This window comes from Bacillus rossius, chromosome 11, assembly GCF_032445375.1.
Source record: "Bacillus rossius redtenbacheri isolate Brsri chromosome 11, Brsri_v3, whole genome shotgun sequence".
Lineage (NCBI taxonomy): Eukaryota > Metazoa > Arthropoda > Insecta > Phasmatodea > Bacillidae > Bacillus > Bacillus rossius.
The window spans coordinates 49,208,355-50,327,343 of record NC_086338.1 but is presented as its reverse complement, the minus strand read 5'-3'; the positions used below and the strand labels follow the sequence as shown (position 1 = coordinate 50,327,343).

Genomic DNA, 1,118,989 nt, shown 5'->3' with positions numbered 1-1,118,989 from the left:
CACCTGCAAAAATTTCAAAACTAAACACAAATCTCCATGAAACTGACATGAATTAAACATAGGTAACAAAAAAAACTTAGAAATATATAAAACAATTGAAACACAGCACCAGATTCAACCATTCTGTAAACAAAATATAAAATTGCAATTCTGCAATTTGAACCCAAACATGCTCTGCATGTGCATTTAATTTACTTTTATGCATTTAAGCATCAAAATATTTTAGCTACACGTAAATACCATTAAAAAATTATAAAAAAAAAAATTTTCGACTTTGGGATTAGAACTTAACATCGCAAAATTATGCACATACAAAATCAGGGTGTCAACAAATATCTGGCGAACCAATTTCATGACTTTATGAGACCCTTTAATAAATTTTTCTCACAATTTTTTTTACATCAAAAGGATATAATTTATATACAAGCAAAATTGAACATAATAAAAAATTAATAGACTATTTGTAGGCACTTACCAATTTCTATGTTAGGAAGCTAAACCTTTCCATAGATAATTTTCACATAATTAAGTCGACAGTCTCCAACTATTAACATTTAATATGAGACTACAAACTTTAGTGAGATGTAAAACAAACAACATACAAGAAGCTGCTGAAGATTGAAGTCTCATGACCTACAGCACCGTTAGTGTTTATTTTGTGACTTTCTCTTAACTTACGTGACCAGTCCTTTCAGTTTCTTTATATTTTTTATTAATTTATTTTCCTCTAGACACACTGAAAAGAGTTTATGTGCCAAAAACACTTCTCAAAAATGTAAAGTGACCTCTACTAATTATTATAAATGCAAACGTGTGTTTGTTGGTTTTTTCTCCTCCACCTGTGCATGTGTTGTAGGGGTGTCACATACTTCCAACCAGCACAATCATGACATAACCTACAGTATTTTCAATAAAAATACTTCAACGATATGATTGAACGTATAAACCATTTTACACATAAAATATATTCCAGGGTAGTTACACTCTCATAAAGTTTCATTTGGCACATCAATACATTTGGGGATGTCCTCTACATGATTACGAAAGTGACTGTATGAGGGTTTATGTTGTTATACACGTGGGTCCGCCATCTTTGTCCCACATTTCCGTTCATCGACTCCCATTCCATTTTCACGAAATTACTCCTAGCAAATGCAGTATACTGACAGCTAAGCTATTGACACATCAAATAAATATATGTTAGCACCAAAGCAGTACATAACTTCCTTCTTCTAAACACATGGCAATGCTTGTGTTTTTTTTTATGTACAAACTAGCCTTATAACCCCCAGCATGTTTCCAAACATACAGAAAAGTGCAGCAAGATTACCAACTACCTAAGTAAATATTTATCTAGGCATGGACATTAAATCATTACCGGAACATTGATAGATGCGTTCCTTACATTTTAAACACAGCAAAACTACACAAATCTGTCAATGACAAGCTTCGTAGCGTAGCTACAGGTGGCAACATAAAGAAAGTTGCTATCAGACCTTGAGGAAATTCACTTACTCCATCATTCAGCACCTGTGGAGTTCCAACGGGCGATCATCGGTTCCATTCCTGCACCATGCATGGTATTTCAAAAATTATTTTCAATATTTTGGTTCAACAAACTGAGTACAAATTCCAATCAACAAAAAATAATAACATAATGGTTCAAGAATTCCCCAATTCCATCGTCGTTCAATATCTACTTTGTGTACACTTAACAGAAACAATGATATTATTTTTTAGCGTATGTACACTTAACAGAAACAATGATATTATTGTTTAGACTTAATAACTACAACAGATTTGATCAACTTGTAAATAAAGCTAAATAGTAATTTAATTTTGTCTTCAGTAACCTATTTAGACATTACTAATAGTTATTTCATATTTTATCAAAATAATTTTTATCTCAACACTTCCAATAAGTAGTGTACTCTAAATAATTCAGTGCAAAAAAAAAATTAAGGTGCCTGCCTACCAAGAGGTATCAAATGCACTCTCAAATTGAACGACTGAATTGTGAATGTATTTTTCCTTGGAATTTGAAGTGGTTAGTAAAAAAATTTCCTCAGGCTTGAAATTTTTAGTCTTCTGCTACTAAAAGAGATGATGGAAAACCATGTTGAAACAAATGCTAATTATTTAATGTTTTCATTGTCCATTTAATCTACCTCTAGGCATCGTAAAACGCTACTCTGGCGGCGAACGTGGTAACTAATTGCAGAATGGCAGGAGTGAGATATTGTTCAAAAACTATTAGCAATGTGGATAGTTATAAAAAGCGAAAAGGTATTGCAAATTGATTTGTGGTTGGGTACAGTAATGCAGTAATGCTTACAGAAATACATAATCAAATATAGTGTTTTGTTCATCCCCATAGGAGAAAATTGTCCTCCACGATATTCAAGTAAATATCTATAGTAAAAATTACTCTGCCCGTTTAGCCCCCCCCCCCCCCCCCCCCCCCCCCCCCAATGCGGCACCCAGGGCAAGTCCTGTTTGGCCCCTCTAGTTGAGTCCCTGATTCTTCAATGTCGTGAAAAAATTGTTAACAAAAATCGCATAAACTATGCACAAAATGATTTTTTTTTCTCATTAGCTAAAACACATTTTTCAATAGTGAAATCATTTTTTTAAGTTCAAGATAGCAACATTATTTAAAGGTACTCAAATATCCAAGTATTAAGTTTCCTTTATTTTCAAAATGTTTCAAATTTTAATGACAGGATATCAAACAGTATTTACTAAGAATGTGCCAATGAAATCCTCGAATCCCTAACTACCATCTTTATTAGCTGAAAGATTTTATATCCAAATAAAAAAAAATCCAAAGAAAATATTTGAGATCAGAAACTAAAACACTGGCATCTGTAGCTGAAAATGACTACATTATTTATCTCTACAGAAGCTATCAAAGAAATTTTTGACTATACTATAAGCTACAATCCTATGAGAATGTTTCACACTTTAGCAAACATTTTTAATGCAAAAAGAAATAGTTTACATCCTAAACATGTAAGTTTAAATTTTTATTTAAAAATAAAAAATTTAATTTCTTGAAATTTGTTTTAACTTAAATATCTGTGTTTTTGCTCATATATTATTTCATTCCTAACTCTTGAGATCTACACTTGGAATTCAGACACTCTTTTAAAAATACAAAAAATAAATTTTGAGTTTTGGATTTGAGGAAAAAAATATTTACCCATCACTAATATTTTTATTTCGATACTAACAAAAAAAAATATTTGCAGGTGTTAGTAATACTAAACTTCTAGTACGACAATTTTTTTCAAACAAATATCAAGTTAATATCAACAAGGCATAATTCCAACTACCCTTTGATTTAAATTTGGAAGTTGAAATAACATTACAAAAGAATGACATGAGTTATCTACCTATCACAAAACATTGAACAATTTTTTAAGACAGCCATGCTACATATAGAGAAAAAATTGGGAAATTCAACTAACTATAAATTCAAAAATTAATACAAAATTTAATTTTTTTTGTATAATTTTGTGGACTAATAATTAGACTACTTTTGTACTAGGAAATAAATATAAATGAGAGCCATACTAAAACATTTTTCTGGACTTCCTAACAACCTTGAGACTGGAAGTTTTACTGACATGTGTAGTCACTCACGTCGGTCTATGAAGGTCAAGACCACTTTAAGTAAACCAATCCTGCGGCACTGGATGTGAACACAAACATCGGGGCGAAACTTGGGCTCACTCCAGCTGCTACAAAAACATCACGAGGCCACCTCGTCAGTCTTCGTGCCAGACAACTCACTTTGCCTGGCAAAAAAAACCAACGATAAATTTCGCAGACAACACAGCCCAGGGTTGAAATTCCACACGGAGAAGAGAGCCCAGGTTAGAAATGTTTGTCGAGTCTCGGAAGAAAGTTTTTCTACTGGCCTTTTACACAGATGGGCTTAGCTCTCCAACACACCTACACAGTGGCACAGCCAGAATTTGTGTTTGGAGGGGGTCCAAAATTTTGTTCTTACTCACACATTTTACACTACATGCACCTACACAAATAAATTTTTTTATGCAAAATAAACAAATAAACAGAGCTAATAGTGTGTTATTGTGGAACACAAAATATCCTAATTCAAGCTGTGGCATTTTCAACATTTATTGAGCTATTAGAAATTGTTTAAACAAATCACCCAACTGCTCCAAAATATACGCTGTTCCGAATAGTAGGGATGTGTCTTTTCTGATGCAGCGTTAACTCAAGTATCTTTAAACTCCAAAGTTGTATTCAGTGAGAAAAAAAACCCTTAATAGGATATCATAAGCCTTTCAATGCTAAGCACACCTGGTGTATCAAGAACAAAATAATTTTTTGGCAGTCATTTGTTTTCGTTTGAAAAGATACAACACAACCTTTTTGTTAATTGGAATTGGTATTAACATTAATTTGAAAATGTTATTTGAGAAGGGAGAGGTACTTTCTCCCCCTCTGCCCCTAAAATACACCCCTGAATTGAAGGACAGTTAAAGCAGACACTGTTTAAAAAGAACTTTTCAGGAGAAACAGTGGTTGCACTTCAAAAAATATGTGTTTCTGCAGTTCTTCAAGGATTAGTTTTATTTAAAGGATTTGGCAATGATGACATATTTCACAAAAAAAATGGCCAAGACCATATGGTTCTTGGAAAGTAATTCAGTTACGTAATTTTCATTTTTTTCCTGTTTATATACAGTCGGGTATTTTTTTCTTACAGAATTTTTATAAGTTAATAGGCCATTCCTAATAATAGGTAAATAATTTAACTTAGTTTAGTTTATTTAGTTTATTGCATTCAGTAAAATTTATTTTTATTTGTACAATTCAGACAAAAATAATGTACAATTTACAACTCATCAAATAAGAGACATTGTGGTAAAAATTTAATAAATAAATATTTCTTTATACCTTCTGTCTGAAAAAAATTTCCATAAGAGGACAAATAATGTAGTTTATTGATCACATTAGGTTTAAAATATTTTTTTAGAAACAAAGTTTAAGTATATTACGGAAAACAAAGGATTATTAAAATATTTTATTTGCAGTAACATGTTTTAGACATGATTGGGTTGGCAGGGTGGTTAAACTTTAAAAAATGAGAGTGAAATACCCCAAATGTAACAATCTAGCAGATCAATTAGCACCTTTTACTTTTTTTTTATTTTTTAAATCAAAAACAAACATGCCACCTATGCCCTTCCTCCCTAACTTTATATTTTGCATTGTGACAGATCTCCTGTAGAGAAATATTTAGGTCAAATAATATACATACCCACTTTATAATTCATACGTCAAATTCTCAGATGAGTTTTCAAAAATAAATGGGTTCCCACTCCTCCCCCCCCCCCCCCAAAAAAAAAAATTAGTTGCACAACCATCAGACAAGAAAACTCGTACAATAACATCACCCACCACACAAGTATATTGTACATGAAAGGTCCGTTTCATTTTGATATGTATCTCTTCAACATAGGGATCGTCCATTAATCACGTGAGGCTTGGAAAGGGAAGGGGGGGGGGGGGGGGGAGGTTTTTTTTTGAGAAAAATCACGAAATATCACAAGGGGGGAGGGGGGTGTAGAGGACATCAAGTGTATTTATTTTTTCGCCACCGATTTCTACTAAACCGAAAAGCGATGCGTGACCTAGACTCGCCGTAGCCAGGCAACAATATCCCCGCCCCGCCGCAACATGAACCACCCGGCTCGGCTTGCCAGTCGCTAGTAAGACTGTGATTTTGGCGCCGAATACATGCGTAAATCACATATAAGCCTTTCCTTTATTATTTTTATGCCAGTGAGAATAAACCTGCAATCTTAATGTGTGTCTGGACATTTTTATCACTGTGCTTAATTTTCCCAGAATTAAATTAGATTATACCTATATTTAAAGATAATATTCTGAAAATTTTAAAAATATTTTGTACCAAAAAAATACACGTGATTTAATTGAGGGGGGGGGGGGGGGGGGGGGGGGGGGGGGGGGGGGGGGGGGGTCTGAAACCTCACCACAAATCACTAGGGGGAGGGGGGGTTAAAAATTTGCTAAAAAAAACATCACGTGATTAATGGACGACCCCATACCAGTTACCAAATGTACAAGACAAATAAAAATTACTCTTTTCGACATCAACAGTTTTGTCAGTAATCTGACTGATGAAGTACTTTTAATAACACAGATGAATTAGAGGAATACTTATTAGGTATAACGTGAAGAGTAACACAGTGTACTGTTCAATTTATTGCATTTGATTTAGGTTTGACGATAATTTTAATTATCAACTCAACTATCTGCTATTATAAATATTTTAAAAGTGCAATAATAAAAACAGACCTCTACAAAAATCTCTGAACGTTTATGAGCCAAGCACAAAATCTAGACCAGGCCGTGATGAACTTCAGTCTAGCCAGTGGCAGGGAACTTGCACTCAAACACACAAAGCAACATCTGGTCTGCCCATTCTCTGCCGGTAACTGTACGTGTGCAAGCTCCTGCAGTTGGAATCATATTGGAATCATGGCTTCCAAGCGAGAGCGTAATGCATCATGTTCAAGTATTTGAGACAAAACTAGAAGTATTTACGGCATGCACAATGTTACGAAGGCCACACGTATGTTGGTGTACACTTTAGTTTTAAGCAAGTCAACTGTATGCACAATCGTACGAAATAAGGACTCTATCAAACTTTTATAAAAGTCTGATGCTGTTGGTTGTACTAGAGGGAATATATTTGACATTAGATACCGGAACAGGAATGAACAGATGATTCACATAGAAAAGGTCGTTAAATGTGGTGCAATGAAAAAAATATCACGGGCCTGACAGGATTGGTGTGAACCAAGTAGTGACACACGAATAAGCACTTTAATTCTTGAATAAATATAATGTAAATATCTGGACAGTAGTATCGGTTTAACTGCCAGTAAAGGATGGTTTGGAAAATTCGTGGAAAGGTACGCAACGTGAGTTGACGGTCACGCCCAGGCAGGCAAGCCAACCTGCAGACTGACGAGTACATAACCACCTATCTCTCATTATGCAGTGTTGTCTTTGTCACACAAAGTATTCGATGGTAGGGTTATAAAAATAAATGGTGCAACATATTTATTGAGTGTTATTCTACGCATTTATATTACATAAAGAATTTTTTCCTAAACATTTTGGAACACATTAAGTAACTTAGCCTTGCTATTTATGGAGACTAATGCGTCAAAATACGTGATTTTGAATAACATGAAACATTTTTAGGAATGTATTAGTCATGCTAAGTGAGGGATTGGTGTATACAGAAAGTTTTCAATAAAATATATTTTTGACATTATTATGTTTATCAACCCCCTTCTCATAGTCAAAATTCTGCAAACACAAGTTCTTAATTTCGGAGGGAGGGGGGGGGAAGGCGGGGGGGGGGGGAATGCGGGGGGGGGGGGGGGAGGATCTATACTCATGACAGCCACCATGGATACTAATAGGTAGCCTACCTATTAAACATTCTCAAAGCTATGACTGCCAAATTTCAGAAGTCACTTTGTAATTTTAATAACTGGAACAAAAAATTTTCAAACGTAATCTAAAGCTGTACTGTGGTCTCTATTGTGACTCCATAAGTAACACCTTTTTTTTTATAACATTTGGTGCAGTATTTTTTCACCCAAAAATGAGCACAGTAAGGGGTGCACTGACTAAAGAGTCCAACCGTTGGCTTTGACCTTAATGTGATATGCACACACCTTGTTATAAGGACCCTCCCAATCACTTTTTTTTTTTAATTTTAGGGAAAGGAAGGGGGTCACAAACCAATTTTTAAAACTCTGGATTAACACAGATAATTAACATAAATCGTCACACCCAAGTTTGATAAAACTCTGGATTAACACATATAACATCAATCAAATGCACATTTCATGGGAAATTTTGCCATTTTGCATGTTGTATGAAACAGGGATACCTATCTAGCAATTTTTTTTTTAAAATTGATACTATTCAAGGACTTGTAACATTACTAAAAAAGTTAAATCATTATAACTAGGACTCAAATAATTCCCAAGAACATAGTTAACATGTTCACACATTTTGTCTGCCTGCATTTATTTAAAAAAGCATGTTTTAAGATACAGAAGACCTAAAAAAACAGTTGTTTAGCTGTGTATTACAACTAATGTGGACTCTTAAATTATTCCCTAATGTTATCCTTCAGTCAAGAAGATATCAAAATATGTGAATCACTTGTCCTAATATTGTGGGGTTATTAAATAAATTTGGTAAATCCAGTTTCTGGAATCTGTTGTTTTGTTAATAACCAAGGTGAATAGAATGGTATATTTTTTGTCCACAAGAAGTCAGAAAGTCCAAAGCATATATACTTTAAAGATGTTTCTGACAATGAAAAATTTTGTCAAGTACTTAGGTAGGCCTACTATTTACTATTCACTGTTTACTGCAAAAAAACTTGTACATTTCTGCCTGTTAACAACTTTTTCCAGTAACCCCACAATATTAGAACAAGTGATTCACTTTTTTGTTTACATTTTCTTGACAGAAAGGAAACAGTTCACAAGAATTTATAAGTGTTAATATTTAAATTCAAACAACTATGAAAAGAAAAAAAAATCTTCATTCAGTGATGCCTGGTGTTGGCATATATACTGCAGAATTGAAGAACCAGATTAAATATTGACAATGTTTTCCAAGAACATACAGAATAAATGAGTATACTATTCAGCAATTAAATTATTTTATGTTTTAATATAATAGTATAAAATGTTTTAATAATAAACAAATATGCACACAACTTTCAGTTTACAAATTTATTGCATTATAAAGAAATGTATGATAGAGGAAATTATATTCATAAATATTGTGAACATTAACAATACAGGCTAAATGTGCATAGTTTGAGTATTTTTAACTAAGACACTCAACTTTAAAAACCTACTTAACCTACATATTACATGCCAAAATGTAAGATATAACTACAGATTAATTAATAAATTAAATTACAAAAGTTATATTTGTTAAAGTGTTGATAATAAACTACTATTAGTTCAAGTTCTATATTTATTAGAAACAAATATAAATCTTAACCTTATTTTATATCACTTTACTTACATATTTGAATACTAGTATATTTTTCAAACTAATTTACACACAAGAACATATATTTGATAAGTTCTGGCTGTTTATCTGCTAGACATATTATCATTTAATTTATCCTGCAAATGCAATTAATTTTCGCAGACGACAGTGGCTACCTGCCATGCTGAACATAATTTTTTTGCAGTTTATCCGTTAACTAAAGAACTAAGTAAAAAAAAATTCAAAATGCATTGCACGTTGTTTCATCACTCACCCTCTCTTGCTTTTAAATACACCGTATTTGCGACGATATTCTCTAATTCCATGAGTTCCAGTTTGAATTATTCCCCGAACCCCGGGCCGATATCGACCCTTTCCCATCAAAATGTTTACTTCAGTCGGGGTGTGGTGGAGCGGGTAAAATGGCGACCAGGACCTTCACCTGAAAAGTCAGTTTTAAATATTCCTAATTACAATCACAGGCTATGGTGTAGTACGATCTCACAACTTATCAACTACTATTCTACTATTCTTACTACACGTTCATTCACTGCTCAACACTGCGTATTTACCTCCTGAGGGGGGGAAAAAACTTTGAACAAAAGAGTACTGATCTTACATGCGAACAATACTGCCACCTTGATAGCAGCAATAGTGATGCAAGTGCCGAATGGCAAGGCCCTCAACCGAATTACCTAGTCAGCAAGTACCGGTGCATCTTCGGATAGGGAATTGTTCATCTTCCTATTCGACAAAATAAAAATGTCTGAACATGTTTGAATAATCAAAGGTAAATAGTCTCATTAAAAATAGTTTTTCCTCATTTTTACCATGATTTTATTAGCTTGGCTTGTATGGATGTATGAATGGACTATGTAATAAAATCTTTCCGTTCAATTTTTACTACCCACTTTTCGACGTCCGAATGTGTTTAATTTTGGATACATATAAAGAACCTCTGACAAGCCAATTTTTTTGATAAGTTAAGACCTTTGTGTTAAGAGGTTGTTTGGGGGGGCTGGGGGGGGGGGGGGGGTCGGAGGGTCAAAAAACCACGATTTTCGAGCTGTGGGTAATAGTCAGTTTTTTTTGTGTACCCATGAAGTCGGGGCATTGTGGGAATTGGCCCCGGGGTCGACTGTTACCCGAAATTTCGAAAATGATATAACTCAATGCCTTTTCGATTAGGAGTGTTTCCGATCCAAAAAGTCGAGTTATGGTGGAAAATGTGCTCGGGGTGTGACTATCTCCCCCTCGGAACGGAACGGAGGCGTAATGCCCCTAAATTACTAAATATTTCCAAAATGTAGTATTTTTGAGTTAGAGTGTTTCCGAGGTCAAGTTATGGTCAAAAATGTACCCGAGGTTTGTTAATGGCAATATGGGTACTATATCTGAAACTATATGGCCACTCCTCCGGCATGATCAAGTGTATGATACGAACATTCCATCAGTTCGTGTTGATTTCGGCACAGATGGTGTACATATAATTAAACCAATGGCCAATAGGTTTACAACTAAATACATCTATGGTACTGCTGAAAAGCAAATGTTGTTGCCATTAATAGTGAGTTGGGCATCTACCTTACATAAAATACAAGGCAGCACCGTAGATTATACAGTTGTTTATTTGGGATCGCGTCTCTTTGCTGTCGGGCAGGCAGGCTTATGTATTAATTCTTAGTCGCGTCAAGTCACTGGATGGTCTACAAGTAGAAGAACTTGAATGTTATAAGATAACACGAAAAGTTCCATGTAATGTTGACGCATTAGCTGAAATGACCAGATTACGTGAACATTAATGACTAATTTTAAGTTCATTGTAATAAATAAATACCTAATCACTCATACATATTTAGTATTTTTCATTTGTTTCAATTTCTCATATTCAATATTTTTATTTTATTTTGAGACTAAAAAGATTAAAATAAACTTATATTTTAAAAAACAAAACAAAAAAATTGGTTGTCTGTAAAGTCGGATTACGGACGATAGTTCAACGTGACAACGTCATAACAAAACATTGATGAAATGATTGCATACTTTTATGAATAAAATTGAACCATTTTTATTGAATTATCACTACTTTGTATGGATACAATGAAGGAGTGAAATGAAATCTACAATTTAATTGATAAATCTACTTTTATTTGCACTCATTAATTCAAATATGTTTATTACTTTAACGAAGAGATTATTTTAACTAAAACTTGTATACATGTTTGCTATTTAACTTCTTCCAATCTGTGTTATTCTGTTAAGGATAGGACGATGATAGGAAAAGTAGGAAACGAATGAGAGTGTTTCAAGTTTAATGTGCCTCGAAACAGTCAAATCGATGGTTGTTCCAATCTAGTGGAAGAGAGATAGATGCGGCGCAAGCGTACAATGAGTGTAACGGGACACAGCGTAACGGGATAATTTTTCGTGCGTGCAGCCGGCGTTCATCGATTTATTAGACGTTGCCATGTCAAAAAACGCTTTTATCGTTGAATGAACTAAAAATTAAAAAATAAAATTTAGGTTTGTTGTCCAACAGCCAAATAATGCACCACAACTCTGTGTAACTAAAAGCGTGGGGTGCTCTCTTCTTTCATTTTTCGTAATGTCTATATTCTAAAATTAGTGGTATAAAATTTAAGACCTATGATACCGAGCACCCCCTGGACGTATATCTCGGGAGGAGGGGGGGGGGTTGGTCAGGGGGCCCGGGCCTCCTGGAATTAAGAAGCCCCTCACTAACGGAGGCCCTGCCTGCACTTGCAAAAACGTGACTGTGAAACGTATTTGATGTCAAAACTATGTCTTATGGAAAACTTTCGGTATATTTTTAATTTTTCTTCTTGTTGCATGCAGGCCAAAATAAGGGGCAGTGGACAGCATACGTGCACCGCATTCAAATATGATATGTCGGTTAACCCCACGTGCAAAATTCTGGCCGCCCCCCCCCCCCCCCCCCATAAATTTCCGCAGGCCCCACTTGCGAATCCTGCAGACTTGCGCGCCTGAAGCACCCCATTACTAATTTTAAGTTCATTATTGTTAAGTTTATATATTCATTTTCGTCGTGACTATATCCTAAAAAATTGGAAATGGCTATATCCTAATATTTAGTAAGCTTAATGACTATTTCCTAAAAAAAGTGATAGAAAAATCTATTACAAATCTTGTTTTTACTGATATTGATATAAAATTTAAGACAAATTATATCAAGCATCCTACGTTCAGTGGCGGATCCAAGGGGGGCACCAGGGGCAGGTGCCCCCCCCCCACCCGAAAAACCAGTTGTCTGCTACATTAATATTGCCGACAAAAATGATTGTTTCTGAAACCAATAAAATATTTTGATATAATTAATGAATTTCTTGGAGAATCATAAAATCTGGTGGTTGGATGTTATGTGTAGTGTGAGTAGATTAAATACAAATTTAGTAATTTTAAGACATTTTTTCTCTGGCTACTCTGAAATCCTTGAGGCGAACCTCTGGATCCGCCACTGCATTTAAGGCAGGCATTAAAGAAACGGGGTGGGATATTATTGCCTTTTTGAGATCCTTGTACTATCTTTTCAAAGATACTCCTTCTCGGCGGGCAATATACACAATACTTTCATCATCCACAGTGTTTCCCATGAAGTTTTGTGAAGTTAGGTGGCTCGAAAGCAACAAGGTTGCACAGAGGGCGATTGACATTCTACCGCACATCTCTAAGTTTGTAAGTGGTGTCTCTCAGGACACAATAACGTGCTTCGAGGTCAGCGCTCTAGCAAGAGTACTTATGCTTTGCGTGAACGCGCAGAGCTACATGCTCGGCTCCCAGGCTTCGAGCATTTCCGCGCGTGAGTGGCCCTCGGCAGGCCTCAGGTTTCCCCGTGTGTGACATCTTAGCCCTCCCCCCGCATGGTAGACTCTTTTCTACTCTGTCCAACACTTCATCCAGACCATCCTCTTGTCTCCTGTCAATTCCTACACGTAATGCATGCCAATTTGCATCCCGCATGAATGTGCCCAGGGTTTTCCCTGTGTCTATGCAGGTTTTACCTGGGCCCAACCTATCTCTAGTTATAGTGAGGGGAGTTAGTCATGGCGCCAATCGCTGCCATGGCTGGCCAATCCCCCTCCTAGCACATGATGCATGCGACCCTCTCCCTGCATGGCTAATCCCAGCATGACTAGGCGTATAGGCTTCGGCCTGAGACGCACCTAGGTCCCTCCCTAACCCGGACCCCTCCAAAATACACTTAGTTTTAGTTAGGTTAGGAAAAAAAAATCTTAGCCCTCGGTGCACGACATTTGAGAAGGAGGGAGGGGTTTAGTCATTTCGTGAATGCGGCGGAACTGAAAGGAACGGAAAAGTTCAACAACCACGGTGCTGCCATCTGTGCCGGATGGCGCGAACCAAAGTTCACAAAGACATCGGCAGTATTTTACTAAAAATTCCTTGGCGGAAATCAGGTACGAAGCAGGGATTAATTTTATTTTCTTCAAGATTTTTTCCCCCCCTCCTTTTATCGGAGTAGTTTCGTTGTAAAGTTTTAAACTTTCGCTCTGCAAATCGAATGATTCTAGAGTCGACGTAGCTGCTCTGGCAGCGAATTATAGCGGTGGGTGCGGGAACTACGCGTGGTTCGCGTCAGCAAATGTAGTTAAATACACAATTTGCTTATAATATAATTATATATATAAAGCTCGGCATTATTTTTTTTAAAAATTCTACGTTAAAATTAGTGTCCGAATTTCGTATTATAAATGTTTTATTGCATCATCAGGACACATGAATTTGCTCGTTACCGAGGTTAGACGTCGCACATATCTGGAGAGTACTGAAATACTCGATCACTTATTTGATTGTTCCAAGCGTCCGGCGGCAAATATGATTTTCCGGGCGGAAGTGGGCCCAATTAACGACTTCCTGCGGCTGTTCAGCGAGGTACTGAGGCTGGGTTCATAAACTTTGCAAGAAACAAAACACAAGAGCGTAATAACGCCAGGCGTTAACTAGTGCCAGAAAACATAGGTAGTTTATAAAAGCAAAAAAAAATAAAAAAAAATCCCCAAGATTTGAAATTTTAAAACTGTAGAAAAAATTTTCTTTAACGTGTTTCTTTCCATAAATAATAATAAAAAAAATTCTCACGTAAAATTGTGACATTCTTAACAGTTTGATTTAAAAGAATGAAACGGTTATAAAGTGAAAATTTGATTTGTGCGATGAAAAAAAAAACATCTGAAACTTTAAAAGTGTTCGGAACACTTCATTTCAAATATATGGTGCGAAAACGCTAGCCGAAACGCGTGGATGCTGAAAGTTGAACGTTCCTTGTGTAGCGGTTTTTTTTTTTTTTTTTTTTTTTTTTTCGTCTTGCGCGGTTTATAAACGGAGATTTGAAAACTTCGGTATTTAATTTTTCTCGTCTTGAGTTCCTTGCGTTCTTGCGTTTCTGGCGATTTTGAAAGCCCGGACTTAGCCTATTTGTTTTTTTGTTGGAAATTGGGATGGCGAGTTATAATCGCTATGGGACCCGAAACTTGCAACGGATTCGTTGAGCAAAGATTTTATTTCACGAATTTTTCTTGCTACAGATTCATTTTGCAATAGGCTAGACTCCAAACTCGTTCGTTCACCTTCATGCTGCTTCAGTGATTGGACCACCGTTTTACCTGAAGGACTCTGAGCCAATGCAAAACCCTCAACAAAAGGAGTATCGAATCACAAGCATCCCAGTTAACGGGTCAGTAGCCAATGAGCAGGTGTAATTTCCCGAGTACATAGAGGGTCGTGGAGTCTATCCTGGGGGTCATTGAGTCTAGCAAGCAACAGCCAATGAGCGGTGAGATAGGGCCTACTCGCTCTGGTATGTAGAGACTATCCTAGAGGTCACTGCTAACCGCGAGATTTTCCAGACACTTGTTATTCGACAGCTGTTCTCGCGAGAAGTAATTTTAGTCTTTACAGGCTATAATGCGATCAGGTTCTTTAATCAAAAGATAGAAAGAGGAATATCACCTCTAATTTATAAGAAAATCTTGTGAAAGCATCTATCATTTGATATAAAAAATCTTCTTACACCTTTGCACCATTTTTTTTAACGAGCAGAAACACTAGCACTAATCTGTTCAATTTTATAAATACAATTCGTCATGCATTATGTTACAAACAGAAAACATTATATTTTGATTTCACAAATACATTTGATACATGTCAACACTCCTTGATTCTACAAAAGCTTTCTGCATTCGGTCTTGATCACGCGTATACTACATGGTTTTCAAATTATTTATCTGACAGATTGATCATGATAAGAATTGCCAACTGTTTAGCTGATAAATATCGTGATATTTCTGGTGTTACACAATATGGATAATTAATATTAGATTCTCAGGTCTTGATTTACAGTTTACGCTGACGATCTTAAACTAACATAAAAACAATTAAAAATAGTTTTGACCGTTTAAAAATTCAAATGGATATTAATTCAATTTTTAGAAAAAAGGTGTGACGTTAACGCTATGTCATTTAACATTGGTAAACATTCACAAGAAAAACAATTAAACAATTTCATACTTATTTAGTAAATGATGTAAAATTAAAAGTGTTACCGAAATGTATAAGCTTGATTTTGCTTCTCGATTGAAAAATAATTTTTATCAACATATTGACAATCTGTTTGTAAAACATCTCGTTTACTGGACCTGATAAAGTATACAAATAAATATACAACAACTTCTGATTTTAAATTATGCCTTTAATTTATGCCCTTGTAAAATCCAATTCAGAATATGAATTGGTACTCACTCAATCACGGAAACCAACTCTTAGCGTTTAGAAAAAAATACAAATTAAATTTTGCAAGATTATTTCTTAAAGATATTATGACGTATGTCCTTATATGTGTACTTTTTTCTTAAGTATTTTTTTTTCCTTTCAGTTTTAGATTGCTTTGAGGTAAGAGATAATACGTCCCTAAAATTTCCATCCTAATGCGATAAAAACGAGATATTTTCTTCTCCAAGATTATATCATACTGTTGTTAATGCGGTGCAGTAAATATTTTGTTCCTTTTATAAAACCTCATAAACGTTGTCTCAAAGTTTTATTATAGTATCGTATTTATTTACCTTTGTAACATTGGCCAAAATTTTACTAAACATTTGTCAAACCTGTTAGGCATTTATGTTTGCAATCATTATTTTGATAATTACTGTAAGTTGCTAGAAATGTCTAGTATCTAAAATATTTATTTATTTTCATTACTGTTCTTTTGTTGTAATCGTCTCCATATTATGCATTTGTACGGATTTCCTCTCTAATTTTTTTTTTTTGTATTTGTACAGTGCCAGCCTGTTTTGGACAATTTATGTTGCACAGCATTAAAAATACATAATTTAAATCCTATTCATAGTACTTCTCGCTGAACTAATCCTGAACGGATTTACCTGTGTATATTTGCATTGCGTCTGAGACAGTTTCAGCGTTATCTAGCCGTCGTGATATAAAGCTTATCTCATCCTGTGCGCGCAAACCTTCGTCACCAGATTTAGTGAAATATTTGAGTGTTTCGTAAGCTGTCAACCACGCAATCGTTTGTCTACCACTTAGGGCATTTCTAGGGGCTTGTATTGTTCGTGAAAAAAAACCCTGAACGTCTACTAGACTGCAACAAGGTATACCCGCATCAGCGGTTTCTTCCTTGTGATTGGCGGCCGTCTGCGCGACCGAGCCACTCAGGACGCGTTTGATTCCGCACTGACTTAATGAGATTGGTGTTGTAACAATCGACATGTACCTGAAAGAAACGTAACACATACGGTGCTACATTTTTTTGACTTTCAGCTAGTCTCGGAATCTTTTCGCGAAATATGCATGCCCCTAGGCATTATTTCTAAGAGGAACGCAAAACTTGCGTGTTTATCGGGCAAACAGGCTAAGCTGCAAACTCACTTGAAAGACAGATCGTATTGTACCTCTGACTATAGTTACAGCCGATGAGCAGCGAATTAATTTTTTTCCCACCTCAGAGTCCATACAAGAGATTACTAAACCCGTGAAATTGGTTCAGTCCCTAGCTACCTGTAGGAATAAGATTCTATGGTGTATCGTGATAAAACCATTTTTTTTTTATTTATTTGATTTGGTTTTATGTCCATCCTACAGCTGGAGGCCATTTACAGAATAACTAGGGGCAGGCATTTTTCGCGAAAAGATATGAACACTTATAGACTGCAACAAGGTATAACCGCACCTGTGGTTTCTTCCTTGTGATTGGTGGCCGTCTGCGAGAGAAGTCGTTGCCTTATTCGGCAGAGCCATTCAGGACGCGTTTACTTCCGCACTGAATCACTGTGATTGGTGTTGTTACAATCGATATGTACCTGGAAGAAACTCACCCGATCACGAAACACAGACGATGCTACAGTGTTTTAACTTTCATCTAGTCTCGAAATCTTTTCGCGAAATCTGCATGCCCCCAAGAATAACACACAAAAAAACATACATTAACAAGCAAAAACACACAAATTGCACAAAACACTTAAAAATAACATAACACCGAAAAACATGCCAATCCATACTATATAATATCGAGAAGCAAGTTAGTAAAAACTGTTAAAATTTTTCACCTTAGATCTACGCAGAACGAACGCTGGTAGCAAATTATCCAGGGATCTGCGTAAATTTACAGACACTGGGTTTATTAACTTTGAACATGAATCCAAAATAATTTTCTTGTTATATTAATAAAAAAAATTAAAAAATGTGTCAAGTCTACAGTAAGAACATTTTTTTATATTTCTCCAAGTGTGTGTTTACTTTTGTTTAGAACGATACCTACAACTGGGGGAGTCGAAACACGACGCATTTTCTACAAAAATTCAGTTTTTTTTTTTTTTTTTTTTAACTCACGAAGAACTCTTAGTTTATTTGAACCAAAAAAAAAAAAAAAAAAAATTCTTCGTTGGAAAGTCCGTAAATTCATTGTTATTTCTAACAGTGTTCACGGGCACCGAGAATATCCCCCCCCCCCCCACCTCTCCCCCCAAAACAAACCAGTTACTACTGTCTCGTCGTTGTTAGTCCACTTTGTCCGTCTGCGAATTAATACCACCAATTCTTTCTACGTAATTTTCTGTGCTGTCTATGTTTTATATGTGCTCTGATTTTCGCTTGTTTTCTTGTCTGTTATTGAGGTTTTTTTATGACATACATTGTAATCAGCAATTGTGTATGTCCTAAACTACATATGTACATATCAATCTCCCCTATTTCAAGAACCATTTAAAATAATTTAAAAAATCATGTTTTATTTGGTATTTTAAACCCGTACGTTTGCAAAAAAAAAAAAATATTTGAAATAAAATTACATATTTTTTCGTAATAATCTCAAAATATCAAGTGTGGTATGTATGGAGTATTTAATTTCATAGCGAAATTATTATATCCACTAAACTGAAGGAAATTATAAGAAAATTAAAATTGAAATCTCTTGTTGAAGGATATTTTACTTAGTACAAAATATTTTTTTTTGACGGAAATAAACATACACAATCATTAAATGAACTTTTAATACTGTAACAGTTAAAAAATAATACATGTTTTATACTATTACACGTAGAAATATTACGCATCCAAAATATTTAAAACACCGTATTACAAATTTTAATTGCAATTAAAATTACATATAATTAAATAGCGATGTCACTGCGATGTTCACAAAACCTTCTGTGGTTGTGTACTCAAAGAAGTTCATGTTTAATAATCCCGATGATTTAATTAAGTTTCTGAGGGTTTCATTGTATAAAACAAAACATTTATGCTCCTGCTAATTTCTCATTTATGCTCCTGCTTAACCCTGATGGAAGCTATTACCAAATATTCTGTATTCAGGAGTACTGGAAACTCCAATAAAATATAGTTGTATTCAAATACATAATGTGAATATTTCTAAATAAGTAAGCAAATCTCACAAAACTAGTGTCATCTAAATTCTTAGTCTTCACAAACTGATCGTTTTCAGGTCAGTACTATCATTATCTGAAATTCCGGCGATGTCAGTATGAAAATGTATCTTTTAATTTGACATATCCAAACACTGTCATAACTTTAGTACTTAATTTAAGATTTTGAAAACGCCTATTTGCAAACAGTTGTTTGAATAGCTTTACAGTATTAACTGCGCATATTAAACACGGTAAAACAAACGAAAGCCAAAAGTGATATAAAATAGTTAACTTTTCTGTGGCTTTAAAACCAAATAAATAAATGTTTATACAATAACTTTATTCTTGTAAGCACACACATATTTTAACTAAACACAGTCTTTTAATATCTAACATTTATGTCAAAATAACTTTACCACCGACAGTGCAAGGTTTTTACATATTTTTTACTAGTCTATATTTCTATATAATTATTGTACAGCGGGACTGTAAGTTTGTTTGCAGAAAATAAACTAAAAAATTGCCAGACTAGTTATACAAATTATATTTCACTGTTATGAAATTACATAATTCATGCTGAACGAACAACATAAGAACACATAAATTTGTTCGTTACCGAGGTTAACTGTTACTACAGTAAACTCGTGGAATAACATCATGTCAGTGTTAAGAAGACTGCAAGTATCCGCTCTACCACTCTGGTTCTGGGGTAGGGCGCCTGCCTTGTGACTTGTAGGACCCGGGTTCGCGCCCCCGCTCCTCCAAGGCGGATTGCCCAGACAAAATGGTGGCATTTTCTCTGGTAGGAATACAATCCCTTGTAACAAGTCAGGCTACCAAAGAAACGGTGGGTGGAACAGAAAAAAACCTTCCAGGTGGCTTCCAAATGGGGAGCCCGTTTCTTTTCTTGGGATCCCCATGCGGTGGCCATTCCGGAGGTTTCTCCGGGGGAACGGAGTTTTGCAAAAATATTTTTATTTTATTTTTGTAGCGTTTTAGTTTTTAGTAACTGTAGCATTATAATTCCACCATGTTATAAATAAAGCTCAAACAAACAATTATTTATTTATTTATTTTGTACATAAATTATTTGAATTAAGTTTGTATCAGTCAGTGAGTGGTTGTATACCGATGTTGTGTGTTCAACGATTTATCGGTATATATTTTCTTGAATTATAATTGACAGTTAAATTTTAGTCACTAACCCTTGACCAATATCTTTATTATGTAGTATTTTCTAAGTATTCGACGAAAAAATATTTATAGACACATGCATTTTATTCCTAAAAAATATTATTTCTGAAAAACCACATAGTTTTCAATCAGGAAGATCGTTTTAACACACTCACGTATATTTATTTCAACATTTGATACTTTCCAACACAATCTTATGATTAAAAAATTATCAATTTTAGGCCTCGTCAAGCAATGCGTGGTATATATAAATTTTAATTATCTTACAAATAGAAGCTTTTCAGTCAAATTTACAAATGAAATTTCGTGGTATTAGATGTTCCGTATAGTAGTAGTTTATCTCAACTACTCTTTAGTATTATAAAATGAATTCCAACTGTAATCAGAATTGATCAAGAAAAGATGGCGATGAAAAAAAAATTTAATTGGGAAATATGTTTGTGAAACTATTCAGCAATATATTTCAGCTGTCCAGATCTAATTTTCAAGTTGACAAACGTATCTGAATTATTGTATAACCTTTAGTAAAAAAAACTAATTCAATTAATCAGAATTATCACATAGTAAGTAATGACATTAAACGTGGTGTCCTCTTTTAAGACCTTCGAATTATATTGTATGTCAAGGTTTTTTTTCCACCAACATGTAGATAATACTATTAGCAACATATGAAGATCTTAAGGTCTTATTAAATTTATAACTTTCTCTGCATCAACCAAATTAGTAAAAGTAATTAAAATTAGTAAAGAATTTATAGTATGCAGAAAAAAGTTCTTAAATTAATATTTAAAAATTTCAGGCATTTAAACATGTCTTTCACACAAACTTCACATGCATGCTTCATGTATTTAATAACATAAGTATATGTGTATTTATGACTTGTTTGGAATAAATCGTCAAATAATTGACTTTAGAACCAAATATTAATAACTATCAAATATAAAACAAAAAATATGAAATGTTCAGTGTCTCTAAGCAAAATCATGACTTAAAATTTTAATTAATTGTAAAGGTCGGAGTTCTAACGCCAGATTTACAATAGCTATAGAGACCGGAAAAATTTCGTGATAGGCTAAAATACAAATCGTTATACCTCAGTGCTGCCTCGGCTATTGGTTCACAACTCACCTGGATGACTCTGGGCCAATGAGAAACACCCAACCAAAGCTTTATCGAATCACATGCTGCTACGCTGGAACGTCTCACAAGACAGCAGCCAATGAGTGGGTGGCATTTGACCGAGTGTACGTAGAACTATGGAGTTCATCCTACAGGTCATTGAACCCGCGAATTTTTCCGGTCCCTAACAATAGCCCATTGCTAGGGATAGGAAAAATTCGCGGGTTCATTTCGCGACAGGCTAAAATACAAATAGTTACACCTCAGTGCTGCCTCTGCTATTGGCTCACAACTCACCTGGATGACTCTGGGCCAATTAGAAACGCCCGACCAAAGCTTTATCGAATCACAGGCTGCTACGTTGGGACGTCTCACAAGACGGCAGCCAATGGGTGGGTGGCATTTGACCGAGTGTACGTAGAACTATGGAGTTCATCCTGCAGGTCATTGAACCCGCGAATTTTTCCTATCCCTACCCATTGCCTACGTCCGTCATCCGGCTGTCAATCACGTGACCTACAGCCAATAAGATAGCCAGAAAAAATTCATCCCTCCATCCGTCAAAAGCTTGGTAACTTCATACTTTTGACGGATGGACGGGTGAAATTATAACCTCCAAATGCCATCTAGGTGATTGCGTGTGAAATCTTATTATATTAGAAGGCATAAAAGTTCGTTTGGTTGTTTAGCTGCTTCTTTGTTTCTTAACTTTACTTTGAACACTTTCCAAAAGCGGTTTTTTTTTCCAAACAAAATTAGTCAGACGTGTATTAATTGCGTGGTAACTCTGGAAATGTGAAAATATATACCAAAAACGGGGGGGGGGGGGGGGGATGCGTTTACTGAGTTAAAGTAGGGACCGGAAAAATTTGCGGTTTCGATGGCCTTCAGGATAGACTGCACATTCCCCTGTACACTTGGGCAAATAATGCAAGTTCATTGGCTGCCGACTTGTGAGTCGTCTCGGCTGGTTTGTCTGTGATTCGATCCTTCTTTGGTTGAGGTTTTATAACTAGTTGAGATTCGTCCAGATGAACAGTAAGCCAATAGCTAAATCATTTGAGACGTATATGTATTTGAATTCTAGCCTATCGCCGAATGAATCCACGAATTTTTCCGGTCTCTAGTTATAAGTAGAGACCTGCAATATTCGCGGATTCATTTCATGATATGCTACAATTCAAATAATTATACCTTAGCGCTGCTTCTGCAATTGGTTCACTGTTGATCTGGATTAATGAGGGCCAATTAGAGACCCTCGCTCATAGAAGTGTCGAATCACAGACACTCGGTCGAGACGACTCACAAGTCAGCAGCCAATGAACAGGTGGCATTTGCCCGAGTGTGTAGATTGTAGTAGAGTCTATCCTGGAGGGACTGAACGTGCGAATTTTTCCGGTCTCTAGTTATAAGTTCTTAGTTTATATGATTGTTCAGCTAATATTATTGCATAGGATAATTTTTCCCCCCAAAAAATTTTAGGTGTCAGCATTGAAACTGAATAATAATATTATGACGGACGAGCGAAGTGTTGTAAATCGCTCGACGGCTGATGGATGCGACGGACGCGACGGGCTATTGAGATTCAGGCTTAAAAAGTTTGCTATTCCCTGAGATTTTTTATCTAAACGTTACAGACAATTTTATTTTAAAATTCTGTTATAGAGAAGAATTATATAAAAAAAAATTGTTGTCTGTAAAGTCGGTTTACGGACGATAGTTTAACGCAACAACGTCACAACAAAACATTGATGAAATGATTGAATACTTTTATGAATAAAATTGAATCATTTGTATTGACTTATCACTATTTTGTATGGATACAAAGCAGGAGTGAAATTAAATCTACAATTTGATCGATTAATTTACTTTTATTTGCACTCATTAATTCAAAAATGTTTCTTACTTTAACGAAGCGATTATTTTAACTCTAACTTCTATACACGTTTCCTATTCAACTTCTTCCAATCTGTGTTATTCTGTTAAAGGATAGGACGATGGTAGAAAAAAGTAGGAAACGAACGGGAGCGCTTCAAGTTTAATGTGCCTCGAAAAAGTCAAATCGATGGTTGTTCCGCAATCGAGTGCTGAAAGAGAGATGGATGCGGCGCAAGCGTGCAATGAGCGTAACGGGACAATGAGCGTGACGGGGACAATGTGCGTAAAGGGGACGCTTTTTCCGTGCGTGCAGCCGGCGTTCGTCGATTTATTGGACGTTGTCACGTCAAAAAAATAATTGTCGTGTTGGTTGTAGATACTGTACTGTGCTGCGGCCTTGCTGCCAGGCTCCTCGAACTCACCGTCACCAGGGGATGTTGGCGTCGACGTCCACGGATGAGAAACCTCGCCGCTGCGTCGGGAAAGAGGAGGCGCCGGCCCTCAACTGGCGGGTCGACACACGGCGGCCCCCGTGCGCCAGGCGTCGCCGCCGCTGATAAGATACGGCCGTCTCGTGGGAAAGGCCTCAGCGTAGGACGGATGGAGTGGGGGAGAAGTGGTGGTGGTAGCAGCAGCTGTGCTCCTCTTCGGTCGTCAAGAGGCGCGGGACCCGGCCACTTTGCGGTCAACCGCAACGAGCAGAGACCAGAAAATAAAACCAAAATAACAATTCGCGGATTCATTTCGGGCTATATGCTAGAATCCAAAACGAATGTACCATTATCAATTTTTTTATCGCTTCTGTGGTTGGCTCACAGTTTATCTGAAGGATCTTCGAGCCAATAAAAAAATTTTTTTTTTGTCTGTAAAGTCGGTTTACGGACGATAGTTTAACGTGACAACGTCATAACAAAACATTGATGAAATGATTGCATACTTTATGAATAAAATTGAATCATTTTTATTTTAATAATTAAGAATAAATACTTGAAATTATACTAGTAATCAGATTTTTAAAATGCAAGAATAATTAACCTTTATTGCCGAAATTGTTGTTGTAATAAGCAATGAAAACCACATTAACTTTTCACTTTACTTTATAAACAGTCGATTGGAAGAGAGATAGATGCGGCGCAAGCGTACAATGAGCGTAACGGGACACTTTTTCGTGGGTGCAGCCGGCGTTCATCGAGTTATTAGACGTTGTCACGTCAAGAAAATCTTCAACCAAAAAAAAATTGAATTACAAGCATCCCGTTAGTAATTGTTTCCACAAAATTGTGATAATACACACTCACACCTAAGCTTTTAAGTTTGACGATGGTTTTTGGGTCTATGGACCATTAAACACCCAAATCACAAGGAAGAAACCGCTGGTGTGGGTATACCTTGTTGCAGTCTAGTAGGCGTTCAGATTTTTTCGCGAAAATTTCCTGCCCCTATCAATAGCCAATGAGCAGGTGGCATTTGCCTGAGTATGTAGGGGATTGTGGAGTCTATCCTAGAGGTCATTGGAAGCTGCGAAATTTTTTCCAGTCTCTAATAATAAGGCACCGGAAAAAAAATGCTGGTTCAATTAGCTTCAGGATGAACCTCACGTCCATCCACATATACTAAAAATAAATATCATCTGCTCATTGGCTGAACACTTAACACACACACACACGGGGTGAGTCTGTTCGACCGACTAACTTCGTCTGCAGGTTCATCACGACAAAATAAGTTTAAAATCTCTTTACCACTTATGTTTTAGACGCTAGAGGACTTCCCAAATCTTGTATGCAATTTTGAAGTTGTAGCTGAACGAAACAGCTATTATTAGGGGCAGGCAATTTTCGCTTAAGGATCTAAACGCCCATTAGACTGCAATACATCAGTATGCCTGCGCCATTCAGTTTTTTCTCCTTGCATTTGGCGGCCGTCTGCAAACGAAGATATGCCCTTACTTGACCGGGTCAATCAGGATACTTTTGGCTTCCGCACCGAATTACTGTGATTGGTGTTCTAAAAGTAGACCTGCACCTGAAAGAAACTCGCCCAATCACGAAACACAGACGATGCTATAGTGTTTTAACTCTCATCTAGTCTCGAAATCTTTTCGCGAAATCTGCATGCTCCTACTAATAAGAAAATAAATGTTGCAAAGGCCTATCAAACAGTAAAACTTTTCTTGCTATTAATCACTAGAGACCGGAAAAATTCGCAAATTCATTTTGCGGTAGGCTAAAATACAAATAGTTATACCTCAGTGCTGCCTCTGCTATTGGCTCACAACTCACCTGGAGGACTCTGAGCCAATGAGAAACACTCAAACATAGCTGTATCGAATCACAGGCTGCTACGTTGGGACGTCTCACAAGACAGCAGCCAATGAGTGGGTGACATTTGACCGAGTGTACGTAGAACTATGGAGTTCATCCTACAGGTCAGTGAACCCGCGAATTTTTCCGGTCCCTATTAATCACGTTATCAACTGGTGCAGCACTTTCGAGACCGCAGAAACGCAGGCTGGCTTCGTGGTGCGGTTGAGAAACGCATGCGTCCCGCCGGTGACGTCAGAAGTTCCTTCCTCTCCACCTCCCCCCCTCGAACACTCACACACACACACACACTGCTCACGTATTCTTTGTCCTTCGCCCGCGTAGACGTTGACGACGTCTTTTAACCCGACCTCTTCTTGAGGCGGTTGACAGATTTACGATCCGCGGCGCGCGCAAATATTTTTGTGCTGGTTACATGCGCGCGCCGCGCAGCATCTCTCTCTCTCTCTCTCTCTCTCTCTCTCTTTCTCTCTCTCCCTCCCTCTCTCTCCCTCCTTCGCTCCCTGCTCCCCCTATGGCTGCCACGGTACCACGCTACATGATACAGCTGCTGGTTCGTAATCTCTCCCCCCCTGCCCCTTTTCATTCTATTGCCCTATTGCCTCCACATCATGAATTTGTATTATAACAATTATTTTGGACATACGACATTGCTAGGGTCATGTATATTTCGCGAAACGATTCCGAGACTAGCTGGAAGTTAAAACACTGCGGCACCGTCTGTGTTTCGTGATTGGGTGAGTTTCTTCCACTGTACGTGTCGTTTTGTTACAACACCCAATCACAGTAATTCAGTGCGGAAGCAAACGCGTCCTGAGTGGCTCGGTCAGATAAAGCAAAGCAATGACTTCTCTCGCAGACGGCCGCCAATCACTAGGAAGAAAACGCTGGTGCTGGTATACCTCGTTGCAATCTAATAGGCTTACAGATTTATTCGCGAAAAATGGCTGCCCCTAGACATTGCTATGGAGCGGGAAAAAAAATTCGCAGATTCGTGCCGCGATAGGCTAGACTCCAAACTCGTCCACCTGAATTATGTTTCAGTGATTGGACCACCTTTTACTTGAAGTACTCTGAGCCAATGAGGAAACCCTAAACAAATAAAGTATCGAATAGCAAGCATCCCAGTTATACAGATGTCACGAGTCAATAGCCAATGAGCAGGTGTAATTTGTCCGAGTACATATTGTCCCCCCCTCCGATGGAATAATAACGTCACTCTCTTAAGGAGCTCTCTTGCGCTTGAAAAATCGTAACTGTAAAATGGGAATGATTAACTTATAGTAGAGACCGGAAAAATTCGCGAATTCATTTCGCGATAGGCTAAAATACAAATAGTTATACCTCAGTGCTGCCTCTGCTATTGGCTCACAACTCACCTGGATGATGCTGGGCCAATGAGAAACACTCTTACCAAAGCTTTATCGAATCACAGGCTGCTACGTTGGGACGTCTCACAAGACGGCAGCCAATGAGTGGGTGACATTTGACCGAGTGTACGTAGAACTATAAAGTTAATCCTAGAGGTCATTGAACCTGCGTTTTTTTCCGGTCCCTAACTTATAGTTAGGGGCAGGCACTTTTCGCGAAAAGATGTGAACACTTATTAGACTGCAACAAGGTATACCCGCACCTGTGGCTTCTATCTTGTGATTGGCGGCCTCGCAGCCCCCGATGCACCAGTCGCCGCACACGTCATCCGGTCATCGCTCGCCGAGGGGATCACTAACCCTCTAATGTCGGTGGTCGTCTCTCGGGGCGTGCGCATCTCTCTCGCGGGCTGTTGGCTGGGAGTTCCCTGCGCCCTATTGGGTAACCGAAGGCTGGCAGTGCGTGTTGGTTTTGTGTGCGTGCTGGGGGCGGCCTAGCAGCGCCAACTGCTACCGACCGCGTCCCGCGGGTGGCGGATACGGGAGCCCAGCCCGAGAGTTGCAATCTCGCTGGGGTGGCTGCGAATAACCAATAGCAGTCCGCGGACCAATGGCCGGCCTGTGGAGTCGTTATCACGGCTGTCGGGGTGAAAGGTAGCCTGAATGCAGCTCGGCGCGTGGCAGGAAGCAGCTTCGTCGGCGAAGGCATGCAGGGGAGCTCGATGTGCTGAAAAAATGCGAAGTGTAGACGAACTGCGGGCTGGAACTTGCGGAGCTGTGAACTGCTGCGCGCGCAACGGAATTGAAATGCATCGGAACTCTGAAGGAAGACATCAGGAACCTCCAGCTGGGGCTGCTGTAGGTGTGGCAGCAGTAGCCTCGAGCGGCGCGACCTTCAACCGTCTAGGGGATTTTGGGTGGCGAGGTTGGGTCCCTCCCCCCACCCTGGCTTGAGAAGTACTGCTGTTGACCTGAAGAAGGAAGATGAAGATGGCGCAACGTCAGGCTGCCTTTCGCTCCGAGAGCCAGCAGTTCGAGCCGGTTTACTGGCTCGTCTGCCCACTCTGTTTTAACTGTGGCTGCCTGGGCAGCTGTGGCTGGGCTGACGTGAAGTCGCCCGCCCCTGGGGGCGCATGCGCCCCTGGCTAATAATAACCCAGGAGCTCCCAACTTAAATGCGGGCCGCAAGGCCCAAGCTCCCAACTCCACCAAGGTTGATTTTCAGCCCCTCCAACTCTTCTTACCTGGACCCTTCTTCCTCTTGTCCAGTAGTTACCTGCTTGCGTAATTCATGTTAATTGATCCCCGCATGAACCGGCCCAGGGTTTTCCCTGTGTCTATGCAGGTTTTACCTGGGTCACACTTAGCTAGCTTTTAAGCTAGGCGACCAATGGGGCGTCAGTCATGGCGCCAATCGCAGCCATGGCTGGCCAGTAAACCCCAATAAGCACATGATGCACGCGCCCTTGTCCTGCATGGTTAAAAACCCGCATGGTAGAGTGTATAGGCTTCGGCCTGAGACACACTTAGGTCCTCCCCTAACCTGGACCCTCCCCTACACACTTAGATTAACTTAGGCTAGGAAAAAAAATCACTCTCTAATTACACTGGCTTGGAGGATGGCGTCACCACTTTTATAACCCTTAGCATCCCTCCCCGCTTCTGGAATGGTCTCGCACCCGACTCCCGAATCTCCCAGAACAGTGGCGTCCTAATTCACGCCACTCCACGCGGCGGTCTCCAGGAGCCCGCAGAACGTTCCAAATGGGCGGCTCAGTGTCAAGGGGTGCGAAGGGGGAGGGGGGTAGCGAGGAAGAGCAGCTAATCCACCGATGTATGCGCTAGTGTCAATTTTTATTAGTGTCATGGAGTGCGAGAAGAGACAATGGAAACATCTGGTGTTGCAGCATGTATATGTAAATTGTTTATTGTATTGGACGGGCCGTCTGCCCTATTTGGCCCAGGCCCATTCAGGACGCGTTTGCGTCCGCACTGGATGGCTGGTGATTTGATTCGTGTGCCCGTAATCAGACATGCAACTGAAGGAAACCCAACCACTCACGAAACACGCAGCTGGTCTCAAAATATTTTTAAAAAAAATGCAAGGTTGACTAACACAGACAATGGGCAATATTCTTTAAATTAACAAAAATAAATAAAAATCTGAAATATTACCTTATTTTGACAACTCAAAAAAAGTTACGTTTGAAACATTTTTGCTTCATAAAAATCTATAGAAATTGTAAAGGATTGGAAAACATTTTGTGGTTTCTACAGTCAATGTTTTGCATTCTATGAGCAAATGCCACATGTTTATGTACGTGTAATTTTTTTGCGAAACGATTTAGAGACTAAAGCTGCAAGTTAAAACAACTTAGCATTGTCTCTGTTTGATGATTGGCAGAGTTTCTTTCAGTCACTTGCTAACTGTCCGTACACGAATCACAGCCGTTCAGTGCGGAAGCAAACGCTTCAAGAGTGGTCCGTTTCAAAATAGCGCAGTGACTGATCTATCAGACTGTCGCCAATTACATACAAGGAAGAAACCCCCTGGTGTGATGAGCGTTCAGATTGTTAACGCGGAAAATACACGGCCCCCCACGCATGTTCATTCTGCTGACTTGTGATACGTCACACGTGGTTAGCCTGTGAATCGATCATTTCCAAGTAGCGATTCCCTCAAATGATCCGGAGTCCTCCGGACAAACTGTGAGCCAGAAGCAGCAGCAACTCAAAAAGAACACGTACTTAATTCTAGCCTATCGCGAAGTTAATCTGCGAATTTATTCCGATCTCTGCACATTGTTAAAAACATTTTCACCTTCAATTAGCGAAGAACGCTGGTTCCAATCTACCAAGGGAGTTGCGAAAATTTACGGCTGTCTTCGTGAATTTTCGGACACCGAGTTCGCTTACTATGGACATGAATCCAAAAGAATATCCTTGGTATATTAACAAAACTTTCAAATAGTGGTTAAATCCAAGTAAGAATAATCTTCTTTAGTCACAAGTGTGTGTGTTTTTACCTTTGTTTAGAACGAAACATGCAACTCGGAAGTCAAAATACGGCTTAGTTTTTTACGAAGATTCAGTTATTTCAAAATTCGTTTATCTGAGTTAATTTCTTCGTTTGAAAGTACGCGAATTTACTTGTATTTTTCTAACGGTGTAAATGGGGGCGAAGCCTGAGATTTGGCAACACTGTGGTGACGTCATGGCGCTCGCGAACGCGCGCGGAAAAGGAGTCTGTTTTCTCGTGACTACTTGAGGCGTCGACGTCGTAGTTACGCACGAAGAGGAGAAGGGAGAGAGGGGAATTTTTTTTTTTTTTTTTTTTGCTAACTGACCGCTTGACTAAACTCTTTTAAGATGCTTTGCAGCAAAGGTCATTCGTTCATAATTTTTTTTATGCATTTGGTCATGACTATGTGCGCGCACGAGCTCCAAGGTCGAGAAGTGTTGGAGGGGGAGGAAGGGGTAGAAGGGCGACATTGGATAGCGCATCACACGCTCATAGAGTATTGTGGAGTCTATCCTAGAGGTGATTGAAACCGTGAAATTTTTCCATGCCCTAGAAATTGGCTTCTTCCTTGAACAGGAGCAGGAAAAGGTTGAAGGGGGGAAAAAAACGTGGTCACGATGAATTATTAATGACATCGCCGTCTAACTAGTTATGACATCATTCCTATTTTAGGCCGCCAAGCAGATGGAATGTTCTTCTGCACAACCTCACCCAAGTTAACTAGCTTTTTTTTTATGATTTGCAAGAACCAGCTTCGATAAGACCTGCTTGATTCTTTGCATCTGCGTTGTTCTCTGTATGAGGACGCGAGGCGGCAATCCTGTTAACCAGGAGTCTTTCTCAGAATTTGCATAACGAGTTTGTCTGCTGCCGCTTGACCACCTGTTTCAAAAAAACGCATATTTAGTGCTCCAGAACAGGCACGTACAGTAGGGTCGGACGAAGGGGAAAAAAAATTGGCAATCGTCCCGTATCACTACAGACCTTTAAAATTCGCGGATTCATTTCGCGATAGGATAGAGTCCAAATATTTTTGACATTATTTTGCTTCAGTGATTGGGCCACAGTTTATCTGAAGGACTTTGGCCCAATGAATAATCTTTAACAGAAGAATTCGCGAATCACGATCATTCCAGTCAACAGGTGTTACGAGTCGGTAACCAATCAGCAGATGTAATTTGCACGAATGCGTAGAGGATCATGGAGTCTATCTATCCTTTAGGGATTTGAAATCGCGAATTTTTCCGGTCTCTACGTATCACTAATGACCCGGTGTGTGTGTGTGTGTGTGGGGAGGGGGGCGGGGGAGGGAACCGCGGATTCATTTCGCGATAGGATATAATCCAAACTCGTTCACCTTCACGCTGCTTCAGTGATTGGACTAACAGTTCGCCTGAATGACTCTCCGCCAATGAGACACATTCAACGAAAAAAGCATCGGATCGCAAGAATCTCAGTTAACAGAGGTCACGATTCAGAATCCAATAAGCAGGTGTTATTTACCCTGTTACATAGAGGATCATGGATTCTAACCTAGAGGTCATTGAAACCGCGAAAGTCTGACGTTCGCCAATTACAAGGGAGCAATCGCTAGCCTTGGGACTGGAAAATTTTCGCGGATTCAACGACCTCCAGGATTGACGTCACGATATTCTACATAATTGTGATTCGACACTTCTTTGATTGAGAAGTTATCTAATCGGCCGAGAGTCCTCCAGACCAACGGTAAAAAAGAGATATAGCAGAAGCAGAACGAAGATTTAAATTATTTGAATCCCAGCACATCGCGAACATGAATCCGCGGGAAATTTTTTTCCTGTCTCTGCTAATGAGCGATCAGATTATTTAGACGTGTCCCTTAGTCAGCCATGGTTGCAACCTCCTTGGCACGTACCGCTCGCACATCTGCGGTGGAGGTGACGTCACGAGGAGGAGAGTGGATGATGGTGCCGGGAAGGGGGGGGGGGGGGGGAGGAGCGCGAACTCTGACATTCCGCGCTCCCAGAAGGGAACTGTTTTGTGAAGGAGGGGAAGATGGGAAGGGGGGGGGGGGGTGTTGACAGCGGCTCGAAGCCAGCAGTCCTTGACCGTGCCTGCGGGCGGACTCTCTGCCGGGAACACGCCGTCATCGGCACGTACGCGGGCACTTTCGACCCGAAGAACTCGGTCCGCCCTGAAGTGTGTCGAAGCGGTTCCGATCTCTCTCTCTCTCTCTCTCTCTCTCTCTCTCTCTCTCTCTCTCTACTTTGGAAAAAAAAAATCAAACATTCCAGTGGATTAAGGAGTGGGGAGTTCTATGATGATGTCATCGGAAATTGCAACCCACAGGAGTGGAGCATTGGATTGAAAAAAGGCGTATAAAGTTTTAGAAAACAAAATGGCGGACGTGATGTTATAATTCCAAAAATTGCGTGATATTCCAGAAAAAAAACAAAATTGCGTATTTAAAGACGGACGCTGGAAGTGACATCAAAGATGGCCTCTGAAAGTGACGTAATAAAATATGGCCGCCGGAAGTGACGTAAACAAGATGGCCGCTGGAAAGTGACGTAATCCAAGATGGCCAATGCGTATCCCTGGATCCCCCACCACCTGCCTTTGTCTCTAAACATACTAAACTTACCTACTCACAACGCTGAAAGACGCAACTTAGAAACGTCATAACTAGGGACCCGGAAAATTCACGGGTTCATTTCATGTTATGATAAAATTCAAATAATCATACCTTAGTGCTGCTTCTGTCATTGGTTCACTGTTAATCTGGAGGACTGAGGGCCAATTAGAGACCCTCACTCATAGAAGTGTCGAATCACAGACACTCAGTCGAGACGACTCACAAGTCAGCAGCCAATGAACAGTCGGCATTTGCCCGAGTGTGTAGAGGATATTGGAGTCTATCCTGGAGGTCATTGAACCCGCGAATTTACCGGGTCTCTAGTCATAACTTAGAACTATCAAAACTTAGAAACAAACATCTTAGAACTGTCAGAACTAAGAAACACGTAAATTTGAAAGGAAAAAAAAAGAACACACACCGCCGAAACACGCAACATAGGATCGTCACGACCTAGAAAGTCATAACTTAAATAATATTACAACTTAGAAAATCGTGTGTTTTTCTAAGTGATGTGTTTCTAAGTTGTGTGTTTCTAAATTATGACGGCAAACCGCTTTTTTTTTTTTTTTTTGTTTCTCGCTGCTCGCTCGCTTCGGAGGTTTGCATTTGAGGTGCCTCGGTCGCCAGAGAGGAGTAGTTGTGCCGGCGACGGTTTTGTTTCGCAACTCAATTACGTCCCCACCGGGAGAGCACTTGATGATTTAGAGGGGTGGGGGGGGGAGTGTAGTTGGTTGCCCGTCGCCTAACTCACTTCAACTTGCACTCCAACGTTACGCTAGGCACGCGCACACCACACACACACACACACTCTCTCTCTCTCTCTCTCTCTCTCTCTCTCTCTCTCTCTCTCTCTCTCTCCACCCAACTGTGTTCGTCTGTGTTGTTATATTATTTTTCATGAATACGTTCCTTCAACGGAATTCTTGTGCTGTCTGATATTTAGAGGTTGAACTTTTATTTTTGTCCGTGATGTCGTCATTGTGTAGTCCACAATACTTGCTTAGTTTCATCGTTGGTTCCGTTTGTCCGACATCAACTGATTCAGTCTTTTTTTTTTTTTTTTACTTTTTTCTTCGGTATTTTTTCCATGACAAGTAGTGCAAAACTGCAGTGGCTAGAGACCTGCAAAATTCGCGTATTCATTGACCTCTAGGATAGACTCCACAGTCCTTTAAATACTTGCGGAAATGACACCTGTTCATTGGCTACTGACGCGTGAGACGTCTCAACTAGGCTGTCCGTAATTCGGCACTTTCTTGGTTTAGTGTTTCCCATTGGCTCACAGTTCCCCGGATAAAATGTGGGCCAATCGCAGAAGCAGTACAAAGGTATAGTTGTTTTGATGCTAGCCCATCGCGAAATGAATCCGCGAATTTTGCATGTCTCTAGCAATGGCTTATGTCTAGGGGCATGCAGATTTCGCGAAAAGATTTTGAAACTAGATGAGAGTTAAAACACTATAGCATCATCTGTGTTTCGTGATTGGGTGAGTTTCTCCCAGGTACATATCGATTGTAACAAAACCAATCACAGTGATTCAGTGCGGAAGTAAATTCGTCCTGAGTGGCTCGGTCAAATAAGGTAACGACTTCTCTCGCAGACGGCCGCCAATCACAAAGAAGAAACCACATGTGCGGGTATACCTTGTTGCAGTCTAATATGTGTTCAGATCTTTTCGCAAAAAATGTCTGCCCCTACTTATGTCCATTAAAACTGCACTTAATCAAAATTTCACACTGCATATATCATTTCAAGAACGTGCAACACGGTATGCAAACACCAGCGGTTTCTTCCTTTTGATTGGCGGCCGTCTGAGAGAGAGAGACAATTAATTGCCTTTCCACGCAGTATGACTTGGATCTGTGTGCAGATCAGTAGACGCGTCCCTGAAAGAAATACCACCAGTCACGAAACACAGTCGGCGCTACAGTGTTTTAACACACACGCGCGCGCGCGCGTAAAATTACGTGCCTCTAACAAATAACAAAATCAAGCGTGTTAGGTAAGTAAATGAGCACTAATAACATATACGAGTTTCCTTCCATGTTTTTATACTTTCTCGAGTTCGACTGGAAAGGCAGTAAAAAAGGGGGGTAAGTTAGTTGTATAGTTGTGTGTGTATATATATATATACTTATATACAAAAATTAAGTGGGCGCTAAGAAACTGAGTAAGTTAAACCGTTCACAATGAGTTGCGTAGAGCGTTTTCTATGTTTTCGTTCATCGACTGCAAAAATGTAAAAAAAAAAAAAATTAAAAAAAAAACTGGTCAGTTAATTTACTATAAAAATTTATATTTTTTTTTTTGGGGGGGGGGGGGAGTGGATAGAATTACCCGGCCTGCTCTTTGTTTTCAAATTCTTTCCATTTGTTGGTGGTATTGATAGATTATTTTTTTTAAAGAATTGTGGGTTCGTTGACCCGGGGGGGGGGGGGGGTGTTCGCGAACGGTGGCACACACTATACCAGTCTCTTTAATGTCTCATACCAAGCTTTTATGCTCTTGTGATCAGGTGGTAGACGTCCATACTCCCTTCGGAAATTGCGCTGAACCGTAACAGTGGACCTGCTCTCGTGATACCACAGAACACATTGAGCCTTTCCTTGCATGGAGGTCATTGTGCCTTTCACTCTTCACACACCACCTACCTGAAACATACACACACAAAAACTTAGCACGCTGCACTACACGTTCGTCCATACCGCATTTTGCTAGCATTTGTAGTTTCCATGTTATTAATGTTTGCAATGAGTAGAGACCGGAAAAATCCGCGGGTTCAATGACCTCCAGGATAGACTCCACTATCCTCTACAAACTCGGGCAAATGCCAACTGTTCATTGGCTGCTGACTTGTGAGTCGTCTCGACCGAGTGTCTGTGATTCGACACTTCTATGAGCGAGGGTCTCTAATTGGCCCTCGTAACTCCAGATTAACAGTGAACCAGTGGTAGAAGCAGCACTAAGTTACAATTATTTTAATTGTAGCATATCACGAAATGAATCCGCGAATTTTTCAGGTCTCTACAAATACGAGTTTCCTTCCATGTTTTTTATACTTTCTCGAGTTCGACTGGAAAGGGAGTAAAAAAAAGGGGGTAAGTTAGTTGTATAGTTTTACACACACATATATGTATATATAAAAATTAAGTGGGAGTTAAGAAATTGAGTGTAAGTTAAACCGTTCACAATGAGTTGCGTAGAGCGTTTTCTGTTTTCGTTCATCGACTGCAAAAAGGTTTAAAAAAAAAAAAAAAACTGGTCAGTTAATTTACTATAAAAATTTATATTTTCCGAGGAGGAGGGGATAGAATTACCCGGCCTGCTGGTGTGTACCCCCCTTGGTAGCTACCCTTACCAGCGCCCACCACTCCGGATACACCATCGGTAGAGACAGGAAAAATTCGCGGGTTCAATGACCTTCAGGATAGACTCCAATATCCACTACACACTCGGGCAAATGCCATCTGTTCATTGGCTGCTGATTTGTGAGTCGTCTCGACTGGGTGGACTGTGATTCGACACGTCTATGAGTGGGGGGGTCTCTAATTGGCCCTCATAACTCCAGATTAACAAAGAACCAATGGCAGAAGCAGTGCTAAGGTACAATTATTTGAATTTTAGCATTTCACGAAATGAATCCGCGAATTTTTCAGGTCTCTCGCAATGAGGGAAAGACTTTATGGACATCCTGTATATCTCTTCAATTTCCCTCCCGGCATGTACCCCCCTTGGTAGCTGCCCTTACCAGAGCACACCACTCCGGATACGCCATCGGAGGGCGTCCTCAGGATCCAAACATTCCGCGGTGAGCGAAGTGGAGGTGGTCTTCTCGGGCCCCGGGTTGCGGTGGTCCCTGCGACTCACCTCGGCGCGCCGCGGCCGTGGCAGAAGGGCGTGTCCCGCCGGTCGTGCCCCGGCGCGGCGTCACGACCTGTCGCGAGGCAAGCATGCGAAACGCCAGGTAATGAGGAGCACGCCTCGACGTGGGTGGTCCCCTACCCCCCTCCACCCCCTGTTCCTTCCCCGTCCCTCTGAAGACATAAACAGTTTCAGACACGCCTTTACAGTGCGATGAAATATATATATATATTTTTAAATGTATTTGTAACATTGTATTTTTTTTAAAACCAAAATTAGAACGTCACATTTTGTAAATGCATCATCTTGTTGTATTTCATCAAGATCATCATCTTATGATAGTCAAATTTTAGTTCTACGGATACTTAATTGTTGGTTGACGCCATGTCGGTTTCAACCGTTTTTTTCTTAACAGATAATTTTAAATAAGTTTAAAATTTTTTTTAAAAAAATTGTCTCTGTTTGAACATAGCACATAATTTAATGGATCCCTTGTTGTTAAAAGTGTCCAACTGCTACAAATAGTTAATTCTGTGAAATAATAATAATTGTTGTTTAGTTTTTTTTTCCCCTTTCGGAATGTTTGCAACTGTAATAATACTGTCAATATACACTAAATCAACGAATAGCAAAATTTAAAAAAGAAATTAATAAAAGCATATTATAACTAGCGATGGTATAGAGAATGAGAATGGTTTAGTGTTAACAAAAGGCGGGCGGTGTATGTACACCTGGCTGTACTCCGAACTTTAACTGCCCGAGATTTAGGCACGTGGGTTTCAACCCGACACGATACATCTCTTGGACAGGGTGCTCTTATGTTTTGTACACTGCCCATACGTTGGCCTGGAGGACATAGTTTTGACGTTTGCGTTTGTCGATCCCGTTTCGCAGTCAACGACACTGCAAGCGAGCCTTTATTCCATTAATTTTTTTATTTGAAAATTTTAATATGTACCAAAATTAAATTTTTTTAATTCAAATTCATTTTTTTTTATTTATGATGATTTATAATATATTTATTCAATTTTTATTTTATTGACGTGACATCTTCTAATAAATCGATGAACGCCGGCTGCACGCACGAAAATGTGTCCCGTTACACACATTGTCCCGTTACGCTGTGTCCCGTTACGCTCATTGTACGCTTGCGCCGCATCTATCTCTCTTCCACTCGATTGGAACAACCATCGATTTGACTTTATCGAGGCACATTAAACTTGAAACACTCCCATTCGTTTCCTACTTTTCCTATCATCGTCCTATCCTTAACAAAATAACACAGATTGGAAGAAGTTAAATAGCAAACATGCATAAAAGTTATGGTTAAAATAATCTGTTCGTTAAAGTAATAAACATATTTGAATTAATGAGTGCAAATAAAAGTAAACTTATCAATTGAATTGTAGATTTAATTTCACTCCTTCTTTGTATCCATACAAAACAGTGATGATAATTCAATAAAAATGATTCAATTTTATTCATAAAAGTATGCAATCATTTCATCAATGTTTTGTTATGACGTTGTCACGTTAAACTATCGTCCGTAAACCGACTTTACAGACAACCAATTTTTTTTTTATTAATGATGTTTTATAATATATTTATTCAATTTTTTTTTAAATTTTAGTTCGTTTCGATTCCCGGTTCCGTGAATCCACCACGCAACATGCTCCAGGCGTAGCGTGAGACTGCGAGGAGAGGCGGGCGGTGTCGTACGACGGCCGCGGTGGTCCGCGGGTGTGTGGACCCCTCCTCCGCCGCTATCTGAGGTCACCGGCCTGTCGAGGAAGGGGGGAGGGGAGGAGGTCGGAGGTCGAGGTCGCCCAGAGTGTATGTAGTGTCTCGCGATTCAAAGGAACACCGACGCTGAAGTCCCCCCCCCCCCCCTTCACGGCCTCGGGCCGGCGACACCGACACTTTGCATTGAAACCAGTTGCCAAGGAACAGCTTGTACTACTGCTATATATATATATATATATATATATATATGATATATATATATATATATATATATCAGAGGTGCAACAACTAAATTGCCAAAAGGGGGGGGGGGGGAATATACCTTTTTTTTTAAAGAATCATCAATCCCCCCCTATTGAAGCGGGGGGTCGGGGGGGGGTCCTCCCCCGGGAAAATTTGGTATTTCAAGGTGGAAAATGGTGCTATTTAAGCAGTTTTATTATCTAAAAATTGATTACACAGCACTTTCTTTGCCCCCGTTTGCCCCCACTTCAAGGTTTCAGAGGGGGGGGGGGATGGCAAAATACCCTTGCCCCCCCTGTTGTTGCGCCACTGAAATATATATGTATATATATACATATACAAATATATATATATATATATATATATATTGATGGCTATGGTCATTTTCGCATAAATGAAATTCTTACAACTCATGCCTATGGTCATTTTTGCATATATGAAATTCCTTCAACTCATGCCTACGGTTATTTTTGCATATATGAAATTCGTGCAATCCATGCGTATGGTTATTTTTGCATAAATATTAGATTCGTACAACTCATGGCTACGGTTCTTTTTGCAAATATGAAATACGTTTTTTCGAGATAATACTGAGTATTTATTACGGAAATCGGCATACATTGTTATGTTTTTAATTGATGTTTCATTCAAGCAAAAATTTTTGAATCATGGAAAAGAAAATCAATAATTAAATATTTTGAATTTTATTTTATCATGCCTAATGCTTAAATGCCCGGGTAATAATCCGATCTCAGATATTACTGCAAACACAAATTTTCATGTAAATGTACGAATGTACAAATATTTGTAATTATACATGAATATTTCTGTTCAATTTACAAAAAAAAAAAAATTGGTTGTCTGTAAAGTCGGTTTACGGACGATAGTTTAACGTGACGTCATAACAAAACATTAAAGAAGTGATTGCATACTTTTATGAATAAAATTGAATCATTTTTATTTTAATAATAAAAGAATAAATACTTGAAATTATACTTACTAGTAATCAGATTTTTAAAAAGCAAGAATAATTAACCTTTATTGCCGAAATTGTTGTTGTAATAAGCAATGAAAACCACATTAACGTTTCACTTCACTTTATAAAAAGTCGACGAAACAGTTCACGTGTAGATGACTTGTAATTAATTTTAAAAACTGGCGTTTAGCTATAAAGTTTAAATATAATTATGATCAAGTTTTCATATAAATAAACTGTAATCAAATATCTATCATCAATTATATTAATCACCATAATTTTTTAGTTAATTGTAACATAACCTATTATTATTGCACTCGCCGACAGCTTAACGGAACACAGCTTAAAGTAACAATGAGCGTAACGGGACACAGCGTAACGGAACAATGAGCGTAACGGGACACAGCGTAACGGAACAATGTGCGTAACGGGACACTTTTTCGTACGTACAGCCGGCGTTCATCGATTTATTAGACGTTGTCACGTCAAAAAAAAAAAAAAATCCAGTGTAGCTTCTTCCTGCGGTGATTCTCCTGACCTTCGTTGTTTACCGTGACGCACATCGCAAGAGACGTGTGTGTTAGTAATCAGCTCGCATGGCCGGAGCGGGGCCTTTGAGCCTGTCTTGCCCGCAGGCGCCGGTGCCCGGGCTGGTGTTTACATCATCCGACAGCTGGTGCCACGAACACGTGTCTGGTGCGAGACAAGGGCAAGGCGTACCGTACTTACGGTACCGATGAATAGCACCGCGATGCGCTGCTGGAACTCTCTCTCTCTCTCTCTCTCTCTCTCGTGTCTGCTTTAGTGACAGTAGCACTAACGAATGCATTTATTGAATTTTTAATATTCTGATTTTTCATATGTTTCCGGGCCAGCTTGACGTCAAGCCAGCCCGGATCACTAAATCGGCCATAAAAGTTGCAATTTTGGAGCACTAACGACCAAATTTTGGCAGTAACCAGCACTAACGTAGCACTAACGAATTTTGAAAAAAAAAAAAAAAAATTCCGACGAAATATGACCGGGCCCATGTGACGGACATTTAGGCGAATCATGGCGAGACTCCAGGGATGTTAACTAGAGGGAGACAGGCGGGATTGTGCATCGGTCACCGCATTTTTGGAGGGGTGCTGGGGGGGGGGGGGCCTCAAAAAATGGCAGAGCGATTTTTTCTATAGATATTTTACTTGTACATCGTAGTGTTAGAACGTAAAAAAAAATGGAGGGAAGATTAACTGGATTATTTAGATCGTCAAATATTTAAAAACTGATATTTTCCGCGTAATATATATATATATTTACCATCTGAGTGGATTTAAAAAATATATATTAAAACCAGCAGAACTCGGCAGACGTTGTTCATGCATGTTTATAATTATTTTATTTTCAAATAATTGCTAGTATTCAATGTTTATTGACAGACAAGACGTCCAAAGATAGTTTAGCTGCGTGTGATAACTGTCATTTAACTACAAATGAAATAATAATAGTCATTCATACTTGCAGTACACGGCGTTGCCCGGGCTGAACACAGGTTGATAGTGCTATATGACAGCGTGGTGGCCACAGAGAAATGACACACAATTACTGTTTGTATGTCTATGACCTATGGTTTTCTGTTTATCCATGAATCGGTTGAACGGTTTATAAGATGATGCACTGCAGCGCCATCTAGTGGCGAGTTATAACAAAATGGATATCGCGAAATTATTCTCCGTGTTAAAATATTTATGTATAAAAATTTTCATGGACCATTGAATGGTTGAACGGTCTAGAAGTTATGTACACCAGCGCCATCTAGTAGCGAGTTACCAAAAAAAATTGAAGGCACAAAAACCTTCTCCATGAAAAAAACACTTCGATGTCACAATTTTCATGGCAATCAGTCAAACGGTGTCGGAGTTTATCGACGCCATAAATACCAACATCGAATTATATATATAATTATATATATATAAATATATATATAATTATATATATATATAAATATATATATAATTATATATATACTAGCTGCCCGACCCGGCTTCGCACGGTTGTATTAATGGGGGGAAAATGAGACCAAATCTCTTATTTACAGTTATAATAAATGAAATAAAATGAAAATTAATTAATTTTGACAAAAATTTAATACAATGCTTTGCAATGTACCGAAGAAAAAACGAATAGCACCGATGGTTTCCCGACTCTCGAGCACGCAACGTTGTCATGGAGACGAAGTGCCCACTGTTTCCCGGGCTTAAACACCAATCAACATTGATAATCAGTTTATTATTAATTATAAATTATTAAGACCATTAATCGAAATAAAAACTATCCTATCTCTCAAGTTGGAAAAAATTACACATAAATGCCAATTTTCATCGAAATCGGTTGACTTGGTGTAGAGTTCACTGGAAACAAACATCAGGACACTGGATTTATATTATATATATATATATATATATATATATATATAATTGTGGACTTAATATTTGGTGGCAATATGAGGTGGGAAAAGTTTTGGTTTGGCTGATTTGAAAAAAAGGGTGAAGGGGGGGGGGGGGTGTAAACTAGTCTAGTTACGTCATTCTGTGTCTCATCCTTAGTTAGCAATGTGCGTTTGGTTGGGAATTTACTTTCTCTTCCCAATTCTTTGATCAGTTTCAACAGTTTTATTTTCCAGCAAGAATTCCAATCATTTGCGGCAGTCTTAACAGTTTCACATACTTAACTTGCAGAGTACGGAGAGAAGGTCGAATTTCATTCCGACACCTAAAATCACACCAAATGAAATTCCGGGTGCGAAGCGGTGGCGATACACCCATGCCATTTATTTTTAAAGAGCTGGTCCCCTAGTCACGAACTACTCCGTTTTGAATGCGTTGCTTAATTTTTTTAAAGTGACATTTTTACTGATTTACGATACATTCATGTATGTCGAAAAGACACTCGATTTCATTCCGACACCGAACAAGAATCCGCGGTGAAATTCCGGGGTCTTCCTGCGATTGTGGCAGACGTACGCGTGCCGTAGTATTGTTATCTCCGTCCAGTAGTTACGGTACGTTTGTGCCGTGGTTACGGTACGTGCGTGCCGTGGTTACGGTACGTTGTGCCGTGGTTACGGTACGTTTGTGTACCAGAACTACGGTACGTTGCGTACCATAATATAGGTGGTTTTTACGGTACGTCGCGCACGGCAGCTCTCGGGTAAGAAGAAGGGGAAGGGCTCTCCGCGCTCCAGCAGCAGACAGCAGTAGTCGCCCCCTGGACCCCGAGAGACTTGTCGCGACAAGTCGCGGGCGGACATGCGGACCACGACGACGGCCTGGCTGCTGCTGGCGCTGCTGCTCTGCTGCTGCTGCTGGCGGCGGACTGCCTCCGGCTGCGAGGCAGCAGGAAGAAGGCGCTGCTGGTGCGCAAGTTACAGCGCCGGCATGGCAAGATGGAGGGCGCGCTCAGGCTGACGGGCTGTCGAGGCCCGCACGAAGGTGAATCTCCTTTCCCCTCTCCCCTCCACCGCGACAAACACATATCAATACAGACCGGAAAAAAAAAATTCGCGGATTCATTTAACGACAGCCATAAATTCAAATAGTTATACCTCAGTGCTGCCTCTGCTGTTGGCTCGCAACTCACCTGGACGACTCTGGGCCGGTGAGAAACACTCAACCGAAGCTGTATCGACTCACAGGCCGCTACGTTGGGACACCTTAACAAGACAGCAGCCAATTTAGAGGGTGACATTTTTGACAGAGTGTACGTAGAACTATAAAGTTCATCCTAGAGGTCATTGAAACCGGCGAATTTTTCCGGTCCATAACGATCAAACATGTTTGATCTTGTGTGCATGGTCCTCCCACAAGGGTGGGGCTGGGTGGACCCCCGGGCCCGGCCCGTTTATTTTATACCTCAGCGTGTGAAATAAATACACATACTCGCTGTGGTTATTTTAAAAGTGAAATAATTTTATAAATAAAGCTTTGCCTGGACTTGTAAAATAATAACCATGATTTTACCTTGTATTTTCAGGTTAAACAACATTCTAAAAATAGTGGTAGGTAAGAAATACTTTGCAATTATTAGACTGGAAAAATTGGCTATTTGGATGACCTCTAGGATAGACTCCACCATCCCCTACACACTCGGGCAAATGCCACCTGCTCATTGGCTACTGACTCGTGACACCTGTCGACTGGGATGCTTGTGAATCAATACTTTTTTGGTTGAAGGTTTTTCATTGGCTCAAATTCCTTCAGATAAACTGTGAGCCAATCAGAGAAGCAACACAAAGGAACAGTTTTTTTTTGGATTCTATCATATTGTGAAATGAATCCGCGAATTTTTCCGGTCTCTAGCAATTATAATGCAGCACGTGACTGTAAAATTGTGTGTTTATGGGGGGGGGGGGGGGGGGGGGGGGGTCGTCTCCGATCCTGGGTCCAGGGCCCTTAATCGAATGTGGGGGGCCATTTTTTGTGTGGGCTCATGTTTGAAAATGTCTTCACAAAACCTGAGGTTCGACAAGCAAGATTTGATCTCGTGGGGGAGCGTCAAACCCCGTCGAACCTCCAAACCGTCAAGCAAATGGGGGTAGTGTTGGGTAGTTTTTTTTTTCTTCTGTGATTCACAGTCTCCAGCGTGTTATCACACTACAACAGTTCGTTTATACTCCTAGAAGTGCTCTCATCAGAAAAAAAAATTATGCTAGCTCGGGTACCAAGACTCGTTTCTGTCCGAGGGCTCTCTCTTTCTCTTTCTCTCTCTCCCTCTCTCTCTTTCTCCCTCTCTCTCCCTCTCCCTCTCTCTCTCTCTCTTGGCTACTTCACTCCTCGTCAGGCAATAAACGTAACTAATCTGTCCTGAAACGTAACTATCCTCTCTGTTTTCGTAACAATGCTATATATTCACACCAAGGGCTATCCCTAGGGTCAGGCATTTATCGCGAATAAATCTGAACGCCTATTAGACTGCAACACGTTACACCCGCCAGCGGTTTCTTCCTTGTGATTGGCGGCCGTCTGCGAGAGAAGTAGTTGCCTTATTTGACCGAGCCACTAAGGACCAATTTGCTTCCGCAATGAATTACTGTGATTGGTGTTTTAACAATCGTCATGTACCTGAAAGAAGCTCACCCAATCACGGAACACAGACGATGCTACAGTGTTTTAACTTTCAGCTAGTCTCGGAATCTTTTCGCGAAATATGCATGGCCCTAGCTATCCCTTACGAACCCAGCTCTCCCCACACTATAAATCGTAATTATACTGTAGCATCGTCGGTGTTACGTGATTTGGGCGAGTTTCTTTCAGGTACACGTCGATTGTCATCAAAACCAATCACAGTGGTTCAGTGCGCGGGAGCAAACAGCGTCCTGATTGGCTCGCTCATGTAACGACTTCCCTCGCAGACGGCCGCCAATCACAAAAGGAAAAAAAAACGCTTTGTTGCAGTCAGTTTTTTTTAACGAAAAATACTTGCCCATTACTAGAGACATGCAAAATTCGCGTATTCATTTCGCGATAGGCTAGCATCAAAACAACTATACCTTCGTACCGCTTCTGCGGTTGGCCCACATTTTATCCGGGGAACTGTGAGCCAATGGGAAACACTAAACCAAGAAAGTGCCGATTTACGGACAGCCTAGTTGAGACGTCTCACGCGTCAGTAGCCAATGAACAGGTGTCATTTCCGCGAGTATTTAAAGGACTGTGGAGTCTATCCTAGAAGTCAATGAATCCGCGAATTTTGCATGTCTCTACCCATTACCTATCGGTAGGAACCGAAAAAATTCGAGGGTTCAATGACCTCTAGAATGAACTTTATAGTTCTACGAACACTCGGTCAAATGTCACCCTCTCATTGGCTGCTGTCTTGTGAAGGTGTCCCAACGTAGCGGCATGTGATTCGATACAGCTTCGGTTGAGGGTATCTAATTGGCTCAGAGTCGTCCAGGTGAGATGTGAGCCAATAGCAGAGGAATCAATGAGGTATAGCTATTTTAATTTTAGGCTATCGTGAAATGAAACCGCGAATTGTTCAGGTCTCTACCTATCGGTGTCGATGATTTTCCACGTGTGAAGCTGGGGAGAACAAGGAAACAAAATAAATAAATAAAGACATGGGTCGGCGCGGTGTGCCTAGCGGTGGCTAGGCCCTGAACCCCCCCCCCCCCCCCCTCCACACCACCGCCTGGTGAGTGCGATGCGCTATGAGTAGAGACCTGAAAAATTCGCGGATTCATTTCGTGAAATGCAACAATTTAAATAAATGTACCTTAGTGTTGCTTCTGCCATTGGTTCACTGTTAATCTGGAGTAATAAAGCTAATTACTAGAGACTGGAAAAATTCGCGCTTTGGATGACCTTTAGGATAGACTCCACCATCCCCTACACACTCGGGCAAATGCTACATGCTCATTGGCTACTGACTCGTGACACCTGTCGACTGGGACGCTTGCGATTCGATACTTTTTTGGTTGAAGGTTTTTCATTGGCTCAAAGTCCTTCAGATAAACTGTGAGCCAATCAGAGAATCAACATAAAGGAACAGTTGTTTGGATTCTATCATGTTGTGAAATGAATCCGCGAATTTTTCCGGTCTCTACCAATTACAGACCCTCACTGATAGAAGTGTCGAATCACAGGCTACCCAGTCAAGACGACTCACTAGTCAACAGCCAACGACCAGTTGGCATTTGCCCGAGTATGTAGAGAATAGTGGAGTCTATCCTAGAGGTCATTGATCCCGCTAATTTTTCCGGTCCCTAGCTATGAGGCACTCTTGTTGCCGAGTGCCCGATGAAGCGGCGCACTTCGGCACGGGCGCCTCGGTCAGCCGGGTCGGCAGAGACCGAGGTCAGCCTCGCCGCTGTCGCAACTCACCCCGGGTCGGCCGTCCATTCCTTCCCACTCCTCGTCCAGAACCACGCGCAACTTGCGAGAGTTACAACTTGCTAGGGTCATGCATATTTCGCGGATTCATTTCGCGATAGGATAGAGTCCAAATACTTTTGACATTATTTTGCTTCAGTGATTGGTAGGGACCGGAAAAATTCGCGGGTTCAATGCCCTGTAGGATGAACTCCATAGTTCTACGCACACTCGGTCAAATGTCACCCACTCATTGGCTGCTGTCTTGTGAGACGTCCCAACGTGGCAGCCTGTGATTCGATAAAGCTTTGGTTTGGTGTTTCTAATTGGCCCAGAGTCATCCAGGTGAGTTTCGAGCCAATAGCAGGGGCAGCACTGAGGTATAACTATTTGTATTTTAGCCTATCGCGAAATGAATTCACGAATTTTTCCGGTCTCTAGTGATTGGGCCACAGTTTATCTGGAGGACTTTCTCTGGGCCAATGAAAAATCTTTAACAGAAGAATTAGCGAATCACGATCATTCCAGTCAACAGGTGTTACGAGTCGGTAACCAATCAGCAAATGTAATTTGCACGAGTGCATAGAGGATCGTGGAGTCTATCCTTTAGGGATTTGAAATCGCGAATTTTACAGGTCTCTACAAATTGCTAACACCCGTGGCTCAGAAGTGTCGCACGTTTAGACACCGGGGAAAAAAAAATTTCGCGGATATCCAGGGCTATGTCCTTTTCACGAAAAAAAAATTTGAGACAAGCTGAGAGTCAAAAACACTGTAGCATCGTCTGTGTTTCGTGATTGGGCGAGTTTCTTTCCAGATTCAGGTATACTGCTAGAACACCAATCACAGTAATTCGGCGCGGAAGCCAAAAAGGTATCCTGATCGTCCCGGTCAAATAAGGGCGTATCTTCGTTTGCGGACGGCCGCCGTTTGCAAGGGGGGGAAAAACTTATGGCGCAGGCATACTGTATTGCGGTCTAATGGGCGTCCAGATCTTTTCGCGAAAAGTGCCTGCCCCTAAGGATATCTCTCACGGCAACCTAGACTCCAAGCACTTTCACCTTCATCCTGCTTCGGTGATTGTTTTGGACCACAGTTCGCCTGAAGGACTCCGAGCCCAATGAAAAGACACTCAAATAGATAAGTATCGAATCATAAAGCATCCCAGTTAACAGGTGTCACGAGTCAGTAGCCAATGAGCAGGTGTAATTTGCACGAGTACAGAGAGGATCGTGAGTCTATCCTATAAGTCGTTGTAAACAGGGGCGAAACAACAGAGGGGGGAAGGGTATTTGCCCCCCCCCCCCTTCTGAAACCTTGAAGTGGGGGCAAACGGGGGCTAATAAAGTGCTGTGTAATCAATTTTTAGATAATAAAACTGCTTAAATTGCACCATTTACCACCTTGAAATACAAATTTTCCCGGGGGAGGACCCCCTGACCCCCCGCTTCAATAGGAGGGAGCGAAAATTCTTTATAAAAAGGTATATTGACCCCCCCCCCTCCTTTGGAAATTTATTTGTTGCGCCCCTGGTTGTAAACGCCGGTATTTCCGTTCCTCAATAACGATTAATTTTGCAAGTCTCTGCTAATCGGTATGAAGGATTCGCGCCGGAAAAAAAAAATAATAATGTAGGGGTTGGCGTGTGGGTTCTGGAAATAGGACCAGCCATTACCAGAACACTAGCCATACGCCTGTGCCGTCAACGGGTTCCCCCTCCCCCCCCCCCCCCTCCCAAATCATCCCTTCCGGTGACGTCAACGCCACGTTGCGATGCCACGACGAACACGACACGACAAGCCCGACAAAACTATCGTACACTAGCGTTCCAACACGACAGATTTAATAGCTTGAAGGGTCGCGATACCACAAGTGCGCTGACAATATGTATACTCAACACTCCTGCGATACAACCCCTGGAGTCAACGAGATTTATTAAAATGTTTGGCGACAGCAAAAAAAAAAAAATTTCATCGCTGACTTTGGCGGGACCTTAGTGTATAAAAGCCTTAAAAAAAAAATTGGTCTTAAAGTCGGTTTACGGACGATAGTTTAACGTGACAACGTCATAACAAATAATTGATGAAATGATTGCATACTTTTATGAATAAAATTGAATCATTTTTATTGAATTATCACTATTTTGTATGGATATAAAGAAGGAGTGAAATGAAATCTACAATTTAATTGATAAATTTACTGTTATTTGCACTCATTAATTCAAATATGTTTATTACTTTAACGAAGAGATTATTTTAACTATAACTTTTATACATGTTTGCTATTTAACTTCTTCCAATCTGTGTTATTCTGTTAAGGATAGGAGGATGATAGGAAAATGAAACGAATGGGAGTGTTTCAAGTTTAATGTGCCTCGAAAAAGTCAAATCGATGGTTGTTCCAATCGAGTGGAAGAGAGATAGATGCGGCGCAAGCGTACAATGAGCGTAACGGGACACATCGTAACGGGACAATGTGCGTAACGGGACACTTTTTCGTGCGTGCAGCCGGCTTTCATCGATTTATTAGACGTTGTCACGCCAAAACATTTTTCACGATATAATTAAATTTTTTACTTTTCCCAATAACGTACTTTTTTTTTTAAACAATGAGACTAAAAAAAACTGGAATGGGTTCTGGATGGTTGCCCGGTTCGTCCAGCCCTGGAGACACCCACTCCCCCCCCCCTCCTGTGGTAACAGCCGATGTCGAGGTCGTAGCTCTCAACGGTGTTATTTTCGCCTGGATCGCTGGAGGGCAGCGGTCGTCGGAGCGCCCATCACGCGCCATCGACGGGCGAAAAAAGAAAAAAAGAAAGAACACCCTCCCCGCTATTAATAAACCGACATTCCTCGCGCGCGCGCGCTTGCGAGCGTGACCCGTTGAAGGCACGCGAAAACCAGAAGTCCTTGGTTCCATTTCCACTCGCTCCCCCCCTCCGGCAGAAAGTTCAGAGGCATGCTGCCCCGACGAAGAGGTCGGCAGGAAAGTTGTTTTGTTCGCCGGCTCAACCGCAGGCTTGCCAACATTAAGCTGCGCGCGGATTACTTGCGAAATGGCTCGTTCTTTTCTCCCACGCGTCCCAGGCCGCGGTAGTTCACACCAACTATACCACCACTTTGGCTACTTCAGGGTCGTAGCCAGGATCTTGTGAAGGAGAGGTTCCAGTACAACCACGGTATCATATTTTTTTTTACGAGTAAGTATATTTTTTAAAGTTTTAGTTTCAATTTGACTACCTATTTGTAAAATTATATTTTTAGCATTGACATTTTAATGTTTTATACATCGCGTACGTGGCCTAAACAATGCTTTTTCAAGTTTTGTAAATTACGACCCAATCGGGGTTCATAAGTGTTGGTTCATCGGGAACACACTCGGTATGTGTGTTTACAATCAACCAAATTATGAAGCTTATGGGGGCTTGCAGAGGACAGAAAACCCTTTCCCTCTGAAATCACAGCGAAGGGGCATCTTGACTTCTGAGCACCCTTCAATTGCCTTGTTGCCTCCAACGTACAATTTCAACTCGACCACACACAAGAAAGCAGAAAAATAATTCGGTTCAGGCTATCGAAGCCCACGCTGTGGAAACACTTCCTACGGTTCAACCTGCAGCTGAATTGATATAAGAAATTAAAGACACATTTAGCACATATGAGTATATCTATAGCAACATCAATGTGCTTCCGCAGGTATGTAAATACAGGATCCACGATAGCAGTTGAAGATCAATGAAGTTCTAAAACCAGCTGTTTCCAATTAAACTAATCACAATACAGTTGCAGGGTACCCATTTTAAATATATGCTTCCAAAAAGTAGTAAATTTCCACATTTTCAATTTTTTTAGTCATGATTTTATGTCAATATTTAAAAAAAAATGTTCCAGGGCGTTACTGCTACAGAATTTTTTTTAGGCAAATAGGCAATATACAAAAACCTTAAAAATGTTAATTCATGGAAAAAAATTTCAAAAAAATAGGTAGGAAAATTATGAGTAAAATTTAAACTGCCCTCTTTCCAAAGTAAAAAAATAAATAAAGAGTAAGCTCCTATATTAGTTATTTATCCTTTCAAACAATTGTTCAAATTTATTGTTGATAAACAATGTGTTTTTTATTGTATGGTATCATGGACTCTCCTTCTCCACGAAAGAGGTTGAATTCAGGAAAATTCCCCACCTTCTGTTCTATTCCGAAAAATGAAATTTTTTTTCCTGTTTCGTGCTGGAGGGGAGCCTGAATTCTGTGAAGTTATGCGTGTGTGTGTGTATGTGTGTGTCCTTGAGCCTCAGGGTGTGGCCATCTTTGCATGATTACGTAGTTAGTGTGTAAAGCCTTTTTTTTTCCTTCAGCTGCATCATGTTGGTTAGACGCCCAAAACCACTGGCTGGAGTGTAGTGTTTGCTTTATGGAAACAGTTGTAAGTAGGGACTGGAAAAATTCGCGGTTTCAGTGACCACTAGGATAGACTCCACGATTCTCTATGTACTCGGGCAACTATCACCTGGTCATTGGTTACCGACTCGGGACACCTGTTTACTGCGATTCTTATGATTCGATACTTCTTTTGTTGAGTGTTTGCCATTGGCTCAGAGTCCTTCAGGTAAATTGTGGTCCAATCGCTGACGCAGCATTAAGCTAAACGAGTTTGGATTCCAGCCTGTCTCGAAAGGAATACCGCGAATTTTTCCGGAGTCTATAGTTGTAAGTTACTTTTTGTTTTAACGACGGAGATGCTAGTCCACACCTTTGAATATATATACTGTATAGAAGTCGCCAGCCCAGGTTAAAATTTCTAATACGGTTTTGAGGTAGTTGGTTAATTCACCGCCGCAATCGCCACCATCTCTAGGGCATCGACTTGTGGTGGTCCCTAGCGGACAAGTGTCGAACTCTTCAAACACCCCTTCCCCCTCCAGTTGAACGAACTTGAGCTGCAGTGAATGATAGATGGGGGGGTGCGGGGGAATGACAGCGGGCGACAGAGCTGCGCTCTAACGTGTAAATAACAACTAAGACGATACAGGGCGTTACGGCAGCGCACTGCAGCGGTGAAGTTCCCAAGCTGCTAATCCTACGCTTCTGAAAAACGTAGGGTAAATCCTATCCACTCGCGACTTCTATACAGTATATATATTCAAAGTCCACACTAACTTAACCGCGATGAGACGTGCTGAAGCTACGAATGGGTACGGGTGTGGCTTCAGCCACGTCTCCCGACAGCTCTCCTTGTGTGTTCCCCCCCAGGCAACGTGGAGATCCTGCACATGGGCAAGTGGGGCAGCGTGTGCGACGACGAGTGGGACCTGCGGGAGGCGGCGGTGGTGTGTCGTCAGCTGGGCTTCCGCAAGCCCGAGCGCGTCGCGCACAGCTCCATGTTCGGCCCCGCCAGGCGTGAGTACACGCGCGTCCGTCCGCTAGAGTGCGCTGCAGCGATTATCTGCTTGAGTTTATTTTCCACCCGCTAGACAGCGGCCAAGAAAGATATTGCATATATGGACGGTGTTATGGAAAAAATGGTTCAACCCCACAAACATTTTCAACTGAGTAAATTGAGCTCAAAGTTGAACACACAATAACCGGTATTGTGGCAGTGCGTTGAATGTTTGGTCGCAAGATGGCATAGTAGCAAGGAATGTCGGTTAAAAAAATTTAGCTCAATTAAAAGTGTTATTTTACATACACAATCATTTCAATAACTTTTTTTTTCCTTTTGTTGGTTAACTCATTTGTGCATAACACCATCCATATATTAAATACTGTTGCGATTTATAATGAACTGGGTTCGTAAGGAGATAGCCCAATTAAGTTTTATTATTTATTAGTATTTACATTAATAATAAATAATTGCCCTTTTTTTATTTCTCGCGAATGTAGGTTTTCGCCTGTCTAGGTGATAGTAACGAAAAATTGAAAGTGGTTTTATTAGGACAGTTTCATAAAAAAAATTTAAAAGGTGAAAATGTGCATGATTTTCGTAAAATGGTAAATTTTTTTTATAAAAATTTAAGACCTTAAAGAACCTACCTAACTATAACTATTTTGTAGGAGGGCTCTGGCTTTGCACTTAAAAATGTTTATTCGCAAGTCACTCAATGTCTCTCAAGTTCCACAGTTCGTACTCCTGACTGGAGTTAGGCTCGACAGTGGTTCACCTCTTAACTCGCGCCTGTCCACACACACACACACACAGTCTCTGCATAATATACCATGCCTCGATAAGACCCGTAAGCTTGAGCGAATACTAGAGTTTTTTTTTTTTTTTTTTTTTTTTGCCAAGCGAATATCAAATCGAATGTTTTAAATAAGTCACGAAGTCGAAGAATCGAATTTCGAATATATTTCTCGGCGAAGCTGTATTACACCTAAGTATTTTGTAAAATACAGAATTGAAGTAAACAAAATCGCTAAACGTTTGTAATGTTTGAACTGATCAACCAATTGACCCTATGTATAACATAGTTGAATAAATGTATATAAATAACCATTCATATTATTGATATTGATCATTCTCAAAAGAAACTGAGCGCCTTCTTTTGATTTGATTTTTTAAGTAAAAAACGTTATTCAAGCTAAACATAGACAACACAAAACTAAAAATGGGTTCATGTACTTGTGTACGTGCATTATAGAGGTAATACTTACTTGGAATAATTAAAAATACTTTAAAAAAACTTTAATTTTGCTTGTAAAGGATTAGTATAAATAACATGATAAAATGTTGACTGGACTAATATTATAAATACGGTTGATAAAGTATAAAATATAATTAAATTAAAAATATATATTCAGTATTAAATATTAATATAAACATGTGTATAAAATTAATTATTTAATTTGCTGAAATAATTGCGATAAATCAATACATATGCAGAAAATCAATGAATGTAAATCGATGTAAATAAATAAATATTTTGATGAAATTTCATATGTTAATGAAAATAAAAATGATAATGAAAACCAATAAATATGCGAAATGTTTATTTATTTTAATATTTAATTATTTATTAAACAATAACGTAACAGTTTTTAAGTTATAATACAAATAAATTATTCATACGCGAACATAACCTCTCTCATATAAATACACTTGAAAAAAGTTCATAAACTCTATTTATATAACTCATTTTCAGAGTAAATATATATATATTTTTTAATATGTTGACCAGTATTCATATCCATCACTAAAGTACGTGATTTAAAAGCACAAATTTATTTGTATGTTTTTTTTTATCCTGTTAATTTTACTTGCATGCTGCGAGCACATCGTAAAAATTCCTTCTCATTAATTTTTTTTCATAACGCACCTAAAAAAATATTACAAAAAAAATTATGAACAAATCTTAGGCTTCCGGTTTTTTAAATATTAAAAAAAATCGCATAGCTTCACGTCGGACGCGAAGCTTTCCGCATCGCGACCGAAACTTCAAAACAAAACGAGTAGCAAAATCGAATGTTTTAAACGAGCGTTCGATCGATTCGCTTGGTCGAAGCTCCGCAGCTTCGAAACAAAGCTGAAAGCCTTTACAAAGCCCTATCCAAGCGGATCTTGGACATGGCTTTCAACTGCCAGGACAAGATATCAAGGGGGTAACGGGGGAGGGGCTGAATTTAAATGTTCAGCACGGATCGTGTATTTTAGGTGCATTTAAAGTTGAACACACAAGAAACCTTGAGATTAAAAAAAAAATTAAATGATGTCAGGATACATTTAATTAATGCACTTTCTCGATGACTAGAGACTGGAAAAATTCGCGCTTTCAGTGACCTCTAGGATAGACTGCACAATCCCCTACACACTCAGGCAAATGCCACCTGCTCATTGGCTATCGACTCGTGACATCTGTCAACTGGGACGCTTGCGATTCGATACTTTTTTTGGTTGAAAGTTTCAATTGGCTCAAAGTCCTTCGGACAAACTGTAAGCCAATCACATAAGCAACATGAAAGTAAAGTTGTTTGGATTCTAGCATAACGCGAAATGAATCCGCGAATTTTTCCGGTCCCTATCGATGACAAATACTTATAGACGTGCAAACAGCCCTGGAGAAAAAAAACAACTCTTTATTAAGCTTTAATAAGAATTACAAAACTTGCACGCGTGTGTATGCGCGTGGGACAACAGAATAGGGACGCAGAAATCCCTAATAACTAGCGACCTGAAAAATTCGCGGGTTCATTTCGTGTTATGCTAAAATTCAAATAATTATACCTTAGTGCTGCTTCTGCCATTGGTCCACTGTTTATCTGGAGGACTGAAAGACCAATTAAAGACCCTCACTCATAGAAGTGTCGAATCACAGGCCACCCAGTCGAGACGACTCACAAGTCAGCAGCCAATGAACAGTTGGCATTTGCCCGAGTGTGTAGAGGATATTGGAGTTTATCCTGGGAGGTCATTGAATCCACGAATTTTTCAGGTCTCTATATATACCTATATTTTTAATTATATGGACCAGTATTCATATCAATCACTAAAGTATGTGATTTAAAAGCACAAATATATACTTTTTATTTGAATGTGTTTTTTTTATCCTGTCTATTTTACTTACATGCTGCGCGCGCTTCGTAAAAATTAATTTTCATAATTTTTGTTTACATAATGCACCTAAAAAAAAGTATGACTTAAAAAAAAAATTTTATGAGCAAATCTTAGGCTTCCAGTGTTTTAAATATTAAAAAAAAAAAAAAAACGCGAAGCTTCAAGTCGGACACGAAGCTTTCCGCATCGCGACCGAAGCTTAGAAACAAAACGAATAGCTAGAGACCGGAAAAATTCGCGGGTACGATGACCTCCAGGATAGACTCCAATATCCTCTACACATTCGGGCAAATTCCAACTGTTTTCATGCTGCTGACTTGTGAGTCGTCTCGACTGGGTGGCCTGTGATTCGACACTTCTATGAGTGAGGGTCTCTAATTGGCCCTCAGTCCTCCAGATTAACAGTGAACCAATGACAGAAGCAGCACTAAGGTATGATTATTTGAATTTTAGCTTAACACGAAATGAACCCGCGAATTTTTCAGGTCTCTACGAATAGCAAAATCGAATATTTAAACGATCGTCGATCGATTCGCTTAGTCGAAGCGCTCCGCAACTTCGAATAAAAAAAAAGCGAATGATTCGATGCTCGAGTCGAAAATTCGATTCGCCGTTCGGTTTCGTTGCGGAGCGGCCGAGGCGACCCTGTGGTGGTGGGGGCGACGGCGCAGGTCGCTACTGGCTGGACAACGTGTACTGCACGGGCGAGGAGGCGAGGCTGTCCGACTGCCGCTCCGACGGCTGGGGGTCGCACGACTGCACTGACAGCGAGGCGGCGGGGGTGGTCTGCAGGACCTCCGAGCCCGCCGCCCCCGCCGCGACCTCCGACCCGCCGCCGGAGGCCCTCGTGGCCGCCCCGCGCACCAGGACACACATCAAGGTCGGTGACAAAACCAGCGTCTGCAGTAGCTTTGAATATATACACTGTATAGAAGTCGCGAGTGGATAGGATTATTTACTCTACGTTTTTCAGGAGCGTATGATGAGCAGCTTGGGAACTTCACCGCTGCAGTGCGCTGCCGTGACGCCCTGTATCGTCTTAGTTGTTATTTACACGTTAGAGCGCAGCACTGTCGCCCGCTGTCATTCCCCCGCACCCCCCATCCCATCATTCACTGCAACTCAAGGTCGTTCAGCTGGAGGGGGAAGGGGTGTTTGAAGAGTTCGACACTTGTCCGCTAGGGACCACCACAAGTCGATGCCCTAGAGATGGTGGCGATTGCGGCGGTGAATTAACCAACTTCCTCAAAACCGTATTAGAAATTTGAACCTGGGCTGGCGACTTCTATACAGTATATATATTCAAAGGCAGTAGGGACTGGAAAAATTCGTGGTTCCGATGACCTCTAGGATAGACTTCAAGATCCACTCACCATGTACGCGGGAAAAATTACACCTGCTCATTGGCTACTGGCTCGTGACACCATGCTAACTGGGATGCTTTGTGATTCGATACTTTTTACGTTGAGGGTCATTCATTTGGCTCACAGTCCTTCAGGCAAACTGTGTTCCAATCACTGAAGCGGCAATTAAGTTACACGCAGTTGTATTCTAGCCTATCGCGAAATGAACCCGCGAATTTTTCCGGTCTCTAGTCTGCAGTGCAACCGGCTTCAGATACCCAGTACTAGAGACCGGAAAAATTAGCGCTTTCATTCGGCAACAGCCTAGAATTCAAATACATACATACCTTTATAATTATTTTGCTATTGGCTTACTGTTCATCTGGACGAATCTCATCCAGTTATAAACCCTCAACCGAAGAAGGATCGAATCACAGACAAAACAAGTTGAGACGACTTACAAGTCGGCAGCCAATGAACTTGCGTTATTTGCCCGAGTGAACAGGGGAATGTGCAGTCTATCCTGAAGGCCATCGAAACCGCGAATTTTTCCGGCCCCTACCCAGTACCTCCAATGGTTAAATATACTTGCGAAACCGTTACCTGAACATCTTTCCAGTAATAACCGCGCACATTAATAAGCATGATTAAACAAACAAAAAAAAGCCCAATTATTTAATATTGCATCATCCTTCCCATGGTTTAAAAATTATATGCTTAAATGTAACATCAATTAAAATATATAATTATGCGTAGAGACCGGAAAAATTCGCAGATTCATTCGGCAAAAGCCTAGAATTCAAATACATTCACCTTTATAATTATTTTGCTATTGGCTTACTGTTCATCTGGACGAATCTCAACCAGTTATAAACCCTCAACCGAAGAAGGATCGAAATTACAGACAAAACAAGTTGAGACGACTTACAAGTCAGCAGCCAATGAACTTGCGTTATTTGCTCGAGTGAACAGGAGAATGTGCAGTCTATCCTGAAGGCCATCGAAACCGCGAATTTTTCCGGCCCCTACCCAGTACCTCCAAATGGTTAAATATACTTGCGAAACCGTCACCTGAACATCTTTCCAGTAATAACCGCGCACATTAATAAGCACGTTTAAACAAACAAAAATAAAGCCCAATTATTTAATATTGCATCATCCTTCCCATGGTTTAAATATTATATGCTTAAATGTAACATCAATTAAAATATATACCTAATTATGCGCCAATTTTCTTAATAAATACTCAGTGTTACATGTACGCAAAAATAATATATTTTTTGTAACTCTTTTCCAAAGGAATCTTTTTAAATAATTACAGAATTGTATTTCCTCTGATCAAAACATTACTAAAATATTAAATATATGTAATAAAGGCAATTTTAGCTACGGAATGGTTTCTGTCCAAAATTTTTTTCTGCGCCAAGATAACTACTGCAAACAAAGATTGGCTTCTTTTTTTTCAGAAAGCAAACAAGGGAAAATTGCACATCCGCCTTGCTGGTGGTCGCATACCGGAAGAAGGAAGAGTTGAAGTGAAATTTGGAAAGTCTGGTACGAGTCTGGCTGATAGTAATTTATCAGTACACTATACCTAATTTACTCTACCGTCACTACAGTTAATTTACGTCACTGATATGATGAAGTATAAAATACAACTATGAAAACGTATAACATAATGTTCTGCACAAAATGCAGGCTGAGCACAAATGATCAGTACACTTTTAGAAAATCATAAAAAAAAAAACTTTGCAGCGGATTTACTTGAAACACCTTTTTAAGTCAATAGAAACGTTTTAAACGTAATTATAACGTTTTTGTGCAGTATGGATAATGAGAATGTAACGGAATATAAAACTGTAACGTTTTAAAGTTTAAAATCAAATTTACTGGCTTCTATGTGATATGGTTTGATTTCTTTCAGAAAAAAATAATTTAATTTCACCTGGCCTTTTAAATCTATTAGAATTCTAAGGATTTTAAAAGGCTAGATACAATTAATTACATTTTTCTGAAAGAATTCAAATCATACTACGCAGTAGCCACAGCTTACCTTTAAATAAAAAAAAATCAGTTAATTGTTATATTTGGTTCTTCTTATCCATACTGCACAAAATGATTTTTTTTTTAAATTGATATTTATATTTTTCATTTCGATGAAGTACGGCCACTCAAAAAGTCTACAAGATTAACAGTGTTAAACGTAAAAATTAAAATATTCACCTGGAACAGGACATACACCCTTAAGAAATGGTTATGGAGTAAACACTGTTGAAAAATATAATGCATATCGGTTACTATCTCTTCCCTTTGAACGAATGCATCATACGAATGTTTAACCAACAAACTGTATTATGGACACGTGATTTCATGCTGACGAAAAATTTTGTCTTTAAGGTTATGAAAAAAAATTAAATAATGTCTTTTATAGAAGAAAAAAACTTTATAAACATTTAAATATGGTAATATTGTGTAATTCTCTACCTCGGAGGCATAAGACACTATAAACCACAATTTCATGAGAGCATTTTAAAAAATTTTAAAGGAGGATTGGGGGGGGGGGGGGGGGGGGGGGTAGGCGCGAGGCGTGACGTTTAGGCCTAATAAACGAAAAGGTTCTCTGGGCCTCTTCAGTACCTCAAATATTTACTCAATTATTTTCTTCCCAAGATATGTGAATATTTGACATGTCGTAGATTGTATGCCACTGGAAAGAACATCAGGTTTGTGGTAATAGTGTATTTCGCCCAAAAGTGGATAGTACGTAGTGTTTTATGCCTCCGGGGTACATAATTATTTAAAATCGTATGCCAAAACCAGAAATATTAGATGTAAAAAAGGGGGTTGTCTGTAAAGTCAGTTTACGGACGATAATTTTACGTGATAACGTCATAAGAAAACATTGATGAAAAATTGCATACTTTTTAATTTTCAAATATTATTTACAGTTTTTGCAAATTTAATCTAAGTAATTTGTTTAATTATAATCACATACAATTAGTTATGAGCCCGCCTTGACCTGTTTGACATTATAGAAGATTTTCTCGCACGGCGGTTGGCCGGTTCTTGCACGCTCGGCTCAGGCGGAACGTGACGAGTCATGCTTTTACGTGCGTACAGCCGGCGTCCGTCGATTTATAAGACGTTATCACGTCAATAGTGTATGGTGCCGTCGTATCCTCTGGTCGGGAGTCCGAGGCTGAGCCCGGCTCTGGCCCACTTGAGGGTAGTCTGCATGGGTTGGGAATCCAAGTCCACCGAGAGGTAAGTCTTCGCGGGTTGTACCAGGTGCCTGGGGAGTGATCTGCGGCGACGGCTGGAGCCTGCTGGAGGCGATGGTGGTGTGCCACCAGCTGGGGCTGGGCTACGCCAACAGCGCCGCCCAGACCGACTTCTTCGGCGGCAACGTGAGCGACGTGCTGCTGAGCGGCGTGCAGTGCCGCGGCACCGAGACCTCGCTGGACCACTGCCTGCACGACCCGGCCGGCAGGGTCGCCTGCCCCGGCCGCACCGACGACATCGCCGCCGTCGTCTGCGTCAGCCGTGAGCACTCCCCCCTCTCGACGTCACTGTAGTGATTCTGGCAATGGACACTATTTTGGACGTGCCCGGTGACCCACAGGATGGACCCCACAATCCTCTGCATACTTCAGACAAATACCATCTGCTCATTGGCTGCTGGCTTGTGAACTGTCATCACCGGGTAGCCTTTTCGGTTGTGGTTTGTCATCCGTCGTCGTCTGCGTCAGCCGTGAGCACTCCCCCCTCTCGACGTCACTGTAGTGATTCTGGCATTGGACACTATTTTTGGACGTGCCCGGTGACCCACAGGATGGAACCCCACAATCATCTGCACACTTCAGACGAATACCATCTGCTCATTGGCTGCTGACTTGTGAACTGTCATCACCAGGTAGCCTGCTTGGTTGTGGTTTGTCATCCGCCGTCGTCGGCGTCAGCCGTGAGCACTCCCCCTGTCGATGCATTCCTTCTCGGCGTCACTGTCGTCGTCTGGTCTTTCAGTGATTCCGGCAATGGACACTATTTTGGACATGCTCGGTGACCCATAGGATGGACCCCACAATCCTCTGCATACTTTAGACAAGTACCATCTGCTCATTGACCGCTGACTCGTGGACTGTCATCACTGGGTAGTCTGCGATTAGATACTTCTTTGGTTGTGGTTTGTCGTTCGCCCATAGTCGTCCAGATTGAACCAATTGCAGAAGCATCACAAAGGTATATTTATTGGAATTTTAGCATATCTCGAAGTGATTAACGAACACACAGAAAACAAGCCACAATCAGAAAATGTTGAACGTTAAATATATAGCCAGCACAAAGAACAATATCACAGCATAGACGAACACAGTGGGTTGACAACGACGAGACAGTTGCAACAAAAAAGACAGTAAATACAGACACACGACAATCTTGGAAACGCAGTGACAGACAGAGGAGCCCAACGATGATACTTAATAGATGATCCGGATGACATACAGACAACACAGCGTCGCACATGCGAAGCCATCGATGAAATCTGACAACACAGGGACAACAGCACAGATGGTATGATTCCCAAGATGTTTCGGGAATTGAGATCTGTTCCCGTCATCAGGCACAAACAGTCATCTGCACCAACCATGAGCATGGACTCTGGCACTAGCGAGATACTCTCCCTGTCATTACTTTCCCTCTTTAGATTAATTTTGAAGAACATTGCTGCTGTCTACTGCTTGGACCATTAGTAGAGATGGGAAAAATTAATGGATTGATTTCACGACAAACAAAACAGTAAAAACTTACAACTTTGTGTAGGTTCCAGTATTGGCTTACAGACAATCCAGAGGAATCAGATCCATGGAGAAACTCCAAGTAAAAATCACATGCTGTCCAAATGATACATCTAACAAGTCAGTAGCCAATGAGCAGGCGACAGTTGCCCAAACATTTAGATGATTGTGGAGACTATCCTAGATTTAATTGAACCTGAAAATTTTTAAAGTCTCTAACCATTAGCCTGAACTCTAGTTCTAGCAAGATTCTATCCCTAGAGTATGCTCTTATACTGCTTCTTTGTTGAGTTAAAAGAAAAAAAAACGTGAACAATATCAACACTGAGCATGGATAATGACATTAGAAATATTCCTCCCTTACAGTACTTCTGCCTTCTTATCTCTAATTGGTATTAAGAATAATATATTTAGTGTTGTAAACTTCATCTGAGAACTTGATCTCTAGCAAATTCAAGACAATTGCTGCAAAGTCTGAGATCATATCAATATCGCATATGCATTTATGTGTTTGGAGTTGTATGTATTTGGCTGCAGTTTACCTGATGAGATGTGGGGGTGGAAAAACTTTGCAGAAATAAAATAACCACCAGCTGCTCACAAATAAAACAACCTCTCAGGCAACAACTATGGTTTTACCATGAATGTGTTATTGGAGTCTGGCCTACGTATTTTTGACCCAAGACTCATTTAGGTCTTTATAGCAAATTCACGCAGTAGAGCAGCGCGAAAGGAAGTACTCTGCGTTGTTGGATCTCCCTTTGTAAATATGATTTATGAGTTATTCTTCTTTGTGGTGTGATGTAAATCCCTGCCTTAGGTTTTTTTTTTAATTCTGAGCAGCGGAGGAGTGACGCCAGGTGTGGCCATGTGCAGGGATGGCGGACCTGGTGATCGACCACTTGGAGATCGCGCGCACGGCGCACCTGGAGGACAAGCAGCTGTTCTTCCTGCAGTGCGCCATGGAGGAGAACTGCCTCGCATCGGCCGCCTACACGCTCAAGAGCGAGAATGTGGACAACTGGCACCTGGAGACGCGGCGGCTGCTGCGCTTCACTGCGAGGACCCTCAACGCGGGCACCGCCGACTTCCGCCCCATCATCCCCAAGCACCTGTGGGAGTTCCACCAGTGCCACATGTGAGTCGAGGTTGGCTGGCAAGCACCCGCGCGAATGGCTCTGGCCAGAAGTCCTCGAGAAAGTCATCACTTCCTTGAAGTGTAGGGTCACGCCGCGTGGTTGGTTGGCTAGGCAGGGGGTCTGTCGTTCCGTTGATGGAGATTGGTAATGTCTACAGTGGCAGGGTGTTGCGGTCGATGGCCAGTATGATTTTTACATCGAGGAAAGTTGGCCAGGGAGAGGGTAGCTCTTTCGGTTGATGGAGATTGGTAATGTCGATAGTGGTAGTGTGATGAGGACGGTGGTCAATATGATTTTTACGTCGAGGAAAGCTGGAGGACTCTAATGAACGCCTAAGTCACGTGCATGTTTTTATTTTTACATTGGTTGAGTATCGAAAGAAGTAGGGTAGATTATGTGAAGTTTTAAGTTAGTTTTTGACTGTCGTGGTTTTGTTTCTCTCTCTGCCGTGTTTAGTGTTTAATAATGTTTGTAAGATAGTAAGAAGAATTTGAGGTAGTCTGTTATGCTGGAGGTGAAGTTTAGATGTTATAGAGTTTTGGATTAATTTATTGCCCCAATAAATTCGGATAGGTTCTGTTGGCGATGGGATGGGGCAGTTACCCTCCTAGTTGTATTTAATTTTAAATTGTTTGGTGACGAGTCTACCTAAACTGTAATTTACGTGGATACTATATTGTTGAGAGATTATTTTTTGTGGAACAGGTTAAACAAGTACACAGAGGGATGAAAAGTGTTTCTGCTATTGGCTTGACAAGTACTTGAAGGTTTCATTAAACTTCCAAAAAGTTTTTTGTGAGTTAATATTCAAAGCAAGTAAACTCAGTAACTGTAAACATACTAATATATATGGAAATTTACGAAGATCCGCGGAAAATTTGTAACCAGTGTTCTGTGTAAATTTTAGGTGAAAATTTTAACAGTGTATGTGCAGAGAGTTGGTTGTGGTGCTGTTCAGTAACAAATCTATGGGAGGAGTGTTAGGAGCAACAATTCCTTCTATAACCCCATACAACCAGAAAAGTGGAAATCTATCATAAAAAAAAATTCAATAGTTTAGTCAATGACTTTCAAGACGTAATAAATACATAAATACAACCATTAGTAACTATTATTTTTTTCAAAATTAAAAAGTTCCATCAAGCGGGAAGGTATTCCAAAAGTCCTTGGTACTCGACCACATCCATCTTCAAACCCAAAAATAACAGGAATCCGCCATTGGTCTGCATTGCTGCACCTGGCAGTTCTCTCGGTGAGATGTGATAGTTTGCCAACACTATGTCCACAGGCCAGGGGCGCAACAACAGGGGGGGAAGGGTATTTTGCCCCCCCCCCCCTTCTAAAACCTTGAAGTGGGGGCAAACGGGGGCAAAGAAAGTGCTGTGTAATCAATTTTTAGATAGTAAAACTGCTTAAATAGCACCATTTTCCACCTTGAAATACAAATTTTCCCAGGGGGAGGACCCCCGGACCCCCCCGCTTCAATAGGGGGGATCGATGATTCTTTATAAAAAGGTATATTGGCCCCCCTTTGGAAATTTAGTTGTTGCGCCCCTGCCGCAGGCACTACCACAGTATGGAGGTGTTCGCCACCTTCGACGTGTTCGATGGTCGCGGCGTGCGGGTGGCCGAAGGCCACAAGGCGTCCTTCTGCCTCGAGGACAACCAGTGCATGCCCGGCGTGGAGCCGGCGTACGCGTGCGCCAACTTCGGCGACCAGGGCGTGTCCGTCAACTGCTCCGACATCTACAAGTTCAACATCGACTGCCAGTGGGTGGACATTTCGGAGCTCAAACCGGGCGCCTACACATTCAAGGTGAACCATAAAACACTTTATGGAGTCATTAGAAAAAAGTTTATAAGGCTAGTATTATTAAAATTTTGTGTTTTGTATACAGCTAACGTTAATAAAATGGTTTCTGTTCCTGACAGAATTCAGGAAGAGCAGAGCTTTGATGTGTCCCTGGATTTCGCCTAAGAAAGATGTATGCAGGGTCGACAGTAAAATTGACTATAGCTGTAGTGTACATAACTGTCACGGGGAGGGTAGTGGGAGATAGGCACGGTCCTAAGAATTTCTCCCGGAGAGAATGCATGGTCGCAGTCTCTAAGGTCTCTCCCATGAGAGGGTTTGACTGCGGACCGTGAGGTTTTTACCATGAGAGGATGGATATATGTGGGTTCTACAGGAGGGTCGCTTTAAAGGAAAGGATTAAGGTAATAAAATCGAAACACCACTTGTGCAGTCAACGGATTGTTGTGGGTATGATTCTTTGATGGTAGCCAACTCCGCCGACCCATCATATTTTCATCTGTGAATAAATAAATAAATATATCCATATTTTCCCCCTGTAGTGTGTTCCCTTTCAGGTTTCCATGCCAAAAAAATTCATTTAATAAATATGAATACATAGTTAAAATGAAATCATGGGCACTAAGGCTTTATTAGTCACAAATATATACACTTTGGTGCCACTCCTCCAACTGAAATTCATTCTTTAAGCAGGGTAACTTGTTCTTCAGTGTCAGAGTCGAAGGCTTCTGGGAATTGAATGGTGTTGCTGGATGACCATGTGTTGCACAATGGAAGATGATGGTGGTCTTGGTAACGGTGAACAATGAGCAGTGATGTCTTCTAAAGGTGGTGTTTGTCCAAGCTGCTGGTCCCAAGGTCGATTTAGTCGATGCCGATGTCATCTTCTGGGACCACTGGCACCGTCATTGGAATCGTCACTTGCATGTTCGTCTTGCAGGTGGTCGGACGAGAACAGTGGGGCCGGCAAGGGTGGGGAGTTATCGGCGGCGGCTCTGCAAGTTGTCTGATTGAGGGGGTTGTCGCTTCGTCTGCATCGTCGGATGAACTTTTTGGTTATATTGCAGAAAATTTTGATGAGGTGAGAAAGTCCTGTCTTGTTCAGAAGTGTCTGTCGTAATGTCGCTTCTGGAAGTCTGAGGAACAGAGGGATACCGAGGAAGTATGAACGGGTGATATGTCGCAGGTTGTAACAAAATGAATGGACCCAAACTGGGCGTGCATATATGAATGAAGTGTTCCTCAGGAGCTTTTCAGGCACTTGTTTGACAAGTGAAGTTTTGTTTTCGTCATTCACAGCGAAATATGGACTTGCACGATCCAACCATGATTCCGCTCAGCCAGGGCACACCGACCTCAAGTGCATGGTCGCTGACGGGGGACCTTGTCTGTCTGTGCGCGCGCAGGTGTCGGTGAACCCCGAGTTCAAGATCCCGGAGATGAGCTACGAGAACAACGCGGCCACGTGCTCGCTGCTGTACACGGAGACCTTCGTGCACGTGCACAACTGCTCGGTGGGGCGACCCTGAAGGACGCCCGTTTGAGGAGATCGCCCTGGGAGCCGGGGTCCCCACCTCCTCTCTCACTCTCTCACTCTCTCTCTCTCTCTCGCACCCCGCGAACACGACGAGAGAACGACCATGACCCAGTCTCTGGTTCTCCTGCCAGCAGAGACCCGAGACACACCCCAAGTCCAGGCCTGACGGCCGTGGCAGGCCTGGACTTTTCAGGGCCCTGGGCAATTTACTTTTCCAGGGCCCCAACATCACGGAGAAGGCCTTTCTTTACCGGGGGCCCGGAGTTCATTAAATGAAAAGCCCCGGACTTTTTTTAAATTTTAAATAAACTCTCGAAAACAAATGTTTCTAAGCCAGCCTGGAACTTGAAAAATTCGATCATTATTTTTCCAATTTATCTTGAGAAATTCTGATGTTCTATCTAGAAAAATTATACTCGGGTTAGTTTTATTAATGCTAACGATCAGAATTCCCGTGAAATCGCGTCGTTATTTGAGGCATTAATATCTTTGAAGGTTTTTTTTTAATTATATAAATCATGAAAACTCAATTGAAATCGGAAGGTATTAGTCAGCCCTTTGAACTGGATCCCAATAAGTCTAATTTTTTCGTATATCCATTAATTACCTTATTTTCACCAAAAAAAATAGACATACAAGAAACGTAAAAAAAAAATAAAAAAATAAAAAGGAAGCCCTGGAGACGCCCCTGCTTGATGGTATGTATGCGTTTTTCAAGCTTCAGTCATTTGTTCATTTACTGAGTTTAAAAAAGGGGCGTTTCGTCTTGGAATAGCCTGAATGTGATTTGACCATTCTGTTAATTTTTTTCTTAAACAGAGTGAGTTTTATCGGCCGTGGCTCAATTCAGGACATCGTGAAACTTAAAAACAACCAGAGTTTAACTTGTTAAATGTATTATCCGCAAAATTTCTAGTTTATACTCGTGTTTCTGATACTGGTCTTACGATTCACCACTACAACTCTCCAGATCGGCCCAACCAACCAAAGACACGTGGGTTTGTTCACCTTGAGAATAAAAGTTCAATCATAGGAATGAAATCTCGGTACCCGCCAACCATATCCATTGATGGAAAATAATGTTTTGTTGACAAAAATAATTGCATAACTACCTTAGTAGGCATAATATGAAATCGTTAAGACATTAAATGCTTAATTCATTAAGTTAAAAACATTCCAAAATATTTTCGCTGCATGGAATATGAAAAAATTTTAAATGATATTTTTTTTTTCAATATTGGCGAACACATAGATTGTTATGTACACCAAGTTATTTAAATGTTCAAGGAGTTTATAGAAGTTTCCAAGACATTTCCAGAAGAAAAAATAGTTACTTAGAAATCTACCTTCGCCTGTTGGCTGTGCCGAAAGAGATTTTTTTTTAAAATTTTAATTCAGAACCGTAATATACTGGCCTAACAATTTTTATCAGCTTGACGTTGAGTTTAAGTCAAAATGAGAACGACCACGGTTCCTATGGTTAGGAAACATTTGTGGTTATACTGGAGTGTAATGTTAATATCTGGCTGTTTTTTTCTCTAAAGTGTTGTTTTTACAATTGATAGTATAATTAAGATTATTTAAAACGTGTTCCTCGTAAGCTATTAAATAAACTTATCTTCGTTGAAATTGTTGAATGTAAACACATGTATTTGACGCAATACATATTTTTTAAAATGATTTAAACACTTGCTGCAATGAAATTGGAACGTATGAAGTAATGTGAGATATACCTAATCACAACAATGTGTCAAAATCGTTCACCACGGAAAGCGTTTGCGTCAGTTCTTTTGGCAAATGAGCGTCCAGTGCTTGGAGCTGCATAGCCTATTTTTTTCTACTATTCATCTCTTACACGTGAGGGTCTACGTCGTCATCAGTCCAGGGCGTGGGAGGTGAGCTCTAGGAGCGTGTGAACCCGGCTTTCGAGGCCCGTGTTACACGGAAGAACGCCTTTTGCAATAAAAACACGGCCTTGTGAAGCGTGTGTCAAAAATAAGTGTTGCGAACCAGCGTCTGTTTTCGGACCAGGGATGTACAAAGAATAATTTACTTCATCTCATTATTGAGTGATAATCGAGCCTAAATCAACGAGACAAACAATAAAAAAAATTAAAAAAACAAATGAAAACGAGAAAATAATGTCAAACGTAAACTGCCTACAGAAATTTAATTAAAAATTCATTAATCCCTTTTACAGATTTTTTTACATACATTTTTCCCCCTAATAATTAACTTAGAAAAAATCTATACCTGCCAGGATTTATCTTACATAGCTAAAACTAGATTTTTTTTTAATCAGGCAAGAAACCCCCCCAGCGTTTCATTTTTAATATGTGTATATAAAACCTTCTTCCTCTAAAATTCTAGTTGGATGAAACACATTTTTGTCAAACAATGGCATTTCGTTTCATCTAGCAACCGTTTCACCTTTAAAACAATTTTGTGAAACAATAAATTTCTGAATAGGCTATTCTTTAACATTACCAAGACAGATTTTTTTTGCTAGGTTAAAACTGATAAATTAGTTTAGTATCCGTATGTGCTTAGCTCTCTTAAGGTTAATATTACGATAAATAAATAAAAACCTTGAAACAATTTTAGGCAGTGACAACTTTCCCTTCAATTTGAATAAGGTTGAGTAAAACAGAAACAACACATTGTTGACAGCGGCACACTTTTGCACACAAAAAATAACTGAGTTAATTGCACGGTATATTCTTCCATGTAACACGGTCCAACGGAAAATTATTTTTTTTTTTTTCGCTCCGAAATTGGCGTGTACTCAAAGTATCATGCGCGACTGATGAAACATATCTTAACCAAATGAGTGCCTTTCATGTGTGCCTCTATGTTTGTGTGCCTTTGTGCTTGCAAGCACGTGTGCTTAGTGCTTATAAATGTAATTTATAAATATAGGATGTACACAGATAATTTTATAACTATTTGTTTAGATCCAACCAGAAACCGGATGTGTTGGAACATGAAAAAAAAATGTTTAGCATGTCTAAAAGTGTCAAGTACAACGAAGTTATGTGAAATTAATAGGAAGATAGGCAAGGGGAGTGAGATTATATTACAGAAATACCGTACTTACTTAGGGTATTTTTATATTTTAGAATAACGTTTAGCTATTATTTTTTGTCTGTAATACTGCTGGAAGCTGGAATACTTATTTATTGAAATATTAAAAAGCTAAAATTTATATATATATATATATATATATATTTATTTATTTATTTATTTATTTTGCAGCAATTATGTTTTTATTTTGAAGAAATTAAAAAAAATATTTGTTTTTGACTTTTTGAATCAATTTAACAGTTGATTCAGGCTTCAATAAAAACAAATTGTTAATTTGGTTGCGTATAACTCGTGCAAAACGCAGTTTCTGTAGTACTGAATGATAGCGAACATAAAAGAAAAGAAAAAAAGTGAATGACAAAAATATACTTTGCCCTTTCCCCTTCGGGCAAATATTTTGAAAACGAAATGTTGGAACGTACCTAAGAACAAGAAGTTGATGCGTGGCGCTGTACTTCATATATTCATCTCTGGCACCTTTATAATTTCAGTAAATTTGTGAATTTTCCAACGAATAATTCACATATTTCTGTGTTTTGTGGACGGAATAAGTGTACTTTGGCAGAAGATTTAATAAAAAAAATTTTATTGTCTGTAATATCTTTCTTCAAGGGCGAATCTCTTATAAATTAACAAAAATCCCTAGATAATTTGTCTTCATGAATTTATGGTAAAAAATTTAACAGTGAGCCAATATTTTTAGCGTATTTTACAACTTTTGTGGTTCAAACAAAAAATATGAGTTTTTTTTTCCATTTATTTATACTAGTTTCTAATTTGAAACTGTGTAGTTGCCAACAATTTTCACTTCATTAGGCCTCGCCATCTTGGATTTTCCTATTTTTTTTGCAGTGTTTTTAATTTTGAACTATTTATCCCAACTTTTGGCATGTCAAGGCATAAATCATATCCCCCGGACCTTCTATTTCTTGTTTCAAACACATATATACTGACAGGCTCTAGTCTGTAAGAACGCGAGGAAATAACTTATTATTTCACCCGGGCGACTACAAATATCATGATAACTCCTCCAGTTCACAAGTATCGATTTCATCAAGTAGCCAAAGCTAACTCCTATGCCATGTCAAACAAAAAAACAAAAAATTAGCACGGAAGCTTTATTGCAAGCAATATAAAAATATTAAGAATTGCAAGATGGCGAGGCATAATCCCACCTTAAAAAAAAAACATTTAGTCAACTGTTCTGTTTTGTATAGCTCAGAGGGATATGTTGTTAATTTGCAGGAATTTTCCTTGTAAAGTTACTAAGTTATATTTTACAAATATTTTTTTAATGTAATTTTTTTTACAAAACGAAAAAAAAAAATTATTTTGAAAATTTCAAAAAATTAATAAATGTTTGTGTTTGATCTTGATGCAATGTTTACTTAAGCCTGTGTCTGCCTCGTGCTTTACTGCGTGTGGTTCATTTCTTTGTGCTTACAAACTGATCAGTCTGAACGTGAACGTTCAGGAAATTCAAGTGTTCTTGTTTCATATCAAAACGACTGCAATTATCGCTCCGACACTTAACACCGTGCTTAATAAACACACGCACGTGCATCGAACGAAAGCAACTGTGAATGATGAATTTTTGAAATGTTGAAATGAATGTAAATTAATAATTTATTGTGTACTAAACAAGAATTTATGTGCTTGTAAGCTCAGTGTTTTTGAATTATTATTTTATCCTTCTTTTCCTTCATTTCCTTGGGTAAAAAAAAAGTTCCCTGACATTGAGAAAAAATAGAACCTATGTGTACTATTTCTTATGTTGTCTTTCGAGATCAATTTCATTGAAGTTGATAAATCACCAGGAATGTACGTTTATTCTTTTTTCCTTGTGGATAAATGTAGGGTTCCCAGGTGAGTGGAACACAACAAAGAAGACATTTATAAGAAACTTGCAAAAAAAAAATGAGAATAAAAATGTGTTTGATAGTGTATGTTTGGTTAAGTATTTTATGCTGTGAATTTTTTTGCATGTTAAAAAAAATATTAACAGTCATAGCTTATTATTTACTCAGCGTGCACAATGCAGGATATTGCGTTAAATAAATATATAGGTATTGAATATTAATGAAGAAAGAACTGTAAGTTAATACAGTCCAAAATTCATGCACAAAATTCTAGCCATTTTCTTTATAGCAAACAAAAATTTAGATTACGTCTGTTACAGAAAACCGCTCTAACAAAATCTGTTTATAACGCGTTTCACAAAAGTATTTTTTTAAATTACTTTTTGGTGTGTAAATATCTTAGATCTCGGTGTACTGCATTGGGTAGGAGTTTTTTTTTTTTTTTTACTCGTGAAAATGGAACGGAAGTCGACGGAAATGTGACACAAAAATGGTGGCGGAATCACGTGTAGCAACATAAACTCGTATAAGTAACTTTCGTAAACATTAGGGTATACACCGACAGATTGGTGTGCCAAATGAAACTCTATGATAGTGAAATTACCCCGTAATATATTTGGTAAAATAAAATAGTCATGGTAAAAAGTAATCTTAAGTTTTAAAATACCTAAGAAAACTAGCATTACCATTATTACAATACATATTCAATTTCTAAAATCCTAATTGTCTTAATATATTAACGATATAGCGCGTACTCAACCTCAAGGGTCGTTGTTCTAATTTCGCCACTGAGTATTTTATCTATAGGAACTATTTACAGAGTGATTTCAGTCATTTAAGCAAAAACAAATAGGATACAAACGTATACTTAGTGTTGTAATATGTGTTCTTAAATGTTTCAGGTTAATATTTTAGTAATTCTATAGAAGTATAACTTCTATCGTGTGCGGAAACTTTAAATTATTAACGGTTTCACGAATTTTTACAATATAAGCAATATTTTAATCATTTTCCTTGTCGAAAATCAAGCCTAAAGCTGTGATCTATTGGAGTGGAATCTTCAGTTTGAAAAATACCTAAAAGATTGCGCCACGTCGTAATGCTTTACGAGAACCAAAGAAATATTAAATCACTTTGACTATATGTACATTCAAACATAATTTTCCTTGTTAATTACGTATATGTATTTATAAGTTGCTATTATATTTTATTATGACTATTCAAGTTTGCAAGATTTATTCCAGGATAGTTTCACTACCGTAAATTTTACTTTGGCACACCGATACGCTCAGAAAATTCTCCGAATTTCGCGAAACATGCAGGGTGCACGTTGCCACGAGTTGGTCCGCCATCTTGATGACTTCGCCTTGTGGCTAAACCAGTTTCTTCATGCATGCGCACTGGACTTTCAACCTGTTAAATTTCCGTTGTGTAAAGCGCAGCTATTTCATTGCATTGTCGTGTTTTTGTCTCGTTTCAACTGTTGTGCTGAATTTTTTTGGGTTCAATATTTTTGTGCTGTCATCATTTGTGGTTTTTTTTTTTGTTCTTTTCTGTTTTTTGGAAAAATATTATGTTTGTTCCGTCTTTTCGTTTTGCTGTGTTTTTGTCTCGTTTCAACTGTTGTGCTGAATTTTTTTGGGTTCAATATTTTTGTGATGTCATCATTTGAGTTTTTTTTTTCGTTCTGTTAGTCCATTTTATTTGTTTTTCTTTGTTTGTGACCATATTCCTGTTATGGAATATTATGTGGTGTTTATATCCTGTTGACAACAGCAATTTTTTGCTTAATTTGTGTTTTTGTCTCTTGTGTTTTTTTGTAGTTTTCTTCTACAGACATACGTGTACTTTAGCAATGGCGTATGTGCAAAAGCTTACATCAAGTCATGCACTCCCATTGCACAAATCTTTGAAAGATAATATTTCATTGCATTGCAATTTCGCCCTCAACGTTCATAAAGAAGTATAACCTCAAAAAGGATAGCCCCCCATCTTCTTAAACATAATCATAGTTAGGTTTTTAAAAAAGATTAAAAATATTTAGTCCCCCCCCCCCCCCCCCTAAAACGAATGCTTTTCGTATATTCATCATAACGCTCGGCATTATTTTAAAAGAACTCTACATTAAATTTCGTGTCCGATTTTCGTATTAGCTATAAGTTTATGTGCAACTTTGAGAATACACGAATTTGCTCGTTATCGTGGTTCAGATGTTTATTTACACAACACAATGGCGAGCACTGAAAGACTCGTTCACTTTTTTTTTTTTTCCTTCTTCCCCCCCCCCCCCCCCCGGTCCTTCTTCTACCACTACCCCTCCCTCCACCGTCAACATGTTTTACTGTACTGCGACGCCCGATTCCTCGGGGTTGGAAGCAGCACTGAAGCCTTACGACGTCGAAACCCTGTAAGCTGCAAGGGACGAGGCGCAGGTCACAGTGGTCTTCTGCCCCGCGCACACAGAGCTTTGCAGCTTGTTCTGGACGTCAGGCACCAACTTCCGCAAAAAAAAAAAAAAAAACGAAATAACGGTATAAAGTTTCTGTAAATAGAAAAAAAAATGGGTGCGTGTACTTAGGTACGCGCGCGAGAAATTATAATTCTTTGGCATCATTAAAAAAATAGTTTTTAATTGCATGCAAATAATTCTCCATGGTAGCGTTATTCTCCATGGTAGCGTTAAACGCTTGACGCAACCTTGTTGGAAGTCGGATTAGAAGTATAACTTCAATTACAAGATGGCAATAAAGCCAGGTTCACGACCACGCATGAAACGCAAGAAGCAAAAAAAAAAAGTTCTAAAACGATGTTTTCAAATACACTTCATAAACTACGCAAGATGACAGAAAAAAAAATTAAACTTTCAACGACTTGCGCGTTTCGGCTTGCGTTTTCGCCATCCGTATTTAAAGTGTAACGAAAATTTGAAAAAAAAGAAAAAAAATCAGACGTAATGTGTATAAAAAGCCACGACGTTGTTTTGATTATATACATTGTATTTCGCTTATTGCACTTTGGTGCTGTGAACGAAAATAACACTCTTAAATCAACTTACTGACAATTTCGCATGTTTCCATGATAAACATTAACTATCAAAAGAAACCCGGGGAAGGAATTTATTTTTGCTTTTTTTTGCGTTTTCTAGCTGTAGGGTTGGTGACGTCTTACAACTTCGTTGAATGACAAATAAAAAAATCATAGCTCCCTTAGGAGGCACACTATCAAATCCGTTCAAATTGTTTGTAAACCTTAGAAATATTATCAAAACTTTTGTCTGAAATAATTTCTGATATAACCAACCATTGCTGCAAGGGGTGGATAAGAGAGGTTAAAATACAAAAAAAAAAAAAATATTAATTCCCTTAGTAGGCATACAATTAAATACGTTCAAATTGTTTGTAAATCTTATAATTTGTATCTAAAAAAAATTTCTGAAACCATTTTTGATAATACAAACCATTACTGCAAGGGGTAAAAAAAAAGCTCAATACTTTTTTAATAGATATACTATAAAATCCATTATAATTTATTGTAAAACTCCTAAACTTTACCTAAAACCTTTTGCTGAAACAAATTTTGATGAAAAGAACTTTTACCGTAAAAACTGGGGTTGAAGTTAAAAAAAAATAAAAACTTACTTATAACATTTTTTGGAATTATTCTTTAACCATCTTAATATTACCTTAAACATTTGTCCAAAAAAATTATTCGATAACGTATTAGTGCAAGGGATGAAAAATAGTGCTTGGTTCACAAAAATTATCGCATAACTACCTTAGTAGGCATATAAAATTCGTTAAGACATTAAATGCTGGTTGCATTGAATTAAAAACATCCAAAATATTATCGGTGCATGGAACATGAGAAAATGTCGAATCGATATATATATATATATATATATATATATATATATATATATATATATATATATATATATATATATAAAAAAAATTGGCGAACATAAAGGATGTTATTTACATTAAGTTCTTAAAATGTTCCAGCAGTTTATAGAATTTCCAAAACACTTCCAGAAGAAATAGATATTTCGAATTCTATCTACGCATTTAGGCTGTGCCGAAAGGAATTTTTTTTTTTCTGTTCGTTTGTGCAACATCTTTCTTTGTCCGTTATTCAGGTTTTCTATATGACAGAGTGTAAAACTTCAAATGGATTATGTACAAAATAATGTCTGAAATCAATCTTGTCCACTACAAGAATCATTCAAAGAACCTAATCCTCACAAACTATTGTTTCCTTTCATTATTGTATGAGACAATTGATTCTCCTCCCTCATGAAAGAGGTCGAACTCCCTAAAATACAGCCCCCCCCCTTCTCCTTTTCGTTTAGATTTAGTTACGCCCATGGTCCTGGCAGACCATGCATATGCGTCAGTGTGAAAGTGGCAAGGCCCATTGCCTGGAATTACAACAGTCCATCCAAGCGTGGCTCCAGAAGTGGGGCGGTGTGGGACGATAGCCCCTCCCGAGACCAATTTTATTGATTAGTGTATATTTATGTTTACTTAAATATTTTATTTCATATGCTAAACTTTTATCTCATCAAAAGTTGCATGGCAGCTACTAAGGTTCTGTATTTGAAACCTGTTATTTGTAAATAATATTCCGAGGCCAATATCTGACCACTTTCATTTTTTTGCAACTACGACCTTTCTTTGTGCGATAGCCCCTCCCGAAAAGTCATCCTGAAGCCGCCATTGAGTCCATCGCGTCCGTCCGTTATCCGTTTGTCCGTCAGTCGCTGAGCGATTCGGAACACTCCGTCCATCCACATATTGTTTCCATCCAAACGCGACCAACTGTTGAGAATACTTATACTTTGGAAAAATTGTATCTTGTGTAATTATATTAGTTGGACAATTATATAAGCATTACACCTATAACTCAAGAAATTCAGTTGTTTTTTTCTTTTTTCACTCTGGTATTTATTTATAAACATTTTCCGAGCGAACACGCGCAATTAATTACACTTCTGTGACTCGGATGATTTTTGTTTCAAAAAACATTTCATATGTGGTCGAATATAAGTTAAAAATAATTATGTAAGCAGCTTAAAAATTAAAAAAAATTCTATTATGATAAAATTTTGACACGCAAAACCCTTGCAGTTATTTGGAGGTTATAAACTGATCCGCCCGTCCGTCAAAAGTACGAAGTAAAACAGGCGTGGAATTTTTTGGGCCACCTGATTGGCGGCAGGCCACGTGATTGGCGGAGGGGAGGAGGGTAACAGGGGTGCCCATCCCTCTCTAAATTATGATGGCGCATTCACCCTCCTAAACCAACATATCTCTCCCCCTCAAAAAAAAAAAAAAAAAAAAAAAAAAGGACTTCGAATCTGATAGCTAGAGACCGGAAAAATTCGCGGATTCCTTTCGAGACAGGCTGGAATCCAAACTCGTTTAGCTTAATGCTGCGTCAGTGATTGGACCGCAATTTACCTGAAGGACTCTGAGCCAATGGCAAACACTCAACAAAAGAAGTATCGAATCATAAGAATCGCAGTGAACAGGTGTCCCGAGTCGGTAGCCAATGACCAGGTGATAGTTGCCCGAGTACATAGAGAATCGTGGAGTCTATCCTAGTGGTCATTGAAACCGCGAATTTTTCCGGTCCCTACTGATAGCGTTCAACCAGGTAGTCCGGAGCTGCTTACTCAGAAAAGAAATTTTGGAAACTAGTTCATAAATCGTGTTTAAATGCAAATATAACTCTAAAAATATTTAGCGAATATTGCACTTTAGAAGAAATTTAATGTTAAACTGATAAAATGTGTTGAAGTGTGTGTTTTTTTTTATTTTTCCCCCTAAGTATTTGGAATTTCCCATAATTTTTTTCCCTTGATGGCGCAACTCAAGCCGAAACATCCCCCTCATGTGGACTGCCCTGGAGGCGACGGACTGTAGTTAGTTCCGAGCTTTGCTCGTACCAGCGTCTAAGCGTGCACGAGTGTACACACAGCGAGCTTACGAGCGGAACCAGCTTTCTCCCCACTACCCCCCGCACCACACGGATAGATCGATGTGCTAGCGTGTGACTGGCGCTCGCGTGATTCACGACGAGGGGAGTGAAGGTTTTTTGTACCGGGAGGGGGGAGGGGCATTAGTATTGCAAGGGGTGGAAACACAACCCTCCCCCTCCCCGGTTGTACTCTTGCAACCACCCCTCTTGACAGTCGCGTGGCTAGAGCGGTCGGCGTCGCAACCGCCAAAGGCACCAGGTGAGCGTACCATAGCAACTTTTTTTTTTTTTAATATTTCCTTCTCGTCTTTGGTAGAGAAGGCAAGAGGGTGGTCCTTCATTCTTCATTCGCCGGCCGTTTTGATTGCCGACCAGTCGTGCTGACGTAACTTGAGTAACAAAATCTTAAGTAAAAAAAAAAACGAAGTAGAAAATTACCGCCATATAGCCTGGGGTTAATTGTGTTGGTGAGGCGGAACGATTAATGAGACGCTCGCTGGTGCTTCTAGTGCCCACGTCTCAATTTATATAGCTCTCTCTCTCTCTCTCTCTCTCTCTCTCTCTCTCTCTCTCTCTCTAGAGATTAATAGCAAAAGAAAATAAGTAATTACTTTTTCGCATCATTTCCCGAGATAACTGTTTCATGCTCTCTCTCTCTCTTTGGCATCCAAGTGCCTAACCCCTGCATGGTGGACTCTTTTCTACCCCTATCCTTAAACCTGACCCTTCCTACAAAATACACCTAGTTTTAGTTATGTTTTGGAGGGGGAAATTGTTCTTCCGCGCTCTCTCAGACAGATTGAGAAGCCAAGAGTGTGTTCTTCATGTAGAGACATGCAAAATTCGCGGATTCATTTCGCGATAGGCTATCATCAAAACAACTATACCTTCGCACCGCTTCTGCGATTGGCCCACATTTTATCCGGGGAACTGTGAGCCAATGGGAAACACTAAACCAAGAAAGTGCCGAATTACGGACAGCCTAGTTGGGACGTCTCACGCGTCAGTAGCCAATGAACAGGTGTCATTTCCGCGAGTATTTAAAGGACTGTGGAGTCTATCCTAGAGGTCAATGAATCCGCGAATTTTGCAGGTCTCTATTCATGACGTAGTGTTGACGTCGATACGGAAACGAGAGCACTCCCCTCCCCCCATACACGATTAGTCCAGGTGCTCAGTTCGGACCGAACAGTCCGAACTGACAAGTTTGGACAGAACTGAAGCCTTCCCCACACACGATCAGTCACGTGGTTGCTTTTGCTGTTGGAAGTATCGTTCCGTCGTAGAATACGTGAGAAACTTTGGATGTTGCAGTTGCACTTTTAGTTGCAGAAAGGAAAAAAATATAGCAAAGAGTACGACAAAGATGTCTGCCACGTCACTCAGCTGATGGACTGGCAGTTTGGACTGGCGAGACGCTGTTCAATGTCACCGATTTGAGCACGAAACGTACGAACTACCGCCTCGGCTGTTTTCTGTAAGCCATAAATAAATAACAAAACATTAAAAATCTGTAACAATACCCGTTCTTGACTTGATTGATTTTGTTTTATAAAACTGTGGTCTAATAAGCTATGTTTTATTTCAAAGTAGTTATTTTCCAGGTGTCTCAAAACCTTGAGAAAATTTAGCTTTTTTCGTCATTAAATATATTCTATTGGAATAAAAAAAACGATCCGACAAGATAAAAAAAAATAATTTTTTACTCACGCGAAATAAATCATCGTCAGTGTTTATACAATAGTATTCCAGTGATTATATGAGTAGTGTTTTTATCATCAAAACTGGGTTATTAATCCGGAAACAGGATTTAAAAAGTGTCGCAGTGTCTGTCTGCCATCTTGGATCATGGCATCTTGGGTGACCTTGATCTTTTACATTCAAAATTCCGAAATCAAAAATGGCGGTCTCTAGCATTTTCTACTATTCAAGATATCAGTGCCAATGAAGAGGTCACGAAATCACCCAAAATGACGTCCGGGGTCAAATTAGGGTAATCAGGGCATAGATCAAAGTTCGCAATCCAATAATGGCGGCCATGAGGTCATCCAAGATGGATGGGTGGACCGACACCTCGACACCCCATCCTGGATCCGGTTTCCGGACTGACGTAATTATTCTACCTGCATTATCCATTCATCAAGGGCGTCGCCAGAGGGGTGGTAGGGGGGGGGCAGTTGCCCCCCCCTTCCCTAGAGCCTTAGAGATTAAAAAAAAAATGTAGCCAAATGCAAAAAAAAAATACATTGTTTTCCCACAACTTGCCACACCCCCCCCCCCCCCCACCCTTTTTTTTTCCAGGCCAACGGCTGGCCATCGACTGGCGACGCCCTTGCCATTCATTACGTACGTAAAACGCATCGCTCCTGCAGGCAACGTCATGATTGGTGGCTGGCGGTCGCTGGCGCTCGCGTGCCTGGCGGTGTGTTGTTGCGCGGGCGGTGACGTCACAAGCTGCGAGAAACCAAAGTACGCGCTGCACGTCCCCGGAGACGCGACTGTCACAGGTAAAGTCTGTGTCTCCCAACTTGTCTGGAATTTGAGCCGGTTCCCGAGTTATCACTCGCAAAATAATCAAATTGGGCCGGCGGCGGCGTTCCGGTTTGAGATGTTTGGATATGCCACACATGTACCCTTAAACACATGCCTAGTTTACGATAGGACACGGCCAGTCCCTTGTTTTTAGTTAGGAAACTGATTGTGCCCTATCCGTTGCCGATTTGTTGCCCAAATTCCGCGCATGCGCATAGCCCACTTTTTCGTTGATTTAGCCCAGATTGCAGACCCGCGTCTGGCGCCATCATCTCGTATATAGTCTCTTTTATAATCATCGGGGGACTTACGGTTTGAAAGGGGGTAACTTGCCAGCTCGAACAAAAAAGGTGGAAAAGTGGGAAGGGGGGCTTTCAAGAATTCAACCTTTCTTCAAGGGGGAGAGAGTCCATGGGGCGTTACAATAATGGAACATGACAAAACGAAAAATATAATTTACTAAAAAAAAAAAGTGATCGATAGTTTGTGAGGATAGTTTACAAATTTTGTCTCTGACTACAGGGCCTTCCTCCTTCCTACTTGTCTTATTTACTTCTTTTTTTCCAATCCCCTTGGAATTTTTTTAAAGTCTATTTTGGCTTGGAGGGGAGTATATAATTTCCCCCCCCCCTTTTTCCAAGATATCATAAGAAAAACTAAACAAAAAATCTATTTTTCCCAGCAAAAAAAAAAGAAGAAGGAACGAATTTGAAAGCAAACAGCAGGCAAAACGGTTATATCTCCTCCCCACTTTTCCCTCACCACACCCGGGTTCAAAATATGTTCTCTGGAATATGAATATAATGTCTTACGACTCGGTCCATAAACTTCGATAGTGTATCTATTCTCAACTTCAGATTGCCTTGTAGTGATTCCTTATGCTACAGGCGTGAGTGTACGATATAAATACATAGTTTCAGACTATAGTACTCCATGTAGGCTATCATCACATGTCTTGAAAAATTATTGACATTTAATATTATAAGTACAACTAACAAAAATTACGGTCTCCCAAATTTTAATTCACGTCTTTTGAGTATATCGTGTACTAGAGCGTGTAACAACATGTGATTTTGTTTACACATTTACCATGAGTGTAGACAGTATTTGTGGAAGGGGAAGGCAGAAGCCAGTTCCTCCTCCGGAAACTCTTTTTACAAAGACAATGCTTGAAAATACAATTTTAGGTTAGTTGACGATCCGTTAAGTACTTTTTGAAATTTTACATATTCCTATCCCTTTGGATCTTTTGCATTTACAATATTATTTACAAGTCTACAAAACATACTTACAATACACACTTAATAATCTTCATAAATATTTACAATAATAACATATATAACATAACTATAATACATTGTCTCTTTATATTTACAACTGCCATCTGGTGACGAGTGGTGGGACCACCAGGGCCATGGCTGGAATATTGTGCCGCAAACCGGGCTGTGACCCGGGTTTTTGTTTAAATAAAGAGGAGGTACGACGTCAACCTGAAAAACCGCTAGAGGGTTGTCAACGCTACCTACCGAGTATTATATACACTACTTCGAGGGCAATGCTGCTGTACTCATTCCATGGAGGGTATAAGAAAATATGTCATTTATCCGTTATGGTAACTTTTCCGTCTTTTTCGAAGAGACCAGGCGGAATACTGTCATTATGGCAGTCTTCCGTCACCCTCCTCCTGGTGGCTTGTGAATTGTTTTCCTTCCGAGTTGTAACCTTGAAGGGTTGGGAGGAGGGAGATCGCCGAAAACCCTCTAAAATGCGATCGAACAGTCCAAACAAATGGCTCTAAGCTGGATTAGAGATGGCCTGTAAAGGTGTGTCGAATTTATGTCGATACTCAAGTCTTCCCTTTAACACAACTATGTGCACATTTATTAATATGCCAAATAAATTACAGGTACAGACAGTATAGCAGTCTTTAAATCAGGTACTATATATATATATGATAGGTGAAAATTACTTTAAAGTAGTATAGAATATGTGTATGTAATAAGAAAGTTACATAGAAACGCATATGCGTTAACAACCAAAGTTAAATTAAGCGCCAAGCATGAGTACAATGATAAATTAAATAAGAGTGGTAACTTCGCCTCTCCTCCCACACCCCCTGGATGTGTTACGTGTTCTCCCGCAGCGATGCTGGATCTGCGCGGCGGCGCAGACTGCTCGGTGACGTCAGCGAGGGGCCGACTGCAGGCGGCGGCCCTCGCCTGGACGGTGCGCGCCCTCGCCTCGCTGCGGGACCCGCCCTCCGTCCGCCTGGGTCAGTCACCGCGGGCCCGACTCCAGCCTTTGAATATATATATATATATATATATATATATATATATATATATATACTGTATAGAAGTCGCGAGTGGATAGGATTTACTCTACGTTTTTTTCAGGAGCGTATGATGAGCAGCTTGGGAACTTCCACCGCTGCAGTGCGCTGCCGTAAACGCCCTGTATCGTCTTAGGTTGTTATTTACACGTTAGAGCGCAGCACTGTCGCCCGCTGTCATTCCCCGCACCCCCCATCCAATCATTCACTGCAGCTCAAGGTCGTTCAGCGGGAGGGGGAAGGGACTGTTTGAAGAGTTCGACACTTGTCCGCTAGGGACCACCACGAGTCGATGCCCTAGAGATGGTGGCGATTGCGGCGGTGAATTAACCAACTTACCTCAAACCGTATTAGAAATTTTAACCTGGGCTGGCGACATCTATACAGTATATAATATATTCAAAGCTCCAGCTCAACCGTTGAAAACGTTGAGTGTGCAATAAAAAGATTACCGCATCCTTTTTGTTACGCATTGATTGTTCAAATATGCCGGTACTTTCATACGTTTCACAGGAATATATTCTAAAAAAATTTCAAGACAGTATTTTCCTAGCTATACCTACTGTTTTTTTTTTGTTTGTTTGTAAATTAAACAGAAATGTCCATGTAAAATCACAGGTATTTGTACATCTACACGAAAACAATCTGGATCAATATATAATAGAGTGTTCACGGTAATACTGGGTTAGACTCTTACCCGATTATAACCCTTTCTATTGTACCAGTACCTCCAATATTATTTGTAAACTGTTCCCTAAATAACTTTCCAGTATTAACTGGGTACATTATTAAGTATAATACAACTAAATTAAATCCAATTTTCGAGCTTTCTATTTTTTTCCACGGTTAAAATTTTTTTATACTTGAATGAAACATCAATTAAAAGATAAAATTACGCGCCAATTTTCGTAAGCAATACTCGGCATTATCTCTAAAAACGTATATTAAATATGCAAAAATAACCATAGCCATGTGTTGTGCAAAGTCGCAATATTTTTCTTGTCGTATTACAAACTATTTTTGGCAAACTGGTTTTCAAAAGGAATCATTTGTAAAAGTACAGAAAAAAAATGTGTAGTTTCAAAAGGAAAAAAAAAATATTTGTAAAACTACAATAAATTTTAGTGTGCACTCCGTATGTTTGCGCTCAGACAATGAACTGTCAGGTCTTTCAGGCGCCGTGGTGTACGACACTTGCTCCACCGCCGGCACCGCCCAGAAAGCCCTTGTGTCCGCCATCTTGGAGAGAGAATGCCTACTTAGCTACAACCTGGGTAAGCACCGACCGCCAAGTTATAATTAGACAGTTTTTTTTTAAGTTGTTCACATATTTAGAAAAAATAACAATTTTATTTAATGTTACAAATTTATTATATAAGCTCTCACATGCATCTATTATTTTAGCTGTTAACAATACTGCACTATTTATTTCATTTATTTGCATTTGTGACATATATAACAACGGCTAGACGTCTTAAATTATAGGCACATTGGCACATTACATAAACACTAATACATAAATATAAACATAAATATACACAAGTACAATTACAAAAGGAAGGACATGACTATTAAAAACATTATTAGTACCTATAGGAATGTGCCATCAGCCGGGGTTTCAGGTGCGATTCCCGCGGCGAGTCTAAGGAGCAGTACATGAAAATTGGGGTGTTTTCCGGGAGGGCGCCAGGCTAGCTCTGTCGTCTAACCGTGAGTGGGTCGATCGGCCCCAGCGTGTCCCCTAGACTCGGTGGCTTGACTTGGAAAGTAGCGACGGCTGGGTTAATCCCTGCACCGTAGAAAAAACCGACCCGGAGTCGCGTGGGGATTTGCGTTGAAAAAGGTATTCGGTGATGACTATAGTTACCAGTCGTGAAGAATCAGAGAGACAAAACTTGAAGGCTTCCCACGGTACGCGCACTTCCGCTCCGGGCCGCGAGCTGATCAGAACTGCCTCAGGGTGCTTGCACACGCACTGGTATTTTCCCGGTGCTAGCTCCGGCAACGGATCCGGCGCCCGGAGCTGTCCTTGCACACACTCCGGTTTATTCCGGAGCCCTCTCCGGCAGCGGCTCCGGCGCCGGCAGTGATGTCCTTGCACACGCACCAGCAAGCCGGTAGTTTGGTTTCAGCATCCGCGGTAGAAACATGTGCCCCGTTTGCCACAGGAGGTTGTACATATTGTACTTGCTACCTATTTTTATTTGCTGTTTTCTGTCCATCTCATGAAATTTAGGTTCCAAAAATTTGCACACTTCCAGCCATGCATTCTGCTTCTCTGTGCGATCTTTAAAACTAAAGCTGGTTTTGTCCCACAAACATGGTCTGGTTTCTACCCATTCAATCAGTGTCACAGCGTTGTACCTGAACCCTGCCATCTCAAAGTCTTTGCTGCACTGTGCCAGTGTTTTGTATTATGCGAGCGACTGAGGTACCTGCTGTGACGGTAGCCCACTCCCCTGCCCAGCACCGCGCCGAGCAGGTAGTCCGGATTATCGAGGTCATCTCCGGCTGCACTCCGGATGCCGGCCCGGATTGCGTGTGCGGCACTCCATAAGGAACTGTTGTCTTGTGAGTCCTCCGGTGCCGGTGCCAACTCTGGCTCCGGTTGTGCCGGAGCATGTGCAAGCGCCCTCAGGGGTTGGCGTGCGGACGGGAGGACACTCCCTCCATGCGCCAAGGTTACGCCGCTCGTCTCATCTGGGTGGAGACTTGGCGAGGGGTGCGTTCCACCAGCAGGAGCCAGTACTGCGGGCTGAGGCCGGGCTAATGGCCTTCGGTCGGTACGACATCAAATGGTGCTCCTGGGACTGACTTCTGGCTGACATGCCTTACCTGAGACTCGAACCCAGAACTCCTCTCCCCGTAAGCTGGTGTACATTTCTTAAAAAAAAAAATGATTGGCTGGCTGGTGATTTTCATCACCAACTAGCCAACCATTCCCCCTTTATTTACTTATTTCTTATAATTTGAGAGTTTAGAGTGACAGGTGTATTGTCTTTAACAAATCGGTGACAAATTTAAACTTTTACAAATTTACACCAATGTCTTACCCGGGACTCGGACCCAGAACCCCTCGAACCGTACGACTACGCCATGGAGGACGGTGGATGCATGTCGATGCGAGAGGCACGTCTCCTTCCAGGGCTGGTGGCGGGGTCCCGGGCGCTGGGCTGGCTGCGTCTCCTGGCGGACAGCCTCGGGGTGGAGCCCCGGGCCCTTGCGGACACGCCTCCCGGGGCCGGCCAGGTCGCCCGCTGGTTGGCGGCCCTGGGTCGCCCCGGCAAGCTGCGCGTCGTCGCCTCCTCGCGCGCCCTGCTGCGCCTGTTCGGCGCCGCCGCCGCCGCCGCCTCCGAGCAGGCGTGCGTGGTCGGCGAGCACCTGCTGTCCAGGTGCGCGGTGCTGCCATCTGTGCTATGTGGCGGGAACCAAGGTGCTGCCATCTGTGTCGGGTGGTCCGATTCAAGGTGCTGCCATCTGTGATGGTTGGTACGAACCAAGGTGCTGTCATCTGTGACGGGTGGTACGAACCAAGGTGCTGCCATCTGTAGTAAAGGATGGCGCGAACCAAACATCACAAGCACAAAGGGAAGCGCAACAGTATAAACTGTTAAATTAATTTTAATTTTAAAAAAGTCAGACATTATTTTAATTTTTTTTTTTTATGTTATCGTCACTTCTATTATTGTAAGGGCTCTTTCTGTAAATTTAACACTATAGCTCTTTTCCGTTTATTGTTTTTCCAAATATTATTTTGAATAAATTTTCACTTTACAGTGCGTGTAATAATTCGTGCAAGTGTTCGTAATTATTATCACATGCGCGACTATTTACCACCGTTATATTACTCTTAATCAATATTTGTTCAAAATATTGAGTGGAAAAAACGATTGCAAGATAGGTATGGACTTAAAATTTACGAAAATAGCCTTTAGAGCGAAGAAATGCCATAAAAATGAAATTATCAACTTTCCCTTTGGTACCAAGACATAATGTGTGTAATCTTTGACATATTAATGAGAGAAATTAAATTGAAAATGACTGATGTGTTTAGGCAATACACACTACATGATGGCATTTTTACACTTCTACTTCCAAGCAAGTTCCTATCAAGTTTTTATAAACAAACTTCTCACATTAGCCTTCATACAGCTACGACGTGTTTTGCAAAAAAGTGTGGCTCCTACTTTAGAATTAAAATAGACGCCCAACTCCATGAGATATTACCTCCACGATCAGCACTGTGTTTGCACCATGTAACTTTTTTTTGTAATGGGAATAGAAATATTTATGCAAAATTACATATATCTTTACATTAGCATTCGCATTCTTACCCAAGCAACAATGTTTTATGTTGTCCCAGTACCGCCAATAGTTAAAAGTTATTTTTTAAACCGTTCCCCGAACAGCTTTCCAGTATTAACTGCTCACATTATTAAGCATAATAAAACGGAATTAAATTTTTTTTTTTTTTTTTAAATATTTGATTATCTTTTCTATCGTTTAAAAAATAATTTACGCTTGCACGAAACATCTATTACAATATACAATTTTGCATCCAAAGATGTATTTCATAGATGCAAAAATAACCCTGGTGTTGTGTTGTACAAATTTACATTATATTTCGTGCGGCATCAAAAACTGTTTTTTTTTTTATTTGACAAATGGTTTCTAAAGATAGAAAATACAGAATTTTTATTTTTTATTTATTTTTTCCCCTGTGCAGAGGCTGGCCAGAGCTGAAGCAACTCCTCTCGAGCCCTGGTCTCGTGGCGGTGATCGGCTCCTCGGAGGAGTTGGATGCTGCACTGGACCACTCCTCTGATCTTGCTGGGTCCTCCGAGGCACGGTGGATGTTCTTCCCCACAGACGGCGTCCTGGAGCCCAGCACGGTCGGTAAGTTGCCACCAGGAGTTCACACGCCCAACGCCGAATACTCACATGCCTCCCCCCATCAACCTTCTCCCCCCCCCCCCCCCGCACCATGGAGACTGTGCGTGTCTCCGCCGAGCCATCATTTTCCAAGACGTTCGGGTAAGGTAGCGAATAAGCACTACCTTGTTGGGATACAAACGTAACTTAACACGGAGGCCGTGTTCCAGAACGTGTCCAAACCAAAAAACCTGTTAGGTAACGAAAATAAAATGGGGTGCGGCTGTGTCATGGACACGGCCGTGTTTTGTACGCGAGTACATGTACGTAACAGATAATATTTTCTATATACACAATATAACATTTGCTATTTTGGTATGTTATAATCATGTTTGAATACACTAAGAAGTCATCATCCACTTGCATAATTTCAACAGCCCCAGCTACAGATGCACTGGCACCCGTCTTTGATCCGCTCTGCCGCATTCATTCTTTTACGTTCCCGGCACTTCTTCACTCGGCCATATGGTGTTTTATGGGTATCATTCGATTGCTTTTGGGAAGCCCTTTCCACCCGTAAACTACATCTGCATTTGGATTTGGCTTTTTGACGCTTATAGGCCGACATTATATATTTTTGATTATTTTGTTTCATTGTAACACCATATATACATACATATATATATACACTGTAACTATTTTAAACTAATGTTTTATATGTGCAATCGATAGATTTTGACGAAGCTGACATTTGAAACTGAAATGAATGTCGTAGCTTCTCCGAGTCAAAAGTTATACCTACTAAATGGAAATCTCAAAACACAGCAAAATGACTTAAAAATGGCGGCACTTTCCCCTCCACCAAGTGCGATGCGTCACCGTCCTCACTTAGCATAACGAAGTTTTTGATCCTTTAGCTATCCAGTGGTGTGATTAAAGTTCGGATGGTGATGATAGATATGTAGCTGCAACACCAAACTGTATCCCCCGATTTTGTTATCATTCGTTTTCTGAATTACCTCCCACTATGGAAGCCATTTTAAAGATGTACCTATTTATTCATGTCAACATTGATATAGTTACCATGGTGGGTTCAATGTCGCCTTCCCAGTATGTGACATTGGGTGAGCTAGGCGATCGTGCACACTAGGGCTTCGCTCTGAAGTGTACGAGGAGACTCAATCAATAATGGCTCGTGCTATTCTTTTCGAATGTACCAAAATTGGTTTCGGTTGCAAATGTCCTTTTTGTAAATCCCTTTCTAATAAGTTTTACTGTATATAACAATGGTAATAAAAAAACTCTAAATTTACCATTTTTCTAATGGGTATTTTTAATGATTTCTATAAATCACTTAATGCAAATGCTAAATGGTTCTTTACTGAAATCTAGGCCAGTGAACAATTCTTGAATATTAGCTGACTTTCGCTTACTGTTTTGCAAAATGTTATGCTTTCCTGCAATATTTTGTTCTGATACTCTTCCTACATTTTTTCACGTCATTTTGTGCAAGAGTAGGATTCATTGGAAGAGATGAGAATACATGTGTACTGCTTAAACACTACTGAACATTATATAATAATATCCTTCACTGTATTCAGAAATATTTGAAAGAGGTATATGAAATTACAAACCATGTAATGTGTGATATAAACTTATTTAAGTAATTTCATTACTTATCAAACGAGTACGTTGTCATCATTATTCCGTAAAAAGCAATTACTTATGCCAAAAATAATGTAAAACATTCTTAGATTTTATTATATAGTAAGTGGTATAAAGGGCATAAGTCTCACGGAAAAACAGTTGACTCATGCCCTAAATATTGCACATTAAATTATTAGCTTGACATCGCTTTAATCCAATGTCTACGTGTCTCCTACTGTTTCAGGTAAGATGCCTCCCAATTCACTCGTCATTTTACTTCGCACAGATTTCACTGGGCAAGTAGATGCAGAATTGAAGAACCTAAGCTCGCCTGACTTTGTGCCTCATCTGGGAAGGTGGGCATTGACGGAAAGCAGTATCTTCGTATCAATGGCTACATCAGTCATGGAAAATATCGAGCGATTGAAAGTATCATTGGTGCACTTTTGTGGACAGGAAAAAGGAATTTGCCAGGCCCTGCCAGTTTTCGAGAAATTGAAGTCCATCCCGGAGAAGGATGTAATTAAAGATGAGTTAAGCAAACTTCTGAATAGGCTTAAATTAGATACAGTTAATGAAATATTCGGAATTTACCGAGCAGTAACCATGAATAAAACAGGCAAATCTCAACTGGAGGAAGTTGGGGTTTTCGAAAAAGAGAACAAAAATATTGATGGGGTCACACCATCTGTAAAATGGTTGTCAGATGATTTCAAAAGCAACTTCTTTCATGATACAGTTTTTCCTGAGATCAAGTATTGTGAAGGAAAACGTAACATGGTAAATGGTTCTGCATGTGAAGAGTGCTTAAATTTTGCACGAAAGCAAACCGATGAACAAACTCGCGCGCACGTCACGATGTTCCAGACTTTGTCATGGAACAATGAAGCGTGGGTGGCAGCTGTAGTGTCCATTGCAGCTCTAGGGGTGATCGGTTGCGCCGCTATAACAGTTTTCATAGCCGTGCGCGTTGTGAAAGGAGATATTCTCGAAGGGCATCCAGGAGTATCTTTCCTCCTGCTGGTGACTATCGTGATGATGTATTTCTCAGTGCTTCTCTATGGCATTGGCGTATCGGGAGACGAGCACCACTGCGAGCTGCTGTGCGGAGCGAGAGTTACCGCAACGTGCCTCAGCTACGCACTGCTCTTCTCGACCATGATCGCCCGCGGAGTGATGCTGGCGTCATGCGACCAGGAGGGCGGCTTCATGAGCCACGTGAACGGATACCTGCAGGCCGTGCTCTGCTTCTTCGTGGCCGCTGTGCAGGTGGGACTAAGCCTCCAGCTCTGGCTGCTGAACCCGGGGATCTTCCGCTCGGACAACTGCTCCTCGGTGCGGGAGGGCTACTTCTTGCCGCTGGTGCTGAGCTACGACGCCTTTCTGCTCCTGGTGCTAGTGTGGGTGTCGCCGTTCATCGCGCGCTCTAAGAGGAACTACCGCGAGGGAGCGTTCTTCATGGCAGCGACGGTGGTGACGGTGCTGGTGTGGATCGGATGGGTGTCCGCCTACCTGCTGGCACCCTTGGGGTGGAGAGACGCGGCGGCGGCGGGTGGTCTAGCAGCGACGGCCACCGGGGTGCTGGTGACGGTGTTCATCCCCAGGACCTACCTCATGGTGACCACCATCGTGAGGGATCAGCTGGCCAGCGCGCTTCCTGCGTTGGCGCGCGCCAGCGACGGCAGCGTGCAGAACCTGCACTACCGGAGCATGACGTCCAGCCAACCACTGTACGACTGCGTGCAGCCAGTAGCCCCAGATATTGGCCTCTCCAACCCCAACTTCTACAGCGAGCATTCCACGGTGGAAGCCTCGGGGCAGGCAGATGCCCGGAAAGCACAACTCACCGCAGATAACTCTTATGAGCGGTACGATACACCACCTGCCCCAGACAACATAACTCGTTTCTGATAAGACTTTGCCAATATATTATCCACCAACAGAGAGAGACTCGCTTCAACCTGGACTGGGGGCTGGAAATACTTAGCTCCCACGAATAAAAAATGATTCCTGTAGGTACCTTGACAGTCAAGTATTAAAATTTTGTATCCGAATATATTTCAAAGATCATATATCTGCTAGCCAGTAATGTACCAGGCTGCTGGTGTCCTACATATATAAAGGTTGCAATGTAACAGCTGTGTTATGCTTTTCGACACCTTTATGCAGGTGTCGATAGGCCTTTATTTCTGGCTGCTGATCATAGGATCTTTCATCACTTGGACGACTGCTTCGTAGTGAAGGAAGACTAATACTGCCACTGTCGATGTGCCATGAAGCCTTCTTTGCTTTTGGTGCTGTTGTGGGGAATGCCTTTCACAGCATACCGTGATGGCGTATTCTTCGCAGTGACAATTATTGTGGTAGTGGTGTGTAGGCAGATGATTTTAATCTCCAAAAACTACCTCAATGTTGCCACTAATGGTAAGGACCATATGACAAGTGTTCTCACTAGTGATGGCAACCTGCAGAACCCATGTCTCCACTGTACGTCACATGCAGCTGATGACTCTAGATACTTTCCTCTCCAATAATCCCCAATCCCATACCGAACAGAGTCGATGTCAGGGCAGAGGAAGTCCCAAAATTCACATCTCATCGCAGTCAATACTTTTGAATTGTACAAACACCACCTGCTTTGTATATACCTAGTATTACTTGCTTCTGATAAGTCTCGGTAATCATTTGTGAAATTATATAAATATAGCCTAAATAAATAAAAGTCACCATGCATAGAGAAATATTCTGCTGAGAAACATGGTGCTAAAAGGTTACATTTTGATTTCAGTCTGAATTTCAAAGAACATACTGCTCATACTACTTTGACATACAGTTAATCAATAATTAGCTGAAGCTTTCACATAATTATTTGTGGTAAAAATGTGGCAATATGACCATATTTAAAAAATTAATTTTAGTCCAAAGTATTGTAATCAACATATAATTGTGTTAATATTATTTTTAGGGTCTATTTATGTTTGTGGAATAGCCGATTTAATTAGGTATTATACACATTTTAAAATGTTATAATTTGTAATAAAATTTAAAATGGAAATAAAATGTATTTTATAACATTGAATTAGTTGTGTTTCGAATAAAGCTTTATCTCTTTTTTACTTGATTTTACCAAATTGTTAATGTTTTTTTCTTTATAAAACTGGAATTATGGTTATGTGCCCGAAGGTCAGTTTGATCCTACCAAGCACTGAAATATCAGTCACATTGATTCAAGCCCAAGTGGCACCGTGACAGGGCAATGAAAAAAACTAGGAATCATCACAGCACTGAGAATACATACTCAGCCAGGAGTTGAATGGTAGTTTGATTAGTACATTTCCTCCTTCGTAGACCACACTGCCCCTCAATTATGTATACATTTTTATGTTTATTTCCAGCTGAGTGAAAATAAATGAACTTCAGAATTTTGCTAGATTCATTTTGAATACCTATTTTTGAGAAAGCATTTCCTATCAATCCACAGATATCTTGTTCAGTAATTTTTAACCCTTGTCTCTCACATGGCCATCCAGGTCACATGCTGCATTAAATGCATTTTTAAAAGGTTTCATGACTGCTCTATCTAATGCCTGGAGTTTGTGTGTGGTATGAGGGGGTAAACTAAATAAGTGAATATTATGTTTCTTGGCATAGATAATGACATGCAGATTTTTTAGTGCTATGTTCATCCAATACTAACACACTGTACTATGTTCTGATGGATTAACTTTTTCAACAAACGACTTCAACCATTTCAAAAATCCTGATATTCAGATCCAACTGCTTACTTGAGCTTCAAAGTTGCTTCCATCTGGTGCATTTTATGTCAAAAGTGTGTTTATTCGAATCCTGGGAAACACAAAAAGAGGTGGGATAAACAGATCCCCTGTAGCATTGATGCAAAGCAAAACAGTTATGTTCCTCCCACGTTCTCTCGATGTGAGTTTGCTAATATGCCCCCCTCCCCCCCCCCCCCCCCTCACAAAACAGATAAAGGGATGCGTTAGAATGTACAACGCTGACACCAGTTTCGTCGCAGTTAAAAATTCTGCTTGAAGGAAATTAATACTTTCTTGTCAGCTCCTCTAATTTGGAAAAAAAAAATTGTTCGCCTAATACTTGCTAAAACCATTAACTGTCTGTAGGCTTACGGATTGAGCACTGTGTAGCGAAAATTCTGGATGGCGTTTTATGAATCCACAATAAAATTTGTTACCTAGTCTCTTTTTTTTTTAATTGTTGAACTGATGTGTCAATTTCAGGTGCTCAGCTAGATTATATGCCAAGATTAACAGTTATTTTTTATTTACTTGTAAGAAACATTTGTCCAAATTCTTTAGGTGCTCGACAAGATAACTTTCTATACTATCATTAAACTTATTTGGAAATCACCCATAGAAGGTGAGAAGGTAACAGAATTACCTTGTTTAATTGCACAAAAACACTCCCATAAAGTGCTTTTGGGTACCGAAATATGTCCGGCTGCTTCTCTAATACTAAAATTGTCGTAGCCCCGGATATCACCCCGTGATGCGGGTTGCGTAGAATTCTCAGGGAGGGTTCAGGCCTCGTGGCGGGGGAATGTAACACTATCCGAGCTACAATGATGTTTCGACAGTTTGACCATAAGTATTTATTGAGCCCTTCGCGTAATCTAGATACATGGGCAATCCGCGGCACAACACCCGTCCCTCCGCGGAGTGAGGCTCGGCTGCACGTGTTTGGGGTTGGGCAGGCGCCAAGTGCGGACTGAACCCCTGGTTCCGTATGCGATTGATGGACTGCAGTAGCGGATCCTCAGGGGGGGGGGGGGGTAAGGGGCTCAAGCCCCCTCCAAAAGCATCTGGGTCCACTATTGTTTTAGTGTTTGCCTAGATAAAGCCTAGCCTCAGCTGGGTCAAGCCCCTCCCAAACCAAAATCCTGGATCCGCCACTGATGGACTGTCTCTGCCTCTTCCCTATGATAGCGAGAAACCAATTAAGTTAAAACGCTGTCGCCAGCGACGTAATGTCCGTCCCGTTGCGGCACGCACGTGTCCGCCGATGTGCGCAATGTCCCGCCTTAAAAAAAACCAAGAGAATACTTATTTACAATTAAATTAGTTACAATGGCGACCGATAGCGTAACAGGAATGAACGTGAAAGTCCCGACCGCCCGGATCCAATCTCACCAGTCGTGGCTCACGTCTCACTGCTGCACTCGTCTCGCCGTGCGACCACCTTGCTCGGCCGCCAGATGACTACTGCCCCCTCCTGCCGCGTCTCTGCCTCTCCGCCCGTCACCCCCCCCCCCCCCCTTCGAGACACGTGCAGCGCTCGGAGTGATTCCGTGTGTTGGCCTCGGCTTCGTCGCCTGGTTACAGCAATTAACATTATACTTTAGAACAACATATAATTATAATGACAAAAGTTCACGAAAAAAATATAATATATTCAAATAATAAAAATGACACGTTATTAAATATAAAGTATGTTCCACATAACACACATTCACTGCACGGGGCAGGGGATGATTAGGGGTTGGCACAGTATAATGGACTTTATGAGCAGGGGAAACACTTCGGTCAACATCAAAATTTCCCGCCAAAACACCATCTAAAACTTTTTTCATTTTATCTTCATCACATTTTCCTTTTTTGGTTGCTGCCATCGATTCAAAATATCCCTGGGAAAAAAAATAACACTTACAAAATAATTTTCACATTTTATTTCTCTTTGGTACTGGGAACATAGCCACTATCCGTTACTAGGGTCACGTGATGGCTTACAAAATATTGCAAAACGACGAAAACATAAGCAAAATCTCAATGTAAACACAGCATTTTAATCTCTGAACATATGGAATCTTAATTAAAATCTAATAAATACACTTAACTCACTTGAAGAAGGAAAATAAACCGGTTCGAAAGTTAAATGTGTAGATAAAAAAACATGAACTCCGTACTTTCCAACGAATAATTCAACTACGGCAAGGACTACAACCAAGTGGCGCGATCTACACTATTGCTTTGTGTAACTCTACCTGCCTGTGAGCGTCAAGTGCTGCTATCTAGCGGATAAACGTGTAACTCTATACTGTCCGGTACTGGGGATTGTCTGTTACTTGGGCAATTTCCCCCTACTCCCTTTTGAATTTTTATACTATATCCTTTATTCTAAAATTATTGGTTAATAGCACAAATTAAAATGTTTGTTATATTCATTTTTATTTGCGCCATGAATTGTGAAAGCAGCAGATTCGATAGTGAAATATTCCGGGAGATCTTTTCGTAATCCATCTCTGTTTCCGTTTTATCGAACACGTTTTTAACTTTCACAATTAAAATCATTTTCGTTTTTTATTTATAATCCTCCTTTCCCCTTTAAAATTTAACCATATGACAAAAAAATCAAATAATGCCCCACTTTAGTTACAGCCAAACATTAACAACTCAACACAATTCATTAAATTATATTGTATATCTAGCAATATCAAAATTTTGAAAAATACTCTGTACTTAATAGTAATTCCAAAAAAAATACTTTTAGGGTCTTTCGGAATCATTGGAGGATTTGTTCTGTTAATTAAACATATATTGTTTTATATCCATGTAGAAAGAATACCTTGGAATATAACCGGAAATTGTGTTAATGTTTACTAACTGTCAGCTGTTTTTTTTTTTTTTTTTTTTGCTGTATTATTTTGAAAAGCTTCTGTTGCGTGGGGAATTATCGGCCAGGTACGGATTTAATCAGTTAACTCAGGCACGGTTAAGATTACATACTTTTTTTATTTACCCAGTTCTGGACAGTTTAATAAAATATTTTGTAGGAACTTCTTTGGATGTAAATTTTTTAAACGAATTTAAGTTCCAAAGCTGTCAAACATCATATATTTCTAGCGGATATGAGGTTATTATGCTTTATTGTACCCTTGTTTGAAATAGGGTAGAGTTAATTTTGGGAGTAGGTGCTCTTCTGAAAGTACCGTTTTAATCTGTTGGTTAAGTTAGAATAGCTACATTAAAAATACTGTAAGATTGTTTGAACAGTTTGTTAGGTTAGGTTAGGTTAGCTACATTAAAAATACTGTTGGACTATTACTTTTATGCTGAGCCTTGCAATAACACAAATTTGTTTTTACCTGTAAATATTTTTGATTTTTCAGTCTATTTGCATTAGCTATTGTATTGTTTCGACTATTTTATCAACTTTACTTTATTTTAATGTAGCTAAACCGACTTAACAAAACCTTACATTTTATTAATGATAACATATACACAGCCATCTAGGGAAAACATTTAAATACACAAAAACATGACTATTTTGAAGAAGGCTACACATTCTTTACAGAAAGCAGAAAATTATGCTGATTCTCCTGCTCTTTGAAAACCTCTGCTGTAATGTAAATTTGATGAGGTATCCAATGAATTTTGGAGTTCGCCACCTGTTTCATCCAGAGAATAACACTAACATCCACCTAGCCTAGGCTCTCTCGTTTGCACATACCTTTCTTTTAACAAAATATTCAATGATTAAGTTAAAGAAAACAACAAAACCCCACAGCAATGCCTGCTCACCACTCGTTACTAGGACCTTATCGATTCAAAAGGATATTTTTTCCAAGGTTTAACTTTAAAAATTTTTGATTCTATAACCTGTATTAGTAATCTTATTTAACAGGAAAACAATATAAAATATATAATAAGGAAAATATAAAGAAAACACAAAAAATATTATGTTTGAAGTAACCCAAAATATAATAAAAATTGCCACAAACAGGTTGGTAGCAGTTGCACCTTGTCCTCTTGATCATCACAGAAGATTAATAACACGTAGAGTCCAGTACATAATGTAGAAATGGAGAATACATAACTTGTAAACATAAAATAACATTCAAAATATAAAAATTCCAAGGCAAAATATTGGTTTGTAATATTACGATGCCCCATTAGGAAATAACACACCGTTTTTTATAAATGGTTCAAAATAGTATTTTTATTTAAATTGACATACTTCAAAAAAATTGTGACTTCAAATATTTATCCAGTCACCATTAATGAAATCATTTTTTCCCACTAGATCAATGCTAACTAGCTGCATTTCAGCAATGATGTTGCATGCATGATTCATCCTTTACCTATTTTAAGATAGCTGACCTGATGGAACCAGTGTAACCCAAGGTGGGTGAATTAAAAGGGTCTGCTGCTAACCTGTCGATATTTTAAAGTAATCTTTTTTCTACCATACATGTTTAGATTAATTTTTTATTTAATATCATCTTTATTTTCACTTTGATTGGGAGTTTTGCATAAAATTATGGAAACTAAAATAAATGAACTTCAGAATGTTTAATGAACTTATTAAAAACATTTATTGATCTACTGTGGCTGTAAATGAATGTAGAAACAATTATCAAACTTTTTTTTTCAAATGTACATAAATATATTTTGTAGTGGTTTACATTAGATTTGCACAATAAATACTGCAACAACACACAGCTCCTATCACTATTTTTAAGTAAATGTAGTATTTATTTCATCATCACATGCCACATATTGTATTGATTGGATGTGTTTGAACAGAATAATATGCCCAAAAAAAATGCTGTAAGGAATTTAATGTATTCATTTGTGTCTGGCCCGTGATCTTGATTTCAAAAGTTATATCTGATTTAGTGTAGCTGGCCATCAATGCTCTAGAGGATTTGTTCGCACAGCGTCAAGAATCAGGTCCCAGGACGGATGTCCTGTGGTCCTTTCACCACCATATTGCGGAAGGCAACGGCTAATCACTGCAGAATCATCTTGCCTATTATATCTCAGTCAAGCTGTGGTGCTTCACCTGTGACAATGACTGGGGGGCCCAAACTACATCTCTGGGCCGATCGACCCGTCGTCGTCGTATGTTTTATGGCCTTTTTAGTTATTTAGGCTACAGATCTCTGATAGCAGTAGAATAATAACACTTCTGCTGTATAAAAAATTTTATTAAATCATTTTTGTACAATGCATGGTAACATGCAGTTCACTAGGCTACTAACAAACACTTAATGTAGATAATTTACCACATTCAATATGACCCTTTTATTTTTCTAGATATAAACAGATCTTGCAGCCTCTGGTTCTCCTAGTACTTTCCAACATTTTTTTATCAGATTGCTAATATTACGTATGTACATACTTTAATGTACTTACGTAGACAGTGATGGTGGTTAGGGGTCATGTTCAAGGGGGGGGGGGGGGGGGGGGAACATTTTTGTGTAACTTACTGATGCTACAATTTAAAATTAATGCTAGCAAATATCAGACTTTTTTTGCTTCCAACCATATTGTAAATAAAGGATCCCTGAAATTTACATATACGTATAAACACTTATTTTTGTTATAACTAAAGATTGGTCAAATCCCAATTTTCTGGAATCCAAATCTTAAATTCAAATCCCAAAGTTTACCTCAAATATACCCCCTTGAATTCGATTCTAGGTGTCAAGAGGCAAAAATAAAATAATTTACAAAAAATGAAGGAAAAATATTAGGTGTTACAAATTAAACTTCTTAGTTACACATTTGTTTCACTTAAATCAATAAATATTCTAATTTTATATCTATAATTACATATCAGATGTAAAATATCTTGGCAAACACTAATAGAATAGACCTAGTGTACTTCAGACTTAAAAGTTGAATTTTTTTAATTTACTTCATTTCCTCCAATAATTTTCTGTGATTATTATTTCTCGAATATAGAATCTTTCGAATAGTGAAGATGTGATGGTATTTAAGGAATTAACCTGGCCCATCCTTAGTTTTAACTTCTTTGCTAATGTTTTTTACAAACAAATATTAGTTCATATAAAGTCTGTTAATCATGCTGTGGGCTGTATGTTTATTATTCCTTCTGAGAATCAGACCCTTATAGCAAGAAAGCACGTATTGTAATCCCCACTGACCCACCTGTTCCACCATCTGTCCATAGAAAGTGTTGGTCATGCATTTCCTTACTTGGAGTTGTAAACCACTTTCAGGTACACTGAGATCATCAAATTGATTAAGAAGTTTTGGCATAGCCCCTGTTTTATAAGCTTGTCATTTATAAAGCTGCAAATACCCTTTAGACCTCTTTGACCGTGTTAATTTCATCATTTTCTTGCTCGAGAGCATATTAGCATATTACCTGTAGCCTATAGCTTTGACTATACTGTAATTTTTCCGGATCACTTATGGCCAGTGGCATCATTCTGCTCTTCTATCAGCGATCCAATGATCTTAGCCCAAGAATGATCTAAGGATCTTCGTCTAAACGCTGCACCAACACATACTGGGATTACGTGATCTTCGTTCGCGTGAACTATAAGTCATACATTTTCAATTTATGACAACCTGTAGCAGCAGTGTCAAAGAAATTTTAATTTTGTTTGAATTGTTGGGCTGGAACGATATGAAGTCGCTACAATCGATTGTGACACAGTGAGCAAATAACTTTTGTGATCGCCACAAGATAGCAGAATATATAATCTGCTTCATCTTTTCAATTTTATTAATGACAGAAAACACAAACTGGTATTTAAAAGTTAATACAAAATGAAGCAGTCATAAATATTTATTATACTATTTATTATAAAAAGTAATTATAAAAAATAAATAATCATAAATCAAACTAAAATAACAAGCTTTTCAAACATTTTTTTTTTAATGTGGGTATTTTGCATGAAAAGAGGTTGCAACATTAGAATATGTAAAATTTTGATCTGAAATTTTGAAAATAATATTCTAATATTTACGTCTGATTAAATTAACGTGCATAAAGTCTGAAAATGTCGGCCATGTCTTTTCGTGCAATGTCAACCCGAGCATCAGTTCACTTCAAAGTTCCAAATTATCTTCCCTCAGCGCTCTCAACACAATGGTGAAACATAAAATGTGGTTGAACGATGATCTATGACTTGAGATTATGCCTGTACTCTAATGACGCAACTGGCCGTTAGCCAAGTTTATCCCTTGATCCTGATGGCAAGATCGTATAATATTGATCCTGTGGCACATTATGTTTGCTGTTTTAATTTATGTCCTAAGATCAAACTGTTCTGAAAGGATGTTTATTTAAACTCATTTTGAGCACAGGAATTTCCTCAAGGATAAACATTCAACTGCAATAATCAATGATGAATTGATCTGTAAATGGTATTTTCTTTTACATAAGTATTCACCCTTCCTCCTCTCCCCTCTCTGCCCCACAGTAAATCGGAGACAAATCCTAACAGAGGAATTGTCATGATTGTCTAGGGCCTAATGCTGGAGCATGTAAGTTGCCCGAGAAAAATTCTAGTTAATATTAATGTACTTTTAATGTTTTTTCTAAATGTACTGTGTAATTGTTAGTATATGATGGTAAAGTATTCATATTTTCATCAGTAATGGTCAGTCCTCCATTTTTTGTAAATTCTGCAAGCATCATAATTTTAGGTGTTAATCCTGTGAGCACTTGTAAGTGCATAACTGCTAGTCATTAGGCCCATGTCAACATTAATCTTCACTTTTGGCAGAACTGTTTGTAGTGAATCTATTGGAAATTTTAATTTTATGCTTTTACAAACACATTGCTTCATAGACCTACTGTCTCTTTTTTTTTTTTTGCTACCTTTCAGTTACCTTAAACCAACAGTATTTCTTAACGTAACACATTATCACTTTTAGTAAAACATGTCATCCTGTGTAAAAAAAAAAATTGGCAATTATGATTACATATATGTAACCTACCTTGGTGTCTCGTGTTGGCGACACTCACGAACCATTATAAATACATTCTCCCTCCATATTTCTCTCCTTTAGTATAAAAAATAGACTAACATCCCTAACTACTCAATAAGACACTACTTCTTACATGATGATGAAGCTCACCAAATAGCATTCTATCTACTGTAGATCATTACCTGGCACTGTTTCGAGTGAATGATGGATGAAAGCGCAAGGACTTGACCACTGGCATGGCATTTTGTCCCAGAGCATGGTGTGAAATCTAAATCTTAGGCTGGACTTGCGACAAAATGCCGTTGGCAGATAAACTTGAGTTTGCTCCGTGAAAACCCACTGGCCATGTACAACATGCTGTTGATGTGTTCCAGAATATACTGTAGCTATAACAATATGGTTATAAAACACAAAACATCTATTAACAACAGCATCACCTAACGTTTGGTTATTAACATGGAAGTAGAAACCCTTACCTATATCGCTGGATATATCTTTGATTATTTTTTTTTTGCGTATCAAGTCGAATTACTAAGATGAAAGTATGTTTTGTGTATTGTGACTTGTGTCTATCGGGTTAAGAGAGTCAATCCTGCTTTTAAAAGTAACATCTTTAAAAATAGTCTTTATGGTTTTGTAACATTTTTAGTTGTGTGAAATCTATAATATAGACTTAAGTTAGTTGCATTATTTTGGCCAGCTACACTCTAGGTGCTGTCAATTTCAATATTTTGAAGGGTAATTTTTGCACTCAACTTTTGTTTAGCTATAATTGTTATCTAATGCCTAAATTTTCACATTGTATTACAAATTTGAACGGGTTGTTTTGTTTTTTTTCATTGCATTTCTGATTTGCTTGGCTATCATTATCTTGTGCAAGTGACGGAGGTTCTGACATTGAGTTTTTGGTTTCAATTATATTAATGGTACAGCTAACTTTGAAGTGGATCTCAAAGTTGTGTGTTCCTAAAGTTACTGTGGAATTTTTATTGTCGGTAGGTGTTGTTGCGAGTTGATGGTCCTTGATTGCATTAGTATTTCGCACTTGCTCTTTTACATTATTTGTGTCTGACACCCAAGAAGTAGTTGTCCATGTTTGCATGCCATCTTTTACTGATGGAATTAATTTACTGTTGAGTTGCGTTTCGGTCTGTTCTTCTAACTGCTGACCCATCTCTTCATAATTAGGTGGTTCTTGAAAGTATGGTGTTGTTGATATGTAATCAGTGACTTCACGTTGTTCTTCATTTAGTTCTGTAGATAAATCTAATTTTTGAGATTCTGTTGTTATTGTGGTATATTTAGAAGTGTATTCTGTTACTTCAGTGCTGTATTCTATCGATGCAGTACTGTATTCTGTCGATGCAGTACTGTATTCTGTCGATGCAGTACTGTATTCTGTCGATGCAGTACTGTATTCTGTCAATGCAGTACTGTATTCTGTCGAAGTGCTGTATTCTGTTTCTGCAGTGCTGTTTTCTGTCACTGAGGTGCTGTATTCTGTCGAAGTGCTGTATTTGGTTTCTGCAGTGCTGAATTCTGTCGTTGAGGTGTTGTATTCTGTCAATGTAGTGCTATATTCTGTCGATGCAGTGCTATATTCTGTGGCTGCAGTGCTTGTCTCTGCTGTGTTTTGGTCTGTTTCTGTGTAATCTGTGTTTGCCGTACTGTAGTCTGTTGCTGCAGTGCTGTATACTGTTTCTTCTGCCATTTTGTATGCTGTTTCTGTAGTGCTATATTGTGTTGAATTTTCACTTAAAAAATCACTTTCAGTCATAATAAATACTTCATCATCTGAGTTTAAAGCAAGTTGTATTCTAATTGGTACATTTGTCATTGTGTTAGATTTATTGGATTCTTGCGGTAGTACTGGAAAATTGTCATTTTGTGCATGTTGTTTTTTAGATTTGTGTTTTTCTTTTGGAGCATGTTTTGTATGTGTTGTGTCTGAGCTTTGTACATTCCCCAAGTGATCGTCATTTACTTCTTTATGTTCTAGTATTTTTTCATTGCTTGACAGTTGCGGTGAACATTTCAGTTTCACCAATTCTGAAATCTGATCAGTAATTTCATGTTGTCGTTTAAGGATGTTTAACAGGAGATTTTTGGTCTCACTGTCACAGTTTTCCATTAAGTTATTATTGAAACAGTTTTTGCAATAGGTTCTGATTTCAGTTTCGTTATTTTTGTAATCTTTTACTTGCTCATTCTGTTGTGGAATAAAATTCTGTGTTTTTGGCATTGCCTTATAACGTTCCTTGAAGATTTTTGTTTGAAGATTGGGTATTGGTTTGGTGAAGTTTGGGATGCCTGACGTCACACAATTAGTTGTGTTAGCTGTTTCTTTATTGTTACCTCTACTGCGGAAGGTAAGAACTCCGTAAAGTGGTGATTGTGTGGGCCTAAGATTACATTCATCGGGTTTTATTCGAATGAATTTTTTAGCTAAAGGTTTGCTGTGAAGGAAGCTGCTTTGAGGTCTCGGAGGTGTCCAAGTTTTCCTTTCTGTCTTGGTGCTGTTTCCCAAGTGCAGGAGGGACCTTATTTTACTTAGCAAAGTAAGTGGGGCTTTTGAACGTGGGATTTCACTAGTAGAATCATTTTCATTTGTTTTTGTCAGCTTTTTCAGTCTTGGTGAATGGAACAGGGGAAGTGGTCCGTTCACTCGGCTGTGATTGAGAGCGCTACCTATTGACCCTGCATCTACAGTGTGTGTTCTGTTGTTCAATATCAAGTCTGGCACAAATCTCCTGGATTTGTCGGCACCGTGTTGAACATAACTATGCAGCCCAGCGTGGTGGTCAGCTTTTTCATTCCTCTCTTGATTCCCGTGAGTTGCTGTAAGCACAGGTTCGGCACCGCCAAGTTTTCGTCGCAGGAGAGATTGTATGAGTGACTCATGGTTGCGTTTAAGAGTATGTAAAGGAGGGTAACTTCTTGATGTGATACATCTCTTTTCTTTAATGCTCCTTGGATTTCTTTTGCCCGAGTATGGTGAGAAGATACTACCAAGGTACGTCTTCAAGTCTTTGAATATTTCTGTGTTTATTACTGTTTTCGTGTTCTTGCACAACCGATTATTTGTGTGTATTGTACCGGTTTTGTTGATAGTTTTAGTGAAATTGTGCCCCGTGTCAGAGGTGCTTGCAGTGGGATTTTTCGATCTGCATTCTTCATTTACTTCTGGAAATTCGACCTGTAGGAACCTCGCAGGAGTTTCTCCGCGTTGGTTGGGATCAGAGTCCGCGTCCTTCAAAGTGCTAGAAAAAAAAAGAAAAAAACACCCATGAAGTGACTAACACAATATACTTAACTTAATTATTCTTTTGTGATTTGTGTGATAAAAAAACTCTTGATGTGCAGGAGCATGTGCAGAATTTTATGTAAAAAAAAGCTTACTGTTTACTTTCAAATTATTTTTGTTGTTGGAAATGATAGATTTTTTTTTAAATTGTGTTGGGGGGGGGGTATATGTTTCCCCATACCCACACACCTCATTATGTGGGTATTTTTATTTAATGTTTACCTATTTGCCCCGCTGCATCTCAGCCGGTGGCACAAACCAGAAGCCTGGCGAGTGTGTAGTACAAATAGCTAAATATTCTTAAAACGTGATATTATTGAATACATTTATAATAATTCCCGTTATTGTTCATTATATTTTTTTTGTTTGATAATATGAGTTTTTAAACGTTGTGGTGCGGAAGGGCGGACCCTTGAAGCGTGGCCGTGGTGTGTTGCTGAAGGAGGGTAGGAGTGTTTATGTTGTTTGGTGCAGGTGACGAGAGAGCAGCGCGCGACACCCAAGGGCGATGTCGGCCGGCCAGGCGGCAGGGGGCGGGGAGCCCAAGGAGGAGCGCAAGCGCAAGGAGAGCATCCTCGACCTGTCCAAGTACCTGGACAAGAACATCAGGGTGAAGTTCGCGGGCGGGCGGGAGGCGGCCGGCGTCCTCAAGGGCTACGACCCCTTGCTGAACCTGGTGCTGGACGACACCACCGAGTTCCTCCGCGACCCCGACGACCCCTACAAGCTGACGGACGACACCCGGCTGCTGGGGCTGGTGGTGTGCCGCGGCACGTCGGTGGTCCTCATCTGCCCCGTGGACGGCATGGAGAGCATCCCGAACCCGTTCATATAGCGGGGGTCCCCGTTCCCGCGGCCTCGTGTCGCTTCCCCAAACGCACCTCCGGAGAAACAGTTTTACGGCTGCAGCACAGCTCGAGAATTTCATCGGCACGGCCGAGAAGTGTCGGTTCAAAGTGACGGGAAAGAACTTTGGTTCGTGAATAATTTCCATCATAGCCATATATTTATGAACAAATTCTTTTTTTTTTCTAGTAAGACATTAATTTTTTAGGTTATTATTTTGGGTTTCTGTCTGGAGTGCATTGGAGTAACACTCCACAATGAATAAAAAGCTATCATTAAGAAAATTAAAAGTGTCATATAAAAAAATGTGCTGTTATTTTTTCTATTAAAGATTACTATTCTCACTGAAGTAAATTTGTTGTTGTTGACCTTATTTATGTGGAGAATTTTTTTTTTCTTTTTTTTCAAAAAGCTTATGTTCAAACGTCAAATTTAGTGTTAATGTAAGCTGTTTTCAACATAATTTTTAAGTGTAATTTGTGACCCTCAAGTTATCTTCATTAACTACAAAGAGTAAGCTCATTATCATGTGCTTGAAAGATGTAGGTGGGTGCAAGTTTGGAATGAGTGTCACACTAATAATATTATTTTCACGAAAGTATATATAAATATTGTTCGCCTCTCTCAGTGTTTCAAAATGATTACTATTAAATTTAAAAAAAAAAAGTAATTGTAGATTTTAGAAGGTTTTCATCAGTAGAGTTTGTGTATTGGTGTAAGGGCTCCACTCTATGTGATTTTACAGGCAGATCTTAACATAACATGATGCCAAAAGCAGCACTTCTCTCATCGATGGGAATGCTATGATTTTAGTTACATGTAATACTTTCTGACCCAGTGGGCTATAAAAGGCTGTTCAGGAACGTTCTTGGCCCAAGTTTGTGGTTACTATTCATAACTTACGTGCGGGAATATTATGTACTTATGCTGTTTGAACAAAGTTGGTTAATTAAAAAAGAATCAAAAGAAGGCACTCCATTTGCTTTTATGAGTTCTCAATATTAATATTATGAATGGTTATTTTATAATTTTTATTGAATGATGTTTTACCTGTGTGTGTGTGTGTTTGTGTGTGTGTGTGTGTGTGTGTCTAGATATATATATTCCAATCGGTTTATCACTTAATTAGTTCAAACATTAAAAATGTTAAAATACTATTTTTTTATTTAAAACCTCTATTATATAAAATAAGTGCTATATAGCTTAGCCCAGAACAATATTCACAATTCGATTTGACTTCGCAAATATTTAAAACATTGATTCACTTTGATAACAAAAAAACTAGTATTTATTCAGGCCTAGCGCAAGGGTTCGTAATTATTATTGTGTGCCTTTCTACATTCATGGTATTAAACTAATTGAATATCTGTTGAAAATATTTGTGACACAACTACAAATGCAAGGGAGGAATCGAGTTAAAATTTATAAAAAATGGCCCTTAAAAAAAAAGGAAGTAGTGACGAATAAATGAAAAATTCATCATGGTCATTTGAGGCTGAGCCGCCAGTCACAGTAAGATATAAATGTGGGTTTCACCCCCCTTCCCCCCTTGATTTGTTTGCATTACCTGTGTTCCGCATGTGGATGGGCTGAGCATGACAAACGGCTTGTCACCTTGGTCAGCATGCTTATGAACACCCACACCAAGAACGCTGCCAGTTTTTTCCTGCAATCAGACACAGATTGTCATTCACAATGACGTTTGCGTGGGCACGTCATGTTGGGAATTTGCAGCACAACGATAAAAGCATAATTATTTTTTTCTTTCTTTCTTTCCTGTACCCAGGGCCGGATTTAGAGGTCTGGAGGCCTCGGGGCAACAGAGGAGCGGAGGCCCCCTGGCCCCAAATTATTTTACAAATAAAATGAACAATTTTTTTCCAGTCGAGTTTTCCAATAAATAATTTATTGTGAAATCAAGTAGATTCTCTTAGTATTAAAAAAAAAAAAACATACATAAATATAATCGGAGACAAGAATTATAAGAAATAAAATTTTAGTGTTAGTGAATATTTCTGTTAATATTTAACAATAATATAATCATGTATGTACAAAGTACTGTAGGTAAAGGTAAAACAGCGAAAAAAGAATATCAAAGGAAAAGATGTTTACTAGTGTTTACTTGTCGGAATTTGAAAGATTTTTTTTTTCCGAAGTCTCTGTTGTGGGGGCCCTCCGTTCGTGGAGGCCCCGGGGCTTTCGCCCCGGTTGCCCTCCCCTAAATCCGGCCCTGCCTGTACCATTAATGGGTGAGCTGTTGGCAGAACACTGAAGGGTACGAGAATAAAGGTGAAGGAATAGGCATACTCCTCGTCGATCGGGCAATGATGGAGTACGCTGTGATGGGGGGGGGGGGGGGGGGGTGCAGCGCTTGGCAGCAAGATGGGTCAGGGACAAGAAAGGATGGGGGGGGGGGGGGGGGCATGGGGGAGGAAAGCCTGCCCCGGGCACCGAAAAATGTTTGTAGATTACAAAAAGTGTGAAATAAAAGGCAATTATAGAAAAGAAATTATATGTAGTTTTCTAGTTTTATTTTCTCCCACTATCATTGACCAAGTTTTCAATGGATATATTTACAGTAATACAAGTTGGCAAATTAATACTGTGAATTAGCTAGACAAACTTGTCTGATTAATGTAATATTATAAAAATTGCATAAATAAATTACATTAAAGCAAACCCAATTTAACTTGTATCCTTTAAATTTTATATTAGAAGATTTTGAAACCAACCTACCAATTAAAAAATGCAATCTCATTAATTTCAAAATTTCTCTGTATTTGTTTCTAAATACCAAACCACCTTTGTTATATTTTTTGTAAGTAAAGTATAGAAGTTTAAATATTTTTTTTAAATTCACTAGGTTACTTAACTTTAAAATAAACAGCTACAATTTTCATATTTTTGTTTAAATATTTAGTTAAATAAACAGCAACATGTTTATAATATTGCGATATGCTTTCTTTGGTCACAACTGCGTTGGCTGGTTTTCTGTTAAAATTCGAAGTATCGTGTGCATGGAGTTGAGAATTCTTTCTTGTCTTCTGCTATATAAATTTTTATGCCCACTTGTATACCCATGGGTATAACAGAAGGTATAGCAGAAAATGGGTATCGTGTGGTGTGAGCTTTACCAACTCCTACACTATTTTGCTTCCCACCATTCTCTACCTCCCCTTTCTCCCCCCTTACCGCCACCCCTCTTTCCACTGTTCCTTGTACAGTTTGTTTTAATTGACATCTGGAAGGTTTTCCTCCTGTGTCTAACAACTAAAGTGTTAACTAAGAAATGTATGCTACAGTACATCAAAATGTTTCAATAATGTAAATGGTTAATTTATTCTCCTAAAAAATTTATTTGAAAATATTGAGATAAAAGCTGAAATCATGTAAGCACCCAGTCATGAAGAGAAGTTTCAAAAATATTTAGGGACTCTTACACTCTTCTTATTAACTTATAAATTATAATTTACTTAGTAAATTTTATTACTAAATAGTATTTACATAAACTGGCATAAATAAACCAAATTTTAAATTCTTCCTTGTTTTACCATACTGTTAATAGTTTATATTTTAATAGTGTAAAATATGTTTTTATTTTAGAGCAATATTTTAACAAGCAAGGAATGATATTATGCACATCATGCACATATAGGTAACTTTGTAGAAGGCAATATTGTAAACGTATCAGAAAAGGTTTTTAATTGTAGGTAAAAAAAAAAAATTTTGCAATCATTTTTCTCTCAGGTGTGATGTATGTGAGCATAATTTTTTATGAGTATGGGAAATAGATATAAAATACATTAAAACAATTGAAAATTGGTTGCAGAATTGTTTTGCATATTTACTATCAAGTTTTCACATTTATTAAAAAAACTTTCAAAAGCCTGCATATTTTTCTAATAGTTCTTCTTACTCTAATGTTCATTTAGTAAAACTGATTTCAGTATCCAGCAGTTATTAAACCAAACATGACATTTGTATGAGACTATGAAACCGGCTAGCTTACAAGCTTATTTTATACTGTGTTCAGATTATGTACAGAATATGATATTTTATTAATCTTCTCCAAGTTTTTTGAAAATATTTTATTTGTATAATCTAATAAATTCTAAAGATATTTAATATTTTTATTGCACATATTAAATGCTATATTATATAGCTGTGCAAACTAATAAAATTATTGTATTCTGTGAAATAAAGTTTCGGAAAAAATTTTAAAAATCATGTACAAATTATACTGTGAAATATAATTAATGATAAACCTTGTTTAAGGCTGTTAACAATATGTATGTTTATTCAGTATATTTCAACTGTCCCACACAATTAATCATCCAATTTCTTGCTGAGTTAATAATTAATATGTTTATAGATAATGATGGTAACAAATAGTAAATGTGTTCAAATAAATTGTTCCAAATTTGAATAAGAACTTATATCTTAGTAATTTTTAGTATTAATGAGTAAACACTGCATTTACCTGACATAAAGTTTCAAATTTTGTTTGAATATCATATTTCTTAATAATTTTATTGATTTTTAATGGAATTTTTTTTTTTCATAATACCTAATGAAGAAGTGGTTTTGAAGTGATTTATTTAGTTTTATAATATTACTTGCATTTCTTTATCCTTTTATCAAAGATTTTGCCCTACACCATGTAATTATTATTATTACTATTTTAAATTTTACCACTAATTAATTTAAATTTGTGTTTTCATAAATTATTGTTAGAAATTATGTAGTGATTAATGGGAACTACCTGTAAAATGGAATTCATACTTTTCTTAAAGTTGTCGAAAATTGTGCTAACTGCAGTTTGCCTAATTTAACTGAAGAAATAATACACAATATACAAAAAAAAAAAAAGAATGAGAGCTTTAAATATTAAGTGTAATGAACTTTTTTTTTATTTTAAAATAATAATAATAGTGTTTCAAGTTTACAGCATACATTTTCACTAAATTTAAACGTAACATTTCTTACCTTATAATCATGCCGATATTCAAATGCTGCATTAGATGTCAATGTTTTTCTCTTGCGCACAGTCTAATAATGTTTTGCATCACGAGGAGGAAAAAAAAAAATTAATAGCTAGTATTCTATGATTGATGCAAGCATCGCACGCACACGTAGATAGTTTGGTTGCTGCGCTCACACAGGAGATCTGCTGTCCCGCATTTGTGTGGGTCGCCGGTGAGACATCGGCCGAGCACTAACCGTGGCGGCAGGTGGTCCCGAACAGTTGTGGTTGGAAGACTCGCCGGGGGGGAGGGGGGGGGCAGCGTGGGTGTGTGACGCAACCTGCCCCGGGCAGAAGCCTAACTTGGCGCATTCCACAGGTGTCGGGGCCCGGCGTGAGGCAATACAAGGTGCCGGCCCGTCTGTGATTCACCAGGGTCGTATTTGGCCCCGCGAGGCAACAGCTGGATCAGCAGGCCGCTTGAGGTGTCGTGTGGGCGGAGTTGGCAAACTTGTTCAACTGCGGTTCCTCGCAGTGTCTCGGGATGTGTGAAGGCTGCAAAAATTATTGTAAAATTGAAAAACCACTTTTGATTAAAAAATTTTTACTGCTGCGTAATTAGTATGAAAGAGAAAGCATCCAAAGACATAATGGATTTATTGAGAGTCAGTAATGTCACTGAAGGACTTTCGTGACTTTCGTCAAAGTGTTCAGTCAGGAAAGTTGTAATTGTAAAGAGAAGTTAGGGAATTTACTTTAAATCCTGGAAAAATCATGAAAATTCCCCAGTATAGTCATTCTTATTTTTTTTGTTATTAATATTTATTTTACTAACTAAAATTTCCGAAATACATTTCTTAAGGCACCATACTAAAGCGGAGAAGAATTATTTTCTGGGTCTAAAACCAGCTGTTTTAAATTTTTTTTTTTTTTTATATAGCTTAGTGGCATACACCACACTTTTGAAACTTTGGGGGTCTGTGTGTTCCAAGTTTGAAAAGTTGTAACTCTCTGGTTGATGTGGTTTGAAAATAGTAAGTTCAACTTCAATTTTTTTTTTAAAGGCAGCTTTGCTGTTTTGTTTTTTTATTATTTATTTTTTTGTGTATCCTCTTCAATAGTGTAAAACAATTTGATGGTTTTCGGTTCATTGTGGTGACGCAGTGCTGAGTGTCGTTACCCCAGGCAATACTGTGGTGACGGAAACAACGATGCACTTGAGGTTTTCTTGGAACAGGGATTCAGCTGTGGCATATCGCAGAATGAAGGCGAAGGAACATGAGCTTGGGGAAGCAAATTTTTGTCTGAAATATCTTGGTGCTGGCCAGGAGTCAAACAAACCTCTATACCAGTGGTTACCAACCTCAAGAACACCGCGGCCCACCCAACTGTCAATACATTTAGCTAACGTCTACTAACGTAAAGATATTTCAAAACTTGGACGGTAAAATAGTGTGATAAATAAAATCATAATTTAATCAGATGTTTTACCATGCAATTTTTAGTGTAATTACTTTGATTATAGTTTGCGAGCCCAGAATAAATCCGTTTTACAGTACACATTTCTAAAGTACATTTTTTAAAAATTAGTTTTTACTGCAAATTTATCACACTGATTATAAGGCCTGGGCTGAATTGTTCCAAGGTCCTGCGTTTGGAAAAAACACTGCCCTAGACACCAGGCATCCTGGCTGCAAACAGAATGTCTTCAGGTTACGAAAGTTATGAAAAAGGAACGAAATTGAAGGAATGATTACAAAAGTCAAAAAAAGTCCCAAAAACAAACATTAACAATGCTGGAAGTTACAACTTGAATATATATATTTTTGGCACCTCAGTTCAGTTTATAGTCGCCCATTAAATATAAATATTTGAAGAGACTCCACGCAAATCATAAAAGCATCCTGTGGTATAAAAAAAAAACTTGTAAGAAAAATGTATTCACAGGTGGGCACTCACAGTGTGTAGAGCTACATAAAAATCCACACAATTTGAAAACTGCGGAATATATCTGAATGGGGTCTGTTTACGATAAGTACTTCTGTTTCCATATTTTGTTTTTAAACTGTGAAAGGGCTTAAAAACATTTATTTTAAGAATAATTTTTAGACATGAAATGCCTGGTACAGATTCTTGGAAGCTCCCAAAAACACATCATCTTCTATTACCGTCTAATATTACGGTTACCACTCAAATGTCACAGTTTAAGAATGCACGACGAGAAGACTGCACACCATTTCAGAGGCGACACCGTGCTAGAAGCACCAGCGAGCGTTGCTCTTATCATCCCGCCTCACTAACACGAATACAACCCTGACTGAGGGGCCCCTTAGCTTCAGAGCTTAATTGCTTGTGGTAATCAACTTCATTAAAATATTATTTCATACTATGACAAGGATCAATTTTAATTTATTCTAGTCAAAATATCGCTTTTGCATTCATCTGCCAAATTTTGGGATAATTTAGAAAGCTAAGATGGTGGGTGTAAGGTATGTTTTACCCGAGGAAATGGTTGAAGATTTATGTTTTGCACATTTACAAAAATATATATTTATGCTGTTAGTGAATTGTAGTTCAAATGAGTAAATTATGATCAATGTAATACCTTAGATGATCTATTAAGCTCTGATAATTTAAAAAAAAAGTTTTTTAATTTATATTTTCCCCTCAATTTTAATATTTTAAAATTTTGGAATATAACTCGAAATTGGTTGATACTACCACTCGATGTAACTAATTTTGTGCAAGATAGTGGTGTGTAGGAAAATAGGGAAAAAAAAGTTTGAGAATTTGATGGAGATTATCCTTAGAAATACTTTATTTTTCCCTTGTTTTTGTTAATGGAAACTCACCCAAGAATTTGTTTACTCAGTTCATCATGTAGCTGAATATTGAACTCAATATCACTAGCTAGTGTGCACTGCTAGGTTACATTAATGTTTAGTTCTTGTGTATAGTAACATCAGTGTTCTTAAAATGGGCAAACTTGATGGAAAAATTTAGTCTGTAAACCGGGTTTTCTGCAAGATATAACAGTGGTGTGCATCTGTGGGCGTGGAGACCAAAATGGGGCTGCAAATATTTTTAAGTGGTCACATTAAATTTTTTACTACCAATTAAAAATATTTAGAAATATTGAAAATTTTTAAAACATTCCATTTCCTATTATGTATTTTCTATGTGGTTGTGTGTATGAAATTCAGTTTTTTTTTTAATTTAAAAAAAAAATCATTTTTAAATGTATGTCTATGGGTCTTCAAATCAAACAATTTCATCACTTAAGAAGAAAAATCTTGCTCACCGCTGACACTCGTGATGACATTCACCAAAAAATTTTAATTCAAAATTTTTTTATTATCCATTTAGTGTACAAGTTTGATAAACTGATTCGGTGCGTCAACTGGGCAAAGAAAAAAAAATTCAACCCCATGTTGTGATGTGCTTAATTTAAATGGCGTCATCTGTAAATATGGCTTTCACCCATGTATTTGAATTTAGCTGACAAATAAAATAGTGACTTTTTTTTTTTCCTCGGTACATCCCTGGTGATTGAGGTGTATGTATTACCTTTTCCCTTGTCATTTCTTGCTACACTATGTTCAGGACAAGATTTCGCTGATACATCCGCGTCCTCTCAATGTGCCGTGTCTTTGCCCGGCATGTTCATCACTGTGCTTGTGATAGGACGGCTGCTCAAGCAGTTCTCTGTTAACTGCAGAGGGTTGGCTGTGGTTCAAGTGTTATTTAGTGTCTTTTGTTCACATACTTACTTGAGGGTTTTTATGTTATAATAGTTGTGTTTTAATTAATGACTGTGCAGTTAATAAGCTTTGGACGGCAGCATAGAATTTTACATTGATATATATTTATTTTTTTTCATTTTTTATTTAATTGCTTAGTTGTGTAATTTTAACAGTAAAAACCCTAATATTTATTATCAATTAAAAAAAATCCTGCATAACAGATTTTAAAAAAAAATTTGGTAACTGTTTGATCTATTAATGCATGCAATTTTACTTTTTTAGTATGTACCTTTTCCCTGTTTATGTGAGTAAATTTCTAAGCACCATGAATAACGTTTTAATAGGGCTTTACTGTAATTTTAAGGTTCTTTTTTTTGTTACAATATTACCAGTGCTTATGTTATTTAAAGTTAAGTGTCTTTGTGAATGCTTAGTATTCAGGCAGTTCGTAACCGTCGCGATTCTCGCCCGTCGCTTCCGCAGAGCACAGAGCAGACGTGTCACTGCTGCCCCCTCTGTATCGCTTCGGGTCGGCCAACCACGTTGCGTGGTCCAGTCTCAACTATAACGGTTCTACATTTTAAAAAGTTGTGTATTAGTCTACAGTTGAGTCCCTCTAATCCAGACCAGATGGGTACGGATCACTGAACATCTGGATTAAATGGAAATTGCTTTTAAATGCACATAATACCACAAATTGATGTAAGCTTTTGGACATACGCCATTGCTATGCACATGTATGTCATGTGTATAGCAATGGCGTATGTCCAAAAGCTTACATCAAGTCATGCACTCCCATTGCACAAATCTTTCAAAGATAATATCACATAATACAACTTTAAGATGGGTATAGTAACTACAAAATCAATTTTTTTTTTCATAAATACGGATTTTAGTTTTAATACTATTGTATGTGTAGACCTAAGTTTTTACTCTACGAACTGATGTAAGACTAACAAAAATCATCATTTGTAAATCCTGCTTAAGCACCCATAAGAACAATATGTAAAGTTAATTAATATTGTTTTATATAGGTACCTTGCATAAATTGGTCTCATTATGTAAATATGCTGTAAGTTGAACATGAAGAAGAAGAAAAAAAAAGGATTTGTGTAGAAACAGAAAGAATTACCAGTCAAGAATAAAGGTTGCCTTTTTCCATGTTTACTCTTGAAAAAAATAAAATTTTGTGAAATGTGATTTTTGAAAATGAGTGCATATATGTGAACTTATTCATGTAATTTAGTTCTGTACTGATAAATTCACAGGTGGCAATTTATTTAAACATCTTGCCTCATATTTTCTGAATATTTTACATGTAATTTATTTAAGTATGTTCTTAAAAAAATATTTAAATGCAGCTATATAAACATAAAGTATAGAAAGTACTACAGTAATAGGTATTTGAAGTATCAAAATTAGGCTGCATTTGTCTTAATGTTGTGGCCGGCAGGGCCACATTTTTACTTGTAATTTATTTTTGTTGCTGGTCTCTAGTTTTATATGGTTTTTATTTCACGTATTTTTACGCCTTTTTTAATTAATGTTAATTTATCTGTAAATTCTTTTAATTATATTTGTTTCTGTTAATTAGTTATACGCCGTTTGGTAGCTATCGATTATGAGTTTAAGAACATCGATTGTGTTTCACGTAAATACCACTTGGCGAGCGCCCGGCGGTTGGCTGATGACGTCAGACATTCGGCTTGCCGGGGAGAAAAAATCAGCTGGGGCCGGGGGAGAGTGTGCCGAGCGACCGTCGAGGACAGAGCCATGTGACGGCGCGGACTGGTGTGCCGGACGGCAACGGGCCACGAAGAGTATTGGGCTGGAGGCTCCACGCTGGGTGACAGGGCAATGGATTGCCCTGTGATACTGAACTTATCAAGGTAAAGAGAGGCCGCAATTTTGATTTTTACCCTCGTGGTACTGCAGTGGTTTTTGGCAAACCTAGTGAACTGTGTATTTTCCCATACTAAATTTTATTTGGACGGAACTTTTATTAGCCAGTTTGGTGAAGAGGCCCATTTGTTTTCACACGTTGTTCCAGTGTGGGATTTTCTTAAAAAAGGTCGCCCGTTTGCCTGTAGTTGCAATAAAAGTATAAGTTTGGAAGAAACGAACATTTTGCAATTTGTTTTTGAGACTTAGTCATCGGAATTTGCATACTTAAAGTTGGCTTTAGCTAATATATCAGCTTGTGCAGTATTATTAAAAGTATGCGATCGGTATTGGACTACATGCGCAGCCTGATGTTGGTTGGTGCGGCCATTCTACGTTTTTATAAAATCATTGGCAAGTTAATAAAGAAGTAAGACTTTGTTTGAAGCTGATGATAAATACTTCTGTGGTAACATGGTTATGTTACGTGAAGAGTTTTTGCTACATTTCCCTTAAAAATAAGATATTTTTTTTTCGATCATCGTTCACGCCTTTGTGAATTCGTACCTATGGCCCGGCGTGGCATTAGACTCTGGAGTTGGTGAGGAAGGTCAGGAAGCCAGCGCACGCCTAGGATATTAACTTTGTTTTTTTGGCAAGTCTTTAGCAACGAACATCTGAAGAAAGACTAAACCGTTGATTGAGAGTTTAAGAACTTTATTTAAATAAATTTTTTGTACTTCAGTTTTATTATTGTAATATTTTTTTATATATTTATATATTATATTGATTGTCTTGTTTGATTTTTGGTATTAGGGCAGTCAGTATATTTTGATATTTTATAGTGGCCACGCCTCACGCCCTTATATATTTTTATACTTGTTGTTATCAGTATTTATATTTTTACGATTTTTTAAAGGTTATTGTTAGTATCGCAAATGGGGATAAGATGCTGCCATTATTAACGTCAGCTTTTGTAACTAAGCTTGTATGGTTATGTATAGTAAAAATTATTTTTGCAAATTTCTATTTTTTAATAACATACGTCCAAAGTCTTGCCTCTTGTTTGTTTAATGGTTACTCTACTATTATATCCTTTGAATTTTTTTGGCCTGACCCCTGGGCAGTGGTGTCGGGAATTTATATTGTTTAGCTTTTTATGCCTGGTTTTAATATTTATTTTTTCCCTTCGCGCCCAGAGTGAGTCGGGGACGCAACCCCTCTTCCAATTGAGGAGGAAGAAGGGTTACAACCTGCGCCACTCTGTAACCCTTCTTCCTCCTTAATTGGAAGAGGGGTTGCGTCCCCGACTCACTCTGGGCGCGAAGGGAAAAAATAAATATTAAAACCAGGCATAAAAAGCTAAACAATATAAATTCCCCACACCACTGCCCAGGGGTCAGGCCAAAAAAATTCAAAGGATATAATAGTAGAGTAACCATTAAACAAACAAGAGGCAAGACTTTGGACGTATGTTATTAAAAAATAGAAATTTGCAAAAATAATTTTTACTATACATAACCATACAAGCTTAGTTACAAAAGCTGACGTTAATAATGGCAGCATCTTATCCCCATTTGCGATACTAACAATAACCTTTAAAAAATCGTAAAAATATAAATACTGATAACAACAAGTATAAAAATATATAAGGGCGTGAGGCGTGGCCACTATAAAATATCAAAATATACTGACTGCCCTAATACCAAAAATCAAACAAGACAATCAATATAATATATAAATATATAAAAAAATATTACAATAATAAAACTGAAGTACAAAAAATTTATTTAAATAAAGTTCTTAAACTCTCAATCAACGGTTTAGTCTTTCTTCAGATGTTCGTTGCTAAAGACTTGCCAAAAAAACAAAGTTAATATCCTAGGCGTGCGCTGGCTTCCTGACCTTCCTCACCAACTCCAGAGTCTAATGCCACGCCGGGCCATAGGTACGAATTCACAAAGGCGTGAACGATGATCGAAAAAAAAATATCTTATTTTTAAGGGAAATGTAGCAAAAACTCTTCACGTAACATAACCATGTTACCACAGAAGTATTTATCATCAGCTTCAAACAAAGTCTTACTTCTTTATTAACTTGCCAATGATTTTATAAAAACGTAGAATGGCCGCACCAACCAACATCAGGCTGCGCATGTAGTCCAATACCGATCGCATACTTTTAATAATACTGCACAAGCTGATATATTAGCTAAAGCCAACTTTAAGTATGCAAATTCCGATGACAAAGTCTCAAAAACAAATTGCAAAATGTTCGTTTCTTCCAAACTTATACTTTTATTGCAACTACAGGCAAACGGGCGACCTTTTTTAAGAAAATCCCACACTGGAACAACGTGTGAAAACAAATGGGCCTCTTCACCAAACTGGCTAATAAAAGTTCCGTCCAAATAAAATTTAGTATGGGAAAATACACAGTTCACTAGGTTTGCCAAAAACCACTGCAGTACCACGAGGGTAAAAATCAAAATTGCGGCCTCTCTTTACCTTGATAAGTTCAGTATCACAGGGCAATCCATTGCCCTGTCACCCAGCGTGGAGCCTCCAGCCCAATACTCTTCGTGGCCCGTTGCCGTCCGGCACACCAGTCCGCGCCGTCACATGGCTCTGTCCTCGACGGTCGCTCGGCACACTCTCCCCCGGCCCCAGCTGATTTTTTCTCCCCGGCAAGCCGAATGTCTGACGTCATCAGCCAACCGCCGGGCGCTCGCCAAGTGGTATTTACGTGAAACACAATCGATGTTCTTAAACTCATAATCGATAGCTACCAAACGGCGTATAACTAATTAACAGAAACAAATATAATTAAAAGAATTTACAGATAAATTAACATTAATTAAAAAAGGCGTAAAAATACGTGAAATAAAAACCATATAAAACTAGAGACCAGCAACAAAAATAAATTACAAGTAAAAATGTGGCCCTGCCGGCCACAATGTAATTTCTCTAAATAAACAAAATTTTATAAATTTATTTACACAGTTTTATGAAGCTGCTCAGATTTTAAAAAAAATGTTATGTGAATATAGTACATATAGAATCAATGACCTTCATACAACTTGAGTATTTTACACCAATTATAATAATTAGGTATGCTCTCCCAATTTGGGTAGTTAAGTAATTGATACACTAGAAATAATTATTTTGTTATATTTTTTTATTACATACACAAGGGACACAAAATGGAATTATGAGATCAATATTGTCGCGGGTTGAAATTTTGCAGGGTTGTTGAAATCAAATTTAGGGACTTTACTGACGGGACTCTAGGCTGGCTGCTCTGTTCACTCGTCAGCGCAAGTGGCGTGACCATGTAATTGGGGCACGGGGCCGGCGCGGCGCGCTGCGGGCTTGCAGAATTTTGTTTGTTTGTTTGGCCGCGCGCTGGCGCAGCCACGGGCCGCAGTTACTGGGGCGCGCTGTCGTAACAAGCCGCGCGGTGTGGCCTGCACATTGGGGTAGAGGGGGGGTAGTCTTCCCAGATGTTCTAGTTAGTTGTTTAGTAAATTTGACTTCAATAACGAGCTTTTGTTATGGTAGGCGCGGCAGGGCGCGCGAATTTAAGCGCAAGTGAGTGATGACTCGGGGCTCACTCAGGCGGAGGCTATGCGTCTCACCTGTGGTCACGAGTTGTTAGTTCGTTCGTGATGTAGGAATTCAAGCTTTCGGGCGGAAGCTATGGTCGACGCCAGAGGCCACGAGTCGTTTAATTTAAGTTAGGTCATAATGTAGTCGTCAAGCTTTCGGGCGGAGGCTATGGCCCTCGTCAGGGGTCACGCGTCATAGTTTTTAAAATGTAATGTTCGTTCGGGATTTCAAGGGCAGGAGAGGCCCCTACGTTATTTTTTTAAAGTAATCGATCAAGAAAGGCTTTTCGGAAAATGTGAGTATGGACTTATCTTTGTTTTAATTTTAAGTATTAATTATGATTTGAGGTATTCGGAAGGACTAGGGAAGTGTTTAGTGAAGTTCTCTCATTCTCTCTCTTGTAAGGTCGTTCAATCGTTAAGGAAGTAAAGAGATTATTGTTTTAAATTGTAATCCCGCTATTTAAATGTTCTTTAAAATGATGTTGAGTATTTGACTTTAAGAATAAAATAATTTTAATTAAGTATTATGTTATTTTGCAAAATCTCCTTAGTTCAGCTCTCACCAGACATCCTGTACGGGATGACGAACCTATGATCCTAGGTACAGTAAAGTATTTTATGAAGTTAAGACTAGTTGATGCCAAGCGAGTTGTTTCTATGTAAAGAGCTACGATTCTCGCCCCCCCCCCCTCTGAAGGTGAATCGTGACAGAAATGGTGGTGGCACCGGCTAGGTGCCACGTGACAATATGTTTAACTTATTTTGTACAGTTATACATAAACTTGTCTGATTCATACATAATCTCACAATAATCTCTTGCATGAAATCTTCTGTCATAAGTATTTTTCAGGTGAATGCATATATAATATCATCGTATGTGTTGTATCAGAGTTCTCTTTTGCTGGACTTAGCATGTATGTAATTTTACAACAGCACCTTTGTTACTTTCTTCGTAATTAAAATATGTATTTACTAATGCAAAGACGATGGAACCACACCATTTATAAAATAAATAACCTATAAGTGTGGAGTGATTGCATCATCAGTAGTACATAGCTATAACAGTGGTATAAAACTAATGCAAATATTTACAAATTGAATAAGTAATGTTAGCATAAACATAAAATAACTTCAGCTTACTTTTAAAAAAATTTATAAAGAAGTTGCAATAAATATCACATGTATAAATTCACCTTATTTACTATGTGCTAACTAAAATATAACCATTAAGGTTGTACCTTAAAATATCATCAGGTTTTTAGGTAATAAGTTTTTTTTTACTTTTTAATCAAGTTAAGTATGTATTTAAATGCCAGTTGATACTTAGCTTGCAGGGATATAAATAAACACTTTTATCTGTTCTCTAAAATCTAACATAATTTTTTTTTTTAGCTTTTTAAGTTTCTGTTTGCTGTACAAGAAATAAATTTTATAAAATCTTGTGTTTCGAGGATAAAACTATGCGTTATATGCTTCATGAATATTACTTTTTATATTCACACCACACTACACTAGTAAAGTTTAAAGTCTTTAAACAACTTAATAACTGTTCCTAAAGCTTGAAAAAGAACGCTGACTAAGCTAATGTCATCGGATTCAGACTGTCTTCTTGTATGTTTGTGTTTGGCGATGTTACAGTCATCTTCGTCGTCTTCGTCAGAGAAACGGAACGTGTCGTCGTCATCTTCGATAAGGTGGGATCTGTGAGATTCGTCGTGGCGGCGAACATCTGGAGCCTCGAGCGGCGCGAAGTCAGGTACAGTCTCAGTGAGCTCGTCTTTCTTGTCTTCCTCGTGTGCTTCTTCTTTGTCATTGCTCTCGCCCGCAGGATAGGCGTAGAAAACCAGACGCATCACCTCCTCCGTCTTCGCCGTTTCCGACATCTCTTTGGAATCATTACTTTCTGTGTTGCTGCTACCAACAGTATTGCTTTTGATGTTAATATTTCTGTTGTTTGAAACTTCTGGCTTAGTGTGATGTATAATCTTCTTAATGTTGTTCCTGTAATCTCTGCTTTTTCCTGTAGCATATGTAGACCACTGATCACTTAAGGATTTAGGTTTCAATTTGTGGATTGCGTTCGTGTCGGCGTCCTCTGTGTTTTTTGATTTTCCTAAAATTGTTAGTAATCCAGGAATATCATTAAACTTAATTTTAAATGGATTCGGACTTGGCATTTTAACTATATGCTGTTGACTGTGTGTATTTTCTGTAGTTGAAGTTTCTGTGGGTGTAGTTATGTATTCGTGTGTTTCACCCGAACTGACAGATCGTCTGAAACGCGTTGGAACGTAGATTTTTTCAGGAACAACATTTTCTTTTAGTTCTTCCTTGTGTTTGTCCGTATCACCCGCTGGAACATTGCTGGTGTTCTTTGGTTTTGTAATTTCCGTTTCGTTTTCTGCTTCGAGTTCAGTTTCCTCAAGTATGTGTAAAAATTTGTCCCAGTTTCCATCTGGCACGTTTTCGTTGGGTATCACAACATGATCGCCTTCGTAATAAGGATAAGACGCATCAAATATAACTTCTTCGTCGCTATGCTCGGGATCAAAACCATCATCCTCTTCGTAAATGTCAGGATCGTGTACTTCAAACATAAATGGCAGCAGCTCGTTTCCACTCAGTTTCTCATCATAGTCGCTACTGCCTGGCCACTGGTGATCGTCCACCACGTAGGCATTTCGACCAGGCCTGTAGACCGAATAATCCTCCAGGTCATCAATCATGAAGTCATCAGGATGTTCGTTATAGTCCATAAACATTCCTGGCATGTCTGCTCTCTCGTCAATACTAGGATAAGGGTATCCACCTATGTTTGAAAAAATCAATGGTTCATTTGTCTGATGCACGTAGTAATGCAAGTTTGAGCGTAACGGTAGCGATTCTCTTGCCGTACGGTGCTTTCTTCCCATGTCCAATGGTGTCAAGTGCTGAGAAGTTGTGTGCTCATCAATGTCATTTTCTCTCCCAGCTTGGTAGTCTGGGGGAGGAATGACCTTGTCCATTTCCAGGCCTGAGCCTCTTGCTGGAACCCCTTGAATGGTGTTCATTATGTATGATGTGTACGCATTTATTGGTGCCGGGTGATAATATCTAGGGTGCAGTTGTAGTGTGTCGCGGTGAATGCTTTTAACTTGCTTGATGTTATCGTTGTTGTATCCCCGGCCCGCTACGTGCACGTTGTCTTCTGTTTCGCTCGGTAATGCTCTGTCTGTTATCATTCCGTCTGCCGTCGACGGCATTTGGTTTTTTTGCTGCAGTAGGTACCGTTCGATGAAAGTTTCGGTGCTGAGCGATGGGTTGAAATTTTCTTCTGCCCTCGCATACCCCGTGCTGACTAAATGCAGAGGAAAGTGGTTTTCATTCAGGTCTGTGGATTCGCCCTCATCGGCAAACTGGCCGAGCGCTTCCCTTAATCTTCTGCGATTACTTGCACTCCCACGTTCGTGAGAGCCTGCGCCCGCTCTCGCCAGGAGTCTTGCTCTGATCCGTGCGCGTCGCTCGTTTAGAGCTCTAAGCCTCTCTTCTCGTCTCTTTGCGATGTCTGGAAGCGCACGCGACTGTGATAGTGTTGGCAGCGACAATCTCATGCCCGGAGTTTCACCCTGCATTCTAATAACCCTGCCAGACTTAAAGTTGCCTTTCTTTTCCTCTCCTTTATCATTGTTGCCATCTCCGGGGTTACTTTCCTGTGTTTCGGAAGCTTCTTTGAGCCCTGCGACTTCCGTGTGCAAACTCTTGTGCGTGTCAGTTTGTGGATTTGTGGGGTCCTGATCGGTGCCAACTGTTGCAGTGTTTTGGTTTTCTCCCGAGGTATCGCGTGGCTCACCAGAACTGACTTCTCTTTCCGCACTCTTGTCGTAGCTGGCAGTATCTTTTGTGGTTTCTGGAAGTGACCTCGACTCTATCGCTGTAGTTTTACCATCATGTGAGGCATGTGTGATTACATCCGCATTTCCTGAAGTCTGCGTGCTCAGGTGTTTGCTATCATCTGTGTTTTTCAGCTGTTTTTCATTCATTGGAGCAGTTTTAAGTTGCATGTCTCGAGTTTCTTTCGAGCTACCGGGAGCGTTTTTGTCTCCCGATGAGCTCGGTGGTTGTGTGGGTGATGTTTCTGACTCCTTTGCTGTATCATCAACTTTGCTTGTCTGGTTTTCATTTTCGATCACTGCACTTTGTGACCATTTCTCATGTAATTTCTTTGTAGTTTCGTCTGAAGACTGAGTTGGATCATCATCGACTGGTTTTGCTGAATCACTTGTGATGTTTCTTACTGTGCTTGGTGGGAATTCTTTTTTATTCTCATCACTGCCATCTTCACCATCAAACGTCATGGAGTCTTCCTTGACGCTTGTGATGACTAAAAAGGTTTGTTCTTTGTGTCCATTGGTGAAAGTTTTATCAGGTTGCATGGCACTGAAATTGTTTGTGTCTGGCACTTTCTCTTTATTTGTATCTTTGCTTTCAGTATTTTCTTTGGGAATTGGAAGTTTTATACGGTTAAATGTGTTTTCATTCATGTTTTCCCTCTTCCTACTCAGTTTAAAGTTTTCAGATGTTTGGGAATAAGTTGGGTCTAAATTGCTGGGAAATTTCTCTGCTTCTATGTTCAAGTTATTTGTATTTAGTGGTTCGTACTTAGTTACATTGTTTAATGTTTTATTGGTAACTGGGACTGTTGTGACTCTGTCTTCATCATAACCATAAAGTAAAACTGTTGAACTATTTGTATTGCTTTCAGTGACATTTTGGTTTATTATTTCACCAATCTCTGTTGTCATGTCAAGGAAACGTTTTTGTATTTCCCCCTCTGTTTTCAGAAGTGATTTATAGTTTCCATCATCCAGTGTGTGTGTATTTATTGTAGTTGTTTCCTCTTGTACTGTGATTTTCTCTGTAACACTAGTGGTTATTTCAATATTTGGTATTTCTTGAATTTGAGTCGCATGTGCCAGTGAATTTCTTTCTATTTTTTCTGTTTGGTTTTTGATAGTATTTGTTTCTTCGCTTGGTTTTCCTTCAGAAGTACCCATGAAAAGTAGGTTTTCGTTTAAACTTGTCACTTCTGCGCTCTCAGATTGCTTTAACTCATGTGCCGTGACACTTTGCATTGGTTCATTTTGGCCGACATCATTTGTCACTTCTATTAGTGAGTGTGTTAAGCCTCCAGATATTTTTGCTACTGTTGGATCATCATTTTGTGCTTTTGAATGGTAAGTGTCTCTCAACTGCAGTATTTTATCATTGTAGTCTAATACGTCAAGATTTAAAAATCGTCTGTCAGAATGAACGTTGGGTCTCTCCGAATTATCTTCTTGTAACTGCTTTGCTTCATCTCTTTTGAACTTTAATCTTGAATTGGCACCGTCAGCTCTATAGTATTCATAATACGGACGCAACCTTTCAAAAGCTGGCCTCAGTTCAAGTCCTGTAGGTCTCCTGAACGCCTGAACTGTCCTACCCCTGCGTAAGATTTCAGGCAGTAAGTCCTGTTTTGGATGTATTCTAGCGAAAATAAGTTCTTCTAAGTATGCCTCTCTGTCAGCGTCGTAATCATCGTAATCAGACAAGTATTTTCTTAGTGCTTCAAACCGAGGTACCAAAGGTTCAGTACGTCCATAATAGTTTCTTTGTTTGCCTGTGGGGTGTAAAACATGTGTGATGGGTGTTTGTTTGTATTCCAGTGGCACAGATCTTGGAGATCTCTTTTTTTCCTCCAACATCTCAATGGAGAATTCTTGAATGTCAATATTTCCATCTTGTTTATCTGTAGTTTTGTTGGTATCTCCCCTGACCACTTTCATTAAGTTGTGCGTTGTAGAAGTGGCACTAGGACTGTCTAAATCTTGCTGAGTGTTGTGCGTTTGGCTTCCATGCATGGAGACATTCAACAGTCTTTGACAAGCTGTCATTTTGTTTATTTCACTTTGCTTTTTCAACGTGTAAGAGCCATCCTCTTCAATGCTGCTTGCCAGGGTCCTGTTGAAGTTTACTTTCATCATATTTCTTGGTGCCTTGTCATTTTTTTCATTGATAGACGTAATACCTTCAAGAATAAGTTTCGATCTGTTTTCCTTGATAGAAGAAATACCTTCAAGAGTCTCGTCATTTTTTTCGTTGATAGAAGTAATACCGTCAAGAATAAGTTTTGGTCTGTTTTCCTTGATAGAAGTAATACCTTCAAGAGTAAGTTTCGGTCTGTTTTCCTTGCTGTGCGAAAAATTACGTGCATTTGGGAATGCAGGGTTATCGCCCAGTAGTGTTTGTATGATGAATGCTGCAATTGGTTTCCCAAAGTCATATCTGGGCTGGCTGATTTTGTCATCGATGCCAGTGTTCTCATTTCTGTTTATTTCGTGACCCATTATATCTGTTGAATTTGACTCTATTTTTTCCTGTTCGCTGTCATTGTTCTCATAGAGGTTTCTGATTCTTTCACGCTCCCCATCATGCCTCCAATTCCCATTCATTGTATTTTCCCTCGTGTTGTGTAACAAGAACTCATGATCGTTATTTTGCGCTGGGTGTGTAAGAAATTTTTGATTATATCTTTGATCGTTTTCATTCTTTCCGTCATCATTATTGTAATGTTGCCACATATTGAAGCTGTTCTTGGCGTATCTCGGAGGAGGGTGTTGCCACATCCTTTCGTGTGAATTATACGGAATGTACGAACGCAGATAAGGTGGTGACGTCCTCACATAAAATGCTTTCTTTGGATCCTGGCCTTGTGGTGTCTGTTCATCTCTATTTGCAAAACCTTTTGTTTCCCACAACTCACCAAAGTTTTCATACTTGTTGGTTTTCATGGTTGGCGTCAGTTTCACATCCTCGAAAGTTTGACCCGGTTCCTGGAAATACTGCACTGCGTCTTGTCCCTCTGAGCCAATGTGAGCAGCAAAGTTGTCTTCTACCACGTAATCAAAAGGGTTCTCATCGTCGTCGTAGATGTAGTCTTTGCTGTAGTCGACAGTCTTGGAACTCTTGCCTCTCACGGGAAGCGGATCACGCTGCCCAAATTCTGTGCTGTAGGCTCGCCTGTGATGTCTGGAGAGTTGTCTGTCCTCCGTGCTGTAGTAATCTTCCGGGTTTGCGAGAGACGCCTGGATGTTGGTCCTCATGTTGATTTCGTCATCATCTGCTTCTGAGTTTTTAAGGCTTCTCTCACTCGAGGGCAGCTTGATGTTACTCATGTTCAAAACACCTTTTTTTATCTTGTTTGCGATAATCCGACTCTTCACGGAGTGCTGCGCTGGGTTGAACAGTTCGACGCTTAGGCCTGGAATTACGTACGGCCCATTTTCCGCCGGTGTGTACCGCTTGGATCTTCCCGAGATCCTCTTCCTCGTCTTGTCGTTTTGAGGTTCTTCAGAACTACCCGGTTTTTCCTTGTTTTCCCTTCTTCTGCTGTTTAGTGCACCTAGCCGTGGCCTCACGTTGTGTTTCCTTCGCTGTCTCCTGAGTCCGCCGATCTCGCTGTTGGCCAAGTCCGAGTTCTCCCAGTCGTGCACCGCTGCGAGGTCCTCGAAGTCTAGCATTTTCCCGGTTACCGGGGCCATGCAGGGTCTCACCTTTGCGTTCGGAATCACCCAGAACCCGATGGAGTTGGGTGGGATCGTGACCGTGATCGACTGGTCGGTGTGATGTATCGTGGGAACGACGATCGGCAAACTGCCGTCGGGATTCAACTGCAAAGGCTGGCCGTTAAGAAGAACGTCCCTGCACAGAAAATAAAAATACTTTAGTAACACTTTTTTATGTGTTTAACATTGTATTTTTCATACATCAATGAGTGTGTACTGAAGAGTGTATCTAAATACTGTAATTTTAAATGCAGTGTGGTCTATTGGAGACAAATTGGAAAACCTAGAATAGAACTGGGCTCGGACAAGTCCCCATTAATAATTCTGTTTCTTGTGTGAACCTTTTATACATACTGCTGTTTAAAGATAATTAGTTTGAGTATTCAGAATTCAATAATAGTTTTGTTGCACTCAACTATTGTGTGCAAATATATCCTCTTTATTCATCAAGTGAGCAATGTACTTCAAAATAAAATATGTAGTGCTTTCTGATATGCAAATATTTGTTTTTAATTATATTTAAATTATTTTCGATCCAGAAATAAATGTCCCTACATTGGTGTAGCAGTGTTCTTTCAGTTCTGTTCACATACTTATAAATCATTCTAAATAAATGTCATAATAACAAAACTTTGCATGCCATTCAACGTAATAGTCACTTTAAGCTGGTGAATTGCATGTTCACGTGAAGCACATCAATGAAAACATATTTTTTTTTTGCTTCATAATGTTAAATTTTTGATTTTCAAAATTTTTAAGTCTGTTCAAAACCATACAAAATATTACTTTGTACTTAGTTACTGGAGTAACATAATTTTTTGATCATCTGCCATCCCAGCTGGTGTTACCCTTCCAGCCACTGTTTGGGATAGGACCATCGCTCATCTGACAATGTGTTAGAAGACCTGGAGCCAATGTTATCATTTAACCCATGTGGATATGTGGAAGTTGTAAATGGCGACCAATACAGGCATCAGCCGTAATGAAAAGTTTACCTTCTCTGAAAGTATGTAGGCCTATGTACTACAGGTAGATAACCCTACTAAAACCGGGCTCGGACTGGCCCAACAGTTAATCCATGGAAAAAAAATTACTTTTGAATGAGGGAGATGCAATTCGCGCTAAATGAAGTCAGACATAGTCCTGTAACAAGGAATGATCTGTTACCCTTGCAGTTAATAACAAATATAAACTAATTAATGATAATACTATATAACAAGTTTTACTGAAACTTAAATAAACAGTTTTTTTTTTTTTTTTAGGAAAGTGCTAAAGTGTCATGCATGTGTTTCGCAGTAATTAAATATAACCGTTAGCTATTTTCATTCTTTTTTCTCATAATATTCCATGCCTTCTGATAATCCAACCCTTAAAGAGATCCCTAATAACCAGTTGATTCAGAAAGGTTGTCTGCCGATCACAAAAGTCACAAAAAAGTACCGAAAATAAACAGTGATGGTAGCTGGAGACTGTTGTTTATAGTTTTCAGCACATGCCTGTGAATAGTAGATATATTATTACACATTGAAAAAAAATGACCCTGTGAAGTAATTTTTTGACTGAGCAAAGCGATGTCTCAATAACAACTAGAGTGATCGGCGTTTGTATGTAGTATGTATTTGTATGTGACTTTGTCTGATGATAACTTTTGAATCATCGATAGAATTTTAATAAAAATTTGTAGGTTGGCAGGTATGGGCATCAGAATTTTTAAGTTTGTGTACGAGCAAAAATGGCTGAGGGGGTTGTGATACATTTAATAAATACACTCTTAGCGTTCAAAATCAATCTCATTACTTTAATTTTTGGCTTGGAATCCTTAGTCAGGGTCGCAACAACGACAAGGGTATTTTGCCCCCCCCCCCCCCCCCCCCCTCTGAAACCTTGAAGTGGGGGCAAACAGGGGCAAAGAAAGTGCTGTGTAATCAATTTTTAGATAATAAAACTGCTTAAATAGCACCATTTTCCACCTTGAAATACAAATTTTCCCGGGGGAGGACCCTCCGGACCCCCTGCTTCAATAGGAGGATCGATTATTCTTTATAAAAAGGTATAATGCCCCCCCACCCCCTTTTGGAAATTTAGTTGTTGCGCCCCTGTCCTAAGTGGATAAGTGTTCTTAAAGATAATGATACTGCTTGACTCAAGAGCGAAATAAAGTAGGTACATAAAAAGCAATTAAATGTGACTGAATTTAATTCCTGGGTCGGAGCCCAAAGAAAGAGGTTAGTGCTGTACTTGGGGGCGAGCCACCGGTGAGACTGGATTCACCTGGAGTCGAGGTCGGGCGCGGTGAGGACGTACTGGTGCACCTCCTCCTCCCCCCCGGGGCCGCGCCCCCACGACGTGGCCTTGAGCGCGAGGCTGGCGCTGCCGTCCAGGTAGCTGACCCCGAACACGGTCACCGCGCCCCGCTCGTAGCTCGGCGTGGCGCCGCCCCTGCTCCGCTCCGCCGCGCAGTGGGCGTACAAGCGCAGGTGCGTGCCGTTGCCCTGGGACAGCCTCGCGTCGAGCACGGCACGGCCCACCAGCGACTTGTGCAGCACGGACGCCCAGTACTCCTGCGCAGGCCACCCGCTCGTTCCATCGGTGCTCGTCACGCCTTTGAATATATATACTGTATAGAAGTCGCGAGCGGATAGGATTTACTCTACGTTTTTCAGGAGCGTATGATGAGCAGCTTGGGATCTTCACCGCTGCAGTGCGCTGCCGTAACGCCCTGTATCGTCTTAGGTCGTTATTTACACGTTAGAGCGCAGCACTGTCGCCCGCTGTCATTCCCCCGCAACCCCCCCCCCCATCCATCATTCACTGCAGCTCAAGGTCGTTCAACGGGAGGGGGGAAGGGGTGTTTGAAGAGTTCGACACTTGTCCGCTAGGGACCACCACAAGTCGATGCCCTAGAGATGGTGGCGATTGCGGCGGTGAATTAACCAACTACCTCATAACCGTATTAGAAATTTTAACCTGGGCTGGCGACTTCTATACAGTATGTATGTATGTATGTATGTATGTATGTATGTATGTATGTATGTATGTATGTATATATATATATATATATATATATATATATATATATATATATATATATATTCAAAGGTCATGCCAAGCGCGGCTCCAGAAGGAGGGGGGGGGGGGCTGTGGGGGCGACAGCCCCTCCCGAGACCAATTTCATTGATCAGTGTATATTCATGTTTACTTAAATATCTAATTTCACATGTTGAACTTTTATCTCATCAAAAGTTGCACAGAGCTGCCAAGGTTCTGCATTTGAAACCTGTAATTTTGTAAATAACATTCCAAGGCCAATATCTGACCACTTTCGTTTTTTTTGCAACTGCGACCATTTCTTTGTGCGATAGCCCCTCCCGAAAAGTCATCCTGAAGCCGCCATTGCGTCACGTGCCCGCGTACCGACGAGGACACGGCGGTCACTCTCCCGTGCTTCTAAGAACCAAGAGCAGGCAAGCACTACCTGAGCTGAAACGGCAACAGGCAGGCACATCCGCGATTGGCCAACACACGCGAGGCAAGAGCGCCTCATGCCTGCAGAGACCAGAACGAAACAGAACAAGTACGAACATGTATAACTGAACACAAAGAGTAAATATACGCAGAGAGAAAATAATCACAATGACAGTGGAAAATACAACAACAACAAAAAAAAAAGAACAGGGAACAAGAATCAGTGCAATGAATCTACCTTAGCGGCAGATAAGACCGGCAACTTCAAACCCTAGTTAGGCCGGGTTGGATGGCTTAGCGGCCGCCCTGTACTCCCTTAGTCGAGAAGCCGTCCACTCCTTCCCCCGGCTTCCCCGTCCCAAGTGCACGGACCCATCCGCCGCAAGAACATTGAGAATCAGCAAACCACAAAGCAGTTTGCAGGCTTTCACTGCTCTTGTTGCGAAACAGGGTATCCATGTTCTGGAAAAGTTTGGGAAGTTCAAGGAAATTTATTTTAAATACTGGTTAAAGTCATGGAAATTCCTCAGTGATAGTAATTTGAGGGTAAAATGCCATTCTCCAGTATACCATCACCATGACTGTTAAAAAAAATTTTTTGTTGGTATTTTTGGTATATAATCCAAAAAAATAATATAAAATGGTAAATGCAAGTTTCTGTTGGAAAAATAAATAAAAAAGTTTAGCAAGAATTAAGGTAGCTATGGGGATGTGGAGGCTGGGTTTTCTTTCATTCAGAAAATTGCAAAAATATTAGGGATGGACCAATCAAATCCTCAATCACCATCAAATCCTTAATATTCGAAGGATTGGAACATTCAAGGAAAAAGAGTTGAAGAAAAATGTTAGAGTAAATCAAGTATATTAAAAATTTCAACACTGATAACCTCTGGAGTTTACAAGGTAAATTTTTTTCTTCATACATATCCTGTTACCATTCCCCAAGATATTGTACTTTTAACATGTAAATATATAAATAAAACTACAATTTTTATTGATTCTGGAAACTTAAGTTTGTGAAACAACCATTTAAAGGGTTGAATGTTTCAACACCATAGTTAATATTTTATTTTATTTTATTGTACATTATTTTATTTGTGACCTCTGACACCTAGATTCAAGGGGTATATTTGAGGTACTCTTCTAGGATTCAAATTAGAGATATGGATTAGAGAAAACTGGGATTCGGCCCATCGCTAAACAAAATACGTAAACCTTTTTTAAAAAAATATTGAGGCAAATTTGAAATTTTTGGTTTGGGAAATTCATAGATAATTTATTAAAGATTTGTGTGCATATCGTGTACAAATTCTGTTGACTGTCAAGTTAGGCACGTCGCAGTGTTAGTGTGTAGGCAGGTAAATTTAGGTGCACTCTACCACTGTGATAAGGCTCAACCTTGACAACCAAGATAATTTATTCAAAAACATAATTCATTGTCACAGGGGCAGATCCATATAAGTTTTCTAAGAGGTGAAAAAAAACAAAACACAAGCTAATGTTTAAGATCCATGCTGTACTACTTGAATTAGGTTTATTTTGAGCCATGACCTGTTTCATTACGTTTACACATGCGGTCTATAAGTAATACCTAATCAAGGCCAAGATTTTTTGTAAAAAGAGTTCGAGACTTGCTGCCACTTAAAACACTGCAGCATCGTCTGTCTGTGTTTCATGTTCGGCTGAGTTTCTCCGAGATGCTTGTCTACTGTCGACACACCAATCACAGGCTAAAAAAAAAGGCAATGGCTTCTGTCGCAGAAGGCTGCCAATCACAAGGTAAAAACCGCTGTTCGGGGCATACCTTGTGCAGTCTTGTTTTTTATTGGGGAGGGGGAGAGAGAGATTTGTTTCTCTTCCTCCCCCCCTCCTCCCACTTATAGCTGCTACTGCACTGGCACAAAGTAATGCTACATTTATCATGACTTATTATGTCATTATGGTGGGTTTTTCTTTCAGCTGACATGCCGGACTTTTGTCTTAGAATCATGTGGAGTATTTAATGGTGGAGTAAACTCAAAAATTTTCCTACTGGTTTAGGCATAAAGAGAGAGAAATAAACTATTGCAACACATACATTCATAGACATACTACAATTTTAACATGGAAAATTTTAAAGACAGGACAACTACTATGCAGTCAAACAGTAATAACATTAGACAGCAAATAAAATTAGACATTGCCCCATACATGAATTTTTAATTATAAACTGGTCATAGTATATTTTTTAACTAGTATCTGTTAAAAATTTTCTTAATATTAAGTAAAATCACGTTGGAGAAGAAATTATCAAATTTTTTCATGTGAACAATAAGTCTATATAACACATCATTTATTGCTAATAGTGAGAGACCGGATAATTTCGCGGATTCATTTCGCGGTAGGCTGGACTCCAAACTCGTACACCTTTATGCTGAGTCAGTGATTGGACCACCGTTTATCTGAAGGACTCTAAGCCAATGAAAAACCTTCAACAAAAGAAGTATCAAATCACAAGCATCCCAACTAACGCGTGTCACGAGTCAGTATCCAATGAGCAGGTGCAATTTATCCCAGTACATAGAGGATCGTGGAGTTTATCCTAGAGGTCATTAAAACCGCAAATTTTTCCAGTCTCTACTAATAGTTCAGAGTAAAGGGTGGTAACAACTCTTAAACGTAGGAACTTAAAATTACCTGTATTATTTTCAGTTAAATAGATAAATATTCAATTTATGTTTGAAACAGTTACTTACATAATCAGCATCTAAGCTGTTCCTTGTTAATAAATAACTTAGGAGGGAGTGTGAGGAAATGAAGGAACCAGGGGGTTGCCTGGTCGGGCGCACGAGCTCTGAAAGAGGAGGGGGGGGTCGATCTTGTCTGCCGGCCACCTTAAGGGGCCCGCCTCGTCAGGGGTGTATGTGTGTTAGTGAGGCGGGATGATAAGCGCGACGCTCGATGGGATTTCCAGCGCGGTATCGCCTCTAAGCGCAAGGCCCTGAACTGACGCGCAGTCTTCTCGTCGTCACATGATAGCTGTGAAATTTGAGCGGTGACCGTAACAATATATGGCCGAGAATTGAAGATAAAGGTGTAATGCAAGTCCCTTAAGTGCTTTCAAAAATCTGTACCGGTAGTTTTACGCCTAAAAATTACTTTTAAAACATGCATTTTAGCCATTTTAACTCTTCTAAAAATACAGTTTAAAAATTTTATCCGAAATCAAAAGTACTTTTCGGGTCTCAGCGAACTCTTAAATGCTTTTCGTAAGCAGACCCCGCTCGGATATCTCGAGTGGTTTTGAAATCGCGTTGTTCTTCCCTGAAGCTCTGCGCACCGTGTGTTGTGTGTCCCGGGTGGGCGGGGCCCTCGAGGGAGAAGAAGGGAATGGTAATGTGTGTGTGGTGTGTGTTCCCCCCTCCTCCCACCCCCCAACACCCCGTCCAGGTCGGCGGTAGTGGTAGTGTACCGTACCGGCGACGGCTGCGACATGATGGGGACGCCGAGCTTCTTCAGGAGGACGTCTGCCCCCAGCTGGGCCGCCGCCCCCAGGTGCTGGCCCCACGCCAGCGCGTCCTTGAACCGGCCCTGCGAGCCACCGTCACGCTCCGACTCCGCTGCAAGCAGGCGCGGTCAGTTCTGGCGTTAGACACGCTCAGGGGGTCGGAGAAGCTTTGACAACACAAAGTAGGTAAGTTCCAATAATTCTGCTTCAAAATACGTAAATTTTTCCTTCGAATTTTGCTTTTTAAGGAGGTAAGTTTAAGTTTCAGGATTTTATTATGATACAACCTTGTCTATTTAATAGCTTAACTCTCAATGCAGATTTTATGTGTCTTGGATATTAAAAAATATTTTCCATAAAAATCACATGTTGTGGCTGCTGAGATACTTAATTTTTAAATTATAGTGGCACACTTCTTACTATGGTTATATCATTTTAGGTTATTAACTTAAACATATTTAACTACTCTTACATTACAGCCACAGAATGTGGCGTCATTATATTCCATACTGATATGTTTTCAAATTATGTAATCCACAAGTTTTTTCTTTTTCTAACCAAGCTCTCTAATTTAGAAAACAACAGTTTGTTCTTGATTGTAAAACCGTCCATTTGAGGGAACAGAGGTTGGTGGAAAAATTATATACGTCCTTTTAATGTCAAAGAAAAAAATGTTAGGAAAATGTAGTGTTTATTCATCTGACCTACCTCACTTTCTTTCCCCCTTATTTTAATAAGCTGCATGATGTGTTGGCCATGGCCTAACTCACCTATCCAGAGGGGCTTCTTGTTGAACGCCCGGCCAATGGACTTGCGGAGCGCGCTTCCATCCCAGTCGAGCGCGTCCATTAGCAGTTCAGCCTCTCCGGAGTTCTCGAACCCGCTCCTGAAATGTCTGGTCCGGAAAATCACCAGCAGTGAACGCAGATAATTTGTTACTTATAGGTAGGGGGTATGCATATTTCCCGAAAAGATTCCGAGACCAGATGAAAGCCAAAACAATGTAGCACCGTCTGTGTTCCGTGATGGGTTGGGTTTCTTTCAGGTACATGTCGATTGTTACAACACCAATCACATCAGGTCAGTGCGGAATCAAACGCGTCCTGAGTGGCTCGGTAAAACAAGGCGACGACTTCTCTCGCAGACGGCCGCCAATCACAAGGAAGAAACCGCTGGTGCGGGTGCACCTTGTTGCAGTCTAATAGGCGTTCAGATCTATTCGCGAAAAATGCCTGCCCCTACTAATAGGTACTTGTTGAGGCCTTACTACACTCTCTAAAGGCTTGTTTTGCTCCAAACCTGAAAAAAATTAACTGGAACTTAAAACGGAATTAACATTTTTAAGATGAGTTGAGTTTTTAGTTCGACTAGTTCTACGTTCTGTGGATACACTTAGAATTGAAATGAATGTAAACTTGACGTAGAATTAACTTTTAAGTATTATTATTTTTTTATTTTGGTGTCTGAGCTAACAGATAAAACAAAATTTAACAAAAATACAACCAGGAAACACAAATCACACTGTATACTTTTCACTTATTGTTCCTGGATCATCATCAAAATTTCATAACATCAGTACATTTAAGTTTTTTGTGCTCTGCAGTGTATATAAACTAATTTAACGATGCAAAATCAACTCTGTTGCAGTGTACGTTAGTTTTGTTTGGTTTTAGTTTTACCTCAATTAATTAATTTAGGTTGTGCCTGAGAAAAATAATAATATGGCTGCAAAAAAATCAACTTAGTAAAGAACTAACCAAATGAGTGTTGTATCACTGAGAATCCTAGTAGAAAACTTAAACTTTAGTGACAAACTATAAAGCTAATAGTTCGGTTCTGAGTGGAGTTAATTGAGTACTTTTTAGTTAGGTTTTTCAGTTTAAGAACACCACTACACCTTAAGAAACACTTCATTAATAGGGAAAGATTATACATATGGTGAATTGTGATAAAACTGAAATAACATCAAAAAGCATGACACCAAAATTCAAATCAACACACCACAAAGCACCAAAATGGAATTAAAAATTAAAATCATGAAACTAATCAGCATTTTCAATCAAAACTTAACTCTAATGACAATTACCTAATCGTTTAAATATTAATATCAACTAAGTAATGTAATTATTTAGCAGGATGTTTGTACTACAATTTAATAAAAAATATTGGAAAAAGTTTACTATTTTTAATCTTGCAACTGTTATTGGTCACTCTTTGAACACACTTTTATTAGCTTCATACATATGTATGTTAATATGTAACGGAAACTTTGAACATGATTTTGACCCCCTTCAAAATGTCAGCTTAACTCGATATTTAGCATACTTATCAAGGACCGATGACAATTCAATATTTTAAACAGTTAGACCCGTTATCCTTACTACGATAATCAGGATTAGCGATTTTTTGTTTTCCTAAACTAGATAGCGCGGCTTGTCTGTGTCCGGACTAACTCACGTAGGATTCCCCATAATAGTTCATTTGTTCTCTGTGAGTTGTTTTGTTATTTAAATTACGACCTTATAACATTTCTCAAAACATGTTGGATTAAAGACCTTTTTTTAATTTTATAAACATTTTCAATATAATTTTTATGACTGACGTTAAAGATTAAAATGTGTGCCGTGAAGGGTACCCCACATTTTAAACAGCTGTCCTCTTCAGGACCGTTGAGAAGAAACTAAGGACCCAGGGGCACGTTATTTTGTCGGACCCTCTCCTTGGTACAATTTTAACCCACAATTAAAAAAAATTTTAAAAAAATGTGAAAACAGTAAATGTGTTGCTGTGGCCACAACTACTGTTGTACATCTGACTTCCCATAAGTGTTTAAATATAAAAATGCCCCAAAGAGTTTATTTCAAAAATATTTTTTTGAAGTTGTACTTCTAATGCGACTTCCAACAAGGTTGCATTAAAACGTTATAACGCTACCATGGAGAATGACGCTACCACGGAGATTTTTTTTTTTTCCATTTCATCGTTTACTCTCTTCTGTGACACGTGCCCCTCTGGATCAACCCCTCTGACCCCACACATCTTGAGAAGAGTGCTGATGCAGCGGGAAACACCCCCCCCCCCCCCCCTGCGACAAATGTTATTTCAATTTTTTTTTTTTCCATTTCATCGTTTACTCTCTTCTGTGACACGTGCCCCTCTAAATAAACCTCTGACCCCACACATCTTGAGAAGAGTGCTGATGCAGCGGGAACCCTCCCCCCCCCCCCCCCCCCCGCACCAAATGTTTATTTCAATTTTTTTTTTTTTCTTTTTCATCGTTTACTCTTGTGTGACACGTGCCCCTCTGGACCGCACACAAGGTGAGAATAGTGCTGATGCAGTGGGGGGGAAATACATAAAATGCATAAAAAAAAATAACTAACACAGACTACAATATTACATTATACTTACAATGAAATCATAACATTATTAGGTAAAACTATAAGAAATAATAATAAAAATAAACACAATACAACAATATAAATAATAAAGCTTAAATTTATACTCGGTTTAAGGCTAAAATCCATAGTTTCGCAGCCACCAGGAAAATTATTTCTCCCATGAATATCATTGTAGGTAAACAAACGTAATAGACATGGTTTCGTTCTTACGGGTGCCAGGTGACGGCGCTCAGCGCGCCGGAGGCCTCGCCGAAGAACCCCTTGAGGAAGAGCGCGTCCCGGCGGGCGGAGAAGCGGGTGACGTCGGGGGCGAGCAGCAGCGACCTGCGGTACCTCGGGAACACGTCCAGCATCCTGCGCAGCTGGACCGCGTCCCGCCCCAGCCGCGAGCCGGAGAGGACCCCCTCCTCCTCCCCCTCCTCCTCCCCCTCCTCCCCCGCCTGCCGCAGCTCCTGCAGCTCTGCGGACAGAGAGGGAGAGGGTGACGCGTTACCAGGGCTACGCATTCGCAAATACGGTAAACTCCCTATTACCCGCGCATGCTGCGAAAAAAATACCGGCACACAAACAAATCTGTATTTCCACCACAAGTGAGCAAATTGTGAACTCTGCTGACGAGTGCAATGCGTGCAGTATACAGTGAAACGCTCACAGACCTTCTCGGAACTCACGCAGTAGGCTGGCGTGCATCACTATTTTTTGTCTCTGTCACGCTTCCTCTCTAGTCGTACGGTTGAGCACTTTCATGTTCACGATACTGAAATGTAGGTACTCATTGTATGTTAATTAATCAGAAAATACTAAAATTTTAGCATCATTTAAAAAAATTTTACTGTCGATTGTAACTTTTACTGTGCATAAATTTTTAGATTTTTAAGTTGAAATTGATGTTTCCTTTTTTGTTTCCCATTACCTGCTCTTTTGCGGATTATCCGCGATTTTCACTATCCGCGTTGGCCCAGCCACTTAATTTCCCGGATAATCGGGAGTGTACTGTATACACATATGAGGAGCTTTCGTGCAAAACTCAACATGTCCACCACCAGTAAAAATGTAATGTTTCACGTGTTTCGAGACCCTTTTTTTTTCTGAGGCGAAGAGCACTACCGTCTCACAACGATACGAAACCCCAACATGTCCCAAGTTATTTACAAGTATGAAGTATGGGTTGTTTGTGCAAAAAAAAGGTCTCAAAAACATGTGAAACATTACATTTTTACTGGTGACGGACATGTCGAGTTTTGCACGAAAGCTCCTCATACATATATATATATATATATATATATATATATATATATATATATATATATATATATATATATATATATATATACATTTACAAATATGCATATATTTATATACATTTATATGCACATACATATATATAAAGCCGAAACAACATTGAAAAGCAGCTCTGTGCAACACTGAACACCGAAATGCAAGTTAACATGACGTCGTACCGACGCTACCCTTAAGCCGGTTTCACCCGATCAGTGGCAGGTTGCCCTTTCGGAGCGCATCCTCTCCAAACCCCGGACGAGTCAAGTGAGAGCTCCGCCACGGGACCTAATTCGATGCATAACTTATAAACATAATATAAGTACAATGATCAGTCCCGTTAATTTCAATCACCACCAACACTTTAATTACTTAGTTAATCAATGCGCATCAGTGTAATTACGTGTAAACAACAGTCGTCCACTGACTTATATTTTCAAACAGTTACTTGCTAGTTTGTCATATATCAAGCCCTCAGCAATTAGTTTCCAGATACTAATTTGTAATTAAGTACCTGGAACGATTTTTTTACTTAAACTTATAGTTGTAAGGTGATATAAGTGTCTTGGCGCGCGGCGCGGGGTGGTGGGGGTAGCCCGGAAGCTACCCCGCGCGGCGGCCATCTTCCGGCAGTCTTCTCCAAGCTCAGGCCCGGGGCGCAACTAACGTTCCGTGAGCGGCCATCATCTTTGAATTCAACGATCACTCATTCTGCCATGTGAGTAATTACCCCAAAACTTCCTTTTATTAGCTGCCCACGTGTCCCCGAGCCCTTTTTCCGCGGATCCGGGACTATCCCGACCGGCTTAAAGAGCATCGAGTGCAACTGCGCCACTGACTCCACTTGCGGTACTGGCCGTCTCCAGTGAACTTTTTAATTAACATGTCGTGCAAATGCCTGCCGGTATCACGAGCGAATAATTTGTAACGCCAAGCTTCGTAACGCCATCACGCGACCCCCCATGGTAACATACGGCACTGGCCGCCTCCAGTGAACTTTTAACCCGCAAGACTGCCGCGGAGTTAGATCGTAGCGTAATAATTAATTAGTGTTTTCATTGGGTAACCCGGAACTTGTACCGTGTACCAACGTAACTTGTCATTCGTGAGTAACGACTAATAAAGTTACTCAGAAACGTCCCCGTGTGTAATTTCAGGGTTCTTGTAATCCCATCAGCCAGGCATGCAACCCCCTATATTGCTTAGGGCGTATCCAGCACCAACACAGTAAGTTCGTCGTCATCGTAAGCCGACTTATCTAGCGGACCACGCTGGGGCAGAAAGAACCCACGATTCATCTCATGGTCTAGTTCAGGCTAGCCTGGCGCCCACCGGACATTCAATCCACATACACGTCACTGCAACCCGCTAGATATTCCCCCTCAGCTCCCACAGAGAGACGGGCGGCGGCAAATGGCGCCCCTGCGTGGTGCGTGACAAGAAAAACGAAATCAGAAAAATTCGAAAAATTCGCAGGAAAAGTAGGAAATTACGACGGAGAACGACCATTTTTAGAAAGCGAAGGGCGAATAGTCGCGGGCGTGACGTGGAAGGCAGACAAAGGTTTTTCCACCCCCCACCCCCTCAAGATTCAACATTCCAGCAGGACGTGCGACGCGGGCGGGCGACGTCACACTACCCCCACTCCGCGGCGACCGTTTCGCTCTCTGCTTTGTGCGGTGTTCCGGGCATTCCTCCTGCCCACCGTTCGTTCTCGCTCTTCGCTTCACACAGCCGGCGCGGCAGCCCCTTCCACCGACGATTTGGATCGGCGCGCGCAGCCCCAGCTGCCACCATTATCGGCCTCTGTTATATGCGACAGTCCGGGCACCTAGCTCGCGACCCGGCGTAGCGCGCACGCGGACACGCAACAAAACAGGCACGTACAGTGCGTGTCATCACACGGCCACGCATACGAGACGAAAGTTACGTGTTAACACTAGACATCATGTCATACCAGGGCGGCGGATTACCGGCTAATATGGATTTATTAACCGGACCGGAACCCGCCTGGGTACAATTCCTAAGTGGAAAGGGGAAAACGGAACCCACGACACAAGTTAACAACGGACTCACCGCGCCCGGAGCGACGGCTGTTTGCCCAGCGGCAAATCACGCCGAACACGTGCCCCAGTTACAAGACACCACGCGGTACATACCTGACTGGGCCACGGTGACCACACTCGCACGACCGAGCACTGGCCAGGCGATGTCGCTACCCGAATTCGGAGGGGCCCCACACGAGGACCCAAGCATGTTTCTCGAACAATGCACATCGCGGCTAACGCATAATGGCACACACCCTGCCGAATGGGCGGAGAGGGCCAGCGGGCAGCTACGCGGCGCGGCGCGGACTTGGTGGACCAGGTGGGGGCGCTTCGGAATGCCGTGGTCCGAATTCGCCGACAGCTTTACGCACCGGTTCGATACCGGATGCCCACTCATAGACTGCTCGGCGCAGTTTTATGGGGTTAGACAGCGAGAGGGTGAAGATGCGGAGGCATTCGTAGCCAATAAGATCAGGCTGTTTCGGCGAATTTCGCCTAACCAGGATCCCGCCCAAGCACTGCCAGTCGTGACCAAACTGCTTAGGGACGACCTACAGCCATTCATGCGGCTATACCAAACCACGTCCGTCGTGGACTATGCTCGACAAGCACAGGCCACGGAAAACAACCTCGGCGCCGGGAACCAGCGTCATCAGGCGTCCACGACCCCGCGACGACCTTCGATACTACCCCCACCGCCTCAGGCGACGCAAGATGTTCGCGGGCACGAGGAGCAGTCACGCGGGACAGCCGGACGAGCGCCAGACGTTAGGGTAACCGAAGCCCGGGCCCCCCAGTGCAGGTTAGGTTGCCCGCGCGGCACGTTCCATTGGCACAACGACTGCCCCCGGAGGAACGACTCACCCGGCCCACCGCCACCCACAGCACGACCGGACCCGCCCCCGCAGCGACAGACACCCCCGTTCGCCCCCACCATGTCGGGAAACGGGCCCCGGGGGGACCATTACTGAGTCCCCCGGCCGTGGCACCAGCTGTCCCGCCGAGCGCCCATCAACCCCTACCGACCCTGGGGCAACTGCACAGCCTGCCCGCCGGTCTTATGCGTGTGCTCGTGGAGGTCAACGGACACCCAGCCACCGCACTGATCGACACCGGAGCAAGTGCGGTCTTCGTGCGCCCCAACCTGGTGCCGCCTGGCACAATGCACCCGGAGCAGGGCGAACTACGCCTGGCCACCACCGCCCACACCGGACGGATGATCGGCCGCGCGGATATCAAGGTAAGCCTACGGGAGCTCGACACCAGGGTAAAGGCCATTGTAGTGCAGGATCTGAACGAGGAGGTCGTGCTGGGCATGCCGTGGTTAATTGACCAGGACGCCGTGCTTGAGCTACGTCATGCCCGACTCAACCTGGGCCGGACGGAACGCTACGTGGCTTACGCTATGGGACAGACGCCCGTGCCGGAAGGCACCACCACGACGTTAGCCGACATCCGTCATAATGTCCCTCCACAACACCAGGCCGACATAAACCGAGTGCTGTCGGGACGACCGGGCGTCTTCATGACAACAGGCCCGTTGAGACGCACCACGGTGGCAGAACACCGTATCCCGACCACCTCTGATCAACCAGTGTACGACCCACCACGAGGTTATGGTTTCCACGAACAGCGAGCCATCCGAGAACAAGTCACTGAGATGCTACTGAGCGGCGTTATCGAGCCATCACACAGTGCCTACAACTCCTGTGTCGTTCTGGCCTCCAAGAAGGACGGTACGAACCGGTTCTGCGTCGACTTCCGCCCCCTGAACGCCGTCACTGTTAGTGCCCCGCCCCCTCAAATCAGCGTCGAGGCCGCCGTGGCCGGACTGGGGAAAGCGTGTGTATTCAGCACGCTAGACTTAAAGTCCGGTTACTGGCAGGTGCCGATACGGCGCGAGGACCGGGAAAAAACGGCGTTCACGGTACCCGACGGACGCCGATTCCAGTTCCGAGCCATGCCCTTCGGACTGAAGTGCGCCCCAGCCACCTTCCAGACCATGATGACCAGGGTCCTGGAGGGCTACATCGGGGAGTTCGCCCTGGCATACTTAGATGACGTCATCGTGTTCTCGGAGTCGTGGGAGGACCACTGTCGACATCTGGCGCTGGTGATGGAGAGACTGGCCACCAATCACTTGACCGCTAATCCCGCAAAGTGCCACATTGGGGCGACCGAAGTCGATTTTCTGGGACACATAGTTAGCGAGGACGGCAACAGGCCACAACCGGGTCATCTCCGGCAGATAGCTGAAGCGGAAGTGCCACGCACGCGCAAACGGCTACAGCAATTCGTCGGTCTTATCAACTGGCTGCGAAACTATATACCTAATTTTTCGCAACGGATCGCGCCGCTTACAGACTTGTTGTCGCCCCAGACTCGTTATCGATGGACCCCGCCCGCCCAACTGGCCTTCGACGAGATAAAACAGGAGTTCACCCGATGCCACACACTAGCGCGCATAGACCCTGACCGGCCCTTGGTCCTACAGACCGACGCCAGCGCCCTCGGAACCGGCGCTGTACTGTTCCAGGTCGACGACCAAGGGGAGCGGCAAATAGTGGACTATGCTAGCGCTAAGTTTGGGGCAGCCGAAACACGCTACCACAGCAACGAACAGGAATGTCTCGCCGTCGTGTGGGCGATTAAGAAGTACCGCCCACACCTGGAGGGCCGTCCGTTTACGCTCCGCACGGACAACCGCTGCCTCACCTGGCTGCATACCATGCAGGGGCGGAAGGGGAAACTGATCCGCTGGGCACTGCTCCTACAGTCCTTCGACTTCGTCGTTGAGCACGTGCCCGGCGTCGAGAACCAGCTCCCCGACCTGCTCTCCCGTGAACCCGACACCAGCGAAGGGGTGGTGGATGACCACGACTGGGAAGACGTCCTGCCCCCAGACTACGCCACGGCACGAGGCGCCCAACAACCCGCCTACGCTCAGAACATCGTAGGCGAGGCCACGGACGACGCGCCTCCGAACACGGCCGCCGACGTAGACCGCCGCGTCTTAGAGGCCCAACAGCGATCTCCTGATGCCCACCGCCGTCGGCAATCGGCCGAGAGAGTGGGGCAGACGACCTGGCTCCTCCAAGGGGACAGGATAATGAATAGGTCTCCCGACCCGACGGGAACATGGAGGACCTACGTGCCACCGGAGGCCCGCGAGGCCGTGTTGCTGTTTCACCATGACCACGACCTCGCGGGACATCCGGGGGCAGATCAGACCCACCGGGCCATCGGGCAGTACTACCACTGGCCCGGGGTAGCTCGGGACGTCCGTGAATACATCAAGGGGTGCGAGGTCTGCCAGCAGCGCAAGGCTCGGCGTGGGGACGGGGTGCAACAACAACAACCCCGCCTACCGTCGACGCCATTCCAGACCATCGCCCTCGACGTGATGGGGCCCTACCCGCGCTCACCACGTGGCAAACGGTTCCTGATCGTCATCACGGACATGTTCACCAGGTGGACCGAGGCCTACCCCTGCGGCAACTCCCGGGCGGCAACCATCATCGGCCTACTAACCCGCGAGTTCCTTCCTCGTTGGGGCTACCCCCAATCCGCACTGACGGACAACGGCAGCCAGTTCCTGGGTGCACGTTGGAGGGACTGGTGTCGTGAGGCCCACATCGACCACCACACGACGCCCTCCTACCATCCAAGGGCGAACCCCACTGAGCGCCGGAACCAAGAGCTCAAGATCCAGCTACGACTCCGCCTCGGGGACGATCATGCTCAGTGGGACAGCCACGTCGCCGACGCGCTCTTCTGCGTCCGGAGGCGCGTGAACGCCGCCACCGGCATGACACCTGCGGAGATGGTACAGGGCCACAACCTCCCTCTGCCCGGCGAGTGGGCCACCCACGGCGTCCCCCACCCCGAGGAGCGAGGGGGAGAACGCGACCAACGGCGCACAGCTGAACATGATGCCGCCCGGCAACAGCAGGAACAGTATACCCAACATATCACCCCCCAGACCACCAGGGCACCACCCCCTCTACGGACGGGAGACCTGGTGTTCGTGCGGGTCCACCCGCTGTCCACCGCCCCGCGGAATTACTGCGCCGGACTCGCACCCCGTTGGCGGGGGCCCTACGTTGTCCAACGCCGCGTGGGAGCGACCTCGTACCGGATCAACCTGGGTGGTCGCCATGTCCGGAAAATTCATCGAGACGACCTCCGGCTAGCGGCCGTACCGGGTGCCCCGCCGCCCGATGGAGCGGATGACGACGGCCCAGTGGAACCCCGAGACGACGATGAAACAACTCCGGCCACCATGAGCCCGACGCCGCATGGGATGGGCCCCGCGGACGAGCCCCACCCCAACCCAAATGGAACCCCGGACCAGGCCGTTACCCCTCAAGGGGCTCAACGGGGCACCACGCGCCCCAAGAGGCTCTGCTTCGCCCCCACGACGGCAGGCGAAGAAGGCCACGGAGCTGGGCCCGCGTCTCAGAGGGGCGAGGGGTCGCCTGGCGAGAGAGTAGACCGCCCCCGCCGAAGACGACGCCGCCCTGCTCGGCGTCGGGGCTGTGTCCCCGACCGCGCCCCCGACGGGAATATGACGAGTCCCACAGGCGAAGTCCGCGTGACACGCCCAAGCGACGGCCCGGGAACCAGCACGGACAATCGGCTCGGCACGTCCGGCCCCGGGACGCCAACGCCCGGGACCCCCCCCATCCGACCCGGCCACGGTCTTCATGGGCCCCGACGGGGATTCCAGCCGGAGCACGAATAGGCCACGACGGGAGCGCCACCCTCCGACGTGGCTCCAGGACTATGTGCTCGACGACGGCGAGCCAGGCGCCGCAACGCCGCCGCCCGACCCGGCAGCCACTGTCGCGTCGCCCCGCAGCGAACCCGCCGGACGTGAACACTCCCCAAACCGGGAGAGCTCCATCGCCCACGACGTGGCCCTACAAGGGGGAACGGACCGGGATTGGTCAGGCCAGTGTCGAATTACGGAGGCGACGCCGTCGGAGCTCAGGGACCTTGACGGGAACATGTCCGACGCGAACCCCGTCATCACGGAACCAGACGAGCCACTAAGCATTGCTACGGGAAGGCCACGACGGGAGCGCCACCCGCCGACGTGGCTCCAGGACTATGTGCTAGACGACAGCGAGCCGTGCGTCGCGACGCCGCCTCCCGGCCCAGCTGACATCGCAGGGATTGGGGCGGCGTCCCCATGCGCCGCGATGCTGCCTCCCGGCCCCGCTGCCTTCGCAGGGACTGAGGCAGCGTCCCCGTGCGCCACCGCTTCGTTCATCGCGACGCCGCCTCCCGGCCCAGCTGACATCGCAGGGATTGGGGCGGCGTCCCCATGCGCCGCGATGCTGCCTCCCGGCCCCGCTGCCTTCGCAGGGACTGAGGCAGCGTCCCCGTGCGCCACCGCTTCGTTCATCGCGACGCCGCCTCCCGGCCCAGCTGACATCGCAGGGATTGGGGCGGCGTCCCCATGCGCCGCGATGCTGCCTCCCGGCCCCGCTGCCTTCGCAGGGACTGAGGCAGCGTCCCCGTGCGCCAACGCTTCGTTCATCGCGACGCCGCCTCCCGGCCCAGCTGACATCGCAGGGATTGGGGCGGCGTCCCCATGCGCCGCGATGCTGCCTCCCGGCCCCGCTGCCTTCGCAGGGACTGAGGCAGCGTCCCCGTGCGCCACCGCTTCGTTCATCGCGACGCCGCCTCCCGGCCCAGCTGACATCGCAGGGATTGGGGCGGCGTCCCCATGCGCCGCGATGCTGCCTCCCGGCCCCGCTGCCTTCGCAGGGACTGAGGCAGCGTCCCCGTGCGCCAACGCTTCGTTCATCGCGACGCCGCCTCCCGGCCCAGCTGACATCGCAGGGATTGGGGCGGCGTCCCCATGCGCCGCGATGCTGCCTCCCGGCCCCGCTGCCTTCGCAGGGACTGAGGCAGCGTCCCCGTGCGCCACCGCTTCGTTCATCGCGACGCCGCCTCCCGGCCCAGCTGACATCGCAGGGATTGGGGCGGCGTCCCCATGCGCCGCGATGTTGCCTCCCGGCCCCGCTGCCTTCGCAGGGACTGAGGCAGCGTCCCCGTGCGCCAACGCTTCGTTCATCGCGACGCCGCCTCCCGGCCCAGCTGACATCGCAGGGATTGGGGCGGCGTCCCCATGCGCCGCCATATCTATGCAGCACACGTTCAAGTGCTGTATTTGGCTGAAGATACCAAGTGACGTCGGAGACTAATCGGCAAAACCGGGCTTCTCTAGGGGGGGGCGTTTGACGTCGTACCGACGCTACCCTTAAGCCGGTTTCACCCGATCAGTGGCAGGTTGCCCTTTCGGAGCGCATCCTCTCCAAACCCCGGACGAGTCAAGTGAGAGCTCCGCCACGGGACCTAATTCGATGCATAACTTATAAACATAATATAAGTACAATGATCAGTCCCGTTAATTTCAATCACCACCAACACTTTAATTACTTAGTTAATCAATGCGCATCAGTGTAATTACGTGTAAACAACAGTCGTCCACTGACTTATATTTTCAAACAGTTACTTGCTAGTTTGTCATATATCAAGCCCTCAGCAATTAGTTTCCAGATACTAATTTGTAATTAAGTACCTGGAACGATTTTTTTACTTAAACTTATAGTTGTAAGGTGATATAAGTGTCTTGGCGCGCGGCGCGGGGTGGTGGGGGTAGCCCGGAAGCTACCCCGCGCGGCGGCCATCTTCCGGCAGTCTTCTCCAAGCTCAGGCCCGGGGCGCAACTAACGTTCCGTGAGCGGCCATCATCTTTGAATTCAACGATCACTCATTCTGCCATGTGAGTAATTACCCCAAAACTTCCTTTTATTAGCTGCCCACGTGTCCCCGAGCCCTTTTTCCGCGGATCCGGGACTATCCCGACCGGCTTAAAGAGCATCGAGTGCAACTGCGCCACTGACTCCACTTGCGGTACTGGCCGTCTCCAGTGAACTTTTTAATTAACATGTCGTGCAAATGCCTGCCGGTATCACGAGCGAATAATTTGTAACGCCAAGCTTCGTAACGCCATCACGCGACCCCCCATGGTAACATACGGCACTGGCCGCCTCCAGTGAACTTTTAACCCGCAAGACTGCCGCGGAGTTAGATCGTAGCGTAATAATTAATTAGTGTTTTCATTGGGTAACCCGGAACTTGTACCGTGTACCAACGTAACTTGTCATTCGTGAGTAACGACTAATAAAGTTACTCAGAAACGTCCCCGTGTGTAATTTCAGGGTTCTTGTAATCCCATCAGCCAGGCATGCAACCCCCTATATTGCTTAGGGCGTATCCAGCACCAACACAGTAAGTTCGTCGTCATCGTAAGCCGACTTATCTAGCGGACCACGCTGGGGCAGAAAGAACCCACGATTCATCTCATGGTCTAGTTCAGGCTAGCCTGGCGCCCACCGGACATTCAATCCACATACACGTCACTGCAACCCGCTAGATATTCCCCCTCAGCTCCCACAGAGAGACGGGCGGCGGCAAACACACCATAAAGCTTAGAAATGCAACAGAAAAAAATCATGAAATTAATCAGCTTATTTAATCAAAACTCAACTCAGATTACAAATTAATAAATTATATTCAATGAATGTAAATTATTTAGCATGCAGTTATTACACACCAAAATGTATGTGCTAAATATATTGGAAAAAGGGGGTTGTCTGTAAAGTCGGTTTACGGACGATAATTTTACGTGATAACGTCATAAGAAAACACTGATGAAAAATTGCATACTTTTTAATTTTCAAATATTATTTACAGTTTTTTGCAAATTTAATTTGAATAATTTGTTTAAATATAATCATGAACATTTAGTTATAGAAACAAACTGAAATCAAATCAATGTCAACAAATTGTTAATTTGAAATGACGAAATTGGACAAATAAATCAAATTTTTTAAATTGCTGCTTTTAAAAAGGCCGCCTTAACCTGTTTGATATCATATAAGATTTTCTTGCACGATGGTTGGCCGGTTCCTGCACGTTCGGCTCAGGGAACGTGACAATGAGTCCTGCTTTTTCGTGTGTGCAGCCGGCGTTCATCGATTTATAAGATGTTATCACGTCAAAAGCATTTTATTTTTGCTATTGCAACTGTTACTAGTAACTAATTTCTTACATTACGACATTGGTACATTTCGAAAACGAACGTCATATTGTAAAAGTGCATCATGCCTGCTTGCTAGGGGGTCACATTTCACACTTTCACATATTTTGGTATTCCCTTTACAACTTTATGTTATTGATGTTCAGTAATCCGGCCTGCAGTGACATATCTAATATTTGTGCGGGGCCCTCGGCCATTTAGTTTTCTTGCGAGGCCCTTATATTTTTGGGCAGGGGCCTTATCGATAGGGGATGGGGGCAGAGGTTTATGAAACAGCCTCCAGAGAAAAAAAGTTTTTAAAAAATAAAATTTAAAACAATGTTTTTAAGGCAGCCTGGAACTTCAATTTTGAAAATGGTTTAGCTAATTTTTTTTTTTTCTGAAATTTTGAATGTTCTTATCAATATTCAAATAAATTATGTCCACATGATAAAATTAATAGGGGTCTACAAATGAATGCCAAACATTTGAGTCGATAATAAAATGGCTTGTGCGAGGTTCGGGGAGGTTGCCCGGGTCCCTACGATCCCGAACATGCTGGATTAAAGACTTTACACTGTAATAAGTGAACAAGATATTTAGTGTGTATATTTGAGGTACTTATTGATATAGGCACACTTATTTGATTTTCCGTCTAATTTTATGATGTTACTGCTCAAGGGCGTCACCAGGGGGTGGTAGGGGGGACAGTTGCCCCCCCCCCCCCCCCAGAGCCCTAGAGATTCAAAAAAATGTAGCCAATTGCAAAAAAAATACATACTTTTCCCACAACTGGGCCCCCTCCCCCCCTAGGCCATCGGCTGGCGACGCCCTTGTTACTGCTGCTTGAAGATGTGTTATTGACAAAGCCTGCATGTCGCTACTGTAGAATGCAAGGGGATTCGCGTGCAGAGCCATGCCAACAGGAGGGGAGGGGGAGGTGAAAGGGGTGATGGCCCCTCAATACGTAAACATGATGGTGCAAAGCACATTATCTCTCCCCCTCCTTCATTCCTTACATTCACATTTATATTCAAATATATATAAATAAAACACCACTTCAAAAATCAAACCACCTTATTATCTCTTCTTTTTTTTTAAAAAAACATTTCACTTGACTGTTTTTTTTATTATGATTATTCGTAGGGACCCAGAAATTTTTCAATTTCATTTTGAGTCAGGATAAAATTAAAGTCCTATGCATACGCTACCCTCTTATGCTTCCCTATTGGCTAATTTATTAAGTAGAACCACCCATTCGTCTGAGTAGGCCGATGTAATTAGGTCTCTGTGGCAGTAACTGACTGGTCCACAGTCACAGAGGGAGTGCCCAGACAATCATCTAAGTAATGTAATGTTTACCAAAAGAATCAGCAAAATTTTGGGTCCCTAATTATTTGGTACGTAATATATATTTAAAAAGCTCACCCCAGTATACACATCCTCCAAAGATATTTATTTTTCCTCCCCCTCTCTCCCTTCCTTGCCATTCTCAGAACAGCTGTCACGTCCCTGGGGTGGCTGGGTAGGGGCGGCCGGACTCACCGTATCCCAGCTGCCAGCTGACGTTGTAGCCGAGCCGGTCGGAGAGCGAGACGAGCTCCAGGCTGTTGCGGGAGGACCACGCCCCGTCCTCCTCGCGGTCTGAGGTTCCCAGGGCCGCCACTAGGTGCAGTCCCGCCTGCCGCGCGAACTCGTTCAGCACCACCCACTGCAACTCTGCACAGGGCAGAGGTCACACGCAGCGTCTCGGAGAGTGAGCCCGACGGCACGGTGTCCACAAGTCATGAGAAATACTGACCGATTGGTTACTGAAGTTAACCAAAAATCCCCAAAATAATCACTAACATTGCTGGATGTCACGAAAACTTTACATGCAGCACCCCTTTGCTGACCCTTCAGACTGCGTTCGGTGGGAGTAATTTCGTGAAAATGACTGGAAATGTGTCGCAAAGATGGCGGACACCCAAGCGTATCAACATAAACCCGTACATAGTCACTTTCGTTAACATTAGGGTACCTACCGAGCACATTGTTGTGCCAAATGTAAATTATACTTGGAATATATTTGATAAACTAAAATAGTCATAGTAAAACGTAATCACAAGTTTTAAAATACAGTACCTAAGAAAACTGACATTACATTGGTTATCATACATATTCTCTTTCTGAATTCCAAAAAAAGGTTTAGTAGCACTTGGTTACCTCAAGGGGTATGGTTCAAATCTCGTTCCTGGAATTTTATTTTTTAAAAAACATAATATAATAATATTTTATAATAATATGTTGAATCAGCTCAATAAGGTTTGTTTGTAGTAATTATTAACATACTGATTCCAGTCTTTTAGGCAAACACCAATATACTTTCAAACATATACTTAGTGTTATAATATGTGTTTCATGTTAATATTTTAGTAACATCATAGAAGTATAACTTCTTATGTGAGCGTAAACTTTATAGTGATTAGTGAATTTTAATAAGCTTATTTTTCTTTTGATTCTTCATTCCATTCGCACATTAATTATAAAAGTGTGTGAAAATTATCTCTGAAAAGGTTTCAGCCCTTGGACCAAATAAAATTGGCATGCTCTTACAATTAGTGGCTCCAATTAACTTAAAGTTAAATTTTGCTTGTAAATAAAAAAATTACCCTGAGTTTCCAAAGATTTCTTTGAAATGATCTGATAAAAGTCCTGTAATTTGTTCACCAAGTATTTGTAGAACCCCTAGAATGGGTCTCAGGGTAAGTCCCATACACTTGAATGGATACACTTGAATCGGATTGCGAATTTTGTTCTCAGCAAGGATTTAAGTAAAAATAACATTTTAACATTTGCAATGTTTAGACTGGCTAAATGATTAACCACTTGACCCCTATATGTAACACATTCAATAAAAATTATAAACTAACCGTGCACTGTCAGCTGACAACTTTAGTCTACATACCTTCACCCCAGAGGCATCTGACACTATGTCACATAAATAGTGTCTCACTTATTTACTCAACTATTTTCTACCCAAAATATGTGACGTAAGTTTTCTAAATACACTATTTACACACTTGTTTAAAATTCAATTAATATATTATAGGAAAAATTAAATCTGCTAAAAATTAATGCATTATAGGAAAAAGGAAAAAATTAAATTTGTTATTAGGATGTACTTTAAAGCACTGACCAATATCCTTTCAATTTCAATTGAGTTTTCATGATTATGTATTTTAAAAAAAAAACTTTCAAAAAATTTATTGCCTCACGTATACACTGTTGTTTTTACAAGGAAAATCCTTTGGAAGCTCAGTTGCAAATAATATCAATTGTAAAACTGCAAGGAAGTTTTCTAAAATTGCCAATGGTATTTTCCATCAATATGGTTTTTGTTTGGTTAACAAATAAGTATAGAAGTTAAAAAAGCATTTATGATATTAATTTTAATTAACGGTAGCATTGACTGAATTTAATCGGGCAACCTTTTTGCGATATGCTTGTTCATATATTATGATTACTAAAAAATATTTCTCATTTGGTAAACAGATGGGTGAAGGTCAATCTTAGAGATCTTGAACTATTAATAGAAATAAAATAATAAAAATACTTGAGTGATATTATAAATACGGTTGTAAAGTAAAATTTCTATCAAATTAAAAAAAAAACACTCAGTACCTATTTAATATTAATATAATCATGTGTATAAAACTAATTATTTTATTTAATAACATGATATAGCTAAATTTTAATTAATAATGAAAATAAAAAACAGAATATTTATTCTAATTTATTAATTTAAAAAAATTAATAAATAATAATTGAATAATTTACAATGTAAAAAAATTATACATACGAGAACTTAAACTCACTTATATAAATAATCTTGAAAAAGTTTATCGACACAATTTCTATCACTAATATACAGAATAAATTAATGTTTTTAATTATACGGACCAGCATTCAATAGCAATCACTAAATTATATGATTTAATAGCATATATCATTTTTATTTGTACGTAGCCTTTTTCATTTTGGCAATTTTATTTTGCACGCTGCGCGTGCTTCGTAAAAATTCGTTCTCATTTTTTTTTTTCATAACGCACCTAAAGAAGTATAAATTCAAAAATGTATTTTGAAGACATTATTATAAAATTTTTCTGGCGGAGGGAACCCGGAAACTCCTGGGCTTCCCGGAAGTCCGGAGCCGCCACTGGCGCGGTGGTTACCTGTGACCGTGTAGTCGGCGGACAGCGCGCTGCGGTCCGGGGCCACGTCCTTCTGGAAGCGATAGTGGTTGCTGTCGGGACCCGCCACGCGGAGGAACGCCGGCGCGAGCGTCCTCGCCATGGCGAGCATCTGCAGGCTCTCCGAGCTGCGGGGGGGGGGATCGACAAGAGCTCTTTTAACACCCGAGCACGAGGCAGCCTCTGGTCAGGGGAGGCGCGGGATAAACAGACAAACTTTTTTTACGTATGTTTAAACATCATTTAAGCCTGGTGTCAACCACAACCACTGGAATTCTTCTCCTGTGAGTTTGCACGACTACCTAGTCACATGTTGGTATAAGTGCTTAGAAAAGGATGGAGACTAAGTCGAAAAGTGAATAGTGCATTACATAAATGACGTGTGTACCTTTCTGATTAACAAAATTTATTAAAGGTTTTTAAAAAAAAAGTTATAGCAACGAAGGCATTACTTTTCAATGCAACCCTCCTACTTGAGCTGGACTCGCAACGATCCGTCTCATCTGTCTGTCAATAACGTGGCCTGCATCCAATCTGGTGGCCCAGATAATTCCATCCATCCGTCCATCAAAACCTTGCCAAAATTTAACTTTCTATGGATGGACGAAATGACATCTAAATAGTTAGCAAGATTACCAGCAACTGTTACTATAGTGAATGGTTTTTAAGGTGCTTTATTTGTTTAGCTGTTTTTAACTTGCTTTTGAACAATTTTTTTTAAATTTTGATGTTTGGTACAAAAATGCCCCGAGGTATAGAAGTAGGTATAAGATATTACGTATGTAAATCTGAATATATATATATATATATATATATATATATATATATATATATATATATATATATATATATATATATCAGAGCAAAAAAATAATTTAGTTGTTTATAAGGGCTAAAATTTAATGACCATCAACCTAAACAAAATAAATTTTCACCACTATTTCAGCAGAATTCGGAAAGGATCAAAGGATACAGATGGAGTTATTAGCCATCAGATGCGAAGCACCATTATTTCTTCGACTGATTTTCACATGCCAATATGGCGGACTTTTATTTATATTTGTATCAGCTGTTAGAACCTGATTTTATTAACGACTGTAGTTAAGCTGTTCAGAAGATAATTAGATCAAATTAACACTGGTTAGTACTTATATATACATTAAAAGACCAAAACTAATCTTCAAAATACAAATGTAATGATATGGGTTGATATTTTTCTCCGCTTTAACCTCCAACACAGGTATGGCTGATACATTTGTAAACAAACAGCCGCCATATTGGTATGTGTAGTACACTGAAATCCCGATTCCCTTTTGGCTTCACACCCCTTATGCTCCTTCTGTATATTCCCCTCAGGGTGTCCACAGTTAGTACTTTCGTACTAGATCTAGTACTTTTATAAGTTTTTAAGTGGTCTAATACATTTACGCTCAGATCTAGTACTTTTTTCTTTAATATAATAATATTACAGTAACTCCAATATGTTTTATTATTAAGCGTAATTATTTTTAAAAACTATGGACTTTATGTAAATGTGTTGTGATATTTAAGTTCAAGCATTGCAATGCCATAATAACTTCCTAAATTGTTAAAACCATAAAAATTTATAATTTAGTACTTTTTTTTTAAATCTAGTAGCTACTTTTTTCTCACCTAAGTTGGTACAAAATATTTTTTCCTTGTGGACACCCTGATTAACCTTATCTCTGGCGGATCATTGTGAATCGCTCGGTTTGTTGACGAACTGATGGATGGATGACGGACGGACGCGAAGGATCGTTATTACTAATTCGTGAAGTACAGGTTAGGTGCTCGCCTCGTGCGCGCGGCATCCAGCAAGATGGCCGGGTCGACGGTGAGGCTGAGGAAGCGGTCGCTGACGACGTGCTGCAGCCTCTTGGTGCCGACGGTGACGACGGCTTCTTCCTCTCCGGAGACCACGGCCGCCATCGTGGCGGCGATGCCCGCCAGCAGTTGGGCCAGACCGTACTGCATCTCTTGTTTCTGGGGGGACAAACATGCATCTCTGTTATACAGTACAATCAGGGGCGCAACAACTAAATTTCCAAAGGGGGGGCAATATACCTTTTTATAAGGAATCATGGATCCCCCGGGAAAATTTGTATTTGAAGGTGGAAAATGGTGCTATTTAAGCAGTTTTATTATCTAAAAATTGATTACACAGCACTTTCTTTGCCCCCGTTTGCCCCCACTTCAAGGTTTCAGAGGGGGGGGGGGGCAAAATACCCTTCCCCCCCCCCCTGTTGTTGCGCCCCTGAGTACAATGCAACCTTTTCGAACGTATCACATAAAAAAATGAGCTATCAAAACGGTGTACTGATAATTGTAATGATATTTTGAAAGATTTAGACCCTTTCAAAAGGGGCAAAAATCTCAACGAAAGACATTTTGAAGTCTTAATTTTCTTGCAGTTAAGATCATTTCTTATGTAAATAATGTATTATTGTTATTTCATTAATTAATTTAAAATTTACAAATTTAGTTATATTTTTTTAAGTGTCTTTTGTCATGTGTTTATGTTTGTGTTGTCCCATTTTATTTTGTGTTATTATTGTGTTTTGTGTATGTTATTGTTATTTTTTTTTGTAATATTTGTTAAGTGCCCACCTGTTAAAGGCTCTGACTGTTGGTAGGCACTCAAATAATTATAATAAATAAATAAAAGAATGTACCTACCAGTTATAAATTTTAATATAATCAACTGTAAGCATTGTAGTTCACAATTAAAGATTGACTCAAACAGTTTTAGTTCTGTAATTAAGTTCAATGTTATTTTCGTTTAAAGTTTAATTGTCATTCCCCATGTGGCAAATATATCCACCGATGTTTGCGATGACAGAGCTCTTTTTCGCTGGCCTCCTCATTCACCTGACATAACACAATGCAGTTTTTATTTTTTCCTTTGGGTCTTTATAAAAATCGTGTATCTGCATTCCGTCACTACCTAATGACTTGCCAGAGTTGAGACACAGAATATCCATTACTTCGGACTTGTTAACCAAAGTGTAGAAACAATTGGACTTTATGTTTGATGTATGCTGTATAACTCAATGTGCAAATATTGGACATTTGGAAGAAAAACTAGGTTAGTTTACCTTCAATTTTATGTATAATTTGGCGTGAACTGTCTAAATTAATTATAATGTACCTATCACTGAAACTTAGACATTATTTTATGGGCAGCCTGTATAATTACTAGAGACCGGAAAAATTCGCGATTTCAATGACCTGTAGGATATACTCCATGATCCTCTATGTACGCGGGAAAATTACATCTGCTCATTGGCCACTGACTCGTGACACCTGTTAACTGGGACGCTAGTGATTCGATACTTCTTTTGTTGAAGGTTTTTCATTGGCCGAGTGTCATTCAGATAAACTGTGGCCCAATCACTGATGCAGTAAAAAGGCAAACGTAGGGCGCGGTTACACGGGAGTCTAAACTACTTCAGGTGAACATGTTCAGCTGTTGAGTGCGGTTACACACAGTCTGAACATGTTTCGTTCGAGGCCATTTCCCATTTAACTTAAACAGGTTGGCAAAGTAGTTCAGATCGACATATCTTCTACATTAGCCTCTGATTGGCTGTTTAGAATATAAACAGTCCTTTGCAGAAATTCAAGATGGAAAGTGTTCCTGGCACAAGTTAGAGTAATATTTTACCGAATGCAACAAAAAAAAAATCTTTTTTTTTTTTTTTTTAAATAGATCCTGATCTTTATTTTCTTAAAACTGAGATAGGTACTCTCGCTCAAAAAATAATAAAAAATAAGTTTAAAACATTTTCTGTGCATGTTGTTTGAATTCCCGATTTGTAAAAAATATTGAGCAATATGAAAACACATTCTATTTCTGCTGATAATACTGTATAAACAAGTGAGAAAATACCGCGTTTTCTGGATACAAAATAGAGAAGATCAACAACAGTCATTCGTTGACAGTAGACAATCGGTTTTAGAGCTGAACACACCTTTCAGCAACTACCGTGTAACCGTACACTTTCGCGTTTGTAAATGTGTTTACTTAAACATGTTCACCTGAAGTAGTTCAGGGTCCCGTGTAACCGCGCCCGTAGTTTGATTCTAGCCTATCACGAAATGAATCCGCGCATTTTTCCGGTCTCTAATAATTACACATTGATTAAACTTGCATAATAAACCTAATTTTTTTTCAGAATTTTTTCAGCACGAATATGAATTCTGTAGTCACAAGGACATACAAGGTTTAAAAAAATGTGAGCGAGTCTTTTAGTACTCGCGAGTGATGTGTACCTAAACATCTAACATCAGTAATGAGCGAATTCATGTGTACTCATGTTGCAAATAAACTTATAATACAAAACTCGGTCATTAAATTTAATTTAGAATTATTTAACATGGTCATAACAAAGATATAATAGTAGCTTTCAAATTACCAGCTATAATTTACTAGTCAGAAAAATTGTGTTGGAACAAACATGGTGTCAAAGATGTTTAAGATTATGTTGGTTCTATAAAGCATTACGAACGCGAAGCTATCTTTTAAGTATTTTTCAAACAAAAATTGCAGTACAGTAGATATATTAAAACAAAATTAACCTGAAACATTTTAGAACACATATTACAACACTAAGTATAATTTTGTATATTGAGTTCTTTTGCTCAAACGACAGAAATCAATATGTAAATGCTTCTAACAAACAAATCTTAACTTTATTAAGCCGATTCATCACGAAATCCTTTTATTCAACATGGCGTCGAAAATATGTAGGCTAACAATTTATTGTGTCTCTACAGTTGTACGAACGCTGGGGCTATATCTACATACCAATGTTAACTAAGGGTTGTCAAAACTGTAATGCGTATTTTTTAAGTTGTCATTTCTGTTTATGACTATAAATTATAAACATAAAGTAGTCAACAATATATTTTTTATTATTATAAAGTTTAGTTTGGGACACCAATACGCTTAGTACATCCCCTGAATTTCGCGAAAGTTAACATGTACGGATGAATCTCGCCGGTCCGCGATCTTTTCGAGATTTTTGAGACTTCCGCAAGTGGCAGCACCGTGTTTACACATTTCCGTTCCCAATCTACTTCCGTTCCATTCACGAAATTCCTATCTTTGCCTTGGCGAGTATAGGAGGCTTAGTGAAGCTCGTGGCGGCCCGTGAACTAAAGGCGCTAGTAGTAGTTGAACCCATCATTAAGATTGTGTTAAATGGGAGTTTCGTATACAATGTGATATTATTCGTAATTCCATCACAATTTTTGACAGTTTTTCTCTGATTACTATTTTTTTTTTCATTCTTTTTGGTGCTTGGTAAATGCCTAATCTGTACCAATAACTTAAAATGTGTCCGTATTTGTCAGTTAAGTTTAAGTTGTGAGTGTATTGTGCCTGGTTGTAATGACATTTACGGCTTAAAACCTTCAAGTCTCCCCCCACCCCCCACCCCCCAAACCTTTTTTATACCTACCTAAAGACCTGGTTAAAAGAAAAATTTCGAGACAAAATACCAGGAAAATAGAGTGTAAATCCCATTTGAAAGAATGACGCTTTAAGATTTAAATGCATGATAAACTATTTAAATACGAAATTAACATTCAAACATGCTTTCTTATGGGAGATCCCAATTTTTTTTTTTTTTTTTTGTTCCGCATTCTCAACTTTCCAACTTTTAACTGACAATTGCGGCAAACTTAAAAGTTACTGCTATGCATTGAATCTCTACAAAGCTCCCAAGTAAATTGAAAAGTACTAAACTGTAACGGAAGTTTAAATCTAATGGGACATTTTTAAAAAAAATAATATTACCATTTTAACAATGGGCTGAACAACTACTAGCGCCGTTAGTTCGCAGGGTCGCCGCTAGCTTCAGCTTGAGTTGACAGACAGTGGTCGATACGAAAGGGAAGCCTTCATTTTACAGACGAGAGAGCCACACCCGAAGTTCCCCGAAGTTTACATGATTTCACAGTATCTTTAATGTAGCTATCCTAACCAAATCAACCGTCCACAATGTTTTAAAGTATTTTTAATGTAGCTAACCCAACATAATTGACCATTAGTATCCTTTTATCCACACCGCCATATTTATTTACAATGAACCAAAAAAAAAAAAAAAAAAAAAAAACGAAGATGCACGATCGGACGTTTGGTTCTCTCGTCTGTGAAAAGAATGATTCCCGCAGTATTGGCCTCCGGCGCTCGGAGGTCGGCCACTCCTGCGCAGGGTCTCCACAGTTAGTACTTTCGTACTAGATCTAGTACTTTTATAACTTTATTAGTGGTTTAGTACAGATCTAGTACATTTTTCTTTAATATAATAATATTATTGTAACTCAAATATGTTTTATTATTAAGCGTAATTATTTTTAAAAAAAAACTATGGAATGTATGTGTGTGTGGTGTGATATTTAAGTTTGAGCATTGCAATGTCATAATAACTTCCTAAATTGTTAAAAACCATAACAAATTATAATTTAGTACTTTTTTTTCTAATCTAGTACTTTTTTCTCGCCTAAGTTGGTACGAAATATTTTTTCCTTGTGGACACCCTGCTCCTGCGCAGGGTCAAAGCCCTCGCCCCCCCCCCCCCCCAGGCCACCGGGGCGAGAGGGTGACAGGTGTCTCGGACGCGCCCGTCATGTGCTGACCCAAGAGGCGACGACCGTCGGGTGTTCCTGCTGCGGGAGGCACTTAGCCGCGCACTCGTGTCGACGAACTCCCTTCTGGCGGCCTTCGGGCCCGGGTCGACGTCCCGCTGCTTGCGAAGGTCTGCGTTACCGAACAGCCGAGCACCGAGACCGTGTGTGCGAATTCAAGTGAACTGTAGGCTGTCCGCATGGCCCCCACACAAGGGTGAGGCTGGGTGGACCCCTGGGTCCAGGACCCGTGCCACGCCCTGTTTATTTTTATCTCAGTGTGTGCTGAAATAAACATACATACTCACTTTAATTATTTTAAAGTAAAATAATTTTATGAATAAAGCTTAGTTTGGACTTATATTATAGTAACCATAATTTTACCCTGTATTTTCAGGCTAAATAACATTCTAACAAGAGCGTAGGTAAGAAATAACCATGCAATTGTTATGTAGCACGTGACTGTAAAATTGTTAGGGGGTTGGGGGGTTGGGACTTGTCTCCTATCCTGGGACCAGGGCCCGTAATCGAATGTGGAGCCCTTGGCTGTCCTAGACGAAACCATATCAGAGAGAACAATAACCAGAGGCTTAAAGCGCGGGTTTTTAACTTCGGCAGCCCTGACAATCAAGTTATATGGCTCGTCGATGATGAGTGCGACGCTCACTGGTTGCTTCCGGCGCGGTGTCGCCTCTATGCGCAAGACGTAGGACTGGCGAGTAATCTTCTCGTCGACCATAAAAGCGACTGTAAGATTCCAGCTGTAACCATAACATTTTATGACGGGGAAATGAAAGTAAAGGTAATGCAAGTCCTTCGAGTGCTTTCAAGAATATCTGTGCCAGGTTTTCTGAAAACACGAGATTCAGCCATTTTCACACTTCTAAAAATAAAAAATAAAAATAAAAAAGTTTAAAAACGAAATACGGAAACAGAAAATAATCATGGTACATATTCTTAAATGCTTTTCGTAAATAGACGCCACTCGGATATCTTCAGCAGTTTTCAAACAGCATGCTGGTTTCTACTGAAGCTCCTCATAAAGTACGGCTAGGCGGAGGCCTCAAGATGGCCGCCTGGCTAGGCAGGAGTCGCAAGATGGCCGCCTGGCTAGGCGCGCAGAAAGCCGGATGTTGACGCGTCATTTGTAAACCGATCAACGTTTATTGATAGTTTTGTGATTACGAATAGCATTTAAGAGCCATTGCACTTGGTTATACAAGTTTCGTTACATGATTTTGTCTATAACGTGTACATACTTCTAGAATAGTTAAAATGGCTAAAACGGGTGGTTTCACGAATGTGTTTAGGTAACAAAATCCTACGCATAGTATTGTGAAAAGTATAGGGAGGTGCAGAAAGGCTTTATCTTAAATATTCCACCATAAAATTATAGGGTCACCGCTTCAAGTCTCATACAGACGCGTTACCGACGTGAGTACAAAGTTCTAGAATGCAAGATAGCCACCGTAACGAAAATTTCAACGTTCTGGAATCCAAGATGGCTGAAATTTCTAGATGAAGCTCCCTCCAGACTTTTCTTCGATCCACACTTCTGTAACCCTGCTTTATGCCCCGTCGTTGGATAGGAAACATTAAATACAAACATTTACATTTTAGTTTCGTTTCCTGAAATTAAAAAAAATTGAGCAAATGTTAATTGATCTCACTTCTACCTGAATGGCAACACTGCGCAGCAAATTTTCTAATTTTAAGTTTTAAAATCACACTTAGCTTCGTTTTTAGAATAAAACAAGTATTTTTGTCCATCCGGGATATTGGACGCAATTTCACGACAGTTCGGTGCTTGGCACGCAGAGGTTGCCTGTCAGTGTGGCCCTTAAGAGTCGCGCTTTAAGGCCTGTATGCCAAGAGACAAAATCCAGGTAAAGGTGTTGAATATGTTACACCAGTACCCTAACCGTATGTCGCTATGCTATCGTCCAAGGTTGTTGTTTTGTCTGTAGCTACTATTTTTTTTTTATTGAAACTATCTGGTAGTCTTCAGCTCAAGGGCGGATCCAGAATGAGGCTCAAGGAGGGGCCAAATTAATTTTTCTAATAAATTTTAGTATATTTATAATTAATTGTAATACCGAACGGAAATTTCAGTATTGTCTTAATTATCTTGCTGCTCTATTGAACAGTGGGTTGGATGTTGAATAATAATTTTGACGTTCTTATTTAGCCGTGTGCATTTAATTTCTGGTTCAAAAACGTCCTATTATTTATAGCACTGCAGTAGAATAATAATTTAGTAATTTTGGAAAACTATGATTAGGAAATCAGAAATTATTCAGGGTTGGGGGGGGGGGGGGGTACATGACGCTATGCCCCCCTACCCCCCCCCCCCCCCTTTTCTGAATCCGCCAATGCTTCAGCTCACTGCGTTCGTCTGTGCTGTGATTTTGTTCTGTTTATAATTCCTTTCCCACGGAATTCTCTGTGCTGTCTATACATATTTAAAATTCGGCTGATTTTGGGCTTGTGTTTTCTGTGTGTGTTTGTAACATCTTTCTTTGTCCGTTCTTCGTGTGTTCTCTCTGCGACATGCAGTGCGAACTGGCGATGTGGTTGTGTGTCCAAAATAATTGTTCATTTCGGCTTTGGTACAGTGCGTGTGCCACTGTGCTATTTGACGTGCTGTTCGCGTTCCATCCCGAATGTAGCCTGCGCTTCGGGCGTGGACGCCGAAATGCCAAATTGACCACAACGCTGACAGCTAGAAAACAGCTGTGTACCACAACGCCGAATTACCACAACGCCAAAATACATTAACGCCGAAAATGTCATTGCAGGACTGCCACAAAGGTTGGACTAGGTTAGACTAGGTTAGGTTAGACTAGGTTAGGTTAGACTAGGTTAGGTTAGACTAGGTGAGGTTAGACTAGGTTGGGTTAGGCTAGGTTAGGTTAGGCTAGGATAGGATAGGCTAGGTTAAGTTAGGTTAGGTTATATTACGCTAGGTTAGGGTAGGTTAGGTAAGATTAGGTTTGGTTGTGGTATTTCGGCATTAAGGTACATTTAAGAAACACACACAAATGCATTCAGTTGTTATTTCGGCGTTGTGGTACACAGCAGTTTTCTAGCTGTCGGCGTTGTGGTCAATTTTGACATTCGGCGTTATGGTATTTCGGCGTTGTGGTAACGACCCGCTTCGGACACTCGAAATGAGTCGATTAGGTGTCCCAAGGCGGAGCGACAGATGCTTCTGCAACGCGACGACTCTTGCTAGCGACGCATCAGCTGTTTCGCTCTCGGAATTAATCTTTCTTTTTTTTTTCCACACCTGGACAACTCGGCAAGAATAAACTCCTCCCCTTTCTTCACCCTTCTTCCCCTCCCCCTCTTCTGCTACGTAACTTCCTTTACCCCGCGCTCGTCTTACAAGGACGTTGGCAGATTATTGTCGCTGACCTACTTAACAATTATTTTATCTACGTCAGCGACATCTCACAGCTGTTCCGCCATCAGGACAATATAATGGCGTATGTGTTTAGTACTCGCCATCTTACCTCGGTAACAAGCAAATGCATGTGTTCTCATGTTGCAAAACACACTTATAAAAATAATAAGAAACTCGAACACGAAATTTAACGGAGAATTATTTGAAATAATGGCGAGCGTGGTAAATATACGCAAAACATATTTTCAGCTACATTTCTGGACGCGAATCACACGTAGTTTCGGCACCCGCCGCTAGAATTCGTTGCCGGAACAGCTACGTCGACTATTGAAGCATCTGATCAGTAGACAGGAATTTTAAACAATATAATCAAACGGCTCCGATAAAATCGAAAAAGACCTGAAAAAAATACTAAACCTCGGCTTTGGACCTTTTTTCGACAAGGAATTTTATTCAAAAAACTGCCCATCTTGTTAAATTTCATTAAACCGTTAGTATATAAAGTTTCCCTTTGACCTTGTGAACATGGGTTCGCTACAGATGGCAGCACCGTGGTTACATATTTCTGTTCCATGTGACTTCCGTTCCATTCAAAAAAATTACTCCTACCAAATGCCGTATACCGAGAGTTAAGATGTTACACATCGAAATTTAACAGTGGTAAACTTCCTGCATAGACTTGCAATTACTAGATTCTACAAAAAAACCTTCCCAAATTTAAAACCAATTTGACATTATTTTATAATAATTGAGTTGGGGCATGTATTTTACGCGAAAAGATTTCGAGACGAGACGAGAGTCAAAACACTGTAGCATCGCCTGTGTTTCGTGATTGGTCCAGTTCTTTTTTTTTCTCAGGTACATGTCTACTGCCAGAACACCAATCCCAATAATTAATTGCGAAAGCAAACGCGTCATGAATGGACACTGGTCAAATGAAGCAACGGCCGCCAATCACAAGGAAGAAACCGCTGTTGCAGGCATACAATATTGCAGTCCAATAATAGTACAGATTTTTTTTCCCCGCGAAATTTGCCTGACTCAATGTCCGTAAATTTACGAAAAATAGCCGTAAATTTACGGAGATTCCTGGATAATTTTTAACCAGCGTTCTTCGTAAATAAAAGACGAAAAATTTTAACAGTGTAGTTCCGAACTTTTTTATTTTATTTAAATAGTTGATTTTAAAAATTTTCCATTCTGTTTATTTTTCATTCGCGGCGCGCAGTGACGTATCCGCGAGGAGGGGCATGCATAATGAGCAGCGCGAGATTGTTCTGCCTGCAGACTGCCGTAGCGAAGCATAGTGATAGCCAGCTTAAAAAAATAATTTAACAATGGAATATTATTGGGTGTACTGTCGTTTATTAGCATTACGTTTGTTTGCATACGTATACTAAGATGTCAGCAGACATTGTTGTGAACAAATGATACTCTCACAGAACTATTGAAACAAATATTATATATTTTTTTTGATATTCTGGTTTGTTTTATGGTAATTTTACTAGGTTTTTTTTATAAATTAAGAGAATTATTTTACGTTTCATCACATGCCATATAATTAGGAACCGGAAAAACTCACGGTTTCATTTCGCGATAGGCTAGAATCCAAATGTGCTTAACTTTTTGCTGCTTCAGTGATTGGACCACAGGCTGTCTGGAGGGATCAGAGCCAATGAATAATCCTCAAAGTTAATAGTTGTTTCGAGTCAGTGGCCAATGAGCAGATGTAATTTGTCCGAATGCATAGAGGATCTTGGAGTCTATCCTGTAGGTCATTGAATTCGCGAATTTTTCCTGTCCCTACATATAATGCATCACTCAACATCATAATTCGTAGGCTCAAGATTATTTCCCGGTTTCATTCCACTCTAGGCTGGAATAAACTTGCCTCTTTATGATAAAGCACTTTTAGAGTGCTCATTGGTCAATAAAAAAAGTTACGTCCTTTAGTGGGCTACTCGTGATTGTGTAACCACTTCTCCTCCTCGTTTATAACTGGCTCGAGGTTGTCAAGAGCACTGTAGTCCAATCATCGGCGTGAAGCAGATATAATGTTACGAGTATTATGTGGGGGAACTGGGTTCGTAAGGGATAGCCCAATTAAGTTTTATTACAATTTTGTTAATTACTAATATTTACATTACTAATAAGTAGAGACATGCAAAATTTGCGGATTCATTTCGCGATTGGCTAGCATCAAAACAACTATACCTTCGTACCACATCTGCGATTGGCCCACATTTTATCCGGGGAACTGTGAGCCAATGGGAAACACTAAACCAAGAAAGTGCCGAATTACGGACAGCCTAGTTGAGACGTCTCACGCGTCAGTAGCCAATGAACAGGTGTCATTTCCGCGAGTATTTAAAGGACTGTGCGGAGTCTATCCTAGAGGTCAATGAACCCGCGAATTTTTCAGGTCTCTACTAATAAGTAACTGTACTTAAAAAATGTCTGATCACCAATCACTTGCATTTAAAAATGTTTCTTCGTAAGTTTCTCAATGTCTGTCAAGTTCCGCAGTTCGCACTCCTCACTGGAGCTAGGCTCGACAGTGGATCGCCCCTTACCTCGCGCCTGTCCACACACACAGTCTCACGCCACTCAGTCGCACTCTCTCGATCCCGTCGCTCCGCGTCGCGCCACTCTCGAGTGGGGTCTCTCATCCTCTTCTCCGATGTCGCACTTCCCTTCACTCGCGGAACTCTCGGAACTCTCGGAACTCCCGCGGAGGCCGGCGTCGTCGCTTATATACCCGTGGCGTCCTTCTCGAAAGGACGAGAGAGGCTACGACGCGTCGCGTCATCCCGGGGCCGACCCGACGCCCGAAACACCCAGAACAGCGACGCTTATTCACGCCACTCCTCGCGGCGACCTCTGTAAGCCAGAATTGCCAGGCCGCTAAACGTGACAATAGCCCGAGGCGGGATGATGCGCGGTTAGCGGAGGGGAGTGGGTAGCGAGGACCCTTGTAATCCGGCCAGGCACGCGTGGCATGCCTTGCGTCAATGGACGGCGCGTGACGTCAGTGGCCGTGCGGGGCCGCCAGCCCGCTCCGAACCTGGAGCGCGTCGCGGTCCTGTCTGTGTTCGTAACAATGTATATGTGCTTCCAGTCTACTTTGCTACCATATAAATCCGCGAAATAATCATGGCCCTAATAATACAACATTTAAAAAAAAAATACCTTTCGCTACAGCGTACAGGCGTAGGTAGATTCATGAACAACTATTTCTTCTGGAAATATTTATAAACATCTGGAACATTTTAAGAACTTGTTATAAATAATATCTTTATGTTCTAAAATATTGAAAAAAGTATCGATTAATCATTTTCTCAATTTCCATGCAGTGGAAATGTTATGAATATTTTTAACTCAATGCATCCAGCATTGAATATCTTAGATCTTAGAAATAATTTATTTTTATGCCAACTAAGGTAGCTAATCAATTTTTTTTACCTTCAAACTTTTTTTTTTTTTTTCATTCTTTGCACTAATAATTTGTTCAAATAAAAATTTGCTTTGGGCCAAGGTCTAAGATAGTATTAAGTTGCTTCAAAATAAATTCGAATAAATTTGATTCTAAGAATTTTTTATATATTTTTTTTATTTCAACCCCTGTTTATGGTAATTATTAATTTGAACTTTAAGTTTAAGATTCATACAATAAATTATAACGTATTTGTAGTATATGCATTTAAAAAATTAATTATGTTTTACTATTACCCTTATTTCCACCCCTTGTTGAAATGATTGGTTTCTAAAAAATGTATTTTAACAAATGTTTTAGCCAATATTCAGAAAGTTAAAAATAAATAAAAAATGGATTTGATAATGTACATTATAGGGAAGTTTTCTTTATTTTCTTATTCCAGCCTCAGGATTTTTCAAATCCTTGCTATATCTAGTGGTTTGTATTATCAAAAATTGTTTCAGACAAATGTTTTAGATAAAATGTTAAGATTTAAATACAATTCAAACTGATTTCATGGTGTGCCTACTAAGGGAGTTATGAATTTTTTTGTCATTCAACTCCCTGTTTATTCCACCCCTTGCAGTATTGGTAGGTCATATAAAAATAAATTTCAGACGAAAGTTATGGATGGTAATTTATTGTTTTACAAAAAGTTATAACGGATTTAATAGTGTACATGGTATGGAATTTTGTTTTTAAATTCTACCCCTGTGTTTTTCAACTCCTTGCAGCAGTACATCTTACCAAAAATTGTTTCAGCCAGAAAATTTAGATACATATTATAAAATGTACAGACATTTTAAACGGATTTGATGGCGTGCCTACGAAGGGAGTAATGAATTTTTTTTGTTCTCCAACCCTTGTTTTTTTTCACCCCTTTAAAGTTATGTTGATTTTCCAACCCTTGTAGTTATGTCTTAGCAGTTGATTTTATCAAAAATTGTTTCAGACAAAAGTTTAGATAAATATTATAAGATTTACATACAATTTCATTGGATTCGGTGGTGTGCCTACGAAGGGAGATATGAAATTTTTGTCCTCCAACCCTTGTATTATCCAGCTCTCGCAGTTATGATTGGTCGTATAAAAAAAATTATTTAGACACAAGTTTTCGGTATTTCTCCTATACGAGTTATCATACGTTAAAATTGATGTGTTATTCATATTATTTGAGCTATAGCAATATTTCTATTTTTCAAAAAAAAAAAAAACCTTCCCCATTTCTACCCCTTTGGTCGGATATTTTGAATTCGACCGAGATTTTCCATTACTACATTTTATGTATCCGTTTGTAAGTGGTGATTTGTGAAAAATTACGAAAGTTATAGTATCCATAAAAGTTATATATATATATATATATATATATATATATATATATATATATGTGGTTTTGGGTATATGGACCATGAAACGAAAAATTATATAATATACAGCCAGGTATAAATTTTCCGGAAGTCGCGCAATGGTAACGTCTACAATAGGTAGTACTTCTAAATCTACCTAAAAGACCGTGTGTAACTCAGTACAAGCGATAGAAGTGAAACTATTTGAAATTCAAACTTCGACTTGTAAGTATATCGCTGGGGGTAAAACGATAGAAAAAGAAAAAGAGAGAAAGAAGCTAATTTTATAAATAAATATGAATTTAAAAAATATATATATTATTTCTAAATAACTGTTCAGGATATCAATCATTACTGATCAATAAATAATGATTAATTAACAATAAATGTTACTACTGTTGAATAATCACATCATAAAATGTTATATTAAGATTTTCAGGACCCCATCTTTAGCATGAAAACAATTTTAACTATAATTTATACACGTTTTAAAAAGTAAATCAACTTCGATAGATTTTATACTCACTATATGAAAAATATTACTTAGTGTTACACCGCAAAACCATTTACATAATTTAATAACAAGATAAAACAGCGTGGGGATTTTCGGTTTTCATTTTTTTTTTAAATTTTTTTTTCCTTCAAATATTTAAGTATCCTAATTTTTGTGTATTTATTAGAAATTTTATTAAAATATAAATAATTAATAAACTTGAATCAGCCAAATTTTACTCACTTCAAATAACAGCCAATCCCCCTCCTAGCACATGATGCATGTTACCTCTCCTGCATGATTATAGCGTATGTGCTTCGCAGTAGCGGATCCAGAGGGGGGGCTAAGGGGCTCAAGCCCCCTTCAAAAGCATCTGGGTCCACTATTGTTTTAGTGTTTGCCTTGATAAAGCCTAGCCTCATCTGGGTCAAGCCCCTCCCAAACCAAAATCCTGGATCCGCCACTGGTGCTTCGGCCTGAGACGCACTTACGAGTCTCTCCCTAACCCGGAACCCTTCTAAACACACTTAGTTTTAGTTAGGTTAGGGAAGAAAAAAAAGTCTCGCAACAATGTTTCACGAAAACGTCGATAAATTTCAAGGTTTGAAATTTTACTCCCATCGCTCCCAAAGAAGTTTCACTTCAAAAATTGTTGCAAGACATTTTAATTTATATATGTTTGTGACCATCAGTTAGTTTCAAAATAGCGCCTGTCTCTCAAAAACGAGTGTGCGGTGAGGTAGTGCGTGATCAAACTATCGATATGGAACTTCGAGTTATCGAGAGTATCGACGGCGTTCGCCTCGGAGACCACGCGGCTGCCCGGCGACCGCCGGACGGGGGCTTCCAGACGCGTGGGCGGTTATTTTTTCCAGAAATCTGCGAATCTGGCTGCAGAGTTGCAGAGCACGCGAAGGCCACGTGTCCAACGCTCAAGCATTGTCTCTGCCCTCGCCATTGTGCGCGCACGGCAGGAATTCATTCGCTTCCCGAACACTATTCGGCGTCCAGATTTTTGAAATTTTATTTTCTTTCTCTCGCCCTCCAAACGTCATATTTTGTCCGTTAATAAATCCTATTCCAGCTGAGTCCTATATATTGTGAGTTAAACACCAACAGACGTGTATAAAAATGGTTAAAGATTTTTTTTTTCCCCGAGCATTAATGTAACGTCATATTTACCGCGAGTTACCAGGAAAACGAAAATTCGTAGACGATGGTCATAACTAGAGACCCGTAAAATTCGCGGGTTCATTTCGTGTTATGCTAAAATTCAAATAATTATACCTTAGTGCTGCTTCTGGCATTGGTCCTCTGTTAATCTGGAGGACTGAGGGCCAATTAGAGACCCTCACTCATAGAAGTGTCGAATCACAGGCCACCCAGTCGAGACGACTCACAAGTCAGCAGCCAATTAACAGTTGGCATTTGCCCGAGAGTGTGTACTGGATATTGGAGTCTATCCTGGAGGTCATTGAACCCGCGAATTTGTCGGGTCTCTAGTCATAACTCATAATTAGGGGCAGGAAATTTTCGCGAAAAAAATCTGAACGCATACTAGACTGCAACAAGGTATACCCACACCAGCGGTTTCTTCCTTGTGATTGGCGGCCGTCTGCGAGAGAAGTCGTTGCCTTGTTTGCACGAGCCACTAAGAACGAGTTTGCTTCCACACTGAATTAATGTGATTGGTTGTTGTAACAATCGACATGCACCTCAAAGGAACTCACCCAATCACGAAACACAGACGATGCTACAGTGTTTTAACTTCCAGCTACTCTCGGGATCTTTTCGCGAAATTTTCATGGCCCTGCTCATAATATTGAGACAGAGTGCTGTTTTCGCTGGAAAATCACGATCCTCTGTGTGCTCGAGCAAATACCGCCAGCTCATTGGCTACCGACTCGTGAAAACTGTTCGCTGGGATGCTCGTGATTCGATGCCCATTTTGTTGTTGCACTGGCAAAGAGTCCAGTCACTGAGGCGGCATGAAAGTGAATGAGTTCGCAGCCTAGCCTATCGCGACAAGAACTCGCGAAATTTTTCCGGTCTCTACATGTCTGTAACATTCCCGGATAGGCCTGCATGGGTCTGCAACCCTGAATTTTGAGCCTGGTTGGGGGGGGGGGGGGGGTTAAACCAACATAAGTCATCTCACCAAGCGGAATATTCGCAATGTTCCTTAAAACATAGTTTTGGCTTTACTATTACTACTACTATCATCCCCGTTTCGCAGTTACCCTCGACAGTAAGGGGTGATCCCCCATAACTAGAGAACTGCAAAATTCGCGGATTCATTCGGTGATAGGCTAGAATTCAAACACATATACCTCTAAGATAATTTTGCTATTGGCTTACTGTTAATCTGGACGAATCCCAACCAGTTATAAATCCTCAACCAAAGAAGGATCGAATCACAGACAAACCAGCTGAGACGACTTACAAGTCGGCAGCCAATGAACTTGCGTTATTTGCCCGAGTGTACAGGGGTATGTGCAGTCTATCCTGAAGGCCATCGAAACCGCGAATTTTGCATGTCTCTACCCATAACACCTCTTTTCCCTTTATTTCGGTCTCTGGCCCATTGCAGTGGGTCTCATTCTGTTTTGGCGCTGCCAAATTTCACGTGGCCGACTTGTAGAAGATGCAACCACAATGTAAGAAATCACAGTAAATGTACAGACATTTTAACGAAGAATTCAACTAATCGAAACGAATAGTTCTTGGTAATTCCAGGTAACTGGATCTTCGTAGAAACTACACGGAATTTTGACTACCGATTTTTTTAGGGTAAAAAAACACATGTAGAAGAAATAAGAGTGTTTTGCAGCAGTTTTGGCAAGTTATTTATAGGGACTTGAAGAATTCACGTGTTGAATGACCTCCAGGATAGACTCCACGATCCTCTGCATAATTGAACAAACTTCGCCTGTTCATTGGCCGCTGACTTATGAGGCGTCTCAACTGGGTGAATTGTGATTGGATACTTCTTTGATTGCTGGTTGTCTATTCGGCCAAGAGTCCTCCAGACCAACAGTAAACAAAAAGCAGAACCAGAATCAGAACAAAGAATATAATTAGCTGAATATTAGCACATCGCGAAATGAATCCACGAGTTTTCATAATATACCAATATTAATATTTTGGATTCATTCTCAAAATAAGTGAACTTAGCAAATTTATTAATATAACGGTAAATTACAAAGATCCCAGGATAATTTGTAATCAGCGTACTTCGTAAATTTAAGGTGAAAATTTCTAACAGTGAAACGAGTAGTTGAATTTATATTTATAAAATTCTTTAATGTATATTTTTTTTCTTTATCCTTTTAAAATGTGATGCCAGAATGCGTTAGCGTTGTAACTACGTAGTGATGTGGACATACTCAGGGCAAATGTTATTCGTAGAGACCTGCAAAATTCGCGGTTTCGATGGCCCTCAGGATAGACTGCACATACCCCTGTACACTCTGGCAAATAACGCAAGTTCATTGGCTGCCGACTTGTAAGTCCGTCTCAGCTGGTTTGTCTGTGATTCTATCCTTCTTTGGTTGAGGGTTTATAACTGGTTGAGATTCGTCCAGATGAACAGTAAGCCATTAGAAAAATTATCTAAGAGGTATATGTGTTTGAATTCTAGCCTATCACCGAATGAATCTGCGAATTTTGCAGGTCTCTAGTATTCGTTACTCCACACCTGCGTTATACAGTGTTTACTTGGGATTAAAAAAAAAGCCAGAAAATGTCCTCTCTAGAAGAAAAAGTATACACAATTATTGTTTGATTATTTTCAGGCGGCGAAGCACACGTTAGCGATAATCACAGTGACAATCATGGCATCGTAACACAAAGAAGGGGGGAAAAAACAATACACACACACATGTTCAGATGTCCTTTGTGCATGAAGAATCGACCGGATATCGGATAGGAATGTCGTCCACTCTCCGTACTTTTTTTTTTTAAGTATGCTGCTAAAATTTGTTTCTACTTTACAATAAATTTAAAACGGGGTGTTTCCTGGCGATACCGAAACGCCTTTATTTTAGCTGCCAATGTATCTAAATGGAAAAGGGGGGGGGGGGGAAATTATGTAACGGAAAATAATTTGCAATAATTACAGGTGATTTAAAACGCAGAAACCGTATACGTCCATGCAATTCTTACGGTAGATAGTTACTGACATAAAGACTGTAAGAACTAACGGTTTCGATGATCTTCCAGGTAGACTTGCATATTCCTCTCTATGCTCAGAAAAATAACGCCAGTTCATTGGCTGCTGACTCGTGAGTCGTCTCAACAGTGATTCGATACTTCTTTGGTTGAGGATTTCTCACTGGCCCAGAGTCGTCCAGATGAACAGTAAACCAATAACAAACGCAACTTAAAGATATGAGTGTGTATGTTTTTTTTTTTTTATGGTTGTTAATTTTAGCTAATCGCAAAATGAATCCGGGGAGTTTTTTTTTTTTTTTTCGATATCTATCTGGACACCAGAAATATTCACTTATTCTATTCATTACGTTTACATGGTATAATTCAAATACCTGTACATAGCTTTACCTTTTTGCTACTTCTTCCAATGGCTCACTGTTTATCAAGACTACGAGCCAACGAGGAATAATGAACCAAAGAAGCCTCGAATCACAGGCTAGCCAAGTGAGACTTCTCACAAGTCAGCAGCCAACGAGTAGGCGTAGGACTGTGGAGTCTATCCTGGATGTCATTGAACATAGCGAATTGTTCCAGTCTCTAAAGATGGCCGTACGTATGGTAAGCGCAGAATAACTGAAAGCTTGGTGAGAATTATTATTTTAACAAGAACAACAAATTATAGTAAAACTAAATTATAATATATATTTTAAATTAAAAGGTTTCATCTTGTCCTTATTCAAGAGTGGTTTGGTTTCGTAGTTCAGCAAGCTTTCAGATATACTGCCCCTACGATGACGGAAAATTTCGCGAATCATTTTCGGCGACAGCTTAAACAAAAAAAAAAAAAAAACACTTGTACCTACTGCTACAGCATTGGTCCTTACTTTATATATAGAGACCGGAATAATTCGCGGATTCATTTGGCGATAGGCTAGAAGTCAAATACATATACCTTTTAGATGATTTTGCTATTGGCTTACTGTTCATCTGTACGAATCTCGACCAATTATAAATCTCCAACCAAAGAAGGATCGAATCTCAGGCAAACCAGCTGAGACGACTCACAAGTCAGCAGCCATGAACTGGCGTTATTTGCTTAAGTGTACAGGGGAATGTGCAGTCTATCCTGAAGGCTATTGAAACAGCGAATTTTTCCGGTCCCTATTTATATAACCACGCCTCTCAAGTATCTGAGTCAGTTCCGGACACCCAAGTAATGAAATGCTGGAGTCGCCCAGCCGAGGAAAGGGTTGTGCCTGCCAGAGAATTGCTGGGTCCAACAAGCAGGTCACTGAAATCACGAAACTCTTCACTTCCTACAGCAGTTTTTCCCGAGCTGATTGACGTACGAGAGGACAGGGAACGTTATGGGACTGGGACAAATTCGCATATTCGCGGGACTTCAAAAGGTAGACCACACAGTCCTCTCTGTATGCTCGGGGGAAAAAAACACGTCAGTTGGTTGGTTAGCCGTCTCAACTGATGGGTTGCCTGTGAGTTCTATACTTCTGTTGTTGAGGGTTTCTCATCGGCCCATAGCTAGGGACACCTGTATTTCGCGAATACATTTCGTTTCAAGGTATGTCACAAAACAATGTAGCTTTTTCTTAGAGTAATGGCGAATCGTGTGCGTGCAGCAGTACGGTATATACATTCCCATTGGCCCCGTCAAGTGCGGGAAAACACCTCTCGCCGACCACAGCCAATAACTACAAGAAAAAAACTACGGTGTTTTGCGATGTACCTAGACACGAAATGTATTCGCGAAATACAGGTGTCCCTACCCATAGCCAACAGCTAAAGCAACTCAAAGGTGTGTGTGTGTAATTGAATTTCAGCCTATAGCGAAATGAATCCGCGTTTTTTTTTTTTTTTTACGGTCTTACGCGTCGTACATGAATGACGGGAATATATATAAATACAAATAAAAACATTATATGTAGAGACCTGTAAAATTCGCGATTTCAAATCCCTAAAGGATAGACTCCATGATCCTCTACGCACTCGTGCAAATTACATCTGCTGATTTTTTTACTGACTCGTAACACCTGTTGACTGGAATGATCGTGATTCGCTAATTCTTCTGTTAAAAGATTTTTCATTGGCCCAGAGTCCTTCAGATAAACTGTGGCCCAATCACTGAAGCGAAATAAATGTCAAAAGTATTTGGACTCTATCCCATCGCGAAATGAATCCGCGCGAATTTTTCAGGTCTCTAATTATTAGAATCTGAACGACTTGACGCAGAATTCGATGGGGTTTGTTTTGTCGGCTAGATATTTTAATTTGTGGAGACGTGGATGCAAACACCGCAACACCCCCCCTCGCACATGTGGGATCCACTCACCTCGCGTGGTCTGAAGTCTGTCTTGTTGTCGCTCGGAGCTCCCGCAGCTATCAGACCATCTTCGCGCCGCGGAACACAACACGGGAATGACGTCGGATCGACTCAATAGTCCCAGGTAGCCACCCTCTACTTTCGACGCGGCTTTTAGCTGACGCCCAAAAACATTTTTTTTTCCTTCCCTACCCTTCGCTTCCCCCCCACCCAACCGCGTTTTTGTTTGGAAACGAACTCTCGCGCCTGGTTGGCCCGGCTTGAGTTGTACGGCTGTGCTCATGCGGGAAGTCCTTTCACCCCCTCCCCCTTCCCCTTCCCCTCCTTCAGCCTTGAACGCCGTGCGGTGATCTACAAGTGGCAAAGAACATACGTGCAGAGCTTTCGATAGCTCGACGCTTATCTGCTATTATTTCCCAGATTCGTTGGGTTTCAAAGTATACCTGAGGTATATGTACATCCTCTTCACTTTAATGATTGGTAGAGACCCGTGAATATCGCGGATTCATTTCGTGTTATGCTAAAATCCAAATAATTATACCTTAGTGCTGCTTCTGCCATAGGTTCACTGTTAATCTGGAGGACTGAGGGCCAATTAGAGACCCTCACTCATAGAAATGTCGAATCACAGGCCACCCAGTCGAGACGGCCCACAAGTCAACAGCCAATGAACAGTTGGCATTTGCCCGAGTGTGTAGAGGATATTGGAGTCTATCCTGGAGGTCATTGAATCCGCGAAATTCACGGGTCTCTAATGATTGGTAGGGGCAATCATTTTTCGCGAGAGAAAAAAAATCCTGAACGTCTACTAGACAGCACAAGAGGTTTCTTCCTTGTGATTGGCGGCCGTCAGTGAAAGAAGTCGTCGCCTTGATTTACCGAGCCACTCAGGACGCGTATGATTCCGCACTGACTTCATGTGATTGGTGTTGTAACAATCGACATGTGCCTGAAAGAAACTCACCCAATCACAGAACACAGACGGTGCTAAATTGTTTTGACTTTCAGCTAGTCTCGGAATCTCTTCGCGAAATATGCATGCCCCTAACGATTGGTCATTGGTAGAGACCGGAAATATTCGCGGATTTATTCGCGCGATAGGCTAGACTCCAAACTTCATGCTGCTTCAGTTATTGGACCACAGTTCTCCTGAAGGACTCTGAGACAACGAGAAAACCCCTCAACAAGAGAAGTATCGAATCGCAAGAGTCCTAGTTTACAGGTGTCACGAGTCCGTAGCCAATGAGCAGGTGTGGTTTACCCGAGTACATAGAGGATAGTGGAGTCTATCCTAGAGATCTGTAATCACTTACGACTTGGGGTCAAAGATCTCGATGATAGACTCCGCAGTCGTTCGTCCACCCGGTGAAACGTCACCCATTAATAGCCCGCTGTCTTGAGAGACGTCCCAACGTAGCAGCCTGTGATTCGGTGCAGCTTTGGTTTGAGTCTTTCCCATTGGCCCAGAGTTCTACAGATGAGTTGCGAGCCAATAGCAGAAGCAACGTTAAGAATAACTACGTTATTTGAATTTCAGCCCATCTCGAAATTAATACGAGAAATTTCCCCGGTCTCTTAGCGATCACTATAGGCACACCTTTATCTATCGTAAACATTTTGCTTTAAGATATTTCTAAAAAAAACCTATCCAAGCATACCTTACTTTTATGGCCGGAGTCACAATTATTTATCTGGTTTCTTTTCACTGCAAGCTACATAGACTCAATTGTCATTCACACTGTATTCTTTTGTAAATGAAACAGAAATATTCATGTAAAATTACAGATATTTTTGCAGGAATACCGGGTTCGGATTCTCACCCGGGCATTTATGCCCTCTGTGGCCCCAGTACCTCCAATAGTTAAAGTTATTTGTAAACCGTTCCCTGAATAGCTTTCCAGTGTTAACTTCGCACATTAATAAGCATAACAAAACAAAATAAAGTCAGTTGATTGTAAATTCTATTATCTCTTACATTGTTAAAAAATTATGTTTGAATAAATATCAATTAAAATATAAATTTATTCTTCAATTTTCATAAGAAACACTTATTAGGTATTATCTCGATAAACGTATTTCATACATGCAAAAATAACCGTAGCCATGTGTTAAATTTTTGTAAAATTTCAGAAAAAAATTGGTTGTTTGTAAAGTCGGGTTACGGACGATAGTTTAACGTGACGTCATAACAAAACATTGATGAAATTATTGCATACTTAATGAATAAAATTGAATCATTTTTATTTTAATAATAAAAGAATACATACTTGAAATTATACTAGTAATCAGATTTTTGAAATGCAAGAATAATTAACCTTTATTGCCGAAATTGTCGTAATAAGCAATGAAAACCACATTAACTTTTCACTTCACTTTATAAACAGTCGAATGGAAGAGAGATAGATGCGGCGTAAGCGTACAATGAGCGTAACGGGATACAGCGTAACGGAACAATGTGCGTAACGGGACACTTTTTCGTGCGTGCAGCCGGCGTTCATCGATTTATTAGAAGTTGTCACGTCAAAAAAAAATGTTTTTCCATGTCCATACCAGGCGGACACACTGGTCAGCCTGTTGTCCGATATCAAGGTACAAGATTCCCCCAGTCCTTTGCGCTGGGTTGCGCTAGTTGCGAACGACATTTCTTCTCGTGCAGGTTTGTTGCTGTGGTTAAGGATCGTTCAGGGTGCGTACAAGCACCGACATACAGCAGTTGCGTGCAGTGGCGGGCGCAAGTGTGAGGGGTGCCAACACCGTTCAAGAGGCTATAATACGTCCCGTAAATACTGAAGTTTTAAAATTCCGTACCTTTCAAATGTTGGTCAATTCACACTTTCCTCAGAACTTATCCATAGAGACCTGTAAAATTCGCGATTTCAAATCCCTAAAGGATATAGACTCCATGATTCTCTACGCACTCGTGCAAATTACATCTGCTGATTGGTTACCGACTCGTAACACCTGTTGACTGGAATGATCGTGATTCGCTAGTTCTTCTGTTAAAGATTTTTCATTGGCCCAGAGTCCTTCAGATAAACTGCAGCCCAATTACTGAAGCAAAATAATGTCAAAAGTATGTGGACTCTATCCTATCGCGAAATGAATCCGCGAATTTTACAGGTCTCTACTTATCCAATTAATATTTTTTTTAATGTATATTTTTGAAGTGAAGAAACTTTGGGCGCGATGGGAGTCAAATTTAAAGGCCAAATTATTTGCAACGTTTTCATGAAACGTTGATTTTTATATTTATTTTATCCTAACCCCTCGTCGGGTGTAATATGCGGGAAAGCACCTATCACCAACCACAGCCAATGATGAAACTGTGCTAAACATCAACGCAAGTCCAACAAACAGACAAATTTCCCCCGGAAACAATAGGTGTCCTCAGGGATCACTAAACGTCCATATGCAAGGCGTTTTTTGAAGTGGGGTGTTTACTTTTTCTTTCGGGTACAAATATATTTCACGTAGAATTGTGTTACTTTTGTGTTGACACCGGAAAATTTTCGCGATATGCAGGAATTCAAATAAACATCGTGTTAAATGGCTCACAGTTTATCTGGAATATTCAAAGCCAATGGGTAGGGGCATGCAGATTTCGCGAAAAGATTTCGAGACTCGATGAAAGTTAAAACACTGTAGCACCGTCTGTGTTTCGTGATGGGGTGAGTTTCTCCCAGATACACGTCGATTGTAACAACACCAATCACAGTGATTCAGTGCGGAAGTAAACGCGTCCTGAGTGGCTCGGTCAAATAAGGCAACGACTTCTCTCACAGACGGCCGCCAATCACAAGGCAGAAACAGCTGGTGTGGGTATACCTTGTTGCAGTCTAATAAGTGTTCAGTTCTTTTCGGGAAAAGTGCCTGCCCCTACCAATGAGTAATAATCAACCTAAGAGGTATCGAATCATAGGCTACCAATCTGAGATGTCAGCACCCAAAGAACAGATGACATTTGCTCGAGTACGCATAGGACTGAGGAGTATGTCCTAAGTGTCACTGAACTTGCGAAATTTTTCAGTTCATATCCTTTATATAGTCACGCTCATCACTGTCTTAATGATCGCGTAACGCCGTAGGCTATACCATTTTTATTGCTCTTTGCTGACCTGTACCTCCTAGCATTGCGACTGATTCCGTGGCGCAATTCTGTTTTCATACGCTTACAGTGTAACATTTTCATTGATCTTTGCTAACCTGTTCCTCCTGGCATTGCTGCCGAGTCCGTGGCGCAAAGATAATATTCTGACTACATCTCGGTGTTGGGTGAGTTAAGTATCTTAAATGTATGATTCTGTGTGTTAGTTGATTTGTATAATTCTGTGTGTGAATGATTATGTGTTTGACCATTATCTTCCCACATACATGACCAGGGGCGCAACAATTTTCCCGGGGGAGGACCCCCTGACCCCCCGCTTCAATAGGGGGATCGATGATTCTTTATAAAAAGGTATATTGCCCCCCCCCCCCCCTTTTGGAAATTTAGTTGTTGCGCCACTGTACATGACCATTATCTTTCCATATGCCAGGCACGTTAGATTGTAAACAGCCGACAGAGGAGCAGGGGCCTCTTCTCCTCGCCAGCAGTTTCCGGCCCGCGCCGCCAGTACCAGGGGCGGCCGTCGGCGTTGTTTTCGACGAGGCCACGCAGAGTTTTATGGCTGAGGGGAAGGGGGTGTCTGGAGAGACCCTTTAAATTATGTTTTTATCCACATTGATTCGCAGCTAACTAGTGTTGAGATAATAGACTAATCACGAGACAGACCGTGATTATTAATGGAGTTATCTGTCAGCAAAAAGCTGGACTCACAATAATAGCCTACACCCGTCCGTCGTAATATTTTTCTACTTGGATGCTGCCAACAACTATTAAGTCTTATATTTTTGAGGAAATTTCTCTTGTAAATGTTGTACCAGTTGGATGCTCATGTTCACTAAACGCTTATAAAAGATTTAAAAAAATCTCTCAAATATTTATTTATATATTTTTTCGATTTTCCCTGCATTATTAACTACTTTTGTGTCTCAGACGATTTTTGTTTTAGATCTCAAACTCAAAACGTGTTCATGGGCTAGTTGAAAACATAATACGGAAGCAGCTTGGCCAATAAACCAACTGAGAAACTGTTTTTAAAATAAAGACAAAGCCTTTCAGACATTTTTTAGGTTATGATTTATCTGTCCATCCGTCGTAAAAATAAAGCTTGGCAAGGTATTGACGGATGGATGGATGGAATTTTTCGGGCCATCCGATTGGCTGAATGTCACGTGATGGACGAGTGACGGACGGATGGGACCGGTAAATGTAAGTTCAGCTTTACTGTCAAAAACATGGAGGGAACCATCAACAAAGATATTGGAAAAGTCCAAAGTGAAAAAAAGGCAAAAAAAATTTTTTGATCGTTTGTGAAAAAAAGCGGGATGATAAGTGCGACGCTCGCTGGTTCTTCTAGCGCGATATAGCCTCTAGGCGCAAGGCTGAGGACTGGCGCAGTCTTATCGTCGGACATGGGGCAACTGTAACATTTGAATGGTAGCCATAACATTACAAGGCGGAGAAATTAAAGTCCCTTGGGTGCTTCCAGGAATATGTACCGGGTTGTTTCATGTCTAACAACTTATTCTGTAAACACGCGTTTCAGCTCGTTTCACTCTCCTAAAAATACTGTTTGAAAACGATGTACGAAACACGCGCCCTCAGAGTATTCTTAAATGCCACTCGTATATCTCAAGCAGTTTTCAAATCTCTTGGGAAGGGGGGGGGGGGGGGGTGTTTCCCCACTGATGCTCTGCATACTGTATGTCTAGGGGCAAGCATTATTTCGCAAAAATTCACTATTTTGTATGGATACAAAGAAGGAGTGAAATGAAATCTCCAATTTAATTGTTAATTTTTACTTTTATTTACACTCATTAATTCAAATATATTCATTACTTTAACGAAGAGATTATTTTAACTATAACTTTTATACACGTTTGCTATTTAACTTCTTCCAATCTGTGTTATTCTGTTAAGAATAGGACGATGATAGGAAAAAGTAGGAAACTAATGGGAGTGTTTCAAGTTTTAACGTGCCTCGAAAAAAGTCAACTCGATGGTTGTTCCAATCGAGTGGAAGAGATAGATGCGGCGCAAGCGTACGATGAGCCAAACGGGACACGGTGTAACGGGACAATGTGCGTAACGGGACAATGAGTCATCCTTTTTCGTGCGTGCAGCCGGCGTTCATCGATTTATTAGACGTTGTCACGTCAAAAATGCATGGGCACCTACGTGTGTGTGTGTGTGTGCGCACGTAGGCTGGGCCCTCGAGTATTCCCGGGGATGGCGGTTCTCCGGCGGGCTTCGGGCGGGACTCTCCAAGGACGTCGCCGCCGACGGAGTGACGTGGCTGTCATCGCGTCCCGCTGAGGCGACAAGTATCCCGCGGCGTAATCACCGCGGGTCGTCGCCCCGGGCATACCTCGCGGACCGAAGGAGAAAAAAATGGTTTCGAAGGAGGTCGACGAGGGGAAGGGGGTGAGTAGTAACAACCCCTGGGGTTGAGGAGGGGGGGCTTTTTTTACTCTCTCTCTTCCGCGTGTCCCTACCGCCCGGACACGGAGCACAGACTACGCTCCGAGTACAGAAGCGGACCTGTGCTCTGAATTCAACAACGGCGCGAAGCTCCTACTCAAGGTCCTTCAGTTAAACTAATGGGCCAATCACAGAATCAAAACTAAAGGTTCATTCATTTATTTGAGTTCTAGCATATCGTGAAAAATGAATCCGCGAATTTTTTCCAGTCTTTATGGACAACACTAAGCAATGAAAGCGACGCATGATAGGAGAAAAAAATTGCAGACAGACACTTTAATAAACTATCTGTGCAGAAATATATTTGTTTGAATACACGCACACGTAGACACACACGCTCTTTACTTATTCGTAGAGACCGGAAAAATTCGCGGATTCATTTCGTGATAGGCTGAAATTCAAACATGTGTATAATTCTGCTGGTTCTGCTATTGGCTCGCAGTTTAACTGGAGCTCTCTGGGCCAAAGAGAGACTATCGAACAAAGAAGCGTCGAATCACAAGCTACCCAGTGGAGACGCCTCACAATTTAGTACCCAATGAACACGCGTGTTTACTTGAGAAATGCAGAGGATAATGGAGGCTATCCTAGAGGTCATTGAATCCGCGAATTTTTCCGGTCCCTATTCATAGGGACTGGAAAAATTCGCGGTTTCGATGACCTTCAGGACAGACTTTACAGTTCTGTGTATTTTCGGCTAAATACCGCCCGTTCATTGGCTGCTGGCTTGCGAGTCGTCTCAGATGGTTTGCCTGCAATTCGATAATCATTTTGGCATTGGCTCAGAGTCGTCCCGATGAACAATGGTGCCAATAGTGAAAGCAGCTTAAAGATATAAAAAAATGTGAATTTTAGCCTATCGCGAAATTAATCCGCGAATTTTTTTCCGGTCTCTATGAGTTCAACAACGGAGCGAAGTAGAGGGACGCGATGCAAATTCGGAGGCCAGATACGAAAGAAAGAAAATATATCTATTAGCTGGAACTTAAAAAAAATTCGGGGTTTTCAATGACCTCTGGGATGGAGTCCACGATTCTCCATGTGCTCGGGCAATCTACACCTGCTCATTGGCTACTGACTCGAGACAACTGTATAACTGGGATGCTTGCGATACGAATTTAATTTGGTTGAGGATTTTTCACTGGCTCAGATTTCAACAGGTGAACTGTGGTCCAGTCACTGAAGCAGCAAGAAGGTGAACGAGTTTAGAGCTCGGCCTATCGCGAAATAAATCCGAATTATATAAAAATGTAAAATAGTTACAAGAGATATAATTATACTAAAATGTTTCATATATATAAGATATAAATATATATAAATATATATAAGATATAAATATAGAGACCTGGAAAAAATCGCGAGTTCATTTCGTGATATGCTAAAATTTAAATAATTTTACTTTTCTGCTGCTTCTGCAGTTGTTTGGTTGACTGTTAATCTGGAGGACTCTTGCAAATTAGTGAACCTCAGTCAAATAAGTATCGAATCACAAGTTGACCAGTTGAGACGCCTCACAAGTCAGAGGCCAATGAACAGGCCATTTTTGCCCATTAGAGAACTCTGACTCTCCTGGAGGTCATTGAACCAGCAAAATTTTCCAGTCTCTAAAAGTTGCCTATTTGTAGGGGCATACATTTTAGCGAGAGAAAAAAATGTGAACGTCTATCAGACTGCGTCAAGGTGTGTCCGCTCCATTGGTTTCTTCCTTGTGATTGGCGGCCGTTTGCGAGATAAGTCTTTGACTCTGTTTGGCCGAGCCACTGAGGACGCGTTTGCTTCCGCACTGAATCTCTAGGGGCCGGAAAAATTCGCGGCTTTGATGGCCTTCAGGATAGACTGCACATTCCCCTGTTCACTTGGGCAAATAGCGCAAGTTCATTGGCTGCTGGCTTGTAAGTCGTCTCAATTTGTTTTGTCTGTGATTCGATCCTTCTTCGGTTGAGAGTTTATTACTAGTTGAGATTCGTCCAGATTAACAGTAAGCCAATAGCAAAATAATCATAAAGGTATATGTATTTGAATTCTAGGCTATTGCCGAATGAAAATGCTAATTTTTCCGGTCTCTATGAATTACTGTGGTTGGTCTTGTAAAAATACGTAGGGGAGACCGGGGTAAGTTGGCGAACGGGGTAAGATGACGAATCGTATGTAACTAATCCAGAAACACAGATAGACGGTTGGCGCACCTGTGACCTTGTGTGTCACCATCTGCACCTACTAGGCAGGTGCAGCGGAATTTTCCAGTCAGTTTGAATGTGGCAGTTTTGAGAGGCAGTCTGTTTCGTGAGCCATTGTTGTAATATTGAAGGTACGTATGTTAAGCTATTACGAGAAAAGAGTCCATTTGTTTTAAATGTTTATATATGTAAAATGAAATGCTGACTTTTGGGAGTATTTTAGTGTATAGATTGTTGAAGAAAATTTGTTAATGTTGTTCGTGATTTTGGTAAAGCAAAAATACGGCTGCTGGGGCAAGTTGACGGGGGCAAGATGACGAATTCGTCATCTTGCCCCTGCAATCGTCAACTTGCCATAGGTAATGATAGTGTGAGCATTATTTTGTATTATATGTGTTATTTAAACAAATGATGTACAGATATGACGAACATTTAAGTAAAATAAAAATAATAATGAAATTATAAAATATTATAGATAGTTCCTGTGTTAATAGTCGTAACAATTTTGTTTGATTTTTTTGTAGATGCCTAGGCATATTATAAGCGGAAAACGGAAAGGAGGCGTTGGAGTGACGAAGAGATAGATAGAAGAAGCAGAATGAAGAGAAGAAAAATGAAAGAAAAACTAAGAAAACTGAAAAACAAAGCTCTGATCATTCTGTAGCAAAACCATAAAGCCTAAATAGCGTTTCTTGCCCTGCATGTGAAGAAGTTTACGTGGAACCTCCAAATGAAGACTGGATTCAGTGTTCCACATGTTCTGAGTGGTGGCACGAAATATTTTCCAATTATGAAGTCAAGGAATTATATCAAAGTCGTTCAAATATGTTACAATATATCTTCTTTACATCCTGCACGTTGTTTAGTGTAGGATATCCATAAAACTATTGTTTACTTTGTCCATAAATATATATATTTTGGTTTCGTCATCTTACCCCAATAGGTTCGTCAACTTACCCCACTCCTGGGGCAAGATGACGAATGTGCTAACTAATTGGTTTCTTGTCAATAACTTCGGAACTACGCAAAGTAATACAACCTTTTTACATATTTAGGTAGAAATTAGTATGTACTTCGTATTGGTACCAAATTAGATATTATATATGCTTATTTATCTGTTAAAGGCCATTTCAAAGCTTAACATCGTCAACTTGCCCCGGTCTCCCCTACCTGAAAGAAACTCGCCCGATCACGAAACACAGACGATGCTACATTGTTTTAACTTTCAGCTAGCCCCGGAATCGTTTCGGCGAAATATGCATGCCCCTCCCTGCCCTTAACTATTTGTAACGATGGAGAAATTTAAAAAAAAAAACAATATGGCGTGTGAGATCCTACCTTAACTCTGTTTTTTTTTTTTATGTGTAACATCTTAGCTCTCGGTATTCGGCATTTGGTTAGGTGTAATTTCGTGAATTGAACGGAAGTCGCATGGAACGGAACTGTGTAACCACGGAGCTGCCATCTGTGGCGGATGGCGCGAACTAAATTTCACAAAGACAACAGGGAAACTTTATAGTATTAACTTATCAATAGAGACCTGCAAAATTTGCGGATTCATTTCGTGATATGCTACAATTCAAATATTATACCTAGGGGCATGAAGATTTCGCGAAAAGATTTCGAGACTAGATGAAAGTTAAAACACTTTTGCACCGTCTGTGTTTCGGGATTGGGTGAGTTTCTGCCAGGTACAAATCGATTGTTACAACACAAATCACAGTGATTCAGTGTGGAAGTAAACGCGTCCTGAGTGGCTCGGTCAAACAAGACAACGACTTCTCTCGCAGACGGCCTCCAATCACAAGGAAGAAACCACAGGCGGGTAAGCATTGTTGCAGTCTAATAAGTGTAAAGATCTTTTCGCGAAAAAAGCCTGCCCCTAATTATACCTCAGCGCTGCTTCTACCACTGGTTCACTGTTAATCTGGAGGACTGAGGGCCAATTAGAGACCCTCACTCATAGAAGTGTCGAATCACAGGCCACCCAGTCGAGACGACTCACAAGTCAGCAGCCAATGAACAGGTGGCATTTGCCCGAGTGTGTAGATTGTAGTAGAGTCTATCCTGGAGGTCATTGAACCCGCGAATTTTTCCGGTCTCTACTTATTAATGCATTTTAACAAGATGGGCAGCATTTTAATAAAATTCCTTGTAAAATATCAGGTCCAAGCCCTGGTTTTTATTATTTTTTTTCCAGTCTTTTTCCCTTTCATCGGAGCCGTTTCATCATATTGGTAGTTTAAAATTTCTGTCTGCAAATGTAATGATTCGATATAGTCAACGTAGCTGCTCCGGCAGCGAATTCTAGCGGCGGGTGTGATTCACGTCCATAAATGTAGTTGAAAACACAATTTGCATATATTTTACAAGTTCGGCATTATTTTTGACGTGACAACGTCTAATAAATCGATGAACGCCGGCTGCACGCACGAAAAAGTGTCCCGTTACGTGGTGTCCCGTTACGCTCATTGTAAACTTGCGCCGCATCTATCTCTCTTCCACTCGATTGGAACAACCATCGATTTGACTTTTTCGAGGCACATTAAACTTGAAACACTCCCATTCGTTTCCTACTTTTACTATCATCGTCCTATCCTTAACAGAATAACACAGATTGGAAGAAGTTAAATAGCAAACATGTGTAAAAGTTATAGTTAAAATAATCTCTTCGTTAAAGTAATAAACATATTTGAATTAATGAGTGCAAATAAAAGTAAATTTATCAATTATATTGTAGATTTCTTTTCACTCCTTCTTTGTATCCATACAAAATAGTGATGATTCAATTTTATTCATAAAGGTATGCAATAATTTCATCAATGTTTTTTTATGACGTTGTCACGTTAAACTATCGTCCGTAAACCGACTTTACAGACAACCAATTTTTTTTTTTTTTAAGGTGTTGTACGTTGAATTAAGTGTCCGAGTTTCGTATGATAAGTGTATTTGCAACATGAGAACACAAGAATTTGCGCGTTACCGAGTTCAGATGTCATACATCATTGGCGAGTACCTACTGGAAAACTCACTTTTTTCCTTCTTTTTTTTTTTCGATTGTTCGCACTCCAGTAACAACTCCGCTTTGCAGTTCTACTTTGTTGTGCGTTCCAACTACGTAACGATACGGAAGTGTCCGGTGCGTCAGTCAACAACTGCGGGGCTGTTGACGAAACAACCGTTGCGGCTCCGCTGGGGGTGTTATCGTTCCAAGGGGCTCGGGAAAAAAAACTGCCGGATCAGCGACGAAATGCAAGGCCTCGATTGTTTTCAGTCCCTCTGACCAGCGACCAGTGGCGGGGAGAGAAAGCAAAACAGATTCAGTTATAAAATGGTGTTCACGAAATCCATCAAAAACCAGACGTTGCCTGCAGAGTTTTTTACGTCAGGGAAAAAATTTTTTTTTTACTTGCCTTATTTTCTTGGCCATTGCACGCGAGAAATGATTTATATTTTGAGAAATAGTTTCGTCAGTAGAACCAAAATAAAACGCGTTCCAAAATAACTCTATCGAATAACACCATAAAAAAAGTCTAAGCTACAGACTGGAAAAATTCTCGCTTTTATTGTCCTCTAGGATAGACTCCACAATCACCTACTCAGGAAAATGCCACCTGCTCATTGGCTATTGACTCGTGAAACTTGTCAACAGGGATGCTTGCGATTCGGTACTTCTTTTGGTTGAAAATTTTCATTGACTCAAGGTCCTTCAGTTAAACTGTGAGCCAATCACAGAAGCAAAACTAAAGGTTCATTTATTTGAGTTCTAGCATATCGTGAAAAATGAATCCGCGAATTTCTCCAGTCTTTATGGACAACACTAGGCAATGAAAGCGACGCATGATAGGAAAAAAAATGCAGACAGACACTTTAATAAACTATCTGTGCAGAAATATATTTGTTTGAATACATCGCACACGCATACACACACGCTCGTTAATTATTCGCCATTCCTTCACGTGAACGTTTTAGATGTTTTTATTAAATACACGCATATACGGTATGTATTACATATTTGAGTTAGCGGGATTTTTATTTTCCTTTTAATATTTCGTGATAGCTGTAGTTGCGGTAAGGCATTGGTAGCGGCAGACACTTTTCGCGAAAAAAATCTGAACGCGTTTTAGAATGCAACAAGGCATACCCGCACCTGTGGTTTCTTCCTTGTGATTGGCGGCCGTCTGCGAGAGAGTTACTGCATTATTTGACCGAGCCACTCAGGACGCGTTTGCTTCCGCACCGAATTACTGTGATTGGTGCAGTAACAATCGACATGTAGCTGGAAGAAACTCGACCAATCATGAAACACAGACGATGCTACAGTGTTTTAACTTTCAGTAAGTCTCGAAATCTTTTCGCGAAATATGCATGGTCCTAGGCATTTGGTTAAAACATTTGACTCATTAGACACGTAAATAGTTAACACATTGTTATTTGAGCGGCTATCGAAGGTTGCGGTTTTGGATAGCCGCGCGTGTGAACGCGCCATTTAGGTCCCGACGATGCGGAAACGTAAAAACGGAAACTGATTAAGGAACCACAAGATATTTACGTTTCGCTATCCGTCTGCCGCTTCCACAGTTTGCGGAAACGTAACAAATGACAACTAATGAGTTTGAATTTCATGGTTACGGACAAAATTGTTTAACCGGAAAGAAATTTTGAGGTACTAAAACAAAACACAATTGGTATTTACGTATATAATTAATATAAACCACCGTGCAATGATAGGACACTAAATATTCTTGTACTTGAAACAATTTTTTTTTTTCACGTATTGAAAACGTAAACCACCATGGCTACCACTGTGGCCCTGACACCTGGTCGTGGGTGTATGTGTGTTAGTGAGGCGGGATGATAAGTGTGACGCTCGCTGGTATTTCCAGCGCGGTATAGCCTCTAAGCGTAAGGCTCTGAACTGGTGCTCAGTCTTCTCGTCGTCACAGGAAAACTGTGAAATTTAAGAGGTGACCGTTAAATTATATGGTGGAGAAATTAAGACAAAGGTGTGATGTATGTCTCTTAAGTGCTTTCAAGAATCTGTACCAGTTGTTTTACGCTTAAAAATTACTCCGAAAACACGCCTTTTTAACAATTTTCACTCTTCTAAAAATACAGTTTAAAAACTTAATCCGAAATCAAAAGTACTTTAGGCTCTCAGCGAATTCTTAAATGATTTTCGTAAACAGACCCCACTCGGATATCTTGAGTAGTTTTGAAATCGCGTTGTTTTTCCGGAAGCTCTGCGCACCGTATGCGTGTCCGGGTAGGAGGGGCCCTAAGGCACAATCATCTTTGTGTGGTGGATGGGTGGATAAGTACTAATTGCAGGAGGAGTTTGTCTTTAAATATTCTACCACGGAAAGATACTGTTATCGCTTAAAGCCTCACAGAAGCGCATTGCCGACACGAAGATTGCACGTCATTTGACTGAGCCGCCTGACGCGTAAAGGCGAAGAGGTGTACGCTGCGCGTAACAGCGTGACCTTTAGCGCCCTCAGGGCCATGTGGCCTCCTCAATACTAGCAACTGAGCATTGCATATCGGTAAAAAAAAAATCCTAGTTCTCATCTATTGATAATTAAAAATTATAATTTGCAAATTTAACTGTCGCTAGAATGTGTTTATCTTGTTTGATTGTAATTTCTGTGGCCTTGCGTTTCTTGTGATTTTGCGTTTATCACTTTGTTTATACAAACAAAGCCTACTAAATATTGTGAAATTATATAAATTGACAAAAATCTTATTTTGCAAATTGAATAATGGAATAATCTTATCAAATTAGTGTATTGTCATCGGTCGTCGATAAATCTACAAAGTTTGAATGGAATCTGGCCGTTTAAAGTGGGTCAAAATCGCACCCAAAGGAGTCGGTTACAAACATACAAACAAACATACAGGTGAAGTTAGTATAAAGCGTGTAAAAAACCCGCCTAACGCCTGCGATTCTTCACACCGCACGGCGTCCCAGCCAGTCGCAGGTTCAGTACAGGACAATGAGGATGGTTCAGGGGCTGATAGTTTCAACCATGCTGGGGTCGGTCGCTTCGAGCCCTCTGACCTGGAGGCCCTGGGCAGTTGCCCGGCTTGCCCTGTCCGGGAACTGAGGCCACGCGGGAAGCTACGCTCAGGGCCGGATTTAGGGGAGGGCAACCGGGGCGAAAGCCCCGGGGCCTCCACAAACGGAGGGCACCCACAAATCCTTTGATATTCTTTTTTCGCTGTTTTACCTTTACCTACAGTACTTTGTACATACATGATTATATTATTGTTAAATATTGAGAGAAATATTCATTAAAACTAAAATTTAATTTCATATAATTCTTGTCTCCGATTATATTTATGTATGTTTTTTTTAAATACTAAGAGAATCTACTTGATTTCACAATAAATTATTTATTGGAAAACTCGACTGAAAAAAAATTGTTCATTTTATTTGTAAAATAATTTGGGGCCAGGGGGCCTCCGCTCCTCGGTTGCCCCGAGGCCTCCAGATCTCTATATCCGGCCCTGGCTACGCTATGTTGGCTATGTTCGCTATGTCCGCGTTCTGCCAGTTGGCCAAACAGGGTAGTCTCAATTCGCGATGTCGGAGAGACGCGTGACATGCGATTCGAGTGATGATTCTGACGATGGGTAATACTGTGCTGCTGGCTCTCAACAGAACGTAAACGTAAAAATAAATGGGTCCGTGAAGTAAATCCGAAAATTAATTAATTTGGAGGTCGAAGCCAAATTTTTGTATTATTTCACAATAAATACAACCTAAATTCCATGCATTGTCCTCTATATCCAGCCTCCTATATTCTTCCAAAATGTATTCCATAAATATAGACGTATTCGTACTTCAAAAAAATTTCCCGTCTACATGATACTAACACAGAAGAACGGCACATTCCACGCGAAAACACACACACACACACACACACACATATATATATATAAAGTTAAGCTGCACGACGTTTTAGGGAGGAAAAAAATAGCCGGGAACCGAACACCTGGCGACGTCGACGACATAGCGAACATAGCGAACATAGCGAACATAGCGAACACCTGAGATGCAGCTCGCGTGGCGCCCCCTGTGGCCTCGGCTTCGAGAGCCAACCCCCCCCCCCCCCTGCGCAAACAAAAGAACGAATAAATAAAACAAACAAAAAACAACAGGCGCATCGCACGAGGTGACAAGGATGGCCTACAAGTCGCCGAAGTGCCCCCGCCAGTCCCCCCAAGGACGAGTCCGAGAAAATGCGCTGAGTCGAACAAAATGTTATTGTTTCCGTGTCCTACTTTCTTCCCTCGTCCGCCGAGCCGCCGCTCGCGCATTGCGTAACGCGCGACGCCCGTCGGGCGGAAGCGAAGCTCAGGTCGCGCGTCCGGATTCAAAGCACGCAGCTGCGCAGTGGCTGATACGCGAATGTTTTTTTTTTGACGTGAATAAGTCTTTAAAATTGCTTCCATATTGGGAAGCAATTAAAAAAAAAAAAACTAATGATAACAAAATCGGGGGATAAATTTTGGTGTTGCAGCTCATAGGCGTGCCTACAGGGGGGGCCAGGTGGGCCATGCCCCCCCCCCCCCTAATGTAATCACTCAGATCGGCATTTTCTCTAATGCTTTCGTTAATATTCATATATTCCTGGCACTGTGACACTCAAACTGTGTTTCAGTGTTGCAGCATGCTAATTAACAATATTGTTAAACATTTTATCGTCCTGGAAATACAGCCGCCTTAATTTATTTAAAACATGAGGTCCCTTAAAATGGCCAAGCAAAAGAAAAGAAAATATTTTAAGAGGTTCGTTAAAGTTCTGTTGTCTGAATTGCTGTGTTTGCATTCACTAAAAATAAGTTCATTTCAAGGTAGATCTGGACCTAGCTATTGGAAATTCGAGGGGGAAAAATGTGTAAGTACCCTTTAAACATTGTCTATGGGGGAAAAAAACATATTTTCAAGATTGTTAAAATTATACGGATGTAAATATTAACTAGTAATCATATCTCGTTGCTACTACACAAAAATATAAACAAGTCAATGAGTGAATGTATTTAGGCTATTTAACATTCGAAATTCAGCTTCTGATTTAAAAATTTAGCAACCCCCCCCCCCCCCCCCCCCCCTAATGGAAATGTCTGGGCACACCTATGTTGCAGCTACATATATCTATCATCTCCATCCAAAATTTAATTACACCACTGGATAGCTCAAGGATCAAAGAATTCGTTACGCTTAAGTAAGGACTGTGACGCATCGCGCTCGGTGGAGGGGGAAGCGCCGCCATTTTGAAGTCATTTTTCTGCGTTTAGAGATTTCCATTTACTATAACTTTTGACTCCGAGAAGCTAAGACGTTCGTTTGAGTTTCAATCGTCAGCTCACGTCAAAATTGATCCATTGCATTTATAAAATATTAGTGTGAAATGTTTACAGTGAATATATATGGTGTTGAAATAAAAAATAGCGTATTTTATATTTTGTATAGAAAATATTACCTATTACGTACTCTTACTCACGTACAACACATGGCCGTGTCCATGACACAGCCACACCCCCTTTTTTTTTTTTCAATACTCGCCAGAGATTTGTGACATCAAACCTTGGTGACGAGCAAACACCCGTAGATATCTTTAAAATATTTCCGAGCGTGTTTTCAACTAAATTTCTTGACGCGAATCACACGTAGTTTCGGCAACCGCCGCTAGAACTCGTCGGAGCAGTTACGTCGACTATCGAATCATTTGATTATCAGACCGAAATTTTAAAACGCATAATGAAACGGCTCCGATAAAAACGAAAGAAAAAAAAAACCTAAAAAAAAAAAAACTAAACCCCCGGCTTTGGACCTGATTTTCGACAATAATTTAATTGAAATACTGTCCGTATTCTTCGAATTTCATGAAACAGGTACTACTATAAAGTTTCCCTTTGGCTTTGTGAACTTTGGTTTTCACCATCCGCCACAGATGCTCGCACCATGGTTACACATTTCTGTTCCATTCGCGTTTTGATGAATACTATTTTAAAAACAAATTTGAAACGATGCCCCGTGGGACAGTGGTTGACCGCAGCATCGACATCACCGGATGTGCTCCGGCTCCTGCAACGAGTGTCGGGGCGGAACTGGGACCCAGGCCTTGACTACTGCCCAGGGCTGTATGATGTCAAGCGGCCCCTTCCCCTTCTGTGACTAGCCTGGGGGTTACACTTATAATCATAAGCTAGCTATATGCATTAATAACATATAATCAGGTGCAATTTAGTTAATTAATTCGTTAGTAGTATTATACTTTTACTGTATGAAAACAAAAGATAATTTTATAGTCATTTTTATTTGTTTTTTTTGTTAGAAGATAAATAACTACAAATTTAAGTTAATTTGCTTTTTGAACTCCTCTAAAGGTAGAGTCAAAATGCCACAACCAAAATTACACGACAAATATAATTAAGCATCATACGTTGTTCCAAGATGATAAAGTAAATAGTTTAGGGCCACAATGCCATAAAATCATTAACCTGAATAGATCTTATATGATTGTCGGCAAAGAATTATAAGTAAAATGCATTCATAATAAACTGTATTAATGTGCCAAAAACAATGTCTACCAGATAGGAATCTTTTATTTCCAGATGATAATGCGAAGCACATAAGAATGTAACATTTTATGTCATCTATTAAATAAAGTGAGGTTAAGTTTATTTTAGATTCAAGGAAGTGTGTTACAGATATGTAGATATGTAACAGAAAATAATTCCGCCGTTAGCTATGATAAAAATAAAAAATAAATTAAATAAACTTGTAGCCCTTCCGACTTCTGTTTTTGTTCATGAGGATGCAAGTAATTTCCCAATGTGCCAACTAACATATTACGCTGGTCCTGTATGCTAGTTCCCAGGTTAGTTGAAACTTTCCTTACTCGGAGTGTGATGTCACTGTATAACTGTCAAATGGCAGGTGAGGGTCAGGCAAAACTACTCCCAGTGTTTTAGCCAACATGGATGCTATATTGACCAAGAAAGGTAATTATTCTGGTAAAAATGTTTTTTTTTTTTTAATTACATATCCCTCATACATGGCGCTGCTGCATACAAGGCTTGATTCTGTCCACACCAGAGGCTTGATGTGACTCTTTATGAGTGGCCGTGAAGTGATGACCATGTGTACTTAGTTATGCGGATACTTAGGCTACATATGGGCCCTCTGGCCTTAGCGTAAACTAAAGATTGTCCAACATTACTGCACTGCTGCTTTGAATTGAAATACCTACCCTGGAGACACTGCCAATAACCATACGAAAAAGTAACACTGCTGCACACTTGGCATGACATCCCCATATGGCCGCACACAGGGAACAAATACAAATAGGTACCCTTACAAATACTCTTGATCGCAGCACGATGTGAATACAAAATCACCACTTAGCATGTGGGGACAACATTATGTAATTAGTATACACTACAGAGGTGGTACTTTGCCTTCAATTTAATTAACATGCCATGTGAACAAACAACACCTGGGTCCTAAAAGTCCATGGGCCTTAATTGAAAAGCATGTTTGTTACATGTGTCACCTAACCAGTGGCCCAGTACAGGCGAAGCTGCAAATGTCCAGCGGACTAAAGTTCATAACTTGAGGTATGGGCATTATCCCACACCCATACTATAATGCTAAATTACATATCAAAGTCCAATATATGGGGCATACATATTTAGGTTACACAGACAGTGAGTTCAATCTGGCCATGCAGACTACCCGCAGAGCTGAAGCATAAGGATTCGGAAAATTATGCTACCAGTGAACAAAGGTTGATGGGCCCCACAGGTCTGCTTGAAGGGTGGTAGCGAATTTATCGAGGCGCTGTAGCTCCCATGCTCTCACCCCAGCTCAGTTCTCGCGAAAACATTCAATGTGCAAAAGGATACTCAAGCCCTGATCATGCTAGTTCAGATAATAATTATTAATTAAACCCAAATTAATAACATGTAAAGATTGTCTAGTTCAAATTATGGGAGTATTAATGAAAAGTAAAATAACAGCTTTAAGAGCAACAACACTGTTCAATTGCAGCTGGGGTGACAATCGATATGCTGGCAGCGGATGGCATCCATTGCATTGTACTCGCTTGCTCTGCACTGCGATGGGAGACGCATTTGAGTCACACATGTAGATACACTCATTTTGGTGAGCCGGCGATGTGCCATAGTGGTTTGTGCGGATTGGAGAAGCACCGACAGTTGTCATCAAAACAGTTGGAGTCACACTACAAATGTGAAAGTGTACCCAAACTATACACGAAATTTGGTTTTCAAAATAAAGAATTACCTAATACCTAGGTGTTTTTTTTTTTAAGTTCTGCGAGATTTCCATTTAGCTTACTATCGTGCAGAATCAAATTATGAAATTATAAATAAAAATTTACCTCTTGCGGACTGTGCTTATTTTGTTGTATTAATGTCACAGTGACTTATTTGTATTTCAGTGGCTACTGAGCATGTCAGGCGTGTCATGTCGTGTTTGTTGTGGCTGTGTGACTCTAGCTTAAAGCTTCAGCCCTAGGGATTTTGAGTTTCCTAGTTCCATTTGTTTAAGTATGGTCTGATTTACATTAAGCATGGACTAACACTCTGAACAGTCATAGAAAGTATATAGATAAGGAGATGTAACTATATAAATTTATTACATTATAAATTTAAAATTATTTACTTGTAACATAAATATTTTTTTTAGTTTAGCTCTTGTAAAACATTCCATTCATAGCAATGGCAATATTTTTTAATACACTTTCAAAAAAAGGAATTGACATATGTTTTATTTGTTTGGAATGTTCCACGTTGTATTTACACTGTACACTGTAGTCAAATAATGGTGTATTTTTGTACACCAAGGCTTCTTCGTTAATGTAAATTTTAAAAAAGCTGAAATATTCTGGCCTACAAAAATCATAATCGTAATAATAATAATAATTTTTTACACCTGCAATTGGGCATCTGCCCGGTGGCAAGGAGTTCCCACCCCCCAAATACCCTAACTCCTCCCCCCTCTGGAGCCTCTTTCATAAGTCCTTCCCTCCTCCCAGATCCAGTGTTCTGCCCTCAAGCTCGTTCCACTCTCGCCCCATCCTCACAAGGAATACCTGTCTTCCTCTCTCTGTCTGTCTTCATTCCCTCTGAATCTTCCACTCATGATCCCTCCTTCCTCGATACAGCCCTCTGTTCAATCTAGCTCCCAGCTTTTGCCAGCCGCCCTCCCTCCCCACGAATTACCTTATTCATTCTCACCAGCCTTTCCACCTTCCTCCTTTCTTGCAGCGTGTCCCACCCCAGCTCCTTCATCATCACCGATGGTCTGTGTGTTTCCCCATCCTGCCTTCGCCTTCCCTTCTCCTCCACATATTCGTCACCCATCTCGCTGCCTTGCGCTGCACCCTCTCCAACTCCTCAATTTCCTTCTCCACATAGGGGTCCCACACCGCCGCGGCATACTCCAACACTGGCCGTACCAATGTCGCGTACGCCTTTTCCTTTACATCCCTACCTGTCCCTTTCAGTGTCCTGCTAAGCAGCCCTAACCCCATTCTGCACTTCTTCACTACCTTCTTGGCCTGCTTTCCCCACCCCAAGTCGCTCTGCAGGATCACTCCCAGGTAGCTACTTATACTCCTCAGCTTCCTGGATCACCTGTCCCTTCCAGCAGTACACTTTTCCCTCCACCCTTCTCTTCCTCGTGAACTTCACCACCTTTGTTTTCCCGACGTTCATACCCATTTCATTTTCCCTCGACCAGCACTCCAGTTTCTGCAAGTCCTCTGCCAGGTACGCCCCTTTCCCAACAGTTTCATAGAGCACACAATCGTCCGCAAACAACCGCAGACTACTTTTCAACCCCTCCGCTACATTATTCATCATGATTAGGAAGAGCAGGGGTCCCATGACACTGCCTTGTGGTACCCCTGATGTCACATTTCCCTCTTCTGACCATTCCTTACCCACTCTCACTCGCTGGATTTTGTCCCTCAAGAAGTCCCCTGTCCAATTTACCGCCCTCCTGTCCTCTATCAACCCCTCCACCTTTTCCATCACCCTCCTGTGCAGCACCTTGTCAAACGCTTGTATTTTTATTTACAATAATTTTTCACCAATGTCATACATTTGTTTTGATTTTGTAATAAAATAACGATGAATTCAATTTTTTTTTTACTTAGGTGATTTTCTCCTGAGCGATTATTTGATAATGTATTGAAAGTGTGACCGGTTCGAAAATTCTAACAATATTTTGATCAGTATTAAGTATAGCTGGCTGTGGATTAAGGAAGGGCACATGTTTTTTTTTTTCATTTTATTGGTGACACTGATTGTTTGTTTAACAGATAATATGAAGGATTTTTTTTGTTGCCAGCAATGATCAAACTGCAAAAAAAAATGTTTACATAAAAACAGTTCTGATAACTTACGTTGATTTTCTTTGAAAAACCATTACGTCAGTGATGAGTGAAGTGTGATTCTGATTAGTGGTGTGATGTGTCTTGCTTGAGTGTAGATACTGAATTTACAACTTTGATATAATGATTTATATTTTTAAATAAACATTTCAAATTTGAGGTTCTACGTTGGTGACAGGTTAAGAAGGATTTAATAGAAGTTAATTATGTTGATTGAATGCAATTTAAAGAAAGAAATAAATGACGGTGCTATGTTGTACAATATTGATTATTATATATTTAATTTTAAAGTAGATTACAATGTTTAGTTACAGTAATTGAGTAACCACTTTTTAAGTAACTGAAATCTGATGAACATATCCACATGGATGGTGCTGCAGAAACATCGTCTGGTGCTGCCAACGTTTTGCAGGCCAGACTGAGCGTGGATTTTAAGATTTGTTGTGTATGTGGAGACCGAGCCTTAGGTTACAATTTCAGCGCTATTACTTGTGAATCTTGCAAAGCGTTTTTCAGGCGCAATGCCTTGAAAAATAAGGTAAGATGCGGTCCTGCCATTTGTAATATATGTATGTGCATTTTATGTTGGTTTGTTGATTCTTGACCTATTCTTTTTTCCTGAAAAAAATATTAAAGTACTTTTATTTACTTCCTGATATTCATTGGAATCATTAAGAGGGTGTTGTTATACTTCATGTAGGTTACCAGTACTTTACCATTTAAAGTTTGGTTATGTTAGTTACATTAAAAATATTCTAAAATCACGAGACTGGTTGGTTAGGTTAGGTACATTTGGTCCATTTAAAATACTAAGAAATGGTGAAAATATTTGATTCAGATCAGTTAGCTACATTTTATGTTGGCATTTCCAAACCAATCGTTCAAACGATTTGACAATACATAATATTAATGTGGTAAAAGTTTGTATTGTGTATCCAAGTTTATCCCTTGATCCTGATGGCATGATCCTGTATACACTGATCCTGTGGTACATGATGCTTGCGGTTTTAATTTACTATGGCAATAGATCCTGGACATAAACTAGTTACCTATATGATAATGAATTATGATTTAATTTGAATAAATATTTTTTAATTAGGGTAGTGGTTCTTCAGAATTACTAACACTGAAGTGGATCCTTTTTCTGTAAAAAATTATAATAAATGATCCAAAGTGATTTATTTTACTTACTGACGTGGTTTTCAATCATTATGTATGAGGTCATTTTGATACTTCAAGTAGTTTACCATTTTAAAGAGTGGTTATGTTATGTTAGGTACAGTAAAAATAGCATAAAATCTTGACGATGGTTTGTTAGGTTAGGCTAACTACATTAAAAATACTTATAATAATGTGGGTAGCTAGTTTGTTTTGGTTAGCGACATTTTAAATATTTAATACAATTTTGTGTACATACGCCACATTTAAATGTAAATATCAGACAGTTCAAGAATTCTGTTGAAGAAATTTAGTCATGAAAAAATAATGGTAAAATTCTTGTCTCGTGGCTTTTCCGTAAATAAAATAATGAAATCATAAAAAAGGTTCTTTTTTTCCTAGCATTAAAGATGTTCCTCTATTTACCCGTAAAATAGCATTTTTAAATTCCTAATGGTTTCTGAGAAAACACTGTTTATATAATGTTAACATTAAAATACCTGTGCATTGATGCGGCCGACACAATTTTTTGCTTTCTTATTTGGGTCCGTGTGTTTATGTTTCGGAGAGTTCAAGTCAAATATCGAAAATGGTCAATTAGGTTAAGTAAGTATAGCTTCATTAAAAATACTTTCAAATATTCTTAATGGTTGCTTAGGAATTGCTAATTTATGATATGGCTATCCTATCCTAACCAACTGTTCTCATGATTTCACAGTATTTTTAATGTAGCTATACTAGCCTTATCAACCATCCACACTTTTTTTTAAAAGTATTTTTAATGTAGCTCGACCATTCTTTAATTTCTCTTTAACATAAGTCTATGCACGATGAAAGACGACATGAACACCTTTCATGCGCATATTTATCCCGTGACATATGCTATACTGAATTGCTATTGCGTGCAGCAAACTTCAGTAATCTTCAGTGAACTTCGTATCTATTGGGGCCTCTGCATTTACTTGTGTGAACTGGTTACTATGCTGATGAATTTCCTAAGCTACCATAAAAAATATTTTACAGTATTTTTAATGTAGCTATACTAACCTAACCAACCATCCACAAATTATTAAAATATATTTAATGGAGTTAACCTAATCTAAATGACAATACTCACGGTTTAACAAATTTGAAAATTTTGTAACGAAAATGCACAAACGTGGTTTCGGAACGGACTGATGTGAACATTACGTTTCTTAATCATTTGATTCGCTATATATAATAAAGTAAAAAAAAAATTGGGGTGTTGGCTAAATGCATAGAGGTATTATAATGTAAGCTATAAACTGTGATTTCTCAGAAACCAGTTGGAATATGAAGATGCTGTTTTCAAGGTAAATACTGTAACGTTCCTAGTTTTCAAAAAAAAAAAAATTTTTTAAATTAAATTATTAATTTTTGTAAAAGTACTACGTAAGAAAGTTACTAAAATAATAATAACAGCGCAGATTAACACAGTGGGCTAACGAGACAAGACAGTTGTAACAATAAAAGAAAATGCAGGCAGACAACAGAACATGGACAGCGCAGTAAATATACGAACACAACGATGAACATAAACATATATATAATGAACAACACGACAACACCACCGACAAACACAGTAGGTTTCCTACGCCTGTTTTTTATTTTATTTTTTATTTCATGAGTCATTTAAAGAACAGTACTTTAAGTATGTACTTTAAAATTGTATGAACGGTTGGTAAACTACCTTAAAAATGCCACAAAGAGTTACTATGGTTTGTTAGGTGAAGTTAGCAACATTTTATATTTGTAATTCCTAACTAATGACCGACACAATTTTTAAGTATATTTTAAATTTCACTAACTTAACATAACCAACCATCCACACCAATTTAAAGTATTTTCAGTTAGCTAGCCTTACCTAACCGACCATTCTGTCAATATCGCAGTAAATGCAATAGGTTAACCTCACCACTCATTAAAATGGTTAACTGCTGGTAAATGTTTTGAAGTATCACAACACCCTCTGAGTGAATAATCGTTAAACATGTGAGGAAGTTGAAAAAAAAATTACCATTTTATTTTTGTTCAGAACAGTGGCTTTCATTATGAATTATCTATCAATTCCCGTTGTAATTTAGTAGCTTAGCAGAGACTGTTTTCTGCATGAGAGATTCCTGATCGTATGATCCTTTGGAATATAGATAGCCTAGGATGTTTTCAAAAAGACAGGAATTATTAAATTACATTAGATGATGGACGGGGCCAAGACTAATTGGTTTTTCATTTCCAAGTGAATATTGAACAGTTTTGTACTCATATTTAAAAGTTTGGGTCTTGCAATTTTAAAACTGTGTGAAAAGCCAATTAATTTATTTTTGCTATTAATATACCATGTTAAGATTTTTTTTACAAAAAAAATTAGTGCCTACTTGTCTGTTATTCCTTTTGTAACTTAAAGTTATATGTTCTTTTTTTATCATATATATATAAGTTAAAGATAATGTAAATATGTGTTTATATATTTGGCTCTCATAGCAACTACAGAGTATAATTTTATCACTTAATTAGTATCACAAAACATAAATTCACTATTATATCTATAAAAAAAGAACCAATCAACAGCATTATGATTCAGTGTTTTTTTAAAATTGACATAGTGTTTTTTATGTGGGTAATTTTTTTTGTTGTTTTTTTATTTGTAGGAGTTTCGGTGTCCCTTCAGTGGAAATTGCCAAATAACTGCCATCACCAGAAGATTCTGTCAGAAATGTAGGCTGACCAAGTGTTTTGATGTGGGAATGCGCAAAGATTACATAATGTCGGAGGAGGACAAAGTGATCAAGCGTAAAAAAATTGAAAAGAACCGGGCTCTCAAGTGTTCCTCGCACGGAAGGAATGCCTCGAAGGTAAAGACAGAGTACGCAGAGGACTCTTGCGAGTATTTGGACAACAATGCATCCGTGTCGTCCGTGTCGAGTCAGTGCGAGTCGGAAAACACGTACGAAAGTCCGCCGAAGCAGGCAAAGTTTTCAGACGGCCCCGAGGAGCGCGGCGACGTGGACTCGGGGAGACAGTGTTCCAGCAGCCATGCGGAGGACGCGACAAGTCACCACGCGGCGAAGTCCTTCCCGTCGCCCGCGTCGGCCACGAGCGTCCCGAGCCCGTCGTCGCCTCCCGGGAGCACCATGTCGGGGTCGCAGACGGCCGAGCTGTTCTCTCCGACGGGCCGCGCCGCGCCGGTCAGCGTCATCACCGCCCCGGCCCACTGCCTGTCCCGCCCGCCGGCGAGGGGCGGCCACGACTCCTCGCGGACCCCGCTCCTGTCGTCGCTCATCAGCCCGCCCCAGGCCAGGCCCCCCCCTTCCCACCCGCACTCGCCGCGCCGAGACTCCCCGGCGGGCCGCGGGCAGTCTAGTCCGCCACCCGAAGGCAGCGGGGGCGATCAGAACTGCGTGAGGGACTTCTGGAGTGGCTACAGCTCGACGAGAGAGGCTGCCAAGGAAGTTCTGCAGGATGTCCAGCGGTGAGCTCCCTTTCACGAACATGCACTGTCTTCTCACTATTTTTATAACCAACTTTCGGATGAACGATCCTATGCACAACTTTGGTTGTCATTTCGTAGCTCGTACATATACTGTTAATATTACTTTGAGTTTCTTTTCTTAAGTTTCCCTTGTAGCAATGTTGGATAAATATTTTTTTTTTCTGTTATAGTACAGTTAAATATATATTTTTGATATTAATGCTCTATAATCAACAGAAGCATTTTGTGCAGATTTCTGTACCGTAGAAATCAGCCATGTGCAACAACACAGCTTACGTCCACTTAGTGGAGGTAACAGCACAGTTTAATGGTATTTAATTATAATATATTTAGCTAAAACAAATTTCATTTAATTGTAGGGAACCTAAATATAAACCAAAAACAAATTGTCTTTCTTTGAGTATGCTATTGTCTAGTAGTGATTTCAATTCCATAAAGTTACATTTCTGTGGAACTCCGAAGTGTGGAGCAAATTAAGTTATGAACATGAATCAAATCTGATCAGATCCTCACAATTATGTAATGTTTTTTTTTTTAGGCATACCTAACATTTATCCAATGTGTGTAGTGTGACTTAGCTAAATATACTTTTTTTTTCTGATTCTGACATACTTCCAACTGTTATTTTTTTTTTAATTTCATAAGTTTTCTTAATCTTTGCCTAACATCACAAAGGTGTTATGGTTATAGGGTTCCTGCAACTAAAAAAAAATCTGGAAAACTTGGAAGACTCAGGGAAATTTACAATATATATGTACAAAAACGTATCAGTAATTCGTCATACTATGTAATGTCTTAAAACAGAATATTTTTTATCATAAATTTGTTTGTTGTTATTAATCATTAAACAAACATAAGGGATATAAACAGCTGTATTAAATTGAAGCACAGTCTGATATATTTAATATCACACGCAATACTCTACCTATCAGTTAGATGTTTTATCAAACAAATTTATTTTTATTTAGCAGGCTGGCAGAGTTAGTTGGTTACATAATTTTGATGGAAAAGGTAACAGTGCAGAATATATATTCTGCAAAAAAAAACTTTATAGTCAAGTTTGTATGTCATGTATGTTTGTTGAGATGTGTTCTGATTATAAGTACATGTTATGTTGCCAAATGGTCCAATGAGAACAGGGAGAAAATGTCAGATTGCCAGATAAAGCTGGGTTATCTTAGGTAAATTGTCAGAAGCAAGACTGTTGAATGGTATATTTGATTTATTTTTACAAATTTTTTATGTGAAATTTTTGTGCTAAAGGGGGCTACAATTTTCGAGCGATATGAAAACTCCGATCGCATGAGGTGAATAGTTAGGTACGTGGTGGGGGAATCAGTAGAGAAGGAGAGTGCGTCAGCGGCGATGCCACTCCAACACATGCACTAGCGGTCAAATGGAAAGACGGCAGGAGGGAAATAGGTACTTAGTGCAGCATGCTAAATGCTAGTTGTAACGGCCCAGAAGGGGAGGCGGCAGGGGATAGGTAGAATTGAAGCCGCATTAATGTTATGGGATTTGTGTAATGCTGCCTGTGTTTGTCTGGTCCTCAGTTTTCATGATGGCTAACGATTGACGCAACCATATTTCTTTTGTTTTATTTAAAGTATCTACAATTTAATTTTTTTTTTTGGTCTGAAAGAGTTATCGATTTGCGCAGTGAACTTTATAAGTATCATTCATTTTTATGTCAATAGTGTAATTGAAAATGTAAATAAATATATATATATATATATATATATATATATATATATATATATATATATATATATATGTGTGTAGACTTAAGAGAGGCTAGGTTTATAAGAGTAATTTATTTTTTGGCATGTGAACACTGTTATTTGAACTGTCAAAAAGGATTGATTGACTTGTGAGATAGTGTAATTTATGCTCAATTGAAATTTTTTTTTTTTTTGAGATCTGACGCGCATTGTTACTATTCTCAGTTATTATATTTTTGTTCGATAAAAGGGTGCTAACGGTTTATCTCTTATCTGTGCCTAACGAGCAAGGAGTTCCACTCGAGCGAGAGGCTGCGATAGCGACGGGGAGCGTGATGTCTGTGCGGCAGGATCGCGGTCGCGCCCCACTCGATCGAGTCGATCCTGAGCGAGGCCATCAAGCTGGAGTTCGAGGCGTACAGCTCGCTGGCCAAGCCGCACCAGAGCTCGCGCCAGCTCAACGACGCGGAGCAGGCGAAGCTGAGCGAGCTGGTGGTCGCCAACAGGGCCCTTCACGAGCCGCTCGACGAGGATCTCTCCGCACTCGTCGGCGACGACTACAGGTTTGAGGTGCGGCACCCCTCCCGGTGCTGATAAGGGCGTCCCCCTGTCGCTGGACCCAGGGGCGCAACAACAGGGGGGGGGGGGCAAGGGTATTTTGCCCCCCCCCCCCCCCCTCCCCTCTGAAACCTTGAAGGGGGGGCAAACAGGGGCAAAGAATGTGCTGTGTAATCAATTTTGTAGATGATAAAACTGCTCAAATAGCACCATTTTCCACCTTGAAATACAAATCTTTCCCGGGGGAGGACCCCCGGGACCCCCCGCTTCAATAAGGGGTATGATGATTCTTTATAAAAAAAGGTATATTCCCCCCCCCCCCCCTCTTCCCCTTTGGAAATTTAGTTGTTGCGCCCCTGGCTGAACCAATATTTGTTTTTGCCTGTGAGGAGAAGATAAGTTACAGATTGTGCCGCATTTGCCATTTTTTTTTTTTTTATTAGAAGTGTAGTCTCTCGGCTTATCAATCTTATATTGACCGCGGCAACCTCAGGTGCGCAAATACTCTGATAGATAAACAGATAGAACGAGAAAATTATCTTGGTGTTCAGTTAGTCGAGAGGTATAATTTTCAAAGTGATATTATTCCAGACCAGTAAATGATATTTTTTTAAGTTTAATTTTCTTCAGGCTTTCAAAACAGATAGGTCCTGAAGCAAATATTTTGATAGTCATTGCCGGTAATGTCGCTTCTGGCCAGTTAATGTGAAAACGGAAACTTGGTTTTGTCATATTTCGGTAAATTGAGACAGCTGTATATTTTTTAAGGGTGTTAACTTGCTTGCAAATCCAGGTATCCACTAATATTTGGTTTTATTGTTAAATTCTTTCACTAGTGATTCAGCCTCCGTTAAACAATATCACTTTCAAACAAAAAATACATTACATAGAAATTTTTTATTTGTGTTTCTAAGCGTTATGAGTTTAAAAACTGAAGGAACACACAGAAAAAAAAGGTTCTGACTATTTGTGGTGCAATAATTTTTTTTAGTACAATCATATTCAAGAATATTTTTTTATCATGGTTTTTAATTTTTATATGTAGATTATAACTTCAAAAGGGTTCATTTATATATTTTCCCCAGTATAATGTTGCAGTGTTTTCGTGTAATTTTACTCTTGGATCGCTTTTACCAGGTCGGTCAGAAACTCTAACAAGCGATATTGTGAAATGTCACAGAATCACATCTTAACGTATTTAAATTGTGCTGGAAGTCCACATTCTGGAGAGTCTGGGAAAAGTGAAAATTGGTGAGGGCATATACTTGAAATTCTGTCAAGTTATGGAAATTCCCCACTAAGGGAACAAATATTTTTTGTATTGAGATCTTTGACTAAAATGAAGACATTGAACTAATGACTGTATAAAACCTGTTTTTTTTTAAATACAGAATTAATGTATAATACCATTCTTAATTTTTTTGGTATTAATAAGTTTTTCAATTAGTTTTGTTAAATAAAAAAAAAGGAAACAAAGAAAGTAGAAGGATATCGAGGCCCTCGGTGGTGATAGTAGAGTCTGAATTTTTTTTCCATTAAGAAAATTGAATAATATGTAAATTGTTTTCAAAAAAAATTCGGGAAATTTGAAACTTTTTTCAGGAAAAAGTTAGGGAAATTCGATTACAGATTTGTGTACATTTGGTGGAGGCTCCTAAGTAAGAAAACCCCTTAAGCTTAACTGTGCAAGGTTCCATCCTTTAAAGTCAATGATAACAGTAGAGAACCGAGGGTAAGATGAGGTAGAGATAACAGGTGTAGCCAAATGAAGACAATAAACCCATACACCATGGACGTTCATCACAGCAACCCTGCAGTAGCTTTGGCTCGCAACGAACTCTGAACCAAGTGTTCCTCTGTGGCCGTTATCGTTGAGGCATCACGCTCATGTTGCGAGTAATTTGTTAAGGGCCTAACTCCCTGTTAGCACCCAATCAATATCTTTGTGTTTCGGAACTTACTAGAATCTTGGAGGTCCCTTTGACTTGATCTTCATCATGCAGTGATGCATCTTAAAACCCTGTATTAACCAATGAACCAGGTATTTTTTTCTTCAAACAGAACCTGTTTACTTCTTGCATTAGGGTGCTTGTTTTTTTTTTTTTTGTTTTTTTTTTGACCATGATATTTATTATTATTAAAAAGCTGATTTTTTTTTTTTACACTTTTTTTTAATGTGTTAATTGTTTATATCTGATCCACAAAACAATCATGCACTCTTTTCAAGATAAGGTGAGACTATTTTACAGGTGCTGCAAGGAACATTTCGACTTTGACAGCTGAATATTGATACATGTTTATCTGATCTTGTGTCTAACGATTATTTGTTTGTTTAGTTTATTACGTTACGATATTCAGCTTCCAATTTCTCCTCCTTGTAGCACCTGTCAAAAAAAAAGTCTCACGTTATCTTTAAAAGAGTATTCTTTGAAAACTACATTAATATTTTAATGGTGGTATTAAGTAGTTTGTCAGACTTTTGACTTTTCTTGATAGTTTATTAACTGAGAAAATAATTCATTTGGGATATATATTAAATCAATTTCAGCAAAGGAAACTTTTATTTTATACAGGGACGAAAGCAAGAGGAGAGGGGGGGATATATCATTCCCCCAGAATCCTAAAAAAAAAAAAAAAAAAATCCTGAAAAAAATCTATTATTCCCACCAACAAAAGGAAAGCATTCAAAAGAAAACATGAGGCAAAGCAGTTCTATCCCCCGTCCTCCCACCAAAATGAAATTCTGTGTACGTTCCTGCATTTAGGTTTTCATCAATGGCAATTATTTATTTCATTCTAATTGTGCTTATATGTTGCCAGTTTGTAAAGGTGTAATACGGGTCGTGTTTAATCTTGATTCTATGCGGGTTTTTTTTGGCAAGGATGCCAGTCAGGAGCAGATATTCCAAGTTAATCATTAAAAACGCAGTACAGTTAATCCGGCTCCCGTGTGCACGCACGCTCTCAGACGACGCCGGACCACAGCCCCATGCTGGTGGACGTCATCAACCTGACGGCCATCGCGATCCGGCGCTTCATCAAGACCTCGAAGAAGATCAGCGCGTTCCGCAACATGTGCCAGGAGGACCAGGTGGCGCTGCTGAAGGGCGGCTGCACGGAGATCCTGATCCTGCGCAGCGCCATGACCTACGATCCCGACAAGGACCAGTGGAAGGTCTGTCCGGGGGACGCCAGTGCACGGTCCCTAGAAATTACGTACTGAGTTGTAGTGCCGAGTCGTTTGTTTCATACAGAAGTTTTGTTATTGAGTTACGCAAAGTTGTTTTTGTTTCGAGGTAACAATTACATGTAGTAATTATTTATTTATTTATTTATTTATTTTATTTATTTTCTTAGCACCCAATAGACTCAGTTGATGAGCAGTGGCTCTCTGAATATAGGGCTTGTCAACATGGTTACAAAATTTATGAAATACATGTGTAGGTTATGATTAAATATACACTATTTCTAATATACATATGTACAATATATACATTAGCTAGCATTATTTAAAGTTATATTACAGATTTATAATAATGTATATTATGTTCAAAACAATTAAAATAAGTATTAATGAGCAGAGTTTGTTGAACATTAGATCAATCTGTCTCTTTCCAGTCCTATTCACATTAATCACCGTAGTAAAGGATGGTTATAACAAATGTCTCAGATTAATGTAAAGAAGCAATGTGAAGTTTCAGTGAAATAATACTGATACCATTACTTCGGTTCATTGTAAGTTGCAGAAAAATCTTATCAATTTGATTCTTACAATATGTTGGTAGAATGTCTTCTTGTAGGTAATTTCTAAACCTTTGCCTAAACCTTGTGCATTTAATCCTTATAAGTGTGGAACAGTAGAAAATTTCTATTTTTTTATTTTTTTTTTCAGCCACAGGAGTAACCATCCTAAAATAGTATTTTTAAACCCTAAAAGCAGTACATTTGATGCAGTATAAGATTGTGTGCAAGTTTAAACTTGATTTGAATTTGATTTCAGAAATACAAAAAAAAAAATTGGGATTAAATTTTGTAATAGTTTGGTTATTACAAACCTCATTATTGAAAAGTGACAAAATTATGGTCCCTTCAGGTTTTTATTTTTGAATTTTGACCTTAGCTATAATGGCCATACCAAAAGTCAAATATGAAATTTATTATGCTAGAAAACAGGAAATAATGTTTAAGTTTTTTGAATGATATTTGCAACAAGTAAGATTTAATTAAAAAAATTTTTGGACGTTCACCATTGCTGGTTACTCGGTACGTTGTGTATAAACCTCGGTAATAAACAAAAAAAAATATGGACTGTGCAAACACATACAACAAGCTAAAAATAAGCAGATGTCAAAATTTGTGTTTGCGCGGCAGATCCCGCACTCGCAGGCGCGGCTGAACGTCAAGGTGGACGTGCTGAAGGAGGCCCGCGGCAACATCTACGAGGAGCACCGGCGCTTCCTGCGCACCTTCGACCCCAAGTGGCGCGCCGACGAGAACATCATGCTGATCCTGAGCGCCATCTCGCTGTTCACGCCCGAGCGGCAGCGGGTCGTCCACCACGACGTCATCAAGCTCGAGCAGGTGAGGTGGTCCCACTCTCGCTCCGCCGGGGGAAAAACCCTGGGAAACCCTGGGGAATTTAAAAAAAAAAAAAATAAGTTTTAAAAGCCTGGTAAACAGTGGGAAATTGAAACCATCTTAGCAACAAATAATTATTAGTAATTTCTTTGTATAATTTAGAACGTTAATTTCTTTGCTATGTAATTTAATCATTAATTAAATTTGTTTCTTGTAAATAATCCATTTTTGATTGTTGACTAATATTTATTTAACTTTTTAAACTGCTCTCGAATGCATGAGATATTGCTTTCTTGCTGCATGTGGCTTTTGTCAAATGGTGTGTTTTCCTGCACTGCACTGCAATGAAAAGATTTTACTGGTTCAAGATGCACTGCCAGATACATTTTTTTTTTTTAATTTCTTTCATTTTACTGTATTTCACATCAATTTTTTTCTTGGACTCCTTTGAAGTGTGAAATAAAAGTTACACTCTATGTTAAAATATTTAATATTCGTGACTAATTGTAAGTAAGTAAAAGAAAGCGGTAGGAGCGTTGCTGATGTGTCCGCTGCGCTCCCCCCCCAGAACTCGTACTACTACCTGCTGAGGCGCTACCTGGAGAGCGTGTGCGGGGGCTGCGAGGCGCGCTCCATCTTCCTGAAGCTCATCCAGAAGATAGCCGAGCTCCACCACCTCAACGACGACCTGGTTCGCGTGTACTTCGACGTGAACCCCCGCGACGTGGAGCCCCTGCTCATCGAGATATTCGACCTGAAGCCCCACTGAGGTCTGGGGAGAGGGGGGGCTCTTTCCTCCGTATGTGCCTGCTCGGTTGCCGTGCCTTGGTTTGGTGGCAGTCGGTCCTGACCGCTTCTTCGAGGTAAACCGCTACAGAACAGAAATGGTCTCGTTCTGCGCGTGGAATTTTCTGTTGTGGTAACAGATGATGAACTATTACAAATTGTATCCTAAGAGGGCCATGCTAGACATTTATTAAAGTTAATTCTGGTGTCTTGGTTACTAGAGATGGACGAGTTGAGGTTTTTTTGGTTTCTAGTGAAGTCGAGCTGAGTTTAGTAATTCATATTTCGAGTCAAATCGAGTTTGAGCCAAAAAAATTTTGAAGAGGTCAAGTCAGTTCAAGTTACATATTTTTTTTTTTTTTGCATCAAATATGATAAATAAAATATTACTACGCATCCATTGATATAAGAATTGTGTATCCAAGATGCATATCTGCATTATTTAAATATTTTAAATTATTAATTAGCAAATCATTATGTTATTTAAATATTTTAAATGATTTATTAGCATATAATTATGTTATTTAAATATTAAAAAACTAAGCTTATGTGGTCTACCATGTTCAATCCACTTAATATTTGTATCAGTATTTACTTTTGCCGAAATTCGTATGCCGTTTTTGGCTTCTCACTAGTCAGTGTTGCAAACGTCGAGTTACGTAACTTCTCAATGTAAATACACTTTCCGCGGCAAGATTATTCGCCCGGAACTGTTACAACTACAAGAATATCAATATGTTTAATAAATAAAATGCATGAGCGTTATTATAATATTTTATTCAAACAAAAAGAAAGTAAATTTATCTTAAACGTTATTGACACGCAGCGCTGCGTAGCGGAACACAGCTAAATTTAGTTCCAAAATGCAAGGCTGGCTGGCCTAACACGCAACCATTTTCACGCTTCACGGTTTGGATGTTATTTACTAAATATTATAATATAATTATTTAGTGTTTATTTTTAGGTTACGGAAATCTCTTGTTTATATGAGTTATTTTAAACTGGGCACAATAAACGTGATCTGCGTTTTGGCATAAATTTTTCTTCAGTGAAAATACTTTGACGTATCTTGTAAACAAATGCGGTACTGTATTTGAAGTAAACACAGGATGTAAAACAAAATGAAAACAGTGCACACTTTTTTCCAAGTTTTTTTTATATAAAATGGTCATGTGACATAATTTTGTCCTATAAACTGTAGCCACTATCGACAAAATCACGTTACGACGTCACGTTCATAAATGAAGGTAGGCCTAGGTTTGGTTGCACTTGTACCGTATAGCGCCGTAGCACGGTAGCGGGCAAGCGTAGGTTTGCACGGGATTTGTTTTGTTTGAAGGTCATTATCAATTCTTGCTGTATTGATGACTTGGCGAAAACGTTAAGACAACCCATAATAAAGTGCTATAATGTCATGATGCTGGTACTTAACTCGAAACATGTTTCGAGTCTCGAACTTGATAAAATATGTGACTCGGTTTTCGAGTCGAGTCAATCTGACCCAACTCGGCTCGGCTCGACTCGATAAACCAAGACTCGACCCATCTCTTTTGGTTACTTTAAAATGCAGGAAAAAATATGAATTTATAATGGCATGAAGGTGTATGTCAACAGTGCAAGCACATACATAGTTTTTTTTTTTAATTTAAATTAGCATTGTTTTTGTTAAGCTCTACGTATTAAATGTTAATGTGTTATGTATGTTAAATCATGCTTAGAATTTTATTTTTTTAAGGCTCCTAGTTTCAGAAAATTAGTCAATCCTCTTAAAATTGGCCATTATTTTAGAGGCTGTTCTTGGTTTTCTGGACAATTTTTTTTTGTGGAGGGGGGGGGGGGGGAGAGAATCACCTTGGAGCTGTAAACCTTGGTGATTATTGTGCCATAGTTAAAATGTTAGTTTCCCAGAAATGTTGAATTTATTTATAGTCATTTTATTGATGGATTATATTTTTACATCAGCTTGTTGATGGTACAAATATTTTTTATGAAGAACTGTTTGCAGTTTTAAAGGTAAATAATTAGGGGTAGTCAAATTTCGTTAATGACGAAATCGCGAAATTTTAAAAAAATCACTTGCACATGATGTGTAATACAAATAACCTTACTTGGTAGTGATAAGACGTTAATATACTGCATTTCGTTTTAACGAAATTTGCTGTGATGCGCGAAATCCATAGTTTTTCACGAAATATGACGAAATCACGATATTCGCGCGAAATTAACCTTTTTTATCGCGAAAAATCACGTTGAATCATTCTGGAACTTGCACAAAACGTTTATTATTCCAAGAGGTTATATGTGAGACGCCATCTTTGCTTTTGTTTTTCTCTAGCACCCATAGAGTAGAGCGTGGCAATAAACATTATCACTTTAGCTACTGGTGGACAAATCACAGATGGCGTTGGTAGTTATGAGTGTCGAAATGTTCTATGATTTTGTTTTCACGAGTGCGTGTCTGTCGAGTTTAAGTTCTTTATTTCCGAGTGGATGCAATATGTCTCTCTTCCGCATCTATGATCGTTTTCCGTTGAAAGTTTTTGTGTCATTTTGGTCATATTACCGTGGTCACTGGATAAGCGTATAAAATGCCGAAAGTTGTGTTTTCGAAAGAGCTGAAGGATTTTACGTAATCAGTAAAGAAAAAGGCATCATGATGTGCAAGTTCTGTAATGTGCAAGTCGACTGGAAAATAAAATACACGTGTGAAAACACTGTAAATTTAGAGCATCGCACAAGGTGAACAAAGCATCGGGTTCTGGAACTAAGCGTCAAGTTACTCTAGAACCATATATTTCACGAATGAAAATTATTACATCCAGACGTACGCCTACTCAGTCTCCGTCGTCGCACACGTTCCTACGAGACGTAGAAGGCCATAAAACGGCAAAAATGACATTATTTTGCTGACCGCAAATGCGTCTGGTGACGCAATCGTCGATAGGCCTTAACTCAATCTTTGTTCCTTTCTCTGAATCGGCCAAACGCAGTCCAGAAAAATAGCGTCACTTCCATATTAGCCAATCAAATCATAACTTTCAAAATGTTAATTGTTGTATTTGGGCGTCCTAGCCGAGGCGACTATTTATTTTCGTAGTTGTCACGGCAATGCACGAAAATAAATGCCGGCCAAGAGTGCCAACATATACATGAACAAATACCGCACACGCAGTTGAGGCGGTGAAAAAGTAAACAAAAAAAAAAACAATACTCTGTACTGTTGAATAAGTACAGTGTTTTGGTGGGGACTAGTTTGCAGGAAACATATAATAGCTGATTTTCAGAGATAGGTAGTCAAAATGGACTTGAGCCACTAACGTTTATGATCAGTTTCCGATTTTTTTGTATGTAATCTTGAGAATTTAAATTACAAATGCAGCGTGCTAAATTTTAGATGTGAATGTACTTCAAAACATTGTTTTTGATAAATTTCGACCAAATAAAACAATTATTCCATCAAACATATACATGTGTATAAAATTATAATGACGAAATAGTTATTTTTTCTAACTAAACAATTTTTTTTTCACCGAAATTTGGCACCGAAATAACTCTTTTTATTCACCGAAATGGGCCTTTTTTATTTACCATTTTTCATTGGCCCTATAAATAATCCTCTGCAGAGTTTTTAATATTTGATTTTAAACTGCAGAGGTGAAGTGAAGAGACTTTTCACTGATGTGTTTTCGTGTTAAGTCGTAGGTTACTGTGAATCTTCACCGCCAGTCCGTGCGTCAGGCACTGCGAGTTTAAAACTTGCACAAAGTTTGCCGCTTCCTGTATGTCCGCAATGCGACAAGCGGCAGATTGATCTCTCTGTTGTCTAGCGACCTGGGGTGCGTTGCTCCTTCTGTGTGTGGCTTCGTCCCTCTAACTAGGCGGGAGAGGGGTAGAAAGGATAAATGTCCGTTAGTTCAAATGTGCCAATATGGCTCTTGTTGGTTAACAATAGGTGTATGCAAAATATAGGCCACCGACAGCTACAACAATTTGATCATTGAGATGTTTGGGAGGGGAAACGTAAAATAATATACAATTTTGTGTTTCCAAGTAGTATCAATTTGTACAAGATTTGAAATACTGAAATTAAAAGTAGAGTTTCATAAAACAGTATTTTTGTATCGTTAAAATTCTCGGTGTTGCGATTTTGCGGAATAGAGTGGTTCTGATTTTCCGTTATTTTACTTTCTGTTGATTAGTCAGTTCACATAATTGGCTGCATTGATAAAACTAGACAATCGCTACCTGCATTTACTAGTCAGTAGTATTTTAGCTTTTTTTTTTTTTTTTTGCCTTTAAAAAAGTAGGGCTTTACATATCAGATAACAGGCGTTTAAAAATGCCCATTTTAAGCCTAGGTTGAAGGGCTTTGAATAAATACTTGCACACTTGAATGTCGTAGGCATCCCATTATGTTTGATAATATATATATTTTTTTCCCTTGCGAAAATAGATTGTGAATGCATTTTGAGTAGCTTACTAAAAAAAAAGGGAAGTGTTTTTCAAACGCATTACATCATTATGTTTCACCGGTCAGACCGGAGGAGAGAACAAAATGACCTTTGAATTCCCTGAGTGCTCATAACTTCATAAGTCATAAGATTGGTGCCAAGGACATCCGCAGCCTGCGATTTATGGTATTTGCGAGATGTCAAAACTTTATACTACATGCATTGAGCTGAGCCGATGCTGATTCAGGCACCGCAGTATCAGTCGGCCAGTATTGTTTTTGCCAGTGTGGTAATCATCTTAATAATTTCAGTTGCTGTCCACAGACTATAAAAATCTGTAATTTTCATATCTTCAGGAAAAAGGAAGCTTTGTTTTACAAAAACAAATTGAAATTTAGTCATATTTATTGAGAGAATTTATCTAAGAGCTAGAGAATTATTAAGTTATGCTTTCATATTATTAATACATATAAGAGCTTTAAAATTAATTATTAATATATTATAATTTGTAGTTACCTGTATGAGAAGTAGCAGTATCAACGACACAGTGTCAACATCGGTGAGCATTGGTGAAAACTGGCACCATCTTAGCCCTAATTTTTACTTCATGATGTGTATGAACATCATACAGAAACCATGTAAAGACTAGAATGAAGTTGAAGTAAAAAATTTTTGTAACAGGCTCCACTTTATGTAATTTCTATGAAATCACATTATCATTTTAAGTACCAAATAATGGTTCTGGTATTTGTTCTAAGTAAGTTCTGCAGTGTAAAATTAGTTTGTGTGTATTTAATGATGCTTCATAGGAGTGATTGTTGATTGATTACTTATGTAATGATATTTTTGCCAAAATAATTGTTGCAACTAGTACCTTCAACCGTGTTTCTTATTTTTTAGTGGGGTTAACACTCATTTTTTCGTGTTTTTATGAAACTTTAAATGTCTGATATTAAAATAGTACTGTTAATTTGCTTACCTGTTATAAGTATGTAGCGACTACATATTGCCTTTTAGCCTGTCTCATATCCTTAAACATGTTTTTGTATTGTATGATTTAAAATTTAATCATCAACAGTACATTAAACTAGCGTTGACATATAATACTGGGTACTTTTAAGTTATTTAGTGCACTGACATTGTTGTTTTCAGTTTTAATATTTATTGTATGTTAAAACTGAATTTTAGGTTTCCTTACCCAAAATTAGAGAAACTGTTTTGTTGTTGCTTCTCTTGTTTGTTTTTGTTTTAAAGTATTCTAACTCAAACAGGATAAGGCAGGAGGTTAATGTTTTTGCAGATTTTGTATTACGGTGACCACAAAAGATGAATTTTTATTGTCTGTATTTATTGTTTGTAGCTTGTGTGTAACACTAATAATTTTTGATATTTACGGATCAGTTTAGTACATATTTAAGTACTCTCTTAAAGGCAGAGTTTTTTTTTTGTAAGAGTGGACGGTTAACTCTACGAACCAAAAAGAGGGCATGTAGGAGTGTGATAGGCCGAACTTCTGACACCTTTTGTACAGTGCCTGGATGTTTTTTCGTTTAGTGTGGAGTAATGAAATTTCTGACCCCACCAGTGTGTGATTAGACTAAAAGAAGTTGAGGAAGAAGGATGCTGATGTTTGATAGAAGGAGATCTTAGTGAGCAATAATTGCCTGCCTATAAGGTTTCTCGGGAGTTAGTCATCAACAACAGTTCAAAAAAGTGTATTAAAATACTCTCTGAACTGATTTGAACTCTACTATGCCACCAAGCAACTTGTCAGAATCATCAAACAACGCACCGTGGTGCAAGTGAAATACACAGGCAGCGGTTTCGCATGCAAGCAACAAACTGAGTCTTGCTTTGCTGACTTGGAACTGCAGAAATCTAATGCCTACACGGATTTGAAATTAAATAAATCCTCTAAAATTATATTTCCTTACAGTCACCTCCCTTTGGAAGAGTGGAGCCTCACAGCGAAAATTTTAAACACAAATAGTTTACAAACTGAACGAGAAAAGAATTCAAATCTATATATCTATATTTCAGTTTTTGTCTCAGTTTTGCACGGCCAGACCACTGTCACTGTAGAGGCTTTAACACCTTTTTGTGTCCACAGTCTCGTTTTTCCGTTTCTTAGTGAAATATTTCTTTCTGAATACGACAGTAAAAAAAAAACAGTTAAGAAATTACAGTCCTGACAAAGAAAACAAGAATTTACAATACTAATAATTGCAGAGTTTCTGACTTTTCTACACGCGTGATTATAGGACATGCTTCTTTTCATTGGTTTCTAGGTACTTTGCAATGTTAGATAATACAGTTTTGTCTAAAGTTAAATTTATCAGTAACAAACCAATCTGGATTATTTATAAAATGGATGTGAAATTCAGGAATGTGAACAACAGAGTTTACAGTTTAAATACAGACTACAGTTACACTAGCAAGAACTTTAAATTGGTTTGATAACAAATCACATGAAACTGCATTTTCAATCATTCCATTTCCTGAAATAGGTTTAATTACAGAAGGCATAATTTACTTAGCATTTTGACAAAAATAAGTGACATCAATTTGCGAATTGACAGCATAAAACCAAGTAATATGAGCTCTCTTTGGAAAAGGTTTTGATAGGTTTATAATATTTGAGGAACACATGTTACTTATATATATATATTTTTTTTTTTTGCCAAAAATAAACAAGTTAAGTATCAAAAGAAGTTGTGCTTCTGTCATATAATATAAATTCTGTTTTAAAAACATGCACACCATGTATTCTACAAGTAGATAAATCTTTTTCTTGCAGTTAATTGTAACTCTGGTCAGAGTTCCACGACAAAAAATCATGTGCTGAATTTACAATTGTTCATCAAATTGGTAACAAAAATGATGTATATGTAGTTTCTACAAATCAGAATGCTTGATTTTAATTACTACTCTTACTATTTTGCATGTACAACAGCTTGAACGGTTGACAGTCCATAACACAAGGACAGTTTTTTAGATGATTCTGAAACGATCATGTGAGTAGGCAGTTAAATCATTGAATGTATGCCAAATAACCAAAAATGTGCTGGTTTTTATGAGCACCCTACTTAATATGTGATTTACACTGGTTTTTATGGCTTGACGTAAATTACTCTATTCAAATTTTGCATTCATAAGAGCTTCACTAACTTTTGAATAAAGTTAATTCCTTAAAACAATCTAAAGGTGGCACACCTTTTGATTTTATGAATGCTCAATTGGTTAATCAGATGAAAAAGTACAAATGTTAAATGATTTTTTTTTTAACTTTAATTCTGTATTTTGTCAATTAAGTGAAATACAGCTTCACCGAGGACAATATTCACAATTTTATTTGAATTTGTGAATATTTTAAATATTCAGTTTGACAGTGGCATCTCGTCAAAAATATAGTATTCACACGGGCCCACCATGAAGGCAGTTCGCTTGGTCCTAATATAAGCTTTAAATGTGACCAGTAATGAGTGCAGGAATTGTTTTATTTCTGACCTGTGTACTATACATATTTTGTATTGGCAGGTTGTATGTAGGAAATAATTTTCTAAACTTGCTTTTCTAGTTAAACTGCAAACCTTCGTTCATTATTTTCTTCTTTTTCTTTTTTTCTTTTTGCAATGGCCAGACATAAAATGTAGGAATTGACCACGTTTATGATTAGCATTATTATTAAAACAGTCTTCTTGCTTGGTTTCAAGTACCAGCATGGACTAATAATTTTCTCAAAATTGGCATAAGGTTGGATTGGACAGAACAAAATCTAAAACACTGCAGCACTCCTAATTATGGTAATGTGTATACTGTATAGTATTATACTGTAAGCAAACATATATATATTTTTTATACTATTTCTAATGTGTATAATGTAAAAACCAAAGAACCCCTAATTGAGTAATCAAAGAGTTGTTCAAATACATCACTTCATCACCTTCACAATATATAAAATGCTTTTTCTTTAAATTAATAATTTTCTTGGGTATCAGCAGTGCAGAATTTTATTTTTAACATTTTATTTGTTTGCCAGAATTATGTTTTGCATTCAAATAAATTTACTGACTTCTGAAATAGTTTTTTGAATTATTCCTGTTGATTGTACGTCTCTCTGCCTATTACGCTAGTAATAGACTCAGTGCAGTAATTTTCATTATTTTTTTATATTACTGGAAAATGTTAATGAATGTATTTGCCCACAACTGGTGACAAATGAGATTCTGGTGCTTGTAGTGGTACTGAGGCAATTATCTCGTATTGTGCTGTGGTATTGTGTTGTCTGCGTAACTAATGAACCGTGCCAACTACACTTTTAGTTGATTCATACCTGTTTACTTCAAGTTACTCGTAATTGTTTACTGTGTTCTCTCCGATTTGAGAAAAACATTTTCTTTGAAACACCAAGTGTGTCTGCAGGTCTGTAATAATAACTGAAGAAATTCACTAAAAGTTGCGAAACAAATGGTAACAGTGCTGGAAGTCTGGTAAACTTTAATTTCCAGCAGTGTTTCACTAACTTGCATTTTGGGGTTTTATGCCTCACTTCAGCTTATAGCCACACATTAAATGTGTGTAACTATCTGGAGACACACTACTTAATATTGTAAAAATTATTTCTGAAAATTTTTTACACTTTATAACATTAATATCTGCATGTTCTTGCAAATAATAGATATATTTTGTTTTGTGTTTCATTGTGTTTATTATACATAAGAAATTACCCTGTAATGTAAAAAAAAAATTTGTAGAAAATATTTTTAAAATGTCCTGAAATATGTTCATCAGGTTTCTGTAGACACTGAACAAAATTTCCATTTTAGCAAACCTCTTAACTTTGTCTAAAAAAAAAAAATTGAAGAAATCCTCATAACTCCTGAGTTAATTAATGTTTAGAATTTTCATTTGGATTCTTAACGTAAAGTGTTTACGTATGATTTTAAAGTAAAGCAAACTAAAGAGTCTGTTTTCTTCCCTTAGTATTATTTATATGATTAATGATAATTAAAACTAAGATTATGAGATATGCATATTTTATAAACCAGTAGTAAGGGTAAGGTTATGAGGTTTGCTGATTAAGTTGCTGTTATAATAAATTATTGTCTTAGAAACATATCATTAATCATAGAGCTTTTGTTATCGATTGTGTTTTTGAAGTTATACTTCTAATGCGACTTCCAACAAGGTTGCGTTAAACGTTTAACGCTACCATGGAGAATTATTTGCATGCAATTAAAAACTATTTTTTAATGATGCCAAATAAGTATAACTTCTCACGCACATACCTAAGTACAAGCACCCTTTTTTTTTTCTGTGTGAGTTCATGTTTAAATGTACACAAGGGTACTCAGGATTGAAGGGACTTCATTGGAGTATATTTCACAGGAACATTGTTGTACCTGTATAATTATTCTTAGCAACACATCATCACACGAAGTGTGTTGTTTTCTATGAAAAATGTACAAATGTAAACTACTCAATGTAACAGCAAGATATTGCTAACATTTTTAGATTACTTTTATGTAAAAATAACAGTGTAGTATAATTGTAATATTTGCTGTACAGTATTGGGTATATACATCACGTTATTAAGTAACTATTTAGATAAGCAATGTTACCTGTAATTCATTTGCTGTGTTGCCTGTAACTATTTTCCCATTTTCTTTACTTTGATAATAAATATATTGTTTCACCATAGTAAACGTTAAAATACATTTTAAAGATAGTTTTTTTTTTATATGAGTATTATGCATTTCAGCTAACCTTACAGTGTTAAATTCTTAACGGGGTAAATGTTTTCTTTCAATCAAGATGTTAAAATGTTAACCTTATTTTCACACCGGCTGTTCTAACGAACCTTAGTTCAATTCCCTTTGATTCCTTCACGACTAATGACCCTGTGTTTTCTTCGCTGTAAAATGTGCATCTACCTGAAGACGTGGCCACTGCTCTTCTGTCCCATCTCGGCTGGGTTACAGGATGCCCTACCAGCCTCTATGCAGTGTGGCCTGCAAGATCCAAAAATAAGTCAGGGGGGCGCAACTGAATACGCAGAATATGGCTACTAAAAAAACTGTGTGGTTGAGAAAAAATTCAGTTTTAAATATAAAGAAAACAGAAATTTCTTAAACATAATGACTTGAATTAAAAAAAACTATTTTACAGACTTTATTGTTCAGAATTTATGGAATGGTGTATTAACGAAGTGGCATATTGAGTATATGTAATTGCAAAATATTATATTTTGGAAAAATTTTTTGACAATGTTGAATTATGTTGGTAGGTAGCAATGAAATAAGCATGGCTGCCATAAGCACATGTGCATGTGTGTGCTCGTGTGTAATTTTTGCAATTAAAACTGAAGTTATGATTTTAAACACTCTAATTTTTTAGCTACGCAGTTTTTAATTTTTGAAACAAGAGATAAAGCATTTTAACCTGATGTTTTTGTTGTTCCCTATTGGAAAATAGATAATCTGAAACTATGGTGCATATTACCAGCAACCAATGACATAAAAAAATCAAGGTAGTCAAGATTTGTTTCAAAAAGTTAAATGCCTTTTAGGTTGTCAGGTTGCTCTCACAGTTAGCTGATTTCCAAAATAAAATAAAGTGTGTTAGTCATAGCATTGAGTTGCGACTTTAACTTCCTCGCTCTGTGGAAGGGCCCAGGTGTACGAACTAGCCACGGGTCGAGTGGTACCGTGCGTTCCGCAAGCCCTGCCCCCCACTTCTGGTTTAGGGCGGAAGCAATTGGTCCAAGGTTCCGTGATCTCATTACTGACCCCATAATAGAACAAGAATTAATTTTCTTTTTACAGCACGGTTACAACAATTCCAACTGCGCACACACACCAGCCAGCCATGGGCCGGGCAAAGGTCATGCACTCCGCAGGCCTTGCACCCCCCCCCCCCTCCCCACTCCTGGAAGAGGGCAGGGGGAAATGGGCCATAGTTCACGGATCTCTAGCAAACCTTTCGAAATTCCTAAAACAGTGTCCATTTCCAGCAACAATAATTACAATCCACTTATGTAACTGAATTATAATTTTTCAGTCAAAATTTCTGTATGGTCTGGAACCGCTCCGAACAGAACCACCTTGCTCCAACATTTGCTGTTAAAAGAAAAGGAGTTTATCGTTAGCCATTGCCGGGAAGGACATGTTCCAAGGAGCTCGGCAGTGTAGAAGTTTAAAGTATTGCCTGTGCCTTAGGCTATGTTTTAATTTTGTCAATTCCTAAGTTTTATTTGGTAGGCACACATTTCATTTTGATTTTAATTTTTAGGCAGTTTTTGTTACGTAGTCTTAAATGCATCGAACATAGCTATATTATAATATCGAAATAATTTCACAGCTCTTATTTTTGATTGAAATACCAATATAATGTTTACAATCTAGTATTGTAACTAACTGTAATTTAATATGCTGCTATGCTAAATAATAAGTTCAAAATTAATTGCTAATACAATGGTTTTATTTTAAAGGTTAAAACCCACATACCCACTGAATACTTGTTCGTTATAAGTTTAATTAAATGTGAAAGATGAATGCTGCAAGCAGGAGAATACACAGAATTTAATTTCGGCGGGTAGGGGGTGATCGACCCATTTTTCCCTCTGATTTGACGGTTGGGTATCAGTGTGCAGTAGCTGCGGAGCTCACTATATCCATACTGCTGCGGTGAATGGCCGCCTTGTGTTTGAAACTTTTTGAATGAATGAAAGAAAGATGATCATCGTAAAGTTTGAATTGTGTATTTCTTCTTTCAGCATTATTAAACATATTGGCCGCTAGAGTTTTTAAATTAGGTGTGTTTGTGACGTCTTTTTTTTTTTTTTTTTTTTGTACATTTCGTGTTAATTCTCGGAACTGGAGGCAAAGACCTGTGACAGTGTTTGAGTGTGAGTGTGTAGTGGAACTTCGCAGTGTCCTTGCCTGAGGCTCGCCTGATAGACACCAAATGTGAGTAATGCCTTACCACCCAGTCATTGTCCTATCCTAGTAATGACCTATGTACTAAAGTAACGAAGCTATTCGTCGAAGGGGCGTACTAGTAGTATGGTAAGTTTCCACTACAGAGTTCTCAAGACGCGGGTGCGTCTTCACTGGGCCGGGCGGTCTACTCTGCCCTCCGAGTATGAGGCTGCTCTTCCACAGAGCGCTGGCGCCGGGCAAACAGCAATCCCATCCTCGGCGAAGTAACCTAATGACGTCCGCCATGTCTCCACCACTCTGTCGAAGACGAGCCTACGTCATCTGGCGGCCCAAACATGTGGCAAGAATAGACGGTCTATGTCAGAACTTGACAATATAGGTGCCTCTCTAGGCCGCTATTGCTTGCCATGCAACAACACCAAGGCCAACTTCCCTTACACCCTTCTACTTAAGGATACTATCACACAAATAATGTACAGTGTACATGGTGTACCACAAAGTAGATGTTCACGATCACAGACAGTCACAGCTCCACCCTTCTGGGCGCCACCATCCATTATACTCAGCACTCCCGAGCAGTTCCTATCCATACCCCCTGCCACTCACATGGGCGTATCACCTACCGTCCGAATCAGCAATCGCCCTCCCTACCTCTGTTCTTCGATCGGACGCAACTGTCACCGACACCCACCCAGTAATATGCCCAACTGTTTAAGGCAGCGAAGTTAAGAGAACCCGATGTCAACATTACGTCATCGCAACTCGTCTCGGACGCCAGCCGCGCGGCCAACTGCAGATAAGGAGAATCGGGGCATCCTGCCACTGCCTGGGTTTTGCGATGCTGTGTCTATCTTCTGTCACCACGCCGCCTTAGGTAGCCCGTGGAAACAGCGCAGCCGCCCCCGAGAGCTGCGACCGACCGACACACCCACCCACCAAAGTCTGCCTCCATCATGGTTTTCTGCGCACGATCCTGAGGTGTCAAAGCAGATAGGAGCTGGGTGATAAGGTGATGCAGTACGAACAGTGGCGGCCCTAGACTTTGCTTCGAGGCCCTGGGCAACACCCACTAGATTACAGGCCTGCTTTCAAGTGCATGATGCCATCAAGGGTAGTCCTTCGCTCTGCACAACAGCGCACCTATTTCACAGCGCTTCAGTCACCATTTTGCTGGGTTTTACAATTAAGTAGCTTCTTATTTTGTGTCACTAAACAGGCAACACATTAATTACAATAATTATAATTTGGCTAGTTAGCTGGATGACAAATGTAGTAATTACTCAGGAGTTCAGACACACTTCCTAATGTTAAGTTCGGCGAAAGGAAATAATATATAGCAATTTACCCGAATTCATAATATAATTAATAATTTTAACCAATAACCTAACTTTCAAATGATTAGTTTCAGAGGTATATGTGATTACTGCAACATAATATTACCTTTATTTTATTTTTCGTTATTTAAGGGGTTGAATTGGGTATTGATTAATAAACTGCAACGCATATTTTAATTGTTAAAGAGAACGCCACCTCTCGGGATCTTATAATCTCTTACACTACTACAAACAGTAAAATTTTAGATGAAATAATTTCCGATATTCTCATGTTTTACTGGCCAGTAAAAATAACATTACCAAGCATTTCCTAATGACTGATAGGCGCAAACAATAATATTTTAACCAATTTGATCATAAAGTTCCGTAATTCTCATGCTTTACTGAACAGTTAACAGTGGCAAGCATTCCGGAATGACTAATAAAAGAAACACAATAAATATTTAATTTTTATTCTGTTGTTGATTAGTCTATCAACATTATTAGTGCTTATGAGTATCGGAAGTTACCCGTTGGAAATATTAACGCTTTTTGAGCGAGCCGTTTGATTTGGAAGTATTAGGGTATTAGGAGCAGGGAGGAGGTGTACTCAATATTGCCACCACCTTGCAGCTTATAATCTCCTAATACCGATACCTGAAATTTTCGAAATAACGCACCTTGAAGCGAGTTTTTCACGTGATAGTACTAGGGTATTATGAACAGAGAGGAGGTGTACATAACACTGCCACCACCTTGCAATTTATAATCTCCTAATACCGATACCTGAAATTTTCGAAATAACGCACCTTGAAGCGGTTTTTCACTTTATAGTACTAGGGTATTATGAACAGAGAGGAGGTCGAGGTGTACATAACACTGCCACCACCTTGCAACTTATAATCTCCTGATACCAGCTTATAGATAAATGGCATTTTTAGAGTTTTAAAACAGGTTTTTTGTTTGTTTTGTTTGTTTGGTGTTTGAAATTAGAACAAGAGAGGAGGTAATTTTATTTATTATTTTTTTTTAAATTTAATTAGCCGAGATGAATATTGGTTCTGTTTTTATGTTAAAAATAGTATACATCTGAAAAAATCAATCAAATGATATGGAAGTAATTTATTTATTGGCTGGACCACATCCAGGGCATGGAAAAATAGTAATAATATAATGTATGTTTATGAGAGCACTATTTAAAATAATAATTTTAAATAAAGGATAATGCAAATAAAATTGATAAAAAATTTTACATAGGAAGTAAGCTGTTCCTTATTGCTATCTACATTGCCAAGTGTTAATTAATTTTAAAAGGATTTAAATGAAGTAACTGTGTTTTAACAGGGTAAACGAACCGTGTGTTTATTCCATTACCTCTGTTCCAAAATTCATCCAAATTTGTTCTAAAGACATAATATATAGTAAGGTAGTAACAAAAATTTCACATTTATATATAAGTAGTGCTGCTCAAAATCTGTGGTTGACTCATGTACAGTTAGTTCTACGTACAGTTCTATAAGTTGACTTATATTTTCAATTACTTTAATAGTTGCATTACTTTTTAAACTGATTATAAGCGCTCTTTTATATGAATGTGGAAGTGAGTTTGGATATTCCTTCCTAAATCATGACAGTACTTTTGAATTGATTTGGATGAAAATTAAACTAAGCATGGCTCATACATGTGGTGGATTAACACACAGGCTATATATAATTACAAAATTCAACCTTATACCTGCATACACAGAATTTAATTTTGGGGGGAGGGAGAGAGTAGAACCAATTTTCCCGCTGTTCCCTTTTAAATTCTTTCCATTTGTTGGAATTGTATCCCCTCCCCCTCAACCACCTGCGTATGCATCTGGTAAGTTTGTTTCTATAAAGAGAATTTCGTTATCACCAAATCTACTTAAGTTAATAAACTCAAATAGAGTTACATACATCCAATGTCCTATTCATGTTCTCGAAATTTGACCACAAAGTAGGTGGAAAGTTTAGCTCAGGAAAAAATATAAATTCAATAATTCAAGAGTTGAAATTGTGGGCATTAAAAAAAGTACATGCAAAAACTACTAACTGTTTCTTACCACTGAAAAATATTTTTAATAAATATATGAACAATTGAACCAACAAAATCTTTAAATTATTTTCACCATTTTCTGAAATTACATCCTTTAGGGTTGTGAAAATGAGGTACGTTTAGTTGTTTTCATTTATTAAAGAACACATTTACTTAATAAATTGCCATTGAATTCAATTATAGAGATAGCTTACGAACATTGCTGCAGCAATGAACGTGACAACTAAGTTTTAAATGCTATTCATCGCAATCCATTAAAAGTTTAAGCATTAATAAGAAAATAGAAACTGGTACTCTTGCACCATGTATCAGAATGTCTATTTATATTCACAATAAGTTTAATAGAAAGACGTTTATCTTGTATATTTCTTCTTTCAATGCAAGTTTTAACAGACTGGCCACTGAAAGTTCCAAAACTGAGCAGTGTTCATAACGTCACTTCTGCTCTGTTGTCGCGGGAAGTGGCATTTCGGCATCCTTGTGTCTGGTCCAGTCCTGGCCACCAACGGCCAGAAGGACTACTTTTGCTTATTACAACACGCATTTGCTTCAGTAGTTTTTTTCCCCCCCACATTTTGTGTTAGTTCCTTGAACTGAGTGCAAGGATCTCGTGACAGTGCAGTGTTTGATTGTGTAGTCAGTCGTGTGTGTCTTCGTAGTGGCACTTCGCGGTGCTCTCGCCTGAAATAAAAGGCCCGCCAGTGTGTGAACTGCGTGTATTGCGTAACTTGTCTATTAGCACTAAACATGCAATTTTGCACTACTATCAGAGTAAAATTTTGCTTCCCCCCCCCCCCCCCCCCCCTCAAGGTGCTCTCTGTGTCAGCCCTGGCTCTTAATGACAATATGTATAAGTGATCATATTTCAAATTTCTACCTTGCTTGACTCCCTGAAGAAAAACATGTTTAACAATTATTTTTGCAGTGAATGACTCAAATCATGTACAACTCTATTGAAGACTGCATTTCTCTTGATGTATATTTTTCTACAAGAATTATGATTTGTGTACAGTTTTAGCCCAGAATGTTATCATATTTTACAAATGTTTATAGCATCTGGTTCCTAATTTGAAATCTTAATTGCTAAAGGAGGGGAAAAAAACTTTTTCCATGTTATACTTGACCATCATGTGTGTTTTTTTTATAGTTTGGTATTATTTTGAATTTTGGGAATACGATTAAATCTCATCACAGTGAACTTCAATAAAACAAACTCTCATCTTGGGGTGAAAGTACTTTATACCTAACAGATATTTCAGGCAACATATCTTAGATATTTAGAACTGTTCCAACTACTGAAGCAGTAGCCTCGAATGTGAATTGAATCCACGTTTAAGTAACCCATAACTACTTAGCAAATTAACTAGGAATGGAACACACGAAGAAGTAGCAAGACTTATTGTAAAATAAAAATGCAATTAAAAATAATTTGTGGTGTTTGTTTACTGCACAAAATAGAACAAGTCATTTCATATCTTACAATTAGTAGCTTTTGTCTACACCACAGCATCAAGTCAGCAACAGCACGTGAAAAATATCTTACAAATAATCCTGCTGATCTACTTGTAAGAACTCACAGTCAATATCTCCTGAACATATATTTTTTTTACAAATTAACAGTGTGATTCAAGTTTTATATATATATTACATGCCCAGGAGCATATTTTCAAAAGTATTCTGCTCGGTACATTTCACGAACGTCCAGTCTCGTGCACTCTCGAGTCAGCGTTTAACGACACAACTACAGTCGCCACACTGAATGCCGAGATCAAAAAGCACACTTTCCTTTTAGAAATGTAAAGTTATGGTGAAATATAAAAAAAAAAAGCACTACCTGAAGACATGGAAAAAATTACGCTTGTTCTTAGCACTAATGCACTTGAAACACTGTAGCACTTTTAAGATGTAGACAGAATAGAAAAGTAGAAGGCAAGACTTGCGATTTGGCGGGAATGTCACCCTCTGTAATGTAAACTAATGTAGGCGTGTAAGCTGTAAGTAATGTAAATGACAGGTGGTATGATAAAACCACACAGTCACTTTGTCTCAAACCCCTGATAAATTGAACCAATATTTATTTGGAAGTTGTAAGCGTGCCTAATAGATTAGAAGTTAAGGTAATTAAGTATCTCATTTCCTTATAATTTGTAATTGTAAGCATCTTTTTCACTGGCACAAAATTTGATTTACCTATTTTAATCAATTAATTTGGAAATATCAATATTCTACTTGGTCTTTCTGGCAGTAGAAAGTCAACCATAGAAAGTTTCACCAATATTTAATACATTTTTCAGAAATCAATGTTGGGTTTTATGTTGCACTGATTATCCAACCAGTATTCAATAATCTGACCTCGCCACCTAAGTGTGATGCCTTAGCACTAAATGACTAAGCAGTAGGCCTGTGCGAAGCTTCGACCAAGAAAGTCAATGAAAGCTCTTTTTAACATTTAATTTGACTTCACCAGAAAATTTGCTGTTCGTTTTATTTGAAGCTTTGCATCTGATAAGAAGCTTCACATTTGTTGCACAGCTTTAAACACTAGAAGCCTAAGATTCGCTTATGGAAATATTATTTTTTTTGTATATATTTTGCTTGAATAAATTTGGTTACTTAAAAAAAATCAAAAGTCAGCACTTGTTTGCTTTTATGAATGCTCAATATTAAAATTATCCATGGTTTTTTTATAATTTTTACTGAACGATGTTATACTAGGGACCAATTATTTTATCAATTAATTAATTCAAAAATTAAAAACATTAAACAATTTCTTTTTGCTTCAATCTTGTACTTTATAAGATAAGTTTAATACAGTAGAACCCTGTTATAATGTTCCTGCTTATAACATCATATTTATTTAAGTCCCAACATTTCCTCCATAAGAACAATGTATTTATATCCTGTTTATAACGTTTCATGAATGATGCATCACCTGCTTCTAATGTTTGGTTTTTTCAATTCAATAAATAAAAAAGGTTTTAAAAAAAACTTAACTATTCCAAGACTATCCCAACTGTGAATAACATGCGAAACCATTTACTCAACAATATACGTATGTTTTTGATTACAATCACTGCTATACCATACATGTAGATTGTTCAAATAGGATTGTAAGTAAAAACAAAATATATGTGTGCCAGAACACTAGCGCTACATGTTAGTGCTGCCTAATGCTGTGTATTCAATATATCAAAGGTAAGTAATGTTCGCAGTTACGTGTTGTTGGCATCCTTCTCTTGGAAAAAAAATCCTTCCTTTCCTTACCATTCGTATTTTTTCAGTTTGAAAACTATTCTGCAATGTTTAAAAATCGTTTTCTATTGCTGATAGTGTTGAATTAATTTAATATCCTAGGAATCCCAAAAAAAATAGATGTTCAAGTGGCAGAGGAATTGGAAATACACAGTTCCACACTAAACGTTTCTGTCACGAATCATGAGACAATTTTACAGAAATGTGACAGTGCCTCTTTAAAGACAAATAAAATAGAAGCTGGAAGTATGATGAATTTTAAGAAAAATTGTTGGCTTGGTTAAGCAAATTCGAGCATCAAGTGTACCCATCAGTAGTTTTAACATTATATTTGTTTACATAGCTTCATGAGTCTATTTGTAAAAGGTTCAAACACTGATAAATGCTACATTGATATATCCTGCTTACAATGTTGTTTTTTTTCCTTCCCTCCTTTCCTTAATATTCTTCCTTCCATTTGCCTCCTTGGAAAACATTATAACAGGGTTTTGCTGTATAGCTTCGCTGAGTACAATGTTCACAATTCATTCGACGTCGCAAATGTTAAAAAAAAACTTGATTTGATATTCGCTTTGCTTTAAAGAACTATTATTCAAACAGGCCTACTAAGTAGGTACTTTTTCCCTCTTCTTTAATTCTAATTTTATGTAATAAACTCTTTGTAGAAAACAGATTTACAAAACATGTAAAAAAAAATCTCAGTGCCAATGACAAAAAATTCAAATAATCATCTTACAATGTAATTTAAATTCTGCGAATCTTTATATGAAATCTATGAATAAGTATGAGCCAGTGTGTGTGTGTGTGTGTGTGTGTGTGTGTGTGTGTGTGTGTGTGTTTTTTTTTTTTTTTTTTTTTAAGTATTCTATGTTGAATCTTTTACGTTCCCAGAGGTATCATAGAAAGAAGCTACATGAATCCTACATCAATAGTAGGAAGTACAGTGGCATGTGACAATAATTGAAACGTGTAAGTATGGTACATGTTCGAGATTGCTTAATGACTCATCCATTTTCATTCACTGACGCCACATATCCATTTCACATCCCTATAAAAAAAAATAATTATTACCTACTTAGTAGAATAATTAAGTTGAAGCATTACCTAACTGTTTTTAATATTGTTGTAAGAAATCAACTTAATAAATCACAACTAAACTTTTCTTTTATTGCACATACCATAACTGGTCTGGATAACAAATACCATTATTAGTAGTCACAATGTAAACATTTAAAAGTTACTTCTTAGGAATTAGGCTATGTTAAATTGTGAACTGAAATTTTCAGTTTCTGTAATGTGTTCTTCAGATTTGAGAACCCTAAAAATCACCATGAACAATTAGTTTCCATTACGCAAGATAAAAAAAAAAGCATAGCTTTCTAATACTGCTCTCAAATGCTTAACCCAAGAAAACTCTTGAATTTTTATGCTGTTTCTTCCCTGTCCAATAATACTTGTACTTTTCTTGTGCGAGTTTTTTGTTGAATTGACTTAGAAGTAATATATAGCTCATTCTGAACTTGAGTGTAAAAAAAAAAATTATTGCTAAATTATTGTATCATTCACTGTGGAACTGAGGAGGCAACTACTTAATCTAGTAACTTTCATCCAGTACGGTCATAGAAATCTGCTTATGTTTTATGTGGCATGTTCTGAGGGCTCTCCTGATGAAAGTTACTGTACAAAGTAGACTGTACCTAATAATTAAGCAACAGCTGCTCAACCAATTGAGTTCTATTTTCTTATTTTCCTATGTGTATGTGGTCTTTTCATGGACTACATTAAATCACTGGTATTGGCTAACTCATAATTATATCCACTGCAATTAGGAGTTTTGTGTTTTCAAAACGATTGTGTCGATTCTTTACGGAGCCGAGTATCGCTGCAGTGATACATTACACACGTTGACATTGCCGCCAAACAAACGAGAATTAACAACAAAAGGTTAAAAATAAATAGAACATTTTGTTACAGCAAATAAAATCTTTACAATTACACTTAAAAATTAGATATCTACAATGTATAAAAAAACTGTTTACATTAATTTTGTACATATTGCACTTTTAGAAATAGACATATTTTCACTAATAAACAAAACAACACAGCTAGAGACATGCTGCTTAAAATATAATAAAAATTACAAATTGAACATTATTTACAACATAATGCACAAGTCATTTTCAGATATACAAGAGTTTAAAAACGTCCTAACAACAAAGAAAACTCAACTCACACATTTCTTCAACAGCAGTTCTATACACATTTACACATTATAAATAAAAATGTCTTTGAGAGAATTCTTACATAATCATTGACTGCTATTACTCATCTTTGTTTTATAAAAAAATACATAGCAGTTATTAAAATTTAAATTAAAAAGAGAGAGAGAGCAGGTCCCATTGTACAGGTTAGTAAACAAATAAAATCTTAAACACGAACGTCGCACATGCGACAAACAACTCAACATATTTCAGTACATGTAGCAACTTGTAAAGCCTTTTTTTCTTGTATGTACCTGTAATAAAATTCCTTTTAATCTTTAATAAAGGGTAGAAAAAAAATAAAATAAAAAAACCATAAGCACACCACCTTACATTTATTAAGAGTTACTTTATGGTAATCTAACTGTTTAAAAGGTGGTTTCCGGCTAGAATTAGGAAAACAATGTAAGTAAAAGTAGATGTTTCCGAAGTGTGTTACAGTTAAAGTTTCAAACAAGTTTAAAATTCATAAATGATAAGGAAAAGAATGGATGAATAACCCATGCTGACTGCAGAATATTGCCACAATGCTACGAACACAGAGTCAAGCTGCTTTTTACAAAACTTAGATTGAAAAAGGAATAATTTAACGACTGGCTGTAAAGATGTAAAATGTAACTGCGCCAAGGATCCAAGGATCACAACATCTCTAGGAAAGAAATTGTAGAAACAGTTTTTGTAGGAAAGCTAAAAAATATTTAGCTTTAATTTATTGCTATATATATTAAAACGTGAACACCATTTGTGCAGGGGTGGCTGCAGTATTAAATTTTGGGTAGGCCCGGACTGTACCACAGGGGCGTACACACAGTTTTCGGAGACCGGGCCCTACCAGAGGGTGGTCTGGGGAATTTTTAATATTCAGATGCCAAAAGGTAAGATTTGTGGCTTTCTGGGAATAATTAATTTCTCTCTGAAGTCCAATATGTATAATGTATTTATCATCTCAACTATTATACACATATAATTGTATGCAAAAAAAAAACACAATACCTATAAAGGTCACAAAATTAATTATTAGGATTAAACTTGTGTTAACATAAGGTGAATAATTCAATACAACTCGTCCATTAATGTAAAGAGTTACAAATCTGCATGCGAATGTATAGTTTAATTTAATTATGAAATGCCTTTCATTTTCGTAAAAAGTCTTATTTCCAATTTTCAGTCTTGAAAATGTTGGAGCCGCCACTGCATTTGTGCAGTTAGCAAAAAAATTTTACAAAGCTATATTTTAATTTTTTTTTTTTCACATTTAAAAAAAATCATGTTTAACATTGTTCAAGTAGGCATGACAAGAAGCAAGAAACCTGCAGCAAAATTGCAACATTCAGTTGGATAATCATGTCACATGTTTTGCCATTTGGAGAGGGAGGGGGGATAACCTAACTACATGTGTGACTAACGTGACAAATTTTGATGAATATCATTTTTCTTTTAGACCAAAAAGGAAACACTGAATTATCACTGTTGTCAAATTATTCTGCAGTCACCATATTACAAGGTACATAACAGCAAAATCAAGCCATTTCCATGACATACGTATAGAGAAATGTGTTATAAATTTAAAAAAAAAATTAGCATAAACATCAGTTACTTTTGTAAGCTTTCTCCTTGGTTTTTAAGAAATAAATTACAATACATTTGATAGGTTAGTGGGGTTTTTATTTTAAATCATTAAAGCATGTATTTTGTGGTAAAAAAAAAAATCACAAAAAAAAGGAAGAGATTATTGTGTCAAAGAACTAACCTGCACTAGCACTATTAACACAGTTCCAAAAGGCAGCACCTAGATCCAAAACAAACATCCCCAACTAAACGCTACTACAGTACTCTCTTCAGTCTGATTCGATAGGAAATCCCTTTTTATCATCTATCAGTCGCAACTTCATGAAAGAGGTAAATACAATACAATATTGCAGCTTATTTACAAGACAAAATAACGTTTTCATCACATGACATAAACAGCCTGTTCTAACTGACAAGGGGCTACCCTTCCGCTGCTGTTCACAAGCTGCACTGTTCACACAAGAACCCCACCCGCGCACACAAACATCTCATGCAGCTGATGTTTTAAGCGAAACCCCCAAACAAAATTAATCTGTTTCCGAGGCATTTTAATTTCGCATTCGGTTAACAAACGATGGCCTACTGCGGCACATCACTCGCGAAAACCTCGATACCGCACTTCAAGTTACGTGTTTCGCAAACAGTTGTGGAAACCCAATGCTCCAAATTTAAGGGAAGTCTGTTGAAAAAAGAGTGATTATTAAAAAATATTTCCAACACATGGGATTCGTCAGAATTGTAACCTACAGAATTATAAACAGAACATAAAAATTTGTGTTCAATCTTGGTTCCCAGTGTCTCATACGTTTTATCAACAGCAAACCAGTTTATTAAACTTTATATGAGATTCATTCGGCTGCATTCAATACACCAAAACAAAAACTATCCGCCATGCAAAGCTCCCATTAACTTTTACTTTATATGTGAGACGTGATAGCCAGTTGCAAATCTTTTTTTCATGACTACGTAAAAAAAAATTTAAGCCGTTTTCAAAATTCATTAACTTGTTTCAGTAAAAAATTGTGTGGGAAAAAAACACAAACCAATGAACGCCTAATGAAATATCTCAGCCAACAAAACTGAATTTTTTTCTCACTACAGAACTCACAGAAAATTACAAATTCCAAGAAGTTTTCATCGGCGTTGTAAACCCTTTGATAAACGAAGAAAGCTGTGTGTTCTAGTTTATGTATTTCTTCGCGGATCGGAAAAGATAAACAAGTTTTAAACACTCACATCTAGCACAAAACGATATTCATAACAGGAGCCATGACATTCATGTGCAGTACAACAAGCACAGCATCAAGTTTTGCGGCAACCAAGTAGGATGTTCATCGAAATAATTTCCTTGATATTTATTCCATTATGGCTCATACCTGGTGTTAAGCCAAGTGCGAAAAGTAATTTTTCTTTTAATCTACTAAATTTTACAAGAATATAATTTTTTTTTCCTTCAAAACTAATTGATTTTTGATGAATGTCATGATTCAATAATCTTATAATTAAATAATTTGATTTTAGCAACAGATTTTTATGTACTCACTTTTTATTAATTTAAAATCTTGACATTTCTAGGTTGTTTTCAACAGTTTTTGTTTCAACATTATATAACTACATGCTGAGTACCATTTCAATGCAGCAGACTAATCGTAATGAGACTTGCAATGTCTAGAGTAAAATTCTGAATACTGCATTTTTTAATTTCATTGTAAACATTTACTAAACTAATTTATTGCTACGATGTTTGTTAATGTTTGTTAAATTTTACATAACTAGCATTCAACATCCAGAGAAGATTAAAAATAGTCGAGCTCAACTGTATGTAGAAGATCTTTCACGAAAGCCTATTTACTTATAATGTCTGTACATAACAGTCAATCTGTATCCTCATACAACAAATATGTAATTTTTTTGTAGAACTTTCTAATGAGTCTTTTTCAGTTTAACGTGAGTTTTTATCTGTTCTAGTGCTCTGATACGTACACATAGCAGCCAATGAAAGTTAAATTATCAATTATTATTCATTATCGGTTCCCTCAGTTGCCACAAAACTCAACTATCAATATTATGTAATACACCACAAAGATAAGAAGATAGTAGGTAAAGAACAACAAAGAATTTGATACATTCAACTACAGATTTAATTACATTGTATCCAGTTAACATATGCTATAAAAACTGCGCCTATATGATGACAATTTACTCCTGAAATTACAAAATGTATGCCCATTTGATACAAAATTTCATTACTTTTAAGACAATAAAATTTATTGGCTGGCAGTGTAGGAAATCATGGTCACATTTTAAAAAACTTTCTTAGAAAAAACAAGCTATAAAAACATTTTAAATGCAACTTTTTTTTACCAATCTGGGCAGTGCTGTAACAGTACAGTAGCATTAAAATTCAGGGAAAATATATTTAACGTATGAATATCTACTATGCTTAAAGTTGAATGTTTTGCAGCAATCAAAATGTGTTAATGGCCATGGATAAAGTAATTTTTTTTTCTTGCACACAAAAACTTTACTTTCTTTAACATTTTAAGGCAAAGTCTGGCAGAAAAAAATTGCATTATAACAAAATCTACCTAATTATGTGAAACAGTATCTAAACAAAATGGCTCAAAGATTTAACAAGACATCTCATGTGTAGTACTTATTTACTTTTAAAACAATTAAGAAAAGTTGCACTCATTATGTGACAGATAAATAACATACAAAAATTATATTGACTGAGTTGCTGATGCAGGTTTTACAGATTCCGTTTCTGCTCGGAGAACATTTAGTAGCACGTCTGCGGATCTTGTGTTTCTGTGGTGGGGAACATTCTGAGATTTGAGCTCGGACGCGACATTGACGCAGAAGACCGCGGAGCGGTGTCAGGGTCTTGCTGTTGCTCAGAAGCAGATGAGAACAAACAGTCTTGCCACACTCGGCCTCTGAAAACTGAAGCCGAGCGAGCGTGGCCCTGCTCGCCGCCAATCCCACGTTTCGCCGAGCGGCGACTGCGACGAGCGTCGGAAAGCACGCAGAACTTGCGGGGGAGGGGGCCAACAGCCAATCACAGAAGCTGTTTCAGCCGGTGGGTCCACGGGGGGAACCGATTACGTTCACGGACGTGAAGGCAACACATTCGAAATCTCGCTGTGCCCTGCGAAACGACGTGCTGGCGGACACAACGAAATTCACCGATTCCATCTTCTCTGATGTCCATTCTGATCATTCCTTTCAGCTTGAATGTACAGTGTTCAGTTTATTACCGATACAGCTGACGCTGCATTAATTACATCTTTACAAGTCGCTAAAATTACAGACTTGCCGACTACATATGAAAAAACGTTGCCTAATTGGTTATCTACAATATATATCTATGTTTCATTTACAATTAAAAACGGACGGTTACATTTCTACTTATCACGTCTTAGTACAAGAACTTACTCTGGTGCAAGTCATCACATCTCTCGACATTCTTGCACGTTAAAAATGTAAATGAGGGAGAGCACCTGAACATAAAGTTGACAACTTCTGCTTTCTGAAATCTTATTCTTTGGAACTAGTTCGCACAGTTCATGCACAATATTTTCAGAATCAAGGCACCAGACTAATTCCCAAACCATAACCCATCAAGGTCAACTGCTTGGAAAACAATTTTGTTCAACCTACTTTTCCATGTGTATAAATAATTCTCTGCAGTAAAACAACAGTTATTACATATTTCATCTCAACAGTAACATGTATCAATTTATTTACTACTTACAATCACATAATACGAATGTTAACATTACATAACTTCACCGAGAAGAAGCTATATTTTAAAAATGCCTTGTACAATTTCTACTCTCTTCAATTTTTGTAACACTACTACTTTCCAAAGAATTTTCTTTAGAGGACAGATACAGAGTTTCAATTTTTTTTTTTCACAGCCTTCATTTTGGTGGTGTTCGTGAAAGAAAAGAGTGTTTAGCATGATTAATTTCTTCCACTAATGTTCACACCTTCCTTTTAAATTAAAAATAACTGGATTGTGATCACAACCTTTTAAGTATTCTCTCTCGCTGTCATAGGAACAGAGCTACATTGCTCTCGTAGATCCGTGCAGGTGACGCTTGGCCAGACGCGAAACTTTATTTGCTAGAGGACTCAAGAAGTAAGTAAATAAAAAAACTAAATAAGGATAGTACTGGATAATCATCTCACCTAACTCCAACCCAATCAAGCCATGGTCCAAACCAGCTTCCGGGCAGAGCACCCAATCATCATTTAGGATAGTAAATGCCATTCCACATTAGACATGTATCATAAACATTGAACTGCTTGGAAAAAAAAAACTTGGGGGGCCAAAAGTTCATAGGATATGAAATGCACAGCCATGCACAAGTGGTAAATTTTTAACAGAAAGAAAAAAAAAGGCAAATGGAAACAAAATCACATTTTAGCTGGCCGTTCGTACACTACGAGTCAATGGTGCATCCATATATGAATTTTTTTTTGTGTTGGGTAAGGAGGGGTGGTGTAGAATATCTCTAAATCATGTAAAAAAGGATCCTGAAATTTTGAAAAATAAGAGCCCCAAAAAAGACTATTTTAACACATTTCTGTTACCTTGAAAGTCGTTATAAAACATATGGTTTTATAAAAATTTCAAAAAAAAAATCTACTTAAACTAAAAAAAATTATTGTGTAGAGAAACAACAAAGATGTCTGCAAAGAAAAACACTTAAAAAAATAGTTTAACTCAAACTGTGACCAATGTAGAACGTACTCAATTCATTGATGGATTGAAAATGCTTCACGAACATTCTAAAAGACCACGGGGCACGGAGGTGGGGCCCCCCACGGGACGGCCTCGGCGGACCGGCACGGACCTACGAGCGGGCACGGGCGCACTCGACTAGGGCATCACGTCCCAGATCTCGGCGAGGAACGGCGGCAGCTTCTTGTTCTTCAGCTTGAGCGAGAAGCACATCTCCGAGTTCTGGTTGCCCAGCGTGCGCAGCTCCGTCAGCACGGACAGCAGCTTCGCGAAGATGGCGCCCGACTTGGGGCGCCGCCTGTTGTCCACGTACGCCTTCAGCGCCTCCAGGTAGATCTCCTGGATCTTCTCCACCTTCCAGGCTTCTATCAGCGACGGTCGTTCTGCAGACAGAGAACCGAAGGAGCCGTGTGATGCAAGTGACGTACGCAGATGAGTAACATACGCAGGAGTCATTCGACATTAGGAACATATGCAGCAGCCACACGAGAGTAGCATCATAGGCAAGAATGATTGCTCCGTAGAGACCCGAAAACCGGGGTAAAATTAATAGATTTATCACTAGAGACTGGAATAATTCGCGGATTCACTTCACGACAGCCTGAAATTCAAACCTCTGTGCTGCCTCTGCTATTGGCTCACAACTCACCTGGACGACTCTGGGCCAGTGAGAAACACTCAACCGAAGCTGTATCGAATCACAGGCCGCTACGTTGGGACACCTTCACAAGACAGCAGCCAATGAGAGGGTGAGATTTGACCGAGCGTACGTAGAACTATAAAGTTCATCCTAAAGGTCATTGAACCCGCGAATTTTTCCGCTCCCTATCTATTACTCTATGCACACATGCTCTCCTTATCGGCTGATTTCTTGCTGTAGAATTTCCCAGTTTTAGGAGTGGGCCAACGAAATTTGGTAACTCTACTGCTGGCTGGTAGTTTATTGGCCCACAGTCATAGAGGGAGGGTAGTGTCCAAACGATCGTGATCCATTAATCAAAAGCAATGCAAAACTTACGGGTCTTTAGAAATCATAGATAAGTGACGGATGAAAGTGTGATGATATAAGATATAACACCCCAGACCTCCGGCTAGCTCAACGTTGATCTAGAGCAGCGGTTCCCAAAAGGTGTTCCGCGGAACCCTGGGGTTCCGTGAGTCAGGACGAATTACATATAAAGCAGGCACAATTATTGTCAAATAATTTTCTTTGAAGGAGTTGGGGGTTCCGCCCAAAAAAAGTCGATCATAGGGTTCCCTGGCCAAAAAAAATTGGGAACCGCTGGTCTAGAGTGCACATACATGAACACTTGAAGAAATTTGTTGGGCGCTGAAAATGTTTTAAGTTTGAAAAGGATGTTTTTGTCGACGATTGATCGCTTGAATGAAGTCTCTCAGACACAAACTGATTTTTGCTGTTTTTTTATTTACAAATTATGAAAATTCACAAGTTACCATGGCAGCCATCTTCTAATCACGACAACAAATACGTACTGAAACTACAAACTGGCCATATATAAAAGATCTGCACTGATCAATCAAGCACCAATTTCTTGTTCGAGGTTAAGGAAGTTTAAAATTACTGTTTGCAAGTAAATCCTGTGGTTTCTCATGGTACAACCCTAAGGACTCCGTCCTCTGAACATGAAGAAGTTACTCACTCATTGTTTTGGGCTATTATCGACGACTGTGGCCAAACTAAATCTAATTTATATGTCCACAATGTTTTAAGTTTGGCGTAGCCCGGACCACAGCTGCAAAATTGTTTGCCTCAACATTGTTAATTCTGAGCCGTCGCCCGACACACGACCTACTGGTACCTCGTACAGAGCCTGACTGATCAGGCAATCATTGGACCTAATTCCCAACCAATCACAAAATTACATAGAAAAAATTATCAGCCAATACTGGCACACGGCAACAAGTCAAAAGTACTTTTTCTCACGTGCAACCAACCTCTGTCCTCTCCAATGCTTACATAATTGGCAAATTGCATTGCATCAGGCAGCTTTCAAAGAACCACAGCAAAAATTTAAAATAAAAAAAAATTAAAAAAATAATAAAAAACTACTTGCACACACAACCTAAACGACCAGTAAAAAAACAAATAAAATGAACTTCCAACGACCTTTTTCACAATAAAGAAAGCAAATAATCAGAAATACCTGCATACATGAAATAATGTAAATTATGATCATAAACCCTCTGAAATAGGAAAACCGTTGTTACATCATGCCAGAAATCCTAACCACAATACTGCATATGATTGGGCAACATATTAAATCGTTAATCGAACTGTTTAACAAGTGGGGAGGACTGAGTAACGTACACCATAGGCCGTATGAGACAAGCAATATAGGCAGGAGCAACATGAGATAACTAGAGACCTGGAAAATTTTGAGAATATTTCGGTTCCAAGGTAGACTGCAAACATGTAAACGTACCTTCTAACATTTTGATGATTGGCCCCAAATCTTTTAAACTCCCCTCTACGACTGTCGGCCAGTTAAATACGAAATCACGTCACCTTACTCAAAGCAGATAACAGCTAAGAGAAAAGCTTTTATTGGTAGAGAATACACAACAGGTCTGTGGCTTTAGTCTGAACACCATATGAATTCGCAAAACTTCCGGGCCTCTAGAGATAAGTAACACATTCAAGGAAGAGCCACATGAGATTAATGAAACAACAAACATTTTTTTATAAAAACTTTGGTACTTAACTGTGTTTCAAATTAATATAGCATTGTTTATTTCCCTCTACTGTAAGCGTTACAGATTGTTAAAAGCTTATGAATATATGATTAAAATAAGTATCAAGATTAAGACAATACATATACTACATACTATGTAAAGTTGCTGATAGCTACTGTTTTACAACCAAAATTTTGTCGATTTTCCTGTGTTATCCATTTAAAATACCTAAGCGACGATGATAGGAAAAGGAAGAAACGAATGGGAGTGTTTCAAGTTTAATGTGCCTCTCGAAAAAGTCAAATCGATGGTTGTTCCAATCGAGTGGAAGAGAGATAGATGCGGCGCAAGTGTACAATGAGCGTAACGGGACAATGTGTGTAACGGGACACTTTTTCGTGCGTGCAGCCGGCGTTCATCAATTTATTAGACGTTGTCACGTCAAAAACTGAGCAAACTTTACGAGATCCTTACAAAATTTTTTAAGGTATTACACAAAGTGTAGACAACATGAACAATGACAGTATGGAGCGTGATCCGAGTCGCAGTGCATGGTTGGGGGGCGGAAAGGGGCAGGCACCTGAGAAGATGACGATGGCGGTGAGCAGGGCGTACTCTGCGTTGTCCACCTTCATGGCGTACATCTGCCGGCAGAAGCGCAACATGTCGTCGATGGTCTCGCCCATGCCCGCCATGCTGTAGCTGTCCTTGGTGTAGGGCTGGTTGTTGGCGAACAGGATCGAGTCGGACTGGACGTCGTACCTCCTCGCCATGCGGAACATCATCACCTCGCTCGAGCACGCCTGCAACCAGCGTCCCACACTCGTCACCCGTCTGCTTCGACCAAGGGGCCCCTCCCACCGAAATCCTGAACAAGCTAACATCCCCCCCCCCCCACACACAGGTCACCCGTCTGCGGGCGGACTGCTTCGACCGAGGGCCCTCCCACCGATATCCTGAACAAGCTAACATTCCCACAAAAAAAAAAAATCAAAAAGTAAAAAGCGGGTCATGTGTACCACTGCAGGTTCTACTGGCATAGTTTATTATTTCTATTGAGCGATCAATATTTGAGTATAGTACTTAAGTCCTTTTTACGCAGCTTTAACATACATGCAAAAAATTACTTAGTGTGTAACATTAACATTTCCCCTGATATTAAAATTTAAAAAAAAAAAATGTTAGTGGGCAAGGCTATACATGTGAATCTCTTTGCTAAACATATTTCCTCAATATTTCAGTTCCCACGATTATGTGTATAAAATATTTTGCACCTTGAAATCCACATTTTCTCCAGGGAAGACATCTGGCTTTATTTGAAAGATATGTGTTCCTCACTAATGAAATTAACTATATTTGGCATATGTCTGAATCCTACGTTCTACACTCCCCTCCCCAATACAACCATCCACCAAGAAATGAAATCCTGCATAATGCCAATACAATATTTCCATCGAGGTCACCACAGACAGACAAGCACTACACAAAAGGCAATTTAGGGAAGCACTCTGCACGCCTGCCAACTTCCAAAGCTTTCGCTCAGTAAAATTTTTAAAATTCTTTTAGACAGCATGTCAACAGGTTGCAATATGTCATTTCAATTTTGCAAGCGTAAAAATCAAACAATGCTAGTAATACTGCTTAAAAACTCCTAGTTAACAACTGCATTGTATCCTAAAATAACAAATATTCAGGACCGCAGAGAGGCAAAATCTCCAGGGTCCGGGCACTTGGGAGGCACCGGTTAAGTTTTGTTATATATTTTTTTTTTCCAATATATGAGTTGACGTTGAGAGTAGACAAAAATTACAAGAATTGCCCGGAAATACAAAAAAAGAAAGAATGAAAATAGTTGCTCTTTGTAAGAACACGCCCAAACGAGGCGGTGACCTCACGCACCTTCAGCAGCGCAATCTGGTCTTCCCTGAGGAGTTTGTCGAAGCCGGGCAGTCTCTTGGCGAACTCGACGATGAGCTGCACGGTGAGGATGGTGATCTCCGTTATGTGTCGGAACTTGATGTCGCTCTGGTTCTCACCTTCGATCGGCGAGTTCTGCAAGCCAGAGTCCCGAGAACGGTCACATCCGCCACAGGAGCAACAGCTGGTGGGACCTCGGTTCGGGTAGCAACATCATCAATGTCTCTTTACTGTGTTGTATCATTAGGCACTCGATTGTGTGGTGAGTTGCGATTAAACCAAAATAACAATGAAAAGTATGCCAATGCACAATATAACACAGAAATTCAAGTTAATACACTACAAAGCACCAAAATGTAATTAAAATCATTAAACTAATCACCATTTTCAATCAAAACTTAACTCTAATGACAATTACGTATTATTTTAAATATTAAATTCAACAAAAGTAATTTATTTGGAATGAAGTTTGTACTACATTTGCAACAAAAAAAAATTGAAAAAGTTTACTTCTATTTAATCTTGCAATCGTTACTAGTTACTCATTTTTCCAACACAAAATTACTTAACAGATTTGTTTTATTTGTTTTGAATAGTTGGAAATGCTTATTACAAATCATTAAGTGGTAATATTTACACCCACTGCTTTTTTCCCCTTTTACTTTAGGGAGCAGAAGTTATAAAAGATATGACTATCATGAACAAAGTTAATAAACACATACTGGGGTGTCTATGTTACATTTGAAGTGCTTCTCTGCAGTCTTGTTTAGGCTGAGCGGAAACGGAGAATGTGCGATTTACTGCCGCAAAAGAATTAAAAAAAGGCTCTGCAAGCCCTCCACTAATTTCAACGGGACGCACGCTTACCGTTATTCGCTTGAGATCATCTTCCGAAGGTTGCTCGTATTCGTTCTGGTAGTACACGAGCCTGTGGATGAGTTCCTCCTGCTCCGGACTGACGGGCTTCACTCCGTTCGACAGGGGCGACTTCTCCGGTTCCAACTGCTGCTGCACACGTACACACACCTCCGTGAAGCGTAACCACTCAACACGATTTACAGCATTCTTCCAGTACTGCCAACTTCCAGGCACACCCGTCAGTAATCACACTCATGCACAAAATTCAACAAGCGGTTCACAAACGCTAAAAAAATTTACGCTGGAAACTAATCTCTAGAAAATAATTCACACTGCTTATATTTATATTCATTATTCAGATAATCCATGCATTAAGTCTTTTAAAAATCACACCATGTTTGGCAAAACACATAATAATTAAAAAAACTAAAAAAAAACTGTACAATTTAATTTCATGTTTGGAAAGTACTTAACAATTTTCACCTTATTAGAAGAGATACATTAGCTATATTATTCGTAAGAAACGTTATTTTGAGATATTCTGAATTTTATCTGTTTTCGTAATAAATGCATTACATTCTGAAATTCTGTAACTGGACATCTAAATCAGTAATAATTACTGATGATACATAACACTTGGCAGTACTGTTAATCTAACATATGTTTGTGATTGGCAGCATTTAGGGGCATAGCCTTGAATTTCATTTTGCAGCATGATATTTTTCTGGCATTGTTTGTTTACACGAGACAGACTAAAGCCACACTGACCACTACACAAAAGGTCAACACCGGAGAAATGTTCCTATTACAAGAGTTTGCAAGGTACAAAGGGCCAACACTGCATTGCCAGCTATCCAAAGCAGCACAACCTTTCAGCTCACCTTAAGGTCTGGATCTTTCATACCAACCATTTCAGGGGAACCGTTGGTGGTCGAGTTGGGCTTGTCCTTATCCTTCTGGGCTTTCTTCTCTTTTCGTTTCACCATGCACTGGTATTCAGGTACAACACCTGGAACATTTCCCATGCTTCGAGTCAGCCACAATTTACTACAAGAGGCACGTTATGCATTAAATATAGGTGAACAATCTGGGTATCAGACCGCAGAGACTATGTTTACATTCTTTTCGCCTTTACACGAACAAAATTTTAAATGCTTAAACTGAACTATGTGAAGTTGATTAAGTACCTATATAGGTAAAGATATGCAAAATTTGCTGTATTTTTTGTTGTAGGCTAGAATCTACACAATGGTTAGAGGGGCAATATTTTATTCATTCTTTGAATGAATCATCAAATGGTGAAGAGTGATTAAAATAATTATTTTGAACATACACCATTACTAGAGCCTGGAGAAATTGGCGCTTTCAGTTAACTCAAGGATAGATTGAGCAATCCCCTACTTAGTCGGGCAAATGCCACCTGCCCATTGGCTATTGACTCAGACATGTCAACTGGTTTGCTTGCGATTCGATACTTTTATGGTTGAAAGTTTTTCATTGGCTCTAAGTTCTTTCGACAAACTATCAGCCAATCACAGAAATAATATGATGGCACATTTGTTTGTTTCTAAAATATTGCGAAATGAATCCATGAATTTTTCCAGATTGCCAAGGAAAATACACAAACACACAGAATACTAGTCAAAATCAGCCAATGTCAAATTTGGTTAAAAGAATAAGTTTAAAGGAAAAAATTGACCTATTCAACATGAGAGGTTATCAGTGAAGAATATTTTTTAGGTTACTTTATTTTATTTATTTTTTTCCTTCAAATCTTTTCCCTTGAATATTGAATCCTTCGAATACCAAGAATTAGACAGTATTGCACTTTGAATGATGTGGGCTGATTTCAGCACTTGGTAGGACAATACTGGGTTTCAGTTTGAGATAGCAAATCATCCATACATGCAAAGAACTCAATTTTACAAATTCCATGAAAGCATGAAAAGTACATAACTTACATTCTGGCCTCATGCCAACACTCAAACACTTCTTCAGTCTACATTCCTGGCACTTCCGCCTCATGTACATGTCTATTTCACAATTATTCCCGTATTTGCACTGGTACACAGCATTCTTCGTGATACTTCTTCGGAAGAAACCTGCACAAACACACAAAAAAAAATTATTAAGTAGGTATTATTTTTTCACTCGCATACAACAATATATTTTTTTTCTTTAATTACGACATGGATTAAAGATACACAGCGCTCAAATAAACTTTGATACTTTTTTCAAGGGATATTTGTTTAGGCCTATTCATTCAGTCGGCATTCGGAGGTTGTTTAATCAATGGATGGATTTGATGAACCATTGTGATTCCAATTGGTTAAAAAGGCTTATCATACAATTTAAAATCTCCTTTTCCCAATTTACTAAATTTTATGTGACAAATTCTTTGCTGTTTGCCTTAAATAAATATTGCTTGTAAATATTTTACCACACCACTGGTTAAGAATTTTTAGCAGTCAGCAATCTAGCAGTTTGAAATAAAGTTGGACCATCTCCGACTGCCAGCTATACACTGCAAAAGGGCCTTAACTCAACCAGACTGGACGACTACCGACTGCTGGACAAGTTCAAGCAAACACTGTGCAAGACACAATACCACGTAAACAAGTGTCATGGGGCTGCTACCTGCCAATTACCTACCGACTATTTGCTGCACATTCCATCTTGTCTAAAAGGCATTTTTTTTTAAGAGTGTAACAAATTTCAGGCTCCTACATTATAAGGTTTATCTGCCAAATGAGCAATCAAAAACATGCTTAATGGTAGAAACAGAATTTAAGGTTATATTATCTCATGGCACTTTGCATGTCTGACTTTCGTGTAGCTTGTATGTTTGAAAGTTCACGAGGCCTAGAACATTAAATACTGTAACTACTGTAATAAAATCATGATTATACTATTAATAATTTTTAACAAAAAGCATGCATGTGTCTGATTTGTAAAACAAATTCATTAACCATTTTTTTTAAAAAAAACCTGTTTAATCAGTTATGCTAGAAATTTTGTGAGGCAATGACAGATCACAGACCCAGTTATGTCTATTTTTTAAAAACTACTTTTTGATATTCTTACCATTCAACAACCCTGAGTAGATGCCTGAATAATCTGCATTTGTACCTCTACTGATATATATATATTTTTTTTTTTAATAAATGTGAATACCTATAAGCAGGGGCGCAACAACCGGGGGGGGGGGGGGGGGGGGGGGGAGGGTTGTTTGCCCCCAATCTGAAACACCTTGAAGTGGGGGCAAACGGGGGCAAAGAAAGTGCGGTGTAATTAATTTTTAGATAATAAAACTATTTTCCCGGGGGAGGACCCGGACCGCTTCAATAGGGGGGATCGATGATTCTTTGATTCTTTATGAAAAGGTATATTGCAACACCCCCCCCCCCCCCCCGGAAATTTAGTTGTTGCGCCCCTGCCTATAAGCTCTGACACTATTCTATGATTTATGTTGACATGCATGACACACTACTTCTGGTATATTTCAGAACTGTAATGTTAATTTACTGAAACAATGTAAATATTCTGCATCATTTCAGAAATAAAATGCTAATTATGACATTAGAGAAATAACGTTAACCTGTAAGGTGTTATTCCTGGTCATGGGTGTATTTGTGTTATAGAGTGGTGGGTGCTTCTATTGCGGGCTTTGTATTAGTGTGGTGTCTTCTCGTCGTGCATAGGGCAACTAAAACATCTGAGTGGTAACCATAGTATTATAAGGCGGGGAAATTAAGATTAAAGGTGTGATGCTATTTCCCTTGAGTGCTGGGAATTGCACAACAAATTTACATTCTTTCCGGGTCGTCGATTTTGTGTCCATAACTTTAGATGCAATTTGTGCATAGGTACCGCATAACTTATGTCTCCAATTAATTATATTCGCAAGAGACGTAATTTTCATCCTACCAGGGTTAACCCAAGCATTGTAAAAATGTGTGAGTCCTTCGGTAGGTACTCGCCAGAGATTTGTAACATCTAACCTCGGTAACGAACAAATTCACGCGTTCTCATGTTGCAATTAAAGTTATAATACGAAATTTGGACAAGAAATTTAACGTATAATATTACAAAATAATGCAGAACGTGATAAGTATACGGAAAGCGTTCTCCAAATACCATAGAAAAGAATCTGTTGACACGAATCACGCATAGTATCGGAATCTGCCGCTAGAATCCTTCACCGGAGCAGCTACATCGATTATTGAATCATTCGATATACAGATCGAAATTTTAACTTTATAATGAAACAACGGTTACAATAAAAACGAAAAATACTTTAAAAATAATAAACTACATTTTGACAAGCGATTTTTATTAAAATACTGCTGATCTTGAAAAATGCATTGAAGAATTAATACTATAACGTTCCCGTCTTTACGCACACATGAATCACACGCAGTTCCTACACCCGCCGTTAGAATTCGCTGTCGAAGCATTTACGTCGACTATTGAATTGTTTGATTAGCAAACAGAACTATATTGTCGCGGGTTGAAATTTTGCAGGGTTGTTGAAATCAAATTTAGGGACTTTACTGACGGGACTCTGGGCTGGCTGCTCTGTTCACTCGTCAGCGCAAGTGGCGTGACCATGTAATTGGGGCACGGGGCCGGCGCGGCGCGCTGCGGGCTTGCAGAATTTTGTTTGTTCGTTTGGCCGCGCGCTGGCGCAGCCACGGGCCGCAGTTACTGGGGCGCGCTGTCGTAACAAGCCGCGCGGTGTGGCCTGCACATTGGGGTAGAGGGGGGGTAGTCTTCCCAGATGTTCTAGTTAGTTGTTTAGTAAATTTGACTTCAATAACGAGCTTTTGTTATGGTAGGCGCGGCAGGGCGCGCGAATTTAAGCGCAAGTGATTGGTGACTCGGGGCTCACTCAGGCGGAGGCTATGCGTCTCACCTGTGGTCACGAGTTGTTAGTTCGTTCGTGATGTAGGAATTCAGGCTCACTCAGGCGGAGGCTATGCGTCTCACCTGTGGTCACGAGTTGTTAGTTCGTTCGTGATGTAGGAATTCAAGCTTTCGGGCGGAAGCTATGGTCGACGCCAGAGGCCACGAGTCGTTTAATTTAAGTTAGGTCATAATGTAGTCGTCAAGCTTTCGGGCGGAGGCTATGGCCCTCGTCAGGGGTCACGCGTCATAGTTTTTAAAATGTAATGTTCGTTCGGGATTTCAAGGGCAGGAGAGGCCCCTACGTTATTTTTTTAAAGTAATCGATCAAGAAAGGCTTTTCGGAAAATGTGAGTATGGACTTATCTTTGTTTTAATTTTAAGTATTAATTATGATTTGAGGTATTCGGAAGGACTAGGGAAGTGTTTAGTGAAGTTCTCTCATTCTCTCTCTTGTAAGGTCGTTCAATCGTTAAGGAAGTAAAGAGATTATTGTTTTAAATTGTAATCCCGCTATTTAAATGTTCTTTAAAATGATGTTGAGTATTTGACTTTAAGAATAAAATAATTTTAATTAAGTATTATGTTATTTTGCAAAATCTCCTTAGTTCAGCTCTCACCAGACATCCTGTACGGGATGACGAACCTATGATCCTAGGTACAGTAAAGTATTTTATGAAGTTAAGACTAGTTGATGCCAAGCGAGTTGTTTCTATGTAAAGAGCTACGATTCTCGCCCCCCCCTCTGAAGGTGGATCGTGAAAGAAATGGTAGAGTTCGCCGGATAGGTTCTATTTCTGGAGAGAGAGAGAGGTAGATTTTTATGTTTATTATTAAGTTAGTTTCAGCTTCTGATAGCAGGTTATTAAGAGTTTACTTGAGGAGAGGATTACGGAATTTAATCTAAGTGGAGGAAGTCTTTGAGATTTTTTTTTTGACGTAACAGATGTTTATTTGAGTATACTTGTAAGGATAAAGTTTATAGTGATAAGTTGTTTTAAGTCGTTGAATTTATTGTAGATTTATATCGGGGATTATTACGTGAGGAGAATACGTTATAAGTTAAATGCTTATTAGAGATAATGCAAGTGGTTTAATTTAATTGAAATTAATTTTAAGATTGTAGGTTAAGAGAGTTAAAATTTAAAATAAAGTTTTTTTCGTAAATAGGAATTATTTTCAAGAGAAGTTTGTTTTGTTTTCGTGCGCGTAGGAGACGAGACGTACGAATTAAATCAGTCGAGGGAAGGATAAACGTTAGAAAGGAATTAAAGAGAAAACGAGAGTTTATGTAAAAGAGAGTTATAGAATTTATAGTGATGTTTTGTTTTAATTAGAAAAATGTTGAGAGTTGTTTCAGAACGACACGTCAGTGGACGTGGCAGAATGAACACGTGACGGGGAGGTGCTGAGACCTAGCGGAGAACGGAGGAACCGCAAGCGAGGGTTGGCGCTCCTGATGGAATTCGGTGACGTCACGAGCACGTACAGAGACGTGGACGGCCGTGACCTTGTTTTGATCAGCTGTACGGTAACTTAGCGATAAGAAAATAGACTATGGGTTAAATAAATTTAAATTTAAGTGTGTTTTAGGAGAAGAGGAACTTTCAGTATGTAAGTAATTTAATTTAAGAAGTGTATGATGTATAGGCTAGAAGTGTTTCGTTGTAAGTTGTTTATGTTTTGTTAGTTAAATCCTACCTCGGTTTTAAAAATATTTTTTTGGGATTTGTAAACAGTAATAAGGAGGTACACTATAAAATCAATAAGCATTGATAAAAGTGGAAGGATAGTTTTTGTGTGTAGAGGGAATTTACTCCAAGGGAACAGAGAAAATTAATGTTTTCTTTAAGGCGAGGGACCCTAAGGTGAGGTGTTGTGTCCCTGGGAAGAAAGGGAATTGTAGCGCAGACCATAGGAGATGGGCTGACTACGGAATTAAGGGTCAGGAGAATCCTGAGAGTTGTGAGTAGTTTGGGGCAGGAGTTCCCCATGGTAGTACCGAAGTGGCTATCCTGTATGGGATAGGGTACCATTTCAATGAAGTTTGTTGGTGGGGTTAGAGCCCCCTGTGTAGTGGGCCTATAGCAGATAGGCACTACAGTGAAATTTTTGGTTATTTTGTGAGGTAAATTCCCTGGAGGTTAAGTAAGATTGGATTCAGTTAGGAAGGAGGGAAATGAGAAACATTGCTGTAGAGAGTTAGTGTACTTGCCTAATGTGAAATTGAATTTTACTAAATTAATTTAGGAGAAAGTTTTGTTCGGTAAATAAATAATAATGGAAGATAGCTAGATAATTAATTAATTTTTTTTGAGTAAGGTGTTTTAAGTAATGAAATAAAATAAGGTGAAGTAATTTATTTGAATAATTGGGGAGGAGTTTCTTTAAGAGTTTAGATAATTGTTTTTGAATTTATTGAGATATTCAGCCAGTGAAGTTTGAGTGTGAGAGATACAGTGAGATTTTAAGGAAATCGGTTGTTTATTAATTAGGACAAATGAGATTTTATGATTAAGAGTCAGTAAGCATAGTTAAAATTTACGACATGATATTTGTTGACAGTTTACAGTTATTAAGGAGAAAACAGAGTAATCTATTTATTTTTATTTTAATGGTTTGAAGATAAGATTATGAATTTTTTTTGGAAGTTTCTTTGGCATGTTGGAATAATTTTTTTTGATTTTTAGAATTTACAGAGAAAATTTAATTGATTTACATTAGTTTGGAAGTATGGAGGTTTAGTGTTCGATTAGCCCTAACTTGATGGTCGGATCCCAAAAGAATGCCGTAAAACCGATAGCCAATTGAGAGGAATGCGGTAGGCACTTGTGTAGAGAGGGGTTGTGGGAAAACTCCTTGGGACTGATGGCAGATCAGGGGCCCTAAATAGTGTGTGATGCTGTAAAACCAGTGCAGGGAAAGCCTGGTATGCTTAAATTTTTGGGCACAGGTTATGTAAACCTGGGGTTCCATGGGATTTAGTCATGTTAGCTGCTGTGAGACATTAAGATTTCCAGGCTCCATAGTAAATTCAATGTAAATTTTTGTTTTCTTAAAATAATAAATTTGTTTTTAATTTATTTGAGATATTTGATTTGGAACAGTGAATACAGACCCCGAGGAATAAGAGTTGTCATGCTGTGAGAGGAGAAGGTGGTAGGCCTAAAAGGGTACAGGCACCACAGAGGTTATGTGCATTGCATAATTTAAATATAAGGAAACTTGAGAATTTGAAATTTTGTTGTTGGTTTGTACACCCATAAGAAGAGTATAGGCAGAATTTTTATTGTTATGAGATGTCTAATTTAATTGAAAAGAAGAAAGTTTAAAGATGCAAGGTAACATTATTATTGTAATAATTGAAAGAGATTAAGAGGTAGAGAGAAATAGGCAGTTTTTGTTTGTAAGTACTAAAGTTTACATATAGAAATTTAGTAACTAAGAATGAATAATAAGTTAAGTCTAGTGTAAAAGTTTTTTTTAAGTTTGTTAAGTTAAGAGTCACAAGTAAATTTTTTTTTAGAGAGAATGTCTTTGATAGGAAGTATTAGAAACTTATGGGAATTTTAGGGTAACATAAATAATGTAGGTAATGAATAATAAATAGATGGTAGGTCTTAAGTTAGGATTAACATTTGAAGCAGAATTTAATTAAGAAGAAGGAAAATAAATAGGCCTAATGAAAAGAACAAAAAAAGGATTTTATGGTAAAGCATTTTTTTTAAGTAATAAACAATGAATAATAATGTTGTTTCAGGGTAATGTGTACTAATAATACAATTTTTTTTTTAGGACCAAAGAACAGGAATTATGTAATTTAAATTAACATGTATTTTTGAAACTGTTACAGATTCCTTAAGATGAGCTGAGCAGCAGTCCAGTTTACAAGATGACAAGAGTTCGAGAGACAAGATACAAGATCACTGAAACAAGAGCCAAGACTGAAGATTCAAGAGAAGAGAAAGCTGGCAGCCATGGACTTACAAGTGGAGATTAATAAGGTCATGTAAAGTTTTATTTTTTTTATGGAAGACAGTAACTGGAGTTTTTTTTTTGTTATAAACATTATTTACAGAACTTTTTAGGTTATAGTAATGTAATGGAACTAGTGAGTTGTGGTAGCTGTCAAAAAGAACTAATACCTTAAGTTTAATTTTTAAAGTTAATTTTCTTAATTTACAGAGGGATTAGTAGTTTTTTTTTAAACCTTATTTAGGTTGGAATTTAAATACAATAGCTTATTATAAATGTGTACGAACAGTTCAAGTTCACAGTACTGATAGGTAGGTCAGATGATCTTATTGATTTTGATGATTTGTTGTTTTGAGTTGATTTTTAAGTGTTGTGAATTAGACAATGAAATAGTTCTGAAAACTTAAATTATTTCAAGCTAAGAAATAGTAAAGTTAATTGTAACTCAAAGGACACCAGAATTTAATTTTTTTTTGAATTAGTAATGTTTGAAAATTTTATACTTTACAAGAAAGGTTATAAACAAACAGATCGGATGGAACAAGGATGCAGTAAATCACAATTTCATTTAGAATTATTGATTAGCTTTTGAGGTTATGAAGTAAAAGTAATTATAGTTTAAAAGTTTGAATAAAAAAAAATGTTTTCTTTTTTATTTGTTTGAAATAGAAAGTTTAAAAGTTAATTAGTCATGATCTAGGTGGGTGATGGGGTGGGAATTGGCCACTCTTTTTCCCTATAACCTCCCTAACATGGCCTTCTATTACAACTAACAGAAATAAAGAAGAAGAAAAATGAAGAATTATTAGTTAGAATGTTTCTTTCATGAAGATACCTGATGAACTTTTTTTTTATTGTTGGGAAGAATAGTAGCAAGATTAATCAGATGTTTTACTCAGAAGAAGAAGAAGAAGAAGATAAAGCAGTTTTATGACTCGACAAGCCAGAGATTGGTGTTTCCCCTCTGCGCTTCTATTGACTACGTTGTTTACTCTCATGGGATAGCTGGTTCGGCACCATGGAGAGAGATTGGTGGGCATTGTGGTTGCCCCCAGAAGAAAAGAAGAGTAGAAGAGGTTATGGGTGGGTCATGTGAACTGACCTTCAACCCAGTTACTTCGTGGGGACTATTTGCTGTATAGAGAAGATCAAGACTCAAGAGTTAGGGAAAATTATTGGAGGTCATGTTTCCCTTCCTTAAGTTTTTCCTATCAAATTATTTGCCTGATTAGATTATGCTAAGGGTGGGATACTTTATGTTAGCAGTTGAATTAATTAATTTTATTTTTTTGTGTGTTTGCATCCTTGCCCATCGATTGCAGTTTAGTAGTTAGTTTTGTATTTGTCAGGCGTGATGGTAATGCCTGTTGATGATGTTTCAGAATTGTAATCTGTTCGTGATGAGGATGGCACAACTCCGAAGCAGATGTGGGGAGAAGTTGTGAGCTGCCCTGGAAGCCAGTCCAGTAGCTGTTGGAGTTGAGTGGTGTTTGCTGATGGCCAGCCCAGGGAGCTACTCTTCTCGACAACACTGACTTCGAGGAGTTGCACCAACCTTCACGAGATAAGAGTTTAATTAATTGAAACACTGTAAGGACACTTAATTTTTTTTGAAGAACGAAAGAAGTATGGTAATAAACGGAAACTGAAAAAAAAAAAAAATAATAATTATCAAGAATTTGCACATTGTTTAACGAATACTGAGAAACTAAGAACAGTAATTTAATTTGTAAAGAGAGCTTCACTAACAGAACAATTTTTTTAGAATTGAGAACTCGAGCCTCTGAAGGTTCCTGTGAGAACAAACCAGATAAAAGTTTTACATTTAATTTTATGAATACTTGTTGTTTTAAAATAAATCTTATGCAGAATCTAGATGTATGTTCAGACAGCAAGGAACTAAGAAAATTATTATTTTTGTGAAATGAGGAATTTATAGTTATGGTTTAATGGAAAAAGACAATTTGTAATTTTGAGGTAGCTCGATGGGGCTCGAGCTCTGTGAGGGGAGGGTTATGTCGCGGGTTGAAATTTTGCAGGGTTGTTGAAATCAAATTTAGGGACTTTACTGACGGGACTCTGGGCTGGCTGCTCTGTTCACTCGTCAGCGCAAGTGGCGTGACCATGTAATTGGGGCACGGGGCCGGCGCGGCGCGCTGCGGGCTTGCAGAATTTTGTTTGTTCGTTTGGCCGCGCGCTGGCGCAGCCACGGGCCGCAGTTACTGGGGCGCGCTGTCGTAACAAGCCGCGCGGTGTGGCCTGCACATTGGGGTAGAGGGGGGGTAGTCTTCCCAGATGTTCTAGTTAGTTGTTTAGTAAATTTGACTTCAATAACGAGCTTTTGTTATGGTAGGCGCGGCAGGGCGCGCGAATTTAAGCGCAAGTGATTGGTGACTCGGGGCTCACTCAGGCGGAGGCTATGCGTCTCACCTGTGGTCACGAGTTGTTAGTTCGTTCGTGATGTAGGAATTCAGGCTCACTCAGGCGGAGGCTATGCGTCTCACCTGTGGTCACGAGTTGTTAGTTCGTTCGTGATGTAGGAATTCAAGCTTTCGGGCGGAAGCTATGGTCGACGCCAGAGGCCACGAGTCGTTTAATTTAAGTTAGGTCATAATGTAGTCGTCAAGCTTTCGGGCGGAGGCTATGGCCCTCGTCAGGGGTCACGCGTCATAGTTTTTAAAATGTAATGTTCGTTCGGGATTTCAAGGGCAGGAGAGGCCCCTACGTTATTTTTTTAAAGTAATCGATCAAGAAAGGCTTTTCGGAAAATGTGAGTATGGACTTATCTTTGTTTTAATTTTAAGTATTAATTATGATTTGAGGTATTCGGAAGGACTAGGGAAGTGTTTAGTGAAGTTCTCTCATTCTCTCTCTTGTAAGGTCGTTCAATCGTTAAGGAAGTAAAGAGATTATTGTTTTAAATTGTAATCCCGCTATTTAAATGTTCTTTAAAATGATGTTGAGTATTTGACTTTAAGAATAAAATAATTTTAATTAAGTATTATGTTATTTTGCAAAATCTCCTTAGTTCAGCTCTCACCAGACATCCTGTACGGGATGACGAACCTATGATCCTAGGTACAGTAAAGTATTTTATGAAGTTAAGACTAGTTGATGCCAAGCGAGTTGTTTCTATGTAAAGAGCTACGATTCTCGCCCCCCCCTCTGAAGGTGGATCGTGACAATATAATGAAACGGCTTTTATAAAAGAGAAAAAGGCATGGAAAAAAAAACAACACAAGCTCTGGACCTAATTTTCGACGCGGATTTTTTTTTATCAAACTACCGCCTATCTTGTTGGAAATTCGTTAAAACAGTTAATACTACAAAGTTTCTTTTTTTGGCTTTGTGAAGTTTGGTTCCGCCATACGTCAGAGATGGCAGCACCATGGTTACATTCACGTTCACGAAATCACTCCTACCAACTGCTGCATACAGAGAGTTACGACGTTATACATAAACATTTCTTGCATTCGTTTCTTTAGGCGAAATAATGTTATGGTTACCACTCAAAGGGAAGCCTACAACGCACGTGGTTTCGGTTCCCTACCACGTTCGTGCAACTTCGGATTTCTCTCAAAAATTGAAATGAAAAAAAAAAATTGAAGGGTTATGTTAGGTTAGGTCAGTCACAACATGCTTGTTTTCATTTGAAACTTCTGATTTAGCGGCTGAAGTGGCGTTAATACCAGAACGCAAAACTTCGGAAATCTTCGGAAATTCTTGCAGGGAACCGAAACTACGTGAGTTGTAGGCTTCCCCCCCGCTGAAACACGTCGCAAGGTTCCCGCGACACCACAGAGACGTGTTCGCGCCGGGAGACCCCCCTCACCTTTGCAGCCCTCGCAGGTGAGGGCGTTGTAGTGGTAGCCCGACGCGCGGTCGCCGCACACCAGACACAGCTCCTCCTGCTGGCGGGGCACAGGGCCCTTCTTCTTCTTGGCGTCGCTGCCGTCCAGGCTGTAGCCGTTCAGGCTGTTGGGCGGCGACAGGTCCTCCCGCCCTGCGGCAACAACACACACGACTTCGTGAACTCGCGCGTAACAACTACATGGGGGGAAACAACTCATGAAACACACGGCCACCTTGGGAGGGAGGTTAATGGGGTCCGGAACCCCGTCTTTTTTTTTTGCTTCAGGAATTTAAATTAAAAAAAAAAATAGTGAAGGCAGAATGTGAAAAATAAGGAAACTATGTCGTATGGATCACGTGGAAAGAACTAATCTGTGCGGTAGTACACAGGGGCGCAACAACTAAATTTCCAAAAGGGGGGGGGGGGGGCAATATACCTTTTTATAAAGAATCATCGATCCCCCTATTGAAGGGGTCCTCCGACGTGGAAAATGGTGCTATTTAAGCAGTTTTATTATCTAAAAATTGATTACACAGCACTTTCTTTGCCCCCGTTTGACCCCACTTCAAGGTTTCAGAAGGAGGGGAAAATAGCCTTCCCCCCCCCCTCCCGTTGTTGCGCCCCTGGTAGTACATGCATGCCACACTCTACTTCTGGTACATTTCAGGAATGTACGTAAGGTTACAGAGAGCTTTATTTGGAATAATTATTGTAATCCTTATAGAGGGCTACAATAAATGCATTTCTTCACAACATCTAGTCCAACACGCCTCACACACAGAACAGTGTTTGCAAGAAGTCTATATTTAATGCCGTTTTGCACACGTTGTTAGTTGTAAGAGTGTCTTTTCTACAAAATTGACATGTGGGTTTCGTGTGGTAAATAACATTAATATAATTATTTATCATCGTTTCAACGAAAATATCAAACGATTGACTTAAAGAAAAAAGTATTAAAACAATTAAATAAAGACCAAAATATAAAATGTTCAGTTTTCTTTTCTCGAGCAAAATCATCACTTGAATTTCTGTGTGTAAACGTTGGACTTCTAAAAGACTACTGCTACCTCATATTTTAATTTAGCGTCACAGTATTCTTTTAAATTTCAATTGAAAATAAAACATTACCCCTCCTTCACAACATCCTGGCTACGGCTTCCAGCAATGCAATTTTTGCTACGACTACAAGTTTGTGAGCACGAAGATACAAAAACATGTGAGCTAGTCTTTCAGTACTCGTCAGAGATGTGTAACATCTGACCTCGGTAAAGAACGAATTCATGTGTTCTTCTCATGTTGCAAATACACTTATACATGTCATACGAAACTCAGACAAGAAATGTAACATACAATTCTTTAAAATAATACCGAGCGAGATAAATATGCGCAAATAGTGTTTTCAGATAAATTTCTGGACTGGATTCACATCCGCCGCTTGAATTCTCTGCTGGAGCAGCTACGTCGACTATGATATAATTTGATCAGCAGACCGCAGTTTTAAACCATTTATCGAGATGGCTCCCATAAAAGCGAAAATGACTTGACAAAAAAAAATACTAAACCCTGGCTTTGGATTTGATTTTCGAAAAAGGAATTAAATTAAAAATACTGCTCATTTTGTCAAAATTCATTAAACCGTTAATATTATAAAGTTATCCTTTGGCTTTGTGAACTTTGGCTCGCGCCATCATCCACAGATGGCAGCACCGTGTTTTCACATTTCCGTCCCATGATACTTCCGTTCCATTTACGAAATCGCTCCCACAAGCCTTATACCGAGAGCTATAAGATGTTACACGTCATCAATAAACATCCCCACGCCTCATCTTGCGGGTACCGTACAACCAATTGACAATAGCGTGCGATGCGCCGCGCATCAAAACGACATCCACTCACGGGGTACCAGCGCGCGTGCAAAATGAGTCGAGTCACCGACAGGAAAGGTCACTAGCTATTCCGGGTCCGGAATGCTAAAACAACTGCAGTCGGTCGCGAATTTCTGCAGGCTCGCAGCTATCTCGTGAGGTTGCAAAGTCCTTGAGTAAGGGTGCTTTGCCACGAAGTATAAACATTTTTTACACCGTACCACGGCGACATGCAATGCGGGACAGCGATTATGATATTGTACTGAGAGAAAAAAAGTATACATTGTTGTGAAACCAAAACTCTGTACCAGCAAAACCAATTAACGATGTTAATGGTGTAGTATCCTAAATATTTTCGTTTCTAATATTCAATGGGTTTTTTTACAAGTGATGTTAAATAAATTCGTCATATAAACATATTTAATTGTTTATAAACTTTTTTCCAACTAAACAAGTACTTATTTAATGGTTTTAAGGAAACAATTTATGTATCGAAAGTATGAAATCAATTGGTGTACAGTTATGGATTAACAATTTGTACGTATGTAACTTCATCTACGAACTCTTAATTTTTAGTTTCAATCATTAAATAATAAAAACTAGGTCTTCCCAAAAAAACCCTGAAAATATCAGGTTTTTATGGTTTCATGAAAACCTATTTTTTTATTTATTTAATAAACTATTAACTAAAAAAAATTAAGGAAAAAGCTACAGACAAACGGTTATTCCAAAGTTGTACAACACGTGATTTCGTGCTTTCCGTACATGCCAGGATCAACATAAAATTGTTCCTTCAAGTTCATAAACACCGTTAAATAAAGACTTGTTTAGTATGAGAAAACATTTTAAACATTTTATGAACAATTAAATATGGTTACATTATGAATGTATTGAAAAGTCGTTTGTTACATTGTGCTTATTAATCAGCGCAGTCAAGTTCCTGGAAAGCTGTTCAGGAAACTTTTTACAAATGACTATAACTATTGGTGGTATACTGGGACAACACAAAGCATTAACTGCCCGGGCGAGAATCTGAACTCAGTATTACCACGGAATGTTTGTTTGTTTTATTTTTCTGTGTCGATACGGTTGCTTTTTTATGTAAATGTAGAAAAAAAATTCTGTAATTCTACTTGATTGTTACAGTTCCTCCGTTAAATAAAATGTACTGCGTGAAGACAAGGCGCACGAACGGACACTGGAAGACACTGGAAGATAAAATGGCGCCTCGGAAGGAAGGATTCGGGTCGCTCGCTGACGGCGTGTTTCGACCGCAGGACCGGTTCCTAGACGCGAGGAGTTATTCCTGTCGAAGTCTCCCCCTCCAGTGATACAGTGCCCGCCATTCCCCGTTCGTAACCCCCCTCCCCCCTTCCATTAACAAACCAACCCTACAACTTGGAATAGTAAAATCGGTAAATAAAATATTATATAGGCCTATATTTTTCCCCCAGGCTTCTTTTGATAATTCATGTTTTTTTTTTTTTTAAAAAAGTATATGAAATAGTTAATAATTGTTTCAAAAATGTTATTTTCTTTCACCGTGCGACCGTTTAACACATTAGAAATGTGATGTGTATAATGAAAACAACACATTGTCGCCTTCTATGCACAGAACCTCCGCGCCTTTAATAAAAGTTTTTTTTTTTTTTTTTTCGTTCGCGTCTTGCGAAGTTAGATAGCCCCCGGTCTTACTGTTGTGTGAAAGTTATAAACAAGTGAAAACGTGAATATGTCGTGTATTTCTTACAGGCACATAACGTATACGTATTTAATTTTTTTTTTCCCTCGGAACGCCTTTTAACTTTATCGATTATGAAAAGGCGGAAATGCAAGCCGGAAAGCATTAAGTTTAAAGTTTGTCAATGCTTACGTTCAGGAGCGTACTCAAGGAAGTAGGGGGGAATATAAGCCCCCCCCCCCCATCCCCCCGCCCTTGCCCAAATTTCTAAAAACAAAAATCAATCTTACTAACAAATGGAAAAATATTTAAAGCGAACAGCGGGAAAAGTGGTCCAATTTCATCCTCCTCCCCCCTTTTTTCCCCTACAAATTGAAATTCTTCGTACGCTCCTACTTGTGTGTGTGTGTGTGTGTGTATGTTTTGCGTGGGGGACGCACCACAACGCCGAAATACACTAACGCCGAAAAATGTCATTGCAGGACTGCCACAAAGGTTAGGTTAGGTTAGACTAGGTTAGGCAAGGCTAGGATAGGCTAGGTTAAGTTAGGTTATATTACGCTAGGTTCGGTTAGGTTAGGTAAGGTTAGGTTTGATTGTGGTATTTCGGCGTTAAGGCACATTTAAGAAACACACACAAATTCATTCTGTTGTTATTTCGGCGTTGTGGTACACAGCAGTTTTCTAGCTGTCGGCGTTGTGGTCAATTTTGACATTCGGCGTTATGGTATTTCGGCGTTGTGGTAACGACCCTTTTGCGTGGAACGTGGAGGTTTCCAAGCGCTCGTCCCGTCGACTCCGCCAGGAGTGTTCGGGCTGTAACCGCGGAGCGAACAACACAGGAAATGCTACAAGATGGAGTGGTGAGGGAGGAAGGTGGCAGCACGTTCTCCAGAGAACCTGGCGGTCGCGCTTCGCGGCGCATGCGCGGGCCGGTCGACCTTGACATTACTGCACGTCGAACCGAGCCCCGCTCTGTCGGAGGAGGAGGTGGAGTGGGGGGGACAGCGAGCTGCTCCCAGCCGCGCGGAGCACACGGCGACTCGCCGATAGCGACCAACGAGCTCGGCTGTTCACCAGCTAGTGAGCGTGTCGTCACTGTCGTCACTAGCCTCGACATGAGCAGTAGCGGATACAGAGAGAGGGGGGGGGGGGGGGCTAAGGGGCTCAAGCCCCCTCCAAAAGCATCTGGGTCCACTATTGTTTTAGTGTTTGCCTTGATGAAGCCTAGCCTCAGCTGGGTCAAGCCCCTCCCAAACCAAAATCCTGGATCTGCCACTGGACATGAGCTCTGTGCTATCCAAGTCGGTGAGATGGTCTTCTCCTAAACATCATTCGGCGTGGGAACGAGCATAAAGGTGTAATTCTAGTCCCGTGAGTGCTTCCAAGAATCTCTACCGGGGTAGGAAAAAAAACGCACTCTAGTGTCATTTTCACTATTCTAAAATTAAGTAACCGGAACTATACTCATTCGCCCTCAGCGTATCCTAGCTTTAAATTTCCCCTCCCTCCTTTTTTTTTTTTTTTTTCCCCCACGGAAGCTCTCCACACCGTATTTGTGCCCCTGTCACGCGGGACCCTTGATGTAAACATTCCATTTTCAACCGCGCGGCAAACAGAAACTCAACTGATTGTGCCCCGCAATTTGCGAACATCCTGCAAATGAATTTTACTTTTATCTTGACTTGATGTTTATTCCAGAAAAAAAATATATTGTACTGCGTGAACGTGTTTGGTCGAATTCCCAGACAAATTTGGTAAATACCTAATAAATACACGAATATTTCCATTAATACTGGAAAGGTATTCAGGAAACGGTCTACAAAGAACTTTGAAACTATTGGAGGTACTGGGACAACATAAATCATAAATGCCTGGGCAAGAATCCAAACCAATTGTTACCAACATTTTATTCTGTAGCGTATACAGTTGCTTTTGTGTAACTGTACAAAATTACAAATATCTGTTATTTTACATGATTATTTCAGTTCCATTTCCAGAACGTTCACGCCATTTGAAAAAAAAAAGTTTTGGTGAATCGTGTTTAAGGGAAAAGCGGAAAAGGGACGAGGGGGGGGGGTTAATTCTGGGAAATTCCGCGGTGTTCTCGCCGTACAAAGACTCGCGCCTGGTTCCGGTCGCTGTCCCGGGACCGGAAACCCCATTGTAAAACAAACAAAAAAAAAATTGAAGATACGCTGAAGATCTCGCGGTCACAGACAAGCAACCATACAGAAGCGACGTTGCAGGTCGATGCCTCGGCGACACTGAAATAAAGTCACGTGAATGTCTCTCAGATAAATTATAATTATGTACCTCGAAGTTAAAGAACAATATATCAAAGTTTTATTAATGTAATATAGTTGGCACCATGCACATGATTTGCATTTTTGGCTCTATGTATTGGTATAGAGCACATATCATTATGCCTGAAGTGCAATTTTTTGTAGCATACAAAGACTTACACAACTTTCTCGGGGGAAAAATAGCAATGAAAACACCAAACTATCATCTTGAATATATTATTTTCGTCTAATAAAGAGGTTTAAGATAAATGAGTTTAACTGATTACGTGGCCATTATCTGAAGTCTCTGGTCTTCTAGGTTCTAGTCGCGTCGAAAGAGAAGTTTTCACCCCGCAATTGCCATCTTCAGGGTAGCAGTTTACCTATACTGATGCCATGTAGATGGCGACTGCAAGGTCAACCGAAACGTCAGTGAAATCTTCGTCTAAGACGCGGCTAGAAACCGCTTCCCCCCCCCCCCCCCAAAAAAAGCCATGAAACTTCAATGTGTTTAAGGTTCACAAAAAAAATTATATTACTTGCGAATAAACCTGATAATAGTAAATTATACTTTATTTTGTTTTGTTTTACTTATTTATGTGCAAAATTAATACTGTAAAGCTAATCAGGGAACGGTTTACTCTTAACTTTAACATTTGGAGGTACTGGGATAACACGGAGCATAAAATTCCCGGGTGAGAATTCGAAAACCGGTATTCCTGCGAACAATATTTTGTAGTGATACATTTGTTTTAAGTGTAAAAATGTACATATACCCGTAATTTTACAGGAATATACCTGTTCCATTTACGGAAGAAGAAAAAATGAACGGTGTAGGCTACACGATGTCTAGAGACCGAAAAAAATTCGCGGATTCATTTCACGACAGCCTGAAATTCAGTGCTGCCTCTGCTATTGGCTCACAACTCACCTGGACGACTCTGGGCCGGTGAGAAACAACTCAACCGAAGCTGTATCGACTCACAGGCCGCTACGTTGGGACACCTCCACAAGACAGCAGCCAATGAGAGGGGTGACATTTGACCGAGTGTACGTAGAACTATGAAGTTCATCCTGGAGGTCATTTAACCAGCGAATTCTTCCGGTCCCTAACGATGTCTAAACATAACTGTCTCTGGCCGACTTCGGGACGTCAGCGCGTTGCAACACAAGAGCATCGCGAAAGAATTCCAAGAAAACGGTCTCCCACGCCGGACCGCGCGCGACAATCCACGCCGCGTCGAGTGAAAAGTCCGTGGGCGTCCCTACGAGGCGCCCGCGCGAGAGACGTCGGGAAGATGGAAATTGAAGCGTTCGCCGAAACGCCCGCGGAGGACAAGCGGTTCTAAGGCCGCGGTCCGTTGCCCCCCCCCCCCCCCCCCTTTCTTGTCAAAAGCTGAAATAACTGTCCGGGGTTCCTTCACATCCCGAAACCTATTGATCTGCGGCTATTGAGGAACGATATTCCGCCGTCTGGGTTGGAGACTAAAACTTCGTGTTGAAGTCAAAGGCTTGCGAAAAAAAAAAAAGGAAAGAATTTGAAAGCAAACTGACGGCAAAAGGGGGGGGGGGGGGGAAATTCGTCCCACTCACTCCACACGAAATGAAATTCTGCATACGCTCCGAAAATCGCGCAATCTTACCTGCCTCGATCTGTTGACTGACAACTGAATTGCTCATGGTGCATTCCTGACGTTCACAAGGTGATTTTAACAGATTCCTTAACACCGTCATGCTGCGAACTTTACTTCCTTCGTAAAGTAATTATTGCGATACTCTTCTTTGCGGACGTTAAAATATCTATTCAACGAGTGTAAAAGCTTGTGCCATTCAAACGATCCGCGACCGAATTTAAATTACTCAATTAAGAACCATTCCTGATCGGGTAGTCGAATCCACATTAAGTTCACTACACATTGGACATTACGTGGCATTTTAGATACGGCTTTGCTTTTCCTGGCGCACTAGGACAGTAGGACAACCAATGAAAAAAATATATATTTACAAAAGAAAAAAGAAAAAATTGTAAAAATATTTCGGAAACGTGTAGATGCATTAGAAACAGCTAAGCATTAGCTTTGTACATAGATATATAATATGATACGCGCTGGGTCGCATATTCGTGCTTCTGACGCGTGGTGTGTGGCATACTTCCGGGCGGGAAAAAAAGGCGTAGGGGGGGAGGGAGGTGGAATGGAGGAAGGGGAAGAGAGAGAGAGAGAGAGAGAGAGAGAGAGAGAGAGAGAGAGAGAGAGGAGGGTTTGAAAGTCAATCAGTGGGCAGTCGACAGAAGCACTTGAAGAGGTTGTGCCAAGGCCAGACTGTCTGCATCGATCAAACCAGAGAATAGCCGAATAGCCACCTTTTGCGTGTATGTGTGTGTGTGCGCTCACACACACATTCATACATGCATACATATATGAAACGTTTTTTTGGAACTTAGTTGCCTATATATATATATAATATATATATATATATATATATATATATATATAGGTATATATAAATAATTTTGGGATAAAAATTTTATGCTGTAACTCAGTGTTAAATCATAATTCGGGAAACTAAAATACTTGCTTCTTCAGATAAACCCCAGGAGTGTTTCTTTTTCATTGGCATTCATTTAACAATTCACGCTGTCATACTTGCGAAAAATGCTGTGGGAAAAATGGTTTTAAAAGGTTTTTTTTTTTTTTTTTGTAAAATCACGGGTTTATTTTTACAATGTACACATACTTCTTGTCTGATCAAACACGTCACCAATACCAGTGGCGCGCGATAGTTCCACCTATAGACATTATGGAAAAAAGAGACATTCCTATGGAGTGTTTAATGAGATATTTGAACCGAAAGACGATAATACTGGTTTCAACAGTTTTTATGCCATTAACATATACGCAACAAAATATACTTGCTCTTTCAAAATTGTGACTGTGAAACGATATTGATAAACGTAAACATCAGAGCCAAGTTTTATAGAAAACTTTTTTATATTGTAAAGTTTTCTGCTTGTTGCGTGTGTTGCATGCACAAAGGCCAAAATATGCACAGTATACAAACATACAAGCACTCCATCCAGAGATGACACGTGTCGATTAAAACTTACGCGCAAAAACTCCCCCCCCCCCCCCCCCCCACACACACACACACACACATCCCAAACCCCACGAGAATCCTACCGATTTGCGCTCTTGCTCAGAGCTATGGTTATATATCTAAGAAAAAATCACTTGACGAGCATTGGTCTATTATAACCTGTGTTACATTTTAAATTTGAGTCGCCTGGGTATCGATTTAGGCACAGTCTGTGTCCAGTAACCATTCTCAAATTTGATATTTCTCAAAAGCAGTACCAAATGTACGTCATGTCACTTGCAAAGCATTATATGGTGCATTGTATTTTTTTTTTGTAAATGGAACAAATATTTATGTAAAATTACAGATATTTGTAGAGTTGAACATGCTAATGAAAACAACTTTTTTCGCTTCAAAATAGTGTTTTGCGGTAATACTGGGTTCGGATTCTTACCCGGACATTTATGCTTTGTGTTGTCCCAGTACCTCCAATAGTATAGTTATTTGTAAACCTTTCCCTGAATATCTTACCAGTATTAACTTCGCACATTTATAAATATAATAAAACAAAATATATTTCCCGTGGTTTAAAAAAATAGCTTGAATTAAACATCAATTAAAATATAAAATAATGCGCCAATGTTCGAAAGAAATACTCAGTACTATTTCGAAAAACGTATTTCGTGTAGTATTACGAACTGTTTCTTGGCAAAAAGTTTCCAAAGTAATCTTTAGTAAAAGTGCAGGATTATTTTTTTTCCTGTGTTTTCGTTTACTACCAGTGACAAGCAAGTGAAGTTGTCCCAACAAATAATGCAGACAGAATAACAGCGGCAAAAGGATTCGCAGACCATCGGCAACTGCGTACTTTCGGAACTTTGTCGAATCTGAAACGAGTTAACGGTGGACACGGGCTATATGGGCGCGGGGGCCTTGGCCAATACAAAACAGGGTCACAGACTTTGCCCCCTCTCGATTACCACATCTGGGACGGGTCTAGACCACTTGACGAGTTTAGTGTGTCAGACGAAGACTGACACAAACCTCGATGGTTCGTCCACCTCTTTTATTTCGCCCTGCTTGCGTCGACGTCACAGAGGTTCGCTCGCCCTGTAGCCAGAGGAAATACAACAAACAGGGTGTTATCTTTGAAAGATCTGTGCAATGGGAATGCATGACTTGATGTAATCTCTTGGACATACGCCATTTGGAAAAAAAATATTGTGTTTGTTTCGTCTTCTCGTTTTGTCGTGTTTTTGTCTCGTTTCAACTGTTGTGCAGAATTTTTTTGGGTTCAATATTTTTGTGCTGTCATCATTTGTGGGTTGTTTTTTTTTGGTTCTCTTCTGTTTTGGAAAACTATTGTGTTTGTTTTGTCTTTTCGTTTTGTCGTGTTTTTGTCTCGTTTCAACTTTTGTGCTGAATTTTTTTGGGTTCAATATTTTTGTGCTGTCCTCATTTGTGTGGGTTTTTTCGTTCTCTTAGTCCATTTTTCTTTGTCAGTGAACCATCTAAAATACTGTATTACTTACAATAAAAACTGTTCTAAGGCGTAAACCAGCCTTGGAAAGCACTTTAGAACATATCTCGTAAAGAGGTTTTTAACTTATTTTGTCGTGATAAACCTGCAACTGAAGAATGTCGGTCAAATTCAGACTCATTCTGTAAGATGTAGGAACCAAATTCCAAAACGTACGACCAACACAGAGTGTTCACATAGGGACAGCCAGTTATCTGATGGATAGTTTTTTTTCTTTCGGAAATATAAAACTTTTACTGCAACACACGTAACTTTGGTTTATGCCGGGTTTATAAACGACGCAAGGAAATTCAAGAGCACAATTACGGAATAAGCATCTTACGAAATAAAATCACGATCGTTTGTGTTGCACGAAAATCGCACGCCATGGCGAACCCTACAACTTGGGATTGTAAAACAAAAAAATTAATTATTTCATCGGGATTTTTTCGAATTGCAAACTTTTTTTCCATGAAAACATGTGATATTCTTAACTAAGTGATTAAAAAACACAATTTGCTTTCATGTGTGATAGTTTGAAAACGTAATACGTGTGATAAAGGGTAAGTTTTTAGCCTTCTATGCACACTACATCTACATCTCACTTCAAATATGGAAGGTGGAAACGCAACACGAAACGCAAGAAGTTGAAAGTTGACCAATGTTGCGTGGCGTTTTTGCGTCTTGCGTACTCAATGAACGGGTGCTTGAAAACGTAATTTCTTTTTACTTTTAAGTCTTACGGTTCTTACAAAATTTATAAACCCGACCTTAGGATGTTATTTATACCCTATAGATAATTAGATTGCAGCTTCTGAAGTCTGGTAAGTTGGTAACTGCTTCGTCTTGAACTGTTCTGCACTATTCTGTTGTTTCCTTTGTCTCATTTTTCTTGGAGAAATAAAGACGCTTTTTATCTTTATCAATTTTAAGAGGCACACCTGCGGTGATAATTTCTTTCGCTGAGCCAGTTACACTGCTACAGTACAGCATAGTTTTCATTTGGTTTGAGAAAAAAATCATTTTACATAGTTTTTCTAATAGCTACGTACATTTAAAAAAAATTGCTTGATATTACAGAAAAGATAATGAAGTATTTCGAGACTTTATATAAAAAAAATAGGAGTGCGCAAAGCGTTTGCAAAGGAGTAAACAAGTATCAGAGCCTTAAACTTATTTTTAAAAAAACTGCTCTTGCAAGTACCACGAAGATTGAAACAGCCGTGGGAAGCGACGGTGAAAGAAGAGAGGTAGAGAGGGGGAGAGAGGTAGAGAGAGTGAGAGAGATAGAGTGAGAGAGGGGGGGGGGGGGAGTAAAGACAACGAGGTAGTGGAGGGAGATTCTTTTTCCGCGAAGGTCTACGGGAAAAGGGGAGAAAGAAAGAGTGAAAAAAATAAAACACGTACAGAACAAGTAAACAAACACCCGTGCTGAAAACATCAAACACTCCTTCTGGGTTCGGATCGCCTACTGAACCCAATCCCAAATGTTGCTGACAAAATGACGCGGTGGTTATTTATACAGACAGCTTACGTAGACACAGCTTGGCATATTGTATACTACGCAAGTCGTGAATACATTATGTATACGACTGTGTGATATAATACGAGAGATGACATTGTGTGAACATTATTAAATATTTAATAGAATTTTCTAACTCAGGAAGAGTTTATTTTATCTCAGCGATCGCGCATTTTTCAGAAGGCGTACCAGTAAAAGCACTGATAGGAAGACGAAAATGAAGCATGGTTGTTAAGATTTGGAAGTGATTATTCAGGTGTCAAATTGAATAGGAAAAGTAAAGAAAAAAGGTTGTTAGAAAAAGAATGTATGGAATTTCAACCAACTTCCGAATCGTGTAAAAGACTTAAAGCTGAATTCACTAGATACAAATACAGAAAGCCTGCAACAAAAAAATCACTTTGGCGACTTTTAATACACTGATATTGAATAATTCACGATGAAACCAAAACTCGTATAAACGTTTACTGGCATTAGCTAACTTCCAATAATCGACCACTGAAAATTATAAGTGATTATTTCACGTGTATTATTTCAGATAATGTCGTTGTTTAACTAGGTCACGAATGCGTTCTTTGAATGATTCTTGAAATGTGGAAGATAGAACACCTTTATAGACTCGCGACATTGCTGGTTTTCATTGTGTGTCACAGAGAAAACAGGAAGAAAGTATAAAAAGTCAACAAAGTTATGACCAAGAGAAAATAAATTCGAAAACTTGAAAAGAATCTTTTTTTACTCGTTCTTAGGAATTTCTCTAGGACAAACAGCGTACAGTAACAATAGCGTATGTCCAAAATAATCTTTTAATTCAATCTTCCCTTATTGCAAGAATCATTCAAAGAACGGAAATAAAAAATGGGCGCATATACTTATTTAAGCGCGCTAGAAGTTACTTGGCGTAATATAAAACTAACTTTAATTTTGCACGCAAATAATTAATAAAAATAAAATAATAAAAACACTGAAGTGATGTTATTAATACGTTTGGTAAGTATGAATTTAATCAAATTAAAAGATTGAAATAAATACTAAATATTAAATATTAATTCAAACACGTTTATAAAATTAATTTATTTAAATAGTAAAATAATGAAGATAAATTTTAATTAAAAAAAGAGGATCTATAAATATGATGAATGTTTATTCTAAATTGTTAATTTTAATTATGTATACATAATAATGTAAAAGGTTACAATTTATAATGCAAATAAATGATACATACGGGAACATAACCTCACTTATATTAATAACCTACTTGAAAAAGTTTATAAACACAATTTATGTCACTAATATTTAAAATGATTAAATCTTGTTTTTTAATTATATGGAACCGTATCCAATATAAATTACCAAAGCATGTGCTTTAAAAGCACAAATATAATTTTCATTTGTATGTATGTAGTCTTTTTTCGACCTGTGTTGTAAAAATTCACTCTCCCCGTATTTTTTATAACATTCCTTAAAAAAAACGTTAACTTCAAAAATAAAATTTAAAAAAAAAATCGAACGCATGTGTGTTTGAATGCCGACATATATCAATATTCAATTACTCTTGGATCGTGTAATCGACGTAGAAGAAGTACACTTTCTCGTGTGCACATCGCACGGTTGACCGCAGAACGCAGCACTTCTCTTTCCTCATCCTCATCCTTCTTCATCACACATATTTCCTTCTCTCACGCCCCCCCCCCCCCCTCCCCCCATGCGTTGACAAGTCCGCGGGGCGCGACGCACCGGCAGCGCGGAGGGACACGAGACAGAATAAAGGGGTGGGGGTGGGGAGGGAAATGAGGAAATGTGGGTAATTCACGGCCGTTCTAGGACGCCGAACCCACGGCTTTGAGCTCCGGAAGTTCACATGACGGAAGAGCGTTTAAAAAAAGGGGGGGGGGGGGGGGCGGTAGGAAGTGGAGACACTGCTTAATTATTTGTAGGGAGACTTGGAAGAATTCGCGGTTTTCAACGACCTCTAGGTAGAGACAGGAGAAATTCGCGGGTTCATTTCGCGATAGGCTGGAATCCAAGTGCGTGTAACTTATTGCCGCTTCAGTGATTGGAGCACAGTTTGCCTGAAGGACTGTGAGCCAATGAATGAATGACCCGCAACGTAAGAAGTATCGAATCATAAGCATCCCAGTTAGCAGGTGTCACGAGTCAGTAGCCAATGAGCTGGAGTAATATTCCCCATCCTAGAGGTCATACAAACCGCGAATTTTTCCAGTCCCTACCTCTAGGAGAAACTTCACGATCATCTTAAGTACTCGGGCATAAAAAAAAATACTGACCCGTGACAACTGTTTAACTGTGACGCTTGTTGATCCGATACGTATTTTGTTTGAGGGTTTTCCCATCGGCTCTTAGAGTCCTTCAGGTGAACTGAGGTCCGATCAATGAAGCGGCATGAAGACGATCGAGTATTGATTAGAGCAAATCGCGAAATGATTCCGCGAATATATTTATACAAAGCACAAGAAGGCACCATTATGCATTGAAAACAAACACATTTTTTTTAGGTAAGTTACCCAATATGAAAAAATAAATCGCGGAATCTAAACAAGAGGACGTGGTTTCATCAATGATTCGTTCGTTAGCTAACGCATTAATAGAGAACGGAAAAGAATTCGCGGTTTGATCTCGAGATACGCTAAAATTCCAATAACTATACCTTTCTTCTGCTTCTGCCATTGGATCATATCCAATATGGAGAACTATGGCCCAAAGACTAACCACGACCAAAGAAGCACCTAATCACCTACCTCCCCCCCCCCCCCCCACCACAAGGTGATTACAGTTCATACTACATCAAACAATGAGCAGATGACATTTGCCCGCGTGGACAGAGGATTGTGGAGTCCATCCTAAGGGTCACTGAACAGGTGAATTTTTCCTGTCAATCTTTCGTGAATACAGCCGAACACAAAATATCTAGTTCCATAGCCAACTCTTTCACTGACTCTTGTGGCAAATCCTCAACCGAGTTGTTTTTACATCAGCTGCTCAAGAACCTGTTTTCAAATAAAAAAAACACGGCTGTTTCAGCACATAAATAATTCGGGATTGGGTGGTTTTGGATTTCGCAATGTTTTCTTTGGTGGTCTTGTCCTTCGGGGTGTGTCAAAACTACCCGTGGTCCAATAAAAACGTAATTCAAGAGCATAATGCTATGCATTCCCACCTACCTACGAAAAATATCGTTAATTTTGCAGTCTCTACCAACGAGCTATATATGAGATCGAATGCACTATTACTTTATTACTTCCATGGGCGCTTATTATGTTTATCGTTTTGATTAAATTCGTCGTTACTTATCGATCAGAGTTAATTCGCGATAGTTTCGTATTCTAAGTTTCCCTGTAACGTCATTCTCGATGTCTTAAAAATCGTTACAAATCATCGTGAGCCGAAGCCGTCAAACACACCGTATATATTCTCTTTCGTGAACATTGGGAGACTTTTGTCAAACGCAGTGGTGAATTACATTCTGTAAACGTATGGACGATATTAGTTGTTTTCTTACACGTTACGTTGTCGCTGTGAAGTCGTTCTCACTTTCGAGTCTCAGTAGGAGAAGGTATTGAGGCACGAAACCCGAAGTTATCCGAGCGTTTCCTTTTGCTCTTCTCGTTATTGTCTGTCAGAGTGATGTCATTATAATCAGGTTTTGAGGCTATAAGAATACATAGGCCTGTTTCTGAGGTCTGAGAAGGGAAATGGGGTATTTGTTTTTTAAATATGATCCGTGAAAATCAATTTTGTTAGCTACGTAAGATACCTTAATGATTTTAACAGATTAAAAATTTTTAAATGGATAAGTGCCAATTTTTATGAACGACAAGACCGCTGCTTATGATCTTGTTCTTATGTGTTTAAAGATAATGTTATCTCTACTTCAGTGGCCATAAATCGAAACATACATCAATCATTTTGGCTGCTTAATTAGTTGCATAATTATTGCGAGGGGATAAGTCCCTACCTGACTACGCCCTTGGTTGTAACTCGACGGAAGTGAGGACGATCTTTTGGAATAAGTCGCATGGTCCCGAAAAAAAGTCCCGCCGTTGTCGGAACCCGGCCAGTATGCCAACGCAGCGAGCGCAAGGGTCGATGTTCGCGGGTCGGGTAGTACCCGCGGCGAGCCGGTGGACTGGGGGCAGTGTGCGGCCTTGACTCCTACCTGCCGCGAGGAAAGGAGTCGAGCGAATGCGAAGAGGAAACTCTCCTAGGGTTAGGGACGGTGGAGGGAGGGGGAGTAACACTTCCCAACACCCCTCCCCCCCCCCCCCAGGCCCAACTTCCAACACCAGCCGTGGAACGAACTGCTAGCCACAGAGGAATGACTAGCGAGCCGTGTCTTGCGCGAAGAGGGGAAGCCTACAACTCACGTAGTTTCGGTTCCCTGCAAGAATTTCCGAAGATTTCCGAAGTTTTCCGTTTTGGTATTAACGCCACTTCAGCCGCTAAATCAGAAGTTTCCAATGAAAACAAGCATGTTGTGACTGACCTAACCTAACCTAACCCTTCGATTTTTTTTAAATTTCAATTTTTTGAGAGAAATCCGAAGTTGCACGAACGTGGTAGGGAACCGAAACTACGTGAGTTGTAGGCTTCCCTTGCGCGAGGAGCGGCAAGCGAACCGCGGCGCGCAAGTCCGACGAGGAACAGAAGACAATCGGCGCAGCAACTTCCCCCCTCCAGGACGACCTCCTACACCCACCCACTCCTCGGAGGAAGCAAGCGTGCGAGGGAGAGAGAGGGAGAGAGAGGAAGAACTCTTGTTGGTATGCGCGGAAGAACGTTAACGCACCGCCCACATCCAACGACTGCGCTGCGCACAACGGCATTACGCTTGGTCACTGCTGCCAGCACCGCCGTTTGAAGTCGACATCGAGCAGTTAAGTGAATGTCTGGTTTTTTATAATTACAACCCAAAAGTATGCAGCAAACTTTATCTTCAAAATAACAATTAAAAACGTTTGTGGAGAAATAAGAAGATTTTATTGTGGACTTCTAACACATATAAGTACTTATTTATCTTATGCTCGGTTATGCTACGGACTACGATTCTCTCGACACACCAGTAACGCACTGGGAAGGGAATTGTTAAACCAATTCCGCGTGAACAGACTAAGCTGTCTGCCAATAGGGGTTTTTCAAATATTTCGGCCGTGTGTTTAAAACTATTAAACACAAGTCAGCACTCGGGCAATTCACAACTGCTCATTGGCTACCTACTCGTGACACCTGTTAACTGGAATGCTTGTGATTCTGGACTTATTTTGTTGTACGTTTTTTTTTCCACTGGTTCGTAGAGTCCTTCAAGTAAACTGTGGTCCAATCCCTGAAGTAGCATGAAGGTGAACGAATCCGCGAATTTTACCAGTCTTTATAAAAAAAACTAGAGACCGAAAAAAAAATCGTGTATTGATTTCGCGATAAGCTGGAATCCAAACAAATGTGCCTTTATATTGCTCCTGTGATTGTCCCACAGTTTATCTGAAGGACTTTGGGCCAACGAAAAGACTTCAACCAAAAAAAGGATGGAATCACAAGCATCCCAGTTAACAGGTATCACGAGCCAGTAGCCAATGAGCAGGTGTTATTTGCCCAAGTACATAGAGGATCGTGGAGTCTGTCCTAGAGGTCATTCAAACGTAATCCAATCACGTGAAACCTGTTATAAATGATGTGATGTTGTTATCGACCAATGAGCATTCTCGTACAGACAAGTTGAGTCTGGCCTGGAGTGAAACGAATTCGCTGATAATCGTGGTTCTAGGAATATATTCATCCAAAACTCATCAATACTCCCCACCATCTCCATTCAACCAACAGATCAATCTATTTCAACCCTGTCCACTAGGGACCGGAAAAATTAGCGGGTTCATTTCGCGATAGGCTAGACTCCAAACTCGTACACCTTTATGCTGAGTCAGCGATTGGACCACCGTTTATCTGAAGGACTCTAAGCCAATTGAAAAACCTCCAACAAAAGACGTATCAAATCACAAGCACCCCAGTTGACGCGTGTCACGAGCCAGTATCCAATGAGCAGGTGCAATTTGTCCCAGTACATCGAGTATCATGGAGTCTATCCTAGAGGTCATTGAAACAGCGAATTTTTCCGGTCTCTACTGTCCACTCGCGATGACCATACTTTGTTGTCCGCTCAGGTTCCTTGGCCCTGGCCGCCAAGGCTAAATATAGAAGCCAGCGCTGCTATGCCCCCCCCCCCAACACCCCCCCCCCCCTCGTTCTTGGTCAACCGAAGGAGAAGACAGCTTTAACCGCCCACGGCCCACGTCCGTCAAACGACCAACTCACGCCACCACGCGATCAACGATCTTCCCGCAGCTATAGTGTGTGCCAGCTTAACCAATCACTTTTGATGTGTAAACAAACATCTTAGCGCGCTCGCGTGTGTGTGTATGAGGTGGGGGGGGGGGGGGGGGGGGGCTACCTTATCACGAGCGCAAGGCGCGTCGTCTAGAGCTCGGGACCAACAACAAGAGATCGACAGGAGATACGGAATGTGGCGGCAAACGTCCCACTAATGGCCGAGCTGACGTCACACCACACGCACGTCGCTTTTCTACTTCACTGAGGCGATGTTCGCGTCACGTCCCAGTGTTAAAATTTCGTCCCCAACTACATTTGACAATAGAGTTTGTAGGGGTGGTATTGGACACGAAATGGTTTGCAATTTTTTTCCATTAATTTAAGTTGGACAGATAACATTAATCACCTCACATTATCAAGTTTATTTATGGCCTGCGCTATTACTAGGGACCGGACAAATTCGCGGGTTCAATGACCTCTAGGATGAACTGTATAGTTTTACGTACACTCGGTCAAATCTCGCCCTCTCATTGGCTGCTGTCTTGTGAAGGTGTCCCAACGTAGCGGCCTGTGATTCGATACAGCTTCGGTTGAGTGTTTCTCTCCGGCCCAGAGTCGTCCAGGTGAGTTGTGAGCCAATAGCAGAGGCAGCACTGAGGTGTAACTATTTGAATTTCAGGCTGTCGTGAAATGAATCTGCGAATTTTTCCGGTCTCTAGCTATTACTAACTTTTCAATTGTAAACTAATTTTGATATTAAATAATGCTCGATGAAAATATTGAACTTTTTTTTTTTTAACTTTCAACGCAAACATAAATCATTTAATTCACATCAATACTTGTTACAAAGTTAAATTTATAAGTAGGTATACGTTTTTTTTTAAAAAGACACATAATTTATTTTTACGTGTAAATTAATTTTCCGTGCGACATCCATATTAACATTACTCAAGTTATTTCAACTTTAAAAACCTCTTGAATCGCAATTTTAAATATTCGCTGTGACGTTTTCTGATCAGCTGATTCCATCCTACATCCAGCATATTTTAGAACCTGTCCTATATGCGAAATATCTTAAATGGAAACTCCGGTCATGCAACTGCGCCAGTGAAGTTCCTCGGTGACGTCACAGCCACTGTTTATTATTTGACAAAATACACTGGACGGTGTTGGATGTGAGAGTTTGAAGGTGAGGCAGGGCCTTAAGTCAACGTCACGCGGAGTCGGGGACGGGTTACCGCTCATTCCTCGTGCGGAACTGTGCGCGTGGAAAACGTTCGCGAGATAACAAGCACAGGAACTGTGAGTGGGACAGGTCAAGGATATGTACAAACGAGATACGGTAACTAGGCCGAGCACGCCTTCGGGGAGGGGAGGATAACGCAATCTTGGTTTTCATCAGATAATTTTTTTGGGGGCCTTAACTCTTTTCTGTAGTTTAATTCCCAATGTTTTGTTTCATTAAAACATACTTTTTAATTACACGGAATTTCAGCAGCTAAGAGAGACTGTCTGCTATTAATTACGCTCTGTAATACCTACTTACTATTTTGCAGTGATACAGTTGTTACGTAAATGTACGAATTATTAAAAAAAAAAAATCTGTAATTTTTCATGAACATTTCTGTTCAATTCAAGAGGTAGCGTCCCGGGAGCCGCTGCCTAGCCGAGCGGTCCGACGAGGTAGCGTCCCGGGAGCCGCTGCCTAGCCGAGCGGTCCGACGAGGTAGCGCCCCGAGAGCCGCTGCCTAGCCGAGCGGTCCGACGAGGTAGCGTCCCGGGAGCCGCTGCCTAGCCGAGCGGTCCGACGAGGTAGCGTCCCGGGAGCCGCTGCCTAGCCGAGCGGTCCGACGAGGTAGCGCCCCGAGAGCCGCTGCCTAGCCGAGCGGTCCGACGAGGTAGCGTCCCGGGAGCCGCTGCCTAGCCGAGCGGTCCGACGAGGTAGCGTCCCGAGAGCCGCTGCCTAGCCGAGCGGTCCGACGAGGTAGCGTCCCGGGAGCCGCTGCCTAGCCGAGCGGTCCGACGAGGTAGCGTCCCGGGAGCCGCTGCCTAGCCGAGCGGTCCGACGAGGTAGCGCCCCGAGAGCCGCTGCCTAGCCGAGCGGTCCGACGAGGTAGCGTCCCGGGAGCCGCTGCCTAGCCGAGCGGTCCGACGAGGTAGCGTCCCGAGAGCCGCTGCCTAGCCGAGCGGTCCGACGAGGTAGCGTCCCGGGAGCCACTGCCTAGCCGAGCGGTACGACGAGGTAGCGCCCCGGGAGCCACTGCCAAGCCGAGCGGTCCGCGCGACTAGTACGCAAGCGCCGCCGCTCTGGATGTGTGTCTGCAGGTTAAGGAACGCGTCATGCTTATTGGCAAACAAGCGCCCCGGGGTTCAACCACCTGTTGGAAAGCGCGCCGCGCGGGGCCCTGCAGGAGCGACAGTTACGCGCTAATCGCCCGCGTGGTCCGCTAAACAAACACATCTCTCGCACTCGCGGGATTTTACCCTGACCCTCTGGGATGACGTCACTGCTCTTCGAGGCTCTGCCGAAACGCGGAAGACATCTTGTTAATGCGAATTTTAAACACGAACGCCGCACTTGGCAACAAATATGGAAGCCAATACCACAGCTCGAAACATTTCGGTAACAAAGTAGATTGGACGCACAAAGACATTTCAATCACCTTGATGATAAATAGGTAGGGGCAGGCCATTTTCGCGAAAAGATTTGAACGCCCATTAGACTGCAATACAGTATGCCTGCGCCATCAGTTTTTTTTCCTTGCAATTGGCGGCCGTCTGCAAACTAAGATGAACCTACTATATTGCTGCTTCCGCTATTGGCTCGCAGTTTGTGTGGCGTCCTCTGAGCCAATGAGAAACGCTCAACAGAAGTAGTGTCGGATCACAGGCTACCCGGTTCAGACGTTGCACAAGTCAGTAATCAATGAACAGGTGACATTTACCCGAATATTAAGAGGACTGTGAAGTCTATCCTAGGGGTCATCGAAACCGCGAATTTTTTTCAGTCACTGCCTATGATCAATTAATAGAGACCTGAAAAATTCGCGGTTTCGATGGCCTTCAGGATAGACTGCACATACCCCTGTACACTCGGGCAAATAACGCAAGTTCATTGGCTGCCGACTTGTAAGTCGTCTCAGCTGGTTTGTCTGTGATTCGATCCTTCTTTGGTTGAGGGTTTATAACTGGTTGAGATTCGTCCAGACGAACAGTAAGCCAATAGCAAAATTATCTAAGAGGTATATGTGTTTGAATTCTAGCCTATCACCGAATGAATCCGCGAATTTAGCAGGTCTCTATCAATTAAAAGCTATAGTATAGATGTTTGCAATCTGACTGGTGACCAACCAAAAAAAAAACACCCGCGAGTTTTCTGAGAGTCTAGTCCACAGTTTTCGTGTCACGCCCGGGTCAGTAACAAATAGGGCCATGAATTTTTAGCGAAAAAAAAAAAAAATCTACCGCTCATTAGACTGCAATAAGATATGCCTGCGCTAGCGATTGTTCCCTTGTAACTGGTGACCGACTGCAAGAGAAACCATTTCCTTATTTGGCCGGGCCATTCAGGACTCGTTGGCTTCCGCGCTGGATGGCTGTGTTTGTTGTGCCGACAGTAGACATGCGCCTGAAATAAACCCAGCCAACCACGTAGCACAGCTGGTTTGGAATTATTTTCACAAAGATTACATGACCCTAGTAATAAAAAAAAGTTTATGTATAGAACCGTTGATTCCAATTTGAAACGAAATTAATTCACGATATAATTGAGGCTCCAGCCAGTACACTATACTTCGCTTGCCTTTTAATTTCATTGTCTTTGACGTCTCGGAACGAAATCGAGGTCAATAGAGACGGACACGTGTCAAAAATTGCGCGCGAAGTTATTTCTTGTAGCCTATACCCTATACCGTCAACGTATCTCGTTAGACACACGCAACACTGTGCTAGTATTGGGACAGTACGGAGTTCAATGCACAAATTTGTAAGTCGCGCCGTCGATAATATTGCGAACACTTGCGAGACATTTTACTCACATTATATTACACTTAGTGAAAAATACAGGCATTGAAAATATTTTTTGTGGTAAAAAGAAAACCAATGCAATCGTGTTAAAATAGTCCTTAAAATAATTGTAAAGACGTGAAAATAAATATATCAACATGGGCGTGAGAGGCAGTGCCTTAAAAAAAAATATTTAGCTTCATTAACAAACACTGCGTGAAAACCATGTAAAACAAGCAATGTAAAAAAAACTATGTTAATCTATCGAAAAATCATTCTATTTAAATTCCACTCAATTTGAAACTTACTTCGGTATAGTTAAACCAGCTGAAGTACTTAGCGTTGCCCAGGATTTATACAGAGTGAAGAGGATTCATATAAGAAGATCAGGGTTTTTTTCTTCGAAATCTCAGGGAAAATAATTCCGTTTAAATGAACATAATACCTCTTCTATGCAAATTACGTCTGCGTCTTTAAAAAGTCTTAGTCCAAGGTAAATTGAGCAAAAAAATTTCCTAGCTCAAATAAAAACGTAATTTTTATTTGTATATAAATCAAACCAAACAGGAATTTTTTTTTATGTTTATAAAACCTGTACTGAACCCTTAAGATTGTTGTCACATAATTTCATAAGATGGTAAATTAAAACTATTTTTACGGTTGCGATTACTTCTTGACTATTTAAGAACTACAACTAATAAATTTTAGAGTTTTAAAATTTGTTTTATGTTTTTATAGTATTGTTTTATTTATTAAATAAGAAATATTTGTGACCACGGGGTAGGAACATGAAATGGGCCTTGGCACAGAGAGGTTAAATCTATTCTGTTTATGTTATGCTTATTTTTGTAAAACTTCAATGTATGATGCAATAGCAGAAAATGTGGTTATGTGTAAGAAATTGCGTGTGGTCTTGACTTCGCCAGTAATAACAAAATAATTATGAATTAATAAAAAAAAATTAAACACACCACGACGTCGTCATAAATAATTCTGAGTAAAACAAAAAAAAATAATTGGTTGACTGTAAAGTCGGTTTACGGACGATAGTTTAACGTGACGTCATAACAAAACATTGATGAAATGATTGCATACCTTTATGAATAAAATTAAATCATTTTTATTGAATTATCACTATTTTGTACGTATACAAAGAAGGAGTGAAATGAAATATACAATTTAATTGATAAATTTACTTTTATTCGCACTCATTAATTCAAATATGTTTATTACTTTAACGAAGATATTATTTTGAGTATAACTTTTATACATGTTTGCTATTTAACTTCTTCCAATCTGTGTTATTATGTTAAGGATAGGACGATGATAGGAAAAGTAGGAAACGAATTGGGAGTGTCTTCAAGTTTAATGTGCCTCGGAAAAAAAAAAGTCAAATCGATGGTTGTTCCAATCGAGTGGGGCGAGCGTAAAATGAGCGTAACGGGACAATGTGCGAAACGGGACACTTTTTTCGTGCGTGCAGCCCGGCGTTCCATCGATTTATTAGACGTTGTCACGTCAAAAAAAAAGCGTAGCTTCGGTTTTTTGCCACGATCTCCACGCAGCTACGTTGTTTCGTCGTGACCCACATGGCGAGGAGGAGTTGGTTGGTGCTCCTGATGGGCCGTGTGACGGGGGCGAAGCACGTGGGCACCTCGTGGCGCGTTGTGCGAGGACCGGGCCCCTCACCTCGAGGTACAGGAGGGAACAGTTAGTCACACGGCCGCCGTGGATAGAGGACACCCGGGGAAGGTGCTAACAGCGAGCACGAGGCCAGCCGTAGGCCGCATGTTCTTCCTGCCGCCTTCCCCCCACCGGGACGGGACATCTCGCCGCGCGAAGGGTAGACCACGGGTCGTTACCACCAACGCCGAATGTCAAAATTGACCACATCGCCGACAGCTATAGAAAACTGCTGTGTACCACAAACGCCGAAATAACAACTGAATGAATTCGTGTGTGTTTCTTAAATGTACCCTAGCGCCGAAATACCACAATCAAACCTAACCTTACCCAACCTGGCGTAATATAACCTAACCTAACTTAACCTAGCCTATCCTAACCTAATCTAGTCTAACCTAACCTAACCTTTGTGGCAGTCCTGCACTGACATTTTTCGGCGTTATTGTATTTCGGCGTTGTGGTATTTCGGCTTTGTGGTGCGTCCCCGTAGATAGACCACGAGGGGCTGGAATTTAATGACCCATGAGGGGGCGTCAATTACGTGAGGCGATTTTGCAGATTTTTCGAAACCCCACCCCCCTTCACCACATTGGTGAGATGTGAGATTTGGCGCTACAAACAACCCCCCCCCCCCCCCCCCCAACACAAATTCAAACGTGAGATTTAAAAAAAAATTAATATGTTTTTAGTGTAAATACGCTAATCTGTGCTTGATTGCGTTGGATTTATTAAAAAAAAAAACATAATTCGCTCGGCGGAGTTTCCGGGCGATGAAGCGGCGAAGTCCCTGGACGAAGGTTCCAGGGCGGAGAGTTCAGTTCCGGGTTATAGTGTCACGGGCGCGGCGGAGTTCCAAGCGAAGTTCCGAGCGAGGCGTCGAGTGGGATCTCGGCGAAGGGAAGTGCGACGGCGGCGGCGGAGTGCGGCGACGGAGACCCATGAGGGGTGCTGCGGCGAGAGTTGCGCCAGAGGTGCGGCCCAGCGAAGTGTGCGGTCTGTGAGAAACGGGTGACTGAGGAAGCAACATTTTTTTTTTTTTAAGTGCAATTGATTATTTGCCATTTTAGAAGATTAATTGTAAGTGACATAAGTAGTGGCCATCAATAAAACTGTGTGTGTAATAAAATCTTTAGTTGGGTTATCCTTTACGAACCCGGTAAATCGTAACAATTCATTCTAATTCAGTCCACGGGGACTCAGAATTCGAATCAATGGAAAAAAAAAAAAAAAAAAACTTTAATTCGGATCACAAGCATCCCAGGTAACATGCCCTACGAGTCAATAGCCAATAAGTATGTACGACGGAATTGTGGAGTCTTATCCTAGAGGTCATTGAAAGAGCGAAGTTTTCCTTTCCATATCCATAAGGCTGGGGCTTGTGAACTAAGCCAGGAACGCGACGACGCAACACGCAACCAACGCAAGAGAATCACAGTAGTTCGTTAAGGGCCCAAGTCGCAAGAAAATATAACATAATATTGGAAACAGTAGAAAAAAAATTCACACCCGGAGCTTCTTTGATAATTCATATTAATCACGAAAAAAAAATTGTCAATCATTGGTTTTTAAAATCATATTTTCTTTTAATTGTAAGAAAGTTTAAAATATTTAAAAAAGAACATTATGCTCTAATATATATGCACATAACATCAGCGTCTCTTTTTAAGTTTTCAGATAACTTCTCTTCGAATATGGCCGGCGAAAACGCAATAAAGTTGAAAGTTTTTAACAATACTGGCGTTCATGGGCGTAGATCCCGGGGAGGTAGGCAGCTTCCCCCCCCCCCCCCCCTCCAAACCCGGGAAACTAGAATACGCGAATGCCTATGAGTGTTTTCAACGTCTCGTCAACTCTAGGTCGTGAGAGACGGGGAGATGGTGCGGAGGTGAATTGGGGGGGGGGGGGGAGAGGAATAAACGGGAGCACCTTGAGGAAAGCTCTAACCGGCTCACGGCAACGTCCGCCACATTTTCCTCCGCTCACGCGTCACCGACACCAACGCCACGTGCCACGGCAGTAGCCTGTGTGTTTGCCGCATGGCGGCGGGGTTGTTGATTCTCATGACTGGGACGTCTTGCCGTGAGGCAATACTCAACGAGTCAGCAAAGTTTTTTTTTTTTTTTTTTTTTTTTTTTTTTTTTTTTTTTTTTTTTTTTTTTTTTCCCTGCTACCACGCGACCTCAATTTCGGCTGAGGCCGTGTGTATACAGGAGCGCCTGCAATTTCCCGAACACGTGACCACGCTTATCACCACATAGCTAGAGACGTGTAAAATTCGCGGATTCATTTTGCGATAGGATAGAGTCCAAATACTTTTGACATTATTTTGCTCCAGTGATTGGGCCACAGTTTATCTGAAGGACTCTGGGCCAATGAAAAATCTTTTAACAGAAGAATTAGCTAATCACGATCATTCCAGTTAACAGGTGTTACGAGTCGGTAACCAATCAGCAGATGTAATTTGCACGAGTGCATAGAGGATCATGGAGTCTATCCTTTAGGGATTTGAAATCGCGAATTTTACATGTCTCTACACATAGCACGTCTCATTCTTAGTTTGCAGTGTGATGACCAATTATCATCTCTTTCCAATGCGCGGTTTCTAAGTTTTCTAAATTACAGATATCTGAACATATTTTTTTTTCATTTACACGAAGACAAACTCTATTACAGAATAGAGTTCGCAGTATTGCTGGGTTCAGTTTCTTACCCGGGGCATTTATGCTTTGTGTTCAGTACTTAGTAAACCGTTCCTTAAATAGCTTCCTAGTATTAACCACATACATGTATAAACATTATTAAAGCTTCTATTATATTATCGGTAGTTTAAAAACTATGCTTGGACGAAAAATAAAATAAAATATGAAATTATGCACCAATTTCCGTAAGAAATAATCAGCATAATCTCGAAAAAACTTGTATCATTTGTGCAAAAATAACCATAACCATATGTTGTACAAAGTTACAATATATTTCCTGTAGCATTACAAACTATTTCTTGGCTACCGGTTTCCAAAAAAAAAAAAAAAAGCCATTTTGTCAAATTACAGAATATATTTTTTTCTTTGTAAGTTGCCGAAAGCGTATATCTGTGAACACTATTTTGTAGTGATACAGTTGTTTTCATGTAAATGTACAAATATCAATGTTTTTACATGAATATTTTGTTTCATGACATGAATATTTTGCTCCAGACACGAAGCGCATGGCCTGTTTGCGCATAACGTCGAAGATGGCGCGTAGAAAGATACTGATATTTATAATTTTCCCTACTTCTCACTGATTTGCTCCCCTGAATTCTGAGCGCATGCGCGTGACATACCCGTCCATTCACGTGCGACCTCTATTGTAATCAGAAATTACGAGACGCTAATGATGCACGCTATCAATGGTGCTTTACAGCGCTGGTTTCCGCGCATATCGCTTTAAAAAAGTCATTAGTCCGTGTTCTAGCAACTTCTGTACGATATGAAATACGCGACGAGCAAGTGGACGGAAAGATAGCACAAGTAGTGAAACTAGCCCAGGTGGTTTTGCCTATCGCTACTCTTGGTGCTATGCTCGGCCTGACTCGGCGTGATGGGTAGTTGCAAGTTTTATGTCATTAGTTCGGTTCTTATGGCAACTCCTACGGATTCTCTCACATACACAGTGTTGCCACACACACACTTCGTTTAATTTCCCCAGGTTTTTTTCCGTCTCCCACCAAAATGTTTTTTCTCCGTCTCAGTCTCTACATTATATTTCAATGCATATTATTAACATACGTAACATGCATAGTTGAATACAAACAAGTTTGCCTTACAATACACAGTATGCACTGCTATCATTTCCATCTACATTACGAAACCAATTCTGCCAATAGGCCTATACGTTTATATGATAAAACATTGACATTATACATTGTTGATTGTGATCAGGCTAAATATTATATATATATGATTTTGCTTGAAATGAATACACAATTGTTTAGTTAATTTTGACAATCATATAAGGTTTATTGACGGCACACGATTTTATGATAATCATATCGGTTATGAAATTCGCTCTAAGTTCTTAAACGCTGGATGCATTGAAGGAACAAAAAAAAATTCTAAAATATGAAAAAGTGTTTAAACGATCATTTTGGAATATTGGAGATCAGATACGATAAAGTTATAAGAATATTCCGGAAGTTTCTGGAAGTAAACAGAACGTTTCAGAAGAGACAGACACATCGAATCCTACCTGCGCCTATAGCAGGGGTTAATTTCAGTGGGAACGCAAGGGAACGGCGTTCCCTTACCTCCCAAGAGTGCCGGAACGCAAGGGAACGCACTTAAAACTAAAAGTTTAAAAAACAATTACGTTGGATCAATATTATGCTTTGTTTAAAATGGTCAGTGAAAGTAGTCTACAAGATGTTAATGGAGCAAAGGGTGAACTCAATTTAAATTCATGTTTTTATTTTCTTACATCATAATCAAGCACTTTAAAAAGTAATCACCATTAAAATATCAATTTTTTATAAAAATAATTGTAGTATTATGTCTGGATGGCCTAAAAACGCGGGTTTACAGTTATAATTTTCAAAACTTTTTCCCGGGGGAGGGCCCCCGGACCCTCCTCCTTCCTGGGGGGTATTCCAGACCCCCCGGTCTGAGCATCCCGCTTTAGAGTTCCCACACCTAAAACTTTAGAAATTAAGCACTGGCCTATAGGCTGTTCCGTTTTTACCCTTTGGGTACGGAACCCTAAAAAAAGTACTCGATGCGTACAAAATATTGATATTTTCACCCGATACATTGAAAGACATCGATGTACAGTTCTGATTTATCGAATCGAAAAAAAAAAAAAACATCGATGTTTTTTTTTTCAAAGTGGACACCCCTATTACAAACTTACATGCTTTCACAGATGACTAGGTGTATTGCCGCATGCTCCCGTTTACATGTTGTTAACAATAAATCAATGTTTCCTCTCTCTGCGCCAGCTAGAGGTGGGTCGAAAAGTATCAACCTGATACTTTGGCACTGATACGCGCCTGTATCAGGAACGGAAAACGAGGACACTTGAAAAGTATCAGAGACTTTAGTATCAGTTCAGAATTCAGCTGGAACAACACCACGGCCAATGAGCGCAGTACCCGATCGCAGATGACGGTCACTTGGGCGGAGCTTGTGAAAGGGGAGGGAGCAGGAACGACGAATAAGGGATAAAGAAGGGAAAGAATGTAGGGGAGGAAGCGCAGGGGAAGGCGTTGAAGCCTTGAAGGAGAGGCGCAAAGCGATATTGTTACAAGCAGGGCTGCCACTCATGGGTTTTTCCACCCAGATCTGGGTTTTTCCAATGGTGTTTGGGTTTCTGGGTTTTTAAATAATGAATTCCAACAATTCTAGGTTTTTTATAATTTTAATTATTTTTATACCTAAAACAATAATAAAGGTAGTAGCTACTGTATCTGTTGCAATATCTGTTTGATAAATGCAAACAAGTCTATGTGTTTCACACACAAAAATACATATAAACACAAAACTAGTTTTCAAGAAGCTAAGTCGAATATTAAATTAGACACGTTCTTCAAAGAGGCTTGCAGAACACAAAACCAATGCAACAATTAACCTTCAAACCAATCTTGTAGAATCAGACTCTGAATAAAGACTAACGTACATGATGCAGTTTTATAAAAACAATTACCGGTTTAAAGGATGCAGTGATGGTGTTTGTTTTGTCATGTATATATTTGTAGGTTTTTTTATGATATGTACTGGTCCAAGAATTACTTATACAGCCATTTTGCTGCAGTGTAATTTTCTTGTATTGGTTGTATTTAACCGTTTTCAGTCTTGTAAGGTAATTAATTGTTTTATATTAAAACCAGTTATGTTTATATTTTTGAATTAGTACGCAAACATTTTCAAAGATAGCATTTTAGACGCATCTGGGTTTTTTACCCATGTGTCTGGGTTTTTTTGTAGGTTATCTAGGTTTTTCATGAATATCAGAGTGGCAGCCCTGGTTACAAGTCGTTTTGTTTATTCTCCTACTTCAAAGTACGCTCAGTGCGCCTCGTTCAATAATAAAACTAATGAAAATTTAATATTAAAAAGTACATTAATACAAGATATAATATTTATATTTGTGCACCTAACAGCTATGAAAATGCAAATAAATTCTCAGTTGACACTAATAACAGATGTAATCAACATATGGACTTTCTTTTTTCGAAAACAATTAGTAACTAGTGTTTTTATACATTAAAAATGCACGATTTTATCAAAAATAAAAAATAAAAAACAGATAGGTACATTAGTGAGCATACTATATCAATGTTTACGTTTCAAATGTTTCTTCAGATTAGTCGATGATTTATAACTCAGTTTTTGTTTACACAAATTACAATTAGCGAACTCATTATTTTCCGTGAAAAAATTCCACACAAATGAAGTCTTTTTCGTGCACTTATCCATTCCTTATTTCACTATAAAGATACTAACTACAAAGCATGACAGCCCGCAACAATGTACATGGTGGTAATTAATACACGGCCAGGACGAACTGCAGTGAATGTTGAACTGATTGATACTGGCTGTATCAGGCGGGCATGAGAGTAACAGAGGTAGAGAATTACCGGGCGTGATAAATAATGTATCAGATTCTCCTTCCGGTCGCACGGTCTGCGTACGCGGAGCTTTGTTGCCTCCTGGGACCGTCTGATACAGAAGTATCAGAGACTTGTGCCTAGGTACATTACTGTATCAGTATCAGGTTGGGACTGATACCGAAAATTGCTGTCCCAACCCACCTCTAGCGCCAGCACATATATTTGTCAAATATTTTTCCTGAGCCGAACTGGCTCTAAAAATATTAAATGCGGGAGAAGCACTTAACAGATACGTTTCAAGATTATCATGGTGATATATACAACAGCACTTCACATTTGTTCGGTACACACATACAAAAAAAACCTGTAATTACATAATCCTGAGAATGTAACACTATTTGGCAACTACGCGTACTAAGTCCAAAGAGCTAACAAATAGTTACACGTTAGTTTAGGCTGGCAACAAGCGTAACAAATTACAATAAAATCGTCTAAATCGTATTTAACATTAAGTGCCATCTGTCGGCAGTGAGCGCAACTCCCTGAGTTCATTGACCTTTGTAAGAGCGTTTACAGAGGTACCGTATTAATATAAAAATATTAAGACCACTGTTACTGTTGTTGTAATTGTAAAACATACACAAGTTTGAAAAAATAAATATTATTTATAACTTTGCAAAAAAATAGTTCTGTGCAATATTACATATTTTTTTTTACTGGTCGTGTAAAAGAACCATGCTTAAATTCAAGTTCAAACTTTCAATGGAAAAATCACTTTGTACATTTCAGAGAGAATTCACAAATAAATGTCAGTAATCAATACCTTAAGAATTCACGAATTATAATAGTATTACCAACGCACCAGTGGTAACCATCTTCAGACAACAATGCTCTGACGCTACACTCCTTAACGTTGCGTACACGACGGAAATAGAAAAAAAATTCTAATCTGAAAGACAATCGCCATTAACGTAACGCTGAACTCACGGTAATTACAGATACCTAAATAGAAAGTAATGTACTCCAGTCCTAACATATCCTTTCAATTGGGTTAAATATGTTTTGTGTAATTTTTTCTAAAACTGCAATGCACTTAAAGTCTGATACAACATACTTTTTATATAGTGTTTAAAAGACGACAAGAATGCGCTAAAACAGTCTTTTAAGAGACTATTGTTTTTTTTTTTTTTTTTAATTTCGGACTTTCCATCTAACTAGGCTGTATTCCACGCCGCCCTAAAACCCTTCTGCCATTCGGGGCGACTGAAATGCTGCCCCTTGGAAGGGCAGCCCATCAGGATATCTTTAACAGTGGTGTTTTTGAAAGGTTGTCTGAATTGTTGCCCCTTGGATGGGCAGCCCATCAGGATTTTTCTGACAGTGGTGTTTTTGAAAGGTTGTCTGAACTGTTGCCCCTTGGAAGGGCAGCCCATCAGGATTTTTCTGACAGTGGTGTTTTTGAAAGGTTGTCTGAATTGTTGCCACTTGGATGGGCAGCCCTTCAGGATTTTTCTGACAGTGGTTAGTTTCTAAAGTGACCTAACCTAACCTAACCTAAACTAACCACTGTCAGAAATATCCTGAAGTGCTGCCCATCCAAGGGGCAACAATTCAGCTCCCCCTGCCATTCGCCCTCCCCAAAACTCGAGGCTTAAGACCAGTCCTAGGTCATGGGCGTAACGAACGTTATAAATGGGGAATACAATTATTAAGTTAATAACATACACGGCAATTTTTTTTTGAAACGGAACAGAAATGTTCATGCAAATTTACGGATGTATGTACATTTCTACAGTTACACGAAAACAACTTCAGAGTAATACTAGCAGACTTGCCAACTTTTAAAATTCTCAAATAGTACAATAAGCAAAAATGTTTAAAAAGTGCGTAAAATGCTCGCGGGAGTTTTGGAACAAGTATCTGTAAAAACTGATGTCCTTATAGAGATGTTATCAAAACTTTTCTGCAGTTTTTTTTTCTTTTTGAACTTTTTTCAAGATAGTAGTAGACATCTATCAAAATGTCATGGACATTACAAGGGAGGCCAGCAGCTGCCTTCTCCGCTGCCAAATTAATCAGATGACAGGGACACCCAACTACAATAAGCGCTTCTTGTTTTTCCCTTAACACAGAAGCTGCACCATTTTTGCTTCCCAGCATAACTGGAGCATTATCTGCAGAAAATGCAAGTGTGTTAAAGGGACATTCAAATGTTCCAATTCTGAAATTACTAGGTTGCCAATATTTCGGCCAGTGGCATCCCCCTTTAAAACTGGCAACGAAAGCAATTTGGACACTACAGACTTCAAATGTTCATCGTAAAATGTAATTACCAAAGGATATAATTTAGAATTTGAATCATTACTGCCGTCTGTTGCTATCGAAAATGGTACAGACAGCAACAAAGAAATAATATCCTCGGTGGCAGATGCAGCCATTTCTTGCATAATAGCTGTTGACTTAGTTCTACCACAACCGTATCTCTTGGCGGTCTCAGAATTTGGGAACATTTTCCTAAAGAGTGGGCCGGCATGGTCAGAAACACTTAACGAAATGTTATGTTCCACAAGAAATCTTGTGAAAAGACATTCAGCATTTATCACAGCACTGTCAGATTTTTCATTCCTAGCAAAGTAGTCAAGAAATTTTCAACTCGTCTCCTTACTCATAATATTCGAAACATGTTTTGCACATTTTAAGTGAGCATTTATATCACTTCTGCCACCATGTCCGATATTTATGTCACACCTACAAATCGAACAAAACGCGAAGTTTATTCCTTTTCCAGATTTAATCATACACGGAAAATCTTTCGCGTAAACGTCAAGGAAAACTTGCATATACTGTTTTTTCAACTTTGGAGGCATTTTCCACCTGAAGCGTCGTCAACTATCAACAATATTATTACATGAAGGAAATTAAATCTTCGCGGGCGGAGAGCGAAAGTGTGAGCACAAAAATGTAAACCAGATTTAGATCCACTGCACAAAATAACTTTCTACGTGAGTTGGCAAAGAATATATGCATATAAAACCTTAACGATCAACAAAGGCACGCGCTGCGAGACGCCATGTTGTTTACACTGACCTGTGCGCGCGCAACTGTCGCTGCAAGCTGAATACAGCTATCTAAACAAAAGACGGCCACACAAACGTATTCGTAGTACGTTAATTATCCAAAACTTACCAGTATATTTTCTATTTGTGAAAATATTTGTATTGGTTGGCGGCGAAAAGGGTACGGCGTGACTAACAGTAAATCACAATAAAAAAAAATTGCCAGTAAGCCTAAACATGACACATGAGCGCGAGCAACTAACGTTTCACTTTTCACCAACATACCTACACTACAAAATGCAAAAAATCCGGAAGATTTCCAGACGTCCCCGTACACCGTACAAGTAAGTCGTTTTCCGTACATTGTACGGGAAAATCGTACAAGTTGGCAAGTCTGTACTAGGTTCGGAAGCACTTTGCTTCGTGTTGTTCCAGTACCTCCAATCGTCAAAGTTGTTTATAAACCTTTCCCTGGATAGCTTCCCAGTATTATTTATCTCCACATAATAAGCGTAATGCAACAAAATAAAGCCCAATGATTGAATATTAGATTATCTTTTCCCAAGTTTTTAAAACAATTATGCTAGGATGAAAAAGTCAATTAGAATATGAGATTATGCGCCGATTTTCGCATGCTCTTTATTATCTCGGAAAACGTATTTTCACATGGCCATGTTGTTGAACGAAGTTACAACATATTTCTTGTGGTATTAGAAACTATTTCTTGGGAACTGGATCTCAAAATTTTTTTCCTGGGAAGAAGTTTGAATGTGAAAGTCTGGCGGCTGGACGGAGCCCACGAACACGCCCGGGCAAGGGGCGGATGACGTCATCGCGAACTCCGAGAAGCCGCTCCCAGCATCTCAACTGCCACCCCGAGCCAAGTAGCGGGTTCGACAGACTGCGCCTACGAAGCGCCTGTGCACTAAGGCCGGGTTTATAGAAAACGCAAGAACGCAGAAACGCAAGAAACGCAACAACGGTAAAAGTCCAACCTTAACTCTTCTACCAGCACGTTTATAAAAAAAACGCAAGACACGCAAGAACGCAAGAACGCAACGCAGAAGTTGTTCAACTTTCTACTCCTTGCGTTTTCTCCTTGCGTTTCGGCCTTCTATACTGGTTGCTTTAGTATGTGGAAACTGAAACTGTCGTGTGATTGTAATCGTTACGCTTGTGTTTCTTTATTTATGTTTTGGTCTGGCATTCTTCTAGTGAATACAGCGCAATGGAGGAAGCTGGTGAATTTCTTGTTCAGCTTATCCAAAATTTTCCCTGCCTGTACGATAAGTACAACAAATATTTTAAAAATAATCATGACTTATTCCTGAAATTTTATTTTTTGACGTTGGCGATGGCCGGCGACCTTGCATTTTTTTTACTATAAACGACTGTGAATTTCTTGCGGTTGTCGCGTCCTGCGTTCCTGCGTTTCTGCGTTTTCTATAAACCCGGCCTTAAGGGCGGTATTCCCTTGTTGGGACACAACCGTAACCTAACTCGCAGACCGTATTTCAGAACGTGTCCGAACCCAATCCCAGTTAGGCAACGAAAAAGCAACCGTTTTAATAAAATAAAAAAAAGCGCCCTGCACGAGGCTGGAAACAGACATCAACGCACTCTAGCGGACGTTTGGCAAAACATCGATACATTTGCCACGCCAAACATCCCACAGACAGCAGTACTATCGTACGAATTAAATGGAGTAATTTTTTTATTTTCTCGAGTACTACTTTTAAAGTTGCGATTGTTCGTTTTTTTTATTTACATTCAAGTGTACCAAATGTATTCGAGGATAGTTTCGCTTTCGAAAAAGTTTGTTTTTTACCCCCCTCGAGATAATTTAGTATTTCTCACGAAAATTGTGCATTTTAAAAGATGTTTCAATCAAGCATTTTTTTGTCTAAACTATGGAACAAATAATCGAATAATTGGAATTTATTTTGTTTTATCATGCTTATGCAGTTTCAACGATTTCCAAACAACCTTAACAATTGGAGGTACTGGGACAACACAAAGCATAAATGCTTTACTGCGAACAATATTTTTAGTGAAACAGATCATATAAATTTTACAATTTACAAAAATCTCTAACTAGACATGAATATTTCTGTTCCATTTACAAACAAAAAATTTCAGTTAATGCGGATTAGGTCTATATACATACTAGCAGTAAGCGGAAAAAACTGTATAATACTCAAAAGGTTATCCTTAAAAAGTTTTCAGTTTTTGGCAATATAATTATGTTTATTATCTCCGGGTTACAGTTTCGATCGTCCCATAGACCTCCCCTCCCATCTAAATAACGCCAATGTACACAGCTATGCACTAGACCCTTATTACACTTCACTTTCCATTTTGGTGTACAACAGCAATAATGACGTATATTATCTTTGACCTATTATAAAGCTAAAATTGTTGTTAATTATTTGTAAACCGTTCCCTGGATAATTTGCCAATATTAACTGAGCACACTGATAAGCATAAAAAAATCAATTAATTATAACTGTTGCATCATAGAATATAAGTATTTTTCATGGTATAAACAAAATTGCTTACATTAACCCCTCAATTAAAATATAAAATTATGATCAAATTTTCGTAAGAAATACTCAGTATTATCTCGAAAAAACGTATTCCACAAATGCAAAAAAATAATCATACCCATGTGTTGTACAAAATTACAATATCTTTCTTGTAGTATCACAAACTATTTTTCTTTTTCCAAAGAATTTATTTTGGGGCGGGGGATTTTTTTTTCTGTGTACTAACAGCTGTACGGAGCTTATTATATATATAAAAAAAGCATAGTCTTTCATGTGTAGCTTCACCATGTGTGCGCTTGCTTACCCAGGTGGTGTTTAAAAAAATAACAGCCACAATCTAGCTGCGAATGGAAGAGTGGGTAGTCTTTCTCTTTTTTTTTTCTTTCTCGAAACGGCTCTAAACTGATAGCAGCGCTTCCGTCCGAAAATTATCGTTCCGCAGTTGCTTCTGAGCAGAGGACACGTGAACGTGAGAGGAGGGGTTGGGGGGGGGGAGAGAGTTGTCATCTCAAGGTAAGAGGTAAGGGGTAAATAAACTCGCTCGCGGGTAAATGGCCCTGCCAGCCAGCCAAGCTAATTAAGATAATGACGCAACGCCTTCGCAGGTAGCAGCACCGTGATCAACGCAAAAGAGAAAAATAAAAGTAGTTGCAAAAAAAAAAAGAGCTGCTAGCTGCTGAAAATTCCTACGACACTGAAACTCGAAATTTCACTCCTGGAAAACATTCGTCACGCCGAAGAGGCACGTACGTCTCATCGACTCGGCGTGTGGCGATAGAGACGAAGAGGCGCGCGACGCGCGAGGCCAGAGTCGCCCTTAGCGCCAACTCGCGCTTTCAGGGCGACCGGGTGGCCGTCTCAAAAAAGTCCGGCAACTTTTCTCTCGGTTGCCGGACCATCATGGGCCCCCACATTCGATTACGGGCCCTGGACCCAGGATTTAAGACAAACACCCCCCCCCCCCTCCCCCCACACACACAAACAAACATTTTTACAGCCACGTGCTACATCATAATTGCATGGTTATTTCTCACCTACACTCTTTTCAGAATGTTATTTAACCTGAAAATACAGGGTAGGCCTATTATAATTATGGTTAATCTTTTATTAAGTCCAAAACTAAGCTTTTATTTATAAAATTATTTCACTTTTGAAATAACCACAGCGAGTATGTTATATTTATTTCACACGCTGAGTTATAAAATAAACAGGGCTGGTCCCGGACCCTGGACCCAGGCAGTGGCGTAGCCAGGATTTGTGTATGGGGGATGTTAAGAAGCATGGCTCCCCCGTATTAAAGCGGGGGGTCCGGGGGTCCTCCCCCGAGAAAATTTGTTTTTTAAGGTGTAAAATAGTGCTTTTTTTTAACAGTTTTCGGTACTTAAATTTAAATATTGTAATGGTAAAAATTTTATTAATTTTAATATGAAATTTTTTTGAGTGATGAATGAGAAATTAATTAAAGATTTGGTGCTAAGGGGGGGGGGGTTGAACCCCTAAAACCCCCCCTGGCTACGCCCCTCCCAGGGGTCCACCCAGCCCCACCCTTGTGGGAGGGTCATGATGCGTACTATGGGTAGTTCCCGGGCCTTCGTGTGCCGGACTATCGGAAGTCTGAGATAGATATGCTTGCAGCTCTCCAGCTGGTTTTCCTTGACGGCCGCGGGCGGCGCGTGACCCGAGGTCGGTCGCAGCGCGAGGCGCGCGCAGCCGGCCAGGGCCGTCGACTCTACGGCGGGGCGCGGGGCGGCGTCCTTGGAGGCCCGGGGCTCGTCCCGTCAGCCAACCGCCAGGCAGTGTCCTGCTCTTCCACCCCTCCCTCCCAGGAGCGTGTCATGGACACGGCCGTGCGTTGTACGTGAACACGTGTACGCAACAGGTCATATTTTCTATACAAAGTATAAAATACAGTAGAGTCCCGCTAATCCGAACTAATTGGGACCGAACCCTGTTCGGATTAGCGAAAATTCGGATTAGGCGGAATTTTCTTGTGTAATGCCATTTATGGTCTTTATGAGGCGTGGGCTATTTAACATCTGATGTATCAAATATTAAAGATCAGACACAAAACACACCTTTATTATTTAGCGTATTTAGCATAATATAAATACGTAAATATTTAAGTACTATGTACGTAATCATATTTTTTTTCTTTTTAGTTGAAGGAGAAATAGATAAATCATAATTTTCTTATGTACATATTAATAAACGTATGACATTACTTGAAAAAGAACTTGTTTTTCTTTGCTTTTCAAGGTTCATAATTGTTATAAAAATATTTCTTTTTTCGTCCTAGCCCTGTTCGGATTAGGCGGATTTTCGGATTAGCGGGGTTCGGATTAGCGGGACTCTACTGTACGCTATTTTATGTATGTTATAATCATGATTGAATACTAAGAAGTAGCGTACAGGCCGACACATCGATCATCAGGTTCCACGATGGACCGCGACCATGGTGTAAAGAAAAAAAATATTTTATGCCAGAATCTCGAGTTTTTTTTTTAATGTTTGTGGAATCCGAACACTGCACAGCTACATAGAAGCACTCAGGATTATGTAAGCACCAACAATAACAAAAAATTCGCACGAGACGCAGATGAAATGGATGGATGATAGCGCCTGGAAAAAGAGCGCTGGCTACAACCAAGGTGACGTAGCGAGGGGGAAAACCTGCGCACGGTTTCACCTCCTGTTCTTTACACCATGGACCGCTACTCATCGGCTGTACGGTGATCTCTTGCTGGTGGGGCCCTCACAGTTCCTGAGATGCTGTTTGCAACACACGTAGCAGTAGCGTTGCTTTCTGCTCCGCGCTCCGACGGGCTGACAGTAAACGCTGCTTGTAGCTCCAACCGCTGCTGAAAACACTTCTTGTCTGATCCCCTAATTATTTCGACCAGAGTATTTTCTCCTATAGTAGGCCTACATCACGTTTGATTTTAAATTGTTACCTACGTTAGGGTTATTCAGGTTCGCGTAATAAAAATTTGTAGTAGTAACCGTATCTAATAATTTGGTGCTGGGAATGGATTAACAAACTTGTCCGAAGAAAAAAAATCCTATAGCTAAAAAAACTATGACACTTTTTCTTAAGTTTAGTTTTTTTTCTTTAGAACCGTAACTACTTATTATTTTCGGCTTGACGTTGAATTAAGATATACACGCACAATTATTGTGTTGTTTATTTCATTTTGTTTTGTTTCCCGTGCAGATATCCGCATCGACCAGTCGAATGTAGGTATAGTGTTGGAGCGTCAAGACGATGATGTGGTTATTTTCCGACAGTGAGTACGCAGTTGTAATTAACCTGACGTGTCCACTTCGTCGGAACAGTGTCAACTTGTTGGTCGACATGCCAGAATCAGCAAACTGCAGCCCGTGAAAGTGATTCTTCCGAGTCTCTTGCCGAGAAAACAGCACCACGGAACCGAAAAGAACCAGGCGCGTGTGAATTCTGGTAGAAGTCGCCCCCAGGTCACTGTTTAAGTGACAGAAGATACATCACATTACAACGGAACAAAGATTTAAACTCCTGATTCTCATTTTGAACAGTTTTATATCTCGACGGATCAAACAAAATGTTTCATCCTAAACTTTTGTAGGGGTCTCTCCTTTCCAATTAAGTCCATATTTGCGTTCCGTGTGAAGAAAAAAATGTGAGAACACAGACGTGCAATGAATTAGTTGAATTGAAGTCGAGTGCGGAAGCCCAGTGACTTGAAAAGCACGTGTTCGTTGAGGAGATTGGACGTAAGATTTTCCGTTTCTGACGAACGACCGAGGGAACGTGTATTCCGAAATTGCCATGGCACGCCAGTCGCCCCCAGTCGCCCAAAAGCAGCCAGTTGACGACCGCGACAGGTAGGTTGTTCTTGTGTCGCGCGCGCCCAGAACGTGGAGTTCCTCCTGTTGGTGGCTTAGAAGCGGCGCAATGCCCTCTATCACGCGCCCAATGTCACGTGCGCGCGCAGAGAGCCACGTGTCAAGGCGAGGCTCTGTTTTTTTTTATCCCTTCCCCTTCTCCTCCCGCCAAACGTCAGCCTTGTTCCGGCGGGCAGGCACACTCCATCCCCGTAAAAAAAAAAAAAAAGGTGGGGAGGAAGACAGAGAAAGAAAGGGGGAGGGTGGGGAAGATAGCTGCCGATGTTCGAACCGGCCGAAAAACGCCAGCGGGCCGAATTCACGGAGACTGGCGTGCCATGGTAATTTCGGAATACGTTCCCTCGGTCGTCCGTCAGAAACGGAAAATCTTACGTCCGATCTCCTCAACGAACACGTGCTTTTCAAGTCACTGGGCTTCCGCACTCGACTTCAATTCAACTAATTCATTGCACGTCTGTGTTTTCACAATTTTTTCTTCACACGGAACGCAAACATGGACTTATTGGAAAGGGGAGAGACGCCTACAAAAAGTTTAGGATGAAACGTTTTGTTTGATCCGTCGAGACATAAAACTGTTCAAAAATGAGAATCAGGAGTTTAAATCTTTGTTCCGTCGTAATGTGATGTATCTTCTGTCACTTAATTAAAGAGATGCGCCGTTAAAAAAAAAAGCACACACACACACACACACACACACACATCGCCAATTCAGATCGTTTGAAGAGATAATGAAGACAATGCCTAAATCCTAACAACCCCGCGATAGAAAAAAAATGTTTCCCTGATTCTGCACGGACGTGGTAGGCTAGATGCTTTACTTCTCTAACGGTCGTCATCGGAAAACTTCTAACGCCTGAGCGTGTCGGGGCGCAGACGCAACGAAAACGACGCCGAATAAAATATTTTTCCAACCAATCACGTTTCGACACAAATGTGACATGTCAGTGCGAATAAATTCACGGATGTGACAGACTTACCGATTGAAAAGGATTTTTTTTTTTATGATCTCTATCGCATCGCGGACGCCACGTTACTTAAATTAACGTCATATTTTTTTTTCGAAAGTTGGTTTAACTGTTCCAGTAATTTACAATTATATTTCTTGTTTTTATATTTAATTGACTTCGCGTACGTTTTTGTTCTCGGATACACTAATTTTTGTATTAAACAAATTTTCCTCAAACAGATCTATTAAAACTAACTTTAAAACATTTTATATTTACTGAAAACAATATTTCTTGGACATACGCAAATTCTGGTTTACTGGCACTCAATCAACAACCTCAATAATGGACAAGAAATATGAATACATAAACACGCGGAGGAGAAAGCAAAAATAAGCTGTTTTCTAAACCGTCAAAAGCTTAGACAGCACAGAAATTTGAAGATACAGAAATCTTTTCAGACTAAAATGGGAAATGTTCTCTTGAAAAGGTATTATTTTCCCTCCAAAAATAAAGGGAAATTTTTAGACTTTTTTTAAATAAAATTTTAAATAAATTTCGAAAGTCAAAGTCATTCAGGATAACGGCCATGACGTGGCAGCTTGCACATACATACATACATACCTATCATACCCATCATAATTCTCTATTGCAAGAATCATTCAAATAATGCATTTCATACTACCCTGAGATAACATCGCTTCGCTCGGACAGAGCCCAACAGCTCATATCAAACTGGAACAAGAAGTCCTATGTCCAGAACCTTCCGGGACATTCTAGAACACTATTTAGAACATTCTCGAACATTATGGAAAAATTACATAATATTCTGGAACATTCTAGAACATTCTGGGAGATTCCAGAACATTCGCTCGGACAGAGCCCAACATCTCCTATCAAACCGGAACCAGAAGTCCTATGTCCAGAACCTTCCAGGACATTCTAGAACACTATTTAGAACATTCTCGAACATTATGGAAAATTACAAAATATTCTGGAACATTCTAGAACATTCTGGGAGATTCTAGAACGTTCAGGAACATTCGCTCGGACAGAGCCCAACATCTCCTATCAAACCGGGACCAGAAGTCCTATGTCCAGAACCTTCCGGGACATTCTAGAACACTATTTAGAACATTCTCGAACATTATGGAAAATTACAAAATATTCTGGAACATTCTAGAACATTCTGGGAGATTCTAGAACATTTAGGAACATTCGCTCGGACAGAGCCCAACATCTCCTATCAAACCGGAACCAGAAGTCCTATGTCCAGAACCTTCCGGGACATTCTAGAAAACTATTTAGAACATTATCGAACATTATGGAAAATTACAAAATATTCTGGAACATTCTAGAACATTCTGGGAGATTCTAGAACATTTAGGAACATTCGCTCGGACAGAGTCTAACATCTCCTATCAAACCGGAACCAGAAGTCCTATGTCCAGAACCTTCCGGGACATTCTAGAAAACTATTTAGAACATTCTCGAACATTATGGAAAATTACAAAATATTCTGGAACATTCTAGAACATTCTGGGAGATTCTAGAACATTTAGGAACATTCGCTCGGACAGAGTCTAACATCTCCTATCAAACCGGAACTTGAAGTCCTATGTTCAGAACTTTCCAGGACATTCTAGGACACTATTTAGAACATTCTCGAACATTCTGGAAAATTACAAAAATAAATTCTGGAACATTCTAGAACATTCTGGGAGATTCTAGAACATTCAGGAACATTCTGGCCTGACCTCAGCCACTTCGGCATTCGATTCCCAACTGCTTCAGAGACATCCCATTAGAAGTCCGTTGGAGCGATGCCCTCTTTCGACACCCATATCTTCGAACCCAACAGTTCCAAAAGCCTAAGCCTTCTTCATTGGATGGGGGATGGAAAGGCTACCATACCATGAAACCCCCATGTGGCTGCTGGGGTGGGTTGCGGAAATTATAGCGGGACGCTTACATTTATTGCACATGTTGAGTTTCGGTTTGTCGCGCAATTAAAAAAAAATGGTTGTCTGTAAAGTCGGTTTACGGACGATAGTTTAACGTGACAACGTCATAACAAAACATTGATGAAATTATTGCATACTTTTATGAATAAAATTGAATCATTTTTATTGAATCATCACTATTTTGTATGGATACAAAGAAGGAGTGAAATGAAATCTACAATTTAATTGAACAATTTACATTTATTTGCACTCATTAATTCAAATATGTTTATTACTTTAACGAACAGATTATTTTAACTATAACTTTTATACATGTTTGCTATTTAACTTCTTCCAATCTGTGTTATTCTGTTAAGGATAGGACGATGATAGGAAAAGTAGGAAACGAATGGGAGTGTTTCAAGTTTAATGTGCCTCGAAAAAAAGTCAAATCGATGGTTGTTCCAATCGAGTGGAAGAGAGATAGATGCGGCGCAAGCGTACAATGAGCGCAACGGGACAATGTGCGTAACGGGACAATGAGTCATCCTTTTTCGTGCGTGCAGCCGGCGTTCATCGATTTATTAGACGTTATCACGTCAAAAAATAGGTATATATATATGCATGTCCAGAACAACGCGCGGCATTTTTGCCGTCGCGTCGCGGTGGATTCCGGAACGAGACACGAAGACTTGGCGCCGTTCCGGGCGGGTGTCGCGTGTCGCAACTGGCGCAGTTGCGTGAGGCGATTTCGCTAGCGGGGGAGGGAGGGCTGCGCGTATTGGCGGCAATTAGCCGGGAGCATGATCCCCGACTGGGGTATCTGGCTCGTGACGGGGACGCACCACAACGCCGAAATACCACAACGCCGAAATGACAAATTGACCACAACGCCGACAGCTAGAAAACTGCCGTGTACCACAATGCCGAAATACACTAACGCAGAAAAATGTCATTGCAGGACTGCCACAAAGGTTAGGTTAGGTTAGACTAGGTTAGGTTAGGCTAGGATAGGCTAGGTTAAGTTAGGTTAGGTTATATTACGCTAGGTTAGGTAAGGTTAGGTTTGATTGTGGTATTTCGGCGTTAAGGTACATTTAAGAAACACACACAAATTCATTCAGTTGTTATTTCGGCGTTGTGGTACACAGCAGTTTTCTAGCTGTCGGCGTTGTGGTCAATTTTGACATTCGGCGTTATGGTATTTCGGCGTTGTGGTAACGACCCGCTCGTGACGACCACGAGGCATTCTGATTCGAGAACGAGTGTGTCCCTTCCACGCTGTCAACAGAAAGCTTTGTCCCTCACACCCCCCCCCCCCCCCCTCCCCCGCAAACAAGGTTTTTTTCCGTTTTTATTATGATTTTAAAATATTTCTAAATTTTTTAACTCGGTACCTCCCTTGCGTCTGTTGATCCTCCACAAATAATTTCAACAGATACTCACTTCGAGTATGAATGTTATAAAAATCCCTTTACAGAAAGTAATGACGACCCAAAATAAATAAATAAATAAATAAATATTAGGATAAATCAAACTGGCGAGTGAGACCGAACCCTAAGATAAATTCTTTTTTGGAAACTAGTTACTAAATTAATAGTGACTACGTCTCTGTTTTAATGGTGATTTACAACATATCATAATTTTATATTTGGATAGATGTTTCACTTAAGCATATTTTTTTTAAAACCATGGTAAGATAATCAAATATTCAACAATGACTTCATTTTGTTGTATCATGCTTATTCGTGTACGCAGTTAATACTGGAAAGCTATCCAGGGAACGGTTTACAAATAACTTTTAACTATTGGAGGTGCTGGGACAACACAAAGCATAAATGACCGGGTAAGAATCCGAACCCAGTATTACTGCGAACACTATTTTGTTTAGATGAGATTTGATTTCACGTAAATGAACAAAATTTACAAACATTTGTTAATTTTAACTGATATAATTTCTGTTCCATTTACAAAAAAATTAATTGTCTGTAAAGTCGGTTTACGGACGATAGTTTAACGTGACAACATTGATGAAATGAATGCAAACTTTTATGAATAAAATTGAATCATTTTTATTGAATTATCACTATTTTGTATGGATAAAAAGAAGGAGTGAAATGAAATCTACAATTTAATTGATAAATTTACTTTTATTTGCACTCATTAATTCAAATATGTTTATTACTTTAACGAACAGATTATTTTAACTATAACTTTTATACATGTTTGCTATTTAACTTCTTCCAATCTGTGCTATTCTGTTAAGGATAGGACGATGATAGGAAAAGTAGGAAACGAATGGGAGTGTTTCAAGTTTAATGTGCCTCGAAAAAGTCAAAATCGATGGTTGTTCCAATCGAGTAGAAGAGAGATAGATGCGGCGCAAGCGTACAATGAGCGTAACGGGAACCCCGTAACGGGACAATGTGCGTGACGGGACACAGTTTTGTGCGTGCAGCTGGCGTTCATCGATTTATTAGACGTTGTCACGTCAAAAAAAAATAATTTGCAGTGTATTGGAACTAGCTCTAAGCGAGAGTTCCGACAGTGTGAGCAGGGACTGTAGCATGAGGATGAAGGGGGAGGGGGGGATGACTCTTGGTCCACGAGTCCATGGTCGGCTCGTAATGCTTTATCTCGGCGTTCGTGTTCCAGGCCCGGCGAACCGGACAGGGCAGCCAACTGCTGCGCTTTTATTTCACAACATGGGATGACGGTGCGAAGTCGTCGGCAGAACGAGAGAGAGAGAGAGAGAGAAGGAGAAAGAGAGAGAAGGAGAAAGAGAGAGAGAGAGAGAAAAAAATTACATTTTCGTGCGGCCATTGTTGCAGCCGCCGATCCGTCGATACAGAAAAGCGAGACAAATATCTCCCGGGGCGAGAAAGTCCCGCGGGTGGAAAAGATGACGTAACCGCAGAAGCTAACTCTCTAGCTCCTCTAGCGAGAAGCAAGTGTGTCGCAAGTTCTAGAGGATCCCCTCACCCCCTTATCAAACTCTCTCTCTCTTTCTGTACAACCCCCACTCACCCCGTATTTCATTACTCAGTATTACAATCAAACATAATTCGTGGAGTTACTGGGAAAAAAATTGGTACTTTTTTTTTTTACAAATACCTATTGTTGAAGAAGCTTTCTACATTCTGTGAAACAGGATAAGTTTCACGCAAATAAGCGTTTAAAATTATTTTTTTATGTTAAATAAAAAAAACATTAAAAAATTTTGAAAACTATTTCAGCTCTTATATGATGAAAAATGTCTGAAATTAAGGGGCTTTTAATTAATATTTATTTTAGCAATAAATTGGGATGCATGTTACTCGATATTTCTTTGTCGGACGATATCTCTTTGCGCCAGAGTCCTCTATGGGCAAACTGTGGCTGAGTAGAAGAAGCTACATAATGGCAAAAAAAAAACTTGAAATTTTAGCTTATTGTGGCCAGCACAGCGTAAACAATGTCTTCTTCGGGTTACTAAGTGTATTCTGTAAATACACACAGGATTCCCACATTCTTGTTACAGAAAATGTCCCCAAGTTTGCCTTGTCCGACTCCCCCCCCCCCCCCCCCCCCATTTTATCAATCAACACTGTAAGATAACATAAATAAGTTGAAATACAAATCCTTAACGGAAAAAAAAAATATTTCAACCACAAAAATTGATCATAAAATCACTATCTCGCGCCACACACATTTTGCACTTATGCTATTTCCATCAAGCAAAGCAACCAAATATTAAATCACTATAGATAACCGACTTTTGATCGTGCTTCAAATAATTAAGTCAATGCACAGTTTGTGCGTTGAAATTTTCTTGCGTTTTTATAAATTATGAAAACAAATGGGGTTTTCAACTACACATATATTTGTGATTAAATTACAAAAATTAAAGGAATTCGATAGCATTAAAAATTACTAACCCAGTTCACAGATTTTCCCTGCTTGCGAGAAACCTTCATAAAATATGTAGAAGTATTTTTTTTTTGCTATCAACAATAAGACAAAAAAAATTGTCAAATTCGTAACTGACTGAAACAGCCGTTAGGAATGTGCTTAGAAATTCGTGACTTTTTCCTATACCAGAAATCGTTTCATTTACCCCAGTTATGATAAAGAAAGAACTAGATTTCAAGAACGTGAACTCACCAATTTCCTCTACTAACTTCCGCGATAAAAAAAAAAAATTATATAGCCTACATTCGTAACGGGATTGCGTGAAGATATTTATCAGAGATAAAGTCTCTGTGTTTAAAGGTTTTAAAAATATATAAATTTTGTGATTTATCCATTCTTTATATAGCCTACATTGATGTTACATGCAAAAAAAAATTGCCACGCAGCTCAAATCAGGACTATGCCGCTCCGCTACAGCTGTCCTCGCCAGGCGACGCGCCATAATGACACATCCTGTGCAATCAGTGACGTCATCGCCACCTGCGCGCTGTTCCAGTGCCGCCCCGACCGCGCCCGAGTCTACACTCGGTCCGCGGCGTCTCGAGAGAACATGGCCAGGCCGAGGCGTACACTCGCTTCCCAGCAAGGGCTCACATCTGCAGCCAGTAGCGGATCCAGAAGGGGGGCTAAGGGGCTCAAGCAACAGCTCACAAAGCCCCCTCCAAAAGCATCTTGGTCCACTATTGTTTTAGTGTTTGCCTTAATAAAGCCTAGTCTCAGCTGGGTCAAGCCCCTCCCAAACCAAAATCCTGGATCCGCCACTGTCTGTAGCATTCCGTGACGTCATCGCCAGTTGCGCGCTGTTCCAGTGCCGCCCCGACCGCGCCCGAGTCTACACTCGGTCCGCGGCGTCTCGAGAGAACAAGGCCAGGCAGAGGCGTACACTCGCTTCCCAGCAAGGGCTCACATCTGTGGCATTCGCAGGGAAACAGTGAATTAGGGGGGGTAGGGGTGTTTGCAGGGTTTTGCCTGTGGGGTTAAGGCTCGTTATAACTCGCAATTGTGTTTTTTCGTTTTTTTTTCCTTCTTCTTTACTTTAATTTAAGAGCTATTTAGATAATACTATTAGATAACACTATTTATAAAATTTCAACTCGATACCTACCTTGTATTTTTTTTGTTCTGCCCCAAATATTTCCGACTTATAATCACTTATTGTAATATCACGGGTGCAAAAAAATATGCGCTAGTTTCGTAATCATTATTTTTGATGGGTCATAGAGAAATTTACCAGAGATTTATTAAACGTAACTTTCGAGGAATAAAAGGTCACGCTAGTGACCATGATAATCAGCAATTACGTGACTTATCACCGGCCTTAAATATTTTTTGTTAAATAAACGTAGTTAATGTGAGACGAAACATAAAGTGCAAGAGAGCTCTCAGTAATGACTTTTTCAGGGAGGGGAAAAAAAGCCCTTTGATTGTAGTAATGATAAGAAAATGAAATGGCCAGCATGGCCCTTGAGACCGAAACTTGAAAATTAAGTTCAAAATCCCCAGGCGGACTAGGGCTATACACAAGCAGTATGCGAAAACTTTGTAACTTTAAAAAAAAAGCTTTTCCTTAGAACCTAGATTTGGCGTTGTTATTACGCTTATCATTCATTCCCGTTTTCATATTTATGATTTTGCAATAGCAAGCTGGCCAACAAAATGTGTGGTGGGGGGTAAAAATTTAGGATAATGTTTTCGACGTGAACGACTGTCGAAGTTTTGCGTAATAAGAAGAAAAAAAAAACATTCGTTAGAAGTGTTTACCCAACAATATTCTACAACTTTTATTAAATTTTTCAACCTCGTAATCAGTTTCATATTTACTTAAAGGCGTCGTAAATTTGTGTTTGTAACTTCCTGAGGTGTAATGTTTAGACATTTAACAACATTTACTTACAAAAAGGTCAAAAAAACATTAAATAAAAATTCAGATTCAGCTAAAGCACAATTTCCTCTCTGCAAATACAAAATAATTTCAATACACCTAGGTACTTACACGAAACAATACTTTAAAAACTTAACTGCGGTGTTATTAAATATGTAAAAAAATTAACTGATTAAGATTTTATGCGTAATGGAAATTAATTCCGATAAAATGCTTTAAAGGAGTATTTTTATCTATTTTTAATTTAGCAGATAACAAATTCTAAAAACATATACATTATGACGTAATAAATTTTCCAACTTATCTTTATTTTCCCCCATCCACCACAATCCCCCACCCTACAAAGGCAATACAAAGGTAACCAGTCTTAATTTTGCTATAGGAATAGGGAGGAGTAGTGCATGTTGTAGAATCACCTCTCTACATAACCCCCCCCCCCCCCCCCCAATTGAATATTATGATTCTGGTCACTGAAAACTGTCTCCTGTTTGCTTCAAAAACAAAATCATATGAAAGTAGAGCGCAGCACCTTATTTATTCTATTTTTTTATTTTCTTCCGTCCAAACGCTGTACCCAATTCAAACGGACACGGAACGACAATAGGCCTACCGAATAACTTCAGAAGTCACGTTATGGTTAGAGACCGGAAAAAATTCGTGGATTCATTTCACGACAGCCTGAAATTCAAATAGTTATACCTCAGTGCTGCCTCCGCTATTGGCTCACAACTCACCTGGACGACTCTGGGCCGGTGAGAAACAACTCAACCGAAGCTGTATCGAATCACAGGCCGCTACGTTGGGACACCTCCACAAGACAGCAGCCATTGAGAGGGTGACATTTGACCGAGTGTACGTAGAACTATAAAGTTCATCCTAGAGGTCATTGAACCCGCGAATTTTTCCTGTCGCTAGTTACGGTCGAGGCCGCGTGAAAGCCTGGCACATGGTGTGTCTCGACGGGCAATTCTTCCGCGGAGGAACGACCTACACAGGATCGGCGACGTGAAGGAAAAAAAAAAACGTGTTGTCGTTGTGCCGGCAGTTTTTTTTGTACCCTCTCCCCCCCCCCCCTCCCCACCACCGGGCGCGTTTATTTCCTCTCCACTGTCCGCGACGTGTTTTGCAAAACATTCGCGAAAACTGTGGCTTCGCTTACACTTAAAACTGGTTCGCCGGATTGCAAGTAGTGGTGGAAACTAAACGAAATAGCGTGTTCTGCTGCTGCGACAAAAAAAAATTACGTATAGGAAGGGGGGGAAAAAATGAATTGATAGAAAAACTGTGTTCTTTCCTTCAATATTAGAATCGCTTGGATGAAGAAAAAAAATTGAATAAATAAACTCTGCTCTAGTCTCTTATGATTTTTTTTTAAAGCAAACAGGAGACAGTTTCGTAGCCAGAATATTTGATATTAATTTGTGGTTTGGGGGAGGGGGAGAGATATGGAGAAAGGTAGTTATACAATGGGTGCTACTCCTAACTATTCCTATTGCAAAAATACGACTGGTAAACTTGTATTAAAAAAATAATAAACCCAGTACATTTGTAGTCTTAAAAAAATAAGTATATCAACTATTAAATGGTCTAATATTGGATAGTCTTTATTACGTAACTTTTTATTATTTTTGTAATTGTTCGGGCGGAGAGGGGTCACTTACCTACCCTCTCTTGACTTTGGACGACCATATCCATATGACGTAAAACGAACATGCCAAATCAAAAATAGATATAGAGAACAGAACAGCTTGAACCAAGTACGAAATGATCGATTTTTGACGCTAGATTTTTTTTGTTTGTGTCCAGGTAATGGAGAAGCGAGCTAGCTGCAAATCGGTGTGACGCAACGGGATAATTAGGTGAAATAGGCTAAGTATCACCGGGCGGATTGGTCCAGTTTTCTTTTCTTTTAGTGCTAGGCAGCCACGCGTATTTTTAGATTTCTTGGTGTTAAGACGATTGGTGCATGAAAAATATTACGATGAAACTAATCGAACAGCACATGTTTATTTTAGTTTCTTTTTTGTTTAAACTATACCGTTGTTATTTTTATCATTTTTTTTTACTAAGTTATATCCCTTAAACGTATTGATTTTCTTTCCGCGATAGCAGTAAAATGGAAAAAAAAAAGTGAAGAATTTTAATCAAGTAATGTGTATTCGAATGGATTAACGTTTCTATAAAAATAAGAAAAAAACTGTTATAAATTGTCTAAAATTACAGTTACGACGTTGACAATTTCCAGGGCTCATTGCTGGTCTGCTTTAGAAGAGATTTCACTAATGAATTTTAATGAAAATGGAAAACATATTCGGTAGTACATTACAGAGGTATGTGTGTATTCTCGTATCATTTTGTATTTGAAGCGATCGGACTCGAAACACGTGTGCAGGAGGGGTCGTTACCACAACGCCGAACGTACATTAACGCCGAATACCATAACGCCGAATGCCGAATTGACCGCAACGCCGAATGCCAAATTGACCACAACGCCGAATGCCAAATTGACCGCAACACCGACAGCTAGAAAACTGCTGTGTATCACAACGCCGAAATACAGTAACGCCGAAAAATGTTGCTGCGGGGAAGGAGGGGGGGGGGGGTCCAGGAGCTAAATGAAAAACAACTGAATGAATTTGTGTGCTAACCTTACCTAACCTAACCTTTGTGGCAGTCCTGCAATGACATTTTTCGGCGTTAATGTATTTCGGCGTTGTGGTAATTCGGCGTTGTGGTACACAGCAATTTTCTAGCTGTCGGCGTTGTAGTCAATTTGGCATTCGGCGTTATGGTTTTCGGCGTCATTGTACGTTCGGCGTTGTGGTGCGTCCCCGTGCAGGAGTGGTAGTACCAGTACAGTGTGTAAATACTTTCTCCGCCGGGAAGAATGTACCCGCGACTTGGCGCTGAAGTTCGGCGTCTTTTTGGAACCACGTGGTCAGGTAGTGCCCCAGGCGGGGGAAGGGGAAAGAATGGGGGAGTAGAAGATCAGAAAGTCAGAAGGAAGAGGCAGGCGGGTGAACAACAACACACACACGGCGTCACAATAACCGCGACCTACAGAAACATCTTAGACACTTACTAGTAGAGCCCGGAACAATTCGCGGATTCATTTCACAATATGATAGAAACCAAACAACTGTTCCTTTATGTTGCTTCTCTGACTGGCTCACAGTTTATCTGAAGGACTTTGAGCCTATGTAAAAAACCTTCAACCAAAAAAGTATCGAATCGCAAGCGTCCCAGTCGACAGGTGTCACGAGTCAGTAGCCAATGAGCAGGTGGCATTTGCCCGAGTGTGTAGGGGATGCTGGAGTCTATCCTAGAGGTCATCCAAAGCGCGAATTTTTCCAGTCTCTACTTACTAGTGATCAAATGATCCGAAATTCATTGTTTTCTGAACTGTGAACGCATTTTTACCGTGGACCATTCGCCTTAACACGCCATTTACAAACCGTTTCTTGAAAGTGTCTACGAATAGCATATAAAGGAGTTATTGCGATTGCTTGTGCAATTTTTTCGGTTCAAGGTTCCGTGTTTGTTTTTGGACACAGAAAATGGCTAAAAAGGATGTTTTCACAAAACTGTTTTTTTTAGGTATGAAAAAAAAAATCTAAACGAGGAAGTGCTGGAAGTTTTTTTTTTATCTTTCATATTCCAGCATGAAATGATAATAGTCACCGCTTGAAGTCCGACACTTGCGCGCTACCGACGAGAAGATAGCGCGCCAGTTCTGTGCCTGGCGCGTAAGGGCGAGGAGGCGTGTGATGAGCGTGACAGCGTCGCCCTTAGCGACACCGCGCTTTAGAGCTCGTGTGCCCGGTCAGGCACCCCCCCCCCCTCCCACCCTTTTCGACGGCCTCTGTTCACGTGGTTCCGGATACTGGCAGAGTTCAAATTCCGTTCCGGGCAATTTAGGAGTTCATTCGCGGGTTTACAAGAAAATCGCTCCCACAACCAAACGCTTGTGTGTGTGTGTGTGTGTGGGGGGGGGGGGGAAGGAATGATATTCCATGACCAAATCCGCCCCCCCCCCCCCCAACTCTTTTAAAATCAAAGGTTAAGAGTCATGAGCTTACGTCTCTTCAAAGTCCTCGTCTACGTAGAGGAAAAACTCACTGAAAATAAAACTTAAGAAATAAATGAATAAAAATATCACCGAAACACCTTGGATTCAAAGATTTGCGTCGCCGACGGCAGCAGCACACAAACCAAAATCTAGGTCGCCACCCGAGAGTAGTCGAGGGGGGAAAATTCCCCTACGTGGTGGCAAAAGGCTGACCCAGATATATAGATTTTTTTTTTCTTTTAAGAAATGTATCCGGCCTTCTATTTTGCTCACGAACACAAACCAGACTATATAGTTCTCCCCCCCCCCCTCCCCCAACCTTACCTTTATAACCCTGTGTGTAAAGGCCCCATTCTTGGCTGCCGCGCACACAATGCCGACACGTCAAAACTGAGCTTTTTTCAATTCCCTCCCTCCCACCTCCGTAATCACTTTCTCTCTCCCTATTTTGCAGAACGCGTTCCGAAAGAATAAAAGAGACAGAAACTTGGTTTCAATGCGGCAGCCCAGGTCGGAAGCAGGATTTTGAACTTCCTGGCGTGGGACACACAGGTTCGAGCAGGTTCAAGCAACTTTTCGGAACGTAATTATTCTGGCCACTGACGACCCGCGTGGGGGAAAACCTCTATGGAAGGAGTCACAATTCGACCGAGGCTGGTATACGCCTTGAGCTATAGTTCGAGTTGAACCAACTTTTTTTTATTTTTAAATAACAGTTTAATTTTCCAAATAATAGTTAAAGTTTTTCAGATGAACCACTAAGCGTCTGGAATAATATTTTAATTGAAAAAAATTCTACAACCAACGCAAAATGGTTGCTGTCGTATAATGATTTAAAGTGAAATAATTGGGGGTTAACATCTTTAGTAAAGTTCACAGGCTTTCGCGGCAACTGTATGTAGTTGCTTGGCTTCTGGGCTGCAGTCCCGTCCAAGGCGAAGATATCACCGACGTTTCGGTCGACGTTTCAGTCGCCATCATCAGGTAGAAGTTACTGCAGTAGTTAACTGCTCCCTGACGATGGCGACTGCAACGTCGACCGAAACGTCGGTGATATCTTTTCCTTCGACACGGCTGTAACCCAGAAGCCAAGTATATCCGGTAACACATTTAATTTTCCATGCAAATTTCTGACGTGTTTTTACCCACAATCATTTCACAGGGAAAAAAAATTTAAAGCAGTTTCAGGGCGTGTACCAGACTTCATAAGCACTGTCATAAGTCATACGTACATTACAAAACAGACTTCTTTACAAACAAAAGGCGCCACTGCTAAGATTATGTCGCTGCTAACAAACTTTTTTTTTTGTTTGACATGTATATTTACAGCTAAAGCAAACTGACATTGTCATTAATGCAGAGCAAAAACTTTATAAATGACGGAAATGAGCTACCATTTCTCTAAATAAATTTTTGTTATACGCAAAATTATTATAGCCTAACATAAATATTAATGGACAAATTAAAAAAAAAACATACCCAAATATATTTACTGGCAATAATCGTATTATTTTTGATTAAAATAAAAATTATTAAAAAAAAATTATATTTTTTTTATTCATTCTGATCGGAGAATTCTATGATTCATGGGTCGTTGTTGCGCGCAAGCAGAGACACGCCAAAGGAACTCAACTAGGCCATGACGCTTTTGTTTGTCTTATTCTGCTTGGTTTCCTTTTTGTTATATAACACAATGAGCAAGGATATTACTTCATTGTTACAGACCTGGCAACCGGGCACCGCCAAGCAGTGTTCAAAGACCGGGCACGATGTTCTTTGAATGGGTAGTTTACTTGCGCCCACGTGACAGCACGATCACGATAGGGGTGCCGTTGGGAACGGTTATCTTTTCGACGTTAAGTGCCACGGTGTTTTCACGTGATCAAATATTTACTAAGTTCAATTATTCGAATGAGGTTTATTACATTTTTTTCCCAGCTTTTAATAGAAAATAATTAAATTATGTTTCACATGAGTGGTTTTCTCGACATGTCACAACTTGCCTTGTGCTTCGGAGGACAAGTGTGCAAAATTTCAACTCAAAAGAATGATAGATGCGCGTTGTCATATAAGACGAACGAAATCAATAGTAGACGAACACACAAACAATTTTTTATACGTAAGATTTGATCAATTGTTTTACTTTCATTTTTTTATTATTTTACTGTTGGTATTTACTAGTAATGGGTCAAATCCTTATTTTCTCGAATTCAAAACTCAAATTCAAATCCAAAAGAGCACCTCAAATATACACTTCGAATCCGAATCTAGGTGTGAAGGGTCAAAAATAAAATAATGTAAAAGAAATGTAAAATGTAATGATGAGTTAAAACATTAAACTCCTTAATTTGTTTCGCTTATTAATATTCCGAAATAAGTAAATATTTCAATTTTTTTCATATAATTACATATAAAATGTACAATATCTTGGCGAACACAAATAGAATAGGCCTAGCATAATTCAGACATATCAGTGTTGAATATTTAATCTACTACATTTTTCTCCAAAAACTTTCTTAGAATATTTTTCCTCGAATATAGAATCTTTAGAATACCGATGATCTAATGGTATTTGAGGATCTGACCTGCTCCACCATTCCTATTATTTACCGATCTCCCTGAAATTGCAAAGAGCGTATTATGATTTTTTTACGCGTAACTTATTGAAACAAGAGCTACATTTAGCAGCAGAGTTAGAGCCAGCCAGACCTGCTATGGACTTTCGCCGTTGCATTGTTGATGCCATTTGCGTATCCAAGGCAACGGGCTTTCGCAACGGCAGTGGCGTATCCACGAGGAGGGTGTTTTCCGCCTGCAGATTGCCGTGGCTAGTAGCGGATACTCCAGCTAGTACTTGATAAAAAAGGGGACGCACCACAACACCGAAATACCACAACGCCGAAATGCCAAATTGACCACAACACCGACAGCTAGAAAACTGCTGTGTAACACAACGCCGAATTACCACAACGCCGAAATACATTAACCCCTAAAAATGACATTGCAGAGGACTGCCACAAAGGTTAGGTTATGTAAGGTTAGCACACAAATTCATTCAGTTGTTTTTCATTTTGCTCCTGTGCCCCCCCCCCCCCCCCCCACCCTCCCCGCAGCAACATTTTTCGGCGTTACTGTATTGCGGCGTTGTGGTACACAGCAGTTTTCTAGCTGTCGGCGTGCGGTGTAGGTATTTGGCATTCGGCGTTATGGTATTCGGCGTTATTGTACGTTCGGCATTGTGGTATTTCGGCGTTGTGGTAACGACCCGATAAAAAATTAAGGACTTTTAAGAACTATACCGGAAGACAGATATATTTTCTGGTATTGTTTCACATTTTACAGTTGAGACCATTCTCGTCCGGGGGAAAAAAGAAAGAAAAAAAGACACACGGTGAGAAGTGTCACTCGTGTTTCGAAAAATCATTTCCAGAGCACTGCTGATGGACTTTAATTGACCGGAGTTTTATCTTCGTCGTGGGCCGACAAGGGGGGTCACGTTCATCCGGGCCGCGGGACACACAGAACAAAACAAAAAAAAATTAAAAAAAATAAGAAATAAAATACCGTAAACCCCTTCGACGGGGGAAAGGGACAAAGCCATACCGTACACGTCGAAGTTGGTATCTCTTTCCACCAAAGTCCGCTCCTCAGGAGCAGGAATTGTACACGCGCCAGGGCAGAGGAGAATGTCCGTCAGGCACGATGACCGGCCCTGCCATTAACATATTCCCCTTATCTGCATCGTCACGCCGCATTAGCCCCGTGAGGAAGGGGGGGGGGGGGGGAAACCCCGGAGACCTGGGTGGTGAGGAGGAGGAGGGGGGGAAGATGGGGTTTAGATCCCCCAGGCACAACCGAAGGAGTGCTTCCAGCTTCGAGCTCCAGCACACATATGGAGCCCTGGCTGGAATCCCTGGAATGTTCCCTTCAGGTGTGGGGCTTGCCTCTCTCTCTCTCTCTCTCTCTCTCTCTCTCTCTCTCTCTCTCTCTCTCTGTCCGCACAACCCCCGTGTATAATACGGAACGCTATCAAACATGAAGGAAAAAAATATATATAAATCGGCTTTCTATTTCTGGAGATAATGTGGAAGAACCGGGAAAATCACCTCGGATTCATTTCTCGATACGCTAAAAATCCAAAAGAATGCTACCTTTATTTTGCTTCTGTGAACTGGCTCACAGTTTTACCAGAAGGACCTTTTTGAGCCAGTGAAAAAAACCTTCAACCAAAAAAAAAAAAAAAATCTAATCGCAAGCATACCAGTTGACAGGTCTCACGAGACAATAGCCAAATGAGCAGACGATATTCGCCTGAAGTAGGTAGGGGGAATTGTGGAGTCTATCCTAGAGGTCACTGAAAGAGGGAAAATTTCCAATTTCTGTCTGCAAACAATACCACTTGTGACCCAGGGAGACATAAGGGAGGAATTGTGCCACAAAGAAGGATGCAGTTGCAAAAAAGTCATTAAATAATTCAGAGATTGGCCTTGGAAAATTTACCGCATTTATGGATCCAAAATACTGAACATAACTTCTTCCATAAAGTTTTTGATTGGAGAAATGTTTAGAACATAATTTTATTATATATTAAGTTAAAATGTTTATAACCTTCAAAACATAAATAAATCAAATTCAGTCTCAGGAGGGACTATCAGCCCAACAATTTCTCCCCTACCCCTATTTTAATTTAGCCGCTTTTGAATGGTGAATATTTTGTTCAAGCTGAGTTAGTACTGCCAATTGTGCTAAAACACAAAAGTTGGAAGGACGCCCACGAAAACAGTTTTTACGACATATGTTAAATTCTGTGATTTATTTTTTTCTTTAAGTGCAAACGAGCTTCCACTATATATATATATATATAAAAAAATAGATATGCGTGGAGTACACGCGAAACAGAAGTGAAACTGATTGATTATTACACTAATAGGTATAGGAAACATAATTCTCTTTGGCTGAGGTGGCAGATAAAAGTGCGAGTATGCAAAGTTTTCAAGTGTGAAGTATACAAGTGTAAGGTATGCAAGAATGCGAGTGTGCAAGTATGCAGGTGTGCAATTATGACAGTATGCAAGTGTGTAAATATACTCTGTCATATCTACCTCTCCCCTGCCGTCTCATCCTCTACCGGTTCCCCCCAACACGTAACCTAACTACTCCCCTCGTGCGATCGGAATTTTTCGTAACGCTCGAAAATTGCAGCGCCTTAAGCAAAGAAGTTTCGCTTGAAAAAAAAAAGACTGCGTGTTCCAACTGCGAAGGACAGGTGTTACGATCCCCCAAACAAAAAAAAATAAAATCGCCACAACAACGGACGCCCAAACCACTTTTCCGTTATGGAAGTTGTGGAAGGTCGTCCTCATTCCTTGGAACCGATTAGCCCACGTCGGTGCGCGCCTGGGCGACCTCAACTTCCAGAGTCTCAATTATTTAGAAGGAACACGCGAGGAGTGGGGTGGAAGGAAAAGCACTGCGTAGGTATATCAGTGTCGGGCCAACAGCCCGCGTTCTGTGCTAGACCTACCTACTCTGAGAAAAGAGCCCTGCGCTTTACCCGTATGTCTACTTCGCGTAAAATACTGAGAATACCATCACCATTCGTTATCTTTTACGTAGGTTGATGTGGCAAAAAAAAAATTATTTAATAACTGGACAAATTTAACTCAAAAACTAAGGGAGTAAACCTCAAAAAAAATTTCCTAAGCGGCAAAAAATTATTGTTCACGTTCCCCACAGCACTGACTACTTAGCTCTCCTTTCACCAGTTTGATGCATGAATTTTTCAAAGGTGAGCAATTTTTTTTTAGTATTTTTTGTACAGAGAAAAATTCTGAACACAATAGTGCAAGTGGTTAGAACGTATAAGGAGCTTTTATATTCAAAATCCCATCATAAAATGACAGCGTCGCCTCTACAAGTCCCAACAGAGACGCGTCAGCGACGCGAAGACTGCACTGCATTTCGGTGCCTGGCGCGTAGAGGCGAAGTTGCAGTGCAATGCGTGAGCCGGTATCGCCCTTAGCGACCCCCGCGGACTTAAAAAAAGCTCGTGCGCCCAGACCAGGAGGATTAGACCCGTCCTTGCAAATTTCAAAATTTCTGATGCCGCTTGAGGTAAAGCTTCCGTGCTAAATATATTTTTTTTTGTTGACTTCGCATAAGGACTTAGCTTTGGCCACCTTTTTGAAGTCAACTTTCTGTGAACTGGTGTGACTATTATGATAGTTTCCTCGCGGCGCTTACAAACTATATAGAGCCTCAGTTGCGATAACACTGAGAGAAAGAATTGCTTGCCTCAACAAAATATGTGTTCGTATATGGCGAAATAAATATAATTTGTAAATTCAAACAAATATTTTGTAGTAGGAAAGATTCTGTTGACCCAACAAAATGTTTTTTTTTTCAACTCAACTGTATATTTGGTTAAGTGTAACAAATAATTTTTGTTACGTACCAAGTTTGGTTAAGCTAACAAAATATTTTGTTACATCAAGTAAATATTTGTTTCGCCATATATAAACAAATTAATGTTTGATTCAAACAAACCTTTTTCTCTGTGAAGGCGTAGAAGGTCTGGGAGATATGATTTATGTCTTGACATGCCCCAAATTGGGATGAATATTTTTTTAAAAAAAATTAGAATTATAGCAAAAATACGACAATATCCAATATGGGGGGGACTAATCCCCCTTGAATGCTCTGAAGGACAAGGACAGACTGCTGCGCCAGAGTTCTGGGAGGCGCCGTCTCTCTCTCTCTCTCTCTCTCTCTCTCTCTGTCTCGCCGAGGCAGCGGATTAGGAGTGTGTCGCTCGGTCGGTTTGGAAGTGGTAAATGATGGGGGGGGGGGGGGCAGAGACGCCATGCGGGTCGTTAGCATTGCGGCGCCACTCTCTCGCCCGACAAGGTCACGACACCTAAGGCGTACACCGAAGCCTTCAGGAGCCTTTACGGCGGGGCAACGGGGCAACCTGCCTCATTTACAAACCCCCGCTTTACACCGGCACGGAAACCAATGAGCTCGCATTTTAAGGTTACAAAAATTAATTTCATTATAAAATGCATTACGCTTCGAGTCCACGTACACAATAAAAAAATTAAACGAGAAAGTTATAAAATAGAACCCTGGACATTCTTGTACTTGAAACAATTTAGAACGTATTTAGAACATAAACAAACATGGCTACCACCGTAGCCGAGTACTCGGCTTCTGTTGGTCGCACGGAGCGACGTAAACGTAAGAACTCAGCATTGCCGAGCTGATCCGTACGGGTACGTCTCCGTCTGTCTGTGCCGTCTCGTCCGTCCGTCTGACAATCACGTGACCTGCAGCCAATCAGATGACCCAGAAAATTCCTTCCGTCCGCTTGTCAAAACCTTACCAAGCTTTAACGTTCGACGGAAGGATGGATGGAATTGCCTCCAAATATTTGCAGGATACCTATCGCCACCAACCTTTACTACATTAATTATTTTTTATATTTGTTTGACTGCTTCTGTCGGATTTTATTTTGTTAATTTCCCGAGGCGTATAGTTGTAAGATATTTGCTAATGTAAATCTGAAAATGTATTAATAAAAATAAAAGCGAATAAAAATTTAGATTAATGATTTATAAGTGATTATCATCAAACCTTTACAGTACACAATTTTGACCACTTTTCAAGTTTTCTAGTTATTTGGTAGCATCAAAATGGAAAAGTATTTGACGGATGCATGGATCATTGTGAATCGGTCAGCTTGTTGAAGGACGCGACGGAAAAATTGTGAATCCACCTTATTGGACACGCCTTGAAGGACCAGAAGCCTTTATATATATATATATATATATATATATATATATATATATATATAAACACGTGACCGAATCTTGTGCAACCCGGAGTGGCGACATATGCCAGACACGTGACATCGACTTGATTAGGCTTACGTTCAAGTATTATAGCATGTCAACAGGAAAAAAAAAATAATAACGCGAACTTTGCAGTACGCCAGTAACCACACAATTCATGGAGTTCAGGGAACATGCACTAATAGTTTGTGAGACTCATATTAATTAATCCATTGTTGGACACATCCTAGCTCTACTGTTGTCCTTTCATTTTTTTTATCTTGTATTGCAGGCGAAATATTAAAAAAAAAAATTACGTAATGTAGGTTCCGTGGCTTTATCTTTATCCAGCTTCAAACCTTTAAAAAAAAAAAAAAAAACCAAGCGTAGGGCTCACGCGTTAATTAACCTTAATTTAAATTCCAACCCATCCATTATTTTACGCTTAAAACGTAATACTTAAGGTTCCCTTTGCCTGGAGAGTGTTAGGGCTGGTAGGGCGAATGACAAAAGAAACTTGAAACAAAAAAAAAACACATTAAAGCGACCAAACAAGAACAAAATATGAATGCTGCGAGCGTTACTTAATTACACCAATGCCATGATTTATATTCCTCCAGCGAAAAAAAAAAAAGACACGCGTTTCTTTTTTTTAGTTACAAATTTTCCCCCCTTGGCTGTCCAATCAAGGGGCTTGCTTTTAAGGCGACCGCGATGAACAATCGTTGTCTCGTGAGACAAAGACAAAGTTTATTAACAGGACAAGTAAAGGTTCGGTGTTACGTACAGTGCATTTCAGCTGATGTGAGCATATTGCAATCGGTTGCCAAGAAGTCTTTCCTGAACACAACTACACAAATTAATCTCAAAACATGGCCTGTCCTTACCTCATGTTAAAACTGAAAAAACTGGGATAAGTAATTTCATATTTTTTAACAGCTCTTTGACTGCAAGAGAACATCTGTATGAATTTGAAAGTGTTTCTATTACCTGAAAAACACAGCAAAATATGATATTTTTCCTCAAACTTGCTCAAGAATATGTTTCATAACTTTATAAATTAATAAAAACCAAGAAAGTTTTTAAGGAGCCTTTAAAGAATTTTTATCACTTCAAATATACATGATTACTAACCAAATTTATTTTTACCTTGTAAATCCCAAGGTGTGTATGTGTATAAATATATGTGTGCATGTATGTACGTGTATGTATATATATAAACTGCTTAACCACTGACAAAAAATATGCGGTAACAATAGTAGTTAAAACGTTACGCATGCATCATCATAAAACACTCGCAAACCACATGTACGTAACATTGCTTGATGCCAGAGTTCGAAAAAAAATTATTATCCACGCAAAAGAGTGATTTTATGTGACTGGAATAAAACATTTAAAAGTGAAATTTAAGGGCATTTAAGAGCCGTTAATAAGCAAAGGGGAATTAAGGAATTCTTAAGGATGTTAAGGAAGCGTGCGAACACTGCAAGGGAAGTGAGACAAAGGTTAGGCATCACACATGCATTGAAGTCTCTGACGATGCATCGGGGTTTGTGTCATCACGTGAGGTAAAAAACTTAAAATAAGCACGTTTATATTTGGTAACACATTCCTGTTTGCCAAGGGGTGTTGATTTGTTTACAGAAAACCCAACGAAGCTATAAAATATGTATTTTGGATTCTTTTTTAGGTACACTTTCAATAGGGCCCTCATACTTAGCCTTTCACGAGCGATCCTAATCTATCACCCACCCACCTCTTTCCGATGAATACTTAAGTACGCCATTTTCAAATGTCAAATATTCTAACTTTAACGCTTTAGCGAGTAATAGTCCCCACTATCTCTTTTTTTTTAATTAAGTCACAGCTTGTTATTTCTTACCGAAGGTTGAAGGTTGCTGCCGATTGATAATTACTATCAGAAAGTAATGACTCTTGAGATAATTATTACTATGACATGTCATTACAAGAATTAAAAATTTAAAACTGTCACTCAGCGAGTTTAAACAAATCAATACGGATGGTCCTAATTCCGTTTAGTTTAGTTTATTGCTTACGTTGAATCGTTTTGAAATGAAACTAAACGTTTTTTAACAGTCGGCAGGGTAAGTAAAGACGATGACTCGTCGGAGCGTAACGTAAAAGAGGGGAGGGGAGGTAAGCGTAAAGAAGAGTCAGACAACTGTGACTCTACGAATGGTTTCCGTCTCCATGTTTGTTAAAAATATGACCCTCCGCTGGGTACTTTATTGTTCTGTTTCTTCGTTCAAGTGGATTACTTTCACTTCTAGCATGCGCGCAGCCACGCGCCGATTTTCGTATAGCACGTGTTTGCTCAAAGATATTTGACAAGTGATTGGTAGAGACCTGCAAAATTCGCGGATTCATTGACCTCTAGGATAGACTCCACAGTCCTTTAAATACTCGCGGAAATGACACCTGTCCATTGGCTACTGACGCGTGAGACGTTTCAACTAGGCTGTCCGTAATTCGGCACTTTCTTGGTTTAGTGTTTCCCATTGGCTCACAGTTCCCCGGATAAAATGTGGGCCAATCGCAGAAGCGCTACGAAGGTATAGTTGTTTTGATGCTAGCCTATCGCGAAATGAATCCGCGAATTGTTGCATGTCTCTAGTGATTGGAAAGAGAACCGGGGAGCGCATACAAAGAAAATAATTTAATGTCCTCTTAACAAAAGATTCCTTTTTGAAACAAGTTGCCAAGAAACAGTTTGTAATAATACTACAAGAAAAATATTGTAACTTTGTTCAACGCACATATATGAAATACGGTTTTAGAGATAATACTGAGTGTTACGTAGTAAAATCGGCGCATAATTATATATTTTAATCGATGTTTCATAAAAGCATATATTTTTTTAAAACCATGGAAGAGATAATCGAATATTCAAAAATATGACTTTATTTTGATGTATCGTGCTTATTATACTAACGTGAGCAGTCAACACTGGAAAGCTATTCCGGGAACGGTTTAAAAATAACTGGTTCTGGGACAGCACGAAGCATGAATGCCGTGGCAATAATCCGAAACCCAGTATTACCCCTAACACTATTTTGCAATGATTACAGTTGTTTTAATTTAAATGTACGAATTAAAAAAATATATGTAATTTTCCGTGAATATTTCTGTTCCGTTTACGAAAGTAACTGAACGGTGTGTGGAGTGAGAGTGAATTCGTACGCGGCCTTGGGTGGGAATGCCAGCTGTTCGCCGTGGCGCGCGGAAAGCGAACGCCTTTCATGGACCCCTGTCCCCTGGGGCGGCGGAGAACCCCGCCCGAGACATTAAAAAGGCGTTGCAAAAAAAAAAATTAATAACCTAACCCCGCGCCGTTGGAACTGCCGTGTACCTGCACAGAAGGAGCGCAGTGGTTGACCACATGGCTGCGTTGTGTTGTGTTATGTTGTGTTGCCGGTCCATGGAGGGGGGGGGAGGGGGAGGGGCAAAGTCAAGGGGTGCCCCACGTCTGCGTGATTCCGTGGTAAGATGTGTACAGACTTCCCCCCTTTTTTTCCCGCTAATTTTTGCGCCATTTTGGTTAGACGCCTAAAACATTGGCTGAAGAGCAGTGCTTGCATTGTGAAAACAGTTTTAAGGCCGGTATTGCACAAGACACAAATTTATAACTACACTTGTACCTCAACCATATTCCAAGTGCACGATAGGACGCGGCCAAGCCCTTATTTTTTTTAGGCAACGGGTTTCGGTGTCCTATCTGTTGCCGTTCTGTTGACAAAATTACGCGCATGCGCGGAGCTCACTTCTCATTAATTACGTCCAGATGGCTGAAACGCTTCTGGCGCTATTAACTCGTACATAAGTCAATTTTTATGCTCGTCGGGGGATATAAAAAAATCGTGTTGGTGTGCTAAATGAAACTTTATGATAGCGAAACTATCGTGGAATACATTTTGTACGCTCGAACGTAAATAAAAACCAAATATTCGCAACTTTGAAAGTACTTGAGAAAATTAAAAATTACTCCATTTAATTCGCACGATAGTGCTGCTACCTGTGGGATATTTGGCGTAGCAAATGTATCGATGGTTTGCCAAACACCCGCTAGAACGCATTGAAGTCTTGTTTCAAGCCTCGTATAGGGCACAGTTTATTAAAACGGTTGTTCTTTCGTTACTCAACATGGATTGGGTTTGGACACGTCCTGGAATACGGCCTGCGAGTTAGGTGACGGTTGTATCCCAACAAGGTACTGCTTATTCGCTACCTCACCGAATATCTTGGAATACCGCCCTACGTGACTTTTTTTATGATATTGACTTTTTAACGATGGGGATACAAATGCAAACTTACTGAAGTTATCAAGCAGCATTATTCCCGCTATTTTGAGCGAGAAATATGAAATTTATTTTTATTTAAACACAGCAAAATTTCAGCTCTAGGCTGGTTTACAATTTTTTTTTCGTGGTTTTTTACACATTACAAAAAGTACAATGTCAGGTTAATATTAAACCGCGCCATGTGCTGTACAAAATTGCAATATCTTTCTTGTGGCGCCACGAAACTATTTCTTGGCAGATGGTTTACCAAAGGAATAGTTGGTAAAAGTATAGTACATGGTTTTCTGTGTGTCGCATCGGTAGAGACCTGCGAAATTCGCGGTTTCGATGGCCTTCAGGATAGACTGCACATACCCCTGTACACTCGCACATACCCCTGTACACTCGGGCAAATAACGCAAGTTCATTGGCTGCCGACTTGTGAGTCGTCTCAGCTGGTTTGTCTGTGATTAGATCCTTCTTTGGTTGAGGGTTTATAACTGGTTGAGATTCGTCCAGATGAACAGTAAGCCAATAGCAAAATCATCTAAGAGGTATGTGCGTTTGAATTCTAGCCTATCACCGAATGAATCCGCGAATTTTGCAGGTCTCTACGCATCGGTCCTGTCGTGATCCTGGCGCGTGTGTAGAGGGAGGAGACGGGGGAAGGGGAGGCTGGGTCGCTCGCGCCTTTGAATATATATACTGTATAGAAGTCGCCAGCCCAGGTTAAAATTTCTAATACGGTTTTGAGGTAGTTGGTTAATTCACCGCCGCAATCGCCACCATCTCTAGGGCATCGACTTTTGGTGGTCCCTAGCGGACAAGTGTCGAACTCTTCAAACACCCCTTCCCCCTCCTGTTGAACGAACTTGAGCTGCAGTGAATGATAGGTGGGGGGGTGCGGGGAATGACAGCGGGGACAGTGCTGCGCTCTAACGTGTAAATAACAACAGGGCGTTACGGCAGAGCACTGCAGCGGTGAAGTTCCCAAGCTGCCCATCATGCGCTCCTGAAAAACGTAGAGTAAATCCTATCCACTCGCGACTTCTGTACAGTATATATATTCAAAGCTCGCGCTGAGTGTGGACACCCCTCGCCGCACCAGAGGGCGCGGTCTACCCGGCTATCGCCCGCCACCCGGGTGGCGAGATCACTGGCCTGGATTGGAGAGTGTGTGCGAGTGTGTGCGTGTGACGCAACACCTCCCTCAACACTGCGGTGAAGGGAAGAGAGAGAGAGAGAGAGAGAGAGAGAGAGAGAGGAGGAGGATGGGAAGAAGAAGCACGAGAAGACAAGAGGAGGAGGAGGTGAAGAAAGGACGGAGGAGATGGACGAGGTAAGAAAGATGAGGAGGAGGTGTAGGTATTGGTTATTGGTGCAGGTTATTTTTACTGATTCTTCACTTCTTGTCTGGAACAAGATCATTGGGATACTTACTGTATAAACACGACAGAGACATGGAACGTTGGGACAGAAAAAAAGACGGTGGGCTATTTATTGTAAGCAACCCCCATCCCAGAATTTGCCTGAAATGAATCCGGAAGACTATGGAATATCTAAATCGCAGTAAATGTTCGACCGTGAATTTAACCCTGATCCTCTCTGGAACATGCTCTCAGTGGGGTAGAAGAAGTTTGTGGGTGTATGCGTGTGTTATCGATACACATTCCCCCTTTCTCCCAAAATATTACAAACAAAACAATTTACTTTAGCATTAAAAAAAAAAGTCAACGTAACGCGTGTAAAGGACTCTTGCAAAATAATTTTGTTTTCAAAAATTTAAAACCAAAATTTACACAAAAATAATGAGGTGAGGTGAAAATTGTCTTCCGAGATGATCAAAAACATGTTTTCTAGCTAAATTAGCTCTTTCTCCCCTCCAAACTCTTTAAAGGGCGATTTCAAAAAGAGTCGAGCCTAGCGCGATTGCGCGCGCATGAGTATGTGTGTGTGTGTGTTTGTGTGACCTTGAGTCTCACCTCACTGCTCTCTCGTCATCAAGCGGTCAACGCCCTGGACAGCCGCGAATCCCCCCGACGCGGATCCAAAATAATCGCCCACCCCGAGAACACCGCGCCCCAACAGGTCGGACGGGATCTCGCGCAGTCTCTCCAACCTGGACCGCTCGTAGCTCCCACAGCCTGCCAGCGACGGAGGAGGGGAGACAGGACAAGACATGGGTGACCCCCCCCCCCCCCACACAGGGGGAAACTGATCCCAATTTTTTTCTTTATTTTTTTTTTTATCCCGAGGCTCGTTTGAATTGGGCTCCAATGGGTCTGAAACGTTTTCACAGGAAACGGCCGTGCAAATACGCAAACCTGTTTTCGCAATGGTACAAAGAAGACGAAAAATAATAATTTTCTTTACTCGCTACAGGAGATTCCTTGTTGGGAAACCAGTTGCCAAGAAATAGTTTTTTTTTTTTCACTTTGTAGAACACGTCACACAGATCTATAAAGCCGGAATACACTGTAGTTCCTACAAGCATCCACTGGAATTATTCGGAACTACGCAGAGCGGTTCGTTCGAGGTACATCAATCGTTGAAAAAGTCCTTAAATTTAAAGTAGTTTCTAACAGCGTGGAGTGCCAACACGTTTATTCAATCATTTGTCTGTACACGACCAAAATTCAACAGCAGTCCTGTTTGCATTCTTTTTACAGACCACAAATAATAAATTATTTTAATGCTAAAAAAGTTTATTCATAATACATAGAACATCAATGAAATAAAGAAAACTGGTGTATAAAAAGAAGTAATACAAACCTTTTCAATATATAACATTAGCTAGGTCATATACAAAAAATATATATATGCATACACTATACCACATCGTGTGAAATATCGTTGATAATAATGTGCTGGGCAAAAAGATTCCAAAACAATTTATCTTTTAATGTGATGTAATAATTAGGAATATAAATTCTGAGAAACTCAAGCAAGTAATAATTCGTTGGACACGCAGAAACAAAAAGGCTGTGATCGGCTTAAAAAAAAAAAAAAATTCTTATAGTTTCAGCAACGTGAAATAGAAAGCGACTTGATTCATCGGCGGAAGTGGCCCAAAATTCAACTTCACAATCACTTTAAAAAAAAAAAAAGATAAAAGGGCGTGTCCACACAATGTGACCTTTCTGGCGCCGGCTACTGTCACTCCCGTTCGCTTATCACAAAAGAAAGTCGCTCTGTCAGACCTGGGGTTCGTTAGAGCTGTTGCCCAACGCGTGGGTGAAATGCAGTCGAGAACGAACTGGTCCAACGACAATAAAAAAAAAAAAAACCACGGCCATCGTGACACTAACATATCATCCTCAGACGTATTTACATTTTTTTAAAAAAGGAAGAAGATTGTCGGCTATTTATAGGCTATTTACACTTCACTGTTATAATTTACAGTAAATGTTTACGGAACTTACGGATGACGAGTGCAAATGTCGACCGAAAACGTTGGCGAACTCATCACTTTCGACGCGACTTAAACCCACAAGCTACCAACAAAACTCACACAACAGTCGCGAAAAAAAAAATTGGAAAATGAGTTCCTCTGGTACTACTTTTCGGGAACTGTCGTTAACATTCAGAAAAGTTGAGTGACTTTCCAGATCATATATTTTGGACATATGCAATTGCTAGTTGTTAGCACTCTATATGCCATGGAGAAAATCTTCTGTGTCCTGTCTGTGCTGCCAAAACAGTGTTGTTCAGTTTCGTCGCTGGGTTCGCTGTGCGTCGCTATGTTGTCCACATTGTCGGTTTAGTGTCGTCGTTTGGGTTCCTCTGTCTACCGCTGTGTTGTCCAATGTAGTTGATCGTCTGCATTCGCCGTTTTTGACGTGACAACGTCTAATAAATCGAATAACGCCGGCTGCACGCACGGAAAAGTGTCCCGTTACGCTGTGTCCCGTTACACACATTGTTCCGTCACGCTCATTGTACGCTTGCGCCACATCTATCTCTCTTCCACTCGACTGTTTATAAAGTGAAGTGAAAAGTTAATGTGGTTTTCATTGCTTATTACAACAAAAATTTCTGCAATAAAGGTTAATTATTCTTGCATTTTAAAAATCTGATTACTAGTATAATTTCAAGTATTTATTCTTTTATTATTAAAATAAAAATGATTCAATTTTATTCATAAAAGTATGCAATCATTTCATCAATGTTTTGTTATGACTTTGTCACGTTAAACTATCGTCCGTGAACCGACTTTACAGACAACCAATTTTTTTTGTTGCAACTGTATCCGTCGTTGTCAGTCCCACTGTGTTCGTCCTTCCGCGGAATTCTCTGCGCCGTCTACACACTGAACATCGGCTAATTGTGGCTTTATTTTTCACTGTCCATTCTCCAGGTTTTCTCTATGGCATACAGAGTCAATCAGCAATGGCGTATGTCAAAAAATAATAATTCAAACAAATCTTCTCCCTTTGCAAGTATCATTCAAAGAACGAAATATGCGTGAGCACAGGCTTTACGGGAGAACTGCAGAATTTTCTTTTTTTTTGTAAATGGAACAGAAATATTCCTGTAAAATTACAGATATTTGTAACGTCCATTTACACGAAAACATCTGAATCACTACCGAAATAGTGCTCGCAGTAACACTGGGTTCGGATTCTCAACCCGAGCTTTTATGCTTTGTGTTGTCCCAGTACCTCCAATAGTTAGTTATTTGCAAACCGTTCCCTGAATAACTTTCCATTATTACAGCACACATTAATGAGCATAATAAAACGAAATAAAGTCCAGCTGTAGAATATTCGATTATCATTCCCGTGGTTTAATTTTTTTTCTGCTTGAATTAAACATCAATTAAAATATAAAATTATGTGCCCATTTTCTTAAGGAATACTCAGTATTACCTCGAAAAAACCGTGCATCATATATGCAAATTGTAGTATTACAGACTCTTTCTTGGCGACTGGTTTTCAAAGGAATATTAAGTAATCGTACAGAGAGTTTTTTTTTCCTTCTGTGTGCAGTGCCACGCCTCGCCACCCCCACCCCTCCAAACCCTCGCCCCTCGTTCCTGAACTGCGGTTGCAGTCGCCGTACTCCGGTGCGCATGCGCAGTCCTGCGCTCGGCGAGAACTTCACGCGCCAATGGAAGCCTCTTTGTTTCCCCTCTCTCTTCCTTCTTTTCCATTTCTCTTTTTTCCTTCTTTCCTCTTTGCTTCTTTATATTTATCCTTCTCTTCCTCTTTATATTTACTCTTTCTCTTCCCCTTTCTTTTCAATTTCTCTTTTTTCTTCCTTTTTCCTCTTTGCCACCATATCTTTTTCCTTTAATTCCTCTTTCTTTTTCCCCTCACTTCCTCTTTATTTTTCCTTCTCTCTTCCTCTTTTCAAATTATCTTTTTACCCTCTCTTCCTTTACCCCTCTCTCTTTGGTTTTGCCTTTCTTTTTATTCGCCCCCCCCCCCCCCCCCAACCCATTTTTCACTCTGTCGCTATGCTAGGTTCATAGAGTTGTTAATTATTCGTAACTAGCATTGCAGCTATCTATCCAGTCCCGTCTAACTTCTACGCTATAATTGCACTACTTAGCTGTAAGGCAGAAAATTATGAATATAACACTTTAATTTAATATACACGAAATATTTATTAAAATTTCAATTTATTTCCGATATATATTAATGTATATGAAATAACAAATCAAAAAATTGGCAAAAAAAATTTTTTTTAATGAATTAACCTCTTGAAAAACTACATTGTGCGTTTTAATTGTCTCCGGACATTCAATAACCTTCCTTGCTGTGGATTCGATTCAATACACACCCGGATGGCAACCATATTGGCAGCGCGATTCCCTTCATCCCGACTGCTCTATTAACATTTTTTTTTATACAAACATCAACAAAATACGATACCTACTTTTTTCTTCCCTTTACTTTACCACCGAATGACTCACTTAAAATTATTTGAGAGCTGAGTAGGTCTTACGCTACTACTCTCTACCAACTGATGGGAACAAAACAAATGACTAATGTTGCCGCCTGGATGGGTCGCAGACCTCCGGGTGTTAACGCGCCATTCACAAACCAATCAGGATTTACTACAAGCGTCTCACTAACCAATAGCATTCAAGAGCCATCGTATGTTTCTATACAAGTTTCGTCCCAAGGTTTCGTCTATAAGCTAGAGACACCTGGATTTCGCGATTTAATTTCATGTCAAGGTATTTCACAAAACACTGTAGCTTTTTCTAAGAGACATCATGGCAAATTGTGAGGGTGCAGCAGTACGGTGACCACATTCTCATTGGCCCCGTCAAGAGCGGGACGACACCTCTCACCGACCTTAGCCAATAACCACAGGAGAAAAGCTACAGTATTTTGTGAAATAGCTTGACACGAAATGTATTCGCGAAATACAGGTGTCCCTATCTATAACGTGTATCTAATGGACAGTGGGGAAAAAAAAAGCTAAAACGGGTTAATTCACGGACATTTTTAGGTATAAATAGGGGCATGCAGATTTCGAGACTAGATGAGAGTTAAAACACTGTACCATCGTCTGTGTTTCGTGATTGGGTGAGTTTCTCCCAGGTACATATCGATTTTAACAACACCAATCACAGTGATTCAGTACGGAAACAAACGCGTCCTGAGTGGCTCTGCCAAACAAGGCAACGACTTATCTCGCAGACGGCCGCCAATCACAAGACAGAAACAGCTGGTGCGTGTATAACTTGTCGCAGTCTAATAGGCATTCAGATTTTTTTTTCTCGCGAAAAACGCTTTCCCCTAGGTATAAAAAATTGAACACACGGTGTTAATTTTTTTATAGGGGCGTGCATTCCATCATAAAATGATAGGGTCACCACTGCAAGTTTCACAGAGGTGAGTAACCGACGCGAAGACTGCGCGTCAGTTCTACTCCTGGCGTGTAGAGGCGAAGAGGCGTGTTTTGCGCGAGCCAAAGTCGCCCTTAGCGGTCCCTGCGCTTTCAGAGCGTGTGAGTCCGACCAGGTGGCCACCTTAATAGGCAATAGCTAGAGACCTATAAAATTCGCGGATTCATTTCGCGATAGGATAGAGTCCAAATACTTTTGGCATTATTTTGCTTCAGTGATTGGGCCACAGTTTATCTGAAGGACTCTGGGCCAATGAAAAATCTTTAGCAGAAGAATTAGCGAATCACGATCATTCCAGTCAACAGGTGTTACGAGTCGGTAACCAATCAGCAGATGTAATTTGCACGAGTGCATAGAGGATCATGGAGTCTATCCTTTAGGGATTTGAAATCGCGAATTTTACAGGTCTCTAGCCAATAGCATCTAACAATCTGCAGAAAATAATTATAAAATAACGAATATAAAAATCTATCCTGAATCATGTAAATGTATGTTGGTAATTTAAATTTTCCTGTTTTTTTTTTTTGTTTTTTTCACTCGCATCTAAACTCACATCCCAGAGGACACGGGTTCGAATTCCGCTACACAGCCGTCCCTGATCTTAATCCAAATCTCCCTGTGGTCACCCCGAAACTGCCTACGAAACTCCCTGCGAATGCTGGACGCTTTTTAACGACAGGTCATTTCCAATACCTTGACCTGTGATGTCTGTTAACACTGTAAGTTTTTTGACGTGACAACGTCTAATAAATCGATGAACGCCTGCTGCACGCACGAAAAAGTGTCCCGTTGCGCTCATTGTCCCGTTACGATGTGTCCCGTTACGCTCATTGTACGCTTGCGCCGATTAGGTCAATGTTTTTTATGACGTCACGTTAAACTATCGTCCGTAAACCGACTTTAAAGACAACCAATTTTTTTTATTGAAAATAAATATCGATGTAAAATTGCCTATATCTATATATACATATATACACATATACATATACATACATCTGTACAGTTACATATTACTACAAAATAGTGTTCGCAGTAATACTGGGTTTGGATTCTTGCCCGCATATTAATGATTCTTGTTGTACCAGTACCGACGATAGTTTAAGTTATTTTTTTAACCGTTCACTGAGTAGCAATTAATTTCAGAAGGAGAGTAAATTACTTGTGCTTGCATTACTTGTTAAAATACAGCCTACTTATACTTTTTTTTATGATTCGCACATATAATCGTCTGTTAATAGGTATTTCATGATTATGAAGTCTAGACTTGCTTCAGAGAATTTTTTTTTTAAGTTGATAGTACAAGTTTGTTTTGTATTATATATTCTTATTTGCCTGTTTTTTTATTTCGATGTACTTTTTTTTAGATTGTTTAATTTTTTTCCCCCTAACAGATTACAAAAATACACGTGGTAGTGCGGATTTCAAAATGAAAGAGTTGGTTTACCTAGTAGAATTAATTCACTGATTGGAGTTGTTTTTTTTTTTTTGTGAAGCGAAGCGAAGGATTTTTTTTTTTAATTTATTCATTTATTCATCCAGGGCCCTCAGCCACCCTCCCTCCCCCCGAGTCCTGCTCCCATGATCCTCTCTGCGGCCAGCGGCACGCAAGGTCGACGCCAATAGCTCGCACCTGCAGGGCGCGTCCAGTCTCTCCTTCCAAGCAGTGGCGCAACAACAGGGGGGGGGGAGGGCAAGGGTATTTTGCCCCCCCCCCCCCCTTTTCTGAAACCATGAAGTGGGGGCAAACGGGGGCAAAGAAAGTGCTGTGTAATAAATTTTTAGATAATAAAACTGCTTAAATAGCACCATTTTCCACCTTGAAATACAAATTTTCCCGGGGACCCCCCCGCTTCAATAGGGGGGATCGATGATTCTTTATAAAAAGGTATATTGCCCCCCCCCCCCTTTTTTTGTAAATTTAGTTGTTGCGCCCCTGCGTTCCAAGTACAGTCTGCGCCGCGCGACTTGTCCCACCATTAGAATAGCGAGAGCAAAAAGACGAAATCACGGAAGCAACACAATTAGGATGTTACCACTTAAACACGTCTAGGACGCAGTTTCCGTGGTAGGCTGTTAGTCTCTTGAACCACTGAAAATATATCATACTTTTCCTACCTTAAAAAAAAAAAAAGTTTTACGTCCACACGACAAACCCGATATTTAAGGTCATGTCTCGCACAAAATTTTGGTTATCTCATCCTATCTTTGCTATAGGTATTATTTTGAAGACTTACGCCGATTTTGGTTCAGTCGAAAAAACACTCGTAAATAAAATTTAAAAAAATCACGTGGTTTAAGTGTTCGTACACAAAACAGCGCGTGATGCTAAAACATCTTTAAACATCTTTGTTATTTTGGTTAAAGTGGTAGCATTGGGTATGCAATTATATATAGGATTACTTTATCCCCCCCCCCCCCTCGTTATTATGAATCTTGTGTGCAATAATGTATATTTTTAAATACCATTTTTCAATTGATTAATGTTTAATTTATTTACGTGTTTAAACTTTTACTATTTGTATTCTTGCTATTAAGATGGCGGCCTCTGGTACTTAAATTCACTAGCAGACAACAAAGTCGTTGACGACCTTCAGTATGTAAACATAGCTTTTTTTTTTAAATATGGCGGGCTCTGAGTTTAATCTTGGCGTACCCTTGATGTTTGAATTTTGCACAAGTTAACTATAAAAACGACGGCGGCCTTTGGCATTTAAAATCCATAGCTGACTGCAGGTTCTGTCTATCAAAGGCAATCGAAAGTCGATACCAAACGACCCTGGATGTGGCTGAAGCATTCCAGTATGTTTCCGTTGGAGATTTTAAAAACTGGAGCGGAAAGTGCAAGATTTGCTTCTTTTTTTTCGAATCTTGTGCTTGGCGTGTTTTCGGGCGGAACGTGGCGGTTCGTGTCAACAGCACTGCAAGTCGAGCGATACGGCAGAGCTGCCGACCAAGTCGAAAGCCGTCCGTCGCCCACGGCAATGTAGTCTATGACTTGATGTAAGCTTTTGGACATACGCCATTGCTAAGCACAGTGCTTAGCAATGGCGCATGTCCAAAAGCTTACATCAAGTCATGCACTCCCATTGCACAAATCTTTCAAAGATGATGTATAGTCTATGTCGTGTACCCAAGTCTCGAATTTGATGGTTCCAGAAAGTAGAACCAGGGCAGTGCCACCAATTTCCAGGCTTTCGCAGCAAAAAAAAAAAAAAAAAAAAAATCAGATTGCTCACTAAGCCTTGTTTGTAAACTACGCAAGAGAGCAAGAACGCAGAATTTTCAGCAACCACACATTTGAGTACTGCCATGAGCAAAAACTAGGGCCTGGATAGACCTATAGGATAGACCCCACGACCCTCTATGTTCTCGGGAAAACTACGCCTGCTCATTGGCTGTGTTGACTCGTGATACCTGTCAACTGGAATACTTACGATTCGGTACTTCTTTTGTTTAGGGCTTTTAATTGTCTCAAGAGTTCTTCAGGTCAACTGTTGGTGCAATCACCGGAGCAGCATGGAGGAGAACGAGTCTGGGTTCTAGTCTACCGCGAAATGAATCTCTCAGTGATGAAGTATAGACGGGAAAAAAAAATTCGCGGATTCGTTTCGTAATATGCTAAAAAAAATTCCGATAATTGTAACTTTTTTGCTGCTTTCCTGCCATTGGTTCACTGTTGATCTGGAGGACTGCGGCCCAATCAGAGACCTTCAATCATAGAACTATCGAATCACAGACAACCCAGTCGAGACGACTCGCGAGTCAGCAGCCAATGAACAGGCGGCATTTGCCCGAGTGTGCAGAGGACTGTGGTGTCTAACCTGGAGGTCACTGAACCCGATTATTTTTCCCGTCTCTACTAATGAGATAATCGATCCATCAAAAAAGTACAGAATTTTTCAAACCACTTAATAATTAAAACACATAAAAAAATCCTCTACAAAAAAAATATTCGTATTACAATAGATATATGAGGGATATTTATTGTACGAAACGCTTATTTCGAGACGTCCTTAAGTTTAAATAGTTTTTTTTGTAATAAATACACAACACTCCGTGGTTTCGTGACAGTAATAGTCAGCGAAAATCCGTAATATTTGGCAGTACCTACTGCCAGGGGTGCCCACTATCACTTGCAGGAGCACCGCACATGTTGTTTGTTTATTGAAGCTTACAGCTACGCGAAGTAGTTGTTTAAAAACGCCGTCGGCCACAGCGGCAGAAGAACATGTAGACCTTTGGTACTACTTTAGAGATATGTCGAATTTCAGACAAGTTACGTGAGACAGACGAGAGAAATGATTCTTTGACGCCATGGGAGGTAGTTCTCGTTGTTTGCACGAAGCCGGAATTACAATAATAGTACGTCGTCTACGTTCGTCCGCAAATCACGAGACCTGCAGCCAATCATACAGCCCGAAAAATTCAAACCATCCGGCCGTAAAAAGCTTGGTAACTTCGTACTTGTGACGGTCGGATAAAATTATAACCTCCAAATGTCTTCCAGGGTTTGGCGTGTCAAATTTTTATTAATTTATAAGTTTTTGAAGTTGTCTAATTATTCATATGCTTACATAATTATTTTTTTGAAAATTATATTAGGACACATTAATAAATTTCTCTTTTTAACTTTCATATTTATAAAACTAATGTAAGGTTTCTTGGGTCATATTTTATATATTTATTTCTCAGTTATTAAACATTTACAAATACCGCATGTAATTTGAAGTGACTAGATGCACTCACATACAAGCTTGCTTTCGTGAGTGCTAAATTTCCTGGTTAATTAAGTAAATATTGTTAACAAAGTGTAAAAAAGGGGGAAATAAATTATTATTATTACATACCGAAATGAAAAAAAAAATTATTTTAAATACACAGCTCACATAATTATAAAACTAATATAACTATACAACATAATTTTTTTTTTTTTCAAAATTTCTTAAGTATTCTCAACAGTTGGCAGCATGTATATTATGACGGACAGACGGAGTGTTATAAATCGCTCGGCGGCTGACGGACTAACAGACGACGGATATCGTAATTCCGGCTTCACGGCGCCCAGGGCGAGTGTAAACTAGCTGAAAGGGTTTTCGCAACAGGAAAGCTTTTGGTCTTGCAAAGCTTGCAAAAATGACGACAAAAAAATAATAATAAACGTGTCGGCCTCCGCAACGACAAACAAACCTGCAGGGTTGCCCGCTCTAGCTTCGACGGGCGAAGATGACCCACTCGGCGAGCTCACGGTTTCAAAGAGTTTCCGGACCGGCCGAAGATATTCCACTCGCAGCCGCCCTGAAGTATCTAACTTTCGCCACTTAACAACGCTAGCAGTAACTTTCAGCTTTTCTTAACGAAACAATAGTTGAGGTCATAGGACATGGCAGATGAGCATTGTGGCCTCTATGACACTTATTTTTTTTTTTTTTAAATAAAACAGCCAAAGTATTTTTTTTATTAACATCAAATCAATGTATCAATCGCATTATTTTATTTGCTCTCGGATAGGGGAGTTTAGTCGTGACTTCAATCGCTGCCATGGCTGGTCAATAACCGGACAAGCGCACGATATCACGTGTGACCTTCTCCCTGCATGGCTAATCCCTGAATGACTGGGCTACAGGCTTCGGCAGAATACACTTAGTTTTAGTTATGTTAGTTGGGGGGGTGAGGGGGGAAATAAAAAAACTTTCCTTTTCGACAGGAAGGGGGGAGGGGGGTGAGAGCGGGAAACCTCTTCCCCCCTCCACCACCCACCACAAATACGTCATGTGATTGCAGTTGTCCTAGGTAGTACAGTGGATGGTAATGGAGCCTAAGAGAGGGGAGAGAAAACAGGGGGGGGGGGGGGGTGTAGCGGTGAAAGCTCGCCGCGACGTCACACGATTGCGTCACAGTTGCTCAACTCTCCTGGGGGGGGACACGAGGCGGTCGGCATCTCGCAAGTGGGCCAGGCGCCGAGGGGAAAACCTCTCCCCTCGCCCGCCCACTCCCGCACACGCCTTCTCTCTCACTCACTCACTCTGCAGGGCGAGTAACTCTCTCTCTCTCTCTCTCTCTCTCTCTCTCTGGCGCCTTGGAGTACCAAGTTCAAGATGAGGAGAGCCAGGCCCGACGCGGCGGTGGGGCAACGCTGTCGCAAGAGCTCGCGGACCCAGGAGTCTTGTCTCGTGTCCTCCTACAGATGGTCCGCGCCACAGGAGCGGCCTTCCCCGCCATCTTGGATATATTTTTATTTTCCTTCCACGTCTTGTGAATTCCAGATTTTTTCATGATTAAAAAAAAAAAAATTTACGTGTACCTCAAAAACCAAAACGAGCATGTCACATTTGGACAACTTTGGCCATCTTGGATTTTTTTTTTCACGTCTTGTGATTTCCTGATTTTTTCATGATAAAAAAAAATATGTGTACCTCAAAACCTAAACGAGCATGTCACATTTGGACAACTTTCGCTCTCTAAATTCATAGACACATAACCAAGGGAACAATGAATGAGTGCATGAGTGTGTGTGTGAATATCAGTATCATAATAAGAATATTGATTATATTTTATAAAAAAAAAATATTTAAACAATATTTAATAAGTTTTGGGCTATTAATAATCTCGGGTGCAGATGACTTCTCAGTAATTGCTGTAATTTGTTAGTGTGTAACATTTTATACATTGTTTATGTCTCATCATGGTTCAGTGTAATAGATGGCGTACACGCCTTAACTTCGCCAAACAAAAAGCCGAATAAATATAAATAAATACAACTGCTTTTTACAATTATGTGTTTTCCATAAACCTCCACATGTGCTTGTCCGGCGCAAAGAAGAAACGTATGGTTTATTTCCTTCCACATTGGGCATCGGAGACGGATCTCAAGGGACGGAGTTACTACAACGGCACGCAGACGGAGACGGAAACCACACGGATAAGCTCGCCAACGCTGAGCTCTTCTGTTTACGTTGCTCCGTGCGACCGAGTACTTTGGCTGCGGCAGTAGCCATGTTTGTTTATGTTCTAAATACGTTAAAAATTGGTTTTTGAAGTACAAAAATATCTAAGTATTCTACTATTACTTTATAGTTTTTTTTAAAAAATATTACTTATTGAAATTCTGCCCGTGCTATGAATTTGGAAGAATGCTATATATTTTCGTAACCTTGAAATGCAATCTCATTGGTTGCAATTTGTTATGTTTCCGTGCATTGTGGAAGCAGAAGAAATCGATAGTGAAAAAAGGTTCTGGGAGATCAGTCTCCGTTTTCGTGCCAATGTAGGAACGGGCCTTGGAAGAGGCGATACCAGCTTCACAGCGGCGCACTTATCATCCCGCCTCACTAGCACTGTACCGCACGCCTGGCAACACTGTCCCGGGGAGGGGAGGGGCGCGGGTACGGAGGGGAGAGGCGCAGGGAAACTGGGACACGGGCGAGGCCTGGACGCGGCGCGCGGTCTATGTGGGTTCGCCCTGACCTCTGGAGGCGCGCCAGGTCACTTTCACTGCCAAGGGGGGCGGGGGGCCCCCGCCGGCTGTTCGCCCCCGGGGCACACCGCGGGGGTAAAGGGGGGGGGGAGTGAAAACCTGACCACCTGCGTAGCCCACGGCACATCTCACGGCCCGCCGGGTTACTATGGGGACGCACCACAACGCCGAAATGCCAAATTGACCACAACGCCGTCAGCTAGAAAACTTCTGTGTACCACAATGCCGGAATACACTAACGCCGAAAAATGTCATTTCAGGTTTGCCACAAAGGTTAGGTTAGGTTAGACTAGGTTAGGTTAGACTAGGTTAGGCTAGGATAGGCTAGGTTAAGTTAGGTTAGGTTATATTACGCTAGGTTAGGTGAGGTTAGGTTTGATTGTGGTATTTCGGCGTTAAGGTACATTTAAGAAACACACACAAATCCATTCAGTTGTAATTTCGACGTTTGTGGTACACAGCAGTTTTCTAGCTGTCGGCGTTGTGGTCAATTTTGACATTCGGCGTCATGGTATTTCGGTGTTGTGGTAACGACCCGTAAAAATTACTACCACGGACCTGCAGAATTTCCCTGTATCCTGGTCAGTAGCGGACCCAGCCTTCGCGTTTTGGGAAGAGCGAACTATCGGCAGAGTTTTGGGTCGTATAAGGATCCCTGTCAAACTGTCAAAAATTTCGCTTCAAACAAAGTTGGAGGGTTATAGACGTCTCCACAAAAAGTCAGTAGCGCAGCCATTTTTTTTGTCTGACAAGTTAGATAACCTGAGTTTCCCGTAAATATTTTGTTGTAAAAAATATGTTGCATGAAATCCGCCAGTAAAAAATCGAGCTAGCAAAAATGGAAAAATAAATACAAGTTTTTTGTCATAACGATTTTTTTTTAAATGGCGATGAACGCAAGGACGATTAAATATGTTGTAAAAGTTAACTAAAATAATGTTAATGTGAATGTCGTATGAAATAAAAAACATTTTGTGTAAAAATGAAAATATGTTTCTATAACTTAAAAAAATCACTGAACATTAATTTCATTAAGTACCGAATGTTATTGTGAATTAAACATAAATGAACAAGTTCAAAAATTGCATCCAGTCCTGTGACGCATTATTAAATTTCAAAATTGAGATTAAACCTGAAAAGTTTGATATACGTAACTTTATCTTTTCCCCGGTTCAAAACATTTATGCTTGAATGAAACGTCAAATAAAATATATTTATTATGCGCTAATTTTTTTAAACAAAATTCTCAGTATTTATCTCGAAAAACGTATTTCATATGTGCAAAAAAAAAAAACCATAGCCATGTGTTGTGAACATTTACAGCATATTTCTTGTAGTATTAAAAATATATATTTCCTAGTGACTGTTTTCCAAAGGAATCAGAAACATATTTTTTTAGATTTCCTTTTGTATTGTAAGTTGACAATGAAAGATGTCGACTGCACAACAACGCAGAAAAGGTTACGGAAAGCGAGGTTCGAGGCTGGCTGTACGTCCCGTGGGACAGTTCGACCACTGGCCTCGTTACAAGCTACGCGGATGACGGAGGAAGAAGGGAGGGGGATGAGGAGGAGGAAACGAGGCGAACCAGGCGCTTGTTGCAAGACGACGGACGACGTGTCGCTTCTTCCTCCTCCTCCCCCCCCCCCCCTCCTTCCTCGTGACGCACCACCGGAGAACTTGTGTGACACCGGGGTCCAGATGCGAATACGAAACCTTTAACGCGGACCTCTTTTCGTGTCCGAGCGCCCACACAACGCATCGCTCTTTTGATCCCCGTACTCAAAAACCTGCCTAACTCGTAATGTTAGTCATTGCACCCAGGGGCGCAGCCAGGGAGGGGGAGGGGTTAGGGGTTCAACCCCCCCCCCACCCCCTTAGCGCCAAATCTTTAATTAATTTCTTATTCATCACTTAAACAAATTTCATATTAAAATTAATAAAAATTTTACCATTACAATATTTAAATTTAAGAACTGAAAACTCCTAAAATAGCACTATTTTACACCTTAAAATCCAAATTTTCCCGGGGGAGAACCCCCGAACCCCCCGCTTTAATACCGGGGAGGGGGGGAGCATGCTTCTTAACACCCCCCATACACAAATCCCGGCTACGCCACTGATTGCACCTAGCACGACTGAACCCAGGTTTTTTTTTCCCTCTGTGTCCATGCAGGTTCTACCTGGGCCCAGCTTAACTAGTTAATAGTCTACAGTTAAAGACAGGCTGGATCGCCGATAATGCAGCTCGATGCATGCTACCATTTCCTGCATGGCTGAAACCTCCGCATGATAAAAGGCGTATGGGCTTCGGCCTGTGACACGCTCAAGTCTTCCCTGACCCGAACCCCTCCCAACCCCAGTACACTTACAATAATTAAGTTTGGGAGAAAGAAAATATCGGCGGGGAAAGCGTTTCCGTTGGAGACCAAACACGCTTACGGCCATTTATTTTAATCAGTGGCTGTTTGCCGAGCACCGCCTTAATGTTCGGTCTCACACGCACCCAGACCTGCCAACATTCAAATTTAAATAATCATGAGGTCCTCGATAAAAATTTTCAGGCCCATAAATACACGTTAGATATAAAAAACAACAAATGAGAATCTTTAAATTTAAGTGACATACCTGTACATATGTTACATGGACTCTGCTTCAAAATTTATTTCAACAAATTATAGGTTGCAGATTTAATTTAGTTGAACATAATTTAGCGCAGTCGTGTAGTGATCATGCAGGGCCGCAACTAAAAACGATGTAAAATAACATTCTGCTCGTGTAACACTATTATCACTGTTCACAGCAAAATTATTTTTTTTATTGGAAGCAATACACTTCACGTGTTAGTTGTGTTTTTTTGTAGTGACATGTTTCACAATGTCTCCTCTTCCACTATGCGAGATAGAAAAATCAGCACGGCACACGCTACAAAACGCAAAATTGCTCCCTTTACGTGACTCGAGTATTGATGGAAACTCGTTACTGTAAGCTTTCGTAAAACTTGTTTTGTAACTTTTACAAACAAAATCTTGGGGCCCCAAAAAATCGTGAGGAAACACTATTTTGGCGTGAGGGCGTGAGATGGACCTTAAAATCGTGAGCCTCACACCAAAATCGTGAGAGTTGGCAGGTCTGCGCACCATATCGTTTTTTTTTTGTCCGTCGTTATTACTGGGGATCGGAGAAATTTGCGCTCTGATGGCGGTGTCTTGTCTGCGCAACCTCCTTGAATGGCAGTGTTACGAAAATTTACGTGGGATTAGGTACGCGGTTAAATATCTGGGCCCGCGATACCTACCTACTTTGACCAGAAAAAAAAAGCAATATGCTCTGATTACATGGCTTGAAAATCGAATCACTTAGTTCTCAGCGTATTTGCTTTTTGTCTGCCACTTGGTAGAATAAAATAGTATAAAAATATTAACGTATGTAGAAATTAATAAGTATGGACTTCAAATAATACTACTAACTTATAATACTAGCATGAGCGACATGCCAAAGATACTAAAATTACGTAAAAAAGAGGAAATCTTTTATTAATTTCTCGTATGTGTCTGCGTGGATGTTATGTACAGGTATTTCACTTTTAATTTAGATACTTTTTGGGTTTTATCTTTGCCTTCAATAAATACTACAGTAATTAGAAATTACAAATTATATGTGTTAATATATAGAATACATAGTAATAAATATATATTATTTAGTAATTACAAAAGTAATAACGCCTAAGATAGACTCCACAATTCATTGGCAAGCAGAAAAGCTAGAATTTGAAAGATCGTCGACGCATGAGCTGCGTTTTTGCGTAGTTTATAAACGAGTAATATTTGACAATATCGTTACTGAACCTCTCGAGTCTTGCGTAGTTTATAAACCCGACCTAAATCAATATATTTTTAAGAGATATACAGTAAGAGAGCACGGAAAACCACTCGGACTATAGACCGCATAGAATTATGTTTTTAATTGCAACACGACAAATAAACTTTTCTGGGAAGGGTTGGTAATTCTGGCAATGATCACAGACGTGAAAGTACGTCTGAACACACTTTATCTAGGCTTTCATTTAAGCAAGCTCACTTCTTTACGTCTTAAGCTGTAACTTGATTACGCCGCAACACTCCCACCTTCGTATCAAGAGATAATTTTTTTAACATTCCTCTACCAATGCGTTTTAACGGACAGTGGGAGAAAAAAATTCGCGGATGGACCATCCTCCAGGTTAGACTCCGCAGTAGTCTGCAGACTCAGGCAAAATGTCCCACGTTTACCAGGTGTGACTTGAGAGATGTATCAGCCGAGCTGCACTTTTAGGCCCGTCTACAACAGACCAAACATATGGGCTGTCCGCATGGGCGTAGATCCCGGGGGGGCCAGGGGGGCCCGGGCCCCCCTGGAATTAATGGGCCCCTCCTTGGGGGGGCCCACTTCGTGATTTTAAAGTTAATGGTGTACACAGCATATATATCAGATTATTATTTACAACGACGACAGACACTTTGACATGCTTTATATTCCTACCTTTGAGTTCCGTAGTTATTTTCCCCTACCCCTTCTGCGAAAGCCATGGTATGGAGTTTTACAGTGCGAACTTTAAAAACCCTTAATTCCTAGAAACCGTTCATTCCAAAGGACGAAGCTAGGGTAGGGTTCCGTTAGAATTTCCTCCCCATTGTTACCCACACTACCTTGTCCTCTGAAACGACAGTATTATAGGTTTCAGGTAGTCTGTTTTTAAAGTGGTTTTGCTCTCGTGTGCGCCAGTCTTCTGCTTTCTTGGCAAACATCAACGTGGATAAGTTCTTGACGCGGAAGAAACGGAAAACAGAATCTGATTCTCACCTGGTAAGCTTGATTGTTTTATAAGTAGTGACTATTATTTAGGTAATATATTTTATTTTAGTGATTATGTAACGTTATTTTTTCCAGTAAATAAAAAACTTAATACTTTAACAGTAATTATAGCAGAATTTAGTTTATTTACGAACTGATACTTATATACCATTTTCTGGAATTTTTTAGCTCATCTCCATTCTGTAAGGCTAGCTGCTCTGTACGTTACATGTGAATATACAGGGAATAATTTTTTTCCTCGTCAATATGGAATTTAAAATCACTCCCCTTTTATTATCAAACGATAATTTTCACAATTCATGGCCGATAATCACTTTATAACATTTGTTATTTGATAACTGCAACACTGCACGAGTAAACAGAAGTAAGAGTGAGAAAGAAGTATTTAAACGTTACACATCCGATTTAAGTTAATTAGGAAGCAAACGCGTCTCTTTGATAACTAATCAAGCGGCATATTTTAACTAAATAATTCACTGCCAAAATACTGTTTATACTAAATATAAGCCGAGAAATGTAAGTGGTTCAATTAGCTGTAGGATAAATTTCATAGTTCTATCTCCGAGATTTTTCATTTGTGTCATTAAGTTTTTTCTTTTTTACCTGGTTGATGTTTTTACTAAATAAAATAGTCTTTAAGGGTTTTAATATGATTCGATCGTTCATTTGATGTTGATCCGTTTATTAGCTTTGGCGCTTTGGGTTTTTAGGGCGCATCAAAAACTGTGAACAAACAATTTCACGAACAGCATTTGAATCTCAGTAATTATGTGATGTGGTATAAAAAAACCCGACAAAGTGCGAGTCGAACTCGCGCACGAAGGGTTCCGTACCATTATCTATAAAAACGGCAAAAAAAATCATGTCTGTTGTATGGGAGCCCCACTTAAATATTTATTTTATTCTGTTTTAGTATTTCTTGTTATAGCGGCAACAGAAATACATCATTTGTGAAATTTTATTCTGTTTTCACGTTTGTTGTATGGGAGCTCTGAGGCGTCTGAAGACATGGTTAAGAAGTACCATGACTCAAACCCGTCTCAACTCAGTGACTGTGTGTCATGTTCACAAAAGTCGTTTGGATGAACTTAGTTTACATGAATTAGCTAAAGATTTTGCTTCAAGATCTAAAATTAGAATAAACACTTTTGGAAAATGGTAATGTATTGGTGGGGTGTTATCTATTTGCATTATATTCACGTATATTATTTTTATATATTTTTTCATGGATATTTTTTATGTATTTAGGTTAGCAAATTATTCAAACATGTTTGAGAGATCACTTCTCATAGTCATTAATTAATAATTACTAAAAAAATATGTTGCTCTGCTTTATTGTTAATATCACTTACGTAAAAATAAAGTGTATAACATACGAGCTTATCATCCAGAGAAGACTTGTTTCGGTAGACCTCTTGCGCAAAATTCTTAAACCACAGAATTCACGGGCCCCCCCTGGAAATCCTACATATTTGCGCCCATGGCTGTCCGTGTCCTTATCCTAATGTGAAGGACGTCACATTGTCACCCGGGAAATTACCCTGTTTACAATCGCAATGTCCACATCTGCTGATTTTTTTTTTTTTTTAAGCAGTCACCATAGCGCAGTGAATATAGAGCGCCAAAACATTATTTTTAACGATTTTATTGTTTATTGTGTTCATGCTTTGTAAACGAGCAAGCAGCTAAGTTTTGAATATTCAGTTAACTTGTGAAATTTGTGGGAGTTCGAGAAAATGTATCTATTCTGAAAGGCAGAAGTAAATGTTACTAAAAATTAATTCCAAGCACACTGCAAAAAAAATTAATTCGTGTTTTCGGTTTAAAAAAATAATCCTGGTCGCAAACGGACTGCGCTGATCAGTATTTTGTCTCGATCTTCGGTCTTCTTAGCTGCCTACCACACAAACCATTATTTTGTGTTTGTACCTTTTTGGAACGGGAACACCGGTAATATCAAATATATCCCGAGTGTTCTTTCACGCTACCAAAGGACACAGACTGGGCAGAAAAGTTCAAGTCGACCAACGTATCGGACCGGAGAGATTCTGACCATCGCGCACACCACCCATGACGTCAGAGGGGCCACGTGAACCAATCAACGAACAGTTTCCGTCGGACACAATTTGGGACACTGCAATTGTAGCAGACGGTTGGGAGTTTCTCACTAAAGCTGGGTTTACGATTGATTTCCTTAAGAATTATAACTTAACATCGAGCACACGATTAAGTCAAAACTACATTTTCCAGTTTATGATTGACATAGAAGTCGTTAATTCTAACCAATCACAGCACAAAACACATGGTCGGCCATTGTTCGAAACGGAGAAGCAGGTTTGAAATAGGTTATTGACAAATGGGATATCTATTTTTCGAAATGGATGATGATTACAAATTACAAATATACGAATTCTAACCCAAAATACTGCCTCGCTCGGTCCAAAAATAAGACATAAACTTCCGGTTGAAAGGTTCCGGTTTGTTGTGATTGGTCGCTTCCCTTAAGTCTTAACGAAAAATATAAAATATAACCATTTCTGTTAAGTCTTAAGTCATCATATGGTTCGCACACGACCCGTCAAAATTCACACACGACAATCATAAACCATTCCACTAGTTTACATAGAGTCATATGGTAAGTATCCGACTAAGTCTTAAGTCTTAATTCTTAATTTTCAATCGTAAACCCACCTTAACTCACGCCAGTTGTAGAGGCAGGCACGTCCAAGGTGTGAATGATTGGATTCCAGTCTACTGCAAAACCAAGCAGCGATATTTTTTGTACCCTGTCCGTCTTGGATCAAAATTAAAGCGAACGAGGTGATAAACAACGCGTTGTTCTCTTTGCCATATAAAATTACTATTTTAAGCATCGATTTCAACAGTACGTAAATATCACGGTTACTTTAAAAAAAAAAAAAAAAAAGACGGTTCTAAATATTTCATTGTATACTATCCTAATGGATTCCGTAACTAAGGGATCCACTAAAAGTTCATTTTATTGGCCGCGGCCATTTTTGCGTTGCTTCCGAATTCCCACAAGGGACGCCGATGCATCCCTACTTGCGACCACTGAACTCGATGTTTCTACTGATGCGACACTCGCATCCACTGATGCGTTCCCACATCCAGTAGCTTCGGAATCGTGTTTTATTTATTTGTTTTTAGTATCACTTCAGGTTTACGGCATAAGATTTGTTTAATCGTTATAGACGTAAAAGATAACTCAATTAAAGAACAAAAAAATATGTTAATAATATTTATCGGAAGGCAGTCTCGAACTTACAGGGGCCATGCCCCTGTAATGCCCACTATAAGTAATTTTTTTTATATAATTTGAGATTCAAACCAATATTTTTATTTTGATCGTTAACATTCATAAAATCCACGGGACAGTGATTTTTTTTTTAATTGGTCATTGTTATTTACGTTTTGCTGAATATATGGATACGTGACGAACTGGTAACAAGTGATGCTAACAATAAATATATTTGGATACTACCCATCCCTTATAAATGCGTCCTTTATTTTGTGGCTACATTTGCTAAGGGCTGTACGGGGATATTTTTCAATATTTCAAAACTAATAAAACACAATTTGACCATATAAATATTAAATTCGTACGTTCATTGAAAAGTTATTTTCTTTTGAATGCCCGGTGGTGGAGTGCAACAAAAATATTTAAGTCGGTAAAAGAAAGCAAACTGACCTAAAGGTTGGCAATCCTTAAATTGAAAATAAGAGATCATTGATACTCTTAGCACTTGACTGATAAGAAAACATATTCCCAGTACTGCGATTTGCCAAAACAAGTGCTTCAATTATATAATTTAACAAGGTCGCAAGCAAATATTTCAAATATAAGCCCTATTAACATAATTTCCAAGTGAATTACTTTCAGTATTTATTGAAGCAATGATAAACCCCAAAACTTATCTCAATTAAAAGTAAAAGACACGCAGACACAGGCGAGAAACGAAAGTTTCCCCTTTTTACATAACTGAGTATTTTCAGCATGTAGCTCATGCTAATACATAATATAAAGTCATTAATTTTTAACGTACTATTTTCCAATACCATACTTTTTAATTTCTACATGATATACTTAATTTTGTCACGATAACTTTTATTTAATTTTTCTTCGACTAAGTGGCAGTTGAAGTAGACAAAAAGTAAAGACCCTCTGAGAACCAAGTAAATAAATTTTCCAGCAATATAATCAGCGCATAATTTAATTTTTTTTTAGTCAAAGTAGTCAACGCGGACCCAGATTTTGAACTGCCATCGAAGGCGGTCGCACCGACAAGATTTTGCCATCGAAGGCGGTCGTACCTCTACAAGCCCCTGCCATCGAAGGCGGTCGCACATACTAGCCCCTGCCATCGAAGGCGGTCGCACCTACAAGCCCCTGCCATCGAAGGCGGTCGCACCTCTACAAGCCCCTGCCATCGAAGGCGGTCGCACATACAAGCCCCTGCCATCGAAGGCGGTCGCACCTACAAGCCCCTGCCGTCGAAGGCGGTCGCGCGGCATGTTACCTGATCCCGAGTTGCTGGAGTCTGAGCACTGGCCGACGTGTCTCAGCATCGCCACGGCCGCCGCGTCCTGCCCGTTCAGGTCCAAGTCCCAGAAGCCCATGTCCATCTCGCGCATGTCGGACGAGCCCAGCGAGTGGGCGGGGCTGGCGCCGACGAGCGACGGGGGCTGCTGTTGCTGCGGCGCGGCGGCGAGGGGCGACGAAGAGGACGTCACCTCGGGCGAGGAGTCCGGCGCGGGCCGCTGCAGCATGACGGCGACCGGCGAGAACACGAGCCCCCGCGCCCACAGCGCCGTCATCGGGGCGGCGGGGCCTACCGCCGGGGCATCACAGCGCCTCGCCGTCCGGAACAACCCTCCTCCGCGCTCCGTCTCAAGGACGACCACGCACCAGCACTCACTCACTCGCACTCACACGCGCGCGCGCACTTCTCCTCCGCGACCACAGCGCTCCACACGGCGGTCTTCGGCGGACTGGCGCGCCAGGTAGAGCCGGCTGGAGGCCGCGCCGTCCCCCCCTCCGCGCTGATTGGCCGGGCCGGGCTCGTGACGTCACGCGGTGCTAACATGGCAGTGAAAGTCCCCCTCCACAGCCGGCGAGCCCCTCTCCCCCTCCTACTTCAACCGCGCAGCAACCGGTAGACCAGTTCATCTTACCGCGGGGCCAGCAAGACTCCCCGCGGGTGACGTAATTACCCCCTCCATTTAACCCCACCATCCTCCTGGCCGGAAGACACTTTGGCGACGCAGGGATCGCGGTGTCGCGGCGACGTCCGCCACATCACCGCAACATCTCGGCGAATCTGGGTTGGGTTGCCGCCGGCCGGGCTTCGTTGAGTCACGTGGTGTCTGTCGCAATGATAAAAAAAAAAACCGGGAGCACAACACGACCGCGCCTTGACCTACTTACTATCCGCGTTTCTGGCGATAAGGCGGGCGACGACACACTCGTAGATATGTATGTCATCACCGGACGGAATTGAACTGATTCGAAGGCACAGTTTTACAGTAGGTTACAAAAAAAATAATCTTGGGAGCAGTTCAGCAATCAATGAGTTTACCCGCACCCGGGGTCCGAAAGTCTTTCCGGCAGTCCGGCACTGACTTGAACTTCAGCTAGTTATAAAATGATGTAAAACAATGATACTTAAACAAGATAATAGCTAAAGACCGGGCAAATCCGCGGGTTCATTTCGCGATACACTAATCTCCAAGACTCTTTCACCTCCATGCCGCTTCAGTGACTGGACCACAATTCACCTGAAGAGCTCTGGGCCAATAGAAAACGTTCACCAAAATAAGTATCGAATCACCAGAATCCTAGTTAAAGGGTGTCACAAGTCAGTAGCCAATGAGCAGTACACAAGAGGATTGTGGAGTCACTGAAACAGCGGATTCTTCCAGTCCCTATACATATATAAGCGAAACAAAACAGTCTTGTTCAACTGGAAGATAGCTTAGTCGACAACCACATTAACTATTCCGAGTTTGTTTGCCATTCGAAGTCTATGACCTAGATCGAGAATCACAAGTCCAACGAACGGATTTAATTTCGAAACACTCTCCGCGTGTTAGTTCGTATTCATCTACAGAAGCACGTGTGTTCACCACGTGTCCCAGCACGAGTGCTCGTGAACAGGGTGTGATCCAAGATGGCGGTGCACAATCCAAGTTAGTAATATAGTGGCGTATAATACAAAATGGAGGGATATAATAAAAAAATGCTGGTATTTAATAGCCCAATACAGTGAGATACAGTCCACTATAGCGTTGGATAAATCAAGATGGCGGAGCATAGTAGAATATGATGCAGACTAATCCAATATGGTGGGATAGTATATCTCTGTAGACAGCATGCTTTCTCGGAAATTGCAATAGGTTATATTTCCCCTTTTTCGAAAAAAATAAATAAATAAATAAACTATTGAAAGCATCATTCCTATCAACAAAGGGAAATACTAATTTGTAGAGACCTGTAAAATTCGCGGATTCATTTCGCGATAGGATAGAGTCCAAATACTTTTGACATTATTTTGCTTCAGTGATATTGGGCCACAGTTTATCTGAAGGACTCTGGGCCAATGAAAAATCTTTAACAGAAGAATTAGCGAATCACGATCATTCCAGTCAACAGGTGTTAGGTACGAGTTGGTAACTAATCAGCACATGTAATTATTTGCACGAATGCATAGAGGATTATGGAGTCTATCCTTTAGGGATTTGAAATCGCGAATTTTACAGGTCTCTCTACTAATCTGAAAGGAAACAGCAGGCAAAGTGTCGCGGAATGATTCCTCCACAGTTGTTGCCGGCTCTGCCGTTTGCAGGCGCGCGAAGGAGAAAGGCGGAGGTTGAGGAGGATGTGTGTGAGGTGTGTGTGTGTCCATCCCTCTCGTATTTTCGGAGAGGTGTTGACTCGGAGAGAACACGAGTGCGAGGGAAACCCGACCCCCTCTGGGCGCACACAGCCGCGGCCCCTGCCCTCCCAAGGACGCCCGTCGAGAAGGAGCGCCCCCCCCCCCCCCCTTCCGCACACACACACCCGGGATGCCGGAGCGACCAGGTCACCGGACCGGACAGTCCGTGCGCCGTCAACGTCTTGTGTCCATTCCGCCAGTGCTCGCGGACAAAACACCACGTGCTGCTTTGACAAAGTGAGACGGCCCGGCACTTGTTGCACGACACGGATTATACTCCTGTCCACCGCAATGTCCCGAGACATGCCGTCTGCAGAGATATTAGATTATACCCCGCCATCTTGAATTATACCTAGAGACAGGAAAATTTCGTCCATTCATTTCGCAACAGGCTAGAATCAAAAACTCGTTCACCATCGTGCTGCTTTTGTGATTGGACCACAGTTTTAACTGGAGGACTCCTGAGCCAATGCAGAACCCTCAACCAAAAGAAGTACCGTATCACAAGCATCCCAGTTAGCAGTTGTCACGAGTCAGTAGCCAATGAGCAGGTGTAATTTGCACGAGTGCATAGAGGGTTGTGGAGTCTATCCTAGAGGTCATTGAAACCGCGAATTCTTCCAGTCGCTAATTATACCCCCAGTATATTGGGCTGTACCCCACTGTCTTGGATTAAACACCACCATGTTTTACTATTCCCCGCCATCTTGTATTACACCCCACTATCTTTGATTATACACCACCACATTTTATTATTCCTCGCCATTTTGTATAATACCCCACTATATTCGACTATACCCCACTATCTTGGATTTAACACAGCCTTCTTGGATTCAACCCTGAAACTTGTATTATAACCCGCCATATTGGACTAAAACGCACCATACTGGTTTAAACTCCACTATATCAAAATAAAACATTCAATTTTGGATTGTAATCAACTATCTGGGACTATATCCCGACATCTTAGATTATACTCCGTCGTACTGAATTATACCCCGCCACATTAGATTTGTTTTATCAACTGCTATTTGTTTCATGATGCGGCTCGACAAACTAGAGGACCCTTGTTGAAGTCAACATCCTTGGCATGCTGTCACTATTACCTCAGATCCTGTTCATTAAGGCTCGGCTATACATTTAAAAAAAATTGTATTTTTGTAATTCGGAAATAAATAAATATAAGAGCAGTAAACTAAACCCATGACAAATCATTATCCTTGATTATTAAAAAAAATCAACTATTGAAACGAACATTGGTAGAAGCTATTGTTAAGACAAAAAAATTGTCTGCCACTAAAATATAAAATCATTTTCCTCGAGTATTTCCACCTCTGAAAAAAGCGTCATTTTTGTTTCATCATAAGAATCCTACTACGGAAGGAAAACCCATGGAAATACAAGTTACGTATATTTTATCGCCTCCAAAGCTATCGGCGAGAACAGGGAGCATAGTTATGTGTGCTTAGCGCCGAGTGCACAGGTCAACGCCTTGTATCGAGGTCAAAGGTCGTGTTGCCATGCGCACGGCATCGTGGGGGTATGTCAAACAAGAAGATCAACAGCGCGCTGGAATGTGGATGCCATTGATATCGCATTACCGATTATCTGGGATCTGCCTGCACCTTCAAACGGTTCAAAAATCTATGTCCCTAATTTGATTTTAATTTTTTTAGTCTTCTGCGCAGCAAGTGTAGATGTTATTCTTCCTCCTGTAGTTTAAGGTGATGTTGGAACCCGGGTGGATGGTGCGTGTAGTAACCAAGGGTGCTTGCGTCCCTGGTTATCGAAATTCGGTTCAAGTGCCTACAACCCCCCGAATGGTACACTATTTTTTCTGCCCCGACCAACTCTTTATCCAGACCCATCATACTCTGTCCCCTGTATTATCCTACACTTCTCGCATTTCTATTGCAGCCCGCATGTCTGTGACCATCAGGATTTTCCCTGTGTCCATGCAGGTTTTATCTGAGCCCAACTTAACATAGTTTAAATCTAGTTTTTTTTTTTTTTTAAAGATAGGGGCGATATAGTCATGGCTTCAATCGCTGCCATAGCTGGCCAATCCCCGCACAAAGCATGATGACGCATGCTACCCTCTCCCTGAACGGCTAATCCCAGCATGGCTAGGCGTATAGACTTCGGCCTGAGAAGCACCTAGGTCCCTCCCTAACCCGAAACCTCCCAAATACACTTAGTTTTAGTTATGTCAGAAAAAAAATATTTCACGAGTTTTCTTTCTCGTATAATTGTGGTAATATTTAACCTTGAAATGAAAAAGAAAACTGCCATATAATTGCTTTAAAAAAAAAAATTAATTACGTGAGAGACGCCGGAAAAAAAGGTGGTGTTAAGTCAAAAATTTTGAAGATTTTTAATATTCCGTAGTAAATAATAATTCAAACGTTCCAGAGGTGAGATGTAGCTAACCTACATCGGCAAAATATTTGACTCACGCCATTAATCAGTTTTTTTTAATAAACTTCGCTCAGATTTAGTGTGGTATCTGCGATGTGTGTGGTTGAATATGCGCAAGGGCGCCCCCCGTCCAACCCCCTGGGATCAAAACCCATGGGTATGTGTAAGTTTTCTACAAAAATATTAGCACTTTAAGATTGTTGATGTATTTGATAATTTTTAAGAAAATCACACTACATCATACTATAAAACATGTTTTAATGTAGATAACATTATAATGTTTACTATATTTTTAAATGATTTTTTTATGAATATGTAATAAGTAGGGTCACGATTATTTCGCTGATTCGTTTCACTACAGGCTAGACTCAACTCGTATACATGTAATCAGGCCTTTTTAGAATGCCCACTGGTCTAATACAAGGTCCCGTCCTTTGGCGGGTTACACGTGATTGGCTGATTGCGTAACCACATCTCCTCCTTGTCTACAACTGGATCAGGGTAGTCAAGGGGGTGTCTGGAGCACTGTCATCTAATCATCGCCTAGAAGCAGATGTATATGTGCTTCAAGCCTACTCTGCAACCCCAAGGAAATCGCTAAATAATCCTGGCTCTAGTTAATGGGAAACTCTTGAAAATAACACGATATCTTTCTGTTGTTCTTCCCCCCTCCAACCTTTAAAACCAAGTAAAATACATAATCAATATTTTCAGTCATTCGTATGGATATCGGTAGAGACTGGAAGGATTCGCGATTTCGATGACCTCTACTAGGATAGACTGCACACTCCCCTACATACTCAGGCAAATACCATGTCCTCATTGGCTGTTGACTCGTGAGACCTGTCAATAGAGACCTGAAAAATTCGCGGGTTCATTTCGTGTTATGCTAAAATTCAAATAATTATACCTTAGTGCTGCTTCTGTCATTGGTCCACTGTTAATCTGGAGGACTGAAGACCAACTAAAGACCCTCACTCATAGAAGTGTCGAATCACAGGCCACCCAGTCGAGACGACTCACAAGTCAGCAAGCCAATGAACAGTTGGCATTTGCCCGAGTGTGTAGAGGATATTGGAGTCTATCCTGGAGGTCATTGAACCCGCGAATTTTTCCGGTCTCTACCTGTCAACTATGATGCTTGTGATTCGAATCTTTTTTGGTCGAATGTTTTTCCACTGACTCCAGATTAACTGTGAGCCAATCACACAAGCGATCAAAGGTACGTTTGTTTGGATTCTAGCATGACGCGAATTGAACCCGCGTATTTTTTTTCGGTCTCTAGATATCGGTGGAAGGAATGCGCCTGCTAAGTCGGACGCCTCGCGCCATTTTGCGTTCGAGCGAGCGAGTCATGCGCGCAGCAAGTGCCCTGCAAGGACATCACAGAGGCGGAGCTTCCTCTCTCTGGTTTCGCCTGGAGGCACAAAGGAAGAGTTAGTTCCACCACGGCAGGCAAAAATAACAAGAAAAAAGGTCCTTCTTCCTTTGCCTCGTAATGCGCCTTTTTTTTTCCTCCTTTCTCATTCCTCCATTCTTACTCCTGCGAATGACTGCCGCCACGAATGAGACACAAGTAGAAGTGTTGGGGGGAGGGGGGGGGGGGCAAAAGAGACTCCCATCAGCAGAAACTTAGGTTAGAAGAAGCGGAGGAACAAGATGGCGACCCGCTTCAAGGTTTCCAGTGTTGCCAGACTTACCAGCAATCTGGTACATCCATGTGGATTTGTTGTGTTTTATACATCTCTAATGACTAGGCCCCGTGATTTTTTTCGCGAAAATATTTCGAGGCAAGCTGTGACTGTATCATCGCCTGTGTTTCGTGATTGGTTAAGTTTCCTTCGCGTGCATGACCACTGTAGGCACACAAATTAAGACAGCACATTTTTCTTTTTTTGCGGAAGTAAACGCATTCTAAATGGTCTGGCCAAATAAGGCAAACGGCCGCCAATCACAAAGCAGAAATTACTGACACAGAAATACTGTGTTGCATTCTAGTAAGCGAACACATTGTTTCGCGAAAAATCACTGCCTGTACTAATGAGTAGGGACTAGAAGAGATTCGCGGTTTCAATTACTTTCTAGGATAGACTTCATGATACTCAATGTACTCGGGAAAAATACACCTGCTCATTGGCTACTGACTCGTGACAACTTTTAACTGGGATGCTTGCGATTAGATCCTTTTTTTTTGTTGACTTTTTCATTGGCTCAAAGTCCTTTAGGTAAACTGTGGGCCAGTGAACGAAGCAATATGAAGGTACGTGTGTTTGGATCCTAGCATACCTCGAAATGAGTCCGCGAATTTTTCCTGTCTCTATTAATACACTTTGTTCGGATTTTGAAAATTTTCACACGTCAACATCGAAGTCATTCTCTCCTCGCTTTAATACCAGTAAATATGCACACGACGGCGTTTTAGAGATCTTGGGCAGGCTTCGAAAGAACCTCAAAAATACAGCCACGATTATTAGGTGGTTTCCTTGGGTAGCAAAGTAGACTTGAAACACATACGCATCTGCTTCACGCTGATGACTGGGCAGGATTTTCCGTGTGTCTATGCAAGTTTAATCTGAGCCCAACTTAACATAGTTTAAATCTAGTTTTTTTTTTTAAAGATATGAGAGATAGTCATGACTAGAGACCGGAAAAATTCGCGGTTTCATTTCGCGATATGCTAGAATCCAAGCGCGTGTAACTTATTGCCGCTTCAGTAATTGGAACACAGTTTGCCTGAAGGACTGTGAGCCTATGAATGACCCTCAACGGAAGAAGTATCTAATCACAAACATCCCAGTTTAGAAGGTGTCACGAGTCAGTAGCCAATGAGCTGGTGTAATTTTCCCGCGTACATACAGGATCGTGGAATCTATCCTAGGGGTCATCGAAACCACGTATTTTTCCAGTCCCTAGTCATGACTTCAATAGCTGTCATGGCTGGCCAATCCCCGCACAAAGCACAACAACGCTGAACAGCTAATCCCAGCATGGCTAGGCGTATAAACAGGCTTCGGTCTGAGACGCACTGTGCTGTTACTATTTTCATAATGCACAGAAAGTTATGACTTATTTTAATGATACTATTATTTATAAAGTCTTATTATTTTGATTGTTATTATTATTATTATGAAATTTTATTATTTAATTTGTATATTGTTCGCCCGCAAAAGTTATTTAAATATATTTTTATTAATTATGTATATCTACGAGAGCTATGCTCTATGACCTGAAATGGACTTATATGGACAGTCAATTGAGTATACCCCTCTAAGGACTAATGAACTTAACGAATAAACGATGATTTTATTCGGGGTATTACTTTAAGAAATTTTCATTGTTGGAAATTTTCGTTTTAAATTTACCGCATTTTTGTGTTTTCAATTGTATTAATAAGTGTTATTTACGGTATTTATATTGTAAATTACGCTAACCGATTTTGGTTTCGGCCAATGAGAGGTCGTGTTTTAGATGTGAGGCGTCTAGAACGTATTAATTAGGAGGTTGGTTGTATGAAGGCGTCTGATGCCGACGCAAAGGCGCGAGGCCTATTTTAAATTTGAAATATAGCTAGCTAGATTATGCCATCCGACACTCAGGATGAGCTTAAACGACGTATAAATAAATAATGTGTAAGATTATAAGGGCATATTCTGACGGATATGTTATTAGGAGTGAAAATCTGTAAGTAAAGATCTTGCATTTTGTATCGCCCATAGACATACCCAGCTGTATGTAATTTCGTCGTAAATAACTCCGATTTGACTACAAACTGATTAGTTTTCACGTAAAAGGTGTCAATTATCCTGAACTACGTCATGAATTATTAGTTCCAAGATTTAAATTATTATTTTATTTTGTGATACCCAGAGGTGAAATGGGAGTACAAGTTTCGTGTCTCTACCATATAAACTGAGTTAAGCCAAGGCAAATACGAACCCAAATATAAACATAAACAGTAATCATACTAATTATTAATTGTGCTATGATTTCAAACATTCTCTGGTATGTAAGAATGCGTCCGTAAAAACATCATTTGATTTATTTTCTGAACATACACTAACGAACTTTTGTGAACGATTCATGTGTGCTACGTATTTTCCTGATGTTTTAATTTACATAAGCGCATATCCACGAGTCATGTTCAGTATCGTTAGGATTGTTTTTCTGTGATTTTTTTTATCTAATTATATTAATATTGATTTTTATCTCTACACATATGTTAGTTGTCCCTGATGAATAGCAATTTTTATTATTAATAAAAACCTGAATTCTATCCCTATGTGTTGATATATGTTACCTAGCTACCTGTGTCCAAGAGTGTGTGTTTTATGATAAATAACATTTTTTTTTGCATGTTTCTAAGGGTCAGAGTACAAGAGCATAACAGTACCATTGACACATATATATATGTCTATATATATATTTTGAAAAATAGTGACAGCCAGTGTATATCGTCCCGACAACACACACACAACAAAAGGGTCTATATATAAATAAACGAGTACTATTAATGGTACTGGCACCAGCAGTAAGAACACACCGAAGAAGTTTAGCAGCAGTATAGTATAGAAAGTGGCGCACATAAACGTGGGGCCCGAGTGTGTTGACACTGAGTTGTCACACCTTATTTCAAGTTGTCATTTGATCCTGCATAGTGTATCTAATCTAGTATAATAACATGGCACACAACCACCCCACATACTCGCTCAGGAGTAGGCATGACAGTATGTGTGAAGACTGCGATAACACAGGGAATTCAGGAAGTGACACGGCGACATCATCAGCAGGGGGTTCACCAGGGAACACTTGTGTGGAGGGACCTAGTGATCACTCTACCACCGTGGCTGAGAGGTTAGGGCGGCCCACGTCACCAGCAACAGGGGAGCAGGAGGAAAGGGAGGCCACTGTCCCTAACATCACACCATTGCCAGATAATACTTCTACATCACCTGTGACACTGGAAGCACTCATGCAATTATTACGGCAGAGTAATACTCAACTAAATGCGAAATTAGAACAGAACAATACTCAAATGGAGCAGCATAATGCATCCCTAAATGCAAAATTAGAACAGAACAATACTCAAATGGAGCAGCATAATGCATCCCTAAATGCAAAATTAGAACAGAACAATACTCAAATGGGGAGGCTTACGACTGAGTTGGGAGCGCTGAGGGATCAGACCAACTCAGGATTAAAGAGCCTGGAACACAGCATTGAGGTTAGGCTGGCCCAGCAACACGAACAGGTCCAGCAGATATCTGAGCAGGTATCACAGAACAGTAGTCGTGTGGACAGTCTGGAGACTCATGTAACATCCATACGAAACATGATCTCAAATGAACACCAGGGACAAGCTAGTGCTAGGGAGGAGGTGCGAGGACATCTCCAGCATCTCGAACATAGACTGGAGGACATGGAGGTGGCTACTGCCACACTACGAGATAGAATCGAGCACCTTAGTGTACACCCCAGTCCCAGGAGTGAGTCAGCTGACCGCCAAGCTCATGTACCGTCACACACAGCCCCTGTGTCAACTGTACCGACTGCCCCAGTAGACAGGCAACCGTACCCCAGTGAGATGTACACAATTCCACTGCTACCCATCCACAATCATCCTACCGTTCAAATGGATCTGCCCAGAGAAACCCCTGTATTGAGCCCATCCAACATTGATGCGGCCACGCTCATGCACCATCCAGCTAAGCATTGGGCAGAAGCTATGCCCACGTTTGCTGGCAGAGCTACAGAGAACCCCATCCGTTTTCTGAAAAGATTTGAGGAATACACCTCAACCTTTCATTTGAGAGATACAGAGATACTGAAGTGTCTCAACAGCGCCCTGAAAGGACCGGCATTTTACTGGTGGGAGATGCTGAGTGCATCAACGCATAGTTACGCCCAGTTCCAGTCCCTGTTCCACAACCAGTATTGGAACATCCGAATACAGAGTCACCTCCGTGCACAGCTTCACACGGAGAAGTATGACCCAAGGAAGTGCGCGTCCTTGGAAGCGCATCTATCAGCAATGTTTGAGAAGACACGCTACTTGGATCAGCCCATGACGGATGATGAATTCATCGCGGCCATCCTCACGCAGCTTCCACTCAAGTATCAGAAGCAGTTGTCAGGCCTGCCGTACCGTGATGTGACAGAGTTCCGCGAGCGCCTTCTCAATTATGATAAACTTGAGAAAATGGACAGAGCACCCAATACCAAGGAGGAGAGTGAGAGGGTATCACAGCCCCACCGACAACAGCCAGTCCACAACTACTGGCAGAATCGCGAGGGAAAACCCAAGGAGCTCAGACAGGCAGCGGTAAACACAATGAACTGGCAGCCAAGAGGAGGAGGACCTAGCCGGAACGATCAATACCAGACAGGCTACAGGAAGACCCCCTATTACAAGAGAAAGACGTGGTGGTCCAACTCCAGGAATTACCACAGCGATGACGAAGCAAACCACCGCCGGAGGCAGGGGGACTACCGACACAACAAGCGAAGATCATTCTCGCCAGAGTCACGGCCACCCAGGGAGTCAGCAGACCGCCGCCGGAGAGCATCGTCAGAAGACGAGCTGGAGTACTGCAAGAAGTACCGCCGTACCGACGAGCCCCGCTACAACGGCAAACCTGAGGACTACCGCCCGCCATATCACTATGCCCCCAGGACTCACGAGACGAGTGGCGGCCATGCCCAGAACAGCCACCTCTCATACAACCGGAACACACAGATGACAACATTCCCACCACCATTTGCTGCACCGTCTACATCTCAGCAGACGACGTACTACAACCAGGGACCAGCAAATCAGGTGGCAGCAGAATTCAAAGCTGCTGTGTCTGAAGCAGCAGGGAACCGACAGTGGAATCGTCAAGAAGGAGCCAGATCACCAGCTCCAGGTGGACGTGCCAACACTGGCACGTTAAACTATTAAGGATCTCTGTATGATCAACCCTGAATTTATACCCTATTGTGACAAGGAGCCCGAAAGGACAAGACTACCCACAGGAGAAGAAGTGGAAGCATTCGTAAGAATGAAGCTCACAGCAGAAGCTGATGTACGAAGAAGAAGGAAACCAGCATCCAAATTGTCTAAATTTAATATCGGCGACCTTGTGCTCAAGAAAACATCTCCTGTCAGCAAGGCATGGGAGAATGTCACCAGGAAATTATTTCTGCTTTTCGACGGACCATATGTCATAACTGACATAGTTCAAGAGAACTGTTATGCTCTGGAAGAACCATCTACAGGCCGACCAGTAGGCCGGTATAATATTTCGCAGTTGAGAGCCTACAAGAAACCTGTGTCCCAGTGAACAAGTTCGGCACAAGCTAGTGAAACACCTATATAGTACGAGTATAGGTACTATAACAGCTGAGCGCAATCGGAATGTCTAGGTCAGAGCCAGGACCTGACCAGTATAAATGTGAAAGGTATTAAATGGTTACTGTGTAATTTGATACGCCATGTGAGGCGTATTGCAACCACTGACAGGTACCTAATGTGTAGCGGAAGTGTGATACCCGCTTGGTACATTATCGTCGCGTCGATGCGGAAGTGCAATTCCCGCTTATTATTGCCTGTAGTGAGGTGAAGTGAAATGCCACCCACACAGATGTAATGAATCTTCGAATTTAATAGTGTATTATGTGTATAATATTGTTTGTCAGTTGGTCTGCATTATTCTTCGTGTGAGTATAAGTTCACTAACAGTAATATCTGAATCTGTGTAATGAGATGCGCCTATCTGTAAGTACTATCATACTAACTAGCAAAAAGAAATGTCAAGCTTATGTGTTGTCGACTAACTTGTGTGAGAGAAGTATGGCCTAGCTGTGTAAACATGGGTGAGCACTGTTCTACAAAGCATCTAAGAAGCACATGAACACTTTGCAACTACTAGCATAACAATAATAATAATAAGGTTACCTTGAATTACTGATGTGGTTACTCCATTTTTTCCGAAGCACAACACACCACTGAATTTATTAAGAATCGCCGAGATTTATCATTTTCTGTTATTAAACACTGCTGCAGAAGAAGATAAAAAAAAAAATATTCTTTTTTTTTGCAAATGTAATACTTTTGTTTTACACTAATTCTATGATTGAAGTAGGGCTTTGCAAACGATCTCATAGGGTTGCATTCTGCCCTGAATGCAGAGTAGAAAAGTATGCATTCCTTTCGCATACAAATCCACTCAGTATTAGAAAGCTATTTCTTTAAATTAATTTGATTGGTTATTTTAAATAATGATATTTATGAAATGATAACAAGATATATACGAGCGACTTTGTGTTATTTATTGTGAAAAAAAAAAAAAAACTATACAAAAGACTTGTAATTTCATTCAACGTGGCACTTGAGATTTTGTTTGTTTATGTTTGTAATCGTCGAGTAGGCGAATATGATGTCAAACGAAGACCTGAAAAACTCAATGTCTAACAACTATGTCGCGGACTTAGTACACTGTTGCAATAAATGTCAGCAGGCTGTATTATAAACAAGTACTAAGTTACTGCAAAATTGAGCCAGCCAGAAAAGAAAAAAAAAGAAAAAATAAAAAATTTGCAAGCTATCATGAAAGCATTTTTTTTTGTTTCACTTGGCTTTGTCAGGATAGAATTATCCTTTTCATCGAGATCATGAATCTCAAGTGATTTTAACAAGAAACAATTCCTATCAGAGAAATTTCTGAATGATATGAATACACAGTCAGGATCCTGCGAAGCCCGCATCGGATGCCTGAAAACGAAACTACTGGTTGAGATGAGAGGGAGACTGCTATACACTTTCCAAACAGCTGTTTGCGTTATATGAGAACCCAGCTGATTACAGAAAAAAAATACTACCTTGCGAGAAATGGTAGAAATAAAAGTTCACCAGACACTCGAGTAAAATAAAAGAAAAAGAAAGGCCGCCTTCGCCGAGCGAAAAGCTGCGATAAAAGAGAGATAAAAAAAAAAGGAAACACTGTGCGTTCCCTTTCCAAGCACAAGTTACACATGATGCGTGTACTTAAACGAAATCCAAACTATTGTTGATTTGTTTGCTAACATAAACAAATGCTTTTAATGATGTAATATATGAAATGTTCCTTGAAGTGATATTGTAAATATGATTTTATGTATATGATATGAGATGTTAGTGAGAATTATTAATTTTATCAATTGTTGATATTATGAAGTTATGAAAGATTGTGAGATGATGCTTATGGAAATGTACGAGATGCATAATGAAATTGTACATAGAATAAAACAGGTACAACCTGAAGGCATAAGGATGCTTAACAATGATGTAAACAAACCATTTCATTAACATGAAAATAAGTTTAGTTAAAGTTATGCTTGAATGTTATCTAGCTAATGATACCTATTGTTAAGATGTAACAATTTCACTTTGAAAGTTATTGAATGTTTTGCCTAAGTTAATATACTTATTATTTAATATCTGATGTTATTTGATCCCATTAGTTACTATTTGTTTTAATAGAGTTAGTTTATACTGAACTGGCTTGTGGATAGGCTACGTTAAGCACAGAAGATGTCTTAGCCTGCCGACATTCGTGCGTTACAAGTGCACGATTCACACATGAGTGAAGAGTTTTAAGACTGTTTAATGACCGGGATACTTGTTAGTTAAAATGTACACAATACAGTTCGCAACGGCTGTGTACCTATCAGTGATGGGACCCGACGAGTGCGTCCTTGTGAGAAGTGGCGGTTCCGCCGACACGAGCAGCACCGCAGACGTCCCGACGCCGTCTCTCACGTGTTCATGAGGTAGGGCGGCAGCTGCAGCCGCAGTTCGCCGCGGAGCCAGGAGCCGTGGTGTCCGGTACTGCGAGCCGCCACACGCCAATCCCGCCGACGTGAGGTGTGGAGCAGGTGTTGGTGTTGGCCGCTTTGAGGTCGGGCGCTGTCCCGATGCCTCCTCAGCCGCCGCCGTGGATGTCGTTTGCACCGCGGGTGGACATTGATCCACTGCCGTGACGTGTCCTGGAGAACGTCACATTGTTGACTCACATGTACATACACCCGTTACAGCCATATGAGATTGCTACTTACAGTAAGTATGTCCTCCCACGTCCCTCTCAACAGGAGCGGCTCAAGGGAGTAGACGCCGTCGGAGAGCTGCAGCAGGTCCAGCAGAGATTTTGCGCGGGAAAACCCGTGGACCATTCGAGCGCAGGTCTGCTAGCGGCGACGACCCGATGCAAAGTGATTAAAATTGCGCGAATTGTCTGGTGTAACGGTCGAAAGGACGATAGAAAAAAAAAAAAAGGAGACTCAGTCGCTCCAAGTTTTTTTTTTTTTATGTGTGGTGCGCGCGCCGCTAGGCGACAAGGCTATTCGTTGTACACAGTGCGAGAGAGACGGTAAACTGCCAATCACATTGTACTGTTTTGAACAGGTCAACGATTGCAGTTCAATATGATTGACAAGGGCGGCAATTCTGTGCTGTTACTATTTTCATAATGCACAGAAAGTTATGACTTATTTTAATGATACTATTATTTATAAAGTCTTATTATTTTGATTGTTATTATTATTATTATTATGAAATTTTATTATTTAATTTGTATATTGTTCGCCCGCAAAAGTTATTTAAATATATTTTTATTAATTATGTATATCTACGAGAGCTATGCTCTATGACCTGAAATGGACTTATATGGACAGTCAATTGAGTATACCCCTCTAAGGACTAATGAACTTAACGAATAAACGATGATTTTATTCGGGGTATTACTTAAAGAAATTTTCATTGTTGGAAATTTTCGTTTTAAATTTACCGCATTTTTGTGTTTTCAATTGTATTAATAAGTGTTATTTACGGTATTTATATTGTAAATTACGCTAACCGATTTTGGTTTCGGCCAATGAGAGGTCGTGTTTTAGATGTGAGGCGTCTAGAACGTATTAATTAGGAGGTTGGTTGTATGAAGGCGTCTGATGCCGACGCAAAGGCGCGAGGCCTATTTTAAATTTGAAATATAGCTAGCTAGATTATGCCATCCGACACTCAGGATGAGCTTAAACGACGTATAAATAAATAATGTGTAAGATTATAAGGGCATATTCTGACGGATATGTTATTAGGAGTGAAAATCTGTAAGTAAAGATCTTGCATTTTGTATCGCCCATAGACATACCCAGCTGTATGTAATTTCGTCGTAAATAACTCCGATTTGACTACAAACTGATTAGTTTTCACGTAAAAGGTGTCAATTATCCTGAACTACGTCATGAATTATTAGTTCCAAGATTTAAATTATTATTTTATTTTGTGATACCCAGAGGTGAAATGGGAGTACAAGTTTCGTGTCTCTACCATATAAACTGAGTTAAGCCAAGGCAAATACGAACCCAAATATAAACATAAACAGTAATCATACTAATTATTAATTGTGCTATGATTTCAAACATTCTCTGGTATGTAAGAATGCGTCCGTAAAAACATCATTTGATTTATTTTCTGAACATACACTAACGAACTTTTGTGAACGATTCATGTGTGCTACGTATTTTCCTGATGTTTTAATTTACATAAGCGCATATCCACGAGTCATGTTCAGTATCGTTAGGATTGTTTTTCTGTGATTTTTTTTATCTAATTATATTAATATTGATTTTTATCTCTACACATATGTTAGTTGTCCCTGATGAATAGCAATTTTTATTATTAATAAAAACCTGAATTCTATCCCTATGTGTTGATATATGTTACCTAGCTACCTGTGTCCAAGAGTGTGTGTTTTATGATAAATAACATTTTTTTTGCATGTTTCTAAGGGTCAGAGTACAAGAGCATAACAGTACCATTGACACATATATATATGTCTATATATATATTTTGAAAAATAGTGACAGCCAGTGTATATCGTCCCGACAACACACACACAACAAAAGGGTCTATATATAAATAAACGAGTACTATTAATGGTACTGGCACCAGCAGTAAGAACACACCGAAGAAGTTTAGCAGCAGTATAGTATAGCACCTAGGACCCTCCGTAACTGGGACCCTCCTAGAAAATACACTTAGTTTTAGTTATGTCTGCTGATTGGACTACAGTGCGCTTCACGACCCCGAGACAGTTATAAATAGGGACCGGAAAAATTCGCGGGTTCAATGACCTCTAGGATGAACTTTATAGTTCTACGTATACTCGGTCAAATGTCACCCTCTCATTGGCTGCTGTCTTGTGGAGGTGTCCCAACGTAGCGGCCTGTGAGTCGACACAGCTTCGGTTGAGTGTTTCTCGCCGGCCCAGAGTCGTCCAGGTGAGATGTGAGCCAATAGCAGAGGCAGCACTGAGGTATAACTATTTGAATTTCAGGCTGTCGTGAAAATGAATCAGCGAATTTTTCCGGTCTCTACTCTGAGCCAATGCCAAAATGATTATCGAATTACAGGCAAACCATCTGAGACGACTCGCAAGCCAGCAGCCAATGAACGGGGGCGGTATTTAGCCGAAAATACACAGAACTGTGTAGTCTATCCTGAAGGTCATCGAAACCGCGAATTTTTCCAGTCCCTATTTATAAGACGTTGTCACGTCAAAATGTATCGCAAGCATCCCAGTCTGGCAGGTCTCGCGAGTCAGTGGACCAATGAGCGGGTGGCACTCCCCCGAGCGTGCACACGCTGACGCGAGCGCCGAGGCTAAGCTGTTGCACGGCGGACCGACAGAGGAACACATGGGGTTCTGGGAATGCGGGCGAATGACCCCCGCGCCGGGGAACGAGTCTCCGGGACAGGTTTGTGCGCGTTTGCGTGCGTGGGCGTGTGTGTCGCACTATCGCCCTGTTGTCTGCTACAAACAAGCCTTTCAGGGTTCCGTAACCGACAACAAAGGCGTAAACAGGGCGCTAGCTGCCTCTCCCTTTTCAAAGTTTAGGGGGCGTGAGAGAGAAGGGGGGGGGGGGGGGGGGGGGAATAAAAGTGGAGAAAAATATGAATAACGAATTTCTGAAAAGAAAAAAAATCAACAGGTTAGTTATTGGTATTTTGCCACTTTGAAAATAAATTAATTACGAAACATAGACATTCGGTCATCTGTGGGAAGCCATGAGAACTATAACTAGGGACTGGAAAAATTCGCGGTTTCGATGACCTTCAGGATAGACTGCACAGTTCTGTGTATTTTCGGCTAAATACCGCCCGTTCATTGGCTGCTGGCTTGCGAGTCGTCTCAGATGGTTTGCCTGCAATTCGATAATCATTTTGGCATTGGCTCAGAGTCGATCCCGATGAAGAATGGGCCAATAGTGAAAGCAGCTTAAAGATATAACAATGTGAATTTTAGCCTATCGCGAAATTAATCCGCGAATTTTTCCGGTCTCTAACTATAACTCGTTCGATTTCTAGTAAGCAGAGGCCGGAAAAATTCGCGCTAAGCTAAAACAAATACATTTACACTTAAGCTGTTTTTTTTGATGTCGGCTCACTGTACATCTGTACGACTCTGGGCCACTGCCAAACAGTTGAGACGACTCACAAGTCAGCAGCCAATGAACTGGCGTTATTTTCCCGAGTAAACAGAGGACTGTGTGGGCTGCCTGGAGTGAAATGAATCCTCGAAATAATCGTGGATCTATTTATATGTGTCTGTGAATAGGCTAATAATTTCATCAAATTTTAAGCATCACTATTTTTTCTTTTTACATTGTAGCCTCCACCAAAATGGATCCGCGAAATAATTCTGGCCCTGTAAACTAAATGCAATAGTCCGGAGCCTTCTTGGTACATCTCTGACCATCAAATTGTTCCAGTCTCTATTTATGTAGAAACTCTCCTTCTTTGGACGGGCTCACAGTCAAAGTCGTAGCAGGGAGTGGCCGAACAAGATTGTGATCCAAATCATCGAAGCATTGCAAAGATGCACATGTTTGCAGTCTACCTTGCGACCACAAAAAAAGAAAGAAAAGAAATCAGCGAAATTCCTTGGTATCCATCTCTGACCATCAAATTGTTACAGTCTCTATTTATGTAGAAACTCTCCTTCTTTGGACTGGATCAAAGTCAAAGTCGTAGAAGGGAGTGGCCGAACAAGATTGTGATCCAAATCATCGAAGCATTGCAAAGATGCACATGTTTGCAGTCTACCTTGCGACCACAAAAAAAGAAAGAAAAAAAAATCAGCGAAATTCCTTGGTATCCATCTCTGACCATCAAATTGTTCCAGTCTCTATTTATGTAGAAACTCTCCTTCTTTGGACGGGCTGGATCAAACTCAAAAGTCGTAGAATGGAGTGGCCGAACAAGATTGTGATCCAAATCATCGAAGCATTGCAAATATGTACATGTTTGCAGTCTACCTTGCGACCGCATAAAAAAAAATCAGCAAAATTCCTTGGTATCCATCTCTGACCATAAAATTGTTCCAGTCTCTATTTATGTATTAACTCTCTGTCTTTGGACTGGATCAAAGTCAAAGTCGTAGAAGGGAGTGGCCGAACAAGATTGTGATCCAAATCATCAGGGCATTGCATATATGTACTACATGTTTGCAGTCTACCTTGCGACCACAAAAAAAAATCTGCGAATTTCCTTGGTATCCATCTCTGACCATCAAATTGTTTCAGTCTCTATTTATGCATTAACTCTCCTTTGGACTGGATCTAAGTCAAAGTCGTAGAAGGGAGTGGCCGAACAAGATTGTGATCCAAATCATCGAAGCATTGCAAATATGTACATGTTTGCAGTCTATCTTGCGACCACAAAAAAAAAAGAGAAATCAGCGAAAAATTCATTTGGTCTCCCATCTCTGACCCTCACGCGTGCCTTTCTGTCGCGTAGACGACGCGACTGTCGCGAACCACGCCCCTCCCGTGGCCCGACCCTCTGTCGCCGGGGACAATGGCCGAGGCGAGCCTTCCCACAACGTCGCCCCACAAAAAAAAAAACGAACGTAAGGCTTCATTTGAATTGCTGAGTCGTCCTGCGTAGTCGTCGTCGTCGCGAGACCCAATGACTCTGTTTCTGTCGGCGGGGGCGAGTGTACCTCTCCCCCCCCCCCCCACCTAACCCTCGCCACACGAAGGCCACGTGGCGAGCGCAGGGTTTTGACCTCCCCCAAGGTCAAGAAAACAAGCCTTATCGGCGGGGCGTGAAGGAACAAGGATAGTGAGTAGAGGAGGAGGAGGGGAGAGGCGTTAGGCCTGTTCGTTTGTCTGTAAACGACTCTCTCTCTCTCCCTGCCCCCTTCCCCTTCTCCCTTTACACAACTTTACACCACTTCGAAGCTGATAACCCACGTGCGGCCAACCTGCGACAGAGCAGAGGTGAACCACCTTCTCTCTCGGGCTGCGGTGGATCTGGCTTATTGCACACCGTTCCGCTTCTTCGATCCGCGATCCACGGAGACTGGAACAGTTCGTTCAGTGACCTATAGGTAGAGAACGGAAAAATTCGCGAGTTCATTCCGTGATAGGCTAAAATACAAATAGTTATACCTCAATGCAGCCTCTGTCATTGGCTCACAACTCACATAGATGATTCTGGGCCAATGAGAAACACCCAACCAAAACTGTATCAAATCACAGGCTTCTACGTTGGGACGTCTCACAAGACAGCAGCCAACGAGTGGGTCACATTTGACCGAGTGTAAGTAGAACTATGGAGTTCATCCTACAGGTCATTGAACCCGCGAATTTTTCCTGTCCCTACCTATAGGATGGATTTCACAATCCCCCTACGTACTCAGGCAAATGTCACCTGCTCATCGGCTATCCACTGGTGAGACCTGTCGACAATGTTTTGGTTGAAGTGTTTCTCATTGGCCAAAGTCCTTCAGATAGACGGCGAGCCGATCACAGATGCATAGGGACCGGAAAAATTCGCGGGTTCAATGACCTCTATAGGATGAACTTTATAGTTCTACGTACACTCGGTCAAATGTCACCCTCTCATTGGCTGCTGTCTTGTGGAGGTGTCCCAACGTAGCGGCCTGTGAGTCGATACAGCTTCGGTTGAGTGTTTCTCATCGGCCCAGAGTCGTCCAGGTGAGTTGTGAGCCAATAGCAGAGGCACCACTGAGGTATAACTATTTGAATTTCAGGCTGTCGTGAAATGAATCCGCGAATTTTTCCGGTCTCTACAAATGCAATATGAAGGTACATTTGTTTGAATCCTAGCAGATCGCGATGTGAAACCGTTAATTTTTCCTGTCTCTAGCGATACTACATACGTCACCTCTTTAACGTTGCCCCGACACGTACCGGAGCCGTACCATTTTCGCTCGCGCGAACCAAAGATCTGAGGCATCTTGCTGCAAACAACGTTGAAGAAATGTCGGGGTGCATTTCTGTTGGCGGGCTGGAACGACATTACGTCACTGCAACCGAATGTGCCACGGCAAGCAAATGGTTGATATTTTCGCCACAAGATAGCAGCTCGTGTGATCACTAATGGTCTCTTTTGGGTTTTAGTCACGACTGGAAAACACATACCGGCATTTAAAAGCTGTTTGCAAAACAAAACTGTCTGAAACATGAATAGTTTTTTCTATGAAAAAACCCTCTAATATAATATAAAAATAATTGCAACGAAATGAAAAGCCTTTTCAAAACATTAAACTATAAAATGACGAGCATTAAAAACTCTTAAGAAAAAATGTGTAGGCCTATTGCACGTGGAATGTGGTTGTAATGCTGGAAAAAGCAGGATTAATTTATATGTGTGTTGTGGTTAACCAATAAAATATTAATGATTCTCTAACTTCTAGGCCTGATCACAATAATAACCTCGATGCAATCCGTACAAATCCCAGGCATGCCTGCTCGCAATGTGACGATCAGAGATCGTTGTGATGAACCGCCAGGACTGTAGGTTACCAATGATCTTCGCTCGGTTCTCAAATAACGAACAAAGCAACGTAACATGTGGTCGAGCCATGATCAAACCAGTTAATGAAACGAACTCTAATGGTGCATGCAACTAGCCATATGTTATTTCTCCTGAGGAACAAAAAATATCCTGAATTTGACTATGCTTTGCATAATTAAGGAGTTAATGCTAAGGGCGTATGTCCAATTCCAGGTAATTATTTTTATATTTACGTTCCAAACGGTTAAACGTGTTGACTTTTTTTGAGTGGCTGAACTTTCACTATATATATCCAGACTCACACGGCATATTGCGCAAGAATGCAGAGCAAAATTAACAATAATATATTTGTAGATTTAAAAGAAAATAATTTGATGTTAGACTCTTTAATATCATACTGCTTAAGAAATTAACGAAAATATTTATTTCTACGATTTTTTTTGAAATGATAAATTTGTACATTTATATTTTATCTGAAGTGTAAAACTTCGAAATGTTTGTAGGATGTTTTGGTGGTTAGACCGAAAGTCTACAGTAAAATCTGCGTTAATAAGAAATATTAAAAGTATGGCTGTAAGACACTGTCATATAGGCCTTATATGCATGTTTTCGGCGTGACGCACAAGGACTGTGGCAGTAAACGTTTGGTATATATTAGTAAACATGCCCGACTCTTAACTCTGCACACAAAAAAATTTGTTTCCTTTGGAAACCAGTTGCCAAGAATTAGTTTGTAAAACGACAAGAAATATATTAACTTTGTACATCAAAAGGCTATGATTGTTAGGGACCGGAAAAATTCGCGGGTTCAATGACCTGCAGGATGAACTCCGTAGTTCTACGTACACTCGGTCAAATGTCACCCACTCATTGGCTGCTGTGTTTTGAGACGTCCCAACGTAGCAGCCTGTGATTCGATACAGCTTTGGCCGGGTGTTTCTAATTGGCCCAGAGTCATCCAGGTGAGTTGTGAGCCAATAGCAGAGGCAGCACTGAGGTATAACTATTTGTATTTTAGCCTATCGCGAAATGATTTCGCGAATTTTTCCGGTCTCTAATGATTGTATTTGCATATACGAAAATTGGCGCATAATTTAATATTTAGAATGATGTTTCATTCCAGCTGTATCTTTCAACCATGGAAAATATGATTTAATACTAAACAATTCGACTTTATATTGTTTTATTATGCACATTAATGTGCGCAGTTAACACTGAAAAGCTATTCAGGGAACGGTTCACATAATAACTTTAACTATTGTAGGTACTGGGGAAACAAGAAGTATAAATGGTCCGGGTAAGAATCCGAACCCAATATTACTGCGAACTCTATTATGTAGTGATACAGTTGTTTGATTCTAAGTGTACATATTTATAAATAGGGGCATGCAGATTTCGCGAAAAGATTTCGAGACTAGATGAGAGTTAAAACACTATAGCATCGTCTGTGTTTCGTGATTGGGTGAGTTTCTCGCAGGTACATATCGAAATGTAACAACACCAATCGCAGTGATTCAGTGCGGGAAGTAAACGCGTCCAGAGTGGCTCTGCCAAATAAGGCGACGACTTCTCTCGCAGACGGCCCTCCAATCACAAGGAAGAAACCACAGGTGCGGGTATACCTAGTTGCAGTCTAATAAGTGTTCATATCTTTTCGCGAAAAAAATGCCTGCCCCTATTTATGAATATCTGTAATTTTACACGCATACTTCTGTGCCATTTGCAAAAAAAAAAATTAAGGTCTGTACAAAAATTTTAGCTTTTGACAAATTTTTTTCACAGGTTTGTGCCTTTTGTTTTTGTGGTGTTGGTATCCTGGACTTCTACGTGGCACTCGACGATAGACCGGGAACTGTCCTCCAAACAAAACAACCGGCCACCTTAAACAACAAAGAGCCAGCGCTGTCGGACATTCCTCGCCTCAGATGCCAACAGCGCTCTGTGGCGGAGCGCGGACATGCTTTAGATAGCGCAGGGCCGGGTTCCCAAATGTCGACACTCACGTTCTAGAAGAATGTCGCGCGGGAACCCCCCCCACACACACATCGCACTTGGAGGTCGACGAATCCCGTCGCCCGTGGAAACATTTATCTTTTTTTTTTCCGAAGCGAAACTTCTTTACTGGTAAAAGGAGGGCGAAAGGGGGAAGGGGGGGCAGATCGAGACGATGACGTCATCGGAGCGTAACGAAACGTGCAACGGCCAGGAACAGGGATATGGACCATCGATGGCGTTAGAGCGCGCTAACACATTTGCGCACTTAACAAGGAAAAAGGTTTTTTTTTTTTTGCATTTTTACGAAATAATTTTTTTTTTGAAAAAAAGTTGCCACGAAATAATTTTTAATACTACAATAAAACCAAATTCAATTTAAAAAAAAAAACATTGCTATGGTTATTTTTTGCATATAGAAATACCTATTTTGGTTTCGTCATCTTACCCCAATAGGTTCGTCAACTTACCCCACTCCTGGGGCAAGATGACGAATGTGCTAACTAATTGGTTTCTTGTCAATAACTTCGGAACTACGCAAAGTAATACAACCTTTTTACATATTTAGGTAGAAATTAGTATGTACTTCGTATTGGTACCAAATTAGATATTATATATGCTTATTTATCTGTTAAAGGCCATTTCAAAGCTTAACATCGTCAACTTGCCCCGGTCTCCCCTACGTTTTTTTTTTAAATATTAATTGATGTTTAACACAATCATAATTTTTTGAACCCATGGAAATTATAATCGAATATTCATTATTATGCTTAATAATGTGCGCAGTTTAATACGGGAAAGCTATTCAGGGAACGTTTTACGAAAAAACTTTAACTATTGGTGGTACTGGGACAACACAAAGCATAAAAATTCCCGAGTAAGAATCCGAACCCAGGAGTACTGCGAACATTTTTTGTTGTAGCGATACAGCTGTTTTCATGTAAATGTACAAAGAAATGCACAGGCCTGCACGGTTATTCTTGCGCTGACTGGCTGGCTTTCACTTGGTTTCACTTTGATGCAAAGACACACTGCCTGTCTGACAGAGTGCAAAGATTATCTAGGAGCTAATAGGCCTAAACGGTTCACAAAATTTACAGCAAGCGAATTAATTCGCAAGAAATATGACATTAAGTATAACCTATTTATCAACTATGCATCAATTTACAGACAATTAATAAGTTCATTTAAATGTTCGTAAAAGTGAAACACGTGTCGTAATTTTTTACTATTTTTTTTCAATTTCCTTTCCCCTTCAAATAATCTAAATGCTATCATTCAAACCACCAATTTAAACTCTCTTTAAAACTAAACTTTAAAAAAAATCCACGCATGACTGAAATCTGATTATGCTCAACAGACACAAAATAACTCGTCAATTCATGTTTTTTTTTCCCTCTCTGTGAACGGACAAAAAATTCAATAGAGCAACGGACAAAACCGAACGTCTTTGCGTCACTGAAACAGCGCCACCGCCAGTAGGCCTATGTGTTTTCGTAAAACCCACGTACCACTGATTAACCAACCTCGATAAATCTATCTGCCTTGGCGCCTGAATACGAAAACAACTTGACGAAATGTCTGTCACTGGCAATGTGCATGAAACCTAATTCTAAATGAACCAAGTAGCATCATTCAATGGCAATAAACTTTTTTTTTACCAAACAACTTTCGTAAATTACCTACATCAGTAGGACGATTTTTCTACGATTTTAGAGTCCATGTAAAATACAAAAAAAAAGTGACATAGATTATTTAATCATACATAAAGCTTCCTTTTTGCAATATATAAATTCCATTTTTTATTACTTAATATATAATGGATATCACTTACTGATGGAGAAATTCGTTCACCTTCATGCTGATCCAGTAATTGGAATACAGTTTACCTAAAGGTATTCTGAGCCAATGGAAAACCCCTCAACAAAAGAAAAGTTATCGAATCAAAAGCATACTCCGTTAACAGGTGTCACGAGTCAGTAGCCAATGAGCACGTGTAATTTGCCCGAGTACATAGAGGGTCGTGGAGTCTATCCTAGAGGTCACTGAAACAGCGAATTCATCCAGTCCCTACTTACTGACCTTCAGACGATATGCATATGCATGCTTATGTACACTGTTATATATATTTTTTACTTTCTACAAGAAAAAGCCTTGTAAACTCAGTTGACTATGAATGTCGCTTAAATAACGGTAAGGTAGAGCTTTGTAAATTAGCTAATGGTACAAAGCTCTGCCTTGCAAATTTACAGGTGATATCGTTGGCAGCTGAGTTTCCAAGGACTATCCTTGAAAAAATACAAAACAAATTTTTTACAGTGTATGTCTCATTAAACTCACCAGGGCATCTCAGTGCATGCTCGTTAAGAGTCTGAGATAATTACCACTTCGCGATAGTATGAAGACCCCAATATTTTAACGTATTAAGGTTTGTGTGGAATGCGTTCGTTAAAATCTCTTCTTCGGTTTGCTTCCTAAGGCATTCAAAAACTGTTTCTGTAAACAAATCATAAAAAAAAAACGCTTGCTAAAAAATTCAAAAAAATTAATAGTGTTGCCGTAACATTTTTTCCTTGTACTCAAATGACTTGTATTTAGGAACACCCGTAGAAATGCCTCCGGTTTGCGGTCAATTCGTAGTCAAGTCGTAGTCGATTTATTTTTGCCACAATTTCCCATTATTTGTGTCGCTCGGTACTTCCATTCTCTAACTAGCCTGGCTGTCGATTAGAGGTTTTAACCACACGGCTACAAAAAAAAAAAAAAACTTTAACTTCTTTCACCAAAAGATTTTTCGCAGAATTCGTATTCTTGAGGACGTATATACAAAAATTAAATGTTTTTTTACCAAGTCCCCAACACGCGCTGGGGCAGATGACGTACGTCCTATAAGACGTTACGTTCGAAGCAAAAAAAAAAAATCACAGCCTTACACAAAAGATGTATCTGAAGTAGGGAAGGAGGGGGGGATAACTTTTAAATAAATCGGGCTTTATAGGATTGTGGGGCGGGCCACCCCCCTTTCCCTTCCACCACATCACCACATCCCCCCCCCCTTTTCCTGTAGCCGACATGTGGTCTGCTTCCTTCATTGTTTGTCGTCCTCCGAGGGCAAATGAGGGGGGAAAAAAAGAATAAAGACGCCACAGAAACCACCCCCGCCCGTCTCGCCGCACGCAACAACATATGGGGCGAGTTAAAAACGCCCGACGAACAAGGGCGGTGCGTGTGGAACATACGCAACCTCTCTTGCTCTTTTCCCTTCTTCTTTCCCTCCTCTAAGCCCATCCCACAAATCGCTCTCCAACCCCCTCGGGGGCCAACGCCTTTTTTACGCTGCTCCGAAAAGGGGTGGCTTATTACGTGACTCCACGATGACCACCTGCCGACGGTACAGTCCGCGACACGAAGTGTTGCCCCCTTCCCCTCCCCCTTCAACCGACCCAACAACAAATCAAAGCCATCGTGATCCGCGCGAAGCCCCTTCTAACTTAAAACCCATAACAACAAATACATTACAATTCATCCCCCCGTAGCCGTCTGCCCGTGCGGCTGTGGAGTACTGAAGTAGGCATAATAACTATGATCGATCTGCTTCTTAAGTGATTTATCATTCGGCGATGAGCTACTCAACCGGTCATTTTCTTCCGCAGATGATGCCCGTAAGATTACAGTATGTTACTTTAACGAGGAATAAAAGCTGCGCTTTACAACAGCCTGAAGTAATATACATATATAGTTGTGGGAAAATACGTAGAAAATAATACTAATAAAATAATTAAGAATTAATTTCTTCTTGAGATATTATGATCGTTAGCACACTCACGAAGGTCACACAAGATGATACCACCAACAGCGCAAAGGCTTCCGGGTTGATTCACAAGTTCATTTCACCAACTTTGTCTTCTTCGTGGTAAATTAATATTCAGCTGTCAAAGTGTGAAGTATATATATTTTTTTGGCAGCACCTGTCATTACCACACTGATGTGGTCCGCGACATAGTGCTCTGACATGAACAAGGCAATAAAAAAAACCTAAGTAATTTCGAATACTGGCTGAAAAAAGTTTTTTGTTTGGAACACCTGCTAAAAATATTCACTTCGTGGCTTGCTTACTGCTCGAATCTGTGTGAATTTGAGTGAGACTGGTTTTTAATGTAATACTACTTATTTTTATAACTTTTGGCAACCCCGGTTTTTTAAGTGTAATTACTTTCCAGAACGTGTATGCCTATGCTTAATTTTTAGTTACCAGTAAATTAACTTTTTGTTTAAACTTTTTAATGGTTACATCTTATCTTTGAACATTTAGTTGAAGCTTAATATTATACTTTCTATCTTATTACCTGCTTTATCATCTATATTATGTTTATGTTATGCTTATCATTGTAAAATTTCAATGCATGATGTAATAGCAGAAAATTTGGTTAAGTATAAGAAAAGGTGTATCGCTTAACTTCTCCAACATTATAAATGATAGATAATAAATAAATAATTAATAAATAATCCCACTCATATGGGCGAATGCAAACAACTAAAACAAGCATGAACAAAAGCCGCTAAATTTGAAATATAGTCTCGCCTTATCTTCAACAGAGTGTACCTCGTAAACCTATATTTCCGAACAAGACATCTCATTGCCAGTTTATCTGTCAGTTTACCTGAATCCTGATCGAACGCAATAACTGAACTACCAACTGAACTGGAGCGTTGGTAGACGTAACTCTTGATTTAATCCAGTTTCTCCAGTTTTTTTCTCTCCCTCCTAAAGTTGTGCCTGTTCTCCGGAAAGATGAGAGATCGATATTTTCAGCCTGATATTGTATTTGTGTCGATGTGATTCAAGCGATACATATCGACGTATCGATGAGTTAGAAAAGTTCTGCCCGTCCAGCTACTCCCCAGCCCACCCCTCGCCGTCAGCAGCACGACTCTCATTACCAGGAAGCGCCCCGAGATCGATATTGTATATGTGACGATGTCATTCAAGCGATACATATCGACGTATCGACGAGTTTGAAAAGTTCTGCCCGTCCAGCTACTCCCCAGCCCACCCCTCGCCGTCAGCAGCACGACTCTCATTACCAGGAAGCGCCCCGAGATCGATATTGTATTTGTGTCGATGTCATTCAAGCGATACATATCGACGTATGGACGAGTTTGAAAAGTTCTGCCCGTCCAGCTACTCCCCAGCCCACCCCTCGCCGTCAGCAGGACGACTCTCATTACCAGGAAGCGCCCCGAGATCGATATTGTATTTGTGTCGATGTCATTCAAGCGATACATATCGACGTATCGACGAGTTTGAAAAGTTCTGCCCGTCCAGCTACTCCCCAGCCCACCCCTCGCCGTCAGCAGCACGACTCTCATTACCAGGAAGCGCCCCGAAATCGATATTGTATTTGTGTCGATGTCATTCAAGCGATACATATCGACGTATCGACGAGTTTGAAACGTTCTGCCCGTCCAGCTACTCCCCAGCCCACCCCTCGCCGTCAGCAGGACGACTCTCATTACCAGGAAGCGCAACGAGATCGATATTTTATTTGTGTCGATGTCATTCAAGCGATATATATCGACGTATCGACGAGTTTGAAAAGTTCTGCCCGTCCAGCTACTCCCCAGCCCACCCCTCGCCGTCAGCAGGACGACTCTCATTACCAGGAAGCGCCCCGAGATCGATATTTTATTTGTGTCGATGTCATTCAAGCGATATATATCGACGTATCGACGAGTTTGAAAAGTTCTGCCCGTCCAGCTACTCCCCAGCCCACCCCTCGCCGTCAGCAGGACGACTCTCATTACCAGGAAGCGCAACGAGATCGATATTTTATTTGTGTCGATGTGATTCAAGCGATACATATCGACGTATCGACGAGTTTGAAAAGTTCTGCCCGTCCAGCTACTCCCCAGCCCACCCCTCGCCGTCAGCAGCACGACTCTCATTACCAGGAAGCGCCCCGAGATCGATATTTTATTTGTGTCGATGTGATTCAAGCGATACATATCGACGTATCGACGAGTTTGAAAAGTTCTGCCCGTCCAGCTACTCCCCAGCCCACCCCTCGCCGTCAGCAGGACGACTCTCATTACCAGGAAGCGCCCCGAGATCGATATTTTATTTGTGTCGATGTGATTCAAGCGATATATATCGACGTATCGACGAGTTTGAAAAGTTCTGCCCGTCCAGCTACTCCCCAGCCCACCCCTCGCCGTCAGCAGCACGACTCTCATTACCAGGAAGCGCCCCGAGATCGATATTTTATTTGTGTCGATGTCATTCAAGCGATATATATCGACGTATCGACGAGTTTGAAACGTTCTGCCCGTCCAGCTACTCCCCAGCCCACCCCTCGCCGTCAGCAGGACGACTCTCATTACCAGGAAGCGCAACGAGATCGATATTTTATTTGTGTCGATGTCATTCAAGCGATATATATCGACGTATCGACGAGTTTGAAAAGTTCTGCCCGTCCAGCTACTCCCCAGCCCACCCCTCGCCGTCAGCAGGACGACTCTCATTACCAAGAAGCGCCCCGAGATCGATATTTTATTTGTGTCGATGTCATTCAAGCGATATATATCGACGTATCGACGAGTTTGAAAAGTTCTGCCCGTCCAGCTACTCCCCAGCCCACCCCTCGCCGTCAGCAGGACGACTCTCATTACCAGGAAGCGCAACGAGATCGATATTTTATTTGTGTCGATGTGATTCAAGCGATACATATCGACGTATCGACGAGTTTGAAAAGTTCTGCCCGTCCAGCTACTCCCCAGCCCACCCCTCGCCGTCAGCAGCACGACTCTCATTACCAGGAAGCGCCCCGAGATCGATATTTTATTTGTGTCGATGTGATTCAAGCGATACATATGGACGTATCGACGAGTTTGAAAAGTTCTGCCCGTCCAGCTACTCCCCAGCCCACCCCTCGCCGTCAGCAGGACGACTCTCATTACCAGGAAGCGCCCCGAGATCGATATTTTATTTGTGTCGATGTGATTCAAGCGATATATATCGACGTATCGACGAGTTTGAAAAGTTCTGCCCGTCCAGCTACTCCCCAGCCCACCCCTCGCCGTCAGCAGCACGACTCTCATTACCAGGAAGCGCCCCGAGATCGATATTTTATTTGTGTCGATGTGATTCAAGCGATACATCGCGACGTATCGACGAGTTTGAAAAGTTCTGCCCGTCCAGCTAATCCCCAGCCCACCCCTCGCCGTCAGCAGGACGACTCTCATTACCAGGAAGCGCTCCAGCGAGGGAGGAAGACGAGAGGAGGGCAGAACCAGACACGCCCCTCGACAATGGCCCAGGCTAGTGTTACTGACGTCAGCGAGAGACGAGTACACCCGGTCCAGCGCGGGACTGCGGCTTCCTGCCCCACATGCATCACGTGACCAGAAACACTCCGCGTCAGCACGTGCACTGTCAAAAAAATTAATGAATTGGTTGTCTGTAAAGTCGGTTTAAGGACGATAGTTTAACGTGACAACGTCATTACAGAACATTGATGAAATCATTGCATACTTTTATGAATAAAATTGAATCATTTTTATTGAATTATCACCATCTTGTATGGATACAAAGAAGGAGTGAAATGAAATCTACAGTTTAATTGATAAATTTACTTTTATTTGCACTCATTAATTCAAATATGTTTATTACTTTAACGAACAGATTATTTTTAACTATAACTTTTGTACATGTTTGATATTTAACTTCTTCCAATCTGTGTTATTCTGTTAAGGATAGGACGATGATAGGAAAAGTAGGAAACGAATGGGAGTGTTTCAAGTTTAATGTGCCTCGAAAAAGTCAAATCGATGGTTGTTCCAATCGAGTGGAAGAGAAATAGATGCGGCGCAAGCGTACAATAAGCGTAACGGGACAATGAGTCATCCTTTTTCGTGCGTGCAGCCAGCGTTCATCGATTTATTAAACGCTGTCACGTCAAAAACCTTTTTTTGACGTGAATACGTCTTTAAAATTACTTCCACAGTAGGAGGCAATTTAAAAAAAAAAACGAATGATAACAAAATCGGGGGATACAATTTGATGTTGCAGCTACATATCCATCATCTCCATCCGAAATTTAATTACACCACAGGATAGCTAAAGAATCAAGTAATTCGTTACGATAAGTGAGGACTGTGACGCATCGCGCGCGGTGGAGGGGGAAGCGCCGCCATTTTTATGTCTTTTTGCTGCGTTTCGAGATTTCCACTTAGTATAACTTTTGACTCGGAGAAGCTAAGACGTTCGTTTGAGTTTCAATCGTCAGTTCTCGTCAAAATCTATCGATTGCATATATAAAATATTAAATTTTTAAATAACATGATTGTAACATAAATTAAATAGCGTATTTTATATTTTGTACAGAAAATATTATATCTTACGTACACGTATTCACGCACAAGACACGGCCGTGTCCATGACACAGCCACGCCCCATTTTTTTCTCGCTTGGATGTTCACTGAAATAAATCACGTAAAAATTACAAAACATTTGTGTAAATTCAAAAATTTTCCCCAAGCGATACTGGGTTCGAATTCTTTTCCCCACGCGTTTATGCTCTGTGTTTTCTTTTCAGCACAAAACCTACATTAGTCAAAAGTTGAATTGTTGAATGTTCGATTATCTTTTCCAACTATGCGCCAATTTTCGTAATAACGACAAGAAATATTCAGAGCTGTTCTCAAAAACACATATTTCGTACATTCAGAATAGCGACAGCAATTATTTTTTAAAAAAATTACAATACTTTTATTGCAGTATTACAAACTATTTCTTGTCAACTGGTTTCCAAAGGAATATTTTGTAAAAAAAATACAAAAAATCCTGCGAGTTATTCATTTTATTTTTTATTTTTTAGTTCTTGGTTTCACATGCCGAGTTGATCAATATTTAAATAACCTGTGTGTGTTATGCTGTTCACGCGAGTGAATTTCGTTGGCACATCTAGATGTAAATATTGTATTCAGTGTATTTGAATTATTTTTTTAAGGTACCAAATAACCTTCACATTGCCAGCATATCTATACACATATACAAACACATATATAGCATAGGTATGTACGCGAAGAGCCAATATCGGCAATGTGTGTGTGTGTGTGTGTGTGTAACGCTACAGACAATTACCATTATTTTAGCAAAGCCGTTCATCTGAAACTCCCCCCCCCCCCTACTTATTTTCCCCTTACGAAATAGCGTAATACACCCAGACCTTTAAAAAAAATTGCGGCTGTGACACTTCCTGCCACTGCTTTCGAAAGTTTCTTTCATTGCTCGCAAATTCTAGATAAACCACGTTGTGTGTACCACTAGGATTTCAATACAACTATACACTAAGACTGTGTGCATTTTTGTGAAGAGAAAATAAAATTGTGAAAAATAACTTTTTTTTTCCCCGGCGGTAATAAATAATACCAAATGTCCCCGGCGTGTGATTTGTGCATCAGGTTTGATTTAAACGTGTGAAATGGTAGTACGGCTGAAGAATGTTTCAGCAGAGGACAGTATAATACCAAGGACTAGAAAATGATTGAACGAAAAATTGTCCCGGATACGTATGCCGCTGACAGGGGAATGTCCTCCATTTGCCCCCCCCCCCCCCCCCCCCGGGGCAATATGGGAGCATTTGGTCACCGAGAAGAGAAAGAGTGGGGGTAGCATTCGCTTTCCAGAAGTGCCAGTCGTAAAAACCCACCCCACGTTTCAGGGGTGTGTGTGTGTGTGTGTGTGTGTGTGTGGGAGAAAGGATGGAGTCGAGATACGAGCAGCCAGAAGGGTTGACGGTTTCCCAAAGACGCGGACCGCTCCTCTCGTTGAAAGGGTTGAAAAGGGGGGGATGAATGGGTAAACAACCCCTTCGCCAGCTCCCGCTGCCAAGCGATGGGCAAGGAACCATCTCCTCTCCCCCCCCCCCCTACCCACCCCCCGCCACACACACACACACACAACAATGAGACAACAACAGGCCAGCCCCCGCGCTGGGAAAAAAGGGGTTTCAGAGGGGGTGGAGGTGTTTTTCGACCGGACTAGAAAAGAACCCCTTTCCGACCGCCAAAAACCCACGGGTTCCCGGAAAACTGAAAATATTTGTGCCCGAGGTGGTTCTCGAAAGTTGGATCGTCGGATACGTCTTCCCGTAGTATTTGTCATTTTGAGAACATTCGAGCGGCTCTGTAGTCCACCTGGCGCGCCCAACCACGAAAAGGTAAAAATTAAAATTGACATATTTATTTTACGTTTGTTAACGTACAGGTACAGAGATCATAAAAACACTTTCCGATATGTAGTTTTCCTGCGCAAAGTTCGTATTCATAAATGTTCTTGGGTACCTCTTTGAAATGGCTGTAGAATACACTGGTGCGTTTCTATCCATGATGCTCCTATACAGTATATAAGTATGTATGCATGTACTATGTACAAACTTTTGAACAATTCTTTTATAAATGTGTTTTTTTTTTTTAATTCAAGGCAAATTTTTAGATAACACCACATCTGTGACTCTTTCTCTACTGGAGTGCTCGGAAAAAGGAGTGGGGTTGGGGGCTGAAAAAATATAGGTGTATATATATATATATAATTTTATTTGAGATTTTTCAGATATGTTTTATCAATATAAAAATTCCCTATTATTCTTTACAGGATTCCTATAAATAATGATATAAATCGGGTGGAAATATATATCAAACCTTAAAATAAGACGATTCGCCGATCACGTAAACGTACATTTCTTCAAATCATTACACAATGATATTGTAACATCAATTTTGTTTTTTTAAAGAAAACCTAATTATCTGTGCAGTTCAGCGTGTAGCCTACTTCAAAATTATTTTGTTGCCTTCACGGAACAACGGGGAAATGTTTTATAGCGGCAAACAAATTATTTGTTTAAATATGAGCCACTGCAAAGATTATGTTTTTGCAAACATTTTTTTTTAAATGTACGTTAAAAGTAAAAGCAAGCTCGCATGTCATTAAAATAACGCAATAAGTTAATTTTTGGCGTAGTGTGCTATTACTGGTATGAATAAACGCCTGTGGTACAAGCCAAATTATTATAACACCAAAGAAAAAAAAATCACTAAAAATAACACGATTCTGTTGAAGTTTAATGTTTGAGTTATTTAATTTGAACAAAAATATTTGTTTGGAATATTTCTATACTTGTCATATATACAGTAATTTTACAGTGTATCATTTTACTGGGTCACATTTAGAGTTTGTTTCCAAACGCAGTTTAAATGGTAGCCGTGTTTTGAGTATCATGCAGCTACAGCAGGATTAGTTACCAGAACTCATCCGTGAGAAACAAGTTTAACGCTCCATCACAATATTCCCTTTTCAACGCTTCTAGTTTCAAAGGTTATGACGACATAGAAAATGCGCAGCCATGTTTGTTTCACACGTTGGATGTATTGAGTTGCCATCAAATATTTAGTATACGCCACATGTTTGACGGAATCAGCCAATCATAATTGTTCCAAAAAAAAAAACAGGAAATGACATGCGTTTCCGTCTCATCAAATCTTTGAAACTGCCAAGGAGGTTATGAAAGTAAAATAATGTCGTCTGGTAAGTAGTTTATCTGGGAAAATGGTAATGATGTGTCCATGATTTTTACAATGTAACAAGTATTTCTGTGAATTAAAACTGTAAACTGGTTAAGAAAAGGAAAAAAAAAAAAAACTATGCATTACTTTTATTTCCACATAAAGTAAAGAAAAAAAATTATACGTTTACGATCGCTCGGCCGATTAAAAAACTTTTGATAGATGACACGAAAAAAACAAAACAACCAAACCTTAACGGTCATCTGTCCAACTATGATTGATGGAAGGAATTGGAAGCTGTATTCAGTCCAATGTAAATCGTAAAAACCCCGTTGGAGAAGAAAAAACTGTCAGACATGGGTGTAGATCTTCGTGAGGAAAAAAAAAAGTGGGGGTGGTTGCCTCCTCCCTGGATTAAAGAAGCGCCTCACTTGGGGGGGGGGGGGGGGGGGCGGCCGCTTGCCTGCACTTGCAAAAGCGTGAATCTGAAACGGGTTTGATGCCAAAACTATGCCTTGTAGAAAACTTCCTGCATACTTTAAAGTTTTCTGCTTACTGCGTGCTCGTGGGCCAAAAACATTGGCAGTACGCAGCGCACAAGCACAGTGTCTACAGATGACGTGACGGTTAATCCCCGCGTGCAAAATTCTCAGGCCGCGGAACACAACCTTTGCGAACCTTACAGATTTGCGCCCCTGGTGACAGGATCTCGAGCAGTTGGGTGGTGTTGATTGGTGGATGGTGGTGAAGGAGGTGGACGTTAAGACGCCGACGGAGAGAAGAGAAAGCGGACTTAGGTAACAACCACTGGAATCTCCTAGAAACTGGATCCCTTCCCATGGGCGTCGCAACCGGGGGGGACAGGGGGGACACGCCCCCCCCCCCCCAATAATAAAAGTCTTCAATGTCGTCCCCTCCAATAATATATTTAGTTTCGCAGTTATATTAAAAATATGATTTATGTGATACAACCCATATGTTGCGCATGGTGCATTTAGTCCAATCGTGGTAATGTGAGCACTTTATTAATTCGATCTTCGTGTAAAATCAAAATCAGGTCCGATACCGAATACAGAGATGTTAACTGTGTTTGTACAAATTAGTTCTCTGAAATATATTATATAAATAAATATATAAATAATATATTGCAACCAACTATAATTAGAATATTTAGGAAAGAAAAATGCCTAAAAACCACCTTTTTGCACCTTCAAACGCCAAATTTCCCCCCCCCCTTTTTTTTTTTTTTTCAGGAGATGGATATTCCTCAACAACTAAATCAGTTGAAGTTCCCCCCAAAAAATATATCCTTGCAACGCCCATGCCTTCCGACACCCAGCTCCCCGCGAAGCTAAGGAGGGAATACCGCGCTCCCGCCGGCGACAATTGCCGCGCCCTCCCTCGCGGAACGCTGGCGTGCAGCCGAGAGCAGGAGACAAGGGGGGGGGGGTGTCGCGTTGTGCTGACGGCACGACGAGGCAAGGACGTCCTTCTCGCAGCCCCGCGAGCCGGCGAGGGAAATGAAGACAGTCGTTTCTGTGGCCTGGCAACAGCAGAATATGAGTTGTGATCAAAAAAAAAAAAAAAAAAAATACTGTGAATAAGTAAGTAATAAGTAGAGATCCAGGAAATTTCGCGGATTCTTCTGGCCTCAGGATAGAATTCAAAGTTATAGTTGTGCTCGACCCATGTTTACTTTCCCAATGGTTGATTTCTTAGCGAGAACATTTTTATCCTTGTTATTTGGCACTACCTGATTCGCTTACTTCTCTCCTAGCTGGACATCATTGGCTCACGGTCGCAGACGGGCGTGTCCAAACAACTGCGTGCCAATCATGAACACAATGCGAGAGTGTGAAGGTTTACATTCTAGCTTGCGACTAAATGAATCCGCGAAATTTCCAGGTCTCTAGTAATAAGCTAAAATCAAATCTGAACTCATCTCCTTCAAAAAAAAAACTCTTCTTGCCTAGCGATGCGTAGAGACAGGAACATTTCGTCGATTCGTTTCGCAATAGGCTAGAATCCAAACTCGTTCACCATCGTGCTGATTTTGTGATTGGACCACAGTTTAACTGGAGGACTCTGAGCCAATGCAGAACCCTCAACAAAAGAAGTAGAGAATCACAAGCATCCCAGTTAGCAGTTGTCACGAGTCAGTAGCCAATGAGCAGGTGTAATTTGCACGAGTGCATAGAGGGTTGTGGAGTCTATCCTAGAGGTCATTGAAACCGCGAATTCTTCCAGTCGCTAGCGATGCGCACGTATCCCAATGCTGATTCCGTAATTGGATGCATTTCTGGACTAGGACAGACAGGAACCTCTCGTTCGGCCAAAAACTCACGGATCGGAAGCGAGGTGTTGTGATAAATGAGGAAGCCACTGGCCCATTTTTTTTCTGGCCTCCGTTTCGCAAACCAAACTAATTATTAACATGTTTTTCGAAATCCGTGATTATAGATACGGAAATTTCGATCGTTCATTTAGTCGCAAGTCGGTATGCAAACAAACCTTCCCACTGCGTTCACGATTGGACCTCCAGGATAGACTCCACAATCCCGTACACACTCGGGCAAATGCCACCTGCTCATTGGCTACTGACTCGTGACACCTGTCGACTGGGACGCCTTGCGATTCGATACTTTATTGGTTGAAGGGTTTTCCATTGGCTCAAAGTCCTTCAGATAAACTTTTGAGACAATCAGAGAAGCAACATAAAGGAACAGTTGTTTTGATTCTAGTCTTTCGCGAAAAATAATCCGCGAATATTCCCGGTCTTTAACCATTGTGTGTTTTCAGTCGTTATCAGAAATCAACAGAGATGAGACAAAGGTGCTGTTAACTTGCCGAAAATGCATCAACCATTTGCTTACTATGGAAAAATCTATTATAGAATCGATTACTTCATAGAAATGCGCCTAACATTTATTCGATGCTGCCGCCGCATGTTACCACAATTCGAGAACGTACGAACTTCGGATTCACGCAAGTGAATATCGTGCGGTTTTCCAGAATGTGTTGGCCCAACGTTTAAGGAATAATATCTATGGATCTCGTACCGAAGAGCAGAATGGTGCGACCATGGTATGTTTATACTCTCTTCCTTGAACGTGCATGTTTATATCCCGTTCATAACGCATGTTTCCAGGAAGATCGAGTCTCCTTGAAAACTGACAGTACCTGCGTTTATTTCGAAGCACATTCTTCGTCGCCGGTAAATTCACTGTATTTTTTTTTTTAACAGCGTACGTAGCAGTTGCACTCACACCCTCGCAAGACGTTCGTATCATTCTTGTACACACCCTGAAGTTGAAGGGGTGTGAAAGCACAAGGCTGGCAGCGTATATAATGGGTGTTCGCATTATGAGATCTTGCTCGTGGGCGTGGCTTATAACACACACCCCCTATAATCCCAAGAGGTCTGGGCAAGGCAGCTGACACGGTCGATGTTTAAAGTAGATAACAATTGTACTTTTGGGAGGGTTGTTGCGGGGAGGAAGAGACTACAGCCTGTATACCAACCGTGTTCACATACTTAGAGATAGAGAAACGGATTTTTCACGGATTCTTTTGGTTAACACTTAGAATGCAAACATATTTATTTATCGTATTTATTGGTGGCGAAGTTAAGGCAACACACCTTTACTTGCACTTAAACACATTAATTTTTATTCCACATTAACACTGCATGTTACAAATTAAAGCAATAAAAACATAATAAAAAAATCTTGATGATTAAATAAAATCTATGATAGAAATCAGGACTGAACGCTAACTAAAATTTAAAAGATAAACATAAAGTTAATTAATATTAAACTCGAAATAATGCATATGCGTACCCATTGAATGTAATTGAAGGTTAAAAGTCATTAGTTGCCAATGTCAGCTAATATGAGATATTAGCATTGCTTTGATGATCGGATAGCAACTTTTAGACTCTCCCTTCTATGACTATGCTGCAGTCGGCTACCAGCTAGCAGTATAGTGGCCAATCACATCCACCCACCATAAGAAATCAGCCAATAATAGGGAAGTGTATGAAGGTACAGTATACATAAGACTTTGAATTTTAGCCTGACACCAAACCAACCCACGTAATTTTCGGGTCTGTCTTTAGTGATGGTACCTGTTATGAAAAAAAAAATATTTATATAGCATATTTTTCTCATAACTAGCTACCAAAGTTGCATTTTTAAAGTTTCTGTGCATTAAGGATAAGGAAATCTACAGGTAATAAAAAAATTAAACACTTCTACTTTTAAAGGATATAGCGCTGGTATTTTCATGATATTTAAAAAATTATTTCAGAAAAAAAAAATATTTTATTCATTTGATTTAATTCTCTAAAAATTTTTAATTTTTTAAAAATTGGGTAAAATTAGTTTTTTTTAAATATATCTAATCTACATAACGAAATAAACAATAGTAGCATTGCCTACAAACAAAAAAGTTTCAGATATTTATTCTATTTGGTTATTCTTATCCATAATGCACAAAAACGTTGAAAATAAAAATTTGGGCAGCTAATTATGCAAAAAAAAAAGTATGCGAAATATATTCTATTTTTATTTGCATTGTGTGAAAGTTCGTGCAGTCAAAAATTATATACAAGTTCGACAGTGTTCGACGTAAATATGAAAATAAATGAACCGGGGGGCGGGGAGCGTATTTTTTTTTTTTTCTTTTGTTTCTACGGGCAGAAGTGAGCGGTGAGTTTTCGCCGCTGAAACAGCTCGCGTCACGTGTCGCCCGCGACGAGGTATTTTTTCTTTTTTGTTCTTCTTCGTCGGACGTGACCATGTCCCGCCCGGCGATCACGTATGCTCGACGCCTTTTTTTTTTATTCCCTCCATCCCCTCCCCTCCCTCCCCCCTCCATCATGCACCAAAGGTTCGATGCGACCTTCCTCAAAAAAAAAAAAAAAAAAAAAAACCCAGCTCGAAGCTGCGTCGTAGTACATCCGAGGCGGAGATTTGCAGACGGGTGGTGGCAGAGCTCGACGGAGATGAGGAGTGGGGCATAAGAATGAATGAATGAATGAATGAATGAATGAATGAATGAATGAATGAATGGGCCTAAGATGAATGAATGGGCCTAAGGCCCCCGCCTACCCGGGCACACATACGGCGTGAAAAAGCTTCACAAGAAAACACACGCGGTTTGAAAACGGAGTGGTGTCTTCTCTTGTTTCCGAAAAGAATATACGCTAAATTCGGATTCGTAGTTCCGGATCCATTTGCCTTTTTTTAAACCGTACTTACTTTCTGGAGAGTGTAAATGGCTGAAACGCGTGTTTTCAGCTACACACCTTTTTACAAAATGTTTTTGGTTGCCTCGCAAAACATTGCACTTGCCTTGCGCTTAGAGGCGACACGGCGCTAGAAACACCAGCGAGCGTCATTGACACAAGTGCAACCCTGAATAGGCGGGCCCCTTAACGTCTGACCGGCGTCGAGATCATTAGAAATTATGAGTGGAGTAATGGGACGAGAGGGGAAAAAATTTGAGCATTGGAACGAAGTGGACCAGGCGACAAGGCAATCTAATAACCTATAAATAGGGACACCTGTATTTCTCGATTTCATTTCATGTCAAGGTATTTCACAAAACACTGTAGCTTTTTCTAAGAGTCGTGGCAAATTGTGAGGGTGCAGCAGTACGGTGACCACATTCCCATTGGCCCCGTCAAGAGCGGGACGACACCTCTCACCGACCTCAGCCAATAACCACAGGAGAAAAGCTACAGTATTTTGTGAAATACCTTGACACAAAATGTATTCGCGAAATACAGGTGTCTCTACCTATAAACCTTCGAACACAGGCTGAAGAAACATCCCTGTAACACCTACCAAGCATGATCACTACTTAGCGGCTTGCCTACTGTAAAAATGTGTGTGTGATTGTGTGGGAGAACGGTATTAATGATATACTACATCATATTGGCAACAAATGACTCTTAACCTTTAAACATTGCAGCATGCGTGTATGCCAATCTCGAGTTGAATACAAAATTAGTTTTCGGTTTGTATTGTATCTTTGTAGTTTTAATTTATATTCAAGATTGTTTTAAATCAAGTATTAAGTATTAAGTATTTTGCTATGCCAGATTATTCTGTTTTTTAATATGCAATGTTAATGTAGAGAAATGTAAATGTTTAATGTGGTTAAGTGTAAAAAAAAGCGTATCGCCGTAACTTCGCCACAAATAAAGACGATAAATAAATAAATAATTAAATAAATTACAAAATACCAAGCGCTGCCTTGCAGTTTTACAAGTGATAACGTTAGCAACTGAGTTTCCAAGGATTTTCCTTGCATAAATATGTTTTTTTTCTTTCTTTCAGTGTAAGCACCTCTGTGTGTTTGTAGAGAAACATCACGCGTTGCTTTGCAAGGACAGTTGGAAAATAAGTACCTCTGGCACTTCATTTTTTGAAAACACTTTAATTTCTTTGTAAATGGAACATAAATATTCATGTAAAATTAAAGATATTTGTAAATTGCACATTTACATAAAAACCACTGTACCACAAAAAAAATAGTGTTCGCTGTAATACTGGGTTTGGATTCTTACCAGGGCATTTATGCTTTGTATTGAGCCAGTACCTCCAATAGTTGAAGCTATCTGTAAACCGTTCCCTGAATAGCTTTCCAGTATTAACTCCGCACATTAATAAGCACAATAAAACTAAATAAAATTCCGATTATTGATTATTCGATTATCTTTTCCATTATTTAAAAAAGATATGTGCCTGAATGAAACAGAAATTAAAATATAAATTTATGCGCCAATTTTCGTAAGAAATATTCAGTACTATCTAGAAGAACGTATTTCATATGTGCAAAAAATAACCGAAGCCGTGTGTTGTTCAAAGTTATAATATATGTATATTTCTTGTATTATTACAAACTTTTTCTTTACATGGTGTACATATAATATATGTATTTTTTTATTTTTGTTGGGGGAAGGAAGACTGGTGTTGCGACGTCGAATGTTCTCAGTCCACCATCAACATCTAGTGATTGCGTTAGAGTAGGTTTAGTAACTCGTATAATAACTGTTTATATCTGCACACGCAACTCAATAGTCAGAATTACAATAAGCCCGTCCGTCAACGTCACGTAGCTAGCTAGCCAAGCGATTTACAACCCAACTTCATCCGCCCCTTCAAGATATTTTCCCCAAACAAGAGCTGCCAACAATCCATTTTTTTTTTCTAAACCCAGGGATTTATATCGATGACTTGATGTAATCTTTTGGACATACGCCATTGATAAGCACTTTTTCTGTTGAAGAAAACTAAAAAATACCGTAAAGACAATAAACACAAATTAAGCAAAAAATTGCTGTTGTCAACATGATATAAACATCACATAATATTCCAAAAGATTACATCAAGTCATGCACTCCCAGTGCACAAATCTTTCAAAGATAATATTTATATCGATGTTGTTTGCTATTTATGTCGTGTTCCTGTGCGTATCGTATTAGCATGTGCTCGGGAAAACTCAGAATCGTGTATGAATTGTTTGGACGTGAGTTTTATCAACCGCAATAACATCATGCAAAAACATCTGAACGAACAAAAGCGAAACTCCACAGGCCTTTATATTAGTGACAATTGACAGGCGCAACCAAATATATAATCAATCCGTCAGTCCATCAAAAGTATGAGCTTGCCAAACTTTTAACGGACGGACGGACGGACGGAAATTTTTCGGGCCCTATGATTGGCTGAATGTCACGTGATTGGCGGACAGATTAGACGAATCATCGCTTGTCTAGCTTTATTCGCGAGTTTAGCGTACAAACAAAATTAACTTTACGTTAGAACTAAATAACATCCTGCGATCAATATTTCGTGATATATCCCGCAGCCACGCCATATTTCAGTCGCGAGCAGCAGGCTCTGGAAAGAACTAGACCAGGCGACAAGGCAATCAAAAAACCTGGCTAGTTTCAAACACAGGCTGGAAAAAAAACTTTGAAACTACCTACTAAACCGCGGCTTACCAACGGCTTGAATCTGTGTGAGACGGTGCGAGTGACAGGTTTTTAATGTAATACTTCTTATTAAGTATTATCTTGTTTTGGCAACGTCGGATTTTTTTGAGCGTTAATTACTTTCCAGCAGGTTTACACGCCAAGGGCGGATCCAGGATTGATTTCTGGGGGGGGGGGGGGAGGGGGGGCGCATCCGGCAGTGTGGACCTAGTATAATACCTGTTTATTATTTCAGAAATCGATTATCCAGTGCATATTTTACACTTATATGGGGAGGGGGAGCACGCCCCCCCCCTTTTCTAAATGCGCCACTGTGTATGCATGTGCTTACATTTTAGTTACCCATGAATTAGTTTTTTGGTTAAATTTTGTTAATCGTTACCTCTTATCTTTGAACATTTTGTTAAATATTAATTCTGCTTTCTGACTTCTTATCTGTCGTGATTATGTTATGCTTTACTTCTGTAAAAATTTCAATGCATGATGCAATAGCAGAAAATGTTGTTAGGTGCAAGAAAAGGCGTGTCGCCTTGACTTCACCACCAATAAAGACGATATAACCCACATAACGCGCGCACATTCGAATCCAGGCCACGTGTTCACTGGCTGCCGCCGCTTTTCGCTTTCTCTCCTGGTCGCACGCGACTCGGTGAGATGATTTTTTTTGTACGTTTTCCATTGGCTTCTAGTTCTTCAGGTCGTACCAAGAACCACCCGCGGACCAATGACCAGGGATGTTCCAGCGTACAGACGATTGCATTCTAAACTGTCGCCGAAAAATCAATGCGAATATCGCAGGTTCCCAGTAATTCGGTTAATTTATTAATTATTTTTACGTTCTCTGAATGGTTCCTGCAAAGGTAAAATTTATTCATATATGTTACTCAGTTTGGACATACGCCATTGCTGGTTCCACTGTATAGGTATAATAAGAAACAATACGACAAAAAAAACTACCTTGGACAATACAACAACAAAGTCTTTTTTGTCTATATTTACTGTCTTTGTTGCTACTGCCTCGTCGTTGTTAGCACACCGTGTCCGTCTTTGTGTTATAATTTTTTTTAAACTAATCCCATCGTGTTTATTATAAAACAGAGTATAACAAGCAATGGCTAGAGACCTGCAAAATTCGCGGATTCATTTTGTGATATGCTACAATTCAAATAATTATACCTTAGCGCTGCTTCTACCACTGGTTCACTGTTAATCTGGAGTAATGAGGGCCAATTAGAGACCCTCACTCAAAGAAGTGCCGAATCACAGACACTCAGTCGAGACGACTCACAAGTCAGCAGCCAATGAACAGGTGGCATTTGCCCGAGTGTGTAGAGTGTAGTAGAGTCTATCCTGGAGGTCATTGAAACCGCGAATTTTGCAGGTCTCTAGCAATGGCTTACGTCCAAACTCTAATCTGGCTAAATTGTGAACTGTGATCATTTATTTAATTTTAAGTACAAAAAACGTGTGTAGCCTACTTGTTTGCCTTGGTCAGTATGTAAGCTGGCATTCGGACCTCGAGGCCCGCAATGGCTATGATGACAGTACAGTTGCAGCTTACCCTGCTGCGGTATTGCCTGATTAAGCAACAAGTCTGAGCTCGCCGGCAAAGAACGCTCTTTGCTGCCCAAGATGCCCCAAGGACCAAAATAAGACCGTAAACACACAAACAAGGGAACAGCTGGCACCTTGCGGTAGGAATGGGGGGGGGGGGGGAGAGACAGATTCTGTCGCTCGCCCTTTTCTGAGAAAAGAAAAATGGACCGAGGAGTACCGTTTGGATGCAGGATGGTCTTGAGGTTTTGGGTAAAAAGTACGAAGATGAAGGAAGGAGGAGGGGGGGGGGGGGAACGGAGGCTGCAGTAGTGTAACATGAGACCTGATTGGACGAGACTCGCCGCCGGAAGTGCGGGCAAGAGAGAAGAGAGTGCGAGAGAGCGCGCGCGCGCAGGCTTTGTCGGGTGTCGGGAGACTTTCTCCCTTTCGCTCTCTCTCTCTTCGCCCTTCCCCCACCCCCCTCCTTTAGGAAACCCACAAACAAAAGAGCGCAGGTCAGTCGCGCAGGGTAGGTTAGGGTCTGGGTATTGGGGTCAAGGCCTGGTTGCCCTGTCCCCTTCCCCCCCTCGCTTGCTCATTCTTCGGAAAACCCACCGCGTCCGCTCATCCACACACTTTTGGGTGGGGAGGGGCAGGCAGTCCATTTCACCGGGCGCCCTGCCATGACGCCCTCGTAAATAACCTGCGTGACATTTAAATGGCACGCCGGCCCAGTTTAGGCCAACTCTGCCCCCCTCCCCCCCCCCCCCGGTAACCCTTGGAACACCACGAGGTAGATACCTCGGCCCCCAATCACACAGTCGGAAAAGACAGATCCAAAATCCACTGCCCCTCCCTTCGTCTTTTTGTTCCCGAGGGACGTGTAGGGCTTCAACAGGTACTCAGGAGCCCGTCCTGATGTGTCCCTTTTGTCGTTTGCTTAGTCCTGCTTTAGGGTGGCGGGATTGGGACCTCAGACCCGTCAACGGCAGTCAGATAAATTGCCAATCCTCCCGAAAGCTAAAACATTCAATAGTCGGCCAACGGCTTCCTTGCGTACAGAATAATTAAGCCTAGAGACTTTTCAACGAATCATGCACGTTAATTCACTTCATAACTATTGTTGGACTGCCTAGAGTATTATGACTTAAAGAGTGTTTGTTGTTATGGTCAGTATTAATACCGACACGTTTATAAATTATAACATAACATGTGTCCTTGTTTCGGCACAAATAGTAAAGCCGACTTCAGAAACACTCATCTTTCTTCCAGGTGCACTTAAACTATTTAACGATTTTTTTTTTAAATTTAATTTTGCGTCAAAAGTACAAAAATTAATAAAAATAAATAAAGAAAAAAATAGAGACATTAAAATCCGAATAAATGATGTATGCAATGTTGTCTACAATTTAACGACGAACGTTATTCACGGAAAATTCACTCCCCTGACGCTAGCTGCGCGAAATTTTTCCCGTCGCTTACCCATTCCCAGTTCTCAATGAATGTCAGAAGACTGAAGATATATCTGAGTTGGGTAAAAAAAAATCAAATGTATTGTTGCTGAATATGAAGACCTTAGTTATATATAGTCACTAACAAACAGACACTTTATATCTGAAAGAGAAACTTGTAGAAGGAATTAAGGGAAGACATAATAATAAGATTTCAATAACGCGGTGCTCAACACAAGACTTGGAGCGAGAAGGCGTGGAGGATGCCAATGACGGCCTCTGAAGACTGAAATATTAAGAAATTATTTCCTGTGATACCCACCCACATCCAGGGATAACATCTGGGAGGGTTGAGAAGAACCGCCGATCAGTGAACGGACGGATCTGCCTCTGCCCTGCCAGCTGGACCAAAGAAGCTGCTTCGCGCGTGTGATCGCTCCTCCGGCTCGCTGAGGGCCGGATTCAGGGGAGGGATACCAGGGCGAAAGCCCCGGGGCCCCCACAAACGGAGGGCCCCCACAATAATTTCATATAATTCTTGTCTCCGATTATATTTATGTATGTTTTTTTTTTTAATACTAAGAGAATCTACTTGATTTCACAATAAATTATTTATTGGAAAACTCGTCTGAAAAAAATTGTTCATTTTATTTGGAAAATAATTTGGGGCCAGGGGGCCTCCGCTCCTCTGTTGCCCCGAGGCCTCCAGACCCCTATATCCGGCCCTGGCGCTCGCTGATGGAAGAGGCGGGGGTCTCTCGCCGCGGGAGGAGTAACAGGCGATTTGCCTAACGGCGGTTTGCCTAAACATGAATTCGTTACGGCGATTTGCCTAATGTAATTTCGCCTAAAGGCGTTTTGCCTAACGGCGATTTGCCTAACGGCGTTTTGCCTAAAATGTTACTATGATGACAAAATCTCGTTTTGCCTAACGGCGAATTGCCTAACGGCATTTTGCTAATGACGATTTTCCTAACAGCATTTTGCCTAACCTAACCTAGACTAACCAAACCTAACCTAAGCTAACCTAACCTATCAGCGGTTTGCAAACGGCGATTTGCCTAACGGCGATTTGCCTAACGGCGTTTTGCCTAACGGCGTTTTGCCTAACGGCGTTTTGCCTAAACGGCGTTTTGCCTAAAATTAGGCAAAACGCCTTTAGGCAAAACGACACATGCCCCGCGGGAGCACAGAGCCTCTGCAGCACGCAGGGCCTGACCGCCGTGCCGCGACCCGAAGCGACAGAGAGCAAGGACGGGCAGGTTCCAACTTGCTCGGGACTCCCAAAAGTGAGTCATGTACTTACGTACGCGCGTTAGAAATTATACTTACTTGGCGCAGTAGTAAAAAAAAAATTAACTTAAATTTTGTACGCAAATAATTAATAGAAATTAAAAAAAAAACAGGAGTGAATTATAATTAGTATTGTAAAGAATAAATTATATAAATTAAAATAATTTTAAATAATTACTCTCAGTAGGCCTATTCAATATTAATATAATCACGTGTATAATTTTATTTATTTAATTTAGTGAAATGAGCGGGATTAATTAAAATTAATAATAAAAATCAATAAATATGTATAATTTTTAATTTTAATATTAAAGTAATAATTTAAAATGCAAATAAATTATACACACGACAATATTTAAAAAGTTCATAACTCCAATTTCTATCTTTAATATTCACAATAAATATGTGTTTTTAATTATGATCTGTATTCAATATCAATCAATAAATTATATTATTTAAAAACACATATATAATTGTAATTTGTATGTAGCTTTTTTTTTACCCTGTGAAAATTCAGTTCCATAGTGCACGCGCATCGTAAAAATATTCTCACATCAATATTTTCATAACGCTCCTAAAGAAGGATCACTTAAAAAAAAAGTTGATCGAGTCTTTCACTACAATCGTATCACAAACTATGTATTAACACAACACGTACTTCAATACATACAACACTTATTAAATTATTAAATTTTACTGTACATTATTATTTCACAACTTATTAGAAAAGTTGCAGGGCAATGTGTCGCGTTGTTCAAGTTAATTGTTAGCGGAAAAAAAACAGTAAACAGCTGTGTCTTCTTTCTCTGCCTCCCTGTCTCTCTCACTATCTCTCTCTCTATCTATCTATCTCTCTCTCTCTCTCTCTCTCTCTCTCTCTCTCCAAACGCCATGGAAATGTTTCCGCTCGCCCACACTGTAGGCCACACCGAAAAAATTTAATTGCGCGCGCTTCCCCACTACTTCCTGTTACACATTTCCGTCACATTCACGAAATCACTCCCACACAAATGCCGTACACCGAGAGCTAAGATGTTACACTTCAAAAAATTCCTCCCCCCTTCCCAAATTTATGTTAGCATACTCTCCAAAATTATTATTTTTTTAAAGAATTGATCTACTTTGCACGGTTATACACAGATTTCACACGCCAAGTTGGTTTTTTTTATTTTCCCGTCATTACTTTTATGCAAGAACCAATTTCAAAATTTTAACTCAATACCTCTTTTTCATTTCTTATTCTGACACAAATATTTTTAACATATATCCACTAAATGAATATAATGAGTGTAACAAGTCGCGCAAATAATGATCATTACGAAGACCAGCAATAATGAGTAGGGTCTGGGGGAAACAAATTTCGCGGTTTCAGTGACGACTGGGATAGACTCCCAAAATCATCATCAATACATTCTCGAGCAAATTCCTACAGCTCATTGGCTACTGACTTGCAAACCTGCCAATTGCGACTGCGATGGTTGCGATTCGATATATTTTTTCTTGTTGTTGAGTATTTTACACGGGCTCCAGAGTCCTTCTGAAAACTGTCCCAACCACAAAAAAGGCAAAAAGGTCAAAAAAAAAAAAGTATTTTGATTCTAGCCAATCACAAGATATTCCCCCCCCCCCTTTTTTTTTGTCATCACTAATTACTTGACTAGGGACGTGTATATTTCACGAAACAATATGATCGCTCATTAGACTCCAATAAGTTATGCCCTTTGCTAGCTACTGTTCTCTTGTAATCGGCTTCCGTCAGCAAGAGAAGCCATTTCCCTAAATTTACCGGGTCACAGAGGACGCGTTTGCTTCCGCACCGGGTGGCTACGTCTGGTGTGCCGAAAAGTTGATGTGAACTTTGGCCAAAGTTTGGACAACACAGCTGGTCCGGGAAATCTTTTTTTCGCGAGAGATACGCGATCCCACTAATGACAATGAGATGCAGTTAACTGAAAAATGGTGGGGTGATGGCTCGGTTGATTTTGGGACTAAAGCTGGGACAAACCACCGGCGAAGACTGAAGGCACCCGGGGGACTGCTCAAGGACACAAAACAGTCTCGGCGCGGCAGAGTGACCCCGCAGTGGACTCAAGAAGTCGCCGCAGGGGGTCCCGAACCCAAAATACCTCTCCGGGCCAGAAGCCCAAAACTACAGGGGACGCTCCAAATTGGTCGGGAGAGAAACGACAGAGCAAGGACACAAGAAGGGAGAGCTTAAAGCGGGCGAACATTTGTCAGACAGGGAAGGGGGGAAGGGGGGGACAGCACAAAAGGCACAGCAGAAGATTTTCAGACGTTCTCTAAGTTTCTTGGAAGAATGAGCTCATTGGGGGCGGGGAATGAGGGAGGGGGTAGCATACCCCCATTGTCTACGCTCTCTCTCTCTCTCTCTCTCTCTCTCTCTCCCCCCCCCCGGCTAAGAAGAAAAAGAAGAAAAGAAAAAAAAGAAGCATTGCTTGCTGGTGGGGGGTTCTGCTGCAGACGATTGGGTGAGGTTAACAAAGTCTTTCCACCCACCCCCGCAAACATAGTTCGGTTGGAAAATGGAAATGTTCCAGAAGGGGTGATAGAAACAGAAACGCTACAACATAGTATTAGCTGTTTATCAGCTAGTTATTAACTTGGAAGTCGATATCTCAACGCTGCCGTAGGTGCTGCTGTGACAGCAATGACTCCCAATGACAGGTTCGATGGCTTCGCTAACAGCCGACGTCTGCCCTTTGCTGGCGCCCTATCCTTTCTGGAGTGTGGCCCAGTGCACTCACTACCTTTTGGCGATTTATTCACTCTCCGTCAAGCAAACTTCAGGAAACAAAAGTCAAGATCATTTAAATTTTGACACCCAACAATTTTTTTTCCTTGTGATTTATAAGTTTCAAGGATCTGACTGTAGACCTGTGGGTGACGAAATTACAGTAACCCACCACCAGGGGCGCCCATGGTCGAGCCAGATGCAGATGCGGATACAAACCCAAACCAGAACCTCTGTGCTGTTATAATTTTTCTTACTAATTCCTTCCTGTCTATACGTTTAACATTTTACATCAGCTGATTCTGACTTGTTCTCGATGTGTTTGTGCAATCATTTTTGTTTTCTTTGTCCACCAGTGAACCAGCAAAAGGGTATATCCCAAATAATGTTTTGAAGCAGAATTTATAACATATTTCAGTTTATCTTTTTAGTATTATTTTATGGAGAAACTGAATGCCATATATTTCTTTTTCATTCAATTTTAACATATAAAACTTTTGTTGTCAAATACAGTTAAAAACTGGGAAAAAATAAATAAATATATATATAACAGTGTGACAGGGCCTCGGGTGTATTTGTGTTGGCTATGCGGGATGATAAGTGCGACGCTCGCTGGTTCTTCTAGTGCGATATCGCCTCTAAGCGCAAGGCTGTGGACTGAAGCACAGTCTTTCTGGTCTTGCATAGGGCAACTAATGAGATCTGAGCGGTGACCGTAACATTATAAGACGGATAAATGAAGATACATAGAGGTGTAATGCAAGTGTCTTGAGTGCATTTCCAAAGAATACGCACGGGGAGTTTCACGTCTAAAAATATTATTCAGAAAACACGCGTTTCACCATCTAAGAATTACGTTTAAAACACGAAACGAAATACGTGAACAGAACTACCCATCCGCGCTCAGCGTGTAACCTTAAATGCTTTTTTCGTGAACAGACTGCGCTCGGGTATATTTGAGTAGTTTCCAAATATCGTGGTTTCTTGCGAAGCTCTGCGCAGGGTACGTGCTGTCAGGGACATCTCGTCTCATTCTTAGTCTTCAGCGTGCATTTAAATGGACATTTACTCTCTCTTTGCAACGCGCGATTTCTGTCATTGGCGCTGTCTTCTTCTGAAGTATCAAATAAATTTTTTTTTTTTAATGCTAACAAAGGCGGGTAGTGACCGTGTCTGGTAACACTGGTCGCCATTTTCTCTGTGCTTCAATCTAAGCGTGAAACAGACTGTAGTGAAATACGCTAGAGACTAATACCGGGCAGTTCCGCTTGGATGGCAGACGGTATGTATGCCCAGTATCAAGAATGTATGTGTTTGATACAAATGGTACCAACATTATAATAAAACTTGTTTTAATCATCATACAGAAAATAAACTTCCAGGGATTCAAATTTCTTGAAAAAAAAAAAGTTTATCATATTTGACACCAGATAATATATAATTTTAATACTAACATATAAAATATTTTCGCTTTCTCACCTCTTGCCGCTAGGGTTATTTTTCACACACTCGTCTGTGTCGTTAGTATAGACCTGTCTGGTATTAATCTCTAGTGTATTTGTTACAGTAGGCGGCAGCGGGTGGAAACTCAAATACCCACGTAGTGTTTAAAATTGACACGATAGATAGCGATACTGTAGCTAGCTAGTTCTTTTGTAAATTCATAGAGAGCATTACCTATTATATTAACTGAAATGTTTATGACGGAACAAAATGTATGAATTAGATAATAAATAGTAGTGAAAGAATAAATTAAATGTGTGTGTTTTTTTACGACCATGTGGTACCACCTGAACGCTTCGATAATGACTGAAGAACGTTAAATTATCAAGTAAAATATATAATCCATAATTTAGAGAATTTTTTTTAAATAAAGAAAAAAAAACCTTTCTGCGTTTTGAAATAGTATCGAGCAGACCGGCAATAATCAAGTCCGGAGGCGTTTATTATTATTAATGCTCTGCTATGCGAGTTATCTAGTGACTCCGTTCGAGCTGGGAAAAAAAAAAAAAGAATCCTATATATTTCTTTTCCAGGGCGTTCTATCGTCACGCACTTTCGATCGCGTTACTCCGTTTGCAGATTCGCGGACGGCACGTGAAGACGTAGATTGTGTGCGGGCGCAGAAAAACTGCGTAGACTCAGACTTGTTGCTTGATCAGGCAACACCGCCGCAGGGTGAGCTGCAACTGTGAATGTCATCACAGCCACATGCGGGCCTCGAGGTCCGAGTGCAAGATCCGGGCATCGAACCGCGGGCCCGCGTGGAGTTCCAGGCCGCGGATTGCCGCCCAACTACCTCTGGTTGTGATGATAGATGTTAGGTTTTAATGGCGATGTAGATAACGGATGTTTGGTGACCCTGAGAGTGTTGTGAGTCGGGTGGTTTGGCGGGGGTTGCAGTCAGAACTCGAACCAGGAGAGTTCCCCAGAGACATTCAGACGTGTGGTCGTCGGTAGGCGGGTCCATCGAGGAGGTCCGAAGGAGGGAGAAAGTCTAGTCGCCGTCTTCGACGAGAGGCCAGCCCCCCCCCCCCCCCCCCCCACTCCCTCTCTCTCGGGGTCCGCGAGGGAAAGTGTTTGTAGACCTTCCCCCCCCCCCAACCAACCACAGGGTCACCCAAACATCCGTTATCCACATCAGGACGGGAGGGGGGGGGGGGGGGGTGACAGTAGATAGGACAAACTGAATCCTTAAAAATGAGATCATACCATGTTTCACCAACATCGGAAAAAAAAAATTACAAGTTTTGATCTCTTTAGTTTATTACTTATCCAGTTATTATAATTACATACGGCCATCTTTGTATTGTCTCGTGGAAATAATGGGATTTGAAAGTAAAAGTATATATATTTTTAAATGTCACTGAAAACTAGATGCTGCGTGGCATATTGCCGAAAACGAAAATTGGAGCACGTTGGCCTGTCGTTTTAACGTCCCTTTATAAGGACTAACATGAAGCAATTTTACAATTTCAGTAGCCTTTATCGAAAAAATATAAAATATGACGACTACAAAGGTGCCAACAGTGCCAACTATCACACGCTAAACCTTTCTCAGGTTGTATCTGGCTGTAATTTTTTCGTTGTCAAGTTGCAAAGAAATGGTATGATCGCAAGGGTTTTGTTTACAAATTTAAGCAAACGATCATTACTATGGGAGTGGCGCCTCTCCCTTTACTTACTCTATGATCCACATCACCATTAAAACCTAACATCTATCATCACAACCAGAGGTAGTTGGGCGGCAATCCGCGGCCTGGAACTCCACGCGGGCCCGCGGTTCGATGCCCGGATCTGGCACTCGGACCTCGAGGCCCGCAATGGCTATGATGACAGCACAGTTGCAGCTCACCCTGCGGCGGTATTGCCTGATCAAGCAACAAGTCTGAGGCACCAATATTGCATTCCGCAGTCTCATTTACGTATAAAAGTGCGGAAGAGATAAGAATAAAAAAAGACGCCATATTGGTGTCAAAAGCTTTTCCTGCCATAACATTTTTATATCGTTTTATATTGAAAATTAACCTTCGTTATAGCATTGAGATTTACAAAAAAAAAATCACTGCGTCTATTAACAGTGTTTTTTTTTTTTTTTTTTTTTAACATTCAGTCATCCCTATATATAATAAACGCCAATGACTTCACAGGATACAATATTTGTATTAGCCAGTCAATATTAACGTTAGGCATGCCGTTAAATTAAATACTACCGATGCTTTAACGAAGCCAGATTTTGGAAATTTAACGATAGAAAATATTTACTGTCTCAAAACGGTTGAAACAAAGATGACGTTTTTAGGTTCCTTAAGGATCCATCTTCACACACTTCATTATTTCATTCTCCTGTCATTAATACCATTTTAGGGCTTTCCCCTTTCTTTTTTTCTTTTTTTTTTTAAACACGATGGCGCTTTTCATTGTTATGTTTTGTGTCAGAGTGTTTCAACAGTGATATTTACTTAATATTATGTATGTTATTAGCAGTAAAACGTCAAGCAAGTTTTCATAATTATGATCACTCCAGCGACCTTTCACAAAAAGAAAAATAAAAAAGGTTAGAACCTAAATACCTGGTGAGAAAAAAAACTTGTGACCCAGCAACTCATTCAACAAAGCCATCAGAATAAATCTCTAAAAAAAGTTAAGTATTTCAGATGGAACACTAAGTGTCTGGGTAATTTTCGCTGGGCTAAGGTCTGCAACCTTCAAAAAAAAAAGTAGCTGTCGTAAAAATGTATCTTTTTCAAACAATTGGGAGAAATACTGCGCCACAAGAACACATTATGAGCAAAAAAAAATATAGAAACACTTCAGGCGATAGGTCGCGCGCGCGCGTGTGTATATATATACATATAATGTATGTTTTTTACTTATTTTTTCGGCATGAACTGAAGGCAAAGTTTATAGATTCAATTCAGATTTAACCTGCCGGGTGGAATATCAGTATGAATTTTACTACATGAAAAATAATAATTCAGGGTTCTCAGTGTTTCCACACTCTTTGCTTCAGCTAATTTCCCCGAATTTCCCCAGCGCCGTAACAAATACACTACATACTAAAATACTAATTACTATCAAAACACATTTTGAAGAACATACACACATATCAAACAAAACTGACTACACAATATTTTCCAGCGCAGTATTTCGATCGATACAACATAACAAATACTACCAGTCTAAAAAATATAACGAATAAATTAGTTTGATTTAAATTTGAAATGATACTTCATCGAAAATGTGATCATGATAAAAACTGTAGATATTTGATTCCACTTCATATTAATACACAGTTGTATGTTAGCAAAAATCGGAAAAGCACATTAATTTCCGATTAAAATGCATTTGGTCTTAAAACATTAAGATGATGCATAGTACAAAAAAGAACCTATACAGTTTTGAACTTAGTATTGACAATTTTCTAAATTATTTTGCTCCCAATATTTCGTGGTTTTTGCACATGATTTTTAATAAATTCAGAATATACCATACATAATTTGTTTATACAAGGAAATTTTTCTATTACTGAACGAGTCCTTATTTAATGTTTCTTTTATGAACTTAAATACAAAGTTTTATGTCAGTACTGAAAGTACGGGAACGCTTGATATTATTGATAATACATTATCTACAAAAATTAAAGAGTTTTAAGACGAAGGCAACATACGAACGGTTGTATACCACAAGCATAAAAATTTGCGTCAAATACGGTCTTGTTTAGTAGAAAAAAGCGTTTTATAAACAATTAATAGGGGCATGCAGATTTCGCGAAAAGATTTCGAGACTAGATGAGAGTTAAAACACTATAGCATCGTCTGTGTTTCGTGATTGGGTGAGTTTCTCCCAGGTACATATCGATTGTAACAACACCAATCACAGTGATTCAGTGCGAAAGTAAACGCGTCCTGAGTGGCTTGGTCAAATAAGGCAACGACTTCTCTCGCAGACGGCCGCCAATCACAAGGAAGAAACCACAGGTGCGGGTATACCTTGTTGCAGTCTAATAAGTGTCCGTATATTTTCGCGAAAAATGCCTGCCCCCCCTAACAATTAAATAGGGATATGTTATACATAGAGACCGGAAAAAATTCGCTGGTTCAATGACCTCCAGGATAGACTCTACTACACTATACAGAAACGGGCAAATGCCACCTGTTCATTTGCTGCTGACTTGTGAGTCGTCTCGACTGAGTGTCTGTGATTCGACACTTCTATGAGTGAGGGTCTCTAATTGGCCCTCATTACTCCATATTAACAGTGAACCAGTGGTACAAGCAGCGCTAAGGTATAATTATTTGAATTGTAGCATATCACGAAATGAATCCGCAAATTTTCCAGGTCTCTAGTTATGCAAAATTATTTAGGACACTAGTCCCCTGAAAGACGCGGCCGTATGAAAGACGACGGCGAGCGCAGCAGAAAGTCACGTGACCCCGATGCACGCACCTACACGCTGAACAGGCGCGTGCGAAATGGCAGAGCGCCGCCCGCGGCCGCAGCCGAGGGCAGGCGCGCGCCGGCCAGACTCGCTAATACGTCCTCCTTGGCCTCCTTTCTCCTTGGCGCGCGCGGGGTGTCGCAAGCGGCGGCGAGGCGGCAGGGTCGCCATGCCGCGCCTCTTGCCCGCCCGGAGCACACGGTCTCGCGGCCCGGTTCACACGTGCGCACTCTGGCCGGGCATCATCACTAGAGTCCCGGAAATTTCGCGGATTCCTCTGGCCTCAGGATAGAATTCAGAGTTATAGGTGTGCTCGACCCATGTTTACTTTCCCATTGGTTGATTTCTTAGCGAGAACATTTTTATCCTTGTTATTTGGCACTACCTGATTCGCTTACTTCTCTCCTAGCTGGACATCGTTGGCTCAAGGTCGTAGAGGGGCGTGTCCAAACAACTGCGTGCCAATCATGAACACAGTGCGAGAGTGTGGAGGTTTACATTCTAGCTTGCGACTAAATGAATCCGCGAAATTTCCGTGACTCTAATCATTACCCATCAACAGGGTCGTGTTTTTTTTTTTTACGAATAAGTCTGAACGCTTATTAGACTGCAACAATGTATACCTGCACCAGCGTTTTCTTCCTCGTGATTGGCGGCCGTCTGCGAGAGAAGTCGTTGCCTTGTTATTTGACCGAGCCGTTCAGGACGCTTTTGCTTCCACACTGAATAACTGTGATTGTCATAGAGACCTGCCAAATTCGCGGATTCAATGACCTCCAGGATAGACTCTACTACACTCTGCAACACTCGGGCAAATGCCACCTGTTCATTGGCTGCTGACTTGTGAGTCGTCTCGACTGGGTGGCCTGTGATTCGACACTTCTTTGAGCGAGGGTCTCTAATTGGCCCTCAGTCCTCCAGATTAACAGTGAACCAATTGCAGAAGCAGCGCTAAGGTATAATAATTTTAATTGTAGCATATCACGAAATGAATCCGCGAATTTTGCAGGTCTTTAGACTGATTTGATGATGTAACAATCGACATGGACCTGAAAGAAAATCACCCAATCACGAAACCCAGACGATGCTAAAAGGGTTTTTTTAACTTTAAGCTAGTCTCGGAATCTTTTTGCGAGATATGCGTGCCCCTACTTATTACTCTGTTCATAATATCTTCTTTTTTTTTATTACACCTTGTAGGTTGGTGTCTATCGTGCCTTTCAAAAACAATATTTTTCCCACCTGCGTGACGCACAGGAGGGAACGGAAGTCCAAAAAGAGGTCACCTGACGACCAGTGACGACGTGGAGAATTTCCGCGGAACGCTCCGCTCGACGGGTGAATCACACCATACCGCATCATCCCGGCGGCCTTTTAAAGTAGCACACCCAAGGAGTCACGTGACGCGCTTTCCCGCGAAAAAAAATATTGGTTGTCTGTAAAGTCGGTTTACGGACGATAGTTTAACGTGACAACAACATAACAAAACTTTGATGAAATGATTGCATACTTTCATGAATAAAATTGAATAATTTTTTATTGAATTATCAGTATTTTGTATGGATACAAAGAAGGAGTGAAATGAAATCTACAACTTAATTGATAAATTTACTTTTATTTGCACTCATTAATTCAAATATGTTTATTACTTTAACAAATAGATTATTCAAACTATAACTTTTATACATGTTTGCTATTTAACTTCTTCCAAACTGTGTTATTCTGTTAAGGATAGGACGATGATAGGAAAAAGTAGGAAACGAATGGGAGTGTTTCAAGTTTAATGTGCCTCGAAAAAGTCAAATCGATGGTTGTTCCAATCGAGTGGAAGAGAGATAGATGCGGCGCAAGCGTACAATGAGCGTAACGGGACACAGCGTAACGGGACAATGTGCGTAACGGGATACTTTTTTGTGCTTGCAGCCGGCGTTCATCGATTTATTAGACGTTGTCACGTCAAAAAAAAATAAAGACCAGCTCACACAACGTCGGATGTTCATCACGGGGTTTCACCGACATTTCTTCAGCTGCGATAGGTACCAGAATAAAAAACAACCGGGTTCGGTCAACAGTGATCGAATGAAATACTTAATTGTTAAATGAATAGAGACCGGGAAAATTCGCGGATTCATTCGGCGATAGGCTAGAAGTCAAATACATATACCTTTTAGATGATTCTGCTATTGGCTTACTGTTCATCTGGACGAATCTCAACCAATTATAAACCCTCAACCAAAGAACGATTGAATCACAGACAAACCAGCTGAGACGTCTCACAAGTCAGCAGCCAATGAACTGTCGTTATTTTCCCAAGTGTACAGAGGAATATGTAGTCCATCCTGAAGGCTATTGAAACCGCGAATTTTTTTTGGTCCCTATAAATGTATTAAGTTAAGGTGTAATGTCAAGGCATAAGAAGGGCAATGCATTTTTCGCCGCGAAAAAGATATCCATGCCAGCTGTCAGTTGAAACTGTGGGGAACTGTCTGTGCCTCGTGCTTTGCTGCTCGGCACACCAATCACAGCCATCCAGTGCAAAAGCAAACTCGTCCTGAACGGCCCGGACGAATACGACGATGGCTTCTATTGCAGACGGCCGCCAACTACAAAGAGACCATCGTGTCAATTTTCGTAAGAAATACTCAGTGTTATCTAGGAAAACGTATTTTCATATACATGCAAAAATAACCGTGGTCATGCGTTGCACAAAGTTACAATATCTTTCTTGTAGTACTACAAACTATTCCTTGGCAAGTAGTGGTTTCCAAAGGAATCTTTTGAAAAAATACATAAAATATTTATTTTTTTCTGTGTGGGATGGAGCCTGAAACACGAACGCCGCACCCTTGCTGCAAGGAGAGGGAGAGCGAGAGAGACAGAAAGGCGCCATTAAAAGGCCCGCCGCGGAAATATCGCTGACCGTCGCGCGCGCTGGTGGTGTGGGCGTCCCATTACGCGGGCGTCAAGGTCACGGGTAGGGAACCTGAGTAGAAGAAGGGTCATGAAGAGGTGTAGGGAGGGAGGAACTGTTAAACTCTCTTGGACGAGGGGAAGGGGGGTTGCTCCCTTGGAGAGCTGGAGGGGGGAGTGAGGGCATGTCTAGAGACCGGAAAAATTCCACGGATTCATTTCACGACAGCCTGAAATTCAAATAGTTACACCTCAGTGCTGCCTCTGCTATTGGCTCACAACTCACCTGGACGACTCTGGGCCGGTGAGAAACAACTCAACCGAAGCTGTATCGAATCACAGGCCGCTACGTTGGGACACCTTCTACAAGACAGCAGCCAATGAGAAGGGTGACATTTGACCGAGTGTACGTAGAACTATAAAGTTCATCCTAGAGGTCATTGAACCCGCGAATTCTTCCGGTCCCTAGAGCATATCCGTCAGGTTCGTTGCGACACACGGCCACATCGCCGTCCGTCATTGACGTCGGAAAGGACAGACAGGTTCCCCGAGTAGCCTGCCGCGGGCAGGCATCCGCTGGGCACGTCCCGACAGTGCGGCATTTGTTCATTAGCGACTTTTGCGGCGAAGCTATGGCTCCTCTTACCCTTAACAGAATTTAGAGAACTTTACAGATGGAGCATAAACACAGTTTGTAGGTATATCTCTGCTGAAGCCAGGGGACGTAAGAGGGGACGCCGCCATATTGTGACATGAAGAAAATCGCATTTTCTCATAAGCAGAGACCGGAAAAATTTCGCAGATTCATTTCGTGATAGGCTGAAATTCAAACATGTGTACAATTCTGCTGATTCTGCTATTGGCTCGCAGTTCAACTGGAGCTCTCTGGGCCAATGAGAAACTATCGACCAAAGAAGCGTCGAATCGCAAGCTACCCAGTGGAGACGACTCACAATTTAGTAACCAATTAACACGCGTGTTTACTTGAGATGTGCAGAGGATAATGGAGGCTATCCTAGAGGTCATTGAATCCGCGAATTTTTCCGGTCCCTACTCATAAGTGATGTATGTATGGTGGTGGAAAAGTGCATGAATATTAAACAAATAAAGACTGTTGACTCGAGAAAAAATGATTGTGTACAAGAGTATGTAGTAAACTACATTTGTATATACTATATAAACAAATGGCCGCCATCTTCTTACGTGAACAAACTGGCCACAGTGCTCAGAGCTTATGCTCCATCTGTAACTTTTTCTAATCTCTGACCCTTAACCATTTGGTCAACTACACAATATCACATTACATATGGGCATGTATTTTTCGTTTCCTGAATAGCTTTCCAGAATTAACTGCGCACATTAAAAAAAAATAAAAAAATAAAAGTAACGTCAGATTATTGAATATTCGAATATCTTTTCCATTGTTCAAAAAAAATTAAAATATCAAATTATAGGTCAATTTTTTTGTGATAAATACTCCAGTATTATCTCGAAAAACGTATTGCATACTATATGTTAAAATAACCAGAGCCATGTGTTGTAGAAAGATACAATGTATGTCTTGTAGTATTACATATAATTTCTTGGCAACTGGTTTCCAAAGGAATCTTCTGTAAAAGTACATAATTTTTTTCTAAGTAGCACTATAAAATTAAATGTTATAAAATTTTAACGTTAAACTGTGTGTGTGGGAAAGGGGGGGGGGAGAGAGGATATCACGATGATACGAACAGAAAATTACAAGGGCTAATGGCTAGACGTGTCGGAAATCACATCGCCCCAAGAGTAGGCCCTAACGTGTGATGAATACAGAAAACTCGATTACGCGCGGCCGAGGATAAACGCGCAGTGACCAAAGGAAAGATGAAACAACCCCTGCAAGAACACGGCAGCAGATGTGGCAAGTGTCTGGTCTGTTGATACCCTGGGGAAAAGCTTCGAAACGGCTGTGAAAACATGATTTCGTGGCGGATATATCAAGGGAGTAGTCGTGTTTTTTGCTGATGATTTTAAATTAAACCCAAAACATAACTAACGTTAGTTGATATTCTAAAGGTTTTCAATCTGAGGAAGAAGCTGCATTCGTGTGGTATGCAGTTTAGACTCAATTGTTCGCCGTGAAACTCTTATGCTTGGACAGTATTCATAAATACATAACAATTTGATTTTTTCGTTATCATAGAAACATCAATTTCTCATAATTTTGTTAAAATCAAAATTGGTTTTTATTTATTAATGATTTATTAATGATTTAGGATTTAAAAATATATTGGTTTCTAACTTTCTCAAAAACTATTATGTAAATAATTATTAAATTAATTAAGCTATTTATAAGAATCAAACATAGTTATGTTACGAAATCGTTTAAAATCATAAGCAAAAACATGAATAAGTGTTAGGCTAGAATACAAAGTATAATCGATTGAGAAGGCAGCAACGTATATTATAGTCAGACGAATAACAATGGCGGAATAAAAAGACTATCACATCAAATAGAAAAAAAAACTCAGTCTTGAACTATAAAGTCGCCCAGTAAGCATTACAGGTAGCCATTCCATAACAATAACTTGCAAAGCATTACGATTATGTCTGTTTACAAACTCTGATGAAAATTTCCAAGATGTTGTTTGTGAACACTGTTTGCAAAAAAAAAAGTGGCAGAAGGCTACACTGTAATTTTTTTTGTAAATGGAACAGAAATATTCATGTAAACTTACAGATATTTTTAAATTTGTAAAATTATATGAAAACAACTGTATCACTACGAAATAGTGTTCACCATAATACTAGGTTCGGATTCTTACCCGGCTATGTATGCTTTGTGTTGTCCCAGTACCTCCAATAGTTAAAGTTATTTGTAAACCGTTCCCCGAATAGCGTTACATTATTAACTGAGCACATTAATAAGCATAATAAAAGAAATGATCAAACTTTTGTATATTGGTTTTACTTTTTCAGGGTTTAAAATATATATGCTTGAGAGAAACATCACTTAAATTGTAAAATTTTGCGCCAATTTTCGAAAGAAATCCTCAGTATTATCTAGAAAAAAAGTATTTCATGCATGCGAAAATAATTATCGTCATGTGTTGTACAAAGCTACAATTTATTTCTTGTAGTATCACAAACAATTTCTTGGAAAATTGGCTTCCAAAGGAATCTTTTGTAAAAGTACAGATTTTTTTTCTGTTCACGTAGACCAATGGTACTGCATTTGAAAAAATGCCAAGTTTGAGACAAGTTACGTGAACACAGACTATGCAGCGGTGCCCAACCGTAGCGGATCCAGAGGGGGGGGGGCTAAGGGGCTCAAGCCCCCTCCAAAAGCATCTGGGTCCACTATTGTTTTAGTGTTTGCCTTGATAAAGCCTAGCCTCAGCTGGGTAAAGCCCCTCCCAAACCAAAATCCTGGATCCGCCACTGGTGCCCAATAAATAACTTATGCTAGGTGCGGCGTCTAAAATAAAATATGTCTAGCAGCCATGTATGTGACCTTTAATTCTGCTTTTGGGCGGGGGTTTCACTCCCCTCCCCTTCCGTAGAACCAGCTCTTTACAGCGCCCGCGCATAGACTGGAAGGTTCAAATTAGCGATTCGCGCGACTGAGTACCTCCGCGCGGATTTCACGCTCGGGAGCGGCGCCCGCACGGGCGAAAATGAACCTTACGTGATGATTACAGACGCCTGGCCCGCCCCGACGCACGACGCCTCGTCACTGAGTTCGCCCGAGAAGGCGTGGCTTTGCACGGGAATTAATTAGCGCCATAGAATATTTTGGTTCTATTATACCCTGTTTTTGCAAATGATTAAAAAAATTAAAATATAACCCCTAATAACTGTTTGTAAAAGTTTTTTTTTACTATTGAATGAAATTTTTACGTCAGACTTAGCAGGTACTGAAAGCATGAAATCATGTGGTATACGTTATGTAGCCTGCAACAAAATATTTTCAACATATACTTACTAAGTGTGAGATAATCCGGTGTTCACTGAAAAAATTAAAACAGTGCTTTTTACGAGGATAGTCTTTGGAAACTCAATTGCCAAAGATTTATCACTTGCAAAAAATTACAAGGCATAGCTTTGTAACGTTTGCAATTTTACAAAGTTCTGCCTCGCAGTTTTAAAAGTGATATCGTTGGCAACTGGGTTACCAAGGATTATCCTTGTAAAAATTACAACACTTTTTTTTCCCCGAACACTTGAGCAAATTTTTACATCCACTTTTATTGCATTCACTTGGAAATAACTTTATACCATACGTCGTGTGTGTTTTCGACTTTTTTTTTTAGTTTTGAACCTGCAGTCTTAGTTGGTAGAATTCAGACTCACTCAGTATATAACGCTAATTCATTCGCCTAACGTTTAAACTAAGACGATCCCTATAATGGGCGAAAAACTGTAGGATTCCCAGGAGGTTAAAAGATGATCATTCCCATATCACGGTTACGATTTTGCGAACGCAAAAGCGGGCCCCCTCAGAGAGGGGCTTTTTGATTCCAGGGTAGACCCGGGACCCCTTCCCCCTACTATACATTTTTTTTACATCGAATATAAAATTAATTACGCACTCTAGCGCAAAATGCGTCCGGTAGCACGAAAACAAATTTGCTTGTTTTTTTTTTTTTTTTTTCGTTAGTGGGTGACCTTTGACTCAAACTGTAAATGGTTTTATGACCCCTCAGGTCGTATACACACGCGGAAGATAAACTTCCGCGTGTACGTACTCATTTATGCAAACAAAAAAAATAATAATAGCCACCATAATAAACAAATTGCCTTTTTTTTTTTGGCAAGAGGTGTCCGACCAGGAAGATACTATACGGCTTCTCGTAAGCATGCGTCACTCTATTCACGTTGCATGACCACATTCGACGCCTGGGTTCTTATGTAAATGAGGCGGCAGATAAAAAAAATTACCCCTGACCTAAGTGGATTGTTTAAACAGTTGTGGTAGCTTTTTTTTTTACAAGGTCATTAAGATGTGCAAAAAAATATTTTCGGGTGGTTCAAATTACAGTACTCACTCAACTCACAAATTATCCAAGCAACTCTTTAAACGTCACTGCAGAGCAGTTAGGTTTTCATTTGTTTCTTTGGAACTCTTCCTGTTTGATTAAAAAGTCTGTTTTGTTAAGTAACACTAGAATCCTGTACACAGGAAAAAGGTTTTCTGTACTTTAACAAAAGATTCCTTTGGAAACCAGTTGCCAAGATATAGATAATACTACAAGATGGATATTGTACCTATGTAAAACACATTGCTATAGCTATTTTTGCACCTACGGCATAAATGTTTCAAGATAATACTGAGAATTTGTTACGAAAATTGGCGCATAACTTTATATTTCGATTGATGTTTCAAACAAGCTTTTTTTTTTTTTTTTTTTAACCATGGAAAATATACTCGAATATTCAATAATTAGACTTTATTTTGTTTTATTATGCTTCTTAATGTGCGCAAGTTAATACTGGAAAGCTATTCAGGGAACAGTTTACAAATAAATTTAACTATTGGAGGTACGAAAAGGTGTAAATATGGGCACCATATTTATTTATTGTCTTAAAGTTAATTTATTTTAAAAGTTTTCTAGATTATTGACTTTCATTAACTACTATTACATATTTACTACACTATAGGTGGCAAAACTATTATTAATATATATTATTTCAATTCCAAAACAAAGATATACAGAAAGCTTTAAAAAAGGCCTCTGGAAAAATGGGGTGTAAATATGGGCCCTCTCCAAAAAAATTATTTTAAACCTTTTTAAAAATGGATAAATAATTCAAAATGTTACACAGAACATCACACCAAAAATTATTTACAGAAATCGCAAACATAAATGTCTCTTTCAGCCCCGGCACAATCTAAGTGTGCCCACATCTGGCACATAACACATTTAAGCCACACTTCTCCACGAGTGTCTTCAGAGAACTTCATATCGCAAAAGATGCAAGTTGCATCGCTCGAGTCTGGTGTATCCCCATCATTTATATTCAAGTCATCGCTGTCGACAAGGGGAGGGTCGCTAGAGTCTGATGAGTCCGATAATGAAATGTAGCTTTTCGTGGGTTGAATTTTCTTTTTCTGAAGGCCTTTTGTCTTTCTGCCCCTACCTCCTGGCTGGTCTCTTGCCCTGGGAAAACTCAACGAACTCTTCTTGTGAGCACTTTCGTCAAGCGATTTGGTCAACTGCATCTTGTATGGTGATCCAGTGATGAGGGTGGCCCTTGCTGCTTTGCGCCCCCGAGTGGTGGTTCTCCTCTTAATGTTGGGGACAGGAGATATGTCAAATGTTGAAACTGCATTTGAAGTTCCTGTCGGACATTTTGGTGTTTCAAGAGCCTCATCAACTGGCATAGAAGGAGCCTGATGTGCTTGTATATCAAGATAACTTGAAGGAGAGGTAGATGATGTTGATGGTGCACAGAAAGCAAGTTGAGGAGCACATGATTCAGAAACATTATTTGCCACTATGGAGCACGTTTTTCCTGCTACCAACTCAGCAGCTATAAAGTCAGCGTCATTGAAGATATAGCGATTCAAGGGGTATATTCCAGTTACTCTGAACCCATTTATTGCTATCTCAGCCGTTTGGGCACGAACATAGGCTTTGCCAAAAACCTCCATAACATCATAGGGTGTGAGAGGACGCCCATTCTGTTGCAACCATACTCTCACTGCCTCGCTGTAGTACAACTTCAGAGGCCCCATAAAAGGTTTATCTAGGGGCTGTAATTTGTGGGTGGAATGAGGAGGAAGCGAGATGATAGTCACATGGTTCTGCCTTGCCAAGTCAATTACATCTGGATTACGAACATGGCTATAATGACCATCCAAGATGAGTAAAACAGGCCTTTGTTCAGTAGGGCATGTTTTCTCAATGAAGCGAGTGAACCATTCTGTGAACAAATTGTTTTGAACCCATCCAGAAGGATGGGCTCTACCAACTGCACCATCGTGACAGCCTATCATCAGAGCATGAGTCATATTTGTTCTAGGGAAAATTATCATTGGTGGGACATAATGACCCGAAGCGCTCATGCTTGCGATAATTGTAATTGTAGCCCCTCTTTCTGCGGATGTTAGAGCTGCAATTTGTTTCTTCCCTTTCATCCCAATCACTTTAGGAATTCTGCTCTGGACAATGGACAGTCCCGTCTCATCCACGTTATACACTCGATCTGCTGGGAATGAGTGTTTGTTAAAAGTATCTGCCAAGAGATCAAAGAAAGCAGCTACATTCTCTTTATTGAAACCCAAAGCTCGAGCATAGGATGTTCCACAGGGTTTGCGAATTGATAGCTGATCCTTGTGTCTCTCAAGAAAAAGGTCAGCCCATGCTCGTCCTGCCTCTCCATTTTTGAAAGGGGTTGTCAAGCCATTTCTCTGGGCAAGTAAATATGCCATTCTTCTCAGGTCTGTCAAAGTGCACCCAAAAATTTTTTCCTCCATCACAAGGAGGTAAGAAACTAACTGTTTTTCGAGCTCTGCATTTAAAAATGGTTTCCTTCCAAGCCTTGATTCTTGAACCACTTGCTCGGGGCTTTTATAAAGTTTAAGAAATCTCTGCAGAGTACTACGTGGTACTCCGAATCTTCTTGCGGCACCTTTCACAGAAACCTCCTTAGATTTTACAGCTGTGATAGCATGTACCATCTGAGATTTATCCCACTGATTCCTCATGTTCTTGCATTCATAACGCTTCTTAGTCCTTGGCATTATGCAACAACCAGAAAATAATTACTAGCATATTTCAATGGGGAAAAACTGCTACAATGCCCTCACATTAATTTTTTTTAGCTCTTACTAAGTGAATAAGATAATGTAGGTATATAATGTTATATGCTGCACATTACTCAATATATTAAAATATATAACTTACATATGCTTTGAGGTAGGAGAACTTTAAATGTCCTTATAATTGTTTAAGATAAAATTTAAGAGAAAACATGGTGTAAATATGGGCCCCTTTTAAATGGAGGCCCGTATTTACACCAGTGAAGGGTGCCCATATTTACACCATCATCACCAGTGAAAGATGGCCTGTACCTCACATAACCTAAAAGCATGCTCGACTAGACGGGTGCTTCTAAAGGTAGCTTAGGATCTCTGGTTACCGAATACCACTGTGAAATTATTTTAAACTAACACAAAATACATGAAAATAAAACGATTTCACGTACCTGCCAAAGGTTTGCAGGCCAAAACAAACACCAATTCACACATTTACTGAAACTGTTTCCACACTTCTTGAAAGAAAGATTCCAACTGATTGCTGCTATCATATAGCAACAATGGCCACTGTTTACATTACTGGCCGTCAGTCTGCAGCACCACCCATATCCTCTTCTTGAGGGGTGTCCATATTTACACCTGTGCCCGTTTTTACACCTTTTCCTCTACTGGGACAACACATAAATTTCCGAACCCAGTATTACTGCGAACACTTTATTTTAGTGGTACAGTTGTTTTCATGTAAATGGACAAATTTAAAAATATCTGCAACTTTACATGATTATTTCTAATCCATTTAGAAAAAATATATATATAATCTATTCTCAAGATTAACTGATATAAGTCTATGCGATTTTTCTCCTCCACTAAATCATTTCGTGACCTGATTTCGTGCACAGAATTGCTATATTAAGTACAACTTTCGAATTATTCGCGTTAGATTAAGAATTACGAAGGGATGGGGGGGGGGGGGGAAGGGTAATTTCGTATTTCATGTCACTGGTTGTTTTTTTTTTCTCCTGGTCCACATATCCATAACAACATAAGGTGTACATGCAGGGCTATGTGTATCATATCCGTGAAAAATTATTTTTGTTTAGTTTAACTAAAATACTATTTTACTTGCCTATTATTTATTGTCATCATAAGTTTATTTTTTTTATTGTTCTGTAAACCATACCAGTATTGACCGCGCACATAAAAAAGCACGATACAATAAAATAAAGTCCAAATTTTTGAATATTCGATTGAATGAAACATCAATAAATTAAAATATAAAATTATGCGGCAATTTTTGTAAGAAATACTCAGTATTATCTCGAGAAACGTATTTCATATAATTGCAAGTTTCCCCCCCCCCCCCTTTCCCAAAATCCAAAGATATCTTTAAAAAAATATATAGGAACAAATTTGTAAGCAAACATAAGATTATATTCCCCCTTTCCCATATATATATATATAGACATATATATATATATATATATATATATATATATATAATGCGTGTGTGTGTGTGCGCGCGCTCATAGCCTCCTTGACCTTGAACCCTACAGAGCACGCTTACACATAAAGCCTACAGACACTTCATAAAAAAAGACGTTAAAAAACTACTGTTTGTGGGGCGGCGGAACTCAAAGTTCTCGGAAAGAGGAAGCCGCGGAAAGCTTCCAACAGGTGTCTGAACAACCGACGAGAGGAAACGCCCGATTTCGGCGCGCATGAGTTATGGCGGCGGCCGCCGCGCGAAAAGAGAGCGCGCGCGGCGGGAAGTAGCAGAACTACTAAAAAACCAGGCGCGCGGAAACAGCCGCGGGTCGGTGTGAGACGGAGGAGTAATAATGACGATGATATTAAAAAAAAAAGAAGGAATGCGGGAGCAGGCAGAAGAAGAAGAAGGGAAGAAACAAAAGAAAGAAGAACTCGCGGGGACGGGCGGAAAAAAGAACGTGCGCGCGCGCACACACAGCTTCCCGGCCGGAGCTTCGGTCCGCCGCCGCCAGGCAGCGCGCGCAACGCCGCACCGCGGCGGCAGCAGAGGTGAAAGTCAAGGTCAGAGCCGGTTTCCTTTTTCTTCTGTTTCTCCCCTCCCAGCCCCTACCCCCCCCCTCCTCCTATCGTTCCGACAAACGCCACTTCTCCGTGAAAGGAACTCGAGCTGGTTTCCTCCGCAGACAAGACAACCTTCTTTTTCCCTCTCTCTCTTCCGCGCCTCCGCAGCAAAACACCCCGAAGAGAAGCCCCCCCCCAACAATTATTACACACTGGGGCAAACGTATTCCGACAGCAGCGACGCCACCTGGCGCTTCGGGGGCTGTGCTACGCGGCGGTAAAAATAAAAAACAACTGAAAACACCCGCACGTAGTTCCCACCTGGAGCGCCAAGGTCAGCGTGCGTGGGGGTAGAGGAGTCCTTCGGTGAAGGTGATCGCTAGGGCATCACGCCCAATACCGCGTTAACCGGCCTGGTCATGGGGGCGTATCTCTGTTGGTGGCGCAACGCTCGCTGGTGCTTCTCGCGAGGTTATCTCGGGGACGCACCACAACGCCGAAATACCACAACGCCGAAATGCCACAACGCCGAAATGCCAAATTGACCACAACGCCGACAGCTAGAAAACTGCTGTGTACCACAACGCCGAAAAATGTCATTTCAGGACTGCCACAAAGGTTAGGTTAGGTTAGACTAGGTTAGGCTAGGTTAGGTTAAGTTAGGTTATATTACGCTAGGTTAGGTCAGGTTATGTAAGGTTAGGTTTGATTGTGGTATTTCGGCGTTAAGGTACATTTAAGAAACACACACAAATTCATCCATTTGTAATTTCGGCATTGTGGTACACAGCAGTTTTCTAGCTGTCGGCGTTGTGGTCAATTTTGACATTCGGCGTTATGGCATTTCTGCGTTGTGGTAACGACCCGGTTATCTCCTCCGGCTCTGGACTGGCGCGCAGTCTTCTCGTCGTGCGCAGGGCAGCTATGGAAGATCTGAATGGTGTCCATAACAATTATACGACGGAGAAATTAAGATAAACGTGCACTGTCAAAAATGTTCACCTTAAATTTACGAAGAACGCTAGTTACAAATTATGCCGGAATATTCGTGAATTTACGGACACACTGATTTTGAAAATGAATCATCAAAAAAAATTTTTCTTGGTATATTAACAAAACATTCGAAAACTGGTTAAGTCTACAGCAAGGACATTCTTATTTTGTCCACGTGAGTGTTACATTTGTTCAGGACGAATCATACAACTCGGATGACGAAATATGACGCATTTTCTACAAATATTCAGTTATTTGAAATCGCGAAGAACTCGTCATTCAGTTGAGTTAAATTCTCGGTAGAAAAAAGAAACCGTCAATTTACTGTAATTTTCTAATTTTCAAAAATCAGTAACGGATGTTTTTATGTCTAAAACGTATTCTGAAAGCTCGCGTTTTAACAAATTTCAATCTTCTTAAAAATAAAGTTTAAAACTGAAATACTCATCCACCCTTAGAGTATTCTTATGTGCTTTTCGCGAACAGACATCATTCTAGTTGCAAGGTAGCAACTTCTTTTTTGTGGCGAACATCTACGGTTCTTACGGTGACACTTCCGCTTGACCAACCAGCATCAAGATTACATGCAGTGAAAAAAAGGCAAAAAAAAAACTCTTTTCCTCATGTAAAACATAACCAAACTGACACAGCCGTAACCTACGCATTAAATCTGAAACTTCTTTCAAACTCAGTATTGCATCGTGTACTCGCATCTCATCACTAGAAAATATGTATACAAACATCAACAATTAAGTATGGTAGACATGAATATAATTTCTTAAATGATTATACTTGGGCCCGCCTTCGTGTAGTTTTGACGCGACGTACATGTGTAATGTGTGTATTTCCTTTTTCTGTTTCATTATTGCAGGCGACTTAAAATTAGTTTTATTTTCTTAAGTTTAATAGCTTATAATGCCTGGGGTCTAGTTTTTATGTTATTAGGTTGGAAGAGTTGAGCGATGGAATTTTGTATAGTTGGCTTAAATTCCTCGTTAAGTCGTGATAAATAGTTATAAAACAATAAATAGCCAATTTATAAAACGTAGAGTGAGGAAGGTCTGCCTAAACTGCGACGTAAGTACATATTGGCACGGCGCGCAGGGTCGCTCTACATCCACGTGTACTCTATGGCGCTTGCACATCTCCTGTTTTGCCCGCCTCTATGCTGAAGCTACGGGAGCGTGTAAGTTGAAGGACTTGAACGAGGGGAAAGGAAGGGTGAAGGGAAGAAGAGGGGTGGGGGAGTCGTGCGCGGCCAACCGGGTCCTCCGCCGCCGGCAACAATGGCAACAATGGCCGGTCGTGACCAGGCGCGAAGACGGCGCCGCATTTTGCGATGTTGCCGTCGCAGGTAGCTAACGCTATACCTCCTCTCCCCCTCAAACTTCCAAACACAGAGGAGCACTGAAGTAAACACACGATTTCACTTCCAGGTTAAACATAATTCCTTTTTTTTCTTCTTCTTATTTTATGAATCGGTCACAAACGATTCCGACACTGCCAAACTTCGTAGCATAAAAACGAAATAAATTTTGTATTGTCCCGAACGATATCAGGATCTAGGTTGTTTTGCAGAATACTTCTTCTGGTTCAGGACCTAGGTCTCATTTAATTCATTTATATGTTTCAATAAAAAAATCTGGTCTAATTTGTATTTTCGGTCTTGAATTTCGCGACAAAAAACTTGAAGTTTTTCAAAAGATTTTATTAGAGACTAAAAGTGGTGTTCATTGATGGTATAAAAAAAATGTTAGGTTAATCCATTTATTTCACCATCTCTGGCTCTTAAAATCGCGATATTAATTTACATAAATGCCCATCTAATGCAACACACACACAAATTGGCTTTATTTAAAGTGTAATCTGTAAATACCTCAAATACTCAAATAGGAATGTACCATTAATTAGTGCCTTCAAAGAATCAATTATTGCTACATTCAAACACACATGGGCCCACAAAAAGAATCATTGTTGATATTTGAATATATAGGACTGATTCCTAATCATCTGAGGTGGTGCACATTCCTTAATAGTTATATATATTTATTATTTTTAATACATCAGAAAAGCATATGCAAAACACAACTATTAAAAAAAAAAAAAAAAAACAAAGACTCCAACCTGACGGTGTAACATTTGTGTATTTTTTTTTTTAAAAGGGAAAATGTTTTCCTCAATACTAAAATGTTGTACGATTCAAAATAATCGCACTAAGAAAGTATAATTACAGTTCGTTCACAAGTAACATTATTAAAAAACAATTATAATTAAGCTCTGAATGTGAATGACATTCTGATGTTGGTATGGATGGAATAGTTAGTGTACAGTAAGCGCATCGTAGGTCCCATCTAGACAGCCCCCTGAAACACACCATATCGGGTCGTTACCACAACGCCGAAATACCATAACGCCGAATGTCAAAATTGACCACAACGCCGAAATACCATAACGCCTAATGTCAAAATTGACCACAACGCCGAAATAACTACTGAATGAATTTGTGTGTGTTTCTTAAATGTACCTTAACGCCACAATCAAACATAACCTTACCTAACCTAACCTAACCTAGTGTAATATAACCTAACCTAACTTAACCTAGCCTAACCTAACCTAGTCTAACCTAACCTAGTCTAACCTAACCTAACCTTTGTGGCAGACCTGCAATGACATTTTTCGGCGTTAGTGTATTTCGGCGTTGTGGTAATTTGGCGTTGTGGTACACAGCAGTTTTCTAGCTGTCGGCGTTGTGGTCAATTCGGCATTTCGGCATTGTGGTATTTCGGCGTTGTGGTGCGTCCCCCACCATATATACGAGTCATTCTCTCTCTCTCTCTCTTTCCTTGTTCGCAAACCAACCCAGGACGATGCGGGTATGTTCCCTCGCAAGACACCTGTGGCGCGCTCGCACCTGGAGGAGGGGGGAAAAAGAAACAACCGCGATTCCCACCACGAGGCCTGCGACCCGACCGGAAGACGTCAAGGACGCAGCGGAAGCAGAGGTTGGCGAGGCGGGATGACGGTTTGCGCATGTCTTCTCGTCGTGCGACTGTTAGAGCCCGTCTGCAATAGTCCGAACCCGTGCGTGGTCCGTGTCCTTATCCGAATGTGAGTGACGTCACATTGTCTCAACCGAAAACTGCCCTGTCCACAATTGCGATGTCCGATGTCCGAATGTACTGATTTCTAAAGTTGTCACCAGAGCGCAGTAAATGTGCCAGACCAAATGTTTTTTTTTTATTGTTTTGATTCTTTGTAGTTTGAGATTGAACTTATGAAAATTATGTAAGTCATAAGTGACTTACAACACCTTCAATTTCCTTCAATAAAAAAAAAAAAACAAACACCACGTTTTCAAACGGGAACCGGAAATTCAAATATCGTGAGTGTTCTGTTCTTTTTCTGTGTCCGAAGTACACAGGTTGGGACAAAAAGTTCAAATTGACGAATGTCTTCGGACCAGGTAAGTTCGGACCTTCGCCCACTTGACGCATGACGTCAGAGGGTCACGTGGACCAATCAGCGACGAGTGTCCTTCGGACACAGTTCAGGACATTGCTATTGTAGACGGGCCTTAAAGACTCGGGCGACGACCATAACATTACATCATGACGGCGGAGGAATGAAGATAAAGGGTGTAATACAAGAAGTCCCTTCAGCGCTTTCAAGAGCCTGTACCAGAAGTTCCACCGTCTGAAAATTATTCTGAAAACACGCGTTTTAAGCCATTTTTCACATACCTAAAAATACAGTTTATAAACGAATAACTGGAACAGAACTAATTATCCGCCCTCAGCGTTTTTTTTCTTCTTCTTTTTGTTTTCGGTAAACAGACATCACTCTGATATCTCGAACAGTTTTCAAATCGGGTGTCACCCCACCCCTCTTTTGTTCTGTAGCTCTGCACACCGCATGTGTGCTCAGATAGGAGGGGCTTCATCGTCGTGGGGTCAATAAGGACGGATGAAGGCCTGAAACTAGTATAAGTGTGTGTGTGTCACGTAACTTGTCTGAAATTTCACAGTTCCCAGAAGTAGTGCCTATGGTGTACGTATCCTTCTGTGACTGTTGTTCTCTGCCACCTGTGTTTGTAAACAATTGCCTGTAGTTGTCAGTGCTGGTAAACAAACATCGTGCGCTGCTTTGCTAGTTGACGTGTAGGGAAAGAGAATAAGGTTCGATATCACACCACATGTCAATTCCCCCCCTCCCCCCCCCCCCCGTCAACACTTTTTTAAGGGATATTTCTAAAATTACAACTGGATACCTCTTTTGCATTTGTTGTTCCGCCACAAATATTTTTAGCAGATATTCACTAGGCGTAATTTCATAGGTGTAATCATATCATCACTTGTGCGACACTTTACACCCATTATATTATTACTAAGTGAATATCTGTTGGAAACATTTGCGGCAAAACAGCGAATCCAAGGGTTGTATCGAGTTAAATTTGTAGAAATATCCTCTAAAAAAGTAATATTAAAAAATAAACGAAAAAAAATAATCAAAATGGCGTTTGAGATCGAGCCTTACCTTAACACCTGTACTACTTTCGAGAATTTGTCATATTTAGAAGGGAAAAAAAAGTTACAAGGCACATAACTATAAGTTGGAGAAGTGATGCTGGTAAGCTGAGCCTTAAAAGTCGAACGTGGTGCGGAGCTAACTGAACGCAAAAAAAAAAAAAAAAAAAAAAAAAAAAAAAAAAAAAAAAAAAACTCAAACGTGAATGCAACCACTAGCGCGCCTAGCGGCCCGTGGCCTCATTAGCGCCTGGCGGGTTCTTCTCCGCGCTACTGCTCTATGGCCATGGAGGTAAGACTTCAGGGAGTTTGTGTGTGCAATCTTTGCCGTGCTGTTGGCTGAAGTCAAAACCAGAACCACCCTCTCACCCGCCCCATTTCCCCAGATGAATAACAAAACAGTTTGTTTTTTCAATTAAGTTTAACGATGATTACTTTGCCGATGTGTTGTTAACGTCTTTGTTTAACATTTTTGTTTACTCACTTCATTTCATAATTTCCACTGCGGGGTGGCCACTTCTGCATGATTACATGGCACCCGAGTGACTAGCTGAAATGTAATGTTCGCATCGTAGAAACAGTTTTAAATGACTGTCGTTTACGGAAGTGACTGTACTTAACGACAGAGATTCTAATTCGTAATTACCAACTACCATGAGACGTTATCAAGCATCATTTCCGCAATATTTTGGGGGGCAACCATATGGCTAGGCGAGACTATAAAGTGTCTTCAAGTACTGTACATTACAGCATGCCGTTTACTGACAATTCCTGACTCCGTGCTCCTAGCATTAGCCTTTATGCTAACAAGAGTCACTCAACTTTACAACAGATACTTACAACATAGACGAATACTTAACATTGTCAGAAATAAAAGTAAATTTACAACTTCCCAACGAAGAATTCACATGAAATAAAACGAAAAGTTCTTAGTAATTTCAGAAACTCGGGTTTTGGTAGAAACAACGCAATATTTCGATTTCCGAGTGCTGTTTTTCCGATAAAACAGGGAAACAAACACGAAGAAAAAATAATTGTGTTTTTGTATTAGTCTTAATCAGTTTTTGATTGTTTTGCTTGTATACCAAGAATTTTCTAGTGGATTCATTTTCAAAGTACTTAGTACCCGTAAATCTACAAAGTTAACAATAAATTTACGAATATTCATGGATAATTCATAACTAGTGTTTTCGTAAAATTAAGGTTTAAATGTTTGACAGTGTACGTGGATTTATCGAAACAGTTATTTAATAAATGACTAGGCTAACAGTGAAAAATGATCTAGTAACTAAACTATAAAGCTTGAAAAATTGTTAATTAAAGTAGTTTGCTATCTGCTAACATGCATTTTACATTCCAAGTATATTTTTGCGAAATATAAGTAGGCTTTCGTTACTGATTTTTAAGAGTATATATTATGCAATATATACGATGATTGAAGTCACACATCAAAATAGAAAAATTACAATTTAAAATAATCTCAGTGCAAAACATGTGTTATGTATAAATAAAATAACAAACCTAAAATGTAAACTACTTACTATCAAAATCAATTTATAATAGTAGGTCATGATGTTAAGAAACAGTGGAAAATAATAAATTTTCTTGCTCATGAACCTCAGGTAAAGAATGTAATAGTTTAAGTATGTACAAATACTGAATGAAATATGCAATTTTTTCAATCTTTCTTTCATTAACATAGCAGAAAATTTTACGACATAACCTAACAACTCTCTAAAAAGTTTAAAAACCAGATATTTCTCGCACAGATTCTTTCTTTCTGGCACCAGTAAGCAGTCACGAATTCAAAAGCTAAAAGACATACTAAATATGAACAAAAAAAAAAAAGGCAAATAAATGGAATCACAAGTCTAATTTAAAAAAATAAGTGAAAACTTAAAGTGCACCTATTTCAGATGGCCTTATGATAGCAAATCTTGTCCCTATATTTTAAGGACTAAGTCAAACGAACCCTAAAAATTATCGACCTATTTCAATTCTTCCTTGTCCTTAATAATTCTCAAACACAGCAATGAAAGATTTCTTCACAACATACGAAAGAATAAGCTGTACTAGCAGATTTCCTTGATAATTTATGCAAAGATTTAGATTTAAAAAAGTATTTAAGGCTGGATCCACATTGATACAATAACAGTAACAAAAGGTCGTGTGCACAAGATATGACCGCCATGTTTTCCAACCTACTTATTCACAACGCATAGTACGGTAGTGCGTATGGGGAGGTCGTGCACATAGGAGGGAAATGTATTAGTATATTTTATTTCTGTTATGGACAAATGACACAGCAGCCAATGAAAGCAGAGTAGGGTGTCATTTTGGCGGGAGTTGGGAACTGTTTATACTGAATGAACTGTTATTTGTCATATGTTGGTAGGAAATTATAGAGAAATAAATTTGCTCTGGTAATTATTCCTTTGAAAATTATAATCATAATAATTATGTAAGTTATTTGTGATAAACGTATATAAAAATATATTTTTATAGGTTCCATACATATAGTTTACTTAAACTTATGGTTTATTTTATCATAACCTAAATACATTTATGAATTGAAAGATTGTGTTTTCATGTTGCTGGTTATCTGTACCGGAAAAATAATACTTAAAATATTTATATACTTACACTACCAACATTGGTTATTTTCATATCAGAATTTCATTGGCTAAAATTAATAAATAATAATTCAATTGTGAACGGATTTAACAAAGGTCGTGTGTATGGCATGCTAAGCACTCTTAAGTATTTTTAAATTATGAACTCTACCTAAGTATTTGCTGTTTTGATATGACATTTCACGTACAGTAAAGCGGCGCGCCTGCATTTTGTGCTGCTATCTATCGGTACGCCAGAATACTGTGCTGCTATCTATGAACTGACGCGCGACCGTATCACTGCTTCATGTAGTTCACGAGCTGCCCGCTAGATCGCAGAGGAAACAAGGATTCCGAAATAACGTTGGCGCCATACAAATAGAAGTGTTTCCACATTTACAGTATGATCATATTGGCGTCTGGTGACAACTCGAGCAACAAAGGGGAAAAGATGGCGTAGTATCACTCACCCGACATTAAAAGATTTCTCATTTCGTTTGTTTATATCACATCTCGCCTCCAAATTCTGATGGCTGGTGTATGAGTGGTGTAGAAACATGCTGAAAACATAATAATACCGACGGAGACACGGTTGTAATGTTGATCTGTAAGATAAGTCGACTGACAGACATGTTAACCAGCATACTCTCAACAAAATAACGGTAATGTAGCGGCGCGTGTCTAAATTTCAGATTTAGAAACTATACTCTTTGATACTAGACTGCAATAGTTAAAATCATTAGTTTTATACACTTTGTATATTATTATCATATACTAAATATTGTAATAGGGACGTATGAGACAACACGCGAGAAAAATTGCTGCGTGTAATGTATCTACGTTTTTAAATCGTGAAACTAGTTACGGTAGTGACATCTAGCGGCTTGGATCTAAAATAGTTTGAAAACAATGTAGCGAAGTCTCTCACGCTTCTCCGATGCTAATTGGCCAGTGTTTCCCATATTGACCTACTATGACATTTGGTTATACTAAATAACTATATACTAATAACTAAATCGTAGAAACTTGAAGAGTGTGAATAATAAAATGCACATACTCTCAACCTCGAACCTCGATACAATTAATTGCATTTCAACGAATCTGGACACTGCATCAATTAACTTCTGACCTACAATACCATAACATTTTATCTAAACGTACTACATATACCTGCATTACAATATTTTACATGTTAAAAATATATATTCTGACAGTAAGAAACATTCAGGAATTTTTTTAATTTAGTGATCAGATTGGCTGGAATTCACCCACTATTTATAATAATTATCGATTATTAAAAAAAAAACTAATTTAAGTTATTGTTTATTTTATATTGAGTCTGTAGTTACTATCGTTTATTCATTAGTTCATTTCGTTGACAACTTTATGGTGAAGTTGAGACTACGTTATACATTAACCTTTTCTTACACTTAAATCATTAGGCTTACTACACAAACATAATGTTGCCTGAACTTCCCAAAATAATTAACACAACAATGTTGAAAAACTCGAGAACATAAATAAACGTAAGTAATAAACACACGAGGAGTGAGAAACCATGATGCATAAGTGACTTTCCGCTTCTATGCAGGTTTTTCCTGGGGCCAAATCATCTAGTAGTTATAGTCTAGAGTGAGGGGAGTTAGTCATGGCGCCAATCGCTGCCACGGCAGGCCAATCCCCGAACAAAGCACACGTTGGATGCTACCCTTTCTGCATGGCTGATCCCAGCACGAATACGCGTGTAGGCTTCGACCTGAGACGCACCTAGGCCCCTCCCTAACCCTTAACACTTAGTTTTTTTTTTAGTTAGTGCCGCGACAATATCACCTTTGAATATATATACTGTATAGAAGTCGCGAGTGGATAGGATTTACTCTACGTTTTTCAGGAGCGTATGATGAGCAGCTTGGGAACTTCACCGCTGCAGTGCGCTGCCGTAACGCCCTGTATCGTCTTAGTTGTTATTTACACGTTAGAGCGCAGCACTGTCGCCCGCTGTCATTCCCCGCACCCCCCATCTATCATTCACTTCAGCTCAAGGTCGTTCAGCGGGAGGGGGAAGGGGTGTTTGAAGAGTTCGACACTTATCCGCTAGGGACCACCACAAGTCAATGCCCTAGAGATGGTGGCGATTGCTGCGGTGAATTAACCAACTACCTCAAACCGTATTAGAAATTTTAACCTCGGCTGGCGACTTCTATACAGTATATATATTCAAAGATATCACCTTGGTGGATGGTACTTGGTGCTCAACAATGGTACGACTTCCGGGGTGAGGGTACGTCCGTACGTCCGACAACCCTGGCTGTGAACGTCGGGGTTAGGTCCACGTTAGTGATGGGTCGTTCGTTAACGATTCGTTCAAAAAGAACGAATCTTTGAGAGAACGAAATCTTGCGATTCGTTCGCGATGTAAAGAACCGGCTCTTTGAGAGCCGGTACCTTGAAAGATTCGGTAGAACGAAAATGCGGAGAGAACGAGAGAACCAACCGGCTCTTTGAGAGCCGGTACCTTGAAAGATTCGGAAGAACGAAAACGCGGAGAGAACGAGAGAACGAGATGAGAGTACCGGCCACGCGCCCGGTCTGATTCGTTCGTGAAATGATTCATGACGTAAGGAGTCTGAAGAATTAGTAATCACAGCGTGAGCATGTTCATAAGAGCAAACGATAACTGATCAAATAAAATAGGGTAACATGAAAAGTATCTATACCTGAAAATGTCAACTGTTAAGTAGTGGTTTAAAATTGCGTTTTCACATTCACATACACAAATTTGGGGGGGAAAAAAACATGAATTAAAAATAACAGGGAAAGTAACTACAAATGTTCACACTTACCATTTAGGTGTTAATTAATGTACTTACTTCATTTTTCTCTCTTCATACTGAATCGCAGTAGTAGTATTCAATTTTTGTCTTTTTTCTCTAAATGTGTTGGTCTACATGTAAACACTTTACTCTCTCTAGAGTGTAAATAGCCTGTATATTAATATTTGTAACTTAAAAAGTAATACAATATAAATAATCTTGTTTCATATACGCAACTGTGATTCACTGGCTACGAAAAGCAATGTTCAAGTACTAGCTATAATAGTGCGATTACAAATTAAAGTTAAGAAAGATCACTTTCGTACCTAACATTCTTAGATTTAATGCTCCCGTATTATATAGAATCACTGCATGAAGCATTTGCAGCGATCAACAGTCAATAATTTTATAACAGTCAGTATACAACTAGACGTTTGAAATTTCATTTACCCATGCAGAGTAGATAAAGATAACCACCCACGCGATTCAGCCTCCTCTCGTTATCGGGTCACGCGATAACGAGGGGAGGCTGGAAGCAAACACGTAGCCAATACTCTAAAGGATGAACGAGTTACGACACCTGATAAAAGAGCCAGATCCTATTCACAGAAAAGAACGAAATGACCGAGATGAACGAATCGTTCTGAACGAATCTTTCACGGAACTGATCCGAAAGTACCGGTTCGGTCAAAAGAACCGTTCTGCCCATCACTAGTCCACGTGCCGCGCCCATGGGGAGGGGAGGGAGAGGGGTTGAAGGTCGTTCGATGAGGGTGCGAGAGAGGGGTTGGAAAAGATTGAAAGGGGGGGGGGGAGGAGGCAGCGGCCCGGACCTAGCGCCACGGAGGAGTAGGGGAACTCCACGTGGCAGGATCGATACACGCCCACGCACAACGCACCCGAGAAGTATCCACCCCCCCCCCCAACACCTTATCCACCCCTCCCTAACCGCAAACACGATTCCCTCTGCCCTACCCTTACTGCTACTGTGTTTCCTCATCCCCACGCAGGGCTGCCAATTTAACAATTCGCCCACCAGATCAAGCCAACTTTAGTTCGGTTTTCCTTACCAAAAAAAAAAAACCAACTGACGCTGGTTATCTCATTTTCTCGCCATCACACAGAAAATTTGCGGATTCTTCTAACCGAAAAAGATAAACTGCGAACAAGTATAACCCTCTCTATTGATTTGATTATTGGATCACAATTATTGTTTTGGACACTCCACTCTGCGAATGTAGAACCAGTCAACTACCAGCTAGCAACAGCGTAACCGAATCGCATAAAAAACAAGTGAGGAACCAGCCAATAGGAAATCATGTGTGGGCGGAGTATACGCCGAAGTGTGATTTTTTTAACCGACATGGTGGCTCTCTTGCATTTTATGTTTCATCCCAAATTTTCTCATCAGATATATACTAAATACTATAAATAGTTACGTTCATCACTGACTCACTACTCTGTAACACCAAAGAGATATGTATACCTTGAACACAAGCGTATCATGAAGCATAAATTAATATTAGCCTACTCCATAGAGATGTGTATAAAATAAAAAAGGGAGTGTAAAACAATAGAATAACATTTGAAATACTACTACATAAGTGAAACACGCATTGAACTTAAATTAAAGTGTTTGTTGTATTCATAATTTTTTCAATTGGTGCCTTAGGTGCCTTACGATTAACTATGCTTATAATTACTAAAGAGGCTTATATCGTAGAAAGTTTAGCTCTAAACGAAAAATGGTGAATATTCTGATATTTGGAATTTTGTACTTATACCCTTTCAAAAATAGTTGTTTTTTATTTTTTAAATATGCTTATATTTTTTAAGTTTATAATTTTATTAAATAAAACGTTGGTGTTTTTTGTCCTTTATGCACGCGCGCGCGCACACACACACACATATATATAGTATGCCCGAAAGTTTTGTTTGGAAGATTTGTTTTTTTTTTCTAGCTACACCCTTTTGAATGTTTTAATTATATTCTTTTGTGGTCACTTAATTTATAAAATTTAAACTAAAATTTATGTTATATTCATTATTTTTAAACGGACGCCTTAGGCGTCTTACAATCTCCTTGTATTAAATAATAGCGGTAAGTATTCACTATTCACTTGCGTGACCTTTTCCAGCTCGAAAATAACTCTTAGTAAACACGTGGTGAGAAAATTTGCTACCCAGCAACAAATGCAAGAGAGCAATCTGAATAAATTTACAAGAAATCTCCTTAATTAAATGAGTGGTAAGAAAATTATAATACCAAACTGGCATGTGAGGACAAGTATTATAATACTGAATGCATTAAAATAGTAATTAGTAAGGCCATGAATATTTCGCAAAAAAAAAAAAAAAAAAAAAAAAACATTTCCAGACCAAGTGTGTGTTTAAAGCTTTGTAGCACTGTCTGCGTTTCGTGGTTGGCTGGATTTATCCCAGGTGCATGTCTACTTGTCAGCGCACCAATCACAGCCATCCAGTGCGGAAGCGAACGAGTCCTGAATGGTTCGGCCAAATAAGGCAATGACTTCTCTTACAGACGGCGCCAATTACTAGGTATAGCAAGCGTAGGTTTGCCTTATTGCAGTGTAATGATCGATCAGAATTACTTCACTTTGTTGTATCATGCTTATTATCGCGTGAAGTGACGTGACGTGTTTTAAAACATAGTTGAAGGTATCTGTCCAACGTTAATTGATGGAGAAAATCGGAAGCCTTATCTCGTTCAAGATTACCCCCTCCGAACACAATTCATTGTCAATTGTGGTTGGAGACGAAAAATTGATAGCGAGGCAGGGTCTTCATGGAGTTTGCGGGGTCGACCTTGCAAAGGCTACGGGTAGACCAGTGGCGTAGCGTGCCATCTCGGCGCCTGGGGCGGGAAACCCATTTTGCCGCCCCCATTCTATAGGTGCTTAATTAAAATTAAATTTCACATGCAATGAGGTACCTTTAATTGAAGTTAAAATAGGATGAGCGGTTTTACAAGCGGATTCTACGGGCCTTATGAGCAGCGAAGTCAGAAATAACTTTGTCAAAATCAATATTAGCAGCCAATTATTGTTCAATCGACAATATAGTCAAGTTTGATATTCTAGCGGAGTTATGTTCTTATATATATTTTAATGCCTTTTTGGTAATTATATTTAATTTTCGGAGCTCCGAAGTATATGATCAAATTATAATTTTTCGGGGGAATTGTTAAAGTATTTTTTTAGTATTATTATATAGCTATTTTTATAAGTAGTAATAGGGTATGTATTTTATGATGGATGCACCGATTTGTGATGAAACGATTTTATGATATATATTAAATGTTGTGATATAAATTTTGTGTCTTTTTAACTTGCTGTCTCCTCTCACTGTTCGCAACCTTATTAGTATTTTTTAAGCCTGCTATTAGTTTGGGTTTTAATATTTTTTTTGGGTTTACCTGCGCTCGCGGTACGGGGCAATATAGGAGTTTTACTGTGTCCCGGTTTGCGGAAGTTGTTTGGTTTGCCCTGGGTTAAGGTCAAACTTTACAGTACAATGCGTAGTACTAAATTCAATGAGTGCGAAAGAGAGGCATCGACACGAGCCGACGCGTGAAACAAAAGATTTTGTATGAGTAATTAACATAATAAGGAGTGCCGCTCAACTCGGCTCGCGCGCGCCGGGCGGCGCGGCGTGATGCGATGTTGCCGTTCGTATGTAAACAAACAAACATTATAAAGAGCTCTGTCAGTGATTTCGCAGTTTTTCTTTTAAATAAATTTTAAAAAATAGTTGGTGCGCAAAATTTTAGATAAAAATGGAACATTATAGTGTGTCTGACACATGTAATGAATGAATCATAGATCAGATCTCAACCCGCTTCACTGGCGACCCGCCCCCGCGGGCTGCCGCCTGGGGCGGGCCGCCCCCTCCGCCCCACCCACGCTACGCCACTGGGGTAGACTGCTAGCATCGCGCCGCGCAGGATTGCGGCCGTGAGAAAGGTAAAGCCGGGGAAGAAACAAGCGCGAAAGGGGAAAGTGTGGCGGTGAAGGAGGGGTGGAAGAGAGGCGGGGTCAGGCCTCACGCCTTGACCCTGCAGGTGACCCAAATGGCTGCCGGTGAGTAACCGAGGAGTGAGTTGCACAACAGGTGACGGAGCCAAGGCGGCGTTGCCAGACGTACCAGGTATCCGGTACGCACGCCATAATCTCTTCCCTCGGTACCAGGTACCGTAATCGAAAAAAAAAAAAAAAAAACTTCACAGTTGGGTTTCACATATCACACTTGTTGAAATAATTTTTTTGACGTGATAACGTCTTATAAATCGACGAACGCCAGCTGCACGCACGAAAAAAATGTCACGTTCCGCCTGAGCCGAGCGTGCAAGAACCGGTCAACCACCGCGCGAGAAAATATTCTATAATATCAAACAGGTTAAGGCGGGCTTTTTAACTAATTGTTCGTGATCATATTTAAACAAATTATTTAAAATAAATTTCCAAAAACTGTAAACAATATTTGAACATTAAAAAGTATGCAATTTTTCAAAAATGTTTTCTTATGACGTTTTCACGTAAAATTATAGTCAGAAAACCGACTTTACAGAACCCCCCCCCCCCTCCCCCTTTTTTTTTAAATACTCAGCACTGAGGAAGTTGATATTAGTGTTTCATGAACTTATGAACTATGAACTCTTCTTGAGGAATTTAAGTTTTGTGGGAATCCCGACATTGAAATAAATTAAAGGAATTTATTGGAAATGTAGCATGTTTTATGGCAAATGTGATGAGTTCTATCGAACTTATGAACATTAAAAAAAATTGCCGACACCGCAGGCGATGCTGATAGTCCGTGCGTTCTGTTCGCTGCGCTACCGGAAGAGCTTGTCAGAGCGTCGAACGACAATCTTGCACGCGCCATTTGCCGAAAGGACGAGGCCGGAAGCTCCGCTACGCCATCAGGAACAAAAGAATGGCGACCCCGCAGATTACCCCCTTCCCCAGCCGTCCCTCAAAGAGGTCAGTCTGGCGAACTGGCTTATCTGTGTTAGCGATGCGGTATCATAGGTACGACGCTCGCCCAGGTTTCTAGTGCGGTTTCGCCTCTAAGCGCAAGGCTCTGAACTGGCGCGTGAATTGTAAAAACATCTCGTCAAATTATACACACCAATATTTAGAAATATTACATTTTTATGGTGTGATTGAAAACACTTTTACAGTAATATTTCTTGATAAACAAATTGTGCTCCAGGCTTCAGTAAAAAATACACGAATGTCAATAAGTTATTTGTTAAATAACACTTTTAAGTGTATGCCTATATGTGATATTACACATACACCAAGTCTTAAATTAAACAACGTCCTATGTTTTTTTCTCTCCAAAAACTCTATTGTTTTATATAAAAGTGCATAACAGTAAGTTTACAACGAACATTTTACTGCAAAAATACAATTTATTTTACGATTCATAGTGACATAAACCCATTTAATTTAAATTAATTTACTAAACTCATATGCCCATGACGTGTATTCAGCATTATTTTCTATTATTTGTTATTTCCTAGCTAGCATGAGCTGAGGCAGCTTCTAGCAGTAGTCAACTGTTCAAATAGCTTGTACCAAGCAATCACTATTGCAAGTAGTAAATAAATGATTTTGAAAATAATAATTAAAAGTAGGGGGATGTAGTCTTGCTGTGTCCAAGTCCAAATGCGTTTTCCTAACCCTTGTTGTAACCAAATTAAAACAATATGAATGAAAAGAGAATCATGTTTGTACTCTTCTTGATTTTAGGTTCTTTTTTTTTATGTGTAACATGTTAGCTCTCGGTATACGGCATTTGGTAGGAGAAATTTCGATAATGTGACGGAAGTAAAGGGACCGAAATGTGTAACAACCACATTGCTGCCATCTGTGGAGGATGGCACGACCCAAAGTTCACAAAGACAAAGGGAAACGTTTTAGTATTAACTGTTTAGTGAATTTTAACAAAGTGGGCAGTATTTTAATAAAAATTACTCGTTGAAAATCAGGTTCGAAAGACGCGGATTAGTATTTAATAAGTCTTTAATCGCTTTTATCGGAGCCGTTCCATTATATTGTTTTATTATTCGCTCTGCAAATCGAATGATTCTATAGTTGACGCAGCAGCTCCGGCAGCGAATTCTAGCGGCGGGTGCGGGAACTACGTGTTATTCGCACCAATAAATGTGGTTGAAAACACGATTTCAGGTATATTTACCTTGGCCGGCACATTATTTTAAAGAATTCTATGTTGAATTTCGTGTCCGGATTTCCGTATTACAAGTGCATTTGCAACGTGAGAACACGTGAATTTTGCGCGTTAACGAGGTTGGATGTTTACACATCTATCTGGCGAGTACTGAAAGACACGCTCACATTATTATTTTTTTTATTATTGCCAAGATTCTTGTTGGTGGATTCCTGAACAGTTGGCAGTCCTGGGCGACGCTTGGTCGGGACAAAAGACGGCGTTAGTCGTGACTCGCGAGGCGCGACACGCGGCGCTAGCATCCGGTCTCTCTCTCTCTCTCTCTCTCTCTCTCTCTCTCTCTCTCTCTCTCTCTCCCGCCCTGCGGAATGAACAAACAGCGAGGGAGACGGTCGTGATTTACCGCGGGGAGAAACCCCGACCTCCAGCAGGGAATATCATCCAATGAGTTCCAGTCCGCGACATTCTGGCCAATGAGGAATCAGTTGCTGCATCGGAGGAGGTTCGTGATTCGCCAGAAAATAACCACGCCCACGTTTAAAAAAAAAAAAAATTCTCTCTCTTGTCGTAACAGAAAGATAAAAGAGACCGGAAATAATTCGCGGTTTTCATCTTGCGATAGGCTAAGAATCCAAACTCGTTCACCTTCATGCTGCTTCAGCGATTGGACCAAAATCTACCTGAAGGACTCTGAGCCAATGCAGGACCCTCAACAAAAGAAGTATGGAATCACAGGCATCCCAGTTAAAAAAAAATGTCACAAGTCAGTATCCAATGAGCATGTGTAGTTTTCCCGAGTACATGGAGGATCGTGGAGTCTATCCTAGAGATAACTGAAACCGCGGAAATTTCCAGTCCCTGGCATAAACTGATCGCTCGTAATACTGCAACAAGGTACGCCAGCGCTGACGACTGTTCTCTCGTAATTGGCGGCCGTCTTGCAAGGACGCGTTTCTGCTCCCGCGCTGGATGGCTTGTGATTGGTGATTGCTGACAGCAGACGTGCGCTTGAAATTAACCCAGCTAACCACGAAACACAGACAATGTTACGAAATTTTAAAGCACACCTATTGTGGAAATATTTCCACCAAAAATATACATGGTCCTAATATTAGAGAAATTATGGCACTAGAGACTGGGAAAAAAAATTCCCGTATTAATTTACCTTTCAGGACGAACTCCACTGTCGTATTCGCAGGCCAGCAAATGTCATCTTGTCCGTTGGCTACTGACTTGTGAGGCGTCTCAACTTGTTAGCCCATGATTTGGTTGAATACATCTCATTGCATTATTCGCTTGGATTGCTCCTGATAAACTGTTGGCTTGAAGCATAGTGGCTTTGTCTTCTAACCCTTCGCGAAAAGAATCATAAACTTTTTTCACGTCTATACTCATTAATTGGCTTGGATGAAATAAAACTCCAGATAAAACTGCGAGACAATAGAAGAAACAGCTTGAAGGTATGTGTATTTGAATTCTAGCGCATTGCAAGACGAAAACCGCTAATTTTTTTACCGTTCTCTGTTATGGCCAATGGAGAACGAGGGGTCTAGAACTCGCGGAAAAGACTTCAGGACACACACACACACACACACACACACACACACACACATATATATATATATATATAAAATATATATATGAGGTGAAATAAAACCAAGCCAAATAATTTCAGGGAGGTCACTTTAGCTAGCGACTGTCCTGAGCTGCTTTAGTCTAAAAATTTACGGTCAGGGACAAAACACACTTTACAAAGGACAGAGAGAAGGAACCTGTTGAAGTGTTTTTCCGAACAGTTTCTTCAGCTGCGAACCAACTGCAGCTTCTAGCGTGCTTCTACCGGCGCCCGCATCTCACGTCGCGACATTGACTTTTTTTTCTTCTTCTACCTGACAGCTGTCAAACCTGTCTCTGTGGCAGGTGTTGCGTTCATCTGCCATGCCCGCTTCTGTTATTTCTTTTTTTAAATCTTATCTTGCAATAGCTGATGCATCCATGCTTTACCAACGACAATCTACATACAGAACACTATCACACTGATCATTACAGTAAATGCCCCTCGAACAGGAAAAAAATATTTCAGTTCGAATTTTTGAAATCAACTTGTGAACAAAAATATTTGTTAGAACTAAAATAAACGGGAAGAAATATAAACCAAATGTGTCATCTCGGATTCAACAGTTATTACTTATGAAAGAACTTCAAATTCGCATTTATCCAACCAACAGAATGTAAATATGATGGAAGACGATTACAGAAAAAACTGGATCATGATCCGAATGTGAATAAAGCATTAAAAAAAAAAATTGTAAAAGCCATTGTTAGGAGATGAATAGATCATCAACAGTGCAATAGCGGTTGCTAGGAGATGTATGAAGCATCATCAACAACGCAATATCCTTTGCCGTAGGATTATAGAGAGAGAAAAAAAAAATGTGGTCGAAAATAGATTGAATATATTAAATCAGAGAAATAAAACTAATTTCGAAAAACATATCTTCGAGGTGCAAACGGATGCCTCAACTTCTCCACGCTACGCGAGCTACAGACAGACAAACTCGGGGACGCACCACAACGCCGAAATGCCAAATTGACCACAACGCCGACAGCTAGAAAACTGCTGTGTACCACAACGCCGAAATACACTAACGCCTGAAAATGTCATTGCAGGACTGCCACAAAGATTAGGTTAGGTTAGACTAGGTTAGGTTAGGATGGACTAGGTTAGGTTAGGTTAGGCTAGGATAGGCTAGGTTAGGTAAGGTAAGGTTAGGTTTGATTGTGGTATTTCGGCGTTAAGGTACATTTAAGAAACACACACAAATTCATTCAGTTGTTATTTCGGCGTTGTGATACATAGTTTTCTAGCTGTCGGCGTTGTGGTCAATTTTGACATTCGGCGTTATGGTTTTTCGGCGTTGTGGTAACGACCCGACAAACTCTCTTTTATCAATACAGATTTGAAGGAATTCCCAAAAAAAAAAAAAAAATACGCTGTGACGTATCAGCACGACCTTCCAGCGGTGCGCCGGCTCGCTCGCAGGAGTGGCTTGATCTATATCTGAGGGACGAACATCGTCACTTCGTCGTCAACTCGACAACCGGGTCGGTCCCAGAGACGCGATCGGGGCTCGAACCGGCGCCGGCGGCGGCGCGTCAAGGCCGAAACACTCGCGCGGTTGCGACGCAACGAACGCTTCCCGATCCTGTTATACTCTTTTATCGCGACGACGCGGCAGAATATCCGCCCGCGGCAGAAGCGTAGTGTTCGTGTAGCGGCGGCTATCTGCAGAAACCACGCGCCGGTCCCAGAGTCTCCGGTGCTCCCTGCCGACACGACGGAGGAAGCGGCGATCCCGTTTACCAAATCGCGTTCGCAATTAGCGGGCGGGGCAGATTGCACCGACACACAGCGGTCGGAAAGCGGCAGATGGCACAAATGTCAGCGGCCCCGACGATGATAATAATGAAAAAAAAAAAAAAAAAAAAAAAAAACTAATGCGTAGGTGGGAATTGGGGGGGGGGGGGTGGTTCCTGACCGACAGCGCCACCTCTCCTCCTGCCGTCACCTCCGGGGGTAACCACCGGCAATCTGCAACCTCCTATCGTCACAGGACACGCCGAGCCGCGCAGATATTCTCTGCCCAGTTAAAAAAAAAAAAATATTGGTTGTCTGTAAAGTCGGTTTACGGACGATAGTTTAACGTGACAGCGTCATAGCAAAACATTGATGAAAAGGTTGCATACTTTTATGAATAAAATTGAATCTTTTTTATTGAATTATCACTATTTTGTATGGATGCAAAGAAGGAGTGAAATGAAATCCACAATTTAATTTGATAAATTTACTTTTTTATTTGCACTCATTAATTCAAATATGTTTATTACTTTAACGAAGAGATTATTTTAAACTATAACTTTTATACATATTTGCTATTTAACTTCTTCCAATCTGTGTTATTCTGTTAAGGATAGGACGATGATAGGAACAGTAGGAAACGAATGGGAGTGTTTCAAGTTTAATGTGCCTCGAAAAAGCCAAATCGATGGTTGTTCCAATCGAGTGGAAGAGAGATAGATGATGCGCCAGCGTACAATGAGCGTAACGGGAAAAATCGTAACGGGACAGTGTGCGCAACGGGACAATTAGTCATCCTTTTTCGTGCGTGCAGCAGGCGTTCATAGATTTATTAGACGTTGTCACGTAAAAAAAAAAAAAAAGGAAAAGAAAAGATTCACGAGAAGCGCTCACACTGTTGTTCACAATGTTCACTTTTATTTCTACCCAAACATATTGTTCACTTAAATTTAAAAACACGAATTCACAAGTAAATAAAAAAATTTTCTTTCTTCCGCGCAAATGTTTTACCCCTTGTTTACAAAATAACACATAACTCGTAATTTGGAATCGGACGCAGTTCCTACGAAGAACATTATGTACTGCTATCTGAATTTACGCAGAAATCTTCGTTCATCAGAGGTTGTTTCTTAGTTGGAAAGTCCGTAAAGTTATTGTACATTCTAACAGTGTGCTTAGGCTGACAAGGAAATTATAGTATGTTATAAAAAAATGGTGTAATACTTGAAACAGGAGCTGTAGTTAATCAGGAGAGATCTCTTTTTTTATTCTTTTTATAAACAATTTACAGGGGGGAGGGAATTGCTCATCATTGAATATATAATCATCTAACAGGTTTTCAGTCAGTGGTAAAATGGCATAGAGAAAAAGAGAGAAAGAAGACGATTTTTAAAACAGAAAAAAAAAAAACTTAAAGTATGAGTAGAATTTAAGGATAGTATTCAAAGAATCAAAATAAAAACATCATAGCCAAAATATCAGTTAAATTTTTGAATTTATTTCCTCGATATTTACACTAATGCTGACATTACAGCTTTATGGTACCTAACATATGAAACGTACGTCAGCAACCGTTCACACGTTGTTTACAATATTTTTTAACTAACTAACCTAATCCAACTAAAATCTATAGTATTTTTAATGTCACCCACCAAACCTAACGAAATCATTAAACTGTTAATCATCGGTAAACCACATAAAAAAAATTGAAAAGCCATTTTACACAATTATTAAACACAAAGTACCGATTCTCTGTCTTTTTCGCGTAAGAAACGTTTCGCAACAACGTTGCATTGAAATTTCGGCCTTGAAAATTTTACTCTCATTGCACCCAAAGAAGTTTCACGTCAAAAATGGCGTTGGAAAATAGAAAGAAAAATAACTCTGTGTGTTTTTTTTTTTGCGTGGTCAGAGAGAGAGAGAGAGAGAGAGAGAGAGAGAGAGAGAGAGAGTGAGAGAGTGAAGGGTACTATATGATATACCTATATATATATATATATATACATACACACACACAACCGTCTCGTCCTTTCCATTAGCAGCCAGTCACGTGCTGGGTCTCCCATAGGAACGTCTACTGAACGCGCTGGGATAGTCACACCGATATCCCACTGACCTGGAAACGTTGTCCCTCGTGTTCCCCGCGTGGCGGAGGTTCTAGCCAGCGGGTCACAAGGCCCAATGGTAATTTTTTTTTTAAGGGTGCGTGGCCTGAGTATGTCTTCTTAGCGCAATTCATCGCAGAGAGTTTGGAAGGTGGCTGGCGGGGTGGAGTGACCAAAATTTGAAAGCTCGTTCTCAAAAACAAAATTGAATTTTTTTTTTTCCAAATTTTAATGCGTAATATCTTAGCTCTCGGCACACGGCATTTGGCAGGAGTAATTTCGTGAATGGCGCGAACTAAAGTTCACAAAGCCAAAGGAAAAATTTTATAGTATTAAATGTTTCATGCATTTCAACAAGAAGGGTAGTATTTTGATAAAATTCCTTGTCGAAAATCAGGTCTCAAGTCACGATTTAATTATTTTTTTTTATTTCGGTTTTACCGGAACCATTTCATTACACAGTTTTAAATTTCGCTTTTCAAATAGAATGATTCGATAAGTCGACGTAGCTGCTCCAGCGGCGGATGCGGAAACTACGTGTGTTCACGTCCGAACACTTTGTTGAAGAAAAAAAAAATCGTATATTTATGACGTTCGGTGTTATATTAAACAATTCTACGTTAAATAATCGAGAGCGAGTTTCGTGTTATAAGTGTATTTGCAACATGAGAACACATGAATTGGCTCGTTACCGAGTTCAGATGTTACACATCTCTGGCGGGTACTGGAACACTGGCTCACTTTTTTTCTTGGTTTTTTCACCATTTTTTTTTTTACGTGACAACGTCTAATAAATCGATGAACGCCGGCTGCACTCACGAAAGTGTCCCGTTACGCACATTGTTCCGTTAAGCTGTGTCCCGTTACGCTCATTGTCCCGTTACGCGGTGTCCCGTTACGCTAATTGTACGCTTGCGCCGCATCTATCTCTCTTCCACTCGACTGTTTATAAAGTGAAGTGAAAAGTTAATGTGGTTTTCATTGCTTATTACAACAACAATTTCGGCAATAAAGGTTAATTATTCTTGCATTTTAAAAATCTGATTACTAGTATAATTTCAAGTATTTATTATTTTATTATTAAAATAAAAATGATTCAATTTTATTCATAAAGTATGCAATCATTTATTTCATCAATGTTTTGTTATGACGTTGTCACGTTAAACTATCGTCCGTAAACCCACTTTACAGACAACCAATTTTTTTAGAGTTATTTCTGAAATTTTAATATGATACCTCCGTGGTATCTGCTGTTCCGCCACAAATATTTTCAACACACACACACACATATATATAATATATAACTCAGTGTAATATCATGGGTGCAAAAGAACGATGAAGTCTTTGTAATTATCGTCACTTGCTCGAGTTTTTCTGCTCAGGATATTTCACTAAATTAAAATCTGCTGAAAATATTTGAGGTAGAACAAATAAATTGGAGGTATCGAATACGAAAGTCAGAAATAGTCCTTAAAAATGTAATAACGAAAAAAAGGGGGAAAAAATCAACATGACATGTAAGGCCCAGCCTTACTATCTTAGGCAACGCCAAATAAAACATAAAAAATGTTTCGATTGTGCTTAGAAGAAGAAAAAAACAATGCAGAAAATAAACTTAAAATAATGTTTTTGTGATTTCCTCCTACAAACAAAAACTACAATTATTATTTTTTGTAAATTACAACACAACCAAACTCTGTTACAATAATAAAATATGAAAAATTCTTACAATTTTCTTTTTAAATTTCTTAACGAGTGTCACAAATAAATTTGTCTCTTTTCGAATACGTGCTACATACTTCAATAACAATAATAAAAAACAATTCGTTGAAATGAATCCATTTATTTCCACGCTTATCGAAACTATATCTCTACAAGATTATGTTCGCAGCAATACCTACTGCTCGTGTCGTCTCGGTACCTCCAGTAGTTAAAGTTATTTGTAAACCGTTCCCTGAATAGCTTTCCAGCATTAACTGCGATCATTAATATGCATAATAAAACAAAATAAAGCCTAATTATTGACTGTTCGATTATTTATTCCGTGGTTTTAAAAAGTGTATGCATGAATCAAACATCAATTAAAATATAAAATTATGCACCAATTTTAGTCAGAAATACTGAGTATATTATCTCGAAAAACGTATTTCATATATACATAAATAACCATACCCATGTGTTGTACAAATTGACAATAATTTTATTGTAGTATTACAAAATATTTATTGGCAACTGGTTTCAAAAGGTCTCTTTTGTAAAAAGTAAAGAACATTTTTTTTTCCTGTGTAAGTCGTAGCAATCAATTCTGAAAAGTCTATTAAAAAAAATCACTTAAAATGGCTGGGGATGAGGTATAGAGGTCCGTAGTTTATACGATCGTTAAAATGTGTACTGAGAGGCAGGTATTTATAGTGAATAGGTCTGAAAACTTATTAGGCTGCAATAAGGTATGGTCCGACGCAAGCAGTTTCTTCCTTGGCCACTGCCTTATTTGGCTGCGCTTCCACGCGGAAAGGACCGTGATTGTTGTTGCCGACTGCAGACGTGAATCTAAAAGGAAATGAACCGACCAAGAAAACACACAGGCGATGCCGCACACTGTCGGTAAGATAAAAAAAAAAATACAGAAAAAAAAAATTAGCACGCGTATTAAAATTAAACCTAAGTTACTTTTGGCGTTGGTGACGCGGCTTCTTACACGGTTGAAATTGCAAGCGCTGTAACAGCTAACACTTTGCATCACTCAGAATAACATACTGCCTTTACTGTCTTTTACTTATTTCGTAAGTTTTTTTTTTAAAAAAGGGGGGGGGGGGTAAGGAGAAGATAATACACTCATCAAGCCCTCCCCTCCCACCGTCACCGCCGCTGATAATACAGTATTCTGACACGCAACTAACCTTCAAGTATTTTTGAGGAAAATACACGCCCTTAGGTATCTATCTACCCAAGGGCGCAACAACTAAATTTCCGAAGGGGGGGGGGGGGCAATATACCTTATTATAAAGAATCATCGATCCCCCCTATTGAAGCGGGATTCGGGGGTCCTCCTCCGGGAAAATTTGTATTTCAAGGTGGAAAATGGTGCTATTTAAGCAGTTTTACTATCTAAAAATTGATTACACAGCACTTTATTTGCCCCCGTTTGCCCCCACTTCAAGGTTTCAGAAGGGGGGGGGCAAAATAACCCCCCCCCCCCCGGTTGTTGCGCCCCTGTATCTACCTACACATATATTTTAAATTAATAAATGGAAGTGTTCACGTTGTAAACTAACATTTATTTACACACACACATATATATATACACACATACATTAATGCGACGTCCCGTCGCGCACCGGAAGGCACATTCCGCGTGTAGCGGTGCGCGACTTCCGGCCACGCCACGCACGTCCACTGCGCATGTGCGTAGCTTATCCCCCCCCCCCCCTTCAATATCCCCTCACAACTACGTACTTCCCCCCTCCTACGAACCCGCATTAAAGTCGAGACAAGTCGCGACAAGTCCCGTCTGGCGGGTCACCATCGCACGTGATGTCCGCCAGTAGCTTGGATTTCTTAAAATCGGACATTTTTGATGCGCATACGGCATTTGTTAAGAGTGCGACGGAAATTTTTTAACAACCAAGGTGCTGCCATCTGTGTCTGGATGGCGCGAACGAAAGTTCACAAAGACAAAGGGAAACTTTATAGTGTCCACTGTTTAATCGGAATGTATACAACTGTGATAAATACTGTCAGAAGACACACTGTTTTATGATGTCAGAAAATACAACTAAATAGTTATTTCTTTTTAAAAAAAATAATAATCTTAGTATAATCATGGCTCATAGAAAAATAATTTTACTGTTAACAGGCCAGGTACTATCAATCTGACATCAGTTGGCAGGGTTATTAAAAAATTAATTATACGTTAAATTTCGTTTACGAGGTTTCGTATTTTAAGCGTATTTTCAATATAAAAACAAATTAATTTGCTCGTTATCGAGGTTAGATCTTACAATTCACTGGCGAGTGTTAAAAGACCTGCACGCATTTATTTTTTTTATAAATTCGATTTTCACCATATTTTCAATTTTCGGTCAAATATAGCCCGAAACCCTTGTCATTTCGCGGCACGTGTCACTTCCAAGCTGCCATCCAAGCATTTGTACGTATCTCATTTTTAATAATTGTCGTTCGACGGGCGTTGGTTTGAAGACCGGTGTCACAATTATGCGTTTTCTCCCGTGCGTTTTTTACGCTGGATATTCTTTCCAGCACTTTTATTAGACTGTGCAGTGCCTGTCTCTCGAGAACGAAGTGAATTTACCAAAATCGAACATGTAAACAATTGATGAAGGAAAAATCACCGAGTAGACGCTGGAAACCGATCCGCCGGTATCGGTATCTCCACCTCGTAAAGCTTCCTCTTGTATGTACTCGGTGCTCGGAGATAATGAAATTGGCTAAATTCTTCTTCTTCAATTTCATCTCTCGAAGGGTTACAAAAGAAAACTTTTGATGGTGATATTTCCAGGGATATAAGAGGCAATACTCTCTCGAAGTAACAATAACACATCAGTTCGTAACGTTTCCAAAGATTTTTTTTTAAGAAGACAATACATCGAAAAAAAAAAATTTCATCTCACGACTAGCAAAACTTTATTTTCGAAACCGTCACAACACAAGCCACAAGTATAACAACATAATTAATGAAAGGGGATACTCATTTATAACTTTACGAGTTAAAGAAATATCCCGCAAAAAAAATAAACGCAGTAGCCAATAGAATTGAGACTCTCGTTCCCAACTTACGTACAGATTTTCTAACCTCACAGTTAAAAAAAATAAATAAATAAAATTCTAAAGACTATAAATGTTACCGTGGCCATAACCGCAAACCTTATCTGCGCGTATCCTATGACTTGTAATTTTCATACTATCATATCGCGGTAAAGCGAAGCATATAAAAAAATTAGTGCGTGGCCGCTATGTACTTTCGAAGTGAAACTTCACAGATAAGAGGAATATGAAATTTTTATGCTTCTCTAATATTTGAAATATGCATATTAATGCGTTGAAATTAAACTTATATTTACCAGTGTTTGCCCATGTCTTCAATTGAAATATAAGATGCTGACACCGGATACAACCTTCGAGCTGCGAAATTATGAGAAAGTACGCCGACATTTACAAAAGTAATTTTTGAAAAGTATGCGAAATCACGCGTTGATGCTGGCGCCATCTGTAATATTCGTCACGTACGATAAACACGTTAACTACGTTACCTATTCACTTCCCGTTACCCTGAAATTCGGACATCGCTCTACCAGCTGTAAAAAAAAAAATGGGGTGGCTGTGTCATGGACACGGCCGTGTGTTGTACGTGAATACGTGTACGTAACAGGTAATATTTTCTATACAAAAATATAAAATACGCTATTTTTTATTTTGACTATATATATATATATTTATTTATTTGAGGTCATTTTGCTGCGTTTCGAGATTTCCATTTAGTATAACTTTTGACTCGGAGAAGCTACGACGTTCGTTTGGGTTTTAATCTTCAGCTCTCGTCAAAATCTATCGATTGCATGTGCAGAACACTAGTGTAAAATAGTTACAGTGAATATATATATATATATATATATATATGTATGTATATATATATATATATATGGTTAATTAAATTTTGGATGGAGATGATAGATATGTAGCTGCTGCAACACCAAAACTTTATCCCCCCGATTTTGTTAGCATCCTTTTTTTTTTTAATTGCCTCCCACCATGAAAGCGATTTTAGCAGACGTGTTCACGTCAAAAAAGAAGGTTTCACTTGAGCAGGTCTCGGGTCCTGACCGCCCACTCTTCGTCGCGGCGGCTATGGGAAAGAAAGAGGGTCGTCGGAGGATCGAGGAAGTTAGGTGCGCGGTCGGCGAGGCTGTCACCCCCCCCCCCCCCTTACACGACCGGGCGGCGGACAAAAGGCTTCGCCGGGCTCCGGGTCTAATTAAAACGCGAAGCCACGGCGCGTAGGCTGCGTGTCATCCCAGCGTTCAAACCGACGCGGGACGGTCGACGTCTCCCAAACCCTTCCTCCGACATCCGCCCACGAGTGACGCGGGTGGTTTACCCTCAATTACGAAACTTTCTACGAGTTCGCGCTCTCTCGCTCGCGGCTTTTTTTTGACTAAAATTCATAACACCCAGCAACGGATGGAGACGTGAAGGAAGAAAAAAATACTGGTTCACCTTCAAAGCTGCTTCAAGTGGTCAGACCACAGTTCACCTGAAAGGACTCTTGAGCCATTTTTAGAGAACGGAAAAAAACCGCGGATTCATTTCACAATATGATAGAATCCAAACAACTGTTCCTTTATGTTGCTTCTCTGATTGGCTCACAGTTTATCTGAAGGACTTTTGAGCCAATGAAAAACCTTCAACCAAAAAAAAGTATCGAATCGCAAGCGTCCCAGTCGACAGGTTGTCACGAGTCAGTAGCCAATGAGCAGGTGCGGCATTTGCCCGAGTGTGCAGGGGATGGTGGAGTCTATCCTAGAGGTCATCCAAAGCGCGAATTTTTCCAGTCTCTAGGCCCATTTGTAAAACCCTCGGCAAAAGAAGTATCGAATCACAAGCATCCCGGTTATACAGTTGTCTCGAGTCAGTGGCCAATGAGCAGGTTGTGATTTTACCCGAGTACGTAAGAGGATCGTGGGAAAAAATCCTAGAAGTAATTGAAACCGCGAAATTTTTCCCCAATCACTCGGCAAAAAGGGTAGTTTACGATAAGTCTGCTCGTGCCTGATGACGAGGAAAAAAAGATGTCGCAGCAGTCTTTGTCTTATGAAGCCTGCTATGTTTGTATGTGTCGTCGTTGTTGTGTTGTCTCAAGTCCTTTGCTGTTTTAGTTACAACTGTTTCGTCGTTGTCAGCCCGTTCGTGTTAGTTTGGGTCGTGATGCACACACACACATAAACACACATATATATCCCCCCTCCCTTAGTCCTTTACACGGAATTCTCTGTGATGAATATGCATTTGCACATTTGTCATCGGCTGATTTTGGCTTGTGTTTTTATGTGTATTTGTGTATTCATCTTTCTTGTCCATTCTTCTATGACATGCAGTGAAAACTAGCAATTTCGTATGTCCATAATTAATGCTTTAAATTAATCTTCCCCATCACATGACTCGTGTAGAAAAAGAATGATTAATTATTAAGGGCGTGCGTGTTTTTTCTGCGATTAGCTTTCGAAGCTAGCTGTGTTTCGTAAAAAAATTGTTGCTTTGCATGTGTCTCGTGAACGACTGAGTTTCTCTCCAGGAACACGAATCACAGCCATCCTGCGTGGAAAGAAACATGTCCTGAATGGCCCGGTCAAATATGCCAATAGCTTCTCTTGCAGACGGCCACCAATCACAAGGAAGAGTATATACACGTATGAATAATTTTTTTGTAGTCTAACGAGCGTTCGGATCTTTTCGCGAAATAAATTGATAAAAGTTTCTCTAACAGTTTTAAGAAACTTTACATATTTTAAACAATAGTCATGAACTAATGGCATGTGGTATAAAGTATTAAAATGAACATTTGTATCTGGCATTTCTCGGGCAACTCTTTATTTTAAGGATGATATTCGCGAATCTGTAAAAAAAAAAAATTTCTTACTAGCCTAGATACCTAAGATTTTCAGGATTTTGGAAATATAAAATTTTTGTTTACTTTTCAACGTAATATGACAAAAACTACATAACGGAGATTCAAAACTTCATATCAAACGATTTCATGCTGTCAGTTCAAGCTTATGGTAGAAATATAAATTGATATTGAAAATTCTTAAAGCCATTAATAATTTATTTAACTTATAAAACAATATATAAATACATATTCTTCTTTGATTATAAATTAAAATTAAGTTACGACAAAATCTATTAAAATATAAATAATCAGAAAACAAAATGTTAGTAAATGTGTGTTGCATCAACGGATTTTTTTGCATAACTATATTTTTTGAACCGACTCTATATATTATCGCTATATTAAAACAAAAATTTTGTTGAGACAAACACAACTTTCTATCAGTGCACTTATTTTTTCGCAGTAAGACGGGAAAATTTAATAGTATCCTGTAAAAATTAAAACTTCAGAACGCTTACAGAACACTGAACCATATATTATAGTTAAATTTGATTACTTAAATGGTTGTCGAGTTTTACGACAAGATTTAAACAAAAATATGTAAAAATATGTCTATTTGTTTATTTTGTCAGACGTCTGGTATCTTTTGACGGGATTTTATTCACACAATGTTCACAAACACACGTTATTTTGTACGAAATATTACGCTCACCAAGGCAAACTTGTGTGTGAAAAGCAATTTTTTTTAAAGACGTTAATTTTAATTTTTTTTGTAAAGTTGTTTGCAGATGTATTGATTTATTTTCTTTCTTATCTCATCATATCAAAGGTAATTAAAAAAATTGAACGATGAGATACCGGCAAATTATTGTATAATTTTTTTTTCACGTGGTAAAATGTACTGAATTTTTACTTCATTAAAACCTGTAAAATTCCATAACATTAGCCTAGGTCTTAATAATTTAAATGTGTTGATGTACAACAAACAATTTCACCACATGTTTAAGGACAGGATTTTGGCAATTTAATCGGCACATGCTAAAAGGGCCTCAGTCCAAGCAACCCAGATTTGAGGAGAAAAAAACGAATAAGTCTGTCTCCAAGCAACCCTTTTAGCGTACGTTAAGAATTTCCCTGGCTGATATTAGCTAACACGCGCGTGTGACTCAATTCCCTTTTAGCATAGATGGTTTAAGCTATCCTGTAACATGCTATTTTCATGCTTAAATCACTTTGCCATTTTTTTGTTACTGAGGGCCTTTTAGCACGTGCCTACTCAATTGTCATTGATTGTCGGCGTGTACTGTATACATGACGGTATGTTCTATGCGTAGGGACTATGCGATGACCTTCAGGATAGACTACACAGTCCTCTGTATACTTGGACAAACAACGCCAGTTCATTGGCTGCTGACTTGTGAGTCGTCTCAGCTGGTCTGCCAGTGATTTGCCAGCGATGCGATACTTCTTTGGTTGAGGTTTTTTCATTGGTCCATAGCCGTCCAGATGAACAGCGAGCCAACAGCAAAAGCAGCTTAAATGTAAATGTATTTGAATTTTAGCCTACCGCGAGATGATGAATTCGCGAATTTTTTCCGGTCTCTATCTATCTATGCGACAAAGAGTTCGCGGTAGCCGCAGGCCAGGCGGCAGGTAGTAGGGACTGTTCTGTTACTAGGCGAACAGGCGGCAGGCAGCAGCAGCGACTGTTCTGCCAGGCGAACAGGCGGCAGACGCCGACAGCGGTTCGCACCTGACGAGCGACCGACGACGCTAGCGAGCGCGGAACGGATACGCCTTTGTTGCCGACGCCGTGGGCGTGCGAGAAGTCTATGTATAGAAACCAGGGAGGGAGAGGTTTCAAACTCTCTGGCGGGACCGAAGAGGTGAGGGGAGGGGAGGGGAGGGGAGGAGGGCAGCTGTCCCCGCAGCCAGCCAAGTGAGCGACATGCGGGTGCCGATACCGGACTAGCATACGCGACTAAATGTCCTGGGTGGAATAAACAGAAGGTGGGCTCAAGAACGCGCGCGGTGGAACAACTGCGAAGGTGTGAGCATGCGAGTCGGGATGCTGCTTCGGGACTGCGACAAAGTTAATTCTGTGTATTTTCGGGGTGAACTGTTTAAAAAAAAGAGCCTCTGAAGATGATTACAGAGTTCATAGTTCGATAGCTGCTGATGCCAAAACACGTACCAAGAGAACGGAATTTGAAAATTAACATTGAAGGATGACCAAGAACGACGATCAAAGCAAATACTTAAATTAGAACCACATATAAAAAATTTAATATTACCTAGGAAATGTTGAAAAAAAATTATATGTTAACTGAAATAAACGCAGACGGCTAAAAATAAACCCCGTAATGGTAATGCACTTTTGTTACAAAAAAAAAAGGACACTCACATCAATAGAAACAAATTGAAGTTAATGCTGTAAGATTCTTTCTATTTTTGTTGATTTAATCTAAATATGGGGATACTAAAGCCAAGAATTAAAAAACTATGTTATCGCTGATTGGACAAAATGTTTAGAATAAAAAAAACGTTTTTTGCTAAATTCACCCAATTCACATACGATACCATCTGCAAGTCTTTGTTTTCCTTCAACCTTTCATTTCTCAATGTGTCTCACGATTTAATTATCCCACAATTATCGCTCATCAAGACTATCGGATCACTTGATCCACACGGCACAGTTTTCACGCGCAGCAAGTTCATCACTCGGATAAAAAAAAAAGTGAGCGATATTTTCAGTACTCGCCAGAGATGTGTAGTAACACCTAACCTCGGTAACGAGCCAATTCATGAGTTCTCGTGTTGCAAATACACAAAAATTGTTTTCAAATACATTTCTTGACGCGAATCACAAGTAGTTTCCGCACCCGCCGCTAGAATTCGTTGCCGGAGCAGCTACGTTAGATTTGCATAGCGTAATTTTAAACTCTGTAATCAAACGGCTGCAAATAAAGCGAAAAAGACTTTTTAAAAAAAATACTAAACCCCTGGCTTTAGACTTGATTTTCTACAAGAAATTTTATTAAAATACTGCCCATCTTGTTAAAATTCATTAAACAGTAGATATTTTCTCTTTGTCTTTGTGAACTTCGGTTCGCGCCATCCGCCACAGATTGCAGCACTGCCACCAAATGCCGTACACCGAGCGCTAAGAATTCACACATCAAAAAACTGAAAGGATCTCTCTGTGCGCAAGGTATTGTCATAGGTTTTTACCGCCAAGTTTAAAAACATCACCCTAGAGCAGCGGTTCCCAAACGGTGGGTCGCGGGAAGGGTTACAGGTGGGTCGCGACTCGATCCCTAAACTATCACAAACCATCGAATAAATCACCAGAAAAGATAAGAAAAATCGAAACTAATCGAATTGTGTTCAAACACACACACACACACACACACACACACACACATATATATATATATATATATATATAGTTAAATAAATAACTGTTTTGCTACAAAGTGCTTATATTTTGTCAACCATTTTTCAAATCAGAACACAAATTGTTAATCAATAATCAATCGATATCTTGATGGTAAATTATACATACATAAGGAAGGGATACGATACAAATAAGGTTTTTTTACTCCACCATGGACCGATAGACCGTGGAGGTATTCCTATAAGGAAAGGTGGGGTCGCCAGCTGAAAAAGTTTGGGAACCACTGTCCTAGAGCGTTACGCGTAAGGAACTACGGGTAACTAAGTGGCATCCCGTGTCCCGCACAATTCACAGGCACAGCTGCGAGGAAACTAACTTCCTCCACCTGGTGCCAAGACGACTACTCGTGAGAGAACTTGTGTTCTCAAATGCACGAGACCTATACGTTGGTCCGGGAAGCTCCAGTGCGTAAGGACAGAGGTTCTCAAACCTTACCAGCTTCGGAGTGTCCTGTTTTGACGTGACAACGTTTAATCAATCGATGAACGCCTGCTGCACGCACGAAAAGTGTCCCGTTACGCTGTGTCCCGTTACGCTCATTGTACGCTTGCGCAGCACCTATCTATCTTCCACTCGATTGGAACAACCATCGATTTGACTTTTTCGAGGCACATTAAACTTCAAACACTCCCATTCGTTTCCTACTTTTCCTATCATCGTCCTACCCTTAACAGAATAACACATATTGGAAGAAGTTAAACAGCAAACATGTATAACAGTTATAGTTGAAATAATCTCTTCGTTAAAGTAATAAACATATTTGAATTAATGAGTGCAAATAAAAGTAAATTTATCAATAAAATTGTAGATTTCATTTCACTCCTTCTTTGTATCCATACAAAATAGTGATAATTCAATAAAAATTATTCAATTTTATTCATAAAAGTATGCAATCATTTCATCAATGTTATGTTATGACGTCACGTTAAACTATCGTCCGTAAACGGACTTTATAGACAACCAATTTTTTTTAAGAGGAAGTTTCTCGTGGAGTCCAATCAAATAATTAGTGACTGTGAACTGGGTATAGTACTAACTACAGTTCAAATTCAAATCACTTAAGAGTGCTCAGAATAATATAAGCCTTGTACTGTTCAATCCAGAAATGGATCTAAAATAAAAATATTTAGGAAGAATTTTTTTTTAAAAAAATATTATTTCCGTAACTGCCGTGGACAGAGCCCCTGAGAACCAATGGCCTGGCGCAAAGTTTACATAATCGCAATGAACTGAAAATTTTTTACAATAAAATAATTCATTACTTGTGCCTGGTAAAACAAAACATGTATATTTCAAGATTTTTTTCCAGGATGATAAGTTTTAAACGTTTTTTTAAGCATTAGGGTCTTCGGTGTCTGTCGTCCTAAAGATGTCACATCACGTGTAGCGAAAGTCGAAGTTTCGATTCCCAACTCCTAGAACGATTCGATTTATGAGCAAACGAGTCGGTAGCCAAAGCTATTTTAAAATTCTTACAGAGGAAACCCCCCCCCCCCCCCATCTTTTTCTGCATCACGGTATAAGTTCCAAAACATTTTCATAAATAAAATTCACGTAGTTTTATCGCACGTTTGGTCTGGACTCAACGAAGCACGTTCGCCTTTCGTCTGTCCTTCAAACAGTCCGTATCAGACGACGCGGTCATGTGCGGTAGGGGAAGGGGGGGGGGGGGAGGGAGTGTGGGACCGTGACACCAGCTAATACATAGTCAGAGCAGATAATGGTGGGGGAGGGGGGGGAGAGGTTGTTACCGAAGCGAACCCGCATGCGAACTTCAATTCGCGGCGATAAGTAACTCTAATTAGAACGCACGGTGGCGTACTGTTGGTGGGCTGGTTGTAAAGGAGGGATTGTTTAGGGAGGGGGAGGGGGTAGGGAGAAACTGGTAGAGTGCTATGTCACGTCGCACATGTCACGTTTCTGAACCAACCTCCCCCCCCTTTTTTTTAAAAAAAACCCGCCTCATTTACGCCACACACACACACCTGCTTCCTGGCTCTGCGCTACGCAACACGCCACATTTCACGAACGGCTCAAAAGTAACATCCAGGGACACACGAACGTATAGGTATTATATTCATTCGTCGCCAGGCGTTACCTGCTTGTCCCCGTCTTGCGACAACATGGTCGTGTAACATGGGCGTCTCCCCTCCTCCTTCCCATTCCCCCCCCCCCCCGGGAACCTTTTCTTTTCCTTCTTTCTTTGCACCTTGACAATATCGGCGGTGTCGTCAAGAAACGCGCTTGCCACATGTCAAAACTCTTCCCTACAAGGCGACCGCGACATATTGCGAGGACAGGGTCGACTCCCAACAAAATGAAGACGAATTGCTTCGAAACCTCTAAACCGAATCGTAGAAGAGGAAGAAAAAAAAAAGGGGGGGGGGGAAAGCGGAGGAAGGCCCAGATGGGGGTAATATGTAGCTATGTTAAGCGTATCAAATTATTCATATTTTTTTTTCTCCTTTTCAACTACGCAGTCTTGGATTTTGCCTTCCCCAAATGTTTGTACTATTGGGTTTAATTTTCTTTAAATTTTCGTTTCACGTATAATTCTAAGAAAGCCTACCTACTGCAGTTGTTACAACTTCCGAAAATTTTCTACCTAGTGTCATCGTTTCTAAAACCGTCGTCAAATCCAAAGTTGATACACCCACACATTTAACTTGCTACAGATACATACGATTATTGCCTTAATTTCGCACAAAATCACCTCCAAACTGATACTTAAAGTACAGAGATGGAAAATATCTGTCGAGTTCGTTAATTCACAAGATCGTAACTAGGGGTGTGAATGAAAAAAATTGCATCCATTAAAATTTATTTATTACATCTTTTAAGAGTAATCACAAAAACATGTCCGAAAGATATCAAGGCGTGAAAATAAAAGTAATCATTGAAGAACAAAAATCCCTTAAAAGACATAGTATCAAATCTCTTCAATATTATTGAAAACCCTCTAAATATTCTCTAAACCTTTAGTCTTCTAACAATTTTTTATACGGCCGTCGCTTACTGCAAGGGTTGACATTCTGATAAAATGGAATTTGGCCCTTTTAGTTCCAACATACAGAAAAAAATAAGTTCGAAATATACGTGCACCTGTAGGACCAGCCGAAAGCATTTAATTTTATTTACTGTTGCAAACAAGAAAACTTAGACGGAAAGGTCACTTTCAAGACAGTAATAGTAGAGACCTGAAAAATTCGCGGGTTCACTTCGTGTTATGCTAAAATTCAAATAATTATACCTTGGTGCTGCTTCTGTCATTGGTCCACTGTTAATCTGGAGGACTGAGGGCCAATTAGAGACCCTCACTCAAAGAAGTGACGAATCACAGGCCACCCAGTCGAGACGACTCACAAGTCAGCAGCCAATGTACAGTTGGCATTTGCCCGAGTGTGTAGAGGATATTGGAGTCTATCCTGGTCTCTACAATGGGTTCGGGACCATCGAATTGATAAGAATCGTGTTAGTGGTTGGCTTCGCCGTATGAGAGGTGACAACAGCGACACTTAGGAGAATTTTCGTTTATTGGGCTCAGTTACACTAGCTTCTGTACCGGTGGGCTAGGATAGTCGTGAAGGTGGCTAACGAAATATAAAAAAAGAAAGAATAACGAGTCATGCAGTACTCGCCAGTGATGTGTGACATCTAACCTCAGTAAAGATCAAATTCGTGTTGCAAATATACTTATAATACGAAACTCTGACAGGAAATTTTTAACGTAGAACTCTTTGGAATTATGCCGAGCGTGATAAATATGCGAAAATATTGTTTTCAGCTACATTTCTGGTGCTCGAACAACACGTAGTTTCTGCACCCGCGCTTAGAATTCGCTTCCGGGGCAGCTACGTCGACTATCGAATCATTCTATTTTCAGAAGAGAAATGTTATACGATACAATGAAACGCCTCCAATAAAAGTGAAAAAGACTTTTAAAAAAAATACTAAACCCAGGCTCTGGACCTGATTTTCGTCAAGGAATTTTTATTAAAATACTGTTAATCTTGTTAAAATTTACTAAATAGTTAATACCTACTCTAGAATTTCCCTTTTGTATTTGTGAACTTTGGTTCGCGTCATCCGCCCCAGATGGCAGCACCGTGGTTACACATTTCCGTTTCTAGACTTCCGTCGCATACACGAAATTACACCACCAAATGCCGTAGGTATACCGAGAGCTAAGATGTTGCGCATCGAACAAAAACTTCAGTTAAAAAAACTGCCACCAGTAAGATGTCTCGCACATTAAGCTCATGAAGACTCGGCCTCACACACACACACCGAGATGATTATATCGTTTTTCTTGTAATTACTGTTAGTTAGGGAATTTTTCTAGTAAATTAATTCCCACAACTCTCTTGAATTTGTTTTTAAGCCACAAATTTTCACAACAGTTATTTACAAAAAGTTATATTTTCGAGTTGTACTATGTCACGCAAACAATCATAATTATGATAACCACTATTTGATGGTAAATAGTAAATTCCTGTCGGCAAAATATCTGAGACAAAACATAAAACGTATGATAGCTGTAGTGATGAATTTACGTGAAAAGACTCTCCTAAAAAAAAAGTTACAAGGAAATGAGATACCAACATGGCACTGTGACACCGAGCCTTAAACCTTGAAAGAGATAAGGGTTGTTCCTTTTTTTCCCCTCCAATACAGCTTCCCTTAAGGGCTACTCTCTCAGATAAGGATTGGCGTCCATTTTCAGACGCTCTGATTCGGAAGCAGGGCCCTGCCGAGGTTTCGAGTCGTAAAGAGCAGAGGCTCTAAGGCGATACGGGTGGTGGTGGTGGTGTGGTAGGGGCTAACAAACCGACCCTTAAGCCTCTCACTCCCTGCCATTTCCCAGGGCGCAGGGCATCCTCACTGGCTTCGCCGACAACGACCAAGTGCTTCGAGTCACGGAAAAAAAAACCTCTTGCTTCTTCCACCGTCCGAGGGGATTTTTACAGACGGAGAGACGGCGGCGAGGTATTGCCTGAGACCCGGATATGTCTCATTCCACTCACCACGAGGGTGAAGAAAGAGGGGAAGGGGGGTGGAGGAATGTTTTCTCGGGCCGATCCACAACCTGATGAGCGTTCGACAATCCACGAAGACACTGCTGAAGAAGGAGATCCCATCTTATACTCCGTCCAACCCGAGGCGGTAGCTAGGCACTGTCCACCCAACGGCTGTTCAGCTTTATCGAGTTAATTTTGACAGCTTAACAAACTACAGCGCTCCGCCCCTTTCACTGTCCTGGGCGTTCAACCTGCCATCAAGGTGCTGCCGGGGTATACACTAGCGTATATATAGTACATTCAACCCCAGAGGGTGTCTTAAAGCATTTCAGCCCAACATTTCTAGAATACTTTGGCTTTTTTTATCCTCACACATACATTTTTTTTTTTTTTTTTAAGTTCTGGGTTTCCAAGAAACAACGAAGACACTTCCGAGGTGGGTTCCATACAGCTTAAGGCGGTAACTGTTGTTCGTCCAGGTCTTCTACACTTAACGGCGTTCAACAAGCTACGGAGACACTGCTGGCTTTCTAAACTTAAGTCCACTTCTAGGCGGTAGCGATATTGTCCGCTCGTAATTTATCTCATGTTAGTTACTGGTTACCAGGGAAATTTTTCGTATGTGACAGCATAGGCCACATTTTGGAAATTTAATAGCTTAGCCTTGTCACGACAAAAAGGTTTTTTTTTAAAGACACAACCCTATAATTGATGTATATTTATAGAAATATTAAGAATAATTAACGTTTAGTACATGACTTTTTTCATAAACTAATTTAGCTTAAAAAATATTTGTTCTATAGAAAGTATATTTTACAGCGTAACGTAGCGATAATCTCTGAGCAAACAGAATTACGAACCATAAACACAGTAGAGGTTAAAAATTCCATGCGCCAGAAAGAACCGATCGGCCCCATAAGTTCAAAGCAATCTCTGCCCACTCCATTATTTATCTACAAAAAAAAATAGGTCAAACTATCCATCAAGTTTCGCCTTTTCTTTCCTCAGCACATAAAGATCAGAGAAAAAAACTTACAAATAGCATAATATTTGTGTGTCGTATGAATAGCAGAAACTTTTATCATAAAAAGAATTTACACCATTTCAAAATTTTTACCATAATTTGCCAGTTACACATAGACGGACGCAGCTCACTTTGATACTTTAGGAGTCCAAACCATGGGCCATCGAGAATGGGAAAAAAATAAATTAAGGCGTAGAAAAGGGGGGGGGGGGGGCAAAATCCCCAATTCCCGGGCGTCAGAGGGGCTCCGGTTGAGAGTTTCTAGGTTTTTTTTAAAATTAAAAGTATATTATTGGAAACACGGTTAATTGGAAACCTTACAATGAATACGATACAAACAGATCACGTTTATAGTTACGGGCACAGTAAAGTTTAGATTAAGTATTATTATTATTTTTTAACTGTGGGGTCTGAAAATTTGTACTTTAATAAAATGGAAGGGGCTCGACAAAATAATTTGTCCCCGGATCCTTGGTTTCTCTGGACGGAAACTGCACCAAACCCAATTGATGTCATTGCATTTTTAGTGGGGAATTTTGACTCGCTTTAGACCCGCACTACTATAGCGTGCACGCTAGGAATAGAACAAAAAAAAAATCTAACTGGCTATCGAAGCTAACAGAAACGTTTTAGATGCAACATTTCCACCACAATATGAAAATATTTTAAAAGTTTCCTTCGTAATCAAGACGGAACGAAAATTATGGGGTTACGCATCACTCCGGAAAACCGAAAAACCCAATCTTGGTTTCAGACGTTTTTTGGCCAAAAAGTTTTTTTACTGTTTAATTTAAAAAAAAATATGGTTTCGTTAAACACGTATTACTATACCATTTAGTGGAAATCCTAAAAAAAAAATTGTGACCGTTTGCTATAAATAGTTTTAACTGTAAAGTAACTGACATTTATTACCTAGTTTTTTTTTGGTATCACTACAACTGTAATAATGCTGTTAACAGACACTATTTTATGATTTTCGAAAAAAGTCTTAATGTGTGATCTCTAACTCGAAGAGGGCAAGTTTGCATTGTTAAATAATAAAAAGTTGTTACGACTGGAAACTGTTGAAATCAATTTTGTGCGCGCTTCTCCTTCACCTATAATACAGTTATAACTAGGCCACGACAGAGCGGAAAAAGTTTTTAAAAAACCCGCGCTTTATTGAGGAAGTGTGACGGGAACATTCTGATCCAGAGCCTGGCCGAGAATAACTTTTTAAAGAAAAGTTAAGACTTTACTGTACGTAAATAGTGTTCACATTAAGGGATTTCTTGTTAAAAGTTCTTGCGCGAAAACGGCTGGAACGAACGTTCCAAAAGGAGGTATGGAAATTTGAGTGGATAAACTTATGAAAAATGGCTTAACAGATACGGATCATTCGTATAACATTTAGCATTATTACCGTCGTAAAATTACAAGACCGCCGCTCGAAGTTATTCCACAAGCTATTTCAGTCTCTCGCGTGCATAAAGGCGACGAGAAAACCGAAGTCCGCGCGAATGTCACCCCTTAGCGCTGCTTCAAACGAGCGAAGTGAAAATAACATAAAAACCCCTTGTTGATAAAAAACATTATGTCTTATTTATTTAAAACTACTTATACTTCGATTTAGTATTGAAATGTTTAAATTCCTAACATAATAGAGTTACCCCCCCCCCCCTCCCACCCTGCCGCTTGAAGAGTGTCAAACACTTGACCTAGGATACTTCGTCTACGTTAAAGTTCTGTCTCTAACGCCGTGGTGATGATTTTTTTGAATCTGTAACATCTTAGCTCTCGGTATATGGAATTTGGTAGGAGTAATTTCGTGAATGGAACGGGAGTTTAGGAACGGAAATGTATAACGATGATGCTGCTATCTATGACTGATTTGGTAGGAGTAATTTCGCGAATGGAACGGAAGTTTAGGAACGGAAATGTGTAACGATGGTGATGCTATCTATGGCTGATTTGGTAGGAGTAGTTTCGTGAATGGAACGGAAGTTTAGGAACGGAAATGGTGCTGCTATCTATGGCTGATGGCGCGGGCCAAAGATCACAAAAACCAAAGGGGAACTTGATAGTATTAACTGGTTAATGAATTTTAACAAGATGGGCAGTATTTTAAAATAATTCCCTGTCGGAAATGAGATCCATAGCTCGGGATTAATAATTTTTTAAAGTCTTTTTCGCTTTTATCGGAGCCATTTCATTTATATACCTAGTTTAACCTTTCGCTCTGCAAATCGAAAGATTCAGGAAACGAATTCTAAGCGGCGGTTGTGGAAAATATGTGTGACTCACGTCAAGATATTTTGTTGAAAACACGATTTTCATATATTTATCACGTTCGGCATTATTTTAAAGAATGGTACGTTAAATTTCGTGTCAGAAATTCATATTATACGTGTACTTGCAACAAGAGAAAACACGAATTTGTTCGTTACCGAGGTTATATGTAACACTTCTCTGGCGTGTACTAAAGACTCGATCACATATATTTTATTTTTTTTCGTAATTACTAGGGCTATTTCTGTAATTACAACCCGATACCTTCTCGCATTAGTTTGATGCCACTATTATAATTATTGTATATTCACCTAGTGTAATAAAATGAGTGAAATATTTCGCGCAAGAGATAACTACGAAACACTTGAGCGACTTTTTTCACCCGCTATTTATTACACTTGACGAATATGTGTTGAACATATTTGTAGCAGAATGAAAAACGCAAGAGAGTGTTAAAATTTAGCTAAATAGCACTTAAAAGCAAAGTAATTCCAAGCAATTGAAATGATACAACTTTTCCGTGCGAGACAGAGCCTAGTCGGGGGTGTACTTGTGTTGGTAGTCAGTCAGGGGTGTACTTGTGTTGATGAGGCGGGCGAGCGAAGGTCGCCTCTGGTAAGAATAGCAGCTGAAAACAATGGAGCATCACGCCCCACCGGCAAGGGGTACGCCCGTCGCCACTGAGATAAGGTTGGTTCCGTCTTTCCCCCGGGAAGCCTTCATTTCACAGACGAGAGAGCCACACCCGAAGTTCCCCGAAGGTTGCTTAGCAAATAACTTTTTTAACATGTGGCTATCCAGGGGCTAGGAAACCGTTTACATGATTTCACAGTATCTTTAATGTAGCTATCCTAACCAAATCAACCGTCCACAATACTTTAAAGTATTCATAATGTAGCTAACCTAACCTAATTGACCATTAGTTATCATGAGTTGTCCAAAATAAAATAAAACAACCGAAGATGCACGATTGGGCGTTTGGCTCTCTCGTCTGTGAAAATAAGGCTTCCCCTTTCCCCTTACGGGACGGGTCAGCCAAAACGACACACAGCTCTCCAGGTGCTGACGCGCCGTATAAAAAACCGCACGAGATCTATCACGAATATCATTTAAGAGCCACTGCACTTGATTATTCGTGTTCCGTTTAATGCTTACGTCCATAACGTGTATTTTTTTGAACTACGAATAAAGGGTTGAAACGGGTGTTTTCACGGACTTTTTTTTTTTTTTTTCAGGTATTAAAATTTCAACACACAAATCTGTAACTATTTGTGATTCTGATTTGTGTACTAATTTTAGGTTACAAGCTGAAATTTTTCCTTATGTCTGGTATTTTAATTAGAAACTTAACCAATTTGAACATGTATAAAAAAAGTTACGTTGAACAATTCATCAATCGGAAACAATTCCTACCCAAAATGTACTTCAAACTGCAGACGATACCTACGAATACAAAAGTTCAGCTTACACAACATGGCTTGATTTCTCTCCTGCTGTAAATTGACAACCTAAAAAAAAAAAAATCAAATCATAAACTGGATATTCGCGGAATTACTCTTAACCGCGTTGCTCATCGACGTACAGGTGGAGTTTATAATTCTATAATTTTCAATCGCGAACCCACCGTTTGTTCGAGCTCCTGACTCGGGTTCAATGAACGGTAGGGTTTTGTTACTGGACGTATGAAGAAGGTGTGAAGAGGAGACGGGCACATGCGCATCAACTTTTTTTTTCTTGTTCTTCTTCTTCTTCCCCCCTTCTCCTTCCGCTGCGTTTCCTCATTTCCTTTTTCTTCTCCTTTTTTTTATTATTTATTCGACTGGCTCGGTCCTACCTCAACACGAGTCCTCTTGCGCAGGCGCGGTCGTCTTGGAAACGTGTGCCTGTCATCGCGTCGTTGGTGAAGAAAGAGTTAAAGAGTCAGGCAGCAGAGAGCTACGGCATGTCTCGTTATCGTGAGCAAGACTGCCAACACTCAACAGAGATACACACCTAACCTCGGCGACGAAAAAATTCACGTGTCCTCATGTTGCAAAAAAAAATACATTTCATAAACGCGAAACTCAAGACACGGAATTAATAGTATGATTATTTTCTAAAAAAACGATGCCCAACGTGATAAATATTTAGACGCAGATTGTGCGCCTGACTACATTTCTGTACGCGAAATCACACGTAGTTTCCGCACCCGCCGCTGGTTTTCGCTGCCCGGGCAGCTGCGTCGACTAATCGAATCATTCGATCAGCAGAGCGGAATTATAAATTATATAATGAAACGGCTCCGATAAAAGTGAAAAAGGCTTGAAAAAAATATATATATATTTCTGTGGACCAGATTTTCGACAAGGCATTTTATTTAAATACCGCCCATCTTATTGTTAAGGTTCATTGAACATTAAAAAATAATACACAGTTTCTCTTTTTTTTTCTTTATTCTTTGCGAATACAGCATAGTTAAGCTGAGGACTTCCATGTAACAATAGGCGAAAAATAAATTAAAATTTTAAATGTAGACTTAGGGAGAGGAGAAAAAAAAACCTACAAGGAGTAGTGTTCAAAAATTCATTTTGCGAGGAGTGTAAATATTTGCTTTCATATCCAAATGTAATTTGTGTTTCAATGTAGAATGCAAAATTAGCGGTGTTTTTTTTTTTAATTTTTACGAGTTAGTGAAGAGAAAACATTTCGATTGACCCCGGGCATAAAGACTATGTTGACACAGGGGTGGCGTGCTCATAATTACTTCCAGTTGGGAATCCAATCAAGAGCTGCTAGAACAAAATGAGAGCAGAAATTCCCCTCCCCGCAATCCGCACCCTTCCACCGCACTGGGGGAGGGGGGAAACCTTTGCCTATTACAGAATTAGTTTTAAGTATTCAAGGTGCCCAAATATTTTTTTTCCCTAACGTCTAAAAAGCTGCTGGTTTATTGGTTAGTGATTTCAAGATTTTACGTTCCATGATAAAATAATTTCGTTCACATATTCAAAAATAATTTCGATGTCACTGCATTCATCTTTTCAATGGCGAATACTTAAAATTTTATTTTGTAGTGGCTAACTTTTTTTAATGCTGCACCCCCACCCCCCTTTTTTCCCAAACATATCCCGTGGAACTTGATAGGTCGGGTCAGCACTATTTTTTTCTTCCGTAAAAATGTATTCCACAACGAGATGGGTTCCAAAAGCTCTTTGAGTCATTTCATAAACGATATAAAAAAAACATACCTACCTCGTCTTTGATGTCGTTTACAAAAATAAAATTGAATCCCTCAAGCCACGATACAAATTAAAATAAAACGCTGACTGATTTTTTTTCGCGATGTTTTATAAAACTGTGCCATCCAGATAGACTGGAATTTGACACTGTTCTGAAAAGTGTCCAACCCATCACATGCAGAGCATCCGATGATATTTGTTGTTCATAAGCAGTGGCAGAAGCATACGTAAACACACGAAGTGCCGAGGTTTATCAAGCGCTCTGCAGCTACAGTTCTGCCTCTATTTCTGCCTTTCTGTCTCTTTGTCGCTCTGTCTCTAACTTCCCCCCCCCCCTCCCCAAACCAACATGGGCATACATGCATACGTAGTGAAGAACTTCAGAATAAAAACCACACGATTTGAAAACCGCACAATCTATCCGAGTGGTGTCTCTTTACGAAACTCTTTTAATAATACGCCGAGGGCGGACGAGAAGTTAGATACGTTCCCGTGTTTCGTTTTTAAAACGTAATTTTAGATTGGCTAAAACGTGTTTTTTCAGAATGATTTTTAAGCATGAAAAAAAAAAACATCCGGTACAGATCCTTGAAACCATTCAAGGGACTTGCATTTATTTATCTACATTCAGGGGCGTAGGAACACGGGGGGGGGGGGGGGCCTGTCTCCCTGAACTTTTTGGGTGGATGGGACTGTCCCCCCCCAACTTTCTAGACCGTGATATTTTCATTTTATAATATTATTCTGCCCAACTTTATTTGTAATTTCTTCACTCTCAAATTTTATCTTAAGGAAAAAATAATAATTTTAACATCGATGTATCCAATGGATAGATAAAAACTGCTTAAAAAGCGCTATTTTGCACTTTTAAAATCAAAATTTTCCGGTGGAGTAAGAGGGGAATGGGTTTTCATGACAGCAAAATCATTATTTGTCCCCCCCCCCCCCCCAACTTTATAAACACAGCTACGCCAATGTCTACATTCCTCCTCCATGCGATGGCATGGTGTGTGTATGGGTGTGTGTATATATATATATATACACACACACATATACATACATACATACAAAAAACATTTACACACACTTGCTGCAATACCTAACGGCCAATGTCTTTTCCTGCAGTCCACTACATGAATGCAATACAAACACAAACAAATGAGACCGTGTATGGTCACGAGACGTTAATTTAAGATTCTACACACAAACATTTAAGGACATGAAGAAGCTTACCTTTCATGTTAGCGGGTAGGAATAAATTTACATCTTGTGACATCACGACTCATAGATAGGCTACGGCTGTGTGCGGCAAAGACAGTGCACTTTCACACAAAAAACATAGACGAAGTGGAGTCTTCATTCCAACACATCGAATTCAGTGTTACCAACTCCGTATTTAGAAGAAGAAGAAGAAGAAGAATTCCCGGAAATCGGTTATATATATATCGATTATGTAAACTGGTGTGAAGATCCTTATAGAACATTATAGAATCATCTCTATTATTAAATTAAACCAGAGGATTGGTGGGGCAATAGGAGGGAAGGGGAGAGAGAAATGGGTATATAAGCTCGGGGTTTTGACCAGTCAGGCATGGAGCAGCAGGACCATCACCACCAACATCATGAGGCATGAGAGAGAGAGAGAGAGAGAGAGAGAGAGAGAGAGTTTGACAGCAGGAAAGGTGTTTTGGAGAGCTGTATTGGTAGGGTTGTAATTATCTGTTATGAAATGGCCAGTAGAGTTTGTTTAGGTGCTCATAATGTGGATTTGGCACTTGTTCCATTTTCTGCACCTCCTGTGCATTTTCTTGTTTGGCGGCCATATTGTTTTCAATAACTTGATTTAGCGCTCCAAAGACCTTGCCTTATGAGATGGTTAATTTTTTTTAAATATTGGTAAATATATTAAGCATTCAAATGTAGCTTATAAATGTTGGCTTTTCTAGCCTAGAGCTTGTACCAAAGAAAACTATAAAGTTAGATATAGTATTTATTGTGTGTAAATTATAATATTTTGTTTTGGACTAACTAGTCATCACAGATATAACTATTTTGTACTGGAAGTTATTTATGAGATTTGTTAAAGACTAACAATAAACGCTGGAACTAATTTTATGTGTTTGGTTAATGTTCTGCCACGTTACATTTTCAGCATAGGTTTTTGTCCCTTTGTATTTGGTTTTGAAATTAATATGCAGGTTAGGCCCCATCTGGGCAAGTGTTTACCTTGTGGAAGGTAACAACAGTTGATGCTTGCAGCGGGAGTTGGGACTGTGATGGGGCCCGGCCTCACATATATCATAGTTCCACTGTGCACGTCGAGAAACCCTCGCGCGCTAGTTCCGAGCCTCGCGCGCTTATAGAGGCGACACTGCGCTGTGAGCACCAGCGAACGTCGCACTTGTCCCCCCCCCCCGTCTCACCGACACACGGAATACATCCCTGCCTGACTGGACGAGACCCGTAAAACAGGTGCCTGACGCAAGACATCACACAGCTCGCACTGCTAGGTTCTCGCATTGTCAGCTGAAATGTGGAGCAAGAGTTCGCGCGCACAGAAGGGGGGGGGGGGGGGAGAGTCGCGCTTTGTCGCTTCGCGCCACCGGGTCGGAAGTGACGCGACAGCTTCGCTACATCGTCGCCATGGCAACGAGAGGAACGTCTGGCCTAACGTGATGCAGTCGTGAATGTTTGCGTTCCTCTCCTCCGTGAGGGTAGCTATTTTTAAAAATTACCTAGTTAGTTTCCGGCGCTTTTCTGGCACACCGTGAGAGCTGACTTCGAAAATAAATAAACAAATGGGTGGGTTTACTTATGTACGCGCGTTTTGAAGTTATACTTACTTGGCGTAATTTAAAAAAAAAAAAAAACTTTAATTTTGCATGCAAATAATTAATAGAAATTAAAATAATAAAGGGACTGGAGTGATATCATAAATACGGTGATAAATGATAACAATTCGATCATTTAAAAAAATATAAATTAAATACTAAGTATTTAATGGTAATACAAACACGTGTGTAACTTTAATTCTTTAAATCAGTAAACTAATTTAGTTAAATTTTAAATATAAATGAAAATCAATAAAAAATTCTGATGATTACCTATTCTATTCTTTAATTTTAATTGTTTATTAAATAATAATTTATTGCGAAAAAATTATACATACGGAACATGACCTCACAAACACTCCCGTGAAAACGTCCAGGAGACTACTAAACCTTCCACAGACTCTCTCTGCCAGCGACAATGGAAGTTTACAAGCAACCTGACATCGTTGTACATACGGGAACATAACTATCACTTTTATAAATACACTTGAAAAAGTTTGCAAACACAATTTCTATCACTAATATTCACAACAATTTTTTAAAATTATATTTCTCTATCTATGAAGTTTCACTACTAACGCGCGTAGCGGCCTCGCACTCAAGTCATCTCGCCTAAGTGACTGCTACCCCGAAACGTCTAAGGATAACTTTTTTTTTCATTTTCGCCTCTTCAATTTAGTTATAAAAATTCTTTTAACGCCAAAAATTAATAAAACTTAGTTAATAATCCCTTCAGTTTTTATATTTAAATTTTTAAGATCAAAATGATGACATAAGCACGTAAGTATTGCATTGTAAAATCGTGGGTTGGGGGGGGGGAAGAAAAATAAATATTGTGTTTAGAAGTTTCACTACGCTAAATACATTAACGGCGAAATTGCGCCCAATCTTGAAGATACCCTACATTAGAACGCTACCTAGAAATTATCCATAGATCTTCATAAACTCATCGTTATCTTCGTATATTTGCGGGTAAAAAGTTCACTTACTTTTAACACGAACCTAAAATAATGATTTTGGTATAAAACTAAAAAATAAACAAAAAGCTGGGTAAGAATCCATGAAAAAAAAAACACTTGTCTCTTCTAATTTTGCCTTTACCCTGTTTATACCGAAAATTAAAAAAAGTTGAAATACGGCGCATTTTCTACCAAGATCCATTCGTCTGAAATTACGAAGAAACTCTTAGATTTTTTAGGCGAATTCTTCGTTGGAAAGTCCGTTAAATTTACTGTAATTTTTAGCAGCGTGTGTTGCTGAATGTGATTACGGGTTCATAAATTGCGCAGAGAAAGTGCACTGCAATCCACAAGTGACTCTCACATTTCGCCAGGTCACACTCACTCTCTTACTCCTCAGCTGAGAGGAGACTCGATGCTTGTCTCGAGAGGAAGTAAAATTAGAAATGAAACATTTTTTTTTTTTTTTACTATTCGTCACGAAGGTCTCATTGAGGTGATGACCCTCCACGAAAGCTTGGCTACACAATAGGTACTTTATCAATCACGAAGGAGGGAAATACGCACGAAATCTAACCGCAACCGTAATGAAGTTTCTCCGGAACTTGAGCTACCCGCTGCGTCCTCCGAGCTTCTCTCGCGGGTTCAACTCTCTGACCCGTAATGTAAGACGATTGGCGGGTCCGTAAAAAAAAAAAAGGCCGGAGAAGAGAAAATTCACAGCTCACATGCGGTGCTTGAAAACATTGCGTTCGGACTCGCTAGGTTCCTTCACGCTGCTAAATTACTTACAGTTCGGCAACACGTTATCTTTCTCCCCCCTCCCCACCCAAGGTAAAACATGAAAACAACGTGTGGAAATTTATAGTAGGGGAAACACAGCGGTTCTGGAACACACATGAAACATTTCAGACGTTGCGTTTTCAGTGAGACCCCACCCCCACCTTCGAAACGCAATTAAATCCAATCCCTTACCCCAAAGCGTCGTAACGTCAAAATGACGCCATCGTCACCTTCGCATCATCCAACGGACTTCATCTTTATAATCGTGAAGTGCGGGCTGGAACATGCATTGGTGACATGAGGCCTAAAATTGGAAGTCTAAGACGAGAATTAAACATAACCAATGTCGGTTTTGAGCTGCTGTCAGCAGTCGCAAAGTTCCCTAAAGTCCATAGCGTTCCTCAACCTTATGTTGCACTGTCTGATATTAGCGATGTCCTTGCTTCATTTTGCTCTGTTGCCAGGTATACCCAAAGAGAACAAAAGTTTTACACGCAGCTTTATTATCTAATGAAAATTTTCTGAAATTTACAAAAAATTATTATTTTTAAAAGAAATGTATTTTTAAATACATTTTTTTTTTGGTATTTCATCAAGACCATCCTCTCATAGTATTCAATTCTTACTTTTAAATGAACGTAACTGAAATACACCATCTTGGTTTCAAAAGATTTTCCAATCAAATTTATTTCAAATAATTTAATATTAAAAATTCTGGCGGTGTTTGATAGTACGTAATTAATTAAATGTCTCATTAATAACAGTGGATACAACAAAATAAAGTAAAAAATGTTGAAATGTTAAATTATTTTTTACCATGATTTAAAAAATTATTTTAGAATGACATCAATCAAAATATAAAATTTTGCGCCAATTTTAGTAAGAAATACTCAGTATCATCTCGAAAAAACGTATTTCATATATGCAAAAATAACCATAGACAAGTGTTGTACTAAGTTACGTTATTTTTCCTGTAGTATAACAATCTATTTTTTTGGCAACTGGTTACTAATAGAATATTTCTCTGTGTATAGAGAAGCTTATTACAAACTTGTTGTGAATGTGATCGTAATCTTCTTAGTTAATTGATAATCGATCATCTGGTTTTCCAAGGTACCGGGGCTACTGGATTAAAGGCATTATACTGCAGTAGTCTTCGAGAAACCCAGAGCAAACTCAACTACAGCCGAAACTTCCGCGAACTTGATTACACCGGCTGTCTCGCAAACAGCCATTATTCTCAATTTGGAGTGACGCGAAACAAAGCTGTTGGTGTGTATGGGGGGGGGGGGGGAGGAAATAGAGAGTGAAGTGGGGGGGGGGGGGGAAAGAGAGAAACAGGTGTTGTCGGGAGTTTGTAATGCAATAAATCTCAACGTCGCGCCGATACACAACAACGAATTCCCACGACTACCATCCATCCACGCACGGCATCCCGCCACCTGGTGAAAGAGGGAGGCAAGTAATCCCGCCCGCCATTTATGGATTAACACAGGAGTGCGATCAACCATAGCGCTTCTTCTTGCAAAACTATGTTCGTACCCTCTGAAGACATTAAGTGGTCGGATAGCGTGACAAGCTTGTTGCCGTACAAGAGTTCGTTGTTTGTTTTCATGCATCCTACATCAAGGCTTTGACAGCACGAATAATCTCTTCCCCGGAGGAAAGATAAGATGGAGAAAAAAATATTGCATGTCTTCACATTCTGGCTTGTCACCGTGACGTGTCACCACAGCTGAGCACATTTTACTGGGCGTATTTAATCACATAATTTGGGACGTAACCGCAATAAACTTACCATATCAAGCGATCCATTTTTTTTGTAACCCAAATGGCAGTGATGTCTATAATTTCATCAGAAAGTTTCACAGGATCTCGTCAGCTAATTTCAGCTTCTCTTAAATAAAACTTTTTTATAAATATTTCTTCTGGTTTGGTTCGATGTTTCGCGACATCTTCCGAATCATCCAAGCTATATATCCCTATTATCATACAAAATAAATTAATTCCTTCAGAATATCACGTGTGAAAATCTACCAAAATGGCTCTACTCCTGGTACCAATTCACAACTGGATGGTCCTGAATCACACTCGTGATTACGCCCATAAGTTCGGTGGCTAGAGGACACCGTTGGTCTCCACAAATAGTCGGATGTCATCAACAGAACACCAATTAAACAGTGCCACAAAGCCAAGCATTGCATCAAGAGGTTAACCTTCTTGGCATGAAATAAAGCTATTCAAACATGTATACATATAAGTATAAAATTCGTGTGTGTGTTTTTTTAAAATTCGGATCCTCTGTTCACACCCGACTAGTCCGTTGGCTTTTGAGTTGAAGACCTTACCTGTTTTGTAGACATACATATTTTTTTTTTTTTTTACCAAGAAGTCCAAAATACCAACTTTTAACTTGTTTGTGCCATTACACTACTATAACACTGGAGGTACATTCTTTGCCTTGCACATTTTAGGGGCATGTGTCACACCTAGTGCTCCCAGTAGCATTGGCAGATACAAGAATTTGGTTTTATTCAGAAAATTGGGGGAGGGGGGGGGAAGGGGGGGAGGAGGATATAAAATAAAATGAATACGCGTGTGGAAAAAAACTTACATTATTATAAGCATTATATAACTGAATCATGGACCTCTGGGAGTAGTCGTAGGTGACGCAGGTTCTTGACGCAGTTGTAGTTGGTGTTGTACAAGCTCACCATGCAACATCCAAAATGGCACACCGCATTCACTAATATTGCTTGCAACTATTTTTCCCAAAACTTTGAGGGAAGGGAAGATGTTCTACCTCGTTTCAACCATTGCCCTAGGGGGTCTTAAGAGCTGATCCGCCACCGTCCGTCCGTCAGTCAAAAGAGCCCGAGCGATTCACAACGATCCGCACGGCCGTCAAATACTTTTATTTTCCATTTCGACGCCACCAACAGACTATAGGTCTGTAAATACCGGTAAATATTTACATCGGGTGGATATATATATATATATATATATATATATATATATATATATATATATATATATATAAAATAAAGACAAATAAAAAAGATAAACACTTAGTAAACCATTATATTCAAAAATTGTTTAAAATATCGGTTGTCTGTAAAGTCGGTTTACGGACGATAGTTTAACGTGACAACGTCATAACAAAACATTGGTGAAATTATTGCATACTTTATGAATAAAATTGAATCATTTTTATTTTAATAATAAAAGAATAAATACTTGAAATTATACTAGTAGTCAGATTTTTAAAATGCAAGGATAATTAACCTTTATTGCCGAAATTGTTGTAGTAATAAGCAATGAAAACCACATTAACTTTTCACTTCACTTTATAAACAGTCGAGTGGAAGGGAGACAGATGCGGCGCAAGCGTACAATGAGCGTACCGGGACACAGCGTAACGGGTCACTTTTTCGTGCGTGCAGCCGGCGTTAATCGATTTATTAGACGCTGTCACGTCAAAAATATGTTTAAAAGGTGGTCAATGACATTTAATGTAAGTAGCTGAACGTATCAATAAGATAGTTGAGGATGCTGACATTTTGGAGGTTATGTTACAGTCCGACCGTCGAAGGTTGAAGCTCGGGGAAGGTTTCGACGGACGGACGGACGGACGGAGGTCACGTGACGGGCGAGAGTGGCGGACACTCACCGTGCTTGCTGGCCGGGCTGTAGGGGTCGTAGCTGCCGGCCGACGACATGGGCGACGAGTAGCCGTTGCTGGACGAGATGACGGTGAAGGGCCCGTGCGGCGGCCCCGGGGACGGCGTGAGAGGCGGCGCGCCCGAGGAACCGCCCCCGCCGGGAGACGGCGACGACAGCCAGTCGTCGGGGCGCGGCCGCTTGTTGCTGGACGCGATCCCGCCGAACAGCGAGCCCATGCCGCCGCCGCCGCCGCCGCCGTTGCTGAGGCCTCCGGCGGAGGAGCTGTGCGCCGGCCCGCCGCACGGCGACTGCACCCGCGGCTCCGCCTTCACGCCGCCCCCGCCGCCGCCGCGGAACAGCACGTCGTGCTTCAGGTCCATGTCCGCTGCAAGGGGCGCTCTTCCCCGGTATTACCGCCCGCCCGCCTCCATGGCCCCGGCTGCGTCAGTCGCGCTGCAACACACGCAGTCACTCGCGCACGTCACTCTCAACGACGACATCCAGCACCACATCGACCGTGCACAGACAAACACAAGACCAGTGGCGTAGCTTTGAATATATATAAATATATACTGTACAGAAGTCGCGAGCGGATAGGATTTACTCTACGTTTTTCAGGAGCGTATGATGGGCAGCTTGGGAACTTCACCGCTGCAGGGCGCTGCCGTAACGCCCTGTATCGACTTGGGTTGTTATTTACACGTTAGAGCGCAGCACTGTCGCCCGCTGTTTTTCCCCGCACCCCCCACCCATCATTCACTGCAGCTCAAGGTCGTTCAACGGGAGTTCGTACGTCACAAAACTGCAGGGATGAGAGGTGGGGTGGAGGGGTGGGTGGAGGACAACGCGTGTTTGAGGGAGGGTGGGGAAAGGGGGTGTTTGAAGAGTTCGACACTTGTCCGCTAGGGACCACCACAAGTCGATGCCCTAGAGATGGTGGCGATTGCGGCGGTGAATTAACCAACTACCTCAAAACCGTATTAGAAGTTTTAACCTGGGCTGGCGACTTCTATACAGTATATATATTCAAAGGGCGTAGCAAGCGGGTGGCAGGGATCCCCCGCCAGGGGCGCCGGAGCAGGAGGGGGGCGCTGCCGCGACGGTTTCGCGTTACTGGAAACCCCCCGCCCCCAACTCTCTTTTAATCCAAGAGGGGGTTGCCATTTTCAGTTCTGGCCAGGGGCGCCAGTTACCTTAGCTACGCCACTGCACAACACCTGCCTTACTTGATGTCCCCATCAAACACAACACGCACACACACAAATACAACATCCAAGGAGATCAAACACGGCCTCTTTACCTTTCAGATTAAAATTATCAATTTTTTAAGATGCATTGAAGTTTTACATCTGTAATGCAAAAAAAATTTACCAACCTGTACTAGTATTTGTTTTACTTGTTCAAGAATAAATAAATGCAACTGTCACACCAGGCTTTCTGATATTATGGACCTTCAGAAGTGGTTGCCACGGTATGACTTAAGGAAAATTTGTACCGGGTTTTTCGCACCAACAACCCATGACACGAAAACCTATCGTCTACTCAAAACCTTTTATGACCATGATAACTGCCGCAATTTTGCGCAAATTACTTCCATATTTAATAACATAGAGATGGAAAATCTCGGACATTTAGTTAATGGGAAAAATCGGACGAATAAATGGGGAAGATTAAAAACAAAACTGAAAAATCACATAAACTTCCTAAATATTAATATCATTGCATTATTTTTGGTTAACATGCCTCCTAGCTGTAGTACAAAAACTTTTATTTGAAAGATTTATTGTTATCGCACAACAACTAGCTAAAATGGCCGGAAAAAATGCTTTAAAGGACGATCAAATTCTCAAAGAAAAGTATATAATCTTATCAAATATAATCTAAAAACTTTTGTTGAAAAGTTTTTTTTTAAGAAAATATTGTTACCTGAAGGGGTGAAATATAAAGGGCTTGAAGGACAAAAAAAAATTCTCAATTCCCTTAGTAGGCACAGTATCAAATACATTCATAATTATTGTAAAAATTCAAAATACTATCTTATCGTCGGAAAAAAATATTTTAATGCCTAGCTGCTGGTTGCAAAAAATCATTACTCCCTTAGTAAACATAATATAAATCCAGTATAAAATTTTTATAAATCTTTTTAGCAAAATTTTTGTCTGAAACTTTTTGAAATGAAACTTCTTTGGTCGCGATGACAGTAAAATATCACGGCCGAATTTTAATGCAACGCTTTTGACGCGAAAAGACAGAGAATAGGTACTTGGCCAAAGAGATATAACGAGAGCACTATAATATATATGTTTCTAGGCTCTTTTTTGTTCTTTTTGCGCGATGATTCTTCCCCTACCAAAAAAAAATACATAAAACTGAGAGAGATGGATGAACAAAAGAATATGACAGAGAGTGTGCGGAAAAAAAAATATATATGTCTCCTAGAAGTCAGCTGTGAGTATCTTGAATTTTATATTTGCTACCAGAGCGCTCCCGTTCCTCCTTGTTCAACCAGCAGCGTAGAGAGTGCTATTGAGACAGTCCCTGCATTTCCCGCGTAGATAGCGCTACCTGTTATGTATTTCATATTTCGTACAGAGATTTGGCGTGTTCCAAATGGCAGAATTGTTTGAAGAATAGTAACACACACACAGTTTTTTTTATAACATTCTATTCTTTCTCTCTTTCCCTCTCTCTCTAGTTTTACCCTTTACAATATACTTACGGGTCGAGGTTTTAATTGCAAAAGAGTCTCACTTCTATCACGTGAACTTAGTTACACGGGCTCTTTTTTTTATAAATGTTTCCTTTAGCGCATGGCTTAGCATGTGGGAGTAAATAGGTAAGTTATCTGCATGTGTGGCGGGCCATGTATCAAACTCTTAGCCATGCCACTGTTATCGCGAATATTCTAGAAATGCTACGAAAATACTGGATGGTTTGAACAGAAAACATTCTAAAACGCCTGACTGCATGGAATATATAAGAATAATTTTTAAATTACTTGAAATATTTTTTTTAACATATACGATACTTTGCATATATCGTTTCCAGAATGTTTCAGAAGTTTATAGAATGTTCCGCAATAGTCTATAATGTTACAAAATAAATATGAGCTTCAGAATCTCCCTGAGCCTGTAGGCTGAGCCAAATTTTTTGTTGTAATAATTATTGCAATTTTTGGCATGACATATTTACTACACGATTTTAATTCTGTGTGAAAATGTGACATTTTCGGTAATTGGTCCTTATCTCATATCTATGTACTTAGTTGTATTTTAACATAAAATATTAAAATAAAGAAAGGAATTGGATCTGTTTGTGATGCAAATATATATATTTGATTTTGAATATACTACGTATAAAACTTTGAGGAACATTGTTCCTGAGAGGAATTGTTCCGCTAATGTATCCAATAGAATTTTAACGTAAAATATTAAAATAAAGTAAGCAGTAGAATGAGTTTGTGATGCGAAACTGTATCGTAACCAAACTATTTTTTATCTAAATAACTCATTACTTCTTACAACTTTCATAGGAATAACCCAAGTCTTGGTGTAAAGGCAAAACAATAAAAATAGTAATGGCAATCTTCTATTGACAACCTTTGTTTGAACGCAAAATAAAACCCGTATGTTAAAATACGGGGTGGTTTCTATTAAGATTAATTTGAGTTAAATTCTTCGTTGACAATTTTACTGAAATTTCTAACAGTGCACAAAAAAAAAAGCGGATGTTCAAAAATGACTTAATCCGACCTTTGAAATTTCCATTTCCTAGACGATGAAACGAATTCCTTTCCTTCGCCCATGGGTTGGCCTTGGATGCCGGTCCAAAAAAAAAAAATCATTTCACCTCCTTGTGCGGAGAGAAAGAGAGAGACAGTAATTTACTTTCGTGACAAGGCAAGATTCGGTCATGCCGGGAACGAGGCATGAACTGTGCACACCAGCGGGTGGATGGTTTGCCTGCCTCGGCCTCTGACTCGGAGGCGAGATCACACATCCACCAAGAACTCAGTAGCTTCTGGTAATAACCATGTTAGTTTCTTGCAAATTTTTATAAACTACGCAAGGAACGAAACAACGCAACGCAAGAAAATCAAGGTTGTTTATAAATTACGCCAAATCGCATGACGTCACCAACCAACCCTAGAACTTCTGCACTGTAAAAGTTTTTCTTTTTACTTTTACAAGGAATATCCCTGGAAACTCAATTGCCAAACGACATCACTTGTAAAACAACGATACAGAGTTTTTTAAAATTGCAAATGGTACAAAGCTCTACCTTGCAATTTTACAATTGATACCGTTGGCAACTGATTTTCCAAGGACTATTCTAATAAAAGTAAAAAAAAAAAAACTTTTTTTTTTCTACAGCGTAATATTGTTAAACACTAGAAAACAATTTTTCTACCCCGTACAAGTTTTTAAATAATTTATAAATATCATGGGGGAAAAAAAAACAAGAGTAAATGTGATGTATACAGAACATCGTGGATATAATTATAAAACTTTTACGTTTTTCAGAAAGTCCAGTAGTATCATTTTTTCAGGATGATGGTTTTTTTCCCCCCAGCTTTCCTTGAAGTGCAGATTCTTTCAAGTCATTCCATGATTCGCCCAACTAGTAAATTGCATCTTTAAGATTAATTTTCTTTAGTATTTAGACAACGGCTGATCATTGTTTCAACAATCTTTGCTGGTAATAGCGTTTTAAGGGGGAAGCTGTGGTAATACAGAACATCTGTTAATCGATGCAGGATTATCGATACTCTGCTGTACTATGTTTTAACAAAGCAAAAATTTCAAATATTACATTTAAATAAATACTGTCTGAAAACCAATATGGGAATTTTACTATTCCTATATCAACATCGTGAGGGGTGGTATGTGTGTTAGTGAGGCGGGATGATAAGCGCGACACTCGCTGGTGCTTCTAGCGCGGTATAGCCTCTAAGCGCAAGGCTCTGAACTTGGCGCGCAATCTTCTCATCGTACATTGGAAAACAAACTATGAAATTTGAGCGGTGAACGTAACATTATATGGCTGAGAAATGTACCTAGACAAAGGTGTAATAATGCAAGTCCCTTTAAGTTATTTTCAAGAATCTGTACAGGTTTATTTATGTCTAAAAATAATAATGATGTGAAATCACGCCTTTCAGTCTAAAATTACAGTTTATAAACTTGATACGGGAACCAGGAGGATACTTGTCGGCCCTCAGCGAATTCTGAAATGATTTTTTGTAAACGGAACCCACTCGGATCTCTCGAGCAGTTTTCAAATAGTGTTGTTTCCTCTGAAGCCTTGGATACAGGGTGTGTGCCCGGGTAGGTGGAAAAGAGGGGGGGGGGGGGAGGGGGTTACCTTAAACGAAAAAACGAAAATCATAGACATGTTGGGTTGAAGATTAACATTAAACCAAGGGAAAGGGTCACTGAGAACTTTCAACCGAAAATCAGCGCGGACAGACTCCCCGCCAAAATCACACGACCAAAACGCGCAATAGCTTGGCATTTCCCCTGAAATAAATTACGGCGCTTCGGGGGCTCCACGACGCCCGTAAGTTTTTTTTTTTTTTTTATCTTATCCGCGAGGCTGGACGCGGGAGCCGGAGGGCAACTTTCAACTTCTTCGCAACCGCGCCACTTTCACCTCACAAGCGTCAGGTCCAGTCCGCCTCGCGAGCTCGCAGCCCGAGGCGACCCCCCTCCCCTCACCGGCGCTGATAGCGAGATGCACTTTCACTCGTGATAACAACCCCTGCTTCGATCCCACTGTCCACGTTCTTCTGTCCCCGTGACTCCCAAACAGGGTTGGCTGATTTATAAACCACTTTTTTTTTTTTACGTCAAAACGTCTAATAAATCGATGAACGTCGGCTGCACGCACGAAAAAGGTTGACACATTGTCCCGTTACGCTCATTGTACGCTTGCGCCGCATCTACCTCTCTTCCACTCGATCGGAACAACCATCGGTTTTGACTTTTTTCGAGGCACATTAAACTTGAAAACACTCCAATTCGTCTCCTACTTTTCCTATCATCGTCCTATCCTTAACAGAATAACACGGATTGGAAGAAGTTAAATAGCAAACATGTATAAAAGTTATAGTTAAAATAATCTCGTTGTTAAAGTAATAAACATATTTGAATCAATGAGAGAAAATAAAAGCAAATTTATCAATTAAATTGTAGATTTCATTTCACTCCTTCTTTGTATCCATACAAAATAGTGATAATTCAATAAAAATGATTCAATCTTACTCATAAAAGTATGCAATCATTTCATCAATGTTTTGTTATGACGTTGTCACGTTAAACTATCGTCCGTAAACCCACTTTACAGACAACCAATTTTTTTTTTTTAGTTTTTTTAAAACAAAACTTTAAAAAAATAATAGAATATCTTAATAAATTTTAATGAAAGGTGTAATTCCACTCTACCAACAAAAAAAATAGCTTACATTTGTTGTACATTTCTCAACCGGATATTTACTGAATTGTATTCGTAAGCCGTAAAAGGTAGCGCAGGTGATCATAATTATGAAACGCAATTGCGTAACAGTCATTAAGCATATTATGCTGAGAAAATGTGTTACACGAAACACAACACACAGCAGGAAAACCGGAGATGTGTTGCATCTAATCTCGGTAACAAGCAAATTAGTGTTTTCTCGTGTTGAAAATACACTTACAATACGCAACTAGCACACGAGATTTAACGTAGAAATCTTTTAAGATAATGCCGCGCGTGATGAATAAACACATATTGTTTTTTTTTAACTACATTTTTGGACGCGAATCACACGCAGGTAATTTTCGCACCCGTCGCTTGAATTCGTTGCCGGATCAGATACACGTCAACTATAGATTATTTCGATTTTCAGAGCGTAATTTTAAACTATTTAATGAACAGCTCCGATAAAATTAAAAGTACTTGAAAAAATTCAAAACCCCGGTTATGGAACTGATTTTCGACAAGCAATTTTTATTAAAATACTACGTAGTATCTTGTTAAAAAAAATTAACTAAACCGTTTATACGACAAAGTTTAACTTTGCCTCAGATGGCAGCACCATTGCGGTTAACGCGATTTTGAAGTGAAAACTTATTTAGCCGCGTTAAGCGAATTTTTTTTTGTAGGGGCAAAACTTACAGGGTTCGCGTCACCCACATGCTAGTGACAATAAAACACCAAAATCATTTTCTTACGTAAATTTGACGTAGAAATTATGTCATATTACACATTTGAAAAAAAACAAAGTTTTAAGTTTTTACTTCTGTCGACAGTCCCCATGACTGCCTTTTCGTACAAACCCCCCCTCCCCCCCCAAACCCGGTTCCTTGACTTTCTCCGCATTCACGAAATTGCTTACTCCTGCCGTATACTGAAAGAGCTAAAATGTTGCATATCAGTAGTATGTAATTGTATGTCCTAGCGCAGGCGCCAGGCGGTAGAGCGGGAGCCGTGGATCCAATATGGCGGATCCAATATGACCGCCGGGGTATAGGTGTCAAAGTCAAAGGTCACCCAAGATGGCCGCAGTGACGTCACAAATGGAATATGGCCGCCGTGACGTCAGAGCAATCGGCAGGCTCCACGGCTTCCGATCCACCGCCTGGCGCCTGCGCCAGGACATACTATTACATACTACTCACATCAAAAACACTACTAAACAAGAGTTCCTTCACACGGGCCATTGTCTCCTTCCCAACACGTCACATAAGGCAAATCTCCGCAGCGGGCAGAGAAAAACGTCGCCCGTCGCACCGTCTCAAGGTCAACCCCCCTCTCCCCCCTCCAACAGCGGTCGTGCGCGAGCGAGCGGCGGACGAGATCAAGGCTGGCCGATCGTCGGACAGTCGCCAGGATCAAGGCCAGCGGTGGATGACGAACGCCGCTGCGCGTCAACAATACTCGGACCGCTTTACACGATCCCCCTCTTCATCCTTCTCCTAACCCCTGCCCGACTTCCCTGAATCATTCACCTTGACTCTGAACAGCTCTTTTGTCCGCGAGTCGCTGTACTCTCTTGACTGGCACGCGGATAAACTGGCCTTTTTTTTTTAGAAAAATAAAACCAAAGCTACGTTAAAAAGAAAAAAAAAACAACCTAAGCTGCCTAGTGGACGAGAGGCTCTTAATGGGTTTACGATCTCGGATACCACGCAGGGAATTTTTTTTTTTTGGAGCGGAATCCTTATGACGCAAGAGGAGGACAACGAATCGTATCCCAACGACGGTATACCGAGTTCGTTTCCCCACATGACATCCTTAAATTTCCTGAATATCTTTGTCAGTAGAAGTGGAAGGACAGTTAAAACATCCACTTCAGACTATCTTCTTCCAAACTTTCTTAATAATCAGATTTTCTAATTAAATTTTACTATGGCCTGGGGCCATTCATAGTTCCTATCAATCTTAAAATGAGAAGCAACTTATAACGAACTATAAACTGAACAAAATTGTAACATTAAAACAGTTAACATGAACAAATGAAATTGCATAGAAAAACTATATGAATTAAAGTTAAAATAATAGTCTTTGCAGTCTGTTTGCACTACTGCAGCTATACAATTGTCCCATCGCTTTATAACTATATAAACGTTTTGAATTATTTCAGTCTTTAACAAAGGTTTAAATAATTATATACATATAAAAATTATTTGCTTATTATTTTTGTCTATTCTGAGTAGTCACTACCCGCTCGTTGGTCTCAATTTGAAATAATTGTCTAACATTGTTCTTACAGTTTTGGTAATTTTAATTAAAGTCTATAAATTTTTTTTTGTTTTCAGAATTAAGTGCTATATATAAAACTGTCATTTTTTTTCGGTAGGAACTTTATTTTTTTCCCCCGTAAAAAATAACCATACCTTATAAGTTAAAATCTAGAAACTAAAAGATTAAGTGGATCTAATGCCTAGTGGTACACCAACGGCTCGACAGAAGGTAACTGGTTCACTCTTGCTGCTGGTTCACACGGTGCGCGCGTGAAGTGGGGGAAGAATTAGAGCGGGAACTGGTTCGCGGCGGATGGACTCCAGAAACAGGGCCTTCAAGGACAACCTGAGGAATTCGCACCGACTACCAGCTTGAGAGAGAAGAAAAAGGGGGGGGGGGGGGGGAAGCGAACAAAGAGGCCTCGCAACCATCGGGGACTGGCCACAGTTGTTGTTTGTTTACGAGCTCGTCTAAGAGTTCGACACCATTACCAAAGTAATTATATAACTTATTATTAAAAAAAAAAAATGGTTGTCTGTAGAGTCGGTTTACGGACGATAGTTTAACGTGACAAATTCACAACAAAACATTGATGAAATGATTGCATACTTTTATGAATAAAATTGAATCATTTTTTTATTGAATTATCACTATTTTGTATGGATACAAAGAAGGAGTGAAATGAAATCTACAATTTAATTGATAAATTTACTTTTATTTGCACTCATTAATTCAAATATGTTTATTACTTTAACGAACGGATTATTATAACTATAACTTTTATACATGTTTGCTATTTAACTTCTTCCGATCTGTGTTATTCTGTTAAGGATAGGACGATGATAGGAAAAGTAGGAAACTGAGCGTAACGGGACAATGTGTGTAACGGGACAATGAGTCATCCTTTTTCGTGCGTGCAGCCGGCGTTCATCGATTTATTAGACGTTGTCACGTCAAAAAATATAAATTTTCGATGCTAATTGTCACACTTCAGGTCCTTCGGTGCTTGGCCATTCTGTAGCAGACACTACTGTGGCGATGCGGCCGGCATGACTGCACTCGCACACAACAACAAACATTATTTAGTTGGTTTTTGTGACATGCTAACCAACAGCTGAAAAAGCCTTTAACGGCAGACACAGTACAGAAAAAAAAACAGTAAACTGCCTAGATGATGACAATGTCTCGAACATGAATGAAGACAGACATACTGACTCGATTACATTCAGTCTGACAAAAAAAAAGTTGAAACTTACTAGCGGAATTTCCCCGGCAGCCAGACGTGAAATTATCCGCCCGTAGACTCTCATAAAATGTTTTTTTAAGAGCCGCTGGTTGTAGTTCCACGTCCTCTCACTAACGGCGCTACAGTCAGCGCTGGTGCTGTCATCTGTGTTTCGGCAAGTAACCTGATAGCTTAATTATGATACATACCATTTGTGACACGAAGGGCTTTAATGTTAATGCTAGTACAGTACAATCACGTGTGTGTATGTTACGACTAGGTTACCTGAAATTTTAATTTCTCCACCCTGTGAGTGTGTATGTTTTTTTAATTTTAATTTTAAAGTCATAACGTTTTGATAAAGGCTATTCCTAAAATTTTAAGCCAATAAATACCTCACTTGTATTGGTCGTCTTGGCACAAATATTTTTAACAGATATTCAAATAGTGTAATATCATGGGTGTATACTATAATCTTTTTTAAGCGGAAAAGAAATATTAATGTAAACTTAAATTTACACGAAAACAACTGTATTACTACAAAACAGTGTTCGTTTCTTACCCGGGCTTGTTATGTTGTCCCAGTACCTCCTAAAGTTAAAGTTATTTGTAAACCATTCCAGTGTTGACTGCGCACATAATAAGCATGATACAACATTAAGTACAAATTTTTGAGAATTCGATGGAATGAAACATCAATTAAGACATAAAATTATGCGCCAATTTCAGTACGAAATACTCAATGGTATCTCGAGAAAAAAAAACGTATTTCATACGTGTATATATATTCAAAAATAATCATAGCCAAGTGTCCTACAAAGTTACAATAACTATTTATTGGCAACTGGTTTCAAAAGGAATCTTTAAAATAAGCACAGAATATATACATATATTTTCCAGTGAAATAAGGCGTGCAAGTTTTGAAAGATATCAACGCATTAGTCCAGCTTTTTAACTTGAACTAATACGGTCCCATCCGGCAGAAAGCTTGAAACTTGGCATGCATGTAGCTTATATATATGTTCTTTAAAGTAGAAGTAGAAACACGTCGGGAACTGAATTCTTCCCCCCCCCTTTCCCACTCTATTGGGTCCCCAATATTGATTTTTTTTCAATTTTTAATGAAAATGGTTAAAGCTACAATACAATTTCCTGAAACAAATATGTTCTACATTAAATTATCTAAAGAAAAGTTCTTGGATGTATGTTGATAGAATTTATGGTTTTCAAAAGATGACTGCATTTGTTCCAATTTTTTTGCAACAATGCACACAATTTTCTTAATAAGACGAAAATATACATTCAGTTTTGGTTTCTTTGACTGTGCCAAGGAAGGCATAGCTGGTTCTGAAGGCGCGAACACGAGAGAAATTCGGACCATGGCGGAAGCGGGTGGACTTGTAAGAGACGCGGCATCTCCGACAAGACGCTGCGGGGGGCGCGGAGGGTTGATCGGGGGGGGGGGGGGGACCGATGCCCTCCAGGCAGAGGAGGGTGCAGCTAGGGGAAGACGGGGGTGCCGTCTGTCGGGATACACGAGGGAGGGGAGAGATGCGATAGCAACGCCCCCCCCCCACCCCCCTCACACAAGGCAGAGGGGCGGAGGTACAGTCGGCGCCACCTTCAACACCCTCTCGCACTGCAGCGGAAAGCCTCTGACCCGGCACTCTACGGTACGGCACAATTCTGTAATCCGGCTGTCAAACCTTGACGGCCCAGGTCGCATTACTGCGCTGACGGTATTCGTGGTTCTCTCAAAGTTTATCGTTACCGTGCAGCGTTTTCAGCTTTCTGGCGGGTTACATTTCCGAATTGATTATTTGAATATATTTATTATTAAAACTTGTTTTAAAGATACATTTCTGGCACTTGCATTTTTTTTCCTCACCTATATAATTACTTACAGAGGATTAAAATATTCATCCTAATATAATTACCTCGATTGTCGCCTATATTGTAATCGCTTTTGGCGGAGATCGACTCTGAAGCTATTTACGTAACCGCTGGGTTGGTTTTTTTTCCATAGCTCCTTTGCACTTGTTGTAAGGTCACAAATTAACATACACGCCAGACGTTTAATAAACATTATTTTCGAGCTGTATAAGCGATCATAGTTATAAAATTTGCGTGCCTTATTATTACCATTAGATTGTATTTAGTCAAATAACCTTTTGGGGAAATTAAGAGACGCAAAATAGAACGCAAGAAATTCATCGCGATAAATTCACATAAAGAGCCCTCAAATAACAGCAATGAAAGGATAACGAAATAACCAACATTGTGGTTGACACCAGCTCTACACTTACATCCAAGACAAATAGTTGTTCCTTAGCTTTAAGTGTCAAAATATTACAATTTTAAGTAATTTTCTACTAACCACCAACGTATAGCATACAGGTGCATTATTATTTAATGTTTGCATTTATTTGGATATTGGAGAGGTTACTCTGCATCTCGGTAAAAGCAGTAAAACAAAAGGAAGATTGCCGTACAAAGATACCTGCTTTGCCAGCTATTCGAATCGCATAAATTAGTATACCAAAATCCCGAATATATTTAGTGTACTCACTCACTGGCGGTGTCGAATTCGGCTCTGCAAATTTGTGAATTGGAACACGGCATAAATGACCGAATATTTGCACTACCACAACTTGCTACAGAATAATTTCGCTAATTTCTCATGTGCTTGCCATTTCCTCATTGAATATATATACACGTATGAAATACTTTTTTTTTTCTCGAGATACCACTGAGTATTTCGTACTGAAATTGGCGCATAATTTTATGTCTTAATTGATGTTTAATTCCATCGAATTCTCAAAAATTTGTACTTAATGTTGTTGTATCATGCTTATTATGTGCGCGAAATTTCAGGCGGTGCGACAGCAATGAATTACCGCACAACAAACGTGCAAATAAAAACAAAAGTTAGTGAAATAAAATTTTCCTCTTTTCTCCACTTTTTTTTTATGGGATGATAAACGGATCACATCAATTCGTGACGTACGTGCCTGGGACAAATCATTGGGACAAATCATGAATCTAATTTTCGCAAAACCACCCAGACACAAAAAATAATAATTAAAATAGAACAGTGCTGACATCGACACAGTTCTGGAGTGCGGATATGCACTTTCAACGCAGTTGTTAGCAGTGAATGTGAAAACCCCCATGCAATATAGCTAATGAGCGCGCATTACGGTTATTTTTTTTTTTTACGCTGCTGGATAGTTGTTTGTCGGCACAAAAGAACAGGAAACATTATTACGTATATTTTTATGTTCAATACTTGAAACCCTCAGGCACGAAACCAGAATTTTCATCACAGCATCACTGCAGCGTATTTCAGGCTTACCTGAAAACCTTTTTTTTAATCAACTTTTGCTGTATGTAATAAAAATTTTCACAGCCTGTTAAATCAGCAGAATGTCAAGATCTGTAACAGTAATGGACTCGGGTCGGATTTTTTTTTTTGAGAAAGGTATTGGCGGATGACTGGGGAGGTGTGTGCAGAACCGGGAAAAATTCGCGGTTTAATTTCGCGATAAGCTAAAATTAAAATACATGTACCTCTAAGCTGCGTTTGCTATTGGTTTACTATTCATCTAAGCGACTCTGGGCCAATGAGAAATCCTCAACCAAAGAAGTATTGAATGATAGGAAAAAAATCAGTTGAGAGGACTCACAAGTCAGCAGCTAATGAACTGGCGTTATTTGCCCGAGTAAGCAGAGGCCTATGTAGTCTCTCTTGAAGGTCATCGACACCGCTAATCTTCCCAGTACCTCCAACACTGAGAAAGGTTTGTTTGCCTCAAAAAATATTTGTTTGTATATGGTGAAATAGGCTGATTATATTTTGTTGATTCAAACGAATATTTTTAAGCGGGAAAGCTTTTGTTGACCTATAGAAATTATTTCGACAGTTCAACTGTATATTTTGTTAGATGTTACAAATCAATTTCGTTACTCACCAAACTTGGCTAGGCCGACAAAATACTTTTGTCACAGCATTTAATTATTTGTTTCGTCATATTTAAACAAATATGAGTTAATAAAAAATAAAACCTTTTCTCTGTGCCGATAAATTTGGAAAACTGAAATTTCGAAAAAATTATGGTAATTTGCCGTAACAATTGTACCGATGTTTGCGAAACGTCCAATAAGAATGCATCGGAACCAGATACTAGCCTCGAGCAGGACACAGTTTTATTAAAACGGTTGCCGATTTGTTCCCCCCTACTGGGATTCGGTTCGGACACGTTCTGGAATACGGCCCAGTGAGTCAGGTTACGATTGTGTCCCAACAAGGCAGTACTGGAATACCGAATACCGCCCCCTACAGATTTGCGCTCCTGGATGTTCCCTGCGCCTGGAACTACGAAGAAATAAAATCTCTACGTGTATTCGAGAAGCACTCTTCGAGGTCAAAGTCCGCGCATTTAACGAGTAATTACTAGAGACCGGAAAAATTCGCGGATTCATTTCACGACAGCCTGAAATTCAAATAGTTATACCTCAGTGCTGCCTCTGCTATTGGCTCACAACTCACCTGGACGACTCTGGGCCAGTGAGAAACACTCAACCGAAGCTGTATCGAATCACAGGCCGCTACGTTGGGACACCTTCACAAGACATCAGCCAATGAGAGGGTGAGATTTGACCGATTGTACGTAGAACTATAAAGTTCATCCTAAAGGTCATTGAACCCGCAAATTTTTCAGGTCCCTAGTAATTACCGGCAGCGATGTCGTCTGGAGTTGGAAGCTCGGAGTCCATTGTTTGCGGAACGGCACTGTACCAGGCCGATTGATCATGATGAGAGGGGGGGGGGGGAAGGAGGGAGCTCCCCGCCGAAGGGCAGACCAGACAAGCCACCCTCCTATACTTTCCCTATCCCACCCTCGCTTGAACTGATCTACCCCACGGCGCTACGCCTGCCGTCGTAGTCATCTTCCCCAGTCGCGCGCAGGAGCAGTGAAAAAAACAGGATGGGGGGGGGGGGGGGGCCGAATTCCCCCAAGGTTCAGGCAGCAGCCCCCTCTCCCCAATCCCCTTTACCCCCAACAGTTTGAGTTTTATTTTTTTAAATTCTTTGGTTCACGTTGACAGGACGAATATTACAGTTCTACTGTTAATAGAATTCACAATAGAATTACACGTAACGCAATCAATTACAGTATACCATATACTAGACGTGTGACCGCTGGGATAGTATTTTATCCTGATTTTATTTTTAATTAATTACCGAAAAAGCTGATTTATAAGCAGAAGCCTATACGCCAATTTTCAATATTTCTAACTTCAAAAATGACAAACTTTGATACAAACTTCATCCCCTTACGGGATGAATTTTCAAAAATTCCTTTCTTAGTGCTCACCTACGTTGCGTAAGGAACTCGTACGCAAAAAATTATTTAATGCTCACCGGTTAAAGCTGTGCGTTGTCCGTTAGTCAGTCAGTGTTAAAATTTTTTAATTAAGTAGGAATATTTAATCGTGGTGTTTGAATCGTTTTGTACATTAAAATAGCTTATAACCCGCGGCTTCGCTCGTGGCAAATTCAGGATATTTCTGATATTACACCACTGTCAGACATTTTTGTGAATAATTGCAATAATTCTAACTAAAAAAAATATTTTTGCAAAACTCCGTTCCCCCGGAGAAACCCCCTGAATGGCCACCGCATGGGGAGCCCAATAAAAGAAACGGGCTCCCCATTTGGAAGCCACCTGGAAGGTTTTTTTCTGTTCCACCCACCGTTTCTTTGGTAGCCTGACTTGTTACAAGGGATTGTATTCCTACCAGAGAAAATGCCGCCATTTCGTCTGGGCAATCCGCCTTGGAGGAGCCGGGGCGCGAACCCGGGTCCTACAAGTCACAAGGCAGGCGCTCTACCCCAGAACCAGAGTGGTAGAGCGGATACTTGCAGTCTTCTTAACACTGACATGATGTTATTCCACGAGTTTACTGTAGTTTCGTGTGTCATTAACACGTGCAGTACGTGCAGTAACATCTAACCTCGGTAACGAAGAAATTTATGTATTCTTATGTTCTTCATTCAGCATGAATTATGAAATTTCATAACAGTGAAATATATATTTTTTATAACTGTTCTGGCATCTTTTTAGTTGATTTTCTGCAAACAAACTTACAGTCCCGCTATACAATAATTATATAGAACTATAGACTAGTAAAACAATTGGTTGTCTGTAAAGTCGGTTTACGGACGATAGTTTAACGTGACAACGTCATAACAAAACATTGATGAAATTATTGCATACTTTTATTAATAAAATTGAATCACTTTTATTTTAATAATAAAAGAATAAATACTTGAAATTATACTAGTAATCAGATTTTTAAAATGCAAGAATAATTAACCTTTATTGCTGAAATTGTTGTTGTAATAAGCAATGAAAACCACATTAACTTTTCACTTCACTTTATAAACAGTCGACGAAACAGTTCACGTGTAGATGTAAGTTGTGTGCTGCCGCTGTCTTTCTTCTCCTCGGACGCATAGGCCAATCGAGTGGAAGAGAGATAGATGCGGCGCAAGCGTACAATGAGCGTAACGGGACACGGCGTAACGGGACAATGTGCGTAACGGGATAATTTTTCGTGCGTACAACCGGCGTTCATCGATTTATTAGACGTTGTCACGTCAAAAAACACATTGAATATAAGATATAATTAAGATTTCATTCATAACAAATCTATATAAGGTTGAAATTTGTAATGTTGTAGAAAGTACCTCGAGTGTCCCACCTGAGGCAGGGTCGGCATGGATGGAACGGGGCTGACACTCACAGGAGCCGGCTGCCCTATCCGAGGGAGAATGAATGAGGGATGATAGGATGGGGTACGAATTGGTGCAGGAAAATAATAAACAAAAAGGATTAATTTTAATGGGGAAAAAAAAGGCGCGAGGTGCTCGATATAAGTTTGTTTTAAATTTTCTACCGCTGATGGCTATTATTTGGAACAGAGTCATTATGAAAATTAAAGAAGATAGCACACATGCTTTTATTTCATTAAAATTAATTATTTTGTTTAATACTTGATTCTTATTTTAAGCTTATTAAAAAAATACTTCATACATAGTCGTAGTTCATTCTATCGGTGTTGAAAAAAAATACTTAAAATTAAAGATTTTTTTTTTTAACTATTTTGTTCATGAAACAATGAAAACGTGTTGTTTAGTTTCTTATATATATATATATATAATTTTTAGCTTATAAGTATTGAATTTTTTTTATAAATTCCTCGAATAGCATTACAAAATAAATTTCAATTTCCCGAAAATGTGGGGGTAATTGACCCCCTCCCCCTCCTCGCGAGAAAGATCCGATGGTGCCCGTAGACCTCTGGAGCAAGTCAAAATCTACGTACTTCAATTTTCAGGACTTAAAAAAAAAATTACTCTTCCCATGTGGATGGGTGTGTGATAGGTCCCTAAATGGATCGGAAGCACTTACAAATCGAAAGAGGGATGATTTTTGACATTTTCGAAATTTTGTGACAATTTCATCCCCTCCCCATATTAGCATAGATAATAAAGGAGGTGGCCTGACAAAATAATTTGCCGGCTAGGCTCATCAACAGTCTGGATACGAAGGACGTTCCAGCTGACTTCAACACTTCCTAACTCACGCTTGATTCACAGAGAAAAATGTTTAGGCTTTGGTATCAATCTTCGTTAGCCCAAAACCCATCCAGACTGTCTAAAATCATTAGTATTTTTGCCAAGTAATAAGAGTGTAGTATCCTAAATTATTTTGTTTTTAATAATTAGTGTTTTCCACATGATTTTAGATAAATTCATAATATACCATAGTTCATTGTTTATAAAAGGCTTTTTTCTTCTAAACAAGTCCTTACCTAATTTTTTTTTATTAAAAGCAAATCTTATCATTGAACGAAACTCCCTATTGTCTACTATACAGCAATTTAAAATTAAAAAAAAAAAAAAAACACGTGAGCGAATCTTTCAGTACTCGCCAGAAATGTGTAACATTTAACCTGGGCCACGATATAATTAGTGTGTTGCAAATACACTTATAATGCGAAACACGGGACACTCGATAAAGAGCTCAAAATTCTTTTAAATAACGCCGAGCGTGGTAAATAAAAACGCAAATTCTGTTTTCAAAAATCATTTGTTGACGCGAATCACACGTAGTTTCCGCACCCGCCGTTCGAACTCTTTGCCGCTGGAGCAGCTACGTCGACTATCGAATCATTTGATTTGCAGGGAATGTGTCGTTTTGTCTAAAGGCAAAACGTCGTTAGGCAAAACGCCGTTAAGCTAATCGCCGTTAGACAATTCGCCGTTAGGCAAAACGCTTTTTCCTCTTTTAGGCAAAACGCCATTAGGCAATTCGGCGTTAGGCAAAACGCAGATAGGCAAAACGCTGTTAGGTTAGGTTAGGCAAAACGCCGTTAGGCAAATCGCCGTCAGGCAGAACTCCGTTAGGGAAAACGCCGTTAGGCAAATCGCTTTTAGGCAAATCGCCGTTAGGCAATTCAACGTTAGGCAAAACGCTTTAAGGCGAAATGACTAGGCAAATCGCCGCAACGAATTCATGTTTAGGCAAACCGCCTTCAGGCAAATCGTCTGTTACTCGATTTGCAGAGCGAAATTTTAAACTATATATTAAAACGGCTCCGATAAACGCGAAATAGACTTGAAAAAAATACTAAAAAAATTTGTCCAACTTGCTTGAATTTATTTAACAGTTAATACTATAACGTTTCACTTTTTCTTTGTGAAATTTGGTGCGCGCTATCCGCCACAAATGGCAGCACCGTGGATGTTACACATTTCCGTTCTTTGACTTCCGTATAGCATTCTCGAAATTATTCCCACAAAATGCCGCATAGCGAGGGCCCTGACAGTATTTTAAAATGTAAAAAGAGCGCATGGAATACGTTAAAGTCGGACTATCACTATCGCCACACTCGCAAAGGAAGTTTGATTTATGGGTGAAACCTACACTAGATGACGCATTGTACTGACCTCAAAGTGTTAGCTGTTAGCAGTCAAGGTACGCGCGCCTTATCGGCGCACCTCCTGCTGTGCGACATTCGAATATCGAATCGACTGTTACGCGCGCTGCATTCAAACGAGGTACAATGCAAAAAAAAAAAAAATGGTTGTCTGTAGATTCGGTTTACGGACGATAGTTTAACGTAACAACGTCATAACAAAACATTGATGAAATGATTGCATACTTTTATGAATAAAATTGAATCATTTTTATTGAATTATCACTATTTTGTATGGATACAAAGAAGGAGTGAAATGAAATCTACAATTTAATTGATAAATTTACTTTTATTTGCACTCATTAATTCAAATATGTTTATTACTTTAACGAAGAGATTATTTTAACTATAACTTTTATACATGTTTGCTATTTAACTTCTTCCAATCTGTGTTATTCTGTTAAGGATAGGACGATGATAGGAAAAGTAGGAAACGAATGGGAGTGTTTCAAGTTTAATGTGCCTCGAAAAAGTCAAATCGATGGTTGTTCCAATCGAGTGGAAGAGAGATAGATGCGGCGCAAGCGTACAATGAGCGTAACGGGACACAGCGTAACGGGACAATGTGCGTAACGGGACACTTTTTCGTGCGTGCAGCCGGCGTTTATCGATTTATTAGACGTTGTCACGTCAAAAACGTTTTTGTTTTACGCTAGAAATAAAGGCTGTCCATAAAAAAAGGTCCCAGTTTCAATGGTATATTATAACAGTTTAATTTAGACTATTTACAACAAATCATAAATAAAATTAAATAAAAACATAACCTAGTTTTTCTTGCAAATGTCCAATTTATGTGCACGACACACATTCAACCTAAAGTTCAATTTCTCCCCACACTTTGGCTTACAAGTCCGGGGTAATGGAAGCAATAGCCTCTTCAATTCTGTGGTTCATCTCTGGCAAATCATTAGGTAGCGACGGAACGTAAACACGATCTTTTATAAAGCCTCAAAGGAAAAAAAAAATAGAATGGCGTTATTATATCAGGCAAACTTGGAGGCCAGCGAAAAATATCTCTGTCGTCTCGAACTACATACCTATACCATCGGCAGATGTTTTTCCATATGGGGGATCACAATTAATCTTTAAACGAAACGGACGTTGAACTGAAATTGCAGATTCACTCGTAGCAAACTGCAGAGCGCAAAACGCTTTACGCTCAGCAGTCGCCATTTTACATAGGTGTCGCTGCAAGCGAGAAAACTAACAAAGCAGTACTCGTGCATGAGCTTATCTAAAACCGTCTTGAGTTACTTTTTTTAATTTTTGTCTATGAACGGGAGTCAATGAAGTCGTATTTTTCCATACGCATTAGTGTGCCAAATTAATCTTTTAGATTGTGGGGAAAAAATGCAAATAATTCAATTCTGATAATAGCGGACGGTGTGTTGCTGTGAGACACGAGATGTAAAACACTGCTCTCACTTCTGAATGACGTAACGGATATTCGCATATTTCTTGACATTCGCACAATTCATGCGAATGTGAATATCATAAATAAATCATATTATTTGAATGTGAAAATAATACCGAATAAGACAAAAAAAAATACGAATTCCTTAGCATTTTTATCAGAATTTTTTTCATAATCTCCTTTTCCATCGTTTTTTTCTTCTCGGCACATTCCTGAAGCGACACGTGACAAAATGCGCGGCGGCTTCGCCGGTAGTACAGGCGGATGACGCTAGGTCGAGCGTCAGTCGCGCCAACCAAGAGATTTGAAAAAAAACTGAGTATTCAAAAATCCCATTTGCGAAAGCCTAAAAAATTGACATTTAGACACATAACCATCACCCTTTCCCCTCCCCAACTTAGAAAAGAAAACAACAACATAATCATCGACACACACACGTACGGACGCAAAAGCACATCAGCACACACGGCAAGTGCTGTCCGCTGCGCCCCCGGATGACCTTGGGATGTTTCCCGTCTGGCACACGGCTTGAGAACTTTCCCCAAAAAAGAAAACGCAAAGGAAATGTAAAAATGCAGGGGAAGGTTGAGTGGAGGGAAGGAAGAAGGATAAAAAAGGAGGGGAAGGACAAACAAAAAGACGAGGGAGAAAACGATCTCACCTCGCTGCAAGCGGGCAGTCGCGCGGACTGGTCAGTTGTTGAGGCGGGGCATCGCGGATGATACGTGGGGGGGGGGGGTTAGGGGAGGGTTGGGGGTGCAGCAGTCCTGGGGAAAAGGGGGGAGGGGAGCTGCAGGAGGGGCAGCCGTTGATCAGGGTGGGAGGGGGGAAATAAAAATAAAAGAAGTGTCGCAACTGAACTTGAAGTACGGGGTTGGCTTGGTGCTCTTGTTGCGTCCCCGGAATGCGCGGGACCAGCTCTGGTCAAGGTTGCGCGTCACGCGCACGCGCAAGACGGGCACAAGTCCACCCAGGGCCGGATTCAGGGGAGGGCAACCGGGGCGAAAGCCCCGGGGCCTCCACAAACGGAGGGCCTCCACAATAGAGATTTATTTTCATATTTAATTTCATATAATTCTTGTCTCCGATTATATTTATGTATGTTTTTTTTTAAATACCAAGAGAATCTACTCGATTTCACAATAAATTATTTATTGGAAAACTCGACTGAAAAAAAATTGTTCGTTTTATTTGGAAAATAATTTGGGGCCAGGGGGCCTCCGCTCCTCTGTTGCCCCGAGGCCTCCAGACCTCTAAATCCGGCCCTGATGTCCACCCGACTTCTACCCCCACTCCCTTTTATTTTCAACCCGGTTCATCTAAACCCTCCTTCCGTCAACCCGGCGTTGAGGTTGAAATACAGGCACGCCTACCCGGGCACACACAAGGTGCGCAGCGCTTGTGGAATATCTCCCCCCCCCCCCCACTGCCCCCGCGATTTGTAAACAGCTCAAGAAATCCGAGTGTCGTCGGTTTATGAAAAAAAAAAAAACCATTAAGAATACGGCTGAGGTTGGACGAATAGTTCTGTTTCCGTATTTCGTTTTTTTTTTAAATTTTATTTTCTTTAAGGAGAGTAAAATAAATAATGGCTAAAACGCGTGATTTCATGTAAAATCCGATACAGATTCACTAAAGCGCTGAATAGAATTACATTAACACCGTCATCTTCATTTCCACGTCATATAAAAGTTATGGTCGCCGCTCAAATAACATGCCGATAAGACTGCGAACCAGTCCACGCCCTTGCGCTTAGAGGCGATACCGCGCTTGAAACACCAGCGAGCGTCGCGCTTATCATCCCGCCTCACTGACACACATTCACCACTGACTGGACGAGTACTTTACCAGACACCACTCGTTTATCTTGAGAGATTTTCAAAATCGCCTGTTCGTTTCTGAAGCTCTGCATGCCGCTACAGGAAAAATTCGTCGATTCATTTCGCAATAGGCTAGAATCCAAACTCGTTCACCATCGTGCTGCTTTTATGATTGGACCACAGTTCAAATGGAGGACTCCTGAGCCAATGCAGAACCCTCAACAAAAGAAGTACCGTATCACAAGCATGCCAGTTAGCAGTTGTCACGAGTCAGTAGCCAATGAGCAGGTGTAATTTGCACGAGTACATAGAGGGTTGTGGAGTTTATCCTAGAGGTCTTTGAAACCACGAATTCTTCCAGTCGCTACGTACTACTGGCTCGCTGTACGAAAGGTTTTGATGGAGATTAAAAACTGACGAAAACTAGCTTCTACTGCGCAGAGAGGGGAGTGACGGAAATTCTCTGTCGGGAACCTAAGCTGCGCAGTAGAAGCTAGTTTTTGTCAGTTTTTAATCTCCATCAAAACCTTTCCTACAGCGAGCTAGTAGTATGCGCGTAGATAACCGCGTGAAGCAAGAAATACCCCCCCCCCCCTAACCATCCCTACCCAAACGAGCGAGTACGTGTCTGCGCGAGCAAGCGGCTGGAAGTTATGGAGAGGCGGACGGACGAAGGGCAAAGTCCGGACCGTGTCCAGGCTGAATCACGGACGTGTCCAGGCTGAATCACGGACGTGTCCAGGCTGAATCACGGATTCGGTTCGCCGACGATCATGGGCGTGGCGACGTTTGAGGGAGATGAATCAGCGAGCGAAGCCTTCCTTGGCCTTCCGCTCCGACCTTGCCTCTAGACCTTCGCGTTCAACGTTAAAAAATAAATAAAAAAGAAATCCTTTAAATAAATGTAATTGCAGGTGAAAAAAAAATATATATATTCTTTAGACACTTCCGCAAGTCTTCGGGTAAATAGTCAGTATAATTTTATTCTGTCGGCAATTCAAGGAAAAAAGTCATTTTCATAAGAATTAATAATTTTTAAAAACAAATCAATAATGGAAAAAAAAATGAAAGTGGTTTAAATATGAACGCGAATCATAGAATTTGCAAATTCGTCACTGTAATAATTTTTTATTTAATTTATAATGCTAGGAATGTTGGTGATTTTCATCACCAAGAGAGCCAACCACGTCCCGTTATTTATTGTTTTATTGTGATACTTTTCTGACTGAAATGTAATTTACCGTATTTAGACATTAAGAATTCTCACCCTGGACTCGAACCCCTGTATTCTTATGGCACGGAAGAATCGAACGTGCATTCAAATACGACACTGAGGTTGGAAACTTACGTTTCTCACAATAGTTAAAACATTAACTAGTTGCTACTTGAATCATTTATAAGTCCGACGTAATTAGCTAGGACTGTCAATGTCAAGCGTGTACGTCTATTGAGACTGTTTTTTTTATTTCACCCCCCTCCCCCCCTCCTCCCTCACGTTTTGATGAAAGTAGTGTGAACATCTCAATTGCAAAAGGTATGTGAATTATCAGAGTTCGTTGACTAAAAACGTTCCGTCTATCTTCGGGAATGTTCGACATTACCTTCCGAACAAGAAGAAAGAGTAGATTCGTGTTCTATACACTACAGGGATCATACACTTTTATTTTTTTCACGACATTAACGGCCATGTTTCTGTTAATTAAGAGGGTAGTATCCTAAACAATTTTGCTTCCATAATTACATGTTTATGCCCATTATTTTAATAAATAAATTCATGATATTATTATCCTCGATTGTTTTTAAAATGTTTATAAATAAAAAAAGTACTTATTTAACAGTTTCTAGAAACTTAAAGGCCAACTGTCATGTCGAACCTAGCTAGAGCAAAGACGAAAATCGTTTCATATATACTGTTTTAATTTAATTACATGTGTACATCATTTGACATGTATTACTTATAATTCATAATTCAATACAATTTTTTAATATCTAAAACCCTTTAAAAAACGTAGTTTTGTAAGATTGTGATGAAATCAAATTTTTTATTGTTTCATGGATGATTCATAAAAAAATTGTTATTAATATTAATGTTATAAACATTATTATACAACGTTTTATTGTCAAATAACAATATTAATAATATTAATTTATTTAAAATAATCAGCAAAAGCACCTAAATCATGGAAGCAAAATAATTTAGTGTAACGGCACATTACCGTGAAATTTTTTTCTGTAACTTTAAGAAACTTTTTTAACGCACAGTGATCTACCCGTAGAGCCACACAAGTAGACGGCTTGTTTCCATTAGCTAATATTAGCGCGAGGTGCCTTGCGCGGGGCTTTAAACTGGTTTCAACGCACTATAACGGACGTTTCTAAACCATCGATATAATCGTTACGGAAAAAAAAATACTAGATGTAACAGCATAATCACAAAAAAAAAATTAAAAGGCCTTTCTCATTTTTCAATTACATTTTTAAGTTGCGATTATTTCTTGTAAATGACCATTAAAGTGCACAGATAGTTCCAGGATAGTTCCTCTGTCATAAAAGTTTCATTCGGCACACCAACAAGCTTGGTACTTCCACCGATGATCACGAAAGTGACTACGTACGAGCTAATGGCGCCAGACGCAGGTCCGCCACCTGGACAGAAATCAACGGAATTCGGCAACAGATCGGCAAAAAATAAGGGACCCGGCGCGTGTTCCATATTGCACTAGAAATACAGTTAGGGAACAGGTGGTCGCATATTCGACACCTAAAAAAAAAAACACCTTAATTTTTTGGATCTTGTAATACCTGCCAAAAAAAAAAGTTAAAAAGAAAATCGTAACGGCACGAAGGAAAAAAAAATACCTTGAAAACAACACGGCGTGTTCTTTTTGGTTTCCACCTTTTCACTCCTGACACGTTCTGCAGAAGGCGCACACGAGGATATCGTTTGTCTGCGTCGCGTTTCTCTACGAAGCACGAGCTGGGAATGAAAATTGAATTTGTAAATCACGAGGGGCTCGCCAACGAGTAAAAAAAAAAAAAAACCGCAAAATCTGTCCGGCGGGGTCGTAAATCGGCGGGGTTCCCCATCAATCTCTCGTTCCGTCTGTCGGCGAGCGGAACGGATTGCTTTTCCTCCAGCCCGATCGCTCGCTTCGCTGAACCGCTTGTTTCCCAAGCGTCCGGCCAGCACTACCGTCGGCACAGTGGTCAAGCATATCTCACGAAACGTCGTTTCCGAGACCAGTTGAAAGTTAAAACACCGCAGCATCATCTGTGTTTTTCTTGATTGGGTGTGTGTGTTTTTTTTTTCGATTAATGTAGATCGATTTATAACCAATTCAGTGCGGAAGCAAACGCATTCTGAGTGGCTCGGTCAAATATGGCAACGACTTCTCTCGCAGACGGCAGCCAATCACAAGTAAGAGACCGCTGGTGCGGATACACCTTTTTGCAGTCTATTAAGCGTTCTGATTTTTTTTTTTTCGCGAAAATTGCCTGCCCCTAACCATCGGCTCAGTGGTCAAGCACAGTCACAGACAAGAGACCCGGAAGTTCCACGGATTATTTCGGTCGTCAGTTAGAATGCAAACGTGTAAACCTGTTAGGATCACCCTTGTCTACGACTGTAGACCAGTCAGTTACCAGCTGGCAGTAGCGAGACCAAATCACGTTTATCCATTCACAAGAAAGGGAGGTTATACACAAAAAAATAATCCAATATGGAAGTATATGATTAGAGACCGGGAAAATTCGCGGATTCATCCGCGATAGCCTAAGACCCCAAACTCGTTCACATTCATGCTGCTTCAGTGATTGGACCACAGTTTTACCTGAAGGACTCTGAGCCAATGAAAAAGACACCCAGCAAAAGAAGTCTCCAATCATAAGCATCCCAGTTAACAGGTGTAACGAGTTAGTAGCCAATGAGCAGCTGCATTTTGCCCTGAGTACATACAGCATCGTGGAGTCTATCCTACAGGTCATTGAAACCGCGAATTCTTCCAGTCCCTACAAACAAGGGTATAAGTAAACACAGGACAGGAATTCTCGCCTGTCACCAAATGAATCCCCGGAATTTCAGGATCTCTAGTCGTAGAACCGGCAAATTTCATGTATTTATTTCGGTTTCGGGGTGGAAATGCAAATATCTATGTGTTTTCTCGGCACACAGTTATTTTTTTCTCTCTCTCCTCGATTGACATATTTTTTAAGAACCGAAAATAATTGATAAATGATTTCGCAACAGACTGTGCTCCAACAAATGTTATGCCTGAGTGGTAAATCTGCAATCTACCGAAGTTTGTGCGGCGCATGAGCACTAGGAAAGACATTCACATGCACATAACTATCCGGAGAACCCGCGTTTCGCCACGGCAGTCAGCGGGCAGAACACACTCGCATTGCTAGAGACCTGCAAAATTCACGGTTTCGATGGCCTTCAGGATAGACTGCACATACCCCTGTACACTCGGGCAAATAACGCAAGTTAATTGGCTGCCGACTTGTAAGTCGTCTCAGCTGGTTTGTCTGTGATTCGATCCTTCTTTGGTTGAGGGTTTATAACTGGTTGAGATCCGTCCAGATGAACAGTAAGCCAATAGCAAAATTATCTAAGAGGTATGTGTGTTTGAATTCTAGCCTATCACTGAATGAATCTGCGAATTTTGCAGGTCTCTACGCATTGCTCGTTACACAAGCCCCTCCTCGTCGGTACGCCACTATCTTTTAGAGTCAGGTATTTTGCGCGAATAAATCTGAACGCTTATTAGACTGCAACAAGGTATACCCACACCAGCGTTTTTCTTCCTTGTGATTGGCGACCGTCTGCGAGAGAAGTCGTCGCCTTTTTTTGTTTGGGCACTCAGGACGCATTTGCTTTTGCACCATTGGTGTTGTAACAATCGACATGGACCTGAAAGAATCTCACCCAATCACGAAACACAGGCTATGCTACAGGAGTTTTAACTTTCAGCTAGTCTCGAATTCTTTTCGCGAAGTATGCATACCCCTACTCAGAAGGCATCAAAGATGCAAAAGCCCGCAGCCACGGAAACGAAGAAAGCGTCAATGAAATGGCCAAAATTTCATCGTGAATAATTAAAATTCTGTTGTAGGGGTGGTTTTCTCGAAACATCGCGTGGAAAGTGACCTTGCTCGTGTTTTCGAAGGTCAATAGTGCAAAATTTCGTCGAGATCAGATAAAAACCGCAGATTTGCGTAAAAAACAAACAAACGGAAACTAAAGGAACTTTTTTTAGGAATTATTTCGAATCTGTTACGGACTATTACAGCTCTGCCCACGTGGCATCCAGTGCAAGGACCACTCAAAACTGACTCCCCTTTAACACGAATGAACTTGAAATGTGAATCTACCTCATATTTGTTGCACTTGATTGTGAAAAATATCTGGTTTTATTGCTATATCTCCGTCATGGGCCAGTTTTTAAATAGTAGTATGGAGGCTAACCCTTCTACTGATAACTGGTGACAGTTCCTGACCAGATTTTACAATGGTTTCCCTAAATAACTTCAAGGAAATACTGGGATAGTCCCTTACTATACAGCGTCCCACAATTAGTTTGCAGTACAGAGTTAACGAGGCGCGCACTGTTGCCAGAATGGTACCACTCGACTACATAGATTAGTTGCGTTACGCTAATTAAACGCATGGCTTCATTAAACTAAAAAAAATACTTTGTACACGACCGAAAATTATACTAGGCTTTAAAATTTACTTAATATGTTTTCAAGACAACGAAATAGTGTTTACTGGCAGGATAATTGCAGTTGCAGTCATTCTGAAAACATTAGCTCAATAATAAAACGCCAGTTATTTCACACGAAAAACTATTTGTGGCAACCTGTCATTATTAATCTCAGGCGTTACATTAAATAATGTGCTATAATTAGAGACCTGCAAAATTCGCGGATTCATTTCGTGATATGCTACAATTCATTTAATTATACCTTAGCGCTGCTTCTACCACTGGTTCACTGTTAATCTGGAGTTACGAGGGCCAATTAGAGACCCTCGCTCAAAGAAGTGTCGAATCACAGACACTCGGTCGAGACGACTCACAAGTCAGCAGCCAATGAACAGGTGGCATTTGCCCGAGTGTGTAGAGTGTAGTAGAGTCTATCCTGGAGGTCACTGAACCCGTGCATTTTTCCGGTCTCTAGCTATAATCGAACCAAACAAAAAAAGTCAATATTAAATTGTAAAAAGAAAGAAAAATGGGCACGTGGACTTGTGTACGGCGTTAGAAGTTATACTTACTTGGCGTGATAAAATCTAACTTTTATTTTACATGCAATCAAGTAATAGAAATAAAATAATCAAATGACTGAAGTGATATTACAAATACGGTTGTTAGAACATAAATTCAATCAAATTAAAAACCTAAATTAAATAACTAACGTGTATAGAATTTATTATTTAATTTAGTGAATTTACAGAGATAAATTTCAATTAATAACGACAATCAATAAATATGCCGATGTTATGGACCAGTATTCAACATCAATCACTAAATTATATGATTTAAAAGCACCCTATATCATTTTCATTTGTATGTAGCCTTTTATTTATCCTGTTTAAAATTTCGTTGCATGGTGCGCGCGCATTATACAACTCTCTCTTTTTTTTTTTTTTCATAACGCTCCTAAAGAAGTATAACTGCAAAAATGTTTTTGAGACAAAAAAACAACTTTCGGTTCTGTCTCCTTAGAAGTAAAAGTCGTACGTTCTTTAAATGAATCATGCATTGGGGAATTTTTATTAAATCAAAAGTAAAAATCATATTAACTTGTTGTCATAACATACCAAGAAGATGAACAATTTTCCAGATTCTCAATTAAAATTTCCATTTTTAGCATACAATGAATCCGATTTTTTTCCTCAAAAATGTTTCATGAACTTACACAAACGTAATAATTCTGAAATATAACAAAGTTGTGTCAAAATATTGTGTGCTATATGGCCTTTATCTGGCAAAAGAGTGCGCGCCGAAACAAGGACAGTACTAATGGCAGAATCGTGTACTGGAAACAGAGAAAGTTAATTACACTGCACACTGCAAACTAAAGATGAGTCGCGCTATATCTACCACGGCCGATTCTATCCACAATTTTCGTTACTAATAGCCTCGTCAACGAGACGTAAAAAAGGTACTCTTCATTCTCTTCGAATGTCGACTATACGATGCACCCTAATTCATCATCCTTCAAAATGTCTGGATTTACTGGAATGCCATCAATATACACCCGTGTAGCCACATATGCTACCCTTTCTGCCTCACTGTACTGCGGGTCGGCCTAAGACAGTACCGCCAGGCGCTAAGCAGAAAATTCTCGTGTCAGTACAGCCACCAGCGAAACATTGCTCTCCTCACGAATCTCGCGTGGTGATGTTTTCCAAATGCGATCTAATTTGCCGGTACGGGATGAAATTTAGATACAAACATAAACTCTCCGCATTCATGCTAACCAATTTAAGGGCCCCGCGCACAGGCGGTGTGAAGAAATTACGGAAACAAAAATACAACAATAATCACGTGATTTGAAAACTACTCAAGATATCAGTGTCGCCTGTTTACGAAAGGCATTTTAAGAATACGCCGAGGGCGAATGAGTAGTATTTTGGTTTCCATATTTTGTTCAGAAAAATAAAATTGAGTAAAAAACGTAATATATTTTTTTTTTTCATTTAAAAATAACTTTTAAGGTACGCGCCTACTGGCACGAAGCGAAGAGAATAGAAGAGGCGCGATTTATTCCGCGGGGGATTAGTTCCACGTTGCTGGATGCGTGTACGCCCACTCCAGGCGAAGCGAAGCGAAGAGAAGAGAAGACAAGAGAGGAGCGCGTCTCGCGAACAGTCTGGAAGGCAAGCGAAGCGGGGAGTCGCGATGTCTTCGGCGACCTTCGGCAGCTTCCGAGGCTGTTCCGACCCTTGACCACGACACGACCAGCTTCGCCAGTTTTAGTAAATTATATTAACGTCTGTTTTCAAAGCGATGTGCTCCCACGCCCTAGGCTGTGAGCTGCGCATTTAGTAGAAACTAATTAATCAAGTACGTATGTATGTATGTATGTATGTCTGCTCTTGTTTTCTTCTCTAGTTCTAGGGGCTGACTGACAGCGGAGTGAGTGGCCAGTGCGAGCACCCCTGGTCATGAATACAGCAATGGACAAAATATATGAAAGCGGACGGCACGTTCTATTCTACTCTGTCCAACTCTTCACCCACACCCGCCCTTTGTACGCTCCTACGCAATTAATGCATGCCCTTGAATCCCGCAGGACTGTGCCCAGGGTTTTAATCCGGGTCCACGCAGATTTTACCTGGACCCAACGTAGCATGATTTTAACATAGTTGTAGATTTAAGATAGGAGGGTTAGCCATGGCTTCAACAGCTGCCATAGCTGGCCAATCCCCAACAAAGCACACGACGCATGCTACCCTCTCCCTGCACTATGTATTTATTGCAATGTTGTGTTCTGTAAGTAATTTGGCAACAGATATACACCATTTGTTACCAGATATTTGCAAAAAAATAAATAAGTAAAAGAAATCTTCATAGTTCAAATTTTTGTCAGAAAAATTTCGTCGTAGTCACTTACTCACTACGCACAGCTGGGTAACGCATATAAAATTGCTCCTTTAATAACACTTTCAAAATAATTAATCATACATATATGATATTAGTAAAAAAAAAGAGACGCAAAAAAACCCAACACGCAAAAAGTTCAAAAAAGACGTTTTAAAAACTAAGCAAGGTGGAAAAACGCAACGCCAAGGGTCGGCCAACTTACAACTTTTTGCATCTCCACCTTCCGTATTTGAAGTGAAGTGTTACGAAAACATTTTAGGACGCAGACTTTATGAGCACAGAAGGCCAACATGTTGTTTATGTTATTCGTATCACGTTTTCTCTAGCTCGTACAGCGAAAGAAAATAACACTTTAAAATCAAATCGTTGAAAATTTCACATGTTTTCCCAACAAATTTTAATTATCAAAATATGCCCGAGGAAGTAACATGTTTTATACTGTTTTAAAATATCAAGTTGTTCGGTTGGGCACGTCTTACGGTTTTGGCGCTCTATAAACAACAATAGTTTTCTTCCGTTAGTAGCGTACCTATTATAGTTTGCAAACCCGGCCTTAACATTGGGATAAGAACGCACGTGTTTCACTCTTAGTTTGCAGTGTACATTTAAATGGACACGTTCTCTCACTTTCCAAGAAGCGATTTCTGTCATTAGCGCTGATTTGTTTCGACGTGCCCCGTTACCAAGTATACAGCTTAGAGCAAAAATATTTTATTAACTTTGTGAGGTAATGATAATTTTTTTAAATGTATCACAACATTGTATTCTGTAAAATAAACATTGAAATGAGAATTTTGGAAATACATTTTCCTATGGTATTTCCTCAAAGGCATAATTTTTTATTTCTAAAGAGTCGTACTTCAAAGAGAGAATCTTCGTTTCAATCGTTTTTCAACCAATTTTATATAATTTAAATATTTTTTTTTGTTCTTTGGAAATAGCAAATAATTTTATGGAATGTCTTGTTATTAATAGTGACCGAGTGCTACAAATAGTTTATCCTGTGGAATAATAATTGATGTGTAGTATTGTATTTCTCTTTGTCAGAATGACCATAACCGTATTTCCATAGACACAATTGAATGGTCTTTTAAAAAACCAACAAATGGTAAAATTAAAAAAATTAAAACTTTTTACAAAGTTGGTATACAAAATAAGATTTTTAATGTTAACAAGGCGGGTGGTTTCAATCTGGCAACAGTGGTCGACATATAAGGGAAGCCTAAGATGTACATTAAGTTCTGTCCCTGCCCGAACACGCCCTTAGGCCAACTTCGGGTTTATTTATATATATTTATATTTCTCTGTTTATTTTAATGTAGCTATACTAACCTAACTAACCGTCCATAGCGTTTTAAAGTGTTTTAATGTAGCTAACCTAAACGACCACTTTTAATATTTGAATTCATTTTTCCTGCGCAAAAATAAAACAAATCCCGAGGTTGGCCGAAGGTGAATATTCGGCCGTGTTCGGGCAGGGACAGAACTTGATGTACATCTTAGGTCTCCCGACATTTAACTTGTACTGCAATCCGAGCGACGATGATGTTGATGATACGGCACTCTCTTCAACGGAGCGACGGCTCACGACAGAGAATTGTTTACAGACTCGCGAGGACGTGGAAATAAAACAGTTTGAAGCGCGCTGCATGGCTGTGGGTCAGTGCAGCCGCCACAAGCCGAGTCGCAAAAAAAAAAAAACAAAGGAACTGCGCTCGCGCGAGCGCGCGTGTCGGCGCGACTGTGTGTGTGCGCGCGTCGCGTCGCGTGACTTGACGGTCAACGGCCGCCATGACGTTCACGGGCACTTATCGCCGCCGCGCCGCGTCTACCTGCGGGTGGCTTCAAGGACACGCTATCGCCCGCGTACACTGCATCCGCCGTGGTTCGCGCCCGCGAATACCACGTCCGCCGTGCGTCGCGCCGACCGACCTACACTCGGTCCGCCGTGGATCGTACCCATGTAAACTACGTCCGCTGTCTGTACTGACAGTGCATCCGCCGTGGTTCGTGCCCGTGAATACCACGTCCGCCGTGCGTCGCGCCGACCGACTCACACTCGATCCACCGTGGATCGTACCCATGTAAACTACGTCCGCTGTCTGTACTGACAGTGCATCCGCCGTGGTTCGCGCCCGCGAATACCACGTCCGCCGTGCGTCGCGCCGACCGACTCACACTCGGCCCGCCGTGGATCGTACCCATGTAAACTACGTCCGCTGTCTGTACTGACACTGCATCCGCCGTGGTTCGCGCCCGCGAATACCACGTCCGCCGTGCGTCGCGCCGACCGACCTACACTCGGTCCGCCGTGGATCGTACCCATGTAAACTACGTCCGCTGTCTGTACTGATAGTGCATCCGCCGTGGTTCGTGCCCGTGAATACCACGTCCGCCGTGCGTCGCGCCGACCGACCTACACTCGGTCCGCCGTGGATCGTACCCATGTAAACTACGTCCGCTGTCTGTACTGACACTGCATCCGCCGTGGTTCGCGCCCGCGAATACCACGTACGCCGTGCGTCGCGCCGACCGACCTACACTCGGTCCGCCGTGGATCGTACCCATGTAAACTACGTCCGCTGTCTGTACTAACACTGCATCCGCCGTGGTTCGTGCCCGTGAATACCACGTCCGCCGTGCGTCGCGCCGACCGACCTACACTCGGTCCGCCGTGGATCGTACCCATGTAAACTACGTCCGCTGTCTGTACTGACAGTGCATCCGCCGTGGTTCGCGCCCGCGAATACCACGTCCGCCGTGCGTCGCGCCGACCGACCTACACTCGGTCCGCCGTGGATCGTACCCATGTAAACTACGTCCGCTGTCTGTACTGACAGTGCATCCGCCGTGGTTCGTGCCCGTGAATACCACGTCCGCCGTGCGTCGCGCCGACCGACCTACACTCGGTCCGCCGTGGATCGTACCCATGTAAACTACGTCCGCTGTCTGTACTGACACTGCATCCGCCGTGGTTCGCGCCCGCGAATACCACGTACGCCGTGCGTCGCGCCGACCGACCTACACTCGGTCCGCCGTGGATCGTACCCATGTAAACTACGTCCGCTGTCTGTACTAACACTGCATCCGCCGTGGTTCGCGCCCGCGAATACCACGTCCGCCGTGCGTCGCGCCGACCGACCTACACTCGGCCCGCCGTGGATCGTACCAATGTAAACTACGTCCGCTGTCTGTACTGACACTGCATCCGCCGTGGTTCGCGCCCGCGAATACCACGTACGCCGTGCGTCGCGCCGACCGACCTACACTCGGTCCGCCGTGGATCGTACCCATGTAAACTACGTCCGCTGTCTGTACTAACACTGCATCCGCCGTGGTTCGTGCCCGTGAATACCACGTCCGCCGTGCGTCGCGCCGACCGACCTACACTCGGTCCGCCGTGGATCGCACCGATGTAAAACTCCGTCAGCTGTCTGTACTAACACTATATCCGCTGTGGTTCGTGCTAACGTAAACTAAGTCCACCGTGAGTAGCAGCGAGGTTCGTGTCGATGTGCCTCCGTCCTCTGTAAGTAGCGCCCAAGGAACTTAGACTTGGTATGCATTGGTTCGTGCCGATATACATAACACTCCGTCCACTGTACGTCGAGCCAACGCACTTACACTCAGTCCGCCGTGGTTCGTGCCAGATGTGAACTCCGTCCGCTGTTATGTCGTGCCCAACGTACTTACACTCGAGTCTGCCGAGGTTCACGCCTAAGCACACTTTGTCCGCTGTATGTCACGCCGACGTAAAACTACATCCGTCGTGGTTCGTGATGATGTACTACTCATCTACCGCTGTATGTCGCGCCGGAGCACACTAAGTCCGCTGTATTTCGCGCCGTAGTTCGTATCGATGTACATTAAATCCGCAATATGTCACGCCGGTGTACATTCAGTCCGCTGTATGCAGTGGCGGATCCACTTGCCCCTGGTGCCCCCCCCCCCCTCCCCGAAAAACCAGTTGTCTGCTACATTAATATTGCCGATAAAAATGATTGTTTCTGAAACCAATAAAGTATTTTAATATAATTGTTGAATTTCTTGTAGAATCATAAAATCTGGTGGTTGGATGTCATGTGTAGTGTGAGTAGATTAAATACAAAAAATTTAGTAATTTTAAGACATTTTTTTCTCTGGCTATTCTGAAATCCTAGAGTGTCCCCCTCCGAGGTGAACCTCTGGATCCGCCACTGGCTGTGTGTTATACCAAGGTACACTTGACTTGCGGTATCTAAAATTTTTAAAACAATTTTTATTGTTCAGGACCGGGTTCTGTTTTTTTTTTCCCTTCGCCCTCGTGCTGCGGCAGGCCACGGCTAACCTTCGCAGGATCACACCGCCCAGTCTACCGTGGTCACGACAGGGTCGTTACCACAACTCTGAAATACCATAACACCGAATGTCAAAACTGACCACAACGCCGACAGCTAGAAAACTGCTGTGTACCACAACGCCGAAATAACAACTGAATGGATTTGTGTGTGTGTTTCTTAAATGTACCTTTAACGCCGAAATACCACAATCAAACCTAACCTTACCTAACCTAACCTAACCTAGCGTAATATAACCTAACCTTGCCTAACCTAGTCTAACCTAACATAACCTTTGTGGCAGTCCTGCAATGACATTTTTCGGCGTTGTGGTACACAGCAGTTTTCTAGCTGTGGGCGTTGTGGTCAATTTGGCATTTCGGCGTTGTGGTATTTCAGCGTTGTGGTGCGTCCCCGGCACACGACACGGCCGACGTGGAAGATCCGCGTCACGCATCACGACCGCGCCGCAAGACGGCGGGGCCTTGGGACCGGCGAGGGGACCGGAGGTGGCCAAGGTCACGCAAGATGACTTCCGGTTCCGTTCCCGCCCCGCCTCCGGCCAGTGCTCCCAACATTCGCCCGCCACATTCCCCCGACATGCTTCTCTTACAAGTTGGGGTCATTCATTTTTTTTATTTATTCATTCGTCTTATTTTCACACGTGGCAAAGTTAAGGCGTAGACAAAGCCTTGTCTTGCACTTAAACTAGAGACCGGAAAAATTCGTGGTTTCGATGGCCTTGAGGATAGACTGCACCATAGGCGTACCCAGGGGGGGGGGTGTTTTGGGGGTTCAAACCCCCCCCCCCCCGAAATAAGACAAGAAAATTATAAACACTCATGTCATTCGAGCTCAATTTCTAAACACAGAGCAACGAGAGAAATAACGTCACCAAGCAGCCCAATTGGTAAGTAAACATAAAAAAATTTGAATTGCAGTGGTTGGTTCATGATAGGTCAGTCTAAATTCTCAAATCGCGGTGATTCGTCTATGGAATAATCAGTTCAACTCTACTTTGATTATTTTTTAGATTTGCTTAGTAGAATTGGGCATTGATTAACAGTAGTGATTGCGACCTAATTTCATACAAAACTCTATAAAACTATTAAAACGTGGGGGGGGGGGGGGGATGGGACGTTTTTTGGTCGTTTTGTCAAGTCAGGTACTTTAATTTAAATACTGTACATCTGTACATTTAACACGAAGAAAAAAGTTTGATTATCACAAGGTGCGTAATTTTAAACGACTGTTACAAACATTGAAAAGCTGAATTGTAAATTTCTCGCCTCAAATGAAAGGGACCTCGTTGAGTGCAACGTGGTGTGAAGTTGTGTTTGAGTCAGTAGCTTAATGGCCTCAACTCAATATGTAGGTGTTTTTAGCGAATATTGTAATAGAACAATATAATTTAATATATATATATATAATATACTAGCTGCCCGACCCAGCTTCGCACGGCTATACTAATGGGGAAAAATTGAGACTAAATATCCCATTTACAGTAATAATAAATAAAATAAAATGTAATTAATTTCGACAAAATTTTATTACAATGCTTTGTAATGTACCGGAGAGAAAACGAGTAGCACCGATGGTTTCCCGATTCTCGAGCACGCAACGTACAACTGATGTACCCGCACTTCGCTACGGCAGTCTACAGGCAGAACACTTGCGCCGCTCATTATACATGCCCCTCCTTGTGGGTACGCCACTGCCGCACTTCGAATGGAAAAAAAAATCAAAGCAATGCTCGTTGCCATGGAGATGCAGAAGGCATAAACAATGCAAAATCCCGCTGTCCCACTGTTGCCCGGGCTTAACCACCCTTGGGAGTTGATTTTCGGAAAACGTCATCCAGCATAAAATGAGGAACATTAATGCTAAGTTCAAGTCTGTAGGATATAAAATTGAAAAAAAGGGGCAATTTTTGATATTTAAAGTCCCCGTAAAATTTCAACGGTGATGAGGACTGCACTAACAGTCAATTAGTTGTTACCATAGAGACGAATGAAGCATCAACAAAGTAACAGCCGTTGCCATGGTGATTTTCTACCAAAAACTGGAATTTTGATATTTTACACCCCCAAAACTCCCTTTGGGAGCTGATTTTCGGAAAATCATATCTTAGTGAGCGTCTACATACCTACATCACAAAATGAGTAACTATGCTAAGTTTCAATCGGTTGAAAGATTTCAAGTCAATCGTAATGAGTCAGTCAGTAGTATTTCGCACAAATATATTTTTAAATTTAAATAATTTTACATAAAATAATAATTAAATCTATACAGAAATATGCCTCGAATTGAAAAAAAAATCGATCCTAGCGATGCCCGTTGCCATGAAGACGCAGAAGGCATAAACAATGCAAAATCCCGTTGTCATGGAGATGGAGTACCCACTGTTGCCAGTGCTTAACCACCCTTGGGAGCTGATTTTCGGAAACGCTGTCATTAATCGAAATAAAAAGTGTCCTATATATAAAGTTGGACAAAGTTACAAATATTTGTGCGAAATTTCATTAAAATCAATGCAGTAGTTTCGGAAACTAGCGCGGACAAACATTGTGACACGAGATTTTTATATATAAAGATTTAATTCTGTTTTGCTACACTTGAATTGTAAATCCTGAATTACAACAGCCCGTCGCATCCGTCCGTCCGTCAGCCGCCAAGCGATATACAACTTCACTTCACGTCACTGCTTGGATTTTGGCCTTGAGCGGTATCCGTTTAGCCAGAAATATCAATTTCATTATTCTTTTTCATCATCTTTTATCGCAAGTGTATATTTTGAATAAGTCTCAATTTTACTACCATACCTTACCCGGGACTCGAACCCAGAACCTCTCCCACCATAAGCCGGTGTGCAACCGACTACGCTACGGAGGTCGGCTAGCGATTTACAACACTCCGCTCGTCCGTCATAATATTTCTCCATGTCAATGCTGACAACTGTTGAGAAAAATTAACAATTTGGTGGGAAAAAAATTATCATATGTAATTATATTACTTAAACAATTATGTAAAGTAAGTACTTGAAACTCATTAAACTCAGAGGTTTTTTTTTCGGTATGTATTTTCACATTTCCAGAGTTACCATACGTAATTATAATACTTCCGTGACTTAGACCATTTTTGTTTCAAAAAGAGCTTTCGATATGTGTCTAAACGTAAGCTAAGAAATATTTTTGGAATCAGCTAAACAATTAAACAAACTTTAATACATTTTAATATATTTTATCTGCAAACACCTAGAAGACACTAGGAGGTTATAGTTTCATCCGTTCACCCGTCAATTATAAAGTTATCAAGCTTTAGACGGATGAGTGGATGACATTTTTCGGTTCATCTTATTGGGTGCAGGTCACGTAATTGACAGACGGATGACGGATGGACGGGCTATTGTAATTCCGGCCTTAGTTGCCAACACCCTTACAATCAAATTATACAGCAATTTATTATTCTATTGTCATGCCGTCAACTGATTAAGAATAAGTTTGTAAAGTACGTACGTAAATTCGTTAAGTTAACTAATTATTTTTATATTTTATATATATATATATATATCTTTTCGGGGGTTTTGTAGGTATTTTAATATCGTAATGTCAACTTACTTAAGTTAATTGAAAGAAAAATTACGTACAAATTACATATCAACAATAGCCCAGGTTAAAATATGAAATTTGAGACTATTCTATTTATTTACTAAAGAAATAATTAATTTTTGGTGTTTATGCAGTTTTTCTTAAAAATCTGGAAGAACACCCCCCGAAAAAAATTCCTGGGTACGCCTATGGACTGCACATACCCCTGTACACGCGGGCAAATAACGCAAGTTTATTGGCTGCCGGCTTGTGAGTCGTCTCAGCTGATTGTCTGTGATTCGATCCTTCTTTGTTTGAGCGTTTATAATTGGTTGAGATTCGTCCAGATGAACAGTAATCCAATAGCAAAGTCATCTAAAAGATATATGTATTTGAATTCTAGCCTATCACCGAATGAATCCGCGAATTTTTCCGGTCTCTAACTTAAACACAGAATAAAAAATACATTTACAAAAAAAATTTAAATAGGAAAACAAAGAAGGGATAACTTAAAAAGAATTACTAGACTAAGAAAATAGCTCACATTTAAACTACGGAAAAAAAAAATAATTACATTTTTTTGATATGTGCTTTTAAATGGAGAAAAAGTACACAAAATAAATATAAAATTAAAACAAAAGATAGCTAAACAAGAACATAAACTTATGTAAAGTGTATGTAATATGTATACATCTCTTCGAGTGCGAGGTCATTTCATTTTACAAATAAACTTATAGTAAGAAACTCGGACACGAAATTTACAATAGGTTTCTTTAAAATTTATGCTAAGCGTGATAAATATAAGCTCAAAAATAATTCGCTTTTTCAAATACCTAACTTTCAGGATGTTAATCCACTCACGTTCTTTCTGCGCCCACCGTTAGAATTCGCTGCCTGAATCGTAAACGTTGCTTGTCACCATCACCCGCAGATGGCAACACGAAACAAACTGAAATTTTAATCTGTTAGAAACGGCGATAAAAGAGAAAAAGTCTTGAAAATGCATATTATAATACTATGTAAGTATATGTTTGTATATTTGTTTTTGTTCGAACGACTGAAATCAGTCTGTAAATAATTACTACAACCAAACCATAACCTTATAGAGCTGAATTAACATAATAACACAATATTATTATATTATGTTTATAAAAAAACGTAAACAAATTCCAGTGACGAGATTTGAACCACGCCCCTTGAGGTGGAGCGCGCGCTCTAGCGATGTGTTACATTTTTTTAGAATTAAAAGATGTGTGGCACACTGGCAAGTTTTGATAGTCAGCAGTGAGCCAATCACACTTAATGTTGTATTTTTAAGTCACCCCGAGTCATTGTAGTAGTCAAGTATTAGTTGCGATTGTTGGTGTATTAAGACAACACAAAACGGAGTTTTCTTCTGAGTCAGTTAAGTTAAAAATCAGGGGTGCCCACAAGGGGGGGGGGGGTAACGACGCAGACTGCGTCATTAAAATTTCAGGGGGGGGGGGGGGTGGTCAAAAGACGAGAAAATATATATATCATTTACATACTTATAGCTTCTAATGTGAAAATACGTTTCTGGTGCTTTGATAATTGAAAGGGATCTTGTATATCAAATTGGCAACCCCGCACTTTCCTCATCAAAAGCAGTTTGGCATCTGTCGGTTCAGGATGGTCCCTATCCCCGCTTCGACAATAAGTGCACACACGCATATGACCAAAATTATTATTATTAGAAAATTAGTTTTAATTAATGCAAAATGTGACAAAGATAATACTAAAAAAGTATAATATTATAAAATCATTGAGAAAATGGCACAATAAATTTCGGGGGGGGGGGGGGGCATCATTAGGTTAGGGGGGGGGGCGGTGAGTCATAGTGTTTGGGGGGTGGGCACCTCTGTAAAAATAAATATATTTTAACTGTTTTAGATAATATTGTTAATTGCATTACTTCTATTAGCTTGTAGGTAGTCTTATTTTGGTATTTATTTGTCTTGTGCACTTATTTAGGTAGTGGTAGGAGGTTTTACCAACACGACCAATCGGAGCAAATGCCGTAAATACCCGACGGGATCAAAAAGACTGATTACGCGGACATAAGCTTTCTAAACTAATTGAACGGCATCGCCAGCGACCCTTGCATCGCTGGAAGCCGGTCTGGGAATCACAGCGGGCAAACCGGCTCTAAATTATGGCCTGTAACTTTACAGGACTTGTTTCTCGCTGGAAATAAGGACACTAAACTGGTTGCGTGGCGCTGGATTAAAATCAAGTATTTTAATTTTTTTTTATTTTTAAACCTGCAACTTAAGCCTTCCGTTCTACATCACACACACACATATATATATAAATCTCAATAATATTACCATGTGTGTAAACAGTACAAAAAAAATTGTGAGCCGAGTCTTTGTCTAAACATCTAACCTCGGTAAAGAGCAAATTCACGTGTTCTCACGTTGTTCGTGTTGCAAACAAACTTGTAATACGAAACTCGGAGATTAAATTTGAAGTAGAATTCTTTTCAAATAATGCAGAACGTCATAAACACATTGATCAATAAAATATTCACTTAAAAAGTACATACCAAAATTGGTAGGATGCGAATCACACTTAATGCCTTCGCCGCTGGAATTCGCTGCCTGAATCATAATTTTTGCTTTCTACCATCATGCACAGATAGCAGCACGAAACAGAAAATTTACTGAAATTTTTAACTACTACAAAAAGCAAAAAATAAATTAATGATATCTAAACCCCGGCTTTGGGCTTGATTTCTACAAGGATTTTAATTAAAATATTGCCGATATTGTTAACTCATTAACCAGTTAATTCTATAAAGTTATCGCACGCGTCAGAAGTTATATTTCTACGGAATAACTAAAATATTAACCCGAAACATTTGAATCCACATATAATAACACCAAGTATATGTTTGTAAATTTTTTTCTGCTTACACGACTGAAATAAGTTTGTAAATATATACTTCAAAAAAACCTTAACCTTACTGGGCTGATTAAACATTATTATATAATGTTATTATGTTATTAAAAAAGTTTTTAAAAAATCGGAGACGATATTTGAACTACGTCTTTTCAGGTTAGCAAGCGCGCTTTCTGCCTTTATGCTACCGAACCAAATTGACATATTTCAAGGAATATACATATTACAATAATTGTAATGCCAGTTTTCTTACTTTTTTAATTTGAGATTACTTTTACTATGACAATTTTAGTTTACCAAATATATTCCGGGGTTGTTTCGCTATCATAAAGTTTAATTTGGCACACTAATACGTTTGGTATGTACCCTAATGTTTATGAAAATGACTATATATGGGTTTATGTTTGTACACGTGGGTCCGCCATATTTGTGTCAAATTTCCGTTCATCGATGTATGTTGCATTTTCACGAAGTTACTCCAAGCAAATGCCGTATCCCGAGAGCTAAGATGTTTTCACATCAAAAATTATCAAACAATAGATTCACACTATCTATAGGTATAGGAGAATAAACATAAACTATTCTTATCTGTTTAGCTACTGCTACCTTGTATATTACGCTTCAAGATAACTACAGAAGTAGGCCTAACCTATGAGAAAATAAAATAAATCTAAAAACAAATTATGTCGGCTTCAACAGCATAAATGTAAAGGTGTTTATATATATATATATATATATATATATATATATATATATATATATATATATATACTTTTTGGAAACCACGTTATTTAGATTCTGGATGTATGTTTTCGATTCCTAGACGTCGCACATCTCGTCATCCAACTGAGAAATATCAATGTGTTTCGCAGACAAAACAATTATATAAAAACTTCATTCCGAAAGTATCATTATTGCAATGTTTACAATTTTAAAGTTCAGTCGTTCAATAAATAAAACTTTAAAACAAATTAATCAATATTTGCTAGAGTGAATTTAGTACTGCGTGCTAATTTTAGGCCATCGGAAGTAACTTAAGGAGAACGTTTTCAAGAAACCAAATTTGCGCGGTTCATTGATGTTCTCTGTATTCTTCAGTTAGGGAAAGTGTGTGGTGGAGTAAGCACACTTTTGGAGGATGTTTTAACACGAGTGGAGAATAAAAAAAGAGAGAGAGAGTGTAAACCTGACGTGTCTGTCCAGGTTCACAGTATTAAAGGATGCGCATTATTTTCGTGTCCCGCGGCACAGCTGCCAGAGAACACGTAGCGGCACAACGGAGAAGTAGCGAGTCCTTGCAAGTCACGACATGCATGATCTGTCTCAAGGACTACCTAAACGCCCCCCTCCTCCTTCACAGTTTTTTTTTTTTTTTTTTTAATTTTGGCTTCCAATCGATTCATAATGTTTTATTTTTCCTTCTGTTCAAGATATTTTTGGGGAGTTGGTGCGCCGTGGCCTAAAAAAGAAGCCACGCTCGAGTGACACTGCACGCCCTCTGCCACGGAGCAGCGATGCGCGACCTAGGGTACGCGAGGGGAAATTTTTTTTTTGACGTGACTACGTCTAATAAATCAATGAACGCCGGCTGCACGCACGAAAAAGTGTCCCGTAACGCACATTGTCCCGTTACGCTGTGTCCCGTTACGCTCAATGTACGCTTGCGCCGCATCTAACTCTCTTCCACTCGATTGGAACAAACCATCGATTCAACCTTTTTCGAGGCACATTAAACTTGAAACACTCCCATTCGTTTCCTACTTTTTCCTATCATCGTCCTATCCTTAACAGAATAACACAGATTGGAAGAAGTTAAATAAGTATGCAATCATTTCATCAATGTATTGTTTTGACGTTGTCACGTTAAACTATCGTCCGTACACCGACTTTACAGACAACCATTTTTTTTATTTATAAAACACCAAAAATATTAACGGACATTTGTAAGAAAAGAAAAAATCCCCACTGAATTTGATTCGACCTTTGAGATCACAATTAATTTTTTATTAAAAATACTTTCATGTTTATTCTTTTTTTTAAAAAGTGAAATAGTTTAAAATTTCAATTGACGAGAGTTCTGTATACGCTACTCCTCCATTTTCAAGCTCATATTCTAGACGTAAATTTGTCCCCGCGTAGCAAGACTTAAATTTCTGTACCTCGGTGGTAAAGAACTCTGTGTCCCGTTTTTTTTATTTTAAAAAATTCGGCACCGTGCCCATTATTTACATTTCTCGCACTCGTACCATTATAACTGCAGTTAAATGTATGTATAAAAAGGCCAACAACATGATTTCCCATGAAAACATTAAACCGTATTCTTGTAAAAAAATATTGTTTTTTCTGATAATGAAGTTTAAGAATAATGTGTTAAAATTTCATAAATTAATTCCTAACACTAGTGAAGAAACCTGAAAATAAATAAAGTTGAAACAAATCGAAAACTTGCTCTCCTGATAGGTTACAATTTTGTACAAGGTGTCTTATACTTTCGGGGTATAAATTTATTTTGTAGGTTTTGAGTGATGTTGGGTAAATAATTGAGGGGAAAAAAATACGTGAAAGAATCTTTCAGTACTGACCAGAGATGTGTAACATGTGACCTCGGTAACGAGCAAATTTCTTGTTTTTAGATGTTGCAAATACACTTATAATACGAACATCGGACACTTAATTTAACGTAGGATTCTTTATAATAATTCTGAGCGTGATAAATATAAACGCAAATAGTGTTTTCAACGAAATTTCTGGACGCGAATCACACGTAGTCTCCGAACCCGCCGCTAGAACTCGCTGCCGGAGCAGGTACGTCGACTATAGAATCATTCGAAACGGCTCCGATAGAAGTCAAAAAAGACTTGACAAAATTCTAAACCGCCGGCTTTGGACCTGATATTCTACAAATATTTTTATTAAAAATACTGCCCGCCTTATTAAAATTCATTAAACAGTTAGTACTATAAAGTTTCCTTACTTTGGTTCGTGCCATCCGCCACAGATGGCAGCACCGTGGTTAAACATTTCCGTTCCACATGCGACTTACGTTCCATTCACGAAATTACTCCTACCAAATGCCGTATACCCAAGAGCTAAGATGTTAAAAATTAAAAAAAAAAAAAAAAAAAAAAGAGGCAAACAATAATCGACCGAAAAGTTCCCGTTCGGAAAATTACGAGATCCGAAACGCAAAATAATGCAAAAAAAAACAAAAAAAACATTACCAAGTATACCCAAACCAGTTGGAACAAATCCTACGGGGCAAGGAAGAATCTCCCGACGCACGCCATCTTTCTGACCGGAGGCGTTGCGTACCGAAACGTGACTCCTCGTGCAAAAAAAGAAAAAAAAAAAGGGAAAGAAAAAAATTGGCTGGGAACTTCGCGGACGGCCAACGGCGGGAACGTAGAGGCAGTTACCGCGCAAGTCTACCCCCCTTCCCCCCCCCCTCTTACTCCACCAGGCCGTTCACGCAGAGGCCGTGTACGGCGCTAATGCATGGTAAGTGTATTCCGACAGGCGGGGGGCCGGCGTCCCAGTGGCCGTGAGAACTGCTCTCGGCGCATGCGCACACACGCACTGGTGGTCCCTGACGCGGCGCGCGGCACAGAGGATGAGGAGACCAAGGGCGTATCCTGCTCACAACGGAAATGGAAATGGAAGGGGAAATGTTTCTCGGGATACAGCCTCTTTCATGGAGGAGGAGAGTTCACGGTGTCATAATAATAATAATATACAAAGCGATAACAAATATTTTTTGACGTGACAACGTCTAATAAATAGATGAACGCCGGCTGTACGCACGAAAAAGTGTCCCGTTACACAACATTGTCCCGTTACCCTGTTTCCCGTTACGCTCATTGTACGCTTGCGCCGCATCTATCTCTCTTCCACTCGATTGGAACCATCGATTTGACCTTTTCGAGGCACATTAAACTTGAAACACTCCCATTCGTTTCCTAATTTTCCTATCATCGTCCTATCCTTAACAGAATAACACAGATTGGAAGAAGTTAAATAGCAAACATGTATAAAAGTTATAGTTAAAATAATCTCTTCGTTAAAGTAATAAACATATTTGAATTAAAGAGTGCAAATAAAAGTAAATATATCAATTAAATTGTAGATTTCATTTCACTCTTTCTTTGTATCCATAAAAATAGTGATAAATCAATAAAAATGATTCAATTTTATTTATAAAAGTATGCAATCATTTCATCAATGTTTTGTCATGACGTAACGTTAAACTAACGTCCGTAAACCGACTTTACAGACAACCAATTTTTTTGTACTTTTACAAAAGATTCATTTGGAAATCAGCTTCCAAGCGATGGCTTTAATCGCTGCACACGACACGTGCGAACTTCTCCCGGCATGGCTAATCCCCAGCACGATTAGGCGTACAGGCTTTCGGCGTGAGACGCACCTAGGTACCTCCCTGACCCTGACTTCTCTTGCAAAAATACTCCATTTTGGTTACATTAAAAAAAAACTGCACTGTTGTTAGCGTATCGCGAGGCGACAAAGCGGCCGCATTATGAGAACATCTGTTTAGTTATCACGGTTGGGTTTCTCTTTTTTGTCGCTGCGTTATCCAAGGTTGTTGCTTGTCTGTATCCACTGTTCTTGTAGCGACTCTCACGTCGTTGTCAGCCCACTGTGATCGTCTTCTCAGTGATATTTTACTGACTTCGACGGAATTCTCTGCGCTGTCAATGCATTCAACATCTCACATCAGCTGATTATGGCTTGTTTTCTGTGTGTTAGTGTATTTGCAGCGGCGAACGCAATTAAATCTGTATTTTCAGCCAGAAACCTTCTCACCTTGTAAGGCCCTTGGTAGGGGGGGGGGGAGAGAAGTTTCACATTTATTTTCTCGATCAAGGAGGGCAAGACAAATGAACGACACAAAACTAAGTCGCCATTGCAAAAACCCATGAGCACTCCGTGATTTGATGTACGACTTGGCAACAGCCTCTCGCGCACGCTTTAAACTACAAGAAACAGTGTCCAAAACTTTCTTTAACCCCTCACCGTCGAGCGCAGAGTCCAGCGGCGGCAAACCCCATTGGTGGAGCAGAGGGTGAGAAAGCTCCCTGCCCAGGAAAGGAATAAAAGGAGGGAATCCTGTAGCATGGGGGTGAGGCAGAATTAAGCCCTACATTTTTCTGTTTTCTGTCCGCTCTTAATTAAGGGTTCCTCTATGACATACAGTGCGAACTAGCAATGGTGCATGTCCATAAAGAAAAATGTTATAAATAAATTTTCCCCATGCAACGAATCATTCAAAGAATGTACGCGATTTCTAAAGGCGCGATAACATATACAATGTTCCATGACATTACAAGCGCACCAAACGTACGGCAGCCAACAATGTTCACAGATTTTTTTTTAAATTGACATATTATAGAGAATTATTTTAAATCTAAATTTATCGTACATTGGAGAGGGGGAAAAATATCACTACACGCGAACACATTTCAAAGTTTTCACAGACAAATCTAGAAAACAAAACCTCTGAAGACACACGAATAATAACAGTATTACTAATTCACAAGTCTAACAATCTTTCGAGAAAAAATAAATATACCTATATACTGACGCACATTTCAGTAACGTCCCACTCACGACGCGATGGCAATAGAAACTTATTTTTATGACCGGAGAAGTCTGTCGCACCCGCGAATTTCGTCACGCTGACGTCACGGACGTGTCGATCGGGATTGAGTAATATGTAAATGTCGGTCCGGCGCCAGGTTCAAGGTTGTTAACAAGATGGTGGATCAAAAATGGCCGCCGTGACGTCGTAATGTCAGAAGTAATAAGTATATTCCTCGGTAAGTAATAGTGGTGGGGGGTCAGTCTGATTAAGGACATCAATGACGAAGGACCTGTCACCACTATTTTTTTTTTGCAAGTTTATCCATTGGGAATCGGACCGAGAACTTAAATAGATTAATTAAATTTTGGAAATAAATAATATTTTATTAATTTTTTTTGGAATGTTTTGGTTAAAGTTTAAAGATTCTCAAGTTAACTGTCAAGGTCAAGGACATGACCTATGACGGGGGTTCTGAGTAAAATGGCTCCTTTCTGAGAAAAGTTTCTCCCCTCTGACAAATTTGGCCTCTCTGAATTTTTTGAGGAAAAACATGGGAAAAGTTCGAGGCAGTTTTTCCCTCGAAATAGGGAACTATTTAGTCATTTTGGGGATTTTTAAGTCATTTTTAAGGAAATTTGACACCAATATGGCTGCCGTGGCGTCACAATTCAAGATGGCGGACCGACTCGTCTCCTTAACCTTGAACGTGGCGCCGGATCGACATTTGTATACTACTTGATTCGTAGAAAAAAATTAGTCGATCCGCGTCGCGCTGTAGTGCTATAGTGATTTCGGCATTAAATCCGAGGCCACACAGAAAGCTTCGCTATGTTTCGCTATGTTGGCGATGTTCGCTATGTTAGCGTGTTCGCTATGTTAGCTGCGTCATGTGGCCAGACAGTATAGCCTAGTTCGGTATGTCGGAGAGACGTGCCGTGGGATTCGAGTGATAATTCCGACGATGAAAATATACTGCTGGCTCTCACAGAATTTAAATGTAAAAAGAAATTTGGGTTCATGAATTTAATATAAAAACAAAAGAATTTGAGAAATTTCGTAATTTGACGAAGCAGTCGCCTGTGAGGACGAAACGAAATTTAGAGAATATTTCAGGATAAATTCAACTCAGTTTGACAGCATACCCTTGGAATAAAATCCCAGGCATTGTCCAGCATATCCTGCCTTCTATATTCTTCCATCGATTTATTCCATAAACATGGATATTTTCATAATCTTTCAGTTAACTTTTCCCTTCGACTTGACTATTTAAAGCACAAAACTGAGAGAAATCAAACTTCATAAAAAAAAAGCAAACGCAGAAGTACAGCACAATTCCGCCCGAAAATATATATATATATATTTTTATCTGCGCATGCGCGAACGAAGTCAGCGACGTTTTATAAAAAAAAATAGCCGAGAACCAAACACCTGGCGACGTCGCCAACATAGCGAGCGAACATAGCGAACATAGAGAACATAGCGAACATAGCGAGCATAGCACCCTGAATGACCGTAACTTAATTCTGCCGCGGGCATAGTGCTCTACTCACCAGCACATTCGGAACAGAGGCCAACTCCTTTCCCATCATCGGTCTCACCTGCAACAGAGAAAGAAAAGTAGTTTAATGATAACGAAGTTGTCACTGGAAGCGGAGCAAAAAGCACTGGCTGTCCAAAATAAAAGTAGCAATAAAAATAGCGAGTTGCCCCTAGCGCATGAAACCATACAATTGAGTCAGGGGATGGATACATCAGTAACAAAGACAATGCAAAAAAAAAAAAAAAAGCTGTCCTCTTTAAAGAGTGCACGGTAAAAGACAGTAGCAAAATATTAAAACAAACGTGCACAGTAATGGCCTACGTTTGAAATGTTATGTTTTGAACAGACACATGCCTTCTAGCTGTTTGCGTTTTCAAGCGTATTTTTAGAACTTCACTCAGTACTTTCGTATTTGTACTTGTATTTATTTTGTACACTGAGCTGAATACATTTAACTACTGAAAAACTGTGCTGTTTGAAATGAATGGTCACTTTCCAATCCTAATCATTAATATCATTGTAGTTCTGTTCTATTATTTATTGTCTTAGCTCGTTCATTATTTTTGTTGTGCCCTTTATGTTAGATATTGCTTTGTGTTACTGTTTATATCGTTTTCCCCTCCCCCTTTTTAATGATCTCTACAAGACGTTTTGCGTCTACTTTGGTAGCTATTTTACTAATTTGTTTACTGTAATTTTGTCATTTTTTGTGTAAGTTTTTCCTGCCATTTATATGTTGATATATTCATTGCCAGAATTTCTAGTTAATTACTAATTACTTTATGTGGGTATTGTGTTAACTGTTGTTAAGTATTTTTTTAACTTACTTTAATCAATGTATAAAGTAATTTAAAATTTGTAACATTAATTTACTTAAAAATTTAATACAGTGTATATTAACTTAACCTTTCGAAATTCAAATCACTTGTTAAATATCCGGCTGACATCGCATTAATGTTTGGGGTGCAAATACCACCTAATTTAACTTCAGGTGATTGGGCACCACAGACATATCTCAACAGCTTCGAGTCCGTCACGGAACCGACACGAGACTGCTCGGTTGAGTTATTACGAGCCACTTAACGAGTGAAGATTAAGTGAAACCAGAGACCCCGAGCTGGCACAAATGAGTTAGGAACAGGTTTGGCCGGCCTTCGTCGCGTCGCTGAGAAGACAGATCGCTGCAACTAACTCCCCGTCGGTCTATAATTTCAAGATTGTTGCAGAATTTCAAGGGGAGCAAGACTGCAAGAGAGATAGCTCCCGGAGATAAAAACAAATTGAGTGCCAGGTCCGGTGCTTGAGGCATCTAAAGTGGCGTGAAAGTTTTTAAGCGAACGCTGGGATGACCTCTGTTTAAAGGTTCTTCAAGTTTTTAACTCTTAGGCCAGGTTTATAAACTACTCGAGGGTCGCGACACACAACCAACGCAAGAAAACTGCTGGTCGTTCATAAAGCAAGAAAGACGCAAGAAGTCACTAACCCTACAACTTGAAATTGTAAAACACTAAAAAAATAAAAAAAATAAAAAATAAAAAAAAAAATTCTTCCCTTGGTTTTTTTTTAATTATTCATATTTATCGCGAAAACATATAAAATGTCGATAATTTGATTCAAAAGGGTTATTTTCATTTCATTATGCGAAAACGTGATGTATTTAATAAAATAACTACACCGGTGCAGAATATGCAAAAAATCGATTGTGTCTATAAAAAGGTTTTCGGCACACTTCACTTCAAATATGGAAGTTGAAAACGCAAGTCGAAACGCAAGAAGCTGAATTTGGTCGATGCTGGCGTTGCGTTCTTGCGCCGCGCGTAGTTTGTAAACGGGTATTTGAAAACGTTTATTGTTAAGCTTTTTACACATCGCATTTATTGCATTCTTGCGTTTCTTGCGGTGTCTGTAAACGCCATTTTGGTAATTCATTTTTCTTGTAATCACTATTAGGTGAGGGCTATTATTGTAAATATATCACTATAGTTCTCTTGGAGCTTATGTTTCGTCTTGAATTTTTCAAACAGATAAGTATTTAATACACATTGTTAAGAGTTTACTACAGGCGAAGCCACCAGGCAGGCCAACGGCCAGGCTTGCCAACCAGCTGGCGGGGCGCGGTCCATTATCTCTACAAGCCCGATCCGATTAGCAAAGGCGCCTCGCCACCCCCTCCCCCCGCTCGCCTCTTCCTCCAGCACTTTCTCATTCAGCCCGAAAAAACTCTCTGCGGCCGTTGAGGGTTCGGCACGTTATCAGAGTCCCCGCCGGCGTGAAGTGGCGTAACTAGAACGCCACTGTTCTGGGAGCTTCGGGTGCCACGTCGACCATGATGCCGCGACTCTTCGTAGGGGGGACTGAGGGGTACATGAAAACGGCGACGCCAGCCTCCGAGGCAGTTGAAGTGAGGAGGGCGAGTGTGACCACTTGGCGAGCGAACGCGAACGACGAGCGACGGGCTTCTTGCGCGGAGACTGGTGCATCTGGGACTGTGCTGTGTGCGACGGACGAGTGAGTAGTGCAAGGCAGTTTGCTGGGACAGAGGTAGGAGGTAAGGGACGAGCAGTGGAAAGAGCCACTGTCGAGCAGAGCTCCAGTGGGGAGAGTGAACTGTGGACTTAATGAAAGCGTGATTAAATTGTGGACAGACATTTGATGAATTGTAATTTAATTAAATATGTAAATATTAGTTAATAAATAAAACTGTATTTAATAAACTGGTATATTCTTTTCGAACTTGTTATCCCCTTCGTAACAATATTATTTAATAGCGTCAAAATCCATTCAAAAGTTCAGTATTATGATCACTAGAGCGAACTTTTTACAGCTATACAGTAAAAGTTTAGTCAATATCTGATGAGAAAATTTGTGTCCTAGCAACAAAAATGAAAGGCGGCAATCGGAATAGATTTACAGGAAAATCCCTTTATTAACAGCAATGACAATAAATTGAGATAATTAACTGGGTGTCTGAGACCAAGCTAGACCTTTACAAGCGATATATGCAATCTACATGAAATAAAATGTCCGTTGCATGCTTTTTACATGATTAGTCCTCGCAGTAAAATTATGAACTTCTTTGATGACAAAAAAAAGAACATAAACGTTTACATAACTAAACCTTCCAATTCGAAAGCCAATGCAACCCAGACTTTTTCATGACATTATTATTATTATTATTTATCTCCAATAAATTACCGCAGTATTAATTAGGAGTCGTCGAATATGGAGTTGGAATAACTCATAACAGCACTGCTCCATATATAGTCTCACGCCATGAATAAAAGGAGCTTTAATATTAGACTCTTACTCACCATTTCATATTTATACATTTCCTTATAAGGAGAAAAAAATTCCTTCGATAAAGAAAGATTAACAAATCACCTTACAATCTCAGAATCGCTTAGCTGTGAATTTTTTTTTTGCTGCTATTACAACGACTACAGTGCTTAAAAATTAACCATTGTAGGCAAGGTACCTTAAAATTTTGTGGAATTTGGTTAGGTGTCTACTTCACAGTGACGATTTTGTTTTACCGCTGCGAACTGCTAAGCTGGCCGTTAATACCTAATCTTTACAGTGCCTTATGATCAGCTACGCGGCAGAAGAGCCGTTAATACTTAATCTTTACAGTGCCTTATGATCAGCTACGCGGCAGAAGAGCCGTTAATACCTAATCTTTACAGTGCCTTCTGATCAGCTACGCGGCAGAAGAGCCGTTGATACCTAATCTTTACAGTGCCTTATGATCAGCTACGCGGCAGAAGAGCCGTTAATACCTAATCTTTACAGTGCCTTATGATCAGCTACGCGACAGAAGAGCCGTTAATACCTTATCTTTACAGTGTCTTACGATCAACTACGTGGAAGAAAAATCACGCTCGGCAACACGCCGACACCTCGTCCGGCCGAAACTTTGGGAGCAGGGCATGCGGTTACCAACGCCGCGTCTAATGATCACGTGGTATCCGACCATGAATAACAAGAGCAGGAGCCCACGGCGGTTATATTTCATAGCGCGCCGACGCTTGCCGCGATCAGATAGAGAGAGAGAGATAGAGAGAGATATATAGAGAGAGATAGTGAGAGAGCTCGGGCGCCAAAAGAAGGGAAAATAAAGTAAGAAAGCGGCAGCGGGATATCGCGCTATTTCAGGGTAGGGAAAGAAGGAAAAAATAAACGAAAACGTACCTGATATTATTGAGACCAAGAGTACGAAATTGCCAATACGTAATGCCGAAATGTATTATTTATTGGTGTTTATGTCACCATCTAAATGGGGCTTGTAATTTCCAGAACACGTACGGGCCAACAAATCTCCTCCAAACTGATAAAAAAAAAATATTGGTAAGTAGTCCACATAACAATTAGCCATACAATAACGGTATGAATATTTTAGCACTGGAGAAAGAGACGGAGTTTGAGAGAGCAAGAGAACGGGAGAGAGAGAGAGAGAGAGAGAGAGAGAGAAAAAAAAGAGAAAGAGAAAAACGAAGACAGAGCGAGTGAGAGAGGAAAAGAAAAAGGACGACGGAAGGAAATATAAACTGTAAACAAAGTAAAGTAGCAACAATATTAATATGTTGCATGATGTGGAAAAGAGGGTTGAAAGATGGGAGCAATTTTTGTTTTTGGTAATATTGTAGTCACTGTCCACCTTAACTGGAAGATCAATGACATAATCGAGCGAATTGGCTAAATACTTATAAAAAAATAACGAAAAGCATTCCAAAGGACATGGGTTCGAATCATGATTTTTGGTTTCTCCACGGTTTCCCAGAAATCGGTCAAGGTCAAGATCAAGGTTAAGGTGGGCTGTTTCCTTATATTAAACCACGACAGACTCCTTTACCGCTATCCTTAAAATGTGTGCTGTGTGCTTCCGTATATTTTTCATTTATTTAATACAAGCTGAAATGCCCGACGGTGTCTAGGGTAGGCATCCAAGTAAAATGCAGTGGCTTGTAAAGTTTTATTAGTATTCGTCCAAGGTTCGATCTAGGGCACAGCAACTAGAAGAAAACTAACTGGCTCAGCACATATCGTACCACCATGCTTTTGAAACCGCCCTCAGCACAGCGCGGGTTCGAATCCTGATTGCAACACCCTATTCACACACACCCCAGGGTCACCAAACATCACCATTAAAACCTAATATCTATTTTTTACAACCAGAGGCGGTGGGCGGGGAATACGCCTGGAACTCTTCCAGGGCCGGCAGTTCGATTCCCGGGTCTGGCAGTCGGACCTCGAGGCCCGCAATGGCTGTGGTGACGGTGTACAGTCGCAGCTCGCCCTGCGGCCTGTGTTGCCTGATCGAGCAAACAAGTCTGAGCCCCCCTCCCCCTCTTCCCCTAATTGCTGAGTGTACACCCCCCATGTTTCCAACAAACTTCTGACCGCTGGCCTTAACTCTGAGGTCCGGTCGTTCCGGCGAAAATGAAGCGGGTAACCTCGGCTTGTCCCGCCGAGCGAACGCCGCACTTGGTTGGTGAACGTTACTACAATTGAGCGGCGATCTCTAGTGTTCGTCCTTCGGGGAACTCGCCGGGACTGGAGGAGGAGGAAGAGGAGAAAGAGGAATAAAAGGAGGAGGTGGAGGAGGAGGAGGAGGAGGAGGAGGAGGAGGAGGAGGAGGAGAAGGAGGAGGAAGAGGCGGCGACGGCTTTTGATATCCGAGGGTCAACATCTCCGCACTCTCGCTTGCCGCTCGGCCTTCGCAGCCCAGGACACGCCAATGTTGCCCAGACGTGCCGGGATTCCGGCACTCATGCCGGTATTCCGGTACGCATGCCTGTATTCCGGTACGCGTGCCTGTATTCCGGTACGCGTGCCTGTGTTCCGGTACGCATGCCGGTATTCAGGTACGCATGCCGGTATTCCGGTACGCGCACCAATCCTCTCGGCTCTGTTGGTAGATCTCTCGCGATGCCACGCTAGGATAGTTAATAGTACTCTGTGTGTCGATTTTTTCCTTCAAAGATTTCCAGGGAGTAATTAATAGCGATAATTGTAAACTAGACTTTATCTTCCTCATTGAGTAGCATTTCGAACTGGTTTTAGCTAGGGATGTGAAATACGAAGGAAGAAATATTAGAAGAAAATTTTTAGGATGAATCTACTACATTCAAAAAATCAAACAGTGTATACTCTGAAGTTTATTGGTATATTTGTGTCCCCCCCTCCCCCCCCCCCTCTTCGTACCGATCCAGTAACTGATTCCCAAGATATTTTACTTTTAATACGTTATTGGATATGGATTGACTCCGGGAACTTAGTTCGTAGAACGAACATTTCAAAGGGTTAAACGTTATTCTATTTTTGACCCATGAGCACCTAGAATTAGATTCTACTGGTAGATACAAGTCACTGTTTGTAATTCTAATTTGATAATCATGCCCAAGGAAGTTTCACTTTAAAAAAAAGTACTAGGTCTGCTGTTAAACGAGCTATAACACTAAAATAATACTTAAAAAAATTGGTTGTCTGCAAAGTCGGTTTACGGACGATAGTTTGACGTGACGTCATAACAAAACATTGATGAAATGATTGCATACTTTTATGAAAAAAATTGAATCATTTTTATTGAATAATCACTATTCTGTATGGATACAAAGGAGTGAAATGAAATCTACAATTTAATTGATCAATTTACTTTTATTTGCACTCATTAATTCAAATATGTTTATTACTTTAACGAAGCAATTATTTTAACTATAACTTTTATACATGTTTGCTATTTAACTTCTTCCAATCTGTGTTATTCTGTTAAGGATAGGACGATGATAGGAAAAGTATGAAACGAATGGGAGTGTTTCAAGTCAAATCGATGGTTGTTCCAATCGAGTGGAAGAGATATAGATGCGGCGCAAGCGTAAAATGAGCGTAACGGGACACAGCGTAACGGGACACTTTTTCTTGCGTGCAGCCGGCGTTCATCGATTTATTAGACGTTGTCACGTCATAAAAGTACCAGACGTGGTGCGACGGTAACAGCGGTGCGAGACCCTGTGCCCGGCATCTCTACCCGCGGCGCTGCCATCTGTCGTCGGCGTCGCTAACTACGTGGCGCGGACGAGCGTGGAGAACGTCAATTCGCTGCGTCGCGTCCCCACGGGCACGCGCGGTGGTGGTGGTGGTACGCCTGGTCGCCTGCTAGCCCAGGAAACAAAGGTTTCAACCTGTGAAAAATTTGTCCAAAGCTGAATTTTTGCACAGTGATAGAGTCGACTATGCTTAATAACATACCGAAAGTTTACCGCTGTAGACCTTGTGCGTATCACTGAAAATTTGCAGTTAAGTCCTAGATGACAGCGACTTGCAGCAGTTCATTAAAATGCTTCCCATTTTCGCACTTTTTACCGTAGACTCTCGATAGCTATATGAAAATAATCTTAAAGCACTACTACTCACATTTGTATTGAATAAAGTTCTAAAAGTTAATATTAAAGGTAATAAACAAAATATTAAATTAATGAAATAAGTTTTTTTACATCAGTCAAGGCAATAAAAAGACAGTTCACTTAAAAATAAAGGGTCTTACACAAATATTTCTTTAACAAAAGTTGTTGTATAGTTCTTAAGCTTTACAGGGACATATCTCTCAAAAGTCTAGCTTAATTTATAGGATCACTAGAGACTCCCGAGCTTATCAATGTCGTCTACGCACTGCGACAGAGCCACAGCCGCAAGCGCTGTGGCCACTCTCACTCCCACGAAATCGAAGATTTTTAATCTTTGTAAAATTTGCACCTAACTGAAATTTAAAACAGTGGTAACATTCAAGTTTTCTAGCAACATTTGAAATGTTTACCTCCGCAAACCTTGCGCGGAACACCGAAAACGAGAAGTTAAGTCCTAAATAATACTTTATTGACCACTCAACAATATGGCACTATAACGTAATTACTATAGTATACTTTCAGAATAGCAAACCAAAACTTACTCAAAACATTATTCTCAATGATTAAATTTAAAAATCTTTCACTACGTTTTACTAAATATGATATTTATTCAACAATATTAGAAGAGAGGTGTTCTGAAAAAAAGGGTACAAAAAAAATACGTATTACAAAAACACGTAGAGCCCGATGTGAAAACATTAAATGAAAGCAGTTGCAAAGTTCTTAAACTTTAAATTAGTTTATTTGTTGAGAGCTTGGTACAATGTGTCTGACCGCTAAAGCGATCCGAGCCGCGTAGTGTATACTACTGCGAGGTTGTCGAAGTAGGCTCGGGTCGGGACGAATTTCGCCGTAAAGAAACAAAAGTTTTTAATACATGGAAAATTATCCCAAAGAAGAAACTTTGTACAGTTGTAGAATGAACGTTTCTTGGTAACATATCAAAAGTTTACCGATGCAAACCTTGTGCGTCACGCCAAAAACGAGCAGTTAAGCCCAAAATGTCAATTTTTTGCAACGATCCACAATAATGGATATTGCAAATGCAGTTTATGGAGTAGACTGACAGTATGGAACCCAAAATAATCTAGAAACATTGCCCTATCTAAGGATAGTGATAAAAAATACAAAATTTAAACATCTTTCTATAAAATAGACAATTTAAATCATTAAAGTTAACGAATTCACTTTCATTCAATTTTTAGAAAATATAAATACATTTTACATAATCTTAAAGAGCCCAAAATGGAAATCGCTTAGAGTAAAAGTTGTTGCATATTTATTCATCTTTAAATTGGTATATTTTTTAAGTGTCTCATACAATAAGTCTGACCGCTGAAGTGATCCGAGCCGCGTAGTATATACTACTGCGATGTTGTCGAAGTAGGCTCGGGTCGGGACGAATTTCGCTGTAAAGAAACAAAGGTTTTTAATACATGGAAAATTATCCCAAAGAAGAAACTTTGTACAGTTGTAGAATGAACGTTTCTTGGTAACATATCAAAAGTTTACCGATGCAAACCTTGTGCGTCACGCCAAAAACGAGCAGTTAAGTCCAAAATGTCAATTTTTTGCAACGATCCACAATAATGGATATTGCAAATGCAGTTTATGGAGTAGACTGACAGTATTGAACCCAAAATAATCTAGAACCATTGCCCTATCTGAGGATAGTGATAAAAAGTACAAAATTTAAACATCTTTCTATAAAATAGACAATTTAAATAATTAAAGTTAACGAATTCACTTTCATTCAATTTTTAGGAAATATAAATACATTTTACATAATCTTAAAGAGCCCAAAATGGAAATCGCTTAGAGTAAACGTTGTTGAATATTTATTCATCTTTAAATTGGTATATTTTTTAAGTGTCTCATACAATTAGTCTGACCGCTGAAGCGATCCGAGCCGCGTAGTGTATACTACTGCGATGTTGTCGAAGTAGGCTCGGGTCGGGACGAATTTCGCTGTTAAGAAACAAAGGTTTTTAATACATGGAAAATTATCCTAAAGAAGAAACTTTGAACAGTTGTAGAATGAACGTTTCTTAGTAACATATCAAAAGTTTACCGATGCAAACCTTGTGCGTCACGCCAAAAACGAGCAGTTAAGCCCAAAATGTCAATTTTTTGCAACGATCCACAATAATGGATATTGCAATTGCAGTTTATGGAGTAGACTGACAGTATGGAACCCAAAATAATCTAGAAACTTTTCCCTATCTGAGGATAGTAATAAAAAGTACACAGTTTTAACATCTTTGTATAAAATAGACAATTTAAATCATTAAAGTTGAGAAATTCATTTTCATTCAATTTTACGGAAAAGTTAATACATCTTACATAAATATAAAGAGCCCTACGTGAAAATCGCTTTCAATAAACGTTGTTGCTTATTTATTCTTCTTTAAATGGGTATATTTGTTAAGGGTCTCATACAATTTGTTTGACCCCTGAAGCTATCCGAGCCGTGTAGTGTGTACTACTGTGAGGTTGCCGAAGTCGGCTTGGGGGCGGGACGAATTTCGCTGTCAAGAAACATGGAAAATTATCCCAAAGCAGAAACTTTGTACAGTTGTAGAATAAACGTTTCTTAGTAACATTTCAAAAGTTTACCGATGATCCCTTGTGATCACACCAATAACGAGCAGTTAAGTCCTAAATGATAATTTCCCAAACGATCCACAAAATTGTGTTTTGTAAATAATTTAATAACTCTATAAATACTTTTTTTAAGTAGGCTCCCAGTATACAGCAAACTTCGTTTGTCCTCAAACGCCATACTACTACGGTAATAGGAATATGAAATCACTACAGACAAGATTTTGTTCCGTTTACTATGGTGAAACCAGAGCTAATCGAGGAATGACCGAACGTCCCGGAAAGTTGTGATATTTGACGATATTGCGCGAGTAGCACACCCGTACGTGACTACAGAGAATGGATAGTTTCCTTAACCGTTAGGATTTCTGGTACAAACACCCTCTCACAGGTAAGGTCATAAAATACGGTCAATCTCTTGCAAAAACATCCACCACCGCTCTTTGCCACTAGCAATCCAACGACGTCAGCTAGGCGCAGCACTCAAATACATTAACTTATTTAAAAAAAAAAAACTAAATATGTAATGCTACCTATACGTTTTACAACACAACTCGTGTTTTATTTATTTTCTGGAAAAAAAAAACTATTATTATAGGAATTATGTTGTAAAAGTGAAAAAAAAAAACTCAGAGTACATTTACGATGTATCGTTTTATTCAATTTCTATGTAGTAAACTGATTTTAAATAAGTAAATATATAATTTTTCATTTTGTCGAATACAGGCTACATTAAAATTTTGCATTCTTCTGATCGAAAATAAAACGATGTATCAGAAATAAAATAAAAAATTTGTTGCTAAAAAATAATTTTTAATAATAAAATTTTTGAAACATAATAAATCCATGCAGATATAAAACCAGAGGTCCTCTAGAGTTTTCATTTACAAGTTCCAAGCAGAAATCGTTTATTGTTAATTTTATTGTATTAAAAAACATTCATATAAGAAAAAAATGCATATCTCATTACATGTAACATACACCCTCTCTTATGAATTAGCTATGTTTTAAGTAATCCCTAAATAAGACCCAGTTGAATGAGTGTCGCAGTACGCAGTGTGTCGCAATGCCGCGCTGGAACGGCGCGGCGGTGGCCGTGAGAGATCAGTACGGCCGCATACACTGCAACGCTCGGGCCGCTTTAATAAGCTAACTAATTACGTTAGACTCTTTATAAATATACTGTCTTAAAGCTAAAGGTATAACCAAAAACATTTATTTGGACATTTTTCGCATTCGACTCTTCAAATTGGTGTAAATAGTATTTTTATCTGAGTGGCAAAGATAAAAAATAATATGTCATGAATTAATCGCTTAATATCACATCTTTAATATTAACAATTTATGCTTTTTACAGCATTAATGGCTGTATTAGAGTCTCAAGATTATTTTAGTAGTTTTATGGGCAGTCTAAATTAAAAACTGTACAAATGGGTAGCATTTTAATGGACTGATGTAAGTCGCTGTCATCTAGGACTTAAATGCAAATTTTCGGTGATACGCACAAGGTCTACAGCGGTAAACTTTCGGTATGTTATTAAGCATAGTCAAATCTATAACTGTGCAAAAATTCAGCTTTGGACAAATTTTTCACAGGTTTGTGCCTTTTTAAGTCTTGGTTTCCTGGGGGCTGGCAAACATCACCGCTCTCCGCGCCATTTACACTCCAGCCAAGTGCACCGGCGGCGACTGTGTGCGTCGCAACACCCACTTCACAACCGTGAACCGTGACAAAAGATCTGAAATACGTTCAAATTGTAACTATATTGTTAATTGTTTATAAATGGTACTTCACAACCGTGAACCGTGACAAAAGATCTGAAATACGTTCAAATTGTAACTATCGTTAATTGTTTATAAATGGTTATGCATAGAGACCCGAAAAATTCGCGGATTCAATTCGCGATATCCTAAAATTGAAATAGTTATACACCAATGCTGCTTCTGCCATTGGCTCACAACTCATCTTCAGGACTCTGGGCCAATAAGAAACACGTAACCAAATCTGTAACGAATCACAGATTACCACGTTGGGACGTCTCACACGAAAGCAGCCAATGAGAGGGTGACATTTTCCCGAGTATACATTGAGCTGTGGAGTTCATCCTAGCGGTCATTGAACCCGCGAATTTTTCCGGGCCCTAGTTATTAATCACTGAATTGAATGCTGAGGCTCTGGAGGCTTTAATATATGTAATGTTTTAAGGGGGCCGTCTGTTATTGAGGCGGGATGATAAGCGCGACGCTCGCTGGTGCTTCTAGCGCGGTGTCGCCTCTAAGCGCAAGGCTCTGAACTGGCGCGCAGCAGTCTTCTCGTCGTCACAGGAAAACTCTGAAATCTGAGCGGTGACCGTAACATTACACGGCGCAGAAACGAAGATAAAGGTGTAATGCAAGGCCCTTAAGTGCTTTCCAAAATCTGTACAGGTTGTTTTACGCCTAAAAATTACTCTGAAAACACGCGTTTTAGTCATTTTAACTCTACTAAAAATACAGTTAAAAAAACTTAATCCGAAATCAAAAGTACTTCTCGGCTCTCAGCGAATCCTTAAATGCTTTTCAAAAGCAGGCCCCACTCGGATATTTTGGGTAGTTTTGAAATCGCGTTGTTTTTCCTGAAGCTCTGCGCACCGTGTGTGTGCCTGGACAGACGGCGCCCCTTAAGGGGCCCGCCTCGTCAGGGGTGTATGTGTGTTAGTGAGGCGGGATGATAAGCGCGACGCTCGCTGGTGATTCTAGCGCGGTATCACCTCTAAGCGCAAGGCTCTAAATTGACGCGTAGTCTTCTCGTATTCACAGGATAACTGTGAAATTTGAGCGGTGACCACAACATTATATGGCCGATAAATGAAGATAAAGGTGTAATGTAAGCCCCTTAAGTGCTTTTAATAATCTGTACTGGTTATTTTACGCCTAAAAATTACTCTGAAAACATGCGTTTTAGCCATTTTAACTCTTCTAGAAATACAGTTAAAAAACATGATACAAAATTAAAAGTACTTTTCGGGCCTCAGCGAACTCTTAAATGCTTTTCGTAAACAGGCCCCACTCGGATATCTTGAGTAGTTTTGAAATCGCGTTGTTTTTCCTGAAGCTCTGCGCACCGTCTGTGTGACCAGGTAGGCGGAGCCCTTAAGGCTAATTTATATTTAAACCGTAGGATGAAATGATAGCATTTAATCGCGTTGTTTCAGTTGTATTATTTTTCGTAATACTGTTTTTTTTATTTGTTACATAAGTAGGGGCAGGCATTTTTCGCGAAAAGATCTGAACACTTACTAGACTGCAACAAGGTACACCCGCACCTGTGGTTTCTTCCTTGTGATTGGCGGCCGTCTAGCGAGAGAAGTCGTTGCCTTGTTTGACCGGGCCACTCAGGACGCCTTTACTTCCGCGATGGTTTTGTTACAATCGATACGGGCCTGGGAGAAACTCGCCCAATCACGAAACACTGACGACGCTACAGTGTTTTAACTTTAATCTAGTCTCAAAATCTTTTCGCGAAATCTGCATGCCCCTATAACATAAGTCATTAATTAATAATACGAGGCTTGTAAATAAGGTAGTGGCAACGTAACCCAGAAAGTCGCAGAACATCGGACATGCGCCAATAGAATATCGGAACAGTGAGGGGGCGCTGTTGTCGATGTCTAGAGTACATATATACAACCGTCGATCAAGTAGAAGGGGTATTTGCTGCGTGGCGTTGACGTGGACAGTTTCGTGTCTACCGCTCTAAGGCATGTTCACAAAAAAAGTGATCAACGGTCGTGGATTAAAATGGAAGTTGCCCGCGGAAAAAAAAAATGGATCGCAATGTCATCTAGGATTGCCTGAATCCTGTGGCGATAATTCAATAACATATAGCATGGTTGCATCACGACGGGTCAAATCGTTTCCGTGCTGGTCGGACTGTGAACCTGCAGATCTGCACCGCACAAGTATAGGCCATCCATTCCTCGACATCGCATTGACATCGTGAGTGGTCTCCTTCCCACAGAGCGTCGAATGGACTGTCCGGGAAAATATCCGCTGAAGTTGGGGCTCGCACATCAAACGGCGTGTGGCACACACTGAAGGAAAGACTTAACATGCGGAAAATTGCTCCCCGCTGGATTCCACGCCGACTCACAGACGTGCAGACATGGCGCCGGTGTGCTCTGGCCGGTGGCCACATAGACATATGCCGCAATGACGGAGGCGCATTTCTGCAGTGCGTCGTCACCATTGGCGAGATGTGGGCTCGAGCCTGAATTAAAGCGTCACCCAGTTTCGCCACGTCCACAGAGGTTTCGTCAGGAACCCAGTCGGGTGAAAGTAATTCTGATTTTTGGCATACGACCACTAGGGTGCCATTCTTACGCATGGAGAAACTGCCAAACGTAATCTACTATTGTCGAAATCTACAGCCCCATCTGCGCCCGGCTATACGTAGGGACCGGAAAAATTCGCGGGTTCAATGATCTCTAGGATGAACTTTATAGTTCTACGTATACTCCGTCAAATGTCACCCTCTCACTGGCTGCTGTCTTGTGAAGGTGTCCCAACGTAGCGGCCTGTGAGTCGATACAGCTTCGGTTGAGTGTATCTCACCGGCCCAGAGTCGTTCAAGGTGAGTTGTGAGCCAATAGCGGAGGCACCACTGAGATATAACTATTTGAAATTCAGGCTGTCGTGAAATGAATCCGCGAATTTTTCCGGTCTCTAGCTATACGGCAGAAACGTCCACGTTTTTTTGCGGGACAATCTCCCTATCGTGTTGAACGGACAACGCTCGTTGTCACGTTGCACAAGCTGTGAATTATCTTTTGCGACGGTGGTCTTGGGGGAGGTGTTGGAATATCCTTCGCACTCTCCTGACACGTGTCCTTGTGACTTCGACCTCTCTCCTAGGTTGAAAGAACCCCTTCGAGACATCCAATTTCCTGACGGAAGGAATGTAATGTTCGTTTGCTTTTTTTCCAGATATGTTGCCATTATATTATTTACAACCCTCGTATCTCTCTCCCCCCCCCCCCCTGAAACACCCTAAATTACTCAGGTTTCTATTATTTTGAGAAAACAGACTCATTGATTCATGACAGATATTTTAAAAATGAAGAGTTCAACGACAAAAGTAAACCCACTAGCATTTAGATAAAAACTGTAAACCACACTGTTTCATGCTCTTATTTTCCCTAAGACTCGAAATATGAATTGAATTATTAGTAGCGACCGGAAAAATTCGCGGGTTCAATGACCTTTAGGATGAACTTTATAGTTCTACGTACACTCGGTCAAATGTCACCCTCTCATTGGCTGCTGTCTTGTGGAGGTGTCCCAACGTGGCGGCCTGTGATTCGCTACAGCTTCGGTTGAGTGTTCCTCACTGGTCCAGAGTCGTCCAGATGAGTTGTGAGCCAATAGCAGAGACAGCACTGAGGTATAACTATTTGAATTTCAGGCTTGTCGTGAAATGAATCCGCGAATTTTTCCGGGCTCTAATTATTAGTTTACTGAAGAAACTAAATATACACTGATTAATTTGTTAAAAACATTTTTTTTTTAGATAAATGACGATACTTAAATTTATGACATTATTTAAAATCACGAGTAAAAAATACCAAATTATATTAGCAAAATTATTTACGATACTACCCCCCTCCTCCCCTTAGTTCGAATATTATAAAATAATAAGTAAAATCGTCATGAACTCTGGCTGCCCCGCCGGCAACTAGAGAGAAGGAGCTCTTCGCGTGCTGTAATCACGTGACATGCCGAGAGACCTGGCCTCGTTGAGGCCGGCTCGACTGATGCTCGCTTTCCGTGGATTCCAGAGGAATCATGGTACGCAGCAGGGGAAATTTATGGTACACAGCGGGGATAAAGGGAATGAGTTACGGTACGCAGCATGAAATTATGGTGAGACAAATTGGAGGGGGGGGGGGTAAACAATTATCGTACGGAGGGTAGAGGGTAGGAAGAGGGGGGGGGGATCCTGGAATCACAACAGCGCGACGGCGGCGACGAAAACATTTTACAACCAATCACGTTCGACACATCATCTGTGACGACAGAGCGTCAGAAATGGCGGACGCGACATACTTCCCGATTTTATTTATTTATTTATTTGACTTTTATCTGGCGCAGTTAAGGCGTGTACTCCTTACCTTACAATGAATCATGGGACATAAACAACGGAGAAGTTATGTCTAGGAATAAAACACAAAATTATATCCTACTAACAAATTACAGATTACATCACTTACTGGTGAATCATATAGCCATTTAACATCAAAGTTAATTACTACCATAAATCATATAAAATATTGTAGGTACTAAATACAAATATATTAAAATATAATTAAATATTAACCTACAAAAATTAAACTTGTTTTAAATAAAAAAATTATGTTAAATTCATGTTGTGATACTGTCATTCTCACACACACTCTCCCGCTCATTCATTCTGTATTCCCTTGGTTACGTGACTGTGAATTTAGAGAGCCATTTGTTTTCCATAAGATTAATAATATCTTCTATTTCCACCATGTCGCTGGCACGGAGTCAACGAAATGTCACAATTTGGTTTTCGAAAGATAATTAAAGAAGTGCATTGGTGATTTATTATTATAGTATTTGAAAGGTATTTTTTACAAAATGTATTTGTAAATTAAATTAAATGATTTACGCACAGTTATGTTTACAACTGAATGTTAAATTTAAACCAAACAAATTACTCTCAAACAAACCTGCAAGGATTGGTGGATGTCGTATGTTTGGTGCATATGTTACAGCAAGATCACTTAGATGGAAGTCGTGTGGGTAAAAAAAAAATGTATGTTCACAATAACGCGTAAAAATGTGCACAGCACTAACCATAAAAAAATAAAAAAGTACAGCAATGGCCATACATTACTCGATCCAAATGGTACATACAGCACAGGCCATAAAAATTGAATATTCGATTGTCTTTTTACATGATGTAAAAAATATATACTTGGATGAAACATTAATTAAAATATAAAATTATTTGCTAATTTTCGGGCGTAATACTCAGTATTATCTCGAAAAACGTTATTTATAGAGACCTGAAAAATTCGCGGGTTCATTACGGGCTATGCTAAAATTCAAATAATCATACCTTAGTGCTGCTTCTGCCATTGGTCCACTGTTAATCTGGAGGACTGAGGGCCAATTAGAGACCCTCACTCATAGAAGTGTCGAATCACAGGCCACCCAGTCGTGACGACTCACAAGTCAGCAGCCAATGAACAGTTGGTATTTGCCCGAGTGTGTAAAGGATATTGGAGTCCATCCTAAATGTCATTGAACCCGCGAATTTTTCCGGTCTCTAGTTATTTCATATGTTTACAAAAAATAACCAAAGAAAAGTGTTGCACAAAGTTACAATATCTTTCTTGTAGCATTACAATTTTTTTTTTGGCAACTGGTTTCCAAAGGAACCTTTTGTAAAAGTACTGAAAAAATTCGCGGTTTCGACGACCTTCAAGGTAGACTACACAGTCCTCTGTACACTCGGGCAAATAACTCCAGTTCATTGGCTGCTGACTTGCCAAGTAATCCCAACTGGTTTTCCTGTGATTCGGCACTTCTTTGGTTGAGGATTTCTCATTGGCACAGAGTCGCCCAGATGAACCAAACCGCTAGGGAGGAGCATGTGCCTATTTTTTTTTTTTTTCCGCAAAAAAAGATTTCGAGAGTGGTTAAAACACTGCAGAATCGTTTGTGTTTTGTGTTTAGTAAAGTTTCTGTTCAGCGTTACGTCAACCGCTGGTACACGAAAAGGAGTAATTCTTCGGTGTGGAAGCAAACGTGTTCCGAATGGCCCGGTCAAATAAGGTAATGGCTTTTCTTGCAGACGGTCGCCAGTCTCAAGAAAGTAACACCGCTGGCGTCGGCAGACCTTATCGCTGTCTGATGAACGGTTTCTTTTTTTTTAAAAAAAAAAGCTAAAAATACACGGCCCTACCAACCGCAGCTTAAAGATGTATGTATTTTAATTTTTAGCTTATCGCGAAATGAATCCGAGAATTCATTCGGTCTCCAGCTATAGCCATAAGTCATCCAGTTGAAGTAGGCGTTACCCCCCATCTCTCGAGCGAACTCCAGATGGCAAAATCGCGACTGCTCCGCGGGAGACTATAAAACATTGCGGTCGGCTTTCCTCGTTAGTCACGCCGTCTGCGTGAGAAAGGAATATTAATGCGCGCTTGCGGTTAAACGCTTGTAAGTCAGGCAAATTTCCACGCTCACGTCCAATTTCGCCCGCGAGGTAATGATGCATTTTCACGTCGGGAATTAAAAAAGTAATATAAGTAATAATTCTGGCATATGTTGTACTATCTCGTTATTTTTTTTAAATAGAACAAAAACTGGCGACGATGATTAGTACTTAGGCAGAAAACTGTATAGATTAAGGGTATTGCCTACTTGCTGTGAAAATTATGGTAGAAACTTTACAGTATACTTCGACCGGGTGATATGCACCAACCATGAACTGAATAAAAACTTCAACATGTAGTCCATGTCAAGAAACTTGAAAAAAAAAAATTTTGACGGATCTCAGAAGTGGTCTCGATGGTCTAGATTATCAGGGTCCGTAAAAGAAACATTATCACGGCCGGGAATTCCAAGACACAAAAATAAGGGTTTAGGTGTTGAATATGTTACACCTGTGCCCTAACCGTATTCCTGGTGCACCGATATGACACGGCCAGTCCCCCTTTATTTTAAGGGAACGGATTTCGGTGTCCTATCCGTTGCCGATCTGTTGCCCGAATTCCGCGCATGCGCAGAGCTCACTTTTTCCGTTGATTTCGTCCAGATGGCGGACCTGCGTCCGGCTCCGTTAACTCGTACATAGTCCCTTGTCGTTGCTCTTTAAGTTCCCCTCCTGAGCTTTTACATTTTCGCTATGATCAAAGGGGTCGTTACCAGCACGCCGAAATACCACAACGCCGAACGTACAATAACGCCGAATACCATAACGTCGAATGCCAAATTGACCGCAACGCCGACAGCTAGAAAACTGCTGTGTACCACAACGCCGAAATACAGTAATGCCGAAAAATGTTGCTGCGGGGAGGGGGGGGGGGGGCCACAAGAGCAAAATGAAAAAAAAAAAACAAATGAATTAATTTGTGTGCTAACCTTACCTACCCTAACCTTTGTGGCAGTCCTACAATGACATTTTTCGGGGTTAATGTATTTCGGCGTTGTGGTAATTCGGCGTTGTGGTACACAGCATTTTTCTAGCTGTCGGCGTTGTGAACAATTTGGCATTTCGGCGTTATGGTTTTCGGCGTTATTGCACGTTCGGCGTTGTGGTGCGTCCCCGCTCTGAATGACACAGCCGTCGCCTCAAGTTGCCCTGCCGGTCGTAGCGGAACAGTTTCGCACAGTGTCGAAAGCCGGTGTTTGGATCCCGCAAAGCAGGCAGCACTGCAAACCAGCACAGACCCGTCGCGCCGCCGACAAAGAGACAGGCGCCTTGGCCCATGCGAACAGGACGTCGGGCAGACGCAAAGCGCCGGCCGTGTAAGGTCCGGCGTCCACGGGTCTGCAAGAACGGAAACCGAGTCGTGAACACGATAGAAAAAAAAATATTAGTAAACGTTTGCGAACGTGGATTGGTTAGCTAAAACGCTGTGCTGAGAAAGGGGGGGGGGGAAGAGGGAATGGACAGTAAGAGGGGGGGGGGGGAGGGAGGATTGGAAGTCAACGCACAACCTTCAGTAGGAACCTGGAAACATTTCATGATTTCAATGACCTCCCAAACAGACTACACGATCCTCTGTATACCCGCGGAAAATTATACTTGCTCAGTAGTTACTTACTTGTAACAATTTTTAAATGGGATGCTTGCGATTCGATACTTCTTTTGAGTTGAAGTTTTTTTTTTTTTTTCCATTGGCTGGGAGTCCTTCAAGTCACCTGTGGTCCAATCACTTGAAGCAGCATGGACGGTGAACGAGTTTGGATTTTCTGGCCTGTTACAAAATTGAACCAAAGAAATTACACACACTTCGGTACATCATACAGCCTCTATGTACAAGAAACTTTCAAGACAATACATTTTATCACATCAACGAACTATATTATCAGTCCTGTATTGAAAATTCGTTACGTGTGGCATTATACAAAATCCGCCAAAATTAAGTGAAATGCATAACAACTGATAAAAATTAATGTGTTGCTGACTATAAATATGGAAAAAAAAATAATAAATATGGTTTTGTTAAAATCTTGAGCTGATACTTAAACAAGAAATTGAACGGAAGCATTCCTGGAAGGTTTTTCGGAAGGACATTTAGCTGCTCCGTCATGGCTCTCCTAATGTCGAGAATGATGTCAAAACCTTTTCCTTTCATCACAACCCATTTTTCTGGTCCCAGTTTCGGGAAAAAAAACTTAAATGTTGACGCGTTGTTCGAAATCCGTGATTAGAGATACGGAAATTTCGCGCATTCATTTAGTCGCAAGTCAGTATGCAAACATTCACACTGTGTTCATGTTTGGGCCGCAGTTATTTGGACACACCTCTCTACGACCGTGAGCCAACGATGCCCAGCTAGGAGAGAAGTAAGAGAATCAGGTAATGCTAATTAACAAGGATAAAAATGTTATCGCTAAGTAATCAACCGATGATTAAAAAAAAATGGGTTGAGCACACTTATGACTTTGAATTCTACCATGAGGCCAAACGAATCCGGGAAGATTTTTGGGTCTCTATCCATGATGCGCTACAGACACGGTAAACACGACCTCTCTCCCTCCCTCCCTCTCTCTCTCTCTCACTCTCCTGACTCAAGAAACAGATTGACAAGTCACAACTTGTTCAAACTTTACACTGGATATCTCAACGGATCGGGCTATCGGGATTATTACTTCAAATAGATGTAACGTAAGCAGTTGCTGCTAAAAAAAAAATAATTCACGTCATCATCGAATACCCCACTCATGTGCCTTACACGACGCCATCGCCATACTTCCGTTTACTGGAAGCAGCCAACTTGTTTATGTCTTCTGGAGAGCACCATCTAGATTTCATCAGACGGATGTCACCATCTTTGTTTCCGATGTGCATCAGTGTCGGTCTTTTTCATGCATGAATGGTTGAGTCTCTAATTCCTACCAGTGTTGTTATGAACCTTAGATACCAAAACTAACTACAAAATTTTAAAATTCTCAATTTTTTTTTCAAAATCTTCAGCTAATATTTTTATTTACGTTGACGGTTGTAACCACAACTTTTTCTTAAAGACAAACGATTTTTTTTCTTAAATACATAACGGCATATAATATTTATATACGTAGTCTCAGACATATGTTATTACATACCAAATTAGTCGTCTCATCGTTGCCGCTTGGATGATTACGTTTATTTTAAATTTAATAATACTTAAACAAAATTGATAACTTTTCATCCAAATATTTAACTTATTTATTTAACGCCGCCATCCTAGACCTTGCATCAATCAGGATCAGAAATTTCTCAGAGTTTTGATCAACACCTCGCAGCAGCGACCAGCAAACAGCCTTACACCCTCCAACCCCCGCAGCAGCGGTCAAGGTCAAGCAATGAACCCCGGCCTGCAGGGGTAGCCGCGAGGGACCGACCCCGAGGTAAATAACCCCTTCCCTACAAGAAGAAGAAGAAGGGGGGGGGGGCAGGGTTCGAAGGTTTGCGTGCCGACTGCCCTTATTTCCGCGCCGGACTGACCACCGTGTCTTGAGACCGTCTCGGAGAGAGGGGGTGGAAGGGGAGGGGGGGAGGAGGGTCGATATCTGCAGGGCATGGCGTGACCAGATGACCAGGGAACACGGTAGGTTGCTGATGGAGGGAGGGGTGAGGGGGCAAAGTGGCTGCCCCGGGAACACAGCTATTTCCAGACTCGACGCGACGCGAAGGGAAGGTCCCATCGCGTCGGCGACAGAGGAGGCACTCCTTGCGATCCCCGCATTAAGCGTCACGGGGTGTGTTCGCGTTCAGTGAGACGGAACAAGACGCGCACAAGTGCGACGCTCGCCGGTGCTTCTAGCGCGGTATCGCCTCTACAAGCGCAAAGCTTGTAATTAGCGCGCAGTCTTCCCATCATGAAACAGAGCAGCTGTGATATCTTGAGCGGTGAGAATAATAACAAGAGAAATGAAGACAAGGGTGTATTGCAAGTCCTTTTTAAGCACTTTCAAGGAATCTCTACCAGGAGTTTCGTGCATGAAATTTTATTTGGAAAACACGCGTTTTTAACCATTTTCACTCTTCTAAAAATAGAGTTTAAAAAAAGAAAGGAAACACGGAAGAAGGAACTGCTCAACCGCCCTCGGCGGAATTCCTAAATACTTTTGGAAAACAGGCCCCCGTTTCGAACATGTTGAGCAGTTTTCAAATAGCTTGGTATATACTGAAGCTCTGCAAACCCCGTGTGGTGTACGCCCGGGTCCAGCGCGAAGAAGTCACACCGCGACGTGTGCGCCTCACGCGGTGCCAGACAGACTCTCGGGGGGGTCTTCGACCACGTGGAAAAGGGTTGTCGTTTCGATCCACCATCACCGCGGCGTGACTCGAAATGACGACCAAACACAGGTCGGCGCGGGGCCAAGGAGTCCATTTACAATTCACGCGCGTCCCGTCACATAAAAGGTGGCCTCCTGGCCTGATAGCGCGGGGGCCGCTAAGGGCGACGCTGGCTCGCGCGCAACCCACCTCCTCGCCTCTACGCGCCAGGAGTAGAGCTGGCACGGCAGTCTTCCCGTCGGCAACGCGCCTCTACGAGACTTGTAGCTGTAACCGTAATCGTTTAACATTCCATGATGGAATATCAAAGAAAAAAAAAGGGCTCCCACCACGTCCCTATACCACTATACTGGGTTCATGTCCGTGAAAACACCCACCACAACGCCGAAATACCACAACGCCGAATACCATATCGCCGAATGCCAAATTGACCACAAAGCCGACAGCTAGAAAACTGCTGTGTACCACAACGCCGAAATACAGTAACGCCGGAAAATGTACCACAACCTAACCTAACCTAGGCTAACTTAACCTAGCCTAACCTAACCTAACCTAACTTTTATGGCAGTCCTGCAATGACATTTTTCGGGCGTTAAAGTATTTCGGCGTTGTGGTACACAACAGTTTTCTAGCTGCTCGGCGTTGTAGTCAATTTGGCATTCGGCGTTATGGTTTTCGGCGTTATTGTACGTTCGGCGTTGTGGTATTTCGGCGTTGTGGTGCATCCCCCACCCGATCTAGCCCATTTCGCTGGCATATATATATATATATGTGTGTGTGTGTGTGTGTATATATATATATATAATAGACGTAACTACGGAACGAATCTTGTGTAGAAACATGAAACGGCTCTTGAATGCAATTCGTTGTCGGACTCTTTACAATAAATCTTGAGCTGTCTGTAAATGGTGGCGTCTGCACTTGGAGCTTTGCACGCCGCCCGGAGACCCAGTCAAGGGGGCCATCTGTATAGCCTCTGGCGCGTAAACATGCGTCCGCATGCGAAACCACATGAGAATCAAAATCGCACTATACGTTCTGACGAAGTCATCGGCAGAGCTTTCTCGTGGTATCCGCGGACTCGAAAAATCCAACGAAGCAACAGCCCCCCCCCCCTCCCCCTCCCCCTTCAACACCTTTTTCTCGCGCGACACCAACGGGGTACCCTCAAGCATGGTTCTTGCCCCGAAGAGCTAAGGTACCTGTGAATAAGAGGCCCGCGGCGGTAGAGCGAAAGTGATTTGACACACAGGCGGTACACCAACAGGCATCGAGCCACACGGCGGGCGCGGGATATATTTTGACCTTTAAACTTTTTTTTTTACCCCTTGCTATTTTTGGTTGTATAAAAATTATTTTGGACAAAAGTTGTAGATAATATTTTAAGGTTTTACATTAAATAAGAACAGAATTAACAATGTATATGGTAAGGAAATAATGATTTTTTTTAAAAAATAACCCCTGTTTTTTTATCCCTTTTCTGCTCTTTTACAAATAATTTCAATTGATTGGATAGAGTGATTATTAAGGGAGCTATGAATTTTTTGGCCCTTCGACCCTTGTTTTTTTCCACCCGTTGTAGTTATGGTCGGTCGTATCAAAAATGTATTTGAACAAAAAAATTGATATTACGCTTAGGAGTTTTAATATGTTCAAATGGATGTGATATTTGTATGGTGCGTCTAGCAGCGGAGCGCGCTCCAAGGTCGCCGCCGGCCCGCCAGGGCGCGACCTCGAAGGACGGCGGTCAGTACGAGGAGCGACTTCTAAGGACGGCGGTCGGTACAAGGAGCGGCCTCGCTGAACCGACCTCATGGGGGAACCAATCACGGATCAGCTTGCGACCAGCGCACAGCGCCAGGACGCCGCTCGTCATTCGCCCCGCGAAAAACCGACGCACAGACACGTCCGGCATGCCATCAATTTACACAGACGCGGCCTCAGCCAAGAAACCTCGTAGCACCAAATGTCTAGGGATCGTGAAAAATTCGCGGGTTCAATGATGACCTTTAGGATGAACTTTATAGTTCTACGTGCACTCGGTCAAATGTCAACCCTCTCATTGGCTGCTGTCGGGTGAAGGTGTCCCAACGTAGCGACCTGTGAGTCGATACAGCTTCGGTTGAGTGTTTCTCGCCGGCCCAGAGTCGTCCAGGTGAGATGTGGGTCAATAGCAGAGGCACCACTGAGGTATAACTATTTGAATTTCAGACTGTCGTGAAAATGAATCCGCGAATTTTTCCGGTCTCTACAAATGTCGTAACAGGACAATGTGGGAAACTCTGGCCAATCAGCGTTGGCAAAGCGCGAGACAATCTGCTGCAACTACGTTCAAGCTATCTTAACACCACAAGCCGCTAGATGCCACCACGCACTTGAAGAACGTAGGTACACTCCACACCACCAGGTTCGCTGGCATCACTTGTCTCGCGTATTTCTTAAGTTTCCCATATTTTCCCTATCACAATAGTTTATAATACTACAAAAAAAAATGTTTTTGCTGTGATTTTTAAAAAGATTTTAAAAACAACAGGACTTACCCCGGAATTGCAAATATATTTTTATTTCAGCAATGAAACCTCCCACGAGGCATCGTCGATTTCAACTTTATCTTCTCGGACAGCGACGGTAAAATTTTACGTTATTGCTTGAGCCACGCGCTACGAGTGAATATTGGCTTTGCAGAGTTTTTTTTTTTTACTGCCCGGATATCAAAGTGAACCACACCTCTGCAGCCGGTTGTAACTTCCGTCTCCTTCCCCCCCCCCACCCCGCTCCCACTTCCGCGACTTCCGCCCCGAAAATAAACTCCAGCTGAGGAACACCCTCCCCAGTCAAACAGGGGGCTGGGGGAAAATAAAACAATCATGTGCGGGGTTGCAGATGAAATATTTATTTACTCGGTACAACTATAGTCTGAACAATGTAACTTGTGTCATATTTGACTGTTCTCCCAAGCGTTCTCAAAAGTAGTACCTAAATGTCTAAGTATCCTTCTGCCATTTTTGTTCCGTCAGACCCGTTAATGAGGAGTTTCCTTTTATTTAAGCTCAAAATTGGCGGATACAAGAAATTTTTTCAAATAGTTATGGTTGGGGGGGAGGGAGGGTGAGAAGGGGTGGTCAAAACAGTTGAAATTGCTTGTGTTTGTAACAGCTTACTTCGCATCACCCAAAATAACATACTTGCCTTCACTGATATTATGCAAATTGTTTTTCCCAACATGATGTTCTTGGGGGGGGGGGGATGGTAGTGGTTTGTCTATATTTCTGAAATATGTTTGATTAAGTAATTTCGTATTTTTATCGTGATTTTTACTAAATAAATTAAGTGTATTTAGTTGTTGGTCAAATACGTAAGCAATCTAACACGAGTTTATTTAATTGTTTTGTGAAAATTTAAACGCCAATTTATACTTAAATCCTAACACAAACGAATAAACTAATTTCGGTAAATACTTACAAAGATTCGTAAAAACCATTTGTATGTAGCTTTCGTCGTAAAAAAAATAATTTTAGGATTTCATGTATAAATGAAAAAAATTTGTTTCCCCAAAATAATAGAAACTCCAGATTTTCTGGATACCACAAGATTTTATGGTGTCAATTTATGCAAGGGACCTTTATAGGCTCGGTCTCACGCGCCATTTTGTTTTTTCTTTCGTTTTTTTATTATTTATTTTATTTAAGGGCACTTTATAATATATTTTAACTCGATAAATCCCTTTATCGCACACACATTTTGCAACAGATATGCACTTAGTCTAATATAATTGGTGTAAAAAGTCGTGCACACGATGATAATTAAGAATACTTGCGCGTCTTTTTTTGCACCCATGATATTACACTAAGTGAACACTTATCTGTTTAATATATTTTGTGGCGGAACAACAAAAGGGCGGAAACGATTTAATATTTTATTAATAGCCCTTCAATAAAAGTAATGACTAAACCAACAAAAAAAATTCAACAAGGCTTGTAATACCGAGCATTAAGGTGCCCGCCTGGTCAGGTGTGCATGTATATGGGTGAGGCGGGATGATAAGAGCGACGCTCGCAGGTATTTCTATCGCGGTATCGCCTCTAAGCGCAGGGCTCTGAACTTGCGCGCAGTCTTCTCGTCGTGCATTCGACAACTATGAAAAATGAGCGGTGATCGTAACATTATATGGCGGATAAATGCACATAAAGGTGTAATGCAAGTCCCTTAAAGTGCTTCCATGAATCTGAACCGGTAGTTTTATGCCTAAAAATTACTCTGAAACCCCTTCCCCCTTTTTTATAGCTATTTTTTCTCTTCTAAAAAAAACACAGTTTCAAAACTTAATCCGGAAACAAAACTACTTATCAGCCCTCAGCGAACTCTTAAACGACTTTTTCCGTAAACAGACGCCACTTGGATATCTTGAGTAGTTTTCAAATCGCGTTGTTTTTTTTTTTTTTTCACCTGAAGCTGTGCATACTGTGTGTATACTAGGGTACGCCGTGGTACGACGCGGGGGAGAGGGGGGGGGGGGGTCCGTAACACGTCAAATACAAGATGTTATTCCACTGCTTTCACGAACCCACTTTGCTTGTTTATGATACTAAAAAATAAAAAAGAACTAATTGTTTACAAGACAGCACTTTGGATTCTATTTTATTTTTGATAATTTGCTCTAACTTCTTAAAGGTTTGCCACCCTAGTTTTTTTCGCACGGAAGATTCCCGCGACATCCGAAGCAAGTTTACCAAGAACTGAAAAAAAAAAAAAAACTCGGCGGACGAGCGCCCGGGTGCTTTCCGGAAGACGTTAGAAGAAAAAGAAAAGATATGAAAAGAGGCGACGGAGAGGGAGAGAGAGAGAGAAAGAGGGGAGACATGTAATCCAATTACAGGATATAACGTGCCGCGCTGGAAAAACTGAAGGAAAGGCTGGCTTTCATCCTCCGAGCCGCTGGGGGAGTGAATTACCGGACAGAGCTGAGCCGCGCGCACTTGAGGCAATTGCGCCTCGGGCAGGGCACAACTTCTCTTCCCGCGGGAGAAGATTAACAGCCGTGGCTGTGGACAAAAAAATTAAAATAAAAAATTGGCACACACGGCGTGCCGAAACTATGAAGCCCAATCCCACGAGCCCTTAAGGGTTCCGCCTACCTGGTCACACAGACGGTGCGCAGAGCTTCAGGAAAAACAACGCGATTTCAAAACTACTCAAGATATCCGAGTGGGGTATGTTTACGGAAAGCATTTAAGAGTTCGCTGAGGCCCGAAAAGTACTTTTAATTTCGGATCATGTTTTTAAACTGTATTTCTAGAAGAGTTAAAATGGCTAAAACGCATGTTTTCAGAGTAATTTTTAGGCGTAAAACAACCAGTACAGATTATTAAAAGCACTTAAGGGACTTGCATTACACCTTTATCTTCATTTATCGGCCTTATAATGTTGCGGTAACCGCTAAAATTTCACAGTTATCCTGTGACGACGAGAAGACTGCGCGTCAGTTCAGAGCCTTGCGCTTAGAGGCTATACCGCGCTAGGAAACCTAACTTGTATAGTTTCATCGTTGGTTCCATTTGTCCGACATCAGCCGATTCAGTCTTGTTTTCCGTGAATTTTTTATCTTCATTTTTTATTTATTTTTTAATTTTCAGAATTTTTCCATGACAAACAGTGCAAAACTGCAATGGCGTCTGAGCAAAAAAAAACTGAATATATGCACCTGAATTACGTTTCACTGGCACTTCTCATGCCGTATTATATGTATATGTTTATCTATATAAAACAAATGTTTATTTATTAAGTGTTTTACTTGCACTGTACCTTTTTTTTTTTTTTATCCCTATACCATTTTAGACCATATTATTTTTCTCTCGTTTAGTTTTCAAAAATGTTGCTTCTTAAATCACAGTTTAAAATTTAATGGAAAGCCCGAAGCTGACAGTGACTGACTGACTGCTTCAAACAGTTTCCCCTCGTGAAGTCATTGGCGTTTAGTATTGAATTCATTCATTTGTTTTGGGGGATGCCTACAACTGCAATATTACTGTGAAACGACACTTCGTCAAGCTCGTCGAAAACGTCAACGTGTGATAACTGCGTTAAAGAAGTTACAGTTTTCAATGGTAAATTAGAAAGAAAAATAAATGTTATGGCTAGAGACCTGCAAAATTCGCGGTTTCGACGGCCTTCAGGATAGACTATGCACATTCTCCTGTACACTTTGGAAAATAACGCAAGTTCATTGGTTGTTGACTTGGTAGTCGTCTCAGCTGGTTTGTCTGTGATTCGACCCTTCTTCGCTTGAGGGTTTATAACTGGTTGAGATTCGCCAAGATGAACAGTAAGCCAATATCAAAATTATCTAAGAGGTATATGTGTTTGTATTCTAGCCTATCACCGAATGAATCCGCGAATTTTGCAGGTCTCTAGTTATGGCTTAAATACTGTTGAAACCAACTTAGCGTCTATCGGTTGAGAAAGTGTTGTATTTCCACGATACTATTACGTACGCTGCTCACACGCTCGAAGCCTCGTCGCCTCGCACGACCGCGCTATTTGCGGGGCACCCTGTCTCCGCTGGCGACGGGAGTCTGCCCTACATATCCCCCGGGGAGGAATGCGCTGGGCGAACAGGCCGCGAGGAGAAAGAACATCGTCGTCGTGCATTAGGGCTTTATGAAGCGTTCCGGTCATGGAGAGAGCAGCACCGAACTAATCGCTGCCCTGCGACAATCGGCAGTTGGCAGTGGCGGGCCAGCTTCATTCTTTCCTGAGGGCCAGACACGAGGGGTGGTTTTGAAGGTAGAACCGGTTTGAAATTCGGACGCTGCGGATCAAATAAAGCTAGACAAACAAGGAAAAGAAAGAAAAAAATAGTGGCGTGGGACCCCGGGCAAACGTTTATGTTTAAATGCCAACGTTTTATGTTACTTTTTTGTGTGACCATTTGTGTTTGGATGTACCAGTTGATTCTTGAAGGCACTAGTTATTGATACATTCCTATTTGCGGTGTTTGTAGCTATCATATCAAATAGAGCCAATTTGTATTAGATGGGCTTTTATGAAAATTAAAATCGCGATTTTACGAGCCAAAGATGGTTGTATATTGTGAAACAACTAGATTGACCTAAGATTGTTTTAGACCATAAACGATCACCACCATCCGTCTGATAAATCACTATCACTACATAGTATAAAACAAAGTCGCTTCCCGCTGTCTGTCTGTCCCTATGTATGCTTAGATCTTCAAAACTACGCAACGAATTTTGATGTTTTTTTTAAAATAGATAGAGTGATTCAAGAGGAAGGTTTATATGTATAATACATGCATAATATAGTAAGAAACATTTATAATTTTAGAGGTTTCTAATGTGATGTCCTAAATAAACACATTTTTTTTGCGCTTACATTGCAAAAGCTGGCTGAACCCTACGAGATAGATCATGTTGTTGATAATTGTTGATTATCTTTTGTTTTTAGTCGAACGAATAGTCAGTAAAATATTTTTTTTTTAATTATCGAAAATCGTAGTTTAAGGTAAGGTATTTAAGTTCAAAAAATAACTGAATAGAATAGGTATATTTTGTTGTTGATATTTGTTGATTATCTTTTGTTTTTAGTTCATATTTATAATTATAATTAGTATTATTTAGTATCACCATAGCACCCGTGCGAAGCCGGGGCGGGTCGCTAGTATATTATAATAATCCTTAATGTTGATGTCATTAATATCAAAAGACTAAAATAAAGATTAGACAATATTTTATTAAAATTTATAAATGTATTAAAGACGCCTATATACTGAACCCAAAGAATTCTAAAACAAACCCAGCTCGTCATATAATTCAGGGGGAAAAAATAAATTTATTTGGTTTTATGCTGTGTTGTTTGTAGTGTGAGAATCATTAGTGACCGATTTCAGAGAAAAAAATAAGAAATTATGTTTAACCTGGAAGTGAAATCTCTGTTTACTTCTATACTCCTTGACCATACGTATAGGCTTAGACCTGACACGCACCTATGACCCTCCCTAACCCGGACCACTCCTAAATACACTTAGCTTTAGTTAGGTTAAGGGAAAAAAAATCCGTCCTTACCTCGGTCTGTTATCATCATCTAATGGCCTAGGGGTGACGACACTTTAAGCTTTTAATTAATTCATTCATTCCTTAACAATGTCACAGAAAGGCGACGTGACAATCTCGAGTGACTGGTTCGAGGGCCAAATCGAAATTCGCAAGTGATAATAATATAGCCTCGCGATTCCGCACATACTATCCTTTTCCTCTTACCACATTTTTCCAACGCAAATTGCATTTCATCAACGCCAGCTAGACTTCTACAATGGGGATGCGTTTTTTACAGCAAGGCGTATGCGAAGTGAAATATACTCTACTAGCTTGTCACTTCCCCCCCCCCCCCTCCCCGCGCCTTTTTCACCCCAAAATGTCCCCCATCAACCCACGCAAGTCTCCGTTCCTTCTCATCGCAACCCGAGAAGACCACCAAATATGTAACTGGATTCTTTTCATTCGGCGACAACTTTCTCACTCACCGAAATGTTATTTTCCCTTCCCATTTCAAACTCTCACAGGTCGGGTGTGTGTGTGTGTGTGTGTGTGTGTGTGAGAGAGAGAGAGAGAGAATGTTTCGTCGCAAATTTATTTCTCTTCGCAGACACACAAGATAGCAATGAAACCCGAAGACCTGGACGCGAGAATAAAAAAATAAATAAAACGGAGATGCGAAAATAGGCGCCCTACACAACAGAAAGGTCGGCGACAAAAGCAGTAATTTTTTCGCAACAGGAATTCGCCAATTCATGCATACATATACGTTCCCACACGGCTTCGCAATCACATCTGGGAATCTTTCATTTCGGCCTCGAGAGTAAAAAAAAACGAGGTAAAAACCATCATAAAACACTCCTCGATTTTCCAATTCCCCCGAACAGAGTTGCTCCTAAAACATAAATTTACTGAGCTGAAGTAAGAAAACTGCGTTTTGCCAAAATTATATTTGTTTTGTAACGTTTATAAACTTGTAACGGAACCTATTACAAGCATGTACATTTGAACATTTGTACAGGATGTTCCAAAATTCGTGGTATGTACATGCTATATTGATTAGGGGTGGGGGTGCGGGTGGGGAATAGAAAAAAGGGGGGGATAGAACACAAATGCTAGCACAATTCAGCCTACAATTTACTATCGGAAATCAACATTATTTTCTTTCTTTCGAAAGGCATGCATAAAAAGTCGTGTTTGAGTTCCTCAGTCAGTAATTTGTAATTTAGAAGGTTTTAATTCCAAAGGAGATGCCATTTTTTTTTTGCGCACTGAAAACCACAATATGCAGTTAGTAGTTAATATTATCAAAAAAAATATTTAAAGATTTATAAAGTTAAAATGTCGTGCTATTTTATTAAATTATTGTTTCAGGACTCCTCGAAAACAAATTAACAAAAATATAATTTATTACACCACGGATTTTTTTTATTACCTAATAATCGTAATACACATTATCCGAGCCACGTAACTGCGGCTGGCCGCAGCTTACAGTATTTATTTTGACATCATAACCAAATCAAACTTTTAAAATAAGTCAGTAAAACACACAAGAACGATTTTTTTTATAAATGTAGAAATCAAAATACTTTATAAATTTTTCGTTACTGATTTGTGATTTTTTTATATAAAATATGAAAAATGTATGTACGAAATACATAACAATTTTTCTCTACGAATTCTAAGGACAAAATTGGCCTGTTCGAACACAACCTGAGCGAAAGAGTCCGTCTCCTTGACGCAATCCCTGCATCTCAGGTACGATGTTGCATCCGGATAGGAAAGAAAAAAAAAACACGGGTGAACGCTGTTATTTCCCAGCTGCCATTTATACGCCTTGTTCAGGCTCAGCCTGTTATTAAGCGGCTAAAGCCACGCGGTCTTAAACGCTACGCTGTTAAATAAATTTTAATCTTGACATTTGCGGAGAAAATTTGTTATGGTCTGTTTCACACTTGGTACGTAGTACAGAGTAAATGGCACTGACTGTTGAAAGTCTGATTCCACCGGGAGGTTTAAACTAAAATACTTATTCTGTTCACCATAAATAATTAAAAAATGTATTAATATCATTTTTTAAATTTTATTATTTGTTGATTTTTGATAAAAACCATTAAATACTACTTTCGGCAGTATCATTACAGTTGTTTACGTTCTGAAACAAAAATTATTAATTCCAAACACGAATTATTATTTCACAGGAGAAACAAACTTGTAGCAGTTCGTGAATATATATGTATAAAACAAGGCATCTCGTTAATTTGTAATATTAAATTATATATAAAAACACTTGATGACAAAACAGGTTGAACCCAAGATGGTATCCTTTAGTTAGTTTACTTAGAAGAAAGAATAGAATATTATCACATGATGCTCTCATTGAAAAACAACAATTAAATGTATTCCCAAAATATGTCATTAAATTTTTTCTTTACAAAATAATTTTTAAGGATTTTTTTAAAATTAATCTGTTTATAAAATTGGATGTTGGTATGTATGTGGACGTCGATAAACTCCGACACCGTTAGACCGATCGCCATGAAAATTGTCACATCGAATGGGTTTTTTCATGGAGGAGGTTTTTATGCTATCCAATTTTTTTTTGTAACTCGCCGCAAGATGGCGCTGCAGCGCATCATCCTCTATACCGTTCAACCGATCGCAATGGGTAAACAGAGAATTATTAGGTCATAGACATACAAACAGCAACTGTGTGTCTTTTCTCTATGTCTACCACACTGTCGTATGGCGCTATCATCCTGTGTTAAGCCCGGGAAACGCCGTGTACTACAGCTATGAATAAATATTATTATTTTATTTGTAGGCAAATGACATTTGCATCACACGCAACTAAACTTTAAATATTTTTGTATCACATGCAACTAAACTATCTTTGAAAGTCTTAAATGACTATTATTTATACAATATCTATTCTTCTATAACTTATGGAACACATATCAACAAATAATAACAAATACTGATTGTTACTTTGATTAGTTATCCATAAGTTATCTTTAATTTTTACAATTTTTTTTATAACGCATTATACATTCCAGGCACAATAAAAACCATTCATTTTTAGATATAAAAATATATATATATATCTATACATAGGCCGGGCAACATCTGCCGGGTTCTGCTAGTAACATTATAAAGCTGAGTCTAAAACGTTGTGCTCTGAGGGTATATCTGGCAACTAATAGCAGATATCGTGTGCACTGGAAAGAGAAAGTAAATGCTCATTAAAATGCACACTGCAATCTAAGGACGAGACACAATGTACAAATTGTACAGGGAGCTTCGTAAATTTTTAGATATAAAAATATATATATATATCTATACATAGGCCGGGAAACATCTGCCGGGTTCTGCTAGTAACATTATAAAGCAGAGTCTAAAACGTTGTGCTCTTAGGGTATATCTGGCAACTAATAGCAGATATCGTGTGCACTGGAAAGAGAAAGTAAATGCTCATTAAAATGCACACTGCAATCTAAGGACGAGACACAATGTACAAATTGTACAGGGAGCTTCGTAAATTTTACTGATATATTAGTAAATTTATACTTAGAATGTTTAATTACTTTTAAAATGACCACACGGTAATCATTTTGGAATGTTAAAAAAACTGTTTAAAAACTTCTTGGGTCTCGGAAGTCTGCATCAAGCGTAGTTTTTTTTATCCACAATGTAAAAGATTTTTACCGATGTGAGTGAATTTTTTTATGTGCAAGTGTATTTTTACTCTTGTAAAAATACCATCAGAAGTGTAAAAGTAAAACTGATTTGTTTTGGTAAGTGTGTAATAGCTTTCGGTGATACGTAAATTTACATTAACAACTAACATGTATAGCTGTAGTACTTAAAAATAATAGTATTAAAAACAAAAAAAAACCACGCTTTTATAGAAAATGCAACTAAAAAAATTGAAAATAAATTTTAATAAATTTGAATTAAGAATAGTGTACATAAGAAGAAAAAAAAGTATATTATAGTAAAAAAAAGCGTGAGGTGGTTTTTAAGATATTATCAATATAATAATCCTTCTACTCATATCTGTCAGTAAAATATTTATAACTATTGACACAATACACCCGCTCCTTGATTTCCGACGGTGTAGGAAGCCCACAGTCCTTCAGTGAACCGCGAAAGCACGAGAACAATCTTCAGGGACGTTACACACGGACAACACATTTCAGCGAAAAAAAGAAGAAAAGAAAGAATATCCTAAACCAGTCTCTAAGAAGCGGTTTGCACGCTGCATAAAAAAAAAAGTAAGGTTGTGTTTCACGTCCGACGATAACAACCACGTGATCCCAAGACCTCTAAGCACCTCCAAGGTTAAAAACACAAGTGGCCCGGAAATTCCGTGGATTCAATATTGTTTGGGCCAGACTAAAATTCTGAGTCATTTTATTATTCTCCACTTACTTTTTATTTTCTGTTGGTCTATTTTTTTTAAAGACCTGTCACATCAAGAAATTTTTTTCCCCAACTATATCCGACAACACAGTTGGAGGGGCAATATTGGACGAATTATGGCTTACATTTTCTCCATAAAATAAAATTGAACAGATAACCTCAGATATGTTTTGAATCGTGTCACATTATTAACTTTTTTGAAGTTATGCTTCTTAAGGCGCGTTATGAAAAAAACAGAGTGAATTTTTACGATTCGCGCGCACCATGCAACAAAATTTTACAGGATTAAAAAAAAGTGGTGCATACAAAATAATTGTATGTGCTTTTAATTCTTATACTTTAATAATTGATATTGAATACTGGTCCATATAATTAAAAACATTCATTTATTGTGAATATTAGGGATAGATATTGTGTTTATAAACTTTTTCAAGTGTATTTATGTAAATGAGGTCATGTTCCCTTGTGTATAACGATGTCAGGTTGCTTGTAAGCTTCCATTGTCGCTGGCAGGGAGTGTATGTGGAGTTTCTCATGGAATGTTCGTGGGGGATTTTTAATCGACCATGTGTTCCACGTTTCTTTTTAAAGATTCGTGGTGACGGAAACGGACGCCATTTCCAAATTTGATGAGCAAGATTTTGATTGTCTGATTCCGTCCAACACTAGACACGTTTTAGAACCCGTCCTATATATATATATATATATATATATATATATATATATATATATATATATATGGAAACCTAACTAATCGAACTTGTAAAAGAAAACATGACAGCGCTAGTGACGTTTTCGGTGACGTCATTACCCTCCAACTATATTTGACCAATTTTATTGGAAGGTAGGTGTTGGAAGCGAATGTTTGGCAGGGTGACAGGATATTTACGAACGAATCTCTCCTTTCGAGTGCGTCCAACATGATTTGGTCACTCTCTTCTGCTAACTAGTGTTAACCAGCACATCGTGTGGTTATTCTGTAAAAGGTAGGGAGAAATAAACAGAAACACGTACAAGAATTTTGCTGTCGATAATGAGACCACATTTTCTGTACATGCACTTTTTTTTTAATCTAAAACATTTCATAAGAAATATGCTTTGCTGTTGTCTTAGATTCATCGATTAGATGGGCGCCATCTTGTGCTATAGAACATTCCAAAAACATCGGCCGTAACATGTGCAGCCAGTAACTACTGCACAACCCGAAAACATTGACCCAAAATAGGTATGTTTACCTAAAAATCAGTGTATCTGAATCCAAGGCGACCCCTTTGTTTTGAATTATAAATTATTGTAAAAATTGTCGTCTTAGATTCGGGTATATACGGTATATTCGCCCACGCTCTAACTTTGCAACTCCATAGCAAAGACACACGTAGAAACCCTAGCATTACTCATTTAAAAAAAATTCTCTTAGCAATTATTTCCCTATAGCATGTGCGCAAGGTGTGTGTGTTTTTATTTTTTTTTCTGGCAGGTGCGGACACATTATATTTTGAAAAAGTGTTCAGTAAATTGTTATGACAGTTTCTAGGGAAACAAGTGGACATCAAAGAAATAAATCTATAGTGATAACCACGACAACACACAAGCTGCAGTTTTATTTACGCAGATTAGGCTAAAAAATTTTGTCATTCTGGTTAAAATTGTCCGCGGTGAAAAAAGAAAAGTATCCTGCTTTTGATTCAAGAAGAAGGTACTGCAATACTTAAGTATTTATTAGTAACAGATATCAAGTAAAACTTTGCTGTTTCAGAATACCTCCTCAAATGGACCTTATGCCTAAAGGATAATTGAAAAGTGTATGTTAATGGATGTCAGCCATTTTCTTGAACTTTCAAATAGTTATAACGATCCTTGCAGTATCGCTGATAGAACCATTCATGGACTAGTAGCATTCTCTTTTAGAACAACAAATGTATAACAAAATGCTTTCGTTTCTTTTTCTGTCCATGCGCATATTATTGTCAATTTATCAGCTTGGTCACCCACGTATTGAAAATATTATATAAATAAACAAATGATTGTCGAAAATAACACGTCTGGTTGTATTAGCGTCAAAGGAATTCGGACGTCCTAACTTAACTGTTAGTTTCTTATTGAAAAAAAAAGCCTTTACATTAAGGGGCCCGCCTAGTCAGGGGTGTATGTGAGTTGGTGAGGCGGGATGATAGGTGCGACGCTCGCTGGTGTTTCTAGCGCGTTATCGCCTCTAAGCGCAGGGCTCTGAACTTGCGCGCAGTCTTCTCGTCGTGCATAGGCCAACTATGCAAATTTGAGCGGTGACCGTAACATTACATGACGGAGAAATGAAGATAAATGTATAATGTGAGTCCCTTAAGTGCTTTCAAGAATCTGTACCTTTTTTTTATGCCTAAAGAGTGCTCCGGAAACACGCCTTTTTAGCCATTTTAAGTCTTTAAAAAAAACAGTTAAAAAATTTAATCAGGAAACAAAACTACTTATCTGCCCTCAGCTAATTCTTAAATGCTTTTCCTGACCCCACTTGGATATCTTGAGAAGTTTTCAAATCGCGTGGTTTTTCCTGAAGCTGTGAGCACCAGGTGTGTGCCCGGGTGGGCGGGGGCCTAAAGGTGTCCTTTGATTAAAGGCGTCATCTGTCAAAACTTCCTTTAACCGTCAAACGCTAATTACTTGGAAAAAATTGGTTTCTGTAAAGTCGGTTTACTTACGATAGTTTAACGTGACAACGTCATAACAAAACATTGATGAAATGATTACTTTTATAAATATAATTTAATCATTTTTATTGAATCATCACTATTTTGTATGGAAACAAAGAAGGAGTGAAATGAAATCTATAATTTAATTGATAAATTTACTTTTATTTGCACTCATTAATTCAAATATGTTTATTACTTTAACGAACAGATTATTTTAACTATAACTTTTATACATGTTTGCTATTTAATCGTTTCCAATCTGTGTTATTCTGTTAAGGTTAGGACGATGATAGGACAAGTAGGAAACGAATGGGAGTGTTTCAAGTTTAATGTGCCTCGAAAAAGTCAAATCGATGTTTGTTCCAATCGAGTGGAAGAGAGATAGATGCGGCGCAAGCGTACAATGAGCGTAACGGGACAGTGTGCGTTACGGGACACTTTTTCGTGCGTGCAGCCGGCGTTCATCGATTTATTAGACGTTGTCACGTCAAAAAAGTGAGAAATTTATGGTCTTGCTTGTTCTCCAAAACACCAAACCCAATCGCTCGGGGTCTCACCACTGAAGTGCCAGTGGAACCAAACATGTCGGCAAATATCAGTGCAGTTTACCCCCACTCTCTTCTTGATCGTCACACTTTTTTTCGTAACGCTCTGAGCGTTGCACAATTTCATTTTTTTTTCCGTCACGCTCTGATGACGTCGTCGTCGGCTCGACTTATTAAACACCGCCGGTTGCAAAGAAGTCCCGTTTCGATAATTTAACACGCCAATAAAGTGAGTTTAGTCTACCTGTCGGTCGCGCGATGCACTGAAACCAGGGGGAACTCACGCCTACACTTACCACGGTGCGACACGGAGCAGTGGTAAGACACTGCACTCGAATTCGAGAAATTTCGGGTTTCATACCCGGTACCACCATCCCGATTTCTTTATTTTTGAAGAGAAAACTTATATAGGAAGGTTTGGATAGGGAGTAAATGCATGTAAGTCGTCATCGACATGGTCACGTGACGAGTTAATTTTTTTTATATTTCAAGCATAACACTTAATTTATTCTATTTTTAAAGATACAAGTTTTTTATTTTATCTTTATTTTCCAAGGAAATTTTAACGTTATTGCGTGGTACATATTGCGAGTATTGGATATTTTTTAGTAGGTAGTTAAGTGAGATTATGTTTTTTTTATTAATTTATTTACGATGTGAAATTCTTCAAATGTCAGGTTATTGATTTATTAGAGTTAATGTTGATTATTTGTAGATTTAAGTTAATATTTTTTTTATTCTTTCAATGATAAAAATTCATTTCTTCTAGTTTTAAAGTTATTATTGGTAGGGGCAAAACATGTGGGTTCGCGTCACCGACATGCTAGTGATATAATGCCAAAATCATTTTCTTGCGTACATTTGACGTAGAAATGATTTCATATTACACATTTAAAAACAAAATTTAAAGTTTTCACTTCCGTCGACAGTCCCCATGACTGACTTCTTTTTCTTTCTTAACGGTTTCCTGAAATCACTCCGTTCTGTAAGTATGATCTAAAATTCACACTTTGTCCATTGCTGGGAAATTTTCAATAAATGAACTATTTCTCCTTACAAAATCAAACATTTTATACCTACATTAACTGACGTAAACGATTTAATTTTTTAAAGAAGTTATGTCTGACGTATCAACCTGTTAAATATATCCACAGAGAAGAGAGAAACCATGACAGCGAGCCGTCCTGCTGGATCAAAAACTATCAGTCGGAAAAATGGTGGCATAAAGATGAGAATTCGAAATTTTTTCAAGAAATTGAAAAGTGTGTCTCGCAAGAAGGAAGACCGAATCATACTCAAGACAATGACGTCGTCAACGTTAGATCTCCTACAGTCGACGTACGTCTTTGTGATGGAGAATCAGTTCATCTTCAAAGTTCCTTTCTTGGAGGTTGCGACAAACAAAGACATTCAGGAATGGGTAAAAATCAACGAGAATGGAATTTTTGAAGGAAAAACAGAAGCAACTGCGACAAGCAAGCAATTTAAGAAAACTGCGTCGGATACCAAACCACCACAGAAAGAAGGAATGAGAGAACGGTCACAAGACTTAGACCTGTTCTTTTCTGCACAACTCTTGAACCGAGGTGATTCATACGCAAGTGCTCCTTCAGATGATACAAACTGCGTTTCGGGAAGAATAGCCGAGGTTGAGTTCACTGAACCAATATCAGAAGAATCCGAGTACTTGAGAACATCAGACGGATTAGCGGCGAAGACACCCAGTGATCATTTTCAGCTCACCCAACTAAATCACATTTTTGAGGTCAACTCTGTCACGAAGTGTAGTGAGTCCGTCACTGAAAATACAAATGATGTTGACCAAAGTAATGCCCGTTCTGTCAGAAACCATACACGACAGAGAAAGTTCATCACACGCTCAAGCTGCTGAAATACACGAGGGAAGTCAAATGGTTTCTACTTCACCCCACACGGATGCAGAAACATCTCTCGCAAAACTTCGTGACCCAAAAAAAAAGAGCAATAGATGATGTAGCGAATGTTTCAGACTGCATAGAGCTCAAGAGAAAACTCGTAATGAATCCTGACACTATTACTGGCATATTGGAAGATCACAAAGGAACTGTAGGAGAGCTACATGGGATTTCATTTTAATCCATTCATACCCAAATAAATAATTTATTTTCTACGACTTTCAAGGTCATGGAAGACTTCTTTCAAACGAGAAGGAATGTATATGAAGTGGAGAAATTAAAAAAAAAAAAAATTGTCACATAACACAAAAAAAAAAAATCCATCAGCTTGCGATTTTTAAAACCAATGTGATATGCACACACAAATTACTTCAATAAATCTTAATCAGTCAACAAGAGACTACAAAACTATGACAATGTTTTAAAAAAAATCACCATAGTTTATGCTTTCATCCAATAGCAAATGTTACTGATGGATTAACAGAGAATATTCCTCAAATTACACTGATGGAGGCAAGATACCGGAAAATATTAAATTCCTGCCATTCCCTTTCAAAACACATTCTAGATTCCATTTATGTAATACGCAGCATTTTGAAGAAAAAAAATGATGAAAATGCACTTCCCTAGTTCTTCAAATGCATCTAGGGTTAAATGTTTACTGCATCAATTAATAAATGGAGGTTTATTCAGACTTATTATCATATTGCTTTCAAACAACAGCTAAAGAAAATACCACAGATGCACAAAATACAGAATCAGTGAGCTCTCAGCGAAATTAAATCCCTTTCAAACTGATCGCACCATCTAAACAGAAATTTATTTAAGTAATAATCGTATAAAATGATATATACGGAATATGTCTTAAAATGAAATAAACAATTTTTTTTAGCATTTATTGGGTTCTTTTACTGATTTGTCTTGAAGAAACTAAAAACCTATTTTAACTGAGGATCTGTGCATGCTATAGTTTCTTTAATATGTTTTTGCATAAAAAATGTAAATGAAAACATTTAACTATGTACATGATTTTCAGTTAACCAAAAAATAACTATTTAAAAATAATACTATAGCAGACTGGGCCACTGCACTGAAACGTATTTAGTTCACAGAAAACTATTGGTTAAGTTTCGCGCAAGACTTCCGCCAGCCGAGAGGTTATTTTTAATGTTCCGCCCTCAAACCAGTATAAGTCAAGTATTTAAATTTTCCTCGTACTTAATGCTTTTATAAATCCTTTCACTTGCTTAATATGATTCAGACTTAATCAACTAGATTTAAACGTCATCAAGTCGCAAATTGGGGAAATCTTTCACGAGAAAATCTTTTATTAGTGTTTGATGGCGTGATTCCGAAAAACAAACAACAACTTATAGCAAGTGTGTGTGTTTTGTGCGCCCGCATGCATATATATATATATATATATATACACAGCAACAAATTTTATGAAGAAAACTAAATGCAATGCTCACATCACCCGTCAAACCTTTAGGACCATTACGAGATTCGTACTAACGTTCCTGTCCTTGAAAAATTGGTGTAAATTTTGTAATACATTTTTCCAACTTTTTTTTATGAAAACTTGCTTTTATAAAATAAAATTTTTAAATCTGTTTATAGTTTACAAGTTATATGATTTTACAGGTTTTAGAAAAGTAAAATTTCGGTGCATTTTATGTTACACAATAATTCTTTTGTATCTTAGTTTTAATTATTTTTTAATAACCACTTGCATTATATATATACCTAATTCAAATAAAAATTAAAAAAGAAAAATACATATAGCTTTTAAAACTATTTTTTTGAAATAAATGTTTTAAGAATAATTTTCCAATATAAAAACCACATATATATTTTTTCCATACAAAATAAGCCAGTGAAATGGAGTTTTCGGTGTCCGTTAGCTTTTTTCCGGCTCCAGAGAGCGCATCCAACCCCGTTTCACTGCTTGGGTTTGTAATATTTTACACTGTAATTTTTCCTATTTATTAAAAAAATAATAATTTTGAAAGACAAGGCAGGATCATTATACGGTGATTTGGATTGCCTTGCCGCAATTCCCGAAGGATGGGAAATTTTTATTTTTATTAAAAAAAATTCAGGATTCGTCCAGGAATCAATACCGAAGTTCTTTGACTCACCAGTCGGGAAAAAGGTGCTTACATGGCGACGAAGAACCGATTAAGCTGACTTTCCTTCCGAGATGAAAATGATCAAGCGGGAAGGAGGGGAACTAAAAAAAAAAAAATTGCCTTCTAAATTCGTCACGCAAGGTAGCACCGAGCGCGCCACTGCCAACCAAGCTCGTCCTGCGAGGTAGACACGTCTAGCGCGCGCACCAAACCGACTGCTCCCCCACCAGCGCACAGACCGAAGAGAGCTCGCAGCCGCTGACCTGCCCCAACCGGAGGTCACGTTGACCCCGCGCCGTCACAACACACCCGACTGAGGTCTTTTCTTAGCCTCCTCCCAGGCTTCAGAATGAGGTGGTGGTGGTGGTGGTTATGTGGTGGAGGGGGTGAGAGGGGTGGTAAGTGGGGGGGGGGAGAAGTGGGGAGACCTCTCTTAGCGGGGGAAGGATGCTGCCGCGGGTCCCTGCAGACACATCAGAGCCGGCGAAACATGTCTGCACGCTGTAATGTTATTTCTGCACGCCTTGGGAACTCCGCCCTTTTTTTTTCCCCTCCCGTCCTTTTCCCAACGCCTTCCGACAACCCATCCCCCACCTTTTTTTACAGTCCTTCATTCACGCGCCAAAACATTTCTGCAATAAAAGAGCCCGGCACAAGAGGGGGGGGGGAGGGGCGAGAAACGAGCTGAGAAAGAGAAGATAAGAACGGTAAAGAAGAGAGGAAAAAAAAAAGAATTAGAAATAAAACGTTAAAAAAAAATAAAATAAAAAAATCCCGTGAATGAACAAGGAACAGGGGTGGGAAGGGGAGGGGAGAGGACATTTCGCACACGTGTCCCCAGGGCGACCAACAAAGGCTGCTGGAGACGCAGTGGAAGCTATGCAGACTAGCGTTGAGTGTGGTTAGGATTTCTGCTAGCTTGGAAGGAGGGGGGGGGGGGGGGAGGTATTTTCGCGCGGCCTCGGCGCAAGAAGGACACACGCCGCGCATGCGCACTTCGCACGCCATCGGCGCGAGGCGTGGGAAAATAAGGCTCAAGCCCAGAGAGAGAGAGCAAGAGAGAGAGAGCAGTTAAAATTAAATCTTTACTGCCTCAAGGAGCTAATTCGGATTTCATAGCAATTTCCGAGAAGCATCGTAAACTTCCACGTCAAAAAAAAAAAACACTCATCCCTTCGCAAAAAAAAAAAAAGGTCACGAAATACCGCAAACGAGCTGCAGCCTTTCTCATAATTAAAAAATTAAAAAAAAAAATTGCGAGAAAATAAAATGATAATAAATGCAAGGGACCGCGAGAAACCATATGCTTGTGTACTCACGAAAATAAATTATTAATATTCCTAGAGGGAACACAGACCGCATTCACTTCACTTCGCGTTTACTTCGCGGTATGTGTACTTTGGATTTATTAAAATTTTAGGAAAAATTTAATAATGCGACTCTCCATCACAAATAAGTTTATAGTTGCTAACTAGCAAGAGAGGTAGAGTATCAGTTTGCAATGTGTGTACAGTAACAGAAGAGTAGAGTAATTGTTTGCAATGTAGGTAGAGTAATGGTTTGCAGTGTAGAGTAGTGGTTTGCAGAGTAATCGTTTGCAATGTGTCTACAGTAAAGGGGAAAGTAAACCCTTCGTAATATCTACACAATTCACAAATACCACACACAATAAACACGAATGTTTGTTTATTTGAAACTATTATCCAGATTATTTGTGATTTTAAATCTCAAATATCATTTCTGTTTTTGTAATATAATAGGGCCTACCCCATAAAAAAAACACTTTCTTAATACAGCTGTTTATTTAAAACTTACCCTTTGACTCTTCAGACAATATGCATGCCGTTTTGTCGTTCCTATTGAATTTATTTAAAATGACAACAGGAAACTACGCAAACCTGGGAAAGTATCAAATAACAAAACAAACATATCTTAACATGCACATAAAACAACCCCGAGTTTAACATCCTTATAGTCCAGTTGCCGGTAAAAGGGTTGTTTGACGTTGCCGTTGAGTCATGCCGTAGAGAAGTGGTGCCGAACCAAAGGCTTGCTCCTTCAAGGTTATGGCAGTAACCAGCCACTCTTACGGGAAATACCTACAAGACATATCAATAATGTGATTTAAAAAAAAATAGCAACGCAATCTCACAACAATAATTTAATTCGCAAATTAAACTTTTCAACTGGTGTTGATGTGAGCCGTGATTTTATGGGGCCTAATGCCCGGTCGCTCGTTCTAAGGCAAAAAGAAATTGGCAATAAAAAAACCAAGTGGAAAGTAAAATAACAACATACAAATTAGCATGCTGGATATTTAAATCTGCAGAGGTTGGCAGCCCCGGTCAGAGAGGAATTTTTCCTTCGGCGCCGGCCACTCTGTTCCAGTATCAAGGGTGAGAGACAGAAATAGAACCACGCCATCTTTGTTTCAACATTTTTTAAGTCGATACCAATTGTTTATTATTTATATTGTTAATTTACCTTTCGTTCTGGCTGAGCTCACACATTGAGATATGTAATTTAAACAAATAAAAATTGTAAATTTTCGTTAGTTCAAAATCTTAATTTCTCAGAAAGTTCTTCGCCGATTGCTTTGAAATTATGAAACAACGTTGCATTCGAGTACTTCCGTGTTTTTGTATGCATACATCACACCTGTGACAGGTAAAAATACAGATAGAAATATAAATAGGTAAAAACTTATACTTTTAATATTTTAATTGCTATAGAGTAACATATATAGGTATAAATAGGTGAGACATATAGAGATAGAAATGCATTTAGATTGAGATGCAGAAGAATAGAGAGAATAAGATGTAGAGAAATAGAGAGAATAAGATAGAGACAGAGATGCTTTGTGTATGTGTACCAAATTACAAAAAAAAAGGCATTGCAACGCATGCTGGGCATTAGCTAGTATTATAATTAAAAATTAATGTTTGTGTGTTCGTCTTCTATTTTGTACCTCTTATATGCGTTCGCTCATCATTCATACAATTCAGTTGAAACTTTGCACACTTCTTGACCTTCGAAACACACGAGGAAGGTCACTGTCTAGGTAAAATGTTTGGAAAACCCCCACCCCTTATTTCGAGAAATCCAACTCTTGGTGCAAAAATTTAATTAAATTTTTTAATGAAATTTCGCTAATGCATTGTTGATACCTAGAGGCAGGCAATTTTTCGCGAAAAGATATGAACATTTATTAGACTGCAACAAGGTATACCTACCCTACCCGCACCTGTGGTTTCTTCCTTGTGATTGGCGGCCGTCTGCGAGAGAAGTCGTTGCCTTATTTGGCAGAGCCAATCAGGACGCGTTTAATTCCGCACTGAATCACTGTGATTGGTGTTGTTACAATCGATATGTACCTGGGAAAAACTCACCCAATCACGAAACACAGACGATGGTACAGTGTTTTAACTCTCATCTAGTCTCGAAATCTTTTCGTGAAATCTGCATGTCCCTATTGATACCTTCTGCGTATTCATGGCAAAGGCTTTTGCAACGACAGTGGCGCACCCACGAGGAGGGGCTTGTATAATGAGCAGTGCGAGAGTGTCGTGCCAGTAGACTGCCGTAGCGAAGCCCGGGTGCATCTACTAGTTGAGTCTATGAAATAGTGTCTGTTAGCAGTATTATCACAGGTGCAGTCATTCCCAAAAATTAACTAAATACAAAATCACCCTGACAGCACAGTGCCAAAATATTTGTAGCGGCTAGTCACTACTAACTTTAAGCATTCCAGAAAATTCTCATACTGTGCTTTAGCGAATACAAATTTAAAAAAATTGGTTGTCTGTAAAGTCGGTTTACGGACGATAGTTTAACGTGACAACGTCATAACAAAACATTGATGAAATGATTGCATACTTTTATGAATAAAATTCAATCATTTTTATTGAATTATCACTATTTTGTATGGATACAAAGAAGGAGTGAAATGAAATCTACAATTTAATTGATAAATGTACTTTTATTTGCACTCATTAATTCAAATATGTTTATTACTTTAACGAAGAGATTATTTTTAACTATAACTTTTATACATGTTTGCTATTTAACTTCTTCCAATCTGTGTTCTTCTGTTAAGGATAGGACGATGATAGGAAAAAGTAGGAAAAGAATGGGAGTGTTTAAAGTTTAATGTGCCTCGAAAAAGTCAAATAGATGGTTGTTCCAATCGAGTGGAAGAGAGATAGATGCGGCGCAAGCGTACAATGAGCGTAACGGGACACAGCGTAACGGGACAATGTGCGTAACGGGATACTTTTTTGTGCGTGCAGCCGGCGTTCATCGATTTATTATACGTCACGTCAAAAAATAAATAATTGATAGCAAATTGTTAAACTTAAAAAAAAGTTGACATTAAGCTGGCGTCTTTCAGTTCCCATATTGTAATTTGTGTTAAATCAGTGCAACCAAGCATTAAGGGTTTTCTCTAACTATCACTGATCTACAGAGACCGGAAAAACTCGCGAATCATTTCGTGATAGGCTAGAATCCAAACACGTTCACCTTAATGATGCTTTAGTGATAGGACTACGGTTTAGTTGAAGGCCTCCCAGCCAATGAAAAGCAGTCGACAAAAGAAGTATCGAATCGCAATCATCCCAGTCAACAGGTGTCACGATTCAGTAGCCAATGAGCAGGCGTAATTTGCCCGAGTGCATAGAGGATCGTGGAGTCTATCCTAGAGGTCATTGAAACGACGAATGTTTCCGTTCCCAATAATTTAGACTTCCAGTTACGGAACTACGATGTGTTACTTATTTATTACGGAAACAGAGAAACAACAGCACGTACACACGAAAAAATTCTTTAGCTCAAGTAAGTCATTTTATAAGAAGGTCAAATCTTTTGTAAGATACCTCAAATAAATACAAATCCTGAAACTTATATATTTGCTTCATAAATATTAAGTTTTTCCTGAAACCAGAATGGCTTTTAATACTAATGGGCTGTTAAGTTTGTAACTGTATAGTAGTGATTTTTTTTTTTTTTTAGTTTAGTATTTGGCATAAATTTTATCTTTAGAAGCCACGATTATTTCGAGATTTCCTTGGGTGGCAAAGTAGACTTGATGATTGGACCGCAGTGCTCTACACGATCATAAGCCGGCTATAAACAAGGATAAGATGGATGTTACGCGTTGTTTTACTTCATTCACACACGTGATTACCGATGGGTAGGGACGGGAAAAATTCGCGGGTTCAATGACCTCTAGGATGAACTTTATAGTTCTACGTACACTCGGTCAAATCTCACCCTCTCATTGGCTGCTGTCTTGTGGAGGTGTCCCAACGTAGCGGCCCGTGATTCTACACAGCTTCGGTTGAGTGTTTCTCACCGGCCCAGAGTCGTCCAGGTGAGTTGTGAGCCAACAGCAGAGGCAGCACTGAGGTATAACTATTTGAATTTCAGGCTGTCGTGAAAATGAATCCGCGAATTTTTTCCGGTGTCTACCGATGGGCGTGCCTGATGTGAACTGGTGGCGCTGTTACGCTTCCGGTTGTCCGGCGTCGGAACCGCGAAACGGAAATCGTGAACTGTGTCGCCAGACGCGACGGACGCGACCTTCCCCACTACGGAAAGGGTTGGCGCACAGAAGGGAAACAGCCGGCCTACACACTCACGCACGCACGCACGCAGTTGGATATTACGACTTCCGGCGGTTACCAAGGCTGTACGCCTCAGTGACTCCCCCCCCCCCCCCCCTAGGGTTATGAGCCGACGATGAAGGGGGTAAGCAGGCGGCTGTGTGTGTAAGAGAGAGAAAGAGAATAAAAGAAGTAAAGAGACCGCAGCGCAGGGAGACTTGACTGGGAGCTGCCTGCCCAGACCACCCAAGCACTTTCCAGACTCTGGAGAACGAGTCACACGGTACACCCGAGGCCCGGTACACACGAACCAATCAATATCCTCTACTTTTCTGGACCCAAACAAAACGTTTTCTTTTATTTTTTTTATTTTACAAATAACTGGAGACAAGGAAATTTCTCAAGTTCGGTGACCTGTATGTAGGCGAGACGAAATAATCCTGTGTTTTTTTTTCTCGCGCCTTATTATTCAATTCGTCTTTGTCCCCCCCCCCCCTTTTCGGTTAACTGTTAAATAATTAGATTACCTGGCTAAAACAATTTCACTTTTATTACCAAAATTTGTAGTACTGAATGTTTATTCATACGAAAATGTTTTATAAACGGCAAATAAAAAAATGTTTTGCCAAGAGAAAATAAATTTTTTTTTTGCTATCATAATGCTGTAGTGATAAATTTTAAACAAATACAATAATACACATTATCTTCTTCTGCCACTTATCGGACTGGTGTGACGACAACAACGGGTGATTGTCGCACAAAAACCCTGAAGCTGTCTTGCATTGGTTTATAGGGTTTCTAGTGTATTTGACTATCCCACTGCATCAATGTGACGTCACTCTATGATTTCTTCGTGTTGTTTATATTTATAGATTATAGGTGTGGTTGAGTCGGAGAAATACATTGACGCCCAACGCCCAAATAGGGATGTCACAATTTTTTTACATACAAATATCGATATATCGGTCTTTCGAAATACAGTTTGAATGATATCGACGCCACTAAAATATTGGCTTGATAATATCGAGATATATATATATATATAATGTTATCGAAACATTTACACTTGATTTTATTATTATGAAATTAATATCTAAGTAGATATATGTAACATTTAGTCCTTGATATGTTTAAGTTTTTAGAATGAAACTAGTTAACAGCCTCGGCTTCGCAAGAATGCGATTTACTATTGTGGCGTCATTCATATTTAATAAGTACTTGTAGGTATAAAGTTCTCGTAACAGACTAGTGCTTTCATAAATTATATACATACTAACACGTACTGGCCATAAATAAAGAATATTCTTTGCAAAGAATGTTGACAGTCTTTAATTCTCATGAGACAGCACAAAAATATTTTGTTTAGAAGTCACACGCGTCAAGGCTACATATAGCTGTCCACCTGAAAAGCACCCAACGCTCGAATCTATTCCTGCAACATTGAATGTTTTAAACTGCTCTTTATTTATTGTCATCGGAAAGGACAGTTTTACTGGTAAGTGGAGCCGTTTAAATTGAAACGGTATCGCCACTGGTATAAATGGAATCCACAGAATGGAAAAAAAACTTCTCCAGTTCCACATAAGTAGAGGCAGATATTTTTCGCGAATAAATCTGAATGCTTAGACTGCAACAAGGTATACGCGCACCAGCGGTGATTGGCGGCCGTCTGCGAGAGAAGTCGTTGCCTTATTTGTTTGGGCCACTCAGGACGCATTTGCTTTTGCACTGAATAACTGTGATTGGTGTTGTAACACTCGATATGGACCTGAAAGAAACTCACCCGATCACGAAACACAGACGGTGCTACAGGTTTTTAACTTTCAGCTAGTCTCGGAATCTTTTCGCGAAATATACATTCCCCTACACATAAGGTCAGAATTGTGCACTAAATAAAAAAAATTGTTAATGCTTTTATTTGCATACGTGTACCATTGCATAATTCAGACGGATTAAAATTCCGTATTAAAATAACAGGACACCCTACTTGTAAAACCAGTTCGTGCGGGGGAGACTAATGTAAAAAAAAATATTCAAATGGATGTCGGTCAAAATAGGTTGCAAATAACTCATTATTTTTTATACCAAATAGTAAAAGATAAAAATTGTTGCTATGGGTCATCCTTAGAAGATAGACATGTGCTATCGTGGACCTTTATGTAAGCCGTTTTAAGACCCACAATAATTGTGTAGTACGTTAATTTGATGTCTCAGTCGTGTGCTAGTCAGCGTAAGTCACGTAAGCGCCCTTAGAGCGCTATTTTACGTCTTGTTAAAAAAAAAAAACGAGATTTCTCTAGTATATATGAATTAAATATGAATGTATTATACAATAAACCTTCCAGAAGATGTTCTCTAAATGATGGTGAAAACCAAATCAAAATCCATTGTGTTGTTTAAAAGAAGTTACCAGAGAGACCAAAATAGCGACTTTGTTTTATACAACTCAGAGAATAACATAAACAGTTTAGTATTTTACTTGAAAAAAATCAAGCACATAAAAATAGTAAAATGAAAGTTAAATTAGGACTAATTTCCACAATTTTTTTCTCCCAAGATTAGTATCGTTGCCTATTTTAGAGTGTTTATACTGTAAGGGTGTAGAATTTTGTTTTCACAATTCACAATTTCGTTGGGGGGGGGGGGGGAGAAGTAGGATGCATTATTTTATTTAGTTCAATATTATCGGGACAAAATAATTGTGTTAAAAATATTGTAATTGAAATATCGGTGATTAGGCTACACAGGAGATATCCGTATCTCTGATATGTCGATATATCGTTGAAATCCTTTACGTCCAAGTAGCCGGAACGACTGACACCCGGAAACTGTTTCGGAACGCCGTAAAAAAAAATCCGCTTCGAATATCACTTTTCTCTCGCTTCCTTGGCCGGTTATGACTTCGTTATTGGCAGCCTCCCTTCGTCTTTTTTTTTCCCCTTTCGGGCGTTTGCTTTTTACGGGCGGTCCAGGAAACAAAAAAAAAACGCGTAAAAACAACCCACCTTTCCTTTTCCCTCTCGTCCTTCGCTGGCCGGTCCGCAGGACCTTTCGAAAATGGCCGGCTGTTTCATATGCCACGTTTCAACTTCGAGTATCAGGGGATGCCATATACAGCCTGGAGACGTTTCATGGCCGTCCTCAAGAATCACAATCTCGAAATACAACGAAAACTTACAAGGACATCGTATAAAGGAGGAGGAACGAGAGGCCGAAAGACGTCATACTGGTTTCCACAGTTTTTTTTTTTTTTTAAGGATACAACATATGTCTATATTTAAATATTGAAAACGTCGCCTTCTTTAAGATGGCAGTGTCCTAAATTATTTTGTTTTTGATATTTCATGTTTTTGCACATGATTTCAATAAATAAATCATAACATAACATATTTAATTGTATATAAAGGTTGTTTTTAGTAAACAAGTAATATGTTAATGGTTTTTAAGAACATTTTTTCTTTCTTTCAGTCCTAGTTCATATGTAGCCTACGAGTTAAGACTTGTTTTATTTTTAGTGTATCATTCATAAATTAATATAAATTAGGTTTTTCACAAACCATATGTAGGATAAAGAGTTTACGCTTCCACCAACATTGTTTGACCATTGTTTGTTCATCATGGGGGTAAAATGGGGGGAGGGGATGTATCACAACGAAGAAATGGGCTATCGGTAGAGACCGGAAAAAATCGCGAATTCATCTCGCGGTAGGCTAAAATTCAAATACATTTACATTTTAGCTGCTTTTGCTGTTGGCTCGCTGTTCATCTGGACGACTACGGACCAATGAAAAAACCTCAATCAAAGAAGTACCGCATCACTGGCAATCACTGGCAAACTAGCCGAGACGACTCACAGGTCAGCAGCCAATGAACTGGCGTTTTTTGTCCGAGTGTACAGAGGACTGTGTGGTCTATCCTAAAGATCGTTGAAACCGCGAATTTTTCCAGTCCCTAGCTATCGGTAGAGACCTGTAAAATTCGCGATTTAAAATCCCTAAAGGATAGACTCCATGATCCTCTATGCACTCGTGCAAATTACGTCATCTGCTGATTGGTTACCGACTCGTAACACCTGTTGACTGGAATGATCGTGATTTGCTAATTCTTCTGTTAAATATTTTTCATTGGCCCAGAGTCCTTCATATAAACTGTGGCCTAATCACTGAAGCAAACTAATGTCAAAAGTATTTGGACTCTATCCTATCGCGAAATGAATCCGTGAATTTTACAGGTCCCTAGCTATCGGGCTTGCCAAAATGGTCGCTGCACTGCGTATGTTCGCTCGAGTAAGGCCGTATCCAGCTTAAAACGTCAGGTGGTGGAGTAGGGGGTTGGGGTTTTTTTTACGCGATAACGTCTTATAAATCGATGAACGCCGGCTGCGCGCACGAAAAATCATGGCTCATTGTCACGTTCCGCCTGAGCCGAGCGTGCAAGAACCGGCCAACCACCGTGCGAGAAAATCTTCTATAATATCAAACAGGTTAAGGCGGGCTTTTTATCTAATTGTTAGAGACCTGCAAAATTCGCAGTTTCGATGGCCTTCAGGATAGACTGCACATTCTCCTGTACACTGGGCAAATAACGCAAGTTCATTGGTAGTTGAATTGTAAGTCGTCTCAGCTGGTTTGTCTGTGATTCGATCCTTCTTTGCTTGAGGGTTTATAATTGGTTGAGATTCGCCAAGATGAACAGTAAGCCATTAGCAAAATTATCTAAGAGGTATATGTGTTTGAATTCTAGCCTATCACCGAATGAATCCGCGAATTTTGCAGGTCTCTACTAATTGTTCGTGATTATATTTAAACAAATTATTTAAATTAAATTTTCAATAACTGTAAATAATATTTAAAAATTAAAAAGTATGCAATTTTTCATCAATGTTTTGTTATGACGTTATCACGTAAAATTATCGTCCGTAAACCGACTTTGCAGACAACCCCATTTTACATTTTCCGGAATACAATCTCTTTCATGTGGGAGGAGTGTCTGCAGCAGCGGTTCCTAAAAGGTGTCCCGTGCAACCCTGGGGTCACGTGGTCCCAAGAGTCCATTGTACAAATACAAGAGCCCACGGCACCCCAGAACACAAAAGACGATTCTGAGCGAACGGCTACATCCACCAACGATTAGTAAACATGAACTACTAGGGCACCACACTTTAATTTTTTTTTGTAAATGGAACAGAAATAAGAAATATTCAGATTTTTGTTGAATGTAAATTTACGTAAAATAAACCGTATTACTACAAAATCGTTCCCTGAATAGCTTTCCAGTATTAACTGCGCACAAAAATAAAATAAAAATTTAAAGTCAAATTATTGAGTATTCGATTATCCTTCCCATGGTTCAAAAAAATAATGCTTGCATGAAATATCAAAGGAATCATAAAATAATGTGCTAATTTTTGTGATAAATACTCAGTATTATCTCCAAAAAAAAGTATTTCATATATGCTATATGTAGAGACCGGAAAAATTCGCGAATTCATCTCGCGATAGGCTAAAATACAAATAGTTATACCTCAGTGCTGCCTCTGCTATCGGCTCAAACTCACCTGGGTGACTCTGGGCCAATGAGAAACACCCGACCAAAGCTGTATCGAATCACAGGCTGCTACGTTGGGACGTCTCACAAGACAGCAGCTAATGAGTGGGCGACATTTGACCGAGTGTACGTAGAACTATGCAGTTCATCCTGCAGGTCTTTGAACCCGCGAATTTTTCCGGTCCCTAGCTATATGCAAAAATAACCATAAACAAATATTACATTAAAAATATACATACATAATAGTACACAGAGACATTCACAAAAATAAGACAACAGAAACATAAAACATAATACAACAAACACATGACAAGACAACAAAGTCCTAAACAAAGGAAACAAAAATATTAACATTATAAATTTTAAATTAATTCTAATGAATAACAATAGTAAAATATTTGCATAAGATATTTATATTAAATTCATAATAAATTGAGTTAAAAATTTATTTCATTGAGATTATTGAATTTATAAATGCAATAATGATTGATTAAAATAATTATCATTTATAGGTAAAGTAAAATTATAATACGATTAATTATAAGTAAAACGTTGAAATTATCAATTTTTAATTAATTATAGGTAATAAAGAACAATAAAATATTCACACGAAACAGTTACTTAGCTGCACAAAAAATAAGAGCTCATTCACTGAGATTATTGACTTTAGAAACGGGTCCAAAAATCTTTTAAAACAAACGTTGCAATTTTTAGCGCAACGTTTGGACAGCTCAATTATTACGAGCCAGCAAGGGTCTGCAGGGAGAGAGCGAGCATTATCAAGAAGGAGGGGGGGGGGTGGAGGGAGGAGCCCTATTTTACGCGGACGGCCATCTCATGAATAATTCATCAGCACGGCGTCCTTTATGGAAGCTGGCAGCGCCTGGAGGTACTGAGCAGCGCGCGTCTGTCAAATAAGCGCAGGCGTGTGTGTGTGCGTGCGTGTGTGTGTGTGAGTTTTGGGAAGGGGGGGGGTTTGGGGGGGGGACTTTGAGGGTGGGTCGCGAGGCAAGTAAACTCCAGTTCCGTCAGTAAACGGACGTTATGATTAGTAGGGGCAGGCATTTTTCACGAATAAATCTGAGCGCCTATTAGACTGCAACAAAGTATACCCGTACCAGCGGTCTCTTACTTGTGATTGGCTACCGTCTGCGAGAGAAGTCGTTGCCATATTTGACCGAGCCACTCAGGATGCGTTTGCTTCCGCACTGAATTACTGTGATTGGTTATGAATCGATCGACATAAATCGAAGGAAAAAAAAACTCACCTAATCACGAAACACAGATGATGCTGCAGTGTTTTAACTTTCAACTGGTCTCGGAATCTTTTCGCGAAATATGCATGCCCTTATTTATAGCGAAAAAAACTTCTTTATCAAAGACAGTTTGCAACACACTAATTATCGGAAGAAAATTTTCATGGCGTAGTTATTTCATAATTATAGACACGAAAAATTTCACGGATCCATTTCGCAATGGGCTAGTTCAAACTCATTCACCTTCCTACTGCTTCAGTTATTGGACCACAGTTTACCTGAAGGACTCTGAGCTAATGAAAAAACCCGAAAAAAAAGAAGTATCGAGTCACAATCATCCCAGTTGACAAGTGTCTCGAGTCAGTAGCCAATGGGCAGGGTTTAATTTGCCAGAGTACATAGAGGGTCATGGAGTCCATCCTAATGATAATTGAAACCACGATTTTTTTTCCAGTCCCTAGTTGTTAGTCATTCTCTTTACCCTAAAAAAAATTTAATCAGAACTACGTTTTCTAGCATTCGATCATCAATTTATACCCCTACCAAAACGTTATTTCCATATCTAAATATAAAGCAATCGATGTAAAGTCTATTAGATAAGGAAGTTTTTTTTTAAATTTTAATGTGAAGATGGTAAATTTACAAGTGTTTTACAATTTCCATTTTTGACTCACAATTGAAATTTTTGAATTTTTCAAATGTTTAAACTGATGTAGGTCAATTTTGAGTGTGACTCTGAAACTTGAAAATAAGATAAATATATCCTTGGAAAAAAAAAAAGTTAAATTGGTTCGGGTCTAGACTAGCGAACACTGCAGTTATTCACCCGAGACAACCTTGCGTCCGAAATCGTCGATGGAGGCCAGACCAGTCGCGGACGAACAATATTTCATCCAAGCGAGAGTGAATCGTGCCTCCCCCCCCCTTTTCCCAGCATCAGAAGGTCAGTTGGATTCGAGGAGTGGGGTATATAGGTGGGGGGTGAGGTGATCCAGTCTCTGCCAGCCAAATACGGGCAAGGAACCAGCGCGGGGAACCTCAAACTGGCCATGTAGAGGAACGACAGAAGACCACGTGCTCGTGCCACTAACCTGCACACGGCGCCGTTGGTGGCGTACACCCGCGGGCGCAGAAACAGAACCCGAGGTGTACATCAGCGTGCACAGAAATAGAGCGACGTAGGTAGACAAAAGTGGACGGAGGGATTTCCGCGATTGAAATGTGTCGTTACGTGCTCGTAATAAAACCCATTTAACGAAGTGACACCTTTTCATGATAATTAAGTACTTACTACGCAATGCTTGTCTGTCCGCTAGACATAACCACATCACTACTACACCTTCTTTTAAAAATTATTAGGTATTAGATGACGTATTGCATGGTCTATGCTTATTTACCATTTTACAAAACCTAAGATAGGTGAACCATTTTACAAAAAAATATATAGAAATGGGAGCCTCTGATGATTTAAAAATTGTTTTATGTTAATTAGAGAATAAATATGACATATTAATCGGTTCTCAGAATTACAGAGGAGATTTTTTTATTTTAAATTTCACAAAGCGTAGCCTAAAGTGAAACAACGGCGGTTCTATTTCCTGTAATTACAGATTACTTTAACGTATCAAAATTGGTAGGTACCCAGCCTGAAGCTTCATAATCCCCGAAGTCCGTTACCAACAGAAGTGCGAGGTATGTTTTAATTAAACTTCCGTGGACTTGACGGTACACGAGAGTGACGGTTGGTTCTCTCTGTGCAACATGGCGCAAGCTTGAAACGTGATTCTACATCACCAACACTTCACTGCACATAAAAAAAAAAACTATGGAAGTACCAAATGCAAAATGCATGCTTCCTAAGCCTTTTGCTGATTCAGTTTTTTAAATGTTGTAAATATCAAAGGAAAACGTAATTATTATTCGTTTCTATAAAACAAAGCCTCCTCTCAGTAAGCAGCAGAGAAATCACCACAAACATAATACAAAAATTTAATTTATGATCGCCAGGAGGGAAGTTCTGAGTATTTCCTAACAGCGATTTGCCTAAACACTAGGCATGAAAGAAGTCCTTACGGGGATTGGAGTTATGCAGGTTGCCAGTTTTAAGGCGAAGCGATAGTAGACAAAAATATCTACACTTTTTCCTACACTACCTTAATACTATTTAAAGAACTTGAAGCAAGATGAAGAGAGATTTTTTTTTAAAACTATTTTCGTTGGTCAGTAAAAAACATTCAATGAACTTCGTGGTCTAGAGTTCTTTTGCAAAGTCAAAACACAAAGCTGAGGAACTGTATTCAGCCCATATAAATCTATGACTCCAGAGAGTATTATAGCAAACTAAAATAACGGAAAACCTAAATATATGTTTGTCGAAATATTTTTATTGTTTTTTTTTTCAGGTAATAAACTGAAATTCCGAAACCAAGTATGTATTTATTTAAAGCATTAGAAAGAATTTCAGTACATATAAATGAGAAAAAGATAGTCGTAAACAAAAATAATTGCTCAGTAGGTAACTGCTCCCTGATAATGGCGACTGCAACGTCGACCGAAACGTCGGTGAATTATTCGCCAAGGACGCGGCTACAACCCAGAAGCAAAGCTACTTCAGACAATGGGCGTGAACGCCTGCGATCATTAACAATAAAATTAATATATTAAAATATTATTGATATTAAAAGAAAAATTCATAATTATAGAAAAAAAATAACAATTTTCGTAAGGTAATTTATCCTTCTAAATCTTCAACAAACTCGACGCAAACTTGACGAAGTGCTTCTCTTGTGAGATTTCTGTCCTCGCGAATCCCCCAGTGTTTTATCCCACGAAAAAAAGGCCTTTCCTGAACGGAACAGATTAATTTGTCGGGATCTGTGTCAAGTTCGCTCCGTGGAAGAACACATCAGTCGAGCCGGAGGTCGCCCGAAAGAACTCGCCCGGATAGCGTGAACGCGCCAATGGGGGACGCACCAAAACGCCGAACGTACAATAACGCCGAAAACCATAACGCTGAATGCCAAATTGACTACAACGCCGACAGCTAGAAAACTGCTGTGTACCACAACGCCGAAATACATTAACGCCGAAAAATGTCATTGCAGGACTGCCACAAAGGTTACGTTATGTAAGGTTAGCACACAAATTCATTCAATTGTTTTTCATTTTGCTCCTGTGGCCCCCCCCTCCCCGCAGCAACATTTTTCGGCGTTACTGTATTTCGGCATTGTGGTACACAGCAGTTTTCTAGCTGTGGGCGTTGCGGTCAATTTGGCATTCGGCGTTATTGTGCGTTCGGCGTTGTGGTAACGACCCGCACCAATGCTGCGCAGTGTACACATGTACAGTGTACTCCTGCACTATCGGCCCGCTATTCCGCCGGCCGGCGACCGGACGTTGTTTTTTCCCCTAACCTAACTAAAAATAAGTGTATTTGGGAGGGGTTTTGGTTAGAGAGAGACTCTAAGTGCGACTCAGGCCGAAGTCTATAGGCTCTAATCATGCAGGGTTTGAGCCACGCAGGAGAGGGAGCATGCATCATGTGCTAGGAGGGGATTGGCCAGCCGTGGCAGCGATTGGCGTCATGACTAACTCCCCTCACTGACTATATACTAGACTAAAAATTGGACAAATTGGGCCCACGTAAAACCTGCATGGACAGAGGGAAAACCCTGGGCACCTACATGCGGGATGCAAAAATTCAATGCATTAGTAACAAGCAGGTCGTTTACGGGAAACAGAAGGATGGTTCCGGAAGAAGAAATGGACAGGGTAGAAATAAACTAAGCTAAGAGAGGGAACTTTGGACATTGCTGTCCGCATTTCGTTTGGTGGCACTGGTTGTTTCGGGTGGCTGACTTTCGTCGTTTCCCGCCGGGCTGCCTGCCAGCCTATACTTAAACCTAAAATCTATTATTTTAAATTTTGGAGCCAACCGGACGTGTGTAGCAGCGATCCGGCGAGTCGCAAGGCAGACGGACGAACCGGATGGTGTGAAAGGAGCTTTATGCTCCGGTGTGAGTCATCGCCTCGATGCACTCCACAGGGTGTGATTAAGGCAGGGTCTCACGTGCCATTTTTGATCTCTTTCATTTTCTCGTCATTACTAGAGACCTGCAAAATTCGCGGTTTCGATGACCTTCATGATAGACTGCACATACCCCTGTTCACTCGGACAAATAACGCAAGTTCATTGGCTGCCGACTTGTAAGTCGTCTCAGCTGGTTTGTCTGTGATTCGATCCTTCTTTGGTTGAGGGTTTATAACTGGTTGAGATTCGTCCAGATGAACAGTAAGCCAATAGCAAAATTATCTAAGAGGTATATGTGTTTGAATTCTAGCCTATCACCGAATGAATCCGCGAATTTTGCAGGTCTCTAGTCATTACTATTAATGGCGCCGTCTGCCCGGGCACACACACACGGTGCGCAGAGCTTCAGGTAAAAACAACGCAATTTGAAAAACTACTCAAGATATCCGAATGGGGTCTGTCTGCGAAAAAAGCATTTAAGAATTCGCTGAGGGCCGGAAAGTAATTTTGATTTCGGATTAAGTTTTTAAAACGTGTTTTTAGAAGAGTGAAAATGGCTAAAAGGGCGTGTTTCCAGAGTAATTTTTTTACACGCAAAACAACCCATTTAAAGTTACGTCACCACTCACAGTTTTCCTGTGAAGACGAGAAGACTCCGCGTCAGTTCATAGCCTTGCGCTTAGAGGCGGCACCGCGCTAGAAGCACCAGCGAGCGTCGTGCTAATCATTCCGCCTCAATAACACACATGATACCCCGACCAGACGGCGCTCTTATTTGCTGTTTCAGTAAATTTATCACCATACCTCTTTTGCATTTGTTTTATCTGACACAAATAGTTCCAACGGATAGGATGCAATGCGCGTGAAACGTTGGGCGGATTATTCTAGGCCTGGAAAAATTCGTGGTTGGTAGATAGACTCCACGATCCTCTATGCACTAGCGCATACATTACCTGCCCATTGGCTACTGACCAGTGACAACTGTTAACTGAGATGCTTGTGACGCGATACTTCTCTTGCTGAGAGTGTCTTTTCACTGGCTCAGAGTCGTTAAGATTAACTGCGGTCCCAATCACTGAAAGCAGCATGAAGGTGAACGAGTTTGGGGTCCGGCCTATCGCGAAAACGAATACTCGAAATTTTTTCCGGCCTGAACTCATGTAAATAGTTAATTTTTTTTTGACGTGACAACGTTTAATAAATCGATGAACACCGGCTGTACGCACAAAAAGTGTCCCGTAACGCACATTGTCCCGTAACGCACATTGTCCCGTTACGCTCATTGTACGCTTGCGCCGCATCTATCTCTCTTCCATTCGATTGGAACAACCATAAATTTGACTTTTTCGAGGCACATTAAACTTGAAACACTCCCATTCGTGTCCTACTTTTCCTATCATCGTCTTATCCTTAACAGAATAACACGGATTGGAAGAAGTTAAATTGCAAACACGCATAAAAGTTATAGTTAAAATAATCTCTTTCGTTAAAGTAATAAACATATTTGAATTAATGAGTGCAAATAAAAGTAAATTTATCAAATTAAATCGCAGATTTCCATTTCACTCCTTCTTTGTATCCATGCAAAATAGTGATGATTCAATAAAAAATGATTCAATTTTATTTCATAAAAGTATGGAATCATTTCATCAATGTTTTGTTATGACGTTGTCACGTTGAACTATCGTCCGTATACCGACTTTACAGACAACCAATTTTTTTTTTTTTTTTCGGTTGGGACAGAAGGGTCGGAAAGGAGGGGTGGAGAGGACAGCAGCGAGCGACGCAGTAGCTCCGGGAAGGCATTCCGCGCACGGATGGCGGCCACGTGGTCGTGTCCTGCCTGCACCGCGGGCCCCTGAAGGAGCGTGACCTGGCCGTGGTCCAGCCGTCTCCCCGGCGACCTTGAAAAGTGCGCGTGCCCCTCCCCCCTCATTACCCCCCTTTTCTTGTTTCCCAACAGCGCGCCTGAGCCGCAGAAAACCGGCGACCCCCGAGGAACACAAGGTGAGTCCACACAGACAGCTGGCTAGGCGATGTTCGCTATGGTTCGTACCCTCTTGTGAAAAAAAAAAATCAACGCCTTCTCCACTAATCACGAGGTGGAAAAATTTTTTTAATAGAATCACGAATACCTCAAGCCACTAACAAAATGTTAAATATGTAGTTGAAGAACAAAAAAATTAGTTTCGTTAGTTAAATTCTTACGGATAAGCCCCTAAGGCTTCAAGGCCGAGTTCCACTCCCCAACCCCCTATTTTTTTTTTTTTCATTTTCCAAATGGTGCTGGGACGCCAAATTTCTGTAGGTTATCTTCCATTGTTTTTTTTTAGAATTATGTACAAATCCGATCAATCTGTCGCTGCTACCTTGTGAATCTACACATATCAGAGTAGTTATTTTCCTCTTATTCTGCTTTCCCTCCCCCCCCCCCCCCCCACCGTCCAATAACAATTTACCAAATGCAGCAAGGTCTATTCAGCGCCACGTTTAGCGGCTTTTTGCTGAGGTCCCAAACACCCGCGTATTTCTGATTCGATAACGAATTCCGACGCACGAACATAAAATTGCCAATACTCGCTCACCCTTCCTCCCAGAAAAAAATAATACATAAACGAGATTAGTAGTGTATAATAGTCGAGTCTAGCAGTGTCCATGTTACGCAGAAAAACATTTTCTGCGTTTTTACAAAAAAAAAATTCTTTGGAAACCAGTTGCAAAGAATTAGTTTGTAATACTACAAGAAAGAAAGTGTAACTTTGTACAAAACTTGACTATAGTTATTCTTACATTTATATTAAACATTTTTTCGAGATAAAACTGAGTATTTCCAACGAAATTTGGCGCATAATTTCATATTTTAATTGATATTTCATTCCAGCATAATATTTGAAACCATGGAAAATATAACAGAATATTTCAACACTATGACTTTATTTTGTTGATTCATGGTTATTATGTGCGCAGTTAATACCGAAACTCTGTTCAGGGAACGGTTTAAAAAAAACTTTAACTATTGGAAGTACTTGGGCATCACAAAGCACAAATGTCCGGGTAAGAAATCAGAACCCAGTTTTGTAGTGATGCAGTTGTTTTCACGTAAATATACAAATTTACAAATATCTGTAATTTTGCATTAATATCACTGTTCCATTTACGAAAACCATCTACAGTGTGGCGAGATTCCTGCTCTTGAAGAGTCCTCTGCATGACTGAAATTGACTAGCTCTGAGTCGGTAGGCCATACCTTCGGAAGTCCCGTCGCCTTAATGGGGTAGTTCCGTAAACTATTTTTTATCTGTAGTTTGATATAATTTTCATTGATTTAACAGTATTGATAACAGAGTTGGCTGATTAAAGCCGCACTGGTTTAAACCACTTTTTAAATCCTCGTTTAAAACAAGTTTGTTTAAACCATTTTTTTTAAATTTATGTTTAAATAGAATATCTTTAAAAAAAATTAATGAACGGTCTAATTCCACTCTAATAACAAACAATCGTTTGCTCATTAATGTTTCTTGTGATACAGGTTAAAATGATTATATACTAATCCAGATCTTTATCATTGAAATTATCTGAACAAGTTGAAAATTATATTCAGATAAATACGCTCTGAAATTAAATTAATCAGTAATTTGTGGTCAAAAGTTTAAAAAAAAATGGAAATAAATAAATTTATTACTAAAAAAAAATAATATTTTGCGGGAAATCCCTGTCCAAAATACCCTTGCTGTGGTTAAGTCCCAGTCAGATGTGCAGATTTTCTGGACTTTAGTTTTCTGATGTTATAACTTTTCTGGTTCAAAGTAGCTTGGCTTCTGGGTTGTAGCCGTGTCCTTGGCGGATAATTAATTGAAGTTTCTGTCGACATTGCAGTCGCCATCATCAGGGAGCAGTTACCTAATGAGAATGAAATACCTCTTGACGTGTCTTTTGCATACAGAGACAACTCAATTTAAATATCGGAATTGAAAATTATTAGGGACTGGAATAATTCGTGGCTTCAATGACCTCACCTCTATGCACTCGGGAAAATTACACCTTTTCATTTACTATTGACTCGTAACACCTATTAACTGGAATGCTTCTTTTCTTGAGGGTTTTTCACTGTCCCAGAGTCCTTCAGGATAAACTGTGGTCCAATCACTGAAGTAGCATGAAGATGAACGAGTTTGGATTCTAGCAACATGGACCGGTAATTTTTTCCGGTCTCTAAATATTAATTGAACATTTTATTCGCTGCAAGAATAAAGTATTTAAAAATACGGCGAGGAAAAAAAAAGGCCGAATGAAAAAAAAAATGCAACAGAACAGACCACGAATGTGTCCCTTCAAAAACCTGGATAAACAAAAAACAACTTGTGTTTATGTAATAAAAAAATATAGGGGAGGGGGAAGCTGTTGCACGAGCGGAACAAACCAAAGAAACAGCCGTCACGAATCACTCACAATTACTGGAAATTACATTACGGTCGACAGCTAGTCATCGCTTAACGAGTGATAATTACCGACTGCCAAAGCACTCGTCTGCGTCGCGAACTTCCCCTCGTTAGCGCGACGATTTATTGTTTACGGCACGGGCGAGTCAAAAACAAACAAAAAAAAAAAACACACAAACACAGCGCTCCAACACTGCAGCCCGACGCGACAGCGAACAGCATGCACGGTGTGTTCATGTGTTCGTCTCTGAGAACTAGCAAAATAGTTAATTATCAACATCCGACGGGGAAAATAACGAGAAACACACGACACACCACAAAATAACACATATTTAAATTAAAATTATACGCATGATTTCGTATACTTCCAATATATAGGCTAGATATATTTTTTACCTTTACATATAATTCCCAATACTTTTGTAAACGTTTACATATACTCTCATATTTGCGCAAACTTTTAAAATACGTTGTGCATACGTTTCGTATACTTGCGCATACGTGTACGTATTCATGCATACTTTCGCAACTTAAATTTTCAACTTAGATGTTCAACCCAATTTTTAGCATTACTGTGACAATTTGTATACACATTTCCAGTTGGGTAATCTATCGTATTTCAGGTTTCGTAAACCCATTAATTCATCCTTGGATTCAGTTTCATCTTTGGTTCCGTTTGTCCGACATCAGCTGATACAGTGTTGTTTTCCGTGAATTTTTTTATCTTCATATTTTTATTTATTTTTGATTTTCGGAATTTTTCCGTGACAAGCCGTGCAAAACTGCAATGGCGTATGTCCAAAAAATTGCATTAAACCCTTAGATTCCACTGAAGACACGGACAGACAGTAGTAAATAATCACATATTTTCAACTCACGACTACGCGCGTTTCTAATGCTACACTGCATAAAAAATATTTTGTAGTTTTTACAAAGAAAAATTCTTGGAAACTATGTTGCAAACGCGATGAAATTGCGACTAGTTACAAAGATCTGCCTTGCAATTTTACAATATTGATATCGCTAGCAACTGAGTTTCCAAGGACCAGCCTTGTAAATGTTCAAAGTACGAATTATATTTACGGTATAGAGTACCTCAAAAATTTCCATTCCCTCTTGTCTGTAAATTTTCGCTTCTAACGAGCGTGGCGGCCACGCAGCCATGTGTATGTATGTATATGCATATGTGCATATAAATTAGGGTGACCAAATCATAAAGTTGAAAAAGGGACACATCCAGGAGGGTTTGGGGGCGATGCCCTCCAGCTAAAGGGGGGTCCAAGGGGCCTCCATCGAGACGTAATCATTGAAACATGCTCTTTTTTTTTGCTAATTTGAGACCTATAATTATTTTTCAATTTACCTATGAATATGTAATTTAATTTAAATTGTGAGGCGTATAATAAATAAAAACAACTATTTTGCAGTGAATACTTATTTATTATAAGTATGTCTGACATACTTAAAAACATAATTAAACAAGGTAACTAAAATGGGTGAGTTCAACTGTCGAGAAGAGGGGAAGACGGTCCGAGGAGAGGCGCGACAAAAGAGTATCATCAACCCAACGTAAATACGGGACATTTAGGCGTCCCGGGAGACTTTTTCGGGACCCCGTGTACGATCGTTAAAAAACGGGACAATCCCGTTTTTTACAGGAAGTTTGGTCACCCTAATGAGTATGTATATATATGTATGTATGTATGTATATATATATATATATATATATATATATATACAGTTCCCCGCTCATTGCATGAATACAGGCCCAGACCGCCCTAGAGACATGATCTGTGTCTGTGTCGTTGATCTCCCTTGGTCCGCAGATTCCGTCCCACTCAGGGGCGCAACAACTAAATTTCCAAAAGGGGGGGGGGGGCAATATACCTTTTTTTATAAAGCATCATCTATCCCCCACTATTGAAGCGGGAGGTCCGGGGATGTTCTCCCCCGGGAAGATTTGTATTTCAAGGTGAAAATGGTGCTATTTAAGCAGTTTTATTATCAAAAAATTGATTACACAGCATTTTCTTTGCCCCCGTTTGCCACCACTTCAAGGTTTCAGGGATGGGGGGGGGGGTGCCACAATACCCTTGCCCCCCCCGCCTGTTGTTGCGCCCCTGGTCCCACCCAACACCTGAGGGAAGGACGGAAGGCTTCTTTTCCATTTAGAATCCCACAAGAGTTGCGTCCTAACCGCCCGGAGGCCGGCATAAATGTACCAACGTTTGAACGTCGTCACGTTCTGCGACGGTGGTCCGCCGGCCACTCACGAACAGGCGCACAAAAACAAAAGTTTCTTTTTCTGTGCTTTCACAAAAGATTCCTTTGGAAACCAGCTGCCAAGAAACAAGATTGCAATACTACAAGAAAGATATCTTCAACTTTGTACAACACATGGCTATTGTTATTTTTTTTAATTATATACGAAATAAGTTTTTTTTAGAGATAATACTGAGTATATTTCTTACAAAAATTGGCGCATTATTTAATATTTCAATTGATGTTTTTTTCAAGCAAAAAAAAACTAAGCCATTAAAAATATAATATTAAACAATTTAAATTTAATTATCTAGTATCAAACTAACTATTGGAAGTACTGGGACAACACAAAGCGTATATGCCCGGGTATGAATCTGAGAACACTATTTCGTTGTGATACAGTTGTTGTTTTCACGTAAATAAACAAATTTCACAGAATATCTCTAATTATAAATGGACGTTTCTGTTCCTTCTGCCGAATAAATATTTGCAGTGCACGAACGTCTCTTCAAGATGACGTCGAGACGCTTGAACGGAGAAGGTGGGGTGATCAAGCGAACAATCCGGGCGACGGAACTGGCAGATATTCGCGCTGGGAAAATATATAGGATCGGGCCAACAACATGCAGACGAGGAACGTAGATCCGGAGGCTAGCTAGAGATCTTCTTACCGTTTTGCTTGCTCTTCGCAAAGCTAGTAGAAATTCCGGCACGCCATTGTTTTTATTTTTTTTTTATTTTTACGACAGGAAGTCTCCTAGACTCGCCGGAGGGATGTTGTTTGTGTCTCCGGTAGCTTTTCGACAAACTCTTGCGTACAAAAGTCCGTTCCGACCGCCCTCAGCGATAGAGAATCGATTCCTGACCGGCGTTCCTTTTTCTCGTGAACGGAACGGAAACATTCACGTAAAATTACAGATTTTTTACATTTGTAACATTTACACAAAAACAACAGCATCATTATAAAAAACAGTGTTCGCAGTAACACCCGGGTATTATTATTATGCTGTGTGTTGTCCCAGTACCTCCAAAGTTATTTGTAAACCGTTACAGTATTAACTGCGCACATAAATAGGCATAGAAAAAAAAGATAGTCCGATTATTGAATTTGCTATTATTTTTTTCATGTATTTAAAAATAAAATCTTGACTGAAAAGTTCATTAAAATATCAAATTTTGCGCCAATTTTCGTTAGAAATGCTCAGTATTATCTCGAAAAACGTTATTTTAATTTATGCTAGAATAACCAGAGCACATGTGTCGTACAAAGTTACAACATCTTTCTTGTAGTATTACAAAGGGATCTTTTGTAAAAGTACGGTAATTTTTTTTCCCCCACCTGTATAGCGTAGACGAGCCGGATCTCACGCCGTCAGGGAAGGAAAAAAAAAGGAAGAGGGGTACTGAAGAGATTAAGGTGGGGGGGGGGGGGTCAGGGGTGAACCAGTAAAGGTCACTTTCCCGTGGCGTGGAACCTGCGAAAACAAACGACCTGACAAATTGATTCGGCCTCATCCGGTCCTGGACGAGTGTTGTAGCCGCGCGTTTGGGAGAAGGGCGGAGTCTGGGAGAGAACAGGAGGAAGGGAGGGGGGGGGGGGGGGGAAAGGTTACGAGACGTGGACGGAATTATCCGGGTTTGCCCGAAGAGCGTGCTAGCGAATGGAATGCAGGGACCGCGCGCCGAGACCGAGAGACAGAGAGAGACAGAGAGATGAAGATAGAAGGCCTTGACAAAAAGAGGCAAAGCGGCGGGGAATAAATACAGACCTTGTAAGGAGAAGGGGGAAGGGGGAAGGGGGGAAGGCGCGCCGGAAGATTCCTTCACCTTGCGGCTGATCCTTCGTCGAGACACGATAATTCATCAGACGGGGGGTTTGGTTACGCGTACCAGTATCATGGTACGCGCACCATAATATAGCATAAATAATTATTAAACAGTTAAATAATGTGCGTTTATAACATTTTTGAAACAGTCCAATAGCGTTTTCAAGTTCTTGATTAAAACGTAATCCAGCTAGTTATGAATTTTTTTTTTTTTTTTAGTGTTATATTCCACTACAATGGAAACTAGTTTATTATTTTAAAATAAACTGCCAAAAGCAATTTTTTTTTTACTTTTCAATTACAACAGTGGAAATCGTACAGTACATGCCTGCTGATAATGAAAATAACAAATGGTTTATTTGAAGAAGCATGTATTGCAATCTCCCAAATTATGGTCAAGATAGAGTTAATGATTTTTTTTTTCTTAGGTCCCAATCACAATGTTAACACATGTAGAAGGTTCTGTTTGAATTGTTATTTTCGTTGCATAGCTCGAGTTTTAAATTAAGAATGATGATTATAATAGTGTGGAAGTTCGCATAATGGTGAAGTCTGGATTTTCCTTATTTATTTCAGAAAATTTGCTAGAAAAAAAAGGTATATTTTTTTTCTTCGAAAATAGTCAAGTAATGTTGAAATTTTGGTAGAGGAAAGTAAAAAAAAAAATTTAATTTTGATTAGGGAAAAGTCAAGTATATTTCATTACAGATTCGTGCGGACACCTTAAGTCGTTCTTCCGCCTCGAGTCTCGTCATCGACGAACTACAACAAAGAGTAGACTGCATGCTTTCGAGGCTGGCTACTGTCTTGCACCAGAGGCCTCCTGTGATTGGCTGCCCGAAGAAGACCCTCTAACGAGTCCAGATGGCGCTTTACCACCCCCCAGCTCTCACTTGAGTCTCAATCCTGACGATGCCTGCTGAAATGCAGGGCGAAACGTTGGCACACACTACAACTGCGAAGTGTTATCTTTGAAAGATTTGTGCAATGGGAGTGCATGACTTGATGTAGGCTTTTGGACATACGCCATTGCTAAGCACATATATGTCTGTAGAAGAAAACTAAAAAAACACAAATGACAAAAACACAAATTAAGCAAAAAATTGCTGTTGTCAGGATATAAACACCACACAATACTCCACAACAGGAATATGGTCAACAAACAAAGAAAAAACAAAGGAAAATGGACTAACAGAACGAAAAAAACCCACAAATGATGACAGCACAAAAATACCGAACCCAAAAAATTCAGCACAACAGTTGAAACGAGACAAAAACACAGCAAAACGAAAAGACGAAAACAGTTTTCCAAAAAACAGAAGAGTAGTATTCTTCTACAGACATACACGTGCTTAGCAATGGCGTATGTCCAAAAGCCTACATCAAGTCAACTGCGAAGTGGTTCAACCTTACAGCCAAGATAAGTTGTGATGGCTCGAATCCAAATTTTCTCTAATACGAATCCCAGAGAGTACCTCGAATATACCCCTTGAACCCGAATCTAGGTATCAAGTGTCATTAAATAAAATAATGTACCGTGAATGAAAACAATTGAATCATTGAACCCGTTAAATGGTTGTTTCACAAACTAAGTTTCCAGAATCAATATATACTGTAAGATGGGTATGAAGATATGAAGAAAACAACTGACCTAGTAAACTTCAGATGTTATCACTGATAATTTTTTTAATTTATTTTATTTCCTCTAAAATTTTTCTTAGAAGCTTTTTCCTTGAATATGGAATTCTTCGAACACAAAGCATTTTATGGTATTTGAAGATTTCATTGGCCCATCCCTATTCATGAAATATATTTTTAAAAAGGTTTTACGTTTATTGAACAAACTTCCGGCACTGTGGCATGTTTTCTTTCGTAGGGTTGATCCACTTTAAGAATATCTGTCAGCAAAAGGAAAAAAAAAAAAAAAAATCTGAAAAGTAACAAAAAATAATTGTTTGCACAATATTTAACTTAATCATCATTTATCATATGATTAAAGCAGTGACCGGTTGAAATAATACTACGTATCATGGACTGAGAATTTCTGTACTTTACAAAGATAGTCCTTAGAAACTCAGTTGCCAACGGTATCCTTTGTACAATTGCAAGGTAGAACTTTGTACCGTTCGAAATTTTACAAAGCTCTGCCTGGCTGTTTCACAAGTGATATCGTTTGCAACTAAGTTTCCAAGGATTCACCTTTTTGACGTGACAACGTCTAATAAATCGATGAAAGTCGGCTGCACGCACGAAAAAGTGTCCCGTTACGCACACTGTCCCGTTACGCTCATTGTAAGCTTGCGCCGCATCTATCTCTCTTCCACTCGATTGGAAAAACCATCGATTTGACTTTTTCGAGGCACATTAAAGTTGAAACACTCCCATTCGTTTCCTACTTTTCTTATCATCGTCCTATCCTTAACAGAATAACACAGATTGGAAGAAGTTAAATAGCAAACATGTATACAAGTTATAGTTAAAATAATCTCTTCGTTAAAGTAATAAACATATTTGAATTAATGAGTGCAAATAAAAGTAAATTTATCAATTAAATTGTAGATTTCATTTCACGCATTCTTTGTATCCATACAAAATAGTGATAATTCAATAAAAATTATTCAATATTATTCATAAAAGTATGCAATCATTTCATCAATATTTTGTTATGACGTCACGTTAAACTATCGTCCGTAAACCTACTTTACGGAAAACCAATTTATTTAAAAGTGCGAGCAATTTTTTACAGTGTTGGCGTAGATCCGAGGCGGGAGACGGGGGCCTCCCCAACCCCCACGACTCAAAAAGCCCCATTCTGAGAGGGCCCGCTTGCGATTACAAAACCGTAACTGTGAAATGTGAATGATAAACGTATTTCACCCCCCGCTCCCCCACCTTTATTTTTTTTTCTTCATCAGGAATCATACAGTTAAATTTCGTGCCCGTGGCCCGAGTTTCGTATTGTATTACCGAGGTTAGAGTCTACAAATTACTGGCGAGTACTGTAAAACTAGCTCACTTTTTTTCTGTCAAGTTTCCAGATTTTTTTTTTTTTTGGCCAGCACCAAATCACAGCTTCATTTCGGTACATTACGGTAAAACGGGAGGGGGCGTGTACCGTAATTCTGGTACGCAGAGCAACAATGGCACTAGGACGTCCGTCACGGGGTTTCGGAAAAGCGCGTGCGCTTGTTTTATTCATCCCCGTGCACGCACCCGTGGAATGAATGCCCCCCCCCCCCCCCCCATCGCTTTCTTCTCCTCTTCAACCCCTTCTCGTGACATTCCGCGCGTCCGCTCTTGTCATTCGACCTTGTTTCGACTTTGGTCCCCCCGGCGGAGGTTTTTGCGCTGCAGTCTCTCTCTCTGTCTCTCTCTCACTCTCTTCCCCCCCCCCCCCTTCCCCCGTCCTCCCGCACGATCCGCCGCATGCGGCCAAGGCATCGGGGATTGGGCAAGATGGCGGCGGGCGCGCCAAGGACGAGTCCGTCACGACTCGCCGCAAGTTCGGGGCCTTCGTCCGTCTGCGAACCCGCCTTTCTCCGCCGCCTTTAACCGCCGTCCGCCGTCCTTTCCCCAGACTCCGGCGACAGCCGGGAGCAGGAACGTAACAAGTGTTACACGACAGAAGGTAGGGGGGGACGGTGCGCGTCATTTGACCTAAAAGTCATATCTGCTAAACGTCACTTGACCTAAAATAAAAAATATTCCTTCAGTCATTTTACCTAAAAGTCATTTGACCTAAAAGTCATTTGCCCTAAAAGTCATATCTCTTAAACGTCACTTGACCTAAAAGTCACTTGGCCTAAAAAAGTCAGTTGCCCTAAAAATCATTCGACCTAACAGGCATTCAGCCGAAATTCATTTTAGGTCGAATGACTTTAGGGCATGTGGAGTGTACTCGGGGGGGGGGGGGGGAATAGGTGCTGAACTATGCTGGGCCCAGAACCATTTTCGTTTGCACGGCCCCATATAATTTGGAAAGGGACCTAATTGGGGGGGCCTAGGAGGCATGCATGGTCGTAGATCCCGTTTAGGCGGCGGGGGGGGGGGGGGGGGGGGGGGGCGCCTGCGCTTGCAAAAGAAGCGTGACTGTGGAATGAGAGTTTGTTAAATGTAAACGTAAAAAAAAAAAATGTCTCACGGAAAACTTTCTGTTCATTTTAAAGTTTTCCATTCATGGTGTCCACATGGGCCAAAAATATGAACAGTGTACAGCATACAAGCACCCTTCAAAGAAAATTTTATTTTTCTTTTCAAAATCATTCACCGACATAGCGTCAAAATAAAAAAGGACTTTAAATTATTTTTTTAGCAGTTAATGATAAATTTATAACCAGAACTCTGGAGAAAAAATGTTATCAAGTACTTGTATGCTCGATGAGAAAGTAGTTGATCCTTATTTTTGATGAATTATCAAACACCCCAATACAACTGGCTTTTGTTTATAAACAAAAAACACAAACTTTCAACCCCTATTTAACCTCATTAGAGGATAAATTTTCAAAAATCCTTTCTTGGTTCTCACCTACATTATATAAGGAATCTCAAGCAAAATTCCATGGTTCTAGACCCAACGGTTTAAGCTGTGAGTTGTCTGTCTGTCAGTGTTAAGAGTTTCATTAAGTATATATTAAACTTTTGAGAGATGTTAAACTTTTGGTGGGACCTGTACATAGTTTGTACAAGGCAGGACCATCCACACTGTCAAAAAAAATTTCAACTTCGATTTACGAAGAACGCTAGCTACACATTATCCGGGGATCTTCATAAATTTTCTGCTATATAAGTGCTTTGAACAGTAATACAAAATAATATTCTTGGTAGGTATATCAACAAACCATTCAGAAACTGTTTTAAGTCTACAGTAAGAACACTCTTATTTTGTCCACGTGTGTGTATTTCCCTTTGTTTGGAACGGAACATATTCGCAAATTCGGAATACGGCGTAGTTTTTTTTTTATTTTTTTACGAAGATTCAGACATTTTTAAATTTCGAAGAACTCGTACGTTGATCTGAGTTAAATTCTTGGTTGGAAAGTCCGCGAATTTGCTGTAATTTTGTAACGGTGCACTGCCGCGTCGGGCATAAACGACCAGCGGCGCGTCTTCCGGGTTTTGCGGATATCAATCCCGTTTCACGGTTGGGGTCGACCGCGTCCTTTTTTTTTTTTTTGTGGATTGTCTCCTCGGATCGTGTGCGGAAGGTTTCTATGGGCGGCCGTTTATTAGACAGTTTCGTTAGCAGCTTCGGGAGGCGTTAATTGGCCTTTCAACCGCCGCCCGCCGCGCTCGAAGGTTATCGTCCTCGCCAGCGGCGTAAATATGAAGGATTCACAAAGGAGTTCGGGGGGGGGGGGGGGGGAGAAGAGCAGAGATTTTGCGCTTGGGTTTTAATAACCGACACAAGTCATCTCTGGATAAGGTGCATGCACAATGTACACTGCCCATATTTTGGCTTAACATGCACGCAATAGGGTGGAAAACTTTATAATTAGGAACTGGAATAATTCGCGGTTTCAAAGATCTTCAGGACAGACTACACAGTCCTCTGTACACTCGGTCAAACAACGCCAGTTCTTTGGCTGCTGACTTGTGAGTCGTCTCTGCTGGTTTGCCAGTGATTGCCAGTGATGCGATACTTCTTTGGATGACGTTTTTTCATTGGTCCGTAGTCGTCTAGATTAACAGCGAGCCAACAGCAAAAGCAGCTTAAATGTAAATGTATTTGAATTTTAGCCTACCGCGAGATGAATTCGCGAATTTTTCCGGTCTCTATTTATAATATAAGGAAAAGTTTTCTACGAAACATAGATTTGACGTTTTAGGCTTATCAATCTGTGTATCCCCCCCCTTCCCGGGACAATGGGCATCGACCCCGGATGACGTACTCATGGAGACAGGAAAAATTAAAAATTCGCAGATGCATTTCGCGATAGGCTAAATTTAAAAAAAAAGTAACTTTTGCTATTTTTAAACTGTTCATCTGGACGACTCCGGGCCAATGAGGGAAAAACCTCAATTAAAGAAGAATCGATTCACCGGCAAGACCCAGTTGAGACGACTCACAACTTAACAGCACTGCAGCTAATGAACTGGCGTTATTTTCACCGAGTACACAGAGGACTGTGTAGTCTACATTGAAGGTCATCGAAACCGCGAATTTTTTCCACTCCCTGCGGATATTTATCAAGTTGCAGCAGGCCTACCTGCTCAATACAAATCCTGCACGATTGAATCAAGCTTGAATATAAGCTACTGTTCACCATGCACATAATAATACAGTGGCGAGATTCAAACCATGTCCCTTGAGGTTTATAAAGCGCAACTCTACCGCTGTACTACCGAGCCCGTTCACATATTGCAAGGAATATTATTAATGATACCTAATGATTAAAATGCTAGTTTTCTCAGACATTTTAAAACTTGAAATTAATTTTACTACGACTTTTTTAGTTCACCAAATATATTCCGGGGTAGTTTCACTATCATAAAGTTTCATCTAGCACACCAATACATTGGAATGTACCCTGATGTTTACGAAAGTGACTATACGCGGTTTTATGTTTGCTAGACGTTGGTACGCCATCTTTGTGTCTTCATTTCCGTTCATCGACCTCCGTTCCATTTTCACGAAATTACTCCCCACCAAATGCCGTATGCCGAGAGATAACATGTTTACACATAAAAAAAAATCCCACGTAATCAAACAAGCGAACTAATTCAGGAAAATCTCTCATTTTTTAGAATCAAGATGTATCAATCGGCGACACATATTTTTATTATACTATATTATCATTTTGTATTATTATATATTATTATATTCTACTATATTGTATTATATTATATTATAATGAACTGAATCTTGCCAGGTGCACGAATTTGATAATAGCTTTTGGACATACGCCATTGCTAAGCACATGTATGTCTGTAGAAGAAAACTACAAAAAAAAAACACAAATGACAAAAACACAAATTAAGACAAAAATTGCTGTTGTCTGGATATAAACACCACACAAAAACTCCACAGCAGGAATATGGTTGACAAACAAATAAAAAAAAATGGACTAACAGAACGAAAAAAAAAAAAAAACCACAAATGATGACAGCACAAAAATACCGAACCCAAAAAATTCAGTACAACAGTTGAAACGAGACAAAAACACAGAAAAACGAAAAGACGAAACAAACATAATAGTTTTCCAAAAACAGAAGAGAACGAAAAAAAAAACCCCCACAGATGATGACAGCACAAAAATATTGAACCAAAAAAAAAAAATAAAAATTCAGCACAACAGTCAAAACGAGACAAAAACACGACAAAACGAAAAGACGAAACAAACACAACAGTTTTCTAAAACAGAAACAAGCGACGTTGCGGGAACTACTCAAAGATAATATTGTGCACGAAGGCGCATTCGCGACCCTACTGACGCCCCAGCTGTCAGTTCCACGCGCGCTCCTCTCGCACGGCGGGAATGGGAACTTTGGTTACAGGCACTATTTCCGTCCGAACCAAACCAGGGCAAGTGCGGCGCAAAAAAAAGAAAAAAAACATTTGCGACCTGGCCGAGATTTCGCAAATGGGACACGCCTGCAGCACGGAGAAGCACACTGAAACCAAAGCATCCTCGCGGTCTTAAGGGGCCCGCCTCGTCAGGGGTGTATGTGTGTTAGTGAGGCGGGACGATAAGCGCGACGCTCGCCGGTGCTTCCAGCGCGGTATAGCCTCTAAGCGCAAGGCTCTGAACTGGCGCGCAGTCTTCTCGTCGTCACAGGACAACCGTGAAATTTGAGCGGTGACCGCAACATTATATGGCCGATAAATGAAGATAAAGGTGTAATGCAAGTCCCTTAAGTGCTTTTAATAATCTGTACTGGTTGTTTTACGCCTAAAAATTACTCTCAAAACATGCGTTTTAGCCATTTAAACTCTTCTAGAAATACAGTTTAAAAACATGATCCAAAATTAAAAGTACTTTTCGGGCCTCAGCGAACTCTTAAATGCTTTTCGTAGACATACCCCACTCGGATATCTTGAGTAGTTTTGAAATCGCGTTGTTTTTCCTGAAGCTCTGCACACCGTCTGTGTGACCAGGTAGGCGGGTCCCTTAAGGCCCGAGTCCTCTCTATTAAATAAGTGAATAAATAATTATATATAAATTCGACCAAGTGTCACGTCCCGAAGAGAGGCGTCGGCGATGTTCCGAAAAGATACGAAGGGCGCATAGGGAGTACGTCTTTGGACGGGCCATCAAGAGGAGGCGAAGAAGTCCTCCTCCAAAAAAAGCCTCTCTGCGGAGAGAGATACGGTCCGCAGACAAATGACCCGTCGCACCCCACCCCTTGTGGAACTAGGTGACGTCACGAGCGGGGAAAAAGGGGATGAATTTGTTGGGAAGGGGGGGGGGGGAAGCAGAGAGACACGCACAAGGACGTCTCTTGTCAGTAATGGCGCCCGGAAAGGAAAGCCCACTTCACTTCGGGACGTCGTTCCATCAGGATCTCCCGAGCGCCGAGGTTTCCAGGCTGCGTCACGAGGCTATTGCCTCTCTCTCCAAGGCCGGGTAAACCGCTCCCGACCAGTGGCGTGACCAGGATTTCATTTCGAGAGGGGATACTTAAATTTAAAAAAAAAAAAAAACAAAAAAAAAACATTGCCTGTTCAAAATTTATATAACTTTTTTCTTTATTAACTTTACAAACAATACTGTGCAATATGACCGAGTGAAAAGTTATATGAATAATCTAAAACACGAATTAAATAGTTTAAGTAGGCACCTATATGAAGTAGAATCACATTAGCAAAAAAAAAGAGTAGAATATCACTGAAAAAAAAAACGTTATTACAAGAGTTACAAACAGATTCAACATTAGGCAATTTTTTATTTCCAGTTGAATTTCACGATTTGCAGTAGATTTTTAGCAGTTTTATATTTAAAGTGTACTTTTTACACGGGATTTCACGGAACAGGGTTGGAGAATGACTAAGGAGGGTGCATTTTCACAGCGTCACTGTTCATTCGTCTTCCCTGGCTACAACCCTCCTTCCAACAACTCTATCTCTATCAATTTATTTATTTTATCTCTTTCTCTTCATCATTATTCTTTCTTCTCTCTATTTTTTTCTATCTTTTCTATCTCTTCTCTCTCAATATCTCTCTAGAAAGAACAATTGCATAAGCATGCGTAAACCTTTGGTAAGGGCACGCACATTTCGCGAAAAGTTTCCTCGAACTAGCTGAAAGTTAAATCACTGTAGCATCGTCTGTGTTTCGTGATTGCGGTGTCTTTCTTCCAGGTACATGAACACTGTTACAAGACCAATCACAGCAATTCGGTGCGGAAGCAAACGCGTCATGAGTGGCGTACTGGGTTCGGATTCTAGCCCGATAATTAGAGACCGGAAAAATTCGCGGATTCATTCGGCGATGAGCTAGAATTCAAATAAGTACATATACCTTTCAGATGATTTTGATATTGGCTTACTGTTCATCTGGACGAATCTCAACCAATTAAAAAAACCTCAACCAAAGAAGGATCGAATCACAGACGAACCAGCTGAGACGACTTGCAAGCCAGCAGCCAATGAACTTGCGTTACTAGCCCGAGTGTACAGGGGAATGTGCAGTCTATCCTGAAGGCCATCGAAACCGCGAATTTTTCCGGTCCCCACCGATAATTTATGCTTTGTATTGTCCCAGTACCTGCAATATTTAAAAGTTATTTGTAAACCGTTCCAATTATTATATATTTTAATGTTGTTTCCACGGTTAAAAAAAAAACAATTATGCTTGAATGAAACATAAATTAAAATATAAAATGATGTTTCCGCGATTGGCTCACAGTTTATCTGAAGGTCTCTGAGCCAATTAAATACCCTTCCAACGAAAAGTAAAACGAGTGATCAGCCAATGAAATGGCGTTATATTTGCCCGAGTACGGCAGAGGTCTGCGTAATGACCCTGAAGGTCATCGAAATCAGATAATTTTTATTCCCCCCCCCCCCCCACCAGGCGCCACCGGAATGAACGTGGGAACAGCAGAATGGGGTCAGCCGGTCTGTCCCCGCCGTCTGGTATTGATTCCTCTCTCTCTCTCTCTCTCTCTCTCTCTCCTACCGCCTTCCACCTTTCCTCCCTCCCCAATACGTCCACCTGCAGTCGCCCACGCGTCGGGCGTATCCAATGGCAGCGGGTCACCTAGCGAAAGGAGACACACACAGACAAACCGAGATACATCAAATGGATCATATTCTGCAGAAAGGAATAAAACATTAGATACATACATAGGTACAACTTTTCTGTACTTTGAAAAAAAAAAATCCTTTTGGAAACTACAAGAAAGACATCATTGTAACTTTATACAACACATGGCTATGGTTATTTCTGCATTTACATGAAATACTTTTTTTTTTCCAGATAACATTGAGTACCTATTTATATCGAAAATTAGCACATAATTTTATATATTAATTTATGTTTCATTCAAGCTTGTTTTTAAACCGTGGGAAAGATAATCAAATATATGATAATTGGAACAGTTTACTAATAACTGTAAATATTTCAGGTACTGGGACAACTCAAAGCATAAATGCCAGGGAAAGAATATGACCCTAGTATGACTGCGAACACTATTTCGTAGTGATACAGTTGTTCCCGTGTAAATTTAAGAATTTACAAATATATGATGTAATTTTACATGAGTATTTCCGTTCCATTTACAAAAAAAAAATAATTAAAGAGTAAACCCTGTACAATGAAAAGGTCTTTAATCCGTAATTATATGGATCGGCACATTCTGTAATCCGGCTCTAATCGAGCTGCTCATGCTTTTATATATATATATATATATATATATATATATATATATATATATATATATATATATATATATATATATAGTTTTCGGGTGGCTTCCGGATGTTGCCAGATTGCATTACTGCGTTGCCGGCCTTTTTAGTTCGCTCGGAGTTTATCGTTACTGTCGGTTTGTCATTTCAGGGCAGCGTTTCCTGTTTTCTAGCGGTTCGCATTTCACATAATTTCATAGTTATGTGTGATACTGCTTGAACGTTAACGTCCTCAAAATCGTTCCTTGGCTCAGGGGCATTGCAGGTTCTTGAATACTATACCTTTAGATGAAAATATTTTAAGAAAGAATGTGCACAACGCATCGGCTAGGTCTTTACAGAATCGAGCATTTATGAGATCGAGAAATTAGCCTATGTACTTCGGTTCCCATTTTTACGACTATTTGGTACTGAATAGGATAATTAGCAATTTTTTCGTCATCAAGAACAGTTAAGGCTCGCTTTTCCTTCTTCATTTAATTAAAAAGTACTTATTAAAAAAATTCCAACTATTTATTATACATATATTTATGTAACCGCAATAAATCGGAATCGGAATGATTCTGAATCAGAACTTATCGGAATCGGCTTCAAGTACCCAGCCAACATACAAACAAAATTGCCAAATTTGTTTTACAGCTGCAAAAAAAAAACTGTGTGTCAGTAATAACTAAATGTTATAGTCAGCTACCAGCTAGTTGTAAAGGTCACGTTAAAAATGTTTTTGTTTTATAGTCACAAAAAAGTGCCATTTACAGTCAATAATAACAAAACTTTGTAGCCCAAAGATATATGGTCCACTCACTACATTTTATAACAGGAGTGAATTTTCAAAAAATAATTTATGACAAGCACTTTTTTTTTTGTTTTGTTTTCGCAGAACATATCTGTTGCAGTCTGTGTACCCGTGCGAATGTAGGCTAATGCGCAAGCGGTGATTCAGTTTTCACTTCAAAAAGGATAGAAATTTCTGGTTCGTTGCCTGGTCCAGTTAGCGAACTAGATGCTGCTGTGTACTCTGCAGTGCACTCAAACTAACAAATAAAGCGGGAGTTGGTTTTGTTTTTCCGTTGATCCTGCACTGTAATTTGTTTTCCTTATTTAGAAGACCTACCTGGGCATCATTGTGTAACATCATCGTCTACATCTACAGTTATTAAAATTATGATGTCCTAAATAATTTTAGAATCCATTATTTTGTATTTTTGTCAGTGTTTAAATCGAATAAATAATAAAACTATGCATTAAATCTAGTACAAATTCAATTAGTGTAATTGAATGGTTTTCAGAACCTTAAATATCAATTTATATTCTAATCTCAGCATAAATCCAGATCATGTAAACGTATTTCACACGATTCTAAATCAACCGATAGCTAGAGAACGGAAAAATTTCGCGCATTCATTTCAAGATAAGCTAGAATCAGAACAGATGTTATCTCCACACTGTTTCTGTAATTAGATAACAGTTTACATGGATGACACGACTCTGAGCCAATGATAAACAATCAACAAAAGAAGTATCTAATACAAGCATTCCAATTAACAGGTCTCACAAGTCAGTAGCCACTGAGCAGGTGGCATTTTCCCCGAGCATGTAGAATATCGTTAAGTCTATCCTAGGGGGTCATCGAAATCGCGAAATTTTCCCGTCCCTACCGATAGCCTTTGTCGTAGAACCCTATTCTCAGGATACCATTCATAAAACAAATAAAAATGCAGTTTTCTTAAAATCCTGGAAATCTCAGCTTTCATGAAATTATTTTGGAAAGCCACTATTTAATCTATTTACGAATTATGTCATAATAATGACGAGTTTTACGACATGCTAACCTTTAAGTTTCTCAAAACCATTAAATGGATAAAAAATTATAAACAACACATGGTTAAAGAATTAATTTATTTAAAATCATGAAAAATTATAAATTTATAGAATCTTAATAATTAAGAACACAGCCTCTTTAGCGCTTTGATTAAATTGGTGCCTTAAGAGTGGCGAATAACTAACGGAGTTCTTTGACCTGGGCTTAGGGAAGTATACGCGACAAGTCGGAACTCATCTAGGTATATCAGTACCTAACGTTTTTACGCATAGCCGTACTACACAAAATAAAAATTACACGCAGAATTCACAGAAATGCCATTATTCTCCGCTGCTGCAAAAATATCTCTCTTAGTATTTTATTGTGGCGCGGGGGAAAAAAAGAGATAAATAGCATAAAGCAAGCACAATAAAGAATTTTAAAAAATTCCCTGTCGGCACATCTTACAGCGTAAGTAGATTTCTAAGTACCTGTTCTTCTGGAAATGTTTTGAAAACTTCTATAAACTCCTGGACCATTTTAAGAAATTAATGTACGTAACTTCCTTCTTCAATATTCAAAAAAGGTCGGTTAAACATGTAAGGGGGACGGATGTCGTTCAACCCATGTCCCTGCTGCAAAAATACATCGTTAGATTACATTTTTTTTAAATTTGAATACACGCGAAAGTTAAAAAAAATATTATAGAGAGATGAATATCACGTATCTAAGTGTCAAATTAATAATTCGTATTAGTACACTTTGACTATCTTGGCTATCAAAGTTGAGTCGCGACGACGTGGTAGATTGTACCGAAGTTTCGCTTTGCATTGTAGTAAGCATCTACAAAATGAGAATCAATTAACTCATAGCTACCCATCGTAACACGTTAAAACAGAAACGTCCACCAGTTCAATGGCGTACTATTCTTAATAAATTCTTAATAACTATCGTTATTTGTTCACAAAAAAGTATTATGAATTTAATAAGTATTTATTTAATAGTTTTTTAGAAACTTCAAAGCCAATTTTGTGTCAATCCTCCTAGCATGTATGTAATCGTGTTGTTTAAAGTTTTAAATTAATCGTCGACGTACGTTTCAAAGTAGTATCATGAATTTAAAACCCAGTATTGTCAAAGGTAGAGGCACAGTGGTCGAGGTTAACTAAAAAAAAAAAAAATTATATATCCCTAGTCGGTCTCCGTAGCGTAGTCGGCAAACGCACCGGGCTCTGGGTTCGAATCCCGGGTGGTCTTAATACACCAACAACCGCAAATACAATTTCACAATGACATAAAAATACAACATTAAGGGGGAGGGGGTGATTGGCACGCTGGTGACTGTCAAACTTGCCCAGTGTGCCAATGGTAGTCGGCCTCCGTAGCGCAGTCGATAACGCACCGGTCTACGGTGCGGGGGCACTGGGTTCGAATCCCGGGTAAGACATGGATGTAATTTGTGTTGACTTACTACACCAACAATCACAACTACAATTTCACAATGACTCGGGGTGACATAACCAAAACAACGTTATGGGGAGGGGGGGGAGATGATTGGCACACTGGTGACTGTCAAGACTTGCCTGTGTGCCAACCATCTTTTAAAAAAAAAGAGTTAGAACACTCGCTTTTCTACCAAGGCGACCAGGGGTTCGAATCCCGGCTGGGTCAAACCCGGATTTTCGCAAGTGGGAAACACGTGGCCTGTGGGTTTTTCTCACAGTGCTCCCGTTTCCCCGACCAATTCACACCCCATCCCACCTCACCTCACGCACTCTCCAGGCTGGCCAGAATGACAGGTCTGTCCCTCGGGCAAGACAGCCGGCTGCTGTGAGTGTCAGTCCCGTTCCATCCATGCAGACCCTGACCCAGGCGGGAAAACTACACGTGGATTTATATATATATATATATATATATGTATAATAAATCGTAAAATAATATGTCACCGTTTAAAGTCACATAGCAGCGAACACTGCACGAAATTTCCTTGCCTGGCGCTTAGGGGACGAAGAAGCTCTTAGAGCTCGTGCGCTCCCGATCAGGCGGCCATCTTGAGGTTGTATGTCCCGTTCCAGGTCATTATTTTATATTCACATTTCACGTAGTTAAACTTGCCGACATTTTTTATTGGCTGAACTTTAACGAAATGATATGTAGCTCATACTCTTCGTACAATTAGCTGGAAAAGTTGAATTTATAACGTTTCCGTGCAGTATGGTTAAGGACAATGAAATTGAATTTAAAGCTTAAACTTTTTAGTCTTAAAGCCACTTTTACTGGCTTCTATGTGGTGTGGTTTAATTTATTTTCGAAAAAAAAGTATTAGTTTTAACACGCCTTTTAAAATCCTCAGAATATTTAAGATTAAAAGATTAAATATTTTTTTCCCTTCAATAAATTTGAGATATACCTACCACGCAGTAGCCACCAGCATTGACTTTAAACCTACATAATTTTCAGTTATTTATTCCATTTGGTTCTGACTATCCATACTGCACAAAATTAAAAAAAAAATTCAACTTCGCTAGTTAATCATCCAAAAAAATTTTGCACTACATATGTATATAAATGTATATATATATATATAGTTGAAGTTCCACCAATAAAAAAACTCTACAAGTGTAATCATGTCAAAAGTAAAAATTAAAACTACTGACCTGGAATGCCCCCCCCCCCCCCAAACACACACATACTTAAGCGCGGACGCACTGTAGCGCGCGCGCGCGAGGCTAAGGCCGGCCGGGGTGTAGGCCAGTGTTTTAACTGCCGGCCGCGGCGCGAGGCCGCTGCTGATAGCGCGCGGGCAATGTCTCGGTCGCCACGCGCCGGCGAGCAGCGACAACAGTCGCCGCCGGTTGTTCTCCTCAAGGTCGCAGCACACGCGGCGGTTTGCTGGGGGCTCGCAGCGCGAGAGCGGGGGAGTGAAGTCGCGCCGGTCTAAGGCTGGATTCACAATAAATCAAAGGAAAGAACCGAAATGTGTGGTAATGTTTCCTAACTGTACATTTTAATGTGAAATTCCCGAAATAATCTTACAAGATACTAATGGAAATAAAATAAATCCACATATACCGAAATGAGTCGGAAACCTAATATAACAAACAAAATCACTTAATAAAATACAAATAAAATGATTATAACCCAAATGTAATCTATATATATAAAAATGAAACCCGTGTTCCTTGGTCACGGCATCACGCGTGAACGGCTGGACCGATTTCACTAATTTTTTTTTTTGTTGTGTTTGCTATGGTCAGGAGAAGGTTCTTATGAAAGAAAAAATTAAGAAAATTGTGCGGAAAATTAGAAAATTTAAGAATAATGAATTCCTATTTCCCTTGGTCACGCCATCACGCGTAAATGACTGAACCGATTTCACTAATTCTTTTTTTGTTGTGTTTGTTATTGTCACGAGAAGGTTCTTATGAAAGAAAAAATTTAACGGAAAATTAGAAAATTTAAGAATACTGAACCACCATATATAAAATTATTTCCAAACTAACCCAACACTTTGTACAATATAAATATTTTTAAAGTAACCTTATGACATTCAGCTTTAAGCGTTTACAGTTTCCAGTGCGGCTTGCATTTGCAATGTCAATAAATAAATCGCAAGGGCAGTCGCTAAGTGTATGTGGCATCAACCTAGAAAATCCATGTTTTTCACATGGCCAATTATATGTCGCCTATTCCCGTGTCGGAAAACCATCAACATTATTTATTTACGCGCCAGAACATAAAACTAAAAATATAGTTTATCAAAAAGCATTAGAGTAGAGAGAAGCAGTGAGGGGTACAGAGACTATTAGTTGATTTATAGAGCGCGCGTGGTATTGAGCTCATTGTTTACTTAAAACTGCCAAGTTGTTCAATAGCAATTTGTAAAAACATTAGTGGAATTATTGAATCCTATGGAATAAACACTATTTTGACAATATATATTTTGTTTTTTATTTAATTAAATTAGTAAGGTCCTTTTCAGTTATAGTGATACCAGGGAATTATGGATTCATTTTTATATGGAGGATATTATAGATTCCAGTTCAAATTGAATAGGTACTCATACCTAAGATAGGTCAGCTATACAAAATAAAGTAGTGCATCATTGCTACGCTAAGGCGGTACGAAGTTCGCCGGGTCAGCTAGTTAAATAAATAAAATGAAATAAAATTAGATATTATATATATATATATATATATACATTCACAGCTGACGTCACGTGACCATGTCGATGACGACTTACATGAATTTACTCCCTATCCAAACCTTCCTATAGAAGTTTTCACTTCAAAAAAAGTGCCGTGGTTTAGAATGGTTAACTAAAAAAATTGTATAACCCTTATTTATATGATGAAAAAAAACTGTGTTAAAAATATTGCTGGTCAGATGTTATGGGATAAACATTTGGTAGTTAATATCCTAGTTACTTTCACTGCCAAACAGATGTAGGATACATCGCGAAATTTCATTGGTTGAAATTAACAGTAAGATTTCAATTGTGAACCGATTTCGCAAAAGTCAACAAAACAAAATCTGCCGTTCAAATAAGTAAACTTGGTATTTACTTGTGCGTAAAAATATTTTCGTCATTACAAAAAAAAATACAAATTATTATACGAAAAAAAACAACTATTTTTTCTGACTCAAGATGGAAATATAGATCACTCACTATTAACAGATGCTTAAAGTCTTAAGGGTCCTGCCTACCCAGGCATACATACGGTGTGCAGAGCTTCAGAAAAAAAAAAAACACGTGATTCGACAACCGCTCAAGATACCAGAGTGGTTCTAAAAACCACATTAAGATGGCACAGACGGCGGATAAGTAGTTATGTTTACGTAGTTCGTTTTTAAAATGTAGTTTAAAAGAAAGAGTGAAAAATTACGTGTTATTGTAGAGACCTGCAAAATTCGCGGTTTCGATGGCCTTCAGGATAGACTGCTCATACCCCTGTACACTCGGGCAAATAACGCAAGTTCATTGGCTGCCGACTTGTAAGTCGTCTCAGCTGGTTTGTCTGTGATGCTATCCTTCTTTGGTTGAGGGTTTATAACTGGTTGAGATTCTTCCAGATGAACAGTAAGCCAATAGCAAAATTATCTAAGAGGTATATGTGTTTGAATCTAGCCTATCACCGAATGAATCCGCGAATTTTGCAGGTCTCTAGTTATTATAATACATTTTCGAACATGAAACTGTCGGTGGAAAATTTTGAAAGCACACAAGCGACTCGCATAACAACTTTATCTTCATTTCTCCGCCATATATTATCATGGTCACCGCTCAGATCTCGTAGCTGCCTTATGCACGACGAGAAGACTGTGCTCCAGAACGGAGCTTGCGCTTAGAGGTGATACCGTGCTAGAAGCACCAGCGAGTGTCGCACCTATCATCCCGCCTCACCAACACACATACACACCTGACAGGGCAGGCGCCTTAAATACCCTAAAGGGTTTTTTTTTTCTCACTGTTTCCATCTGCAAAGCGGGGAATTGTTCGTAAGATCCGTGAATAACAAATTATTGGTACATTTAACTTCGATGCGATTTCATTTTGTAAACGGAACAGAAATATTCATGTCAACATAGAGATATTTGTTAATTTGTACATTTACATGAAAACTACTGTGATCTATTACTGCGTTCGGCTTCTTACCCGGAATTTTATGCTTAGTGTTGTCCCAATACTTACCTACAACAGTTAAAGTTGTTTGTAGACCATTTCATGAATAGCTTACCAGTTTTAAATGCACACAATTAATATGCACAATAAAAAAATAAAGTCCAATTATTTAATATCCAATTATCTTTTCACGGTTAAAAAATATATGCCTGAATAAAACATGAATTAAAATATAAAATTAAACGCCAACTCTCGTAAGAAATACTCAATATTATCTCGAGAAACGTATTTCACATATGCAAAAATAACCATAGCCTAGTGTTGTAAAAAGTTACATTTTTTTTTGTAGTACTACGAACTATTTCTTGGGCAACTGGTTTCCAAAATGAATATATATATATATATATATATATATATATATATATATATATTCCTGTGTACTGGACGTGCAGTGAAGTGCTGGTGATCGTTTTCAGAGAAACCCTCATTTCCGTCGTGTTCAATCTGCGCCATGACAAATGTCTAAAATTTGGACAGTTCTCAAAAAAGACACAGGAAAAAAAAAATTCTGTACTTTTACAAAAGATTCCTTTGGAAACAAGCTGCCAAAAAAAATGGTTCGTAATACTACAAGAAAAATATTGTAACTTTGTACAACATATGACTATGGTTATTTTTGACTAAGTATATAAATAATACTGGGTATTTATTACGAAAATTGTAGCATAATTTTATGTCTTAATTAATGTTTTATTCAAGCACAAGTGTTTAAAGCATGGAAAAGATAATAGAATATTCAACCATTTGACTTTATTTTTGTTTTATCATGATTATTATCTGCGTATTTTATACTGGAAAGCTATTAAAGGAACGGTTAACTACTGGAGGTACTGGGACAACACAAAGCATAAATGCCCGGGTGAGAATCCGAACCCAGCATTACTGCGACAACTATTTTGTAGTAATGGAGTTTTTTTTCCCAAGCAAAAGTGCAAATTTACAAACATCTGTAATTTGACATGAATATTTCCGTACCATAAACAAAAAACAAAGTTGTACCAATGGTCTACGTATATCTACTCTCTGTTGTTCTGTCTACTGTGTTTGTAAACAACTTCGTGCTGTTCTCAGTGTTAGTAGACACATCATGCGATGCTTTTGCAAAATTAAGTTGTTAAAAATGGGTACCACTGGCAGTTATATACTTTTTGTAGAAGTGTCAAAATTTAAGACAAGTTGCGTGACACAAAGTATACCTGGTTTATCTCAAACGACTACACCCTGAAAACCAACGCTGGCTTGTTTTCTGTCGTACAGTCTTATTGGCTGTGGACGCGCCCCTCCCTTTCCTTCAGACGATACGCTTGTAGATACTGTGACGCATCTCTGGGAGGTTAAGAACTTATAATTAGAGACCTGAAAAATTCGCGGGTTCATTTCGTATTATGCTAAAATTCAAATAATTATACCTTAGTGCTGCTTCTGCCATTGGTCCACTGTTAATCTGGAGGACTGAGGGCCAATTAGAGACCCTCACTCATTGAAGTGTAGAATCACAGGCCACCCAGTCGAGACGACTCACAAGTTAGCAGCCAATGAACAGTTGGCATTTGCCCGAGTGTGTAGAGGATATTGGAGTCTATCCTGGAGGTTATTAAACCCGCGAATTTTTCCGGTCTCTACTTATAATAAATGTAGGTACAAGGACAATATTTAACAATTAAAAAACTCCAAACAAAAAAATAACACAAATAAAGTTGCTCCAAAATCACACACACACACACCCATATATGTATAATATCTTTATTCGACTTTCATCCTCGTACGATGAAAATATTAACTCTGGTAAAAAAAAATTACATATTGCTTCTCGTAAAATCTACATAAAATAAAGTCCACTTAGGCAACAAAATCAGTTGTTTTCCATTTTTATATTGACGTCCAAACAGGGCTGTAGGGGTGATTTCAATAAGGTGAAGAGGGTAGGGGACGGAAGGCATAACCCTTATGGTCCGTGAACCAGTTAGGGGCCGGAGAAGCTACGTCAACTTTCAAATCATTTGCTTGGCAGACCGAAATTTTATATTATAAAGGATGTCCACAAAAAACCTTTACAACTTCAAACCTAAATAAAAAAAATAATGTGGACAAGGTATCTGGATGGGGTTTGTGGCATTGTGATCAGAATCTCTCAAAGTTTTTATGTTAATTTTTTTTCTGTTTGTTGCAGTTGTGAATGGTTACTGACATCCAAACATCACAGAAGATGGGCTACACCCCAAGAGAAAGCGCAATGTGTATCCTGGTTCATCGAAACAAAATCAGATACGCAGGTGCAACGGAACCACCTTCACGACCCACAATTCGTGAGTGGCACAAACAATTTATGGAGACAGGGAGTGTTCTGCAGCAAAAAAAAAAAAAAAAAAAAAAAAAAAATGAAACGGCTCAAATGAAAGCGAAAAAGACCTGAAATTTTTTTTACCAAATCCCGGCTTGGAACCTGGGTTTCTACAAGAAAATTTATTAAAATACTGTCCATATTGACCAAATCAATTAAATAATTACATTTACAAACTTTTCCTTTGGATTTGTAACTTCCGCTGGTTCACGAAATTACCCCTAACAGATGCTGTACACCGAGAGCGAACACAAAAAAAAAAACTGGTCAGATCACTTGACCTTTATCCAGGTGAAGTTCAATTTACGCCGGAAAGTAACCAGGACCGTTTTTTTTTCACGAACGGGAAACTTGGCCTTTTTTTTTTTTGAGCCATGTGGTTTTTCATTTCTCCCTGACATATATTTCTTCAATGTCCGGGGAGGCGGCCTTTATCCGTTTCTAACGATTCGGATTCTACGAGAAGCTAAGCCATAATTGATTCTACAAACAACTTATTTTATGGGAACCATTCAGTTGTTCCCATAATTCGGGTCAAAATATTAATCTAAGAGTTTCTATTTCTTCTTAAAAGTGAATTCACGCCAATGGCTTACGTAACCGTGGAATGATTTAGTTACCTAGGCCCGTTTTTGTGTTTGAAATTAACCTAACGACAATCATGGGTATGAGTTCCAATTTTACTTCTCCAGAATTTTTATGGGAAACTTCACGGAGGACTGAAACACAAAATAAGTTTTTTTTAAAAAAACCTCGCTGATGGAAATAGAATAATTTCCCGTGGTGTTAAAAAAAAAGAAGATTGTTTTGCTTTGCCGTTCGAATTCGCGGAAGTGTCAAGTCACTGACATATTGTAGCAAGAAAATTAACAGCCTACCCCTTCCTTCCTTTTTTTTTTTCCATCTTGCCTCATTAGGCACAAAGCGGCGTTTAATAAATATGCAAATCACGTCAGGCCACGAAACAGCGGACGCGATCGAACATAAAGAGAGAGAGAAAGAGAGGGAGAGAGTTGTCGAGCGTCGGTTGTACAGGCCATGAGCACGCAAAAACCAGGCTGAGAAAATGAGACCCCGCGTTTTCGCTCCAAAATTTCTGCACTGCATTGAGGTCCAACTTTCCTCTGAAATCCTGCAAAGAAACATCCAGATCAACTCTGAATTTCTAAAAAAAAAAAAAATAAAGCCGGGAAAAGCGCGCCTTTAATCACCGGCGCACACGTGATATTGAACATTAATTAAGATGAATTAGTTTTAACATCATCCGTATGGCTGTGCGTGATGACGGGAACGGATGCCAGTTTCCGAAAAGTCGCAACTGTTTTGTCACAGGAAACCTAGTGTGTTTGTTGACGTTGTCATCGTTGTGTTATCCATAGAGATCTGCGAAATTCGCTGGTTCAATGACCTCCAGGATAGACTCTACTACACTCTACACGCTCGGGCAAATGGCCACCTGTTCATTGGCTGCTGACTTGTGAGTCGTCTCGACCGAGTGTCTGTGATTCGACACTTCTATGAGTGAGGGTCTCTAATTGGCCCTCATTACTCCAGATTAACAGTGAACCAGTGGTACAAGCAGCGCTAAGTTATAATTATTTGAACTGTAGCATATCACGAAATGAATCCGCGAATTTTGCAGGTCTCTAGTTATCCATAATATATTATCTGTTTATCTCCATATTTGTGTTCGTATATTTGCTGCAATGTCCAGGTTTTGTTGTCTGTCTGCATTTAATGTTATTGTTTAAACTGCCTCGTTGTTGTTAGCTCACTGTGTTCGTCTGTACAGTATATTTTTTTTTCATTACTAAATTACTTCAACGGAATTCTTGTGCTGTCTGATATTTGAGTTCGCATGTATTCGTCTGTACTGTCGCCGTTGTATTGTCCATAATACCTGTTTAGGCACATCGTTGGGTTTATATGTTTGACATAGCTGTTTTAGGCTTGTTCTCTGTAGGTTTATGATTTCATTTTATATTAATGAATTAGCGTTGTTGAATTTTTTTCCCACGACAACAGTGCAAAACTGCAATGGCGTATGTCCAATAAATATTATTAAATCAAAATTCCCCATATTTAAATAAAGTATTTATTAAGATAAATTCGCAAAAAAAACCATGGTCAAAATTTAAGTCCCATGTTGGCTTAAAGACGTTGTTTTTAAAGTGTTCATTTATCAAATTTTTCGGGTGAACGGTGAACGGCCCTTATCTGAGGGGATGTCTTTCCCCATTAATATTTGTTTCTCTCCCCCCCCCCCCCCCCCACCCAGGATACCTTCTTAAATACTAGGGCCCTGCAAAGTCGTAGACCCGCCACTGGACTTAAAAGTTATTCAAATAAGTGGAACCCCACTGAGAATTACGTTGAAAACGCTATCTACTTGATTTATTTATGCAGACTGAAGCTCAAATTATTACTCAAAAGAATAAAAAAAATTATAAGTTTTGAGGGGAATTTTTTTGTTGTGTTTCTTAAGCCTGAAAGCAAGAAATTAATATTTTACATGAAAGAATTTACATTTGTCATATTTGGTCAAAAAATAATAATAATTCACTCTGTAACCACCCCAAATGGACTTTTCTGTATAAATCTTATAGCAATTTTATTTCTATTTGTAAATAATTTGAGCTCTGGTTTAGGCCACAGCTGCAGCCAACCGGGAAACACTTCTCCTCTCAGGCGAGAGCATTGAATAGCAGGAGCTTCCAAGAACCTCAGTGGGCAACTGCCATCCTGACGATGGCGAGTGCAACGTAGACCGAAACGTCGATTGGCATCTTCACCTTCGGCGCGGCTACAACCCAGGAGCCAAGCATCCTCCACGCAATGGCCGCGAAAGCCTGCGATATTTATTAATTTTTTTAAAAGTAATCGGCAAGAATGACAGAACACCGTTTCAAGCACACAAGGTGAAAGATTTTATAATATCTGCAGCTAGAGGCGCAAACCAGAAGGATTAGCAAGGAAGAGGAAGAGGAATTTCGTTGGTGGAAAAGGGGGGGGGGGGGGCAGCGTGGCCTGAGAATTTTGCACTAGGGTTTTAACTGACACAAGTAATCTCTGGATAGGGTGCTTGTATGTTGTATAGTGACCATATTTTGGCCTACGTGCATAAATTAAGCAAAAAAAAAACTTTAAAATATACGGACCCTTTCCAAAACGCATAGTTTTGACGTTTAAGTTCATCAGCCCAGTTTCACGGTCACAATTTTGAAAGCGCAAGCGGGCCCTCCATTTTCCGAGGGGGGGGGGGGGCGGGTCCGGGCCCCCTGCCCCCCTCAATCGGATATACACCCATGCTCACAGAAATGCCATTAAGAGTACACTGTTACAATTAAAATAAAATTAAAAATAATAACATTGCGGGTTCACTGTTTTATTCCGCAGCAGTAAAAAAGAACTGGCACATTCTCGTGCCACGACTGCTCCGTCATTGCCCCTGGCGCTCAAGGCTGAAGGCGCGGTTACACGGAACGCTGAACAACTTCACGTAAACTAGTTTACGCAAGCAAGCTTACAAACACGAAAAGTGCGCGGTTGCACTGCAGTTGGTGTAAAGCATGTTCAACTCCAAAAAAAATACTGCCGAACGTTGCCGAACAAACGCGTTGTGTATCCTACTTAATTCGAACGAGTGTACCTATGATAGAGATTTACCCTCGGCATCATTAAAAAAAAAAAATGTTGATTTTCTGTGTTGCAGTCGGTAAAATACTACACGAACATTCATCATCTCGCATTTTCCGCAAATGACTGTTTACACTCTCAACACTCAACAGCCAATCAAAGGCTTTTGTGTAGAAGAGATGTCGTTCTGAACCACTTCGCCAACCTGTTTATTGGTTGAACGAGAAACGGCCTCGTACAAAAAAAAAAAAAAACCCCGTTGGACTCGTTCAACCTGAAAAGTAGTCCAGCGTCCAGTGTAACCGCGCCCTAAAGATTTACGGTGCAAGTGTGCGATAATTTACGGTGCACGTGCGACTGAATTACGGTGCGCGTCCCAAGAAAACCCCTGAGCGCAGTGACCAGCAGTGGAGACGCACCACAACGCCGAAATACCACAACGCCAAACGTATAATAACGCCGAAAACCATAACGCCGAATGTCAAATTGACTACAACGCCGACAGCTAGAAAACTGATGTGTACCACAACGCCGAATTACCACAACGCCGAAATACATTAACGCCGAAAAACGTCATTGCAGGACTGCCACAAAGGTTAGGTTAGGTAAGGTTAGCACACAAATTCATTCAGTTGTTATTCATTTTGCTCCTGTGCCCCTCCCCCCCCCCCTTTTCCCACAACAACATTTTTCAGCGTTACTGTATTTCGGCGTTGTGGTACACAGCAGTTTTCTAGCTGTCGGCGTTGCGGTCAATTTTGGCATTCGGCGTTATTGTACGTTCGGCGTTGTGGTATTTCGGCGTTGTGGTAACGACCCCCAGCAGTCCCGTGTCTCCTATCCCACGCGGACGTGAGGTGCGACTCGTTTAGGCGTGCATGTGTGTGCTTGTGTGCACTATAGCTTAGCGCCGGCTGTCCCGGCTGTTTGTGTTCGCCTCGCACGCAACTCCGCAGAGTAGAAGGTACCTTCACGACGACGTAGCCGCAGCCAACACATGAACTAAATTCCCTGAACTTTAACTAAAAAAAAAAAATTCCTTGGGGAAACAGTTGCCGAGAAAAAGGTTTGTAATCCTACAAGAAAAAAGCTATTGTAAATATGGTTATTTTTCTGCACACATGGAAATTATAATTTTTTTTCTCTCTCTCGATACAATACTGAGTACATATTTCTTACGAGAATTGGCGCGTGTTTTTATGTACCTATCAATTTGTGTTTCATTCAAGTATGATTTTATCAAACCATGGGAAAAGACAATCGAATATTCAACTATTTGACTTTATTTTGTTTGTATCATGCTTATTAACGTGCGCAGTTAATACTGGGAAGCTATTTTTAAAAATAACTTTAACTATTGGAGGTGATGGGCCGACACAAAGCATAAATTCCCGGGTAAGAATCCGAACCCGGTATTATTACAAATATACAAATATCTGTAATTTTAAATGAAAATCTGATATAGTATTTAAAATTGAACTTAAGAGAGGTTTAATTTTTTTTTTCTTAGCCAAAACCTATCATTTTTTCGTGCTTACGAACTGATATTACGAAATTACTTGCGTTTTCGGATACTCATCCTTACGTTTCTAAGTAAGTTTACGGGAAACCAATAAAAAAAAAGACAATAGAACGCGATTTCAACGGTTTGTTTCACACTCGTCGCACTTCCTACCGGGGAATATTGTTTGATAATGTCGGATGCAGATGGTGCGTCACGACCTCGGAAGTTCGAGATCTCCAGCTCTGCTCGGACGGATCCGCGCACCACCATCGGCAGGTGAAGTCGCAAAGGTACACGCGCGAGCCAATCCGACGCGGGTCCCGCCATCTGCGCTGCCGGCTCCGACGGATCGGACAGGCGCGACTGCAACCTACGACTAGGGACCGGAAAAATTCGCGGGTTCAATGACCTGTAGGATGAACTCCATAGTTCTACGTACACTCGGTCAAATGCCGCCCACTCATTGGCTGCTGTCTTGTGAGACGTTCCAGCGTAGCAGCCTGTGATTTGATAAAGCTTTGGTTGGGTGTTTCTCATTGGTCCAGAGTCATCCAGGTGAGTTGTGAACCAATCAACAGTGGCAGCACTGAGGTATAACGATTTGTATTTTAGCCTATCGCTAGGGGGCAGGCATTTTTCGCGAAAAGATATGAACACTTATTAGACTGCAACAAGGTATACCCGCACCTGTGGTTTCTTCCTTGTGATTGACGGTCGTCTGCGAGAGAAGTCGTTGCCTTATTTGGCAGAGCCACTCAGGATGCGTTTACTTCCGCACTGAATTACTGTGATTGGTGTTGTTACAATCGATATGTACCTGGGAGAAACTCACCCAATCACGAAACATAGACGATGCTATAGTGTTTTAACTCTCATCTAGTCTAGAAATCTTTTCGCGAAATCTGCATGCCCCTACCTATCGCGAAATGAATTCGCGAATTTTTCCGGTCCCTACTTACGACCAATAGCACCAACTAGTAAACATGCGTAATCTCGTTTCATGACCTAGTTTTGGTCATGGTTCGACAACAAATTTTACGTCGAGTCATCCGTGCCCCTAGTTGACCCGGCAGTCCTGGAGGTTAAAACAAGTATGATTTTTTTTTTTGCTGTGTAAAATCTTTGCTCTCGGCATACGGCATTTTTAGGGGCAGGCAATTTTCGCGAAAAAGATCTGAACGCCCACTAGACTGCAATACAGTATGCCTGCGCCATCAGTATTTTTCCTAGCGGCCGTCTGCAAACGAAGATATACCCTCATTTGACCGAGACAATCAGGGTGCGTGTGCTCCGCGCCGAATTACTGTGATTGGTGTTCTAACAGTAGACATGCATCTGAAAGAAACTCGCCCAATCACGAAACACAGACGATGCTACAGTGTTTTGACTCTCAACTTGTCTCGAAATCTTTTCGCGAAAAAGACATGGCCCTATGCATTCTGTTGGGAGTAATTTCGCGCATGCGACGGAAATGTGTAACAGGAAGTAGAGAGCAGCGCGCGCCATTCAATTTTGCGATGCGGCCTACAGCTGGCGCTTGTGTGGGCGAGCGCAAACATCTCGGCGTTTGAAGAGAGAGAGAGAGATAGAGAGAGAAAGGGAGAAAAAGAAAGAAGAGACAGCTGTTAACCGTTCGTTCCGCTGAACAGTGCGACGCACTGCCATTTGACTTTTCTAATACGTTATAAATACGTTGTGAAATAATGATCAATCATATCTATATACTACTATAAAGCTGTAGTTTTTTTTTTAGTCGCAACAACTACTGGACCGATTTAGATAGAACCTACTGTGTTAAAAAAAATCTTATGATAAGACGTAAAAAAAAACTGGTGTATATTATATCTCCTTAGGATGACGGGAGCCGGAGACACACACAGTGACGTATCTAAGGTGACTGGCGCCACTGGCCAGAATTGAAAATGTCGCCCCCTCTTGGATGAAAAGAGTTGGGGTAGGGGGGGTTTCCAGTAACCCGAAACCCTCCAGCGCCCCTGGCGGGGGACCATCCCTGCCACCCACTTGCTACGCCACTGGCATACACAACAAAAACCCACTTTTTTTTCCCCCCTTGACCAAGCGCGAGTGAGCTAGCTGCCAGTTCAAGTCGCGCCTATCATCCCGCCTCGCTAACACACACATGCACCCCTGACGCGTAACGCCGCGGTGAATGCTACCCCGTGGAGCCTGGAGTTGGCGCGGGAGGAACAGACGCCCCGGGAACTGGGATCCGTGTTCCCCGGTAACACGGGCGCAGATAAGCGCGCGGTCTCTCCTCAGGCAGGTTAGTTATCAGCTGAGAAGCGCGCGCGCGCGCCGCAACGCGCCCCGTGTTGGCGGCGCGAGGGAGCGATGAACCCGCGCGGATAAACAAGCGCCGCCTCGCGGCGAGGGCCCCTGTGACGTAACACACCTCGGCACATGGCCGCCAGCAGCGCTGCAGGAGAGGGGTGTGAGTGTGTGTGTGTTTCTGCCGAATGGACTCCCCCCCCTACCCCTCTTCCCTGAGCATACCATGTTGCGGGGGCGGCGAGCACAGGTTGTCCGCGTATATTTGGCTTGGCATAGCAGAGAGAGAGAGAGGGAGAGGGAGCCGGGGGGGGGGGGGGAAGAAGACATGGCGTGGCATGCAAGAGCGAGGAGAGACCTTCGCAGAGGCTGTTCACCCATAACACTGACGTCACCCCCCTCGGCGAGGTAGGAAACATCAAGACCTGCCGTGCGTCGCTCGGCCTTCAAACGACCGTGCGTGATAATAACCACAAGGGAGAGGGGAGGATAGGGAGAAAGAGAGACTCTGATTGGCCGATTGGCTCGTCGTCACGTGGTCAGGGAAGCCCCCTTCCCCCTCCCCCCCCCCCCCACAACACGATTTGCTTTCCGCAAGGGGGTCTGCCCGGCCACTTGTCGCAGGGGTCGATGACCCTTCGACCACAAGGTCTTGGCGCTGTCAAGTTCATGACGCGTTTTTTTTTTTTGCTACGAGGAATTGATACGAACCCGCTAACCTACTGGTCTCTTAAAGTCACCACGAGAAACAAACTTTAACGGGTTTGTCCACTGGCATCACCTACATGCATTCCTCGTCCTCGAAAAATACTTAACTTTGGCAACAAGTGAACAAGTCACGTTTTAAAATTTGGGAACGTCACAGTTGGCGCTCGATAGCAAAATAATAATAATAATAATAATACTCACCGCCACCGAAATATCTCAGTAACATCCACGGTGTCTTTGCTGGGTGCAAGAATATTCTGCCACCAGGAGGGAGAAAGATGAAGGGAAGGGAGATTGGAGGTAGGGTTTCAATGGAAGAATTCCTCCTGAGATACTATTTCGGCACATCTCAAGTGCATTTTCGGCCACTCACAGCCGTCTGACGTAATACTTGTATAAGTGATGAACGTTCTGAACCTCTTATCTTAAATATTTTGATCGAAAAACCAAGACTATAGAACATTAATTTAGCGTGAATGATAAAAAGGCAAAAATGATACAAAAAAACACGGTAGCAAAATATGTGTCATATAGCTCGATAATTTCGAAGTAGTACGGTCGTACATACTGCAATTCTATACAAGAACGCAACTGTAATGACAACGCTAGAAGTAGTTTCAATCACGTTAAAGGTCAAATATCTGTGTATTTAAGGCTCCTGTTCGGCCATCAAACTCGCAACACTGTGAGGTCAGCAAAAAAATTTTTTTTTGAAAACTACTTTATTCCGTTGTTCAGACAACGTTGATAGGATATAGCCAGTGACGTGATGGTCCACGTATCATTCTGTCACTCCTGTTCTGTCAACAGTGTTTGGCAACAACTTAATGTTGAAAACAAACAAACGAGTATCACGTAATCATTTGAAAGAGACAGGTGGGTAAAAAAAAAATACCACTGGTACTACTTTAGAGTACTGTCAAATTTGAGACAAATTACGTGACACTGTCTATGTAGTTACCATGTCCTCACAGCGTAAATTATTATTCTGATCCCACTTGACCTTAGGGAGCCCGCCTACTCAAGGGTTTATTTGTGTAGGTGAGGCGATATGATAAGTACGACGTTCGCTGGTATATCTAACGCGGTATCGCCTCTAAGCGTAAGTCTGTGGTATGGCGCGTAGTTTTTTCGTCATGCATAAGGACATCTATCAAATTTGAGCGATAACCATTACATTTTTACGTCGGAGATATTAAAGATTAAAGGTGCAATGCAAGTCCCTTTAATGTTTTCAAGTATCTATATCCCAAAATCATTCCACCAACACGAGTTATAACAATTTCCACTCTTCTACGAATACATTAAAAAAAAAAATAATAAATATATATGGAAACAGATCTACTCATCCGCACTAAGCCTTTCCTTAAAATACTTTCCGTGAACAGACACCACTCGGAGCAGTTTTAAATAACTTTTTTTTCTCTTCAGAAGCTCTGCACTAGTGATGTAACGAATACTCGAATTCGCAAAATTCATGCGAATTTGCAAAAATAAGAGTATCAGAAAAAAATATATTATTTTAAAATTTGAATATAATATTAAATATCTTAGCATTTTAACCGATTTTTTTCTTATTCCCTTTTTTTTAAAAAAAAACACTCCTCTTTCACTAAGGTAACCTTGCATTTATTCTATTTTACCTGTCTTTGCTTACACATTTTGAATTTTAGTGTTTTAAATAATCAAATTTTTTTGAGAAACTAAAAAAAATATATCAATTTAAACATGCAAAAACGTCGTTCTTCTCTTGAACTTTTAATGCCAATACTTTAACATAATTTCCCCCCCCCCCCCCAATTTTAGAGTAGTAGGTAAATGATGAACTTGTTGTAAAATGTTCCCAAACCGTAGGGACCGGTAAAATTCGAGGATTCATTCGGCGATGGGCTAGAAGTCAAAATACATACATATACCTTTTAGATTATTTTGCTATTTGCCTACTGTTCATATGTACGAATGTCAACCAATTTTTAAAACCCCTCAACCGAAGAAGGATCGAATCGCAGACAAAACCAAGCTGAGACGACTCACGGGTCAGCAGCCAATGGAACTGGCGTTATTTGCCCGGGTTCACAGGGGAATGTTGCAGTCTATCCTGAAGGCCACGCAATCCGCAGGGGCGAGCGTCATGCGTGGCCGGGACGGAGACCACGGATAGCCGTGTAGTCGCCGTGTAGTCGAGGTGACCGCCGACGTCATCGGGCGGTGAGTCACACCCGGGGGAGAGAGAGGCGCGGGCACTAAACAACCTTTTACGAGCCCCGCAGGTGGAGGGGAACGAACCGGGAAGCGCCGCCGAAATTAAGCCCCCCCCCCCCCTCCGCCATCTTGAACCAAATCGCGTTGCGCGGCGGAGATTCGGAAGAGAAACTCGCAAACCTGCAAACCAGTTCAATATGCCCGAGTGCTGTTGGGGACGCACCACAACGCCGAACGTACAATAACGCCGAAAACCATAACGCCGAATGCCAAATTGACTACAAGGCCGACAGCTAGAAAACTGCTGTGTACCACAACGCCGAAATACATTAACGCCGAAAAATGTCATTGCGGGACTGCCACAAAGGTTAGGTTAGGTTAGGTAAGGTAAGGTAAGGTTAGGTTAGGTAAGGTTAGGTTAGGTTAGGTTAGGTTAGGTTAGGTTAGGTTGTGGTACATTTTTCGGCGTTACTGTATTTCGGCGTTGTGGTACACAGCAGTTTTCTAGCTGTCGGCGTTGCGGTCTATTTGGCATTCGGCGTTATGGTATTCGGCGTTATTGTACTTTCGGCGCTGAGGTATTTCGGCGTTGTGGTAACGACCCAGTTCTGATCACAGAACTCCCTGAGGGTAAATGAGTGGTTTCTGTTTACGCATTTCCTTTTTTTTTAAATTCATTCTTAGAACTGTGAAAAAGGGTTTGCAAAGCGTGTGTATATATATATTTTTTTCAAAATAATGAAGTAGCTTGGCTTCTGGGTTGTAGCCGTGTCCTTGGCGAATATTTCCACCGACGTTTCGGCCGACATTGCAGTCGCCATCATCAGGGAGCAGTTACCTACATATTTTCAAAATAATGTTTCTAGACAAAAAAAAAAGGCCCGGTAAATTTTCTCGAACACCCAAGAGCCTTCCTTGCATTACACATATTTTTTTTCTTAGTTTCTTCACCGTATAACATTATGGCTACCGCTGAAATGTCACAGATCAGAAGACTGCGCGCCAGTTCAGAGCCTTGCCTAGCAAGCACCAGCAAGCGCCGCACTCACTAACCCCGCCTCACCGACACAGATACGCCCCTGACTAGACGGGAGATTTACTCGTTTGGTGAGACTAAGTAATTACGTCTTCCCCCCCCCCCCCCTCCTCTCAGTCCCTTTAAAAAATATTATTCCAGCAATGAGGAGAATTGATTAAAAACATTATTTTGGAAATGCGCCATTGCTGGTGACGTTTCGGGAACTAACATATATTTCCGTCATCAGGCACAAGCAGACTTTAAGTTGAATGGTAGATGATGAGAAAAAACAGGTGTCTGACCACTCTTCCCTGGAGCAGCCAAAGAGAGGCCAGCATTCACCTGATTGGTCGTGCAACTAAGAGCGTATGCTATTGGCTGGTGTCTTGCTGCGAAGTTTGTTTATTTGCAGTTGTTTAATGGATAAATTAGTTTTGTTATTAAAGGTATCTATGTATATACATATATAATTTTTTTAACCCAATACTTTTTTGACTGATTTCATTGTTAATATTGCTGGCAATAAATGCTGATTCCTTAAGTTTTCTTTTCCTTGGGCGTTCTTCCTGCATGAATGAATTAGCATTGATCCGGAGTAATTTATGACTGTTGTCCCAGGCATGCTCGGAAAAACCAGATTTCCGAGTATCGACCTTCTCTGTATTGCTTTTGTGCTCTTTTAATGCGTGTTGGAAGGGCCCCGCCAGTTTCTCCGATGCAAATGCACCCAGAAATATGGCGTATGTCCATAAAAATGTTTTAATTAAAATTCATTTTCTATTACGATGTAGCCAAAATCATTAACATTTGCTGTTATGTAACACGTTTAGTTTCCCTTATAAGTAAGCCAACAAAATTTTAAAAATAGTAACTTTACCAGATAATCATGCAGTTAAAATCGAGTAATATTTTATTTCATTTTAATATAAACGCTGAAATAATAATAATAAAACAACATCGTAAACACCACACAACAAATTAAAAAAGTTTTTAATTCTAAATTTTTCCGGAAAGTTTTGACGGAACAAATCGTCTCCTCCGAAACATGCGCGGAATAACACGCGGGTACAAACGCCGCTTTTGCTCCGGCGGGCGACGCTAACCGGAGGAATTTCCGGCACGAATTGTTGCGGGGGTAATGGCCGGCACAGACGCAGAAGTCGAGATCCGTCCTGCGCGCGGCGTCTCCGTCTGGAAGATTCTCTCCGGAGACGGCGGCCGCCGAAGAAAATGGGAAGCCTAAGATGTACATCAAGTTCTGTCCCTGCCCGAACACGCGCCAATATTCACCTTCGGCCAACCTCTTGTTTATTTATATATATATTTATTTTTCTCTGTTTATTTTAATGTAGCTATACTAACCTAACTAACCGTCCATAGTGTTTTAAAGTAGCTAACCTAACCGACCACTTTTAATATCTGAATTCATTTTTCCTGCGCAAAAATAAAACAAATCCCGAGGTTGGCCGAAGGTGAATATTCGGTCGTGTTCGGGCAGGGACAGAACTTGATGTACATCTTAGGCTTCTCGAAGAAAATACACAACGTCTTATAAAAAAAACAGCAGAACTGAGGTTACAAAACTCTATAGGTATATGTTCTGTTGCCGTCCAAGAAGTCGAGAAACTAAAAAAACTAAATCATACACTATAAAATCATAATTTTCCAACTACAGCCCAACTAGTTCAACACGAATATATTTTAAATGTTTCCAGGCATACACTTTTCCTTCTTCTTTACAAAGAGTATTCTGTATATCTGTATGTGAATTACAATATAATAAAATTAAAACATACTGTGAATTTCCTTGTAACAATTTGTTGGCAGTATTGCATAAGTTAGTTTACCCCAACTACAACGAAATTTTACAATATACAAAATACGATATGTATTAAATATATTGTTATCGTGGAGATGTATAAGTAAACTCCTCAAATACCCCCAAAACTTAAGCAATTGGAGAAAGAATTTGAGGAAGACAAATTAATAAATTCAAGCACCAGCACCTGTGTAGTTGACACGGACTACTTTCTTTATCAATAAAAAAGGCCACCACCAGCTGCTATGCTCTATGAATATATGTTTAGCACGTTAAAGAAAATTTTGCGCACGAAAATAAATCATTTCATCCTAAACATAGATGTATTATTTTTTATCCTAATTTTTTTAAATGCGAATGCTAGCGGTGGGTGCGGAAACTACGCGTGATGCGCGTCAAGATGTGTGTTTTGAAACACGATTATATGTATTTATCATGCTCGGAATTATTATAAAGTACTCAACATTGTCTTTGAAAGATTTGTGCAAGGGGAGTGCATGACTTGATGTAAGCTTTTGAACATACGCCATTGCTAAGCACTTTTTCTGTAGAAGAAAACTAAAAAATACCCAAAAGACAAAAACACAAATTAAGAAAAAAATTGCAGTTGTCAACAGGATATAAACACCACATAATAGTCCAGGAATATGGTCAACAAACAAAGAAAAACAAAGAAAAATGGACTAAGAGAACGAAAAAAAAAAAAACCACAAATGATGACAGCACAAAAATATTGAACCCAAAAAAATTCAGCACGACAGTTGAAACGAGACAAAAACATGACAAAACGGATGAAACAAACACAACAGTTTTCCAAAACAGAAGATAACGGAAAAAAAAAAAAAACACAAATGATGACAGCACAAAAATATTGAACCCAAAAATGTTGACAACAGCAATTTTTTGCTTAATTTTTGTTTTTGTCTTTTCGGTATTTTTTAGTTTTCTTCTACAGAAAAAGTGCTTAGCAATGGCGTATGTCCAAAAGCTTACATCAAGTCAAAGTACTCAACGTTACATTTGGTGCCGAATTTCGTGTTGTAAGTGTATTTGCAACATGAGAACACATTAATTTGCTCGTTACCGATGTTAAATGTTTACACATCAATGGCGAGTACTGAAAGACTCCCTCACTTTTTTTTTCCTTCTTCATGTTCTCGCCATTGCTATTATTTTAGGGCTATTTCTGAAATCTCAACACTAAACCTATCTTGCATTTCTTGTTCTGCCACGAATATTTTCAACTGTTATTCAATAACTGTAATATAATGGGTAGAGACCTGAAAAATTCGCGGATTCATTTCGTGACATGCTACAATTCAAATAATTATACCTTAGTGCTGCTTCTGCTATTGGTTCCCGGTTAATCTGGAGTAATGAGGGCCAATTAGAGGCCCTCACTCGTAGAAGTGTCGAATCACAGGCTGCCCAGTCGAGACGACTCGCAAGTCAACAGCCAATGAACAGTTGGCATTTGTCCGAGTGTGTAGAGGATAGTGGAGTCTATCCTGGAGGTCATTGAACCCGCGATTTTTTCCGGTCTCTAATAATGGGCGATAATTAATTACCACTTGCGCGACTTTTTACACACATTTCATTACACTACGTGAATATCTTTTTTGTGAATTTCCATTGTCATTATTAATTGGTGACAGCTGGAATAAGGACACTCGGGCGCCATTTTCAAAGGTCCATCATGTTGTTCTACATATACTCAAAGTTTTTCATATCATTCGAATGAAAACTCATTGAGATGCATTATTTGATTCAAATATTTATGGGTAACTAGAACTGTATTTTCCTTCATAATTTTTTTTTTGATATTGTGGTAATGTGTTCGTTTAAGTTTTAACAAAATGTATGTCAGTAATATTTTTACATAGTTTCATATTTATATAATCACGCCAAGAAAAGGTAAAATACGTAATAACTATGAAGCTGATTCACTCAAAACACAATTTTTATTGTGTTTTCTTTTTCCAGTTATGTCCTAAATAACTGTAGATTAGCAGTATAATTAATTTGAAAAGCTGTGTAGTAATTTTTCTTCTGCATATGAACAGTTACCATTTTGAAAATATTTGCGCGTGCGAGTCTTACTTGTATGTTTTTTGAGTGTAGTGAATTTTAAAGAAGTAAAAACTAACATTCGTCACACTCTTGTTTTTGCATGGTTAACAGGCGAAATCCCATTTTCACCAGTTTGGTGGCCAACCTAATACGAGAACCAACTGGATTACAGAATTCGATGCACTGAACTCGATATTAATTTTGTATCGACTACGGTGTACCAGCTATAGAGTCCTCCACAATCGAGCTATAAACCAGACGCGAAAACCCTTTGGATCACACGTAATAACAATTTTAATTGCCTGCGGCGTCCATGAAAGGTTTATTGCAGAAGTGAGGGTGAAAAAAATCCTCCGTCCAGGCAATTCATCCCGCACAGCTTCTAAAGCGGCGCATCGCTAAACTTTCGCTTCTTTTCAGATCAGCGCGAACTTCTGGAGCCAATTATCGCGTGGCATGAGTACCTACGTGGTAAAATCATTTTGTACGTTTTGCTAGAAACTTCTTTGTTAACAGGTTTCCAACCCCCCCTTTTTTTTTTCTATAAATTGAAACCTATTTACAGCGGTAGGGTAAGTCTAGATCCGAGCGTTACGAAAACGAAAACTGCAACGCTTAGGAGTGGGGCTTTCGATGGAGGGAAGAAAAAATAGATAAAACTAATAAAGTAAAGTGTCAGACAATTATAAGACACTTTTGCAGGGGTTTTTTTTATCGCCATGTTTGTTACGACTACGAATCTTCATTGCGTACTGTATTGGAAGCGAATCCGCGCATCATGATTTAGCTGTCAAATTACTTGTCGAAAACACAGATGGCACTAGCAGCAGCGCTCTAATGTATTTTTGTATTACCGCGCAATCGCATAATTGCTCACTTCCATTCTGCACACGAAGAAATTTTCCGTACTTTTACAAAAGAGTCCTTTGGAATCCAGTTGCCAAGTAATAGTTTGTAATACTACAAGACAAGAAAAATATTGTACATTTGTACAACACGTGACTATGATTATACTTAAATACACAAAATACATATTTCGAAATAATACTGAGATTTTATTACAAAAATTGGCACATAAAATTTTAAGTGATGTTTTATTCAAGCATTTCTTTTTTTTAAACCATGGGAAATATAATCGAATATTCAAAATTTTTACTTTATTTTGCTTTACCATCCCTATTACTGTGCGCAGTTAATAGGCCTACTGGAAAGTTAATCAGGGAACGTATTTACAAATAATTTTAACTATTGGAAGTACTGGGACAGCACAAAGCATAAATGCCCGGTTAAAGATCCGAACCCAGCAATACTGCGAACACTATTTTTAGTGATACAGATATTTTCATATAAAGTACCAGTTTACAAAAAACCTGTAACATTACGTAAATATTTTTGTTCCATTTACGAAACTCGGACAGGAAACTTTAACGTTGAATTCTTTGGAATAATGCCCAGCGTGATAAATATACGAAAATTGTGTTTTCAACTTCTTTTTCTGGACGCGAATCACACTAGTTTCACCACCCGCCGCTAGAATTCGCTGCCGGAGCAGCTACTACTATCGAATCATTCCATTTGTAGACAGAAATTTTAAATTATACAACTAAACGGTTCCGATAAAAAAACTTAAAAAAATAACTAAATTTCTGCTTTGCTTTTATTAAAATACTGCCCATCTTGTTAAAATTATTCAAACTTTGACTTTGTGATCTTTGGTTCGCGCCATCCGCCACAGATGGCAGCACAGTGGTTACACATATTTCCGTCCCACGCGACTTCCGCTCCATTTGCAAACGCCGTGAATCGAGAGCTAAGATGTTACACACACACATTAAAAAAAAAAAAGATCCACATGGCGTGTGCGACCCCACCTTTAACGTGACGGAGGATTGCAAACAAACTACCCCTGACTTTCTCACCAACCATGGTCACCACGCTGTTTTCTTCAATTTTCGGAACGCACCAATCCAGGGACTCCATGCATGCAAGAGAGGTCGCTCATTACGACCACACTTGGCGACACAAGACTCCACGTACCTGCAACAAAAGGGCGAAAAAAAGGCGTCATAAACGTGGCTCTACTAAGCGTCCAAGATATCTTAAAAAAAAAAAAAAAAAAACAACAACAACCCTTGCCTTCCAAGATTTTTTTTTATTTTTATTTTATTTTTACGGGCAAGAAGATTCCACACGTGCACTTTACTGGCCGGGAAGGGCAGTAAACACAAACTGGCGGACATTCTCTCCTTCCGAGACGAGGGAATCGCATTGTTCCCAGGGCGGCCATCAAAGGTCCACCCCCCACCCCCCCCGGTTCCCTTTCCCCCTCTCATCCCTGGGTCACCTTCACGAGTGGCTGGAATACCAAGTGCTACAGAATACCGCATCAGTTGCAATTTTTTTCCATACGTATAAAAGAAAAGGTTACTTTTTTTTTCGAACTAATATATTTTAATAAACAACGAGAGAGTTTGTTTTTTGCGTGGCGCGGAGACCACAAGTTCTAGAGACGTGAAATTTTGTCCTTGGATTCTCGGGGGAAGGGAGAGAACGAAGGAGAAAAAGAGAGAGAGATAAAGAGAGAGAGAGAAAGAGACCGTTTGCATTTGCGCCTTGAAAAAAAATTTTAATATAAAAATTTGCTAACTTTTTTTCATTATTTTGTTTATTTTTAGCATTTTCAACCACATACTACTCCTGACAGTTTCCATTGCAACGGCTGTTGCATTATTAATGCTTTCTCCGTCTCCTGGCAACACAGCTATTGCATCGTTTATGTCTCATTCGCGTTCGGGCCCTAAAACATCGTTTCTGTTAACATTTTTTGTTGTTGTTTGTATTACTTCCGGTTATCTTAGTTCTAAAGATTTATTTTTCAAAATCATATTATCATAATTCGATTTGGTTCCCCCCCCCCCTCCTAGGGACAGAAGTACGGCAGTGGCGTACCCACAGGGAGGGGCAGGTGTAATGAGCAGTGCGAGAGTACACTACGAAACAGTGTTCGCAGTAATAATGGGTTGGGATTCTCACCCGCGCTTTATGCTCTGTGTTGTCCCAGTACCTCCAATAGTTAAAGTTGTTTGCGAACCGTTCTCTTAACAGCTTTTCATTATTAACTGCGCATATTAATAAGCTCTGTAAAAAAAAGTCAAACTGTTGAATAGTCGATTTTTCTTTTCCAAGGTTTAAAAGAAATTATGATAGAATGAAACATCGAAAGAAAATATAAAATCATGCGCCAAATTTTGTATCTTGAAAAACGTATTTAAATATGCAAAAATAACCAAGGACATGTGTTGTACCAAATTACAATATCTTTCTTTTGGTATTAGATACTATTTATTGGTAACACGTTTCCAAAAGAATCTTTTGTAAAAACTTCCATAAACCACACCAGTCCCCCCCCCCCCTACCTCTTTTCCAAACAAGCTGTCACGAGAGGCGACGGTCAGCTACACCCCATACAGATAAGAGACAGACAGTCTTCATAGAACTGCCACCTTCCACATTCACAAACTGCAGCTGCTTTCAGCGCTCCAAGCGGAAGCGCGGACAATTAGCCCGATCAGCTCGGCGCAAATAACTGACGACAGACAAAATAAATAAAATGTATTCATCACCAGTAAAAAAAAAATCTAATATTATTTGTAATCTCAACTGCGCACAGTAAAAGTAACTCGTGCAACTCTATCATACATCTAAATAATAATAATAATTTTAGCATCAAAAATTGTAAAACAAAAAAAAAAAAGGTTACCAAAACGACCGCGATCGCCACGGGAGAGACCAAAATATATAAGTGCTTGAAACCGCATATTTACGTTGTTATGATTCGGTTTTCTTTTATTTATTACCCATTAATTACGTTCATTTAATAATATAACACTAGTTGATAGTTTTTAAAAAAGTCTTATTAATTCAGTAAGCACTTTTTAATGGTTTTAAGAAACTTAAAGCTCAATTATTTCGGAGTTGGGTCGTTGACAGTATTTAAACAATCGTTCGTATGTACGCTTTATCTTAAAATTATTTAAAGGACTTAATTTGATAAAAAATTATAGAAATTATGAATATTCGAAACATGATTTTTTTTTTTTTTTTTTTTTTTTTTTAGATTTTCGCGAAACCTAATTTTTTTGAGAAAGATTTATTTTACTTCGACTACTTAAAACGAATAATTTAAAACTTGTTGCCCCGACATTCTCGTACATTCTCTAACTTAACACTAGGGTTGATATATGAATTGGCCTTCAAAGTACTTAAAATCGTTTTAAAAATACATTTAATTTTATTATTAAAAATCTTAATTCTTAAACTACAAATTCTATGAATAATTTATTATCACAAACACAAACTTACAGATGGATCCCACCCTCTGACTATCCCAGTCCATATTGGCAAAAGCCACTCAAACCCTCTACGATAGATCGGTTCACGGAGTTAACAGCATGCATGTATAATACAACGATTATCACCGAAAGTTTAAAACCCACACGCTAGTCCTGTTTGCGTTAGTAAACCTCACTCGGAATAGAGGATAATACGCTTGTTTGGAAAACGTCAGCTGCGAAACATAGCACCCACACCAAAAAACAGTCTTTTCAACAAAAAAAAAACAGGATCAGTGATTGAGCTCAAAGAGCTGCGCTAAACACCATCGAGGGGCTTGCTTTATAAGCCACCGTTATAGCGTAAAAAAAAAAAGATTAATGTAGAAAAAAAACCTTGATTCTGCCGCACTGCACACAATTTTAACAAAAGACGCATAGTTAAGTGTGAAACAGCATGAAACCTAACGTCCAACCAGCTTATTGCATTAACCAACACTCTTAAATCGCAAAAACATACCGAAATGTAATTTAAAAAAAAAAGAAAGCGTGTAACTCAGCACACGTGATAAAAGTGAAACTTCTATGGGAATTAAAACCTCGATTCGTAAGTATATAGTAAAGTGTAAAACGGTAGAAAGAGAGAGAAAGAGAGAAAGAATAACATGTTCTAAAAACAACACAGTACAGCAGAACCTTGATTAACCGGTGTAATAAGCGAAAGTCACGGATAATCGAATTCAAATGTTTTTTAAATTATACAATACAACAAAATTTCGTAATTAATTTGTCCACGGGCAGTTCTAGTCCGTTTCTTTGTCAATTCGTTTGTACTTTTAATACGTTGTTTTTAGTTTTTTTACTCCTTTCTTGTCTCTTCCCTAATGAGTTACATTACGCGGGCTTGGTCCCCCCTACCCCCCCCTAAAAATATGTTTAATTTTTATTGAGAACCCGGTTAACCGAATGCCTGGTTAACGGATAATCGAGGTTCTGCAAAAATTTGTTTGAAATTTTGAATACTGTTTACAGTACTCTGTACTAGTTTACCAGTACAGATGAAAATAAATTATACATACAAGAACATTACCTCACGCACACCCCCGTGAAAACGTCCAGGAGACTACTAAACCTTCCACAGACTCTCTCTGCCAGCGACAATGGAAGCTTACAAGCAACCTGACATCGTTGTACATTCGGGAACATAACATTACTTATAGAAATACACTTGAAAAAGCTTATAAACACAATTTACATCCCTAATATTCAAAATAAATGAATGTTTTTAAATATCTGGACCAGTATTTAATATGAATTACTAAAGTAGGCTATATGATTTAAAAACACATATATAATTTTTAATCGTATGCAGCCGATTTTCAGCTGAACACAGGGTGATATATTGTCCGCGAGTTAAATCAAAATGGATAGCGCTATATGACAGTGTAGTGGACATAGAGAAAAATACACAAAATTGCTGTTTGTATGTCTATGACCTACGATTTTCTATTTACCCATGACGATCGGTTGAACGGTTTAGATGTTGATGCGCTTCAGCCCCATCTAGCGGCGAGTTACAAAATAAAAATATATCATAGAAACCTTCTGCATGAAAAAATACTTCGACGTGTATACTTTCATGGCGATCGGTCAAACGGTGTCCGAGTTCATCAACGTCATACATACCAACATCATATTATATATATATATATATATATATCGATTTGCCGTTCTTCCTTTTTGTTTTTGTTTAAATTTTATGGCACCAAGAAGTCTCCTCCCTCCCCTATAAAAAAAAGGAAGTTATTAGTGGCATCACCAATAAGATACTACAGAATTTTTTGTTTTGTTTCTTACACAAAATGTTTGACTGGTAAATCGTAAACCCAAGTTGGCATCGTTGACAGAAGCCAAGAAAGGGCCTACGTATGCAACATAATTTATCAAGTCCGTGGAAGTTACCAACCGACGTGTTGTTAGAGACCGGAAAAATTCGCGGATTCATTTCACAATATGATAGAATCCAAACAACTGTTCCTTTATGTTGCTTCTCTCATTGGCTCACAGTTTATCTGAAGAACTTTTGAGCCGATGGAAAAACGTATCAACCGAAAAAAGTATCGAATCGCAAGCTTCCCAGTCGACAGGGTGTCACGAGTCAGTAGCCAATGAGCAGGTGTGGCATTTGCCCGAGTGTGCAGGGGATGGTGGAGTCTATCCTAGAGGTCATCCAAAGCGCGAATTTTTCCAGTCTCTACGTGCTGGTTGTTTCTACCTTGACAAAAAACACGTAACAGAAAAAGACCAGCTCTGTTGTCCTCAGCGCCTTTTATTTATTTTTTTCCTTTCTTCTTCCTCTGTCAGTGTGGCACACACCATGGGAAGGTGCTAATGGAACCGGGAACACATGGAGAGGGAAGGGGAAAGGGTCCCCCTTGTGCAAACTACTGCGCGGTTGACCACTCGTCAAGCGACGACCACTGGGTCCTAGAGGAGGCTCGCTGGAGGACGTCCCAAGGTCGGGTGCGACCCTGCGAGAGAGAGAAGGGCGCACGCGCTATCAGCTGAATCACCCGGGGCAAACAACACAGCACTGCCCCTCTTCCTTCCGCCGCTCCCAACCCCCCCCCCCCTCCACAATCATAACACACACGATCAGTCCAGCCCCCAGCTGGGGCTGACAGTTCGGGACTAAACTGAATCCTTCCCCCCCCCCCCCCCGGACAAACACACGAGCAGTCTGATGATATGCGCTTTTGCTTCAGGATGTGTATGTATTCATCGGTAGAATACGGAAGGAACTTTATTATATGTTGCTGTTGCAGTTGAACCTTTTAGTTAGAGAAACAAAAAAAAAAAATAGCAAAGCAACAAAGAATGTTACACAAAGATGTCAGCCACGACTTTAAGCTGATTGGACCGGTTCAGTTTTGGACTGGGCGAGACGCCGTTCCCACGCGCGGCAGTTCGGACTGAGGATTCTCGACTCGTCATGTCCATAAAGTTTCGACTGACCAGGCCGAACTGACAGTTCGGACTGATCGTGCGTGGGGGGGCCTATGGCGTTATCGGTGACAACCAACCTCAGTGGCTTACTCTATATAACTATATCATAAAAACGAGACGTCTTTAAAGCATCCGCCCAACCGGGCCCATACGGCACGTTGAGCTTCAGAAAAAAAATATATATATTTAAAAAAAAAAAAAAAAAACCTTTCGCCTTACGTAGTTTGTAAACCGGTACTCTTAAAATGTGGCGGCTGAACATTTTGCGTTCTAGCGCAGTTTATAAAGTAGGCCTAAGGCTGGGTTTCCAACTAAAAAATAATAATAATAATAAAACAACCATAAGCGAGTGCACAGCAGTCTATACGCTCGACTATACACGCGACTTGTGCGAAATCTGTTCACAATTGAAATCTTACGGTTTGTTTCAGCCAAATGAAACTTCGCGATGTTGGCAGTGTTATAAGCTATATTAAATATACCAAAAGTTTATCCCGTGACATCTGACCAGCAAATTTTGAGCACAGTTTTCCAACATAGGTATAATACATAAATAAGGGTTTTATAAAAATTTTAGTTAAAAATTCTAACCACGACAATTTTTTTATTTACAAGTTTTGTTAGTTACCTATTAGTAATAGCACTGATAAAATTTTAAATCAGGAATCACACCTGGACAATTTCTTGCCGCAACAAGTTCTCTGGTCCCGCCCAAAATCGCTTCATACTCTACTCTCATTGGTTGTTGCGCCATGCGTTCCGTAACAGAAATGAAATACGTTAATTTCCCTTCCATGCGCACGACCTTACTCCCATTGCACACGGACTGTCCTGTGCGTTATAGTGAATCAGGAGGTTCGAAAAACATGGCGGTCAGATCTTGTGCGCACGATTTACTGTTAACCGGTAAGGATTTTTTTTTTGACGTGACAACGTCTAATAAATCGATGAACGCCGGCTGCACGCACGAAAAAGGATGACTCATTGTCCCGTTACTCACATTGTCCCGTTGCGCTGTGTCCCGTTACGCTCGTTGTACGCTTGCGCCGCATCTATCTCTCTTCCACTCGATTGGAACAACCATCGATTTGACTTTTTCGAGGCACATTAAACTTGAAACACTCCCATTCTATTCCTTCTTTTCCTATCATCGTCCTATCCTTAACAGAATAACACAGATTGGAAGAAGTTAAATAGCAAACACGTATAAAAGTTATAGTTAAAATAATCTCTTCGTTAAGGTAATAAACATATTTGAATTAATGAGTGCAAATAAAAGTAAAATTTATCAATTAAGCTGTAGATTTCATTTCACTCCTTCTTTGTATCCATACAAAATAGTGATAATTCAATAAAAATGATTCAATTTTATTCATAAAAGTATGCAATCATTTCATCAATGTTGTCACGTTAAACTATCGTCCGTAAACCGACTTTACAGACAACCATTTTTTTTTTTTTTTCCCCAATTGAGCACCCAGCTTTAGTCCACTGTTGCGCGGAGTTGTCACGCCCACTCCAGAGTTGAAAGATCTTTCCTGAAGAAGCGGTTGTCCTTTGGCCGGCCTCCACTTCCCCGCCGGCAAACAGGGAACGCTACCGAGTGTATGTTGGAGTTGGGGGTCTTGTAGGGAGGGGGGAAAGGGGGTGGGAGGTGTCCCCGACGCGCTTTTAATAATGCAAACAAGCCCCCAGCGAGAGAAGGGCCATTCTTCCTCCCGTCTCGACCCACGGACTGGAGATGCGGCACACTTATTTTCGTCCGCTGCGCACTTAAATAAACAAACGTATTCATAAAACAGAAAGCTAAATCATTTTTAATGAAACAGCCAAAAGGAAAGAACATAACTAACCGACCGCGATCAAATTGTAAATGTGTATGAAAAAAAATTTTAAACAATCCAAACAAAAGTGGAAGAAACCAAAATGAATCAACGAAGACTGGCTTATATGTCCCCCTTCTTCGGGAAAGATGCTTGAATACTACAAACAACACCAGAGTCACGGAGGAAAGAAGTTTAGGGAGTTGGTGTGAGCAATGTATATGTACCATGTTGATAATAATTAAAGGCAAAATTAAAAAAAAGGATCATCACTCCTGTTTCGCTTATGCATAGCTTAACTTTTTTTTGTTACAATGAAGTTTAGTCGCTAATATCTTGAATATGTGCGTGAATGTCTGAGTGACTGGTTTTAATGTAATACTCTTTATTATTATTATTATTATTATTATTATTATTATATTTTTTGGCAACGTCGTATGTTTTAAGTTTTAATTACTTTTCCAGCACGTAAATGCATATGCTTAATTATTAATTACCTGTAAATTATCATTTTGGTAAATTTTTGTAATTGTTACCGCTTATCTTTTGACATTTGGTTAAAGCTTAAATTTGCCTTCTATCTTAATACGTATTTTATCATACATCATTATCATGTTAGGTAAATTTTTTTGTAAAATTTCAATATATGTCATAGCGGAAAACGTGGTAAACTGTAGGAAAAGGCGTATCGCCTTAACTTCACCACCAATAAAGACGATAATAAATAAATAAATAAATAACTTGCTGATGTGTTTGTAAAAATTTTCACATAGGTAATGGTGCCATTTTTAAAGTTCTTTCCAAGCGAATTTCTTCGAGCTATCTAACAAACTTCAAGCAAGTAATTTTAAGGTGCTTTACTGATCAAACCAAGCCCTGTATTTTGTACCGGGGTGCACGATATGAGGTCACGGCTTCTTTCCCACGTTTATCATTGGCTGATTTTCGCCTAGGGCGCGTCGAGAGAACTAAAAGTAAACCAGATGTGCACGTGTTTCAGTTCCCTTTGTCATCGAATGCATTCGCTAAATCATGTTGCCTACGGGTGATGGAGGTTTATTTTTTTTTTGTAGTCGAAGGGAGAAATCTCTGGTACAAAATAATTTACTTTAATTTAAAAAAGTACGTAACTTACTTGTCCTAGAAAAAAAATCACAGCTTTTTTTCTGATCATAACATTTTCCTCTCAAACAAACTTCCGGGGGAACCTGCTTAGTTTTTTTTTTTTGGAGGAAGGGGGAGACATATTCGGAGGGTTTTCTTCAGTATGAAAAATTGAAAATTTAAATAATAATAATAATAATAATAATAACGCATACTGACGTCTATAATCGTCATTATCAAAGCTAGTAAATACATTATTCAGTTTCAGGTGGGATACTACAACTGGTGAAGCGAGACCGGGATACAAGCATAACGAATTCACGTGTTCTCATTTTTTCAAGTACACTTATAATACTGAAACTCAAGAAAAGAAAATTTTAACGTAGGTTTGTTTAAAATAATGCCGAGCGCAATAATCATACCAGAAACGTGTTATCAACCACATTTCTCGACGCGAATCACACGTAGTTTCCGCACCCGCCGCTAGAATTCGCTGCCGGAGCAGCTACGTCGACCATCGAATCATTCCATTTGCAGATCCGAAATTTTAAACTATAAAATAAAACGGCTCCGATAAAAGTGGGGGAAAAAAAATTCTAAACCCCGGCTTTGGACCTGATTTTCGACTGAGAATTTTATTAAAATGCTGTCCATCTTCTTGAATTCCACCGAAAAGTTCATACAATGAAGTGGGTCGTTACCACAACGCCGCAATACCATAACGCCGAATGTCAAAATTGACCACAACGCCGACAGCTAGAAAACTACTGTGTACCACAACGCCGAAATAACAACTGAATGAATTTGTGTGTGTTTCTTAAATGTACCTTAACGCCGAAATACCACAATCAAATCTAACCTTACCTTACCTAACCTAACTTAGCGTAATATAACCTAACCTAACTTAACCAATATTATCCTATCCTAGCCTAACCTAACCTAACCTAGTCTAACCTAACCTAACCTTTGTGGCAGTCCTGCAATGAAATTTTTCGGCGTTAGTGTATTTCGGCGTTGTGGTAATTCGGCGTTGTGGTACACAGCAGTTTTCTGGCTGTCGGCGTTGTGGGTCAGTTTGGCATTTCGGCGTTGTGGTGCGTCCCCCTATAAAGTTATTCAATTTGCCTTTGTGAACTTTGTGGTTTCGCGCCATCCGCCACAGATGGCAGCACGGTGGTGTGCAAGTTTTTCCGAACCCAGAATGCCGCGTGCCGAGAGCTAGGATGTCGCCGACGAGCAAAACCTAACCTCGGAGCGGGGCGCCGGCTCCAAGAGAGGTCGAGAACGTCTGACGGGTGGGGTCTCCAGGGGTGCGGTCACAACTTAGAAACACACAACTAAGAAACACATAACTTAGAAACACACAAGATAGAATCTTCTAAATTATCCCTGTTCTAAGTTGTTTGTTTCTAAGTTATGATAGTTCTAAGTTACATGGTTCGGCGTTGTGTGTTTCTAAGTTACGTGTTTCTACGTTATGACAGTTATAAGTTGTGTGTTTCTACGTTATGACTGTTCTAATTTGTGATAGTTCTAAGTTATAACTTTCTAAGTTATGAAGTTTCTACGTTGTGTATTTCTAAGTTAAGTGTTTCTAAGTTATGATCGTTCTAACTTATGACAGTTCTAAGTTACGTGGATTTTTTTCGAGGTTTCTAAGTTATGACTGTTCTAAGTTGTGTGTTTCTAAGTTATGTGTGGTTCCCGGGTCTCCACAGCCGAGGACTAGGGAGCGTGCCACTGGGGAGAAGCAGGGGTCGACCTCGGCGGCCAGGATTCCAGGAGGCATGCCCCGAGGACCCGTCAAGCGAGACTGACCACTTTCGCTGCCTTCCCCCGTTTTCCCCCCCTCATTCCCCAAGAGACCGGCCCACCGACTCTCGTTGGCCGGGTCGCGACGGTTGAGGCCGGCCTCCATATATGCCCTTCCGTCCGCTGCGGCTGTCCACGACGTACATAATGTTCGTTCCCCCGAGAACTCAAAACGTCTGGCCGAGAACAGTTGATATAGGCCAGTATATTACTGTTCTGAATCAAAGAACCAAAATTTAAACACACACACACATACACACACACAGGGGCGCAACAACTAAATTTTCAAAAAGGGGGGGGGGGGGGGGCAATATACCTTTTTATAAAGAATCATCGATTCCCCCTATTGAAGCGGGGGGGATCCGGAGGTCCTCCCCCGGGAAAATTTGTATTTCAAGGTGGAGGTGCTATTTAAGCAGTTTTATTATCTAAAAATTGATTACACAGCACTTTCTTTGTCGCCGTTTGCCTCCACTTCAAAGTTTCAGAGGGGGGGGCAAAATACCCTTGCCCCCCCCCCCCTGTTGTTGCGCCCCTGCACACACACACACACACACACACACACATATATATATATATATATATATATATATATATATATATATATATATATATATAGTAGTATAGTAGTTTTCGAGTTATGGGAATTTTTTTCTTCTCCCTCTACCCTTTGTTTTTTTCGCTACACAATCAAAATAACCCTACTACAGAAAACAATTCAAAAGAAAACCAAACATGCTATATTTTTTTTGGGAGAGAGAGAGAGAGAGAATTTAATTGAAGTGAATCGACAATAGTGTGGTTATTTAAGACAGCTACTAACAATTTGGTGCAGGATGTGGATTTTAAAAACTTATGTTGAAATACGTCTATAACCCGAGAACTACGAAATGTTTTGCATTTTTTTTTTTAATATTCAGAACTCTGATTAATTGGCCCATTAACTGGTCTCGGTTTGATAACATGCTTGGTGATTGCGAACATTAATTTTGCGACACAAGACACGGAGATCAGCGCGGGGAAAGAAGCTAGGCGTGTGCGAACAGAACAATTTTTCCGTTGAACTACGACTACAGAAGATGGCGTGGTGGTGGTAAGCCAATGCACCGTAAATTTTTTGGTGTGAAAATACATTTCGGATTGTATATAGCGCACTGATTGTAAGTTATAGATGACTTGGGGTATCAGTTGGTGTTATGAAGTGAATAAGAGGTTAGCTAATTTTTTTTTGACACACGCTATTGCTGGTTACAAATTAATGTTATAAGTAAACACAGAAAATTATGAATATGCAAACACACAGAACAAAGGCCAAACAAAATCGATGTCGAAAGTTAAAAAAAAAAAAAAAAAACTAGTCGTCAGCACACTATGATCTTCTGTGCTGTGATATTGTTATGATAATGCATGAAAATATGCATTTAAGATTTGAAATTTACTTGTTTTCTTTTATGTTATGTTTATGCATTCATACTTGTTTTTTGTTGGTAAATTATTCAGGTTGTTTTCTATGACATGAAATATAAAACATCAACAAATGAGGTTATGTCAGAAATTTTTATTTTAAATCTATCGTCCCATAGAAAGTAATTATTTTTAAAAAAATGTAAACTGTCGGACCAAACTCGCTAGGTTCACCCAACAGTCACCTAGGCTCCTAAACACACTGCGCTCCGAGTAGATTCACCAAGGAAACGTTTATCTCGGCGAGACACGAGCGGGCATGATGAATGGCAGCAGCGTAAGGGCCCCCGCCTACCCGGGCACACACACGGTGCGCAGAGCTTCAGGAAAAACAACGCGATTTCAAAACTACTCAAGATATCCGAGTGGAGTCTGCTTGCGAAAATCATTTAAGAATTCGCTGAGGACAGCAAAAGTACTTTTTATTTTGGATTAAGTTTTTTAACTATATTTTTAGAAGAGTTAAAATGGCTAAAACGCTTTTTTTTTCAGAGTAATTTTTAGGCGTAAAACATCCTGTACAGATTTCTTAAAAGAACTTAAGGGACTTGCATTACAACCTTTATCTTCATTTTTATACCACATAACGTTACGGTCACCGCTCAAATTTCACAGTTATCCTGTGACGACGAGAAGACTGCGCGCCAGTTCAGAGCCTTGCGCTTAGAGGCGACATCGCGCTGGAAGCACCAGCGAGCGTCGCGCTTATCATCCCGCCTCACTAACACACATACACCCCCCCAAAAAAAAAACCTCTTAACCCCCACACCCGACCCAGCGACCGCATTTCTGACAAGCTGAGCTGCCTACGCTCAGCGGGAGCTCTACATACACACACTCTATCTCTCTTGCGCAGAGATCATTCACGGCGCATTATACCACGCGCGTACATGCGAGCGTATCTCACTTGTTATAAGCAACCCCCTCCCCTCCTCTCCAGCCGCGACGACACCACTCCAGTGACCTCGTTACGCTCTCGCCCGACGAGGGTACACTCCCGTCAACAGCGCGTTAGGCTGGAAGGACTTGCGGGGGAATATTCCCGGAGGAGGATTCAATTTTCGCGATGCGCTGAAATCCAAATGGTTGAGGAGGTAAAGGTCCTTACGGATCAGGATACTCCATAACTAGGGACACCTGCATTTCGCGATTTCATTCCATGTCAAGGCATTTCACAAAACACTGTAGCTTTTTCTAAGAGTCATGGCTAGGGGCAGGAAATTTTCGCGGGAAAAAAATCTGAATGCCTACTAGACTGCAACAAGGTATACACACACCAGCAGTTTCTTGCTTGTGATTGGCGGCCGTCTGCGAGTCACCTCCCTGCTCCGTGATGATGGCGACTTCAATGTCGACCGAAACGTCGGTGAATTATTCGCCAAGGACGCGGCTACAACCCAGAAGCCAAGCTACTTCAGACAATGGCCGCGAAAGCTTGCGAACAATATTTTGTTAAATCGATTTGTGTGTATCTGTGAAAGTGTGTATGCGGCAAATTTTTTTCCGTTCCCGCAGAAAGAAACAGTTTTCCGGAAAACTAGCCAACCCCCAGGTAGGGACCGGAAAAATTCGCGGGCTCAGTGACCTCTAGGATGAACTTTATAGATCTACGTACACTCGGTCAAATGTCACCCTCTCATTGGCTGCTGTCTCGTGAAGGTGTCCCAACGTAGCGGCCTGTGATTCGACACAGCTTCGGTTGAGTGTTTCTCACCGGCCCAGAGTCGTCCAGATGAGTTGTGAGCCAAATAGCATAGGCACCACTGAGGTATAACTATTTGAATTTCAAGCTGTCGTGAAATGAATCCACGAATATTTTCGGTCTCCACCCCCCAGGCCACGGCGAGGTGACGTCACGGAGGAAAGCTTGACCGACGCCAACACCAGCGGCCCCGCGCGCGCCCGGCGATAAGAGACGCCACGCCGTATGACGTCACCGGCGCAAGTGGGTCACCCGGCGCAGTTGGCACGACTGTCGGGTTCTGCTCCTCTGCTGGCGCCGCCGAGGATGTTATCGCCAGTGTTGCCATTTCTGCACCCGGAAGGGAGGGGATGGGAACCTAATATTCACTGACCTCGAGTCAGATCTACTCAGGTAAGTTACACAGATAAAAATTTTCGTTCTTTGACTGATAGATTTAAAAAATTTAACTCTTTAAGTAACGCTTTGTCAATTCCTAACATATACCTTATCTTAATTTTTTATTGCAGCTAAATCGTTTTGGGAATTTTTTTTGTATGGTAATAGTCTTAAGCTTTAACTATAATATTATTGTATAATTATTTGATGATAATTAACAAAGGTAAAATAATATTTATTTATTTTATAGCCATAAAGTATATGATATCCACTAGAATGTAGGTATACCTTAACCCACACATTCAAGCTTTGATAAACTCCATGTATCATTAAGATATAAGGTGTATACTTAGGGCCACGCAGATTTCGCGAAAAGATTTGGAGACTAGATGAAAGTTAAAACACTGTACCATCGTCTGTGTTTCGTGATTGGGTGAGTTTCTCCCAGGTACATATCGATTGTAATAACACCAATCACATTGATTCAGTGCGGAAGCAAACGCGTCCTGAGTGGCTCGGTCAAACAAAGGCAACGACTTCTCTCGCAGACTGCCGCCAATCACAAGGCAGAAACAGCTGGTGCGTGTATAACTTGTTGCAGTCTAATAGGCATTCAGATTTTTTCGCGAAAAACGCCTGCCCCTATGTATACTTCATGGACCTAAAGGGATTAATGGAGATATGACATTGCTCATTTATTACACTGGGTGTCATAGGGAAACCGCAATAATGGATCACAGCATTGAATACACGAACAAAAAAACAAAACAAAAAATCAGCAAATGTGAAATCAGCTGGTTTTGGCTCGTTCTCTTTGAGTTTCTAAACCGATGTCTCAACGTTTTCAGCCCTCTGTGTTCGTCTGTGCTGTAATTTTTTTTTTTTTTAATATCCGACTAAATTCTTTCCGCTGTATTCTGTGCTGTCTAAGCATTTAACATTTGATATAGCCTGATTTTGGCTTGTTCTTCCTGTGTTTATGTATTCTTTTTTTTGTCCATTCTTGTGGTGTTCTTATGATATCCAGTGTAATGCAGAAATGATGTATATCTACGCAATTGTTTTGAACCATAAATAAAATTTCGAAAAAAAATAATTAAATTCTGTTCTTTAGTTTTTTCTCCCCTGGATGGTAAAATTTCGCGAATCTATGTGATGTTTACCAAGATTACAGGATGGTTGTGTTAGGCTAGCGACATTTAAAATACTATTTTAAGATTTTTTAAACGGGAATAACTGAGATTACATATTTTGTCATGCATATCGGAACGCGGCCCTCGAAATAAACATTTTTTTTTCTCTTGCTAGTTACTTATGTGTGATATGAATAAACATAAATAAAAAACCTAAAAAATTCGCGGTATTATCTAGGGACAGTCTCAATGACATGTTAGAAGAATTAATGTCCCTTGTCATTCTAACACGAGTTACTTGCCACGCGCTGAAGCACAAGTGGGCTAGTCTTGACGATACTGTATTTTCTCAAGTCTTAACAACATATACTCATTAGACGCTACTATCAAGAGGGAACATTTTGGTTTTAAATGATCAGAATGCGATTCGATCTTTAAGCTGGTGCTGATTCGTCATTGGTTCAGACTATTTTAGGGGCGTGTCGAAACAAATGTGAGCGTACTGCAGAGTAAAAAAAAATCAATTATTTTTTTGTAATTGGATCAGAAATATTCAGATATTTTTTAATGTGTACATTTACATAAAAACAACTGTATCACTACAAAATAGTGTTCGCAGTAATACTGGGTTACGGATTCTTAACCGGGAATTTATGTTTTTGTGTTGTCCCAATACCTCTAATAGTTAAAAGTTGTTTGTAAACTGTTCCCTGAATATCTTTCAGTATTAACTAAACACATTAATACGCACAATAAAACAAAATAAAGTACGATATTAAATAATTAAATTATCTAATCCATGGTTTAAAAAATTATGCTTAATTTACACATCAATTAAAATATAAAATTATATGCCAGTTTTCATAAGAAATACTCAATATTATCTCGAAAAACTAATTCATATACCTATTCAAAAATAACCATAGCCATTTCAACACATTGTGTTGTACAACGTAGCAATATCTTTCATGTAGTATTACAAACTATTTCTTGGCAACTGGTTTTCAAAGGAATCTACTGTGAAAGAACGGAAAAGCTTAAACCTGTAGTTCAATTATGCCCCAAATTTACGGGTCTCTATTTGTAAGCTGCAAAGTGAAGCTGGACAAACATTACACGATCCTGAGAACAAAGTTAATGGGATCATTCTTTTTATTCCTTGTATTTCCGACAGGAACAGAAAAGTCTTTTAATAGGTATTCCCAGCCACAAGTCCAAGTATTTCATTTTTTTCCCCCCCAACTCAGATGTCTTTTAATTAAGGAGAAATGCTGCCGTGCAACGGGAACAAATTAATCACGACTTTACAACCGGGCATCAAAGGTTTCACGCCTGCTATGAGCGTGATTTTTATCAGGTCCGCCTCATAGAACACGGCTTCGCTCTGCTGCAGACCACACATTTCCAACAAAACCTCTCTTTTTTTTAATGAACTCCCAAAACTATGCCGGCGAATCCTATAACCAACGAACGTTTGTCCGTTATACAAACACGAGCACTTTTTTTTTTTTTTTTTAACTTGCAGCGTAATTAATCGGTACCGGCAGCATAAAAGCAATTGCCTCTCAACACACCGGAAAAAAAAAACTTTCAACCAACTAACAAAATAATTGGACCGGCGGTCCGCCATTTTAATGACCGCGTAGATTAAGAGAGGGTTCATAAATTTTTCTCTGTGCTCTCGAGAAGTTGGATCAAGATAAAGAAGTAACGAGGTAAAGATGGCGTTTAACATCCCATGATTACAGGTGGTGGTGCCTTAAGCGATCTGGTAGACACACCATTATATCTCTGGCCAATACGACTACTAATCGAACGTCAACGTACACTGTTAAAAAAAAATTCACCATAAATTCACGAAGGAATGCCGGTTACAAATAATCCAGGGAACTTCGTAAATATTCGGTTACATTCGTAAATTTACGGTTACAGATTCAGTTAGTTTTAACCCGAATCCAAGAGCATAATCTTGGTGTACTAACAACACCATATAAAAAAAAACAGTTTAAAGTCGAAGGTGAAACGCTTGTGTTTACCTTGTTTACAACGGAACACATTCCTCGTGAGTCGGATTACGGCGTAGTTTCTACGGAAGATCCGCAGTAAATTGGGACCACGAAGAACTCATCGATCATTTGAGGTAAATTCGTCGGCGAAAAGCCAGAAAAATTACTGTCATTTCTAAGTGTGTGCCGTGCAAATGCTTTGCACAATCTATTTTTTTTAATTTTATTTCCTTTCCTAACTTGCGCTTAAGCGACCAGCGCTGTCAGGGGTGTATTAGTGGTAGCGAGACGGGATAAGCGCGACGCTCGCTGGTGCTTATAGGTATATAAAATGTACAGCAACGATTTGAGCTGTAACGATGGCGGAGAATCGAACATAGTTGTGTATCACAAGTGCAATTTCGGCCGAAACGTCGGTTAATTATTCGCCAAGGACACGGCTACAACCCAGAAGCCAAGCTACTACGTATTCTAGATTTTTTTTTTTTTTTTTTCACTCTTTCAAAAATACGGAAACAGATCTACCTACTCATCCGTTCTCAACGTGTTCTTGAATGAGTTTCGTAACCAGACAACACTCAGGATATCTGGATCAGTTTTCAAATAGCGTGTTTTCTTTTTCTCCCCATCTTCTGGAGCTCTGCACGTAGTACGTGTGCCACTGTAGCCGGGAGCCTGAACGCTAAGTGCAGTACGCTAGAATCGCAGGCTGCGTGTTTTTTTTACCAATTTACATAAACCGAAAACGTTCCGACTTCAGTAGCGTCAAGAGGCTTTTTAAAAAAACGTGGGATGACGTACGTAACGCGCAACTGACAAGACGTACCGCAGCCACAATCGTCGCCACATCTGACTGCTCCGCTGTCGTTACTGAAGTGCTCAAGTGGAACAAACATGGCGTTGAACAGAAATATACAGTCACATCACTCTCCTCCTAAACCGTTTTACTCGCCGTAAAGTTCTGAGCGTTACATTTTTTTTTTCTTTACGTTACTATACTTTTAGCTTTGTTGACATATCACCTGACTTAACACTACCGGTTATAAAAAAGTTTAATTTTAATAGTCCAGATCACCGGGGCACACACACACACACACACACACACACACACACATGTGTGTGTGTATGTGTGTGTGTATGCCCCGGTGAGCATATATATATATATATATGTGTGTGTGTGTGTGTGTGTGTGTGGGAAAAAAACACGACACGCGATTTGAAAACTGACCAAGATGTCAGATTGGTGTCTGTTTACGAAAATACGGTACAGTTGGCAAAATATTTATGTTTCTGGATTTTGTTTTTAAATTGTAGATATATGTTATTAAGACTATGAACATAGCTTTAAAAAAACGGCACGAGTTCTTGAAAACGTTCAAGGAACTTGCGTTGAAACCTTTTATCCTCATTTCTCCGCCATAATAATGTTACGATGAGCGCTCAGATCTCATGTTTGACCTTCGCACGGACGAGAAGAGAGGGGGCAGTCCACACAACCTCGCCGACGCAAATGGCGACCGCAGGTGGAAACAACAGGTCGTTCGAGGCGTGCAAACTTGTTACGCGCGGTGTACTCTCCTCCGCTGGCCCGCAGCCAAGTACGCGCCCCCTCCTCCCCCTCCACACATCACACCCAAACTGGTTCATGGCATCAACAGCCATTTCCCGGCGGCACTAGCGCGAAAGAGCCGCGAGGCACTGGCGGGCTTGTGCCGGCTCCACGGGCGGTACATGGCTTTAAAGGCCACCCCCTTCCCCTTCCCCAACTGCTCCAGCTCTCCCTCAACCCCCCACCATCATCCATCCCAAACAACTCTCGTGTCTTCGCGCTCCCGACCAATCAAACCCCGCGCGCGTGAAAGCGAAGCGACTGCCGCAGGGCGTGGCCTTGTTTACCGATGCTCTTCTGTCTGGAGAACAGAAAAAAAAAGAAAAAAAAACACCATTCTCTTGCTCCGAGTCAGACGCCCGAATAATCCTGGAATCCTTCCTTTTCACAGACGAGAGAGCCAAACGCCCGATCGTGCATGCTCGGGTATTTTTTTTTTTTGGTTCATTGTAAATAAATATGGCGGTGTTGATAAAAGGATATCTACTAATGGTCAATTAGGTTAGGTTAGCTACGTTATAAATACTTTAGAACATTGTGGACGGTTGATTTGATTAGGATAGCTACATAAAAGATACGAAAAAAAAAAAAAATGAACTTCGGGGATCTTCGGGTTTTGGCTCTCTCGTCTTTGAAAAGAATGCTTCCCTTAATCCACCTTCGTGAATCTGCAAGAAGCTTTTTTTTTTTCCCTCAGCCGGTGGATTAAAATCAAAAATCACAGGCAGATGTAAGATAGATGTCCCCCTACCCAATGCATATGCTAATCTTTTCTATTGCATTTTTTAGTAACATAATGAGGTAAAACGCATATATTTATGAAATACATAGTTAATTACTTTTTTTATATCGTAGTTCATTGGGTTTGCGTCCAAAGTTGAATAATAGGTATCAGGATGGGCGAAAATCTGTAGGATTACCTGGTTGGTATGGAGGGGTGAGTAGAGAGAGGCTACTGATAACGTTTATCATTCTAAATGCACAGTTATTGCAGGCGCAAGCTAGACCCCTCAGAGAGGAGCTTTTTGATTCCAGGGGGGCTCGGAACCCTATGCTTACCCCCCCCCCCCCAAATTGCTCGATGACACAGCGTATCCGATACTTTCATAAACGTTTACATAATTTCTCATACCTTTACATGCCTTTTGCTAAATTTTGCAAAATTTTGAATCTCGTAAATTGCAACTACAAAACTCTCTACTCTGATGTTGGATCCTGTGTTGGCATTGGAAATGTGACAATTTGTAGAGACATTTTCAATAGGGTTACGTATAGTATTTTAGCTATCATAAACCATTGAAGACATGGAAAGGCACAATAATTAAAGGTGTATTTTTATTAGCATTAAAACGCGTGTTTCGAATATTAGAGTAACCTAAAAATGTCCTATCCCTCTTCTTATCTGTGAAGTTTCGCTTCTTACGCGCGTGGTGGCCAAGTTACCCAAATTTCCCCCCCCCCCCCCCACAAACAAACTTTTTTCTGTACTGTTTTGAAATTAAAAGCTATGTCAGGTCATGCCTGTTACATAAATAAAGTTTTTGTAAAAGAAAAAGTTTTAAACAGGGCTTATATAGTGCAAAATATATTAATTACGAAACTAATATATACATATATTTAGAAAATAACATTACTTAGGTATTAATTATTATTCAATTTTAATAGTTTTTACAAAAGAAAATTAAAAAAAAAATTGTTTTAAACCTCACCTTTCCGAAAATTAAAATTCTATTTAACTTTATTAAAAGCAATAAAAATAATTTAAGTTTTTATGAGAGCGGCAAAAAAGTTACAATATAGGTACTTCACAGAAAATAACATGCATGCTTTAAGTATTATATATATACACATACATACATGCATGCATGCATACATACATACATACATACATACATACATACATACATACATACATACATACATACATACCGCGAATCTACTTAAATGTAAATATTTCAGCATTTTGCTAAGGGCGTTTCAATTTTTTTATGTATCCACTACAAATTTTTCCTTTTGAAAATAATCTTGATTCTTTTAAATTCCTTGGTTAAACCATGAAGAACAATAAAAAAAACAGCAGAACGACCAGTGGCACAATAATTAATCTTCACAATTCAAATAAACATGTAAAAAAATCTTTATTAAAATATCCTCCGCCAAAAACCAGATAAAAAGAGTGTAGGTATGCTTTGCCTGGATTCCTAAACTCCACAAACAAATACTGAGAAGAAATTTTACAGGACAAAAGAAATATGTAATAAATGAAAACATTAAATATTCGCTAACTCTGGTTAAAGAATTCATAAATCCGGCAAACGGTATATATAAATTAAAAACCTCGTCACCAAGATAAAGCGTATTTCACGTTGATTCACAGAATTTTGCCAGACATTGTATGTAGCCCACGAAACGAAATAAAACATAAACAAGAAATGCGGTGTTGCCAGTTCGTGGGAGTTGTCCAATTTCTTTTTCACGAAGCAAAAAAGCAAAATCAGAACGTGACAAAGAGATTTTTTTTTTCTGCTTCGAATGATTTGAAGGAAAAAAAAATTCACCTTATGATTACCTTACCAGGAAGACTTGCAACATTGCCCCGTCCTTCCTTAATCCCCGAAGAAAAACCTAAGATCCACTAGCCCCCGATCAGTCCCCGAACTTACCCGAAGTTCTCCGTTTGCTCGTGCAACTTTGCGGTAAGGAATAAAATAAAACCATTTTGCAAAAAAAAAAAAGAAAATATGTATCTTCCGATTTCGGAGTATTTTAAATGTCACTGACGCTAAACCAACCAACCTTACATTTTTGTTGCAATCACTTAAGAACGTGCGCAAAATAAACTCTTCAAAAAAAAAAATATTAATCTAGTTTTAGCGAACAAAATTTTTTTTTTATGAAACAGACCTTACCTCTGTCGGTGAAACTTCACAGATGCAGAGGTAGTATAATAATGGGTATAGCGAGTACACAAGTACGCAAGTACGAAAAGTATGCAAATATGTGCAAGTGCGCAGATATAGCAAGTCTTCTCCATCGAGCGTCTACCCCCCCCCCCCCCCAACCATCAGAACTCAAGATAATATATATATATTTTTTTAATTATTCTCTTTGAGCGTTGCCCTGTGATGACATCATCGTCTCGACTTGACCCAACCCGGCTGTTGACTGAAATTTGAACATGCGAGTGTTTGCCACTGATTGGGGAGAGTGGGGGGGGAGGTTTTGTTTTGTGGCCAATGCCCCAGCCGAGAGCTGGGCCAGACGCGCCATGCCGTCGGAACGTCTGCTGACTGTCCCAGTGGCTGGGTGACCTTGACGGGTCTTCTGCCCCTCCTGCCCCTCTTCCATCATAAAAACCCACTCTCTCTCTCTCTTTCGCGCGCGCCGCCGACCTCCTACATCACCCTTTCTCTCTCTTTCTCTCTCTTTCTCTCTCTGTCCGTCAAACACACACACACACGGGCGCGCGCACATATACCCGCCCGTCCTATTTTTACCATCAGCCGCGCAGTCCGAGCGCGCGTGCATGCCTTCCCGCCCCGCCAGAGAGCCAGTTCCTTGGCCCGCCGCCTGACAGCGCTGCCAAGCTCCTCGCCCCCTCGCGACGCGGCCTGGCGGCCATCTTGTGCAGCCGGGTGACACAACCACGGCGCGTTCTTTGAACGATCCTCGCCACGGGAAGAGAAGATTGTCACGAGATGCTTTATCCCCCCTTTCCCCTTTTTTTCCCTCCCGCGGTCTCACGGGGGAAATACGCCATTGATAGAGACCTTCAAAATTCGCGGTTTCGATGGCCTTCAGGATAGACTGCACATACCAGTGGCGTAGCTGGGATTTGTGTATTGGGGGTGTTAAGAAGCATGCCCCCCCCCCCCCGTATTAAAGCGGGGGGTCCGGTGGTCCTCCCCCGGGAAAATTGGGATTTTAAGGTGTAAAATAGTGCTATTTTAGCAGTTTTCGGTACTTAAATTTAATTATTGTAATGGTAAAATTTTTATTAATTTTAATATGAAATTTGTTTGAGTGATGAATAAGAAATTAATTAAAGATTTGGTGCTAGGGGGGGGTTGAACCCCTAACCCCCCCCCCTGGCTACACACGGCACATACCCCTGTACACTCGGGAAAATAACGCAAGTTCATTGGCTGCCGACTAAAAAGTCGTCTCAGCTGGTTTGTCTGTGATTCGATCCTTCTTTGGTTGAGGGTTTATAACTGGTTGAGATTCGTCCAGATGAACAGTAAGCCAATAGCACAATTATCTAAGATGTATATGTGTTTTAATTCTAGCCTATTACCGAATGCATCCGCGAATTTTGCAGGTCTCTAGCAATTGATAGAGACAGGAAAATTTTTTCGCATATTCATTCGGCAATAGCCTAGAATTCAAATACATACACATTTATGATGATTTTTGCTATTGGCTCACTGTTCATCTGGACGAATCCCAACTTAAAGAAGGATCGAATCACGGACAAACAAAACTGAGACGACCTACAAGTCGGCAGCCAATGAACATGCGTTATTTTGCTCAAGTGTACAGGGTGAATGTGCAGTCTATCCTGAAGGCCATCGAAACCGCTGGAATTTTTCGGCCCCCCTGGCCATTGGTGGTTACACTGTACGCCTAAGGGGGGGGGGGGGGGGGTGCACATTTAGCGAAAATATTCCAAGAATAGCTAAAAGTCCAAACACTGTAGCGTCGTCCGTGTTTGTTGATTGGGTGCGATTCTTTCAGGTAGCGTGTTTGCGGTTAGCACACCGATCGCAGTGATTCGGCGAGGATTCAAAATGCTGTTTCGGTCAAATGAAGCAACGACTTCACTCGCAGACGGCCGCCAAATCACAAGGAAGCGACCGCTGGTGCGGGTAATAATACCCCGTTGCAGTCTTAATGAGCGGTCAGAGTTACTCGCGAAAAATGCCTGCCTCTATAGTATGCCCAGCGACCGGAAACATTTGCAGATTCATTCCGCGATAGGGTAAAATTCAAATACGTATACATTTTTTGCTGATTTTGCTATTGGCTCACTGGTCATCTGGGCGACTCTGGGCCAATGAGAAAACCTCAACCAAAGAAGTATCGAATCACTGGTAAATCAGTTGAGACGACTCACAAGTCGGCAGCCAATGAACTGGCGTTATTTGCCCGGGTCAACAGAAGACTGTGTCGTCTATCTTGAAGTACATCGAAACCGCGAATTTTTTACAGTTCCTATGTATGCCTTAAGTAGAATCAGGAAAAATTAGCGCTTTCGATGACCTTTAGGATAGACTCCACAGTCCCGTACAAACTCATTGGTTATTGACTCATGATACCTGTCAACTGGAAGGCTTGCGATTTGATACTTTTTTTTGGTTGAATGGTTTTTCATTTGCTCAAACTCCTTAAGATAATCACAGAAGCAATATAAAGGTACATTTGTTTGTATTTTAGCATGCAGCGAAATGAATCCGCTAGTTTTACCAGTCTCTCAGTCATAAGAAACCTCAAAACCAGACCCAATTTAAGAATGTGCAAACACACAGAAAACAAGCCAAAATCAGCAGATGGAAAAAGTCTTGCTTATGCCTGAGGACAAGAACTGATCAAAGTTCCGGAAACGTCGCAACTTGTTGTCTCAGGAAGCATGCTGTTTTTGTCTGTGTAACAGTCGCAAAGTAATAGAGTCCGTCGCGGATAGGAATGGTAACATTTTTCCATGTATCGAAGTATAGGTCCTTCGATACATAACCTTCGAATGATATCGATGTCGATAAAAGATCAGCTTAAAAATATCGATATTTTATATATATCGAGGTTATCGATGTATCGAAACCCTTAACATTGTATATCTACTTTTTTAAAGTTATGTAGTATAAAGTTCTTAATATACCTACCTACATGTTTTATAATAAAAATGCTTAAAACCATTTTTTTCTCTTACTAGCAAAAGTAAATACAACTGAGTAATTTTTAGATATTTTATTTTTCAGTATCTTATTCTCTGCATGTTTCGGTAGGTTCTATTTTGCCAAACTTCTGTTTAATTTTTAAGTATTTTTTAAAATGATTTACTGATTGTTATAGTCATCTTAAGACTTGAATTATTTAAAAATATATATCATCTTAACGATGCCATTAAAACTGAGAGTCAGTGCTATCGCTGCCTATTATGGAGTATTTATACTGTAAGGGTGTAGAATCGACGAGGGATTATAATTAATTTTAAATTGGAGAAAAAACGTAAAAAAAAAATATTTTATTCAAAATCTATATCACCGGAAAAAATGATCGATACTAACAAAATATCTGCATTAATATTTCGTTATTTTATCATCTAAAATCTCGATATATCGTTACCACGCCTTCTCATGGGGGGGGGGGATACCGTTACGAATCCTTCGATGCAGGCGTTATTCATTCATTTTACTGGCCACGGAGGTGGCTTTGGAGTAGAGTAGAGACCCAGAAATTTCGCGGATTCTTTTGGTTAAGAGTTAAAATGAAAACATCTATACCTTAGCATTGCTTTGATGATTGGCTCACAAATGTTTGTACACGCCCTCTATGACTGTGGACCAGTCAGTTACGAGCTGGCGGTAGAGAGACCAAATCACTAGACACATGCAAAATTCGCGGATTCATTTTGCGGTAGGCTAGAATCCAAATACGTTTGCACCTTTTGCTGTTTCAGTGATTGGGCCACGGTTTACCTGAAGGACTCTGAGCCAATGAAAAACCTTCATCGATAGAAGTATCGAATCACGGAACATCCCAGTTAACAGGACTTATACGTCAGTAGCCAATGAGAAGGCGAAATTTGCCCGAGTGCATAAGATATTATGGAGTCTATCCTATAGGTCATTGAAATCGCGAATTTTGCAGGTAGGTATCTACAAATCACTTATACCCACTCAGAAGAAGTGTAGGTTATATAAAAAAAATAAGGGTATTGCTATGGAAATTTTGCACATTCATTTAATCGCAAGTTAGAATGCAAACCTGCACATTCTCGTACTGTGTTAGTGATTGGACAGCAGTTATTCGGACACGCCCCTCTACGACCGTGAGCCTAAGAAGCCCGTATAGGAGATAAGTAAGCGATTCAGGTAGTGACAATTAACAAGGATAAAAAAATGTTCTCGCATGGAAATCAACCGACGGGAAAGCAAACATGGGTCGAGCACACTTAAAACTTTAAATTATACCCTGTGGCCAGACGAATCCGCGACAGACACGGTAAACACTACCTCACTCTTCCGGCTCTGGAAGCCGACTGACAAGTCACAACTTGTTCAAACTTGACACTGGCTATATCATTGCTTCAGGCTATCGGGCTTATTACTCCAAACAGATTTAGCGTCAGCTGTTGTTGCTATAAAAATCCATTCCTCATATATATATATGTATATATATGTATATATATATATATAATAACAAACTCATATTTAACAGCAAGGGCTTTATTTTTTTTGCATGCAAGAGTTTATATTTTTGTTTCTTTGTTGAGCGCGGATGAAGACCGCATGTTCACAACAACGCGATATTTTGCTGGTCGCATCGTCTTCTTCGCATCGCACCGTCGCGTTACTGTGTATTCAGTGGAACGTGACACCGAAAACGACCTCCCCCCCCCCCCCCCCCAAATCAACCGACTGACTGCCCAACTAGGAGCCCGTGCTCGGGACACGACTATGACCCTTGATGGCTCTAGCGTTTGCACCAACCATTAAGGGCGTTGAAATAGTGGCTTTGGCTTCTGGGTTGTAGCTGCGTCCAAGGCGAATATATCACCGACTTTTTCCGTCGACACTTCAGTAGGGTTCCCTACCCTGATGATGGCGCGATTGCAATGTCGACCAAAACGTCCGGACGCGGCTACAACCCAGAAGCCAAGCAACCTCAGACAATGGCCGCGAAAGCATCCGATCTTTATTAGCGTTAAAATAGATTTTTAAAGGAATTTTTTTTTTTAATTTAATTGTGTCCTAATTCCACACCACCCGAAGAAGAAAAAAAAACTCTTGGGTTATTTCGTCCTACCCCTAAGATTCCAAGCTGGGCATTTCCGTTGATTCTATAAGGGGCTGGCTGCGTTTCGCTCCGTCTTCCTGGACGTACCTCGAACCGGCCGCGCGCGCGGCCTTGTTCTTCCCCGACGGCAGGTCGTGAATAAACAACACGGCCGTCCAAGCGGGGCAGCGGCCCCCGCGAAGGTCGTCTCTTGCGTCAACCCCCCCTCTCCAACCCCGCTCTGCTACCTGCTCGAGGCGACCGGGCGCCGCCTGCCAGCCGACCGACAGACGAACGTACGACCGTCTTCCTTTCCCCCCTCCCACCCACCCCACCAATTCTTTCAGCGTTTCAGTCGATACGAGCTCTGCCGACGTTTAACACGGGGCCGGCACCGCCCGTTAAAAATTATACAATTCATATATACATCCACGCGAACCATGTTATGGAAAAAAAAAATTGATGGAAGGTGAATTTTTCAACGATGCGCGCGCACCGTGCAACGTAATATATATATTTTTTTTACAGAATGAAAAAAAAAAGGCTACTTAGTACACGTACAATTTATGTATGTATTTTTTAAATAATCTCATAATTCAGTGTATGGTATTGAATAGATACTGGTCCATATAATTTAAACCATTTTTATTTATAAACTTTTTTACGTGTATTTATATAATTTTATTGAATTTCCAAAGTATTGAATTATTTTTTTAAATAAATAATTAAAATTAATAAATCAGAATAAACATTCAGCATATTTATTGATTTTCATTAATATTTAAACCTGAAATATCATACTTAATTAAAATTATCTTAAACAAATGTTTAAATTAATATTGAAATGTAGGTGTTTATTCTAAATAAAAATTTCATTTGATTGAATTTATACTTTACCAACAATTTTTTAATATCAGTAGTCCTTTTATTATTTTATTTCTATTTATTTTTTTCGTGCATAATCAAAGTTAGTTTTTTATTACGTCAAGTAAGTATAACTTCTTACGCGCGTACATAAGAACACGCTGCCTTTTTTTTTTGCGTTGAAATGAAATCCACTCGATGTTTCTAAGTATTAAATACCAATTTTGTAAGAAATGCTCAGTATTATCACAAAAACGTATTTCATATATTCAAAAAAATGGGTGCGTGTACTTACTATGTACACGCGTGAGAAGTTATACTTATTTGGCATCATTAAAAATAGTTTTTAATTGCATGCAAATAATTAATTACAATAAAATAATAAAAAGGCTGGAAAAAGCAAGTCAACACAGTCAATAAAGTTCAGTTTAAAAGTGAAAAATTAAATAAATAAAATTTAGAGAATAATAAATATATACATATTATCTTTGGAAGATTTGTGCAATGGGAGTGCATGGCATATATATGACACAATTTGTACTAAATATTATAAGATTCTTAATTTTAAATATTTATTATTGATTATTTAATATTTGAAAAGAAAATAAATAAATTCAATAATAAATTCAAAAATTTAATTTAAGTTTATTCATTTTTTAAATATTTATTATTTTCTTGCTTTAATATTCACTTTTCATTTATATCAAAAACTTTTCATTAAATTTGTTCATTTATTTTTATAAATATTTACTATTTAATCAATTTAATAATAAATATTAAAAATTAATAATTAATAATATTTAGTATTAATTATATTCAATAATAATATTTTAATTTAAATCAATAAATAATACATACGGATAGTTAACCTCAATTATATTGGAGCACTTGAAAAAGTATATAAGCACGCATTTTTACTAATATTTACGAATAGTAAATAATATTAATCAAAATATTCAATTTAAATCACTACTGAATATAATTAATTTATTAGCACATTTATAATTCGCACTTGTGTGAAACTAAAACACGTGTATTGAATGTAGAAACTAGAAACATGTGGATAAATATTATAAATATGAAAACAGTGATCAGAGGCGACGAGCGTGCCAACATGCGCGACTAATAGAGGTTCTATTTCTATTTTGTTGGTAGCTTTTTTTCGAGACTTAATGAGCGGCTTAGCGGGCAGCTTCAGCCTGTTAATTTTGTGTTACAGTGATGCGCGCGCATCTTAAAATTTCACTCCATCATTTTTTCATAACGCGCCTAAAGAAGTATAACTTCAAAAATAATAATAACTACAGCTATGTGTTGTAGAAAATTACAATATCTTTATTTTGGTATTATAAATTATTTCTTGGCAACTGTATTCCAAATGAATCTTTTGTAAAAGCACGGAATTTTTTTTTCTGTGTACTGAACACAGGATGTCGCCATCTTCGCCCATTTCGCGCACATGCGCAAACGGAGGATTCCCCCCTGCTCCCCCCCTCCACCACCGAGTACTCGATCGTATGAAGGTTGCACTTAGCGAGGAACTAGTCGTGAAATGATGTCCCATTTACTTCAAAGGAAACACAATCAGGTGTATTAGAAAAGTACGGCATATGTTTCCCACTCTATTTTCAGGTCATTTTCAATTTATATGCAATTAATTTATTTAATCATTCGACAGTGGTAAATAAACATAAGAGTGTAGACGGCAGTTAGTTGGCTAAACAGATTATCATTACTTTTTTACTTACACTAGTCTATTTGTAGGTTTCAAAAAAATATTTGGCAATTAGTAGCCAAAAAATCTCGTTAATTACTTTTTTTTCCCAATCAGGAATACGAAACTTGTTTTCTTTCAGTAATTTCATTTCATATGCAACTAAAACCACAAAAAAAAATTAAAAAAAGTTAAACTCCGTAAAGATGACGAAAATATTGCGGGAATCTACGTAATCAACGCAAATTTAAAAAAAAAAAAAAAAAAAAAAACTAGTTCCCCGCGATTTTCCTTAGAACTGCAGGTAATTTCTTGTCAGTACTTTATTTTTTCTTCATTGATGTAAGAGTGAAGGAAATTGTACCTACTGCTGGAAATAGTTTGCGTGCAATTTCCGTGAGTGAACTTCAGAGATGAAACCGCGAACCGAGATCTCAGCTTCCGTATTTTGACTTTTATTGTTCGGCCGCCCTCGAGAATCCCTCGCTGAGGCTTTCTACTGGCTCTTGTTTCCTTCTCGTCTGATTCACCAACCACACACGTGACGCGGAAACACTTGGTTCAACTATCACAATGCAAAGTCGGCCAGAGGTTTACTTCTCGCGGCAGCAAAAAGCCGCGAAGGAGGCAGGTACGCGTAACAAGAAGTAAGAAAAAAGAGTAGAGGATAGCGCTCAAAACGATAAAGAAAGTGCGGGCAACCCTTTCGAATCGAAAATGCGATGGCAGACGTGGGCCAACGTCGTTAAATAAAACGAAATTACTTCGAGAACACTTAGCGGAAGAACCACAAAGGAACACTGTAAGAAAATTCCCAGTTTAGTTTACAGATTTCCAGAGGATAATATGCCTTCGATAAAAAAAAATAGTGCTTCATACATCAGGACAACCGGACCTTCTTAAAAACTACGTCAAATTCAGACTCCCTAGTTCTATGTTATATTGTGAACACGCGGATTAGACAGGGTTCTCAAATTCAGGTGGTATCTAGAAAGAAGATTTTACCTTCTAAATTTCCCTCACTATATATATATATATACATATATATGGGTACGTACTCATTCCAAATGCAACTTGTCTTTGTTAATCCCAACGCTTCACTCCAGCGCTTGTTCTAAATCCTTCTCTGTAGCTGCAGAGCGCGCTTGGAATGCACTTGGTTGAAGAGCCAATAAGGCAACTAATGTCACAATCATCTTTCAGAACGTCTATTATAAACTATCTCATCAAACAATAAAATATTGCAAAGTGGAATAAGTAGCGGATGTGATCGTTATTTTTATGAGCTTTGTACAAGGGTTGATGTGTGTGCTTATTTAAATTGTTTGCTGCAGGTTAAAATTTTAATCGTTATTTTAACGATGAATAGTTTTTAGTTTCCAATGTATTTTTTGTCATGAGTTTTATTTCCAATTATTGTTAACTATAATTCTAACCTGTTTACTATTAAGAAAATATATTAATAGTGATACATATCAGTAACACGTAGTTTAATTTGCGTGAATTACTTGCTGGTAATTGGTTTGTTTATTTAATTTGTGTTGTAGTTTTAAGTTGTTTATCGTGTTATTGTTTATTGACTTTTATTAAGGTTAGCTAGTTATGTACGTTATTTTATTATAAATTTACATTTAATTTTATTACGTGTTTGTGGTTAAGTGGTAGCCTTTACTTCGCCAAGTAAAATAAGTCGATAAATAATTTAATAGTTTTGAGTTTGTGTCCTAAGTCTTTTAACCACAGTGTCCACACAAATCTGAAAAGAAAAAAAAAATCCCTGACTTTTTTCGACCAAAATTACAAATTTACTTGACTAACTATTTAAAAAAAAATTTTTATTTCAACACTTTATGAAATAAATATAAATAATCCAGCCTCCACCATTTCCATAGCTGGTCTGGTCTATTTGGAACAAAATGTCGCAATGTTATGGTTTCATGTTAGCTATGGCAGTTCATTGTGTTTAGCAAAATGGACGACACAAAATTTTGTACTGCAGCTTTAGTTTGAATTGATATGAAGCAAATCAACGAAAACTTTAAAAGCTTAAAGAAATACATAGAATAAATATAGTTATCAGTGAAACAAAATAGTAATGTTTTATTAAATTAACTATTCAGAGGTTGGTTGGTCTTTTGACGTCATTGATCCATACAGTGGCTAGCAAGTGTCACCATCATAACGAAACGCGCCCCGCATGTTCAGTATATAATCAACTACAATGTAAATGTTTTTGTGATTGGAATGAAAATATTCATATAAATGACACATACTTGTAAATTTGCACATTTACATGAAAACAACACTGTATCACTTCCACATAGTGTTCGCAGCAGTACCTCCAATATATTTAAAGTTTTTTGTAAACCGTTCCCTTAATAGCTTTCCAATATTAACTGCGCACATTATTAAGCATACAAAATTAAGTGCAGTTATCGAATATTCGACTATCTTTTCCACAGTTGAAAAAAACAACTTATAATTGACTGAAATATCAATTAAAATATAAAATTATGGGCCGATTTGCGTAAGAAATACTCACTATCATCTCGAGATGAAAAAAAAAAACGTGTTTTACAGATGCATGTGTCGTACAAAATTACAATATCTTTCTTGTAGTATTTATTACAAACAATTACTTGGAAAATTGTTTCCAAAGAAATCTTTTGCAAAAGTACAGAAACTAGAACGTGTTTCGACGGGCTAGGCTACATGACTTCAACCATCCCTGGGGAGAGCCCACGACGACAGACAAGACAGGAAGTTACTCGCTGGTGCATAAGGGGGGGGGGGGGGGGAGATACCCCGCTAATCAAAAAGGCCCTCTGGAGACGTCTGGCACGCGACCTCGGCGAGAATCAAAGGGCACCGCGCAGGCGAGATTTCCTCCAATCTCCTCTCGCCAATCAGCCAACTCCACAATCATTACTACCCTCCACCTTCACGATGGGAACGTAAATCCGCGCTCGCTCGGGCCAGGCCACGCCACAATTTTATTGATTTTAAAACTTGACCTTTGACCTTGACCTTTGACCTTCTCCCCTTGAACTTGACCATCTTGAATTCTGCCATCTTGTAATCGAGCGCTCCAATCCCTGATTGTTGAAATTTTCCTTATGGCCGCCATATTGAAAATCCGTAAATATCCGACGTAATTGAAATTTAAAAAAAAAAAATTAATACAATTTTAAAGACAGAAAATCATGGAAAAATTAAAAATAATAATAAACAATTACTTAATTAAATTTTGATGATAAAATTTATAAAAAGGTACTGGGTTATAACCCAGTGATGTCATTCTGTTAAAATTGGCGACATATCCTTACTACACGGAAGCCAGCGGAAAAACTGCACTCATACCGCTAATTCCAAGGCAGATATTACATCAGCCAGTATGATGTCATAGCAGCCATCTTGGTTCCGCCAACTTGTTTTCGTCTGCTGAAAGCCGCAATATTGTGTCCGACATATTGTTTCCCCCTGCTAGAGGGCGCTACCATCATATTAGTTACATATTTACACGCTAGAGTGCAGAATAGTTTAATTCTGTGGCGTCCACCATCTTGTTGCCATCTTGGAAATTCGTAATTATTTACCTGGAATTCCAAGGAAAATTAAAAATAAAAAAAATCATCAAATAAACACCTATTTATGTAAAGAATGATTCGATAGATTTTCACCCGCGGTTTGACACAAGGCAGTACAGAGTTAATTAATGTTATTAATAATACATTGAATAGTCTGGGGTATGGGATACAATAACTAAAATACAGTTATACAAAATTAAACAGTAGGACAGAGGAGTTAGCGCACATCAAGTGCCGTCACTCACGTGGTAAGGACCATTGTGATCAATACCCACACACAGTAACAGTAACACACAAACTAACAGTAGAAAAATAACTTCCAAAACAAGTGAAGTTAAAAAAGGATTCACGTTGATCCCAGGCACCGTTTTTTCACTGACTTTCAGCCCGCAAAGCCCGGCGTCGCGCCCTGTGATTTCGACGTCTTTCTCTGGTTGCCGACGCGGTTGCATGTCATTTGGCTTGCGGTCTTGAGAAGGCAGGGGATCTAGCAGGGCGGGGGGGGATGGGATTTCAATTATGCGAAAGGTTCGGTGCCTCTCGGGAAGTTTCGCTGGCAACCAACTAGACTGACGGACTCTGGAACAACGGCAACCCCCCCTACCCCTTCCTACTTTTGACAACCATTTCGACATCAACCTCTCCAACAGGAAGGAAACGGAGGTTTGGAATTCCAGGTCGCATTCCGTTGCCTCAGAGGGAAGCTCGATCACAACTTGGACAATCTCAAAGGAGACAACATCACTCCTCCGTAAGTAACTTCCAACGGTAACTGAAATGATTCGGCGATTCAACACCCTTATTCGTCAAATATATAGGATAAATCCAGGAGAGATGGACCACCTTTTTTGAAACTGTTATAATTTTGTTATTTGTCAAGATATTGGTGAAGTAAATTTCGCTATGATATTCTGGTGAAATATGTATATGAAAAAAAAAAGGTATATGTAGAAAATTTACGTTAACAAAGTGAAGAAAAATTTTGAAAAATTTTGCAGTACTGGTCCATCTATACCATGGTACGAGTAGAAATTTATTTCCACCAAGGAGATATTTCGCCTAATTTACTGAAGATATTATAACACTGTTAAATTTATTTTGTACCTTTGAAAGGGTAGTCCTTGGAAAACTCAGTTGCCAACGATATCACTTGTGAAATTGCAAGGCGGAGCTTCGTACCATTATCAAATTTCACAACGCTGACTTGTATTTTGACGCGTGATATCGTTGGCAACCGAGTTCCAAAAGAATTCCCTTTTGTAAAAAAAAAAATTGGTTGTCTGTAAAGTCGGTTTACGGACGATATTTTAACGTGACAACGTCATGACAAAACATTTATGAAATGATTGCATACTTTTATGAATAAAATTGAATCATTTTTATTGAATTATCACTATTTTGCATGGATACAAAGAAGGAGTGAAATGAAATCTACAATTTAATTGATATATTTACTTTTATTTGCACTCATTAAATCAAATATGTTTATTACTTTAACAAAGAGATTATTTTAACTATAACTTATATACATGTTTGCTATTTAACTTCTTCCAATCTGTGTTATTCTGTTAAGGATAGGACGATAATAGGAAAAATTAGGAAACGAATGGGAGTGTTTCAAGTTTAATGTGCCTCGAAAAAGTCAAATCGATGGTTGTTCCAATCGAGTGGAAGAGAGATAGATGCGGCGCAAGCGTACAATGAGCGTAACGGGACAATGTGCGTAACGGGACATAGTGCGTAACGGGACAATGTGCGTGTTTTTCGTGCGTGCAGCCGGCGTTCATCGATTTATTAGACGTTGTCAAGTCAAAAAAAAAAAAAAATCAAAATTTTTTTACTGAGTAGTGTGTGTTTCAACGAGCACGTTTGTTAACGCGTTAGCCCCAAGTTTGTTGCGTCACGCCGTGTCAGTGATGCACAAGTACGTACACGTATTCCCACCGCGCCGCCGGGCATTCATCCAGATGCACACGAGACCATGTTGCCGAAATATCTCCGTAGCTCTAGGAGCTTGTTAAATATTATTCCACTCTGAAAAACCATCCCCCTTCTTCTCCACGTTATATCTCTCCCCCCCCCCCACCTCCTCCACTTACTTCAAAACAAGTCGCAGAGGACCAGACGCTGCAGACACTCGACTAATTCACCAGCGTTCCTGCCCAGAGGCACAACCGCTCTTTATTCCTCCTTCCCTCCCTCCCCCCCTCCCTATCGCCGTGGCCCCATCAAACCCAGTATTTATAACGATCTGAAGGTCAGACGCCCGCCTCGCGTCGTGACCTTGGAGCGCCCTCCACGACGAACAACTCTACAAGCCATAGCAACCTCTCTGGGAACTCCCGAGGCTGGACTGGACCATCCCTACTTAACATTACAAATGCGAAAGTGTGTTGTTTTTTCTCTGTTTGTCCTTCTTTCACTTGGCAACGGATCAACTTGATCATTTTGCATTTTAGACAGTATATGGGTAGGGCCATGCATATTTCGCGAAAAGATTCCGAGATCAGTTATAAGTAGAGACCCGTGAATTTCGCGGATTCATTTCGTGTTATGCTAAAATTCAAATAATTATACATTAGTGCTGCTTCTGTCAATTGGTTCTCTGTTAATCTGGAGGACTGAGGGCCAATTAGAGACCCTCACTCACAGAGAAGTCGAATCACAGGTCACCCAGTCGAGACGACTCACAAGTCAACAGCCAATGAACAGTTGGCATTTGCCCGAGTGTGTAGAGGATGTTGGAGTCTATCCTGGAGGTCATTGAATCCGCGAAATTCACGGGTCTCTAGTTATAAGTTAAAACACTGTAGCATCGCCTGTGTTTCGTGATTGGGTGAATTTCTTTCAGGCACATGCTGATTGTTACAACACCAATCACAGTAATTCAGTGCGGAAGCAAACGCGTCCTGAGTGGCTCGGTCAAATAGGGCAACGACTTATCTCGCAGACGGCCGCCAATCACAAGGAAAAAAAAAACACTGTTGCGGGTGTACCTTGTTGCAGTCTAATAGGCGTTAAGATTTATTCGCGAAAAATGCCTGCCCCTAGACATGGGCTACATACAATTATGAAATTCCATCCTTAAGAGAGTGAAAAAGGGGTGAATTCAGTTTTACAATATAAAATAATAGGATGCAGGTCACAGACACACAAACAGTGAGTTTGTGTCATTTCTCTCGGTCCGCCACACGGTCATGTAGTAAGGTCTGGCAACTTCCTAATCTTCCTCCTAGGCGAAACCCATCCGCTTAGTGAAGCTCGCGGCTGCTGGCGAACTAGAGGCGCTAATAACAGTTTAGTTTAGAACTTGGTCAGTAGATGGCGTTGCCTTGAATTTGAAATGCACTATCGTTTGGTGCGTTCGTCACGTCTTGCCTGGGGGTTACCTGCCTTCTCACAAAAAATGAAGCAGAAGATTGACGTTCTGGTTTTACTGATGCATAGCCTTGATGCATCGAGATTGTCCAATACATGGGACTTTAAAATCAAAATTTCCCGTTTTTCAAGTGTATGTGCTGCAGACCTGGAACTCGGTAGTAATGTTCCTTATATTACAATGTGTTTAGACCGGGTAACGCCGGGTACCTACTTCAGATAGTAAACTATAAATTAACACGGAAAATTATTATCTTTTGCACAGGATGTCGCCATTGGCTTACGATTTCCCAATGGATAGAGACCCACAAATTTCGTGAACTCGCAAGATTTTACCTATCCAAAGAGAGTCCATCACGCACATGATACAGTCGAGTATATACAATCTATTAGTGTACATATGCGTATACACAGGCGCAACATGTCACTAGCTGTCGGTGATGCGAACCCGTAAGTTTTGCCCCCTACCAAAAATGGCTCAACGCGGCTAAAGACGTTTTCACTTCAAAAAAAAAAGACATAAATAGCAAACAGCATCAAAATAAGCATTTGAGAGAAAAAAAACACTGATTATTGGTAGCACTTACTTTGTAAAATATTTAAACGGATCGATTAAATCGTGTTGCAATTGATTGGCTAGCGGTGTGGCATTGACGGATGGACGGACGGGTGACCTACTATTGTTATTAAAACTGTATTTTTAGAATAGTTAAAAAGCTAAATATATTTTTTTAGAGTAATATTCAGGCATAGAACAACCGCTACAGATTCTTGAATTTTATCTTCATTTCTCCACCTTATAATGTTACGGTCACCGTTCAAATTTCATAGTTGTCCTACGCACGACGAGAAGACTGAGCGCAAGTTCAGAGCCCTTCGCTTAAGGACGATACCACGCAAGAAATAACCAGCGAGCGTCGCGCTTATATTCCCGATACCCATCACTATGCAGGCCCATTAAGAGGGAATTATTAAAATAAACAATCCGTGGAAGAATAAACACTTTCAGGGAAGTTCAATATGACGCAAGAACAGCGAAGTACAGCAGCTGTTGGAAGAGGTCGCAACCCTCTTGGCCCGCCCACGGGATTGGGAAACGATGACGTGGAAGGGTTTTTATTTGGGAGAGGGTAAAAGAGAAGAGTGAGGGGTCGCACGGAAGCACCCGACAAACTCCGAAGATACCCGCAAGCATAAACCTATTTTTTTTTCCTTTCTCCCTCCATCGGAACGAATTTAAGTCCTCCCCTCCCGCCTTTCAAAACCCACGAGACCGCCAGCCCAGACATACTGCGAAATTTGTTGAGGTGCCAAAAAGGGCACGCGCTCTCTCTCGCTCCGCGGCAGAGGACTATTCCTGGCCGGGCGCGAGCCGGCGTCCAGACGCGGGGCGTCGTTCCGTGATCGCATTAAATACCCCACTCCTCGCGCCGACACCTAGGGCCGTGTCCGAGCGAGGAGAAGTACCCCCACTCCTCGTGTCCGAGCGAGGAGGAGTACCCCCACTCCTCGCGCCGACACCTAGGGCCGTGTCCGAGCGAGGAGAAGTACCCCCACTCCTCGTGTCCGAGCGAGGAGAAGTACCCCCTCTCCTCGTGTCCGAGCGAGGAGGAGTACCCCACTCCCCGCGCCGACACCTAGGGCCGTGTCCGAGCGAGGAGAAGTACCCCACTCCTCGTGTCCGAGCGAGGAGAAGTACCCCCCACTCCTCGTGTCCGAGCGAGGAGAAGTACCCCAGTCCTCATGTCCGAGCGAGGAGAAGTACCCCACTCCTCGTGTCCGAGCGAGGAGAAGTACCCCACTCTTCGTGTCCGAGCGAGGAGGAATACCCCACTCCTCGTGTCCGAGCGAGGAGAAGTACCCCACTCCTCGTGTCCGAGCGAGGAGAAGTACCCCACTCCTCGTGTCCGAGCGAGGAGAAGTACCCCACTCCTCGTGTCCGAGCGAGGAGAAGTACCCCACTCTTCGTGTCCGAGCGAGGAGGAATACCCCACTCCTCGTGTCCGAGCGAGGAGGAGTACCCCACTCCTCGTGTCCGAGCGAGGAGAAGTACCCCACTCCTCGTGTCCGAGCGAGGAGAAGAACCCCACTCCTCGTGTCCGAGCGAGGAGAAGTACCCCACTCCTCGTGTCCGAGCGAGGAGAAGTACCCCCACTCCTCGTGTCCGAGCGAGGAGAAGTACCCCAGTCCTCATGTCCGAGCGAGGAGAAGTACCCCACTCCTCGTGTCCGAGCGAGGAGAAGAACCCCACTCCTCGTGTCCGAGCGAGGAGAAGTACCCCACTCCTCGTGTCCGAGCGAGGAGAAGAACCCCACTCCTCGTGTCCGAGCGAGGAGAAGTACCCCACTCCTCGTGTCCGAGCGAGGAGAAGTACCCCCACTCCTCGTGTCCGAGCGAGGAGAAGTACCCCAGTCCTCATGTCCGAGCGAGGAGAAGTACCCCACTCCTCGTGTCCGAGCGAGGAGAAGAACCCCACTCCTCGTGTCCGAGCGAGGAGAAGAACCCCACTCCTCGTGTCCGAGCGAGGAGAAGTACCCCACTCCTCGTGTCCGAGCGAGGAGGAGTACCCCACTCCTCGTGTCCGAGCGAGGAGAAGTACCCCACTCCTCGTGTCCGAGCGAGGAGGAGTACCCCACTCCTCGTGTCCGAGCGAGGAGAAGAACCCCACTCCTCGTGTCCGAGCGAGGAGAAGTACCCCACTCTTCGTGTCCGAGCGAGGAGGAGTACCCCACTCCTCGTGTCCGAGCGAGGAGAAGAACCCCACTCCTCGTGTCCGAGCGAGGAGAAGAACCCCACTCCTCGTGTCCGAGCGAGGAGAAGAACCCCACTCCTCGTGTCCGAGCGAGGAGAAGTACCCCACTCCTCGTGTCCGAGCGAGGAGAAGTACCCCACTCCTCGTGTCCGAGCGAGGAGAAGTACCCCACTCCTCGTGTCCGAGCGAGGAGAAGTACCCCACTCTTCGTGTCCGAGCGAGGAGGAATACCCCACTCCTCGTGTCCGAGCGAGGAGGAGTACCCCACTCCTCGTGTCCGAGCGAGGAGAAGTACCCCACTCCTCGTGTCCGAGCGAGGAGAAGTACCCCACTCCTCGTGTCCGAGCGAGGAGAAGTACCCCACTCTTCGTGTCCGAGCGAGGAGGAATACCCCACTCCTCGTGTCCGAGCGAGGAGGAGTACCCCACTCCTCGTGTCCGAGCGAGGAGAAGTACCCCACTCCTCGTGTCCGAGCGAGGAGAAGTACCCCACTCCTCGTGTCCGAGCGAGGAGAAGTACCCCACTCTTCGTGTCCGAGCGAGGAGGAGTACCCCACTCCTCGTGTCCGAGCGAGGAGAAGAACCCCACTCCTCGTGTCCGAGCGAGGAGAAGAACCCCACTCCTCGTGTCCGAGCGAGGAGAAGAACCCCACTCCTCGTGTCCGAGCGAGGAGAAGTACCCCACTCCTCGTGTCCGAGCGAGGAGAAGTACCCCACTCCTCGTGTCCGAGCGAGGAGAAGTACCCCACTCCTCGTGTCCGAGCGAGGAGAAGTACCCCACTCTTCGTGTCCGAGCGAGGAGGAATACCCCACTCCTCGTGTCCGAGCGAGGAGGAGTACCCCACTCCTCGTGTCCGAGCGAGGAGAAGTACCCCACTCCTCGTGTCCGAGCGAGGAGAAGTACCCCACTCCTCGTGTCCGAGCGAGGAGAAGTACCCCACTCTTCGTGTCCGAGCGAGGAGGAATACCCCACTCCTCGTGTCCGAGCGAGGAGGAGTACCCCACTCCTCGTGTCCGAGCGAGGAGAAGTACCCCACTCCTCGTGTCCGAGCGAGGAGAAGTACCCCACTCCTCGTGTCCGAGCGAGGAGAAGTACCCCACTCCTCGTGTCCGAGCGAGGAGAAGTACCCCACTCTTCGTGTCCGAGCGAGGAGGAATACCCCACTCCTCGTGTCCGAGCGAGGAGAAGAACCCCACTCCTCGTGTCCGAGCGAGGAGAAGAACCCCACTCCTCGTGTCCGAGCGAGGAGAAGTACCCCACTCCTCGTGTCCGAGCGAGGAGAAGTACCCCACTCCTCGTGTCCGAGCGAGGAGAAGTACCCCACTCCTCGTGTCCGAGCGAGGAGAAGTACCCCACTCTTCGTGTCCGAGCGAGGAGGAATACCCCACTCCTCGTGTCCGAGCGAGGAGGAGTACCCCACTCCTCGTGTCCGAGCGAGGAGAAGTACCCCACTCCTCGTGTCCGAGCGAGGAGAAGAACCCCACTCCTCGTGTCCGAGCGAGGAGTACCCCACTCCTCGTGTCCGAGCGAGGAGAAGTACCCCCACTCCTCGTGTCCGAGCGAGGAGAAGTACCCCACTCCTCGTGTCCGAGCGAGGAGGAGTACCCCACTCCTCGTGTCCGAGCGAGGAGAAGAACCCCACTCTTCGTGTCCGAGCGAGGAGGAGTACCCCACTCCTCGCGCCGACACCTAGGGCCGTGACCGAACTCAAGACCCCCGCCCACCCGATGTGCAGAGTTTCAGAAGAAAACCACTTGATTTTAAATATGTGTAACATATCCGAGTGCTGTCTGTTTACGAAAAGGATCTACGAATAAGCTGAGGGCGGTTGAGCAGTTCTGTTTCTATAGTTATATATTTATATTGTAATTTTAGGAAGAGTGAAAATGGCTTAAACGCGCGTTTACACGGTAATTTGTATTTTGACATGAAACGCTAGGTACGTATTCTCGAGAGCACTCAAGCGCCTTGGGTTACGCCTTCATTTAAATTTCTCCGCCTTCTAGTGTTAGGGTTGCCGCTCGCGACGAGATGACTTCTTCGCCAGTCAGCAGCTTCCCTTGCGCTGGGCGGCAACACCGCGCTAGAAGTACCAGCGAGCGCCGCATTTATCATCCCGCCTCAACGACACCGATACGCCCGTGAATAGCGTCACACTAGGCGTTTCTGCAGCCTTACAGCTAAACTACCGCTCAGAAAATAAATCTTTTCTGAAATTTTTACATAGGCATATAAAATACTTTTTATCGAGGTCTTTTCCTAAGTATTTCTTATGAATATTTGCGCATGGTTTTATGATTTAATTAATTTTTTCTTTCAAGCATATATATATTTTTTAAACCACGGAAAAGTTAAACGAACACTCAACAATTTGACTTAAATTTCTTGTATCGTGTTTATTATGTGCGCAGTTAATACTTGGAAAGCTATTCAGGGAACGGTTTAAAAATGACTTCACTGCTGGAGGTACTAGGACAACACAAAGAATAAATTCTCGGGAAAGAATCCGTACAAATGTAAAAATTTAAAATATTTGTGTTACATTTACAAAAAAAATACTTTGCGCGGGGTTATTTCTCTCTCTCTCTTTTTTTTGCTAACATTCTTCCGACATATTTGGTTAAAGTCCACAATGCAGGTCTCCCAAGAATGCGCTAAATAATTCTCGAACATGTGAACAGTGGATCTGCAAGAACCCAGCTAGTGGAAACTGGCAGTCGCTCCGGCCCAGTTGCATGTAGTGTGTCACCGGCCTAAAGATTCAAGTGACTCGACACATGCGCCGGGCGCACAGAGCTACTCGACACATGCGCAGGGCGCACAGAGCGACTCGACACAAGCGCAGGGAGCACAGAGTGACGGGACACAAGCGCAGAGAGCACAGAGTGACGGGACACAAGCGCAGAGAGCACATAGTGACGGGACACAAGCGCAGAGAGCACATAGTGACGGGACACAAGCGCAGGGAGCACAGAGTGACGGGACACAAGCGCAGAGAGCACAGAGTGACGGGACACAAGCGCAGAGAGCACAGAGTGACGGGACACAAGCGCAGAGAGCACAGGGTGACGGGACACAAGCGCAGAGAGCACAGAGTGACGGGACACAAGCGCAGAGAGCACAGAGTGACGGGACACAAGCGCAGAGAGCACAGAGTGACGGGACACAAGCGCAGAGAGCACAGAATGACGAGACACAAGCGCAGAGAGCACAGAGTGACGGGACACAAGCGCAAGGCGCACAGAGTGACGGTACACAAGCGCAAGGCGCACAGAGTGACGGGACACAAGCGTAAGGTGCACAGAGTGACGGAACACAAGCGCAAGGCGCACAGAGTGACGGTACACAAGCGCAAGGCGCACAGAGTGACGGGACACAAGCGTAAGGTGCACAGAGTGACGGAACACAAGCGCAAGGCGCACAGTGACGGGACACAAGCGCAAGGCGCACAGAGTGACGGGACACAAGCGCAGAGAGTACAGAGTGACGGGACACAAGCGCAGAGAGCACAGAGTGACGGGACACAAGCGCAGAGAGCACAGAGTGACGGGTCACAAGCGCAAGGCGCACAGAGTGACGGGACACAAGCGCAGAGAGCACAGAGTGACGGGACACAAGCGCAGAGAGCACAGAGTGACGGGTCACAAGCGCAAGGCGCACAGAGTGACGGGACACAAGCGCAGAGAGCACAGAGTGACGGGACACAAGCGCAGAGAGCACAGAATGACGAGACACAAGCGCAGAGAGCACAAAGTGACTCGACACAGGGTCGTACTTCACAAAAATGTTTTCTCGTGATTACAGACCACTCTCATGTTAAGACACATCCAATGTTAAAATAACGTGTGAACGAATCGTCTGTTTGTTCGAAAACAATGCACCGGATATAAGTTGTGTCGTGTAAAACTGTCTCAAATTCCACAATCTTAAAAAGTATTATCAGTGGTTACCCATTTCCTAAACGTCACTTGTAAATGTTTGTTTACGACGAACATTTAGACATCCACACGGAAGTTTGTATACTAACACCGTTGACAGGAAAAAAGGCAGAAGGATACGTACATAGACCACTGGTTCACTACTGTCAAATTTGAGACAAGTTTAAAGACACGGACTATAACGTTGTTCAGCCGACACTTTTAACAACTCTCGTATTTAACGGGGTGCTGTCACTATTTAGAAACACACACGATAGAATCTTCTAAGTTATGCCTGTTCTAAGTTGTGAGTTTTTAAGTTATGATAGTTCTAAGTTATGTGGTTCGGCGTTGTGTGTTTTTAAGTTACGTGTTTCTAAGTTATGACAGTTATAAGTTGTGAGTTTCTAAGTCGTGAAAGTTCTAAATTATGACATTCTACGTTACGACGTTTCTAACTTGTGTGATTCTGCATTGCGTGTTTCTATGTTATGACTGTTCTAAGATATGACTTTCTACGTTACGACGTTTCTAAGTTGTGTGGTTCTGCGTTGCGCGTTCCTAAGTTATGATCGTTCTAACTTATGACAGTTCTAAGTTACGTAGATTTTTTCGAAGTTTATAATTTATGACTGTTCTAAGTTGTTTGTTTCTAAGTTATGTGTGGTTCCCGACTTTAACTCCCCCCCCCCTTTTTCCCCCTTTATCATCATGCTAGCTAGCGTTAACGTCGAAGCGGAAATGAGCAGCGCGTGCGCAGTCATGCTAGTCCCGGCACAGGAAATGCCCCCCCCCCCCCATTTCCCACACTTCCCTCTCCGGCATGCAATTCATCCACACTCGCGTCCTTCACCTTCGCTTGCAAGGATGTGGACCGTGCCATAACTATGGTATGCGCTACCCATAAATATCGTGTTCCGTACCACAATTTACGTGTACCAGTGGAAATTATGGTATCCGTACCACAATTTACATTTACGGTTGCAAATTAATTACAGTTCACAAAAATACTGTTTCTAATGTTAACTATACTTTTATTAGCATGGGCAGATTCATACAATATGTCATTGTCAATATGTACATTGTTTTATTCCAAACAAGGGAGGCACCGGGAAAATATTCTCGGGAGGGGCTCTCGCACAAAGACGGTTGCAGTCACAAGACATGATGGAGATTGGCCTCGTAAATTTTTACAAAATGTACTGCCCCAAACGCTTAACTTTAGTAATTCCACAAAAAAATTTTGATGAAAGGAAAGTTTAACACGTGTTAACATAAATGTACCCTATAAAATTAAATAAAAAGTGGGTCAGAAGGGGCTATCGCAAACTGACCCCCCCCCCCCTTCCCACCGCCTGCTCAGGAACCGCTCTTGATTCCAAAGTTGATTGACTCTCAGTATATTTATTTAACGTTGAAATGTACTATCCCTTGTTTTCAAGCACACAGAATAATGAGTTTTTAAACTCTGCAAAAAAAAAAAGATTAAAGTTTTTTTGGTTTAAGTATTTTTATTTAGAAATATATTTGTAGTGGAAACATCATTTCAATAATAAAATATAAATATTAAATGAATACTGGCATTATACAGACTACTACCCACATTTTTTCAACCACTAGATATTATTTTTTACCGTTATTAAATTTTCGTGTTATAATTAAGATAATTTTACCCCAAATAACTATTAATTTTTTGTGCGTATATTAGTATAATTTAATAACCCCCAATAATTTTTATGTTTTCAGATTCATGCGTTATTTTATGTAATTTTAAAATAATAATTTAAAAACTATTATCTCGAGTTATGGAATTCTAAATTACGTTATATTTAACCCAGCAAATTTACTCACCAAACGTTTTCAAATAAAATAAATATATTTGTTTAAAAAAAACTGCAACGTAAATGATTTGAAGTAGTACAAAAAAAATTCATTTGGTATATATTCGAAAATTGTTGATCTCATAATTTTTTGTAGAAAATACTATAATTTTCAGCAACACGTACGATTTTTTTAGTTTCCAAGGTTTACACCCCTGCCCGCAACACCCGGTCTTTCTCTCTCTCTCTCTCTCTCTCTCTCTCTCTCTCTCTCTCTCTCTCCCCCCCCCTCCGAGTCACAGCTGCGATCGCGACGGAAACAAGAGCGTCGTTAACCGGGTTTTTATCACCCCCGGGACTTCCGAGCGAAGACAGAGGGAAATAAAACATAAATAAGTATTTAAAAAAAATGCTGGAGAGGATTTAGCGACGCTGAGTGACTTTAAACTGTAAAACTTTCCCCAAGCCGGCACTGACCTCGCTCAACGTATTCCGTCGTCACCCCTTTTCGTCCGATTACCACGTGGACTCGTCCGCGTACAGTCAGCCGGCTACACTCGTTTCCACAATGCGTAGGGAGCCGTGCATTTTTCGCGAAACTAATTCCAGACTAGCTAATAGTTAGAATAGTGTAGCATCGTCAGGATTTCGTCATTGGTTAGCAAACTAATCACAATAATATAGCCCGGAAGAAAAAAAAAACGCTTCCTGAATGACTCGGTCTAATAAGGCAATGAATTATTTCTCGTACAGAAGTCCGCCAATTGCAAGGAATAAACAGCTTACACGGACATACCCTACCGCAGTCTAATGGGCGTTACGATTATTTTTTGGCGAAAAAAATGCCTGCCCCTAATAATACTGCATTACCAGAGCCACAATTATTTCGAGGTTTAATTTCGCTACAAGCTAGACTCAACGTGCATATTACACAGTCAAGCTTTTTTGACGTGACAACGTCTAATAAATCAATGAACGCCGGCTGCACGCACGAAAAAGGATGACTCATTGTCCCGTTACGCTCATTGTCCCCTTACGCTCATTGTACGCTTGCACCCTATCTATCTCTCTTCCACTCGATTGGAACAACCATTGATTTGACTTTTTCGAGGCACATTAAACTTGAAACACTCCCATTCGTTTCCTACTTTTCCTATCATCGTCCTATCCTTAACAGAATAACACAGATTGGAAGAAGTTAAATAGCAAACATGTATAAAAGTTATAGTTAAAATAATCTGTTAGTTAAAGTAATAAACATATTTGAATTAATGAGTGCAAATAAAAGTAAATTTATCAATTAAATTGTAGATTTCATTTCACTCCTTCTTTGTATCCATGCAAAATAGTGATAATTCAATAAAAATGATTCAATTTTATTCATAAAAGTATGCAATCATTTCATCAATGTTTTGTTATGGCGTTGTCACGTTAAACTATCGTCCGTAAACCGACTTTACAGACAACCAATTTTTTTATATTTAGAGTGTCCAAGGGTCGATAACACGGTCAAGTTTTTCGGCGAGTTACACGTGATTGGGCGTCCACTTCTTCTCCTTGTTTGAAACTGGCCCAGGGTCAGTGTCAAGAACACTGTAATCCAATCATCAAAGTGAAGATGTAAATGTACTCTAAGTCTACTATGCTACCCCATTAAACCGCGAACCCCCAACTCCCACCCCCGGGGACCGAACCTCTATTTGGATCCCGACTTGTGGTAAGATACTTTGTTTCCGTCAGTGAATAAAGCGTTACAGTACACCGCTAAATTTTATGTTCTTGTTGTACACACACACGCGCGCGCGCGTATAAAAGTACCATTGTAGCAAAAACAAGTTTTATAATCATGAAAAAAAATTATCTGATATAAAACAATTTCATGGAGTTAACCCATTGCTGGTTTGCGCTATGTCATCTAAAAACATCAAGGAAGGACAGACAAGATGAATACATAAACAATATTTTCCGTCATATGAATTTGTATCCATATTTGCTGTCCTTTCTTGATGTTTATTCCGATGATATACAATGTAGACACGCCAAGGTGTATGTATGTCCATTACATTGTTTTTAAATCAATCTTCCCCATTGTACAAACCATTCAAAAACGTAAATTTGCGACAATTCCCGTTAATTTACATACAAAATTGACCCTTACTTTGATGAATGCCCCTGCTCAATTAACAAAGGGGTCTAGTTAATTCTTATCAGAATTACCCCCCCCCCCCACCCCCACCACCACAAACCCGAATTCCCCAAGCTTTCGGGTTGTGAAAGCGGAATTCTGACTCTGTAAATACGTTAGTGTGTATTGGAGCGACTGAAGGTGGCACGATGAAATACGACCGAGGAAAGAAAAATCGGTGGCGTAGGACTTCCGACTTAAATCTATTTCCGTTGGCAGCATTTTAACGACGCTTTGGCAGCGACCGATAAACAAATGAAAGCGGCATCGAGCGTACAAAGAACTGTGGAGTCACGCCCGTAGGGTCGACGAACTTGGCGATTTTTCTTTCTTAATTTATATTTTTAAGCCTCCAAGTTATTGGTGGATAAGCAGACTGTATGCTATCAACTACAGCTTCTTTGTGCATTGTTGCCACTGGGAGTAAACGTTTTCCTCGGCAATTAGTAAGACACTTAGGTTATTGGCGTAGTATCCTCAATAATTTTCTTCTACCAGAGTTCAAGTTTTGCTAATGCTTTTAAACAAATTCTGTGTTTTTACAAAAGATTCCTTAGGAAACCAGTTGCCAAAAAAATATATTAGTAATACTACAATAAAGATATTTAAACTTTGTACAACACTTCGTTAATGTTATTTTTGCATATATGAAATACGTTTTTCTAGATGACTCTGAGTATTCCTCACGAATATTGGCGTACTATTTTATATTTTAATCGATGTTTCATTCGAGAATAATTCTTTTTTTAAACCACGGAAAAGATAATCGAAAGTTCAATAATTGACTTTATTTAGTTTTATAATGCTTATTAAAGTGTGAGTTAATGTTTAAAAATAACTTTAGCTATTGGAGGTACTGATACAACACAAAGCATAAATGACTCGGTTATAAGAATCCGAATCCAATATTATTACGAACACTATTTTGTATAGTTATAGAGTTGTTTTCATGGAAATGTACAGATTTACAAATATATGTAATTTTACATGAATTTTTATGTTCCATTTACAAAAAAAATGTGTAATATATCCAGTAATTCACCCCGAACTGTGACCTCGCGATTTTCCGTTTCCAACAAAAGTTATCATCAGATACTTATCATCAGAACAATCCAAGAAAATATTTCGAAGTAAAATACAACCAACTTACTAACTGATATTTCCAAATTAAATTTAAAAAAACAATTCTGATAAAACTTATACTTGTATATTGGTGAGTTGCTATTATTATTTGCAAATTTAGTATATAGATAAAAATAAACCAATACACACACTAAGGAAACATTTAAAGTTAAATAATACCAAGCCAGAAATAAGAGTAGTGCGTTTGCTTTTGAAAGCTACGCGTTTCTTCATTAAACGTATCAAAAACTTCTGGACCGTTTTGGCCCATACTCGAACTTAAAAATGTCATTGGCCATACCTGCCAACCTACTAAACGGTAGTTATCGTCGAACAAAGTCTCATACGCCGATCGCTTTAGTTGTTACGGAGACATCGCTTCGATCAGTTGATAGATAATTATATATTAATTGTTTTATGAATTTAATAAGATTTTATTTAATGTTTTCCATAAGCTTTAAAGCCAATTACAATTCCAACCTAGCATGAACAGCATATGTAATCGTGTGGTATACAGTTTGGAATTAAAAGTATGTAGGCCTATGTGAGTGATAAATTTTTATTTTATTTTTGGAACACAAACCGTATAAATCATTAAAAATTTTAAACCTAGGAACCTGATATTTTCAGGGTTTTGGGGAAAACTGTAATGCTTTCAAGCTGTCGGTCACACCGGGGGAAACGAAGTGGTAAAGGAGGGGTGGGGGGTGGATTTAACAGTTAAACGTCTTGTCGCAATGTCCCCACTTCTCACCTCTTCCTTTTTCGTGTAAAATGCCAGGCAAAATGGCAAGTAAATAGCAGGTTTCCAAAAAAAAAAAAAAAAACTCCTATTTTGCCTTCCCTTCTTTACCTTGGAATCTTTTTTTATTAACAAACATGCGTCCACCATAACAACTCGAAACTTCTCCTCACATTTTTTTTCACTCTCTTTCTCTTTCTTTATATCTCTTTCCACTTCGCGTCAACAAACAACAAATTCATGTTTTCCAACTACAAACTGAGAGGCTACAACGGGAAATCATGGATCTTCCCCCCCCCCCCCTTTTTATTTACCACCCCAAATGACCTTGACCGAGAACCAGAAAATTGTTCGAGAGCTGGCACAAAAAGAAAAGCAGGAGGCCACACCGCTATTGGGAAGCGTACAGTAAAATAAAAGGGGGGGGGGGGTACGGTAGAAGGACATTTTTAACAACAGAACCAGCATTAATTCGGTTTCCTGTTGGCCTCCAAAACACCCACAATAAAGAACCATATCACGTGGAGCACATTCAATCCCTGGCTGAGTGTCAGTTCTAAGTCAATTTCCCTGAGTTTTTCCTGGTTTCACTGTTCCACCTGAAAATGTCCTTCCTACCTAATCGGCGTAAAGATATTTCAATACGCATTACTATCAAAACACATTTCAACAAACATCCGTAAATTTGCAGAAATGACTATGAATTGTTTTCCTATACGATGGATGGTTAGCAAATGTTATCATTTCCATCAACTAATGCGTAACGAACTTTGCCAACCTAAAATAGAAACCAAATATTTAGTTAACAGATGAAACGTTGAAGTAATGCGTATCTGGTTGTGACCAGGTGAAATACATTACTTTGTATTACATAATAATTATTTTAATATGTCCTGTGTGATTGCTTAAATGATGTTTTAAAAAAAGGGGAAAATAAGAAATTATAATAAAAATAGAAACAACCCAAAACCAAGTCATGTGTCTTATCTGTACGTTATGCAATGAACTTTTTTTTCTTTCTTTCAGAGATAACCTTCAGCGACGTATCAGCAAGAAGGACGTAGCCTAGTACTCCACGACCGCAAGTAGAAAAATAACGAACGGCCACTAGCATTTGCGCGAAAAAAAAGAAACGCAGGAACGGCAAAACTACAGATTCGGCAAGCAGGAAGGGAAAGTTTAAAAAAAAAATTAAAAAATATAGTTTAAATAGTGTGCATTTGGCCGTAGGGACTTTCCCATTGTTAAAAAGGTTTTACATCTAAATGTACACGGAATACTGGTAACAAATTATCCAGGGATCTTTGTAAATTCACACACATACATACATATATATATAGCCTATATAGTTACGAGGACTCCAGCGAAGATGCTGGCCAGTCAACTTCAAGCTTACCTGCGGGTGGGGCACGATACAGGTAGTGCAAATCCCCTGCATTACCGCTACACGCCTAACCCTATTAGCAGCGGCGCCTCGATACACCCCTTCCACAGCGCTTTCCCATTGAGCCCCGGAGAACTCTCTTCTGTGTGTCTCTCGAGGATTCTACACGTGAACTACACGTTGAAGTGTCGTAACTAGGACACCGCTGTTCTTGAATCTTCGAGCGTGCAAGTCTGGGATTCTGACAACGCGACACTTCGCGGAGGACCGCGAGGCCTTTCCAGGGCGGGACTTGACAGAGAATGAATGACCTTGGAGGGCTTCGTGTGTGAACGTAAGTGCATCGGGGCCTGAAGAATCCGGGTGTCGTGTGTGTGGCGGACGAGAGAGTAGTGCGAGGCAGTGTGCTGGGACAAGAGACGAGCAGTAGAGAGCCACTATTGAGCCGAGCTCCAGTGGGGAGAGTGGACTGTGGACTTAAATATTGATTTGTGGACAGACAATTAAAGTGTTGTAACTTAATTAATAGTATAAAAATTCGTAAATAAATAAAACTGTAATAAATTAATTGGGCTATCTATCCGGATCTGTTTGCCTACTCGTGAATATATATAAATATATATATATATGTGTGTGTGTGTATCTGTATGTAGGATATATATATATATATATATATATATATATATATTCGTTTATCTTAGGCGCAGATCCTTTGGGAAGTCAGTAAATTTACTTGGTTTTCTGATGTAGTCACTGACACGCCGAGACTACATATGTGTCGTCATAGAGTCGGCCTCACAAAGAAAATGCTTGTGTTATTGTTGGCAATACTGCCAGCGGTAGTGTCTGAAAGCTTCACCTCACAGTGAGCCGACAATGGTGAAGAATAACCGTTAAATATATATATATATATATATATATATATATATATATATATATATATATATACACACACACCACACGCCAAATTCAATGAATGTTTATTATTTTATTTTTCGGGGGAAATGTGAGGTAGTGATCAATAATTCACTTGTTTCGAATGAAACAAAAACGAGCGAAGACGCCCTATTTTCGTAATGGGAATAACAAAGTTAACTCGATATTAATTTAGTAAGCACGCGAAGGCACAATGACTAATTTTTCACAACATCTGCCCATCCTGCAAGTTTCAAACCGACGCCAACATTTACGTAAGTTTCGATGTCAACTTGTAAGGGCCGTTAAAAGCAGTCACATTAATCTAAACCGAATAATGAGGATTTCACAATAAACAACAGTCAAAAACATAAAACATTCTGGGGTAGAGGTGTGTGTAATGTAATGTATATGGTATTCTTCGTTTTCAAATTTAATGTTTTGCCTTTCATTTTAGTCTTTGCAATTACATTATATATTTTTAGTGCAATTATATAACAAATACTAATCGATTTCACACATACGTGACTGTGAGACTAAATTTATATTAAACGAATTCATATGGGCTGACGTTCAATTATTATTGTCCGTAGAATTAACAATTCAGTTTGAACAAATTTATGAACGATGCATAGGCAATTTTGATGGGTAATGTGGTAATATAAAAGAAGAGCTTCAAATTACGAGCAGGTTTAAGGTATGATGCAACTAAAGGCTTGTATAGGAACTATAATTGCATATTCAATGTCCTTATAGCTCCTGCCGGTCGCTAAAAAACCTTAACGTTGCTGTATGTGACTCTCGTTGGGGCTGGTAGCCTGTTTTTCTATTTTCTGGAGTTACGAGCGTAAACAATGTACATTATGTGTTTATATGCATAAGTAATTAATTGCGCCAATCTTCAGGTTCCTGTTGTAATTCATGGAGAAGATTCACGTGGGAGATTGTTCTTCTCTTCAGCTACTACTGACGGGACCGCCATCAACAATGTGCTTACTTCTTTTTATCTTTCAAACTGCAGTTATTGTCACCAACCGTTTTTCCTCCGTGAGGATTTCGGAAAGACCGGGCGAAAAACTGGGGGGGAAATTTTGAGCGTGTGGCCACACGGAATTTGACAGTCTTGGCGTGATCGGTTTTCCGGATCATGCAAGACTGGTGTAGACCGGGCTAAAGATGGCGAATAAACTAAGATGACTGTGCAACGCAAGTCCCTTCAGTGCTTTCAAGAACATCTACAGGATGTTTCATGCCCGCTCATCCGCCTTCAGCATATTCTTAAAAGCTTTTCGCAAAGAGACACCACTCGGATACGCGAGCGTGGTTTCTTCAGAAACTCTGCACACTGTTAAGAGTACCAAGGTAGTAGGCGGGGCCCTTAAACCAGTGTTTCTTCAACCCCCTCAACGACTGTGTGCAGTCAACCACCAGCTGAGAGAAGAGTAGCTAATCGAAACACGTCGACCCACCCGAAAGGAGGACAGGTTCTGCAGTAAACAATCAAAAAAATAGGAAGGCATATGTGGGTTGGAGAATGCATAAGGCTGCTAATTTTTAGCCTGGTCCCAAATGAATCCGCGAAATTTTTGGGGTCTCTACTCAAGCCCCAGGATAACCCGGTAATTTTTAAAGGATTAAAACACTGTTGTAGAGTACCGAGGCGGTGGGCCGGGCACTTAAATCCACAGTTGTAGACCAACAGCTGATCTATGATAGACCAACAGCTAAGCGTGCGGTAGAGGGCAGTAAGGGAGGGTGGAGGGAAGGAGTTGTTAGTCTCGCAGGAGAGTCGAAAGTAGCGATGACGCGCCGGCTGGTTGGTTGGGTGTAGAGTGGAGGAGGAGGAGGAGGAGGAGGAGGGGGAATAGGAAGAGAAGAATGAGAGAAGTGGAAGTCACGCGGAGGAAGGAGAATGGAGAGCGGCGAGGAAAGAGGATGGCAGACAGAAGGTAGCCGCCCCCGACGGACAGACAGACAGACAGCCGGTGTTGCGCGCTGCTAGCGCGGCGGTCGTAAACAAGTCTGGGGGGAACTCTCGTCGGAACCCCCCATCGAAACAGACGGGGGAGCCGGTCCCTTCGAAACTTCACGGGGTGAAGTCCACGTCATGATCGAGGTGGACTTAACAACAGCCTCGGTGCGCACGTCATTCGTCTGTAGGTCACGTGACCTCCAGCCAGTCGGTTTGGCCAGACAAATTCGATCTATCCGTCCGTCAAATCAAAAGCTTGACAAGCTCGAACTTTTGACGGACGGACGAATTGCATCCGTGGTTTCAGCAGTGGCAGTAAGTTGTTACCAGAACACTGGCGTATGGTGTTTGTTGTAGGTCGTTCATATGTTTTTTTTTTACGGCAATGAAATCGCGGTTCTTAACTCATGTCCAAACAATTCAATCACAACATACTTCACTGCCTTTGAGGTTTGTTATTCCAGGTGTAGTAACAGATCACCTTGAATCACCCAAAATTCATACTTCCTTCTCCGAGATCGCGCATAATTGTTCATGATTTTAGAGAGGATCCAGGTTAGGGGAGGGACCTAGGTCCGTCTCAGGCCGAAGTCTTACCCCCCCCCCCCCTACGGGGTATGCAAAGTAATGATGACATTAAGTTTGTTTACGAACTCTGACATACACTTGTGAAGTCATTTACAATTAGTGTAGAGTTATCTACCGTATACCAGTCGCGAGACGCTAAAACCCTCGAATGCTTGTATTCCCTTTTGGGCTACGTTCCATTGCGTGTCTGAACAAAATTTTGGACGGCGAAATTATTTTCCCTCGATAAATTTTCCCCCGCCCAACCACCCACCTGGAGCAGAATTGACGACCGGATGTCATGAGAGAAAAACGGCACTGCGTGAAGATACATACACTGTTTGAAATTACCGTAAATTAACGGAACCCTAGTCTGCGGTGTAAAAAAAAATTATGTGACCTAGTTTTTCATTACTCGCCAACAATGTGCACGCTTCTAACCTCGGTACAGAGCATTAATGTGTTCTCATGTCACAAGTACACTTACGAAAATTGGACACGAAATTTTAACGCAGAACTTTTAAAATAAATAATAATTACTCCGAACGTTATAAATGTATATATATTCAAAGCCGCGAGCGAGTGATGAACGGCGCTCTGACGTCACTGCGGGGTGACGCGGCACATTGCCACGGACCTGCTATCTCCCGGCGCGGCGGGGGGCCCCTTGCGCGGTGAAACACTTCACTACACGCCGACTCCCCCCCGAGGCCACTTTCGAGGAAAGCGCGACTCTCTGCCCGAGAAGTCTTGGGTCTCAGATTGGACGGTTCTGAAAAAGTAGTACTTGCTGTAACCTGACCCCCCCCCCCGCATTTAAAAACGGGGCTACAGGGCAATTGCTTTGAGAGTGGTGCAACATGAGCAAGGTGTATTAACATAAAATTTACTACATACGATTTGCAAGAATAATTTTTTTTTTTAAGTTCTTTTCAGAGATAATTTCCACAAGATTACTATCTGCATTTAACGTCCAACTCCACAGAAGAGAGGCGTAAAAAAAAATGCATTTTAACTAACAGTTTTTTTTTTTAAATTAAATTTTACGTGATTTTCAATTAAACCAATTGCTGTTTATTTAGGGACAATTTCGTGACCGCATTTAACGTCCGACTTCACAGAAGAGAGGCGTAAAAAAAAATTCATTTTAAAGAACCCTTTTTTGAAAAAATAAAGTTTTCGTGATTTTCAGTTAAACCATTGTTGTTTATTTAGGGACAACTTCGTGACCGCATTTAACGCCCGACTCCACAGAAGAGAGGCGTAAAAAAATGCATTTTAACGAACCTTTTTTTTTTAAATTAAATTTTTCGTGATTTTCAGTTAAACCATTGCTGTTTATTTTTAGGGACAATTTCGTGACCAGCCAGTTCTCCAGTTGCCTTACTATTTGGTGGGACTGAACTTTAGCGCACCGCAGACACCCTGAAGAAGTAATAAACATCGGCGCGACGGCGGTTCAACGGCCTGGACGCGCGCGCGCGCGCAGAACCACGAGAGATGGCGAGATAACGCGCATTGTAGCCCCCCAGCTTATCAGCGCGAAGAGATAAGGATGACGAGCAGCCCGCCTCCCCTCCTCCTCCGGGCCGCCATATGGCCGACCTTCGCGGCGCCCGTGAACTACTTGCTTCCGCGTCACGTGACTCGTCGTCTTGCTTCCTCTTGCCTCTCTCTGAGGGTCATTCATTAAAATACGCGAGCTCGAAATGTATGGGGGGTTTGTGTCTAGCAAAATCTCATCATATCTCATTCAAACGGAGGGGGGAAATCTCACGTCAACTTTTCGTTTTTAAAAAAAAAATTATACCTTATTATTAAATATAATAAAAAAATCATCAAATTTATTATTTTACTTTTTTTTTACGCGGTATTCCATTTTGCCCGTAATTTTTTTTCTTGGCTACTGAAGTTTTTATTATTATTTCGAGAATTTAAAAAAAAATTAAGAGTTTCTAAAAAAAAAAAACAACTAAGAGTCTGAGGCTCGAAAGAGATTGATTTTGTATTACAAAAGCAATCTCGGGAATAGACATTATTAGTTTCTATGCCTGGGGATTCTCCGAACTGAGACAAGTGGCGCACAAATGTACGTATAGTCCATTTAGATAATTCCCAGCTGCGCCGGTTATTTAAAAATTTTTGTTGTTATTTAAAAAAATACAGGGCAAATCTCACGTGACCGGGAGGGAGGGGTACAAATTAAAAAATAACACATCATAAAATTAATGGACGCCCCCCCTTACATCTTACCTACATGGCCTAAAATGTGTTTTTTTTGTTGTGTACAGTGTGATTTGTTAACTCTGGGGTCACTCTGTGTGACCGTAATCTACCAATCTTCTTTCGTCTATGACCGGACATGTATATTTTCCAATTTCTTCGACGGAAACTAACAACATTCCACGAACCCGTTTTTCAAGCAAAACTCACAGGGGGAGAAAAAAAAACAGCGATGGTGACAATATTCTTGATTCCCACGTGTGCAGGGTTGTCGTTCACAGCAAACCTTGCCGAAAATGGGCAGCGAAAGTAAAATAAAAAGATTTTCTTAGACACGTCGAAAGTCAATAAACATCAACTATTTGCCCTTCTTCCCTCTATTTTTTTTATGCCTCGCCGATGGTGGCATGTGTTGCTGACGTGAAGTTTACAAAACTAACGTCAGGACAGACAGAAAAAGGGATTTGGTAAAAGGAAGGGGAATATGGGGGGAAGTGAAGCACACGGTTTGTTGTGATAAAGAAAACACGGTGAAATAAGAGAGTCCCAGAGTCGCAGGGGAAGGGGAAAAAATGGGGGGATTGTATACTCCCACCTCCCGAAATCCTTAGAAAAAAAATACAATAAAAATCTATCATTACCACCAACAAAAAGAAATATTTTGGAAGCAAAAGTGGTCTATCCGCTCTCACAAATTAAATATTGTCTACGCACTTATATTCAGAACACAAAATACTAATGAAATATATGTGGATGCATTTAGTGGAAATAAGAACGCAAGACACTTAATGTTACAACTGGCATTGTTCTACCTTATCCAATACACAACCTGGCCCAAAGTTTTTCCTTGCAGGATATGCTACTTGAACAACTGTTCTACTTTTCTTACTCAATAGTCAACCTGACCCATACTTTATTCCTTACACTATGTGCTACCTGAACAACTGTTCTACCTTATATAACAGGCTACATGACCGATCGCTCCTGAATTTTGTTCCACCCACTTGAAGTAGCCTATCCGTCATTCACACCCTTCCCTTCTCTTGCAATCTCTTTAGCACCCATGGTAATTCAGCATTACAACTTTATTTGTCATAAGGGAGGAAGAAATAAGAACTGTCATAATTTTTAAAGTTTATTTATGTAAATAACGGCTTCATCACGGAATAGTACATACTTCAATAGTATACCTGACCGTGACACAGATTGGCCTAATCTAATTGTCCCTTGAGATTGTTCGGGTTCCAGAATTAAATTAATTTTGAATAATTTTTTTTAACTTATCACTGTTTACAATAGTGACTTTTTAACAGTCTCAAAGATGATATTGATGTGTGGTTTGTGTCTTAATCAAGGTAAATTGGCAATGTTAAACGATATAAAATAGTTATGGCCTAAAAACTGTGAAAGAAAGATTTTTTTTTGCTCCTCTGTCTTCCACTTAAGGATGCAGTATCCTAAATTATTTTTCCTCTATATTTTTTTTTTTTGCATACGATTTTAAATACATTCATAGAATAACCTATTTAATTGTTATAAATGCTTTTTTCTACTAAATAAGTCCTTCATCAATGTAAATCGTAGCATGTGGGCTACAAAAAGCATGAAACCATGTGGTACACCATTTGTATGAAGCCTTCCTTTTGAACATCTTTGATTTTTAGGACACCTTTTATTCATAAATCAATTCTAAAAATAGGTTTTCCCGAAACCGTGAAAACTCCGGGCTTATATGGTTTTGGGAAAACCAGATTTTTATTGATTTAAAGACTGGTTTATTACAAATTAAAATCTTTAAGGTGCAAGCCAAATACAAACTGTTTGTTGAAAACTATATACCACACGATTTCATTCTTTCAATATGTGCTAGGATTAAAATACAATTTGTCTTCTAAGTTCATTAAAACCATTAAATAAGGACTTGCTTGGTGGAAAAAGCCTTTGTCTAAACAATTAACCAGCTGTGGTTACATTATGAAAGTATTTACAATCACGCACAGAAAAAAAATAACACGAAACACTGGAAGCAGACAGACAGTCCGCGCTGGTCCCAGTGTGATCGGTCACTGGCTGTACACGCGACCCGCCCGCCATAATCGCGCGGCGTGACTTAGCGATCAAAGAGTACCGGGAATTATTCTCGAGCGAACAACGCACAGGAATGGCCAACAACGCAGGAATGTCTCCGAAAATGAAAAGCGTGAACTGGAAAAAAAAAAAGGGGGGGGGGATGTTTGAAAGAGGATTTTTTTTTTGTCTTTGAAGGTCTCCAACGAATGGGTCCAGCGCGACTCAGTACCAATGACCAGATGCACGGTAAAAAAGAAAAACTAAAAATAATAACAACAATGAATGCCCCAGACAAGCACATGAATACTTTCGGGACGACCGTGATGAGAACTTGTTAAAAAAGAAAAAGAGAAAGAGAGATTCAGCGATGTTAAAAGCACGCGGGATAGCATCTCCCGTTTCCTTTGCTCTTCGTCCGTCGCTGGGACTCTTTGACCAAACTGAAATGAGGCAGGAAATGAAAAAAATAAAGTTAAAAAAGAATATGGAACGGAAAGACGTCGACGTTTGAAAATGTACGCAGTCACTACCAAAAAAAAAAACCATAAAGGCAAAACAACATGGGAGAAAAATAGGGCATATTAGTCAAATTCCGAACTTAAGTAAAAAAAAAAAAAAGAATCAACTAAGGAAACCCGACTTAAATAAAAAATTAGTTTTTAATGTGAACTAACATTCATGTAGCTCAGAACTTAACGAGTCCGAGTCACAACTGAGTAGCGTTATAAGAGTAATAAAAAAACTACTCAATAGCTATGCATGTAGCCTGTAAGAAGGAAGTTATGATAAATGTCTTCTGAATGGAGTTTTTTTATTAAAACATTTTTTTGGACAGACGCCACTGCTAGTTACACTTTATTTTATTAAGAAAGATCAATAATGGGAAAATGATAAATATTGTTACTAGTGGGGGAAACAGGTTCGGAAAGGATAGCCCAAATTAATTAAATACAGTTTTATTTATTTAAACTATTAACTAAATTACAACACTGAAAAAGGTCTGTCCACAAATAATTAATCACTCTTTCATTTAGTCAACATTTTACTCTCCATACCGCTCGTCTCTTACTTTTCACCTCTGTCCCAACACTGTCTCGCTCTGAACACGCGTCCGTCGCAGACAAGTCTCCGCACACGAGGTCCGTTCGTGTTCGTCGTCCACCTTCGCTCGCCAAGGGGGGTCACTCGTCATCATCACTTCACTTCACTGTCTCGTAGGCTGGCGTAGCCGCTTTTCGTAACCCCTCAGCTGGAATGTGATCTCGCACAACTTTTTTGAAGTGTCGCGTCACAACGGTCGACTTGGCAAACAGAAGATCCCAGAACAATGGCGTCCCAGTCACGCCACTTCGCGCAGGAGAAGGTTTTCTGGAACGTAACGGAACCCTCGGTCGAGCACGAAGGGAAAGCGGAGGGTAGGGATAGGCGCCGTCGCTAATCCGATCAGGCGCGGGGCAGTAATGGACCGCCCCCACCCCCCCACCCGCTGGCTTTTAAGGGCCAGCTGGTTGGCTAGCCGGGCCACTGGCCCATCCGAAGACCCTGCCCCCAGTACACCAGTAACAATATGCAAACGCGCAGAAAACAAGCCACATTCATTAGTAGAGACCGGAAAAATTCGCGGATTCATTTCACGACAGCCTGAAATTCAAATAGTTATACCTCAGTGCTGCCTCTGCTATTTGGCTCACAACTCACCTGGACGACTCTGCGCCGGTGAGAAACACTCAACCGAAGCTGTATCGACTCACAGACCGCTACTTTGGGACACCTTCACAAGACAGCAGCCAATGAGAGGGTGACATTTGACCGAGTATACGTAGAACTATAAAGTTCATCCTAGAGGCCATTGAACCCGCGAATTTTTCCGGTCCCTATTCATTAGATGTCAAAAGTTAAATACGTAGACAGCAAAGAGAATTTACGTGGAAGAATTTAGTCAGAAAAAAAAAACATTCCAAATTGACTTCAATTCACTAAACAGGATAATTTAGCTCTCACAAAAGCAAGCTTGTGTGTGAGTGCATCTAGTCACTTTAATCTACGTGCGTTATACTGACTAATTTAAACATTTTAAAATTTGTAACAATTGACAAATAAATTAAAGTAACTTAAGAAATCTTAAAAGTTTTTAAATTCAAAGTTAAAATAGCAATTAATTTAAATACAATATAAAGTATAACATTATTTCAGAAAAAAACCTATACATAAAAATTTCAAAAATTAACATTTAATAAAGTACCACTAAATAACCTTACTTAAATATTATAGAAATCCTTCATCAGTTAAATTATTCAACCAATTTTTTTTATAAGAAAATAATTTCTTTCGTTTTAAATTGTTCAAGAATAACTACAATTTTAAAAGGAAAAATGACATACTATTGTCTGACTTAGCTAAATATTTGAACGTAGGCTATAATAAATCTCGCCAAATGTTTCATTAACATATTTGAGTTAGTTATGATGTTATGGTTCGTTAGAAAACGGACTTTTAAAACATATACTAGTGTGCAATAAAACAAGAATCACAAAATGTCAACTTGGTCTCGTCTGGCTGCTTCATTAGCAACGATTCGCTAAATTAAAAAAAGGTTAACTTTATAGTCACCTACACACAGTATTTTCCAGTGACCCTGATTAATCACTGCGTTTGTTCAAGTTTCAAAATCGCGAGAGAATGCAAATTATAAAAACCCTGCTTCCCATTATAGCCGGTATGAAACTCGAAACAAGAGACGCGAATTTCGCAAAACTCGTCCAGCAAACGACCCGTTCGGATAATTGCACGAAACGTCACGGGGGGTAGTTAGGGGAAAATTTTCACGGCGCAGGGAAAATCAAGCGCGCTGATGAACAGTTTGTGCGCCCACGTGGTCAATTACGTCCATCACGCAATTTCGCACGGAAAATGATTAATTACTCTGTATCCGGAAACAATGCCGCATCGAAGTGAAATGATACGAAAGTTGGGCACTGGTGAGAAATACCAGGTTTTCTAACGATGGTGTTCATTTAAAGAGTTTTGGATAGCTAGGTGAATGAGAAGATTCCAGAAGGGGACTAGGGGGTATGAAAATGACTACGCCAGCCTCAGAGGCAGTGGAGTGAAGAGGGCTACTGACCCCCAGGGTGTCCACAAGGAAAAAAATATTTCGTACCAACTTAGGCGAGAAAAAAGTACTAGATTTGAAAAAAAAAAGTACTAAATTATAATTTGTTATAGGTAGTTTTTAACAATTTAGGAAGTTATTATGACATTGCAATGCTCGAACTTAAATATCACACCACACACACATACATTCCATAGTTTTTAAAAATAATTACGCTTAATAATAAAACATATTGGAATTACTATAATATTATTATATTAAATAAAAAATGTACTAGATCTGTACTAGACCACTAAAAAAGTTATAAAAGTACTAGATCTTGTACGAAAGTACTAACTGTGGACACCCTGGTGACCCCTTGGCGAGTGAAGGTGGGAAGACGAGAGACGGGCCTCGCATTGGGGACAGGAGCATCAGGGACTGTTGTGGGTGTGCGACGGACGAGTGAACTTCGGGAGGCAGTGCATCGGGACAGAAGAGCGCAGTAAGAGACACAAGGCGAGAGATAGGGAGAGTAAACTGTGAACCTTATGGCAAGAGCGACAAATTTGCGGCTAGACAATTTATTTTTTATAACTTAATATTCGTGTGAATATCATGTATAAAATAAAACTGTATTTCATTTATTATGGTATCCTTTTTCGAACCTGTTTTCACACTCGTAACAGTATTTTTGGGTTATTTTGAATTTTCCTAACATTATTATTATAATATATATACGCACCACGCTTTGTTTTGCAAATGAAACAAAAAGAATATTCATGTAAAATAATAGATATTTGTACATTTACATGAGAACAACTGCATCACTGCAAAATAGTGTTCGCAGTAATACTGGGTTCGGATTCTTATTTTTTTTTTTTTTTTTTTTTGTTGTGCCAGTACCTCCAGTAGTTAAAGTTATTTGTAAACCCATCTCTGAATGTTTTTTTTTTTCCAGTATGAACTGCGCACATTAATAAGCACAATAAAACAAAATAGAATCAAATTATTTAATATTTTATTAATTTTAATTAATTAAAACAATATGCTTGAATTAAACATCTATTAAAATATAAAATTATGCGCCGATTTTTGTAAGAAGTACTCGGTATGATCTCGAAGAACATAATTCACACATGCAAAAATTACCATAACTATGTGTAGTACAAAGTTACAATATCTTTCTTGGCAACTTGTTTCCAAAGGGATTTTTTTTTTTAATTAGAGAAAATTATTATTTTTTCGGTGAAGTATGACGATACCAGTTTTACCAAATTTCAAACATACCAGCTTTTAGCGTCATCTGTACCAATATACTACCTAGCGCCAGTCCAAAGCAGTCTGAGACCGCTAAAGGGGAGTGGGTGGATCAGGATGTATATCCTGGGAGGTAGTGGCTCTTGAGTAGCTGCAAGATAGCAAGCGCAGAGCGAATTCTAAACTACGGAGATGTTTTGTGCTCGGGAACTAACTGTAATCCCTGCTGCAGAGCCGAAGAGCTCCGAGTCCATGGCACTCGAGGCAAGTGTAGTGAGTGGACTTTAGTGGCCTCGGGTGAAGGGGAGGTCTTGCAAAGAGCTCGCCAGTACATATATTCCTGTGCCTGGCTTGTTTACGGCGTGACATAAGGTCAGTGCGATATGTGTATAGTGCGGGCCAAACGTCTTGTAAGCTGGACTCCATAGCTCGGGGTGGGGAACACGTTTCTCGGTACGGCCCGGTTACACATAAAAAAAAAAACTATAATCGTATATTCTCACAGCTCGCTAAGCACTTGCAAGGTCAACGTATTTTGAACGGGTACATCACTCGCCAGAAAAAATGCCGAGCCCAAGAGGGTATTTTTTTTAAAAACTCCTTTGGCCGTGTCACTGTCTTCCCCTACTTTCCTTTTCTGACACCTCCCCTCTCACGCTCCTCAACTCCGTGCTAGCGGCGAGCAAGACTTTTGGCCCGCACTAAACAATCTGCTCTACTCTCCATACACATTCGCTTCCTCTCTTACACTCGTTGAGTAAATGAATGTACATGCATATTTGTAAAGCATTTTTGAAAATTTTGTATTTTTTTTTTAAACCGAAAGAGTGATCGACTGAAATAAATATTAAATTAAAAAGAGTCTAAAATAAATATTCATTTTTTTACAATGCTTTTACAACACAATTGATTATATTTTTCAAAATATGCATTACTGTAGGTTTGACAGTTGTCATTTAAATAATCTTACTACATTCATAAATAAAATATTTTAATTACACTTAATATTTTGGTTATTATTTTAATTACTGATTTTTTTTAAATATTTTGTGTTGAGTGATCACGTATCTGCAGGACTGCGCCAAATACGACTGCCAGTGCATTATAAATAATCTAAACTTTTTTTTAAATTTTTGTTTGACAAATAGTTTTAGCCAATAAGACGTTAAAATTTTATGTGTTGTAGCTTGGAAAATGTTTAAGGAAGCCTAATCTTAAATATGAATATTTCCCAGTTTTGGCTGGAATGACTGTAGGAAGTCTATTCCAAAACATGGAATGTACTTTATGTACGTACGTACGTACTTACTTTAATCTAACATATAATTCACTTACCCCGAGTCAGATGCCTGAAAAATCTACATCTGCGCATTTTCAGATTTTTTTTTGTGTTGTAATAGTAAAAGGAAGGTTAATTCAGTTACATAAAAGAAGTTCCCGCAAAAATTCGTTAATTTTTTTAATTATTTCCGGGAGGGTTGATATTTCGCACGTCTTGATGTTCGTTACTAAGAAGGCAATGTTGGGTTAAGCCAGAGACATTTAAAATATGTGATTTTAAATTTTTTTTTCCTAACCTAACTAAAACTAAGTGTATTTTGGAGGGGTCCGGGTTAGGGAGGGACCTAGGTGCGTCTCAGGCCGAAGCCTATACGCCTAGTCATGCTGGGATTAGCCATGCAGGAAGAGGGTCGCATGCATCATGTGCTAGGAGGGGATTGGCCAGCCATGGCAGCGATTGGCGCCATGACTAACTCCCCTCACTCTTAAATCTAGACTATAACTAGAGATAGGTTGGGCCCAGGTAAAACCTGCATAGACACAGGGAAAACCCTGGGCACATTCATGCGGGATGCAAATTGGCATGCATTACGTGTAGGAATTTACAGGAGACAGAGGATGGTCTGGATGAAGTGTTGGACAGAGTAGAAAAGAGTCTACCATGCGGGGGTTGGGCACTTGGACTCGTGGTCCGCTTTTCCAGTTGTCCAGCACTGGATTTAGTGACCAGAGACGCAAGCGCCCCTGGTGGTGAGTGGTTGCACTGACCACTCACTCCGCCGCCAGTCAGCACTAAAATATGTGTTTGGCATTTTTGACCGCGAAGCTGCACGAGAGACTGGTGAAATTTCGGATATGTTCGGGACAGATCGGGGCAGAGTGAATCTTTAGGTTCCCCCGTGTGTAGGGCGGTAGAAAGAAGGAGGTGTGTGTGAATGGTTGGTGAAAGGGGGGGGGGGGAAGGGGGTGACAGAGGAGGGAGACAGAACTGGGTTATCTGCAGCGTGAGCATGCACGGGAAACGATATCACAGCCACGTCCTTCCCCTCACCACCCCCCCTCCTTCCCAATTCCCCCTCCCAAATTGCCGACCGTCTCAGCTGCGGCGGGTAACCGGGTCAAGTGAAAACGAGTTGGTAGTGGAGTTACTGCTGCTCGGTGTTGCCAGATCGTCGCATTTTGTCTTATCAAGCAAGAGGGGGAAAAAAAAAAGGAATGGGGCAAATTGTCTTAAATTCGAGACATTTCATACTTATATGTTATGTTTTCCTTTCATTAAATAACTCCTCCCAACCCCCCCCCCCTCTTAATTTAAACATACAAACGAAGTTAGCTATATATTAGGATTGTTCTGCGGACAACACTCAAAACAGTATAAAAATATCTTTAACAAGCGTGATGAAAAAATAAACATAAATACACACACACATGCTGCGTGCGATACCGGCTGATGGCAAATATTAAAATAATTTTTTAGTGAAAGACCCGCCTATTTGCATGGAGGTAAGAAGTTGGGGAGTGGGTATGTGAAGTTATAAAATCGTTCCTCCTAAAATTAGGACGAACAACTTTAGGACATACGTCAGAATAGGTCGAAGAAAGTTTGACAAATAGTTTTAGTGAAGGTGATGTCGCAATAAGCTACCACGCCCTTATAACAAATTATTTAACATATTTTTCTGAGGGCGGAGAGTGAGTAAATTAGTAAATTTCAAATATTGTAAAGCAAATAAATATAATTATTCTAGCTTAGTATGTTTACCATTGGATAGTTCTTACACAATCCTTATTCTGTACACATAGGCATGTAAGCAAATTTTAAGCTTTCATGCTACTCAACGCATCTATGAGATCGCGTATTCACAAAATACTGTTTTTGCGTTGTGTTGCAAGCAAAGTGAGAAGTTAAACAGTGTGATCAGCGGGAATATATTGTTCACAAGTTTTGTTGAAACTCCATTAAACATTTTTTTAATTGTAGTTCTCAAAACAAAATCATGCACAGAACGAAATACTCAATAATTATTATGTAGATGCGTCCGCACTGATCATTGGAAAAATAATTTGAAAACAAATGCCAAAATATAACCTAATCATTCAGAGACAAAATTAAATTGATATTTTTATAGTACAGATATTAAAAAAAGATAATTTTCAACCAATATCCCGTCAAGAAGGAAGGCATTTTGAAGTGAAGAAACTAGTAAATAAATAAAATTATAAAAATGAATTAGAATATACTCAACACGTCAAGTGTATCTGAAATGCAAGCAATTACAAAGTCAAGCCTATAGTTAGGTAAACCACCCGTCTTATGCAGACACCACTTAGCCGAAATCAAATTTCTGAAGTCAATTTTAAATTCAGTTTGAGGAAATTCTGCCATAAACAAGTCTCGAAACGATTTGACTTGCAAATTTAGTCAAAAAAAAATAGCGAACTTTGTAAAAAAAAACTTTGCTATTCCATTAAAATCTCCGTAAAAATGCTCTAGTCTAGATCTAACAACAAAAAGAGGATCAAAAGAAAATTAAGTCGTTTAGCGATTTGTGTTTTTTTTACGGGGAAACTACATAATTAAAAATAACAAAAAACAAAGTTTTGAGCACGTTTAATAATAATAACGAGATGTGTGTATGCGTGTATATTATGTGTATATATAATAAACTGTTGAATATTTTTAACTCAAACGATTTTAAAAGATGGGAAGTTGGATAAAAAACGGTAAAGTGTTTTATAATGATAGCAGAGGGCCAGTTTCCAAGGCCAGCCAGACTATTGGGCCATGGGGCTTATGGACAAATTCTTTACAGAGATTTAATACCTGTAAGTTGAATGCTGAAAATGTTGTTTTTAATAGCACCAAACACTTCAAGATATAATACATTTATCTAAATAAAAAATTTAAAAAAAAACACGGCTGTCAAAAACTTTTTAACGCGAAGACGTAAGATAAGTCGCCTTTTACAGAACCAAATTACTGATAAGAGTTGTGACAATTATATGAAAAAATACACAACATTTATTGCTTAACGAAGTGCATATACATAGTTTTAAAACGTTTTTTCAAATTCTATGTGATTATTTCTATAATTTGTTTACAAATTTGAATAAAGTAATATGATTTTATTTTTTGGATTAACCAGTAGCACTGACCCGCAACCTGAAGTTTTGATTTCCGTAATAATACTCCTAACAGGTGGTCAATGGTCGTAACATGAATTATAATGCTTTTATAAATTCATGTTTTTGCTCAATATTTTGTACGATCGTAATTGTGTTGTACAAAATTACAATAATTTTTTTTTGTGGTTATTACAAACTATTTCTCGGCGACTGGTTTCCAAACGTACAGACTTTTATTTTTTGTCCGTGTATGGTTGTTTCTGCCAATATGTCTTCACTGGAGGAAGGCCAGTTGACGTGCGTGTGAGAGAACCCCCCCCCCCCCCTCCATCCTTCTAAACCAGAACGCTCCCCCATCCCTGTCGTACACCTCACGCTCACGATGGCATCAGGGGAGTTCCCCGGCCGACACGAGGTGACCCTTCAACCGAGGGACAGAAGAACTACCGCCAGTTGCACCATAAGTAGGGACCGGAAATTTTCGCGGGTTCAATGACCTGTAGGATGAACTCCATAGTTCTACGTATACTCGGTCAAATGTCACCGACTCATTGGTTGCTGTCTTGTGAGACGTCCTAACGTAGCAGCATGTGATTCGATACAGCTTTGGTTGGGTGTCTCTCAATGGCCCAGAGTCATCTCATCCAGGTGAGTTGTGAGCCAATAGCAGAGGCAGCACTGAGGTATAACTATTTGTATTTTAGCCTATCACGAAATGAATCCGCGAATTTTTCCGGACTCTAACCATAAGTGTTGAGACGTAATTTGATCACGGTTTCGATCACATTTCTAGTTTCGTCGTCCGTGTTTTTGAGCCGCTGAGCGAAGACCATTGGGGACTTCTGGTTGTACCGACAGTTCTGGAGGTACATGATGTCGACCTAGGATACACGTCACTGCGCCAGCAGACAAGTCCGGAATTATCGCGGTTTTTATTGGGGGAACGCCATCTTTTTCACGAACGTGGTCTCAATCCTCAGCCAAGAAGTGCATAGCTGGATGTAGCCAAGAAAGCTTACGACATGAATTTTATGCTTAAGGGCCCCGCCTACCCGGGCACACACACGGTGCGCAGAGCTTCAGGAAAAACAACGCGATTTCAAAACTACTCATGATATCCGAGTGGGGTCTGCTTACGAAAAGCATTTAAGAGTTCGCTGAGGACCGAAAAGTACTTCTGTTTTTGGATTAAGTTTTTAAACTGTATTTTTAGAAGAGTTAAAATGGCAAAAACGCATGTTTTCAAAGTAATTTTTAGGCGTAAAACAACCATTACACATACTTGAAAGCACTTAAGGGACTTGCATTACACCTTTATCTTCATTTCTCCGCAAAATAATATTACGATTACCGCTCAAATTTCACAGTTGTCCTGTGACGACGAGAAGACTGCACGCCAGTTCAGAGTCTTGCGCTTAGAGGCGACACCGCGCTGGAAGCACCAGCGAGCGTCGCGCTTATCATTCCGCCTCACTAACACACACACACACACACACATGACGAAGCGGGCCCATATATATTTGAATTTCCAAAATATAGCTTACAAAAAAAAGCATGTTTAAATCAATAATGTACTTTTTTTTTCGCCACACAAAAATTAATATTTGTTGAGGCAAGCAAACTTTCCTCTTAGTGATAAATCTCTGCGGCATTTTTGTTCGATCATTAGTATGACATTCCTCCATCAATAAAACAAGGTCTTACTGGTAGTAGCCTATCGTGAACGAATGGTGAGATAGAAAGGGTCAGAATGTTATCGAAGTGTTTTTTATACTTGTTTTAAGCCCACATCTGCACGTACGCTCAGTTGAAAAAAAATGTGGAGGTCATTCAGCAATGAAACGTTTTAAAAATCTATGGAATTTAAAAAAAAATCTGGTTTTTAAGATGAATTTTCTGTTGAGTTTATATTTTAATTTACCGTAGATCGTAATTTTACATGGTTCGCTCGTAAGTTTTTTAATAGTCGGATGCGCCCTTGAAGATTGCTGCAACAAGGCATGCCGAAACGCCGAGAACACCATAATTTCCACTGAATCGGACTCAAACCACAGGCCAAAAAAAAATAATAATAATCAAGCACAAAAAGTGAATATTTGTTCTGCCGCTTATTCAAACAAATATTTATTTTTAGCATACGGGTAATTGTATTTCTCGGCGAATAATTGAAAATCAACCCCTACAGCAAATACTACGCCGCACATTCCCCCCCTCCATCAAGGTTTCAGGCTAGATTGAACAATACTGTATACATACCCATTAGGCCCTCGCCAAGATTAGAGGTTTTTCATCGAGCACACTATGGGTTAATCGGTCTCACACTGCTTCTTCCTGTTCGTCGCAGTTTCGTGATTGGGTGATTGGGTGTTTTTCTCCCAGGTACATATCGATTGTAACAACACCAATCACAGTGATTCAGTGCGGGAGCAAACGCGTCCTGAGTGGCTCTGCCAAATAAGGCAACGACTTCTCTCGCAGACGGTCGCCAATCACAAGGAAGAAACCACAGGTGCGGGTATACCTTGTTGCAGTCTAATAAGTGTTCATATCTTTTCGCGAAAAATTGCTGCCCCTATTTATAATCGGTAAGAAGTTATTTCCACGATTGGCCGAGACAAGATCGCGGTTACCACGCAAACACAATCATCTTTCACCGCTTCTTCTCCCCTTTCCACTATATCAACTAGCGTGTTTAGTTCTCGGGAATAATAATTATAATAATAACATTAATAATAAAATCAATAAAAAAACAGTTAAATTATATCCAAGAAACGAGTGGATTTTTTTGGCTGGAATTCCGTTTTTTTTTTGGGCTGGAGTTCCAACGTTTAAACTAATAAATTCAAAAAGTTCACCGATGGTCACAGCACCAACCAGACCTATGTATTTTAAGCAACCTCGCGATTAGGAAAACAATTTTTTTATATATATTTTTATTTCGATCAAAGTGAAGGACATCGACGTCATATTTAAAATAAAAGCTAATTGCTACTTTAAACAAGAATTCGTATTAGTCCCAGTTGAATTTCTTTTAGGATTTTAAAGACCACTATGCAGAAACATGATCTGCATTAAACAGTTTGCTGACGTTAAATCGAAAATGACCTTTTTTTTCCTATCCCTTTTTTTTATGCAAGAGAATCAAATTAATACAGTCTTTACTTTTAAAGAGTGGAGGGACATTTACTTGACGCCTGTCAGGCAAACAAGAAAAAGTAACAAGGAAAAAAAAATTGCTTGTCATTAATTTACGTTGCGATAACGGTCTTATGAAGCTACGCGTCGAATAAGCTGATAAAAAAAAAATCGTGGTCGGGGGATTGAAGGTTGTGGTGGAAGGGGGAGAAGGATTAGAAAAGGTGTGGGGGGGGGGGGGGGGCGAGGGAGGAGCGCAGAGCGAAATGTCAGATTCGGTGGTTGGTCCCTCGCGAGGCGACGAGGATGACGTCACATCCTGGGAGAGGGGCCTCGTCAGCAAGCAAGGGGGCCAACCCACCCCCCCCGGGGGGGGGGGCACTTCGCCCGTGTGAAAAACACCGTGAGCTCCGTCAGTTCCACATTCAGCTGCCGGCGAATCGAGCGGTCCGTCAGCTGAACTGACGAGGAAACACGTGTGAAAACTCCGCGGTCCGGTGTTAGGGGTAAATCGAGGGGAATGACGACGTCAGGACGCAACGGGCGAAGCTAAACGGGGGAGGGGGGGGGGGGGAAGAAAAAATAAAGGACAATGTAACGCTCAAGAGCGCACAAAGTAGGGAGTCAAGAAAACTGCACAGAAACCCCTTTCTGCAGGTTTTACAATGCCATGTTTGCAATTATGGCACACTCTCGCATACTTGCGCATTCGCACACATTCTTGTACACCCCTCGCCTGTGCGCTTTTACACCACCAGCAAACTCGTACACGAGTTTCAAACATCTAGCTCTGAAGTTTCACTTGTAACGAGCGTGGTGGCCCCGTATCCATTTTTTTTTTTTTTAATTCTAGTTGAACGGGTATTTTCCTTAATTATATTTTCTGCTATTGATTACGCCTTAATTTTAAAATGGAATTCATAATACAACTACGGTTTCACTATTAAAAAAAGGGTTTATTTAGTAAACAAAAAAAAACTTTAAAGGCATATTATTTATATTTCAAATCTTGTTTCGCGTACCAACAGTTAAAACGCACCTGAAATAAATTCAACCAATCACGAAACATCCAAAAGTTTTTTTTGTTTAAACTATTTTACTCTCAGTTATAGTCTCGGAATCTTTTCGCGAAAAATACATTCACCTGCGCCATAACGAATATTTCTGCTCTTCCTAACTTCTCAAATGCAGAGAAACCATTCTCTTTAACCTAGATATTAAAAAACACCAGATTACCAAGAAACCGGACTTAACCAACATTTACCGATTTATTTATCTGGTCTCGCTTCACCATCATTATATTTTTTTACTCAAGAACATTTTATGTTTTCGTCGCAACTATTTAATTTAATTTGTTCTTATACTTGGAATAAAATTTTCGCAATACATCCCGCTTTCCTTAGAGAAAGTATATATTGGTTTCCTTAAAAACAGGTCTTCGCTCCATTTCGACTACGCACTGCTGTTTTATTGCAAGCTGTCCCGTTTTATTACGTTTATTTTTATGTATTGAAATTTCTACTGCATCTAATGTATTTTGCTTCCTTAGTTTCTTTCATATTTCCGCTGCGCTCTTTTCAATAGATTATTTGACGTTTCCTTTTTTTTTCCATTACGCCTTCTGCTTTTCGTATTTTCCTCGGCAGATATACTCTGCGTCATCTACTGCGAAGAGCTATTTCGTCTGTGTTGCCTTTTTCTTCGTCGCAGTCAAAGACACGCTCTTCTAAATCTCTTACTTTCTTACAATATTTCCGGTTAAACAGATTTATCGCTATATTTTTCTTCCTTCTTTATTTTATCTTCATGCCCTGAGGAACATCTCGTTCCGTTTTCCTCCCGCGTCCGCAACCTAGTTCTGTCTCTATTTCGCGATAACATTTCGCAACCATGTCGCTCTGAATTCGCGAATCCCGTATGGCGGTCACGTCCGCCACCCGACTGCTATCGCACGCAGCTTCATTTAGTCCGCGCTACAGTTCATCCGCGCGAGCTCTCTCCAACTAGCGCCGGCTTCAATTCCTACAGCTACAGTCCGCCGAGGCGAGATTCACCCAAACTCTGACAATAATCGCGCTTCCTTTACTTGCAGCTTCATTCAGTCCAGGCAGGGGCGGAGCCAGGGGAGGGGGGGTTTAGAGGTTAACCCCCCCCCCCTTAGCGCCAAATCTTTAATTAATTTCTTATTTATCACTCAAACAAATTTCATATTAAAATTAATAAAATTTTTACCATTACAAATATTTAAATTTTAGAAACGAAAACTGCTAAAATAGCACTTATTACACCTTAAAATCCAAATTTTCCCGGGGGAGGACCCCCGGACCCCCCGCTTTAATACGGGGGAGCCATGCTTCGTAACACCCCCCATACACAAATCCTGGCTACGCCACTGGGTCCAGGTACAGTCCGTCCACGCGAGCTCTCTCCAAATAGCGCCGGCTTCATTTCGTTACAGCTACAGCCCGCCAAGGCGAGATTCACCCAAACTCTGACAATAATCGCGCTTCCATTACTTGCACCTTCATTCAGTCCAGGTACAGTCCGTCCACGCGAGCTCTCTCCAACTAGCACCAGCTTCATTTCGTACAGCTACAGTCCGCCAATGTCAGATTCATCCAATTCTGTGATTGTGCTTCCGAGATGGAAAACATGAGTGCTCTCAAAAATTGTGTCAAGTCCTGACATTTTACTGCGACGTTTGTTGAGTTAGGCGCACGTGCACTGACAAACAAAATAGCAGAGACAGGTAAACAGAATATATCTGTAATATGTCCAACACATCCTCCTTTAATGTAATTATTGGATCGGATTTGTCCAGATCAGAGCAAAATAACTGTTGTACATAAGTTATATAAGTAATTCAAGTATAGTTTGCCAACGAATGGACAACCTAATATAATTTAAAATAAAATCTTTATTAATCAAGAAGTTATCAATTTCTGCTTCTAGGTTTAGAGGTTACTTTTAGGAAAGCTCGTTGATGTTTCATTCAAGCATAATTTTTTTTTTTAAACCATTGTAAAGATAGTTGAATATTCAATAATATGAATTTATTCTGTTTTATTATGCCTATTAACGTGGAAAGTTATAACATGTAACGGTTTACAAATAACTTTAACTACTGGAGGTAGCATGAAGCACAAATGCCAAGGTAATAATCCGAATCCATTATTAGTGACACAATTGTTTTCATGTAAACGTGCAAATTTACAAACATCTGTAATATTACGCAAATATTTGTTTCATTTTATATATATATATATATATATATATATATATATTACAGTGTGTGAATGAAGAGAAGCAGGAAGAAGGGGGAAGATATGTAGAGGGGGGGGGGGCAGAGGTACTAGAGGGTGGGCGGTAACACCACGCTCCTTGAATGCGTACGAAGAGATTTTTTCTCTTTTTTTTTTTTTTTTCCTTTTCGCACGTATTGATTGGCCGGCAAACGCACCCCCTCGTGTTCCTGAACCAGACGATGCCGACGGGAATTCCCCACGTGCCGGAGACTCCCACGAGTCCACGGGCCTCGACAGCCTACCTACCGGGCGAAAGAACAAGAAGGAAGAGGGGGAAGAGTGGGGGAGGAGGTAGTGAAGGGAGGAGGCACGGCCCAGGTCGATACGACTCGAGGCACGCGCGCGATGGAACACGCTGGGTGCGAGTTCGCCCGCGAATGGCTGTTCCAGGGGTCTCCAACCGGCGGCCCGTAAAAGCCTTATAAAAAACAAAATCTCAAGAAAAATTACGAATATATATATACTAGATAATGCCCGGCATGCGTTGCAATGCCTCAATCAATTTTTTAATTTATTAATAATGTAATTCTTTAAACGTATACTAAGCATCTCTCTTTATCTCTCTAATTCTCTATATCTCTCTCTATCTTTCTATTTATATCTCTATCTCTCTATATATCTTTCTACATATATATCTCTATATATCTTTCTAGCGGACCCGACAGACATTGTCCTGCCCAAATGTACTTTTTGTGAGATATGGATATGGCGGTAAGTATTTCTACGCTGGACATTTTGTATCTTCTCATTATACATACCCCTCCTCTTGGGCACGCCACTGCCGTTACCAAAAACCTTTCCCATGGTTACGCAGAAGGCAACAACAATGCAAAAGCCCGTTGCCATGGAGGCTAATTATCAACAATGCTTAGTTTTTTTTGCTTTTAAAGCGTGTTTTTTTTTGTTTTTTCTTAACTCAGAATCGAGATAAAATATCCAATTGTGAATCTAAACCATCCTCGAATCCCCGTGAACTCACACACAAAATTTCATCAAAATCGGTCCAGCCGTCTAGGAGGAGTTCAGTGACATACACACGCACACAAGAAATATATATATAAAGATAAAGATATATATATATATATGATCTCGTTCAAATAATCATATGAATACCATTTTTACTATAATTTGTCTTTCGTTTAGTTTTTCTTTTAGCATTTTTTTTAAATATTAATTCCAAAAATAACGACGTTTGAGCGGTTCTCTTTCCAAAATTCAATTGTTCTGGTTTTGATGTCTCTTATTTATTTATTTTTTAATTTCGCTCTTTTATGCAGTTGTTAAGTAGGTTTTTGAGCGATTAAAGTAATTAAACATTAATTTCAACTAAACAATGCGTATTTCACACTGGTACCTCTGTTACATTTGCAGAATTGTATGAAATTTGGCCTATTATGAAAATGCGGCCCACAATAATGCCTAAGTTTTCCAATGTGGCCTTCGAGCCCTTACTAGTTGTACACCCCTGTGCTCTACAGTACGTTCCAGCTAATATGAACATTTAGAAAATCGGATTTCACACGGAATTGCTATTCAGAAATCACGCGGGATATAACTTAGCATAACCTGTTCTACATCTGTTACGGCTATCAATATATACGAACAAGCACAATATAAAATTTAACGCCTTATTGAGTGAATTTAAACGTTTCCAATTAGCTGGAATTCTTCACAACCACCTAGCTACAAGGTATTTGAAATAGTGGATACTGCTTTATTTTAATCTGCAAATTCCATAGTTAACTCGAGAGACTGAAATATACTCAATCATCAATGCCTCCCTACGGATTTTTCAGTGGTTTTCCGTAGTTGCGCTATGAATTTTTCTCATAAATTTCTAAAATTTCTGCAGTTATTTTTATTTAAATTATTTAAATCACTAGTTTAATACCTCCAAAGCGAACCAGTACATTCTAGCTAACGTGAACACTTTAAAATTATAGCTATGTGTTTTATTGAAGTTGATTCGGCCAGAAACTATTAAATCAAACTATAGTCGTGAAAATGTGTGGTCAGTTGAAATAAGCATCAAACAGGCTACATTTAACTTAAATTATGTGCTGTTTCGGACAGGCATGTGATTTTCAGAAGTTTCTGGCATAGGGCCTATTTCGTATTAGCTGGAACGAGCTGCAGGCATTTTAAAATCGTGAATTTTAATTACGAAACTAATAAAACTCGCGCACACAAACTGTTACGCTAATCTCGAGGCTTACGTCAGTTTTTTTTTTGACAAAACCGCGTCACTTAAATCATACATTTATGTTTGATAACAATGTTTTCTTCAATATTCTCATTCTATTGTTGATATCCGGATAGAAACTTGTGGTTATTTTTAACCCCTTTCCAGTACTCGATGCATGTGAATAAAATATTAAAAATATATAAAAAAACTAATATCAATACTTTTTTGTGTTATATTTGATAGAATGAGTTCTAGGCTAAAGTGATTAATTGTTTATGTTTTTTATCTTTAGATAACTGACTCCCTTTCCAATTAAATTCTTTATCGGTTCGCAAACAAGCGAAGGTGGAAACTACAGCAGCAGTTGGAAGAGGCAGAGTAAGTTTGCAATGACGTTGGGAAATTACTTTCGCGTGGATTGGCAGGCTGGACGGGACATCGATCGCCGCGCCGCGCCGTGGTGACACGCGAAGCTCTAGCCAACCCCCTCTGCAACATAATTCTCCCCCCCCCCCCCCCAAACAATTTTTGAAAAGGATAGGGGAAAGAATAAAAAAGATCTCTCCTAAAAGCTTTGCTGCTTCTGCAGAAGGCTGTAAGTGAAACCCACCCCTCACTGAACTTTACACCTTTATGTATTTAGCGACTAAAATATGGTAGCAGTGGGGTCTAAAATGATCCACTTTCGAGACTATTGCTTGCTTAACGAACGTATTTCAAGCGTATTTTAAAGCTGCTGTCTGAAGGTTTAGATGTAGGAATCTGTAGAACATATTTTAACAAAAGTTTAATCAAAATTTCTGAGTGTCTTTTCAATATGAATAAGCTTTCAAATAACTTTCAATTATTTATGAGCTAGTTATGTTTAACCTTTTTAAAATTCTAACGACAGTTATTTCTTTTATAGCGAAAATAGTGCTTTACTCTATTCATTATTAATTTTAAAATCATTAGGAAATATTTATCAGGTGGCGTTAACCAGTGTAAATATGTCGCTATGGTTTTCATTTTAATACTTTAAAATTATAATTTTTAGACATACAATAAATATTATATCACTTTGTGGAATCTCTGTAAATAGAACAGCATTACGATCCAAAACAAATTCCAGTGCAGCAGTTTTTACTGGTTAACAGTCTAACTTAACTCAACTAAAGTAATTTCATCTGTTTCAATTTTAAAATTCATTCACGTACTGGAATGCGGCCTCAAAGAAGAAGTCATTTTCTCCTGCGTCGCGCGACAGTCAAAACTAGTTTCAGCCAGAATCTGGAATATTCTAAAGCAATTCGCAAAAATTATTACCGAAAAGAGAGGGTGACAGAGATGGTCAAGTTCGTGGCGAAGTTGGTTGGGGCAACAAATTAGATGCATGGAGTTCTCTGGGGTTCGAAGTCCATGTAAGGCAAAGGATATTGGATATTTGTGGTGTTTATATATTTAACGTAACTGTAGTTTAGCTTGCAAGCTGCTCCACAATTAACCTACCAGCACAAAAAGCAAAGGGCTTTAGTAAGCCCAATAAATAAGTTGACAAATGCGGCACTTTAAAAAAAAATTATATTTTCAAGACAAATCGTTTGAGCGTTGGTAACTTTTAAATAAGGATTTTCATACCATGACTTTATGTCTAATGTTGCTGCTGATGTTCTTCATTATTTCTGACGGCATGAAAGACCATTAAATAAATGTAATCACAGAAACTTGCATCGAATGTAGACATTATAATAACGCCACAAAAAAAAAATATCGCAGAAACCAGATGAAAACGAAAGCCCTGCCCCACCTTTCTGACCAAAACTAAAACTTACGCTAGGGGGGGGGGGAGAGAGAGAGAGAGAGAGAGAGAGAGAGAGAGAGAGAGAGAGAGAGAGACAACCAACCTCCAGCTAGCTTCGAGAACTTTCTGGATCGTACATCGGCAGAAACATCACGATGAAAAAAAAATCAGCACACGGGAACATCACGTAAACGTCAGCGCGGATTGTCGCGATGGGAACATTATAAATAGTGTTACGAGTATGCCAGATGCCAGGGCACGAGGCACGTCAGCGGCCCGGCTAGCCCGCGGGTGGGGGACGCTGTCCATTACCACTACACGCCCAAACCTATTAGCAACGGCGCCTCGCTACCACCGCCTCCCCCCCCCACCCTCCTTCACCAAAAAAAAAAGCTTTCTCATTCAAACTCTCTGCGGCTGTTGAAGGGTTCGGCACTTTCCCAGAGCCTCCCGCCTGCGTGAAGTGGCGTAACTAGAACGCCATTGTTCTGGGAGCTTCGGGAGTCAAGTCGACCTTGATGACGCGACACTTCGAGTGGATGCGAGACCATTCCAGAAGGGGAGCTGAGGGATATAAAAGCGGCGACGAGGCGGTTGAAGTGAAGAGGGCGAGTGACCCCTTGATGAGCGACGGTGGACGTCGAGACACGGGCTCCGTGTGCGGAGACTGGTGCATCGGTCACTGTGTCGCGGCGCGGACGAGTGAGTATCGCGAGGCAGTGTGTCGGGACAGAGGTGCGAGGTAACAGACGAGCAGTAGGGAGAGCAAGTGTCGAGCCGAGCTCTTGTGGGGAGACTGAAATATAGACCTTATGAAATTGCGATAAATTTGTGGACAGACACCTTAATTTTGATAACTTAAAAATTATAAATATGAGTTAATAAAACTATAGTTAATTAATTGGGCTATCCTTGAATTAAAATTTGACCCCGTGGATCTGAAATTGTATTTATACTTTACGATATTCTTTGATGACCTTCATTTTGAAATAATTTTATTTATTTATTTTTAATTAGTGATTGTAAACAAACATCATGCTTTACAATGCTAGTGACACACACTACGTTTGAGATTAGTTATTCTTTAATACCACGAGAAAAAAATTTACATAAATATATTATTAATAAATGATAGAACTAACCCTGGGGACTCTGTAACAAATAAACGAAATCCTGCCCTATTTTTGAACGCTGTGTGGTTGTGTGTCACGCAGTTATGAATAATGCAGCAGCCTCGCAGGTTGAGGAAATGAAAAGTTGGGTGACGCCGAGTTGAGAAGTCTCGGGAGATTGAAGTGGTTGATAGCAAGCTACAGCGGTCTGATGAGACGGTAAAAGAGGGGCGGGGAGGGGGGGATACCAGAATCCCAAAACACTACAAAAAGCGTTATTTTTTTTACACACAACCCAACAGTTTGTTAAGACAGAGGAATGCAATTTTTTTTTAATATATACAACTTAAAAGTGAGTTAGCAACAATTTTTTTTCCTTCCTCAAGAGACTGGCCATTATTTTCTAAAGATTAATTTAAAACGTCTTTTTTTTTATCCTCGTTTCCTACACACTGTGTGACGGTGGAGTCTCTTCCATAACTTGTTTGATATAGATAACACATATGCATACACGCGTATGTATGCAGTAAAATCAAGCTTGCATCACCATTAAAACTTGATGGCAAAGTTAGTTTGTACCATGTAGGTACCAAATAATATTAGTGTTACAAGCGAAATTACGTTATTATTTATAGTAACATAAAAATAGTGAATTAATGTCACAACAAATAAAATAAAATAATATGTTTTATTCGTAACCGACAAATTAATAGATAGGTTTTTTCTTCGATGTAAAACAGCTGTTTTGTTTTACAGTGCATACGTAATAAAGGTTTAAGGGGGCAGTATTAAACATATTTGGCTTCTGTCATTTGTGTTTGCGCTCTTTATTTAAATTAATAAATAATATAACCATTGTTAAATGTTTATAAAGTGTTTTATAAATTTAATAGTTATTTAATTAATGGTTTTTAGAAACGTCAATGGAAATACTTAGGTCAACCCTAACATGAACTAAGATGATGTAATCGTGTTGTGTACAGTTTTAAATTAATCGTTTGTGCGTAACTTTTGACATATATAATTTTAATTTTTTTTATGTAATTCATAATTAAATAAAAACATGGATTTTCCAAAACCTTGAAAAACTCCAGTTCGTAGGATTGTGGGGGAACCAATTTTTTTTTAAATTGATTTATGAATGATATACAAAAATTAGCTAATACATGACAAAGGCCGCACAAAAACATTAATTTAAAACTGTATAAAACACGATTGCATTTTTTTAGTTCATGCTAGGGTTGACGTTAATTTAGGCATTTAAGAATTTTAAAAAAATAAAATAATCAGTGAATTTTATGAACCATTTCATAAACAATTAACGCCAACTGTTATGAATTTACTTGAAATAATAACGAGCGGAAAAACAAAAAAAAAAATTATGGAAGCAAAATAATTTGTGACATTACCTCCCTTTTAAGACCCTGACTGTTTTACCGCGGCCCCGACTGAATCACTCTGACCTGTAACGCCATCCTCTTCCTTTTTTGCCCCCACCCCTAAGGCTAGGTGAGAAAACAATTTATCTTCCACTCCTCCTTATGTCCCTTCTCCTCCCCCCCTCCCCCTTCTCATTTTAACCAACACCTCGCCCACACGGCGTGTCTCCTTTCGAAATGAGGTCAACAGCCTTGTGCACTATCTCACGCCTTCAGATAAGATAAGGCCTCAAGGGGAAAAATACGATGGAGGGGGGGGGGGGAGGAGGGGAACTAATTTATGGTCACGCGGGTGTACCAACTGAAACAAAATTTCACCAGGGAAGTCAATGTAGACAGCATTGAGGAATTTTTTTTAAGGTATTTTCTACTTCCCGTATTTTTATGAATAAATTAGCTGCAGTACCCGGCGTTGCCCGGGCTGAACACACGGTGAAGAGGACTTCTTTTCGAAAATCAGATGTAGACGGTAATTTTATTCTAGATTTGAATGTCAAGTGTGCAAAATAATTTCTATCACTGGTAGAATCCGGCAGATGTTGTTCTGCCAGTGTATAGTTATTTACCTCTATGTATCTAAAAATGGATGGTCAGTATGTAATATAGATTATATACAGCACTATAGAAAAAAAGTGTCAAAATGAAAGATTACTGATATTGAAAAGATTCCATTATCTAGCTAATGCTCGGCATGCGTTGCAATGCCTCATTCAATTTTGTTTTCTAATTTGTTTTAAGTAGGTACACATAGCATACACCGAAAACACACGAACTGCCGCTAAACTATATGAAAACACACACATTTGTTGAAACGATTCGTGCGCCACCTATTGTAAAATAGTTGTACTACTAATTCAGAAACCTTTGCGGCCATGCGCATAACATCTCACCGAAATTTTATCGCAATCGAATGGATGGTGTAGGAACGCATGCGGGACAAACAAAAACAAAAAAATCAAGACATGACGGACGTCCCCAAACTGTAGCGCGTTTAAATTCTAGGCAACGCCATCTATTGATGACGTTCAAAACTGAACTGTTATTAGCGCCTTTAGTTCGCTAGCCGCTGCGAACTCCACTGAGCTCCGGGGTCTCACCAAGGAGAAGGATAGGACGTTGCCAGACCTCACTATATGACCTATGATTAGGGACCGGAAAAATTCGCGGGTTCAATGACCTCTAGGATGAACTCCGTAGTTTTACGTACACTCGGTCAAATGTCACCCACTCATTGGCTGCTGTCTTGTGAGACGTTCCATCGTAGCAGCCTGTCATTCGATAAATCTTTAGTCAGGTGTTTTCTCATTGGCCCAGAGTCATCCAGGTGAGTTGTGAGCCAATAACAGAGGCACCACTGAGGTATAACTATTTGTATTTTAGCCTATCGCGAAATGAATTCGCGAATTTTTCCGGTCTCTACCTATGATTTTCTGTAACAAAAACGAATTTACCCCTTTTTCACTCCATTAGGGCTGGAATTTCATAGTAACGTGTGGCCTATGTGTTAATCCAGGTTATGAACTAGCAGTATGCCAAAGCTCATTAAAATCCGTTCAGCAGTTTCGGGCGTCAAGAAGTGACAAACATACACACAAACGTTTGCTTTAATAATATTAGTAGGATGTTCAAAAAAATGATACTACATAAGTAAGGTAAGTATGCAATCATTTCATCAATGTTTTGTTATGACGTCACGTTTAACTATCGTCCGTAAACCGACTTTACAGACAAACCAATTTTTTTTTATGTTGTACCTCCCACGCAAGTTTTTTTTCTTCTTCTACCCAACAGATAGCGTCACATGTCAAGCAATACATGGTTTCAGTTTCTACTGTTAAGAGTCACACTTCTATATCTCCCTCCTTGTTCTATTTTCTGCACTCAGAACTCTCTTAAGCTTTGCACAACCTTTGAATATATACATTGTATAGAAGTCGCCAGCCCAGGTTAAAATTTCTAATACGGTTTGAGGTAGTTGGTTAATTCACCGCCGCAATCGCCACAATCTCTAGGGCATCGACTTGTGGTGGTCCCTAGCGGACAAGTGTCGAACTCTTAAAAAAAAACCCTTCCCCCTCACGTTGAACGACCTTGAGCTGCAGTGAATGAATAGTGGGGGGGGGGGGGGTGCGGGGAATGACAGCGGACGACAGTGCTGCGCTCTAACGTGTAAATAACAACTAAGACGATACAGGGCGTTACGGCAGCGCCCTGCAACGGTGAAGTTCCCAAGCTGCTCATCATACGCTCCTGAAAAACGTAGAGTTAATCCTATCCACTCGCGACTTCTATACAGTATATATATTCAAAGGCACAACTGAGCTCGAAAGTGGGGGGGGGGGGAGGGGTTACCCTTCCCCGACCAATCAAAACAAATGGCCACGAGTTTCTGTCTGTCCGAACGAACACAGCCGGGAGGCCTCGTCCGTCTACGCTCGGCTACGAATCAGACGAGTCATGCACAATTTTTTTTTTCCTTCCCGAAACAAAGGTGTGCAGACGTGTCGTGGCCTTCGCAAGAAAATTTCCGCAACTTTTTTTTTTTATCGTCCTCGTAGTACCTTTCCAGCTGAAAGGCCATTCACTGCAGCCAACAAGTTTTGATAGAGTTTCTGGTATCTCAATAGAGTTAAGGATTCGCGTCAACTTTTCCGTTCGCTATTCAGAATGTCTACAAAATACCCGGTGAAGCAAACTCAAAACCTTTTTCACGACTTTTTTTAATTAATACTTTCTTACAACATTTCTTAGTCACAGAGTTATTCATATTTATAATGAGCAAAATTTAACATAATACCTAATATACGCAGGAAAGTGTAGATTTTTATGTTGGACAGCTAAAAACCTTTAAGAGACAGCGTGCCTACTGAAGGGGAAAAATCAAAACGCTAGTGACAAACTGCTCCTGGAAATAAGTTTCACGACTTCCAGGACCATTTATTTATTTCGTGACTTTTCAGTGACTTTCGTGACCATTCTGTTTCGTTACTTTTTTTTTTTTTTTTTTTTTACGACTTTTGTGCCAGTAGAGACACTGTTTATATAATATTCACGTGGAATAATGTTTAACCGTACGCTTTACGAGTGACTTAATTTCTATTAAGCGTGGTTCGTACTTTCACGGCCGTTTAAGAATTTTAATAACCTCAGACATTCATCAATATTATTAATACGTTACCTTTTTACCTTGTAATTCAACACAAATTATCATATAGTAAAAATGGAAAAATCATATAGTAGAAATGAGGAGGGGGAGGGGGGGGGAAAGGTCAGCACTGATAAGTGAAAATCACGGATAATCGAATTCAAATGTATTTAGGTTATACAATACAGCAAAATTTCGTAAGTAATTTATACAAAACAACTGTAAAAGTAGATATTACTGACACTAATTATTACTTTTTTTTAAAATATGTATCAATGAAATTTGTAATAAATATTTGTAATAGAGCAATTCTAGGAAGGAAGGACACTTCTCCCGTAATTGGAATCCAGCTTTACACGGGCAATTAAATACGTTTCTTTGTCCGTTCGTTTCTATTTTTAATACATACGTAGTTTTTTTTTATACTCTTTACTTGTCTCTTCCATAATGATTTAAACTTCGCGAGCTTCGTTTATCCCCCCCCCCCAAAAAAAAGTTTAATTTTTAATTGAGAACCCGGTTAACACAATGCCTGGTCAATAGGGTCACGCATAATCGAGGTTATACTGTATATGATTAAATAATCCTTAGAAAATCAAATTTATGTAAATATTTTGCTACACCATTAAAAAGAAGCAAGCACAAAGAGTATTTACGTATTTGAAGTGCTTCACATACAGCACTGTGTAACATTCGCGAATTGCATATGCGAACCATTGCTTGTTGCCAGAGTACAAGACAAAAGAATAAAAAGATAAACGCAAAATAACGAGCTTTAATACACACAGAATTAAATGTTTATGTAGGAGTTTTTTTTTACAGGACCCGAAGTAAAAATTCAGGACATTAAACGGGCCTTAAAAAATCAAATTCAAAACAGGGACTTTTAATGATATTAACATGGCTTACGAGAACTGTCAAAGAGAATTTTTTTTTTTAAATATTTTGAATAAACAGCTTTGAAAATTTAATTTTTAACCTTTTTAGAACGCACTTATATAAGGATAACTAAATTAATTAATTAATTACTAAACAGCAATTTCTAAGGGTTTGAATCAATGTAACTACTTCAAAAAATGTAGGTGGTATTTCACTTGGAAGAAATTCCCACCATATCAATAGCCAACCAGCAGACATTTAAACTGAACCTGAAATGTTTCAGTTCAGTACTAAATTTTGTTCTACATACTTATTTACAAGTCCCTATAAACATTAAATTTTAACACCAATGCAAACAATATAGATATTCTACATACAACCAAGAGACTGACACTAGAAAAAAGGCTTCAAAACTCTTATTCAAGTGCCGTATTACAGAACGTGTCCAAACCGAATCCCAGCAAAGAGACAAATCGGCCAACGCTTTAAAAAAAAAACAGTGCCCTGCGCAAAGCTAGAAACTGGTTTCAACGCATTCTGGCGGACGTTTCGCAACCATTGATATAATTATTGTAACGGCAACAATACTAGAGGTAGAAGAACCATCGCCCAAAAATTAGAACCGCCTTTCTGATTTTCACAAGTTAGATTTTAAGATGTGATTACTTCTTGTCACGACCATTAAAGTGTACAGAATGTATTCCAGGATAGTTTCACTAAAATAAAGTAGTTTTATTTGGCCAACCAATACGCTTGTTACGTCCCCCGATGGCGCCAGACGCGGGTCCGCCATCTGAACGAAATCAACGAAGAGGTGAGCTCTGCGCATGCGCGGAATTTTGGCAACAGATCGGCAACGGATAGGACACCGAAATCCGTTTCCATATAAATAAGGGACTGACCGTGTCCTATCGTGCACTAGGAATGCGGTTAGGCCACAGGTGTAGCATGGGCGTCGCAACCGAGGGGGGACGGGGGGGATTCGTACCCCCCCCCCCCCCAATAATAAAAGTCTTCCATTTCGTCCCCTCCAATAATATATTTAGTTTCGTAGTTACATTATTAATATGATTTCTGTGAGATAACCCATATGTTGCGCATGGTGCATTTTGTCCAATCGTGGTAATATGAGCACTGTGTTTTTTTTTCAAATTTGTTCTCTGAAAATATTTTTTATGAAAAATAAATTATATATTCTAACCAACTATAATTAGAATATTTAGGAAAGAAAAATGCCTAAAAACCACCTTTTTGCACCTTCAAACCCCAAATTTTCCCGCTTTTTACTCAGGGGATAGATATTCCTCAACAACTAAATCAATTGCAGTCGTCCCCCCCCCCCCCAAAAAAAAATATCCTTGCGACGTCCATGGGTGTAGCATATTAAAAACCTAAAACCCTTATTTTAGTGTGTTGGGATACCGGCCGCACACTTCCACGGAGTACAGGTCTACTGTTGTAGTTGGTCTACCCACGAGCAGGATTCTTGCCCGCGCCTCGCCGGCCAGGACCGGTCGCGCCGCGCCCGCAGGCCGCACCTGTGACACACAACCCGCCTCACGACGAGCGAGGCGAGATACACGACAACACCATTAGGGCGGGGCGCGCGTGCGGCGACCTAGTCCGCGCGACAACCCGGGATGGCAGCATCGTCAACAGCGTCTACTCCGCGAGACAACCTGGGATGGCAGGCTAGTCCGCGCGACAACCCGGGATGGCAGCCTCGTCAACAGCGCCTACTCCGCGAGACAACCTGGGATGGCAGCCTCGTCAACAGCGCCTACTCCGCGAGACAACCTGGGATGGCAGCCTGGTCCACGCGACAACCCGGGATGGCAGCCTCGTCAACAAACGCCTAGTCCGCGTGACAACCCGGGAAGGAAGCATTGACAACAGCGCCTAGTTCGCGCGACAACCCGGGGTGGCAGCTGGGTGAACCTATTCTAGTCGGCGTGACGCCTCGGAATGGCAGAATCAAAACGTGGCTGCCCGTCTGTACCACCAAACGGTCTGCACAGATCTTGCTTTCATAAACTCCACATGATTTTCGAGTGGTGTCTCTTTAGGAATAATTAGCGTTTAAAGTGCACTGCCTTATTTCTAACCACGGGATCTAAGGTCAGAAACACGCTTAAGAAAAGAAATGATGAACCAACAATATTACAGGCGTGAATTGTGTTAATAATAAATGTCATTCATATGCTAACAGTCGAGTAATATTTTGGTGTTATTAAACATAAAATAAAAATGTAAAGAATGGCGCTTCGTTCGACGACCACGGCATGCGAGTTAGCAGAGTCTCTCGCGCGTGCAAAGAGCATACGCCCGAAACGAGGTCGCAAACGAATGCGCAGCAAGGGACGTGATAAAGGATAGAGTGAACCATAAAGGATGGGATGAAGAATTGTGAAAACGAGGAAAAGGGGAGCAAAATTCGAGAGCCATTTATTAAGTGGGACAAAAAGCCCTTAGACGCGGTCCGCTTCGACCGCCGCGCCGGACCGACCACAGAGGGGCTTAAAAGGACTTTTCGCACGAATCATCCATCCACCTAGCTTCACCCCCCCCCCCCCCCGGGATCTCATTTTTCCACTCACTCCTTAATGCCCACGTGACCCGCGCGGCAATTCGTAATCGCTGAGGCGTAGGGGCGCGTAGGTACATCCGACACTTAAAACATAACTGCAGTTCATTTGTGTGGACACCACCCTCACGGCGAAATGTGTTTTCATGTTGTATTCCGCATCGCGACACCTCTCCGGAACAGGTTCTGCTCGGTAATGATGAAGATGATTCACAGTCGTTCCGCGTTTAATTCGAACACGTTCTCTCCTACAGCTTTTGCTTTTAAACTTATTGCCAGCATCCTCTGAATTTTGTCCGTTGAGACTTTCGGCATTGTGCCGATGTGTAAACGTGACACATTGCAATAACAATACAAAATTACGGTTTTATCAAGATTACATAATGTATAAAAAAATACACTAGGCCGCAAGTTATGAGAAATAGTTAAATACATTAGGAAGTAATTTTTTTTAATGAGTCAACATATCCATAAAATTTCGAAGTAGGCTATGCATTGCCGATGCAATAAATATTTTTGGAAGTATAGCTAATTTTGTAACACGTGACAGAAACCTAAAATTAGTGTTTGTTGAGAATGTATTTTTAAAACCTTTTTAATAAGAAAATTCAGTTCAATTGGAGTATATAAAGTGTTTAAGTGTGTTATATTTTATCAATAATTACAAAATGGTTAGTCCTGGAGCCCAGCCCACTGGTGTGTTCCGGCGGCATTCTGAATAAGAACCATCGCGTAGCGTTTTTGAGCCCGGCACTGTACAATAACATGCTCGGTTTCCACGCACACTGCTGTACCATCGGCGAGCACTCGAGGCAACTGAATGCCGAATATAGCATGCGGCGATGTAAGGCGATGATGTCTACTTTTTTTCCTTTCCCACCCCTCCCTCCTCCTTCTGCGGGCCAGAAAAAAAAACCATCGTGGCCCAGACACGCGCCATTTCAGCTGATGAGAGAGGATGTACGCAGGATGGTGCGTTGCGGGACGACGCAAAGAGGAAAAATATACGAGAGTAGAGGGGGGTTGTAACGAATGAAACGATGCACGACGCGTGTGCGAATGAAGCAAACCAGATGGAACAGCAATGTTAATTTCGTTGATTCGGACACTAGCATACTGACACTATTACATGAAAGAACACACACAAGACGGACCTTTAATAATTTACAATGAATCTTTTTAAAAAAAAAAAAAAAAACTTGAAATAACTAACCGTTAAAACTACTGCAAATCAATAGAATTACACAGAAAAACTGTAGAAAGTGTTTCGTTTTGATGAGGTTTGGAACATATTTAATAATTTTCCAGTACAATTCAACTTAATTGCAATACTTTTTAACAGTTTCACTTTTAGAGTGTACGTAATATTTAAAATATTTGTCACTAATTTTATTATTAAAGATAGAGGCCAACGGTAAAACCGTTTGAATTCTAGCCTGTTCCCGAAACGTCGCAACTGTTTTGTCATAGGAAACCTACTGTGTTAGTCGGTGTTTTCGTCGTATTGTCCATAGTATCTGTTTATCTTCACCGTTGTGTTGGTACATTTGCTGCGTTGTCCAGGTTTTGTTGTCTGTCTGCATTAACTGTTATTTTTGAAACTGTCTCGTCGTTGTTAGTCCACTGAATTCGTCTGAGCTGTTATTTTTTTTTTTTCATGACAATTCCTTCCACGGAATTCTTGTGCTGTCTGATATTTAAGTTTAAATGTGTTTGTTTGTGCTTTCGTCGTCGTGCTGTCCATAATACATGCTCAGGTTCATTGTTGGGTTGATCTGTTTGACATCAGCTGATTTAGGCTTGTTTTCTGTGGGTTAAGGGGCCCGCCTACCCGGGCACACATACGGTGTGCAGAGCTTCAGGAAAAACAACGCGATTTCAAAAATACTCAAGTTATCCGAGTGGGGCCTATTTACGAATAGCATTTAAGAGTTCGCTGAGGCCCGAAAAGTACTTTTAATTTCGGATTAAGTTTTTAAACTGTATTTTTAGAAGCGCTAAAATGCCTAAAACGCGTGTTTTCAGAGTAATTTTTAGGCATAAAACAATCAGTACAGATTCTTGAAAGCACTTAAGGGGCTTGCATAACACCTTTATCTTCATTTCTCCGCCATATAATGTTACGGTCACCGCTCAAATTTCACAGTAGTTATCCTGTGACGACGAGACGAATGCGCGCCAGTTCAGAGACTTGCGCTTAGAGGTGATACCGCGCTAGAAGCACCAGCGAGCGTCGCGCTCATCATCCCGCCTCACTAACACACATACACCCCTGACGAGGCGGGCCCCTTAATGATTTCATTTCTATTTCTTACTAGCTGCAGTATCCGGCGTTGCCCGGGCTGAACACAGGGTGATGTATTATGATACTGTGCTTGTCGTTTCACTGCTCGAATACAACTATTAATAAATATCTGGGGATAACAAATTTTGACACAACCACCAATGCAAGAGAAATAGGGGGCCCCGCCATCTTGCAATTTCAAACATTTTTTAAAACAGCTTGCAATTAAAACTTCCGTGCTAAACGTTTCGTGTTTGGCACGGCGTAGGAATCGGCTTTGGCTACTCCTTGAAGTCAACACTTGTGAGCTGGAGTGATTATCATGATAGATGTAGTCGCCCGCGTGAGGCGTTTACAGACTACAGCCTGTTGGTAAATGTGTGCTTGCAACAAGGTACAGAAGGCCTGGGAGTTGTGATTTATGCCTTGACGTGCCGAAAAATTGGGATAAATAGTTCAAAATTATAACTATAGGAATTTTCGTTGATTTGGAGGGGAAAGGGGCTAAGGGCTTAATTAATAGCAATATCAAGAAAAAATGAAATAAGAACTCGGCGTGTGAGATCTAGCCTGAACATAGAATAAGGGTTCCTAGCCGCTTACGTGGCTTCATTTTGCTTCGTTATTTCGCGGCCGCTCGCCAGAATTTATCGCGGTGCTAGGTGCTAGGTAGAGAGAGGTTAGTAATGGTAGAGCCCCGGTATGGGGGGGGGGGGGGTGGCTATACAGGACACTGTGAGCTGGGATCGTGTAGCGACACAACGACGGATGAATAATGATACCCCGGGAGCGAGCGAGTGTGTGCTAGGTGGAAGGGGTGGAGGGGATCAAGGGAGGGGATAGCAACTGAACGCTAAGTTGTTCGTTGAGCTGTGAGGGGATGTGGAATATCGGTGTAGCCATTCTGCGTTCAGGGCCGTAGCCAGTTTTTGATTTAATTTTTTTACTGTCGATTAATGAGTTTCCTAAGTAAAAAATATATATAAATTTTTTTAAAGGTGATCGATTGTAACACTAAAATACTGAGGGAAAAGCGGATCTTTTTGAACTCCACTATACACACGTAGAAATTTAACTATTTTGCTTGAGAAAAGAAAGAACAGTATTTCATCGATTTAATGTTATGTTTAATATTTTTATGGAGCCAATTAATTGTTTGATACGAAATACATTTCTTTATTTTATTCACCACATGCAGAGGTACGGAAATTTCGCAGAAATCATTTGGTTACAAGTTAGAATGCAAACCTTCATACTCTCGCACTGTGCTCATGGTTGGACCGCAGTTCTTTGAACACGCCCCTCTAACACCGCGAGCCAACGATGCCCAGCTATGAGAGCAGCAAGCGAAATGACGATTGACAAGGTGAAAAGAAGAAACAAAACTTCTCACTTAATCAGTAGAGACCCGAAAAATTCGCGGGTTCATTTCGTGTTATGCTAAAATTCAAATAATTATACCTTAGTGCTGCTTCTGTCATTGGTTCACTGTTAATCTGGAGGACTGAGGGCCAATTAGAAACCCACTCATAGAAGTGCCGAATCACAGGCCACCCAGTCGAGACGACTCACAAGTCAGCAGCCAATGAACAGGTGGCATTTGCCCGAGTGTGCATAGGATTGTGGAGTCTATCCTGGAGGTTATTGAACCCGCGAATTTTCCGGGTATCTATTAATCAGACAACGGAAAAAGAAAAAAAAAATGGGCTGAGACACACCTAGGACTTTGTATTCTACCCTGAAGCCAGAGTCTCCAAACCATATCACAATGCGATGCTCAAAATAGTGTCGTGAGATTTAATGAAGATCAAGAAAAAATGTGTATTTAGTTTTTGGTTTCGCAACGACATTTACAAACATAATATGACGAAATATAAGAACACTAACAAATATGAGTTGAATCATTTTCAACAAACTTCGAGGTGTTTCTAAAATGAGCTCGGATCGTCTGGGACGCACTATACAGCACCCGCGGGCTCTAAGACGGGTTTATGGTGGGGAGAGGGGGGGGGGGGAATTGGAATGAGGAGGGGGGAGGGGTGGCGTCAAGCAGGTTTCTCCAGTCAACCGCCTAGGCCCGGTGCCTGGTATCTCCGTTAGACATACCGAGTGAGTCGTTTTATTCTTTTATTTTTCTTTTTTTTTTTACAGCATCTAGCTCCTCCCTCCGACTACAACCCCCCCCCCCCCTTCCCGCCGATGGCCGCCGGCGGTGTTTAATCGTCCTAGAACGCAGAGAAAACGGCCGAGAATTATCTCCCCCCTCCCCTTTTTTCCCCCTCTGCACTCTCACTGACGCAGCTTCGAGCCGAGAGTCCTCTCCGAAGACAGGTTTCCACTCGCCCGCTCCAGTAGCCTGCATGCAAAGACCGCGCGTCTGGAAGACTGGAAACTAAGACGTCGTGTTTTTGACGTGACAACGTCTAATAATGCGATGAACGTCGGCTGCACGCGCGAAAAAAGGATGACTCATTGTCCCGTTACGCACATTGTCCCGTTACGCTTTGTCCCGTTACGCTCATTGTACGCTTGCGCCGCATCTATCTCTCTTCCACTCGATTGGAACAACGATCGATTTGACTTTTTCGAGGCACATTAAACTTGAAACACTCCCATTCGTTTCCTACTTTTCCTATCATCGTCCTATCCTTAACAGAATAACACAGATTGGAAAAAGTTAAATAGCAAACTTGTATAAAAGTTATAGTTAAAATAATCTCTTCGTTAAAGTAATAAACATATTTGAATTAATGAGTGCAAATAAAAGTAAATTTATCAATTAAATTGTAGATTTAAATTCACTCCTTCCACAAAATAATGATATTTCAATAAAAATTATTAAATTTTATTCATAAAAGAATGCAATAATTTCATTAATGTTTTGTTATGACGTTGTCACGTTAAACTATAGTCCGTAAACCGACTTTACAGACAACCAATTTTTTTTTTCTGTACCCGCGTACCATCACCGACTGCACCTGCCATCTATGAATCTGAAACTGAAGTAACGTGATCGAAAGTGCGTGACGATGGAATGTATTGGGGAAAAAAAAATGTATTGTTCAACGCTTTTTTTTTAAAACTCGAACGGAGGCACTAGATAACTATCAGTCTCGCATAATAGAGTACTAATAATAATAACAATGATAAACGCCTCAAGACTTGAAATAGCTTGGCTTCTGGGTTGTAGCCGTGTCCTTGGCGGATAATTCTCCGACGTTTCGGTCGACATTGCAGTCGCCATCATCAGGGAGCAGTTTACCTATCGACTTGTTTATCGCCAGGATGCTCGATACAATTTCCGGGACGTTGAAAGGCTTTAAAACAGGCTTCTTTAAATTACGGACTATATTATACCTGCTAATTTATTTTCTCAGATGTGTTAAGTCCAATTTTTTTTCCGGCACATACTATTACACGTGTCACACCTTAACCTGACACGTTGTTAGCATGCGGATGGTTGCGCTTATGTCTTGGCCTCTGCTCAGCGGCCGTGCAAGCAGGAGTCGAAACTTGGCAACGCGGTAAGATTCCCGTGAAACCCGAGAAGGGGAAAATGGGAAGGGGTGGAGTAGAGGGGCAGTAAATATTCATGAGGCAGGTGGAATTCGAAATTGACCACCGAGAGAGTACACCGTAGGCCAGACAGCCTTGGAGAAACTGCTACAGACGGACGGACAGCCTGCAATTACCCAATGGCTGCTCGTTCAGAACTCGGTCAGGTGCCAAGCAGGGAGAGAAATGTTTCTGGGGGCAGTGCTAACCCCCCCTCCACCCCTTCAGCCTTTCTTGCCTTGTCGAAGATTACGCAAAAATAAGAACTATCCATTTGTGACTTACTTAAGAGTAGAGACCTGCAAAATTCGCGGATTCATTTCGTGATATGCTACAATTCAAATAATTATACCTTACCGCTGCTTCTGCAATTGGTTCACTGTTAATCAGGAGTGATGAGAGCCAATTAGAGACCCTCGCTCAAAGAAGTGTCGAATCACAGACACTCAGTCGAGACGACTCACAAGTCAGCAGCCAATGAACAGGTGGCATTTGCCCGAGTGTGTAGAGTGTAGTAGAGTCTATCCTGGAGGTCATTGAATCCGCGAATTTTGCATGTCTCTACTTAAGAGACATATTCTACAGAGAAAAAATATTACGGTGCTTTTACAAAAGATTCCTTTCGAAACCAGTTGCCAAGAAGTAGAAAGATATTTTAACTTTACGTAACACATTGCTAACGGTTATATTTGCGCGTATTTCTTACTCAGATTAAAGAATTTTGTTTTGTAACCAAAGAAAATATATTCACATATTCAACAATTTGACTTTTTTTTATCGTGTTTATTATGTGTGCAGATAATACTAAAAAGATCTTCAGGGAACGGTTTCCAAATAACTTTTAACTATTGGAGGTACTGAGACAACACAAAGCACAAATGTCCAGGCATAGATCCGAACCCATTATTACTGCGAACACTATTATGTAGTGAGACAGTTGTTTTCGTGTAAATGTAGAAATGTACATGTATCTGTAATATTACATGAATAATTCTGTTCCATTTACAACAAAAAAAATTACAGAGTATGTATTTATTAGTACACAGAACTGTTTCGGAGTTCGTGGTGCATACGTTAGGAGACTACAGAACGCAACCATTCAAGCCCAAGTCACCACACAATTTATGATAGTAGTTCAACCAGTGAAGCGCTAGAGGGCGCATTACAGCATACGATGCAAACGCGTAGTTCACAGCCACCGTGGTCAATTGAGCTGTGGGCGGTAATGAAAGGGAAGCACAGAAGATCTGTGCCCAGGAATTTTTATTTGCCAACGTTCAGCATTATTTTAAAGAATTCTACGTTGAATTTCGTGTCCGAGTTTCGTATTATAACTGTATTTGCAACTTGAGAACACAGGAATTGGCTCGTTACCGGGGTTAGATGTTACACATCTCTGGTGAGGATAGAAAGAAACGCTCACAAAAATTTTGTTTTCTCGTGGGGGTTTTGAAGCCGGGGAAAGAGTAGAGGCGGAGGTGGTGAGAAGTATAACCACATCGCCCGTCTTACAGGACCGCTTCTGCCGGGTCCACAGCCACGCAGGACTTGCAAATTTGCAGGAGTATAGGCCTACAACGTCAATATAGTTTTCACGGGGAAATACCATCTACGAAAATGTGAAAAAATGAAATGTAACCCGCTAGAAAACAGCTAGAACTGGACTGAAATGAAAAAAAAACCGACCAAAAAACGAAGTAATGCGACCTGGAGGCCAAGTACAACATCCTGAATCCCTCAAACAAGGGGGGGGGTGGGGGGATTTTTTGAAAGCGGGCGGGTGGATAGGCATAGGTACCGAACTACAGAATGTGTGAAACCCACAGAGTGGCGAATTAAAGACACAATGACGACGCATGGTTCGAGAAAAACAAGGCCCGCAGAAACAACAACTTCACCCCGCGGAGGACGCCGTCCGTCACTTTCTCGACGCCTTGGTGACGTCACCGCCAGACGGGCCGACGCTCTAGACAGCAGAAGGGGGGGGGGGAAGAGGAGAAAGCGAGGGAGAGGGGGGGGGGGGGTTAGCGCCGCGCCTGATTGCCACTTGAAGGCCGTCCTTGACCCGATGTGCGGTCTGACCCACTTCGACCGCCAAGCGACCTGTGCCGCGGCGGTGGGGAGGGGGAAGGGGAGAGGTCAGGTTGTTGATCCGGCTGGCCGGGCAGGCAGGACCCGTCGCTAGGTGAAGGGGGGGGGGGGAAGAGGGGGAGCAACACGGTGGGTTCTCTGCACGGTCCGCAACACGGCGGAGGTAGGGAGTTTTTTACGTCACACCGATTGGAAAGGTTCAATCCAGCGTAGAATAACTCAATTAGTCGTCTTTCACACGTCCTACATTAAATTGGGCTGGCTGGCTGGCAGCCCGGCGGGAAACCACAAAAGTAGCCCCCGAAACAACCAATTTCGGACATAAAGTCACCCCAGCCCCGCATGGTGGACTCTTTTCTACTCTGCCCAGCTCTTCTTCCAGAACCATCCTTCTGTTTCCCGTAACAAACCTGCTTGTTATTAATGCATGGAATTTTTGCATCGCACATGTAAAGTGCCCAGGTTTTTCCCTGGGTCTATGCAGGTGTTACCTGGGCCCAACTTGTCTAGTTTTAGTCTAGAATAGTCAGTGAGGGGAGTCAGTAATGGCGCCAATCGCTGCCATGGCTGGCCAATCCCCCTCCTAGCACATTATGCATGCGACCCCTCCTGCATGGCTAATACCACGCATGATTAGAGCATTTTCAGACGCACTCGTGATTATAAAGTATTATTAATGACGCCGACTTAACCTAAACAACTTTTTGTTTTTTTTTTAGTTACAATAGCCACGAAAAAAGCGCAAACCTACCCTCCAGGGAGAATTTTTTATTTTGCGAGAATTTAAATTACTTTCGGAACGATTATTTTACACATTATTTATTTAATACGCGTAACCTAACCTAACTATGAAAAAAAAAAAAACCGAAAGTGCACGAACGCGGAGAATTGTTCGGGGTCGTCTGACTTGGCAGGCGGTGGGGAGGGGGAGAGAGGGGAAGATATCCCAGACGCGAACCAACGAGAGATAGCCGCCTCCGGATTGGCCGCGTGCTGACCTCCTCGGAGGGAGCCCGGCCTCGTTCGCTGATTGGCTGCGTCATCGCCAACTGCGTCGCGGCCCCACGAAACAAGACGCACTCCAGTCGACTCCCGTTACCGTCTCAGCACACAACCGCGAACCGCCCATCGTGACATTGAAATAGAGACCTGTACAATTAGTGATTTCAAATCCCTAAAGGATAGACTCCATGATCCTCTACGCACTCGTGCAAATTACATCTGCTGATTGGTTACCGACTCGTAACACATGTTGATTGGAATGATCGTGATTCGCTAATTCTTCTGTTAAAAATTTCTCATTGGCCCAGAGTCCTTCAGATAAACTGAGGCCCAATCACTGAAGCAAAATAATGTCAAAAGTATTTGGACTCTATCCTATCCCGAAATGAATCCGCGAATTTTACAGGTCTCTACTTTGAAACCAGGGCCGCGGCCAGGAGTGTGTGAAGGAGGGTATCCAGCCCCACCACTGTACCTCAATTTTACCATCACGTCATCTAAACATGATTTATTTTTTAAAGGAAAATTAATGGTCACATTAAAAATCTCACCTTTTAGTAGAGTTACAGAACCACTAGCGTTTGCACGTATGATTTGGCTTGAGGAAAAAAAAAAAATTTGGATATTTGTTTAATTGTTTCTAACACATTGTCCTTAAGTAAATTGTTTGATGATTTTGTTGAAACACTTAAAAAAAATACATAATGTTATTAGGTACACGAAAAACATATGTCAAGTTTGTATGAAATACATGCTTACAAAAACACGCGTGAAAACTGGTATTAGACGTAGACTACTTGGTAAAACAATTCGTGACGCTTTTGTGCATGAGGCAAGGCGGGCTATAATGGTGAGCAAATATATATATATATATATATATATATATATATATATATATATATATATAGTAGCTCTCTACGGATTTAATAATCCTTCCAAAATAATATCTACGTAACCGTATGTTTCTAGACTGCTGTGATTTTTTTATTGTGTTGTTTTATTTTTTAAATCCTGAAAGGGAAAAGTCCGGACCCAATGCTAAAGTATTCTTTGAGTGATTTTTTTTCCCTCAAAATAAAAATCTGTGTGTCACTGATATATTTTTAGAAGGCCAAAATGAATTAAATACATTATTCCAGTTCGCCAAGGTAATAAATAAACTGTGGGCCCCGTAAGTTGAGAGGAAGGTACCCATGGAACATTTTAGTGCTCTGGAACAATCGTCGGCGACATGGGTGGAGCACGCTTCAATTGCTTAGTGACCTTATTTGAAGCATACACTCTGTCCAAGTTGAGATGAGACCTTTTTTTTTTTTACAGGTACTGCAACTAAAATTCAAACTTTGGCTCCCGAACGTTGTGACGTAATAAACCAAACAAACACCGGATTTTCGCAGTATGTTTATTTCAAAAGGATACTCAGCTGTCAATGTTAAAAAAAAAAGGTCAATCGCCTTATCTTGGACAGAGAGTGTGGTCCATGTCAACCAGGGAGGATGAAAAATAATAATAATAAATCCGCCACGCGTTATGTCCCGGGAGATATACCACTCTTGCGCGCACTCACACGCGCGCGAAGACACCAGACGTGTCGTTCCGTGAAGAGAGCGCCGCGCCGGTAAGTTTGAAGAGTGCAGGGAAGAGTAAAGAAGGTGGTAGAGGGATGAAGATAAATGAAAAGGTGGGAAGGGGGGGGGGGAGGGGTAGGAGAGAGACAGGCGAGGGAAAAGTGGCGGTAATCTACGGACGGGCGTACGCGACGCAAGAAGGTCTGTGTTGACCCTAGGATACCTCTTCAGAGGAATGGACCACTCAGCCTCTCTGACGTCACCAGACAAGCACTCACACACTATCACACGTACACACACGCAGACACACACATGCGGCGAAGAGTGAAGATCCAGGCGACGCATTTTGTCCCCGCCCACTCCTGGGTCTTGTACCTTGGTTTGTATGGTGTGTTTGCAACGCAACTTGTCTCAGATTTGAAGGTCCTTAAAAGTATAGTTCCGCCAATGTGTGTTCCTGTCAACACTGTTTGCAAATGTCAGTGTTCGTAAAAAAAAAATCATGTGTTGCTTTGCAAGTAACGCATGTGAAGTAGCTTGGCTTCTGGGTTACAGCCGCGTCTTTGGCGGATAATCCACCGACGTTTGGGTCGAAATTGCACTCGCCATCATCAGGGAGCAGTTAACTCAGTCATCTCCCTGATGATGGCGACTGCAATGTCGACCGAAACGTCGGTGGATTATCCGCCAAGGACGCGGCCACAACCCAGAAGCCAAAGCTACTTCAGACAATGGCCGTGAAAGCCTGTGCGCACATTATTAACGTATGTGAAGATGGGTGCCATTTAAAACTGTCAAATATATAACAAGTTACGACACACCCAAAGAGTCAACATACTCGCTCAAATTGTTTGCCGACGGAAAACTAATTAATTAATTAAAACGATTGGAAAGGTCGCACTGTGCATGAGTGGCGAGAAAATAAAAACAATGATATAATGACAGAATTCGATGGGGTTTATTTTGTCGGCTGGACATTTTCATTGCGGAGACCTGGATGTACAGAATTATAGTCAATACTAATACAGTGCGCATTAAAAAAAAAAAATTAAAAACAGTTTTTTATAATTTATAGCTTGAAAACAAAAAATATTAATAATAAACAAATATTTAAAAATTTGCTCATAAAATTGTTAAAATCACACCTGAAAAATCCTCTATAGTAACTAATGCTTAGAATTAAATATATTTAAATGGTTTTCTTTAACAATTACATAATATAATATTTTAATTGTCATTTAATGTATTCATATTAACACAACATCTTATGTTTTAAAAAAAGTTGTGATCACTTTTAATCAATTTAGACAGTCACCACAGAAATTTAATGTTGATGCGTTCTTAAATTTCATATATTTCATTTTGTTGCAACTGCTAAACCAATTTTTTTTTTTTTGCGATAGGTGAATTGCTGTCATATTCGTGACCAGTGGGCGGTCTCGTTACGCAAAAGGACCAGCGAACAGCTCTGACAAGTGACACTCGTCTCCTCTTCTGCAAGTTTACAAATCTCATAGAGAGCGAACACATTAAGTAGAGGCTACGCAGCAATGTATTTCTGTAGACAGCATCCATCGTGCCTGGACGTGCGTGACCACAGCCGTTGATTAATCAAGTAGAAGATTGAAAATGTCTAAAACGCCAGTTTTTATCAGAATAATTTTTTTTTTGGACACGAAACACCCCGGTACAGATATCTGAACAGAAAAAAAAAACTCAAGGGACTTGCATTCAAGCGCGGCTCCAGAGGAAGGGCGCAGGGGGCGATAGCCCCTTCCGAGCCCAAATTTTACTCCTTATTTCTCTGTAGGGAATATTAACGTTAACTTAAAATACTTTCGTTAATGTGCTAAACTCTTCTTTCAATCAAAATTTGTACGAAAATACTAAATTTCAGTATTTGAGACCAAATATTTTGTGAATATCCCAAGGGCAATGTCATGATTATTAACAGCATCCTCCTGTGTGAGAGCCCTGCCCAAGAGGTCTTCCTGGAGCCGCCATTGTTAACTATGTTCCCGTATGTATAAATTATTACATTATTATTTAATAAAAGATTACAATTTACTTATTATTTTTTCTCGGTTATTTTACTAAATTAAATCATTAATATTATACACGTTTTTATGTTAAAACTGAATGCTGAGGTTTTATTTTTTAAAAAAAATTTAATTTGATTGAATTTATACCAATCCAGTCCTTTTATTATTGTACTTGTATTTATTATTTGCATGCAAAATTAGTTGGTAGGTATTTTTTTAACCACTCAAAGTAATTATAACTTCATTGAAAGAAGAGTTTAGCACATTAACGAAAGTATTTAAGTTACCGCTAGAATCTCGTAGTTGTACCGGGGACCGTGAGCCTTGCGCTTGGACAATAGTGAGGGGGGGGGGGGAGGGTGAGTCGCTAGCACGGATGCATCCCTCGGTGGGAGAGTCCTACAAGGGCGAATGTCCCATGGAAGTCACGTGCTGCAAGGGCCGAGCACGAGGGAGGGGGGATGCGATGTGTAGTGAGTACACACGCTGGATGCCCCATCCCCCTCAATTACCCTCCGCCATCTTTACCCTTACCAACCACAAAAAAAAAAAAAACAGCGTGGCAATTGTTTAATCTGGCGGCGCGGGCAGAGACTAGGAGGGGCGGGGCGGGGCGGGCCACGAAGGCAGGAAGCATGGGCGAAGGCAAAAAAAAAAGCTTTAGGGTTAATGTAAACCGAGGGAAAAAGGACGCAAATGTTTACACGAGCCTCCGGAGAGTGTGGGAGAACTAAAAGGTTGTGGGAAGGGGGGAACAAGACGAAGAAGAAAATGTTCCCCATCTTCCCCGAGCGAACCGTTGGAGGATGGAGGGGGGGGGGGGGGGAGGCTACGGGATGTGTATGTATAAATATATACATATATATATATATAAAATTGGTGTGTGTACTTACGTACGCGCGTTAGAAGTTATTATTACTTCGAGTGGTTAAAAAAAATACCAACTAATTTTGCATGCAAATAATAGATACAAGTGCAATAATAAAAGGACTGCATTGGTATAAATTCAATCAAATCAAAAAAAAAAATGTTTAAATAAAACCTCAGCATTCAACTTTAACATAAAAACGTGTATAATATTAATGATTTAATTTAGTAAAATAACCGAAAAAAATTAATAAGTAAATTTTAATCTTTTATTAAATAATAATTAGAGACACGGAAAATTCGCGGGTTCAATGATCTCCAGGATGGACTCCAATATCCTCTACACACTCGGGCAAATGCCACCTGTTCATTGGCTGCTGACTTGTGAGTCGTCTCGACTGAGTGTCTGTGATTCGGCACTTCTTTGAGCGAGGGTCTCTAATTGGCCCTCATTACTCCAGATTAACAGTGAACCAGTGGTACAAGCAGCGCTAAGGTATAATTATTTGAATTTTAGAATAACACGAAACTAACCCGCGAATTTTTCGGGTATCTAATAATAATGTAATAATTTATACATACGGGAACATACCTTTGTTAAATAAATACACTTGAAAAATATGGACCAGTACGAAATATCAATCACTTAGGTATAATATTTAAAAGCATATACATAATTTTGTTTGTATGTGTGTAGCCTTTTTTGTATAAAGACTTTTTTTTCATACTGTAAATTTTCGTTGCATAGTGCGTACGCATCTCAAAAATTATTCTCACCATTTTTTTCACGCCTAAAAAAACATAACTTCAAAAATATTACAAACGCGTTTTGACTATCACCATCTGCATAGCAAGACGGGTTACCCTGCAAAGGTTATCCGCGCTCCCTAAGGTACTACCAAGGCCATAATTCTTTTTTTTTACTCCCTCCCAGTGACGGATATGTATATAAAAAAAATCCGTAATAGCAGGAAGAGGTTGAAAAAATATTTTAAAAAATTACAATTCGAACACATGTATTTATAGGGAAGAATTCGCGGTTCAATGGCCTTTATGATAGACTCAACGATCCTCTATGCACTCGGGAAAATTACACCTGCTCATTGGCTACTGACTTGTGAAACCTGTTAACTATGATACTTGTGATTCGATACATCTTTTTTCGAGTCTATTTTCATTGGCTGAGAGTCCTTCTGATAAACTGTGGTCCAATCACTGAAGCAGCATGAAGGTGGGCGAGTTTTGATTCTAGCCTGTGGCGAAATGGATCTGCGAATTTTTTTTCCGGTTTCTATGCATTTAATTACTTTTGACAGTAACACACTGATATAGGCTATGGGATCTACGCTTTATTGTTTTTTTTTTGTAAATGGAACAGAAATATTCATGTAAAATTACAGACGTTTGTAAATTTGCACATTTACTTGAAAACAACTGTATCACTACAAAATAGTGTTCGCAGTAATACTGTGTTCGGATTCTTAACCGGACATTTATGCTTTTTGTTGTCCCAGTACCGCCAGTATTTGTAAACCATTCCTTGAATAAGTTTCCAGTATTAACTTCACACATTAATAAGCATGATACAGCGAAATAAAGTCAAATTGTTGAATAATTGAATTATTTTTATCCGTGGATAAAAAAATATTATACTTGAATGAAACATTAATTATAATGTTATATTATGCGTCAATTTTCGTAAGACATAATCAGTAATATCTCAAATACGTATTTCATGTTTGCAAAAATAACCATAACAATATTGTGCAAAGTTACAATGTATTTCTTGTACAAACCATTTCTTGGCAACTGATTTTCAAAGTAATTTTTGTAAGTACAGAATTTTTTGACGTGAAAGAGTCTAATAAATCGATAAACGCCGGCAGCACGCACGAAAAAGTGTCCCGTTGCGCACATTGTTCCGTTGCGCTGTGTCCCTTTACGCTCATTGTTCCGTTACTCTGTGTCCCGTTACGCTCATTGTTCCGTTACGCTGTGTTCCGTTACGCTGTCGGCGAGTGCAGTAATAATAGGTTATGTTACAATTGACTAAAAATTATGGTGATTCATATAGTTGATGATAGATATTTGATTATAGTTTATTTATATGAAAACTTGTTCATAATTATATTTAAACTTTATAGCTAAACGCCAGTTTTTAAAATTAATTACAAGTCATCTACACGTGAACTGTTTCGTCGACTGTTTATAAAGTGAAGTGAAAAGTTAATGTGGTTTTCATTGCTTATTACAACAACAATTTCGGCAATAAAGGTTAATTATTCTTGATTTTTAAAAATCTGATTACTAGTATAATTTCAAGTATTTATTCTTTTATTATTAAAATAAAAATGATTCAATTGTATTCATAAAAGTATGCAATCATTTCATTAATATTTTGTTATGACGTTGTCACGTTAAACTATCGTCCGTAAACCGACATTACAGACAACCAATTTTTTACTTACAAGAACTTTTTTGTACATATGGAAGCTACAGAAGTAGCCGTGGTACAAGCAGCTAATTACACAGTTTAAATGACAAGCGTTGTAACAGTGCATCCGCCAATGTCACGAGTAGGAAACGTGGCTAACGTTGCTGGGTGCATTGATATAAATAAATAAATAAATAAATATATATATATACAATTATATATACATATACATACACACACACGCGTACTTCTATTTCCTCCGTCTATATTATAACATGCGTTTAACGCTAGGTTAGAGATAAGTACTTCAGCAAACATTCAGACTTCGACAACTGAATATTCTTAAAAAAATATTAAGGAAATATATTTTCTAACACGTGACGTAATGAGTAAACTGTGATCAGGAGAACTAAATACAGGCAGTTAATAATAAAAAAAAAAGAGAAAGACGCTGAATCCAGTGAAAGTTGTAAAAGGAGGCGCAAACGAAAGTTCACAAGCACACGACATCCATTGTTCGGGAAGGTAAAATCACCGCGTAACCAGCCTAATTAATAAGAGGCATGCATATTTCGCGGAAAATATTCCGAGGCTAGCTGATAGTTAAAACACTGTTAACACCGTTTGTGCTTCGTGACTGGGTGAGTTTCTTTCGGGTACATGTCTATTGTTACAACTCCAATCACAGTAATTCAGTGCGGAAGCAAATGCGCCCTTAGTGGCTCGCTCAAATAAGGCAACGACTTTTTTGTAGACGGACTCCAATCACAAGAAAGAAATCGCTGGTGCAGGTATACCTTGTTGTAGTATAATACGCCAGCATAATTTTTTACGCGAAAAATGCCTGTCCCTACTGATTAATAAACTGAACTTAGGTGTCGTTTGACAGCGAGAATTTAAGAGACAGAAACACACATCGCATGTCGTGGAAAACGGGGCACGCACGTATTTTTCGCGAAAATATTTTGAAGCGAACTGTGTGTTGGAACACTTTAGCATAATCTGTGTTTCGTGAATGGTCGAGTTTCTTTTAGGCCCATGTCCACTGGCAGACGAGAATCACAGCTGGAGAAAGCGATCAGTCGCAAAACAATATGTTCGCTTACTATACAGCAAAACGGCATTTCTTTGTCAGCAATTTGTGATTTTTTTTTATTGGCGACAAGATAAGCCAGGTCATTTAGAACGTGTGATTAGTAGGACTGAAAAAAAATTCGCGGTTTCAGTGACCTGTAGGATAGACTCAACGATCCTCTATGCACTTGTGCAAATTACACCAACTCACTTGCCAGTGACCCGTGAGAACTGTTAACTGGGATGCTTGTGATTCGATACTTGTTTTTTTGTTTTTTTTTTTTTCATTGGCTCAAAGAGTCCTTCAGGTGAACTGTGATCCAATCACTAGAGACCTGCAAAATTCGCGGATTAATTTAGTGATATGCTTCAATTCAAATAATTATACCTTAGCGCTGCTTCTGCAATTGGTTCACTGTTAATCTGGAGGACTGAGGGCCAATTAGAGACCCTCGCTCATAGAAGTGTCGAATCACAGACACTCAGTCGAGACGACTCACAAGTCAGCAGCCAATGAACAAGTGGCATTTGCCCGAGTGTGTAGAGTGTAGTAGAGTACCTATATCTTGGAGGTAATGGAACCCGCGAATTTTGCAGGTCTCTACCATCACTGAAGCTACTTTGAGGCGAACGGCGTTTGGAGTCCAGCCTATCGCGGATTTAATCCACACAAAAAAAAAATTATAAATTTCCGGGGTCTGTGTTGATTAGTGCCCCGACAGTGGTCACGCACCTGAAAAAAACTCAACCAATCAAGAAACACGTGCGATGACAACAAGTTGTTTTAATATCACGCAGTGTTTTTTTTCCCTCCAAAATCTTAAACGCGAAAACAAAAATCACATTGGCCCTGTGCGGGAGCAAGCAGAACAACGTTGGCGTTCGATGATCCGGCACGGCCGCGGTCGTGCCGGATTATAAAGACCGTCCATCACCGCTCTTGCGCCGCGACTCAGGCCTTCCAGACGGTAGACAAGGACAGAGATGCAACGGCGCTGTGCGAGAGTGCTAACCCCTCCCTACCCCCCATCCCAAACTCCTCCGCTCCTAACATGCACCATAACATCACCCCGCGCGGGGGTTAAAGAGTGTTTGTGTGTGTTTTCGAGCAGAGTAAACAACCAGGCTCACACGAGCCTCCTAGTCCGTCCGCATATACCGCGCGCGAGCACAGTCTAGTCTCTACTCCTACAGAGGCTCCCGCGCTTAGGGCGCGGTTACACTGGACGACGGAACAACTTCAGGCGAACACGTTTTTAAGAGAGAGAAAAAGTTTTTTTTTTTTTTACTAACGCGAAAGTGTGCTGTCACGCAAGGCGTTCAACTCAACAAAACACCGATTGATAGGGGCAGGCATTTTTCGCGGAAAAGATATGAACACTTATTAGACTGCAACAAGGTATACCCGCACCTTTGGTTTCTTCCTTGTGATTGGCGGCCGTCTGCGAGAGAAGTCGTCGCCTTATTTGGCAGAGCCAACTCAGGACGCGTTTACTTCCGCACTGAATCTCTGTGATCGGTGTTGTTACAATCTATATGTACCAGGGAGAAACTCGCCCAATCACGAAACACAGACGATGCAATAGTGTTTTAACTCTCATCTAGTCTCGAAATCTTTTCGCGAAATCTGCATGCCCCCACCGATTGAATGTGTTGTTGTGTTGTTGGATCCTATTCATTTGAGCAAGTGTGCATCTGTTAGTTAGAGAACAGCGTCAATTTTAATAAAACAAAAAATAAAATAAAATAAAATTATTTTACCCGCTGCTTTTTTTTTTTTTGTTGCAGCCGGTAAAACATCACACGAACCTGTGCCAGGGACGTAACTCCAATCTTTGCGTTTTCCGCAAAGGTCTGTTTTTACACTCTCAACAGCCAAGCGCAGGCTTGATGTGGAAGAGATATTCTGAACCTGTTTTGCGTTGAATGAGAAATGGCCTCGATCGAAACATGTTCAGACTGTGTGTAAAACCGCAAGCAAAAGTTGCACATGTTTACCTGAAGTAGTTCCCAGTCCAAGTGTAACCACTCCCTTGGTTTGCAGCACAGAGTAGATTGCAGCCACTGTTGCCAGACTGATACTACACTGTTAAAAAATTTCAGCTTCAATATACGGAGAACGCTGGTTACAAATTATCCAGGGATCTTCGTACATGTACGGCTATCTTCCTGAAATTTACGGACGCCGAGTTCACTTACTTTGAACATGAGTCAAAAAGAATATTTTAATTATATTAAAAAAACATTCAAAAACTGACCATATTATACAGTAAGAACAATCTTATTTTGTCTACGTATGTATTCGCCTTGGTTTAGAACGAAATATACAACTCGGAAGTCGAAATACGTCATAGTTTCTACGAACTTGCAGCAATTTTCTTTTATTTATGGCTCTTGTTCGTCCAGCTTTTCTGTGGAAAATGACATTAATGGGAAAACGAAAAATTGAAATTTTATTAACATCTAGTTTGAAGTACTGATCAAACACTATCGATTTCAGTTGAGTTTTCGTGATTTCACATAATACAAACCTTCAAAGACATTAAATGCCGCATGTAAAAACCCTATTTCACAGAAATTTTATCATTAGCTTCAATGAAAATTCTTCTAAAAATAAACAGTTTAAAAACTTAATCCGAAATCAAAAATACTTTTCGGACCTCAGTTTATCCCAGGTTCGTTTCAAAGTTGTCACACCTGTCACCATTCGAAGCAGTCTTATATCTATTGAGATTATAGGATATGATTTAACTTTACCATCTTCATCTTCCCATTTTTGAAGATGCTTTAAGTAAGCAGACCCCACTCGGATATCTTGAGCAGTTTTTCAAATCGTGTTGTTTCTCCCTGAAGCTCTGCACACCGTGTGTTTGCCCAGGTGGGCGGGGCACTTTAAGGGGCTAATCTACAACACCTAAGCCTTTATCCCTAACATCAGGACCCTGAAAAAGTAAATGTTCCAAGGTCCCGGAGAAGGGATCGGGCCCCGCCATTGATAAATGCACACTGCAAACTAACGACGGGACGCGCTATATAGCAGGCGCGATAGCTTCGTCTCTCTCTCTCTCTCGTCAAGGCCAGGGGAAGCACGAGGCTACCCGGAAGGGAGGGGATACGATGGAGGAGAGGGGGGGAAGAGGGTGGTAGCTGGCAGAGGGGAGCGGGGCGTTACGTCACTTCCCCTCCCTGCGCGGACAGACGGGCGCGCGCGCACATGCAGAATACATTGCTCCCAGGGTGGAGGCAGATGGGATGCGCGAGTGAGCGAGAGAGAGTAACACGGGTGACGGAGACAGTGATTGAACGCGTGCAGGAAGAACGTCTGGTAAAGGGGGAAGAGGAGAGAGAGAGAGGGGCGAGAAATTAAACGCGTGACCTTGAATCTATTCCCATGTTTGTCATCGCGAGGACGGGCGAGACGGAGGGGAGCCAACTTAAAAAAGAGTCCTTTTTCGTCACGAGCACCGCGGGTGCTGTGCGAAATTAGACTTGGCATTCTTCGACGGATAAAAATTAAAAAAAAAAAAGTGTGTGCGTGCGTGCGTGGAGCAGACACGCGAAATAAGTGAAACGTCTTGCCTATTAAATATTATTAGGTATTGGAAACACAATTCTATTTGTCTGAGGTTACAGGTAAAATAAATTGATATAAGTATGAGAGCGCTAAATTATGCTAGTGCGGAAGAATGCGAGAGTGAAAGTATGCAAGTGTGCAAATATCATTAGGCATACTAATTCTTGACTACTAAACAAGCAATTTTTTTGGTATGTTTGTAGCCTGGTGGCTTTCTCAAAAACTGATGTAAGGATTTCAATCAAATTTTCAGAATAACAGTTTTTTTTGTCTTTTTTTTTTTGGGGGGGGGGGGGGTTAGAGATAAACTGATCTACATAGATTTCAACTGCAAGAAAAATTATTTAACTCTGCATGTTAAACATATATATATTATAACCAGGCGACGGACCCGCGGTACAACACTTGCAGGGGAATTTTAAAACGTAAAACTATGCTTACTATGCCACATAAGACACACGCCACAGGCAAGCACAGTCCACACTACATTCCGGCTGCGACAATTTAAGTCCAACTCTTTGTTGTTTTACAATTTGTTTGTTTCTACACTACGAATACATCACTAGGAATCGGAAAGATATGCGGTTTCATCTCGTGATAGCGAGCATCGAAAAAGTTTGCCTTTCTACAGCATCTGCAATATTGGACATCAGTGTCTCAAGGAATTTGGTCCAATGAAAAGAAAAAACACTGAACATAACTGTGGGGGTGGGGGGGGGGGGGGTGGATGCTACCCTGCCAAGCTCCACGGAGCTTTATTAAATCTACTCGATATACTTTTTTGAATTACGAATGTGTGTGCCATTTCCCTGGGACGAGTTCGAATTACGAGCCAAGCTTTCGTTCTTCAATAATGAGTAAATGAGTATGACACATACAAGCAAACAGTAAACAAATACCATACCATACCATAGCAATATGATCATAATGTAAATGCGTTCCATTGCATAAACTCAACATTAAAAAAATACTACACCATAATTCGATCAGTTACACGGAAGTCCAAATTAAAAAAGCCCATTTTCATAGAACCTTCTTAAAATTATCCTGTTATTTAAAAAAAAAAAAAATTGTTTCACTTTTCTGTGGTCCAGATATTTCATGAGTTTAAATGAGTATAGTCTGTGTCGCGTAACTTTATCTATTTGTTATTTCTCAAACGTATTATCAGTGGTCTACATAGATAACTTTCTGCTACTGTTTGTTGTCTGTCAACGGTGATCGCGAACAACTTTGTGTGGGTGGCTTGACAGTGTGTTCTCTATAGTAAAACAAACACACACCATGCTCTGCAGGTGGCAATTGGTAAATGGGTCTCCACCAGGTACTATTTTTTTTAGGACTGTAAAATTTGGGACATGTTATACATAGGGACTGGAAAAATTCGCGGTTTCATTGACCTCTAGGATAGACTCCACAATCCCCTATATACTCGGGCAAATGCCACATGCTCAATGGCTACTGACTTGTGAGACCTGTCAACTGGGATGCTTCCGATTCGATACTTTTATGTTTGAAGGTTTTTACATTGGCTCGAAGTCCTTCAGATAAACTGTGAGCCAATAACAGAAGTAATATTAAGGTACACGTGTTTGGATTCTAGCATTACGCGCAATCAATCCGCGAATTTTTCCGGTCTCTAGTTATACATAGGGCCATGAAAATTTCGCGAAAAGATCCCGAGAGTAGCTGGAAGTTAAAACACTGTAGCATCGTCTTTGTTTCGTGATTGGGTGAGTTACTTTGAGGTGCACGTCGATTGTTACAACAACCAATCACACTAATTCAGTGTGGAAGCAAACTCGTCCTTAGTGGCTCGTGCAAAAACAAGGCAACGAATTCTCTCGCAGACGGCCGCCAATCACAAGGAAGAAACCGCTGGTGTGGGTATACCTTGTTGCAGTCTAGTAGGCGTTCAGATTTTTTCGCGAAAATTTCCTGCCCCTAGTTATACATTGCACGGACATAATGCTCTCTCATCGGCAGCAGCAGAACGGGGCACAGACCGCGCTGCAGGAAGTTGCTGGCGTCCACGGTGACGTCTCTTCTGTTTTCCGCTGACTGAAGCCCAGGGCTCGCATTCAGCTGAGGTCACGTCTAGCCTTCCTCCGGGCGGGCTTGAGTTTCTAGTCGGCGGGACGGAACAAGGCGCAGGGCGAGAGAGAGAGAGAGAGAGAGAGACAACGAGACAGCTAGAGACCATTCATTTAGCAATGTGCTAAGATTCAAATAAGTATTATCTTTGTTCAACTTCTGCTGTTGGCTTGGCCAATAAGTAGGGCCATGTAGTTTTCGCGAAAGGATTTATAGACCAGCTTTGTGGTAAAAAAAAACACTGTAGAATCGTCTGTGTTCCGTGATTGGTTTCCGTCATTGGCTTTCCGTTGCATGTTTACTGTCGGTCCACGAATCACAGTCGTTCATCGCGGAAGCCAACACGTTCTGACTGGCCCTGCCAAACAGGGCGATGGCTTCTCTCGCAGACGGCAGCCAATCGCAAGGAAACAATCGCTAACGCGAACACAACTTTTTGCAGTCTAACGAGCGACCAGATTTATTCGCGAAAAACACCTGCCTCTACAATAAGAGAAACCTCAATCAAAGAAGTATCGAATCACAAGTTACCCAGTTCAGACGCCTCACAAATCAGCGGCCAATCCAACAGGCGAAGTTTGCCAAAAATGCAGAAGATCTTGGAGTCTATCCTGTTTCTCAACTGCCAAATTCAATCCTTGGCTGTTTTACAATTTGTTTGTTTATTACACTATGAATACATCACTAGGGATCGGAAAGATACGCGGTTTCATCTCTTGCTAGGTGAGCATTGATAAACATGTGCCTTTCTACTGCTTCTGCAATTGTACTTCAGTGTATAACGATTTTGGGCCAAATGAAAAAAAAAAAAAAAAACACTGAACAAACGCAGTCTCGAATCGCAAGCACCCGCATACAAGTCTCGAAATCAATTCAGTACCGAATGAGTAGGGAGCAGGCATTTTTCGCGAATAAATATGAACACCTATTAGACTGCAACAAGGTATACGCGAACTAGCGGTTTCTTCCTTGTGATTGGCGGCCGTCTGCGAGAGAAGTCGTTGAATTTTTTTGACCGCGCCCACTCAGACGCGTTTGCTCCCTAACAGAATTACTGTGATTGGTCTTGTAATAATTCTCACGTACCTGAAAGAACACACGATGCTACAGTGTTTTTAACTTTCAGCTAGTCGAGGAATTATTTTCGCGAAATACGCTTCTCCCTGCGAATGATCCGGTTTGCATTTGTTCGAGTTCTTGTAGTATTTCTCTTTATTACTAACTGGGTCAGGTTCTTTTAAGGCCTGTCGAGAGCGCGGTAGTCTAATCATTAGAGACCTGCAAAATTCGCGGTTTCGATGGCCTTCAGGAGAGACTGCACATACCCCTGTACACTCGGGCAAATAACGCAAGTTCATTGACTGCCGACTTGTAAGTCGTCTCAGCTGGTTTGTCTGTGATTCGATCCTTCCTTGGTTGAGGGTTTATAACTGGTTGGGTTTTGTCCAGATGAACAGTAAGCCAATAGCAAAATTATCAAAGAGGTATATGTGTTTGAATTCTAGCCTATCACCGAATGAATCCGCGAATTTTGCAGGTCTCTACTAATAGAGATTTTTGTGGGTGTTGCTCGTGATCGGTAGTACAGTGGGGTTAATGGGCACAGTCACCCCCCTCCCCGGGTAAGAACCCCCTGCGTCCTACCTTCTCCCACCCCACACACCCACCCCTCCATCTGTCCTGGACTCTTTGTTCCCCGCCGACAGGTAAACAGCGTCAAGGCGCGCATGAGGATTTGGTTTGGAGGGGGGGAGGGGGAATAGGAGCGGCAGTCTGTAGGGTCACGTGTTGATAATGGTAAAAGCTGAGAAAAAAGGGTAAATCGTGCAGGGGGGGGGGGGGGGAGAGTTGCATCCGTGACGTCACCGTCGGATGAGCATCCCGAGGCAAGAACACGGGTGAAAGGTAAACTTCCTGTGACTTGAAGCGGGATCCAACCCTTTTTCAACTCCCTACCTTCTAGATGCGCACGCCGAACCCTTTGTCTTTTATAATGATTCATATTTCCTAACATAACTCTTTTTTTTTTTAAGTGTAGTGGATTGGGAGAGTCCTGTGTTAGGGAAGACTATAAAAGTAGGTACAGCCTATACGCCTTAACGTGAGTATCAGGCCGAAGCCTATCTTAGATCTAGATCAGTGAAAACCAACTTCTCTCTTATCGATGACGAGATAATTTTTTAACTAATCAGAGGGCCATACACATCTAAAATGTTTGTCTAGATACAAATATAATTGTTATATTAGTAGCCCACATGTGTAGAGGCAAAATATCATTTATAAAAAATTTATTTGCAAATAATTATGTTCACATGTCCCTTTTTTTTTTACCAACGAGAGAGTGGGTTTTCTCAACCAGAGAGAGAGAGAGAGAGAGAGAGAGAGATGATGATGATGATGTAGAAGAGGACTCTTACAAAGCCTAATATGAAGAGTTTAAATTTAAAAGGGGGTTATGTGGAAAATTCTTTATGTTCACGATTATTTAATACAAAAATCCCATGTGTAGGGGCAGGCGAGAGAAGTCGTTGCCTTGTTTGACTGAGCAACTCAGGACGCGTTTGCTTCCGTACTGAATCACTGTGATTGGTGTTATTACAATCGATATGTACCTGGGAGAAACTCACCCAATCACGAAACACAGCTAATGGTACAGGGTTTTAACTTTCATCTAGTCTCCAAATCTTTTCGCGAAATCTGCATGCACCTACCCATGTGCCATCTTCAAAATGAAACTAATGCGAAACCTTAGATGCTATAATAACGGTATCAAAATGTAATAAACGCCATGCCTAGTGATGTTCAAGCGGGAATATACTCGGAATCAAGCTTTTTTTAAGTCGGTTTTTGGATTTCAAATTGATTTTTTTTTCTACCTCGCACTGATTTGCTACGTCAGCCGTCTAGACGGGAGCCACTGGGTGCAGTTGCGTCGCGTCGTTTAAGGTCGCCGCGTGTTCGAAGGCCAGGTGGTCGTTGTCGGCTCCGAGCGCTGGTTTAGGATCGGCGGGGACAGGAAAAAGCACTCTCTGTCTAATTAGGGTGGGGGGGGGGGGGGCGCATTCGCTAACGACTAGAAGCGCCTGACTAAGAGCGAATCCCCGGAGAGCGGGAGCTATGGAGAAAATAACGGCACCGCTTCCCCGCTAACGTAAACAAGAGTACGCGCTCCATAATCCGTCATTACTAGAGACTAGGGACCGGAAAAATTCGCGGATTCATTCGGCGAGAGGCTAGAATTCAAATACATATACCTTTATAATGATTTTGCTATTGGCTTACTGTTCAACAGGACAAATCTCAACCAATTATAAAACCCTCAACCAAAGAAGGATCGAATCACAGACAAACCAGCTGAGACGACTCACAAGTCGGCAGCCAATGAATTTGCGTTATTTGCCCGAGTGTACAGGGGAATGTGCAGTCTATCCTGAAGGCCATCGAAACCGCGAATTTTCTCGGCCCCTAATAGAGACCTGTAAAATTCGCGTATTCATTTCGCGATAGGATAGAGTCCAAATACTTTTGTGATTGGGCCACAGTTTATCTGAAGGACTCTGGGCCAATGAAAAATCTTTAACAGAAGAATTAGCGAATCACGATCATTCCAGTCAACAGGTGTTACGAGTCGGTAACCAATCAGCAGATGTAATTTGCACGAGTGCATAGAGGATCATGGATTCTATCCTTTAGGGATTTGAAATCGCGAATTTTACGGGTCTCTAGTCATTACGTGGTCCGGTACATTCTGCAATCCGGCATGCTTCGGTTTCGACACATCCTGCAGTCCGGCGTATTTCGTTCAGCACATTTTGTAATCCGTAGGGATAGGAAAAATTCGCGGGTTCAATTCGCGACAGGCTAAAATACAAATAGTTACACCTCAGTGCTGCTTCTGCTATTGGCTCACAACTCACCTGGATGACTCTGGGCCAATTAGAAACGCCCGACCAAAGCTTTATCGAATCACAGGCTGCTACGTTGGGACGTCTCACAAGACGGCAGCCAATGGGTGGGTGGCATTTGACCGAGTGTACGAAGAACTATGGAGTTCATCCTGCAGGTAATTGAACCCGAGAATTTTTCCTATCCCTAGTAATCCGATATTCCTTGTTTTCGGTGCACATGGATTGGAAGAATTCGCGGTTTCAATTACCTGCAGGATCGATTCCACGATACTCTTACGTACTTGGCCAAATTACACACCTGCTCATTGGCTACTGACTCGTCACACCTGTTGACTGATCTTCAGGTGAACGGTGGTCTAATCACTGAAGTAACATGAAGGTGAACGAGTTTGGAATCCAGCCTATCGAGAAATGAATCAGCGAATTTTTTTCCCGGTCTGTATCGATATGTTCTGCAATCTGGCATTTTTTGATTACACGCATTCTATAATAAGTAGGGGCATGCAGATTTCGCCAAAATATTTCGAGACTAGATGAAAGATAAAACGCTATAGCATCATTTATGTTTCGTGATTGGGTGAGTTTCTCTTAGGTACATATCGATTGTAACATACACCAATCACAGTGATTCAGTGCGGAAGTAAACGCGTCCTGAGTGGCTCGGTCAGATAAGGCAACGACTTCTCTCACAGACGGCCGCCAATCACAAGGAAGAAACCACAGGTGCGGGTATACCTTGTTGCAGTCTAATAGGTGTTCATATCTTTTCGCGAAAAATGCCTTCCCATAATAATGTCTTCTCGCAGTCGAGCAGCTTATTCTATATACTGTCCACATATACATCAGAGACTAACACCTGACAGCTCTATACTTAAAACACAACCGTGTGTGTGAAAAATATAATCCTAGCGGCAAGAGGTGTGACTACAGAAACATTTTATAGATAAGATGTTAAATTATTAATTGTTTTTTTTCGGGTGTCACACGTGATTAACCTCTTGTTGAGAAATCTGAGGCACTGGAGGTTTATTTTCCTCCATAAATTTTTTAATGATTTAATATAAAGTGTTTCTAAGAGAAAATAAAAGTTATTATCGTTTTCATAATGTTTGCGCCATATTTTTTAAAAATATACAATGTTCATACTGGGCGTAGCGTTTGCCATCTATCGGACTGACGTGACAACAACTCCAAGTTTTCACACTAAATCTAAACTGTCCGGTTTTTTTCTCGAAATATTTCAAGACTAGCTAGGAGTCAAAACACGGTAGCATCGTCTGTGTTTAATACACGAATCTCAGCCATCCAATGCGGTAGCAAACGCGTCCTGAATGGCCCAGCCAAATAAGGCATTGGCTTCTCTTGCGGACGGCCGCCAATCGCAAGTAGTAAGAAACCGCTGGCGCCGGCATGGGCGTACGTTTTTTTTTCTTTCGAAAAATACACAGCTCTAGGTGTTAGTTTCTAGTGTATTTGCTATTCATCTTGGTATCTAAAGAGGAAGTTCAGGTACAGTTTGCACCATGGGCGCAAATCTGTAGGATTTCCAGGGGGGGCCCGTGAATTCTGTGGTTTAAGAATTTTGCGCTAGAGGTCAACCGAAACAAGTCTTCTCTGGATGATAAGCTCGTATGTTATACACTTTATTTTTACGTAAGTGATATTAACAATAAAGCAGAGCAACATATGTTTTAGTAATTATTAATTAATGACTATAAGAAATGATCTCTCAAACATGTTTGTATAATTTGCTAACCTAAATACATAAAATATCCATGAAAAAATCTATTAAAATAATATACGTGAATATAACGCTGTCCGTCCGTCTGTCTGTCCGTCTGCCACCAGGCTGTATCTCATGAACCGTGATAGTTAGACACAAATACTAAAAACATAGTAAAATAAATATTTAAGGAGGCTCCCATGCAACCAACGTGATTTTTTTGTTCGTTTTTGCTTGATATTGAAAACGGCAACAGGTAGACGCTTGAAATATTCACAGAATATTTAGTTATATATTCACTTTAAAATAAATGATTAAATTAAAATAAAACAAATTTTTAAGGGGGCTCCCATACAACAAACGTGAAAACAGAATAAAATTTCACAAATGATGTATTTCTGTTGCCGCTATAACAAGAAATTCTAAAACAGAATAAAATAAATATTTAAGAGGGGCTCCCAATCCCATACAACAGACATGATTTTTTTTTGCCGTTTTTATAGATAATGGTACGGAACCCTTCGTGCGCGAGTTCGACTCGCACTTTGTCAGGTTTTTTATGCCACATCACATAATTACTGCGATTCAAATGCTGTTCGTGAAATTCTTTGTTCACAGTTTTTGATGCGCCGTAAAAACCCAAAGCTCCAAAGCTAATAAACGGATCAACATCAAATGAACGATCGAATCATATTAAAACCCTTAAAGACTCTTTTATTTAGTAAAGGCATCAACCAGGTAAAAAAGAAAAAAAAAACTTAATGACACAAATGAAAAATCTCGTAGATAGAACTATGAAATTTATCCTACAGCTAATTGAACCACATACATTTCTCGGCTTATTTTTAGTATAATCAGTATTTTGGCAGTGAATATTATTTAGTTAAAATATACCGCTTGATTAGTTATTAAAGAGACGCGTTTGCTTCCTTATTAACTTAAATACGGATGTGTAACGTTTAAATACTTCTTTCTCAATCTTACTTTTGTTTACTCGTGCAGTGTTGCAGTTATCAAATAACAAATGTTATAAAGTGATTATCGGCCATGAATTGTGAAAATTATCGTTTGATAATAAAAGGGGAGTGATTTTAAATTCCATATTGACGAGGAAAAAAATTATTCCCTGTATATTCACATGTAACGTACAGAGCAGCTAGCCTTACAGAATGGAGATGAGCTAAAAAAATTCCAGTAATGGTATATAAGTTTCAGTTCGTAAATAAACTAAATTCTGCTATAATTACTGTTAAAGTATTAAGTTGTTTATTTACTGGAAAAAATAACGTTACATAATCACTTAAATAAAATATATTACCTAAATAATAGTCACTACTTATAAAACAATCAAGCTTACCAGGTGAGAATCAGATTCTGTTTTCCGTTTCTTCCGCGTCACGAAATTATCCATGTTGATGTTTGCCAAGAAAGCAGAAGACTGGCGCACACGAGAGCAAAACCACTTTAAAAACAGACTACCTGAAACCTATAATACTGTCGTTTCAGAGGACAAGGTAGTGTGGGTATCAATGGGGAGGAAATGCTAACGGAACCCTACCCTAGCTTCGTCCTTTGGAATGAACGGTTTCTAGGAATTAAGGGTTTCAAAGTTCTCAATGGAAAACTCCATACCATGGCTTTCGCAGAAGGGGTAGGGGAAAATAACTACGGAACTCAAAGGTAGGAATATAAAGCATGTCAAAGTGTCTGTCGTCGTTGTAAATAATAATCTGATATATATGCTGTGTACACCATTAACTTTAAAATCACGAAGTGGGCCCCCCCAAGGAGGGGCCCATTAATTCCAGGGGGGCCCGGGCCCCCCTGGCCCCCCCGGGATCTACGCCCATGGTTTGCACCCAGAAGAGAGATAGCCACGGGCAAAAGGCGACGACTCAAGTAATCGCATAGAATTTATTTATCAAACTGACACGTCAATCGCCTTTTTCTGTTTGGTAATTTTTTTTACTTTACAATTAAAATATAATTAGGATAATGACATTATTTTTTGGTATTGAATTATCAACACATCTTCGGTACTATTAGAGATATTACAATAAAATAAAAACTAATTTAAACTTTGGGGTATTCCTAACAAAAAAAATAGTTTGAATTTCAAGTCAAAAGCAGCAGCGGTTATTGAGATCAGCCATTTGTAGAGACAGGAAACACTCGCGGATTCACTTCACGATATGCTAGAATCCAAACAACTGTACATTTATATTGCTTCTGTGATTGACTTACAGTTTATCTGAAGGACTTTTAGCCAATGGGAAACCTTCAACCAAAAAAGTATCGAATCGCAAGCGTCCCAGTTGACAAGTGTCACGAGTCAATAGCCAATGGGCAAGTGGCATTTTCCTGAGTATGTAGAGGGTTGTGGAGTCTATCCTAGAGGTCGCCGAAAGCGCGAATTTTTCCAGTCTCTAGCCATTTGGTACAGACTGACAAACAACATTTTTGGTGTAGGTATGTAGGGCTAAGTTGCAAACAGACATGGACTTGGATTTATTTTATACTGATTACAAAAGACTGGAAAAATTCGCGGGTTGAATTACTTCAATGATGAGACTCAGCAGTCCTCTGCGCGCATGGACAAAAGCCACCTGCTTCATTCATTGGCTGCTGACTTGTGAAATGTCGCTCTCTGTCGTTCTCTCTCTCAGCCTGGGTCAGCTTCCAATTCGACATTTACACGCTCGGAGCGTGGCTGTGACTATTTCTCTCGAGTTCAGCGGACCAGCAAGCAAGGCGTTGACTTGGAGGGGGGGGGGGGAGAGGAGGGAGGTTGTCGTGGAAAGAACGAGAAGACAAAGAACGGAGAAGGCGTGGAAAACACCCGGTCGTCTTCCGAACAAACGCGAGACCGTCTACTGGTTGCCACCGACACATGATTACCACATGATGCCTCCTTCTGTTCCGAAAAAAGAAGCCCCGATGGGGGGGGGGGGGGGGAGGCTGGCGTCACACTTCGCGCAGGTTGGGACGGTGCCGTGCCCCCCCCGTCCTCCTTCCCCCGGGATCAAGATACCGTCCGCCGTCTTGACACAGAAGCTCCCCACTTCGTTACTTACGCAGTATCTCGTAACGCGAATTGAATCCGTGAATTTTTCCGGTCTTTAGCTTTCAGTAATTAACTTCTCGAATAAATAAGCATCATAAAGTAAAATAAAATCCAATTCATTACATATTAGTTTATCTTTTCCGCGGTTTAAAATGATACTGCTGTTGCCGATCTGTTTTCCTGCTGGGCTCCAGTTTGCATACGCTCCGGAACACGGCTCGCGAATTAGTAGAGACCGGAAAAAATTCGCGATTTCAATGACCTGTAGGATATACTCCATGATCCTCTATGCACTCGGGAAAATTACATCTGCTCATTGGCTACAGACTCGTGACACCCGTTAACTGGGACGCTAGTGATTCGATACTTCTTTTGTTTAGGGTTTTTTCATTGGCCGAGTATCATTCAGATAAACTGTGGCCCAATCACTAGAGACCTGCAAAATTCGCGGATTCATTGACCCCTAGGATAGACTCCACAGTACTTTAAATACTCGCGGAAATGACACCTGTTCATTGGCTACTGACGCGTGAGACGTCTCAACAAGGCTGTTCGTAATTCGGCACTTTCTTGGTTTAGTGCTTCCCATTGGCTGACAGTTCCCGGGATAAAATGTGGGCCAATCGCAGAAGCGGTACGAAGGTACAGTTGTTTTGATGCTAGCCTATCGCGAAATGAATCCGCGAATTAGGCATGTCTCTACCAATCACTGATGCATAGAGTCCCGGAAATTTCGCGGATTCCTCTGGCCTCAGGATAGAATTCAAAGTTATAGGTGTGCTCGACCCATGTTTACTTTCCCATTGGTTGATTTCTTAGCGAGAAAATTTTTATCCTTGTTATTTGGCACTACCCGATTCGCTTACTTCTCTCCTAGCTGGACATCGTTGTCTTACGGTCGTAGAGGGGCGTGTCCAGATAACTGCGGTCCAATCATGAACACAGTGCGACAGTATGGTGGTTTGCATTCTAGCTTGCGACTAAATGAATGCGGGAAAATTCCGTGGCTCTAGTTATAAACCCTCAACCAAAGAAGGATCGAATCACAGACAAACCAGCTGAGACGACTTACAAGTCGGCAGCCAATGAACTTGCGTTATTTGCCCGAGTGTACAGGGGTATGTGCAGTCTATCCTGAAGGCCATCGAAACCGCGAATTTTTTCAGGTATCTACGAATTAGGTTCACGGTTAGCAGAAAGGCCGGGAGCTCATTCGCCGCGTCCTGGACTTGGATACACGTCTCGGAGCGCGGCGCCCGAAGAAGTAGGTTGCGCGACGCGACGGGACAGCACTTGGCCCCGTTCCCCCGGCGGAGGGGCCCGCGCGATAGATACGGGTTATCGACCGATAACCCCAGCGACGTCGACGTCGACAGCGCGCGACGCGTCGAGCACCGAGCACCGAGCACCGAGCACCGAGCACCGAGCACCGAGCTATCCGGCGCCTCCACGGACATCCCGACGACCAAACTGTCCGTTCCACAGGGGAAGATAAAGGGGCGGTGTCGGTGATATATAGAGCCACGGAATTTTCGCGCATTCATTTAGTCGCAAGCTAGAATGCAAACCTCCACACACTGTCGCACTGTGTTCGTGATTGGACCGCAGTTATCTGGACACGCCCCTCTGCGACCGTGAGCCAACGATATCCAGCTAGGAGAGAAGTAAGCGAATCGGGTAGTGCCAAATAACAAGGATAAAAATGTTCTCGCTAAGAAATCAACCAATGGGAAAGTAAACATGGGTCGAGCACGCCTATAACTTTGAATTCTTTCCTGAGGCCAGAGGAATCCGCGAAATTTCCGGAACTCTAGTGATATACCTCTATTTTGGTTTCAATTAATAAATAAGGATAATTTTATATCTTTTTTTTAGGTCGAAACCAAATGCATAAATATGCTTCTTATTTGAGAATAATTGCCTTAATACAATACTTTTTGATTGTAATTGAAATGTTATAGTTAACTATAATCCCATTTTGTTCAGTTTAATGCTCCTTGATTTCACTCATGATAAAGTCCTATAATTAGTACTAAAATAAATAATATTGATGTTGTTATTCATTGGTTTATATCTGATAAAATTATAGTAGGTATTATAGGTAGTAATAATGCGATTTCAATATCAAAAATTAGAAAGATTACTGCAATTAAAAATAATTTCAGTAAAAAAGGGATTCGTGGAGATGATTTCGGATCAAATCCACATTCAAAGTCGGTTTACGGACGATAATTTTACGTGATAACGTCATAAGAAAACATTGATGAAAAAATTGCATACTTTGTTAATTTTCAAATATTATTTACAGTTTTGGCAAATTTAATTTAAATAATTTGTTTAAATATAATCACGAAAAAATTAGTTAAAAAGCCCGCCTTAACCTGTTTGATATTATAGAAGATTTTCTCGCACCGTGGTTGGCAGGTTCTTGCACGCTCGGCTCAGGCGGAACGTGACAATTTTTCGTGCGTGCAGCCGGTGTTCATCGATTTATAAGACATTATCACGTCAAAAAATAATTCTCTACTTATACGGGAGACTCCTTTGGAAACTAGCTGTCAACAAGCAAATAGCCTCCAACAATAACAGAATACATCGTAAATTAGTACAAAACATGGCTATGTTTAACAATGTTTGCATGCTTTCACGGCCATTGTCTGAAGTAGCTTGGCTTCTGGGTTGTAGCCGTGTCCTTGGCGAATAATTCACCGACGTTACGGTCGACATTGCAGTCGCCAGCATCAGGGAATAGTTACCTACGTAGGTAACTGCTCCCTGATGATGGCGACTGCAATGTCGAACGAAACGTCGGTGAATTATTCGCCAAGGACACAGATACAACCCAGAAGCCAAGCTACGTCATGGCTATGTTTATTTTTGAATATGTGAAATACTTTTTTCGAGATGATAATAATACTGGGTATTTCTTACTAAATTTGGCGCATAATTTTTATATTTTAATTCATAATTTTTTCAAACCATGGAAATATAATCGAATTAGCAAATATTTACTTTACTTTTTTTTTATAATGTTCGCAGTTGATAATGTAAAACTACTCAGAGAACGGTTTACAAAAACATTTATAACTACTGGAGGTACTGGAACAACACATAATCATAAATCCCCGTTAAAGAATCTGAACCCAATATTGCTGCGAATACTGATTTTGTAGTCACACAGTTGTTTTCATGTAAATGTACTTTAAAAAAAATTTACAAATATCTGTAACTTTGTATGGCTATTTCTGTTACATTTACAAAAACAAAATCACAGACATCTTGCTAGCTGGGCTCCGTAGTCCCTACAATGACGGACTACGTATTATACGTAGGGAAACCGGCATTCCGCTGATTCTTTTGGTCAAAAGTTAGAACGCAAACACATATACCTTAGCATTGCTTTGATGATAGGTTCACAATTGCTCCGCCGTTCCGCTGTACGACTGCGGACCAGTCAGCTACCAGCCGGCGGTGGAGAGACCGAATCACATCTACCCACCCACAGGAAGGGGAGGTTCTACCTAAGAGATCGACCAATGGGAAAGCACAAGGTAGGTAGTACAGTACAGAATTCGATGGGGTTCGTTTGGCCGGCTGGATATTTTCGTTACGGAGACAAGGAATGTTCAGAAATAGTCAATGCAATAAAGAGTTTGGAACGAATTTGCAAACAGTGTTCAAATAGCGTGGTTTATTATAAAGCACGGTACACCGTATGTCTTCCCGGGTAGGCGGAACACCTTAATCACTAAGGCTAATACTGAGTTTGGCAAAAATAACCAAAAGACAAAGAACCGTTTCTTCATGATGGTTTATTTCACGAACACGATTGTAAAGTCAAGCGTCATATATATATATATGGCCGCCAAGGGTAATTTGTTTTCTAACTTTGGAGGCGAGTTTTTTTTATCGGGCTGCTTTTACAGCATGCGTGTTTTTTTCTTTTTTTCTTTTTTTAAATCGAGCCTCGTGTACATTAATGTGACTTGTTTTGAACACAAGTTTTCGTTCACGCGTTAATTCATGTGTTTTTTTTTCCCTCGTGGTGTATATATCACAGCTTCCTATCCAGTTTATTGCAGATCTGATGATTATGATTTAGTTTTATCGTTGGGTAAACTAATTTTGTCGATATGCGGGGCCGACAATGCGAGTGCCCTACTTCCCCCCAAGACACCTTCGTAAACGTCAAATGACTCGACTTAGTTTTTTTTTTCAGTACCAAAAAACAAAATGACTATGAATAGAGACCTGCAAAATTCGCGGATTTATTTCGTGATATGCTACAATTCAAATAATTATACCTTAGCGCTGCTTCTACCACTGGTTCACTGTTAATCTGGAGTAATGAGGGCCAATTAGAGACCCTCGCTCAAAGAAGTGTCGAATCACAGACACTCAGTCGAGACGACTCACAAGTCAGCAGCCAATGAACAGGTGGCATTTGCCCGTTTCTGTATAGTGTAGTAGAGTCTATCCTGGAGGTCATTGAACCAGCGAATTTTTCCAGTCTCTATGTAGACTTGAAAATAATGTAATTGCGATCGACACTGTTTATATATATATATATATATACAGTGTCGATCGCAATTACATTATTTTCAAGTCTACATAGAGACTGGAAAAATTCGCTGGTTCAATGACCTCCAGGATAGACTCTACTACACTATACAGAAACGGGCAAATGCCACCTGTTCATTGGCTGCTGACTTGTGAGTCGTCTCGACTGAGTGTCTGTGATTCGACACTTCTTTGAGCGAGGGTCTCTAATTGGCCCTCAGTCCTCCAGATTAACAGTGAACCAGTGGTAGAAGCAGCGCTAAGGTATAATTATTTGAATTGTAGCATATCACGAAATAAATCCGCGAATTTTGCAGGTCTCTATTCATAGTCATTTTGTTTTTTGGTACTGAAAAAAAAAACTAAGTCGAGTCATTTGACGTTTACGAAGGTGTCTTGGGGGGAAGTAGGGCACTCGCATTGTCGGCCCCGCATATCGACAAAATTAGTTTACCCAACGATAAAACTAAATCATAATCATCAGATCTGCAATAAACTGGATAGGAAGCTGTGATATATACACCACGAGGGAAAAAAAAACACATGAATTAACGCGTGAACGAAAACTTGTGTTCAAAACAAGTCACATTAATGTACACGAGGCTCGATTTAAAAAAAGAAAAAAAGAAAAAAACACGCATGCTGTAAAAGCAGCCCGATAAAAAAAACTCGCCTCCAAAGTTAGAAAACAAATTACCCTTGGCGGCCATTTTAAAAGCAAGCAAAAAAATATATATGTGCAAGTACTTTTTTTTGTCCTGGAAATCCTCACACGGTCTTCCCCTCCCTTCTTTCCGACGGGATAACGAGTGGGCGTGAGATATGTAGGCCAAAGTCACTTCTTTCCTGCAGGGAATGTGTAAGTGACGGGGGCGGGGGGGGGGGATATGCACCCTGGAGGGGGAGGGGGTCACAAAGGTCACACGTGCCCACGCACGCATGCGCACGACCTCGTGACCTCTGCGCGAAAACCCTCACAGCCCCACCACAGAATACACGGTCCGTACTCTCTCGTGCAACGAAAAAAAAATTGTTAAACAGTCTAAATATTGACTAGAACTATTCTTAAAATATTTTCTTGACGTGACGTCTAATAATTCGATGAACGCCGGCTGCACGGACGAAAAAGGATGACTCATTGTCCCGTTAAGCACATTGTCCCGTTTTACACTTTGTCCCGTTACGCACATTTTCCCGTTACACTTTGTCCCGTTACGCTCATTGTACGCTTGCGCCGCATCTATCTCTCTTCCACTAGATTGGAACAACCATCGATTTGACTTTTTCGAGGCACATTAAACTTGAAACACTCCCATTCGTTTCCTACTTTTCCTATCATCGTCCTATCCTTAACAGAATAACACAGATTGGAAGAAGTTAAATAGCAAACATGTATAAATTTTATAGTTAAAATAATTGCTTCGTTAAAGTAATAAACATATTTGAATTAATGAGTGCAAATAAAAGTAAATTTATCAATTAAATTGTAGATTTCATTTCACTCATTCTTTGTATCCATACAAAATAGTGATAATTCAATAAAAATGATTCAATTTTATTCATAAAAGAATGCAATAATTTCATCAATGTTTTGTTACGACGTTGTCACGTTAAACTATCGTCCGTAAACCGACTTTACAGACAACCAATTTTTTTTTTACCCAACCATTACTGCAATGGATGAAAATAACAAGGGTTGAAAGTAAAATAATACTCATTACTTTAAAAAAATAGATATACTCTCATATCCGTTATAATTTATTGTATGAATCATAAACTTAGGGTTAAACGATGAAATGAATTATCACTGTAAAATCATGGGTTAAAATTAAAAAAAAAAAAATTAAAAACTGTTTTAGTATTGACTTCGTTTGAATATATTTCAAACCATTTTAATATTATCTTAAACCTTGGAGCAATGAAAATTTTTATACGACCACGTTATTAGTGCAAGGAATTAAAAATAGTGTTTGAAGATCAAAAAAATTATATAATTACCTAAGTTCGCATAAATTTGAAATTCGTTTTAAGCTATTCAATGCTGCGTTGGAAACTATTGAATGCTGGATACACTGAGTTAAAAATATTCGAAATATTATCGCTGCATGGAAATTATGCAAATATTTAATTTATAATTTTGTAATATTGGAGAACATAAATAAATATGTTATGTACATGAAGTTCTTAAAACGTTCCAGACGTTTATAGATGATTCGAAAATATGTCCATAGTAAATAGGTACTTCGAAATCTACCTAAGCCTGTAGGCTGTGCCGAAAGTGATTTTTTTTATTAAGGAGCTTAGAAGGATTCTTAAATAAATTGAACGACTTAATGTGCCTTTATTCAATTAAAGACAAATAAGACTATTAAGGAGGTATAAACACCTTGGAATAGATATAAAAGATGTCAAGCAAAAAACCACAAATAGAATTCCTTGGATTTGTACTGACATATCCTGGTTGTTTATATTTATTTCACGGACCAAAACTTGCGATATATTTTTTTTTTCTTCGCAGAATGCAAAACAGAAATTTTTGCCTAATTCTCAACACTGCCACAGACACAAGTTCGGCTCTGTTGACACAGTAACGAAAATTACCGGGGATTATGCACAAAGTGATGCAGGGGACTCAAACCTGCAGGATTCCCATGGTGGGAGGAGGAGGGGGAGGGGGGTGTCCGCGAGAATTTTGCGCGTGGGTTTCAAGCGACACAAGTCCTCTCTGGAAAGGTTGCTTTAACGTGGTATACGGTATAGTTGTGTGTTCTACATACGTAACCAGAAAACTTCCGTTAAACACAGTTTTTGATGTTTACGTTTACCAACTCCGTTTCACAGTCACGATATTCCGCGCGCAAGCGGCCCCCCCCCCCCCTCAAAGAGGGACTTCTCTGTTCCGGGAAGGGGGGGGGAACTGCCCCCCCCCCCCTCCAACCACGGGAATCTACGCTCGAGCTCCGAGGCACCAACATCCTGAGATGGAAGCCAGCCCCGCGCTTCATTAATTACGACCCTGTTCCGAATTCCTTGGCACGCCAGCACTGCAAAGCAACAAAAGACTGGACCCAAAACACAATATGCATGAAGCAGTTAAGGGGGTTCACCTGCCCAGTCAAGGGTGTGTGTGTGTGTGTGTGTGTGTGTGTGTGTGTGTGTGTTGGCGAGATGGGATGATAAGTGCGACGCTCGCTAGTGCTTCAAGCGCGGTATCGCCTCTCAAGCTGGAGTCGCAATGCCGCGTCGGGCACGACACCTTCAGCAGCCAATGAAACACAAAAGGTCGCCGTGACGTCGACACGACGAAATACGAGCCCCGACGACCCGCAAGGAATAATGTCGTCGCGTCGTGCCGCACGACAGAACGCAAAAACGGAAATGGGAAAGGAAACCATACAGAACTAAACTACCAAAATATTCATCTTCTAGGTAAATATTTATTCTGAAAAAAAAATGATATTTAGTTTTACATGTGGGTACACTTTAATATTTATGGAGCTTGCCTTGATCTGTTTATATAAACGGATATCATAGTGTTTCATGGTAAATGTTGTTTATTGTATATCGGTGAAGATTTAATTTAAGAATGGACGAGTTCGGGAATAACTTATAATTAATAATTTTCAGGCTCGTGGTATTCTGTATGACATTAGGCTGAATGACTACAGAAATCAGCCCAGAAAAAAAAAGGATGGGCTGTGATAGCATGTTCTTTTTTTCTCTTCTACACTGTTTTCAGCGCATTCTGCACTGCATTTTATGGAAGTAAACTACATACTTGGCTTGGAACGATTTGCCGACAGACAAATCAGATTTCGTCGGGTTAATCTTATCGTGGCATTGTGACCCTACGCTATTAAATCTGTCGTGCTGGAACGCTGTACGACAGTTTGTTGTGTTCGTCGTGGCATTGTGGCACCAGCTTAAGGGTAAGACGCAGTCATCTCGTCGTGCATAGGGCAACTATGCAAGTCATTGAGGGCTTTCAAAAATAAGTGCCGAACGTTTAAATTATATATATATATATATACACACGTGACAAAGTCTAATAAATCGATGAACGCCGGCTGCACGCACGAAAAAGTATCCCGTAACGCACATTGTCCCGTTACGATGTGTCCTGTTACGATCATTGTAAGCTTGCGCCGCATCTATCTCTCTTCCACTCGATTGGAACAACCATCGATTTGACTTTTTCGAGGCACATTAAACTTGAAACACTCCCATTCGTTTCCTACTTTTCCTATCATCGTCCTATCCTTAACAGAATAACACAGATTGGAAGAACTTAAATAGCATACATGTATAAAAGTTATAGTTAAAATAATCTCTTCGTTAAAGTAATAAACATATTTGAATTCATGAGTGCAACTAAAGAGTAAATTTATCAATTAAATTGTAGATTTCATTTCACTCCTTCTTTGTATCCATACATAATAGTGATAATTCAATAAAAATTATTCAATTTTATTCATAAAAGTATGCAATCATTTCACCAATGTTTTGTTATGACGTTGTCACGTTAAACTATCGTCCGTAAACCGACTTTACAGACAAACAATTTTTTTTAAATAAAATTCAACCATTTTCACTTTCCTAAGTATACAGTTTAAAATCAAAATACGGAACTACTCATTCGCCCTCAGATTATTTTTGAATGCTTTTCATGCACAGACCTTACTCGGTTATCTTGAGCGTGGTTCCTTCTGCACGCAGTATTTGTGTCCCGCTATATTTTTTTTTATATAGCCTACAACGTGAGCCTGACCGAACACAGCCGACTTGGCACGGCCCGTTCGAAAAACATCGATCATTGTTAACGTCGCAGGTGCGTGCATGCTTTTCAGCATCGCCTCGTTAGGAAGTACACACCGAGAAAAAAACATCGTCTGTACTTTTACATAGTGTTCCTTTGCAAACCAGTTGCCAAGAAATATTTTTAATACTGTAATAAATATATTGTAACTTTGCACAACACATGGCTATGTTTATTTTTTTTTAAAAATGAAATGCGTGTTCGTACGAAAATTGGCTCATAATTTTTATATTTTAATTGATGTTTTCATTCAAGCATATATTTTTGAACCACGGAAAAAAGATAATCGAATATTAAATAATTTGACTTCATTTTTTTTGTTTTGCCGTGCTCATTAATGCGAGTCAGTTAACACTGGTACTGGAACGACACAAAGCGTAAATGCCCGGGTAAGAATCCGAACTCAGAACAACTACGAACACTATTTTCTAGCGATACAGTTGTTCTCACGTCAATGTACAGATGCACAAATATCTGTAATTTTACTTAGATATTTTCCGTTCCCGTTCAGATTAAAAAAATAATAATAATAATAAAGTAGCGTTTTCAGAAGAAGAGAGTGTTTCTTGAAATTTGATTTCACGGCACGACAAATGTATCCCCAACGGTTGCAACTACTTGGAAAAATAGCTGAACGTTGCATTTTGCAGCTAACATTAAAAATTTATTTTCCCCCTTTGTTTGTAACAACTTTTCTGTGAAAAAAAAAAAAAAAAAATTGATACGGACCGGAAAAATTCGCGGGTTCAATGACCTCTACGATGAACTTTATAGTTCTACGTACACTCGGTCAAATGTCACCCTCTCATTGGCTGCTGTCTTGTGAAGGTGTCCGAACGTAGCGGCCTGTGAGTCGATACGGTTGAGTGTTTCCCACCGGCCCAGAGTCGTCCAGGTGAGATGTGAGCCAATAGCAGAGGCAGCACTGAGGTATAACTATTTTAATTTCAGGCTGTCGTGAAGTGAATCCGCGAATTTTTCCGGTCTCTAATAATCGACGAAACCTTATTTTCGGAACGTCCCTTTGTAACTAACTGATCGAGATATTTGTTCCTTACCTTTGCAAGACTCCAGTAAGACGGTATCCCCCGGTGATCTGGCGGTTGGTTCTTCGACGGCGGGGAAGGAGCGAAGATGAACGCACGCGAATCGCCCCCACGACGTCACACGCTCGCCAGTCGCGGAGCGGCACACGCACACACACGCGTGCACGTGCACGTGCGTGGGTGGGTCGGCACGCACACTACGTCTCACTCGGGAAAGGAAAAAAACAAAAAAAAAAAACGCGGTCGGCGCCCTTTCAAGTTTTTACAAGTCGCGACGCTTTCCTGTCGGAAAACGACGAAGAATTACGGTTTTTCTTAAAAAAAAAAAAAGGGGGAGGGGGTGAGAAACGAAAGAGAAGAGAGAGAGAGGAAAATAACTCATCGACACTCGACGACCCTCATGACGTCACAGCCTGTGCACACTGATCGATCTGACGAGACAGTTTATAAATGGGAAACTGATTTTTTTTTTTTTTTTTGGCTTTCCTCTCTCTTATTTAACAATGGTAGAAGAGAAAATAAAAACGAGGCCGAAGGCGCACTGTTTTCTAGCGTTGTCGCCGGAACCGATGCTTCCTCGTTCGTCCGCTTGGAAGCGCCACGGTCCGCCTTCTACAGCGGCGGCCGGCAACCTGAAACGAAAAAATAAAAAAAAATGCAATGCGTCATAAACTACAAATAATTTAAAGCATAGCGCATAAAAGTTAAAATTATTTCAAAAACATAATTCTTTAGAAACCAGTGGGCATGTAAATAAACAGGTTCGGTCCGAATCTACGTTAAAATTTCGAACGCATCTTCAAGAAAAATGTATCGAGATCCCATTTAAATACGCATTTCATATTATCTCTGTTTTTTTTTAGTATCACTCTCAGGTAAAGCCAGATAATTAGGGGCAGGCATTTTTCGCGAAAAGATCTGAACGCTTAATAGACTGCAACAAGGTATACCCAAACAACCCATGGTTTATTCCTTGTGATTGGCGACCGTATGCGAGAGAAGTCGTTGCCTTATTTGACCGAGCCATTCAGGACGCGTTTGCTTTCGCACTGAATTACTGTGATTGGTGTTGTTACTATCTGAGAGAAACTCACCCAATCACTAGAGACCTGCAAAATTCGCGGATTCATTCGGTGATAGGTTAGAATTCAAACACATACAACTCTTAGATAATTTTGCTATTGGCTTACTGTTCATCTGGACGAATCTCAACCAGTTATAAACCCTCAACCAAAGAAGGATCGAATCACAGACAAACCAGCTGAGACGACTCACAAGTCGGCAGCCAATGAACTTGCGTTATTTGCCCGAGTGTACAGGGGTATGAGCAGTCTATCCTGAAGGCCATCGAAACCGCGAATTTTGCAGGTCTCTACCAATCACTAAACACATGTACATTAGGTTCACACCTCAAAATTTGCATCAATACTCCCCCAGACAGGTAATCCCGTTAGGGCATAGTCCTGGTTAGGAGAAAGATGGGTCTTTTACTTGTCAGACACTGTTACCAGAGCCTAACATGGGTTCCTAGAACCGGGAAATAGATTCGCCATTTCCAATCGCGGCATGTTACTGGAGAGCGCACGGCTAGGTCGAGAGGTTGAGGAGACCCATCCCAACTTCGGCCCCACCGACCCGCCCCCAGCTCCGCCGTCCACCCCCAGACCTCCTACAGAGCCAGCCCCCTCTGCGGGATCTGAGTAGCAACGACACGGAACCACACCTCTCACATCACTGGGACCCCTCGGTCACCCAGTTACTCGCAATCACTAAACACAGTCGATGCTACAGTGTTTTAACTTTCAGCTTGTCTCGAAATCTTTTCGCGAAATCTGCATGCCCCTACAGATAATACAAAGCGCGCCACGTGCATCGGACGTGTGCTGCTTCAGCATGGTCGGACAACGCGGTCGGACGGATTGGTGCGTGGTGTCGACGTCCCTACGTAGACCACGCATCGGGCGGACCATGGAGGGTGGTTGCCGGTGATGGGAGGAGGAGATGGTGGGAAGGGGGGGACGACATGGCCACGATTCCCCGACCAGTTGTGACGAAACCCCAGCCAGCGTCCACATCCGGACCGAAGGTCGCCGTCAGATTGATCACCCGGCACACTCAGCCTACGGATGTCACTCTCCGTTCGCCTTGAAATTTTTTCGGAAGCCTACTTGGTTTACACATGATTAGTAGAGACCTGTAAAATTCGCGATTTCAAATCCCTAAAGGATAGACTCCATGATCCTCTATGCACTCGTGCAAATTACATCTGCTGATTGGTTACCGACTCGTAACACCTGTTGACTGGAATGATCGTGATTCGCTAATTCTTCTGTTAAAGATTTTTCATTGGCCCAGAGTCCTTCAGATAATAAAATAATGTCTAAAGTATTTGGACTCTATCCTATCGCGAAATGAATCCGCGAATTTTACAGGTCTCTAATGATTAGTAGGGGCAGGCATTTTTCGCGAAAAGATACGAACGCCTATTAGACTGCAACAAGGTATACCCGCACCTGTGGTTTCTTCCTTGTGATTGGCGGCCGTCTGCGAGAGAAGTCGTTGCCTTACTTGGCTTCCGCACTGAATCACTGTGATTGGTGTTGTTACAATCGACATGTACCTGGGAAAAAACTCGCCCAATCACGAAACACAGACGATGCTATAGTGTTTTAACTCTCATCTAGTCTCGAAATCTTTTCGCGAAATCTGCATGCCCTTAATGATTAGAGACCGGAAAAATTCGCTAATTCATTCGGAGATAGGCTAGAATTCAAATACATGTAACATTTATTTGATTTGGCTATTGGCCTTCTGTTCATGTGGACGAATCTCAACCAATTATAAACCTTCAACCAAAGAAGGATCGCATCACAGACGAACCAGCTGAGACGACTCACAAGTCAGCAGCCAATGAACTTGCGTTATTTTCCCAAGTGTACAGGGGAATGTGTAGTCCATCCTGAAGGCCATCGAAACCGCGAATTTTTCTGGTCCCTATAAATACGATCCAGGCAATTGTACTGTAAATTTTTTTTTGTGTTCGTCGCCAGCCGAACCCAGCATTTTTATTGTACTTTTACAAAATAAATATTCTTGTAACTTTTTTTTTTAACTCTGTATGTCTCGTTCCGTTACCGCGTGAAGCGACGCGAAAGTCATCGCATTCTCTCGCTTGAACTCACCTGATAGAGGTACCGCGAATTTTTCTGGTCCCTACACATGATTAGAGGCATGCAAAATTCCGCGAAACGATCCCAAGACTAGCTGAAATTTAAAAACACTATGTAGCATCGTCTGTTTTTCGTGATTTGGATGAGTTAGTTTCAGGTACATGTCGATCGTTACAAAACCACGATCACAGTAATTCAGCGAAGGGGCAAACGCGTTCCGAGTGGCTCGGTCAAAATAAGGCCAAGACTTCTCTCCGCAGACGGCCTCCAATCACAAGGAAGTAACCGCTGGTGCGGATATACCTTGTTGCAGTCTCAAGGGCGTTAAGATTTTTTTTTTCTCGCGAAAAATTCCTTCCTGCCCCTGTCCATAGAAACAGGAAATATTCGCGGATTCATTTCGCGATTGGCTAGACTCCAAGCTCATTCACCTAAAGGACTCTGAGCCAATGAAAAACCCTCAACAAAAGAAGTATCGAATCACAAAGCATCCCAGTTAACAGGCGTCACAAGTCAGTAGCTAATGAGCAGGTGTAGTTTGCCTGAGTACAGTGGAGTCCATCCTAGAGGTAATAAAACCGCGAATTTTTCAAGTCGCTACCTACTCATAGATATAAGTAATTTTTTTTTAATATCTTGTCAAATTTACGTATTTACGGTTTGTGACATATAGGTAACTCGCCTCGAATGTACCGATGGTCTACGTATCCTTATGTCAATGTTGCCCTGACGACAGACTTTGTAAACCACTTCCAAGTGGCTGTCAATGATAATTATATCTGAAATATATATGAAATTTTATGAACAAACATATTTGTCAAAAAAATTGTTTTCAACGAAGAACCTCTTGAAATACTTCATTGCATGTTGATTGTCACTGGCAATTTTATAAGCTTCCTTGCTGTGAACTCAATTCAATATACACATTCACTTGACCTGCAACTCTTGATCGTGACAAAAGCCACATACAGTTGGCCGTGTGATAAGTACTAGGGTCCCCAAATTGATGCAAACGTGATAAAATGACTGGCCTTGCGCCTTGTTTATTGTAATGGCGTACGTTAGTTGTAAAGGCGCATAAGACGTCCGTTGAAAAAATGATGAATATAACAAACACTCTCATTTCTAGAGACTGGAAAAATTCGCATATTCACTCGGCAATAGGCTAGAATTCGAATACATATGCTTATATTATGATTTTGCTATTGGCTTACTTGCTTGTTCATCTGGACAAATCTCAACCAATTAAAAAACTCTCAACCAAAGAAGTATCGAATCACAGACAAACCAGCCGAGACGACTCACAAGTCGGCAGCCAATGAACTGGCATTATTTGCCAAAGTGTACAGGGGAATGTGCAGTCTATCCTGAAGGCCATCGAAACCGCGAATTTTTCCGGCCCCTACTCATTTCATATACCTACACGAAATATTCATCACAGAAAAAGTGCTCAAACTACCGGCCTCGTCAAAATATGACGCTATGACCCCACGCATTTAATCTTTACACGCCACTGACTGGGAACAGGTTAGCAAAGAGCAATGAAAATGTTACACGGTAAGCGCATGAAAAAAGAGTTCATACAGCGTTACAGAGTCAGTGATGAGCGCGTGTGTGTATGTATGTATGTATATATATGTATATGTGTGTAGGTGTGTGTGTGCGTAGTTTTGTGTGTGTGTGTGTGTGTGTGTGTAAATTGTGGTTTGTGTGTCCAGTTTCCATGGATGATCATCAGCCGAATTCGCTACACACTGTTAAAAATTTCTTCGCAAGTTTAAGCTATCTTCGTGACTTTACGGACGCTGATATAACTTTCTTTGAACACAAATCCAAATGAACACTCTCGGTATATCTTCAAACATTTTTAAAATACCTACTTGTTCGGAACAAACTTGTGTCCACGCGTTAGTTCGTCTTTGTTTATAACGAAACAATATAAATGGAAAATCAAAAATACGGCGTAGCTTCAAAGAAGATTCAGTTATTTGAAATCACGAAGAACTAAACGTTTATTTGCGGTTGATTCTTCGATGAAAAGTCCGTAAATTTTCTGTATTTTTCTAACAGTGCAGTTGATTTTGTTTGCGTTCCGCTCTAGCGGTGTTTGTTTCATTTCCGATTTAACGCTGGATAGATTTCGAATACATACCTTTTTTGACCTGACGTCTAATAAATCGATGAACGCCGGCTGCACGCACGAAAATGTGTCCCGTTACGCTGTAGCGTTACGCTCATTGTACGCTTGCGCCGAATCTATCTCTCTTCCACTCGATTGGAACAACCATCAATTTGACTTTTTCGAGGCACATTAAACTTGAAACACTCCCATTCGTTTCCTATTTTCCTATCATCGTCCTATCCTTAACAGAATAACACAGATTGGAAGAAGTTAAATAGCAAACATGTATAAAAGTTATCGTTAAAATAATCTGTTCGTTTAAGTAATAAACATATTTGAATTAATGAGTGCAAATAAAAGTAAGTTTATCAATTAAATTGTAGGTTTCATTTCACTCCTTATTTGTATTCATACAAAATAGTGATAATTCAATAAAAATTATTCAATTTTATTCATAAAAGTATGCAATCATTTCATCAATGTTTTGTTATGACTTTGTCACGTTAAACTATCGTCCGTAACTTTTTTTTATAATTAAAACAAATTGTTCACGCCTTAGCCGAGACATCGGCTACCCGAGTAGTGTACATATTTGCATGAAACAATTTGACGTCAGGCCAAGCCGGGCCGTTAATAACTCGTGCATTGCTTTGAGGTTAGCTAATAAGAAATAAGTTGTCCTTTGCGTTGCATCGCGTTCTCATCTATTGGAGAACGTTTTAAGGCTAGTCTTAGCGGCAAAAAAACTTTATGCACGAAAAGCATTATTAATGTTTCAACCATTACCCGATGTGTTGATGAATATTTAATGGGTATTTGGTTTTTTTTTATTTTGCTCTTAAATTAGCCTAAGCTGGTAACTTTTTTTTTTTTTTTTTTTTAAACCGGATTGAGGAAAATATCTACTGCGTTCGCTCAAAGAGCTTTTCCACCAAGTACACGAAGTAAAATCAGTTCAAACTGCTTGTTAATGTTTTCATGAAAGCTTCGTTACGATCTTCCACGGTGTCTGACGAAGAGACGGTGGGGGGGGGGGGGAGAGGGGGGTATTTCCACTGGTCGCTTTACGCCTTCCTTCAACTTCTTTCCCGTTTCCCTCGGGGGGGAATGAAAATTGCGACGCGAAAACTTTTACCGGGTTCCTCGAATGCAGACGTTAGGGTGGAAACTCCATAGGACGGAGTCAAGTCGACTTTGTGTCTTTGAGTCGCTACTTGCTGAATTAAACAAAAACAAAAATTTTAAACGCTGCACTTTACTTCTATTGCGATGATGATGATGATGATGATGATGATGATGATGATGATGGTGGTGGTGGTGGTGGTGGTGGTGGTGGTGGTGGTGGTGGTGGTGGTGGTGGTGGTGGTGGTGGTGGTGGTGGTGGTGGTGGTGGTGGTGGTGGTGGTGGTGGTGGTGGTGGTGGTGGTGGTGGTGGTGGTGGTGGTGGTGGTGGTGGTGGTGGTGGTGGTGGTGGTGGTGGTGGTGGTGGTGGTGGTGGTGGTGGTGGTGGTGGTGGTGGTGGTGGTGGTGGTGGTGGTGGTGGTGGTGGTGGTGGTGGTGGTGGTGGTGGTGGTGGTGGTGGTGGTGGTGGTGGTGGTGGTGGTGGTGGTGGTGGTGGTGGTGGTGGTGGTGGTGGTGGTGGTGGTGGTGGTGGTGGTGGTGGTGGTGGTGGTGGTGGTGGTGGTGGTGGTGGTGGTGGTGGTGGTGGTGGTGGTGGCGGCGGCGGCGGCGGCGGCGGCGGCGGCGGCGGCGGCGGCGGCGGCGGCGGCGGCGGCGGCGGCGGCGGCGGTGGTGGTGGTGGTGGTGGTGGTGGTGGTGGTGGTGGTGGTGGTGGTGGTGGTGGTGGTGGTGGTGGTGGTGGTGGTGGTGGTGGTGGTGGTGGTGGTGGTGGTGGTTGTGGTGGTGGTGGTGGTGGTGGTGGTGGTGGTGGTGAATGATAGAAAACATGTCAGTCACCTCACTGGCTGATTCTGTAGAACATCAAACGTATTTTATAACTTTTATATACAAAATATATGTTTTATAGTAACACAAGCCATCCAGCTTGTCGGACCAGAGGTGCATTTGTGTTGGTGAGGCGGAAAGATAATTCCGACGCTCGCTGGTGCTTCCAGCTGACAGTATCGCCTCTAAGCGCAAGGCTATGAACTTGCGCGCATAAAGCAACTAGAATATTTGAGCTGTAACAATGATATTTTATTGCTGAAGAAATTAAGTAAAAGGTGTAGTGCAAGTACCTAGAGTCTTTTCACAAATCTATACAGGGCGTTCCATGCCTAAAAATTATTCTGAAAACACGCATTCTTAACCATTTTCACTCTTCTAAAAACACGGTTTTAAAAAAAGACATACGAAAACCTAACTACACGATTTTCGTAAAAAGACACGACTCGGCTGTCTTAAACAGTTTTCAAATCGGGTGATATATATATATATATATATATATATATATATATATATATATATATAAACTGAAGCTCTGCACGTAGTGTGTGTGCCAGGGTAGGTTTTTTTTAAATGGCCAATACCTATTACAACACTCGTTACGTCTCCAGCGAAATCGACGAGACGTTAAACAGAAATAAAAATTACAAATGGGTGGTTGTGTGACGAGGGGAGAAATAATATTGAATTTTAATAAATTGCTCTTTTTAACTTTCATCTTTATAAAACTAAATGTAAGGTTTCCTAGGTTATATTTTATATATTTATTTCTCAGTTACATTTATAAATGTTTACATTTGTCGAAATCCCGCATGTAATTTGAAGTGACTAGATGCACTACACCTACAAGCTTGCTTTTGTGAGTGTTAAATTTCCTGGTTAATTGAGTGAATATTGATAGGGGCAGGCATTTTTCGAGAAAAGTACTGAACACTTACTTGACTGCAACAAGGTACACCCGCACCAGCGGTTTCTTCCTTGTGATTGGCGGCCGTCTGCGAGAGAAGTCGTTGCCTTATTTGGCAGAGCCACTCAGGACGCGTTTACTTCCGCACTGAATCACTGTGATTGGTGTTGTTACAATCGATATGTACCTGGGAGAGAAACTCATCCAATCACGAAACACAGACGGTGTTCTTTTTTTTTTTTTTTTTTTTTTAACTTTCATCTAGTCTCGAAATCTTTTCGCGAAATCTGCATGCCCCTAAATATTGTTAACAAAGTGTAAAAAAGGGGGAAATAAATTATTATAAACACAGTTTACTTGCGGGGTTTCCGTCCACTGCAGCGACAAGCGGGAAAGAGGGTGTGCGTTGCAAGGGGGTAGAGACACATCCTCACCCCCCCCCCCCCCCACACACACACGCAGAGCTCGTGGCGGCCAATCGCGTTAGCGAAGATTTGGGTCGCGGCGGCGAAAAGACACGTGCGCGACCCAGGGTGCCCCCCCCCCCCTTCCCCAACTACCCTCTGCCACACGTGGCCAATCAGATCTACCACGGGCTAGCGAAGTCCTTCCGCGATAGCGATTTTCCCTAACACGCTCAAGTAGGGACTAGATATTTTAAAGTATACACTGAAAAAAAAAATCTGTACTTTTACAAATTATTCCTTTGGAAGCCAGTTGCCACGAAATAGTTTGTAATACAGCAAGAAAGATACTGGTAACTTTGTACAACACATGGTAATGTTATTTTTTTTCAAATATGATATACGTTTTTCAAAGATGATGCAGAGTATTTATTACGAAATTGTCGCGATCATCGGCTGGATAGAGTCACTGTTAATGCGACTGGCTACTTGCTGTTTTTACTACATGCCATGTTTAGTTTCTCTGTGGATCATACATCGTCGAGTTATTGAATTTAAAAAATGTGGTAAGACCACATTCTGGAAATCCTGTGTTTTACGAGTCCTGTGTGCGGAAGAACTCACAAAAGTACTGCACATCTTCTTATGGCTGTTTAATAAAATAACGAATTTGAAAAGTTCTATTTTGTTTCACTGCTGACATAAAGATACTTGTGACTATTATCAGTTATTTATAGAGACAGGAAAAATTCGCGAGTTCATTTCGCGATAGGCTAAAATACAAATAGTTATACCTCAATGCAGCCTCTGTTATTGGCTCACAACTCACCTAGATGACTCTGGGCCAATGAGAAACACACAACCAAAGCTGTATCGAATCACAGGCTGCTACGTTGGGACGTCTCACAAGACAGCAGCCAATGAGTGGGTCACATTTGACCAAGTGTTCATAGAACTATGGAGTTCATCCTACAGGTCATTGAACCCGCGAAATTTTCCGGTCCCTAGTTATTTACCAACTTAGTTACTCTAACAACCCGATGATATTAAATTACATCAGAGGTGAACCCCAAAACCACGCAACCAAACTATTGGCAATGGATCGGAGCAGGCATTTTTTTCGCGATAAAAACAAAATAATACTCATTAGACTGCAACAGGTTACTTCCTTGTAACTGGCGGCCATCTGCAACAGAAGCCTGTGACATTCAGAACACCTTTGCTTCCGCACTGAATTATTGTGATTGGTGTGCTGACAATAGACGTGTACCTGAAAGAAACTCAACCAATAACGAAACACAGACGATGCTACAAGAGTTATGGCTAGAGTCGTGTCATTTTCGCGGAAAGGTTTAGAGACAAGCTGAGATCCAAAACACTGTAGCATCGCCCGTGTTTCGTGATCGGGCGAGTTTATTTCAGATACAGGTTTACTGTTAGAACACCAATCACAGTAATTCGGTGCGGAAGCAGAGCATCTTGATTGGCCCGGTCAAATAAAAGCATATCTTTGTTTGCGGACGGCCGCCAATCGCGAGGGAAAATACTGATGGCGCAGGCATGCTGTATTGCAGTCTAATGCTCGTTCAGATCTTTTCGCGAAAATTTCCTGCCCCTAGTTATGGCTCTCGGCTAATCTCGGAATATTTTCGCGAAAAATACACAACCTTTACAATGGGAGACAAAAGTTTAATTCGAAAAGATTAAGATAAAAAATAAAATTAATTTATTTTGAAAATATTTTTAAATATGCATTTGAAACGACCATTAGCTCTCTTTAGAGCACAAGAACATATTCCGAACAGAGACTGGCTGCCGAAAATAACTCGAAGGCTTTTTTTTTTTTGCAACGAAGCACCACGTTAAAGAACAATGACCGGACGCTTTGCGCACGGACATTCATGAGCAAAAGGAACAAAAAAAAAACGGAGACGCCATTCATGCTGTTTTGACGGTGACATGTTCCAAGGGAACCGACAGCTCCCCCCTTCCCCTTCCTCCGCCATAAGCTAGCTGACTACGAAATGTTACGAGCGATTGTAGTCCAAGCGCGTGCGTCGTACGTACAGCGCGCTGCTGTGTTTCAAATCACTTGCTGAACATGGCAAAGTCTGTAAACCCTCACACCATGGTAAATGGACTCAGAAAGTTGCGTCCACTGCCGATAGATGGCACTTAACGTTAAATACGTAGAGACCGGAAAAATTCGCGAATTCATTCGGCGATAGGCTAGAATTCAAATACATATAACTTTTATTTGATTTGGCTATTGGCTTACTGTTCATCTGGACGAATCTCAACCAATTATAAACCTTCAACCAAAGAATGATCGCATCACAGACGAACCAGCTGAGACGACTCACAAGTCAGCAGCCAATGAACTTGCGTTATTTTCCCAAGTGTTCAGGGGAATGTGCAGTCCATCCTGAAGGCCATCGGAACCGCGAATTTTTCTGGTCCCTATAAATACGATCCAGGCAATTGTACTGCAAATTTTTTTTGTGCTCGTCGCCAGCCAAACCCAGCATTTTTATTGTACTTTTACACAACAAAAATTCTTGTAACATTTTTTTAACTCTGTATGTCTCGTTCCGTTACCGCGTGGAGCGAAGCGAAAGTCATCGCATTCTCTCGCTTGAACTCACCCGATAAAGGTACTTCATTCGCACTTCCGGCCAGTACTGAGAATCAAAAAGCAATTGGTCTGGAAGATGAATATGCGTTTTTACGGTGACAGTAATATTACGTCGCCATTCATGCTATAGCGTGAAACATAAATTGGCTCATAAAATGTTCAAAATAATTACATAAACTTGAATAGAAGTGATAAAATATTAAAAAAATAATAATTTACAGTTATTTTATGAATTTGATTCAAATCATACGCTCGAACAAAAAATTTAGGAGAAAAATAATTAGGAAAATAATTCGTTTCGTGAATTTTTGGAACCCTGTTTTAGAGGGTAGTACCCTTAATTGTTTTTCTTGTAATATTTCGTGATTTTGCAGATGATTTAAAATATTCATACTATAACCATACTTTATTTTTTGTATAAGATTTTCTACTAAATAAGTAATTATTTAATTATGTTTATGAGCTTGAAGACAAACATTTATGTAAGTCCTAATATGTACTGAAAGCAGAAAAATGTGGTATACAGTTATGGATATAACGTTCTTATGTAGCCTTTATCTTAAAACTATTTATTTTTTGTTACATAGTTTATTAAGTCAATAAAAATTAGGTTTTCCCAACAAAAAAAATACAAAACCTAAGTTTTACAGGGCTGTACGGAAATGTACAGATTAAGGTCAATACAGACTGAACCTATAAAGCTTAACAGCACAGCTAAACCAATTTCAGTGATAACGTTTAGGTAGCCACGAGAAGAATGTTCTAGTCAGGTTACATGAGAATTGATTGTATACAGATAGAAAAGATCTATGTAGGCCTATTTATGTTTATGCTTGTCACGCTATTCTTGTACTTATGCTTCCATTTACTTACGCAAAACAAAAATTAGATCATAAATTTTATTTACCGGTTGATTTTTCTGTTGCTGCATGTCACGTGTTCAGCTCATGTCCAGACAACACGGACGAACACAAAGTGCTACCTGGACAACAAAGTGACACTTAGAACAGAAAATGCAGAAAAAGGAACAACTCCAGACGCACAGACGAACCCAGTGATGTAACAAACCAGATAAATATGGAAGACACAACGATAACAGCACGGACGAACACAGACACAAACAGACTGACTACGGAAAAAAAAAAAACATTTAAAGAACATACAGAAAAAAAAATTCTGTACCTTTACCAAAAATTCCTTTGGGAACCAGTTACAAAAAAAAAGGTTTGTAATACTACAAGTAATATATTGGAACTTTGTACGACACATGGCTATGGTTGTTTTTGCATAATTAATTTTTTTTTCAATATAATACTGATTATTTCTTACGAAAATTGGGGCATGATTTTATAATTTAAATGATGTGTCATTCAAGAATAATTTTTTAGGCCAAGTAAAAGATAATCGAATATTCAATCATTGGCATGTATTTTGTTCAATTATGCATATCAATGTGCGCATTTAATACTGAAAATACTCAGGATTGAATTGATGATTCGACCACAATTGTTCGGACACTCCCTCTACGAGTGGAAACCAGTCAGCTGCCAGCCGGCAGCAGAGTGGCCGAATCAACAACGACCCACTTCACTGGAAGGGGGAGGTGCTACACGAGAAATCAGCCAGTAAGAGGAAGAGGGTACGGTAAACATAGGTCTGTGAATTTTAGCCTGGCACCAAATTAATTCGAAAAAAAAAAAGATTCAGATAAAGGTTTACAAATGACTTTTAACTATTGGAGGTACTGGGACAACACAAAGCATTTACCCAGTATCACTGCGAACACTATTCTGTAGTGATGAGTTGAGACCTGTAAAATTCGCGAATTCAAATCCCTAAAGGATAGACTCCATGATCCTCTACGCACTCGCGCAAATTACATCTGCTGATTGGTTACCGACTCGTAACACCTGTTGACTGGAATGATCGTGATTCGCTAATTCTTCTGTTAAAAGATTTTTCATTGGCCCAGAGTCCTTCAGATAAACTGTGGCCCAATCATTGGAGCAAAATAATGTCAAAAGTAAGTATTTGGACTCTATCCCATCGCGAAATGAATCCGCGAATTTTACAGGTCTCTAGTGATGAGGTTGTTTTCGTGTGAATGTACAAATTTTAACGTGAATATTTTCTGTTTCGTTTACTTTCACCGGCACGGTTGTAAACCACGCCCGCGCGAGGTGACGGATCCAAACGTGCGCGTCTTGAGTGTCGCTTCCTTCGACGCGCGGGAGCGGCGGCGCCCAAGGCCTCGCGCACGGTCAACCACGTGACCTCTCGCCACGACTGCCATCGCAAGGCGTCGCGGCATGTAGGCATCTTGGCGCGCGGGGGCGGGCCGCTGCCATCGAAAGTCGTCCCGCGAGTAGGTGCAGGAGTGAGAAGGGGTGGGGGGAAGGGACGTGTCGCCCGACACGTGCCAAGACAGACCGGACGGGGCAGCGGGCAACGCGGCCGCCAAACAGCGCTGCCAACTGTCCGACACGCCCCCCCCCCCCTTCCCCCCTGCTCAAAAGAGATAGCCGCCGGCGATCGAACTCAAGGGGCTGTGGCGGCACACAGGTGGAAACCATCTCCAGTCATTTTTAGAGGACCTGGAACTCTCGTTCACTTTACGCGTATCGGTTAGAATCCAAAAACTCGGTTCGCCTTCGCGTTGCTTCGGTAACTGGCGGGAGCAGGCACTTTTTTTTTTTCAGCGATAAAAAAAAATAATTTTCACTTAAAAAGAAAAATCCATGTTGTTAAAGAGACTCGGAAATTTCGCGGATACATTTGTGTCCAGGCAAGGAAATCGCAGTCCAAACGGATTCTCTAACCACGTTATTTTGTGTCGTCGCGCCACTGTGAATGTCCGTCCCCCCTTCCCCCGCGCGCCAGGAAGAGACACGTGACTACCCAACGATTTCCCAGCGTGAGACTCGAGGAGAGAAAGTCGGGACGACGAGATCGACATTACGTGGTTACGCACACTCTCTCTCTCTCTCTCTCTCTCCCTCCCTCTCCCGTCTTGGGAAGGGAGGGCATCGCGGAACCTAGAGAAGAGGTCCTGATTATAGAGGAAAGCACCTCCTCCCCTCCTCCCTACCGCGATGTCGGTCATGGTACAAGCCACTAGTCGAGGTCGCTCGTCGAGTCCGTGTCGTTACCACAACGCCGAAATACCACAACGCCGAATACCATAACGCCGAATGCCAAATTGACCGCAACGCCCACAGCTAGTAAACTGCTGTGTACCACACCACAACGCCGAAATACAGCAACGCCGAAAAATGTACCACAACCTAACCTAACACAGGCCAGCCTAACCTAGCCTAACCTAACCTTACCTAACCTAACCTTTGTGGCAGTCCTGCAATGACATTTTACGGCGTTAATGTATTTCGGCGTTGTGGTAATTCGGCGTTGTGGTACACAGCAGTTTTTCTAGCTGTCGGCGTTGTAGTGAATTTGGCATTCGGCGCCGATTCCACCCGACCAGCGCCCAACCGGGCACACACCACAAGCGTGCACAGCTCTAGATGATACCACGCGATTTGAAAACTGCTCAACGTAACCTTTTCAAAAAATATTACCCCTTTCCCCCCTTCGCAACTCCCGTCCATTAAGTCTATTTTTACAATGAGCTTGCCCGTTCACGAAAATAAAACTTTTTTTTTTTTTAATTTTTGAAATTACAACTCCTAAACCACAAAAAAAAACTGTTTAAAAAATAGAGATATAATAATTTAAGGAAAACTCCGTAAAGTCGTAGGGCTCACGGAAAAATTCCGTGTATCTGCGTAATAAAAAAAAATAAAAAAATTGAGATTTTGCAAATAACCGTGTTAAAAATATTCAGCAAGGATTATATATATAAAAAATACTGTTTAGAAATAATACTGTGATCTTCGTGTATTTACTAATGTGATCTTAAGCTTAAGGACACCGAAATGACTTCATTTGAATAGGAATTTTCGCCAGAATCGTATTGCAGTGCAAATAAACACTAATTTTTATATAGTCTACATAAAAGAAAATTATCCTCCGTTCAAGTTCGTGTTTTACCCCCAGTTTTTGCAACGAAACACAGAAACAGGAAGCCGGTATCCAGGCGTCTTTACAGCGAAGATCCAGTTAACCTGGAGCTACGAAGAAAGCTTTGTTTGTCTGAAGCGCTTTCCATTTCGAGAAGTACGTAATTCACTATGATTCTTGCACAGAAAAAAAAATCCTGTACTTTCACAAGAGATTTCCCTTGGAAACCAGTTGCCAAGAAACAGATTGTAATACTACAAAAAAAAACACATTGTAAATTTGTGCAACACATTCCAATGGTTATTATTTTTTGCAAACAAGAAATAGGTTTTTTTCAAGATAATACTGAGTATTTACTACGAAAATTGGTCCATGATTTTATATTTTAATTTGTATTTTATTCAAGCATAAATTTTTTTTTAACAAATTAAAAAGGTACATCATACTGACTTCATTTTGTTTTATCGTGGCTATTAGGACGTGCGCAGTTAATTAATACTGGAAAGATATTCAGGGACCGGTTTTCAAATAACTTCTAACTACTCGAGGTTCTGGGACGGCACAAATCATGAATTCCCCGGCAAGAATCCGAAACCCAGCATTACCGCGAACACTATTTATTTGTGGTGATACAGTTGTTTTTTTCACGTAAACGCACACAATTATACAAATATCTGTAATTTTACATGAATATTCCTGTTCCATTTGCAACAACAACAAAAAAATTGGTTGTCTGTAAAGTCGGTTAACGGATGATAGTTTAACGTGACGTCATAACAAAACATTGATGAAATGATTGCATACTTTTATGAATAAAATTGAATCATTTTTATTGAATTATCACTATTTTGTATGGATACAAAGAATGAGTGAAATGAAATCTACAAATTAATTGATAAATTTACTTTTATTTGCACTCATTAATTCAAATATGTTTATTACTTTAACGAAGAGATTATTGTAACTATAACTTTTATACACGTTTGCTATTTAACTTCTTCCAATCTGTGTTATTCTGTTAAGGATAGGACGATGATAGGAAAAGTAGGAAACGAATGGGAGTGTTTTAAGTTTAATGTGCCTCGAAAAAGTCAAATTGATGGTTGTTCCAATCGAGTGGAAGAGAGATAGATGCGGCGCAAGCGTACAAAGAGCATAACGCGACACTTTTTCTTGCGTGCAGCCGGCGTTTATCGATTTATTAGACGTTGTCACGTCAAAAATGGAAGTGTGGTAGCGTGGGGTGCGGGGGGAGGGGGGGAGGGAGAACCCCTTTCACTTCCAACGTCGGGGAACGAGAGTCAAGGCGAAGCACGACCCCGCTCAACGAATTCACGACCCAAGGTCGGGGAAACTAATTGAAGTCTTTTGACGAACGGCGTTCGCCAGAAAACCATCCTTCACGATTCCACGGAGTTATCCAAGATGATCGCCGATTGAAGGGTGTGGACACGTTTATACCTTGAGAGATCTTCCAGCACTGACCAGAAGAAGAAAAAAAAAGGGAGAAAAAAGTAAAAAAAAAAGGGGGGAGGATTCACGAAACATTTAAAGCACGCAACATGGCCTCTAAAACTGAATAAGTAGCACGATTAAAAACAATCTCCAGGTGATGACGTTTACAAACCGACCATCATAGTATGTCCCAGTTATAAAATGGGGAAGAATCGTGGGAAGAATTTGACTTTAGGTATGGATGTGTCCCGTATAACTAAAGATGCACACATATTGAACATTTTAAAGAAAAAACTAGGTTAATTTACCTTCAACTTTATGCGTGATTTGTTGTAAATAGTCTAAATTAAACTGTTATAATTAGAGAAATGCCAAATTCGCGGATTCGTTTCGCGATAGGCTAGCATCAAAACAAATATACCTTCGTACCGCTTCTGCGATTGGCCCACATTTTATCCGGGTAACTGTGAGCCAACGGGAAACACTAAACCAAGAAAGTGCCGAATTACGGACAGCCTAGTTGAGACGTCTCACGCGTCAGTACTAACCAATGAACAGGTGTCATTTCCGCGAGTATTTAAAGTGCTGTGGAGTCTATCCTAGAGGTCAACGGATCCACGAATTTTGCAGGTCTATAGCTATAAGGGAATCGGGTGCGCCATGCGGTTCGGATGCGTCGGGGAAGGGCCACGTCGCGAGGCTGAGGAGTTCATCATCAACGTGTTCATCATCTTGATGAGAACACCTCAGTTGCCGCGAGGAGGCGGTGAGTTTGCCTTCAGCGCGCAGCGGCCGTGCATTCGCATTCCATCACGTGTTCCAACTGGGCCCCACGCCTCGGACACTAGCTACAGACACCTCAGACAACAGACACCTTATTTATTTATTTATCGTCTTTATTGGTGGCGAAGTTAAGGCCTAACCACTTTTCTGCAATTACATCAAATAGTGGAATATAAGAAATTAAGCGTGATATAAGCAGATGTTGACTGAATATTGAGAGGAAAAAATTAAAATTTCAACTTGATTTTCACCTTCTCCTGATGGAGTCAGTCAGTGCAGTCACACTCTCCGGTGCAGGTGCGGTTGAGGGAACACGGAACACTCGCAGTAACGAGAGGCCGACATATCCGTTAAAGCTTTCCGCCCCACGTGATAAGCTTACGGGCCCGGGCGTGTATCTCCACCTCAACCCCCAACGCGTGTGCGGAGGGGAGAATTCGACGGAACAATGTCGCGGCCTCGAACGGCAAGGGACGCGGATTCGCCATTTTTCATCGCGCGGCCCGGAGGAAGTCGGAGGAGGCCATGTCGACATACCGGCATTCAGCGATCTGGCACATTCCAGGGCTGTACTGCGAGGGCTCGGAGGGCTTGGGGGACACCCCTTCCCGGCACGTGTGAGGTTCGTTGGTCAGATCTGCGAGCCTGCAGAGAAGCGACCCTGTTTCCTCGCTCACGAAGAGTGGAGGAGGCGCCGTTGAAACGAGGCCTTCTCGGCCGACGCCGTCTCGCATCTAGTCCAGGAAACCAAGACTTAAAAAGGCACAAACCTGTGAAAAATTTGTCCAAAGCTGAATTTTTGCACAGTTGTAGATTTGACTATGCTTAATAACATACCGAAAGTTTACCGCTGTAGACCTTGTGCGTATCACCGAAATTTTGCATTTAAGTCCTAGATGACAGCGACTTACATCAGTCCATTAAAATGCTACCCATTTGTACAGTTTTTCATTTAGACTGTCCATAAAACTACCAAAATAATCTTGAGACTCTAATACAGCCATTAATGTTGTAAAAAGCATAAATTGTTAATATTAAAGATGTGATATTAAGCGATTAATTCATGACATATTATTTTTTATCTTTGCCACTCAGATAAAAATACTATTTACACCTATTTGAAGAGTCCAATGCGAAAAATGTCCAAGTAAATGTTTTTGGTTATACCTTTAGCTTTAAGACAGTATATTTATAAAGAGTCTAACGTAATTAGTTGGCTCATTAAAGCGGCCCGAGCGTTGCAGTGTACTGCGGCCGTACTGATCTCTCACGGCCACCGCCGTTCCAGCGCGGCATTGCGACACACTGCGTACTGCGACACTCATTCAACTGGGTCTTATTTAGGGATTACTTAAAACATAGCTTATTCATATGAGAGGGTGTATGTTACATGTAAAGAGATATGCATTTTTTTCTTATATGAATGTTTTTTGATACAATAAAATTAACAATAAACGATTTCTGCTTGGAACTTGTAAATGAAAAACTCTAGAGGACCTCTGGTTTTATATCTGCATGGATTTATTCTGTTTCAAAAATTTTATTATTAAAAAATATTTTTTTAGCAACAATTTTTTTTTATTTCTGATACATCGTTTTATTTTCGATCAGAACAATGCAAAATTTGAATGTAGCCTGTATTCGACAAAATGAAAAATTATATATTTACTTCTTTAAAATCAGTTTACTACATAAAAATAGAATAAAACGATACATCGTAAATGTACTCTGAGTTTTTTTTTCACTTAAAAAACATAATTCCTATAATAATAGGTTTTTTTTTAGAAAATAAATAAAAAACGAGTTGCGTTGTAAAACGTATAGGTAGCATTACATATTCAGTTTTTTTTTAAAATAAGTTAATGTATTTGAGTGCTGCGCCTAATTGACGTCGTTGGATTGCTAGTGGCAAAGAGCGGTGGTAGATGGTTTTGCAAGAGTTTGACCGTATTTTATGACGCTACCTGTGAGAGGGTGTTCGTACCAGAAATCCTAACGGCTAAGGAAACTATCCATTCTCTGTAGTCACGTACGGGTGTGCTACTCGCGCGATATCGTCAAATATCACAACTTTCCGGGACGTTCGGTCATTTCTCGGTTAGCTCTGGTTTCACCAGAACAAAATCTTGTCTGTAGTGATTTCATATTCCTATTACCGTAGTAGTATGGGGTTTGAGAACAAACCAAGTTTGCTGTATACTGGGAGCCTACTTAAAAAAAGTATTTATAGAGTTATTAAATTATTTACGAAACACAATTTTGTGGATCGTTTGGGAAATTATCATTTAGGACTTAACTGCTCGTTATTGGTGTGACGCACAAGGGTTACATCGGTAAACTTTTGACATGTTACTAAGAAACGTTTATTCTACAACTGTACAAAGTTTCTGCTTTGGGATAATTTTCCATGTTTCTTAACAGCGAAATTCGTCCCGACCCCAAGCCGACTTCGGCAACCTCACAGTAGTACACACTACACGGCTCGGATATCTTCATGGGTTAAACAAATTGTATAAGACCCTTAACAAATATACCCATTTAAAGAAGAATAAATATGCAACAACGTTTATTGAAAGCGATTTTCACGTAGGGCTCTTTATATTTATGTAAGATGTATTAACGTTTCCGTAAAATTGAATGAAAATGAATTTCTCAACTTTAATGATTTAAATTGTCTATTTTATATAAAGATGTTAAAACTGTGTACTTTTTATTACTATCATCAGATCGGGAAATGCTTCTAAATTATTTTGGGTTCCATACTGTCAGTCTACTCCATAAACTGCATTTGCAATATCCATTATTGTGAATCGTTGCAAAAAATTGACATTTTGGGCTTAACTGCTCGTTTTTTGTGTGACGCACAAGGTTTGCATCGGTAAACTTTTGATATGTTACTAAGAAACGTTCACTCTACAACTGTACAAAGTTTCTTCTTTGATATAATTTTCCATGTATTAAAAACCTTTGTTTCTTTACAGCGAAATTCGTCCCGACCCGAGCCTATACTTCGACAACATCGCAGTAGTACACACTACGCGGCTCGGATCACTTCAGCGGTCAGACTAATTGTATGAGACACTTAAAAAATATACCAATTTAAAGATGAATAAATATGCAACAACGTTTACTCGAAGTGATTTCCATTTTGGGCTCTTTAAGATTATGTAAAATGTATTTATATTTCCTAAAAATTGAATGAAAGTGAATTCGTTAACTTTAATGATTTAAATTGTCTATTTTATAGAAAGATGTTTAAATTTCGTACTTTTTATCACTATACTCAGATAGGGCAATGTTTCTAGATTATTTTGGGTTCCATACTGTCAGTCTACTCCATAAACTGCATTTGCAATATCCATTATTGTGGATCGTTGCAAAAAATTGACATTTTGGGCTTAACTGCTCGTTTTTTGTGTGACGCACAAGGTTTGCATCGGTAAACTTTTGATATGTTACTAAGAAACGTTCACTCTACAACTGTACAAAGTTTCTTCTTTGGGATAATTTTCCATGTATTAAAAACCTTTGTTTCTTTACAGCGAAATTCGTCCCGACCCGAGCCTACTTCGACAACATCGCAGTAGTACACACTACGCGGCTCGGATCACTTCAGCGGTCAGACTAATTGTATGAGACACTTAAAAAATATACCAATTTAAAGATGAATAAATATGCAACAACGTTTACTCGAAGCTATTTCCATTTTGGGCTCTTTAAGATTATGTAAAATGTATTTATATTTCCTAAAAATTGAATGAAAGTGAATTCGTTAACTTTAATGATTTAAATTGTCTATTTTATAGAAAGATGTTTAAATTTCGTACTTTTTATCACTATACTCATATAGGGCAATGTTTTTAGATTATTTTTGGTTCCGTACTGTCAGTCTACTCCATAAACTGCATTTGCAATATCCATTATTGTGGATAGTTGCAAAAAATTGACATTTTGGGCTTAACTGCTCGTTTTTGGCGTGACGCACAAGGTTTGCATCGGTAAACTTTTGATATGATACCAAGAAACGTACATTCTACAACTGTACAAAGTTTCTTCTTTGGGATAATTTTCCATGTATTAAAAACCTTTGTTTTAATTACGGCGAAATTCGTCCCGACCCGAGCCTACTTCGACAACCTCGCAGTAGTATACACTACGCGGCTCGGATCGCTTTAGCGGTCGGACACATTGTACCAAGCTCTCAACAAATAAACTAATTTAAAGTTTAAGAACCTTGCAACTACTTTTATTTAATGTTTTCAAATCGGGCTCTACGTGTTTTTGTAATACGTATTTTCGTTTGTGCAAATTTTTTTAAAACACCTCTCTTCTAATATTATTGAATAAATATCATATTTAGTCAAACGTAGTGAAAGATTTTAAAATTAATCATTGAGAATAATTTTTTTTGAGTAAGTTTTTGTTTGCTATTCTGAAAGTATACTATAGTAATTACGTTATAGTGCCATATTGTTGAGTGGTCAATAAAGTATTATTTAGGACTTAACTTCTCGTTTTCAGTGTTCCGCGCAAGGTTTGCGGAGGTAAACATTTCAAATGTTGCTAGAAAACTTGAATGTTACCACTGTTTTAAATTTCAGTTAGGAGCAAATTTTACAAAGATTAAAAATCTTCGATTTCGTGGGAGTGAGAGTGGCCACAGCGCTTGCGGCTGTGGCTCTGTCGCAGTGCGTAGACGACATTGATAAGCTCGGGAGTCTCTAGTTTTCCTATAAATTAAGCTAGACTTTTGAGAGATATGTCCCTGTAAAGCTTAAGAACTATACAACAACTTTTGTTAAAGAAATATTTGCGTAAGACCCTTTATTTGTAAGTGAATTGTCTTTTTATTGCCTTGACTGATGTAAAAAAACTTATTTCATTAATTTAACATTTTTTTCTTACCTTTAATATTAACTTTTAGAACTTTATTCATTATCAATGTGAGTAGTAGTGCTTTAAGATTAATTTCATATAGCTATCGATAGTCTACGGTAAAAAGTGCAAAAATGGGAAGCATTTTAATGAACTGCTGCAAGTCGCTGTCATCTAGGACTTAAATGCAAATTTTCAGTGATACGCACAAGGTTTACAGCGGTAAACTTTCGGTATGTTATTAAGCATAGTCGACTCTACCACTGTGCAAAAATTCAGCTTTGGACAAATTTTTCACAGGTTGAAACCTTTGTTTCCTGGGCTAATCCTCCCAGAAGCGCGACCGCCGGGGGAAGGATAAAAAAAGAAAGAATAAAAAAAAATAAAAGGACGGGGGGTCTCTTCGGGGCTGACCGATGGAGACGAAGCAATTTGGAGAGCAATGGTCTCTGGGAAGGACGAAAACGTCCTTTCCCTTCCGCAAGGGACATTTCGACCACCATCAATCTTACTGCTGGTCCCTCCTTGCAAGCGTTTCCCTTTCGCCGGCTGTTCGCTTGCCGCTTTGTGAGAGAGAGAGAGAGAGAGAGAGAGAGAGAGAGAGAGAGAGAGAGAGGGAGGCTGAAAATGTTACCCGATGTCGTTAACATTCAAACCTATGCCTGGTGGCCACCTACAGAGATGAGAGATGCCCCTCAGTTGATTTTCTTCCCCCGCAGAAAAAAAAATCTGTACTTTTACAAAAGATTCCTTTGGAAACCCGTTGCATATATATTGTAACTTTTCACCACACATGACTATGGTTATTTTTTTACTCATATGAAATATAGGCCCTATATATATAATAATACTGAGTATTTCTTACAAAAATTAAACAATAGTTTTATTATTTTATTTGATGTTTCATTCTTGCATAATTCATACTAAACAATGGAAAAAAGATGATCTAATATTCAACAGTTTTACTTTATTTTATTTCGCTATGCTTATTAATGTGCACAGTTAATACTGGAAAGATGTTCAGGGAACTGTTTACAAATAACTTTTATCTATAGTGGAGGTACTGGGACAACACAAAGCATAAATGCCCGGACAATACTCAGAAACCAGTATTACTGCGTATATTATTTAGCAGTGATAGAGTCGTTTTCATGCAAATGCACAAATTTACATGTAACTGATTTTACACGAATATTGCTATTTAAGTTTAAAAAAAAATTACAGCGTGTCATACGCTTACTTCGCTGAACAGAGAAAATGGCGCTTGTCGTTGCCAGATTATTATTACCTGCCTTGTTAACATTAAAAGTGTCGTTTTATTTATTACAGTTAGTTAAAATAAGTTTTCATATTTCTTAAATTTTAATTCTAGTTAATTATTAAGACCATAAGGTAGAGTCATTTGACAGTATTATTACTGCTGTAGTCATTCTGAAAGAAAAATCAATAATATACATAAGTTTAATTTCGCAGGAGAAACTATTTGTAGCAGTCAGTCACCGTTAATAACAAGGCATTCTATAAAATAAAGTGCTATACTCAAAACAGCCAAACTATTTTTAATATTACATGTTAGGTATAGCAAAAACAGTTGAAACCCAGATGACGTCTTTCAATTACGTCTCTTTAGAAATAATTTTAAAAAATAAACATTATCAGATGATGCTCTTGATGAAATACATCAATAAAATGAATTTCCAAAATGTCATTCAAAATAACCAAATACAAAGTATTGATACTTTTTTTTTTTAATTTCAATGTGCAATGCAAAGTTGTGTCTATAAAGTTTGTGCTATATGCCGTGTATCTGGCATCAGACCACACCGAACAGAGGATAGCGCTAATGGCAGAAATCATGCGTTGGAAAGAGAGTAAAATGCCCAATTAACTGCACTCTGCGAATTAAGGATGAGACTATTGACATTCCTACTGTATGTCGGGCCGAACAACTGGGCCGGTCGTGGCGAAATCATGCCATCTTCACGCGGCTGCAGTACGTCAAATAATAGTTAATAATTTCGAGAAACACAGCAAACGAATCAGAGAAAATGGTTGAAGGATTCGGCCATAACATTTATTTTTGCTAGGAAACCGACAAACTTTTTTGAGTATAGTAATTCCGCGGGGAAATAATAAAAAAAATTACCAAGATGGCTGGACGATGATGGTTTCAAAAACAGGCGAGACGATTTGGCCATTAAGGCAAATAAATACCTGAGTAGCTCTCACTATACCTGCTGAATTACCGTCCATGTTTTTTTTTTCTCTCTCTCTTCAAACTGCCTCAAAAACAGAACCCCATAAACAAAGGAAACACATTGTGTAGAAGCCTCTCCACCGAGGAGTTTAACATGCCGACCAATGACGTCCAGGCTACTTTTACTAGCCCATTGGCCGGACGGCATCTACTGCAATAAACCGCCTACCGGCCTGGCTAATCACGTTCGCCATTAGCGCACGACGTGGCCTTGAAGAACGTCCATCAAACAAATTTATCTCCTCGCATTTGTCGCTTTTACGGGCAGTAAACATTGATGCATTGTAGCTGGGAGAAAGCCGAGGACTGTTAGATAAAAAAAAAAATTCTGCATAGCGAGAGGGAAGGATTTTAGCATCCCGGAAAAAAAAAGGGGGGGGGATACGAGGTATTTATTCGCCGTAAACCTTGATGACAAAATGTAAGTAATTTGCGAAATAAACATGCTGTCGGCACGGCTTTTATCGCGAAATTAAAATAAAAAAGTCCACGGCTTTGAAACACGGTTTGTATAACATTAGTGATGTGCGTGCGTTAGGGAGTGATAAAACGCAGCCAGACAAGTAGAAGTCATCACACAACGTACAAAGAAAAAAAAATGTTATGTACTTTTACAAAAGATTATTTTGGAAACCCGTTGCCAAGAATTATTTTGTAATACTACCAGAAGGATATTGTAACTTTGAACAACACATGGTTCTAGTTCTTTTTGCATATATGAAATACGTTTTTCGAGATAATACTGAGTATTTCCACCCAGCACATAATTTTATATTTTAATTGATGTTTCAATCAAGCATTTTTTTAACCACGGATGTACTGGGACAACACAAAGCCTAAAAAGCAGGGTAAGAATCCAAACCTAGTATTATTGCGAACACTATTTTGTAGTGATACGTATGTTTTTATGTAAACGTACAAATTTACAAATTCTGTGATTTTACATGAATATTAATGTTCCATTTACAAAAAAAAAGAAAATCACAGTGTATGCTCGGAACCGAATTGGTGAAGACCTTTGAAGGGCTCTTTCCAACGCGCTTGACCGAACTTTAATGTCTCGACATCTTCCTCCAGGTCACGAAGAGCGGAAGTGGAGTGGAAGTCGCATCAATTCAGGGTTTTCCATCGCTGATGGGCCCATAGGAGACATTCCTGATGTTTCCGCCAATGTGGAGCGGTCACTACATCAACGAAACCCGCATCACTGCTTTAAAGGTGAAAAAAGCAGATCTATAACGGTAACCTTTTTAATGCGCATCCATTAATTTTAACCCCCCCCCCCCCTTCTTTCCCCCTAACCAAACTCGTGTCCATGATCATCCATCTTGAAAACTTCTCGTATGAAACAACTTTTTAGACAACATACTGACAATCAGTTTTAATTTGTTGTCTGTGTCACGTAAATTCTCTCGAATTTGATAAGACCTCAAAAAGTAGTACCAATGGTACACGTATCCTTCTGCCTGTGTTTTGTCAACAGATTTGTAAATAACTTGTGATCGACACTGACATCGTGTGATGCTTTGCAAGTTAACATTTTTGGGATACGGGTACCACTGGTAGGTACTACTTTCGATAACTGGAACATCCGGTACAAGTTAGAACCAGGAACTCGCACGAACGGCGCGGTAGGGCCTTACGGGCAGCTGGTGGCAAAGGGACAGGAAGTGACTCTACAAACATGTCTCTCTACCCCCGTGGGTCGGTCAGCGGATAAGCAGAGAGGCTAGACTAGCCATCTGCAACCCTCCCCGCCTCTTGAAGAGAGTTCTAGCTTGCAGCCCCACCTCGAGTAAAAAAAAAAAAAAAAAAGGGGGTTGTCCGTAAAGTCGGTTTACGGACGATAATTTTACGTGATAAACGTCATAAGAAAACATCGATGAAAAAATTGCATCTACTTTTTAATATTCAAATATTATTTACAGTTTTGTTTTTGCAAATTTAATTTTAAAATAATTTGTTTAAATACAATCACGAACAATTAGTTGTAAAGCCCGCCTTAACCTGTTTGATGTTAAAGAAGATTTTCTCGCACGGTGGTTGAGCCGGTTCTTGCACGCTACGGCTCAGGCGGAACGTGACAATTTTTTTCGTTGCGTGCAGCCGGCGTTCATCGATTTATAAGACGTTATCACGTCAAAAAAAATCAGTAACGGACAAAAAAAAACTTGTGGGCGAGTCTTTCAGCACTCGCCAGAGATGTGTAACATTTAACCTCCGTAACGAGCAAATTCACGTGTTCTTGTGTTGTACATACACTTGTAATAAGAACCATGGACGCGAAATTTGACGTGGGATTATTTTAAATAATGCCGAGCGTGACAAAATATACTCAAAATTTGTTTTCAATTAGGTACATTTCTTGACGCGAATAACGTGTACTTTTCACATCCGCCGCTAGAATTCGTTGCCTGAGCAACTAACTAAGTCGACTGACTATTGGATCGTTTTATTAGCATACGGAAATTTTTAACTGCATACTGAAACCGCTCCGATAAAAGCGAAAAAGACTTGAAATAAATACTAAACCCCGGCTTTGGACCTGATTTCCAACAAGGAATTTTTTAAAATACTGTCCGTCTTGTTAAAATTCATCAGATATTTATTGCTATAAGTTTCCCTTTGGCTTTGCGAACTCTGGTTTGCACCATCCGTCACAGATAACAGCACCGTGGTTACACATTTCCATCAATTTTTTTGAAACTGATTTATCAATGATATTGAAAAAAAATTGAGTAATGCATTTCAAAGGCTAAACACGAAACTATTAATTTTAAACTGCATACAAAAGGTTTCATACTCTTTAATTCAAGCTGTGGTTGAAAAAGAAAATTGGCGTTAAGTTTCTAAAAACAATTACATAAATACTTATTAAATTTACTGAACCTTTTATTAACAATTGATGATAGTTATATTATGAATTTATTTAAAAAAAAACACGAAATTACGGGAAAAAATAAATGTTGATACCACCCCCTTAAAAGCTGTGTTTCAAATTAATTCCACGCATAAAAGTACACCCAACCTGTTTTAAAAAGGAAACAAATAATTCAATCAGATCGCTTCGCCAGGAATACCACTTTCAACACGGAAACAAAAAAGATTAACGCCGAATTTTTTTTCAGCGCTGTAAAAAAAGGGGAGCTTGACGCTGTTAGCTTCCAAATTCTTTTCATTTTGTGATGGAAATGATATATATATATTTTTAATTTCATGAGGATGGAGGTAAATCCTCACCCATGATCCTTCCCCTCCCCCCCCCCCACACCTTTTCAAACGTACGCGTACGCTCTTGGAAACAACATGAAAAGCTAACGAGGTCGTTTATTCCACCACGCACGTGCGGTTCACGTTCTAGGAAGTAGAGGGCGTCGCTTGTTACACTGACCCGAATCCTCGCGCCAATAACCGCTCCTTCCTGATTCCAAATATAAAATCTGTTCGCTGAGCGAACGCCAGGATATTCTGACCTCTTCCTTTCGTATTATAATATTTTTTTTTAACACGGCATCCTGTTGACATTTCCAGTTGGTGCTTGCGTCTTTTGCAGTTTACGCCGAAGGGGCGTATAGGATATAGGAATATAACTTCATCACTTCCCCTGCCCCTCTACGGCGCAGTAACACAGGAAAAAAAAGACGTGCTTTTTTTTTTTTGTGCTTTTATGGTCGCGCTCTTCAAATTCTCTGTACTGAAAAGAAAAAAATACAACTAAGCTCAAACAACAATATCCCTCCTACCGTCCCCGCTATTAAAATCTCAGTTTATGATAATTTTATTACACCGCGCATAATTTGGTCTACATTAAGCACCTATTATATCCGTGAACAATAAGTGAGTTTTGTGAATTCATTTAAAGTTTAAAAATACACCGCTATTTCACTACAGGCGTAAATAATCATGGTAAAGATAGAATGTTTCCTTAAAAGCATGCAAGGCAACTATGTTAAAGGGGCGATATGGGATGCGAACGTCGCAATCGTTGGTTTAACAGTATTTTTTGGCCATATAAAATTTTATATAGTTGAACTTTAAAAATTTGGCTTCGTTAAAGCATAGTTTTGATTTAATGACTTTCCTGGAGTTAATAGTGACTCGCTGCTACATTTATTCTTCCCTGTGAAGTCATTGGCGTATAGTGTTGAATTCATTTTTGGAAATAACTACAACGAACTGTAATATTACTGTCAACAGACACTATATTGTGGGCTTTGTAAATCCCTTTATGAGTGATTTCTGACTTTACGAAGGCCAATTTTCAATACTAAACTATAAATAATTCTTAGATCATAAAAACTTTTGAAATCAATATGGGGTCTTTTGGTTCCATCCCTTCATATTTAAAGTTATATATAAGTAATGCAAATATTATTAATTAACATTCTCACCTTACTAGTTCAATATTGTCACTAATTAGGAGTCCATTTTTTATACAACTGGGTGAGGCATAAAATTTTCAACTGTAATTTTTCTTTGTAAATGGATATTTGTAAATTTACATGAAAACAACTCTATCACTACAAAATATTGTTCGCAATAATCCTGGGTTCGTATTCTTAACCAAGCATTTATTATTTGTATTGTCTCAGTACCTAGCTCCAGTAGTTAGAAGATATTTTCAAACCATTCGCTGAATAGCTTTCCAGTATTAATTAACTGCGCACATAATAAGCACGATAAAACTAAATTAAGTCAGTATGTTGAATGTTGGATTAGGTTTCCCATTGCTTTAAAAAATTATGTATGAATAAAATATTAATTAAAATATAAAATCATGGGCCAATTTTTTGTAATATTTTGCTTATTATGCTTATTTATGTGCGCATTTAATAATGTAACGCTATTCAGGGAACGGTTTACAAATAACTTTAACTACTGGAGGTGCTGGTACAACACAGAGCATGATTTCCCTGGTAAGAATCCGAACCCTATTACTTAGAACACTATTTTGGAGCGATACAGTTGTTTTTGATGTAAATGTACAAATTTAAAAAAATCTCTAATTTAACATAAATATTTCTGTTCAAAGTTACAAAAAAACAGGGCACAGGTTGTCCAAGTGTACTTAAACTTTTTTCATGTTATTTTTACTTCAGGACAAGAGTAAAAATTAATCAATGCACGTAGGTTTAAACTTATACTAACTCCGGTGAATAAGGTACTTTTTTTTTGTAAATCACGCTTCTTTTTGAAGTGAAAACTTCTATGGGAAGGTTTGGATAGGGAGTAAATTCATGTAAGTAGTCATCGACATGGTCACGTGACGTGTTAACGATATCACTATATCTGTTCCTATTAGTATAACTTATTGCGCTTTTAAATCTTAAGTATACGCTTACTGTGCAGTAAAAAGTGTATATAAAATATATTAATATTCTCATATAGATATACTTATAGTTTGAATAACGAAGAAAACGGAGTATTTGTAGAAATATAACTTTAAAATTAAGAACGATATTATTAATTTTTTAAAACCTACAATTACTATGCAATGCGTATTTTATAGTAATTTAGGAGTTATTTTACTAACGTGATAAAACAAATTTGTTGTGTGATAATATTTTTTTTTCTAAAAAAAAAACTAACATTTTTTTAACTTCTGTCGGCAGTCCTCATGACTGCTTTGAATTTTTTTTTTTACAGTGCAGTTCCGAAAACATCGACCTCCGCTCCATGCCACGTCGGAGCGGTGTAGGAGGGAAAGGCGGTAGGTTGGGGAATAGAGGAAGGAAGGGGGTCTGAGTTAAACTTCGGGCATAATAAACATGCTATAAAGTTCTATTCTTAGCCCGCGGGGAGTATGCCTGTGGGATTCCGTCTCGGCCTTCCTTTCGCTTCCCTTCCGGCAAGCACTGCGAACCTGGAGCAACTCAAACTTATAGCAGTCGTCGCGTCGGGGGAAAAGAGAGAGAATAAACATCGAGGCCTAACGGCTGTCACGCAGATATTTTTATTTTTATGTTTAAAAATATATATCCCTTCGGAAATCAGTTGTCAAGAAATAACTTTTAATACTGCAAGAAAAAATAACGTAAACTAGCTGACCAGACAGACGTCCTGTCCAAATTCAAATAAATTTGTTTGTGATCATTTTGTGAATTTGTGAAACGATATTGTAAATGTTTAAAAGATGTGGAGTTGATTTAAAAAAAAACAACATATATTTCAGAGTGCTCGTTGTATTTATTAAAGATTGTGGCCATGTATATTCAATTTGAGGATGGGTGCATTCAGAAGTACGGCAATTTGTAAATTTTATACATGCGAGATGAATTCTAACGGCAGTACACCGCTGAGATCTGGAAATGTGTGATGTGCCTGGAATGTGATCGTCTTGTAACCATGCGGGTTTGTTTAAAAATGTAGGTCACAATTGAAATAAGTCAGAATTTCCAGCAAACAAATCGTTCATCGTATACATATTTTTTTTTGTCGCCATATGTGTGTATGCAAGGCGTGGTCATGTCTGCATGACTACATGCTAACTGCGTGAAGCCGTTTTTCTTTTCTTTCCTTCAGCTGATTGTTGCGCATTCGCTGGCGTGAAGTGTTTGCCGTGTGGAAATAGTTTTAAATTAATTTTTTTTTACGAAAATGACTGTTTTTAACAGCAGAGATTCTAATTCATATTACTAACCATCACCATACGTGGTCAAGCACCATTTCCGCAATGTTTTGGCGTATACAATATGACGATGGCGAGGATAAAAATAACCTTCTGGCAATTTATAACTAAATGTGTGTGTGTGTGTGTCTCCAGGAAGAATATTCACCTTTTTTACTACATATACTTACGTGATGTAATGCAAAGTGGTATGTTGGTGAAGTTCACTAACATACGCCTTATTTACCCCATATACTGTGCTGGTTTGTGACAGGAGTCAATATGCTAACCATTAATAACGAAAGAAATCAAAGATAAAATACAACCAAAACGAGTTTTTTTTTGTTTCTATGCATGATAGTTTAAAATAGCAAAATTGAATATCTACTCAAAGCCTAAGTTTTTTCTTCTAAAAAGTAAAAAAAAAAAAAAGCAAAATGGTGACACGGCCTTTTGAGGTTATCAAATTAAAAACCATTGATAAAAAAAATAAAAATAAAAGGCAAATAAAACTTTTTTAATTGCTTAGATAACTGAAGACACAGTTATTATTAGGAAACATTTTTAAAATACAAATTCCAATTTACTTAATTGACTGCCCGTTAACTAGCCGAACTATAAATAAATTCGAGACGAATATTCAAAGTACTCTTTAAGATTCGAATTCAAGATTTAGATTCGAGAAAATTTTTACCCATCACTAAATATAAAAATAACATTATTACTCCCTATTTGTCGTTCGGACACATTCCCATAAAATAAAAATAGAAAATAAAGTAAAGAAAACAATTTTAAAAATGTACTTAAAAATGTATAGCATCCTTAAACAATGATGTATCCATACGGATGTGTGCGTCGTTCCCTTGCCTGAAGGTCAAAATCTATACTTACATACGCCCTTTGTGTACTCGGACGGCGCATGGTCAGTTGCACCATCCTGCTCTTTGATCCGGAATACAATGATCTTGGGCCGAGAATGATCTAAAGATCGTTGCGCCAACACATACTGGGACTACACGATCTTTGTTCGCGTGAACCCGAACTTCACACATTTCCAATCTGCGACGACAGACAGCTGCAGTGTCGGAGAAATGTTGGGTGCATTTCTATTGGCGGGCTTGAAACGACATGAAGTCGCTACAATCGATTGTGACACGGCGAGCAAATGGTTGATGCGATTGATAATAGATAGCAGCACTTACAGTCGCTGCCTAATCTTTTGATTTTAATAACAACTGAAAACATGCCGGTATTTTTAAGTTAATACATAACGAAGCAGTCGGAGGTTTAGATGAAAAAAAAAAAAGCTTCTTTTTAATATGAAAAGTAATCATAACGAAATAAAATATTTAAAATTGAACTGATATAGCATGCATTTTAAACATTTAAATGATGGGTATTTCGGGAGAGAAGAGTTTGTAACACTAGAATACGTAAAATCTTTGATACTCGTATTATATTTGATCAGAAATTTCGTAAATAAACTCTAATGTTTACGTATACGTAATTAAATTAACCTGAATGAAGTCCGTGAAAATACCGGTCATGTCTGCTCGCAAGGGGTCTATCCGAGATCATTGCTATGGACCGACACGAGAGTCGGTTCACATCCAAGTTCCCAATGATCTTAGCTCCCCGCTCACAAACACAATGCTGCAGCAGGAGATGTGGTAGAGCCGTGATCAAACCAGCTTATGGCTCGAGATCACGCCCCAACTCTAATGGTGCAACTGGCCAGTAGCCATGTGCTGGCCCTTGCGGGCGGGCGTTCTGCAGTGACACGGAAGCGGAGGCGGATCACGTAAGCGGAGACGTATCTCACGGAACGTGTTATCTGCAACGGCGCGCATGCGGTCACGGACCCGTAAAGATTAGACCCGGCAATGCCCGGTTCTTTCGTTCACGTCACTCCTGATAACAAACAGAAGCCGAGTACTTGGCCACGGTGGTAGCCATGTTTGTTCAAGTTTTTTATATACGGTGAAAATTGTTTCGAAAACAAGAACTTCCAGTGTCCTATCATTACTTCGTGGTTTATTTTTATTATATATGTAAATCCTGACAGTGTTATGTTCTCACTTCTTTTTTTTTTTCTTCAGCTAAATCTTATTGGTTGCCATTTGTACCGTTTGATAGCGTGCATTGTAGAAGTGGCAGACGAATCGTAAATATCTTGTGGGTCCTTGATCCGTTTCCATGTTTACATTTACGTGTCATTGTGGAACGGGCCTTAAAAAAATGTGCATTACAACACAACTTAAGATATGCTCCAATACATACGTATATCTATCATAATGCTTAACTATTTATCATTCTGCCAAGCTAAAACTACCAGCAGTGGCAACAGTTCGCAAAGCAGCTAGCTTTGTTGAGTTATTTTTAAAGCCAAATTGGTAAATAATTTCAGAAATATACACATCTCAGCTTGAATCAAGTTGCCATGAAAAGCAATTAGGATTGCAGCAGGATTGTTATGGTAAGTTATTTTAGAATGCAACAATATTGACCTAGTTACTAAAAAAAACTGAATGTCTGAACGCGTAAACAAACTTCACAGTTTAAAAAATAATATATTACGTAGTTATACAAACAAACTCTTTGAAAACTGGTCGCCAAAACATTTTCATGTAAATCTAAAACTAGAACCGTTTAAATTTTGAAAATCTTCCTGTACAATATATAAAACTAATGGATTTACCTGAAAAAGCAAGTATCATAATCTTTCAAATTGTAATATATGCACGGCATTACCAGAGCAAATATTTTTTATAGCCAACATAAATGTGTGTTAGAAAAGTACACTTTATTTCTTGCATCTTTTCAAATATTTTGGCAACGAAGCTTCTAAAGAATTTCATTGCAAAACATTATATATATATATTAGTCTGTTTCTGATATTCCGAAGGATTTCAGCGATTTCGTTGCCTTACAGAATCGTTCGCGTCCATCCATACATAGGCTACTTGTGAACTTAGAAGGAAGGGTTTTTGGCGGTATATTTTAGTAATAATGTAACGATAGTCTGTTGCTTGGCCAGCTAACTGCTGGTCTGAACCCATTTATATTTATCGACTACCTACTTTCAAACGATCAACTCTTTTAACGTGCTGAAAATAGAAAATCATCTGAATATAACGCCAGAAAAAAATTTGTTTGCTCAAAAAAATGACTTCCACAAAAAAAAATATATATATATATATATATATATATATTTTTTGATACACCAGGTCGTATTAAGAGTAAAAAGAGGTTGGACATCCTTTCTCCTCTAGCTTCTCACTGAATGCAGCCTTGAAACTGAAGGATGTTTTGGTCAAGGCCGCATCGGTGAAGGACACGTAAGCGCTATTGTACTGGCATGTGTGGACACACACCTGTACGGAGAGTCTCGCTAAAGGGGAGGGGGGGGGGACAGGGAAAGAATTAATAGCCGCCGGGTATTAATAAAGTGTTCTGATCCGAACAGGAAAGTGGAGCAGCAGAGGCGGGCGGCTGGCAGTGAACAGCTGAAGAGCGCTCCCGGAGTCTGCCTCGGGGCAGGCGATAAGAAGCGAGGAACTTGACCTGTTACCGCAACCCACTTGGCGCAGGGCGGCGCGGCGGGCCAACACAACACCTGTTACCAACCACGGGAGCGGACATTCTGTACGAGCAACCACTGAGCGGACATTCTGTACGAGCAACCACGGGAGCGGATATTCTGTACGAGCAACCACGGAGCGGACATTCTGTACGAGCAACCACGGAGCGGACTTTCTGTACGAGCCACCACGGGAGCGGACATTCTGTACGAGCAACCACGGAGCTGACATTCTGTACGAGCAACCATGGAGCGGACATTCTGTACGAGCAACCACTGAGCTAACATTCTGTACGAGCACCACGAAGCCGACATTCTGTACGAGCTACCACGGAGCTGACATTCTGTACGAGCACTAAGAAGCGGACATTCTGTATGGTGCAGTGAGCAATTCTCTCTCCTCCCCCCCCCCCTAGCAGCAAATCCGCTAAATCGAACCCCTTGTTAGTAATCTCTTGTCTTACGATCCGTTTATCATTACTACAAACAAACACTATTTCGTGTTTTTTTTTCTTTCAAGTTCTGCGATTTTGTACACCGACTACAAAAAATGAGGTGGCCCTGCGGGAAAGGGCAAGGGGGGGGGGGGTGCAAAGATTCAATCTCAATGGCATTTAAGAGTTCAATCTGTACTGTTAATTTATTTACTCGACGTTACCAACCTAACAGAAGGACCGGTGAACGTGCTGCGATTCCTCTTGCGCGATGGCGGATCCTCACGCAATTGACGAGCACACTTTTTTTCCCCACCACTCACACACGCACAAAAAAAAAATACGGCGAGAAACTCTTAGTGGTAACTTTATGAAAAAAAATAAACTTTTTTTTTTTTGAGCTTTTATTTCAGACTAGACCGAATCACGTTACGCGAGTTCAAATTCGGAACACAGCACACGCAAGATGGCACGTTTTTTTTTTTTTACCCGGACTACAATGGTAACATACGCGGCTATCCCGCTCCACGCTAGCAGGACGGGCAGTGAAAACTGAGCCTCCAACAACCTTCTCTTCCCTTCCCCTCCTCAATAGAGTCTTGCCCCCCCCCCCCCCCCAAGGGTACCCGTTATTCCCCTCTTTCCCCGCCGGCAGCTCTCTTGGACCGGCGACCCCAAAACCCAAACTCTCCGGGCCTCGCCCGCCTGTAGCTGGTGACCTAGATTCGCCTTCCCCTTCTGCTCCTTCCCACAACGTACTGTGCGAGCTGAAAACATGCATTCGCCCTCCCTGACGTACTAGCGGACGAGAAAACATCCAAACATACGGTTCGTTTTTATTATATTTTGTACGTGAAAAATACAACATTCGAGTTCACCTCTTAGCACTTTTGTGTTACACACAATAAAGAAAAAAATTACGAAACTAAACTATTTAAATAACTTTATTACAAATATGTGTGTTACGCCTACAGTTCATGCTCTGTACTACAGATGCTTTTACTACTTAAACCAAAAGTAAATATTTGAATTTGGGATTTCTTCAGGTTGAGTTGCAGAAAGAAGCATAGTTTTCACTCCCAGGTTAAACAAAATTCCTTACATTTTCTCTCTGCAGTCGACCACTAACGACTCTTGACACAGCCACACAGTATAAAATCAAGAAATTTAATTTTGTCCAGAACCTAGAACCGAGTTTCTTAATAAATTTATACGTTTTAGTAAAATATTACGTAATTTGTACTTCCATGTCTTTAAATGCATACTGAAGGTTGCGTTTGTCAGTGATAGTAAAATATGAATGTCAGGTTAACCTATTTGTTGTACAATAGCTATCATTGGCTCCTAAAATCGGGATATTTATTCACCCACCGCCAGTATTATATAATACATACAATATACATATTTTAAAGTGATTACTACGGGTATATATATATATATATATATATATATATATATAAAATCGGGATATTTATTCACCCACCGCCAGTATTATATAATACATACAATATACATATTTTAAAGTGATTACTACGGGTATATATATATATATATATATATATATATATATATATATATATACCCGTAGTAATCACTTTAAAATATGTATATTGTATGTATTATATAATACTGGCGGTGGGTGAATAAATATCCCGATTTTAGGAGCCAATGATAGCTATTGTACAACAAATAGGTTAACCTGACATTCATATATATATATATATATATATATATATGTGTGTGTGTGTGTGTATATATATATATATATATATATATACATCGCAAATACGTATGCACAATTTTTTATTAACTAGTTTATTTTTAAAAAAATCGACTGTTAAATTTAAACACACATGAGGTGTCTGAACCGAAGGTTTATCAAGGTTTTACGATATATACCTGCACTTTAAGCCACACGTTATTTAATCGTTATGCATCCTATTTATACGTTATAATGTTAAACCCATCAGACATACACGCGAGGGAGTTTGGAGGTGGACCACGCCGCAATCGTTATCTATAATGACGTCATGGCACCACTTCCGCCATATTGGATGAAAATCACAGCCACGCCGACGTCATGAACACCATACCAAATGACGTTTGACTTTGACCCCGAGGTGCCATATTGGATTTGGTAAACTTTAAATTTAATAAATAACCAAATACATATATAAATATTCGATTAAAACTAGTTACATCATCGACTTCAAACGCACGCCTTACAATTCACTTGTAGCAGTGACGACATTTTGTAGGGAAAAAGGAAGGGGGGAGTCTATGGAGGAGATAGGACTTAAGCATGGCGGCCCATATCACTCGGCCACATAGCAAAAATATTTTTGAAAAACAATATCCGTTTTATTTGGATATACTTCCTTCCCCCCTCTACCCTACACACACCTCCTGAAAAACAATACGACCTGGTTTGCATCACCGTACACAAACAGACGTTCCCATGGTAAACAAAATGTTTTGGCAACGTAATTAAATGTCGCTCGCGCAGACATAAATACTCCCGGCACTGTTATTTTTTTTTAGTCCCGACAGACTTTAAAACAGAACACGTTTGTCTGAATATGAACGTAACATACGGCTACAGCACAAGGAAAAACTTGTATAGAGACTTTTTTTTCACGTAAAAAAAAGTACAGAAACTAAATGACATCAGATGATTTTTTTTTAATATTACTCGCTCAGTGACCAAGTTGGATGATGCAAACATTATACACCCTCCTCCCCCCCCCCCCTCTTTATTCACTCCACGGTTAAACCCTAAGCGAACGTATGGGCAGAAAATTTTACTACGTAAACTGTGTCGTTTACCATGTCAATTTTTTTTATCAATCCCAGCTCTGACAGATAAAAAAATTTAAAAAATCTGAAATGCTATTAAAGAAATAAATTTTTATTCATTACTCTGCTCTGGATACACGAGTTATCAGTTTCCGCCGCTCCTGCAGAGGTTGATGACGTCATAGTGGCAGCCACCCAACAAAATACGATCGCCGTGGATCGGTTGAGATGCGCAATTCAAAGTTATTGCACAACAGAAAATACGAACCGTATCATTCTGTGCTATGAATTATTCGTTTGGCTTTTGTTCGAATGGTGAACGACGACACAAGAATGGTGAAACAATCGATAAACGCCGGGTTGCGCAGGAAGGGGGTTTTGGCTTTGTATTCCGCCAAACAGCTATCGCGTACAGCAGGAAAATACTTAGTGGTTCAAAGGCAGAAAATTATATTTTATAGTCACGCTTTAAAACATCGTATTAATTTTGTTACGAGCGAACTGCAGGCAGGACTGCGAGACATGCCAGTGGGCCTTCAAGCTGTCAGAGGGCTCATTGGCTCCGGGTGGGGTCGCGACCCGCTGACGCAGCGCATACCTTGTCGAATTAGCAGCTCGGCCTCGCTAACAAACACCCCCCCCCCAGCCCCTATCCCACACGGCACTTTATCATCGATCCCTCAGTCCATCTGGATGGTTCTACGGTCTCCCGGGGGCCGCCGGTTTGGAGTGGCGTAACTAGAACACCATTGTTCTGGGAGCTTTCGGGCGTGAAGTCGAAAGGGTTCGAGACCATTCCAGAAGAAGGGGGGGAGGATGATGGGGTATTAAAGAGGCGACGCCAAGCCTCCGAGCCAGTGGAGTGGAGAGTGAGGTGAAGAGGGCGATTGACCTCTTCTCTTGTCGAGCGATAACCTGGACGACGGACTTCATGTGCGGAGGCTGGTGTATCGGGGGCTGTGTCGTGGCGCGGACAAGTGAGTATTTGTTTTCGATATTGCTAATAGGTAATTGAAGTGTACACCGAGAGGTATAGACGCAAGTCGAATAACTAGTAATACTCTCCTTTACTTTTTTAAAAAAAATTCAAACCAGTTGTAAAAAGGCAAATCGCTACGAAAGTGGTAGGCCTACGTCTAGAAAAGTGGGTAGTCAAAAAAATGCATACTTAGATTTCAACATTAAGGTTCGTTAGAGGCCATAATACCTACAACCTGTTTTTTTCTCATATACGTTGCCAGTTTTCTTAATATATATATATATATATATATATATATATATATATAGTAGGAAAACGTTATTTCACGTTGGTTCTACAGCCATATAAACTAAATAAAATTCTGCGTGATGGAATTTCATTAGAGTTACATTGCGAGTATTTTGAATGATAAAGTGTCTCACTGAAAGGGGAAAAAAAAGTATGAGTAGACTCGTCAGACGTGCCACTGAGGAAGGGGGGGGGGGGGGGTAAATACCCACAAAACCACTAATTAGACGCGGTATTCACGCCCGCATTGGAAGCTCAAAGCCGCTTCATCGCTCTCATTCACTCTCACTCACTCTCACCTTACTCTCACTCTCTCTCGCTCCGTGAGCCGCAGGTCGAACGGAACCAGCTGGCTTTATTCCCTACTTGGACACAGAGACGCAGCGATACAGACCCGTGTTCCGATATCCGCCCCGAGCGCATTGACTCCCGGACACCTTGTTAAGACACGTTCCGTTATACCTGTGCAATGGCACGAAAACGGAGACGGTTTTCCCGGAACACTTGAACATCGCGACGCTGCTTCCATCATGCAAGGAAACGTTTAACACTTATAATTAAATATTAATTTAAATGTTTATGACGTAATTAAATATTAAATAGTGGTAAAAACATTAATATTCAGTAAATTTTTAATGGGGTTTTTTACGGTAATGTGCCACCACCTGATCTATAATAACCGATCAAAAAAGAAATTAGCAGGTTGAATATAGTCCATAATATAAAGAAGAAATGTATTTATAACGAATTAATATATCTCAGCGCTCTGAAATTGTATCGAGCATTCTTGCAATAAAAAAATATTTGAGGCGTTTATTGTTATTACTGTTGTACTGTGCGAGAGCAATAGTTAGCTAGTGCCTCCATTCGAACTTAAAAAAAAAAATCCTTTGATAATCGAATTTATCAGATACTTTACATCGTCGCGCACTTTCGATCGCGTTACTCCATTTGTAGATTCATAGATGGCAGTGCAGTCGGTGATGCTATGCGTTCTACATACGTTGAGTTTCCAGTCTTTCGAATACATGGTCGTTGCTCAGCCGAGTGACAACCGGCGGGAAAGGAAGACGAGAAGCCCAAGATGTACATCAAGTTCTGTCCCTGCCCGAAAACGCCCGAATATTAACCTTCGGCCAACCTCGGGATTTGTTTTATTTTTGCGCAGGAAAAATGAATTCAAATATTAAAAGTGGTCGGCTAGGTTAGCTACATTAAAACACTTTAAAACACTATGGACGGTTAGTTAGGTTAGTATAGCTACATTAAAATAAACAGAGAAATATAAATATATGTAAATAAACCCGACGTTGGCCAAAGGTAAATATTCGGGCGTGTTCGGGCAGGGACAGAACTTGATGTACTTCTTAGGCTTCACAAAGGAAGACGTGAGACGTTGTGATGGAAACGCGGTCACAAATGGAAGCGCGCACTGCTGTGCGCTATGAATGGGCGCGTGGGACCAGTGTTCCAGGATAAGAGGTGAAAAAGGCTGTGAAGAACTCCAGAAATCGTGAAGAATCCCAGAAATCGCTGGGCAAAGATTTTAACTAAGAAGGTTTCTTTAAAATTGTTTTCACGGTTTGTAACAAAAAACCCTCATTGAAACAAAAATAACTAAACTTACTTTCGGAAAATTCCTCGTACGTTCAAGTACAATGATTGATCAGGAAAAGAATATAATTAAAAAAATTTTTTCTCAAACATGTAATTAAAAACCAAATTGAAAACGTTTATGGCTGTCGTATATGTGGTGCAAATGTAAATGCAAGAACATTTATTTCGTATATAGTTGTTTTGTTTCGGTTAAACATCACATGATCAAAAATAACGCGATTATTCGCTGTCGCATCTGTCGCGCTAATGTGACTCCGTCGTGAGCCAGGCGTGTTGCACCCAAAAAAAAAAGAGTCAAACCGTGTTCACAAATCGTTCTCCTTGCCGTGGATAATAAATAAGATTTAGTACTTAAAAAAAAAAAGTAACTTGAACGACACACGTAAAGATAGCTCTGTGATTTTTTTTTCCTCTGCCTTTCCTTCCGCTGTTTACCGCACTCGCCATTTATTACAACGCCAACGAAATCTTTCGAGATATATCGACCAGTGATTACAGACGCCTCGACATGAAACTCCACTCAAATATCTGCAACAAAGGAAGGGTTGGGGTGAATTTTGGGGGGGGGGGGGGGAGGAGGAACACGATGCGTGAGTTAGCGATATTGTCAGCGAATAAACTTTCAAACTGCGTTGCAGCTTGCATTCGTGAGCGAAGTGCATTGTTTTGTTAGCCAGACGCCCCGGCACCGACAGTAACGACACAGTAAAACAAGAACTCGCGTCATTGCAATTTTTATTTGTTTATTTGTTTACCAGTTTTATTTTTCACGTGTAAGGAACTTGTGTGGCGCCGACCGACGCACGCTGTCTTACACTGTTACTTCAGGAAAATACAGTTGATTACTTTTACTAATTTAAAAAAAAAATCCATTTCGGGACAGCCTACAGGCGTAGGTACATTTCGAAGTAACTATTTCTTCTGTAAATATTCTGGAAACTTCTATTAACGCCTGGAACATTTTGAGAACTTACTGTAGCATACATAACATCCTATATGTTTGCAAATATTAAAAAAAAAAACATTTTCCCATAGTCATGCAGAGAAAATATGTTTATGTTTTTAACTTAATGCATCCAGTATTGAATGTCTTAACGCATTTCATATTATGCCTAAGAAGGTTATGCAATTATTTCTGACCTCCAAACACTATTTTTCATCCCTTGCACAAATACGTGGAGACACAAATATTTTTGGACAAAGGTTGAAAATAATATTAAGATGGTTATTTATAAATTCCGATCAATTTTATAATAAGAAAGTTTGAATTTTTGTTTAAATTTCCACCCATGGTTTTACGATGATTAATTGCCAGTCGTTTTTCCCCCCGTTCATTGTAATTTCACTAACAAAGTAATTTTGTCCTTACACAATAGTCATGTATGAGTAATCTGACTTGATTTCACACAATTAAAATAGTTTTTTCCACATTAATCAACAAGATCTTAAATTTTAAAAAACTAACAATATTATATGTAATAATAAACAAAACCAATAACATATTAATAAAAAAATAACAACTCTATAAAAATAGTAAACAATTTACTTTTACATATCAACAAGGAACGAAGAAAACTTCTAATTTATTAAAATAAGTATCAGTTTAAATTCATATTTCTTATAGTATACAGTCAATATTATATATATATATATATATATCTTCAAAAAAGATTCATTTCCTTTTCTGACGATTTTGGAAAAAAAATCGCAATTCTGTGTATGATCCACCCGGTGACAGTATTTTAAGATGTTTCGATCTGTTTTCCGGACATAAAAAGGCTTCTTACGAGATGCTAAGCGCAGCTTTTGAGAGACACACCAACAACCACTCGCTACCCACAACTTCCCTTTTTTTACCGGCGGAAAAACGCGACCGAAATCAGCTGTGCAGACAAATATGGCGGACAAGAAGATCAGAATGACGGTGACAAGGTAACACGAGTGCGTTTTCGTTCGGGGAAATTTTTTTTTTTTTCATTTTTACGATGCATCAAGTATAACTCATTGGCATCAACCATCAATGCATTCGCATGTCATCATTTTGGTCCCAGAAAATTCCTAGGTATGTTAACCTAAAAATGCATGTTGCAAATTATGTAAAGTATCGTCTCATGTCCAAGATTGTGCTTATATTTTATTTGAAGCTTGAGGAACTGAAATTTGGATGGGAGCAAAAAAAAAAAAAAGCATCATTTCTTTTCCATAACAGAGAAATGAGAAGATTTAAAAAAAAAATTGGTTTTTTGCATAACGAAAAATGTCTATCTAAACGTTTTTTTTGTCTCGAAAATCACGGGGGTTAGGAGAAATTTACATCCCGAAATATTTCGTGACTAAAAAGGGCCGGTATCCCGTGGAACGCGTCTCGGATGGTTCCGGCGCACAAGAGATTGCGTTTCAGTTCGGAGATGTAAACCGCGTGGTTGGCAACTCGAGGGCCGCGGGCCCCAGGTCGCACACGTGGACGCCGGGTCGTTTGGCTGTGCCGCAGGAGCGCAGCTCGCGGGACGAAGAAGGGGGGGGGAGAGGTAAGGTAACCAGTGGAGGGGATGACACGAGCAGGGGTGGGGGAGTAGGGGAAGGGTCTTGACCCGGAAACCCTTCCAGCCGCGAGATAGGTATTGATTCCCTGGGGGTGTCTCCCCTCTCCAACCCCCCTCCCTACACACCCTAGACGGCGGGGGCGACCCAGAAGTGTGCCAAGGTAGTTTGCTCCTCCTGGGACAGGGGGCGGCGTGTGCCCCGTTCAAGGGGGTAGTCACCCTGAAGCATCACGCTTCTCTCGCGTTTATAGTGTTTTTTTGCACGTTCATAATACGTAACCACCTTATGTTTCTACTGAACAAGTCCTGAAGGCCCCCAACCCCCCCCCCCCCCCGGTCCGCCCCGGGCGCACACACACGGTTTGCAAGACTTCAGGTTAAAAAAAAACTGCTCAAGATATACCCGAGTGGGGTCTGCTTGCGGAAAAAAAAGCATTTACGAGTACGCTGAGGGCCGGATTAAGTTTTTAATTTTTTTTTTTTTTTAGATAAGTTGAAATGGCTGAAAGGCGTGTTTTTTTTTTTTCATAGTAAGTTATTAGAACATAAAGCAACCCGTAAAGATTCTTGAAAGCACTCGACGGACTTGTATTACGCCATTTTTTATCTTCATTTCTCCCGCACATATAACGTTACGGTCACCTCTCGAATTTCACAGTTGTCCTGTGCACGGCGAATAAGACTGCGCGCCAGTTCAGAGCCTTGCGCTTAGAGGCGATTCCGCGGTAGAAGCACCAGCGAGCGTCGCACTTATAGTCACGCTTCACTGACACACACACACTTGACATAACTAAATCATGAGGCAGCTTACCTGAACCTGTTTTGTCGCTTCGCTTTGGAAACTCAAGAGCAAGCAGCGTGCAACAAGTGCTTCGTCATCTCTAAACACAAGCAGTGGTTTGTTTGCAGCTATAAGATTTAGGTCTGGTTTGTAAACTAAGCAAGAACACAAGCACTCAAGATGAAAAAAAAAGGTCCAGCGAACACATTTCAGAGAACCGGTTTGTAAACTAAGCAAGAACGCAATCACTCAAGATTAAATATATTCAGTAAAAACATTTAAGAGTATCTGTTTGTAAACTAAGCAAGAAAGCAAGCTTTCGAAATGAAAAAAATGTCCCGCGAACACATTTCAGAGAACCGGTTTATAAACTTTTATAAACTAAGCAAGGAGCAATAACGCAAAGCAAGTATTGCTACACTTTCTACTTTCTTGCGTTTTGTCTTGCGTTTTCGAAGGCCATATTTGAAGAGTAGTGTTCCGAAAACTTTTAAGAGTCCCAGATGTTAAATGCATAGAAGGGCTCAATGGTCTTTTTTTTTTGCATACATCATTTGTTAAACTTTCATATAATTACAGGGAAAAAAAAACAATTTTAATCAAATTACTAACAACTAATTTTTGTTTCATGATAAATATGTATTATCAAAAGGAGTCTGTGGAAAATTATTTTTTCTATTGTTCAAAAATGGTAAGTTATAGGATCAGTGAAGTCTTGCGACTTGCGTGCTTTATAAACGACTGTGATTTTCTTGCGTACTAGTAGTAGTAGTAGTAGTAGTAGTAGTAGTGATTATTTCAGTTCCATTTACAGTGTGTAGTTGAATTACATTTGTCGCGTCGCTTGAATCTCGCTGCGCCTGTACCGATATTGTGAATCCAGCATCTCGGGTCAGCGGCCGAATGCACACGCGACATACACCCGAGGATGCAGAGAATTGCGGAGACTATCCTAGAGGTAACAGAACCCATTTTGATGTAGTGTGCGGCCTTCCAACAGAGGAAACAATGTTATGTACTTTTACAAAAGATTCCTTTGGAAACCAGTTTCCGAAAAATAATAGTTTGTAATACTAAAATAAAGATATCGTAACTTTATTCAACACAATGACCATGGTTATTTTCGAGATAATACTGAGTATTTATTACTACAATTGGTGTATAATTTTATCTTTTAATTGATGTTTCAATTAAACATAATTTTTTAAGCCATGGAGAAGACTTTATTTTATTATGCAGTTAATACTGAAAAGTTATTCAGGGAACGGTTTACAACTGACTTTAACTATTGGAGGTACTGGGACAACACACACCAACACGAATCCAGTATTACTGTGAACATTTTGTAGTGATACAGTTGTTTTCATGTAAATGTACAAATATCTGCATAATTTTACATGAATATTTCTGTTCCATTTACCAAAATAAAGTTACAGTGAATTAAAGTGCAAGTGCGTGCCCACTTTAACTCCTTAGGTGACGTTCGGAATTGGTCACGTGCCCAGATATGGGCTATCAGATGTTTACTGAATCTTTGTGCCGCGATACAAACACCTAATCACTGGACACACAAGACAGTTCGATCTCTGTACAGCAGCTGGCTGAAAGCCTTAACCTACTTCTTCGCTTCGAAGTGTTTCCGGGTTCGAAACCCGGGTAGCATGAGGATGTAGCCGGCATAAAAGAGAAGGCACAATAAAAATAGTTACCTACAAGCTCATGACCGTTTTGCACATATCTACTATACTTCACGTTGAACTCAAAATGGTGTTGTACATTCATTAGAATTACAATGACAATATTAACTGAGTAATTCAGTTCTCAAAACCAAAGTACAATATGAGGTCGACTAAACATCACAGAAGTTGATGCAATCAACCATGTAAGCAAAACAATCAGAAGCGAAGTACGTAATTATATTCTGACAACTTAGAATGTTTATACATATTGTTAATTCCTTTTTTCGGTTTACATCAATTCAAACCAATATGTTTTGCATAAAGGTGAATTAAAAATACAAACAAAATTTGTACGCGAGCCTATACATCCACCAACGGACATTATGTAATAATAATAATAATAATAATAAATCAATCCACTTTAGAAACGTTGCTTATATAAAATAATATTTTACAAAATAGAAATTAGTTTTAACATAATAGGAATAAAGGAGAAAAGTTACAATTACCTAAAAACCCACAAAACTTACATATTCAGATGATTTAATGAGCATAGAATTGATTTTTTTTTTTTAAATTGTGCAGTAGTAACAAGCTGGTATGAGGATGCCTTACCACGCACAGCTACAGAATAATCTGAGACGGTGAAAAGAGACAATATAGTGCAGAACAAATGTCTTGCGATTTGGGCTCCACAGTAAGAAGTACGTCGCTCTGAACGGACCGGCAGAGCCAAACAGTAGGCGGATCCCTATGGCACCAAATAGTGACGACTCAGCACGGCCCGGATACACATCAACCGTTCCAAAAACGTCAATAATCAAAAAGACACTGGTGCGTGTATCTGCGCGTCGCTCGCCAAGCAACCACGTGGTCAACATATTTTCAACTGGCACCAAGAGAAAACAATATGCACCCAAGGATGATTTTTCAATCTCCTTAACCGCACCCCTCTGAAACGTATTCACTTCCCCTACTTCCCCTTCCGTCTAATTACCCCTCACGCCTCTTAGCCCTGAAAGACTTTTGGCCCGCACTATATACGAAGACTTCGTCGCCACGGTATTATTGTGGGAGGTGATGAAGGGAGGAGGGGAGGGGTCTCATCTCTAGTCTTCTAATCAGCCGCTATTCATCTGCGAGTCAGTCGTCGAAATTTCTCTCAGCAAGATGGCGGACATTACGAGAGGGTGCAATCACATCCCCCCACGCAGTCATATTTTCCCCTCCAACTATGTTTTTAAACAAAATTTGAGGAGTGATAGTGGGCGAAATATAGCTTCCAAATTCTCTCCATCACATACAGTGGACAGATAAGCTCAAACTTTTTAAAATACCGTTGCACTATCAACATTTATTAATGAAGGTAGCGTGTTCAAACTTTTGGATTTTATTTATATTTTAAAATATAAAATAATTAATCACAGAACTGAATGGAAGTTTCAACTTGCTATGATTTTTGTACATGTTTTAAGGTTAAAAAAAAAAGGTTAAATAAAATAAAATAAATACTCCTTATGCTCTGTAATCTTAAAAAAAGTTATACACTTTGCTTAATTTATATAATTAATTCACACAAAAAATGTATATAAACATTATATTAGTTATTTTAATTTATGGACTTTAGAGTAAAATAAAAAAAGAGTGACAGATACAAATCACCCTTTTCTCAAATACTGATAACCATCCGATTCTTAAAAGTGTAAAAGAGTGTTCCAAAAACAGATCTAGATCTTGAGAATCAATATTTAAATAATACATGAACAGAAACTGAAAAGTTACGTTCTGGAAAAAAAAATCCAATCTATTATTTATTTTAAATATATTTAATAATAAATCTAAAATATTTTCACAGATAATTTCTACGTGACCTAAGTGGACTCTCCAACTATTAATATTTAATGTGCTATAATCAACACGAAGAGATGCGTAAAAATAAATATTGCACGTTAGCGAAAAGCTGATGGGAAACTTAAGTTCCGCGACTTCTGCAGAGTTTCTGTTTAAATTGGAGATTATTTTTCGTTACTTTCCTGACCATTCCTCCAGTTCCCTTAAACATTTTTCGAGACATCCGAGTCTTCAGTGGCCTGCACATTCAGTTGCTATTGATCCGCACATTCACTTGTTATTGGTGGATTGCGGTGACGGCCCTAAAATCGGCGGGATCATGGGCCATTTACCTCTGCGGGGCCCTTATGTTTTAGTGAAGGGCCTGAGGCTATGGAATATCCACTCTCTTCAATCCCTCCCCCACCGTAGAAAATATGGGTCGGCGGGAAAAGTTAGAAAAGTTTTTAAAAACAAAATGAAACTTAAATTTTTGGACAAAAGTACCTGCTGATTTATCTTACGTAATATCGATATTTTCCTGAAAAAATTGCATTCAGGCTAGTTTTTTTTTTTTTTTTTTTTTAAATGAATGACAGCGACCAAAATGCCGATGAAACTGCGTCATTCCATGAGGCAGTTAAAATCTTTGAAGGTTTCTTAAGGGGCCCGCCTCGTCAGGGGTGTGTGTGTGTTAGTGGTGCGGGATGACAAGCGCGACGCTCGCTGGTGCTTCTAGCGCGGTGTCGCCTCTAAGCGCAAGGCTCTGAACTGGCGCGCAGTAGTCTTCAAGAATCTGTACCGTTATTTTACGTCTAAAATTTACCCTGAAAGCAAGTTTTATCAATTTTAACTTTTATATAAAAAACACAGTTTAAAAACTTAATCCGAAATCAAAAGTACTCTTCGGCCCTCGGCGAACCCTTAAATGCTTTTCGCAAGCAGACCCCACTCGGATATCTTGAGTAGTTTTGAAATCGCGTGGTTTTTCCTGAAGCTCTGCGCACCGAGTAAGTGTGTGTGCCCGGGTATAGACGGGGGCCTTAACGCGAAATAGACAAGCACCTAAAAGTAGAATCTGATAAAAACATAATTGTAATTTTTTTTTTCATTAGTGTCCATATTTTTATTAGAAAACTAGACACACAATAAAAATTAAAATGGAAAAGGCCGGGGGTGGGCCAATTGTTGACTGATTGTTTCTTTCGACAGTTTGATTTTCCTTCGACGACATTTGTTAGCAATTCCGGACCGCGGGCCAGATAACGGTCTGCGACATCGTTTCAAACGACCCGACTAAACAATCTTCCAACTTTTATATGTATTTGTTCAGCCAGACAATGTTTATGGAGTTTGATGGAACGATTTTTTTTTTGTTGCGGGAACCCAATTCAGTTATTCTTTCACAGATACACGCTTACTTAAATGTTCCGTGTATTAAAATGGACGAACAAAAATAGAGCGCGTTTAACTCAGTACACGTGACAGAACTAAAACTTATTTGGCAATTCAAACCTCGACTCGTAAGTATATCTGTCGTAAGGGGTAAATCGCAGACGGAGAGAGAAAGAGAGAAAGAAAACAATTTTCTAAATAAATATTACTGACTGTTGAAATACACCATAAACAAAAACTGTGCGTGTTACTGTTTCGACATACAAATCTGCCATTTGGAACACGCTAAATATCTTAAAGAAATATAAAATTCATTACAGGTGGCGCTATCTACGCGGGAAATGCAGGGACTGTCTCAACAACGCTCTCTACGCTGCTGGTTGAACAAGGAATAACGCGAGCGCGCTGGTGGCAAATATAAAATTCCAATGTACTAAAAACTGACTGTATTGGATACCTATATCTATTTTCTGAAACAAGAGCATACGGACACTCTCTATCTTATTCTTTCGTTCATCTATCTCTCCCGGTTCTTATTATTTTTTGGGCGGGGGACAAATCATCGCACAAAGAGAACGAATACGAGGCCAACAACGTATATAGCATAATGCTCTCTTTATATATATTATTTAGCCAAGTAAGTATTCTCTTTCCTTTCCGCGTCAGAAATGCCTCACAACAATGTTTCACGAAAAAAAAACTTTGCATTAAAATTCGGTCTTGAAATTCTACTCTCACATCGCGCCCAATGAGGTTTCATTTCAAAGTGTTGTGTCAGAATTAGTTTATTTCAGCCAGCAAAATATTTCATAACGACCACTAACTACATGTCCTGCTTATAAACATCTCTTCAATTAAAGCGCAGTCATCTCCAGGTTGCTATGCATCTCCGGAACTAGACCTCTCACCGTCGCAACAACCACCGCTCTCCAACGTCTTTGGACGTGTAGGACGAGCTGTCAGTATACACTGTTAAAAAACAATTATATTTTCACAGAAATATTAAAACAAAAATATCACTATTTTCAAACATCAATATATTCGTTCATGTTAATTTTTCTTAGATTTACGTGTTTTTTTTGTTTTTTTTGTAAGCAATATATTTTTTTAGATGATTATAATTTATTTTAATAACATTTTCTTCACATGCCATCCCAATATATTTATCCAACATAATATAAGCGATATTAAAAATATACCGTTGTAACAAATTCAATATTCATTCAAATGTGTCTGCTTCATCGGATTGGTTTCAAAAATGATATCTGGCCCACGAGAAGGATGGAGTTGGCCGTCATTGACTTAGACGATACAAATATCTTACCAGGGGCACGAACCCAGAACCCTTTTGGCCTTAAAGCGACGTCAAAATATTAATTAGCTCCCGTCCGTCTTTCCTAATGAAGTTTGACGCAATATCTTCGCTAATGTGTCGTTAAAATCCTCGTTAATAACACTCACTTCACAATGACATTTGCTTACGATTCTTCGTAGCAAGTGCCTTTCGAGACAACGGACAAACTTGTAACATTAACATTCATAAAGCTACGGCTTGTTTTTTTGGTAACCAGTTGATGACAAAAGTGACTTGAACTTTATAAAGTGGATACCCGGTTCCTAGACTCATTTCCACGGTTTTAGTACTTGGAATAAATTAATGTTTGGGATAAAATTTCCCTCCCCAACCTTTTTTTTTATATCATAGTTAGCAACTGCACCGCCATCTGCGGCGTTCACGTCGGGTGTGTTTCGTGAACCGCCTGTGGAAACCAGTTGCCCAGAGGGCGGACGAAAAGCGAGATTAAACTTCAGTCGGCGAGCGCTTCGGGTGAATTTTCGTAATCGACCCCCAATCCTCCTCTCCGCCACCACCCCCCCCCCCTGCCCTCACAATCACGGACCCGGTTGCCATGCGGGTCCGACCGGATTGTGCCTTCGCAACACAGATGCAATCGCCCCTGCGACAGGAGCTACACCGTCAAAAAAAATCCATGCTGCTTGATTTTTTTTTTTGTAAATTGTTAATGGGCCCTAAATTTTAAATCATATATTTATTATGAATATTCTTTGTACACGGACTTTAAACGCATGCACTCGCAAATCATGGATGATGTTGATTCTAAATGTTGAACCAACTTTGTTATTTTTTTTACTAAAATAATATGTTCAAGTGTAGACTGTTTACGAAAAAAAAAATTTTTCTTCTTATTATTTTTAACAATATTTAGTATGTTTTAGCTTAGAATTTAATTGCATATTTTAATACTTAAAACAACGTTAAATATATTTAAGGTTAGTATTAAATTATATTTTAATATGTTTTATTTAGTTTACGTTAGTACTAAACATGGATGTTAAATTGGTAGATAATTCATCATCAGTAATCGCTGTAATTTGTAATTTCATGTTTGATTCCTAGATATAAATTAATATACATTGTTTAAGTCTCATGGTGCAGTGGAATAGAAGGCGCACACGCCTTAAATGCACCAAAAAAAGACAAGTAAATAAATAAGAATACGCCAAGGGGGGAGGAGTTGTTCTGTTTCAGAATTTAATTTTTGGACCGATATTTTTAGAAGAGTGATCATGGCTAGAACGTGTGCTTTCAGAATAATATTTAGACATGAAACGTCCGGTAGATATACTTGAAACCACTCAAGGGACTTGCATTGTAGACATATCTCCACATCTCCGCCATATAATGTTATGGTTACCGTTTAAATCTTATAGTTGCTTTAATCTCGACGAGAAAAGACCGCGCGCCAGTTCAAAGCATTGCGCTTAGAGGCAACACCGCGCTAGAAGCACCAGAGAGCGTCGCACCTATCATCCGGTCTCACTAACACACACACACACACACACACACACACACCTGAATAGGCAGGCCCCTTAACTGTTCGACTCTCAGAATTGTGGATAATTATTTGTTTGATTTTAATCAAAGTCGTAGTGTCTCACAATACGTACATGGTGAGTCTGGATTCGACAGACCAACTTTGACTGGAGGCTCCATCACGGAAAAAAAAAAAAGTTCGAAACAAATTAACAGGCGTATGGCCTAAACTGGTTTATTTCAAATAATAGAAGAAAATATTTCAGATGGTTAACTAAAAACTTTTTTTTTTTTTAATTGAACAAATTCATACAACCACCGCATAACTTTAAGCGTCGTAAATGGGTTTCATTGAATTAATTGGGAGAACAATCTTGGAATAGATTCTTGTCGCTCCAAAACTCTCTGTACAAAATTGTGCAACGTTAAGACTTCTATAACTATTATTTACTACCACCTCTATTTTTTTTTAACCTTCTGAACCGTGTGACCGAACTTGTAAAACTGTGAGTAATAATGAAATTCATACTTTAATTTACAAAAAAAAATCTTTATTACCTGGCTCATGCCTGTTGGAACTAAGCCATCCATCGTTAACTACAAATTAACTGAACACAAATATATAAAAATAAACTCACGCTGAAAACAGCTATGCAACTACACTTATCTCAAAGTAACAGAATATTAAATGCATGCATACGCTAATAATATAAAGCAGGAGAATGAATATGTAAACCAAGTAGCCAACATTAGTCTATAAAAGGCAGCCCATGTATCGTATGATATTACCAGACCCCTTAAAAACCCTTTCTATGTCCAAGTCTGTAAAATAAATAGTTTTGTTTCATTAATAATATGTTTTAAATATAAATATTTCATTCTTTAATGCCTTTATCAATAATTAAGTTTAAATACGTTATTGCTCCGTATGCTCATACGTACTTCTTAGGACTAATTTTCACCGTCCAAACCAACTTCCACATGTAGAATTATTAACAAATTCGTCTATTTAATAATAATGGTTTTACGAAACAAAAAACAAAGAAATCATTTTCCGAATTAAAGTTCGATGTAATTACATAATGGACCCACAACATTTACAGAACATCTGTTCAGGCAGACAGGTGGTGTTTATTCTGGGAGGTTAGCAACTTGGAGAGGACAAAATTTACTAACTAGTCCAACCAGGTTATAAACAATATTTTTTTTTATTTCTCTTTTTTTCCCCCTCCCGTTGAGAAATAAACGACAGTGATCGACGCCGGAGTTTGGTGTTAGCGTTAAGTAAACCGGGTGACGTGGAAAAGGAGGAGGAGGGGAAAAAAAAGGAGGGGGGATTGTCAATCTTTTATCGTGACCCAGAGCCACTTTTGTAACGTGTACCCCTATTTCGAGCGAGAGCAATGCGGGATGAATTTAGTGGACCAGCTTTACCCCCCCCCCCCCCCTTCTTCGTAGTCGCGCTTCACTGGCTAGTGCTCGCTACTCTCGGAAGGTTGACAAGGGAAAAAAAAACTACTAACTTTTTTCCCCCTCCATTTCCAACAGCTGCAACAGAAAGAACCGCTTTCTTTGCCAAGGGCGGTGACGGTTACGTAATACCAGATCTAATCAAAATAAATAATATTGGAAATATAGAATATCGTCGACCTAATCATAAAAATCTCGTAACTCCAACATCGCAGATTTTTTTTTTTTACATTTCTGCATTGTTACAAGTAAGTGATTATCTTACTTTACATTATTAATATTCTCAGAGATAAATAAAAGTAAGGAGTTAAGATGAAGTAGTGAAGATTTGAGTTTTCTCTCTCCTGTAAAATTTGCATTCTGGGAGTTACACGTTTTGCAAATTAGACCGGTGATTAGGATTACTTCTTTGTGAGGAGGAAAATCTTGATAAACGATTTAAATGAGAAATTATAGCAAAAAAATAATAAGTTTAATATCCTTAAGGGAGTAGATATCAAAATTGTTTTGCTTCCATAATCTTTTTCTTTTTTTTTTGCCCATAAATTAAATTCAATTCATTAAATGCATATGCATGGGTATATAATTTATGAATGGCTGTATTAGTTAATAAATAAGTGATCATTTCAAGGTTTTAAAAAAAACTTAAGCGGAAGATTTATATCTCAAGGCTAGCTTACCTAAGATGATGTATTTACGTAATATCGAGTTTTTGAATAAACCGTTTGTATTATGCCTTTGTTGTCTCCGACTCTCCCGAAATCATGAAAAAAACCTAAGTCTTTAAGACACTGGGATAATTTAAACAGTTGATATTTATGAATGATAATTGCTATAAATAAAAAGAGTTTCACAACAAAGGCTACAAAAAAACGGTTAATTTAAAACTTTACATCACACGAATACACACTTTCAGTTCACGTTAGCATTTGAATATAATTCGGGCGTCAAAAGTTTTTTAATTCCTTTAAAGAAACACGTTTTGACTTTATAAAAAAATTCATTATATTATTTTGGACACAGGCCATTGCTGGTTTATATTGTATGTCACAAAAAAAACTTGAAAAAAAGAAAAAATGAAAAATGAAAACACAAACATACATAAAACAAGCCAAAATCACCCGATGTTTCATTGTAATTCCGTGGAAATAATTTTGTCAGACAGACATCACAGCACAGACGACGTGTCAGTTGTAACAAGAAAAGGAAAAACAGACAAACAACAACCTTTGACAACACAGCCAGTGTAAAAAAAAACAACAATGGCGTACTAACGTTTTCAATCACTCTTCCTCGGGTTGCAATAATCATTTAAAGAACGTTTCACAGAACCGCTTTTACACATCCAGCCAAGGTTTTATTTTGTTACAGATTAAATTCAAAATTAGGGCAAAAAAATTGGTTGTCTGTAAAGTCGGTTTACGGACGATAGTTTAACGTGACAACGTCATAACAAAACATTGATGAAATGATTGCATACTTTCATGAATAAAATTGAATCATTTGAATTATCACTATTTTGTATGGATACAAAGAATGAGTGATATGAAATCTACAATTTAATTGATAAATTTACTTTTATTTGCACTCATTAATTCAAATATGTTTATAACTTTAACGAACAGATTATTTTAACTATAACTTTTATACATGTATGCTATTTAACTTCTTCCAATCTGTGTTATTATGTTAAGGATAGGACGATGATAGGAAAAGTAGGAAACGAATGGGAGTGTTTCAAGTTGAATGTGCCTCGAAAAAGTCAAATCGATGGTTGTTCCAATCGAGTGGAAGAGAGATAGATGCGGCGCAAGCGTACAATGAGCGTGACGTAACACAGCGTAACGGGACATTGTGCGTGACGGGACACTTTTTCGTGCGTGCAGCCGGCGTTCATCGATTTATTAGACGTTGTCACGTCAAAAAAAAAAATTATACAAGCAAAATAATTTAGGGGGAACTATACACCTCTTGAAACAGAACCACGACGAAGGTCGGCTCCGGCGGAAAGTTTGTGACTTGTGTCGGCTTCTTTGAACCGCGCGACTGATTCGGCGCCGATGGTTTTGGTTGAGGCGAGCCGGTGTTTGGGACCAGTGGTGCATGAACAACACTTTACTTCCGTAGTGCACGAAGCAAAAAAAAAAAAAAAAAAAAAAAAAAAGGTGCGTGGCCGTTACGCACGTTAGAAGCGAAACTTCACACTTCAATAATTCACCTGAACGATAAAAAAAAATTCAACAACTTAACTTGAATGATAAATCCAAACGAAACGAAAGTACACAATTGATGGTTCACATTGGAAGGTTAAGTTTACCGGAAACAAACATGGCAACGAAAAACCTGCAAAGCCTTACCGACAGTTGCATGACTCTCTGGTTTGTCAGTGTAAATTGCAAAACACATTTTTTTTTGGAAGTCGTAAATTAAATCTGTACCACTAGAATGACATATGTGTGAGTCTAAAAGTACAGCGAACTGACAAACAGGACACTAATTAATTTTAACACTTAATGTATGTGAAATTTCATCTTTACATCTACGTGTGTAATTTAACACGTCAGTTATTAATAAAATAATGATAATAATTCGTGTACTTTTACCAAAGCTGCAGCACAATTTATATTTATGGAAACGCTAATATATCTACAATTACACTAACTGTAATAGATTTAAAAAAAAATTACACGACGAATATGGAAAATTACTTAACATTTGTATGTAAATTTTACAAAAAAAATTTTTTTTCAGTGTACGCTCGTGCGCTAAGATAGCACATCGCTCGGTGTGAAGACACCAATGGGTTGGGGTTATGCAGACGGGATTAATGAGAAAAGAGGGCGGGAGGGGGGGGGAGAGAGAAGACACGGAAGGAGAACGAGACAAAATTCCTGCCCGCCGAAGACGACCACGAAGCTGGCATTTACAAAAAAGAAAAGAAAAAAAAAGGGGGGGTGGGGGGGCACCGGGTGGGTGTACAATCTCTTCTGCTTTCACCACGCTCTCGTTTCACGCCGTGAGGCGAAACACCCAAGTGTTGATGACGCCCGTCTTAACTTTGTCCGATGAGAGGATTCTCAGTCGTCCGTGGTTCCAACATCTGGGCTCGCGAGTTGATTTGTCACCTACAACGAAGGAGTAGGGAGGGGGCGATCATTGTACGACGGCGAAAGTAAGGCTGTGATTGGGCCACAGCTGCGGCCAATCGGGACACTCCCCTCCCACAAAAGTTTTTTTTTTTTTTTTTTTTTGCAGAACCTCTTGAAAAATTGCAATGCGTGTTAACTTTCTCTGGTCATTCCATAATCTTCCTTGCTGTGGATTAGATTCGGTATACACCAGGCTGGCAACCATATTGGCAATGCGATTCGAATGAAGGTGCTCAATTAGATAGAGTTCGCCACAACATTAGCATTCTGCAATTCAAACGTGCCTTTAACATATGTACGCTATCAATTTAATCCTATCATTAGCTCTGGAAAATTGACTCAACAGTAGTCGGTAGGTACATATTTGCAAATGGAGGCCAACTACTTGAATTATGTTAAACAGATAAACGCGACTAAAACGTGGAAAACTAAGCCACAGCTTGCTACGCAATAATTTAAAAAAATTCTGAAACTGTTAACCTCGTCAAAATATGAAGTTATGTCCCCATGCATATTAGCAATGTTAAGAGGAACTGGTTAGCAAAGAGCTATGAAAATGTTACGCTGTAAGCGCATGAAAACAGAATTTATATAGCGGTACTGAGTCAGTCAGTGAGTCAGTCAATGAGACAGTGCTGAGCGTATTTATATTATTTATTCCGTAATCAAATGGCATGCAGCTACTTCAAAACAATATAACAAAACTCATCGTAAATCAAGGCGTGATATTACGGTCGGGAATGATCTCAAATTAAAGGAGAAAGCAAATATTTGTTTATAAACTAACACTCCATCACGCAAGGAAAAAAAATTATAATAACGCAAACTGATTAGCGCTGTATTGTGTTTGCTGATTTCAAATGAGTTTTCGTCAAGCGACAGACAGCTTTTTTTTTTCATTGGAAAGCAATCAATTAAACAACCACCTACAGCCACGACGCGCTGTCAATATTGACAGCGTATGCTGCAACAGAGTACAAAATTAATTCACCGAAGCATCGAAATACGCTGTGTAGGAGCTTACGAGATGTGACGTCGGATTAGTTCCTGGAGCGAAACGTTCGCGGGTTCATTCAGAAACTAATCCACATCTGGGGCTGTTTCTCACGCAATATTACTAATACTACGACGGCTGCGACAATAACCGTAGAAGCAGCACACCTGACATTTAATTGTAATCCAGACAGTTAAAAATAGTTTTACATGCGGGAGTTTCCACTTAAATTTGACGGTCGAAATTCCTGACATTTCCTATTTTTTCCTAACACACACACACACACACACATATATATATATTATATATACATATACATATACATATATATAGTAAAAATTATTTTATGATGTACCAGTGCATAAATTATACGAATGATAAAATTAAAAACATAAAGATCAAACGTTTTCTTATGTCTAGCAAAGTTATTGCTTATTTTTATTGCTCACATTCGTAGGCAAACAAACGTTACCTTTTTTTTATACAACACAATAAATCTAGAGGGTTTTCTCAACTTGTTTACTCTCGCATACAGAACTTTATTTTAAAACCCAGATGATCTGAAACCAAAAATATTTCCTGAGTAAAATAATTTTTTCAAGAGAATCTCCTTAACTTTTCCTGACGATTTCCAAAAATCCGGACCATTATTTCCCCCATCCCCCTGACTTTTACAGTTGTGATTACCACGTTAAGTTTCAAGATCACGTGGGTGAAAACTAAAAACTTTAGTATACGTCATGTAACTTGTCTCAAATTTGAATGTTCTCAAAAAAGCAGTACCAATAGTGACCTGCAAAATTCGCGGATTCATTTCGTGATATGCTACAATCCAAATAATTATACCTTAGCGCTGCGTCTACCACTGGTTCACTGTTGATCTGGAGTAATGAGGGCCAATTAGAGACCCTCACTCAAAGAAGTGTCGAATCACAGACACTCAATCGAGACGACTCACAAGTCAGCAGCCAATGAACAGGTGGCATTTTCCCGAGTGTGTAGAGTGTAGTAGAGTCTATCCTGGAGGTCACTGAACCCGCGAATTTTTCCTGTCTCTACCAATAGTTCAAGCATCATTCCACCACTATCGTTCTGTCAACAGTGTTTGCAAACAATTTCCTGTGATTCGTATAATATATTGATAATATAATGGCGATGCTTTGCAAGCGACAGTTGGGAACAGGCAACAATAGGTAGTACTTTTCAAAAGTGTTACATACGAAACAAGTTACATTACACAAGACTTTATGGCATGAAACATACCATACCTCGAAACCTGAATGAAGAAGTCATTCTTGTTTGTTTTAGTGTATCACTTGGACTGCAACCTTAAATTGGAAAAAGAAAAAAAGATAGCGCAGCGTTTGTAATGATATTGAGAACCAACATAATGCCTTCAATATTCACTAAAGTGAATACATTAGGTACGGGTTAGGGACATGCAGTTTTCGCAAAACAAAAAATAAATCTGAACGCGTATTAGACTGCAACAAGGTATATCTGCACCAGCGGTTTCTTCCTTTTGATTGGCGACCGTCTGCAAGAGAATTCGCTGCCAAACTTGACCGACCCACTCAGGACGCGTTTGATTCCGCACTGAATTGCTGTGATTGGTTTTGTAACAATCGACATGTACCTGGAAAAAAGACACCTAATCACGAAACACAGACGATGCTACAGTGTTTTAACTTTCAGCTAGTCTTGGAATCATTTCGCGGAAATTTGCATGCCCCTAGTACGGGTGCATACTGCCACAAGCGACTCCGCCATCTTGACGACTTCAGCACGCGCTGTTGACTTTCAACCTGTTGCACATTCGACGTGTTATGTCCGCGCGGGTTGTTGCATTTCCGTAGCATTTCTAAAAATTTCACCCTGTACGCGCCTAAAAGAAGCATAACTTTAAAAAAAAAAAAAAAGTAAGTACGGAGCGATGTTTACTGAACGGAACCGAATGCGACTTGTCCTAGGTTCGAGTCAGGTATGATTGTGAATTTTTTATGGGTAGCCTACAGTTCACAGGGATGAAAGCCAGAACCCCCAACTCGAATAGTTCCGAAGTTTACCGAAGTAAAAGGTTAGGTTATGTCAGCTCAATAAATAATAGTTTTTTTTTATCTGGGAAGTTAGATTAGGTTATGTAATCGTAACTAAAATGAAAGGTTTTTTAAATGTCAGTTTGGCGTTATTTAAAAGTACTCTATGACCATAAAATATAAGTATAAATCCTTGCAATACCTATTGTGGTTTTTCACGAGCGATCGGGAAACTTCGGAGAACTTCGGATCTGTTCGGGTGTGGCTCTCGTTCCTGAGAAAATTCAGACTTCCCAATTTGTATCGTCTGAATCCGTCACAACAAATATAGCCTCTGTCAAAGAGGAAATAACTTCTTATTTCTCGCAGAAATACTCCAACTATCAAGATAAATCACACCAGTTCACCAAGCGATAACTTCAACAAGTAGCCAGAAATATTTCCTCGGTAGAGACCGGAAAAATAAGCGGGTTCAATGAACTTCAGGATAGACTCCAATATCCTCTACACACTCAGACAAATGACAACTATACATTGGCTGCTGACTTGTGAGTCGTCTCAACTGGGTAACCTGTGATTCGACACTTCTATGAGTGAGGTTCTCTAATTGGCCCTCAGTCCTCCAGATTAACAGTGAACCAATGGCAGAAGCCGCACTAAGGTATACTTATTTGAATTTTAGCATGACACGAAATGAACCAGCGAATTTTTCAGGTCTCTAGTCCTAGGACATGTCAAACTGAAATATTTGGAATCGCAAGATGGCAAGGCCTGAATTTCCCCGTTTAGGAGAAACATTCGTAGCAAACAGGCCGTGAAGATATGCATTAGAAAGAATCGGGTATCCGAAAGAGGGAGGACTCCCGAAAGGAAAGGGATCATGGGGGTTGAGGAGGGGAAACATATATAGCGTTTTGGGTTCCAATCTACTTGTGGATCCAAGAAAACAAGCAGCGCGAAGCCAGCCGCGGTAGAGAGGCACGTAGCTAGGCCATTACGCTATCTCTCTCCGCTCGCTACGCGCCCGGTCTTTTCTAGATTTCCCCAGCGAGCCAGGGGGTAAAAAAATTACCAGGGACGGGGGTGGAAAAAAAAAAATAAACGGAGATAGAGATGGCCGTGCAATCATGACGTCACAATCACTATTCGTATAGTACGCCATCTGCAGAGCGGGCAAAGTAACCTTTTTCCGCGAGATTCCCACAACGGAATTTCAGAGCACGAAGATTTTTTTTTTTTTTAACAAGCAAAGGGCGGTATCCCAAAACGTTCGGGTAAGGTAGCGAAAAAAAAAAAAAAAAAAAAACACTACCTTGTTGGGATACGACCGTAACCTAACTCACGGGCCGTATTCCAGAACATTTCCAAACCGTATCCCAGTTAAGGGAACAAATCGGCTGTCTTTTTAATGAACGGCACCTACCTTGAGCGAAGCTACAGACTGGTTTAATGCATTATTAGAGACCCGGAAAATTCGTGGGTTCATTTCGTGTTATGCTACAATTCAAATAAGCATACCTTAGTGCTGCTTCTGTCATTGGTTCACTGTTAATCTGGAGGACTGAGGGCCAATTAGAGTCCCTCACTCATAGAAGTGTCGAATCACAGGCCACCCAGTCGAGACGACTCACAAGTCAGCAGCCAATGAACAGTTGGCATTTGCCCGAGTGTGTAGAGGATATTGGAGTCTATCCTGGAGGTCATTGAACCCACGAATTTTCCGGGTCTCTATGCATTATAGATAGAGACCGGAAAAATTCGTGGTTCAATGGCCTTCAGGATAGACTGCACATTCCCCTGTACACTCGGGCAAATAACGCCTGTTCATTGGCTGCTGAATTGTAGGTCGTCTCAGCTGGTTTGTCTATGATTCGATCCTTCTTTGGTTGGAGGTTTATAATTGGTTGAGATTCGTCCAGATGAACAGTAAGCTAATAGCAAAATCATCTAAAAGATAGATGTATTTTACTTCTAGCCTATCGCCGAATGAATCCGCGAATTTTTCCGGTCTCTAATTACAGAGGACGTTTGGCAACCATCGACACACTTGTTACTTGTTACGGCAAAAACCAAAAACCTATAGATAGTTGAACCATCGCACGAATTAAATTGTGTTTAGTCTAATTTTTTTCAGGTACTTTTCATGTTACGATTATTTCTTGTTATGACCATTGAAGTGTACAAAATATATTCCAGGATAGTTGCGCTACTGTAAAGTTTCATTTGGCACACCAATAAGTTTGGAACGTTCACGTAATTGAATATATACGTGTTGATGCCACGCGGGTGAAAATCTTTTTTGTCATTATAGACGACAAAAAAAAATTGCAATGGCAACTAATTAGCTTGTATGCTAATTATTTGTGACAAAGATCTTGTTGTCACTAATGATTGTTTTTTGAGTGTAAAAAAAAATTAATTTTTCAACGCAAAATTATCTGGTGAGTTATTTATTGAAAATATATATACATATACATATATACTGAGGTGGCAAAAATAAACTATCCCCCGTTCCTTTTTTTTCACCAAAAAGCAGAAAAAAATAAGCGCGGATCACTAAGGACATGCATTTTTCCCATAAAAGATTTCAAAGCTGGTGTCGAAACACTGTATCATTGTCTTTATTTTCGTGATTTGGTTCGGTTTTTCTGTCACGTGCACGTTTGCTGTCGGCACACCAATCACAATCATCCAGCACAGAAGCAGACGCGTTCCGAACGACTCGGCTAAAATATGGCGATACTTGCGGACGGCCGCCATTTTTTTCAAGGAAGAAACCGCTGGTGCTGGTATATCCCATTGCAGTCTAACAAAGATTCAGAGTTATGAAGGGCAAGTATTTTTCGCGTGCAACAATGATATGTAATTTAACAGGAAATATAATCTTTTTTTTTGTTGTAAATGGTACAGACGTATTCAAGTAAAATAACAGAATTTTGTACATTTGTACGTTTATACGAAAACAACTGCGTCACTACAAAGTAGTGTTCGCGGTTATACCAGGTTCGGGTTATTATCCGAAGAGTTTTCCCAGTAGAGTTATTCGTAAACCATTCCCTGAACAGCTTTCCAGTATCAACTGCACACATTAATAAGCATAATCAAACAAAATAAACGTATTTAATGTATGTAAAAAAATTGGTTGTCTGTAACGTCGGTTTACGGACGATAGTTAAACGTGACGTCATAACAAAATATTGATGAAATGATTGCATACTTTTATGAATAAAATTGAATCAATTTTATTGAATTATCACTATTTTTTATGGATACAAAGAAGGAGTGAAATGAAATCTACAATTTAATTGATAAATTTACTTTTATTTGCACTCATTAATTCAAATATGTGTATTACTTTAACAAAGAGATTATTTTAACTATAACTTATATAAATTTTTGCTATTTAACTTCTTCCAATCTGTGTTATTATGTTAAGGATAGGACGATGATAGGAAAAGTAGGAAACGAATGGGAGTGTTTCAAGTTTAATGAGCCTCGAAAAAGTCAAATCGATGGTTGTTCCAATCGAGTGGAAGAGAGGTAGATGCGGCGCAAGCGTACAATGAGCGTAACGAGACACAGCGTAACGGGACAATGTGCGTAACGGGATACTTTTTCGTGCGTGCAGCCGGCGTTCATCGATTTATTAGACGTTGTCACGTCAAAATAGCCATACGTTGGATCTAGCTACAGTTTTTTTTCCCTCCTTGTACTATTAGAAACTATTTCTTGGCAACTGAATTTCCACAAAGAAATATATATATTTTTTTGTAAAAGTGGGGTCGAACCCGATTTTTCGCAAGTTGGGAAACGTGGCGGGACGCTGCCGTGACCTGTGGGTTTTCTCGGGGTGCTCCCGTTTCCACCACCAATTCTCGCTGCTCCATAACCTCCATTCTCATTTCACTTCGCGCATTCTCCAAGCTGGCCGGAACGCCAAGGTTCCTCATAACAAAAGGTTTTTTAAATTTTCCTTTTATAATATGTTAATACTCCTAGTGCAATGTAAATAATTAAGTGATCATACGTAAAAAGTTGACAAAAGAGCAGGAAACTGCTGGCATGTCTGTACAAACCTGCAAAACCATGTACCATGACAAAAAAGAAAAATAAAAACTTATTAATTGTAATTGTAATTGTCTGTTCCTCGGATAGGGCGGCCGGCTGCAACGAGTGTGAAGCCCCGTTCCATCATTCATCACAGCTGCGCAGCATATTTTAGTAAAAAATATCAAAAAAGCCGAAACAAAACTAATATAGGACAAACCAGGAGGTTATGGGTCGCAAATAGGCGACCTGGGACTTCCTTCACGGGCCTCGGGGTTCGATGCCAGGTCGCGACACTCGGGCCCCTAGGCCCGCACTGGCGATGATGAGATACTTGTCAGTCGGACGTGAGTTTGCTTGGGGTTTGCTTAACTAAGCAATTATTCTGAGCCCCGTTCCATCCATGCAGACCCTGCCCCGGGGCGAGAAACTACGTGCGGATTTTTACGGGTCGTTACCACAACGCCGAACATACAATAACGCCGAATGACAAATTGACCACAATGCCGACAGCTAGAAAACTGATGTGTACCACAACGCCGAAATACAGTAACGCCGAATAATGTTGCTGCGGGGGAAGAGGGGGGGGGGGCGGCACAGGAGCAAAATGAAAAACAACTGAATGAATTTGTGTGTGTTTCTTAAATGTATCTTAACGCCGAAATACCACAACCTAACATAACCTAGGATAGGCTAGCCTAACCTAACCTAACCAAACCTAACCTTTGTGGCAGTCCTGCAATTACATTTTTCGGCGTTGTGGTAATTCGGCGTTGTGGTACACAGCAGTTTTCTAGCTGTCGGCGTTGTAGTCAATTTGGCATTCGGCGTTATGGTTTTCGGCGTTAATAGGCTATACGTTCGGCGTTGTGGTGCGTCCCCGAATTTTACAGACCTTTTTTTTTTCTCCCCCCCTTGGTTGGTCGGCGTTACCAGGCGCGCGTTGGCCCAGGGCCTGCGGTGGACGGTATTTTCTGCGACCACTCTCCGGACCTCTCTCTCTCTCTCTCTCTCTCTCTCTCTCTGTGAAGTGGTTACGCAACCCCCCTTGGCCGGCAGCAGGGGGAACCAACTACTAGCTCCCGCGGGCCAACGAACCTTTTTTCTCCCCCCTTTCGTCCGCCCGGGAGGAACAGCGCAACAGTGTTGCAAGCAGGACAGGCATGCGAAAGAAAAGAAAGAAAATAAGCTACTGCTGACCTTGACGCTGTGTCAGGGTCGTTGCGACGGAACCAGCAACGTTCGTTCAATTTGGGTGAGTTGGGGGGGGGGGGTGGGGGGGTATGCTCGATGTTTATTCGTCTGAACGTCATACGACATGCCTCGGAATTTGACAGTGTCGCATGGGATAACCATTCCCGAGACAAACTGACACTTGCCAAAGGAACACGTGATATGTTTTGTGGCAGCCAATTTAAAGTTTCTTACGTGTGACAGCTCTCGCTCTACACGGAATTTTCTGGGAGTGATTGGTTGAAAACGGAACGTAAGTCGCACGGAGCGGAAATGTGTAACAGACGGTGCTGCCATCTGTGGCGGACGGCGCGAACCAAAGTTCACAAAGCCGAAAGGGAAAATAGCAAAATACATAGTATTAATTTTTTTAGTGAATGTTAACAAGATAGGCAGTACTTTAATAGTTATATAGATTATACTTACATAGTTTAACCTTTCGCTCAGCAAAATCGAATGATTTCGATAGTCGACGCAGCTGCTACGGCAGCGAATTCTAGCGGCGGGTGCGGAAACTACGGGTGTTTCGCGTCGAGATAGGTAGTTGAAAACACTATTTGCGTACTTTTAGCACGCTCGGCATGAGCTCCGATTTTCCAATAAATTATAAGTGTATTTGCAACATGAGAACACATTAATTTGTTCGTTACCGAGGTTAGGTGTTAAACGTCTCTGACGAGTATTGAAAGTCTCGCTCTCATATTTTTTTTTTAAAATTACAGACACTGTTGACAGAACAACAGTGGCAGAAAGATACGTAGGCTATTGATACTACTTTTGAAGAACTCTGTCTCAATTTCAGGCAAACTACAGGACACAGACTGTGCCCATACGCACTATAACTAGGGACACCTGTATTTCGCGAATACATTTCGTGTCAAGGTATTTTACAAAACACTGTAGATTTTTCTTGTAATTATTGGCTGTGATCGGTGAAGGCTGTTTTCCCGCACTCGACGGGGCCAATGAGGACGTAGTTACCGTACTGCTGCGCGCCCGCAATTCGCCAAACCTCTAAGGAAAAAAAGCTACAGTTATGTGTGGAATGGCCTGACACGAGATGTATTCGCGAAATACAGGTGTCCTTAACGATAACCCTTCGCTGTCTTTATCTGCCATCAGTTTTTTTTTTTTTTTGTTAATATGTTTGCAGGTTTTTGCGTCACACGGTTATACACAAAGAACTAAAGGAGACAAAAAATTGTTTTCGCATTAAGTAGGTAACGTGGTGTACGTGGCATTGGGCCGCTAGTTTTTGAAGTGAAACACTCCTACAATCGTTAGTAGGGGCATGCATATTTCGCGAAAAGATTCCGGACCAGTTGAAAATTAAAACTGTGTTTCGTGATTAGGTAGTTTCTTTCCAACTTATGTCGATAGTTCCATAAACCACTCACAGTAATTCAGTGCGCAAGAAAACGCGTCCTGAGTGGCTCGGTCAAATATGGCAATGACTTCTCTTGCAGACGGCCGCCATCACAAGTAAGAAACCGCTGGTGCGGGTACACCTTTTTGCAGTCCATTAGGCGTTGAGATTTTTTTCGCGAAAAATGCCTGCCCCTAATCATTAGTAATATCAGAATCACAGGGTAACGGAAGCGAATATTATACGGAGTTAAAGCGTTTAAGAGGCCACTCCAGTGTTTCAGGGGCACTACGCAACCCTCGTTAACCTCATAAGATTCAATGCTATTTTCATTTTGCTTATAACTTATTAACTAATATAGATTTCGAAATGATGATTGCTTGATATGTAAGACAACGATGCTCTTATCAAAGCCTCTTTCTTCAAAAACGTGCATAAATTATGGTTTTATACTAATCTTTACTAATATGCATAAGTGTATTGTCTAGGTTTGAACCATAATTTATGCACGTTTTTGAAGAAAGGTGCTTTGATAAGAGCATCGTTGTCTTACATATCAAGCAAGCATCATTTCGAAAACTATATTAGTTAATAAGTTATAAGCATAATGAAAATAGCATTGAATCTTATGAGGTTAACGCTGGTTGCGTAGTGCCCCTTAAACACTGGAGTGGCCTCTTAAGGGGCCCGCCTAGTCGGCGGTATATCCGTGTCAGTGAGGCGAGGTGATAAGTGCGACTCTCGCTGGTGCTTCTACCGCGGTGTCGCCTCTTGAGCACAAGTCTCAGAACTGGTGCCCTGTCTTCTCCGTCACGGAAAAGGACAACTACGAAATTTTGAGTGGTAATCATAACATAATTTGGCTGAGACATGAAGATAAAGTTGTAATGATGCATGTCCCTGGGGTGCTTTGAAGAATCTCTACCGTGAGTTTAATGTCTTAAAAATTATTCTTAATTTGCATTCACCTAAAAATAAAGATTTGAAATAAGAGATAAGGGAACACATTAATTCATCCGCTTTGAGCGAATTTAAAATTATTATTGTAAACAGACGCCACTCGGATATCTTGCGCAGTATTCAAATCGCTTGGTTTATTCTGAAGCTCTGCATACCGTATGAGTACCCAATGGATTTTTTTTTTTTTTTTTTGAATTGAAACATTTACAGCTTGTTACAGACGGAAGCAGCAGGGCGCGATTTCGTATACTTTCCAGTACTTTTGCAAACGTTTACACGCTTTCTCATACTTTTGCACAGACATTACCAATATGGTATAATGTATCATATTTTAGCTATCATAAACCCATTATTTCATTATTAGATTTCACTGAAGTCATGGCCAGACACAAGTAAATAAAGACATATTTTCAACTCATGAATACACGTGTTTCAAATGTTAAAGAGTACCCTGAAAATTTTCCTATCCCTCTTGTCTGTGAATTTTTCCCTTCTATCGCGCGTCGCGGCCACGCACTCATGTTTTCTGAAGTGAAACTTCTTTGGGAGCGAAGAGAGTAAAATTTCAAGACCGAATTTTAATGCAACCTTTTTTCGTGAAACATTGTTGTGAAACGTTTCAGACGCGAAAAAAGTCCAGAGAATGGGTAATTGGCCGAAGCGATAAAAAGAGAAAACTATGCTCTATACGTGACTGGGCTCGTTTTCGTTCTCCTCTTTGTGCGATGATTCATCCCCCGCAAAAAAAAAAAAAAAAACAAAAAAAAACAGAGAGCCATATATGAACACAAGAATAAGATAGAAAGTGTGCACATGTGCTTGTTTAAAAAATATATATGTATACTATACATACGGCTATGAATGCCTTGAATTTTATATTTGCTACAAGTGATCTCGCGTTCCTCCTCGTTCAACCAGCAGCGCAGAGAGTGCTATTGAGACAGTCCCTGCATTTCCCGCATAGATAGCGCTACCTGTTATGAATTTCGTATTTCGTTCATATATTTGGCGTGTTTTGAATAGCAGCATCGTTTGAAGTAACAGGAACACGCGCAGTTATTCTTTATGGTGTATTTCAACAGTGAGTTATATTTATTGTTAAATAATCATTATTGATTAAAAGCAATAAACTTTTATATCCAGAACAGTTATTGTGACGTGAGTAATCATTTTAATAATTTTTATTAATTGATTTTTATTTTAATCAAATTTCTAACCTAAATACAAAAAAGTTAGGATTCTTAAATACTCTTCTCTAAGACATACAGTGCAAACTATGAATTCCGTTAGTACAAAATAACGATTTAGATTAAATTTTCTTGTTTTTGCTTACCGATTATTTTATTTTTGAATCTTTAAAATCTATAATAGGATTGGAGAAAAGTTGGATTCGATTCGGCATATTACTAGATTGTTTAATTCCATAATTTTGTGACCGTTATGAATTTGTTGGAAAGCGTTTGCCTGCGCGTAAATTCTTTGGGGTCAATTTTTTTTCTTTCCGGGATTACCAGACCCAAAGGTTACCAACGACAAAAAAAAAATTCCTTGCAAAGTTGGCACGGGTTACACAAAAATACAGCACCCTATCATTAAGGAGAGGTTAACCACAACTTAGAAGAAAGGGGGGGAAAAAAAGTACGTCGTTAAGAATTCTGCTGTAGGCACTCGCATGTTTACTTGAATCTGTTAGGCGCGCTTGAGGAACAGAAGCCAAGGTCAGTTTGAGCAGTCAAGTCAAGTGTGGAAAATATGACAGTATAATCTACAACACTACAGGGTAATCAAATAGAGTAGAGCAGCAGAAAGGGGGAGGGGTATTTTAAAGATGACCACGTAAAGGACATTTTTGAAAAAATTGGGTAATTTATATTACTTTGTATATTTTGATGCATTTACTACAATTTTAAGTTGATAAATTCTTCGACAAAGACACTACACACACGAAATATCAGTGGTGACAGATGAATGTGTGTACAAACATACATACTTATATGCTATGAACACATAGCCTACATACCCATGTGAAGTACAATTTGTGCCCCCCCCCCTACCCCCGGGAAAAACGGACAAAGTAAAAAGAACACACAAACACACACTGTTAGGTAGATTTCAAAAAAAGACTACCTATTGTAGCCGTTACCATGGCGTGACTTCCGGTGATTTTTTTTATAGTTTTTCGTTTCACTATCTATAAGACCACATAACCATTGTTAACTCTAAAGCTCTTATTTATTTTAACTCCATTAATTTGGTCTAAAACTTTTTTCTAAAGTAAATATTTATGTAATTAACTATGGCTGTAAGGGGTAAAAAAAATAGCAAAGGTTTGAAAACAAAAATAAGTCATTACATTTTTATTGGGTATACTATCAAATCTGTTATAATTCATTGTAAAAATCCTAAAAAATTATCTTCAGATATTAGCTGACACAATTTTTGATGAGCCGTACTATTACAGTAAAAACAGGGGAACTTGCAATGTAAAAATATTTAAATTTCCTTACTATTAAATTTGTTCCAATTTATTGTAAACTGTGTTAATATTATCCAAAGTCTTGGTCCAAAGTAAATTTTTCTACGCCCACGAATTAGTTCAAGGGATAAAAAAATAGTATTTGATGATAAAAAATTTCAATACTACCTTAGTAGGCATAATATGAAAAATCGTTCTAAGCTAATCAGTGCTGGATTCACTGAGTTAAAAACATTCGATAAATTTCGCTGTATTGAATTTTAAAAAAAATGTACATTAGGTTTTTAAAATATTCCAGAAGTTTATAAAAGTTTCCAGAACGATTCGAAATATAGCTACAACTGTATGCTGTGTCAAAATGGATTTTTTGTTGTCTCAGGAAGTCTACTACTGTAATCATTTGTTCTGTCATAGTCGTCGTTGTGTTACCAGAATACACTGTAAATTTTTTTTAATGAAACAAAAATATTTATGTAGAATTACAGATATTTGTAAATTTGTACATTAACATGAAAACAACTGTACCTCTAAAAATTAGAGCTCGCTGTAATACTGGTTTCGGATTCTGTTATGTTTTGTTTTGTCCCATGTTCGCAGTAATTCTAGGTTCGGATTCGTACCCGAAAATTTACGTTTTGTGTTGTCCCAGTACCTCCAATAGTTAAAGTTATTTGTAAACCGTTCCCTGAACAGCTTTCCAGTATTAACTGCGCACATTAAGAAGCATAATAAAATTAAATAAAGGCCAATTGTTGAATATTCAAATACATTTTCGATGTCTTAAAAAAATTATGCTTGAATAAAAATAAATAAATAAATAATATTATGTACCCATTTTCATTGAAATACTCAGTATTATTTCGAAAAATGTATTTCATATATGTAAAAAAATAACCATAGCCATGTGTTGTACAAATTGACAACATTGTTATAGTGCTCACCCGCGTTATATAAGGAACTCCTATGCAAAATATCGTGCTTCTAGACACACCGGTTTAAGCAGTGCGTTGTCTGTCTATAAGTCAGTGTTAACAATTTTATTAAGTAGATAACCAAATAACAAAAGAAGTGAGGCATTAGGTGGCAAAGAAAGACAAAATGTGCTATAGCCTGCATATACCACAGTTCTATACCTATGTTTTTACTTCGAAAATTTTTTTTTTAACCTGTGCTGTAATATATTGATAACGTAAAATTTTACAAATGGTATATAACATTTGCGAAATAGAAGATGAATAATGAACACTGTAAACGCGTACAGACAACAGCATATAAAGATTGTATTATTATCTTCAGTATATCGACCTATCTTAAACTAAGTAAAACTATGCTGGTATTAAAAGGAAAAATAGTTAAAACATTTATAGAAAATTTTTACACTCACATCTCTAACTGAAATACCCGCAATAAAAGTGCAGGAATTCCAAGTACATAAGTACCCTGCACCACAACCGCATGTTTATCGTCGGCCTTGCTTTGTCAGGTCACTGGATTTACAAACACGTCTATCTGCAAGTGTGTACCTACAAGTTGCAAGTGTGTTTGCGCCTTCTTTCGCTACTGTAATTCAGTCAAGGAGAACGTCATTAACCTCGTCTGCGTAAGGTGGTTTCGCGTTTATCAAGACCGTCTGTCTCGTTATTTTCTTCTGCTGATAGCCGACTTTCCAAGATCACCTTGAACGACATAGTTCGATTCCAGACCACAACCGTTGATAATTTTTATAAAAAAATCACGCTTTCGTATAAATATCATTAATTATACTATAGCACGACTAAAAACACTCTTAAAAAAATTTTCCCTGTAAAATTACAACAAAAAAAGTTATGGTAAAAAATTCCCCATGAAATGACATAACTTTACATAAATTGTCGCTTAATTTTATTTTATTGTTTTTTAGTTAAAGAAATGTAATCTTACACACACACACACACCAACACACACACACATACCTACACACACACACACACACACATATATATATTGATCAGTCTAGTGCACAGTAAATAACCAAATGAAGAATGAATTTAAAAAAACCTTCAAACGGTTGCCACCCTTCTACCCTCTCCCCCTTGTCCGGTTTTGCCTATTAATGAGCTCGGCAGAGGTTTTCCATCTCTCTAGTTTATTTTAAGATCAGTCTGGAAGTAATTCAAGCGAATTTACGGCAATTGTCGATCACTTAGAAGCACATAAGATATAATTTTCTACGTTATGCCTGTTCTAAGTTGCGTGTTTCCAATTTATGATGATCCTAAGATATGTATGACAGTTATAGGTAGTTTGTTTTTAAGTTATGATAGTTCTCAGTTAAGGTTTTATACGTTAAGAAATTTCTAAAGTTGTGTGTGATTCGGTGTTGAGGGTATCAAGTTACGTGTTTATAAGCTATAATGATTCTAACTTGTGTAAATTCTAGGTCGTGTGGATTTTTTTTTTCGAGAATATTCTTCAGTTGCGACCGTTTTGAGTTCTGTATTTTCTAAGCTATGTGTGGATATTTTCTCTCTCTCTTTCTCTCTCTCTCTCTCTGTGTGTCTCTCTCTCTGTCTATCTCGACACCTGCGCGCGAAGCCTTGATACACGCTGTACGAAGAAAGGGGTGGTCGGTGGGTGAAGGGAGGAGGAGGAGGAGGGGGAGGGGGAGAAAGAGGGGGAAGGCTAACGCACCCATGCCTTCGCAAAAGGCCGTCGCACGCATACGATATGTATATTTTTTTACTTATTATGTGAGAGTTCAGCCATTCCCAAAAAGTCTACAAGTTAAACCATATTCAACGTAAATATAAAATAATGACCTGGAACGGGACATACAAGACACCCCCCCCCCCCTTTTCCCAGCTTTTTTTTTTTATTTTGAAAAAAGACAGAAATCGGACTCGCCATGCATGATATTTAGGCTCTTTAGCCATTCCGTCGGGGCGTGATGCCGACGATCCCGGTAAACACACATCAGTTACACTTCTGTACGTTCAGCCAACACATGATCACAAGGTACACACACGCCTCCAGGGATTCCGTGGTCGCGCCAGCCAGCAAGCTGAAATGTAAATGGGGAAAAAAAAAAAATCACAGGATACACAGGAAGGGAATGAAAAAAAAAAAAAGTAGATCTGCTGCATAATTGCGTAATGGGTTATGCAAAGCCCCGGACTCGCTCAGAGTGATTTCAGAGCGCTTGAAACGATTTAATTCCGCTCTTTCCAAGGCGTACATTTTAAATGGGGCCGGCTGCGACTCGAACAGGGCATGAACAGGGCATGAACCGGGCATTATATGGCCAACGTCGGGCATTAGCCACAGGGTTCGACGCTTTGCAGTCCTGCGGGCTCTGACAGAAAATTAGCACGTTGGTCACAGAGCATTTCGGCCCGTAGAAGCGTCCGCCAACGACCCACCGGCGAATGATTTCATTATCGCGTGGTTGAGGGAGTCCTATAAGCATCCGTTACCCGTCGGGAGTAGCGGGTACCATGCAAACACGGGACAAAACTTCGCCATGGTAGGCCACGGTACAAATTATGGTACGCCATGACACTAATTATTGTATGCCATGGCACAAATTATGGTACCCCGACCCACCTGGGACCCAGTAGCGTACCATAATTTTTTACCGTACCGTAAATGAACTTGTTGTACCTTAATTTGTTCAGTGGCGTGCCAAAAGAAATTTTTGGTACAGTAATTGCATGGAACCCCTAATGTCATAGAGAGAGAGAGAGAGAAAAAAAAAACACTCGTGTGCTTTTGATCGGATGTTGTCCCTAGATCAAGAGGCGAGTAAAACTAACTTGCTCGTTCGCAATGTTTTCCTTAAATATTTTGATCCTTTCATTTTAATGGCATTGGAGATCTGTTTTAACAGGAGTTTTAAATGCAAATATAAGTCAACGAAAAAAAAAAACCCACAACATGGGAACACAAATCAGTACAAACTCACTGAACAAAAATAAAGACAAGCAGATAAGCTATGAATTGAGTAGCGAACCTAGAAGTCCACAAATATCTGCCGTGGAAATGGCAGAAACACAAACACAACAAAAAACTATGTACATTCACACATGATTCTCCGCCTTGCTTCTTATTGACTCAGGGTTCATTTATGACATGTCGTGAACTGTGGTACAACCATTAATATAGGACGTATAATGTGTTTCAAGTCTACTCTGCCACTGCGATATTAACAGGGAAATAATCATGGCTTTAGGGAGACCGTCAGTAAAGGTGTTGTAAGAAAAGGAGGGGGAGGGACGGAAATAAGCATAATGCCTGAGTCCCAGGCACCAGGTGGAATTTCAATATTTATTTAATGCCTGGGTTTATCCTGATAGTCTTAGCTCTTAGTATTATGGCATATGGTAGGAGTAATTTCGTGAAAATACAACGGACGTCGAAAGACAAAAAGATGGCGGACCCACCTGTAGCAACATAAACCCGTATATATTCACTTTCTTAAACATTAGATAACATACACTGGTGTGCCAAATGAAACTTAATGATAGTGAAAACCAAAAGTCATAGTAAAATTTTATCTCAAGTTTTAAAATACCTAAAAAAAAAAAAATCAAAAAAAAATATGACATTACACTCAATATAATACTAGTCTCCGTAAAAAAAATGTAACCGGGCTCTATATAGCACAGAGGTAGGGCTCGTGCTTTGCTAAACACATGTGACGTGGTAAGAATCTCGTCACTAAATTTTTCTCACTTTTTTATACATTATAATATAATAATATGGTTGATCTGTTTAAAAAAAAGTAGTTTGTTTGTAGTAATTATTTACAAACTGATTTCAGTCGTTTAAGCACACAACAAAAATGCAAAAATACATTTAGTGTTATAATATGAGTTTTAATATGTTTCAGGTTAAAATTTTAGTAATTCCATTAAAGTATAACATCTAACGTGTGAGTAAACTTATCGTTTTAACGGTTTAATGAATTTTAACACAATGAACAGTATTTTAATCGAATTCCTTTTCGAAAATCATGTCCGAAGCCAGGGTTGAGGATTTTTTTTTCAAGTCTTTTCAGTTTGAAATTTCCGTTCGTTTCGTGCTGACATCTGCGGGCGATGGTGCCAAGCAATTTTTTTTACGATTCAGGCAGCGAATTCTAGCGGCGGGCGTAGAAATTAACTGTGTGTTTCGCGTCTAGAAATTTCGTTTTGTATTTGAAAAAGCTAATATTTTATTGATCAGTACATTTATCACGCCAGTCATTATTTTAAAGAATTCTGCTACCTAAATTTTGGGGTCCGATTTTCGTGTTAGTTTATTTGCGACATGAGAACAACATGAGAGTTTATTTGCAACATGAGAACAACATGAGAACACACGAATTCGCTCGTCACCGAGGTAGTCGTTTGCACATCACTGGCGATTACTGAAAGACTCTTTCCCATTTCCTTTTTTTTTTTTAAATGAATAGTGTTTTATTTTTTGAAAGTTGAACACGAAATAATAAAGGAGTAGACCCGACAAAATTATTTTAAGGCCCCCCCCCCCCCCCCCCCCTTTCCAGGCCCTTAGTTACTCTCGATGGAATGGGGGCCGGGGACCAGAAAATAAACTCGAACCTTGCATGTCTCATTAAAGTACAGCTGCATTTGCATATCATGGTCAGTTTTTTTTTTAAATGCCCGTGTGTCCGCAGCGGGGCGCTGGATCGCTACGCTTCCTCTTCGCCATTTACGTAGTATATGTCACGGTCGGAAGTCTGAAAGCGGCCATGCGGCGCAACAGGCGGCCCTGGCAAAGGTACGGACAGAACAGGAAAAAAAAAATGTGTGCTGGAGTCCAAGCGGGACAGAAGTGATACTTCTTTGCTTATTAGGTATAGCTAGGGACCGGAAAAATTCGCGGATTCAATTACCTCTAGGATAGCCTCCATTATCCTCTGCATTTCTCAAGTAAACACGCGTGTTCATTGGGTACTAAATTGTGAGGCGTCTCCACTGGGTAGCTCGTGATTCGGCGCTTCTTTGGTCGATAGTCTCTCATTGGCCCAGAGAGTTCCATTTAAACTGCGAGCCAATAGCAGAACCAGCAGAAATGTACACAAGTTTGAAGTTCAGCCTATCACGAAATGAATCAGCGTATTTTTCCGGTCTCTAGGTATAGCTGGGGATAAATTATTATTATTAGTAGAGACCTGTAAAATTCGCGATTTCAAATCCTTAAAGGATAGACTCCATGATCCTCTATGCACTCGTGCAAATTACATCTGCTGATTGGTTACCGACTCGTAACACCTGTTGACTGGAATGATCGTGATTCGCTAATTCTTCTGTTAAAGATTTTTCATTGGCCCAGAGTCCTTCAGATAAACTGTGGCCCAATCACTGAAGCAAAATAATGTCAAAAGTATTTGGACTCTATCCTATCGCGAAATGAATCTCGAATTTCACAGGTCTCTACTTATTAGGTATAGCTATGGATAAATTATTAACATTTTTTTAAATTGAACAAGAGATAATAATTGAGAATATAAAGGATGCGGGTATGTTAGATACAGCCAACAGCCTTAGGTAGATTTGGAAGTTCTAATTTATCCCGGAAATATTTTGGAAACTTCAATAAACTTCTGGAACATTTTAAGAACTTAAATGTACATAGCATATTAATGTTCTCCAATACTACAAAAGTTTCGATTAAATATATGCTCATTTTCCATGCAGCAAGAATATTACGTATATAACGCAGCATTGAATAGCTTAGAACGTATTTCATATTATATGCCAACTAAGGTAATTAATTAATTTTTTTTTACCTTCAAACATTATTTTTCATCCCTTGCACTAATTACGTGGTCGAATAAAAAATTTCTTTGCACCAAGGTTTTTGATAGTTTATTAAGATGTTTTAAAATAAATTCAAACGAATTTTATGCTAAATTTTAACAATAGTTCTATGTAGTCAATATTTAGACAGTTAAACAAAAATAAGAATGGATTCGATAATGTACCAGTTAGGGAAGTTTTATTTATTTTCTCATTCCAACCCCAGGTTTTTTCCACCCACTGCAATAATGATTTGTATTACCAAAAATTGTTTCAGACAAAAGTTTTAGATAAAAAAAATTTAAGAATTACAAACAAATTGAACGGATTTAATAGTGTGCCTATTAACACAGTTATATATTTTTTTTTGTTACGAAACTCCGTTTATTCCACACCTTGTTGTCATGGTATATCGTATTAAAAATTTATTTCAAACAAAATTTTTGAGTTGACGATGATTTTGGGGTCTATGGACCATGAAACGAAGGACCGTAGAAAAAATCTTTGAAAGTTGCACCATGGTAACGGCTACAATAGGCATTATTTCTTTGTAAAATTGCCTTTTACCGTGTCCTGCTCTCTCGCATCCGTTCTCTTGATCTTATTGGCGCCTCTTTTGGCAGTTTATTCCCACGTTGCCTTTGAATATACCTATCTGCTTTTGCCTTTTTATTATTTTCAGGCATGATGTTAAATTACGATCTCCAGTTGAATGAAATGAAATAACAAAAAAAAGAAAAAAAGAAAACACTCCAATCGAACATAAATTACACTTATAAATAAGTCTATACGTATGTTTTACAGTTTAAATCACAATATTCACATAAAAATGAATGATACTAACAAAGTTCGATTGCACAAATCAATAACTATTTTCCACCTCTTTTCTATCTCTCCCCTGCAGTCTCCCCCTTACGGCCGTTACAACTAGCATAATTATAGCATGCTACGCTACGTACCTATCCCTTCTCCCTGTAGTCTTCCCATTCGACCGTTAGTGCATGCGTTGGAGTTACGTCGCCGCTGACGCACTCTCCTCCTCTAACGGTTCCCCCACAAACGTATACGGTATTTGGTTCGAGCAATTTCGTGTACCCGACAGTAGGAAAGGAACGGAAATGTGTAACAGACGGTGCTGCTATCTATAGCGAATGGTGCAAACCAAAGTTCACAACACAAAAAATTAATTTCATTATATTAACTGTTCAATGAATTTTAACAAGGGGCAGTATTTCAATAAAATTTATTGTCGAAAATCAGGACTAAAACCGATGGTTAGTATTTTTGAATTTTTTTTTTTTTTTTTTTTAACGCTTTATCGGAGTCGTTTCGTTATAAAGTTGAACCTTTTGCGCTGCAAATTTAAGGATTCGATAGTCGACGCAGCTGCTCTGGCAGCGAATTCTAGCGGTGGGTGCGGAAACTACGTGTGGTTCGCGTCCAGAAATTAAGTTGAAAACACAATTTGCGTATATTTTGTCACGCTCGGCATTACTTTAAAGATATCTAAGTTAGATTTCGTGTCCGATTTCCGTATTATAAGTAGAATCCCGGAAATTTCGCGGATTCCTTTGGCCTCAGGATAGAATTCAAAGTTATAGGTGTGTTCGACCCATGTTTACTTTCCCATTGGTTGATTTCTTAGCGAGAACATTTTTATCCTTGTTATTTGGCTCTACCTGATTCGCTTACTTCTCTCCTAGATGGTCATCGTTGGCTCACGGTCGTAGAGGGACGTGTCCAGATAACTGCGGTCCAATCATGAACACAGTGCGACAGTGTGGAGGTTTGCATTCTAGCTTGCGACTAAATTAATCCGCGAAATTTCCGTGGCTCTAATTATAAGTGTATTTGCAAAATAAAAAAAAACACGCGAATTTGCTCGTTGCCGCGGTTAGATGTTTACACATCACTAGCGAGTAGATTATGGCTTTGTTCCGTTGCCAAAGGTGCACGGGGTTGGTAGAATCAGTCACAAACGAGATATTTGACCAGATGGCTGCCGAAAGCCACGAAACGTTTTAATTACCGCGACGGCGGAGTCAGCAAACAAATTAAATTGGAGCAGGTCTATTCCCGACAACAGCCATAGGCGTGCCATGGACCCTGAAGGCAGCGATTCAAACATTAAGTATTAGTAATTTCAGTGTCTAAACAAGTACAGACAGGATTGTTGGAGATTCACAAAGATATCGGAAGCGTACAGATGGACTTTGTGATAGCGAAAGTGAAACCGAACAAAAAACACCGTTGCCAGTCAGCAACACAATTTTTTCTTTCCAGTATGGCGGTCAAATGATCCACTCAATGATTTCTGCTTTCTGGTATGGTATAAACGGATGTTTCAAAAATAGTCCCCCCCCTCCCCCCGGGGTGAGAATGCATAGTTTTATTATATTTTTAACAATTTAAATCAATTTGGAATTTTCTATTGTATAAGGAAATTAACTCCACTTATTTTCAAATATATCTATTCATATGTAAAGCATAAAAGAAAGAAGTTAAACAGTAAATTAACTCGTATAACGTATAATGTGACGTAAGTACATTTCTAAGTATACGAAGAAGTATCACATATTGTCACAAAGTAGGTCAGTAGTACGCTCACACAAGTTGAATGTTTTGAGCGTATATAATTCAGCAAATGGTGTGCCTAATAAATAAATTAATAAAATTAAAATTGCATGATAGACTTAAATACAATATTTTCATGTTAGAGAGATTCTGTATAGCGAAAAAATCTATGTCTGTACAAACAATTTTTACAAGCTACTGGGTTCCAAAAAAAAAAAAATATTATTACTTACAACGAATGAACGGGAATGATTTCACAGTAATTGTCAACGACAATTATGCATTCATATGTAATGCTTATCTGCATTCTTTGGTGCTCATTAACATACTTAAAACCCAGCCTACTTAAAACAACCTTCTTCTTCTATGTTCTGTTACTTAACATTCAGTTAATGCTATATTATTTGATGGTTATTTTGCAGATGTGTTCATTTTAACATAATTTTCGTGACTTGAGATAAGCTATTTCATACATTATAAATTAATGTAATTACCCTATTACTACATACAGTTTATTCTTCTCGGAATAGAAAACATCCGCTAAAAAATATCAGGCCTATGTACAACCATTATACTCGAGATGATCTTTAGCTTATGTACTTGGCTCAGCAACATACACTTATTTGGTTATTGTAAGTTACACAGCACATGGATTATCTGCCTAAGTCACTTGTTTAATTTTTGAAACATCTTATAACATGTTGTATAACACTGGACAACTTTCTTCAAGTAATAGTGAACCAAAACTACAGGATGATGGAAAACTAAAAAAAACACAGAATAATAAATGCACTGTTAATGTTAGGCGACATGCTTTAAGCACCTATTCAAGAAGAAAAAAAAATCTAATCTTCTTTAGAAAAATATAATCGCTTGCCTAACCATGTTGCAACTGATACATTTTGTTACGAAAAAATATCACTTTCACAAAATTTCGCCAACAAAATTTCCCCTCCATTTTAGTTGTGCAAACTTTCAAACAGAAAAATCATAATAGGTAGGTACTCCTTAAAAGTTATGGTAAGTAAAAATTGACGCAAGTATACAATCGTGATGGCATTGAAATATTTGAATATTTAGCCTACTGGTAACATTTTTATATTTCCTAACATTTTAAGTCCCTCACTGCTATAACTCGTAAGGGTATTGACTACATAACATTTTTGTTAAGTATTTGATAAACTCAACAAACCTGACCATGATTAATCTTAATTACTTAATTTTTGCGCTGAGACAATGAACTGTATCATGCGAATCAAAATACAATATCGCTTAAGAACTACGGGTTTCTAATTTTCTAAACAATGATTCACATTTAGTTATCTGCTTGGTTTTAAGGTAAAAAAAAAAAGCTAATGGTAAGCCTATTCCCTTTGAAACATATAATATGTACGTACAGCAACTGTCTTAATTTTGCTATGTAAAATTAAATATAACTTGATAAATACTAATCACGGATAAGACAACACGAAAACTTTATATATATATATAATGCTTAAAGGTGGCAATTTATTTAGTTTGATTTATGCTACCGTCGTTTCTTCGTGATAGGGCAGATAGAAGATCGATTGCGAATATTTATATTTTCATTTATATTATTAATGCTTTAGGAAATATTTCCAATTTTATGTCTGTATTTCGAGTGTGCGTCAAAGTAATCAAATAAACACATCATTTATCAGCAGCATGTTTATACTGCAAGTTATTTGGTAACCATGCGCTATGTTGATCAGTGTATTACTAATAAGCTGATTACTCTTTTGCGTAAACTATCCACAAATAAAAATTTTTCTAACCATATTTTGCAGGGAATTTTAGAAATAAAAAGAAAACCCCTCACTATGTTATGCTAAACGAATAACCCTAAACGTAAACAATAAACAAACTAACATCGCAGCAACACGATAACGACAAACAAACCAATTAGAAAATTACAAAGGAAATGGGAAATAATTCTTTCTACCGAGACCATTTTATATAGTTACGTTGGTTACATGTTTTACTGGTCTTGCAGGAGTTTAAATTTTTAACGTATTATTAAATTTTTAATTGGAATTCTGCCCTTATACACGTATAAACAACAAATGTAATATATGCATACCCTTCAAACAAAAAAAATATATATTTTCTTATATATTTTTTAAACCATAGCGTCGCCAAATATAAATGAGCATATTTAACTGTCACGTTTCGTTGAAAGTGACGTTTCATATTCTGATTAGGCGATGTTAAATGCTTATAGTAAAAATCTTGGAAACTGGTCGATCGACTAAAACGTGGTTGCGTTTAGCAAATTTAATTAAGTATACCGCGACGCCAAACGTGGATGGAATTTGTGGCATTTGTTTACACGTGTCGAAGTCTTACAAGTTATGTGTTATTGTAACGGCTAAAATCGATTCTAGTACTAACCAGCGGTACTAACCTAACATAATATGGACCACATTGAGTCAGATTTTCCCTAGCGATTCTGTTTATTAGGTTTATTATTGCGATCTCTCACCCTTCGACACGTTGCTACAATTTTTTTTTGTCGCTTACGGTGGCCATTCTACGACTGAAAGCCGGCCAGTAATTATAAGGTCACGTCCTACTAGCTGCTTGACCTTTAACCTTCCCCCCACCCACCCACCCATCATTAGAACAACGTGCCGGCTTCAACACGTCTTCACAAAAACAACCTCCTTGTGACCCCTCCTCGAAAGAAAGAAAAAAAATCAACAAACGTCTATGGCAGACAAGACTCGATAGAGTGTATTGACACAACGCGCACACACGCGCTCCACGTGAACAATTGAAGAACTAAAACTTTTTTTTTATTCCCCAAGGTCCTTTGCGGTGGAGCAGTCGCAGTAAACAGTGCGAGGTTGGAAAGTCATTTTCGTTTCCACACGCGCGCCTTTTCGTAGTCCTACGACAGCCTACGTGAGCACAGAGATGATTAAAGCTGTAAATATTTCATTATAAACTTAAGATGGGAAATTCCAATTCACTAGGTCGGCAGGGCAGACAAACACAAAAAAAACAACAAGGTTAAGGTCACAGTGACACTTGTGGCCTTAAAAATATACCCACGCGGACAAAAATAAACCTATATCTAAATTATCACTAACGCTCACCTTTAAATAAGTGGTTATACGTCCAAATCCCCGGAGAGAAGTCCAGATGTCCGACTGGGCGCAGACATACAAGTACAACTCTTGTATATATATTTTTTTTTACATTGGAAACACACGACGCAGATTATTCACAAGCAAACACACCAAAATAATATTTAAAAAAAAAAAAAACACTATCGACGGTTTTTAAGACGTCGAACACGCAAAAAATAAATCCATCCTCCCCCCGGACCGAGAGTTCCGGGAAAAAAAAATAAAACACCCGCCAATCACTAAAAAAAAAATATATAATAAATATAAAGACGATGCGTGTTTTCCGTAATGGCGGGAGGAACGAGGAAATGAAGGAGAGGGGGAGAGAGAACTTCAGAAGCACTCCGCCGGTCTCGATTCGCTCTCGCGGGTACACTACTAGCACACTGCGCGCCCGCTGCGGCTGGTGGCGGAGCCAAAACAGGCGACAGCTAGGAGCTCTCCTCGTGTGGGAGAAGCAGCAAGAGGGGGGGAGGGAGGGGCAGCGGAAAGAGATGGAGGGAGGGGAAACTCGGCGCTGCCAACCTCGCGGCGAGTAACTACACCAGGGAGCCTTGCCCCGGCACGTGGAACGCTACAATTCTCACCGGCTCCCCGTTCAACATCAACAATAACGGAAATGCGAGACGTATTTTCGTGAACAGAGACGGATTTCCCCCGATATAATTCACTGTCGCGTCTCTGCTGCTTCCGCGACGCACCGGAACGTAAAAATTTTGCAACCAATGATATTGCTTTTCAAGGTTACGAAACATTAATTTTACTAAAATATACATATGCTTTTAGACCACAGCATGGGCAGAATATACATACATAACAAAAAATAAACCACAAAAGTAAAAATAGAACATTAGATATGCTTGTACTTGAAACCATTTTTTAACGCACCTACAGTATTTAGAACGTAAACCAAACCACCGCAGCCAACACCCGGCTTCTATTGGTCACACTTAGAGACGTAAACTTTTCACAAGCACATCACAGTATTATGCATAACAGTTGAACTCCATGTAATTGAATCTAACGAGCTACAATCGTACATTACGTTAAGAATTTTCACAAACCCCTGGTACTAGCATTAAGTAAAGTTCACTCAAGGTTTAACCCTTGTTTGATACCATGTTATTACTAAAACCGCATCAGCCAGTTAAAAACTCTGAATGAGCTACTACGTCATCGTTTCAGAACTTAATTAAATAAATAAGAAAATGGTTGTGTTGACCAAATTGTGCCGAGTATTATTTCCTTTTGTTTATTATGTTCACACGATGGAGTTAAAAATAATCTCGGTCCGCAATATCCGAAGGAGGAAAAAAAAATATATTTGTGCAAAACTCCATTCCCCCGGAGAAACCCCCCGAATGGCCACCGCATGGGGAGCCCAAGAAAAGAAACGGGCTCCCAATTTGGAAGCCACCTGGAAGGTTTTTATCTGTTCCACCCACCGTTTCTTTGGTAGCCTGACTAGTTTCAAGGGATTGTTTCCCTACCAGAGAAAATGCCACCATTTTGTCTGGGCAATCCGCTTTGGAGGAGCCGGGGCGCGAACCCGGGTCCTACATGTCACAAGTCAGGCGCCCTACCCCAGAACCAGAATGGTAGAGCGAATACTTGCAGTCTTCTTAACACTGACATGATGTTATTCCACGAGTTTACTGTAATTTCGTGTGTCATTAACACGTGCAGTAACATCTAACCTCGGTAACGAACAAATGTATGTATTTTTATGTTGTTCGTTCTAGTCTGGCAAATTTTTAGTTGATTTTCTGCAAACAACCTTACAGTGTCGCTGTACAATAATTATATAGAAAAATTGGTTGTCTGTAAAGTCGGTTTACGGGCGATAGTTTAACGTCACAACGTCATAACAAAACATTGATGAAATGATTGCATACTTTTATGAATAAAATTGAATCATTTTTGACGTGACGTCTAATAAATCGATGAACGCTGGCTGCACGCACGAAAAATTGTCCCACTGGATATGGCGTTCTTACAAGTAGGTACGTATTATTTTAATTACTAGTGTAAATCAGTATATTTAAACAGTGTTGTACGAGTATTGTTTTAGCTGTGTAACTAAATATTTATTGCTGGTATGATACTTTTCACGCTTTAGTTTGACATTGGTAATTATTTGTCATGAGTTTTTATTTGATCAACTAAATCACACACCGTATTATATAGTTATGAGCCCACGAGCGTGTAAATATTTCGAGTCCAACATAGAATATGCTAGTTAAAAGAAATTCAAACAAATATCGTGCGTTGAATATTATTTATTTACAACACCTGAAACAACCTTTTCAATATGGCCTCGTGGCTGTGCGGTGAGGAACGCTGGCAACCATACGATAGGTTGACGGATCAAATCCCAGTGTCAGAAAGTTTTTTTTGTAGGGCCTACTTGTAAAAATAAATACGGCGCGCACGACACTTCAAAAGTAATAAATATATTTGAATTAATGAATGCAAATGAATGTAAATAAATTAATTAAATTGTAGATTTCATTTTACTCCTTCTTTGTATCCATACAAAATAGTGATATTTCAATGAAAATGATTCAATTTTATTCATAAAAGTATGCAGAGGTAGATTTTATCATACAAAAGATAGAAAAATTTTGAAAAAATTTCTTCCTCAAAGAATATAATATTTTTAATGCCTAAATGGTTTGGTTGCAAAAACCTATTACGGCTCAGTCTCAGGCCAAATATGATATTTCATTTTTCTGGATCAATCATTTCATCAATGTTTTGTTATGACGTTGTCACGTTAAACTATCGTCCGTAAACCGAATTTACAGACAACCATTTTTTTTTAATAATAAAAGAATAAATACTTGAAATTATATTAGAATCAGATTTTTAAAATGCAAGAATAATTAACCTTTATTGCCGAAATTGTTGTTGTAATAAGCAATGAAAACCACATTAACTTTTCGTTTAAATATTATTATGAACAAGTTTTCATATAAATAATTGTAATCAAATATCTAACATAGTCTATTATTACTGCACTCGCTGACAGATGCTACTTTTTTTTAATAATAAAAGAATCAATACTTGAAATTATACTAGTAATCATATTTTTAAAATGCAAGAATAATTAACCTTTATTGCCGAAATTTTTGTTGTAATAAGCAATCAAAACCAAATATTAAAATTCGTCGAGAATATTTTATGTTTTTATGTCTTCCAGTGCTCAAAATGATATGCAATTGTGCGGGTACGAAATTTTGTTTATAATTCATTAATAATAACGCCCCTCGCGATAAACAAAGGAAAATATGTATTAAAGAATGCCTGGTTCCCACAGCAGCTGATAGAGAGCACGATTCGTTCGGTTCGCGTCCGTCACCGTAGAGAGCAGCACCGTAAGGGAATAATATTATCTCGTTTTTATAATACGGTTTTATAACAAATACGCATCCCAAATACACCAAACGTATTTATAATGTGTTACAATATTTTTTAATACATTGTGCAAAAGATCCCGGGTGTAATTTGAATTATTATGTGTAACTGTAAAACACCATTGTTCGTTAAAAACGTATTTGAAAATTCAACATTACTTTTAAATAACCGTACCGATTGTGCTGAAAATCGGTGGACGATCGTTAAATTATATAATATTAATAATTCAAACGACGAAAACATTATTGAAAAGTCAAATCTATGGTTGTTCCAATCGAGTGGAAGAGAGATACGGCGCATGCGTACAATGAGCGTAACGAGACAATCCGTAGTGGGACAATGTGCGTTACGGGACACATTTTCGTGAGTGCAGCCGGCGTTCATCGATTTATTAGACGTTGTCACGTCAAAATTCTACATTTAATTTTGCGATATTAGTGCTATTATGGATTTAATCCTGGTAAAAATAATAGACCAACAACTACAGCAACATTTATTTTCGGAGGCTAAAACAACCAAAACAAACAAAGAAATGGGTCAATTTTATGTCTTTGTAGCCAGGCCGCTGTTAGTACTGTGTATGTGAATGTGTTTATCGCTATAACTATCAATTTGTTAATACTTTGTTGATTTTGGCAGGGCCTTAAGAATACAGTAACCTCAATTATTTTGCTTATATTATTTCGTGTTTTGAACTTATTTCTAAATAAATTCATAATTTAACCATATTTAATTGTTTATTAGTTTTCTACTAAACAAGTCCTTATTTAATAGTTTCTATGAACTATAAAAAACAAATTTTTAATGTTCTTCCTAGTATTAACTGAAAATATGAAATAATGTGATTTAGATTTTTGGATTGACCATTTGTGTACAGCCTTCGTTTAAAACTCTTTATTTTTAGTATGTCACGCATTAAATAAATAAAAATTAGTTTTTTCCAAAACCATGGACATCTAATTTGTTTAGGTTTTTGGGGAAAACAAGATTTTTATTAATAGTTTTTATTTATTTTTGTCAAATTTTAGTAGTTACCTTTTATTTGAATTAGACTGTATTTTTGGTTATTTTGTAACATTACTTTACATTTTTGACTTGATGTAAGTTTTTGGACATACGCCATTGCTAAGAACTTTTTCTGTTGAAGAAAAACTAATAAATAAAATAAATAAATAAAAATAAAAATACTCAAAAAAGATACAAAAAACACACAAAATTAAGCAAAACAATTGCTGTTGTCAACAAGGATATGAACACCACAAAATATTCCGAAACAGGAATATGGTCAGCAAACAAAGAAAAAACAAAGAAAAATGTACTAAGAGAACGAAAAAATCCCCACAAATGATGACAACACAAAAATATTGAAACCCAAAATAATTCAGCACAACAGTTGAAGCGAGACAAAAAACATGACAAAACGAAAAAACAAACAAATACAATAGTTCACGGTCTATTAGTACAATTAAGTTATCAGTTTTATTTACATTAATGTTTTTACACTTTAACACATTTAAAAGTAATATAATATTTTCTTGAATTATTGAAGTAAACACTACTAGAACATATATTGTTCATCATTTTACCGACCTACAAAACAAAATCACAACACATCACCAGCACTGCGAGGAAAAAATTTTGTTTTATATTTGATTGACATCCAGAGGTCGTGTTACACGATGGCGTAGTATATTCTGGTGAGCCTAAGAGGTAGATAGACATCAGCTAATTTTATTCGGAGTAGTTAAACAAAATAAAAGTCCAGAAATACGTGACGGATTTATTCACTTGGCAACTGTTTGACCTAACTGAGTAGGTTTATTCAATCTGATGTAAATTTCAAATCAAACCTGTTCTAGTTACGAAAACTGTCCTGTTGCGGAACGCTAGTAGTCATTAGCATTTTAAAACTCAACTGAAATCAAGTTTTTTTGTTTGCATAAAAAACGTAGAAAACATTTGAATTCTGGGATTTATATAAGTACTATAAATGATTCTGAAATTATCTACCCGAGTCATATAAAAAAATACAGTTTATCGGAATGTTTCGAAATAATTTTTAATATTGACAACTAGCTAAAGAATAATCATTTTTGGTAAAGCGTTCAATAAATATTTACGTTTAAGGCCTGGTTTACAAACTGCGCCAGAACACAAGAACGCAAGATGCAAAATGTCCAGCAACCACATTTTAGAGTACCGGTTTATAAAACTACGCAAGACGCAATAACGCAACGCAAGTATTGTTTAACTTCCAATCATCTTGCGTTTTTGACGGCCATATTTGACGAGAAGTAAGTGCTCAGCCAACTTGGTAAAAGCATAAGGTAAGTGCATATAAGCCCACGATATTCTATTTATTATTTACATCATGTTTACAACTGTTCAACCATCACACGGTGGAAGAAAACACATTTTGTTCAAATTATTGAGTTCTTTTTTATGATAAATATAAATCATTAAAGGAAGCCCGCGGTATGAATGTGTCTTCTACTGTATTTGTAATTTTAAGTTATAGGTTCGACGAGGTCTTGCTGCTTGCGTGCTTTACAAATAAATGACTGCGATTTTTTTACCGTGGTTGCTTGTTGCTACACTGTTAGAAACTGCAGTAAATTTACGGACTTTCCAAGGAAGAACTAACCAAAAAATAAACGAAAGAGTTCTACGTGAATTTCGATAACTGTATCTTCGTAGAAACTTATCCGTACTATGACTTACGAGTTATGTGTTTCGTTTTAAACAAGGCAAATACACACGTGAAGGAAAAAGGAGTGTTTTTGTTGTAGACATATTATTTTTGTATGTTTTGTAATACACCAAGATTATTCTTGTGGATTCATATATAAATGTCCGTAAATTTACGATGATAAAAGTAAACTAACGAATATCCCTGGATAAATTGTGACCAGTGTTATTCGTAAATTTAAGGCGAAAATTATGAACAGTGTAGACTGCACGATTGCATTCCTTGCGTAGTTTATAAACTCAGCCTAATAGCTACAAAGCCTATGCTGCCAATCTAACAGTTTGTTTATATTTGCTTAAGAGGTACCAAACTTACGCCTGCAGACAAAGTCACCCACTGCCGCGCTACGTAATTAATTGCTTGGGCATGACACTTTTGAGGCGCGAGACGTTTTTTTAAAATATTGACTTCTGGTATGTCTTAATATACAGATGAGAACCGAATCGGTTTCCAAACACCTCAGACATCTGTTACATAATACCGAAAATTTCACGAGTCAAAATTTCAAGTCAGTTAGCTTCAATCTTGTAGAAATATTTTTTTTTCTCCATAAAAGTGCACAATAAGAAGAAATATTCAGCATTTAAGAAGTGTTTCGTACAAATCAATTTTCAGTTGAATTTCATAAATCTCAACCACTTGTAATTTTTTTTTTAAATTTTGGGAGTTCATATGACAAGTTATTATTTTTACAAGTCAGTATTTGAGGTTACAAAAACTTTCGTTGAATGTAAATTCTTATAAATAATTCTTTTGTGGTACGTATATTATGGTTATGAAGGCTGCACTGATTAAGACAAAGAATCTATAAACGTTGAGACTAGAAGCACTCAAAGGTTTTACATTACACCTTTATCTTCGTTTCTCTACCATTTACTTTTACGGTTGCACGACGAGGAGACTGCACGCCAGTACACAGCCTTACGCTTAGAGGCGATACCACGCTAGAATCACCAGCGAGCGTCGAACTTATCATCCCGCCTCACTAACACAAATCCACTCCTGACTAGATATAACTAATACATCAGTATACGTGTAAAAACCTGATTTCTTTATGGTCATGAGAAAAGTAAATTGATATTAATTAAGTGATATATATGTTATAGTAAGTAATGTTTAGTTTGAAACTATACACCACACGATATAATGCATGTCCTCAAGTAGGAATGTAAGCAGAATTTAATTTCGGGAGGGGACGGGAAATAGAATAACTTTTTTCGCTGTTGGCTTTAAAATTCTTTCCTTTTATTGGTGATAATGATAGATTTTTGATATGGTTTCGGCGGAGGATATGAGCCACTGCCCTCAACTCATTATTCGACTGAAATATTAATTTGTTTTAAGCTTCTTTTAAGCATTAGGTACACACAGAATGATTTTATAGAACCATTCATACATTATCACTAACTATATTGATTCATTTAATTCAATTTCAAATTCGCCAGAAAAAAATTACCAAATCGCAGAAGCAAAATGCATTGGGAAACCATCCCACTAACATACAACGAACGTAGCGCTTAGCCGTATCCATATCTGAGTATGTGAGTCTATATAGCTACAGGCCGATTAAGGGGGGATTAGGCATCGCCATCTTGCAATTTCAAATATTCTGATACCGCTTGCAATAAAGCTTTCGAGCTAGATTTTTTTTTTGTTTGACATGGCATAGGAATTAGCTGTAGCTACTTTTTGAAGTCAACAGTTGTGATCTTGTGTGGTTGTCATGGTAGTTGTATGTAGTCTCCCGCGTGGGGGACGCACCACAACATCGAAATACCACAACGCCGAACGTGCAATAATGCCGAAAACCATAACGCCGAATGCCAAATTGACTACAACGCCGACAGCTATAAAACTGCTGTGTACCACAACGCCGAATTACCACAACGCCGAAATACATTAACCCCGAAAAATGTCATTGCAGGACTGCCACAAAGGTTAGGTTAGGTAAGGTTAGCACACAAATTCATTCAGTTGTTTTTCATTTTGCTCCTGTGGCCCTCCTCCCCGCAGCAACATTTTTCGGCGTTACTGTATTTCGGCGTTGTGGTACACAGCAGTTTTATAGCTGTCGGCGTTGCAGTCAATTTGGCATTCGGCGTTATGGTATTCGACGTTATTGTACGTTCGGCGTTGTGGTATTTCGGCGTTGTGGTATTTCGGCGTTGTGGTAACGACCCGCCCGCGTGAAATAATAAGTTATATTTCCTCGCGCCACTTACAGACTACATCCTGATAGTAAATATGTGGTTGCTAAACGGTAGGCCTATAGAAGGTCTGGGATATATGTTTTATGTCTTGACATGACAAAAAAAAAAATTATAATTCAAAATTAAAATCATAGCAAAAAGATGGAGAATCCGATATGTTGGGGTCTAATCTCCATTAAGTTTATATGTTAATGCACAAAACAACGTATGTTCATGTGAAATACACTTTTTACTGTGTCATTGTTGTTAGAATAGTCTATTACCATTTTCTAAAAATTAATTCAATTTCTATTTTACAACACGTTCTTAACATTCTTCTTTTTTTTCCCACTCTAGACATACTAAAAGTCTATCGGTATGTTAACATGTATTAATATCCGCCATTATTAGGTCAAATAATATCATATTTGTTTTGAATGTTTGATTGATATCCCTTTGACTAAATTTAAATCTTATTTTATTCACAGAAACTCCTGAAGACTTACTTATATGGTTTTTTTTAAGTATATAACTTAGCCTACACACGTTTGGTAAAAATTTAAACTTCTGATAATTAAGATTTTATAACAGTCCGTGACCTGGTTTACAAACGATACAGCTAACAGCCATTAAGAAAAATTAATTATTCTCAAGTTAAATGCGGTTTGTGGTATCTCTTGTTCTCGACTTTAAAAGTTCAACTCTTCGCGAAAAGATACCAGACCAGAATACCAAACTTTAACGTAATACATAGTTAGTGTGATGCATTCTTCGTTCTTATGATAAGAAGTTATTTACGGAAATGGCTAAAGTCCAGTCATTAGGAACAGTAGTATGACTTGAATTTTAATGCAGTGACATTACGAAAATGTTATTACACAAAAACTAAATATATCATTTTTAAAAAATGCTTTTTATTATTTTTTTTTTTTTTGGATTTTCTAGGTATATATTTTTATTCATGGCTAACAATTTTTTAACTACCAACTTTATATTTTTTGTTTTAATATTTTGCTGTGTACAAATCCAAAAATATATATTTTTATGAGTTATGCAAGGTATGTCGCCTAAACTAGGATCCAATGAAATTCGCCGAGTTAAAATGTACTAAAACGAAAATCGACTTTCAAAATTTGTGATTATTATTCGTCAAAAGGAGATTATTAGCCCAGTAAAAATAAGTTTTTACTTAAAGAAAAAATTCCCACAGTTTTAAAACTTGGCATTCTTAGACGTGTCACGGGCGAGTTTTAGTGGCAGTTCCGTGAAACATATGACTTTGTTCTGTTTTCCGTTTGTATCTCCAAAACGGTTGGTACTAGCAAAATGTATTTGTGTACAAAAAATAAGCATAACTTTTTTTAAATACAAAAGTGGTCTTTTTAAATTGGTCTTTTCTCTGTAATCGTTTAAGAGTTATTGGGCGGTGAAATTAGGGCTTACTTTTTGACTGCCAAAAAAGCGCAGGAATTGATGCAGCTCATTTCATCTGTTATTTTACGCTAATGGCGTTATTTTACGCTAATAACATAGGTTTATAATCAAGGAGCCAAGCATGATATTCAATAAAAATGCTAAACTGATCAATTTTTTACTATAGATGGGCCAATAAAATCCTCAAATCTTCAAATACCGTCAAATCCTTAGTATTCGAAGGATCCGTCCGATATTCGAGGAAAACATTTCTAAGATAAATGTTAGAGGAAATAAAGTAAATTAAAAAAATTCAACAGTTTACGAGGTCAAATTTTCTTCCTCAGACTTATCCTGCTACCATTTCCCAAGATGTTATAATTTAACATTTAATTATATAATTAAAATATGCATTTATTCCGGAAACGTAGCTTGTGAAATGAACATTTAAAGAATGAATGTTTCAACAACATAGTTAATAAATTTTATTTATTGTGCGTTATTTCATTTTTTGGCCCTTGAGACATATATTTGGATTAGAGGTGTATATGCGAGGTACTCGAGATTCGTATTCGAGATTAGGATACGAGAAAAATTGGGTTCCGGCCTATCACTTTTTTTTTTACACTTTGTTCGAGTCCGCCTTCCGAAACCAGTTTGACATCTATCTCTGAGATGGTAATCTTTTGATCACGCCCCAACCAGCACAACATCCTACGTCCGTCATGATCTGCTTCACGTATTCTAGTCTTTTATCACCTCTGGTGCACCTGCGTAGCACAGCTGAATGCTGCTCTGTCGAGTTCTGTCAGTGAGGTCCGGGGAACTACACGTGTGTAAAAAAAAATTGGTTGTCTGTAAAGTCGGTTTACGGACGATAGTTTAACGTGACAACGTCATAACAAAACATTGATGAAATGATTGCATACTTTCATGAATAAAATTGAATCATTTGAATTATCACTATTTTGTATGGATACAAAGAATGAGTGATATGAAATCTACAATTTAATTGATACATTTACTTTTATTTGCATTCATTAATTCAAATATGTTTGTTACTTTAACGAAGAGATTATTTTAAATATAACTTTTATACATGTTTGCTATTTAACTTCTTCCAATCTGTGTTATTCTGTTAAGGATAGGACGATGATAGGAAAAGTAGGAAACGAATGGGAGTGTTTCAAGTTTAATGTGCCTCGAGAAAGTCAAATCGATGGTTGTTCCAATCGAGTGGAAGAGAGATAGATGCGGCGCAAGCGTACAATGAGCGTAACGGGACACAGCGTAACGGGACAATGTGCTTAACGGGACACTTTTTCGTGCGTGCAGCCGGCGTTCATCGATTTATTAGACGTTGTCACGTCAAAAATAAAAGTATCGTTTGTTTGTCCCGTTTGAAACTCTGGTGAGTTGCTATGCGCATGCCCGCCAAAGGTTTCTGAATTAGCACAACAATTTTACACTTAGTTGGCGCGCGAGTAGTTTCCGACAAATGTATTTTATATATATTTTAGCGGCAGTTCGTTTTTTTTTGTGTGTATAATATGTGTACCTACTTCAAACAAATTACAAAAAGAAAAAAAAAATGAATGGGCATAGCAGCGCATGCCATGAGCTAGTTCGCACTAAAATATTTCAAAGCCGTTTACATGCAATCGTCATATCAAACAAATTCATGTTAATTAACATGAGAAAAAATCACAATGAATAATTAAAAGCGCTCTTTGTTAAAAGGTCTATTTTTTTTTTTTTGCAAATCCCTGGAATTGTATGAATGTGTTTGAGCGTTTTTAAATTTAAAATTAGGTTTATTTATATTGCAGGCAGCCCTACAATCAAGCTAAAGGCGTAACAGCGGGGGCGTAATAAGCCGAAATTAAATACAAGAAAACGATTGGGCTACGTAGTCGATAATTGTCAGGAGACGGCAGGCTGTGACGTAGTAGATCTCACTTTTTTTTTACCTCACCGTCACCTTATTGTATACGCCCAAAACATAAAGGAAATGGTGCTTGATCACGTTTGGTGATTGTTAGTAAGTACGAATTAGAATATCCAGTTGTTAACAACGGTTAGCCTACTTCCTTTGAAAAACAAAGTAATTTAAACTGTTTTAACAATGCAAACGTTTTAGTCTTCCAACCAACATGGCACAGGCAATTATCTAAACTAAAAATAAAAATGGCTTCACCCCGTTATCATGTATTCATGCCGATGAGGCCACCACTTGGTTTAAGCAACCTTTATAGTTATCTTTAACCGCGTCAATATACTTTTGAAATATGTAATATGAACGAGAAACCAACAAAATAAAAACCGTGGGGCCTATTTTTTAAATTATTATTTATTTCAAATGAACTTCGAGTGTCGTTGAGAACGACGTCGTTAATAAGGCCCGTCTACAATAGCAATGTCCTAAACTGTGTCCGAAGGACACTCGTCGCTGATTGGTCCACGTGACCCTCTGACGTCATGCGTCAAGTGGGCGAAGGTCCGAACCTACCTGGTCCGAAGACATTCGTCAATTTGAACTTTTTGTCCCAACCTGTGTACTTCGGACACAGAAAAAGAACAGAACACTCACGATATTTGAATTTCCGGTTCCCGTTTGAAAACGTGGTGTTCGTTTTTTGTTATTGAAGGAAATGGAATGTGTTGTTAGTCACTTATAACTTTCATAAGTTCATTCTCAAACTACAAAGCATCAAAACAATAAACAAAAACATTTTGTTTGGCACATTTACTGCGCTCTGGTAGCAACTTTAGAAATCAATACATTCAGACATCGGACATCGCAATTGTGGACAGGGCAGTTTTCGTTGAGACAATGTGACGTCACTCACATTCGGATAAGGACACGGACCACGCACAGGTTCCGACTATTGTAGACGGGCCTTTAATGACAGTAAAACGGTGAAAAAGGAGGGGGGGGGGAATCATGGCCAATAGAAAGGCGCCATGCCATCAATCGCAAGAAGAGATGCGAAACCGTAAGGAAATAGACGGGATTACAACCGCGGATCTTCACGTATGCTAGGCCAGTGCCAACTACTAGGCTGGGCGCAACAGAACAAGACATGGCAATGTCGCGACATGTCGCGGACACCACACGACGTCTCGCGACTGATGCAATAATGTAAACAAACTTAAAAAAAAAAAAATGCTGAAAATTTAATCATTAAAAAAAATAGTTTCATGGTTATAAATTTTCTTAATTCGCTCGATGAACATAACATATAGTAGGTGAAACACTTGGTGGGGCTTAGAACGACTAGCTATATCTTCGAATCTGAAAAAAAAAACTGTTCTTATTCTGTCTCAAAAAGCTATGGCAGCACTGTTTTCCTACCTCTGCATTGTGTATATGTAAATAGCTACATATGTCAACGTCTGGATGGATGCTGGCTTACGATTTGACCTACATAAGACTCATCGTTTATTTTCATGTCAAAAAGAAAAAGGGTTACGGAAAGGGGGGAAAAAAATAGTAGAGTCGTCAATACCATCTCACGTGTTAAAAAAAAAAAAAAAAAAGATCTCCCGTCCGTTACGTAAGCGGCAATGATTGTCGGATAGCGAGCGGCCGGTGACAGGAAGCGAGGCGCGCGCTTCGAACGCAGTCTGGCGGCGCGCCGTCGAACTGAAAGCGCTCTGATGTCAACACAGGACGAGTGAGATAAAAAAAATAAACTAGCGGCATGGAGTGGCACTGAGATACTTATTTTCTTAATTTACATCTAAATAATGTATGTACATTATCATTTCGTGATAAACATATAATTTTACCTCTATTAAGAAATTTGAATAACTGGAGGTTTATTTTTACATTACATTTGTATAGCGATACAACAAAGGTTTGCTGAGAGAAAACTTTTTAAAAAATAATTTAATGTTGGTATCGTAAATTTTAAACAAAGGCAGTTAAGGTTGATAAAATGTTTATGAAATATAAAATAAAGTGTTCCTAAAATATCTACGAAATATACTTAATACAAAATTTAAAAAAATATCAAAAGAAATTTTATAAACTTAAATGTCTCATAGAACCTTGTAATACAATGTTAATACGTACTGCTCACATCTTCTAACATCCACCGGACTGGTGTGACAACAATGACAGATTTGTTATTGTTCACAAAATTGTCCTGTATTTTTTTCCCCCAGGTTATTTGCTGAAAGGTACGTCGCGAACTCGCGGGTATCAGAAAAGAGACCAGGGTCCTCCATGATGAAACCATACAGACAGGTCTGACAACTTACCTTCATTCCATGTCGGTTCAGTGAAGCTCGCGGCGGCCTGCGAACTAACGGCGCTATTAGAAGTTGAACCCATCATCAACATTTTGTTAAATGGGTGTTCCGTATATAATATGATATTTTTCCTAATTAATTCTCAATTTTGTCAATTTTTTTTTCCATATTTTTTTTTTCCATTGTTAAATGACTAATTTGTACCAATAACTTAAATATGTTTCCGCAATTGTCAGTTAAGTTTAAGTTGTGAGAAATAATGCCTCGCTCTTGTATTGTACCTGGTTGTAATTAAGGTTACGACTTAGAACCGTCAAGTTTTTTTCTTCCGTTTTACACCCACCTAACTACCCGGTTAAAAAAAAAAAAAACAGCAAGCTGCAATACCAGGAAAATTAAAGAGTTGATATTTTACTTACATTAAAAAGAATTACTGGATCTAAATAATCACTTTAAGAAAAAAAAGACACTTGCTTGAAGTTTATAATGTATAGCAAACAAATACTCTTTATTTAAATACGCAATCAACATTTAAAAAATGCTTCCTTATGGGAGATCCCAGTTTGTTTGAGTTTTTCATTCTCAGCACTCTTAACTCTAACTGACAATTGCGGCAAACTTACAAGTTATTGCTAAACATTTTCCACCTAAAAATCTCCTTAATAAAAATATCCTAAACTATAACCGAAGTTTAAAACTAAACAGACTTTTAAAAATATTCCCAATTTTATACGAAACTCCCATCAAACACAATTTCAATAATGGGTTCCCTTGTTATTTCCACGCCTTGCGGTAATGGTTTGTTACATAAAATTTACTTTAACAAATATTTTCAACAATATTTAAAAAGTTAAAAAAAATTATAAACATTAATTTGATAGGGTAAATGGTAGGGAAGTTTTATTTATTTTCTTATTTGAACCCCAGGTTTTTTTTAACCCCTTTGTTTGTATTATCAAAAATTGTTTCAGACATAAGTTTTAGATAACAATTATAGGTCTTTGTTTGTATTATCAAAATTGTTTCAGGCAAAAGTTTTAGATAAAAATTATAGGACTTACAAATAACTGGGACGGATTTGATAGTGTGCCAACTAAGGGAGTTATTAATTTTATTGACATTCAACCCCTGTTTATTCCACCCCTTGCAGTAATAGTTAGATGTATAAAAAGTTATTTCAGACGAAAATTATATAATAATTAAGGATTTTACCATAAATCAGAAAGGATATAATAATGTACATGGTAAGGAAATTATGATATTTTAAAATTCTATTACTTTATTTTTTCAACCCCTTGTAACAATGGCTCGTCTTATAAAAAGATTTTCCAGACAAAAGTTTTAGATAAAAATTATAAGATTTACAAACAATAACTCCTATTCTGAGAAGAGAGTTATAATTTTTTTGTCCTACAATTTTTGTTTTTTTCCACCCCTTGCAGTTACGGTTTTTCGTATCAAAAATGTATTTAGACAAACGTTTATGGTATTACTCCTATGAATTATCATACGTTCAAACATATGTGATCTTCGTCATTTTATGGAAGTTGTAGCGATTTTTCTGTTTTTTTCAAAAAACGTTTTCCATTTCTACTCTTTTGGTCGGATATTGACCATTAACGAATTTGACCGAGATTTTCCACTAGTATATTTTATATCTGATTTGAAAGTTATTTGTGAAACATTGTGGCAGTTATCGTGTCCATAAAATTTATATATATATAGGTATATATATTTATATACTTTTGAGTTGGCGATGGTTTTTGGATCCATGGACTATGAAACGAAAAAAATATATAAATATTTTCCATGGTAATGGCTACAGTTGGTAGTATTTCTTTGGAATCTACCTAAAAATAAAGATGAAAACAGAACTATTCAATCGTCCTCATTATATTATTGAATGATTTTCGTAAGCAGATACAACTCGGATATCTAGAGCCGTTTTTAAATCGGGAAGTTTTTTTTTTTTTTTTTTTAAATCTCAGTAGACCGTATGTGTGCCGAAGTAGGTGGGACCCTTAAAGGACCAATAGCTTAAATGATCCTTGAAAATTCTACTCACTTTTCTTTTAATCTAAGAAGGGGTAGGGGATGTATCTACACATCACCCCCAATTATACAAAAAAAAATTTCAAATCTACCATTTCCACCAACAAAAGGAAAGAATTCGAAAGTAAACAGCAGGCAAAGTGGTTATCTCCATTGCTCCGATAAACCACTCCCCTCCCTTCGCTAAATGAAATTCTGCCTACGTTCCTAACTGAAAAATTCGTAAACGCAAAAAAAAAAAAAAAAGTAGATTCCGATTATTGTTTTCTTTTGTTGGCGCACCATGTTGTATTGAAGTCTAAATAACTCGGATACATTTCCACTGTTAGTTTCTCTCTGCATGCAGCCTTGAAATAAATTGACATATCCTTACCCGTTTTGTAACGGCGCGGAAACGGAGACAGATCTTCCGGAACATTTTGCTCTCGCGTCTATGTTGCTTCCCCGACGCACGGAAACCTAACAAATGAGAAATGACAAACAATGATATTGCGTTCCAAGGTTATGAAATATGAATTTAATTAATATATATATGTATATATTATGCTTCGAGATATTAGCACGGGCAGAATTTGAACGTATAATGGGGGAAAAAAACACAGAGTAATATTAGAAAACTAGATATTCTTGTACTTAAAACGAAGTTTTAACGTATTTAGGACATAGACAAACATGGCTAACATCCCAGCCAAATACTCGGCTTCTATTGGTTGCACGGAGCGACGTAAACGTAAGAGCTCAGCATTGCCGAGGTGATCCGTACGGGTCCGTCTCCATCTGCGTGCCGTTGCAGATGCGCCCCCGTTTACGTGTAGTTGTAGAAAGGGCCTAAGTATAATTTCACGTGCTTCACGACGGAAAACCTGAAAGCTAGTTCGCTGTCTTGACTGCAGCGGTGACGTGTTGTTTTCATCAACGTCTCGTTTTAGAGCCGCAGAAGGTTTTTAAGCTGGATTTCCAACCTTCACCTTTCTCTTGAGACCTGAAAAATTCGCGTGTGCAGTGGTGACCCACAGGATGGACTCCACAACCCTATGTATACTCTCGAAAATGCCATCTGCTCATTGGGTGGCCTGTGATTAGATACTTCTTTGGTTGTGGTTTGTCATTGGTAGGGACCGGAAAAAATCGAGGGTTCAGTGACCTGCAGGATGAACTCCATAGTTCTACGTACACTCGGTCAAATGCCACCCACTTATTGGCTGCTGTCTTGTGAGACGTTCCAGCGAAGCAGCCTGTGATTCGGTAAAGCTTTGGTTGGGTGTTTCTCATTGGTCCAGAGTCATCCAGGTGAGTTGTGAGCCAATAGCAAAGGCAGCACTAAGGTATAACGATTTGTATTTTAGCCTATCGCGAAATGAACTCGCGAATTTTTCCGGTCTCTAGTCATTGGTCCTGAGTCCTTCATATTGGATGTGAGCCAATGGCAGAATCAGCACAAACGTACCTACAGTTACTGGCATTTTAGCGTATCTCAAAGTGAATCTGCGAATTGTTACGGCATCTATCACGGTTAAAAGGCGCACAAGGCAATCACTAGATACAGGAAATATTCGCGGAGTCATTTCGTAATAGGCTGGACTTCAAACTCGTTCACCTTCAAGCTACTTCAGTGATTGAACCACCGTTTTTTTTTTTTTTTTTTTTTTTTTAACCTGAAGAACTGCCAGTGGAAAGACACTCAACTAAATAAAGTATCGAATTACCAGCATCCCAGTTAACAGTTGTTACGAGTCAGTAGCAGGTGGCATTTGCCTGAGTATGCACAGGGGATTATGGAGTCTATTCTTGAGGTCATCGAAAGCGCGAAAATGTATTCAGTCTCTAGAGTATCAATGAAGGAATACGTTTTTTGGCATGTATTTGTTCGCATTTACAAATTATTAACATTATTTTCAGGAATTTTTAAGTTTTGCACGATCACGTTCATAGACAAAAAAACGGAGTAGATATCAGTTGGCTGGCTAAGCAAAAGAATATCATTAAATTTTATTTTTAGTAAAAGATAGCACCACACACCCTTCAAAGCCAGCAAGGATGCACGAAAGGCCGCGAGAGACTTGTCCTTGCGACTATTCGGAAGGACAACAAAGCTCAACGAAAATGGCTGACATCCTTTAAGATGCACTTTGCAAGTTCCTTTATGCTTAAGTGTCCTTTAAGGAGGTATTCAGAAACACCCTTTAAACATATTTACACCGGCATTTCATAGCAGGTATACTTAATCAAACTTACTTGTGATAGTAGATCAACTTTAAACTATCATATGAAATTATTCTCTCCTAATATTTGAGAAAAATTAACTATCGGCTAAATTAAAATTATTATTTGTAGTAAATTTTTTAAATAATATTTATTATTTATAGTCTTAAAAAATACCTACATGCTTGTAAGTTTGGCGGTTATTATTTGATATTTTTTTTTCTTTTAACGTCCTTTGCTATGAATTAACCTTATTTTAAAAATTGATATTATTTGTTGAAAAAAATTTTTTTTTAGGTTTATAGGTAATGTGACTTCGCGAATGCGCCAGAGATTGCTACATACGTACGTTCAGCGAAAGGGTTGCAGTCAATCCGATACCACGAGCGCGCGAATGTTTTTCAAGGTCTAGGTGCGTGTCTCCACAGTTGGCAGCACTGGCGCCGCTCGGCGAAGGGAGCGCGGTAGCAGACGATGCCACGCGCTGCGCGGATCTGCGCAGTGACCCACTGCGCACGTTTACCTCCCCATTCTCTTTCACACAGGCGCACACACAGTCTCCCTCTGTCCCTGCCCCGTTCACTCATCAATGTCTCGCCACTGGGACAGCAGGGAAGGGTAATGGAAGAGTAACGGGAGGTGAACCATTGATACATCAACCGCCTTTTTTTTTTTGCAAGATATGTCCAATTAACAATTATTATTATTTTTTTTCTATCGTTCGAATACTTTCTACCCGGTTCAATGTTTTCAACGGTTACCGGCGGCACGGTAAGATAAATCACGAGAGAAAATTACCGTATTATCTTTCTAATGTATGTGAATGTCGAATGTCTCGTCCCGAGAAATTCAATACTGGTGAGAATGAGAGTTATTCTGGGCAAAAATTAAATTTGCTACCTTATTTGTAGCGGAATACATGTTTAAGGGTTTGCGTTTCCTATAATTTTATTTCAAAATATTTATTGGAAATCAATAGTTTAAAAAAAACAAATGAAACCTACTAGCTTTCTATTACATAATTTGGATGGAATAAAAGTAAAACTGAAGTAAATTAGATATTAACAAAAGGAATTTGAATTTATTTAATACTAGTAAAATATATGTGTCAGAAGTGGGATTCGAACCCACGCCCACAGTAGTGGACTGCGACCTGAACGCAGCGCCTTAGACCGCTCGGCCATCCTGACAACTGATAAGAGCTAGTAAATAAATGATATTTATATTCAGTATAATCATCATTTTAAGTAAATTATTAAAATGGATTAAACAAATCAGAGTAAATATATTTTATTTATTCATATTCAACCTACATTTTATTTTCACCTGTAACGAAACGATTTCATGAGGTTTAAAGCTCACTTTAAATAGTTTACAATTAAAATTGAAATCACTTAAAAAAAATAATTAAATAACTGTTCATAGTCGCATTAAAATTTTTATCGAAGAAGTTCCTGACAATCCGACGGAAAAAAAACCCTGTAAGTATATAGAAAACAAATTTGGAGCAAAATTCAAACGAAACCATGGAATTGTATGTTTGTAACAGTCTTATTTTATTATTCAACAGGGCCATCAATTTTTAAGTCTTATTTTGTAGCCAAGATTTATGCTGCAATCTTGAACATCCGTGGATGCTAGTTCAATGTGGCTAAACTAATGTAAAAAATCTGAGAAATACTGTAATTTGTTTTTACTTTATTGCGATATATTAAATCGTCATTTATGTACTGTTACAAGGATTCCACCGACGATGCTGGCCCGCCAGCGCTCCTACCTGTGGACAGGAAGGCATTGGGAAGTGATGCAGGTAGCAAGTGATCCATTAGCGCTACACGCCTAATCCTACTAGCAGCGGTGCCACACCTTTGAATATATATATACTGTATAGAAGTCGCGAGTGGATAGGATTTACTCTACGTTTTTCAGAAGCGTATAATGAGCAGCTTGGGAACTTCACCGCTGCAGTGCGCTACCGTAACGCCCTGTATCGTCTTAGTTGTTATTTACACGTTAGAGCACAGCTCTGTCGCCCGCTGTCATTCCCCACACCCCCACCTGTCATTCACTGCAGCTCAAGGTCGTTCAAAGGGAGGGGGAAGGGGTGTTTGAAGAGTTCGACACTTGTCCGCTAGGGACCACCACAAGTCGATGCCCTAGAGATGGTGGCGATTGCGGCGGTGAATTAACCAACTACCTCAATACCGTATTAGAAATTTTAACCTGGGCTGGCGACTTCTATACAGTATATATATTCAAAGGCCACACTAACCCCCCCCCCCCCGCCCCCTTCCATTTCGCCAACGCTTTTCCATTGTGCCCGGATAATTCTCTGTGGCTATCGAGGGTTTGGCATGTTCCCAGAATCCCGTCTGCGGGACACCATTTTTTTCTCGCACCTTCGAGTGTTAAGGGGGTCCCTTCTGGTCAGGGGTGGTATGTGTGTTAGCGACGCGGGACGATAAGCGCGACGCTAGCTGGCATTTATTTTTAATATGAAGGAATTTATACTTTACAAACCGTACGTATAATATCACTCGAGTATTTTTATTATATCTACTAATTATTTGCATGCTAAATCGAAGTAAGTTTTTATTACATTAAGTATGACTTTTCTTCTAACGCGCGTACATAAGTGCACGCACTCATTATTTTTTAGCGGCTTTTGGGGGGAGGGGGTAAATAGAATCTCCTTGCCTGCTTTCAGCTATTAAATTCTTCCCTTTTTTTTTTTGGTGGGAACGATATAATTTTTTTATTTCTTAGAATTCCGAGGAGGGGAGAATAACTCTCCCTTCCTCCCCCCTCTACTCCACTGATAGTGTATTTATCAACACTAAAATCAATGTAATTACGCGCAGAAGCTTTCTTTGAGAGAAAACCGCAAGATTCTTGCACTTTCGCCCTAGTGTATTTGGTAAACATACATAATCTTCCTTTGTAGATGACAATTTTAAAAATAGAAAATTTTAGTATCTTGCCAACGAAATAAAATGAGGTATTTATGGGAGTTTGTGTCCCACGTCATATTTTTCAATCAAGCTAGGAAACTGGAATACCATATGTGGAAGGAATAGTAGTTAAATTAAAAAGTAACAGTTTATATTTTATTAATTTTTTTAATACATTAAGACGTGTCTAGCATAAACCAATAGAAAATGCGTAAACCACGTTAACGATGGCAAGTAAACCATTATTTGGCTTTTGAAGATATAGTTATTATCACGCTGTTTCAAGCGGGCTGTGTATTAAGAAATAAATTACTTGAAGGCAGACTGTTAACATTCAAAGCAAGTCTCGGTGGTTTCTGAGGTGACTCCCTTATTCAGAGGTGCCCCCCCCCCCCCCCAACACTATGACTCACCCCTCCCCTAACCTAATGATCCCCCCCCCCCCCGAAATTGTTTGTGCCTTTTTCTCAATGATTTTATAATATTATAATTTTTTAGTATTATATTTTGTCACATTTTGCATTAATTAAAACTAATTTTCTAATAATAATAATAATAATTTTGGTCATATGAGTGTATGCGCTTGTTGTCGAAGAGGGGATAGGGACCATCCTGAACCGACAGATGCCAAACTGCTTTTGTTGAGGAAAGTGCGGGGTTGCCAATTTGATATACAAGATCCCTTTCAATTATCAAAGCACCAGAAACGTATTTTCACATTAGAAGCTATAAGTATGTAAATATATATATTTGTTCGTCTTTTGACAAACCCCCCCCCCCCCCTGAAATTTTAATGACGCAGTCTGCGTCGTTACCCCCCCTTGTGGGCACCCCTGCCTTATTGATGGAATTATTTCCCCTGGGACGTATAATTACATGCAGCGGTTATTTATTAACTTGAAAGCGGGCCGCACACTATCCTGACAGCCTTGTTAGACTTCGTGCATAATAGCTTTGAATATATATACTGTATAGAAGTCGCCAGCCCAGGTTAAAAATTCTAATACGGTTTTGAGGTAGTTGGTTAATTCACCGCCGCAATCGCCACCATCTCTAGGGCATCGACTTGTGGTGGTCCCTAGCGGACAAGTGTCGAACTCTTCAAACACCCCTTCCCCCTCCTGATGAACGAACTTGAGCTGCAGTGAATGATAGATGGGGGGTGCGGGGAATGACAGCGGGCGACAGAGCTGCGCTCTAACGCGTAAATAACAACTAAGACGATACAGGGCGTTACGGCAGCGCACTGCAGCGGTGAAGTTCCCAAGCTGCTCATCATACGCTTCTGAAAAACGTAGAGTAAATCCTATCAACTCGCGACTTCTATACAGTATATATATTCAAAGATAATAGTGACAAACTCGAGAAATTACGAACATAATAAAGAAGAAAAACTGAGAAATCAATTTTTTTCCCAGCATTATCTGATTAGCATAAGCGCGTTAAGTATAGGTATAGCCTGTGCCACGCAACTTGTCTAAAACTTGACAGTTCTCAAAGATCACACGCGAAGCATCACACGGTGTTTGTTCACACGCATTGACAACAAACACGTGATAGTTGTTTACCTTTTGACAGTACAACACAGGCGGAATGATACGTAGGCCTCTGGTACTACTTTTAAAAACTGTCGAATCTGAGTCATATTACACGACACTGGCGCATAGCTCTTTGAAATCTACGAAAAACACAATTATGCGCGATTTCATAACTTTTTAACTATTTGGAGTATGTTAAATGTCGCTTACTTAACCCAGAGGTGCCCCCCCCCCAAACACTATGACTCACCCCCCCCCCTAACCTAATGATGCGCCCCCCCCCAGAAATTTTTTATGCCATTTTCTCAATGATTTACTCAATTATTTTATTATATTATACTGTTTTAGTATTATATTTTATCACATTTTGCATTAATTAAAACTGATTTTCTAATAATAATTTTGGTCATATCAGGTAATATTTCCATCCTGAACCGACAGATGCCAAACTGCTTTTGTTGAGGAAAGTGCGGGGTTGCCAATTTGATTTACAAGATCCCTTTCAATTATCAAAGCACCAGAAACGTATTTTCACATTAGAAGATATAATTATGTAAATAATATATACATTTTTCTCGTCTTTTAACCCCCCCTCCCCCCCCCCCGAAATTTTAATGACGCAGTCTGCGTCGTTACCCCCCCATTGTGGGCACCCCTGCTTAACCAAATCAACATTTCAATTTAATTATGATCATACAGACGTGAAAACCCTACCCTAAAATAAAATAACGGCGCGTTTAATTATTTATGCGCATTAGAAATTGTACTACTTTTGATTTAAACTATTTTAAAATTAATATTTCAAAAAATATTATAAAAATTTGGTTACACAATTTCTGTAAGAGAAAAATATTTGCAGTACATTGTACATTGGATATAAAGTTTACGCAGTGCATATATATATATATATATATATATATATATATATATATATTATAGAGCAATTCGAATAAAAAGATTTTTTCCCCCTTGAAATTTTAACTTCTGTCTGGGGGATGGAAGTTGTATTTTTCGAAATCAAAAATATATAATTTGGACTGTTTGAATGACAGATATTTTAAATTATATAATGAAACGGTTCCAGTATAAGCGAAAAATAATTTTAAAAAAAACTAAAACCCGTCTGGCCAGATTTTCGACAAGGAATTTTATTGAAACACTGCCCATCTGGTTGAAATTCATTAAACAGTTAATACTATAGTTTCCCGTTGGCTTCGTGAACTTTGGTTCGCTCCATCCGCCACAGTTGGCAGCACCGTGGTCACGCCATTTTCCGTTCCGAAAAGCCTAAGATGTCCATCAAGTTCTGTCCCTGCCCGAACACGCCCGAATAAACACCTTCGGCCAACCTCGGGATTTGTTTTATTTTTGCGCAGGAATAAATTAATTCAAATATTTAAAGTGGTCGGTTAGGTTAGCTACATTAAAACACTTTAAAACACTATGGACGGTTAGTTAGGTTAGTATAGCTACATTAAAATAAACAGAGAAATATAAATATATATAAATAAACCCGAGGTTGGCCGAAGGTGAATATTCGGGCGTGTTCGGGCAGGGCCAGAACTTGATGCACATCTTAGGCTTCCCTTCCGTTCCACGCGACTTCTGTACCGAGAGCAGGGCCGGTGCAAGGTAAATTGGCGCCCTAGGCGAAAAACCTTAATACCCCTCGCCGGACACCCCAAAAAAAATTTCCTTGCCTCTAAATACATCACGTAAGCTCAAGATTTTGTCAACAATCAAATGTAAGCAGGCTTGTGTTTTTTTTTTACTTTTTTTCTTATTACAAATCATAAACATGTCGCCGTGGACATCAAATAATTACTTATATCAATATAAACATTCCAAACTGTTACAAAAATCCATTTTCATCTAGTTTCAATAATCGTTAAACATATCATATGAGCTGTTATGTGCCGTGCTGCGCCGCCCCCAGCTACTTGGCGCCCTGGGCGGTTGCCTAGTCCGCCTGTGTGGACGCGCCGGCCCTGTCCGAGAGTAAGTAAGATGATGCACGGTTTACTCGGGTGTCCGGTTCGGATCCAGAGTGCGTATGTACTCTAGGTCTCTCTCTCTCTCTCTCTCTCTCTCTCTCTCTCTCTCTCCGACTCGTGGGGAGTGGATGATGACGCAGCAGTCGAAGCACGACCTGGCGGTTATTAACGACCCGCGGGTCTCCGAATGTCGCGAGTCATCTCGCTCCCATTTGACTGTCAGTCACACGGGCATTGTGCTCGGGGGGGGGGGGGCAACCAGTTTCAAATTTTTATTCATTCAATTCGCGAAAGGGGCCCTGATTGTTTTTCCCGCTGCCCCCTTAGGGTTCGCCAAATCCGTGACCATGTCAATCTCTTCAGTCCGCTTTGCTTCTGTTTATTTTCTTTTTTTTTATATATAACCCCCCCCCCCCTCCTTTTTTCACTTATCCCGCAACGCGATCGCCATTTTGGCACGGCTTCAAGGTCGCAAGGTAGCGCTCGAGGCTCCACAGCGAGTCCAAAAAAAACAGTCCCTTGCTCGCCGGCCGAGCCAACCCCGTGTCTCTTTTAGTGAGATTGATTCGTGGTTTCGGCAATGATTATTTTTTTTTTTTTTAAATCTTTTAATTTATTACAATGTTAAAGTTTTTATGTTTTGACGTGAATAATAAAATACTAAATAAAACACTAGGTGTTCTTGTACTTGAAACAGTTTTTTTTTTTTTTTTTTTTTTTAACATATTTAGAACGTGAACAAACATGGCTACTACCTCAATCAAGAACTTGGTCGCACGGAACAAAATTAAACGGAAGAGCTCGGCATCGGCGAACTAATTAGCGCTGGTCCGTATGTGTAATGTATTATATATATATTCAATGTTAGGGGCACTTGTATTTCGCGAATACATTTCGTGTCAAGGTATTTTACAAAACACTGTAGATTTTTCTTGTAATTTTTGGCTGTGGTCGGTGAAGGCTGTTTTCCCGCACTTGACGGGGCCAATGAGGGCGTAGTTACCGTACTGCTGCACGCCCGCAATTCGCCAAACCTCTAAGGAAAAAAAGCTACAGTTACGTGTGAAATAGCCTGACACGAGATGTATTCGCGAAATACAGGTGTCGTTATGACTAGAGACCCGGAAAATTCGCGGGTTCAATGACCTCCAGGATAGACTCCAGTATCCTCTACACACTCGGGCAAATGCCAACTGTTCATTGGCTGCTGACTTGTGAGTCGTCTCGACTGGGTGGCCTGTGATTCGACACTTCTGTGAGTGAGGGGTCTCTAATTGGCCCTCAGTCCTCCAGATTAACATTGAACCAATGACAGAAGCAGCACTAAGGTATAATTATTTGAATTTTAGCATAACACGAAATGAACCCAGCGAATTTTTCGGGTCTCTACTTATGACAATGGTACCCGTCTGCGCGTCGTCGCAAGAGACTCCGATTGCGTGGGATCCGACCACGCTCTTCTGCGGGCTGTTAGCCAGACGCGTGTCGCAGACTGTGACGGAGAGTTGTGACGGCGCGTACGTACGTACGGGCGTCGGTCAGAGCCGACGGCTATCGTAATCCCGGCTTTGTTCGCCGGCGAGGAGGTGTAATTAAGTCCCGCAGACAGTCCCTCGCTCCAGTTTCCCCCCCTCCCCAACAGCTCCACATATTAATCCACTTACACGCGAGATTAAAGCCCGTCGGGTATCGGTGCCCCTGGCACTCCGACACGAGTTGCAAGTCCCGCGTTGTTCGCGTACGGAATCCCACGAGAGGGAATGTAACACAATAACGCGAACGGCTACTTGTTTTTTTTTTTTCAAATAATATATACGTGTGCGAGTTTACCTTTCCATCTCCGAGGTTGAAAATGAACTTGCATGCTCTCTGTAATAACAAAGCCGCTCTCGGCGAAACGGAGATATCGATAAATGTACGCTATATCGAGTACAGCAGCTACAGGCAGGTTGAATTACGAGGGGAAACGATGGGAATCGAATGACGCCATCTTGATTTAAAAAAATTATACGCAATAACAATTTTTATTCCGTTTCATTGTGAAAACTTGGCTACGTTGAACCATAGTTTATAATTTAATGTAATTCCTGCATAGAATAGTAACTGGCTGCTACAAATAATTTCTCTTGTGAAATAATTGGAGTTAAGTATTGAATAAATAGGGGCCGGAAAACATTCGCGGTTTCGATGGCCTTCGGGATAGACTGAACATTCCCCTGTTCACTTGGGCAAATAACGCAAGTTCATTGGCTGCCGACTTGTAAGTCGTCTCAACTTGTTTTGTCTGTGATTCGATCCTTCTTCGGTTGAGGGTTTATAACTGGTTGAGATTCGTCCAGATGAACAGTAATCCAATAGCAAAATAATTATAAAGGTATATGTATTTGAATTCTAGGCTATTGCCGAATGAAAATGATAGTTTTTCCGGTCTCTATGAATAAATAATTTTTAGGATTTGCTACAACTGTAACATTACTGTCAATAGACTGTAATTCTCTTAGTGTGTAATTTCTGCCTCAACTAAAAGCTAATTTTAAAAAAAGTAAGCGATTCTTTCAGTACTCTCCAGTGATGTGTAAACATCTATAGAGCATCCCACTCTTAGATTGCAGTGTGAAAGTAAAATTGGCACTTTTTCTCTCTTTCTAACACACGTCGACTGCCGTTAGAAATGTCCTTCTTTATTCGCTCGCTGTTACCATACATCTTACGATCCTCTATGTACTCCAGAAAATTACACCTGCTCATTGGCTACTGACTTTTTACACCTGTTAATTGCGATGCTTGAGATAAGATACTTATTTTGTTGATGGTTTTTCACTGGCTCAGAATCCTTCAGGTAAGCTGTGATCCAATCACTGAAGCAGCATGAATTTTTCCGATCTATAGTGATTGGTGACCGTCTGCAAGACTGTATAATAGATATATAGTTAACAAATCCATGTGATTGAACTATTTACAGGGACGCCGATACATGTATAAATTAAAATGATTTTTTGTAAAATGGATTTTGAAGAAAGAAAGCTTATTTTGGTTCAGTTTACACTATTTTAAATTAGAATATTCACGTAGTTATGGCCGACCGTACATAGCTCGAGTGATCGGAACGAACGTGTCTCTCGCCGCTAGCGATGAAAACCCATTTGTCTGTCGTGGAATGTCAGGCGACATTCGTTGCGAAGAGATATTGTCAAACACGCTCTTGTGAATGCGAATCATAAAATTCTATTCTCTGCATAGTTTACGATGTTGCTTCGTTCTCCCATTGGCGTTATGATCACTTATATTAAATGGTTGCCCTTTCTTTTGCTGGATCATCCTTTTTTTTTTAAAAAAAAAAGTTGCTATACCCACCCTGTTCCCTCTGAAATTGAAGAGTTCTCTCCCATTCCGTCAGAAATGTATCTGGGAATCCTTTAACAGTCCTGTTTGCACATAGTGGAAGTGTCACCGTGCGATTCTTCCACGACTATTCAACAACGTTCTTAGATATCCCCCCCCCCCCTCTTTTGCAATATCATCATATGGATTGTCTCGGCAAGGAGAAGAAAGCACAAGAATCGCGTTCACTTCTCTTTGGCCATATTCTCTCGCCCAGCATCCGCGCGTCCCATTTTGACCAGTTTTTCTTCTAGATCAACTGTTTGCATGTTAGGTATTTTGATAAATTTACTTAGCCGTACGATAATAAGGCGCTAGTAGGGATTGAACGCTTACAAAGTGACCACATAAAAAAAAAAAAATTACGATGATCCAAAACGACGTTTAGAAACGGTCCGGATATACGAACAACATTAAATGAAAGAGTAAAAACCAATTTAAGAAAGTGTTATCAGTTGGTCTACTTGTAGATACCACAGGTGTCGTTCGTTCGCGCGTCGTCGCAAGAGTCACTATGTGAACGGGTCGTGCCAAGGCAAAATATAGGATGTTGCCACACCTACCTGCATGACCTTGGACACGGGTGTTAACGCGAAGTGTAACATCTAACCTTGGTAGCGAACAAATTCACGTATAGGGGCATGCAGATTTCGCGTAAAGATTTCGAGACTAGATGAGAGTTAAAACACTATAGCAAGCACCGTCTGTGTTTCGTGATTGGGTGAGTTTCTTTCCCAGGTACATATCGATTTTAACAACACCAATCACAGTGATTCAGTGCGGAAGTAAACGCGTCCTGAGTGGCTCTGCCAAATAAGGCAACGGCTTCTCTCGCAGACGGCCGCCAATCACAAGGAAGAAACCACAGGTGCGGTTATACCTTGCTGCAGTCTAATAAGTGTTCATATCTTTTCGCGAAAAATGCCTGCCCCTATCCATGTGTTATCTTGTTGAAAAATTCACTCATAATAAGAAACTCGGACACGAAATTTAACGAAACCTTCTTTTAAAAATATTGCCGAGCGTGACAAATATAGGCAAATTGTTTTTTTTTTGTAACTACATTTATTGGATGCAAATCACATGTACCTACTCTCCGCACCCGCAGCAATGTCGAGTATCGAATCATTCGATTTGCAGAGCGAAATTTTGAACTATATAATGAAACAGCTCCGCTGAAAACGAAAAAAAAAAAAAAAAAAAAGTCTGATAAAAATATTATACCCCTGCTTTGGACCTGATTTTCAACAAGGAATTTTATTAACATACTGCCCATTTTGTTTAAAAAAAAGTTAATACTATAAGGTATTTTCCTTTGTATTTGTGCGACTGGATTCGCGTCATTCGCCACAGATGGCATCACCGTGGTTACACATTTCCGTTCCATGCGACTTCCGTTCCATTCACGAAATTACTCCTACCAAATGCCGTATACCGAGAGCTAAGATGTTACACATCAGAAAGTCTAATAAGTATTTATTTAAAGGTGTATGATAACGAATGTCATTTAAAACTATCGCTAGGAACTGAAGAATTCGCGGTTTCAATGACCTCTAGGATGGATTTCACAATACTCTATGTGCTAAATTTTTTCCTTTTTATTAATTTTCAAGTCTTAGTACCAGCCTGTTTTAAGTTATATTTATATAATTTCATATGGACAGACATGACAAAAAATAATGTTAAACAATGTGACAAAAAGAAAAAAATACTTAACACGTAATATTTCGAAATGACGGGTATTTGAATCGGCACATGCTAAAATGGCCTCAGTCACAAAAAATTGACAAAGTGAGTTAAGCATGAAAATCGCATGTTATAGGATAACTTCAACCATCTATGCTAAAAGGGATTGAGTCACACGCGCAGGTAATCTAATATTAGCCAGGAGAATTCTTAACGTACGCTAAAAGGTTTGCTTAGAGACAGGCAGATACATTCGTTTTTCCCCCCCTCAAAACTGGGTTGCTTGGACTGAGGCCCTTTTAGCATGTGCCGAATCAATTATTATAATTTGTCGTTTTTAACATGGTATCTGATTAAATATTATGTATTATTCAACTTGTGCGGAAAAAAAAAGGCAGGAGAGAGAAAAAAAAGTCTCTTGTTTTAAGTTCAGTAATATTTGCTTTTGTAATAGAGGTTACAGTACAGGGTGAGTTTTTTTTTTTTTAGCGGCAACCCTCGGGGGCAGCAGAACGAACCAGCAGATGATACTTAAAGCTGCATGCTCGCGCGAGAACACAGAAGCAAACGAACGGTTAGGTCCTGGAGCGCAGGAACTTCATGGCGTTACGCTCGGGCGGGCGCTGCAAAGGTTATCGGTGCCTGGCGTGTAGGGGTTGCACCGGCGATGAAAACGACCTGCTTCTTCCCCTACCGCCCCCCCCACCCGCTCTTCCCCCCCCCCCCAAAAAAAAAACCTTTCCATCCTACTGCAGGAAGCGCGCACGAGACTGCAGTTCACGAACCCTCGCAGCGTCTCTGGAGCGCCCTCGGACATCGCGTTCCTGCACGCATATTTTCCGGACTCCACCGGAGCGAGATATCCCCTACTGGTTGGCTACGAGGCTACGACGTCATCTGACAGCAAAGGAAAAAAAAAATTGGTTGTCTGTAAAGTCGGTTTACGGACGACAGTTTAACGTGACAACGTCATAACAAAAAACATTGATGAAATGATTGCATACTTTTATGAATAAAATTGAATCATTATTATTGAATTTTCACTATTTTGTATGGATACAAAGGAGGAGTGAAATGAAATATACAATTTAATTGATAAATTTACTTTTATTTACACTCATTAATTCGAATATGTTTATTACTTTAACGAAGAGATTATTTTAACTATAACATTTATAACATGTTTGCTATTTAACTTCTTCCAATCTGTGTTATTCTGTTAAGGATAGGACGATGATAGGAAAAGTAGGAAACGAATGGGAGTGTTTCAAGTTTAATGTGCCTCGAGAAAGTCAAATCGATGGTTGTTCCAATCGAGTGGAATAGAGATAGAAGCGGCGCAAGCATACATTGAGCGTAACGGGACACAATGTAACGGGACAATGTGCGTTACGGGACACTTTTTCGTGCGTGCAGCCGGCGTTTATCGATTTACTAGACGTTGTCACGTCAAAAAAAAAACGCGTAACGCTCAGAGCGTTACAGACGGTGTTAAAAGTTCGGGAAGGGAGTGGCGTGCAAACCATTAAGATGTTAGTAGGGTCATGCATACTTCGCGAAAAGATTCCTCAACTAGCTGTAAGTTAAAACACTGCAGCACTGTCTGTGTTTCGTGAGCGGGTGATTGTACTTGTCGATTGTTACAACACCAATCACACTAATAATTCAGTGCAGGAGCAAATGCGTCCTGAGTGGCTCGGTCACTTAAACCAACGTCTTCTCTCGCAGGCGGCCGCCAAGCACAAGGAAGAAACCTCTGGTGCGGGCATATACCTTGTTGCAATCTAATAGGCTTAAAGATTTATTCGCGAAAAATGACTGCCCCTAGGATTCAGTCCACGGGGTGGGTGTCTATTCTGAGTTTGGTTACCATTCGGTAGATATCGGAGAAATCTGCGGATTCATTTCGCGTCAGGCTAGAACCCAAAACTCGTTCACCTTCATTTTGCTTAAGTGATTGGACCACAGTTTACCTGAAGGACTCTGAGCCAATGGAAAATCCCCCGAAAAAGGCAGGATCTAATCACGAAAAATACCAGTTGACAGGTGTCACGAGATAGTTGCCAATGAGCAGGTGTAAGAGGTAATTTAAACTGCGAAATTTTCCAGTCCCTACCAATGTTCTAGCAATAAAAACTGAAAGTGTATAAAGGCTATTGCTAGAAATAGCTTGAAAATAACTCACTTGAAAGAATCATAAAAAAAAATTAAACCTTGAACTAAGTATTGTTAATCAAAGAGAAGCAAGGAGTTGACGTTAAACTTAATTCATAACCGAAATAATGTCATGCTGTCCAGATGGGAATTTTCTTAAATGAGCCATCTTTTCAAGATAGTATAGTAAATTTTCGATGTGTAGCATCTTAGATCTCGGTGTACGGCATTTGGTGGGAGTAATTTCGTTAATGCGACGGAAATGTGTAACAGGAAGTATAGAGCAGCGCGCGCCATTAGCGGCCTACAGTTGGCGTTTGTGGTACAGCGCAAATATTTCAATGGCGTTTGAAAAGACAGAGAGATAAAGGGAGAAAGAAAGAATAGACAGTTGTTTACGTTCAATCTGCTAACAACAGTCTTGAACAGCAACGCATTGCCATGTTGCTTTTCTAATACGTTTTCAAATACATAGTGAAATAATAAGGTATAATATATAACATAAAAAATTTATAAGCGTATCAAAATAAGTGTTATTTTTGGACATAGTTAATGATACGAATTCATTCCTGGAAGTTATTTGTATAAAGTGAGTCTTAATACATAAGTTCCATAATTTATATTATAGTGTTTTAAAATTTGAGTTTCATTCATTTTAATGCCTAGTTAATTTATCCTTTTAAAAATTGGTACTTAAGAAACTAGTGAATTAATTATAAAATAAATAATTTTCTTAATATTATTAATAATAATTTCCTGAACCGATTCTTCACATCAGCCGAGGAACCATCACTATATTTTCGGCTCATGGTGGAAGGAACGCATCTTCTTCGTCAAAAGTTAAAGTTCGAGGTCAGTGTGGTTTCGTGCGCGAATAAATTATGAAATAACGCCTCGAAGAGGTCGAGTCGCGCGCGAAACTTACCAATAGTCAGGGCCATGCACAGGATATCCATAAAAGTGTGTCCATAAAAGAACGTCCCAGTTTCAATGGCATATAATAACAGTTTAATTTCGACTATTTACAACAAATCATACATCAAAAAGAAGGTAAACTAAACTAGTTTTTTGACGTGACAACGTCTAATAAATCGATGAACGCCGGCTGCACGCACGAAAAGGTGTCCCGTTACGCACATTGTTCTGTTACGCTGTGTCCCGTTACACTCATTCTACGCTTGCGCCGCATCTATCTCTCTTCCACTCGATTGGAACAACCATCGATTTGACGTTTTCGAGGCACATTTAACTTGAAACACTCCCATTCGTTTCCTACTTTTCCTATAATCGCCCTTTCCTTAACAGAATAACACAGATCGGAAGAAGTTAAATAGCAAACATGTATAAAAGTTATAGTTAAAATAATCTCTTCGTTAAAGTAATAAACATATTTGAATTAATGAGTGCAAATAAAAGTAAATTTATCAATTAAATTGTAGATTTCATTTCACTCCTTCTTTGTATCCATACAAAATAGTGATATTTCAATAAAAATGATTCAATTTTATTCATAAAAGTATGCAATCATTTCATCAATGTTTTGTTATGATGTTGTCACGTTAAACTATCGTCCGTAAACCGACTTTACAGACAACCAATTTGTTTTAATGTTCAATATGTGCACTTTTAGTTATACGGCACACATCCATCCTAAAGTACAATTCTTCCCACATTTTTGTTAACACGTCCGGAGAAATGGAAACCTCTTCAATTCTGTGTCTCAACTCGGACAAAGTAAGCGAATCAGGTAGTTCCAATTAACCAGGATAAAAAACCTTCTCGCTAAGAAATAAAACAACGGGAAAGCACACATGGGTTGAGCATACATATGACTTTGAATTCTACCCTGAGGCCAGACGTGTCTGCGAAATTAACGGGTCTCCAGCCATGATGCGCGACAGACACGGTAAATACGACCCCCCCCCCCCCTCTCTCTCTCTCACTCTTCTGACTCTGGAAGCCAACTGACAAGTCACAACTTGTTTAAACTCTACTCTGGCTATATCAGCGTATCGGGCTGTTGGGGTTTTACTTCAAATAGATGTAGCGACAGCAGTTTTTCATATAAAAATTCAATTTCATTCACTGTAATTTTTTTTGATCACGTCTCGTATACAAGATGAGTGGTGACGAAGTGTTTATATATACGTATTTATATATATTATGTATATATATATATGGAGTAGCTGGTGACTGACTTTATTTGAATGGTTACCTGGCTTCACAGTAGATGTTCAAACGCACACCTTCTTGCAGCAGTGCGTTCCGCCACACTCATGTGAACTGCGCGCGTTGCGTTTCTCATCTCGCGCGCTCCCTGCGATGATTAATATCGTTCAGTGATGCGTGCGAGCGCGCTTCACATGGGTGGGTTTTCGTTGCGAATTGTAATTCCATACGGACCGCGATCACAGCCCGTGTTGGAAAATATATATTTTTTTTTTTTACCGACTATAACGTCAGTCCACAGTTCCTTCTTTATTGCTCTTCGCCACGGGTCAAACTTACGTTCGTTTCAACTCTCGTCGAGCTAGGGTTGTCGGTTAGCTCTCAGCACAGCATGGCCCAAGGCAGACCAAACCCACTTTCCAGTGCATAACCGTGGGATGCGTTGTTCTGTCTGTGAAGTTTCTTCGCCTGGAGTGAAGGGCCAAAGTGTCTGGTAGCTGAAGCAAAATACCCGGAATATACATGACATGCAAAACGGGCGTGCATTTGTCAGCAGCGTTTACCATAACCGATTCCTCAAGAGGGTGCTTGTTTTCGTGTGGAATAAACTTTTTTCTTTTTTTTTTCTTTCTTTAACCACTTCAGCTCTTTTATCATTGCTGCGAGCTTCAGAATGTGGGTTACAGGGCGACGCAGTTAAGACTTGAGATAAACAGCGAAAGAAAAGAAGGTAAAAAAAAAAAACAACGTTGAAACAACACACTAACTCAATACAACCTTTGAATATATATACTGTATAGAAGTCGCCAGCCCAGATTAAAATTTCTAATACGGTTTTGAGGTAGTTGGTTAATTCACCGCCGCAATCGCCACCATCTCTAGGGGCATCGACTTGTGGTGGTCCCTAGCGGACAAGTGTCGAACTCTTCAAACACCCCTAAGGGAAAAGGGGGGGGGGGAGGAGATAAATAAATCCCGGGGTTCCGGGCATTAGGGAATGCGAATATAACTGGAGTCTAATCCCGATTATCGTTTACCGAGATCACTCGCTGGTATCTATATGCGTTGCGCTCGTTGATTGTCGTTTCACCAGACACATGCAAAATTCCGCGTTTTATTTCCGGAACCTGGATGAACTCTCCCCGCACTTGAACACAAATAACTCGGCGTGTATCGTCCCCTGCCTTCTGCCTCATCTTACCTTCCGACCAGATTGCATGTGAACGGTTAATTTAGTTTTATTATTTTTTTTTTAAATAAACACCACCACTGTTTTTTTTTTTTTTTTTTTGGTCATCTAGAAAAAGTCACTGTAGTACAATAAGAACTAAGATCAGTTGTCTGCAAATAACAAACCAGAATTTGGCAGGCATCTACCTGTTACTCGTCGATGAGACGTGAAAAAGAAAAAAAAAATTCCAAGCGTGGTTCCACGTGTTCTCATGTTGCAAATACACTCATAATACGAAACTCGTACATGAAAATTTACCTAGAATTCTCTGAAATAATTCCGAGCGTGATAAATATATGTAAATTATGTTTCCAATCACAGGTAGTTTCCGTACCCGCCGCTAGAATTCGCTACCGTAGCAGTTACGTCGACTATCGAATCATTCAATTTTGCAGTCAAAAATTTCAAACTATTAAATGAAATTGCTCCGATAAAGGCCTAAAAAAAAACTCGATAAACACAAAAACCCCGGCTTTGGACCTGATTTTCGGATAGGAATTTTATCAAAATACTGCCGATCGTGTTAAACTTCACAAGAAAAGTTAAAAATATAAAGTTTCCTTTCATCTTTGTGAAACTATGGTTCGCGCCATCCGCCACAGATGGCAGCACCGTGGTTGCTACACATTTACGTTCCGTGTGACTTCCGTTACATTCACGTAATCACTCCCACCAAATGCCGTATGCCGAGAGCTAATATCTTACACATCAAAAAGCAATAAAAGCTTCTAATGATGGTCACGGACGCGATCAAAATAATTTCCATGTGAATCACGTTCGACACATCTGCAACAATATCGCGAGGGAAAAAAAAATCACGGGCGCGACAGACTTTCCTACCGTAAAGATGTTTTCTATTTTCCATCGCGTCGCGGGTGCGAAGTTACTGAAATGAGCTTCAGAATTTTTTTTAATTTGACTGGATCAGTGTTAATGCTATTATTATTATTATTGTATTTTAAAGATTATGTTTACTGAATAATCAATGAAATTTCCGAATTAAATTTAAAACTGTAATGGCCAGAAACAATTTGTGTTATATATATATATATATATATATATATATAGGCTTATATAGTTAAATGGTTTGTGTCTTCGTTAGTTTTTTTTTTATATAAATGTTTAGGTTATTAAATATCTTTAAATCTTTATAACTTTACCATTAGATGTATTAAAAAAGCCCTTTCTTTATATTATGTCATATATATATATATAAACCGCATGTTCACAGCAATATGATATTTTCGCTGTCGCTTCGCGTCCGTCGCGCTATCGTGATTACTCAACCGCGCTATTTTTAAAACCGGTCAGTATGTCCAAGTGATGCCTGTTTACGGAACGGTTTTTAAGAACGCGGTAAGGGCGGAATGGAATGTTCCGTTCCCGTATTTTTTTTTTTTTTTTAGGAGTATGAAAAGGACTGAAATACGTGTTGTCAGAGTTATTATTAGACTTGTAACGCCATGCACAGATTTCTTGAAAGCAGTCAAGGGCATTCATTGTAAGTATTACACGCAAGGGCGGATCCAGATTGAATGTCAGGGGAGAACCGAATAATATTTTCTAATACAATTTTAGTACATTTTAGAATTAAAGTATTTATCTCATTTTATTTGTTGTTCAAAAACTTCCTATTATATACAGTACTGCAGTAAAATAATACTTAAATAATTTTGCTAAAAATAAGGAATTAGGAGAAAAAACTTAAAATTATTCAGTATTCTGGGAGGGACATGCCGCTCTGCCCCCCCCCCCCCCCCAATTTTCTTTATCCGCCAATGATAACACATTTATCTTCATTACTCCGCTATCTAATAATATGGTTACCGCTCGATTATCATTTTTGTCCAATGCACGACGAGAAGACTGCGCGCCGGTTCAGAGCCTTTACGCTTTAGAGGCTAAACCGTACTAGAAGCACCAGCGAGCGTCGCACTTATCATCCCCGCCTCACCAACACACATACACCCCCGGACCAGACGGCCCCGTTAAGGATGAATGAAATTTTCTGCAGTTTAGCTTAATTTCTAAAAAAGAATGAGTTGGTGTAGAAGCTGATAGAGAGTGAGAGAGAGGAATTAACAGCCGGTGGCATTAACCCGGGCCGCCCACTCAGTTTCTAACCCAGTCATCAATCCTCGGATGGACGGGACTCGAGAGAAACTGCTAGAGGGTGCGATAACAGGGGGGGAGGCGAGTCAACGTGACGCCTAGTTAGCGGCACCTCAGGGAGCACCGGGTGTCGACGTCACTCGCTTGTCATTTTTCACTCCCCGCCGCAAGTATCGGGTACCTCAGTCAGCTGGGGTATCGGCCCGGTGTCAAGGTCATAGCGCCTGAACGGTTCATCCTCACGCAGGGAAAAAATAAATAAAATAAAGGGTATGGAAACAGCACCTGAGGGGGACGCACCACAACGCCGAAATACCACAACGCCGAAATGCCTAATTGACCACAACGCCGAAATGTCTGATTGACCACAACGCCGACAGCTAGAAAACTGCTGTGTACCACAACGCCGAAAAATGTCATTGCAGGACTGCCACTAAGGTTAGGTTAGGTTATACTAGGTTAGGTTATACTAGGTTAGGTTAGACTAGGTTAGGTTAGACTAGGTTAGGTTAGATTAGGTTAGGCTAGGATAGGCTAGGTTAAGTTAAGTTAGATTAGGTTATATTACGCTAGGTTAGGTTAGGTTAGGTAAGGTTAGGTTTGATTGTGGTATTTCGGCGTTAAGGTACATTTAAGAAACACACTCAAATTCATTCAGTTGTTATTTCGGATGTTGTGGTACACAGCAGTTTTCTAGCTGTCGGCGTTTTGGTCAATTTTGACATTCAGCGTTATGGTATTTCGGCGTTGTGGTAACGACCCGCACCTGAGTAAAAAAAAATTTTTAACCAGACTTAAAAATTCCCTTTCTGTGTTTCAGGTTGGTACTTTCTTAACTCCCGATAATCAGGTTTAGCTGAGGTATTCGATATGTGTGATTGAATATGTGTGAATGTACGTGTATATGTATGATTTATCGTAAGAAATTTTATTGGCTTATATAGTTAAATGGTTTGTGTCTTCGTTAGTTTTTTTACATAAATCTTTAGGTTATTAAATATCTTTAAATCTTTATAACTTTAACATTAGATGGATTAAAAAAGGCCTTTTTTTATATTATGTCTTAAAAATTTTATTCTTTAGGTAGCTCATGTGCATCTTATTAGCAAATTTTTTGTTATTTTCATATTTGTACTGATATGTTAATTCAGTTTTTATTTAAATTTATTTGTGACAATTTTTGGTGCGTCTAGGCTATAATATTTATCAGGTTTATTTTGCATGTACATAGTTAGTAAAGATGTGTGTGGTTAAGTGTAAGACAAGGCGCTACACCTTAACTTAGCCACTTAAAATAAGCAATAAATAAATAAAAATAAACACTTCTATAATTTATCCACTCTAAACCTAAACGTATGGAACTCACATCTTGATGGCTGAAAGAGGGTGGGGGTGAAAATCATGTTCCCTCTACTGTGTCAAATTTCAAGTTAAGAGTTACTGCAAGGGGTTTTACACAGAGAGAACACGTAGAAAGACAGAGAGAGAACAAAATAACAGCTTCTTAGCGCAACATTTACGTTATTTATAAAGACCGAAAAATATTCGCTGGTTCATATCGTGTTATGCTAAAATTCAAATGATTATAACTTTGTGCTGCGTCAGCAATTGGTTCACTGTTAACCTGGAGGACCCTAGGTCTATTTGAGAACCTCAATCAAAGAATTATCGAATCACGAGTCACCCAGCTGAGACGACTCACAAGTCAACAGCAAATGAACAGGTGACTTTTTGCCCGAGTATTTTGTAAAGGACTGTGAAGTCTATCCTGGAGGTCATTGGAAACCACGTAATTTTTCCGGTCTCTATAGTTATTAATTTACTGGAGATCGGCTAGAATGCATAGCATTATCCATTCTAAATACATTATTATTGGATAGGACCATATAATTCTCCGTGATGAGTTTCCAACCACGAAACATAAACAATGCTACAAAGTTTCCACACACACCTGGTCTAGAAATCTTTTCGCGAAATACACATGGCCCTGTTCATAACAGCTCCAGCATTTGTAGCAGAAATTATCGTATAAGTAGATATTGCATACAATCAACTCCTCATATAAAAATCTATAAACAAGATGGGTCTGAATCTGTCATACAGAATTAGGGTACAGGTTCGTCACGTCAAAATAATAAGATGACAAGTCTATACGACTTATGGTTATTGACAGGAAATGTTTGAAATTTCGAAGACCCCAAGAATAGACTCCACGATTCTCTACATGCTCGGGCAAATGCCACCTGCTCATTGGCTGCTGACTTATGAGTAGGGGCATGCTGATTTCGCGAAAAGATTTCGGGACTAGATGAAAGTCAAAACACTGTAGCATCGTCTGTGTTTCGTGATTGGGGGCGTTACTTCCAGGTACATATCGATTGTAACAACACCAATCACAGTGATTCAGTGCGGAAGTAAACGCGTCCTGAGTGGCTCGGTCAAATAAGGCAACGACTTCTCTCACAGACGGCCGCCAATCACAAGGAAGAAACCACATTTGCGGGTATACCTTGTTGCAGTCTAATAAGTGTTCAGATCTTTTTGCGAAATCTGCATGCCCCTACTTATGAGACCTAATCAACTGGGTTTGCCTGCGTTTTGATACGTATTTTGTTTTATGGTTTTCATTGGCCCAGAGTCATCCATGCAAACTGCTTTCCAAGCACATAATTAGTGTTATCTCGAAATTTAATCCCCGCGAATTTTTACGGTCTCTAAGTTATGTTTATTTTAAATAACGGAGAGATTAATAAATAAAAAGGCCACTCCTCGAAAAGAATGTTTGCTTAGTTTTACTTATCAATAAAATATCAACTTTGTGGTCTCCATTCTTCACAAGCTAACTTAACACAACGGAATGCAAATTGGTCATTGAGGTTGTTAATATATAATCAATACATTATAATTAATTATCTCGTGTTATTGAAAAAAACTAAGACGACTAAAGACAAGTGCACAAAGATGCTTTCGGTTTGAAAATTGCTACGACCCCACAAGGATATTATATCGGCTACTTTAAAACTCGCAGGGGTAGCCTCAGAATCACAGGTTCTCGTGAACACAGTATTTTTTTTGTAAATGTAACATAAATTTTCATGGAAAATTATAGTTTTTCGTAAATTTGTACGCTTACATGAAAATAACTTTATCACTCCACAGTAGTGTTCGCAGTAATACTGGGTTCGGATTCTCACCCGGGCATTTATGCCCTCTGTGGCCCCAGTACCTACAATAGTTAAAGTTATTGGTAAACCGTTCCCTGAATAGCTTTCTAGTATTAACTGCGCACATAATAAGGACGGTAAAATTAAATTAAGTCAAATTTTTTAATATTCGATTATATTTTCCACTGTTAAAAAAAAATTTGCTTAAAAATATAAAATTATGTGCCATTATTCGTGAGAAATACTTAATATTCTCTCGAAAAACGCATGTCAGTTATGCAAAAATAACAATAGTCATGTGTTGTACAAAGTTACATATATATATATATATATATATATATATATATATATATATATATTTGTGTTAAGATTTACCGCGGGTTTGTAAAGGATAGCCCAATTAATAGATTTTACTACACACTACACAGTTTTATTGATGGCCACTACTTATTTCACTTACAATTAATCTTATAAAATTGCAAAATAATCAATTGCACTTAAAAATGTTGCTTCACCAGTCACTCGTTTCTTACAATCCACACACCTCGCTGGGCCGCACCTCTGGAGCAACTCTCGCCGCAGCGCCCCTCGTGGATCTCAGCCGGTGGACTCCGCCGCCGCACTTCGCCGCCGCCGACGCACTTGCCTTCGCCGAGATCCCACTCGACGCCTCGCTCGGAACTTCGCTTGGAACTCCGCCGCGCCCGCGACACTATCGCCCGGAACTGAACTCTTCGCCCTGGAACCTTCGTCCAGGGACTTCGCCGCTCTATCGCCCGGAAACTCCGCCGGGGGAAAACTCCCGACTCCACTGAACTCACTCACTCCCTGCCCTGGAACCTTCGTCCAAGGACTTCGCCACTCTGCCGCACCCGCGGCACTATCGCCCCGGAAGCTCTGCCGCGGGAAGGCTCCCACCTGAACTCTCTCTCTCTCTCTCTCTGAACTCCCCTGCTGAGGCCGACGTCCTCTTTTTATATATCAGCCGCCATTTCTGGAACTCACGAGCGCGGCTGGGGCCAGTCGCGTCATTCCGCGCCGACACGACGGCAGAAATCTCTCGAAACACGTGTCGGCGGCTCGCGTAACTCCGCAGCTGTCCGGTGTCCGTTGCGTGTCAAAGACATGGTGCCGCGCGGGGAGTGGAGGGAAGGAGGGGGGGAAAGCGAAAATCCTTGTAGTCTTCCAGGCGCGCGCGGCGCATATCATGTTGCGGCAGCCGCCAGCCAGCTCTGCACCTGCAGGTGTCGCGGCCTTGCTCACGTTCGTAACAATATATATTTTTTTGCAACTGGTTTTCAAAGGAACATTTTGTAAAAAGTATATAAAATAATTTTCTGTGCAGCAATAGCTTACAAATGACTACTATTCCCGAGAAAGAACTTCACTGCTGTCTGGCGAAACGTTTTCAGTGTGGCAAACTTCTAACATTTATCTTCCCAACGTTGGTGTTGCTAAACGTGCATGCGTATCAGTCCAGACCACCGTGTTAGCTTCTGCAGCTTCTCCACTGTTAAATTTGAAGCACCAAAAAAAAAAAAAAAAAAAAAGTGCAATGACCATCCTTGAACTTTGAGACACAATGTATTTGAGACGTATTTTAAACGCAATTACAGTCGTGTAATATTTCCTGAATTTTGCCTGAAGTTGATTAAAGAAAGATCGGGAAGCCTTTGTTCAGTCGAACCAACCTTTCTCCTTGTGAAATAAAACAAAAGTTCAGTATGTATTTTAGATAGCCGAGGGAGGAAAAAAAAAACTTAAGGTCTTCATTACTCAGGATTTTCTAATTTCTGAGTTTCTTCTTCTCTACTGCGTGACCAGGGTGGCGGTATAACAAAGGAAAATAATTGAAAAAAAAGGGGGTTAATTAGAGTCGGGGGTAATAAGACGGGTTAACTTACGGAGAAGAAGCAGACGGCAATTAAAATATAACGCGCGACTTCCTGGGCAGACTCCGACCGGATAACTGTTTCTCGCTGTTGGAGCGGAAATTTGTTAGGGTAATGAGAATTGGAGTCAAAGTGTCGGCGACGCTTCAGGGCTGTTGAAATGTTCTCGGGGGCTGGGTGTTTGCGACGAGGAAACGATTTTGGTATCAGATCCACGGAGGGGTAGAAAATCTTGGGAGGGGGGAGGTAGGTACAGTAATTGCATCATCTCACACAGGGACATCTCCCCCCACCCTCTTTTCCCGAAGCAGCTTTGCCAAACGTCGAAGATGAAACCCGAGTGAAACAACTTTGAAAACTAAAACTCATTAATTTAAATCCTTATTTCGGACACACGCTATTGCTAGTTTGCGCTGTATGTCACGGAGAAAACCCCAACAACGGACAAGCAAACATGAGTACACAAACACACAGAAAGCTAAGCCGACGGCAATGTTAAATGTTGTCGGCAGCACAGAGAATTCCGTGGGAGGAAATAATCAGAACAACATAACAGCACTGGGCTGACACCGACGAAGCAGTAAATACAGACAACCTTGGACAACACCAGACAGAGAAACCCAACGGAATTACTGAACAGATGAACTGGAAAACGCGACCACACATCAGCGACGCAAATGCGAACGAAGCGATGAAATTGAACAGGAATTCCGACAACACCGCGAGGACAGCACAGATGAACCCAGAGTGACAGAACAGTTGCGACGTTACTGGAATCAGAATCTGTTCCCGCGATCAGGCGGAAACAGACTGACAGCGGGTATCGTCGCGCGCGGATGTGATTCTGCGGTGGTTTCACCATCGCGCGTATTTTTTTTTTTTTTGTAAATTCAATAGAAATATTAAAGTAAAATTACAGATAATTGTAAATTTGTACATTTACATTAAAACCACTGTATCACTACAAGATAGTGTTCGTATTAATACTGGGTTCGGATTCTTGCCCCCCAAAAAATTTACGTTTTGTGTTGTCCCAGTACCTCCAATAGTTGATGTTACTTGCAAACACTTCCTTGAATAGCTTTCCAGTATTAACTTCACACATAAATAAGCATGATACAGATAAATAAAATCAAATTGTTAAATATTGAATTATATTTTGCACGGTTTAAAAAAATGCTTGAATGAAGCATCAATTAAAATATAAATTTATCCGCCAATTTTCCTAAGAAATACTCATTGTTATCTCGAAAAAAGTATTAAAAATGTACAAAAATCACCACAATCATGTGTTCTACAACGTTACAATATCTTTCTTGTGGTATTGCAAACTATTTCTTGGCAACTGGTTTTCAAAGGATTCTTTTGTAAAAGTACAGAAAATTATTTATTTTTGTGTATCACCATAAACAGAAGAATACACTTAAAAAAAAAACTTCAAAATTACAGAGTATTCTAACGGTTCACATTTACAGCCGTATAATTTGGAACTGTTCACAAAATTTCACATGTGAGGAGTTGCTTGCAAAATGGCCTTTCGGTGCAACATGTATCCGAGTATCAGCAATCAAATATATGACGTATAAATACGGCCAAAAATCTATCACTAGTCAAAGACTACGTCAATAAGTCAAGTAATTAGCACAAAATAACTGAGTAATGGATGGATGTTTGGCTCACTGATAATGAATATTATAAATAAGCCAGATTAAAAAATTTTTTTGAACGTTTGAGAGATTACTAGTGAGTTTTGTTCGAATTTAAGTTCATAAATATTTAAATATATGTTTGTTACCGTAATGACCTCGTATACAGGCACTTGACTGGTCACAAATTAAAAATAGTTTTTGAAATTTCATTTTCTAGGCAAGGAACACAATAAAATAATAGTAAAACATTTTACGGAAATAGTGGATTCACATAAAATATTTTTAAAATTTACGGAGTTCCTAGATATTTTTTTAAAAAAATTACTCTTTAATTTTAACTAAAAGTTTTTTCTATCAGTGTTCTCAAATTACGGCTTTAAATACTTTGAAGATGTTACTACAAGGCATGCCGAAACGTCGGGCACGCCAATTTTTTTTCAACACACAAGCCAAGATAAGTTGTTTGGTGATTCTAGCCACGAAAGACTTCGATCGAAACGTAAGAAAGTTTAATATTTAATGTTAGTTAAGGTTTATGTATGTTTGTAATCCCCCAAAATAGTTTTTGCAGTTCCATTTCGTAAAAAATGAACAAAATAAAATAATAGTAAAACATCGACAAGCTTACCCGCATCAAAGATGGAATGTTTATTAGCAAAAAAAAAAATTAAGGCAATATTTATAAGGTTTTCAGTACCATTTCTCGAATTGTGTTTAACTAGCTGTTCCAACGGCTTCATTCGCGTAGTAAAATAATTCACATACATTATTTGATTAAAAAAGATGGCCAACTATTGCTAGAGACCGAGAAGATTTGCGGATTCGTTTCGCGATATGCTAGAGTCTAAACACATATACCATTAAATTGCTTTTGTGAATGGCTCACAGTTTATCTGAAATACTTTGAGCCAATGAAAAAATTTGAACCAAAAAAAGATAAAATCGCAACCATCCCAGTAGACAGTCTCGCGAGTCAATAGCCAATGAGCAGATGTTATTTGCCTGCTTATGCAGGATTTGTGTAGTCTGTGTTAGAGGTCATTGAACTTGCGAATTATCCAGTCTCTCACTGCTGATTATAAATATGTACAATTAAGGCTTACTTGTAAACTACTATTTTGGTATTACATTCAGAAGCATGCACAAACAATTTGGTGGTATCACTTACTTGAGAAATTTATATACATATAGGCCTACGTAAGAGCCAGTGATTTCAATAGATGCTGTGTGTTTAAACTCTTTATTATCGCCTGTGTTTCGTGATTGGATGAGTTTATTTCAGGTACATGTCTACTGTGAGCAACACCAATCATAGCCATCCGGTGCGAAATCAAACGAGTTCTAAATGACTTGGCCAAATATCTTCTCTTGTAAATGGTCGTAAAAAAAAAACATAAATTACTGACGCGGAAGAATCGTATTACAGTCTAGTAAGTGGACAGACTTTCGCGGAAAATCACGGTCTCTGCACACACGTGATCATTAACCTACTAACTAACAAGTTTATGACCACACAGAACTGATGAAATAAAAAGTCACGTACAAACACTTTAAATTTTTTCTATTGATTCTAGTATTTATTTTCTTATACTTATTAATACAATCAGAACTGAAATGTAATCATCCCTTTTTAGCAAAAAACCGCAGTTAATCCATATAAATTTGGTTTAATTATTTAGATATTTTTTATAATTGAGTTAAAGAGAGCACGAATTAAAAAAATATATTGTATTATTTTTTATTGAACATCTATATTATTATTGGAATTTTGTCTGTTTGTTTGTTCGAGTATCGCGCAAAACTACTCGATTGATATTTATGGAACTTCTTGTGTGTTAAAGCTTATGATTAGATTTAAAACCTGTTGTATATTTTATTTCGTTATGATGTTGGGAGTCGGAGATAAATAAAAATAACAATACAGTAGTGCGTTTGTCTGTTTGTTACTTCGAGAATAAAGCAAAAACTGCTACACCGATTTTGATGAACAGTTTTGTGTTTAATATCTTGTGATTAGAATTATAATCCTACATTTTACCTCGCTACGATGACGGGTGTAGGAGATATAACAATAAAACCACCTTTAACCAAGTGTAACCAATATAAATGAGCTCCCATTTAAACCACCACCTCCTTCTACCAACACATACTATTAGCCACATTCATAACCTAATTAATTTGTTCTATCACAATCAATATTTCAAGATTGATGATAACTTTTGACGTGACAACATCTGATAAATCGATGAACGCCGGCTACACGCAAGAAAAGGTGTCCGGTTACGTACATATTCCCGTTACGCTGTGTCCCGTTACGCTCATTGTACGCTTGCGCCGCATCTATCTATGTGTCTTCCACTCGATTGGAACAACCATCGATTTGACTTTTTCGAGGCACATTAAACTTGAAACACTCCCATTCGTTTCCTACTTTTCCTATCATCGTCCTATCCTTAACAGAATAACACAGATTGGAAGAGGTTAAATAGCAAACATGTATAAAAGTTATAGTTAAAATAATCTCTTCGTGAAAGTAATAAACATATTTGAATTAATGAGTGCAATTAAAAGTAAATTTATCAATTAAATTGTAGATTTCATTTTACTCCGTCTTTGTATCCATACAAAATAGTGATAATTCAATAAAAATGATTCAATTTTATTTATAAAAGTATTTAATCATTTCATCAATGTTTTGTTATGACGTTGTCACGTTGAACTATCGTCCGTAAACCAATTTTACAGACAATCAATTTTTTTTTATATTACAGGATGTGATAATTAAAGAATAGAATTAATCCCCCGTGAGATTATTCGCACAGGGGACACACACACAATAGCAACGCAATGACTCCAGTTCGTGCGATGTGGCAACATTGTCTCCGAGCAAAAGTGGGGAGGTTTACTCGCCTCCGAAGCACAGCAATCTTGTCGGCCGCGGCGAAGCAACAGCGGCAACGAGGAGGCTCCGTGAAACGCACCGACGGAGGATCTGGTAAAACGAGACGATGACGACGGAAATGAAAGAAGAATGTAATGCAAATGTGGGTACACCCATTAACCATGAAGTGCTGACCCAGTTTCGGTGTAATGGTCTCTCGGGGCTTGGGGACGACACACCATCGACAAGAAAGCCGACCATTAGCGGGCTGAAAATTGTGCAATTTTCTGTTGGCTCGTACGAACGCAGTTTTTTTTTATGGTATGTTTGTTAATCTTCCTTTAAAATTTTTTTCTCCCTCCTCTCTCTCCCTTCATTTACAAGCCTTGGAATGTATTCTCATCAGTTTAATGCTGGTCACATAAATTATATGGACCCAGGAATTTATGCGCAGAAAAGTTTGAGCGTAGTAGTTTTTTTTTTTTTTTCAGACATGAAGGTAAGAATTTATAGAGTGGATATATGTGCAGTATTTTATCCTTTTAATAATAATTGAAGTTGATAATTTGACGTCTAAGTCATCTGGATAACATATTTTTTTTTGGTATTGTTTTCATGCTGTTGTGTACTTAACATATTTGTTTAACATGGAATTTTTATGATTCTTCCGAACCAGTTACTTTAAAGCTATTAGACGAACTTCTAGCATGTTAAGTACGATTTGTTTTGGTATTCAGTTGTTAAGTCCAGTTGAGAGAAACCCATGGCCCTCCTTTATATTAATTAATAAATAACTTTTCAAGCCCCTCAATTTGAAAAAAAAAATCATAAGACTATAAGTGTGATCCACGCGTATCACATAACTTGTTATTTTCATCGTGCTATCAGGGTAAACTCACGCACTATAAAACCATTTGAAAACTAACCGGTGGCCACCCCTCCATTTTAAAGTTATCTTGGCCACAGGGATTTTGGCCCCTCCTCCCCCTTCACCATCCCCCTAGACTACGCTGCGACCGTTGACTTTAAAACAGACACTCACTCCACGGAATAAATAATACCTCCATGATGGAAGACGTAAGTTTACTTAATCTTTGCATATGGGACGCCTTAACCTTGTTTTCTTATTTCGTGATTGGAACTGATGTCCCTTGGAACGGAAACGTGTTAACCACGATGCTGCCCTCTGTGGCGGATGGTGCAAACCAATGTTCACAAAGCCAAAGGAATTATGTTTACTGTGTACTTAAGAATTTTTTAAAAGAGTTTGTCACACTGTCGCTACTACGAGATATACCTACTCAGTAGGTAACTCTACCCTGATGATGGCGATTGCAGTGTCAACCTAAACGTCGGTGATATATTCGCCTTGGACGCGGCTACAACCCAGAAGCCAAGCAACTTAAACACAGCGTTTTTACATTATATGCACTCTCACATATGCCAATTTCCCTCACACACAAAAACACTTGAAAACACCCTTTTTATGTATATTTTCAACAAGAATATGTATCAAAGTGGTTATAGGTACATGGGAGTTGATTCCTTATCATTGAAAACTATAAAATAAAATTTAGACAACAAACTAGTTTTTACGTAACTAATTTTATTTTAATTAAAAACCAAACGACGGGATCCTCGTAACAACTGTCATTGTTTTATTCGAACTAATTATAACAAGAACTTTACTAACATAATTAACATTATATCACAATATACTATATTATAGTTTTTATGCACACTGCAACTGAACACCTTTGGCATCATATTTTCCATAGTTAATATTCACTTGCTAGTCGTGAATTTTTTTGTAAGCTGCTTGCGTATTCCCCTGAATATGTTTACTTTCAGCGCGTTGCAAGCATCAGCTTATGAAGAAAAAAAGCATAATATCCTCGCACGTGAAATGTACGAATGTGCATAATGTATACAGTTGGTATCTCTGTAACATTCAGCGAGAACTGCATTAATAACGTTAAAAAGAGAGGCGAAAAAAAAAAAAGACGATGCAACGAAGAGAATATGCGTTACGGTTGATACATTTGCGTTATGAAAGAGAGCGAGAAATGTCCTTGATATTCTCTCCCTTCACCACTTCATCCTACCGACTGCTTTTTTCCTCTCTAACGCCGTTGGTGATACGCTAGCAATGACTGTCTGTGACAGCGAAGTAGAACCCCATAATGAAAGGGGAAAGAAAAGTGAGGGAGTCTTTCAGTATTCGCCAGTGATGTGTAACATGTAACCTCAGTAACGAGCAAATTAATGTGTTCTCATGTTGCAAATACAGTTATAATTCGAATCTCGAACACGATAATTAACGTAGAATTATTTAAAATAAAGCAGAGCGTGATAAATACATAAGCAATTTGTGTTTTTTTTTCAAACTGCTACATTTATTGACACGAATCAACACGTAGTTTCCGGACTCATCACTAGAATTCGCTGCCGTCAACTTTAAAATTATTGAACTGCAGAGCGAAATATTGAACTATATAATGGAACGGTTCAGAAAACAGCGAAAAAAAATATTTAAAAATGACTAAACCCTGGCTTGGACATGATGTTTGAACATTATTTAAAAAAAACATACTGCCCATGTTTTTGAAATTTACTAAAAAGTTAATGCTATAAAGTTTCCTTTGTCTCTATGTACTTTGGTTCGCGACATCGGTTACAGGTGGCAGCACCGTAATTACACATGCGACTCCCGTACAATTCACGAAATTACTCTTAAAAATGGCCCTATACCGAGAGCTAAGATGTTAACACATAAAAAAAAAACCTCATTCACGAGCTTATCACTCTACTTTGGACGTAGAGAACGCAAGACTCCAGACAAGCTGAAAGATAACATAAAAATAAACTACATATTCTCAAACTCTCGGAAGGAATATATTGGGCTCGAAATAATCTTTTTTGGTGTATCACGTCGGGAGCATTTAAATCTGCTCTGTTACAAAAATTTGTCTGCTTGTAAATAAAAAGCTGTGGAGGAAGGTGGAAGAAATATTTCGTATTAATCACTCTTGATGTATTTAAATCTTACCATTGTCTGTAGAACATCACACTTTACTACATTTTATATTTCTAAACAAGTTTTTTTTCTCGAAAGTTTTAGTTAGTTTTTTGATAAAATTTTTTTCACTAAATATAATTATAGCATTGGATAAATCTTTAAACAACCTTTTAAAACCCATTTTTTTAAGAGCTTATAGGTACGTTAAATAATGTTTATCATAATTGCTAATCTTGACTTGTTTTTAAATTTGCTAGTATTTGGTTAGTTAAATTTGTTTTCATTGGATTTGAAAGTACTTTTCGTTTTTCTTCGCTATAGTTTTTGAGCTTATTTTGCATATATCTACTTAAATTAATAAAATATTTTTTATTGGATTACAAGTAAAAGGCTGTAAATTCTACAACATTATTTTTTTTAGAAAAATAAATGTTGAATTATTACAAGGGTTTTTGTTTGAATTAAGACATTTGGAAAACAATCTTTAATTAATTTAAATTTCGTAAACTGGTAAAATGATTTTAAGGTTTTCAAATCAGCATGCGAAAAAGCCACGTTTCTCTGTTTAAACAGTTTAAACTCTACTTGCTCTGCATCAACCCTCTTAAACAGCTTAAAATGTAGCCTTTCACTCTTAAAAATGTCATGGCAAAACTACTTACTTCTCAAATTAAGATTTAAAAAAAGCTTGCTGATTTCTTTCGCCAACTAAGGACACAACATAAATATTATATATACATATCTATGTGTATATATATATACATATCTATGTATATATATATATCTATGTATGTATATATATATATATATATATATATATATATCTTACATCAGCCACCCTACCACCTCTTTAGGTACTATATTATCTATCAATTCATTTAGTGCACAAGTATATTCCTGTCAGAACCTTTTAAATACTAGCATTGAGTGCCATGTGTTCTTATGAAAATTCTTTGAAATTTTCTACGTTGACGTACATAATACATTAAATTAACTAATTATGGTGTTAAGATTTCCTAATAGCAGGTAGATAAATGCATCAGTTTAGTGCTATATGACAAAAATGTGCGTTTGATTCTGTGCATTGCCACGACATCTGAAAAAAAAAATTGCACACGCAAGATTTTTTTTTAGTTATCTAAATTAATTCATAAAAACTTCCAAAATTATATCAGACAATTAAATTGAATTTTGAATTCAAGGATATCGATTATTTTCATGCAAAAAAAATACATTACATTCAACGAGACATTCTACTGAGTCGACATGCCTTAGAGCAAAAGCTACTATATCACTGGTATGAACAGAAAGTTATAAATAGTTACTTACTGCGTATCAAAGTTTTACAATTCATATATTCACGGTTAAATTTATTTTGTTATAAAGTACAGTTTTGTATCACAAAAAAACTGTACCATTAAAAAATTGCAAAATTAATTGTAATATTTTACGTTAAAATAAATAAAACTGGATATGTTACACAGAACAGTTGCTTACGGAAACAATGTTACTCAAAGTTTTATACCTATTTTCAAAATCAATTATATTTCGGTAATTACAGCTTTGCATCTCAAACACAACCAATTACGTTTATTATTTTTACATTTGATTTTAAATTACAACTAGATTCGCGAAAAGGAACAGCAACCGATTAGAAAACGCAAATTTCGCGTCAAAGTGACATACATATTCTACCGACGTTTCCCTCAGCGTTTCAGCACTTCATACCAGAACACGTGGCTCAACTTCGAATGCCAGGTATTTTAATTAGACAATGGCCGCGAAAGCATTCAATCTACATTTCGAATATTACACTGGGAAAAAACATTGTCGTACTTTTTACAAAAAAAATTCTTGGAATGTCAATTCCCAACGATATCACTCGAAAAAATTGCAAGGCAGAGCTTTGAACGATTTGAAATTTTACAAAGCTCTGCCTTGCAGTTTTAATAGTTATATCTTTGGAAATTGGGTTTCCAAGGACTTTCCTTGTAAAAGTACAAAAACATTTTTACAGTCTATGTTTCTGGGATATTTAGTTTTATTTTCACAAGAAACAGATGTGGCTTTACTAGGCTCTTTCAAACTGATTACTCTCTTCATTTATTTCTATTTATCTGATAAAGTGCTCCAAAATATTTAAAAACAAAACCTAAAATAGACAACCAAAGCGTTTACATCTGTTCATTTGTGTCATATTTTGGCGTCAGGGTAGACTAAAAAAAAGTGCCTGATCAAGTAAACGTCTTATGTTCAGGGCAATGTATTTTTCGCGGAAAGATTTGGAGTATAGTTGAGAGTAAAATAAAAAAAACTTAGCTACATCTGTGTTTCGTGATTGGTTAAGTTTCTTTCAGGTACATGTTTACTGCTGGTACAACAATCACAATAAGTCAGTGCGGATGCAAATGCATCCTTATTGGCCCGGTGAATTAATACAACTGCTTCTCTCGCAGACGGTAACCAATTACTAGGAACACACGGTCATACCTTATTGCACTTTAATTAGCGTTTTGATATTTTTCCGCAAAAGAATACATGGTCCTAATTACGTTCACTGGATCCTGCTGCAATAATTAAACTTCTCTCCGGGTCGCACAATATGGCGGTGGCCAGATGTTTTAGTAGGTATTTTTTCTTCTTCACTGTCTACTAGTCCTTCAGAGCGTGTCAAACAGCCCTTGATCCAATGAGTAGGGACCAGAAAAATTCGCGGGTTCAATGACCTCTAGGATGAACTTTATAGTTCTACGTACACTCGGTCAAATGCCACCCTCTCATTGGCTGCTGTCTTGTGGAGGTGTCCCAACGTAGCGGCCTGTGATTCGATACAGCTTCGGTTGAGTGTTTCTCACTGGCCCAGAGTCGTCCAGGTGAGTTGTGAGCCAATATCAGAGGCAGCACTGAGGTATAACTATTTGAATTTCAGGCTGTCGTGAAATGAATCCGCGAATTTTTCCGATCCCTACCAATGCGTTGAGACGTTCAAGTGAACATACATTTGCATTCTAGACTGTCACAAAATAATACTTCGAATTACCTGTAATAAATGAAGAGTTATTCGTAATTTCAGATAACTGAATCTTCGTAAAAAAAACTACGCCGTATTGCAACTTCCTAGATCCGCTCTTCGATTTGAAGACGATGAACAGGTAAGCGTAAGGAAGGAGGGTGTTTGTTCTTCCTGTTGCCTTAAATAGTTTTTGAATGTTTTGTGGTGTACTAAGATTATTCTTGTGAATATCGTGTTCGATGCAAGTGAAATCATTACCCGTTTATTCACGAAGATAACTGTAAATTAATGAAGATCGCTGGATAATTTTTAATAGCGTTCTTCGTAAAATCAATTTAAAAAATTTATAACAGTAGAGAGACTTGGAAGTTTTCGCGCTCTGAGTGACCTGTGGGATGGACTCTACGTTCCTCTATGCACTCGTGGACAACTGTAAAATGGGATGCTTGTGATTCGATACTTCTGTTTTTTTTTATGGCTTTTCCACTGGCCCAGAGTGACCTTCAGGTGAACTGTGATCCGATCACAGGAGCAGCTTTTGAGGTGATGGAGTTCGGAGTTCCAGGCCCTGTCGCGAAATGAATCCGCCAACATCCCCCCCCCTTACAGGAAGGTGCGGGAGGCTGCGAAGATCTCTGGAAGCGTCGCGGAGGAAATAATTGAGGCGGTGACATCGGACTCTCCGGCGGCGAAAAACGAAACAATTAAAAAAAAAATCGGAAGGATTTCTCTGAGGAACGAGTTTAATTGGCAAAGTTTGGAAGCAGTTACGCCGCGGAAGGCCCGAAAACTCTGCCGCAAGTCTGCAGAGTAGAAACCACCAGCGGACCAGAGTATATATATATAGGTATATATATATATATATATATATATATATATATAATATATAGTAGCTTGGCTTCTGGGTTGTAGCCACGTCCTTGGCGAATAATTCACTGACGTTTCGGTCGACATTGCAGTCGCCATAATCAGGGAGCAGTTACCTCCTGAATTGTTAACGGTGAATTATTCGCCATGGACGCGGATACAACCCAGAAGCCAAGCTACTTCAGACAATGGCCGTGAAAGCCTGAGGACATTATTTTATTTATATAGTAGGATGTTGGTATGTACGACGTTGATAAACTCCGACATCGTTTGACCACTCGCCATGAAAGTCAGCAAATTGAATTTTTTTTTTTTTCACGGAGAAGATTTTTATGCAATCCATTTTTTTTTGTTTTGTAACTCGCCGCTAGATGACACTGCAGCGCATCAACTTCTGAACCGTTCATCCGATCGCCATGGGTAAACAGAAAATCATACACAGGTCATAAGACATACGAAAAATAACTGTGTGCCATTCCTCTATATCCGCCACACTGTCATACAGCGCTATCCATTTTTCTTTAATACTCGCGGACAATATATCACCCTGTGTTCAGTCCGAGCAACGCCTGGTAAATGCATATATATATATATATATATATATATATATATATATATATACTAGCTGCCCGACCCGGCTTCGCACGGCTATACTAATGGAAAAAGAATTATGCCACATCTCCCATTTACAGTAATGGTAAATAATAAAAAATTCCGTGAAAATTTATTACAATGCTGTATAATGTACCGATGGTTTCCCGACTCGTGCACGCAACATAAAACTGATGTACCCGTACTTCGCTACGGCAGTCTACAGGCAGATCACTCTTGCGCCGCTCATTATACATGCCCCTCCTTGTGGGTACGCCACTGCCGCGCGATGCCCGTTGCCATGGAGACGCAGAAGGCATGAACAATTGAAAATCCTGTTCTCATGCAGACAAAGTACCCACTGTTTCCTGGTTTTAACCACCTATGCTATGGGATCTAATTTTCGGAAAATGTCATCCTGCGTAACATAAGGAACATTACTGTGAAGTTTCAAGTCTGTAAAATATATATACTTGAAAAAAAAAGGGCAATTTTTGATATTTAAAGTACCCGCAAAATTTCAACGGTGATGAGGACTGCACTAACAATGAAATAGCCGTTGCCATAGAGACGAATGAAGCATCAACAATGCTACAGCCGTTGCCATGGTGATTTCCTACCAAAAACTGGAAATAAAAAAAAAATTTAGGGGTGGACTACCCCTAACATTTAGGGGGATGAAAAATAGATGTTGGCCGATTCTCATAGATACCGGATAAGCACAAAAAATTTCATCAAAATCGGTCAAGCCGTTTCGGAGGAGTATGGCAACGAAAACTGTGACACGAGAATTTTATATATTATATATATATATATATATATATATATATATATGAAGAGTCTTAATTTGACCGACAAACTTCAGCTGCAAGATCGTCACCACAAAGCATGTTGAAAACATGAACGACTTACATTGTGAAGTGCTTTCCAAGTCTGGAATACGTCTTTGAATCTTGGACTGAACAACATTTTCATTGTGAATAGTATATAGATAGGCCTAAATTATTTAAGATTGGAACACTGAGCGTCTAAAATATATTTAATTGAACAAAGTTATACAACTACCGCGAAATTTTGTCACTGCAGCAAAAATTATTTCATTGAAAAAAGAATTGCCCGTAACTCCTTTATCATCCAGATATTTTTTTTTGTAGCGTGTTTACTACCCCTCAGGGGTGCAAATCTGTAGGATTCGCAATTAGTGCCCGCGGAAATATCCGGGGGGTGGGGAGGAGGGTCGAGAGTTTTGCATGTGGAGTTAACCGACACAAGACATCTCTGGATACTGTGCTTGTATGTTGTAAACTGCCCATATTTTGGCCTACTTGTATGTAATAAGCAGGAAACGTCGGCACTATGAGGAAATGAAAATTTGACTTAGAATCGGACCATATTGCGCTCAAATAGAGTACAAATAGACTTGAATATCATTTTACGTTTAATTATGGACAAAAAATTATTCTCTAAAAATATCTCTCGTTGCTGTCATACATTATTTTTGTGATAATTATAGTAATTTGGGACATCCAGATATAAGCAAGCATTAATGAGTGCTATTCATACTTTATTATGCATTTGGTTTAATAACTGTGAAAGTATTGGTAATTTCGTAAGTACATCCACAGAAAACGGATTAAGTAAACTTTAGGACGGAAAGGATCTTCCTCAATATGTATTTTTCATACCATCTTTGATTAAACTGTCATATTTCTTTAACTTTTATTAACAATAAAATCTTTATGAAATTTTGTTTTATCTCTTGCTGTAAAGAAAGTGTTTTTTTTTTACTGTGTTCAACCCCCCCTTCCTATCCAACTCGACAAACAAGGCAAACGCGATAAACATGGACCGGAAAGAATGAAAAAAAAAAAAACGGGAAAGAAGGAGAGGGGGATAGAGTTTTGAGTGGCGGAGACACAAAGATAGCTATTTCACGACTGACGTCACCATCTCGCGGAGGATTCGAAACACGCCGCGCGGGTGAAAAAAAAAAAAAAAAAAAAAAAAAATCAGCATCTCCGAGGCGTTACCAGCTTAAGTGCTTCGGCGATAATCTAAACACATTTGATACCCGACTTACATGATACTTAGGGTCATCCATGGCCGTCATGGACGACGCTACAAACTTCCTTACCCCCACCCCCTTTTTTTCCCCTCTCCTCTCACACCGTACTTCAACCATCCTGTAGCGTGACTCCAATTTTGGAGCAACGAGTTCAAAATAGAGAGGTTTACGAATACAACAACACACAAAGGTTACGGCAAATCTGTGCGTCACAAGTTTTCATGCTCTTAATTCATGCCAGGATTGAAATACTACTTAAATTCGCTTTTAAATTTCTGAAAACCTACTAAATAAAAACTAATGAAATTGATGAAACAATATATTTATATACACTATCAAATAAAGTTAAACTATCGATTCATTTTAAATTAGCGATTTTTTTTTTACAAAAATTACAGGAGCCGAATAATATAAGGGAGTAAGTATTATCAATAAATATTTGTCATCTTAATAGTTCATGTTTTTTTGTCATATTATTTTTAATAAATTCGTAACACTACCACATTAGATATTTTACAAAGGTTTTTTTCCCTACTAAGTCCCTACATGTACTTAAAGCAGAAATTATGTGATATACAGTTAAGTATAAATCGTTATTATGTAGCCTTTATCTTAAAACTCTTTATTTTTTGGTATTTAATTTATTACATAAACAAAAAAAAAAGTTTCTTCCAAAAGCATAGAAACCTGAGTTTTGCAGGTTTTGATTTATTTATGACTGGTATACTGAAATATAACCGAAGTATAAACGTAACAAATGATATCCGATGAAATTACATTTCAAGGTCACGAATTATTAATTTCATAAAAAAAGATTATAGCCCTGGCAGAATTTGAATATATATATATATATATATATATATATATATATATATATATATATATATATATATATATATAATTAAAGTTAACCACAGAGTATTAACAGAACACTGGATATTTTTAACGTATTCAGAACATAGACTAATATGGCTACCACCAAATACTCGGCTTCTATTGGTCGCACGTAGCAATGTAAACGGAAAGAGTTCAGCATCGGTGAGCTAAAACGTGCGGGTCCGTCTCCCGTCTTACGCGCTGCTGAAGAAACTCAGTTCCTTGCGTTTACGTGATCCGTTTCCGTTTCCGCGTCACTGTGGAACGGGCCTTAGGGGCGATACCGCGCTACAAAACACACCGCGCGTCTCACATTATAATCCCGCCTCTCTCTAATACAATCACAACCATGGCCCCCACAAGGGTGGAGCCCTGGGTCCAATGGCCCGGTCCCAGCCATGTTTATTTTTAAATATTTAGCTATTATAATTTTTTTTACAAACTGGAAAAACATTAAATATTTTTTTTTATAAATAAAGCTTTTTGGACTTACAAAATAGTAACCATAATTAAACACTGTATCTTCAGGTTAAATAACATTCTAAAACGAGTGTAGGTAATACATCTGTATCAAGCGTGAATAACTAAGTAAGTCGATATCTCATATTATAAGTAGGGACCGGAAACATTCGCGGAATCAATGACCTCCATTATCCTCTGCACATCTCAAGTAAACACGCGTGTTCATTGGGTACTAAATTGTGAGGCGTCTCCACTGGGTAGCTTGTGATTCGACGCTTCTTTGTCGATAGTCTCTCATTGGCCCAGAGAGCTCCAGTTAGACCGCGAGCCAATAGCAGAATCAGCAGAATTGTACACGTGTTTGAATTTCAGCCTATCACGAAATGAATCCGCGAATTATTCCGGTCTCTAATTATAAGACTTACTTACTTATTCACAACAGGTACAGAAATAACCATTCAATTATAATGTAGCACGTGACTGCAAGATTGTGGGGGGGGGGGGATGGGAGAAGGGGGCGTCTTCGATCCTGGTTCCACGGCCCGTAATCGAATGTGGGGGCCATGAGCACACCCCTGGAAAGGGCGGGCCCCCTGGAGGTTCATGTTCCAGTCGCCGGGACAACAGCGAGCTGTATACCGGGTCACGTAGCGTTGAGGGGAAAAAAGAAAAGAAAAAGATTGACACGTAAATGGCATTCACCAGAGCGCGGGCAAGCCGGGACTCCGTGGTGAGACACAAACAGGCGCCATTAGCGGGGCTCTGAGCGAATGCAGGACGGCGCGCGATCGGGTGTATTTTTTTTTTGAACGTGCAAATGACAAAATATCCCTACAGATATTATAAATGCGAATGTGTGTTTGTCTGTTTGTCCTTCTTTCACGCAGCAAACGGAGCAACATGATATTATTATTTTTTGCATATAGTTTATGGGCCGGAGAGTGACATAGACTAAATATTATTATGATGTTCCTTCCCTAAAGGAAGTTAAAAAAGGGGTGAATTCTGATTTATGATAGAAAATATTAGAAGGTAGGTCATATACACACGAATAGTGTCATTTCTCTATGTCCGCCACACGGTCATATAGTCAGTTCTGGCGATTTCCTATCCTTCTGCTTGGCGAAACCCATCCGCTTAGTGAAGCTGGCAGCTGCTAGCGAACCAAAAACGCTAACAGTTTAGTTTAGAACTTAGTCAGAAGATGGCGTTGCCTTGAATTTGTAAAGCAACTATAGTTTGGTGTGTCCGTCACGTCTTGTCTAGAGATTACCTGTCTTCCCGCGAAATGAAGCAGAAGATTTGCGTCCCGGGTTTTGCTGATGAGTAGCCTTGATGCACCGAGACTGTGCAATCAGCGGGACTTTAAAATTAAAATTTCCCGTTTTTCAAGCGTAAGTCCTACCGACTTGAATCTTTGTAATGACGTTCCTTATATTATGACGTGTTTAGCCCGGGTAACGCCGGGTACTTCAACTAGTACTTATATAAATAAAAATAGAATGCCTGTCTGTTTATAATTAACTTACCGCGGCGACTGTTTGACATAGATACTTAAAATTTCTAATGTGTATTAAAAATTCTCTTTTTGACGTGACGTCTAATAAATCGATGAACGCCGGCTGCAAGCACGAAAAAGTGTCCCGTTACGCACATTGTCCCGTTACGGTCACTGTCCCGTTACGCTTAGTCCCGTTACGCTCATTTTATATTGCTCTTAGCTACCCTGAACCTCCTAGCATTGCGACCGAGTCCGTGGCGTAATTCTGTTTCCATGCATTTCAATGTAACATTTTCATTGCTCTTTGCTAACCCGTTCCTCCTAGCATTGCTGCAGAGTCCGTGGCGCAAATATATTATTTTTGAGTGCATTTTGGTGTTGGGTAAGCCATTTTCCTTCACGTCATCCTTGAAACACTCCCATTCGTTTCCTACTTTTCCTATCATCGTCCTATCCTTAACAGAATAACACAGATTGGAAGAAGTTAAATAGCAAACATGTATAAAAGTTATAGTCAAAACAATCTCTTATCGTTAGAGTAATTAGCATATTTTAATTAATTAGTGCAAATAAAAGTAAATTTATCAATTAAATTGTATATTTCATTTCACTCCTTCTTTGTATCCATACAAAATAGTGATAATTCAATAAAAATGATTCAATTTTATCCATAAAGTATGCAATCATTTCAACAATGTTTTGTTATGACGTTTTCACGTTAAACTATAGTCCGTAAACCGACTTTACAGACAACCAATTTTTTCTATTTTCATGTGTAACATTTTAGCTTTCGGTGTAGGACATTTTGTTGGTGGTAATTTCGTGAATACGACGAAAGTCAAAGAAAGGAAATGTGTAAAACCACACCGCGATGCCTGTTGCCATCTAAGGCAAATACAAAGGAAAATTTTTTATAGTACTGGCTGTTTTATGAATTTTGGCAAGATGGACAGTATTTTAATAAAATTTACTGTCGGAAATCAGGTACAATGCCGGGGTTTAGTATTTTTAAAGTCTTTTTTCGCTTTAATCGGAGCCGTTTCATTCTACAATTCAAAATTTTTTTCTTTGCAATTCGAATAATTAGGTAGTCGACGTTACTACTCCGGCAGCTAATTATAGCGGCGGGTGTGGAAACGTTGTGTGATTCGCGTCCAGAAAAATCAGTTGCAAACACAATTGCGTAGGTACATGGCTTACGATCGGCATTATCTTAAAGAATTATCCGTTAAATTCCGTGTCCGAGTTGTGTGTTGTAAGTGTATTTGTAACACGAGAACACGTGAGTTTGCTTGCTACCGAGGTTACATGTTACACTTTATTGGCGAGCACTGAAAAACTCGTTAACTTTTTCTTCTTAATTTCAGTCTATTTGTCCACTGAAGTAAAAAAAATTATAACTCAATGGTTTAGGTATATATTTTTTAGCTTTTATCGCAGCTATTTTAAAATGTCGGGTTGTTTCGTGTTGCCATTTGCGGGAAATGGTGGCAATAAACGTTTACGAACGTGTATTATTCGCGTCCAGAATTTTTTTTTTTCACTTGAAAAGCTAATATTTTATTTATCAGTATATATATATATATATATGACGCTCTGAGTTATTTAAAAATAATCTGCGTTAACATTTCGTGTCTGAGTTTTGTATTATAATTTTATTTCCAATATTAACAACACGAGAACTCATGAATTTGCACGTTAACGAGGTTAGATAAATGCCGAGCACTGAAAAACCAGCTCACTTTTTTTTTGTAAATAGAACAGAAATATTTATGTAAAAAGACAGATATTTGTTAGTTTGTACGTATACATGAAAACCACTGTATCACTACAAAATAGAGTTCGCAGTATGACTAGGCTCGGATTCTTACCCCGGCATTTATGCTTTGTGTTGTCCCAGTACCTCCGGTAGTTTAAAGTCATATGTTAACCGTTGCCCTGAATAGCTTTCCAGTATTAACTGCGCACATTAGTAAGCATAGTGTTTGTAAGCAATACTCAGTATCATCTCAAGAGAAAAACCTTTTTTTCAATTATGAAAAAAAAAAAAAACCATAACCATGTGCAGTACAAATTTACAATATATTTCTTGGCAACTGGTTTCCAATGGAATCTTCTTTTTTGTAAAAGTATAGAATTTTTTTTTTGTGTGTGAGAAGGAATTTATATATAGGGCAATTTATACGTTCATTTCTTTCTCAGTGGACGAAAGCAAGTCTACCTCGTCTTTGATCCGTATGTGTGTTTGTGTGTGAAACGAGGGCATAAGACGTCTCGTCGCCGACGGACATTCGTACCAGAGACCTCTGAGCGACCTTCTTGCGGCGACAGACAGATCTCCATCACCTGTCAGTCCCCCCCCCCCGACGCCGAGCGGAGCGGACGAGATTGGAAAAGAAATAAATGAGGGAGGAGAGGGGAAAATGAGAAAAAACAAAAAGTACTGTTAGAGACGGGGGGAAAGGTGGGACACTTGAAGTATGCAATATTCATCAGAGCAGTCCACAACGGTGCAGACATGTCACAAAGGAAACCCAACACGCATTCAGAAGCTTTGTTCGTCGCTCCATCAGGACAATAGTGTCAGTAGAATACTTAGATCATCGGTACCAAATTTTAGATTTGTTGAATTTGAAATAATTTCCATGGCACAGGCTATGCTTACGGCGTAGAGAGTACCGAGACTGATCTATACCTGTACTTGCAAGTGTTTGTAAGGCTGTGGCATGGCAGCTGCTTGGCGTGTACACAAACAAGCATGTTTAAAATTCTAAAGAAGACTGTGCTGTTTATGGCTGATTTTTTTTCAAATCAATGCTGTGTTCGTGCATATAATAATACTAGCTGCAGTACCCGGCATTTCCCGGGCTGATCACAGCGTGAAATATTGTCCGCGAGTTAAAGCAACATGGATAGACGCTATATGATAGTGTGGTGGACATAGACAAATGATACACAATTTTTGTTTTTATGTCTATGACTTATGATTTTATATTTACCCATGGCGATCGGTTGAATGGTTTAGAACTTGATGAAGCTGCATCGCCATCTAGCGGCGAGTTACAACAAATGGATCGCATATAAACCTTCTTCATGAAAAAAAAAACACACTTCGGTGAGCCAACTTTCATGGTGATCGGTCAAACGGTGTCGGAATTTTTCGATGTCATACATACAAACACAAACACAAACACATATATATATATATAACATAAATTACTTTGGACAATTGGGATTGGGAACTGGCCTTCAAAAATGGCGGGAAAGGAACAAACGTCTCGTCAAAATCGTGAAGTGTGAAACAAGGCGGAGCAGCTAACGGAATTCATTCGGCGAAAGGAAACGGTAGCACCCCGAGAAAATTCGAACCATATCACGGCAACATTTAAATTGTAACTGCAATTGGTAATATTGATTAAAAAATTTTTTCGGACATACGCAATTGCTTAATTTACTGTATGTCATAAGAAAACTAAAAAACACAAGCCAAAAAAATAGTATGCAAACATACAATCTATTAAAGTTAAAAAAAAAAAATTACGTGGAAGAAATTAATCAGGAAAAAAATATTTTTAGCACAGACGTACCCAGAGGGCTCACAAAGACGAGACAATTGGAACAAGAACAGTAAAAAAAAAAGATGTACGTCGACCTTTGACCACACAGCGACAGACAGACGAACCCGACTATGATAGTGAACAGATAATGAGGAAAGCACAATGACATAGAGACACACAGGTGAATCCAGCGATATGACAAAACATATATTCTGTACACCACAACGACGACAGAAGAGAGGAACACAGTATGCTTCCTAAGAAATCAGCTGATTTTAGCTATTTTCCGTATGTTTGAATTATTTTGTAATATTCATTTTTTGGTCCATTATTAAGGTTTCTTATGACAAATATTGTAACCAGCAATGGCGCATGTCCAAAATAACATCTTGAATCAATCCTCCAGTTAGTTGCAATACACATTCAAAGAGCGACATAGAATTCGCCTAGCGGTGATATAAGCAAAACACACCGTTGTAGTTCCTGTGCACTACACGCCGTTAGCACGTGAAGCGCGGAGCGAGGAAGCGAAGTGGTAACACGCTGAACTCACATTCTGGAAGACCTGGTTACGAAACCAGTCCCCATACATCCTGATTTCGGTTCTTAACGTGATATCCTAAAATCAGTTCATTGTAAATCCTGGGATGGTTCCTTACCATATCTCATGACCAAGTTCATTCCCAATATTCCTTGTTTTCATGGTTTCGAGTTAATCGCCTATAAGAAAAAAAAGTTACACGCAACTAAAATAACGTACGCGAACGACGTTTATCTGAGACAAACGTGCAGCCCTACCAAAATCAGACCTGTCACAGCACAACACACGCCGCCAGTACGCAGAAGCATCGCTGCTAATAGACCTGTCACAGCCCAACACACGCCGCCAGTACGTGGAAGCACCGCTGCAGACAGACCTGTCACAGCACAACACACGCCGCCAGTACGGAGAACCATCGCTGCTAATAGACCTGTCACAGCCCAACACACGCCGCCAGTACGTGGAAGCATCGCTGCAAACACACTTATCACAGCACAACACACGCCGCCAGTACGCAGAAGAATCGCTGCTAATAGACCTGTCGCCTCCAGTACAAAGTGGCACCACTTACAAATAAACGTGTCACAGTACAACGCGCGCCGCCAGTACGGAGTGGCTGCTAGCCCAACTAGTCGCGGGGGGGAAGGCTTGCTTCTGCGTGTTAGTAGGTCGCCGCAAAGCCAATCAGCGTTCAGCGCGGGGGCGGGGGGGGGGGGGGTCGTGATTGCCGTGGCATTATCTGGGGGCTGTGGCGGGAGGGGGCGGTTTATGCCCCTACGGAGTCATCAAGGGCTGGCGACCCGGGACTGCGCGCTGCTAACAACGAGAATAAACCCCTGCGAGTACGTCTGGCAACAAGAAGACACAGGCTGATGAGACCTCCCATCCCTTCTGGAGATGGTAGAAATCAGGAGAGGAGGAGGACGTAATTCTTGTGGAATATTTTGTTCCCGAAGGAGTTCGCCGCAAGGCTCCATAAACTATCGTTAGCGTCGCGAGACGCCGCAATCACTTTCAGAAATCCCGGTCCTGGGTGTCTCTCGATGAAATTGCAAGTCTAGTGCTGTTACAACTTTTGCAGTAGCGTATAGCTTGTCCTTGGTAAATATGTCATCTTTGAAACAGGAACCTCAGGAGAAGGACCCATATTCTCTCTTCGAAATTTTAGCAGTGTATTTTACGAAAAATACGTGCACTTCTAGGACAGGTAACTTTACAATATTTTAAGTTTTATGATTTCCGAGAAAAAGCTAGTAATTGGTTTGGCTTTTTATTTAGTGCTCCACATAAAAAAAACTTTATATCATTTAACGTAATAATTTCTGCAGAATGACAGTTCAATATCTCACACGAATCTTTCATACTAGATCCTTTAATTTAAAAAGCTGCATTCATTGGGAAACTAGCCGTTAAAATAAATTCAAATTCCTTCGACGTCAACGCAACCCCGGCGTAACAACAAAGGAATTAATTTTTCAGCAGTAATTTGTTTGCTTTTGAAACTTTTCGTGCTCTATTTTACAAGCAGTTTTCAATTTTTAGCACACGTTAAAGTTAATCATCTGACTGTAATCGATAAAACCTAAAAAAAAAGTCCTATATCAAAAAATAAAATATCTTCATAATTTTAACTAAATTACTGTGCCACAAACCTCTGAAAGGTCATAAAAATGCATGTTAGGACGCCAGAGAGATCCGTCCTTTCACTGAATCAGCGATTTTTTTTTGGGAGGATCCTTGCTACTACGATCCGGAAATCATAAAATGGCTGACATCTTTCAATCACCTACTAGATAGCGATGGCGATTTACCACCCGTGAGGAGGAGGGGGGTGGGGGAGGAAATTTTCGCAAGACAAGAAAATCTCAGATAGCTATTTATTTCGATTTTATCACACGGCACAGTTTTATTTCCAGACGAATCACTTAACGCGTCCGCGCGGAAGTCACTTATCCGGGCGACATGTCACGTGACAAGTATGCGAATACTATGAAGGAGGGGAGGGGGGGGGGTAGAGGCCCTCCGTGTCTGGAATTAAAACTTCCTTCACTGCGCAGGCAAACGCAACTGTGAAACGGGTGTGATAAACATTAAAAAAAATAACGCCAAAACTATGTTCTACGGAAAACGTTGGGGTGAAACTTACCTGCAGTCTTAAGTAATTATCCATTTAACAGACGATCTTGAGCTAAGTGACTTTAGTTTCTTATTTTGAAGAATCCTTATTAAATAAAGCAATCAATCTGTACTTCAAAGAATGCAATTTTTTTTTCCGAAGAAAAAACAATTCTCACTACATCTAAAGTAGTATTCAATCGAATTTATGAAAGAAAAAAAAACTATTTAATTTTTCTTACTCGAGAACACCTTTAAGGAAGTAGTTTTCTTTTATAACTTTGTATTTGGACTAATATTTAACTTAAGTCGTTATAAATTTGATATAGATCAATTCAATTATAAATTATTAACCAACACAAATTTTTTTTAATGATTTTTAACCATACTGAGGCTTTTTTATGTTTCAGTCCTAGCATGAACTGAAAGCATGTATGCATGTAGTACACAATTTTTTGAATAAACCGTTCGTGAGCAAGATTTGTTTTAAAATTATTAATTTTTAAGATTTACTTCAAAAATCTCAAAAAATTAAAAATTTCCCAAAACAAAAAAAAATCGTTTCTGAGATTTTTGGTTACAAATAATTTCTTCCGTGAAGCCATTGGTATTAAAATTTAATTAATATTAAGGCAATGACTACAACTGTAATATTACTATCAATATGTTGTGGTCATTATTAATGTGCGATGTCTGTTTTAACGAAATCCAAAATTACAAATTATAAATTTTTTTATACCATTTATACAGTAGAAACCAATATGGAAAGATTTTCAGTTCCTATCTTTCCCCATTTAAATATGTTCTAACTTTTCAAATTATACTATGATTGTTCTTTCAGAGTCCATGTAAAATACGGAGCTGAACGCAGGATCAACAAAAAAAAAAGTAAAATGGTTCTTAATTTTAGTCTATCATGGCACGAAATCGTGAATTATTTCCCTATAGGTACCTACTAATTACTACACCAATGGACGGGTTACAAAACTATAGTTTGTCCTAAAACTCATGCTCACAATGATTCTTGCGTTACCTAAAAATATATGTCCAATATATACACATACAACTTTTTTTTAACATATGAATTGTATTATTACTTTTTTTATTTCCTTAAAACATTGACCTGTGATGTGAAGTTGGTGACATGATAAAACTGATAATTTACCAGCGAGTTGATTCTTGAGTAGCTAAGTCAAATATATGTTACGAGAAATAAAGTAGTTTTTATAGAAAGATACGTGTCACGGTCAACTTTAAGCCCGACAAGAACGGAGTTTGTCAACAGGCTACGGAGATAAAAGATTAGGAACAAAGCTGCAAGGTTCTTAGGTTTAAAATTATAATTTTTTTATTAAAAGTGTGTTAACATGTTTTTTTTCCCACGTCAACATGTTGGTGAACAATCCCTGAGCCAAAAAACTAATTTTAAGTTTGAATGTAAGAAAATGTCTTTCAGAGAAGTGAGTTGCTGTTAAGGGGCCAGCTTTTTTTCTTTTTTTTTTTTTGTGTTAGTGAGGCGAGATGATAGGTGCGACGCTCGCTGGTGCTTCTAGCGCGGTGTCGCCTCTAAGAGCAAGGCTGTGAACTGACGCGCAGTCTTTCTTCTCGTCGTGCACAGGACAACATTGATATTCGGCGGTAACCATAACAATATGTGGCGGAGAAGTGAAAAGAAAGGTACAATGCAAGTACCTCGAGTGATTTCAAGTGTTCTGTAACGTACAATGTGCACTTTAAGAAAATAAGTCAAAAGAATATTTAGCCAATAACCACTGCGATAGTATTAGCTGCACAGTGGCAGAATTTCATCACGTGACACCGGTCTAATTCGTGATCCTTAAAACGATTTCCGGGACTTGATATCTTCGATGAGTGGTTGATGACTTGGCGTCAAAAATTATTCTGGAAAAAAAAAACGTGTTTTAGTCTTTTTTTTTTTACTTTCCCAAGATTACAATTTTAAAAAGGAAATTTCGGAACGGAACTAATCATCGCACGTTGCGTATTTTTAAATGCATTTCTTCAGCGGACACCTTTTCGGATTCTCGAGCAGTTTTCGAAACGCGTGATTATTTCTGAAGCTCTGTACAATGTATGTGCACCCACGTAGTCAGTTGGGGTGGGGGGTGGAAGGTTGTCCTTAAATAGTTAATTGCGTAGTGCCAATCAGTGGAAAGTGGTCAAGGGTAAACAGCGTATCCTGCACTGAACTCTTCGCACTTACTAACAAACACACTATCTTATCTGACGGATTGTAACCTCGTGCAATCTAACCCGGAACAGCCTTGTAACTTCTCAAACAGAGCGACGGGTTCCCCCGCCCACCTGGGCTGCGCGTCGATAATTAACGACGCTCTTAAAGGTGTTTCTCACCGGTGTAATTAAGGCTCGTTCCCACACACACACACACACACACACACACACACGTCGAGTTGGTTATTCTGCTTTCTTGTCGCAACTTTCAATCAACGGATTTTCCTGCAAATTTGTTTAGCCTACTTAGTTTCTAGCTTTGTTTTAAGGGTCACGTCTTTTCTCACCAGATGTCTACTAAACTTTTATTTACGAGATATTAAAAAAAAATTCACGCTCTAGAAACGGACCAGAGAGTGAGGTTTGTTACGTCCAAATGTTTTTTTTTTTTTTTTTTTCAGTGAATAGCACAATCTGAGCTAAAACTGCTTTAAGGGAGATACGCAGAGAAAAAAAAAAGTTTGTTTAAGACAAACAAATATTTGTTTCCATATGGCGAAACAAATATTTACTTCATGTGTCAAATATTTGGTTGGCCATACCAAATTTTATGTGTAGAAAAATTGATTTTGTGCCACTATATATATTTATATTTATATATATTAAGTCAACGAAATCATTTTGTCCGGTCATCCAAATTTTTACTACGAAAAAATATTTGTTTGACTCAAACGTATACATATACAAATACTGTTTAGTTGAGACAAACAAACAGTGACTATCCTCAATTATTTTTCTTCAATGATTTAGTGTTTTTTTCATGATTTTAAATAAATCCAAAATATAACCATATTAAATTCATTATAATAGGGTTTTATCGACTAAAAAAGTCATTATTTAGCGTTTTTCATAAAATTTGAGTAAAAGTTTTATATAATTTTCTGGAATATAGCCTACTGAAAGCACACTGTGTGTATCAAAATTTATACATAAAATTTGTTTGATGACTTACGAGTAATACATTTAAATGAAGAGTAAGTTTACTACAAAGGCTACGTACGAAAGGTTTATTCAAAACTGTATACGAAACAATACCATGTTTTGAATACACGCCGGGAGTAATATAAAAAAAATTCATTGAAGTTCCTTACACGCATTTTTAGACATTTTAACTCTTCTAAAAACACAGCTTAACAAACTTCACATCCGGAAACAAAACTACTTTTCTCGGCCTTCAGCGAATTCTAAAATGAATTTCGTGAACAGACCCCAACTCGGATATCTTGAGCAGTTTTCAAATCGCGTTTTTTTTTGACGTGACAACGTTTAATAAATCGATGAACGCCGGCTGCACGCACGAAACGTTACGCACATTGTTCCGTTACGCTGTGTCCGGTTACGCTCATTGTACGCTTGCGCCGCATCTATCTCTCTTCCACTCGATTGGCCTATGCGTCCGAGGAGAAGAAAGACAGCGGCAGCACACAACTTACATCTACACGTGAACTGTTTCGTCAACTGTTTATAAAGTGAAGTGAAAAGTTAATGTGGTTTTTCATTGCTTATTACAACAAAAATTTCGGCAATAAAAGTTAATTATTCTTGCAATTTTAAAAATCTGATTACTAGTATAATTTCAAGTATTTATTCTTTTATTATTAAAATAAAAATGATTCAATTTTATTCATAAAAGTATGCAATAATTTCATCAATGTTTTGTTATGAGTGACGTTGTCACGTTAAACTATCGTCCGTAAACCGACTTTACAGACAACCAATTTTTGTTTTCTTCCCTGAAGCTCTGCGCACCGTGTGTGTGTGTCCGGGTAGGCGAACAGGGACTCTTGACACGAAGGCAAGCCATTCGGGCGTGTAAAGGTAAAAAGGGATCTGTGGATCGTCGTCGGTTTCCCTCCCCTTCCCTTCCCCTACGACACCTTCAGCCGTACGCGCACTACAGCAGGGTTCAGTGTTCGGCCAGACGGCGAGATAAGCGCTGGAGACGACACCTCTCCTCTCCTCCCAAGGTCACTGTGTCACCGCTGCGACTGGCGTATCTTACCTGCCGCGTGTTTGCCCGCAAGATAAGGGAACCCCCCGACCCCTCACACCCTCACGTACCTGCGACCTTGGAGCGTTAGGGGCGCGTGTTTGTGAGACGTCATTGCACGCACGAGGCCGCAGAGTCGCTGTGTCGACAAAATCTATCGATTGCATACATAAAACATTAGTGTAAAATAGTTCACAAACAGTGAATATGTATGGAGTAAAAATTAAAAAAAATTGTGTATTTTATATTTTTTTATAGAAAAAAAATATTTGTTACGTACACGTATTCACGTAAAACACACGGCCGTGTCCATGACACAGCCACACCCCATTTATTATTTTTTTCCCATTGGCTATACTGACGAAATAGTCGATTGCAAAACTCGATTGTTTCGGTGACTCTTGGCAGGTTCGTTAATAACGTAGGCTATTCGACAGCTGGACATCGGGACGACACTCGAGATGTCGAGTTGCAGCCCACTACGCTCTCCCAACAGCGCAGTGGGCCGACGCACTCGGACGACATGTCATTTCACGTTTTCTTTTTCGATGTGGTTTGACTGCGTGGCGGTTGATTGAACTCCAGCGCGCGTGGGACGCGAATATTTTTTTCCAAACCAATCACATTCAACACGTCTATGACGCCGGCATAAATGGCGGACGCGACAGATTTCTCAACAAGAAGTAAGTATTTTCCATTTAACACCTTCACCATGAGCTAACTTCAACCAGTTACGTGCAGTTTTTGTTACGTGTCTGCATTTAGCCTCTAAGGCCACCAATTCAAAAGACACAAAAAAAAAATAGGGGTCATGTGTCGAATATGATACACCTGTTTCCCTAACTATATTTTTGGTGCACGATAGGTAGAGACCTGAAAAATTCGCGAATTCATTTCGCGATAGGCTAAAATACAAATAGTTATACCTCAGTGCTGCCTCTGCTATTGGCTCACAACTACCCGGATGACTCTGGGCCAATGAGAAACACCCAACCAAATCTAAATCGAATCACAGGCTGCTACGTTGGGACGTCTCACAAAACAGCAGCCAATGAGTGGGTGGCATTTTACCGAGTGTACGTAGGACTATGGAGTTCATCCTAGAGGTCATTGAACCCGCGAATTTTTCCGGTCCCTAACGATAGGGCACGGCCAGTCCCTTGTTTTTTTAGGAAACGGACTTTGATGTCCTATCCGCAGGGCCTTGGAAATTTCGCGAAAAGATCCCGAGAGTAGCTGGAAGTTAAAACACTGTAGCATCGTCTGTGTTTCGTGATTAGGTGAGTTCCTTTGAGGTGCATGTCGATTGTTACAACAACCAATCACACTAATTCAGTGTGGAAGCAAACTCGTCCTTAGCGGCTCGTGCACACAAGGCAACGACTTCTCTCGCAGACGGCCCGCCAATCACAAGGAAGAAACCGATGGTGTGGGTATACCTTGTTGCAGTCTAATAGGCGTTCAGATTTTTTCGCGATAATTTCCTGCCCCTACCTATCCGTTGCCGTACTGTTGCCAAAATTACGCGCATGCGCAGAGCTCAGTTTTTCGTTGAATTCGTCCAGATGGCGGACCAGCGTCTCGCATATAGTCATTTCTGTGATCATCGGGGGACCTACCAAGCTTGTTGGTGTGCCGAATTAAACTTTATGGTAGCGAAACTACCCTGGAATACATTATGTACACTTTAATGGTCACCATTTAATTCGTGCGACTTTGCTGATATCTCTAGTATTTTTGCCGTAAAAATAAATTGCATCGATGGTTGCAAAACGTCCGCTTGAAAGCGTTCGAATCAGTTTCTAGCCTCGTTCAGAGCACCGATTATTAAAACGGATGTCGATTTGTTTCCTTACTGGGATACGGTTTTGGCACGTTCTGAAATATTTCCCAACAAGGAAGTGCTCCATTCACTACCTTACCCGGACGTCTTGGCATACCGCCCTAAGAGCACACAATAAAATACTTTACCTCTTGCTATAAAGATAGTTTATACGCAATTGTTTTTGTTTTGTACCATTTTTTTGCTAAATTTATTCTAAATGCATCTGCTTTTTGTATATAAAAAAGAAGCGAATATTAAGATTCTTGCCCTGAGAATTGCATCGAGTTCGCTCACCACAAACCATTATACAGCTTTCCAAATCAGAGAAATTATAAATGTCTAGGTAAAACAAAATACATTTATCTGAAAGAAATTCAAACCCATATCATGAAATAGACAGCAGCACTATATGTAAACCTAAAGGGAAAAAAAATCAGTTTTGTAATCCATTCTAAAAATTTTTTTATTCCTTAGTCACAGGGACGTAACTAGACTATTTTCCACCCGGAACAAGAACTCTTCTTGGCGCCCCCCTCCCCTTTTTTTAAAAACCAACCAAACCGAAACCTTCCCTGACAACACCTCATATCGCCACCACATATTATTTCCACTATTCCAAATATTTTTGGATCAACTTAGAGGGTAAATAAATAGATTTGTTTGCAGTCATTTAATTTTTAAAACATCGCAAGTTGGTTAGTACGCAAAAAATTACCAGTTTTTAAATATTTGACGATATTAATGTATGTAGCTTTCAATACAAATAATTCAGTTTATCTGCCCCCCTCCCCCAATTTTTTTTGTGTTCTAATACTACGATATTCAAGTAAATAGGTATAGCTATAGCACAAATTACTCAACCAGTTTAGGGGACTCCACCCTCCTTACCCCCCCTCCCCCCCAAATTCAAGCGCCCAGGGTTACAAGCCTCATATGGATTTTTGTTAGCTAATAAGACAAAAATATTGCATATTTATCTGTACCCCGAAAGTAAAGAATACCATGTCCATAGTTTTAATATAGTTGCACCATGTTCGTGATATGCATTTTTTTCTGTTTTGGTATAGAGCACTCATATCATTAATTCCGATGTGGAATCTTTTATATACAAAGACCTACAACACTATCATAAAAACATTAAAATATTAATCGTGAAAATAATCTTTTTGTCTAATAAAGAAGTCTAAAAATAACTTGTTAAAATTTCGTAATCTAATTCATATTACTAGCAAAGAAAATTGAAAAAAAAAAGTTGAAACAATTTGACAATTTGCTCCTCTGAAAATTTTAAATTTGGATAAATGGTGTCCGATACATAGGTAGGTGCAGATATATTCCCAATGTTGTGAAAGTTAAACCGCTTAAATTTCTACACGTTTCAAAGTTTTTGATATACATATAAAATACAGACCTGAAATGGGAAGAATGCACATCCTTAATTGTGCTCTGCCAAATAATATAAGTGGAAGTTGAGAACAGTGAGGAATGTTACTTTACTGGTTTAGATCCACTTTTAAGAAAAACAAAAAACAAAAAAGAATCGGACCCAGCGTTTCGTCATCATGACATACGGCCCGACGGCTAGGTTAGCGACAGTGAAAAGTAGCACCAATTAACCTTAAATTATGATTAAATTTATGGCATCGTTAACGTAGGATACACGGAAGTCGAAGAAGCGTTGCGATTTGGCTGGGGTCTTAGCTAATCGTCCCCGCCCTCAAGAAGATAGTCGTAATTAGAGATCGACTTCTTGGCCCGGGAGGGGGGGGGGAGTTGTTGTCTCCCAGTAGTCTGAATACTGCTTCCCCCCCCCCTAACCAGCGGACGGTGAAGCTTTCGTAGATAAATTTAAAATGTTAACAGGTAAATATATCTTTCAACTGAACGAATATCCTTACAAACGCTTTCCTGATCTTCCTTTTGAAAATGAAATAAAACAGATACAGGACATCAATAAATCATGCAACAGTAACAGAATCGCGCCTACATATTTATTCATGCAAAAATAATCATGCGCACATTATCGTGTGGTAATCCGGTTGAATACAGAGTAAACGAGCTTAATTGATTTAACACACAGATACGTACTAACATGGGCGTGGCCAGGATTTATAGAAGACGGGGGCCAAAGAGGAAGTTGTAAGAATGTATTTTTGATGAGTCTGTTAACCCCCAACAAAATTTAAAAAATATATATAATATGCATTTTGTTACTGTCTGAGGAAACTTAAGTGCTTTACTAAAATTAAAAAAAGAAAACTTAAATTTTCTCTTATAAAAGTTCGATACTTAACAAACACCAGTTATTTTGATTATGTCTTCGTGTGTGTTCAAAGAGAAGTCTCAGACTTTAGTTTCTGCTTATTCAGTAGCCATGAATAGAACCGCACTGCAGTCATCTTAAGCAAAAAGCTAACCCTCAAGCCGATACGGCTTTTCTACATTTTCATTAAAATGAATTATACTTATAAAGTTAATTGCACAAATCCATGACTCTATTCACACACTGATAAATAAATTGTAGATAAAATAAATATGGTAGCGTCAATCGTCAGCCGTTACGAGAACTGAGGAGTAGACAAACTCAAGCAGCGTTACGAGAATTCCGTAGCATCGCTGCTGCGTCATTTCTACCTCTCCCCTGCCGTCTTCTCTTCCGGCCGATACAACTAGCATACAGCATGCTGTGGTACGTACCTCTCCCCCATCCTTGCATTCGACCGACAAGCTTCGTTTGCAGGTTTATCAGGAGAAAAAAATAGTGCGTGGAGTCCCTCCGCGCGGAAGAAGTGAAACTTCGTTATGTGGAAAGGAAAATAGGAAGGGGTAGAAATTGATTTTTAGTGAAATCATATTGTTTCTTTAAGACAAACTTTATTAACATTGCTTACAATTCACAATTGATCGCATCTTTTAATTATCATTTTCGAGTGGAGAAATATCCAAATCTATAACATTTACAATGGGATTGTGATAACTAAAGTAAGATACGCTGGCCTGTAACAGGTATACTACGCGCATGCGTTCGAGTGCCACGCATTCACTCTCGCTCTGTCTCTTTCTATTCCCCCTCTCCAGGAGCGTTGAACGTTTAACGCAACAGTGCTTTCATTAACGTAACCTTGTTGGAAGTCGCATTAGAAGTTTCACTTCAAAAAAATTTAAAACATACATACGACTCATGGGCAGGGGCAGGCATTTTTTCGCGAAAAGATATGAACACTTATTAGACTGCAACAAGGTATACCCGCACCTGTGGTTTCTTTCTTGTGATTGGCAGCCGTCTGCGAGAGAAGTCGTTGCCTTATTTGGCAGAGCCACTCAGGACGCGTTTGCTTCCGCACTGAATCACTGTGATTGGTGTTGTAACAGTAGACATGTACCTGGGAGAAACTCACCCAATCACGAAACACAGACGATGTTGTAGTGTTTTTAACTCTCATCTAGTCTCGAAATCTTTTCGCGAAATCTGCATGCCCCTACTCATGGGCTTAAGTGTTTTCCAATTCCATATTTACTGTAAATAATAGATAAATTAGTTTAGACAGACCACTGAGCGTCTGGATTATGTTTAAGTTCTACAACCAATACCAGTGGTGTTGCAAATTTATTCCATTTAAATAATTTAGGAGTATTAACGGATGTAAAAATATGTGCAAAATAAAGGTGTTGCCCCCAATTGTTTCAACGATATATAATTTGTGACGGTGGTTGTAGAACGTCATTCAATTGTCCATTGTTTGTTACATTTTAAATACTTTCTCTATCATTTGCAATAAATATGTTGCTCGGCTCCAGTTTCAAAGCTTTTTAGACCATGAGTGGGTACAGAAGATCTCAACATAATTTCATCACGATGAACCCGCGGTTAAAGTTTGTCGGCGGAATTCCGGACTCATTCTGTATTCGCACCCGGAGATCCGAAGGGGAAAGTTCGCAGAGGATCGCTCGCGAAATCGCTTCTGCGGCAGATAAGGGAGCTGGCGGAGTTATCGCAGTCCCAGTTTTCCAAATGGTTCAAGGTGACGGAGACCCCAGAAACAGCAACAACGTCATCGGTTTAATGACCCCTCGAAGTGGTGGCACGAGAAAGCTAAACATTCACCGACCTCTAATGTTCGTGTATCTCCGGAATTTTTTTTTTTGAAATTATACTTTTTTTAAGGCGCGTTATGAAAAAAAAATGATGAAAGTGAATTTTTACGATGCACACGCACCATGCAACGAAATTTCAACAGAGTTAAAAAAAAGTTACATTTTGGCTAATCACTCGTAAAATCTATCAACTGGGATGCTAGCGATCCTGTACATTTTTTTGGTTTGAAGGTTTTTCACTGGCTTCAGATAAACTGTGAGCCAATCCCAGAAGCAATATAAATGTAGGTACACTAGTTTTAATTCTAGCCTATCGCGAAATGAATACGCGAATCTTAGGGGTCCATATCTTTAACAAGACGAGCCCTTCGCTATCTCTTCATTTTGATGTTAACCATGAAGTATAACTTCTAACGCACCTACATAAGTACGTACGTTAACCCTTTTTTTTTAATTTGCAGGATGATAGACTTTCGTTCGTCTAAGTGTTTGTGAATGAAATTGAGGTTAGATCTGGTTAGATCAGAGAGATTTTTTAATTATTACGGCTTTTTTTTGCAAACAAGATTTTTAATATCAGCTGTTTGTTAAAACTTTGTATAAATGTCTGTGTTACGTAATAATTATTGTCTGGGTTTATTTCAGACGCATGTCCACTGTCAGCACACCGATCAAAGCCATCCACGTACAGGAAGCAAACGCGTCCTGAATGGTCTAGCCAAAATAGGACAATGGCTTCTCTTGCAGACGGCCGCCAATTGCAAGGGAACAATCATTAGCGCCTGAAAAATGCGCGTTGTTTTGGTGCCAGAAAGAACTCCATACTATTGTACACATATAAGTGGTTGGCTATTTTTCCCTTCCCGCAGAATTGCATTTTATTGGGTCATTTTAATTTTGTAATGTTGTTATTGGTCTCTTTTTTTTCTTGGGGACGGGTAAAAAACACTACCTACGGGCCAATCAGGACGCAGTTTAATTGTATTATGTTAAGATGACCATCCTCTCTTTAAATAATAAGGAAAAAAATCAGGTCTCAATTAATGAGCATCAGATTCTTTTCGCAAAAAAAAAAAACTATTAATATGCCTTTTCTTTTTCGTTCCAAGCAGTGAACGTCGATTTTTTTTCTAACCTAAATTAAAACTAAGTGTGTTGGGGAGGGTTCCGCGTTAGGGAGGGAGACTCAGTGCGTCTCAGGCCGAAGCCCATACGCTCTAATCATGCAGGGTATTAGCCATGCAGGAGAGGTAGCATGCATCGTGTGCTAGGAGGGGGATTGGCCAGCCATGACAACGATCGGCGCCACGACTAACTCCCCTCACTGACTACACTAGACTAAAACTAGATATGTCAAGCCCAGGTAAAACCTGCATAGACACAGGGAAAACCCCCGGGCTCTGACATGCGGGATGAAAAATTTCATGCATTAATATCAAGCAGGAGACTTACGGAAAACAGAAGGATGGATCTTGAAGAAGAGGTGGACAGAGTAGAAAAGAGTCTTCCATGCGGGGGGGTTGGGGGCTTGGACATTGCTGTCCGCATTGGCTTGGGTGGCACTGGTTGTTTCGGGGGCGACTTTAGTCGTTTCCCGCCGGGCTGCCAGCCAGCCAGCCCAACGTCGTAACCTTTCGTAATGGATCGGGAGTCAATGAATCTTACGCTTCCCGGAGAGAAGGCGGGAGAGATCTCGCGAGCATCGGAAAACAACTCTAACTGGTTTATCTCCGCGCTGCTGTGGCGGGGTTATCGCGTGGTCGCCTCTCGAGACAGGCGTCAATCACATACGTCCCCGCCATTCATGACCGGCTCGGGCGGCGAGAAGCACACTGTGACGCCACTGTTCTGCAGCATACCGTACACTGGGGGGAAAAAAAATTGGTTGTCTGTAAAGTCGGTTTACGGACGATAGTTTAACGTGACGTCATAACAAAATATTGATGAAATGATTGCATACTTTTATGAATAAAATTGAATAATTTTTATTGAATTATTACTATTTTGTATGGATACAAAGAAGGAGTGAAATGAAATCTACAATTTAATTGATAGATTTACCTTTATTTGCACTCATTAATTCAAATATGTTTATTACTTTAACGAAGAGATTATTTTAACTATAACTTTTATACATGTTTTCTATTTAACTTCTTCCAACCTGTGTTATTCTGTTAAGGATAGGACTATGGTAGGAAAAGTAGGAAACGAATGGGAGTGTTTCAAGTTTAATGTGCCTCGAAAAAGTCAAATCGATGGTTGTTCCAATCGAGTGGAAGAGAGATAGATGCGGCGCAAGCGTACAGTGAGCGTAACGGGACACCGCGTAACGGGACAGCGTAACAGGATAATGTGCGTTACGGGACACTTTTCGTGCGTGCAGCCGGCGTTCATCGATTTATTAGACGTCACTTCAAAAAAAATTCTGTTCTTTTACAAAAGATTCCTTTGGAAACAAGTTGCCAAGAATTAGTTCCTAATACTACGATAAAATTATTATTACTCTGTACAACACATAGCTAGGAATACATTTTAATAATAAATATTTTCTTACAAATATTGTTGCATAATTTTATAATTTAAGTTGACGTTTTATTCAAGCATAAATGTTTTCAAACCCTGGGGGGGGGGGGTAAGTAATGGATATTCAATAATTCGACTTTAATTTATTTTATTACGCTTAATAATGTGGAAAGCTAACCAGGGAACGATTTACTTTAACTACTGGAAGTAGGCTACTGTATAATAAAACATATATTCCGTATTTTTTGTAAATTTCGGACGTATCCAGCTTAATACGGAAGAGGGAAAAAAAAATGTGGGAGGGGCACTTTACTTTATTAAACCTCTTTCATGGGGAAGGAAGATATTATGAATAATCACAGATGACACACAGTACAGTATATCTAGTTCGTATTAAGTTGCTTTCAAAGTTTTGAAACACCAATGACCAAAATGTTAATAAATGTTTCAAGAAAATCTATAGACATGGTATATATCAATGTTTTTTTTTTTTCGATGGTGTGTTCCGTATGCGTTCCTATTCCATTTCATCCGACTGCGCTGAAATTTTGTACACTTGACCTTCGAAACACGAGGAAGGTCGCTGACTAGGTGAAACTTCGAAGGAAAAGAAGAAAAAAAAAACACTTTCGAAACAGAATTGAATCATCGTTTGGTGGAATTTCGCCATGTAATTGTTGACGCTTTCTGCGTCTCCATGGCAACGGCTTTTGCTAGACAGTGGCGTACCCACGAGGAGGGACGAGGGACGTGTATAACGGAGAATGCGAGAGTGTTCTGTCCGCGGAATGCCGTAGCTAAGCGCGGATACGCCAGCTAGTGGTTTACAAACATTTTCCCCACTGCACCTACCCACACCCGCGGATACGCCCCTTGGCGCACCAAGCCACCGCCTGAGTTATGTCACATCGGGCCCGCTTAATATAAAAGCGAGACCCGCGCGCGGCGGGAGAGTCAAATCATTTGTTTCACCCTCACAGAGGTCGCTGCGATACGCGAGTCGTATATCAAGCGAGCCGATCATTCTTCTGCTTCAAGGCCGCGTCTCATTACGATGCGAGTATATAGAGTGTGTTTGTGTATGTGTGTGTGTGAGCTGAGACCAGTTCCTTGTTCTGACAACAACCGCAGCACAGGCTGTGTGCCGGAAAACTGCGTTGTCTCCACAGCTGCTGCAGGCCTCTTGGTCAAACCGTCGGATCCGGGCATCGAACCAAGCACCCTCCAGAGAGTCCCAGGCGATAGAATGCCACCTATACTTACTTAGGGACACCTGTATTTCGCGAATACATTTCGTGTCAAGGTATTTCACAAAATACTGTAGCTTTTCTCCTGTGGTTATTGACTGAGGTCGGTGAGAGGTGTCGTCCCGCTCTTGACGGGGCCAATGAGAATGTGGTCACCGTACTGCTGCACCCTCAAAATTTGCCATGACTCTTAGAAAAAGCTACAGTGTTTTGTGAAATACCTTGACATGAAATGAAATCGTGAAATACAGGTGTCTCTACCTATACTGCTTATTTGCAGTATTTATTCATAGCGGTGGAAAGGCAGGGAGTTTTGTCAGTTTAATTTATCACCCGGGGCTTGAATCCCCGTTATGTGTATCGCTAATATGTTTCTGTAATTTTTTTTTGGGGGGGGGGGGGGGAAGAGCGGATATTAAATGATTTGATATTCGGGAGAAGTGGGTTTGAATCCTTGTGCAAGCAGTTTAATCTGTGTTACCTGTTTTTTTCCCGTGTTTGTCTATTCATTTGGCCTCTCGTTGCTAGTGCGGCGTGTAGTTGCAGTTTTACTGCATTGCTGCATGTAGTTAGCGTTGTGAGCTTACGATACGTCTGAAATGCGAGTGAATAGGTGCAGTTCGAAATGTCTGAGATGTATTAGTGGGATTTGACTTGTTTATGCGAGTATACTGGGAGGGTTTATATGTCTGAGAGTAGTTTGCCTGTATGTATGTTATGTATATATATATGTATGTGTGTGTGTGTGTTTATCTTTGAGCGAGTGTGTTGTTTTGTGGCAATGAGCAGGGATGAAGCAGGGGGTAATTTTAGGATATATGTTCCCCCCTCCGAATTCAGTGGCGGTTTTACAATTCACACACTTAATTTGGTATCTCGCGTTGCTTTATTTTAAATTTTTATTTTGGTAAACAGTTTTTTTTTTTTTTTTTTAGATTTTACTTAAAGTACCTCCTTTTTAAGTTGCCAAATTAAAATTAACTCTTTTGGAAAATTATTAGTAGCTATTTTATATTTTGGTCAGACAGCTAAATATATTTATATATCCTTGTAAATATAAATATATATATATTCGTTCCAAATGCAACTTGTCTTTGTTGATCCCAACACATCACTCCAGAGCTTGTTCTAAATCCTTCTCTGTAACTGCAGTGCGCGCTTGGAATGCACTTGGTTGAAGAGCCAATACGGAAACTAATGTCACGTTCATCTTTCAGAACGTCTTTTATAAAATAGCTCAACAAACAATAAAATATTGCAAAGTGATATAAGTGTGTATGTTTATTTAAATTGTATGTTATAGATTAAAATTTTAAATCTTAAGTTTAATGATGAATAGTATATAGTTTTTAATGTATTTGGCATTAGTTTTATTTTCAATTTGTTGTTAAATATATTACTAACTTGAGTTTACTATTGAAAAATATATCGATTGTGTTATCAGTAAATTACTTGCTAGTAATTAGTTTGTTTATTTAGTTTGTATTGTATTATGTAAGTTGTTTATCATGTTCTTGTTTATTGTCTTTTACTTATGTTTGCTTAGTTATGTATGTTTATTTTTATAAAACTTTACATTTAATTTCAGTACATGTCAGTGGTTAAGTGGTAGATAAGGTGGCACGCCTTAACTTCGCCACGTAAAATAAGTCGATAAATAAATAAATTTGCACATACTTTAAAAATGAAACACTATATCTCATATGATTAAAAAAATAAATTTTGTTCAAAGGATAGAGAGGCATCATTAGGCTTTGTCTCACAATACGAGTTTTTTTTATTATCTTGTCATTTCACTGAATTAAGGAATTTTTATGTAAATTTATTCCGACAAACCTCTTTCATTTGTTTTGAAGTCACATTTTCTCACCATATTTTTACTAAACATTATTTTCCAGCTGTAAATGGTAATGCAAGTGATCATAATTATTAGCAAGGATGAGACATTTTTGAGATGAAACATAATATTGAAGAGTGCTATCCTGCACAGTAAAAAATAAATTTTTGTGCATTTACAAAACATCCTATGGAAACCAGTTGCCAAGAAATAGTTTTTAATATTACAAGAAATATATTGTAACTTTGTACAAAACTTTGGCTATGTTTTTTTTTGTAAATATGTAATACGCTTTTAGAGATAATACTGAGTAATTTTTTTTTTTACGAAAATGGGTGAATAATTCTATATTTTATTTGATGTTTCATTTCAGCATAATTTTTAAAAACATGCAAAAGATAATCGAATATTCAATTTGTTTGTGTTATTGTGCTTATTAATGTGCGCAGTTAATACTGGAAAGCTACCCATGGAACGGTTTACAAATAACTTTAACTAAAACATATCTCTGATTATACATGAATATTTCTGTTCCATTTACAAAAAATAATTACTGTGTGATTTATTCACAGGAAAAGCCCTAAAATAATAGTAATGGAAAAAATAATTTCATGGATTTCATGGCGTGTGAGACTGAAATTTAAACAACACCCTGTTGTTGCAATGCAACTTTACAAACTCAATGGCTATTTATTTTGCACAGTTGTCCTTGATGAATTTGGCAATTCATGCCTCCAGCTACGACAAATAGGTACGCGCAAGGGACAAAGAAAATGTATCGTAACTCCCAGGCAATAATTTAGAGTTGAAACTTTCTCAACTAGTGTACTGGCAGAAGTACTAATTCAGTTTACAAAGTACAGATCGTTTGTCAAGGTGGCAATTCATTCCCTCAAACAAGCTGTTACGTCGGCTAGGCGGGAAGATGGGAAACATCAGTCAACGTTCATTTTGACATAATTGAACAAGGATAAATATACGTTGTTCTTTCACTGTTAAAATATTCACCCCCCCCACCTTAAAACCACGAATGACACTGGTTATTATTTTCACCTTAAATTTACAAATAACGTTAGTAAATGTATCGTAATCTTCGTAAATTTACGGGCACTAAGTTCACTTACTTCGTACATGAATCCAGAAAAAAATATTGGTATAAAAGCAAATCATTCAAAAAACTGTTTAAAACTTACTGCAAAAAAAAACTTATTTCTTTGACGTGTATGTTTATCCTGTTTATTCTGCAAACCGACCTTGGAATTTCAAATGCAGCATAGATTTTTTTACGAAAAAATACGCCTTGATTTCTACGAAGATCGAGTTGTCTGGAACTACTGAAAACCATTCGTTGAAAACGCCGTAAAAATATTTACCGTAATTTATAACAGTGCGACTTTAAATTTCGCAAACGATTTCATTCAGGTCATGAAAAAAATTATTCCTATCAACTGGATGGAATCGCTTTCATAACGACTAACTATGAGCACGCTCGCAAAAAATTGTATTCAGCAACGCCTTCCACACGTGCTGTCAAATATGCGTGTAGACGGATCACAAGTGCGTTGGTTCAATTAAAAGCACAGTAATTACCAGCATTACATTACATTACATGCGAGGTGATACTCCTCCAGCGAACCGATGGAAGATTGTCGTCTGATAACTGTAACTTACTCAGTATCCTACACGCCATTCGCTGGCCGTAAGCACAATTCACCAGTTTCCTATAAAGCATGGGCGTAGATACGGGGGCGCGGGTGGGCAGGGGGGCTTGGAACACTCCTCACTGAGGGGACCCTCTTGCGCTCGCAAAATCGTGATGAACGTAAACGCAAAAGAAAATTGGTTGTCTGTAAAGTCGTTTTACGGACGATAGTTTAACGTGACGTCATAACAAAACATTGATGAAATTATTGCATACTTTTATGAATAAAATTGAATCATTTTTATTGAATTATCACTATTTTGTATGGATACAAAGGAGTGAAATTAAATCTACAATTTAATTGATAAATTTAGTTTTATTTGCATTCATTAATTCAAATATGTTTATTACTTTAACGAAGAGATTATTTTAACTATAACTTTTATACATGTTTGCTATTTAACTTCTTCCAATCTGTGTTATTCTGTTAAGGATAGGACGATAATAGGAAAAGTAGTAAACGAATGGGAGTGTTTCAAGTGTAATGTGCCTAGAAAAAGTCAAATCGATGGTTGTTCCAATCGAGTGGAAGATAGATAGATGCGGTGCAAGCGTACAATGAGCGTAACGGGACACAGCGTAACGGGACAATGTGCGTAACGGGACACTTTTTCGTGCGTGCAGCCGGCGTTCATCGATTTATTAGACGTTGTCACGTCAAAAACATTTTTTTATGAAAACAATTCTGTGTATTTAAAATTTCCTGCTTATTGGACGCATATAGGCCAAAATATGGGCAGTATGAAACATACGAGCACCCTGTCCAGATATGACTTGTGACGGTTAAAACCCACGTGTAAAAATCTCGGGGCCGCGTGCTCCCCCCCCCCCCCCTTAAAATCCCAACGAATTTTCGCAGATTGGCGCCCCTGCCTATAAGAATGCGTGTGTAGGTATGTTTCCCGATAGCGTCCAAGGTACTTTTAGCTGATACATATTATGTTGTTTGGCTGGAGTTTTATCCTGTTCTGGGGGTAGACAGGTTGTTTTTTTATCTACAAAAATACTTTATTCATCATTATTTTTTTTCTGTTCTTCCGTTTGGTTTTCCTTTCTATCGCATAATGCCGTTTTGTGAAATTAAGGGCCGAGAGTTTCGATTACATTAAATTTACAAGCGCCAGGATGGCCACCAAAAGAGGTTCGGGATCCAACATTACCTACGAATTTCCTTTCAGTATACAGTAGTTTTGCGACTTTAAAAGTAAAACCAACATTTCCCTGGCCTTTGTTCCTTTCCTCAGTTTTCAAGGTAACGGGTTTCCTTTCTGCACCAGCGTTGAAGTCTCCGTTCATTAGCGTCGGCTCGGGAAACTTAGCACCCCTCATATTCGCCCAAGAACCTGGCAAACGTCTCGTTTAGTTTTTGAATTCGAAGAGTCTGGAAAGTCTGCCGTAGCCTGTAGTATGTTACTTTGTACCGTCGGGAAGCGACTGGCATTTGCAACAGCTAAGTTTTTTAAGTGTTAGGCTGAGTTTATGAACTTTACGAGAAACGCAAGAGCAGAGCACAAGGACGCAACACGCAACAACCACCCCAAAACTACAGTAGTTTACAAAATACGCAAGACGCATGACATCACCAACCTTACAACTTGAAATTATAAAACTGTAGATAACATTTGCTTCATAGGAATTATTCTCATAAATAATATATTTCGTGAAAACGCATGACATTCTTAATAACTTATATAAAAACTCATTTAAATTCACCGTATGATATACTAATTATTAAAAACGTGATGAGAGTGATGAAAATAAAAATTCTATTTTCTACAGGTATACATAACATTTGCAGCATTAGAAGATTTCGGAACACTCACTTCAAATAAAGAATGACGAAACGTTAGCCAAAATGCAAGCAGTTTAAGAGTGAGCAATGCTTGCGTCGTTTCCGCGTTGTGTGTAATTTATATACGTCGTTATTTAGCTCTTTGTAACTTGAATTTCTTGCGGTTTTTTACGTTTCTTGCTTAGTCTGTACAACGGGCCTTAAGCTTCAAATAATATTGGGTTGAGGTAAACAAATATGTTGAGTACTGCAGCATTCTCATCGTAGCTTATACAGTCAATGCCAACTAATCTTAGTACTTTTAAATTATTGCTAATTGTTTTATTCTGGCCAAGAAGGCAATAAAATATCAAACTTCTTATACGGAGAGAAATGATTGTTTAAAAAAAAAAACGTTTGTTTGTATTCGGATTAGAAAAGTATAAATTCATTCAAAAGACGACAGAATACTTTCCACAAAAATTTTTTTTTGAAAATCTCTTTTAGAATTAAAATATTCCATTGACATGTATATATATATATATATATAATTCAAATATTCTATTGACATATATATAAAAACATTTGAATTTACAAAATTTTGGGATATGGACCATGAAACAAAAACTTATCTCTTCGAAATCTACCTAATAATGTTTTGTTCACCCAACAAAATTGTTACTTCATTTCAGCTGTATATTAAGTTGCACGGTGAATTTTGTTCCGCCAGAAAAATATTTTGTTGCAGCAACTCAACCTTTTCTCAGGTGGAAAACACAATTTCCAATTAAGATAAATTTTATGTGGTTGTCTGCAGGAATGGCTGGTAGAAGCCCATTACAAATATTTTACGGTTAGCTGGAATGTTTTGTAATGTTTTTTTTCTTTTTATAATAATTGCTCTACGCCATCCGCTTACATAAATCTTATTTGTTAGGGTCAGTTATTTGTCTGATGTAACGCGTATCACCACAAATGTCTGCACGTAATTTCAGAGCTGTGCTACTGGAAGATGACGCTGTCCTTAAGGGAACAAGTGGGTATCGCTTCGCATTTAAAAACCCTCTTAAATTCGCAGAAAACCAAATTAACTTTCCAAGAACTGTCGACACTAATGAGTTAAAGTCTGCAAGCCAGCTTCAGAAGTGCTCGCTAGCTAGGCTTGTGCTTTCACATAAGTTCTTCACAGTTATTAAAATGATTCATGCAATGGAGAATTTTTATCCAATGCAATTCTTTGGACATACGCCGTTGCAGTTTTGCACTGTTTGTCATGGAAAAAAAATTCAAGAATGCAAAATAATAAACCCCTGTGGCAACACAGCGAACAGATGTCTCCCACGATGGAACTAAACAGGTATTATGGTCAAAACAACGATGACAGCATACAAGAACACAGTCCAACTTAAAATATAAGATAGCTCAAGAATTAAGTGGGAGGAATTTAGTCACGAAAAAATAACAGCACAGATGAACACAGTGGGTCAACAATGACGAGACAGTTTCAACAAGAACAGTAAATGCAGACAGACAACAAACCTTCACAACGCAGCTAACACACGAACACGACGATGCAAATAAACAGTGTTACGGACAACACAACGAAGGCAGCACAGGAAAACACAGTAGGCTTCGTATGACAAAACAGTTGCGACGATTCAAGAATTGACATCTGTTCCCGTCTGGATGCGATTTAAAATTTAATTTTTTTTTCATGACAGTGCAAAAACTGTCATGGCCTATTTCCGAATAATTGGCTTAAATCACTTCTTCGCAGCTCACTCATAAGTGGCATTAAGAGTGTTCTGCAGGGTCAAATTCACTCATTTAAGCACGAAACGTGCGAAATAACTCACTGGTCTGGCGGAGTACTATCCAAAAAGTACCAATCGTTTTCTGTGAATAAAAAAAATCAGAGCTGTGAACATGCCCCACTTTTTTTTTTACGTGGTTCTGCTTAGAAACTGTGATATAAACTGCAATGGTTTTATTTTCAAAAACCCGTTATTTTCCAGTTGACTGAAAATAATTTGCAAATTTAATAATTTGCAAATTTGTGCCTTTTATTCATCAGATAATAATAATTTGCGTTGATGTAATTACTCGAATACTAGTTTTTACTAGTATTTACTAAAATAATAGAATACTAGTTTTTACTTTTGGGAAGATGGGGGGGGGGATGATACATGTTGTCGTCGTCGTCATATCTACAACAGCATTAGAGTGATGGTTTGAGAAAGTCCATGGTGTTCTTCTCATTCATGATAAGACTATAGAAAACACTCTTAACTACAACGCAGAAAATAATAATGTAAGTATACTATATATGGAATATATTAAACTAATGGTCTATCTCTTCAATTATCCTAGTATTCCATTAATTAGGTATATCTCACAGCAGTGTTTCAGAAAATGTACAAAATATTTCTTGTAGAACTACGAAAAATGTTTAATAGTTCTTTTTTCATTGCATAGACAAAAATAAAATAAACTATAAAAAAATTGTGTCCACGAAAACAGCAAATTTCTCTCATTATCACTTGTTTATGACTAACTAGTCACATTTTATCTGTCCTTTTGCGCTGACTCGACTCTTGGAGAGACCTATACTCAGAGAAAGAGAGAGAGAGATAGCGAAAGACAGAGAAAGGCGGAGAGAGATGGAGCGAGAGTGAAAGAGGAAAAACTATAGATAGCGCACCAACACATTTGGACAGCTTTTAGCTTTTCAAACAAGAAGAAACGAAGACATCATGTTCTCGGGGTAGCAATTACTGCAGCAGCAGAAAACGTCCGTTGTTATTAGCACGTTAAAATTTTCCACCCGGTTGCGTTTTTTCAAATTATCTCTCGTCTTCTGTGCTTCGCTTCCGCACAGACGAATAGCGAGTTTTGTTACTTTTGGAAACTCTATTTGCATGTCTCACGGTAGAGCGAGCAAAAAGTGATGATGACTACTGATGGAAGACGAAATTGTGAAAGATGAGAACTGTAATTTGTTTTGTAATTGGAATATTCATTTAAAATTACAGATATTTTTATATTTGTACATTTACATGAAAATAACTATATCACTACAAAATAGTTTTCGTGGTAATACTGAGTTCGGTTTGGATTTTTACCCAGGCATCTATGCTTTGTGTCGTCCGAGTACCTCCAATAGTTAATAAAGTTATTTGTAAACCTTTCCCTGAATAGCTTTCCAGGCTTAACTGCGTACAAAATAAGCATGATAAAAAAAATTAAGTCCAATTATTGAATATTCGGTTATATTTTACATGGTTTAAAAAATTATACTCGAATGAAACATAAATAAAAGTTTAAGATTATGCGCCAATTTTCGTAAGAAATATTTTGTATTATCTCAAAAAACGTATTTCATATATTTAAAAATAACCATAGTCACGTGTCGAACAAAGTTACAATATATTTCTTTTATAGTATTATAAAATACTAGCTGCCCGATCCGGCTTCGCACGGTTGTATTATTTGGGGGGGGGGGGAAATGAGACCAAATCTCTTATTTACAGTTATAATAAATGAAATAAAATGAAAATTAATTAATTTTGACAAAAATTTAATACAATGCTTTGTAATGTACCGAAGAAAAAACGAATAGCACCGATGGTTTCCCGACTCTCGAGCACGCAACGTTGTCATGGAGACGAAGTGCCCACTGTTTCCCGGGCTTAAACACCAATCAACATTGATGATCAGTTTATTATTAATAATAAATTTTTAAGACCATTGATAGAAATAAAAACTACCCTATCTCTCAAGTTGGAAAAAATTACACATAAATGCCCATTTTCATCGAAATCAGTTGACTTGGTGAAGGGGACCTTTTTAGAAATCAGATGTAGTTAGTAATTGTCTTCTTAATTTGAATAATTTATATCACTTTCAAATCCCGACCGACTTTGTTCTACCAGTGTATAGTTATTTACCTGTATATATATCTAAAAATTGGTGGTCTGTATTTAATGAGTGATGAGGACTACACTAACAATGAAATAGTCGTTGCCATGGAGACGAATGAAGCATCAACAATGCTACAGCCGTTGCCGTGGTGATTTTCTGCCAACTCATACATACATCACATTAGAAAACTCTAAAATTATAAGATTAAGACCATTAATCGAAATAAAAACTATCCTATCTCTCAAGTTGGAAAATATTACACCTAAATGCCAATTTTCATCGAAATCGGTTAAGTGGTTTAGGAGTCCATTGAGGACAAACATTGTGACACGAGATTTATATATATTAAGATATCTTGTAAAACTGGTTTACAAAGTAATCTTTTGTAAAAGTAGATAAAATCTTTTTCTGTAAGGACTGGGAAATGCTCGTTTACCCACGACTCAGCTATAAAGTAAAATTTACAATGATGTTACTATTTTAAAAAATTTATTTCTTCGTACTATTAAGCCCACGGCAAATATATTAATTTTTTATTAAATGTAACAACTTTACAGTCGGCAAGGTAAATAGAGGCGATGACTTCATCGTAGCCCAATAAAAAGTGTAACTTTAAGATAATAACGAACAGTGCAACGCGAATTTATGTATCACAATTGAGTAAAAGAATTACTTTCTAGAAAAACGATGGCAGCAGCAGTGTTCGACGACATGTACAGTAAAAATAAATTTTAAACTGTACTAAAATATTTGTTTGTAATGAAACAAATGTTTGCAAAGTTCCAAAAATAACCTGTTTTATAAACATATGCCATCTATACAAGAACGTAACTTTAGCAAATATTTGTATTAATACAGAACTTCTGTAAGTGCCCATACATGGTTATATGGACTCTGTTTATGGCAGTTAATGTTAAATACGATCCAGACAGTTGTGTTGTGATATGTTGTGCAGTGAATTTGAGGGAAATAGTGGAAAGTTAAATCGTCTTTGCCAAGAGGGAGCGAACCTCTTGTGACATTGCAAAACATTTATTGTGAAAGTGTTAGCCATATCTTTACAATTACTAGTAATTTTCTGCAGTATTACAAAACATATTACAATTTCGAACAAAATTTTACAAAGCTCCCACTGTTTCTAGCTCCTGGGTGATAACAGGTTACTGAAACCACTCACTCACACACACATTATTGCAGAAATGCAGCATTTTAATTGGTATTTTCAACCATAAAAAATAATGTTTTGACGTGACAACATCTAATAAATCAATGAACGCCGTCTGCACGCACGAAAAAATGTCCCGTCACGCACATTGTCCCGTTACGCTGTGTCCCCTTACGCTCATTGTACGCTTGCGCCGCATCTATCTCTCTTCCACTCGATTGGAACAACCATCGATTTGACTTTTTCGAGGCACATTAAACTTGGAACACTCCTATTCGTTTCCTACTTTTCCTATCATCGTCCTATCCTTAACAGAATAACACAGATTGGAAGAAGTTAAATAGCAAACATGTATAAAAGTTACAGTTAAATTAATCTCTTCGTTAAAGTAATAAACATATTTGAATTAATGAGTACAAATAAAAGTAAATTTATCAATTAAATTGTAGATTTCATTTCACTCCTTCTTTGTATCCATACAAAATAGTGATAATTCAATTAAGATGATTAAATTTTATTCATAAAAGTTTGCAATCATTTCATCAAAGTTTTGTAATGACGTTGTCACGTTAAACTGTCGTCCGTAAACCGACTTTACAGACAACCAATTTTTTTTTTTAACTGTGTAGTTACGTAATTTTTAAGCTTGCATATCCGCATACTTACGTTTCTTAACGCATTCATTTCATCTCCCCGTCTGCTGCGAAGTCCCTTCCTCCGAAGCGCTTGGTAGCAAACGCACCTGGATATATTTTTTTTTTTTTAAATTTTGACCAGCGACGGGGGTTTGACCTTGTCGGTCCCCTTCCTCGCGAGGAAACTGGAAAGGTCATCGCCGGCGCCGTGGGTCCCTCTCCCCCCCCCCCCCCCCATCCTCTCGCGGGATGGGCGCTGCGCCTCCCCGGGCCAATAGCGCGGCGACCCTGATCTCTGGCGGCCAAGGACTCTATGGGGCGTGCACACCCGCCTCTGCCGACGATGCGTGGGTGCCCGTGAGAAAAGGCCCTCCCCCCTCCACGCATTAATTAGAAAGTCACGACCTATAGCACAGACATAACTTAACATTTTTTTTTTATAAAAACATTCCAACAATTGTCATGAGTTGGAACGGGTCGTTACCACAACGCAGAAATGCCATAACGCCGAATGTCAAAATTGACCACAACGCCGACAGCTAGAAAACTGCTGCGTACCACAACGCCGAAATAACAACTGAATGAATTTGTGTGTGTTTCTTAAATGTACCTTAACGCCGAAATACCACAATCAAACCCAACCTTACATAACCTAACCGAACCTAGCGTAATATAACCTAACTTAACCTAGCCTATCCTAGCCTAGCCTAACCTAACCTAGCCTAACCTAGTCTAACCTAACCTAGTCTAACCTAACCTAACCTTTGTGGCAGACCTGCAATGACATTTTTCGGCGTTAGTGTAATTCGGCGTTGTGGTACACAGCAGTTTTCTAGCTGTCGGCGTTGTGGTCAATTTTGACATTCGGCGTTAAGGTATTTCGGCGTTGTGGTAACGACCCGTTGGAACGACCACAACCTAGAACTATCATTACTTAGAAACACACAATTTAGAACTGTTATAACTAAAAGACTAGAAAAAAATTCGCGGAATTACTCTTCCTCCATCTTCCATACCACAGGCGACTTGAAGAACTCTGAGCCAGTTAAAAAGCCCTCGACAAAAGAAGTACCGAACCGCAAGCATCCCAGTTAACACGTGTCACGAGCAAGTAGCCAATGAGAAGGTGTAATTTGACCCGTGTGCTTAGAGGATCTTGGCGTCTAACGTAGGGGTCATTGATACCGCGGATTTCTCCAGTCCCTAGTCATAACTTATAAACACTCAACGCCGATTTACATAAATTAGAAACAGAAAAAATCACAATTTAAGAAAACACACAACTTGCAACTGTCATAATTTAGAAACATGTAACGCCGAAATACACAAATTAGAAACGTCGTTACATAGAAAATCATAACTTAGAACTTTCAAAACTTAGAACTGTCATATCTTTGAAATACGTAACTTAGTGGAGTCGTAATTCAAAGAATCACAAGTTTAAACTACCACAACAATTATTCAAAAATTGGAAAAGTTATAATTTAGAAACACACAACTTAGAACCATCACAAAGATTTAACCACATAACATAGAAAAGCCTTTTTTTTTTGTGTATTTCAGAATAATGTATTTCTAGGTTTTGTGTTTCTCAGTCATGACAGCACCCGTCTGCTGAGAGTCTTGTGCCCGTCAACTCGACCCCCATATTCGTTTTTGAGTGAACCGGTGGGGTAAGTCAAGGCGATGGCTCATCAGAGAGTAACGAAGAATAAAACGCTTAGGAATGGGGCTCTCGATGGCGCTGAGGGGGAAGTTGAGGGACAATAACGAGTTATAGTTGAGAGTCAGGCAAATGTAAGACTCTTTGCAGGATTTTCGTCGCCATGTTTGCTGCAAACGTGAACCTCCAATGTGAACATTTGTTTGGGTTTGTCTTTCAAGTGGATTATTCAAGTGTGAAGTTTCGCTTCTAACGCGCTTTACGGCCACGCACCCATTATATTTTATATGATGATATCATAGATTGCAAAGATTTGTATATCTAAATTAAGTTTGTCATTGGATCACGAGTTAATTGACTAGGAGCCCATGCAAAATACATTTAAAAAAAAAACGCTGACAAAGCACGTGCGACCATGAGAGAAATGTGGCAGCAAGCGAATGAACAAGTTACATCGACTTGATTCTGGTTCACATCTATGACACCTAAATTGCGGCCAGAAAATAACGAGAATTTAAAAAAAAAAAAAAACACTAGGTCAAATTTTTTTTTACTGCCATTAAGCAAACATTTCGTGAATATTAAATTAAAGTGTTTGTTACATTCATCCTTTTTCAACTGGTGCCTTACATAGGTGCGTTACAACTAACTAGTTTACAACAATTGAATGTCCGGAATTGAGATTTAGTAGTTCAGTCTCTCTCTCTCTCTCTCTCTCTCTCTCTTAAGCACCTATGTGTTCAACTGCATGGCGTTAAGGGGCCCGCTTTGTCAGTTTGGCGGAATGATAAGGTCGAAGCTCGCTGCTGCTTCTAGCGTGGTATCGCCTCTAAGCGCAGGGCTCTGAACTAGCGTGGAGTCTTCTCGTCGTGCATAGGACAACTATGAGATATGAGTGGTAACCATAACAATATGCGGCGGAGAAAAGAAGATAAAGGTGTCGTGCAAGTCCCTTGATTGCTTTCAATAATCTGCACTGGATAGTTGGTGGCATTTTAACTTTTTATAAAAAATACAGTTTAAAAAAGAAATACCTACTTAAACATAACTACTCATTCGCTCTCAGCGTATTCTTAAATTATTTTCGTAGAGACCCCACTCGGATATTATATTTCAAGTCATGTGGTTTCTTCAGAAGCTTCTGTACACTGTAAGGTTGTCTCACCGATTCATCATATTGCCATCCGGGGCAGTAAGCGTGGGCGAGGCCAGAAACCGAAGTTTCTATAACTCGCCAAGTGCATAGTAAATCAGGTGCACCCCACACTGGTGAAGAATCCTTTGAATCGACGGCGGGGGTGCGTGTTTTGTGGGATAGGTTTGGCACACGGGCCTGTGTGTGCGCTGGTAGGTTGTGTAATGCTAGAAAAGTTACGTGAACCTAATTCGGCGGGGGAGTGGTAAGGTTGTCTAGGTAGGCGGGGGCCTTAAAACCAAAGACGGAAGATCTTTGAGTCACGTGTCAGAATACGCGACTCACTCTCACACTGGTCCGTAAGGTCCGTGGGGTCAATTCCGTTCCAGTACACGGCAAAGAAAAAAAAAGTAAAGATGACTTGTCCTTTAAAAAAAACTGGGCGCGTGCGATTGGTCGTTACAATAAGCAATCAAGAGAGAAAAAAATGTGCTCGATTATTTTAATTTTTTTTTGTTTGTTTTGTTTTGCAGACCATGGCAGGTATTGTACACTTCGATTACTTCATCTTTCTTCGAGAGCGAATCGTTCGGTCAGCACACAGCAGGCGGTCAACTTCCCTCACTCCCCTTTTCACCTCATCGACGGAACAGTGTTCTGAGATGTTTGGCGAGCTCCGTTGTGCTGTCTACAGAAGACAAAAAAAAAAAAATGGCGCGTCGAACTCTCGAGTCACGTCTCAACGTCCTCCTCGGAACATCGACGGAGCGAAAACATTGACAACCCAATCCACGGCATCAAAAACAAAACTGTACCGCGCAGTGGTTCGCGTGTTCCGACATGTTTACGTTGAAAGATTCCTTGTAATGGGAGAAGATTGATTCAAAAAAAAAACTTCGCGGACGAAATACCATTGCTGGTTTACACAGGTTGTACCAGGAAAAAAAAAAATTCCTCAAGAATGGAACAACACTGAAAAAAAAAAAAAAACAGTACGACATCAGCTGATGTCTAATGTTACAAGCCTAGACAGCACAGATAATTACGTGGAAGGAATTTGATCAGATAATATAGTTGGGATAGAGTCTTTTAAGGGGGTGCCTCCCATTTCAGGTCATGATTATATATTTATAATAATCACTGATCAACTTTTAGACTTTTTCAATTGTTTAACTTTCACGAAATGAAAAATATATACAGCGAATACTTTTTGCATAATTAGCTGCCAAAGTTACATTTCTATCGTTTTTGGGTTGTACAAATAAGGAGAATTTAATTTATTACGGAACTGAAACTTTTTAGGTTTAACTGAAATGCCACTGGCTACTTCAAGACATGGTTTGAATTTCTTTCAGAAAATATTAATTAATTTTACCTGACATTTCAAAATTCTCAAATATTTTACGATTTTGACAGGCAACAAACATGAAATAAGTTTTTGTGATAGAAATGCAAACCATATAATGAAGTAGCCAGTGGAATTGCAGTTAAACCTAAAAAAAGTATGCGCTGTATATATTTTTTCATTTCGTGAAAGTTAAACAATTGAAAAAGTCTATGGGTTAATCTGTAATTACTGTAAATATAAAATCTTGACCAGAAATGGGAGGCACCCCCTTAAGTACTCGCCACAGTGATGTGTAAACATCTAACCTCGGTGTGTCGTCGTTCATGCTGCAAATAAACTTCTGATACAGAACTCGGACACGAAATTTAACGGAGAATTCTTTAAAAATTAATGCCAAGGGTAGTAATTATACTAATAAATAAAATTTTCAATTTTTAAGTAAAAAAAATTGGTTGTCTGTAAAGTCGGTTTACGGACGATAGTTTAACGTGACAACGTCATAACAAAACATTGATGAAATTATTGCATACTTTTATGAATAAAATAGAATAATTTTTATTGAATTATTACTATTTTGTATGGATATAAAGAAGGAGTGAAATGAAATCTACAATTTAATTGATAAATTTACTTTTATTTGCACTCATTAATTCAAATATGTGTATTACTTTAACGAAGAGATTATTTTGAATATAACTTTTATACATGTTTGCTATTTAACTTCTTCCGATCTGTGTAATTGTGTTAAGGATTGGACGATGATAGGAAAAGTAGGAAACTAATGGGATTGTTTCAAGTTTAATGTGCCTCGAAAAAGTCAAATCGATGGTTGTTCCAATCGAGTGGAAGAGAGATAGATGCGGCGCAAGCGTACAATGAGCGTAACGGGACACAGCGCAACGGGACAATGTGCGTTGCGGGACACTTTTTCGTGCGTGCAGCCAGCGTTCATCGATTTATTAGACGTTGTCACGTCAAAATATAAAATTATGCGCCGATTTTTGTAATGAATACTTAATATTATCTCTATAAAAGTATTAATTCAAAATCCCACATTGAATGAATCATTTAAAGAACAAGCAGATGTACGAGCTGTTTTAAGAGCCTCTGCATAGCTGTGGCTAACCGGCTGAATATGAAAATTTAATTGCCCGTGCGAAACTGGTACCGTAGCTAGTATGCTATAAATATGTTTAATAACTTGAAAAGGAAGAATCTAAAATATGCAGTACCCGGCTTTGCCCGGGCTGAACACAGGGTGAAGGGGACCTTTTTCTAAATCAGATGTGTTTGGAATTGTCTTCTTAATTTAAATGTCAAGTGTGCAAAATAATTTATATCACTTTCAGATCCCGACAGACGTTGTTCTGCCAGTGTATAGTTTTTTACCTGCATACATCTAAAAATTGGTGGTCTGTATGTAATCTAGGAATTTCACATAAATATGTAGCCTATGTGTTAATCCAGGTTATAAACTATCTGTGTGCCATATTTCAATCAAATCTGTTCAGCTTTTTTTGTGAGATTGAGTAACAAACATCCATCCATCCATACTTACAAACCTTCGCGTTTATAATATTAGTAGGATGTAGTGAATATTGCTAAACAAACATATGTAATATCAACACCCATGCAAGAAAATCGTGTTAAAATTCATTATATATATTAAAAAAATGTTTTGCTATGCAGAGAGAAAAAAAAGAAGGGGGTGAGGGATCGTTCTCATTTTGACTTCAAGTATGTATAAACACGACAAAGACTGTACACACCAACTCCCTTACTTTTTCCCTCTATGGAGGAAAAAAATACTTTTTTTTTCATTTTTGCCAAGTTAGCGATTATGTATAGCGACTACGAAATAGAAACAATTGAAAATATTCAATAATACTGAGTGTCCCGCCGGTAATAATTCTTAATTTATTCTATGCTATGCCTAGCTACATGTACATCATGTAGGCAGCGAGGGGCGTCCGTAGAAACAATACGTATTTTTCAAAACGGAGGAACAGAATCGTTACTCAGAGTTGAATAAGCAAATGTTCGTGGCGTGTGTTACTTGTCACTGACAACTGATTCGTTTTTTTTTTTTTTTAAGATAAATGTACAATGTTAATGCTACATGCCTGTATACATGTAATATTTATGAAGCACTCATTGCTGCCTGTTTATGAAACAGACCGCTCGACCAAGTATCGAACGAAGGCCATAGCATACAAATTTAGTAAGAGGAAATTTTTGAAAGAAAAAAAAAGTGTTTCGATTGAAGGATGTGCACAACTCGTACGCAGAGTTAAAAAAACTTTTTCTGGTCAAGGACTAATATAAGGCTCTGGAAAGTACTTTTCTCTAGAGTCACGATTATTTCTCGGTTTCATTTCACTCCAGGCTAGACTGGTATTGCCTATGAAATAATCTAGCATTTTTTAGATTATTTATTGGTACATAACAATCTCACATCATTTGGTGGCGTTACTACATGTGTTTGGGCAGTCAATTCTTCTCCTTGTTCATAACTGGGGGCAATCATTTTTCGCGAGAAAAAAAAAATTCCGAACGCTCATTAGACTGCAAACAAGGTATGCCCGCACCAGCGGTTTCTCCCTTGTGATTGGCGGCCGTCTGCGAGAGATTTCGTCGCATTTTTTTTTTTTTTTACCGAGCCACTCAGGACGCGATAGTTTCCGCACTGAATTACTGTGATTGGGGTGTTGTAACAATCGACACGTGCCTGAGAGAAACTCACCCAATCACGAAACACTGAATATGTTACAGTGCTTTAACTTTCATGTCGTCTTGGGATCTTTTTGCAAAGTATGCGTGCCTCTAATGATTAGAGACTGGAAAAATTCGCGCTTTGGATGACCTCTAGGATAGACTCCACCATCCCCTACACACTCGGGAAAATGCCACCTGCTCATTGGCTACTGACTCGTGACACCTGTCGACTGGGACGCTTGCGATTCGATACTTTTGTGGTTGAAGGTTTTTCATGGCTCAAAGTCCTTCAGATAAACTGTGAGCCAATCAGAGAAGCATCATAAAGGAACAGTTGTTTGGATTCTATCATATTGTGAAATGAATCCGCGAATTTTTCCAGTCTCTACTAATGATAAGTTTCGAAATTGTTCCGCCCCTCTTGTCTTCGACACTGGGCCAGTCAGCTACCGGCTAGCAGTCGACAGATCGAATCACATCCACCACACTCAGAAGAGGGAGAAGTATGGGATTAATGAATCAGCCAGTGGGAAAGGTAAATGTGGACAGAGTATCCATAGTAGTGGGGATTTTAGCCTGACACCAAATGATATTCACGAAATAATAACGGCTATTCTTATCACCCAGGGCCGAAATTCGACAGCAGCGGTCAGTAATTTCAACTTGATGTCATTGATCATCACTAGGGCCAGTAGTATTCCGCGAAAATATTTCGAGACAAGCTATTTGTTAAAAAAAAAGTGGGGGGGGGGGGGTTTGTCTGTAAAGTCGGTTTACGGACGATAATTTTAAGTGATAACGTCATAAGAAAACATTGATGAAAATTTGCATACTTTTTAATTTTCAAATATTATTTACAGTTTTTGCAAATTTAATTTCAATAATTTGTTTAAATATAATCACGAACAATTAGTTAGAAAGCTAGTTAGAAAGACCGTCTTAATCTGTTTGATATTATAGAAGATTTTCTCGCACGGTGGTTGGCCGGTTCTTGCACGCTCGGCTCAGGCGGAACGTGATAATTTTTCGTGCCTGCAGCCGGCGTTCATCGATTTATAAGACGTTATCACGTCAAAAATATTACCTTATCATCGCCTGTGTTTTGTGTCTGGTTGAGATTATTTTAGGCAGATGCCTACTGTCAGCACAACAATCACAGCTATCCAAGTGCGGAATTTAAACGCGTTCTGAATGACCTGGCCAAATAAGGCTATATCTTCTTCTCGTGAAGAAATTACTGGTGCAGAAACACCTCATGGCAGTCTAGTAAGTGGACAAATTGTTTCGGGAAACAACCTCCGCGAAAAAAAAAAACTTCCCTTATTAATTATCACCAGCTACAAAATTCCTTAGTGTAAATCTAATCAGCATACTCGCGAAAAATACTGTTAATCAAGCTGTATATATTTCCATACATTACCGTGCTTAGGTTGATAAAACTTTTATTTGTGATCTTTAAATTCCACGATGCGACCATAAACGAGTTTGACTTCATTGTCTCAAGTAGTTTGAAGTAGCACATAAACTAATTTTTTTTTTACACACACACTTGGCCATAAATAAATGAGTTTAACATCGAAGGCAAACCTTATTCTAACTTCAGGCCTCGCTTTGAAATTTAATTGTTTTATTTTGCTTCAGCCTATCGACGATAATTGCGGTTTTTTGTTTGGAAGGGCGAAGGAGGGGGGGGGGAGGTATTTATGCTCGCGGAAGATGACGATTCTAATGACCTTGAGAACCTGTCCGCAGATTAAAGCTGAAAGACTGTTAACCTGATCTGCGGAGAGAAATGTACTGAATAAGAACTGGTCGTGACCTTTACTTCACCTTGAACATTAAAACGCCGCAACGCGCAGGTTAGCAGCAGAACCGACGGCCACAGCGACAAAATGGCCGTCGGTAGGAATGTTCGTCTACACCGCGCGACAACTTTAGTTGGTACTCTAAAATGTTATAAACAGGTACGTGATTTCATCGTTGGTGTACTTAGGGGGCAGAGCAGAACTTGAAGCACATATACATCTGTATTATTCTAGCGATAGAACTACGGATCCTTTGAATCACAGTAAAATTTGAGATGGATTAACCGAACCATACGCAACACAGTCCCATTACTTATGTAACGATGAATGAGCATACTTAAGTGTGTTTCAATTACTTGTAGAAATAATTTAGACTTCAGTTATTAAAATAGAACGGAAAAAAAACTATTGATTGTCTGTAAAGTCGGTTTACGGACGATAGTTTAACGTGAAAACGTCAAAACAAAACATTGATGAAATTATTGCATACTTTTATGAATAAAATTGAATCATATTTATTGAATTATCACTATTTTGTATGGATACAAAGAAGTAGTGAAATGAAATCTACAATTTAATTGATAAATTTACTTTTTTTTGCACTCATTAATTCAAATACTATGTTCATTACTTTAACGAAGAGATAAGTTTAACTGTAACTTTTATACATGTTTGCCATTTAACTTCTTCCAATCTGTGTTATTCTGTTAAGGATAGGACGATGATAGGAAAAGTAGGAAACGAATGGGAGTGTTTCAAGTTTAATGTGCCTCGAAAAAGTCAAAATCGATGGTTGTTCCAATCGAGTGGAAGAGAGATATATGTGGCGCAAACGTACAATGAGCGTAATGGGACACAGCGTAACGGGACACTTTTTCGTGCGTGCAGCCGGCATTCATCGATTTATTAGACGTTGTCACGTCAAAAAAAATTTCACGGGTTCATTTCGCGATAGGCGATAAACAAAAAAATCGTTCACCTACATGAGCCGCGCTCGAGCGCCGCTGCAAAAACATCCCCTATCCTCCCTCCCCGCCCTTCCTGGCCCGGCGACACCGATGACACCCCCCGAGGAACCAACCCCTCGAGGCGTCCGGAAACCCCATTACCGCAGGCGTCACGGCGATTTACCCGGACGAGCCCGCAAGCGCACGGGGTGGCTACCTCGCGCGACCGCCTTCGTAGTCACCCGGTAGCTCTCAGGTTCGGACGGAATCCCGAGCGAGCGTCTACTCGCTGCGTCGGACGCAGACTCTCTCTCTCTCTCTCTCTCTCTCTCTCTCTCTCTCTCTAACACACACGTGGCGGGAACTACCGCTCGGTCCGGCTCGTTGCATTTTACGTGAATGGAACAGATAATAGGTATATTTGTGAATCTATACGTTTAAATGAAAACAACTCTGTCGCTACAAAAATTGGTGTTCGCATCAATGCTGGGTTCCGGGATTCTTACCCGGGCATTTATTTAAGCATTATGTTGTCCCAGTACCGTTCCCCGAATAGCTTTTACAGGTTTGACTGCGCACATGATTTAATATTCGTTTATCTTTCCTATGGCTAAAAAAAAAAAAAAAAATATTGATATGCTTGAATGAAACTTCTACTAAAATATTTAATTATGCGTAAATTTTCATAAGAAATACTCAGATTAATATATGCAAAACTAACCATAGCCATGTGTTGTACAAAGTTAGAATATATTTCTTGTAGTAATTACAAACTTTTTTTCTTGGCAACTGGTTTCAAAAAGGAATCTTTTGTGAAAGTGCAGAAGAATTATTATTATTATTATTATTTTTTAACAGGCTGCCATCTGGATTCGTCGCGAGGACTAGCGCTTGCGCGCGTCCACAAGTCGGGAAATTTTCGCCCAGGCCGGCCGGCGCCTCGACGCGCCTTCAAGGTCTCTCTCTCTCTCTCTCTCTCTCTCTCTCTCTATCTCTCTCTTCCCTTCTTCTCCCCCTTCCCGAAAAAAAACCCACCGTCGACAGGTTGTGCGAAGTGTGGCGCGCGAAGAAGTGGTTCACCAGTTCTGCCCGGCTACGACCTCGTCACACCGGCTCGCTTGCAAACGAACACGGGTAAAAACTTAATAAAAATAAATGCCGGCTAGTTACTGCCTCCCGCAGCAAAAGCTTTCACCATGTAAGTCAATTAAGGAGGTAGTACCCTAATTTATTTCGCTTCTAATATTTCTTGTTTTATTCACATGATTTAATATTATAACCATGATTTTTGATTAAAAAAAAGTTTGTTTTCAATTTATACTTCTTTAGGTGTGATATGAAAAAAAAATATTAAATGAATTTTTACGATGCGCGTACAGCATGCAACGAAATTTTCACAGGTGAAAAAAAGAATAGGAAAAAAAGTGCTTTTAAATAATATTCTTTAGTGATTGATATTTAATACTGGTCCATATAATTAAAAACATTTATTTATTGTGAATATTCGTGATATAAATTGTATTTAGGTATATACTTTTTTCAAGAGTATTTTTATATGTAATTATATAACTGAAGTTATGGTTATACTTGTTTATGAGCGTTATGAAATTAAAAATATGAGAGTGAATTTTCACGATGCGCGCGCAGATTGGTGAATGTAAAAATGTACATTTATATATATTATATATGTGATTTTAAATCATATTGTTTAGTGATTTATATTTAATACTGGTCTATATAATTAAAAACATTTATTTATTGTGAATATTACTGTTAGAAATTGTGGGCATAAACCTTTTTCAAATATATTTATATAAGTAAGATTATGTTCACGTATGTATAATTTATTTGGGCAGTAAATTATATATTGTTATTTTATAAATGATTAAATATGATTAAACATTCAGCATATTTATTAATTTTATGTCTTATTTTACTAAATTTAAAAATTAATTTTACACACGTGTTTATATTAACATTGAATAGGCCTACTAAGTATTTATTTAAAAAAATTATGTTATTTTTTTGACATCGGCGATTATAAAATAACTCCAGTCATTTTATTGTTTTATTTCTATTAATTAACTGCATTCAAAATAAAAGTTAGTTTCTTTTATAACGTCAAGTAAGTATAACTTCTAACGCGCGTACATAAGAACATGGAATATTTTTTTTTTTTTAACTAAACAAGTCATTATCTAATGTTTCTTATGAACTTAAAGGAGAATTTTTATGTCAGTCCTAGCACGTATTGAAATCATTAAACACACAATTTTGGATTGACTGTGCGTGTGTAGACTCTGTAATAAAATACTTTATTTTAATTATATTATAAAAAAATCAATAAATAACAGGATCTCCCAGAACTATAAAAACTGTAGTTTTTTTCATGGTGTTGGGCAGACATAATATTTTAAGTAGAAACAAAAGCCGGAGCACCCCTGCTTCGCTACGGGAGTCTACAGACCGAAGCACTCGCAATACTCGTTATACATGCCCCTCCTCGAGGGTACGCCACTGCCACGTCTCCAAAAAGAAGAAGGAAAACTAAATTTTATTTACATGTGTTGCGTGTGTTAAAGACGATATTCCTGATTGAAAACTATGTAGTTTTACAGAAATAATATTTTTAGGAATAAAATTCATGTGCCTCCTAAATATTTTTTCGTCAAGAACTGACTAGAATTTAACCGTCAATAATACTTCAAGAAAATATATACAGTAGTATGTTTTGGGGGCTCCTGAAACAGGCTCCAGGCGGTGGATTGTGATTGTCGGTCCGCCATCTTGGACTGTGACGTCACGGCGGCCATCTTGGATGGTAGTGACCTTGACCTTTGACCCTCAAAAATTGCCAAAATTTGAATAAATTGGGCAAAATTTGCCCAAAATTCCTTAAAATTCGCTAAAATTTCCATTTCTGTGGAAAAAAATTCCGTCAAAAATTTTCAAAAAATTCCACAAATTTTGAACACACAACATCGGTATACAACCACTCACTGACTGATACACACTTAATTCAAATATTTTATGTACAAAAGCAAAAAAAAAGTATGTTGGTTTGAGCTTTATTTATAACATGGTGGAATGATAATGCTACAGTTACTATAAACTAAAACGCTACAAAACTAAAAAAAAAAAAAAAAAAAAAAAAAAAATATTTTTGCAAAACTCCGTTCCCCCGGAGAAACCCCAGGAATGGCCACCGCATGGGGAGCCCAAGAAAAGAAAAGGGCTCCCTATTTGGAAGCCACCTGGAAGGTTTTTTTCTGTTCCACCCACCGTTTCTTTGGTAGCCTGACTTGTTACAAGGGATTGTATTCCTACCAGAGAAAATGCCACCATTTTGTCTGGGCAATCCGCCTTGGAGGAGCCGGGGCGCGAACCCGGGTCCTTCAAGTCACAAGGCAGGCGCTCTACCCCAGAACCAGAGTTGTAGAGCGGATACTTGCAGTCTTCTTAACACTGACATTATGTTATTCCACGAGTTTACTGTTGTTTCGTGTGTCATTAACACGTGCAGTACGTACAGTAACATCTAACCTCGGTAACGAACAGATTTATGTGTTCTTATGTTGTTCGTTCAGCATGAATTATGTAATTCCATAACAGTGAAATATAATTTGTATAACGTCTGGCAATTTTTTAATTGATTTCCTGCAAACAAAATTACAGTCCCGCTGTACATTAATTATGTAGAAATATAGACTAGTAAAAAAATATGTAAGAGCTTGCACTGTCGATCGTAAAGTTATTTTAAAATAAATGTTAGATATTAAAAGAGTGTGTTTAGTTTTAATATGTGTGTGCTTACGAGCATGAAGTTATTGTATAAACATTTTATTCATTTTGTTTTAAATCCACAGAAAAGTTAACTTTTTATATTACTTTTGGCTTTCTTTTTTTTCCGTGCTTAACATGCGCAGCTAATCCTAGAAGGCTATTCAAACAAATGTTTGCAAATAACTAAATATTGGAGGTACTGGGGCAACACGAAGCATAAATGGTAACACTATTTTGTAGTGATACATTTATTTTCATGTAAATGTACAAATTAACAAATATGTTCCATTTACAAAGAAAATTTACAACGGCAAACAGAATAAATCAACGATGAAACTTAACAGATAAAAATTGAAAAAACAACGGCTATGACGCACAGGTGAACCCAGCTATGTGAACAAAAACAGTGATGACAGCACAGACGAACATCGTAAGCAACAGTTGAGCGAAAAAACAGATATTTTGAAAACCACAACGATGATAGCGCAGACTAACACAGTATATGATTCCTAAGAGAACAGTTGCGACGTTTCGTAAAAAAAAAGAGATGTATTCCCTTCTTAAGGCACAAACAGACTGATGTTTGTCATGATAGACAGTTTAATGAGTAATTGCGTATGTACGAAACTACATATTGAATTAATTTACCTATTATTTAAAATGTTGTTTGACAGTGGTAATTTAATTTAATGAACTGCACTGAATTTGTTGATATTCACATAGATACCGAATTTCTTCAAACATATTTGTGTTTTGTTTGTTTTATGTGTATCTTTGTTTATACTTATGTTAAAAAGGCACAGGTATTAGTGCAGAGAAGCTTATTCAAAAGAGGAACCTGTTTCTGTAACAATAAGTGTCAAGAGCGTAGTAAAAAAAGGGGGAAAGTAGGGTTGCAGGTTTTTTTAGTCAAAGAATATTATTTTTTCAAAAATTACAACCGCAGGAATTTCAAAAAGTACTTAAGGGATCGTCAACTAACCTAAAAATGTATTTTCAAGCATTATCTTTGTAAAAGAGTTTCCGGAGATCGCGGTTATAAGTTTACAGTGCTGCTTCCTATAACCCATTTTTTGGAAACATTTGTTTCTATTAGTGCGCGATCTGTTGAGTTGATTTATGACTGGAACTACAGAAAGTAACCGTCAAAAGCGCTATCTGTTGCCTTTTAAGTTAACCTAAGAAACAGCTAGGGGGTTAACAGTGCTACCTATCGACGTATTCTATACACTACTTCGAGAGCAAAGCAGCTGTACTCATTCCATGGAGTGTATAAGGAAATATGGTAGAATTCCGTCTCTTCCTTTGAACTTATGGGAGATTTCCGTTATGGTACTTTTCCGCCTTTTTCGAATAGGCCAAGCGGAATACCGTCATTATGGTAGTCTTCCGCGCCCCTTTTTATTCTGCAGACGTTAAATAGAGAAGATTGTGCCATTACGTAATTTAAGCGAATACAGATTTAGTTTCCGCAGAAAAATTAATGATCGGAGTGTTTGAGGCAGTGCAAACGGCATCCCTGGTACATTTGAAGAATTCAAACCAATTTAATGGGAAGCATCAACAATACAGCATCCTTTGCCAGGGGCCGAATTATGCATCAACAGTGCAGTGGTCGTTGCTATGAAGACGAAGCAAGCATCAATATTGCAACAGTCTTTGCCAATGGAGATTATAGGGAAATCGTTTTCCCGAAATCGCCTTAGGCTAACTAACTATAAGTTATGGCTGATACTCCGAATAATATCTCTCATCGGTGTTGTTATTTTTGTGTGTCTGTATCTCTTATAACATCGCCTTTCAACTTAATAACTTTTGAGCAGAAAGTTAAAAAAAATGTTTACGTATTTTGATATATTTTATTTGTATATTGTATATTGATATATAAAACATCATTCAAAACAATTTGATTTAACTATAAGAAAACTAGATATATTTGACTGAGAGAGACACATGTCATACCTAAATAGCAGTAGGCCTATTGAATAAATTTAATATGCCCTGATATAAGAGGCAAAAATTAAATATAATTAAAATTCTAAACCTAACTTGTACAACACAAGTTTGTTTGTATTTATTTTTCAATTATCAACGTTACCTAAAATCACGGATGTTTAGAGCGATAAACAAAATGAACCACAAAAATTATTATTATAAAATTATATATATAGAGCCCGTTGATAACACAAGACAAACTTCAGTAATAATAGAATTATAGTAGCTAAAAAAATGTTTCGAAATTATTATTTTTTTTTGCTTTTATTCCAAGGCTGATTCGTTCATGATGAAAACAAAATAAAATGAAAAAAAAAAGGTAAAATTGTGTTCATTATAAACTCCCTGACAAAAAGTCGGGACTATAAAAAGTCTGGGCATTAGCAAAGGTCTCGTTGTCACATATGCACTTTATTCCACGAAATTAATTAAAATGCAAATGTGCACGCAGCCGCGGGGCGAAAGGCTCTAGTAAAATGACTAATAACGAGACGCCGCCGCAGCATGTATTCAAGGCCGGCCTTGCCTTCGGCCGGGAAGAACTGCAAATTAATGTCTCGCAGTTCTGATTTACAGCGCGCTCTCAAGAGCGATAAACGGAACGGATTCGTGCGTTTCGTGCAATGAAACTCCAGCGTGCGTGTGGATGAACCGTACGAAACCGATACTCGGTTTGATGCCGTCCACTGAAGCCTCGTGTGACACAGCTGAAACCACCTGGTTGAAGGAGGAGAATAATCATTAAAAAAAATTAATAATATTATGGACGTGCGTCATTGCCTGTTTTACAGCAACAATAATTACATTCCTCAGGAATGGACAACGAAGATGAGTTCGCGAACACTCCGAGAACTACTTAAAATCGTCTGATGTCGGGAAGCCTAAGATGCACATAAAGTTCTGCCATTACCGATTACACCCGAACAATTCACCTTCGGCAGAACCTCGGGTTTATTTATATATATTTATCTGTTTATTTTAATGTAGCTATACTGACCTAACTAACCGTCCATAGTGTTTTAAGGTGTGTTTTAATGTAACTAATCTAACCGGCCACTTTTAATATTTGAATTAATTTTTCCTACGCAAAAATAAAACAAATCCCGAAGTTGGCCGAAGGTGAATTGTTCCGGGTGTAATCGGGAATGGCGGAACTTTATGTGCATCTTAGTGCTCCCTCTGATGATGTCATATGTTACTTGCCGAGATTCCGCGAAAGCATTTTTTTTTTTTTAAATTTTTTGGCAAGGAAAAATTATAGCACATACGTAAACATCAACTTAAAAACTACAGTTGAAAAAAGAAAAAAAAGTACATAAATAAAGTACAGAAAAGAGACTAAAAAATACGCCTAACGATGATAATTAAATTTTGCACACTTGATAATCCATATAAGAAAAAATTACTGTCTTCGTCTGATAAAAATATCTTCACTCTTCTCCCACATTAAAGGCGCAATGGTAGAATGTTTATAACACTCGCCTCCCAACAATGCGACCAGTAATCGATCCCCAGAGGGTTTGAACGCGGATTTTTCGCAAGTAGTGGGAAACGTGGCGGACGTTGCCGTGGCCTGTGGGTTTCCTTGGGGTGCTCCCGTTTCCCCGGCACCAAGCCGTTCCGTTACTGCAATGTGCCTCGTCTCTTCTCACCTCGCGCTATTTCCAGGCCGGACCTAAAGAAAATTTAAGACTGCCACTCCCGATGAAATTCCCGGAAACGTTACCAGATGCTCATTTTAACGGGAAGCCTCTTTTTCACAGACGAGAGAGCCAAACGCCCGATCATGCATTTTCGAGGTTTTTTTTTTTTTGGGTTCATTGTAAATAAATATGGCGGTGTTGATAAAAGGATACTAATGGTCAATTACATAGGATAGGTTAGCTACATTATAAATACTTTAAAACATTGTGAACGGTTGATTTGGTTAGGATAGCTATGTACATTAAAGATACGGAAAAAAAAGCATGAGCTTCGGGGAACTTCGGGTTTTGGCTCTCTCGTCTGTGAATAAAAGGCTTCCCCAAGTAAGTTACGTCAGCCACGTATATGTAGCCTGTCTGGAGAACTGAGGCTCCACCCTTCCCCCCCCCCCCCACCTCCCCCAACCCAGCGTATGGTCCAACACATTTTTTGGCGTCCATTTTTTTTGGAAAAAATTTTGTTTTGCGGCCAACATATTTTTGGAAGTAGCTAGACCTGTGGGTGTGTGTCACGCCTTAAGCTCAAGCCGTGTGAAGGGCGGCCTAAAAGGATTTACCCGACGTGAGAGTAACTTTTCGATAGAACTATGCACTTACTACAAGTAATATCCATTTCATATGAACAGAAATACATACGTGCTTAAGAGATGGAACATTCCCGTAAAAGGGACGAAAATGACCGGGCGTTATGAAAAATAACTTTAAGGATTTATTTTTTATCATTATATGTTGCGTACCACATTTTTAAAAGGAATGGCTTTTTAATGATAATAGTTTACGTATCAATTTGTAGCATTTTAATAAGAGTTCACGCTTTCAGTTTACACGTAAACTTACTTAGTTTTTTTGATAGTTTTAGAAACTTTCATTACAGCACTATTTCATTGCCAGTTTATGCTAAATGCAATTTTAAAACGTTTATACTTCATTTTGAAGTTAATAATAAATGTGGAAAATTTAATCCTTAACCTTATTTCGACCCTTCGTAAACTTTGTTTTTCATTAAATAACGTCTTTGATTTGTGTAAATCATTTGGTGGGAGAGCGGTGTTTTGGTTACGTGTGGTTTCAATAAGTGTTCAATTAACTTTAAGAATTTGTGGTGTTGTGGTGGCTGACTCGGGAAGAGAGTAGCATCCATAAGATAATACAATATTGTATAGTATAATATATAATATTTATAATATAATATATTATAATACAATATATTATAGTATGTTAGAGACCTGCAAAATTCGCGGATTCATTGACCTCTAGGATAGACTCCACAGTACTTTAATACTCGCGGAAATGACACCTGTTCATTGGCTACTGACGCGTGAGACGTTTCAACTAGGCTGTCCGTAATTCGGCACTTTCTTGGTTTAGTGTTTCCCATTGGCTGACAGTTCCCCGGATAAAATGTGGGCCAATCGCAGAAGCGGTACGAAGGCATAGTTGTTTTGATGCTAGCCTATCGCGAAATGAATCCGCGAATTTTGCATGTCTCTAAGTATGATGTAAAGGGTCTCGTAATGCCCACGGTTCACTACTGTTTATGGATAAAGTCCTGTGCGATAACAGAAAGTAGTCCATACTCAGACTGTGACCGCAGTCATATATTGCCGGACAAACGTCTGACAAGCTGTCAGCTCTTGGGATAGGATCGCGAGGGGATAAGGGGTCCGGAAGGGAAGCCTAATACTCACACGGACTTTTCGTCACGTCCGAATATTCACCTTCGTGTAACTTGGGTGCCCGAACAGTTCCGAAGTTTACCGTTCTCCGCTCGCTCGGGAAAAATTTCGAGTTTTCTTTCATGGACTTTAATGACGGAGAAATGAGATAATTGTAAGACTACAATAAAAAAAAACTTTCAAATAGTGCGAAAGGTTGGTTAGGTTAACTCCAGTAAAAATACTGTGAAAACGTGTGAACTATTGGTTAGGTTAGGTTATATACATTACAAACACTATAAAATAATAAGGGAAATTTATTGCGTTAATTTAGCTACATTTTTTTAATTGTCAATTCATAACCACAGTAATTTTAACGTAACAAACCTTACGCAAAAAAACTCCACTGTTTTAATTTATGACAGATATGAACAGTAAGTATTAACTTGGAATTGCCAGAAATTTACGGTAGAAAACAGTCTTGGCCCCCGGCTGTAATGTAATGACATTAAACATCGCTGTTAATTATGAAAATGGCCTCAGCTATGCTTTATTCCTAGGGGATCTCTGTAGACTAAATTAACCTAACCGACCATTCTCACGATATCACAAAAAAAATTTCTAATATTTACACCTAGCTTGACCACTCGATGACTAGGGACCGGATAAAATTCGCGGTTTCGATGACCTTCAGGATAGACTATACATTCCTGTATATACCAAGGAAAATAACGCCAGTTCATTGGCTGCTGACCTGCGAGTCATCTCCACTGGTTTGCCTGAGATCCGATACTTCTTTGGTTGAGGGTTTCTCATTGGCCTAGAGCCGCGGAGGCGAACACTGAGCTAATAGCAAAAGCAGCTTAAAGGTATAATTATGTGAATTCCAAGGGTAATCACTAGAGACCTGCAAAATTCGCGGATTCATTCGTTGATAGGCTAGAATTCAAACACACATACCTCTTAGATAATTGTGCTATTGGCTTACTGTTCATCTGGACGAATCTCAACCAGTTATAAACCCTCAACCAAAGAAGGATCGAATCACAGACAAAACCAGCCGAGACGGCTTACAAGTCGGCAGCCAATGAACTTGCGTTAATTTGCCCGAGTGTACAGGGGTATGTGCAGTCTATCCTGAAGGCCATCGAAACCGCGAATTTTGCAGGTCTCTAGTAATCACGGAAAAAATTAGCGAATTTTTCCGGTCCCTATCTATCGCATACATGCTGGACGTGGTGTGTGTTTAGGGTTCCCGACCCGACTCGCTCTGGCGCCTCGGGTCGTTGAACCGGAGAGCCGGACCTGCGACGACCTTGATACCAGTTCTAGTCACTGCTGTCGGAGTCAAGGCCAGTTGGCGACGTTGTCTCACACGCAGCGACAGCGCTTGCCGTTGCGTTGAACAATCAGAGTGTAACGAACTTCGAGTGTTTTTTTTTTTAAGTGAAAAAACTTCTATAGGAAAGTTTGGATAGGGAGTAATTTCATGCAAGTCGTCATCGACATGGTCACGTGACGTGTTAATTTTTTTATATATTTCAAGGATAAAACTTAATCTATTCTATTTTTAAAGATACAAGTTTTCTTTTATTTTATCTTTATCTTCCAAGGAAATTTTAACGTTATTGTATGGTACATATTGCGAGTATTAGATATTTTTTAGTAGGTAGTTGAGTTGAGGTTATGTTTTTTTCTTTTGTTTATTTATTTACGATGTGAATTTCTTCAAATGTCAGGTTATTGATTTATTAGAGATAATGTTGATTATTTGTAGATTTAAGTTAGTAATTTTTTTTATTCTTTCAATGAAAAAACTTCATTTCTTCTAGTTTTAAAGTTACTATTGGTAGGGGCAAAACTTATGGGTTTCGCGTCACCGACGTGCTAGTGATATAATACCAAAATCATTTTCTTGCGTACATTTGACGTAGAAATGATTTCATATTACACATTTAAAAACAAAATTTTAAGTTTTCACTTCTGTCGACAGTCACCATGACTGACTTTTAGTTTTTTTCTTCTTTTAAGCGCAAATAAGATTAACAATAACACTTATATACGGCACTGGCTGAAGTACCCGGCATTGCCCGGGCTAAACACATCGTGACATATGGAACATCACTACTGAATTTGAAGTCTGTAGGACATTTACTTGAAAAAACGGGAATTTTTTTGAATTTAAAGTCCCATGTGTCAAGTCTCCGTGTATCAAGGCTACACATGAGTAATTACGGAAGCAAATCTTCAACTTCATTTTGTGGGAAGGCAGGTAACCCCTAGGCAACACGCGACGGACGCACCAAACTATAGCGCGTTACAAATTAAAAGCAACGACATCTACTGACCAAGTTCTAAACTAAACTGTTATTAGCGCCTTTAGTTCGCTATCAGCCACAAGCTTCACTAAGCGGATGGGTTTCGCCAAGGAGAAGGATAGGAAGTTGCCAGAATTTACTATATGACCGTGTGGCGAACATAGAGAAATGACACAAACTCACTGTTTGTGTGTCTATGATTTACCTCTTAAGATGTTCTATCATAAATCTGAATTCACCCCTTTTTTCACTTTCGTTTATGGAAGGAATATCATAATTATTGTATGTAGTCCATGTCACTCTCCGGCCCATAAACCATCCACATGCAAAAAAAATCGTGTTGCTCCGTTGATGCATGAAAGGACAAACAAACAAACACACTTTCGCATTTATAATATTATTAGGAATTACACTGAATAAGTCATTTTTTATTTCATTTTTTTTATTTAAACAGTCACGTTAAGTTTTTCAAGAAATTTTACACTCATAAAAGCAAGGCTGTTACTAATCTGTTCTGCCTGGTGCTCTATTTTAACTCTGTTAACAATGTAATGAAAAAAATATAATTACAATTATAAAACCACGGGTGCGTGGCTACCGCGCGCTTTAGAAGTGAAACTTTACAGAAAAATGGAATAGGAATTTTTTTAGAATACTCTAATATTTGAAACCGAGGTTTTAATGTTTACACATCACTAGAGACCCGGAAATATCGCGGATTCATTTAGTCGCATGCTAGAATGCAAACCTCCACACAGTCTCATTGTGTTCATGATTGGACCGCAGTTATCTGGACACGCCCCTCTACGACCGTGAGCCAACGATGTCCAGCTAGGAGAGAAGTAAGCGAATCAGGCAGTGCCAAATAACAAGGATAAAAATGTTCTCGCTAAGAAATCAACCAATGGGAAAGTAAACATGGGTCGAGCACACCTATAACTTTGAATTCTATCCTGAGGCCAGAAAAATCCGCGACATTTCCGGGTCTCTACACATCACTGTGACGAGTACTGAAAGACTCGCTCACAATTTATTATTATTATTATTTTTAATTTTAAATTAAAATCGCAGAAACACGCATGTTTCAGAGCAACGCGGTGGTCAGACATACATACCGCGGAACAAAAGTGTCTGTAATGACTAAGAGACCTGAAAAAATTCGCGGATTCATTTCGTAATATGCTACAATTCAAATAATAAATCTACCTTAGCGCTGCTTCTGCAATTATTGGTTCACTGTTAATCAGGAGTGATGAGAGCCAATTGGAGACCCTCGCTCAAAGAAGTGCCGAATCACAGACACTCAGTCGAGACGACTCACAAGTCAGCAGCCAATGAACAGGTGGCCATTTTCCCGAGTGTGTAGAGTGTAGTCGAGTCTATCCTGGAGGTCATTGAACCCGCGAATTTTTCCGGTCTCTAGTAATGACTAGAGACCTGCAAAATTCGCGGTTTCGATGACCTTCAGGATAGACTGCACATACCCTTGTACACTCGGGCAAATAACGCAAGTTCATTGGCTGCCGACTTGCAAGTCGTCTCAGTTGGTTTGTCTGTGATTCGATCCTTCTTTGGTTGAGGGTTTATAACTGGTTGAGATTCGTCCAGATGAACAGTAAGCCAATAGAAAAACTATCTAAAAGGTATATGTGTTTGAATTCTAGCCTATCATCGAATGAATCCGCGAATTTTGCAGGTCTCCAGTGATGACGGAGCCACCTCCCTGCACACCAGAACACGCATTGTCCCCGCCAGAGTTCAAGCACCCCTCTTCACCGTAACCACGTGACTCACGCAAGAGGAAGGCGCGTGTGCCGCCTCGGGAATAAGATCCATTGAACCCGAGTCAGTCGCGCGAATAATATGCGGGAAGCCTTCTTTTCACAAGACGAGAGAGCCAAAACCCGAAGTTCCCCGAAGTTCATTTTTTTTCCGTGTCTTTAATGTAGCTATCCTAACCAATCCCGGGAGTTCACTGCCTGTTGTGTTAGGGCTGACTCCCTATGTACGATGGGCATGGCACGCCTGGCAGGCTTCACCTCCAGTGCCGGTTGTGTTTCTGAAAAACATAAGATTTTGAATTGCAAGCTTGCAACAAATACCAAAATGCGAATAGGTCTTGACTTAATTCACCTGTTACTTTATACGCCGACAGTTACTCTATATTTAACTAGTAGTATAGTAGTAGATATAAGAGATCTGTAGATTAGTAATAAGTCCTAGCTACTAAGTAATAGTCACCAAAAATATATATTTCTAAAATAATAATAAAAAAATTAAAAAAACATCAAAATAATAATATGTATAGTTATTATTTTAGTTTTATCTTAAGCACTGCACGTCCATCCCTGAGTTGGGTGTTTGCATATTTAGTAACGAAATGCCTAGTTTGTAAGTCATTTATCTTTTTTCTGTCTTAGTTTCTTAGCTTTTTAGGTGCTGACTGGCGGCGGAGTGAGTGGTCAGTGTAACCACTCACCACCAGGGGCGCTTGCGTCCCTGGTCAACTATTCCAGATACAAATAAAATTCAAAGCGGACCACGAGTCCAAGTGCCCAACCCCCGCATGGTAGACATTTGCCCTAAACGTAGGGCAAATGCCTGTAGGGCAAACGATGTGTACCCTGTAATGCATGCCAATTTGCAACCCGCATGAATGTGCCCAGGGTTTTCCCTGTGTCTATGCAGGTTTTACCTGAGCCCAACCTATCTCTAGTTATAGTCTAGATTTAAGAGTAAGGGGAGTTAGTCATGGCGTCAATCGTTGCCATGGCTGGCCAATCCCCTCCTAGCACACGATGCATGCGACCCTCTTCCTGCATGGTTAATCCCAGCATGACTAGGCGTATAGGCTTCGGCCTGAGACGCACCTAGGTCCCTCCCTAACCCGGACCCCTCCAAAATACACTTAGTTTTAGTTAGGTTAGAAAAAAAATCCTAACCAAATCAACCGTCCACAATGTTTTAAAGTATTTATAATGTAGCTAACCTAACCTAATTGACCATTAGTATCCTTTTATCAACACCACCATATTTATTTACAATGAACAAAAAAACCGAAGATGCACGATTGGGCGTTTGGCTCTCTCGTCTGTGAAAAGAAGGATTCCCATAATATGCATGTTCGGAAATTTTTTTTCTCGATGTGTAACAACTTGGCTCTCGTTACGAGGAAAGGCGTTTGGCGTGGAGTAATTTCGTGAACGCGACGGAAGTCGAGGAACGGAAGAGTGTAACAACCTCGGGCTGTCATCTTTTGCGGATGACGTGAAAACGCACAGAAAATAAATTTTCTTTTACTTTTGTATTGATTGACACCTTTATATTCACGGTATATTTAAAAAAAGTTTAGATAAGAATATATACATATAAAATTAGGTAATTTGGATATATATCATACAGTTCACAGTCATTTAGTAGATATTATAAAATTATTATACGCGCCTTAAATTTCACAATTTTTTTTTTAGTCTTCAAACATTTGTCAGTCCATCCTGTGCCCCTGTTCCAGGGACAGACTGACAACACCACCCCCCCCCCCCCCAACTCCTTCCCCAAATCAGCCCAACACTAGATCCGTCCCTGCAAGCAACGGAAAGTCGCAACAACGCAAAATGCAACCACCGCACGGAAACCACGAGCGTTTATACAGAGTTCACCAACCCTAGTACTTGGAAAATGTAAAACTTTAGTAAGTAAACAAATTTCTCCCCCAGAGCTCTTCGGTTGAGGCATATTTATCGTGAAAAATTTATGAAATGGTCCATAATTTTTATTTGAAAGTGTTATTTTCTTTTTCACTGTGCGAAAGTTTAACGGGTGAAAACGTCACGAATGTAATAAAATAAACTTCGTCGCCTACTATGTACCTACGTAGCGTCTGTGCGTATTTAAAAGTATTCGGAACATTGCACTTCAAATATGGAAAGCAGAAATCCGAAACAAAATAAGTTGAAAGTTGGGAGATGCTTCCCTTGTCAATTTTTTTTTAAATAGTGTTTCGTAGTTTAGAAACGAGTATTTAATAAAACCAAATCTTATAACGAAATGTATTTGAGTGATATTCATGTTCAATTGCATAACATAATGTTTAAAAAAGTTAAAATTAGCTTAAAATCTAAGTTTCTAAGAGGTGGTTATTATAGAGACTTTTCTTTTAATAATTTTACAGCAAAGTGCTTTTCATATTTTTTTTCTGGTGTCATTTTTTTTAATGAAAAACCTTTAATGAAAATATCTGGCCAACAAACCAATCTCTTTGAACTTTGTCAAGTCGTACAGATACTTTATATATATATATATATATATATATATATATATATATATATATATATATATATATATATATTCTCACAATTCATGCACACGGTGTAACCTGTCCTATCCTCTTAAAGTAAATATAAATTACTGATATGAAACGTTAGTCTCCCCTTTTTGATGTCTCGTCAACAAAGTGGTCATTAGAATAGACAACACTTATTCAAGATTATCGAGGAATTCTCGTCCGCTGTGACACTCTTTGCAGATATTGTGAAATATTAAAAAAAAAAAAAAAAAAAAAAAAAAAAAACGAGTGTTTCTGATAACTTGTAAACTTTCCTTTGTGTTTATGAAATAAAGCTCGATAGATCATGCTTATAAAGAACAAACAAGGTGTCCTGAATAAACAGCGCTCAACTTGGAACAGGAAAGGAGAATGAAAACTTTACGACAGCTAGCTTTTTTTTTTTTAAAAAAAAAACTCAATCTCATCACCACTTTATAATTCAAACTAAACTCCTTGAAAGTTTCGGGCTAATTAGTTATCGGTAAGTTGTGTATTCCTCGTACTCATTAATTATCTATAGAATGAAAACCCAGATGAAGTATTATTTTCATAGCGACGCGAGAAGTTACTACCAACTATTACACCAGGAAAATTAATAAAAATTTTCCCGGAAAGTCAGCCATCCAATTTGAACATATTCAGACTATTCTGACTAAAAAAACCCCGTAACTTTTTTTTCCCTCGGAACTGTGATGCGAACACTTAAAACTTTTCACCTTTCCAAAGTTTAACAAAGGTAAAAAAAATGCTAAACTGCATTTATTAAAAATGTATGCTCTAAAGTACTTTTGTATCATGTATCATCGTTTCCCATAATTTCTCAGCAGTTCCATCAAGTTTCGTTGCCATTCCTGGCCAATATTAAATTTATAGTTGCTTTTTACTTAGTTATGCCATTGAGTAGAGACAAGAAAAGAGAGACGTATAGATGGATATTGATATTCGTAGACGTTGCATGTCCGTATTTGAATTCACGGCTAGAAATCGTCACGATATCCACAAACAACAATTTAAAATAATTTCTACAAACCCACTTACCTAATTTATCGTCTGAACGCGCTAAATATACGTTCTTACATATATTTGATAACGTGCCTAAGGCGCAGCTACAGCCTTAATGTTTTAGAAAAAAAATATTCTAAATTGCTAAATTACTACGGGCCTGAAATATTCTGTGGATTTATTTCACGACAGTTTTAACTATAGAACTTTCTTGCTTTTTGCTGCTTACTGCTGCAATTTGACACACACTTCATGTGATAGAGACCTTCAAAATTCGCGGATTCATTCGGTGATAGGCTAGAATTCAAACACATATACCTCTTAGATAATTTTTCGATTGGCTTACTGTTCATATGGACGAATCTCAACCAGTTATAAACCCTCAACCAAAGAAGGATCGAATCACAGACAAACCAGCTGAGACGATTTACAAGTCGGCAGCCAATGAACTTGCGTTATTTGTCTGAGTGTACAGGGGTATGTGCAGTCTATCCTGAAGGTCATCGAAACCGCGAATTTTGCATGTCTCTAGTGATAGACCATCAACACTCTCGACAGCATACTTTCAATTCAAGGAGTAGCTCTACCCAATCAAGTGCGTTTCAGCTAAAATTCCAATGAACACACGTCATTGGCCCGAAATCGCACAGGCGTATGTAGCACCGCCTACGGATAATTTAACCTTCAGATTTTTCCAATGCTTACAGTGTAAAATTGCTTTGAAAAATTGAACTGAAATAATCGTGTAAAGTTGCAGATATTTATAAATTTGTATAATGAAAGAAACTGTTTCGCTGGGTTCGGATATTTACGCGGGCATTTTTGCTTTGTTTCTGCTCCACTACCTTCATTTAAGTTATTTGAAACCCGTTCCCGGGATAATTTTCCAGTATTAATTGCACGAATTATTACGCATAATATAACAAAATACAGTCAAATTTTGAAATATTTAATTAGCTTTTCAATTTTTATAAAACATTTATGCCTGTGTAAAACAACAATAAAAATTTAAAATCATGCGTTAAGTGCAACGTGAAATATTCAGAAAAAAATTTACAAAAAACTTATTTCATATATGTAAAATAACCATATTAAAGTGTTGTACACATTTACAAAAAATGTTTATTAAACAATTAAAAAAATGTTTCTTGGCAACTGGTTTCCAAAGGAATCTTTTGCAAAAGCACAAAATTTGTTTTTCTGTGCATAAACAGAGACCTCCGACACGTTGCTGTATATTTTACCACCAGGCTGTCCTGCAAACAAGTGTGCGTTCATAGATCTTGCGTGGTTGATGTATCGCCCATCGCCCAATACGACAGGCGCTAGAAGATCTCTAGCAACTAGTGAAGGGTGTGCCTGTGTTATTGAGGCAGGACGACAAGTGCTACGCTCGCTAGTGCTTCTAGCGCAGTGTCGCCTCTGAACTGGCGCGCAGTCTTCTCGTCGTGCATATAGGGCAACTATGAAATTTGAGCGGTTAACCGTAACATTAGAATGAGTAGGAATGTAGTTAAAGTTTCAAGCATAAAAATTATTATGAAAACACTCGTTTCAGTCATTTTCACTCTTGTGGAATTACAGTTTAAAAACCGAAATAACTGAAACAGAACTGAGTACACTCCAGTTGCCCTAAAGTCATTCGACCTAAAATGAATTTCGGCTGAATGCCTGTTAGGTCGAATGACTAGTAGGGCAAATGACTTTTAGGCGAATTGACTTTTAGGGAAAGTGACGTTTAGTACATATGACTTTTAGGGCAAATGACTTTTAGTCCAATAGTGAATTTTAGGCCAAGTGACAGTTAGGAGATATGACTTTTAGGGCAACTGACTTTTAGTTCAAGTGACGTTTAGGAGATATGACTTTTAGGGCAAATGACTTTTAGGTCAAATGACTGAAGGATTATTTTAAATTTTAGGTCAAGTGACGTTTAGGAGATATAAATTTTAGGTCAAATGACGCGCACCGACAGAACCTACCCCATACGCAGGGGCATGTATTTCCCGCGAAATTATCTGATCGCTCATTAGACTGTAATAAGGCATGTCCGCATCAGCGATTGTTCCCTTGTGATTGGCGGGCCATTAGCGAGAGAATACATTGCTCCCGCAATGGATGGCTGTGATTGGTGTGCTGACAATTATAGACGTGTACCTGAACAAAACTCCAGCCAACCACGAAACACACACACGCACACAACGCCACAAGGTTTTAAACACACGGCTGGTCTGGAAATCTTTTCGCGAAAAGTACATGGCCCTTGTCAGATACGTAATTTCTGCTTTTCGACCGGGGTAGCAAGGCGTTCCGAGGTCTGGGGGGTGTGTAATTCCCCCCCCCCCCCAAAAAAAAAATCATGGAGTCCTGTCCCGGAAAATTAAAAAAAAAAACTAGCATTAAATTGTTAGTTTTTTTTAAGCTTTTTCAGACTATTTTCACCACAAATCACAAAATAATTGCTAACATTCTCTGTTTACCCTAAAAGACTAAAAGATTCATTGTTAATTAGTTTAATTAACAGCCAAACCATTTGTAAAGTAGATATATCATTGACACACAACTCAAGATTATGACTTTTCAATTGAATGAGTGTTTTGTCTGATCTTTTAACATGTAAGTAAAAATAAAGCTAAAAAAAAAGACGATTTACTCAACTTTTACTCACTGTCACCATCACATGTTATTTTTATACAAGATAGAGTTTTCACGCCCGCTACTCCACTATTTATATTTAACCTTATAGTATACACGTTCCAATATAAATTTTATTTTTCTGCGTTACAAATTTAATAATGAATCAATTAAGTTCCGCGCTTGTAAAATTTTATTTTACATTTTTTTTTGGTAAATTATTGATATTATTTTTACTTCAAAATGGTGTGGCTAAATACTGGGTTGCACAATAATTCTGGGGCCGACAATTGCCACCCCTCGCCACCCACGAATCACGCCCATCCGCCATCGGGGCCGTGTTATTAAATACTTTCCGTGAACAGTCTGATATCCTGGCGTGCCTACAATTGACGTGCTTCTTCGAGGAGTGTTGAGTAGAGAGTTCTCTGACGCGATACTTCCAAGGGATATGAGACCTCTTGCAGGGCTTGACCGAGAGGTGGTAGGTTAACGGAGGGATTGGCCCGTCAGGGCGGCGGAGTGGGGATGGCGTGTGACTCCTTGGCGAGCGATAGCGGGCGACGAGAGATGGGGCTTCCGTGGGCGCAGATCGGAGTCACGGGCACGGTGTCACGTCGAGCGAGTAGTGCGAGGCAGTGTGTTAGAGTTTAGAGACGAGCAGTAGAGAGAGAGAGAGAGAGAGAGAGAGAGAGAGAGAGAGAGAGAGAGAGAGCTACTGTCGAGGCGAGCTCCAGTGGGGAGAGTAGCAAATGGACTTATTAATAGGGGCCGGCAAAAAAATCGCGGTTTCGATGGCCTTCAGGATAGACTGCACATTCCCCCTGTTCACTTGGGCAAAAATAACGCAAGTTCATTTGGCTGCCGACTTGTAAGTCGTCTCAACTAGTTCTGTCTGTGATTCGATCCTTCTTCGGTTGAGTGTTTATTATAACTGGTTGAGATTCGTCCAGATTAACAGTAAGCCAATAGAAAAATAATTATATAGGTTATTTCAATTCTAGGCTATTGCCGAATGAAAATGCTGATTTTTTCCGGTCTCTACTTATTAAACGTGTGATGCATTTGCGGATAGACCATTAAAATTTTTATTTTTTATTTTTTAATCCACAGTGTAAACATCGGTAAACTCGTACAACTCTGGTTAATTAAAGGGTAGGCGAGTTCCACGAGTGACCCCTAGGTAAAGTGGAGTCTGCTAGGGATAGGTAAGAGGGGGACCGGCAGGCAGATGCGAGCTCTGACCTTGGCGGCTACCTGCAGCGGCTCCGACCGAGCGCATCTCCTGCGTGCGGGCGGCCCACGTGACCCGGGCAAAGTCTCAAGGCCGCTGCCGCTGTTGCCGGTCCCGTGCGTGCGCCGACTGTGCCGCGCTCTGAGTCCCTGCCGCCGGGAACACCACGTAACTTAGAAAGTCACAACTTAGAACTGTCGTGACTTAGAAAACTTGGAAAAAATCCACGTAACTTAGAAACACACAACTTAGATCATAACAAGAGTCCCGGAGATTTCGCGGATTCTTCTGGCCTCAGGATAGAATTCAAAGTTAAAGGTGTGCTCGACCCATGTTTACTTTCCCATTGGTTGATTTCTTAGCGAGAACATTTTTATCCTTGTTATTTGGCACTGCCTGATTCGCTTACTTCTCTCCTAGCTGGACATCGTTGGCTCACGGTCGTAGAGGGGCGTGTCCAGATAACTGCGTGCCAATCATGAACACAGTGCGAGAGTGTGAAGGTTTGCAATCTAGCTTGCGACTAAATGAATCCGCGAAATTTCCGTGGCTCTAATCATAACTTAGAAACACACAACGCAGAACCACACGACTTAGAAACGTCATAATGTAGAAACTCATAACTTAGAACTATCATAACTTAGAAACACTCAACTTAGAACTGTCATAACTTAGAAACACGCAACGCAGAACCACACGACTTAGAAACGTCATAACGTAGAAAGTCATAACTTAGAACTGTCATAACTTAGACAATTCAAAGTTATGTGTTTCTAAGTTATGACAGCACCCCTCTTGCCGCCGTGTTACCGTCTCAGCTCTCGGGCGTCATTTGGTGGTGGCAACATCGCGGATGAGACGGAAGTCACTATTTACTTGCTGTGCTCTGGTTTTTTTTAATACTTTTTTCCTGGAATTTGTAATGATGATATTTATTGTACTTTTGTGTTGTTTCTATTGTATCATGTATTTATTTTTGAGCACGAAAGGGCTAAGTCAGCTGGGGCGTGCAATTTTATTGGCTGTTGTGTTCTTTTGTAACTATGTATTTTATTGCTGAAATAAATGAATTTAAAACTAAAAATATAAAAAAAATGTTCTAACAATTGTGCTGCCTTTTTTTTTGTGGCGGGGAAACTTTATAGCACTAACTGTTTAGTGAAATTTAACAAGATGGGCAGTATTATAATACAATTCCTTGTCGAAAATCAGGTCCAAAAGCCGGGGTTTAGTCTTTTTTTGTAATCTTTTTCGCTATTATAGGAACAGTTTCATTGAAAAGTTCAATGTTTAGGTCCGTTAATCAAATGATTCAATTGTCGACGTAGCTGCTCTTGCAGCGATTCTAGCGGCGGGCGTGTAAACTACGTGTGGTTCGCGTTCAAAAAAATGTAGTTGAAAATAGCAGTTTGCTCCCGCTAGACATTATTTTAAAGAATCCTACGTTAAATTTCGTGTCAGAGTTTCGTAACGTAAGTGTAACTGCAACATGAGAACACGTGAATTTGCTCGTCATTCGAGTACTGAAAGACTCGCCCACATATTTTTTTTTGTGCCGGATATTCGTCTGACCGCTTTTCTTAGAGCTCACAATGTTTGTCTCTCAAATAATGCACTAAGAAAAAGTATCAAAATAGAACAATATAGCACATCCTGTAAAATAGTTCTGTAACTAAAAAAATGCAAAAAAAGTATTGTATGTAACTTACGCCTTATTTTGCTATCTTTGAGATACAAATTTCTATAGTAAAACAGTGAAGTATTTGCACTACAATTTCTTTTTACACCAAACACAAAAGAGTAGTTTACTGGAAGAGAGCCTCTTATTTAATCTTTTCGTGTAGTACGAAAAACAATGGAATTTTTTTTTAGTTATGACACTATTTTACTGGGTGTACGATTTTATCTAGAAGATATTATCTTTGAAAGATTTGTGCAATGGGAGTGCATGACTTGATGTAAGCTTTTGGACATACGCCATTGCTAAGCACCTGTGTTTTCGTACCATGTGCGTCTCTGCCTGAGGACGGGAGCAGATAGCAGTTCCCGAAACGTCGCTTGTTTCTGTTTTGGAAAACTATTGTGTTTGTTTCGTCTTTTCGTTTTGTTGTGTTTTTGTCTCGTTTCAACTGTTGTGCTGGCTTGTTTATGTTTTGGAAAACTATTGTATTTGTTTCGTCTTTTCGTTTTGCTGTGTTTTTGTCTCGTTTCAACTGTTGTGCTGAATTTTTTTTTTGTGTTCAATTCATCATTTGTGGGTTTTTTTCGTTCTCTTAGTCCGTTTTTCTTTATTTTTCTTTGTTTGTTGACCATATTCCTGTTATGGAATATTATGTGGTGTGTATATCCTGTTGACAACAGCAATTTTTGCTTAATTTGTGTTTTTTGTCTTTTGGTGTTTTGTAGTTTTCTTCTACAGACATACATGTGCTTAGCAATGGCGTTATGTCCAAAAGCTTACATCAAGTTATATCTAGAAGAAATCACCAAGAGGGAACTGCCAAACCGCGTAATGTGACAACGGGCTTCAAAGGTCTGCCACATCCGCGCAGTCTCGCCTGTCTGGTGTTGTCGGAGCCGATGGCGCAGATGCGGTACCTACATGGCATTTGATTGGCCCGCGTGACCCATGACGTCAGGTGCTGTTGTTACAGTCACGCGGAGCGGATCGGCCTGGCTCAAAACAGTCGCTGGTGCATGACGTCACGTCAAAGTCAAGGACTAGCGAGTCGCCAACTATTGCCCTCGTGACCGCGGCATGCGAACTTGAACTTCCGAAATCAGGCAGGTCAGACCGCATCGTCTGCATCTGACGTCATCAGCTATATCCACAAACGAGAAGCATAATGAGCACAAACAAATTTAAGAAAATTATCTTTTTGACGTTACAACGTCTAATAAATCGATGAACGCCGGCTGCACGCACGAAAAAGTGTCCCGTTACGTAAATTATCCCGTTACGCTGTGTCCCGTTACGCTCATTGTACGCTTGCGCCGCATCTATCTCTATTCCACTCGATTGGAACAACCATCGATTTGACTTTTTCGAGGCACATTAAACTTGAAACACTCCCATTCCTTTCCTTCAGAATAACACAGATTGGAAGAAGTTAAATAGCAAACATGTATTAAAGTTATAGTTAAAATAATCTCTTCGTTAAAGTAATAAACATATTTGAATTAATGAGTGCAAATAAAAGTAAATTTATCAATTAAATTGTAGATTTGATTTCACTCCTTCTTTGTATCCATACAAAATAGTGATGATTCAATAAAAATGATTCAATTTTATTCATAAAAGTATGCAATCATTTCATCAATGTTTTGTTATGACGTTGTCACGTTAAACTATCGTCCGTAAACCGACTTTACAGACAACCAATTTTTTTCATTAAACGTTTATATTTAATGTGTTTTTATAATGGATGTAAAAAGCAATGGGTGGCCACGTCTGCATGATTACGTGGCAAGTGTGTGAAGCCGTTTTTTTTTCCTTCTGATAATTCTTTAGTCATATTGGTTATACGCCCAAAACGTTGGCTGAAGTGTAGTGCTTGCAGTGTGGTTACAGTTTTAAATGAATAAATTTTATTAAAGTTACTGTCTTTAACAACGGAGATTCTAATCCAAGCTTACTCACCATCACCAGATTTGGTCAAGCACCATTTTCGCAATGTTTTGGGCGTGTACAACATGGCGACGGCGAGGAAGAGAAGTGACTTCGCCTACGTCACTGCGAGCCGTCTCCTGACAATCCCTGACTCCATGGTGAGAAGCAAGGGAATTGGTAGGTGCAATCTTTTCGATGATAATACTTGAAGTCTGATTGAGTACGACCCTTCACTCCCCTTGCCCTTCAGCATAGCAAAACCATTTTTATTTTATATTGAATTTAACGCCAATTCCTTGCAGATGTGTTCGTTGGTATTATGATTGCTTAGCAATATTCACTACATGACGGTATTTTTTCTAGAGCGTTCCTTCCATCCTATTAAACACAAATTTATAGCCTATTAGCCGTTATACATTTACGATTTCTTTTGCTATCTAATTGCTAACCAGTTTACTTCAACTTCGGAACAGACATCTTAGACTAATACCGATAAAAGTTTATATCTCTTTTTTTTTTTTGGTATTTATGGTAATAAAGGTACTGAGGCAACACAAAGCATACCTAAATGTCAATGTAAGAATCCGAACCCAGTATTACTGCGAACACTATTTTGTAGTAATACAGTCGTTTTCATGTAAATGTACAAATGTTTGTAATTTTATATGGAAAATTTGTTTCATTTACAAAAAAAAATATGATGTGCTATATAAAACGTATCAGTCGGCATGGTCGGACATCACGGTCTAACTAAACCCCAAAGGGGCGCAAATATCAAGGATTAGCCCTTGGGAAGGATCCGGGGAAGGAGGGGGGGAGAGAGAGTGAGTGAGCCATCTGAGGAATTAATTAGGGCCCTTCTGAGTGGATTGGCGTAACTAGGATACCATTGTTTTTTTTTTAGCATCTTCGAGTGTTAAGTCGAGAATTATCTGACGCGGTACCTCTAAGGGATATGAGACCTCTTGCAGGGCTTGACCGAGAGGTGGTAAGTTAACGGACGGATTGGCCCGCGAGGGCAGGGGAGTGGGGAGGGTGCGTCACCCCCTTGGCGAGCGATAGCGGGCGACGAGAGATGGGGGCTTCCGCGCGTGCAGATCGAAGGCACGGGCACGGTGTCTCGTCGAGCGAGTAGTGAGAGGCAGTGTGTTAGAGTTTAGAGACGAGCAGCAGAGATAGAGAGAGAGAGAGAGAGAGAGAGAGAGCTACTGTCGAGGCGAGCTCCAGTGGGGAGAGTAGCAAATGGACTTATTAAACGTATGATGTATTTGTGGACAGACAGTTAATTATTTTTATAAAATTTTAATACACACTGTAAATATTGGTTTACTCGTGCAACTCTGGCTAGTTAATTGAGCTTTTGCACCTGTTCTTCTTAATCTCATGTCGATTCTACACCTTTCACGGTATAAAGACTCGACAACAGGCAACGATATTGTTATTGACACTGAGTCTCAAAGATACCTTTAAGAAAAATTTAATAACCTTTTTTTTTGTTGAAATTTAGTCACAGATAGTTTAACGTTTTTTTTTTACAGATATTAAACAATTTGGCTTTTTTCTAGTAAGAGCTGAGTAAGGGTTAAGTAATAATATCATGATAAGGAAATCAAGGGTAAAAGTTTCGATATTTCGATAACCATATATGCATATAGATACCAATATTATGAAGCTGATATTTGATTAGCGTCGATATAATCCAAACGACGTATCGAAAGAGACTGATGTATCGATTTGTGTGAAAAAAAAATTCAGCCGTCCTCTGTGGCACCCGTTTCCCAACCGTCGCTTGCGGAGATACACACGTGATGTTTGTTTACGAACACCGACGACAACCGCGTGGGAGATGCTATATGTGCGAGCACCGGTAAACGGAACAACGACGCGTTGTCTGTTGTTGGATACACGGCAGGACCTGTCGAACCTAGGGAACTGTACATACAGTTGGAGACAGGTTGAGCGAAGCGGACTTCGCCGAAGAATTAGACGCCGAGAAGTACTTTTGCGGGGGGAGGGGAGGGGGTCCGCCACTCCCCGCCCGAACAGACTTCCTGTTGCGTCGGACTGGACTGGGCCCGCCCGCGCTGGGGCCTCAGGTGCAACGTACCTTCGACGGGGGAAAACCCATCATCCCCCCCCCCCAATCCTCCCTGCATGACGTCACCCGCTGCGCGACCAACCTCTGCAAGAGAAGCGCGCTGCGGGAGAGACACAAGAAGAGTCTAGCGGCAGCAATGCTACCTTCCTGCAACTGGCTGCAAATGCCGCACCGCTCACGCTCGTTCCGGGGCCGGCGGCACAATCATATATGTCATCTGAAACTTTTAATTATCAAATATGTCCTCGAGGCTGAGCGCTCAGCGGCGCTATCATCTTATCGTAGGGTTGATGGTTCAAATCCCGGCAGGTGCGAATTCATTTTTGTACTTGTAAAAATAAATACGAGCACGTAACATTTCAAAAGTAATAAATATATTTGATTAATGAATGCAAATAAAAGTAAATTTATTAATTAAATTGTAATTTTCAGGTAAGGTCATGATAACTAATGGTCAATTAGGTTAGGTTAGCTACATTATAAAAATTTTGAAACATTGTGTGGACGGTTGATTTGGTTAGGATAGCTACATTAAAGATACTGTGAAATCATGTAAACGGTTTCCTAGCGCTGGATAGCTACATATTGAAAAGTTATTTGCTAAGCAACCATAAAATTATTTTACAGTATTTTTAATGTAGCTATACTTATGTTTTAAAGTATTTATAATGTAGCTAACCTATCTAATGCTTCGTTTGACTAAAAAAAAACAGATACCGTTTTATCTTCATTTACTGAATAATTCTTTAAATTACTTCTTGCTAATTTTAAGAATGACATCTTATAAGTTAAACCCGCGTATTTGGAGAATAAATGCCCGCGAATTTTTTTTTCCCCTAAATAAATACACCTGTTGTGGTACGGAAAAAAAAAGCGAGCATGAACTTCGGGAAACTTCGGGTGTGGCTCTGCCGTCTGTGAAATGAATACTTCCCGTTTTCGCCAGGGACTGCGTAGGTTATATTATGCACGTATCAATGTATCGATATATCGATACATCACGCTATCGAAATATCGAAACTATTACCCTTGATATGCTTGTTATGAAAATTAAGTTCTTGATTATGTTTTGTGCTTTTTGTATTGAAATCCCATAAAGACAAGTTAATTTTTTTGTGGCCAAAAAAATTGTGTTTTACTTGCAAACATTTATAAAATAATAGCATTTTCATGAAGCTAACACTACTAAATTTTGTACTCTTATGCAGTTGGCTCGTTCCTATACACTATCTCATCTGTATTTTCAATGACTCTTTTAATATTTAATTCAAAATTTATTATTCCAAACCTAACTTCTCGTTAAAATGATAAACTCTTAACATTTTGGAATTAAATTTTTTTATTTTCAGAGAATACTTTCCTTCATAATTTACGTTTTAACCAAATACAGCACACACGCTATAAATAGAATTCAGAATTCAAATCATCGATGTGTTCATTTTAGGTAAACAAAGAAAAAAAAAGAGAAGAAAAATAAAACCAACATTAACGAACGCGGCCGCGGAATGGACTGGTGTGAATCTTAGGTTTCTCAGGCAACTTAAGAGAGGATGAGTTAGGAGGGGGGGAAACGTTTTGATTTACGAGTAAATGTAGGGAAGAAGAGAAAAAAAAGGAAATGGGCCGGGGGGGGGGGGGGTGTGGAACGAAACAGTCGCGGGCGGGCGATGTTGCAACTACGTCATGTCTCGGCTGCGGTTTCTCGGGTGCACCTGGCAACATCGCAAACAGCATAGGCACACTTACAAATGTTTGACATCCCTCCATCTTGGTTTAGGGGTTTTTCCGTAGGTTACCGAAATCACGTTAAACCACTTTCCCTATGGCGAAAAAAATAACACAATAACACATTTTTGTTCAAAATGAATTGAACTAAATTGAAAAAAAAAAAAAACATATTTAGTATTTCTTAAATTTATTTATTTAGTTTTTTTTACTCTAATATTTCTTTAAGGGTGTATCACAATCATTTCTTTTAAGTAAAGTAATTTTGTTAACGTAGAGAAAGTTTTTCACTATTTTATTGAAACTGTAAAAATACATTTCAGATACAAATGTACCTTGCATCAATATATTATTTGCAGATTCTCACATTTAAAACAAAATGTTTTGCATCGGAATAAACCATTTGCTGTGGCAAAGAAAGTGTTTTAGTATGTGTGTATCTCTCTCTCTCTCTCTCTCTCTCTATATATATATATATATATATATATATATATATATATATATATATATATATATCTTAAGGTGTACTAGAGCATTTAGGACGCGAATACCTTTTTTGGCTTTTAGAAGTGGTACTAGCCAGATAAACAGATTGTTAACAAATCATTTTTTAAGTTATAGGTACTTCTTTACGCGTGTTATGAAAATAGACGAGAGTGAATTTTTACGATGCGCGTGCATCATGAAACATTTTCACATGTGGCATACAAATAAAAATTATGTGTATTATTTTAAATCTTATACTTAGTGATTGCTATTGAATGCTGGTCCATATCATTATAAATATTTATTCATTGTGAATGTTAGTGATATAAATTGTGTTTATAAACATCTTCAAGTGTACCTATTTATGTAAATGATGTTATTTTCCCGTATGTATAATGATGACATGTTGCTTGTAAGCTTCCATTGTCGCTGGCAGGGAGTGTCTGTGGAAGTTTTAGCAGTCTCCTGGCCGTTTTCATGGAAGTGTTTTTGAGGTTGTGTTCCCGTATGTATAATTTATTTTCATTATACATGATTATTGTTTTTAAAATGTAATAAAAATTAATAAATTAGAATAAATATTTAAATGTTTTATTGATTTTCATTATTAATTAAAATTATCTCGATTATTTTAATAAATCAAATAAATAATATTACATACGTGTTTACATTAAAATTTATACTGAGTATTAATTTAAATTTTTTAATTGGTTGAATTTATACTTTACAGGTACATTTGTTTTGTAAGTTACGACTGGTAAAAGTTGATTTATTTTTTGAAACTTTATAATGAACGAATGAATGATTTTTTTTACTCTTTCTATGAATACGTTAAACCGGTGAATATATATAATGTGAAATACATTTTACGAGTATTTTAACAACTAAAGCGTTCAATAGAACATAACACACAAAATAGCTTTTTAAAACTGGCGACGTTTAAATACTTGTGAGTGCGCGAGAAGTACACTGATCCGTGTACTGCACACTCGCGTACTTCACTTGCAGTTCGAACAGACCTGGTGGTGTCGCTTCCGGGGGGGGGGGAGGGGGGGGGGGACAAGCGCGTATTCAGTAAGTACTTCAAAGCGAGCTCGGACAAGGTCTTGAACTGGCAGGTGGTAAACTCTGTTAATAGCGCGCGTGTCACGATATTCCGTTACGGAGTGACTCAGGACGTTAACTGAGTGCTTTCTGCTGTTAGCTTCCCGGCCTGCGCCGACACCTGGCTCGCAGCCTGCTCTTTCCCTCGGTCTCCCGAAAACACTGACATGCAAATAACTTCCGTGGTCCCTGCCACCTTATCAAAAGGGAAGCCTATCATTTCACAGACGAGAGAGCCACACCCGAAGTTCCCCGAAGTTCATGCTTGCTTTCTATTTCCGTTCTATCTCATTGTATGAACCGGTGTGACATTAAATTTTGCGGTCGATTAGGATAGGTTAGCTACATTAGAATAAACTTTAAAACATTGTGGATGGTTGGTTATATTAGGTAAGTATAGCTACATTAAAAATACCGTAAAATAATTTTACGGTTGCTTAGCAAATAACTTTTTAATATGTAGCTAGCTATCCAGGGCTAGGAAACCGTTTACATGATTTCACAGTATCTTTAATGTAGCTATCCTAACCAAATAAACTGTCCACAATGTTTTAAAGTATTTATAATGTAGCTAACCTAACCATTTACAATGAACAAAAAAAAAAACGAAGATGCACGATCGGGCGTTTGGCTCTCTCATATGTGAAAAGAAGGCTTCCCTTATCAATATATATTCGACCACAAAGTTTGGGAAGTAACATTAGAACAAGTATGGCTTCCAGTTTTCTCAATCGATTTAAATTAACCTCGGACATGTTTTAAATCCTATTACTCAATAAAAGTTTAATATTGAAATAACCAGCTCAAACTTTCTAATTACAACCATTTTTTTTTAAATTAAAATAATGTATCACATCGCTGTACTATATAACTGAAGTTATTATACCTATATTTAGTGTATTTATAAAAAGTATTTATAAATTGATATCACGCTAATACTCGTTGCATAGTAAAATAAATGTTATATATCTACGGTGTTAAAAAGTTATACGTATATTCAAATTTTACAGATAAATTACAAACAACACTCAAAATAGCGCATAATTTTATATTATTTTTTTTTCAAACCATCGAAAAAAAATTTTTTTTAATTTCCAAAAGTTTGACATAATTTTGTTTTATCATGCCTACTAATGAGTGCAGTTATTACCGTAAAGCTATCCAGGGAACGGTTTACAAATGACTTTAACTATTGGAGGCACTCGGACAACGTAAAACATAAGTTCCCGGATAAAAACCCGAACCCAGTATTACCTACTGCAATCACTATATTTTTTTTTAGTGATACAGTTGATTTCCCTTTAATGTACGAATTTCCAATTATCGGTACTGTTATATGAATATCAGGTGAACTGTTAAGACTATCGGAACCTTCACTTGGGACTCCAAACGTGAGTACAGAGTATACAAAGTCAGCGACCAACGTCATAAGTCTCCGACCAACGTCATAAACACAAAGCTGCCAGGGGCGCGCTATAAACTCGCGCATTGGCAGCCGGGAAATAATTTTCGCGCGCGAAAACGTCTTATAGAAAGTTGCCGCGGCCTCGTAAAAGCTTGGCCACGGTGAGGCAAGGAGCCATAAACAACGCCCTGGACCACGCAATAAAACCGCACGCGATGAGATAAACCGAACATGCCATTAAAAATAAATTAAAAAAAAAAACCAGCACGTCTAACCTCGAAATACCAAGTCAGGGTTAACTACTTACGAGGGGTGGGCGAAACATACAGTTGATAATAATCGCGGGTAAATTAGAGAAAGAAGCAAACTAGGGGGAGATAAAGGTACAGAAATACGCCATCTTGGCTTCAATAGTTTTTAGGCCATAACAATTTCCTATTGTTTCATTTTTTTTTTTTTAAATTTCAAATTTAGGCTTCAAAATAGCATTGTATATTATTTAGTAGAATTTCTGAATTTAATAGTGACTGGCTGAGACAAATATTTTCTGCAATTAAGTAAAAGGTGTTTAGTATTTCACTAATTTATGGGCATGATAATAACTGTGATAATACTGTCAACAGACTGTGTGTTATGGTCTTTGAAAATCTTTAAAAGTGAATATCTGCTTTAGCGAAGGCAAATTTTCGATATAAATAATTAATATGTTATGGCATAGAAACCGTTGGAACCAATATGGTGTCTTTCAGTTTATATGTATTCCCCTAAAGGCTTATGGTGTGTTAGTGCTACCCTGAACACGTTTGAAATCAAAATTGTAATCATTTTTTTATGATTGGGTTTGCTGGTCGGTTACTCGAGTGGGGTGTGGACGCTTCCAAGCAAATTTAACTTTATCTTTCAACTAAAAACATCAAATATATCTCCACAGAAAAAAAAAAAAATTGTGTACTGTTACAGAAGATACCTTTGAAAACCAGTTGCCAAGAAATAGTTTGTAATACTACAAGATATATATTGTCACTTTGTACAACACATGCCTATGGTTATTTTTGCGTATATGAAATGAATACGTTTTTTTGAGATAGTACTGGGTATTTCTTACGAAAATTGGCACATAATTTTATATTTTAATTGATGTTTCATCTAGGCATTTTTTTTTAAAACCATGGAAAAGACAAGCGAATATTCAACAATTGAAATTCATTTTGCTTTATTATGCTTATTAATGTGCGCATTTGATGCTGGAAAGCTATTCAGGGAACAATTTACGGATAACTTTAACTATTGGAGGTCCTGGGACAACACAAATAAATAATTCCCAGGTAGGAATCGGAAACTAGTATTACTACAAACACTTTTTTCTAGTGATACAGTTGTTTTCATGAAAATGTGCAAATTTACAAATATCTGTAATTTGACACGAATATTTATGTTCCATTTACAAAATAAATTTACAGTGCATTACATTTAGTAACAGTCAGATTTGAGACACGCGACATGAGACAGACTATAGTATCTATATTCTTAGATGCGACAAAACCGCAATATTTACCTCGGTCTAACCTTTTTTTGTATCGTAACTATTGTATTCCTTGCCCAAAACCTCTTTAAGCGATCAATCAAAGACTTGCTTAGCATCTAACCTGTCGTCCCAAGTTTTAAGCCACTGTTTATTGTCTTAATTTTTCTGCTTAAAATTGTTAGTGCTGCCGCTAGAATCCCTATAATGATATGAAATTATAAAGTTTCAACAATACCCTCACTGTTTAAGAATGACTACAGATTTGGTAATGTGATCAGCAATCAGTCGCTAACAGTCTGCAGTGAGGTGTTGGCCAAGAAATGGACCGGAAAAATAAGTGTTGAAACAGTGTAGCAACGCATTTTATGCTGGTTATCTTTATATATATATTTTTTGTGTGCGTGTGTATGTCACTGAACTCCTCCTAGACGGCTGGACCGATTTTGATGAAATTTTATGTGTGAGTTCACGGGGATTCGAGGATGGTTTAGATTCACAATTTGATATTTTAACTCGATTCTGAGTAAAGAAAAAACTAAAAAATGTAATGTGTGTCATAGATATACAAACTGTTAGTGTCATTCCTCTATGTCTGCCGAGCAATAGCTTTCAAGCCATTACGTTACGTTTTGCTATTGTAAGGAACTAAGTAGAGAGTAAGAAAAAAAAAGCTCTTGATAGTTTGTAGTGTCGCCATATTTGTTTCAATATTTCAATACCGTTTTTGTATATTACAATTTAAATTGCAGAAAAAATCATGTTTCATAGACGCATAAATAGTGAGTGTGTCATTTCTCTATGTCCACGAGGTCTCGCCGCGTTATTTTCTCCTTGGGGCGAACCCGTCCGCTTAGTTAAATTAAACAGGTTTTATCGTTGAATGATATCATGATATATTTCATGAAAATCTGCTCTCATAAAAAAGTTTGTATTAAAAACATTCAATAGGTCTCTCTCTCTCTCTCTCTCTCTCTCTCTGAATATCAATCTATGAATCGTTACAAATGTATTTCCTTTATTTTTTTAGTTTGATTTGATACAATATGATTTCACTAAAAATCAATTTCTACCCCTTCCTATTTTCATTTCCACATTACGAAGTTTCACTTCTTCCACGCGGAGGGACTCCACACAATATTTTTGCATGCAATTAAAAACTATTTTTTAATGATGCCAAAGAAGTATAACTTCACATGCGCGGACCTAAGTACACGCACCCATTTTTTAAATTTAATTTCTTCTATATATATTTTTTCTCCTTACCTAGGGCACTCATAATTCTTTTAAATTTCACGTGTATGTTTTCAATGTCATTCGAGTTGTACAATTTTTTTTTTTGTCAAATTAGTCATTATTTATACTTTGTTTCATTTTGGAAACATACGTATTTTAGGTATTATGACAAACAAAAAAAATTAGTTTCACTAACATTCTTAGGTTTTTATTGTGTGGATAGTTTCAAGTTTAATATTATGTAGGTACATAAATTCTTAAACTTATAAATTTCTTCGAAATTTATTCATAGGTAGGTAGGGCCTACTAATATTTTCTATTTGTTAATATTGTTATTTTTTTTACATTACCTACTTATTTGCAAGGAGTTTGGTTTAGTGTTTATAATTTATCTGCTGAGCGTCAAGAGTCTTAGGGCTGCTGAGACCGAAGACCAGAAATATTTATCAATTATGTAATATATAGTTGAAAAATTTGAATTTAACTATTTCAGGAAAGTTGATTTTTTTTATTAATTATTTTATTTCATTTTAAACATTATGTTTGGTTGAGTGTGAGATAATTTTATTTATGTATGTTTTAATTTCATTTAATTTCTTATAAATATATTCTTACCTACCTACTTCTATTAAATTTCAGGCGGATGTTAACATTGTCATTCCAGTTGTATAACTTTTTTGTCAAATTAGTTGTTATTTATACTTTTTGTTTCATTTTGGACTATGTTTTTTTATACTTATTCAAAGATTTGTGGTGTGTACAGGGAGTGATGTCTCTATTAATTTATATACTCCTTTGGATAAGCGGAATATTGCCACCACAGTTTTACATATAAAGAAATCCTACAAATGTTTTAAACATTATGACAAATAAATATAGTTTCACAAACATCCTTAGTTTTTTTTTTGGTGTGTATAGTTTGAAGTTTAATATTATGTATGTACGTAAATTCTTAAACATAGAGTTATTTATAAATTTATTTAGATAATTATTAATAGGTAGTTAATAAGCTTTCTATTTGTCAATATTGTTATTATGGTAGATAGGAGTACAGTAAATGCCTACATTCTTATATTCCTATATATCTCTTTCGATTTGGAGTGTTTCCGAGCCATTCGGGGTCCTCAACGTCAACCCCCCCCCCCCCATGTGGTTAAAGCCCCAAAATTTGAAAGTTTAAAAAATTTGAAAAATCTATCTCTTTCGATTTTAAGTGTTTTCGAGCCATTCAGGGTCCTCGAACCCCCCGCCCCCCTCTGGGAATAAAGCCCCAAAATTTCTACAATTTCAGGAATTTCAAATATCTATTCTTTCGAGATGGAGTTGATCCAAACCAATCGAGGTCCTGAACATCCACATTCCGCAAAAGTGAAAGCCCCAAAATTTCGAAATATAAGAATATAATATAAATTGGATGTTGGCATGTATGTCGTCGATTAACTCTTACACCGTTTGACCGATCGCCATGAAAGTTGGCACATCGAAGTGTTTTTATCATGGAGAAGGTTTTTATGCTAACAATTTTTTTGTAAGTCGCCGCTAGATGGCGCTGTAGCGCATCAACTTCTAAACCTTTCAACCGATCGCCATGGGTAAACAGAAAACCATAGGTCACAGATACACAAACAGTAATTATGTGTCAAATCTTAATGTCCACCACACTGGACATATCGCTATCCATTTTGCTGTAACTCGCGGACAATATATCACCCGGTGTCCAGCCCGGGCAAAGCCGGGTACTGCAGCTAGTTTTATGTATATAATTTGAAATTTGTATTTGTTTTGATCATAATTTATACCTTGTATGTTTTGGATTCATGTGTTTCTTTATCTTACAAAATAATTAATTATATTTCTCATATATTTAAAAACGTAATAAAAAATTGTGTGTGTATCCATCCTAAAACAAAACGAATCCGCGAAATTATATAGGGTTTACTCAGGATCACAAAACTGTTGGATTCGCTTGGTTTTGGTGGGGGGGGGGGGGGGGCTGGGATTTTTTTTTGTACTTTGGTTTTAACAGACACACAAGTCACCTCTGGATAGGGTGTCTGTCTGTTATATACTGCCCATATTTGGGCCTTTTATGCACGCAATTAGCAGAAATCTTTTGTTTAAAATGCACAGATAGTTTTTCATAAAACATGGTTTTTTGAAGTTTACGTTTATCAATCCCATTTCTCAGTTCAGTGAGGGGCTTCTTAATTCCAGGTGGGCCAGGGGGGAGGGGGAGAGCTGCCACCCCCCCCCCCCCCGGATCTATGCACATGGGTTTACTAATCATGATAGATTAGCGAAATTCGCATTATTCAATGGAAATATGCTGGACTGCATACCATCGTACACTTGAACTGCGTTCTGTTCTTTTTACCACGCGTAGTTTTGGCACGCTCTCCGAAGGAACAAAACTAATGTGAACATTAAACAAAATAATAATAATAATACCCAATCAGTTGCGATCTGGCCGGAATGTAAAATGTAGCAGCAGCCGATGGACAATACACAAATGCTTATTTGTGTATAAATGTTTGAGGTTCATCCTGGTACCGTTTAAAAAAAACAGCAAAATTTGCACATCGCTATATATAATTATTTTGTTGATTCTGTATGAATGTTAATCTGTCAAAGTGTGATTGTTCACCAATGTTTATCAAAAATTATATTCATTTGAATTCATATATATGTATACGTAAAGAATATTACCAGGTCCATGTTGAAAATTGGCAGCTGTTTACCAGTTGAATACCTTTATTGTCCTTGCACATTTGCATTTTCAAAATGACTGTGTTGTTATTTTACAGAAGGTTTTAGGCTTTGACGTAGAGTGAATATGATTTTAAATTCATACCTTACTTATACTATCTATGTCTCACCTACTAGAGGTTAGGCCACGAGGCCGGCCAGCTGGCTCGTAAGCCCGTGGGTGGGGTGCGGCCCATTATCGCTACACGCCTAATCCTACTAGCAGCGGCGCCTTCGCTAGCCACTCCCCTTGAACAGAGTGTACAACCTGCTCGCGGGGGTGGGAGTATAACCGGGTTTATAAACTAGGCTATGCAAGAAACGCAAAACACAAAAATATCAGCAACCACATTTTAGAGTACCGGTTTATGAACTATGTATGCAAGGCGCAACAAAGCAACGCATGTATTGATTAACTTCCATACTTTCTTGCGTTTTGGCTTGCGTTTTGCGACGGCCATGTTGGAAGTGAAGTGTTCCCAAAACTTCCAAAGACGCAGACATTAAGTGCATAGGAGTAGACTACGATGATTTTTTTTATTATAAATATGATGCTTTCTTTATGATAAACTTTAGCTAACCACAATGCATGGAAACGCAACAAATAACAACCAATGAGATGGCATTTCAAGGTTACGAAAAATTAATTTTAAAAAATATTTATATAACGCTACAAGATAATGGCACGGTTAGAATTTACGTATGTAATAGGTATAAACTTCAAAGTAGTAATAGAACACCAGATATTCTTGTACTTGAAACAATTTTAACGTATTTTGAACATAGACAAACATGGCTACCACCGCAACCAAATACTCGGCTTCTATTGGTCGCACGGAGCGACGTATAACGTAAGAGCTCAGCGTTGCCGAGCTTATCCGTGTGGGTCCGTCTCCGTCTGCGTGCCGTTGCAGAAACTCTTGTTCCGAGGGGGGAGCTGAATTGTTTCCCCTTGGAAGGGCAGCCCTTCAGGAATTTTCTGGCAATGGTTTGTTTGAACAGAGACTGGAAGGGCAGCCCATCCAATTTCTGAAAACATGTTTCTTTAAGTATTTAAATAATCCTGAAAACTTGCCCCTCGGATGGGCAGCCCATCAGGATTTTTCTGACAGTAGTGTTTTTGAAAGGTTGTCTGAATTGTTGCCCCTTGGATGGGCAGCCCTTCAGGATTGTTCTGACAGTTGTTAGTTTAGTTTAGGTTAGGTCAGGTTAGGTTAGGTTAGGTTAGGTCACTTTACAAACTAACCACTGTCAGAAAAATCCTGAAGGGCTGCCCATCCGAGGGGCAACAATTCAGACAGCCTTTCAAAAACACTACTGTCAGAAAAATCCTGATGGGCTGCCCTTCCAAGGGGCAAGTTTTCAGGATTATTTAATCACTTAAAGAAACGTGTTTTCAGAAATTGGATGGGCTGCCCTTCCAGTCACTGTACAAACAAACCATTGCCAGAAAAATCCTGAAGGGCTGCCCTTCCAAGGGGTAGCATTTCAGTCGCCCCGTTCCGAGAGATCCGACTCCGTTTACGTGTCATTGTGGAACGGGCATAAAACATAGGTAGAAGTCAGGACCGGTGACGAGGAAGGCTGGTTGTTGGGGAAAGGGGGAAGGGGGTTTGCGTGTTGAAGGGGGTTGGAGGAAGGGAAGAGGGTGAAACCAGGCGACGAAATAGCATCGGGGGCGTCTATTTCCGTGCGACCCTCCAGTGGAGGATATTCTCGTCGCCGAGACTTTCGGACGAATGGAATCAGGGAGAAATGTGGGAGGGTTTGTGGGACGTATGGGCGGGGGTAAATTCATTCCCGCTCGAGGCTTCCTGTCTGGACGCGGCTACGTCGATAATAGGTTAAAAGGAAGGGGGAAAAAAAACAGTATTCCTGTGTTCGCTCCATTCATGACACCGCAATAAAGATGTTGTAACTTTGTACAGCACTTGGCTATGGTTATTTTTGCAGATATTAAATGTTTTTTTTTTCAGATGATACTGAGTATTTATTACGAAAATTGGCTCATAATTTTATATTTTAATTGATGACTCATTCACGCATTTCTTGTAAAAGCATGGTAAAGATAATGGACTATTAAACAATTTGACTTTAATTTGTGCTATTGTGCTTATTAATGTGCGTAGTTAACACTAGAAAGTTTAGCAATATCGAGTGTGGTTGTTACTTTGATGGGTGACCACAATTTTTTCTATAAAACTATTATACATACTAATATATCACGCGGGTCTTTTCGAGGTTTCTGAGGCTTCTATGAAGACACATTTCCGTTTCATATTCACGAAATTATTCCTGCCAATACTGCATACCGAGAGCTAAGATGTCTACACATCAAAAAATGTAGCTCTTTCCTATTCCTGATATATATATATATATATATATATATATATATTAACTGGGCAGTTATTATTCAAGCAAAACTCCGATATTCATTGGTGCAGCAAAAAAAAAAATTCTGATTACCATGACGAGTAACAGAATAGAGCTCCTAATTTCTATATATAGCTAGACAGAGAAATCAGTCGCGGATTCATTCCTAATCAGGCTGAAATGCAAACACCTTTATCTTCCTGCTGCTTTATTATTCCGATTGGCTCATAGTTTGTAAAATTCTTTGCCAAGGACAATCCCAAAAAATAAAAATAAATAAATATCAGTTTAGGGGCGAAACAGTCGCGACGTCACATAATGCCAACAGCAAACGAATAGCTGGTATTTGTGAATATCTTAAGAGGACTTGGAAGCGAGAATTTTATCCATTCATTGAAATACAGCCTTTGTAAAGAAAGGAACTTTGTTGCCATGAAACCCAGTATCAATTTTTTTTCCTATTAGCACGTTGCTTTTATTTATTTATAATTTGGTTTTACAACGCCTTATAGAGGCTTATTGTGTCCTTGCTACGTATTTAATCTGCCGGACGATTTGCATTAGCAGCTTGTCAAACTTGAAAAAGAGTAGATCAGTTCTAAGGAAATAGGAGTGTGCAACGGCGATGTAGAGCAACGACTGAATCTACTCGTAGGGGAGGACAGATGGAAAAAAACATACGTTTCTTACACTGAGAAAAAATTTTTTGTTAGATTCGCGCGAATAAGATTTTTTTACATACGACGAAGCGAAATATATTTTTTTTGACATAACTTGATTCGATGGTTTTGTACAATAAAAATTTAACAGTTTAACTGATGAAACCATTTTTTTGGGGTAAAAAAAATAATGCCTACATAAAAACACATTTGTTTGGATAAAACTCTATAAGTTTATAAATAAGTACGTTTCCTTGGGTTGATCCCGTTTCCCCAACAAATTCAATCCATCCCTGCTGACCGTAAATCCAGGTCTGTCCCTCTGGTAGGACAGCCGGCTCCTGTGAGTGTCAGTCCCCGTTCCATCCATGCCGACCCTGCCCCGGGCAGAACACTACATGTCGATTGTCATTTGCAAGTTTATTTCGCTGTATGTAAAAAAAAATTAAATTGTGACCAACAATTGTCAAAATCATGCAGGTGAGAAGCGTGCGTCAGTGTTAAATAATTTAAGTTAAAAACCTGAATGGCAAAATTTGAAATCCGGGTTTGAATCAAACCGAGAATTTAAACCGGAGGCGATTGACGTGAAAACATTAATATATACATATATATGTGTATTTTAATTTCAATTAACAATTAGCCTACAAATTAATATATGTGTGTGTATTATTTACTTCACAGCTTCCATATTAAGTTGGGTAGACATAATTTGATGAGAATGCAAAGATAATGTTGGCCAGACGAAATTCCTTGCAGTAGAAGAAAAGTGTATTGTTCTATGCACACCTTGGTCCAAGTACATGACAGGAATGTGATGAATTATATATATATGTATATATATATATATATATGCAATTTTACTAGAGTGTGACAAGAGTTGTGACTGATTAAGATGATTCGAATAATTGACACATGATATCTCACCCGGGACTCGAACCCGGAAACACTTGCCCCGACAGCCGGCTGCGCTACGGAGGTTGGCACCACTAGAACTACCGTGGCCCGAACAAGGTAGAGAGAGAGAGAGAGAGAGAGAGAGACAGATGATGTGTGCGCGAGCAGACGAGGAAGGGGAGAGAGGGAGGAGAGAAGGGGGGGGGGGGAATGTCGTGTTCTGACTGTGTCCGAGGGTCAGTGCTACCTCAAGGTCGAGTTGCGCAAAAACTTCCGCTAATTATACACGCGGGACGCGAGGCGTCGACCGCCTCCCCCCTTCCCGCTTTTTTCCCCTCCCCCCTCCCACACAACTCGCAAAAAACCCGCGCCGGAGACTCACGCATGCAACAGCGGCACATGTCTCACTCCCACTGCAGCTGGGCTGGTGTCGTTGAGTGCGAAATCGAATATCGTTTTTTTTTTTTTTTTAATGTTTAACATCTTAGCTCTCGGTGTACTGAATGTGGTGGGAGTGACATCGTGAATAAGACGGAAGTCGAGGAACGGAAAAAGTGTAACAACAGCGGCGCTGCCATCTGTGGCGCGAGCCAAAGTTAACAAATACAAGGGGAAAACTTTTTAATATTAACTGTTTAGTGAATTTTAACAAGATGGGCATTTTTTTAGATAAGTTTATTTTACTATTTTCAAGTGTTTTTTTTTCTCGCTATTATTGGAGACGTTTCATTATATAGTTTGAAATTACTACGTCAGAAAAATATATTTGAAAACACAATTTACGTATGTTGATCACGATCGGCATTATTTCAAAGAGTTATACTTAAAATTGCGTGTCCAAGAGTAATTATAATAAGTGTATTTACAACACGAGAACACACGAATTTGCTCGTTACCGATGTTAGATGTTACACATCAATGACAAGTACTGAAAGACTTGATCACATTTTTTTTTATTTCGAGAATCATATACTTTGCCGTAAATTTTATTGATACTACGAAAAAATTAATTCCTCAAAGCTAACTCGTTAAAGTAAATTGAAATATTTTTAGTTATATTTTGTTTTAAGCTATCCTACATATTATGGCCATTATTTTTATATGCTGAAATAATTAATCGTAAGATGAATCCCTAGGCGAGTATTAGTAAAAGTTTTTGTATAGATTGCCGTCTCTTTGACATGAAAGGAATAAGACATTTCATTGCTTTTCACTTTCAATTATTTTTTTTTCCTCTCTTATGCTCACGAGCCTGGAAAATTAAAATTACTTTTTGACTACAGATATTGAGAGAAACTTTGTACGATCAAGATGAAAGTGTGCACGAAATATTTTATTAGTGCCAATTTAAGTAAAAAACTTCACTTTCATTCATTTTAGTAACTTTCTGAATCCGAAAAACTTACTTAATTTTTTTTATATATTTGCACTTATTAGGTATTTTTTATCACAGTTAAGCTTTGTTCCTGAACATAAAGTGGAAGGTATTAACTTAAAAAAATGTTAAAGGAATTCACTATGAATCAATAGAATCTCTTATAAATTTGTCAATAACTGTCAAATGCATTAGAAATGTACCATATTTGTATGGAAAATTTCCCCATAGAATTTTATACGTTAATAGCTTCCACAAATTTTCTACAGTGTATCTTTGTCATAGTTCAGGACAGATTCAAAGCAGAGTGAATGGTTGTAAATAAATTTGAAATAAAAAAATATATAATTTTGGCTATCTATGCTTCGAAACTTTGGCAGAGTTACCCAAATCTATTTATAGTACAAAAAGGAGCTGTTAGTTCTGGCAGTTTTAATTCAGTCCTTTACATTACTCATGAAGAAATTTGAAGAAAAAAACTATCACAGAGTTTAAAGAATAACAAGTTCTACCAGTTTTTTATCAAATGGTTGTACTTTTTCGATGTAGGCCAGTGTATATTTTGTGTAATGTGTATGTAAATGTAAATATATTTGTTCTTAACAACACTCTTTATTTAATCAAACAATCATGTGTTACAGTGAGAAACATATACAATTCATGTTTAATTTATTTATGTCGTACAGAGCAAAGGAGCTGACTTATATTAAATCTTGTCTACATTGCCGACCTCCAAGGAAAGAAAGGAATAGGATCAGGAATGGAAAAAGTACCGGCATCCTACATTACACCTAAACGGATTCAATGGATGAACATGCGTTGCAGAAACATATTATACTCTGTCCTTTAAAAATAAATGCTACTTCGAAAAAAAATTCTGATCATTAAACATTTATACCGATACAAAGTCAGCATTACCTGAACCAAGATCTGAAATTTCTTTCTGAATAAATGACCAGCCCTAGACTATATTTAAAGAAGTTGAGCTATAGGCGCAAAAGAGATTTCAAAAATCATAGTTTTTTTTTCAAAAACTACAGTCTTAGATGAGGTCTATTGCAGTCCTAAAACAGTTATGCTTTAAACCATTGCTATCTCCACTAAGAAGGTTTCTCTCTTTATCAAATATTGAAATCACCAGTTCGAGAGCACAAATCCTTTAAAATCGGTGATTCGTCCGCTTGTGGTCCGTTGGACTTGGTATACCCCGCGACTCGGGACGGGACAAACACTCCTGCGTTCACCAACTTACTGTAGAGTAACATTGCCTCGAAGCACTCATCGGGCTATTTATCCGACGTGACTCGCTGTCGATGAGATGCAAAAAAAATTGGTTGTCTGTAAAGTCAGTTTACGGACGATAGTTTAACGTGACAACGACATAACAAAACTTTGATGAAATGATTGCATACTTTCATGAATAAAATTGAATCATTTTTTATTTTTTTTATCATATTTTTTATTATCATTATTTTGTATGGATACAAAGAAGGAGTGAAATGAAATCTACAATTTAATTGATAAATTTACTTTTATTTGCACTCATTAATTCAAATATGTTTCTTACTTTAACGAAGATATTATTTTAACTTTAACTTTTATACATGTTTGCTATTTTACTTCTTCCAATCTGTGTTATTCTGTTAAGGATAGGACGATGATAGGAAAAGTAGGAAACGAATGGGAGTGTTTCAAGTTTAATGTGCCTCGAAAAAGTCAAATCTATGGTTGTTCCAATCGAGTGGAAGAGAGATAGATGCGGCGCAAGCGTACAATGAGCGTAACGGGACACAGCGTAACGGAACAATGTGCGTAACGGGACACTTTTTCGTGCGTGCAACCGGCGTTCATCGATTAATTAGACGTTGTCACGTCAAAAAAAAAAATTAACGCGAATTTCCACTTAGTTCGGGTACGTTCGGTTTACCTCCAAGTCGCACTTTCTTGAAAAATTACCAGTCAACAGACTCAATGCGGTGTGAACAACGCCTCGATGTCAGGCGACCCGCAACACAGCAAAGAACGACTAGTTGCGTATTCCCGAGTGCATGAGGCGCGCGATCAACACTCCGGCAAGTTCACAAAGGAATGGAAAGCATGCTCACACTTGTATCAGATCAGCGTATCCGTAGAAGGATTTGATACGCGATCACGACACAGCCACTTAATTAGAAGGCATTTCGATATGTATCACGTGTATCTGAACGTGTCTTCAGTTTACCACCCGCTAGTTTTGTATCAACATATATGAGTGCTGGCTCCGGTGGTGGTCTTGTCTCTCCAGCTGCAGTTGGCTGCCGCCAGCTATGTCTTAACGCATCACACATTAATATGTGAGACGAGAATATCTCTAATATGGTGGACGAAATGAGATTTTTTTTCAACAGAGAAAGTCAATGGGTTTCAAGCAGGGGCGCAACAACAAGGGGGGGCAAGGGTATTTTGCCCCCCCCCCCCCTCTGAATCCTTGAAGTGGGAGCAAACGGGGGCAAATAAAGTGCTGTGTAATCAATTTTTGATAATAAAACTGCTTAAATAGTAGCCCTACCATTTTCCACCTTGAAATACAAATTTTCCCGGACCCCCCGCTTCAATAGGGGAGATCGATGATTCTTTATAAAAAGGTATATTGCCCCCCCCCCCTTGGAAATTTAGTTGTTACGCCCCTGGTTTCAAATTGAAATGGAAGTTCAGAAGCTCTTGGACGTTTGAAAACACTACCGCTATCTTCGTATGTGGAACTGGTTCTTTTATCAGAATGAATTACGTGAATGTGGGAAGTGCAAAAGGAAACTATTGGGATGGTTCTGCGGCTGCGCAGATGTAATGATCGAGAAGCACCTCGTGCAAACTGTCTGTATCACTGTCACGTGCCTACCCTTTTATGTGACGGCGGAAGGCAGACTCCTGGTGGGATCGTCTGCGATCCGATCGTGGTATCATTTTTGATACGTGCACTTGATACAGAAACGGTTATCTGATACAAGTGTTGATGCGGCTTCATAGGAATGGCCACCGTAATAATATAATTTTTTTTGTTGCTTAAACATTAAATTTGATGAAGAAAAAAAATTGGTTGTCTGTAAAGTCGGTTTACGGACTATAGTTTAACGTGACAACGTCATAACAAAACATTGATGAAATTATTGATCCAGAAGAAAAGGAAATATCATATTCGGCCTGAGACTGAGCCGTAATAGGTTTTTGCAACCAAACCATTTAGGCATTAAAAATATTATATTCTTTGAGGAAGAATTTTTTTTAATTTTTCAATCTTATGCATGATAAAATCTACCTCTGCATACTTTTATGAATAAAATTGAATAATTTTTTTATTGAATTATCACTATTTTGTATGGATACAAAGGAGTGAAATGAAATGTGCAATTGAATTAATAAATTTACTTTTATTTGCATTCATTAATTCAAATATATTTATTACTTTTAAAATGTTGCGTGCGCCATATTTATTTTTACAAGTACAAAAAAAAATTCGCAGCTGCCGAGTTTGGAACCGGCAACCTTTAGTTTAAGAATTAGGTACGCGAACCACACGCCCACGAGGCCATTTTAAGGTAACGTTGTTTAAAATGGTATATATATATATATATATATATATATATATATATATATATATATATATAAACTTTGTTCACGGTAGGGGTATAATATTAACACGATTTTATAACAAATACGCATCCCAAATACACCAAACTTATTTATAATGTGTTACAATATTTTTTAAAACATTGTGCAATAGATCCCGGGTGTAATTTGAATTATTATGTGTAACTGTAAAACACCATTGTTGGTTCAAAACGTATTTGAATTTTCAACATTACTTTTAAATAACCGTACCGATTGTGCTGAAAATCGGTGGACGATCGTTAAATTACATAATATTAATAATTCAAACGACGAAAATATGATTGAAAAGTCAAATCGATGGTTGTTCCAATCGAGTGGAAGAGAGATGCCACGCATGCGTACAATGAGCAAACAGAACACATCCGTAGTGGGACATCCGTAGTGGGACACTTTTTCGTGCGTGCAGCCGGCGTTCATCGATTTATTAGACGTTGTCACGTCAAAAAAATGTTTAAGAAAATAAATAACCTACTCGCCCTTAATGCTCGGTCTAATGCACCCTATTTTTTAGTTATTACTTTTATTTAATGTATGTTTAAAAAAAATTTTAACTCGACGTCTCCTTTGCATTTGTTTTTTTTTTCCTGCCACGAATTTTTTTCCCAAGATATTCACTTAGGGTGACTAAATGAGTGTTCAAAAAGTCGCGGTAGTGTTTGTAATTATTAAAACTTGCATTTGTTGTTCTGTCTCAAGTATGTTCAACAGATATTCACTGGTGATTATATCTATGGTTTTGGCTGCGGCAGTCAATTTGTTACCATAACACAGGCCTGTGGTGCTTGTATAGGTCGTTCAGAAGATTTGTACAATTAACACTGCTGTTCTTAAAACTCATGCTCAAACAATTTAATCACGACCCTGAGTTTTTCCGAGGATACGCTACTACAATACGTATATAAGCACGAGCGTAAATAGCTAACAACTTTTATATGAATCTCCGAGAGAGAAAAAAAACGGATTTTTTGCAGCACTTGTTTGGGAAAATATTCTGACGGACGGATGCAAGTCGAGTTGTGAATCGCTGTGGCTAGATGCGTGGCGTTGACGGACGAAAGATTGACGGACGGACGGACGAATAACGGCTATTGTAATTCCGCCTTATAACTAACCAGAAGTTATCACTCGTAACAAACATGGCGCCGAAATACCTGCAAAGAGTCTTGCAGTTGCCTGAGTTCTTAACTACATTTCTCCACCATATGTGATGTTACGGTTACCTGCTCAAATCTCGTAGTTGCCCTATTTGCACGACGAGAAGACTGTGCTACTGTCCAGAGCGTTGCTCCAGAAGCACCGGCGAGCGTTGCACTTGTCATCCCGCCTCGCCAACACGGGGTGCTGTCACAACTTAGAAACACACTACTTAAAACACGCAACTTAGAAACACACAAGACAGAATCTTCTAAGTTATGCCTGTTCTAAGTTGTGATTGTTCTAAGTTATGACTTTCTACGTTGTGACGTTTAGAAGTTGTGTGTTTCTACGTTTCGTGTTTCTAAGTTATGATCGTTCTAAGTTACGTGGATTTTTTTCGAGGTTTCTAAGTTGTGTGTTTCTAAGTTATGTGTGGTTCCCATCCCTGACCAGTCGTCAGGTATGTTTGGTGGATATAGATCGGGCGTATTACGGAAGTGATTTCGGGATAAAACATTTGACCATCGGGACTCGAACCCGAGGCCCAGCTTCTTCGTCGCTGCCGGTCAGCTTAGCCAGGCTTCCACCACCGTCGGAAGTCCCGTTTCTCCAATCGTCGCTCGGGGCGGATTACCGCTGAGACCGATCAAGTCCCTCGACTGTCGGAGAGGATTAACAACATCCCCCCGATCCCCTCGAAGCGTCTCTCCTCCTTCCCCCACCCCTCCTAGGCTGGATTCACCGTTAGAAAAACGTCAACAGCAACAGTACACCGTTAAATATGTTCACCCTTCAATGCTGGTTACAAATTATCCAGGGAACTTGGTACATTTTCGGCCAGTGGGTTCTCTTACTTCGGACATGAATCCGAAAATAATATGCTCGGTGTATTAACAAATCATTAAAAAAAACTGGCGAAGTCTACAGCAAGAATACACTCTCCTTTTGTTCACCTTGTTTTAGAACGGAGCATACAATTCGGAAGTCTAAATACGGCGCAGTTTCTACGAACATTGAGTTGTTTGAAATTATGAAGAAATCTTCTTTTATTTGAGTTAAATTATTCGTTGAAAAGTACGTAAATTTACTGTAATATCTTACATGTAGGTAGTGCGCACAAGACTAGATCGGTTTGTTTTCGAACCTACTGATTCACAACATATACATATAACGGTCATTTGCATGGAAGAGGATGAAGGCATAGGAAGGATATATATGTATGTATCTTATACATAACGGTTCACATGGCGCAACAGTTAATGATAGAAGAGTAAGGGTGCTATTTTGGCGTAACTTAACTCTTTTTTTTATTTATCAAACGTTTTGTGGCAAGAAATCGTCGAGATATTAAAACGCTGCTTTAAGAATAAATAAATGTAATTATTTAGAATAAGTCTCTAATAAATTAAAATACAAAAAATATATATATTTGTGGTTAAAATTGTTAAATAAAAATTCTACACAACCCAAACTAATTTAAACGTTGAAAAATCGTGTTCACAAACTGCGCTGGTGATACGTCTTGGGACAATCATTTTGGTAGTTAAAAACAGACGGTCGGTCGGATGCATCGCGAGATTTCATTGGCCAAAAAGTGGCAGTAAGATTATTTCAACGGTGAACCAATTTCGCACGGTCGTGTGCATGGCCTGCTATGCACTCACTCATTATCGTTATTATTATTATTATTATTATTATTATTAGATCGTGAACCCAGCCTTATTCTCCGTGGTCCCGAACCTCCCGAGTCCTGACGGGAAAAAAAAATTGTGTTTCTGTGCCACGAGCCCCAGGGATGCCAACCCATCCCGGCCCAGCCGCGACACTTCCCGCGGGCCTCCGCGTCCCCACCGCGACATCGGGCTCACGACGCGGAAAGAAGACGTCCTCCGACCCGAGTCCCGTCGCGCGCGGGGAGTGTGTCCTCGACGGACAGACGCGCGGGCGTGGAGGCGAGGAGACATTTTTGGGTCAGCGCACAGAAAAAAAAAACAATCCTGTACCTTCACAAAAAAAAATTGGTTGTCTGTAAAGTCGGTTTACGGACGATAGTTTAACGTGACAGCGTCATAACAAAACATTGATGAAATTTTTGCATACTTTTTTGAATAAAATTGAATCATTTTTTATTGAATTATCACTATTTTATATGGATACAAAGAAGGAGTGAAATTAAATCTACAATTTAATTGATAAATTTACTTTCATTTGCACTCATCAATTCAAATATGTTTATTACTTTAACGAAGAGATTATTTTAACTATAACTTTTATACAAAGAAGGAGTGAAATAAAATCTATAATTTAAATGGTAAATTTACTTTTATTTGCACTCATTAATTCAAATATGTTTATTACTTTAACGAACAGATGATTTTAACTATAACGTTTATTATTGTTTGCTATTTAACTTCTTCCAATCTGTGTTATTCTGTTAAGGATAGGATGATGATAGGAAAAGTAGGAAACGAATGGGAGTGTTTCAAGTTTAATGTGCCTCGAAAAAGTCTAATCGATGGTTGTTCCAATCGAGTGGAAGAGAGATATATGCGGCGTAAGCGTGCAATGAGCGTAACGGGACAAAGCGTAGCGGGACAATGTGCGTAACGGGTATATGAGTCATCTTTTTTCGTTTGTGCAGTCGGCGTTCATCGATTTATTAGACGTTGCCACGTCAAAAAGATTCCTTCGGAAACCAGTTACGAAGAAATAATTTGTAATACTACAAGAAATATATTGTAACTTTGTACCCACAACACTTTCAACGGATATTTTTTTTCATACATGAAATTTTTTTTTTCGACACAATACTGATTATTTCTTATGAAAATTGGCGCATGTATTGGACCTTTCTAAACAAACATGTTTTGCCACTCCCAATATTTTTTTTTTATGTCTCTGGCTTAATCTAACCACCTATTTATTTCAGTTACGATCAATTAGACGAGCGAAATTTTACACTCCCAGAACAATTTTTGATAGAGTTTTATTTATGCATCAGGCCTAACCTAACTTACATTTTTTACTTTAGCAACAGAAAAAAAAATCTAAAGAAGCAGCACGAACGCGAACTATGTGGCTATGATGTGACGCTTATGTGGCTGATTCAGTGAACAGTTGGCTTCTTCGGGGGAACCGACCAGATAAAGACTACAGATCCCACCATCCGACAGTTGAGATAAAAAAACCTTCTAATTTCACCACCAAGTGTTTTCTTTCGAGAGGTTATTCGGCAGATCTGGCGAACACTCACACACTTTCAGTTCTCGAGACGCTCATTTCGCTATCTCTGGCAACGACGTTTACGGTCCAACAAACAAATAACCGGATTGGGAAGGGGGTTGGAGGGTTTTCTAAAATACTAGGAGAAAAAAAAAAGACCGCATGCTGCTCGCAAACAATCTAAAACTTTAGTACAAAGACTTAAAATATTTTCGAACAGTGCATCGAGTAAATGCAGTAAAAGATCCACGACTTAGGAGATTGTGAGACTTGCGAAACTACTTTCTTTTTTTGGAAGCTGTTTTGTGGTATACCAGAGAGATTCTACAAGCGAATCTAGAGGAAGTTAAAGATATTTTTTTTTTGTTCAGAGTGGGAATTTTGTTGCAGACCATAGACGAAGAGGACTTCGCAACGAGACAAAAATGCCAGTTTGGAATGTAAAATATAAAACGATAAATGGAAGCGATAAATGTATAGTACTAATTAATTACTAAAATTTAATATTTCGTATGACGAATAGTTGTTTGCAGTACACGAATACTTTTAACGTGAACACCGGTAAGGTTTATTATGTCGTATGTTTTTCAATTTTAATTATTCGTCAAGTATAAGTACTACAAGTCCTGTTCCGAAGGCAAGAGACTTGGCAAGTTTATTCACCAGTCGTTCTGAGGCTCGCCGCCCGCCGAACTATTTTTTTTTCCTAACCTTACTAAAACCTAAATGTATTTTGTATGAGGGGTTCCGGTAAGGGGGGAGGGACCTAGGTGTGTCACATGCCTGAAGCCTGTGCGCCTGGTCATGCCGGGGTCAGCCATACAGGGAGAAGGTCGCATGCATCGTTTGTCTTGTGCGGGGATTTGCCAGCCATGGGCAGCGATTGGCGCCATGACTAACTCCCCTACCTAGACTAAAACAATGTTAAGTTGGGCCCAGGTAAAAAAAAAACCCTGCGTAGACACAGGGAAAACCCTGAGCATAGACATGCGGGATGCAATAGGTCATGCACTAATACTGTATGAGACAGATGATGGTCGGGATGAAGAGTCTGTCAGATTTCGATAACCAGGGATGGAAGCGCCCCCCAACATCCAGCAACAAAATGAAAACTAAAGAAGGAAGAAAAAAACCACCAACCTATACTATTGAAAAATTTTCACCCACAATTTACGAAGAACGCTGGTTAAAAATTATCAAGGGATCTTCTTAAATTTACTGTTATCTTCTTATGTTTACGGGGGCTGAACATCAGTCAACAATAATATTCTTATTGTATTAAAAAAAACATTCAAAAGTTTGTTGAGTCTACATAAAAATTATTCATTTGTTCTTCTGCACGTGTGCTTACCTTGTTTACAGCGGAACAATGGACTCGGAAGTTGATTCCGGCGTAGTTTATACGAAGATAAGTTATCTGAGATTACGAAGAACTTTCGTATATTTGAGGTTAATTCATCGTCTTAAATTTACTGTAATTTCTAACAGTATACAAACTAAGCACTTTATTAATATTTCTCTCTCTCTCTGTGTATATATATATATATATACACATATATTTCTTACAAAAATGGGCGCATAATTCTATATTTTAATTGATGTTTTTATTCAAGCATATTTTATTTAAACACATGGGGAAATAGTAATTGAATATTCAATAATTTGACTTTATATTTTGTTTAATTCTGCTTATAATGTGCGCAGTAAATACTGGGGAGCTACTCAGGGAACGGTTTACAAGCAACTTTTTACTATTAGAGGCACTAAGACAACACAAAACATAAATGCCCGGATAATGATCAGAACCCAGTCAGTATTGCTGCGAACACTATTTTTTTTTTTAGTGGTACAGTTGTTTTCATGCAAATGTACCATTTTTTTCACATACATGCAATTTGACATGAATATTTCTGTTACATCAACAAATCAAAAATTACGGTGTAGTTATGATTTTGAGAACTGTCAAATTCGAGACGAGTTACAAGAGGCAGAATCTAATTAACAGTTAATGTGCAGCACGCAACAGTCAAGAGACGCCTTAAACCCAGCTTATTGCTGTCCCTGTATTCAAAGTCTGGGACAGTTAGTAGGTATGGCCAAATTTACCCTTCGACGTATGTTATCGTGCGTGTTCTCAATACTGGATGAATTTCGTCCACAATAAATTCACCAATAGTTGTATAATTTCCAAACTCAGCGAACCTGCGGGTCAGACAACAACACCGGTTTGATAAAAAAATAATTAGTTTCAGGCGTAATTGGTTGAAGTGTCAACCTCTTCGAGAGGGATCTGAGGTTCGAATCTTAAATTAGGCCTGGAATCGTTTGGCAGTCTTTAATTAGATGATCGGTTTAAGTTTATTACGTCTGACCCTTACCCCCCCCCCTCCCCCGAAAAAAACAAAACATCGCGTGTGAGGAGGCGGGGGTCAGATGCTTCTCAGAAAAATAAGGGGATATATCCTCCCCTTAAATCCTAAAAGGGAATCCTTGAAAATTGATCATTCCCACCAACAGAAGAGGAAAGAAATTCGAAAGCAAACAATTTGGGAAATACAATTCTGCGTATAATCCTATGTATGCAGGATAAAAGGTGGGATGAAAGTGACGTTATAAGATTATAAAAAAATATATAAATACCTATGCCCAATAATAAGCGTCAAACATATTTCCTCTTTTGTGCATGTTGGTAGTGCCGGTGACGAGACTTGTAGACACGACGAGTTTTTCGACAGATGGAAAATGAAACATTTCTAGAATTTACAATATTAACTCGACTTCTTGGTATAATAATAATAATAATAATAATAATAATAATAAAAATTTCGAAAAAAAAATTGTGAGTGGGAAGATACTGTGTGGGAAGAAGGGGGGTTTTGTCGCCGGAGATAAAAGACGAAGGTAATAATTCCGCACGACTTTGAACTTGGCGGACTGAGACGAATGTGTACTCCGCGCCTTTCGCAGGTTTCAAGGTCACCAGGAATACAACGGCGAAGGTCGAATGGTCACGGTTTTGCAGAGGGAAGGGGGGAGGATGGGTGGAGGGAACTAACTGCGACTCAGCTCGGCGGAAAATAGTCCCGGCGGAGAGGCGAGGCGCGGAAGGAAACGTGGAAAAATAAAACGAAAGGACAGACTCGTGGTTTTTTTTTAAACAAAACGAAAAAGAAAGGGTCGAACACGGAGAGAGAGAAAAAAAAGTATTTGCTGCCAAGGACACATCGTCATTTAATTGGCAACAGAGACAGAAACGGAACGAAAAGGCGCGAGCGGCGAGGAAAATGCGAAGAGTCGTTGGCCAATAAGGGTGGGGAAGTAAAAAAAAAAAAAAAAGAACTGTTGTTTTATTAAGCAGAAGGGACTCAGTTGCGATCCACTTATCTGTTTCGTGACGCGCTTGAAACATCGAAGAAAATTAGGAGAAACATACGATAGCACTGAATGGAAATTTTCTGTTTGATAAACTTTGCATTTGTAAATTACGACAGACTTGAAATTTACCATTAACATACTCTGTCGTTTTTTTATATTTTCAAAATTAACATGACTTGCATTTTAATTGATTTTACACTCATATATATGAATTTGATGTCATCAATATGTAATGTCGAGTAACCAACTTTTTTTTGGCCCGGGGGGGGGGGGGGTTGAAGGAATTAAAAAGCAAATCACATGTTATGGGAATTTTTTTTTTGATTTTCAAAATTATAAATGCGTACAAAACAAAGGCATCCTATCCAGATATGACGTGTTGTGGCAAATTTCGCCACCCCTTCTCCCCTCCTCAGAGAATTCTGAGATTTGTGCCTTTGATGATCCGAATTTAACTTATATTTTTTAATGTAAATATTAAATAATAATGTGTTGCTCGGAGACATTGTAGAAATATATTAAGTGATATGAGACCATAACACGCCGTGATAAATTTAAGAACTTAAACTATAAATTAATAACTAACCAAGAAAAAAAACTATTCCAAGTCCATGGGAAAGAGGTAACCAAGATTAGGCTATATGTTTGTGCTATTCGAAGTTGTGACAAGTAATAATTATTGAAAATTTTTAGAAAACTTTGAGCATTCTTTCATACCACATTTGAATTCGTGCTAACACGATGTTCAACTTAATCGTAGGCTTTTGTCACCAAAGGTTTTTTTTTAACAACCCTGAAGATGGTTGCAACAAAGAAAATCCGAAACGTTGGACGTGGTTTCAACCTAAAATCCAAGATGCTGTCAGTCGCAACACGTGTAGGACAGACTATGTTTTCAGGTTGTACATTGTTTATTTCTTGGCAGAAGTCTTTTACAAAATTATCATGGCCAATGACATTATTTATAACTCTAAAATATAGTTTTTCATATTTTTTTCTTGTTTATCTGTTTGTCTGGTTTTCCAGCATCTAAAGCTTTCTGACAGATTCTCATGGAGCTTTTTTTTTTTTTTTTTACTATTTTAGTATTTGGCTAATTTCAACACTAGGCTAGTGTTACCCTCTAAGTGGGTAAAAAAAATTATAAATATGCGTTTTAAAAAAATTAATTTTAGTATCTCAGGAGCTAGTCAAGCATAGGAAAATATTTTGAGTATCAATAATAAACATACAAAAACTACCAACCACGATTTCACCATTTTGCGTAGATTCAGTTACGGGCAGTTATAACTTTTATTATTATTTTTTGACGTGACAGCGTCTAATAAATCGATGAACGCCATCTGCAACGCATGAAAAAGTGTCCCGTTACGCACATTGTCCCGTTAAGCTGTGTCCCGTTACGCTCATTGTACGCTTGCGCCGCATCTATCTCTCTTCCAATCGATTGGAACAACCATCGATTTTACTTTTTCGAGGCACATTAAACTTGAAACACTCTCATTCGTTTCATACTTTTCCTATCATCGTCCTATCCTTAACAGAATAACACAGATTGGAAGAAGTTAAATAGCAAACATGTATAAAAGTTATAGTTAAAATAATCTCTACGTTAAAGTAACAAACATATTTGAATTAATGAGTGCAAATAAAAGTAATTTATCAATTAAATTGTAGATTTCATTTCACCCCTTCTTTGTATCCATGCAAAATAGTGATAATTCAATAAAAATGATTCCATTTTATTCATAAAAGTATGCAATTATTTCATCAATGTTTTGTTATGACTTTGTCACGTTAAACCATCGTCCGTAAACCGACTTTACAGACAACCAATTTTTTTTTTTTTTTAGAAAATCGAATGACCTTTAACCCACTATTGCGTGAGATCCATCTACTGTCCGGTTGGTAGCTGGACGTGCGTCGTAATGCGACAGCAGGTTCAAGTCGCTAGCGCATGGCAGAACACGTGCTGTATCGCACTGCTGCAGGTTGTCTGGTAGTTCAAAGGTGTGAAAGGGGGAGGGGGGAGGGGGGGTAGAAACACGAGAGCGAGTCTTTCAGAACGTGTAACGTCTAACCTCGGCATCGAGCCAATGCGCATGTTTCATATCATGTTTTAAAAAATTCACTTGCGATAAGAAACTCGGGACGCGAAATTTAACGTGGAATTATTTTTAAAACAATGCCGAGTGTGATGAACATGTACGCACGCAAATTGTTTTTTTTTTTTTTTTTTTTTTTTTAACCACATCTCTCGACGCGAATCACACGTAGTTCCCGCACCCGCCGCTAGAACTCGTTGCCGGAGCAGCTGCGTCGACCAATCGAATCATTCCTTTTTGGAGAGCGAAATTTTTAATCTAGTTGAAATGGCTTCGATAAAAGAGAGAGAGAAAAAACTTGATAAATTACTAAACCCCCTATCGAATCATACGATTTGCAGAGCGAAATTTTTAAGCTAGTGAAATGGCTCAGATAAAAGAGAGAAGAAAAAAAACTTAAAAAAAGTACTAAACCCCGACTTCGGACCTGATTTTTCGACCAGGAAATACTGTCCGTATTGTTAAAAATTTAATAAAACAGTTTAATATTATAAATTTTCCAATTGGGTTTTGTTAACTTTTGTTCGCGCCATCCGCCAAACAGATGGCAGCACCGTGGTTGTTACGCATTTCCGTTCCAGCTCGACTTCCGTTCCGCTCGTGAAATGCCGAACGCGCCGTGTGCCGAGAGCGGAGATGTGACACGTCAGAACAACCTTGTTTCCTCTCTCGCTCTTCCAGTCGCCGTCGGGAAAAAGGGCAAGCCGACCTCTAGCCGGGTTCGGACGTGAGCCGGCTTCCGGTGAAAGGGGTTCTGGGTTCGAGCCTGCAGCTGTCTGAATACCTCACACCTCTCGTCACCACATCAGGCGCTGAAATTATCAAATTGCAAAATTAATATCGTCAGATATTTTTAAATATTCATAAACAAGATTACAGAAATTTGCAACACGCGTGCGTGCCAACCAAATTATTCAAAGCTATCAAAAATTAAAAAAAAAAAAAATCAAAAACGAATAAATAAAAAAAGAAAATATTTTAAATAAGTGTTTAGATCACTCGCATCCTACCAAGACGATGAGGTTTGGCATCTGTAGGGTTACGATAATTTGTAATGTACGTATATCTAAATTTCACGTGAATACTGCACATTATAGGATCTAATACGTTTTTAATCTCCTTCAATTTTAAAATTTTCCGTGTAAGACTTAATTATACATACTTAAATAAGATACTGTTTGCTTGTTTGGATTTTTTTTGTATGCATACATATATTATTTTTATTCCTTCCTACCAAAGCTAAAAAAAAAAAGTTTGATTCCCATCGGGTGCTAGACCCGGATTATCAAGTGCGAAACATGGCGGACATTGACGTGAATCCTACAGGTTTTCTCTGGACGGTCTCGTGTTGCCCCATCCATCTAGGCGTTCCATCGTTTGTCCATTAGCAGGGTTAATATGAATTCGACCAACGAACTTCAACTGCAGGTTCATAACGACAAAAAGTTGAAGAAGAAAAAAATTGGTTGTCTGTTTACGGACGATAGTTTAACGACAACGTCATAACAAAACATTGATGAAATGATTGCATACTTTTATGAATAAAATTGAACCATTTTTATTGAATTATCACAATTTCGTAAATGGTTACAAAGAAACAGTGAAATGAAATCTACAATTTAATTGATAAATTTACTTTTATTTGCACTCATTAATTCAAATATATTTGTTACTTTAACGAACAGATTATTTTAACTATAAGTTTTATACATGTTTGCTATTTAACTTCTTCCAATCTGTGTTATTCTGTTAAGGATAGGACGATGATAGGAAAAGTAGGAAACAAATGGGAGTGTTTCAAATTCAATGTGCCTCGAAAAAGTCAAATCGATGGTTGTTCCAATCGAGTGGAAGAGAGATAGATGCGGCGCAAGCGTACAATGAGCGTAACGGGACATAGCGCAACGGGACACTGTGCGTTGCGGGACACTTTTTCGTGCGTGCAGCCGGCGTTCATCGATTTATTAGACGTTGTCACGTCAAAAAATACTATTTATGTTTTCCAAGCTTGGTATACGTCTTTGAAGTTGAAGCTGGACAACATTGCAATTGTAGATAATAGAGAAAGCCGAGCATCTGAATTATGTTTTGATTGAATGAAGGTCTACAACCACCCAGAATTTTGTTGATGTGTCAGAATTATTTCATCTAAGGAATTGGGGGTGGTAGTAACACGCCACAAAAATATTTGCAAAATACCTGTAGAAAAAAAGAAAGTGTTAGAACCCACTATGAGGCACAACTGGATCGCACTAATGGCAAGGAATAACATAAATAAAACCCTTATTCATATATAAAGTTAAGAAATAAACCCGTTTTATACTTAACTAAAGTTATATATTGCAAATAAATTGAAAAATAATTAAGATTATGTATTATATTTGACTATAAATCCTTGTTAAGTATATAAGTACCAATAAAAATTTATTTTATTGTATTGGTGCTCCTGTGCTCAAGTGATAAAAACTTATAACCCGCACGCTTTCTACGCGCGTTGGACTTATTTCTCTATACGCTCACTTCGCCTCTGGGTTAAAAACTTGCGAAAGTTGCAACCCACGCGAACGTGTGCCAGTGTTGCCAACCTATCGGTTTCTCGCGGGGTTATAGCTCTCCCGCAATTCCGTTTGCCGGCTTGAAGGAAAGCCATCCCGTCGCTCGGTGCGAAAAGCACAGGGTACTTTTATGCCGGCCGTAAAATTTGCTAAAATACGAACGTCGAGTAAAAGTTTTTTTTTCTTTTTTTTTTTGGTTTATTTTTCCGGACATTATTTAGGTTTCTGTGATTTGCCGTGAGAGGTTGGTACCGCTGCGTCGGCATAAAAAACAAAAATAAAAGATTTTGTGGGAGGTGGTTTTCGTGTCCGTCTGGATTGGAGTATTTGAACGAGTGGCGATTAAAATCCACCTCAAGTGTTCACGAGCTTATAGCTGCTTTATTTATTTCATCTTAGACTAGCTGTGATACCCAGGTTCTGTGTTTGTGTGGATAAATATTTTCTAAGGAGCAAGTTTTATTTTATTAATCATATTTAATGGGAGAGTAAAAATACAATTTTCTAATAAAAAAATTTGTGCGTGTTACTGTTTCTTCGAAAAAATTCTGCCATTTAGAACACGCCAAATCTCTTAACGAAATACGAAATTCATAACAGGTAGCACTATCCATGCGAGAAATGCAGGGACTGTCTCAAAAGCGCTATCTACGCTGCTGGTTGAACAAGGAGGAACGCGAGCGCGCTGGTAGCCAATTTAAAATTCAAGGCATTCACAGCTGACTGTATTGGATAACTTCATATATTTTCTGATTAAAAAAAAGCGCACGTGGACATTGTCTGTCTTATTCTTTCGTAAATCTATTTCTCTCGGTTATTTTTTTTTTTTGAGCGGGGAACGAATCATCGCACAAAGAGGAGCTCGAAAACAAGCCCAGCAACGTATATAGAAAAGTGCTCTTTTTATATATCTTTGGCCACGAAAACGTTGCACTAAAATTCGGTCTTGAAATTTTACTTTCATCGTGCCCAAAGAAGTTTCACTTCGAAAACTTATATCAAAATTTATTTATTTATTTTATACCAAGTTCTTTCTAAAAAAATGTTTCGTATTAGGTCTTCAAACTTAAATTTATTTAATAAATGCTGTGTCACTATGATGGCGAAGATAATTGCAGAAGGAATGGGAAAGGGGAAAGGAGTGGTTTATGAAACGCGTAGACAGGACGATGGTGGTGGCCATTTTGAAATCAAGTAAAACAGTCAATTTCTTCTTGTTTTTTTTAAAATTGAATGTGCTTAATTTAATTTATATTGCCTAACATTAAACTTCAAGGGATAAAAAGGGATGATTGCATGTAGGCAGTGACCTTACGCATTATTTTTCTAAATTATATGGCGAAAGAGGCACGTTCATTTAAATAAACCCAATTAAAATCACGACTCTTCCTCCCGCCTTGGAAATGGGTACATTAAGTGCAGGTTAGATTGTAACAAACCACACTGACCCAGGTGTAGACATTAATGCATTAATGTAATCTGAACTAATATTATAATTAAGAGAGAGTTTGTGAGTTTGTATTTTTGTAAGAAGAAAACACTAAAACTAGTGGACCCATTTCCATGTTTAAAAGCTACGTCATTCGAGATGGGCAAAGATTACAGATATTTGTAAATTTGTACTTTTACATGAAAACAACTGTATCACTGAAAATAATAAATGTTCGCAATAATACTGGGTTCGGAATCTTATCCAGGAAATGTATGCTTTGTGTTGTCCCAATACCTAAGACAGTTAGTTATTTGCAAAACGTTCTCTGAATAGGATCCCTCCAGGATTAACTAAATTAACTGCGCACACTTAATAAGCGCAGTAAAACAAAATAATCTAATTATTGAATATTTTATTATCTTTTCCTTGGTTAAAAAATTTTGCTTGGATGAAACTTTAATTAAAATATAAAATTATGCCCCAATTTTTGTAAACAAATATTCAATATTATCCTGAAAAACATTTCATGTATGCAAAGATATATACATTGTAGTATTACAAAACAATTTCTTGGCAAATAGTTTCCAGAGGAGTCTTTTAAAAAATTTAGAATTTGTTTGTTTGTTTTCTGTGTTTAAGTCCTGGCGGTGCAAGTAGGCATATGATCTGGGCCCTAAACATTAATTTATCATTTCAAAGAACACTTTATCGTTTTTGGAATTAGCGGAAAATTGTATAAAAGCGTAAAATTAGCGAATTACAAAATTTATTACAAGTTTTAATATTCCATTAACACGACAACTAGAGAGGCAAAAACTGAAAGCGCGGTAGTCAAAATTTAACACGTGAAAACAAATCTCAATTTTTTTTTTCTAATAATGACATGAAAAAAGTTTCCGTGCGGGACTTAAAAAAATCACTGAAATTTTTTTAAAAAGTAATCTGCCTACGAACAATAAGATTTAAGAGTAAGACCAGGCCCCTAAACATGTTTTAATACCTGTATTTGCTTTTTATATTTTTTTGGCGGTTTTTTGTGCAGGAAAAATTTGACATTAAGTAAAAAAAATGAATTTCACCGCTCATGATCACAGTAGCCTGGTGATGTAGTGTCACCCACTTCTTCTAGTAGGGAAAGGGTTTGATGAAGTTTTCGATTTTGTTTAAAAGTGATAAATGAATTAAAATTGCTTTGAAAACAGTTTTAAACTTAATAGACCTTGGCCGGAACAAGGGTCTTAAAGCCACGCTAGCCTGGTAAATGATGTGTGTCTATACGTAAGCAGAAGGGTGGTTTTATAAAATGAGTGAGAATCTGACATTTGGGTTCGAATGCCTGTGGATAACTTGCGCGTAAGCCCGGAATTTAATCCGTCATCCGTTCGTCAATTACGTTACCTGCTGCCAATCAGAGGCCTGAAATTTTCATCAATCCGTCCGTCAAAAGTTTTGGCAAGCTCATATATTTCACGGACGGACAGATGTGTCGTATCTATGGTTTTGGTTGCGCCAGTCAATTTTCACCAGGCTTGTGGAAATTTTACTTGTTCGTTCAAATGCTTTGCATAGTAACATTACGGTTTGCTAAAAACTCAAGTCCACAACAATTCATTCACGACTCTGCATTTTCCTGAAAACATGCCCAGAGAAAAAACATTGAATGTTGTCAGCACTTATTTGAAAAAAAAAATATATATATACTGACAGACCGTCGAAGTCGAGTTGGAAAATATTTTGGCTAGCTGCGTGGCATTCGCGGACGGAAAACTGACGAATGGACGGATGTCTCGAAGTAGAGACCCAGAAATTTCGCACATTCATTTAGTCGCAAGCTAGAATGCAAACCTTCACACTCTCGCACTGTGTTCATGATTGGACCGCAGTTATCTGGACACGCCCCTCTACGACCGTGAGCCAACGATGTCCAGCTAGGAGAGAAGTAAGCGAATCAGGTAGTGCCAAATAACAAGGATAAAAATGTTCTCGCTAAGAAATCAACCAATGGGAAAGTAAACATGGGTCGAGCACACCTATAACTTTGAATTCTATCTTGAGACCAGAAGAATCCGCGAAATTTCCGGGTCTCTATCTCGAAGTCTGTCTCTTTGTGGGAAGCGCCTGCGAATATCTTTGATACTACTTGCTCTCCTGGATTGCTGTGCGCGTTGCCGCGAATGCAAGGCTGCAGCACAACTATTTTGCGCCAGAGGCACTAGTTTCATTTCCATTCTGACGAGAGACGAGAGACGATAGAGAAAAGGCGAAGCTTCATTACAACGCAATTAGCAAATTGGAAACCAAAAGTTCGCGGGGACGTCTAGATTAATTGCTGCTGGGGTGCAGTTTTCCGAGATGTCATATATTGGCTTAACAAACGTACTTCCAACTTGAGCAGCACACGACTTAACACAGAGCAAACGTTGCTTTGGAAACAAAATCAAAGTAAAATAATACGTACAACGGATTGAAATAGCATTATATATATATATTTTTTTTCTTTTTGGTTTGTAACGTTCCTGCTATCAGAGAAACCGCGGGGGGGGGGGGGAAATAAGGGAGAGACGTGGGAGAGTTTCAAACGAAACTATGTCAATAACTGTAGTTAGTGTCAGAAAAATAATCGCAGTTTCAATGATGCCCAGTATAGACTCCACAATCATCGACATACTCGGTCAATTGCCGCCTGCTCATTGGCTACAGACTTGTGAGACCTGGTAACTGTGAAGCTTGCGATCCTATACCTTTTTTTTTTTTTTTTTTTTTTTGCTGAGGAGATTTCACTGGCTTCAAGGTCCTTTTAAAAACCGTGACCCAACCACAGAAGCAGCGAAAAGGTATAAGTTGTATTCTAGCCTATCACGAAATTAACCCACAATTATTTCTTTCTGTGTCTAATTATAGCTCAGAGTACGCGCACGCATTTGTGCTACAGAACTGTAGGTTTTAAAAAGGCCTACAGAAAAGTCCGCGATAGCATACGTCTAACTTCTAAGGATGACTCACAGTGACCATTATTATCTTTCAAGATTATTTTTAAAAAATAATGAGTTATTTGCGAAGCTATACTGATTGACATAGTATTAATTATCATATAATTAAATATCTTGGTTGCTTTAGGCATTTAATTTTGATCAAAACTGACCATTACACCATGTCATTTCCGAACCATTATTTTTATTCAACGGATTCCATCAATACTAACGGATCTACTGTTTCTGTTTTTGACTTCAGTTCCCAGTACAACTATTTTTCTCAACGACAGTAAATAAATCGCAGGGTCAAATATTCAATGTTGCAAACTGATTTGAGTGATGAGTGCTTTTCACTTGGGCAGCTATATAAAGCATTTTCGCGTGTGACCTCTAAACAAAATATGTTTGTTTTGTCTCATGAGAAAAAAAAATCTGTCAACATTGTTTACAAAGAAATTCTTTAGTTACGGGCAGTATTAAAACACCGGGCACTTACGAGAACTTGATACCGATAAGTACTTACTTATTAAATCTAAATGACGCCACATTAGTAAGCAGATCGCATACGTGCGAAAACGGGTCGTGTCTCCTGATGTTAAATTTTTTAAATAGAATTATAGCTCTCTTATGCATGTCACAATATATGTTTTTGAAGTTATACTTCTTTATACGCGTTATGAAAAAATGACGAGAGGTTTTTTACGATAGGTGCGCACCATGCAACGAAATTTTCAAAATATGAAGAAAAGGCTACACACAAAAAATAAAAGGCTACATACAAATAAAAATTATGTATGTGATTTTAAATGTTATACTTAATTGAATGATATTAAATAATTTTCTATATAATTAAAACCATTTTATTGTAAATATTATTGATATAAATTGTGTTTCTAAACTTACTCAAGTGGATTTATCAGTGTATTTATATACGTGAGGTTATGTTCCCGTATGTATAATATATTTACATTATACATTAATACATTAGTATTTAATAAATAATTGAAGTTAATAAATTCAAATTAAACGTTCAGCATATTTGTTGATTTTCATTATTAATTAAAACTTATTCGATTATATTACTAAATTTAATAATTAATTTTATGAACGGGTGTATACTCATATTAAAGGTACTGAGTAGTTAATTGAAAATTTTAATTTGATGTAATTAATACTTAACCAACCGTAATAATAATATCACTCCAGACCTTTTATTATTTTATTTCAATTCATTATATGTATGCAAAATTCAAGTTAATTTTCATTACACATACCGACGCACATAAATAAGTACACGCACCCATTTTTTTTAGTGGGTATTTTGTAGTATCCAGTAAAATGAGAATCACAGTAGGCGTTACGAGTGCTACAGTGATTTGATCCACACTTTGGTTCAATAGGTACGGCGGTATTGGTGATGTATGGAGTGTAAACCCACGGCCGCAGATCTCGCAAAAGCCGGCCAAAGTAAAAAAGAACCACCAGTTCAGCTGAACTCGGTTTACATACTCTTTGATCTCGAGTTGGGGCGTTTCGACGCCCCGCCGCGACAATGGGGGCGGGGAACAACCTGTTGATTGGTCCGATGGATGGTGGTGGTGGGTTGTAGGGGAGGGGTAGGGGGAGGGGTGGTAGGGAGGACGGAGAGATGTCTGGAACGCAAGACGCCAAGGTTGATCACTTCAGCGACTGCAGCGACGGGAGGCGGCGCGGAGACGCCTGAAAGCTCCCCCACGGAGTTTTGCGGGGAACAATCCGAAAAGACCAAAGTTCGCGGTTGTAAAGTCCCGTCTGGAACAGATGGCGTGTCTCCGCGCCACGCTCCAACCATCGACGCCCGTCTTCCATGACCTTCTGTCCATCAGAGCAGTGGATACACAGGCTGTTCCGGAACATCAACGTCAGGCCGAGAACAGTTCATAGGACAATTAAAGATTCAAAAAATTGGTTGTCTGTAACGTCAGTTTACGGACGATAGTTTAACGTGACAACGTCATAACAAAACATTGATGAAATGATTGCATACATTTATGAATAAAATTAAATCATTTTTATTGAATTATCACTATTTTGTATGGATACAAAGGAGTGAAATTAAATCTACAATTTAATTGATAAATTTACTTTTATTTGCACTCATTAATTCAAATATGTTTATTACTTTAACGAAGAGATTATTTTAACTCTAACTTTTATACATTTTTGCTATTTAACTTCTTCCAATCTGTGTTATTCTGTTAAGGATAGGACGATGATAGGAAAAGTAGGAAACGAATGGGAATGTTTCAAGTTTAATGTGCCTCGAAAAAGTCAAATCGATGGTTGTTCCAATCGAGTGGAAGAGTGATAGATGCGGCGCAAGCGTACAATGAGCGTAACGGGACACTTCGTAACGGAACAATGTGCCAAACGGGACACTTTTTCGTGCGTGCAGCCGGCGTTCATCGATTTATTAGACGTTATCACGTCAAAAAAATATGTGTGCGTGGAGTCCACGTGAAATTTCTTGCTTATTACTACTAGCATACAGCTTGCTCTACATACCTATCCCCTCCCCTTCGACAAATATAAAATTAGCGTCACGAAAAATCTGTTCCTATTCCCCTTACCGAATTCCCATCTGGCCATCTTTATTTTCGGTTTTCACTGGTCTTCCGTGACTACTTTACGCTGTCAACGAAACTTAACACCCTTTGCCCCTCCCCCTTTCTCCTAAACTCCCCTACTGCCGAAAAAAAAACCGTACAACAGATTGTCTTGCCCCGTGCGAGGCGGTTATGAAAACTAATCCCAAACAATACCCCGAGAGCAACGAAACGGCAAAATTTCAATCCGCGTACTTGGTAACAAGGTTTGCTTGGGTGTACGTTAACTGACGTGATTCTTTGTATACAACATGGTCACACATACGCGTGGGCTTACGCCATTTTATACAGCAAGTGTTTTCGTTCCAAGCGGTATGATTTGTTGACGTCGAACAAAATAACGTCTCTCAAAATTAAGAAAAAAAAATAGTAACTTTAAAAACAATTAAAACTGTTATTTCAATTTTACATTCAACGAGTTTAATTTCTCAGATTGACACGGCTGAAATAAATAATTGCAACCACGTCTTTCCAGAGTCTGAAAAATTTCTCGTTACCTGAGTTGGCGAGATTTATCGATCTATTGAACGTTCAAAAGGATGATTTCACTTAATTATCGGCATTTAACTTCAAGAAAAAACTCCTTTCAACAGTTCTTTTTGTTCTTGCATGTTAAGAATTAACTTAGGATTATAAAATATTTATCAAGCGGTCTTTGGTTCGATTGCGAAAACCTAACAGTAAGAATTTTTTTCCCCTGTCGTCAAATAACTTCGCAAAATATTCAGCCCCTATAAATAACAGTGTTGTCTCAGGCATTAATGATCCGAGAACTCAAGCAGGCCGAGGGTGTATTAGCGGTAGGGTGAGAAATGGAATAGCCTGTAAAGCCCGAAGTTCATCCAATATCCACCTTATCAAAGTCTCTGCCAGAAACAGACTAATTAGCTTCCAACGACCAGTTTCTCAACGACCACTACAGCCGACTGACGCAGTGCTCGTACTTGCCAAATTGCCTTATTTGCACTGTGAGATTGTTGGTTATGTTTTAAAGCATGGAATGGGAGCTATAAATCCACACAATTGTTGGTAAATTTACCATACCAATGGGGTACTTTCCTATGTACTATGTCCTATGTACTTTCCTAAATAAGAATAAAAGAGATTCCATCTATTAATTGTAAATTATCCATAATGTTTAGAAATATTGTCAAATATTTTTTTTTTTTTTTTTTTAAGTTTTTGTTCTCTGTTGTTTGTAAATTCGTACGTTGCATATTAGCGCTGCACGCGATGAAGATGGGAAATACGTGCCTGCCTTTATCGATGGTATTTTGTCACCGTGGCAACAACAAAAATTACGTGAATTGTTCTATCATGATAACACCTAATTACTTATTTCATTAACAGCTGAAGAGAGTGAGGGGTTCTGTAGCCTAATACTGGGCAATGTATGAATGTGTGGGGCATTTTTAGCTGTAAGTTAAATTCAACTTTTTGTTCATAAGCCACCGCCCGATTAAATTTATTACATAAAAGCGGGGACGTTGGTGAATAAAAAATGCTTATTATAATAATTTGAAACATTTCATTCGAATTTAGGTAGGCTGCAAACAAAAAAAGTCTAATAGTTAAAAAAATTAAAGCTACGTCAATCCAGACCTCATACGTTCTTAAAAAAAAATACAATGTTTCAACTTAACTCATCTTTAAATCTTTGTCATTCACGTCATCGTTAATGTAACCGACTAAGAAAAAAAAAAGCAAGTCCTGAAATACAACAATATTTTCGTTTATACTATTATCATACCTAATGAAACTTTTCAAAATGATTTTCCAGAGGCCTCAAAGTTTGACGATGTTTATTTGATGGAAGCAAAATTGGGTTGGAACAAGCTACATTCACTAGTTAATAATATCTTGTTCTTTTAAAATAACTTACTTAATGAGTAGACCGCGCATTAGAGTAAAAGTCGGAAATTGCTCACGTTCTTGTTTCACTTGTCTCTTCCATTGGCCTTCCCGGCGAAACTTTCGACGCCAAGAATTCCAAAGAACTTCCTCGCGGTGTGACTAGTTCTTGAAGCGCGATCAGGGCGACTGCAAGTGGTGGAATGGAACCGGGTCAAACTGAGGGTTTGTATTCGAGTCGCAGACCGCGGATAGCTATCTAGTCTGGTTCCGTGAGCGCTCGCAAGCAGACGGGCGGACATTCAAAGGCAACTATCGTGGACGTGGCGAAACGAACTAAAGGACTTCTCGCTGCCGGGGAATTCAGCTCTAGATAATAAAAGTTCCTACTTTTCTAAACGCGTTCTTCTGGAAACACGAGAAAATGTCGACGTAAAAAAAATGTTAATACCACTTACAAATTTTTTTTTTACCCCCCACCGTTGTACTCACAAAGTTATCGAAATGCAAACATCTAACTCAATGAACTTTTTCAATTGTACATGAGTAGGTTTAGGACATTTTAACTATGTGCATACATACACACACACATATATTTATTTTTATTTTCAAGAAATTGTTAAAATGGAATTATGATATTACTTACTTAACCAATGGTCACTGCGGATTTCTTTCAGAAGTTCCCTGAACTAGGTTATTATTCTACAAATAGGTACGTTTGTATCCACCTATTTGGCAACAAAACGTGAAACTAAAATTTAAGAAAAAAATTGCAAAAATAATTTATAATTGTACCTAATTGTTTGAAAGTTTGAAGCACTGCGTCGGCGGATCAGAGGCCAATCACGTGACGCGATTCAGAAACACCGCCAGAGACCTAAACGGCCTTTAATCACGTAACCACATATTATGTAATTACGTAAATTGCTCTTAAATACTCCAAATTTATACAAACTATTCAGAAATAAAATAATGTTCATAAATAGTCTTTACAGCAAAGTAAAAAATGCAGTTTTTCTACTTCTGGTAGTTAAGCAACGATTTAATAAACATACAGTTTTCCATCATCTGTACTGGTACAATATTTCAATCCTCTGTACTACTGTACTAGTACAATATTTTAGTGGTCAAAAGAGCACGTGAAGGGGCTTGCAAAGCATTCCTCCTTTGGGGACACGAAGATTACTGACCCCCACCACTTTTACCAAGAAATTATATTATTTCCGCCCTTATGACGTCATGACGGCCATTTCGATCCGCCATTTATTTTTCATCTGCTAGAATGTGCACCCACCAACTTGGTTTAGTTTTAGACTGCTTGAGTGCAGTTGTGTCAATCACCAGATCGTCATCAGTCTTAGCATCCGCCATCTTGTCAGCCATCTTGGCCGCTAACTTTAAATTGTGTTATTATCATTTTAAAAATTCAACGAAATCAAAAAATTAAAAAAAAAACTATTAATGACTTGATTGATTTGTTCTGTTCCCATCCTTAGTCCGATCACAGTTAGTGCAGAGTTAATTAAATTCATTCACAATCTAGGTTCAAAGTACATTAAATAAAATAAAAACATAAATATCACATGAAACAGCTGAACAGAGGAGAAAGGAGATAGCACACACAGAATGACAGTCATTCATGTGGTGAGAGTCGTGTATTCGATTCCTACCTCAGACATAACAGCAACTTTCAAGAAGGGCCCCCCCCCCCCACTGCACTAGCTGGGTCCTTTTGTGAACTAAAACATCACTACACTATTGGGACCTTCTTGAAATGAATAAACATAAATTTACACTCTGGACTTCTTTTGATAATTCAAATACATCAAGAAAATTGAGAAAAAAAGTGTCGAAAATTGAATTTAAAAATTACTTTCTATCATTGTTTGGAAGTTAAAACAAGTGTAAGGAAACATGATGTATATAAAACATAGAACATCGCGGGCTCCTATGCGCTTTAACGTCCGCGTATTCAAACGTTTTAAGAACATTTCTCTTCAAATATGGCCGTCGGAAACGCAAAGCCGAAACGCAAGCAAGTTGAAAGTTGAACAATACTTGCGTTTGCGTCATCGCGCCTTGCGTATTTTATAAACTGGTATTCTAATTTTTTGTGTTGTTGAATATTTTGCATCTTGGGGTTCTTGCGTTCTTGCGTAGTTTATAAACCAGGCCTAACTACCAGTAGTCCCGCGCAGTTTGAGGCGATAAATATTTCGGGAGTGTGTTTCACGGACAAGTTGAGCGCGAGGATAGAAGTGGTTTGGTTGGTTCACGAAAAAGAGTCAGGAGGGGGGGGGGGGTGAATTAAGAAGAAGGAGGAGAAGAAGGAGAAAAAGGAATTCTCGCGTGACGTCACGCAAATCAGGCGCGCACACCAAACTTGGCGCCTCAATCGTCAGGACACTCAAGGCGTCGTTCTTATCAGCAGTGGTTTTGGTAAGGGGGGGGGGGGGTCCCCCTTTATCTTTTCGACGTCTCGCTGCCATACGTCAGCCGCGTGAAAGAAGGGAAGGGGGGACATTAAATGCCAGGTCGAAGAACTTTCCTCCCCCTTTCTCCTTCCCCTTCCAAGAAGAACCTCACCTCCTCCCTTACCACTGACGACTGGGCATTTATGCAACGCTAATGAAGGTCCCGTATTTCTCTTCTGTGCAATAACAAGAGACATGCCAAACCGGCTTCTATAGTATGCGTCATGTAATGTGTCTCGAATTGATGGATGTTTCTCTAAATTTGTATACCAGCTCAAATGAGAATATATATTTTTTTTTTGGAAATGGGGGGGGGGGGCTTTTTTTTTTCAGAATTTAAACTCTCTTGTTGCAAATACACTTATAACAGGAAACTCGGACACAAAATTTAACATAGAAATTTTTAAAATAATGCCAAGCGTGACAAGTTCATAAACGCAAATTGTGTTTTCATCTAAAATTCTCAACACGAATTCACGTAGTTCCGCACACGCCGCTAGATTCCGCTGCCGGAGCAGCTACGTCGACTATATAATCATTCGATTTGCTGAGCGAAGGTTAAATTATATGATGAAATGGCTCCGATTAAAAAAAAAACGAAAAAGACTTGAAAAAGTACTGTACTCCATCTTTGGACCTGATTTTCAGCAAGGGATTTTTATTAAAATACTTCCCATATTATTAAAATTCATTAAATGTAATACTTTATATTTAGATGACTATAAATTATAACATAATGTATTATAGACTGGTTGTACTATAATAAATTTTAATTTTTATACCTATGCGAATACATGGACATTTATTTTCTAATAAATGCAATTCAGTTTATTTCACGTAATAATAAAGGATATAGGCCTACCTAGTATGAAACAGTCAAGCCAATGGACTGATCTATGTATTTAATAATATTATAGCAATAAGATAAACATATAAAAAGTATTATAGATATTTGCTGGAAAAACAATTTAAATCACCCAAAATATGTTATTTATAAAAAAGGTATATTATTTTCCAGTGACGAGGTTTGAATCGCTGAGCTACCAAGACTAAATGGAGGCTGCAAAGAGAATATGAATTATAATGATTGTAATGACAGATTTCTTACGTATTTTAAAATTGGGTATTACTATTTACTATGTATCACCAAATATATTCCAGGGTAGTATCAGTATCATAGAGTATAATTTGGCACACCAATGCGTTTAGTATGTCCCCTAATTTTTTTATTTTTACGAAAGTCACTATGTACGGGTTTTTATGTCTATGCGTGGGTCCACCATCTTTATGACAAATTACCGTTCATCAACTTCCGTTTCATTTTCACGAAATTACTCCTTCCAAATGCCGTATACCGAGAGTTAAGATGTTTTCACACGTATAAAAAAAAGATTCAATTCACTATCGATATAAGATGACGGTAAATATTTATAAAATATTTCTAAACAGACCTTATGTAAGCTGAGTGAGAAACGTGTTGCCTTACTACCTTACAGAGAATGATTAGCAACGTGCGTTGGAGTAATGCAAACGAATATACAAAGCCTAGTAGTTGCCTTTAGAACGAGAACCGATATTGTGACGGTAATTTAGGTGGTGAAATCGTTTAGGTGGATACGATGGGGATTGTGCATGAACTAGCATTTTGACGTGAATACGTCTTTAAAGTTGCTTCCATTGTGGGAGGCAATTCAAAAAACGAATGATAACAAAATCGGGGGATACAGTTTGGTGTTGCAGCTACATATATATCATCTCCATCGAAAATTTAATTATACCACTGGATAGCTAAAGGATTAAAGAATTGGTCACGCTAATTGCGAACTGCGGTGGAGGGGGATGCGCCGCCATTTTGAGTTCATTTTGCTGCGTTTCGAGATTTCCATTTAGTATAACATTTGACTCGGAGAAGCTACGACGTTCGTTTGAGTTTCAATCGTCAGCTCTCGTCAAAATCTATCGATTGCATTTATAAAACATTAGTGTAAAATAGTTAATAGTGAATAAATATGATGTTAAAATAAAAAAATTAAAAAACACGATTCTAACATACATAAAATAGCGTATTTTATATTTTGTATAGAAAATATTACCCGTTACGTACACGTATTCACGTACAACACACGACCGTGTCTATGACACAGCCACACCCCCTTTTTTTGACGTGACAACGTCTAATAAATCGATGAACGCCGGTTGCACGCACGACAAAGTGTCCCGTTACGCACATTGTCCCATTACGCTGTGTCCCGTTACGCTCATTGAACGCATGCGCCGCATGTATCTCTCTTCCACTCGATTGGAACAATTGATTTGACTTTTTCGAGGCACATTAAACTTGAAACACTCTCATTCGTTTCCTACTTTTCCTATCATCGTCCTATCCTTAACAGAATAACACAGATTGGAAGAAGTTAAATAGCAAACATGTATAAAAGTTATAGTTAAAATAATCTGTTCGTTAAAGTAATAAACATATTTGAATTAATGAGTGCAAATAAAAGAAAATTTATCAATTAAATTGTAGATTTCATTTCACTCCTTCTTTGTATCCATACAAAATAGTGATAATTCAATAAAAATGATTCAATTTTATTCATAAAGGTATGCAATTATTTCATCAATGTTTTGATATGACGTCACGTCAAACTATCGTCCGTAAACCGACTTTACAGACAACCAATTTTTTTTCAACAATAAGTAAGGCTGTGCAGTTGTCGACAAGACGACTACCTCTGAAATCTCGCCTTCGCCGCAACTCCAAAGGGTTGGGGGGGGGGGGGTACTTCTCGCTTATCAGGTGTCCCCTTCTCACCGCCTGACGCTTGCGACGTCTCGTTAATGGACGCCCTTCCTCAGACGTGTCGCGTACTGAGGAGGAGGAGGAGGAGAAAGGGAGGAGGGAGGGCAGTTCAAGGTGACCCTAGTGACCTTGTTCTATTCCCGACGGACCAATCAATGGCCGTCCGTTCCCTCCGAAGGCGGTCTGTGGAGGAGGAGGAGGAGTAGGAGGTCGTTGAACCCCGCGGGCAAGGTCGCGCGCCCGAACCCGAGAGCCGAACTTGCCCGAACGAGACCCCGAGAGCCGAGCTTTCCCGAACGAGCGCCTTATCTCCGTGCCCCGCCCCGGCTCCTTCCGACCGCCATTACGAACTTTCAGATCGACGATAAATAACACCGTCCGAGAAAACGTGCGTCTCGCCAGAGCTGATAAAAAAATATATATGCGAGAACGAAAGTGAAAAGCGTTGTGGAGAAAAAAAAAATCATGTCAGCGTTCTAAACAGTATTTAAAAAAATGGTTGTCTGTAAAGTCGATTTACGGACGATAGTTTAACGTGACGTCATAACAAAACACTGATGAAATGATTGCATACTTTTATGAATAAAATTGAATCATTTTTATCGAATTATCACTATTTTGTATGGATACAAAGAAGGAGTTAAATGAAATCTACAATTTAATTGATAATTTTACTTTTATTTGCACTCATCAATTCAAATATGTTTATTACTTTAACGAACAGATTATTTTAACTATAACTCTTATATATGTTTGCTATTTAACTTCTTCCAATCTGTGTTATTCTGTTAAGAATAGGACGATGATATGAAAAGTAGGAAACGAATGGGAGTTTTTCAAGTTTAATGTGCCTCGAAAAAGTCAAATCGATGGTTGTTCCAATCGAGTGGAAGATAGATAGATGCGGCGCAAGCGTACACTGAGCGTAACGGGACACAGCGTAACGGGACAATGTGCGTAACGGGACTCTTTGTCGTGCGTGCAGCCGGCGTTCATCGATTTATAAGACGTCACAATAAAATATATATTCACCAAGTGCACCAATTCTTTCTTCTCACCTACACATCAGGTCGTTCTCTGAAGTCGCGCCTAAACCGCGAGAACCGACAGAGTGGGTCGAGGTGATCAAGTTTCTTTGAAACTCAGTTAAAACATCGTTTATCCGACCAATTGGGACCAACGGAAATCCGGACAGTCCGAAAATCCGGATAATCAGTGTGATATGGGAAACAAGCAAAACAAAATCCTTAAATAAGAAGACTTGCCTTTTCCTACTATAAAGAACTATGTTTTGTAACAAAATTGCATAGTATGCGTGTACCATATTTTTTTTAAAGTCCTAATAAATATAAAAATTACTTTTCACATCATTTCTTAACACAGAATTTGTCAAATTTTCGTGTTTCAAACTTGTATGGCGTTTGAATGAAGCATTATCGTGTGGTTCATTTGTTTGCATAGATGTAGAATACAATTGTGAATTTTATGTGAACATTGAAATAAACGTCTACAAAGATGATCCAGATTATCCGGAGATCCGGATCAACGAGGGCCGGATAAACGAGGTTTTACTGTACCTCCTGCTCCCCTTTCAAGTCACGAGTGGACGACTAGAGGTAACAAGAAATATGGCAGGAAAAAAAAATTCACGTGAAAGATTGTTTCAGTACTCGCCAGAGATTTGTAACATTCAACTTTCGGTAACGAGCAAATTCGTGTGTGCTCACGTTGCAAATACCTACACTTGAAATACGAAACTAGGACATGAAATTTAACGTTGAATCCTTTAAAATAATGTGAAACGTGATAAATATGTAACGCAAATTGTGTTTTTAAAAAAAAAAACAATTCATGACGCGAATCACACTTGAATTCCACACCCGCCGCTAGAATTCTATTTCGGAGCAGCTACGTCAACTATTGAATTATTTTATTAGCAGACAGAATTTTTTTTTTTAACTTGGGAGTAAAATACTAAACCCTGGAATTGGACCTGATTTTCAACAAGGAATTTAATTAAAACAGTGCCCGTCCGGTTAAAATTCATTAAACAGTAAAAACTATAAAGTTTCCCCTTTGGCTTTGTGAACCTTTTGGTTCGCCCGCCATCCGCCACACACACCGAGGTTACACGTTTCCGTTCTGTGCGACTTCCGTTCCACACGCGAAATCACTACTACCGATTTCCAGTCTACCGATAGCTAAGATGTTAACACGTAAAAAAAAAAAAAAGAAATAATCGAAACATTGTGAAGTCAGGAGACAAAGGCGTTAGCGTGTGTGTGTTCACGTCCGCTCTGCTTCCAAACTAGAGCAGGGGTTGGAGAAAATAAAAGACACGTTGGTGGTGATTGTCTGTGGAGTGGTCCATTGGGCAGGAAGGGAGGGGGGGAGGAAGATTCACGGAAACTTCTCCCTTGGAGCTTGTACTGGGGCTTAAACCCCGCAGGACAGTTCAGGCTGAGGTAATCCCTTAGTCTCTGTTTCAGCGTAAGATATATATATATATATAGTGCGAGAACTAGTGGCGACCGGTTTGTTCGGGATAATCCGCCTCCCCCCTCCCTTTTCATCCCCCCTCCCCAACCGAGAACACGGACAGTCGCAATAACAGCTTAGTAACAATAACGGCGTCGGCGCTATGCGAAGCTGGCGATTCGACGGCAAAGTACGTATCGCGTACACTGCGAACACACACTATTTCTACCCGCATGACAACGAAAAAAATAAAACTATTTGTAAATAAAATGTTTCTTGCTGCTACATACGCTACGCACCAAGCATAAAATCAATGCTGCCAGGTATTTGGTGGATTTATAAGAAAGGCTAGAATTTTAAGGTATTCTGGGACAGGCACTTTGGTGAAGAGCGAGACCACATCAAAGCTGACCAATAGATCTGTTGGTTGAAGAGATAGTTGCTTGAGAATCGAATGTACCCATTTTTCATACTATATAGTATCTATAACACCTACAGTTAAAATATTTTAATTTATATATGTTTAGTCTTTAAAAATTTGTTCGAATTAAAAAATATATATTTGTTTGTGAAAACTGATTAAAATACACTTTATGTACATCAGAAATTATTTGCACAATAAACAATATCAAAAAACAAATGTGTAATTATATTCATTATTTAATATATATACAAACATATCCAATGTAATAATAACTTTAAACTTTTATATAGCATTTGTACAATTATTACTATCTTCATAAATAATGGTATGAGACTGATACATATTGCCAAGGTAATAAGCAAATTATATAATATTTTCTCAATAAAATTAATTTTGCTGCACTGGTATAACAGTTATTGACCGCTTTATAAACGTTCTGCCAATACAGTCAACACAATGTTTTTGTGGTTACAGCAAAATAATTTTGTACCCTCCAAAATAAAACATTAATTAGTGATATAAATATCCTGCTGACACTGATAAGCCACTAAAAAATCATTTTGTAGTCAACACAGTATATTTCGTGGGTCTATATTGACAAAAATATAAAACTGTTTTTGTCAGTGACTAACTTTGTTGACAGTTATTAGCACAATGGTTAAGCAGTAAAATACATAGTCAGCAGTCTCTCCAAAAATATGCATTGCAAAAAATTAAACGTACGAAATTAATTTATTTTTTAGGATTCTTATGAAAATGATATAAATCATTTGTCAAGGCTTTCTTTCATTTGTGCTCATTTGTTTGAATGTGTCATTCAATAGGGCATTTTTACTTAAATGAGTTACATAATATTGTGTATTTAGGCATCTTACAATAACTTTTTTTTTCAGCGAAACATTTTTTTTTTGAGAATTTTAAAAAAATAGCTTGTGATATATTATGGTATCAACTGTATAATCTGTAAAGTAGTAAGACCCAACTATCTTATAAAAAGTCGTTCTAATTTTAGATGCCTAGTGAAAAATGTTTAAAACATTTAATGCATATTACAAATTTAAAAAAAAAAATACTAAACATTTCTAAACCCCAACACATGATGTCATCCTTATTTCATTGTTGAAAATGCTTGATATTTTTAATATTTATTTGTGTTTGATAAATATCAGTAATTAAACTCGTGATATTTCTATGTATTTAAAAATAAAAAAATATATATAAAACTTAAATTAAATTATTTTTAATTCTAGATGCAATTTTCTAGTCATGAATCTCTATTTTTTATTATTGGGTTAAAATAAAATCTATTAAAATTATATATATTTAAACTGCTTATACTAAATATTATTTTAATTATTTCAATTATATATTGTATGTTACAAAAATATATTCGCAAATATTTAGAGTACAAAATATTAAACGTAACATATATCCTCGATCTGATGCTGAAGATAGGTAGAAATTTTGAATCCTATTGAATCAGTGTTCAGATTTGAGACTTTAGGTACACGTTTATTTGTAAACGGAATGGTTGACTTGTGAATATCACATTGAACTTTACGCAATAACAGTTTAGTTTGCCAATACTTGTAAAACAGTCTCTGAGTTTTACAATGCAAAACTATCTCTCTAGGAGAAAGACGCGATGAGAATAATCTACGCGCAAAAGATCTGGCTTCCCTGGAAACAGGCTGAGCCTGTTAGGAGGGGTGTGATTATTTTTTTTTCCGTGAAAAGATTTCAAGACCAGTTGTACGTTAAAACATTGTGGCATTTCATGTGTTTAGTGATTGTTTGAATTTTTTTCAGATCATATTTATTGTCAGCACACGGATCACTAATCATTTGCTTCTGTACAGAGGCAAATACGTCCTAAATAGTCAGGACAAATAAGACATTTATATCTCTTGCAGACGGCCGCCAACCACGTTCTAAATAAGCTTTCAGATTTTTCTTCGTGTAAAATAACTGCCACTTCTTAAGAGGCATAGCAAAACCTTCCCTTTTTATTACAATATAAACTAAACCACGAATTGAAAAGATAAAAAAAAACAGTAAGGTACATGCTTAAAAATTCTTTCTCCAATAAATTTGAAAAATAAATAAAGATTACTCTGCAAACAATAACAAGTAAAAAGTAAAAAGTTCTTCTCTGTGGAAGGTAACAGTTTCTGCATGAGTCGCATATGAGAGAATAGTCCGTCCCACACTAAGGAGGGAAGTTTTTTTTTTTTTGGGGGGGGGGGGGGGGAATCGCAATTTTCCACGTGGAAGAACACAAAAATTGTTCGGGTCCACAGAAAATTACCTTCGGTGTTGAAGGGGGTGGGGAAAAAAATGGGGGGATAAACTGAAGAGAAACTGCACTTTGCATCTAAATAAATAATGGACAAAAAAGTTTGATAAGAAAGCTTTTTTCCCACTACGGAGCTTAATAAATAAATAATAAATACGTCCTGTCGTCCTGTTTGGCTATGTCACAACAATGGAGATTACTAAATGTTGAGAGCTAAAAACAAGTGAGTGGGCGATCGGAGGTTGTCGTTTTGAGTCGACGGAAGTGTAGAGGTTAAAGATAGGGTTTTTCGAGATCCATTTACCATCTGCGAAGACTGGACTATCCGCTAGGACTGCAACTTTTTATAACGTTGGTTGACGCTTGAATGAATGAATGAATGAATGAATGAACGAATGAATGATCTTCACCACTTCACCACATTTCTCCGCACTTTTGATTTTTTTTGTAGCGTTCACTCTCATACATTTTCAACTCATACTCATTTACATCTACGGGGCGACTGAAATGCTGCCCCATGGAAGGGCAGCCCTTCAGGATTTTTCTGGCAATGGTTTGTTTTTACAGCGACTGGAAGGGCAGCCCATCCAATTTCTGAAAACATGTTTCTTTAAGTGTTTAAATAATCCTGAAAACTTGTCCCTTGGAAGGGCAGCACATCAGGATTTTTCTGCCAGTAGTGTTTTTGAAAGGTTGTCTGAATTGTTGCCCCTTGGATGGGCAGTCCTTCAGGATTTTTCTGACAGTGGTTAGTTTGTAAAGCGACTGGAAGGGCAACCTTTCCAGTATTTTAAAATGTGTCTATTTTCGTAATTTTAAAATCCTGAATAGTTGCCCCTTGGAAGGGCCACCCTTCAGGATTTTTCTGACAGTGGTGTTTTTGAAAGGTTGTCTGAATTGTTGCCCCTTGGATGGGCAGCCCTTCAGGATTTTTCTGACAGTGGTTAGTTTGTAAAGCGACTGGAAGGGCAGCCCTTCCAGTATTTTAAAATGTGTCTATTTTCGTAATTTTAAAATCCTGAATAGTTGCCCCTTGGAAGGGCCACCCTTCAGGATTTTTCTGACAGTGGTGTTTTTGAAAGGTTGTCTGAATTGTTGCCCCTTGGATGGGCAGCCCTTCAGGATTTTTCTGACAGTGGTTAGTTTAGGTTAGGTCAGGTTAGGTTAGGTCACTTTACAAACTAACCACTGTCAGAAAAATCAGGAAGGGCTGCCCATCCAAGGGGCAACAATTCAGACAACCATTCAAAAACACCACTGTCAGAAAAATCCTGAAGGGCTGCCCTTCCAAGGGGCAACAATTCAGCTCCCCCACATCTACCCAGCCAGGTGGCCCAATAGTAAAGCTTTTGCCACCGATTTTGGGCGGGGTTCTGATACCAGTCTCGAATACAGTTTCCCATGATTTCCGGAAATCACTCACAATAATTTTCGATGGTTCCTTAGAAATTCCAAGCGTGTATTCGTAGCAGATAAGGGACTATAAATTCTTAAAACTATTCATTTCAAAAATTAACGATGAAAACTGATTAAAAAATTATCCATGGATCTTCATAAACTTACTGTTATCTTTGAAAATTTACAGGTTCTAAGTTTACTTAGGTTTGTACGTGAACCCTTAAGAACAAAAATGGAGTTAAAACAACAAATAAAATTAAATATTCCTAAAAAAAAGTTCTTTCAAAAGAATGCATATTTCGGAAGTCTGAAAACAGTGTAGTATCTACAAAGTTTCAGTTATCTGAAACTACGAAGAAAAAAAAAACTTCGATTTGTAAATTTACTGTAAATACTAACCTCAGTGTCGACGACCGGTGTAAGACTCATATTATGTAACGTAAAAATCAATTATATATTTGCGTGTACATAATGCGCCGAGGTTTTGGATGACGTCATATTAAGTATTACAGCATTATCGACTTGGTGATCTCAAATGTGAGTTATCCTCACGGGCATGATCGACCTCCAATCCTCGATGTATGAGCTTGACGCCTCAGATGTAGGCACAGTGGTGTAATCCGTAAAACATTAATTGTGATCGGAACTGATTTTTTTTGGTGAAGTTACAAGTGTTTGTAAAGTTAAATAAATATATATTTTCGTAACCCTGTATTTTATGTATAATTACAATAAAAGTAACAGTAGTATTATTAAATATTACACACACAGATATATATATATATATATATATATATATATCTTTACAGAACTCCTGTAAGCACTCATAACATGGAAGTTTCGGCCACTGCCGATAGATGACACTTAATGTTAAATACGATAGAGATAAATTATTAGTTTATTGATATTGAACAAGAGATAATAATTGAGGATAATAAGGATGCGGGTACGACCTCAAAGATTTTTTTTTCCGCGCCCCGTACTCTGGTATCCGTTCACTAGCACTTTTTGGCGCCTCTTTTGGGGGTTTATTCCCACGTTGCCTTTGATAATACTTCTTATCTGCTTCTGCCTTATTATTATTATTATTAGGCATTATTTTGAATCGCGATCTCCAGCTGAATAAAATGAAATAACAAAAAAAACACTCCAATCGAACATAAATTAATGTTATAAGGTCTATCTCTCAAGTCTATAAGTCATTTTGACATTTCAAATCACAGCGTTCATATACCAAGAATAAATTAAACTTATAAGGCTAACCTCGTTTAAGTCTATTTCTATTTTTTTTTACGTTTTCAATAATACTATTCACATAAGAATGAATGATACTAATAAACTCAATTGCACAAATCAATAACGCTTTTCCACACGAATAAATAAATTGCAGATACTTCAAATAAAATAAAATAAATAGTTAGTGTCAATCGTTAGCCATTACGAATATTGAGTAGCAGACAAACACAAGCAACGTTACGAGAATTCCGTAGCATCACTTCTGCGTTATTTATACCTCTCCCCTGACGTCTCTCCCTCTCCAGCCATTACAACTAGCATATAAATTGCTCTATGTACCTATCCTTTACCCTTTGCCATCTTCCCATTCGACCCTTGGTGCATGCGTTGGAGTGGCGTCGCCGCTGACGCACTCTCCTCCTCTACCGGTTCCCCCACCACGTACCTAACTAGTCCCCTCATGCGGTCAAATTTTTCGTAATGTTCGAAAATTGTAGCCTCCTCAGCAAAGAAGTTTCATTTCAAAAATCCTTGGCAACTGTCCTGCAGAATGATTATTTTTTAAACGTTACAATTAATTAAGCCAGTATAGTGTTCAGCTGAGTATCAAAATTGCGTGTTACAAGCTTATACATGCAATTGTTAAATGAGAAGCTTTTACAATTTTTTTTAGAATTTCTTTGTCAATATTCCTAAATATGAGTCTTTTGCGTGGTTGTAACTAACTCCTCGTGATACATCCCGTATAAAACCGTTCCTTTCAAGCTCTTTCAAAAGGCTGATTGATGGACGTTAAAGACATTAAGGATTTTTTTTCTTTTGCAGGGACGCAACAAATGGGTGACGTAATCAGAGTTTTTTTTTTCTTTATCCTTCCAAATCCTTACATGATGTCGCGAGCGGAGGCTTTCTGGGACATTAATCTCAATGCCACGCGATGTATAGTACTGCGTTCATTCACCTCACGCCCATCACATTGTTACGTGCCGGGTGATTTATTACCAGCTGCAAATCAAAGAACATCGATTTAGTTAAGTTGGTAACGAGAACGAGAACGGGACATCGGTGGGAGAATTTGAAATGAAAATGAAGTATTTCAAGCGATCGAGGGTGACTCAGTGGTAAAACCATGGCCAGGGATAGAATTCTGGTCAATCATTCTGATTTCAATCACTTTCTGTATCCACCGACTTCGCTTTCCGCAAAGCTGGGGTAGTGCCTCACGATTGAGCAGTCGTATTCCTTTTCCTGCGTTGTGTCTGTTATGTGTTTTCGCTATGGATAACAGTCAACATGCAGATATTAGTTTTTGATAACTAAGTATGATAACTTTTCCGTTATGTCATTTGTAACAGGCGTTTAGCGTTTTTCTTTACACTGATCAAGGCATCAAGCTTCTTAACAAAAAATAGTAATACCCTGAACATATACATGAAGGCCAAACAAATAAATATGAAATTAACTCATTTATAATTTAATATTAAATTTTTCATGACCTCGATATCAACGAGTTATAAAGACAGAAAGAAATGCAACTTACCGCAACAGTCACACGTACATATGTATTTCTGAAACTTTGTAAGTTTCATTTGGTCTGATTGTGAAAAAAAGTGTGCAAAAACCGAAGGCAATATCAATTTCGAAATATGATGGAAGAATATAAGACACGCAGTTGGTAGATGTACGAAAATTTCTGCGAATATTTATACTAGGCCTATAGTTGTTGAGACATACCCAGACCAACCCTGCGCCGACTAAGAACAGAAAAGAAAGAATGTAAACGAGTCTTTCAGAATTCGCCAGAGCTGTGTAACATCTAACCTCTATACCGACAAATTCGTGTGTTTCTCATGTTGCAAATACACTTACCTATAATACCAAATTCGGACACGCAATTTGACGTAGAATTCTTTTAAATAATGCCGAGCGCGATAAATATGCTGAAATTGTGTTTCCAGTTAAATTTCTTGATTCGAATCACACGTAGTTCTCGCACCCACCGCTAGAATTCGTTTCCGGATGATCTAATCATTCCGTTTGCAGACCGAAAATTTAAACTTTGTAATGAAACAGCTCCGAGAAAAGCGAAATGAACTTAAAAAAAAATTCTAAACTTTGGATTTGGATATGATTTTCAACAAGAAACTTTATTAAAATACTGCCCATCTTTTCAAGATTCATTGAACAGTTAATACAATAAAGTTTCTCTTTGTCTTTGTGAACTTTGTTTCGCGCCATCCGCCACAGATGGCAGCGCCGTGGTTACATATTTCTGTTCAATTCACGAAATTACTCCTACTCAATGCCTTATACGGAGAGCTAAGCTGTTACAAATTAAAAAATTCTGACATTGTCGTTGAAAGCAAGTACTATGTAACGAACATGAACAAGCACTACAGTCGCTAGAGTATGTAGGGAACAAATGAGTGTAGCCTACTGTCAAAAAAATCTAGATGCGAGCACATGGGCCTCTGACAGTAACATAAAGAATCAACTATGGTAGGCAATTAAATGTGTCCATTTAGCCGTGATCCAATTATACGCACTGAAGGCTTTCACGCTGGTTTCAAAGCAGCAGCTTGAAATTGGAAGCGCCTGTGAGTTATACTTGTCCGCAGATCACATTCGTTTGCAGGATTGCGTGCGTGAAAATTTAAAGGCGTCGCTCGTAACTCTTTCCAGAACAAGACCAAACGTTTCTAAGTTCCTTGTGGTTTCGTTTCAGTCAGCAAGACGTTTAGATGTAAAACTGTTAAGTCGTAGTATGTCAGCTGGAATGAGTTAACACTAGGCTATTCTTCTGAGTGATGCTTTGCTGCGAGACTGAGGCAGGCATGATCCCCAGACGTTATTTATTTCCAAGTGTTCAGAAAAAACTTGAATACACGTTGCTTCTTCGACTTGGCATCGCTAGATACAGTAAGTCGAATCTGGAAGGTCATTCGGTTTGTTTCCAGATCAAGGAATGAAAACTATAGTCAATGAAGTGGCTTTGTGCTAGTAGGCAACAAAAAATAAATGTCGATCGTTTGTAATGAATTGGTGTTGCGTCACAACTAGCCAATGTTGGTATAAGAGTATAATACTGTTTATCTATGTTGTCACCAACCACCATAACATTTTCCATGTCATTTTTTAATTATATAATAAGTTCTGTAATAAAATGTAAAATAATGTTTCCAAACTGTATTACTGTTATTTTTTTACGTTTAATTTAAATAACTTTATAGATAAAAATAATTACACTTAATATCAATCAAAAAAGAAATAAATAGACGATATCATAATTACGTATATAATTACTGAGGGTGGGTATATTAATGGTAAGTCAGTGATCAGGCAAATTCAAGCGTGATGCACTACATCATTTTCCATCGGACATGGCCAAGAATTAGCCCGTGACACTGCCTACGACATAGGCTTGGAACACGGCGTTGATCAAACATTTTGACGCCGGCGTGTACCTATGATCAAAAACAGCAGGCCGCGTGCAGAGGGCAACAACACGACGGAACTGTATCGCGTGGTTAGTAGTGGGAAACAAGGGGTTCTAGTCCAGGAAGCGGGTTGAAGTGGAAAGAAGGAGGGGAGAAGGGGTGAGAGGGGGAGTAGAGGGTCGAAAGAAAGGACTGGTTGGAGGGATGGTTGAGGGGAAGGGGGGTGGTTATCGAGGTCCCACGCCAACCCCTGGTGCGGTGCCCTCGGAGGGCCCTGCCAGTGACCCAGATATGGCAGCCACGTGCCGGCGCGGATGCGGAGCGGAGTAAGGAAGGGAAGTGCTGGTGTGGCGCCCGGGAAAGGAGGGGAGGACGAATAGGGAGGGGGGGGTTGGAGGGTTTCGTGGAGAGGGGAAAGTCGGGGAAGCGCCGCGCGCGCGTGAATCAATAGTCGGCGGGGCGGCGGGCAGCCCCAGTTTCTGGCGCGCGTGGCTCCCAGGGTTCACGGCCAAGGCGCCAAGCGGCCCCTGCAGCGTTCCTGCCCCCCCTTTCACCCCAACCCTCCCCGCGTTCACCCCGTACACACCAGGTCACAGCCCCCGGCGTCCGGCCTTTTTAGGCGCTGATATGCAGGAATAAGCTATTCCTCAAGGCCCTTCCAGCACTTTCCAATAAAGTATGCACGAATAATGTTAGAAGGTTAAGAGCGTTCATCAGAGCAGCAAGTTCTCAGCTCGCGCCTGGCATCTGCATTTGGGTGTGTGTGTGTGTGACCGCGAAGAGAGCGAAAGGAGGAGACAAAAAAAGTGTCGGTTATCGCTCTCGTACTGTCTTCTCCACACCATTCGGGAGGTGTTACCTTTCTTCCCCCCACCTTGCGGGCCCCTTGTCAAGATAAACCCTTCCCAAGGCCACGGACGCACAACAACCGATGCGAGCCACAGCCACAGTGCTACGCATACGTATATATGTACACTCCAACGATTCACTCATCCTATTTAGTCTTGTTTCATATTAATATATTATAATCACAAAAGTAAAAATGGTGTTATAATACATACCGCACTTTAACTTGAATACATTTCGAATAGTTGTAATGGGAAACTAGGAACTATGATAGAAAATTTTCCAAATTAGTTAATAATTTCTATAAGTGCAAATATTAATTTTTGACGTAACAACGTCTAATAAATCTATGAACGCCGGCTGCACGCACGAAAAAGGATGACTCATTATCCCGTTACGCTCATTGTACCTTTGCGCCGCATCTATCTCTCTTCCACTAGATTGGCCTATGAATCTACTATTATATTAAATAGGTTAAGGCGGGCTTTTCAAAAGTAGCTTTTAAATTTAGTACTTTAACTAAACTATTTTTTTATTAATTAATTAATCATTAGCTTTTAAATTTAGTATTTTAACTAAACTATTTTTGACGTGACGTCTAATACATCGAAGAACTCCTGCTGCACGCACAAAAAAAGTGTCCCGTTGCGCTCATTGTTCCGTTACGCTGTGTCCCGTTACGCTCTTTGTTCCGTTACACTGTGTTCCGTTACGCTGTCGGCCAGTGCAGTAATAATAGGCTATGTTACAATTGACTAAAAAATTATAGTGATTCATATAATTGGTAGATATTTGATTACAGTTTATTAATATGAAAACTTGTTCATAATTATATTTAAACTTTATAGCTAAACGCCAGTTTTTAAAATTAATTACAAGTCATCTACAGGTGAACTGTTTCGTCGACTGTTTATAAAGTGAAAAAAGTTAATGTGGTTTTCATTGCTTATTACAACAACAATTTCGGCAATAAAGGTTAATTATTCTTGCATTTTAAAAATCTGATTACTAGTATAATTTCAAGTATTTATTCTTTTAATATTAAAATAAAAATGATTAAATTTTATTCATAAAGTATGCAATCATTTCATCAATGTTTTGTTATGACATCACGTTAAACTATCGTCCGAAAACCGACTTTACAGACAACCAAATTTTTTTATTAATTAATTTTTTGACGTAACAACGTCTAATAAATCGATGAACGCCGGCTGCACGCACGAAAAAGCATGACTCATTGTCCCGTTACGTTCATTCTACGCTTGTGCCGCATCTATCTTCCACTCGTTTGGCCTATGAATCTACTATTATATTAAATAGGTTAAGGCGGGCTTTTCGAAAGTAGCTTTTAAATTTAGTACTTTAACTAAACTATTTTTTATTAATTAATTTTTTTGGTTTTTTTTTGTCATTTTTCCAAAATAAAGAGCAATAAACAAAAAGAAACATAAAAGAGAATTTTAAAAATATTTAGAAATTTTAATATCAAGTTGAACCGCCTAACCGACGTGCAAGGGAATATACTATTTTATGGAGCCAATTGAACATTCCAATGAAACAATCACTTTCATTCAAAAAGTTATAGTTAAAATAATCTGTTCGTTAAAGTAATAAAAATATTTGAATTAATGAGTGCAAATAAAAGTAAATTTATCAATTAAATTGTAGATTTCATTTTGTATCCATGCAAAATAGTGATAATTCAATAAAAATGATTCAATTTTATTCATAAAGTATGCAATCATTTCATCAATGTTTTGTTATGACGTCACGTTAAACTATCGTACGTAACCCGACTTTACAGACAACCAATTTTTTTTTGATGATCTTTAAATACTACGGACAAAATACGATAATCTAAACCCCCTCGTCAAAAGTCAGACATTCTCCATCTGTATATTTCTCTAATCTCTGGATGTGACACTGAATTTAACATGAAGTACATGTCGCCAAATTACAAGGTTCAGTTTCCTCTATGAGAAACAATGTAAAATCAAAGTCGGAGATATTAACATTCCAAATTAGTTTAAATTCATTTAATTTGCTTTATCTGGGATAATACAAACCAACTCTAGACTAGCATAATCAATTATAGAGAACTCAAAGTTATATAAAACAAAATATAGCTGGTACAGGCTTGTCAGTTAGGGTAAAGCACTTTACGATAAACTTTTCTAAATTGATGATAGTTATGGAAAATTACTTCACAATAATTGGTGCAGCAAATTGAATATTATAATATTGATGTTACATTAATTAATCAGGAATAAATCTACAGATCAACACGTCGTTTGGATTACCTACTAATATTTCAAAGCACTTCACATACATATTTACACTGTCAATTAACAGTAACTCCATACCACTTTAATCCTTCTGTAGTTCCAAACATAAGTCAAAGGATATCGTGGTGTTATTCGTCCAACCATAACATATAGTCATGACACTCCATAAATGTCTTCATTGTCACGGCGTTTGTTGGTAGGTAGCAGTAGAAATAACCAGTAGATCCTTAGACATCAACTCTATATTCGGAGTTTGACTATCATCATGTATACCCAGGTTCTTCAAGGTATTATGAAATTTGAATTATGGGGTTCTTGATTTAGTTATCCCTCGTCCTGAAGTTCGTGGTCCAGCATAATAGTCGAAGCAAGATATTTCGCAGGACAATTATAAGTTCGTAGTTTTCACTCTAAGATACACGCTGAAGTCGCCAACAGTTCTTTTTTCAATCTCCGTAGTAGCTTAGTTCACATTTTATACGATTAAGTATATGTGGATCACAATTTTAATAAATTATAATCACCGTACATAATACAGTCTTAGTGTATAAAATAACATTGATGTATTTACTTCTTTCAAAAAAGAACCAAATTTTTTGCGTTTCAAACAAACAATTTTGTTTCTCATATATAAATTAGTAATACCCAATTTCAGCCACAAGTACAAATAAAAAATACGTAGTGTTGATAGCAACACAGTTCGCATTTCGTAATCAAAATGGCATTTAGTACGGAACTAAATGTCACTTGTAATACGCGTGGCACCCACGCACACAATTTTTATACATTATGTAATTAGTGCGTTAGTAACGAGCGATAGTCATTCCTGTGAGTTACCTCGACCTCGATTTCTCAGTTACTTCCACAACGATCACCAACAGAAGGACAATGAAAAACAAAAATTACATAAACTACAGCAACACAGAGATTGTTCTTGGTTTTCTGTTGTATAGCACAGACATTTTATCCTATGAAAACAATTTTAATTTACATAATTGCATGATTAAGTACCAGTACATAAGTTACAGTGGTTTTATTTTTATCAATGTAGGCTAACAAGAACACACGGCAAAGAACACTGGTCAAGATACAGTAACACAATCACATATACACAATATAACAAACGACGTGAACATTAATAAGATACAGTAGTGTACATTTAAAGTTGATACAGTCCTACAAAGTACAAAAAAAATAATAAGGAATAATGTGTTCCAGAATTTGAATGTAAAAGTTATTGTTCACATATTTGTCCAGTTAAAATTTAAATATTTTCTGGAACTTAAAAGTTACATAATTGCAATTGAACTAATTTTTGAACACAGGTTTTATTGCAAATGACCTTCTCAATTGTTGGTTTCAAATTAACTTCAGACTATAAAATACTTTAATGGTGTGAAGTTTTAAGCAAAATGTATCAATTCAAGCAATCAAAAAAAATATGTATTGGCGAGATAACTTCACAGGTTGAATAAATCAACTCTATACCTATAATCAAGTAGCAAATTTAGTTATAATCAATTTAATTACATTGACAATAAAATTCATAAAAACGAATGTCGGGTTTAACCTATAATTAATTTAGATAGTTATATAATTATTTTGACACGAACCATTATGAATCAGAGGACCTTTAAAATAAATAACATAAATTTAGTTATAATGGTAAAACAATCGTTTACCATTAAACTGTTGAACTCTAGAAATGGTTTTACAAAAAAATACTTTGTGGAATAAGTTTTTGGATATTCGTTGAAAATGAAGCGTCAACTTGTAGCAAAAATCAGTTCAAAATAATTAATTCGTGCAGAAATATGATGTAATTGACATAAATAATTAAGTACTTAATTTTTTTTTACACTGGTAGCAACCACCAAAATCATCAACACTATCTATGAATTAGAATTTTCGAAGTGCTAACAAATACGATATAGCTGTTTAGTACTTGGTCACCAAGTCTTGGTGCTACATCTAAACACATTTTTATGTATTCATTGGAGGATTGAAACTCTCTGTACACCCTAACAGCCAAAATTTAGACACTTAGTTATACCTTACAGTCTAACAACCAGTCATCGTGCGGCTTATTAATGCATTCAAAATTGCAATTAACTTTGAATAAACTTACTTACAACTTAATTAAGCTTATTTTCTTATATAGTTATCCTTTAAAACACATTAAATGATCAGAGTTAGGAAAATAGTACATTTACAAATTTACAACAAAAAAAAATTTTCTTTTGGTTATTTACGAGGGTGGTAATACTTCCTGGTAATCTGAGTTTACGCAGCAATGCCGCGGCGCGCCGGGTCAGGTAGAAATCTATCTTCGTCTCCTCTTTGACGCTTCTTCGCATTCCAGATAGGAACCGCGAGTATCTCTTGTTCCATTCTCACACAGACAGGGCAGTCCGGCGCGCCCAGCAGTATGCTATAAACGCGTGCAGTGCCTTCGGTTTAGGAAGATTACTCGAAATTTGTCGCGGTGACAATGGGGGACAAAGCGACAAAGTTTCTGGCGAATAAATACAGTTTTTGCCTATTAAAACAGAATGGAGATGTGCCTATATTTCTTGGCTACAACGCCGTTTGAAAATGGCTAAAAATGGCAATTACAGTATGCTTTTAAAGCAACTTTCGATTGATATTTTCAAAATGTTATGCATTTAAAATGTTCACCAACATTTAAATTCTTTTAATGCGTCAACAGAAATGCTAAACGTGTAAAAGTATAGTAGTAATCTTCCGAATCCTGGATGACTGTATTAGAAAGTTTAACTCCATCTGATGCACGCTCTTAACGACGCGCATCGAAAACTTCACTAATGCAGCCATGTTTTTTTTTGACATGTTAGATGACACGAGTAATCAATCAAATATATTGCATATAAGAACAGCTCTTAAATATGTTGGATATTTGTCAGAATAAGCCCATCTGAATCTTGCAAAGCGAAAAATTTTAACGGCTAGCGATTCCGTCTAAAAAAAATGGCGAATAACACAGGGGAGATTAGAGAGGCTATAAAAGTAAAAATAACTAAACTAAAGTTAATATGAATGTCGTATGTAAAATCATTTATCGGGAGGAAACAAACTATTGCTCTATAACTTTAGTTGTTCTCAGATCATTCGTTTATTTACGAAAGAATTATTAACGCTTGGTCTCACATGCCACTTATTTTTTTTTTCTGCATTTTTTTGAAGGCCTATTTTTATAATTTTTATCTGATACCCCCCATTGCATTTTTTGTTCAAACACAAAAAAAATATTCAACAGATAGATGTTTCACTTATTGTAATATCAGGGTGGCAGAAAGTCGCACCTGATGATAATTAAGAAGACTCGCGAGTTTTTTTAGACCCATTATATTTTTCACTTAGTGAATATCTATTGAAAATCTTTGCGGCAGCACATCATATGCACGGAAGGTATAGAGTTAATATTTTTAGAAAAAGCTGCACAAAAAAATGTAACTATAAAAAAACGAAAAATTATAATATTGTATGACACCGAGACTTAATGTGATTTAAATATACAGGTTTTTTTTTAATTTTAGTAATACACGAAATTCACAAGTCCGAATTGGTCATACAGCATTGAAATGCATTATTTTCATTTTAAGATACGACTGAAACTAAAACGTTTGAGCTAGTTAGTCCAAAAATATACACCCATAGTGTGTTTGGATTTTAAACGTGTTCGGGGTTATTTCGTCTAACTTAATTCGATGGATAAATTTGGAAGTCATTGTCCAATATTTCCCCTATAACCGTTTCTTCAATTGGTAATGAAAAATTTGAAATTGTGACAGACCGCTATGCCACGTTCGAATTCGTCAAATTGCAGAAATAAACGTTGGTTATTTTTAGGGTGTATTAAATTTATTCGTCACGTGTATCAGCGTTGCAGCTGGCCTGAGTCCAAACGAATTATTTCGAAAGCTCTGCTGTAAATTTACTTCCACTTTTTTTTCCAGGAAAAACCTATTCATATTTCCGGCTGCTTCGTTTCAGTATTAAATTTTAAATAGCAGTTTTGTGTTTTCATTCGTTATTAAAATTCAAAAGATGAGGTAGCGACTGTAAGTGCTGCTATCTCGTGGCAATAGAATCAACCATTTTGTTCGCCGAGTCACAATCGATTGTCGCGACGTCACATCGTTCCAGCCCGCCTGTTGTCGCTGATTGGAAATGTATGAACTATATATAGCTCATACGAACAAAGTACTTACATTGTGCTGACTGGCAGCGGAGTGAGTGGTCAGTGTAGCCACTCACCACCAGGGGCGCTTGCGTCCCTGGTCACTAAATCCAGCCCTGGATAAAATACAAAGCGGACCACGAGTCCAAGCTCCCAACCCCCTCATGGTAGACTCTTTTCTACTCAGTCCAACTCTGCATCCAGACCATACTCTGTCTCCCGTATTCTCCTACACTTAATGCTTTGCACCCCGCATGACAGTGCCCATAGGGTTTTCCCTGTGTCTATGCAGGTTTTACCTGGGGCCCAACCTATCTCTAGTTATAGTCTAGATTTATGAGTCATGGTATCAATCGCTGCCATGGCTGGCCAATCCCCTCCTAGCACACGATGCATGCGACCCTCTCCCTGCATGGTTAATCCCTGCATGACTAGGCGTATAGGCTTCGGCCTGAGACGCACCTAGGTCCCTCCCCTAACCCCAGGGCCGGATTTAGAAGTCTGTAGGCCTCGGGGCAACAGAGGAGCGGAGGCCCCCTGGCCCCAAATTATTTTCCAAATAAAATGAAAGATTTTTTTTTAGTCGAGTTTTCCAATAAATAATTTATTGTGAAATCAAGTAGATTCTCTTAGTATTTAAAAAACATACATAAATATAATTGGAGACAAGAATTATATGAAATTATTGTGGGGGCCCTCCGTTTGTGGGGGGCCCTCCGTTTGTGGAGGCCCCGGGGCTTTCGCCCCGGTTGCCCTCCCCTAAATCCGGCCCTGCCTAACCCGGACCCCTCCCATATACACTTAGTTTTATTTAGGTTAGGAAAAAAATTGATCTTGCAGTTCCAGCTTGTGTTGGGGCTAGTATCGTCGTATCGCGGATCGAACAGCGATATGGTGAGACTGAGGACGCTATATCGCAGTGCCTCGATGTTCAAATGTTTCGCGGGAAGCTGACGACGAACGGGTTGCAGTCGCATGAAGCCAGACGCACCAACAGCCACGAGTCTGGTGTACTGTACACCACCTCTCGCGGTCTGAAGCCGCCCAGTTTCAGTCAAGTCAAATTCATCCTATTCGTCTGTTTGTGAAATGCACACTGCCCCATGTTGCAATTCCTTTCGCCTATACGTCCACCGTGTGCGTATCGGCTGCCTCTGCGACTGTGGAAGACTGTCCTGCTAATTGTTTTGCTCTTGTCAAATCTGCAATCGCAGCACATACTCAATAAGGACAAATGACAAAGCATGGACGAATCATGCAGTAACGTCATAAAGTGTCGATTGTATCTCCTGCGACGAAAAGCCTTTATATTTCTAGTTATCTCGACTTCCATTAAATCGTCTTAACGAGAAAGCATGGAACGTCGACCTCCATAGTGTAGTTGGCAACGCATAGGTTTTTCTGCGCGGGGGCCTCTGGGTTCGAATCCCGGTTAACACATGAATGTATGATGTATTGTCCTGAGCGTCTTCGTGAAGTTTACACATGCTACAACAACTACAATCACTACATCAGCTAAACCACAAACTCAAAAGAACTCGGGATTGCATAAACAAATATAAGGTTTTTTTTAGGGTAAGGGGGTGAGATTGACAATGTGCCATCTTTAAAAAATAATAATAATTGTACGACACTCGGTTGGGCCATCATGAATGTAACTTTTTCCATTGTTTTCAGAAATCACTCCACACAAAAGGTTGGGGTAGTTCATTACTATAGCATGTGCCAGCCTCAGATTGCAGTGTGCATTTTAATGGGCATCTCTCTCTCTCTCTCTCTCTCTCTCTCTCTTTCCAGTGCACAATATGTGCTATTAGCACTGTACTAATTTAGTTGTGCTCTGTTAAAATATATCGTCAAAGAGCAAAAGGTTTTAGACAAACCTTTATAATGCAATTTAATTTTTTTTTACATTTTTTAAATATTTTTATATGAAAATTTTAAATGAAAATTATGAAAAAAAAACATTTTATTGTATTTCATTAATAATTTGATTAATATTCAATTCTTACTTCTAAGAACACGTAACTGAAAATTCCATCACAGTTACAACATTTTTGTTTTCAATTTTTACATATTTTCATATTACAAATTTAGGCTTTGTTTGACGATAACACATAATTAATGTAATGGTCAGTTATTCGTAGTGAACGACTGCTACAAATAGTCTCTCCCATGGAATTAATAATTGATGTTATGAATTTAGAATTTTTCTGACAGCATGTATACAACTCTAATATTACTGCTAAAGGTACTACATATGTAATGGTCTTTTAAAATCAACAAATATATATATTTTTTTCAATATTAAAATTTACTATACAAATTAAGTATTTTAATGTTAACAAGAAGGATAGTATCAATCTGGCAAAAGTGGTGGTTATTTACTCAGTACTGCCATCTAAGCGTGGGACAGACTATAGTATGGGACGTGGCTGATTTATTTTACAGTATATACTGGCTTGTACCGTTACGTGTTACAGTCTCTAATGGCCTCAGTGTAAACAAAAGTTAAGAAAAAAGTAAAAATTAAAAACAAATCATACAAGTAAACTGTTTTCGAGTTTTTTTATGTTTACTATAGATATATATCAGTTAAATCCAGGCCAATATGATGCGTGATATCAGTGTCTTAACTGGCTTCTTCGCCTCTGCACTCAGTTAACGGCAGTCGCTCAGGACGGTGGAATTACGTAATAACATCCAAACGAAATAATATTTGTTTACTCTGCTATCTTGGAATAAAAGCCAGTGGATTAGTACGTCATCAAAGTGGCATACTTTCTAAAATCATGTAGGTAAGAAGTTGTGGAGTGGTGTGTGTGTGTGTGATCCCTGCCGTGTTTAATAAATAATTTAAGTCAAAATGGGAACGACACCCACACTTATTTCCCGTTATGAACATCAAAATATATTTTAGTTAAAGTGAAGTTTTACGCCGATTTCTTGCGGGTGTGTTGTTAAAGTAAGTTATGCCCCGCCAGCTTCGATTGTTTTTTTCAGAATTTTGCTATAATTCTAATTTTGAACTATTTATCCCCATTTTTTGGCATGTCAATGCATAAATCATATCTCCCAGACATTATATGCCTTGTTTAAATCACGTATTTGCTAACAGGCTCTAGTCTGTGAGCGCCGCGAGGTAATAACCTATTATTTCTCGTGGGTGACTACAACTGCCATGACAACTACACCAGTTCACAAGTGCTGACTTCAACCAGTGGCCAAAGCCAAGTCCTATGCTTTGTCAAACCAAAAACAATTAGCACGGGAGTTTTATCGCAAGCGGTATCAAAATATTTGAAATTGCAAGATGGTGAGTTCTGATCCACCTTAACATCTGTGTTTAATACCTCACTTCACGATGCCATTTTTATATTCTTCCAAATCGGATTTTTTTTTCACGCTATAAAACAAACGTCTAACACTAGTTTTATCAACAGCTACTGTTTGTTTTTTGGTAAACAACTGCTAACGAGAGTGAATTCAATATTAGGAATGACACCCTTTCCATAGACTATATTAATACCTCCACGTTATGCTTCTGTCATTTTGAGTTTTCCCATGCGATTTAAGTTTATTTCATTACGTACTATGGTAAATAGCTTGTAAATAGTTTTACAAATTTGATAACTCGTATTTTAAAATTGGTTTTGAGATAGTTTAAAATCAATTTATATTTAAATCATATCATGAACTGAGAACTTCAATCCGGTCGTAGACTGTTTTGAATATACCGTTTTTTTTTATTTTTAGGACATCATTCACAAAACGCTTGTAGTAAGTTTCGAAAATTTTGGATGCACGATTTTTTAAGAGTTCTGGGAAAACCATGTATTATGAGTACTACGGCCATAACCAAAAATTAAACAGTTTTAAAAGACAAACGCTACGTACAAACTGTCAATTATAAATCTGCACCACACGAATACATGCTATCAACTCATGCTAGGTTTGAAATATAAATTCTAAATTTTGAAATCATCAAAAATCACTTCTTGACTTGGTAAAACCATCTGTAAACAATAATGAAGTAGCCGGCGTTGTCCGGGCTTATCGCAGAGTGATGAGGCTTTAAGAGAGATAGGGGTGGTAGAATTTCAGTTTTCAAATCTTACGTAGACGGTAATCTTCCACCTTTTTATGAAGGTCAAGTGTGCAAACCTTTGTCAAGATCAGAGTAAAACTGTACAGCTATTTGTACAAAAAAATCGTGAGTGAATCTCTCAGTACTCACCAGAGATATGTAATATATAACCTCGATAACGAGCGAATTCGTGTGTTCTCATGTTGAAAATATACCAATAATACGTAAATTTGACACGAAATTTAACGTAGAATTTTTTCAAATAATTCCGAGCGTTATAAATATACCAAAAATTGTGTTGTGAACCACATTTCTTTACGCGAATCAAACGTGATTACGGCACCCTCCGCTAGAATTCGTTGCCGGAGCAGCTACGTCCACTATTGAATCATATTATCAGCAGACCGAAATTTTTAACTACACAATGAAAAGGCACCGATAAAAGCGACAAACCCCCGACTTTGGACCTGATTTTCTACAAGGAATTTTATTAAAACACTGCCCATCTTGTTGAAATTCGCTAAACAGTTAATACTATAAAGTTTCCCTTTGGCTTTGCGAACTTTGGTCCTCCGCGCCATCCGCCACGGATAGCAGCACCGTCGGTTGTTACACATTTCCGTTCCATGCGACTTACGTTCCATTCACGAAATCACTCCAACCAAATGCCGCACACCCGATATCTAAGATGTTACACACGTCAGAAACGGGCACATCTTTCTTAACATTATGAATTCAATGAATATTTTAAGTGAAAATACGAAATTGTCGTACAAAATGATTTTATTAAACGCGTTAAGGAACTTCGTAACTTGTTGCGGTGGAAGGTTGAGGCTAGAAGGGGAGATATTCCGCCGAGGAATACCATTGCGGGAGCCATAGCGGAGGTCTATCGTCTCGCTCAAAGCAGCGCAGTTAAAGCACTTATCATAATTAACCTTCGTCCCGCGGCAGAAGCGAGAGCTTGGAACGAGGCGCAGCTAAATTCAAAAACTCTTGACGACAAGGAACTTGCGAACGGGAGAAGTTTCCAGAACTATGCCTCGGGCTCTTCCGACCACAAGAGGGGCACTAGGAATAGGGGTACGGGGAATGAGAGCGTACCGTAATTTATGTCAGTGACACATACCGCGTATGATAATTTCTCCCTGAATTAATTTTATCGTAGCATCATTTTACCCTTCTAGCACACCATAACCATAGTATACGCACCACAATTATTTAACGTACCGTGGAAACGGGGTAGAACCATATATGTACCATACACCATATACGAATTTAAAACCTCTCATGTCGTGTCGCGGTATTACGAACAGCAACTGACCATGAAATTACACATTACAAGATTTTCAAAGACCATAAAATAGTTACAGTTGATAGAATTATTACAGTTGTAGTCATTACCAAAATACTGAACGCCATCTACTTCATAGGGGAAACTATGTGTAGGAAACAAAATCTATTAACTTCATACATTTCATTAAACTAAATACTATGCTTTAACGTAGAAAAAATTGGCAAATTAAACTATAAAAATTTTAATGTTTACAAAACTGTCAAAAACAAGATGGCGTCTTTCTGATTCTGCCTCTCCCCCCTTAAGGCTCCATCTTACCAGGTACTTGAACTCTGTTACATCTCTTATATATATATATATATATATATATATATATATATATATATGTGTGTGTGTGTGTGTGTGTGTGTGTGTGTGTGTTTACTGCACATGAAGAAGACAAATTTATTTCTGCTACACAACGGTCATTTTAAAAAAGATACAATTAATATGACATAAATTCACCATAATAGCCAAAACATCTTATTCATACCACTATAGTCTGTTTGGTCTATGAAGGTTCTTACAGTGGGAAAACCGATTTAATTTTTTTTTTGGACATACATACGCCATTGTGGGTTTCACTGTATGCTATAAGAAACCTCAAAAAAACGGACAAAATTATGAATAAACAAACACACAGAAAACGAGCCAAAATCAGCCGACATCAAAAGTTAGATCCATATACAAAGAATTCAGTGGAAGGAATTAGAAAAATATCACAGCACAGACAAGACACAGTGGACTGACAACGAGACAATCGCGACAGGAACAGTAAATAACGACAAAAAAACAACCTAGGTTAACACAACGACAAACAGACAAACCCAACAATAATCCTAAACGGATATTCTGGACACCACAACGATGACAGCACAGACAAAACAGTTGCGACGTTTCGGAAATTTGATATCTGTTCCAGTTCTCAGGCACAGACTATAATCTGTGACGTGTACTCTGCTCAAATTTGACAGTTCTCAAGATTAGAATCCGTCGTAACTATTTACCATATGTTACATTGTTACTGTTTATTTACGAACACTGATAACCACAGAATAATAGAAGAATGCGCAGATAACCGATACTAATTTTGGGAAACGTCAAACTGAGACGAGTTACGCGAAACATACAATATTATCTCAGGCATATTATTGGGATACATTCGAACTATGATGCCATATATATATGCCTTTTTATAGTATGCCTTTAATACGTTATACTTCAGGTAGCTCATGTGTATCGTATATGCTATTTTTTTATTATTTACATATTTGTATTTATGTGTTAATTCAGTTGTTATTTAAATGTATTTTGTGATAATTTTTGGTATGTGTACCTAGTTAGTAAAGATGCATGTGGTTAAGTGTAAGACAAGGCGGTACGCCGTAACTTCGCCACTTAAAATGAGGCAAAAAATAAATAATATTTAAATTATTTTTAAATCATAAAGTTCAAAGGCAACTGCAGTAGTTCACAACGACTAGGTGCGTAGCTTCAGCGTAAATTTGAACGTATGACTCAAAGAATGATTCTATGAGCTTTGATGCAGTACATCGAGAGCTAAGATGTAACACATTAAAAAAAAACAACGTGGGCATCGCAGTGGCGCGATTTAAGAGGTCAAGGTTCAACCGAATCCACCCGAGAGAAAAAAATTCCGGACGCGGGCATTCTTGGTCATCGGTGCCGGATCGCAGAACGTGTCGGTCCGAAGGATTCCGGATTAAAAGACTGCCGACTGCGACTACCCCGTGCTGCCGGCGCATTAGAATCCCAGGGCAGTTCCCAAGATAAGGTAATGGGCTTTCCAAAGGACAGGCAGCGTGTAGAAAAGGAGGGGGGGGGGGGGGAAGAGGGCCCCGAAGTTAATTACGAGCAAGTCACTCACTCCATTCCACCGTGGCGACAAGAAGGAATTATCTGACGCTACCTACACTGTAAAAAAAATCGTTAATTTACATAATAAAGGTTTAGTAATTTTACAGTTTTGTCGAGTTTAATTTAAAAAAAAAAAATAAAAATGAATATGTGAATTCATATATCACCCAGTAAAAATACGCTAACAGCTATTACATATTAAACAAACCATTACATTTGAGCTTTTACATTTTTGAAAGTATTTTTTACTCGAACGCAAGGGCACAAACACACCGACACGTTTAGGTTTAAAACTGTACTAACATCGCTGAAGACCCTGTTGCCACATTCATTTCGTGTAAACTTTAAAAAAAATAAAAGTGAGGTAATTTTTCTGTACTCGCCAGTGATGTGTAACATCTTACCTCGGTAACGAGCAAATTTATATGTGTTCTCATGTTATGAATGCACTTATAATACTGAACGCGGACACAAAATTTAACGTGGAATACTTAAAAATAATGCCGAGCGTGATAAATATGTACACAAAATTGTGCTTTCAACTACATTTCTCGACGCGAATCACACGTAGTTTCCGCACCCGCCGCTAGAATTCGTTGCCGGAGCAGCTACGTCGACTATCGAGTCATTCGATTTGCAGAGCGAAATTTAAAACTATATTATGAAACGGCTACGATGAAAGTGAAAAAAGGACTTTAAAAAAATACTTAACCACAGGTTTGGACCTGATTTTCAACAAGGTAATATTAAAAGACTGGCCATCTTGTTTTAATTCACTGTAACAGGTTTTACTATTATGTTTCCATTTGGCTTTGTGAACTTTGGTTCGCGTCATTCGCCACAGATGGCAGCACCGTCGTTACGCATTTCCGTTCCTTACGACTTCCGTTCCATGCACGGAATTACTCCCATCAAATGCCGTATACCTAGAGACCTATAAAATTCGCGGATTCATTTCGCGATAGGATAGAGTCCAAATACTTTTGACATTATTTTGCTTCAGTGATTGGGCCACAGTTTATCTGAAGTACTCTGGGCCAATGAAAAATCTTTAACAGAAGAATTAGCGAATCACGATCATTCCAGTCAACAGGTGTTACGAGTCGGTAACCAATCAGCAGATGTAATTTGCACGAGTGCGTAGAGGATCATGGAGTCTATCCTTTAGGAAATTTGAAATCGCGGATTTTACAGGTCTCTACGTATACCGAGAGCTAAGAACTTTTACACAACGACAATTACAGTGTACCCTCCCCTGCTACCCTGGCTCAGCGCCGTGACAGCGTCTGTGATTGGCCGCCGTGCTGCGACTGTCGGCAACGTCTTTCCGCCGCGACGGGTGACAGGGAATGGGGCGTCGCGACCTCGTGAAGTTGTAACCGAGGGAGGGGGGGGGGGAGAAGAGACGATTAAAACGAGAAGCAGCAGACGTTGAACAAGGCCGCGTTAGCTGCATACGAAAGCATCCTCCTTTGTAATTATTTTACTAAGCCTCGGTTCAAGGTGAGTCCGCCGGAGACGGGGAACACAAGGCATACATGCATCGGGGGGTATACAGGGGCAAGAAGCCGGTCTGAAGGGGTTTTATCGGTAAAATCGTGAGAAAAATAAAAAAATTGGAAGGATTTGAATCTTGAGTTCTTCTGAACGCGAGTTCAAAGTCCTATAGCGTCAAAACCTACCTTCAGGAAAATTAGTATTTCACATCAAAAATTAAATATTGTAAGCGGCAGAGGAAAATAAGAGAATTTTCGCTCATATAAACACTCTCGTAATTAACTAATTATTTTTTTTTAAAAAAAACTAAAGATTAACATTTGTTCGAAGCGGCATTAAGGTACCAACTCGCCCAGGGAAACTGAAAAATCGTACACAAACACACAATTTTTTTTTCTCCTTGGGAATTTTTTTCGAGTCGTGAAGTTTCCTGAAGTATGTAGTTTTGTCTTCTTTAAAAAAAAAACTCTTTCTCATTTTTTTGTGGCTAACAACCATCTCGTGGGTTGGCTGGCGAGCGTATCGGTAGGGGGGGGTGTGTGTGTGTGGACGACATTGCCACGTGGCACGCGAGGCCGCAGCCACAGCTGACCCGAATCAACCCCTTCCCTCCCCCCCCCATCACCCTCAAACCTCCAACTACCCACGGCACAGCGGGGGGGGTGAAATAATAACTCTCCCGCTAAGGCCCGGGGGCGATCGGCCCAAGACAGACGCAGGATCGTTTGTAGTCCACGTGGGAGCCTCCTGGCCTAGGCCTGTGATAGGGGGGAGGGGGGTGAAACCCTCCCTGGAGAGGGGCGGTCAATGGACCAGAGGCGATGTTTCGCGGTAAGAAGATTATCCCTCGCCACACTCCCTCTCGCACGTTAGAAGGAGGTGTAGGAGGGAGGGAGGGAGGGAGGGGATGGAGAATTTATAGACCTCGCGGGGCAAAACACTCCACTTGGTCGCGCAGATACACACCCGCGCTCCTTTTCTCACACTACTGACCCACACCCGAGAGATCTCCGGGCAACAGCAGTCAATGAGCCTCTTTACCCACTTACCACCCCCCAACTTACCACCCCCATCAACACCTTGTGCGACAGATCTGCCGGTCTTGTCACATCAGTCCGATAGATGGCACAGTGTGTATTCAGTATTAACTTCAGAGTTAGGAATTGTCAGGAGACGGCGTGCTGTAACGTAGTTTAACTCAGTTTTTTTTTTTTTGACGTGACAACGTCTAATAAATCGATGAACGCCGGCTGCACGCACGAAAGAGTGTCCCGTTACGCACATTGTTCCGTTACGCTGTGTCCCGTTACGCTCATTGTTCCGTTACACTGTGTCCCGTTACGCTCATTGTACGCTTGCGCCGCATCTATCTCTCTTCCACTCGATTGGCCTATGCGTCCGAGGAGAAGAAAGACAGCGGTAGCACACAACTTACATCTACACGTGAACTGTTTCGTCAACTGTTTATAAAGTTAAGTGAAAAGTTAATGTGGTTTTCATTGCTTATTGCAACAACAATTTCGGCAATAAAGGTTAATTATTCTTGCATTTTAAAATCTGATTAATAGTATAATTTCAAGTATTTATTCTTTATTATTAAAATAAAAATGATTCAATTTTATTCATAAAAGTATGCAATCATTTCATCAATGTTTTGTTATGACGTTGTCACGTTAAACTATCGTCCGTAAACCGACTTTACAGACAACCAATTTTTTTTTTAATACAACGCCATCGTTATATTGTCTCACCGATGATAATGGTTAGTAAGTATGAATTAGAATCTCCGTAGTTAAACACAAAAAAAAAAAAACAGTAATTTGAAACTTTTTCGTCGATGCGAACACAATAACATAGCGCAGACCGTTAGCTGAAAAGGAAAAAGAAAAGGCTTCACCCGGTTATTATGTAATCATTAAGACGTAGCCACACTCTTAGTATTAAAAACTGCGTTTGTTTATAATTTACTATTTAATAATAATGATAGTAAAAAAATTATTATTTTCTTTCAGCAAAACCTTTGTAAAAATTAATTCCTCCAGAGCATTAAAGTTACTGATGGAAGTGAAGAAGTACCGTCGTCCGCCCGATGATGATAGCAGATGTCACAGCTCCCGAAACGTCACGACTGTTTAGTCGTAGGAAGCCTACTTACTGTGTTCGTCCGTGCTGTTTTTGTTGTGTTGTCCGGAATATCTGTTTGGCTTCATCGCTGGGTTTAGTCTGTGCGTCGCTGTGTTATCCAAGACTGTCGTTTGTTTGTATTTACTGTTGTTTTTGCAACTGTTTCGTCCTTTTAAACCCTCTTTATTCGTCTAAAATTAATTAATTTCTTGCACTGGATTCTCTGCGCTATCTATGCGTTTAACAATTTTGACCTCAGCTGATTTTGGATTGTTCTTCCTTGTCTTCGTGCATTCATCTACGTTGTCCATTCTTGAAGGTTTTTTTTTTTCATGTCATCCTGCAGTTTTTAAATTTGTTTCAAATAATTGCAAGAACCTACCAAAGAACCTATTCACGTCAACGTGTTCAGTTGCTGGGGTTTCCCGTGTTAGTCGCTGGCTGTGGTTTTCGAGTAGTTTTTGCCCGCACGGCGTTTCGCTTTCAAAAGAAAAAAAAACGAATCCGAATGTCGAGGGGTTTTCGATTTTCTTTTCTACAATTGCCTCGAGAGATCTCAGGCGCAAAGTTGACGGTATATGTTTTGACGTTCGTAAGGGATGGAGGGGGGGGGGGGTGTGAGTTGGATGGAAAAAAAAAGGAAAAGACGCTTGTAACAAACGAGGTTTTTCTCTTGTGGGTCAGCTGTGAAACAGCACGAGCCTCTTGGAGTGATCTCGGTCAGCGGTTGGCCGGCCGATGACTTCGACGAGCCAATGGGAAGAAGGAAACGGTCGCCTTCCCCCCTCCCTCAGTCTGTTCAAAACACTCAGGATAAAAAAAAATTTTTTTTGTACTTTTACAAAAGATTCATTTGGAAACCCAGTCGCCAAGAAAAATAGTCTTTAACACTACAAGAAAGATATTTTAACTTTGTACAACCCATTGCTATTCCTGTTTTAAGTTCTTTTAACTTTTAATGTTATTAACTTTTGTTCGCTTCGTGGTGCAGAATGTCTGGATTTCAGTTCCTAACCTATTAGATTAGGTTTTCTTGGTATTATAAGTTAATGAAGTATGATTTTTTTTTATGTGGTTGTGAAGTACTGTGGTTAAGTGTAAGAGAAGGCTAAAAAAGGAGCTTTTAAACTTCAACATTACGTCAATAAATAATTTTTTTTTAAAAATTTGTTGTCTGTAAAGTCGGTTTACGGACGATAGTTTAACGTGACAACGTCACTCATAACAAAACATTGATGAAATTATTGCATATTTATGAATAAAATTGAATCATTTTTATTTTAATAATAAAAGAATAAATACTTGAAATTATACTAGTAATCAGATTTTTAAAATGCCTAGAATAATAATCCTTTATTGCCGAAATTGTTATAGTACTAAGCAATGAAAAACCACATTAACTTTTCACTTAACTTTATAATCAGTTGACGAAACAGTTCACGTGTAAGATGTAAGTTGTGTGCTGTAGCTGTCTTTCTTCTCCTCGGACGCATAGGCCAATCGAGTGGAAGAGGAGATAGATGCGGCGCAAGCGTACAATGAGCGTAACGGGACACCGCGTAACGGAAAAAATGTGCGTAACGGGACACTTCAGCCGGCATTCATCGATTTATTACACGCTGTCACGTCAAAAAAAAAAAAAAAAAAGGCTCTCTCACCCGGGTCGTCGAAGAAGTCGACGAGGTGATGTTTCAGGCGAGATACGCCCTGCCTCCTGTGTTCGAACCTTGGACGATCTGAATGACAAAAGGCAGCGTCGCGACTTGGCTCTCGTGAACCACTTGTTCGTATCCAGACTCGTGGTCTCAACCTCTCTCTCTGACACACCCCCCCCCCCCTCCCCCCACTCCTCCTCCACCGCAACACGAATTCTCCACCCTTAAAGGAGTTTACATTCACGCCCGTTGTCAACGTGGCCCGAATAACAATGGCGGTCACCGGCGAGTGAGAGGCGTCGTCGAGAGGAGATAAGACCAGACCACTCCCAGTTCGAAAATAAAACGCAGCTGACTGAGAGAGACAGAGAGAGAGAGAGAGAGAAAAAAAAAGGTCAACAGAAACAAACAGTTCTGTCGTTACCGCCGGTAACGCGGTGTGTACCAGCGACGTGACTACCCGTGTATCAGGAGAATACTAGCCCATTTTAAAATTTCGCCTGTAGCATTACGTTCATTGACAGAGAAAGTGCGAAGCATTGGCCAAGCCACTCGTGCAAATTAATTTCAATTGTAAATTTCCTCAGACTCTACGAACAATCTTGAAATTTTATTCAAAAGTCATAAAAAAAAAATTTAAGCCGCCACAAAAATATTTTCTCGCTTTACCGAATTCCAATCTTAAAATATTTCATTCAGGCAATAACAAAGCATAGCACAAGTATTAAATCGTATACATAAAATTTACGCTAGATATTTAAAGCTGGAAGTACGCAAATTAATTTTAGGGTGTTATCTATGTCAGATATTAGCGTTATCGGCAATAATGGTGCAAATATAAAAAATTTCTGGAAGAAAAATAAAAACATTTTTGGACCAGTCTCTTTAATCAAGGCAAGTGTGTATATAATTATATGTATGTATGTATACACACACACACCAATAAAATACTTCAAAAGAAACTTCAAGCTGTCTCACAAGTGCGAAAATGAAACATCGAGGTTTTCGTAAAACAGTGGGAAAGTCCATTTTTCCGGTTCGTCGCCAACCGTTGGGAGCAAATTCTTCTCTTCTTCTGGCCGCACTTTATCACCGAGGCCACGCGTCTCCCGGGTTCCCCGCCACTTCCCCGGCCCCCGCTGCAGGGAAACTGCTTGGGGCCCGGGTGGTGGAGGGGGGGGGGCGAGAGGGAGTAGCAAGCCCCTGTGCGACTTCTCGCAGCCGCGGGGGAGATAAGCGAATAGCTGGACGTGAATTTCTTTCTTTTTTTTTTTTTATCGGGCAGGCCTTTTGGATTTGGGTCACCATTCGCTGAAACCTCGGGAAGAAAAATAAAAAAAAAAGTAAGAAAAACTTCGTGGATTGGAGGAAAAGAATCGACATGAAAGAATTGCCAGTCCGTTTTGACATCGACTTCTTTGGTTGACACAGTTTTGGCGCTACCGTCGGACCTCGAGAATCTATAGCTTCTACAGGCTGTTCGAAAAAAAGAAAACACACACGTGTATCCTTTCAGGTGTTTACACCAAATGGTTGTTATAACATGCGTTACTACATGTACACTGCTTGAAGTCACGTTTTTTTTTTTTCAGCTTGTGGTCAACGCCACGTTTGATAAACACATGAAACTTTGGGCGACTTTTTTTTTTTGGAAGTGATTATGTTCATCAAAGACGGAAAATCTTATTTATATTAGTCCTCGTCGCTCGATTCTGAGCGCGGTGACCGCCATTGCTGTTCCGAGGGCTCTCGTGGCAGCGTGATGCTGCAATGGTCTCCCGGTGCCTTCCGGGGCGCGGACCCGAAGGAACAGTGACTAGGGACTGGAAGAATTCGACGAATTCATCTCTCGCTGCTTCAGCGATTGGGCCACCATTTGTTTGTTTATTTATTTATTTCCTTATTTTAAGTGCCGAAGTTAAAGCGTACCTCCTTGTCTTACACTTAACCATATAGGTACATCTTTACTAACTAGGTACATGCAAAGTAAACCTGATAAAAATTATAGCCTAAACATACCAAAAATTGTCACAAATAAATTTTAATAAAAACTGAATTAACATGTCAGTACGAATATGAAAATAACAAAAAAATTAGCATATGTGATACACATGAGCTACCTAAAGTATATTACATTATAGGCATATTATAAAAAGTTTTTTTAGTCTATATAATGCTAAAGTTATAAAGATTTAAAGATATTTAATAACCTAAACATTTATGTGAAAACTATATATATATACATAAACTATATATATATACCAATACGAAGTAGCTCGGCTTCTGGGTTGTAGCCGCGTCCTTGGCGAATAATTCACCGACTGCAATGTCGAACGAAACGTCGGTGAATTATTCGCCAAGGACGCGGCACGAGCAGTAGTCACAGAGAAAGATTTTGAGTATACAGTTGTTTTATGTTGGGGGATGAGCAAAGAACAATTACTCTGAGAACGTGAGCCTATTCCATGACGTTTACCTGAAGGGCTCTCAGCTAGGCCCCGATATGCACACCGGCTGACCAATCATTTGCCCCAGAGCGGCAGTTTCTGAGGGGCAAGAGAGTTTGAGGTGCGAAAGAAATAATAATTGAATTACATATAAATATGAGAGATGGGAAAAAATACGTATTGTAACGTCTGTACGGTGATGATTTAATATTCAAAAACACATGCCAAGGGGAAAATTTGGCCCATACTAACTATTGCAGTGCGCTTAAAAATATATTACGCCATAAACCAGATAGGCCTACTTGAGAAATAGATATAATTTTTTTTAGCAATATATAGTAGGTATACTAAAAATCATGTTTTGTTACGGTAGTTGTAACATCCGTATAAAACGGCAACAACCATTAATTACATTTAAATAAGAAAACAAGGCAACCGTCTTCTGAAAACCTTAATAGTTAGTTGCATAATGTGCTGTTTTAAAACTGATACGCTCTAATTTGTAAAATTGTATAATGAGCCTGAAGTCGGGGCCTCCTCTGAGCCAATAAAATCCCTCGACAAAAGAAGTATCGAGTCACAAACATCCCAGCCAACAGGTAACACGAGTCAGTAGCCAACGAGCGGTTATATCCTAGAGGTCATGGAAACCGCGAATTCTTCCAGTCCCACATAACAAATGACGCAACCACCAGGTTACGAACCCGAGGCCTTTGACCGCGGTCGATTGTAAAAGGGAAGCAGTCGATCAATCGAATCGCGGGTTCCAGACGTCGCCGCTGCGATCCCCAAGGCCGCCGATGGATTGGGGGGTCGGGGGTGGAATTATTGTTGACTAACCTCCTCGCGCGTGACCTTTGACCTCGTCCAGTGAATACGCGACGGGCCGACGGCTTGCACCGACTCTTCCACGACGCCTTTGGGCGCCCGCGGACGGATCGATTGCCCCCTCGCGTAATGCAGACTGCCGCGCGAAAGGTCGGCGAACCTTGCGCCCTATCAACGACCCGCGACGTGCTGGAAGGTGTGTGAGACCTCGGAGCGGGAGGGAGGGGGGTCGGATGGTGGCCGGTGAAAGTTGAGAAGGGAGGGAGGGGGGGGGGAGAGAAAAGCACTATCACCCCTTTCGCGGGCGGAAGGTTCGAAGCTTGTTGACATTGAAGCCAGGGAGGGTTTCTTCCCTACCGTGACGCGAGGGTAATGTTTTTTTTTTTTTTTTTTTTTTTCCACCCTCTTAATGGACTTTCCATTTCCTTGGTATAGGGTTACTCCGGTAAAAACCCCGAAGGGTTGAGGGGATTGAAGGAAATAGCTGCAGACACTTTTTAATCCAAACTACATATTTATATTCGAGAGCCTAGCACACCACGATTATTTCGATCATTCAAATTCACCCCCAGCATGCTAGACCCCACGTTGGCCATTCACGTTGTTTTACAGCACGTTCACGTGCTTTAAGGCCCTCCCCCCCCCCCCCCCCACCCGCCTGCCCGGACGCAGATACAGCGTGCACTGCTTCAGAAGAAACATCGCGATTTTAAATCTGCTAAAGATATCCGAGTGGCGTCTGTTTAAGAGTAAGCGCTGAGGGCGGATGAGTAGTTACAGTTTCCGTTTATAGTTTTAAAACTGTGTTACTAGGTGAGTGAAAGCACTCAAGGGACTCGCGATACATCTTCATCGTCATTCATCCACCATATAATGCTATGGTTACGGCTCGTTCTTCATAGTTGCTCCATGCACGACGAGAAGCCTGCGCGCCAGCCTTGCGCTTAGAGGCGATACCGCGCTAGAAGCACCAGCGAGCGTCGACTCCACCACACTAGCACAACACAACACCGACTAAGCGAGCCCCAGGGCTATTTTACATTCCAGGTCATTATTTTATATTTATGTTCCACACGGCGAAAATTGCCGACTTTTTTAGTGGATGAACGTTAATACAAAAATTTAAAAATATATATCGCATACTTTTGCAACATTACCTGGAAAAGTTACCATTTTTAAAATTATTGTGCAGTACGAACATGGATAATGAAACGAAATATATAATATAATTTTTTTAGTTTTGAAAGTCAGTTTTACTGGCTACTACGTATGTGATATGGTTTAATTTCTTTCAGAAAAATACACCTATTTATTTTACCTAGCCTTTCATAATCTTTAAAAAATTTACTATTTTTAAAGGCTAAATAAAATTAAATAAAAATATTTGAAAGAAATTTAAACCATATCACGTAGTAACCACCAGCATTTAATTTAAACCCAAAAAATGTTCAGTTTTTTATTTATTCCATTCTGTCCTCCTTACCCATATGAAAAACAATGTTAGAAATTCAACTTTGCCAGCTAATTATGCGCTATATATAGTGTGATTTCGGCCACTGAAAAAATCTACAAGTATAATCGTGTTAAACGTAATAGTAAAATTACCTGGGATGAGACATACATACCCCTTTAAGTCTACTTTGTTACCCAAGGAATACACAAAAGAGCATTGGTAGAGACGTGTAAAATTCGCGGATTCATTTTGCGATAGGATAGAGTCCAAATACTTTTGACATTATTTTGCTTCAGTGATTGGGGCCACAGATTATCTGAAGGACTCTGGGCCAATGAAAAATCTTTAACAGAATAATTAGCGAATCACGATCATTCCAGTCAACAGGTGTTACGAGTCGGTAACCAATCAGCAGATGTAATTTGCACGAGTGCGTAGAGGATCATGGAGTCTATCCTTTAGGGATTTGAAATCGCGAATTTTACAGGTCTCTAAGCATTGGCTCTATTCGTGCCATTTGAATTTCGTTTTATATTTTTCGCGCACGAGCCAAGCGCGCGGGAAACCTCGCAGGCCGTGATCTCCAGCGAGACGCGCTCGCGTTCGAAGGGTCGTGGGTTCGACTCCAACGCCCCTGCATGACTGAGCTGGCCAACAAAGTTGTGGGAAGCCTTCATTTCACAGACGAGAGAGTCCACACCCGAAGTTACCCGAAGTTCATGCTCGCTTTTTTTTCTTCGTTCTATCTCATTGTATAAACCGGTGTGGCATTACATTTTGTGGTCGATTAGGATAGGATAGCTACATTATAAATACTTTAAAACATTGTGGATGGTTGGTTATATTAGTTAAGTTTAGCTACATTAAAAATACTGTAAAATAATTTTATGGTTGCTTAGCAAATAACTTTTTAATATGTAGCTATCCAGCGCTAGGAAACCGTTAAATGATTTCACAGTATCTTTAATGTAGCTATCCTAACCAAATCAACCGTCCACAATGTTTTAAAGTATTTATAATGTAGCTAACCTAACCTAATTGACCATTAGTTATCATGAGTTACAATGAACCAAAAAAATAACCGAAGATGCACGATCGAACGTTTGGCTCTCTCGACTGTGAAAAGAAGGCTTCCCCCAAGTTGTTCGCAGCCCGCCACAGTCTTGGAGGTTATGTTTCCTCAAGACTCTTTGCGTAACCGCGCGAATTAAAACCCTCTTCAAACAGACAAAAATCAATCAAGACTTCGTACACTACGTGTGTGTGTGTGTGTGTGTGTGTGTGTAAATGGAACAGAAATATTCATGCAAAATTACATATATTAATAGATATGTGCATTTACATGAAAACAAACTGTATCACTACAAAATAGAGTTCGCAGTAATACTGGATTTGGGTTCTTACCCTGACAGTTATGCTTTGTGTGGTCCCAGTACCTCCAATAGTTTATTAACCCTTTCGGTGTATTCGTCCAACAAAGAGGACAATTTATATCTCAATGATACACGTAGTTTATCAAACCTTGAATGTGTGGGTTAATATGTACCTACATTCTAGTGGACATCATACTAGCTATATGCCTACGTAATAAATAAATTTTATTTTACTTTTATTAATTAGGTATTAGAAAATAACCATACATAATTTTATAATTATTGTGTAATATTATTACTACACACAGAAATAGAAAAAAGAACAGTTTAGTTACAATAAAAAAAATTAAAATGAGGTACATCTTAATAATTTACAAAGCGTGACAGTTATTTGTAACCCGATCTCTGAAAAGCTTTCCAGTATTAACTGCGCACATAAAAAGCGTGATAAAATAAAATAAATTAAAAGTGTTGAATATTCGATTATTTTTCATGGTTTGAAAAATATTATGCACTAATTTTAGTGAGAAATACTCATTATCATCTATAAAAAAAATAAAGTATTTTATGTATGCAAAAATGTCTATATTCATGTGTTGTACAAAGTTACAATATCTTTCTTGTAGTATTACAAACTAATTCTTGGCAACTGGTTTTTAAAGGAATCAATTGTAAAAGCACAGAAAACATTTTCCCCTGTGTCTCCAACAAATTAGATTTTTTGTCGATTTCATAGTTTTAACGTAACCAAATTTTCAAGCGTGTAAAAAATTGAGCATTGTTTGTGAAAACACGGTAAAACAATTTTTGCACTATTGGCAGCTAAAGTGCAATAGTCATCCACTGGCTGGATTAACAACCAAACATAAAAAAAAATTCTTTGTCTGTAAAGTCGGTTTACGGACGATAGTTTAACGTGACAACGTCATAACAAAACATTGATGAAATGATTGCATACTTTTATGAATAAAATTGAATAATTTTTATTGAATTATCACTATTTTGTATGGATACAAAGAAGGAGTGAAATGAAATCTACAATTTCATTGATAAATTTACTTTTATTTGCACTCATTAATTCATATATGTTTATTACTTTAACGAAGAGATTATTGTAACTATAACTTTTATACATGTTTTTTATTTAACTTCTTCAAATCTGTTTTATTCTGTTAAGGATAGGACGATGATAGGAAAAGTAAGAAACGAATGGGAGTGTTTCAAGTTTAATGTGCCTCGAAAAAGTCAAATCGATGGTTGTTCCAATCGAGTGTAAGAGAGATAGATGCGGCGCAAGCGTACAATGAGCGTAACGGGACAATGTGCGTAACAGGACAATGAGTCATCCTTTTTCGTGCGTGCAGCCGGCGTTCATCTATTTATTAGACGTTGTCACATCAAAAATCAAGATGACAAATCCAATAAAAAAATCTGACCTAACTCGTAAAAAAAGACAAAATAGGCGTTTAGGAAAACTCTTAAGAGAATAGGAAACGTCGCACCGTGCATGAATGACGAGAATAAAAAAAAGCATGATTAGAAAATGAACGAGTTGACAGAATTCATGGGTTGCTTTTTTTTGTCGGCTATATATTTTCATGACGGAGACCTTCAAGTACATAAACATTCAATACAGTATTTAGTTTTAAAAAAAATTCAAACAGTTTTAATAAAATAAAGGGCTTGAATACAAAAAAAATTAATAAATATGAAGAGAGAGAAATTGGTTGAAAAATTATTACAATCACGTAAGAAAAACCGTTACAGAAATCAATTATTAGAACGAAAAATTAGCACAATTTTAAAACTTATTAAAACATTCAATTATAGAATATTGTAACGGAAAAATCATTTAAATATGTTTCGTTCCAAGGTTTTTTTCACTGGCTCAGAGTCCTTCAAGTGAACTGTGGTCCAATCACTGAAGGTGGACGAGTTCGGAGTCCAGCATTAACGCGAAATGAACCCGAGAATTTTTTTTTTCCGGGCTTTCGGTGATGGCATGAAAATGCGAGCACGGGGAGTGACGCTCCGCCCTAAAAAAGAGATCGCAGTGAAGAGCGAAATGGGGGGAGAGAAGGGGGGGGTGGATGTATGATAACCGCAGGACCCACTTTAGTTAATGTCAGCGCCCGCAACGAGCTTGGCGCTCCCGTCGCCAGGGGCGCCGCCGGCGCGCGGGCGACAAAAGACGCGCGGGAACAGGAACTACAGACAATGGGACCGCGCGCGAAGGTTGGAAGGGCGTGACCTTAATACCAAAGGTCGCGCCCGGTTAAAGAATGGGTTGGTGAAGGAAGGGGTTTGGGGATGATGTGTGCGGGTTGCGTCAGTCCGCTTCGATGTTTTCACCCCCCCCCCCTTCCCCTCCACCCGCCCCCGCCAACCCATCCTCGATGGCGCGCGCGGGTGTTGCTGATGAGACCCTTGTTCGAACACAGCGGAGGGGCGCGCGCAGACATCTAGCCCAGGTACGGTCTGGGCAAACTACTAAGCTCCTCGGCCAGTCCCCCTCCCCCCCCTCCTCATCAGCCACCACTCCTGAACGCACACAGATACAGCGTGCAAAGCTTCAAAAGTAACCCCGACGTTTGGAAACATGCCTAAGATACCAAAGTGGAGTCTTTACAAAAAAGCATTTAAGAATACGCTAATGATGGATGAGTAGTTCTAATTAGTTGTTTTTTTTTTAAGGGGAATTATGTAGGTACCGTCATATTGGATATTTTCCATATTTCTGCTGTAATTCTAATTTCGAATTATTTATCCCAAATGTCGAGGCATAAATCACATCTCCCAGACATTTCTACACATTGTTACCATCATGCTCCAATCTGTAAGCGCCGCAAGAAAGATAACTTATTATTTCACGCTGGCGACCACAACTATCGTGATAATCACACCAGTTCGCAAGTGCTGACTTTAACAAGTAGCCATGCCAAACCGAAACATTTTTTTTTTTTTCAGCTTGGAAGCTTTATTGCAAGCGGTATCAAAATATTTGGAATTGCAAGATGGCTAGGCCTAGAAAACACTCAAGAAACTTGCATTACTCCTTTAATCTACACATTTCTCCGACTTATAATGTTACGGTTAACGCTCAAATCTCATAGTTGTCCCGTGCACGACGAAAAGACTGCGCGCCAGTTCAGGGCTATACTCCGCGCTGGAAGCACCAGCGAGCGTCGCGCTTATCATCCCGCCTCGCTGACAGATACGCCCTTGACTAGGCGACAGATACACCCTTGACTAGGCGGGCCGCCTAATATTGTAACGGTTCTTTATCAGTACAGGAATTCTGTGGAAACATAATTATTAGTAATCTCAGAACTATTTTTGATGTGTGTGAAATTTAAAGTCCCAAATACGTACATTTTGTTTATTTTAATGTAAATTTCCATCATAATTATAGGTGCGTTAAATTTATTTCTATTATACTAGTGAAATTATCATTGTATAAAAAATTAAGAAATAAGATATTTAGTCTTTTAAAAATTATAATATTAATAAGAACGAATTGTCTTATTTGTTTATTAGGTGAACCTATACAATATTTTGTTAAAAAAACAAAATCATGCAATATGAGTTATTATAAAAGATAAATTAAAACCAAGGTTAGTATATTCAAGGTATAAAGTAAGGGTACGTTTATTTAAACAAAAATATGTTATCATCCAAGAAGCCTCATAAAAAATAATTTCTTGTTTGATTATTTATAAACGTTGTAATTAGTTTATTTATTTCAATATGATTGTGTTTCTGGAAATAAATTATCTGAATTAAAACAAGCACGTAACATAGATGCATTCCGAGGAAAAAATTTAAAACGGAGGTAAAATTACAACGATATCCGTAGATTTTATTAAATAATTTTAACAATATTCCCTACAACTTTAAAGTTAATAAACGTTTGTAGTTTTTTATTAATACATTCAATAAGAATCGGTAAAAAAATATAACGAAAAAAAAATGCCTACTGTAATTTTGTTGCCGTTCTGAATTTTCTCGGTACTTTAGTGGCATCTAGCGGAGACTATATGAACTGATTGAGAACCGGCTGTTACAGTAGCTTCTGCACTCTTGCGGGAGTTTATAAAACTAACATGATGCTAAATAACGCGCGCTTTTGTTTTTTGACGTTATTAAAAATTTCATTTTAATTAAACAGTTAAAATTATAAATAATTGTATTACTTACGTTAAGAATATTACTTCAGAACAATGGGTTAGCATATTCTAACTTTGCACTATGGTTATTATTATCATGACTGGCATATTTTACAACTACTGCAATCAAATAACTCGCATATTTTATGATGTTTTCGATTAAGATAAATTTATTTTGTATTATTTTGGAGGTTTATGCTTTCATTAATACTAAAATATATATTGATATTCAATTAAAATTGAAAAAAAAAAGCCTGGCATATTATGATTGTTTCATGATAATACTTTATAATTTAATAGTACTTATTTTCCAACTACAGAGATGTACGTGTATCAAAGGGGATCGGCACCTAACAGACTATCATACGAAATATGTATTACATGTGAAACACTCTTTAATTTTTTTTTTTTCATATGTCCAAATTGTTATAAGAAATAAATATATATTCTTCTATTCCTTTTCCAGAATTCAAAGTTTTGACTACGTATATACAATTAAAAGAGAATTCTGAAACGGGATACAGTTAACATTCACATTTCCTTTAGCTTAATGACATATTATTAAACATTTCAAATTCATTAAATATAAAAAAATCGTTTTATAACCTTCCCTTTTATAAACTACAATTATGTAAAATCATAACAATGGATTTTTCATTTTAAAAATGTATGCAATGCATACCAGGCTTGAAAACATCTACACAACTTATGGTCTAAAGTTGAATCCGATCAACTGGTTAATAATGAATTATATAGAAAGTGTTTAAAATGGAAAATCAAGCATTTGAAAATGTTTGAGTAAACAAAGTTCTACATACATAAATAGCGAAATTTGCGCTGTCGTAAAATGCTTTAGTTTCCCATACAACTTGGTGTCACAGAAGTATTATGCGATTTTTAACAGGCGGATTGTAAGTCCAAATGTCAAAACCAATTTTCGTGATTAATTAAATGTAGGTATTCAATTCACGCGTGTAACTCACAATAATCAGTGCCCCTGATAAGGCGCAGCTCTATCATCCTGGGTGTTATGTGTGTAGAGGACATGATAGGCGTTGCAGATATATTTTTTTTTTCGTTCAAATGTTTTTATGCAATCATTCCTCGAACACTGCAAGGTTAAAGGCAATAATACTTTAAGTATTTTTAAATTTAATGTAAAGATAAATGCAAATGTCCCACTTTGGACTTCACTTTCTGCAAATAAACAGCCTTCTGTAAAGATATAGACAACAATGGGCGCCTCTTTCTGTAAAGAGTACAGAACACTACTATCCTCTGTACTAAACACACAATAAACAAAACAAAGCCAATCTGTGAATAGTACTCTCTACTAAACGTACTTTTTTCTTTCACATACAAATTCTTAAAAATTCCTTGAAAATACGATTACTGAATTTTCTGAATCGACTGTGCAGGGTAGGGCTTAATATTAAAGTGCGTCATTAAAAAAATATATATTTTTAACGGTCTTTCCAATATGGCCTACCTGGATGCAGCATTCTGGATCGGCATACACTGATACTCGCTGTACGTGGTATATGTTTGCGAACCGTGCGAAACTGTTATGTGCACGATGAACCGAGCACCGTAGAGTAACGACACAGACTATAGACGCGCCCGCACACGCAAAATTAATTATTATTTAGTTGCTTCCGCCAGGAGTTCCTGACGGGTACTGCAATTTGCATCAGCCGGAACCAAAACGTTCGAATTCCCATCATTCCCGGCAACAGGCGCTCAGTTAGAGGCGCTGCCAAGTCTCGGCCAATCACAGGGCGCTGTCCAGGAAATCAAAATAAACGAAACTTTAACGATTTACAAATGTCAGTTAAATAGTAATTTCAATAAACTGTCACTTGGCAACGTCTTTTAAATGCATTGAATGCTGTTTAAAACACGACACAGTTTTAAAAAACTTTTCTTTTTTTTTAACTTGTAAACAAAGAACTTATTTACGTCAGGTATCGTACCAACGGCAATCAAAACGTAAACAAATTCTGAATATACAGTTTCAGCCCTCTGTAATATTGTTATATTACCTAAACACTATCCATATGCTTATTGTTTCTTCTGGAATACTTTTCCTATTATTTGCAATAAGCTTGTTGCTTGGATCCAATTTTAAAGGCGCATAAAATCCTTGGGAACCACTTCAAAACATTTTTTTTTTTTCGTGACGAACCTGCATCAGTAGTTTGTCAGAATAATTCATACTCACACTATACATCTTAGCAGTCTGTAATCACGACGTTACCTAGGAACTAAGGGGGGGGGGGGGGGGAAATGCTAATGTTACAGTTGGGAATTTTTTGTAAACAATAAGAATCCATGACGTATTTGTATTTTTGATGTTAGTATCGTTAACTTCAGAGCTTATAAACAACTTATTTAAAATTACCCAATTATTACTTTAGAACTAACTCGAATGAATGCTGAATGGTAATAGTATATAATAGTTCCTCCGAGCCCAGGCTTCAAGCTATAGTGGCCAGTACCGGTCCGCCATATTGGAGTTGTCTCGGCGGCCATGTTGGATGAACTTGACCTTTGATCTTGACCTTCGAAATTTGCCAAAAATTCCTCAAAATTGGCCAAAATCCGCCAAAATTTCCAGTTTTTAGGAAACAAAATTCCACCATAAAATCTCAAAAAATCTGACAAATGAAGCTTACTCTATTTCAAGGGAAAAATTCCCGTTTTTAGACCTTAAAAATTCTCCAAAGTGGTTTAAATTCCCCGGCGACAAGCCGCTCTAAACCGCCGAGGTCATGAACTCGACCATTAGGATGTCACGGCAGTCATCTTGAATTATGACGTCACCGTTTAAATTTTTGTTATGGCCGCCATCTTGAAACTTTGTATTTTTTATGCTATAAAAGTGGGGAAAATGTCAAAATTTCTAAAAAAAAATAATTAATAAAAATCTTAATAAAACATTTCGCCATCTTGGATTATGATGTCAGGACTGCCATATTTAAAATCAATAATTATTTAAGAAAAATTTCGAAAATTTACAATTTATAAAAATTAATTGATTAAATTTTAATATAGTTTTAATTTTAAAACACGCTTACGTCATGGATCTCAGAATCCTCGGTCCAAACCTGCCAGATCCTTCCTCCACAGAAGCCGCCGGCAAACTGACCTTCCACCACAAATGCCAAGGTAATAATTTATTACTGTGGCTGGAAATCCGTAATTATCTAGCTATAAATTCGGGGGAAAAAACCAAAATTGATACAAAAAATCACTTGCTAAAATAAAGATTGATTCCATCGATTTATGTCTTTTATTTAATACTTTATCGATGCAAAAAAATCTAATTTGATGTAAAAAATACTTATTCAAAAAATATGACAAACAATCCTAAAAGCGGTTTAAATTCCTCTACTACCAGCCTCTAGTAAGCCGATCATGACATATTGACCGCCATCTTAAAAATTCGTAAATTTAACCTAGAAATTCGGGAAAAGTTCCAAAAATTACTCATTAATTTACTAACTAAATCATTGGATCACTGGCCTTGCTTCAATCCCTGATAGTTGCAAAAACATATTATTTTATTTTCAATTTTCAAGAAATAAAACAACAAAATTAGAAACAAAAAATTTATTACATAATCCTACACTACTAAAGGAACAGTTGCCAAAGTAAGCAATCTTGTAAACATTTAGTTCTGCATTGGCTTGAACTGACTAATTATTAGCTCCAGTCGTTTTACATTAGACAGAGACCAGCCAGATCCTTTTCCTACATAGTCCTTTTCTTCTCGTCAGAGGTTATCGATACTGTGTTTAACAGACAGCCGAAGATTCACCCCCATAGATCGATCGACATGCCCTTCGGGCTGGTTCGTACATGTTCGGGTTTGTTTTTATTTTTTTTTATCTGTACGTTCAAAACAAACATTGCATTATTGATCAAAGAATTGTAGACCAAATTTATTTTATATTTTTTTAAGAGTAAAACACATGTACACAAATATTTCTTTGTTACTAATTATGAGATTTTCAGGTAAGTTATTGAGCTATTCTGTTTGATTTGTTAGGAGATTAGTTTTGTCCGTTTACAAGTTAACATTGCTTGTGTTATCTTGGCAAGTAATCATTTCTTATATAAATTTTTGTACACTATAGGCTTATTTTTTTTTTAAATTTTAGGTAGCTTGTGGGGATTTCATCTTATGTTCATGAGCGCACAACGTATAAAATCATAAGAAATGTTTTCTGGTGGTGTGTATCAATTAACCGCATTTAAGTAAAAATATTTTAAAATAAATGTTACCAGAGCTGAATTACATTCAGGTGAGTGCACTTAATATCATTTGGGGTATACGAGGAAAAAATATAAATTCCTAAAGTGTTTTTACTTCCTGACATGTTTAAAATTATTATTCTCTATGAGGGTTGTTTGATACTGCAAGTAGTTTATCATGTTTAACATGTGGATAGGTTAGGATTATTTATTACAAATCTGTAATATTGAGATACTGCCCTTGGGTTAGCTGGTTTAAAAATACAGTGAAATTTGTTAGGTAAGTAACATTATACGTACAGTGATTCTAAGTACAGTGGAATTTACATTTGGTTAGCTTAGGATAGCGCCAATTAAAAATTATGTAAAATAAATTGAACGTTTGGATGTTACTGACCTAATCTAACCAACCAATATACATTTTACAGTGATTTTTTAGGTTATTATCTCACGATGCTGCTTTTTGTATGCAAAATAAACTTTGGACACTTTTTTTTAACTTTAAATATGTACCTGTATTTACTCTGAAAAAGGTTTTTCTAAATTCAGACTGTTTTTTGAGAAATCACTGTTTATAGGTTACAATACATTACCTGTGCAGTAAAGGGCCTGTCACCATGTTGTTCTTTAATTGAGTTGCCGATTCTGTTGTTTTTCATACACAAATTGTATATTTTTTATTTGGATATTGCAATGCAGTAACGTAAATTATAACATTAAAAAAATTATGTGACTTCTTATTGTGCATTCCAAACCCAAAGCATCAGTCCTTGAGAGCGATATTTTTTAGCAGTTTATAGGTGCAAAATTCTGATTTTTTTATGCGAGACAACACATAACCTGACATAAAATAAATTTTCATTTTGTAACAAATGATTCCTTTTATACGTCAGGTTACGTGCTATTGCAGGTAACTAATCTGCGCTTCCCTGTCAAGGGTTGGCGTTTTGGTTTGGATACACATTAGAGACTCGTAACTTTTTTAAAACTATTATTTACGTTTCATTGGGTTATAATATGCAAATAAAACATATATATTCTTATATATATGGAAAACCAAAGGATTTGCAATGCAATTAGAGGAAAAAATGGCGATAGCTGCTACACTGCATAGGCTATCTAGTGTGACCTGCAAAATGTGATTTCTTGAAAACCAGTAGGAATTAAGAAAAGCTGTTTACAGTTTTAATAGAGGAAGGTTTTTAGTGTCTGAAAAGGTATTTTCAGAATTTTATAATTTAATTTATGGATAAGCAGCAACAAAAGAAAATTACCTTTTTTTTAAATTTAGTTAACCAACCATTCACATGATTTTACAAATTTTGTATTGTTTATACTTACCTGCTTGAACATTAAAATACTGTTAAACCATTTATTTAACTTTTTTTAAAATTTCTTTGGGAATTAGCACAGTATAATCGAAGACATTTACTCTATTGATGATTGATTTACTTTATTGATGTGCAACAAAGTTGTATAATTGTTGGATTGGTTAAGGAAATTCAAGCATCAAGGGTACTGATCAATGGTTTTTAACATTATATTTTCTTAATGAGTCCATTGGTAAAACGTTAAGACACTGGATAGGCTAAATTTACATCGACTGCTTATGTTATTTCCTCATTCTCACTTGAAAACAATTACAGGGTTACACTGTAGTTCACAGTTGCAATACCTACTTGGTTAGGTTAGTTACATAAGTGCTGTTAAATCACGGAAATGGTTAGGGAAAGGTAACTTCTTCATAACTACTGTAAAAATGGTGTAAGCAATTCTTTAGGTAAGTTTACCTAGACTTTAAAAATAATTTATTTGGCGAAGTACGTAGTACTAAGAATTACTATTGATCAAATTTGATTTGTGTGGAAAAGTTGTTACTCTAGGAAATTTCTGAATCCATCTTTGTAGGAATATAAACTAATATTATTAGAAACAAAAAATACAATGTGTGGTATATTTTAATTTTCTAACTCCCTCTGAACTCTGCAGTTATGCGATTATCGATAATAATTGTAAATCATTGCAGTATACATCCGACACATTTTGTAGTGATTTCACAACTGTACTATGAAGTAATGCCATCGACTGCTGCAAAATAACATGCTGACATCTATTCTCGTGTAAGCATTTTGTTGATACGACTAAAATATGAACATATAGGATACATATAGAATCTTACAAATTTTGGTAACCTACCTACTAATACTCTCCCCGAAGACTTAGATTAGATACTTAAAAAAAAGCTTATGTAACATGCATTACATGAAATGAATTCAACTTGTAAACATTTTTCTTGAATCAAAGCCTAGATTTGCTTAAGCTGATAACAAGCAAATACATCACTCGAGGCCCTGAGAAACATACTTCTAAAATAATTGTGTAGTTACTTGGATTGTTAAATACCTAGTTTTTCTGCAATAATGGGCACAAGAGCTTAATTTTACAACTCAATGTTGCTGAAGCATCAAATAGAATTATGTTTTGCATATTATTTTTTTTCTTCACATAAATGAGTTTTTGTCAAAAAGTATTTGTAAAAAAATATCTGTTTGAAAGGACAAAGAAAAATGTTAATTGTAGTACATAAATGAGAATTTACCAAAAGAATTTGTGAATGTATCAAAATTCTAACTAAAATGGTTTTGAAAGTAATTTTATCATTCTGGTACCGTACGCATAACTTTTTTCTTTGATACATTTATTTATCAGTTTCATTTCTCTTTAGTACAATATAAATCATTTAACTTTGATTTCTTTTTTGTTTCAGGCTTGTGGAGAACAGCTTTTTTTTTATCTACTCTTTGGCTGGCCAATGTAAATAAGCAATGATTTCATGAATGCAGCGAGAGAGTTTATTTGATGTATTTTAAAATCACTGATAATATTAATTGGTGTATTTAAAATCGCTGATAATATTTGTTTTGTGGCTGTAAGATGTTAACCATGGTGACTTGTGAATTTTTATGAAGGATTAATAAAAATCAGTAAAAGATAATTAATGGTTGTCACAAGGAATTTTTTTTCAATAATCAATCAATCATCTACACTCTACAGTAACAATTTTCCTTAACTCAAATAATATTTCAATACATATCTAATAAAGTATTCATATATGTACAATATAGACCAATTTTGAGCTATTCTGATATCAGTATATTAGTTATTATGAACATATACTATCAGAACTACCATTTGCATATAGTGCACATACATACATAACACTAGCCAACAACCATTAAAAAAAAACACTACTATATACACTTACATTTTAAAAAAAATCATAGACAAGTACAGATTATTCACTATTATATTCTAGAGCCAATTCCAATAAGTGTGAGGGCGTACCGGTGTTAGGATTTGAATTATTGGTGGAAATAGTGGGCGCCACCACGTGGACCCGGCTTGATACTCTTGCTCAGGGCGTTACGTGGCCCGTGTGCGGCGAGGTATTAGCCCTCCTGATACCTAATTCAGCACCTGTCCCTACTAGTGATGGGTCGTTCGTGAACGATTCGTTCAAAAAGAACGAATCTTTGAGAGAACGAAATCTTGCGATTCGTTCGCGATGTAAAGAACCGGCTCTTTGAGAGCCGGTACCTTGAAAGATTCGGAAGAACGAAAACGCGGAGAGAACGAGAGAACGAGAGAACGAGATGAGAGAACCGGTCACGCGCCCGGTCTGATTCGTTCGTAAAATGATTCATGACGTCAGGAGTCTGAAGAATTAGTAATCACAGCGTGCGCATGTTCACAAGAGCAAACGATAACTGATCAAATAAAATAGGGTAACATGAAAAGTAGCTATACCTGAAAATGTCAACTGTTAAGTAGTGGTTTAAAATTGCTTTTTCACATTCACATACACAAATTTGGAAATAAAAAACTAAAAAAAAAAAACCGTATGAATTAAAAAATAACAGGGAAAGTAACTACAAATGTTCACACTTAGCATTTTTGGGTTAATTAATGTACTTCATTTGTTTCTCTTCATACTGAATTGCAGTAGTATTAAATTTTTGTCTTTTTTCTCTAAATGTGTTGGTCTACGTGTAAACACTTTACTGTCACTAGAGTGTAAATAGCCTATATATTAATATTTGTAACTTAAAAAGTAATAAAATATAAATAATCTTGTTTCATATACGCAACTGTGATTCACTGGCAACGGAAAGCAATGTTCAAATTCAAATACAAAAACACGTACGTAATACTCTAAAGGATGAACGAGTTACGACACCTGATAAAAGAGCCAGATCCCATACACAGAAAAGAACGAATTGACCGAGATGAACGAATCGTTCTGAACGAATCATCTCACGGAACTGATCCAAAAGAACCGATTCGGTCAAAAGATCCGTTCTGCCCATCACTAGTCCCTACCCGAGCCCGCTCTCAGCGTCGGGCACGCTTATACTTAACCGCAGTGGGCTCTTAGGGCGTCCCACACGCCGCTGACCAGGTTAAGGACCCACGTGCCCCCCCCCCCCCCCCCCCCGAACACAAATACACGTGATTCAATTAAGTTGGTTTTATTTACTTACACGTTACACGCCCTCATACAATCCTTCCGTGATACTGTTAAAAAACGCCCGAGGCACGAATCGGTTTAGTTGAGGAGGCGGACCACACACGTTGTTGCCTCAAGCCTTTACTTAGAACACAGGTGGTTAAAAACTCCGTAGAGTATATAAATCACTAATTAAACAGCCCCACCGACCGAGAGACCCTGAGGGCGAAGAGAAAACGATTTTAATTAATTAACTGAACCGAACTACTTATCGGAGAGACAACGGTGATGTCCTCGGGGTGTCTGCAGAGACGTCCGCTCTCAGCCGGCTGTAGAAGGAGACTGGGGTGAGACAAGGGCTTGCGGCAGGAAACATGGCGCTCTTTATAAAATTACCAGATACACATCCATGACCAGACCGTCTGTAATAATTACTTATGTGATAAAATATAGTTTGAATAAAGTAATGTGTTGGTTCCGTCGTCGCCCGCTAGGGAGCGTTCGTGGGCGTGCTTGCACGTACTTTATTACAAAAATATAACATATTAATAAAACAAAAGGCACTCACTTACTTAATCATGACACTATTTTAGGGGCGAAAAGGAAAGGTTACAATAATATTAATTATAAATAGGGGTGCGGCGCACTGCAGCTAAGCGCCCTCTTGCCGGGCTACCAACACACGCACACTCTCGCTGGCGGGAGGTTTGAATATGAACAGAGGATGGAGGTGTTTGGGTGGTGGCATATCGGATTCAAAAGGGGGCCCCAGGCCCGGACGACGTCAAGTGTATTATCAACAAAAGAAAATAATTTTTTTTTTAAATAACAATATTTCGATATGAAGGAAAATCTGTATTCTGAAGTTCTTGTATATGTTTGGTATCAATCAATGTAAATTAATCAATCTTTGATTTAAAAAAAATATCCCAAAAATGATTAATAAATAAAAAAAATTATTGCCAACCAGTTCTGGGTTTTGCATGAGGGTTCAACTTCTCTGACTTCTGAGACTACAGACAAGATTTTAATTAATAATACTATTGGCTTCATTACTAGATTATCTTTCAACCTATAATTTATTATTTGAATCAGTTCATTGAACTCAAATATTTGCAGCAATTTGTTTAAATGTTCATGAACTTGGATTATTTAACATACAAATGTAGGTAGGCTTACTAGACCTATAATGCTAGAAGATTGTAATCAAATAGGCCTAATTTCACATTTACAACTAAGTCTTGGAGTTGATTTACATTAATATTTGTGCTAGACTTTGTAATTCTTAAAATTTTGAAGGCTTCCATGAGCTTCATAGGAAAGTGTCAGCAGGTGAAGTACTTTCAAGAGAACCTTCACCGCGTGTAACACAATCCTTAAAAAATATGATAATACTATGAGCTGAGTAAACAGTGTTCAAAAGGGTAATCCAATTAATAATAGCCAAGGATAGATGCAAATGTTAAATCAGCAAGTATTTCAATTAACACATTTTGTTTTAATCGTGGGCAAAAGCCTTATGTTAGATCCTCATACAATTACACAAACCTTTTACATAGAAATTAATGCAGATTAATTATCAAAGGGACACAGAGACAATTATATAAAATTAAGTAATTATCCCATAGAACAAGAGCACTAGTACAATTGTCACAGCATGTGACCATTAATATGAAGGAAAAATACGTGAACGTATTTTCAATATGACAAATACAATTAGTAATGAATAGTATTGGATAGTAAAGAATAATCTCTCGTTAAATTAACGTCAACAAGTGCAAAAGAGAGACAACCCTCAATCATCGCAGCGACCGAGAAATACGTTAATACAGACAAATGCCTCATTAGACATTACAAGACCCGTAAATGTTAATGCGGGCGACCGCGGCCTAACCTACACTAGGTAAATTGCAACTTAATTCAAATGCATAAGATATCAAGAGAAAAACATTTTAACACGTCGTAATTACATACATTACGCAAAAGCGAAACACAAGCCCTAAACACGAGTAACGACATGACGGGGAGAAACGTCAGACAAAACACAAGTAGCAATGCAAGCTATTAATAAAAACAAACGAAAAGGGTAATAATGCCAAAAGTAATTTCAAAGGTCACGGCTGAATAAACAATTTAGAATACCTTAAGAGTTTAGCTGTTACAAGTTACATGCATGTAAGGGTCACGACCTTACAAGCACTTACATGAAGTCTCCCCACTGTCACACTCACTAAATTTAACTAACTGACCTACATACTGAATTCAGTAAATACCAGCACCAACTGTCTATAACAACCTATCTACATGATTTTCTAACCAACAAGAAGAGCCTTCAAGTCAATACACGTAGTTTTAAGTAAAACCGAAGGCGCCACGCGCATGCGCGGACACCTCAGGAGGGGAAGTCAAGCACAGCACTAGACGCAGGGAGGGGGAAAAGGAGGAAGGGAAGGAGCGCCAAAGCCCGCCGCGCGGCGTGAAGTACAAACGCAGCGCACCGACCACTTCAATTTTATTTTCTGCAATGTTCCAAAGAGCATTGCTCTATTTTGGAACAAAACAAGTTAATCTGACAGTTTGTTACAACACTATTCTTAATAAAACAATGCACATTAGCCTGTATAATATGAATTAGATCTAACATAAGAACTACAAACTGCACATCTGCACTTAAAATATTAATCAAACAGTTAGGGAAAGAGATTAAACATAACATTTAACTCTTAAATCGTCATACTTCATTTTAGTTATCACACTTATGCTTGTATGTGAACGGGATCAGATATTAGCACTGCAAATGCACATTTAACACTAATAATTATATCAAACACAAATGATATCAGTAACATCATACTTAATTTTTGGTGTTACAGTAAGCTTCCATAAATGTTTCTTTTTCTCAGAACATACATCAGAAAACTTTTCTTGAAATTAAACATTACAATAAATTTTTAAATAATGATTTGTTACATAGCAAACCTTCAAAATATTATTTACTTCCAATTTTTGGATAAACGCCATTGAAGTTTTGCATTTTTTTGACATGGAAAACTATAGAAATAAATAAACAAATAAATAATTAAAAATATAAAGACACAACTGAATCAGCTGTAGTTGAACATACAGAACCAGCGAGGGGAATAAAAATATAATATAATATAATATGTTCACTAACGGTATGCAATGAATGGAGGATGCCCTACATTAATAATAATTAGTAACAGAGAACAAAGCAAATTTGTAGAGAAGAGACTTTTAACAGTAGTAGAATAATAAAATTCTGAAAAGGGCTGTTTCAAAAATTGCAAACATTCCTACACATAAGAAGCCCTTAATTTCAGACTTCATTCAGTATACTAGTCATTACCTGCTGCTCACGATCTGTAAAGGTAAGGTAATTAAATTAATGGGGGAAAAGGTAAAAACATTTGGTTTGTGGTCTTATAAATGTGGTCATTAGATGCAAACATTAGGTCTCTGTGTTTAAGTGCTCACTTTTCTGTCACCAAAGTGATCTGGGTTTGATTCTCAGCATGGTCATTAATGGATCTTTTGATAGTGGGGAACATAGCAAACATTGCAGTGGTTAGTTGGTTTTCTCAGAGTGCTTACGTTACTTCACCCATACATTCTGTCATTATATCATTAGCATTTTATAGCCCTTCATTTTTTTGTAATGATCTAGAGGTCACCAAGCTGAAAGGTCAATTCATTTCCTTCATTGACAGATAGATATATAAGGGTTGAGGATTTGAACCAAGCAATATAAACATTTTAATGTTGCCTGCTTCGTCTTCTATAGAAAATTAAATCTAATATTTTGAATTGCTCCTGTGCTGCACTACTTCTGAGAACGAGTAACCTGCACTTTTTAAGGCATCAAATTAATTGTTATAACCGGTTTCACTGTCTACATATCCCGGAATAGTGTTATCTGTATCACTTTTGGTACAATTTTGCAATTTATCTTTTGCTAGTTCAAAAAACGATGTCACTGTTCACGTTCAAAAGCTGTAGCTATAGCCCGCGCTTTTCTATTACCGGTACCGAAGTTACCCGATCGAGCGACGAACTTCGGGACCATACACGAAGTCCAACCACAAGTTTTAATTTAAAGGCCCGTACGGGGCGACGGAAGACTACCATATCGGAAGACTACCATAATGACAGTATTCCGCCTGAACTCTTCGAAAAAGGCGGAAAAGTACCGTAAGTCCAAAGAACGAGACGGATTTCTGACATATTTTCTTACACCCGCCATGGAATGAGTACAGCAGCATTGCCCTCAAAGTAGTGTATAGAATACTCGGTAGGTAGCGCTGTCAACCCTATAGCTGTTTTTCAGGTTAACTTTAAAGATTATAGATAGCGATTCTGACGGTCATAGTTGCAACAACAAATCATATCCAGATCGCGGACGAGAAGGAAGAAATTTCTAAAAAAATGTATTATACGCAGCACTCTATTCTTATTACGAAGATTAAAAAAAATACGTGTGGTAACTATTAATTCCATTCTGCCAAAATTTCTTATACATTCTACGTAATGAGGAAAACGACCTTACTCATAAAATTGTAATGTAACTAGCTTCATAGAGTATACATTTTTTCACAGTGGAATAATTGAAGTAATTGCAGATCATTATTTCATTAGTGCAAATCAAACGCAAATATTCAAGGATTTTATTATGTAATGTTTTCATTATTAGGGTGACTGAAAACAAAAAAATCAGATGTTAAGGTTTTTAATGTATATAATATATTATTTAAGTCTACGAAATGTGTTTTTAAAATGCTGAAATGCGAGGTAAATATTTTTGTGTAGTGTAGTTTGTTGGCACAGGGCAAGCAGCACAGGCGCTCTAGGGGAGACATAGGCTCATACATTTCGAATGTTGATGGGATGGGCTTTGCACAAGCTTGCAGTCTTTCAAAAATAAACTCTGCTGAAATTCAATTACTTTTTATTTTAGAAAAAAAATATATTACTATACGTAGCATATTATCCTGCTTCATTAAAAATGTCAGATCTAATTGAAATTCAGTTTTTGTGCCTTACAGCACATATAAACGAATTGTAACATAAAATAACAACAAAAACACATAAGCACAAGACATAACACATCAATGCGACAAAACACGAAACAATACAACACACAGATAGATAAAGATTGGTAAAGTTCATGTTAAACAATTAGTTACTTTGGTTTTCACAAAAATATGAAACCGAAACTAAAATGGTGTATACAAAATAAATATATGTAGATTACAAAAGTTTCCCCAATGAATATTATGTAGATTATTCAAAAGGAGTTATAATTTTTTACACATTTTATAGTTACTAATGGTTTGAAAAGTGTCACTAATTCTGTAATAGCAAGTTGGAATTCTTTATCCAAACCGAGTCATTATGTCTGAACCAACAAAAATGGTAATAAAATGTTTATAATAAAAAGTGCATCTCTGATCGAAAGTCTAATAAATAGAAATGTAGCATATTCAAAATAATTTAAAGGCCTGAAATTTTTAAATATCAATTTAAGAACTTTTTATGCATACTTTCAATTATATTCTAAATAAAATCTTTTGATACAGAGAAAGTTTTAATAAGACCTAAAGATCGTCATGTGTTGCTAATGTTGGTGGAAAAAAAGCTTGTCATCCAATATAACTCGAAGGTCTTAATTGAGGACACCGCGTTTAATATCATTACTTACTATGTGATAATTCTGATTAATTAAATTAGTTTTTTTACTAAAGGTTATACAATAAATGATATCGTAATTCAGAGACGTTTGCTAACTTGAAAATCAGATCCGGACAGCTGAAATGGTTCACAAACATATTTACCAATTATATATTTTTCCATCAGCATCTTTTCTTGGTCCATTCTGATTACAGTTGAAATATCATTTATTAAATATTAAAGAGTAGTTAGGATAAACTACTACTTTGCGGAACACCTAATACCATGAATTGCATTTGCAAATTTGACAGCAAAGGGTCTATTTGTAAGATAATTAAAACATATATACCATGCATTGCTTGACGAGGCCTAAAACTGACAATTTTTTAATCATAAAATTATGTTGGAAAGTATCAAAGGGATTGCTCATGTTGAAATTTATACTGGTACACACACACATATTAAAAAAACGTGTGTTAAAGACGATATTCCTGATTGAAAACTATGTGGTTATACAGAAATAATATATAAAAATGTTTTTGTCAAAAACTGCTAAAATACTACAAAACAAAGGTTTCTGACAAGAACTTAACCGTCAATAATACTTCAAGAAAATATATACCGATAAATGGTTGAACACACAACATCGGTATACAACCACTCATTGACTGATGCACACTTAATTAAAATATTTTTGTACAATTGAATTTTTTTTCAATGTTTTAAATGTTTGTTTGTGCTTTATTTATAATATGGCGGAATGATAATGCTAAAAACTAAACCGCTACAAAACTACAAAAAATATTTTTGCAAAACTCCGTTCCCCCGGAGAAACCCCCGGAATGGCCACCGCATGGGGAGCCCAAGAAAAGAAACTGGCTCCCCATTTGGAAGCCACCTGGTAGGTTTTTTTCTGTTCCACCCACCGTTTCTTTGGTAGCCTGACTTGTTACAAGGGATTGTATTCCTACCAGAGAAAATGCCACCATTTCATCTGGGCAATCCGCCTTGGAGGAGCCGGGGCGCGAACCCGGGTCCTACAAGTCACAAGGCAGGCGCTCTACCCCAGAACCAGAGTGGTAGAGCGAATACTTGCACATTTCTTAACACTGACATGATTTTATTCCCGAGTTTACTGTAGTTTCGTGTGTCATTAACTCGGTAACGAACAAATTCATGTGTTCTTATGTTGTTCGTTCAGCATGAATTATGTAATTTCATAACAGTGAAATATAATTTGTATAACTAGTCTGGCAATCTTATAGTTACTTTCCTGCATCAAACTTACATTCCCGCTGTACAATAATTATATAGAAATATAGACTAGTAAATACTTATGTAAGAGCTTGCACTATCGATGGTAAAGTTATTTTGAAATAAATGTTAGATATTAAAAGAGTGTGTTTAGTTAAAATATGCGTGTGATTACAAGCATGAAGTTATTGTATAAACTTTTTTTTTATTTGGTTTTAAAGCCACAGAAAAGTTAACTTTTTTATATTACTTTAGGCTTTCTTTTGTTTTACCGTGCTTAACATGCACAGCTAATCCCTGGAAAGCTATTCAAACAAATGTTTGCAAATAACTAAATATTGGAGGTAATGGGGAAATACGAAGCATAAATGGTAACACTATTGTGTAGTGATACAGTTATTTTCATGTAAATGAACAAATAGTTAAGGTTACATGAATATTTCTGTTTCATTTACAAAGAAAATTTACGGTGCACAACGACAAACAGAATAAATCAACGATGAAACTTAACAGATAAACATTTGAAAAACAACGGCTATACAGAGATGCACAGGTTAACCCAGCGATGTGAAGAAACAGTGATGACAGCACAGAAAACACAATAAGCAACAGTTGAGCGAAAAAACAGATATTTTGAAAAACCAAAGTAACCAATTGGTTAACTGATATTTATCAATCTATGTGTTGCGTTGTTTCGTGTTTTTTTTTTCCGCATTGATGTGTATCAGTGTATATCTTGTGTTAATGTGTTTTTTGTTGTCATTTTAAGTCATAATTCGTTTATATGTGCTGTAAAGCACAAAAACTGAATTTTAATTAGATCTGACAGTTTTGATGAAGCAGGATAATATGCTACGCATAGTAAAATTTTTTTTATTTTCTAATATAAAAAATACTTGAATTTCAGCAGAGTTTATTTTTGAAAGACTGCAAGCCTGTGCGAAGCCCATCAACATTCGAAATGTATGAGCCTATGTCTCCCCTAGAGCGCCTGTGCTGCTTGCCCTGTGCCAACAAACTACACTACACAAAAATATTTCCCTTGTATTTCAGCATCTTAAAAACACATTTTGTAGACCTTAAATAATTTATTATAGACAATAAAAACCTTAACATCTGAGTTTTTTGTGTTCTGTCACAGAAAACATTACATAAGAAAATCCTTGGATTGCACTAATTAAATAATGATCTACAATTACTTCAATTATTCCAGTGTGATAAAATGTACATTATATGAAGCTAGTTACATTACAATTTTACGTTCCGTAGAATGTATAAGACATTTTGGCAGAATGGAATACTAGGTAACTCTTGTATTTTTTTTTTAATCGTCGTAATAAGAATAGAGTGCTGAGTATAATACATTTTTGTAAACATTTCTTTCTTATCGTCCGCGATCTGTATATTAAAGTTAGTGGCAGCCAATGAACAGGCGACGTTTGACCAAGCAGGCATATGCTCGTGGATTGTATCCTAGAGGGTCATTTAACCCACGGTATTTTCGAGCCGCTACTTATTTTTAAGGACACGGACAATTCGCAGTGTCAATGTTCTCTAAGATAGATTCCACGATCCTCTATGTACTCGGGCGAATATCACCTGTTCATTGGCTACTGACTCGTGACAACTGTTAACGGGGATGCTTGTGATTCGATACTTGTTTTCTTGAGGGATTTCATTGGCTCAGAGTCCTTCAGGTAAACTGTGGTCCAATAACTGAAGTAGCATTAAGGTGAATGAGTTTTAAGTCCATCCCTCTAGCAAATCGCTAAATATAAAATCCGCGAATTTTTACGGTCCCTACTTATATGTACAATCCGTTCGCTTACTAGACATCAGTTAGATATTTCTGAGTCAGTAGTTTCTGCTTTGTGATTGACGATAGTTTTCAAGAAAAGCCATTGACTTTATTTAGAACGTTTTGGCTTCCGCACAATTTTCCTGTGGTCAGTGAGCCGACAGCGGGAATGCACCTGAAAGAAACTCAACCAATCACGAAACACAGGCGATGATACAGTATAATACCAACAAAGCTTGTCTCGAAATCTTTTCGCGAAAAAAAAAATCACTGGCCCCAATTATTTGATTTGAATACTGGCCGCTCTCCACGAGAGAAGAATGCGATTGGTCCCGTTCAGTAGCTGCTGGCCCTGTCATCACATTGGTTGAGACAAGCTCGTGACGTGTCAGAACAATTGCGGACCAACTGAAAATGTCTTCAGATTGCAAAAAAAAAAAAAAAAAAAAAAAAAAAACTTTGGCATCTAAATTTTCGTAAAAATTAACTCGCGAAATTTCCGCATTCCTTTCACGAAATTCAATGTAAATTTTTTTTGGTAAAAGTAGCAGAAATACTTATGTAAAATACCAAATATTTGTAAATTTTGTGCATTCGCATGAAAACAACTATATCAGCTATATCAGTAGCTACGGGGTTCGGATTCTTGCTCGGACATTTATGCTTTGTTGTTGTCCCATTATCGCCAAGTTTTTAAAGTTATTTGTAAACCGTTTTCTAGTATTAACTGCGCACGTCAATAAGCATTGTAAAATAAAATTATGGTCCCATTATTAGGGACCGGAAAAATTCGCGGGTTCAATGACCTCTCATTGGCTGCTGTCTTGTGGAGGTGTCCCAACGTAGCGGCCTGTGATTCGCTACAGCTTCGGTTGAGTGTTTCTCACTGGCCCAGAGTCGTCCATGTGAGTTTGAGAGCCAATAGCAGAGGCAGCACTGAGGTATAACTATTTGAATTTCAGGCTGTCGTGAAATGAATCCGCGAATTTTTCCGGTCTCTATACCCATTATTGAATATCCAACACATAGACCCCTTGTTTTTTTGTGTCTTGGAATGCCGCGCGCATTAGTTACGTGGTTGGTGACGTCATGAACGACTGTGCGAGTTCCTTGCGTCGGTTGCGTGTTCCGTCCAGTGCGTCCCCTCGCGTGGTTATCGTAGCCCAGCCCCGTGTGTGTTTCGCAACGACGCGGAAGAAGGGGAAGTAGGGGAAGAGCCCTATCCCCGGGTCGGAGACACGGACCGCAGCGCGCGCGGCGGACGATAAGAGAAGCTCGCCGGTTTGTTGTATTGCACAACCCCGTTACCCTCCTACCTCCTCCCCAACTACCGTGACGCATGGAGAGTCGGGAGCGTTCCATACGTAACCCCTCACGTCGTCCGACCCGGTTCCGGAGGGGCCGCCTTCCGTTTCCTTCGCCGAGTGCAAGACGCGGCATGAAAAAAAATGAAACACAACAATAACTCACGTGTTCTCGTTTCGCAAACACACTTACAATACGAAATTTAAGGTATAACTATTAAAATGCGAATCACGCGTAGTTTTCACACAGGAGCAGCTACGTCGGTTATCGAATCATTCAATTTCCAGACCGAAATTTTAAACTTTATAATGAAACGGCTCCGATGAAAGTCTTTAAAAAAAATACTAAATCCCGGCTTTGGACCTGATTTTCGACAAGGAATTTTTATTAAAACACTGCTCATCTTGTTGAAAATACACTAAACAGTTAATACTATGTAGTTTCCCTTTGGCTTTGCGAACTTTATTCCCCCCTCCCCTATGACTTATCCTCTGTAGCGTCAAACGCCCCGCTTCTGAGCTTTTTGTCGCGCTCTGGCGAGTAGTTGCCTCCACTTAGCCCGTCGGCTGTGAAGAAGTTTCGCTCGGAAAAAAATAGTGCACCTTCGGCCAAGCACTTAAAAAAACCATTAAAAATAATTATGTAGACACCCGTGTTTGGTCATTTTATTAAACTGACGATATTGTGTAATTTGTTTGAAATAGGTACACTCTCTGTGTATCTCTATAGATCTCACTAGCTCTGTCTTCTGTACACTTCTATCTATATGTCTCTCTATATATTTCACTCTATAGCAATAAAAAAATTTTGTTTTTACCTATCTATACTTTTTTACCCGTCACAGTTGTGACGTAAGTATATAAAAACAAGCTCGTATTCAAATGCAACGTTGTGTCGAAATTTCGAAATAATCGGTAAAGAACTTTCGGAGATTTGAGATTTAGAACGCACGAACATTTACATTTTTATTTATATCGACTGTCTGATGTACCCGGGCTTCGGCGGGTTGTAAAGTCGGTTTACGGACGATAATTTTACGTGATAAACTCATATCAAAATTTTTAAATTGCTGCTTTTAAAAAGCCCGCCTTTAACCTGTTTGATATTATAGATTTTCTCGTACGGTGATTGGCCGGTTCTTGCACGCTCGGCTCAGGCGGAACGTGACAACGAGTCATGCTTTTTTTCGTACGTGCAGCCGGCGTTCATCGATTTATAAGACGTTATAATGTCAAAAAAATTCATGGGGACGCGGAAGACTGCCTTACTGTAAAACTACCCAAATAATAAAATTCCACCTGGCCTCTTCAAAAAAGGAGGAAAAACATAACGAGACGGAATTCTGCCATATTTTCTTATACACTCCATGGAATGAGTACAGCATTTCTCTCGATGTACATACGTTTCCAAAAATGTGTTATAGGGAGCAGCACTGTATTCTTATTATAATTTGTACTTTTCCGTCGCCTCCATCAAAACAAGAGGAAAAGTGTCATAATGGAAAACTGCCATAATTTAAAAGGACAAACGGTAATTCTGCCAAAATTTATTATACATTCTACAGAATGAGGAAAACGGCCTTACTTGTAAAATCATACTGTAACTAGCTTCATAGAATTTACATTTTTCCACACTGGAATAATTAAAATAATTTTAGTTCATTATTTAATGAGTGCAATTCCAAATTATTTAAAGTCTACAAAATGTATTTTTAAGATTCTGAAATTCGAGGGAAATATTTTGTTGTAGTATAGAAGGCACAGATCAAGCAGTACAGTCGCTCTAGGGGAGACATAGGCTCGTACATCGAAAGTTGGTGGGCTTTGCACAGGCTTGCAACCTTTCAAAAATAAACTCTGTTAAATTTGAAGTATTTTTTATATTAGGAAATAAAAAATATTACTTTGCGTAGCATATAACTCTGCTTCATTAAAACTGTCAGATCAAATTGAAATTCAGTTTTTAGTTCCTTACAGCAGCTATAAACGAATTATAACATAAAATAACAATAAAAAAACACAATACATATACTTTGCGAGAAAACACGAAACAACACAACACACCACTTACTATGTGATAATTGATTAACTTGAAAATCAGATCTGGACAGATGAAATATCTTGCTGAATAGTTTCAGAAACTTATTTCGTAATTATATATTTTTTCATCAGCATCTTTTCTTGATCAATTCTGATTACAGTTGGAGAGTAGTTGAGATAAACTACTACTTTGTGGAACACCTAATACCATGAAATTGCATTTGCAAATGGGACTGAGGAGCGTCTATTTGTAAGATAATTAAAACATATGCATATAACATATTGCTTGACGATGCCAAAAATTGATAATTTTTTAATCATAAGATTATGTTGGAAGGTATCAAAGGCTTGCTTATGTTGAAATAAATAGAATATTTTATTTATATTATCTGGATGATATACTGGTTCACACACACAAACATATATATAATACGTGTGTATGTTAAAGACGATCTTCCTGATTGAAAACTATGTGTTGTTTTCAGAAATAATATATTTAGGAATAAAATTCATGTGCCTATAAATAATTTTTGGTCGAAAACTTCTAAAATACTACTACAAAGGCATTGGTCAATAGTTTGTGACTAAAATTTAACTGTCAATAATACTTCAAGAAAATATCAACATCGGTATACAACCACTCACTGACTGATACACACTTAAAATATATATGTTGGTTTGAGCTTTATTTATAACATGGTGGAATGATAATGCTACAGTTACTAAAAACTAAAACGCTTCAAAACTACAAAAAAATATTTTTGCAAAACTCCGTTCCCCCGGAGAAACCCCCGGAATGGCCACCGCATGGGGAGCCCAAGAAAAGAAACGGGCTCCCCATTTGGAAGCCACCTGGAAGGTTTTTTTCTGTTCCACCCACCGTTTCTTTTGGTAGCCTGATTTGTTACAAGGGATTGTATTTCTACCAGAGAAAATGCCACCATTTTGTCTGGGCAATCCGCCTTGGAGAACCCGGGGCGCGAACCCGGGTCCTACAAGTCACAAGGCAAGCGCTCTACCACCAGAACCAGAGTGGTAGAGCGGATACTTGCAGTCTTCTTAACACTGTCATGATGTTATTTCACGAGTTTACTATAGTTTCATGTGTCATTAATACGTGCAGTAACATCTAACCTAATCTAACCTCGTTAATGAACAAATTTATGTATTCTTATGTTCTTCGTTCAGCATGAATTATGTAATTTCATAACAGTGAAATATAATTTGTATAACTAGTCTGGCAATTTTTCTGCAAAAAAACTTACATTCCCGCAGTACAATAATTACATAGACTAGAAAAAAAATATGTAAAGAGCTTGCACTGTCGATGGTAAAGTTATTTTGAAATAAATGTTAGATATTAAAAGAGTGTGTTTAGTTAAAATGTGTGTGTGCTTACAAGGATAAAGTTTTTGTAAAAGCATTTTATTTATTTGGTTTTAAAGCCACAGAAAAGTTAACTTTTTTTATTATTGTTGGCTTTCTTTTGTTTTACCGTGCTTAACATGCATAGCTAATCCCTGGAAAGCTATTCAAACAACTATTTCCAAATAACTAAATATTGGAGGTACTGGGGCAACACGAAGCATAAATGGTAACACTATTTTGTAGTAATACAGTTATTCTCATGTAAATGTACAAATCAACATATATGTAAGTTTACATGAATATTTCTGTTCCATTTACAAAAATAATTTACGGTGCACAACGGCAAACAGAATAACTCAACGATGAAACTTTACAGATAACAATAGACGGCTATACAGAGACGCACAGGTGAACCCAGCAATGTGAATAAACAGTGACGACAGTACAGATGAACACCGTAAGAAACAGTTGAGCGAAAAAACAGATATTTTTAAAACCACAACGATGATAGCGCAGACTAACACAGTATATGATTCCTAAGAGAACAGTTGCGACGTTTCGGGAAGGATACCTATTCGCTTCTTAAGGCACAAACAGACTGATGTTTGTCATCACGCATGTCCGAAACTACATCTTGAATTAATTAATTAATTATTTAAAATTTTGTTTGTCAGTTTAAATTGTATTTAATGAATGCGATGCGCTCTTACGACGTACGTACACACATCCTCCATAGTGTTTTCACCTCTTTTTTTTATGTAACCCGGTGCTCTTAGCGTTAGCCTTTCCACCCCCGGGGGCCCCCTAAGGATGTGGATACGGTTAAACGTCTTATACGCGAATTGGGAAGGCGTTACGGCTCCGGCTACGTCTGCGTTCTTACGACAACAGTTCTTGAAGCTGCCGTTGCGCGCGTGTTAAGCTGCGGAACAAGTCGCAGGGTAAACTCGTACGTCTTGTCTCGGTTAACTTTTAACTTTCGCGTAGCTTCTTCTTTTAGTTTCAAACTCTTTTGCCTTTTTACTTTCCCAATCGCACCAAAGCGTGTTTCCTTTCGTAGTTCCGTGCCTTTCTTTCCGTCCATCCTCGCTGTGACAGTCACCTGGTTGGTTCCGGTATACGGTCACGTTTTCTATTCTGTCTAGCGATCAAGCCTACACTTAGAGCTGTGCCCTTTCGAATATTTTATAACCACAAATTTACGAAGAACACGGATCACTTCGAACGGGAAGAATTCACGCTGCCAATGGTTTCAGGGTAACTTCAGGAGATTCAGGTAACCTGACAGATACAATCCGAGCGTGCATGGGGTTGCTAATGACAGTTACGTCATTTTCTGCACGATATCCGAGAAGAAGAAAAGAATTCAGGATACTATTCCCTTAAAAAGTTTTTCTGATTTGACAACGTCTAATAAATCGATCAACGCCGGCTGCACGCACGAAAAAGTGTCCCGTTACGCACATTGTCCCGTTACGCTGTGTCCTGTTACGCTCATTGTAAGCTTGCGCCGCATCTATCTCTCTTCCACTCGATTGGAACAACCATCGAATTGACTTTTTCGAGGCACATTAAACTTGAAACACTCCCATTCGTTTCCTACTTTTCCTTTTATCGTCCTATCCTTAACAGAATAACATAGATTGGAAGAAGTTAAAGAGCAAACACGTATAAAAGTTATAGTTAAATTAATCTCTTCGTTAAAGTAATACACATATTTCAATTAATGAGTGAAAATAAAAGTAAATTTATCAATTAAATTGTAGATTTCATTTCACTCCTTCTTTGTATCCATACAAAATAGTGATAATTACATAAAAATAATTTTATTTTATTCATAAAAGTATGCAATCTTTTCATCAATGTTTTGTTATGACGTTGTCACGTTAAACTATCGTCCGTAAACAGACTTTACAGACAACCAATAACTGGCTCTTCTCAGTGCGAGATCTGACGGTACACAACCCCTCAGATGATCCAGATGCGCTATGGCGTTTCGCAGCCCCCTCCCCCCCCCCCTTTTTTCCAAACCCTTTCCCCAGGTGAAAGCTACCAGCGCGAGCAGATGTGTCGTCACGTGGGCGAGCGTGCCTGGAATATCGATTCGTTATTGTTTTCCATGCCAACACAATCTGCCTTGCGCAACTCTCCCTCCGGAAACGTAAGTTGCAGTTCGTCCAGGCTTATCCAAACACTTTTGACGTTAAAGCTAAAAAAATAATAATAAATTTCACCGTAACTACTTGGGTAATGAGTCAGAATTCGACACAAAAAAAGCCAGCTTCATTGTGAAAATATAATTTGAAAACTTTTTTTTTACGAATCACGATCTTAGGCTTGGTGTCACACGCCATGTTGATTTTTTTTTGTAATTTTCTTTTATTTCATTAATTTAAGGGCTATTTATGAAATTTAAAAACGAAACCTCCCTGCGTTTGTAGTCTTGTCGCGAATATTTTCAACAGATATTCACATGGTAAAATATAATGTGTGTTAAAAATTCGTGCAAGTAGTAATAATTAGAATACTCGCACGACCATTTATATCAATTATATTTCAGTTAGTTAATACCTTTTTTTTTTTTTTTCGAAATAGTACTGAGTATTTCTTTACGAAAATTGGCACTTAATATTATATTTTGATTCATGTTTCATTCGAGCATAATATTTTTTAACTATTGAAAAGATAGTTATTTCCAGTCTTTAGTGATTGCATAGCTGCGTAATTACAAATACCTGAACCTTCGTAGAAACTACGTCGGGTTTCGACTTCCGAGTTGCACGTTTCCTTCTAAACAAGTGTAAACACACGCGTGGGTGAAGGAGAGTGTTATTACTGCAGACCATTTCCAGTTTTCGAATGTTTTGTTACATACCAAAAAAAAATATTCTTTTGAAATAATTTTCGAAGAAGGTGAACTTAGTGTCCGTAAATTCACGAATATCCCTGGAAAGTTTGTAACCAGCGTTCTTGGCAAACGGAAGGTGAAAATTTTTAAGTAAAACTTCTTTGCTGAGAGGGAATGGAAGGGGGGGGGGGGGCTAAAATTATCGGACGTTACGAAAATTCCGATCACACGAGGGGAATATTTAGGTACGTTGTGGGGGGAACCAGTAGAGGAGGAGAGTGCGTCAGCGGTGACGCCACTCCAACGCATGCGCTAGCGGTCGAATGGGAAGGTATGCTAGTTTATAACGGCTAACGGATTGACGCTATCAGATTTCCACCGTGTGCGATGCGTCACAGTCCTCGCTCAGCGTAACGAATCCTTTGATCCTTTAGCTATCCAGTGGCGTAATTAAATTTAGGATGGAGATGATAGATATTTAGCTGCAACACCACAACTCTATCCCCCGATTTTGTTATCATTCGTTTTTTTAAATGCCTCGCACAATGGAAGCAATCTTAATGACGTATTCTTGTCAAAAACACTTTAAGGGGCCCGCCTCGTCAGGGGTGTATGTGTGTTAGTGAGGCGGGATGATAAGTGCGACGCTCGATGGTATTTCTAGCGCGGTATCGCCTCTAAGCGCCAAGTCTCTGAATTGACGCGTATATGGCCGATAAATGATGTAATGGAAGTCCCTTAAGTGCTTTTAATAATCTGTACTGGTTGTTTTACGCCTAAAAATTACTCTGAAAACATGCGTTTTAGCCATTTTAACTCTTCTAGAAATACAGTTTAAAAACATGATCCAAAATTAAAAGCTACTTTTCGGGCCTCAGCGAACTCTTAAATGCTTTTCGTAAACACAACCCACTCGGATATCTTGAGTAGTTTTGAAATCGCGTTGTTTTTCCTGAAGCTCTGCGCACCGTCTGTGTGACCAGGTAGGCGGAGCCCTTAAGAGGTTAAGCTTTACAAGTGTAATTTATTTTTTTAACTGTGTGTAAGGGGGGGGATGGGACGCCCTCCTGCCTCACGTCCCGTCCAATAGGAGGCGTGATACTCAGCGGTGACGTCAGTTTACGCCTTGATGGGACCCAAGGCCTCGGGTGGCCTAAGCGAATCTGCGCCGGTCGTTAGGCCATCAGCAGCCTCAAAGGAGGGCTTTGTCCGCCGCGAAGGATCTATTACGCCTTGGGGTGGCAAGTATAAAAAAAATTCGCCGTTCGTGTCTCGGGAGTCCAGCCTATAACAGCATTCATTGTCCGCTACTTTCGTTGCGATCCCCAACACTCTTTCGGCGTGCACGTGGAACAGGAACATTCGTGTAAAAATTACAGATATTTGTAAATTTATACTTTTACACGAAAAAAAACTGTATCGCCACAAAAAAAAAGTAGTGTTCGCAGTAATACTGGGCTCGAAAAGTTATTCGCAAACCGTTACCTGAATAGCTTCCCATTATCAACCACGCACATAATAGACATATTGAAACAAATTTAAGTTAAATTATTGATTACTCGATTATCTTTTCCGTGGTTAAAATAATTATTCTTTACTGAAACATCAATTATGATATAAAAATTATGCACCAATTTTCGTAAAGAAATACTGATTGCTATTTCATTCATGAAAAAAAAAATAACCGTAGCCATTGTGGAACAAAATAACAATATCGTTCTTGTCGTATTATTACAAACTGTATATTGACAACTGGTTTCCAAAAGGATTCTTTTGTAAAAGTACAGAGAATATTATTTTTTTTCTGCGTATGGTCTTTGACGTGCAGTCTTCCAATCAAGCAATTTATTGTGTGTTTAACATGTCACATATACGAGTGCGATCAAATAATGTATTTAACGAATTTAATGACTACCAAATGATTATTATTAGCGACCCAGAAATTTCGCGGATTTCTTTGGTCAGCCCCCGATATCCGGGAAACATGCACGGATGCATGTGGGCCACACGTGCCTCCGCCATCTTGACGACTTCGTCTCGTGGCTACAGCAGTTTCTGCACGTATGGGCATTGGCCGTTTACCTGTTATATTTATGTTTTGTAATGCGCGCTTTTTGACGTGACGTCTAATAAATCGATGAACGCCGGCTGCACGCACGAAATAGTGTCCCGTAACGCACATTGTCCCAGTACGCTGTGTCCCGTTAAGCTCATTGTACGCTTGCGCCGCATCTATCTCTCTTCCACTCCATTGGAACAACCATCGATTTGACTTTTTCGAGGCACATTAAACTTGAAACACTCCCATTCGTTTCCTACTTTTCCTATCATCGTCCTATCCTTAACAGAATAACACAGATTGGAAGAAGTTAAATAGCAAACATGTATAAAAGTTATAGTTAAAATAATCTCTTCGTTAAAGTAATAAACATATTTGAAATAATGAGTTCAAATAAAAGTAAATTTATCAAAAAAATTGTAGATTTAATTTCACTCCTTCTTTGTATCCATACAAATTAGTGATAATTCAATAAAAATGATTCAATTTTATTCATAAATGTATGCAATAATTTCATCAATGTTTTGTTAAGACGTTGTCACGTTAAACTATCGTCCGTAAACCGACTTTACAGACAACCAATTTTTTTTTATTGCATTTCTGGTGCATACCAAAATTTTACCCCTCATCGCGCCTTAAAGACGTATCCCTATCAAAAACGAATACGTTGATAATTTCGGTCCAGGGAGAAATGGCACATGTTCAGCTTTGAGGCATTTACATGTGACGCGTTCGGTACTACTCCTGTTGTTTGGCTAAACATGAGAAATCAATAGTACAATTTCGTTAAAAAATTATTATAAAATGATTAAAAAGGGGAAAAATTTAAAAAATTTTCCTTGACTGAATACTTTTCGTATATTTATCACGCCCTGCATTATATTAGAGAATACTGGCGTTAAATTTTGTGTTTGAGTTTCGTATTATAAGTTTATTTGCAACATGAACAACATGAAAACACGTGAATTTACTGGCGAGTACTGAAAGACTCGCGCACATTTTTTTAAAGGTAAATATGCAGAATATGTAAGTTAGACAAAATTTCAGTGAACTCGGGTCCGCGGAAATAGTACTTATGTTTATCGGCAGAGCAGTCACCATGTACGTGTGCACTGAAATGTACTGGATCACCGTTATGTAGATTGCAATATCGGCAATCGTGTGAACGGTGTATGTTATTTTTTTTTCCACTGCACAGCTTCCGGTACAGATTCAGATACATAATCACACATGACAGGAATCTGGTGTATCTAAAAGCAGCAACACACAAGTAATTTTACGAGCGGGTTAACGGAACGCAGGAAAGAATTTAAATGTCAGGCATGGAAAGAATAAGGCCGTCCGATCAATGATTCTGCGTGTGTTTTTTTCTGAAGTGTTTGCTATGGCCTCGCCTGTGTATGGCCGATCATGGCCGCTCTGAAGGCTCGCCGCTTCTTATACGGTCTTGCGCCTACACTTCCCCTCAACTACTGGCACTATTCCATCTTTCACTAAAAAAATTATCGATCACAAATAAATTAGGCCGAGCTAGTCCGTGGCTGCCTGTCTCAAAAAAAAAATTGGCGAGGGATAATTCTCTGTGAGTGTCAATCCTAAAGGCCATTACCGAATTCTTTCTCAGAAATGTGGATTCCAAGTTGATAGTGTGACTTTAGCCGAACGGGGGGAAACAGTCACTTCAGAAAGTTGATTTTCCGCCGCAGGAGCTTACTTACTTTCTATGCTGACATTTCCTAGGAAAAAATATTCAGCAAGTGTTTCAAAAACGACTACCGCATTGATCTTTGGCCGAAGTTGAAGACGAGGGCCCGGATTACAAAAGGAATTATTTCTTTCTTGGTTTAAAAAGTTAGTTGTCGCTTCGAGAGCATCCGAACAGTCATCAGTGTTACTCTTGCTAGATTGACACATATCTCACCAAAAACCTTTCGTTGATTGGAGCTGCTAGGGATTATAGTATTTTTTTTCTGCTGTGCCTCTCTCCTCGCTGTTACCATCATCTTCAGCCATTGGACGTGTCTTTCATGAAACCTCTCAGCAAATGTTATGAGGATGATGTCAGGTAATAGTTGCGTTCTCATCCTGGACGTGTGGTAACGGTATTTCAGATATTACATCTGTTTGGTTCAGCATACGTGGAGGTTGAAACAATGATGACAGCTATGAATAGTTTTCGGAAGGCGGAAATCTCACCAAATAATATATATGAATGTGTTTGTTATAGTTGATTTCTTCCTGCAAACCCAACTGACGTAGGATTGTTTGCTGAGGACCTTAATATCGCACTAACTTTGCAACATTCTGTTCCTGATGGACCCCAAGGAGAATGTTCCAAGTCCTACAAAGTTTCAGAAACTCACGAAACACTTCCCTTGTGCTTCTTATCTGGAACATCATGTGAAAGAAGACTTACAATGTTTACTTTCCCAAATTGTTCTACTCAAAATATTTTGGCGGTTCCAAAGTGTTCCAAGGTGAAATGCGGAAAAAAACGTTAACGAGGAAAAAAATAGCAATTCTGACGGCATCGCCCTGTAAGGTGGGATTAGAATTGGCTCAAGATCAAGCATGTAAAATTATCATGAAGAAATCTAAGAAATGTATCAATTTCGACAGGCAAAACCAGAAGACCATAAAGAAAATTAAGTCATCTCCTCGCCATAACTTGGTGAAATTGAAGGAAGTCAGGATGAAAATGAGGAATGTCTTTATTGAAAACACTTTTGCTCTAAGTCAAATGAAGGTTGGATAAGTTGTTCAGGGCTTTTTAATTGGGCTCATAATTACTGCATTGGTGTAGACAGTGATGAAAACGAAATAGTTTATAAAGTGTAAATGTAAATTGTCAATATCTTTTTATATTCTAAACACCATTTTAAGGATTTTAATTCTTAAGGTGCATTGTATTCATCAATTAATTTCATTTAAACACTACTTTGTGTTTTGCATTTTTGTGTATCATACTGCATTTCGCCCCACACATGAGATATTCTAACCAAAAATGTCAATTAATTTGACTCCATAAAAATCTTGTCATTATGGTAAATTATAATTAATAAACTAACACAAAATATTTTGTAAAATTAATGCCTTTTATCATTCTTCTATCGGCTTCCAAAATGTAAAAACCTTGAATACTTTTACATACAATGATTTTTTTTTCCGAATAAATATCAAATATGAGTTTATTTAAATTCTTAAAACAGGTCCATTAAACAAACTTTTACGAATTAAGCGCTGTCGTACATGTAATGAGAATATTGTAGCAAGAAACCGTTTACATATTTTTATTTATTTATTTACTTTTTTTACACCACTAAATTTCTTTTTTTAAATAAATTGAACACAAAAGGATGATTGTGCGTGACTGGTGATGGTCTTTTTATGCTTTGTGCTTTATGCCACGAGCGATATTTTAACTGTATCATCCATAAAATAAAAATAAAAATAATATCGAAAGAATACAAAATCATTTGTATTGTTCACATTCGTCGCGCGGTTAAAAATAGCATATTCTGAAAACAATATTTTACTGTCAGATTGCGTCTGTCACGCTATTGTGATACCAGCATCAGCGATCATGTCTAAAGAGGACAATGGAGATCGGAAGATTGGGCTTATCTGTTTCGGGAGTAACCATGTGTGTGTGTAGGGAGGGGGGGGGAAGGGGCGGAGGGTTGCTCACATACGCTTTCTTCCGCCGGACACGGCACTCTCGACGAAGATGGCACGCGACATTCGACCTTGCGAACATGCCGTTGCAACAGACCACACACGCGTAGGAAAACAAAAAAAAAATGGGTCACATGTGTAAGCAACCTTCACTTCATTGGACAAGAGAGCATTGCGCTTCATTTTCGGTTCACACCCACATACTCGTGTAGGACTAGCTGTCCACGCCGACAAATTATTTAAGTACAAAAGATGTTCAATTATTATTTATTAATATGTAAACTAAAACCACCATGACGTATCTAAAAAAAATACGTGAAAAGTTTTAGGTAAATTTGCGGGACATGTAGAGAGTACAGAGTTTTCAATGAACTCGGGTCTGGAAATAATACCAACGTTTTTTCGACAGAGCCGTTACCGCGTGTACTGGATCACTGTTATGTGGATTGCCATATCGGCGATCGAGTAAACGGTGATCTGTTTGCACGTCACAGGTTCAAGTTCAGTTTACGATACAGTGTATATATATATGTGTGTGTGTATACACACTCACACACACATACACAATCGTAGTTTTACGTTCAGGAACAAGGAAAACAATTTAATGGGATCACTTACTTGAAAACCTGTTACGTATACCTGATCATTCACATATTACTTAATTGTCCACAACAATCAACTTATCAAATGTATATATTATTGTTTTATAACAATTTGAAAATCTACACTGAGTTAAGTTATTGCTTGAGTTTTATTTATCGAACTTACTTACCAACGCTAGTTGATTTATTTAAATGCTTAAAATTAAAATATAAGTTAAGATACCTGCTATTACATTTTTGGTGTATAAATTTAATCATATATTCAGAACAGATTTATATGTCACAATATTGTTACATGCGTGCTAGGAGGCAAGGCAAGTACCTGAGGGGAAGGCTACAACTCACGTAGTTTCGGTTCCCTACCACGTTCGTGCAGCTTCGGATTTCTCTCAAAAATTGAAATTAAAAAAATCGAAGGGTTAGGTTAGGTTAGGTCAGTCACAACATGTTTGTTTTCATTGGAAACTTCTGATTTAGCGGCTGAAGTGGCGTTAATACCAAAACGCAAAACTTCGGAAATCTTCGGAAATTTTTGCAGGGAACCGAAACTACGTGAGTTGTAGGCTTCCCGTACATGAGCGGGCCTTCCAGCGAGTCAGACTGCTGCCCCGCACATGCGCTGACGTCACGCATGCCACGCGTGCCCGGCCGGATTACAAGGGTCCGGCTACCCATCCCCCTCCGCTCCCCGCTCACCATCAACTCTCGGACTATTGTCACTGACACTTTAAGCGGCCTGGGAATTCTGCGGGTTTCCCGAGGCCGCCGCACGGAGTGGCGCGAATGAACGCCGCCTTTCTGGACTTTTCGGGGCGTCGGTTCGGCACCGGGATGAAGCGACACGTCACAGCCTCTCTCGTCCCTTCGAGAAGGGCGCCACGGGTATATAAGTAGCGACGCCGGCCTCCGCGGGAGTTCCGAGGGTTCCGCGTTCCGCGAGTGAAGGGAAGTGCGACATCGGCGAAGAGGGTGAGAGAACCCATCGAGAGCAGAGCGACGAGGAGCGACGGAACCGTGAGAATGCGACTGAGTGGCGCGAGACTGTGTGTGTGTGAACAGGCGCGAGGTAAGGGGCGAACCACTGTCGAGCCCAGCTCCAGTGAGGAGTGCGAACTGTGGAACTTGACAGACATTGAGTGACTTGAGAATAAACATTTTTAAGTGCATGTGATTGTTGATCAGACTTTTTTAAGCACAACATTTATTATAAATGTAAATCTTAGTAATTAATAAAACTTAATTGGACTATCCCTTACGAACCTAGTTTACCCACATTATTCGTACCAAAATTTTTCTCAACCTGAGTTGCCAAGCATTTTTTTAACTGGATATGCGAAATGGGAAAATGTTTACACACCCAAGGTTATGTGAACACTCCTGTGTTGTGAGTTCATGTTCGAAATAAGTAAACTCAGGACACATATAAATAACCGAAGATAATGGCAGATATGCGAACTCTACAACGAAACCTAAGAACAGACAAATAAAATAAAAATTGCTAACTTAATTCTTTCGCGGTATATTTTCCGGAAAACGAAACTTTATCTATGTCATTCTTTCCCTCGCTCTATCCCTTTTCCTTTACTTTACATTTCCTATCTTTTCTATATTTTTCCATTTGTTTTTCTTCTAAATTTCTCTCTATTTCCCCCATATCTTTCACTCTCACACTCCTTCTCTATTTTCCTCTCTCTTTCATTCTATTTCTCTCATTCCTGTCCTTTACATTTCCTATCTTTCCTATATTTTGCCATCTCTTATTATTCTATATTTCTCTCTATTACCCCTCTCACACTCCTTCTCTACTTTCCTCTATCCTTCATTCTCTTTCCCTCGTTCATTCCCTCTCTCTTTACCTCGCTCAATCCTTCTCTTCCCCCTCTCTTCCTGTCGAGTGGTCGTCACGAGCCTAATCGAGGCAGGGCGGAAGTCCGCGGGCGGCGGGCCTGGCGCGTCACGCCGGCCACGTGACACGTGATCACGTCATCTTGACGAGTCTCGATAGGGAAGCCTACGATTCACTCGTCCTTCTGCACATACCCGAATACTCACGTTCGTGCAACTTCGTGATGTGTGGGAAGCCTTCTTTTTCACAGACGAGAGAGCCAAACTCCCGATCGTGCATCTTCGGGTCTTTTTTTTTTTGTTCATTGTAAATAAATATGGCGGTGTTGATAAAAGGAAAGAAAATAAAAACGGCAATGGTATATATTTGTACGCCACTATATTTTTCGTTTGCTGTGCGTCCGTGAATGTTTATTTTGGACAACTCATGATAACTAATGGTCAATTAGGTTAGGTTAGCTACATTATAAATACTTTAAAACATTGTGGATGGTTGATTTGGTTAGGATAGCTACATTAAAGATACTGTGAAATCATGTAAACGGTTTCCTAGCCCTGGATAGCTACATATTAAAAAGTTATTTGCTAAGCAACCGTGAAATGATTTTACAGTATTTTTAATGTAGCTTTACTTACCTAATATAACCAACCATCCACAATGTTTTAAAGTATTTTATAAAGTAGCTAACCTATCCTAACCGACCGCAAAATATTAATGCCACACCGGTTTATAAAATGAGACTGAACTGGCGTATGACTTATGAGTAAGCTACATCCCAAATAAATACGCCTGTTGTGGTACGGGGAAAAAAAAGCGAGCATGAACTTCGGGGAACTTCGGTTGCGGCTCTCTCGTCTGTGAAATGAAGGCTTCCCATTCGGGCGTGTCCAGAAGTACGAGTGGATCGTAGGCTTCCCGTCTTGACGAGGGGGGGGGGGGAGATGCGTGGGAGGTGACATTCTTGGCATCGCTCAACGAGCCCCATTAGAGCTGTCGGCAACCGGCGCTTCCAGATTGTCGGAGAACCGCGTGGACACGGTCTGGAAGTGACATCCGGAGGCGGCACTTAACGTCCAGCGCTGACAGAGCTGACACGACATCGAGTCCACAACGGGAGAACGAAAAAAAAATGAAACAGCGGAAGCTTTTTAGTCTGGACTATAGCTCACGTGTTGTAACATTTATTATTCTACAAATAACTTGCGAATTATTTAATTCACTAGGCCTTTTTATTCTACGTGTTTTAATATAGACTATATTCATGGCCCCCTCACAAGGGTGGGGCTGGGTGGACCCCTGGACCCCCTTTTTTTTTTTATCTCAGTGTGTGAAATAAATACACATACTCGCTGCGGTTATTTTAAAAGTAAAATAATTGTATAAATGAAGCTTAGTTTGGACTTATAAAATAGTAACCATAATTATAGGCCTACCCTGTATTTTAAGGTTAAATAACATTCTAAAAAGAGTGTAGGTAAGAAATAACCATGTAATTATAATGTAGCACGTGACTGTAAAAGTGTGTGGGGGGGGGGGGGGGAGGGGCGGTCTCCGATCCAGGGTCCAGGGCCCGTAATCGAATGTGGAGGCCATGACTCTGTTGTAAATAAGTAAAAAAAAAATTATATTATTAACGATTGCATATATTTTTTTTTATTTTTTTTTTTTTAGTTTTCAGGAACCTAGATTTTAAAGAAACACTCCCACTTGCACTTATAACAATGGCGTGACTCCCGGAAAATTTTAACCTTTTTTTTTATCTCATGGTCCCAAATATACTCATATGACTTTTATAACAACAATAACTGCCGTAATATTGCATAATACTTCCAGACTGATACATTAAATACAGAGATGGGAAATCTCGGTCAAGTTTGTTATTGGAATAATCGGACTCAAGGGGAAAAGTGAAAAGTATTTTGAAAAGCTGAAAAATCAGTATTAGTATTCACTTAATATTAAACAAAATATTGCGTCCGTTTTAAGTTTTTTAACCTCCAAAGAGTAGTACCAAAAGAGTTTGTTTGCTAGGTTATTTATAACACCAACCGTTAGCTCATTGGGTGGGAAAGATAGGGGTTTAGGGATATATATTTTTAAGTCCCTTTTATAGGTACAATATAAAATAATTCAAAGTTATTGCAAAACTTATGAAAATCATCGAAAACTTAGACTAAATCAATTTTTATACTACTATTCCTTATTGCATGGGTGACATTTGGTTCAAAATAACTTTTGTCATTTTTGTTCCAACGTACAGAAATGTTGCACCAGTAGACCGAGCCAAAATTGGTTGTTGAAATTAAGGCGTTTAAAAGAGAGCCTGAACCTCAACCAGTTTACCCAATAACACAATTTGTTGAAGAAATTTGTCAGCTATAGCCAAATACTTAAAAAAAATCAATCCTGGGTTTACAAATGAATTATTTTATTTTTATTTTAGTATGTATTGCTTGAAGTACAGTACTGTACTGAGAGATAATTTTTTTTTGGCAAATATTAAAAATAATTTTTTTTTGATAGAAAATTTTTTGTTTTACTTGGTTAAAACTCGTGTTTCTCCGATGCGAAATAACGTGCCTGACCACTCGAATCACTCGCGGGGTCATCCGAAACTCGAACTCGAACTCGAAGTATAGTTCGAAGACTCGACTGGAGAGTCCGAGTAGCTTCCTGCCACGTGCTCGCCGCGCGCGTCGGTGGTCGCTTCCCTTCGCCATGAATCCTCCACTCTTGCCCCCGACACGAATGAATTTTCGTTTAAAGTAATGCCCCGGCCGAATTACAGGGCGCGCCGCCTCCGAAACCCACGTCTGCTCTCCGGGCGGGATAAGCCTCTCGTCACACCCACCGCGTTCAACAAGTTTTCATTCTGTTGGCCGAGTCGATCAAAGATGGCGGCCCTCTGGGAGACTGTTTATCGAAATTCAAGCATGGCGCTCCCTAACATACGTCGCTGATACTATTGCCTTAAGGGGCCCGCCTCGTCAGGGTTGTATGTGTGTTAGTGGAGGCGGGATGCTTCTAGCGCGGTATCTGGCTCTGGACTGGCGCGCAGTCTTCTCGTCGTCACAGGATAACTGTGAAATTTGAGCGGTGACCGTAACATTATATGGCGGATAAATGAAGATACAGGTGTAATGCAAGTCCCTTAAGTGCTTTAAAGAATCTATACCATTTGTTTTACGCCTAGAATTTACTCTGTAAACATGCGTTCTAGCCATTTTGACTCTTCTAAAAATACTGTTTAAAAACTTTACCATAATCAAAAGTACTTTTCGGCCCTCAGCGAACTCTTAAATGCTTTTCGTAAACATACCCAACTCGGATATCTTGAGTAGTTTTGAAATCGCGTTGTTTTTCCTGAAGCTCTGCACATCGTATGTGTGCCCGGGTAGGCGGGGCCCTTGAAGACACTTTTATAAAGAGCATAGGTACATTCCTTATTTATTTCTTCGCTCTCCAACTGATCTTGTGGCCTAGTGGTCAAAAGGCGTATGTGTTCAACCGTCAATGCTCCTTGAGTCCCTTGGTACGGGGCTAGGTCACTTCATCCCCGTTTTACGAACAAAATAATATTCATCGGCGACACTAGTGACACCTAACGACAAGCTTCGGAACTAAGATACCTACTAAGATGGCCATCACCAGAGGACCAAAATAAGATGGCGGCACACGGCGGACTACAAAATGGCGGGCCACTGCAGACGACGCCTGAGGAGAAGGGATTGACTGGATCCGTTTGTGTGGGATGCCTAGAAGCTGTGCAGAAGGGGCAGGGTTGACTAGATCAATTTGCGTCGATTCTGAAGTGAGCCAGAACTCCTTTGCTCCCGGATGGACCCGAAGATCTCGTACGGGCCATCCAAGTCACGTGGGTGATCCATTCACCGGTAGGCTACAGCAAGGGATCGATTAACTTTAAACGGCCGGCAGGAAGTACACTTAGATAAATTTTGGCCAACAGGCAGTGGACCTAAAGCCGTTTCAATCTATAAAACATTTACTCATATTACAAACAGCGAAAATGTTTCGAATGTTTGTAACTCAATGCATACAGCATTTCATATTATGCCTACTAAAGTAGTCATTAATTTTTTTGACCTTCAAACACTATTCTTCACACCTTCCACTATTACGTGGTCGTATAAAAATTTGATTTGGACCAAATATTAAAATAATATTAGGATGGTTTAAATTCGCACAAATGTGCTAGTACAGAATTTTTTTTTATTTCAGCCCCTATTTACGGTAATTGTTCGTATCATCAAAAATTGTTTCAGTCAAAAGTTTTATATAATGTTTAAAAATTTTACAATAAATTATAACTTATTCGATAGTACCTATACCCATTAAACAACATTTTTTTTTTTTTTTCGTCTTTCAACAGTTATTTCCGTCCCATAGAGTAATGGTTGGTTACATAAAAAATTACTTAAGACAACTTTTTTAGACCCTATTTGGAAAGCTTAAAGAAATAAAAACGAATTCGATAGTTTAGATGGTACGAAAATTTTATTTTTTTTTTTTTATTCCAAATCAGTTGTTTTTTTAACCCTTTCAGTATTGGTTCGTTCTATCAAAAATTCTTTCACACCAAAGTTTTAGAAAATATTCAGAAGACAAATTATTATTAAAGATTTTATATTTTACTTAATAATGAAGTAATTATTTTTATTTTTTTAACCTTTAACACCCCTGTTTATTCCATCCTGAGCAGCAATGGTAGATTGTAGCAAAAAATTGTTTTTGACAAAATTTTGGATAATACTTATAAGGTTTACAAACCATTTTAAAGTATATAATATTGTGCATATTAAGGGAGTTATAAAATAGTTTGTCCTCCAACCCTTGTTTTTTCCGCCCCTTGCAGTTATGGTTGGTTGTATAAAAAACATATTTATACAAAATATGTTGGTGTTACTCCTACGAGTTATAATATGTTCAAACAGATGTGATGTTCATCATATTATGGGAATTAACGCGATTTCTTTTATTTTTCACAAAACCATTTTACCCCTTTGGTCGGATTTTGCCCATTTACAATCTCAACCGAGATTTTCCAGTAATATATAGATTGAATGTATTCGTTTTTAATTGATTTGGGCAAAATTACGGCAGTTATCGTGTACATAAAAAGTTTTATATCAATCATATATATATATATATATATATATATATATATATACACACACACACACACACACACACACGATTGTTTTGGGGTCTGCGGACCATGAAACGAAAAACTATACAAAAATATTTCCGGAAGTAGCACCGCGTTTATAGCTACAATAGTTAGTCCTTCTCCGAAATCTAACTAATTATACTTCAATTTTCGAAATAAATACTCAGTATTATCTCGAGGAAAAAAAAGTATTTAATATATGCAAACTTAACCATAGCCGTGTGTTGTACAAAGTTACAATATCTTTCTTTGTAGCATTACAAACGTATGTCTTGGCGACCGGTTTCCAGAAGGAATATTTTGTAAAAGAAAGGGATTTTTGATGTGAAAACGTCTAATAAATCGATGAACGCCGGCTGCACGCACGAAAAAGTGTCCCGTCACGCACATTGTTCCGTTACGCTGTGTCCCGTTTCGGTCATTGTTCCGTTACGCTGTGTCCCGTTACGGTCATTGTTCCGTTACGCTGTGTCCCGTTACGCTCATTGTACGCTTGCGCCGCATCTATCTTTCTTCCACTCGATTAGCCTATGCGTCCGAGGAGAAGAAAGACAGCGGCAGCACACAACTTACATCTACACGTGAACTGTTTCGTCGACTGTTTATAAAGTGAAGTGAAAAGTTAATGTAGTTTTCATTGCTTATTACAACAACAACAATTTCGGCAATAAAGGTTAATTATTCTTGCATTTTAAAAATCTGATTACTAGTATAATTTCAAGTATTTATTCTTTTATTATTTAAATAATAATTATTCAATTTTATTCATAAAAGTATGCAATCATTTCATCAATGTTTCGTTATGACGTCACGTTAAACTATCGTCCGTAAACCGACTTTACAGACAACAAATTTTTTCTTTAGTGCACACCGCGTCAAAATTTGTTTCAGCGGGCGTACGTACGCCATGCGTGGCGGTAGGCGGTGGACTCCAACTCCCCTACTCATCCAGGGGTACTGCTCAGGACGCGTTAAGGGGGAGGGGGGTGGGAAGGACGTGGGTGGTCGTCGCGCCGTCAGGATCCAAGGCGTGGGGGTGTCTCTGCTATCTTAATCTCCCTCACGCAACGTCTCCCCCCCCCCCCTTACAACTACTCACACATAGTCTGCGCGTAACCTTGACAACCAACGAGACGCCTCAGCCGAAGAGGCGAGGAAAGGATTTTTTTTTTTTGTGGGTCATTCGCGTAGGTGTTGGTAAACCTGAATAAATAAGGGAGGGGGAAAAAAATAGAGTCTGCCTCGCCCAGATATTTGGGTCACTCCCCTATTGCCTCTGTTTTAATTGGGGCAAACGTCCAGCGAAAATGTGGGGCACTGTGTCACACTTACGTCTGGCCTCGCCCAGAACATAAGTCTTGTGGCCTAGTAACAAAATAAATTTTTTTTCGTGATTAGTTATGCCTATGTTATAGAGCCCAAATTATAATTATTGCTACGGGAAAAGAAGGGCATTGTTACTGGGAGCATGTATTTTCGCGAAATAAAAAAAATTCGAATTGCTCGTTAGACTGCAATAATAAGCATAATAAAACAAAATAAAAAATTGAATATTCGATCATATTTTCCGTGTTTTTTTTAAATTTATGCTTGAGGGAAAACATCATTTAAAATACAAATATATATATATATATATATATATATATATATATATATATATATATATATATATATATATATATGCGCCAGATTTTGTAATAAAATCTGATTTATTATCTCGACAAATGTGTCGCCATGTATCGCACAAAAAAAAAATTGCAAACTATTTCTCGGTACTTGGTTTCCAAAGGAATCTCTTTTATTTTTTTTTTTTTTTTCCTTCCGTGTGTAGTGTGTAGAGAACACGGCGTGTCCTAATCGGTGTGCTTGTAATCAGACTTCTGCGCAGGTCATTGCGCAACGTCCCTCGCGCATGACGTCCGGCCGCCAGGTGCGCTGCTTTCACCTCGCGCGGGTCCCCCTACTGCGCATGCGCGTGGTTCCGGGGAGTCCCGTAACGCGTCGTACCAGGCCCGCCTTGTGGAGGTTTTTATTAGAGGTGTAAAAGTAACGAAAAAAAAGCGTACCCGTATGTATTCGTTACTATAACAATTAGTACTCGTTACTTTCGTATCGTTACTCGTTACTTCTGATACCGCATAACATGCTATGTTATGTTGCAGGAACGAATCGAGTCGTATATTTGATAATTAACAGTTTTTGTTAACCAAGAAACAATTAAATCTCATTAGAGCGACTTTATTATACTATCTCTTTTAAGATAATTAAAAAAAAACGTGAAAATTCGCGATAATAAAAAACAAAAACATACATATTTCTAATTTGTAAAAAAAAACTTTCTTAAGTTGTTTCTGTTCCAAGCTCAAACTTTGTCTACACACACAATACCTTTAATAAACAGTAAAAAACTTGGACGACGAATTTTCAAATTATACTTTACTTAATAAACAAACATCGTTCTTTGTAACGTAAATTCATGCGTGAAACATACGAAAAATGCGAGTAATGAAATGCAGCCGTGTGTAACGTTTCGTTACTCGTTACTAGACGGCGCACCCGTTACTCAGTAACGAATACATACGGTTTGCTACAGCTCTAGTTTTTATTGGTCTATTCCCCCCCCCCCCCATTCTATTCTGTATATTTTATGGGAAGCCTTCATTTCACAGACGAGCGAGCCAAACCCGAAGTTCCCCGAAGTTCATGCTAGGAAACCGTTTACATACATGATTTCACAGTATCTTTAATGTAGCTATCCTAACCAAATCAACCGTCCAAAATGTTTTAAAGTATTTATAATGTAGCTAACCTAACCTAATTGACCATTAGTTATCATGAGTTAAAATGAAACAAAAAAAAAAACGAAGATGCACGATCGCGCGTTTGGCTCTCTCGTCTGTGAAAAGAAGGCTTCCCATATTTTATCTGTATTGTTATTCCGTGTGCTATGGTATCCCTTGTATTTTTGTTTGCGTCATGTACTGCAAGAAGAGACAATGGAAGCGTCTGATGTGTTTACTGTCAACTAATGTTATTGTTTTTTCTCAGCTTACGCCATTTGTAATCTCCTTACGAAAATAAAAAAAATTAATTTAAAAACCAAAACCAAAAACCAGGCCCCGGCGCCTTTCCGCGATCACGTCTTCAACGAGGCTGAGCGGTGCGTCCGGCGAGAGGTCGCACGTGGTCGAGCGAGAAGTATCGATACATCGGTAACTGTGCTCATCAGTCGTGTCTCCAGCGTACAAGAGTCATGGGCGGAATTTACGACCAGCTCGTCGCCACCGTCCGTCGGGCAGCCTTCTTTTCACAGACCAGAGAGCCAAAACCCGAAGTTCCCCGAAGCTCATGCTTTTTTTTCCGTAGGTATCTTTAATGTAGCTATCCTAACCAAATCAACCGTCCACAATGTTTTAAAGTATTTATAATGTAGCTAACCTAACCTAATTTACCATTAGTATCCTTTTATCAACACCGCCATATTTATTTACAATGAACCAAAAAAAACACAAGATGCACGATCGGGCGTTTGGCTCTCTCGTCTGTGAAAAAAGGCTGCTCCCGCCCGTCCGGTCACATGACCCGGTAGCCTACAACTCACGTAGTTTCGGTTCCCTACCACGTTCGTGCAACTTCGGATTTCTCTCAAAAATTGAAATTAAAAAAATCGAAGGGTTAGGTTAGGTTCGGTCAGTCACAACATACTTGTTTTCATTGGAAACTTCTGATTTAGCGGCGTTAATACCAAAACGCAAAACTTCGGAAATCTTCGGAAATTCTTGCAGGGAACCGAAACTACGTGAGTTGTAGGCTTCCTCACATGACCCGCAGCCAATCGGAAGGCCCGAAAAATTATACCCGTCCGTCAAAAGCGGCCTCAGTGCGGCCAGTAATTTTTTTTTTAATATCAATAGCTCGCAGAAAACATTTTTTTTTCTACTTTTAGAAAAGATTACTTTGGAAACCAGTTTTCAATAAATAATTTGTAATACTAAAATAAATTCATTGTAAAATTTGTACAACACAGTGCCATGGTTATTTTGTTTTTGCGTGTATAAAATACTTTTTTTTTGAAACAATATTGAATATACGTAGTTGCGCTTACGAAAATGTTTGGAAAAAAAAATCAGATTGTTTTAAAACCATGAGGAAGATAATCGAATATTCACAGTTGGCTTTCATTTTTTTTTTAACATTGCTTATTAATGTGCAAAGTTAATACTGGAAAGCTATTCGGGGAACGGTTTACAAATAAAGTTTTATCTAATGAAGGAACTGAGACAACACGAAGCGTAAATGCGCGGTAAAGAATACCTACCCAGTATCACTGCGAACAATTTTTTTCCCCATGTAAATAAACAAATTGACAAATACCTGTAATTTTACGAGGTGATTTCAGTACTATTAAAAAAATGGGGTGTGGCTGTGTCATGAACATTGCCGTGTGTTGTACGTGAATATATGTACGTAACAGGCAATATTTTCTATACAAAATATAAAATACGCTATTTTATGTATGTTATAATCATGTTTGAACACTAAGAAGTCGCGTATAGACTAGCATTATATATTTTTTATTATATTTTTATTTTAACACCATATATATATATATACTGTAACTATTTTACACTAATGTTGTATATGTGTAATCGATAGATTTTGACGAAAGCTGACGATCGAAACTGAAACGAACGTCGTAGCTTCTCCGAGTCAAATGTTACACTAAATTGAAATCTCGAAACGCAGCAAAATTACCTCAAAATGGCGGCGCTTCCCCCCTACAACGCGCGCGGTGCCTCACAGTCCTCACTTAGCGTAACGAATTCTTTGATCCTTTAGCTATCCAGTGGTGTAATTAAATTTCGGATGGAGATGATAGATATATGTAGCTGCAACACCAAAACTGTATCCCCCCCCTTTGTTATCATTAGTTTTCTTTTTTTGACGTGACAACGTCTAATAAATCGATGAACGCCGGCTGCACGCACGAAAAAGTGTCCTACGCCATGTCCCGTTACGCCGTGTCCCGTTACGCCGTGTCCCGTTACGCCGTGTCCCGTTACGCTCATTGTACGCTTGCGCCGCACCGACAGAAGTGAAAACTTAAAACATTGTTTATAAATGCGTAATATGAAATAATTTCTACGTCAAATGTACGTAAGAAAAAGTTTACCTGATTACTAGTATAATTTCAAGTATTTATTCTTGTATTATTAAAATAAAAATGATTCAATTTTATTCATATAAAAGTATGCAATCATTTCATCAATGTTTTGTTATGACGTTGTCACGTTAAACTATCGTCCGTAAACCGACTTTACAACAACCAATTTTTTTTAAATTCCCCCCCTTAATTTTTTTTTAAATTGCCTCCCACTATGGAAGCAATATTTTAAAGACGTGTTCACGTCGGAATGTCGGAGGTGATGCCGAGTGCTTGTCAGAGCCCTCCAGCGCTGTCCGGGCCGGCAGGAGCTCTGAGCTGGCTCGCGCGTCCCTGCGCCGGCTGCGACATTGCCGCTGATGGCTGGCAATCAGCGGTGATGGCCGGCGTCCTGTGCCAGACGAGGAGCGCAGACGGCCCGCGCGCCGTTGGAGCGACGGAGAAGCAGCGACGGCATCCACCAGGCGGCGCGCAGACCCGTCTCACACGTTCCTCTTATCCTCACCTCCATCACTCCATCTCTACTAACTCCAGACACATTCACTCTATTCCTTCATCTCTTTACTCTAGCTCTCTATCCATCTGTCTCTCCATCTGTCCATCTCTACCTACTCCCGATATATTCACTCCATTTCTTCATCACTTTACTCTAGCTCTTTATTATTCTCTCTATCCATCTGTCCATCTCTACCTACTCCCGATACATTCACTCTATTCCTTCATCTCTTTACTCTAAATCTTTATTATTCTCTCTATCCATCTGTCTATCTCTACCTACTACCGATATATTCACTCTATTTCTTCATCTCTTCACTCTATATATCTTTCTTATTCTCTCTATTTCCCTATATCTTCCCTGTATCCATCACTCTATCACCCTGCCTTTTTATAACTCTGTCGCTTTATCTCTACACTATATCTAACTCTGGATTTATCTCTTTATCTGTCTACTCTAAGCACTTTTTTTTTACTGTCTCTATATTCCTCTCTATATTCAACCTCTCTATATTCGTATATATTCCCCATATATATCTAATTCTCTATCTCCCTATCTCTTCTCTATGTAAATCTATCACTCTATCAGCCTACCTCTTAATACTGTATCGCTCTGTCTCTCTCTCCATACATCTTTTATCTCTATACTCTAGCTCTTTCTTATTATCCCTCTATTCATGCTCCTTTTCCCCCCTTATCACTCCCTTACCTTTAACAAGAATAAGTGTAGACCATACACAATAAATTTCCGGGAAAATAAATTTAAACTAATCTAATTCTTTTGGGGATGATGATAAAGGGGGGAGAGCAATAAGAACACAAAGACAAAATATTTTTTTAAGCTTATTTCATGTCGTTAACATTATTCAACGTTTAGTCTTGGAAAAAAAATTACATTGTTAAGACCTTAGATTACACATATTTCATATCATAAAATGGCTGTCTATTTTGAGTAACATCACAGTAATACAGAATCTCAAAAATTAATTAAACATTAAACGTCAATTAATTCACAATGAAAAATATTTGTAGCAGTCTGTTACTATTAACTTCTGGCGCGCCATTAAATTTTAGCTATAATATGCTTTAAAAAGGCCGGTTTTTTCACATTAAACCACGTAAAATTTAATGGCATAAAAACTGTTGAAACTAAGTTTGTGGGTTTTAGTTCCTGTCTTTCCCCTTGAACCAATTATTGTACTCGAAATAATCACTTAGTTGCTAGACTACTTACTGATTGACTTCACCTACCACATTTAAGCATTTTTTTTTTTTAAACTTACCTATATTTTTTTAGGCACGTTATGAAAAAAATTATGCGAGTGAATTTTTTCGATGCGCGCTCACCATGAAACTAAATTTTAACAGGATGAAGAAAAGGCTACATATTAATAAAAATTATATATGTGCTTTTAAATCATATACTTTAGTGATTGATATTGAATACTGGTCCATATAATTACAAACCATTTATTATATTAGTGACAGAAATATCGTTCATAACATTTTGAAGTGTATTTATATGAGTGATTTTATGTTCCCACATGTACAAACAACAAACAACAAATATTTAGGAATTGAGATTGCAAAAGCAATGATATTATGTGTTACCTAGCTGTAGGGACCCAAAAAATAAACTTATAGTGAGTGATGACCATGGCATAATTAGTAAATATTTTAACTGTAACTATGTTCCTGATTTTTCAAAAATAAAATGTAGTCTAAATAACACATAACAAGTAAAATACATCTGGCAACAAAAATGTTTATAGAACACAAAACGCATTTATATACTCCGTGTCCCATAACTCAATGACAAACCGAGAAACTTTTGACAATCCAGTCAATGACTGTTATGAATAAAGATAATTTGTCTTAGTTTTCGAATTATAGGCAATCGTTTTAACTTTAAAAGTTTTAAAATCTCCACTCTGCACAAAATTTATTAGATGAGGCTACTATGACTGCAAATTTACAGTATATCATATTATTTTAATTTTTTTTTCGTAAACCTGAATAACACTTTAATTAATAACAAGATGGAACATTCAACAGGGTGAAGATTTTTAAACTTAAAAAAAAAGTACCTTATTTCAATTGATTTTTAATCTGTCTGTCGCGCGATTTTGACTCCAGCACAACTCTAAACACAGTCCTTATTTTGTCATTATTCAAATTTTCTCAAGAATTATTTTTAATTTGCATAAAAATATAGGGTGACATGGTGTTCCCCCCCCCCCCCCCGAGGTTTATGTTAGTTCTTTGAAATAACTAATTGGGTCGTACGCGAAGATCTGGCACGCTCTAACTCGTACAACCCGCTTCGCCCTGGTCAGCGAGGAATATGGGGCGGTAGGTCAGTATCATTCACCAAACCCGCCTCGGCTGAAGAATGACAAGTTCCTGCAATCACAGGCCCGGCATCGGGGCACCGAGGATTGCGTCAAGACGCTTGCTTCTCACGCGCAATCAAGAGTGACCCAAAAAAAAAATGTTAGCTACTTGCACTGTCTCTATGTCTCTCTCTCTCTCTCTCTCTCTCTCTGGAAATATTTGCCGGAGTTTATACAAACCCTAGTGCCCCTCAAGGTTCAAAAATACAGCCATACGTTTTTTTAAAATGTGATTCCCATACTGACTGATTAAAACAACAGTTAAAACTATATATATATATATATATATATATATATATGATGCACTTGAAGCTATAATATAAATTTCGTTATTTTATTTAAGAATTTTTCTAACTTTTTTTCCTTCACATCTTATTATATGATCATAGACTACTCATAGTAATTTTCGTTCATATAAACGCATTCGTATGCTCATAAGGAAAAAAAAAACAATCTTTTTTTGCTAACTAACTAACCAAATATTATGAAATAATCTTCTGATGCATATTTATTTAATTTTTTTTTTTCGTAGTGTTTATTTATGATGGGAAGTGGGAGAAAGGAGTCAACGTCCTTCTTGAACAATCCTTGATTTGAATGAACAGTTAATTAAATGACGTTTTGGTTTTGTATGTTGTGAAAGTATTCACAGAAAAATATGTTCATAAGGTCCCATAATTTGCGTCAAGCCGTAAACAGTTCATAGCCGATTAATAACGATTTAATACAATATTTCTTGGACATACGAAATTACAGTTTTGCACGGTTTCTCGTGGGGAAAAAAAATTAAGAGCGCGAATTAAGAATTTCAAGTGAAAAAAAGACTTAAATCAGCTTATGTCAAACAGTTAATTCCAATGACGAACCTAAACGTTTATCTGTTTATCTTCATCGTTGTGTTTTTATATTTACTGCGTAATCCAGGTTTTGTTGTCTACCTTAATTTACTGTTACTGTTGAAACTTTCTCGTTCTTGTTAGCTCACTGTGTTCGTCTGTACTGTTTTATTTTTTCCATGACTTCATTCCTTCCACGGAATTCTTGTGCTGTCTGATATTTAAGTTTTAATGTGTTTGTTTGTGCTGTCGTTGTGTTGTCCGTAATACCTGTTTAGGTATTCCAGTTCCAGATGACAGGACCCTCAGTCCACCTCTGACCGCGGTGCAGTGCGCATGGGCTCTCTTCAGATAGTTTCGCGAGATTAGGTTTGCTGTTACAATGTCGACATTTGACGGATAGTTCATCATCAGCAGCGGAGAACACGATGCCATCGACGTTGATGGAGTCAGGAGATCCCGATACTTGCCTGCATAGGACACCACAACAGGTGCTGTCCCATCGGCCGAATGTTTTGCCAGCAACATTGGAGACTTCAACGAACGACGAACGTCCATCGCACCAGTGCAATAATACTGCAATGCTTTATTCACCACAACTTCAAATGCTCGTCGGCAAGAAAGAAGTTTATTATCGAATAATGGTCAAAGAGTGCGATTTCAGTGCATGAAATGCGATAAACTAATTTCACATCTCGATGACTTGAATCGACATAATAAAATCTTACCCCCAAAAGTTAACTGCAAGCATAATGAAAATGGTTGTTGTTTTTGGCACTTTAAAAATTTTGAACGTTTGTGTGTTTTCGCTGCATGAGTGCACACACATGACATAATTGAAATGATTAAAAATAACATAAAAGAGAGTTAGAGTTATAAAGAGCTAGAGAGATATACAGATAGATACAGAGATAGCGAGAGATGAAGAGATAGAGATGTATAGATAGAGAAAGTCATAGAGAATGAAATAAGAAAATATATAGAGAAATATATATATGAAGTACCATATAGGTTTATAGAGGTGAGATATAGAGGTATAGAAGGAGTGAGATATAGATTTATATGCATATACGGTATATGTAGATAAGTAGATAGAGAGGTAAAGAGGTATACATAGAGGAATAGAGATTTAGAGGAGTGTTTGTGATGCTTTGTATATGTATACCTACTTCAAAGAAAACACCAAAAAAATATATATATATATAGGCATTGCGACGCATGCCGGGCGATAGCTGATCAAAATACAAATTTATGCGCCATTTTTCGTAAGAAATACTCAACATCGTCTCGAAAATCGTACTTGAAAACATGCAAAAAAGACCACAGCCACGTGCTGTCCGAACACAGTATCTTTCTTGTAGCATTACAAATTACGTCTCCAAGAAGTAGCTTGGCTTCTGGGTTGTAGCCGTGTCCTTGGCGAATTATTTACCAACGTTTCGGTCGACATCGCAGTTGCCATCATCAGGGAGCCGTTGAACATCTCGTTGTGTTGATTTCATTTTTTTTTTGTTTTTATTTGTCTATCGAATTTTTCGTATACCCTATATGTTTGTTAGTTGTGTTTCTTGTTTTGTTGCTACTCTATTGACAAAGACTTTTCGTTAAATTATTGTTACTGTGAAAGTACCCAGTTATTTTGTGCTTTTGGTTCGTTGGAAAATTTTATTTTATAAATAGATCCTCTGTATGTATATAGGCCTATAAGCTACATGCCACTTGTTCCACCTTTTTTTTTTCTGTGTGTTTTTAAGATAATTGTATCATCCTGGCGTTCGTTAATTTTCGTAATTACTGAGCCTCGTGTTGTGTCCGGGACTACTGTAAGGGTACGCACACAAAGGAAGCAGGTTTCCCGCTAGCGGGCTGCCGGCGCCGATCGGCGCGGAAAGTCGGCGCCGGTGCAGCACACAGAAGACGCGTGCAAAAGCAGGTGAACCAGCCAGTCGTGCAGCAGATTTCGTGGGAGAAATATGTCGTCCAGTTCGTCATTCGATGAAGAATTTATTATTATGGATAGTTTAACACTAAATGTCAAAAGAAACAAAACCAATGTGCACCCAATAAACAGGGGCAGATACAGGCATGGTGAATATCATACTTTATTTAAGGATTTGAAGACACATAACGAAAGATTTTTCCAGTATATAAGAATGACGCATGGGACATTTGAGTACATGTTAAATAAAGTGGAGCAGCGGTTGACAAAGACATGGTGTAATTGGCACACGCAGCCCATTCTTCCAGAAGAGAGACTAGTTATTACATTAAGGTAAGTTGTATGTATTGTACATGTTTCCTCTGTGCTGAACTAAACTGCAACAAAACATAATTGATACGTGTATAATATACAGTAGCTATTTTTATGTTTTTTTATATATTCCATGTTATCAACAAGCCTATATTGTCATACATTGCACCAGTAACCATATGCCTGTAGCATTAGTAACCTACAGTTTTTCCTACATACCAATGAAAGTAATGTCGCACAGTAAAATGTTAATATCTATTGAAGTTTGTGTTAGTAGTTGTTGGCAAAGTATCATATGTAATTTTTTCTTGTGATTGATAAAGCACCGGGGTAGTCGAAAGTAGAATATGCAGGGTGGTTTCTGGGCCAGCAGGAGGTGAACAGTGGCAGGATAGCTGCTAGTGCTGAGGTGAGGAAAGGTCCTGATGGTATGCAAATTGTTCTACGAGTTTTTGCACCTTACTTCTAAACAATAATTTATGCAAATCCGGTATTTTTCTCACATGAGGGAGTAAACTCTTAAAAAATTGAAGATCTTCATAATCATGTTGCCTTGCTGCTTTTGCTTGAAGGTATTGCAGTTTCTGTTTTTCCAGGTTCAATATAGACTCGTTAAATATTTCTGTAGATCCGTGCTTCCTTTTTCCTGCTGGTGTAAATGAAGTCGTCGGTGACATTACAGAATGTGTGGCACTACTGTCATCGTAAACTGTTTCTATGCTGTCTTCTTTTGGGAGCTCGACAATATCTACACTGTCTCCTTGCTCGCTTATGGATGCTGTGTCAGAGGCAAGGACAGAAGTTTCGTCTGATTCCACTGGTGATTTAGGTGACATATTCCTCTACATAGGATCTGTAGATGAAATCTTGCATAGATTTTCTGAGCTCTGTCTTGCGGAAACAATGTCTTTCAGGAAGAGCAGTGACCGAAAATACGGCCAATTAGACACATGGTCAGAACCTGCACCATCCCCTGATCACGAAAGGGGTATTTTTCCCAGTTATACTGCAAACTGGTCCCTGAGATATTTCCATTTTTTTCTGGCGGTATTTTCTGTAACAAAAGAAATAACAATCCTATAATAGTACTTGTTTGACACATATATTTACAAACTGCTACATTTCATTATTTGTTTCAGGTATTTGGCAACTGGAGCCTCTTTCAAATCTTTTTCGTTTTCATTCCGAATGGGAGCATCTACCGTCGGGAAAATCGTTGTAGAGACTGTTACTGTTATATGGGATGTTCTACAACCAGAACACATGCCAGTGCCAACAAAGCAAATGTTGGAAATTATTGCCGAGGACTATTTCAAGATTTGGAACTTTCCAAACAAGTTTAGTGCAATCGATGGCAAACACGTTCGTGTGTTATGTCCAAAGAATTCTGGTTCAATGTTTTTTAATTACAAAAAGTATTTTTCCGTTGTCCTCCAAGGTGTAGCGGACGCAAATTACAAATTGATAACAATAGACATAGGAGGGTATGGCAAACAAAGTGATGGGGGTACATTTCACGCTTCGGACTTATATAAGTTACTGAGCAACGACCAACCTGACATTCCATAACCTGCATGTCTCCCCGGAACAAACATGACAGCTCCGTTTGTATTAATTGGAGATAAGGCATACCCTATTCTCCCTTTCCTATTAAAACCATATGGCGGCAATAATTTAACAATTCAACAGTAATGCTTTAACAAAAGGTTAAGTAGGGCCAGGAAATGTGTTGAATGCACTTTTGGCATACTATATTCAAAATGGAGAATACTATCGAAATGTATCGAAACTGACGTTACTGTTGCAGATAGTGTCATTAAGTGCATATGTATTTTGCATAATACCATTCTCGACAAAGAAGGCTCTACAAGACACCTCGTTGATATCCAAGCTACTGCTGAAAGATATCAACCAAGGTACGGTGCCGGAAGACCCACAAATGCCGGTAAAACGATCAGAGATTGTTTTACAACATATTTTGCAAACAATCCGTTGGTGTACAACTGCTACTGCTGAAAGATATCAACCAAGGTACGGTGCCGGAAGACCCACAAATGCCGGTAAAACGATCAGAGATTGTTTTACAACATATTTTGCAAACAATCCGTTGGTGTACAACTACTAGATTCAATTGTGCAGACATGTGCATGTACATTTAGGCGTACAAATAATGGGATAGTACTGAATCGTGTCAATTTATGTTTTAACATGTTGCTGCAAACAAGTCATGTGATACTGTTTATTTCTAATGTTATATTTTTGTATTACTTAATTCTTTAATAGCGGAAATTCATAACATGTTGTTTTCAGTTTGTACTATATAGCCCTATGCTTAATGATCTAGGGGCATATGTAAACAATTGGTAATATGTCTGCAAATAGTGAATATAACTAGTTTTGGCTTGTTCTGCAATTTTGAGTTAATAATTTGTTTAAAAGGGTTAAGTGCTATAAGATTTAATTACAAAGAGACAGATTTGCAAGATGTCTGAGGATAATATTATTGAATTATCCAACGTTTTAATAGCTCACATGATCCGCATCATTTAGGTTGATAAAAATATGAGTTCATATAAACAGTAATGAAAATGTTTAAAGATAATTAAAATTAATTGTTGTGTTGTATGTATTTTGAACCCTTAAAATGGGGGACAAACAAGATAGAATTGTATTTCTGAATTTCAATGTATCACACAAACATTAAGTTACATTTGGACTATTTACTGTACTTACTGTACAGTAACGTAAAAATTAATAATACTTAGATTGTGCAAATTAAATATTATATTTATTTTATGTGATCACTCATTAACACTACATCAGGGTTAAATAATTGGTAAAAATAGCTTCATTAATTTAAACTTACAATGCCAAAATTCAACAATGCAGTATCGAGCCCTTTATTTACAAATCTCCTAGTAATGTTTTTATTAACAAATTCTACAAATTATGGCCACCGTCCTGATATTTCGTCGACAAAACAAAATCAATCTATGGAAGGCTTTCAATTAGTTTGTCAATACCAGTTATTCACGTGCGGTTATATTTTGAATACGTACTTAAATTTTAAAACATAGTTGCATTTACTTACCATCCACATTCATTTCTTGGCTGATCTCTTTCCAATGTCTCTGCAGAATATTTCGATTGGCATGCAATTTATCGCACTTATCCCAAATTGGACGTCTCTGGAAAACAGCGCTGATAAGTTCTTCGTTATCCATTCTTTTTTAAACACGTCCAGCACTTGTGTGTACACAACCTGCGCGGGCAACCAGCGAACAATAACTAGTCACTCATTCCGGTTAGCAGGTCGACGCAGGCGTACCCGCGCTGACACGCGTCAATCTGCTTTCATTGTGCGTGGCAGCATTTGACATCGCACAAATTTCCTGAAGCTGGTCCGCGCCGATCGGCGCCGGCAGCCCGCTAGCGGGAAACCTGCTTCCTTTGTGTGCGTACCCTAAGGGACAAAAGTTTTTTTTTTTCCAATATTTTTAACGGCTCCCTGATAATGGCGACCACGTGGGTGAATAATTCGCCAAAAACACACGGCTACAACCCAGAAGCCGAGCCACTTCAGACGATGGCCGTGAAATCCCGCGAGCATTAGCATCTACGTCTCCAAAGCTTGCACGAACACAGGTAATGGTTTTCTGCGTGCGGGAGGCGTTTCGAGCGCAGCTGGCGGTGGGCATTCGATGGGACTCCGCCTTGTGCGATACCTAGAGACCCGGAAAATTCGCGGGTTCAGTGACCTCCAGGTTAGACTCCAATATCCTCTACACACTCGGGCAAATGCCAACTGTTCATTGGCTGCTGACTTGTGAGTCGTCTCGACTGGGTGGCCTGTGATTCGACACTTCTATGAGTGAGGATCTCTAATTGGCCCTTCAGTCCTCCAGATTAACAGTGAACCAATGACAGAAGCAGCACTAAGGTATGATTATTTGAATTTTGGCATAACACGAAGTGAACCCGCGAATTTTTCGGGTCTCTAGCGATACCTCTTCGCCATCCTCGACTCGCGAAGACGGCCGCTGCAGGCGGTGCGCGCGAGCAGCGAACTGGTACACGCGTTCCATTCGGAGCGCCGACTCGCCTGGCTGCCAGCTGGCACCTCGAGCAGGCGGTCGCGCTTCGAACAGAGATCACTACACGATACAGATGGATAGGGACCGGAAAAATTCGCGGGTTCAATGACCCGTAGGACGAATTCCGTAGTTCTACGTACACTCGGTCAAATGTCACCCACTCATTGGTTGCTGTCTTGTGGAGACGTCCCAAAGTAGCAGCCTGTGATTCGATACAGCTTTGGTTGGGTGTTTCTCATTGGCTCAGAGTCATCCAGGTGAGTTGTGAGCCAATAGCAGAGGCAGCACTGAGGTATAACTATTTGTATTTTAGCCTATCGCGAAATGAACTCGCGAATTTTTCCGGTCTACAGATGGAGCATTGGTCGTCAGACGTGAAGCATTTTTTTTCCCCTTCTTCTGATCTTCACATGCCAATATGGCGGACGTTTGTGTCAGCTCTGTTCTAGCCTGCTTTTAATTAAAGACTGTAGTCGAGCTGTTCGGAAGAAAATTATCACTGGTTAATATGTTTATACATTAAAAGTCCAAAAAATTAATCTTCATAATACAAAAAATGTAATGATGTGAGTTGACAATTTTTTTCCCTCCAAGTTAACCTACATTACAGGCACAGCTGATACATTTGTACACAAAAACTGCCGCAATATTGGTTACGTGTAGTACACTGAAATACCCTCTCCCCATTTTTGTTTCACGCTTCTCGTTCAGAATCGAACCTTAATGCCCCATCTGTATATTTCCCCTAAACTCTGACTTCGAAGCAGTGTGGAGGCCACGTCTGCACGGTAACACGAGTGTGCGAAGCCGTTTGTCTCCTGCAGATAACTGTTGCCCCATATTGGTTATACGCCCGAAACATTGGCTGAAGTTACACTGTGATACCTACTACAAGAAATTTATTGTAACTTTTGCATAACACATTGCAACGGTAATTTTTGCATATATGAAATACCTTTTTTTTTGTATATAATACTGAGTATTTCTCACGAAAATTGCCGCATGATTTTATATTTCGATTGATATTCCATTGAGGCATTTTTGTCTAAACCATTGAAAATATAATCGAATATTCATCAGTCGGGCTTTATTTTGTCGTATTATGCTTATTATGAGCTCAGTTAATACTGGAAAGCAATTCAGGGAACGGTTTTACAGATAAACTTTAACTATCCTCCGAATGCGGGTCAGCAGTGCCAATTTGCACTGAGAGTCGGAGCAGATGAGAAGCGAATTAGCAGAACCAACTTTCCCCACACACAAGTTATTCCGTGTCCTTTCTAACTCCAATTACCGCTTCACATTTCCTACCATCTCACTTAAAATAGCGAGTGTTCTCTCAACTTGTCTATCCTTACGTAGCTGCACAGACAGTTCTTCTTTCAGTCTCTTTAAGATTAGGCAAGAAACGGATGACGCAAAACGATGAACAGCGGTGTTTTTTTTTTTTAATTACGAAAGACAACTGAAATAAGTAACAAATTGGAAAGAATTAAAATAATGACATTTATATAATTATATTAAAAGTCTGCCAAAACTGCTTCGATATTAAATAACTTATTATAATATATATAATATAATTCTTTGATTTAAAGTTTTAAAAAGTATGCTTAGAAACATTTGGGAACACAATTCAATTATTTTTAATGGTTTAGGTAAGTAAATCTTTATATTCTTTCATATAAAAAAAAACTACTTTGAATAAACAAACGAACTTCAGACACTTTAACGTTCACAATTTCATACTCCAAATACCAAAACGCAAATATTCCCGAATGATTCATCAAACGCTGTGCAGACAATCAAATAAATATAATTATTTTTAGTCAAAAACGAACAAACGAACATTTCTCTCAGCGTGTCATCGATAGTATTAATACGTAGATTATCTTATATCCCAAGTTCCACACGTAAACACCATTAAGAGAAGTTGTACGTAATGGCAACGCTATTGAACCAATAGCCTTGAAAGGGGTCGTTTTCTAATTTATTTAACTTCTATGATTTAAGTTATGAATTGTGCTATAAATTCAATTTGTGTTTGGTTATGGTTTAAATAATCCTTTAAAATCAATTTAAAATGTAATGTTAGCATGACCTCATTCCATGCAATAATGTGATAGCCTACCGATTTTCAAAATTAACAGTTTATTTAACTTTTATCTTTAGCTTCATGATATCATTCCTAAATTAATATCACTTAAGTTATCTCAAAATCATAGGAACCGATGTTTTTGAAGGATTGGAAACAATATATATTTACGGAAGAATATGGTAGGCCCTATTTCTCCTGCATTTGCTTAGGAATAAGTAAATGTACCATATTTAATGGTGAATTATTGGGTACACATTGTTATCCCCGAAGGCGCTTGCGCTAAACGTAGGGAAAACACGGGCAGACACAGGTGAGACGTCTCACAAGTCAGCAACCAATAAACAGGTGGCATTTTCTCGAATTCTCATAGGACTGAGGTGAATAATCCTGGATATCGTTAAAAAAAATTATTTCTCGGTACCTTATTGTAGCTAAAGGCGGGAAGATTTTCGCTGTTTCATTCATCCAATTACTATACATCTTGTCTCGGTCCGTGGTCCGTGATTGGCCCAAAGAGAGCATGGAGTGCTCCGAAGTAATAAAACAAAAACACTCTCAACCAAAGACTTGTTGAATCACTTACCTGATCATGTACATGGCTGTGGACTCTTATCCTAGAATTCGTTGAATACGCGAATTTTTCGAGTCCCAGTTTACGGGTTACTTAACTTCCGTTCAACGTTCAGGAATGCGACAATTTTTTTTTTCTTTTCACGTGATAACGTCTAATAAATCGATGAACGCCGGCTGCACGCACGAAAAAGTGTCCCGTTACGCTCATTGTCCCGTTACGCTGTGTCCCGTTACGCTCAGTGTACGCTTGCGCCGCATCTAACTTATCTCTCTTCCACTCGATTGGAACAACCATCGATTTGACTTTTTCGTGGCACATTAAACTTGAAACACTCCCATTCGTTTTTTCTTGTCATGGTCCTATCCTTAAAAGAATAACACAGATTGGAAGAAGTTAAATAGCAAACATGTATAAAAGTTATAGTTAAAATAATCTCTTCGTTGAAGTAATAAACATATTTGAATAAATGAGTGCAAATAGTAGTAAATTCATCAATTAAATTGTAGATTTCATTTCACTACTTTGTATCCATACAAAATAGTGATGATTCAATTTTATTCATAAAAGTATGCAATCATTTCATCAATGTTTTGTTATGACTGTGTCACGTTAAACTATTGTCCGTAAACCGACTTTACAGGCAACCAATTTTTTTTTTTACGGCGTGGCACCCCAAGCGGTCGCACCTGACCCTCCCGAAAGCTAGCGACGCCGGAGTAGAGGAAGAGAAAAGAGCAAGTAGAGGTCGCGGGAAGTAAAGAACGAAGGAGGAGGATGAGGAGGAGGAGGAGAAAGAGCTCGTGAGAGTTGTTTGTTGCACGTCCCACTTCGCAGCCGCACGTAACTGTGCAACTGGGGGAAGAGATCTGACCCGCTGTGCCACAACCACCGTGGCGGGATATAGCGACGGTTTCGCCCGACGATATTCTCCTCCGGTTACATCCCTGGAGGGGTTCGACGTCGATTCCCGACACACTGATGCTCGCTCGCCGATCGGAACAATTTCTTTGACGTGACAACGTCTAATAAATCGATGAACGCCGGCTGCACGCACGAAAAAGGATGACTCATTGTCCCGTTACGCACATTGTCCCGTTACGCTTTGTCCCGTTACGCTCATTGTACGCTTGCGCCGCATCTGTCTCTCTTCCACTCGATTGGAACAACCATCGATTTGACTTTTACGAGGCACATTAAACTTGAAACACTCCCATTAGTTTCCTACTTATCCTATCATCGTCCTATCCTTAACAGAATAACACAGATTGGAAGAAGTTAAATAGCAAACATGTATTAAAGTTATAGTTAAAATAATCTGTTCGTTAAATTAATAAACATATTGGAATTAATGAGTGCAAATAAAAGTAAATTTATTAATTAAATTGTAGATTTCGTTTCAGTCCTTCTTTGTATCCATACAAAATAGTGATAATTCAATAAAAATGATTCAATTTTATTCATAAAAGTATGCAATCATTTCATCAATGTTTTGTTATGACGTCACGTTAAACTATCGTCCGTAAACCGACTTTACAGACAACCATTTTTTTTATAAACTAACTAAAAACTAAGTGTTTTTTGGGAGGGGTCTGGGTTAGGGAAAGACTCTAAGTGCGTCTCAGGCCGAAGTCTATAAGCTCTAATCATGTCAGGTGTTAAGCCATGCAGGAGAGGTAGCATGCATCATGTACTAGGAGGGGTATTGGCCAGCCATGGCAGCAATAATTGGCGCCATGACTAACTCCCCTCACTGACTATTTTCTAGACTAAAAACTAGATAAGTTGAGCCCAGGTAATACCTGCATAGACAAAGGGAAAAACCCTGGGCACTTAATACATGAGGGATGCCAAAATTTCATGCATTAATATACCAAGCAGGTTGATTAACAGGAAACAGAAGGATGGTTCCGGAAGAAGATCAGTTAATTAGACAAGTAAGTGTTTAAAATGCTATACCAAGTGCTCTATACCGATCCCTCCCACCACGTCTCTTCTACCTCCTCCGCCACTCCCCTGGCGTTCCAGACAAACAACATGGCGACAACTGAACAGCCGTTAAATGTTCATAATTCATGGCCTATATCTAGGGATAGGAAAAATTCGCGGTTTAATTTCGCGACAGGCTAAAATACAAATAGTTACACCTCAGTGCTGCCTCTGCTATTGGCTCACAACTCACCTGGATGACTCTGGGCCAATTAGAAACGCCCGACCAAAGCTTTATCGAATCACAGGCTGCTACGTTGGGACGTCTCACAAGACGGCAGCCAATGGGTGGGTGGCATTTGACCGAGTGTACGTAGAACTATGGAGTTCATCCTGCAGGTCATTGAACCCGCGAATTTTTCCTGTCCCTACCTATATCGTAGCTATTTATTTAAACTCTGCGCTCGCCAAAACAGTAAGCTACCGTAAAAAAAACGCGGGACAGCACATGTGATTCATAATACAGTGTCGCAAATTAAAGACACATTTCTTCGCTTAGCACGAAACGGTGAATTCAGAAGTGAAGTTTCCGCTGTATGCCGATAAATTATTTTATTTATCCACACGTGTACATTTTGGTTGCAAACATTAATAGTGCTGGAGACTACCGGAGACAGAGGCTGGTCTGAAGAGGTTGTCGGGACAGGAAAAAGTTTACTAAAGCAGGGTGGGGAAAAAGGGAAAAAAAGTGGTGCCAACCTCAGCAGCGCAGTTGGATGCATGCCGGGTTTTTGGTGTAAGAGGGTTCCGGGTTCGAGTCCGGGGTAAGTCGTGGGTTCTAATTTGTATTGGCAAGATAGGCGACCAAGTCATTTCAATTGCCAAAAAAACTCTCAAACTGACAATATAGAATCGATAAAGGGATGACATTTGGCTTTGATGATTATGTTAAAATTACCGATTGTAAGGAACTGGAAGAAAATTCGAAGCTTCAGTGACTTGTGGGATAGACTGCGCAGTCCTCTGTCACCCGAGAAAAACCCTTTAAGTGGAGATTATTTTTTTTTTTGTGATTCGATAATTTTTTTGGTTGAGGGTTTATTTATTGGCTCAGATTGCTCGGCTTTTACTGAGAGACTGTAACGGCACGAGTTCTAAAGGTAAAAATAACTCGAACATTTTTAGCCTATCGCGAAATAACACCGCGAATTCTTCTGGTATTTACCAATGGTAAAAAAAAATTTAAAGAAAAAAATTTAAATTTAAAAAAATATATATTTTGGCGTTTCTGGCTGAGAGCCAAAGATCCAGGTGTACTGAGGGATTTTTTTTCACTTGTTACAGGGTACATGACTGGGTGTTGGTATTGTCGCCTTCAGCCCGTAGTACGGAACACAATGTCAAACCAGAGATTAGAGAAAGTTACAGATGGAGCATAATCTCTGAGCACTGTGGCCAGTTTGTTCACGTAAGAAGATGGCGGCCATTTGTTTATATAGTGTATAGAAATGTAGTTTACTACATACTCTTGTACACAATCATGTTTCTCGACTCAACAGTCTTTATTTGTTTAATATTCATGCACTTTTCCACCACCATACATACATCACTTATGAGAAAATGCGATTTTCTTCATGGAACAATATGGCGGCGACCTGCTTCCCCCCTTACGTCCCCTGGCTTCAGCAGAGATATACCTACAAACTGCGTTTATGCTCCATCTGTAACTTTCTCTAATCTCTGTGTCAAACTGCCGCAGTCAGCCTGTGGGAGCATCTCGGTAGCAGTCACGATGAATCATCACAACTGGATTAAAAATTACAAATTTTTTTTTTGTGATGTCAAGCTGCTTGTGTGTACACACACACATGTGATGAATAACTGAATGAAGCATGTATTCGCAAGCAAGCACAGCTTAACATTACTTGCAAAGAAAAGTGGAATATTTAATCCAGTGGTGAATCCAGGTTATGGAAATCCCTATCTTTATTTTTCATGTATGTATACACAAGCACATATTTTTTCCTGTATGTACATACTCATATATAATTTTCATGTATGTATATATAGGCCTACACACATATATAAATATATTTATGTATGTATACACACATATATTTTTTTCATATTATTATACACACATATATATATTTCATTTATGTATATATATATTTTTCATTTATGTATATACACACGCCTGAGAGCCTACAACTGCAGCCAATCAGGAAACATTCTCCCTTTTCAAGCGAGAGTATTTAAAGGAAGGAGCATTTCCAAAGAACCGGAAGATGGTGACTGCAAGGTCGATCGAGACGTTGGAGAAATCTCCGCCTTTGTCGCGGCTACAACCCAGAAGCCAAACAAATTCCAGACAAAAGTCGCGAATTCTTGCGGTCCTTTACAACCAAACTAATCAGATAACTAACTGTCCCTGTAAACACAGTCTGTATGTGTTTTGAGAATCGAAATTCGGTTCCTACAATTGAAGATTATTTTTGATTGATTAAAAAATAGATATTATTAGTATTAGAAAAAACATTTGTTGTGTATTTATCACGTTTGAACTGAGTCTGGTAAAAAAAAACTAATCCACACCGTCCACTGCTCTATCGCAATCGTGGACGCATCGGAGGGGGAAAAAAACGGAACGACGTCGCGCGCGTATCTATGCACGCTGCCGCACTAGTGCAAGTAACGGAACACCCTGCGTCACGTCACATCGTACCTCATACCGGACGTTTTCCGCGTGTGCTTCCGGAAGGAGCGAGTTCTCTCGAAATTCAGCGGAAACCGGACGCGATCCGCCTTTCTACTTCCCCCTCTTTCCCCCTCGTGCGCTCGTCCCATCGCAAACAACGTCTGGTGCCTCGTCCGCGTCTCTTGTGCCGTTGTTTCACCGAGCGAGGTTCTCATTTTTTTTGAAAGATTACATTGTCGTCTTCATCTGACGCGACCAAGTCTTCCCCCTCTCGGGCTTTCATTCATTCTTGGCCCTTCTCTCCGAAGCATTCGACGAACCCCCCCCCCCTCAACCCTCCAAGTCACTGGTCCAGCAGGCTGATTACGATTTGTGTCTCCTGTTCGTGTGCCATGGAGCGAGGCGCAGCAGTGTTTAAGGCCCCTGTCTTCCCGGCCGCACATACAGCGCGCAGAGCTTCAGGAAAAACAACGCGATTTCAAAACTACTTTTAAGGTATCCGAGTGGGGTCTGCTTACGAAAAGCATTTAAGAGTTCGCTGAGGGCCGAAAAGTAGGTACTTTTGATTTCGGATCAAGTTTATAAACTGTATTTTTTTATATGAGTTAAATTGGCTAAAACGCATGTTTTCACAGTAATTTTTTTAGGCGTAAAACAACCGGTACAGATTGTTGAAAGCACTTAAGAGGCCACTCCAGTGTTTCAGGGGCACTACGCAACCCGCGTTAACCTCATAAGATTCAATGCTATTTTCATTTTGCTTATAACTTATTAACTAATATAGATTTCGAAATGATGCTTGCTTGATATGTAGGACAACGATGCTCTTATCAAAGCCCCTTTCTTCAAAAATGTGCATAAATTATGGTTCAAACCTAGACTTATGCATATTAGTAAAGATTAGTATAAAACCATAATTTATGCACGTTTTGAAGAAAGGGGCTTTGATAAGAGCATCGTTGTCTTACATATCAACCAAGCGTCATTTCGAAATATATATTAGTTAATAAGTTATAAGCAAAATTAAAATAGCATTGAATCTTATGAGGTTAACGCGGGTTGCGTAGTGCCCCTGAAACACTGGAGTGGCCTCTTAAGGGACTTGCATTACACCTTCATCTTCATTTCTCGGCCTTATGATGTTACGGTCGCCGCTCAAATTTCACAGTTATCCTATGGCGACGAGAAGACTGCGCGCCAGTTCAGTGCCTTGGGCTTAGAGGCTATATCGCGCTAGAAGCACCAGCGAGCGTCGCGCTTATCATCCCGCCTCACTGACACAGATACACCTCTGATGAGGTGGGCCCCCTGTCTTCGCGGGCACACTACAGCGCGCAGATCTCCAGAAGATACCACGCGATTTGAAAAACTGCTCAACATATCCGAGTGGTGTCTATTTATGAAAAGCATTTTAAGGCCATACTGAGGGCGGGTGGGTAGTTTTTTTTTTTTTTCCGTATTTAGTTTTTCAAACTGTATTTTTACGAGAGTGAAAAGGGCTAAAACACGAATTTTATACAAGTTTGTGGACATACGCCATTGTAGTTTTGCACTGTTCATCATGGAAATTTTTTTTTTAATAATTCAAAATAAGTTAATAAAAGTGAAAACACAAACCTTCAGAGAAAAAGCCTAAATCAGCTGACGTCGAATAGATGGACCCAACGATTAAACAAAACAGGTATCCGTTGAGTCCATATATTCAACATCAGCTGATTTAGTGTTGTTATCAATGGTTTTATGTGTTCATTTTCATTTCTTATTTTGTATTCTTTAATTTTTACAATGAAAAACAAAGGAAAACCGCAGTGGTGTGTGACCAAAAAAAAAAATTGTATTTAATCTAAATTCCCCGTTGCAAGAATCATTCAAAGAAGTTTAAACGCGAGTATTTAGAAAATGTTCAGACATGAAACGCCCGGTACCTATGGATTCTTGAAAGCACTCGACGGCCTTGCATTGCATCTTTATCTTCAATTCTCCGCCATATAATGTTACGGTTACCGTTCAAATCTCACGTTTGTCCTGCGTACGACGAGAAGACTGCGCGCAATTTCAGAAGAGATATCGCGCTGGAAGCACCAGCAAGCGTCGCACTCATCATCCCGGCCTATCTAGCGCAGATTAACACTGAGATATGGATCGCGTTCCGAAAAACACTCGTTCGATTCCAAGTCTAACCTTCTGATTAATGTTTTCCGTGTTCCCTTCCCTCCTCCTCCTCCCCCCCCCCCTCCCTCCATCATGGAGATCACTCCAGGAAAATGCTGAACAATTTTAAACAGTTTTCAAACTCGATCAGTAAATTTTGTGAACACAGAATTACATCACTAACGGTTTTTATTTAAATAATATAAAACACACACACACAAATATATATATATATATATATATATATATATATATAAGTATCGTATCGCGACTTCGTGTGCTAAAATTTATTTTTGATCAAGTCAAATATTTAAGTTAAAAGTATGTCATTAACATGTTTGCGTTTAAATTTGAAACGTTAAAACCAACATTGCTCATTCGTAATTGTTTGTTTCGTGATTTCTTTTGTATGTATCGTTAAATAAAATAAAAATACTACGAACAAATTTACGGGTTACGTTATCGTGTTTTTTTTTGTGTACGAAATATAGTCACGTGGTCATTTCGTCTTCAATATCTATCAATTTGAATACAAACTTATTATTTTTATGTTTATAATGTTTTACAGAGGAACCGGGGTGATTGCAATGGGTTCCAAATCTCTTTGCCAGCTACTCGTTGCTATTAAGTTTAAATTGAATCTTGATTATATACAGTATTATTTGTTGCTATATTTACACTCTTAACTAAAATACAGCACTCAAAATGTCTGTTCACAAATTATTCAGTATCTGGTACGGTCCACATGTCACTCCCTCCACTGGAGCTTGGCTTGACAGCATGTCGCAAACATCCAGGAATATATTCCGTATATATTTAACTTGTCTCAGAAGTATGTAGTACCAGTGGTGAACGTATACTTTTGTTCTGGTCAACAGTGTTTGTCAACAACTTGAAGGTTTGTTGTCAGCGCTCGCAAACAAACATCACGTGTTGCTTTGCAAGTGACAATTTCACGAAAAAAAAAAATTCTTAATAACTACACTGTAATTATTATTTTTGTAAACGGAACAGAAATCTTCATGTCAAAATTACTTATATTTGTAAAATTTGTACGTTTACATGAAAAAAACAAACTTTATCACAACAAAATAGTGTTCGCAGTAATACTGGTCAAAGATTCTTACCCGGGCATTTTATGCTTTGTGTTGTCCTATTACCTCCATAGTTAAAGTTATTTTTTGGAAACTGTTCCCTGGACAAATTTCCAATATTAACTACGCACATTAATAAGCATGATACACCAAAATAAAGTCGGATGAATGAATATTCTATTATCTTTTCCGTGGTTTTAAAAAAATATATGCTTTCATAAAATATAATTTTAAATTTTAAAAAAAAGTGCGTTAATTTTCATAATAGCTACTCAGTGTTATCGCGATAAAAAAGAATTTCATATACACAAAAATAACCATAGTCATGAGTTGTACGAACATACAATATATTTCTTTGTAATATAACAGGCTATTTCTTGGAAACTGGTTTCCAAAGGAATCTTTTGTAAAAGTACAGAATTTTTTTGTCGGTGTAAGTACTTTGGAGGAATGACGAATTGCAGACATGTTACCGTGCACGGACTGTACCAACACGGTTACAACGCAGCTTTCAGCTGGCCGCGGCCCGCTAACGTAACTGGTGGAGTTCAGTCCACAAAAAAAAACCGGGAAGGAAAAAACCCTGTTGCTTGCCAACGGCTTTCACTAACCGTACAGCTCAGCTCCGGGTACCCAGTTCCCTGAGTCTAGCGGTCGAGGTCCTAACCCATGAAGGTATTAGTCTCTAGCATGGAGGTATTCGTCTCTATAATGAGGTATTAGTCTCTAGCATTGAGGTATTAGTTCCTAGCATTGAGGTATTAGTTTCTAGCATGGAGGTATTCGTCTCGAGCATGGAGTAATAGTCTCTAGCATGGAGGTTTTAGTCTCTAGCATGGAGGTATTCGTCTCTATAATGGGGTATTAGTCTCTAGCATTGAGGTATTAGTTCCTAGCATTGAGGTATTAGTTTCTAGCATGGAGGTATTCGTCTCGAGCATGGAGTAATAGTCTCTAGCATGGAGGTTTTAGTCTCTAGCATGGAGGTATTCGTCTCTATAATGGGGTATTAGTCTCTAGCATTGAGGTATTAGTTCCTAGCATTGAGGTATTAGTTTCTAGCATGGAGGTATTCGTCTCGAGCATGGAGTAATAGTCTCTAGCATGGAGGTATTCGTCTCTATAATGGGGTATTAGTCTCTAGCATTGAGGTATTCATTCCTAGCATTGAGGTATTAGTCTCTAGCATGGAGGTATTCGTCTCTATAATGGGGTATTAGTCTCTAGCATTGAGGTATTCATTCCTAGCATTGAGGTATTAGTCTCTAGCATGGAGGTATTCGTCTCGAGCATGGAGTAATAGTCTCTAGCATGGAGGTTTTAGTCTCTAGCATGGAGGTATTCGTCTCTATAATGGGGCATTAGTCTCTAGCATTGAGGTATTCGTTCCTAGCATTGAGGTATTAGTCTCTAGCATGGAGGTATTCGTTTCGAGCATGGAGTATAAGTCTCTAGCATTGAGGTATTAGTCTCTAGCATGAAGGTATTAGTCTCTATAAATTGTGTATTAGTCTCTAGAAATTGTGTATTAGTCTCTAGAATTGAGGTATTAGTCTCTAGCATAGGTGTATTAGTCTCTAGCATGTAGGTATTCGTCTCTGGCATGACGATATTCGTCTCTAGCATTGAGGTTTTAGTTTCTAGTATTGAGGTATTAGTCTCTAGCATGTATATATTAGTCAACGGAGTGGGTGTCTCTGGGTGTCTCTTCTGAAGTTAAAGTCAATTGGTTAGCAATTAGATAGAAAATCAAACCGTAGCTGTATAAAGGCTAAAATGCTATACGTTTTTTTAATAGCTTGAAAATAACACTCTAGGGAAAAACGTAAGGCTGCCACCGTGTAGTGAATATTGCTAAATAAACATATTACGATCACATCTGCAACAATTTAGTGTTAAACTTCATTATAACCATTTCTCAGGTGCGCATAGGAAAGGGGGTGGGGGAATGTACTCATCTTGACTTCAAGTATTAACATAGTACACACCAACTCCCTTACTTCTTACCTCAATGTCCTTAACTGCCTACCTAGTCGGCCAGGGGGAGGTGAAACGCTTCATTAAAATTTTATAAACAACATTAAAAAACAAAGATGCACAGGTCGAGCATTACATATTAAAATAATAATTATGTTGTGTTTAACGTCCCGTCAAGTTGAGAGTGGTGCCTTTAAATTCGAAAACATAACTACATAGCATATGAATTTCAGGGAATGAATTGACCATATTAGTAAAGTTGTGTATTATACGTTATTCTTACATGTAATTAACCATAACTAGGTTTGCAGGCAGAATGAAGTATAGGTGTTTAACCCATTTTTTTACAATTATTTTTATAATGATTATGAGAAACAATGTAATTATATGAAATTTAAAAGTATTATATAAATTTTGCTTTTATTTTAGCTCTAGCTTTCAACGTTACTTTTGACATTTTGGGGACCTACGGACTTCTTGACATTTTTAAGAGATGTATCTCCAAATGAAAATTATTTTACATTCGAGTCAAAGTATAAACAATATATTGAACTTTCAAATATACATGAGTTAAAAAGATTTTTTAAAGACAATAATATTGTTATTTATACTAAGTAATAATGCTTTACAAGAAAATCATCACGTCATCATTTTTCTATTTAAAGTAGATGTTTTCTACACATGTGAAAATTATTTTACATAGAACTTATTTTTACTCTCAAAACATCTCGTTTCGTTGAGTTTATGTGAATCATTCTCATCAGAGCGTAACATCTGTGCAGGTACGTTTTACTTATATGTGTTGCTGCAACGACAAGAAATCGTCTAGCTGATGCCGTGTTTCGACACGCGTTGAATGTTTCGCGTAGTTTCACCGGCAAGTCACGGTTCACGGGCCAAAGTTACCCCAACATCCGTGGAAAATAACACGCTGAGGAATCGCCGCGAGTGTTTGCATGTGCCTGCGGGGGAGCTGAATTGTTGCCCCTTGGATGGGCAGCCCTTCAGGATTTTTCTGGCAATGGTTTGTTTCTACAGCGACTGGAAGGGCAGCCCATCCAATTACTGAAAACATGTTTCTTTAAGTGTTTAAATAATCCTGAAAACTTGCCCCTTGGAAGGGCAGCCCATCAGGATTTTTCTTACAATAGTGTTTATGAAAGGTTGTATGATTTGTTGCCCCTTGGATGGGCAGCCCTTCAGGATTTTTCTGACAGTGGTGTTTTTGAAAGGTTGTCTGAATTGTTGCCCCTTGGATGGGCAGCCCATCAGGATTTTTCTGACAGTGGTGTTCTTGAAAGGTTGTCTGAATTGTTGCCCCTTGGATGAGCAGCCCTTCAGGATTTTTCTGACAGTGGTTAGGTTAGGTTAGATTAGATTAGGTTAGGTTAGGTTAGGTCACTTTACAAACTAACCACTGTCAGAAAAATCCTGATGGGCTGCCCTTCCAAGGGGCAACAATTCAGAAAACCTTTCAAACACACTACTGTTAGAAAAATCCTGAAGGGCTGCCCTTCCAATGGGCAACAATTCAGTCGCTTGCTGGTCATACAGTGCCATGACGCTTGAAGCATGAACTCGCATACGTCATAGTACCAGGCAGGGTCGCAACTAGAGGGGGGCATACGGGGCTTGTGCCCCGGGCGTCGCATTTTTGAGGAGGAAAAAGGGGGAGGGGGAAGCGACTCGCAGAGTAATTTCTACTATAGATATTTACTTGGACATCGTATTATAAGAACCCCAAAAAAAAAATGTTGGAGGGCAGATGAATTGAGTTATTTGTATTAAAAGATACCTACACGTATACCTATCGTCAACTATTTCAAATCTGTACTATCCAACTTGCGATGTATTAAAAACGAAATGACTACAAATAAATCTATTTATTTACCATATCTAACTTGAATTAAAATTATTTGAAATAGTAGATATATAGGCCTATGTGGTGGCGATAAGAGGTGTTTTAGTTTGGTTGGTTTGAAAAAAAAAAGAGGGGTTAATAAGGGGGGGGGGCAAGATTAATTCTTGCCCCGGGTGGAAACTAGTCTAGTTACGGCCCTGGTACCAGGGGGACCAATGGTGTAGTCTGGCGGAGTAGGGATGGGTGATATATCCCGCCCTCTTCCCCTTCTCCTGAAATCCTTTAAAAAAAAAAAATAATAATAAAAAAACTCATCATCAAATGGAAAGAAATTTGAAAGCAAACACATCAGTAAATGTGGTTAACGCAACCCTTCCCCCCCCCCCCTCACTCGTCCAACCCTTTTTTCCAACCCAGCGAAATTAAATTCCACGTAAGTTCCAGCCAGGGAAATTGTGTAGGGATGAATGTTGATTTTATTTTTTATTTATTTAACAATAGCGTACGCGGCATTTCATTTCGGAAGAGAGGAAGGGTATAGAATTCAAAATTATTTCCTTTTGTTGATTTTTTGTGGGAAGGACACAATTTTTTTTTTTTTTTTTTTTATGATTTCGGGGTGGGTTGTATCCCCCTTCTCCCCTCCAGGCGTACGCCTTTGTCTTTGAAAGAAGTTGTTAGCGATGTGAGATTTTAAATTATATATTATGAAAATTGGCATGGCGAAGGTTTGCAATGAAGTAAAACAATTACCAGATATCACGATTAAAAAAAAACTGGAATTGTTAACAAAGAAACAGTTTCGTGCGATGTTTTTCAAAAAATGGAAAAGGTGTTTTTTTTTTTGAGGTTGAGTTTCATTTGTATATATATATATATATATTTTAATGTAAATGTGGGGGACAATGTAGGAGGTGAGAGATAAGCTTTGCCACTTCTATTTTACTTACGGGGAAATCGCTCCCCCCCCCCCCCTTCCCTGGAGCTATTATCACCACTGTTGGCACGGCCTTACATCGTACAGTCTTCGTTACGTAACTTGTCTAGAATTTGAAAGTTTTTCAAAAAATATTACCAATAGTTTACGTATGCTTCTGACACTGCTTAACAATCTTATGTTCATTGTTCGATTGTTCGTTTTGAATAATCGGCTTGCAGGTTTGAAATATTCCATGTTGTTAAAAACGTTTTTGCAGAGGGTTTTGTCTATAATAGAGTTTACCTGTGTTCTAGAAATTACTGACTTACTGGATTGAATTATTACTTCATGTAACTCTTATAACATTTACGAGCAGGTTACGTATGTCAAGACCCATTTTAAAAAAATTACCTTCTGTCACCATAACTTAGTTTCAGTATTTTCCAGAGATGTGTCAACATCTAACTTCGGTAACGAGCAAATTCATACATTCTCGTGATGCAAACAAACTTATAATACGAAATTCGGACACGAAATTTAACGGACAGTTCTTAAAAAATAATGCCGAGCGTGATAAATATACGAAAATTGTGTTTTCAACTACATTTTTCTTAACGCGAATAACACGTAGTTTCCACATTCACCACTAGAATTCGCTGCCGGAGCGGCCACGTCGACTATTGATACACTTAATTTAACAGACCAAAATTTTAAAACTATATAATGAACGGCTCCCATAAATGAGAAAATGACTTGAAAAAAAAAACACTAAACCGCGGCTTTGCACCTGATTTTCAACAATGCATTTTATTAAATTACTGCCCATCTTGTTAAGAAAAATCATCAAACAGATAATACTAAAAGTTCCCTTTGTCTTCGTGAACTTCGGTTCGAGTCATCCGCCACAGACGGCAGCAACGTGGTCACACATTTCCATTCCATTCCATTCACGGGGGGGAAAAAAAAAAACTCCTTCAAAAAGCTGTATACAAAGAGATAAGATGTTACACATGAAAAAATTAATCTAGCTCACTTCCGGTTCTATCCAAGCTCCCCCCCCCCCTTCCCTCCAAACCATGGAATGTTGCAGCTGACATGCGGGTATTTTTCACGGCGAAACAAAATAAAATAAAATAAAAATCTCTTGAGTTTCTGTGTTTGGAACCTGAGTTCCGAAGCACGTTCCTCTCTGGCGGAACGTGTTTTGACGTGTGCTGGCAGTGTCAGCAGACTGATTGTTATCTAAATACCTCTTTTCACACTCCGGCGAAGGGAGTAAGAAAAAAGAATAGGGAGAACCCCCCCCCCCCCCTTTCCCTTTCCAAATCGATCCACACGCGGTGTGCAGAGAGCGTCAGAAGAAACACGAAATTTAAAATCTACTCGACATGTACGACTGGTGTCTGTTTTGCAACATCACTTAACAATGCGCCGAGGGATGACGGGTAGTTCTGTTTCCGCGTCTTTCGTTTTTGAACTGTATTTTTTTTTTTTTTTTAGAGAGAGAGAGAATTCTTTTCTTTTTTTTTCGGAGTAGCACAATTTCAGGCGTGAAACACGCGGTACAAATTATTGAAACCACTCGTGGGACTTGCATTACACCTTCATCTTCAATTATCCGCCATATAATGTCACGGTCACCGCACAAATCTCACAGTTGTCCTGTGCACGACGAGAAGACTGCGCGCCAGTCCAGAGCCAGATACCGCGCTAGAAGCACCAGCGAGCGTCGCGCTTATCATTCCGCCTCACCGACACAGATGCACAGGTAAACTCAAAACTGGAGTAAATTATTTGAAAAAAAAAAATTGAAATGTAACGGTGAAAATTATGCCGAGAGTTTTAACTTTCCTGCTCCTGTAATTCTAGCCCGACTTTGAAACTTCAGATCTAGCACGCATTGTTGGTTTTTTTTTTTTTTTAATCCAATCCTCGTGTCATTGCTGTATTTTAGGGTTTTTAGAATGTTAATTTAATCGTGATTTCGTTTTTGCATTTTACGTTCCGTCACCAAATCTTCACAACAGAGTTTTTATCTAAATATAGAAGAAGATTCTCGCTTGTTTTACATAAACGGGCGCGCAGAACGTCCGATAACAGAAGATGCCGAATAGTAGGGAGGTGTTAAAGAAAATCTTATTACACGTCAAAATATGTTATAATTTTACTCATTACGAAACTAAACCACAGAAAAAAATTTAAACTGAAACAAAATAACTTAGTGTCAAAGATGTGGTGGAGTCGTGAGCAACATAAATTATGTAATTTTTTTTGTATATATTAACAACTATTTTAAAACGGACCTAAAAGTATAAAATTATTTCTCCTAGCCTTTGTGTGTGATTGTAAATTTTTAATACCTATACAAATACTTATAAGATTTAAAACTGAAAACGTGGAGTGCATGCAACAGACAGTCGATGCATTAATAGTTCACCTAAATCACTAGCAATCTTATTGCACTGCAAATGGTATGTACTGTTGTATGAGTTTTCTCAACGCAGCTACTTCCTACAGTCCTTAATATTTTATTTTTATCTATTGCATGCGCCCCAAGTACATCGTTTTAAACATTACAAGTATGTTCTGTTGGAGGCTAGGAGTTATAATTTTATAATTTTAGTCCGTTTTAAAAACGTGATATATTAATTTTTTTTTGTTTCTTAGTATTGTGCTTGCATTATCATCTGATTCTGAGCTATGTTTAAAGTTCAAGTCACAAGGAAGTTAGTTTAAAATCGATTGCAATATTTGTACCAACAGACAGACAATAAAGCGAGTTAATGTAGACGTGACAAAACAGACTACGTTCACGCTGGAAACGTGTTTTTTTTTTTGTTGCGGAATGAACTGTATTTTTTTTTTTTTTTGCGGTGGTACGTCGGATGATACGGTCATGTCGGTTCAGTGAGGGTCGGATATACGACCTGCATCTACTGCATAGTATAACATCGGTAGAAATTCGCCCAAATGTTCATGGCTGTCTATCACTTACGTGAAACGTTTACATGTTGAAAATAACTTTTTGTGAATTCGTGACCCACGTGATTTAAAACGCAAGGCACATAAAATAAGCAACTTAAAAAATACTATTGTAACTTAGAAATACACAACATAGAACTTAGATCGCAGAACATGGAACTAATCGCAAGTTATAAAAAAAATTGGTTGTCTGTAAAGTCGGTAAACGGACGATAGTTTAACGTGACGTCATAACAAAACATTGATGAACTGATTGCATACTTTTATGAATCAAATTGAATAATTTTTATTGAATTATCACTATTTTGTATGGATACAAAGGAGTGAAATGAAATCCACAATTTAATTGATAAATTTACTTTTATTTGCACTCATTAATTAAAATATGTTTATTACTTTAACAAAGAGATTATTTTAACTATAACTTTTATACATGTTTGCTATTTAACTTCTTCCAATCAGTGTTATTCTGTTAAGGATAGGACGATGATAGGAAAAGTAGGAAAGGAATGGGAGTGTTTCAAGGATGATGTGAAGGAAAATGGCTTACCCAATACCAAAATGTAGTCAAAAATAATATATTTGAGCCACGGACTCTGCAGCAATGATAGGAGTAACGGGTTAGCAAAGAGAAATGAAAATGTTACATTGAAATGCATGAAAACAGAATTACGCCACGGACTCGGTCGCAATGCTAGGAGGTTCAGGTAAGCAAAGAGCAAAATAAAATGAGCGTAACGGGACACAGCGAAACGGGACAATGTGAGTAACGGGACACTTTTTCGTGCGTGCAGCCGGCGTTCATCGATTTATTAGACGTTGTCACGTCAAAAATATTTTATCATGTTTGTGATTTGTGTGTTTCCGAGTCACGACAGCCCATAACTGGACTGGCTGTTGTTTCCGTTCTCCGAAAGCGCAGCCTAGTCCCAGCATGCAGGTTTGTATCTTTCCCCGCCGGTGAGTCGAATGGTGCTGCCGGTAAGCCAGTCCAAAATTGGGAGCAGGAAAGGTATTGGTGATGGTTGGCGTCTTGGAATAACACTCATTCAGTGACTCAAGTGGGAACATTGCAAGTTGAAAGAAGCAACGCCAATGTTAATCGTACATTTCAAACATTTCAATTTCAAATAACTGACCCTGTTTTAATCATTTCAGTTTTAAAATAGATCCTCCTCCTCCCCCCCCCCCCACACACACACATTCCCAACCACCTCACCAATGACAAAAGGAAACTCATCACACAGTCATTCCCATGTAACTTATCTCAAATTTGACAGTTTTTGTCAGTAGTATAACTATTTCCCAGCTGTCACTTGCGAGACATCACAAGATGCATGTTCACGAACAATGAGAACCGCACGTAGCTGTTTATAAGCACTACTGGCAACAACAGTGGCAGAAGCTGCTAAAACTGAGAACTGTAAAATTTGAGATAAGATGCATGACGCAAACTATGTTATATATATTGTTTTTAACAGTAACATGTTTTTTTTTAAGTTAAAAATACATATAGCACTTCATTTTGGACTGAAAAAAAACGGTGGTCTTGAAAAAATTGACTGTGAATTTTTTTAATTGTTGGTCTATAAGGCTCATAACAACACTGTTGGGAAATATTTACACACCCCTACATACATTGTATGTCTAAGAATAAATTATGGTAACAACAATAAAATGACTGTGGATTTTGTGATTTATTTGAACAAAATTTGTGATTTTTTTGTTTATTAGGGTCATAACAACACTGGTGGGAAATATAAACTCGACTTTACATACACTAAAATACTTTAGAAACCTACACCCGATGACGACATCCATAAAATGAAATCAAGATGGCGGTCTCCACTAAACAAGATGGTCGCCTCCAGCAGACTATAATGGTATATTTTTTATTTTGATAATAAATTTATTTTTAAATTGTCGAAGTAGTTAAAAATTGCAATGGGTAGGAGTGGTGAGCTCAATGTTTATGTCATTGTAACGAAAAGTGCAACGCACAGGAGTGAGGAGCTCTATGACGAAGTCATCAAGTTTTTAAATAAAAATTTTATTATAAATTTTTCTAATTTTTCCCGATTTTTTTTAAATATTTTCAAGATGGTGGACGTGACGTCATTATTCGGTGGAATTTTCTAGAAAACAAAATGGCAGAATCAAAGATGGCCGCCGGGGTCAAAGGTCAAGGTCAAATACAATTAAGCCTCCGGAAGTGACATAATAAAAGATGGCCGCCGGATGTGTCACAATCCATGATGGCCGCCGGAAATGACGTAATCCAAGATGACCGCAGTGGCTCCCTGGCTTCCCAGCCCCAAGCCCCTGCCCCAGAACCTACCAAACCTACCTACTACTGAGGTTCAACGGCAAGGTGATTCTCCTGTGGTATCCCCTGCCTTCCATTCGTAACACATTCCAGAAATACAGAAAGTAATTCTTCTACAATAAAATCCTAGACGCAGCCCGGGAATCTAACATTTATTTCAAAATAACTTTACCACCAACAGTGCAAGCCCTTACATTTTTTTTATATAATTATTGTTCAGCGGGACTATAAGATTGTTTGCAAGAAAAAAACTAAAAAATTGTCAGACTAGTTATACAAATTCTATTTCACTGTTGTGAAATTACATAATTCATGCTGAACGAAAAACATGAGAAAACAAAAATTTGTTCGCTACCGAGGTTAGTACTGCACGTGTTAATGACACACGAAACTACAGTAAACTCGTGGAATAACATCATGTCAGTGTTAAGAAGACTGCAAGTATCCGCTCTACCACTCTGGTTCTGGGGTAGAGCGCCTGCCTTGTGACTTGTAGGACCCGGGTTCGCGCCCCGGCTCCTCCAAGGCGGATTGCCCAGAGAAAATGGTGGCATTTTCTCTGGTAGGAATACAATCCCTTGTAACAAGTCAGGCTACCAAAGAAACGGTGGGTGGAACAGAAAAAAACCTTCCAGGTGGCTTCCAAATGGGGAGCCCGTTTCTTTTCTTGGGCTCCCCATGCGGTGGCCATTCCGGGGGTTTCTCCGGGGGAACGGAGTTTTGCAAAAATATTTTTGTAGGTTTGTAGCGTTTTAGTTTTTAGTAACTGTAGCATTATCACTCCACCATGTTGTAAATAAAGCTCAAACCAACATATATATATATATATATATTTGCTGTTGTATATAAAATATTAGAATTAAATGTGTATTAGTTGTGTGTTCAACTATTTATCAGTATATATTTTCTTGAATTATTATTGACAGTTAAATTTTAGTCACAAACTATTGACCAATACCTTTGTTAAGTAGTACTTTAGAAGTTTTCGACGAAAAAATATTTATAGGCACATGAATATTATTCCAAAATATATTATTTCTAAAAAAAATACACACACGTATTATATGTATGTGTGTGTGAACCAGTATAACATCCAGATATAAATTTAATATTTTATTTATTTCAACATGAGCAAAGCCTTTGATGCTTTCCAAAACAATCTTATGATTAAAAAATTATCAATTTTAGGCCTCGTCAATAACTTCGTGGTATTTACCTATATGTTTTAATTATCTTACAAATTTGCAAATGCAATTTCATGGTATTAGGTGTTCCGCAAAGTAGTAGTTTATCTCAACTACTCTATAATATTTAATAAATGATATTCCAACTGTAATCATAATTGATCCAGCCAATATTGATGAAAAAAATATATAATTGGGAAATATGTTTGTGGACCTATTCAGCTAGATCTGGTTTTCAAGTTAACAAACGTCTATGAATTACGATATCATTTATTTTATAGCTAACCTTTAGTAAAAAAATCAATTAATCAGAATTATCACATAGTAAGTAATGACATTAAACGTGTTGTTCACTTTTAAGAGTTATATTGGATGCCAAGCTTTTTTTTCACCAACATGTAGATAATACTATTAGCAACACAAAAAGATCTTTAGGTCTTATTAAAGATTAATCTTTTTTTTTACTTTTTAGTTCATACAATATATAAATCGTGTTTTATTTAAATATAATTGTAATATTATTTTAACTATTCAATTTTCTAGACTTTCATAGTTTGCTTACATTTTTGATTGAATGGTGAGGTAGGAGAAGTGATTGGGACTGATCAACCCAGTGCATTTTCTTTGCCACCCAGTCAACCCGTACTGCGGAATACTGACCAATTGATTTTTGCAATTAGTCAATTTTTATATTTTGTGTGTTATGTTTTTTAAATAGTATTTTTGGTTTGTGAAAAAATTTAATGCTCAAATTTGTTTTAGGAAATTATTATTTATTCACCAATATTTGTTAACCCGATCTGGGTCTAGGTCTCGACGTGCAGTGTTAGAAGTTGACCGACGTTTGGCTGAAGTTTGCAGTGAGCATCTTCATATTGATATTCAAGCACAGTTTTCACGCTGATAATTCTGACTGCACACGGAAAAAAAAAATTCTGTACTTTCACAAAATATTTTATTTTTATTTTTGGAAACCAGTTTCCAAGAAATAGTTTGTAATGCCACGAGAAAGATACTGTAACATTGTAAAACACATGACTATGATTATCTTTACCATATATGAAATACTTTTTTTTACCCTCAATAATACTGAGATTTTCCTATTCATTCAAACCTAATGTATATTTTTTAATACCATGAAAGGATAATCGAAATTTCGATAATTATATATATATATTTTAATTTAGTTTCATAATGCTTATTAATGTACGCAGTTTGATACCAGAGAGCTATTCAGGAAACGGTTTACAAAAAAAAAAAAGCTTTGACAATTGGAGAGGTACTGAGACAACGCAAAGCCGGATAAGAATCTGAATTTGTTTTTTTTTTAATGTAAATGTAAAAAAAAAAAAATTACAACTGTCTGGAAA

At 39.4% G+C, this 1,118,989-nt stretch overlaps 7 protein-coding genes and 1 non-coding gene across 14 annotated transcripts in view; 3 read left to right on the top strand and 5 right to left on the bottom strand.

The window, feature by feature from the left end:
• Window positions 1-25,926, bottom strand: part of LOC134536467 (G protein-coupled receptor kinase 5) — a 59,865-nt gene extending 33,939 nt beyond the window's left edge. Inside the window, exons 1-4 of the mRNA XM_063376185.1 lie at window positions 25,845-25,926; window positions 23,648-23,902; window positions 17,342-17,471; window positions 9,374-9,541 (exon numbers count right to left, since the gene is read on the bottom strand). Of these exons, the coding sequence (XP_063232255.1) occupies window positions 9,374-9,425 (52 nt within the window). The 5' untranslated portion in view covers window positions 9,426-9,541; window positions 17,342-17,471; window positions 23,648-23,902; window positions 25,845-25,926. The remainder of the gene's footprint in view (window positions 1-9,373; window positions 9,542-17,341; window positions 17,472-23,647; window positions 23,903-25,844) is intronic.
• Window positions 23,660-70,508, top strand: LOC134536466 (lysyl oxidase homolog 3). The gene is made up of 10 exons (XM_063376184.1): window positions 23,660-23,757; window positions 40,014-40,108; window positions 42,576-42,851; window positions 51,483-51,629; window positions 55,449-55,657; window positions 57,587-57,674; window positions 59,409-59,663; window positions 61,790-62,051; window positions 63,616-63,868; window positions 65,272-70,508. The coding sequence occupies exons 1-10, from the start codon at window positions 23,660-23,662 to the stop codon at window positions 65,392-65,394; spliced, it is 1,806 nt and encodes a 601-aa protein (XP_063232254.1). The 3' UTR covers window positions 65,395-70,508.
• Window positions 70,509-94,319: 23,811 nt separating this feature from the next.
• On the top strand, window positions 94,320-103,937 carry LOC134536942 (U6 snRNA-associated Sm-like protein LSm7). Of its 2 annotated transcripts, none has more exons than XM_063377052.1 (2): window positions 94,320-94,423; window positions 103,212-103,937. In XM_063377052.1, exon 2 carries the CDS (start codon window positions 103,246-103,248, stop codon window positions 103,570-103,572), a length of 327 nt encoding a protein of 108 aa, XP_063233122.1. In that variant the 5' UTR covers window positions 94,320-94,423; window positions 103,212-103,245; the 3' UTR covers window positions 103,573-103,937. The 2 variants fall into 2 exon arrangements, with proteins under 2 accessions (XP_063233122.1, XP_063233123.1); XM_063377053.1 differs by having other exon boundaries at window positions 94,406-94,595.
• LOC134536941 (uncharacterized) lies at window positions 96,941-115,109 on the bottom strand. Its single transcript, XM_063377050.1, has 3 exons — window positions 108,570-115,109; window positions 105,151-105,249; window positions 96,941-102,693 (listed from the first exon to the last, which is right to left on the bottom strand). Exons 1-3 carry the CDS (start codon window positions 108,599-108,601, stop codon window positions 100,209-100,211), a joined length of 2,616 nt encoding a protein of 871 aa, XP_063233120.1. The 5' UTR covers window positions 108,602-115,109; the 3' UTR covers window positions 96,941-100,208.
• Window positions 115,110-117,329: 2,220 nt separating this feature from the next.
• LOC134536950 (uncharacterized) lies at window positions 117,330-173,369 on the bottom strand. 2 transcript variants are annotated; one of them, XM_063377060.1, is made up of 9 exons: window positions 173,240-173,369; window positions 153,186-153,373; window positions 151,352-151,497; window positions 148,683-148,856; window positions 135,927-136,176; window positions 133,086-133,210; window positions 132,285-132,427; window positions 127,635-127,924; window positions 117,330-125,499 (listed from the first exon to the last, which is right to left on the bottom strand). In XM_063377060.1, exons 2-9 carry the CDS (start codon window positions 153,362-153,364, stop codon window positions 119,292-119,294), a joined length of 7,515 nt encoding a protein of 2,504 aa, XP_063233130.1. In that variant the 5' UTR covers window positions 153,365-153,373; window positions 173,240-173,369; the 3' UTR covers window positions 117,330-119,291. The 2 variants fall into 2 exon arrangements, with proteins under 2 accessions (XP_063233130.1, XP_063233131.1); XM_063377061.1 differs by having other exon boundaries at window positions 133,086-133,201.
• A 22,001-nt stretch (window positions 173,370-195,370) lies between these two features.
• Window positions 195,371-218,566, top strand: LOC134536940 (nuclear hormone receptor HR96). The gene is made up of 6 exons (XM_063377049.1): window positions 195,371-195,961; window positions 199,251-200,071; window positions 202,164-202,383; window positions 205,340-205,546; window positions 206,743-206,952; window positions 207,518-218,566. Exons 1-6 carry the CDS (start codon window positions 195,788-195,790, stop codon window positions 207,716-207,718), a joined length of 1,833 nt encoding a protein of 610 aa, XP_063233119.1. The 5' UTR covers window positions 195,371-195,787; the 3' UTR covers window positions 207,719-218,566.
• A 6,378-nt stretch (window positions 218,567-224,944) lies between these two features.
• On the bottom strand, window positions 224,945-781,912 carry LOC134536939 (ecdysone receptor). Of its 5 annotated transcripts, none has more exons than XM_063377044.1 (12): window positions 781,599-781,912; window positions 746,193-746,812; window positions 533,253-533,405; window positions 513,423-513,470; window positions 464,613-465,058; window positions 253,536-253,706; window positions 242,785-242,925; window positions 241,705-241,832; window positions 240,833-240,973; window positions 239,948-240,100; window positions 238,629-238,851; window positions 224,945-235,737 (listed from the first exon to the last, which is right to left on the bottom strand). In XM_063377044.1, the coding sequence occupies exons 5-12, from the start codon at window positions 464,983-464,985 to the stop codon at window positions 235,493-235,495; spliced, it is 1,575 nt and encodes a 524-aa protein (XP_063233114.1). In that variant the 5' UTR covers window positions 464,986-465,058; window positions 513,423-513,470; window positions 533,253-533,405; window positions 746,193-746,812; window positions 781,599-781,912; the 3' UTR covers window positions 224,945-235,492. The 5 variants fall into 5 exon arrangements, with proteins under 5 accessions (XP_063233114.1, XP_063233115.1, XP_063233116.1 ...); XM_063377045.1 differs by having other exon boundaries at window positions 240,833-240,970; XM_063377046.1 differs by having other exon boundaries at window positions 240,833-240,970; window positions 241,732-241,832.
• Window positions 781,913-847,738: 65,826 nt separating this feature from the next.
• Trnal-cag (transfer RNA leucine (anticodon CAG)) lies at window positions 847,739-847,822 on the bottom strand. Its single transcript has one exon. It is a non-coding gene; the product is annotated as a tRNA-Leu (tRNA).
• Between the last annotated feature and the right edge of the window lie 271,167 nt (window positions 847,823-1,118,989).

Bases quoted from the DNA above. Each gene is read 5' to 3' on its own strand.
- LOC134536466 (XM_063376184.1), top strand. From the start codon at position 23,660: ATGTTGGCGTCGACGTCCACGGATGAGAAACCTCGCCGCTGCGTCGGG. The intron at 42,852-51,482 runs GTGAATCTCCTT...GTTCCCCCCCAG, and splicing joins CTGTCGAGGCCCGCACGAAG to GCAACGTGGAGATCCTGCAC. The intron at 55,658-57,586 runs GTCGGTGACAAA...CTTTTTTTTCAG, and splicing joins GCACCAGGACACACATCAAG to AAAGCAAACAAGGGAAAATT.
- LOC134536942 (XM_063377052.1), top strand. From the start codon at position 103,246: ATGTCGGCCGGCCAGGCGGCAGGGGGCGGGGAGCCCAAGGAGGAGCGC.
- LOC134536941 (XM_063377050.1), bottom strand. From the start codon at position 108,601: ATGCAGCATTTGAATATCGGCATGATTATAAG. The intron at 105,250-108,569 runs GTAAGAAATGTT...GTCTGATTGCAG, and splicing joins AATATCGGCATGATTATAAG to GAAAAAACTGGCAGCGTTCT. The intron at 102,694-105,150 runs GTAATGCAAACA...TTTTTTTTCTAG, and splicing joins CATCCACATGCGGAACACAG to CACTTTGAAGGACGCGGACT.
- LOC134536950 (XM_063377060.1), bottom strand. From the start codon at position 153,364: ATGCAGTACGGTCTGGCCCAACTGCTGGCGGGCATCGCCGCCACGATG. The intron at 151,498-153,185 runs GCGAGCACCTAA...CCCCCCCCGCAG, and splicing joins CTGGATGCCGCGCGCACGAG to CTCGGAGAGCCTGCAGATGC. The intron at 136,177-148,682 runs GTGAGTCCGGCC...CTCTGTCCGCAG, and splicing joins CAGCTGGCAGCTGGGATACG to AGCTGCAGGAGCTGCGGCAG.
- LOC134536940 (XM_063377049.1), top strand. From the start codon at position 195,788: ATGGATGGTGCTGCAGAAACATCGTCTGGTGCTGCCAACGTTTTGCAG. The intron at 200,072-202,163 runs GTGAGCTCCCTT...TCTGTGCGGCAG, and splicing joins GTTCTGCAGGATGTCCAGCG to GATCGCGGTCGCGCCCCACT. The intron at 205,547-206,742 runs GTCTGTCCGGGG...TTTGCGCGGCAG, and splicing joins CCGACAAGGACCAGTGGAAG to ATCCCGCACTCGCAGGCGCG.
- LOC134536939 (XM_063377044.1), bottom strand. From the start codon at position 464,985: ATGGACCTGAAGCACGACGTGCTGTTCCGCGGCGGCGGCGGGGGCGGC. The intron at 240,974-241,704 runs GTGAGCTGAAAG...GTACGTGTGCAG, and splicing joins TGAAAGATCCAGACCTTAAG to CAGCAGTTGGAACCGGAGAA. The intron at 240,101-240,832 runs GTAAGCGTGCGT...TCTGGCTTGCAG, and splicing joins ATGATCTCAAGCGAATAACG to AACTCGCCGATCGAAGGTGA.